Below are 1,153,433 nucleotides of genomic sequence, written 5' to 3'. Positions count from 1 at the left end.
AGAAAAGTGGCTGTGCAGGAAGGACAAGTAAAAATTCAACCGTGTGACCCTGACTGCTTGACGAAACTGCATGACAAAATATCAACCCAAAGAAATCTGCTTGAAAAGGTTAAAAGGAAATGAAAACAGCGCATGTACACCGTTTCTAAGACCAGCTGGCACTTTATTCTCTCCTGCTGTAAAGTTCCCATAATAGGACCAGGGGATGTCTTGACAGCAAGCAGCATTTGAAAGAAAAGGGCAGCACTGGCATGTGGGAATAGGTGGGTCCGGTTTTGGTACATTCTGGGAAATACGCACTTTGCTTTTGGAAGCAAAATGAGAAAAGTGACATCACAGTGTTAACGAGGACCAGAAGTGAGCACAGAGCTAGCCTAGCTTAGCATAAAGTCTGTAAGCAAGACAAACAACTTTTCACAACACCGGTTGCTTTTAGCTGTACAACTGCACTGTATCTCATCTCTGTTAGCACTTTTCACTTACATTGGTGGTCTTTTAGTCTCAAACTACCACCAAAGACATGGAGCTATGGAAACAGCTACTGCCACATGCTCGGAAAGCTCTCTTTGTGCAGAAAGCACAGGCAACTCTGTCATGGCTGACTGCCCGCCTTAAACATGCTTGGCGTAACTGCATTAATGCAGCAGGGAGACACTCAAAAGCTAACTTCATCTGACTCAGCCCCACTTCGAACTTAACTGAACTCTGAAATCTTTCCCTTTGTTGTCTGCCTGATTAAGAAGGGCTGGTTTTGCAGTTTCACCAGTTTCAGAGGTTAGTGGCCCTTTGCATGTCCTGGACATCCTGGTTGTCAGCAGGCCGGCAGCCCGTCTGCATAGCCGAGTTATTGCTTTGAACCTTTAAGTGCAGGTACAGCATTTCTCGTACTACACCAAACACTTGAAATGAGCATGATCAGAACACCGTGCAGGTGAAGACCCACCTGTCATTTACGTATTTGATGGCTACTAGAAATGTCAGCTGAGAAAACCTGGACAGACTAGAAATGTTATCTTGTGCAAAACCGAAATTTTTCCCTGAGTCTCTTTAACCTGAGGAACAATAACGTGAAGCGACAGACAGCTAGCCTGTTGCTGTAGTTTTCTCCTTCCACGCTATGTCTCGTGAAACTCTTTTAGTTTTATTATTTCTTATGTCTGTCCAACATGTGAAAACATGGCAGAGGGTAGACGGGAAGTGATCTGGAAGCATCCTGTTTTAATTCAGTAAGGAAAAGTGAGTTTTTCAATACGAGACAAATCGGTAATTAATTGACAATTTTGTTAATCTTTTTATGATATTGAAGGTAGATCCATGTGCAAACACTGCTACTGTATGCTAATTAGCATGGGACAGCATTATTGTATCTCTCTCTCTCTCTCACACACACACACACACACCCAGCCATCAATTCACTTATTGCAGTTCTACGTTTAACTGCCCACCTTGACTCGTTGCTCGATTAAAGCTCACCCTCTGTCTCCTGAATGCTAATGTGTCCTGACCAGCCAGCTGCTCCCTGTTTTATTTAAAGCCCTTTTGTCAAGGTCCAAATTAAAAATCAAGTGCATGAATTACATTTTCCAGTGTGGAAAAGTGTCTGCTGAGGTTGCCTCAGGAGGGTCTGAAAAGATTCTGATTTTGAAATTTTATAGTTAGATTCAGACCTCATTGTCCCTCAGCCCCATATCTCATTATTGTGATGTCCCTCATTTTCAAGCCTCATACTTTAAGATCTGCCTGCCCCGAAGACTTTTATTCTACCTAATGTTGGATTTGAGTCATTTATTATATTGAAAGAAAGAAATGTGTAAAACCAAAGTAGACTGAGAGTCTACAGCCGTGGTAGCAGCTCTGTGAGGATGTAGGCCTGCAACTGCTTTGAGCGAAATGCTGACTAACAGCTACAATGGTGACTGATAGAGTGTTAGCATGCAAACATTATCTACAAAGTATTAAGCTGATGAAAAGGTGAACAGTTTACCAACTGATGTGGCCAGTTGGACAGGCTGAAATTTGGATTTGATGGTGACATTTCATGACAACAAGACGGAGGCACGTCTGTGCAGAATTTCATGGCAATCGACCCAACAGTTTGAACAGCATTTCAACCAAAAGCACAAATGTGAACCCCATGGCGACACTGGTAGAAAAGGGAATCACCAAAGTCTTTTCCTTATCTGTACAAATTTTGTTGAGATACTTCAGTCTTTCTCAAAGAGGTGGACCAACACTCTTATCTCGAGAAGCAGGCTGCTACCTTGGCTGAAACCTTTGGCTGATTAGACCACTCCTCCACCACATCCTCCCCCTCCACCTGTGGTGACGGTTTCAACATAATGCCTGGCGGGTGAAGGTTTGTGGAAGCCACACGAGTGACCGCAGTCTCGACATGGTTAGCTCAGCTGACTCAGCTGTTGCTCCTGTCTTGCTGGTTGGTGGGATTAAAGTATTTTATGTTGATAATGTGGTTTCTTAAGGGCATGAAGGCCACTGCACCATGTCCTGAGAGAAAAATCTTTTTCACTCAAATGTTCTGACTGAGGATTATCTGTGGGTACGACATATTGCCCCTCTGTGCTGAGGACCTACAGTACATGAGGCCCCTGAATATGCACCAAAAATTCTATCCAAGCTCTCATATTATAATTTCCATTGCAGCCTCATTAAGGTCAATAGATGCTCATGGATGCATCCAGCATAGGGATTGATTTATTGTTCAGAAGCACCTAATAGTTTAAGCAATCTGCAAGTAATTAAAAAAATACTCCTGTCCCATTCCTGAATCACCAGCCCTGGTGTCTCTCAGAGTGACTCGACTGGATTTTGCGGCACACAGTTTGTGCTATGTCCATCACCAGTCAACCTCTGCCTGGTTCAACAGCCTTCTGCTAATTGCCAATCGACAGCTGCTCCTGCACACATGTCAAAGTGTCCCTGGAGAACACACTGAACCTGCCTTAAAGGTAAATGCAGTCCATTCACCACTCAGCACTGCAGAAGTGTTGCACCACTGACATGGCGTAGATATTGCAGAATGTTGTCACTGAATGTAATTTGCACAGATATCTCTGACATGCTAATTCGTATGGGTCCACTATGAGGCTTGTGGGGAAACACGTCTGGTATTTTTTCACAGATGACCTCCGCTTTGGTCGCAAAGCACATCAGGCCCACAGCTAGCGGCAGTCTTGTGTCTTTAGTAATCATATGCTGTTTGAAAACCTAATAGGATATGCTTGCTGTCCCTAAATTACTGCTATGGTGGCTGACCATAGGTTGCTGACTCATGATTTAGGAAACCACAGAGGCAATCCCTTTTCACGGAACTTTGAATGTTTTAATTTCCTTCCTAAAATGATTATTCATACATTTACAGCCGCTCTGTTTTCTCACATTAGTTCTGCTGTGTCGCTTGAGAGCGCACAGACACTCCTCTTAGATCAGTGCGGCGCCTCGCCACAGACGTGAGAGTTACCCACATGGTTGTGCTGCTCGGGCAGATAATGCAACACGAATACAATCAGCCACTGCCAATGAGCAAAAATTAGCATTTGCACATGCTAATTACTAATTATGATAAGGACAGCGAAATTAACCAGGAGTGATGAGGAAGTGGGTCGTAACAAAGATGACACGCTGATGGCGATGACGAGAGCGATCCATTGATCCCTGATGGCAACACTGATGAAGAAAGCGATGCTACTGGAAATGACTGGATTATTATAATGCCAATATGAAGCTCTACCCGGCATATTAGCTCATCCTCCACTCTGATGAGCATGTATGAGTGCAGTGGTGGGATTATGCAAATGGAAAATTGAAGAAGCTGGCGGTTTCCCTGGCAGTCGACTTCAAAGCTTCCAGGACTGGAGATGGAATTAGTGCTCTGCCTAATCCCACTGGAGGAGGGCGGGAGGGCGGGAGGGGGAGCTGCACTTTATTAATGCACCAGCAAGTTTAATCAGAGACAGAGAGGGACGAGAGGAAGGAGCTGTGGGTAAAAATAAAATAAAATAAAGGTATAAGATGGTGACAGAATGAGAAAGGAGGAGAGCTGAAGCAGGGCGATGAGAACAAGAGATGCAGAGTGTGGAGGAGAGGATACGAGTGTGTTTGTGAATGGGGAGGAGAAGAAGAAGAAGACAACAACAACAACGACGAGGATCAAAGAGAATTTTTATGGCACACCTGGAACACCGTGATTTCCCACAGTTGCCCAAATAGGAGATCCTTCCGCCTGCTAAAAGCACCACACCTGATACTCACTCGAACAGCAAGAGCAAAACATCAGGACGTCCACAGAACCTGAGGGGCAGATCAATACAAACACTGCAGATATTTATACTGTATGGAGTATGTTAGGAAGCCGTTCTCAGTGCATCAGCAAACACACACACACACAGATAAACAAAATAGTGCTGGATATTCACACCAGCTCCACAGTAAATCATGACAGCATCATCAGGGATTGTCATCCAGCATCTCCATGAATCCTACTGACTGTAGGACTTTATTAGCCCTTGTTGAATTGTGACATGACATTTACAAACCATATGATGAACTGATGACTTCTGATTTCCATTTCCTTTTCCTGCTCGTGACTTTTTCTCCTGCTCCACTTGAGGCAGAGCCTGAAGGTGTATTCAAATGCCGGCTCCATCGATTTGGATGGAGACACAGCAACAGCAGTGCCATGCAGGCAGCAAGCAGAGGGGAGGGCGGCGGCTGCTGCTGTTCGACCTAACGATGGTTCAGCTTCGTCTGCCGCCTGACCACGACAACCACAGAAACTACAGCAAGCGTGACAATACAGCAGCTCATTTCTCCTGATGACTGACTTTGTAGACCCCTTGAGGGAAACAGTATTTGGGGCAACATCAGTTTGACTATCCAGGCTGAATCCCCTTTATTACCCCACCAGTTTGAAACTTGCATTCTGATTTCTGACCCAAATTTTAATCGATCTTAAATCACCGTTAAACTCATATAAAACAGAATACATGTTGCTTAATGGGACACATATAGAAAGAAATAATTTGAAATACTCTGGTTTCTGGCTGGATGAAAAGCTGTGCTTCAAAAAGCAGGAAAAAGATTTTCTTAAAGGAAGAAAAACTGGAAAAAAGTAAGGCGTAAATCGCCCAGACAGCAACCTGTTCAGTCAACCTTTTTATCCATCGTGGTCTCTGGTGATGTAGTTTACATGCATTCTTCCACCATCACCCGGAAAGCTCCTGATGCAGTCTTTCAGATGCAGGACGGCTTCAGAACACAGGAGACAACAGCGCTGTAGTTTAGTTACTCCTTGTCTGACCACCTGGGTGTTTAACACGTCTTTTTAAATATAGATCAAGTACACACTGCAGTAGATCCTTTGATTATTTAGTCCTTGAAAACTGCAGCGCTAAGACTGTGAAACTGCTGTGAAACAGAGGTGGAAAGCTGTGCAGTTTGAGGCCCCTTCAGCTGGTTTGGAGGATTTGGGATTTGCTTTCGTTGACTGTGTGGTTTATATGTATCAGACATATACTTACGTTTTTCTTATTTTTTTTTTAGTGAGAGTAATTGCTCTCACTCACCTATGATCAAAGGTTGAATGAATGATAAAAATGAATGTCACATTTGACAGGTTTCAAAGAAGTTGCACTTGGTCGGATAACAGTCAGGAACATGAAGGCAACACATCATCAACAAAAGGCTGTGGAGCCAAATATACCTGACCAGCAGGGGTAGAGAGCTCATAAGGTGACGAGAGGCAGGTGTGCTGCAGGTGGAGCGTTGGCGCACACTGACAGCAGGTGGTGGGCTGGTCTGAAACGGCGGGAAGGCAGGGGAACTAAAACACAAGGTGCAGATAATGAAATCATGAAATCTGCTGAGCACTGCTGTCAAAGTGAGGAGCACCAAAGCTTGTGGGAGCTCTGCTGAGTATCCCAGGGTGACCAGTCTCTGCCCAGCTTCTGTTTCTTTAATTTGACTTCTTTAATTCTCAGTCCTGTTATATTAGCGGTTGGACAGGTGTTCCAGATTTTAACCTGTGCTGTGTGCAGGGACTCTTTTAGTGATGTGAAGTCAGTTAAAAAAAATAAAGTTGCAGTTGTCTTTTTCAATATGAATATGAAACTGAGTAGTTTAAAGTGTGCACATGGACTGGACTGGAGAAGACTGGAGTCTGGGATGATTGATTGACTGTACTGATGACTCATTTCTGGATTATTATTATGGTCAACCTGCACTTTTTATTTATTAGAGTTGCTAATGTAGTCAACTGTCTGTTTTGCTCTGGAAATTCTGATTTCTGAGATAAATCACTTAAACAATTCAGCCTACTCGCTTATCAAAATGTTAATTTTCTTTCAGTCCAATAATTGATTAATTAGTTAATTGTTTCATTGTAAGCTGATTGATTTTCTGTCTAGATGTCACTGATTGCTGGAGCTGTCAAATTCAGACCATTCATCTATTAAGAATTACCCTTTAAAAATCAATAAAATAGCAGATGTCATAATTTCAGTCACTCAGTAAATTCAGCTGGTTGTCCGATCTTTCAAGTTGCACTCCCTCATTTTAACTTGGAGAGAACTGGATGGACATAAAGGACCCACATGTAGGCTATCTGCTTTATTTATGAAGTCATGGCCCCTGACTCGCAGATCAACACATTCAAGCTCTGATGTTGATGCATAAATCATCCCGCTGTGCTGGTGCCTCTGTGATATACACACAGTTTGATTCACGAATTTGCTGCCTCACACTGTTGTGTAACATTATATCTGCATGAGAGCCCTGGAGTCCTTGGAATGGCTGCAACAGCCTGCGCTTAATCAATAAGGTAGAGCTGATGAATTTAGCATAATTAGAGCTGCAAATATGAAATCTGTGGCGGCATTTCCCTGCTCCTCGGCATGAAATTGATTGGCTTGGAAAATAAGAAAATCGACTTTCTTGGAAAACAAGATAGTTCATGGCAAACAAGGCACTTCTCTGCATTCTGAAGAGACAGTTAAACACAGTCAGATCACCATTTTCACAAACATGTCAAGTTAAATCGATAGAAAACAACAGCGTCGAGACAAACAGTTTGTGAAACTATTGGACTGCAGGCTCATATTTCTGCCAGTACACTTTGCATTATGAGGATGTGCTGCAGGTACAGCCGGCTGCTGCAGTCAGCTGAAGGAGTGAAATTGTGTTGCCTACTAGCGCCTTCACGTGGACGTTTTGAGGTACTGTCTAACTGCGTGGAACAGGAACTGCAGTCCCAGTGTGATCGTCTCCCCATGGTGCCATCTCATGTTGAAACTCTCTGTCAAAGCAGTGACTTTGTTGATGGGGTTTTGAAAGGGAAATGAAGCTTTTGTCTCAAGTTTTTGTTGGCTGTGATGAATAAGAAGAGTCAAAGTAAAAAGACAGACCTCTACGTGATGTCTTCAGTCCCCCCCCCCCCCCCCCCCCCCACACACACACACACACACACACACACATACACATCTTAGGTCTCTTGGAGGCAGCCCAAAAGTCGTTATGTCGGCTGTGTTTAAGCAGCTGCTGATTCACATGTATCAAACCCAGAGCAATAGTAGCTTTCCTTCAGAGTCGTGTTTCTGTTAAAATGACAAATCAAAGTCCAATATTTCCCATCGTTTTGTACAGTTTTTTGTAAAAACGAGGGGAAGGGAGCTGTTTTCAGCAAACACGACAGAGCACACAGTGGGCGACTAGTGGGTAAACAAAGTGGAGCATTTTGCAGCTAAAGAGCCCGATGTTTCCCTCAGGAGTTGGTGGAGACCAAAAACAGAGCGTGAATATTGGCTTTACATTCATCAGGTGGACCCAAATGTCTTATAATGCTGCTCTGTACCTGCTGGATGTGTAAGTAAATAACCGTTAATTAGTCATAACTCACATGAGCTAAAAAGACAATAATATGACAATGTTTCGTTTACATTTTGTTTCCCCAAACGACCAAAAGGTCAGTTATTGTCACTTTAACCTTCAGTTTGCAGGTGTTGGAAGAAACCCTCATCGATCGATCTTGGTTAGTCAACTAAGAAAGCCCACCTTGCCTTACCTGCATGTCATTTCTTTTACCAAGGTTACCCAGCATGCATTTCATCTGACAAATTGCCTCTTCAGTGAAAGGTCACAGCAGAGATGTGGAAAAGCTGCAGAGAAGGGAAGAAAAGCTGTCTGTGCTCTCTGAACTGAAATGTCATTACTTCTTCCACACTGAGGTGACATCTGATGCGTGTCACTGAGTCTCCACCCACGCCGGATCCCCTCCGCCTTCACCTTCGACAGCTCTTTAAATTATTCTAAAGCTCATGTTTTAACCACACAGCAGTATTTCAAATCATTGCAGAAATCATTGCCTTACTGTGTCAAAGCGGTGCCAAGGACAGACACTACTTCTGCTTTTCATGCCTTCCCTCACCTTCTTGAAAGTGTGAAGTGTGCAGATTGATCTCCAGTCTTACAGGCAGCCATTGGCTTCTATCGATTCCCGAAAATCATCTGTTAGGAGTGTTTGAGACAACTTCTGACATGTGAAAGTCAAACATTAAGAAAGGATGGTTGCCTTGAGAAAGGTTGTGTGATTTTGTTTGTTTGTGGCTTGTGTTTGGAGTAATCTTTGGTTTGATTTTAAATTGACATTTGGCTCATCATGACTGCACTGATGTGTAGTAGCTGAATTAGCACTACTGCTTGCACTCACTGCTGACTGGCCTCTATTGACTGTGAAATCTTTATTTACAGAGTTATCCAGGCTTGACATTGGAGCTTTTATATATTTCTACACTTTCGGGTCGGCAGAAAACACTGCAAACACAAAACTGATATTATCACCGAAACACTTGCACTGCCCCCTGGTGGCTGGCTGCAGTAGATGTCATGAACCCCTCCCACTTCATGTTAGCAGATGGGACATTGGCCAAAATATAAACTCAAAGTGCAAATCGAGTGATTTTTTTCCCCAAACATGGTTTTTTGTTATTCTATTAGAATTTTTCTGATAAGTTTGGTCTTGATTAGTTATCTGATGGTGTAATAAGAGGGGGAAAAGTCATGATTGGCAGCTGACGGAGTGTGTGTGTGTGTGTGTGTGGTTGTATGTTATCTTAAGTGCACACGTGACGTCCATCTGTACAGTCTGTGGGAGGAACATTATTATTAATGTTTGTGTCCACCGAACAAATCAAAGTTTAACATTCATACACTGAGCTTTGTTTTGGTGTGTGTGTGTGGAGCGGGAAGCATTAAGGAGATTGTTGAGGCTTTCTTGCTGAAATCTGTTGTCTGCTCAGGTAGAAGGAAAGCAGAACCACACTGGAGTTTGGCAAAGTCGTGGGACTGTTTATTAATGACAACAAAAAAGGTGTAATTTCCCACCCAAACAAGTGGGGGGGGGGGGTAAAAATGTATGGACACACTCACAGAGCCCTGAAAAGAGCTCTTAACCCGTTTTGAGAGGTGTATAAATAAAGTTATTGCTCTACATCTTTGTTAGATTTTTTTCCCCTCAGTCATGTTTTAGTTGTCTGAATCAGTAACATGTATTTTCTGCAGGCACAAAGCTTAAGAAGTGCTGACTAAAGTGAGGATTGCCAACACTTACGTTAGTGTGTCAAGCTCTAACACTGCCCTGCAGTTTTGACTTAGCTCTCATTACCAGAGAGTTTGTCTGGAGCTGATCCGCACTAATCCAGCGCTTTGATGTGTTGTGCAAGTATCTTCACTTGCATTATCATTAACACTGTAGCCTCCTCTCTCTCTGATTTTAGGAAACAAACTGGAGAAGCCCTTCTGACAAACTGTCAAACAAGTTAGTTTGTCTATTTATACTTGGGGCAAACGTTTGAGTTTTTGAGATACGGGACTAAAAAGTCTAAAGCTTTATTGACTAAGCTGAAAATGTTCATTATACTCCACGGTCTGAATGGGTTGGGAGGAACAACAAGCTGAGGATTTACTAGTCATAGAGATACACATGGCAGAGCTGTCAGTTTTTATGGTTCAAACTTGGGAAAAACTTTGATGTGCTATAATCTTGATTCTCCCAGTATGAGTGAAATGTGTCACGCCATGAACTCCAGCGTGGGACGTTCATAACCATCATGCACCATCACTCTGATCTGTGCTTCATGACCTGCTGCATGGTAAACTAAGCAATGCAAAACGTGGGGAAGCAGTTAAATGACGTAGATGCATTAATTAACAGTGGATTAATGTAAGGCTGCCTGTAAACAACTGTGTGGTGGAGGTTCCAGACCACACATTTGTATGAAGTAGTGCACAGAATGAAGATCTAACTAATATGCTAAGAACTGCATCAGTTGAGATTGGATTTTTCATTCCCTGTTGGTACATAACTCCAGGAATTCAAAAACTAAATGAACCAGATGAACTAAAGAGCTTGGGAGAAAATGCAAGTGTCATACTGAAGGAACTCTGGCCAATTTTTTTCTTATCAATGACTTACATCTAACATATAAGTATCATTAAATGATTTAATAATCCCTAATAAACCTGCAGCTGCAGTGTGAAAACCCTTTGTTACAGCTCCAGTCCCTGACTTCCTCCAGCTCCAGCGCCAGCATGAGGTCCAATGCAACACTATACCAAAACGGCAGGTTGCCTAAAACGACAACAACATCGGCGGCGTCTTCATTGCGTCAGAGGGAAACACGAGACGTCCTCATCGACTCCCCACACCATGTTTGTTTGTGTTAGGCAGCAATAAGAAAGCATCTCTGGCTGGAGATAATGTAACACATCATAAATTCTACATTAATCTTATCTGCAAACAGAGAGCAGCAGATGTTTGGGAGCACAAAACACGTGTTCAGGACTGTTTGTTTCCTAATTACAGAGTGATAAGAGATGTTGAGGAGTCAGCTCGCTGTTGGGGATCAACGATAAGCTTTTTTCAGGGTTATCATCTTTAATAACTTTGTTGTTATTTGTTTTGTTTTGATCTTTTTCTCGGTTGAATATAATTGAACTATAACTTTGTTTTTGCATGTGCTGCAGCAGGTCTTTCAGGCACACACGAGTGACAATTAGAAAACAAAAGCCTGAATAACTAAGTGGATGTTACGACTGCCAAGGAGAAGCCGAGAACATGAAACAAGATGAAGAAGATGAAAAGTTCAGCGTTTCAGTCTTTTGTTGCCAGATATAGAAGCTTAAATCACGGAGAGCCCTGGCCAAAAATAATGAGCCATTTGGCCTTGAATAGAAACAAAATAACAACACTAAATAAACTACAGAAAATATAAGTTTCCATACTGAAACCGGACTTTCTATCAATACAAGAAAATATTAGAAAATATAACCAAAAATTCTGGTTCTTCCCCACTCGGCTTCCTGTCAAAGGGGTTAAAGGTGGCTGGTTGTTAAGATGAAACAAACAACCTTTCTGACATTAATCTAACAACAGCATACAAAGCAGTTATGGTGTTAAGTCACACTATACAAAAGTCAGGCAGCATACGTGGAGGAGGAGGAGGAGGGGGAGAAGGACAAGGATGAGAGGAAGAGGAGGAGGAGGAGGACGAAGGGGACGAGGATGAGGACGGGAAGAGGAGGATGAGAGGAGGAGGGGGGGTGAAGGGGAGGAGGATGAGGATGAACGAGGAGGAGAGGGAGAAGGACAAGGATGAGAGGAGGAGGAGGATAAAGATGAGGGGAAGGAGGAGGAGGAGGACAATGAGAAGAGGAGGATGAGAGGAGGAGGATGAGGGTGAGGGGGAGGAAGGTGAGAGGATGAGGAGTGGGGGGGTGAAGGGGAGGATAATGAGGATAAGAGGAGGAGGAGGGAGAGAAGGACAAGGATGAGAGGAGGAGGAGGAGGATGAAGATGAGGGGGAGGAGGAGGAGGAGGAGCAGGAGGAGCAGAGGGAGGATGAGGAGGATGAGGGGGAGGAGCAGGAGGAGCAGAGGGAGGAGGAGGAGGACGAGGAGGAGGGGGAGGAGGAGGAGGAGGAGGACGAGCACATTTTGACACCTTTCATCTGAATGTCAGCACATCCTGTCAGCGAGTTCCTGCTCTCTTGTGGCCTGAATGGTGTCCAACATCTGATATTCAAAAACCTCCAAAAAGCTGCACTTTCGTTTTATATAGAAACAACATAAAGTATCAAAAGCACTCGTTATTGGAAACAAATGTCCTGTCAGTGTTGAATTAATATCACTGCAGTTTAATCCACAGCAGTGCATCGTCCTGTGAGATCGTGTTCATGGCAGGGCTGTCCTGTGAGATCTCTAAAAAGTTGACTTAACTTTCAGCTTTGTGATGATGCGTTTTCCAACTTCCAGAATGTTTTCAAAGAGATTATTTGGCTTAACAAGCAGGGGAATTTTCTCTACCCATAAAGAAACTCTTCATCCATCAGTCAATCCATCGTTTGGAGATGCGTCAAAATTTAGTGGTATAGAAGAACAAAGTTGCATTTAATTACGGCACAAATGCCTTACTTACTCGAGCAGACCTAAATGTGCTTACACTCACCATGTGTCAGTGACTTGTGTCTGTTTTGGCACTTTGCTCTGATCTACTGTCTCATTTTGCTGCTGCAATGCGTCAAATGTGTCTCACCAGGAATCAATAAAACTGTTCAACTGATCATTCTGTGTTGGTCCGTAAAACAAACAACTTCCACACCTCGTCCGGTCATTAAACACACAATAATCGACCAGCCACGATCTCATTGGGAAAAACATTTTCCTCTCAGATATCAACATTTGTCTTTTATTACATTTATGTGATCTCTGTGAGTGAGTGATGACGTGTGAGGTTACTGCCCTCTGCTGTTCAGTGAAGCTACAGCAACACGCTCACAGTTGTGACCTTAAAAACCATTAATGAGCTGCCAAGAAACTGGGATATTTTTAACTTTAATTTGTGCCACCGCATTAATTTAGTGGTCGGTGTAGTGATTTACTGCGTGCACACTTACATACGCGCTTCAAACACTGAGCTGTCATTTCACCTGCTCTAATCACGTTTGAATAAGTGCGATTCGAATGTGCAGAATGTGTGAGAATGTGTCTAGAATTGTGCTCATCCAATTCAATATAGTGACATTAACGGTGGATCGGACGATGAGTTTCAGGGTGCTGGAGGTTCAAGAGCAACGCGTTGGTTCATATTAGCGAGAAGGAAGACGTTTCTGCAGCCGATAGCCTTCAGACTGCAACTCAAAACGCTCCAGATGCTTAAACAGCAGTACAGTTAAAATAACAAAAGTGTATTTTGGAGTGAACTGTCCCTTTAACACCTTAGCTGAATAAGTAAGTCGACAGCTACAATTTTAACTGACATTTAATTTTTATTGTGGTCTCAAAAAGTACAGCACAGACAAATGAAGCACACAGTTACAATATCTATGAGTATTTTAGGCCTTTCTGAGGAGTAAAGAATGTGATTCTCAGTGGTGACAGTTAAAATATCATCATGCAGAGCGTGTGATCTTACAGTCAGTTTCAAAGCAGAATATACAGCAGCATGTACTTAACTTCATCTACAGTATCATGGGACACACTGGCCCTTATACTCCTAACACCACAAGTTACTTATTAACCATCATAAAGAAAACTGCATCTTTATTTTTACAATAGTGCAAAGCTGACCATAGCAAAGCAAAACAAAATGCGAGCGGGAGATGAAACCAGCACTGACATTCACTGAAGTAAACCGCTGCATAATACTGACAAAAAGCATCACTTCAATGGGACAAAGATACTCGGCACTATTAAAACACAATCAACAGGGCAAGCATGGCAGTAAAATAATATCATACGTTTTCAGCTTTGTGATGAGGAGACATTTGTCAGAGCTGTCAGCATCGTCTCATGAATGTTAAATACAGTGGTCACGTGTTCGAGGGAAGCAATGCAGCCGTGAAGAAGAAGAAGAAGAAGAAGAAGAAGAAGAAGGACACGCCTGTCAGGGTTGGGCTTTTCTTGATTTTTCTTTCAGTGAAAACTTAAAGTATGGCTCAAAGCTGAGATAACAATCAAAACGATGCTCCATAGATAATGAATTGGATGTTCGTGTGTGTGTGTGTGTAATATGTTTTTGAATGGAGTCGTTTCCCTCAGGACAAGCAAAGGGAATCGCACGGCAATCGACAAGATGGGAAAGCAGCAAAAACATGTCTGTTGCACCAAATTATGCTGACTTTTTCACACAAAAATACTAATTGGATTGTGGCCGATTTAAGCAGTTTCTGGTCTAACCATGGAAATAAAAAGTCATTTCTTGCCCTTGTGTGTTTGGTCCGGGACAGCTGGTGCGTTGACTGGCCGGTCAACGCGTCCACGTTTTCACTCTCAGCTCTCTGCTGTGTTTTAATATTAAACACCTAATTCTTCCTCTATGGAGCAGCTCTACATTTCATGTCTTATTTGGTAGAGATAATAACAGATGTTTCTCAAAGCTGCTATGTGTAGCACTTTCAGGTTAGACCACATTCTCCATAAACTCTGCTGCTTCCTGTCGCACACCACACCCCAAGTCCTCCGTGTCTTTGGCTTTACTGGGGAGGACAAACAGTTTCACTGCCATAAAGCAAATTCAGCAGATTTCAAATCTGAAGACTGTAAAATCTGCCAGATTTGTTTGCAGTAATTACACTAATGTAATCTCAGTTGAATGTTAATGTCCGACCGCCATCAAACGCTACACGCAGCAGCTACGAACTGATCAGCATTCCAGCTCTGAGTTGGAAACTAAAACAAACGCTCAGGCACACGTGGTGCAAATCAATACATTTAAAGAAATGTGCAGAGTAATGAATGTAAATTATTGCTTTGGCTGATACAACAGTGGAAACAGCGTCACATTCAATGAATTAAAATAGAATCAAACAATCAGAAATGTGAGCATGTGCGGGACATTCATGACAGAACCTCTGCATGGGGTCAAATCAAAGGCAAAAACTTTGCAAACCTGTAAAAAAATGTTCGTAAAATATTTTTAAATTATTTTTCTGGATAAAACAGTCAAAAGAGATGGAGGACTCTTAGCGTTGGAGGGATCAGTGATGCCTAATAACACATATTCAATGTGTAACTGAACAGAAAAGTGAGTTTGAAAGGTTTATGAACATCATTTGGCAGGTTTACAAAACTTACATTTGAGCTTACAAAAAAACACAAACGGCTGCTGTGACTTTAAGTTCTCCACATTCGACATTTTGGCAAGGAGAATTCTTAGGTGTTAATGTCATGTTGACTTAAAAAGTACAGTACAATCTATTTCAATCGCCTAATACAGACAAAGTTAAGAGATGAACCGGCCCTAGATTATTGTTTAATAGCTTCTGATTGAATCAACGCCAGCAACATTTGTTTTATGCTTTAATAAATCATTTAAACTTACATTATATATCTATAGCTCTTCACTTTGAATACAAAATACTGCTGATGCGTTTGAGCATGGTCTGAAAGCCTGCCCAGCTAATTGCCAAAATATTCAGAAGTGATGAGCACAACGTCGCAATCTGAGAGGGATTTTTAGCTGAGAAGGTAAATTTGGTTTGTTGTCAGAAATGAGCACAGGATCCATAAGTGAGGCGTAACGGCTGTGATACAATCGTCATGAATCATTAAAGCAACAGATAACGATGAGTCAGAGATGGTGTGGTGCAGCCTCCTCGTGCACGGCTACAATCGCTATGGTCATCTCTGATGCTGGTGGTCTGACGCTGCAGTGAGGATGCAGAGGCAGTGTGTGTGTGTGTGTGTGTGTGTGTGTGTGCGCGCGCACGCAATGGTTGAGTGAGCTTTTGGCAGTGATGCGACGTGACGTTAGCTGGGACGAGGTGGGTTAAGAGAGTCTCCCCAGGTGTGTCCAGCAGGTTGAGGAACACCCCTGTGAGTGTGAAGGGTTTTCTGATTTCTGCTTTTTATTCGGCCTACCTGACATCCAGGGGAGATCTCTGTGGGGTCGTGAGGGGCTCTGTGAGGGCGGTGGTGAGGTGTCACGGGTCGGGGGTGTTTAGAGGTTGACCAGGTGCAGGTCAGAGGCGGAGAAGTGGGGGCACAGAGCCATGTCCGGGTTCTTCAGCTGTCGCAGGATCCTCCGGTGGAACTTGGAGCGGACGCGGTTGAACTCCATGATGTCGCTGGGATCCTCCTCAATCCAGAAACGGTGAAACTCCTGCATCAGATAACCTGCCACGAAAAACAGCAGAAATCCTATTTGTTCTTCAAAATTAAAAGTAATCAATATTTTTACAACAACAACAAATCATCCTTAATTTTCAAAGCTAGGATAAATCCTGTCTTCCTATAACAGAAACAAACAACGTTCAGTTTTAGCTTAGCTGAGCTGGAGGCATGAACTGTATGTGTGGAGGACAGGATATATTCCCATATATGGTCAGAAATGTAAAGCTAACAGGCTAACATTGCTGTTAACTCCTGTAACAAACTAGCATCAGTGTTACCTTCTCCAACAGGCTAACATTGGTGTTAGCTTCTGTGAGCAACTAACATCAATGTTAGCTTCTCCAACAGGCTAACATTGCTGTTAGCTTCTCCAACAGGCTAACATTGATGTTTGTTTCTTCAACAGGCTAACATTGATGTTTGTTTCTTCAACAGGCTAACATTGATGTTTGTTTCTTCAACAGGCTAACATTGATTACCTCTCCAGCAGGCTAAAATCTGTGCTCAGTTAAGGTGTAAGGTAGTAAGCCTTTCAGTCATAATATTTCTGTGATCCGTTTTTCCCATCTTAACCGTCACTGCCATACAGACCTAACAACAATGGTGCTGCCTTTATGAATGTAGGACAGGGTCTGTGCCATCCTAACTTAAGACGTTCCTCAGTTAGAACACTTCTGTTCTATCTAAATTCTTCTGTAAGTAGGGGAATGTGTTTCTGTAAGTGGCTGAACTCACAGAAGGTCTGCTGGAAGTGCAGCAGGCTGGGCATCTCTGGGGCCACGTTGTACAGGTGGGTCTTCAGCGCTCCACTCACCAGCAGAGAGTAGGCCAGGTCTGTGATGTTGATGCCCACAATGGCAAAGGAATAGCTGGAGATAAGAAGAGCGTTTTAGTGAATGTCACAGACGATCCCATGCTTTGTGACTAAACCAAGTTTGGAGGATGTAAACGCCTGTAAATTTACATGGGATCTGTAGTTTTTTTAAACGCTGACCAGTCAATCTGTGTTAAAAATTTCTGTTAAATCACACAGATTTCAGCTTCTAATAGCACGTACTGTAATGGATGTCAGTTTGTGTTGGAGTGTGGAAGGTGCATTCCAGAACCGTGTTTCATTTTTCAGGAGCACCAACAAAAGAAATGCTGAAGGGGGAGGAACAGAGGCCACAAGTGTTCAAATCTAAGCTCATCGTTTGGGTTCGGTAACTCCCATCTCTCACTTCATGTCCATGTGGTCCAGATGTGTAGGACTACCTTGGACATGAGAAGAGGTTACACACCAATCATGAACTGTCCCTTTAGTGTGTACAGTTTTCAGACTCAACAGCACAGTGAATGACTTGCAGTTTACAGCTTGCTGCTCTGCTGGAGCGTCCTCACTACATATAAGAGGATTTTGTGTGACTTTTTAGAGTCAGTCCTCGGTGCTTATCAGAGCTGATGCAGAGGCAGAAGGCAAAGCAGGAAGACACACAGCAGTAAAACACACACTGCCTATTGACACACACACACACACACACACACACACACACACACACACAGTCTCGCCTTCTCTCAGTGGCCACAACCACACAGAGCCCCTCCACTGGCTAAAACTGCTCTGTATTGAGGCCAGACCTCCCACAGTTCCAGCAGCAGTAGCCCAGTTTTGCCTCCTCCACACACACACACACACACACACACACACGTGCACGCCATCGTACAGCACATGTGCGCACACTTACCCGATAGCTTTGTCTAGGTTCTTCTGTTCCCATTCAGGCTTGTTGTTTATCTCGCTGTGAAGGACACACACCTGAGTCACGTACGTCTACATGTGAAACAACACTGAGCGCAACGGAATGTCAATAAAAACAAAACCAAGTGAGAAACCTTAAGGTCACAAATAAATAATTGTAATACTAACTGTATGAGCTTGTTTTTTTGCAGTGAATTATTTCTTGTGGTAACAGCATAACAAGGTGACTGGGGATCGGCCCCATACTGTGTTTTACGCTGACATGACAGCTGGAGGTTCAGGTATACAAAAATCATGCTTAACCTTAAATGCATGAAACATCAACCCAGAAGGGAAAGCTATGAATGCAGTGAAAAGAATGAAAGTGAAATCAGGTACCTTGGCTTTCTGTGTGTGCTCCTACAGTGCATGTGAGAGTCAGAGAGGAAGGCATGGGCAGAAAGGTGGAGGTGAAGGAGGAGGAGGAGAACAAGAAGAAGAATCTTCATTTGTGAAATGAGACGGCTCACTGAGATGCCGATGACGAAAACACAAGCAGCAGCAGTTGATAAAAGATGACAGAGTGAATGACCTCAAGCTGTTGGGATGAATGCAGAGTTATGGATGACTTAGTGGAGATTTGAGCTGAAGGGATACACCACAAGTCGGGTAGAAAAGTAACCTTAAAGCTGCAAAAACATTTTGGCCACAAGACGCAGAGAATAATAATGACTCATGATGTATATATTATACTTTATAGTTTCTTTTAAATGTCTTTTCAAAGCACCTTTTTAACTGATGGCACCTATGAGCAAAAAGATGACCAGAGCAGTTTTCTACAAAAACACGTGGTGTATTCCTTTAATTTTACCGTGCATTTGGTCAAAGCAGGAAGAAAAGGCGGCTGACGTACTTGTGCTTTGGTTGCAGGGAGTCGTGGAGCATCTGCAGAGCAGTAGCCTTGTCGTGTTCTGCAAAATACCTGCAGAGAGACGAGAGACAGTTAAACGTGGTCTGACAGCTGTGTCTGGATTCTGATCCGATCGAGTGAAGTTACTGCGAGCTCACAGCAGGTTGTGCAGGCCCAGCAGGCCCATGCCTCTGAAATCAGTCTTTGGATCGCTCCCTTGGAAACCAATTTCACACCACTGTTTAGAAATTCGTCCGGTGAGAGGTGTGTCAGGACGCAGCTCCTTCCATAGCTGCAACACACACACACACACACACACTATGGTCAAATTACTCTTGTAACCTTTGAAAATAAATAAAAAAGAGCTGGTAACCACTGGCTTCCTGTTGAGGGCTGCAGCCTGTCAGAGGCTGAGCATGGACACGTCACCGGTGAATCACGGGAGGTGCAATAAAGATGATGATTCCTGTTGTTGCGTAGAAGAGCTTAAGTTGGGGCAACCGGAGCAGAGCTGCGTACCTTCATCAGCATGTCCTCGTGCTCAGGGTTTTCACAGTCGTAGGGCTCCCTGCGCAGCTTCTCCACCTCTGCCACCAGGCTCCTGTAGCCCACGATCTGCAGCAGGCTGGCCTGAAGAGAGATGCCCAGTCTGGGGACACATGGGGAGAGCATCAGGGGATTTAGGCCTTTTCATACAGTACAAGCACAGTCTTCTGTTCTGGGGTGGGAGAAGTCACTGCCTTTGTGTTAATTACGTGCTTTCACAACCACAATCTCACAGCTACTGTGAGGATTCAACACTCCGCTGATAACATCTAATTCACCACAACACCCTCACATAAGTGACAAAGTAAAAACACGATATGAAGCGTGGTCTCTCACTGTGGGTTGGTGTCAGGGTTGATCTTCTTCAGGGCCATGATGTCATCAATAGTTTTCTCGACTTTATCGGGATGGACGCTGAGGGCAGACTGCAGCAGCTGGAGGAGGACAGAGTGGGAGTAGATGTAAACAGCCTGAAGCTACAGAACTGAGCGACACATCTGAATTGTATTGTACATAACATACTGAGTACAGTCACAGATTTAAAGAGCTGTACCTCATTCCTGGAGTACCTCAGAGATGATTCTGGAAGGAAACGTTGCAAAGTGTAAGACAACCGCACACAGTAACATGAAAAGCAGCTCTGATTAGTAGCTATGAGCAAAGCAGAACCGAGTTAGATAGAAATCTGCTGTTAGATATGAACAACATGGCGAATTTTAACATTTTTAAATGACAGTTGGTTCACGCATGAAGTAAAACTAAACAAACTGAAATGTAAAAACAAGCGTCAGGCGGTCAGGCAGCGTGCGGGCCGACCTATCTTGAGGGTCCTGCGGGCTCCATGCTTGTTGTTGTAGCAGATTCGCTGCAGCTCGCAGCGTCCTGTGAACTTTCTGACGACAAACTTCAGGCCTCGCCAAAGAAGTTTACAGTAGAGGAAGACGAAGAAGTTGGTCACCACCCTGCAGAGGGGAAGATGGCAGCGATCAGACAGAAAGACAGACGACGTGTACACAACTGACACCGTGTTTTCGCCCTCCAGACTAAAAACTAAACTTCTATAAAAACTTGCTGTTAAATCAGTGCAACGAATAGAAAACTGCTTATGATTTTACAAATGTATTTTGTCGTACTTCTACCACAGCGCCCTGTGGTTTCCCCAACATTTCTCCAAGACTCATTAGAAATCTTATCACACTTTATCTCACACTAACAATCAAAGTCAAGAAATAAAAATGAACAATTCCCTGCTTTTCTTTGCCCCACATGACATCAAAAGAACAAAGAGCAAAATAATCATCAGATTAATCACATTAATAATCTGACCTTCATCACAGTTCAGTATGTGGGAGGAGGTTATACCAAAAATGACATGATTCTGTAGAATAAAAGCAGGTCAAATGGGGCACAGGGGGAGGGAGAAACTAAAGCAAAGAGAGCATCAGGAAGGAAGACATAAGAGAGAAAGAGTCATCAAACTCCTCGTCTGCCGGGTTAGATTTACAGCACATTAAAGTGTGCTATTTTTACAGGTGACACTGAGAATAAAAATGCAGCCGTGTGTCTGGGGAAACGCATAGTGACCCATTAAGAGACTGTGGAGGCTAAATGATTTCCAGCCTTCGCCTGCTTCATCTTCATCTTATTTAAATGTAAAACCTTCAATCCTCTCCGCTTTCTCCACCCTTCATCACTAAACATCCAGGCCAGCAGCACCTTGTGGGAAATTTACTTGGAGGGAACCACAGGCTTGGGAGCAAAAGGCTTTTTTCCCTCCATCTGTTACTGGAGCTCACATTGGCAGTGAAGCTGAGGAAAATACATCAGCACAACCTGCGCTTTGAATACCCTTCAAACCTTCCTCTGCGGGCAGCACGAGCTGGGCTCCATTTCCCTCCCTGTTTGTTTTGGTGCAAATGAGTTTACAACCCAACACGCAGAAATAAATCCTCCCGATGCCGAGAGATCGCAGCCTAATATCACCATCCATGTCAAAGAAGAGAGAGAGAGAGAGAAGGCATTAAGTGCAATGCTGAATGATTAATTCCTCCTCCTATGGGGCTGTGGATGAGACTGGCATGTTAAACAGCTCCTGCAGACACTCTGTCATTTAGTTAACCTTCAAGGAAGCGAGCATGAAGAGAAGGTGATGGGAGGACGAATCGGTCACTGCCAACAAACGGGTTTGATGCAAAGAAAACGACAAACTGAAACTCATTTTAAAGGGGCTTTCCACACCACACACACACACACTAAAGGTCGGTTTACTAGTCACGTGGAGACCTGCTCAGCCTGAGAAAACACTCGGAAAGTGTACAAACACCCACGCTAGTCGTACTCTGGTTGTGTACTTCTGTCAGCTCATTTAAAGTCAGCAGTTTAAAGGTTGTTGAGCCTGTTTTTCTAGATCACATTCAGGAGGAGTAATGTTACTATTAAAGCAATTAAATCAAGTTATCTGCAGCAGGAGCAGGTATTTTCTGTGTAAAAGAGCAGCTTCTGATCTTTGAGGACGAGATGTTTGATGTTAGTATCTGCGAAGGTTTGGACGGGAAAAATAATCCATTTGAATCCAGTGTGTGAGACTTGGGCGTCTTCATGTCTGCTGACTGTGTGACACGAGTGTGTTGCGGCGGCGAATTGTCACGGTGAGTGGGTTCACGCGCTGCCGGGTAGCCGGCAGGTGTGTCCGCGTGCACACCTGATGCATATTCATCCAATCACTGCTGTGGGCCAAGAGTACGCTGGGCCAGCACATCAGTCCAGCTGTTAGCAGTTTTGAACTCGTGTCCAAACAGTATTAAATGAACACAGAAGCTCCACTGAGTTTGATCGATCAATATCAATAAGTGTTTTGATGAGACTGATGAAAATATTGTCACGTATTTGTCAGCATAAATAGTAAATTTTCACCATAATTGTTGCACTAATGATTACACAACGTCTCTTTCATGCAGAGCGGACGTACATCCTTCTAGTAAAGTCTGTTTTATTGCTTTATTATGTCAGATTTATTCCTCCTCCCAGTGACTGAATGCATGTTTTATAATCTCATCTGAATGCAAATCATCTGTTTGGAAGTAAAACCCAGAAAGGCCTGAGCTCCGCTGAGACATGTGTTTGTATTTGTGCAAGTGATGTGCTGCTCTCATTAATTTGACTCCCAAGCAGGGAACTGAAGACGCCTCCACCTTTTACACTTTGACCTTCAGCTTCACAGAATACAAATTACTGGAGTCCTCCTTTAATTTATTCTCATCAGCCGAAGCCATTAAAGCTGCAACGCGAATCATTTTTACATCATTAAACCATTACCACGTTTATTTTGGCACATTAGTTTAATCGCTGTAAACACACAAAGCAGTCAGTGACTAACTGGTCTGGTCTCCCGCTGTTCATTAAAAGTAAATGGGCCGAATGTAGTGAGAAGTACACTGTAGAGTGTTTTCTAACACATTTATTCTCCTAAGCAGGAGACAGGAAACACTGGGCTTTATGAAGAATGTGGTTATTATTCATTTTGTTGTTATTTGTGACCAACAAAATGTTTGTCTCTTATTCATTGAAATGAAGGTTTAACATTTTTCTGTTTCATTAAATTAAATTGTGGTTCGTCTGTTTTATTTTAGCTTATTTATCCAAATCCCATTTGCATGTTTGTATCCACATTATCTTGTGCTTCTTTCACATCTTGTCTTAACGCCTTTTCATGTCTTCATCGTGCACGTCTATGCGCCACTTTGGATTTAAATAACAACCAACGTCATTAGAAAAGCGAGGGGTCCCTGACAAAGACAGTGACGTTAAACTGTACTGACGTGTTTCGACCAGAACTCCATAATTCAACATAAAGAGTCCATTATTAACGTGTGAGTGAAAGCAGAAACACACAGAAGGCAACAGGAAACCACCTGCTTTACCACCCGCTCCACGCCTGAGAGGCCTCTTTCCTGAGCGACCCACTCGAGCCCATTCACACCACAACAGCCACTTACTGGCCACACAACACCCCCATCCACTGGCTTAAATGGGACGAGGGGGAGTACACACTCAACAGTGTTTGGTAAACAGCAGGCTCGCGATGAATTCCTTCACGTTTGGACGGAAGAGACGAACGTTACGTCTTTACCTCAGGAAGTGCTTCATCTTGTCTCGCCGTCGCCTCTCAGGTGTCTTCTGTGCAGCTCGCGGCGGAGTTGATCACCTGAAAGCAGATGAGATGAGCGTTTTTACCGCGTGCGGATGAGGCCGACGGAAGCGCGCAGCTCAGGCCCCCGCAGCTGCGGAGCTGCCCGCGGTGCTGAAGCACCAACGCGGCTTTGGCTGCGGCTCTCCCCGCGTTTCAGGCGTTTCTATTCAGAAACTCTGTTGTCAAACGCTACGGGCGTTTATTTGAGCCATCAGAGCGTCACAGCCCGGTAAAACCAGGCTATTAATGCTCGATCGCCTCCGGGCTGATTAGCACCAGCGCTCCGCATAATCCGCAGCTTCGCTCGATGCGCGCACAACGTCAGCTGCTGCGCAGGCAAAACCAGCGATAAAATGGATGCAACAATGAGCCACATTTTGTCTTACCCGTTTCAGGCAGGCGGAACAGAGAGCGGATGCGGCGTCTTGTCCTCTTCACTCGGCTGCAGTCGTGTGCTGTTCCTCCATGATGACAGACCCCGGCTGAGGCTGAGCAGGTCCAGTCTAAAAGCTACAGCGCAGCCGTGCAGTGCGCAATACAAAACCGCGTCCGGCTCAGCGCTGCGATCAGCTGCTGGGTCGTTTCCTTCACACTTTCTCCAGATTATGTTTTTAAACACCATTAGAGAGTAACATTGTACCTTAAAGGACCATATTTAACAATAAGAAGTTATGGGGAAGAGGTGCCTAATTGGATTCATTTCTGGGGTTTTGATGACAAAAGCAACCAGAGGCTTATAGTGTCTCAGTCCACGACCTGTAAAACACCGCCTCTGTTACTGGGAACAGGGCCTGTCACCTCTAGGCTTCATGTCACGTTGCTCAAAGAAGTCTGCAGGGGCGACACTACGAGTTACTACTCTAACCCCCCCCCCCCCACACACACACACACACACACACACACACACACACACACACACCCCCCCACCCCACTTTTTTTAAAATGTTTTTCACTGACATTACCCTTTTTGCCCACTGGGGGGCAGAGCAACAAGCTGGAAACATCACAGCTACTTACCAAATTTGTTAGTTACTTAAAGTCCATTCTCAATATTTGTGCACTGGAGGACCCACCTGTCCACATTTCACTTGCGTGTGCTGAATACTGGACCAGGATTGGCTGCCGAAACACTTGTGATGTCACTAGTCATGCTTGTAAGCTCCGCCTCCAAGATTTCCAACGAGCACAGAGACAATTTGCGCTTTCAGTATATGACTGTAAAAACAGTCTCATAGTGTCACTCATCACAAACGTACACACACCCTGGTTAAAGTAGGCTAGTGTGTATAGTTCCTTCAAAAACACAACATCACGTGTAGCATCCACAGACCTGTAGTTGTCACTTATGTAAAGTAACTAAACAAATACATTTTAAGTGTAAAGTGATGCAGAACCAAGAAAGTATTGAAAATTGCTTTAATGGTAAAAATGTAAACTCTTGCTGCATGTCAACATGCTTTGCTTTTGACAACACAAGGCAAAGAAAGCCATGTGATCTACAGTACATTTGGTAAATTAACAAATAAAAAAAAATTAACAGCACCACAGACGACAAATGTAAAACGAGTGGCAAGTGGTCAAATTCAAAAACAATGACATAATACAGTGGCTGAAAAGAGCACTGCTGATGTATTCTGTAAAATATAAAATATATTCATGTATAAAAGGAGAAAAGACTGGTCAGTGTTGGGACAATAAATAGTCATACTGGTGCAATGTTTGTGTTTAACACGTTGACGTCCAGTACAGAATTAGTAACACATGATCTCTGATCACCGTCAGTGTAGAAACATCTTTTAAAAAAATGATGTAACATTATAACATATAACACAATGAGATGCAACACAAGTGCACTTTCAGAAATCAACAAACATTCTGGTTAAGTACAACACAACGTGTACTTCTGTAACGTGCCTTCACTCGGCTTCAGTCACAGTGCAGCCACGGCGGTGAGCGCCTCGGTTCTGCCAGGGTCCCGGTCTGCCGACAGCAGGTACTCTGAGGAGGTCTCGGCGGTGCCTTCAGCAGCTGCTTCAGCAGGGTCGCCCTCACTGGAGCTGGACTCCGGTAAAGCGGAGTACGTGGGCACGGCGTTGAACATGACAAACCCCAAAGTGATGACGACAAACGAGATGATGTACAGGGTTGAAAACTGAGGATGAGACACAAGATTGAGGTGTTAATGAAACCGTCCGAGGTTCCAGTTTGGAACCAACACTGAACGGCTGCTTCAGGGTTTAACAGTGTCTCACTTAGGCTGCCGCTTCTAATGGCTTTTCTGCTACAGTAACTTTTAGAGTTCAACCATCACAACCAGCTGCAGAAAATGAGACAGATGTTCAAGATGGGTCAGCTGGTGCGAAACAAAATCAGAGCTGCATGAGCTAGTTTCCTCTTCCTGAGGTTTTATTTATTTATTAAAACAGCTTCCTGACAGCATCTTTATAGCAACCAGCTGCCACCACCACGACGCTCTTCAGTGACACTCACTGTGTAGCGGAAGAGGAAGATGCCGCTGAAGAGGCTGAAGAGGTCGGCCGTGAGCAGAGAGAGGTTGACCGCAGTGGCGCTGGTCATCTTCACCACCACAGGCATGAAGCTGTACAGGGCGTACATACACACGACGTACACCGCGAACAGCATGGCTGCAAAGCACAACGAATGGACTTTGGTGAGAGACGATATCTCATTCGAGGACACTTCAGTGGTCGTTACTCTCTCCCACTGCTGAGCTCGAAATGAACAAGGCAGAAAGTGAACTTACAGATGTGAAAGTCCCACTGTATTGCAGCTACCGCTCGAGTCTCGAGAACAGCACTGCAAAGCAAAGCAACACAATAAACACTTCATGACAAAAACAACCCCAACACAAACAGCTTTTATAGCTTTAATTTCTGTGTGTGTGTGTCTTACATTGAAGGACAAACACTGATGATGTGATGGTCAGCCGAACATATAAAAGACTGTTTTTATTCATCTAAAGTATGACATGTCAGGTTCCAGTTCCAGCTCCTGTTCTACAAACTGCTGATTAACTAATACGGAGACCTTTCAGAATTATGCAGATTTAACCTCACAGAACCTTCTGGCAGCCAATCAGATGTTCTACGAGGCGTGCGGCTGCACCTGCTTGTGTTCGTCAAACATCGGTCAATATGACGGATTTAAAGGATGACTCACAGCTGAACGCCACTGACGAGGGTCCCGAAGAGGCCCATCATGCCCAGGAACTCAACTCGGCTCAAGTTCTTCACTGTGTGCTCCTGGCACATGTTAGACACGGCATAGAGGACAGCGCTGAGCAGGACCAAGCCATCGCCCAACACCACATCACTAGCTGCACAGAGAGAGAGACGGAGACAGCAGAACCATGAATGTGCCAACAGTCAGTATGGTCAGTGGTTTGGTCTGTGCTGTGACGGCTGTTTAGAAAAGACAGGCTGGGCAAATAATTTTACTTTTCTCTAATAGTTTTGTTTATTGTCCAGTCAGGCTCGTTTTTAGCGCTGCGTTCCCTGATCTCAGGGATTAACCTGGTGACTACAACTTCATCACCGCAAACACACGCCAACGTCTAATAAACTGGGATAACCCTTCAACAAATCAAACAATAAAACAGGTCCACGAGTGTCGTCCTTACTGGATCCCTGGTCTCTTCCAGCCAGAACGTCGGCTCCGACCATGGCCCCCACCCCCAACAAACACACCAACACGGCTACAAGGTGGACCAGCCTGTAGCGAGTCTTCAGGAAGAACCAGGACAGCACCATCAGCACTGGGATCACGAAGCAGTCCAGCAGCTGAAACACACGGTAACAACACGATGACAAGCTGCCATCAAATGACTGACTGATAACAACATCAACACTCACTGAAGCCAGTGTGAAACATTAGACACGTCGAGGTCACACATTAGTGATGAAAAACTTCACATATTGCCACTAATTCCAACATCAGGTTCTCTTCAGTCAACATCCAGGGGTTCTGCGGATTTCAACCAGGTAAAAGTGAGGTTTTAAAAACACACCACACCATGAAAGAGTAGATGAGTGTGGCCAAGTAATTCAATTCTACCTGATTTAAACTGCTTTTTACTTTTATTTTTTTAAGTAAACATGCTGGTCGCTCCCTGGTTTCAGCTTCTCTTGTGTGAGAATTTGTCTGTGCTAGTAAGTAAGTTAGTTATCTTTGGGTTTTAGAGCGTCGCCTGAGCAAGACATGAGAAATCGAACCCTTTTATTTTGTTAGGACTAATAATACTGATGAGTCATCTGTATATGGTATGAAATACTGAGTCACTGTCCTGTTTGTGTTTAAGCAGCAGTTCACAACTTGTCCAGCCCACTGAACCGATGAACCAGGGCTGTTTTCTCTTACCTGTATACTTGTCAGAGTGGTGAATTGGTAGGCCTTCACAACTGCATAGTTTGCCTCCACATCTGCCACACCCATCACCAAATATTTCCACCACTTGGTTCTTAAAATGTGTAGGATGTTGCTATCACCTGTGGGAACCAAAAAGGTTAACTTCAGAGTAGGAGTGGAAAAGTACTGTTTCAAAAGCTGCTTTTTAACACTTTTTTCTTCACACGTTTGCATCCTTCTTGGTGATAAAACCGTCTGTGAAACGTGTGGAGCAGAATGAATGAAGGGCAGAATGTCCCCACTTTGGGTATTAGAGACGGATCAGTTTTAGTAGCTTTATAATCACTTAATTGGAGGCACGTGGCCAAGCGACATGTGGCCTGGAGAGACAAGTTCTGGGGAATTAAAGCCCTCACCACAGCACATTTAAGTTTGTATTTGAACGTGTGTCAGTTCTTCCGACTGCAAGACACTGAATTCCTGAGGCAGTCGATTAACCATAAATCTGAAAGACGCCTTTATTTTATTTTATCGCCAGGTTTTGACTCAGTGAGAACAAGGTGACACCAGATATCCTGACCTTTGCGGGTGCAGAGCATGGTAGTGTAGACGAGCAGCAGCAGGACGTAGTTGAGGAAGCTCTGCAGCATGGGCGTCTCCACCCCGGCGTTGGCCAAGTACTGACAGCTCACTGCTGTCCCACAGATCAGCAGGGACAAGACCTGCCCCATGACTATGGTCTTCAGAAGATGCCTGGAGAGTGAGCAAGACCGCCATGTGTCAATGGGCACATGGGCAGGACACCGCAAAGGCAACCCCTGTGAATGATGAAGCAACCCAACACAACAGCTCCCCCTGGTGACACTTTGTGAGAACATACTGAACCGGAAGGCAAAGCTGGTTCCTTCACTCAGCCCTGGCAGCAGGGAGGAGCTTTACGTAAATCCAGGTTCTCTGAGCATCAAAATTTAAAAACCTGGACTTGTACTTGATTAAGCGCTTCTCTTCAAAGCAGCAATGGGTCTGTGTTTTAGGAAAGACATTTTCACTGCTGTATTGTCCTGTTTGGTTCTGGCTCTGCTCATTTAATTCCCATTTATTTGTTCTTGTACAGTTTATACATGATTACATTTGTTATGAATATGACATTGAAATATGGCACAATGCACATGTTACATACCCGTACATGCACAGACCAAAACAGATCTTAAACGCCATTAATAACATAATAAATAGAGAGTGTGAGTCACTTCACCCTGTGCTGTAGGCCTTTTTCACTGCAGACTTTTCTATTTGTCAGAATGAGAAAAGCGCATGTGTTATCAGTTAATTAACAGGAACGACGGCCCTTTTCTACGCTACTTCTACTCTCCTACAAGACCAGGACGCTAAAACTAGTTGAGGCTGTGAATTCGTCTGTTCACCAAAGTGAATTTGTACTGTCATCTGAAACAAACGTTTTAACTGCACCTACAGCTGTGCTCTCCCTACTGTCACATGTCGAACTGTCTTGTGTTAAATGTCAGCCAGCTAAACAGCTGGATCAACGCTCACCATGTGAAAACATCCCTCAAGTTGTAACTGTGCAAACCACAGACAACCCTGCATTTCCCACACAGTCTCTCCCCTTCAGGGCCCTCCATATCTTTCAGGGCTAAACCTGGAAAGAAAGGCAGAAAGATTAAAGATTAAAACCTGGGAATAAATGAAAAGAATTAGTGTCTTTCACACTCACTGTCCTCATCAGACCACTCAAGCAGAGCATGATACTAAATCTCCACAGGAATGTGTCTGTGGTTGATGAGGATCATAGTAAGATTCTCACTAGAATTACGGTCCACAATAATGAGTCCAATAGATGCACCGAACAACCTACTTTGGCTTGTTTCTGGACTCAAACATAATGTTCATTTAATTTATTTTATTTTTTAATTTACTTTATTAATCCCAAGCTGGGACATTACTTCTACACCCAATGAAATCAGACCTAACACGTACTTCCTCCGTAATGTGGACAGTTCGGCACAGTCCACATCACTATACTTTTAAGTTGTCTCACTTAAGAAAAGCAATACATCAGAGGTGTTGGCTCCTTTAAACTGACCAGGTAAGAACGTTTCGCAAATATTGAACTATGATAACCCTTACTTACAACATCTGCTACACCCGGATTTCATTTGAACAAACAATGGTTTGGAATACGGTGTTAATAATGTTTGGGTAGTGATGAACGACTAACAATAACCACAGCAATATTAAACTATCACTTTCTTCCATGCAGTTTGGTGTAGCGCGTTCTAAACACGAATGACAGCGTCATTCATCGGGGTTTTCTGTGACTACACGAAGCTGGACACAAGCGTAACGTGACTACAAGCTCTCTTCTAATAAATTACAGTGATGTAAAGCTGTACGTACGTTTTCCCCTTCGGTCATGGCAGGTGTGTCGGAACCGCTCCAGCCGCCATCAATTTTTACGTTTGTCAAAAACCCACCGCACTCCACGCGGGAGACGTTCCCACCCCCGAGTCAATCTAGCCTCGTGTTCACAGGCACCGCCTTCTGTGCTCTGATTGGTCAAATTAAAAATGTAATGACGTACGCACCGTGCAGGCAAACTCGTTCTGGTGCTGATGAGAGGTGGAATGTGAACATGCACCGGCACTCAAGTTCAGCTGGGGAGGAAGCATTCAGATCACTTACTTAAGTAAAAGTACTAATACTAATTAAATAGTAAAAGTAAAAGTCGTGTACTGTCAGCGTTAATGCAATAAAAACATGTAATCAGGTTAAAAATAAATACAGTGAAATTACTCAGTGCAGAATGTCCTCTGTGAGTGTTTCAAGATTATTTATAATATAATTAGATTATTATTACTCATACATCAGTCTAAAAGCGGGACTTTACTGTAGCTCGTTGAGAGACTAATGATAACTATACTTCATAATATACTTAATATAATAATATACTTCATAATAGTATTTTAAAAGTAAAGATGTGTGTGTGTGTGTGTGTATGTCCGTATTTCTTCCAATGCCAACCAATAGCGCTTGCTAGAAGATTAGCTAAAGAGGAATTGAAAAATATTTTGTCTCAGCACAAGTAAATATCTGTGAAAACCTTTGCTGAATCTTCAAGCAGTTTCTCATCTCTCTGTACATTTTTAACTTCCTGATTTCAACCTTCAGAACTGACAGCTGGACATAAAAACCACCACTTTTCCTTTGATGTCCTTATACGAGGATTAAAAGCCTTCTTGTTTGTGTGAGAAAGGATTTCACCAAGATATCCAGACAGAAAGAAAAGCATAACAAACATACTGATGATAAGACACAATAACTGTCCTTGAAGCTGCCAAACATTGATGTTTTGTCTCCGGTTTTCTCCATGCATATGATAAAAGTGGACTGAAGGTCAGTAAAAACATCATGGAGTGAAGAGTTGGAACAGCTGCATGTCAGTGGTACTGATCCAGCACTGGTAGTAGAACCAGTAGAACACCAGTAGAAGGTCTTGCACCATTAGCAGCTGTAATATCTGGCTGTCATGTGGTAACAAACCTTCCCCAGATAGATAAATAAAGAGAGAAAAGCCAAATTAATTAATTAATAAATATTTAATTTAACGTTTTGTCCTTATTTTTATTGAGCAAGGACTGTGCACAAAAACATTAATCTCAAAATAGGAAAAGATTGTTTACATCAGATTTAGCTATTAGATCATTTGTACTGGTGCACACCAGCGCTGGGTGACCCAGCAGCACAGAGAAACATGCTGACCTGACATCCACCAGGCCCTTGAACTTGTAAAGCCCTTAGCTCACCAAAACCTTGATTTTCCTGGAGCCCATCAGAGACACAGGGTGTTTTGGCTGACAGTGAAATATTTCATCTAAACAACATTTTAAAGCAGTTTATGAACATTGGACCGATTTTTAATACTTTGCATACCACTGGGTAATTTAATTTCAGCACATTAGTCACTGCACTGTGGGTGTAACCTAAAATACTACGGAAATTTTACCAAGCCAGTCTGCAGCTCGAAAACGTGGTGAAGCCAGCCTCCACAATGTTTAAGCACCTCTAGCATGTACTTAAGTGCAGCACGCGAACAAATATATCAAACAAATACTTTATAAATAGTATGAGTAACACAATAAGACTATAAGAAATAAAAAAATAATAAGAAAAAATATTTCAAAATGGTCAGTGTGTACAACACTATAAAATAAATTAAATAAAGCAATCTACACAACGTGTTCAGTCCACTGGAGTCGATTTAATTTAGAATAAAGAAAACAAAAATAGTAATTTTATCTATTAAATGTTTCTAGTATTTATTTATGACGACTAACTGTTCATAATGAGCTAAAATACCGTCCAGAAAGACTCGCTGGTGCGGTAAGGTTAATCTTCATCCTTCCTCGTAGTTCACGCGAGATTTTACGAGAGGATAAGTTGAGGGAACATGGCGACGTCTAATTTGCTAAAGGTAGGACCCACTCCAATTCAATTATTTGTATTTAACGCCCGCTAAAGTGCTTGTCACGTTCGTGGTGTGATGTTAGCGTTTAGCTCTAACCTTAACGAGCAGCACACAGCGCCTGTACGCGGCTGTGCTGTCAACGCTGACTTTAGCTGTGAGCAGTTAAGTTACATCTGGCTAACATTAGCTACCTATCAGTGATTTAGCTGGCTAAACAGAATAGCTAAAAGACAGCTAAATGTGAAGGAAAGAGGCAGATGCGCTGCGAGACGGAGAAACGGAGAGACAGATAACGGATCCGGGACCTATCGCTGTCTTAATCTGCGCTGAAATATGACTGTGATCTGTGTATACGCTCATCAGAAATCTCATATAATCTGTCACTCAGAGGAACAGGAACCTGCAGCTGACCAGCCCCTTAAAATACACGCTAAAGGCTGCCAAAAGCAACTGTCGTAGTAGTTTCTGTGCTTTGAGGGAACGTTAATCTGCAGTTGCTAAATTGCTAACGAAGCTTAGCTTGACAAGAACCTTTAAACGCTAGCTCTATGTCCTAATCAATTATAACTCTTTATCGTCACACAGAGGGACAGGAGAGGTGGCACAGCTAGGAGACACAGACCAGAGATCCATACCGCTTATAGAAAAGTGGCACTGCAGTGAAAATACAAGGCTTTTGCAAGAGAAAGTATTCACTCTATGTACCGTATTTGGCTAGGTGGGCATTTCCAAAACATGCGTGTAATTTAATCTGCAGAATTAGCAAGTGCACCGATTATTATCCCACCTCTGTTCTGTTTTTGCACTATACCAACATGATGACAAGCTCACACTCCTCGAAAACTCCTGCACTTTCGTGTCCGTGTGGTTAATATTCACATAGAGTAACATAAGTTAAAAAGCCAATTTCGCATGTTGTAGGCCAGTCATGCATACTCTACACCACATTCTGTTCACGGTTCATATCTTTAATTTTAGCAGACTTTGGCTAATCTTGGGACTCGGCCTGTGAGGTCTGTTAGGCTGTGATGCCATCTGTGGCTCTAAAGGTCAAGTCTGAGAAATAAACCACTGATGATGTGGTCTGGGTTGTATCAGCTTGGACTAGAATACAGTAAATGCACAACAGAGGGGACACTGCTGATGTGGAGATTGAGAGACCTGCTCTGTGTCTCGAGCCTTGGGTTGAAAATCTGATCCAGAGTTGTGTGTGTTTTTTCCAGTGCTGTCAAAAGCAGATATTGTGTGATGATCATATGTATTATTATTCTAATTTGTGTATTATTTCTTTTTGATTTTGTTTTTAAAGTGACATATATTGTTGAGGTAAATCGTCCAAGAGGTTTGTCACATTTAATAAAAATTGGCAGATCTTTAAAGGAAGTTTGGAACAAGTATTACTTAGTACAGGATGAATATCAAATTGTATGGCAGATTTTGACTGCCACTGACATTTTGTTTTGCTCTAGCATTGTTAATGTTATCAGTCTCACCTTAGATGCAAAGCCTGTGAACGGTTTAAATCATATACTTCACTTCCTTCTTGTCTCTTTCCAGAACAAAGGCTCCCTTCAGTTTGAGGACAAATGGGACCTGATGCGTCCCATAGTACTGAAGCTGCTACGGCAGGAGTCCGTCACCAAACAACAGTGGTTTGACCTCTTCTCGTAAGTTCACCTTAATGCATCTGCTTCCGGTTTTGGCACTGATGTTGAAGGACAACAGGAACTCGTTAATTTGTTAATAAAAGCAATTCCTCCAGTGTTCTTTCTGCTCTTTTTTTTCCCCACAGAGACGTCCATGCTGTATGCCTGTGGGATGATAAAGGTCCAGCAAAGATCCACCAGGCCCTCAAAGAGGACATCTTAGACTTCATCAAACAAGCACAAGCAGTAAGACTGGGACCGTAATTTGATTTTTGCTCCAGCATCTTTGCAATGATGCTGTTTCATGTTTCATTAGTCCACTTCAGAGGTGTTTTAATTATCACAGAAGGTGTGAAGTTGTTGCCTGCTTTAACACGAAGGTGCATGTACTGTATATGTAAATATGGTTAGTGAGCCGATTTGTCCACAGTGAGTGAGCCTTTATTGAGAAAGAGGAATGTCTGGTAGCTGCTTTGCAGTCTGCTCTGTCGAGGCTACTGTTTCGCTTATGTGATACATTTGTATATGTTGAAATGCATGTAAGTGGGTTCACAAACGGAGCCGAACGGGTGCATAAAAGGAGCACATAAATGAATAAACTGTAAGAGGACAGAAATATTTGTACAGTGATTAGCTGAGTTGTGTTCATGGCGGCGATAAGATAACGACATGAATCTTGACCCTTCAGAACCAAAGAGGTTTTGAGTTGGATAGTGCTGAGGTAATGTAATTTGTATACTGTATTGTGTCCTTTTGTATGTGCTGCGCCCAACAGAGTGACAAACAACCACCTTGAAATTTATATCATTTAAATACTGTGCAAGTCCTGTTTCATTAATCCATCACATACATGAAAGGGAAAGTATTTTGAGAAATTTTGTTGTACAAAGACTGTGTTATTGCAATATGTCACTTAAAAACTTTGTTTTATGGTAATGCCCTGCTTTTTTTCTAGAAGCCTCACTTTAATGTTTCCTCTAAATGCTCCACTTGATTTATTAATCCACTCAGTCAGTTTACTGATGAGTTTAAAGTGTGTGTGCACAGATTTCCATGCAAATATTTTTTTCTCATTCATCATATGACTGCTGGTGTCCATTTCTGCATGTGCGATTGTTGAAAACATAAATGCACAACTGCAGCTCATTAAAGAGCTTGGATTACATCTAAATCATGACATTCTGTCTTCACAAAGCAGACAAGCATCTGCTGCTGGTTTACCACAGCGGCTTTCTAATTCTCACCATCAACACGTATTGATGTGCAAGATATTCAGCAGGTGTTAACCAGCCTTGTGTTTCTCACCCTTTCTAAGCGGGTGTTGAGTCACCAGGATGACACGGCGTTGCTCAAGGCTTACATCGTGGAGTGGAGGAAGTTCTTCACACAGTGTGACATCTTGCCCAAGCCTTTCTGTCAGCTGGAGATCACGCTGATGGGCAAGCAAGGAAGCAACAAGAAGTCCAACGTGGAGGACAGCATCGTCCGCAAGGTGAGGCCGAGCAGGAAGTGGGCAAAGTGCGAGTAAACATTTTGCTGTGAAACCCCATTAAGCATGTTGTGCATACTGTGAGTAACACTGCATTCTGATTATGCGTCTCTGTCCTCACTGTGGTGACGTCAGCTGATGCTGGACACATGGAACGAATCCATCTTCTCCAACATTAAAAACAGGCTACAGGACAGTGCCATGAAGCTGGTCCACGCAGAGAGGCTGGGGGAGGCCTTTGACTCTCAGCTGGTCATTGGAGTGCGAGAGTCTTACGGTGAGAAAAGCAGTAACACAGGCCTCCTTACAATTCAGATATCTGCACTCTGCAAGCCTTACAGGTCCATGACAATATTCAGTATTGATTCTTTATGTCTGAGCCAAAAACTTTGTCCTGAACCAGACTTGCAGCTGTAAGAGAGTCACAGTAGGTTCACGTGTTAGACTAGAGTCTTATGTTTCTGATCATGATGGACTGCATTGTCGGCGAGACCCTCTTTGTGGTGTGATGTCTCTGGGTTTTCCTGTCTGAGCAGTGAACCTGTGCTCCAACCCTGAAGACAAGCTGCAGATCTACAGGGACAACTTCGAGAAGGCGTACATGGACTCTACTGAGAGATTCTACAGAACCCAGGCGCCCGCCTACCTTCAGCAAAATGGGGTCCAAAACTACATGAAATATGTGAGTTTTACTTCTGGATGTGTTAAAGGCCCTCAGTCAGCTTCTTACTATGAGCAGTGAGATCCAAGATCAAAACCCTGTTTATCTTCCACTGTTTGGGTCCCTCTGTTTTGTTGGTTGGTTACGGGTTTGAAAACACGCATCAGGTATGACAGTTGTCAGGGTTTTTAATCACTTCAGACAGTCAAATCAAATCTGATTTTCTTCATGTGTGCTCTTTATTGAGTAATGACCTTTTCTAGCCACTTTTCATCACAAAGTGCAGCAAATCACGCCATGAAGTTGAGACATAAATACATTTTTGTGATACTAATCTGCTGCCAGTCAGTTACTAACGGTTTGAAATGCTGAAATGGCAGCAGTTTCTACTCCTTGTTAATCACTTTACTCTCAGCCACTCTGCAGTTTCTGTTTTCTGCTCCCAGCATGCTCTCTGCTTGCACTGAAATAAAACAACCTTAACTTCTCTTCCTAACAAAAATAATAGCTGCCGTCCCGCAGTTACATTTTTATAACAAAGCAGAAACTTGAGACATGTGTTGAGGCTCCTGTTGCCTGATTTGATAATGCTGGCGAGAATCCAGTTGGGTGAAGCAAAAGAGAAAACAGTCAGACATCAGCTCAAACAAAGCTGAAGCACAGCAGAAACGTTCAGTCTCAGTCACACTACGTTCAGGCTTTATTACTTCATGTGAATGTGGAGTCTGCAGTCAAGCAGGCTCGGCTCCTTCATAGATGATTTTCTGGAAGGCTTTTATTTTACAGTAAAACCTTCCTTTTTTCTTGGCCTTTTAAATATTCAAATCCCGTTCTGGGGTTCTTCTGTGTGGAGTTTGCATGTTCTCCCTGTGTCTGTCTGGGTTTTCTCCGGGTTCTCCGGCTTCCTCCTACAATCCCAAAAAGACGCACATCAGGTTCATTGGCGAGTGTGAGGTGTGAGGTGTCAGCCCTGCGATTGACTGGCGACCAGTCCAGGGTGAACCCCGCCTCTTGCTGACTGGGATAGTGCCCCCCCCCCGAGACCCTGTCGGATACACGATATAGAAAATGGATGGATGGAAGTCATTGATTATTTCAGATCCCCTGAACTAAGTTCTTGTCTCTCATCTTGTGTTCAGTGCACACAGGACTTCATACTTTGCAACAGAAATAAAACTATATGCTGTTATGTGTAGTACTGTCTGAGATGCTGCTGAGTATTTTATGTGGATATTTGTATGTGTATTCACCAGGCCGATTCAAAGCTGAGGGAAGAGGAGAAACGAGCACTGCGATACCTGGAGACCAGACGTGACTGTAACTCTGTACAAGCAGTGAGTGTTACACAGGATTACGGTTTAACATCTCAGTGGTGTATTTAATTGTTATACTGCTCATTAAAGCCACATCACGGTTAATCTATTCTTCTTTTTTTTTTTTTTTTTTTTTTTTTTTACATACTGCTATTTATTACATTTCCATATTTATGTGTAGTAAAACCTGTCCTTGTGCTGCTGTAACACCAGTATGTCTCCTGTGGGACCCAATCCATGGCCCACTGTCTTTCCTCCCTGTAGTGTTGTTGTCAGGCTTAATATGTTGTTAGGTTGATTTGAATCATGTCTGTACAGAGAGACGCACATTTTGTCCTACATTTCCACTCGTGTACAGATCAGTTCAGACATGAGATTTATGTCAATGTCCCTCGGCTCCCTGCGGCAAAACAACGGAGCTCAATTCCCAGGATGCTATATTTTGTTGATGTGCTGTACACGTCTCTGATGTATGCCTTCTTTCTATCTGTTTGTCCTCCCAGTTAATGGAGTGTTGCGTCAATGCACTGGTAACGTCGTTCAAGGAGACCATCTTAGCCGAGTGTCCGGGCATGATCAAACGAAATGAGACTGAGAGTGAGTACGGCAGGACCGCTCCCACCAAAGGCTCTGCCAGCTCAGGTTTGCCCCAGGAAATAGCCCTGACCAAACCTTCTTGTGTAGCACCTGAACGCCCGTAGAACGTCCATGTGTTTTGACGTCGCTGCCCCGATGGGTGATGATGCACTGAGGATATCGTTGCTGATCTCTCAAAAGTTGAACTAAATCTGCTTAAATATAAAGTACATGTTATGTAAACAAATACAAGCTAAAAAATCAGGCCTCAAGTTGAAGCCCACAGCTGATTGCAGCCCCCAATGTTGTGTGCAGTTGTCTCTGTTTTAAAAACCACTCGCACTCCCTAAAATGAGCTTATGCAACGTTGATGATTCAAATGCAAAATACGATGATAAATGATCCTAAAGATTACATTTGAGTTTATACTGAAGAATATTTTTATAATTGAGACGTACGCTCTGTGTCTGGGCTGCATAAACCACCCGTCATTATTTTTTAATACATCTGTGAGTGTGTGTGTGTGTCTGATTGAACAAGTGGATAAAGGTCTTCCACAGTAATGGATTTTAAAGTAGCCCATCTTCTGCTAGTTTTAAAATGCAGCTGCCAAATGAAAGCTCAGTATTCAGTATGCCAGATCAGGTACTGAGTTACCCTGTAGTGCCTCGGCTAATGCTTATCTATAGTGTTTACTATGTTCAGATTCCACTTAACTCATGACATTTCTAAACAATAAGTGACACCAGAGTGGTTCTGTTTCTTTCTGCATGTTTTTGCACTCTGCGTGTCTCTGCAGATGCTCGGCGTCCTCTGGTTTCCTCTGGTTGCTCGTAGCTCGGAATCCCAGCGTGTCTGCAGAGGTGATAATTCTGCTTCTGTCTTCATCACAGAGTTGCACCTGATGTTCTCTCTCATGGACAAAGTGCCCAGTGGCATCGAGCCCATGCTGAAGGACCTGGAGGAGCACATCATGAGCGCTGGCCTGGCTGACATGGTGGCTTCAGCGGAGACCATCACCTCTGTGAGTGTCGCAGACCTGCACACTGACCAGAGTGGGGAGTTAATGATTAATGTGGCTTGACGTTAAAGGATGATTCTATCATTTTACAACTCATTTTCACTGTTTTAGACGTCATTGAAGTCTGTTATGACAGCCGTGCACTCACAGTTACATCATCTGTTCCTTGTTGCAGGACTCAGAGAAATATGTGGAGCAGCTGCTCACCTTGTTTAACCGCTTCAGTCGACTGGTGAAAGAGGCTTTTCAGGACGACCCGCGCTTCCTGACAGCTAGAGACAAAGTGAGCTCCACTTTTGCTAACGTGTCCATTAATCACAAGCTTTCGCACCTTTCAGAAGACGTTCTTAACCGACGCCGATCCTGTTTTCCTTCGCAGGCATATAAAGCTGTTGTGAACGATGCCACTATCTTTAAATTAGAACTTCCCATGAAACAGAAAGGGTAAGAGATGCTGCCTGTATGAAATTAAGATTTCATTTTGAGCGATTAAGCTTTTAATGTTGGACTTCACTGGGTTTTTCCCTGCTGTGTTCACAGGGTAGGTCTGAAAACTCAACCAGAGTCCAAGTGTCCGGAGCTGCTGGCCAACTACTGTGACATGCTGTTGAGGAAGACCCCACTGAGCAAGAAGCTCACCTCAGAGGAGATAGAGGCCAAGCTTAAGGAAGTGGTACGTTTCAGGGGAACCTTTGTGTCTTCGTTATGTTAGCTTTGAAACTGGTAACAAACTGGTCGAACATTTTTCAGACGTGTTTTGAATTCTTGATTGTTGGATTCAGTATTCAATATGAAGCTGATGAGTTGGTGTCGGTGATCGTCTGTGTGCCTATCGCAGCTGTTAGTGCTGAAGTACGTCCAGAACAAAGACGTGTTCATGCGCTACCACAAAGCCCACCTGACCCGTCGGCTCATCCTGGACATCTCGGCGGACAGCGAGATAGAGGAGAACATGGTGGAGTGGCTCAGGGTGAGATCTGGGTGGCTGCATGTGTCTGAATGAGAGCGAGTAGCCTTTACTGTGCCATTCAGTTTCTACCAGGCTGAAAAGTCCCTTTTGTTTTGGTTCATTTGTTGCTTTTATCACCTGTAAAGACTGTCTACCTGTGATGTCATGTATCCCGACAGGAGGTAGGAATGCCAGCTGACTACGTCAACAAGCTGGCCAGGATGTTTCAAGACATCAAGGTGTCAGAGGACCTCAACCAGTCTTTCAAAGAAATGCACAAACATAACAAGCTTGCTTTACCAGGTAAGAAGCAGACGTGCATCTCACCGACACACTTCACATGGAGAGTCCAGACCGCTGACTGCATATAAAGATGGACGACACATCACTCAGTGACTCGTGTCTTCGTATGTTCCCCTTCAGCCGACTCTGTCAACATAAAGATCCTGAATGCTGGAGCCTGGTCGAGGAGCAGCGAGAAGGTTTTCGTCTCTCTGCCTACAGAGCTCGAAGATTTGATACCGGAGGTAGAAGACTTCTACAAGAAGAACCACAGCGGCAGGAAGCTTCACTGGCATCACCTCATGTCCAACGGCATTGTGAGTGTCGCGTGTCTTATTAAGACTCTGTAGAAACTAAAGAGAGGTGGGGGCTTTATTTGGACACATGCCTTTATTCATTAGTTCCTAACTCCTCTTAACAGAGTATCTGATTAAAACACAATAATTTAGACTGGGATTTTGTATGTATCATCAGCTTCAAACCTTTTATGAGCAATCATCACCTCCATCGACCTTTTGTGAATATGCTGTATGTGAGAGGACATAATGACAAGCAAACATCCCTCAGATATTTTCCTGATTAGCACACGGTGGCAGTTTCCACACGCACTGCATGCTTATCGTCCACTCAGCAGATCTTTCAGTAAATTTAAGCAGCTCGTCTTTTGCTTTTTTTTGTCTTCTTCCAACATAAAACTCATTTTGACTGATTGCGAGCTTGTGGTTTTGGACAAGTGATGTCACATTAGACTCCTATACTTTGATTGTTACAGTCTAATCTGTAATCTGCGTTTTGCTCTTACTTTAAAATCAGAATCTGAATAAAAGGGGAAAGGACTAAACAAAATGTCAAAATGTCTCCAGATAACCTTTAAGAACGAGGTGGGCCAGTACGACCTGGAGGTGACCACCTTCCAGCTGGCTGTGCTGTTTGCCTGGAACCAGAGGCCCAGAGAGAGGATCAGCTTTGAAAACCTCAAGCTGGCCACTGAGCTGCCAGACGCGGAGCTGCGACGCACTCTTTGGGTAAATGGAGCCGATAAAACGCCACCATTAGCTCCGTCGTCGGTTGTCACAAATTAATCAGGAAGTTCACATCTCTGAATCACAGATTTGGTCTCCGCAGTGCTCTTAGTTACCGTGGAGTTTTATGACTGCAGTAGCTTGTTTTAATTCTGTTTCATTAATCTTATTGTTTGTTTTTCTTTCTTTGCTGTTTCCCCCTGAACCATCCCGTCCCAGTCTCTGGTGGCGTTTCCCAAGCTCAAGCGGCAGGTGTTGTCCTACGACCCGGTGGTGTCTTCACCCAAAGACTTTGCAGAAGGAACACTATTTTATGTCAACCAGGAGTTTTCCCTCATGTAAGGAAGAGGCAGCATCACTCCGTCTCTCTAACTCTGCTGTCTGCACTGTGGTCATTTTGTTTAAAGGCAGAGGAAACTCAAAGTCTTGAACTTTTTCCAGTTAGTAGTTGTGTTGTTGTCCTTCCATCAGTTCTTAGGAATGTCATCAGTTTCTGTTGTTTCTTGTTTCACAGGTTAGCATCCCAGGAAAGCATCCACTGAGGAGGCAAAACCCCCTCAGTGTTGTCCATAGATTACGTTCACCATCGCTCAAAATGCAGTTGTTGTGATTTGTTTGGCAAGAGTTGAATATCTGTAGCCATCAGCAGCAGTAATACTGTACATCTCCAGCTCTCTGATACTCAGATTATAATTTCACTCATTGGCCACACAGCAGGTCCCTTCATTAGTCATTTAAATGTTCCGACGCAGCAGGATCTGATTGTAACTGTTAAAGAGTGCAAGCGTTCTCATAGGAAGAAACTTTTGGCGTATTTTTTCTTTTCTTGGGTAGCACAAATTTCAGTCCACGCTAAACACGACACCCAGGAAGTGACACAAGTGGTCTGTTGTTGGGATTTTGCTGTACCGCACATTGACATGACATGGTTTTCGTGTTGTTGGTGTTTTTTTTTTTAAATCAACTTTACAGAAAAAACTCCAAAGTTCAGAAAAGAGGGAAGATTAACCTGATTGGTCGGCTGCAGCTCACCACGGAGCGAATGAGAGAGGAGGAGAATGAGGGCATCGTTCAGCTCAGGATACTAAGAACGCAGGTATGGACATACTGCTGGTCTCCCCTCTGTTGTGTAACGCAGCCTGCTGTGAGTAAATGGTTTCGCCTTCCGTCTCCCATCATGGAGTTTCAACAGACTCCTGTGGTTTTGTTTGTATAAACTCACAGGCTACAATATAATCCATCTGTCTCGCTAGCTTTTCACGCCGTTCTGTCTTGCTTCCCACGTCCAGGAGGCCATAATTCAGATCATGAAGATGAGGAAGCGCATCAACAACGCCCAGCTGCAGACGGAGCTGGTGGAGATCCTAAAGAACATGTTTTTACCACAGAAGAAGATGATCAAGGAGCAGATCGAGTGGCTGATAGATCACAAGTACATAAAGCGGGACGAGACCGATATAAACACCTTCATCTACATGGCATAGCACAGCACGTCAGGACGACGCGCGTTGACTTTGGTTTCAGTGGATCAGGCCTGATGGACACTAGGATACTTCCAGGCTCCCCCGTCCTCTATTTAAAAAAAAAAATTAAAAAATCCAATCTTGTGCAGGGAGGCATGAATTAAAGACTGAGACCTACCTATTTAAAAAAAAAAAGTGGAACTTCCTGCCTTAAAGTTGTACAAAGAAAAGAAAATGCAGGAGTTGCAGTGGGAGTTTTCACCAAGTGGTTGTAGCTGTTCTGAGTTGGAGGGAGTTTCTTTTGCTGTCCAGATGAGGCCGTTACCTGTCAAAGGTCTGTTTTTGATGCCATGCTGTGTCCCCTGGGCAGCTGCAGCAGCGAGTCTAAAGGCATGCTGACAGGAAAAGCTGAGGAACTTTGGACTACAGATGTTTTCAGATCCAGTTTTAAATCCACGTCAAACGCAGACCATCAGAACCTTGAACAAAACGCTGCCCCTTTCGCTGAACAGCAACGTTGGTTGGTTTGTCGCGGGCGCCCTGATGCTGTCATGACTCTCTGCAGTCACAGTTAAAGTGATCAAACACTTAATCCGGACATTCAGTGTGTATAAAGAGCCAGATAAGCACTTCACAGTCTGCAGGACTGAACCAGACGGCAGCGTTGAGCGAACCTCGTCAAGCCTCTTTCTCTGGGTAAAAAGGAGTATGTGGCAAACAAAATTAGCATATTGCTATAATCCAAAATCCATTTCCCTCCGCCACACGTACCCAGAGGCAGAGGTGCTGTTGGAGTCGAACCCGGAGCTCAGATCATATTAGTGACAGCTCTGTTTCCTGCAGAAAGCCTGGGAGAAGAGGCCGAGGTCAGTATTACACATGGTAAATACTACAATTCAAAGGTATAGGAGAGTGTACCATGAGATGTGAATAATGAAATGATTAAATAAACAGCACCTTATTATAAAACACGCAGGCTTGTCATTCATCCGACCTCAGGAAATCAGTTCCTCGTGATCTTTTGGTCTGCATGTAAAGGAAATTATTTATCTTTGGGGAAATGTTTAGTCATGATCTGCATCTTAGTTAAGCTTGTTAGCGTGCTAACGTTTACTAAATAACACTAAACTCAAACTACGGCAAAGACTTGTGGGAATGTTGCAGGTATTTGGTCATAAACCAAAGTGTTGGACACTGGAGGAAAAAAAATCTTAGGATCATGAGAGTCATTACCGTCTCGGAACCATAAATGAAGGGAAAAAGTGCCAGTTCATCCACTACTTTGGAATATTTCACTGGATAAGAAGAAACTCTGACTAACAGGTGACAGAAGAGGAAAAGTTTGAATGGTCATCCTCTGGGAACTTTGAATATCTACTAATCATGGCTGCCACCACCATGTGGGAGTCATCTAAACCAAAAATCCCATCCCCATGGTAACCTCCTGTCTCGAGGCAAAGTCAGAAGTTCATTAAAGTCTAGGATTCATGAGCTGAATAAAATGAATAGAAACTTACAGTGAAGAGCAGCAACTTGAAGCACATCATCTCCTTGTCTGCTTAAAGCTCCTTCATTAATTTAATTTCCTGTCTCGCTTGTCCTGGCAGTCACATTGTCATGTTCCACCCACAAACACACCATCTTTATTAATAATACCAGTTTATTGGTAAGTGATACTCTGTCTATGGAGGCTCTGCTGCCATCTGCTGGCCAGCCAGTAGATGGCACCAGAGTGCTTAGCCAAACCAGGTTTAGAAGCAGTGATGAGCAGCAGGAAATGGGTTTTTAAAACGGATTTCTGTTTCACTCACTGCCTCTCTCATTGTTCTTTTAAAACACAGAGAAGCAAACTGCCTTGCATGTCTTCACCGTTGGTGTTTAACTGCATGTTGGTGCTCCTCTGTTGACTTGAAGTGAAGCTGCTCAAGAAATTTAATCAGTATCTTCACACTGATTCCCATTTGCTAATATATTGGCCTGCAGTAACGCTCCACGTAGTTTTGTCCACCTCTTTTATGTGATGCAGTTTGATTTATTGCATCTTCATTGCACAACTGTTCAATAATTCACTGGCCATGAGAAACTCTCTGCCTGAAACAATTCAAATACCACATTTGGTTTTGGCTTGTATGGACTGGTTCATTTGTTAAGACTGTATGTTGACTTTTAGAGGCTTTTTGTTTCCTGCTCAATAGTAAACAGTGGTACACAAAGGTCATATGTCAAAATAAAAGATAAACAGTTTTATCAGTAGCTTCAGTGCTAATAAAAAAAGGAACTGTATCATACCTTTAAAGATCGCTACATTTACTCCTGTGCTCTATTTAAGCACAATTTTTAAGGTACTTGTATTTTGTGCTACTTTGTACTTAGACTGCATTTTAAATGTGAATAATGTAGCTTTTCACTCCATTACATTTATTTTTATGAACCGTTTTTACTGATTTTTGTTTTTAGATTTTTTGACTTAGACTTTTATTTTTGATACTATAATAGTTAACTGATTAACCTTTAGAGTTAGTATTTTTATAATGTGGCCTTTCACTCCATTGAATCGTGTGAATACTTCTTTTGCTGTCGGTGGAAAATTAATGTGGAATATTGTATGTTAAAGGTTAATACGGTAATACGAAATTATATTTGTATCCTTATGCAGTATTTGTTCCATATCAAAAAGCTGATCTTTGTGAATTTTATCTCTGAAGGAGATATATATGATGCGTTTACCTTTCAGGTGTAACATACAGGCAGCGCTGAACCTGTGAGGCTGTAATTAGGTGGGTAGTTTTCCTTAATTACAGCATATTGCATCCTCTTGTTCTTTGTGACAAAGGAGATTACAGCAGGCCTGTTAGCTGTGCGCATGCTCAGTGTGTGTGTGTGTCCCCCCCAACCCTCCATCCGCGCGCAGCCTCCTCTCACGGCGGAGCTGAGGACCGCTGCAGGAAATAAGAAATGTAACACTTCCTTTTCCTACCTTCAAAATAAAACGTATTCAGCAGTTCGTTAGCGTGTGCCCAGGATTTCTTCATTAATACTGGCACCACAACACCACCACAAATTTGAAACAAATTCGTTTTAAATTATAATGTATCCAATGTATACCTTTTAAATTAAGGAATTATATTTAAATTGATCGATAACATTGGTGATGTAATAGATATAAACCTGTCCATCTGCAGGCAGCGTAAACAACCAGTTATCAAGTTAATATGTTTGCAAAGTAGCCTACTTATGCAAACCTCCAGTAGTTACGGAACAACAACATGTGGAGTTGTGCTTCTGGTCACCTGGCTAATGTGAGTCCAAAATGGTCTGTCCTTTCTAGCTCTGTTTTTGGTCTGTGCTAAATAAACTATCCGACTTGTTAAGCTAACAGCTTTCAAACTTCAAATTCAGCAGTCCGTTGCTACGGTGCTAGCTTTTGGAGCCGTTTCAGGCTGGGCAGGTACAGTTTGGCGGCCTTTTGTCAGAGAAAACAAATGAAAGTTGACCAAAAGTGTAAAGTTGTGGGATGGATAACCAAAGCAGTTAGCTGAGTAAAGCTAGTGAGTAGCTAGCTAGTTCCACAGACCCGGGGAAATCTGTGTCCGCTCACACTGGCACATATTTCGATGTGACACAGAAGTTGAACTCATTTTTAAAACAAAATTTGTCACTTATAGCCACTAAAAATATTACAGCAAATTAATTTCTAGCCATAACCCCCCAAACGTTACATGTTTAAAAAAAGTTGGCTTTATTTTGAAACCAGACGGACAGAGTTCCTCTCTTCGTGCCGTGTTCTCAGCGGCAGCTTGACGCCGCTCCGGTGAGGAGAGGAGAGAGGAGCTCCGCCAGTGGACCAGGGAGAGCGTGGTGAGGAATCCCAGCAGCCCCAGGAGAGTGATAGCCGGACCGGCTGGACCCCCCGGAGGAGGACCCGAGAGAGAACCACGTTGCCACGGGAGAGGCCCCTGTTCAGGTAACCGTGCCGTGAAACCGGTTCATACTGCTTTCTGGGAAGACAGGTGCTTTGACGGGATGCTGGAGATGGAGAGGCGGCGGTCGGCGAGCCGCACGAAGCCGCTTGTTATGCCTCTGGAGATCCGAGATCCCATTACTTACTTACTGTAACCTTATGATTTATGTGGCCTCTCTGCTCGGGGTTGCTGAGCAGATAACGTGAGGTGAGAGTGGGGGTGAAAGGAAATATTTTTCAAAACATACATACTGGTGTGAAATGGGCTGGACGGTTTTACTTTGCGCAAATAGCGGCATTTATTGGATCTGAGAGCGGCTGTTTACTGTTGCTATTTGCATCCTGTGCTGCTGAGCTTGTTTTCATATTCAGAAGAATACATGGGCGTTAAATGGGTATGGCAAAGGTGGGGCTTTCGCTATACCACTTCAAATTTGGTCTTGTTTTCATAATTATAATGTGAAACTAGGATAAAGCCACAGTTGCCATAAATCAGTTGGAGCCATATCTGAGAATAACATCAGTGGAGCAGTGAGTAGTCCTCACGCTCATAGTTGGGTAACATAAAACAAAAATATTGCTCTGACTGAACGGTGTTATCACTGATCAATAATGGCTCAGATTTAGTTTAGTTTTTTTGCTGAAATCAAGCAGGGACTTGTTTTATGTGATCTTGTGTCAGGGTTTGGATGCCCTTACTGCCTCTGTCTGATGCTGTTGAGCCTCTTTTCCTCTGCATGAGGCGTATTAAATTAATAATTTCAGATGTGTATTGCTCTGCAGAGCACCAAGAAGGGAGTGAATGGACATTAATGGTCTATGCTCATGTGTAAGCGCCAGTTTAGGCTACTTGCCTGGTATAATGGTCTGAAAAGTGGAGTCTTGAGACTCCCAGCAGGTCTTCTAGGAGTTTAAAATGACTGCAAATTGTCAGAGAACTTTCACCAGTGGCTGATCGAATGACAGATTTGATTCTTACCATTGCTGTCTCCACATATGCAATGTGGAACGATATACAGTCCAATTTAACACTAACATAAGAGTGGTAATTTGTGAACTTCAAGTAAGATGAATAAAATCAAACCGTTGAGTCTCGCTCTATTATGTGCCATTTCTGCATTATTATTCATTAGTGAGAGAGAAATAAAACAATATACCCCGTGAAAAATCGATGCTGCTCTGCTATCAGGATTAAATGGGGCTCCGGTAATGCGTGCATAGCAACCTCCTGCCATATGATCTTCCTAGAGCAAATAAAATGGTTTATAACTTGGCATTTGGACAGCATTTCTGATGGGAGCTGTTTCCCGTCTCACAAACAAATTTCAGAGGTCTCACAGCAGATAACAAAGTCATTCAAATGCATGTCAGGTCATGCGGCAACAGGAATTAAAGTCAAGAAATCAAGCTGAGTGGATTTGTGAGCAGCAGAAAGTGACTTTCGGTGCAAGTGTCGTATGTCATGGCCAAGCCTACCGTAGCTGGCAGCAGGAGAAGATGCTGCAGCGAGGAGATCACGATGCTGGGAGGATGGGAAGCTGGGATAGCCCTCCTCCCTGATGCAGGGGGGTGGGGGTGGGGTGGATGAGGGATGGGCTGGTGCACTCCTCCCTCCATGTTTCCCTCCTTTCTCGCACTCTATCTCTGTCTCTCTCTCCCTGGTATACTGGTGCATTGCTGCTCACTCTTCACTTCTCTGAGTGTAATCAGTCTGTCAGCAGAGGCAGACTCAATCAGTCACTCCCCCACCACCACCAGCACCAACCGCCGAACACACGCCACCGTGATCTCTGACCAGAACTGCGCCAGAATCTGCTGCTGCCTGCTGTGCACACTAATGAGGTGATGCACAGTCTTGTGAGCTGTTGTATTCTGTTCCGAAGGGAAAAAAATGTTTTCCTTAGTAATAAATCAGTGTAATATTCCTTTTAGGCACTCAGAGAGTAGGCATGGTTTCTTCTGCTCCTCTGTTGGAGACAGAAGTTAAGTGTAGACCAGCCAGGTGTTTATTTCACCCACAATGAACACGTAGGATCAACAACAGCCTCCACAGTAAAACACTGAGGACCACAGCAGGGCTCAACGCTCACTTTTAACAGCGATTACAAAGCTGCCAATGAGGCGCTGGCTTTGGGTTTCTGAAACTGAAAATGTGGTTTCCATATTTAGTCCTGGTTTTAAGTAGTTATGATACTATGCACTTATACAAGAGCTTAACAATGAAAATGTGACATAAGAGAATGTTTAAAAGGTTTGTTACGAAACAAAATTCTTTTGTATCTTGATTTTTTTTTCTGATACTTGAAATATTGACTGATACTAGAATTTGATTGATTTGCAGCATGGAGGCTCTTTTGTGGATCCTGTCTCGGTATCATTATTATACATACATTATATGTATCTTGTATCTAATATTCTTATACTTGGTTTCAGTAGTGTTTAATTTTATAAATCTGAAGCAAACATGTAACCACTGCAGTTGTGCTTGCAGCTGGCTCGTGCAGGTTTCTCTGGGCTGATCATTTCACTAATGTTGTACATCATTGCTGAAATGATCAGCCCAGAGAAAATCAGCAGCCGAGAGTCGCTAGCAACAACATGTTTTATTTGTACCCAAAATAAAACAGTTAAAGTAACCAGCTCTCCACGTGAAGTCGGGGAGATTGTGGAGAACGGTGCTTGTTAAGTGTTGCTCGGCACACCATTATCCTCCACTGCATGCCTTTATATTTAGATTTGGCTCCTTTTTTTCTGGCCAGTTGATTGGTCAGAAGGAAGGCTGGCAGCCCAGGTCTAATGCAGTGTTGTAACACAGGAGCTGTCCGTGGTCCTGCTCAGTATGTGGTTCTTATGGCTCAGTCTCAGTGGTGGCAACTGTTGGCCCTGGAAAGCCCTCAGCACTGATGAGGGCTTTCCCATGTGTCTCTGCTCTGCCCTCACCTGATTAGCTGCATCGGGTATGATGAGCCAATCAGGACCAAGTGCTGGTTTTGCAGAGATATTTAAGGCTGCGCTGTTGTGTTTGGCCAGTCTTTATTTTCCTGTCCATATGTATATATGAAAATAAAGAGGAACTTGCGCTAACCCTGAAACGTTAACTACCCTAATTTCCAGGTTATCTGAGCTGCTTTCCAGTGGTACCAAATGAAAAATAAGAGAAAACCATGGCTCATAATTTGTAATATGTGAAGCAACTAATTTCCTCAGTAACCTTTTGGAAATATTCGCCATCAAGCGAGCCCTTTGATTGTGGTTGTACTTTTCAAATTGTGGCCATCAAAACTCTGTTGCACTGTGTTAATTTTGCCAGTACACAGTGCTGTACAGACCATGCTGCTCCAGAGGAGTGAGATGAATGTTGACATCCGCTGACCAGCAGCTACTCCTGCTCAGTATGGCTAGCATAGCAGGATGAAGCAAGGGAAATTTGCAGTCTGGACTGACACTCATATTGAGCCATTTGTTCAGGTGTATTGTTCAACCGCAGTAAGATCACAGACCGCTCTGGGACTGGGATTGGTTTGTTAGTGCTGCTTTGGCCTCTTAGCAGAAGTCTCTGACCTCACAGGCTTCTTATGCTGTTCAGTAAACAATCAGTGAATCACCAGAGGACAAGCTTCGCACACAGTCAGAAATGAGGAGAGAGTGAGAGCTATGAAATATTTGTTATCTTAGAGCAGCACTTTGGAGTTCAAGTGTGGCTGAGGATTAATAGCCTTTGGTGGAGACTCTGCATTACACACTGTATTAAGTCCACAATGCTCCCAATGCTTGTTTCCTTGTACTTGGTCCTCAGAGTATTGATCATTGATTGAATGGCTTTTCCCTCCAGCTGTCCACCTCTCTGCACTGCAGGAGCTGTCATTTCTGAATCATGACTCCATTGTTTTGAGGGGACTGCATCATCTCTCAGTCATGAATTCTTTAAACTGTCATTTCGTCCTCTGCAGACGTTTTCTTCCTCTGCACAGAAAGCATGTTTTACGCTTCCCTTTAAACGTGGTCTGCCAAGGACGTGCATGATGCACAATGCCCATCATTAGTGTCCTGCTGTCACGCTTTTACTTAAGAGTAATTCAGTATGACTGATGATGGGAATGCCATTTTTCTAACGTCCTCACTTTCCCAGCCATCTTGTCTGTCTTCTGTCTTTACTGTCCATTATCTCAGAAATTTCCCAAACAAACAGGCCACTTTTCGCCACTTAACGACTAATAGAATCCGTTCTCTCTCGTGGTTTGTTGCAGTCCCATTATTCCAGTAGTTTTCACTTATTTCACTTATTTCTTGTACTAGTTTGCCATCTGACACTTTTAGGAGAACTGAAGCTCATATGATCACAGATCACGTCTTCCCAAACATCTTTCTGTTTCCACATTAAATCAGCTGCGCCTGCTGTAGTGGTGAAAGTTTTGTGCTTTCGCTTTCTGCGATGCATCCTTCAAGAAGGCCGATGTCGTCAAACTGATGTCAGATATCATCAAATGTCAAGTGGCACCTTGGCCTTCTTTTTCTCACTGTGTGCAGAAGCTGTCACAAATCAGAGATGTTGACATAGTTAAGAAACACATTCATGAAATTGCATGAATTAGCACTTAACACGTTGACTGGGTCGTGTAAGACTGTTGTCACGTTAATCACAACGTGGACAACAGTGCAGAACAGAAGAGACTCGTCAGTAGACTCAGAAAAATGCCTGCAGAGGGGACAAATAAACAGAAAACTATTTAACCAGACAAATGTTATGAAGTAACCTTTAGCACCTTTTAGCTTATTGCTTTGGTTTCCTCATTTCTAGCAGCAACAGGCAGCTGCGTCACAAGTCTCAGGAGTTTGTGGAGACCAAAACAGAGCCAAAAAGAGTCTGCGTTCGACTTACATTCTTGGAGTGGACAGAAACGTGACTCTGAACAGATGTCAGCGTTGCTGCTACATGTCTGCTGAATGTGTAAATGGACATTTGTTAGCTAACACACTGGCCATATTAACTTTATTAGGTCGTAATGTATCAGATAGTCTATTTACAGCAGTTTTGCTGGTTTAGCTGTGAGTCTGCTGGATAAGAATAATAGAATTCCTTGGAAAATTTGAACATAATATTTACTGTTTTTATAGGTTTTTTTCATAATTCAGCAACCCTTTCTGCTGTATTTCAGAGCTGTGCTTATTGTTGTTGTTTACCAGCAAAGGCATCCCGTGCAGCAGTTTCTGAGGATTTGCTCTCTGCAGGTTGTTCTGTTGGCCGTCCGCAGAGGCCAGATGACAGCATGGTTTTCCCCATTGCAGTCACGAGCCAAGACACCAGGCCATCTGTCAGATCGAGCTTCCGACTGCGACCTCCTCATTCCACGAGGAATTCACTTTATCGCTCACTCAAGAGTCGGTTAGCTTGTAAATGCCTCTGAATTGAAGTTAATGACATTTTGATTATTGTAAGATTTTAATTAAGCTGAAAGACTGTGGAGACTCACAGTAACAGCACAGATCAGGTGTTGTTTGAAAGCTTGTGGACCTTCTCCACCAGTTGTTTGTTGTTAAAGAGACTTTCACATCCTGTTTGGTCTCAAGATACCACACGAGTCTTCTGAAAGAATTGGATCTTTCTGAATGTCAAGAGAAATTAGTTTATCAATCCGTCATATTAATGATGTTTGAAAGGTACGGTAGTCGGATTTCAAGCTGCTCCTGTTGTCCTTCTGAGTTGGCATCCATCCACTTTCTGTTCACTTCATTTTCCACAGATATTAGATGTCATTGAGCACCGCTGGCGGGTGAGCAGGTCGACTGAGCCCAATTAAAAATACTTTATTTGATAGCGCTGCTAATGTGGCATCAAGAGACTTAAACTGGATTTGGTTTTAGTGCTTCGCTGTGTGCAGGTTGCGGTGGATGATGAATTTTAGATTGTACTGTTTTATTATGGGTAACATCCACTAAATGTATACGTTTTTATGTTTTGTCTCCCGTTTTATGTTGTATGGTGAGTTATTATTATATTTGTTTGCTAATTCAGATCAGAGTAGGCTCATAGAAGACGACTTTAAGAAAACCAGCCAGGGGTCTCTTGCTTAAATTTACATTTTATGATTGGCCTTTGTCCATAGTGACAAATTGACTATCATCTGGTAAACATAAATAAATATGTTTGGACAGGTTTTAATTATTTTAAATCCTACATACATTGACTTCCTGGATCCGGTCTTGGTTTTGTTCAGGCCTCCGTCTCCACTTGGATGAAGACATATGATCACTGACTCTTTGCATTTACGCCGGGTATTGCTAAGCCTCCTCCTTATCTTCTTTCTGTTATTGGATTTTGATAATGGAGTCAGGCCTGTGATTACACGTGTCCACCAACATAGTGTGGCGGGTGTCAGACCAAGGGAAGCTTCATGAGATGCTTTTGAGGGATGGCTGTGATGCACAAGACTTTCTGCAGCTTCTGCACAGCGGAAGAATTAGGTGATTTATGAACAAGTTTGTCTTGTCGGGGAATTAATTAACTTTTTTCCCCCTCGGAGATAAATAAAAGAATTCTGATTGTCGGGGAATTACATTTTATATTTTTCTGGTTTTTAGGTGTTGGGGAAAACTACTAAATATGTGAATAAAGTTGCATAAAGTTGTTTGTGGCTGCATGGAGAGCTGAGCAAAATATTGCTAAATTGCCAAATTGCATTGTGGGTAATGTAGAAGCCAGGCTTTGATGAGGAAGAAGAAGTTTGTGGAATATTAAATGCGATCTTTCTGGTTCTGCTGCATCGATTTTTTTTTTGTTTATTTGTGCAGATGTCCTTCACACCTGGATGAGGTCTGACAGTTCAGAGGCTCAGATTAAGATAACATGTAAATAATATGAGGTGTGAACAAAATACCTCTGTATGTCTCTGCCTTTAACGCGGCAGACCAACAACATCAGAGGAGCGTTTCATCGGAGAGCTTAACAAGAGTCTGAAAAGCTCCAGAGGAACGATGCCTCCTACAACATCTCTCCTCCGCCTCCCTGCTGCAGCGAGGAGTCAGATAAAAGTGCCTCGAGCAGTTAGAAGATACTGTGGTGTCCTTTCCTTCATTCAGAGTGTGTGAGCTCTGAAAGTAGGACTTAGCATAGATAAGTTGTTAATGTCATGTGTTGCGGTTTTGTTGGAGACACTGTGATCACACTGTGATCACACCGGAGTCTGTCAGAGAGCTCCGACAAGTTTATTTTTTAACTGCTCATGGTCTCAACTCTTTAATAGCCAACTCTGAGAGAAGATATTCTATATGATTGTATCTGGGTTAAGTTTAGGTAACTAAACTTTTTGATTGAGATTAGGAAATGTTTGTGTTCACTTTTAAGAGAAACAAATGTGGAAGTTTGAAGACCAGTGCAAGATTTATTTTTGAGGCCAATATTGATGATATTTGAGAGTTAAAATTGAAAAATGATGTCACTGATGGACGAAGTGTAGAGTGGTGACACTGTTTCAGAACATACCCATCACATTTCTGTACTTTAATTTCTTGTCATTTACTAGTTTACATAGGAGTTTTAATGGGCTGACATTGACATCTAAAGTAAAACACTTGTCTCTCCAACCGTCCACCGTCCATCTGCACGACCACAAGAGGTCCGAACAAACAGGAAGTTTGTTATTTTGCTGGTGACAGTGATCTCCATTAAAGACATTTCTCCAATCAGATTTCTTTGTGAATCTACTGAAAACAGATACAAAAAAAATCAGATTTTATTTTCATGTCAAAAATCATTTTCTAAGAAAATTAAGAGTTTGAAGGTTTGCCTACGAGTAAATTCTGTAATGAATGTGATGCTTGGCAGATCAGTCAAGTCAAAGCTGGCTGTCAAATTAACCTTGAGGACAGCAGGTCTGTATTGATCTGCGTGTGACTATGGATTAATCAACCCTGATCTCCACCACTCCTTAGGATTTTAAAATGTGATCTCCCGTGTCCTCAAACCTCAAGCTGTACATTCAAATCAGACAAATCTCATGCAGAAAAATTTACATCTTTAAGTCCTGAGTCACAGTCAGTTGCTGCTGCCGTCGAAGCGGCACACCGTTAGGTTCAAATAAGGTCCGACTGTGATTAAGAGGAATCCTGTTAAAGCTCCTTAAGGTTATCACGACATTACTGTGAGCTCAGTGAGTAAATGAAGTGAGTGAGTAAAGCTGCTGCTGATATTAAATGACTTCCTGTGCATTTAAAGACCGTGATCTGCCTTTACTTCTGTGCTAGTCAAAGTTACCAACAATTTACCACGTGGGGTTTTTCTAAAAGCAGATTTGGATATTACATTTTTAACAAAGCTCAGAAAAGCACTAACGCTACACCTTGTGTCAACTTTTCAGAGCTGGAGTTAAAAAAAGAAATTCTTTCAGAATCTGCAGTAGAGAAGAAAAAACTGGATCAGAGCTTCCCCGCAACATTATTCACTGGACTGTAGAAGGGTTGTCAGACGCGTTGAAGTATCAAACATATTGAAATATCAAAATGTTTCAACACATCATCTTTAAAACAATACCCAAGGCTGCACAGATATTAATATTATTAGACATGCTGGTGTGTGGACCAGCACTGTTTGCTGGTTGTAATAGCACGCTGATCTTCAGTAGTCCTTACTGCATCACTACATGAGTACTCGGTACTGATGGGCCGACCCACATCCTCCTCTGAACTCATTTTGATTCAGCTACACTTCTGTAAAGTTTGGTGGCTGCTTCTTCCAGGGTTGTGATGCAGTCACATTGACAAACTCGCATACAGACATTAGCACCTGGCAACGCATGAAAACCAATAATTCCTTCTTCAATAGGTGACTCCAGGATTTCTCTCTCTCTCTCTCTCTCTCTCTCTCTCTCTCTCTCTCTATCTCTCTCTCTCTATCTCACACACACACATTTCTATCATATGTAACACAACATCAGCCAACCTCGCAAAGAAAAGCAAACTGTGTATTTAGTCAGCCAGTAAGGAGTGCGATCATGCTTGAAACATCATTGCTGAGGTGCTCAGTGACCTGAGAGGCTCTGAATGCCTATAATGAATCTTTTGTCCATTGTCAGTGGTTCTGGCTTGCAGATGTATTGATTATGAAGTGACACGGTTGTATGCTAATTGATGACCATGAAAAGTTCAGCCCATGAATAATTTTCCTCATCTGAAAAACATATCGACTGTCCACACGTTCTGATTACGGTGCTCACAGTGTGAGTGCTCTTACTGCTTTCCAGTGGTGCCGCTAATGAGCACATTCTGTCTTTACCAATTGATTTTTTTGATTGATCACACGTTATTACACCTGAAAATAATGTCTTTAGCACGACAGCCATAAAATTCAAAGTACATATCGGCAGATGTGCTCGCTTGTTGCTGTTGTTGTTGTTATCATTCTGTGTTGAGGCAGACAGACGAAGTTAGCGACTAGCTGGAGAACAAATGTGTTGCAAAAATTACTACAGTATAATCTTGATATTGATCATTTGTGATGATAAACCATTGCGTATGGAGAGACGCTAAGTGATAAAATACATCTAAGGGGTCAAAAGGATTGTGTTTATCCAGTGTTTCAGTATTGATTATCCCTTCAATAGCTCCTCCTTAGTTTGTCTCCGTGCTGACTCACCTGAGCTGATCAATGTGTACATGGCTCCTTCAGTGCATTGTGGTGATAATTAGGCCCCGGAGGATATCAGTGAATTGACAGATTAGTCATTTTGACCCAGTGAATCAAGGCTGTGCTAAAGGCAGCAGTGCACATCGACTTCCTATTTCCACTGAGAGCTTTAACTGTTGAGGTATTAAAGTCTGCTGGATTCTGTTGTCACTCAGCTTTGTGTTTGTGTGTGTGTGTGTGTAGAAGAGCGAGATGTAGGGAGGATTGGCTTCAGAAATGCTGGGTGAAGTTACTTGTTGGAGAGAAACCAGTTTTTGTGATGAAACACAGTGTTCATAAAAACGTGTGAATGGAAGCGCGTGATGATATGATGTGTGTGTGTGTGTGTGTGTGTGTGAGATACTTTGGTCTGACTGGTGTCCCTCCTCGTCATCCTGGTTGTGTCCTTCAGGGCTGCAGTATGTTCACCTCAGTGAAGGCCTTCGAGGGGCAGCAGTACTCCACCCTGAAGAGGCAGTGCCTGCAGAGTGGCCTACTCTTTGAGGACCCTCGCTTCCCCGCCACCGATGACTCGCTCTTCTACCAGGGCAACAGGATCGGACGCGTGGTCTGGAAGAGGCCTCGGGTAAGTCGGTTTGTGCAGTAAACAGCATTTCAGCTCATTCCGAATTAATAGATGTATGTGATTGGAGGCTGCTGATTCCTGATCAATATTTGGGACCAACATCGGATTCCAAAAGTTCAAAAATGTTCATTCAAGAATTTCCCTTCAGGGATAAATAAAGGAATTCTGATTATTGAGGTTAGTTCACGACACAATTGAAGCGGATCAGCTAGCTGTGTGGTAGTTAAAAAGTGTAGTGTGTAAACCCATTAAAGTAGCGTTTCAGATGGACTGCAATCTGATTGCTCAAACCCTCATGCATGAGACATTTTATAGCCTGATGTTGAAAAGGTGTGAACGTATTTTTTACTATGTCAGGAAGCAGCCCACACAGGGTCTCTTTGCCCCGTGAATTGACGCCCACTTGAAGTGACAGTAAATTAGCCATACCGTAAAGCGACTCCAGCTATTTCAACTCATACGGTCTTATACAGTGTGTTACCTGCTATTGTGGTGTTTGTCTGATCCAGGATCATGTGTGGGTGGTTGAGCGGTGAGTGAGAGCCTGTGAAAATGAGGAAAATGGCACCTGTAGTGGCTCCATGTGAGTCAGCCACGGGTTTGCATCTGCATTACTAGCTACCAAGCTAAACTGTCATTGTAACTTAAGAGCTGATGTGCACTCCTGTACTGGGAAATGAGTGAAAGAAATCTGCATCTATGCGAAAATGTCGGTGTAAAATGGTATGATGTGCATGCATCCAAAATAGATTGCAATGAGATTTGTAAGAAACAGAGACTTGATACTACTGACTCTCATCTTGACTTTATCCAAATATGAGACCTTTGAAATGTTAAGTGCTCCTCAGCGAGCATCCTAACGGCCTGGACCATTAGCATAAAACAAACCTCAATCGTCTTCCTGGTCCACCAGTTAGGCACTGTTGTCAGTTGAACATTTTGCCAAACTTCCTGCAAATACATAATAAGGTAATTCTAGGCAACTGGGCATGCAGTAAATGGAGAGCAGTCACTGCATCTTTAAATCATTCACATGAGGGAGCTCTCATTGCCAAATGTCCCTCCAGGAAGAAAGTCTGATGACCTATGACTAAATAATTTACCAAGTAACAGTATGTCAGTAGTCGTCAGTCATCGCTCCACTCTTCGGTCTTGCTGCGTAAGCTGGTACTGTATGTATGCTTCTGTGGCAGATGATATCAGATGCAGAGCCTCAGGATTTAGTGAGCTGACTCCCCTGCCACCGTTATCCCCCTCACACAGCAGGCTGTGGCTCTGGATGGAGTAACCTGCTTCTGCCTGTGTGCCGCTGCAGCGACAGCCAGCGTGCATTGCCATGGAAACTGGGTCACACAGATTATATGTTTTGGTCTGTGCTGATGTCAGTCATGCGGACTGAAAACTGGAAGGAGTCACGAGGAGAATAAGCAGGAGGAGCATCCTTCTCACTTGTGCCCTCACTGCAGGCGGTTTCTGTCAGGAGGTCAGGAACCCTCAGCAGGCGTATTTTGACTCAGCATTTTATTGCAGCTCGTACACTGCATGACAGCACTATGTACCGTGTTTTTATCTAGTCCGAGAAATAAGGAGGAAGGGGGAGGAAACTGCACAGCACAGAGGACATAGAAACTTGCAGGGTTGTGACTGACTGTTGTGTCTTGGCTAGCGTGTTAGCAATTAGCTTGCCAGCTACAGTCGCCCTGTGACTAGTGTCTAGAACCAAATGTTCTGAATGAATTTCAGCCAAACAAATCAGAAGACAAACCACAGCAACAACAGTAAAGACTAATTACATTTCACCAACACTCTGCTAAAACAAACTGACTAAAAAACCTCAAACACCTGCCGAATTTCTTCCTCCTCCTCCTCCTATTGGTTACTGGTGCAGTGTTTCATCTAGAGGAGAGTGCATGAAAATTAAGTTAAACATCAAACTACTCAGAGACAGAGTGGCTTTGAGAGAATGAAATCAAAATTTAATGAAGTTCCTGCCAAAAGCTCGTTTAAAATATCACACTCGCATGCACACTCGGTACACGGCGCATTTCTGCACACTCGAGGTTAAGTCCATACTCAGTACAATGTGGCCACATCTCCTGGATTGTGTGATTTGTTTTAGTATTCCTGAACACATTTTGTTCAGTTTGAACTGAAACAAATATGTTCAGGGCAGGGTTTAGGGTTAAATGCATAATCTGTAATATCTCTGCATTAAAATGTCTTAAAACAGCTCGATCTGTTGGTTATTTAGGTTATCTCAAATGTTTCAAACCATTTTCAAACTGGTGACAAACCCCCTTTACCTTAGTTAGTGATGGTCTGGTGTTAGTAATGGTGTTTTAGGCCTACATATGCGTCAGACAGTTGTAGTCCAGTGCTGTAGGCCTCCATAAATATCCAAATGTAGACACAAATTTCAGTGTTGGTTACAGCTTCAAAAGACTCTGGAAAATGTTCTCCTTTTTGAAAGCCTGTCAGCAGCAGTCTGATATGTAGCAGCGACTGGACGCTTAAAAAGCAAAACAAAAAAAACCCTGATATATCATCTCCTTGGATCCCTAAGAGATTTCTGCAGCTTCTGAAACATGGCCGTGATGTAGGGAAGAGCTTTCCTCTTAACCACAACTCTCAGACTGTCTGGTAATAATTGATAGTGCTGGAAAAAGCTCCATTTTTGATTTTAGGCAGGAAGCCTCCATCTCAGCAAGACCGCGCTCACTGTGCTCTCATGTTCCCGAATAAATTAAAACAAGGCAAAAAGCTTCTGTTGCATGCAAAGAGAAAAGTATCTGAATGTGAAAGTTGAGTTTCCCTGGTCTGTGCTTTGTCTAGATTGTGGTCGACCAAACATGCATGCATCAGTGGTGTTGATGGTGGTTATCACGTGAAATATTTGTGGTTGATAGATTAAAACGCTAATATTTTACACCAATAGACAGTCAGGTTGCTCACAATAAATGCAAAGATGGGGGAGGTTGTGATGTCAGTGGCAGGGTGAAAGTTCACAGGCCTTAACCCCCTCAGAGGTTGTTGTGCTCAGTGTTATCCCTGCTCAGATGCATCTCGGCGTTATTTATGGCTGCAATGAAGTCCCAGTGGCAGAGCGTGCGAGCATAAAGAGGCTCTGATAAAATGTTCCTCCTCTCTGTCTGTCTCACATTGTCTCACAGCCTGTCTGTCTCTCTCCTGCCGCCCTTCTCCTCTCTATGCATCCCTGCCACTGATTCGTGTTTATTTATGTCTCGACTTGGACCGGATGGGGCGATACGACGATGCATACAATGGAAAATTTTCAACTGCCTAAAGAGAGTTTTCTGTACGGTTTACACCACTGGTGCTCTCCCTTTTATATATTATACGACTTGACGGGCCATCAACTCTGCTTTTAGTGCTGCGGCGGTCCCTTGCCTTGTGTTAACTTATATAAAAATTATCCCATAAGTTTCATGCAATTAAGTGTGCAGATTTTAAATTCAGGGAAAAGCAGATCATCAATATCAGATCGTTACGCAGTATTTGTAAACACAAAGTGTTTAGGTATTGGAATTTATATGGGGGGGGGAGTTGCATCTTTTTTAGCTCTTTATTACAATTTTTATTTTCATATTTGTGGACGTTGTTTCTATCATTTATGCCATTTTACTCAGTGTTTCATCTCCTGAAATAGCATGCCTTCAGTGTCCCAAACAGTGCGAGTCTTTTACAGTCAGGTGTGCTATGGAGCAGTGTTTGAGCTGATCTGAGCTGATCCACATTTTTGTATCCAGTGCACGTACTTCCATTTCCACGGGACCAAGAGGCACAGGCAGAGAAGAACACTTCTTTTCAGTAAAACTACGCAGGTTTACAAATCTGCATCTGAAATCTCCACCTTTAACCCTACAAAGATCTTGGAACTCGTACAGCCAGATTTGCCTTTCTGTACTTTTTGTGCTTGGGGCTGTTTGTGTGCTTGCATGTGAGGCTGGCGGTTCCTCTCACGGGCTGATGGATGATGCCGCGGAGGGCTATGAAGCTGGTTGAAAGGTTCTCAGTAGCGGGCTAAATGATTAGACTGTGCTCAGCCACAATATTCGCATTACTTCAGTGTCTGCAGGGCCGGGCGAGGATCGATACTCTATTACTCTTCCACCTGCGCCAGTCCCTGGACGGCGGGCCACCACAGGGAGCCCTCGCCACTGCTCAGACTCCACCAATCAATGCTGTTGCGGACAGCGGGGAAAGAAACGTGATTAGAGATCTTAACTCTGGCACCGGTCAGACAAGGCTCCACAAGCTGACATCCAAACATTGCTTCACATAGTTGTTCAGTACTGGGAGGGGGGCTGGGACTGGTAGAGACTGGAGGCCCCCAGGGAGGTCTGCAGTGGCCTCTGCTTCTGATTAAAAGTTTGCTTTTGCAGCAATCAGCTTTGCAGAGTCAGCAAATTACTGACCTTGGTCATGTCCTGTGTGTGTGTGTGTGTGTGTGTGTGTGTGTGTTCGCTCTCTTGCTTCCCACACTTGACACTGCAGTGTGTACCGTATATGCTGTGATCTGCGTTGTTTATACATGTACACATGACAGTTTGAAGGTTGGTGCTGTTATTGGCTATTTGAGTCCATTCCAGCCCGGAGTGGACGGATTGCCAGGCTATCACAGGACTAACACAGACAAACACGTTCACGCTCACTTTCACACCTTTGAGAAATGTTTTGAATCCCCAGTTCGCTTCACCTGCAAGTGTTTGGACTGTGGGAGGAAAGCAGAGCTCCCAGAGTGGAAACAATATGCAGACTCTGCACAGACAGGCTGCACTTGGCAGATAACTTCAGTGTGTTTCTAACCACTGATCCACTGTGATGCTCTGACAGCAGCCTGAACCTTTTCACTTTCATGTGGTAAAATCTGTCCAAATTTGTTAATATTTGTTTTTTTTCTTGCACAATTTGATTTTTTGTGTGTGGAAATGTTTCCAAGGTGTCAACACTGCAGAAAACTGATTTAATAGAACTTAACCAAGATAATAAATATGTTTATTTGCTGCAAGAGTTTTTCCTCGCCACTGTCTGCTTGCTCGGGGGTTCAGGCTCTGGCTCTCTGTAAAGCATCTAGAGACAATTTTGATTGTATAAGGTGCTATATAAAGAAATTGAAATTGAAGTACTTATTTTCATTCTCAGTTAATGATTATTCAGATTATTTTTAGAGTAATTGTTGAGCCTATAAAATGGCAAATAATTGTGTAAAACTTAGGTTCCCACAGCCTAAAATAACAAAATTCTGATATTTCCCAACCTATGGCCTCTAAACAAAGATGTTCAGTTTACAATGATACAAAAGAAAGAAAAGCTGCAAAAGCTCACTTTGGAGATGCTGCAACCAGCAAATGTTTAGTGACAAAATCCCACTTAGTTGATTGTCAAAATTGTGTTGTAATGATTTTTGTGTTGTTCAGTTGGGATTTAGTTGGTTGGATTTACTTGACTTTACTTACTACATGTGCGATGACCTGACCTGTGACGTGTCTGAAAACCTTCAAACGACTTGTTCTTCCTCGGCATTCGCCATTTTTGGCAGTTGGCATTCAAACAGCTTAGCACCTTCTGCTCTGGAGTAACGCAAATCCTGATTTAAATGCAGTTTGGGAAAATAAAGACAAATTGCAATTTGATTTCTGGCTAACAGAGATGGATATATGTATCCAAGTGCCAACAAAAGTGTATTAAATCACACATGGATTTTATTTGGATGCTGGAGACTTGATATAACAAGTGTAAAAGATGGTGAAAACATTCAAAGCGGTTGCTCGGTCCCACTTAGTCCCAGTGCGGGTTGCTGCTGAGTTACATCGGTCTTCCTCCCTCTTTTACTTTTCTAACCCTAGTTGAGTGCTGCAAGTGTGTAAAGATAAAGAGCTGTTAAGTGGTGCTGTGCTTTCCGTGGCCTGTTGAGTAATGGCCGAGGTGCCCATCGACCCGCCAGGCCCATAAAGGAGACAGCAGGAAACAGACAGACTGTTTACAGCCAGGCTACTGCCAACAGAGCTCTGCAGGCGTGACTGAAAAACTAAGCTGTTCTGTATTTTATACTGTGCAGGTGTTAACCTTTTATATTAAAAATCAGATACTGAGTTGGCACTGAAATGATGGCATTTACTGTAAAACCAGGAGGTCGTGATGTGACATTAACTTCAGATGGTGTAGTGTGTAAGTGTGGATAAAAGTGTTTTACTAAGTGGTGTTCTGAATAACCTTAAGGGAACCGTATTAACTCAAAGTGAAATTTACTCTCTTTAATGCCTACTTTCCTGTTTCTCAAGAGAAGAAGTTTTTGGACATTTCGTTCACACTGCGTTTAAACTCCAGTCCTCTGGTTGGACATTTTTTCATAGAAATGTTTGACTGCTGTAGGCTGACGAGAGGAGCCGTTAACTTCTGTGCTGCACTAATGGGTGGAGCACATTATCGCCCATAATCTTTGACGCAAGATATTATTTTCATTTTCAACAAGCACACAGCACTGTGCACACACTGTTAGTGATTAAAGATGTGCAGACTAATGATGCTGTTCAGTTTGTATTTTCCTCAACATGGAAGCCAGCTAGCATTTGCAGCAGGTGTCACTTTTTGTTCTTGTCTTTTCTTGTCATTACCGTGTTTGTGCTGCTTTTTTGAAATGGATGGAGGTCTTAGCAACATTAGCTGATTCTGTCTCACAGGTCCATGTGTCATGATGGCTAACAACATCTGCCCTCTGGCTGTTTGCCTGCATGTGCAGCTGTTGTGATCTCAGAAGTTATAGAACAGCTTTTAAACTTTCACTCAGATCGCACGCATGTGGATTTGTTGGCTTCGCACCACAGTGAAACCTGAAATATTCACCCTCTGTCGAGCGCTCATGTTGTATCTAAATTAAAATAAAACTTTGAGTTCTTCTCTTTGGTGATCACAATTTTGACCAACTAAGCAAATTTGGATTTCTGTACAACTTCAGTAGTTTGTATTGTTTTTTACTTTGTGTTTTGAGATTTTAGTTCATTTTAGGCAGTGCAAATAATTCTCGATGTTTGTAGTATATATGGGGCAGCCATGGCCTAGAGGTTGGAGAAGCCGCTCGTGATCGGAGGGTCACCGGTTCGATTCCCCCACTGGACGGGCAGGAAAAATTTGGGTGTGTTGGAGTGATTAATGCGACAAATGCTCCCCCCCGCCCCCCATTAGCCGGCCGATGTGCCCTTGACACTTAACCCCTTTCACTTGATGCTCCTGTGTGTTTCACTGCATGTAATTTGCTGGGTGTTGCATGGATGAGTCAAATGCAGAAGACGAATTCAGTGTGTGTATGTAAAAATAAATATACTGCCAATCAAGCGATTCTTAATTCTCTTAACACTGCGTGCAGACAAAAGACACGAGGACAGTTTGAGTGTGTCTCTGTAAATGTCTTGGGTCGACCCACACAGCCTGCAGTATTCGACCTACACATAATCACAGGAACCACAGGGTGCCTGATGGTGTGTGTGTGTTTTGTATGGATGTGGATAGGTGTGTGTGCGTCCAGTAAAAGAGCGGTTCGTTGAGCACCATGTTGTTAGCTGTAATAGAGGTCTGTCTGCACACACTATAGCAGAAAATGGACCTCAACGCAGCAGCCACGGGAAATGTGATTTCACAAGTGCGTGCAGCCTCCCACACTCGGGGAGGAGATCATGAATGTGATTCGCGGGTGCATAAGGACAGATGGTCTCTTTCTGATTCATGAATATGCCGCGATAAACCTTTTATGCTCCTCTGTGTCTTACACCACACACACAGTCCCTTCACCATAGACCCTGTTTCGGAGACTTCATTTTACCCTGCAAAGAATACAATCCCACAATTTTTCTGCTAAAATGATTAAAAATCTTGACTTGAGATAGTAAAATATTAATATGAGCGCCTTTCATCGTGCTCTTGGGTACCGTAGAAAACTTCGGCTAGACTTTAAAATGGTTCAGTAACCTTTTAAATTACCTTTTTTTTGAATTACCTTTTGTTTTTTATTTTTTTAAGTTGAACTGCTGCAGCCCAGTGAATGTTTAATTATTCTCTGTGTGTCTCCGGGAGCATAGGAGCTGTGCGAAGACCCTCACCTGTTCGTAGATGGCATCAGCGCACACGATCTACACCAGGGACAGCTGGGTAACTGCTGGTTTGTAGCAGCCTGCTCCAGCTTGGCCTCCAGAGAGTCTCTATGGCAAAAAGTAAGTGTGTGTGTGTGTGTGTGTGTGCGCCTCCGTCTTTGCCTTGTTTTTGTCAGGTTTGTCTGTCTTGCACACCTTACTACACCACAACTTGAGCTATGGTGTATTTTGCTTTCTGCTCTTGAGATGTCAGCCTTTGGTTTGGTTTGCTGGTGGCGGCGGACATCCACGCTATACACAAGTGAAATCCCAGACAGCTTTCTCTCACTGTTGGCCTCTGCTGCTGATTGAACATCCAAATCCAGCAGTACCAGACATGACAACAAAAATATGTTCAGGAGGTCATGCTAGAACCACGTGTTGATTGAACTGTTTGGAAAACAAAAACAAAAGAAATTAAGCTAATTTTTAGTGAAGTGTTTGAAAACACTTTTACAAACGGGACCGTTTCCAGCCGAGCGATATTGGAAAAGAGATGGTTTGTTTCCTGCAGGAAAGCGCATGTGTGTACTCAGTTGTAGTTATTCCATGTTTAGTGGTAAGCGCCCATTAGGAGCCTTCATGATAAGGAGTAAATGCCAGAGGACTCATTACGGCACCACAACACCTCCTCGGTCTCAGCAGACTCTGTCAGTAGAAGCCTCATTGGTGGAGTCTCCCAGGACTGGCTGGAAGCACTAAAGCTTGATGGATGCTCTGGCTTGTGTGTGTAGTGAGTGTGTTTTTATTAGTCGCTTTTTTCAGTTCACATGGATAACCAGCAGGGGAAGCTTTCAGTGCGAGTGACGGCTCAGAGGAGAGAAGCCGGTGTGAATGCATGGAGGACAGAGGGATCGACAGACCAATGGATGGACGGATGAAACCCTTTCAAGCATGATCTTCGTTGCATACACACATGCTGTGACATGTACATGACTCAAGTTTGAACTGAGAAGATCGATACCCCTCTCCAGTAACTATGAAGCTGCAGTCAGTTAGCTTAGCGTAAAACCTGAAAATGCAGTCTGCAGTATCGTGTTTTCCAGCTGTTCTCCAGCAGTACTTCTTTGAGAGCTTCTCTCAAAATGTTCCTCCTTCTTTAGCAACTGGAGTTGCTTGAATCTGCCCTAAATAACTCATCTCGTCTTGCAATGTCAGTGTTGTTTTAAGCCTTTCATGCACTGATTAGAGTAAATTCGTAAAGTTCTGCGGAAGTTTGGAACTGCAAAGACAGTATTTCTTGAACTGTACTGAGCTCTGCAGTTTGTGTGTCAGGATTATTCTGAAGTGTTCTTTGGCATCCATCTTGTCAGAGGAAGCGAAGCGATTACAGAGATTTAATGGGATTTGAAACAAGATGCATCGTATCCTGCTCTGTGTTTACCCTCTGTTCTTCTAGCTCAGTTTCGCAACAGTCACATGCAATCATCAGCTAACTCCATTTCCAATGATTCTTCCTTTTTGTGCATCTGCACTTTGTGGTTGATGATTTTGTTCTAGCTTTTGGAGGGAAAGGTAACCGATATGTAATCTGAGGTCTGGCTGACAGTAACCCCTGTATGTGGTTCAGTTTACAGAAATATTCAACATTTTTGGAGGAGCATTTATTTTTTGGCTTTCTTGCCAATAGAAACAACATTTTAGACTGTCAAGGAGGCCAGACAGGATGCTGATGCATTAAAGTCCACCAACTGGCCATCTCTCTTGAAAGTGTTCTTCAGGTCAAGCCTTTCCTTTGAGCTTAGAAAGAGGCATTTTGATATAACATGTCAGGTGCACTGTGGTAAAGCAAAGTGTTTTAGGCTCTGCCTTCTGTAAAGAGGACCAGTTCAACAGCTACCTTCAAACGAGCTACACTTAATTGCTTTCTGGCGCCTGAGAAGATCAATACCACTCTCATATCAGCTGTTAAATGTAAGGTTTGCTTAAATTAGCCCAAAGACTGGGAAAAAAACAGCTTGGTCAGGAACAGTAACTTAAACGGATTGAACAAGCAAGACATAACCTGCTGATTTGTGAGCTTTAGAAGTGCTGGTAGGCAGATCGTGGTGTGTTTGTTAAAAGCCAAACTAGCTGTTTCCAGTCTTTGTGCTAAGCTAATTGGCTGCTGGCTGTAGCCTCATTGCACAGATATGAGTGGGGTATTGATCTGCTCGTCTGGTCCTCTAACAGAAAGGAAATAATCACATTTCCCCCAAAACATTTGTTCAAAATATGAAATAAAGTTTCAGAGTCTTGGCTCTGATTTTACAGCCTTATTAAAAAACTGTTTATTCTAAATCCTAGTGAAAAAAAGTATGAAAGCAGGCCTTATCCTGCATGCCGGATCTGGTCCCCAGGGCCTGGAGTTTGATATGCTGTACTCTATCGGTTTGTAGTTTGAAAGTGGACCACAACTGAGGTTTAGAGAGTCAAGAGTTAAACCTCTATCTGAAGTCTGTTTGTTTGATCCAAATAGTGGAAATGTGTTTTAAAACAGCCTTTGCACATTGATGCTTGACTTCCTGTGAAAGCAAAACAAGTAAGTACCAGTCTCCTCACGAGTAAAAGTCTCCCAGGAGCAGACACTGTCCCCAGTGAGACCTCAGTGCAGGTACAAAATGTTATTGTTTTCTATTGCTTCTCTACATGTTAATTACCCACAACAACGTGCCAAACGTTAAAGTGCCTCGAGAGCTGCGGTAACTTCTGGTTCTGCCTTTTTTTCGAACCTTGTTATTACTCAGCACAGTATTTGTTTAAATGTTAGCGTGGTGTCTTTGTTCATCACTTAATAATATTAAGACCAGCCAGCTAATTTCCACTGAACCCACTTGTTTAAAGGCAACAGTGAGCAAAAGGACACATACCAATGAGGACGCTCATTAATAATTCATATTTGTGCATCCAAGACTGTAGGTGAGCTCAGTTTAATTGACACTCTTGAAAATGTGCAGACTTTTTATCAGAGAAAATGGAGGTTTAGCCTCTAAAGGTTCAGTGGCAGGCAGCGAGTCGGTTACATGCTTTGTACCAAAGAAGGAAACAAATCTAATACCTCCTGACATTTTGGAGGGTTCTTGTCTTTCACACCTCATCTGACACACGTCTTCATTCACAGTCACAGCTACTGTTTGCTGTGCACAGCAGCGAGCCTGCAGGAGGAGGCTGAGAGATGAAATCCACGCCTTCCGACTCTTGTTTGTCAGGGTCACCATGCAAGACGGAAACGGATGAGGCAGCAGCCCCCCCGTGTCCACTGGGGAAAAAACCACATCCATACACACAAATACACACCGTCTCATGTCGTTTCTACTAAACCCATCAGGGCGGGCTGATTGTCAAACAGGAGGAGAATGATCTGTGTTCAGAAACTAGTTAAGAAAATACAGATGCACCTTTTAGATTAATTAGTTTTATTTGCATTTAGCCATGTTTAAGCTCAACACCAGAGGATACAAGGACACAAAGCAACACCCTTTGTGATCAAGAAGTTCAGTAGCAGAAGTGTACAGTTTACAGTCACCTTCACTTGGCCTTCCTCAACTAAACACAAAAAACAGAAGAAGAGTTTGTAGCAAGTGTCTCCCCGATTGTTCGATTGCCAGGTCTCAGCTCTCCACCGTGAAGGTGATGGAGCTGTCGACAGTCTCAGGGTTGCAGCCTTCTGCAAATGCAAACAGGAAGTACATCACCTTCCTTACCTTAGCCAGCTCTGCAATCCTCTCGCCAAACTCGTGTGCGTCCGCCTCGTAGAAGCGGACTGGTGCATCGCTGGCATCGCTCTGCGACTTCCAGAAAACTCCGGCGGGCTCCAGCAGCTGACGTGTCATCAGATTGGTGAGGTCAGGCGTCCAGAGCTGAGAGGTGGCTGTTATGGTGAGGCATCCCGCCTGGGCCAGCTGCACCGTCCAGTGTGAAAATCGGAGGGACTGTTTGGGGAAGTCCAGTCGGTAAACGGCCTCGTTGGGCAGCAGCAGACGTTCGCCATCCTGCCTCTTCTGGCCTCGCTGCTGCAGAGACTGAACACGCAGTCGCATCACCTCCGTCAGCTGGTTGTCCGGTCGGAAGGGCAGCTCCAAAACTGTAGACATGCTTGGACAGGCGGTGGATACCAACTGCAAGGCCGGATTAGTTTGGCGATTGTGTCAAAACGTAGCGTCTTCGCTTTCTCTCTGTCCTCCTCGTTCGGCCCAGTAACTCTGACTCTGTGCTCTCGCCCGCAGGCTTGTGCGATTATGCATGTGTGCATGTCTGTGTGGCTTCGATAGGATAGGGTGGGCCCCTACGCAGGAGTACAGAAGTGAAGATGTGCTAGGCAACAAGATCTAATGACATTTGCAACCACAGCACGGGGTTTGCCCTCAGGGAGTGTGCTTAGTGCTGTTTGTCACACATTTCTTTGGCTCGGTAATATCTGACACGAAGCACTATATTACCAAACTCCTAAAGGCTTGCTGTTAGAGTAAAGCACTTCTGTGTTGGCGCCTGGGCTTTATCAGGTGATTGGGGAGAAGGAAAGGGTAAAGGGGAAGCCCTTTTACTCCCCGCTGGCTTTTGTATTGGCAGACAGAAAGGGAACAAAGGTGCCTTCTGCTTTTGTTTCTGGTCAGTCGTCAGGTGTGTCACCTACCAGAGTTCAGTTGCTGCATAACGACGCTGGGCCCAGATGAAAGCTGAGATAGATGGCACCTTTGCTCTCTTACCATCCACAGTGCAGAGTCAGAGAGTAAGCGGTAGCAAGGTGGAGTGCCTCCCGAAGGATTACAAAATGACTCGGAGGTTTCTGTGGTGCAGTGCTTTGTTTTTTCTTTCCTTCCCCCTCCTCCTCCTCTTTTTAAAAGAGCTGTTGCTGCCTCATAGAACTGGTCCTCTGGAGAGGCCAGATTCTCTCCATCAGCAGAGTGTCACCTCCTGTAGAGAGGTTTGACAGGAACTGCTGTTCAGTAAGCGCACCTTGACATCTCCAAGGACACCCGCTGGAACACTGTCAGTTAATTCACACGTGGTGTCACTCAGCGCATCATTTGCAGTTTTCAAAGGTTTTGCAGGTGCCCTTTGGCAGGTCGCCTCCAGGTTGGCTTCTCTGTTACGACACCGAGTCTCAGCGGGAAAGCGACACTTCATAAATTTTAAAGAGAACTCACAACATGACATGCAGAGAATTAAACTATGATGAACTCGCTGTACGCGACTCGTTAGGCACCAAAACACAAATGGAGAAAGCGGTTGGCGACTGGCTGGTACAGGAAGTTACATTTAGAAGCTAAAGACGAGGCCGGTTTGTTGCTTGAGGTAATGCAGACCAGAACAGAGCAACAGTTCCACTTCAACAAAAATATAAACATTTAATTATTAAAAAAAGCCCTTTGAACCGTTTGGTTAAGCTAGCACAATTAGCAGATGTCAGGCTGCAACTGATGATTAATCGATCGTTTTATCTATAAATTGTCAAAACGCTGCGACAAAGGGCCAAAATTCCCATCATGATTTCAAAGAGCCCAAAGTCACATCTTCAAACTGCTTCTTTTATCCAACCAACATTCCCAAACCCAAAAACTGTTTGTTTACTGTCATAAATGGGGGCAGTCTTGGATCAGCGGTTAGGGTGTCGGACCCGTAACCGGTGGATCGCTGGTTCGATTCCCCGTCCCGGTGTCCATGGCTGAGGTACCCTTGAGCAAGGTACCTAACCCCCACTGCTCCCCGGGCGCTGCACGCGGTCGCCCACTGCCCCGGGTTTGCTGTGTGTGTGTGCACGTCACTTGGGTGGGTTAAATGCAGAGAACAAATTTCGTTGGAGTGAGTTCCCTCCAATGACAAAATATGTCACTTTTAAATGACAAATAAAGCAGCAAATCCTTTAAGAAGCTCGAATCAGAAATCTTCCATCGACTGATCGATTTTTTGACCTTTGTTCGTTGCTGCTGTAATCAGATGATGATTCTTTCTTTAGTTTATAGAGATTTTAAAAACATTTTCTCTCCAGCGAGATAAAAACAGGACAGGCACCCAAAATCTAAATGCTTGACACTGAGTCAGAATTGGAAAGTAGAGTTATAGAGATAAATAAATGAGAATTGTAATGTTCAGTCCTCATGTCTTTATTGGGCTCTACAGAAAACTCTGCACTGCTCTGTACGGTGCTTGTTTTTGTATTTTTCAGCAATGGGTCTGTTTCTGATACCTGCTGTCTGTGTGCACCTCGAGACTTTATGTGAATGTTTTGTTTTTTAGCTCAAAATAATGACTACAGTTCACAAAATGGACTCAGGGTTATAGGTGCTTCACTGGACCGTAGTAAACGCAGAAGGCCAGAACACACACACACACACACACACATTCACACAGTTATTACCTCTCACCCGTGTCCTATTACAGCTGGATTTATGACTGAGAGAGCCAAGTTGATAAATTTGTCTCCTAATCCTAACTGCATCAGCAGACATGGCAGCCCACTCCACCTTGACATTATTTATGCTCCATGGACCACCGGCTGTTTGTTTGTCTTACCTGCCCCTCTGCTCCTCCACCTCCTCCTCCTCCTCCTCCTCCAGGTCATTCCTGACTGGAAGGAGCAGGAATGGGATGCAGAGAAGCCAGACTCGTATGCTGGAATTTTCCACTTTCGCTTCTGGCGCTTCGGTGAGTGGGTGGACGTGGTGATTGACGACCGGCTACCGACGGTGGACAACCAGCTGGTCTACTGCCACTCCAATGACAGCAACGAGTTCTGGAGTGCCCTGGTGGAGAAGGCCTACGCCAAGTTAGTACCAGAGCCAACAAATGCACACGTCCAGTTTTAGAAACACCTAACACCTCTCTGTTGGCTTTCAACTTAACTTCTTTTCAGCATTCAGGCAATAGCCAGACTTGACGTTATTAGATGATTATTTTCATTATCTAGTAGTCTGCCAGTTATTTTCTTGATTAACTGAAATTTTGTCTATTAAGTATCAGTAAACTGTGGAAAATTCCAATTCAGCTTCCCCCTAATTATTTCTGACATCTTTAAATGGTCTTCTTTTGTCCTAACTCATATCACTGAGATTCCCTTGCATTTGCCTGAAAAATGAAAACAATTACTAGATTAGCAAAGTGATTGTTGACTGATTTTCTGGCCACTCGACTTGTCATTGCAGCTGTAGTAAACACAACCCGGCTCTCCTCCTCTCGCTGCAGGGTTTATGGCTGCTACGAGGCTTTGGATGGGGGGAACACGGCTGATGCACTGGTGGATTTCACAGGCGGTGTTTCAGAGCCGGTGGACCTGCTGGAGGGTCAGATGGCAACAGACGAGGTGGCCCGTAACCAGCTGTTTGAAAGAGTTCTTAAAGTCCACAACAGAGACGGCCTTATCAGCTGCTCCATCAGGGTAAGCACAGAGCTGCGTGGCAGGCCCGGATTCGGCAGCTCCTCTGAGAAACTGTGTTTAGATCTTACCTGACTGGTGTATGGCTGCAAAGTGGGGGTCTGCATGATAAAGGCAAAATCTGTGATCAAGTCAATGAGTCAGTGAGTGTTTGCTGCTGAGCCAACGGCACAAACACGTTGGCAGATGTGTTACACTTTGCATTTTTTGGGTTTGCTCAAGCGTCTTCAGTTGTGATAACGGCTTTATTTGACTGTACTTAAGCCCAGAAAGGCTCTGAACTAAATGCTAACATGCAGGTGTCTGTTAGGTATAATGTTCATCAAGTTCACCATCGTAGCTTGGTGTGTTAGTATGCTCACATTTACTCAGCACCACATAAACACAAAGTATAGCTGAGGTTCATCTCATTAGAAACTGATATGGCGCAAATGAAAAGTCAGGCTTAGTTATTCCTCTTTATTCTGAAGTTTTTGTTCCAAATCGATCTGCGTTACATCTTGGCATTTCGATGACGTATAAGGATGCTCACACTTTGCGGCATTTCAATGCTTTTTCTCTAAAAATTGTTCAATCCACAAAAGCTTATCCCTTGTGCCCCAAAAGCCCTTTAATAATTAGAGAATTTTTGTGCTACAATTTGAAAATGCAGGGATGGAAAACTCTGTCTGTAGTGGCTGACTTTGTGGAGACGTCCTGTGTCTTGCAGCAAAGATGGCAGCCTTCTTTAGTGCCAGATCAATGCATAAATTCTTTCTGCAACTTTTCAAAGGCTCTTCATTGCGGTGCAGTAATCTGTGTGAGATTACATGAGGTACACTCAGATGAAGGGCTTCTGATTTACCTGTTTTGACGATGTCGTGGTTGCACAAAACTTGGGTACAGTTATAAGTACTTAAATTGCCAGCTCTTCAGATAAAACTGATACCCAGCAGAGCTCATTTGCATTTCCCCAAATATTCCCTGCATCTGAATGACAGTTCATCTCTTGTGCTGATTGTTTTTGATCAACCAAGTCAACTGGGAGCCATCAGCATGAACAAGGTGTTAGGAAACTCGTCTATAGTGTTAAAGTCTCAGTTTCTTGTTATTGTTGTTTAACATTCAAAGCAAAGAAGTCCTGGCCTTGCCTGCAGAGAGTTTCTGTCTCTCTCTGTGAATTCACATCTGCTTCTTAAGAGAATAATCATGCTGTTATAGGAATTTCACTGTTTGGCACTTGGTCTTATGCTTTACACCAATCTCATTCCCTGACGTCTTCCAACAGCCAATTTACAATCCTTCATTGTGATTCAGAGTCAGTTGCAGTTCAGTTTTTAAATGGTACAACTCTTTTATATGCATGAGTTTATACACTGGAAGGTCTGTTACTGAGTGATGAGAGTACAGAGAACATAACCAGTACCACACAAAAATGCATTTTCCACATTTATCCATTCTGCTTTAGCTTGTGTTTTTCACTTGTAAATTGTTATTCTGGGATGTATGAATTCCACACGTATCCTCTGGGAGGCCCAAGGCTGGTCTGCTCTCACTCTCATTTCATTTTCATCTTTCTTGGACAGACTAAGGGGAAACCATTTAGAAATAGAGAGGAGAGAAAGGCATCGTGGTCTGTGAAGTCTTCTTCAGGGGGCCCAAAGATAATTAGACATCGTCCAAACTTTTGTCAGTCCGAAAAGGTAGGCAGTAGAGTTGCAAACCCCTAAATGTTCCTGTTTTGCAGGCCACCACTGTAGAGGACATGGAGGCACGGCTGGACTGTGGCCTGGTCAAAGGCCATGCCTACGCAGTGACTGACGTGAGGAAAGTGCGGCTTGGTCACGGACTGCTGGCCTTCTTCAAATCGGAGAAGCTGCACATGATCCGCATGAGGAACCCCTGGGGAGAGAAGGAGTGGAGCGGCCCCTGGAGCGACAGGTAGCCGCCACGCTGCCACCTGCAGACACAGATGAAATATGTGAATTTTTTTTTTGCGTTATTGAGGCCCGTTGAGCTGTCTTTGTCTGTCAGATTTCCATACAGTGACACGGATGAATCAGACATGAAACATTCCCAGAACAAAGTGATGGATTTGTCCTTCCATAACTGTCCTTGCTGCGACCTGCACCGCTTTAACCAATGTCACTGATTGACTTTTCAAATGACAAAGCGCACTGGTTCCCTTTGTCTCTTAAAATTCCTTAGAGACTGCGTGTGATGAATGAGCAAACAGCAAACTGCACAAAGACCAACCCATATATAATGTCCACAAGGTAGACAAGAAAGCAGCACAATGACAAATGTCATGTAGACAATAATAAATGGATATGCAATCAAGCTAATGGGCCCCACAGTAAAGATGAATGGCTGAATTCAGCCCTGCTGGATCTTGTTGTTTTTTTTTTCTTTGTTTGTTTGTTTTTTTTGAGACCAGTTGCAATGCAGCTCAGATATTATTTTCACCCGGGACCCTCCCAAACAGACAGGCCAAAATTGAGTTGACAAACCCTTCAATTCAGATGTCTAAGTAAATCAAAATGATGGGTTCTCACAAGTGGTCATTCAGTCAGGTGGGCAAAACTGTTCAAAGCATCTTTCATTCCAGCTCTACTTTCTGCCTCACTCCTTCATTCATAGGCAGCGCTGAGACGAAGTTGCCCCCTCGACATCTCTCAGGCCTTGATTTGTTGGCTAGCAGACTCTGGGAAACAAACGGGGAGATGGTAAAGCAGCATCATAATGGAGTCTGAATTATTGATGAGGCCCGAAAGACAGAAGATGTTATTAAACTGAGTCATCTCTCTTCTTTCTCAATCATTCGCTCCCTCTATCTCAATCATTTATTCATGGTTTGTTAAAACCTGTTACTGTAAATGGAGTCTGACAGCCTGTTGAGATGCGGACGTTTGTCAGTGAATTATAAACACAGAGCTGATGCATCCAGTAAACCCTGAGCGATGAATACAGAACAGACCTCGACGTTCAGCTGTGATTCACAGTAAAAAAAATACACATTTTTATATTCAGCTGAATAAGATGACACAACATATTGCTCAAGAGTTATAAACATGTAAATTATTTATACATCTGAGCTTGATACAGATGCTGAGAATTTTAATTTCCAATTACTGATTGTTAGCTAAACAGCCACTTGTCTCATTAAAACATCCTTCGTTTGTTTCCTGTTTCTTTTTGAGCATAACTTCACTCACTCAGCATGTGTTTCTGAATTTTAGGTTAATAACATCAGCACACTGCAATCAGTCTGTGACCCCATCTGTAGATTAAATCCACAGTCAGGGTTTCCTCAAGGTTGTAAAACTCATATACTCGTATACATAAACTATACTGATACTGGCTTGCCATACTGTATAGCAACTTCATAAGACAGTTAAATCAGACATTGAACTCCAGATGCAGTAATTGTTTCTAGCAGCTCGTCACACTCGTGCTGTTCTTCTGTCTTGTGTGTGTTTTTGCGCACTGCAGCTCAGAGGAGTGGAACAAGGTGAGCAAGAGCGAAAGGGAAAAGCTTGGCGTCACCGTGCAGGACGACGGCGAGTTCTGGTGAGAGCCTTTAAAGGACTAACAGTCTTGTTCTTCTCTTGTCAGAGAACCATTTGTTAAGGTGGTGCTGGCGTGGTAAAAATGACATCATCTGAATCATTACACGTTTATTGTCTCATCGATTAATACACACCTGATGGTGTATGGGAACCGCTTGACATTTTGAGCTATTAAAGGAATAGTTGAACATTTTTGGGAAATAACGCTTAATCGCTTTCTTAGTGAGAGTTTGACAAGAAGATCAACATCAGCCATATCTCGCACAAACACTGGAGGTGCTCCCTGACATGGACATGCAGCAGGAAAGTGAATAAGTTTATTTCCCAAAATGTCGAACTCCACAGAAACGTAAATAAAGTCCTTGGGTAAGCACAGAATCTTTGTAGATTTTGGGGGCTTTTTGGTATTGAAATGGTCAAATGAGAGCATTGATGGTATCAGTTAAAAGCCCATATTGGTCAGCATCTGAACTCATTCCATGTCAGCAAAGGAAATCCTGGTCTCCCTTTAACATGTAACCCTTTTCTTTGTTCCTGATCTCATTTCCTCTATTTTTGTACCTGTTCAAGGTCTTCTTCTTTCAAGCTTTACCCTCTCGTTGGTATCCACTCTCTCCGGTATCTTCTCTCCTGTCCTTTTCCTGCCCTCCTGCAGGATGACGTTTGATGATTTCTGTCAGTACTTCACGGACCTGATCCTGTGCCGCCTCATCAACACCTCCTACCTGAGCATCCACAAAACCTGGGAGGAGGAGGTGATGAGGGGCTCCTGGGTCCACCGCCAGGACCCTCTTCGCAACCGATCCGGAGGCTGCATCAATCACAAGACCACCTTCCTGCAGAACCCTCAGGTTAGCTGGGCTCGTGTGTGTGTGTGTCCCTGTTTGTTCATAGAGAGATATGTGACCAGTGTTAGAGTGTGATGTGGGGTCTTCCTCTCTCCTCCCAGTATGTGTTTGACGTGAAGAAGGTGGAGGACGAGGTGCTGATCTGCTTACAGCAAAAAGAAAAGAGAGCCACACCCAAAGAGGGCAAAGGAGAAAACCTCGCCATCGGCTTTGACATTCACCGGGTAGGAACACACTCACAAAACAGACACAGGCGGGCAGAGTTTTGTTATGCTTTGTTGTAATATCGTCTCATATCGTCTCATCCTGCAGGTGGAGCTAAATCGGAAGTACCGTATGCACTCAGCCCAGCAGAAAGTAGCGGGCTCCATCTACATCAACTCACGCTGCGTCTTCCTCAGGAAGGAGCTGAAGGAGGGCCGTTACGTCATCGTTCCCACAACTTTTGACCCCGGGCAGCAGGGCGACTTCCTGCTCCGTGTCTTCACTGATGTGCCTTCAGACTGCAAGTAAATCTGATTACATACAACTGAACACATTGTGTGACAGCATGAATTCAGCTCGGTTAATCTGAACATTTGGCTTGTTCTCCACTTCAAGTACCTGTGTATACCGTGATGTGGTCACACACTGTGGGGTCTGTCTGAGGTTTGTACAAATACATAATGCCTAAAGTCGAGTAAGACTTGTAGTTTGCATTTCTCTGCTACACATAATGTGATGTGAACAGGAGGAATTTTTACAGCAAGCAAATGCTGTTCAGTATTTATATGAGCATCTGACCATCTTTTAATCTCAGTAACTTAAAACAGATGCCTGAAAAGAAGGCTCATCAGTCCAGCCGGCTTTAACAGGTCTCTAACAAACACTTGTTCGCTCCCAGAGAGCTGACCTTGGATGAGCCTCCTCAGACGTGTTGGACGGGGATGTGTGGCTACCCTCAGCTGGTCACTCAGGTCCATGTACTGAATGCTGAGGGTCTGCAGGGACAGGATTCCAATGGAGGTAGGACCCCTGCACGGAGAGCTGAAGCCTCGCTTTACTTGGCGCCTTGTATTTGCATTTGCACAGCCTCAGTCCCTGTGAGGAAAGTCTTCTGAGCAAAGCATGAGGCACCACAGCACCACCTGCTGAACTTGTAGTTACTTAACCAGTCCTAGCCTGCGGTACACGGTCGTTACCCGCTGAAAGCTCGTGCAGTGTCTTCACAAACGTGTGACTTTTACAACTCACTCACCTTCAAAGACAGTACCTTTTCTATGTGTGTGAAATTAGATAATCCTGGTGAAAGTCGGTGTAGTCTGCAGCGCTGTCCACTTACTCATTCTGTATCCTGGATCCTCCTGGTGACTGCCATGTTGTCCAGCAGGTGGCGCCAAAGTCAGAAGCGTTCATGTCCCCCACATAGTGGCTTTAATGTTGGAACATCCTTTACTTATGTAAAAGCAAATACAACAAAGTAACAATACTACATTAAGAGTAAAGCTGCCTCATTCTAAATTCAAAGTAGGAAAAAAAAATATCATCAGCAAAACCTTCTTAAACCTTGATTTGTACAAGGAATTGTAAAATGAATTGTAAGATATTGTAAATGCAAGATACTGTACTGTTATTATCTCAGAAACTGGAACTTTTGGCTCTTTGTTTTCTTAGTCAACATTACCAGGTTCTCAACATTTAACTGTGAAAAGTAGCTCCCTTTTTGTTTAACGGCACAGTAAATATAACATCTTTGAGTCTTACAATGAGAAATGAATTGGTAGCTTAATTGTTAATCATCACGTTATGTCTGTGTGAGGACCAAAACATTGTGTTTGTGATCCTGTGCCACTAAGAACCTTATTGAAATAACAACCCGGTGAATTGAACTGATAATCAAAATAATCATTCTGTGCAGTGTTTTGGAAATAAACACCTAGTCAATGCTTATACTCACAGTGTTTGTTGTCAACACAATCCACTGATGTAAGACTTTTTCTTCCCTCAGCTGTGGATCCTTACGTGATCATCACCTGTGAAGGAGAGAGGGTTCGTTCACCAGTTCACAAGGACACGCGGTGCCCAAACTTTGACATCAAAGGCCTGTTCTACCGCAAGAAACCCAAGGAGGGCATCCACGTCGAGGTGAGCTGTCCCCCTGTGCAGCCATCCCACTGCGGGGCTGAACGCTGCAGCTCAGATCCTGTGAATCCAAGCTGTCTGGCATCAAAAGCATCATCACTTTACCAGCAAGGATTACAGTTTCCAGCAGGCACATTTTATTGTGCTGCTGTCACCAAACCAACAGATGCTTTACTGTGAGTGAAATGATGCGTCAAAGATTTTCGCCTTAGAATATCCAACAAATGCTTTCCTCCTAAGTAGAGAAGCCGCTGAGTGTTTGAAGGTTATTTATTTTGACTTTACAACTCTGATGAGACAGTCAGAAAATTAAGCTTCTTCTGTCGCACTCCTTTACTGGCTCCCTCGACCCCCTCGTTCGTTCGTGCTCTTAGCTCATTCTTAAACTCTGTTTCTTAATCTCGCGCTGTTTTGATTCAATCAGAGAGCCCCTAACTTGGTTGTTAAGGTTTGTTAATATTAAAACTACTTCCTAGTACTTCCTTATTTTGTAAATGAAGCGGAACACGTCATATTTGATATGTTCAGCAACTGCGAACGCCTCATTATCATACTTAACTGCTCCCTTTTTATTTATTTATTTATTTAATCTTATCCCTAACATTTCTCACCTGCCTTTTCCATCAAAGTTCCTTTTATCATCTGTGTGTGTGTGTGTGTGTGTGTGTGTGTGTGTGAGACTGTATCACATGAGAGTCCTGCCGCAAAGGAAATTTGCAGAACATCCACAGCCAATCAATTACAGGCTCAATACCAGGCAGGATGTGCGAGCCAGTGTACTTGTTAGGGAATTATTGTTGGTAATATGATGTTGCATTTACTCAATCAGACCTGTGAAATTACATCATTTGTATCTCGGCGAGAGCAGGCAGAAGTGTGCTGCTCTGTAGAGAAATGGTGCTTGTAATAAGGATGCGCTGCACATATCACACAGATACTAATACTCAAACCTGTACTGACTACCATTCACCACTTCACTCTTTTTTTTCTGTCCTAAATGTTAAATCTCTTAACTCCCCCGTGTCAAACTGGTTAAGATAACGTGGAGCAGCAGCTTCAGATCCATCCGTCCTTCATATATGAGTGAAACCAGGCAGGGTTCATCCTGTGGGATTGCTGTGGTGGTGGGCAGACCTGACAAACAGGCCTGAGCTGCTGTGATAAATGATGTGCTGATGTCCTCTGTGTCCAGTGAAAAGGCCTCCCTCAGTGTAATTACATGCTTGTACATCTCATCACCAAACCACTTAACCTGTCTGTGGCTCTGCAGACCCAAACTGACCTGCTAAACCGCGGAGGTCAGGGTCGTTTTCCTGTACCAAGTATTTCCCAAACACAACAACCTCCTGACAGAATCACAAAGTGCAATATTCTTCGTCAACTCTTCCAGTTTTACAGTAAAGGCCTACCGGTGCCTGCACATTAAAATGCATTTACTGCAGATGCATAAAGTGCTTAGTGCTGTAAATCCAGCAGAGCGGGACTGGATTTAAAGTAGATTGGTGGTGTTTTCAGTGTTGAGACCATCTGGCAGATGGGATCGATGTAACCCTGATAACTTCAGTGAAGTTCTGAACTTTTCTTTTTTTTTTTTTCTTTTACCTCCAACTGTTTTCTTGATGATAAAAAAGGATAAATCTTTTGCTGTATAACTTATGTTTGTACATCCAGTGTACAAAAGGTTCGATCAACTCGTAATCTGAAGCACTGAAAGTTCAGAAAAAGCACTGAAATGTATGTGTTTCTAGTTCTTCTCCATTTTAGAAATCAAATACAACATGTTGTATAAGTTAATTCTCTTTGAGGAATATGGTGTAAATAACATTTGTTATTTTTTTACTTAATGCTTCACTTAGAAACCCCCGTACATCAGCACTTCTTCCTGTTCTTCGTTCTTCTTCTGTGCTCCTCTTGGTGTCACTTCCCTTGTGTATTTTCTCAGTGCTTTTCTTCTTTGTGACTACTTATTGCCTTTTGTCTTTTTTTCTCCTCTTCTCTCTTTTCCTGCTCCCCCTCACCCCCCCTTATTTTGCTTTTTGGACATCTCCCTTCCCCCCCCTCGAGCGGCGAACAGATCTACAACAAGAACATGATCGTGGACACCTTCCTGGGTCAGGTGATCCTGTTCAGCGACCCCAACGAGCGGCAGGAGCAGCACACGCTTCACCTCCGCGACAAGGGCAGCCGCCAGGACAACGACCTTCCGGGCACGCTCACTGTGCGCCTCATCACCTCGACCACGCTCACCAACATCTGAAGGGATCCCTTATACAATTACAATGATCAACTCTCAAGGTGGCGTTCGATCGTGCCCGCCGTTCATGCTCACCGTCCGTCCTCAAACCACTGCAAGCGCTCACTGTGTTATTTTCTTCTGCCGCTTGCGCTCTTCGTGTCTCTCGTTTGTCATTTTTCTTTTGCTTTGGCATTCAAGTTCTTTGTTGTTTTTTGAAGGCCTGCACCTACGTTGGAAGGTGTCCATCTTTGATCTCATTCCTGCCAAATTATCCTTAATTTTAGTGTCAGAAATTTGTTCCTAAAGTAGCTTTTGTAGCCAGAAACTCCATCAACAACTAAGCTACAGTTTGACAGATTTTTAAGAAGAGGCCAGTATTAGCCTTAAGTTTTATCAGTCTGATCCTAAACTACAAGCTCCTTGTTTTATTTCTGCATATTATTATCTTCACTAACACACACACACACACACACACACACACATACAGTACATATGCAGACATTTCTGCGCTCTCCATGCATGTGCCAATGTTTCCAAGGGCTATGCATTGCCTTAAGGTTGAGTCCGTCTCTCCACCTTGAGGAGGTGGGGGGTGATGATAAATACTCTGTATCCTCTGCTGTTAGCACAGCTTTCCATTCTTCAAACTCATGTCCCGCTTTTCGTCATAGTTTCAGTTTCTTTCTCCTACATGTTGACATAATGTGTACTTTTATTTGTGCGTTTTCATCCCACCCGGTCCGCTCAGCCAGACACCTCAAGTCTTCTTCACCAGTTATGCCGGTGCTTGGGAGCGCATGCAGCACTGTCTGTCACTTTGTACTATGGACTTTACAAACGATAACCGACTGCAGCTATTCTCTCCCTCTACTGAGAGCTTTTCTGTGTTGTTCTGTGAGTGCGCTCGTGTGTGAAATCTTGCCTCCCGTCTTCCATCACCATTTCAAACTCCCCGAGACGCTTTCTGCCGGTTGCTATGGACGATCTCAAAACTGCATGGCTTTAAAAAAACAAACAAACGATAAAATTGAACTCTTTGCCTGTGCTGCACATCTCTTCGGTCGTAGCTTAGCAGCCGGTGCATCTGACAGTACTCCTCTTCCTCTTTGACCCCCCCCCCAAATGTGTACACCTTCCCAGTCCAGCGGAGTGCAAAGATTCACCCTGACATAATCAAGTGCTTTATGGGACCAAAGATGAGCCAGACCCTCCGCTCTCTTAGTCCCCTTTTGAACCGGTCTGGCCTGACCTGGCCTGGCCTGGCTTGGCCCAAGCCTAGCTACAAACCACCACCCCCTGTGCCACATCATCTCTTAACGGCAACACCACTGCCTGACGCTTCCTCTGACTTGAGTCTGTTGGCCCGGGCCAAAGGCTTATGCCACGTGACCCCGAGAGACAGCAGCTGTGCTTCTGCTGATGGCACAGAACAGGCGTGTGTGTGCGTGTGTGTGTGCGTGTGCGTGTGCGTGTGTGTGTGTGTACTGCTAGATCCAGCCTTGCTCTGAATGGGAGTGCCTGGGGTGAATGTATATGTGTTGGTCCATGTTGTACCCGGAAGAAATCGATTTCTGAGGAAAGGTGTGAACCGAAAAAGAAAAGAGCCCTCCAGGGGAACACACACACCTTGCACTTTATTTCATTTCACAGTGGGAGAAAAAGACCCTCAAGTAAAAAAGAAAGCGGGGGGAGCACAGAGGAGCCGTCCTGCCAAACAACCTGTGCCATCGCCTTGGGTCCTGGCTTTGCCTCTGCGGCAGGAAAACAACATGAGACTTTTGATGAACTCTGTTGAACCAGTGCTGGTACAATGTAATCTATCTCTTGATCTCTTGATGGCGTTTCTTGCATCGATCACGTGGCCATCCAGTTTGACCTTTTAGCACCGAGGCTTTTAATGACAGAAGCCCAGACAGAAAAGTGCAATATCATTGCAGATGATTTTCATTCCAAGTTTTATTGACTTTTGTGTATTTTCCTATCCCCCCTCCCCCTTCATGTTTCTTAAGAATAATTAAAAATCTAAGTTACAGTTATTATCAAGACATTTCCTTTTGAATGTAACATTTAGTGGACTAATCTCTCAGTCAAACTATCAAGTCCTTTTTCCTTGTTTTTCAGCGCCTTTTTCCATTACTTGAACTGTCGCACCTGGCGTTCAGTTGATCACACACCTTTGTGTACAGCATCTTTATAAATGTGTCTTGCATGGGTTATTTTTCCAGTATGTTCATGGCCTTGTATTGTACTGTTAAACTGTTACTATATATATTTATTCTTTCTATCTCAAAAAGTCTTGGAAATGCTAGTTTTGAGCAGTCAGCATGTCTACACTAATGCACCTCCTGTCAGTCTGATCATATCAACAGGTTTGAAACAGTTACGTCTTGTAATACAGTGATGCATTCATAACGCCTCTAGCGTCAGTGAACATTAGCAGCAGTTGTTGACTACTATTTAGGTGCTACTTATCTTCTCCGTGCTCTTTTTTGTGTTGTTTTCAGTCTGACAGAGTGTTTTCGTTAAGACTGAATTTGGAAAATGTTTGCTTGCAGCGTTAGAAACTGAAGTGCCAAGCGGTGGGAGGTTTAACATGTGAGCTTGTTGCTGGAAAGCTGTTGGTCTTTATTTACAAACCAGGTGGGAGAAGAAGGAAGAACTTCTCCCTCACCGAGTACTGCTGAAGTGTCCTTGTGCAAGGCACTGAACTCCTACCTGCACCAGAGGAGCCTCGTATTGGCCAGCTGTTGGAAAGAGCAGCTTCCAGGTGTGACTGCTTATGCTGGTTTAAACTGTGGTGACAGATTTTTGGTGCTAAAGGCGTCGACTGATGTTTGGATTTGGTTCACAGACCAGCGGGTGCCTCATGTTTTACCAGCAGATTTGAGTCACACGACTAAGCGTGTTCATCCATTTTCTAAAAGCTAAGCATCTGATTTGCTGAAAAATGACTTTTGAAAACTCGCTCTTCATTCTAACATTAACCTTCAAACTAACACAAACAAAAAAAAGGTTCAGTTGGGAAACTCAAACACTTGTCTGAGAGGTTTCTTGCAACAACTGACAGTAATTATTTTAAAATTATTTTAAAATTATTTATTTATTTTTGCCAGTTGCTTCAAAACAAAGATGGTGGCAGGAAATGTCATATGCCCTCGCTAGATGTAGATCACTTTTTCTGTGCCATAACTGTCTTCCCAGTTATGGCACAGTAAAATCATCTTGTTGGGAAAACCAGTGCTTAGCTCTGTGACTCAAATGTAATGGTAATGCATCAGAGGTACCAACTGGGAGTAGGCGATATCGGCTATAATTCTCTAAAAGTCTGACATCAAGCCTTGTTCTCTTATTTTACATCACAATTTATAAAAACCCAAATAGAATATTTTCAGAAACATATTAACCTACACAAATGGCTTAAAAAACAGCTCCATGGCACATTCATGTACACCAGTTCAACCTCACTGTCTACTTTGAGTCGGTGTTTAATATTTGTGTTGTTGTGATAGTTGCTAAATGCATTGACAGCATTTTTTGTGTTTTACAAACATACTGAATTTGTGTTTGCAGCTCATTTATTATCAATATACTAACAGATTCTTTGTTTTAGTGCTTAAAACCTTCCCCTGCCCTCAGCTTCAGCTGTGCTTTATGCTTAGTTTATTTGGTTAAGTGTAAGGCTAAAGCAAGACGCTACCTGCTAAACATCGACATGTTAGCGTTGTCATAGTAAATACGTTAGCATGCTGACATTAGCTTGTAGTTCAAAGTACTGCAGTGCCTAAATACAAGCTCACAGAGCTGCCAGCGTGGGTTTTAGACTCTTAATTGCCAATGTGTACATAAAGATCAAGCAAATGGCAAATAAAATGCATTGCTGAATATTAATTCAGTTGTTAGTTATCTATGAATAATAATTTATGAACATTTACAGGTCAATGCATTTAAAAGACAGCATGGTGGGAAAAGTGTGTGTGTGTGAGTTTCTTTCCTCGTGCACATTAGAGGGTTTAAAGGCAGACAAGGAGTGAATTAGTATTCATGAATGTGCCATTTGACAATGAAAGGTTTCCCTCATAGATTTAATATCACAGAGTTTCCCTTCAGCTGATGCCAGAACCACATTTTACTTTGAGGTTTCACCTCAGGGTTTCAGCGGCGACCAGCTGTGTCATTGATGTGGCTCCCTGTTTTCTTATTTGTATGGATGTGGCACAGAAATATAACCACTAACGCACAACCTGACAGCTTTGATATATGGGAGTGTTTGGGCCTGAGAGTCGCTGTGTCGCTCACAATCCCACAGTGAAAGTAAGAGAAGGAGCCAAAATATCAGCGTGTCAAGCTCAATGTGAAGTCTTGTCAATCCACTTTGGTCCTCTGCTCATGTGCCACAGCCGTGCCAAAAGGACCACTGATCTACTGAAAATTATGCTTTGTGGGTGATGAAGTGGTACTGTTGGACAAATCTAAGACGGGCGAAGTTTTTTAATACCTTATTCTATTGCCCATAACATGTCTGTGTTTGTCTTTGCCAGCGTCGTTCATTTTAATTGTTGCACTTTGTGATTCTTTTCCAAAAATGTTATGGCTTTCGCTGTTAAGCACCGCACACATACACACACACACACAAACACTCCAGCCATAAGACTAACCAGGCCTGGTTGGAGTGTATGGACCTTGGCTGTATTTTTTTATTTGTTTTTGGCAATTTGCTATTAATCTTATCGGTTTCCTGTATATAGTTTCCGCACAGCCATGCCAAAGCAGGTTTTACGAACACAAAACCATTCAAAGTAGGCTGAACTGCGCAAAACAGTGGTGACTTTTGTACGAATCCAAAACAAACAAACAAACAAAAACAAAAAAAAAATAAAGGAAACGCCAGTGCATGTAGCAAAAGCGCTTCAAATCCGCTCGCGTCATTACTGATCGGAGTACTTTTGTTATTTTGTGAGTGTGGAGACACGCAATCCGCTGTTGCTACTTTGATAAACATACTGTGTGAAGTCGAAGGCTTATGTTGCACACTTGCATGAAGTTAAACAGTATCCAGTTTTCTCATATTTTGTATTCAGTAACCTGCAGTATACAGTATGTATATAAAAGTAGCAGCAACGTATCAGTTATTATCATTATTATTATTAATGTGAGATCCATGTTCTGATGGATGTTATAAAATACATCCCCAACATTTATTTCAAGAGGAAGATGTTCTTGTTCACTACCTCTGGTGATCAGCAAGTATACTTAGAGGAATCAAGTGAATTAGTCACCTTTTCCAAGCCCCATGATACCTACTTTCCTCATGACTTTCGGCCGTTGAAGCGGAGAGAGTCGGCGGTTGGCTGCAGCTTTCTTCTCTTACACATCTGCAGGAAGTAAATGATGTAGGAACGCAGAAAAAGTTAGACATTTAGCTTCACCTCATGCTGAAGTGATGGAAAATCTGAATTCTTCAGCCAAGTAGCTAAATATGCTACGTGGTCCGAGGCCTCGATCTTCAGGTGCCGCCCATCGCTGGTGGAAGGCGGAGGTCTGAACACATTTGCTCTTGCAAGGTGTGAAGGGCATCATATCCTTCCCTCAAACCTCCTGTAGCGTAGCAGCGTATCACAGGAATAAGAATAAGCTGGATAGACGAAAGTGAACATTTATGGAATTTGGATGGCTGAAAAGTATTTTTTGTGTGTATGTGGCTTTTTCCGCTCTGTTTGTCACTTGTAGACGGGACGATGACGTGATCACAGCTGAGGTTTGCTTGCCTGCTGATCTTATAGGTACTGCTGCATGTGTCCAATGTTACGAGACACTGGTGACGGAGCTCTGGAGAGAGAGTACACCGGGTATTACGTTTATCTCAATGACAGCATTTTGTAGACCGCATTGAACCTGGTCACCGGATACCTTCTGCGTTCTCGTTATTGATTGATTGACATTTTTATCTGAGATGGAGTCTTGTCCACTCAAGGAATGAGCTTGTGATTCTTCCTGTATTTTTCTGCTGATGTTTATTAACTGGAGACTGAATACCTACTGCATGGTGACACTTCTAGAAGATGCTACGGTCTTTATAACAAGTATCTTTTATCAGTATTTTATAACCTTGTCGATTTTATATATCCACTTTACCCTGCGGTCTGAGCTCGTATGTTTACCGATAGTTAGGTTTCAGAGAGCTGTGCTGTATGTTCTGTACCGTGTGCTTGTCCGTGTTTTCTTTTCAGCGTGAGCTTTCTGTTCTTCTTTTTCAGTGCGTGTTCGTTCAGTTTGCTCCTCGGTTACACTGTGGTTATTTTATAGCTACAACCTGAAATTATTATTTTTTTTCTTTTGTATTTAATGTCAACTTGTGGCATGACTTTGAAATAAAACGGGAAAAACTCGGGTTTGTCATCATTGTAATTTATTGAATCTCTTTTGAGCAAATTTATCGCTCGAATTTTCGGCTTGACACCATAAACACTTGAACGAACAAACATTCAGACGAACTGGTAACAGGCACAAGCCAACAGCAGTAGAAAAATGATTAAACAATAAAACAGTTTAAGCAAATAAATAAAAACTAAGTATATAAATTATGATATCGGCTAACATTCGAGGCAAACAAGTGTCTGTAGATTTCCTCTCCTCCAGAAACTAAAGAGGTAAAGAGTTTTCCCATAATCACTGAGTCAGATTTGTAACCTGTTGACTGACTTCTAGCCACGTCCTTCTTCCTCTGCACTGTGTGCGTCATTAGGACATCACCTGAAATAGACTGCATACTGTACTCTTACCAAATAGATTCAGACAGACCTGAAATCAACACTGAAAGTCCAGTCTGCTTTCACAAAGTGAATTTAACACTTGGCTTTAGAGGAGCTGCAGGCAGCCAACACCAGCTGAACCGACCGGGTTTGTCTGTCATCACTGACCACCTTACACATGTAACGTCTAAAAGCAAATCCAAAACGTCTTATGTGAAAGACAATGAAATGGAATTCAGGGATTTACATCATCTGTTTTACAGCAGATCAAATGAAGAAATATAAATGGATAAAATGCACTTTGTGTATTTCAGAGGTCTTTTGTGTCTTTGCTACGCTGTCACAGTGTGTTAGAAGGTGTGTTTCCTCTGTTCTCTGCCTTAGTTTAGCATGTAGCATGAAGCTAATTATTGTGAAGCAGGAAACCAGGAATCCAGCTGAGGCTGATGGGAATGTTTTTAACTTTGCAGCTATTTGTGCTCGGTGAGGTTTGTTGATTATCATTATGAGCAATGTTTTCTTCACCTCAGTTGAAATCTCAGAGACACTCAGCATGTCAAACTGAGGTGATCTGCATGGAGAAATACCTCCACAGGTATGTGAGAAAGTGAGTTTTCTTATAAATTTCTGTGAACTGACCCTTAAAAGTGACTTAGGGCAACCACTTGGAAATCATTACATGTTTCACCTCCTTCTCCACCTCCCAGCTGGTGTCTGTATCTGCCACCAACAGGCTCCACCTCCCAGCTAATCAGGATCAGCAGCCATGAATGAGACACAGCGAGAGTCTGGAGAGCCCCGTCACTGACCCAGACATCAAACCCTAATTTGTCCACAAACCACGTACAGGAGGCCGAAACCACAGGAGGACCAACGCAAGTGAAGGCTGCGGAAAAGTTTTTTTACAAAGAAGTTTTGTGAAAGACGCGGGTCATCCTGCGGCTTCTTCTCCAGTCCTGTACCACCTTGGTCAACCATCCCATCCACTCTGGGCCTCCTCACACCTTCCCAGGAAACACCGGACAGAAGAGACGAGTAGAAGAGTCCTCGAGGAAGAAGTGTGTTCAGAGGTAAGTGGGGCAGGTGAACGTGGATGGAGGCCGAGGGCTTAGCCTGCAGCCAGGCCACAGCGCTGCTGCTCTGCTGTAGCTTTAGGCCAAAGCCTCTTACTGCTCCCCGTCCTGTGCCAGCACTTAAAGGATCCATTATGTACCCGTCAAGGAAATACAGTAGGCTGTGATGTGTGTGCGTTTGTTTGTTGCTGAATGGATTCTTTACCTCCAGTTTAGATTCCATTAGGGATTATCTCCTGCCAGATAGGAAAACTGTTTTAAGTGTCTCCTGGAGCAAATCAAATTGGAGGGTAAGAAACGTTTTGCATTAAAACGTGTTAGCAGGAACCATAAAGGTGAAAAATGTTTGGATCAGAACAAGATAAAATCAAGACGGATTGAACAACACTGGATCAGGACTGCAACTGATGATTATTTTCCTTAAAGATTAATCATACAGTCTATGAAAAGTCAAAAAATGTGAAACAGTACCCATCACAGTTTGCCACAGTGACATCTTCAGGTATGTTGAAGATATTCAGCTTACAGTCTGTTGTGACAGTGAAAAGCAGCAAATTTGAGAGGCTGAAAGAATGTCTCTTTTTTTTCTTTTACTATTTTTGCTTGAAAATAACTGAAATAACTAACAGATTATCAATCTTACTATTACCTCATGAATGTGAGAATCCCCAAAATGTTATTACACCTCAAGTGAGGACTTTCAGAGGAACAAGAATGAACTTCATTGTTTAAACAACAAGATGTCTTGAACCAAATGTTCTCCCAAGGTGGAATCAGTGATTTTACATAAGCGATGCTGATCATATAATAAACTGGTATTGTGACCCACTTCCTGGTTTGGCTTGGGCCTCACATTTACCGCAGTTGAGCCCAGAAAAATGTGAATTAGCTTTAAACAAAGCAGCAGTTCAGCACAGCGACTTCCCTGTCCTGAGCTGCTGGTTTTCCACCACTGATAATTCTGCTTAGTACTGACCCACTACGATCTTTTTTTAAAAGTGTGTTACTGCTCAAGTCGTTCTCCTTACACTGAACCCCCCCACTGGGTTGCTGGGGCTTCATCGAGGGGGAAGTTTGAGATTTTGGGCATATTTGATCTGACAGTGTTAGTTATTGAGCTTCAGAGGTGCTGATTGGTAGATATTTCTTTTATGCCAGCTGTTTCATCCAGTTTCCAGTCTTTATTCTCTGCTGCATGAACTGGCTGCAGGGTTCCAGGTCCAAATGTAAAAGTACAGTTCACCTGAAAATGTAAAAAACACAACAGTTTAGAGCAATGGTCTGTGAAAGAAATGCTATAGTGCTTTATTTCTTCCTTTTGGTCAAAGAAGCTGCAAGTAAAAAAGCTGCATCGTAAATTGGGATAAAAGGCTCCCCCGACACAGATCTCCAGTATATGGAGACTGAAGAACAAAACATCAAAACATTTCAATAAGCATAACTGGAGGAAAAAAGCCTGAATGGACTTTACACAGGACTCAAAACCGAGCGCAGCTATGAACGAATCCGTCAGCAGGACTGCAACTTCTGCTATTGTTTTATAAAAATAAAGTGGGGAAAAAATCCTCTTTCTGACAAGCAGCTAAAGCTGTCAGATAACTGGGGTTGAAAGTAATATATATGATTTGGAAGTGAAGTAAAAAATGGCAGGACTGCACTGAATTCTGCTTTAACAGTGTCATAAAGTCAGCAATCACTTGTGTGTTGGTTTTTGCAGCGACTGAACCACAGAACTCATGGAAGACTTGGAATCATTACACTTAGGATGAACGCTTCACGCCTCTCCGTGCCCCCGAATTCCTGCCATGTGAGTGAGAACCGAAACACATACAGTACACATGCTTGTTTAAACAGCATTAAAGGCCTCACACGCAGATTAGCAGCTAAGGCATTAGCAAGGTTGCTTCGTGGTCATTACATGAAAATCTGCGAGCAGGTCAACTTGGGGTCTCATGAGCTGTGATGCAGACACATCCAATCATTTGATATCTGTGTGCTGCATTTAGTGCTTGAAGAAATGTCTTTGTTGTTATGTGGTTGTGCTCGCTGCAATAACAGTAATTAGACAGTAGAAGATCTAAGACAGCAGGTAGAAAACTGATGAATGAGAGGTATCTGTGAAGCTACTTTCCATTCATGCTAAGCTACAAGCTAGCTTAACATCTTAGGTACAGTTGTAATTATAATACGTCACCATTATTTAGGGTCTAGTGAACAATAAAGTCATCATATATGAGCTGGGAAACTAACAGAACTAAAGAGTAGCACGTAACACTTGTTGAGTCCCTCTTTAATAACACTACTTCAGGGTTTCTGGTCCACAACTTTGTTTGTAGCTCTGTTTGTGGTGCCAAACTTTGGTCCATAATAAAGTAAGTTTTGCAGGGGTTGCTGTTAAATTTTGTGCGGACATTCATGTTCCCTAAAGGGTGAGTCATACCGACCTTGGTGATCACCAGAGGGTCAAACATTGGCACTAAGTGTTGTGCAGACTAAAATATCTCAGTAGCTAAACATGAAATTTTGTCCACAACTTTTTGTCCAATTTCAATGATCCTCTGGCCTTCCATCTAGCATAATTAGCAGGCCAGACCTTTAATTTCACTACCAAAAACATAAAATATTCATGACATTCCCATCCGCCTCAGCTGTGCTTTGTGTTTAGTGCTAGATGACGTTAGCATTTAGCTCCCTGTCACAGAAATCTCCTGCAACCTCTGCTGTTCTGCACAGACATAAAACCGAGACCCAAACTCAGAACTGACAGCGACTGACCCTGGGAGCTACTGCTAAATTTGAGCTTCTGGAAAGCAATAATACGCGCATAACTTAGATGCAAGGCTACCAGAAAACAGCAGCGTCTGCAGTCTTTCTTCAGGAGCGTCGACTTGAGATTTACTTTGTGCTTGTTGCTATTGCAGCTTTTTTAGGCCAGAGACTGTGACAGGAAACCAGTGCATCTGGGTTTATAGGTTATGAAGTGGGGTTGTGGGCACAGTGAAGGCTGTAAATTTAAGTACAGATCTGTAAGGTCCGTGTTTGGGACGGTTGCCAGATTAGCACCCTGCAGTTCAGGATAAGAGGCTCGTCTCAGCTTTAGCTGAGCATATTGTGACTTGCTGCGTCGGGTATGGATGAACTTGGCTGAAAATGAACTGCATGTTGTACATCTGCAGTGCTGCTCTCCAGCAGGTCTACTGCTCCCATCTGAGAGGAGTCTGTGGGGGTTTTTATGTATAAAATTGATTTTCCAGCATAAAATTTGTCTTAAATAAACATTCTTAAGTTTTGTAGTGAGGCACATCCAACTAAATGTTAATCTACTTATCAATCCACTAATGGCCCATTAATATGCTTAGCCCCTCCCCCTATGACATCTGGGCCACACAAGCTATTTATTTGTTTGTGCTAAAATGAATTAGTGGGCTAAAAAGGTAATCTCACCTCCATTTCACTTTGTCTGTTGTGTGTTTGACGTTCTGTTTTTACTACACAATTCTACTTTTACACTTTCATCAATCAGAGTATACCACATTTACGGCTACAAAATTTCACAGTGTAAACAAAATGATTCTTCTACTCTGCAAACCAAAAGACCATCTTTCTGTATTTGGTACTTTACCATCGTCACTGTTGCTGAGGGTAACAAAGGACACACAGCTCAGCTCAAATGATTCAGCAGTCATAACTGCAACAACTATGGCTCGTACTTAAGCGATGGGATTAGCCCCAGGAATCCAAGTAAGCCTGTAACTGCCCCCACCAGACCCTTTAACCCCCCCAGCCCCTCCTTTACTGGTCTCACAAGTCCAGCTGAGCCACATGGTTGCTCTCACCCTGTTCTGACTAATTTTACTGCATGCTCTGAACTTGAATTACATTGTTTTCAGCTGTTTACTAAAACAGTCACTTTGTAGGGTAACAGTTAAAGTGTCTGCTGCCTCCAAGTGGCCAAAAGTCAATAAATACAGTTTTAAATTAAATTAGAAACAAGTTCTTGTAGCTGCTAGCTGTTTTTATCTGCACTGTACTTCAAAGAGGTCACTTGTCAGTGTTTGGTAATGTGGGTTTTACTTCCACTGATGTTGACCACGAGGTTGAGTACAAAGCATTGGTTTTGTTCTTGACGAGAGTGTAGAATTCATCCTGAAGATTATTAAGTTTCTTCTTTCAGCCGCATGTTGTCTCCTACTTGTGTCCTTTGCAGAGCCCACACATGCCGACTTCTGATGTCCTGGTATCGACCCGAGGCTGAACCATGGTCATTCTGCAGCAGGTGGGTCGTGTTGGCTCGGCCCGCTTTCATCTTGCAGGCTGTTCTTCTTTATCGTCTCAGTTTTTGTTCTTATTTTTCATAACTGACTATTCACCCCTTAAACTCCTTGTCTTTTTTTGGTTTTGGTTTTGGAAAGGGGATACCACCCACCAGACCACCACTGTCTGGTATTGTTCTGACGGGGGTCTGAAACAAATTGACCTTCCTCAGATGTGATTGGACTCGGTAGTTTTAGCCTGGTTTCACAATCACACACAAACTGATATTTGTTTCCTGTTCTTTACGTTCCTCTTGCAGATGCCCTCACTGTTCTGTCTTTAAGCAGCCCAATTCACTACGTCACCCTCGTAGGTGACACTGTTCATGAAAACCCTGCTTAAAAAGATAAGATAAGCAGACGGCAGTTATAACATCAGTAAAAGATTAGATGGAAGTTGATAAAGAAATTAGATTCTTGCTTCGTCAAAGTCATATACAACAAATTAAATTCTAATGGCTTAACAAGCATAAATGCAGTGTGTTAAAGGGTCAGTTCAACCAAATAAAGGAGTCACCTGTTCTAATTTTTGCTGTGCCAAAACATTGTGCACAACAGTAAAAACAGAAATGATAAGAGAAAGGAAACAAGTAAAGTCTTCATAAATGTGAAACAGAAATTCAGATATGCTAAATGAGGAGCTGAACTTTGTTAGTTAAGAGGATGAAATGTGCAAAATGTCCTTCAGAATGTGCACACAGTGTAAGGAAAAAAATGTGTGAAAGATTTTTTATTTCATTTCATTGTGGACATTTTTGGGTTGAAATGAAGTGACAACGTAAAGTCTGACAGCACGAAGTTAACTGGATGGAAAAACTGAACACATGCATCGTGAGTCAAGTGAGAAAAGAAATTTTGTGTGCCGTTGTTTCAATTTTCAACAGGCTAAATATAGCAGAAGCCGGCATGCCTCCTCAGTCAGTCTGACGTGGTTACCTCATATCAGGCCATAAATAGTTTCTCCTCGATAACTAGATCCCGTTGCCGCTCTGCACCCGGAGTCCTGCAGGGCACGACTCAGACACACTGCGCCGTTTTAATCTCAGCTCAGAGCCTCGGCTATGAATCTCATTCGAAGGGCGACATCTGGGTGTTGTTAAATGGAAGCAAAAATAGCATCCTTAAAGTCACAGTCTAGACGGATGAATACTGAGACTTGAGTGTTCCTCAGCAGCTTCCATCCAAACAAAAAGTGAAACTCTGAGGGTGATTCTACAGTACAGCGTGTTAGGCACCACGTGTGATGTATTGAGCACATTTTCATAGCGCTTCAAAGAAAATAGAAATATCACATAAATACGGTGGCCAAAAGAGCTCAACGTTCTTCCTCTTTATTGTGTCATCTTGTGGCGTCTTGTTCTTCTGCAATGATTTAATGACACCCGACTGTTTATCTCAGTGACTCAGCTCCTAATAACTGCATAACTTTGTGAGGGTTTTTTTTTTTAAATATAATTTTGGTTAAAATTTGTAATACATTTTTCTGGAAATGCGGTCACTTCAATAACCTGGTCGCTTAACAGATGGAACACTGATTTCAGCTGCTGTAACACAGGCTGTGTTACATACCCAAACAGCATAAAGCTTTAAGGTCAGGGGTTACATCATGCTCATATTGGTCTAAAAGTGGTCAGATTTAAGCCTTTTCCAGACCTAATCCTCCCATTCAGAGAGTTGGCAAAAGATAAAGTAGGCAACTTTGGCTGTGTGATGCAACTGTGATATTTCCTAGTTATGATGAAATAATCACAGGCACAAAAACAGTAAGATTATAGCAGAGCAAATGACATATAACCACCAGCTGACACACACGGAGCAAAGAGAAATGCTGTGTTAAATAAAATCAATCGGACATGTTGGTTGAACCAATGCAACTTCATCAGGGGGAGCATCATGTTCGACAAATGCAAGAAAACAACTTCAGAATATTAAGATCTTAAATATGAGATCAGCCCAGTTTGCAGATTAAACACTCTGTGCACCACCTGCTCAGCACCAAAGTTAGCGACGAACATTATGCAGCTAAAAAGCCAGAATTTCTGTCAATGTTGGTGGTAGAGACCAAAAACGGAGCCAAAATGAGAGTGAATGTTGTATTTAATTCATCGGGTGACCTGAAACACAAAACCAATGAGACTGTAGTGTTATTGTTTGCTAACACACACACCACACCGGCTTTATAAGAGTATTACAAACTAATGTTATTTTTATTATATTTTAGCTTATTTATAATTAATTATAGCTTCCATAGTGTCTGAGTTATGTATTCAGTATCAGCCATTTTGGATTTCTGTGTAACAGGTTGTGTTTTTCAGAGAGGGAAGTGGATGGTCGTGTACATTTTCTATTTTCTATTGGATGATTTGAGATTTTGCTTTCCATTTATAACTAAATATAAACTAAAGATAAAATTGGCCACATGTAAGCGGAGCTGTGCTTTACAATGCAGGGGGACTATGTGTGGTTGGACCTTAAGACAGGACGAGAGTTTGACGTCCCCGTGGGAGCCGTGGTCAAACTGTGTGACTCTGGACAGATCCAGGTTCTGGACGATGAAGGCAGGGTGAGTCAACAGCACAGCAGTAATCAGTAATAGTGTCATCGTATCTGCTAAGTCAATGGTCGACATCTGAGAATGCAGCTTCTTAGATAAAAAATAAGTCAAACTGGGCAAGAAACGCACGCAGACCGACCATCTTTCTTTCAAACCATTCAGCCATGATGTATCTTTCAGACCTTCTGATTTCGTCTGACTTCCTTCTCCCCGCCCACACAGGAACACTGGATTTCCCCTCAGAATGCCACCAACATCAAGCCCATGCACCCGACCTCCATCCATGGGGTGGAGGACATGATCCGTCTGGGCGACCTCAACGAGGCCGGCATCCTCCGCAACCTGCTCATCCGCTACAATGAACGCGTCATCTATGTCAGTCCCCCACCATCGCACACCCGTTCAGCTCTCACTAACACAAGAGCACACAAACGTTCACAGTCGCTCACGGTATAACTGGGACATTTTCCTCACCTGGCTGTTGTCCACAGCTCGGCTAGATTCTTAATCAGGTTAAGCTGTTTACTTGTACCATCAATACCCTCAGTTGAGTTTGTTACTATGAATAAAACAATTATCAGAGAGTCCCAGCGTCACCGTTTGGTGAGTGCTGGAGGTTTAGAGGGGGTGGAAACAAGGATCTTTACCGACAAATAAAGATCTCGTAAATGATGCTATATCTAATTATGAGTTATCATAATTAGAGCTGCAACAATTAGCTGATGATTCGATTGATTCAGTATTAGCTCAGGATTTTTTAAATGAATATTCAGTGAATTGATGTATTTTCTGGTTGCCATACTCTTCTATGAACATAAGGTTTTTCACACTTTGCTCATATTTTGCGCATCAAAAGACTGTTAAAATAATCGATTAATCAAGAAAGTAGATTAGTCACTAATTAATATAAAAGTTCATTTCAGCCCTAATCATAATTAGGGGCTGTGCAATTTAACCTGTCATTATCATGTTAACCGTTGCTCGCTTACGCACTAAAAAATCTGTGTTTATGCGCGGTAAAATAAAAAATAATAATTGTTGGCCTTAATTAATTATCGCGATAACAAAGCGTTACCACAGCCCTAATTATAATGTATGATGAAGTAGCTGTTTCAGTTGCTCCTTTAAGAACAAAGTCTGACTGTTTCTGTTTTCTTCTGACTGTGCTTTAATATTCAGTATTAATCCAAGAGCAGGTTATTTTGGTAACTGGTCCAGGGAGGAAATTCTCTGTGTGCATGAACAGCTTCTTCTCACCCAAACTGAGCCGATCTGTGGCACAATGCTGCTGGTCACACCTGTGAAGGACCTTTAGTCAAAGACCAAGCAGGCTTAAACAGGTTTACTGTGGATGTCGTCCAGTAGTTGAGGCTTAACAGCTCAGTTGACCAAAGGGACAAAAAACTTCTGCTTGTGTCTGTTCCTTTGAGAGTGCATCCAAGTCAGTTCTGTAATAGTTTTGTTTTGTCTCTCCATGTAGACAAATTGTGGTGGAAGGGTGAGTATAACACTGAAACTGAAAAATTTGTGTGACAAAAATTATGCTAACACGGTTTTGCTAACACGTTTTCATTTAACCTGCTGTAACTGTGTGTGGTAAGAGCAGCCATGGGTCATTTCTTTCACTTCCATTATCTCAAGTGTGTTTGTATTCAATTCAATAGCAATTCAAATTCATTTTGCTTTGCACGACTAAAACACAACATAAAACATCAAAATGATCAGGTTCACAGTTGCTTCAAGCAGTGCTGACCATAAAAGTTTTTAGTCCGCATTGACAGGGAGTCGAAGTCAGAGCGAGTCTTACACTGTATGGCTGCTTGTCACATCCCAGAGACGACGCCAAACCAAATGCTGCTTGTTGGTCTCTGGGACCCGTCACGCATACCTGATGACCTGAGGGGGTTTGGTGTGTGGTAAAACACAGTCAGGGGTGTGTTTTGGTCCGACACGAGAGATTTAAGGACAGTTGGTGTGATGTGTTTAGTTTTTTAAGTCGTCATCTTGACTAATTCATGGCTTCTCTTGGTTTCCATACGTTACAGCGCAACCTTTTGTATTAATGACTGATCTTATTACTTGATCATGTACTTAGTTACTTCTTTTGGCTCTTTATTTGTTTTTTAAGCATTTTACAACACATCTGGTTGATCAGATCACTGATAAAACACAACTGTATTGATTATTAGAAAGTTTAGCTGCTGCAAGAATTACAGTTTCACGTGATTAATGCAACTTTCTCAAAGCCCCTCGTTGATTTTATAATTGCAATACATTTTCCAATCAGTCAAATTACGGCAGCAATCAGATTAGAGTAAAATAAGCTGTGAGACAAGTGGTAGAGGCAGGTAAAGTAAAGTCATATACACATCAATCTCTGCTTCTATCATACTGAAAATTAAATTCAGCGATTCTGTGTCTGAAATGATAGCAAGTGATTGTCGCCTTTTCGGTGTTTCAAAAACATCAGCTCTTCCGTTTTTTGGCTTCCTGCAGACGTATACAGGCTCAATCCTGGTAGCGGTCAATCCCTACCAGCTGCTCCCCATCTACACGCCGGACCAGATCCGCCTGTACACCAACAAGAAGATCGGCGAGATGCCGCCGCACATATTCGCCATAGCAGACAACTGTTACTTCAACATGCAGCGGAACAACAAAGACCAGTGCTGCATCATCAGGTGAGTGCGTGTGCGCATGTGTGTGTGTGTGTGTGTCGTACGAGTGTGTAACAGTCCTCTCTGTGGTCCAGCGGTGAGTCTGGAGCTGGGAAGACAGAGAGCACGAAGCTGATCCTGCAGTTCCTCGCAGCCATCAGTGGTCAGCACTCCTGGATCGAGCAGCAAGTCCTGGAGGCCACGCCCATCCTGGAAGGTGAGACACCTGCAGTGTTCTTACGCTGCACAAAATATCATCTCAAATGTATTTGTAAATCTGAAAAAGAGCTGTTGAGCTTTCGGTAACTTCAAATGATCTTCAGCAGCTGGAGTCCATCTGTTTGTAAAGAATTATAGTTTCCATTTTTTAAAGTTTTCTGAGAAAAACCATCTCATCTTAAGGTCAGACTCGAGCAGCTCTTGAGATTTTCATCCTATTGAGCGTTCTTCATCATCATCGCAGTTTGGACGGGTTTGCAGAAGTTAAAATTCTTCCAAACCTTGAACTCGGATATCATTTGTAGTCCGTTTTTGCTCGATCAGGCTTTTATGTTTGCACACAGTCAAACACCACATCACCATAGTGACAGTCACAGGTGTCAGACTGCACTGTCCTCCAGCTCTGTCTACATCACATCACTGTGCCATTTGTCCATTCATTCAGCCTTTGGAAATGCCAAGACTATTCGCAACGACAACTCCAGTCGCTTTGGGAAATATATCGATATCCACTTCAACAAGCGAGGGGCCATCGAAGGAGCCAAGATCGAGCAGTACCTGCTGGAGAAGTCTCGTGTGTGTCGACAGGTGAGACACCAGGTCACGACCCTGTCCACGTCAAACATATCGTCAGCATCGCTAAAGAGCACAGCGAGATATAAACGTTAACGAGCCATACGGTGGTTCTCGGAACATTTCCATGCCATTTACAGAAGGTTTTGTCGTCGTCACTGTGACTGTGCATAATTCTTATGATACTTGTTTACATAATATACAGTCTCCAAAGTTAAAAACCAAACTATGTTTTATTTCTCCAGGCTCCAGATGAGAGGAACTACCATGTATTTTACTGTATGCTGAAGGGGATGGCCCCAGAGATGAAGGCCAAGCTGGGCCTGGGCCTGGCCACAGACTACTCCTACCTCACCATGGTGAGAGAGCGTCCATGCTGAAACTCTGTGCGCTGACTGATGTCTATTATTGAGCTTTTATTACACTAGCTTTTCGTGAAACCTCACTTTATCTATACTTTACGTTAGCATGTCGTGGCCACAGTTTGTCAGCACGTTGTTCCATTAGCATCATGACACGCAGTAAACCTTTTTATAGTTTCTGAAGCAGCAAATATTCACATTTGAGATGCTTGAACATTAACAATTTTTGCTTAAATGTGACTTCAGCAATCACTACTCTGTAAGAATATTTTAAATTTTGCGTTAGTTAACTTGATTAACATGACTAATCAATAAATGGGAGGTTACTTCCTGTTCTGGCAAAGACGAAGTTCTCTGTGTCTTTTACCTTCCAGGGAAACTGCACAGCTTGCGACGGTCGTGACGACCTGAGTGATTACTCCAGCATCCTGTCAGCCATGAAGGTGCTCATGTTCACCGAGACGGAGAACTGGGAGATTTCCAAGCTACTGGCTGCCATCCTGCACATGGGCAACCTGCGCTTCGAGGGTACGACGAGCTGCAAATACACTTGCAGAGCTCATGTTGTGATTGTCGAAAAATAAAACCACACAGTGAATACAGGGTACACTGATCCATAAGGTCTCGTGGTCTGATCTGTTTCCTCTCCCCCAGCTCGTACGTATGACAACCTGGACGCCTGTGTGGTCGTGAGATCACCTGACCTGATTACTGCTGCTTCACTCATGGAGGTGTGTGTATGTGTGTGTGACTAAAGGTCTAATCGTTGGTTTGGTGAATTAAGGTCAAATTATTATGTATCTGAAAGAGTAATCACCTGCTCAAAATCCAGAAATGTCTCTGCTCATTGGGTTTTTTGCAACGTCAGATGATGCAGAAATGTTGGTATTTAGTCTTAGAAAAGACAAGCGCGTTATGAAGGTGCCTTTTGTTAATTTCATACCCATCGCGAGCGTTCTCACATAGCTTGTCGTTCATTTCAGGTGGAGCCAAAGGATGTGATGGTGTGTTTGACCACTCGAACCCTGATCACACGGGGCGAGAGCGTGGCCACGCCTCTCAGCGTGGCTCAAGGCCTGGATGTCAGGGACGCTTTTGTCAAGGTACTCGTCTTTTACCACAAATACGGAACGCAATAAATCTCTTATATGAAACAACCCAAAACCGTCAGCGTTTTTTTCCTTAACGTCACTAGTAAGATGAGGAATGTCATTTGGTATGAGGGGATCACAGTTTTTCATCCTCTGAGAGCCATGCATGTGTGCTCAAAGCGTCACAGCCACCCAGTCAGTAGCTGTTGATCGAATGCTGCTAAAATTGAAAGGTCAGTGTCTTTACTGACTGTGAGGTTCATATTCCAGGGGATCTACGGACGGCTGTTTGTCTGGATTGTGGATAAGATCAATGCCGCCATATACAGGCCGCCATCCTGCGAGAGTAACATCATTCGCAGGTCCATCGGATTGCTGGACATCTTTGGTTTTGAGAACTTTATGGTCAACAGGTGATTTATTGTCAGTCGTTTTATTTTAAACTGGCATTTCTGATCTGTTGTCCTTGTCTGAACTGTAGCTTCTACTGTCTGTCAGTCACTTCTGTCTACCTCCTCTCGGTAGTTTCGAACAGCTTTGCATCAACTTTGCCAACGAGAACCTGCAGCAGTTTTTTGTCCGGCACGTCTTCAAACTGGAGCAGGAGGAGTACAACCTGGAGGACATCAGCTGGCAGCACATCGAGTTCACAGACAACCAGGATGCTTTGGACATGATCGCCAACAAACCCATGAACATCATCTCCCTCATCGATGAAGAAAGCAAGTTCCCGAAGGTACGATGCGAGGGAGTGCGTTTGTCCATCTGAAGGACAAGTTTATGATTAGAAACTCTCATAGTTATCAGCAGATGAATCCAACAGTTTGATATATTCACTAGCTGATGTGCTGGGCTTGTTTTGGTCTTTTCGCGAGATCATTTGAAATATTTTGATATTGAAAATTAAAATAAAAATGATTCACTGTAAAAAGGTTTGTTTTGCCTTTCTTCGTAATCGATGTTAATCTTCTTTGTCTTTTGTCAGGGAACCGATGCTACGATGCTGTATAAGCTCAACTCACAGCACAAGCTCAACTCCTACTACATCCCTCCTAAAAACAGTTACGAAACCCAGTTTGGTATCCAACACTTTGCCGGCGTGGTGCATTACGAGACCAGAGGTGCGTTTCGATTCATCGTCGTCATGCGGGACGTTTTTATCTTTGATCAGCCTTACACTTTTTCCCTCTCTGTCTCTCTTCCTTCAGGGTTCCTGGAGAAGAACCGAGACAGCCTCCACACCGACATCATCCAGCTCGTCCACTCGTCCAAGAACAAGTTCATCAAGCAGATCTTCCAGGCTGACGTGGCCATGGTGAGACCGACAGATACTGCAGTACCACTAGATTTTTGCTTGCATAAACGCTCAGAATGGTGGGCTGATATTTTTCTCCTCCTTTTTGACTGGTGTTGTGACTGTAAGGTGTTGCTGTCTTCACTGCTGACTTTTGCCTCCCTTTAGCTTTTCTCCTCACGGGGTCGGCTTTAACTTATGGCACAGCCCTCCTCTCACTCTGCTGTCTCTTCTCTGTTTCCTCCGTCTTTTCCTCTGACTTCAGTTTCTGTGTGGCTATCAGCAGCCCAGCACCCCTGCTCCCAAGGTAATCAGCGCCCTTTAGTGATCACTCTAAAACCCCATGTGTGTTCCCTTAAACTGAATTAAAGCCTTTGAATCCAGAAGTCCGCGGCGCACCTGCAGAGAGCAGCATCCCCCCTTTGTTAAGCTCTTCTTTTTATTCTACAGGTGTGCAGCTTGTTGTAGCAGTAATGAGAAGGAAAAGTGTGTTTATTTGTAAAGATTTAGCATGAAGTTGATAAGGATTAACTAGCAAACTCTCTGACACACACTTGTCAGTCGTCGTCCGTCTCATCGTGTGGAAGTGTAAACACTTGTGTGGCTCAGGAGAGCAAACTGGAAGTCCTTTCACTCAGAGTCTTACGGTGACGACAGCCGTCAGAGATTTTGTTTCCCGTCCTGTTTGTCTGTTGTGAACAGTAGTATTTGTGAGTGAGTTGCATTGTGTATCACCGTGTTAACGTGTTTCTGGTGCTGATCCACATGCGGCATACTGTTACCAAAATGTGTACGCAACTGAAACGAGTATCCGGTACAGATAATGTACACTTTATGAGCATCATCCAAGTAAAATGTATCAGTATCTGTACTTGTGAGGAGACAGGAAACATAGTCTAATTTATTTCTAACTGTGTGTGTGTGTGTGTGTGTTTGCAGGGCGTAGAGACGAGGAAACGCTCTCCCACTCTGAGCAGTCAGTTCAAACGCTCCCTGGAGATGCTGATGAGGACGCTCAGCGTGTGCCAGCCGTTCTTCGTTCGCTGCATCAAACCAAACGAGTTTAAAAAGCCGATGGTGAGGTCGACATTTTATGTGTTAGAATTCCTGCATATTCTTCTTAACATACCAAGACTTTCCTTGTTTTTAGCCAGGCTGGGTGTAGTTATTACCTGTGAGGCACTGCATGCTGAAGCCCACTTTATGAACCGTCTCTGTTGAGTGGAAACAGGAGGAAACTGCCCGCATCACCTCTAAAGCTCACTAATTAACACGCTGTACAGTTAGCAAAGTGTTAAAATGACATGTTGTGTTTTTTACAGCGTGTTTAACTACGGGACTATTTCTTTTGGGATAAACCATATTCATGTCCGTTGCCGCCTGGTTCTCCGCTTTCTTTTTCAGTTATTTGATCGAGAGCTGTGCATTCGTCAGCTGCGATACTCCGGCATGATGGAGACCATCAGGATCAGGCGGGCCGGTTATCCCATCAGATACACCTTTGTGGAGTTTGTGGACCGTTACCGAGTCCTCATGCCTGGCATCAAACCTGCTCACATACAGGTTAACAACACAAGCACCGTCTGTTTCTGTCTTCAGTCCACCTAAACAGAAAGTTTTGTACATTGCTGGCTAATGCCTGGATATTAATGGCTTCATAATTTCCAGACACCTGGGGGCGCCACTTTTATGCAGTTGTTTTCTCCTTCCAGGAAGACCTACGAGGGACCTGCCAGCAGATAGTCCTCGCCCGCTTGGGGAAACACGATGACTGGCAGATCGGAAAGACTAAGATTTTCCTAAAGGTTGTTTTTTTGTTTGTGTGTGGATTGAGTTTTCTCAGGTGTTACTGCAGGGTTTTGGAAATCCAGGCTGATGAATATAAACCTGTTTTTTATCTGTATCTTCTTTGTGTCTGCTTGTCAGGACCACCACGACATGCAGCTGGAGATCGAGAGGGACAAGGCCATCACTGACAAGGTCATCCTCATCCAGAAGGCTGTGCGTGGACTTCGAGAGAGGTGAAGGACCGCACGGCCCTGAAATATCCTGTTTTATCTTGTGTGCGCAAGATTTCGGGACTGAAGTGACTTCATGTGAACCTCCACGTTTCACTTCCTGTTCAGCGCTAAAGGAGGGGTTCAGGATGTTTTATGTCCTGGTTTAAGATCAACTTTCTTCCTCCACTTCGTAGGACTAACTTTCTGAGACTGAGGAGTGCTGTGATTTTTATCCAGAAGGTCTGGAGGGGTTATCGATGCAGGAGCAATTACCAAATTGTGAGTGCTTTACAGCCTGAATGCGTAGTTTTGTAGTTTGTTGTGGTTTGATCTTTAACACCGTCGTTCACACTCATCTCGCTTCTCCGTCAGATGCTGTCCGGCTTCTTGCGCCTTCAGGCTGTCTACAGGTCGAGGAAGTACTACAGAAGCTACCGGATGACTCGCCTTCGCGTCACTCTCATCCAAGCCCGCTGCCGTGGCTTCCTCGTCCGGCAGACATTTTGGCGGCGTCTTCGTGCCGTGTTGACCCTTCAGGCCTACACCAGGGGCATGATAGCCAGACGCCTCTGCCAGAGGCTCAGGGCAGAGGTAAACAGTCATTATATTTACTACTGCTACTTATATGATGTTGCTAATGTGCCAGAAAGAGAGGGCTACTGGTGCTGACGGCAGACATGAGGGGTGACGTACGTGTTGGGGAATGAAACTGTGATGTGTCACGTATTTGATTAGGCTAAAAGAAACTGTGAAGCCTTATTAAATGTATTCATGAAACGCCATGATTAGATACTTGTGGCTTGTGGAATATCTTACTGGTTAGCTGACCTTAAAAAACAAATTGACTTTTTGTGAAATTTGCTTTTCTTGCTGAGAGTGACATGAGCAGATTGACACCAGTCTCATGTCTGCATGCTAAATACGAGGCTAAAATGGTTAGCTTAGCTTAGCTTACCTTAGCACAAAGCCTGGCTGAAAGTGAACAGTAGCTAACATGTGATATCTTGTTTTTTTTAATCTGAACAAGTTGTGTTTTTAGTACAATTTTTCCGCCTCTCGCTCTCGTGGTGTCACACTCGGCTGTGAAAAGTCACAGAAGAAGTTGTGTGAAGAATGAAAAGCTTAAGAAAGACATTTGTGCATTGAAACACGTGGGGCCAATCGGGGAGCAGAAATGTCCGACTGCCTGTTTTAAAACAGTGTTTTATTCTCTCAGAAGAGCACTGCAATCCTAGCCTACAAAATGTCACCATGAAACCTTCTTTCATACGTTCTCTTTAATTTAGTTTGTTAAACGACTTCGCATGTCTGTCTGTAAAATGTGGAAATGTTTGTGAGCTCTTAATGCCAATGTAAAAATGCCATTTCATCTGCCACTTTCGCATAGTTTTTTCTCTCCTCCTGTTCTGAAAGGCAACGTTGAATAAATTATTTGTTTTGTAAGCGTTTGCTTTAATCTCAGTTTGTTATCGACTGACGATGCGATATAAATAGCTTTCAGAGAACTGTGAAATAATATTCCTGAGCAGGTCTGCACCCCCTGTGACCCGATGAGGAAGACGTCCAGTGGGTGAGCTCTTGTGGAGCCGCGACGCTCGAGTCCGGACCAGAGGCGGCTGCCGTTACGTGTTTTATTTGTGTTCGCGGGTTTTATTGGTTGCTTGTCATGTTAGCATTTAGAAGTTTAGATTTATTCTGCAGTAGCACTTACGGGAAGATCCTTTATTCACCGATTAGAGATAAAAATTCTGTATATTGCGTTTAACTTTTGAAAAATAGTTTATATTCTTTGTTGTTTAGTCTTACATTTCTTAGAGTTATGATGGCAGAAAGTCAAAAATGTCTGTTTACACCTCTGATGTTTCGCTTCAGTTCCTCTGCTCTGGTTTTAAGTAGTCAAAAGCTAACAGACAGAAAAATGCTAATGAGTATCACACCCTACCTGCCTCTGTGAACCCTGCCTCCCCTCTGATCCCTCTCCCACCTCCCCTCGCAGCTGCGGCATCGGCAGGAAGCCGAGCGCCAGCGCCTCGCCGAGGAGGAGCAGCTGCGAAACCAGATGACGGCGCGGCGGGCCAAGGCAGAGGCCGAGAGGAAACACCAGGAGAGGCTCGTCCAACTGGCCCAGCAGCAGGAGGAGAGGGAGAGGGAGGAGAAGGAGGAGGCGAGGAGGAAAAAGGAGCTGCTCGAGCAGATGGAGCGGGAGAAGGAGCAGCCCGTGGATCACTCAGACATGGTCGACCGCATGTTTGGCTTCCTGGGGAACTCCGGGCCGTTGCCCAACCAGGACGGACAAGCACCAGCTGGTTTTGAAGTATGTGTTTATGGGTTTTGTAGTCCAATAAAGACGTTTCCCTTTTTTATTCTGGGATGATTTGTGTTAGCAGCACGGGTGTCGGGACGCAGATCTCGTCCAGTAATTCCTAATGATGCCGCACCACAAGGTTGACATTTATGGTTTTGAGTGACATGATTGGCTGGATTGCCATGAAATTTGGTGTGACAGTCATGTCCCCCGAGAGTTCATTTGACATCTTGATGACTTTGGCACTTTGTTTAGTGGTGGTCAGTGAATGTTGTGGTTCCCACACCTTCTTAAGGTCCTTCTAAGGCCCAGTTCAGATTCAGGGAGCCAACACAGCGTACTTTGAGACACGGATCGCAGTTAATGACTGCTGCAACGCTGATGCACAGATAGCAGTTAAAGAGAGAGGCTTGAATGTGTGAACACCTGCTAACTGTGCTGTGTTACAGACAAGCTAGTCTTTGAGTCCCGGAGGTTAGATTTTCCAGGCTTGACCGAATGTTCACTTAACGTTAGCTTTCTCGCTTGCTTGCAATAACCTGCATCATTTTTTATGTTACATTTCACATTAACCCTTTCATGAAATGTTGATTTGGTTCTCTGTCTTTTCTCTCAGGACTTGGAGAAAACTCCTCGCGGTGAGGAGGCGGAAGAGGAGGTGCTGAGTGAAGCTCTGCCGCTACCCGATGAGGAAGATGAGGATTTGTCCGAGTACAAGTTCTCTAAGTTTGCAGCCACCTACTTCCAGGGTGTGTCCACTCACACCTACATCAGACGACCGCTGAAACAACCTCTGCTTTTTCACGAGGACGAAGGAGACCAGCTGGTGAGAACCTCTTCGCCTCAGCAGGTCAACCGCTTAAAGGCACTTAAAGGAGGAGTTCACCATTTTGGAGAAACAGTTATTGGCTTTCATTCCAAGAGTTAGAAAATGAAAATCAATACCATTCTCACATTTGTACATCCATTCAGTGTGAATCTGAAGCCAGTTTAGCTTAGCATAGAGAACGCATACAATGGGAAGCAGTTAGCCTGGTTTTAATTTGACCCAGTGACACATCGTGTGAAGTACAGAGGCTGCCAGCCTTGTCATTTGTTGATGGAAATTAAGTCTACTGAAGCAACATGGCGGACTCTGTGGACGAGGCCTCGCTCCCTCTGTAGATATAAAAGGCTCTTTCTAAATTAACAGAAACACAGCTGCATTTGACTTATTCCTTAGACACCAAAGCACCTTTAAGAAAACATGTTTTAACTGACAGAGTGACTCACTCACCTCACTGCTGATTCAAACTTCCTGTCAGGCTGCATTAGCCGTGTGGATCACCGTGTTGAGGTTCATGGGAGACCTCCCGGAGCCAAAGTGCCAGATGGTCATTAATGACGGCAGCGAAAAGATCCCCGTCATGACCAAGATCTACGAAACCCTCGGCAAGCGGACCTACAAGAGGGAGCTGCAGGAGCTGCAGGTGGAAGGAGAGGTGAGATGAAGGCTCAGGTCTGCGGCGGGATCAGCTAACATACAAAATCTGACTGTGGCTCCATGTTTGTGTCTACAGAACAGCTCCATTGACAGCCAGAAGAGGAACAGCGTGAGGCATAAACTCGTGTCTCTCACTCTGAAGAGGAAATCAAAGATCACTGAGGAGGTGGGATTCAAACCGGCAACTTCTTTCAAACCCTTCACCAGAATGTGCTGCCGTTTCAGCCTCCTTTCTGATAAATGAAGCTTCGCTCATCAGCTCAGTGTGGCACATTAATGTGTGATTCGGTTTCAGAGGAAGCTGACTTTTCTTCTCTGCGATGTCTGTGGCAGGTGACGAGGCGGCTGACCGAGGGGGACTACGGCCTCCAGGGGAACAGCATGCTGGAGGAGCGACCCACCTCCAACCTGGAGAAGCTTCACTTCATCATCGGCAACGGCATCTTGCGGCCCGCCCTCAGGTGAGCTACAAGTCAGCTGCTCAAACATGGCAGTTTGACCAGCAGACCTCCTGACTGACCACAGCGCCGCGTTCTGGATGTGGGTCTGGTTTTGTTCAGCTGTTGGTTTTCCGTCTCAGGGATGAGATCTACTGTCAGATCTGCAAACAGCTCACTCAGAATCCGTCCAAGAGCAGCCACGCCCGCGGTTGGATCCTGCTGTCCCTCTGCGTCGGCTGCTTCGCCCCCTCAGAGAAGTTTGTCAAAGTAAGAAACCTGATGGGGTTTTTTTAACAATATCGATTATTAGTAATCAAGGAGAGCGATGATTGATATTTAGAACTGATATGCATTTGCAGAAAAATAAAAATCTTAGTGTCAATATTTAGAATAACTATGTTGTGATATGATGGAGTGTTAAGTTAATAAGTACAGTTTACTCAAATACTGTACTTTAGTTTGAAGTGTTTTGAATTTCTGCTATTTTAGGCTTGTACTCCACCACATTTTGGATGCAGTTATCATTATTTTTTACTCAACTGCATTCACTTTATAACTTTATTATCATTACTATTTTGAAATCAATTAATTTTTTTACAATTAGACAAATGAATAAATAAGCAAACACCCTAATTGTCTGATAATCTATTGTAAGTTCAGGGACAGACCGACAGTCATCAGCTGGTGTAGACACTGTGATGTCATGAAGCAGCCACTACTCAACTGAAATATCACTCATAAATGTTAACGTTTGCTAATTACTAATTACGAATTTTGTGATTTACTTTGTGAACCATCACATTTCGCAGTTAACTTTTGAAAATGTCTCCCACCCCCTTCAGTTTTCTCTCTGTCACTGTTTTACTCCTGCGCTGGAGTCTGTTTTTGTTTTCATGCTTCTGCTCAGCGTCGGTGACTCGATGAAGTCCAACTCTCCGTCTCTCGCGTTTGTCTCCCTCTGCTGTCAGTATTTGCGGACATTTCTGAATAACGGCCCCCCTGGTTATGCTCCATATTGTGAGGAAAGGTTGAGGAGGACGTTCGCCAACCGCACGAGAACCCAGCCGCCATCTTGGTTGGAATTACAGGTACTGAACGCGCTCGCTGCTCTGAGTATCTGCAGGTCCTGGAAAGTCTTAACAATCAATTCAGTTTCCTCAAAACTTGGAAAAGGTTTTTGTGTGTTTGGAATCCTGACAGAAACACAAAACAATATAAATAATAAAATCAATATTACGATGCATAAACAGCTGTGAGATCAGTTCACATCCCTCTCTATCTGTTAAGAGAGATTTAATCAGAGATTTTAAATGGTTGTCTAGTTTGAAATGTTTCTGCAGGTTGTTCATTTTGTCAGGTGTTTTGACAGTATTTTAAAGCCAGTTTCGCAGCATCAGTATGGATTTAGTGATCCACAATCCTCTCGGGTCCTGGTGCAGTGCGACCCTGATTTGTATTTGTGTGATGTGTGTGATGCTCAGGGAAAAGAGATTTGTAGGTGAACAGAATGTGTGTTTAATGATATCTGAAGTCATCAAACAACTGATCAAATCTCAAAGATAACTTTACTTTTTTTGCAAGTTTTTCATCAATAAAACAAAATATTATGTGTGAAAAGTCTTGAGTACTTGATCGTGAGTCTTTCTCGCCCCTCAGGCCACTAAGTCCAAGAAACCCATCATGCTTCCTGTGACATTTATGGATGGCACCACCAAAACCCTCCTGGCAGACTCGGCCACCACAGCCAGTGAGCTCTGCAACGCTCTGGCGGACAAGATCAACCTGAGAGACCGCTTTGGCTTCTCACTGTACATCGCCCTGTTTGACAAGGTGAAGCCAAGCCCCCGAGACTCCCACTGCTTTTATTTTCACTCATTAAAAGTGTTGTCTGATCAATGTCGGATATTCCCTTCACGTTCGTGAAACTGCTTCGGTCAGGTGTCGTCGCTGGGCAGCGGCAGTGACCACGTCATGGACGCCGTCTCCCAGTGTGAGCAGTACGCCAAAGAGCAGGGTGCCCAGGAGAGGAACGCCCCCTGGAGGCTGTTCTTCAGGAAGGAGATCTTCAGCCCCTGGCACAACCCCGCCGATGACTACGTCGCCACAAACCTCATCTACCAGCAGATCGTCCGAGGGGTGAAATTCGGGGAGTATCGCTGTGAGAGGGTGAGCAGCTTTAAGGTTTATGAAGCAGGCTGCTTCATCAGTGGTACCTCCAAACCAGGCTCCCAACAAAGAAGAACAGCTGCCTTCAATAGTGACGGTCACTTGTCAGCTCAGTCCAGGTCTTTAAGCGTAGCTGGTACAGAAAATCCTACAATCCTGCATAAGCAAATTAAAAAAAGATGTTTAAATGACTGAAGTCAACCTGAATCTGCTGAAGAAAGAGTCAGATTTGTCCACTTTTGTTATGCGGTTTCCTCTTTAATGCAGGAACGCTCTGATCACAATTCTGGTTTTGTTTTCTGGTCTGAAGGAGGAGGACCTGGCAGAGCTGGCCTCGCAGCAGTACTATGTGGACTACGGCTCTGAGATCCTCCAAGACCGCCTGCTCAGCCTCATCCCCTCCTACATCCCCGACAGAGAAATCAACTCGACCAAGACTGCGGAGAAGTGGGCTCAGCTTATCGCCAGCGCCCATAAAAAGGTACCTGCTGAGATTTCTTTGCTGCTTCTCGAGCATCTTTTGCGACCGTAACTCACTCCAAGCGACTGTGCAGGGACTTCACACCCAAAGGAGGCTGAACACGCAGAAAGTGAGGGAGGACGTGGTTGATTTTGCTCGTTTAAAGTGGCCTTTACTCTTCTCACGCTTCTACGAGGCCTTCAAGTTCTCAGGTTGGAAAAGGTCTTCTCTATCTCGCTGTAAACGTACTGCTGTGTGCACCCGCGGGTGTTTTCACGGAAAGGATGCGGTCTGTTCGCAGGGCCGAGTCTGCCCAAGAATGACGTGATCGTGGCTGTGAACTGGACTGGGGTTTACTTTGTGGACGAACAGGAGCAGGTCCTTCTGGAGCTCTCGTTCCCAGAAATCACTGCTGTGTCCAGTAGCAGGTAAGATGATATTCCTCAACATGTTTATTATTAAGATTACTGGATATTTTTTCAGAAGTCATGAAAAGCTTCTGTTTAATGTAAAATTTCATCCTCCAGAGGGGGTAAACTCCAGGGCCAGAGTTTTACCTTGGCCACCATCAAAGGAGACGAGTACACATTCACCTCCAACAACGCAGAGGACATCCGGGATCTGGTGGTCAGCTTCCTGGAAGGTCTGAGGAAGAGGTCCAAGTATGTTGTGGGACTGCTGGACTGTCCCAACCCTGGTAAGATCCAGCAACAGCTCGAAATGAAAGCATGTTTTTGGGAGACTGATCTCTTAATTATTAAACTGTAGATGTGTTTTTGGAGAGCTGAAGTATAAACTCTGTATATATTTTTTAAATTGTCTACATATGTAATTTTATCCGGCAGCAGGAGTAGATTCCACCTTCCTGAGCTTCTCCAAGGGGGACCTGATCATCCTGGACGAACACGACGGAGAGCACGTGATGAACTCTGGCTGGGCTCACGGCATCAACGACAGGACCAAACAGAGGGGGGACTTCCCCGCCGACTGCGTCTACGTGCTGCCAACCATCACCAGACCGCAGTACGACTTAGTGGTGAGTGGGGCCACGGCGGTGATCAACTCACGTCCGGGATCTGCGTGTTGTAGATTGTGCTAAGCGAGACTAACCACCTCTCTGCTCCAGGTTCATGCACGTCCAGGCCTTAACCTGCAGCTCTCGATATATTTAGAAAAACCAGTCTGTCTTCCAACTCCTCCACCACTTTTGCACTCCTCGTTTCTCCCGCCTCAGGCTCTGGTGACCATGACTCCTGATCAGAGGCGAGAGTCCATCGGTTTGTCCCACATGAACCTCTCTGACAAGGAGGACAAGACCAAGGCCTACACGCTGGAGGAGTTCTCCTACGACTACTTCAGGTGCGCCTCTGAATCCTTCTCACAGCAGAGTGTAAAATACGGGCTGAGCGCGTTTCGTCATTCTGAGCCTTCCTGCTCGTTTCCAGGCCTCCTCCTAAGAGCACCCTGAGCAGAGTGATGATCTCCAAGTCCCGGGGGAAGGAGCGTCTGTGGAGCTGCACCAGGGAGCCCCTCAAACAGCCTCTCCTGAAGAAAGTCCTGGCTCATGAGGAGCTCTCCCAGGAGGCCTGCCTGGCCTTCATGGATATCCTTTATTGGAGGGCGTGTGGGTTCTGCACGTGTTTGGATCAGTGATTTAGTCTTCCTTTTCTGTTGTCTCCAACACTTTTCACCAAACTAACTAACTAACTGCTAACTGATGTGTTTTTTTCCCCAGTGGGGAGGTACTTTTACTCAAGTGTTGTACAAAGCTGAGGTACTTGTTGCTTTCTACTTCTATATTTCAGGGGGAAATACTGCACTTACTTCTCCATACAAATTGTTTTTTAAACTTTAAATTAAGATTTTTACAGACAACAGCTTAATCGATTGTCTGTTGACAGTAAATGAAATGACAACATTCTAGTTTGATTATTCCAGTCCCCACAAAAGTGATGCTGCTTTGCTTTTTAATTGTTTTAACCAAATTTCCATTTTCTTGTGTAATTTCCTGCTGATAGTCGACTAACCATTTCAGCTCTGCAAACAGATTTCATTGATGTGTGTTCACCTGAAAGTTAAGAGCTTCACTTCCTGTCACTTTTGTCAAGGTTTTGTCGACTCTTGTTTAAGCTGCATAAAATGTGAGTCTTTTATTGTGGTAAATTTCCTGTCGCTGCCATTGGGTTCTGATTGATCTCCAGCTTTACGTGGTTGGTGTCCTTAACGTCGGCTCCACCTGTGATGAAGTATATGGGCGATTACCCGTCCAAACGGGTGCGCTCGGTCAACGAGCTCACCGATCAGATCTTTGAAGGAGCACTGAAGGCCGAGCCGCTCAAAGATGAGATCTTCTGTCAGATTCTCAAACAGCTCACTGATAACCACATCAAGTACGTCACACACACACACACACACACACGCACACACACACACACTTCACAGAGTTGGTTTTGTTTTTCTTACACGTATTTTACTTTGAATCAGAAAACACATAAATTGGCTTTAGTACAGAAAACAGAAGGCCGAAGCCGTAGGTGGCCAAAAGTTTGCAGACACCTGAATATTTCACCTTTTTTTTTTTTTTTTTTTTTTTTTTAATAATCATTCAAAGTCATGGGCATTAATGTGCCACAAAAGCATTAGAGAGGTTTGTTTCATTTTTAATATTTTTACCAAAAGACAATGTGAAAGGTGTTGAACCAACCTCATGGTGTTGAACCTCATGATCACATCAGTCTGCAGCTCCCATCAGCTTTAGGGAGCTGTGTGAGTCCCAGCTCATTGCTCAGCTCTCCTTTAGTGTTTTGGTTCACTCTCAGTGGTCTGATAGTGTAGCAGGCAGCTGTTTTCAGTGAAAAGCTCTGAAAACCCAGCGCTCACCACCTGCTCGGCACCAGACAGCCCACAGACACAGTTAGTGACAAGCTGGTGGACACAGAGGAGCCTTTAGCAGGTGCAGGAACTGAGAGAATGTTGGACTTCAGGGGACATCAGGTGTCCAGGAACATCAGTCAGAACTGTGTGGATGTGTACACACGCTACAAAATCAACTTTGCATGTCATTATATATCCAAACTGATGCACGTGTAAATAAATAAGAAATGTTTGCTGCCCCCAAGTGGCCAAAAAATTGTTGCAGGTTTCAAGGATTTTGTGCCAAGAGAACAGAAGTGAGCACACACCCCTCACCATCTTTACCTCATGAAAGGACTACCTTTTGTGTGTGTGTGTGTGTGTGTGTGTGTGTGTGTGTGTGTGTGTGTGTGTGTGTGTGCAGGTACAGCGAGGAGAAGGGCTGGGAGCTGCTTTGGCTCTGCACTGGTTTGTTTCCTCCCAGTAACATCCTGCTGCCTCACGTCCAGAAGTTCCTCCAGGCCAAGAAGCACTACCCGCTGGCTCCAGACTGCATGCAGCGACTGCAGAAAGCCTTACGGTAACACACACACACACACACACGCAATCATCCTCTAACATTCTTTTCATTGTGTTCAGCTTCCATCCATTTCATTGCTCTCCTCTCCTATTTGTGGTAGAAATGGATCAAGAAAGTACCCCCCTCACCTGGTGGAGGTGGAGGCCATCCAGCACAAGACCACTCAGATCTTCCACAAAGTTTACTTCCCTGATGACTCTGACGAGGTCAGTAACGAATGGGGTCAGAGTGACTCATAATACCTGCAGTGGTTGGTCTTAAGCATTACAATGAGACTTGTGTGGCCTGTTTAAAAAGGAGAAATGACACATTTCTCTCTCGAGTTCTTGAGGCTTGCAATTAAATCGGTTTATATTTTTGGGATTGCGTATGGCTTTCGGACACCTCATGTTTGTACTGCAGCAGCTGTAAGAAGTTGGATCATCTTATCTGACAGAAGCTCATAACTGTCACCATGTTTCCACGCAGCTCCTGCTGCTTAAAAGCCAGAGATTTTGGACAGACCTCTTATGCTAAGAAACATTTTTGAAATTGAAGTAGTTGGAAATGAATGAGTGAAAACTTTTGAATCGGCATATCAACATTTTCCGTTATTCACGGTTCTTCTGTAAACCCGAAACTGTGAACATACTTGTTATTTCCTCCTGATTTTCCAGTCCTGCTCGTTTGGTTTTTGCAGTATTCTTGCTGTATTTCACACGTAAGCAGCAGTTTGTGTTTGTGTTGGCAGGTGTTTGAGGTGGAGTCGAGCACGAAGGCCAAAGACTTCTGCCACAACATCTCTGGACGTCTTCTGCTCAAGTCCTCCGAAGGCTTCAGTCTGTTTGTGAAGATCACCGACAAGGTGACGACCTGTTTGTCTGAGTCCCAGTAAACATCTGCTTTACGAGTGCAGGAGTTTGCTTCAGCAGAGACCACAGCGATGACAAATCACTCGTGGTGTTTCTGTTCTTTTAATTTAGATTCCATGTAAACACAACTTTTGATTGCCTTGATGGCGACTTGGAGACACGTCTCATAAACGTAAACATGTTCAAACACCTCATGGAGAATTTGCATGTGATTTTCTGCTTCTCCAGGTGATCAGCGTGCCTGACGGCGACTTCTTCTTCGACTTTGTGAGGCACCTGACCGACTGGATCAAGAAAGCCAGACACGTCAAAGACGGTAAAGAAAAAACAAACAGAAGATGAGCTTTTCTCACGCGTTTCCTCGCTGATTTACGTTCTTGTACCTGTTTGTTCCCGCTGGCTGTCGGCTGTGCAGGTGTAGTGCCTTCGCTGACCTATCAGGTGTTCTTCATGAAGAAGCTGTGGACCAACACTGTGCCAGGAAAAGACTCCATGGCCGACTCCATCTTCCACTACTACCAAGTGAGTGACCTCTGCAGCAGCCGTCAGCAGTGATGGAGGGAACATTCAGATCCTTCACTGAAGTGAAAGTACTCACACAATCCTGCATTCAAAATCTGAAAGTATTCATTCTGCAGTAAAATGTCAGTATTTAATGTAATGAGTAATATCAGCAGTACATTACTGTGTCGCAGTTTACTGCAGCATTTGGGACCAAGTCGTTACTGTGAAAGTTTGAGTTTCGAATCCTAAAGATAACACACTCCTCACCAAATGCCAAAATAAAAACTGGTGTACAGATTTCTGACTTTGCAGGGTGCAAGTGAATGCATCATGAAGTTCTGGTCGGCGCCTGTGTTCTTGGCCAATATGACGTAGTTGACCCGTCGGTGTGGCTGATAGCCTGCCGAGATTTACTCACCAAACGGAAAATTTATCCACATTCGCTTGGTGGATGTTAGTTTTGGACTGACGGCGTGAGCGCTTCACGATTCAGGAGAAAAAGTTAATTCTAACTTTTAATCTCTGAGTTTGGGTGAATGTGTGAAGTCAGAAGTCCGAGATGATTTGCGAGTCTTTTTTGATTTTATTTTAGTTTAAAGTCGATAAATTTGTGCCTCCGCTCCACATTGTCTGCTGTCCTGTGAGAACCACGTATGTTTATTTAACTTAACTAAGTAGAATTTATTCAACCTACAGTCAAATTAAAAATCACCAAATAATAAGACATGATTTTCATTGCACAGGAAGTAACTAAAGATGTTAGACAAACGTAGAGTGAAAAGTAGAGTAGCTGCTTTATGTAGTGCAGTAGCTTTATAGAAGTACTATGCATGTGTACTGAAGTAATGTGTACTATAGTAAATGTACTTTTCCACCACTGGGCCTCAGAAGCACAGCGCGATAAAGTTATTTTATTGAAAGCAACTTCACAAATGTGTAGACGTTGATGTTTCTTTGCACGCAGATCAGCGGCCTTGTTTTAAAGGCGATTAAAGGGTTTGTGGAGGTTCAGGGACAACATTAGTGACGGGGCCAGCAGACATCGTAACACCGATGGTCTCCTCCCTACAGGAGCTGCCCAAGTACCTGAGAGGCTACCACAAGTGTCAGAGGGACGAGGTGCACCAGCTGGCAGCGCTCATCTACAGGGTCAAGTTCGACGACGACAAATCTCACTTCCACAATATCTCCAAGATCCTGAAGGAGCTCGTCCCCCAGGACCAGATCAGGCATCTGTCCCCCGACGACTGGAAGAGGGTGAGCTGACGCATCAGAGCAGCCGAGTCCAGTCGAGGATTCGTGGCTGAACGGTCCAACAAAACGCACGCACGCACAGGAAATCTGAAGTTCCTCAAATTATTCCACGTTAGATTCTGCACGTAAAGAAATAAAAGGCTTAAACGTTTCTCCCAAGGTGAAGTCTGACAGTCCAAAAGCACAAGAGATTCAGTTTATATAATATATATAATATATAATATGGCACATTGGAGACGCCGTCAGCCATGTGTCAGGCTGTGATTGGAGCTGAATGCTAACGTTATCACATTATGTTCACTGTGTTCGCCATCTTTGTTTGGCATGCTAATTAGGCTGATGGGAATGTAATCAGTATTGGACAAGTTAAAGTTTTGACCAGATGGTGGCGCTAAAGGAAAAAAACTGAAAAAGATACAGTTAAGTTAATATTGAAATTGACTCAGTAATGAACCTGAACAAACAGTCAAATATCAATAGACATCACAGAATAGCGTCCTTTGGTTAGAGGTAGTTAATTAAGTCTTGCAATTCTGATCGTCATTCAGATGTTATCGTTAACTCTACTAAAACGTAAAGCAGCGGGAGCTTCGCCGCCCGCGACGCTGACCTCAGATCAGCGTGACAACATAATGTTCAGAAACGCTCACATGGTCCTGGTTTGTCTTGTGTGTCTCCCTCTCAGTCCATCATGTCGCTGTTCAACAAGCACTCAGGAAAGTCTCGGGAAGAAGCCAAACTGTCCTTCCTCAGAATCATTTACAAGTGGCCCACGTTTGGTTCCGCCTTTTTCGAAGTCAAGGTAAAGCCGTTCACGTTCAAGTCATTTTCTTTGTTTTTCCCGAAGGTGGAACAGGCACTCAGATCTTTAAGTAAAGTACTTGCATCAAAATATACTGAAGTACTCAGTATAAATTATTTCACATATCATAATCTGACTGCAAAAGTAACTGATAACTAAAATCAGTGTATATTTGTCACCCAAATGTAGCAGAAAACAGAATCACTTAAAGTCCAGGGTACCCCCAGATTGTGCAGATGTACTTGGTTGTTTGTGTAAAATGTTTTATTTGTTTATATATGTTTTTTTCCCCCATTCAGCAAACAACTGATCCAAATTACCCAGAAACCCTCCTGATAGCAATCAACAAACACGGAGTCAGTCTCATTGATCCCAAGTCCAAGGTGGGTCCACATTAGTTTGATAGCAAGAATTAGCATTTTAGCATCATTTCATTATTTGAAAATATGGACAATCTAAAATTTTAGTATCCTTACTGGTTGAGGCTTCACCCACTGGAGCTCAAAAGCAGTTTGAGCGCACAGCATCACATTTAATTTGTGTGACGGTCAGTAAAACAGTAGGTTCTGTAGGTGAAAAATTTAATTTATTTGACTGACCACAACCTGAAAAAATCCAATCTCTGCCATCTTTTAACGTCTGCACTTGACAAACTGGTCCAACCTGCTCCACACTGATGTCTCATGTCAAAAGACCGAAAACTTCATTACCCACAATGCACCAGTAAACTCTAGAGACTGGAGAGCTCATCTTTGTTAGCTTGAAGTTACTGTACCTGGAGCCCTACAGCTTGTTTCCATGCTCTTGACGTTGGGGTTTGTTTCTAATCTTCCTCGTACTTTCGAGTGTGTGTGGAGGATGTTACGTGGGCTCACGTCACTCGTTGTGTCCCGCAGGAGATCCTCACCACTCACCCGTTCACCAAGATCTCCAACTGGAGCAGCGGCAACACGTACTTCCACATCACCATCGGAAACCTGGTGCGCGGCAGCAAACTGCTGTGTGAGACCTCACTGGTGAGACGCTGACCCACAGTCCTTCTGAGGACAGCCTGTCCACTCTCACTGTTCATTAAAGCCCACTGTACCGAAAGGTGGCTGCAGTTCACCCAGGGGGCACTCGCGAGATGGTCCTCAATGAACGGGGGTGAATGGAGCTAAGTGGCTAAAGTAATTATTTACACCTACTTCTAGACCTAAACGCCCAAATTTTATTTTAGTTTTTACAAATATACTATCGATTATATATCAGAACTGAAAAGAAAAAATACTAATGCCCGTTATTTTTTCATACAGGGCAGACGGTTTTGCCTAAATAGCGCGAGCGTTCTGTTAATGTATGCTGATTGGTCAGTTAAAGATTTACGACTAGCAGCATTACGCTACAGTAGGCTCACTTTGATTATCATTACGTGAATGTAACCACGGTAATACAGTTTTGGTTTTGTTTATTATAGTTTTTATGTATTTTCCTAACAACAACTACAGCAGACGCTAGGAGCGTGGTTAAAACAACACACAAGCTTATACTTGATTGACGCGAGAAACCAAAATGGCGAATGCCGTAAACTGGCGCGTATGCCGCAAATACTTAAATAATTCAAAAAGGAATTTAATCACACAAAAAATAATCACGAGTTTTTAATCTAATAGAACTGTATCTATTGATTCCACTGCTCATACAGAAAATTTTTTTTACAGAAAAACATTTTTTGCACCATAAAGGGTACATTTTGGGGCTACAGCCCCATAAACCCCCGTTTATTTTGGATTATCTCGCAATCGGTCTGTACCCCACCGGAAGTGTAAGAGAGCGGGAGTTCAGCTCGTGTCTAAACTTTTTTGATTTTACAATGTAGTTTTCACATAAAACGCGACCTCAGATCAGCTTGAATGTAAAACTGTTGAATGCAAATTTAGTGCTCAGTTATGTCCAGTGTTGTCGTCGTATTCAAATATTTTTGCTAAACCACCTGCCTCTTGTTCACATGCAAGATACTTTAGTTCGAGCAATGCTAAGTCTAGTTACAAGTTTAAAACTTAGTGGTTTTAGACAACTTTATTTAAATTGAACAAGTTCACTGAACAGGCTCAGAATGTTGTTCTGTGTTTGGTGGATCATCACCGCTGAGTTCATCGCCACCTGCCACCACGAGCCAGAGCTCTACATCCCATTCAGTACAGGATGTCTGACGTCTGACCTCTCACCCCTCAGGGCTACAAAATGGACGACCTCCTGACCTCTTACATCAGCCAGATGCTGACGACTATGACCAAACAGCGGACGTCCCGGGGCAACATCAAGTGAGCAGACGACTGGAAACTCATCGATTATGGCCAATCAATCCTGCATTCGCTCACACACACACACACACACACACACACTGTGGTTATCAAGGGTGACCTGTGATGTCACGTGTTTCGTATCGGCCCTGTCTTAAAACTCACGTATTGCCTTTCAAAGACCTTCTCCCCATCAATGGCAATTTGGATTTCTTTAAAAATCACCAAACTGCTGCCCGTGTTGTCGTCACTGATGTTTCTCATGTTGTAATCTTTGAGGCAGAATTCAGCGCCACACTTTACACAAACACCAGCATCGGAGTAAAGACAACAAAATGATATTCTGGACTCGTTTGATTTATCATCTGATCTCGTGATCAAACTATCAAAAGAAGAAAAAAAACAAGATGAGCAGTGATGGACTTGAATTAGGTGGAATATCCCATAAACGAACCTGTTAGACTTGTAGTTTAATTTTTCAGACTCGTCCTTGTTTATACTCAGCATCTCTTCTGAATGTGTTTTAGGTCAAATCTCTTAACCCTCCCATCACATCTTTTTGTTTTCTTTCCATCAGTCTGACAGTTTGCCAATTCACGCAGTCGTACTTGACCGTATGGAGAAAGTCCAGTGCTGTGAACTGTTAGTCTGGATTTATTTAAACTGCTAAGTTTTTGTATTGCGTTGTTAGTCACGCATGTGCAGACAGACCGTGTGTGTGTGCCACAAAGTCCTTTGTACGAGTTGATCCGCAGTAGTTTTAGATCACCTCCATGTAAACACGTGCTGTCAGCGGTCGATTTCTTTTTCTAAATGTATGAACCGTTAGCATTGATTTAAGCATCAACTCAATCAGAATTCTTTGTTTATATCAAGCAGAAACTGTTTCCTCAATGACGTGACCACATATCCTGATGTAGACATGAATAAATGACGTTTTACAAACAGCAGAGACGTTCGTTTCTCGTAAATGTGAGCTGCTGTCGAGGCCAGAGGATCATGACGAACATTAATGTCTGGAAATATTCTTTACTTCTGATGCTCCTCAGTCCAAGAGGGATCTTTTGTACTGACTTACTCTGCAGTTTGTCCTGTATGTGGATGTCATGTTGCCTTCAGCAGCAGAGCGCAAGTGAAAGTTTACATTTTAAAAATGCAGGAAAGGGCAGGGTTCGGCAGATATCGTAGATTCTGTAAAATCAGTCATCGTTTTGTACGGATTAAACAAACGATATCTCAAGTGTTAGCTGGCTCTCAGTAAGAACGCGGATAAACATTTCTGTAGCTGTTCAAAAACAAAACAAAAAAAAATTCTTTCCTGAGATAAAAATCACTCCAACCTACCATGAATCTGACTTATGTTTGAAACTGCTACCAACGACGTGAAGGGATGTTTCCACCAGTTTATTTTCTGAAAACAAAGTGTTTTGCTGAGATCTTACAGGTTGGTTCCTCTCAGACTTTATTGATCCCCAAGGGGAAATCTGTGATGTATGTGACGGTCAGTGCTGAGTCACAGTCGCCAGGTGGAGCGTCTTCTCTCCTTGGGAGTTTGCACTGGAGACCGACCATATGTCACTCATTTCTAAAGGGAAAACAGAGTATTGTCTGATTAAAGTCACGTACTGAAACTACAAGCCAAATCACACGTGACGGCATTCAGTGATTGGATGGAAAGTCTACAGCAGCCCAGAATGGACAAACCAAACACTGGCTCTGGAGGTGGCGAGGTTTCAGTTGACCTGCCACTAAAATTCTACGCACTGGACCTTTAAGTACAAAAATCTCCATCTTAATCTGAAGGATTTAACCTCTTTGAGTCTGCCTTCCATCACTCGTCTTCACGGCAGCTTACCTGTTTTGAACTTGCTGTAAGCGCCGTTGTCCAGCCCGACTTTGCTTCCCGAGCAGAAAGCCAGTTCTCGCTCTCGCCACCTGCAAGCCAACGCAACATGTGACCCCACTTTTATCCTGCTCATCCTATTCAGATCTGATCCCCATAGTCCTGCCTGCAGTGAGAGGTCACATCAGCTGCCTGCATTGTTTTTAAACTGTGCGAATGTGTGATTCACCAGTGAAAGATGAAGACGACGAGGATCAGCACAAGTGACAGCAGATCAGTGAGAACCCACATCAGCTTGTACTCATCTGGACTCTGAGGGACAGACAGACAGACGAAGAGGGAGAAGAGGGGTCAGTTCTCATCATAGAGTTGGCATGTTTGTTCAGGGTTTCTTTCATCAATCCACACAGATTAACAAGTAACCAGCTTGGTTTTGAATGTCTGTACAGAATGATAAGATGGAGGAAGCAGCAGCCAGCAGGGGGCCATCCAGATCTTTTGCTTCACTTTTGGGAAGCTCTCATCTTGATATACAGGCTGATTTTTAGCCCCAAAGCTTTGAATCCTCTCTTCCCCCCCAGCACAAACTGAGAACAAGCCCCATCGCTTCCTGGCTGCATCTGCCCCAACTCATTTACAAAGAACATTTCACTTCATTGCACCAAACAAAGACGTTGTAGTTGAGCTGTTAACCATGAGGAGGAGAGGGGAGCTCATGGTCCTCAGCAGCTGCGGGGCGTTCGTGGTGACCGAGTGGACGCCGCTGCACCAGGCCAGAGAGTAGAGCCACGGCTGGCTGATCACATACAGGTTGGTGGTGATGTTCACTGCAGCGTACTCACTGCACACAGGTGAGACAGGAAGTCAGGACAGGTTTCAGAATGCCACTCTGACTCTGACACACACACACACACACACACACTGACCTGATGAGCTCAGGGGACATGGAGCTGTAGTGCAGGTTCAGTTTGACAATGTGGTTCCTCTGGAGCTCCTCTAGGGGGAGCCGGATGCTCGATGTCTGCTGGAGCTCAGGATCCAGCTCCTGGACCAGAGTCCGGAGGTCTGACGGCAGCCACAGCACCTGGGGAAGGAGAAAGAAAAGCATGGGAGACAAATGGTGAACAGGCAGCTTCTTATTAAACATCTGGCAGTTATTTTCAGTTTTTTGTTGCCGTTTGGTTGGCGTTTACGCATCAAAACTACTTGCTTAGGTTTAGGAAAAGATGATGGTTTGGGTTGTGGAAGAAACCCCTGAAGGCCAACATCTCCCACGTGTTGGTCACGTCTGTTCAGGTCGAGTTAGTCTGTCCTTTCTGGCTGGACCAAATCCTATTTTTCTAATTGTTTTTAATCACAATATTTCACTGAATTTTAAGGACTGAATGCAGTCGGGAAACAGAACACATGACAGCAGAGATGGACAGCAGATCACACACCCCGAGCTCGAGCCCTCACACTCGCCCCACCAACCGAACCAAAGCCTCACCTGCGACGAGTGAATGGAAGACTCGTTCTGGATGACCTCCAGCGTGCGTTGGATCCAGGTGTCTCTGTAAGGATGTCCTCTTGGTGGACGGTAGAGGTCAAAGATCACCAGTTTGTCTTTCTGAGCTGCCAGCTGGAGGAAAGACCGCAGGCTGCACACCGACTGTTTTCCTGCCTGCAGTCGGTCGTCCGCTCCCAGAGAGCCGACTGTACCGAACGGATCGTGCTGGAGAGGACATCCATCAATACCCAATTAATACTGTGACATAACAGGCTGACCCAGCTCAGTCACCGCAAGGATGGGCCAATGGGTTCACCGCTTTGTCAAACGCTCAACTGCGTAAAGGATATCAATACACGCGCTCAGGAAGACTTTGTAAGCACAGTTTGTGTACATATGACTGCATTCTGGATTTATTATGTTTACGAACGTGAATAAACTCAGTAAACACTGCAGTGTCCATAATCTCAGAGGACAAGACTCACCGATAGGAACCAGACTCCAGCGTTCAGACTCTCCAGTTCGTCCCAGGTGAACATGGCAGCCGGAGTGTCAGTCCGGTTGGGGAAGACCTCGTGGATGTTGGTGGTGCGTTGCAGGGTGTGGTCGTGCATCAGGAAGGGGACCCCATCAGAGCTACAACCATGACATGAGGACAGCATTGATTCGTGTGGTCAGCGTGTGTCTGAGACATCTTAATGTGGGCACCATCTTGGTTCAGACACTGATGGTCCCTTTTTCACAAGTTACAATCAGACGTCTTTTTGAAAAAGTCGCCCCCTTCTGACCTTTAGAAAGAACGCAGGTTTACGTCACATCGGCTTTGCTTCCGTTTACATACAGTCAGTGAATTTTTTTTAAACACATCAGATTTTTACTAAATGGCCAAAAATTCCACATAAATTCTGTTTGTTTTGTCTTTCCGCTGTGAGCTGCTGACCGACCAACCGACCTTATTGTGACGTCCGTCTCCAGGCCTTCACTTCCTGCTTCCACAGCCTTCTCAAACGACATCAGTGTGTTTTCTGGAGCAAGCTGCAAATGGAGTCACACACACACACACACACACACACACACACACACACACACAGAGGGATGATCAGTACGTGGTGGTGTAGCAGCTGACGGTTGTCGTCACTTATGAAGCGTAAACACTGACAGAAGTGTTTACAGAGCACATGGCTGACGGGGAGCCGTCGCCTCCAAACAACCGAGACAGGAAGGATGTGAGCTGGACTCCCGTATCCAAACACCCGGCCCACGCAGCATCCCACAACAAATCCGGCATCGTGCTGCTGTGCACTGGATTTTGTCTTGTGCCCAGACTTAAAAATCAAATGTAGAAGCAGAGGATTTAACTGCTGTGGCAGGTCGATTAAGAAAGTGGATCTGTGAACATTTTTATAATCAGCTTATAATTTCTGACTTTTGTTTTCATGAAAAATTCCCAAATACTTTCTTGTCCTCAGCTTCCCAAATGTGAACCTAAATGAGACCCTAACCCTTAAAAAGGGAATTAATGACCGAGTGACTTATTTCTACAGCTTAATAACCGTCTCTTCAGGTTAGCGCTCACCATGGGTGCTCCTCTGTGGCCAATGACGGCCGGTGCGGGCCCCAGGGTCCCCTCCTCTTTGATACAGGGAGAATACAGACCGAGGGGCACCAAGTAGAGGGCAGACAGGATACTCAGGTACACCCCAAGGATCAGACCTCGGCTTACTGAAACACACACACACACACCAATTCAGATTTACCTGTTAATATCTCTTTAATCACATGACATGATCTCAATGTGGTGGGATGATCTGTTTTATTTCAAGATGCTGTTATTTCCTTAAGGATTATCCCCAAAACAGGTCGAATTCAGTTTTTTTGAAAAACACTTAATTCTTAAACTTAAAAAGGGAACAATTTGGCAGTTTTATAAATGTTATACATAATATAAATGTTTTACTGCTGAGAGTTAGAAGACAGAATGTAAAAATCACCAATCAGCCTAGCGAAGAAAAGTTCATTTTTACGTTTTTTTTTCTATACAGGTTAAAGCTCGTCAAGCTAAAATGTGTTAATTTTCACTTGACGAGCTTTAGAGGTGCTAACAGGCATGTTGTTACCTTTAGACAGCCTTGTCATTTCCCAATGCTAAGCTAAGCTAACAGCCTACTGGCTCCAGCTTCACACTTTGCAAACACACCAGAGTCGTCTAATTCCAAGCGAACGAGCGAATTTACCAAAACAATCCAACACTGTTGCAGAGTGTGTTTATCATCACTTTAATCGACCGAAAATGTGCAGCTCACCTCTGCCCTTCATGCGAAAGAAATGCAGAGCGATTGGCCAGGCCAGCGCCGTCATCAGTAACACTCCGCCCACGTGTAAATACGGTGCCGTCACCTGGTCAGGACACACAAAACTAAATCAGGCGTCACAACTGGAAACCACACAGAGCGAGTGAAGGCTGATGAGAGGAAGAGGAGGAAGAAGAGGAGGAGTCACCTGGAAGGAAAGCAGTAAAGTCTTCCATTCTTTACTCCACAGGTCAGACAGGACGGCGGTGGCCACGATGGAGAAAGTCAGGCTCACCAGGATCCCAATCTGACAGCCAAGACACACATCATCCACACAGTCAGGATTTGGGACAACAAATACTTTTTACAGGTCCACACGTGCCGTCATCTATTTAAGGCTTCATTCAGAAGAAGAAGTTTCACAGGTATGGACGAATGTAACAGACCTAAGCTAATAAAACAGAAAGGATCATGATTTTTCACATTTAATATGAGGTTGAACCTCCCTTTGACAGCAGTGACCATCAGAGGCCTCTGGGAGCCTCGGACCAGAGCTGACACCAGTCAGAGGGCGACTGTTTCGGCTCCACCTGGCAGCAGATTCACTTTCTGGTCTTTGTCCTGTTGCACAGCCCGACTTCTAGAGAGCCTCAGCTGGCGGCCGGACGCCCCCACATTTTTCTGATATGACGTCTTGGTAAACATGTGAATTGGTTCTCCCCCCAGTGACGGTGACAACACTCCCTCCACTGTACTTTACAACGGGGACAACGTTTTCATGACAACATACACCAGGTGTGTGTGTGTTTTTCATCCCAAAGAACTCATCAGTCCTCCCAACAGAATCTCCCAATGGTGTTCAGTGTTTTTGTTTAGTTATTCAGGCAGTTAGCTAGCTATTAGCCAACTGTTGCCCTGATCAAAAGTATTTGTGTAATTATATTTTGTATTTGATTAGACAAGGCATTTTATTTGTGTGCCTGTGTGTGTGTGTGTGTGTTACCTTGTGACTCCAGTGTAAGTAGAGTTTCTGGCCTTCTGACAACAAACACACAGCAAGCAGCTGCACAGAACAATAAGACACACAAATTAACTGGTGAAGCAAACACTCTTAACATTACTTAATCAAACCTTCTTGCTCCACTCTGTGAAACCAAGCACTGAGCTACAGCTGGGAGGCTGTTAGCGTAGCTTCGCTTAAAGACTGGATGCAGGAGGAGACAGTGAGCTTGGCTCCGCCTTGAATTAAAAATGAAGGGAATCAGTGACGTTCAGATGCATTGGTGGGCGTAATTCTGAACTGTGGACAGAGTCAGGTTAGCCGTTTCCGCATGAGAATATTCACAGGCGTTTCCCCATGTGTTTAGTCGATTAGCTTAGCATGGAAAGCTAAGCTACTCTGGCTCGATCTCATCTAAATCTTAGACATTTTTTGGCAGACTTTTCCTTTAAAAAATTAATTGCCACCACCCTGACAAACCATTACAGAATCTCACAAAATGACTGCCTGCACAAAACTGAATTAATTTTCACGTTTCCAAATTGCTTATTGCTTATCTTGAATTTCCCTTGGGATCAATAAAGTATCTATCTATCTATCTATCATTGATCCTTTTGTCTAAAAATTGTCAAAACTGTGTAAATTGCTCATCACAGTCTCACAAAGTGACGGATTAAACTCATCACCGTGTGATGAGTGTGACTTCGGCCTCACCATGAGTACAGTGACGTAGGTGAAGAAGCTTGCAGCGATGGCCAGCAGCACCACAGACCAAGGAAACCAGAAGCCCAGATTCCCAAAGTTAAACCTGCACTCGAGAGCCAATTCAGACACAAGGGTTAAAAAAAAAAAATCAAAAAAAAAAAATCAAAAAGAGAAGGAAAAAAACAAGATTGTTAGTGATTGAAACCAAAGCCAACAATAAACAAACAGGATACACAACCCGAGAAGGACAGTCTTCAAGCAGTGAATTTCAGAGTCACAGCTGTAATGCAGGGTTAGCAGTAAAACCTCCAGCAGATTGGAGGGAAGCGTTTGAAAGCAGCATCACTCACTGTGTGTGTGTGTGCGCGCACAGCGATTACACACCATACACCACAGACTGTCAGCACTACTCGACCCACCAATCAAAGTCATTGTAGTCATTCTTTGCTTGACCCCAGAAGTAGAGAAACACCAGCGTTAAGCAGAAGGCCGCCACGAGCAGAGCAAAGGTGACGCCTTCCAACTGTCAGCAGAAGACACAAAACAAGTCGTTTGAAGCCGCCCCTGAATATAAAGTGAGTGTGTGTGTGTTTTCTTTTCCATCGCTTTGTTTCTTAAGCTGAAGGCTGAAGACTTTGACCAGGAAAGCTCTTCAGTGCCTGTGGTTTATCACGTTTCAGTAATGAAGTTGAAATCAGCTTTTAAAGTGTGTTTAACCGTTTGCTAAAACCTTTTCTGCTTAGTCGGCTTGAAACTGACGGCTAACATGATGCAAAAGAAACTATGAGATTTAATTAACATGATGCAAAAGAAACTATGAGATTTAATTAACATGATGCAAAAGAAACTATGAGATTTAATTAACATGATGCAAAAGAAACTATGAGATTTAATTCCCCTCCTCATCTCGCTGTTTTACTGATTTGTTCAGTCGTGTTACACCCTGCAGTAATGATTTATATTCTCAGCCAAGGATTCATTCATTCGTTTCTACTTGGCATTTGGTTAAGACGAGTGTGTTTTTGTCCATATTTGATCTGATGTGCGCTGGTCAGCACTTGTTTGATTTCTCTCTGAATTTTCGAAACTTTATTTCGTCCCTGCATATTCCTTCTGAAAATCTTCAGTTTGAACTAACAAGTTCAGTGCTGAAGCTACACATAAATCCATGTGTAGCTTCAGCTCTGAACATGACTTTCTTGTGTGGAATCTTAAACAGGAAACCGTCGGTTTCGCCAGACTTTTACTTAAAATGTTTTGACGAGCATGTAGACCCCTAATAAGCCACTAAAGCCCCTCTTGAAGCCCAGTAATGAAAACATTTCTGCATGCTGAGATGCTGCACGCTGCTGTGCCGGACCTTGTTGCAGCAGGCGCCTCCCGGCTGAGTGCAGCTCCTTTCGTAGCGTCTCCATCGGCAGCCGTACAGACCGGACAGGCACGTCACGAAGGGCTGGTGCTCGTAGCGCCGCAGCACTTTGGCACGAAGACCACGCAGGCGGCCGAACTGCAGCTGGGATACCGCGGATGCCATGTGCTCACACACACTCCGACACACCTTCCATCCTGCTCACACACACCTGAAACACAGCACAGACATGTGGGAATCTCTAATGAAATCCTACCACTGTACTCCTACATTACGACTCTTTACTATACTTTATGTAGCGCACATTAGTTTATTTAGTATATGTTTAGTCTATTTATGATCAGTATAGTTTCACTATCTAAATCTCTTATACTAACAGTTAGGCCTTCTTTGTTTACTTTTTGACTAACCTACACTTCTGTCATGTGCTACTGGATGCTTGAGTTTCCCTCAGGATCAATAAAGTATCCATCTATGTAATTAAATGAGGGCACTGGCTTGAATTATGATTTCTATCACTTTTCAGCAGAAGTAAAACAGGCATACAAAAACTATACGCACACAATGACGAGCATAAAATTCAGTGGATTCCTCACAATGACCAGCAGTCCCAAATTCTCAACAGGAAATCTGCAAATTTTTTTTGTTCGATTACACAGGAAATCCTCTCTGATCTGTTGCAGTTCCCACAGTAATAAAATGTCAGACTTGCTCAGACCTCATCTGTTTACGTTGGCCTTCGCGGTCAGCTTTCTTCACATGTGGCAGTTCTTGTGCAACTCGGGTCAGCTCATTACCTTTCCAGGAGAACAAAGGGCAGCTCAGATGGTTGTAATCCTCCCGAGTGAGGGAACGCTGTGGAGGAACATTATACTTTTATTGCAATTCACTGTAAAATATTTGCGAAATGAACTAGACGCAGTCAAGTAATACAGTTGGTAACAAACCAGGAATGCAGCAGCTGATTTCTAGCATCTGTATTACTGGAATTTGTAGACTTCTGTTGTGGTAATTTCTAACTTTATTACCAGTATTTGAGCCTCGCCTGCCATAGCACCTGTTGTGAAAGTTTACCATCATGATTTACACGAAATCAACCTGTTGTGTGCATTAATAAAAAAAAAATCAATTAGTCTGTAATTGTTAATGTGGAGCTGCAATCTGAGAAAAACAAACCTCAGTTGTGTCACTCATTGCAGCAAAGGTGCCTTTAGATGTAAAAACTTGCCAAATAATCAAATGCATCAGCAGTGCCTTGCTCATCGGCGTAGATTAAACTGCCGTTATGCTGATAAATTCCGCACACATTAGGGTCAAATGTTTCATCCAAATGTAGTCACGATTCACAGGATCTGCTTAACACCTTTAGACATGTGTTAAATGAAAGCCGAATTAATGTTTGTATTCGAATCATTCGTAAAAACTGTTAATCGGATGTAATTAGCTATCCGCCTTAGCCAGCAAACATGATAATATGAAACTGACGGATTTTTCTAATTCAGTCTGGTGGTTCAATAAGAAATCCACTGAGACCGGGTTAGAAATAAACAATGAAGCTGATCATCACCCGGCACACATCGATGCCAAAAGACAGACTCGGTATTTCAGATGTGACCGCATATTACTCTGATACCAACATGTAGCCTCAGTTATTCTACCTCAAGATAGTCCTCCCGCTCGCCTCTTCCACCCGACCGACAGCAGAGAAGAAGCCGCAGCACGCAGATCGTCCTCGGTTACCTGTTGTGCAGCTGGTGGCCTCGAGAGATGGGGTTGTCAAGTTAACCAGAGTTTGAAAAACACGGGCACCGGAAATTAAAAATACATTAAAAACAAAACCCTCATTTAAATATGCATAAGTCTTGGCAGAGTTCAGTTTTCAAATGTATTTGGTAAATTAAATGGCATAAAGAACATTTAGAGAAATCAACCGTAGTTAATAAATCACTGAAAGTGTGACTCAGTACGTCAAATAAAATTATTTCATAGTGAAAGCTTCAACCTGAGTCAACAAAATGATTTATTTTGAAAAACGTCGCGGAAGTTACCACGTTGTACATTCTGTTACACTTTACACAAGTTTCCACAAGTATCACACCGACTGCTACCTGCTGCCACAGTGATACAAACACTCGTCACGTCACGTCAGGTGAACCCAGGTGAAGATACATACATTATCGTCCGGAAGGAAATTTGGTTTGCACTTATGAAATATAATAAAATTAGCTTATAAACATCCCTGCTGCCAGGGTTCAATCCTCAGGTGCAGCGGAAAAGCAGACAACAAAACTGCTGACATTCCCATCAGCCTCTGCTGTAGTTTGTGTTTAGAGCCAATCTTAGCATGCTAACATGCTAAAGATGACAAACGTGGCAAACTTCAACATCACCTACTAAATATGAATGTTTTACCCTCACAGCATATTTGAACCATTTTCTTCTTTGGTACTGAACATAACCAATACAATAATAACAATAATTTCTTTAACGTCATCTTATTACACTACATATGTTCAAGGAAAGTTCTGAATTATAATGCATTCAAAACTGTGTATAACCTGCTTTGGTATTTACTGAAACGTGCCAATGCTGCAAAGTGTACTTGTGAGAATGAGAGAGAATTAAAAAAGGTATGTTTTAATATGTTTTATTGCAACCTAACAGTTAAACTGGTTGTTTGTTCATTGGTCAGAGAGTACGTCAAAATTTAACAGATGTGCTCAAACAGAACAAGACGCCCTGGTTCAGTGAAATAAACAGAAACAAGCCTTCACGCACAATCTAACCTAACTTGTTTATGCCTCTGGTTTGGTTCACAAACACCGGAGGGGGGGAAAAGTCTCGGTCTCCTAGTGTAATAGCTATTCAACCACGTGTTGACATTTTCCACTGAGCAGAAAGCCAACTGGCCTCGACTCGCTCGGCTTGCAGGTCAGAATCAGAATCGGCTTTATATGCCAAGTATGTGTGACCATACAAGGAATCTGACTCCGGACTTTTCTCTCTCCTGTCCACCATACAAATACAAAATAACAAATAATAATAATAATAAAAAATGAAGAATAAAGTATTTACAAGAAAAAAAAAACAAGATATAAATATATATGTACATGTAGTGCAAACAGTGTGATGGTTCATACAATGGCAGGTGGATTACAGGGAGATCAGGGAGACAGCCTGGGGGAAGAAACTGTTTTTGTGTCTGGTAGTGTTGGCATACAGAGCTCTCTAACGCCTACCAGAGGGAAGCAGGTGTAGGACAACCTGGGCAAAATGGCTGCAAATGTTATTAACGCTTCCCAAGCAGAATATCGCAATCTTAGCTGTTCACAAGTTTGACAGATAAGGTTTAGACATTGATGGATAGTTAGAGCAGAACTATAATCACAGTTGTGCAGGTATGATCCTGAACCCTGACTGCCCTGCAATAAACGTTTACACACACACCACATGACCATATGAAGTTCCATTACAGCCGTATGAAACATTGCACATGGAGGTAAACAATAACCTCATCAGCTTTCCGCCCTACCCGGCCTGCACTTTGTCTTCACTTTCACCTTCAGTCAGTGAATAATCACTACAATTTCCATAAGAAGTTCAGGGCTGCTTCATTTGTCTCTTTAGTATGTTAGTTTCACTGTGCTGCCATTAAATAGGAGGACTGAAAGCACTAAAATCTCCGTGCTGCAAGTCAGCACTTTAACCTCATTGTTTCATCTCAAATCCACAGCACAACAAATGCGGTAGAAAAAGTCCAAATACTTCAGGCATTAAAAGCGGGTTCTCTGCATATTGCGCCCCCTGCTGATGTCAAACCGCAACTTCAGTATCCAACTACAGGAATGTTGTTGCCCTGAAGGAAGCCTCTCATCTGCAATCACTCGCAGGATGCGTGTACCACCCCCAACAAATACAAACTTCAAGGATCACACAATAACTGCAACCATTTCCTGTTACGACCTCCAAAGTAAAACTCGGTCGCCGACATATCGCAAAGGATTTTGAGCATTACTCCCTCAATGTACAAGGAGGAGACCTAAAGGAAGAGTTCGGAGGTAAAATAAGAAACGGCTGGTGAACGGCAGGTTCAGCAGTGATATGACAGCTACTGCACAAATTCATAGTTATAAATGTTAGGTATCACGGTGCTAACATTTTTAGGGCAGCTGATCAGTGATGAGTTTTAAATTAACCTGGACAAACATTAAGGTTTATGAAATAGAGAAATGAGCGATCGTGCTTGGAAAACAGACAATACTTAGTAGGATCAGCTCACGGTTGGTTTTTGGTCTTTAATTGAAAGCGTTATCAGGCTCTAAAATTGGAGCAAATAACACCTGCGCGCGCACACACTCATCACACGAGGTAAGTTAATAATGGTAATTTTCATTTGGATGAATTGAGTGGTCGTTGAGCAGCTGCCTCGGGCGATTCGTGATTTTATTTTGAAGGCCTTGCTTCCGGTTTCATAGCGAGCGCTTGGATCAACTGGACTTTGACGTCGAAAAGGAGGGAAGTTAAGCCGGCTGCGACCCTTTAAAGTTGCTCTCAAAACGAGGACCGGTTTGCAGCGTGAGGACGGACCGGCGGCGTGAACAGCCAGAGAAATGACTGACCTGTACGTCTCCTTGGCGGTGTTGGGAGCCGCGCTGCTCCTCTGCGAGGCGACCCGCCGGGCAGCAGCGCGTCTTTCCCCGGGAGCTTATCGGATTTACCTGCTGGAAGCGGCGTCCACCTTCCAGCTCTGCTGCTGCACGCATGAACTCAAACTGCTGGGCGAAACGGCCCGGCTGGAGCCGCCGGTCGGCCTGACTCTCACCTACATCATGACGGTTATCCACATACTAACTTTCCAGGGAGCAACGTGTAACCCCAGCGCGGTCCTGGAGAGCGTCTGCCGCGGGACCAGAAGCGTCCGGGCAGCCGTCGCTGTCACAACCTGCCAGTTTGGCGCTGCAGTCGCCGCGCAGCTTTTCGCCAAATCCGTGTGGTCGCTGGGTCTTTCGGACGTCCACATCAGGCACCAGAGGTTCGGGTACAGATGCTTCGACCCCCTCGGGGGGACAGTGCTGGAGGCTGCGGCCGTCGAGCTGGCCTGCGCGTTTGCTGTCCAGGCTGCGGCCATGCACGTCCACAAACTGGACGAAAAACTTCAGGCTCACTTCATCGCTGCTGTCGTCACTGCTCTGGTTTTCGCAGGTGTGCTGATGAATAAAGCCGGCCGTGATCAGCCATCACTGATCATAATGACTCGCCTCACACATCTGCTGTGCATTAACTGGTTTGTGGTGAAATTTACTGAAACGGCACCTGAGCAAAGTCCTGAAATCTTCAGGTTATGTGCCACCACCCAGTTTTAAGAACTTTTGTCAATATTGATATTATGTCTCTATTATTTACTCAAATTACCCAAAACTAATTAACCTGCTTCATAGGCGAAAAAGGAAACGAAGCTGCCTTGTGTAACCTGTTCTTGTTTAATAATGAAACTTGAGTCTAAATTAGAGGAGAAGCTAAAACAAATACCGACTTTTGTATCAACTGAACACCTTTCGACTTTTGAACTGCTGATTGGCCCAGACAAAGTACCGTAATTTCCGGGCCGCTACTGTTTTCACACGCTTTGAACCCTGTGGCTTAAACAATGATGTGGCTAATTTGGTGGTTTTTGCCTCAAGACAAACGTGACATTGAGAGCGACAACGAAAAAGAGGCTGACAAGGTGGACACCCGAGGCCTATATATGAACTTCTTTTTGTCTTTTTAAATTTAGTGGGTGCAGCTTATATTCAGGTGCGCCCAATAGTCCGGAAATTACGGTAATTACCAGTGGTAGGCTTATACTATCAGGAGTTTATTATCCATGTCTCCAGTTGTTTGACTGACTGTGCTCCTGTGCAGGTGGGAGTATTTCAGGAGCCATGTTTAACCCCGTCCTGGCCTTCTCCGTCCAGTTCCCCTGCAGCGGTCACACCTACCTGGAGTACTGCTTTGTCTACTGGCTGGGACCAGTTTTAGGTGAGGAGCTGAGCTCATTCTGTCACTGGTTCCTCCTGTTTCCAGTCTGATTTCACATTGTTTGCCGAGTGGGGAAGACTGGGACTTTAAGGAGTAAAGTGTCTTCAGAGGCTGTGTTTTATTTTTCCCCCAAATGAAGGAATAGTTCAGCGCTTATTCACCTTAAGGCAGTTAGAGACGACTGATAATCACTCATGTCTGTATAGTAAATACTGACTACAGTCTGCTTCTGTCACCACTTCACGCGAGACCGAAACAGTGCTGTGCTTGAAGGCTTTAACCGCTCATACCTGAAATGTCTTCCCACACGTCCACCAAAGTGACCTCCTGTGTCGTCCACCTGTGTCCCCAGGCCTGGCGGGCTGCATCCTCCTGTTTGAGAAGATCATCCCTTTCCTCTCTGGGAAGAGCACCGCTGGGCTGGAGGTTCCCGCCGACCACAAAGAGAAGACACAGTAGCAGCGATGCCAAGGCAGCCAAAGTTTACGTTCAGCTCGTGAATGATAGCAGATGGCTGGAAGAGGAAAGATACTGCAACAGTTTAAGAAGGAAAATCACTTGCAAATTAACACTAATCTGCTTCAAAATCACAGAACAACTCCGAGATGTATTTGTTGTCAGGGCGCCAATAGATTCTCTTACTCTCACTGCACTTTTTTGTTTTTTTTTCTTTGCTTCGTTACTTTACAGAACTTTCTGATCTTTTAAAATCCTGCAAAAGGGCTCGGAACAGACTCGAGCGGTGAAACAGCACAAAAATATTGTTGTTTTGGTGTATTTCAGTTTGAGTAATGAGGGTGAATTTTGCACAGTTGTTAAAGTTCCAGAAAACTGGACACTGATGTAAGTTTTCATTTGAAGTTTTGATGACCAAACTTTTACAGTCTTGCGTGTCTTTATCATGTCTGTCGGTCAGGCTAATTTACTATTTATTTCTAATGTGGGCAAAAAGCTAAACGTGTACTGGTGTCATATTTTCTGGGGCAGCTGTTGGGATTTTGTTAATATAGTTTTGAGCACTTCACTTTTTCTTTTCCTTCTGTCAAATCTGCAGAAACTTCCATTTCTCTGTGACACACAGGCAGATTAATTTACAACTTTAATACCTCGAGTCTGGATGGTGATGATGGTGCGTTTCTAAGAGGAGTACTTGTGTGATAATTTTATGTGAGAATGTGAATTTTTGTCAGAGGAAAATGCTCTGACCAGGTGAGAGGTTTTTTGATTTTAATGCATTTGTCATATCTCGTATGAAGTATTTCGATTAAAAACTTTTGGAAAAAGTGACATTTATGGTTTCCATCTCGTGCCTTTACAATTTGTTAATTTCCGTTTTTATTGAAATGTCTCGACAAGTTTTCACAGAATTGCCGAGAACTTTGGTGCAGACATTCCTGGTCCCAAGAGGATGAATTTTATAGGAACTTTGATCACCTGAGGCTCCTGAATGCGTTAAATTTAGGTGCCGTTAGCATGCTAACACGCCAAACCTTTCGTAGCATAAAATCACTTGGCAGCTCTAGTTTGAGAGCTTTTACACTCAACTGATATGGGCAACATTAAATGGTAAACATTAATGGTAAAGTATCACACGCCACGGGTTGCGGTGATTTAAACTTGAAGTTTGGAGACTGTTTGCGCTTTCTATACGTTAGCATGTTAGCATTTAGGTCAGATTAGCTGGCGGTAGCCTGTCTCATATCCAAACTACATGCTAACACTGTACCGTGTGTACTGTTCAGGAGGTGTTGTAGTATACTATTGTACTTGTCATAATGCGAAAATATCAACGTAAATATCACCATTTTATTTCAACAAAAAGTTACGTGTCAACTTAGGAGCTTTAACTCGTTTTTCCTGACATTTTTGTTTCCCAAAATTTGTTTCGCCCACACCCACAATGATATATCAATGGGTACAATGCAAACAGGAATAGCTAATAGCTAATTCGGCGTAGTTTTGACGGTGTCAAGTTGTCAGTATGTAGTTGAAAGTCAGTCGTCCACAATTCAGTTCAGTGAAATACAAAGTGCTGAAATCAAAGCTGGTACGACTATTTAACAGTTAACAGCAGCTCGTTAGCTGCCTGTGTGTTTGTAATGTGGATTATTTCTAGTTCACATTGTGAGTTAAACACTGACATTCCTACCTTTCTCCAACACTTTTTGGAGCCGTTTCACCACCATCCCTACAATTTACTTAATTGGGTCCAGCTGTGAGCTGCTCTCCAGGTTCCCGGGCGCATTGCATTGTGGGAGATTAATGTGCATCAACAACACACTCCAAACTGACCAAAATGTGGTGTGAGTGTCCATTCAGCTTTGAGTGCAACACACCAGGCTGCATGCTTACAAACCTGCACAGATTCTGCTTGGTTACACTTTATGGAAGTATTTATATTTTTCAGGTTATTTCTTGAGAGGCGTTGCACTTTAAACAACTCGTGACTTCTGCTTTGCACGAAATATTATAAGAAAATGAACAAAACTGCAGAGCGTGAAGCCCTTAGAGGCCTCAGACAGGTTTGTAATGCCAAAAAGAAGTGTTATCTGTTACACAACTGCGACCTTTGCACCCACCTGCTCTCATGCTGTCTGATTCAGCCAAATACTGAACTGTTTACTCTGCACATAACATTCAGCGCATAAACAACACAATATATAACACAACTAATATGTGACTGACTCTACATGGCTGCTTAGCAGGAGTACATCAAGACTGCGCGCTGAGTTGACCGACCGTATAAAATGTCGATGGAGCTCCATGATCTGAAATGTGAAACCACTGCCGAAACTAATGACGATCTTTGTTGCCAAGTTAATCTGCTGATTACTTGGCTGCCATATTAATGTTCAAAACAGGTAGCACAGGAACAAGCACCTTTTGCGGACCATCATTTTTCCACATCAAAAGTCACATGGGACGAGAAGAAGTGAGGAGAAGTGAGGCTTCAAACCCATTTTATTATGACAAATGTACAAGATCAGATTCATAAGAAATAACAGTAAAGTTAACAAAAATGTAAGGAGCAGACAAAACACCAACGACCGGTCTACTAGCATCTATACACAGTGGACAGGGTGTCTTTCCTCCCAGATTCATCATGAGGTAAATAGGAAACTCTTGTTAACACTTGAGTCATTGGCACCAACTTCCTCCCTTAATCGCCATCGCAGCCTTTATTCCACTCCTCCATCCTTCCTCTCCATTCCTATGCAGGTCTTGCTACAGGTTATTTCATAACCGCGAGACACACATTAATACATTCTCCTCATCCACCTGGAGAATTTAAAACAGGGAAACACACAGCACATTGACGTTCCACGTTCCTTAACTCTGATTCAAACCCACCGGAACACATACACACACACACACACACACTTCTATTACATTTGTAGAATTGGCTTTGCTATATATTCTGTCCATCTAATCTAACAGCTAAATATTGTGTATAGAAGCCTTAGTTGTGTGCACTGCAAGCAGCACATATAAGTTTTGTCTTGGAAGTCGTGTGTCGGCCACAGCCAGTATCAAAACGGTATGATAAATAGAGTGGTTTATCCTCTGTGAAGACCATGCTGAGACTATTTTACAAAATATTTTACAAACAGGCCTCATTTCCTCTCTTAAATCAGATGTCTAGGGTTTTGTGTTTTGTTTGTTCTTTTTTTTTTTGTTGTTGTCCCACGATAATCTTTTCTTTCCCCGAGATTGTGTAACACACCTTTAGTAGGTCAGCGCATGCTTACTGATGCAGTTTGACTGCAAATGGCGAGACATCCTGCATCATCGACGTCACAAGTCCTTCAGCACAAACGCAACAGGTCAGAAGATCCTTAAAACATGCCAACGTTTTCTGGTTTTCTTACAAAAACTGTTGTGCCAATGTTACTTCCCCTACAAAAGAAAACTATTAGAAACTCATGCAATCCCAAAGAATTGCCCAATATATTTTTTTTTCCCCGTGATTAAAAAAATGCCTCTAAATATATTACAGCAAAAACTACAGATATACACACAGACTGGTTCCAGCAGAGGTCAGTGAAGTCATTGGTTTGTTATTTTCTGTCCACCCCCCTCATTCAAAAACTGCATCCCGACGATCGATTTAAAACAAATTATTCCACCAAGCTGTTTAGTTTTCACAATCTTGCACCGGTTTGAGGTCTCAAAAGCCGTCAGTTTACTGCAACTCGACCGGAACGTCAACTCAAGATTGTGAAAACTCCGAGCGTGAACAGAAGCTTTTGTATGCAGGAAGATTTGAGGGGGGAGTAGAATGAAAAAAGAAAGAAAAAAGAAAAGAAAAGAAAAGAGGGGCGTTTTAGAAATTAGTGTTATTTTAGTTAACAAAAGCCACGAGTTTGAAGGTTTTTGAACCTTTCACGAAGGACAATGTACAAAGAAAATAAGACACTTTACATTTCGCTCAAAGATACAACACATAAAAGTTTAGATATACAAAAAAAATACATTATTAAAAAACAAAATCACAAAAGGTAACATAAATGTAATATGAGGAAATCAGACAAGGAGGGGGAAAAAAAGAAAGAAAGAGTTTAACTTCTGATTTTGTTTCCCCAAACAAACGTAGAAAATCCAAAATCCTGGGAGTTCACCACTGATACTGATGGCAGCGCACATAGTTAAAATAATTATATACGTTATGTATACAATATACAAAAGCTACTCTACCATCCAACGAAAATGTTCAAAGAGGAGGGCTGACAAATGGAGGCTGGACGACTAGTCATTAGTCTAGAAGGTTACTCGACAAGAATAAATAGTCTATAAAAAGCCAGAATAGTTTCGACATTTTGGGAAAACACACTCATTAGCTTTCTGGAAAAGCAGATACAACACAGTGCAGATCTGCCTGTTAAATACAAGACTCCAGCTAACAGATGGTTAGCACAGCTTAGCATACAGACTGAAAACAAGAGGAAGCAGCTACACTCGCTTCGCCCAAAGGCGGCAAAAGAGGCAATCCGCGCAAAACGGAGTGCGCAAATCGACTTCTTCACGCCTTTTTGAAGGAGTTTAACAAGCGAGACATAACATGCTTGTTGGACTTTGTTCCCTAAGGACTCAGATTTTCATGCCACAAACGGTCCCAGTTCTCTGGTCCTGCTGTGGCAGCTCCGTCTCTGTTGGACCAGCACTAAAGAGTCGTAGCTCTTTGTGTAGCTCATTAAAAGTAAAGCAGTCAGCTAGGCTAAGCTAAGCTAACTGGCTATGTATTTACAGTACAGACGTGAGAGTGCCATCAATCTTCTCATCTAAGTGAAGGCTTATAAATAAGAGTTTGTCCCAAAATGTCAAATTATTCCTTTAAGGGATACAACGTATAACCATGATTCATTTTTAACGGGCGCCCAGAAGTTCAAATCAGTTACGGAAAGCCTCATTTTCACTCCTGTAAAACGTCCCAGTCACTTGCCATTCAAATTTTTAAAAATATTTCCAACACAATAAACAGTTTCATGGCCAATTTTCCATGAACACAGACGAGAGCAGGAGCTAAAGTTTGTATAACTCTTGGATGGAACAAAGAAAATGATGACAGATGAAATGAGTGACACGTTTTTAGAGGAAGGAGGTGGTTTGGCAGTGGAGCTGGCCGACGTGGTTGGTTTGCAGCGAAACTGATTATTACCAAACGAATGAGAGTTTGGTGCCCTTATTCGCTGTAGACGTGTGACGGGGATCCAGTTCTCATGTTGCAGAGTTTGTTGAGACTCAAGCTCCTGATGACACAAGTAAAACGGACGGGGAGGAAGTGTTGGTGGGGGAGGGAATAATAAAGTTAAGCAATATAAAAATACAATACCACAAAAAAATGAAACAGTACACGATTTTGTTTTTACAAGTCTTCGTTATTGCAGACATAGTCCACTAGGTCTGTGACTCCTAACAGGTCGTCTTCATCATCGTCCTGCGCCGCCATCTCCTGGCCAACCAGACCGTTTGGTGCTATGGCAGAAGCTGGCGTGCCACTGATGTTTTTGGACGCCTCCACATTTGAAATGAGGCCTGGAGCTGCGGCAGCAGCCGGCCGGCTGACGAGGCCTTCAAGGCCCTTCATCTGGCTCTGTCCGTTGGCGGGTGGCAGCTCCGTCGCATTACAGTCTACTGCATTTGTTCCCTTTGACTCCTCGTCTGCTTTTTCAGCTGCCTTCTTCTCCTTCGGTTTCTCCTCCGGTTCCTCCTCCTCGTCGTCGTCGTCCGAGTCGATGCGGTTCACCCGTTTACGGACGGGACGATCCTCCTCCGACGATTCGTCCGAGTCGTCGTCCGAGTCGTCGTCTTCAGAAGCTCTCCTGCGTTTTAGTGCAAGCCGCCGGCGCCGCTGCCGGGAATCTTCCTCGGAGGAGTCGGCTCTCCTTTTCACCCTCCGTTCCCTCAACTCTTCCTCGTCAGAGTCTCTGGAGAAACTCGCTGGGAAAAGAAAGCAAGAGGAACCTTTAGCCGCCTGTAGTTCTGCCTTGATTAGACGTGATTTGTGGTATTTTTGCACACTTGTAATATGTTAACGTTATCTGCCTCTTGGATTTTAAACTTAAAGGAACTTTAGGGGTTTATTTTCGTAATTTTATTAGATTTTTTTTAAGCTTATCTCAAAGCAGCTTCTCTTAACTTTCACTTTTGTTGACTCTGGCGCCCCCCTGTGGACAAAAGCCATATGAGCACTACTGCCTCCAGTAAAGATCCGACCTTGGACACTTTTTACAAGGTAAGAGAGAAGGTTAACACTATCTCAGAGAATAAAAGAATTTGATGACAGTCGTACTACAGAAAAAGACCTTATAATCATCATTACTAGCACTGAGCCAGATTCATTTCTTGAATTATATACTGAGCGTTTCTGACTGACCCTCGCTGTCGGAGGTCTCCTGGCGTCGTCTGGGTTTCATTTTGGACCGGTTGGTTTCTGCCTGAGAGCCTTCAGACTCAGATGTCTCGCAGTAGTTCACCGTCTTCTTCTGACTCCGCCGAGATCGCCGTCGACTCATATCAAGATCACTGTCGCTGAACTCACTGGAGCCTTCAGTCACTGGAAACACACAAAAAATGATAATCGCAAAAAGAATAAGGGGTTACAAATGTAAGGATATTAACCTTCTGAAAGCCAGCTTAAAAAGACCCTTAGAATGAAACAAGTGCTGATTGTGCTGAAGTGTTTCAAAGACAATAAGATATTCTTGGACTGAATGATTATTTTGACTTAAATCGATTTCAGCACCGAGTACAGACTGATGAACTCCTGGTCTGTTTGGTCAAATCAGTGCAATGAAAACTTTCTCACATCTACTGCGCCAAAATGCCTGTCAAAAAATGTAATGTTAAAAATGTACATCCCATTTTAAGGTCCACCTGAAGAAAGGAGTCCTTGATATAGTAAGTTAATTAACTCAGAAGTTTTGTTTTTGCACACCGTGTAAAATGTCTATTGCGATTTTTGCATTAGAACCTGTTATCTGTTAGTCTGAAATAACGACACGACTGCCAAGACTCAAGACATCGATCTGCGTCCAGCCGTTTCCAACTGAAAAATCGACCAACTCTAGAAACTGTGAAGAGGAACAGACTCAACTCTCAGACTCTACACTCTGACGTGAGCTTTCAGTTTTCGTCCGTTAACAAGAAATCACGTCTGCTCACGAGGAGAGAAGCCACGGGAGTCGACTGAACGGACTCTGACTCTTTGTGGTTTTAACAGCAGAGAGAGAGAGAGAGAGAGAGTACGCACACGTTTGGCTAACTACGCATACCGATTTCATCCTCGTCTTCCTCATCTGTCTCGTCCTCCTCATCGTCCGAGTAGCCCTTCGGTCTCCGCCGCTTTCTGCCGCTTTGTCGTCGCTGCGGTTGCCACCTGGTCCCCGAAGACGTGCGATGCCTACCGCTGCTGTTGCTGCCGTAGTCGCTGTTGTTGGAGTCGGCCTCCGTTTCTCCCTCTGTTTCGTTATCTGACGCGACAAACTCTTCCTCTGAGCTGCGTCCAGCCGGGGAGAAACGGACAAATGTGTGAACGTTAATAAGTCTTTGACGGAGTTCAGTATTCGGCTCTGCTGTCAGCGCGGCTTTGCCTTTCCGTTCCTACCTTTCGCTGAGGCAAAACTCTTCCTCGCTTTCCTCCTCGTCCACCGTGCTGTCGCTGTCCAGGTCATTCAGTCGCCGGCGTTTTTTCCTGCGCTGACCGGTGACAGGTCGTGGCGGACGGCCATTTTCCTTGCCCTCCTCTGCTTGGAGGATGGTGGACATGTCCTTTCCTCTGTGGCCTGTGATGTTAGCCATGTCTTTACCCCGACCAGCTCCTGTGAAAAACAAACATCATCACTGCACTAAATATCACAAAACGTTTTCTTAAGACACTTTAGTGTACGCTCACTGCTTTGTTGCCAGGAGTCTGAAGAGAAGATCAAAACCACTTTAACATAAATATGAAGTGCCACCAGTCGACTAGCTTAGCTTAACACAAAGACTAGAAAAGTGGGCAAACGTCCTCCCTGACCCAAATGGAGATTTTGGTGTCACTCCTCCTACCTCCACCCTCTGCTTCTTTGATGTCTTCCTCAATTGCCTCCTCGATCGCCTCATCGAATTCGTCAAATCTGAAAAATTAACATCGACAAAAATTCCATTTTACAGGTGACAGATCGCATCAAACTTCATCAGCCTTGCTCAAACGCCGACCACATGCGGCTCGGTAACCAACAGCTGAATCACTTCCAGGGAAAAAAAAATTATCGTTGATGCATTCAGTGTATTTGGTATCTCAGTAGAGAAACAACAGGAACCATTCGAGGATTAATCTACTTGTGAGATCTTGAAAAGTGCATGTCCCACCTGTAGCTGATGGACTTCTTTGCCCTGGTAGACCTTCGACCCCAGCTCTTACTTCTCTTTGTTTCTTTCTTCTCTTTGATGATCTCTGGCTTTACTTCCTCTTCCTCCACCTGTGAGGGATGAGAGTTTGTGTTACAAACGTCAACATGCGAGTGCTGATCTGACAAAAATGTCCAGTCATATGCTGTCCTTACCGAGGGCGCGATGATGTTTTCAACACTGATTCCGACGTAGATGAGACGCTCCTTCCTGGAGGAGATAAAACACACGAGTGAGAACATCACGTTGAAATGAAGTCAAACAAAAATTAATTTATTCCCTTAACTTCCCGTTGAGTTGAATCAAAGCGTATCACGGCAGACTTTGCGATGTCAAAGTGTATTTCTTCCGCTACGTCTCACCTTCTCTCTGCCCGTTCCTTCTTTTTCAAAGCGGCGTCGAGATTTTGCAGCTGCTCTTCTAACCTGTCGCAGAGCTGCTTCTACAAAGGGAATCAAGGAGAAGTGAAACCTGTTATCTCGTTTAATTTATTTTTGTCTTTAAGATTCGGTGCTCTGACTGGCAACGTACGTGTTGACAGGGAGGACAGAACCACTCGCCGTCGGGGATGATCATGAGGGGAGGCCTCAGACAGGCTGTATGGTACCCGCTGTCACACGAATCGCACAGTAAGATCTGGAAAGGAGACGTTCACAGGTGTTGGCTAACAGTTAATTGTTTACATCCTCGATTCCATCTTCAGCCAGTATGTGGATTTGTTGCTTTTCGTTTCACACGAACCAAATAAAATCAGGATTTAAAGAGGTCACGTTGCGTGAAACGTTAGTACCCACCAGCTCGGGGTGATTTGGAAGACCACAGTGTTTGCAGGGGTCGTCATTTGGAGGTAGGTCGTCGTCTGAGGACGTGGAGGAGTCCGAGCTTCGCCTTTCTCGGTTACGATTCCGCCTCTTTCTGCTTCGCTCCACCTTGTAGTCTTCATCGCTGTCATCCTCCTCTTCGCTGTCCTCCTCATCGCTGGACTCCTGGTCGCTGTTGTCGTCGTCTTCCTCCTCCGAGCCTTTCTTTTTGCGACGCGTTCGCGTGTTGGACCAGCGAACCTTCCGCCGCTTTCTCCCCTTAAACGAGCACAACAACAAAAGGAAAGTTCAGTACAATTTATGCGTTTCAAACTGTGATGGCCTGTACTGGTACTACAGACCATTTGAAGTAGTTTGCCCTGTGGTCCAGCAGAGGGCGGTGGTGGAACAAAACAAAGTACATCTACTCAAGTACTGTAAAAATTTAGGTACACTTCACTTGGCTTGTGTACTTCTACTCCACAACAACTCAGCAGAAAATTATATACAACTATCGGACCACCTCACCATTATAATCTGTAATAAACTGAAGTAACTAACAGTAAAGTACAGCTGAAACAATTTGTCGGTTAATCGATATGAAATTAAATGATGGTTCCAGCTTCGCAAATGTCAAGATTTATTGCTTTTCTTTTTGATTATTTTGAATTCATTGCAATCATTTTGAGGTTTGGTCGGACAAAACGAGCACAGCGATCGTTCTGGCTTTTCTTTTTCTCAATATTTTCTGAAGTTTTAGTCATTCTATCGATGGAGAAAACAATCAGCATATTGAAAATAATAAATAAATAAAGTTGCAGTCAAATACAAAGCAAAATGAAAACAGTAAAATCCTGTTTCACACTGATGCGTGAGTAACAGCAAGCTAACCTTACCTTGACTTTGGGTTGACCCTCCTGATCAGCCTTCTTTTCTCTTGGTTTCTTTTGCACGGTTTTCACCTCGTCCTCGTCCTCATCGTCCTCGTCTTTTTCCTTCTCGCCCTTGTAGTCCTCGTGTTTCTCAGCCGGTGGAGCCGCCTGTGCTTTCTCCAGCTTCCTGTCGTTGTTCTCTACAGCCTTTGGCGTTGGCCTGGAGATCCTGGGCGACCTCCGAAGAGATCTCCCCGTGTTAGTGTCAGACTCTGAATCCCCGAGTCTCTCCTCTCTCTGGAGCTCAGCCTTCCTTCGGTGGGCCGGGCGCTTCATTTTCCGACAGACGCCCTCCTCCTGAACATCCGCTGGAGCTTCCCCACCATTCGCCACCTCTTTTGTTGTTGACTCCTCTTCGTCACTTTTGCTTTTACTCTCCTCATCGATGGGCTTTTCGGCGTCCGGCTCTTCCCTTGGGTGGGACGATTTCTCCGTTTCATTGGAGGATTTTCCATCTGGTTCTTCGCTCACATTTTGGTGACCAGATTCCCCCACTGACGTCGAGGTTTCGCTCTCTTTGTGATCGCATTTCTCTTCCTTTGCTTCATCTGTTTTTGAGAGTTTATCTGTTGGGGAGCCCTCTTTGCTTCCTTCATCTTGACACAGGTGTTTCTCACTGTCATTTTTCAGTTCTTCACACTCCGAGTCCTTGTCATTTTCTTTGTCAGCATCCTTTTTGCTCTCTGATGGTTGGTGTTCTGCCTCCGCCTCTTTGGGCTGATCCTCAGCCTCTTTTTCCTGGTTTGCGTCTGTTCTTTCAGGTTCTTTATCACTGTCTTTAGACACGTCTGTCTTCTCAACAGGACTGGATGGTTTATCTTTCCCTTCAGGTGTTTCCTCTATCATCTCATGTGCAACAGAGTTCATGTCAGTTCTGTCATCCTCTTGAAGCTTTGGCGGATTGTGTTTACTGGCCTCTGCTCCCGCCTCCGTGGGCCCGGGCTTCGTGTCGCTTATCTCGCTAACATCAGGCACCTCACTGTCTTCGCAGTTGACAGTTTTCCTGTTTTCTTCAGGCTTTTCCGTCTTTTCAGCGTTCGTCTCAGAGGCCGCGCCGTCTTTCCCTGAACTCATCTCAACACCTTTGATGTCGTCGTGCGTCTCGGCGGGTTTACACGTGTCGGATTTGTCTGACGTTTTAACAACAGAGGACTCCACACTCTCTTTGGTGGGGGGTGTCTCTCCTGATTTCTCACAGATTAATGACTCGTCTGTTTTTTTAATGACCTTAGAACTTTGCGTGACTTCCTGGGTCTCGGTGGTTTCGCCGTCTTTAAGTATTTCTGTCATTTTAACGACAGGCGGTGATGGCGTGGTTTCAGAGTCAGCAGGTCTCTGTGCGGGATCTTCGTCCGCGCACGACACCTCAGATGTTTTGCCGATTTCTGGTTTCTCTTTAAGCGTCGGGTCTTCAGAACCCTCCACATTAGTCTCACACGTCTCTTTGTCTTTATCGCCGCTGACCTCCGCCTGCTTCATGTCCGTCGCAGTTTCCGTCACCTCTGACGTGTTGGTTTCTTCAGTCTGACTTGACTCTTTTGATTCAACTTCACTGGATTTGTCTTTCCCCAAGTCACCGGTCATTAATGTTTTATCGGTTTCCTTTAATGTGGCGACCTTGTCTCCTGTACAAGGCTCTTTTATATCGACCGCTTTGGATTCTTCTACCTTTTCGTGCTCTTCATGATTAGCTGACTTCTCGTGTCCATTATTTATGTCTTTAGGCGATTCTGTTGCAGTCTGGAGAGATTCTTCTCTTTCTTTTGATGCAGTGCTTTCCTTTTCTACCTGCACATGTAGCTTTTTCTTGTCCTCGTCTGGTTGGTGCGACGTGACTCCCTCTGTGACCTTCTCTGCACCGCGAGCTTCATCCTTTTTATCTTCCACGTCAACCTTGTCTGTGGATGGCAAATCTTTTTCTGAGGTTTCTACAGATTTGACCGCAGCAGGTTCAGTCGTCGGCTCTTTGTCGGCAGCAGCATCTTTCAGTGACTCAGACAAGTGGCTCTGGAGCCCTTTCTCCGACATCAGCTCAACTTCACCATTAACATGATCGTTCACACTCGGCACTTTCTTCGTTGGTTCAGGAGTCAAGTTGGCTTTCAGAGATTCCTTGGCCTGAGAAACTGAAGGGTTTTGCGCTATAACGTTGCTGTTTTTTTCAAAGTCTTCACTGAACTTCATTCCTCTTTTTTTCAAAGGAATTTTGGCCTGCTGGTCATTCTTTTGCTGTACCTCCTCAGAGCTGCTCTTCTTCACCTCTTCTCCCTTTTCTGCCTTTAGTGATATACATGTGGACTCAGAGGCCGGTTCACTTGTTGCTGTGCTCGTTTTAGAATCGCACACCTCCATTGGCTCTTCTTTGATGTTCTGGGCTTTCTCACTGATGCTGAGATCCACGGCAGGCTTCTCTGAGCTGAGTTCTGCTTCACTTTTGCCTTCAATGACGCCATTCAGTGATGACTTGGTCTCAGAGGCTTCCGATGTCAAGCTGTCTTTCTGTGTTACTTTTTCATCACTCTCCGTCTTTGGTAAGACTGGGCCGACAGCCTTGCTGGAGTCTCTGCTGTCTTCATCTGATGTGTCCTCAATCTTTTTAACTTCACCTGCAATGGAAATATGAAGCTCAAGTGGTCACTCGTAAATAACAGACAAGTATCGGAGAAGAATATGAATTTGCACATGTTATGCATTGATCTTCTCCCACACTCACAGAAGACTAATCGCATGAAGTATGAACTGTTTGCTTAGAGTAGCATTAACATGATGAATATGATTGGCCTGAAGAGATTCTAATTGGAATCCACCCAGCTATAAATGTAAACATACAATATTGTTTGCAGAAATGTTTAAACTGTAGCAAAACGTAATGTGTAAACAAGCCACTGAAAACTATAACCGTTACCGTCTGCTTTCTCTTTGTCCTCATCACCCTCAGGTTTGGTTTCTTGGCCTTTTTTTAACAGCTCAGGATCAATTTGTGTCTTCAGCAGCGCCACAACCTCAGCCAAATCGTTTCTGTCTCTACAGGAAGAACAGAGTGGATGAACACAGCAGCTCCATTTTCAGATTAAATAAACACACAGAACCTGCGTTAGCATCCAAACTTCATCTCATTTCACAGTCCCTGCGGCATATTTGTTCCATTAAAACCACTTCTGTCAGCTTACTTGACAATGCACTTCCACGACGACCCGTCTAAGTCGTCCTGTTCCTCCACATAAACGCGCACGTTGTCGTCTTGGTCCAGCTGAAACCAGTACATCTGACCGTCTTTGTCCCGGCCAATCGGCTGCAGCCGCATCTTATCTGGGTCTTCCTCATTGATGGCAGTTTTGAACTTGACGTTTTCATCAAACTGACACTCACACAAATACTGGAGAAAGAAGAAAAGTACAGAATGTTTCTAAATGCTAAGTTAAAAAAGCTGACTTCTGTATGCAATCAGCACAGCGGGATCTGCATTCGTATTGATCAGAGTAACAAATATACAACCTGGAACTGAACCAGAGCGATGTTTTATTTGAAAGCTATAAAAAAAACGGGTCGGTTATTTTACACAAGTGTCTCTTTCTCTGCAAATGAAATCATTAAATGGCTGAGGAAACCAGACTGCTTTTCTGAAAAGCAAGAGCAACAAAGAAGAGGCCGCGAGCTCACTTTAAGTATTGCTGCCTTGCACTCGGTCTGCATCTCCTTGTATCCTTTCTGTTCGAGTTCCCATGCCCAGGTCGTGTTGAACTCTTGGCAAACCTGCAAGAAAAATAAGAAATGCAATCAGCAAATGGCTGCAACAAATGTGAATTTTTCACATTTTTCTTAAAATACTGTAATTTCTTGCGGTCTGCTCGCTTCAGTGTTTTCATTCATACAGACTCTCACACGCTTAATGCGGACGGATCTTTTTAGGTGGAAGGTAAACCCTCTGCCATCTTTGTAGTACTTATAATTTCAATTTCCTCTCAGCAACAACTTGTGGAAATTTACGTAAAATAATATGAACTACTAACTCAACAATCACCAAAGCTGAACCAAAAGTCAGCATTACATGTGTCAGTTGTTTCTGAAATTGACTCCACGTGGTGAGAAGAAATTAGGACCAACTTCATAAATGCACCCTTGACTCTCACAATAGTTAAAATCAGGGCTTTAATGGACAGCCTAAGTGCCCCATGGTGGAATAAATGTGATTTCAGATACTTTGCCACTGGTCGTAAAGCGGCACAAATCGATGATTTTCTTATTAACAATGGATCAGATGACTAACGTGAAAGATGTTGCTCGTAGAGATGAACCTACTGAGAATCATCACCAGCATTTCAAGCATCAACGGGCAACTGCTGTACACAACCTGACCGCCACTTAACAGCAGACAGACAGAGTTAGCGTGGAGCCTTTAGTAACAAAAAAGCCATTTCAGTCCCCTACAACGATGCACCAAAAGCCCATTTTTACGGGAATGTACATAAAGTCCGACAAAGAAAGCCTGAGCAACAACCACCAGGGAGTACCCCTCCCTGATGACACAAACATGACTCTAAATCAATGCCACTGCTGTTCTGTGTCGGATGAATGTGTAAACAGGCAACTCTATGCTAATAAGTTCACCGTACCAACGCCAAAAGGTGATAATATGTCAGCTTTGTTGATGTTTCTGTTGCTGCCCCCGAATGAGCCAAAAAAATAAAAATCAATTAACTCAGCTTTATGTTTGCCAACATCACTGTTCTGTTACACATGCATTATATGTAAATAAGGATGAAAACTCAAAGATTACCTTTACTAGATATTTCTCCCATCTGTCTGCTGACACTGATTTGCCGATCTTCCTCAGCAACTTGACGTGAAGATCGACCAGCAGCTTTGGAACTGTGGAGAGATTGGAAAGACAAAAAGACTATAAACATGTTTTAAACATAACTTAGCATCAAGTCACAAACATTTTATCAGAGGCTTAAAGTAAACAACAGTGACAGATATCAGCGGCTGTGATTGCTGATGAAACGCTCATGTCCGTGTTATTAACTGCCAACTGAAGCACAGGCACAATAAACAGTAACAGTGTTGTGTTTACAACGGACAAACAGATGACTCCAACCCTGAAATATTTATTTTATTTTATAAACTAACAACATTTACATGCACATTAGCATAGAAGCAAGACTCTTAACAGGTCTTTGTTAACAGTCATAAAGAATCTGATAAATAAATTCTTACATAACTCAACTTGCAGATTTGCCTGTGACACGATTGGAAAAGCGTATGTAGTACAGTGCAGTACATACCAGCCCCTGTTATCTATCAACAGTATAGTAGATAAAATGGGCTTAATACTATAATAATATAAAACGCTGATACCCTCTGCATGTGATGTAAATAAAGACCTCATCTGCTATTTGAGAATTCATTAATGTGGATGCTAACTAGCAAAACATATCTTACGTTGTGTCCAGCTGATGATCAGCAACAGAAAGCAACATTTTTATTATAAAATCTTTATATAATGCAAGAATTTCTCCAAAATGGCCACTGAACATGAAAATCTGAACGGTGAAAATCTGCGCAATTTAAGTTTAAAAAAATGTAACGTTAACAAGCTGGTTTTTAAAACACAAGTGTGAGTTTATCCGAACTGAACGGTCGTCAATGTGAGAATAAAAATATCACAATCAGGAAGACTTAAGACGCATCTGCGCCTGCGCAAAACAACCCAGCGCAATTAAAAAAACTAGTCAAGTCAAACAGAATACGGTAGACAAACGGAAATGGGACCACTTTAACTAAATATACACGTACGCGCAGACTGATGTCAGGTGGAGTACCTAGCCGTACAGGTGTAGCAATACTACATCCACGCATACAACTGTTACTAGGTGCACAAAGAGAACATCGCTGTATATTATTCCCTGTCAGGATTTTGTTTTAGCGCCAACAAATATTTTATTTTGAAAACCTCGACCGGAAGATGTCCTTCTTACGGGTCCCTTGCCAGAAGCTGCGCGAAACACTAAATGGCAAAATATTTTAACTGTAAATAAAGTGCATAATTGCGTGCCTGTCATGGACAATGACATCTTCACCGACAGATTATTGAAATCCACGACGTGGTGCATGGATTATCAAACACCTTTGCTGTCCTGCAGACATTTTTATCACCGCACATATCTGCCTGTGTTGTGTTACGAGTAACGTTACAACAGCAGATAAAGGGTGCTTGGAAAAAATTAAGCCCTATTCAAAAGCTAAAAAGTGAGAGAAAACCTCGAACAGTTCGGTGTGCTCCACAAGTTAATAATCATTAAATAAAGCACAGACACATTTTCCACTTCGAGCGGCAGCTCTCGGGCGCAGTTAACTTCTATTTAAGTAAACAAGAAGGTTGGAAAACCACACAATAACACACGACTAGCTAACGTAGCTGCTAGCCTGCTAGCACGGTACCATTATCATTAATGCAATGCTGAAGTATCTCCTCCTCCCGTTAGCAGCTGGGTGTTTTTTTTACCCTACCTGAGGATGTGTCCTGCAGATATCTCTCCAGCTGAGGAAAAGTGAGCTCCGGTAGATCCAACAACGCTCCGTACCGCTCCAGGAAAGAGCAAATCACGGCGTAATTTGGACACAAACCAGGGGAAGAACTCGCCGTTGCCGCCGAAGCAGCCATCTTTTCCACACCAGTATCAAGCCAGCCAGAGTAAAATATACTTCCGGTGTTAACAAAATAATGTGCTGAACTACATCGGTTTAACATGAAGGCAAGTATGAGGATTATTCTTGTGTGGTCCGTTTGTGTCAATACAGTCAGAAAAACGTACTTCCAGATAAAATTACATATTAACTGTAACTACTGTCAATTACATTTCTTATATCAACACATATAACCCTTAAACTATAAGACTAAGATGATTATTACATGTTTATGTTTAACAGTAATAATAACCGATAATATATAACACTCACAGAGGAGACTTTTCAAAAGAAAAAACACAATAAAGGAGTGCATAAATATGTGGTATGAGAGTTGTATGGGTGTTAAATGTTAAATTTAAACTACCAGAATGAGAGCAATCACATGATGTTACTACAACCAAAAATTACCATTTCCACAAATTAGCGACAAAACAAAGAAAAAATCAACGTGATGAATACGGTTTCCTTTGGGGGAATACTCAGAGATTCCTGGTGTTTTGCCTCGGTAATGTTATTTAACTTGACACTAGAAGAAGCAGCAGGAGTGCAGATGACGACCCACAGTGCACCGCGGCAACGAAAATAATGGCCCAAAAGTCTTTGCGGTGAAGCTAGCCGGAGTTAGCTACACTGAAAACCGGAAATACAACCACTTTACCGTTAAATAAAACGGAGGGAAAAAATGCATTTTTGGGACAAGAGGCTGATTGTGGGACACCAAAACACGTTAAAAAAAGACAAAAAAAAAACAAAACAAAACAAAACAGAAGCCCAAACATGTAAACTACGATATGTTTGTGTGATTTAGGTTTTGTTTGTTTGTTGCGGAACTCATTAAAATCTCAATATAAGGAGCAAAAGAGCTTTCAAATCGATATGTAACATTTTAAGACGGAGTTAGATTTATTTAAGGACTTTTTATTAATAATAAAATCAGTAGGTCCTTTAAAAGCTCTGACAGGAAGTAGTACCTCTCATTATTTGGAAATTGACAAAGTTTTGAGGTTAAAAAAGTCAATTCAACAGACTGTTTCTGTGACTGGCGGAAAATGCAGTCTGCCTGCCCGTATTTTATTAACCGATAATTCAACAGGTTACCTTATACATGTGATACTACTACTGCTAAAAGTAAAATAAGCAAAACAGGTGAAAGTTGGTTTGTGATGTTTCAGGTGTGTGCGCACCTCTGCTCACTTAAGGCTCACAAACTCGGGCTTTTTGTCCTCTCTGCACTTCGTAACTGTAATCACCGCGTTAGAGCCTGTCTGTCCTCAGTTATCTAAGAGTCATTTTAAAAAAGGGAATATATTTGACCAGTATCTGTTGTAGCTTCAAGACAAACATAGCAGCTGATATGAACACAAATCTCACATTCGTTAATGGGGAGAGACGCGCGCTGTGCAGTATTTACATGCAATATTAATATGGACAGGAGGGGGCGCTCTGACATCACACACACACACACACACACAAACACACAAACACACGCACACACGCAAAGCACAAAGTAAAGCAAGTCCCGTTAGTCTTATTTTATTTGAGCTATCTTTATTTCACATTTATTTGTACACAATAAATACAGTTAAACATCCACTGGTGTGTAAATATGACGCTCAGCAGTCACTGCAGAGCCTGACATTGTAAAACGTGGGTAGTTTGTCACTGAATTTCAGATTTAACGTGGAATCAGGACCAGTAGCGAGTCAACAACAACTTCTCTATTGGGAAAAGAGACTTCAGTCTGACGACTATCTTTTTTATTTCAATACAACAGGGTAAATGCAAACTTCAAAAATAAGTTTGATGTCATTCAGATCTCAAGGAGATCAACGAGAACACAGCGACACGGCTGACAGATATCTCTTTTCCTCTGATCGAATTGAACTAAGGTTAATTCTTTGATCCTAATTCTTAAAAAAAAAGGAAAAAAAAAAGAAAGACAAGCTGTGCTATTATTTGTACATATAACCACCTCCAGATTCTCTGTAAACTATTGGCATTTCAAAAACAATACGATCAAAAGGTCACATCTCAATCTCAATCATAGACACTACAATGGCTATTTAAGGCTAAATAACGCAAGAGCCGATAAAAGAAAATAATTCTTACCAATATAGCTGGTAAACAAAACGTCAAACGAGAAGTATCGAACAAACAACATAGCATCCTCAATACTGAAAAGGAATAAGAAGACATCAAAAAGTGCTTCACTATGACAGTATAGATTTTTTTTTTTTTTTTTGCTTTTAAATCGGACAGCTAGCAGCTCAGGATGGTTTCCTCCTTTAAAATAAAGGCATGTTTAAACTGCACATTACCTCAGTGTAAACTGTCACCAACTGCAACCCTCTGATCGACAAACCGCCACTCACACCAGCAGCCTTCACAGGTCACGTTAGTGTCATTAGAACATTTCCAGATCTTTATTTTACAACACGAGAGGAAAATAAAACCGACAATGTACTGAATGTACGCACTTTGTTTCTCCCTTTAGGAAATTTCTTAGCGTTTTGTGCAAAGAAAAACTAACATAAGAAGCAGGGCTTAGGAATTAACCAATAAAACGGTACAGGATCCATTATTGTGATCAGTCAAACGTTTCTAGGAGATTCTCCCTACTGACATCAACAATCACTCAACTAAAATTGCCACTTTTCCCTTGTTAACGTAACCGCGTGCAGTTCCGCGTGTTTCGAGGAGAGGACCGGCCTCGTCCGTGCTGCGTGGAGACAACCAGGCTTTTGGTTTGCGTTGAAGAGCAGGACGTGTCCTGTGAAGTTATGAAAGACGCTGTTGCATAGAAGGAATCCGACGATTGTGAAAACTCAACAACTGCACATCAGATGGTGGAAAACAACAGGAGGAGCCGCACAGCGAGCGACACAGTGAGACGCGACCGAGATCGTCCATATGGTGTTAATTAGAGCTGGGATATACGGGGAAAAGAAAAAAAATCAAATATCGCAACATATTTGGTCAATACGTCCACATCAACATTGCAACAATTTTTTTTTAAGGGTGACTACTTTGGTTTCCAAAGTATTAACACAAAGAGATTCTTGACAGATCACTTTACTGCGATGCAGCCTTTAAAATCAACAAAAAGATCTCAAGTCTCATATCACGGTAAATATTAATATTTCCCAGCCCTATGAATAAAAATATTATGTGAGTGTTGTGTTCATCAAAGAAAATGATGTTTCAGCTCTTCTTGATTAGGACGTGCTGATCTCAGTCCGGTCAGTGCAGCTGCAGGAACTAACGTTAAACATTTCAATTCCTTGCGGAGAGTTCGAGAAGATTAATGTCATGTTCGTTTTTGTTGTTACGATGACTCTCGGCAAACGTTGATGGTGCAGCTCAGCTAAAAAGCTATGATAGTTTCCTCCACTTTGGACTCTCAAGTTTCCCTCAACTTGTCACTGATCCATGTCATTCACTTTAAATGTTATCCCGTGGACTCGTGTGGTTTTGTAGCTGAACTTGGTGCTCAGGATTTGCGTGGATTTGCTTCCCCCACTGCGAGCAAATAATGTGACTTTACCCTTTACATCAACTTCTCACAACAGGAGGTTTTAGGGATGTTGTGCTACACTGTGACAGGTCACATGACCTGCAGGGTCACACATCAAATGCTATGAGCCACAGAAAAGAAGAGGAAAAATGATCTGAACAGCGTGAGCTTTGCAAAAACTAATACCAGGACTGACATTTGAAGATACTGATATTCTGTCGATATATTTTGTCTGAACTGAGACATGTCCAGGTAGAAGACATGGACAGCACGGAATGGAGGATGTCCCACTCTGATTCTGGACAAACGCTCAGTGACAGGAGTGTGAGAACCCGAACAAATGAAGAAGAAGAGGAAAGGACAGGAGCAGAGTTAAGAGAAAGGCACAATATTCCTCCACAGCACACAAACCCTCGGACGTGTCGCGTGAGAAGACGAGGGGGACGAGGTGGAAGGTCTCTCCGGGCCTCCAGGCGTGTTCAGCGGGTTGAGGTGTCCACGGGTTTCCTTTGGGAGGGCGTTCAGAGGCACAGAGCCGCCAAGTCCCAGCTGGTTTGAACGGAGTCGCCGCCGCCGCCGTCGCCACCACCACCAGGGTGCTGCCTTCACACCAGCGTGATCTCCACCTCCTCCCTCCGCTTCACCTGCCCACGAGGATGCTGCTTAGGGGGCGGAGGAGCAGCACGCACCTGGAAACATCCATCCATCAATGATTCAATTAAAACGCAGACCGTTTACGCTCAGCAGCAGAAACACACAAACGCAGTAAGTGAAACTCTTGATCCTGGGCTGCGGAAATATCACACACTCTGTCACACTCTGTCACACATCAAAAAAACAGAAAGTGTGTGAGTGTGTTTACTCACGGGTCGAATGGAGCCACTTTCAGGGTATTTGGGAGGTTGAGGGGAGCCTTGGGCTGGACCTGAACAGAGAAGAGGATCCAGATTATCACCGTTAACACTTTCATTACCTTTACTTCACTTCAATCACCAGCATTCACACATCATACTTATTCTGACCTCTCAAACCCAGACAAACCAGAAACTCTTACTCTGAAAAGGGCTTTTGTGCGGCGCTGGCGGTGGCCTGTGGTGTCCGTTGTGATAGGAGGGCGGTCGGCCAATGGGAGAGGGTGTGGCGCTGCAGGGACTCGACTGAGGAGAGGACATGGTGGGCGTCTGCAGGGGGCTGCTGTGGAGAGGCCCCGGCTGGAAGGGACTACGAGGGGATCGCTCGCACTGGGCCAAAGGGGAGGGGGAAGCCTTCAAACAGGAAGCAAAAAGAAGATGAATCTACACGGCGATTACGGCCGAACTTTGGGTTGTGTGATGCTACAAAATGTTAGCTTACATTACAGCTGTGTTTGAATATCAAGTATTTATTAAGCCTTCCAGAGCTGAAAATCAGTCCTGACTGGCCAAAGATTCTCAGCTGTGTGCAAATTTGTTAACAGAAGACAGTTGAGACAGAAGGTTTTGTGGATGGAGACCATTTTTTGTTTGCCCACCACCAATTTCTCACTGAGTATCGTCTCTCTTTGTTCTCATGTATTTGACTGGTCAGCTCAGAAGAAAAAGACACTTCCAACCCCTGGATCTTCAGGTTTAGTGGTGAGATTGAGATAAAGCCATAATCATCACAACGCTCACGTACTTCAGTCTTTTCTCTTATTAAGCCTTCCTAAACATACCTGTGCACTGTCATCTCTTTGTGCGTCTCCATTCTCGCTGGCGCCGGTCAGATCCTCCACCAGAACCGCAGGGAAGACGCCGACGACGCCATTGAACTCTCCCTCCCAGAAACCATCGTCCTCGTGGGTCTCCCTGCTCAGGATGCGGATGATGGCACCTTCTGGAAATGACAGCTCATCATCTGTTTGTCCCGCGTAGTCATACAGGGCTTTGGCGAACGACACTGGAACAGAGAAGGGCAGGTTGAGAAGACCCTGAACCACCGCAATATCCCAGAACAAAGACAGATCAGACAAACATACTGGCTAAACGAGCATTAGTTTAAGGGAGGTATCCCCTCACCACTGCAGTCTCCGTTGACAGAGCCTGTAGGTAACTCTGTTTCAGGTTCGGTGGAGTTACTGGACGAGTGGGATCTGGCGTCCAGTGCTGCCAGAGCCTGCAGCATACTCAGCAGGCTGTTGGAGGAAGGCAGCTGCAAGTATTTCTCTGGGACGTAGCCTACCTGTCCACTGCGGTTTCTGGCCTGAAAACGCAGAAAATATGGACTCGTGATCATTACAACTGGTGAACATTTCTGGGTGTGAAATCCACAACAAGCATCATCGAAAAATCCAAATGAGTTCAGCCAAAACTGTTGGAAGGGTCAGGGTCAAATGAGGGTACCTTGACCCAGTCCTCCATGTCTCCATCATCAATGACCTCCAAGATCTCCTGCTCCTCAATGGTCAGTTCATCTGGCTGAGACGCCTGGAAACCAGGAAACAGATCAGTCTGCATTTTGTTTGCATGAAAATAAAGTTAAACAGAGAAAACCAGAGAATTCATCAGAAGTCGGCTTTCATATGGATGTACAGTATGTATGTAGGAGTGTACCTTGTAGGAGTAGAGCACTTTGCAGGTCAGGGGGTAGTTTTTCAAGGTGCTGGAGGGACTGGAGCTGCTGTCATCTAACACTTCACCGCTGTCCTCCATCTCCTCCTCATCCTCTCGCTCCAAATCTGCTGTTCCCTGCAGAAATACGACACAAGTTACTGCGTGACACAGCTGGAGGTGGAGGTGAAGCGTCACTACTGAAATACAGCGTTAAGACGAGCGTTAAGACGAGCGTTTCTGCATTAGTGCGTCGTGGCTCTTACAGAGAGTGAAGGATCGTGGGCACTGAGGTTGTTCCAGCGTTCGTTCTCCAGCTCCTCCATCACCTGGTTCATGGCGCTCTTCAGCCACGTTTCAACAGCAACACCCGCTTGCCTCAGCAGGTCCAGACGGGCCTCGGCTTTCACCTTCACCGTCTGAAAAATTAACAATTAAAAATAAACCAACAAAGGCGATAACACGCCGAATGCTGTCAAAACTGGACGTTCTGGACGTTAAACTGAGAACTGAGTCAGGTGATATGAGCTTATGGTGGAGGATCCCGGTCTGCTGGACTCTGGTGTGGTTTGTTCAGGCTCTGTGATGCAATCCAGTCGCTGGATTTGATTTCAATTGACTTTAATGTGAATTAAAAATTGAAACTATATCAAAAAAAAAAAACTACCACTTCTCAAAACACTGTACAGAGTCCTGTTTGTGTCTGCAGCGACAAACGAGCCACATCAGAGTCCATCCGGAAGCAGAACGAGACCCTCCTCTTCAGATGGTCTCAGTCCAGTTGTTCAGGACTCACAGCTGTGGAAAAAAATCAACAAGACTAAATGCTACTGATCTAAATGAAAGGCATTGGTTTCTAAACACTTTTTAACTTCCTTTGTTTTGTCAGGTGACTGTAAAGCACCCTGAATTGGACTGAATTGTTTGAAAGATGCTATATCAATAAAGTTTGATTCATCTCTACACTGTATGACTACAACAGCAGTGCAGCAGGACCCAAATCTGTGGCATTTCATCTTTCTGACCAGTAGGTGGAGCACTGGGGCCACCTTAAGTAATCAGACACTGAATGAGAAAACAGACAAATCCATTTCTTACTCAGTAACACACACACACACACACGCACACACACACACACACGCACACGCACACACACACACACACACCTCTGCCCTGCGAAGACTCTGCCTGGCCACCTCCATCTTGGTCTCCAGCTCGCTGTTGTTCTCAGATGATTCTTGAGTCCCATATTCCTCCAAGGCCTTCAGACAAACCAGAGGAGTATTAACACACACACACACAAAATCAAACTCACATTAACGACAGCTAAAAGACATCAACCCAAACAAAAAAAAAACAAGAGAGAGCCGGAAACCGTCAAACAATAAAGCTACAATAAGGACATTTGAATGAGCTTTACTGGAGAGACTCATTTCCTGTTTAATGGAAACATTAACTCATCTGGAACTGATGGCAATCACTTGACCTTCACAGTAAATCAGGAAAAAGGGTCAGCGTGAGGCGATCATAAACTCGTACGCTGTGTCGTATTGCTTCATCCTATTTTCTTTCATACGTGCCGGATGACTTTACGATCTCCAGGTTCATTATTATCAACCTGACCTGCCTCACGGTCTCACAGCAAGATACACAGCCTGATTATGATTAGACAAAGAATAAGAAGAAAGACAAAATCCATCAACAGTAACTGTTTTCATGCTGCACATTCACTGACTCTCCTCTGTCCAATCATACGCTGATGTTTGCCCTGAAGTCCTGTTGAAATCCTGTGGACATATAATACAGTATAATGTTTCCATAAAGTCAGTCAGTTAGCTTCAACTTGACTGACTTTTGCTAATATTTGTTTAGAATTTGCTTTATCAAAAAGTCAACAGCATAAAATTGGGCCCGGCAGGTTTGTAAACGTATTGAAGCAAAGTGTGAGCAGCCACGCTCTTTGTTCCATCAGGTGCACATTAACTGATTTATGGTGTTATGCACAACGTGGCAGGTTACTTTGTGCTGTCACGCAGAAGGCTTTGAAGCACTGAAAAGTCACAGCCTGGCAAACCGTTTCAACGATCTCAATTCAGTGAGTCATTCCTCTGATGCAGAGACCACTGCAGGTACAATGAGGCCCGCCCACAACATGGCCTCCGCGTCGCCCGGCGCTGCGTCTCACCCTCTGGGCGTGGATGATGCTCTTGTATTCTCGGGCCACGCGGCTCGCCCATTTCCTCGCCTCTTTGTCCAGGCTGTGCTCCTCCGCCGTTCCGCTCTCCTTCTGCAGCTGCATCACCTGCAGACGCACAGAGGCGGAGAGAGAGAGAGACGGAGGTGATGGAGGCGAACAGAACGGGACTGTAACATTTAGCCAAGATAACAGAAATACTGTGCAGGAAATATTCATACTGACTTGTTATTGTCATTACTGCATATTGAAGTGAACAAACCTTCACAGCTATTTTAATGTTCCATAGAAGACGGTGCCTAATATTTGTTTTTGGAGGATATATTTTACTGTGACAACAAAAGTGAAGGGTTAGAGTTTGTCCAAATAATTTAGATCTCACTGTAAATTCATGTAATATGGAAATCACTTGATTCTAAAATCTTATTTCATGAGCAAACAGAGCACCTTCAAGTCAGTCTTGTGGTTTGCCAGTAAAAGACAAACAAGTTCGAGTTTGTTTACCATTTCTGTTACATCCATGTGGCAACTTCCTGTTTACAGATAATTTAAATCCTGGATTTCTGCTCTCTATGAAACCGCGGTCACATCTCAAATCACAGCTCTTAATGTCACTGTTTCAAATTAAACTTTTCCATCTTAATTAAGATGAAAACAAGTCCTTAAAATCTGAGTGAAGAGGTTTCCACATGACAACAGCAGTCAGTGTGTGTGTGTGTGTGTGTGTGTGTGTGTGTGTGTGTGTGTGTGTGTGTGTGTGTGCATATGGAGGGGAAAGGCTGGGGTGGGGTGGGGAGGGTCACTGCACTCTGATGAGGCCCACTCACAATGCCTCCTTTTCACAGCTGGGCCGTTCACAGGACCCGGCCTACCTCCTGCCCCTCCCTCCCAGTTCAGCTCTGTTCCTTTACCGGATCCCTCTGTCTGGTGCAAGTGGTGTGGGGAGGGGGAGGGGGAGGGAGGGAGGGGAGGGAGGGGAGGGAGGAGAGACTCTCCACCACTAATGTTTTCTTTAGGAACAGGCTGCCGCTTGTTTGACTTCCAATGAAAACAACGCCAGCGTTTGCAGTCTGAACAAATTGTCCAGTGTTGTCCAGAGGACCAGTGCACAGGAGGACCGGCAGAGTCTAGTAAGGCTAGGAAAGAAGCCTGTGTGACCTGGACCGCAGTGCACCGCGGTGCACCACATTCACGTACAGCAGCCATCGGTGAACCACTGGCAGATCTGCACGCCGGGGTCGTCTTAAAGGATGATAATGAAATATTTTCGGACCGGAGCTGACATTTATGCTGATGTTAAATATTTGTTTTCTAGAGAGCAAAAAATGCCATGAATGACCAGTGTGGATTGAGAACTGCCTGAAATAGATTCCAGTCCACATGACACTACAGGCTTCGTGAACAGGTGTGCAGAACAGATCGCATCTGAATTAGGGCCCACGAGTCAGGAGGGATTTGCTGAGGTGTGCAGGCGGTTACAGCAGGGAAGCCCATTTCTGTCCGAGTGACGAGTATCTCAAAATAATGATGTGCCATTTCAATATAATGACATAGTGTCTATGGCAAATAATGAGAAACTTTCTCAAAGTTGTGGTGTTTATTTTTGAGAAGTTTGTCATCATAATGGCCTACAGGTTCTTCTTTTTCCCCATCACACTGGGAAAAAGGGGGCTTCAACTTTACACACAGAACTTTAAAAGCCTTGAGTGTTAAGGCAAGGCAGCTGTGAGAGCAGGTGTTGATTAAACCACACGAGGAGATTCAAATCGAAACAGCACTGCAGTAAAAAAAAAGAAAAAGAGATAAAGAAAATATCCAATGAGATGAGCAGGTGGGGGCGTGTCACTTCAGGTACAGGTGATAAACCTGATGAAATACAACCCACGAAGTCCTGCAGTAATACCACAAGGAAGTATTTGCAAATTGTTATCACAGCGGCATCATTTTTAACTTTCCCGCAAACAAAATGAATTACTTTGCTCGTGATAACGTGCAACTGCTTGTGTTGAACTGGCCAGAGACAAACACTTCAAGCTTTGAGTTCAAGCTTTGTCAAAAACAGCCTGGTGTGATTTTTAATATGATGTAAAACTTGTATTACTCAACTGTCATAACTGTTTCAAGTCAATAAACTCTTCCTGGCTGATGTGGTGATGTTGACTTGGACTGACAGTAAGTAAAGGTAAACTGCTCTTGAGCAGTGACGCCAACACTGTGCTGTCAGGGTCACATTTGACATTTCATGACTTGAGCAACAAAACGTCAGGATTTACCGTATCTGCGTCGACGGGCTGGAACAGGAAGTCTGGCGCTTGCTGGAACGCGAGGTTCTTCTGCACAAAGAGCTGCTGGTGAAACTCCTGCAGTACCTACATGTGTGTGTTTTAACGAAAAGATGAAATACATGTTTAGCCAGAAATGAATGTGTAACCGTAATTTCCATCCAAATTATTGCTGACACTGTGTACTTTCATGCTTTTATTGTGACGAGCCACTCACAAAGTTTCTGTTCTGATCAGAGTTGGAGTATTGTTGTAACAATGCGGGGACTGTGCATTCAGACACTCTTCAGATAAACTTTAATAACATTCCTGAAACATTTAACTATAAATAAAACATAATGTGGGGCAACTTGTATGTAATTTCTAACAATATAATATTTTTAAATTTAACTGGTAACTTGCTGTAATAAGCTCCACGTTTAGTGACTTTGCACACATTTATCTTTATCTTGTTTCAACGTACGTTCTGTCAGGGCAACAGCAAGATATAATATAATACATGATACTACAGAGACGGACAGCATGTTCATCCTGAGTCTCTACTGATAACAGGGATCTGGTCCAGCACTGGACCGTCATTTTACATTTACTGACACCAAACCTGAGGCCAGCGAGTTTAAGAATCAGATCCACAATACGAAACATTTCTTCAAATAAGAGTGCACTTAGAGTGATAAGTAATTTATAATCCTAATTTAATCCGCTTGAAAGGCCAATAGTATCGTTATCAAAGAACGTTAATTTGTTCCTTTCAAAACACATCTGAGAGCTTTTGTTTTCCCTCATTGGAGAATTTATTAAGTTTTCCCAGACTTTTAAATGCAGCACAGGGAAATCCTGAAAAAGTATTTAGACCACAGCGTAAAAAAAAGACATATTCATAAGTGCTTCCTCTAGTCAAATCAAAATGTCACATGAGCTCAGCTGGAAACCTCTGCGCCCTCTACTTCCCCTCCATTTTTCTAATTCAAACAGTCACTCAGCGATCCTGAGAGGCGAGATGAGCTGAACCAACCGTAAGCGGCCAACAGCGGCTCGAGAGCACGTAACCGAGGAGCGAAGAGGTAACTCAAACCTTCCATTTAATTAGCAGTAGAGTTCAGCTCCTACTGCATTTCATGCAGATACCGAGTGACGGGTTAGCGATGTGCCAAACTCATCATAAGGACTGATATTACTGAATGGATCAGCATCAATTAAAATTAAAGCGAATTTAAACCAGATCAAATGCCGATCTTAATCTTCCTACTGATCTCAGCCGTGTTGTCCACCTCAGCCTGCGGGTGTTGCAGTGTTGTTCTCCTTCACGACAGTCGAGCTCTGAGAGGGAACATTTTAGCTGTGCAGAACATTACTTGGCTGCACAGGTCCGAATTACTTTGAGTTTCTGTGTTGCACTGACCGAATGCGCAGACAAACTCCAACCTTGACAAATCCATGCAGCCGATTTTCATGAGTAACTTTATGATGGGACAAATTTAAACTTGTCTGCTCTCAGTCAAAGACAGTTTGTGAGGGAAGAGGCTCCACTCTGTAACACGGTTGTACGATCGTGAGGGCTTCTGTGGCTCCAATGATTCCAACAGAGTGAGACATCTCTTTGGCTGATAGCATCACATCATTTTCAGGAGTCACACACAGTGACTCAATTAAACTTCAAGTCAGATCATATCAATACCTTAAGATCATCAGTCTAATGTTTTTGAATCTGGACCTTCAGGATTTGGATCAAGTAGCTCATGAAAAATAATGTGAGCCTAATTTTGTGGGTCTTGGCACATATTGATTTTTCTCTGTTTGATGACCGTCTTTGGCACAATCACTGAACTGAGTTCCTTCTTATCTAATTTTCAGGCTGTGGTTTGAACCTGCACTGGGGACCTGGGTCACACTCACACACACTCACACACACACACACACAGTCCCAAAGGAAAACTGATCTGGACATGCCCGTGATGGATAAAAATGTGAACTTTGAAGACTTACCCCATGTGAGCTGTTCAGGAGCTGGTTGAAGGTGTTGTGGACGGCCTGGTAACTTTCGAGTTCAGTCTGACACAGTGAGACCAGGTAATCTCTCACCTGCTCATAGATTCTGCCATCTAACACCTGCAGACAAAAACATGTTTCCAGGTTTACAGCGCGTGTCTGTCTCTCTTCACCCACCCCGTCGTGCAGCGTCTCCGTCCTCACCTTGATGCAGTCCACGAGGTCTGTGTTGTAGTAGCGCTGCTGGTGAACGTTGGCGGCTGCTAGTGTGAGAAGGTAGTCGTTTCTGGCGTGCGTGGCTTTTGAGTTACACTCGCTCCTCTTGGCTTTCAGCTGGAATATAAATGTTCACGCTGCTGACTGAGGCACCAAAGTGTCACAAAGAGTGGAGCAGTTTTTGTTTTGTGGATGTAAAGATCTCATACCTTCACACTTGCCCTCTGAAGACTGGATCTGGACTGGAAGAGACTTAGCTTGGACCTAAACAAGAAAATTCAAATTTAAATCAGGTCTGCAAAAAGCAGACACATTCACTACAGAGCATCTACAAGTGTTTATTGATTACATACATAACCTGGTTTCTCTGAGTAACCTGGTTTCTTAAATGCATGTAAACACACTGATTGAAATGAGGCACAACACACACACTGGAAGTGAAGACTGTGATGTCATTTACTATAGCAAAACAAGAATGTGGCTACCAGAGCAGGATGTCAGAGCATTAACCCTGTGTGTGTGTGTGTGTGTGTGTGTGTGTGTGTGTGTGTGTGACACACACAAAAGTATTTGTAGTATTAAAATAAGTCCCAATCCAGCTGCTAATCCTTACCAGCAGCAGAACTTCACCAAGCTGTGCCTCAGCACTGTAATAAACTTCCCTAATGGGCAGAAAAATGTCTGCAATGTGGTGAGTCAAACTGTTTGTGTTGTGCCAGGAAAAGTGTTGAGAACGAGGGAGAAAAGATTTGTTTCCCTCAATCCTGCCGCTTGTTGGGACGTAACTAAAGCTTGTTTTCGTTATCGATGAGTCTGTGAATACTCATCCTAAAGTGTCATTCCGCTCCAAGATGTGAGTTAGCTTGGATGTTTGAGCTTCACTGAGCAGAATGATGTTTGTGCAGCGTTTGACACCAGAAGGCTGTTTTCACATCCATCTGCTGAGAGAGGAAAGCTTCTCTGTGCTCAAAGTAAAGCTGAGCCACAGTGCACACGTACCTACAAGCATGTTGTGCGACATCACGACTGTTTGAGACACCAATCACGGTCCAGAATGCAACTTACACAAGTATCATGTGGAAACTTCAGCGCACATACACCGAGAGTGGAGCATTCAGTGAAGTATTAGACATCCTGCAGCTAAACTTGAGTCTGGATTTTTCAGTGAAGGGGGGGAAACAAAACGAGGCAACCGTACTCACTGTACTGACACATGAAAATTAAAATTTCATTAAAAGTTAAATTAAATTAAAAGTGTTTTCTATGGTTCAAAACACATTTGAAAGAGATCTCTAACTGATCATTTTTGAGTCTATGAAATGCCAGAAAATTGCATAAAACTGTCCAAAATATCTCAAAGCCCAAGGTGGTGTTGCTTGTTTCATTCGATTCACAGTCCACAACTCAAACATATTCAGCTTACAGTGAGGTCAGACAAGGAAAAGCAACAAATCCTCACACAGAAGAAGCTGGAACCATGAATCAGGCATCAAACTACTTTAAGGATCAACAAATCATTTCACCTCTAAATGTTTGTATGATGCATTTGCTCTCAGTGAATCGAAGACAACTGATGGGACTATTACTGATGTTTTCACCCTGCTGTATTTTATCAGACAGTAGAGTGATCTGGTTCATACTTGGCGTCCAGCTCCGCCTTCTCCCGGACGGCCTGCGCCATCGTCTCAGCCTCCTGGTACTTCTTCCTGCTCTTGGTCAGCTCCTTCACCGACTCCTGCAGCTCAGCTTGAACCACCGTTAGCTGATCAATACACTTGAGAGTTGGAGACACACGAAGACAAACAAGGGAGAACAGTACGTGAATTACCATTTCCGCAATGCACCGCCTGGAAAATATGCAAATTCCCCTTCGTCATATCTACAGAGGACGTGGGGTGAGTGTAATGTCACAATGCTGTGTACAGGAGCTATTAATGGCACCTCCTAAAAGGTGAGCGTGAACAAGAGCGGCATTGTAGGCTGCAGGAACGCGGCCAGCAGAAACCAGAGAGCAGCGCTGGTTACACTGCAGCAAGGCAGACTCACACACTGGGCTGATGGCAGCCATTAATGCTGAGAGCAACTGCTGTAGCTCCGGCCCTCATTTGGCAGACTGTTTATTGCACTGTTTAGCAATATTAATCTGATTGTTTAAGTTCCCACTGGAAATGATTCTGACCAGAGGACACATGAATTTATCTGCTACTGCCACTCATAACTTTCAATTATGATTACAACTGAACGAAAAATAATTTTCATCGTGTGTGTCAGTGGATTACAGTCACGTCCCGGCTGCACCGCGGCTCAGTCACGGCTGCGCTGGGGAAACATTTTCAGATGTCCTTAGTTAACTTTGAGGTGTCCTGCCTTTTTGTGTTTTACGAGCTTAAACACACATTTGCAGCTCATGCAGAAGTGCTAACAGATGCCTTGTGGTTCTGCTCATTTTTAACTTCTGCAGCAGACAGAGAGATACAGTACTTATCCTCACCTCTCATGTCACAGCAGCAGAACATGAAGAAACAAAAAATGCAACAAAAAAACATTCAGGCCTGTAACATCCCCCCACACATCAACAGACAGATCGAGGACCACGTGGCACGATGAAGACAATGTGGCAAGTGGTTTTGAATGTCAACATAGCCGAGCTGCTGTCATTAGCTTTTATTTCCTTGTCATAAAAATAAGGATTTTATCAGCGCCTCAGTCCAGCAGCCTGATAAAGATCTGCTTAACAGATTAGCTGTGACCAAAGGTGTTTAACACTTGCTCAGTTACCAGCAGAAGCAGATAAAAATAAGCAGATGAGAACCACAGTGTCCTGAATTTGGCTGTGTGGAAATGGTGTGACTGATAACAGAGAGCAGGATTTTATTGAGCCATCCATCTATCCATCAGAATCAGACACTTCAGGGAAGAGAAGTTTGTGCTAATAAAAAGGACTCAAGTGACTGAAACCTGAGCAGCTGTGAGCTTGACCTGCATTACCTTCCTCAGCTGCTGCTCCTTCTGCAGTCTGACCGTCTTGGCTGGATCGGCAACCTGGACTTTGTAGTTTTCACAGGCACTGATTCTGGACTGGGTGACCTGGACTGTACCTTCCAAATAGGCCCTCCATACACAATACATGTTCCTACACCAAACACGAACAGAAACACAAACAGGTTTTCTCAAACGCTCAAGAATCACTTTGCATGCTGCAATTTAGTTTCTTGTAACCAAATGATCAACTTGGAGCACACCTACATGCAATCTCATGTTCATCTGCATCAAAACACTCCAAGACATTCAACAAACAACCAGTGCACATCACTACACGCCTGATCAGAAGCACGTAAAGTTGGGAAAACGTTGCTACCTGTGATCTTGTTCTTCCGTCAGACCGTCGGGCCAGTCCCTCTTCAGGTACTGATTCGCCAGCTTCTGGAGGGCCTGGGAGAGAAGAAGTGAGAGACAAAAGCAGGGATGACACCCACACACACTTCCTGTGTCTCAGTAGATGCTCAGCAGACTGCCCCCCCTCCACCCCGGCCCGACCTTGTCCTATAAACCACCAGGCAGCCAGAGCATGCAGACAGAACCAGAAAAAGAGTAAAGTCAAAAGTGTTGAAGAAAGTATGTTATTTATAAAGACTTTCAAAATGAGATACAGCACAGCAATTTAAAATCCACACACACACACAGTCTGTGGTTCGACACAATGCATGGACTCGTTCACCTGTTAGCCAGAGTTTAGAGGTTGGCTCGCTTTGGAAGAAAGATGCAATTTATTTAGACCACATTCGCCCTCAGAGATATATTAGGTTCCTCCAGCTCAGCCAACAGTGAGGTTAACCTTTGAAGAACTTAAATAGCAGGACGGAGTACACAGAAAAAAAGGTGAGGAGGATATCTCTGGTGTTTCTGAGAGTATGTTTGGTATGTCAGAGAAATGAACTGCTGCTGTAACCAGAATAAACTGATGGAGAGAGAGCTGGATTATTTTTAGCATTGTGGAGATGATCTAAGTGACCTGACTTGCAGTTTTGTCTTCAATAAGCACGCTGCAAGCTAGCAAGACTCGAGCTACAGCTAACTGGCTTAATTGACCTTTTTCTCTTGTGGGTGGTGTAAAATGATTTTGTTCGGGTTGTTATGTTTAGGACAAAACTGTCACATTAAAAAATGAAAAATGAGAAGTAATCACCAAAATTATTTAGTTTAAACCAAAAACAAAACCAATAAAAGTGAGTGACAGACTGATTTCAAAGATGTGGATGTTCACCTGGCAGGAAGGGTGGTGTAAAGACTCTACTGTGTTGCATTATGGGAGCTGTAAGCACATTTCTGTAGCTCGACTTGTAATAAGGACAGAACGTCTCTGCCGTCTCTTGAACGTTCCCCTACATCACACACATGCAGTACTGAACTGCCACCTTTAAAATATCGTGCTGCGGCAAATCATCGGCGCCTTCGCATTACTGGAGGATCGGCCAGAAACGCAGTCACTGACGAAACCAGTGAATGTGGACGGTAAACAGATAAGTTATGCCCGATGAAATATGTGGGCAAAAAGAATTTATGTTAATGTTCATTTACTTCATGCTACCATTTCTGTTTTAGAGCAAGAGACACCAGTTTTTACATGTTTTTTTGTGGCTTTGTTTTTGCTCTCTCAAGTGATTTGTGCCTCAGTCTCAAACAAGAGCCCATCAAGGAAATGGGCCCATCTATCCTTCCTCTGTCCACTGTGAAAGGACGAGCTCTGTCATGCAGTCCCGAGGCAGGCGAGGCCGTGGCTCTGAACTCGTTGGTCTTGGTGATCTTGGTGCCAAAGTTTCAAAGCCGCTACAAACCCGGCCATTGTGGGATTCAGATAGAGGGAGAGAGAATCGCCAACCGAGCTAGCCTAGCGGACACGCCTGAATAGTGCGATGGGAACAAGGAAAGGGGAGGAGGAGGGATGCGAGGACAGCAGAGGAAGAGACACACAGAGGAGGACATTTTATCACACTGTGTGATTTGAATAGTAATCGGCTAATGGCTAAAGCAGCTTGCAGGTGTAAGAGACCCAGAAAAAGGCGCGTAAAGAGAAGAGATTTGAAAAAAAAGAAAAAGAGGGGGGTGTAACCAAAGGGAACGAAGTGTTCCAGAGACACTCTGACCCACTTTGATTCAACCATTGGCAGCGGGTGTCTAATTGATCACATAACTAGCAGGCAGCACAACCCTGACAAACACGACATCTTTCAAACTGAGGCACACAGCGAAGACATTTTCTTCATTTTCATAGAGGAAAATTGAGAAAAATGGCCATAAAACTGTCCCAGAGCACAATGTGACATCTTCAGACTGACTGTTTTGTCTAATCAACTGTCTAAAGCTGATTTAGATTCAATTTACAGTGATATTAAACGGACAAAAGAAGAAAAAAAATTAAGCAGCTGGTTCCAGCAATTATTTGGGTATTTTTACGCAAAATGTAAAGAGATTACTGAAATATCTGGTGCATAATTTTCAGTGGTGGCTGATCATTTAATCTACTAACTGTCCACAAAGCACAAGATGTCTAGCAAACGCTGAAACAAACTCTGATAACGACTCCTGTGGACGAGTCAACATGCTGATGTGGCGTGAGAAGACAGAGCTGAGGTACACTGCTCGGTTCTGACAAAATGTCACTTCCAAAACAAAAGGTACGACCTGAGCATGCATATCCAATGAAGCACACATGCACAGGGTTACAGTGAAGGCAGCCTGCAGGCTCATCTTAACCCTCCACTGGATGCCCACATGCCTTAGCTTAACTACTACTTTTTTGCTTACATTATCACTACAGTCATATAGCACTTAGACCAAATAAATAAAATGATATCATCACAGTCTAATACACTTAAAAACATATTGTTCCATCCCTAAAGATGTGCAGGACGCAGGACAGACTCGCACATGAATTTTCAAAAGCCTTGTTATTCTTTATCCGCTCACTCTTCAGCTTGTAAACCAGCCGGTGATTTTAAACAGACTGTATGGCCAGGAATCAGGGTTTAGTCCAGGGCGCCGTGAACAACAATGAAAATTTCTCATTTTTTGGCTCCAACTGCTGCTCTGGCTCTGATGGTAGAAAACTGTGCTGAGTGTTTTCTTCCTTTTAGATTAGTTCAATAGTCTAAGTTTAAACTTCCCGTTTGAACGTTAGGGAAATTAGTCGTTAGGAACATTCCTGACACGGACCAATCACGCTTAGTTTTGGGTGTAGTCATCCAGCAAAAGGCCCATTCTGAGCCAGGAAAAACCCTGCAGCGTAGGACTTCTACTTCTCTCTCCTTACTCTCAGACTACGTAAATCATTTATGCAAGGTGACAAGATGACATGGACCCAGCCAAGCAATATAAATAATGTACAATCAGGTGTCAGAGGTTTCCAGCCACAGAAGGTCAGAAACACACCGTTTCCCCCTTTTTTTCTTCACCGGAGAACAAGTGTAAAGTACGAATGAAGACCACATCTGCAGCAGTACGATAACAGTCACCTGTTAAACGCTCGTGAAGCCTACATTATTATATATAGCCTGTGTTATTATACTGTATATAGTGTCAATACCTCGGACTACCTACACACACCTCAGAGATGTATTTCATGAAGTACCATTACCAGTTAAACCAGCTTTATTTTTTCAGTTTTTAAAGTTTAAATCAGTCCGAACTCAGTCAACATGGAAACTTGGTGTCCACACTGGCATGTTTAGTTCTCATTTCTCAACGTGCCACACTGAAACACAGAAAGTCTTCACTTCTTCCCTGCTGGACGTGAATCACATTTTGACATGTACTGCTATTACTATGCACTTCACACCTGAGTCACAGCCGTCCATCTCGATTAGTATGTCATGTTGTGTTAACTCACACCACATGTATAGAATCGGCCTCTCTGTGCAGCCACGAGTTTCATGGGAAAACAGATGAGCTTAGTTTCTGGGACACAGGGACTGCACTGACACTGACACTGACACACACACACACACACACACACACACACACACAGTCGACTGCTGATCATTCAGGTCATTAATCACGCAAGAGACGCTCAAACTGAAGGACAACCGACAACCTGAGCTGGCCTAAATTTGGCCTGATTTTGAAATTGGTCAGGAGTGATCAATTCAGGTCTAAGATCAGGCTTAGTCCACGACATCTCTGCAGCATTCCAGTTAACGTGATTGTTATTAAATTAAATTTAATTCAAGTAAGGCTAATAAACAACTCTGACCCATGGCTGTAGTCTGTAGCTTAAATACAATTAAAGAAACACGGAAATCCGTCCACTGAGAAGACCAGAGGGGCAGACAGTCAACACAGAGGATATTTTAAAGGACCTTCAGCTGTTCAGGAGAAGGCTGCAGAAATGTTTGGTGGACTGAGAAACTTCACCCAACTTTCCATCGTCATGAGGGTGAGGAGATAATGACTGAATTTTCATTTTCAGTTGAGCAGTTCCTTCAATCATTTGTGAGCTTGAAAAAACCCTGAAAATTCTCCAACTGATAAGAGGTTTCGTCTCTTAAAAATATCGACTGTAACTTGTAACTAATTTGTTTAATGGTCCGATTCACCTCACATCTTTTACTTTATGTTTGCGTTTGTCTTTTTTGTTTTCTTCACAGTGAAATGATGTGGTCGGGCCTGTTTTAAAGTCATGAAATAAACAAGACTTGACACGGTCTGGTCACGTTAGCTCCAAGCCGGCTTTATAAATACTGTTGTCATCCCTGACACTGTTTATATTTTTTTATTTATATAGTGTTTTATATTTATATAGTGTTGTTTTATATTTATAGCAGTTCCGTATTTTGTAGGTTATTGGACTTATACCAGAATCAGGAAAACTAATTTCATTCCAGCTCATGTTCCTACATGTGTGAAATGACAATAAAGCTCCCTGAATCCTTGAATCCTTGAATCCTAAAACTAAAACTAAAACTAAAAAAAAAACAAAAAAAAAATCAATCCTGGTTCAGTTTGCTTGGCTCATTTAAGTCAGGCTTTTTTTTGCCCATCAGGACCAGATGCACATGGGCAAACAGACATGCGAGGTTGCTGGTTGGGTAAACAGGGACATGCCCCCTCTCTTCACAGCGGCGGTGGACATTCCTCAAAGGGCTGAAAAACCTGAACAGATCCAGGAGTCAAGGAGGGATTTTTCAGACAGTCGACTGACGTCTTCAGAAAGCCGTGGGCAAAAACAACACGGCGAGGAGGAAACGAGCCAGTGGATCACCAGCGGATGTTGTTTCTCTCTCTGTTGTCATGTTTTCTTTTTAACCATTCAGGAGCTAACTGACCACATGAGAACAAAGGGCCCCACTGTCATATGGCGTCTTTGGAGAGGAGTATTGTAAAAACTGTAGCCAGGGCAGTAATGATGTTAACAAGCAGCAGTAGCGCTGTGAGAGAGGGCAAAGAGTTCAGATTTACTTACCTGGGCGTAGTCCCTCTCCACAGCTGCCCTCTTTTGGCTAAAACTCCTAAATAGAAGAAAGAGAGCGGAAGTAAATGACGCCATCCTAAAATGTCAATGAAGGATGAGACAATAATCATTACGGCCAAACAACATAGCCGTTACACCCAGAACGAAACAAACACAAGATGATACTGACACAGTATTATTATATATGTTTGATTGATGGTTTCAATTTTCATATCATTCAGTCAATCGTCATCCCTGATAGGTGAGGTGGGGGGTGGGGCAGTTACAATCTCACATTTGCAGATATTGTGCTTTTCACCCAGATGTTAACCTCAGGATGTTATCTGCAAGCTGTATAAAAGACGTGTGCCAGTGAAGGTGAAAGTGGTGTGACAATATCACATTTGGCGTCAATTCACAGGCATTTATACTGACATGTAAGCCAAAAAAACAAAAACTTCACAATGACTGGCTGTGGTTGTCATTATTTTTGCAGAGTGACAGGCTGTTAGATCTGTCTGTCGAGTAAAAAAAACATTCATCTTCATTTTTATCACAGTCCCACATCAAAAACATTTTGTCACCTAGCCCTAGCTGTTGCCGTGGAGACCAAATGATGTGCATAAATACATATGGGTAAAAAAGACTGACAGCAGTTCACAATCGGCTCACGGATTCAACAGTAGTTAAGCTGTCGAATTTCTGCAAACATCACATATAACTACTATGAAAACAATCTTGCGGTCGGTCTGTTTGCTTTCAGACCACAAACAAACCTCACCGCGGAGCTCCTGGATGCAGACAGAGACCCTGCTTTACCAGCCACCTCTGACCAGTTGTTTGGTCCATACCAGAGTTCAGCTGACAGCTTTCACGTCAGCCCAGCGGCACTAAACAGGAAAACACATCAGAATCTATCTATCTAATCAGACTCGCGTCTGTCTGCAAAGGAAGTCCAGTCATCCGTCTAAACTCATTCACCCTGCAGTTTTCCCATCTTCTCCTCTTCCTGTGATGCTCGACGTGGATGTTTCTAATGATACGGTCTTCACTGAACTGAAGGTCAGTGCTCACACTCTGCTGTTAAACACACACAAGGAGTTATTTTCTGAAGTGATGGAGCATACTGTCGTAGTTTTGTAGTTTTTAGTCAGATTCACTGAGGAACTTTCTTTGGTTGCCTTTTATATGACAGGTTTCCCACTGCAACCTTCATGATGTGTTGATGAAAAATGGCGCGTTTGAAGGAGCACCTGAAATGCTTAAAATAGCTGGAGTTGTTTGGCTGGTTTCAAGAATACATAAACAAATCATAAAATGTGTTAGTGTGAGTAATTCAAGGTATGTGAGTAACTACTGTTAAAATATTGTTTTATACTGCTGTTTAACTGTTTTAGGCTTGGTTTGCAATCGCAGGATCAAAGCAAATGATAACTCAAGAGAAATTTATACAAAAGTCTAAGAAAAGAAGAGAGGTCAGCGCCCTGGGAACAAATCTGACTGCAGCAGAATCATCATTAAGTCATTAAACATGTCGAGACTTGACTGCCATGCTCCACCCTGGCTCCAAACAATTTGGCTAACTTCCTGGGAGCTTCCCTGTCTTCCTTTAGCCTGCTCCCTTCCTCACACTTCTCCACACTTCCAAGGCTGACTCTCTTCCACTGCCCCCCCACGCTCATTTCCCGTCATTTTCCCCAAACAGGGCTTTAGCTGACAAGCAGATGCAATTTCCACTTTGCTGAATCATTTCTCGTCTAAGATCAGCGAGTGACCCTTGCAAATTCTGTGGCAGTGGAGTTTCACATTGTTTCTGGAAGACTAATGTTACTAAGCCTCCCACAGCGAACGATTCAACGCAGGCAGAACATCTGGCAGCTCTCTATGACCTTAACTTCCAGCTGTTTGGAGGTTCAGAGCTCCGCCACCAACCACAGACAGGAAGTGGGGAGCCAGTAGGCTGTCAACTCAACCCAACACCAAGGCTGAAAACACAACCACAACCTTTGGCTCTTCAACTTTGAAAACGCCTACGCATTTGAACACAGCTAAAAGTCCACTGTTTACTTGATCCCAGAATCTGAAAGACTATTACACCCGAATTTATGTTTTTAAATTAAACAATCACAGGACTGTAGAAACAGACCAAGGGAAAATATTTACTCACACTTGTGTAAAATCAAAAGGCCAGAGGCAGGCAACTTAAAATTAATCTGGTCTGTAAGAAAACAAGCTGGATCTTACTGTAGGGGGATGACACCAACTGTCTGCCTTTTAATTACACTGATGGATAAACAGATCTAACCTTTTAATTAAATGTCACATTATTATTACAGTATGGACTCAAATATAAGACTTGTAGCTTGACTTGAGCCACACTGGCTCCTACAGACAGTGGTGCATTATGGGTTGTTTGCAGCCTGATGGCTCACGTAACATCTTTTGTTGCCATGGAGGAATGAGGACGGGATGACCCTACAGAGGAAAATATGTGTGACTATTGTTCAGCAAAGGACAAACTGAAGTGATGTGGTGTGCTTGGCTAGTGGAGCTAACGGCTACAGAGCTAATTGCTAACAGCTAACGGAGCTAAAAGTGCTAAAAGTGCTGACTGGTAGGACAGTAGGACTGAAGGTTTTTGTCCAGAGGAACATGAAGCATTAAACACTGAACTGGAGTTTAACGGCATCGCAGAACAAACCTACAGAACATAAATTCTGCACTGCAAACAATGATAGAAAGTAAAGAAGTGTTTTGATTTTGAGAAGGTTCACACTCACTTCGGATCAGTTGAAATTGCCTTTCGGGCCTGTCATAAAAAAGCTACACAAATATTTGTTCTATTTAAATAAAAATAGTGCCTATTTCATATTTGCACAAGAGAAAAGACTTCAAGGATGCCTTGTTTGTATCTCTGGGAAAACACTGAAAGTGTTTCTGTTTCTTCTGGTTCTCTGGTGCTGGAAAACGGAAGTGGTCTTATAGTTGGGCCAACATGGCGCTCTGTAATCCACCTCATGCACAGCTTGACCTCTGACTGCTCACCTCAGGTCTTCCAGGAGGTCACATTCTGTTTGGTGTTTGATGTGTAGTCGGCTCATCTGCTCTGCATGAGTGTGTTTCAGCTCCTGGGTGACCCGGACCTGAACGAGGAGGAAGAGATGGTTCATGAGGAGGAAGAGGAGGAACAACAAAACATTTTCCAGAGGACAACCAATGGCTCAGGAGGTCAGTGTTAATCTGACATTAGTGCAAATGAGCTGCACTCGTTATCATGCAGAAGCTCTCACATGGCAGGAGTCAAATCTCTACGGGTTTCTAATTGGCTGTTAGATAAATTATGAAGTGCAGTGAACATGTTTCAGCTATGAAAACCGGCAGCGTGGACGACAGAAAAACAGATTTTGTTTGTCGCGATTTGGATTATGAGCCAGATGAAAGTTCAAATCACAACTAAAAAGAGGACTTAAAGTAATACACTCATCATCTTCAGGCTTTAGACTTTTGGTCAGAGAAAACAAGCAATTTAAATACATCACCTTGGACCGTTTTCCACTATTTTCTAACATTTTATGAAACAAAGAATGAGAGATTGTTGAGAAAAGCGCTGTAGCTTTTAGCAAATACTCAAACAGGAATAAATGGGGCATTAGCTGCGGATCACTTTCATCTGTGAAAACATACACATTTGGTCCTATCAATCATGTATGTGGGACTGCATCAATATAAACCACAGTGTGTGTGTGTGTGTGTGTGTGTGTTGCTCAGTGATGTGTTTTTCATAGTTTGTGGGCAACAGTGCGGCTCCATGACAGATCAGGCTTTGGTTACACAGTCTGTATGTGTTAGGATCAGTTCACTGCTGGTTTTGTTTGTTGACAATATAAAATATAGAATATCGTCAGCTGAGATGGCAAACGGTGCCGAGAGGCTACTTTGCAATCAACAACGAAATATGAACTCTGTCTCACAGCCATCAAAAAAATAGAAACAACAGACAACTCCTCAGTCTGACAGGTGCAGAAAAATCTTACTGATCGTACTATTTGACTATCAACTCATCAGAATAAAACACAAGAAATGTGCGCTTTGTTTACAGCTTCATGTCCAATTAGAGAAATCGTCAACACATCACACAGTCAGCATTACGTTACAGCAGCTGGTGGACATCAAACATAAGTTTTTGCAGATGATTTTAAGTCAATAAGTCTTTCTGTTTACTAGTGAGGGAAAAAACAGTCCAATAATCGGTAATATTTTGAGAATCTGTAGTTTTTGTCCCATGTGAAAGTAATTTTAATTCTTCCTAAACTATTGTGTAGATAAAACAAGAGACTTGCTAACAAGAAACTGTCAAGTTATCAAACAAAGCTGTGAACATCCAAAATCAAACCGCTTAATGAAATATTCAGATTTCATTTCTGAGATCAATGGGACGACTTCACACATCATGTTAAGGCTCAGACTGGTGACCAAGTTGGATTTCTGATAATTAGCTGTCATCCTCGGGTCAATTATTAGCCAGATCAGTTTTGATTTGATTTGGAATTACCCCACAACACGCGAGGCAAGTCAGTGTGTGTCTGCTTTAACTTCAGGACAAACATTACTCATAAATATCACAGATTTTCAGTCTCAGTTTCGCCTTCAGGGTGGGAAGGCCAAATGTCAAAAGACACGAAATTATTGTCTTTAAAAAAACTTTTAGCAGTCTACATACCTCTGCTATTAAACTTTCAAAAACGTAAAACCCGCATCTGTTTGACTGCAGTTGTCAGTTAAAACGTCCTGGGGTAGAAATGGTCAATTTTCTGTGCTGCTGAGCCATGTTTTTGAAATATGACACCACGTGAACATTTTTTCGCAGAACGAGACTTTGCTGAGATTTTTTTTACGTTTGTTTCCCTTAAACTAAAACGCTATCTCAGTTTACTCATAAACATAGCAGACTACTTTAAAGTCATCTATAAATACCCGTTGATTGTTCTTCTTTCCCCTCTGCACTTCATTCGTACGATAAAAAAATGCACCAAACTACTTATAAAAAATTTCCAATTTACAGTTCAATAGCTCCAACTATATTGAAATGACAGAGCATAACTTAACTTGATATTTTCTTAATAAATGTGGATCCACTCTCAAGCTCGGCGTACACAAAAACCGCAAACTGCATTTCAGTTGAATAAAATCTTAAGTTTTCTTCTGTTTGCCACTGCCATAAACTTGCTCCGCTCAACTATTAAGACCGCGGATGGCAGTAGGACCACTAGCTGATATTTACTTGAACTTAAGAGTCGCTTGGTAAATCAGTCGTACACCGATTTAAAACAACAACTCTGTAACGCTATTTCTTAAAATAAGTTGTTTTCTACACCGTAGGCGCTTTGACGATTTATGTCGCCACATTCTCAACGCTTTGGGAGGACCTTGTCTCCATTCGAGAGGGAACGAACGGGGCACGTTAACGGGCTATTCTCCCTAAAATTTGCGGCACATGGGACTTTTTTGTACAAGCTTCCTTCCTTTGATGCTTTTTAAAGAAACAACAGATGCGAAAAAAACTTATAAGACAACAAACAGCATACATTTACAGAGTAAAAATGATAAGGTTATCGTTTAAGCCAACCGACCAGCAACAAAGCGTACATTTTCGACCATTAAATATGCACCAGTTCGTCGAGAACGTTTCCAGACAAGTAACGTTAGCTTCAACGGCTACAACGGGAAAAACTCACCTTTCTCGGTGGGGGTTGCATCCTTCTTTCTTGACATAAAAACTATACAAAAGGCTGATGTTTTTCCGTAAAAGTTTGTATAACTGTTTCGAACAAATGATAAGTGAGGGTATAACAGCCTCAGTCAAGCGGCCATAGCGACTCCAGTAAATAGTAAGTTGAGTCCCGTTGAAAACACTGTGGCCCCGGGGAATAGAAACCATATGCGTCAAATTAGCCGCAATAAAAGAAGACACTTCCCACCACATTTTCAAAATAAAAGCGACAGAGCCGCAGCGCTATAAACACGACTTCCGGTACACAATTCTTCAACATAAAACAGCTTACCCGCAAATTCGAAAACCTTGACAGTGGGAAAACTTCTTAAAGTAAGTTGATCTTGCTCGCTACGACAACAGTTATGAAATCTATTCTACCACAATTAAAGCCTAACTCACAAGGTAATCAAACTTAGCATCAAAGGGTAGCTGGAAATGTTTCTGCAATAAATGTAAATTAAAGATAGCAGATGAAATGTATGGTATAAATCTGTAGCAGCTGTAGCGGAGTATATGAGGGGCAGGTTATTTGTGGGGATGAGGACTATGCTGGGACAATGTGGTGCAAGTATTTCATTGCATAGTTTATTGAATTTAATAAATTGGGAAAATTACTTTGAAAAGATGTATTTATTCGTGTTTGTGGTAGGCTAATTTTACACACTATAATGTGGGACCTCTTCATCTATCTTTAGACGGTGAGCCCTCTACTGGCCGTGCAAACACGCATCAGTGGTGACGAGGTGATGCCCTCCTGTGTATGTGATGTCTTTTTATTTATGTCCATGTCATTCTTTTGTTCCATAACAAAGCACAATACTGCTGTTGACCGTTCAGCACCAGAGGCCAGTTATCTTTTGAACACACACTGACAAGTTAATGTTCACATAAAAGTGAAAATTGTTTGTCAGATAAGCTGCATTTGTGGTTGCAAACAAACACAGAGAGCGATGTTACAGATGTGTTTGTGTTGCAGATGTGTTTCACTCCGTCATCTTCTCAAACTGCTTCAAACCAAATCACAAGAGCTGAACCAGGTTCAGGAGCAGTTTCACAGTCCGGCTCATAAATCTACCCACATTTCGGTATGTGTTCCTCTAATTATACCCAACTTCCTCCCACCCTGCCTGTTATTGTGTTGGCATCCTGAGCGGGATCACACCGAAAGACAGATCAGGTAGCAGTTAAACTACCTCTTGGTGCCCCCCTACCAAAGTATAACCAGGGTTTATAACTGTTTTCACAGCTTTCTGCCCGTACATGTCAGACAACCTGGTCTGCCACTGATTTTAGTTTACTATTTAAACCATTTATCCATAACTTTTATAAAACTATTTCAAATGTTTGGCAATCACTCTTAGCTTTCAACATTTATTCTATTAGCTGTTTCATCCTATCTGAATAGACTTACTGTGATGCTCATCTTCAGTCTGCAAATATGAGTTAAGTATAATTCTGGTTCCCCCTCATGCTCCCTTTTTATGTGAGTGTAAAGATATAATATGGACAAAAAGGCATCCTAGATTCGCTGCATGAAAAACAAATAAATGCCACAATTTCACATCTTAAAGTTGTTGCGTTTCTGTGAGACAACATGTGCAGCTGTGATGGAGAACACATTTGGACGTAAGCCCACAAATCATAAAGAGAAACCACGAGTAAGAAGGCAAACAATGCTGGCTGCTATTTGAAGTATTATAATTACTAGGCATGGGCTATGAGTGCAGGGATAAATCAAGATTGTACGTGGTCAATATGTTTTTATAAACAGGATATAACTTTTGTGTATCCATTCATCGTATACTACAGTATTTTATTCCTCAAAGTATTAGTCACAAGGTTTATTTCAAAGTGTGGAGCAGCTAAAGCAAAACTTATGAATGCGTTCTTACACAACTTTGGCGTCGATTTACTTTTTCATTTGCGGTGCAGGAAAACTGTACTCCAACTGGTTTGTCCCACCTCTGATTGGCCCAGTGCGGTCACATGACGAGCCCTGACTCCTTGTATGGTCAAGTTTGCCGGTATGTAATTAAGGTCCCATAGGCAGTTTTCAAAATAAAATAATTTTTCGCAAGACATGGCAGCATATTTTGAAATAAGCAGCCTCAAAAGTTAATATGACTCAGTGCTGTTTTCTAGCCAGATGAGCCCACATGTTAGCACATACTGTAAGTATAAAAGGCTGTAAAAGAAATAGTGTCGAGGACAGGTTTCCTTTTTTGGCTTTTCGTAATGTCATCCTGATACATTTAAAAATGCAATGCATGCAATGTCTAAGGAGTAGATATATTAGAAAATAAGAAGTAGGCTAAGGAACTATAAAACTGAATCATATAAACAAACAATTAATATTTTCTTCTTGAGACTTGATTGTAGACAAGAAACATCTCCTTTTCTTCAATAAAAATAGAATTTAGTGCTTTTTCCTCTGAACTGAATGTGTCTTGGACTGGACAGTTGGTTTGACAAAAGGCAAACCATTTATCAAGAGAATGTACAGTCTAGCTAGAGCCAAATTTATGCTTTTATTTTGAAGGTACACCGGTGTTACTGCCTCACTTTATGAAACTTGACGCACTTTTTAGATGACCTCGCTTTCAGATTGCGATATTTTACTGCATAACGTTTCATGAGAAGACATTCACGTGTGTTGACACTGTTATTGTGGTCTGTGAAGCTTGCCGTTTCGGCTAGTAAGCTAGTTAGTTTGCAGCTATGTCAACGTGGCGCAGGCTGCATGTGAAGGCGCGGACAGCTCGGGGATTACTTACCTCCAGAGGGACGACACAACGGCACACATGGCTGTATGGACCTGTGACGTTATGTCAGAACCTGAGCACAGGCACACCTCTCCGAAGTGATTTCTTCAAAGGTGATGGACAGCAGACGAATCAAAGTGTCCGAGAAAGTTCGGTTCTCTCCGTCATGCAACAGCACGTCAACAAGCTAGCCGACTTTACATTCAGAAAGCCCCAAATTTTGTAATCACTTTATTGGTTTATCCGCTAATGAATGCAGTTTATGTCACAGCTGAAACATTTTGAACTGTTGAAAGGCTGTCTATAATTCGGGATGCGTATAACCTAACAAACAACATGTTTGTCTTCCAAATTCCTTAAACTTCCTAAAACAGTTGCACTCCTTATGGTGGTCACGGTGTGATTTGTAAACGTAAACCTTGCCCCCTTACGCGGATAGTTTGCTTTATCAAATTATTCTCTAATATCTGGCTTACAGTATATGCCGAATTATAGAGTAGGAGCTTACGTTTCAGAAAAGAGCTTGAGTTGTATGCTGCGAGTCTAAATGGGCCTAATGATGATGCAGAAGAATAAAGTTTCTGTTTTTGTGCGTCAGACCTGGAGAACCAGCTGGCAGCCATGAAGAAGAAGGCGATGGACGCCCTGCCGGGGAGCAGCTGGAGTCCCCTGGAGATAAACTCGAACCTTCCGCCCGAGAGGGCCGACATTGTGATCGTGGGAGGCGGTGTGGTGGGCTGGTCCATCGCCTACTGGCTGAAGCAGAAGCAGAGGAAGGGAGCAGAGTTGAGGGTTGTTGTGGTGGAGAAGGACCTCACGGTGAGGCCTCCTGGGGGATAACTGCATCATTCGATAATCATTTGTTATTATCAGTAATCAAACAAACTCCAGGCTATAGACATGTTCTGCTACATGGGAACATTCTTTCTGCTTGTAGCTAATTTTCAGTCGTCTTTTTGTCTTAACACGACAGATACAAGTCACAGAGGGACCTGAGAAGTTATCAGTTGTCTAAAAGTGTCCTAAAATATATTAAAACCTTGGTACGAAGGCTGCGAGTTTGGCTCCTAAAGTAACAGCAGAAAGTTTTACACATCCGAAGTTAAAACTTTATTGACTGATTGCTGTGAATTTGTATCACATCCCTCCAGCCAAAACTCTGCAAACGGGGGGATGTCCAAAACATATGATAAGTCAGCAGAAGATTGATTTTATCCATCTAAGACAGGATCAGCTTTTCCAGCGTATCTTAGAACATCTAACAAAACCCAAAACTCATCTGGTATTTCAAGATGTAAGTTGTTCTTCTACTTATCACCAACAAGTTAGGATTTGATGAGTGAATGTGACCATTCCTGCCTTTATCAATACTTGCAGTGGGACTTAACATTTTAGACTAGTAGCTGAATAATTTGTGTGGGGGTGGGGGTCTGGAAAGATGAAGATGTGTCATCACTATCACTACAAATTAGGATTTTAATATCACAGCTGCACAAAGAGGAAAATGTTCCAATCCATTAAAGGTGGAACGGCAGATGGGAGACCAATCATATCAGCTGAATTGTATACTCAGTGATAAGCAGCATAATATACTGCATACAAGGCCTCTGCTTCTGCCCTGTTAACCTGCTCCTCCTCCTCCTCCTCCTCCTCCAGTACTCCCAGGCCTCCACCGTGTTGTCTGCTGGGGGGATCCGACAGCAGTTCTCCCTGCCTGAGAACATCTACCTCTCCCTGGCCTCCGCACACTTCATGAGGAACATCAATGTAGGTCACGTTGAAGTCCCTCATGTTGTCGCGGTGCGTTCGGACGCCCTCTCGCTAATGAATGACGAGCCTTTGATCCATCAGAGGTGACGCCGACCCATCAGGCTCGCCGTGTTGTATGTTAACATGTGAGCGAGAGCGGCCGACACGGCAGCCGGTTAAGGTTTGACCAACATCAGTTACTCATACGGAGGGATTTAACGTGCAGCTGGTTGATATTTTTCACCCATTTCTGGTATGTTGAAAGTCAGTCTCAGGAGAAGCAGGCTTTAAACATGGAGACTAATTTATGCTTGATTTTGTCTTTATTTATACAACCATTGTATTGTCTCATAAACAAATATTAGAGATTCTGCAGGGGTCTTAAAGGATCGATGGATATTTAGGTCCTAAAAATTCCAGGAATATTTACACAAAACATATGTTTGTGTTAAAGGCAGAGACAATGATGTGCTAATTTTTATTTCTTTACTTTTTGCATGTTTGGTGTTGCAGCGGAGCTTTACTGCTCTTCAGAGAAGACTTGTGTTTGAGTGTGAATTAAGCAGACTGAGCTCACGTTTTCCCCACACACATTTCTTTGTCTACTACTCACGCTCACAAACATGACTTACCTGTGATTTGGATCATTAGTTCATTAGCTTTGAACATGAATTTTCTTTGTTTTTTTGTTTTTGTAGTCATTAACTTTCTTGCTACTCTTGCTACAAGCAGCTAACAGATGTGTGTGTGTTATTGCTTGTGTGGGCAGACCTTCTTTTCTTTTTTGCTGGAAGCAGTAACTTCCTGTAGACTCAGCTGGTTGCCCTTCAGCTGGTCCAGAAATAATCAGACAAGTCATTTAAGTTAAGCGGTTATTGGCTGTATGTCAGCCTTTTCAGATCTTGAACTACTCCTTTAATGACCCTGGTCTTTCTCTGGCGCCCCTCTGAGGACAAATGTGTTACTTACAAGCTTATAATAAGTACAGAGATGATGCGTGGATGTGATCTGTGATCTGAATCTGTGTCCTCTCAGGAGCACCTCGGAGTGTGGAATGAAGATCCGGTGGACCTGCAGTTCAACCAATCAGGATACCTGTTCCTGGCCAGCGAGGATGTGGCTCACATCATGGAGGAGAACTACAAGACCCAAAGGTGTCGGACATTCAGTCCAGCTGCGTGAGACCAGAGAGCAACAAGTCAGTTCCTCCAAGTCTTTTAAAGTCGATTAACTTTTCCTCTGACTCTCCTGTAGGAGTGCTGGAGCCATAGTTTCTCTTCTCTCTGCGACACAACTGAAGGAGAAGTTTCCATGGATAAACACAGAGGGTGTGGTGCTCGCCTCATATGGTGAGTGTGGATCATCGCATAGTACAAAGTGTGTGCAGTGAGTTGTAACACGGGCCAGATTTACAAAGACAAGCTACAAAACAAAGCCAACATGGAGCCAATAACCGCTAACCTATTGGAGCACACCCTGCGTGTGTGTCGGTGTGTGTGTGTGTGTGGGCAAACGTCACGTCTCATCAAAAAGAAAAGTGTCTCTGGAGGAAACAAGATGAAAGTGTTCCTGGAGGCCTTACATTCATCTGCTATGAGCAAACGGAAGGAACTTGTGAAGCCAGTCGCAGTCAGAAAAACATTAAGCCTCCATCAGTGTTGTTCTGTATTCACGCTGGGAGCCTCCACACAGTCGAGCCCCAGCACCACCCAGTCAGCGCTGACAGGAGCAGAAATAGACGCGTCTTAAGAAGGTCTTATAAAGTTAAAATAAAGGTGTCAAAGTCTGCAGAAATGCTGAGAAGGTGTCGTGAATAAAACCGATTTGACTCGAGTGGGGGTGGGGTTGTAATGAGATACGAAATGGCTTTCAGAAGGATGCTGCTGTTTTCACATGTTTCCACAAACTCACAGATTCACATGCCGTCTTCTCCACCCGTCCTGCCTTCCAGGGTTGGAGAACGAGGGCTGGTTTGACCCGTGGACTCTGCTGAACGCCTTCAGAAGGAAAGCCCTCTCTATGGGAGTCATTCAGTGCTGTGGAGAAGTTACAGGTTGGTTACATCCTGATGAAAAAGAAATCAATCAGTTACGTCAGTGTTGAGCTCTGCCTTCTTCTGGACTGGTGTTTTCTTATTGGTCTGAACAGCTGACTGTCTGCTGGATGATGTGAATGTTTCTGTTTCGCCCACAGATTTTAAACATACAGTAAACAAGGTGACAACCACTGAGGGCGAGCAGCTCCATGTCCGGAGAATCACTTCTGTCAATGTGAGTGTCAATGTCTGATCCTTTACTTAAATACAGTTCTGAGTAGGCCTGCAACTCATGATTATTTTCATTATCAGTTAAACCTGCAGAGTGTTTTCATGATTTAACATCTAGTCCATGAAAAAAGTGAAAATGCTCAGCACAGTTTCCTGGAGCCCAAATGACGTCTTCAGAAATGACTTCTTTTGTCCAAATAACAGTCCAAGATTCAAGACTTTTCATTTACTGTCATGGATGGCAAAGAAAAGCAGCAACATTAAGGAGCTGGAAGCTGCAAATGTTCACAATTTAGCTTAAAAAATAGCCGAAATGATTAATTTATTATCAAAATAGGTCATTAAATCAAAAACAGTTTGTACTGGTTTGTACACAGATGTGTTGGTGCTTCTGCTTCAGTGTTGTACGTGATGGGATAACGTGTTGTGTTGAGCAGGTGCGGATGCTGAACAGCCTGGAGTACCAGCTGGTTGAATGTGCCATTGTGGTGAATGCGGCGGGAGCCTTTTCTGGTAAACTGGCAGAGAAGCTGGGAATTGGCTTCGGTCCCACGGGCTCCATCGCTGGAATTCCACTGCCTGTTGAGCCTCGGAAAAGGTTGGTCATTAACTTGACGCTTTTGCTGTCAAAATGTGTAGTTTTTTTCAAAAGGGGCCCTGAGTGCCTCATATAGTGTGTCTTTTTAGTATTCTGACATTATTGTGCCAACTCTGAGCTTTAGTTGTGGAGGGCCTTTATTTCCAGATTCAGTGGAGTGTGTGAAAACTGCAGCCTTTTTCAAACATACTGGTTACAATGTTTTGTACGACGAGGAGCAGTCAATCAGCAGATCACGTTGGATGTATGTCAGGCAGATATAAAAATCCAGTGTCTTATTTCAAGAAAAATAACTCTCAGAAAGCAAATGCTGACAATTTTCATGCCACAAACTCCATTAAGATTAAGCTATAAGCATCAAATCAAGAAGCTACAGTTTACACAGAACTGTAAGAATATACTGTGAACCTTTTTCAGGTATGTGTATGTCCTCCACTGTCCTGATGGTCCAGGTCTGGACACTCCCTTCCTGATAGACCACTCTGGAGTTTACTTCAGAAGGGAGGGGTTAGGAGGAAACTACATCGCCGGGGCATCGCCAGCGGAGGTTTGTTAGAGTCTGAAGCCATTTGTCTCACAATTTTACGAACAAGAACAAAACTGGTAATAGAAGATCTGTGTATGTTTTCCATTTGTCCGTCATCAGGAAGAGGAGCCAGATACCACTAACCTGGAGGTGGACCATCAGTTTTTTGAGGACAAGGTTTGGCCTAGTTTGGCCAATCGAGTCCCAGCCTTCGAGAAACTGAAGGTAGGGGTGGGAGACATGTGGAACTGGTCAGGATATGAGCTGTTCTTTGTTTCTCAGCCATGGAAGTCCACTTCATTTAATACGATGGGTGTATCCAGGCTTCAGTGAGGACAAAAAAATCTGGTAGTCGGAATATTTTTGTTGAGACTGCAGATTATTTTAGCCCTCGTCCTCTTCCTCCCTCCCTCAGGTGACCAGCGCGTGGGCAGGTTTCTACGACTACAACACCTTCGACCAGAACGGCATCATCGGTACTCACCCTCTCATCCACAACATGTACTTTGCCACCGGGTTCAGCGGCCACGGCCTGCAGCAGTCCCCCGCGGTCGGTCGTGCGGTGGCAGAACTGATCCTGGACGGGGACTTTAAAACGCTGGACCTGAGTGCCTTCGATTTCAGACGCATTCTGGCCCAGGAACCCGTGCTGGAGAGGAACATCGTGTAGAGGAGCTGGAACCAATCACACAGCTGCCAATGCCAAATTATCACAACTCTGCTCTTATTTTTATACATTTGAACGTTCTACCAGCAGTAATAACAATGTACTCACTTATCTAATAGCTGGCATTTGGGAACGGGGTATCATCAATGACTGCCGGGTTGGTTAATCCATAATAATAATCATAATGTGTTAGTTACTGGATGCTCAATATTAGTTATATTTTATATGAATTTGAATCTGTGTAACCACAAATGTCAGATAAATGTGGTGAAATACAAAGTACGGTATATTAGTGTAAAGAAGCAAAAATGGATATAGTGCACGTACCTCAAAACTGTACTAAAACCCCACTTGGCTGCAGCCCACTGGTGCCGACAGCCGACTACATACTTGGTATGAAGTGTCCCACTCTGCCAAAACGGTTGGATATGTGGACAAGACCAAAATATGTGGGCGATCCTCTTCCTGCAGACATGTAGCTACACCTGCTCAGGTATTAACCTCCTCCTCTTTTTCCCCAAAGCTGCCTTGCATAATTTGTTTTTGTAATTATAAGACCCACACGCTGATCTCAGCTTTGTTTATCATAACTGATAAAAGTGATGGTCAGAAGAAGTGGAAGGAGTTTTTTTCTGAAGAAATCAGAAGGAGGAAACTTTGGGACAAAACTGGAAAGGAGGAGTCGCTTCTTCCTTTGGGAAATCTGTTGCCTGGCTGTGGTCTGGAGGTCAGCCCACTGTTGACAGTACAAATAATAACAACAAAAATTCCAAAATTTTAACTTCTGCTTTTCAGTTTTATGTTGAACCAAATCAGTTTGTTGATGTGGTGCGATTCAGGTCAAATGTATAAATTTAAACTGAACTCTGAGTGTATGTATGTAGCCTACATAATGTAATGTGTGTGTGTATACATTAATATAATGTAGAATCTTATCGGAACCTTTTACAGTATAGTTCTTTCCTGTTACACTCGGGTACTTTTTTATCGTTAGTTTTGTTTTCATTAATGTTCGTTATGCAGTCTTTCTGATTTACTTTTGAATCGGTACAGATTGCCGTTTCATACTGCAACAATGCAATTACATTTATATTTATCATCATTGAAAGTGGGCTTGAGTTGTGTCATTTGCGTCAGTTATTGCTGCTTTTACAGATCAGAGATCAGTTTGTGTTTATTGTAATAGCACAGATCTTAAAGCAATATGTCAATCATTGCTCAGAACAGGAAGTTCCCTGAACCAGACAAAGCTGTGTAATTTTTAAACTTCTAAAAATTTTGCCACTGAACTATGAGTAATCACAACGAGACAAGCGGTCACATCACTAATTGCTAAAGATGAGATGTGGCTCATCTCAACACGTTTCCTCACCGAATGTTGAGAGTAAATTGTTTGCTAATAAAAGAAAGTTTTACTATCATTTCCGAGGATCAGACCAGATCTATTAAGAATTGTTGTTCGCTGAATGAAAGAATTCTATCCTTTTATAATCCAACTCCACCTGGAGTTGGATTATAAAAGGATCATCTCTTCTTTACCCTGGACGGGTAACTTAGTGTGAAGTTTGCATCGTGGTTTCAGGCTGTCTGCTCCTGCCATCTCACAGCAGTCCATACAAATGACAATCTGTCCTTTTCCTCACTGTTCTTCATCTCCCTCCTTATTTGCTTTAGCTATCAAGCCTCCAGCACCTGGACTACAATGACAAGGTGGGAAACCCACGACCCAACGTGACATGACAAGTGTTTCAGGTGTTGTAGGGAAATCGTGCACCAGATGGAGCCGTTTCTGTTCTCTGTAGTCAGATAGCAGGTAGCCATCATGATACACTCACATTTAATGCAGACTGGATTATCAAAATGCAGTTTGTGTTTATTTTTAAATCAGGGCCTGATTTAACGAATGTAACAACAATGAATTTGTTCATTATAAATCTTTTTAAAAACCATTATTTTATATAGGAATTTTGAATGAAATTAAAGCGAGAAATAAAAGCTTCTAATTCAAAACCCTGATATCCAATGCAACATGAATGTTTCTTAAAGTGCAGGATTACTGAGGTGCATGCAGTTAAACTGTGCTGTTCAGCACCATCATGATCAACATAAACAGCCTGAGGAAAATACAATTAATAAATTGAAAGTAATAATTAATTGTCACTGCAAACCGGGCTATATTTCCACTATGCTTTGAGCATAGAGAAAACTTCAAATTCAGCACTCAAAACTGTACTTAAGTACTGAATTTCAGATAATTGCACTTGGACCACTTAATGACATCAGGCACGCTAAGATCAGCCATCTCCACATCCTCCATACCTAAACTTCCTGCAGCAGAATGCAACACAATGGGAAAAATCAAACATCCAAAAACGCTTGAAGTACTGCAGTGTGCCCTGGGCTGTGCTGAGCAAAGGCACTCTTAAACATGTGGGGTATTAGATAATAATGACTGAGAGCTTATAGGGAAATCAACATGAATTGTTTCTGTGCCATAAACTGAGCGGAAAGGGGGAAGGAAATCCCACACTTTCAGCTCAGAGAGCACAATTAGCTGTTAGCATCCAGTGTTCTGGTCAGAGCACATCGATTTTAATGAGGTGGTGGATAGTTTTGCACAGAATCTGGTGAGAAATAACATTTTAGCAGGCTTTTGTCAGGCTTTATGGTCAGTTATTTAGAGTTTCGATTCACACCTTGGCGACAGTGAATATAAGTGCAGATCACTTTGTTACATCTATAGAGAAATAAAAACAGGCATGCAGAGTCTCTTTTTCTGAGCTTGTGTGGCTGATAAATGATACTCATTAATTCCTGTATTGATTATTGACAAAGTTTATTATTCGTGAAGTTTAACCTGTAAAAAACAAAATCAAACACAAGGTTTAAGGTTAACGTAACCCTTCTGGTATACCTTTAGCCTCTGCTGGTCTCGACCAAGAAATAGTCCTGGAGTTTTCTTCTTATTTCTTCTTGTTTTCTTCTAAGACATGCTCTTCATCTCCATCTGTTTATGTTGCAGCTCTGTGCTGGCTGTTATTCTCTGGTGCTTATCACGGTTTACAGATGCACCTGTAAGCCTGACTGAAGACCACTGGATGCACTTACTTGTTATTGTAAAATTCTTGCAGGGCCTCTGTAGTTGAATCAGTACAGCAGGAACACCATCTGTATCTTCAGCCCTTTATTGGCATGCAGCTAATGGCATCTGAATCCACAGCTGAGGGGCATCTTATCAATTCAAGACCTCCCTTATATCGTAACTGGTCGTGGAAATATGCTCCACGCATATGAAAGTGGCCCTTCTACAGCCAGAACAATATCGCAAAGACATTTTGTCCCTGCAGCTCTTCATTTTGATGCAAATGTGAGGCAGCCTTGCAGGTTCGAAGGGGGGGAGGGGGACCAGGGGAAATGCAATTGAGGGATTTCTTTGTGAGGCCCAACGCAAATCCCAAATGTTCTCAGGGCTGAAAACAAAAACAGCATGGGTGCAGCACTGGCCTTGTTGGCTCCTTCAATAGCAGCACCTTCTGCCACACAAAAGCTCTGGGGGCTTTTTGCAGAATATCCCCCCTCCTCATGCTGGTCAGAATTTACACTGCCTGGAACTGAAGCCATCATGAATCCAGTGCCGATAAAGCCACTGGTTGTGCTGTTAGACTTCTTGGTGGAGTGATGAAGGGAGTTGTCCTACTAGTCAGCAGAGAACTGACGCCCACTGGGAGCTCTCTGGCTGGCTCCTTCTGTCTGTATGAATCCAGTGTACATGGTGGCATGTGGCTGGGATTAGGAAATTTCACTGTGGATTAAAATCTTTCCAACGCCTTCATGGCCACTTGCTCAAAGAAAGGAGTCTGAAGTTCCAGCGGAGATCCGGTGAGCATTTTGGGCTCATGGTCTCACTGAGCAGGTATGTAGAAGCGAATCTTTATTTTTACAGATCCAAGGCTGGATGCATGATTGACTCATTAGAGTTTGAGTGTGTTGGGGTGCTCTGTGACTTAAGTTTAGAGAGGTCTTTGAACAGCGCAGATCAGCTTGAAGTCTAACACATTAAGTACTGATTTCACTGCACTCAACTTTAACTGTAAAGATGTGATTTTCTGTTATAGTTTGCTCTAGTTTTTCACTGTGTGATATACAGTAGTGGCCTTTTAATTATAGAACAGCAAAATACAAAGAACTTAAGGAATCCTAAACCTTTATTAAAACCTTTATTGTGAAATACTACAAGTCTTAGTGGGAATCATTAGCAAGCTAATAATGATGATGAATAATAACAGTTGTCAACAAAGATATAAAATAAGCTCTTAATAAGATTAGTCTTAATGTCTTTTCTTCCAAAAATATGTCTTTGAAGTTTTTAGTATCATGTTTCTCAAAACAAATCAATTTTTCCTTCAATCTCAGTCTAATCAGTAGCTGTTATGTAAGATTGACCACATGGTACAAACTGTACAGTATAAACAGGTGCATTAACTCAAACAAATTAATAATGCATTGTTTGGGCCTATACAGGATAATTATGCTGCTCTTTACTATACAAACACATTTTAATCTAATGACAAATAAAAGAAATTAGATGTCGTTAATTCACCTCCTGTTTATTTGCATACACGTGTGCAACCATATTCTTAATTGTGAAACGACTGCTATTGATAGTCAGTCAATCACTTGAACATCCATTTGCTTGAAAACAAATCTGAAAACCTGTTGTACTGAGCAGCAAGATATGAAAAAGACTAAGGTTAGGTGGCAGCGAGGCATGTTGTGCAATCAGCTGGTTAGGGCTCAGGTTAAATAAGTCAGGTAATAAAGAAACACATCACCCAGGTGACTCAGTGATGTGTTTTTAATAGTTTGTTGTCCAACAGTGGAGCTCTGCATGACAGAAAAATCTCTCAGGCTACACAAACAATATTTGCTGGTAGACTCATTCAGTTTTTGGTTTGTGTTTTTTTAGAGGATAGATTTATCTTTTACACAAAGAGTATTCCTTGAAGTGAATAATCAAATAATAATGAAAAACACACACATACACACACACACATTACAAGACAGGGTTTATGGATAGTATGCTGTTCAGATTGTAAAGCCCTTTGTGGCCAGTGTGGGGAAATTTGATTTGACATGACTACAATAAGGTGATTCCTCCTTTGTATTAATCTTGCATTTGCCCTCTCCAGCTCCAGGATGTTCCAGCTGCTCCAGGGTCACATTCAGTCAGCTGGACATCGAAGCCGCAAAACTCGTCTGGTCACCAAAGACGGGCGTTGCAACATTGAGTTCGGCAACATTGAGTACAGTAACCACTTTGCGTATTTGGTGGACTTCTGGACCACCTTTGTGGAGATCCGCTGGCGCTTTGTGCTCCTCTTGTTTGTAGCTTCGTTCACAGGCAGCTGGTTCATTTTCAGCCTGCTTTGGTACTGGATCGCAAAGAGCAATGGGGATCTGATGGGACAAAATCGTACCGATGGACACATCCAGTGTGTAGACAATGTTAATGGGCTCACAACAGCCTTCCTCTACTCCTTGGAGACCCAGACAACCATTGGGTACGGTGGGAGGGCTCTGACTGGGCACTGTGCTGGCACTGTGGCTCTAATTATCATCCAGTCTCTAATCGGCGTCTTCATCAATTGTTTCATGTGTGGTGTCATCCTGGCCAAGATCTCCTTGCCCAAAAAAAGAGCAAAGACTGTCACCTTCAGCGACAAAGCTGTCATCTGCTTGAAGAAAGGAAGTCTGTGTCTCCTCATCAGAGTGGCCAACCTTCGAAAGACCTTATTAATCGGCAGTCAGATCTACGGCAAGCTGCTCAGGACAACAGTCACACCGGATGGAGAGACCATCATCCTGGACCAGGTGGACATTGACTTTATGGTTGATGCTGGCAAGGATAACTTGTTTTTTGTTTGCCCTCTGACCCTCTACCATGTGATTAACAGATCAAGCCCGTTCTACGAGCTGTCAGCTGACTCTCTACCCCAGCAGGACTTTGAGCTAGTGGTCTTTTTGGATGGGACGGCCGAGTCCACCAGCTCGGCCTGTCAGGTCCGGACCTCCTACATCCCACAGGAGATTCAGTGGGGATACAGTTTCCTGCCCATCATCTCCCGCACCAAGACGGGAAAATACCACGTGGATTTCTCAAACTTTTCCAAAAGCGTTCGGGTTACCACACCACACTGTATCCACTGCTTCGAGACAGACTCAGACCAGAGAAACCACAACAGCCACAACCAAGAAAATCACAATAACCAGAAGAAGACGGGGATTGACAACCTGGGGTTCCAGGTGATTGACATTCATGATTCTGTGGACATCACTAAAATGTGAGCAGGTAAGAAAGCAGCTTGATCTCAGACTGAGAGTGGCGCATAGTAGCACAGGATGTGGGGAAATACAAAGCAATGTGTTTGCCACTTCCTTTGAAGCAAGGTTTCACTGTCAGAATGAAGAAGAAAAGAAGTCGCTGGCCAGGCTGCTCCCTCCACCGAACATTTGATTTAATCACCAACTATTTTGCTTCAAACTGCTGAAACATTAAAAGTTATGAAATTGTGTGGATAAAAATTCAGACGTAAGTGCGATTTAAGCTCTTGCTCAGCAGCTCATTACAATCAAAGCACTTTTGGGACTTGTGACTTTGTCTAGGTATTGTGTGGAAGAGGGAGAAAGAGGGATTGAAGTTTTGATGTATGGAAAATGAAAGGGGTAATATAGTGGATGGCACAGTGGGTACTTCTTGAGGAGATTAGGGCCTGAGCCTTTTATAATTGAAAAAGAAATGTGTTATATAGGCTGGGGAAGGATACGAAAATTGGGACAGGCCTTTTGAGTTTTCTCATTATTCCTACTAAAATACTAACTGTGTGCTGTTTTTGTCATGTTGACACAGCTTGTTTGCCTTGATAATTAGGAAACTGTGAACATAGCTGCTAAATGCAATGATTTTTAATTGCGTGACCAGTCTACTGTTTGTAGATCATACTGTGTACTGAAACTTCTTCTCAGGGAAAGTAACATCTTTAGTTCGAATAAACCTTTTCTCACAATTCACGGACTTATTGTTCAGTTTTTATGTCTTTTGATGTCATTGAATATCAGCATTATCATTATGTCAACAATTAATCAACCATCTTGAATTTCCCTCAGGATCAATAAAGTATCTATCTATCTATCCATCTATCTATCTAATTAACCACTAAGTGGTGCAATATGTAAGTACATTTATTTAAGTGATGTATTTGAGTACATGTACTCAATGTACTCTTACTTCCAGTATGGTCTTTTCTTTTTATTTTACTTTATATTATGTTTATATTACTACTACTTTTGTACTTTTGTAATATGTACTTTTTATTTTAGTACATATGTTTTACATTTATATTTATATATTTCATACAAACTAACATAATAAGATTAGAAGATAACTTGTATTCAACCAAATTTAAGTGCAACAGCAACAGAAGAAAGAAGAAGAAGTAATCTTTCGCTTAAAAGCAGAAGTACAGTTGTAGTAGCACAAAACCACAGTGTAGAAATACCTTGTTACAAGTCAGCCGCGCATGTAGATTAAACTATCCAACAATATGAAGTTTTTAAAATTAGTACAACCTCAAACATATAGAGCAGACAAATGCAAATGTAACATAACAGCACAAGAACCATTCTTCTGAATAATGAGTATTTTACTTTTGATACTTTAAGTACATAAAGCTGGGTTTGGTAACACTGGAGAAAAAAAACCAAGAGTGAGCTAGATTTTTAATGCATTTAACCAAACAAATCCTGCACTATCCCTTCAGGACTCCCTCCAAAACTACAGCCCCATAACTTTTGCTGGTTAGCTGTTCAACAAGCTCTCTTAGCTTTTTCTTAGTTTAATAAATACATGAATAAACAACTCTGTTAAAGGTCACAATCATATAAACTCAAAATAGCCATCATGAATGTACCCCTGCAACAGCAACCCAATCCAGCCGTTACTGTTCACTACTATGTGAGCTTTGTGTTAGCATCACTGGGTTAGCTGTCACTGTATTCTGCTACCTTATGTCTCATTCACATGTAAGAAAACAAAATTATCATAATGAAGGTAAGCATCCAACATTGCCGTTGTTAATGCTCACAGGTGTCAAGTTAGTGTTGGGAAATTTTGGCTGTAACTTGTCTGCCATTCTTGCTACTAGCATGCTAATAGCTTTAGCCCTTAGCAAGCATTGCGCAAGATGGCAGTCTGCAAATGATGGCACAAAATTAAAATAAAATTACCAACCCTAACTCTAAGTAAGGATTTTAATGCAGAACATTACATTTTCAGTATATTCAAGTATAATTTCAAGTATGTTTCCAGTGTGGTACTTTAGTAAAGGATCTGAAAACTTCCATCATGGCGTTACACATGTGCACCAGTGCTGATATAGCTTAAGTGTTTGTATGTTTGCATTTCTGTCCCCAAACAGAGACTGTGTTGTTCTCACCATTAATCAAGAGATAAACTTAACAGAGGGACAAAGTTCAAGTTAAACAAGCATTAAGAGATTTCAAAAGCACATACACTGAATACATTGTTAGTAGCTGTACACTGCAACTATCTACCACTGCTAGCACCAATGTTAGCATAAAGGATTCAGAAGCTGCTGTGTGCAGGATAGCATGGTTAGCTGAGCACATACAACTAGCTAACCAGCAAACAGGTAAAGTTTGAATTATCTATCCATGAAGTTAAAACTTTACCATAGGTAATCAGTTCACTTGATGATGTTAAAAAACATTAGCAGCTGTTTACAAGAAATTTGCTTACTTAATTTTGCAGGGATGATCCACTCAGTGCCAAAAACTGCTTGCTGATCAAGTGTGCTGGTGTCAAACGCTGAACCTGTTAATTCATGAAGACTAGTGCTCAACATCTGGGCATGCATACAAGGAAGTCATGTTTACAAAAAAGAACATTAAAAAAAGTACATAAATAAATAAAAGCAGTACTTTACCGAGTACAACTTAGTAGTACACCTGTTTTTGATTGGTATTGCCTGTTTGTGTGGGTGTGGTCTCCTGAATTTCAGTGCTACTCATACTGCACACCTGCACTGCATCAGCCTCGTTTCCCCCCAGCCAATCAGCTCTTCTTGCTTCCTCGCCTCGTTCCCCTGACCTGTTTATCCACCCAACTCTCCACCTGCGCCTCATTAACTCATTGGTTGTCTGTATTTTGGTCCAGTTTCGAGTTCAGTCTTTGTCACCTGTCACCTTTGTCTTTGCCTTGAGTCACCTACGCCTGCTTCTGTTTCGTTATTTTCAATAAATAAGTCCTGCTGCTCATCCTGTCTGCCGTCTCCTGCATGTTGGTCTGAACACTCAGATCAACTTGTGATAGATCACCTTATAAAGTGATCAATTTTTATAGATTACACTACAGAGAGATGTCAACATTTTCTATATTTGTTTTTCTTGGCCTGCTATGATTGTAAATTGAATATCATTGAAACCTTCACATTTGAAATATTGATTTTAGGATTTTTAGAAACTGTGATTACGGTATTTAACATTTTGTACACAAAACGATTGTTCAAATAATCAAAGTAATTAACAGATATTATACTTGCACTAAAATTATTTGACTTTAACTTTTATTTCCTGGTTACTTTGTAGATTCAGATTATTAAAACAAAATATGACAACTAATAGCTGAAATAATATTAAGTGGCTCAGCAGTATGCCAAAGTATGTGAGGGGGAGTGAGTGATGACTCATGTTTATTTGTCTTGTGTCCTGTTTCCTCATCAATAATCTGAATCTCTCTCTCTCTTATTACATAAAGGCAGTGTAATATATGTGACAACTGACCTGGCCACTAGAGAGCATCAGAGAGCTGCTATGACTAACATAAAAATATTATAATAAACAATTAATGCTGCATTTTTTTCCCCTGAACTGTCCCAGTTCTGCCAGCAGATTCTCTTTAATATGCTCAGTGATGTTTGGAAAGGTTCAGCAACAAACTACCAACTTTTGATGTTCCCACTTCTCCCCCGATGCCCTGCAGTTAAAACAACACGTGACAGAGTCACCTACTGCCTCGTGTTGGAGTGATGGAGTTTGTTATGGCAGCAGTGTGTGTCTCAGGTTGTTCGTTTAAGGCTGGCTCCAACATGAGGCAGATTCTTCTGAAGCAGCTTCCGTCCCATTTGGATTTACAGAGGTGAGTTAACTGGGCTTCATCTGCATAACAATGAAAACTGTTGAGAGGGATTGGCACAGTAAGTCTGAAGCAGCTGAGGCAGTGATGAGAGGGCTGAAGATACAGCCCTGTGTGTTAATGTGATAGAGTCGAGGGCTGGTTCGCTGAAAACAGACGCACTTTATCCCCCGTGTGATGGACATAAAGCCAACATACAGAGATGGAAAAAGTACTTTATTCATATGATTTTGTTTACATGATCCAACATATGTATGAAAAACTTTTCATGCCAAAGTGTTGATCAATTCTTCATTCAAACCATTAAGTACTGAAGTCTTTTTTGTGACTGGGTATTTTATGACCCTTCAGCTGAAGAAGAAACTCAGCAGAGAAGATTTAGAATTTGTCACATTTGAAAAATGGATCAAACCCTTTGATCGAAACTCATGACAAACAGGAAGACAAATTCAAATCAGATTGGCAAATGAGTTTTATTGACAACTCCTGGATCCATATGGAAGCAAAATGGAAATCTTGTCAGATGTAAACATGTTGTTTAAGGTCACTTGAATGTTTGAGTGTTGGCAGGACACACAATGTAGCAAGAAGAGATGTTATCCCACTGAACGTCTTCAATAGCATGTCAACATGATTGCATTAGTAGATTGCTTATGTAAATCTGAGCATGCATAAGAACTACCCAGCAGCCTTCATTTAACCCTCTGAAATGATTAATTAGAGTCAGAGAAGATGCACTGATTGCACAACCTTTTTGTATAATATTTAGGACATTTCCATTACATCCTTCAAATCAGCCATGTTTAATAAGCAGTATTTATGCCCTGAAGTTTTTCCAGTTCATCTTCAATTATTAGAACAAAATTTCATTGCAATAAATGTTGCATCCATTGAGTCTATATAAAAGTTATGGGTACACAGAGAGACTGACTTAACCTTTACAAGATGAAAATACAAAATATTGTCTGGTTGTGGCTTTTCAAATCTAAGAATTTGCTGCTTTTCTATGTTTCATATTAAAATTGAATATCTTTGGGTTTTGAACAACACATTTGAAGATATCAGCTACAGCTTAAGAACAGTGTATGCACATACATGCACGCTTATTCCCTGCTGACTGTGAGAAGACATATTCAGCAGCATCAGGGAGTAGGAAATATCAGCGAGGACATACAGACTGCCAGATAGCAAACAAAAAGTTATTTACATCTATGTGCAATGTAGTATTTTGAAATCAACTGTTATTTTTGGACTGAGGATGGAAACATCATGTTAACACCAGCAAAGAGTGAGTAACTGGCACTCAGACAGGAGCATAACAGAGCCTGCTCGCTGTGAGGCGACAGAGCAAACTGCTGAGCAACTGTGCTGCCTTTTAATTAACTATTAAATGATTATTTAATTAGTGTGGAGCTACCTTGCAATTAAGACCTATTTCTGGTGTGTAATTACAACTGTGCTCTCATTTTTAGATGATCATATTTTACTACACAACACACACACACACACACACACACACACACACACACACATTTCGGTTCCCAGTAAAGCTGAAATGGTGTCTGCCTATTCAGCATTACGATGCTGCTTATGTATGTGTTTTTGAATCTCCTGCCTCAAACTGCCAGATTTGACTCAAAGCTTGCACACTATTATAACTGCTACAAAGTATTCTCAGTAAACATAATCCACACAATGCTAACGGCAGACACTGACATATCAGCTCTCTATTTATACGTTAAACAGATACAGAATAACATTAGCACTTAGCCCCCCAATATGCTCCCCGGGCGCTTGATGCTGCCCACTGACCCTGTGTGTGTTTCACTGCATGTAATTTGCCGGGTGTTGCATGTGTGTTCAGCTAAGGATGGGTCAAATGCAGAAGACGAATTCAGTGTGTGTATGTAAAAATATATATACTGTCAATAAAGCTGATTCTTCTTCTTCTGTGCTAAATCCCAGCTAGAACAACTGGTAAAGAGCTTGTGACATTTTGATTTCTGTAGCTTTTTCTGTGAAAGCTTGCTTATGATAGTGAAGAAAATGTTGCAGATCCTTCTAAGCTATTCTTGGAATAATGTCTCAACACACACAGACACAAACACACGACATCAGTAAATCATATGTTTAGACAGCATCCCAGTCGACCAGCTGGTCAGCTGCCAGCTGAAATATTCATCACATTTATGGTTTGGTAGCTTCTCAACCTCGCAGAGAAAAGCTGAGTATGGCCTAATGTATTTCATATAAATATTTTAGCATGGTTTTCCTCAGCTGCTTCATAAAGACTGGCTTCAAAATGTCCCACAGGTATCACTCAGGCCGATATGTGAATTACTTTCAGAAATTATGTTCTTAAAAATTGAGTCAGTCATAAATTTCACCCAAAATGACACGACTTACTGAGCCTGGCGAGTCAGTTCCAAATTGTCCTGTAAGAATCCTTATTATTGGTTTTCAGACACATTAGGAGACAGATGAGGTTTCTATGGGACACCTCACTGACAGGTAATGGAGGGACTTGTAAATGGACCTGATTCTCGCTCCCAGTTGGACCAGTGATATAAACCAGTGACCTTCCAGTCATACTGCTGACATTAAGATAAGGACTTTTATTCTTTTCCCCATTAAACTTTTATTGTCTCCTGGAATCTGAAGTAATGGATTTGACTTCTTCCTCTCTGTCAGTTTCATTTCAGGCGGTTCCCATCTTTTTTGGCTTGTGACCCCTTAAAAGGTAGCATTGTCAACTCGTGATGTCTCAACACTGGCCACTATTCCAGACTATTCCCTCCATGTTTAATAATGTGTAAGTCCAGTAATATAAACCTGCATTAAGTTGTTGTTTTGGTCATTTGGGGGCGGTGGACAGGGCATTGACATACTGACCCGTATAGAAAGGACACGATCATATTCCTTGTGCTGTATGCGAAACAAAAACATCTTTACTAGCAGTCTCCTGGTGTCGTTTCAGACAGCCGGAGTCCGGAGTCGACTGTTGTATTCACTGCTTTTCAGTTGTTTCATGTCACCTACTTGTTATTTGAACTTATTTTACTCATATTTTTGGATGTTTTTGCTGGTTTTTCTGTTCAGCTTGGAGTCCTCCTGTGTATCTGTAACCTACTTTACTTATTGTGAAGCTCTCACAGCTTGAATAGAGCTAAAACACATAGATAAGGATTCGCTACCTCTACCTATCAAAGTGTTTGAATTTCAGTGTTAGTCGGGATGTCACTTGCTGTATCCACACAGAAGCTGTTGTGTTATATAACGTTGACTGGTGACACCTATACACTTCATGTGTGGACTGAAAGATTTCCATCTCTAACGAGCTGCTGTGACTCCAAAGCTTTGCTGTGGTCTTTTGGTTAAGAGAGGCTGGAAAATAAAAAAAAAGGCATGTCTTTAGATCATTTAGCACAATTATTCTGGCTTGGAAAAGTAGCCGTCACAGAACATTAGGGCCTTGTGTTGTGCAGCACAAAATCGACTCTGGAGATTTCATGATACTAAAACCAACTCGAGTGACAAAATGTGCTCAACATCACAGCGTTGTTGTTCCCCGCACACTTAAAACTTTTCCCAGGAAGACATATTCACATGTTCTGTTCCCACTACTCAGGTGTCTTTGTGTGTTTGCTTTTGCTGTGCTGTGCTTCAACATGAATTAATGATAGTTGCTGCGAGCAACAAACATTTGAATCACACAAACTGTGACTTACTGTGGGAGCTGACATGTTTGTTCTCATGCAAACGATTTAGTAGGAAAAATTCAACCATTTCATTATTGTTTTCAGTTTGTGAAAAGCACTGATTATATGACCAAAATGAAACAAATGAACAGCACTTTCAGAGTCCAGCACATGTTAAAGCATGCTGTTATTTAGCGGCTGGCTGGCTTGTTTCTTTTACCTCTTTGTGTAACCAGGCCAAAGATCAGATAATTTCTCGCAAGTTGACATTTCCTTCCTTCAGCTCTGAGGGGTTTCGACAGCCACGTGATCTCAGCCACACATACTGTACTGGAGCTGCTGACGGTGCTCCGTACGGAGATGGAGGGATAGGAAATGAGTCGACTTGGATATTATTAGCTCATCTTCACTCAGTGCAGCGCTGATCGGCTTTGACACCACTCATAATCATCTGGTACGCTCGCCTGCAGCCACAGTTCGTCTGAGATGCTTCCATGCAAATTATGCAAAACGTTTGCGGGTGTTCGGCTCAATGAGTGGCTGCACTTTTATCTAAATCTATGTTCAAAGGTGGTGCATTTCACCCCACCCCTCAACCCCCACCCTATGAAAGAAGGCTGCTGGGATAAATCCTTGATAGAAAAGAGATTCACAATATAACATACTGGACAAACAAAACCACAAGTCGCAGAAACAAGCACTTTACATTTTGAGAATATTTCAAACACATAAGTGTCCAATCTTACATGAATCATCTGGCCTGAATAAAAACCCAGTGAATTTGTTGAGGGTGGATTCTTGGTTGTGTTTGGCCACAACAGACAGCATTGTCACAAAACAAAAACAAACACTCCCGAGACTCGAGCAATGACTGCTACAACCTTCATTCAGTCAAACCTCACTGCAACAAAGAAACATCAGAGGTGATTTGGTGTCACCGTGGTCATGGTTGGTTGGAGAGGGCAACATGAGATCCACGAGTCCAGACTGACCCACACTCAGGGTCCATCTGAGCTACAGGATAAGAAGTGACACTGCATGTTTTTCCTCTCAGACCCTGAGTGGACACAGAACTGCATGTTTGGTTGGAGCCAGTGCCCAGTTACAGCCAACGTTTATGTCTTTAAGATGTTCATTTTCTGGTTTCTAATTTGACATTTTTGGAGATACGCTTATTTGCTTTCTTCAGCTGAGATGACAAGACTGACAAACTAAAGCTGGAACCAACAGCCAGTTAGCTTAGCTTAGCATGAGGACTTCAAACAGGGGGGAACAATGAGCCTGGCTCTGCCCCAAGGTATCAAAATCTCCCTAACAACAGTGCTAAAAACCCACTCAAGATGTGTAGATGACGAGCTCTGGTAACTTCCTAGTTTTGTCATCAATGTGAGGTTTCCAGACAACCAGGAAGTTACTGCACCAGCACATAACCTCCTGTAACACAACACGTTACATTTACACTCCTGAAGATGACACAAACAAGATATAAATATGTTAATTTGTGACCTTTATTGGACTGGATTTTACTGCCTTCACAGCCAGGCTATGTCTTTCCCCTGTTTCCAGTACGTATGCTAAGCTAAGCTATAGCTAAGCTATTTAAGTTAGAATATGTAGGATTTTCTCAAATTTTTCTGTTGTGTTAATAGTGTGCAGATTAAAAGGCGAGGTATCCTTCCTTTATTTAGTCAGAGAGTTCAAAGGCATGAAATTAAATAAGAACAATGACACAAATAATGAAAAATGAAATAAAAAAGACAAATCAAAAACCAAAACAAACCAAAACACACACACAAACAAAAAAAGGCTAAACTGGTCAAAAGAGAAAAAAGTAAAATATTGCAAAGCAACTCCAAACGTGCCGTCCAATCTAGAGAGACCATATTTTAATTTCATTCATTAATAATAACAAGTTTCAGCGTTAAGGATTCAACAATTTTTGGGTACCAGAAAACAGATTTAAAATAATCTATTAGGTCTTTTAGTCATCACTAATTTAACAATCCTAACATTTTATCCATCAAATTAAGATCTGTGAATGTGGAAACATCACTAAAGAGAAGTTCAGTAGGGACAGAAACACAAACGGTCGCCTTTATTTCCTCCAATCGGGATCTCCGTCTGACGGCCTGACTGCTTGTGTTTCTTTTGTCTTGGAATTTATTTATTGGTTTTCCATTTTCTTTTTCCCCAAAAGAAGTAAAAACACAAAAAACAAAACAGATGCATAGATACAAAAACAAAGCAAACATTAAACTGATCAAACTAAAACATTCATGTCACAAAAGCTGCATTTCTGTATCAGAAAGTGCAGGATTTGTTGGATAACAGTTTCCAGGTGATGTGTTGAGCGTCCCCTGTCCCTCTTTGTTTTGTAGTACCTGCTTCCAGGGATGAAAGGCAAGTTTCAGATCATCAGAAAAGAGACCCAAAACACAAAGACAACGTCAAAGAGGTAAAGCTAAAGACACAATATCAGATAAGATCATTGCGCCTCTTGGCACTCGCCCTTCTTTTTAGAATGCAGCTGCATTCACAGATCTCAGCAGTTTGTTTAGATGGAGATGACCCAAGTTTAAAAAGAAAAAAAAAACTCTCAGTGTCTTGAAATGCATTTACAAGTCTTAGTTATTTAAGGATATTTGCTGGTAAAATGACGCAAGTTACATTAAAACAACTGTCACTTTAACACCGCAAATCTCAAAAGAACTGAATATTTTCATGAGATGCTTTATGCAACTGGGCACTGGCCTGCAAAAGGCATTTTCATGTACTTCGTCAAGCTGTAGTAAGCATGCACTTATATGGGTGCTTATTAATGAGGAAAATGTACGTTCAAGAGCAGAACCATCAAAACCTGCATTCTAGAGCTTTTCCCTTTAGATGTTGAAGGTGGATTATGAGGAAAAAAGCAGAGCGAAATGAGAGGGAAACCTCCTAAACCTCCTTATATCCGACTGTGGGCTTGCAGAGCACTGGCATTCTCATAGAGATTAAATTCCCCTCACTCTGCGTCTCAGTTCAGGGAGGGGAGGGAGAAATAAAAAACACTGGCTGCCTTGAAAGGAGAAGCAGCTCTTCATTTAGCACGGTAAACAAGAAGCTTTGAAGTCAGCCATTTAAAATAGGATTTACATGAATAAATAAATCTTGTGAGCTCCAACACTGTTCATGAGATGGCACAAGAAGGCAGACGGCTTTGGGTAATTATCTGTGATGGTAACACACATGACAGTGCGAATAACAGCGGCAGGTTATAGTCTTGAAATGATTAATAAACACCAACTGCTCCGTTTGTTTTAACTCTGCTCTGCAGTCATCTGATATCAGCATTCATGATCTTAGGGAACGTTTCCGGGTGTGAGCGTCACTGCTTGATTTGACAGGATGAAAAACAATGAGAGCTCATATTAAACGCCATTTTATTGATGCCATCATTCATTTCAACGACTCTTGGCATCTCACAAAGCCTCTCTGCGTTGCCGTTTGGACGAACAATGAAATCTTTCTTTTCTACTGCCGCTGAAGATGTGCTTCACAACCTTGTGCTTCACTTTGCTCCATGTGAAGTATAAAAAAATAAAATTAGAAATAAAAACTTTCATGTCCTTCTCAAGGATGGGGTTCGATCGCATTTCAAGTTGCAATCCAGCAGCGTATCCACTCACTGAATACGAATGCTTTTGAATTCCTTCTGATTATGATGCCAGAAATTATGTGATAAATTATATGTTAGCAAGTAATTCATGTTGTGTTCTCTTGGCTGCTCCACAAAACGCCTTCGCATCCACACTCTGAAAGTCAGCAAAGCGTGACATTAATGTTATTTTTTTCCCCCAAATCTCTGTCATAGCTAAAACTGAATAATCTCCACATTCACGCAGTCGGCGGGGGCGACTGCTGACTGTGATGAACCAGATCAGCTGCTTCCACGAACAAGTGATGGTCGTGAAGAAATCAGCAGCGTGTTTTTAAAGAATGTAGATACCAAATTTTACCACTAGACTGACTCCTTGGGCTACTTCTAATTGGAACATAAACAGAGCAGAGAGGTGCGATTGATCACAAAACTCAAAGCTTGGATTGCATTATGGTTTTGAGTTTCAGATCGGATCATCTGTGATGTAGCTGCCTCTCTCTGTCGGTTCGGCCCAACGTCCCGCCCACATCGCCACGTGATTGGTTACGGGTCACGAGGAATACTCAAAAATGCCACCTTTTAAATCAGTGATTCTTCCCTAAACCAATCACTGAGCTTCAGAGGGAAACATCTTTACAGCATCAGTATTTTCACTGATAGTCCACATCAAGATTTTGTAAATTTCTTGTTTCATTAAACCACAACTGCTTGCAGAATTTCTCATAATGATAATAATGTCAGTCAGTTTGCAAGAAAATCAAACCGGTTTAAGCTTGCACACCGGACAGGACTGTCAAAAACAGAAACTGACCCAACCATGGAGGAAGACTAAGGAGAGATAAAAGGTCTGACGAGGGATTCGTTAGCTATCGGAGCCCATCCCCTCACCCGCAGCCTCTCCATCTCTGCTCTGGTTACACTGGTGTGTCATGGATGGAGAACAGAAACGGACGTCTGCAGTGCTGCCTGTCTCTGGATCAGTCTTTGCTTACATGATTGTGACAGCCCCTGTTTGGTTCCATGTCTTGGAAGACCTCTCAAACCAGCTTTTCATCCTCCTCCTCCCCCCCTCCTCCTTGAGCTTATCGGTACGGCGGTTCGGGCTGTTGAGGGTTTGGCCTGTAGAGATGCTGCACTCTCACCGGCCGCCCGTTAGCCGGCCAGCCGCCCGGTAACTGTCCAATGACCCTGAGGCCGACCGGCTGGCCGTGTCCTGGGAGTGGGGTGCTAGGGCTGAGGATGTGGGTCTGTCCCGACTGGGGTTCAGATGAGGGGGTACTACTTTGATAGCCTGGAGCCGAGGTAGGGGGAGAAACTGGGTAATGAGGGAGGAGGATGGCTGGCGTGAGGCCGTAGCGTACCTGGAACACTCTAAGAGGTCCTTGCGCTACGAAGCCGTTGGGCCTCTGAGGCTCCTGAGGCTGCTCCGAGTCCTTCTTCACCTCTGGGACTTTGCTCTCCTCCGGCCTCCTGGGTTTGCCCGGCTGCCGCTTGGCCTGGGCGACCTCCTGCATCTTCTCTGCCTGAGCCCGGCGGATATGATACGTCTTCCTGGAGCTTTGGAAGGAGTCCAGGAACTCATCCAGGCTCACGTTTCCCTCCATGAACTTCTCCAGCAGCTCCTGTGAAGAAGGGCAGACAAATAAACCAACATCAGCAGACAGGATGACACACAAAGGGAGGTACGGCTGTGGGGAATCGTTCAAACAAACTCCTCTAAGTATAAAGAGGATTTAATCAGCTCCGGGATGTTTACCCATGAACTCTGGCACAGTTTGTCAGCCACAATATTTCACTGCAGCTACATTTTACACAGCTAACAGCTAACACTCCGTGTGCTGCAACTGTTACATTTGGCAGAGCTTGAAAGCCGTGTGATCTGTCTCTGTATGTGTTCCCAGGATGTGAGAAGCTGAGTGTGAGTCTCGTCTGGCTGAGGACAGAAGTTATACTTGTGAAGTAATCGCTTCATAAACCACAGTGACTGTTTAAAAGCCAGTTCTGAGTTAGCTTAATATTATGGGATTAAAAAGCAAAGGCTTGTTCACGTTTTGATCAGTTAATTACATTCTGCATGTTCTCACAAGCACAAGCAAAGAGCGGGAGGTCTGTAGCCAAAATACAGAGCCTCAGGTGTATTTACTCAGGGCTGACCCAAATGCTCCAAGGTTTTGATCGTTGCCATGGTAAGCCACTGCCAAATCAATGTTGGAATACTTCATTTCTTTCCCTCTAAGAGGAACGAGACGTCGCATCGGCTGCACTGAGAAAGTGGCAAAGGACTGATAAAGGGTGAGAAACTGAACTCCTCTGTGAAGTTTCATTATTGTCTGAACCAGCGGATGTAGAAACCAAGCATGTACGTGTGATACGAGCGCACAGAACATCCACAAGCACTTCCACCCCGCGAGCAGTCCAGGGGCTGAGAATTTTTGGGCAATTTTCCTCAACATGTGACACCTTTCCTTTCTCACTAATTGACTAATTCAGTTAAAAAAAATTAATAAAAGCCGACAAAGTAACAAAGAGCAAAATCATCCCAATAAGTAACTTCTTTCATACTTTTGTTTATGCATTTTTGCACCATTAAACTGCTGTACTCAAAACCGGAGGCTGACAGGAAGGAGAAACCTCGTGTGGCATCAGGCTTGAGTCAAAGCAAAGACAAAAAAAACAGGTTAATAAAAAACCCAGCTGTGTTGTCGTACATGCTGCACGTCCCAAACAAAAACACACAAAACACACACAAACACACTGCATTAAAAATGTCATTTTTATCAAGGTTCAGCTCAGTGCTTCATTTTCATTTTATTTCATGTCTGAATGTTATGCTCCAATGCAGGCGGCGGTTTGTACCTTCCAGATGACATTAAATGGGCTTTGCAGGGAACAGCTGTTCTATAGTGGCGGCAGGGCCAATATATTCACTGCGACCTGAGGTTATTTAATGGTGTCCATGGCAGATGGGGACACAGTGGGGGAAGACACGGCGGGAGGACAAGTAATAAACCACTGTTTGATTAGCCTTTGCTAAAAACTATAAAATGCAGAATAACAGCAGCATTGCCCTTTAAATCTGTGAGTGAGAATCAGTATCTTTAAACAACACTTCACTTGTGCACACACTGCATCATGCATGGGAGAAACCAGGTCACCGGGACGAATCAGGTCACACGGGACGTGTGAAACAAGTCAGGACAATCATCAGGTTTTAGGATTCGATTAACCAGTTAAAACGTTTTCAACAACAATAATAATATTAAACATAATGCAAAACATCTGACGCTTTCTCAGTTCTCAAATGTAATGATGTGCTAGGTGAGGAAAACCTGCATGCACATGCACCTTTTGGCAATTTCAACGGAGAAACGATCCACAGATTGTATCAGATGAACTTTCTTGCTCAGAATACGTCGCTAAGTGAAACCTGGTGGCCACAGCAGGATCTCTGCAGGAGAATCTTTTGTTATTAAGCCACACACACAGTCTTCTAAAGGGTTTTTATACGTGTGCGCACACACTGCAATAAGGGCAGCAGAGCGGTTCCTGACAACACCAGCCCGCCTCTTAGCCACAATCTGACATCTTAACTAGAGCTAAAAGCCAAACCAGTCTGCTCTGTGTGCCCTCAGCTCAGCACGCAATGCTACAAAACAAGAAGTAAAACAACCGAGCCTGAAGGGTCATTTGAAACACAAGCCTCCTGTGAGCGATACATTTGAGCACAAACGACACGTTTTGATCCCTTCATCAGATATCTGTTTTCATGTTCGTACCTGAGAAGGAATCTTCCTTATTAGGAAGCTTGTTTGACTTTAGGCGACAGAGGAGGAAGCTGCTGGCCAGAGTCTTCAAAGGCAGGGATTTCTGTCTGAGAGCGAGGCCAAGGAAAAACATGCTTTTCCAGATTTACATGGTCACGGCGACGCTGCTGTGAATACGTCTACAAGATGTTTTAGAATTTGCCGTATTCATTGTGAAACCATCACAAAAATCTAAAAGACATTTTCGTGACCCTCTGAGAGCTGAATCTGAGCAGAATGAGAGAGACATCTTTGTATTGGTTCAGGTCTACTAAACCACTTTTGTAGCACACGAAGGAGTGTAATTTTACACAACAACACAATAAGACAAACTGGTGAATATGTCAATCTTCAACATGCAGCCATTTGTCATTTTTGTGAATTTAAGGTAGAAAATAACAAACGTGTACCAAACATTTACTGATTCATCTTTCTCATAAACGAATGTGCTGAGTTCTTTTCTCAGCGTTGGTTCGGGAGGCTATTAGGCTTGTGCTGGGTGTTGATCAATCAGTGGACGGCAGCTCTAATGACTGAGTCATGGAGGTATTGATCGGAGCCGTGTGGAGTGGGGGAGGTGTGCTGTGCGGATCAATTCGAGCCTGGAGCAGCGGTGTGGGTTTCATGTGTGAATAAGACTCCCTCTGCGTCCTGTTTAACTCCGAAAGAACATGTAGGATTTAAACAGGAGCACTTGTTAACAGCAAGCAGTGATGGCTTAAGTCTGCCGCTGAAGCTTTTACTGTATAACAAAAAGACAACAGACATTTGTTTTATTGCAACAAGGACCTTCTTCAAGCCTGCTTGAATATGTTTTATGTTTACACAATGCAGAGCAGGATAATAAGGCTGACTGGAACCACAAAAACCATCCACTTTTCTGTCCATTGAAAAATAAGTTATTTTCAGATTAATATTTTTTTTATGACCAAATGAGAGAAAAATCTTTGGAGAAACAGAAAAAATAAAACTTTAAGAAATCCATGCTCCTGTAGCTGAGAGCTGCGGCTGAGTGGCCCGAGTGGAAGAGCTAAAGTAAAAAATACTTTATCTATTAGGACGTTTGAGGAAGACGGAAGGAAGAGCTTTTGTCCTAAAGTCTCTACAGCACACTCAAAACTAGAACGGCACTCTAACAGCACGGGCCAGCAGTCCATACTGCTATGACGTGCAAACACCAAAATGCAGAGAATGGAGAAAAACACTTCAAAAATCTTTTAAAGTGCAAAAAATCTGAATGCAGGATTGACAGAACGCATGCACAGTACGTAGAGGGATTTGTGCAGAGGCTGCCATGGTGGAAGTGGGTTTAGCTGCTCTCAGATGTTGGTGCACTGCTCACTGTATGTATATGCCTCATGTCTCTAGAGATCAAATTGCACAGAAGTGGGTGGGCTGTCAGTGAGACTGAAGACTGCTTTTCAAGAATCTTACTGTGCTGCCAAAGTGATGAAAGACTGTTAGATTCTCAGCAAGAACAAGCGGAAAGCACCGACTTCTTTTAATGTCTCTGTTTTGTTTTGTTTTTTGTACCTCTGAATGCTCCTCGGCACGTGCCACCTCTTCCTGCAGGAGGTTCTGCGCCGTCTGCAGGCTGTGCTTCTGGACGTTAGCCTCTGCAATGACAAAGAAACATCACTCATGCATGTGGAGAAAGGAAGATGAGTTATGACTTCACTTGAGTCGGGAGGGAAAAAGAAAAAATCCAGCAACCGAGAAACCACAGGGGAGAAAATTATTTTCCAAATCACAAAGAGCCTTCAGGGTATGTGCTGACGAAGAGACGGTGGTGATCGGGTGGACAGTGGTTTGCTAGAAAAAAGGGGAAAGGGGGGCTGTAAATATTCAACTTAAAGCTATTTTGGGAAGCTGGTCTTAGTTTGGTTTGCCCACGACACGAAACCCTTTTCTGGCTCTCATTTTTGCCATCCACTCATATTACTTTCTCAGAAGCACCATTTAGATTTGATCATTTCTCCTGTATGCAGCCAGTAAACTTAAACTTCAACAAACACACACGTTTGAATTATTTATGTATGTGTCAATGACATAAAAACTGCAAGGAGCCTTGACAAAAAAGATGGAGGCAGCAGCTCACAAAACCACAATATAATCTGTCACAGAGGATTCGAAACTGCTCCCATCAACATCATATCAGGGACGAGGAAGCAGTGACACGATGACTTACAAGATATTATTTTGTCATTGTGATGCACCACGCCAGCATGCTGTCAGGAGACACCGACGAATACTGAACGCTCCAGGTTTTTCTTGAAAGGTTAATTCCAGCCTTTCTTTCAGCTTCTTTTTGCAGTTTTAGCCATCATTGAACACTAAGCCTATAAAGGTTATTTCTCTGATCTAAATCACAGTATTTGAAGGTAAAAATTCTGTGGTTCAAGCTTTCAGAAAGCTTTTCTCGTTGTAAATACAACCGGGACGTAAGGTTGGAAAATTCAGTGAACTAAAACAAATTTTTGCTTTTGCACAATGTGCTCGTTCCTCCGAGTCTACAATGGCCACAATCTGCCCCGAGGCGCAGAAAGGAATTTCTCTGAGCCTTGAAATGTATTAATAAATGTTACTTTGTTACTAAGGTCAAGGACTTAAGTTTAATTAGATCAACCTTTTGTTGATAATCTTAAATGATGCAACAGTGAGGAGCGTCGGTGGCACACGGTTTGACTACAAACCGCAACATCTCCTCATGCTGTTTTCGATGGCTGTCTACCCCCTCATTTCCTGTCATCTCTCTGCTGCTAATAAAGCAGAGGTGTTCAGGTTGTGGGGGGACCCAGGGCCAAGATAATGGGTGAGGTTGAAGGTGTCGGTGTTCAACAAACAGGAAGTTAGTTATTGTAGTGTGGCAAGCTGACAGACTGTGTGGCTGTGACAAACAGCTTCTCCAGGCATTTAAGGTACTTAGTGTCAATAATCGCACTCCTTTTAGAGCCTCAAGTCAATCACCTCTGAGCAGACAGACTTCTTTAGATTTTAGATTACTGTTACTTCCTGATTATTGTCTATGATGCCCATCATGATTAAATGTCCATATGTCCATCAGCTCAGATGTCATCACAAAAAGATGCGCCATATTCTTCCTGCCTGAGAATTGCTTTCAGAAGTTTTCTTCCGTGTCAGAGTGATCCACTGATATCTTACCGAATAGAAAGTGCAAGAATATTTGAGATGTGGCCAAAAAAGACATGTTTTGTGAGGTCACAGTGAACTCTGACGACCAAACCGAGTCCAAGTGGAAAGTTACCTCAAGGTGTTCTTGAGATATCGTTTTCACGACAACACGGGACAGACAGTGAGATCACAGTGACCTTTGACCATCAAAATCTAATCAGATTAACTTTCACTCCAAGCAGACATTTGTACCAAAGAGATATTACACTCAGGAGAACGGGACACACACAGAGAGATGGAGAGACAACCCGAAGACACAATCCCTCCTGCCATGGCTTTCGCCAGCGTGGAGGCATAAAAATGACTCTGCAGTTACGGCCCCGTTTGACATTTGGCGGAAACCAAATTACACGAAAGCCACGTGTGAGTGACGACCAACAGACACAGGCAGAAACGGGCACATCCCTCCTGATAAATATGCATGAGAGCAGCACTCTGTCACACACACAGTGTGTGTTCACCTCCCGGGGATCGCAGTCGGCCATGATTATGAACAGACATGACCCAGCTGACTGCAAAGTGTGTCTTGTCCCTCCAAGAGACGCTGTGACAGCCACGCGAACCCCCACCAAGTCAGACTGGGTTCAGTGAAGGCTGAGGGGCAAAGAAAGGTCACAGTAATGACTCTAATAACTCTGAGCCCCCGAGGGAAATCTCTACCCCCCATCCAGACAGATCGAGAGAAAATGGACAGCGTGTGCAGGCAGCTGCATTTCAAGTCAAGATGTCCTCTTTAAATGTTCCCTGCTTGTCACCGAATGCAGTTTTGTGATCAGATCATTCACATAAATCTTTACGGGTGATAAATTCCCTTAAAAAGAAGAGGATTTCTGAGAAGAAGACACGACGGCTTGAGCAAATCTCTTCTTTAAAGCAGCACAGTATATTCCGCTTTGTTCACCTCAGCATTCATAATTTATCGATCCACGTTACATTTTAGCTTTCTGGCCAACTCCCGACTCTTTTGTGGTAAAAAGCAAACGTGCATTAAAGAATGGCCTTGTTCACGACCCCACAGTGCAGATGTTGGGTGATGTGGGTGTAATGAGAGGTGACAACCAGGCAAACAACTACTCCCACGGCAGCTGCATGTGACCTACATTTGAGGTGGTGGAGGGCGACAGGGGGAGTGGACCTGGAGGCCAGCGCAGCGCTGCACTTACAAATGAATCGTGTTGGTGACAGAGTAGATATGAGACCATGAGGAGAAACGCCGCTCGAGCACAGAGCGAGCTACGGGCTACGTTTGTCTGTGTATATACGGATCCATAAAATCCATAAAAAGCCTGTACTGACGAAGCAACTGGCCTGATTAGTCAACCAACAGAAAAATAATCCACATCTTTTCCCATGTTTACAGCCTGCAGACGTTCACATCATCTGACAGAATACTTGACGATGTGGCACTATAACCATTAAATGTGGGTTAAACTGCTTTGGCTGACTGGGTAGGTTTACATTTGCTTGTTTTTCTTGGGGAACTTTTGTAGTATATCAAAGCTCTCAGAAAAACATGTTCCCCACTGATTGTTGTGATTTAAATGTTGCTGTGAAATATTAAGTTATTGTAAGTTGAATATGGCTTTTATCATCTTGCTGAAGGGAAAGGCACTTTTCACTATTTTCCAGCATTTTTACAAAACACAGATGATTGATGGATGATGAAAAGAAACCATCAGGCGCTCATTTTCATTCTTTTCCTGTTTGAACTTAACCTCCATTGGCTGTTGAGAGCACCACGTTTCACATACTTCTGCCCAGGACTGAGCCGGCTGGCCCGGACCAACCAAATCAAGCATGTGTTCTGGAGTCAGTAAAATTTGAAGACCCTCTGTTCCCACAACAAAAGAAATGGTTTGACTTTCAGCCACCAATGCCCCTCAAGCCCTCAAGATTTCCAGTCCAGTCAGGTTTAGAGTCAGCGTTAAAGTCCTCTGCAGTGAGCAGAGGCCAAACCAGCATGGTGTTCTTGGAGGACTTGTGCTGTGGGAAACACTTATCAGTGTGACAGTTACTGTCACTGTGTGGGCTGAGCAGTAATCTCTCGGCAAACAGCTGACGTCAACGTGTTAACGAACCTCGCTCAGGCTGCCGGACACCTCCAGTACTCACTGAACTGAGTTCAGCAGTATTTCACCCGCCTCAGACTGCAGACAGTGGATACAGGAGCTCTGCTACGTCTCATGATCACATGTGTTTCTGCTGTCAGGTGGTTCCCAAAAGCATTTTGTGAGAAAATGAAACTATGATGGAGTACTGCCAATCCTGCTTCTAATGAGTACTATGATGAGGAGGTGATGGTTTGGTTCGTGTTGTGATTGGACACTGAGGTCGGTGACACACTTGGAAGTATTTTTACTTACCCGCTACATGTGGAGATGCAGAGACACAGGTGTGCAGGGGTGTGAAGTTCTCTTATTTCATCCTTCACACAACTTGTCCTGTCACTTCTCACATTCGCAGCAGAGTGCAGCACTAAGAATGACGTAGAGGAGACACCCTGAAAGTGTGTGTTCAGGTCATCACATCGAGACAACAAAGGCACACCAAAGACACGGGGCCCCATTTTAATGTCAAGCATGCAGCGGTGGGCGTTTGGCTGCGTGGACACTGTGGGCGTCTCCACAAGCTGCTGCGGCACAAAGTACACAAGGGCTGAACCGGAATGCAGATCAGATGATGTGCTGATGTGCCAGTCAAAGTGAGTTATGACAACAGCAGCTTCATCAGAAAATCATAAGCAGAGCAACACGACGGATGTGTGTGGTTATTTTGTGACAGCACAGTGTGATTTGCATGCACTTTATGTGATATATGGTTGCAGCTGGAGACAGCAGATACTCTGAGAATCACTCCGATTAATTAAGAGATCAATGCTGAATTAAACACATCTACAGTTTGCAACTGTTTGCATTGTGGGCATTATTCTGTCACACCACACACTCCAGTCCAACAACGTTCTTCATACAGCGCGCAAATCGATCACAAGAAACTGAAGTTTTCAGTGCTCATTCATTATGTAGATAATTTTGACACAAGAGACTTTTTCAAGCTTATGCAAAAACATTACAAAATAAAACAGAAGTGGGCTGATTTATTGAATATGACAAATGAATGGCAGTCACTCAATGTCAGTAAAAAAAAAAAAAAAAAAAATCAGCACAGCTTTGACTTTTCTTACAGCGTCCACTCTTGCAACAGACTTCTGCGTTTCATGCCTGACCTGCCAGCAACATGGTCTCTGGTCAGACTTCTACATACCAATGCGACTGACTGATGTAGCGCCAGCTGGAAACAACACAAACATGGAGATGCCATGGTCGATGATAATGAATACAATTCTTTCCCCCTCAAAAGCTGCTAACGCTGCGGCACTGAATGCTTTGGAGAAATCAAGTGAAGAAATGCAGTTTAACATGCCGGGAAAGCAATCTGCTGCTGATCACACACAAATAGGTCATGGTATTACAGATGGGGCCTTGCAGGGCATGGATGTATCCGAGGCTTGAAAGTTAGCCAGCGAGTCAGCAGTGAATTACGCCCCTGCAGCACTCCAGCTTCATGTTTGTGCCGTCTAACACAATGGCGAGCTGAGAGGCTATCTGAGCCATCCAACACAAGTGTGGTAACAGCCTGACAGCTTCTCGTGAAGTGCTGCAAGCTGAGAGTAACACTTTGATATTTTTACTTTCATTCAGGACTCTTGGCTGAAAGCCGCCAGGCTCTACTGAGAGGAAATAATATTTGTAATCAACATGATACACACCATCAGCCTATCCACAATCTGCGAATCCTTTTCAGCGCTCAACGCTGTGGTGTCAGCGCCGTGACATCTTTTTTCCTTCTGGTTGAGCGTCTGCGGGTTGATGATCTTTCCTCAGTCTGTTCAGTTATGGTCAATGCAGCTCATGGGATTAATGCTGGCTTTCACACAGCTGTCTAATGCCAGAAGCCATGTTTCTGACAGCTTTATATGAAACCTATTTCAAAGATCTCACCCCGTTTGCTTCCCATTTGGAATACCCGGATCCCTCTGCACTTTGATCCATGTCACTGCATGACTCTGTTGTTGGTTAGGGCTCGCCTGGATGGGAGCTTCACAAGATCCCCCAAATTAAATCCCCACTGTGCAGGTGGCCCTGACAGTCACATTTATAATTTGAAAGAGAGCAGCGTTCAAAGTGCAAGAGCCAGGATTTGAATTACAACTTACATGATTAATTATGTCTTAACAAGCTGTGGTTAATGCCAGTTTAATCTGATAAACCTGTGTTAGACTTAACTTGGGTTTATTAAATCCAGCAACATCACTTCAATCAAATTCTGAACACACAGTCAAGTTTTCAGTATTTTCTTGCAGCCTCCCACATCTCATTAGAATGACAACTGTGGCTGGAAAATGTATGCAAAACAACAAAAAAGCCAGTCTTGACTGTTGTCTGGTCAGCGTGTTCTCTGTATGCCAGTGTCTGAAGTACTTACATTTGCCCAAACAGCAACAGCAGGGAGAAGCCCTCACCAGCTTCCCACCAGAAAGCCAATTATGCTGGAAGGCACAAACAAGCTCAGTGGATCCAACCCCCACGTTTCTGAGGTGGCAGACAGGAACTCTGGCCCTGTGCTTTGTCTGCCAACTGTGAGCAACACCCTCAGCATTGTTTCTTGTTCTGTGTGTCCTCTGACACCGCTTTTCTTTTACTCTGAATCTCTAAAATATGTATCAGACACTGAGCTGACTCACATTTAAAAACTGAATGTGACCCGGCAGTGAACTTCATAAATGTCTTAATATACAAGACAAAGCTGGCGTCAGATTTTTGACACACCTGCAAGTCAGTGACTTGTCGACTTTCAGTCAAAGAGTGTAAAGCTTTTAATCCAGTCTGAATATGGAAAGTCCCAAACAAAAAGCTTGGATACACCATGTGCACTTTGTTCTCCACCTACAAACAGTCATCCCGGTTCCCAGAGGAAGTGAATATAAAAGCCTTGTCTCACAGTTCGCATTCACTTAGATCTGGTGTGGTGGCAACAAAAAAAGCCCATAAATCCATTCTGATGACCACACCCAACATCACAAATACAAGTAGGAAAATAAAGACTTAGGAAATACAGTCCTGCAGTAGGCTGTTCAGAGGCTGACCTCTGCTAGTCCTGAACTAGTGGGCGTGTGGCGAATTTACTGTGTGGTCCGTGGGTAAAAGTTCAATTGTGATGATATTGTGTTTCACAGAACTTTCCACAGGGATATGGAGTAGCCAGCCAGAGGAGAAAAGCAGAGGGGTTTGGGCGTATGACCCACCAGAGAAAAAATTCGGCTGTAAAATCCCAAATTTGGTGGCCTCAGGCACATTGCAATGCCACTATAACTTCATATACGCTGCACTGAAGGTCCACGTGATTTGGCTTCACTTTTCAGGAGCCGTCGTGTCACATATGCTCCTCTTCAACAGACAGGGAGATCCAGAGCTGGACAGGCCTGCTTAGTTACAGTTGCTAAGCCATGACAGGACAATCAGTGTTCAGGGGGAGATGTTTAGCGAGCGGTTAATTTACCTCAGTCTGCCTCAGCTCGCCTTCCTCTGCCTCGGTGATGATTTCACTAATGTCTCCCAGAATGCTTTTCAGCGCCCACTGAGGAATCAGAAGTGGCCACAGGCGCACATAAATACAGCAAACGAGCCACTTGGGCTGCGGACGAATCTCGAACTCATAAAGAACTCCACGCTGAGGCTGCAGCACATTCTGCTCGACTGAAACTGCTGGCACTTTTCTTTTACTGGATTTCTAAATGTGTAATTTTAAAAGCTACCTGTAAAATCTAGAGAGAAGCTCCAGTGCTTTGATAAAAAGTCAGCGACACTACATCTGACACCGTGTGTTGATGTTTTAAATAGCGCCGCAGCTGCGTCAAAAAATATCTCAATGTGATCTGATGCTGTCAACATTTGAACTGTTATCCAATAAAAATAGACTTCAAGACTGAATAAATGCACGTGGCTTTTTATCAGTTGGTGTCTCAGAGTGAATGTTACTCTAAACAAACCTGTTTGTCGGCTCTGCATACTACTAATTTGAAATTTGCAAATCTGAATTGCGATTTTTTTTTTTTTTTGCATCAACTTGAGAAAATGTTTACCAGGTAAATTACCAACAGATTGGAAAGGATGGTTTCACTGATGGCAGCGGAGTGGGGTTTGTCGGCAGTACCTGAACACCACTGCAGAAAGGTGAGGGATTACACCTCCAGACGTCAGCTACAGTTAAAGTTATTTTTTGAAGGACGTATCTCCAAAGTCACAAAATGTTCCCTCCTAAAGCATCTGCGAAAGGTTCTGACAGCACATTTCTTTGCCTTCCCTTCATTGTCCTCTCTTGCACATCTTCGCAAAGCAACTCAAGCAGGTTTTTAATGGCAGTGTTTAGGTGGTTAAACTACTTAGTTACAGTTAGGAAAAGATCATTGTCTTTTGTTGGTTCATACTTAAACCAGAAGATGTGTTAAAACTTTACTAACATTTAACATTTAATGAGAAAAAATACCAATCTTGTCACCAGTCAGTGTGCCTAAACCTGACCCACCCGGGACTCAGAGTCACTCAGAAAATGTCACTGAAAATGGTCTTGGCAGCAAAACAAATTAGTATACAGGTGCTTTAACAGAACGAGGTCACCCATGTTTGAAGCTGCTATATTCCACCTTAAAGACAGTGTTGATGATTAGCACCTGGGCTAGCAGCTGAAGGAAAGCAGAGGGAAGTGAATGACAATAATAGTTGTGAGAAAGTGTCCGGAGTACATGTTAAGAATCGCTCAAGGTTTCAACACCACCTGGGGACTTCGACCGCAACACACTCTTGCCAGCTTTCTCTGGTCACAGATCCCCATCCACCACACAGCAGGATGCATTAAACAATACAGCTGCCTGCCTTGATCCGCTCCACAGTTTGTCTCTGCTACAATTACTCGCCTCCAGAAAACGCTCCTCATTTATCTTTTTTTTCCCCTCTCCCTTGTTGCAGAAAATGTGAATCAGATGTTTTGCAGAGGAAGGACGGACCCCCACCCATCCTGCTTTGCTGGGGAGGTGGGACAGCATCTGTGTAATGTGCACACACTGACAGGAAGTTTAACATTCCACCCGACTTCCATCACTGACCGGCAGCTGAGGCCGCAGCACAACGCTGGCAACGCGTTTTCATCAGGGCAGGCCGGGCGCCGGGCCTGCTCCATAAAGACACACACTCGCATATATATAAGCAGCGGTTGACATTACAACTGGAAATTAATGCAACAGGATTTATTTCGTCACCTGCTCTTGGCTCTTACGCTGCAAAAAATTTTCAAAAGCTTGCCCATGAGGCTTAAAATTTAGGGCCGAGGCTTAAAAAGACATCCTCTGGTGCCGCCTCATAGCCGTCCCGTCAAAAGCATGACTCGCCTAAACAAAGACAAGGCCCCTTTCACCCCACAAATTCCTTGACAACTGCTGCAAGCTTCCTGCCGGCATTTGATATGCTTCATTTCGTTCCCATGACCGAACTCCAGTCATGCTGAGGCTTTTGCTGAGCGGTTGAAGGCTCGTCTCGCTGACACACTGAAGCTTTTCTGTACTCTGATGTGAAACTTCCCTCATTCTCTGCGAGAGCGAGAGTGTCACAGCAAGTCAAATGGGATTTCGGCTTTCGCTTTGCTTTCTATGTCTCAAAGCGTGCAGTAAAGGCTGAGTGTCTTACTGCAATTACAAGGTGAGACAATGAGGAGCCACTGAGGGACATCGTGTATAATTAACTCTGACCTTACGTGGTCCAGATGCGACCTTTTCTTTCTGCAATTTCTTCTTTTAGTTTGCTTTCACCAACACAAAACCGTATGAAAGCTCTGTTTCAGTAAATAAGAACGACAACAACAGTTTAAGGTCACATAGAAATCTGTCTTGCCACCAGAAAAATGGCTGTGATAATGCTTCACTTTCACTTAGCGGCGCCATATTTACCCATCCAGCCCTGGAATCTGAACCAGTGACCTTGCCATCCTAAGCACCAGCTCCTCTTGACTTATGTCTCGACAGCGATCGTCCACTGGCATCCTTTGTGAAACCAGAAACACCCCCCCACCCCCCTGTCCTCACCCTCTCCTCTTTCTCTCTTCAATGCTGGGGTAAACTCACCAAGCTGACTCTGTTTTTCCCAGCATGTGGTTGCCAGGTTGGACAGTTCCCGGTATTTCTCCGCCAGTTGGAGTTTGCCGTTACAAAGGCGGGGTCGTCGGGCGAGGCTCTCCTCGGCCAAACTCCGATTGGAGGTCAGCAGCATCTCTCTGTCCACTTGAAGATCCTGAAACTAAACAGAAGCCCAAAGTCAACAAATGTCAGATTAGTCTACCATACCATATGTGGTGCAGCTGCGCAGTGTGTGCATGCTGATGCCCTAAATCGTGTAGGACATAAAATTCTTTCAACATGCATGTGGATCAGGAAACTAATGCTGTGTGTATTCCTCTGCCTACTTTTGTTACAGGCGTTCATTATGTAAAAGTCTGCTGGTTTAATATACTTTAACTTATGTGTTTAACTTTTAGGCAAAAATCTGTTGACTACAAGAGAAGTTTGTCAAAGCACGCGTGTTGTTAGCCTGCTGTGCAAGTAGCAACACTACAGAGTACGACAGGCGAGCGTGGTGCACACTGCCGCTCTGTTCATGGTGCTATAGAGGCACAGAGAGCGTTTAACAAGACAGACCGAGTGATTTTTTTTTCCTCTACGGCTGCATGGAAGTTATGTTGGTGCAATGAACTGGTGACAGAGAGTCCCAGCGGTTCTTGTCTGCTATGTAACACAAGGCAGTTAGACCCACTACAGCTGCATGCGTTTGCATACCTCGAACGACCTGAGAGCTGGGAGGAAATTGCAGCTGAGCTGAGACAGTTTCGTGTGTACTTGAAACCCACTGGGAGCGGCCTGATACATTCACTGTTGTAGCCGGACTGCTTTAACTTCTCATGCTGGCCAATGGAGGCTGCAGAGGGCACTGAATCATCTGAATGTGAATGGTCCTGCTCAGTCTCCCCAACCCACCTGCTCCCTCAGGTTATTATAGTAGGCTGTTACTGACACGAACAAATATGAGATATCAATCATCCCCACCGCCAATATCAACTGCTATATGTCACTTTGTGACTTCAAACTGGAGACATTTTTGATGTCCAACTGAACGTTCTAAATTGTGTTTTGACCTTGGGAAAAATGCTTTTTTTTTTAAGAATAAGAATGGCAAAATGAGTTTTGAAATCACTTTGTATCAATGATTTGACAGCTATTAGTTTCTGTCGCTACTTCCTTGTTTACGTAATCGTTTTGTGGTAGCAGGTTCAGCTCAGAGGACTGAGTAAACCCTGTAAACATGTAGTCTGCCTACAACACAAGTTACTGGAAAATTGAAGTCATTTATGCAAAAATGTCCTCAGATGTTAGTGGCAGGACCGGCTGCCTTCATTATAAAATGTGAGTGGAAACCCTGAGCCTAATAAAGCAAAAGTAATTTGTGGTCAAGGGTCACAATTCTGGATGTTTATGGCTTCAACATGCTGTCAACTGCAGCATTCATGCTGTTGGGAGATTCAGGGATGGTGGTGGGGGTATGTGTATATGGGGGGAGGTGTGGGCAATCATTGTCACTCTACCATATGAGCTGAAACCTATAAATTATTAAAACACATGCCACTCCCTTTATGTGAGACAACACAGTCACAGCATTGCTGTAAAGGACGAGTCGGGGTCCCAAACGCTGACACGTTGCCACTTTGTGAGCTTCACGCCGCAAAAAATCTGAAACCTCTCTGACCATGTCATCATTCTGAGCATTCCTGCGATTCTGCCTGGCCAGATACTTTTCCCGCTCAATTGTTTTCCCTCTGCAGTCAGTCACTTAAGAGCCTGAAGGCCGTGTCATTGAGTCCAGCGTTGTACGGTGCATCTGTCTCACATTTTACGGGTCATCAAAGGGATGTACGAGTCCCAAGTTAAGAGGAATTTGCAGAATGTGCCCTGTAGTCAAAAGAAGCCCCGTGTGAGTGCAGAAAGAGATGCCACAGATCCGCTGTTCATTCCACAAAATGAATTCCCGGCGAGCGTAAAGATGACAGTTAAAGACTTATCGCCCAATCATCTGTGCCCTTTTCCCTAAACAGGAATCAATACAGACACATTTCCTACTTTGGCTTGTCCGCCCTGTTTATCAAACAACAACAACAACGCCCGCTGCAGTGTTCAGAGTGCGAGTGTTGTTTTGTATTTTGATGGACTTGCTGTAAAGCAGGGCTGACACTGTTTACCGCGCCAGACAAATGACACTTGGGAAGCATTTAGGAGTCCGGAGTTGAAGACGAGGAGCAGCGCTGCTGTTTCCTGCGGCTGAACACGTCTGACCACATGAAATGCAGTAAACAGGGGTTTCTCCTTTGTCTTAAATGAGGCTCAAACTTAATTGGGCTGCTGCAGTCCAAGGCCACCAACCTAACATTCAGTTCGTGATGAAACCGACCGTCTTTTCCATGAGAGAGAATTCTTCATGTCACGCCAAGTCTGCATTCAACTGAGAGAAACGGCGGGCAATGTAATGCCAGTCTCCACCGGGCGGCCAGCTTGGTAAATGTCTCTTCGCACCATTTGGAATGAGTTTAAAGCAGATGTGATCAACATTTTGTAACAACAACAATGGATGAAATGAGGACGATAGGAGGAGACTGAATATCAGACTTACATTCTTCAGGTGGACAGAAACACTCCAGACTCCAGAGAAACGCTCAGGTTTGCTTTATAACTGCTGGACGTGTAATTAAGCAGCTGCTTGCTAACAAGTTCGCCATATGTCAAGGTTGTGTTAACAGCTCGTTATAGCAGGTTTACAGGAAAATTCCATCCCTGCGTTTGCATACATGCAAATTTTTTTCATGACAAATAAAGCTGGATGATGTCAAAAAATGTAATTGCTAGTACCATGGCCGAATAATCTGCAGAAAATATCTTAAGGCAATGTTTCTGACTGGTGCTGCCACCGGGATTTATTTTCAATTTGTGGTCTGCATATTTTAAAAACAGACATGTTCGTATCTCAAGTTGATCTTGTAAAACCGCAGATTGTGAGCTTTTGTACAGATTGAACCAATGAGCTGTAATGTGCGACTGATTTTTTGAGGTGCTGCTCGCCGACTTCCATTCGAGCTGTAAGCTAAGCTCAGCTAAACAGCTGCTGGCTACATTAACGTGAGACATGAGAGCGATGTTGATCTTGCTTTTTCTAACTCTCCTCCAGGAACGGAGTAAGAGCATCTCCCAAAATGCCAAACTACTGTCTCTTGTTCTTATTGTCCTTAAAATGCACGCTTTTGGTTGATCAAAGAACAAATAAACATAATGATGAATCTGACTAGCTGTGCAAGGTGTTAGTGTTGTACTTTCTGTTGTAATCAGTGGTAACTGTAATCAGATAAATTCAGGTCTGTTTAATACCAGGCGCTGAAGAGTTTCATCCTTTTGATCTGACTTTTTTTTTTTACACGTCCGTTTATTGTTGTGCTTCTCAGAATGACTTTCTGATCCCCGACAAAATGCTGCAGCTGCAGTGCATTTGTGGCTGCCGAGGATCTTTTTTTTCTTTTCTTTTCTTTTCTTTTTTTTTTACTATAGATTTGCTCCTGTGAACTACATATTTAATCAGTCAATCTGCCAGTTGATTAATGGTTATGTTATTTATGGGAATTAGGCTGTAGCATTCATGATTATGAGTCATGAATGATTTACACTCTGCGGTTTACATAACGCTCATCATTAACATGAGATTAATGAAGCGTCCTGCTCCCAGATCTCATATGGAGATGAGAGATGGGTTCTGAAACCAGCCAACCATGATAATGTACAGCACATGCTTTGATATATTCTGTAGAGTAAAGGGGACTACGTCACTGGGAGACAGACTACTTATATGACAAACGTCCTCTGCAAGCACAGGTTCTGTAATATTAGTTAATGACAGACAAATGGGAGTGCGAATGAAGAGTTGCTAAAACACTCCTGTGCACTCTGGACTGTGGGTCTGAGTGACTCTGCTCTGCTCCCAGGGGAGGATTGTATGACCTCTTGGTGAGATTAAACCACTGCGGCTCCATCATCGCCAGGTTTCAGATGTCACGAACAGGACGAGTAAGTAAGTAATGCCGTCCCTTGTTTCTAAGCAAAATCACCCGAATCGCCTGCTTTTGGTATCTTAATTAATCAAGGAGGAAGATTATAATAGAAAACAGCAATCTCAAAGGTCCAGTGCAGCGGTTCTCAATGTGGGGTCCGTCAACAAAGATAGCTGTGAACATGTATGATGATAAATATTCCACCCTGGGTATGTTTCACTGTACACACTGCACACATCACTCCACCCACAGCTGTGAAAGCAATGCAGTTCTGAAGCCTACACTGAATCCTGACTGGAGATTTTTTTCTGCTGGAGGACCCCCAAGGCAAACTTAATCAAAACAGGGGTCATAAAGAAGTTTGGGAACCACATTGCATCCATGCGTGTGCGTGTGCGTGTGTGTGTGTGCGTGAGAGAGAGAGAGAAGGAGAGAGAGAGAGAGGGAAGGAGAGAGAGAGAGAGGGAAGGAGAGAGACACGGTAAAAGAGAGCAAGTGATCGCAATATCGCTTTATGCTAGGAAGGTCATCAAACAGCCCCAAAACATGCCTCTCTGACGTGGAGATTAAAGCACGTAGATTTCCTTTACAAACCGACCAATTTTAACTTTCCACGTTTCCACACGAAGTGAATCTCGTGAAAGAATGCAACATGAGATGTTTTGTTATTATCGAGGATCACTGCTCAATTCGGCATCAATCCAACACATCAAGACGCAACTTATTGCGATAAAAGTAGACTTTTACTCAGAATGAATTCTGCTTGCCGACGCATCTTTCGAGGGAAGAGGACAGAGGACGACCAGTTGTTAAACTTGAGGTTTCATTGAAACAAGTCTTGTTATATATACTGCAGGAATGCCGAATTTAATAGAGTGCCGTAAGAAATCTAATATTTTAAGATATCTTCTACCTGCTGTGCAGATGGTCTGTGGGATGAAGAAATACTACATTGTCAGATCTCTAAAGGGAGTTCTGCGCAAAGACTAGAGCCACATAACGGCGCGTATGGGGTCTTCAACACCCCGATATGATGCTTCCAGCATGATAATAACGCTTGACGCATAAAACAATGAAATGTACAAACACAGATATAAATCCCCCTGTGTTTTATCTTCGTCTCAGTAACTAATATTTCACCGCAAACATTGGGAGGAGGGTTTGTGGGGAACGAATTGGAAATCCGACCACTCGCCACGCAGACAATCGATGAGCCATGTAAAGCGGATTTGCGTTACACATTGAACATGAAATGTGATGTCCAAAAACAATTAAACGCTCCTTTTCAGCGAGGAACAAAGACACAGCCGGGAAACGACGGAACAACATCGTTTAAGACGGAAGAAGAGGTTTAACAAAGCGTCAATAAGGCGCAAATTCCTTACGGCACTTTGGCTCTTTGGGGAGCAGAGGATACCTTACCTTCTCATTGAGCCGAATGATTTGGTCCATTTTGTCGTCGTTTTGTAAAAGCTCCCTCAGCTCACTTGTGCTTAAAGCCCTGTAGCCGTCAGGACAAGTGTTGGACTCCTTCAAGTTGGACATTTTATTCCTCCAAATTGCGGCTAGAGACGGTTTGGAAACATAGAGTCCGCACAGCGGTTACATCTCGCTCACATTGGAATGCGATGCGATCAGCCCGCATGTAGCGTCAACACACACACCGACCGTCAACCGGTAGACTTCCTGTCAACACCTTCAAAATAAAACAGCCGAATCCGCCTCGGTGGTGGTGAGTAGGCATAATGTGTGACGATCGTGAGGTTTTACCTTTTATTAAGAAATAATAATGTATTTCTTTTGCTTTTTTATTATTGCTCTGAATCTGCAAAGTAACCAAGTTAAGTCTACCACAAGTTCCGTTTTAGATTTTTCAACATTAAGGCCCTCTCGCTAAGTTAGTATCTGATCTCACTATGATTTGAGAGAAATCTTTTATTTAAATGAAAGTACTAAAATCACTGTATAAAAGTGTAAAAGAAAAGTTAAAGTCCTGCACTGAAAACTCCACTCCAGTGACAGTATGTCAGTAGGCTATACTCAGCTACATGTAGTAGACCTACTTTAAATATTAAAAACAAAGTACTCCATGCACAAAAATGTCCCCCGTTACCTGTTATACTATTATATACAATACCATTCAATTTTACTAATGATTATTTTCATGATAGATTAATTTACCGATTAATTTTTTCCGTTTATCAACTTTTTAGAAATTCAGAAAATAGTGAGAAATGTTGTCTCATTTAGCCAAACAGTCGTAAACACCTCACAATTACCAAGAATAAATGCAATATTTAAATATTAAAAAGGAAAAATAAAGAAATAATAATAATTTTAAAAAAACTGCTTTATAAAATAAAAGGAAAAGCAGAGGAAAAACTCACATTTGTGAAGCTGGAACTATGAACTTTTTTTTGCATTACAATTGCTCAAACTGTCAGAGTAAATCAGAGTAATTCCCAGTTAATCTTCCATCAAGTGACCAACTTGTCACTGTGGCCACATCTCTCAAAGACCGTCACCTACTCTTTGAGCATTTCTCTGGCCTGTATTTTCTCTTTGCCGAGCCCTCCTGTGATCAGTTCACTAAACCCTAAAATGTGGCAGAGTCCCAACATCCAAAGCCACTTACATCCACTGAACATCTCAGGACCAAGTGAAGCCCGACTGATGGCTGACAAGACATTATTATGTGGTCAGTGTGAGGGATTATTAGACGAATGTAGGTCACCAAACTATTGATTTAGGGCGTTTTTCATCAACAGAGTCCAAATGATTTTTTAGTAGATTCTTGCCCCGTCTGGAGTCTAATATCTGGACTCAGCATGACCGCCCTGAGGCATAAACACAGGGTGATTCACTGCTGGGCTGCTCGGGGCCCTGCCGCCACCAGGGGGCCTTCAAAACAGCCAGCGAGAAAAGGAAAGTGAAAAAAGGATGGATGATGGAAATTGAAGTTATTCCATGTTTTATTCCATTTTAGGATCAAATTCTGCTCGGGGCCTGCAAAACTTTTGGAAACACCACACGAAGGAGAACTGTTGCAGTATCTTATTTAGTGTGTAGGTGGAAAGTGACAAGAACTGGACTCAGGGATAATTTTTCTGTACTTGTGCTTGAAAATTTCCATGTCGTGCTGCTTTATCCATCTACTCCAATACATTTCAGACTGAAACATTGTACTGCAGTTTATTTCACAACCACAGATACTGTTGATACTATTCAATCATTTACAAGTATTAAGTAGGAGTCTCCCCTCCCAACTTCTCCACTGATTTCATTTCTATACTGTTTGAACTGAATATGTCACAAATAAACAGGGAATACAGAAAAGTCAAACAAATGAAAACAAATTTGTGGTTTCCGTTTTGACACCAGCAATCATCTCACTTGACCTCAGATTTATCTTGTGACCCTTTGAAGGGGCCCCACCCTGAAGTCGAGAACCACTGGACGAACTTCCTGAACTAATTAAAATAAATCTAATCCCAGTTAGACCTGCTGCAGCACTAAAATGCTGCTTACAGATCTACGCATTGGCCACAGGGTCACATTTTACTGCCGAGTGACTGCTTTAAACGTCTGTACTTGTACTCAGGTTTAACTGCACTCTAACTGCCTTTGACATCACGTTTGAGCCTTCAGGAAATGAACTCAGCTTTGGTTTCCTATTGTACGGCCGGCAGCAGGAGAACCACATCACCACTTTTGCTGACTTCTGCTGCAGTTGTTGCCAAACAGTGGTAAGAGGCACTCTAAACTCTGGTTTGAGCAGACAAGGTGCTTATTCTTTTGTGCTGATTGAAGAAATGTGTCGGTAACTCGTCAGACACAAACACAAAGTGACTTTCTAACCAACCAAAATACTTTGAGATATTTTTTTTCATTCTTTTCTTTTCTTGTCTTTGGCACCAGATTCTTGCTCTGACAGTTTTTCGTAACTGCAGTGCAGGCACAAATACACTCTATAGACAAAAGTATCCAGACACACCTCTCGATGGGGCTGTTTCTCAGGTATTGGCCTCGGCTCCTGACTTCCAGTGAAGGGAAATCTTAATGCTTCAGCATACCAAGACATTTTGGACAATGCTATGCTTCCAGCTTTGTGGCAACAGTTTGCTGAAGGCCCTTTTCTATTCCAGCATGACTGTGCCCCAGTGCACAAAGCAAAGCTCCATAAAGACATGGTTGGATGAGTTTGGTGTGGAAGAACTTGACTGGCCCACACAGAGCCCTGACCTCAACCCCATCCAACACCTTTGGGATGAACTGGAATGGAGATTGTGAGCCAGGCCTTTTGGTCCAACATCAGTGTGTGACCTCACAAATGGAAACACTCCAACATGTTGTGGAAAGCCTTCACAGAAGAGTGGAAGCTGTTAGAGCTGCAGAGCTGTCTGTGTGTTTACAATGAGACGTCATTAAAGTCCCTGTGGGTGTGATGGTCAGGTGTCCCAATCGTTTTGTCCATATAGTATTTGATGGGATGGTTTTATTCCATTATGATCCATGTGTTAACCTAAGATAAAAATACCTTTTTGCATAATTTAATCGCTTTAATACACAATTATGTTAACACGAAAGGCTTACGGGGACACAGGAACCGCTAAGCCACAGAACAAGCCAGAAAAATAATCACATGGGGCAAATCACACCCAAGAGGACAACATACTGTATATTATTCACTGTAAAACAAAGATGATATTGTCAAAATTATTTTTAAGCACTTAGATATTTTAAATGACTTTCTGGCTTTCAAAGATGCTTTGCAAAGGCTGAAATAGACCGTTTGGCCAGCACACATCTTGTCATGATAAAGCAGGAAAGTGTCTGAAACAGATTTCCTTTTTAATGACTCAGTCATGGCAGGTCGTAACATTGAGCCAGCATGCACAATACAAGGGCCCTGAAACCACAGCATAATGTTGTCCACAACATTCCTGTGCTTCTTCCGCCATGACAGGACGAAACGTCTGCAGTGAGAAAAGTCGATAGCAAGCCAAAGGAGAACTCAGAAAATTAACCGTGGAAAAGTGTCCCTCCGAGTATTTGGAATCTTAAAATTCATGTTATGTTTATTGTAAATTCAGAAGACACACCACAGGACATTTTTCCAGGTGTGAACTTCTCTGAAAGAACAGCGAATGGCACAAAGCTAAGTCACCATGACTTGTTAAATTACAACCATAACTTCCCTTTTAAAGCAGGGCTACACCAAGGAACTGACTGCATATCTGTCACAAAAGCTTCCCTCAATAGAAAACTGATGCATTTGTGCAAAGTGGTGCAGAATCAGTCGCTGGTAGCAAATCCACAGGAGGAGATGGCATATGAATTGTAAGTAAGGCCCAGTGAGATCAGATACAAAGTGAAAGCAGACTGCAGAAGGTTGGTGACAGGAGAAGAGGCATCCACCATCATGCAAAACCAGGGCATATGCTCATGCTCATTTAAATAACATCTGTTCAGAAACGTAGTATTCACTTCTGTACGGTCACATTGAACACCTTAATAGATACATATATACAGTATATGTATGATACGACTAGGCTAAATGTTATATTTCTTTTATTGTCGACAAATGTCATTAAAACATCTGAAACCAAGAATGCAGCGGTTTGTCACTCAGCACATCTGACTTCCCCACTCAGTCTGTGCTTCTCATGTCAAGTTTTAAAACTGCATCACAGTTTCATCTGTAAAAAAGGCTAAATAATCTCTCGCAGACAGGAGTAAACTGTGCAGTTTTTTGGGGGATTGTTTTCAGCTGTGGACCGACTCATTTGCTGCTGTGGTGAGGGATTTAAAAATAAACTGCAGCGCTGATGTGACTCATGAAGAAGAAACTTGTCACCAAGTGTCAACAATGTGATTCACACTTTTTAATAGCTAACAACAGAGCTCCACCACACATAAGAATAAAGGCTGTCAGACTTTAGATACAGAGACAATACGTGTGACTCATGAGAATTGATGACAATAAGAAAAATATATATAAAATAGTTTTATAAAATTATATACCAAAATATGATTTTTAAAGTTAAAAAAAAATCTGCATTTAAATTTGTGTGCAGATTAAATAAACAAGACCTAACGTGTGAGATAAGGCCGGACTAACAATTCCCCTGCTTTCAGTGTTTATGCTAAGCTAAGCTAATGTGTGCCTGCCTCCTGGCACACGGTTTTAAAGAGTAAAGTCAGTCTTGTCAGCAAATGAGCGTATTTTCTGAAACATCAAGTATTCCTTTAAATCAGGTTTTACAAATTCAAAGTTTTGAAAAGATTTTAAAAAGTTGAATAAAAACATATAACTTTATTTTGATGGAACATCGCTGTCCTTTGAGTTTGTCACAGATGTTGTCAATGGTTAACAAATAGTGAAACCGTTTGTCAAATAACTAATAGTTTGTTGTCCAGTTTGACTAAATGTAATCTGTAAGTAAATAAGTTGTTTAAAGGTTATATGAGTAGAATCAAACCTTTCAGTAGCTGGAAACCACTTATACTTTCAGCAGATTTCTGCCTCATCAGTCCTGTTGTTTTGTGGTTTTCTCCCTAAGCTGGTGCAGGTAACATACACATAACATCAGCTGTTATTTTCTTATTTATGAATAAAATGAAAAAATTTTTTACAAACTTTTCTCCAAAAGTCTCCTAAAGTCTTCCTGGTCTCTCTGCTCAGCAGGATACAGAAGACAGTCAAAAGTGTCATAAAGAATCATCTCCTCCTTCTGTTCTCTTGTGGTTTTATTCCACGTCGTCGTAATCCTCGTCTTCCTGGATTTCATCTTCACCTCCGATGTCGTCATAGTCCTCAGTGGATGCGTTGTCTGCATCTGGATTGTTGCATGGTGGGGGAGGAAGGAGAATGTTATCCTCATCCTCCACTTTCACATAGTCTGGTATATTTTGCTCGTAGTCGTTCGCCAGCTGCTCATAGTTGTCCACCGGCTCCAGGTAGTCGTCCACCGGCTCCAGGTAGTCGTCCACCGGCTCCAGGTAGTCGTTCGCCGGCTGCTCGTAGTCGTCCACAGGCTGCACGTAGTCGTTCGCCGGCTGCTCGTAGTCGTCCACAGGCTGCACGTAGTCATTCGCCGGCTGCTCGTAGTCGTTCACCGGCTGCTCGTAGTCGTTCGCCAGCTGTTCGTAGTCGTTCGTGGCCTGCTCGTGGTCGTCCACGACTTGCTTGTGGTCGTCCACGTCCTGACGGTGGTTGGGCGTGGTCTGCACGTGGTCCGGTACCTCAGCCAGGTTCTCGTAGCTTTGGGCCTCTGAAGCAGCAAATTTCATATTCAATTCATATTCACGTAACATTATCATGTGTTTCAACACATCAGTGTAGACTGAGTGGCAGTGATGGACAATGAGATGGTAGTTTGATTATTTTATTGTCTGACGTGATTTCATAAAACTCATAAAACACTGAATTGATTGTTAGTCGTCTCTGATATCTCTAAAAACTTTAAGTCTCAATTATGGACATTTATAAAGACAGACAACGCGTCTCCCCTTCCTCCCACTGTGCAAGTCAAGCCAAAAAGCCAAAATGTCCAGGATACAAGTGCCGCCATCTTGCACTGATGACATAATTTGGAGCCGGAGTCTGTGCAGTAGTAATTGGTGTGGCATTCCCTCCCATACACCCATCTGACCCAATCAGGAGCAACGCTCACCTGTCAGTCATGATGCCTCACTAACTTTTAATAGCATCAAATAACTAATTAAAACCAAAGTGATCAGAAAAATGAGCACTTGAACAAACATAAGCGTGGTAGGAAATACCTAAAGTGACACAAACCATCTTATTTGACGTTTATTTTGAGCCACCCATCCACATGTTTTGTCTTTACTTTTGGGGAGCTCTCGTGTTGTCCATCTTTGTATGCAGTCAGATGTTTTCAGCTGTTGTTAAATTACAAAATCTTTGTGCTATCGAGCTTTATGTGAAACCCTCTCATCATCACCATCCACAACTTGTTTGTGGTTACGACGACTGGTGTGGCTGAAAATCACTTTTGCTGTCTTTAGTTGAAGTGACTAAATGTGCTGAAGTTACGTCAAGCAGCAAGTTAAGGTTTAACCCACATTACCTGCTTAATTTTAACAACAATGTGTAGTTTTCTCAGTCTTGGAACTTTTCAAGCCGTAACACAGTGTTAATCTTGTTCTGTGGTCAGTTTAAACCCCAAAAGCTTGTTCTTTGCTCTAATCTGAGTGACAGTTTAGGTTTTAGGTTTTTACTGTGAAAAAGTACAAATTTATTTTTATGCACAGCTGATAGTTACAGCTTATACAATTGCAGTAAAAGTAGGCTACTCCTCCCTCTAAAGCTGCTCTGCGTCCCTCCACAGCTTGTGGTACGGTTGCAGTTGCTTAATTTACAAAGACACATCACTGTGCCAAAAACAATCACTCATTTTGGTCTGATTTGTAAAAAAATGCTGGCCTGTACTTCCCACTCAGTCTGATTCCTTGGGTCATGGCTGAACTTTGGCTCAGAAATCCTGGTTTGGAACAGAACATGTGGTTCTCTCCTGGATCGAGTCCAGTTTCTTTGCTTTTGCAACAAAACAAAAGTCAACCCCTCAAAAAGAGACATAGAGGGCGAATTTTTAAAAAACTGCCCTTTATGTTGTCTAATGTTTCTGTCACCGGTGGTTGCATGTTTGTTTGCTTTGTCCAAACAAATTCATTTGATACCACAAATGCTCTCTCTTTTCCTTTTTTTTTTTTTTTTTTTTTGTTTAAACCCAGTTTGTCTTATTTTAAAATTGGATAGAATGAGGTTTTGTATTCAGCTCTTGTGATATTGTGGTGAAAGTTGAGTGGAGCAGAGGTGGTTTTGAGGGGAATTATTGCATCATGTGATCCATTCAGAGATCCAGCGGAGTCTTGCCTGCAGTGAGAAACTGTGTCCGAGGAGGTAAAGGTGGGGTTGCGGTGTTAAAGATTCTCTCCTGGTATTTGTTGCTCCTGTAAAGTCGAGAAGAGAAATGATCTACTGTGAGTTCGAAATGTAAAGGAACAGTTCCACAATTTAGGAAATACTTTTATTGGCTTTCCTGCCAGCAGTTAGATAACTGATAGCAATCATTGGTTTGTCTGAATGTAAAGCTTCAGCCAGCAGCTAGTTAGCCTAGCTTAGCTTAGCATAAAGACTAAAAGCAGGGCCAAACTTGGCCTACAACATCCGAGAGTTTGGTATCGATTCTCTCATCTAACTCTTGGCAGGAACGTGAATAACTAATTTATTTAGCTGAACCAACTTTTAACAGTCCTGAGAAAATCTACTCAACATCAAATGTGAGAAATGACAGAATATATTAATGTATTACTTCACAGAGTAGTTGGATCCTTTTTGAAGGTGCGAGATTCTGTGTTTGCCTGTGGAAAAACAAAAGATCATGCAGTTAAATTTTCAGGAAAACTCAAATCTGTCAAGCATGCGATGAGGTGTTTACTTTAACTTTCAGCTTTAAGAAGAACACAACGACGAGCGAACCTAACGAACGGTCACATTTTGCCTGTTTTCATGTGTGCGATCTTCTTTTACCAACACATGTGTTGTTAGTCATGATTCTGAGCTGCGTTTTCCTCTGTTCCCTTTACTTGCTCTATGTTTATCCACACCCTAAACCATCAGCGAGCCCCTCTCTCTGCTGCTGCAGCCCAGTTCCCCCACAGGGATCATTAAATTTTCATCTAAGCTAATCAAATCCAGAGGGTACCACTAATAATAGCAATTCATACAATTATAATAGTTTTTCCTCTGCTTTGCAGTGATGAGCCCCTCAGATTGATGCTTTCACAGTAACGATGACAGCCTGTTATGGTTTGGTTTCTCTTCCCGTTGTGGATTTGACTTGTGGAAGTGCGATGCAGTATATTGGGTTTTTTTTGGTTTTTTGGTTCGCTAAAGTAAAAGGTGATTATTGACATTGAAAGTGAAACTAATACCGACTTACTGCTAACTTCTTTGGTTTTACAGGGAACATGGAAGCCTGATGAGTACATTAGGTTGAAAAGTGACTCATCGTATGTCTTGCCAGTGGTGGAAAGTAACAAAGAACATTTTCTCAAGTATTTTGTATACGTTATACTTCTACTCCACACTACATTTCAGAGGGAAACTTAAACTGTGGTTACAGTTTGCTCTAATTTGACAAACTTAGCTACTTATAAAATAAAATTCCACAGAATGACCATTTTTCTACCCCATTAATGCTTTTACTTTTAATTTTGCTTGTAAATCAGGAATATTTTTTTACTTAAGTGAGGGTTTCAAGACGGAACCTTGAAATTAATAGAATGTTTTTAGTGGCGACAAAACACAGGATTTGAATACTTCCCGTCTATGATTGTTTATGGTTATTATGGGACCATATCTCTCACGTTTCACTCACAGATATTACCATGACTGCAAGTTTGTGGACGACGCCACCATCTTCAGCTGATTTCAGTCAACAATAAGAGTTCATACCGGGAGAAACTCAGAAATCTTGCTCAGTGGTGCACAGAACACAACACGCAGGCTCTGAAGCCTGCCTACATCAGTGGAGCTGAGGTGGAGCTGAGGTGGAGCAGGTGGACACTCGGCTGGGAATCGACATCCCACAGAATAGTAATAATAAACGACTGTGCTTCAATAAATGACCTGTGCTCATTTTGTACTGCTTAGGTCACGCTTGATTAATTAAGTGCAAAAAGGTGTGAGACTTTTACTCACGTAATATGAGTAAACGTATCCTTTAAACCTGCACTTATAGATGATATTTCGGCCATCAGTCATTTCTTAATATTTTATTAATTGATTTCTGCCAGCTTTTTCCCCATAAGAAGACTTATTAGACCACAGTTCAAGACAAACGCTCAGGACGCACTGTTCACTGTCTTCAGGATTGTTGAGAGCTTTTCAGGCGGTTAAATTTACAAAACGTATTTTTGTTCAAGCTTCGAGTTAAATGGCACATTCTGCTTTTGTTGTTTTTAATATTGTACATGCTGTTGTGATTATCTTTATTGCGCATTGCTTACTGCACTTTGCTTGTCCCTTTACATTTCACTTCATAACGTGTTGTGTCCTTGAACACACCACCTTCTAATTTGTTCTTGCGTTATCCGAATAATATTTCTCATCTGAGTCTGATGCCCCTGTTGACTGTGATGTGAGGTTACGCCCAGAGTATAAATTATCTGCATGTAAAAAAATGCTTTGAAAGCATTAGATTTAACATTTGATGTACATTTTATTTTCCTATATTACGGTCCATATGCTGTGTCCAAGAAATATCCACACCTTCTGGAGGTTAAAGAAAATTGTCACAAAACCCTGCAAGCCTTTTGTGTGTTCAAACATTCATTTCATTTGGGAATGTAATTTTTGTCAAGATCATCAGTTTTTATTAGTGCCATTTCTATTGTAATAAAACGAAAAAGAAGAAGTCGGTGAAAAAGAAAAAAGGAAAAAGAAGTACGCATTTTTGTTATGGCATGCAAATGATGCCTTTACCAGTGACTTATGATAAATATGATTCAGCCTACCTTTTCTGGAGATGCACTTGTTGATGAGAAGGAAGATGAGGATGATCACAAAAGACGCAAGAATCATCCCGACTATCACCCATAACCACAAATATCTGCGCCAAGGATTCGTGGACATTCTGCTTGACACGACAAACGGCAAACGAGGAGAAAAGAATAATCACATTAAAGTGGCCGAAAAGTTCACAGCAGGAAAACATCTGAGCCCCTGCTTTTCAATACACAGCAATGAGGATCGGAAAGAAGAACATTCACCACTTCCCCTTTCTGTGCGTTGACTGGGTCTTAAGGTTATTTTGGTATTTACATTAGCCTTCTGAGAATCAAAGAAGCGTCTTTACAGTCACTAGGGATTTTTAGTTCTTGTGAAGAAGTCCACCTCCTGCACAGGCAGCAGTCACAAAAAATGTGATGGCTTTTGTAGTCGCTCAGCTGATGTGCCTGCGCCTGCTCTTGGCATGAACTTGAAAAAGGGGAGACAGTTTGTATATATTGCCTGCTAGATATATACATTTATGTTTCCTTATCTCTATGACCAGAATGATGTGTTGGTTTTTTTTTCTAATTATCTGTTTGCTTCATATCCTCTCCTTGTAACCACTTCCTGCCAATTTCCAACATGAAGACAGCAAAAAAAAAAAAGAAAAGAAAGAAAAGGCAATTCAGCAAATGTGGATTCAGAATTAAGCCTTGCTGGATATTGTGACATATTTTTTTACACATGGATGAACTTAAAGTAGTTATACCATATACTTGTACCAAATCCTCCTTTGGTTCTCTTATCTTTAACAACAACGACACAATGATTTTTAACATCAATAATTTGCTAATAGACCAAACTCATTTTTAAATCCAAGTTCAGCGTCAGCTGCTTCTGTTCAAATACTGAGAATGTGCCTTACCTTTTTCAGAAAACAGTTGATTGCTTCACAGTTTCACACTTTAAAGTGGCGCAACAGTCTCAGTAAATGTGTGCTAATAGTGGATGCCGATTCATTAAAATTTGCATGACAGTTTCTAATTTTCTTAGTTCAAAAAACTAAAACCTCCACCCACCCTCTGTCATGCTCCAGTGACTACAGCATGTGTGTGTGTGTGTGTGTGTGTGTGTGTGTGAACTGTGCTCTGATCAAATTTGTGGTCATTTTGTGGGAGATGATAATCCTCTGTGAATTTAAGGATTACCATATAAAGCAGTTTTTTTCCATCGACGTCAGTATCTTGTGACAATTTTTATGTCAAAGTTGGAAAAGAGCAGAAAATTGATTTGCGAGTCTCTTTTTTATTTTCAGTTCCTCTTAAATGGCATCGTGTTACGGTGGCTTTCGTTATTACCATTTAGCCTTTAATTAGATTAAAAGGTGTTTTTATGAAGCAGTTTATGTATGAAAAAATTATATCTAATTTAAATCTGAATGCGGAACTTCATACTGTCTAATTCTCTGAAGAAAGAAATAAAAATAAATTACTTTTACTTTGAAAGATATCACCGGAATTATGAAAGTTAGCCAAATTTAGTAAAAGTGTTACAGGATATAGGCAGTTTCCCTTCGCAATACTAGCGCAAATTAGTAACTTGTGGAAAAAAGTAGTAGGGCGTGACATTGTGACAACAATAATGTGACCAAAACTCGAAAACTGTTATTTAAGTTTCATTCTTTGTTATGCTCTTTGTTTCTGAAGTGGCCAACGTAAAGACCGAATACAGGCACCATCGACCGGTGGAGATATACGTTTTATTTTAAAAGTTAAACCGGAAAACGAGCGCCTTCCCTTCGCTAGCTTAACTCTAGTTGTGATGTTAGCCTGTTTTCTTGGACACTCCTAGCGCTTATCCCACTTCCCTGGTAATTGTTTCTAACTCAACTCAAGAAACCATGGCCGAGCAGGCCTCGGGACCCCCTCTGTCGTCCCAACATGACGGTAAAGTTCTTGTGTTTGTGGAGTTTTGTGGTGGGAGTGTTGAGGGCTGGGAGTACCGAAACAAGCGGCCTCTGCATCCTTGACAACATTAGCTAGTTAGCATCATCAAGGCGACGTGTCACTGGCTGTCACCGGTTTATATTGATCATTTAACACTACGCAGTTGGTGCATTTACGATTGTGAACTTTAGCCAATTTGTGGGAAGTCACTAAAGCATTATACTGCTGAATGACGTTAGCACATATGTGCTATTGCATCCTAGTAAGCTAACGTTGTTTTTTCTTTAGCTTACTATTCGCACTACTACCTAGCCGGTTAGCTCGTAGCTTGAGCTAGTCTTTCTAATTTGATCTAAAGGTCGGCACTGGTCTCTGTTAGCCTGGCTCATCCTTGTCAGGATCATATGGCTCTTATCAGTCCATTACAGTGTGATGTGTATGGCTTGCATACCCGGGGGTTGGACCACAATACGGGAGGTTGATCCTGCAGGTTTCTCCCTCTGTTTCTCAAACAGGGGTCCGGGGACCAACCTGTGGTCCTACAGGGAATCTGTACTGCAGCTTTAACTGAGTGCGATTTTAATCTCGTAGGATTATGTTTTGCAGAACAGTCACACCTACCATATAACAGTCTCAGGTTTGGTAGTCATCAGTTACTGCTACGGTTTGTACCGAGAAATATAGGTGATGTTTGGCATTTTGATGGCAGAAAGCAAAACTGTAGGAGGTGTAAATGTATAAAAGTCATTATTTCACTTAGCATGCAAATATCTGGCTTTACATTCAGTATTTTTGTGGGAAAGCTGTTGCCAAATGTATCAGTGGTCGTGAAGTAAGATCCCATTTTCATCGTGCACTGTTGTGGAAACATGGAAGAATCACAAAATAATGTGATTTGTCAGTGTCTTTTTCAGGACTGCTACAGTCATACAAAGCACCCTGTCATCTCCGGTTTAGACATTTTTTTCTGTTTCATGTCATGTAAAATTCCTCCTTTTGAACGAGCCCCAACCAAGTGTTTGTCTTTTTTATGGCTTGATGATGCAGCAAACGTCAGGCTTATAGCGTGGAATTTTTCCTTTTATTGCGTGTACTGATAGTGCTATAATTTCTCAGCTAAAGTCAGTTTGTGATCCACTGTCAATAAGCATGATTTCTACTACAACGTCTACATTGACTGTTTACATGTTATGTTACTGTACCTCATTATATGTAAAGCCTGTGTTCATTGTTGGTTCAGCATAATGATTGTGGGTGCTGTCACATCCGTGCGACAGCCGGAAAGTACGTTGAGACTGAGTTTCATTCATGTTTGCATTTTGGTGAATTAGTGTTGACTGTTGGTTAATGACTGGCTTTTTCTTATATAGAGACTCATGTGATCTTTTCACATTCCTGAACTGAATGACTCTGTTTTAAACTCCAACACAGACAGTTTGACAGGTCAACAGGCTCATGTTTTGAGTTAAAATTGAGACAGTGCAGAAGGACTTAGTATACTGCATGCTAAAATTTACCAAGCACTCACATGAATATATGTTACGCCTGGAATGGAATTTCTGGTTTGGAGTTTGATCACCTGTCACATGATGGTGGTGGAGTTGTGCTGAACCACCGTGCTGCTTGTTTTGTAAGAGTTTCCATTCGTCTGTCTGTGTTTGAGGATATCATTGTCTCTCTCCTCGGCCCTGTCTTTCAAATGAGAGAGGAAATAAATGGGACGCCACGTGTAGGAAAGCCCTGTGACTTCACGCCAGTTTGCAAGAGTTTTGTTCATCGGTTTGGGCTTTGGATTAGTAGAAGAAAATCAAAAGCTTACCACAGAATAAAGTCATGTTTTATGAACACATACGTTTTTTTCTTGAAATTTTTCTGAAAGTATTTGTTTGAGAAGATGAAGTCACCTGATGTCTGTTGAGAATAACAAATGATATTGTGTGACTAGCTGGGTGTGTGTTTAAAATGCCTGACTGTGGTTTACATTTTGCAAAAGTATGTCCTCTGTGGAATGTTTATGCCCAAGTAAATGAAGGTGATGCTGTGGTTCCTAGCCTGCTGGAGTCTGGACCCTGCAAGACTAAACTAGAATAACTAGAATCATCATTTACTCTGCAAGCAGTCACTGTTAAAATTAGGGCCATTCCCAGCAGCTGATTAATTGCAGCCCTGCCTATGGTGGTTTTTGTCCTTCGTTGTCCAGAGGGGCTCCAGCAGCGGGTGGCAGCTCTGGAGCAGGAGAGGGCTGAGTTCATCAAACTCAAGCAGCAAATGGAGGCCGAGTTCAACCAGAAGCGAGCCAAGTTCAAAGAGCTCTACCTGTCCAAGGAAGGTATGGATCTCATAACCCTGCAAACTCACTGGAAGTGTGCGCATTTTATCTTCCTTTGCTTGATAAATAAATAATGTGAGGGCTCAGATGGGTAATAATGTCTTGGTGAGGAAGGAAATCTCCATTTCAAACACTCAACTATGCAATAACTTAATACTGCAGCATTGTTTAGCTTTCTTTATCTCGCTCTCACCATACTGCACTTCTGGCTCTCATGTGCCTCGTACTTCTGCTTTCTGTTCTTGCACATTTGCATCCTTCTCCGTCAATCACGGCACCTGCAAACCATCTCGTTCCTCCCCAGAGGAGCTAAAGAAGCAGAACAAGGCGCTGGAGGGCGCCCAGGTGGAGCTGAGCTCCGTCCAGGACCAGTTGGCTCAGGCCCGGTCCGAGATCGAGACCATCAAGGCGGTGGCCACGGTGTCGGAAAACACCAAACAAGAAGCTATCGATCAGGTCCGCAGCCAGTGGCAGGAGGAGGTGGCCTCGCTGCAGGCCATCATGAAAGGTAAACAGAGCTGTGAAAAGCTCTCAAATCAGAACGTGTTATTAAATATAGAAAAAAAAAATTAATAATTAAAAAAATAATAATAATAAAATGGGTTTCACAGGACAGTACTCAATTCAAGTGGCAATGACACATTTGTAAAGCACTGGAAGCACCACTCAGAACACCAGTGCTTAAATTATAATTATACAATATATCTCAAAAAGAAAGGCATTGCTCCCCTACTAGCAAAATAATGTCTCTTTTAAAAAATACATTTTTTTATCAGCTTGCGTCGTCTCTCATCCCACAGAAACAGTGTGCGAGTATGAGGCCCAGTTCCACCAGCGCCTGGAGCAGGAGCGAGTCCAGTGGAACCAGTACCGGGAGGCAGTGGAGAGGGAACTGGGGGAGCTGCGACGGCGCCTCACAGAGGGCCAGGAGGAAGAAAACCTGGAGGACGAAATGAAAAAAGTACGCTTTTATTTTCTGTCTTAAATAAGGACTTTTGCCTTCTCTGCTGTATGCGTGTATTTCATGTATGAAATCTGACACAGTGGACTCCACCATCATACTGTTGGCGCTTATGTTAAGGATCAGTAATCAGTAATGTTTTACGGGAAAAGAGACACTTTGGTATTTAGATACTCAGAATGATTTTTGACATGTGAATGAAGAATCATGACAGAGATGGAGACAAAAAGTAGTTTCTCTGTGAAAGCTGTGTCATGTTTTTGAGGCTATAAAAAGAAATGAAGCATATAAAATAGCTGTATCTTGTGTAGCTGTATACATGCATATATTTTTAAAGAGAGTGCAAAATCTTCTAAAGGCCCAGGAGGATGCTGAGAAGCTGCGCTCGGTGGTGATGCCCATGGAGCAGGAGATTGCAGCCCTGAAGGCCAAGCTGACTACAGCCGAGGACAGGGTGAAGGAACTGGAGGCCTCGAAGGTTAGTCAGCACTAAAACAACGATTCAGCAGGGAAAAACGTGGAGCTAACGTGATGTTAACTCAGCGTGATACTGACCAGGACTGCCAGCTGCTCTTTCTAAGTTAACTGAATTTGGAAAAAGAAGTAGAAGTAAAAAGCCTTTCAACTGCTTCAGACATTCAGAACTTAAAGTATGTCCTGAACACATGCTGTTTTAATTGAGATATATAACAGGCTCTTGAATTATTCAGGTTTTTATTGGCTTTACTCATGTTGGAGCATTTTGCTGGCATTGTTCTGGATCTCTGATCTTGTGAAAGGTTTACATATTAGTCACAATTAAAAACTGAAATTAATTTAGTTACGTTATTAGAAGACCCGACAAAAATGTGACGTAAATGTCAGTAAATTTATGCAAATGTGATCTTGCCTGCTTCTTCATCCTTTGGCTCTTACAACTGTGAAACAGGTGTTAAATTTAATTCTCTTTGGTAATAAAAAGCGTTACACATTTTATTTCTTTAGAAGCACAAAATAGGAAAGATTAAAGTTATTCTTTAATGTATTTTAGAGGTCATCGAGCTGTTTCTGACGCTCTGCCCACCACAGAACAGCAGCCTTTCAGGACAAACCTCCTGAGAGTTTCTAAAGTAAAGCTCGAGCTGCGTGTTTCTCATTTTGTTTTACAGGTTAAGGAACTCAATCACGTTCTCGAAGCGGAGAAGTCGTGTCGCACGGACCTGGAGATGTATGTGGCCGTGTTGAACACTCAGAAGTCTGTCCTGCAGGAAGATGCAGAGAAACTACGGAAAGAGCTCCACGATGGTACTTTGTCGTACTTTGGAATTAAAAGCCTTTGATAAATAAAATAAGTCATGACGAGTTGGATCCAAGTGGAGCTGCCTCAAGAATGGACTTGATGTTGTAATGTTTGTATGTGTGAAAGCTGATCCCTTCCAAACTGCAGACAGATTTACAGTCAGTGCTGTGTTAGTGTTTCTGGGACAAAAACCTTCCTATGAGTGCAGAACAACCTAAACCCTTTCTCTGTCTCCCTGTCTGTCTGTCTGCCTGTCTGCCTGCCTCTCTGGCTGCCGTTTGGTGTCTCAGTCTGTCACAAGCTGGAGTTGGAGCGACAGCAGCACAACCAGCTGAAACACACGTGGCAGAGAGCCAACGACCAGTTCCTCGAGTCCCAGCGGCTCCTCATGAGGGACATGCAGAGGATAGAGAGCGTGCTGTCGTCAGAACAGCTCCGCCAGGTGGAGGAGATGAAGAAGAAAGACCAGGTTCACACACACACACACACACACACACACACACACACACACACACACACACTCACTCACACAGCCTGAGTTTCACTTCAGTTTACTCTGTTTGGGGGTGATTTCCTGGAAGTATGTGAGTTTTTCAGTGTTCAGTCAGCAGACTGAGCCACTGCTTTGACAGGTAATTTAGTTCCATGTTTCAGACTGAGACATGTAATCTTCTTAGCAATGACAAAATGACTCAGTTGAGCTGCCGTGTGAATGGAGGGGAGGAAAGATCATCCAGAGATGAGATGGCAGGTTTGCTTGTCTGGAGGTAACTGTCAGTTGGCTGTGTGGTCAGTTTGGGTAGGATGTTATTGTGCTGTACATTCACTTCCAACTATCTAAAATCCTACTATGCACATAACACCACTGCAAACTACAACCTCAGTAATAAACCTACAAAAAAATAAAGTTGAATGTATTTAACAGATACATTTGTGATAAACTCTGATTAAACCTTTTTTCTTTCTCCATCCAAGGAGGAGGATGAAAAAGAGAGGCTGAGCCAAGTGAAGGAGCAGCACGAGGAGGATGTGGGAGACAACACCGAGCCTTTGGAGGATTTATTCCTCCAAAGCGTCGAGGAGGTAGGAGCATCATGTAACGCGATACGTCCCCCAGGGAGAACTGAGCAGGCCATTATCGTCTTACGTCATATTGTATTCCCATTGAGTAATGTGATCCTCGAACGGGAAACATGGCACCTTCACTTATGTCTTTGTATGTTGTGCTTCTACCAGCAATAAACTGTCACCACTGTGACTGGTGAAAACAGCCCTTTTCTGTTTTGTGTTTGCATTACAGCAGCAGGAATTTCATACAAATCGTGCATATACTAAAGCAGATTTCAAGATAAAATGTTTAATTTGTTTGCTCTTGGTAACAGTAAATGTGACAAATTATTTTGTCTCATGTTTCATGAGTCTCAGAAGCATTGCTGATCAGTAACAACTCCTCTTTAATACAACATAGAAGATTCATGAAAAATTACAGCTTCTGCACAGCTTGAAAAAACATCCCATTTGCTTTTAATTTGTCTCATCAACATTAATGAAATATGGAATGAAGTTCTATCGGTTTTGTTTTCCTGACATTATAGAAAAAGCCTTGTTTTGTTTTTGTTTGTTTTTTTTTTACATAATTTCTCAGGAGGCTTATTTGCTTTTCTGTTTTAGCCCCACGCCAACCACAGCGGCCACGGCTCCATGCACTCTTTAGACACTGAGGTGGTGGCCGGGGGCCCCTCGGACCCCTACAAGGAAAACCTGCGGAGAGTTCAGTCGACAGACAGCCTCGGCTCCTCGCTGTCCGTCCAGCAGGGACTCGGCGGCCACAACCACAAAGCCAAGTCGGCCAGCCACTTGGACGAGTCGGACTTTGGGCCCTTGGTGGGGGCCGACTGTGGGGTAACAGACAGCAGTTTTGGTGAAACGTCGTCCATCAGCTCCATCAAGCTGACGGCGAGTCACTTCCTGCTTACTAAAGACCAGGAGAAGGCCATCAAGGCCATGACACCTGAGCAGGAGAAGACGGCGTCGCTGCTGTCCAGCATCTCCCACGCTCCTGACACCGCCTTCTTACCGCCTGTAGGCTACAGACTCGTCAGCGACAGCGAGTGGAACCTTCTGCAGCAAGAGGTGCAGCACCGAGGCCTTCACAAGTTTTAATGGTTTGGTTAAGTACAGCACAAGGTGTTATAGTTTTGTCGTTGGTCCTTCATCAGGTGAAAAACGCTGGCAGGAAGCTCGGCCGACGTTGTGACATGTGCTCCAACTACGAGAAGCAGCTGCAGGCCATCCAGGGACAAGAGGCCGAGACACGAGATCAGGTTGGTCTCTTTGCTGCCAGCTTTTACTCCGAGGATGTCCGCTGACACCAAACCATTTATGTTTTTCGAATTATCTTAATGGGTTTGAAAATGTTGATTATCACACTGTCTTCCAGGTGAAGAAACTGCAGGTGATGCTACGTCAGGCCAACGATCAGCTGGAGAGGACGATGACTGAGAAACAGAATCTAGAAGATTCGGTCAAAGTTGGCAATGAGGAAACCGCTGCTAAGGTATGGACGATAATAACTTCTACACAGCGAAAAGGAAATGATTATGTTGGCTTCAATCCTTTCAGATGTGTGGTTTCTGCGTGATGTGTTCCCCATGAGCTTTCTGAAGTGCCCAGTACTTTGGGGGGTGTACACAGGAATGTTATTACCAAGAATTCAGTGAGTTAGGATGTGACCTGCAACTTAAGCCCTAATTTTTTAACCTAAATTTGTCAGCATTTTGACAAATTGGCAGCATTGCCGTGTATGCATGGATGTACAGACAACAATCATTGTTTTATACTGAAAAATGTGATGATTGTCGGGTTAGGCTCTGCAGTTAAAAGAAGTCTCCCCATCCCCCCCATCAGTCATCTCTGAAACCTCTGAGGGAGAGCAGGAGCCGACTCATACTGTCATACTTTCGGGTTGTGATCAAAGAATGTACGAGAAAATCTGCCGCCATCCACGTGCAGGTGCATCAACCAAAGAGCAGCTTTGCACCAACGCAGTGAGGTTCTGCACTGGTTTGGTATTCTGGTCATCTGTGAACTCTGTTGTGCATTCTGTCACCAGTTATTATCAATGAAATGACATTAAAAATTCAGTTTTTATTCCAGTTGAAGGCATGCAAGTAATGTTTGCTTTTCTCACTGATTATTACCTTTTATTAGTTGTTTAAAAATGTCAGAAAATGGTGAAAAAAAATCCCACTGTAGCAAGTCAGAGCTTAAGTTGACATCAGTCTAAAGCACAAAGATGTTCAGTTTGCTATCATTTCTGACAAAGAAGCAGCAGATTCTGACAGTTGAAAACATTGCTCCAACGTGAAAATGTTTCAGCCCAGAACCTCTGACAGTTACGCTGATTACCTCCCTTTGACCTGAAGGCAGCAGGCGTGTGTCCGCTCTGCAGTCTTTAATTTCAGTAGCAACACGAAGGTGCTTTTGTGCATGTCAAACTAACACTTTACATTTCAGTATTCCAGACAGTTTGTGTGCGTTTAAAGTCACAGAGAGTGACGGTGACCCGCTGAAGGCCAGTCGACACAAGAAAGCGCAACACAAACACTCAAAAGAGAGTGAGTCCATCCTCTCGCTCAGCAGCAGGTTAACAGGACAACAGGCGCATGACTCATCCTCGTTCCAACTGGGCTGACTAAACTAGGGGCTGAAGCGTCACGTTTTCTTATTCGGTGGGCCAGTGGGTGTGATGATGAGCAGATGTGGCAGAGCAGAATCGTAAACTGCTCATATTCAAGGATTCAAGGAGCTTTATTGTATAAGAGAGTTGCTTTGTTTTCACACCACTGTGACCACAAAAGACAATCATTGACAGGGTTGTCATGACGCCTAGCTACCTGCCAGTTTTTGGCAGTAATGATTTTATTATTCCATGTAAATGCAGCTGCAGCTGACAGTTATTATCATTATTAACTGACCTGCTTGTTGTTTTCTCGATTGATTGATCAGCAGTTTGGTTTAAAAATGCCGGTTACAATTACAACAAAAAGTCCAAGATGATGATTGTCCCCGTCCCCGTCTTGTTTTGTCTGACTAACAGTCCCAAATTTAATGATGTTCACTTTACTGTCACATAAGTCATAAGAAGATAACGTACCAAAGTTTCACATGTGAGAAGATGAAATCGGTGAAATTGGTTATCAAAATAGATGCTAATGCAGTGAACACAGTTGGGTAAAAGTAAATGCAGCTTTGCTTACTGTTTTTGCAATGTCATTAATATCAAAACTGTGGATTTAGCGTTAATCTCATTGACTTTGACAGATCAGTGCTGGTGTTTGTTGACACTTGTAGTTCCCCTTTTTCTGTGAGAGAATAAGAGTGCATTAGCACTGTAGTAAGGGGAAGCTGATGAATTTGACAACAGTCCCAACCAACACACTAACACGACCTCTGCAAGTCTGTGTTATCGGCTTTTTCCTTATTCTCATCTGTCCCTTGAAAGCCCCACGAGGCTCCAGCAAAGCAGATCACCTCCAACATCTGCATACACAAAAGCACTTTTAACTTGACGTCTCAATTGTACACACTTAATTGTAATGCACTACAGTTTAGTTAAAACTCCGTCTTTTGTGGAAACCGATAATGAATGTCAGTGCCAAAGACTTAATGTTACATGAAAAATGTCTTTATAGGAGTTAAGTTATAACAGTGTGTAAATTAAACCTACCCACAGCTACATCAGATTATGTTAAAATCCTTAATTATTATTATTATATACTATATTGTTATTATTTATGACCATATGCTGCTTATAAATGCTTGGCAGGGGAAGTTTGTCTTACCGATGACAGGAATAATTTGTCATCACTGTCGTTGTTTTGTTGGCGGTTTGACTGGTTTTGTGTGAGGGACTTGGAGCTGAGAGCACCACACAGGTTCTGTGGTTTCACAAGATAGTCAACATTTACTCTTTTGACCACAGGCTGTTTTAAAAAATGTGTGAGTTCAGTTCATAAGGTCCCAGGTTCATTGCAGGCAGAAGTCACAGCTGTGGCAAACTCATGTTTCTAGGCGTCCAAACACTGTAGGACGGCATGACGTCTGCAACAGGAAGGTCAGCTGGCCTTGGACCTGCCTATCACAATAAAAGTCAGTGCAGCTGTGTGACTTTTGATGAGCGTATGATCTTTGTGGTGCATAAGACGACCACCCTAATGCGCCCTGCTGTGAACTCTACTCTTTATTTTATTAAATGCGTAATCGATACTTTAAACTATAATCAAAAGACTTATTCATGCTTTTATTTCTGTCTTGCAGGTGTCCGCCCTCCTGCAAAGAGTCCAGGAGTCGGAGACGCTGCTCAGCACACTACAGCAGGCCTTCAGTGAGGCTAAGAGGAGCACACAGGAACAGATGGTGAGCAGCGTTTTCTTCCTGTGTTGCTTGTTTTTGCCAGCTGTGTTTGGATCTCTCGTTCCTTCTAATGCCAGAGTTTGTTAATGCTGGAAAAACTTTAGCCTTTCAGATAAACATATCAGATTTTTGTCATGACGTCAGGCTCTTGCGTGGTTATCAAACATGAGGCCAAACCGAAATGCAGCTCGTGAACACTCGTGCCTCTCAGGGTTGATGTTCTGGCTTTAGTTTTCTCTGCGGCAGTAACATCACTGTTCCTTCCCACCACAAATATGTGCTGACACGATGGAGCTCTCAGTTACAAGACTTGTAAAAATTATGTGAAATATGTCCTGGAGGTACTCGTCTACCACGTCAGAAATGTTCACATTTCTGCACTGTACATTGCTGTAATTACTGCCAAATGCCAAGTAATGCAAAGGTAAGAAAAATCAGGTCCATCACAGTTTCTGAGGTGACACACTTCAGGTAAAAATAATCTGCCTCAGTCCACCAATCAGTTGACTGCGTGAGTGTTTCAGGTCCAGTTTAAACCTAAAAGGACAAAACCACTGCAAAATTAATCGTTAAATAACCTAAATGCACTCACATTTTCTCGCGGATTATTTTCAAGAGTGTGAAGGCAACACAGTAAGAAAAGCAACAGAGCTGATGAGGAATGTGCAGCTGCCAGCTGTACGATAAAAACGTACGAAACAAACTGTAAGATGAATGAGACGTTCCTTTTTCCGCATGTGGCTTTGAGCCAGAGAAACGTGACGTGATCGAGTCATAATGTTCGACCTGTGCAGGAACAATCAGGCGTGACTCTGAAAGTAGACGTTAGCCGGTGAGTCACTCGTCAGCGTGGTCACATATGACAGACAAACTGACAGATGATGAGATGGAGTGGTTTGTTTTGTTTCAGGCAGTGCTGGTGAAGTCGAGGGAGCAGGTGGCCGATGAGCTGAGCCGACTGCAGAGAGACAACGAGAGCCTGCAGGGGAAACACAGGCTGCACTCGGAGCTGCAGCAGCAGGAGGACTTCCAGATGCCCAACACTGTGGAAGTACGCAAAGCCCAAACCACACCTACCTGACGCCCCAACGCAAGTGCAGAGACTCAAATGTTTCGTCAAGCTTGCAGTCTTGTTTGCTTGTTGTTTGATCCAATAGGTCCAGATTCAAACAACAGAAAACTGTCAAGTCTTTTTGAGCCTCAAGCAGCTTTTGTTCCATATTTGAATTTTTCAAAGAGATGCTAGTAGGTGCTAGTTTAAAGAAGTCAGCCGACCCTTATGGTTATGTTGAACTCACATCAGAGAGGATGATTGGTTGAGATGTAACTGAATGGCAACAGGAAGCGGTAAAGATGATAAGAAATCCAAGGTTAACATGATTCCATTAATGTCTGGTATGCGTATTATAATATCATTATTGTACGTTAATATTAGTGCCACATCAGAGTGCAATTAGCATCCAGTTGTGGTTGTTTTTTACAGGGTGAAGTAGAGGTTCTCTAAGAGATCCTTCTTAAAGGCATTTTTAATAGAAATGAGGGGGACAAAATCCACAGTCTTTGTCCTGTGCAGAAAAGCAGAAGAAAAGCTTGAGTTGAGATTATTTTGCTGAACCCAAGGTCACTATAGGAGCTTAGTCTACTACAAGCAGCTGAGGGGTTGGACCCCAGAGTGACCTATCTGAGGCGCTAAGTTGTCCCAATTTCCTTCCTAGATCAGGAATGAGTCCACACGTCTCCATTGACTGTTCCATACAAGGTTTATTCTCGGTGCAACAACAAAATGTGTCCATGCATCCTCCCAACATTCAGCACCTGTGCCCTAGTGGTCAAAAACCGTTTGCCCTTCCAGGGTCACACAACACCTGATGGCCCCCGATTTCCCATTACATATACCGGTATACCCTTTTATGGCCTGAATGACCACAGCGCCCCCTATGGTACCCACAACATATACAGAGTCACCATGCTTCCCCATGACATTGGGTTTGGCTCCTACAGTCACAGTTGGACTTCTGTGCTCTAACTGCATTAGTATGTTTTGGGCTTGTATGAGGAGATACTTCTGTGTGCTCCATTTCTCTCTACAGCCTGCTGCTCTTCGTAAGCAGAGTCTGAACTCCATTTGTATGAGCCGCGGCGTCAACCACACGTCCCACATAGAGAGACTGACAGCAGGTCATATAAAAATAAACCACCAGGAGCCAGTCACTTCGCTGGTGACTCCTTTGTGACTCCAATAGCTGAGATTACCATCTTTTTTTTCTTTAACAACTGTCTGCTCCCTCAAACACACACACGCACTCAAACACACACACACACACACACCTCCTCCCACGCTGTTTCTTGTTCCTGTTGGCCTCTTGCTGGATTGGTTGTGTGGTTGTGTATCTGGCAGCAGTGTGGGCCCGTGCTGCAGTGGAGGTGGAGAAGCTCTGATGATCCAGTGACATTTTCAGCTCGGTGGTGGTGAAGCAAGCTGCTCACGTAACATTTAAAGCTTTATTTAACTGTGTTGAGATGTAAAAACAATGTTAGTATGAGGGAGAACTTTGAAGCGATTGCATATCCAGATACATGCAGCACTTTTTCCGCAAATTTTCAGGAATATTAAAAATTTCGACAAATGAAAGCTACTCACTCATAGTCACTCAAATAACTGAAAATTTTCAATTAAGCATGTGACAAAATATGAAATAATAATGGCTAAAATATAAAAACACTTTCCTGTGTCTACACTCTCCTTATTTATTTACAAATTCCATGCAGATTTTCCACCCGCATTCATTCACGCAAAGCGTCGCCTAAATACAGGAAAATGTTGCCGTTGAGAGTGTGATGTGAAACCAAAAGTTTTTGTATTTCATCGGGTGTTTGCCATCAGTATACAACATCACATTACATTTTCAGACTTACACACTTCAAGGAAGAAACTAACTGCTGTGTCTGTCTTTCCACATTAACGTCCCTCGTCTCTTTGCCAACCTGTAACCTCACTGAATTTGTCCTCAGGAGCTGCACGGCGTGGTGCTGCGGCTGCGTGAGGACCTGGTGGCCTTACGGACGTCTGCCGACCACATGGAGGAGAAGCTGAAGGCTGAGATCCTGTTTCTGAAGGAGCAGATCCAGGCGGAGCAGTGTCTGAAGGAGAACCTGGAGGAGACTCTGCAGCTGGAGATCGAAGGCTGCAAGGAGGAGATCGGTGAGACTCACGGGTTCAAGTGTCCGCTTGGATCAGTCGCTAACCGCTCATCAGCTGTTCTGTACATACATAACCAATCAGTTTCACTTGGGATTTATCCAGCACACATATTTTTCATTTTCTGGATTTTTTTTTTTTTACATTCTCTTCTGTTTCTGCTTTTGTTTCTTCTCCACTGATCATTCAGACATCTTGGAAGGTATGACCAACACTTAGAATGAGCCCACTTTAACTGCTTGTATGTGTGTGTGTGTTAATTAGCTGTCAGACTAATAACTGTAGTGACACTCCAGCTTAGCGCTTCTCCCTCACACGTTTTGATCTGTCTTGGAACGGCTCTAAAATACGCATTAATATATAAATTAACTGACCTTTCTGTTTGTTTGTGTTGTGTTTCACTGTAAATTCAGATATTAGATCAGAGTGTTCATACATTCTGTTGATAAATAACACTGTTGGGGCAGCTTAGTGAAATGGTGTGTGTGTGTGCGCACTCACAACCTGAACCTTACTAATGTGTTGTTGTTTCTGTTTGTTTTCTTGCCGTTTTTTGACAAATTTTACTGTGTTTAGATTGCTAAAACAACACACACACACAGAGAGGAGCAGATGTCTCCACTTTAAGGGCGACCAGTCAGCTGGCTCATTCAGCGTGTTAGCTTGTAGATGTTTGTTGTGTGGTTGTCTGTTGCACACGAAACACACACAGCAGCTGATGACGTCTCCTTCCCACAGCGTCCTTCTCCAGTCTGAAGACCGAGCTGGAGCGAGTGAAGACAGAGAAGGAGAAGGTAATGACTCTACTTACTTACTCTGTGGTGTCCTGTGATCTTTTCACGAAGAGTCAGAGTCACAGCGCTTTTCTGATGTGCTCGGCGCTTGTGTGTCGTCGGTTTTAACTGATTCTGATTTTTAAATAATCATTAATACGTATTTTTACTCGATCACACGTACATGGCATGACTCCGCGCTTCCCCTCAGAGTGTTTTAGCTTCTTTTAGAAAATCCTGCAGGAGAAGTTTACGCACTTGCCTGAGGTGAGACGAGGGGGAAGGGAATCAGGGAATAAAATGATGACGACATGAAGTGTTTGACTTAAATGTCCACTGAAGTGTCTGATTAAGTGTAGAGCAACAAAAAGTATAATTTCCAGCACCTTTGTGTGTTACTGGTATATTACTTATGTATCTGTTGTCAATGTAGTTGCAGAGCAGCCTAGCAGAGAAGACGGAGGAGCTGGAGAGCCTCCAGAGCCTGAGGACCAGTTTGGAGCAGCAGCTCAAAGAGCTCACGGCTGCAAAGGTGAGTCTCTTACCTGAAGATGTCCCCTGGTGAATGTGAACAGTGATATCAGAGCTCAGAAGGTCCTGTAGGAGGCGCAGTATACAGCATATCCTTATGTGAAATTAAAGAGGTGGTATGTTAGATGAAGTTGAGCATCGTGTGTTATGCACACAAGGGAGAAGCTGTATGTGCAGACTGTACATATTTTACAGCCCGACAGCAAATCCAAAGCCACTTGTGAGCTTCTGTGATGACACTGAAGTGTTCATTCAACCAGTCGTTCATAGACAACGTTTTAAATTATTCACTAAATGCTTTCAGGTTAAATATTTATATCAGTCTCTCTGTGATACTGAAAAATTATTATTGCAATTTACTGTGTCCATTTAACCTTTCTAATTGAATCCGTGTGTGTGTGCGCGTGCGTGCGTGTGTGTGTTTTCACTGCAGGGTGCACTGGAGGCTCAGGTGCTGGATGAGCGAGACAAATCCCAGCGGCTGCAGACGGAGCTGGATGTCAGCGAGCAGGTGCAGAAGGACTTTGTCAAACTTTCTCAGACCCTTCAGGTAAGTGAGAGCCCCCCGTTTGCATACAAACAGTTATTTAAAAAGCATAAATAAAGTGGCAATAGACACGTGTTTTGCTTTAAGTTATCATGATGGCTGTGCACTGCACCGTGTGGTGGCTACAGAATCACGACGGCGTCAGTGTTTCAGTTTGTTCCCTCTAAGCATTGTTGTGCAGATCTGTCTGCCACTGGGTACGAAATCTCAGTTTACGGTGCAACTCTGTCTGCTTTCATGTTTCCATTATGAATATTGTTCATCCATAATGAATGAACAAACCTTTTCTTTTTATCCTCATGTTTACTTCTACTCCATCCTGATGTAAACCCCTGCTGTGCTTTTTGCCTCTTCAGGGAATATTCTTCTTCTTTGCTCTTATTTCCAAAGTAGTTTTGCTCGTTTCTTCACGGACGTTTGGAAGCGAATGCTGTGTGTCCTGTGTCGCTGGTGGAAAATGGAAAGCAATCTGACTGACAGTCTGACAGCAGAAATCCCACTTTAAAAAGGCCAAATTGCTGACCAAACCCAAAATGAATTGATCCTGTTAGATCATCCTGTTTAAACCTGATGTGTCTTATTCCTGGGTTCCATAGTTCCTCAGTTAACACATCAGTCACATCAGTGAGCCTCACATCTATTTGAGTAACTTCCTCTAAAAGCCGCGGTGCTTTTGTGAGCCTTTAGCCAGTTTGTGGAAATTCTTGATTTTCTCCTTATAAGACGAATCCTGTCCCAGAAACATTTGAATCAGGGTCCTTTAGAACTGGAACAGGTTTCATTTGTCCAGTCCCATGTGTGAGTGTGTATTGTGGGTCCACCTCACCTAACAAAGATCATTTAATTTCAAGAGTGTTGGTTTGGTTTCAACCTTGGTTTCAACCTTCAACCTTCAACCTTTTGAAAGCTGAAAACTACACCCAAATTACAAATGAGCGCTTGTCCGTGTCCACAGGTCCAGTTGGAGCGAATACGACAGGCGGACTCCCTGGATCGAATCAGAGTGATCCTCAATGACACCAACTTGACTGACATCAACCAGCTTCCAGAGACATGATACCACTGAGTGAAAACTGCCTTCAGTTTCATTCCCTGTTTTTCTCTTATCACTGGCCCAGTAACATTATTGACCTGACCCTTCCTCCTCCCCATAACCACAGAGGAAGAGTTTGGAGGGACGTGGACAGCGGAGCCTTCGGTGTACATTAAGAGTCTTGGAACGTGGAAAGAATAATGAAGAACACTACTTAAAAAAAAAAAAATGTAAATAACCAAATGTGTGACTCTGGACGGAGGGATGGGATGAAAGTAAAGTCTGTCTGTGTCTTGTTTCTACTGTAGATATGACTGTCTGTGTTAGCTCAACCAAAAAAGAAAAAAGGTTTGTCGTCTTCTAAAGCACTTTTCATCTGCAACTTCTCTTTCCAGGTAAATCGAAAAACGGTTGGATGCATAACTTTTCTTCTTTTTCTTCCCAAAGCGGTTGATAATCGCTTCCTTGTTCCACCCGCTCGTTCTTTCCCTCTTTTTTTTTTTTTCTTCCTACTATTTCTGGCTGTTTTCCTGTGACATTTTCCGCTTTGTTCTGGTCATTTAATCCTGTGACAAAGACGTGAATGAAGGAAATTCATGGAAAATACTTGGACACAACTTAGCTGGGATGGAAAAGAAGGAACATAACAAAATTTGAGCAATAGCCTCCATTTCTCGAGCATCTTCTACTGTATCGCGAGTCGTCTGACAGAAGCGTTTGTTCTGTTCTTTTAAAGCTGCAGAAATTCGCTCACGTCCGATGTTTTGTTTCTCAGCTCCACGCTTGTTTCTTGTCAAAGGAAACCACGGAAACACTAGTTAGTCCAGTTCACGTCGGGTAAAGGAAGAATTGGGTGAGGAGGAAAGCGGAGCTTTGCTCCTTTTATTGTTTGCCGTTTTGACTTGACCTTGGTTGGACTTTGCTGAAGTAATTCTAAAGCTCTTAAATTACTTTTTAAAAATAAATGACGGAAGGGCACACTAACACAAAACACTCGCAAATTTTCATCCCAACTCGCAGATGGCCAACTTTTCTTATCTATAGTGTGTGTACAAGGTTCATCCATCACTACAAGAAGTTCTGTTATCTCTGAAGCTACTAATGGATTTAATTTCAGGGTGGCAGTGTGTCAGAAGCAGCCCGTAATTGATCTGGCTAGGTCTAAGTATTATTTATAATTTTTAAAGATGAAGATGGAAACGTGTTCCATGAATTAATGGTGACATACGTGAAGCTTGTGACCTAAAGTCCAGTGAAGGTGAAAACATCAGATCTGTGAGGAGGCTTCGTCAAATTAACTCATGGAACCAAACATACGTTTGAACCCTATCGCCTTGCACACCTACACACACCTACACACACACACACACACCTGTCCAGTTGTTGCTCGAGGAGGGCGTGTCTTATGGTCTGTTTCAGGGGGGCTTAAGAACAAAAAGTTGCTGTTGACGCAGAGTGAAAATGGGAGTTTCAGACGCTGTTAGGCGACGTGATGAGGGCTTGCTTTGGAGGAGCACTGAGAGCTTAAACCCAACTGAAAATCGGCAATTACGTTGTGTCCTCGTTAACAATCAATGTTTCATCCGGGCAGTTTGATTAACCACAGAAAGGCTGAGAGAGGCAGGACTGCACGAGCAGCCACATTGAAACTCGTCAGTGTTTAGAGGTGGAGGAAAACAGCTGTTTTTCTTCTGGGATAAATGAGTGCAATGATGGGAAGTTGTACGGGGGTTGACATGGCTCTTAATCCAGGCCACCACATAAAAAAGTTATTACGCAACTCGAGAGGTGGCACTTGGTCAGCTGCTAGACGCCCACATTCGTAACGTTCAGGTGGCCACTGCATCTCTTGTGGTTGGGTTAAAATCAGCAAAGTGGTATGTTTAATTAATACGAACTGAGAAGTGCAGACTGCTGCTGTTAAAAGGAGCTGAAGTCACAAAACGACCAGAGAACCGGGATGAAACTAAATGATTTTTGAGAACCACCAGTAATCGTTTCAATGTTGTCGAACCTCTGAAGATGTTAATTATTCCCCGATAATCTGCAGCCATGATCTCATGATTCAGTGTCCTGGACTGGAAAATAGGAGTCAGATTTTCTCGTCTTGTAAAATCCTCAGATGGAAGGAGGGATTCTTATTATTACACGGTCTGTAAACGTTCGAGGACACGGATCACTGTATTTTTATTTTTTTTGTTTTAATTACTTGCATGTATTACATTTCCTCATGTTGCATATGTCTATACTGTAGATATTGTGAGCTGATATTTATGATAAGTCATCCATTGTGTTATGAGATAATGTGGATGTGTGGGCGAGTCAGCCTGAGTTGCACTGACAGGAAACTGATTGTGGGCTGATACTGACACCGAGTGAATTCTGGACTTTATTTTCTCTGACAGCCTTATTGCGTTATTGGCTTGATGTGTTTTCATTTTATTTGTGACTCTTAATGTCCCTCTGACGTCTGTCTATTACACTAACTGATTTGGCCCATATGGCATTAATAGCAGGATTCTCTGCAGTCATCATAGACCTTCACTAATTTGTTTCGGTCATGTTTAAGAGCTGATTTTTACAGAATTATTTCTGGTCTAACATTGCGGGATTGTTTGATAAATGGATGTTGAATGGAGACATTTGTGGTCTGGAAGCTCACACTGTGTACTACCTCCTGCTTTTTTTTTTTTTTTTTTTTTTTTTTTTTTTAGTATTAATAGAAAGTCACAACAAAGAAAGTGCACTCAAAGCCCACGTTTGATTGTGCAGTTTAATTATGAAGTATGAGGATTTGCTTATTGAGGAGTCTCGCTTGTGGGAAATGTGCTGTTTATCATTTTCATAACCCCGTGTTCACTGACAAACGTTTCATCGTAGTCTTTGTAGTCACTCGACATGTGAAACTGAAATTTGACAACCGCAAAATATGTGTTAAGCTGTAATAAACTTTCAGTTCTGCTGACAGCAAATTTGATCGTTTTTGATTTTTGCTATTTATCATTATTGTTGTTGCCACTTAACGCTGACTCACTCAAGTGCACAGTTTGAGCTTTCAGGTGCAGGTTTTGTTGTTCCTTTTATACGTGATAAATCAGCAAATTGTTATGTGACATAAGATCTGTTCTAGAGTTAGACCGGTATTCTCGTTTGCTGACCGATAGTTAGCAAGAGTTAAATGGCATCCAATTTGATGGAGTTTCTACTTTTTTTTGTTCTGTTTTTATGAATAATAAATCAGCTACAGGAGTTGCAATCTGCTCCACTCAAAGTAATTGTATAAGCATGGGTTTCAGCAGAGATGTAAATGCAGTTTCACAACAACAAGAATAAAGTCTTGGAAGTCTTGAATGCTTTTATTCTGTTTTGAATTTTGGGGGCTTTTATGCTGTTAAAGTGGTCAAACATCAATCCTGAATATAAAATGTTGGTCAAATCCCAGTGTCAACCTGTGAATCCACTTTTTACAGTCCAAACTGCCTAAAACGTTGAAATGTTCATTGAATGATGAATGTCATGAAATTTAAACAGTATTTACGATAAGGCTCTTCCTTCATGTCCTCATCACACCACTAACATATAACATATACAGTCTATGACCATTTTTAAACAAACTGCTAAAACGGGACTTTTTCCTGCATTTAATGCTATTACGTTTCTGCTTTTCCTGATTATACTTACATACTTGAGCAACACTTTAAATGGAGGACCTTTATTTGTACATTGTATTTTTGCGAAGTGGTATTATTACTTTTATTCAAATGAAAGATCTGAATTCTTCCTCCACCACTGGTTAACGACTGACACATGACTGCATTTGCAGCTGCAAGCCGTCAGTGCACATGTTTACCTGTAGGGGGCAGCAGTCACTCTCAGAACTGTGCACACGACGCGGCAGTTTTCCACGAAGAAGAAACGACTCGGTCGGTGGAGGGTGGAAAAAAAGGAGAGGCACTACTCCTGTTTACAACAACATAATGGAGCCAAAATGGTCAAATACCATCTACAAGCGTGTTTTATTGACTGGATTTACGCTATGTATTGCACTAGGTGAGTGTTGAAGCCCAACCTGGGTTAAATTTCAATTTGGAAATGTTTGATTTTGAGCTCATCATTTAAGGTGAGATACTAGGTTAGCTAGCTAGCGATATTGTAACGCATCTCATGTACGGGGACACCCCTAAGTGAATACACCCAGAACCTTTTTCACTATCTTGCTGATTAACGTACCTTTGTTTACCGTCATAGCTGAGACGGGGTTTATTATGACTGAAAACATTTTCTTACCCATGTTAGCTAGACGCTCCTTGTTCATGTGTCGACCTAACGTTACAGGTAATGTTTAAAGGAATAATTAAATTAGCTAAAATCGAAATAAGTATTGGTAGAGAGTGGTGGCTACCGCCCTTGGCAGTGTCGTTCGTTTGAAGGTAAGGATCAGATCAAGCCTGGGAGTAAGGTTAAATTGTGTGGCTAACCAGTAAGTACACGTTAATATTTAGCTTAAATATATGGTGCTGGGCGTGTTGGTGTTTGTCGATTTGATTTGATTTGTGTCTTCTGGTAATACAGAACATGTTTTCCAGTGAATGTGTGTTATTATGGAGGCACCCTGGGCGCTAAACAACGCCAATTCAAAGTGTAAGATTTATGAATAACGGCGTTGTTTGTTGTACATTTTTCCACGGTAACTGCGTGCCGTCCGGGATAGTCGTTTACAAGCTAACCGGCCCAGCAGCTCAACGTTATTGCATCTACACCATGAAACACCGTCATCGTTTGCATCGACTAACCGTTACTGTATTTTGTTAGCACACAGCGGCTTGAAAACAGTGAAGGTGGCCTGACTTTGTACCTGACTAGCTTAGCGTTTCAAACATCTCATTTCCTCTTTGGCTAACCTCTTCGTGACCCAGATCTGAAAGTTAGCAATATGCACCTCTGGATTCAGGCAGCAACGCAGCTGTATGTACTTAAGATTCACCTTGTCATTATGACAGCGGGGCTTTTCATTGCGTTGCTAATTTCAACAGTACAAATTCTCAGCTCAGACATGAACAAATCTGGTGTTTTGCAGAATGCAGACATGTTTTACACCCAGGTGCTCAGGTGCTGTAGACTGAGCTCTAGACTGAAGAAGAGTCTGGTAAGACAGGACGAGTGTGCATTTAGATGCTGCAGATTTCAAAGTCGATTAATTGATAATTAATTTGCCATTTAATTCTGGACAACTTAAAGCATACAAAAAGTCTAAATGGAAATGCACAGAGGTCATAAACACCGGTAGTGTCAGTGTCATCACACAGGAGGAGATGGATTACAAAAGCCTCTTCTGTTTCATATTGTGAAATTGTCTTTAACTGATTACTTACTGGTGACTGTGATAACAGTTTCTTTTGTTTTTGGTGCACATTATTCCCTAGAGTCTGAATCTCTGTCAGAGTGCTTTAGAGAAACTTTGGCCTAATTGCAGTGCAGAGTGCAGAAGACAGAGACTGTTTAAAGTCCCGCTGTATTTACATCCACTCAATTAGTTCCTCATATTGTGACAGCGGATGTGAAAGTTGTGTGACTTTGTTTGGCAATGTTGTGACTGGGATTTTGGAAGATGTCCACAATTGTACAAATCTCTGTTATTCTGTGACTTAAAGGTGAAGATTCTGTCAAACATTTCAGAGCTGTCGCATCAAGTCATAAATCAGTAAGCTGTGCCATCAGTACTTTACATTTCTAAACCCAGTCCTGTGAGAGAAAGCTGTTTCTTCTTTGTGTGTACTCTATTCAGTATTTGTTGTAGTCACAACAGTGGTTGGATGCAGTAATGCACGAAGAGTATAAATCAATCATAAGCAACAGTGTTTTGTTGTTCAAGATTGTACATAGTGTGTCCACTTTGTTTTGTAAGAACCTGGCCGATCCAGTTAGTTACTGACATACCCTTGAATTAATAATAATAAGAAAAGGAACACATCAATTCTCACACTTAAACTGTCTATGGAACATTAAAGATATCATAATGTTGAAAATGTGTCTACACGTCTCAGTCAGAAGTCAAACTAAAACTGTATTACACCCATCCAGCTCATTTAGATTGTTCACGAGCTGACCTCCACTGTTTACTTTGCCCTGCACTACACAATGGCGTGTATGCATTTAGCACAGAGCCGCTCAGCAAAGGGTAAACAAGAAGTTCTGAAACAACATCCAGCGTCGTAAGGATCACAAAAAAACAACAAGAAAGTTTAGAAAGGACGAAGACAAACAGAATGAAAGCACTAGATTAAACATGTTCATTTGTGGGGGAAAATTCAGTAACTTCTGTGCACCTTCACACTAAAAACATCTGCAGAGCCACAACAACCTGTAGCCTGTTATTACTGCCACAATAACTTCATGCTATGTATTAGAGACAATTAATTAAGTGATATAAGGGCAGCATAGTGAATTAAGGGCCCATGTTAATAGTTTAAGGATATGAATTATTAATTTATGAGCGTTTTTTTCCCTTGATATTTTCCAGACCTCATAACAGTGTGTCAGAGAGATATTGATGCCCTTCGCTATTGATTATTGGATCAGTCCTTTGACAGTTTTGAAACAGCTTTAATGAGTTGAAAGTATTTGTACACATATAAAGAATTCAGCTGCAGTTTGAAGTTGCTCTTGTTGCACTCACACACAAGTCCAACAACAACAACTCACAGGAAGACAGAAAAAGACACACGGCTAGAAACAATTACAAAGCTGACCAGTGATCAGTGAAAACAACAACAATGACCGACAACCCACCGTGTCTGTATTCAGGTCAAGTGGCGCATTTACTTCTCCGTGTAAAATACATAAATTACCCTGTTTCTTTTGGTTGTTCATTAAAATATTTAATTCTTCACCTTATTTTAATGTTTTCTCACAAACTACTTTAATCTGCTCACCTGGCGTTTCCCCACACAAACACACACCAGCCTACACCTCTGCTCTTTGACTGTGCGCGCACACTCACGCACACACACACACACCAGATTGCTCTGCCCTGACTCTTTATGTTCGCTGTGTGGCTTCTTTATATCTCTCCCTGTGTCTGCTCTGTTGACTTTCTTCATCAGCAGGATGTTTTATAAACTCCTCCACAAATCTTGGCTCATAAAACAGAAAAGTGTTGATATTGTGGCAGGCCGTGACAGATAAATGATCGTATGAGAAACCCTGAGGTTATCGACACCAAATGACTGTAACGGTTAACGGTTTGCCACGTGATCATAGTGAGCACTGACATACACAACGATGGATGATGCATCTCCGCTTCCTCCTGCTATACAAAACTGAAGCCAAAAGATCCTGGATGCGATACGCGATATCGCACTGCCATCTTGTTTTTGTGACGTCATTTGGAGCCAGAGTCTGTGCAGTAGCGATCAATCGGTGAAGCCGTGGGACAGAGTTCAGTTGACGTTATGTTGGAGGCGATCTTTAAACAAAACACACAGCAAACCACTGCCATGCGTCGTGGCATGTAAACGGTTAAAGTCTGATGCAGCCTTACTGAAGAAAATATCACAGCACTCAAGGGTAACAATATTCTTCTATTTTCGTTGTCTCTTGTGTACTGTTAAAAGGTGTTGCTCTTTGAGCTAATCCCTGCTAACTTGTTTTTATTCTCTCGTTTCACAGTCACAAAACGTGCATCAGCAATCGACATACACACCGACCCTGAGGTGATGATGCAGAACGGCACCACGGGGACCCTTCGATGCACCTTCAAGTCGAGCGAAGTGGTCAGCAGCGCCACCACGGTGAGCTGGAGCTTTCAGTCGAGTCAGCCCGACAATCAGTTCTCCAATTCGCCGTACGTGGTAAGTGCTTCCTGGTCGTATCCGCTCTGGGGAGATTTCCCACAGCTACAGGATGTTTTCCTGCCATTGTTTTATCTGCACTGACACACGAAGAAAGGCTTCAGCTGCTCCTCGGGATAAACGCTCGCTGTGATGATACACGCTGGGTTACAGCTTCCCTTTCCAGTTCAATCTCAGTGCAGACAATCATTTGTACTGCATATTAGATTCGAGACACTTTTCACTGTATTTCTTTTGTCAGTTGTTTTATGATCACTCCTGCTCCCACCTTGTGTCACAATGTGACAAATTATGTTCATGCAATTTTTTTGTGTTTGCTGCCCTTATCTTGTGTCTGGTTCGAGCATCTTAATTTCCCTTCATGAAGTGTTTCAGCATGCCTGTTTATTTCTTATTCTTGTCGTACGTTGACAAAACAAACACCAACACTCGGTACACAGAAAGCAAATTGATTTGTTTCTGCCAAATTGTTTCACACAGCGGGTGCTTACCACAGATGTCCTTTTCAAACTGTCAGGATTTACTGTCAAGTGCTGAAACCGTCTCAGTCAGCCTCAGATAGCGTAATTAATTGCACGTGTGATTGTGACTCTGTTACCGTTTACTGATGTGGTCTGTGGTTCCTGTTTACCTGAGGATTTCTTCACGGAGAGCAAAATGTCAACCGTTTATCCTGGAGGGGCGTGGAGGAGTGCGGCTCACGTCTCGTCCACAAAACCCGACTCCTCTTTGTTTACACATCAGTCAGGCTGGGTGGAGGCCTACCTGTCTGCTGTGATCTCCGGCAAACATAATGACATGACTGTGAGCTTCTTAAATTGCAATGCAGTCATGCCAGGACAGATACAGTACATGCAGTCCTAAGATTTGGCGCATGTCCACACTAAGCCGGTTAAACACATCTTTTTCTCTCATTTTCAGCCCTCTGAACAGACTAAAATGCTAAAATGAGCCCCCTCTTCAGTAAGTGAACTTTTCCGAAATGGTCTCAAAGTGTGTAAAAAATCTTAAATCGTCAGCTTGGTGTTTCAGCGTTCACGGATTTACAGGGATTTTGTCAGACGGCGTTGAGATTATTGTTATCATTAAATGTTGTCAGCACGGGTTGTTTTTTATGAGACGCGGCTGGCGTGTTGTTCTTACTGGTTCAGTCGCCCGACAGCAGAATAAGGAAAGTACGCGAATGAGAACAACCATCAGTGTGAACTTTGTTGCAGCAGTTTTCAGTTCCAGCAAAAGCTGATTAATCTTCAATGCCTTTGCTTTTGCTTTTGTGTGTAATGAGCTTTTAAGTGTGAGTCCTTTGCCTTCCTGCCAGGATCTGGAAATGCGGATATTTGATAGTGAGGAATAAGATGATATCAGCAACCTTGATAAAACAGTTTCAGTCTCAATGTTCTTCCTGTTACTGTAAAGTGAAAGCGATATCAAACCAAACTGCAGAGTAAATTTATCCTCAGACTACAGGAAACATTTCAGTTCAATAGAAACTGTTGTTGCTTTATGTCCGCTGATGCTGCTGTTAAGTAACAAGGCCGAGGCGGAAATCCAGATCAAAATTGCGTTGACAGACCTTTAAGTTGCTGTGATTGAGAAGAAAAGCCGTGTTTATTATATGCAGAATCTTCTTGACTTGATGATGCGTTTTCTTGTTGTGATGTAATGACAGCAGTTACGGTTAATGTGTTTTGAGTTTGAAGAGTTATGGCGAAGTTCAGCGAATGTTTGAGAGGAAGGAGATGAGGGTCGTAGATGTCTGCTGGCTTTGATGATTTCAGTGTTGCTCATACAGACCTGCATGTGGTTTAGTCGTGCACAAATGGTTGGCTTTCATTTAACTGCTTCAGTTTCAGGGCCCGATTTGACTCGAACTTTTAATTAAAGGTCCCACATTGTGATCAGGTCCAAGCAAACTTCAGCACCAGGATCCAGGGATCTGCTTTGGCAATTAATGTTTTCAAAATGTATGAAAACCGACGAGTCAGAATATTTCATTTGATTAAATTTTCAGTCAGTTGACCAATGAATTGATCAGCAAATTGTTGAAGCTCTAATTATAGATGTAACGGGTTGTTATGATGTAACACGTTACACACAATTTATCATTAGGAAATTAGGAATTTCATTTGCAAAGCTATCAAAGACAGTTTAATATTTCTAGTTGTTTTGTCACTGCGCAGCTCTAAGTTCTTGTTGTTTTATTGATTTAAATAGAAGGAACCGACTTAATAACACGTATGAACTTTGCTTCAGTTTGCACAGTTTAACCCGATTTCCTTTCTCTTTGCAGATTTTCTACTTCTCTGCGGGAAAAGCTTTCCCAGGCCCAGCTGAGTTCAAAGACAGGGTGCAGTTCGTCGGAGACATCAACAAGAGGGACGTCTCGATACAGCTGAGTCCGGCTCAGTTCAGCGACAACGGTACCTTCTTCTGCGACGTGAAGAACCCACCGGACATAATGGGGACGGCGGCTCGAACGGTGCTCAGGGTCGTCCTGAAAGGTGAGTCCTCAGGCTTCTTCTCACACCGAAATCCAACAAATGTTAATTAAAATAAATGCATTCTAACAAAAATCTGATGAAAAGATGAGGTAAACCATCTTAAGCTTGAAGCAAGGGGCTTTTCTAAATGCACCTGCGGACTTGGCCAGACGCTCGTCGTTTGTGTTCACCCACTCGCCGACTCCGCACACACACACATGCTGATTGGAGGGTGTGTTAAAACTGCCTCGTAGTGATGAATCTGTTTCCAGGCAGAGAGATGACTTTTCTCTGTCAGTGTGGCTTTCACTTTTCTTTTCATTTCTTCTTTTTTTTTTGTTCACTTTGATCAAATGTCCATTTGGATGCTGATGATGGGTTGCACCACCTAGAAATAATCCAAAACTGGATTAAAGTATGGTTTATCTGAAACTGCTCCTGTACTGAGCTTTAATTGAACAGGATTACCTTTAAATCTTCATTAAATCCCACTTTAGTCATCGCTAAACCTGAAACATCTCCTCCCAAAACCAAACGTTAAACATAACAAGACAACATGTCAGTGTTTTTTGTTTTTAAATTCCGGGCTGTGACACGTCACCAGGCCACATGTTGAGCAACACAAACAAGAAATGAGTGAGGGAAAGTTTATCTTGGTTACCTGGCAGGAGGAGGTGTGCCTGTTCTCCCGGGTGGCAGTAGAACCGGTCGCCTGCGTGCTGCTGCTCAGCTAATCAGCACTTTGTGGCAGTTCGCTCTTGCAAATTTAAAATATCAGTAAACAAATATCCAAACTACAACCGAGGTCACAGCACCACTAACCTCGCAGCTGCTTTAAAACAAAAGAATCCATCTTATTTGCACGTAGAAAGAATGTGAAACTTGAAACTCGAAATTAAAACAGGTTTTAAATCAAGTCGGTCTGGTGTCTCTTCCCTCCTCCAGCTGTGAGTTCATTTAGACGTCCAGATTCACACAAGCATGAAACGCACTTTAACTTAATTCGTCGTGATTCACACTAACTTTGGGTAAACGTTGCTGTCCGGTTAACAGAAGTTAATTCATACTTTGCGGTCAATCAGACGTGATTTCCCAGTGGCCGCGTTAGCGCTGACATTACGCTTGAATTAGCTGTTGTAGCTGAAGCTCTCCCAGCAGACTGAAGCATCTCCACCCTGCACTGGCCTGGCAGTGTGTTGGCACTGTCAGATCTTTTTGTACCCGGCATACAGCAGCCATTCCAGCCTTGCTAATCATTTTCTGCTTCTGTGAAGCAAACATGTGCATGTGAAGACTTGTTATCTTTTGACTGCGGGGGTTGCTTCACCTTCCAGGTGGGAGCCTGTTGTGCTTCTGGGAATGAAAAGAAACGAAAGTTAGAGCACTTGTTTGATTACTTCTCGAGAGTTCACTTTATTTGATTCATAAGCACACAGATCTTTTGTTACTTCTGAATGGCCACACATTGCAGCTAAAACTTTAAGGCCAAGTCACAGTAATAACAGTAATAAAACTTTATGTGTGCAGAGACAAGCGTGGAAAACCAGTTGAAAGTGCTGATGTGGGCTTCCAGACACTCAAATCATTTATGTAATTTGAAAGAAATATTTACATTTTTCTGTTGTATTTGAGTGAAACTAAAACAACATAAAAATATTTATGATGTTTATTTTCCATTTTGGGTTCCTGGAATCTTTATACTTTATTAAATTGACTATTATGGACTCACTTTTGGCTGAGGTTAACACGTGGGTGGGATAAGGACAGTTTAGAAAGTGCTAAACATGAATGCATCAAAAAAGTTAATATTCAATAAATAAATGTTGAAATTGAAGAGCCCTGAAGCTTTTAAACATGGTTTTCAGATGTGGACTTTATATTCTAAAAGCCAAATGTGTGTGTTGTGTCTGTTGTGTCCAGAGTCTCTGCCTCAGAGCAACACCACCGTCATCGTCGGAGCGGTTTGTGGTGCTTTATTCCTGCTCGTCCTCATCGCCGTGGGGGCCTGCGTTGTCATGAGGGTGCTTCACAACCGCCATGATTACGAAGGGTGAGCGTTCCCACTGATTGCTGACGCTAACTTCGCCACAGTAAAATGACAAAAGAGCTCACTTCAGAAATAACAGATGGTATTTTAAAAAGTAAAAATATTTATAAAGTTCAGCTTAATCCTCCATGTTAACGGTTATCAGCAGTATATAAACATCTAATAAATACTTTCTAACACACTAAAATAAAGCTGACCCATCAGAAAGTCAGTCAGTCTTACCTCCATCTTTAACTACACACATTCACAAAGTGACTCTCGTATAGAGAAGGTGCTGGAAGCTGAGTTTCTCAGGCGGATTTTGTCCTTCGTGTGATTCAGCTGGTTTCCTGAGTCTTTGTTTAGTCTTTCCAGTAATATTTTACTCCTTCAGAGGTTTAATCATCAGACCATAACACCCGGCTAACCCTTTGTGCATGGGAGCAGAGTCCAGTTTCTCTGTGTGTTTACCTGTGGGGGGAAAACGCTGTTCATTCTGGGCTGTTTGGATGATCTGGTGTTGTTACTAATTTATTTATTAATATGTTTGTTAAAGACACCGTCAAAAAAGTAGACTTTCCTTTGTGTACGTTGGAGTTAGTCTGACCACATCTGCCTCACGCTCTGCATCTGCCGTCTCTCCATCTCTGTGAGACGACCACATATTGACCCAGAAACGGGAGACGTTTACATTCAGATTTATTGCAAAGTGAGGTTTGATCGTGGGAGATTTGTTGGGGTTGCTGTTTGCTCTGGTGCCGCTCTCGCTTTCCTCCATCGCTGTGTGTTAACACAACTAATATCCGCTAACTCACCGACTGGCTTGTCAGCATGTCGTCTTGTCATCATTGAATGCATGTGTGTTCACTAACGCTCAGAAATAACCACTGTCTTCCTCATGTGTGTTCCTTCACCACCAGCTCTTATTGATGAAACGCGTTGGTCGACGAGACGCCGCGAAACATTTTTGTCGACGGAGTTCAGTCGTATTGAAATGTTAGAACGAAAAGCTGAATCTGCCTGTCTTACTGTTACACAGGGTCTTTACTAGAGGTGCACTCTGTCCTGCCTGATTTTCATGTTTTACTCCAGTCCATGGACTCAGTAGTCAAATACTCACACTGATGAAGGTACTGATCCGAGTAAAAATCAGTTAAACACAGGGCTGCAACTCACAATATTTTCATTATTGATTAGGATTATTTTCGTCCTCAAATTTATTCTTGGTTTGGTCTGTAACACATCATAAGATAGAGAAAAGCATTATAATTAACCCTTAAGTTATTATTTTTTTCGATAATAAATTACATAGAAAATACAACTTTGGGAAGGTGGAGAGGTAGAAAACTGTCAAATTCCTGTTATTAAATGGTTACGCCATACCAGGACATGAACCAAACAAGAGCAGTAACTTAACATAAAATGTAGTGTTATGTCAGCACATAAATATGGTAGTCAGAAAAGGAGTAAAAGAACCCAAGTTGTCATAAACTGTAGCTTTTGTTTAACCAGTGAAATCAGTATTTGCTTCGATACATTTAAATATTTCCTCAGCAGGAGATTGTTCTCCTTCCTCCATAAACCTTCTACATTCTGCCAAAGTGTGATAAATCATAAATGTATTCATCAAAGTAGCCTTATTTTAACGATCTGTTCTGTGAGATCTCCTTCAGTCGGTGCACCTTCTGGTCTCGGCGTCTTTCGCTGCTTTCGGTGTCTCTGCCGAACCACTGGGAGCTGCCGAGCACTTTGTTTGCATCCAGTGTTTCATGCTCATCTCTCATTGTTTTATTTTTGTCTTGTGCCCCATTATTTCTGTTTGTCTCCATTTGCCTGTGCGCACCAATGGTTGCTCGACACCATGGCAAATCGTAACCCTAAAATAGATGTACGTCCTTGGAAAGCGTGAGCACTCAGGCTCCGAAGCCACAAAAGAAGGTGGAGTCCAGCCTGGAGGGCTCCAGGTCTACCAGTCCCTCGGGTCCACTGCAGGTAGGAGCAGCTGGGGGACAGAAAAACCCTCTGGCTGCCACCATTTTGCTGGGAAAATGTTGCATTTGTGTTGTTTATGCAAAGAGGACTGAGATGATTTGTCTTCACCCCCTTTCACTGATTGAATGTGATGTGCAGTATCTGGTTTAGTTTGGTCATGGAAACCTCTAAGAGTTCAACACCAATAACATTTCTATTGCACGTGTCATCAAGAGAAAGTTTGCTTCTTACTTGGGCTGCAAAAATGACTAAATCTAAGAAAACTAACTTAATTAATCAAAACAGCCGCTCATTAATTTTGGATTGATTAATAAACTTAGCATTTCGACTCTGCTTTTTACATAATCACCTGTTTGCATGTTTCTCTAATTTGATGGCTCATCACTGAAATGAAGTCAATCGAAGCAAATATAAGAAACTGCGTGAATATTTCAGAAATCTGCCATTCAGAACGTCTACTGGAAAAGCACCAAAATGATCATTTTCTCAACAAACTGCTTGTGTGAGCTGAAAATGAAGGCCTTCTGTTCTGTCCTCTGCTTCTCGCTCTCGATTCATTTATGTCTTTCACCGACTTCCTTTCTGCTTCCTCTTACGTTCCAGGGCCCGGTGATATACGCCCAGCTGGATCACTCAGGCAGCAAAAACTCGTTCCATAAGATGGAGCCAGTCGTCTACGCTGACATTCGTAAAAACTGAAGAGGAACCGGGGACGAAAAAATTAAATAAGTAAAACACATTAAAGTATCAGACCTCTCTATCAGCTGCTCTTGGGAAGGGTGGGAATATTTCAACAGGGACAGAAATTGGTGCAGTTTCTTAATTTTTTTTTCCTTCCATCTTTTGTCCTCTGAAACCTTTATACTGTTACATGGTAAAGTGATGTCTCCATGTGCTTTATTGTAAAGACAAAAAAAGCAAAGAAACAGTACAGCGAACGCTCAAAGTAAGAAACGGTATCAGACAAGACGCTGAGACGCAGACAACGCTGATTTAAAAAAGGGAAAACCACAGCTCAGCGTCAGTCAAGACTTCAGTCACCCGAAACATGTAAAATAACACAAATATTTAAGAGTTCTGCAGCGGTGGTTGTCCTTAAACTGACACTTCGATTAACCTCCTTTTGAATTAACGCACAGCTTGTGCGAAAGGCTGCCGAGGCGCCGGTTCATCTCCTCTGTGGTTCACTTCCATGGGGTTCGAGTTTACGTCGCCTTCGGTAACTTTTTAACTTTGCATGCAGTCATGAGGACGTCTAAAAAACTAAATTCGGTACTCCTCAGAGAAGCCGTCTGATGTTATCGTATTACTGTGAATGCTTCAGTTTTCTGTAGAGTTCTGGCATGTTGTTGTGGTACCTTTCAAAATAAAATGCCTCCCATTTGAATTTCACCTCAGTGGAACATCTTTAACCAGTTCTTGTTTCCTGTCTATTTTTTTTTTCTAAACCAACTATGGGTGCTCTGAGTGTTTGTTTTTTGTTTTTTTGTTTTGTTTTGTTTTCAAAGTGAATATTAACACACAGGCAGTGCAACCTGGGTAGAGTTTTGTGCTTTCCGCCTGTGAAATGTGCATGTTAAAAAAAAAACAAAAACAAAGTGTTCCTCTGAGGTGAAATATCTGCTTCTATGAAAAGCTCACAATTGCTAAATACACTGTTTGCATGCAATTTACTAACGTAACACATTATTATGAAAATATCCATCCTTTTTTCCATCATCCATGTATTGTGTAAAGCTCTTTTTGTTTTTCCAAAATAATGGGCCAAATGTATTAGGTAATTTCTTTTCAGTTGCTTTTAAGCTTTAAAATACATTCCAAATTTATATGATTTGTTTTTTCTTTGCCTTTTCTCTTGAAGCATTTAAAAGCCAAATTTATGTTAGAATTTTATCTGTTAACGGATCGGTGACTCTTAAGAGTGATGTTTGTGTCGCAGCCAGACTGAAAGCCTTCAGCTTCCGCTTGTGATTCCAAATGCAGTAAATCTCCACGTCGACCAGTATTTGTATATAAATCGTGCTCCTGTAAGATATAGTGCTGTTTACTGTAACTCATTCCTGTGTGGTATGGCTGTGGATGTCTTTCCAGAGAAGGAAAGTAGTTTGCTGTAGAGGTCTAGAAAGTTGGTGGCATGTTTTTGTTTTTTTGTTTTTCACTGTTAGTCTTAATTATTTGTCACCGTACACTCCAGTGTACGCAGTGCCTGCAGGAAGTGTCAAACCTGCCGATTCACAGTGTCTTGAATTACACTTTGTTTACTCAAAAGTGTGCACGACGAAATCCACGAAATTGATGCTATTGCTAGCATTTAGCATGTTAGCGTGCTATGCTGTGCTAACGTAGATGAGTCTGGCAGGAATTCAGTGTTTTGTTTTATTGGGAATATGGATAGAAACTCAGATTCATCCTGGGTTCAACTTTTGGAGACCAAATCGCATCAGTTAGCTGTCAGTGTCAGGAGCAAATAAGATTGTTTTCTCCTCCAGAGTTTCGCGTTAAACGTCCAGTGTGAAGGACTTAGCAGGCAGAAATAAAATGTGCTGTTTCGAAGTATGTTTTCATTAGTGTGTGTGATCACCTGAAACTATGAAACGCTTTGTCAAAGGTTGGACCCAAGTCATTGTCCTGCAAGTCACGACTGACAAGCCTCTAGTCAAGTCCCAAGTCCTAAATTTTAAGTTTTGGGTCTTAAACGAGTCACAATCCCTCCTGACCAAATGTAACACCATTTTAACAAACATTTACCCATCAGTGGGACCGATGGCCTTCAGCGATTTACTCGCCAAACAAAAAGTGACCTGCGTTTGGTTCATGGCGGATGTTGATTTCGGACCCATGGAGTCCACGTTAAATTGATTCAGGAACTGAATTGATTCGTGGCACTTTTCATTAACGTACTGCCGAATCTTAAATACTGCGGGGAACTGTCGAGTATTTTCAAGCCCAAAGGCTCAAGTCCACGTGAAGACACGCGTCACTGGGCTTCATCACCGTCAGCCATTAAGTCCTTCACACTGGACCTCGGCACGGTTCAACACATGTTCACAATGGACGTCCACGCGGATCTTCCTTCTGACTGAAAGAAAAAGAGTCCATTTTAAGTTGACTTTGGCTGTGACACCAAACAATGTCGGCACTGTAGTCTTGCAGATTTGTTTTCTCTTTAGCATCCAAGTCAGTTCTGTTGCTTTATCTTGGTTGGATTTTTTTTTAAATTAGTTAGCATGTATTTCAGTGTATTCACCAAATGACAAAGAAAACGCTCTGTATGATACCGACAAACCATTTTACTGCTGGTCGCTTTGCTCCTAATCGTGACTCGTTGCAGTGCTTAGTGCTGTTGTAGAAATTGTGATGTAAACTATAAATTATGAAAGATTTCCAGTCTGACCAAACTCACAGCGTTTGGTGTGTTGATGTCTTAAGGTTTTTGAGCGGACGGAGGCTGCGGCCTTTTCAACGCTCGTGACAAAACTTAAAAGTGCGTGCTTACGTGTTATTGCGATGGTAAATAGTTGTGTGTTATTTGAGATTTGTTATGTTGTAAAATCTGCACTACGTCTTGCATATCAAAGACAGCAAATTCCCTGTGATTCCCTTTTGTTTATTTGTTTTGTTTTTCATTTTGTTTTCATTTTCGTTCATCTCGGAATGACCTTGGCCTCCATTTAACGTCTTTAAAACTGGAATGTTGTACATTTAGTGCCTTTTACATTTCATCAGCTAACTTGAACATCTGCTCCAAATAGAAAAGATAAGATTCATTTATTTTCCTTTTATTGTATGTATTTTTTTATACACATAATATCGCCTCTGTATCCACTGTCCAAATTTTATATAAAACCTATTCCTGGCCAATTAAATCTGTGTGTGTTTTCTGATTATTATGTGTTCTCACCAAACTGAAATCTGTTTTCTTCTGAATAAGACAGAAACACAAATGTACCATCTACTAAATCATCTTTAATTTCTGTCATATTATCGACGACATGAAACCTGTCAACCACGGAAATAAATTGCGCAGAAGAAGAAACGTGAAATTGTAGCTGCGAGTAAAGTCCGCTGCTGGTGGAGGAGAGTTTAAACATCACATGCAGGATGTAAAACCCTAGAAAACAGATGGCGATAGATAAAGAAGCCAACCCCAAACCAAATACGATCAGTCAAATCCCACGCGGTCACCATCATCATCATCATCATCAACAACAGGGCGAAGAAGACGCAGAAGAGCTTCGACTGGCACACTCATGGTGGGACTTGACGCTCGTCCTGAAGCCCGTCAGGCTGATTTTATTTTGCAGCTCAGGCGTGTGCGACAGGAGCTCAGCAAACTGTCACTTCCGGTGAGCTGCCTTTAAGTTTTACTGCAGCAGGTCCCGGTGTTTTACTGCGAGATGAACTCAAGTGCAACTGCGCAGGCGCCGTTTCATTTAAGCAAATTACTTCAATGTCAACTACATAAGAGTGTTTAATATATGCAACAGAGGATGTTCCTGTGAATTCTTCTTAATTTAATTTATTATAATTTATGTTTTTGTTAGCTTTGTTTGCATTCGTATCGCGTGAAAGTACCGCAGTGTCCAGATACTCACTGTTGGTACTGTGTTAGTACTCACGGTCTTACTTCACAACAGGAAAAGTACCTAAGTATTCGCATCAGCATGTACTTCTCAGAATCATGTAAATTATAATACTGGATTATAATAATTACTGTCCTCGTCGCTTTGTTGTTGCAGCTGTCAAAAGTGAGACTAATTTCGGTTTACTTACAGCTGGGTGGTTTGTGACTTTTACCCCCCAGTCATAACAATACAACAATAATACACAATAATACATCATATTTAATTTGTTGATTACATTTTGTATTAGTAACCAGAAGCTCAACAACAACACAGTGTAGGGATACTCTGTTACGAGCAAAGGTCGTGTTTGAAATTCTACCTGAGTAAAAGTACACAGAAGTTACAAGCAAAAAGGTCCTTAAAGTACTCACTGTGCAAAAGGCCCCTTCCGGTGTCGCATTTCTTGAGCTGAAAGATGATGTATTTTATAATCTTCTGCACGTAGCCTGATCATTTCTGCATACATGCGTCATATAAAAAATAAAACAACAGCAGCGGCGTACCTGAGAACACCTGTGAGGGACCCTTAAATCCATAACTACACACCGAAAAGCACATTTCTGTGTATAAGATCAAAGTAACTTGTAACTTCCACCACACACACACACACACACACACACACACACACACACACACTGCCGACGGTGAGGCAAAGGCTGCAGTGTGTGTGTGTGAGCAGCAGGAGGCAGAGTTGATCCAATCGATCGTTCAGCACCTTAAATAAACTGTCACACCCCCTCCTGCCACCTGTCGTTGAATTAATGATTAATATCTTGGAATAACATCCCTATGATCTCACCGTGTACCTCCAGGAGACAAAGGAAAACCCCATCACACACACACACACACACACACACACACCACATCACATCAGTGGTGCTGCGCTGATAAGCAAACAAGTCTGGAAATCCCTGGAAATATAAAAAGGGGACGCTGCCCAGAGAAGGTGTGCATCATGTGATCTCTTTGATTTGTAATAGGAGCTTGTGTGTGTGTGTGTGTGTGTGTGTGTGACAGAACACATGACACTGGGGTGTCATCCTTCATTATAAACCATAGTGAAGGATGACAGGATGGCGAATGTGACACCAGACCCACTGTGAAAGCACTGCAGAAGAGAGCAGGTAAGACTCCTCCTCCTCCTCTTCTTCTTCTTCTTCTTCTTCTTCTTCTTCTTCACTTGCTTTATTCTTTCTGCGATCACGTTTGTTCTTTCTCACCTGATGTGCCTGTCAGCTGTGCTGGTGGATTTTTCATATTTGACAGCAACCAGTTACTTTTTTTGTGGAGATTTGTGTACGAAACAGTGACTGACCGGACTTGAAGTCTCAAGGCCTCCTTACTGACCTTTTGTGGAGCTTTCAACCACGTCGCACTGTCCTCATCATGGAGGTTTTAGAAGCTTCAGGACTTGTTGCCTGCGTTGTCTTCAGTGAAAAGCATCAAAGTTGACTTTTCACATCAGGAATGAGAACAAACACAACTCAAAGTCAACTTACAAGCTTTTGTTGGAGCTTTCAGCTGTGTTACACAGACTCCAGAAGACGGAGACCATCTTCATCTTCTTTTTGAGATTGTTTTTATAAAATATATAAAAGGTTTAAAAATTAGCAGCTTCTTCCGTAATAGTAACAATAATATTAATAATACAAATGTACTGCCTAGGAAGTATTTATACTTAATGAAATGAATCCTTCCCTTTGGAGATGTGAGCACTTTTACATTGCATTCTATTATCATTTTGCTTAATGAATATAAAATCAGTCTTCCATGTTGGTTGTGAACATATTAGTACAGCAATATCAACCTGCAAGAGAATCAATACAAAAAGACAGAATGGAAGAAGGTGGAAATCAGAGTATTTTTACACCAAAAGAGATTTTGTGAATACTTTGTCCGCCCCTGTTGTGACACATTTAATCATCTGTGGGTCCTGCTTCAGCTCTGAGGCTCACTTGGACAACGATCACATCACTGAAGGAGGGGAAAGTTTTCCTCACTTTGTTCGAGACGCTCAGACAGATGTACAGTCAGATGAAGCTAATTTGTCTGTATGTGTAAACTGGTCTTACTCACTGTAATTACAGACTTGTTTGTTGACAGTCTGACGAACCAGAGACAAGCCAGATGAAAAATCAGACTCACTCCCACAGTCCTGAAAAGGATGTGCGATTTCTCAGCACGCCCACACGCGTAAGATGAGCGGACGGGTTCTTATAAATCCATCAATAACTGCAGCTGATGTTTGGTCTCTCTGGGTGGAGATGTGGAGCATCAGCACATTCTTTCTCCATATCCATGAAAGCTTTTTAAAAAATCCAAGATGATAAACACGTGGAAGGCTGAGTATACTTTGAACTTTTGGCTTGTGGGCAAACATAAAATGACCCAAATTCCAAATGGAGGCTGGTGTGTGAGAACATCCAAACTATTTTCTGAAGAAATGCTCCAACTTTAGGATTAATAGGGGGATTTTTATTATTTTTTTTGCCCCCCCCCACCCAGTGTGTCCTTGAAGCGGAGCATAACAGTGGACTTCCCAACCCCCTTATAAGGCATTTCCCTGAGAACAGTGGGAGGGGGGAAGAGGGCAGAGCAGTGCAGGATATTCTCACAGGATGTGATGGCTGGACAGCAGCCGCAGCAGCCGTGAGATGTGGAGGGAAGAGTCAGCTGAGGGAAGCTTTTGGCTTGCGGCGCTCGCTTGGTTATCGATCCGTGAGTGGGTGGGTTTGCGTGCTGAGGATGTGAAATCAAAATGGTCAGGAGGCTCGACGAGGATTAGTCATCAGCTGAAAGTGAGGTAAATGTTCAGCTCTTCATGCATGTTCTTCATGGAAGCTTTGGGCTGTGAGAGCAGATGTGCGTGTGCATGGTTACAAATGGGAATGTGGAGGAGGTGCTCAGATGCTTTACTTGAGTGAAAGTACCAGTAAACCAATGTAAAAAATACTCTGTCACAGGCCCTGCAAAGTACAAATACTGAAGTGTTAGCAGTTTACAAAGATTTACATTAAAAATATGACCCAGGTTTTCAGATAAAACCTCTGGATTTTTTTTATTTGTTTTTATTTTTTATTTGTATTTTTACTTAAGTAAAGGAGCTAAATACTTCTTCTACTCTCAGTATAAAGGAAAACAAAAAACTTGTAATTAAAAAACATGGAAATTCAGCAGTTAAGAAGCAGGAAAGTGTGAACTTCTCTCAACTTTTTGATTACTTATTAAATTAAAGTTTAACTGCTGGTCCTGAGTGGAAATTTAAAGTTAACAAGTAGTTACTGTTAGTGAAATGGATTTAAAGTATCAAAAGTAAGAGTACTTCTTCCTGCTGTTACTGATGTATTATTATAAATAACATTGTTAGACTGTTGATTCTCATGCTTCAAGGGTGCAGCATTTTATGGAAGGTGGTGGGCTGAGGTGAAGCTAATCTTAGTTTAGTCCAGTGGTTCCAAACATCAGGGTCGGGCCCCCTCAGAAGGTCAGAAGATAAATCTGGGGGGTCGTGATGACGGGAGAGTGAAGATAAAACAACAAAGTTCTGATACGCACACGTGTTTCTCTAACACTTTAACATTTTAGGGCCTCAAACATTATTTAAATGAAAGCAGAGGAAGGTTATACTGTAAATGACTCTTTGGGAGAACTGATAACAACTCGCAATGTGACAAGAAGTGACACTAACTGCTGATCTAATCTTTGATCATGCATTTTAACTGAATATAAAAAGATAGCAAAGCTTTGATCACGATGTAAAGCCGTAGATGTTGAATGAAGTGGAAACGCTCACATTACCTGGAAGTCCACTTCTTGCTTGAGAAAGTGAGAAAATGTGTCGCTGATTAATAACTGCAACGTTTTGTCAGACTGTAAATGTTTTCTGCAACTGACTTTCACAGTAAATTTCCACGTCATGAAAAACAAGTCTTGCAGCTTTTTCGTCACATTAATTGCATCTGAGCTGCTGAGGACAAAAATTAGTTTTGCATTTTTAACCACCAACAAACTCTGTAGCGCCGAATGAATGACGGGTCTTCATCTGCTCAGTAAGCTGGCATTTGCTCACGGACATCACATGAAAACCCTGTGATGAGTATCTGAAAGAGCAAATCTGTGGTTATGTGAAGGTCTCACGTAAGAGTGGAGGGAACCTTTCACATGAACTTAACCTTATTTAGCACTGAAATTAACAGCATTTGAGCTTTCACAGCAACAGCTGCTAGCATTTCTAATTTTAAAGCCTTTACCGGGTGTTGTTGTTGTTGTTTTTTTTTTTTTTGCAAACCTCTGTGCTACCTCTTCTGTTTCACCTAAATTTCCGCGTCCTTATCATGGCTGGGTACTTACCATCGCTGCGATGCTAATTACTCCCACATTGTCTACCCCGCAAGGCTGCACGTTCTTTTGTATTGTTCAGGGGAACCTATCAGGAAATATCTTAGTTTCCGCAAAATAACGAGGCACAGAAGAACTTGTGTCTCGTAAAAGATGACTCACATCTAAGGCCCGACAAAACAATCTCTGTTTTTTCTGTTTCCAAACACAAGCGATTACATTTACTCAGAACTTATGGAAACCAGTTAGCTTCATTTGCTTAGTCATTCTTTCGCAACACTACCAGTTCTGCAGCTATATATATCAGGCAGTGCAAAAGAGAAATGTCAAGCAACAAAAAGCCCCTTTTGTATCGCAGGGCATAAATAGCATAGGTCATGTCACATAGTAGGTAGGGCCACTTCCCTCTTCCTTCCCTTTTCGTGTTATATCACCTACAACATGCTTCCTGCATTCATGTGCTTCTAACCTGTGTGATCTGGGCTCTCTCTCCCCGTGCTGCAGCACCATGGCCGTCTTCCAGCTGCTCTTCCTGCCGTTGGTCAGCTGCTGCGTGGCGGCGTCCGCACGTTCTCCCCGCCACCTCCCTCTGTGCCAAGTTGTAAGTACAACCCGTTTAAACTCAGCATCTCCAGACACATTGCTCACATTTTCAGTTAAATAGATGCTCAAAATGTATGAGGCTTTTTTCATCCGTCCTGAGTTTATTTTCATGGGTTGCCCTTGGCAACTCGGATGAGGCACCTAATCCATCAGGTATTTTCAGATTATCTACAGGCAGATAGTTTATTTGAAAGCTTTTGACCAGAGAGGATCTGATTTATTAGTTCCAGCTCTTGAACTCTGCTGCCGTCAGACCTTCAGACCTCAATATTTGGACAGTGAAATGTTTTTTGGCTTCACTGGAAGAAAATCTGGAAGTGTTTTTGTATTACACTGCAAAGCTCTTTCGTCAGTCTAAGTCACCATTTATCAAAAAATGTACAGTAGGTTTCCTCGTATCTGGTGAATCACTGCGGCTCATCATTGGAATTGTGTAACAAACTTGAAATGTAACATGCATCTTGAATACTGGAGGAGTCTGTTTTCTCAGGATCTGAAAATAAGGACGTTAATGATGTTGGTTGAATCACTACTATTTATAGCCTCAAACCGAGAAACCGCTCAGTGATGGTCACAGACTCGGTTGTGCTGTAGCGTGTGTCTGTGCAGCATGTCATTTCCCATCAGTTTCTCTGCCCATTTGCTATCAAATAAAGGCATAAAACAGCCCAAAAATAAAAACTGGACTTGACCCATGCATACTGCAGCTCATTATTGATGCCTTAAAACCCCCTAAGTCAGTGAGCTGCAGTCCACCCCGGGGAACCTCAATGATTTATTTCCCATCATTTTCTCAAATCAGAAAAGTAACCTCTGACTACACTTGTGAAATAAATAAAACGTACGACATTTCTGTCCTAAATTGAATGGAGGAGCAAGTGAAACTAACTTAAAATTGCACAGTTAGTTGAGAAAATTATAAATAACTAAACAAACCTATCGATTATTGCTCATTTCTGCCGTGTCAAAACTAGAAAGAAGAAAGAAATGTGCAGTAAAACAATTTTAAAAACCCCTGCCGAGTATGGACTTTATGTGGCGGATGAGACTCCTGTCGATGGCTAATTGGTTGTCAGTTGTCATGGTGATACAAAAGGATTTCTGGGACACATGAGGGCAGCAGTCAGAACAAGGGATGCAGAGTTTGAGGTGTGTGTCGGCTTATGGGTAAAATCCTCTCGTTGTGAAGCACTGTATGGTGAGGAAGACTCCTGTTACCTGCAGGCTGAACTTTGCTGAACTTTTTGAACAAAATAAGGATTCATGTGTGGATTTTTGTGTGGGTTTTGTCCTGTCCGCCCCATCTCTCCTGCTGGAGTCATGCCAGTAAAGGAGCATTCTGGGTTCACTATGGAGAGGAGGAATGACAGCAGAAACCTGTGGCTGTTTCTGTTTCTTACCTCAGTTCTCATCTCTGTTGGACAAGTGGTCATTTGTTTCAGGATTACTATTGCTAAATATAATTTAAAACACTGCACGTGTTTATCTAATGTTACACGTACAAGCGCTTAAGTTTAGGGTTTTCAGGAGCAAGCAGTAATGCCTGATGTTACAGAGAAACGATTGTGTTTTTTAATAATCAGTTTGTTCGTTATAAGCTACAAGATGTTTTGCCCTCAGTCATGACTAAATTATTGTGTTTGTGTTTGTTGCCAGCATGTAAGCACTGAGGAATGCCACTTTCAGGACACCACAAATATGCCAAGAAGCTCAATGTATTCTGTCTCGGAGAGCAAACACAGACAGTTTTATGAGCTGTTTTTGGACAAGGGGGGTCACTGGCCATATGGCTTCAATTATAAGCTACACTTAATAGCTTAAATATTTGAATCTATTAAGAGAAAGGGGAGAGAAGACAACGAAAGCTGTGGGTTGGCCATAAAAATGTGAGGTGTATTTCCTTTAAACTGAAGCTTGGTTGAAAAGCTTCAGAACCGTGTTATTAGTTATTAAATAGATTTGTAACTTTTCTGAAGCAATGTAAAGAGAAATACTGATTGTAAAAAGCTTTTTTTTTTCATAAACCTCAGAGGACTGTGTTGCTGCCAAGAACATTGCGTAGATACACTGACTCATAAATCGACCCTCCACATACGCTTTAAACATGGGGTCTGTATTGTGTCATGGCCAGGCAAGTTGGCAAGATGCCGACATAATCAGTCTTGTGTGTTTGTCTTTGTTCTTAGGTCCAGATGGATGTGTTTTGCAGTGATCTGAGCCTTAGAGGTGCCCCAGTCAACCTTCCTCATGGCGTCCAAATGCTGGATCTTTCTTGTAACCAAGTGCAAATTCTTACCCAGGAAACTTTAGCAAACCACACTGGCTTCCGTCACCTGAATCTTCACTCGAACAAGATCCACTTCATCCAGCCGGGGCTCTTCAAAGACATGACAGATCTAAAAGTCCTGAACCTGTCCAGGAATCATCTGAATGTTTTTGCCCTCTCCAAGATCAACATCGGGCCTCTTACAGCTGTAGAGTCACTTGATCTTTCAAGCAATGGGCTGTACACAGGAATGTCGGACTATTTCCTGGCTGATTCGCCATCACTGAAAAACCTCTCTCTGAATGGTAATAGCATCACCAAAATAACACAATATACTTTCCGTGGATCCCTGTCCTTGAGAAAAATCAGCCTTCACAATAACGTCATCTTGGAGATTGAAGATGGAGCTTTTGACTCCCTGGATCGTCTGACTGAGCTCGATTTGTCCAAGAACTCAATCACATGCATCACAGACTTTAATCTCTATAATTTAACAGTGCTCAATCTCAGCAAGAACAGCATGGAGCTTTTCCAAAGCACAAAATCACAACATTTCTTTAAACTTGAGTGTTTAGATCTGAGTGAAAACAAAATGACTCATTTTCCTTTTCTGCCTCATAAAAACGTGCTTAAATACCTGGATGTTTCACGAAACCAAATTCAGCACGTTGGTGTCCAGAGAGGTCATGAAAACATTGATCACGTGAGGTACTTGGACATGAGCTACAACCAACTCCAAAGCTTACCAGAGTTATTTTTTAACTGTATGGATTCACTTGAGGTGCTGAATGTGAGCAACAATTGTATCAGTTCATTTTCTATCACTAATGAAGTCCTTCTACAGACAGTGAAGATTATCAATCTCAGCTATAATTCACTGCAGAGTCTGACATTTGGAGAAAACACTCTGCAATCGCTGGAAGAGCTCTACTTGCAAGGAAATGACCTTGCTGTCCTGGACCATCAAATTTTTCAAAGACTTCCCAGTATCAATCTCCTGCAGCTCCAGCAGAATAATCTGATAATCTGTGAATTGGATAAAAACCACCAGGATCCTCAAGATTGTGTCTCGTTTGCTTCCATGGCAAACTTACAGTTCCTGAACCTATCTGAAAACAGTCTGAGGACGCTGCCGGCAAATGCATTTGCCAACACGGCTCTGAAGTCACTGGACTTGTCACTGAACCCGGGTTTAGTCCTGGACAAACACTCCCTCTCTGGTCTGGAGCATTCCCTGATTCACCTCTTCCTGAGGGAAAACAACATTTCCAACCTAAACGCAGACTTGTCATCGCTGAGGAGTCTCAAACACATCGACTTGTCCACTAACCAGTTAACCACTCTGCCTATGTGGAACAGAGATTCTTCAATCGAGTCACTAAATCTGCAAAACAACAACCTGGTCACCCTGGATTACAGCACCATGCTTGCTCTGGAGCGCTCACTAAAAACCCTTTATATGGGCTCCAACCCTCTGAGCTGCTGCAGCAACCTCGACTTCCTGCACATAGTGCAGCACTCGGGTGTGGTGGTACCCGATATCGAGATCGTGACCTGCGTTCACGAGGAGTACTCAGAACCCGTCAACATCGAGAAGGTGACCCAGGAAATGTGTCATAAAGCAGGCATCCGAAACTACGTTGTTGCTGTTGTGCTGGTAGCGTTACTTGTGATGATTGTGTTCGGGGTGCTATTTAAATGTTGCCACTCAAGGAAACGAAAGCACAACCGAAGATTTATTGCATAATGTGAGCGAACGGTGTACATGCAGGGCCATGAAGGAATTAACAATGAATGTAGTGTCGGTGATGTCACCCAGAGTCTTCTGATGGAACAATTTAAAGCTTAAACAACGGACAGACTTTTGAATTCAGGACGTATTGTGGGACAAATATTTCCTCCCAAACACCAAAAGAGAAGTTTGGACTTTTTAAATGGACTCAGCATCTAGTGGCCATTGTAGGAACTGCCACTCTAGAGCCTGATGGCTAAAGCAGGAGTGTTCCCTGCTTGGTTTAACATCATATTAGCCATACTGAATGTAAAAGGAACACTACAACACTTAAACAGTGTTGACCATTTTCTCCATTGAGAGACCACATGGAATAGTAGTTTTGACTTTTTAGGAAGTATACTTATTCACTTTCTTGATGAAAGTTAGATGAGAAGATTGGTACCACTTTTGTGTCGGTTTGCTAAATCTGAAGCTACAGGCAGCAGCTGGCTAGCTCAGCTAGCTTATTGCTGCTCAAAGGTAACAAAGTCTACTGATCAACACAGCTTACTGATTAACATGTAATGTCTCCTTTGTTAAATTTGTTACATTTTGTGCGCAGTAGCCCAGGCATGAAAATCCAAAATCCACCAAAAAAACTATGATTTGCTGTTTGTCTTGTTGTAAACCAACAAGACATACTGTGTCATTTTCATTTTTCCCCGTTTCCTGTCTGTATGCTAAACTAAGCTAACTGGCTGCTAGCTGTAGCGCCACAGGTAGCACACAGACATGACATGATCAGTCTTCTCATCTAACTTTGACCCATTGAACTCTTAAACACTTAGCGTGTTCACGAGTTGAATGAGGGGTTCTGGAAAATGGAGACAAACACTACGAAGGATGATGAAACAAACTGCATGTTTCATGGATAATAAAATATGATGAAGTATATGTAAGTGCAGATTCATCTGAGATGACTCTACACTGTCCACAAGTTTTTATAAAGCCGTCCAAGCCGTCCCTTTACCTGTTTGTGTAGTTTGCACTTTAAATTTCTTCTTCTGCGGCTGTATCTTATAGTGTGACTGTTAACACTAAGAAATTAATAATGTTTCTATTATAAAAACTAAGCTGGACGTCTTTTACAGTATCTTTTCTGTATTGATCCCAGGTTTGGGATGCTCCTGACCGGACACAATATATATTAATCTGATATCTAAATGTTTCTTTAAGGATGATGGTGAAAGCTGGACTAAGCACTGAAGTAAATAATAACTGTGATACGCTAATGCAAAAGTACAATAAATATAGTATATGTTTCAAAATAAGAAGGAATATGAAATCCAGCGCTGTAATGTAGTGGCCTACACTGGGATCCACAGTTTAATACAATTTAAATGTGATTATCCTAAAGTAATCATTATTATGATTATTATGTTATTATTATTATTATTTTTTATCTACAAGTCAAATTGATTTGTACATTTTTTTCATCCTGTGATTTTATGTTGTAGCAATGCAGACAATATTTTGTACCAAATGAATTTTCTACACTTAAACACTGTGTGAGATGTTATTTGTGTAACACCTGCAGCCACCTTTATTTTCTCCTCATTATTCTGACATGATTTTCCACTAGTTGGAGTTTTGTAGGGAGTTTGGCTGGTTTCCTGTAGTAAGACAGAGATTGTGGTAACATTTTATTTGACAGGGTCCTTATACAGCGGAGCTTTTCTTGCAGAGAGTTACAACCAGCAGCTGGTTAGCTTCACTTAGCACAAAGGCTGGAAGCAGGAGGGAAACGCTAGCCTGACTTTCCAAAGGTAAAACAATAGTCATCTAAATCTGAGCCAACAAACCTCTTGGTAGGTGAACAGAACCAGGCAACTGTCAGATATTTACTGTCAGACTGTGATAATTAGGCTGCAGAGGAGGAAAGATGAGGAGGTTTATGAGGAAACAGCAGTTAATTATAGGTGTAATTTTTTGTCCACTGATAATTGAACTTCTCTCTACCTCTTACATAATTCTGTATTCTTTGTTATGTGATGTAAGATAAGGCTCATTTCATTAAGGATTAACATAACATAGTCATGAAACAATCTAATGCCACATTTGACGTTTACAGGCTTATAACAATAGAATGAATAGGATATTCAATTTAAAATAGAAGCCATAAACAGAAAAACCTCACATTTGAGATGCTGAAACCATATAAAACCATATAAAATTACTTAAACAATTAATCAATTATCAAAATAGCTGCATAAATATTCAGTCTCATTCCAAAATGAATGAAATTAAATTTCTCCCTCAAACTTCTACACAAAATACCTCACAATGACAAAGTGAAACAACTTTGCTAATTTATTAAAAATGAAAAACTAAAAAATGTAACATGCACATAAGTTTTCGTACCCTTTGCCATGACACTGCCATGAATTGAGCTCAGGTGCATCCTGTTTCCACTGATCATCCTTCAGAGGTTTCTACAACTTGAGTTGAGTCCACCTGTGGTAGATTCAGTTGATTGGACATGACTTGGAAAGGCACACACCTGTCTATATAAGCCCTCACAGTTGACAGTGCATGTCACAGCACAAACCAAGCAATGAAGTCAAAGGAATTGTCTGTAGATCTCTGAGACAGGATTGTGTTAAGGCACAGATCTGGGGAAGGGAACAGAAAAGATTTCTGCCACATTAAAGGTCCCAAAGAGCACAGTGGCCTCCATAATCCATAAGTGGAAGATGTTTTGAACCACCAGGACTCTTCCTAGAGCTGGCCTCCACACTAAACTGAATGATCATGGTAGAAAGGCCTTAGTCAGAGAGGTGACCAACAATCCAATGGTCACTCTGATAGAGCTCCAGTGTTGCTCTGTAGAGAGGGGAGAACCTTCAAGAAGTACAGCCATTTCTGCAACCAATCAGACCTTTATGGCAGAGTGGCCAGACAGAAGCCACTCCTCAGTAAAATGCATATGAAAGCCTGCCTGGAGTTTGCCAAAAGGCACCTGAAGGACTCTCAGACCACAAGAAACAAAATTCTCTGGTCTGATGAAACAAAGATTGAACTCTTTGGCATGAATGACAAGCATCATGTCTGGAGGAAACCAGGCACTGCTCATCACCTGGCCAATATCATTCCTACTGTGAAGCATGGTGGTGGTAGCATCGTGCTGTGGGGATGTTTTGCGGCAGCAGGAACTGGGAGACTCGTAAGGGTCGAGGGAAATATGTCTGCAGCAATGTGCAGAGACATCTTTGCTGACAACCTGCTCCAGAGTTCACTGGACCTCAGACTGGGGTGAAGGTTTATCTTCCAACAGGACAACGACCCTAAGCATACAGCCAACGTCACAAAGGAGTGGCTTCAGGACTACTCTGTGAACGTCCCTGAGTGGTCCAGCCAGAGTCCAGACTTGAACCCTATTGAGCATCTCTGGAGAGATCTGAAAATGGCTTTGCACTGACGCTCCCCATCCAACCTGATGGAGCTTGAGAGGTTCTGCATTGAAGAGTGGGAGAAACTGTCCAAAAATAAGTGTGCCAAGCTTATAGGATCACACTCAGAAAGACTTGAGGCTGTAATTGCTGCGAAAAGGGCTTCAACAAAGTATTGATCACAGGGTGTGAATACTTATGTACATGTTATATATGTATATATATATATATATATATATGTATATGTATATATATATATATATTTTTTATTTTTTAATAAATTTGCAAAAAATATCAAGCAAACTTGTTTCACTTTGTGATTATGGGGTATTTTGTGAAAAATTTTGAGGGAAAAAATGAATTTAATTCATTTTGGAAAGAGACTGTAACATAACAAAATGCTTTCGAGATGTACTGTATATTAATATTCTGTTGATTCTGTTTAAGAAACCACTCTATTAGAATTAGACCACTGGTGCTGCTACATGATTGTTTCTTTTATCCAAACAAATTCAAAGAAGAAATGCTCTTCTCCATTGCACATTTCACTTTGTAATGCTACATTCACTTTGGCCCACTTGAAGTGGGAAAGTTTCCGACTTACCCCCATGTACATGCTCTCAAACGGTCAAACAAAAGTGGTGACTTCCAGTCCAAGTTAATGAGTTGATGAGTAATGTTTCACTTCAAAACATCATAAACATGACAGTCTACCGGGTTAATGGCAGATATATCAGTAAAATTTCCCCCTCATCTGTCATAATGAGTCCAACATCACTGAGCTAACCAGACATCCATTATTTGCATTTTACTGTAGGCAGCATATTAAAGGCCCGCTGCAGCACTGTAGACTGATAAGACTGGATGGTTTTATTGAGCCAAGTGGGATGGAAAAGGTTGCTATTTTGAGAAACAAGTTTATTTTCTTTCTTACCAAGAGTTAGATGATGTCTGTCCAAACTGCAGCTTTGCTTGTGGCTTATATGGTCATGAACATTTATGCGATAGAGAAATACACAAGATTTGAAGTTGACTCAAATGAAACCGTTCACAGCAAATTCTGTGAAGCTGCTGAATACATTTGAATGGATAACTTTAGACTTTAGAACTTCAGACTTTATTTCCGCACCGCCTTTCGTACAGGTCATGGTTTTGCTGACAAGCCACTGATAAGACAGTATAAATGTAAAAGAGATGTGCAGGATACAGAAAATGACAAAAATGTAATAAAAACAATAGAGTTCCCTTTCATTGATACATATGATCAGACTCAGAGCTGAGGCATTCGCTTGCAAAGCTATTTTTGTTTAAAGAGTACAAAAATGTATGAAGAACATCTCTTATCAAACACACATCCTTTATCTTCTTTTAAAATCTCTCTCATACTTTTTAGCGGTCACTGCTCCAAACAAAACAGCCATTTTTTTCCATTACTGGCAAAAGATAAGGAGCTTGTTGCTCCAAGAAAAGCTATGAGCGGGTTGGCTTCCCAGCGCTTCCCAAAAGCCTCTGAGAAACAATGAAAGACGCTTTTCCAACATGTGGAAAGTTTACATGACCAGAGGGAAAGTGTTAACTTACTGTACATCCACTGCAAGCTGATGAACCATCAGTAAAAAAAAACGCTGAGTAACTTTTCCCCGTACGAGAGCGAGCCGAGTCGGCCTTTTTGCGTCCTGTGTTTACATTTGGATTGTGGGATTAAGATTTACAAAGTGCTGTTGAGCATGAGGAGCTTTGTATTAACTGTCTAATGAAAGGCTTTTTCCCCTCTGTGACTCAGACTCTCCATCCCCTCCTGCCCCCAGGAGAGACAAACACACACTCGCTGAGGTTAATTTACTGTCCAGGGTGGTACAGGAAGCCCGCCGGCTGTTCTGTGTCAAGGCGGAAAAGGCCTCTTTGTCACTTTCAGGACAGAAATGAGAATCTCTGGGATGTTTAGCAAAACAGGCGTAGCCTTCGTGTTGACAATAAAGCGTCACGGCGGCACAAACCTCAACATGTCAGGGAGTGTTTGGGTTTAATTTAAATCCTGTCCTGTAGGCTGTTTAAACACAACAAAGTGTTTTAAGAAGAAGACGCTGTTTAATTTGAACTCTGGAGAAGCTCCTGAAGCATGTGTTTGCTTAGATTAATAAATATATGTTTGTAAGGATGTAGCTGAAGATGGGGTGAGCTCCAGAAATACATTCATAAATTATTGGACTTCGAAGCACCGACTCATTAAAAGATGCTCCTGTTAGATCAGCGTTAATCTTCCCAGTTGGATTTATAATTGAGATTTGAGCTTATTTAACTTGTAGATCTGCAGAATTTGCAGCGACAGGAAACCCCAGCAGTAATCAGCTTCCTTTTTATCTGAAACTGTCTAGACTGTGTTTATGTGTTATGTTAACAAGTGTAGCCCTTACAAAGTAAAATGCACCGTACTGTATCCTGGACTGTACCACATGGTTTAATCCTTTTTTATTGGATTGTGTTGGACTTTTTTTTTACATTTTGTTCCTTAAATACTAATTTTACTCTTTACTCTTACTCTTAGATATTTCTTATCTATATACAACCAGTGGTGGAAAGTTCTTTTACAGTGCTGTGCTTAAAAACAAATTGAGGTACTTTTACTTTGCTTGACTATTTCCATTTTATACCAGTTGATGCTTCTCCTCCACTGCATTTACTTGACAGACGTAGTCACTGGTTACTTTTCATATAAGATTAGTTTATAGTTTCTGTTTATAAAATAAGAGACATATTTAAATGTTAAACCAATGTTTTCCAAACTGTTTGACGTTTTAGCAGCTTCGGACTAAACTGCACTGAAATATGTAACCATTTATAAAATATGTAACCGTTTATGAAATAGTGAAAACTGACTCCATCCATAGGAGCCGCAACAGTAAAATGCTGTTTACATGTTGATGTATTAGCCATCTAATAATGTTATATATGAGAACAAATCAGTCACAGGAGAGCAGAATAAGTACTGCTACTTTCAATACTTCAACACTGATAAAACTTTTACCAGCCCTTCTGTACTTTTACTTTAGCAGGATGGCTCAATGCATCCTGGGACTTGCAGACAGCTGAAACCTGAACCCTTTCCCGTTTCCTACCAGGACCTTTTGCTCAGCAAGAAGACATATTAGGTTGTTTAATTTCCAGGATTGTTAGGAGCAAATGTCATGACGTTGTCCTAGTGCTGTGAATCCTCCTGCAGCCATTCTCGTCAATGACTCATGTAAAGTACAAGTACGCAGAGGACCTCATGAGACCACTACTCTCTGACTATATTTATTGACTTTTATTTATTTTTCCAGCGTGGTATCACCTCTCCAGGGCAAAGTGAAAAACATACAGTAGTGGGAGCTCCTCTTCCTCAGAGAGAGGAAACTGTGGTCCTCCCAGTTCAAGTCTACAGCGTTCACATGCAGAACCCAGAGACAAAACAAAGCTCTGGTGGAGTCCTGCAGCACCAGCAGCTGCACCACCCTGCTGAAAGGCATCATTTCCTTTTAGAGGCCTTTCCTGCTCTTTTATAAAATTCCACCACATTTTTTTCATGTTTATGAGACGAGCACAGATAGAATCAGAGGACGCCGGCGGGAAGTATTTGTGGGTCCCTAATTGGAAGCAGACCTCAGTCACTTTTCCTCCCGCCTGTGACCATGCATTGAGTCATAAATAAACATTAACCTATGTTTATCATACTTTAGTCAGATCAGAAAAAGCTCTTTTACGAGCAAAGGTTTGACCAAAGCAGCAGCAGGTTACTTAGTCACAAAGAAAGTGAGAGGAAAGAGAAAACAAGTCATGAACACCTGCCGTTAACAAGGAAAGATGTGTTTTTCTTTTTGAGGGCAGCTTTAAAGCGTCCTCAGTAGAATCTTAATTTAGCTTCACCTAAGTTAGAACAACACATCCTGAAGGGAACATGAATGTCTGAACCAAAGATCTTTGAAAACCTTTCACAGTTTGCCTCCAGCTCCATAAAGACTCATTAGCAGTTTTATGGAAGGATGCTTAATTGACACGTCAACGATGATGCCAGATGAAAAGTCACGGTCACCAAAGTTGTTAGGATTCATCATCTGGAACCATAAATGCCTCTATAAGATCTCATGGCAATCCATCCTGTAGTTGCTGGGCAGACATTTTAATCTGGACCCAAACTGGTGGACTGACTGGGAGTTCTGCAGGAGGAGGCTGAAAGCCTGGCTATGGCCTTGTTTTCAGTGGATGTTCCGGAGTAACTGAGGTGGTTTCTGCAACGAGTTGCTGATATCTCAAAATCTGGACAAATAAAAGCAAAACTACCCATTACATACCACCTGAGTTAAGTCAGAAAATATCCTTTTTGCAATTTGGGGGAACAATCACTTTACGATCGGTAAACACTCAGATTACCTTCTGAGAGAAATATTAACAATCTTGTTGAAATGCAAAGCAAACTTTGTTCATTAAACTCTTCAGCATGTGGACAATAAAATCGAAAAACTGGCACAACGTTGTGGTTATCTCACAGCCGTACCCGTAAAACAAACAGCTTGACTTCAAACTGAATCAACCTGCACTCTCAAACACAACGTTCTTGGAAAAAACCTTAAAGCAATTAAAATGGATAAACCTTTATACAATTTTATTTTATTATTTTTGAAGAAACAGCAGATGCAGGATGTGTGATGCCATTTAAGGTGCACGTGTTCTCGTTCTCTGTCTTCCTCACTGATTCCACACAGACTTGAAGCACAACAGCAACACAAAGTCTAATGTGAAACACGCAGAGTTAAGAATTCCATCAAATTCATGTCACTGCAGGGAAATAAACACGAGCAGGCCAACTCTGACCTCTCCCATGAGTCCTTGGCGATAAATCTTGATAGTGAACGCTGTGTGGGAGCGCTGGGATTACTGTGGATGAATAATAAGATGGCGTCTGCTCTCAGTTTGCCAGTCAGCGAGCCTGGAGATCACGGAGCAAGGCACAGACAATCACAGACCATCGCACTCAGGTCAGCAGGCGTGTCCATCTCCACCGAGACAGCTTCCCGGCTTGGAACGGACGGACGTACGACTGAATCACCATCACTCACATATTTACATTAGCTTTGTCTGGTATGACTTGTCAACTCAGCACTTTTTAGTCATGCTAGTGGGATGGCTCACAGCGTTTCGCCGGTCATCCACATGCTGAAGATTTTATTTATTGCGGGTCATGAGGCTATGATTACCCCCAAGGCGAACAGATAAAAAGAGTTTTCTCTGGACTACAGGACTGCGAATATTTGTCTCAGAAAGGGACTGATCTTAAAGGGTCAGTTCCTCCAAATTACAAAAAAAGAGAAGGTTTGGTTTTATTTGTTCAGGTTTTGAGATCTCTGTCTGATTTTTGTTGTTGTTCTCAAGAAATTCAGCATCTCTTGGCAGAAACGCTGTCCCTGTCCTTCAGGATAATCCACCATCAACAGGGACAGTTTTAGAAATACTCAAATCATGAATCTTTTCAGCATGGTCAAATGTTTTCACTACTGACTGCCATATCAACGTTGAAAGGGGTTAATATGTCAGTACTGTGTTTTCAGATTGTTGTGACCTCCTGAGCTCCTGAAGCACATGAACTCATATGGTCCAAAGATGCAGCTTTTCTTCAACTGAAACAAGTTTAGGGTTGTGGTCCCACACTGAACTTCAAAGAATCACTGAAGTCTCTCATAAAACTGAAGAGTTACAATAAAGAACAATGTTGGCTCTTAAAAACTCTGCAAGGCATCATCACTTCCTGCGAGGAAGCATTTTCTGGCTGTTTTAGATTGTTGTTTGGGTGAATACTGACTGTTCTTTAGCCAATGCTTTCTAGACAAGAGAAAGAGCTTTGAAAGTAGGACTGGACTCAGCCTGGACTCACCAGACTACAGAGGAAAAAGAAGAAAATTCAAGTAAACTCAAGCTCAAGGAATGCTGCTCTGACCCCCATGATAAATGACAGATATGTTGGAGGAAACTCCCGCCTGTTACACCCTTATTCTTTCCTACATTGTTCAACTGACAACACGAGGCCAAACATAACGTTCCTTGGTGTATTTAGTATTTGTCATCCATCGAACGTCTACTCTGTAGGACTTGCTTGATCAGAAGGTTTGATCAGCTCTACTGAACTAATGAAGGACTGATGAAGCCTCTCAGATGAGAGCATGAATTCAAAAATGTCTTTATGACCTCTGTGCTCGATCATCTCTTGTATGAACACGTCCTTCATGATCTTTGGCACACTGATCATTTTTAAAGGACAATGTGTACAATGAATACATGAATGAAGTACAAACAACAACAAGCATGTGTGATTTTCAGTTTGAGGAGTGAAGACGGCGTTTATCTTTACGTACGTCAGCAGCTGAAAACAGAAGCTTTTGTACGCACTCGTAACATCACCTTATGCTTTGTTAAACTGTGCTTTGTGCCTGTTAACAACTAAGGGGCGAAAAGATCATGGGGGTCAGAGCAGCATTCCTTAATGTTGTAACATTAATTACAGTATGTTAACTGGTACACAGTTAGCATAACATGCTAATGTTTAGTAGCAGTTAGCATCCAAAAACTCTACTGTTAGCAGGTTAATGTTTGAACATTTAATCACACTTTAAAGTGGCACAAGTGTTGGACACAGAGTCTTTAAAACAACCCCAGAAGCTCCTGATTCAGAAATCTGGAGGACGTTTGATGAGTCTGCAAGCACTTCCTCTGAAGCATACTGACGCCTTTAGTGTTACGTGTTAGCATCTTAGCATGAATCCTCACATACACTGAATGCTGGGCAAGAGGAAATTTTGTCCTGTCTTTGGTAGCACTAAATTAACTTCATGGATTATTATTGTTAGGATCCAACGTTTTCTTTGAGGTATTTTACACTGAAAACAAGGACTGAATGTAGTTTTTCAGGCTGAATTATACTGTTCTGTGTAGCTGTTTCTCAGCCAGGTGAGTCAGCAGAAGAGGGTAAACTGTGTTAGCCTGTGGGGTTTTGGCAACATAATCCAAGCGGGTGCGCGGGGTGGAGGGACGGTAAGTCAGCATGCTCCTAAACAGAGCCACATGTCTTCAGGTCGAGGCCAACCAATCAAACTCTGCAGGCTGGATATGAGCCCCCAGGAGCCCAGTGGATCACTTTCAACATGAGGAGGAAAAGCGCCGTGTGGAGCTGGACTCTGCCAGGGAGTGCGCATTAAGGCTTTTACAAGTGTGTGGAGCCAACAGAAAATCCTCCAACACCACTGCACAGTGCCTTAGAAACACGAAACTTGGCTCAAATAGTCTTTATAATGCAATAAGTATGTTTTTACATTTGCCAGTAGGAGCCACTATAAATTACAGAAACGTTTTTTGGCTGACTGAGCCGATTTCAAGCCAAGTGTAAGTAGATATATAACAGTTGTACGTGGCCAAAAATGTCTCCTAACACTCTATAAAACCTGATCTACGCATCTCATTTTAGCAATCCAAGAATATTGCAGTTCAGGAGTTGGGCAGTAACGTAACCTGTAAAGTGGAAAAAATGACAGGTTTGATCTCAGCAACCGGTAAAGACTCCTGTCAAACTGTCACCCGGTGAAGGTTATATTGTAAAGGTTAAAATCTGTCACATAAACTATCCATGACAGCTAAACAGGTCAGCTGAAGTGCATTTTAAAGTAAAAAACAAACAAACAAAACGTATGCATCATAGTGCTTTTACACAAGCTTCTCCACCAGCAAAGGCGTCCAAATTACTGTGCGTCTTTTGTTTCATAGGAAGTGCCTCTTAAAAGGAATTTCAGCCAAATTGTTTAATCACTGCAACTTCCTTCTCAAAACCACAATGGAAGTTTGGTTGTGTTGTGTTGAATAATCAGTTGAAACCAGATTACTTGATTAAAGGCGTTTGGTGAAAAGGTGGATCAAACGTAGTTTCCCTCCCCCGGTAACAAAAATGTGTTTGTTGTTTCGCTGTGCGGGATGACGTACGCGCGGAGTTTAATGGTGAAAGACTGTGGCTCATCATCAGATGCATTAAGTGCTAGCAAAGTTTTATGAAATCACAACTAGTCTGGAAGCTAATCACGACCCAATGTGCAACAGGTGTGACGTGCAAACCCGAGGCCTGCATTTCCCTTATGTCTGGCAGTTAAGCGTAAAATTAACAATATTTGCATGTTCAGAAACTGTGGATTTGGAAGAAGTCAACATAATTTTAGGAAATTTAAACTACACAGCTAAACTCCGTTGTGTAAAAACCATATCAGACACACAAGTATTATTCAAAGCAACCCTTCTGAAACGCGAAAGCTTTTCCCTACAGGGACTGAACACAGCGTTGCACTGTGACTTCCTCATGTTCTCAATCCAAACGTTTTTATATTGCAACCCAATAAAAGAATATAAACTGACACGTTCTACTCAGCTGATTTATTGTGCAGATTAAATGATTTTTCTCAACTAGTCATCTAGTTTGAAAAGGTATAAAAGAAATGCATAGTTCAAAACACACTATGCAAAAAAACAAATGCATTCTCTGGGAAAATTCTCACAGCAACTTTTTGAACTCCAGAATATATTTTACAAAAAAAGCTAAATCTTTTTTCTTTCTTTTTTTTTTGTTACAGTACATCAGTTACAATGAACAGGGACACATATGTTGGACTCTATCCTTCCGCCAGGACTCTTTTCTGGTTCTGCTTTACGTTCCAAGCAGCAATTCAATCTGCTCCAGCTTTGTTTTCTCACCTGAAAACTTAAATCCGTATGGGACTGGTGATGGAGATTTACAAAGATACACTTCAGTCAAAAGAAAATACTGTTCGTCTGGTGGTAAAACCCTCAGGTCATCAAAAGAAGATGTCCATCAACAGGGGGGTAATTCTGTACAAAGATCTGACCTGGGGAACGAGGACTTGAATCTGGATCTGGACGACCAAAATATAATAAATGCAGGCCTGCGGTGGTCTGATCTGGCTGTACGTTTCTGAAACAACACAGTGGCAGCAGGCACAGTGCCAAAAAATCCAAATAATCAATTTCATGAATGTGCAACTCTCTTGCAAAGTCCTGCAAGAAAAAACTGTCAACATACTGGAACAATGAAATCCTGTGTGTTTGGAGAGGCAGCTTTCCAAGCGTCTGGGCCTGCACCACGACTAATCCGTTCACCTCGCTCCCTCATTTTACACCCAATGCTCCTCACTGGCAATAAAAACCACATGTGCCTCTAGTTGTGGGGAGGAAAAAATACTTATGAATGAACAAAAAATGCTTATTATGAACAAATATTTATGCAAAAACAGAAAGCATTTTTGCTCTTGCACTATAAAACAGCCAGAAAGTCTGCGTCCACTGGGTCTGAGGCCACAAATAATCATTAGTCTGCTTGTTCAGAGCCAAAGCAGCTCGGCTCCTTCAGCGTGGAGCGGCTATGGTTGGTCAGGCGGACTGGCTGCCGCGGCCTCGTCGTTGCTGCTGTCCACCTCCTGCTCCATGGGGCTGTCCTCCTCCAGCTGTTGGCTGGTGTAGTTGGTGATCTCCAGGAAGCCGCTGGGCTCCACCACCACGTTGGACTGGCTGGAGTCCGGCAGGATGGAGTACTGAGGAATCACCTGCATGTGTCAAGTCACACTTGTGGGTTTGACTCAGTTCAGTTTCCAGTAAGATTACAGTTCATCACGATAATGTTTTCTGGAATAGTCAACACTGACATTTCAAGATAAGAGAGTATAGGCATGTTTTGCTTTCTGTTTCAGCAGTGCAGTCTGATGCATCAGCAAGCTACCATCATATGGTGACTTTGTTAAAAATCAGTTTTAATAAAGGGGTCAATATGTGAAAGACTTACTGACAAACCTGCACATAAGTCTGTACTCGAGCTCTGTGATTTATTACATTTAAAAGTCTTACCTCAATGACCTCCAGGTCTTCTTTGCTCCTCTGTGCTGCGAGGCCCTGCATGCAGCTGAACTGCTGGGACTTTGCGTGGGAATGATGCATGGAGGCCCCAGAGCTGCTGATGAACTGGCCCGAGTCCAGTGTGCCTGACACGGCCTGGACCTCCAGGGCCTTCCCCAGAGGGCCGCAGTCGCTGGAGGAGTCCACCACCATGGGCTCAGTGCTCGGATCTATCTCCGCCTCCATCATGGAGATCTTCAGGATATCTGACACCGAGGACTTGTCTCCCGAGGACCCGGAGCTGGACTCGGGGATCAGTTTGGCGGTGGCCTCGCCGCTGCTGAAGACGGGCGATGAATGGTGGGAGCTTCCAAAGGTGATCTTGGTCACGGTGGCGCTCTGTGTGATGATTGGCTGCTGTGGTTAAGACAAAAAAAAAGGATTAATTGCTTTTGCAGTCACAAATATTTTATTTCACAAATATAATTTCAGTGATGACTAATGTCCTTCACTTGTTAGTAAGGCTGAAAGTAACGTCTTTGTTCCTTTGTTTGACTGTCTGTCTGAACTCCGTCGCAGTGACACAGAACAGGACACAACAGAGAAGCAGCAGCAGCAGCCAGCGTTAATGCAACTACAAATCAATTTCTTGCTGCTTGTAAGACTGCAGCCTGTTCAATGTAAACATGACACACTTCAGTGCATTTGGTCGGAAGTAAAAACAAAAAAAACCCAGCAAGTTTACCTGAACTGGTTATTTGAACTGCCTCAAGGAAATGATGTCATTATGAAGAGATTCTATCATTAGCATGCCTTTAAACTATGTCAGGGCATTTTCCTTTTCATATCCAGTAACTCATGTCAAAAGAGTGACTCAGTATGTCTCTAATCTGTGTTAAAATGAAAAAACAACAACAACAAATGTCCCAAGTTGTTTCTTTCTCACCCTCAGCAGCAGTGCTGCCCGGTGTTGGGTGTGAAGCCACTCACCTGGCTGGAGGCGGTCTTTTCGGTGCCGACAGGGTGGTGCGCCTGCAGTGGAGGAGGGTGGGACATGGGTGTGTGCAGAGGCCTGTGGTGGGACGTGGGTGCTTGCTGGAGCTTCGGGAGCTGTGGCGTCAACAACGGTTTGGTCGGTGTGCCGGGGCTGGTGGCCTTTGCCACGGCTGGGGCTGGTGCAGTTAGGGGTCTGTCTTTGGGACTCTGGGTTAAGGTCTGGGGTTTGGGCTGATTCTGTTCTCGTAGCTTTGGGAGTTTCTTTGTCAGAGGAGGAGTCGAGGGGAAGGCAGTGGAGGAAGATGAAGGCTGGCTGATCTGAGGTTTACTCTGCAGTTGCGGCGGCGGCGGCGGCTGGATGGAGGCGGAGCTCTGCTGGCTCTGCTCAGCCTCCGCCTGGCTCGGTGGAGTCGGCTGAGCCCCTCCAGAGTGGGAGGTTTGCTTAACGGGATCTGTAGCTGGTTGGCTGGAGCGGTAAAACAAGCCCGTCTGGGGGTCCAACGTGTCGCCTTCCATCTCGCTCACCTCTAACACGGTCTCAGTTTTAACATGGCTGTCAGAGGGCTGACACACAATCAGAAAGAAGAGGAGCACTGATGTTAGCAAGGCGGAGGACAAAACTTCGCTCATCCCTGCTGAGGCAGGACCACAACGTGACTTCTACACGGCAATGAGATGAAACACAAGCAGTTTAACAGTCAAATATTCAGGGTTTCAGACGTGTGTGGAGTGGAGGCTCTGGCTCCCATGTCAGGGGCCGGTCCCTGCTCTCAGAGGACACAGTGGCTTATTTCTAGGTTTTGTTTAAAATAAATAATTAAGATTGAATTTAACTGAGGGAAAACACAATATTTTGTTTCAGAGAAAATACTGCAGGTTTTTGCCCAGAAAGCCAATGAAAGGAAGATTAAAAAAACTGCCTCTCACTTAGCTCTAGCGGTAATCCACAGACCGCTCTTTGAACAGTTTTCATTGAAACTACAATACTTTCGATTGCAGAAATAGTTCCTGTGGAAACACCTGACAGTGTCCTCTGTGGATTACCTGCGGTGGTTTGTGGTGCTCACAATATTATTAAGTGCATGTTTCAATGGTGTGAGCATCACAAACAAAATTCCACTCACCTCTCACCTCCATTGTATCAGGGTGGAGGGAGAACTCTGAAAACCTGGGAACAATGAACCAAAAACTATTTGGATGGTTAAATATCATGAGTTATATGATAGAAAATGTTCTTATAATTTGGGTAGCGTAAGGTTTGTCGAGTATTTTCGGACGCTCATATAAAATGGACAAAGGGGTGTGATGCTAACACTCATTTACACTTTATCCTACAACAGAAATCATCCATTTAGTTTCAGTACAAACAGGAGTGTCAGGCTGCAGTCCTGCTCTTATGTGTCCTCACCATGTGGCTGGCGTGCGAAACTGTAGAGCAGGCAGCAACCGGTTTGGTTACCACAGCGACCTGGCTGCTGCTGCTTTTGTAAGGCTTCCCCAGCTGCTGACTGGAGGACATGACGACGTCATCGTCCTCCGAGGACACGCCCACTCTGCTGACTTTACCTGGGCAGGGGGAATCACAATGAAGATGTCAGGTGAGCGCATCAATGCAGGGAAATGCTAGACACGCACACACAGGCGCACACACACCCACACACACCCACTCAGATAATATTAACATAAACACAACTTTATTCTGTCAAAGAAGCAAAAAGAGAACTGTGTTTCAGTGTCACATGTGTTTGTTCTACTAAACTTCTGAGCTGCCAAACAAAAAACAGGAAGTGATCATTGTAGATGATGTCATGTTTGTATTTCGACGGTACTTTTACTTTACATGAGTGATTCCATTTTATGGTCCTTTACATCTCTGCTCCACAGCATACTTGCATCTTATTTGACAACATTAGCTACTTTACAGATTCACATTATCAATACAAAATCAAAATCAGATAGTAAACGTATGTACTGTTATGGATTAAGGAGTACACAAAGAGATTAAAATTAGCTTTATCAGCTGCAACATTGGCAATTAAAGGGTATTAATGTGCCACTAAATACAACCCAGAAATATCATGTATAATATATGGGCCATTCTCCATTAAAAGCACTTTTACTTTTGGTATGGAGAGGCGTACCTGCTGTGATGTACTCAGCGCTGGGCTCAGCCTCTGAGGTGGAGGGTTTGGGGGACTCTGGGCTGGACTTCTTCTCCTGGGCCAGCTGGATGGGCACGGCCATCTGGCTGAGGTCGATAGTGTGCTGTCTGGGTTTGGACTCTCCCTTGTCCTTCACTGCCCAGAGGGAAAACACTTTTAACCAAATGTATCATAATCTTCTGTTTCAGATTCTCTTTTTTTAGCAGCTCATATTCACAAATTAATTCAAATCATTTCTTATTTGCCATTCTTTCATTTGGTGCTAAGCTACTACGCATGAGACTCAGCACTTCCTGCAGGTGTTTCATATTAAAAGCCTACCACGAACGGAAGGGATTATGCCCTTTGAGCCACTGGAAGGTAGGAGGTGTTAAGTTTCACTGATGTAAACTGATTAAAAGAGGGAAGGTTAAGTGTATCTAACAAACCATTCACTGTCAAACTTTCCATTCTCGCACAGCAGATATTCAGCTTATAATCATAAAGGTAGCAGATTAAGCAGTCAAAATCAAACAAAGGATCCTTTACTAGACAGAGGAAGACGGCAGCATCTGAACAACAGTTCTTTTCATGAGCTTAAGCTAATGTTATGTAAAAAAAAACGCGGCCTGACTGACTGACTTTTAATGCCTCCAGCTGACTCGTTTTGACTTATTTTAAAACAAGAACCCTCTGAACAGGGTCTTAAATACAATACATAGTATTACACATACAGAACTCCACCCCTACATGCATGACATTGTGCTAAAAGGTTGATGCTAAAACTGTCATGATAAGAAATGTAAGATCAGACTACAATTTCACAACAGGGTTTAGATTTGCTTGGCTTAGATATTTAAACCTTAGATGATAAAAAGCTTTTGCGGTGAGAATCGTGCAAACATGATGCTATTCCAGATCATGTTGGCTGGGCTACTGTTAACTGGTAGCATCCAGTACACAGCAGATGTGTTTTTAAAGTAAAACTAATTAATTAGTCGTTAGTTAGTAACAATGTGCTCCTTGGCCCGTTTCCAACACAAACCTTTTTGCTCTCTGTGCCAGTTTCCCTGTGTTCTTAGTGTAACAATGGACAACTGCTCCGGTTTCATGTGCTAATTCACCTTAGGGAATTTACAAATTTAAAATTGCGCCCACGTTCAAATATTCCATGGAAATTTGTAGCTCTGACTGTCTACCCATCAGCCCAGTTCTGCAGGTTTGAAAGCCAAGCCTCACATTAAAAACATTGGAATGTGGGTTTCTATTTTAGCGGCTGCTGAACGCCGTCACATTAAAGCTTTCACAGGAAATGCTGAAAGTTCACTAGCTGGAATTTCTCAGCGGGGTTCACGCTGCTGTGGTAGTTGGCATGTGTACAGGTTTCCCCACCTCTTGTTCACAGCTTTTCTGCAACATAAAGGCTCACCTGTCGTCTGTTGCAGCTCTAGCAGTGCTTTAATGGTGGAGGTGGCAGACTGGGATTCTCCGCTGGACACCTCCTGGTAGATAATAGTCGGACTAGATTCCACAGACACTTCCTGTTCTGTCCAATCCTGCTCTCTGGAGGACACCACATGCACTACAGGCTGAGCTTCTAAGCAAAGACAGGAACAATATGGGGCAATATTAAGTTTTTAAGGAGCCTCACAAATAGACATCTGGTTATTGTCACATTTAACTCTTTCCACGCAGGAAACAAACACAGAAGAGCGGCACGCTGGCGACTGACTCATCTGATCTTGACTCTCACCACTATGCCATGGAATAAGGAAAGGGAAGTATACCCTGAGCGCTGCCATGGGACACCTCGCCGCCCACGCTGCCCGACTCATCCTTTGTGGATCCGTCCTGGGCTGAGGTCTGACCCTGACCGACGTCTGCTGTGCGGGTCACCTGCTGCAGAGTCTCGGTGACCAGCTGCCTGGTCTGCTCGCTCACCACGGCCGCCTGCAAGACAGGCTTCGGCTTGATGAGAACCTGAGAGAAAACCACAGGGACGTACGGTGTTACAGCAGTATATATCAGTATAACTTTACATTCCAATAAATTATAAAGTTTCCTTGCAGTACACTTAATTCAGACAATTATGGCTGCACTCATCCCTGGCTTGTGACTGGTTAAAACGTATGTTTGCCTGTGCTCGTTAAATAGTTGAGTTGAAGTCTTGTTGCCTTTGGAGTCTTACTGTGCATGTCACAGTTGTTTATTATGTTTAAGAATCTGGTTATCATTTCTAGATCCTGTATTTGCAGAGGGAATTTCATTCAGTTGAAAATAATGGCAATTTATTGGCTGTTGTGACACAAAATATAGTCAAGTTCAAGCTTTACACCAATTTCTAATCCAACTTAAATTTTCCCTCCTGAACAAACAGCCCTGGCTGAGACTTAAACAGGTTTCTTGTTCGTAAATATTTTTAACTAAGTCATGTTTCCATTAGCTTTGTTGTATGTTCGCTAAGCAGGTCATAAATGTTAAGTTTAATAAACATCTGCCATTTTCGTCAGTGGAAAGTGTTTTATAACGCTGGTGCCTAACCTGACTTATGATATGTTTTCAGACTGCTGTTAGGGCAGATCGAGTTTGTGGTTTATTGCACTGTGGGTGTTAAATACAGTGTGTACTGTATGTGTATAAGCTGCCTGACTCACTAACCTCAATTTCCCCTCAAAAACTGAAAACAGAAACTGAATTCAGGCTATATTCAGACTAGAGTGATGCATTTGATATTGAAACTATGACATACGGTTTGTGAATGGACATGAAGTCAGCAGAATCGCGTTGCAGAGATTAAATATTATTATCACAAGATTCTCATTCTGACACAACACAAAAAGATATTTTTAGAGATACTTTACTTCATATCGCTCCCTACTTCGGGTATCATGGCAGCAAAAAACAAAGAAAAACATCTGGAAACCAGCACGATGGGATTTACCCTCTCAGACTCTATTCTGACACCTGCTTTACATTCAAATTCCCCAAAAAGACTTAGAAAGAAATATTGGGGAAGATCTGCAGAGTCACTTCAGTTATCACATTTTGGCAGGCGTTTCGTTTTAATAATAATCAGAGTGTTACATAACAAACATCACACTCGAGAGAAGAAGGAAATAAGACTCCAAAAGGTACAAGTATAAAACTAAACTACAGACAAAACAATAACAAGACAGCATACATACCTATCATCCATATATCCCAGACATCCACAGGATAAACAAGTAAAAAGATAAAAACAACAACAGTAATAGTGACAATAGTGGGAGATAGTTGGAGGGGAGGGGGGGGGGCTGCCAATATGTAATTATGTTGGAGTAGATGAAAAGTCATGTTCAAAGTAGGAAATAAAAGGCTGCCAAACCTTATCCCTTAGTGTTGCCCTGCAGAGTAAATCTAGGATGTTCTAATCTGAGGTGTGCCATCACCTCCTCTATCCATCGCTTGTGGGATGGCGGAGTTGCTTTTATCCAGTTTAATAGAATCAGTCTTCTGGATGTTGTTTTCTTTTGAGAGATTGTTAGTCGAGCTTCCCCTGGTGTCACACCAAACATGACTGTTAGAGGACCGGGCTCTATATATTTACTATGAATGGATGATAAAGCCCTAAAAATTTTGGTCCAGAACTCTTCCAGACTGGGAGCAAGACCAAAACATGTGACATATGTTGGCTGCCCCCCGTTTGCATCTTGGGCACGTTGGATCAGCCCCCTGATAAATTCTTGCCAGTTTGTCCCTTGATAGATGGAGTCTGTGTAACACTAACAAAACTGTACTGACCTGTTAACGCATATAGAGGAAGGATGTATTAGTTCCACTGCCCATCTCCAGTCAACATCCGATATGTCCAACTGTAACTCTTCCTCCCATTTACTTTTAATATGATCAAGCGATGGGGAGGCCACCCTCAGGATACTCACATAGAGCACGGAAACCATCCCTTTAAGAGTCAGATTCACGTCCAGTAGCTCAACCAACCACCCAGGGATGAGGAGAAAGTCTTTTGTACAAAATCTTGAACCTGGAAGTATCTGAAGTAATTTGTCTTTGAGGGGATTCCATATTCTTTCTCCAGCTGAGCAGCCGACATGAATACACCATCTTTGAAAAGCTTTTTGACACATTCCAGCCCATCTCTAAACCATTCCCTGAATGCTGTTCCCCCAGGGGCTGGCGAAACAAATGACTGCCATAGACAGGAGCAGATAGGAGGGCGCTTCTATTTCTAAAATGAGTCCTGAATTGGGCCCAAATTTTGACAGTCTCTCACAACTGGGTTGTTTGTATAAAGGTGTTTGCTTAAGGGCAGAGGGGCTCAGACCAAAGGCGGCAGGGACACTGGGCTAGACGCATATCTTTCCATATGTACCCACACTTGAGTTTCATCGTCATTTAACTGTGAGATCCAAAACAACAACTTACGTATATTTGCAGCCCAATAATAGTGCATGTAATTTGGTAGTGCCAAGCCTCCTTCCTCTTTCCGTCTCTCCAGAAACTCCCTTCTTATTCGGGGCATTGCTTTTTTTTCCCAAATAAAGATAAACATACATTTTTTCAATTCTTTATAAAAATGACTTAGGAACGAAAATTGGTCTTGTCTGGAACAAAAAGAGAAAGACGTTTCTTTTTAAATCACCGGATATGCTTTCAAATCCCACATCAGGCCTTCTTGGTATTTGTCAGAAATATAAGAATTTCTATAGAACCAATGCCGTCTCATTAAGTTTTTCAAAACACATGCCAAAAAGTCCCCAGGAACCGAAAAAAAACACCTACACAGGCTGCTAGTTTCATTGCTCCTTATGCAGCAGTTTCTGACAGGTGGCAGCACTGGGTTCAGGTTAGAGATTGCAGAATACTAACGAGATCATTAAACACATCAGAGTCTCATTTGCTCTCACTTTGCAGAGTTTTGACAACTGGACACACAGAGAGCGCAGAGAATTATCACCCGACTGCAGAGACTTCTGGTCTCCTATAGCTCATTGGTTTGGTTTCACTGTTTTGGTTCAGGTCTCATCACTGTTGTTCTGAGCTCTGATAGACCTGCTGCACAATAACCTGGCCAGCAACTTGCTGGTGGACACAGAAGAGCATTTAGCAGCCAGATTTTTCTTTCTAAGGAGGTAATATGTCAGCACTGTGTTTCCGACTTGCTCTGCTCCCAGCGAGTGCTTTGAACTGCACCTGGTTGACCCGGAAGAGCAGCTGACCGGATTGGCTCCATGACAACATTTAGTTCAAGGTTTGTTTCTCTGCCCACGCGGGGGAAGTAAACGAAGGAAGAGGAAAGGCCAGTGTTGAAGGAACGGTATACATCTGGCAGCCTACAGAATCTTTTTCTCTTCTGCTTAAACAGTTGCGTGTTTGTTTTAATTAGTAGATGTAAGTTTCATCAGGGGAAGTGACTGAATGCACAAGCCAGAGGAGAGAACCAGACTCCTTCCCGAGAACAAAATCAGCAGCAGTTGTCTCGCTTTCAGACAAAGAAACGTTTGTATTATTTGGTGTTTTTCTTACATTTAAGACTGCTCTTTTGTAAAGTTACACACACCGCGGCAGATCATGTGAATACCCGCTTGATATTTGTCAAAAGTCATATGATAATGCCAGTGGGCTGTGGTTAACCAAGATCTCATGTTGACAAGACTGACAAAGTCTCAACTATGCTTCTCCTCAGTGGGAAATGGGATGTTTCAGACTGCAGACTGTTGGTATAATGCTGTAATGAAAAACCTGAGTTTATGAGTGAAGAGGAAAAGTTTGATTAGCTTGTGTCCCACCTGCGTCTTTCCCTGCTGGCCGTAGACGATCTTGGTTGGGATGATCTTGGTGGCGGTGGACTGGGACGCAGAGCTCATGCCTTTGGGCTGGGTGACGATCATCTTAGTGATGGGTCTGGAAGCCGTTATGATCGCCGGTTTGGTCCCCTGAACAGTTTGCAGACCCTTCTCACCCTGAAACACACACAGGGACTGCATGACCATCACGATTCATAATAAATTTAACCCCAAAATAATCTGGTCGTGGATGTTTGCCAAATATCCTCCAAATGGTGCATTCTTGACACTCATCCATATCTGGGAATCCCAAAAATCAAATTCCATGCTTTTCTACATTGCACAGGGATCCTGAAATTAAAGGTTTGAGAAGCTGGAATCAGCAAATATTTGACATTTTTGCTTGGTGAAAGCCACCAATATACCTCAAAGATAAAACACAATAGAAATCTATAATACGGCAAAAGCTTTTGTCACTTCTCTCACAGATCTAAATATTACTGAAAAGTGAGGTAAAGTTGTGCCGGATGATCAATGAATCAGCTCGACCACAGTGCTGGGGAAAAAAAAAATCAGTAATTAAATAAGATCACAGAGAAGTGTTTAACTGACCCCAGCATTTAAAAGTGTGGTCACCACATTCTTGCCAGGAAGTCCTTGAATGGTGGCTCCTTTTCCTGTGGTTTTCTGAACCACGATGACATTTGGTTTGGAGGTCATGGGGATGGTGGTGATCTTTGTTGTTGTACCTGCAGCAGAGGGAAGACAACATTTTATCTGATCTTCACAAAACTGCACAGGTGACGTAAATTCACAGCAGTAGCAGATCTGGTCGGGGTGAGTCACTGACTCACCAGAGACGATGTTACTGCTGATGATCTTCCCACCCAGAGTGGCCAGAGACTTGGGCACCACCGTGATGATGCTGCCGCTGGTGGTCTTGACGTAGGTGGTCCCGCCACTGGAGGCTGATATTCTGGCGCCAATGCCGGGGCTCACAGTAGGTCTTGTATAGGTGGCCTGGGTACCTGCATACAAAAATAGAGAGTTAGTATCTCATTATCAGGCTGGGTATCAAAGCTCGGCTCACTGCCTTTTTGACTTGTTATCAGATTAGATTTCAGATAATAACAATCTGAGAAAAACAGTTCAAATCACAGTGACACAAGGTTTATTTACTGGATTTGAGTTTACAGGGTGTAAGCTAACGTGAGTTTTCAATCACTCACCTGTGGGCTGAGTGACCAGTTTGGTGGTCATGATGGCCCCGTTGCTACTGACAACCATGATGGGGGATGAGCTGCTGCTGGACAAAGCAACTGATGAAGGCTTGGGCAAGATTTTACTGGGCTGAACCTGCTGAGTGATTATCTTCACCCCTGTGGAAGAAAAAAATACACGCCCTTATATTCTGGGAAAAACAGAGACAACGAGATTAAAAGAAGAAAGATAAAGAAAAGATAAGAAAGAAAGAAAGAAAGCTAGAGATAAATGAAGGAAAGAAAGCAATAAAGAAATAAAAGAAAGACAAATAAATACAGATATACAATAAAAAAAAGATAAAAAGATACAAAGGAATAAAGACATAAAGAAAGGAAGACAAACTTACCAGACTCTTGTTTGATCTGGATGGTGGGCTTTGAGCCAGGTGAGCTGCCGGTGGTCTGGGTCTGGCTGACACTTGAAGCTCCTAAAGGTGAGCTCTGCTGCAGCTGTTTGGGTGAGTGCTGTTTGGGGAACTGGGCCAGGATCTGAGCAGGTGACCCCACCAGAGTCTTAGGCGAAGGAAGTCTGGCTGAGGCCACCTTGACTCCAGCTGACACAGCACCTACAACAGTAAACACTGATAGTGAGACTTGAAATGTGAGTTCAAAGCCAATCCTATTACTCATTAAACGCAGGTTTAAAAGCACCGTAAGTGAGACCCTTGAGAGCCTGGTATTCACTGCTCATGTTGGAGGAAGGACCTACATGTTGCGGCAGTTGACATGACCACTGAGGGGGTAGATGAGACCACTGTGGTGACTGCGATGGTGTTGGCGTTGGAGGGGCTTGTACTGGCTGGGAAGACCACCGTCTGTTTCTGGGTGGGCGTGGTCAGTATGGAGGTGGAGCCCAGCTTGGACATGGCGGCACTGTTGTGAGCGTGAGACTTGGACAGGATGTTGGGCACAAAGTTGGAGCTGGGAGAAGTCGTCACGATGATCACCTGAATGAGGAGGAGGCGTTTCAAAGTCTTGAGTGCTGTGTAGAGAGATGTGTTACAGGAGCACAAGAGCGTGTGAGCGAACACCACTCACCTTCTGTGTGGTGGTGTTGGTGGTCTGGATGGTGGGCTTGGTGAAGGTGATTTTAACGGGGGACAGATGGGGCGGCAGCGAGTTGGCGATGCTCTGCATGATGTTGCTCATCTTGGGGCTACCGCTCACCGGCACCGTGATGTTCTTGGATACCTGCGGGGACACCTTGGTGACCTCCTTCAGCATCACTGGTGACGAGCTGGACGAGTTGGTCCGCCTCCGTTTGCGAGGCTTCTCGTCCTCATCAGAGCAGCTGACACCTGAGAGAGAAACGCAAGGCACAAACTCATGACATTACGGCGGTGATAGTACTTCTGCTGGTGATTTTCTCAACTCATCATTAATCATTTGGTCTACGAGAGCTCACGAAGCGATGTTTGTTCTCAAATGTCTTGTTTTGTCCAAACATCAAAGATATTCAGTTTACTGTAAAAACAAGGCAAAGCAGCAAAGTCTGCATTGTGGGGTGGAAAGCTGGTACCATCATACACTGTCAGCAGGGTGAGTTTCTGTCAGGGCATTAGTTTTGTTTTGCTGATTCTTGACACAAGAGTGACATTTAAACCACTTAGCAGTAAGTAAACAAGCCTCGCAGCGCCCCCTTCAGGTTAAACTGCACATTTGTTAAACGCCCGAGCAGAACAACAACCTCTGGGAACATCATCATTCCTTAAGGTTCAGCTAAAGTCCAGTCAGTGTTGACCAAGACACGAGAAACCAGGATGCACCCCTCTGCTGCCCCTCCACAACACTACAAAACAAACATCAGAACTATGACAACAGGGAATACTGAGTGGAGTTAACTTCACTTTCTGAGGCAAATGAACACGTCTCCAAAATGAAACACGTGGATTTCTCTGGTGGTCTCCACGCGTTGATAGGGGCTTATTGCTCACATCGGGGTCACCACGCCATTGTTCTGCACTTTTCGTGAGAGGTGAAAGGCATGTCACCTGTTTACTGGATTGTTTTTTAGGCTGGAGGACTGAACTGGCACATGTGGTTCAGGTTACCTGGATTCCTTCAATCATTTCAATCTAAACAGATGAATCAGGAAAGTTTAGACTGACTTGATGATGTTGAAGACACTCACTTTTCACATAAACAGTGCTCCCGCTGGGCAGCACCACCACGTTGGATGAAGGGCTGGGTGGTCGTGGTGATTTCACAGTCGCTCCTATGGTGCCGCTGGTCGCTGCAGCACTGGTGGAGGTGCAGGTGGTGCTGGTGTAGGAGTAACATACTACCACTGCATGGAGGAAATCGAACATGTCAATCGATCAATGCTGTTTCAAAACACCCTCAGTTGAATACAAAGTGATGCTGGCCCACCTTCTTTGTTTCCGGTTTCAGCTGGCAACAGAAGGGAGGCGTTCTGATTGGCTGTAGCACTGGCCACAGCATTAGCAGTCACAGTAAAGGCTGTCTGAGGGACCAGCCTTGGCATTAAGGGAACAAGCCGACGTCCTTCAATGGACCATTCAGACGAGCTGTTAGGACCTGACATGCTGAAAAAGATCAGACTGATCAGCATGGAGACACTGGTTTTTAAACTTTTAATTTTTTTTGTTTTTTTTTTACAGTTCCCAGTCCGGCAGTGAGAAAATGAGAAACAACCTCACATTTCAGGTAGCCTGATACCTGTAAGGTGCTGCCCATGATGAATGACACTCCTACGTGGCTGGGACAGTTATGCACTTACTGATATGCGATGGTGGTGAGGCGTTCATCATTGACAGCCCTGCGGACTTCTGCACGATGCCGCTCTGTGGAGATACTGGGAAAAAAAAAAAAAAAAGAGTACAGCACATTTTACATAAAGCAAAGCTTTTGTGCAAAAATTGGAGGAAACGTTTCTCTAAGTCACCAAGTTTCATAATATATGGGAAGCATTTACCCGAGAATTTTAGTGAGTTCCCCCAGAAGATCCTTCTTGTCCTTCGTCAGGTCTCCTTGGGCTCGTAAGGCACTAATTACCCCAGCGTAAGCCTCCAGCTCTGGGAAACAGAAGCACACATCAAACACCAGGCAGCACTGCAGCATCTCGCTCATCCAACTGATGCACATGAAGAGCACTACATATATTTATGTCCAACTTTTCATAACAGAAAGGATGTGAGATAAATCAGATAAACTCAAACACTGATTTCTTGGACTAGTTAAGATTTTTGCCTTAGTAGCATCAATTAAGTGTGTAAAATACTCTAGACAGTAATGAGTGTCCAGTTTTTATTTTGTATTTACATGACCTTACCCAGTTTACGGAGAATTCTTTTGCACTCATCCCTGCCCAGGTCGAGGATGGTGGGCCATACCACCGGCATGGTACCAGGCAGCACCGGTTTGTCCAGCTGAATCATGGGCTATGGTTGTGCATAAACAATAATGCAAGTTAAGGCAGATCAGAAACAGCACTGCTAAGGGGCTGAGGCTGCTGTGTGCATTTAAAGAGCCTCAACAAGAATGAGAAACACTGACAGCTCTTGACAACAGAAGAAAGTCACTGCTTCTGACCATTTAAGGTGACGTGACAACAAGTCATGTCGTAAGATGTTAGTGAAGTGGACATTTGTCAGCTCAATTTTGTTTTCTAAAAGAGGGCTCCATATTTTAATTAAGTGTACTCAGGTTTCAGTAAAGGGAATGCTCCCTATAAAGAGGTTTTCTCTTAGGAGAACTGCTGCGAGTAATTAGTCTGTTAATTAGCAACATTTTAAACAGAGCTGAGGTGACTGCTACTAAGGAATAAATCGGCTGAATGATTCAATTACAACACGTGCATTTATGCTTTACAATAATTTTTAATTATATGATAGTTACCAGAAACTCACTCTGCATCCGACTACTTGTTTCCAAAGTCCTATCAAAGTCTTGAAACATTGGAAACAGTTTATATTGAGTATATTTATATGTGGCTACAGTATAAAGGCTTATTTCAACTTTTGCTTCGGATAAGAAATAAATAAGTTAAAAAGAATCAGAGAGATAGCAGCTTATTAGAATAACTCAATGGCATCAATAGAGACTTCCTGTGAAAGCAAACAAATTAGTGAATGGACACAACAAAGGCTGACATTACTCTCAACATAGTGTCAACAGATGACACAACCAAAACCAACAATGTGTTAGTCCGTTTATTAATATCTTCTGATTTCTTTGCCACATCTGTAGGACTCAACCCCAAGTCCATTCATCACTGTTCAAGACTGCATTTTTAGGAGATGTTTTATGTCAGGTTTAAACTACACACACTACTTGTTAGTATGATGAATAAAATGTGTGTTTTCCACTTTGGACATGAAATTTGTTGACAGTAATAATAAAAAATCTCGATGTCACCTGTGCTTTGAAAGGGATGAGACCGAACTGCCAAACTCCATTTAAAAATCCTGCAGGTTAATTTCAGCTTGCACAAATGTCAGGCGCCGAGATTTGCACCTGTTGGCCAGAATATAATTCACCGGCTACTCACACTGTATGTGTCAATAAAATCCTTTTACTGTTTACACTGAGCAGTACCGCCCACAACTGGGCATCTTAGTAACTACAAACGCTGTGGGCGTACTAGGCCAAATATACACACCAAAGTGGAGTTTTTGTTGAAATCGAATGCATCATCAATAGTAATTTACATACCGAACATAACAGAAGGCCTTGATTGTTACATACTCACGCGTTTGCTCTTCCGGGTTCGGGTATTTGAGGACAAGCAAAGAAACATTTTGCTGGTCAATGAAGTCAATGAAACGGGAAACCTACTAGATCTACGAATTCATCAAATTTTCGCACGATCCACCCGAAGGCAAAACTACGCAAAACGTTAAATTCATTCCTAAAATGTTCGGAACATGATGTAAGACCTTGGCAGGCTGAACCTTTAACAGATAAACATTAAATTCGCTTTAGCGCGTACTTGAAACCTTTGCAGTGGTTAATGTTAGCTTAGCAGGTTAGCTAGCTAGTCCTAACAGCCAAATCAATGTCTTACCATCGGTTAGCAGGACAACTTCCAGGCCTTGGTTATTCCGAGATCCAAACAAACATGGCTGCCCATAAGACATTTAGCTAAGCTACCGCATTGTGTAGTTATTCTCCAATGGATTGCAGCAAAGAAATCACCGGGTAAAGCGCTAAAACAGTCCGATCTTGCTAAGGATGGACCGGTGTTTATGTTTTCGGCTAACTAGCTGTGGCTGGCCTGTGGATGTGTGGGGTTTCTTCTTCGTGTGATATATGATGATAGCAGCTGCATCTTCTTGTCCGCATACTCAGTGCTGCCACCTACACATAGATGGATCAAATAGTTTCTTAATGCAGCCAAATCACCATGAATGTTCAGCCTGCATCTGTGCAAATCACATACAAGGACCATAAACCAAATGGCAGTGAGTAATAGGGGCTTGTAAATTAATTAATACTAACAAGTGGGCCTGTACTTCATGCAGGCAGCTTACCACGGCTCCTAAATCACTTCACTGTCAAGCAGTGTAAATGTGTTACAGAAGAGGACAACTCAACAGTTATAGCCACTTACGCATATTGAGCACATATAAACGGGATTAGATTTGATACCGTAGTTAGTCTCAGACAGCTTGTGTTGTTCCTTCTGATCTGAGTATTTCTTCCACCGGTGGTCCTGTATAGGCATATTTGTACAAAGCCGTCTTTCATTGAATTGAAAATATTTCCCATAGTTTGCGTGTCCAGCTGTAAAATAATTGTCAATAAAAGTAAAATAAAACCGCAACATCGTGTTTAACTGTGAGTTTAGCAAAGTACGAGGAGTTCCTGAACGCAACGAGATGGAAGGTGGCTTTTTCTCCTCTTTTACTCTTTTGGGGAAGGAGGGAGGGGGCAAGGCATTTCCTTTTTCCATTTGCATCACACTGTGGAGCAAAAACTCAAGTTTGCCATACAAATGAGTTCGGATTAAAGTGAACAGACCTGGAAGAGGATGCTGCAGAAACCGCTTCAAAATCAGCTCTGACTGGACGAAAATAATAGAACAGAGTTCAGCTTGCATTTGGGAGCCAAAGTTTGACGTAATTCTTCCCGGACATCAGGAATAGGCTTCAGTGTCATCAGGGCAGTATTTCCTAAGGAAAAATAGAGATATCCTCAGCTTGGACCTGGAGGTATTCCGAGAAAGTTGGGGGGGAAAAACAAACCATCCAAAACAAGTTGTGTGCGGTCGTTTACGGTTTTCCAGATGTCTTTGCGGATGCAGACAGCGGCTGGTTAATGAAACACATTCACACCCTAAAGCACATTTCTTCATTTCTGTGTGGATTTTTCGCTCTGCTGGCGTCGCTGGTAATGAATACATGAGCAATTTATGATTTTTCAGCAAACATTTCAATTAGAATAACGGGGTTTAAGTTCTGTGCTGGATATAACGACTCGTCGACGTTTCTGGACATGGACGGACACCAAGGAGACAAGATAAAGGGACCGTTTTAATAAATAGCAGTTAGAAGTTATGATGAACATGTTATGTGGGTGAAGTCCTCGGAAACTCGTAAGGGAAGCCCAATGAGTGTCACACAGTCAACACTCACTGACAGGTAGGCTCAGTGCTCTTTTCACAAACTGCTCCGTCTTTACTTTTCTTTCTGCAGCTCGTTTGTTTACGGTTTGTCAAGCTAAGTGGTTTTCTGAAGTGGTTCATGAATGGAAAGACAACTGACTGCATCGCGCCAAACTCTATGATAAAACTCTACAAACTTTAGGCTGTCGTACCTTTTGGAAACATACATATCCAGCAGAGCGCATTATACGATATGTTACCCTTTAGCTTTGTGTTGTAGTGAATTCGGCCATCAAATGACAAAACAAAAAGGTCAGAGTTTTTTCAGAGCATTAGTTTTTACAGACTGGTTCTCATAGTTTGCCCTCTTCACGTGGCATTGCCGTGCGAGACGACGGCCTCTGGAATCAGTGGGGAACATAAACAAAAAAGTTGACTTTTAGTAAATGTAAAAGTGTTTGATCTGCTGAATGTACACCGAACTGGATACAAGCCTTTGATGAGTTATTTGAGCTCTTAAGTTAAACTCTTACTTGTGTGTCTATGTGGGAAATCGAGATCATGTTAAAATTTTACCGAATTCTCAGTGGAGTTCGTAAAAGAGTCTCCTTTATTAAAATCAAAACGGAACATAACGGGGCTTGGTTTTTCCATATTTACTAGAGAATGTGATTTCATACATAGCCAATAGGGGGCACTTTCCCGGCTCATTTGTAACTTGTGGCCCCTGAAAGGTCATCTTAAATTTAGGTTCCTGTACATTCTTCTGTTCATAACCTCCAGGACAGGATGTGCACTGATACATGTTCCCATGTCCCACATACCTTCGTCTGAGACAATTTCCTTGTCTAGCTGGACTGATTGAAACCTTTCGATGTAAACTTATCGCTCAGTACTTACACACTGAATCAGACCTTTATTTTGCAGGACTCTTCTGGTCCACAGGGGACCAATGGGACAACATGATCTTAACTGTGACTGCAAACGGCTGCAGCGTAGAAAAACTAAACTTCACATTAACCTGTGCATGTCACAGATTTTATTAGTAAATGATTGTACGACTTCCTCACGATTATCAAAGCCAGGCTGGCGTAGGGAAAAATAAATAAATAAATTAAAGTCTTGCTAATGTTGCGTTGTATGGTGCCATGCTGAAAGATACTGGCCTCCACTTTTGCAAGAACCATATGAGGTGAATAGTTTGTTGTTTTTTTTTGAAAAGGTTAACGCTTCACTTGGAGCTTTTCAGATTCCACCCCACATAAGTCACTTGTGTATTTTTGCACTCAGCAATCGTGAGTTTCCTCTGAGGAAATGCCAAAACAAAGGCACATATGACTGCCTCGGAAAGTCAAACAAAGTCATTTGATTTCTTGACCTTCAGGCTGCAGAGAGGACTGAGCCACTCGCCTTTTTTTTTTTTTTTTTTACAACAGCGGTCCTCTTTTATCTAGTTTTGATTCTCTTTAGTGTTTCTATCACAGATTCCCCATAAAGACCATATACAGTTTAAAATCCTGACACACTGTGGAGTGGAAAGCATTACACGCACCAAACAATGGACTTAAAGGGAACATCTAATGGAAACCAAAGCACCATCTATGGCTTGTAAAATGAAAAAGAAATTACCGCTCAAAGGAATAGCTGAACGCTTCTTCTAAGAATGAGAACGGAAGATTCATATCAATCTCATGTCTGCATTAAGTTCAGAGCAGGTGTCAGGACATAGTTAGCCTAGCATAGCATAGCATAAAGACTGGAAGCAGCTTGCCTGGTGCTCTACGGGGTTTAAAATGTGCCAACACTTCAGAAGATCACCACTTGTTGGACTGATATTCTTCTTCTCATCCAAATATGTGTGTTTTCCAAAATGTTGAACTTTTCCTTTAACATTGATGCGGGAGTTGACTTCTGCTGCCTGCCAAGTACTAAAGTAGAGGGTTACTCTAAACACTGTGGACTCATAGAGCGACTGAAGGAAGAACTTAAATGACTGAAACGTGTGAGCCTTATGTCAACTGATCACGCCAACCTCAAACTGTGGGAAAACACGTTCACTGTGCTGCATGCGACGTGTTGCCTCGTATTTGTGTGTCTTTGCTGTGTCCGAGCAGTTTGCTGCGTGCACGTTTTCGTCGAGACTCACTTCAGTATTGTTTCACTTGCAAATCAGCAACTGCAAATCCAACACGCGTTCGTGAGGTTCAACCCTCCTGTAGTGTGCATCCTCTTGTACCTGTTCAGTGCTTCAGGAACATGCTTTTGTGACGAGGTGGTTGAGTTTCATTATCTGAACAGCACACTTCTCTGTTGATTTTGAGGGCTGTTACTGATGCCTGTGCTACACAGAAAGGGTTCAGTTGCCCGGCAACGTGTGTGCCAGCTCCAGCAGCGGTTAGGTCACCTCTTGGATGTTATTCAAGGGTTTCTCAGTGAGAGGCGTTCAGTTTGAGCAGCCTGCCAGGTTTCTCCTAACATTTGTGATAATTTACCGTCTGGATGTGACAACCCCCGGCGTGGGACATGTAGCCTCGAGGGAAAGACTAAAACCGCCCCCTCTGTCCTGAGGAACACTGCATATGTCCTGTTGGATGCTCAGCACCTGTACTAGTAGAGTTAACCGAGTTCAGGGGTAGACGCAGGTCTTTATTAAACTTGCGTTTTATTTTCGCAGCTCTGGACATTTCTGGACAGTTTTGTCAATGTTGTACTCGCCAGAGAAATCGCTGAGATCTGAGGACAAGTCCTGTCCTCTAGTTTTGTCTAAAGTTTTGTTTTTTTTCTGTGCAATTGCAGATTACTAGTATGACATTTCAGGTGTGCTCACATTCAGTTTCACCTTTAGGGGGTTTAGGTGATTTGGCTAAACTGTCATCTTGGATACCTTTCACCACTAAACTACACCTATTGAACTCTCCTGCCCTGCAGAGAGTGTGTGGGGGTCAGTCCCAGGATCAGACCAGGAGCTCACTGTGCAATGAGCTGCTGACATGCTAAATCAGGGGCTATAAACATGTGGACATAAACACATGTAAATCCGGCCCACAGAGTTGTTGTAGAGAAATCGTTCAGGCAGTGGAATGCAGCCAGTAGGAGGCTTTTCAACCTGCCTTCAAGTGCGGCAGTTCAGAGCAGGTGTTCACACCTTTCCCTTTTAGATGTGCTCAGACAACACATCTAAGATTCATTTGAAGCCCACCATCAGACCGTCTCTCCCCTTGTTTGGACGCGATGGGAGTCTCCTTCAGCTGTGCTCTTCAGTTTAAATACGACTAAAGCTGGCCGTCTCCTTTATTTGTTTGTACAAAAACGGTGACACAGAGTTGAACTAACTGTAAAGGTGATCCTTGGATTTTGGATGTATGCCAGCAGGTCGCAGCTCTTTTGATCTTTTGTCCCGCTGTTTTGCTGATCTGTGTGCTTTCCCGCCTGCCGACCCCCCCGCCTCGCCACCCTCTGATGGGAAAGGGTGACATCACTGTTAAACAATGTCTGTCGAACTCACCAGGCCGCTGGGCCTTTCTGATTGACACTGTGGCAACACATTGGTGCAAGATGGCTACCAACCAGCCTGTCATGCTACGGCATACACACCACAATATTACGCTCGAAATGATCTGTCTTTACCCCAGCAGATTAAGAAGTCTGTTATGACGTGTATGTTGTACATGTTAGTGCTGCTCTATCATATAAGGAGGCTCCTTAAATGTGTTACAGCATCATTAGTGTGCATAATAAAATAATTGTAGTGTGACTCATTTCAAGTATACACCCTGATTGTTTGTTTTCGCCTCTTTGGTGTCACCAGACAATGCACAATAAAAGTGCACCCTCATAAAGTAAAAACAGTGCCATTAAAGTCCTTATGTGACTTTAAGGTCATGTCTTATGATTAAAGGATTATGATTATCAAAGGATTATGTTTTTTAATCCAGTATCATTTTAAAAAAAGCCACGTAAGCAAATGGCATGTGAGACATCTCAGATATCCGTACATATAAATATATAAATCAACTTATATTTGAATTGACGTGCTACTTGCTGACAGTTTTTCACTATATTTGCATGCTTTTCCCATGTGCAGTGTGTGATCCAAAACACTTTATGATCTGCCTGTCACTTTCCCATTCAGTCATTTATACACACACACACACACACAAACACACACATGGCAGCAGGGAAATTTGGGGGCAACCACTGACCACAGCTGCCTTGCCAAAAGTGTACATCACTTGACATTTCACTTTCATTCACAACATTTTAGCAATAATTCAAATGTGAGAAACCACTTTACGAGCTGGTGACTAAATCCCAGTGGTTTATCCATTTTTCACAATCTCGCCAAGATCTCCAAATGTTTTGACTGCTGCCTGACAGCTGATGACAGAGCGCAACAAATAAGTTTAGCAGCCTGTTGCTCTCTGTAATTGTCATTATCGACGTTACTTGCTCGAATTGTTTCTTTTAGATTGATTTAGACTTGTGTATATCCATCACTGAAGACTAACAAAGCTTCATCATGACAAATGACCAAATAGCATGCAGGTCAAAGAACATGTGTTGTGCAGTGAGCAATCTCAGCCATTCACGCCGATACGCAACAGTTGCAGTTATTTACTGATGAATGATTCAAGCTTTAAACTGTCTCTGAGGGTTTTGTTATCAGGGTTTCCGATTGGACTGCTGGAAAATGGACGTACGTTATTCACGTTAATCAGCCCACAAAAAGGGGGCATCGAGGGGATATAGCTTCCAAGATTTAAATTATGTGTTGTTAAGATATCAATCATGATTTATGAGTCTGAGGAGCTTATCAGTGCCTCATCTGGTCTGGGAAAATATTGAAAATTAAATCTGTATTTATATTACAAACTGTTCTGTACTCCTGTAACTGTTCTTCACCCATAGACTCTATTGTACAAACAGTCTTGAACGTTTTACAGCCCATGTCGAGCTGCTTGATTAGATCATTCCTGGGAGTTCACGAGCTTATATTAAGTTTGGACGCTTGTGGTGATACAGCAGTGGGAGCCAAGTGATGTCAGATGCAAATGTGCTATGAGTCATTAATAGGACAGACATGAAAATATGCACTGTGAAAAGCTCGAATAATTAACTGCTGAAGGTATTGTTTACCTAAACGATAAGTTCGCTGAATTGATCCCACGAACAAGTTTCATGTGTGTATTCACAATCTGGGCAACAGAGTTACATTATTGTCCAAAAACTATTAAAACACTGTATGGTTGAAAGACACAGACAGATATGAAAGTCAGAAAATACTGAGAGACAGTCACAACAAGAAAAATACACAATATTAGCCTTATTGTTTAACCAATAATTTATATGCTTTTAAAGAAACTTAAAGCATGGCTTCTGGGAAATCAAAATTGAAAAGTCAATCAAATTTGCGTGCGGTTTACACAATTTCAATTAAGTCCACTCTTTATCTCCTGTTAGTTAGTTACAAACACATATGAAATTCATTTGCATGGTTCTCATTAAGCCGTTTGTCTAATTTACTTTATTGGGCAACAAAAATCCATGTGTAGCACCCAAACATGAAGGTCTTCAACTAAACCACTGGAGTCTAACAGTGCGGTTGCAGTTGTTTCACACTGGTGCATTAATTTAGAACAACTGCATGTTAAATTGTTATATAGACGTGAAAATGTCTGTAGTACTCGTCTTCCTATAAAGCTGATTAAAAGTGTTGAATGTGTATTTCAGTTTATCTTGCTGCATTCATAATAAACTTTGACATCTACTGTTTGTGGAGTTTTAGCTTCTTTCTCAGTGGGTTTTTGTCTCAGGCCTGCTGGAGCTGAGTCCTTTGCTGCTATCATCCCAGAGGAATTTTCTGGTATTTTTGGCATCTGAGGCACAAGATTGCTGCATGTTTTTCGTCCTCTTTTGATAACCGTGCAGTAAGGAAGTGAAGAAAGTCTGAACAAGTTAGCCAGCAGACCAAGTGACACTAATACAATAAGTAAATTAATGATTCCCTTCTGTTGCGGTGCCAGTGAACTTTTCACATGGACATGAACACTTTGTAATCCTGGATTGGTGAACTTTTGAACCAGATTTTAATTACCTCTATGGAGGCAGGCCATATCGCTGCACTGTCAGTAGCTGTCATGACATTTAGGTACTTTCTAGCTGTGCTCTCAGAACATTATTAGTTTATTACATGCAGGCTTAGCTTGGTGTAGATGTGTACACCAGAGCACTATGTAATGAAGAGTTTCCAATTCAACTGTAAAATGTCTAACTAAATACATCGTGATCCCAAAATAATCAAACTTTAGCTCCACTTTGCCTGAAAACTATACAATACTGTGCCTACTATTAACTATCGTTAAAAAAAGTTTTCAGCTCACTTGTTGTGACTCATATTTATACACCAGTTTTGTGAAATGTAATCCTTGACCCCACAAAATAATTCCTCCTTAATTGGCCTTCAGGCTCGTTTTAGTACTGCAGGTAATAAGCTGGTTAGCTGGTCTTGTTAACATTTGCAGCTTGCATTAGAGTTGATAAACGCTGTTTAACGTACCTAAACTTTCCCATGTGCTTCTGGATTTTGGGCAGCTAAAATTAATACCACGTCCGTCTGGGGACTCTTCCCAGAGTACTTTCATATTGCTATGACTTTGTGTGATAAAGAATCATTGGCTTTGTTTTTGACTGTCTTGGTTTTCACCTAACGTGAATGGCATAATTAAACTCTCTGGTTGCTCTTCATGGTTGTGCCTTTCAAAATCTGGAGCTAAAAGCCTTTATCAGCTATTTCTTTAAAATATTTTGTCTGGTACATTTTACAGGAAGGTGACACAAAGGAAACTGTTCTTGGTTCTCTTTCTTGTATTTGTCTGAACATTTTGAATTTCTGATATCCCACCATGAGGTTAGTTCAGGCAGGATTGTTCACACACTCTGGCAGCTAAGTTAAATTTTTTCAGGCCTGTCCCCTGTCTTCCCTCAAAGACACTTGTGTGCCTCCTCCTTCTCGTCTCCCTCCTCCATTTCTTTCCCAGCCTTCTCCCTCATTCAGGAAGCTGGAGCAGAGCCAAAAACCCTAGTCTCTGTTTCCGGGAATCTGTCCGACAAAGCCACAGTATAGTAAGTTGGCTCTGACGTGGGAGCCATTGTTAAAAGCCCAGGGCCCCCATTGTCCAGGGGAGGAACAGCAGCACAAACAAAACCCCCTCTTGCAGAACGAGTAGGAGGAGCTGTAGGGAGGACTCGGAGGACCTCTGCTATTAATATATGAACTATCACTATCAGGTTCACCTCCCGTGAGGGAGATGCACTGTAAGTCAGTTAGACATGGATGTGATTGGAGAATAATACGCTGAGGCCTATGGGAAGGTGTTCAAAATGAACACTTTGCGATACTTTAAATCAGTTTATGCTCAGAGTCGCGTCATAAACATTAACAAGCTGCAACACGTTGTTCATGTTTATGCTGACGTGTACAGCCACATTGTGACTGACTTTTTATTCTGACTTTTCAGTGCTTGACATCTTTCCTGCTGCCGTGGGATTTCTCGTATGTGGACACTGACATTTTTATGTTATTAAAGCAATAGTTTACATTTTGGGAATGTTCAGAATTAAGCTACAGCTGGTTTAGCATAAAGACTGGAAACCACCTGCCAAAATTTTAACTCATTTTTTCACTTTAATGCCAAAAGTGTAAAAATGTCAAGGTCCTGCAAGGCAATAACACTGAGCCAGAAAAGAAATCTGTGATTTTTAGAAAACTTTATCAAAAATCTTAATTTTAATTTGAAGTGTTTATGTATTCTTGTGTCCTCACTTTGTTATATTTCTCTCTAGGACCCCAAGCATCCTCAACAAGGACCCCACAGACAAGAAACCTAAACATGAGAAATCCTCTGTGTCCCTCAAACAGGAGTTTGACCCAACAGGTAAGAGACACACACAGTTTTATTTCTGTTCTGTGGTCATATTTTCAGCCTTTTGTCTGTGGAGGACTTTGTAAAGCTAATGTGAAGGTTAAATTGTAAATCCCAAGTGTAAGTGACTTAACTCTTTTTTGCTTTAAAACTTTCTCAGCATTTTCCAATTCCAGCTTCTCAAATATGAAGCTTCAGTTTGTCTAAATATCTGCATGTTTTAAACAGTTAATGGCACAAAATTAGAAATGTGAATATATCAACTGAGGGTCTGTGAAATTGTGATTAATTTCTATTATTTTATAAACAATTGAGAAAGTAATTGGCTAATCAATAATGAAAATGATTATTTGCTACTCCTCAAATTAAGTTAAATGCCTCTCTTACGGCTCATGTTTTCATCAGCAATATCTTTGCTTTAAGCTTTCAAATATGAATTGTCCCATAGTCTTTTCCTCAGTGGCTGGTGAAGGGAAAGCAGAGGTGCTGCGGTTGCAGACATCCCCCAGAAACAAGTTGTTAGGGTGGTTGCCTGGATTGCAGGGTTGACATTAATCCATCCTGCCCTTTTATTCACCCTGGAGTCCAGAAGACAACCAGTTATCCTCTCCGGAGAAGAAATAGGAGAAGCAGACTGAGGCAGACAGTGAGTCACTACAGGAAGAACATCCCTGATGGAGTCTGTCTTGATCTAGCAGATGGTCTTTCAGGCTGTTGGTGCCGTTAGAGCGTCAGGAATACAAATATGTTTACAAATGGAGGCACTAGAATCAAATTGGTGCTATCAGCTGTGCTCCTGCCACGTCTCAAGGGGTTTCCCAAACCATCCGTAGAGCAGGGGGTTAATAGCAATAACTAGGTTAAAGATATCTTGAGAAGCTTTTGACCACCAGTAGTGGTAGCTATGGAGCAATAACGTTAATGACCAAACAATGAAGGCGAGAAAGTCTCATGGGACTGAATACATGCCACCTTTGGATTTGGTGCTTTGCTCTGTTATGAATCCATAGACATTTGTATTTTATTATTTATTTTTTGTTTTGTTTTTATTTATTGTTTTTGGTATATTTGTTCATCAAGTGTTTTAGATATTAAATGCAAGTTTTCTTTTTTGAAATACTTTTCGACTAAATTGATGAAAGCCTTTGCAAAATGTTGAAGAGAGTCGGCTTCTGTTCAAAACCATTTTCTGTTTCAGTTTCTTGATTTGTCACTTCCTGTGTGGAGAAGTGATTCTTTTAGGCAAATGATGTAAAAGTATGACACTAAACTTCCTTGTATTGGTTCCTTTGGTTAATACTTTTACACTTCTTTTTAACTGGCAGCAGTTTGTCAAATGGTTCACTTTCGATGAGTAACATGACATTCAGTAATGATGGCTATATGAAAACATGATGTTGGATCGCGGCACGGTGGTGCAGTGGTTAGCACTGTTGCCTCATAGCAAGAGGGTTCCAGGTTCGAATCCCGGTCTGGGTCCTTCTATGTGGAGTTTGCATGTTCTCCCTGTTCCTGCGTGGGTTTTCTCCGGGTTCTCCGGCTTCCTCCCACAATACCAAAAACATGCACGTTAGGTTAATTAGGTTAATTGGCTACTCTAAATTGCCCCTAGGTGTGAGTGTGAGAGTGTGTGGTTGTTTGTCTTTGTGTGTTGGCCCAGTGATTGACTGGCGACCAGTCCAGGGTGAACCCCGCCTCTCGCCCGTAGTCAGCTGGGATAGGCTCCAGCTCCCCCACGACCCTGACGGATAAGCGGTATAGAAAATGGATGGATGGATGATGTTGGATCATCTTACAAACATTGGTTGCATGTGTGTCTATGTGTGTGCAAATGGCAGGTCTTGTCCAGCGGTGTGTGATAATCCAGAGAGATGAAAATGGCTTTGGGCTGACCGTAAGTGGAGACAACCCAGTGTTTGTGCAGCTGGTAAAGGAAGGTAAGTAAGGCTCACACACACAGACGCATTTGTGCTTCTGTACTTGTGAGCCTCGACTTCATGCTCTTAGCTCTAAACTGTCACCAGCACTTTCCTGGACTCCAGCCTTAACCCGAAGTTAAACCTCTTTCTAACCTTAAAATTGAGTCTTAACATTTAAATAGCCATTTAAGGACTGAGAACAGGTCAAAATGTCCTCGTGATGCAGACATGTTCCCGCTGAGATGGTTTAAAACTGACCTCAGTCTGCGGTTGGTGATCATACACGACCGTAGAAGCTTTGACCCTGTTCTGTCTTTTGTTGCGTAGATGGAGCCGCAAAGCGAGCTGGCGTTCAGACAGGAGATCGGATCATTAAGGTGAGCTTTGTGTGTGCGTCCTTCTTATTTCCAGGATCAGCCGCTGAGTCTGAAAGCGAGTTAAAGGACGAAACTGATCTGGACACAAAACTGAGTTTAACGTGGACCAGCCATGTCAGGCCAAAACATGATTCGCTTAATGGTGCCAGTATGAGCGGGAAAATGATGTGATACGTGCTGAGCAGTATGTCACATCTCTGTTAATTTACACAAATGATGACATATTGTTTAACAGTCCTGTAGTTAACAGTTCTCTCCTTGTTGTCAGGTTAATGGGACCTTAGTAACACATTCAAACCACCTCGAGGTTGTAAAGCTGATAAAATGTAAGTATTCACAAAAGGCATCTTTTATGTTGCTGTATCACATTTGAATTTTGGTGATTTTCTGTGTATTTATGAATATGTTACGCTGTTAGCAGTGAAGCTAAAGCGAGTGTGTGACGTCGTCCGCACGTTTCAGCCTGGACTTTGGCTGCTTGCTGCCATTTTTTTTCTGTGATGGGCTCCACAAAACATGCTGTACAACCCACTGAGTCAGGGACTTTCCTCATTCACTTGTCTGTACAGCTGGCTCAGAAACAATACAGAATTGATGACATAATACATCAGCGCTGCGGTGTCATTCTGTCCTTCTGTGTGTTGAAGTGATTCAGCTCTGTCTCTCAGCTGGTTTTGGTGCTCAGATCTTCACAGTGGCTTCTTCACATTCCTCCTCCCTTCATTCCTTTCCCATGGCTCCTCCCTGGCAGCGGGTTCCTATGTAGCCCTGACAGTGCTGGGGAGGCCTCCGGGGCTTTCTCAGATCCCCCTGGAGGAGGAAGAGGAGGAAGAGAGGGAGGAAGGGGCAGATGTCGGCCCGGGCTCCTCTCCCTCAGCGGCCCACTCACCTGAGCCGCCAGCTGGGGGGCAACGCAGCCATGTGACCAGCAGCACCTCCTGCAGCCCCCAGGAGCACATGGCCTCCTGTCTGCCTGATGGGGTAAGGAAGAAGAAAATGTGAATATCCGCTCTTCAGAGCTCTCCCACTGAAATAAACGCTGGGAGCAAGTGATCACACAACATTTAGCTGTTACTAATAAGTGGAGGCAGTGTGCAGGTAAATACAAAAGTTTGTTTCTGATGTTGCCTTCAATCACGTCATGTGTGTTAGAGGAATTGTTATGTAATGATGGATTTCTTGTTGTATTTCTGACTCAGTGTTTCCTCTTTTAGGCTGAGAACAAAACCACTCACAGTCAGAAGGCTGACATGCTGCAAAAGCAGTTAACCATGGAGCAGCAGGACCTGCAGGTGAGTTTATGATTCCTTGTGATTTTCATTACTTCACATGCTTGGACACAGTGATTAAGAAGGGAGTTGTGTGGTTACCAACTCCTGAATATGTTGGTTATGGTTTTTAGCAGTTACTTCTTCTATCATTTGACCCACAACTGTGTCAAGAGGTCATCAAATGTCTTTCACCTTTGGACATATTTTTTCACATGTGGCTCTTCTTCTCTGCTTCTTTGGGCTTTGTTTGTGTGAAGGCAAAGGAGGAGGAGTACAGCAGAAACCCTCGGCCCAAACTACTGAAGGACATCCAGGAGGCCAAAAAGCATATTTCTCTGCTGCAGGAGCAGCTCAGCAAATCAGCGTCACAGGTGCTGGACAAACACACACACTCACCATGACTCAAAGTCTGTTAAAACTGTCAGCGTTTGTGTACTTTGTATGCTGCTATAAGACGGACGACATTTTTACGCCTCCTTCAAGTGATGAAGTGATGACATTTTATACCCAACGTAAACTTCACGGTGGTATCGTCACGTTTTGTGTCCTTTATATAGCAGCGTGACTCAGGAACAGAAGGGCAGATTGTGGCCAGTATCTGGTCAGATACTGAATTGGTGACACCAATCTTGGGTGTCCACCTTGAAACTGTGCTGATTGTGAAGATCTTCTGTGCTGCCAGGTTGAAACATGCGTGCAAAGCCTTCATGATTCGCAGTCTGTAGCTTCTTTGTGTTCTGTCAGAATCACATTTACTGGCCGAGCGTGTGAACACATACAAAGAGTTTGAGACTAACGGACATACATCAGTCGTCCACCACAAGCTCACTGGTTTTATATGGTTGATATTGAGCTTCAGTTGATTGTTACTGCACCATGTGACGAAACTCAAGCGTTCCTTTGCGCAAGATGACTTGACTACATGGTGGGGGCACACAAACACGAAGGCGATAATCCTAGTTTTCGCTGAGCTATCAATCAAACGCAGGTCAGTGCGGGTTCTTCTGATAATCGTGACTGATGTGTCGTTAACCAGAGTCTAATGTGTGTGTTTCAGGATGGAGCCACGGGGTCCAGGAACGGTGAAGCTGAGGACGGGGACAGTGGGTCTCCTCTGAGGGAACAGACTCCGTCCTCGCAGGGTGACAGCGGTAACGACGGGCCCTCGACCAACAGTAACCCCGTGGGTACAATGACAAACCACAGCCGTTAGCGATGGACCACATTACCCAGAAGCACTCTGTACCCACTGGCTCGAGTGTGGTTTTATTCTGGTTCTGTGCCAGCTGCCTAAATGTCCATGAACCTGTTGTCACAACTTAAATGACAGGAGATTTGATGATTTAAATTAACTGTTCAAGTAATTTATCAGTCAGAAAAGCCAGATGCTCACTGGTTCAAGCTTCACAAATATAATTATTTCCTCTGCTGTATTATCACGTTTGGTTGTTGGGATGTTGATCAGACAGGACAAGTAGTTTCAAGATGGGTATCTGACTATTTTCTGACAGTTTGCAATTAATGAATTAATTAAAAGTTAAAGAAGAGATTAGTATGTAATTTCTAGGTGGATGTTCCTGGTTTCCAACAGCTTCGATGTCAACATGATTTTGTACAATTTTAGTGGCAGTTTAAACTTTTCATTCTGTACGTGGTGCTGCTGTTCACCAGGAAACGCTGTTTATAATGTACTAATATTGTGTCAGTACCCAGGATCTGATGTTAAATACAACAGGAAGTCTCTCTGAAAATACTGCTTACCCAGACTCCTTTGTAATAACAGTCCTTTTTATCACAACTTCTATAAATAGGGATGAAATGGTTCTGCTTACCAATCTCTGGGGATTTCCCAGTATTCAGCACCAGACTAAACAATCAATTTGGCTTAAGTGTTGTGTTGTTCTGTGTGTGTGCGCGCATTAATGCTTGTGTGTGCGTCTGTCTGTTTGTATTAGATGCACAGCAGTCCCCTCCCAGAGAGCTCAGGCATAAGAGAGACGCCCTGTCAGAGCCCGGACGTCATCCGGCGAGACGGACTCGACTTCTGCTCCTCGCCCGACACTGAGGACGGCCCTGACACTGTAACATAAATCCTCTCTCTCACACACACACACACACACACACACACACTGAGGCATGCAAGTCAAGCTAAAGTAAAATTTTCAATGGAAAACGGTTGAGCTTGTAATGGCGACATGCGTGCTTCTGTCAGTGCGTATAACCATGCGAATGTATCGCTCAGGACTCCAGTGCTCAGTGCATGGTGGGTGGCCCTCCCTACCCCCTCAACCCGCAGATCATCGGAGCAGAGGATGACTACTTTGACTCTCAGCAAGAGCAGGTATCTAAAGAAACGTTTCCATTTAGGGAAGAAGTTGGTTGGACGCCACATTATCTTCATCTCAATGAACATTTTTAAAAATGAAAATAAGGAGACAATAAGCGAGTCGCTCTGAGTGAATGATGCTGTCATCTGAGGTGCCTGAGGGCTGTGCGTCTCGATCTGTCATTTTGACTGGCTTTTCAGGAAGTCTGCTGAACTGATCCTTGTTTCCTTCTCTGGCAGATTAACGGAGAGTGTAGCTCTTTTCAGAGTGTAGACTTACTGAAGTCTCGGCCGGCTCACCTCGCAGTCTTCCTCCATCATGTTGTCTCGCAGTTTGACCCTGCACCTTTGGTATATATCCAAACACGCACACATGTAACGACACCCATGCTATTAAATTAGTCGGCATTTGGCCGGTTACTTGTATTGTCTGTTATAATGCTATTCTCAGCTGTGTTGGTGGAATTATATACCGTACATACAAATTTATGCTGAAGAAAGAGAGACATGAATGAGCGTAAATGCGATTTTAATGTGAAAGAGAGCGGGCCAAGCATCGACCCCTGTGGAATACCTTCACTGATCTGAAAACTGCTATTTGACTAGATAATGTGTTCGTGTTTCGAGGCAGTGTGAAACACGAAATGAGCTCAGGAATGCTGACAGCAACATAAAAGTCTTTTCTGTCTTCTTCTCTCTGTTAGCTCTGTTATCTTTACGCTGACATGCACAAGCAAACCAGCTCCAAAGAAAGCCGACGCTTCTTCTTGGAATTCCACTCACTCTTTCTGGATCGAACCGCAGTAAGTTCTCCTCTTGCTTTTTCCCCCTCCTTAGTCAATTTCTTCTCTATTAAACCACATTTCTGACTTATTGAATAGTCTGTATTTGATATGGCTCTCAGTCTTTTTCTGGCTGTCTTTCCCAGAATCTTAAAGTACCACTGCCAGAGGCAATTGCAGCTGAATTGGGTAAGAGCTAAAAATCACTGAGTCTCATACATGTTATTGTGCCCGCTTTCTTAAGTAGTTTCATTATGCATACTGTCGTTTCATTTGATTTAATCAGATGCACAAAGAAGTTGACTATTTTTTTGTATCTCTGCACAGAGAAGCGGAGGCTGGAGTTAATCCCAGAGGAGCTTTGCAAACAGTACAGCCAGGTGTTACAGGACACGCTGCTTCCGGACCTGCACAGGAACCTGGAAGATTTCAGGTTAACATTCTGATAAGGATTTAACTTTAAATCTCAGTAGGTTGATATTAAGGAGGTCATATCTCTGTGTGGCCCTGTGAATGATGTCATCCGCGTGGTTGTGTTTCCGTGCGTGCAGACAGAAGCGCAGTATGGGTCTGACTCTGGCTGAAGACGAGCTGTCTAAGCTGGACTCAGAGCAAGGAAAAGAGGCCATGGAGAAGGAGTGTTCCTGTGCTGAACACATCCTCTCCAAGATAGACGATATCCTGTGAGTCCCTGAGCACACACCACCACAGAGACACGCACATGTGGGTTTTCATTTCCTGTATTTGTAGTCTGATTGTGTGTGTGCTTTACCCTGTTACAGACTGACGTCACAGCCCACAGAAGAGGAGAAATGGTGAGACGGGACAGTCAGTATGACGTCTCTTTTAGTTTCTGTTCTGTTTGAATCTGATGTACACTTTACACATGAAAATACCTTAAAAGACAGCAGTGTGACAGGAGCTTGAGTCTCACATAAAGCGATCGTAAGAATGTTGGAGAACAATAATCGTCATATCATCATTGTTGTCGTTATGTGTAATAGAATTATTGTGATGATCAGTGCATCATCATAACACAAAGAAATTTGCAGTTCTACCCCACAGATTTGTGAATATTGCTGTCCAATATATAAGAATCAGCTTTTGTCCTGACTGTGTCCTGTCATGTCGCAGCCAAGCGATGCAGTATGTGATTCTCACCTACATGAAGCACCTTGGGGTGAAAGTGAAGGAGCCTCGTGGCCTCGAGCACAAACGAGCACGCATCAATTTCCTGCCCAAGATAAAGGTCCGATCGCTCGTTCACAAACACGCAAAAATATGCTTTGGTGTCGTGCGGCGTGCCTGTCTGTCTTAGCGTCTGTCTGTCTATAGTGTGTGTGCGTAACTCATTTAATTGTGCTTCACGTTACATAAAATGCTTCAGTTAGAGCCAAATCTTAAACAGATGATTCTGATAGTTTGCTTGGAATCATTAATTTCAACACAGTCGCTTTGTAAAATAAGCATGTGGTTATCCTGAAATGTGATGAACTATCAGCCATGCTTTTAATTATCTGAAGAATCCGTTTGAAATGCTGCATTTCCTGTAAAAAGCTTATTTTAAAGGCAGATGTGTGTTATTTTAACAAGCAGAAGAGTATCAAGCCCGAGAAGGACGGTGAAGAGAAGGTGAAAAAGCCTCGGTTTCCCAACATCCTCGGCCCTCCTCGCCGACTCAGCAGGGTGGATTCCACTTCAGGTGAGGAGAAAACGACCACTTAACCTTTGAGTTTGTTTTCTGTAAAATGTCCCACTGATGTTACAACAAATGCCAGTTAAATCCTGTTCTAAACGCACAAGTGCACGGAGTGTTTGTGAATGTGGTGGGTTTTTGCGTTTGCTCACAAATGTTTTGTCTACCCTTATGCACACGGGGAATTTCCCCTCTGTCGGACTAATAAAAGCCTGTCTTATCTTACGTGTGTTTTGCGCACATGACTGTTGTGCAGTCGGTAAGGCCGTGGAGCTGAACAAACAGCGGTCACCGAAGCAGCGCTCCCAGCCAGCCTTCTGCATCCCCGAGCAGTCAAACTCGTCTGCACCGAATTCTGGACGGATCCGTGGAAATCAGCCCAGCGAGGGATCGGACACCAGCAGCCAGTTTTTACCTTCCACCACCTCCCCTACACACAGCTCGCCCACTGCTCAGGCCTCAGATACCAGCGGACACGACTCAGACTCCAGTAAGATGTGCATGTTTGTGCATCAGGATTTAGCAAAACATCACAAGGTTTACATCAGTGAACTAAAGACAAAAATGAAAATACATGAATATTTGAATGGAATCTGGCATATTAAAACTCGACTTTCTTTATTTTCTCTGTATTGTTCTGCTCCCCTCTTTACACTACAGATTTGTCTCCATTCTGCATCCAGCCCAGACTGAGCGAGGGCCTGCAGCCTGGCGACCACCAGGATGGCGTCTTCAGTCCGACCGGCGCTCAGTTTGACTTCAGCCCCTCCAACTCGGAGCAGCTACAGGAGGAGGACCAGGAGACCTTCAGGTAGTTACAGAGTTTGGGATTTTCTCATTATAATAGAAACGTGCAGCCCGACTTTAAACACTTTTATGATAACCACATACATCAGTATAAACAGTTTTTTATTGCAAAGCAGTAGCAAACAATAGCTTCAGCTGGGGCTGAAGTGGAGCTCACAGGAGTGTGCAGTCCAAAACTCAAAGATATTCAGCTTACTTTCTGACAAGATAAATAAAAGTCTGGAAATCCAGACACTGGAGCAATTTGTTTGGCGTTTTTGCTTGAAAAATTACTCATATTATCAATCAGAAATAGTTTGCATGTGAATTAAGTTTTGCAGCTCTTCATAAATGGCTTTCACAGGACAAATAATCCATCACAGTAGGAGAGAATGTGGCATGAAATTCATCAAAATAAATAACGATAAAACGTATATGATTAATGTGCCACTAAATCTCCCATCAGTCCCTTTCTCCTGCCGCTGCCATCTTTGAAACAGCCTCTCTCTTGTGTCCTCGGCCGGCAGCAGGATGGAGGTGCAGGGTGCGGTGAGCCCAGCTGACGTCCAGAGCGAAGACGACCAGGGAGGAGAGATGGAGTGTGAAGAGGGCCCTCCGAACTGGCAGAGTCTGGTCAGCCAAGACGTCCTGGTGAGCCTGACGCCACAGGAGATCGAACGGCAGGAAGTCATCAACGGTGAGTCGCCAACACTTGACCAATATCAGAGCGTGACATGAAAATGATAAAGTAAAACAATACTGCACATGCCCTCATATGTCTGCGTCTGTCCGACATCAGAGCTGTTCTACACTGAGCGCGCTCACTTGCGGATGCTGAAGGTGTTGGACTGTGTTTTCTACCAGAGGTTGAACAGGGACGGGATCCTCCCCCCAGAAGACCTCAAACACATCTTCATTAACCTGGAGGAAATCATTCAGCTGCATGGTAACATTACTCTCACACACACACACACACACACACACACACACACACACACACTACTACTACTGTGCAGAAGAATTTTGCAAAAACACTTAGACTTGTTGGTTTTTATGAAACTATCCACTAAAGTACAGATAAAATAAGAACAATATATAACAAAATATAAAAGAAAAAGACATATGTATGTTAATGGATTATTTCAGAGTGTAGTCTGTCAGACATGTGTGCGTTTTCCATAAGTGTCTGTGACATGGAACGTCCGCCAGGTGTGAGATCAGAGGTGAATTTTATGTTTACTGTACATATAACACAAATAAATTTACCGTATGGATAAAAATGTGTACGTGCACAGGTTCTTTAACAGAGCAGATGGCAGCAATCAGGAAGCGGAGCGAGACGTCGGTGATTGGTCAGATTGCAGATGACCTCCTGGCGTGGGTAAGAACACTTTAAGTTTACGCAGGAGGCAGATTTATCTCAACGTGAAGCATTAATTTATCTGTGAGTCAAGTAAGAAATAAAGCCGTTTATTTTACGTTCTGGACAGCAGTTTGTAAATTTACATGTGTGTGTGTTTGTCTTTACTCCAGTTCAGTGATGAGGAAGAGGAGAAGATAAAGAGAGCAGTGGGAACTTTCTGCAGTAACCAGCCGTCTGCACTGGAGCTCATCAAGAGCAGGAAGAAGAAAGACCAGAGGTTCTCTTTGTTCATGCAGGTCAGAACAACCCAATCCAACAAACCAGGAAGTGATGCTCAACATCTGATTGGATTTTGATCAAGAGGAAGTCAGCCTCTCCGCCTTCTCTCATCGTAGTTGTTTGAATCCTGCCATTCAGAGCGCGAAGGCGTTTGTTTGTGATGAGGGGACGATGACTGCCAGAGTGAACTGCTTAATGAGAGACAAAGTTAATTCTCGTCCTCAGAAACAACAGTTTGACAAAATAATCCCAACTCAAACCCCACCTGCTTGTATTTTATTGGCCTTCGTCGGTCTGTGCAGCCACAGATCGCTGCAGCAAAGAGTTTAGTGAGCAGCAGTTATCAGTTACTTTATCACTGTCACTTGTCTGGGGCAACATTCAGCAGGTGGCCAGATCTCACATATTACAAAACAGCTCAGCAGCGCAAATGGTGTTCTTCCACTGTTCCATATGTGTTCTGTTTCGTACGGTTTTTGTATGCCGATGTCTCCTTATCGTGTTTCTTCAGGAGGCTGAGAGCAACCGTCTGTGTCGCAGGCTGCAGCTCAAAGACATCATTCCTGTAGAGATGCAGAGATTCACCAAGTACCCGCTCATGCTGGAAAACATTGCCAAGTGCACAGGTATGAGCAGCACAGGTGTAAACGTGACGGAGGTCTGAGCAGTTCTGGTTGAACATCAAGCAACTGTTGTGTGTGTGTTCCCACAGAAGACGGAGACGAGAGGGAAAAGGTGAAGAAAGCCGGAGAATGTTGCAAAAAGATCCTCAATCACGTCAACCAGGCCGTCAAAGAGGCCGAGGACAAACAGGTACAGACGTGACAATATCGGTTAGGGGTAAAGTGACATTTATGCTAATGCTGGATATTTTTTTTTTTTTGCTGCTTTAAAACAACAAAACCAGCTAAAAATCGTGTTTTCTTTTTTTCTCAACAGAAGCTGGAGGAGTATCAGAGACGGTTAGACATGTCGTCACTCAAACAGAGTGAAAACCCCATGATCCTGGAGCTGAAGGTAACACGCCGGTCTGCACTGCGTCCCTGAGTCTCTGAACATGCAGGGCGTACGTCTGGTACAGGATGCTTAGCAAACGGGAGGTGCTGAGTTAGTGAAGCTGTCTGGTGTCTTTTGTTTTACTGAAAGCTGATTCTTGTCCTGCAGAATCTGGATCTGACCAAGAGGAAGATGGTGCATGAGGGACCTCTCTCATGGAAAGTCAATAAAGACAAAACAATTGGTACACACACACACACACACACACACACACAAAGAGGAGCAAAGAGGAGGATGTGCGGATTAAAAGAACATCAACCTTAGCAACAGTTTGATAGATTTGACAAGTTTGTGGCTGAATGAAACACAACAAGTCAGATTATTTACATCCTCCATATGCTGTATGCTGCATCTGTACACACACACATCCACTACCCTTCATTCCAGAGCTGTACACGATCCTGCTGGAGGACATCCTGGTTTTGCTGCAGAAACAGGATGAGCGTCTGGTCCTCAAGTTCCACGGCAAGAATCTGGCGAGTGCCGCCGACTGCAAACACACCTTCAGCCCCGTCATCAAACTCAGCACCGTCTTAGTTCGTCCAGTGGCGACTGGTAAGAATTACGCTCACTCCAAAGCGCTTTTTTGAGTCTTCGTGGTGTAGTGAATCAGTCAGCAGCCGCATGACTCGAGGGATGGTTGTGTGATGTGAAACTACAGGAAACAGCCATGTAAAAAAATACAAGTGTAATCTGTAATGGTATGATATGAAAATAAATCGCTCACTGGAGGTGATGCAGCAGCACAACCTTCCACAATAAAATAAATCAGTGGCGTTCGTGTACAGCAGCAGAAAATACAGCCGCCAGCGCGAGCATCTAGTCTTCCTGTTTTGTGTGTCTGTGCGTGGTTTGTGTTCGTGACTTCCTGCGTGCACATTTCTCACTAAGTCTTGTGTTTAACCGTCACGTGACAGACAACAGGTCCTTCTTCGTGCTGTCCATGTCGGAAAACGGGGCTCAGATCTACGAGCTGATGGCTCAGACGGTGTCCGATCAGAGAACGTAAGTCTCACGCCGCAAACGTAGCCGCGCGTCACCTCTGTCCTCCGTCTCACCCTGCCGTCTCACCTGCTCCGTCCATCCAGGTGGCAGTGTCTGATCACACAGCGTGCTGACGCCATGAAGGCCAAACCTCACGGCAGAGACACGCCTGCAGCTCAGTCCGAGTGAGTCCACGAACTCGTCGCTGATGTGGTTTGATGGTTTGTTTTTGTTTTTTTGCCTTTGTTTGTTTCTAATGTGAGCGTGTTTCAGTGCTGAAGGGGATCCCATTGAGATGCTCAAACACGGGATGTCCAAGACGAGCAAAGATCCCAACAGAGCATCAGGTGGAAGCATCCATTCTTCAGGTAGGCGTCGAAAGGTGGAGTTCAGAAGTTGCATCGTTGTGACAGATGAAGACACAAATATTCTCACCATTTGTTCCAAAAGTGTGATTTTGTTTATGTTTTATATCAGTTTAAACTGAATATCTTTTTGTTTTGGACGGACAAAATCACCTGAAACATAAACAAACTCAGCTTTTGTCTGCTTGCTGCACAGCTGAAGGATACAATGAAAACTAATTAATATAATGATTATCAGTCGCAGTTCCATTCAGTCATAGTTTGGTGTCAAGAGCTTTAACATCAGGCCAAATAAACTTCTTTTTAAATTTCATTTCTAATTTTTGTTATTCAACATTAAAATAAAGACCAGGCTTCAAATACGATCTTTTCCTTATCAACCTTTGTATCCAGATAAAGATGCTGCCTCTTGTCCAGACATTCAAGCTCCGCCGAGCACGAACCCGTTTGATGGCATGAAATCGGAAGACGAGGAAGAGGAGCCGGCCGTAGCAGACAGTCAGGAGGAAGAGGAGGATGAGGAGGAGGTGGATGAAGCTGAGCTGGAGGCTTTCCTGGACGGGCAGCTGGCAGACACGCTGCAGGAAGAGTCACATGAGGGTCTCGCCAAGGAGAACCAAGAACAGAACAGAGCAGAACCCTCCTCCAAAGGCGAAGAGGCTCTCAGGACACGTAAGTCACATTTTAAAGGGTCAGTTCACCCAAATGACAACAGCATATGGCCTGCAAATGGTGTGTGGCTCTCCATGTAGTTTCTCTGTTTTGAGATATCCTTGGCAGAGTGTAAAAGCCTACGAGATGTCATTCACTCGAGAACACAACACATTCGTCTCTTTCCTAGTGGCGATGCTGAAGCAGATTCTTTTCAACCACATGGTGAGCAGAGAGGCAGAGGACTCAGAGGGGACCAAGCAGAGCGGGGCCCCTGGCTGTCAGCTGAGTGAGTCTTTGCCTGTGGTCCCCGAGGGGCCCTCGGGTGCATCTGATGAGAGTCGAGCGTCTGCCGATTCACCGAAAGCCGGACTTCCTGACACAACCGAACGCAACGGTGTGTGTGCAAACAACATGTAGTGTGTTAATTAATGATCTTCGGAGGTGCTGTTGGGTCACCACCATCAGGCTGTTTCAAGTCTTTGTGCTAAGCTAAGCTAACCCCCCATCCACCCGCTCTGCTTCTCCATCCAGGTGGTTTTGTGGTTCTGGATTTCGGCGGAGGCTCCGAGGAGAGCAGCACCGATGACGACGGGGGATCAGGAGCTGACGTCAGCATCGACATGAGGAAACTGCTGTCCTCCTCCTCACAGGCAGGGGGAGGCAGCGGCCCCAACCTCAACAGGCAGCTTATGACCCACCTGCGCCTCCTACAGGCCGACCTGCAGTATCTGAAGGCAAGTGTCTGACAGCCTGTCGTTGTTAGCTGCTTTCTCACACACACACACACACACACACAGTGTTTCTGAAGGTAAGAAACCCAGAAAGTGATGGGAAATATCAGCTGGAACTGGTCGACAAGCTAATCTTCTTGATTTTGTTTTTTTTGCTCATTGAGTCATTTTAACACGCGCCACATTGTGTTTGATTAGCGGTTGATTAGCTGCACCTTTGTTTTGTTGTAATAATCTGCTTCCAGGAGGTGGAGACGAAGTACAACGAGCTGCGACATGCACATGGCGAACCGGCGGCTGCTGACTCGGACGACAACAACGGTGTGAAACACACTCCTCTCCGTCACTGAGAACGACTGACAGATTTTTAGTCTTTTGTATGTTTTGCAGTGAGTCTCAAATGCTTTGTTTGATATTTTTCAGATGGGATTCAGTGATGAAGTACAAGTTTCTTGTTTCTCCATCTTCTGGATGGATTTTTGACCATTTAACACTGATGTCGTCCAATAATGGAGGCTTAATGTCTGATCTCCCGCTTCAGGCATTTGTGACAATCAGTGGGAGACGTTTCCATCATTATAAGGGAATGTTCCACTATGAACTCAAAGTCCTTCTGTGGAGAGGCGCTGTAGAATCACCCAAGAACAATTCAGTCGCTTTCTGCTCTAATATCGACCACATGAATTAGCTTAAACACTGGAGATATGGAGTGTGAAATGGCATGAAGTCACACAGATGAACAGCAGGAAAGCATTTAGAAGTGAAGAGAGACTGAGACGGTAGCCTGAATGCTGCTCTGAGGATCAACAAGGTAGGCTTGTCTCGTTCAGGACTCACTGCTGTAAGCGCCAAAAACAAGTCTGCAATAAGAAATAACCTCTGCTGCACATATTTGAACATGCTTAAAGATAGACGTCCTTGTTTTGCGGCAGTTCTGAAAAGCAGTCGTTGAAAGCCAAAATGTCCTCTCATAAAATTGAAATGCTGTCTATCCGCTGGCTTTTAAATTTCCTATAGCACTTGAATGTGGCATAGCAACAGCTCCATCCCCCCACCTCCGCCTACCCACAGTTCACCAAATTCGTGATGTCTCGCCAACAGCACATAAGATTAAACAGACAGATGGAGGTTGGTGCAGAAACTCCTTGACATGTCTGTGTTTTAATTGTTAATTTTTCAAATGGAGTTTGGCACCCCACGGTAAGAAAACGTTCACTTCACCGTTTTTTACTAGGATGAGATCCCCATTGCATGCTGATGTTTGTACATAGAAATAAGGTTCAGTCACTGCTGGAGTTTTTGGAGCCACACGCCATAAGAAAAGACACTGCAAGCTTTTCAGGGTGTCTGCACATGTGAATTTATTGAATTTCACTTCATCTCAGACCTTTTGTTTCTTACTTGCACCGCCCTCAGTCACAGTGAAGTGACTGACTAACCTGAGTGCAGTTTTCATCATCAAACCCTAACAAACAAACAAACAAACAAAAAAACAGGCTCTTTTATTCCCCGGAAATATTACGAGGAGGTTTTCTCCAGGGTCATTTCACTTTCTGCAGCAGACCACTCATAAAAGCCACCTGCAGTTTGTGACAGCAGATTCAAACGTCACCTAAATGTTTGGACTGAAAAGACTCAAATGTTCACTGGCCACGAGACTGCACTGATGACAGCGTTGGGTTGTGAGCGACGAAACGAATTAAAAAGAACCAAACAAACCGTATGAACGGAAAGGATTCTTATGGACTGTTTTCAGCGTAAAGGAGTATAATGTACAATTGTGATTGTATATCAAAGGTTTTGTGTTACTTTTTTTTTCCTTACACCTCACCATCATGTAATGTTTTAACACAAACTACTTTAAAGGAGGGTAAAGTATCCACACAGCATTAATCTGTTGTATAAATGTTATGATCAAAATGTTCTGTTATGTCACGTTGTTATTAACGCTGTTAACGTGTTTGCTGACACACGAAGCGTCGACGCTGTTAAACGTGGCGGGAAAAGCTGAGAAAAGTGTCACTTCTTTCGGATCCGGTGTGGGCGGTTTGATGAAGGCATCTTATTTATTTTAAAGCCCACTTGCGAGCCCGGAAGACGACAATGAGGAGCATTAAAGGAGCAGTCCACTCCGAAATTAACTCTAAACAAAAGTTCTTTTGAACGTCGTCTGAAGGTCGTGAAACCATCAGACGTGCGGGAGGGAAACTCATCCACCCAAGTGTTGGTTTCAGCAAACACCTGAATGAACTTAACGAACTTTCATCATTTTGACTGGCTAATCCATCCATTCATCCTGGAAAACGACTTTAAAAGATACGATAATAAACAGTTCTTCGCCACGTCGCCCCCCACTGGTTTTCCACCATTCGTTCATACTTAATTTTAAATAGATGCAGAGAAGAACACGTGGTTTTGATTTTGGGGTGAACTGCACCTTTTAAATTAAACAGTCAAAACTGCAGAATCGGCGACGTCCTCGTAGAGCCGCCATTTGTCGCCAACATTCAGCCGTCGTCGTTTTTATGTGGAAACATTAAATAAATTGTTCCGTAAAACACAAGACGTTTCTAAAAAAGTGTAATCTGTCAGGGACTATTTTTAGTCGCGGACTGATACACATTTTGGGAGCTCCTGTGTGTTGGCTGTGTTGTTGTTGTTGTTGTTCTTTTTTTTTTTTTTAATTCACGGAAGCTTCGGTTTCACGTACAACTTTTTGACGAACTTTTACAGCAAGTTAGTTGACATTTGAGCTTGTGATGATGAAAAACTTCCTTCTTCCTGCAGTAAATCTGACACAAACACATCAGCTTAAGTCTGCTTGTGGAGTTAAGCCACAATGTTTTGTTTTGTTTTGTTTTTTTTTAATTATTATTATTTTAAACACAGCTGAACTCCTGGTTGTAAAATCCAGCGCAGAAAAGAAAACCTAGAAAGTACACTTGTTAGACTGGAGTATAAAAGAGAAAAGGAGTATTTCTTTTCTTGAAGTACTGCATTTTGAATCTGAGTATTGACGGTTGTTTACCAGGACCCTGAAACTGAAGCAGCTAAATGGAATTCAGCCATCATTCGTTTCATTTCTTAAAGCTGGAACCACAAAGTGTTTGTCATGAAAATACCTTAAATTAATATCCTTTAAACTACTGGCTGCTCTGATTTCAAACAAATCAGATTTTTATGAGCTCTTCGTGTGTTTTGTACGCATGAGGTTTAATTTTTAAAGCTGTCAGATTATCGTAATGAAGTAAAAAAAAAAAAAGTACCTCAAATTTGTACTTAAAAACAGTACTTGAAATCTTGTACTCACAGTACACCACCGTGAATCAGTTTGTAGTGTGGAAAATGTGTGTGTGTGGATTGTGAACAAAACTTCTACCAGGCAGGGAAGGTTCAGCCATCGAGTTGCATTGTGGGAAATGTAGGCCTCTGTGTTTCTGAAACTGGACCTAAAGTCTCTGCTGCTTCCATGTTGTTCTTTTATTCACATGTTCCTCAGAGATCCACCAACATGCTTTTGTTTTCGTCAGACCAGTTGGGTTTTGAACACCTTCAGAGGTCCAGAAGCCACTGAAGGAGAAACATCCCACTGAAGGTTGGTTCCTGCAGGTGTTTAAGCACATCAAACGTCCTTCAGTCACGCTTATCCGGAAGCCCTTCCGGTTCTTTGAGCTTGTGCTTCTCTCGCCACCTTTTGTACTTGGCCCTGCTTTTCTTGTAGCCAAATCTGGCGATGTCCACCATGAACACCCAGGCTATCCCGTACATGACCACGCCGCCCAGCTTCATGACCAGCGTGGTCCTGGGGGACGTGAGCTCGCAGTAGAACATCACAGTGCCGACGCCCACTCGCACGGTGGCGAACAGCAGGATGAAGAGCAGGTCCACGGCGTCGCCCAGCAGGCCGTCGTACAGGCCCAGCCGGCGCAGGAACCAGCGGGTCTGCAGCAGCGGGTTGGTGATCTCGCTGCCGAAGATGACGCCGCAGGTCTCGCAGCCCGACACGCCCATGAGCAGGGCCAGCAGGATGCCCGCGATGCTGGCGGCGTGGTGCGCCAGCATGACGGGGCCCTCGCTGCGGTTGCACACGCACCAGCCCATGTCGAAGAAGAAGTAGCCCAGGCAGACGGCCAGGGAGAAGGTCTGGAGCTCGGTGTTTTCTGTACCTGGAGGGTCGACGGGAGCGGATCATGTTTGATGTTAATTATATGAATCTGCGTGTACCTGTACTGCGCTTCCACTGCTGCTGTCTTAACGGTTCAATAAACTGAATCCATTTAGACAAACACAAGCGTCCTGGTACGCACAGACTAACCAAAACACACACACACACACACACACACACACACACACACACACACACACACACACACACAGTCTGACCAATTATTAAATACAGTTCAGTTTATTTCTAGTGAAGACACTGAAGCGGTTTCTGACGTTCACTGACCGGCATGTGTGAAAGGCCAGGGCCCGTCTATGAAGACCACGTAGGCTGTGAGCAGGACTATGAGGACCCCGTGGGACAAAGTGACGAGGCGGCAGTTCCACTCGGGCCCCCGCTGAGCGAAGGTGTGGCAGAAGAGCAGGTAGAGCGAGAACCAGCCAATCAGGCTGCAGATCACCTCCAGCAGCGGCATGGCTGTGAGCGGTTATAGCACACAAATGTTTTGTTTTAGGAAAAATCTCTGCGTCAAAACTACAGCAGCGCAATGCTGGCCTGACTTTAGTCTGCACCAAAGGGATGTTTTGACCCACAGTTAGTGTTGTTTTTTGACATTATTGTTGACTTATCTTCCCAAAGTAAAAATACTCTTAACACTGGCTCAGATTTTAAGATAAGTTAAGATAAGATGAACTTTACTGATCCCACAGTGGGGAAATTCACTTGTCGCGGCAGCTCACAAGAACAGCAAAGAGTGCAAAAACAGTTTAAAGAGATAATAAATGAGCACATTTATAATATACATATACATATATACAGATATATATACAGGTGTGTATAAAGGAGGAAAAGCACGAAAAGCTCAGATTTTACCCTAAAACTGACACAACTTTGCTGTAAAAAGACAAACGATGCGCACATGACATCCAAACCCCCGAGAACACACACTTAACATACTTTATTTTTTAGCATTTACAAGTGACATGTCAACATTTAATAGTTTATAACAGTTTATAACACGTTACATTGTGGTTATAAGCAACAACTCGGTTCTGATGAACCAACAGTGACAAAGAGCTTAACAGTCTGGAGCCAAAACATTTTGTGCAAACGCAGCGCGCGTGTTTCACCTGCGCTGCGTCCACACCTCCACACCCTCGCGCTGCGTCTCACCTTCGCTCCCGCTCCTCCCAGTCGTCCTCACGTTCAGGCCGCGTGTACAAACGGACTCCGGCGGTCCATCACTGTGGACGCACCGCAAAAGACAGGAAGACCGAAGCTCAGCACATTGCAGACGGGGACGGGACGACTGAAAGGCCATGTGCAGGCTACCGGTGGCAGTCAGTGGATCCTCTATCCCCTCCCCCCTGGATCCCAGACCTGATCCTCTTAAAGGATTATGGTCTCCTCTGCAGATACCTGCTTTTAGACGGGACGGGTGGCGCGGGGCTGCAGCTCAGTCCCACTAAAATAAACCCGAACTGGAGTTTGCTGTCTCTGCACTGGTCACATAAATTCATTTTATTGAAAAGCACACACACTTTCACACACTCAGTGTTTAAGGTTAAAACTTCACGAACGTGTGGATGACAGCATCACTTACACTCCTCTGGTGCTGACCTCTCGCACCCACAATCAATCAAAATGCCTGTGCAGAAAAACTTTTAGTGCTTGTTTGTATTGCGATTTCTGTGACTTTTAAAGTGAAGGGTGAAACGTGAGTAATCCAGTTTGTCCCACTCATGTTGTGGTCTTTCGAGCTGAGACTAATTCTCTCCATGGGATGAAGAGGTGAAGCTGTTCTCTACACTTCTCATAAACTGGGTGCAGAGTCACAGTGAAACCAGAACTAATCCTGGACTGACAGAAGTGGTTTAACTGACAGTGAAACAGGATGTGGGCGCACAGTGAAACCTTTTCAACTTGATTTTCTAGTGTAAATGTACACACTTTACATGGGACTGCGGCCTCGAACTGAAAACAAAGCTGGATTGTGCAGAAGATGCTGCAGACCCCCCTGCAGACCCGGTCCTGATAAATATGTGACTGAGCAAGGCAGCACAGCAGCAGCTGAATGTAAGCAGTGTGCGAGCAGGTAAGACGTTTTCACACGCGGCTCTGCATTCACTTCACTCCTCTCTGCATATTAATAACCTGTGACGGGAAGGTCAGGTGCTCGCCTGACAGCCCTGCAGCATTAACCCACTTTCAGAGTCGCTCTAATCTGAGTAGGTAATTGGTTAGTTAAAGCAAGCAACTGTCTTATGCAGGTCCATAAAAATATGTACTCAACAGAAAATAGTTTATTGCAATTGGATAATTTGGAAATTAGTTTACAGAACAGTAACAAAATCTACCAACCAACACCTCTAAAAGTAGATCCCATTAATTATTATCTTGTTTGTGTACTAAACTTGGAATGTCTGAGCAAACCATCACCACTCAACGTGTAAAACCTGGACAAAAAAGAAATCCAAACTGGTGAGATACCAAGAAGGTTATTGAGAAAATTGTAATATTAGTCGTCATCTGGGTGAACTGATCCTTTAAATAGCTCGCAAATAACAATAACAATTTACATAACAATTCACCAGCTGTCTATGTTGTGTTATACTAAACTAATCCTAAAATGTGAGACACTTCAATCACACAGGTGGCAGGTAACTTATTATGTTTTATACTCCGGTCCAGTAGATGGCGCAATACTTCGCTAATGAGACGAAGGTTTACAGTAAAGAAAAGCACGGGTAGAAGAAGAATCTTTTTCCTCTTCCTGGGAAAACAAACGCGCGGTAGTGACATTGAAACATATTCTTACTATTTCGGCTCGTTCACATCAGCTTCTGAAAAGAGCAAATTAATTCCTCCACCTGTGGGACACATTATTAAACCTCGGTCTAACAGAAGGCCAAGGTAAGCTCAGTCAAAGTCCGTGGCTGTGTGTGGAAAAAGCGGAGAGAACTGAGGTGAAACTCTGTTCATATTATTAATAATTGAATGTTCCCGGAGAAATTGCCAAACTTACGTTTTTATTAAAACACGATTTATTGCATTAATTGATTGCTCAGGTACCACCTTGCCATTCGGCACTAATCACAAATACCAAAACATCCCTTATTATATGATTACTTTCATAAATTGTTCATTTCACGTGTTAGTTCCTTCAGCTCTGTGGAACCTACTTTAACTAGCATTTTAGCTAGCTTTTACGGTGTGGTGCTAAAAATGTAACATTTTATTAAGACATTGAGCTGTACAGTGTACCAGTAGCAAGCCGAATTTACCAGCAGACCCTCACCAGTATTTAAAGTCTTCGGTATGTCCCAGTATCAAATGATTCATCTTTCGCAACAAGAAAGTAGGATTAGTGTCACAATAAATGAACGGAGTTTGGTGCTGTTGCATTCTCTCTACGAACCACAATACTTCAGCTGTAGCGTTGTAGCTGCAACTCATTGATGCAGAATATTTAAACCAAAGCTGAAGAATTAATAATCAGACAATCTATGTTAAAGAAGTCCTTTACGTTCCAGTGTGTTACACCATATAATGTGTTATGTTTGATAACATTTGTCTGTTTATTGTCTATTTTACACTGATGTATTATATAAAGAGAAATAACTGAAATGGTTTTTAATAAGGGAAATTGCTAGTACAGTTCTGATATTTCTATTAAAATCATGAAGATAAACTCCACCCATAAATGTTTAAAATTGCCAGAACAATAAACATTTGATCTGCCGATTGTAAATTTGTTGTCCAACTGTCTGTTGAAGTTTAAGTTCACCTGTTGGATTATTTCTGCCCCCTAACGAGGACTGCATTGCACTTCATTACAGATCTGTCGCCTGTCTCGTCTCTGTCTACAGGATGGCTTTTCCATGTGTGCGACTGTGCGCTCGACACAAGAGCGCAGGGCTTCAAGTCTGCGGTTATGCGACACTCAGGAAAGCATCCGGACCTGAGGAGAAACGCGGCACAGATCCGGTTTTTCAGTATGTCGCTCAGCACAAAAAGCCCACTCACAAAGTGTTTGTGTGGGGCTTCAGCTTCACTGGTGCTCTGGGTATCCCCAGCTTTGTGGTGCCAGACAGCGGCAGGAAGAAGCCCCGCAAATACCAGCTGACTCCTTACCGGTTGGAGACCGCAGAGCAGGTGAAATTAATGTTGCTGTAGTGAGAGTTAAGATAAAATGTCCAGTACCTGTCAGTGAGTGCTTTACTTCAGCAGTATGGAGTGTTAAAATAGTTTTGTAAGACTAAACTCACCAGCTGCTCCTCTTCGTCTGTTGTAGATCTCTTCTGCCGCTTGTGGTTATGGCTTCACTCTCATCGCCTCCCCAACCAAAGATGTTACCAAACTGTGGGGCATGGGCCTCAACAAGGACTCTCAGCTGGGCTTCCAGCGCACACAACACAGCCGCCGTAAGACCAAGCTGCACTGCTGAAACAAAACCAGAAGCGCTGCTGCCCTTCACCCTGCCTAACCCACTTAAACACTTGACATTTTTTGTGTTTTAGTGTTAGTTTTAACGCGTTCTTTTGAACTTCAGCACCTGCTTCAGTCTCAGCACTCTCTTTAATGTTGGTTTCACCAAAACAATCCCAAGTCAGTTGCTAACCCAGCGTAGCAGCTAACAGTTTAACACAGTGGAACATTTAGCCTCTGAAGGTTTTCGTTCTCAGGAGTTGGAGATGATGGATTTTGTGTGGCCTGCCTCACATCCTGGAATTTTGTGTTGTCTCTGCAGATCAGAGCTATGACTACGTGTTGGAACCCTCCCCGGTGGCTCTGCCTCTCGTCGAGCCTCTACAGACCCGAGTGCTTCAGGTGGCCTGCGGTCGCGCTCACTCTCTGGTCCTCACCGACAAAGAGGGAGGTAAGAGGCCGACTCTTCCGGCAGCAGCGTGAAGCCAAAGTTGGTTGGTCTGCTTGTACAGAAACAAAACATTGTTACAAATCACCAACGTGTTCGTCGCAGCTCGTGCAAAGACGAAGCGCACCAGGTGTTGTGTTGTTAACAGCCACCTGTCACACTGTGTGTCCTTTTACGTCCTCCTTTTACGTCCCACCACTCAGTGAAAACGAGCGATTCGGGCAGCTGTTAAATCTCATTTAAAAAGCCCATTAGGGTCTCCTGGTACTTTCAGTAAATTAGCACAGAGATGCTCTAACAAGCTGCAGCCAGTCAGATCTCAGTGTATGCAGTGTTCTTCATGTTGCGTAATGTTCATAGAATTTTGATTTTATGAGTTCTGTTGAAATTAATTTTCCTTCTTTTTGGGACGTTTGCCAAATAAATTAAAGAGTGATGCTTCCTGCTGCGTTTAAGGTCGTCTTGTGTTTTGTCAGGTTTGTACTTTACTGTTTGGCATTTATAATTATCAGATTTGTGACTGGAGTTTGGTCTGATGAAACAGAAGGGCTTAAATCATCAATCAAGATCTTTGAGAGAAAAACTTTAGTTAGTCAGTCACTGTGGGATGTTATTCACACTGTGAATAAGAGGACAGGACTGTTGCAAATGGAGCTCAGCAGCTGTTTTTCTGCTAATTTATCAGTTTGTTCCATTTTTTCAGGCAGACACTTTTCTCTGACAGTAAATGTCAACTGAAGTCGGTGGGGAATTAAACTAATCAGAATGGAATCTTGTTTTTTTTCACTCTGAAAGGCTTTTAGGCTTGAACTTTTTCTTCAGACTTTGAATAAATGAAGCAACTTCAGTACGAGAGTGAAAATGTTTTGTTTCAGTAGATAAGAAAGGTTCATATCAGATGCCAGACTCAGGACCGTCTGTTCTGTCTGTTTCCTCCTGCAGTTTTCAGTATGGGCAACAATGCGTACGGTCAGTGTGGACGGCGGATCGTTGAAGACGAAGTCTACAGGTGTGTTGCTTAGTCCAAGTCTCAAGCTCTTTCTACTTAATGTCAGAGCTGAAACTATTGGTTGATGGAAAGAAAACAAATGTCCCACTTTTCTCATAATCGATTTATCTTTTCAGTTATTTTTCAAGCCAAAAATGTCAAACTTTTGCTCCTTCCAGGATTTGCTGCCTTTCTTTGTCATTTATGACAGTAAATGAAGAGTCTTTGGGTTTGGGCTTGTTGGTTGGACAAAAGAAGACGTCACTTTGGGCTCAGGGCGACTTTGATGAAGTTTTACAGAACAAACAACTCAAACTTCACAAAACTGGAGTTCTTTTAGAATAATTTAAAATGTGTCACATTCTGAGGTCTTACATTTCATTCAAACGTCCAGAGAACATTTATTGATTTTTAAGAGACTCTGCCTGACCCTCCATGGGCCTCGGAGGTTTTGTTCGTCTGCGAGTTGCGTTCGTACGAATACGAGCAGGAGGCTGTTGAGAGCACGACAGGTGACATGTTGCAGGTGCTGCTGTCCTCAGGTGACTGATGGGTTATTTCTCTGTGTCACGTTCAAACAGCGGCAGTCACGTCATTCACAAGATGGAGGGCTTCAGCTGCCGGGTCGTCCAGGTGAGCCAGCTTTTGTCTGTGCTGTGATGACACGTGGTTTTGGTTGTGTCTGCCCCCCACCCCCTTCCTGCACCAGACCTTCAGATGCTCCCACATCACACACACCGCGTAGCTTGATCACACCAACATCTGCCCAGAGCTGCGCCAACCGCTTTACCTCAAAACCCCATGCAGTTGCACTTTCATCTTAAGCAGCTTGTTTGTTTAATCACCTGTTGGCTGAGCTTGACATTCACACGTTTAGGCTTAAATGAGACTCTCTGAAGTCGCTTTAAATGTGTGCATTTGCATGTAGACATAACACAGTTGAAACGGGATTTAATGTGCTTTTGTTGTCTGCAGGTGGCCTGTGGACAGGACCACAGTCTCTTCCTCACAGAGACAGGACAAGTCTTGGCGTGCGGGTGGGGAGCAGATGGACAGACGGGTCAGTGCACGTGGATGTTTAGAAAGTGATTGCAAACAAGCTCATCGCCTGCTTTGTTTGTGCCGTTTTCACCCCTGATGAAAGGCAAAATTAATAAAAAGTGGTGTAACATCGGCACTAACCAGTTTAAGACTCTTAAAGTCTCTGTGCTCTTCGTCTTCCAGGTCTGGGGCACCACAACATAAGCTCCAATCCGGTGGAGGTGGGAGGCGATCTGGCCGGGGTGGAGGTGAAGCAAATCAGCACGTATGGCGACTGCAGCCTGGCCGTGTCCAGAGACGGACAGCTGTTTGGATGGGGGAACTCTGAATACCTGCAGCTGGCCTCGGTGACTGAGGCCACACAGGTGAGGACAGCAGGCGAGCCCAAGTGTTTGTGGCTCGGCGAGCGGCTTGATGGCTCTTGTTGGGTTCGGCTGCCACCTGTCAGTCAGCTGTCCACGCTGCTCGCTTCACAGCAGTCACCAGTGGGATACTCCAGAACATTCTGATCTGCTTCCGATTGCTTGTTTTAATTTGACGGATTTGAGATGAAAGTTTTAAATGGAGTATTTTTGTTCCTAAGGTCAAATGCATAAACCTGAAGCAGCTGCTGGAGCGAGAAATAAACCGACAAAACTGCTGAACTGCTGAGGCTCTCATGCAGACATGCTGCCAGTAAAAGAAAAAAATGTGTTTTATCAGCTTATGATATTAATTTACTTTAGTCGATTTCTATCAGATATTTACCCTGATGAGAGAGAGTGGGAACAAAACAACAGCAGCAAAAGCAGCAGCTGCTTACTGTGACTGAGCTTTGGCTTTTTATTTCAGATCAACACTCCTCGACACCTTCCTCTGAAAGGCTGTGGAAAGGTGGTTCAGGCAGCCTGTGGAGGCACACAGGTGGCCGTTCTCAACGGTCAGTTCACACACACACACACACACACACACGAACACACCACTGCTGAATGAATGACAGAGCTGCTAATGAAAAGACAAACTGTTCAGATTTATTAGCTGAGTTAAGCAGCTCTTTGGTATAAACGTTTTCTGAGCTCAAACAGTTTGGAGCTGGCTTTAAATACAGTTGAATTTCTTATCTTTGTGGTCGATGGATGCTCTTCTCCCACAATGCACTGCTGCTCCAGAGAAATGGAGGAGCTGCTTTCTTTTGTTTCACCATTTCAGCATGTGAATATCAACACGGGCCTCTCTGTGTGTCTGTGATTCAGAGAGGGGAGAGGTGTTTGTGTGGGGCTATGGCATTCTTGGAAAAGGTCCCAAACTGTCCGAATCGTCCACCCCTGAGATGATTCCCCCCACGCTGTTTGGACGCTCAGAGTTCAACCCCTCAGTCGCTGTCAGCAGGATCAGGTGTGGCCTCAGTCACTTTGCCGCAGTGACAGGTGAGAACGTTGGACTTAAAGCTGCACCGGGTCAGATCTCATCACTCCATGTAGTACGAGGTTCACCGATGCTGCTTTATGAGATTTCAGCTTCATATTTTATTCTCCTGAGCCATTTTGTTTCCAGCAAGGATAAGAGATGGGAACATAAAACTCATAAAGTGCAAAGTGATTCTGCCTCAGCCAGTCTGAAGTGCTGAAAGTGAGGCGCGGGTGTCTCTGCAAGCAGTTTACTGTTGAGTCAGGTAATTTAGTCTGTTTATGGCACTGAACAAAACGTCTGCTGCTGCTTTCTCGTCTGGTTTTCATCTCTGAAAAAAGGGAGCACAGTCTCCTGGAGGAGCAGCTGAACCGCAAAGGACGGACTGATAAAACCTTTGTATTAGTCAGACTCAAACTTCTAAAGCAGGAGATGAGAGGAAATGTATGAAATCTAAAAGTACATTTGCTGAGGTGCAGAACTCAAGCACAGTTTGAAGGTACTTGTACTTTCATTATCGATTAATCCGTTTCATTCTGCCGACAGTCCACAACCCAAACATATTCAGCGTATTGTGACATGACAAACAGGAGCAGTAAATCCGTCCACGTGCAGAAGGTGAAATGTGTTTTTTGCTTGAGAACCACATAAATTAACAGTCAGTCTGCAGTGGTTGAGTAGATTTATTATTTCCATTTTATCCTACTTTCTACTTCTACCTCGCTAAATTCAGAGGGTAAAAACTCTGCCACATTTAAATGTTTCAGCACAGAACACAGAAAACCACAGGCCAGCCATCTGACCCTGTTTCCAGTCTTTGTGCTAAGCTAAGCTAAGCTGCTTCATGTTTTCCACACAGACATGAGGCTGATGTCAGTCTTATCTTCCTGCTCTCTGACGGAAAGTGAAGCGCAACTACCCAAAATGTTGAAATATTCCTTTTACTTTTACGTTAGTGAAAACGTGATTAGAAAATATTTTCAGTTCTGTGATTTCTTTGAGTTGGTAAGAAGAATGAGATGTACCACATGAGTCATTAGTGATCAGAGCCTTGATTATTGATTATACTGTGTTGTGTTCACTCACTGTAATCTACTGTGTATGTAAATATGTTTAACTGGGATGATAATCAGAGGCTTTTGTTTGCTGTTGTTAGGTCAGCGTTTTTATCCTGGGTTCTTATGAACCGTGCTTGTTATTTCATCTTACTCTACACGTCTCAGATGATCCCAGTAAAATGTCTGACTTGTTCCAAACCGCAGCTGCCCTGCGTTGCGGCTCAGCGGGCGCTCGGCCTCGCAGCGGGCTCACGTTTGATGGTTTCTTTGCAGATCGAGGCGAGCTCTTCGTCTGGGGGAAGAATGTGAGAGGTTGTTTGGGCATCGGCAAGAGAGACGACCAGTACTTCCCGTGGCGTGTAAGACAACACTGGTTCAATATTAGTCATGCAAATAAAAGAGTGAAAAGCACGCAGCTGCGGTGCCTTGTAGGAGCAGAAGCACAACAGTTCGTGAGCTTGCAATAATGAGGCTTTTGTCCGACCTTGTTTTTCTTTCAATAAGTAAAATGCACCTATTCTACTAATAATGTTTCTCCGTTGGATTTGCCTTCAGGTGACTGTTCCCGGCCAGGTGGTGGACGTAGCGTGTGGTGTTGACCACATGGTGGCGCTGGTGAAGTCCCTCCTGTGAGCTCCTCAGGAAGAGGATAAAAGGCTGGATGTTTGGCTGAGCCTCCCGCTGACCCCCGGACGCCTCAGGGGGGGCCGATCGGGGGCCACGCTGGAGTCTCGAAGGCAGCTGCTCTCTGCAGGCGACGGGCCCCTCGAGTGCAACATCCTGACAGCGACTCAGCTCGCTCTCTCCTGCACGCAGGTCAATTGTTTTGCTTCATTACAGCTGAGCTGAAATGATGATGAGTCAGTTAATCGATTTTTCAAGCAAAACAATGAAAACGTGACTGATTCTGTGGTTGCAGCTGCTCCAATGTGAGGACTTTTTTTTCTGTTTTATATATAAATTTGAATTCAGTATTTCTGAACTTGCCGGACAAAATGAGACCTTTGACGACGTCACCCTGATGCAGTCACTGAGATGGACATTTTTCCCACTTCGGTTTCTGTTGCAGCCCTGCCTACAGTCATTCCCATCATATGGTTTCTACAGTAATCCCTTGAGTGACTTCAGTGATTAAACCAAAGACTCCTCCAATGAGACATTAGGTGGTGAATGCTGTAAAACTGCATGTTTTTGTGAACGACGTGATTCAGGGTGAGATCAATAGACTCTTGTGGTTTGGGATCATCTCGGACAATTCGCCGTGGCTCGCTGCACGACTGCGAAATGCTCCCCAGTCCTCAAAAAACGTCCACGAGAAACGATTATCTCTCTGCCAGCTGCAGATCGAAGGCGAAGGCCTTCTGTCAGGGAGAAAGCAGCATCTGAAGAATCACTTTTTCAACATGAACCCATGCATACGTGTCGGGCCTATAAAAGCTACCAAAAAACTACAATCATGGCATCCTGACAGCTCGAGTGGGAATAAAATATGATGAATGTTTAACCCCCCCATGCAGGACGAGTTGGTGGGTTGTGCTTCCGGTTTGGTGACCATTTTATGTGATGAACAGAGAGGATGAAGCCACTTTTCACACAGTCGGGTTGAATTAAATACACAGTATGTGACGTGGAGTAAATGGCAGACCTAAGATACTATGCATCCTAATAAATATATTTTTATTTACCACATTAGTTGTGTGTTAATAAATGCTGAAATTATAGCCGTAATGTTTTTGGTAAAGCTTCATTTAAAGAGTCTGTAGATTTCCTGGAAGCGCTGCACTAATTTGGCACTAATTACAGGCCAGTAACGGCTGTTCACTTCCAATTACAGCGTATGAAATAATCAAAAATGCTGACGAACAGTAACTCCTAAACAAAGTCTGCAAATGTATACAAATACCAAAAAAAAAGAATGATCCAACAATACACAAGAAATAAACATCAGATCTTCAATATTTAGGTCATCACTGTACAACATTTTGACTTCCTGTTTCCATTTGTGTCTCACTTCCCACCTCTGCTGTGTATGTGGTGTCGATGGTGACGTAATCAGCACTTGTGCTGCTGCTCACGTGGGTAAAGATGTCAACGATCCGCTTTCAGACCCATCTTGCTTTGATTCTGTGATCTGAACGCTTTTTAATGAGCACCTGAACACGCTAACATGTGGCTGATGAGATGTGATTCAGAACTTTGCCTTCACTCAGTTTGGCTCTTTGTGTCGGTGAGTTTTGCACGTTAAAACTCACCGACACAGCTTCCAAAATGGTGCCAAAGCAGTTCTAAAGTACTGTAAGTTCTACAAATGAATGGCTGTAACCTGGAGTCTTTTAATCAGGTCCACTGATCATGCAGAAATGTGTTTGTCTGCAAGCGAGCGTGCAGTTCAGCACGGGTGGAGGTGACAGTTTCTACACCCCAACCAGCCAACTGCAACAACAATATCCTGCTTTTATATAACGTGTGAGTCATGATTTAGTGATACATGATAGACAACGTAATCATGTATGTCAGAGTATTTTACAGTGTGCTGAGTGTGGCTGAGGTCGGTGCCGTCCCCGTTCACTTCCTGTGTTTTGGGGGCCATTCATCATCGTGACGACTCGGGGGCCCTCAGAGTGTATGGGAATGTTTTTATGACAAAACTGCTGAGTGAGCACAAAACCTCCGACCCGTGGCCCGTCTGAGAGGCAGGATGTGAAGGGTTTGTGTGCTCAGTCAGAAACAGGAGCTTGTAGGTCAGGCCCAATAGATTTTTCCTCCTAAAGTAAAGTCCTGTCCTTGCTTGCTTTTAGAACTTACTCTGCGCTCACAAAGCCACTCGGTCATAAATGAGTTAGCGTACGAAGTCTGTGATGATGCTGAACCACATGAGAAATGTTGATCATCGCAAGCTGTGAGTTAAAATTCCATCCACTCATGAAGACCATGTGATGTGGTTCAAAGGAAAAGGCTAATAAATGGACCTTGAATTTGGACTTTTGTGTCAAACTACTGTGTTCACATCAAGAAAGAACTGTGGTGGTTAATGAATGCAGACGGGCTCCACATTTCAGGGAAATTCACCAGTAAGCTTCATGTTAAGATTTCTGTGTGTCGTTTGACCGGTTGAAGTGTTGCCTCGCTGCTGCTTACGTCACACTCGTGTCGGATTTCCCGCCGGTGACCTCGTGGCTCCACAGGCTGTCAGTCGATCACACCAGTCAAATGATGCGTTTCATTCAGCAGTGATGACTGTTGTCACTGGGAGTCGAGAGCATTCGAACACTTTACTCGTGTACTGAAATTCACCTTAAGTTAAAGTAAAATTACCTGCGAAAAACTACTTTAAATAGCAGGTCATGTACTCTCACTGAATGTTACTGCATTACATTTTTAAACGGTGGCTACGCAATTAGATGTATGAACGTGTCGCATGTAGTTTGTCAATGTGGAGTCAGTGTGAGGGACCATAAAGCTAATCTTAACTGTGACATGTAAAAAAAATACTCCACAAATTATGTTTGCGTTTTCAGCTCGTTTTCACACTTTCAGAACTGCTCTGTGAAGGTGTGTTGTTACCTCCACCCCTGGCAGTGAACACATGTCGGCGAGCCTCAGAGCTGAGCTGTAGCAGATTATGTAAGGAGAAAGATGATCAGGATAAGAGCAAACACTAACATACCATGTCTGCTCCTTTAACCCTGCAGCTGGAGCAGCCCTCCTCCTCCTCCTCCTCCTCCTCCCCCACCTCCCCCCCCTGTGTGTGTGTACGTGCTGAGGTGAGCTGAAGCACAGAAAAGGTGGCATGTGGAGGCACCCGCTCAGGGCTACAAGGACCCGGCTGTTCCCTGCTTTGTTTACTCAGGACAAATAATACAGACAGCTCATAAACCTGCAGGCCGGAGTGGAGGAAGAGTACGAGCCAAAGTCCAGTGTTGGAGATACTGATGGAGGTGCAGGTGTGTGTGTCCTAAATGTGTGATTTTTTTTTCTTTTATGATGAAGTTATGATTTAATGACGTCATGGCTGAGTGCAGTCACACCTCACAAGAAGAAAGTGTTGAGCCGAATTAACGAGATGTTGATTCTGATTGAATTGGCTGAAGGTTTTGCTTCAGTGAGACTTCACGGCTTTATGTGAAAGAATTTAACTTCTGGCACATATTGCTTGACAAACAAAGTAATAAAACCCATCCTTTGGTACAAGATGGCTTCTGTACCCTCATTAGCTCTTTGGCCTATGAGTGACAGTCTGCATGCATCTAATGTGAACAAAAGTTGACTTTTTTTTCCTTGGCATGGTGCTAGTTGAAATCCAAAGCCAAACTACATAATCCTCTGGGGAGAATGAATGTGCACAGCAATCTGCATGCTTGATTTTTGGGTTTTATTTTTTTGTTTGTTTGTCAAAGTGGAAAAACTAAATCATAATCAAAATATTAGGAAACATCCTCTGGGGACAGTGAGGAGACCTGGTCAGGTTAATCATGTTGAAATATGGTCCAGCTAGTGGAGCAACAGGAAAGCTCAGCGGGCCACTTAAATCATTAGGATCCAACCTCAGGGGCCCAAGCATACCAAGTCATTATTATTATTATTATTATTATTATTATTATTTCCTTTTAAGGATCCTATTCTGCTCCCTTAACATCTGTCCAGTGCTCCTCATTTCCTGGTGATATTATGCACTGCTGGTGGCTGACAGTAAAAGTGTGCAAGTATAATTAGGAAAATGCAGTATTACACATAAAGTACAGTACTAAACATGAGAGGAAAACATGTATGTATTGTATGCAAGTGTAGTTGAACTTGAAACGTTATTTTTCATTTTTTTTAATGTCAAAACTTTGATTATTGAAAAAACAAATGCGACTTATATTTAATCTTGACGACCAGTTGGGCAGAGATGTCACCAGTTTATTGATTAAAGTACACATTGGGAGTAACAGTGTAAGTAAAGACAGTAATAATAATAAAAAAAAAGACACACTGGCGAAAACTGATCACTCAACAAGCTCCAAAAAAAAAAGTTTATTTTTTTCACCCACACAAGAAGCTCCAAATGAAATGTTTTCATCGTTTTCTCTGAAATGGAATCAGACAAAGTGTCGCCTGCCTCATGTTTTAACACTGATAAACACAGGGTTTCTGCTAATCACATCTGATCAGAAGAAGGTTGTTGTTGTTGTTGTTGTTGTTATTGGTACAAGGTGGAAAAGAGAGAAAAGAAAACGGTATCGCCAAATGTTTCAGACCAACAGACGTCTCCCCATCTGGACAGGATAGAGTAAACAGCCCTCCCTGTTTTCACATCAGTACAGCAGGCCTATGGGGGGCGGGACCTGCATTAAAGTGCAGACTGGGGCAGGGAGGGGCAACTTCAGGACCTAAACGGACACCAGGGACTTGGAGGGACACGTTCCTTTCCCTGCGTGAACCTTAGCTTATGTTTAGCACTCAGTCATTATTCTAGTACATTGTCAAAGTGGCTCAGTAATTTATTACTATTGTAGATTTGTACATTTTCATCATAGCATTTCTTCTTCAGGTCTTCAGTGGGTTCACACCGTGAGCAACGTGATGACCAGGAAAATACTGTCAGTTTCCTGTGTTTAATGTAGTGTAATCAGTGTGTGCACGAACACCCGGAAACACAGACTCCTGAAGCAAGTGTGTACATTTACTCATTTACTGGAGACAAAAAGGGCTTATTTATCTCAACTGCGAGTGAATTCAAAATTACTGTATAAAAGTGAGACGAGCGAGCGGGCGGTTTCCTTTTTAGAAGCCGTGACGTGTTTTGTAATTGATTTTCACGTTATCGATTAATAAACTAATCTGTCAAACATGACTGTGTGGCCGTTGATTAAGACTGAAAAAAAAAAACGAATAAAAAGTTTGTATAAATAAAAAATCTGCTAATTCCATCAACCACGTTGCTCACGGTGTGAATGCATATTACTTTTTAAAACACTAAAGGAAAACTTCCTCATCAAGATCACCGCGTTTCACCAAACCAAACATCTGAAGGACTCCAACAGTCAGAATCATCAACTGAAAACGAACGGCCACTCTGAGCCAATCAGATCACTCAGCCTGGTGGCCTGTCACGGCTGGCGGTCTCAAAAACTGTCTCCTTCAATTGCACACATTTTAACAAAGGCATCAGTTTAGGCATTCAGACATGTTGGCACTGAGAAATGACCTGTGGAAAACAAAACAAACAAAAGAACCAAAAAAAAAAAAAGATGGAGAGCTTGATATATATATTTATATATAATATTTCTTTTGTTTTTTTGAGAGTACATTCGTCATCCTTCCATGAGAGGGATTATGTAACTAATACAGTATGGTGCTCGTGAGGGTCGGGGAGTGGGAAGAAGCAGCTTTAGAGAGGAAAAGAAACATTTTCAGTTTGGTAAACTAAAGCAACAACTACCAGAGCAGGCAGTGGAGGACCTCGAGTGTCGAGGGAGGGAGGGAGGGAGGGAGGAGGTCCGGGGGTAAGGAAAATGACCGAGTAACAAAGGCATCCCTAACACACTGTCACCCACCCCTCCCCTCCTGCGTACGCCAAGCCACGCTTTGTGGTTCAGTCCCTTCCTTTCTCAGCCGATCCACAGTAGTCCGCTAATAAGCTCTTGGCACTTTTTGGACACGATAAACGTTTGAACGAAATGACTTTGAAAACGGCCGATTGCGTCGTTTTCCTCCGGCTTCCTTCACTGTGCCGTGCTCTTGGTCCGCAGAGCTCCGATCACACTTTGGATGTTTTCTTCGGGAACCTGGAGAACACATGCGGTTTTATAACAGCAAGATATTGGGGCTGGAACTAACAGTTACTATTACTCTTTATTTTTTTTAATCATTAGTTAGTTAGCCGATCTATAAAATGTCACCAGATGCCATCAGAACTGTCCAAAATCCATAAACGATGAATTTATTAACAACAAAATGTCTGGCACCTCTGCTTGAGAAACGAGTGTGGAAACAGTTAGCGACTCATTGATTGGTGGACTACTCGTTACAGGCAGTTTTATTTGTCCAGAGTGGCTCTTACCAGGGCGTGGTCAAACTTGAAGGTACTAATGTAGTAAGCTGGAATGTCAGCCGTCGCCAGGGGCTCTGATATCTGAGCCACGATGCCGCACTCATCTGCAAACAATTCATTCGCTACGTTACTGAGTGACTTTGTTATCATCATCATCATCATCATCACCTGAAGGTGTACTGAGGCCTTACAGCAGCGAATCGAACGTACCCGCACGGTCCAATCAAATGAGCGATTTAAAGGAACACCTTTAGTTGTTAGCTTATCGGCTACTGGGAAGATTTCAGCGTACAAAAGGGTGTAAATAACGTCTGGTAATCAGTTTGACATCTCGGGGCTTCCAGAGATTTTTCCAGATGAGCTGTATGAAGCCATTTCACATCTTCTTTTTTTTTTCTTCTAATATTTTAAAACAAGTTCCCATCTGCTTCAGTTGTTCAGGAGAATCCTGCAGCCCTGGTTTGCTGTGACGCCCCAGAAATGTTGTGGATGAAGAAACTAAATGTGGCTTCCCATCAGCACGGGGGTGAGTAGATAATGACTGAACTGTTCCTCAAAGTTACTTCACACTTAACCCAGATAATGCAACATTCGATATAATCCACCGCAGAAGCTTTTATGTGTCATTTTGAAACATTAAAAGAAATCCTCAAAAAGTCACATCGTATAGAAAATTATCTTCACAAACTGACTCAGAGTGTTGACGCCAACCGATTACAGGCTGCAACGTCAAATTCAGCTCTTTGCTGTATTAAGTGCTTGCTTGAAGCAGACAGGCAGGCTGCGCCAATCAACACCAGCAGATGCTTTCAGGTTTAACACATCAACTCTGAACCTGATAGCTGAGAAAAGTTGTTTATTTGGGGCTAACTGCAGTGCAGAGACGAAGTCGGTGTGGGGTGTGAAATTCTCATCAACTAGGTTGGCGTGATGGAAAATGTTTAGCGCATCTGAAAGATATCGTGCTCAGCTTGCGAGATACGGCTGCAGATCTGTTATTTGTGCATATTTAACACAGTGATGCTGTAGCACCTGCTGTGTGGGGCAAATGTCACATAAAACTCACCAAATCCTAAAGGTTGTCCCCCAATGCGAACCATTTTCCAAAGCTCACCAGAAGCACTAGTGAAGAGGACATTGTTTGGAAACCTTGGAGAGAACAAAGGACAAGGAGCAGGTTTATATAAAAATAACAGTGAGGAGGACAACTTTGTCATCATGTATAAATCGATGAGCAGAAATGCTCCTTCAGCCCCCTTTAAGCCCTCCGAGTGGGTTTGCTTGCCTACATGTTTGACACTGCGACACAATGTAAATCGACCTGTGATGCTAACTGTAGCTGAGAAGGTAACGTCTGTAGCATCGACGAACCAGAAACCATTTGGCCGGTGATATCTGCGGGTTAAACTCCGACAAAGTTATTAATAATTAACTAAGTTCATGTCTTTAATGAGGGGGTACATGTTGTGCCGCTGCTCCTCAGTTTGAAACTGTTTGGAACAAATTATCTGTTGATTCAACCAAGACCTGATGGAGCGGGAGAAAAGAGCAGCAGGATCAACATGGAGCCGCCGTGCTCAGCCGTCAGTCCTGACTGATGATGTGAGAAGCTGGTGGTTTGTGTGTCGGGTTGGTTTGGGGTTCAGGCGGTGTAACGGGTCGAAAAAACCCTGACCCTTTACTGCTTTACAGATGTCCAGTGTACAGACAGGGGGCGCCATCATGTAGCCAAAAATATACATTTCTTCTTCTTCCTCCTCTTCACTATTGTTTTTTGATTTGTTTTCAAGGAAAACAGAAAATGTAAATAACAGAGCAGCTGTGTGACAAAAACAAGCAATTTCATCTCAGGTGGACCTTTAAAAGGGATAATCAAAGGGATCTATTTTGATTAGGATTTTGGGAGTTTAAAGTGGTGCCTCACTCTGCTGTGAAGGACTTCTCTGCTTTGTACCTGGTACAGGTGACAGACAGGCTAACCTCTGACCACTCAGATCAGCAGGTGAATTCAGGTACTACTGTTCAACCCACATCACTGAATAAGAGAGCCAATGTAAAGCAAAATGGGTGACCTATTCCTTTAAGGCAGCACACTGGGTCTTCTTACATAAACGTGGGGACAGGGCTGACCTACATGCTGCAGTAGCAAAGTGTGAACTTTAAAAATATAAGGAAAGTTTTGGTCTAATTCTTAACTTTACCTCCACATGGCTCAAAGACATGACTGACCCATATAACTGATGTGGACAATCTGATCAGATGCTAATGTGGTGGTTATAGAGGGGATCTGCAGCTGCTCGGGTCTCTTTATGGCCTTTCTGCTTAATTAGAGGGAATACTGTGTGTGTGTGTGTGTGTGTGTGTGGTGGGGGGGGCGATGCAGCAGAGAGTAAATGAGTCAGACTGAAGCCCACTGTGACTTAAGTACGTTGCATGTACTAAACTGCTCCACTATTGCTTAGCAACAAACTAATCGCCCCCTCAAACAACAATCATAAATTTGTTTCCCCTGCAGAAACATTATGTTTGTGCCGGTCTTGACAAACAGAGACAGAGAAAAAAAAAAATCATCTTGAAGGAACAAGCAGCGATATAAACATGCTGTTGTGTCGTGAGTGTTTTCTGCTGCCCGACCTCTGAGTTGTCTGTTCGTCCATGACCAGAGAGATGTAGCCCTCGATCAGGGAGAAGGAGAAGAAGCGGATGTGGCTGGAGTCCTCGCTGGATGCTCCGGGCTCCTTTGGCCTGTAAAGAAAGGTACGAGACTCAGCCCTGCTAATCACACACTTAGTCACTGGCCCCACTCACGGTCGTGTCCAGTTACTTTTGGCCCATTTCCATTCTACCCTCTTACAAACTATGAGGTGGTTGCCAAACCGAGCCAAATGATTTTGCTATTCCTAGAGTAGGAATAAGATGAGTTCATTGTCCATAATTAAAGAGTTTGGTCTAATTAAAGAGTTTGGTTTAGACCTGCTCTAATTGGAAAGTGTCATGAGATAACTTTGGTTGTGAATTGGCGCTAAATAAATAAACTGAATTGAACTGAATTGAACTGAATTGTAGGTAACGTCCTGCAAATGACTGCCACCAAAGATAACGTCTCCTCGTTTTCACACACTAAAGCCTTTCACTTTCAGCTCAGAGCTGATTTGAAAGTTGATAACACATTCCAAACAACAACAAACAGAAAAGGCCTTTGTCTGTGCGCGTATTTAAAACAACATGAGCAGATTCTTACCCTCCGGAGTAAAACATGACATCCATGAGCAGGGTGGCTACGGAGGGCAGAGTGTCTGGGTCCAGGCTGGTCACACAGAACATGTTGCTGGGACTTGACAAGGGGTGAATGATGGGACGGGGCACTGAGGAACACGGGAGATGGAATACGTGAGGGTTTAGAGGCAGCCACACACAGCCAAGGAGCATCTTAATTAAAGGTCGTCATGGCGATAACGAGGGTCCAGTCTCAGTACCAATACTCTGTGGAACTTTACTTAAGCTTTTGCATTTTATTCTTTGTCATACCTCAGAGGGAAATGTTGTACTTTTCTTTTTACTCCACTACATATTATTATTTGGTAACTTTACTTACTTTAGTTACTAAAACAGAATATAATCAGCCAGTAAATTATGTTGTCCCGTTAGAGATTACTGTAAGCTCCCCAGTAATCTTCTAATACTAGTAATACTTACAAAAGGTTGCTTTTAGACAAACACACATGCATTAATGTCTGTTTATGCTTACCAAGTTTTGGCTTAACAAAACCGTTGGTGACCCCCAGATCGTGAGCAGCAACAGTCTCCCCGTTGACCACCCGAAGCAAAGTGAATTCGGAAGACAGCGTGTGCATGACCATCGGCAGGTCTCGCTCTCGAACCTGAGGACAAACACGGGAACGAGGTGAGTGGAGATCAAACTCAGAGAGGAGGAAATCCCATTTTCACATACTCGGTGAGTAGTACAGTGAGTTACTGTGTGATCAAAGTGCATGATTTGCAACAAGCAATGGCGCTTGTGTCTCAGCCTCTGATGAGTACAGGAGTACACACACTGCGTTATCAGGACTGTGCAGTACGTCAAACGCCGAAGCGGCTCGAGGAAATTCACTGGAACAACAACTAAGAGGAAAACAAAATGATTTCAGCTAGAACAGAACTAAATACAAATAGACAAAGATAATGGAGAGGATGCAGTAATAAACTCCAGATAATAAGAGCAGAGGGGAGAAATTAGTCAAAGTCACTTCGATTTGAAAGCCACTGAAGTCGGAGTGCGTCTAAGTGTATCAGGAAGTGGATGTTTCTCTAAAACAAAGAAACACTGTGATCATATCGTCCTGATAGGATCCCATAAAAATCCTTTCGCCCCCTCTGGTCTTTGTGTAGCTGCCGTATGAGGGCTGGAAACCGAAGGTCACAAGGTCGCTGCAGACACTAAGATTTCTATCTGTCTTCAGCAAAATTTAGGTCAAAGGGAAATATGGATGAATGGGGGGAAGGAGGGTCAAAGCTATCAAAAACTACATGAACTCACATAAAAAGTTTTTGTTTTAGTTTCACAGGTTTTCCTTTTCTAATTTAGCTGTCGTGCAGAGCAGCACCTGACTGTCATACATAATGCAATCTTCATCTGCCGGCGAAAAAGAAGAAGAGCATGAAGCATAAAGTGCATTTGGGGGGTGACAGAGTGTTTCCTCACTCAAAGTGACGGCTATCCCTTGAACTGAATTGCTGTGTGTGTGTGTGTGTGTGTGTGTGAGGAAGGTGAGGTTGTGTAGCTGCTCTGAGCGGCTGGACTCAGTCAGGACATACTTATGCCTCCGTCTGAATCATTGCATTCAACATTTGGGTCAGACTTTACTGCTTTATGTAACACAAAAGATCCTAACGGTGGAAAGAAAAAAAACAAAAACCCCACACATCTTAAGCTGGTCTGTCTTTCGGTCTGCCCGGAGATTCAGTAATGCAATCCGACACAGCGTGAGACGAGGACAGAGAGGGAATCTGGGTGGTGGGTGTGGGCGGCAGGTTTTTCTCTCTGTTTATCTAACGTATCGATAATTAGGATTGTGGCTCGGAGCAGCCAGCGTGGAGACCGGAAATAAGTCCAAATGATACCTGGAATTCCAGCAAGAGGCTGAGCTGCCGATCCCCTTTACGTAACAGATTATCAACAACGACGCACGTTTTTTCTTTCATTTTCATGAACATGCCAGAGCTGCTCAGCAGGCCTTGTTTTTCCACCAAAGCAAGGCAATAAAAAAAAACACTCCCTGTGGCCAGAAAGGCTTCGGTATGAGAGAGGATTTCTTCCAAAATCAAAGGAAGTTGGGGCTGTGGAAGGTACACTATATCCAAGGTTATTGCACTGTGTGGACATAAACAATTGTGTTGCCAGTGGTTGCATAATAGACAAATAATGCAACTCTTAAAGCATGCTGAGAGCCTGAGAACCGACACAAGTGGCCAGTGACAAGGGACAAATCAAGAAAACTTTACCATCAGCTCTGATCAAATTTACTCAGCATGTATTGCATTGATTATTGGCTTTTTCCTTATGCTATTTTTGCTCGTCGACGTTTGTTTAATACATTTTAAATCCCTTAAAGTTGAAGATCATGTCACTGCAGAATAGGTTGAGGTTGTTTGTTGTTTGTGTCGATGGACTAAATTACTCTGTTCAGCCCCAAGGTTGAGTTTTGTTAGACCAGGATCAGCTTCAACACCTGACAGGTTGTTTTCAGGCTTTCTGTCAAGAGGATGATGTTGATGTGTTCATATATATATATAAACAGTCTTGAAATGTTGCTGATAAAGTAGTGTGTGTGGGGGTGGGGATTATAATCCACACTCACCAGAATGAAGTCGGTCTGATACGTCGACAGCATGAAAACAGAGATGTTGTGGTCGGCCAGCGGTGCGATGACTGATTTAGCGATTTTAGTGACTCCGATGGGCTGCGAGTTGGAGGCGTTGCCGCCCCCCGACACCACGTTAAGGGCCAACCATGTGGCATCGGCAACACTGATGTGCTCTGACTGGGGCAGCTCTGGGAGACGGACAGAGACGGACATAACAAACAGCAACATTAACCAGCAGGTCTTGAGAAGAGGTGACAGATGCTGATTTAGGACGGTCAGACTTGATACCAGACACTTTATCTCTTTATCCCTTTCACTGATTAGAGGTTGTAACACACATGTTGTATTAGTGATTTAACCTGCAGCCAGTTCATGAAGCTTTTTATGCTTGCTGTTCTAAACGCCCAGTGGAAAAATGCAGGCAGTGACACATTTTTGTACACTGGAGTAAACTGAAAAGAAACTGGGAAGTTTGGATGAGCTGTGAGTGTGAGTAATGGCTGTTCCTCATTTTTTTTGTGTGCTCTGGTTCATGTCGGTTTTTATTTTACACACCTACTTTTTATGCTAAATGCTGAGTATGATTCCCTTCCTTTTTATTGCCTGGCATTATGGAAGGTGCAACACTGTCCACAGCCACCACCTCCCAGACTCTGTGTTTGACCAGCATTTCCTCACGTCTGGTATATGATAATTAATCGTTTTCCAAGCAGAAAGGGCAAATGCTGCTGCTTTCAGCTTCTCAAATATGCAGATTGGCTACTTTTTCGAATTACATGTGATAGTTTTTGTATGGGGACTGTTGGTTAAATAAAACAACCAATTAAAGGAACTCCGTTTGGGCTCTGTGAGGCGGTCCTGGCCATCTTTCACTACTTTTTTATGTTTCATAGATCAAATAAGTGAGAAAGAAAAAAATCTTTAGATTAACTGTTAGAAAAATAACTTGTAGTTGCAGCCCTAATGCTCATCTTGCTAAAAAAAAAAGCAAATTAAAAATGTTAACATCTAACAGCATTGTGGTAAGTCTAGCCGAGGCCTTTAATCTCACAACAACTCAGGTTAATTATTAGCCAAACTTCAGTCTAGTTCAGTTAATCCCAAACCTTTAACACACACAGTAGGCTGATCAGGATATTTAATCAGATTAACCTTCTCAGTCTCTTCTGGCAGTTTGTGTCCACCGTTGTTGCTCGGGTTTCTCAGTTTAATGAGTTAACAGAAAGCAGGCACCAGCACACGCAGAGCCAGTCGCCAGTAGAAAATACCTGCAACAGTTATGCAACACCATAGCCTGTAGTCTCCAGGGTAACTGAGGAGGGTCACCCTGGAGAAGGGTGTGTAATGACATGGATTCGCTCAATCAGCCGACCACAAAGCACGGCGACTGGCAGCTCGGCCTCACATCCATAATGACAAAGTGTGCCCAAACACAGGCAGCTGAAGCTACGTGGTGCTGGTGGGAGAACCAGAGATTACACAATGTGATCTCTTCCTGCCGCTTCCTGCCGATCTACGGTTGCCACAGTGACTTTAAAGATCCGCGAAGTGAGGCCCACCTTTGAAGCCTTCCTCGTCGACGATGATGGTGTAGTCCTCCGGAGTCTCCGTCAGGCTGAAAAACTTGCATCTGAATGGGAGAGGGGCAGCAAGAGAGGACGGATCAAACAGTGGATAGAATGAGTGAAAAATGTCCATGCTGGATGAAGACAGAAGTCTGTTCTGCCTGCCGTCTCCTGCAGCTCTGCTGCTCCCCGAGGCCTTCATAACAAACACATCAAAGAGTCTTCCTGCAGAGTTAAGGAGGCAGTTTCATATGAAAAGATGCATCAATGACAAGTGCAGGGAGCAACACAAGGCTGCAGCTATGCCTGCAAAATGTCTACTTTATCATTTTATATTAAATATGAGGCTCACAACCAAATCATCAGTAAAGCCCAGAGCTGCTCTGCTCCTGATATAAACTTCTGTGGGAGAAATTGGTTCCCATCTCAGCAGCTCTCTGACAGACGTGACCACAGACATGAAGTCTACTGACCTGGTGATCCACCTTCAGGTTGTTGTTTTTCAGTGATACATCAACAACTGTTTGATGCTTTGCCATGAAATGTAAAACGGATATTCGTGGTGCCCACAGGATGGATTGATGTTGACTTTGGAGATTCTCTGACATATCATCCAGCACCATCAGCAGGTCAAAGGTTCAGTGGTTTATCTAACAGCTTACAGCCTCACATAGCCGCGAGCGTTGGCTCCAGACTCTTTGTCTTGTGATACATATTTCCTTTCTCACGTCTCATATGTTTGTCCTGTTACAGTCGGACAGTTGAAGATGCTGGGCTGTTGGCTCATTAGTTAACTGAATTTCTGGTTTGATATCATTGCTTATTTTGCACAGCGTCCCAGCTCCTTTGGTATCAGGCTTGTAAATAAAACACAGTCTGGCCCTTCACAAAAACACAAGCTAGCTGTACTACTTTGTATTTTGGAAGTACTTTGCGTTTGCTAATGCAGGTAATGCACTGCCCTAACTTTCAGAAAGCTGACCGATAACTTGTAAATGCAAAGCCAAAGCTGGCTGAAAAAACAGAAGCTGACTCGTACTTTACTTCGCTGCATCACTTTTTTGTCTCTTTTGTTTAATAAGATGTCATTGTGAACAGGGCTGGGAATCGCACAGAAATGTGTAGATTTACATTTAGATTCAATTACAGCAAATTCTAGACTGTAGTTTGTTATATGCTGAAACTTCTGTGTTCCCTTATCAAATGTCCCTTTTGTTAACGCCACCATTTTCTTTTTGAAAAACACATCTTTTTTGTTTCTGTGTGAAATCCAACTGTCAAGACTCAATGCACCAAACCAGAAACCTTCAAAGATGGCGAAGGATACTGAATGTAAGGACACGAATCGGCTTGAAATCAGATCCAGCAGACTTTCTTAAACACAAAAGGGAAAAATCAGCGTGCACAGCTCTACTGTGATAATCACGTCTTTACAGGCCGGCTCCACTGAACGCTCGCACGTCACATTTGGCTGAGAGGTGTGAAAAACAACAGGCAAATCATAGAAAAGACTCATTAATGCTTTCAGCGGGAACAGCAGCGTTTCCTCTCAGAATTCAATAAGCTGTCAAGCGTCACCCTGACTTACAGTGTGGTTTCTGTAGCGCCGGGATATCAGGATGATGAGCGCTGGAGTTTTAATCTCGTGGCTGAGTTAAATAATGCTCCTCGGATCGCGATCGTGTCATTATGAGCACCGCTTAATGACTTACTTTATTCTGTGACAGCGTTCCATTCAGATCAACAGAGCAACGGCAAATCACTGCAGAGATTCTGTCACTGAGGGTGGGGGATCACTAAACAGTTTAGCCCGCATGACTCAAATTCTGTGTGCATGCAAGGAACTTCACAGGGAGTCCTCAGATGAGGGTTGGGGTTGTATGAGGTTAAATGAGTTTATACCGAGAAGGATTACTGACCTCTCACGGCCTCATCTGTGACAGAACACAACAAATGTGTTTGTAAGATCCTTCCCACCCTAGGAAACTTATTGACAATTCACTTATCTTGAGAGTTGTTGATTTAAGCTAATGAGCTGAATGTATCTCCTAAGTGCAGTCATAAGGAGGATATTTCAATCTCCACTGTTTATATTTAGGGCTGGGTATTGATCTGCAGTGTTTTTCTGGCAACAACTGAAATGTGTCAGCTGAACCAAGTAGCAAGAAGTGTCAGAAGCTGGATTCAAATGCCAAAATTTTAAGCTTATTTACTCCGTTCAAAATGCTTTCTGATCTAAGTTAGAGAACTTGTTTAAGTTTAGACGATGTTTTATTTAAGCAGAATTCTTCACCTAAAGCTGCATTAATTGATTTTAGGGGCGGTCAGTTGTCTAATCACACATCCAGCACACGCAGGGAAACGTTAGCATTCACCTGGAGTCGTGTTTCTTGCCGCCTACAGGTCCAGTATTCGCTCTCCTTTTAATTCAGCCTGTGTCTCTATCAGCTTTTTAGCTGCAAGAGGCTTTGCTCATCAGCCAGTTGCTAACTTTGTCTGTCTGCTGTTTGGTACCTGCTGTACACAACCTGCCCAGCGGCTGCTGGAAAGTTTGGTAAGAGTGGAGTGGAGTTTTGGGGTTGGAAAACCAAAAACAATGAGCTAAAAAAGCCTAAAAAGCTTTTTCGTGGTGAGAGGAACCGCAGAGCTGGGTGATGATCCTCTACGAGATCCCATCGCTCGCACCACATCTACTCAGTAGACGTGCTCTGCCTACGTATGCCGTCATTCGTGCGCCAGCAGCGAATCGCATTGCTGCCTCCCACCAGTTTTAAACAACAAAGATTTTGGTCTGTGCAAATGGAAATGATGTACGCGTTCATTTGCATACAGAGCGGGGAAGTGAGGTCCAATCACACGAGGACACGTGGACATGCATTCTGATGCCAGTGTGAACCGATGGCCTTAGAGCTGTAAACGGGGCCTGACGTGAGCCAATGGTGCTTCTTCAACAACATGAGGAAGAAGATTTGGGTTTGGAGGGAACAGAGAAAGGAAAAACCTGGAGAAGAATAGTTACAAACCAGCGTCATCTGAGTGAAACTCGTGTTCTGCGGCCAAATGATATGAACATCTGTAATTGTTACTGGCTGGCTGCCATGACCACCCGAACATCCAACCTCAAATAAAGGTGCACCCTGAGAACCCTGGGAAGTTTTTCTCAGAATTCAGTCAAAAGATAAGGAAGCGCTTGTTTTTCTTATTTCACTATCTTTCCTCAGAACTGTTTCTGACATTTCCTACTAACTTAAAAAAAAAAAAAAAGAAGTGAGAGCAAACTGCAGTCTGAATTGATGCTCACATTCACACTCGCCTGAGCACCTCAAGGGGAAAATTACAACAAGAAAAAGTCCAACATGCAAAGCTACAGGTTCCCCAACTAGGAACCAAAAGTCAGCTGTTCCACTAACTTAAGTTATCAAATAAACGTATGAGTACTCAGAAGTGCAGGATGGGCCTCAAAAATGGAGTGGAAGTGTAAAGCAGCAGAAAATTGCAATACTCACGTAAAGTACAAGTACCTTGTAAATTTGGTTCAGAATATGCGTCACCACCAGTATCCCTTCCTATGTTTTTTCCCCACCTTCAGCTCTGACAAACCAATTATTACAGGCTGACATAAAGTGCAAAGCTACCAGTGTGCCAGCGTGGGAAAGTGGCCACAGACTCCACACTCAAAACCTGTGGTATACTGTGAAGTACAGAGAGACTGATCTGCCCGTGGTAGACTTAATCAGCATTGTGTGAACTCAAAGAGAAATTCTGCTTCCGTTTGCAGCGGAGGAGCAGATTATGGCCATGAAAAGTGACATTGCAGGCTGATGTAATGACCGTGCATCTCAGCAGCTTCTCTTACTGGACTTGTGCAATAGCCGCGGCAGCTGGGGCCGACTATTTTCCACCAGCAAAACATATCAGTTCACACTTCAGGAGGTGGTGGGCAAAGCTGGGGAATCAGAGAATACGAACAAGTTACTGCAATCTTGGCTACGAGAAACGCTGAAAGCTACTTTTAAAAAGCAACTAGAGAATGTGGTGAAATGAAAAGATCACACTAATTAACACTTACTTTATATAACTGTACCACACAATGTGTCTCTAATCAGACAGGGGAGGCATATCCAGCCAGGAGGAGCTGAAAGGGACGAGTTTATGTGTTTGAGTTTAGAAATGATTAACTGATTAATCAGCAATCATTCTGGTAGTCTGTTAACTGTTTATGTCACTTTTAGAAGCATAAGTGTCCAAGATTCTCAGTTTCCTGTTTCTCCCACATGAAGATTAGCTGCTTTGTGTTGCGACCTGCATATGTTTTGGTGGGACAAATCATTTATAAAATGATAATTAGGAAAGATTACTCTTGAGCACATGCTGGTGAACTGCAGACTTATTTACGTGAAATCCAGATGGTAATCAGTCTGCTCTGGCAGGAACTTGGCCTCAGCACTGAGGGAGTTTTGATTATCAGTGCACGGCCTCATTCTCACTCACTTGCTGACTGACTGCCAGCGTGTTAACTAATTTGCTTAGACTAATATTAGCAGACTACAGTGGTAAAAAGCAATATAAAGTACATTAATAAAAAACAAAAACACTGCACAACAGAGCAGTGACAAGTGTAAAGGCCCGCTCTGGTGTCACTGTGAGGGTTATTTAATTAAAGTTTCCCCAGGCTGAACGGCTCACAGGACAGTAAACGCACCATGTGCTGCAAATCCCCTCTACTGTTTGTCCAAGTTTGGTTGAAAACATGTTATAATTTCCCTGAGAGGAGGAAAAACAGGCTGCACACACACACACACACACACCCCCGCTGGCGTCGACCCAGCCACAGATGGCACAAAGCTACAAAATGACACTACTGAACAGGGATAGGCCTGGAAACTGGTGGCAGAGACCAAACACACATTCGGCTGCTCTCAAAATAACACACAAAGCTGCATTTAGAAGCATTGACACAACTGCAGGAACTAGCCGGAGCAAAGCGACATAACACGGATACCTCGTAAGACAAGTACACGCAGCCGCCGGTATTAGTTTGCTATAATGTCAACAACAGCAGTATCCTTACAGTAACGAGCACTGTGCAGCATGGGAAAAAACATAAATGACACTATATGTTTTCATGTAGCTGTCGTGTCTGAGAAGTTGCCTACCTTGTTTTGGAGGCCAAGAAAGCGAGTTTTATTAATCCGTGAGTGCAAATCTGGATCCCCTCTTTTTCTATACTCGCCACTTTCAAGCTGTGCTCTAAAATATGAAGCTCCATCTTTTACGTCTTCTCATTTGAGGAAACGACTAAAGCGTTAAAAAACCTAGATACTTTCAAATAGGATGCATAAATAAATAAATACACACATACGACAGGCTAAGGCGTATTAAATAGAGAAAGAAAGAGCGAGGCAGGGAGGAATAAAGAAAGCAAGGAGGTAAAAACGGACCTGCTGTCAAACCTGCAGCGGAACCGCTCACACTTCTGGTCCAAGGTTTTCAAAATAAAAGGCTCCTGTACAAGCTAGGGAGTATGCCGTGGGGCCGGGGCCGTAGCTATCTAAGTTTTTCCACTCAGTTTTTACTTGCACATGCAAATCATAGAGCTAATTGTCATAAGACAAGCAAAGCACACTGCTAGAGTAACAACAAAAGAGATTACAAATGCTAATAATGAGCCACACCAGATATGAGTTATGCTAGTTGTGCCACTTTCTTTGAGCTCTGCTGGTTGTTGTCAGGCAAATTGTAAAGTCGTTTCGGCCTTTTCTCTGCACCTGGAAATATTTCCAGAAATGTTGAACTAGATAGGTAGATAGACACTTTATTGATCCTGAGGGAGATTCAAGAACTGTTCTGTTCTTTTAACAACACTCTCAGACTCTTCTTGTGCCAAAGAAGCTGGGTGATTAATCTACTTTTTTTCATTTTTTTCAAACATAAACCCTAGCTTAACTCTGACTTATATTTTTTTGGGGGGAATTTTTCTTACATTTATTATCCTAAAAAAGCGAACAGATCAACAGAGTAATTCATAGTTGCACTGGAATTTATATGCAGCTGTTGCTTTGGAAAAAACGCTACAATTTAAACAAAACTTGCAAGATATACACTTCACTATAAAGTAAATCCAAATACTTTCTGAAAACAATTGTGGGACTAGAAATCATTGCCTCAGTATTTCTAAAATCCAAGCTAAGGCCCTTATGGTATGTTGCTGAATATTGGCACATTCATGCATACTTCACAGCACCTTTATTCTTCATTTGTATGGGAATGTACTTAATGTTCGAAGACATCTTGCTTTATACTCTTTTAACCCAGTGCTTTTATTTTAAAACTATAGCGGAAGTGTCTATGTCACCAGCATCCGGTAGCTTGTCGGAACACTTAAATGGGAAAGCAGTGGACCGCTGTTCCCCATGTTTGCTCTCCGACTGGAATACTTGGCAGCTGGTCGGACTGAAACAAACAACTTGCCATTCAAACGAAGGGGGCGGGTCTGCAGTGGGACTGGGCATCATGGGAAATGTTGTTCGTGTTGCATACGCACATAATGCGTGTACAATAATAACAAAACAATATGAAGTACAGAAATGGAGAGGACTACAGTGCACAGAGCATTTAACGTAGAATACAACAAAATATTTAATATAGGCTTCTGTCAGTAATATAATTCAGTATAATATAGTGATAATTGTGACTGATTGATTTACTACTACTGTTACTGATACAGATTACAGGTGTTACTGTCAAAATGCAACTGTGGATAAAGTCAGAATATTTAATGTCTAGTTGGCAGCTAGTGAACATTTGGACCTCAGGAAGAAAAGTGTATCAAAGCTAATCTAAACCAACCAACCAACCAACATAACCACTATTATTACTGCAGTTTTTTGTAAACTGTCGCCTGGCTTCTCTTCCTAATCTTTCATATGCCTAAAGTGTGTTTACGCTGAGCGTGTAATTTACAAATATGCAGCTCGAACACCCAAACACAACACGGATGGGACGGCAGTAAAGGATGTTTCTTTGCTCTTCTTCTTCTTCTTGTTCTCTCATCTACTCCACTGGTTGTCTACAGTGCATTACATGGTTTACAAGACGTGATGATTCTGGTTGTATCTGTCGCTGATTCACCACCAAAGTATACGAATTGTTTCTGTGTTATTCTGTACTGTCTCATCTTGTTCGTGGAGGCGACAGACTACATGCGCTGGAGGGGAGGAGGTTGAACAGCAAATTCTTTGCCGCTGGGGCTCACTTGTAGGTTAATTCACACCTAGACTCAAATCTGACTCCTCTGCGAGGCTCTTTTGTACACTGTAGGTATTGTGAGTCATTGCAGTCCACAGCTGCCCCTTTTGTCTTTTGTTACCACTGTCCCGACTTGTTTGAAACCAGCTGCTGGCGTCAAATTTAAAGTAAGTCAATGAAGCTGATGAGGTAAAAGATGAAACATTTTGTGTTTGGGCCGTTTTCATTTGAGCACCTGTCAGAAAGGATTAGTAAATGATCACCTTCTGTTGTATGTCTCTGGCGGTGTCCAAACGTTTTTGGATTCGGGGTTGGTATTATGAGTACTAATCCAGGTTAAAGGCTACAGGGATTAAACAAGTCGCTTCCTGTCCATCATGGGTTGAGCATTTTGGCCCAGGGGAAGAAGCTGTGCACCAACCTTAAATCCCTGCCTCTAAATCTTAAGCCCCCCGAGCGAGCAACCTTGGAGTGCTTTTTCATCCTGATTTGAATTTCGACTGCTGCATCAAAAATATACCCCAAATTCTGTTATTTCAGATGTATGTAAGCGTCCTCCCTCGCAGAGGCTTAAAATGTATTTTTTGATTGGTTTTGTTACATAAGCACAAGCTGCTTCCTTCCGCCATCCTAACCATATATTTACCCCAAAGGCTCTGCTTCTGCATTTCAAGTTTTGAACCTCTCCGCTGAAGAGCGCGTCCTCGTCGTGAAAGCACTCCGGTGTTAATTGTCTCTCGCCGAGGGCCTCCGTCTCTATAGCGTTTCCAGCCTACACTCTAACTGCAAGAGCAATTAGTTGTAACAGCCCACAACAAAGTAGTAATTAAGCAAACAGAGACCGGAGCTCTGCCACCACGAGTGTCAGTGTATTTGAACTGGAAAAAAATAAGTTTTTCCCTTGTGACGGGCAACTATCCTACTGCTAATCTTCAGATGGGATTTCGAGAGCAAATAGATTCATGTGTAAACAATAACATAAAGACATTAAGCGCTATTAATTAGTGCACTGACTCATTTAAAGCCCTGAGGGGAGTGTACTGTGAAAACTGTGCAATCTTCTTGATGAATATTTATCATCTAATATTATTTATGAGCTCATTCCTGTTGTTTATTATATTTGTAATGACCAATATATAATAGAATAATATAGGTTATTAACATTTTTGAAGAGAGTGAAGAAATCATCAAGATGCCCTCGCCAGCGTAGTTCAGACTCTGCATCATTTGTTTCTTACTGGCAAGCAGCTTTCATATGCAGCAATCAGTTCCTCCCAGTGTACTGTAATAAATCTGCATCTCTTTAATTTGTCTGCGTTTACTTTTCATGTATAATGTATGGCATATTATGTATGGATCGCTTGGAAGCGGACCTTTTATTGCATTGTGTGCCTGTGAGGGAATAAATAGACCTGAACTCGACACAAGTGCACCACCAGCGCATTAGCAGGCTCACTTAGATTCTGCTGCTTTACCGTTCAGCCGCCGGTCGTTTGGTCGACTCTCGTATCCGCTGAGTTACTTGTGGCCTTTCTTTCCGCTCCACGGGGGCATTAAAGGTCGAGCTATCTGGGCCGTACACACACCTGTGGCTTTACTTGTACAATGACCGCCGAAGGAAAAAGTGTTGATTTCTCGCAGACTGTGGAGGGAGGTCTGAGGAGAGCTGGCAGACTTTTCTCCCTCCAGCCGCTCCACTCTTCTTGGCCAATAGATGACGTGGAGCTGGTTTCATTTAACGTCGGCATCCTCCTGGCTGCATCCCGCTGCTTCCCCCGATGCGTTTCTAAGAACATCTTTTGCGTGTTTTTGTTGTTGAGATGTGATGAATCACACAAATGGGCCCATTTCAGACGTAACAGGAGGTCTTCCCTCCAGGGCGTTCATATTGTTCTGACAGTAAGGTTGTTGTCTGAAGAAGGGAGATAAAGAGTTTACTTTGTCATCCTTGCAGACCCAGCACACTGCAAGTAGTTATCGACACTAAACCCATTAGGAACCTGACAGTGGAGTCACCTGTTCCTTCAAGCCCTCACACCAACACAGATTTATAAGTAGTCACTCCTAACAAGTACATGTGTGCACTTGTTTGTCTTGTAGTACAGTAACACCCCATCACATTCAAGTACAAATGGTAGAAAACGTCTCTGTGCAGGTAACGTGATTTCACAAATTCAGGGAAGGTCTGTAAGGCCTAAGTGCTCAGGCTTTAACGGGGACATCGGGACTGGGCTTTCTCATGATTTCACTGGTGCTCTTGTGTCCTACATAAGACATTTAATATGACGTCAAACGACCAAGACACGGACTCACAACAAATGAGTGCCAAAACAGAGGCCTCAGGATTGTGCATCGCGGCAGACAGACATGTGACGACTAGAGATTTCTCCACAAGGTCTCAGCTTGTCAGTCATGTGCTGCTTATGTTTCCAAGACAGAAAGAGGCGTTAGATGCATACGAGGCTGACTGGTTGAATCTCTGCAGCTCAATACACAACCTCTTATTCACGTTCTGTTGATTAATTCATTTTTACGTGTTTTAAACTGAAATTCTGCACATATTGCACCTTTGAGTTGTGAAAATATCGCGTATGGATCCGATATGGACTCCTGTGATTTTTGAAAAGGATGCGGTGCATATTGAAAAGCATCTTCCTCCTCCAACCCGTCACCACGTCTGTGTGACATTAAGTCTTTACTCCTTTCCTGTTAAATTTCCTGTCTTTTTAATTACGTCTCTGCCGGTTTAATGAGCGAAGCCTTTGTGCTTGAGTGCTTAACTCAAAATCTAACTTTGCAAGCAACTGACCTCTGGTGTGCTGCAGATGAGCAGGAGGAAGATTTTTGTACCATATTATCCATGATGAATGTGTGAGTCTACCAGGGTGTGAATCACCAGACGTTTTCCAGAAATAATAAAATCAGATGTTGGTAGTCGGAGATGTGGCCTTTGCTCAGGGATTATGAGAGCCATGTGTTTCAATCTTGGATTTAATCAATTGAATTTGTGGGCGTGAGATATTTTCATCTCTAAATTTAGTTAAAAGTTTTATGGCTGTGAAAGCACTGACTGAAGACTGAGTGCCTTCTGCACCCATGTTCAGTTCCCGTGCTGCTGCTTGGTGTCGTTCAGCAGAGCCTCAGTCAGAGAGGCATGTAAAATGGAGGACGGGGTAAGCTCTAATCTGTTCCCCGTGACCCACATGAAATCCCAAGAACAGCCAGGGTGTTGGCAGGCCTCGGCCCACGTCTTACACCAGTGCTCATAACTGTGATCTGTGTAAACACCATTCTCCATGGATGAATGGACTTTGTACACCTTCAAGAACGCGAAATACCAAAGCCTGTTACCTCAACCTGCAGGTTATATAAGCATCAGCTGCAGGTATTAACCAGCAGTTTGAAAAATGTAAAATGACCTTATAAACAAGTTTACTTTGTAGTGCAGTTTTTGAATTAGTGTAGCATTACAATATTGTTTACGTTTAGAATTGCAAATTGAGAATAAAAGTGTTAAAATGGATGCACCTCCTGCATTGTATTCTGCTTGCACCAGATCTTCTCGTGTTCAGTCTGATTCACCAAACTCTCTTAACTGCGCAAACTTTCTGTAGCTTCAGTCGGACGAATAACAACTGTTCATACACGCTTATGAGATTCCATCGTTAGCATCATACGAGCCACTAAAAGTGCCAAAAGCCAACGGCAAAAAGAAGACTTTTCTTAACTCAGTTTGCTTTCCTGTCAGGAATCAGCTGACATTTTTTGGACTGTTGAGGTTTTGGAATAATGGAGTGTTGGTACACGGGATTGGCACTGATTGTGGTTAAAGTTTGTCTCGTTGTGAATAAGAGGGAGGTCGTCGAGAGGTCTGGACCACTCGTGCATGTGAGAAAACCCGGACTGTGGTGAATGAAAAGTTCTCTTAAATCACTTTTACCTGACTTAAGGACAAATGTGTTTGTATGAGCATGAGACTCATTATCAAGAACATGAACTTATTAACCCCAGCTTTTCGTTTCATTTCCTTATGTCTATGGTTGCATCCGTCTTGTGGCAGGCTGTAAATGCTCTTTTTCCCCGTTCACCTGCAGAGTCCTCAGAGTTGAGCCACAAGAGCCACTCGTTCATCATTTCACGCGTTCTCCATTTTTTAGATCGATGGCTGAGAGCCCAAATTTCCTCATTTGTGTTGTGCTCGATGACATAACTCACAGGTTCAAAATGTCCCCAAAATTTTCACTCCTGACAGGAAAGTGAATGTGCCTCTTCCACAGCTCTTTGTGTATTCTTAAAAAAACATCCTGTAATGCAGGCTGTCAGACAAAATGCCATCTCCAAGATTAATACAAGACACATACAGTAATTTGCTACTTGCTTTCCATTGTTTTCTTCTTCATGTCCTGTCATCCCATAGTGATTGAATGAGTGATGGGATTATCTTTGGGGCTTCAGTCAGCTTCTCCTGTTGGGGCACTTGAGGCAGCGGCTCACTGTGGTTTGTCGTTAGGTTTGACGCGTCACAGATCAGTGTGAATCACATTTCTATCAGGTACCGCGTGATACGTCGCTTCAAGTACCCGAGTTTGAGGGTATTAGCACCTGAATGTGGCTGACAGACAGTTCAGACTCTTTCACTGTTGGTGTGTAATGATTTGCATTCGGGGAGGAGGACACAAAGCAAAAGGCAGCAACACAACTTATTGATTGTTCTTTGTTCCCTGCATGTGAATCAGAGCTGTGCAGCCTCGTGGTTATCTTATCTTCATCTATCTCTTAATGCAAGACAGGGCGCATGTTAGACTACTGTGATGGCTCATTCGCTGAGAAGGTTTCCACATTTCATGTGAACGAATGTGGCACATGTGAGGTTCATTTTGTACGGCACTATTGAAGGATTGATTTGGAAATAAAGATTCGTTGAGTCCTTTAAAGGGAACTTTAGAGCTAAAGGTCAGTTTGCTGTTCGTAGGGAGCACAACTCAGTCGATTTAACGGCCTAATGACATGCACATGTATTACAGGTAGGCTGCTCACAAACTGCAGCCATTAAGTTTAAAATCTGTGTTCCTTTACCAGTGAAACTGCAGGATACCCGTTTGTCTGTCAGCAGCGTCAGCCCGTCAGCCGCTCACATCTAAAAAACTCAAAACGTTCAACTTTGAAAAACGTAAACGACTGTGGTCACGCTGCTTCCCTCTGCAATGACTTTGTTACATCAATACAGTCAGCACAAGGACCTCATTAAACTGTAACTGTTGCACTGCAATGTGAGAAGCCTCATTCGGACAATCAGTCTTCTTCGAAAGCGTCCGCCCACTTTAACTTTAAAAAAATAAATAAATAAATAAAAAGCTTCCTGTGGACGTGCTGCAGAATGTCACAATGTTTTTGTTATGGACGTATCAAATAAATACAGAAATGACGTGAAGTCATATCAAAAATATTCTGCAAATACAGAAAATAGAACCGAAAAAGCACATTTCTGTATTTACATTATTTTGCTGCTTTGTTGCTGAATTGTTGTCAAACAAAAACTTTTAATTTCTTTGCAGAAGTTCTCTTATATTTAGTGTACTTGCATGTTCTTTTAATTTGAATCTCTCTTTAATTGACCGCAACATACTGCTGACTAAACTGTTTATATAATAATACAGGATTCTTTTTTTTGAATAAATCTCTGAAAAGAAAACAACAATAATGGAAACAAGGAAAGACAAAAAGCTGCCCATTTGGCAGAGAACTTAAATATAATTTGAGACAATGCATTTATAGTCATACATTCAACACACCAGAGTAATGCAAACAAGTGCCTGAGTCTTAAAAAGGAAACAAAACAACAAAGGAGAGATTTTAATTCACATCAAGTCACGCTTCCAGATAGTCAATACATCAGCCAAACAGGCAATGCGATAGTGTTCAAAGGTACAAAATGTTGTCCAGAAGAAAGACTGACTCATAGCATAATCTTAGAGCATCCACAGTCATGTATCTTGTTTTTTCTTTTTTAAATACAGAAAACAGTATCAAACATTAGGCAAAGTCATCTCATGACAAAACCAATAACATATGCATGCAGTTTTGTTTTTTTTTCCATAATATTGAGCTTGCATACAAAGGCAGACAGATTACAAAATCAAAATCACATGTCGGTTGTATCCATTACATATTCATCAGAGAGGGGGGGGGGTCACTGCTGGGTCAAGGAGCATATTGAGATGCCAACACGGTTTCACAGCCGGTGTGCGCCTCACAAATCAATGTGGCTGAAGAGGCTGTCGACACGTTAAAGAAAGAAGCGGAAACGTGAGCCGAGCTGATGCGTCCAACGTTTAGGTCGTCGGCTTGGGAGGAGTGATTCCATTTTGTCAAAATCAAATCTTCCTCACAATGAATGGAGTGCGGCGTGAAAGCAACGTCTTAGCTCTAATAATCCTACGTCAGCAATAAAACCGTGGGCCAAAGAGGGTAAATAAAAGGACACGTCGACGCGAGGGCTGTTCCTCGCTGTCCACCAGCTGTAATTAGTGAGCTAAAACGATGTGATTAGAAAAACCAGCCAGCCACGGCGACAGAATCGAACAGACACGCCTGGCCTGTCACCTACAGCGACATGAGGTGATGGCGTGAGGCCGTTAGCCGAATCGCAAGCCTGACGGAAATCCTGAACATTACGTGGGGGCTGTTTGCTTGGCGTTTCCGTGTTACAGTGGAAATTTACAAGAAAGGCTGCGTGTGGGGGTAGCCATGCAGAAAAAGGTCAGAATCAAACTCATAAAATCACAAATACGTGACGTGCATCCCAGCCTGCTAATCTGTGAGGGCAACTTCGGTCCTGGGGAGGTTCTAGGACTGCACAGGGACTCAAACCTCAGCATAAAATATTGAATGAGGGGAAAAAACATAAGTAATTCAAGAGGGCGTCAAAGTAAAATCTTTAGTTAACTCAGCGTATAACTCGAGTGACGTGGCCCCCCGGTGGTTTGCTCCTGGGCTGTGAGTTCAACCATCTCTATTCCCAGATACGTGTGTGCCCAAATACAGAGCTTTAATTCGACATATGAACGATATTAACAACACAGAGCACTAAGCTGCACATTCTTAGAGGATTTACTGTGGAATAGAAGGGGTCAAACGTGTACATTCTGTTTCATACATTTATAGTGGAGGTGCTTACATTAAAAAAATAAAGCAAAAAAAAACAAAAAAAAAGAGGAAAACCTCAACAGATGCAACAACATAGTAACATTATACATACACGGCTAGTATATTAAAAATTCTGCCCTTCTCACCCCGGCCTGTCTTAGCAAAGCTTGCATTGCACGACCGAACAATCGACTTCAGCGAGGGTGTGTTTGCCTTTTCGGCAGCAAACGTCAGCAACAATAGGCTGTTGTAAACAATACATGCTTTTGTTGTTGTTATTATCATCATTTTTTTAAATATATATTTGACGTAAACTTTCTGTTTTTAAAATTCGGCCCTTTTGACAACAGCAGGTACGTTTCCAGCCACATTACAGTTGAAAATGCTGTCAGCGAGTTTTTTTTTTTTTGTTTTTTTTTTTGTTTTTTTGTTGTTGTTTTTTTCCTGTTGAAACTCATTTTGTGTAGTGTAAACAATAAGCTGCACGCACAACCAGAGAGCTGCCCAATCATGCAGTATTGTGGCTTGGACGAGTGATTTTTCACTCACTGAACTTCAGCCTGTTGTTGATTACAGCTGGTCTCTGCCTAGCAGGCTCTCCGCCTCTCACACGGGGAGGCGAGGCTGCGGGATGATGCGATCCCGCCATTTTCGCCTCTGTGCTGAAATTATCCACAGATCATAAGGTGCATACGAGATCTACTTTTACATCCACGTCCTCTTCAGCTCCCGACTAATCACAGACTCAAAGCGTCTTTAACGCCTCACTGCGCTTGTTCGACTGACCCTTCCAATTGGACTCTGTGAGCCTCTGCACAAATTTAAGTCTGAGGCTGACTGAAAGCAGCACTGAGGCCTTGTGCCTTTGATTCATCTCCAGTTTTACTCAGATTTCTAAATGCATATTTGAACTGGCTACCCGCGCTTTTGCGCTGTCAGCAAGAAACCAGCGACTTTGGAGTCTCGGTATGACGACTGAATGGACTTGTGGAGCTTTGACATCAGGATTACCACAAAACCAGGCAGCTCCTCGGATTAGCGGCTGCACTGAAAAGTCAGTGAGTAATCCAAGCAGGTGGTGCTGTGGCACCTGGTGTCGTCTCATGTTGATTAGTCTACACAGAGACACACGGGGAAGCAGGGATTGCTGTGAGGAACCTCGAGGAGGACTTTGTGTTTCATTCCAAACGGTTTGCTTATAGGACAGAAATTTGGTAACGCGTCATCCTGCCAGTTTACGGATGAGCTTATGGCCAATGAGCTGCCAACATCGTTCTCCTCATACATGTTAGGCCTCAGATTTTGCAGTCATTTTGTATTGTGTTTCCAAACGAAGCCCACTGCAGTTAACCGGGACCGAAGGCCTCAGTCTCGGTACGATTTAGCTCGTGTGAAGCACACGAAGGCCTGAAAGTTGTGCAGCATGTTAAGGAGCTTCTGTGCTCCTATGACGTTGATCTCACTTGGCCAAATGACTTGCCAAATTTCCAAAACAAACTGCTTGTAGTGGGCCCAAAGTGTGGGAGCCACGTCTGTAGGAGGCTGAACAACAACAGGACCTTTGCTGTCAAACACTTTTACGACCAATATTAAAGTGCCACATCTTCATTTACCGAACAAAAACATAATCTGTGGCTGATTTGTTTATTGAGCTGCTAAATATTAGAGTCAAGCAGAGTGAATATAAGTGGTTTACATGAAAAGGTGAGAATTGTTCCCCTTAACGTTGCTGCAAACTCCAACAGTGTGAAATTTTGCTACGTCCTTTGATAGATTCTTCATTTTTTTTAATCAACAAGATGGCAGCATGAAGGCTGTTTTTGTGCTGTTTCAGGGACTGATGGATGATTGGAAAATGATTCAGCTGCAGTTAAGGATCTCATTGACTAGAAATCATTTGCTCCTTTTTTATCTTGACTAATCATATGAGAAATCAGAATTATGAGGCTTAAAATTCAACTCTGGCAATCCCTGTGATTCATTTTGTTGACTGAATTTTGAACAAATGAGCAGCCATGCAACCCCTATTGTAAGTATGAAAGAGCCGTTTAACACAAACAAAAGGTTCTGGATATTTTTAAATGAGCCCTGTTGAGAGGAAGTATATTCCCAAAGAGGTGTCTCAGGTCGCTGTGGCCAACAAACCCAGAGAAGAAGAGGAGGTGTTGGGAAAATGAAGGCAGGAGTCCTATCTGGTGGAGAGGGGGTGGGGGACGGGGGCCAACAGGTTGATGACAGGATGTGGGTCTTCAGTCATTTAATGAGCCAGGTAATTCATTGGTCAGCGTGTGCCAGCGCTCAATTTTCTTGTCCTTGTTTTTGAGGCAGTCGAACCAGTGTTTGAGCCTCTCTCCGTTTGCATTGATGCCCAGAGACACACCGCCTGAAAGGAGGCACAAGGAGAGGATGAGTCATATGCTGGGCGCTTAGGGAAACAGGAGATTTACAATGTGTCGCGTTATAAAAGAGTGAACGGGTCACAGCAGATCATTATAGTGTCTTAGCAACAGCACAAAACAGCCGAACGCGAGTCTGGCATTAAAGACGCTGTGATGGGCTGCACTTTCTGACAAAACAGCCCCTTTATTAAGAGTTTACAAAATGTGACAAGTGGTTTATTAATGGTCAGTAAATCATTGGCACAACAATCTGCCTTCAAGGTCTGTTTAGTTGCTGTTCTGTATAGGGAGGGGGGAGAACACCAGTACCTGTATCTGTACCAGTTCAGCCACCTGAATCAGCTGTAGCTGCACCTGTGCTCAAAATGGGGATGGTGCTTTGACTGGAAGTGGGCGTGGCTAACTGGAAATTGTTAAAGGCTGAAACTGACGCAGGCTGAGCAGAAGTTGCTTACCCTAATCCTATTATTTATTGGAAAACTATTTACAGGAAAGAGCCTCGGAGCTGAACTTCAGATCAATGCTTTTGATCACAAGACTAAGAGAGCTTTTTACAGAGCTGGTTTGTATAATGTACAGTGAATAAACTTCAGTCAGCTACCCAATGAGTGCATATGGATATTTACACGTTTTACTCAAATGATTAAAAAAAGTACCCGATATTTGTTCGGGATGCATTTTTCAGTTGAGTAATAATAACAACCTTTATATTCAGTGAAGTTTATTTTTGAAGCTATCAGTCCCATGAGAACAGCTACTAAATGGACCCTGATCTGTGGGGAAAATACATTTATTAAAATACTTGTACTTTACTTAAGTATTTGTATTTTATGACAAATTCTACTTCTGTTCCACTACATTTAAGAGGGAAATATTGTGCTTTTTACCCCTTTAGTTGTTTAGTAGTAGTAGCTTTAGTTGTTGTTATTTGAACAATTTTTCAGACTTTTAAAAACCTAAGATGAGCATCTAAAATGTGATGCATTACTTAAAGAATATTAAACCATCCAGGAGTGTATGAAATAACTAGACTCAGCTCCACTTTGATCAACAACAACACTAAATGCTGTTTATATAATAACACAATGCCGTAATTGTTATCCAGTGATGTTGCATACAGTGCGACAGTCTAACTGACAGAGACATTCAGTCACTTTTATGCTCTAGTGGAAACAGAAAACCTTCATAGAAAGTGGTATCATTGTTGGTGCTGCTGCTGCAGAGACAACCAAATCGCTTTCCATTTTCTTCAGAGCAGAAACTACCAGCAACACAGGACAAAAGCGGGAGTTTTTTTCATTCATTTAGCCTGTAATGGAAAGATGAAAGAAATGGCGCCATCTTCACTTCACCAGTCAGACAGAACCATATTGTGAAGGCAGCGTGTATAAGGAGTCAGTCTTAAAGGCTGATGAAGTAGTTTTTGCTTAGAATTCTTACGTTTCTCCTTTTTCTAAGTGCAGTTTTGCACGCAGAGCTTCTTATTTCTTAAGGAGTGTTTTGAAATTGTGCTGTTGTTTCTGTTATATAAAAAGATGTGACCATTACGTCCACCGCCGCACTTGAGATGAGATTTTGTCACCTGCCGTTTCGGGGTGAACGCTGAGTCTCGCTTACAAATGCCTCATGGATCATAATTTTGAAAGGAGAACAGATATGACTCGATACTGATTGGTTCGGGGGAAAACACAGCAAAATGAGCCCTTAAAACACAAACACAGTGTCAAACTGAACGCTGAAGTGGCAGCTCAGCTTGATTATCAGGCTCGGTCACTGAGGGATGAACAGCAAAACAGTTTGAACTCAAGGTTCGATTCCTTGCTTCCTCTGGAACTTTGAACCACACTTGCTGTCTTTATCAGTTTGCTCAGTTATCATGGACTTTCCATGATTTCAAGAGGACCACGAGTGAAAATTAACTACTGTTTCCAAGGTCAATGAGATTGCTCAGATTGCTCAGATGTTTCCCAGTCTTGTTTGTATTACTTTGACAAAAAATGCTGTCCTAACTGCAGAGCGAGTGCTTTGAAACAGGTTTGGGCACAATGAGCACATGATGGCAGGCCAGTAAGTTTCCAGCATGGCTCAGTGCTTGTTTGTTTCCCAGCCACCAGCCTTTGAGAGGGGCTGAGCAGATGGCACACTCAGCTGGACAGAAAGCCAGTGGTGCTGCTGATGCCGAGGAATATCAGTCAAAGCTATTTAAGCTCTGCAAGCAGAGCTGCCCTGGCACGTTTCGCCTGTGCTTACCTATGAAATCGTTGGACTTTCCGATGTCGTAGTCCCACACGGTCACCTCCAAGGTCTTTTTGGTGAGGTCTGCATATTTTATGTCATAACAGAACTCCTACAGAAAACAGAACAGCAGAACATAAGAACTCCAGTGCTTCCTCTCTTACGTACAATTGCAGCTGCATGTCACAACTTCTCATATTGCAGAAGTATAAAGCCTGAAATGTCTGTTTAAAGATCTTGAACATGTTGAATGGGAGTCCATTCTGCTTCACCACCTTCGCAACAAAACATTCCTCTGCATGCTGTTGGGTTTGCATAATTATCATTACAAACCTGAATGCAACTGACATTTGTTTCATTTTCTGGTGAAATTGATTCTCATAATGCTGAGCGCCTCATTGAGTTTTTATTGTTCCTGTTAGTGCCTAAAATAATATGCAGGTTAATGTTGTTGCAGTAGTTGCCTTTCTCCCCCTCACACTATTTGTTCAGGACACTTATGTAGAAACATTTATTATACTACAGGACTGGGAGAAGTATTTTGATTGGAGCACGGAGGAATTAAATGTAAAATACTTTGTCAGGCACTTTACCAAAATGACAGTGCAATCAATAAAACGCACTGTTCACTAAATCAAACAAGCTTTTTTTTCCTTTATTAATTTGCACCGTGTGAAGGAGGAGCATTTTTCTGCACGTCCATCTGTAGTTCAATCAAGGTTGCTGCTCCGGCCTTAATGAGATCAATGCCTTGATAGGGAGGAGGACCCCAGTGCTCATCTCTGACAGAAAGGCCGAGAGGTGATGGAGGACTATGGGCGTAAAAAATGTCAGAGGAAATGTCAAGCCGCTGGCCTGCGTGAGTGTTTGGCCAGGGCCGTCCACTCGTGTACGGGCTGATACGTCCGAGCCGAGCTGCCCCGTGCAACGACGACCCACGAAAACATCCCTCTGCAAGGCAAGGCTGTGTCCTCAGGGTCTCGGCAATGCATTTCTGATTTTCACAGTTCTTACAGACAGTCATTTTTTAGTTACAGGTGTTCATCTGTGAGACTGAACTGCCCGGCTGCTGTAAAACACTGTTTGAAGGTGTGTTTCTGGCCACCTGGCAAATGTAAATCCGATATTCACTTTACTTTTAGCTCTGTTCTGCTCTCCATTAATGCCAGAGTGAAACAAATGGCTCTTCAGCTGCCAAATGCTCCACTGTGTTCACCAGCTATTTGCTAACAAGTTGCTAAAGTCTTCTGTCTGCAGTTTGGCGCTGAGCAGATGATGTGCAGTGGTTTTATCAGAGCTTTTTCTCCAAAAACAGGTGTCTGCTGCAACTAAAAACATGGATGATTATAACCAAAAGCAAACCAAAACAGACTGAGGGCAGCGAAAAGCAAACAGTGAGCTGAAAGATGCTAAAAGGCTCAACAGAGCTGAGGGAAACTGTGCAGTCGCTGATGATTATCTATGGATTTGTCTCTATTAGCGATACCTTTATATGTAGCACTTTTTCTCCTTCTTGATACAAAATACTGATAAGATGCAGCTTTAAATCCCCTCAAAAAAATTAAAATTAATTATTGTTGAATAAATAAGCATCAATCAAAGTAAAAGGTTTAATAAAAACATCTTTAGGTATTATTCAGTATTTTTTAGCTGACAAAAACCCCACAACTGTCACATTTTTGTTCAAATGTTCCAACCAACGAGAAGAATAAGGACATAATAAACCACGCCACAGCATCAGGGTGCAGAGATGAGGTTAGATTAAGTTTCCTCGCTGCCAAAAAGACACTTGAACTATGTGGATGACTTCTGTGGCACAGACGGGTTCAGTTCTGCTGCTCTCTCAGAAAGTCATCTTGGGATGAATTTTGAGAAATGTGCTCCTTTGCGATCTGACAGCCGTGCCCTCTCAGGACGGCGGGTAACCACCAGAGGCTATGAGGGTTACTCAGCACAGAAAAAGTACCTGATAAACACTCGTCTGAGGGAAAAGAAAACAGGAATAAAAAGTATTAACTGAAGTTTCACAGTTGCGGCTTGTACCTCGTTGAACTCAGGATTGAGCGTCTTCTTCTTCACTGCAGTCTTGTGCTTTGACTTTTTGTTCTCGTCCGGCTTCAGATACCTGCAGGAGAGCAGAGCAGGGAGGGAAAGGGAGGAAGACTTAATCACAGCAAGGGAAAAAAATGCTACGAATTCATTTATTAAACGCCTACGCTGTTCTGATGTATTACTAGAAACCTTCACATACAGCATGAAGCCTCATCTGTACATTTCCGTCCTCTAGAGGGCGCTGTGGTACTGCCCCACATTCAACTGCATTCCATTTCTCACACTACATTACATTACTACATTATCTGACTTTAACAGACTCCACCTGTGCGCTTATTAAAGGCATATTTTCTTCCAGTTGGTGACATAGGTGCTGTTATGTCACCACCTCTAAGAGCAGCTCTTCTGTGTCGAGGTCAGTGTCGGCTACATGATCTGATTTTAGTGTCTTTGTGATGAGATTGCAGAGGTGCATTCAGCTCGCCTCAAAACAATAAAACTGTTCGAGAGTCAGTGCTGCATCACCGCAGTGCAGAGCTCCAGTGTGTAGTTTCTCTGAACCCTAAATCATCAATATGAGTTTGTACTGGTGCAAGTTTAATACCTTTACAGTTTTATGTGTTCTCTTTTCATTTTTCAGTCCAGCGATAAATCCTGCATTCACTGAGGTTATAATGTTTGGTTTTTATTTGAACTGTTTTGGTTAACTTGAAGTTGTAATTTACAGTGCTGTTTGTTTGCATTTAGATGTTTTCAATATTTAGTCTACTACAAATTACAGCCTGAAGTTCAGTCAGCATCTCACTGAAACGGTTTCAGAGTGAGACGGAGTGTATGTTAAAGGCAGACTTGACTGTGATTTGTGTGCATGTTGCTGGTGCTTCCAGAACACGTGAAAGTGCGGTTACTTCTCAGCGTCACTTCACTGCAGTCCATTAGTCTGTGGTGAAAGCAGATCGTTAGCGCTGCTGTTGCTGCTGTGGGTGCAGGCATCAGTGTGCATGAATGTAGAGCCTGTGTGTGTGTGTGTGTGTGTGTGTGTGTGTGTGTGTGCAGGTTGGACTTTTGCTTCTCTTCTGTCTTCATAAATGTTGCAAAAGGCAGGTTGTGTTGCGTAGCCCATTTGGAGAAGGGCAGCATTTTGGGCAGTAAAGCTTTCTTTTAAAACACTTCTGATGAGGTATGTTGGTAGCTCGTCACGTCCCGCTTCATTTTCACGTGTTTACTGGAACCCCCCCCCCCCCACACACACACACATACACACACACACATACTCACACTCTCTCACACACACACGCTTCAATTTCCCAAGGTAATGCACAGACTTGAAGGGAGGGTAAGTGGGTTATTGCTCACAAACGTAACCCCGGGGGTTTGAGGGCTGAAATTGTTGTTGATGAGGATATTGCAGAGAACCTAATTGTTGTCATGTAATGGGACCCCCAGGCAAAACAAGCTAATAGTGAAAGTTGGGATGCAAACGATGCTATTGTGCAATACAGTGGTTTTAAATGTTATTTCGGCTGCAGTTTTGCAGCACTGCCATTATTATGCTTTTGCTCAGCAGCTGTGCGGTGCTAAGCATCTCTTCACCTCTAAGCTTGATGTAATGCACTCGTAGATGACTGAGGAGCCATCAAGGAGGGCACTCGCTCTGTCATCTCTCAGGACGAACTCCACCACCTTGTTCGACTAACATTCGCTTTGAAGAATGTGCCCCGAATTATCGACACAATAGAGCAAAGCATTTACAGTTCCGCTGGCAGCTGTGGCTTGATGCATCAGATGGACTCTTGCTAGGCAGTGGCTGCTGAAAGAGGAGAGAAATCACGCAGCCTCGTCTGTTTGACAGAGTATACATTTCCTTTATTCCCCCTCACATGAGCTTGTCAGTAAATCCATTATCTGCCTGAGTGTCCTTCAAGCTTCAGGGAGATTTTCTCAACCTCAAACGGTTGGAAAATTGTTGCCAGCGCCTCTCCTCCGAAACGAGTCGCGCTTTTGTTCTCGAGGTGTGCACAGCAGAGTCGGAAATTAATTGCACTTTCATTGCTCAGCCAGATGAAAGACTTGGGAAATGTTCAGGTGTGATAAATAGGACTCTCCTTTAAACTGCAGCCCTGCGTATGGCCTCTTGTGCTGTGTGTCTTTCATGCCGGGGATAATCACAGGTAGTCTGCCTCTTTTCTGCTAAAACATCAGCACAGCCAGCTAATCCATTTCAGCTAAACCACTAAAAATAGCATTATAATGACGAGCGTCCGCTGTTCTGAAGAGAGATGTTTGTGGGGAGGAGAGAAGTAATCAGTCAACAGGTGGTTTTCACGTGAAGCCAGCCGAGGTTTGCATATCAAGTGTGTTGTGCTTCCTTAAACTCACAAGTCCTTGTTTCATTGTGTGTGCGTCCAGATTTTTTTTGAGACATGAGGATGGTGATGAAACCGAGAGCAATTTGCTGTGAGATTTGGTGTCAGGTGGCCGATTCTTAACGATCACTTTTTACTCTGGTGCAAGTATTGACAACAACTTTTGTCTGAAATCAAGATCAGTTCAGTTAAAGGGTGGAGTCTTTCCACTCTTCCATAAGAGAGCCAAATTAAATAAATACATGAAGATCGTGTTAGGAAATAAATATTGTTGTAAATATTGAGTTAATTCAGACCAAATATCCAAAGCAACCATAAAACTCATTATTATGAAACTTTGCACAATAACAGTGTTTACTGTGGGTTACTTTTAGTTAATGTTGGTCGTTTTTTATTTCAGAAAGTCTCTTTTCGAGGATGAAAGAATGTTGTGCAATACTTAATATAGCTGAAACACTTAATGAGGTGACCAAGGAAATAAATTAGTGTAAGTATAATTTTGATAGATGATGTCTTTTTTTTAATGTTTACTGATTTCTGACATTTTACAGACCAAGTCATTCATTTTTCAATCAAGGAAAATAAGAATGCTTTAAGTGATTATCTCTGCGTCGTTCCATTAGTTATTGTTATTAAGTAACTTTCAGTAAACATCTGATGGCAGCCGCAAGGCTCGTCACAGCTCGGGTCCAGTTTCCACAGCTTTGTCCATCATATCTGCTGGTTTTAATAACGTCACACTCTCTGAGGTAATTGCTGAGATGTGGGAACACGGCTACAATAAAGTCTGGCGAGTCAGTCAGGCCATCAGACGGGTTGTAAACAAGCTGACAGTTTGTCCAGATTGTCTGAACCACTTTATTTGGAGGTCAAACTGGAAGCGAGTTGACCCGAAATGTCTGCACTAGTCTTTCACTGCACAAGAAGACTCTGTGTGCACACAAATACAGGAAGCACAGCAGGTCACAGTTGGTGGATATTTACAGTGGACAGTGTGGGTGATAAGTTTACAGTTTGGCTTCTCCTCCACATAAGTTTGGCCAAGCTGAGGGTTTGTTTACCACCTGTGAGACTTCGCCTTGGTCATATAACCTTAATAACCTTGTAATCCAGACCTCAGGGATCAGTTTGCTGAGCACAGTCTTAATGATTGCAAAAACCTTGAGCTCCAGTTTCTGTTTGGGTGCTCATGCAAAGTGTAAGCGTACTGACGTTTTGACGTAGGGGTCGGAGAAGCCGTTAGCGTCCATGGCGGCGAGGTGAGCACAGCGAATGATGCCCACGACCAGGCAAGACTTCTGGGTGTTGTACTTGAGAGAAATCATGATGCGTCCTCGCTCCTCCAGGGATTTGTCTTCTGTCTTGTTGACCTGCAGCGGTAAAAATGACAGGATTTAGAAACAATGGCGGACCAGTCTGCCACATGCAGCCAGCCCCCCACCACCACCTCATGAGCAGCATCATTTCTAACTGTTTCTCATTCCTGGCCTCATCATCAAATGGATTTAACCAAAGCTTTAATTTCCAAGACGCTGTTAATCCATGTAGACAACAAAATCATTGCCTGTAAATGTTCTCGCCCCGTAAGCCGTGCATTTAATTCACTTTTTGAACCTCCGGGAGTGTTTGTTTTTTGTCCTGGATATCATAAAACATCTACAGCAGCCACCCCAGACTGGACAGTGTCTTGAAAGTCAGCCCGACGCTGATTGGCTGATTGATGTCATCTCTGTTGTAGAGTTAATAGACTCATCACAATTAATTCGCCGTGTTCTTCAGAGACGAGATAAACATCTGAACTGACACATGACCTGCGTGCCAACAGCGGGCCTGTTTTCATTGCAAACGCCACAACAGGCCGCCTCAGCGATGAGCCCAAATTCAACCAGAGGACCAAACTGTCACACCCAGATTAAGTCAGTTTTGTCTGTTTGGATGATTTCATACTAAACGTGTTGTGGCCGAGGCTCAGTTTAAGCCCGATTCCTGTGCACATTCTGTAACTGATTGGATGGTTCCTGTCCTAATGATGCCATCACCACTCGTCTCAGTCCGTAGAGGGAAAAACCTGCAGTCAACCTGAGAGAAGACCGAAAACTGAAACTTAAAACCCATGAAAAAACACAGTAAAATATGTCCCAACAAATAGTAGCAAAATTAAGCCTATTTGTCATTGAGAGTAGCACAAAATAAAATAACTCGGCGAAACAGGAAATGCTAGATGCTGGGAAAAGAGGCTACAACGAGCTCCACAACCAGCTCGTCTGAAATACAAGAAAAATTCTGTCACAAAACTGGCATCGCATGCTGCTGCAAAGTAATCTTACATAATTTTAAGTTAATTTCATCATAATTTACAATTCAATTTAATCAATTTGTCCTGACATGCTTTACGTATTATGGACATAGTTATTTATCAATCGTTGATGTTGATTTTTTGTCGTGCATGCGTACCTGCGTCCCGGTTATGTGCACCCCTGGTTATAAAGCTATCAGTAATCCACCCTCCCCACTCCTGATGCATCTTTTCCTTATTGTAACATGATCTTATTTTTACTATTAAAATCCTTTAATGCTTTTCAGCTTTCTTCAGATTTTCACCTCTGCGGTGAGATGCTTGGTTTTTCAGAAATGCAGCCTTCTGTATGACTGATTAGCTGATCTGGTGGATGTTCACATGATTGAAGAGCTGCTCCTTCACTGGTATTTTGAACATCTTCAAGCCTGCAGTTCTGACTCCAGCCTTGAGACCCAGTCCTCATTATCCCCCCGTCAGAAACCAACCATGTGACCGACCATCAATCAGCCGAGTCAGTTCTTGCTTAATGGTCAGTGGTTACGTGAGTGGCGAAGTAGCAGTCACCATCATACTCTTATCGTATCACTGTGATTGTCTTTTCCACGTTCTTTCAGAGCTCCAGAGAGCACTTCAAGCTCTCCAGAGAGAAAAATAGATCCTTGAGCGTATTTTCACAGAAATGTGGTTGGGACCCTGAAGGAGCTATCTGAGCTTTGGTTTTTCAAGGGCTATGACCAATGAGTTAAAAATGCAATTTAGCAGCAACACCACCGCAGTCGCTGATTGTGTGAATATGCACTGGGCTTTCCCAGGCATCAGCATTTCTTTTAAAGCTCATATACAGTATAAGGCCATCCATATCAGCAGAGCAAACGCGCAGAGGCTTAACAACTTCAGGCTTATCAAGAGCTACTTGAAAGTGCGCTGACCAGTGGAAATGTGGGGCGCTGGGACTGTGAGTTCTTTCAATTTGGTTTGTGCCTTTCCAAATTGATATTCATTCATTTTTTTATTCTGTCTCATTCAGCTCCTCTTTATGACAAAGTGCCAATTATTTCACACTCAGGCTGAGCGGTAAAGTTAAACTTAAGAGTGATGTAGTTCTGGAAACGTACTTTAAATTACTTTGTTTCTTTGTTCTTGGAAAAAAAAAAATCATCCATGAATCCTCTGACAAAACCTTTTTGTTCTACTCAAGCTTCAAGCTCACATGATTTTCTGACTTTGATGCCCCCTAGTGGTCATACAGAAGACTCTGTGGCAGAAAGCCTTTGTGTTGCTTCCACCCCAACAGATCTGAGTCTGCCACCTGTTCAGGATCTGACCCAAACCCCAGTACATCAGGATGAGTCACACCTTTAAGGTTTGGGTCGGGTTCAGATTTCCTTTCTATTTTCCCTTGTAATTTATTACGACTGTGCCTGTGTTGTCTGCATTCATTTTTGTCATGTTATGAGTATACACAGAACAGGAAGAGGGAAACATTTAGCCATTGTGTTGCATTAATGGATGTGAGCTGAATACCCGATCTGAGTGAAAATCGCTCACCGCGTGCATGAGCCAACTTGCAGCCCAGCTTGGTTCGTATTTCTCCCATATCACCCCGCTCGCTCGATCTTGCTCGGACCCTTGACTTTATCCTAGGGTTATTTCATGCATATACAAACAGCTTTTTTTTTTTTAGGCTCTGGCAAACACTTTGTGGTCAATAATAAATGAGAACGGGGTCATCTCATTTTTCTACCGACATAAACTCATTCCCTTGAAAGATAAAAATCATCACAGAGGCTTTAAAGCCGTTATCTCAACACTTTGTTAATGTTTTATTAATGAAGTATAATAAAATTAATAATAAAGTTGTCAAAAATGACAAAGTGGTCACTCGAAGTGACGAGCCTACAGAGGAATATCGGTGGGATCTGCAGCTTTCAGGAGCTTCACGGTCAGTTTCAGCTCATCGCTAAGAAGCCTTCAGGCATGCTAAGCGTTCTGCTCTTCGTAGCTCCTCAAACACAACATTAACAACATACAGGAGTGGACAGGCATGATTCAGTTTCAAGCAGTGATGACCTCTGTGGCCTCACACATCCTCAGTCCGACATACAACATCCAAAACATCCTCAGTATTCAGAAACAGTGTGAGGAAAAATAAAACGAAGAAAAACACGCAGGAAGAAAAGTCTCCACGAAGACTTCTGTCCTCGCCACAGTCTCGTACTGTGTGTAGGAGACAGCACTCAACAATCTGTCCAATGGTGTCCACAGCAGGACACTAATCACATGTCTCCCGGGGGCTGACTCTCTCTGCATGACTCACAGATGACTTTTACAAGACGTCTCACTGGACTTGTGGACTCGGCATCCGTTTCATCTCGCACGCCAACTCGTTGGAGCCGCCGCCTCAGTTTGCTGTCAAATCCATTTAGTCCTGTCTCTTCTTCTGCTGTATATCCACGCTCAGGACATCCTATTGTTGTCTCTGCCTCTCTGTCTCCTTTAACAAGACGCACTTTGGGAAGTCTGTGACAAACCGAGAGGCTGACAGGAATACAAGAGTATCGAGACAGAAAGCGAGGGAGGAAGCGCAAACCTCAGGCGGCTGGATGGAATCAAGGTCGGCATACCTGACAAGCCAGACATCTTCACAGCACTCAGGGCCTTCTTTTCTACTTCACTCTCACAGTCCAACCATTTAGCCTGGCTGGGCTCTAACAAGTGATTTTTTTTTAAACTGGCATATAAACAAGATAAACCAACAAATAGACACATTTAAAGCTCACACACTCAATTGCTTACCATGTAACACCATTAATCACAAAGTTAAAAAAAACAACAACAACACAACAAAACACTGGCATTGTCTGCCACTGCATTGCATCTGCCTTCCTTCCCCATCTCCAAGAGCCTCCTTTTCCCCTTTACATCAGTCTGCTCAAACACAAAATCAGCTTACAGAAACAAACACACCACTGTGCTGGAGCGTTTGCTCAACATTCTCCAGCTAATTGCACCATTGTCTTGGGGAAAACTCAATTAAGACTGACTAGAAGATGTCCATTAATTGAATTTAAAGCACAGCATAACCGGACACCTCCGACGTGACCGTCTGAACATCACTCTAAACGAATGTAGCCGCAGAGCTTAATAATCTGAGATATATACATGCTCTCGCTCTGCTTCCTGAACTCTGCACACTGGCAACAAATCAGCACAGAGCCCAGCACAAAAATATTCCAAGTGTATTTGATTGCTGCGTTCCAGAACCAGGAAAAAGGTCAGGTGTTATCCCAGGATAAACCAGGATTGAGCCGCTAATCAATTTCAATTTCTTGACGTACAGTTTGAAGTGGGAAACCTTAATTGCCTGCCACATGTGTTTCCCTCTTTGGCTCACTTAACAGTACAATGAGAAATGGTGACATGCTTAAGAGGAACGCTGCTCTTTTTTCTGTGCCACGTGTCATTAGCAGAGCTCTTTGTAACAAGGTGTGGGCAGTCCAGGATCTCAGGCTGTAAATGTGTGTAACAGGAAGCTGGGCCAAAACATATCTCCTGCCAATGTCCTGGTAGGATCCCTCAGATCAACACCTCGCAGAAAACAGTGGGACGCTGACTATTGTGCTGATGCAAGAGAAGAAGCAACGGCTCACAGGGCCCTGGCATTCAGTCTGCACATGCAACATATTCCCGCTTCCAAATCTGGTGTTTTTCTCAGTCCTGTGAAATATCTGCATCTAAAACCAAAAAAAATCTGCTAAAATTTGTGGTGGAAAAAGAAAATCCAAATTATTATTACAACCTAGCAAGGGTTCAACAATCAAAACTCTGACCCACCCAACACTTCAACTGCACCCAACTGCATAGACTGATAGTGAAGATATACATTTTGTTGGACCCGGGAGGCTACACAGACAGTCATGTGCCTGTGAAAACAGCAAACTGTTTGCTAATAGGTTTCCCACAGGAAAACAGGTGATAATATGTCTGTGTTGTGTTTACAGCTTATGTCCACTGCCTGCAAGTGGCCAAAAACAGTCAGCTGTTGCAGGTTTAATGTACACAAATCTTTATACTGGTTGCTCGAGCAGCGAGAAGAATTCAGTCCCTCATCGGCTTCCAATGGAAATTTATGCAGCAGCCAACTGAAGCAATCGTACTGTAAGAGAGGATTTTGACCTGATGGGGTTGTTGATATAACAACGTATCCTCTAGGGATCATGAACGTCCATATTTTCACAGTCATAATTTCTTGCTGTGGACTAAACTTTCCCACCCTGAAGCCCCTCCACTAATGGACCATAACCTTTTGTGTGCCCTCTCCAACAGTTCACCGCAGTAGCATCATTACTGCTGCTGCTGAGCTTGGAGGGCACACAAATCAACAGATTTTAAACACTGCTTTTACATGCACTGCAACAAGACGGAGCTCCATTCCAACACAGGAATTAAACCTCAAAAAGCCAACAGGCTGAGCTACAATTTGGTGGTCATCCCTTACAGTTAAGCCTTTCATTGTCCAACTGAGCTGCGGGAATAGAGAAATGTATTGCACAGAGACACTGATCCAAGATTCATTGCCAGATTAGGCTGCTGGCTCTTACGCTGCTCGAGCCTTCTCGCTCTCCACTGCTGCCAGTGCTGAGGGCAGATCCAGAGTCAAGTGTGGCAGGCACATCCATTAGATAGAAATGGGTGACTGGTCACAATGTGACCACCCAAAGCGAGGACACAGCTGTTCAGGTACCTTGAGGTTACCAAAACATACAAACAGTTCTTCTTTTTTTTCTTTTTAAGACATTTATGCGAGCGTGTTTGGACATTTTCTGTATTTTGTGGTGGCAACTGCGGAACAATTTGCGGTTTCATGAATTGTTAATTTTAAAGCACTGAATATATTGTCACTGTACTGTTTGCAGTTGAATTCATGTCAAAAAAATGAGCACATTCTGTGTTATGTTTTACACCGCGTCCCAACTTCTTGGCAGTTGGCGTGGCATCAGTGGCAGGGACGGAGGCACTGCAAATATGAGTAGTTCAGACCCGTCAGGCTTGTATGTTGAAACTTGCGCAGCGAAATAAAGTCGCAGTGTGTTCACAGTCATTTGAGTGATTTACTGACAGGAGATAAATCAATTAAAGTGGTATGAATTCAGGCTTTTAGACTACGTCTAATCATAGTGTTTGGCATTGCTTTGACTACATTTCATGGTGTGACAGGTTCATTCCACAGGAGCACTGGCTGACTTGATTTGTTTATGAGCTGGACAAGCCGGTCAAAATGCCCCACTGGCAGCCCAAAACCATCAATAAGAGAGACTCTGCTAGCCGCTGCATGAGATGATTAAAAGGCCGGTGCTCTATTCTCCCCAGCACTGCAAACAACAGCTTGTGTTCATGCAGAACTCCTTATCTGCTCCTTCAAGAGCAAGCAGAGCTGAAAGCTTTCTGCCCCGAGCTCTTCCTCTCTGAAACCAGCCGTGGTCATAGCTTCCCTTCGCCTCAAGGCATTTCTGTGTGAAAATTGCCAAACTGTGCTTTATACTCTCCAGCGCTGAGGTGAGACATATGACAGGGTGGTGCAAACTAGCAGAGCGGCCTGGCTGAGACAGAGCCGACATGCCGACAAAAAAAACAAAACGAAACACAATGATGGAGTTTGACACAAACACCTGCTCTCGAAGCCACTGCATGCTGTGGTGGTCTGAGCTTCAAATCATTTTCACATTTAGCTAAGGTGAAGGTATGAATTCAGCCAGAAACATCACGTAACCCACTGGCAGGATGTGCTTTTACTGAGGTGGAGGCCATGAGTGTACCTGACCGACAGAGTCTGTTGTAGCTATCCAAACTGATGACGATGTGCAGTGTTTTTCTCCCTCTGAGGAGGTCTTCGGCAACTTCAGCTCGTGAGTCATCACATTGCAGATTCTGATGTGTACCACAAATGTGTGGAGATGTAATGTTGCAAACTAACATTGATTTAACAATCCCACGACAATTAAAAAAAAAAAAAAAAGAAACTGTTTAGGTTTTGTGCTACTGATCAAACATTAAAGTCAGAAGAGTCAAGAAATGTGAAATCCAGGCTCGTACATATTATTCTGTAATGAAACCTTGTTTACATAAAATAAAGAAAACCTACAGTCTGGAGTGCTCTTAGCAAACAGATTATTCCCCACGTCAGTTCCCTTCCAGTGATTTCCTGATCGGTTTCTTGCTTAACGTTTAGACACACAGCAGACGCTGTGATTGGTTTAAATCCCATGTATAATATGGGATTTAAACCAATCACATATTAGACATGGTTGTTCATGACTACGCAGCACGTAGCAACAATCCAACGCAGCCAACACACACAGGAAATACTTCTGCATTATACCATACAGCACAGAATATTTTTTTAATTAGAAATATTAATAAACACATTTAAGCTAGTAGTATAGTATATATAATAGTATTGTATAGTATAGAATGTCATAGTAAATAGTGGACAGATTGATATATTTTATTTCAAATGTAAATAAAACTGAAACAAGACAAACAAAAAGCAAACAACACAACATCCAGGGGCAGCCGTGGCCTAGAGGTTGGAGAAGTGGCTTGTGATCGGAAGGTTGCTGGTTCAACCCCCCCCCATTAGCCGGCTGATGTGCCCTTGAGCAAGACACTTAACCCCCAATATGTGCTCCCTGGGCGCTTGATGCAGCCCACTGCTCCTGTGTGTTTCACTGCATGTTGCATGTGTGTGTGTTTCAATCAGTGATGGGTTAAATGCAGAGAAGTTCCAGCTTGGGATTAATAAAGTAACTTAACTTAAAAAAACCCAAAACAGTAGTATAGTACAGTATAACTGAGTATAGAATAGTATAGTACAGTATGGTTAGGTATAGTGTAGTATAGCATATAATGGAGTGTTGCTTGGTGTTGTTGGAGTATAAGGTGCTAAATGATCATATTGTTGTTTCAAAGCGTATACTAATGAATAGTGCTGCACAGAAAACTGCAGTTTGTTTGATTCAATGTACACGTTAAAACTCCTACAACTTCCGCACGTGTGACTTACAGGCAGCTGTTTCTCCAGGCAGTTGTTGAAGTTCTTCATTTGGTTGGGCTTCAGTTTCTTGAGGGGGATTCGCGTTTCCCCGATGAACTCGTTGTGGCGGAATTTGTCCTCATCACACACTGAGATCCTGGCAGAAGGAGAAGAAGAGCAGAGCGGGCAGACGAGGATGTGAATGAAGTGAGGCTCAGGTTAAGGTTTTGTTGCTGAGAGGAGGCGTTAACAAACAAAACAAACAAACCGTAAAAGCAGTCATTTCCCACCTGGAGCCCATCATCCTCCATCACAGGGATTCACTTCTCACCAAAGTCTACTCCCACTGCCTGTGTGAGCCTCATAGCCCTGAAACAAAACCCGAACCTGTTCTGCAGTGAGGGGGCCCATAAGATCTTTGTCACACTCAACCAGCACGACATAAAATGATGAGATAATTATGCTTTGGGAAGCGTTCAGCCATATCAATCAAAACACTCACATATTCTAAAATGAGAGGGGAAACTCGCTGAGAAGAAGCCGACGGGTTGAACAAAGACAACATTCCCGATCTTGTCAAAATCATTTAAAAACAAGTCACGACTTTAATGTGGATGCATCTCGCTGTGCTCGTCTTATTTACTCAATTAGTGCGGCTTGAATTGGATTGTGCCTCCGTGCGTGGCCCATCCAACCTGTTTACGTGTTTGTGTTATCCGTTTCCACTGAGCACATGAACACGGTCATCCTCTCACTGCATGGCTGCTCCCTCTGAAACCATCAGTGTGGGATTTTCCGCCTATTCTTCACCTGCTTACAGAAGACAATGACTGATGGTGAACTGAAAGGCAGCTCTCAGTTCAAAACCACAAGGACCAAGGCACAGAGGCAGCAGGCTGAGCTCCGGGTCTACTTTCCGGACTGGAGGTCTATATTCCTCTCCGACGTTTCATTAAATTCATAATGAATGTCAATTATTGGTGCGGGACGGCGGTGCTCTCAGGTGGATGCGGGAGAGCAGTCCCAGTGTTAACACCCCCAGCCCTGGCATGACATGATTCGCACTACATGCCCGTTTCACGTGTTTTTCTCTGCGCAATCAGCCGCTACGCGGAGGAAAACGCGCAGCCTTTGTGCGCCCGATGGCATGAGTAAATATGTCTTAGCGCCGCAGAAGATGAGTCCCAATCGGAAACCCAGTGAAACTCAACAGATAAAAAAAGTCTTATCTGCTACGTGGACAGGCGGTGCTGAATTCAAATTTCAATTTACAAAAAGAAATGAACAGTGTTGTCGGGGAATGTGGGGGCCCCTTCTCTCAGTATTGTTCCTGGAAAATGGTTAATCAAGCCACTGTCCAGTGAATAGATATTTTGGACAACTGTCCATCAGATCACATCGCTGAGCAGTTGGCAGTGTGACTGACTGTCATTGTCGTGATGGCTCTAAACGCAGTTACAGTCCAGTCCTAATTTTCCTACTCTGCAACACAAAATAACCGTAATATATTTGCAGAGCCCTGATAAGGTTGCCAGGCAATAAGAGCAGCTGTGAGATACAGCACATACAGCTTTCAAATGTCATCTGGGGTTTGAAGAATTAATAATTAAGTTTTAAATAATTAAAAATAATGCGGCCAGATTTTTATTATATGGTGATGAAAACATTTTATGATGATTAGATGAGCACAGCCAATCCTCAGCCATTAATCCAATAAAGCTTATCGTGCATAAGTGGATGGGCTTCCAATTTAGAGGCAGTTGTAGAAAAAAACGCCACCAGCTTCTTTTTGACGCTGCGAAGTTCATTACATCCGACAGTAAAGTGTCGGGTGCTTCTGAGAGGCTTACAACAAGTGGTGCTTCATTCACTACAACAGACAATGAATTGTTTACTGTCAGATGGCCCTCATCAGAAAACTGGCTGGAAAGGTCTGGTGTTGGGTGGCAACGTCTAGTGGCCTCAGTTATTATAACAGGAGGAAAGGAGGAAGGCGGCTCACACGATATGAAGCCCCGGAGCAAACCGACATCGCAGGCCTAGAGCCGAGCCACTTAACCACAACGCAAAGACTACAGCTGATGGCCAGCTAGCGAGGACGTTCTGCGCCTGCGTTAAAGGAAATAACTCTCCATACCAGCAGGGGACGGTAGTCTGTATTCTGCAGTGATAAATGGAAAGCGGAAGACTTGGACTAGAAGTGAGATATCCAAACCGTTGTTATGATAAAATACCGTTTAGGCCATTTCTGTTGGTCTTCAGCTGCTTCATTCCGCTGCTGATTCAACAGCCAAAATGCTACCAGTGAGGGCCAACTAGCACCAACACTGGGGGACTCACCTTAGAAGTTAGGGCTGACAGCCAACCACCTTTTAATTAAAATAAGGATGTTAACTCTATGCACTAATGTGCATACAGGTCATACATCACCTAACGTACATATGGACAGAAGTTACAGCAAAGTCCTGCAGTTTCCTGCTCCGGTGTCCTGCCAGAGGGATACCTGCAGCATCACACCGCTGATCAGGCTTGCAACAAGCATCCGAGATTGTGGGGTGTTAGTATGAGGCCCTGACAGTCACAGGAAATCACAACCAAAGGCACAGGCCCCCACCCTCCCACACATCCACACACGTTTGGCTCCTTCAGGGGAAGCAGAAAACTAAAGCAAACTAAAATCCTCCCCTGCATGCAACCCACCTAACACTGGGATATACAATATACTGTACTGTGGCTACCAAAATGATTACACATATGATTACATAACCTACTTCCAGCACAGTGTTAACACTTCGGTAAAAATAAAGGAGCAAAGAACGGTGAAGTAACACTTCCATTGCATAACAGTGTCATATTTATTATGGGTGCTACACGTTTCGGTTCCAGGTTTTAGTCTGTTCAGGCGTTGTAGTGAAATACAAATAAGTGACAAAACAGGAAGTTATCTCACCCAAACAAAAGTGCTATTCGGAGGTTGCACAAACAAAGGATTTCCTGCCTGTTGAACTGATCAGGGGCTCTCACACGTTCAGGTTCGCCTCGGCATGCAAACACACATCGTAGATTGTAGTGAAAAGGGACACACGGGATAAATAGCGACATCATATCTGGTTTAAATGGCTGTTGTCAAAGGCAGGCTGTATGAAGGTGATTTACCTTCAGAATGAGGAGAAAGAGAAACTGTCAAACACCGCTGCTCTGTGAAAATTATTTTCTAAAGCCTGTCAAAGCAGATCTACAGCAGCTCGGGATAAAACATCAAAACAAGGAGAGGCAGATTTCCTCTTTTCCTTCCCTTGCTTCTCTTTCTTTCATTGCTTTAACTGCTTTCCTTCCCTCATTTCCCTTGTTTTTTCACTTCCTGTCATATCCTTCCTTACTTTCTTTGCCTTCTATTCCTTCGATTACCTTTCTTCTTCCCTCCTCTTTCTTCCCTTTCATCCACTTCCTTTCTCCCTTTTTCATTCCCTTTCATTGCTTTCTTTACCTTCCCTTCCTCTGTATCTGTCAATCTTTCATCTATATGTGACGTTATTTGTCTTTCCCTCCACGGTGGTCACACACGGGAAATCAAGCTGAGAGTACCTGAGCGTTTTGCGGACCATATCCTCGTCGGTGATGCCGTAGTAGGTCAGGGTCTCGCTCCAGACAGGGTTGAGTGTATTGTGCAGGGTCTTGGTTCTAAGTTTATTGGCCTGAAAGACAAATGGAGAAGTGGGCCATTTTACAGGACTGAACATCATGATTGACTGACTATTGGCTCCCTCCTACAGCTCATCCCTCAGGTGTCAAGTTTCATTGAAAGGCTGCCAGAATTATAAAAAAATATCCCTGAAAATGTACAAAGCCGCTCCGCCCCAGTGAAAATTTGTCAATGCATTGACGTCCAGTGGTATGCGTGCAAACACAAGCCCACAGCTGCATATTGGACACCTTCGGGAATGAAAAATAAACAGCAGAGAGCATTTGCATGACGTGACAAGCATAATCAGAGCAATGCAGAAGTGAATGATGCTGAATAAACCAAAGTTAAAAGATAGTTACAATGGCTCAGTCTGTTTCTGCTAGCGCTGCATCTTTTGAGAAAACACTGTTTCATTCATGGAGCTTCGTCAGGCGTTAAATTCACAGTTTGGCAAAACATCTTAATACACTCAGCAATATGGAGACAACACAAAACAGCATACACCTAAAGCAGTTAATGCCTGAAGTCGCCACATAAAGCGAGACAAGCAATCAACAGAATCAAACTGAAACCTGAACAGTACAATACAATAATACAATACAAAATAAGAGAGCAATTTGTAGTCCAAATGAGAAATTGTTTTCAAAATTGGCTCCGTGATGTAAAGGCAAACAAGTAATCGACGACTCAACATCGCAGTAAACTTAATACTAAACCATGAGTGTGAGGCTAAAAAAACTCATTGAACTTTGAACTTCACATCGCATTAAGCTGCGTGGCGGCTCAGTGTTCAGCACCGCAGCTTCACACCAGAAGGTCCTGGCTTCGATTCCCGGCTGCACGGCCTTTCTGTGGGGAGTCTGCGTGTGGTCATATGGTGCCAGGTGGCGCATGGTGGCAGCCCATGGCCCCTTCAGGGACGGGCTGAATGCAGAGCTTCACTTTGTTGTACTTTTGCAGTTGTGTATGTGCATTGTGGCTTCATACTAAATAAGAATAAAGGTGCTGCAGGTAAAGTTTTCACCCAGTAGGTTCAAACCTTCAGTGCCAATGAAATGAAAACTTGAATTATGTCTATGAGGATCTGCTCTCCTGATGGATCCTGCTTCACTGTGATATATGCTTGATCGTGCATCAGTAAATATTACAGCAGACATCACAGTGTTACACCGCACTTTCACTGACTTAGCTGACAGAGTTGCGTCAATTGCAATCTAGAGAGGTGATGAAAATCACAGTGACAAGCGACAAGGCTTTATCAGCGTAATGCTGTGCAGGGAAATCCTCCGAGCACGCCGCCGAACATGACAAGATGAGGATGATGATACTGTGTTGTGAGTCATGGGTGAGAACATGGGATTCTGTTGGATTTAATCAATTAGCTGGTGTGATGATTTGCAAGTCTGATGGCGGGTTTCCACGTAATGAGGCTCTCGCTGATTGTTTCTCCCTCAATCAGTGGTTGATTCCCACAGGAAGACGCGCACACACACACACACACACACACACACACACACACACACACACACACACACACACAGGAGAGATCAGAATGAGGTTTTTAAGGCTGATGACCACATTTTGTATAAAAATGCAAACAACACATTTTCATTTGGTAATTTAGTTAAATGATTAAATTTGAATTTGATGTGAACTCCATCTCCATTTATTAATTTCTGCCCTTGATTCTTTCTTTTCCTAAATCACAAGTTTCTGCAGGTTTTCAATCTTGTCAGAGTAAAATTTGCCTGAAAAGACAGGATAAGTGTACAAACTGCTCACAAATAAAGGCAAGAATACCAACCGATGACGAGTATAAGTATAAGACAGTTAGTATTTTACAAGTTCATGAGGCTAAATTCCCCCAGATGTTTTCCCTGGTATTTATTTATTCATTTAGTTGTTCAATAATATTTTCTCTAAATTTTCTGTCTCTGTGAAAATGGTTAAGCTGGTTCCAGTTGTATAAATTCAAACAGGTCTGCTGTTGTGCCTCTTTTCTCACAAATAAGACAATCAACCTTTGTGTGTGTGTGTTCGCGTTAATATAGTTCACTTAGATATTTATGCGTGCCACATAATTGACCATAAAATCATGTGTGACTTGTGTGCAATTGCAGAACTGCAAAGCAGCACAAAAATATTTCACTCCAACCAAAACACATAAAGGCACATGATGTACAGAATGTGCATAATGTTGTACACACAATGGAAAAACAGAGCACTTCACAAGCCAGTTACTCCACACGACTGCTGTGCTGAATGCTAATCTTCTCATGACAACAAGTAGCAAACACGTGTAGCCTCGAGATGCTGTTTGGAGTGCAGGTTTCCCGGAAAAAAGCCAATATGTGACGTTCAGCGACTCCATCACCGTCTAATGCTGTGTTCCCGTCCACCACGAAGGTCAAGCTGGACTGAGTTTTGGGGAACACCTTGATACTCCTTGACTATTTCACCCTGCTTGGTGGTTGCTAAGCGGATTGTTGGTAGGATGTCAAAAAGCAGCAGAAGAGATGAGTTGAATAACAATGTTTTCTGGTTCCTTGTGGGCAGAGATGTTAGTAAATCACAATGAATCTGGCTGCCCTGACGTTATGACTCAACAGGTATTTAATGAAAGGGTTTCCAAGTCTTCCATGGCTCTGATCCCTGAAGTGAGATAATGAAAGGTGGCTGTTTGAACTGGGGTGATGAATGCAGTGGAGTAAATGGATACAGTAAAGAGTGAATGAGCAGCAGTCGGAGTTTTCTCCTCTACATGTGAGATGAGCCTGCATTAAAGGGGAAATAATTCACCTCCACCACCTGCTCGCACTGCTACAAATGAGTAACCAGTGTTACAAGTCGTTTCAGCTGCTGAGGCTAAAAAGCATCGTTTTCAAGCCAATTACTGCAGTATTTTTGTGTGAGCCTCTGGATCTCTGCTCAAACAAGGTCTGGGTTAGCAGGCCCTAATACCAAAATGAGGTGGAGAGAGCTGCTAAAAGACAATCATTGATTTTAGACTGTTCAGTAACCTAATTTCACAACATAAATGGAGTATCTGTATCTCCTATAATATTATCTGTAGCGTTTGTTCATGTAGAAACAAGTCGAGTACAAGAAAGTGTCTGTTTCGTTTGAGGCTCAGTGTAGGCCTGCACATTCAAAGCCAAAATGGGGATATTCTGTACGTTATAGAGCTGTTTTCACTGGCTGAGTTATAACACAATAGATCAGTGAGATCTTTCATAATTTTCAGTTTTTCTCAGAGGTCTGTCCAGCTATATGATTTTAAGCCATGTTAGCAACACGTGTCCATATGTAGGGTCTGTTGGTCTGTCAGGCTGAAATATCTTGGCATCTTATATCTGATATCTTTGTCTTGCTTCGGTATGTTTTTATCCTCATCACCCAAGTGGTTGTCAAGACTTTGGGAGCATCTGACGCTTGGTGGATTTAAATTGTCCCTCTGTTGATAGACCAGTCATGACAGTGACCAGCAGGTACTGCTGGACAGATGGCATAGTGACCACACATGGTTCACACGTTTGTTACTCTGCCTTCAGCGATGTGTTCAGAATATTACTTTTGGCCATGAAAATATTCATTTGCCAAAATGAAAAGACACAGACTTCATTTCAAGGTAATCTATTTGGTGTCTCTGAGCATGCAAAGGAATGTGTTTGTGCAATCAAACTGTAGCATGGACTCTCTGTTTTATTTCTGCCTCCTCAAGCTTTGCTTGCATTGTTGTTTATTACGTAATGCAAAACACAATATGCAGTAAACAACGTTGGAGTTTTGCTCATGATGAATCAATTTCAGTTTCCCCAAACGGATTGATTTCTTATACAACTGTTAAAACCAAACAAGTCAAATACTGTAGTACAATTTTATGTACCACTGCATGTGTATGTCCCTTTTCTTGTCAGCATCGTGTTGCACAATTGTGCCATAACTATTATGGCAGTGTAATATCATCACAAGTATGAAAGCATCCATTGTTTTGATGTTTGCTGCAGCTTCTGTTTGTCGCACCGGTTAATCACCGTGTGCTCCTGTGAAAACATCATCGTTTTACAGTATTTAATCCCTGTCAGTAATCAACAGTTTAATCTGGAATAATTACAGGCATTTCATTGTGTTTGATTGTGGTCTCAAAGGAGATGAAACTGTGATCTGGCTTTGCAGCAGAGCGTGAAACTTCACTTCTGATTAGAGCGCAAGCAGAACTTATGACCTCTTTAGTGGGTCTTAATGAGGCTCTTAGACCGAGCCTAATGATTATTTTGAGAGCAAGCTGAGAGAATATCAGAGCTGGGAGAAGGTGACGGCATCTTGCTTTGCGGGCAGGAATATGCCTTTATGTGAGACAAATCCCTAGAAACCAAATGCCCTCATGGAGAGAGAGTTTCATTTCACTTACCAGTCAAATAGTCTGTTTGACTGCTCTCTAAATTAAGCTAAAAGGGTAGTTGACATTAGTGGTGATAGCTAGCCACCATAGCAAGACACACAGAATGGAAACACATCATTTACATGATACTACACCGATCACACTGCGTGAAAAATGAAAAATGATCTCAGGTAGTTGAAGTGCAGAGGCCAGGCTCTTCCTGAAGAGAAAAAACTTTAGATACCCCAAGAAATAGTTTTGTGCTGTTCAGGAAACTCTGAAATACATTTTAACCAACTCTTTCCAAGATGTGGGAGCTGACTGTGACACCATGGCATGCGTGATAATAATGAGAGAAGCGTGCAGGTCATGTTTGCAAAGTGGGACAAACTCATAGTTTGAGCTTCTTATCAATTTACAATATGTGCCAGAAGTTAGGTAAGCATTCCTTCATGTTAAATTAGCCTGTTTCAACCTATCAGGTTGTGTCATCGTGGATCTGCTCTAGCAGGTGGCCTAAAAAAACCTTTAAACTGTTTTTATCCTAATCTCTATGCAAAAAGCAGATACTCTGTGGCAGAGCCTGGTCTTACAATGCGCAGGTTAACCATTTTCTGTATGAAGTTTTATTTACTTCAGTCACACACCTGCCAAGGACAACCAGCTAGCAACATGTTACGCTAACAAACATGTGGCTGTAATCAGCAGCATGCTACTCTAAACTAAACTAAACTATTTCCTCATCAAAGTGTGCACTTCTGTCTTTAACATCAGCGGCTAACAACATGTTGGCTAACTAGCTAACACTGGCAGCATGCTGCTCAACCCAAAACAACTAAACAACCAGCAACTGCAAACTAACAATATGTTGCAGGTCTTGTCTTGATGTGAAGCTGTTCAACATTTTGGGAACATTTTCTTCTGCTTTCTCTCTCATTCTGGTTAGCCACCTTAGCATAAAGAGTGGAAGCAACTGAAAACTGCTATGCTGCCCCTGTTCAAAGTGAAAAAATACACCAATCAATACCTCTTGGATTTCGTTAACCAAATTCATGTGGAAAGAATAATGTTGTGCTTTTCAAGGGAGCTGACAACAGTTTATCCATCTGCCCAGTAGTTTTGTGCGCCATCTTTGGATACAGCATGGAATAACCTACACAACACAACATGTTAATTACGGTAGTCAGCTATAGGGGTGCTTCTTCACGTTAGATGGATGTTTTGATGTTGTTTCGTCAGAGAATAATGACATCTGATTCAGATTCCTGTCAAAAGCCACACTTGACACCGTGAAGGTTATAGCAATTAACTAGTGGGAAAGTTTCCATTTAGAACGAATGAAATGATGATTCACTGCTGATGTAATTATGTGTCCTTTAGCCTACTAAGGTTTAGAGAAATTTTAGCCTCGAACCACAGCAAGGGATTATCTGATTCAACAAATTCAGTTTTCTTCTAAGCAACTCGTTCACCTCTTCAATATGAAGAGCACACAAACATTTTGTAAGTCACACAGTCAAAACCAGAGCTTCTGCAGTGGCCTCTTTGCTGTGCAAACAGTCGGTCTGTGGCAAATCTTTCAGTGAAAACACACTGCTTTTGCTGCAAGAACTAAATCATTTGATTTATCAGAATGCAAAACCTTACTTTGGACAGAATACTGGATGGATATTATCACAGATGATATCCACAGTTGGCGGATTTCTCTTGTAACTCAAGTAATTAAAGGGGAGAAGCTGTCCAATTCAGACCAACAGCAGGCAGACTGTTGATTTGTTTTTATGGGCCTTTTCCATGTGTTCTGTGACAATTATTTCGTTATTGTTTCATTACAGTTGTCAGGCCTCGGGCTCTCTGACTTACTGAATGGCTAATTGCACATTCTTGTGCTAATAATCACTGTTCTATGTGTGCCGTCTCACTAATTAGTCAATTTTTAAATTTCAAACAAACAAGTTGTGTCACAGCAAACCCCCATCAGTGCCTGCACACATGAAGCAGCCGGTAATTTATTCCAGTCAGATATGAAGAGACTAGAAATGTTAATAACAGTGTGTTTTGTACATGCTCTGCACTACACGACTCACAACACATTGTTTGGCTGAGCATACAGAGGACAAAAGTGCATTGCTCACAATAAATGGTGACATATGCATGGGAGACATGATGACTGCTTCCATCTGCACAGAGCTAACAGACTTGGTCTATTATGAGTCTTCAGTTCAGAGTTTAGAGATCCAGAATAGCCTCACCTTTGACTGATTGTGTAGAAACTGTAAGAATGCCACTTAAGCAATGGTGGGATTACTCGAGTACTGTACACAAGTACAATTTTGACATACTCATACCTTCATTTCCATTTTATGCTACTTTCTACTTGCACTCCATTACAAATAAACCAGTAGATACATGTGATACACTTAAAGGCTATGATGCAGGCACTATACTACTCATGTACCCAATGCAAACTTGCTTTGCTTTCTGTGGGAATCAGCATCAGGCAAATCTTCTAATTTCTCTCTCTGCTAGTGGCAACAAGAATAGAGATTATTATTATTATTATTATTATTATTTTTTAGAAATTCTTATTTTATGGTGTCTGCATTACAAATGTTTCTTTTATTTGTTTGATTTTATTATTTTGTTAATATTTTTATTTAATCTTTGGTGCCACACAGTCATTGCTAAGAGGCTTAGATCATAGCTCAGCATGGATAGTCTGGCTTTGTTATTGCAGATGATTTAAGAAGCTTAATTGTACTTTGCCTCTGACAGTACGGTAGACACAAGCTGTTTGTCTTGCTAGGTGTTAGCGCAGAAGTTTTCTGAGAATATCAATACCTGGGAAAGTTTATGACCAACATACAACTTTACAGTCGCAAAGTTCAGATCAAACAAATGAGACAAGTTTGAAAAGATATTTGCAGAAAGAAAGATTTGATTCAGGTAGATGGATAATCACTCAGCTTTAGTTCTCAACAATCTGCTGCTTTGGCGTGTGCTCATCCACAGGATTGATATTAGACCAGAGGAATGAAATGAAAAGATTAAATCATCCTGTTAGATGCAAACAAATTAAAGAATCAAAGAGCAAACTGTCACTTTTACTTTAGATGAATTTCCATATTTAAAATATATATATATATATATATATATATATATATATATATATATATATATATATATGCATTTTGCAATCATATTGGTAGAAAAGCAGTGACTGGGCTCTGACATGTGGAGACCTTTAGAGAGCTTTAATGGCTCTTACACAACAGATCATAAGTTACATCTCTTCGAGCGCGTCCACTTGTGGCACTGAGCAGACCAAAGCTTGGCTCACAGCGTGATGATAAGAGGCAGGACCTTCACAAGCGAAGCCCGTCGTCAGTAAGAGGGTACATTAGGTCATTTAGCTAATGTTGTTTACACTGATGAAGCCTTGCACTGACATACCCTCACTGTGGTGCTCCTCGAATAATGAAATAGATTATTAGCCTTCTCTCCTCATGTGGGTCCATTTGCAAGACTCCAGAAAACCACAGGAAAGGCTCCATACAAAATCTATGTTTTCCTGAGGTCTCAGGCAACCGATTACTACTTGATAACATGCTTGGTTTTCATATGACCATGAATTAAGGGGACTGATTTAGCATTAGGCCCTGCGATTGACTGACGACCAGTCCAGGGTGAACCCCGCCTCTTGCCCGTAGTCAGCTGGGATAGGCTCCAGCCCCCCCTGACGGATAAGCGGTATAGAAAATGGATGGATGGATGGATTTAGCATTAACGCACTTATTTGATTTCTTGAGATTAGAAAAGTGACTTAAACATCACATTTGTGTGTTATACATGGAGGTGGAGACTGCCGGCAGGTAGAAACAGCCACTCTGGTTCTGTCACACTTCTCTGCATGTCTTGATCAAATAAAGTAAATAGAACATAATTTTAGAGCTTTGTAGGAGCTGGTATTATTTCACTTTGGACAGAAAGTTAAGCTTGGCTAAACATAAAAATGCAAAGTTTATTTGCAGTAAATCAAAGTCATAATTCTACACAGTACTTACTACACTTTAATTGGAAAGAGCAGAGCAAAAAGCAAGTCTCACCTTGCTGGCTCCTGGCAGTAGGTGCAACTTGACATAAGGGTCGGAAAGGCCGTTGTAGTCCATCGGCTTGAGTCCCTGTGAATTAAACCCAGACAAGCCATCATGAATCGTGAAGATAAAAACAGCTGGAGAGAGACAGGAGAGACAGGAGAGTCGGGGGGTGGGAGGTGGGAGGTGACAGTGAGAGGGGGATGACATACAGGATAGGACCAAGGCTGGATTCTGTGAAAAACTGTCTCAAAAAGTTCTCATGACGTGCTGCTTCTTTCACTGGACACTGAGTTTCACTGGGTTTCACTGGGTTTCACTGGGTTTTGTTTTTCACGGGACAATTGGACCTGGGTATGACACCAACTTGTCCAACTCAGCAGCTTGAAATCTTAAATCCACAGCATGTTGATGTCCATTACAAACATCAGGAGCATGTGAAAGTTTTGCCTTCTTTTCAGTTTTCCTCAGCGTCTGAACTCCTTGAACCGTGCAGACGTACTTTACATGCCACTTCTTATTTCTGCTATGAATCACCTCATCAAATCTTTGTCGCCGAGGCGTAGCTCAGCTGGAAAGACCCTCCATATCACCCTGAGAAACGCCGAAGTGAATAAGGGAACTGACCGAAAAAAGGAGGTTTTACATTCCTTTGAAAAGCAAATCAATGAGACTCAGAGAGGGAACAGGATGTAAAGGTCACTCGCACAATCACCAAATAAAACAACACCATGTGGGTGCCCACACAGCAAAAACATGAAAGGACATAAAGGCTTTCCAGAGTGAAATGCAAAGCGAATCAACAGAAGAGCTGAAACAAACTGCAGCCAGGAAACCTGAATCAAAAAATGTCTTTGCATAAAGCAGAGGGAGCAGTTTCCTTTTCTTTGGCCTCATGTGGTGCTGAGATTATTCAGATTGCCAACTCCTTTAGAGGTAAAAGCTTAAATTGGATAAGAGTTGATGAATGAGTATGCTTTATAGACACTGCCGAGGATCGTTTTGGCCGTTATCATATCATCGCTGTCAGGTGACAGCACAAATGTCAGCTTTCATCAGTGTTGCTTATGAAAATGAGTTTTCAACATTCTGCCTGTGTTCAAGGATTTCTCATAAGCCCGGAGGATGTGATTCTTCAAAACCGCTTTAAAAACATGCATCAGTAAAAGCCCAGTATCAAGGTGTGTGTCAATTGGTATCTTAATTATTCCTTATCAATGTGACAACCCAAACTGTCTTGAATGCGACAACGAGGCTAACGCTGAGTTAATTTTACTGCCATTACAGCAAAAGGCTCAACAGGACGGATGGAACAACATCCAGCAGAATAAACTAATAATGAAACCATTAGAAGAACATGTAAAACAGGACAATTAAGATATACGTTAACATGGGAAAGGTGTGCAATTCATAAACAATTCAAAATACGCAATGTAACACGCATACCTACAAACCAACCATTAAAAAAATAAAATGTAGATTAGCTTTATTATGTACTTTACATGCTGATACAGAACTGAGTTGTGAGAACCTCCTCCCAGAGGGAATTTCTGAGACAGGAACTGCTGGGTGAGAGTCTCCTCCTATTAATCAGGTATATAAAGTCCGTACACTGCAACAGTAAATCCGTACTTTCACATGAATGCGTGAGTCATAATGTTGAAAATAGTGAAATAAAAATAGAAAATAGAAATAACGGTGTAGGTGTCACGAGGAACATTTTAACACAGTACTTTTACTTACAATACATTAAATACATTTTCTTAATTTGGCTTAGATATTTTTTTCAGCGCAGGACTTTTACTTGTAACAGAGTATTTTCACAGTGTTGCACTACTACTTTTACCTCAGTGTTGGCTCTGGATACTTTGCAACGTCATTCTCTGTTTGTGTAAGTACTGAGGGAAATCACAGCCGCGAAGCCTTCAGAAAGAGGGACTAATATCGCGCTTGAAACTAGATATCAACTTTTCGGTGGCTGCATTTCCTCGAACAATAAAAAACAGCTTGTAAATCATTCTGCCTGCATTATTTTAGCAACCCTACAGAAATAAAGAGAGAGATGTGGCCCTGACTGTATGTAAGTTGATTTTTATAGCTGCACTGTATGACATTCTGAGTATTGCGGCTACCATCAGCGAGAAATTGCTATCTGTGCCTCTCCTACAATTGATTTCACCCCGTGTGATTGCTGAACACTGGTGCAAAATGCTGAGCCTTGATTCTCAGGGGCAGCACCAACACACTCAGGAATGCAACATGCAACACATTACCAATTTGTCAAAAAATACAGACTTTTCTTGCCTCTAGTCCCATCAGTGTGGGCTCCTCATGGTGCCTTCAGGGCTTACAGTGATTGTGTATAAAACTGTGTCACTGTTGTGCTGACAAACTCATGTAATCAATATCAGACACGTCGTCACCAGTGTTGTTTGAGAAGGCGGCTTCAGGTAATGGTGCAATATTTTCCACCTCTGCTGCCCACTGTGGTTTACGCTGTTCTTGCTGGATAAATAAGGCAAAAATAGTAAATATAAGGTTAGAAATGATAGCAAATAAGAACTATAAAGGTAAAAGAAATAGTGTAGGCATACATGTGGAACAGAGATAGTAAATGGCACTCAGTTTATGTTGGGTCTTAAAATATGAGTGATCACTCCAACACAGAGGAACACACACACACACAGTAAAATAAGGCATCCTGAATAATAAAGCATATATATTAGTACACAGAATAAAGAATAATAAGGCTTGGAAATCCTGTGGCTTTATGATCTTGCAAGCCAAAGACTTCATTTCTCACTTGCCAAATAATAAACATTTTACATTAATGGAAGAAGAAGGAAAATTCTTTATTATGAGCTCGGTGCCATTATTTTAATTGTTTCCCGTCTTTATGCTTCCTTCTTTAATGGAGCAAAACGAGAAAAACAAAACAAATATGACGTCTGTTCACCCACAATTATCAGGCTTAATAGAGGAGCTCGGCTTAAAGCCCAGCACTCAGCAGGAATTACTGGCAGCCAAATGACACACTCAACTGTGTCTCTAATAAGGCTGCACTGCTGCTTCAGATCCTGTCTGCACAAAACAGACCTGTAGTGACACTAATTTCTTCAGCTGACAACTCACAAGCATGTCCGCATTTTGATCACACGTACACCTTGTCTGACATAGTTTGATGTCTGAGGGTACAGACGGAGGGGACCGTATTATGGAAAAAAGGCGATTAAATCTGTTTAGCAGGTAACTTGATAGCTGGGTCTCTCAGAACTAATTTCGGTGTGTCACAGACACATGTCAACATGCAGTGAGATATCATTTCAACAGGACTAAAGTCGCTCGAACTTTGGACTACTTTTGTCTTTCCACAGGATTTTGTTGTCACTCTGAGGCTTATTTTAGTAAACAATACAACAATTTGCTGCTGTTGTTAAAGCAGCTATGAGGAGTTTTAAAGGGTTAGTATTTTGTATCAGTCATTTTCATATAATATGTACTGTACACGTACTGTGTTAAAGGTGCCGTCGGTAACAGTACAAAGAAACATTTTTGCTAATAGTCTGAATATTTAAACTATGAGGTTATGTATATATACATTCATTAACAACTAATTCTACCTGCTTTAAATACCAATTAATTATGTTTATTTAATGAATTGCCGTACAGTAACAGCAAGTAATGTGTAGGACAAATTATGATGAAGCCGCTTTTAGTGCTTGCTTCTCATAATAATTATGATGATATAAAAACAGTACCAACAAAAGGAGGTGGAGGTACCTTTTGCAGCCCTGAGTGATGCCTGAAGGTTTCCTCTGGCTGCACACAGCAAGCAGCTTTCATTAATAATGCAGGTGAAGCCTGAGAGGCAAAAATGTGGGCAAAAAAGACCACGAACTGGGCTTCTCATTCACTCGCCTCTTAACTGCTGTCAGTGCAAGCTAATTAGAGCTTATCAACATTTTGATCAACTCTCTTCTCTCATCTGGCTTTTGGCAGCCGGACATTCAGAGGACAACATTTTAGGTAGTGAATCAGACTGACGCTGCTGAGGTGCAGGCCCACGTGAACCGGCTGGTGGTGACATCAGATAACAACAGCTCTGTATTCAAACGCTGATGCTGATATTTTCAACAATATTCACGTCTCACCTTCTCCCATAGCTGAATACGTGCTGTAGTTCTTTTTCCCCCTCAGTTTTGCTGCAGATTTTTGTGCACTGGTGAACCCTATTCACAGCCGCTAACAGCCTCCAAATGGTTCTGCAAAGTTTAGTGGCTGCTGCCACAGTGCATAGCAATACTTGTTTAGCCAACCAGTGAAGGAGGAGAAATTAACTTTGTCGTTACTTGTCTAACGTTGTTTAAACAAATCACCAAAGTTGCCTGCAACGGTTTGTGTCTGTTTTAGTTTTTTAAGGTGATCTCGTGGGGTGGCTTGTAAATAAATTAATTCATCAACATTTCATGTATTTTGAGCTTTTGGTGTGCGATTTAACACCATTTTAGATGTGCAGGGAAGGACGATCGGAATGTCTTAGTTAAAGGACCTGTGAGTGTAGATCGGCTATTATTTTTCACTAATTACACGTCTCCGGAGGCCTTAAGCTTCCACATCACACTCATGTCTGCTGAATACTGGATAAGGTGTGTGCATACATCATACAGTGAAACATTCAACTGTAGAAACAAAGAGGAAAAATACATTTCTGAGTGGAGGTGGACTCAGTAATGTAGCACAGTAAGTGACTACGTATTTTTATTCTGTCAACTCGTGTCCCACATCTTTCTTTTACGATCATTAGATGTGCATTCAGATATTGCCAAAGGCTTTTACTTGTTTGCATTTTGACAAAGCACTGGCTAAATGACGCCTTCACAGTCAGACGTAAACAAAAAAAAAGAAAAGAAAAGAAAAAGGAGAAATATATATATATTGAAATTTGTTGTTGTTGATGGCCAAGTCATGAGTTGCCAGAGGGCCAAACAGTGCTGCTGGGAAACTGTAACTTATTTTGAAAGTTTGCTGTGCCGCTCATCTTTAACATTATATTGTGTAGCACAGTACAGTATACCTCTTAAGCATGAAGTTGGATGCTATTTTATATATATTCCACACATATTTATGCATTATACACTGGGTAGGCCTACCGAGAGGCAAATGAATACATTCTTATCATAAATTGCTTCAGTTATAGTCAAAGATGCATGCAGTGAGACCTGTCTGTAGGCCTGCTGCCACGCTGAGGACTGTAAAATTCAGCAAGAAAACAAGGCGAGGCTGAGCGGCAGAGGGATTCTGCTGTCTACAGCGTCTTGGAAATAAGGCGATACGAAACAGTCAGCATTCACCGTGCAACCCCAATCTCTGTGCCAGCCGTGACCCTTTCTCCTCAATCTTGTTTCTTATTTTCGCCTCCCTCATCCAAGCAGCGGCCTGGGTTAACTAAACACCTAAAATATTCAGCTATGTATAACATGCTTGATCTGAAACACTAACACTTTGAACTGCGAAAAATAGGAATATAAACACGCTCAAAGCTTAACATCTCATAGACTTGTAACGCCGTCTGCGACTCCTTTCTCATTGATTTTTATTTTCTGCTATTATATGCTCCCATTTCTTGCCGATATTCAGCTGTACTTCTTGACCGTGTTTTCCACACAACAAAGTTATTGAGACGGCACCATGAGAGTTGATTGGAGAGGTTAATGTGCCGTCTTCATCTGCCTCTATTGTCGCCTCCAGCAAACACCTGAACTATCATTTAAGCGGGGGCACATTTTGTGGAGTTGGATGAGGATGAACAGACAGCTGCGTCATGCTGCTGATTGCGCGAGCGCACTGTGAATACTCGGTTGATCATAATTACCGAGGGCTGGAGGAAAAATGACCACTGCGAAAGGCAGATGGGTAACATGCATCAGTGTGTCCACACACCAACCATCTCACACATACTCATTCATAACAGTTCCCTTGAATAACAGCCTTTAAATGCTGTGAAATGAAGTCGAGCTCTCTTTGTTTTGGGAATTGTGAGCTTCCTTGACATCTTTCAGAGGAAGTGAGAGGCGTAATGGGGCTTGGCATTTGTGCTGTGGTTGGGGTTGGATCCGAAAACATCATAGTGAATCGAAAAAGAGTGTGTGCGCCGAAGGCACGTTCAGAAACTGCAATGAGCATAAATGCTTCACTGACTTCAGATAAGCGACTAGGATCAGATTTTCCATACGAACATGCTATTTAGTAGGCTATAACAGTTGAGATATGTTAGTATGTCAAAACAACCAGCAGATGGCCAAATGCAAACTATTTGTGGGGAAATATTACGGTACGCCTGCATAAATATCCAGTGACAGACAAGGCAGCTCTAGTGTAACATCAGTAACGCTTCACAGTTGGTGTTAAGTATGGGGTTTTACTTTGCTAGGCAAGCAGGAAGTGACGTGATGCACAAAACTACTGTTCACTCAAAACTATGTTACACCAATAGCACACATATTGAGTGTGTAGTGTGTAGTGTGTCTAAATGATGTGTAAGCTGGATGTTTTGTTCAGGATGTCCCTCATTATGTGGGCAAAAAACATTTATTGGTATGCAGGTCTGAACTTGAAGTGGTACTGGAGCTACACTTAAAACTTCTCAGTGCTAATTCTAACTGGAGGTCTTCCTGATGTAGAGTGTCTGCTCCTGTCTTTAATGACACCTCACTGCTTATGAAACCATGACAACGAGGGTCACATCAGGTGATCGTAGAGTCACGAATTCTTGCCTTAACTTGACCGAGAGACGTGACAGACTACATGCTGGTCCCCGACCAGTCACAGCTTTCTTTCTGTCATAACGTGAGTGATATCACTGGCAAGGAGGTGAGAAGGATCGATTTCTGGGATAAGTGGTGTGTGTGTGTGTGTGTGTGTGTGTGTGTGTGTGTGTGTGTGTGTTTTGTCATACTGGCTGTCTTGGACTTAGAAAGGCATAAAAAAGAGGTTTAAAAATCAGACTGATACTGTTCAGTCTTTATGTGGATAAAAGCCACTGCTTCTGTTCATTGTTGGATTCTAAATAAATTCATTAAACTGTGTCATTGAGCTCAGTACAGAATCAGGCCTACATAACAACTAATTATAGTGTTATGGGATAATTCTGGTTATTACAGTCTCATTTTTGTAGTTTTGGCCATCAGTCCTGTTGGAAAAAACAACATTGTACCTATCAGATTTACTGCTGAGATCTGAAGCCAGATGAGGCAGGAGACATGGACCAGACAGATTGTAAATAAGCCCCAGGAAAGCCAAAATGTTTGGAACAGAAAACTAGTCTTCTATTATCTAGTTACCTTTGGTCTTTCCATGGTGTGATTTCCTGACGTGAATCCATAACATTTCATCCTATTCACACATTAAGCCTTAGAACAAACAGTTTATTCTGAGCTGCTAGTGTTCATGCGTGTTGTTCTGAGCTATATGTCCCAGATGGCTGATTGTTTTCCTCAGTGCTATCAGCCTCTTCATGAGCCAGGGCATATGTCTTCATTACCATATCTGACTGGCCTGGTAGCACAGAGGTGGAGGAAGCATCAATCAGCAGGAGGAGCAGATAACAGGATGGATGAAACAGGGCATTGATCACATCCAGGGGGAGCTGACACAGTCATGTTAAAGAAGGGGTTAATGCTCGAGGGGCCACCTGGGATCAGCGGAGGTGCTTAGGTCAAGGCTACTTGAGGCGTCCTCGGAGTGATGGAAGATGGCAATATGGAGAGCTGGCAGATGGGTCCCGTTCGTCACCAATGAACATCAATGCTGATGATCGAGAGGCTTAAGGAGGACCGGGTTGGGTTTGGGGGTGGGGAGTTGTGTCACAGGGTCACACTGGGACACATTAGTTTCAATACCAGTTATGTCATTGATTTTGGTGGAAAAACAGAGCAGAGAGGCTGATTTGTGAGAAACTAATCAAGAACTTAAACAGCTATTGGGAGGTAACTCGCTTGTCACTGAAATGCTGTTGCTGGCATTTTTTTTTACTTTCTAAGCAGATAGAAGACAGAGAATGGACATTTTTTATTGCTTAAATTTACCATTAACAAATAAATATTGATTGCAAAGTGTATTGGCCATAGAAAAAAGAGATTAACTGCATTAAAATTTGTTCCCTCGCTTTCACTATGCAACACTGTCTGCTACCAAATGGGATTTTTCAGAGAAAATCAAGGCTCAGTTTATGGCACAAAAGAAACACGTCTGCCACTGAGTAACCACAACAGAACCAGGATTTAGTTTTCCTGGTAGCTTTTCCCAGGCAAAGGAGGAACAACGGTGTGGACAAAGAAGGCGAAGAAGAGCGGAGGGTGATAGAAACCAAGGGAAACGTGAAACAGCACTTTGGTGGAGTTCAAACACAAGAGCTACTTGGTTAGGTTTAGGAAAACACTGGTGACGTTTGATTAAGTTGAGGCACAAAAATGACTTGGTGACATTTACGACAATGCTGGTTTGTTTGATCTCGTGGGTAAAAGTCGTGTGTGTGTGACTCATCCCTTCAAACCTACGCCCCATCGTGGGATGTTCTTGCTTTGTAAACAGTGTTGCGCTGGACGTTTGGTCCTCGGTTGTCCCAGCATATATCAGTTAACCTTTGAGTGGATAAACTATTGCAAAAATAAAAATTTAAAGCTTCACAAATGACAGGTAACACAGGTCTGTCCAAGGGTTATTACCGTACTTTATTTATGGCTTGGTGCTGAAGAATCACATCCAGCTTTGTTTTCCAGCTGAACGTAACCCAGCAGGGTCTGAAACTGCGCTGGGCAACTGAGCAATTTTAGTTCAAGTGTCCCTCATTTTGTTATTTCTAGTGTGAACACAGTACGTTCTAGAAACATGTAGAATTAGTGTAATAATGGCCTGGATTCAACCATCTCAGGCTATTGTTGAAGGTTTTCTGGGTAAGGCAGGAAGCTTCGAGTGTGAGCAGAAGAAAGGGAAAGCGGGTTCACCAAAAGTACAACACCTAATTATAAATAACCACCTGAGCGACTCTGATTCATGATGAGTAACAGCGTCTTGTGGCTAAGGATGGAGTTTACCTTTAATTAAACAGAAACTGGTTGACCTTTCAGTCCAGTGTAGTCAGTCACCACATTGCTTTGCACGCTCTTGTCAGTTTTAGTTATCCAAGTGTTTGCCTTTAATTAGCGATGTCTCACTGTACAACCATATAGGGCTGAGACCAACAGGATAACACAGGCAAAGAATTAAACTTTAATTCACCAAAGGCACGACTTCTGTTTTGTTGCTTAATAATGGAGACACATTTCAATGACAATGAGAGGGAGCTGAGAAGAGGTTAGTCAGGGGTCAGTGATGGTTTCGATCAGGGTTCACAGGGTCTGGATGTTGGGTGGATAAGGCTAAGGATTGATTAGAACAGACTGGTTGGGATTTGAGCTTATCTCAGCGGCTTACCTTCTTGTATCTGGGAACAGGAAGCTGTTTTGGTTTTTTTGTTCCAGCAAACATAAAGCAGCGACACACAGAGACGATGAGAGCATGCAAAAGAGTAAGGTGGAGGAGAAAAAGACAAAATAACATTGATCATGTGAAATTAATGTTGAAGCAACTTAATTGACATGCAAATAAAAACAAGACAAAAGCCTGTGATGGAAACTGAAAGTCTGTATGCTCTGTGAAATGGTTTCCACAGATCAGAGCACAGCTGAAATGGACTGTGGAAACAGTAAAAACTGATTAATGCCATAAGCCATAATTTTGAAAATGGCCTCAATTGTAAAGGAATACTTGCACATTTTGAGAAATAATTTTTTTCTTTCTGAGAATCACAACCCGGTTAGCTTAGCTGAGGGTAAACACCTCTGAAGCTCATATGGAGAAGGAGGCTGAGCTTCAACAGAAAGATTCTGAGCGGCGAGCGCAAACCCAAAATTCAGAGATTCGACTTTTCATTTACGTAACTCTTAGAGGAGTTGAGGGGCGTATTTTTTTTTTGAATCCTTCTAACTGAAATTGTCTTTTGTTGAAAATGGCTGGACAGAAGCAGGATGTTCCACGCTGCACCAGGCTAACCACAGCTTGGCTCCAGCTCCGTACTTAAGCGTGACACTGATATCCATCTTCTCATCTCCTGTGTTGAACTCACCTTTAGGTTGATGGCTCACAAATCTATGAAAACGATATCTAAACAAAAGGCGGGTGAAAAAAGTCTCACGCTCAGGCTTGGCAGCACCACTATTAACTGTTAAATCACAATTGATTTTTGCTGTGGCCTTGACAGGGCAGCTTCTCACTTCACCCTTTCTGAATAGCCTTATGGGAAAGATGATTCATCAATATGTTATATTTTGAGCTGAATTGTGACAAGTTGAACAATAATAATGAAGCATTTCTCCGATTTTTCTGATGTTAAACTAATGCAGGGGTTACAAATGAAGACAGATTGCTTTATGAAGGCATTTTATGTTAAACCAACGACATGAAAACAGATACAAACAAGCATAATGAATACAAAAGAGCAAAAACATCTCCAAGAACCAGAGTGTGAGAGTGTGTTTGTGTGCTCCCACACACGAGTGTGTGGGCGTGCTGGGCATTGAAAGGCCAGTCTGCAGGAGAAGGAAGAGAATGAAAGACTGCAGCGGAGTGTTAAGGTAGGTTGTAGTGTAGGCGGTGCTGAATAAACAGGTCTTGGATCTGTAATTGAATAGCGAGACAGAGTCTGATTCACTGATAAGGGCAGGAAACCTGTGTTTGTATGGAGGGAGGCGCTGCCTAAGAGAAACACTCTTTATGCAGTCATTTTCTTTATGTGTGGGCTGACGAGGGTACGGCAACATATGAATACGCTAAGAGAGGACAGGAAGTAGCGATACATCAAGACGCGAGGTCAACTGAAAGCCCTGTAAAGCTCTTCCATGTGAATACGACAGGCTGCCTTTGACAGAACATCAGAATTCGTTCTGTTAACAACATTTGTAAAAATATTTTCAGATAAATTATAGTTTTTTTTGTGTTCCACCATCTCTCTCAATCTGTCAGGCACATTTTATTTTATTTATTTATTTTTACAGGATCTAATCACTGAACTGGATGAAATATATTACTATTTTAGGATTAGATTTGGTTACTTCTCCAGACTGAAGCGTTAGTTATTATTTAGATATTAAAACTTTCTGGCTATGATAAATTGTCTAATTTTGAAGATTGTTAAAAAGAGACGTTTTCCAAACCCTCCGGTGGCTTGTAGGATTTGAAACAGGAAATACATTTTGAACGACACATGTGCTGCAGTGTCAGCCGGTCTGTCCACCACTGAGATCCACACTATGAGGTGGATTGACATGAAATGTTGTACAGATATTTTGAGCCTACAGAAAATAAATCCTAAAGGTCAGGTTGTGCTCAGACAGAAGTAGTTTTCGTACTGTGTTGGAAATCAAAAGTATATATAGTTTTTCTGAGCAGCCACACTGGATGGAAGAAAAAGCCATCCATCACAAAGAGGGAGCAGAACTCTGGTTTAAAAATGTGGGGAGAAGAGTGCACATTTCACAGTCTCTCCTGAAAGACGTTTATTCAGATGTTCATGTGAAAAGCGACAGAAATAGCAGCATAATAAAAAGAGGGAGAGAGAAGAGAAGTTTAGACGCTGGCTCCTGGTTTCTAACCTCTGCACAGCTGGACAATCACAGCATAAATTACACGCGAATGTCAGATTTGTCAGTTTCGGGACGTCAGCGTGGACTTGAAGTACGACACAGGATCATAAGCACAACCCTCACTGACGTGGTGGAGGAAGCAGGAAACTATCCTCAGTCTCTCTTAAACTCCTGTGCTTTTTACACCCACCAGCTCCTCTGTGCACCTCCCCACAGCTTCTACACACTGCGAGAAAATAACACCACTGAACAAAATGAGTGCGGCTCTTGCATTTCCTCCAAAACGTACTTGGTAAAATAATAGATAAACACAATTCGTAAGGCTCATAGAGGAAGTACTTCATTACATCCTGTAACATTCAACCAGTAAAGTAGACAGACTGCAAACATTTTGGGTAGCAAAGCTGAGCTGAAGCCAACTGTGCAGGAAGCAAATGGCCCTCTCTGGGAACACTAACTTCTCCAAGAAGTCATGAACTTCTTCAGAAACTCAAGAAATCCACCTCTGATTGGATCGCACCAACGCACTTTCACCCCTGAAAAGAAATCCCTGCTATATAAAGATCTGTGTTTGGCTGGGCCAGGACCTGCGGTGGTGGAGTTTAAAGTGCTGATCAGTCAAACACAAGACTTTCAACCACTTCAGTGTGTTTTTTGTTTTTTTTTAGCAATCTGACCATCAGTTGCCGCTGAGATATCTTGCTGTGCGCCAAACTGTTGGACAGATGAACAGACAAGCTGACAGACTGGATAGTGTCTCCATCTTTAAAGTCTAGTGTGCATCTTTCTGCAGAATCACGGCTCATCATTGGAGATGACGGACCAGCAGCAAGCCGTGAGGGCGTTTACTTCCCACATCTGAACGCAGGAATATAAAACAGACGTCAGGTCAGCTGTGATCTGTGTTATCTTAGCTGGTAAAAGACCAGCTAAGATAACACAAAGTCAGGTGTGAGTGAGTGATGTGGATGCCAGCTGCCGTGCCAAAGGTCCAGGAGACCGAAGACTCACATGGGACACTTAACAGCCGTGTTTCTCGCTTTCAAAGAAGCTGGAGGAGCTTGTTGATTGTGAGCTACAGCATTTGGCAGTTGTGCTTTCAGAGAGAGGTGTACGATTGTAAGCTCGCCCGCCATTTTTCAGCTTTCACGAGGCTGAGCAAGCGTAACAAAGGCATCTTCCCCTGCAGACAGACCTCCTGCTGTGACTTGTTCTTTAGGATAATTTTATGGTTGTGTGATGATGTGGTGAAGCACAGCAAGCTATAAAGACATCTGCAGTAGAACCAAAGTACAGAGGCAGAGACTGTCTCATTTTGCCTGATTTTAGGTGCACTGTTGCATGTGTGAGTGAAGAGTTATTTGTCCAGCTGACGTGACAGGAGCCAAAGACGTTTCTTTGTGAAATTTGAAATGGTGCAAAATAGGTATGCACGGTTACTTTGTTGTTTTCATTAGGTGAATAGCAGATGTTTGTTTGTACATCAGCAGGTAAACGGCGTGAAGCGCCTGTGTGGACTTTGCCTGCTAAGATATGAAAATATTTCTATTGAATTCAGCCTTCTGTCATTTGTCTGTCATGTATTATTTGCATACACAACAGTGGCAGTACTGCATAACTGCTTTCACTGACTTATGTGCTTTTCTACCAGACAAAAAATAATTATCAGTATAGTTTTTAAAAAAAGGGTTCTGCTGTTTTGTACATTTGCTGTGTGTGCAATGCAACTTTTCCCTCCAGATCTTTCTTATTTCCCTCCAGTCTCTCTCGTTCCCCCCCTCATTTCTTTACATTTAAGAAGCAGAATCATGATACATGCCTCCGTCCGTTTGTTTTCCTCCACTTGAATTTGTGTCTATTTTTATCTTTCCTTTGACTATACATGCCGCATTCTGTCAGAGAAGGACTTAACTGTGTTAACCCAAGATATCATGGCTCCATTTCAGATCGTGTCAAACTTCGGCAGTCTCAACTGAACTACAATGAGGTCAAATTAACTACTCGAAGTTTTCACTGTTTTTTAGTGCCCGCACACTACAGGGGGGATGTGGGCAAAACAATGCATGCAACCAGGCTGAACTTTTGCTGCATCATCCCCATCACACACAAGCAAGCAGACATTTCTGGTACGTTATTTTGCAGCCTGACCACCACATTTGTACTGTTTACCTTGTGACTGTTGCACCTAAAGATAAAATAGTTCCTGCTGTAGTAACTTTGTGTGCATAAGCCTCCTAAGCTTTTAAATGCATTAATGTGTCACTAAAACTGGACTTGTAGGGTTCATCAAACCAATACACTAAGGCAGCCTGCTAAGCTGTTTTAACGCAGGGCTGTTATTTCAAGAGCTGCCAACTAATTAAGCACTTTTTAGTCAGTGGGTCACTTTAAATGTCAACAGGATGATAAAGAAAGATCCCGTTATATGTTTGAACTGTTTGGTCACACGAATGCTTTTTGCAAACCTCCCGTGTGTTTAAAAAGAAAAGTTAATTATTCAAAAATAATTAAACGACGTCTAGACAAACGTCTAGCTGTGATATATTCATGGTTCACTCCGCTCATATCAATCACACAAACATTGTGATCGATATCACCTCCCGTCTCCTGTGGCTGCCGGATGCAGTGACACTGACAACAAAAGAGAGCCTGGAGAGGACCTACAGACCTTTCATCTGTATTGGCATATTCATAATGATGAGGCATCACCGTCACGACAGAATCTGGACATTCAGTTCAATCATTTCAATTAATTATTGACTTGGTAGGTCTTAAGCTCCCATTTTCTCCTCTTTTTGCAAAGTGAGAGATCTTGGCAGCAGTGAATTTCTGTGTACACCTGAGGAACCACAATATGTGTGCTCTGATCTGGTTTCAACTAGAAAAATACCGTAAAGTACAGTAAGGCAAAAGAAAATGTAGTTTTACTTGCAGCTTTAAAAGTACTTTTACAAATTTCAAATTTCTGCAATATGAGGAGAAAAACTCCACGAGATCTGAGTCATTGTGCACCATTCACTAAAATCTCACCTGGATGAACTGCTGTGTGAAAGTTAAAGGCGTCTATCTGCATTTGAGTCATTATGATCCTACACATCCTGACCACTCCTGCCAGCAGAGATGGCGACCCTGTAGAGGAAGTGCTGTTAGCTCTGAGCTATTTCTGTCTACATGCATGTATTCCCCTTTAAATCAATTAAAGTCCGTTTCAAGGGGCTAAATTGACTTATTTCCGTCATGTGAGCCATTACGATGGATGCGGCCTGATTCACTTAGTGCAGCGAGCGGCCGGTGAAGATGGCGAGGCTGTAGATGGACTGAAGTGAGCGAGGAAACACTGTGGGTTCAGACTTATTATGTCGGGTTAAAGTTAAAGTCAGACTCTGAAATGTTTGAATGAGATGAAGTGGCACCGCGGTCATCCAGACCAAGCAGCACTGGTTTCTGCTGCAGCATTAAGTACATTTGCCGTGACAGCCAATTACATTGATGTATTGATTAAATTAAATGCAGTTTGATTTTTTAGGCAAATCATTAGTAAATATCCTCTAATATCTATTTTTTAGTTTCTACATTTGGTGAATAAAGAAGATGTGAATGACATTAATTAAGTCTTTGTTTGATGTTTTGACTTGGAAAAAATATTTCTTCTTCAGCAGAGCTTTTTAGACAGCAACAAAGAAATGAAAGGCACACTAAGCAATGTTTCATTATGACAGACTTAATCTAAATAGAATCACATCGTATAATGAGTAATAACCATTAAACTGGTTACTGTTTTCCCAGTAATTTCAATTTGATTGACAGATGCCAAGATGAGCTTTGAAAAATCAAACACCCCTACAAGATCACATATGTCTCACGGTTTTATCTCGGAGGGTAAAAAAGCAGCAAGTCTCTCAATTTGTTCTATATGGTGCCACAACAGCCATTTGACCTTGTAAAAGCAGCCTCCATTAAAAAACTAAAAGGTAATTATCAAATAGTTCTGGCTTTCAAACTGTTGACATATCAAGGTGAAGGATTTAATTAAATGTTAACAAGAGAGAGTCGGCTATTTGTCCTATGCCTTCATCCTTACTGCATGGTTCAAAGCCCTTCATTTCCACTTACAAACCGATTCCAAAGTGCAGAGTCTACTATGTACTATGTGTGTACACGCTCAGAGATGATTACAGTTTTTCAGTATCCAAGAAACTGCTGAAAATACTGGGCGCTGCACAAGCACAAACATCGGTTTCGCTGAACATTAATGGCTGAATTAATTAGAGGAACAAGGAGCATAAGTGAAATAGTGCCTTGTTTGTTGTTCTTTTGCTATTTTTATGTGCAGTAATGCGGATAAGAGAGGTAGCCTGAATTACTCATTCCCTCTTTCTGGACTATATGAAGCCCTAACAAAAGAAAAAAACACAAAGTGACTGATAAATAATATATCATTTTCTTGGTAATAACAGAGCAGGAAGGAAAAGGAGAAAAAGTGAAAATGCAGAGGTGATGATTGGCAGCTTAATTGAAAGGCAATAATGCAGGTAGCATTTTGTCTCTATTGTGCTGGGTGGGTGAATGAAGGGCCAATGAAGGGCCTGGGGCACATTAAAATGTATAAGGTGTGGGATGGTGTCTTGTTGCTGCATCAAGCTGCAGAGTTAGACCTATTCACGCTTCAAGCATGACGCAGTCCAAATGGGTCTCATTCAGTAACGGTCAGCCCCACAGTCCAAAGAAAGTCCAAGGAAAAGAACAAGCACGTCTTACGAATCTTACATTGGAACGTAAAAGGCAGCCATGCAAAGCTAAAAGACAGAATTTAGTTTTTATGTGTGGATTTAATATGAATATATTATGTTAGAATAGTTCATTCAAATTCTTTTGTGTTTCCTTCTTGTTTGTTTTTTGGTTGGGAAGGTTCCAGGACACTTAGAAATAAGATAGAAACACCAACCTTCTGATTAGTGGAAGACTCCTGTCCAGCAGTACTTCTGAATGGATTTACCAAAAGGAAGTGTGCAAAGAGCAGAGACACTAATAGAGATCCCTGAGGGACTCCAGAGGGGATGCAGTTTTAGCTGAGACAACAGGGTGATTAGGTCATTAATGCTGACTGCACTCTGCTGGTGCTTGATCTGAATGTCACAGTCTACTGGAGCATAACAAAGTTACAAGCACCCACAGTTAAGAGGAGATCATTTAATCTGATACGATATATGATTACATTCGTAAACAGCACAGAGAAAGAATCCACTCTGTTTAAGTTCAACAATCCAACACCTGCGAGAGAGCTGTTGAAAAGACAGATAGTGTCCAGAGCCTTTTTAGAAATACCCCAAAGGGCATGATGTCAACAGAGCAACTCGTCGGTCGGTGAAGGGACTGCTTTCAATAAATAACAGGAAAAACAGGCTTAAAATTAGCTTTCAGCATTATGCAATCCTGCATCAGACATTAGGCAAACTGGAGAGGAATCAGACGGAGAGCAGAATGAGCACTCTCCATATTTGAATTACATTTTTGTGTTTTGACATTTGGAAACAAAAGAAACAATTAAATATTCCTCAACAGTTTCAGTGGCGTTAGAGGAGTTAATGACTAAATGGATGAAAAGAGCCCCGGTTTATGACACTTATGTCGCAGAGTAATTCGCTCTCGCAGTTTTAACTGTTCTCTGATAAATGCTGAACTGTTCTGTCAGTTTGTGAAAAACTGCAGTTTCTTCTTTTACGGATGTGCTGAGCTTTGCTAACTTTAGTGAGCTCTAGTGTAACATCCAGTCCATTTTGGATTTGGGGTTTTTCCGTTTTGAAGGGGTCAGAGTGATTAATAGAGTGGAGTTGTATATAGAGATAAGCCCCCGCTGCAGTATAATGTCCTTTTACAAAATTTTTTCTTTGTTCAAATTCAGCTCTTTCTTCTTGTTTGAATAATCATCAGACAAGTGGCCTTTTGCGCCCTCTTTTAACCTCTTTTGTTGGCTTAAGTTATCTTGTCTGATGACCTTTTGTCAGTTTCTGCAATGTAGGCCATTTATTTTTCTGACCAAATGCCAGTTTATGACAGTATAAGCATTGTGCATGTGAGCCATCACTGCTGCATGAATATAAAAGCCCGTCCCCACTGCACACTCTTCATTGTAAGCACCAAGAGGCCATCAGAATTTAGGAAAGTGTGTAACTTTGTCCAGATCTAATCAGACAAATGCTTAATTGAGGTACGATCAGTCACATTTTCTGTTGAAGCCACTGCAGCTTTGGCAGCAAAAGCAGCAGAAGACATTTAAGGCTAGAGAGAGAGCATTAAGGGATTTACAAAAACAGATTAAATCACTGGAATGGGTATATACAGTATTTGAGAGAGAAAAGGCATTTTTTCTGGTTGGCCAGGCAGCAGCCGGAGTCCAGAAGCAGAGCAGTATAGAAAATAACCACCATAAATCAAGATGGCCTGATGCCCACTCTGCTGTCCTACGCTCCTGCCAGCAGTGGCTCCTCTGATGCCCACTTTCCTCCATACCAGCCAATCAGGCAAACAGATAGGAAGAGTTACAGCTGCTGACGACAGCATGGCTGTCAGAGCTACCACTTCATCACGACAGACGCAAGAGAGAGAATCCGACAGGACGACACCTCTGGACTCATACAACAAAAAATGGGCTTTTTATTAAAAAAATTTAGATATGGTGCATCTCCTGCAGTCCTCCGACAATATACTGGATGTTTGTTTGGTTGATGACGTACTACTTAAGAATTCATCAATGCTATAGGAAGCCTGTAAACAGTATTGATTAAGATGGGACGTTAATCTACTCTGACTGGGTATCCCATACAGGCTGTTTCAGTTCTTCAAGATTGTTGCTCTTTCAACCATAATTAACTAACTAACTAACTAACTAAGTAAAGAAAACTAAAAATGTTACGCCTTTCATTTTGTCTGATAGCTAATTTGTTCATCCTGAGCTGCTGTCACTGAAATTAATGCCATATGATCTTTATCACAAACACATCTTGACAAACACTGACATCAAACTTAGAAAAATCTCCAAACAGTCTCTGAATATTGGTAATTGCGGCTCCCTTTCAGCCTATCACCTGCCCCGAGCCTTGCAATCCCCACAGCTGCTATCAAATTATAATTTAGCCATCTTGCTCCTCCTACCATAAAAGTGCCGTTCATTTGGAAACGTTTTGACTTGGATTTTCATCACTGATCTTATTTTCTGCTATAATCCAGAATCCAGGACAGAAGCATCCTGGGAGATGCTAATTCCCTGGCTGGTCTGCACCTCAGTGTAGGGGAGCTACAGTTTATGCTGCGAGCTCCACCTGTGAGAGAGGGGTCAACGGGCAGCTCCAGTTTATGTTGGCACTGGTGGACTTCAGGGTGTCGGAGTTTCAGCCACGACAGCTCAGTATGAACAGAAAGAAAGACGAGGCAGATCTGACTGGAATTAATTACTGAGTGAGATGAAGACCAGCCAACTGAGAGAGGATGACAGGAGCACTGCATGGTTTTGCACTCATTTTGAAAAAATGCTGTGAATTTATCAGGAAAACAATTGATTGCAGAGGAAGTAAATGTGCACGACGAGCAAACAGAAACATGTTAAGACCTCGAATTAGAAAACAGAGGAAATGAGATATGAATTAAACTACCCTCTCTTTAATAAAAGCCTTCTTCAGTTGAGGTAACTAAAGGCCTGAGCCACTGTTTGGTCAATATTCACTGTCCTTTTAGCTCCCCTTTGGTCTCCAACCGCTCAGAACCAACCCAAAGAAATTTCTGGCTCTTGGTTGGATGCGCTTGGTTAGCGCTGCTTTAAGCTAAGAAACACAATTGTTTGGACGCACGTTTGTTCACAATATGCTTTGGAAATAATTAATGTTTTGAGAGATGAAAATAGATGTAAATGTCTCTGTCACAGCGAACAGTGGGACGTGTTAAGTTGCTATCCCACAGCCTTTTTGCCAGTGCGTGTAGGCTGATACGAGAGCAGGAGGCTGCAAAAATATTCATCCTCAACAGTCTTATTTCCATATTTGAAGACATATTGAAAAGCCGTCAGTTGTTTTATATTGATCTGCCTTTTTTTGCCTCTGTTACAAGGTAGTCACTGCTGTTTGTGCAGTCATTAATGCATAACGAATGAAACTGTCAACATTTGGGATCAGTTTAGCCAGATCTCCCGCTATGTCCTACAACGTTCTTGTCTTGTATCTCGTGTTAATATATTCAGCATAACCAAAGGCCTGATGCCGACTTCAATTAAAGCAGACATTTTAAAGTGATCACAGATAAACTTGGATTGCAAGTAGACTCGGTTCACTAAAGGATTACATTCAGAATTTCTCTTTCAAATTCATGCAAAGCAGAATCCAAGAGGCCATTTAGAAGCTGAAAATTAGCGTCACTATCATCCCCATCACGGCGGCTCACCTTGGCTTTGTTAATGGTGCAGTGCAGTGCATTGTTCTCCTGGTCATACAGCAAACTGAAGTCCAAGGTCCCCAGTGTGGCTGTAAAGACAGATAAGGAGAACAGAGACAGGAGAAAATCAGTAGCTGGAAAAGTCGTTTTCATAGCACAGCAACAGCCTCGCCGAGGATGGGAGAAACACGAACCCGCCTGCCTGCTTTCATCATTACGAGGAATAGCGTTTTCGACACTGACATGTAATAACAGCCATAATCATCAACACAGAAATAAACAGGCAGGAAATTTAGCTGAGTTTCATCTTTCTCCGGTGTTTTTCTGTGCCTCATTTTATGGTGTGCAGACTTGATTAGACAGTGCAAGTGATGTGCATAAATAACTAAGATCCTCTTGCAAAGGTCTTGTATAATATTTGTTTCACATTCTATTTTGCTTCATTTGATTCACTTGAGTTACTAGTATATCAGCCTGTAGCAGTCAGGACCAGTGCTGTGGCCTACAGTCACAGAGTGACTACAGACACTACTGACCAAACCTGTTGCTCATAGCTTGATCGCGTTACTCATATTCAACAACATCACACAAAAGATGGAGAGAAGAAAAGGATAAACTAAAAACATACTGTAACACGATGCTGCCTAATGGACTCATAATGTGCAAATTGTCAGCAGTCAAAATGGAGAAAAAAAAATTAATGGACGAAATCTAATTGTCACATTGGCTGTCCATCTTAGGCTTCACACTGTATCACATAAACTGATTATATTAGATGAAGTCAGCATGACTATAAGAAGTTGTGTTGGTTTCAATGTGTTTCTGTGACGGCCTGTCAGGTTTACAAGCTTTCACAGAACAGGGAGGAAGCAGAGAGGCACGTGAACGTAAACTGATCAAAATGTTCTTTAGGTTGCAGACTGACTCAGATGTTTTAAATTGATTTTTCCAGCTGTTCTTGTTGTTTGAATTAATCGTCCCCTTAGCAACCTTTTAACAATACAGATTGTTTACCTCCCAGGCATAAAGTGAGAGCAGCTTCACCCCTGCTTGTAATTAACCAGCGTGTCTTTACTCACTCAGAGGCTGCCCCACCTTGTTGAAACGCTGCAGTGCTGAGTAGTGAAGTGAAACAATTAAAAGACATGAACTCATCCTTTGTCCTTTCAAAATGCCAAGTGACAAGGGACTTCCTGGACTGATGATGAGAACATTTCAACAAACAGATCGTGTGGGCTTAAAGAGTCCTCACAACTTCTGAAGCCTTGTGTTGTTTGTACCAAGTAACACCCGGTATTTGCATCATTCGCACTCTGATATTTATATGAGCAGTGAAAACAACATTAGGTTTATGGATTTGTAATTGTACTTATAGCTAGTGTAATTACCACCTCCTCCATGCTTTACCTCCTCCTAAGGACATCCAAGTAGATTTGGCTTAAATGTTTATGAGCTTTGTAGTGTGGGATGATCAATATTTTTAGTTTCATTTTATTTTCTCTTTGCCAGTGGAATTTTTTGACATTCATGATGCACAGGAGATGAACCGAAATGACAGAATTTCTCAACAACTGCTGGACAGTTTGCCATTCAGTCTGATGTTGACTCTCATTGATGCATTCATTACATTAATGTAACGGCTGTAGAATAAAGACCCTCAGCAAAGACAAAGCTCCAAACTGGACTAAAATACAAACATACAGACGAGAGAATGTGATGCAGGAGGACAGATGGGTGGAGAAGCACAGGTGAGGTGACCGTGACACCTTCAAGGACAGTTTTACAGCCGTGATGGAAGAACTGATTTGGGAGAGTTACAACATTCAAATGAATCAGATTATTTTAAAGTGCACTCGCAAACTATTTCAATAACTTCTTTCAGATATTTATTGCTGTGTTATTGTGGTGCAGCAGGGATGGAAATTGGCAAAAATCTACGATATTAGTTTACCACTGGGACCTTCAATAGACTCGGTATCAGTAAATTGTAAATAAATTCTGCTAGTATGGATTTAAGTCTCTGCTCTGATTAGCATATTCCTGAGTCTCCCAAACAGCAGTGAGTCAATGCTCCTTTAGGGAAAGCTGAGCTCATGAACAATGACTGACCGTCTTCACCACCTCCACACCCAACGCGCTGTTAGACGAAGAAGACATTTAGTTTCCTGCCCAGTCTGTTGATGCTGTGGTGAGGGATTAATGGGTATTGTTTTACCGAGTTTAACAATCACTGTGCACAGTCACTGCTTGTGCAAAACGGCCCAAAACTGTCCTGGTGTTGTTTTTCTGAAAAACAGGACCAGCGCTTGAAAACACTTTTTGTTTTTTTGTTTTTTATTTGGTCCTGCTGACAGCAAGGCCTTGTCACTGCGGTCCAACCGAACATATCTCAACAGCAGCAGAAATTTGGCACGAACTGTCATGTTCCACAGAGGATGAATCTTTTTGTCGACGCCCTGACCAGCACAGGAAATCAACAGGCACACAGCCCTGACGTTTACAAAGCATGTTCATGGCCCCCAGAGGATCCATTGAGCTTTGTGCACAAGACAACAACAACAGAAGCAACAAAGCAGCATCATCTGAGAGGGACATGTCTGTGAAATTTGCTGAATGTATTCATTATCCCAAGAGGAAACACCTCTTTGATTTAATGTCCTTTCTTCCGTCACCACATAACATTTCAACGTCATCACCACTGCGTCAGTCATACCCTGACTTTTTGATGGTGGGGGCATTGATTCTGATTCTGACACAAGCAAAAGAGGATTCCTAGCTGACAAACACTGTGAAGAAAAGTAGACAAATTGTTCCAACAGGGTTATGATAGAGCCTTTAAAATGTCTTCATTTAGTTGTTGTTGTAGTGTCCGACTGGACTCGTTTAAGCAATCCCATCCAAATTCTTTCCATGAATGCCAGCTGGTGCACTTCCATTGAAAATCTTCCTCCTTTGCGACTTCAAACTGACGTATTCCTAAAATGATTTTAGGACGAAGGAGCAAAACAAGAACTCCTTCAGCACATTAATATTCCCTTTACTGTAACAGTGCCAGTGTTTATCTCTGTATTCAGGGAAACAGTGGGATAGTATTCGTTAGGTTGTGGAGGAGCTGCTTGTAATGCTATTTTGCTCTGCAAATGCATGAGCCCTCTGGATAGCTGTGGGGTACCGCCCAGTAAGATGCAACAGTGCTGTGAAGTCTACAGGAGTATAATAAAGTGGAGTCGCTTTTCCTACACAGGAGTCACATTCCAGTCATGCTGTGCAACCTAATTTCTGTGACTCTCAGAAAAAGATGATAGGCTTAATTCAATTTCAAGTGGCTCCTTTATTGAAAGCAATAATTACCCAATCTTCTGCAAAGAATCATTAATTACATAATTCCCAGCAAAAGAAGGAATAAGTGAGCGTAATAATTATTTGTACCCTTTTATTAGGAGGTGCTTTACTTTGAGACAAACTGCCTTAAAATGTCTGCCTTTCCTGACTGTGCCTGGAGAGACGTGTGAGAGCGTCATAAGACTGCAGTACTGTGCAAATGTGTTGAATTTATGGGATGTGGAAGCACTGAAAAGCAGGGGAAGTTCCCGAGGGAATTCAGCTTTTAAAAACAGGAAGCGGACGGCTGATGTGATGGCTTCTTGGGGAGCGAAGGGTGACAAGTGTTGAAAAATTGTTAAAATGTTTAGAGTCATCCTTTATTGTAGAAAATATGTTGTTCCCACTGTGTGTAATGATTTATGTGCAGAGGGAACTCTCGGCCTGTTATCAGTCATTGCTTGAAGCAACGTTTTGAAGCGGACACATCGACCACTTTTCTCTAAACTATGGATTGAGGCTTTGGAGTGACATGGACATCCAAAGGGGGAACATTTGCTGTGCAGGACATTGATTTAAAGTCAACTGTAAAAATACATCAGTTTAACTCTACTGAAAGCAAGTCATGTATCCATAGGTGTCAGTTTGTTCCACTATCACTTTCAAACAGAGAAATCGTGATCTTGCTGGAGCTTGTAAATCCTCAAATTGCTGGTAAATTTAATCAAATTGGCTTCCATATGATGTCCACAGTCCTTGTGTGGACGCATCGACTTTTAGGACTGCTTTTGTAAAAGGAGTTCTCACTTGGAGTCCTTTACATATGCAAAGTGTTGGCCAGTAACTGCCTCTATTTAGACTTATAATTCTGTAATAAACAGCACACTCGGTTCAGGCTCCATTTCATCCATCATGATCCCAAACCCATGAACGTACAGCAAATGATTTGGTCCGTTGCACAGTGCTTGTGCGGGTTTATCTTGAGGCACATTAGCAGAGCAAATTCTCGAGAAATCCTCGGCTTGTAGCAAAAACAGGCAGCAGACAACACAAAGGCCGATCGTCCTGAATCACACATGATTTGTCTGAAGTGACATTTTACAAATCTGATCTCCACAGCAGCGCTGAGAGGGCTGTAGAAAAGCTGGCAAAGCGAGGAAACAGCCTCTGGTCTGGCCAGTCAAGAGTTAGCAGGAAGAAAAGAAGCTTAATTAATACATTTACACGTTTGTGCTTGATTTGACAGCAAAGCCACGCAGCTTGTTGTACATGTGTGCCTTTTATAGGAATGGGCCATTCTCTCGGCCGTAACAGCGTTAAAAGAGCTGATGAAGGAGAACCAGCTGACGGGGACAGGAGGACCTCTGAGCGAAGGCTGCTGTCCAAGTGGCCACCACAATGCTCAGTTAAGAGGAGAGCCACACCAGCTCCATCACTTCCCTCTGGGCAGAATCGTAGAGGCAATTCCCACTGAGTGAAGCTGACCGAGCAGTCACCTTCCTGCTGAGAGCTGCATGATAGGCCACAGTGTTTGTGCCCCGACATGCACGCACTGACTTGGTGCTTCCGTTTTGCATTCAAAGATCTTAAATGATCAAGTGCAGACATGGACTTTTTGATGGTAGTTGAGCAAATGCAGGGTTTTTTGTTGTGGTTTTTTTCAAACTGAATATTGATGAACAGGCAACATTTAGAGCTACTTGTAGCACAGACATGAATATTTTTAAGAAATAATCAGGACACCCTGTGAAGTTAATACCATCACAATTTATTTTTTAGGCTCGCTCAGGTGGAATGGAAGTGCAATTAGGATGCCATTAGAAGCAAATAGCTCAAAAATTGCACACATTGAGTGCAAAGTAATGCGTCGTGCAAAACTAGGTTTAACACCTTTTGATTTTCTCACATCACATCACGGCCACTTGGCGGCCACAATCAACCGCCGTCCCCTTCACACCTGGGCAGAAAGTCGGCTCATACACGAGTAATGTCACCTGAAATATGATACGGTTCGTACAAATGCTAATCTGATGCTCATATGAAACGTACATATTGAACGTATCCGTGGTTTGCAGAAACGTGAAATGCCAACATTTTATTCTGGTGACTGAGCTGACAACACCAGTGTGTGTAAACTGCTGGTGTGTATTGTTTCATCTTGCCAGGATGTGACCACACATCAGGCAGAGCGTGGGGGGAGTCCCACCCTGCGCGCTACATTACTGTAGTCCAGGGGACAAATTACCCAAGTGTTAATTTGTCTGCTTATGTAGTGCTTGAGTGAACAATTAGATTGCATGCTTTGCTTCAGCATACCATTATGTGCCTCTCATTAGAGTGGAAAACTCTCACGGGGGATGACGGCTTCCTTAAAAGATGTTATTTGTTTTGCTTTTTGCCACAGAGCTGATTTAATATCTGACAAAAGGAAAAAGTAGAATTTTGACCTTAACTGTCACAGGATTTGAAACGCTCAGATCTGCTCACTTCACAGCGTAATCTGTTTTTGACATCAGGCTTATTTTGTGAGACATGATTGAAACTTCGCCACCTCCCGCCTCCACCTACACAGGAAATGATTTTGGAGCTCGTGGCTGCACACATTTGCATGTTAATGACAAATAAAACAAAACACTGTAACATCTTAATGCTTTGAGATGCAGTTCATATTAATTTAGAGCTACCTACCAGAATTTTAACAGGAGAATATTTGTTTTTTAGTAATGTAGTAAGATCAGAGCAGCTGCTACGGTTTATGGATGCTAATTATTACAGCACATTAGGTACTGTTTAATAAATATCTCTAATCTACAGTAAATTATGTCTTGTGCTACTTTCCACTTTCTTAAAAATAAAATATAAAACATATTCAAAAAACAAGACTCGGGTTTAATTATAATTTCTATAATTTTAATAAATTGCCTAAAAAAACTAAAAAGAGGAGACAGGCTCTCAGACCTTGTCATGTCATGTGAACATATTTTTTTTATTTTAACATGTTGGCAGTGAAGCAAGAAATTCCCCTCAGAAAATCCCATTTAACAGATTACCAGCCGAGTCGATCTAAACGTTCACTTTTTATTCATTTCCCAAAAGGATTAAAATCCAGCAAAAAGCTTTAATTACAGCATGTGAGACAAAAACTTGTCTCACTGCCAATACATAAAGCACCTCGGATGCCTAAAGTCAGTCACTGGCCAACAGTCAGAGGTGGAACAAGTACTCAGATGTTTTATTTATTTACATAAAACTTAAGTAAACGTGGAAATACCACAATCTAAACATTACAAGTGAAAGTCTGAATGCCAGGCTGTCGGTTTGCTGACATCTGGTCAGCACTGCCAGGCCACAGAGGAGTTAAATAACTCCTAACAAACACGTAATGTTGTTTCAAAGTTACTGCAGAAAGGAAAGCAAGCTTAGTACACGTGCTCAGGATGCTCTGTCAGGATGTACTGTATTCCATGTTGTTAATGCTTATTTAAGCATGTGAAAAAGTTTTTAGAAAACGCAGGTGGCGGACTGCGGGCTCACCTGAGCCCGGTTACCTCATCAGTCCTGTGGTACATCCATCCGTTTCCACTCCGTCTGATTTGCTGTCTTCCTAACGTTGCGGTCTTTGTGCTGCCTGCCTGCCTGCCTGCCTGCCTGGTTTTGGTCTCTGCCTGTTCACTGACTCGAGTGATCTTTTATCTTAACCTGTTTGGACGTCCTGCGAGTCACCTGTCATCGCTTCACGTCCTCACACTGTGTGCAACCTGCGGAGGCACACAACCAACATTTTTGCAAGCTTAATTAGCTGTCACGATCACAAAATAAAATGGTATATGCATCAAAACACCAAAACCCTGAACTGTTGTCAAAACATGTCAAACGCAGGCGACGTGACATCACATCGAGACATGTCCAGCACAGCAGCACGGAGGTTTTTAAAAGTTCTACGTCTATGAACCTGCGTGGCAGCTTCACAGATTAGTGTAGCCTCCAGGAGCAGAGGTCAAACTCCTATTAATTACTACAGCCAGTGAAGTGTGACATATTTTGTCTGCGTCTCTCACTCTCCAGGACGTCCTTATGAGATGCACGTCCATGAAATAGTCTCTGTGTGCACCCACGCTCATGTGAATGTGCATCACACTGTGGATGCACTGACGTGTGCTGTGCACAGCATGTGATAATACATACGTGGCAGGTAAAGGATGAAGGAAGACAACAATCTGTGACAAGGTGGAAGACTATACTGTTTGACTGGCGGATCGCTCAGCACAAGCTGTGTTAACGTCCCGTGAAGCACCTGTGATGTCGCAGCTGTAGTCTCACCGGTGGATGTGTTTCACTGGACGTGGTGGTTGTAGAAAACAACACCACTGGCCATGCGATCAAAGAAGCAAAATAAGCTCTGTTCACATTTTGGTGTTGGCAGGAGGTTGTCCTTGTAGTTTCTTTTATCCACGACCATCTTGGAGAAAGTAACTGTTACTGGTTACTGCTTTGACAACAGTATCAAGAAGTCCTCATCAGTGGATGGAGTTTCCTCAGTTACCATGCAGAGCTATAGACACTCAAGCTTGGTTGCTGTTATGCTTTTGTCCCTGATGCTTTCAATTCCAACTCATTGCCCTTTTCCTGAGCTTTCAACCGTGGTTTACATCAGTTGTCATTAAGACGAGAGATCTTTCTGGAGATTTGGAAGTTGAGTGATCAACAAACTTGTGATCCTGAGTAGGACACGAATGTCAACACACAGTCAGTGTCAGTAGATGTCATTTATGTTGAGATATTTCACTGGACATTTGAAACTTCAACCTGCAGGTGGTGCCAAACAACCTGTCAGGGGATCACCAAAGTTTTTGAGATATCAGAAGATTCAGTCTGGTGCAAAGTGATGGATCAACCAACAAGCATCTGCCACAAGAGTATGTGATCGTCTCTCTCTGCACCCATACTGGATAAACGTCAGCAAGACTCTGAAATACCTGAGGGACTCGTGTAGATTATTCCCAGGAAGCTCCCAAAGGTCACACATCTGCGTTACAGCTGAGGCACTGAGGCCACAGGTCAGTCACAAAGCTACAGCGCTCTGTAAAGACTTTAGCTCGTGAAAGTGCCTTTCAGCTGTTTTTATGAAGCTCAGAAGTGGCACCGTCTGTATGGGTTTTATCTGACGGCTAGTTTACAACAAAGGTCAGCTGATTAGAATTTGGACCAATTATTATGAGAGGAGCGCTATCTTTAAAGCCCTGTTATAATAAATCAGACAAGTGCAAAATAATCTCACTTTGATTGGAATGAGATCCTGTGTCCAGCCTGGATCAGTCATTTTAATGAATCTTTTGATTCTACTCACAGATTGAGCAAAACGAAACGAAAAACTGAGCAGCAGGTGAAAAACCAAAGAACTTTATTTAATTGTCCTGTGGTAATAAAATCCAGTTTCCATCATGGCGGCTCTGTCCTCTCAGTGACCTTGGCTGCCAGGATACTTAATTACTCGACTCAGGTTGAGGCTTCTACAAAGAAATATTAGTCGTCTTTATTTATAAAATAAATGCGTGGCCGTCGTCTGGCCCCACGGCCCTGCAAATGAACTTAACAAGCGTCCAAATCTCTGTGTGGGAGGAGCAGACTGCTGTGAGTGCATGAGAAGATGAGTGAAATCAGTGCAGCACCAGAGGCCACAGCGAACACGGCTGAGGAATTTGCACTAACTAAAGGCTCAAATGAGCTCAACAGAGAATTAATGATAAGTTTGCCAGTGGTCAAGTAGCAGTTATTCCTTAATGGATTGCAGCGGTGTAATTTTACTACATACTTCATACTGAAGCAAGAGAAATTTGAAACTCGGCTCATTCGACTTTGTGCTGTCAGAGCTGTGAAACCCCCCCAACAGTATGAGTAAGTGCTATAATTCATTATTTTCATTACATTATTATGTCCCCTTACATTTTATACCAGCCATACAGACAGGCTTGATATAACACAGCAGCAGTATAACACTACTAATAGTGATTTTTGGACCTTTTTGCTCCAACGTTTGCAGGTCTTGAGCAGACTCTCTCAGATCCTGGCTGCTGCTGTTTGGAAAAGGCCGAGCTAAGAAACTGCACAACACTGACATCACCTTATAAAGCTGTTATGGCGAACGTCTCCTGATTGGTTTTGGCTCTTTGAAGATAACATGTGGACATGTGGCTTTTTAACTAGCTTTTTGATGTTTCTGTTTTGGCAAGATATGGAGGAAGAGCTTGGGCGACCTGACAGCGTACCCACGCCCTTGGTTATAGGTCATCTGTGTTGTGTAAACTGGGTTTTCTGAAACATCAGCGTGACTGTTCTACGTGACGTTCACGTGGCCATCTTGTTCTTGGTTGCTTTTGTTTAGTGTCTGGTGAGTCCAGGACACTTTGATCCGCCCATCGGTCTTCCTCTCTTTTCATGCCTTCAGAAACATCACACACCTGTAAGCTCTGACTTGTGTCTCCGGGGACATGAACAGAAGAAGTAATGAGAACTGACACAGCAAGGTGAGGCAAAGTAGATGTACCATTAGTGGAAATTAATAATCATGACAGTCTTTCTGGGAATGTGATGAGCGTGAACAAACAAAGCGTGTAACAATCATAAAGGTCGATTTTTCAAAGATTTAACGGTTGAGCCAAACGGTCAAATTTTGATTCACCTCGTTTTATCCGCTTCTTTGCTGATTTAACGTTCTGATTTATGGAGAAACGAAGCCCCCGTTGGTAAACATACAGTATGCTGTGGGTTATAATTCTACCGTTTCATGTCTTTTCACTCTTTCATCCAATGACATTTAACCTCATCCATCCCTTTAGTGGAATTAAGCTGTCAGGTTGTCTATTGACTTACAGGAACAAAAGCTAACTTTGAAGACACTGGCCTGTATAAGGCTTCTATGATACTGTTGTCACACACTGTGCTAATCCACTTAAAGGAGCAAGCAGAAAGTCCATCATCCCTTTGGAGAACAAGTCAGAGTTCCATTCTGAGCTGCAGGCAGATAAAATACAGTTTAGCTAGTGGGTAAACTTTGACTGCATTTTTATTCATAAAGGGAGAGAGCGAAGATGAAGGGAGGCGGTGATCAAGAGTTGTGCCTGGCAGCCTCCCCTGAGAGAAGTTATCTTTTCCACCCCGCTGTACATTCACTGTTGCAGCCCAGTGGATTAGACAGGGAGAGGAGTGCTTTTGCTTTTGCTTTTGCTTTTTTTCCCCCCCACTCCTGCGATATGAAATTCTGCCGACAGAACTGACAACAGAACGAAGGGCTGAAAAGACTCCTTTATAAGAAAGGACATCCTGCACATGTACTGCCACCTTTTATAGTCAGACTAAATGTATGTTTGAATGCACCGCGTGTCGACTCACATTCATTGCAGCTTGTGAAGGCATTATGCTGTTGGCATAATGCAGTTATATAGATAGACATAAAGGTGTCTCAGAGTCAATTTTGTATTAAAACACAGCAGTAACATTTTGTTTTCATACATCAGCTGGTGGAGGCCGCCATCATATCGACATTATGATGAGCTGCTGAACCTCCACGTTCTCCATCCTCGGTTAAAGATGAACGCAGTCACAACCCAGCAAGCATTTGGCAGATGGCAATATGCAAGAGGAGACTCACACAGAAGTTCAACATTTGTCCAACTGGGGACAAAATTTTCCACAATATGATATTATAGTAGTGAGTGAAAACACTCGTTGAACTGATTCCAGAAAGATATTTAGCTCCACACTTCACAGACAGCAGGTAGCCAATGACGGATGACTTAAGGACATCGTCCCCACTTTCATTATAGCTGTAATGTATTTCAGTGTAGGCTGCGGGCTGTTATAGGGACATCTATTAAATGTCAGAATGTGAGAAATAAGGAGTAACTCAACATGAAGGAACAGACCAAAGGGCACAGACACACATTTTCTGCCTTAATAAAATGGTGTTTGAGATTTGGCCAGTAGAAGGAGAAATAACAGTAGTTTGCCTTCCAGGGCTAAAGCTCGTATGTGAATATTTTTCACTTTGCTCTTTTATAAGCACCAAAAGAAAAATACATTTCAAAGTTCCACCCAAATACAGCTGGACAGAAAAAGGCTCCGATGATTTGGGACTGGAGGCAGATTCAAATTATGTAAGTTTTCTGAAAACAAAACAAACGTGGATGCCTCACATCAGCCATCTTCCAGTGTAATCAAACCAACATTTAATGGATACGCTTCAAATGGACGCTTCATGCACAGTATTTTAATCCTTACACAACTGATAGTGTTATCATACGACCATCTTCAACGATTTGAACACTTTTCATGGCGTGGAGTTTTTGAGCTTATCAGTGCAGGCCTTTGAGAGTCAAAGAGTCAGGGAGGGAGGGATCTATTGTGGCTGATCACCTGTGTTAAAAGAGTAATTTAACGTCCTCCTTCTCAGTAAACATCTCCTCAGAGGAGGAGCCTACTGACAGCTATGAGACAGGAGTGGAATACGTAAATAAACTGTGCGACCAAGTCTGTCATAAAATATATAAGATAAGGTGGACAAAGCTGAGAACAAATGGCCGGGGGCAGCGAGTAAAGTGCATCATACAGGTAATGAACAAGAAGCTGTGACGGGTAGCCTGTCGCTGCAGTTAGCTGTGTAACCAAACCCCTGGAACCAAATATTCAGCGAAGGCCACGGGTGAATTTCTCTGTCCTACTTTCTGTGACCAGACCTTAACAATGAATCACAACTCCTGACAAAGTAGGTCTGATGGCACCAGGCTTCATATTCAAGCCGCCAAAATGTGCAGTCTGATAGCGACACATGGACGACGAAGCAGTGCTCGATGAAGATGATGTATGCTGTGTGAATATGTTGCAGACTGCCAGAGTCTCTACACTGAGATGCACTGCAGAGAAGACAGACTGAGTCTGTGTGATGGAGCACTTAATCTTCGTGTCTGATCAGCGTTGGGCATCGACTGTGAGGCACCTGCCGAGATATGCTGTGTGTCAGCGCAGCCGAGGGTTCCTGCAGAGGCAGGACAAGTAGGACAGAGAGCAGACGCCTTGCAAAGCCAAACAAAGCCCAGAAGAATAGAGTCTGACGTTTTGACATCTGGTTTACCATATTAAAATGTTATGCCATAGAAATGTGCAAATTTAGAATAATAATTCCAAATAATAATAATTTGCAGGAACTGTAAGACAGCGGTAAAAGGTGCAGAGAGAGCACTCTGGCTAGGCTGAGGCTCGCCAAAATGCCGTAGCAGGGCTAGCCTGAGCTAATCTAGATCATCATTTACAGACTTTTTCTGAGCAGATTCATGTAATTTGAAAATATAATTTTTTGCTTCAAAACCTTCACTTTGTTTTACCACACAAATAAGACAGTGGCTCCATACATTCTTAATGAATAAATGGAATAAGTAATGCCACCTAATCATGCTAAAAGCTGAGTAGCAAGGCTAGTCATAACACAGACTGAACTGATAGACTGATTAAATTGACGAGTTTCTCGCTCTTGTATTTCTTCTGCCCTCCTATATGGGCCAGTGATTTCCATAAACATGAAACACAGTTGAGGAGCATGCTCATTAGGCGTACTGAGCAGCAGATGTTAAAATTCTCATGCACTTCCCGCAGTCTGAGTCACTACTGTACACGCAACACCTGTGAGCAACGAGCTGAGTAAGTCAAACAACATCCATCATAAACATCACGTCTATTTTCAGAAGAGCCAGCTTTCTCGATGTGTGCTGTACGAAGCTGAATATATCCGCCATGAGTGTGTGGGCCTTGCTTCATAAGCCTGTGTGTGTGTGTGCAGCTGTCTGTAGCTGTCGGTCTTTTCTCTGTCAGGCACCTGTCACACACAGAGATTTTACCTGGCGGTAGATCAGCCTAATCCCATCTATCTATCATCATGTTTCTTTTTCTCTGGCTTGTTGTCTTATCTCCCTATCGCTGTCCATGTTGTTGTCCATTATGCGACTTTTGTCCCTGCAGCTACAACATGCAGCGGATCAGGAGTTTCCTCGTGTCTGATGCTGCTGAGCCTGGACCTTTTTTCCCTGTCTGCCAGGCCCATTGCACAGGGTCGTCCTTGATGCAGTATCTGTGAGGGTTTATGGCGTGGTTGATCAAAACCAGTGACTGAACGGTCGCTTGACCAGGTGGTGATTTCAAGTTCATTTACTTTTACAGGCCTTCATCGCAAACATGCTTTCAAGGACTACATCGGTCCAATCTGCCATCAGTTACAGGACAACACGACAGGAGACACAACAGTTGGAAGCAATAAGTCCAACTAATCCACTGACCTACTTTTGAAACCCAAATTCTGGTTTGGAAGAAAGACTCTCTACCTTCTCTCCTTCTTGTTGCGTTGCACCCGCTTCTGTCTCTCGCTTTTACTTTCCCGTTATCCTGTGCTTTCCAGAGGGCTTCCTGTAATATTTTGTGTCGTGTCCCATAGTAATTTGTCACTGTTGATTTGTGGCAGGAAGCTTTGTAAAGTGTTTAGACCTTTTACTGTGGCACTGATAGGACTGAGCCTGTCCTGCTGTAAAGAAAAGCCTGGTGCTGTCAGGACGTGACTGACAGTGTTGTTCAGACCCCCCACAGCGCTGCTCTGCTCCGGACTGTCAAGCAAACACAAGGCAGACAACAACCCCAAACCCCAACTGCTCCGATGTCTCAAGCACTAAAGCAAAGCAAGGCCATATGATGAGTTTTTGTCAGGGATTGTCAAGCCGACTTCAGCCTGGTGTTTGACCAGCAACAAAATCCGCAGAGCGTGGAGCGTTTTCCCCCCACATCATCACCTGATGAGGAAAAATCCAGCACTGCTGATAACCTGTTGAGCTGCATCAGACAGACTCATCTCCTCTGAGGAGGGTGATGTTTCATAAAATTTTAATGACTTCTTCTGGCGTGTAGTACAACCTTATCTCCTAAAAACTGAGAACGAATCGCGTTCACTGGCGGTGTTATGTTCTTGTACTGCACAGAAGTAGAGATGACGGGGTGGACGTGTGATGTACGTATGGTTAGGTTTAGGATGTAGAGTTTCGACACTCAGTCCACGAAGCGACACAAAGAAATCTGGAACAACACTGGTTTAGTGTGCGTTCTTTTGAAGTATTTTAATCTCGTATACATGCAATACAACAGCATGGCGGCATTTTTGCATCAAGGGCTGAACTCTATTTTACAAATAAAACGGTGACATCTGTGTGACATTTTTGAGTTTTATGATACAAAGTGATTGCAGGATTGTCTCCATAGCCAGATCTTCTTTTGAATCACTGATTTATCAGCTGTGTGTGTGTGTGTGTGTGTGCAGACACATATGTGTTTATCTGATGTGCATGCATTAAGTCTGTATAATGTGATTAGAGTATCTGCCTGCACTCTGGATCTTTCCAAACCACTGAGAAACAGACAGTCTAATCTTGTTGGTTGCTAGGAACTGGGCAAGCTGGGGAATGGATGAGGCAGACAATTCTGTATCCCCTTCAAATAACTTACCACATTGAGCTAGACTTGATCTAATATCAAGAGGGGAATAAATGGGTGGCTGTGGAAGGGGGGATATGCATTTGGCTGGGAACAATCCCATTAGGAAATGCTCTGTGGATCTGCGTGGTCTTTGTGTGGCTCGATGAGTTAAGGCTAGAAGGAGACGAGAGATACATGGAAATGAACAAAGGTATTTTCCCCTTTTTTTCCCCTGTGACAGCAGTTTTCAGAGTGACAGTTACATTCAGTCATTTTCATGGACATTTGCAGTGATTTCCATATATATTTGTCTGGAGGGTTTAGGTGCATTAATGTCTAAATGCAACACACTGCAGCTCAATAATCCATAAACTATTTCAATGTGAAATGACAAAGGATGCAATTCAGACTTGGCACATAAGAGCCATTGTGTAACATTAGTATGCAGCTCGCATTTCCTGCACAATAATTTTGAGATATTTGTATGTTTTTTGTTTTTGTTTTTCATAGAAGACAAAGAGAAACAGAATCACTGGATGATGATGCAGTGCAGTCAAAACACAAAGACTTTCTTTAAGCATTACTTTATGTTATTTGTAAATTATAACAGAGCTCAACTACTAGCTGAACAGTTGATCATTTTCATATCTAAATTGCAAATTGAAATAGTGCAACTTTCAAATTTTTCAAGTCTGGTTTTAATCATGAAGTACATAATTAACAGTGTCTTGAGCTGCTGAAAGCAAATATGGCCAAACGCACAACCTGATTTCCTCTTGATTGCATAAATTTATGGTTTTTTTTAAAAAAATTATGTTATTTGAATGGAATTAAATTTCTCTTGAAATGTACTTTTTATCACAAGTTTGTGATACAGAACATGAATAATTTCCAGAAAACAGGATCGTAGGATAGAAAAAACGTGAAACGTCTGCTGATTTATCCAGAAAATGATGTTATTATTAACTGTAGACTGCCAGTTGATCAGGTCAATCAGCTGATGCTGCAGCCATCTTTTGTAGAGTTTCAGGAGAAGCCATGTGACTCCGGCTGCCTCACTATTCTCAGTCAGCCACACGCTCAGACATCCTGGGGTTTCTAGCAAAGCGTTACAAGGTTTTCCTGCTGCCAGGCTGATGAGCTTCATGGAGGTATCTTGTTCACCACACATCACGATGGCTCTCAGCTCTTGGCATCCACCAATTTTCTCTTCACATCACCTCTCACTGGTTTGGTCTTGGTCTTTTATATTCCTTCTCAGCTGTGCCTTTTCTTCCATTTCACTGATACGTGTTGTACATGCAGGACACACTACATCTCTCATGCATAGCTGACATTTCCAAGGTTCCTCCCACTGCAAGCTCATGCTGAACAAGCTGCGAGCTGCTCCTCTCTCCTGTGAAATTCACTTCCCTACATGATATTTTTCTAATCACTGACAAAATCTAATTAACACCCACCCCAAGTGGCTAAAACATCTGTACGACTTTTAGACTCAGTGTGGCCTCTCTCGGGATCATGTCCTGGCTTAGCCGCTGTTCCTCCCTGTTTCCACTCTTAGACCCTCACAGCTCATCCCGTCGAGCTCCTGTAGTCGCAGAGTAAACATAACTGCACAGGGGATGTACCAGGATAACATTAGTCAGTAGACTAAGGAATGGTTGTATTATAAACGTAGATCGCGGTTTCATATATTGAGTAATTCAACTATTCAAGAGGAAGGATGTCGAGTTCATTACTGCTAATTAGCAGAACGCTTTAATAAAGGTTACAGCATTGATGCAAAGAACAGTAAATGTGTGAAAATGAGAGGAAAGAAAAGCTCATGGCTATTTTCTGTAAGTGTTATCCATCCTCTGGCTACTTGACACCACAACAGAGAAACATCTATTTTGGTGGTGCACATTTGCATGGCCAAATATAAACGCAGCATATTAGGAGAGAGCAGGTAAGTCACGGTGACTCGGTGAGCTGTGATGGGATTGGATAGATCATCGTTCCCTATTTAAAACCGGGTTGTACTTGGATATCTTCCCCCCGTGGGTTTTCAAAGGCTACGGCTGCCCTGCGGCATTGTGTGAAGGATGACCGTTTCAGGACAAAATGCACAAAAATCATCTAAAAAAAGATGAAAAATCACCTCAAAATCATCCAAACAGAGGATGCAATTTGCTGTCATGAAGTCAGCATGAAGTTCACCTGCAGGCTGGTTACTGCATCTCTCTGCTGTAACAGCTAGCAGGCATCAACATAACAAAAACAACAACAACAACACAACAACAACACTGCTGTTATAATTAGTAAAGCTGTCTTATCCAGCTGTGAGCGTCAGACGTGCCTTCTTCCAAAACCCGGTGACTGTCTTCCTGTTGCCAGCCATACTTGCCCTCACAAAAGAGCGAGGTAAGACTCTTAATGAGGTCTGAGGTCCATAAAGTAACATTTTCACTCGACATTTAAATGTGCGGGCTGTTCAGATGGAGCTTGAGCTTGTGTTTGGACATTATGTTTAATAATCTGATTTAAATGATGTCTCTGGATGCCAAAAAGCCTTCAGGGAAAACAGTGTAAATATAATCAAAACAGTAGAATTCAGACATCAGAAAAGTCATTAACATGCAAGGGCGGATGCAGGGGGGGCGAGGCCACAGGGCTGTTGGCCTCAGCTGAAATCTGATTTGCCCCATAAGTGCCCCAGTTTGCTTCAGACATCTTCGCTGGCATAATTTTGCCAAAATTAATGATACATGAATAAATAACATTGTCAGCTGCAGCCTGAATTTTTATTTGCCTTTTCAAAGTTGATTCCGCCTCAGGTTTTTTTTTTATTTCCTTCAGCAGGTCCTGTGCTTATTTATGCGCAGGAAAATAAGTAAATACTAAGAGCTATTACACACATTTCTCCCACATAATACCGGGCCCCTTTCTGGCCCCTGATTTAGGAAAGTATAAGATCTGTCCCCGCTTGCGTGACTCCAGACTTACTAAATGTGAGGTTGTGTGTGTTTACAGTAGATGGAAGTTTTTCCGCTGCCGTATTTCAGGCAGCAGCAGCAGTGGATTTCACAGAGCTTCACCTCATGAAGCAGAGATTTATGAATGAATAAAGACATACAGTGTATCAGCAGACAAATGGCAGACTTTGCCTTCACATCTTCACTGTGTTCAGCCCCCAGCCAATCCGCCAGACGTCCGGCGGATTAAAGATGTGCAGGGGTGATAGAATTCGGTCACACAGAGAATTAGAGGGGCCGGTCGTTCCTCCTGATGCAGGAATAAAATTGCCTCCAGATCGATAACCTGCTGTCAGACATGACTTGAGCGATCTTGCTCTTATCCCTGGGTTGAATACCAAAACATGTCATAGTACGCTGAGCCGGCCAGCAGATGCACCCTTTCGAGAATGGAGGGAAATTTAGGGAGGGAGGCTGATAAAACGAATGTTTTAGGACTGTGTTGTCCTTGTTTGACCTTGTGTTTCTGTACTGAGCAGTTGCCTGATACATGAAGACTAATGTGTTGCAACACAGGCCAACAAAACATTTTTCTTTTTGCTATTAAAACTAAGAAAATGTACATTTCGGATAAGAGGAAAAAAGATGTAAGTTATAAGTTTAAAGGAAAACATGATTTGTCACCCCCCCCAGCCCAGCGTTTTTCCAGATATATCAATATGTCTTAATAAGAAATGTTGGCCTCACATGTTACTAGACATTTTACTTCTCATGGCAGCCAAAGCGCAAGAGTAATCAATAACAACAATTATGGCTTGTTTGGGTGCCCCAGTGGCACAGAGGCTGTGTCCAAAATCATTGGCTATTCACTATATAATGAACTACCCTCTGCCATTTTATTTGAGTCTCCAGTTTGAGTGTGAATTTTCTGAGCTCAGTGGAAGTGGAGAGTGTCCTGTCAACAGCCAAGTGTCTGAAATCTCAGTTTTCTGCTCACTGCAGAGAAAACTACTGATTGCCTATTGTACAGGAAGTAGTGAGTGCACAAGAGCAGAGCCTGGTAATCAGAGAGCCTAAACAGAAAGAAATAGCAGTCATTATCATTGTGTGTTTTTAATTTTAAAAGACCAATGTTGACATGTCTCTGTAAGTTTTTGGTTTGTTCTTTATTGTTATTAGAATTACTGTTAGCTAACTATCCTGTAAATTAGTGCAGTTCTTCTGGACATATGGTTCTTGCCATATGTCCATGCTTATAAGGCACAGCGATTATAAGACACACTTATAAGATTACAGAGATTAGGCAAAATGTCGTCTTGAGTCCACTTTTGTGTCTCAAGTTGCTAATCAGACTCTAAACAATGACGTGGAGGAGGCAGTCATGGTCAGATGTCTGCCCACCCTGCACCCCAAAACATCCCCCCAGAGGCTAAATCCTCGTTAGGTGATAGCTGACGGATTCTGAGATTACTGTAAGAACAACAAAAACAACTAAATATGCCTTTCTCTCTTTTGGGTACAGATGCAATAATTTCAGTTTGACAGGAGATTATTTATAGTGCAGAATGAATGTGCAGAGAGACAGATAGAGGATCCACAGCTTACATGATGTCTTGTCTCATCTTACCGCAGTGACACGTAACACCAGAGGAGTATTTAGTGTGTGTTAAGGATTGAGTTAAACCCTCAAGGAATTCATCATGCTGTGCCGTAACGCGATTTGACCTGCAACGTGAATCCAGCGCTTCTTTGTGTTGCGGTGACGACACCTGAGGTGACTTGGTGTGATGTCAAAACTCAGTTTGGTCTGAGTCCATATGCAGGGTCGTGACATCTGTTATTATGATTATTAGTATTATTTTTCAAATCATTGCTTTCGTTCAGCCTGGCGTTGATTGTGTAGGCGGCTTTTTAAAGGCTTCCAATGGGTCTGTGATAATCAGCATAATGAAGGTTCAGAATACATTTTAATGTGAACTAAAAAGGGGTTTTTCATTGTTGATGCTGTCTCTATTGAAACATGCAAATTTACAGATTTGTTAAAAATCCAGAGGCAGTTTCTTCATGGTGGGTGGAACGGAGTTATGGAGGCAAGAATGACGATGCCAAACATGTCGTGCTTACAGTATATGAGCAATATACAGGGAAATATATTCAGTAGAGATTTTAAAGATACAGATTTAATAAAAATCTAACTATGAAAGCTCTTCAGTCATTACACTCTGTTCCCACTTGTCTCCATTTTATTGTTGTTTATGTAATCTTGCAGCGATACATAAACACACATGGTATATGACGCAATGATGTGCATGCACCGGATTTTAGTGGACCACCCGCCCGTGTGTCATCTGAACGTATCATCAACGAACACATTTTCCATCGCCGTGCTTGAGAAACTAAAGCTGCAAATCACAAAGTCAAGGTTCAGAACCTCACTGACGAAGCAGAAAATTACTCAGGTGAGACGCAGCTTGTCTTGATCACCTGATGCCCTCACGCCACTCGTTTACGCGTGAGACCACATTATTTTTTTATCAGATTTATAAAGCGGCGTGTACACATGATCATCGTTTTTTAAATCTTGATCTTGGTGGGAGTTGGTGCACATGCATGCTCCTGCAGTTAGAGATACGCCCTTAATCACCTGTTGATAATTCCACCGTCCCTACTGCTCGAAAATGTGCAGTTTTACTGAATGTGGTCCTCCAGCGGCACCAGAGCGGCTGTCATTACGCACCGCTGTGGGCATTTAAAGGCTACGTACTGATACTTCATCACATGTTACCTGCAAGCCGTCAGCAGTAAGATTTCACTCATCTTTACTAAACGTCAGAAAGTTGACCAGCAATGAATTTATGGTGCTCATATTGAAATGTTGTAAAGTAGTTCACATTTGAGGACAAAGTGAAGGAAAATTATTTGATTTTGATGTGTGGACTGTTTGACTGACAGCCGGCCAGAAGAAGGCGACTTAGAAGTCAAAACCAGTGCGTTTGCCATACAAGCTGCAGGACCAGTCAACGTTTTTCACATTCATGAAGATATATGCTCATCCAGAAGTCATTGTTACTGTAAGTCCACCTGGTACAGAAACAACTACAGGCCTGTAGTTGTAGAAGGACGTTGTTATGAGCAGCCGTGTGTCAGCTGTTCTGAGGCAGTTGATCAGTCACGTCTGATGAATGTGAAGGAACTGATGGTAACTGAAGGTTAATGTTAAAACCAGGGTTTGGACTGTAAAACAACGGACTGTGACTGCATGACATCGCAGTCGCGTATGATGAAACGATCACTCCTGAAAGAAAAGAAGCCATCAAACAGGGTGAGTCTGTCTCTCAAGGCCGCTGTTACGAAATGTGAAATTGCCCCCTCAGAAAGGCCCTCGTGTCGAAAAAAGCAAGAGCCCTCCTCAGGTGTGATCCTCGGGCCAAATTAAAGCGTACAAGAGTCCTTCAGACTGATTATTTGATTGGCCCTTTCTCATCTAACTTTGGCTTCAGATAATTGGACAGATCTTTGAAAATGTCGGCTCGCTGGAGACTTTGAGGCAAGTGAAAAGGCCTGCCCCACTTTGAGCACAAAAGTGAATGTGTCAGAGATGGAAAGTCAGCCATGATTATAGTGAAAATATAAATAAATAACAGTAGTTATTCATTGCTTTGAAAGGGTTAGCTAACGTAAAAGGGAGACATACTTTTTATTATCCTCCACTTGCAAAACACTCCTTTCACTGTTGTGGCTCCGCTGAGCTGCTGCTGTCATTATCTGTCTAAATAAGCTTATCTTGTTGATCAGCGAAACATTTCCAAGGCTTACTGCAGGATTATTTCAAGATTAAAATTCCATTTCTTGCTTCAATTATTTAGGTTAAAGCTCCCCTGAAACAAAACTGATGAACTATTCCTGTGATACAGCGAAGTAAAAGGTTAATAAAAGGTTTCATTTTCTTCCTGACCCCGCAGCCTCAACCGAAAGCATCGTTTGCGTCAGTGACTCCGGGCTGAACAATGAAATGAATAGTGAATAGTGAACAGTGAATAGCAAGGCTGAGCATCTTTTTCAAGCATTCCACACGACGCAGACCTGAAAACTCAAGACCGCTCTTATAAAATCTAAAACAGTCTACTTTTGTCCGTCGAGCTCTCCTGTTAGAAAAGCCATATTGCAGCGCGACACTCAGGACAAATTAATTGTTCGATTGGCCCTTGACTCCCTTTTTTCCCCACTGATAATGATTAGACTTTGTCAGAGCTGACGCAGCCTGAAAGCAGGGATTCGGTTCCTCTCCCCAGTTTGTGTTTGCTCGTGCTTTGCAGTCCAGCAGTTCCTTGTAGAATAGCTGTTCCCTTTGCCCTCCCATCATCCACTGCTTTCATCTATTCAGCAGAGAGAAGGAGCGAAATCAAAGCATTTTCTGCTTGTTTTTTTTTCCTTCCTCTTCTTTTTCTAAATCACAGCAGCAACACTTAGGAAGAGTTCATAATTTAATGGAGTATTCAGCTTGGATTAAGTGTTATACCAAAAGAAGCCTGAGCTGTTTTTTTTCTCTCTATATGACAACCACAGCAACTGCAGGTAATCTGCAATTTCCGACTGTGACTGTGATAACGCCTGGAAGCTGCAGATGGATGTAAGAGATAGTGACTCACTCGGCACAACAGAGGGATCAAAGGACTTGTTTCTCTGTTAAAGATGAAATTGTATGTTTTATTAAAGCAGAGTTAACTAGTTGCTAGGTTCTCCTACATTGTTCCCCTGTAATCCTTTGGGCTTTTGAAGGACCTTGTCAATGATTTTTTTGTGTCTGCTTTCATTATTGCCAGGCAGCAGTTGGTTTTCCATTAATGTGAGATCAACAGTAACTGCTGGACTCCACAATGCAGCAGCAATAATGGATCTTGGTCACAAATGTACTGCTGAATGTGATGAATAACACATCAGGTTCAACAGTCTGCCCAAAAAGGCAGGACAGTTAGCATTTAAAAAATAAAACTAAGAGAAAGATGAAATATCCATCATTTGGAGTTAGAAGGAGGACACTGTACATGTTAAAAAAGTTATCATATCACAAGACTGCATGGTAATGTTAGGCTGATAGGTGAGCTTCAGAGCTGATAGCCTGAACAATCACTGAAGGACTGAATCCTCTGGCTTGAAATGAACTCCAGCTCGGGTCACAGTTTGAAACACTTGATTGTACCAGAATTTGAAGATTTCCGGCTGCTCAGACACGGCAGTACATCATCACCGATGGCTTGAAACAGTTTTCTCTGGAGAAATTATGAAGTTAATTAGGTATCTAAATTCATAACCCAGAGAAATGGGTGTTCCTTTTTACCTGGAACGTTCCGTTAAGCAGCCAGGATGCTGCTGAAAGAAGGAAGGAACAGACAGATAAACAGGGAAATCTGAGGAAATTATCTGCAATGAATTGTTAGAATATTTGGAGCAGATATGAACACGCACACAAATTAAAACCTAACCCCCGCCCCCGTCCCCCTCCGGCCCCCCCGCCCCCCCCCCCTCGGCCTCCTCTTTGTCACGTCAACTTGTTCAACCTCAGCCAAAGTCTGCAAAACTAATGACATTCCCTTCACCCTTCGATTCATTTCTAATAATTATTTCATGCCTGTTTTTTTCCCCAGTTTGTTGCATTTGATTCAGTTCAAGCTCAGCCTCCCCATTCACACGTCCAGACAGCAGGGGCCCGGGGCCCGGGGCCACCTGGCTCACGAAGGGGACAGCTTTAGAGGAGGCGGCCGCCTTTCAGTCTGCACTTGCTTGTGTCCAGGTGTGTGTAACTTCAGGGAACGAACATTTTGAAATCATCACTGCGATATCAGTGCAACTTTGCTTCAGTTGGGCTTCTGAAGACCAGTCCAGCGTCTCTGGCTCGATCTCGTGTGCCTACAGCAGCACCTGTTGATTATCTGAGCTGTTAAAAAGCCTCATTTGGACGACTAAGAACAGAATTTATTTTAAACCTAAACACTTGTTGCTATACCAACCACCCCACAGGAGTTTTTCTTAAGATCTTTTCAGAGTTTTAGAAACATGAGTTTAAGGAATAGAAGAATGCGTGTAAAAAAACTAACCAAAACGGCAGCTCGTTGATTTACTGTCTCCTGATAGATGGGGACAAAACATTTGTGAGTCTTGAGAGTGTAAAGAGGAGGAGACAGACGGATTACATTATGTTAGCCAGCAGGAGTCTGTGGTCAGATACTGTGTTGTACAAGCCGGCAGGAAAACACCTGCTGAGTGCTTTTGCAGGCCTGTACCAGATTTCCACCACAGATACGAGGACTGAATTGTATTCTCGTGTGTAGTTTCTAATACAAGGTTTCTTCCATATGGGATCTAATTATTGTTGTGTTTTATCCACCTTAATGACAAAGGCAGACCGAAAAAAACAAACAAACATAATCCAAGCACTGGTTTGCTGTCGCTTCCAGTTTAGCTTGATTTGTGGAGGCAAACACAGATCATATCATTCTCTCTGTTGGCTCAATGTAAGCCCTAAACTCCTGGTGGCAGCGCGATGGGGGCAAAGAGGAGCTGGGTGAAAGGATGGGGACGTGACTCATGATTACTAATGGTTTTTCACCTCACTTGTAATGAATGAAGCCACAGGAGGCCTTCTTATTGGCAGGAAGCAAGCGGCAGAAAGGCTGTGAGAGGACAGTGCGGAAGAGAAGCAAATAAATAATGGATTTTCTTATTGTGACAGTCTGGGTGTGGGAGCCAATTACGGTGAACCCTGGAATTAATTGGAAATGACCAGTTGGGCTAAAAGTAAAACGTGCTTTGGCTCATGAAAAATAAGCACGGAGAGCAAAATGTATGCAGGGGCTCATTATAGTGTTCAGCATTTCAATTCCAATTAATAGCCCAATTCATCTTCCAGAGAGTGAGAAATCAGGAGGGGGATTTGAGAAACAAAAGATTATTCTTTTTACTGTGAGGAAAAAAAATTCTGCCGCAGCCAAAGTGAGGCTTCACCAGCCGCAGTTGTGGAAATCAGGTGGATGTCTTCCGAAGTTAGAGTCACACTGGGTGTGAAACTCATGCTTATTGTTTCCTGGGACAGGACTAACCAGAACACAAAGGACCGAACCACCCGAACCACAAGCACTCATTGCCAACACCAAAGCCTTAACCTTACCCCAACCATAACCTAACCTTACCCTAACCAACTGACCAAGAAATCAGCTGTCTTCCAGTTCAGGACACAGCATTTGTCCCCAGTTGCAACAAACTAACTGGTCTGGAATCTGAAATGTGTCCCTTAACGTTGCTTAAGTCATACCAACACACACACACACACACACACACACACACACACACACACACACACACACACACACACACACACACACACACACACACACGCCCTGAGTTGTTATCCAGAGTGAGACGAGACAAGTGATGTGAAAGAGGAAGTCATTCTCAATCAGGGAGAGCAGTCAGACGGAGGCAGATCAGAGCGAGAGTGAAGCTGGTGCTTCTCGAGGGGAAGAGGGGGGAGTGTGTTCGCTCGTGTACAAAAGGCCAAGAGGTGCATGTGCTTTCCAAAGTGAGGAGCTCCTGCACCTGACCTGAGAAGAAATGTAAACACACCCTGAAAATCCAATCACAGCCTTGAACCCCAAATCTCCCCCTGATGCAGCGTTAGCGGACGCACACATTGCTTTAAACACACTCAGTTTGACTGTTGTCTCTATGGAAACGGTTGAAGTTTTTACTTGATCAGTACCTGACCTTGTGTTTGTAATGATGGACTAACTGTTGGAGATGCATTTAGCTCTGGCAGCCGTGGCCTAGAGGTTGGAGAAGGGGCTTGTGATGGGAGGGTTGCTGGTTTGATTCCCCCACTGGATGGGCAAGAAAAATTTGGGTGTGGTGGAGTGATTAATGTGAAAAAAAATGCTCCCCCCCCTCCATTAGCTGGCTGATGTGCCCTTGAGCAAGGCACCTAACCCCCAATATGCTCCCCGGGCGCTTGATGCTGCCCACTGCTCCAGTGTGTGTTTCACTGCATGTAATTTGCCGGGTGTTGCATGTGTGTGTTCAGCTAAGGATGGGTCAAATGCAGAAGACGAATTCAGTGTGTGTATGTAAAAATATATATACTGTCACTAAAGCTGATTCTTAGGTATCTCAGGTATCAGGTAAAATTTACCTCACCTGATTTTGTGGCAATACGTTTAATGCTGTTTGAGGCATTTCACTCAAAACCTATAATGTCATGCTACAGTTTGACCTCTGTCATCAGGATAGATCATCTGGGAACCACGAATGGCTGCAACAAAACAAACCGTTGTGCCAGTCCATCTAGAGGACGCTGATGAACGGTCAGGGGATCCCCAGTAGGATTCTTCCTCTTGTGAATGTCTGCACAAAATCAGCCCATCTAGTAGTTGTTGAGATAATTCAGTCTAGACAAAAGTTGTGCCCTGACCGTCTGCCCGGGAGCCCGACCCCGACATCCATACAACGAAAATGTATGTTGATAAAATGTAAGGCCAACATGCTTTTATGCATGTGGTGCTTCTTTGAGGGTTGAATGTGCGATGTCAGACCTTGACAGCTTTTGAAACGGTCCGTGGTCAGACTTCCAAAGAGGAGTCCGGGTTGTGTTTTGTTTTGGTTTTTTTTTATTACCTCAGAGGGCATCCTGATGCCTGAGGGGATGTAAACATGACATCCTGGGTTTGTGTGCAGGCCAGGACCAAACCACATGCCCTCCTCCTCCTCCTCCTCCTCCTCCTGTCTCTGTCTCATCTCTCCACACTGTGAACTACCACAAAAACGCTAAAATGCCACACAGACAGAAAAAAAAAAATCTCAAAACTCAGTGAGCCCCGACCAAGAACAGATTGGGTATGGATTGTAGAATGTGCAGTTTCTGCTTGAACCCCCCTCCCCAACACCCGCACACCCCCAAGGCATATCGACCATAAACTGTGCACCAGTAATGACAGAAAACACAAAGGCGCTTTCATTGGTTAAAAGCCATGACATAAAGCACAGCACACAGGCAGCAGTAAAAGCAAGACGTTGCCACAACACCCCAGACGCATGGACCCTGTGAGAGTGTTTAGAGGCTGTGCTTCATCATGGAGTGCAGTCAAGCAAGACGAGTCAGCTGCACGCTGTGAAATGCTCATTCAGTCTTCTCGTGCTCCTGACTGAAGAGATGCCAGAAGATGACATTTGTTCTCCTCACTGGCTCATCTCCTCACAGGTTCAGTTATGTTGGTGCCCGTTTCTGATAAGGTACCTGTGCTGGTCATGGTTTTACTCGTGGTTTATAACCATGTAGGCTCTGCAGATCAGTTATAAGCTATTAATGAGAGCAACAGCAGTTATCAACTAAAGTCCTGTCAGAAATATATGGTTTAACCTTTTCAAGTAGTATTTTTACGTTTTTGTTTTTTTGTTTTTTTTACAACAATTACACCAGTACTTAAGCTCACATAAAACTTCCACTTGCATTGGAGTAATATTTGACCAGGAGTTCATTCAGTGTTTCTCACCAAACATTTTAGATGCATCCACCTTCCTCATGACACATTTGTAAGAGCCTCCGCTGGTCTGCACACATCATGTTTGGCGGTCATGTGATCTCGTCTTGTGCGAGAGACCGCGACTCAAATCCGTCACCTCCAGATTGAGCCTGGGAGCAGCTGCAACCTTTCTGACCACAGTCTGAGTCATTCTTTCTCTTTGAGCTCGAGACAAACACAGGGAGGGATAACAAGAATATTCTCAGCCAGCGAGGATTGTAAAGTTCTCTGATGTGCTGCGTTTGGATGCCACAGTGTCTGTCAGCCGTCCTGTAATCTGTTTATCTGCTTTCTCATCAGCTGACATGACACAAGCCTGACTGTATTGTGGGTTTGAAATGCTTACTAGAATATTTCTTGGCTGTCGTGCTGATTGAGGACTCGCAGATCTGTGCTGATCAGTGACCTGGAACCAACCCAAAACGCTGTTCGGTCTAAGAGATCTTAGTTGGTTGTACAGTTACAGTTATTTAAGTACAAACGTAGACTGTGAGATGGAAAAGAAAAGTTTGCACTGGCGTCAGAACACAATCGGTGCTCAGGTTGTATGCTGCTCAGGAGTCTTCAGGCTGAGAAGAATCAATCCAGCTGACAGTTAAAGGGTAACTGCAGCCTCAAATGCCGCGAGAACTCCAGCATGTTTAATAAAACTGAACTTTAAAATCTAAGCAGATAACTTTGAAAAATCTGAAGAATCAATGGGACTGTGTGTACTTACGAGTACATGTGTTCACTTTTAGCCTCTATGTCCATTTTAGCCTATATGAAAATTAAATTAAACTCTGCAACATGAACACTAAGCTGGCAAATTCAGGGAATGAAAGGAATGAATTCTGAATCTAATCTAATATGCCAAAATTAAAGAAAAATCTGCACAGGGGAAGTAAACACGGGCCTTCATTGAATATGCATCAAAATGGAATAAAAGAACTTTTTCAGGCAATCAATCTAACATTTATCAAACAAAGAGGAGCCCTGGTGTACTGCTGCCAACGGGGTTTTCTTTGATTTTAAATGTCAAACTGCCTGTAGGCGGCTTTACTCAGCCTGTAACCCACCTTGTACCTGAGCCTCCCATAGTGAGGTGGCTCTGTTATCAGGTGTGGTTGCACCTTGAATGGACTGGCTTACTGGAATACCAGAGGACTTAATGCAAGCCTTTTACCTACAATCCTTCAACAGCTGAGTTTGAGACGGCATAAAGGTGAGGGCAGGTCAGAGAACAACATGTAAGCAGTCCATCCTCAGACACACTCAGGAAACCATTTCACGTCTCCATCACAGGTTTTTCCAGCCTACCGTTGAAGAAAACCAATGCAGAGATGCAGACTCACACCCTGTCTTGTGTATCTAACTTTAAGTCATGTGATTATGCAGGAACCGTTCACTCTATTGACTGACACTTTGCAGCTTTCGTGGAGCAACACACCGGATATGAACAGTAATGTTTATCATTTTCCTGCATGAATTCATTAAGATTGGACCATGCATGAATGAAAGTGAAAATGGAAGCCTGCACAGGACTCTGAGAGGCCCTGAATCCTCAGTCACGAAGGAGTACGGCAGCATGGTGCTTCTTTTGGTGTTTGGTGTAAACGCACCTCTGGAGGGATCAAGGGATCAGCTTACCAAGGTGTTGCCGACTCATTAGAGCCACCAGGATCCGATCAAACTACGCTCAGATCTATACAAATGGAGCTTTTCAGAGAAACCGCAGTCTCTACAGCGGGAGTGCAGTGGGGGGGGGGGGGGGTTGACCTTGTTGAGGGATGGTAAAATGGTGTTTCACAACAAAGCTCTGCTGCAAAGCAGACTGAATCTTTGAACAGACTATTAGAGTGCCATTTTCTGTGATATGCTTCACCAGCAGAAAAAGGCGTCCAGAGTAAGTACAGAATCAGAACTACAAATTACAGTAAACATGTCTGCTGAAGCATAACCACACATGGCTCCCGCTCCTTTTCCCTTTTATTTCATATTTTAATGGACTGGGAAGGACTTTACAGCATTGGGGTCGGGGGCCCACATGTGGAGTTTCAGCCACACTGAGCTGTGCTAAAGCTTATATAATACATAATAAAAGTCACCCAGAATTCACAGAACCATAGTTACATATGTAACTCTCATTTTACTGCCTGCCATCCTCATCAGGAAAAACAGTCATAGTGATCATCTGAGCAAGCAGTTTGGTACAACCCATATTTACGTTTACTGTGACCTGCAGCCGCCGCATTAATTATGACAAGAGCAAAGGAGGAAGTCAGGACATGCAGTAGAAGAGTTTTTTAACGGACTTCACTAACCTCATGTACATAACCCAGGTTTTAACTGACTTGTGTACTCATTTTTGACGTGTTCTCGAATGTTTTCGTCGCGTCAGGCCAGAGTCCGATTCGCTTTGTAAGCTAAAACAGCCTGTGTGTGGATCTTCAGCCCTGAAGTCCACTGCATGTTATCACTGATGGGACCAAGTGGTCTTCGTCTTCCCTACACTTACAGGAGAGCTGAACCTCACAGTAATGAGAGTCTGGCTTTGAGAGAGCTGGATGGCTACATTATGGGATTAAATAACTTCATTTCTCTATTCGGTTATACAATTAAATGACTGCCGAAAGCTTGGAGGCCTGCGTCTAACATCTGTGGCTTTTGTACATTTTAATGCCATTTCAGGAGGTGGAGAATACGACGGTAGACGTCGGGCTTGACACAAATATTGATTTCTGCTGATGAGGCTGTTTTGCAGTAACCCGCCCTTCACTGTATGTGCAGATTTCATTCACTAATGGCAGCGCTTTTAAGAGAAATCCTTCGGCTGTTTCAATTTCAAAACATACAGGCGTGTTGCGCAATTCTCTAATCCTGCTTTGTTGAATGGAGAGATTTATGTGAGAGAAGACGGGAGACGGTTCAACCTCAGAATCGTCAAACAAAAACTAAATTTGAAATGATCTTCCGTCCTTTCTGAAACAGTTTTTTTACATATACTGTGTGTATTTTTATCTCTTTTCAGTTTTCCCGCCTACAGAATGTAAGGCAGCATTCCCATTTCCACTTTGGCTCTTTTTTCTGCAAACACTCCTCTGGTAGGCGACCGGGACTATGATATTTAAAAATGGCTGTGAGAGTTGATATTTCTTTGGCTGGTAGTTATTTTACTTTTAGCCGCACAGACGTCCGAGAGAAGCCTGCCCACTCCACCGCTGAGCACTGAGGGTTTTCTAAGCTGTCACGATCAATAACTGCTATGAGGTAAAACTACTCGCTGAAGACAGGATGAAATACTTAGTGTTGTTTGTGCAGGAGTGTACTGTAGGTTTAAGACTAACGAACAATTCAAAAGAAAAGCGAGAGACTTACAGAAACATCATGAGTCAGAAGAGAAAGATAAGAACCCGCGGGGAGTCGAAGCTTTGAAACTCACAGCATCAGTTCTGGGAAATGTTGCGATGCTGCTGCTTTCTGAATTATTGTTTGGAGCCCTGTGTGGGATTTTTGTTCTGCTGCTCTCTTCAGTAAGATACAGATTTCTACCTGGTGGGATGAGAACAAATGCTAATCGAGTGGAGATGAGCGAAGAGCTGCAGGCTTTTTTTTTCCCACTCTGGATGTTAAAATGTACTTTCTGGTAGGGAGAGTCAAAGTAAGCAAATGCATCCACTCCAGTGCTGATCTGTAGAACCAAAACTTGAGATACTTTACTTGCGTAATGCTGTTTTATAAGACCTGATACTTCTACTTGACATTTCAGAGGGAAATACTGTACATTTTACTCCACCACATTTAACAACTGTAGTTGCTTTTCAAATTTAGATTTTAGATAAAAAACATTTCAAGAGCCTGTAAAACGCTGCACTGACCCACTGGTTCCCAACTTATCTGACTTTAAGTACATAAGGACTTAAATGTATAACTAGAACAGTGAAATTCTATATTTACAAACTCATGCATTTGCATTAACAGCCTTTTACTTTTGTACTTCTTTCTTCTTCAATATTTCATGATAACAGTGTTTTAAAGGGTTAGTTTGGATTCATCCAAGTCACAAATAATAATACAAACAAACAAAACGATGGATGCAGTAACTCCTCTGTTCTGTGTGGTAAAATTACTGTTTTTGTCAAAGGAGTCTGGTGGCTTTGAAGAGAGTGACATGACAGCTCTCTGAGCAGTGAAAAACTTCTAAATATGGCTTACACTTAAAGTGAAACTGATTTCTTCCCCCGCTTCCAAAAAACCCAAACTATCCCTTTAAGGCTCTAAGTACTTCTTTCACCACTGCTTTTAAGGATCTTGGTTGACTTGAAGACCCCGTCTCTCCTACACACTGTGATTATCATCTACTCATTTGCTTTGGAGCTTTTCGGAGGACACCCCAGATTACATCCTCTTCACATTTTTTCCGTCTGTGGGGGTGAGACGTTACAGACGTCGAAGGTCAGGGTGGATAGTCCTCTGAGAAGCTCGACTGTCTGATGTAACCACATGGTGTCCTCTCACTGCATCCCTGTTAAAACATGGCCGATCCTGCGCTGACAGCACTGGAGAACAATACCTACACTGTGACCATATGTTCGCAGTGGTTCTCGGCACAAACAGGAAAAAAAAATCAAAACACCAGGCTTCATCTGTGGTGACCTTTCACAGTAAAACGCTTTGAGGTAGCTTGAAATGATTAAAGCTATTGGAAACGATGTTCTGACGACTTTCACAGCATGATGCACGGTCGTGGGCTTTCATCATGCTCACAGGTTGCTGCTGTCAGGAATAGTAACAGTTATTATTGGCAGATCAGCGTTGATGTACAGTGTGATGTTTTCATGGAGCGTTTCCACACTAAACGCTGCGTTCCCTCATTCAGTGTCATCTTCTGCAACGATGGTTACAGTCAAGGCTGAGGATTTACATTTTAAAGGGTTATTGATGTCTTTTTTATGATGCACACTCAAGTTGACTGTTCCTGCTAATGTACAGCACGAGAACAGTGTGAACAGTCATTACCACGTTAAACCTTAGGGGGCGTAAAGGAAGGCAACGCTGCTGCAGACGCCTCAAAGCGTCTGCGTGAATGGCGGCGGCCCAGAGCTGATGGTCATGGACTCATCCGTCCTCGCACTGAATCAGGCCAGGAGAGAATATAGATCAAGATGAGTGACCGTGTGAATATAAAGCAGCTGAGAAGACCTGGAGCTAATGGAGTCCCATAGTCAAATATTTAATCTCAGCAAACTGAGAAGAATGCATTAAGATCTGAATGGACTTTTACAAGTCAGAATAGACTGCTGATTTATTTTCATCACAGCGTGAATTTATTGGTGAAGGCCGAAGGACAGGATGCACTGAAACTTGTCTGAAATGATTTCTCAGCATGCATGTGAAAATGCGAACACAGTTAAGTTAGCATTTGCAGAGGCCTTCACAAAACACTAAAAATATATTTTTTTTAAAAGAAAGTAATTTTTGTTTTCTGGCCTGGTGAGTTTTTGCAGACCCATGGCTCCCTAAAAAGATGACTCAGGCACTGCTACTTTGTGGGGCTGCCAGAAGCAGACGAGTCATGGATCTTTATGTAAGCCTCAGTGTGTTAATATTTTGACAAATTTTATTGGAGGCACAGCATGCATACTGAATATGATTTCAATGCTGAAAATGACAATTGAATGTGACGCGATGGTGGGAGAGGTGCTTGATCTGTCATTCTGCGGTATTAGTGTCGCCTCATCTGCTAACTGGGGCAGAGATATCACCTCAGAGCCTTCATACACACAGTTACTAGAGTGTGTTTCTTCTTTTTAGTGACACCCCTCCACCCTCCACCCACCTTTCTTCTAGTGCCACCATAAGGGCAACACTTGCACTTGTACGTAGGAAATACCTCTGATGGGTTCGTATGTGATAAGCACATTCATGCTCCCCAGAAGATGAACATCCATTTTGATGTTTCAAGAGCTTGACTCTTGGCCACCCTCAGGCCAAAACATCAGCTCAGTACACAAGGCAGCCTGCATCATAATCCACTTAATAAGCATCTAAAGGCAGGTTTCCAAACTCTTTCCAGATGTAGTACAGTTCCTAACCAACCAAATATCAGTAGCTGAGTGCACAGAGATCAACAGCTTTTGGAGCTATTTCAATAAAGGCGGTGCAGCGCTAACACAAGTTAAAGATCATCCATCAAGCTTTCAGTGGTGGGAAACACGGTAGGAAACTCGGGCTCTTCCACACAGTGACCTGATACTTTCATCAAACTTGTGTAACAAATAAGTCCCACGTTCATAAATAAATCATGATTTATCGCATTTTGTTGCATTTTACTTTTTGCTGGGGTTCACTTATGCATAACAAAACATACATAAATGCACATACTGACTGCAACCACAAACAAAAACTCCTAATAATTTGAGAGATGTTGTGAGCACAGAATTCCACACATGGTGGCTTCACCTGCACCATAAGGTAATGTTAGGACCATAAATCTCAGAGAAATCAGGGCAATCAATACCAATACAAGAAAAAGTCACCTAAAATATAAATATCTGAATTCATCCTGGAACTTTTCTGAAGGATTGGCATAGCAGCAGCATTATCAGCTCATCACCTCACCGAAGGAGGCAGATCCCAAAACATACAGTACAGCACATTCAACCCTTATGATTTTAATGACCTCACTGCCCTTCCTCTCTTTATCCTATTCAACGTGAAAATATATCACGTTGCCAGGAAAATAAATGTAATTTATCTGTAACACCAGCGCTGTGTGATTAGAGATTACATACATAATCTTTAAGCCTGCCGTTAACTGGAGACCATCTGGCAAGACCGCCCCTCCCACCCCAAGGAAATCAAATCCACTTTAGCAGACAATAAAGAAAACACACAATACACCTACACGAAGAAATCCTCCTGCCTGGCTGGTATTAGTCCAGGTGAGCTCAGCGAGCCTTTTCAGCCGAGCACTCAACTCTGAGGCCAGACATTGTGGTTTGTGGTCTGTCTTCAGCAGAGCTGTATTGTACTGCTCATTGAGTTTTCCCTCCTGCGGGAGCAGCAGCAGCTGAAAGACTGAAATACTGAGATGTGACTTCCAACAGTCCAAAGAAGCAGGGCAGAGACCTATTATCGATCCAGCCGAGGTGGGATGCAGAAGCTTTGAAAGAGTGTGTGTTCGGTGTCTTCTCGGAGTAAGAAGATGAACTCCGAAGAAAGAAGGGAAGTCACTTTGGCCAAGTAAGAAAAACAAGTGCTGAGCTCTGAAAAGCTCTTGTGATCGCAGCTGCGCACCCTTTGGTCCATTGAGAAAACTGCCACAAAAAACTTTATTTATATATTGTGAACAGATCTGTAGCACAACAAGCAGGCACTCGCATCTTGCATTTTTAGATATTCTTGATCAAACGTGAGACAATGATCTTCAGATTAGTTTACCAATTAAATACGAACGTACAGGATCTTTCAGCTACATGGTTTGAGGCTGAGTTCTTTAGCACTGATTTCCAGTCAGGAGGTCTTCCAGGACCCACAGGGAACATTCACAGAATCATTGATTCCTGAGTGCTCGAGTTGGCAGCAGTGGAGATGAGCTTCAGAGTCAGCAGCTTATTTGAAAAAACCTTGTTAGCTGGAAAAGACTTCCTACTGCTGCGTCTATGAACCGAGTTACTGGACAAACCGTGTGTTTTGATGAGTCCGTAAATGGTTCTTATTGAATCTAAATATGATCATCAGCTTTGCACTTAACAGCAAATGGCATCTAGAGTTTGAAAGCTTTGAACTTTTGTACATCCTTTAATGTGGCCTCATTAAGCTGCATGTTTTACACCGAACAGACAAGAGGCTAAGACTCTAATCCTGGTGAAGTCAGCTCTCTGTGGACACAGTGCCCACTCAACACAGTTATGGTTAAGTTAGTTAAGTTTTGATTCATCTCTAGGCGTGGGCAGGGATGTGATCAGACGCAAGCATTTATTTTAGGCAAGTGGAGTGAGTCTTTGGCTTTTCGGTAACGGTGATGAAGCACTTCTCTTGGAAACAATCAGTGGTTTAAATTGATAAAATTAAAAACAGGTGCATTTTGCATTTTAAAAAAACGAAGCTTTTAAGTGTATCGCCGGCAAAATTTAAATACTCTCCCTAAACGCCTGCATGCAAAGTGTGACAAACCAAAGCCAAACAAAATTTCTCCCCACCGATGACGGCTCCAGACACCAAATGGATCTGTGTAATAGCTTGCATTATCATTACATAATGTGCTTAGTGGGATGAAGGGAGGGCACAAGCCGAGTTTGTATCTGATGAGGCAGAACTGCTGCTAACTTAAAACGCTCAATGGCTCCTGTTGAGAGACAGCACCAGTAATAATGACCCATGATGTGAACAGGCTGACAATCTGGCCTGCTTTGTTAGTGATGGGTTAGTCACAGCAAAACATGGGACACTACAGTGAGTCATTACTACTGCATGACAGCTTGCAGATAGACTCTTAATAGGATTGTACTGCGCCGGGCACGGCAGCGCTGAAATCACTCTTTACATTGAACTGAGCGTTACGAGGCTCAGGGGATGTTTTCTAGTGGATTCATTCAGCCCTCTATTTTGAAAAGGTCTAGAAATGGCTTTTGGTCTCGGAGAGGCAACAGATGGTCGGACATGCTTCCTGCTCGTCGGCCCTTAAAGGAATACACTGGGTTTTTAGAAGATGATCCCATTCATCAGACACCAAACGCCTTCATCGTTTCTCTGATGTCATTTTCTTGCATTTTAATATGGGGGTCCATGGGGATTGACTCACTTTCAGAGTCAGCCTCAAGTGGCCATTCGGGGAATTGTGTTGGCTCCATGTGTCGCCCCAGAGGTTGCTGGCTTCGGAGAATTGTTCCCCACCTCAGACAGCATTGTTGTTCTCTTTGGAAAATGCTAGCGTCTCTAAACAGCAATATGCTAAAGAGGTAGCATACTGGAGTACTGGTGCCAGTTGTTTAGTGTGGACACGTGATTTTGGTGTCTTTGTCACATATAACTACTGAACTGGTGCTCCAACTCTTGCACTTATGTATCTCAGAAGAGACAAATCTGACGTGAGTAACCCTCATGTTCTGACTGTAAATTGGAATGGTGCACGGGGGAATTTTAAATTATTCTTCTCTTGCACCTGACAACCGAGGCTGCCATTTTTTTTCCCCCCTCTGGCATCATCAGGATTTTGCTGATAGGTGCTCTCACTGGACCACAGAGAAAATTCTGCAGGTTTGGGGTTGTAGCTTCATCTCTGTTTTTTGAGATTCTGCACTGCAAAGTGAAGTCCCAGAATACTCGCTGAAATTTTTAAGAGCAGCATAGATACTAAAGCCTGTATGGAAGAAAACTTTGCTGACCCCTATGAGAACACTGGACCTTATTCATTAACACAGTTGTGGTCAGTGGTAATCTGCCGAGTTTGCGACCACACCCTGCTGTGATGTAGCAGATGATAATGCCTCTCTGGAGGTGCACCAATCCAACATTTTCCCTCCCAACACCACAGCTAAAACTCATTTCCTCTCATCTTTTGTTGGCCTCGTCTTTGTCCTCTTTATACTATGTTCATCTAGGAGTACAAAACAAAGATTTTTATATAGTTATTATACATATAACACATCAAACAAATCTGAAATAAGATCCATATTTCAGTGTGTCTACACTCTGCTCTCCAAAGATGTCAGGACACACATTTTTATGAGCAAACTCTGCCACCTTTATAATTTAAATCCCCATAATCCACAAGAACACCCAAAAATGGTTTATTTACTTTTTCAAACAGGTCATGTTCCGTTGTTTCTGACACTTTACCCTTCTTCTCAGACGGCATCTCCCCTCACCAGCCAGCAACTACAAGCAAACACTGTAGCTCGGGTCCTGTGCTGAGGAGACAGTCGTACTGCCAGAGCGAGACCTCTCAGGGGAGACCTGTGTGTGCATACATTACCAAGTCTTCCCCCCAACCAACCTGCACTGGCCCTGTCAACACATATGGCTCTGAGGCTTATCTCTCGAAAACACAAGGGCCTGCTCTGCATTGTGGGTCACGCCGGCTATTTCTCCTGGCCCCGGCAGAGACGCAGCCCTCCACACCCACTGCAAACAACCAGTAATTGATGTGGCAGGGATCTGGATGTCCATTTGGTTTTGATTACGCGCCTTCGCAGGGGAGCTGGGACCCTTGGTGGGTGATGCACTTTTCCGTTTCAATTAAAATCAGGATTTAGTCACATTGAATCGGAAAATGCTGCCATTATGCAGATTAGCCAGCAGGTCCTTAGCAAGGATTGAGATGTCCCTGTGTGATTTGGTACATAAGGGAGAACACTGCCACTCTGCTCCACCCCCTCCTCCACCCCCTCCCCAAGAGGACGCATGCAGATACTGGATCAAGTCCCACAGGACCATGAAGAGCCAATTTGGGGCATCACTGGCTCTTTTAAATCACAAACAACAGGAAGAAGTGAGTTACTTTCTCTTACATTTCATGCAGCAACGGGGTGAAAGTTATGTCTCTAAAGTCATGTTTGAAAGACAGTCAAACAAATTGGAAATGAAGCAACATTTTCATTCAGGATCACAGCAACACTTGCTGCACCGTCAGGAAGGAAAAATTACTTCACCTCAGCATGGGACTCATATGTATGAGGGCACGAATTATCAGATGAGCCTCACAACAAGCGTATTAAAACTTTACGAACCCTCCAAGATGAAATAAACTTGGAAACGTACACAAACTAAGCCGATAAGCAGGATTTCTGGTTTGGATTTAATGGATAGAAAATAAATTTTTTTCTTATTGTTATTCTTGTATGTGTGTTGTCGTCCAGCAGAAGTTGTTATGTCTGCAAAGCTGGAACCATTTTTATAGTGAGCTTTTATCTAATTGAAGGTTTCAGCCGTCCCTCAGCGAGTCTTTCAACATCGCACATCAGGGGAGAAGTTTGTATCTTAAAGGAGATATCCCTCCATAGTGTTGCACAACATCAATCTGTGATGTTTGCTGCATATTCCTGGAATCATTTTGTGTCATTATGTTTTCATTATATTCAGGTCTTGATGTCAGAAGATGAATAAATATGCATCAAACATTTTACTGATTTCTCAACATGTGGATGAAGAGTGACAATAGTAGCGTTCTTCTGCCGAGGGGAGGAAAGTCTGTCTCATTAATCAGAAACACATACAGACACGAAAACATGACGTGTCTTTACAACTGCATTGCATTTCGGACCGCTGAGACTATTTGTGAAGAATTTCTCACTGTAGGAGAGACGTTAACCTTTGGTGCAGAATGACAAGTCTGCTGAACTGAATCTGCAAGTGGGACCAAAACCTGTAGATTTTGTGGATGTTTAAGTTGTTTCCAGTGTGAAGCTGCAGGGAGTGTTGTGATGTGATGTTTTCTGTGTGTGGTCATATTACGGCAGGAATAAGAAAAATACATGACAGACAACCTGAGCCAGCAATGCAAAGCACTTCACCTGCAGTGTGCAGCAGCTCCCAATAACTGAGTCTAAGATGACTCGTTCTGCTGCAGTAGTTTTTTGTTTATACGCCTCATGTTTCTCCTTTCAGGGTCCCATGGCAGCAGCAGCAGCTTGGGATTATTTGGGACGTTGCATCAGACCCAAACAGCCACTTGTTATTCATTTATTTTTTATTTATTTGAGTGTCTGCCTTCATGAGACACATCAACACTGTAGGTGAGGCTGGTGATAAGCATGCAAATGACTCAGACTTTGGATAACTCATCCCGTGTTTGTTTACAAGTAATTGCCACCATAGTTACTTTGGTGCTCCTTCCTCATGTGGCGCCTTATTTTTAGGGAGGTGGAGGGTGCGGGAGAGCGGAGTTGACATTGTAATTATCCTTCGTCGCTGATGACTCTTCAGGTGATTGTAAAATCATTAAGATGATGCTCAGGCAGATGTTTGTGTCTAATTGCCTTATTAGCAGGGAGGAAGGAGAGGAGCTGTGGTTTGACGTTTGCATCAACATGCAGTGTGGCTGATCCTCAACTGACACCTTCAAAACAAGTCTGTGAGTTACTGCGCACCAGCACCAAAGTTACAGAAAGTTACGGTAATGGTATGCATGCCACAACATCTCGACACCTGCTGCATACAGCCAACCTCATTCACACCTCACTGCTTCATGCAGATTAGGCAGCTACTGTTTAGTCAAGTGTAAACGCAACCAAGAGGCAGACTGAAATCAAAGACACCTTCTATCCAGACACGTCGAGAGGCCAAAGTGTTTGTGTCTGCTCTGAACGGCCACACTCGAAGGTGGGGTCGAAAACCTGCTGTTATCCTCCTGACTGCGTCCCGCCTCCCTCTCTCTGACAATTCTGCGTCTTTGGCACGTCTTTGAGCAGACAGCAGAGCACACATTCAAGTATCTCCTCAAAAGCACTTGTGGTGTTGCATTTGGTTGCAAACACGGTATAAATTTAAGAGCAAAGTTTGCATCTCACTGTGTACAGCAGACAGGATCATCAGATGGCTCTGCTTTTGAAAGTTTCAAACTGTGGTGGATGCAGAGGATCTATATGAAGCACCTCAGTCCTCCCAGTCAGAACTACATCACTTTGGAGTTTTGCCACTATAATAATAGCAGGCACTGGTAAATGGATGCCACTGATACACCTGATAAAGGCCTTAACAGTTTGCTTCTCATTCACTCACTGAAACACAGCGATGATCTGAACCCGTCAGGAACAATTGGCGAACACTTCGACATGCAGACGGGAGGAGTCAGAGTTTGAACTACCAACCCTGCAAATAATAGATGAGCTGCTCTGCCTCCTGAGCCACAGCCGCCTCAGGCAACACTGAATTTATCTCCTGTATGGCTGCACGTTCGAGCAACAAGTCAACAGCAGCTGGTGTTTTTTTCTAGTTTATGACACCTTATGGACTGCAGTGTGTGTGTCCCACCCAGATATGTGAGGAGCGCAGCAAAACCGAGATGTGCTTCTTATCTGGCTCACAGATACACATAGCTAATTGTGAGTGAACGTGCATCAAACTGATGAGGTCATAGTTAACTTTTACCCCAAGACAGAACTGGTTGGTTAGTCTGAGAAGGACTGGAAGCATCACTTGGCAGGTGATTAATACTTTGCACCAATTAGGATACCATACAGTGACTGCTGAAAAGAGCAAACGCCCTCACAAAGTCATATCTGGCTCCAGAAGTCAAGTCACTAATCGAGAACTGCTCTCACACATTAGGAGAAGCCATCTCTCCATCTCTTTCCCCCCACTGAGCGAAATCCTGGTTGCCTGGCCGAGGTCACAGAGCAACATCTGCCAGGCCAGAACTGCCTCCTCCACTCCCTACCATCCCCCTCCTGTCCAGTTCTGGATTAGAGAGTGCCTAAGCACCCCCTCATGCATGCTGCTCTGCATGGATTAACTCTCAGAGAAGCTGCACTGGTGTCACACACTAACCTTCAATCACAAGTCTCGTGTGCTGCGAGCACCGAAGACAAACCTCTCATAAGGGCTGTTAGAGTCTGATACAAACACACCATAAAGTCTGCTTTTGTCAGAGCAAAATGTCAGTCAGAGTGAGCCAAGTTCAGCGAAATCGTTCACTGCTTCAGTGATCCAGAGGTTTGCACAAATGATGCAGGTAGCAGCAGCTCTCATTGTGGCACTACATTAACTCTCGTATCATCAATCTGAGAAGGTGTGTGCCGAGAGTGAAAATGGCTTTTCAGTATGTAGAAATCTTGCTCCATCACTGTGATTTGTTATTGCTTCGGTAGCTGCCGCTGCGTGTTATTAATTTCCATTATTATTCGTCCACACAGACCAGATAGATTAAAGGAATGACATTCAGCAAAGGAGCCTCCCTTCTGTGATCGAGACGGATATGGACACACACAAACGTACGCACGCACGCACAAACGCATCTTTATGCTTTGGAAATTAATACAAAAACACACCAATAAAGACAAACAGCTGGAACTTGCCAGTCTTGCCACTAGCCAGTACAGTATGTGGATGAGCTTACAGATGCAGTCAGACTCCACTGAGCGCAATACTGAGTCTAATCTGAAGCTTCACCAAGAAGCCATGAATCATTCAGCCCGGTGAGACTGATCGACAGTATAGACAGAGCACCCTGTACACGCTGGCAACATGAGCAAAAATGCACTCACTGACGGACACATGCAATCATTTCCTCCAATAAAATCACACATATCATCCTTTCAGTTGGAGGAGAGGAGGAGGAGGAGAGGAGGAGGAGGAGGAGGAGGAGGGAGCTGTATCCTTTGCAGCAGCAACAGTTGGCTGTCTGTCGACTCAGAGGGAAAGAGTTAGCTGCAGCACAGACACGCAACATGTAAGGACGAGCACACACGCACACGGCAGAGGACCGGGGACAGAAAGAGATGGACGAGGGAGCCGAGAGAAGAAAAGGTGATAGATAAAGCCACAAAGCCACACGGCTGGAGGGATGCCTGGCAACCGGTGGCAAAAATGGAGATGCAGTAATGAGAGAAAGGGAGAGGGAGAGGAAGAACTAAAAGGGGTAGACACGCATGTAGACATGTTGGAAAACACCACCGTAAGCAGTAGGATGGAGACGATGAGGAGGGAAATCATAACTCACTGGAGTCATCTGAGTCGTATCCCTCCACATCAGGCTCCTCGTCCCTCTTGGTGGCCTGTAAGGAGGCGGAGGCTCCGGCACAAGCCCGGTCTGGTTTATCCTCATTGGGGCGGTCACTTTCGGCTGTGGCAGAAGCGGCGGCCGAGGAGGTGGAGAGGGCAGAGCACAGGGGCCCGGCGTGGCCCACTTGGTGGGGCGCAGCAGGGGGGAGGCCCCGCGGGTAACGGGGGAAGTAGTCTGAGATCTGCTTGATGGGCTGGATGGGGCCAGGGCACACGTCAATGGCCATGTGCTCCTGGATGCTGATGGTGGGTTTCTCGCCTTTGCGTTGTGTCATGCATGCGGTCCAGCCCGGAGCCCACTCCCAAAACCAAAACAACTGAGAAAAGAAAAAAAAAGAAGGTAAACAGACCCACCCCCCTCGTCCTCCTCCTCTTCTTCTTCCTCTTGCCTCTCTGGAAGAGGTGGGTGTTGCCCCAGGTGGGTGCTGACGGGTGGATGGGTCCAGGTGATCTGTGGATGTCACCACACTGGTTCTACATGGAGATCTGCAGGCTGCTGCTGCTGCTGCGTCTTCCGGTGCTGTCCTCAGACCCAGACCATGCTGTCTGACAGCCTCACACACACTACTACCTACCCTCCCGCTCTCTCCTCTCCCTATACCCCCACACTCTGCCCACGTCTGCGCTGCCTATCTGAGAGAGGGAGAGAGAGAGAGAGAGAGAGAGTGGTGTTTGTGTGAGGGAGTGTGAGGGAGAGGGAAGGGATTAGAGAGGAAGGAGGGAGGGATCAGCTGATGTCACTCCCTAGCAACCGAGCGGTAAACAGGAACCGTCAGCCGAGGTGCTTAATTATGATATTAACCCCATCCATCTGTCAGTGGGAGGGAAGATCCAGCAGACTCGTGTGCGTGTGTGCGTCCTTGAGTGTGTGGGTGTGTTTACCTCTGGACAATGAGCCATGAACTGAAGCTTTGTGTTAGTGATTCACCTCCAGGATGTTTTTGCACCGAAAATGTCTTTTTTATGCTCTTTCGCTTGAGTCAGCTGCAAACATGCAAATCGACAATTTGAAGGATTTTACTTGAGTTTCCTCCTTTCTCTTGATCCCGACCCAAAGGCACTCGCTTGTATTTTTCAAACCTGTGGTATCGGCAGTGTTGTTAGAAAACAACTATAAAGGGGGCCAACTCAAGGCAAGCTCTTCCCTCGGGCCCCAGAATGGCTGATGCCGCCCCTGCCTGCCTCCTCCTTTGACCCTGATCCGTCCCTTTTCACTCCGCTTGTACAGAAATGAACGTACATACCTTCATTCATGCTTTCATACACGCACTCTTGTCTGTTTAAACTCACAGACCTTTTTCTGCTTCCTCATGTACCAATTACACACCGCAATGTTATCATATGTTTCTTAATTACTTCCCATCTGTTGCAGTTCTGCAGGTGGCCGTGGAAATCTGCGATGCTGTATGCTTTCACACTTGTTTATTACACATATTGCCGCGTTTCGTCGTTGTGAATAGACCCGGGTGACACGGTGACTGTTATAATCTACTGCAATACAATGATGTCTCGTTAAAGCTGCACTGCTGGGGAGACCTTTATGTAAAAACACACCTGTCCTCTCGCCTTAAATCAGTTATCATTTACTGCTGCCATTAAGGACGAAAAAGAAGTTTGCACACACAGAGTAGAAAATAATCTCAGGATTGCAGGTTAAGGATAGACCATCTGCCTTCTAAAGCTGTAAGCAGTTTCCTCTGCTGCCATGCACATGCACGTGCAGCTTTAAATTCAAATTCAAAGCGTCATTTGTTTACATGCACAATATGTCAAACTTGCCCCCCCCCCATGAAAGTCAGAGTAACTTTCATGCTCCTCACATTACAGAACAGAGGGACTCAGAGGCGAGACTCTCTGTGCAGATTTATCAGGGACTCTAACCTCTGCAGCCGCCCCGTCATCGTGTTCAGCACAAACATGTGTGCACTGAACAGATGACGCAGCGCCCTCTTGTGTCAGCCGTCGGCAACAAACTCGGGCTTTGTGGAACTGGAATTCGGCGGCTGTACCCAAGATATTGAGTGGTTCAGTTTGTTTCATAAGATAATTTGACACAAGATGAAGTGATTTTTCCTCCATATGTTCTAACAAACAGAATGCATAAAACACATCCTTTATGTGTCATAAGGATGCATAGCATCACTGCTGTGGAAAGGATCTTACCTACAGAAAACTACTCTCATTTGGTGCTTTTTGAACAGGTGGCCTCAATTATGTCTTCTTCTGCTACAAGACGTGTCCTCCCCACAGGACGCATGCTGAGGATTCTGATAAACAGTGAAAAATCTGGTGCAGTAGATCAGTTTATTTTGGCAAATCAAGAAATCCCTTGTAATTTTTTCATGCTTTTTGGACTATAGTTAGAGGCAGTTCATTATGCTGAACCTCCATCTGCTCAATAAGGTAATGAGACTGGAGATTGTTGTTATGACAAAAAAAGTGTTCAAATTATTTGGTGTTTTGTTGAAGCTATCAAACAAGAGACAAATCCTTCCCGCTTTCCTAAAATTTCATTATGGAGAAAGGTTTTTATGTGAGTTGGAAGATTAAAGGCTTGTGTGTTTGTGTGTGTGTGTGCACAAACACAAGGAGGGCTTTACAGAAATACAGTAAAACTATGATCGATTGTGAATAATGCATGGGGAGACAGCAGCGTGGGACTCGGGGGTGTTTAAAGTAGCCCTGTCTCAATGCCCAGCCACTCAGAGGCAATTATCTCGAATAAGCAGCGAGACAAGTCAACAGCGCACACACCAGGTGAGGATCCCCAGGCGTCAGCTGCTTAACAATTAGCATCATCACTGTGGCAGGAGGAGGACAAAAGACACCTAAAATCAAATTTAGATTTTTGTTTGGCAGATTTTAATTTTGTTGAAATGCAGATGTGATCTTGATGCTGAGCGGCACGGTGGTGCAGTGGTTAGTGCTGTCGCCTCATAGCAAGAGGGTTCCAGGTTCGAATCCCGGTCTGGGCCCTTCTATGTGGAGTCTGCATGTTCTCTCTGTGCCGGCGTGGGTTTTGTCCAGGTACTCCGGCTTCCTCCCACAATACCAAAAACATGCACATTAGGTTAATTGGCTACTCTACATTGCCCCTAGGTGTGAGTGTGAGAGTGTGTGGTTGTTTGTCTTTGTGTGTTGGCCCTGTGATTGACTGGCGACCAGTCCAGGGTGAACCCCGCCTCTCGCGCGTAGTCAGCTGGGATAGGCTCCAGCTCCCCCATGACCCTGACGGATAAGCGGTATAGAAAATGGATGGATGGATGGATCTTGACACTACGAACCAACTGGTTTGTACGATGTAACGTTCAACCATGTCTAAAGCTGAAAGTGTTTTTACCTGCCCCAAAAGGATGCTCTTGAGGAGAAAAGCCTGTCGTTTTAGCTTCCTCCTGATCTCTCTTCAGGTTATTCTCCATGTTTGATTTGTGCCTTGTAGCCTCGATGCAGGGAATCGCACAAAGCAGGGATAGCAGACAGTATAAGAGAAAAAGAGGCAGAAAAAGTTGTGAGACCTCTTGCACACCAGTACAATGGCTGTGAAAAGTGGGTGTGATTGTTGGATTCTCCGTTTTGGAAAGTCCCAAAACTTAGCAGATTCAGCCATCAAAGGAGACAGTTTTTCTTATGTTTTACAAAGGTGGTTTCAGGTGTTGTTACACAATTTCTCAAGTGTCAAAAGTCAGATATCTAAAAGAAAGTCACTGTTGTGCTTCTTGCTTTGTGAACAGAACTTTACAAGCTCAGAAACAGGATCCCCAAAGCCTAATACTCCGGACAAGCAGTCAAGTAAAGACAAGGACATCTTCAAGGAAGTCTACATAACACAAAGTTTCTAACAGAGCAGGGCAAAACCAGCAGAGGTGAACAGGTGAGCGAGGACAGCCGGCAGGTAAGGCGGGGCAGCCCAGCTCCGCTTCGGATTGGCTCGGGTAAGGTAACGACAAAACACGCCCACACACGAAGAGACTAGAGGGGAAAACACACTGGAAAAATACTGGCACAAAGACAAGACAGCACAGAGGGAGTCTCTTAAAATCAGCTTGATGAAACCTCATGTTCCCTTTAAAGGAAGTGCACTCCCCACAGTGACTCATTCACAGACGGGTCTCTCCCAGAAGGAAATTAATGTGCTGGGGTTCAGAGGCTTCAATATAAAGCACCTGAAATAAGAATATACTGCATGCTAAATATGCCACCCTGGGCAGATGATTTCCAGTCTGAGGCTGAGTTCATCTTTCTGGGAACACAAACAGCCTGGTGTTTTCTGTGGGTAATGAAGCACACCAAACTACTTCATTTTGGGTACTGATGGCAGGTAATCACCTGGCTGGAGCTGTGGCTGCTGAGTGACGGAAAACAGTGCAACTCAGTGAGGTGTTTAAAGTTACCATGAAGCAGATACCCATATGTCTCATTGTGCTTGTTCGTTTTACTGAAGTGACTCAATAAGTTGCATTTCGTGATACATTCATGTCATTCTGACAGGATCAGCATTTACTGACAACTGTGTCTATTTAATGAGAATCCAGAGAAATCTGTACATTCTGCAGTTTTATTGGATTAACAATAGATAAACTCTGCCACCAGCGCTAAATGTGTAATAAAAAGGAAGACGTCCCATGATGCTGCGCCCAGTGAACCCAGTGTTCTTTAAAGTTTAGTTTAGAAGTTTGGTACATGTGAGTGATCTTCTTCATCAGATCGCCCTCAGGTTGAACTGTCTGTAGACTATCGGGCACCAGCCGCTCAGCTGATAAATCTGGTCCAATTTAACAAGAGTCTGTCGCTTGTTGCAGCACTTTGAAAGCATCTTTTGAATCAGATTCTGCAGGTGGAACACAGTGCAGATCCTGTCCTGCCACCTCCAGATAACTGCATGGTCTTCACCTCCTGTGAGCTGCTGTGGAAGACGGATCTGAGCATCAGTGCCAAGTCAAGAGACCTGCATCGTGTGGTGGAAAAAGTATTCAGGAACTTTACTGAAGTAAAGGTACTAACATCACACAACTCCAAGTGAAAGTGTTGCTTTGAAACCCTCACTCAAAGCAAAGTATGTTAGTATATTCAGCAAATTGTACTTCAAGTACTTTATTATTATACCTGATGATTTTAGATTAAAATTACTGCTGCATTAATGCAGATGTTGTATTTTACTGCTGTAGATGGTTAAGCTTGAGCGCATTTTAATTTACTTCCTATACGAAGCAGTTTAATCCACAGCAATGCAGGAGCAAGAACACGAGTGATTGGACAATCAGATACGCTTGACACAGCCTGCCACTTTGGCTAAATTTGACATAATTTGACAAATCCAACTTCCTGGTTCAATTTTGACCCCCTTGCCGTAGTTTTTCTGTGCAATGAGGAACGATTACTGACACTGTGTGTTAGGTAATTTGCCTGAACTCCTGGTTTGCGTGTCTCTCCTCATCTTTGAAAAGTGGAATAAACTACTACTTAAACTCTGACTTGGAGAGTCTCATCTCAAGCGTCTGGTGTCAGGCGGTTGACTCTGTATGTAGGACAAAAACAAGTAAAACCTCATTTAAAAAGTTTCTCTTTATATAACGATTTCAGTCATATTAAGTAAATAATTCACCACCCAAGCAGACTCCCCTGTACTGCAAGCCCATTAATTTTGATTGTGAGTTTCATTTTCACAAATGTATTCAGTTCATATTCCATCCAGCCCCTGCACTCCACTATCTCTGACAGTCTGTTGGTGAATGAGCTGCTGCCTCCTTTTTCCCTGCTGTGTCCTTGATCATTAACTTCTGAAAGAGGAAATCTGCAGACAGAGAGACATAAATGTGTGTTGGACTGTCTTACTGAATTCCTTCTGCTAAATAGCAGTCTTATATCTATTGGTTTCCGACGAGCAGCTTTGCACACAACTGAGTCCTAAAGCAGTCTTTGTTTTTGCTGCTGTTATTCAGCGTGGGAGCGTAAATGAAAAAAGGATAAACAATCTCTGCTAAATTGCAAGCCATGTCTGGAGAAATCTGATTAATGGTCTCTTAACAAGCGCTCCGAGGAGGCTCTGCCACTCCCGTCACCCAGGAGTTCAGTGTAAATGAGGGAGTCAAGGGTAAGAGTGACCTTTTCAAATATGCTCGTTCATAATGGCCTGCACTGACGCCTGAATTCTGCCCTTAATTTTGGCTGTGCGCAGTTCTGAGCAGGCAGGCACAAACACAGAATGAGGAAACTTTTCTCACACATCTCCAGACTCAAGGGTCCAAATCCGAGCTCTGCAGTACTGATTGGAGTCAGCACGGCTGTGAAGACAGAAAGGACACTCCGGCTTATTAGATTAAATCAAGTAGGCAAAGCCAAATTTCCCTCTTGATGAAAAAGAAAACATTTTACATGGAACCAGGAGCGATTCTGAACTGCACTCATGGATGTTATGGCTCCAGTACCTGCAGGATATTTTGAGTTTCTCTTCTTTGCATGTCCTAGCATGAGCTCAAGAATGCATTTTTAATTCTTTTTGGGTCGTGTGCTGTCAAACAGATCAACCACTGCAGGACAGTGAAGAAGATGGTCACAGACTCTTGTGATTCTTCCATTATGAATGGCTCTCAGCGGGGGAGACAAACTGTAAAAACCTGTTTGAGCCGCTAGAAGCTAAATATGTCAACCTGTGTGGTGCTCATGTTTCATACTGAATACAAAGCACTCAATAAACCAAGACGTTTAACTGTCAGGGTGGATTTTAGAAGATTAGACAAGAAGACAGAGAAGATAAGGACCAAACAACAAATAAAATATTTTCAGGGTACAAGAGGTTTCGGTTTGAGTGTGTACGATCATTTGTTTGAAATGAATTTAAGTGAGGGCGGTGAAGAAGATGAAGAAGGTGAAGAAGCCCAGTGAGCAGTGAGTCTGCTGCTCATCCACATGTCTGCTAACTCTGCCCTCTGCTGGTGACAATGCAGAGGTTCTGCTTCAGCAAATAAATTCAATGTGAGGATCCACTGGGGAGGCTTTGGTTCGTATGTGGAGGAGATTGGCTTGTGACATCAGCAGCCTGAGCAATCAGCTGGTAAGACCTGCTGTGGGAACACGTCGGCCCACTCCTGGTGAGGGTTTGGAGGCAAAACTGAAAGTCTGAAACTGCAAATCTGCAAACGAAATGTGAGTGACTGCAGGTCATTTTAAAACTCTGGTCTGGAGACCAGTCCTCTGGCAAAGCTGGGACTGCAAAGATCATAATTTTGGTCAAAACGTTCTCTAAATGCTGTTAGGAGCCTGGAAGCAACACATCACATCATCCCTCACTTACAGCAATCAGCAGGCCTTTTTCACAGCAGACATTTTGACATGTGCAGCGAGCATCCTGGAACCCACCTGATCGAGATTCAGAGCTTTTCTCCACAGACGTTTTGTGGTCGTCGCAGAGAAGCACAGGTGTGGCTGATTTCCTTCCACTTCCACTGATTGGCCAGCATGTGAGCTGATACTGTTATTGACCACACCTGTGATTCTCCTGCTATGACCACGTGTCACAATGTCGCCGTCAGAGCGGAGCTGCACGTGGACACCCAGCAGGTGATCTTCAGAGGCCGGTCCATGCTGGTCTCGCTTTGCCCTTCTGCCTGTTGCAGATGTTACAGTTACTGCAGGTCATAACTGTGGAGGAGGGTTTTGATTAAATCCAATCATTCTTGGGCATAGATGTGCATTCAATAAATTCCCATTTTCATGTAGTTATTGGCACAGACCAGAGAGTCCAGCAGTGTGGGCAGGTTTAGCATGGAAGCTTCTGGTCTTCTGGCTCCCTGTCTGGTGCTGTTTTGGAGCCTTCGTCTTTTGGCCGTATTTGCGTTAGAAAGGGTTGTTATTGGAGAGGTAATCCAGGTTTTGGCTGCCCTTTATAACACTAAACACCTGCAATCTATCTTTTGAGGACTGATGCTGCTTTTCTTTCTGCACTGTGGCTTGTACTGTTGTTGAAACACTCCCAACCCTGAATATTACCAGTTCACAGACAGCGCAGGAACAACAATAACATACTTGACTCCTCAACGAGTTTCTGGCTTAATGGCATTTCTGATTATCTTTGTGGGAATAATAAGAAATTCCATCAGGCTGTGATTGTGAATATTAATCAGTCTGTGCCTTCTGGCTTTTCACCACGCATTTCTGAGCCATGTGGACATTTTAAAAATAACATTTAAAGGCCAGTGACAACCAGCGGGTTTCACCAGCCAGTCCTGGTCCAACATTAGAAGCAAACAGATGACAGATAATGACGGCGTCCTAATGTCCGTCACCGTCTAGTTCCTCTCTACCTCCGCCCACTCGTTACGAAAGCTCCAGCATGTCACTGGCACTGCTAAGTGGTTGATTTGTAGTCAGGTGCTCTGAAATTACACTTCAATTCATCCCATCACAAGTATTTTACATATCACCACTCAGATGAGCTCAGGCAGTCTTTAATGACCCCTGACCTCAAGTCTTGTACAGTCACAGCGTGCTGTGTGCTACCACTTACTTTGCTGTCGAAGGATTCATCTTGTCAGTATGCACTAGTTTCTTTATTTGGTGTTTTTATGTGCGGTTGCTTGGGTTACTGATGATAAGCGAATGAGACTGGCCTGGATGTTATCATCCAAAAAAATCACTTGAAAACCATATGTTGGTTTGCCTGTCAGCGTGAGAGTTTCACGTTTTTCAGACAGGAGTAAATACTTTCTCTGGGACTATTTCCAGCAGTGGATTAATACACATTTGGTGCTACATTTGAGTTATGGTACAGAGGCTGTATTTATGGCAATGAACGAAGATGCCACCCAGTGGAACAATTTGGTGGATTTATGTGTTTTTAATAGTTTTGTTTTTTTTCCCCTCAACTACACTGGGTCCCAATGGGACAGAGGAATAGACCCCATCAGCCTCTGGATACTCAGGTACTACTTTTCAGTATGATTCACTTACTGTGCAAACCTTGAATACTTGAATCGAAACAAGCTATAAATCGCCCAATCTCACCTGGTTGTGTTGAGGGCAAACACCTTGTTATTGCATTAGTGTGAGGTGGGGGGTTAATGAAAGCAAACATTCTGTCACACCGTACTGTTTATTCTTTCTGCCCAGCCCTGATGGACACAAGCTGATTTCCAGGACGTGAGTACAAAGGAGCAGCAGCAACGCATGCAGAGCTCCACAACACGTAACCTTTCCTAAGCCTCAAAGGACCAGACGAGTGGTGAGTAGCACTTTTCAAATGTCTTCAAATCACTTCTAATGGCATAATGAAATGAAAAGTATACAAAAGGTATCCAAACCTCCAGAGCAGCAGCTCAAGCTACACCTTCATCCTGTTTCAGAGTCACCCGTTCAGACGGGTTTGCTTGGTGGTTTTGAATCTCGAGGGCTCTTCTGACCTTTGTTCATCAAGGTCTGCAGCGGTTGGGCCTGCTTGGTAATTCTGCCCCGTTGCCGTCTGCCCTTTGAATTTCACTCAAAGATTTTTAAACTTTTAAATGCAGCCAGCGAACTGATCCCACGTGTCAGACAAACTTTAAGAGACAGGCTTTTTCTTGTCAACAAACTTCATAAAAAAGCCAAAAACTACAATGAACTGATCCAGCCAATGAGTGCCGTCTGTGTAGCTCTTCCTGTTTTCACACATACAATGCAGTAAACGAGGCACATTGCTGCGCTGGCTCACGTTTCTTCATTGTGATAACTACAGGCTTGCTTTGCAGTTTATTATGAATCAAACCACATAAAGGTTTGCTAAGAATTACGTACAATGCCCAGCTGTTCTAGGAAATTACTTCTCTTAAAAACAAAACAAAGGCTGGTGAAGGACGGACTAACGCTTTGTTGGCTTTCGTCTCCTCGCCGGTTTTGCTGACACTAAGAAAAACATAGCTTATCGCCATTCCTTAACTCCTGCACAGAAAGCTCGAGCCCTGGACTTAATATTTCCATTGCATTTTTACTTTCAGTGCCAGCAAATTAACTTCTGTTCCCACTGGCAGATCATTAATCCCCCGTAGAAACACAGAGAAAAACTGAGGCGACGCAGCAAAGAAGGAGGGTTCGGGACAAAGTTGAACTTTTGAGACAGTTTATTTAAACTTAAGTTCATTTACAGCAGTTCCACTGGAGAGGAAAAGAAAGAGGTGGGTTTAGATGATGTTGTAGCCACATTAAACCTACGGTCCTATCTACTGTATGTACAGGGAGGAGGATGCAGCTCGACAGTGCAGAAGGCACAGAGTTGGCTTAATACTTGCCTGTAAGCGCTACTAACATGACAGAAAGGATAACAAGGTGAGATTCAGCCTTATATTGGAGACTTGCCTGTTTTGCTTAGTGTAAAGCGGAGAAACACTGTGAGATGACGCAAAAAAGGAAAATATGTCTCCTCTGTTTGTACTCCAATCCTCAGTGATATAGCGGAGTAGTTTAAAAACTACAAGAGCAAAGCATCTGCTCCTTTAAAATCCATTTCTCTAAATGTGCCCTTAACAAGCGTGGCAAGTTGAGTTTGTCACAGCTCAGAAGTGATAAAAGGACTACTGTGTTTACATTTGTTTGCGTAAAGCCAGCGTGTTTTACAATATGTGATATGTGAAACAAAGAAATCTAGAACGGATCTGGACAGCGTTAAGGCATTTTCTTATTATACAGATGCGATTCTGACCAAAGAAGAACACGGCCAATCACAGGAGGAGCGATTAAAAAAAGCAGGTAAATGCAGGTCACAATGGCTTGGCAATAATATGGCATGCTTCATTTACATCCTCAAGTCCCTGTCGCTCTCTCTCTCTCTCTCTCTCTCTCTCTCACACACACACACACACACCCTGCCAAACACCACCCACTTCCCATCCAACACCCAACATTTCCAACTGTCAAATAAGAGCTGCCAAATCTTGCAAAGGAAGTCCCACTGTGAGAACGCAGGAGATGGACCATGTAAAAGCAACAGATTCATGTTCAAAATATGACACACATCAGAATTAGGAAGACTTGTCCTCCCATCGTTTTGGGGGGGGGGGGGGGGGGGGGGGGGTCACAACCATAAGGAAGAAAACACTCTTCACTCATTCACACACAGAAATCAAAACCAATGTACAAAGTGTCTGATACAATAATGTGACAAGAGATTCAGTTTTGCCACAAAAGGATAAACCTTATACTATATGGATACCACTCGAACACAAACACAATTCAAGTAAAGCCTTTTCAACTGAAACAAACAAAAAAAACCCTAATTACATTATAGTTTAAAATCACTGGGAATTCTTGCATCTTAGATTTTGATTATGCTGCTTATAACAAAGGTACATTCAACAGGTACATCAAATGTGGGACAAAATTATAACACAGAGGTAAGTAAAATGTATCAGTAATTGCTATTGATAAACAAGTTGAACATAAGAGACATTAAAGGCGGACTTGGACTTCCTTATTCTCTGGTTTTCCTTTAAGTCTGCAGGACTGTTTTTAGAGAAGACATTTGGGTCTGAACAGCACAGCACAGCACAGCACAGTGGACAGCGGTTGGTTAACATGAACAACGATCTTAATCTAATCTAATTACTGCACTGTTGTTGTTTTATTCTTTATTGCAGATCAAATCTGTGTCGCAGTACGTTTAGAGTAAATGATTGTCAAACTCTGCTGTGCTCTCAAAATCTGACACGTAAAACCAGTGGAAGAGCATGAATTTCATCCTTAAAGCTACAGTTTCGTCACCACCAACCAGAGAATCAAAGTGTGAAGCCGCCTTTATTTCACTTACACACATTCACACACCAAGTGAGTTTTTGCACATTTTGTTGTACTACAAAATAATAATAATGATAAAAAACTAAATGACTTCATTTTAAATAAAATAGTCAATTAAATATAATTCTATACTTATATAGAATTGTATTTATTTTTAGAAGGAGTCCAATTAAAACAAGGTTTACACACTTCAATATCAGACTGTTTACGTGATATGAGACGTTTGCTAGGACAACAACAACATGAGCAAATATCACAAAATGTGCAAGAAATCCACAAGGTGCACCATCTATGCAAACACCAGAAGAATGATTTGCTTAAAATAAAAGCACAAGTAATTCAAAAGCATCCTAAAATATAACCAAGGGCCACTTGACATTTACATCAACAGGACAAAATCACTCTGATTTCAAACAACAGACTCCTCATAGTGGAAGAAAGACGACGAGAAGGATGGCTGTGGAGGAAGGGACCGGAGACTTGACTGTCGGAAAGAGAGAAAATCATCTCCCGTCTAGTTTCAAGCAAGCGAGTCCACCGTAGGTAAGGCAAGATCATGTTTTGCTTCATCCGGGTGCACGAAGACGACCGTATGAACGTCACTGGAGTCTAGAAGCCAAAATTACGAAACTGCTGCAGTGACAGGCAGCCAATAAGAGACGAGAGGCAGGCGAGTGACGAGGAAGGAAAACAAAAAGGCAGAAAATCAAGTGTGACAGCGTGACAACTTGTCTCAAAGCACAAAAACACCTAAAAAAACCCCAAAAATGCAAACCACAGGAAGTTCTGCAGCTTATTTAACTGCCATTAAGATGGACTTACTGATAAGTCTAATAGGATACAAACTGAGATAATGGGACTCATTAGCTTTACTGTTGACATTGTATTCTGTTCATAAATTAATGTGCACAGTGCAATCATCTAAATACTTTACTCAACATCTGTTGACATTGCAGACACACAGAGAAACTTAATTTTGCAAAGACCTAATATAATTGAGAGTTTAAATGTTTAACTGTTTAAATTAATTGCTAGTTTTGAACAGACATTATGTAATGTCCAAATTCTGATCAGACTTCTGATTACACTGTCGGGTCTGGTGCAGAAAGAAGGTGCTAAATTCACTGTCTTCCCTGCGCACACTGAAGGTTAACTTATGCATGTGTTGCAATCATCTAATTCTTAAGCAAATGTCTCCACCTGTGCATTCAAGCATACTGAGTTTGCTTTAACATTTTGAAGTGGCTACACATCATGTTTTCTCATCATGTGAGATAAAAATACAAATCGTTTGGACATACCAAACATTTTACAGCCAGAACTCCTGTCTGAACTCTGTGATAAAATGCCATGGACTGCTCCTCTGTGGGTTTTCCATCTTGCTTGGTAAATGAAGCCGAATGACTGCTAGAAAAAAAATGGTCATGTAGTTTAGGATCTGCCCCTCGGCTTTCTTTATGTACTGCATGTTCTGACATGGCACAAGGGGACGCAGGCAAAATAATATAACAATAACAATAAAAGGAAAAAGATTTTTCACAGAATATCAGAGTTCCTACAAATATTTACATGACAGATACAGGCACTTGTATATCTTTGGTTGGAGAAACCCAACATTGCAAGATTAATGCATTCACAGAGCTTTTGTGTCCCTTATTGTATTTCCAAGGTTCACTAGGCAACTGGTATAATTATTTTTATTTCTTCTGTTTCTTTGAGTTTGTCAGCGTTACAGGTAAGTTCTGACACAGCTCTCTGGTGTCTCCTTAACCCTCTGACAGCGCCACCTGCAACAGAACAGAGGGGTTTCAGTGCCGCTACAGACTTGGCGCAGGGATCGCAGCAACAACAACACATACATGCCACCAGGAAAACTGCTAACAGATGAGCGAAAGCTCACACTAAGAATTCCTTAAATTGATTTCCTCAGCTCATTTGACACTACTGTTTATACAGCAGCATGCACTGTGTTCTGCCAAAGTGTAATTTTACCATCACTATATAAGCAAGCACAAGCAACCAAAGTGAACTTTCAGATGACAAACTGAACCTTAGTTCAGCCTCACTGAACTGCCTGTATTGAAAAATGGTATAATTTGCTCTGTTGTTCCCACAGCAGAGGACTCAAGCCCATCTGTCTGGCCTGACTCAGACTCAAATGAGTCAGAACCTGCTCTGGCCCCTTTAAATTGCTAACACTTGGACTGGTGCGGTCTGACTCCTCGTACAGTGGCTGCGATGAAAGGTGAGACATGTGAGAAAAGCTGTTGTGTGTACTGTGCAATAAGTCCACAGAGGACAATCACCCGGTGCCTCTGGGAGCAACAACATTAAAACACAATCAGCAATTAAATATGTTTATATGTACATAATATATAAAACCCATCAGATGGCATGATATATGATTTATTTATTGAGAAATTATTCAAAATAAGCAGAGAATCAGGAGTGTGATTGGATCAAGTGTTTCAAATCACTGACCAATCGATGCTTTGCTTGAACTACCTGTTGGTGTCATATAGCACTGCTGGTGTCTGCTGTACCTTCTCAGGACAGAAGTCAGGGTTGGTTTGCCGTACTTTGCCAGGCCGCCCCTTGATGACTGCATAGCAGAACATAGTGATGACCATGACAAACAGGAAGTAGCTTGTGTGCATCAGGTGCAGGTTGATGAGGGAACGGTCATCCTGGGAGTAAACGGAGATAAAGACTGAGATAAATATCTCTGATTAACTGCAGGTTTAATTGAAACTGCATGATTGTTATTGCCTCACAAACAGAGATTTTCCAATATCATTTTTTTCCCTTCCTGATACTGATGAACTTTGCATTGTACACTGAATGGCTCTGATGATAACTGTTTTATGGTCTGTTCCAGGCTGAACCCAGCATGTTTCTGCTACTCCAAGGACAGATTTAAGCTCGCTGACGTGCTTGCAGTTACAGGAGTTATTTGTCATTTATGATGGCTACTTGTGCTGGAACACAATTAACAGGTAAGTTGCATACAGGTTTATGGATGAACAGATTACGTGCTATAACACGCAAAGACTTGAATGCTCGCTGATATCTGATCCAGCATGTCAGGCAGTACTGGAAGCATTTCCACCTCTTTCTAAACTTTTGTTCTGGTAAAATGTTTCCAGTTTGGTATTACGTATTATCCTTTCATTATAGCCTTCAAAAACATTTCTGGCTGTCTGAATGCACACCATGTGCATGTTATGGTGTGTGTTACATTTGTGCACCACTGTGTAATTCTTATGAGCACAGAGTTTAGTCGAGGACTCGTAACGTGTGGGTTGTGTTTTTTCTTTCCAGCCCAGAACAAATCATAAGAACGCATTATCAAACATTCCTCAAATGAACAGACATGTTTGTTCATGTGCTCTCCACACATCTCTCCCTGACTTACATGACTATGGCCTTGTTCAGACCGCCAGCACAAACTCATTTTCTGGCATAACCAAAATGTGAAAATTAGAACCAAACCACATTAGGAGGCGATTTGTATTTCGATTCAAATCAGACTGCTACGGATGCATCTCAGTCTGGACGTCCTGGCTGCTCATATCAGATTTTTTTAGTGTCTTCTGCGTCATTTGCAATGCGACACACAATGATAATATCAGTGACGGAAGTGAGTCTGAGTGGCTGAGCAGAATTCATGTGGCTATAGCAGAGTGGTATGGACTGCAGTACGGACAACAGCAGTGGACTGAAATAAACTGACAGCGTGATTGTGTGGATGGCGAGATGATGGATCTCCATTTCTCATGCTTCCATGTTGGAAAGCTGCGCCACCAGCATACACAGACACCGACGTTGTTACTGCAGCAACCCGTGCAGGCGGGCCTACGGGTCGGCTGGTGACGTCTGGGCACACAAATCTGATCTGTTCACTTGCAAATAGTAATTTGAAAAACAAATCTGATCTGCCTGCAGTTTGAACAGAGCCAGGGAGTTCTAGAACAACTTCATGGCCCTCTGTTTCAGAATGAAGACCACCGGCTGCTGTTTAATGTAACTTGCGACCTGATATCAAACAGTTTTTCAAACACATTCATTTTAATTAACCTAAAGAGTAAACAAATAAAACAGAGTGAAACTGCCTAAATATAAGCAGGCAACAGGACTGTCAATACTTTGATGATTGCTATCTCATCCTGTGAGTTCAAACAGGCTCTGACATTGGGTAACTGCACACACAGCATACATTTCAAATTGTTTTCAGGCACACTGGACCATTCAGAGCCCAGTTGCAGTCTGTCAATAGGATCTTTGTAATCCTGGAACAATCTACCACAATCAGTACAGAACTGATACTAAATGGCTTTCGGAATGGGCTTTGTGTTGGCTCACATTTACCTTTGAGGGTGAATGAGTAACCACCGAGCACCTGAACAGTTCCGGTACACAATCATTCTGTCGTGTTTTGGCTTTCCTGTAGCTGGTTTGTGTTGTGTATCAACAACTTGAAATGAAAATGATATTCTACAGAAGAAAATGTATATTGTGATATAAAATACAATACGAGCATAATAGCATAAATCAAATACTTAGAATCGTCTTGTCTGTATATTAACTTTTACTTGTTCTACAGAGTGAAAAAGTAAGAATGATTCAGAGGAAGACGATAAAGGAGTGAGACACTTGGACAGAGTCCTACCATCTACCACCTGAGTGTGTCTTGACTTTTTGTGTCAAAAGTAGATGTTTTCTACTTCCAAATTTCTTTGACTACAGCGTTTGTTCAAATCACATCAAAACCTACTGGTTTACTGCCGAGGTCTTTCCAGCAGGGAACTAATGAATACATAGTGCGGTCAACTCACAAGCTTCTAGTTAAGTTACTTGAGACATAATGAATAACAGCAGTAGACACTTAAGCTAGAAATTCTGTTGAATAAAAACCGTGAGTGTGAATAACGTTATGCCTTCAGGAAAAAAGGAGGCGGCGACTCACATCAGGAACAATGACGGTGAGCTTTGGGTTGAGTGCGTGGTACACCTTGCCGATGGCTCCTTTGTAACACCAGAAAGGGTTGTAGTCCTGACTGTACTTGGTATCTGAGTCACGGACTGTGGTGAACACCTTGTACCAAGACGTGGCGTTAGTATACGTCTCAGGCACGCAGTGCGGCGGCTGCCTGCAATCCAAAACAAAGATTCTGTTGACTGGTGTCATGAATTGTTCATGATGTGCTGGAATGACTGCAGATACTTTATTTATAATTGTTAATCAATATCGGCCTTTTTTTCACTTCCATGCAGAACATTACTTCTCATTTAGGTGAGATACAGTGTGACATATAATGTTATCCACTCCAGAGGCAATGACAAACTACCAATAACATCTGATGAGACTAAATGAATCTGACAGACTCTAAATGGTACTGCTGACAGCTCTCAGTCTCTGCTTTGAGCTGCTGTGCTAACCTCACACTCTCACAGCCTGACTAGACCATGCAACTGCTCTTCCTCATCTGAAAATGCTGTCTTTTTTTCTCAATGTAAAGAACAATAATTACCAAATTATCAAAGTATCTGGCCTCAGTAACACCTTCTTATATCTCACATTCTGTTCTGTCAGAGACCAAATCACCAACCATTTCTAAACGGAAAGTTAAACCCAAAACATAGTTAGAAATGTCTGATAGCAGGGCATAGAGGCACAAACTTCAGGATACTGTATTTCATTTTGTCAGCATCATGCAGCTCTAGGCAGAGATATGAAGTGCGTCCCCTGAGTCAGGGAGGCAGTCCAACTCACACTGTGACTGGGAAGATATTGCTTGCCGCAGTGATGGTCATGCAAGTGCTGAACACCACCTGCTCGCAGTGGCCGTGCAGCACACAGTCGTCTGAGTTCCAGGATAAAGGCAGGGTGAAGGTGATGTTTATTTCTTCGTGGGCTTCCCGGCCTACGCACAAAAACAAAAGAAAGCATAACAGATTGACAGGAGAAAAATCTTACTGCCAGTTTTTACAATTGTCTTTGTTGAGTTGTTTGAAGACAAGATGTATTTTTACACAAACAAGTCCTATGCTTCTAAATTGCTAAATGGCAGCCACTTTTTCTTAGTGGTTATACTGACATGGGAAGAATTGTTTGGGATTAACCACGAGGAGGCTAAAACAAACTGCAGGCCAAGGAGTGGCACCTCGTAGCTCTGAGGAAATTAGAGCCTAAAATAGTCTAAACAAGGTGCATACAACTCCCACAGCAGGCAACCAGCATGAGCCACAGCAACAATATTTGACGTCATGCCAAGTTAAATGACTGATGACAAATGAAAGACAGTATATTCTATTGCTTTATCGTTCAGTGTAAGCCCTATTCAGATAGGACTGTTTGCTCAGTGTAACATAACCTTTCGATAACCCACTATTGACTTTTCTCATCCACTTTACAGACATGTGTACCTGTTTTTGGCAAACTGCTAGCTGACTAGCTGACTGAAAGACAAACAAGGGTCTAAATCAAAGAAACATTTTTCTCGTAAAACTCTCTATATAAAGTATTGTACATCCAGTAACAATTACAGAATATCGATCTGCAAAGACATGCCGTCATCAGAGCACACCGGAGCTCAGCACAACAGAGCAGGTTACGTAGGACTGTAATGTCCTCAAAGACAGAAGGCCTGAACCAGAGATAAAGCCAATCTGGATGGGATTAATGTCAGTGCGTAATGCAGTAAAAATAAAATTACCTGACCTTATCAGAATATAATCCCATCTGAATGGAGAAAGAGATGCATCATTTTCATTTTGCTCTGTCGCTAGTGTAGTGAAATAACATGCTGAAATGCAAGCACATTAGGTGTCCTCATGACAATGACCTTTGAGCTGGAAAGCCCTCGTGTCCACTAAAACAAGTTCAGTCCATTTCTTTTAGCTACTAAATATCTGACTACGTATTTAATCTAAGAATCAATTTGTTTGTTCAAAGCAGATGCAGAACTTTGACCTTTGTCTAAAGTAAGCCCAGTCAGAAATCTGTCAAGTTTAATGTCGCAGTCTTTTCCTCCATCCTTCTAAATTCTTTCTCTGTGGAGCTGTGCAGCCAACACACATCAACGCACACGCTCATGTGTTGCCACAGGAGACAAAAGTGAAAGTTCACAGGACATGTATCTATGCAGGTAGACAATACTGTTAGAGGAAACTCAGACCCAGTGGTATTCACTTTTCACTTCGCTCTGCCTTCTGAAACCTTTAAGTCTGAAACCTATAGGAGGACTGAATGGGAACAGCCTAATGTTACACAACGCTGCCACTGTTTGCTCACCAAGTCTGAGTAAAGTCCCCCACACAGACAGGTAAGCTAAAACCCATTATAAAGGACAAACTCCCACCCTCAAAAGGGGTGGATTACCTCTGTACAGCAGCAGCACAAAAACACGTCAGTAACACACAGACACCATATACAGTTCTCATGCGGTGATATGTTTATGACAATAATGTATATGAGCCAGTAGTAATGAATTCTAACTGGTGAGGTTCAGTGATGTCGTGAATATGGTTAGACAGCTTCAACCAGTCTGGTTTTATGCAAACTGAGTGAACTGGCATTCGTCAGGTGTGGGTGGAGACGGCTAGCAGCAGCTGCTTAGCAAGACATGGCCCAGGATGGCTCATATGCTGTTGTTTTGTGATGTGCTACGGTCGAGAATTATGTACACAACGTTCACATGTGACAATGAGAAACAAAACCTACCTGATAGACCAACTTGCTGTCCCAGCACTGTGGCATACAGGTGGGTGATATTGCGAGAGTACCCTCCAAACGGGCGCTGGGGGTCCAGCGTGAGGGTGATGGGGACTGAAATGTTGATGGGACCCGAGTCCTCGAGCAGTAGGGGAACCTGGGTGCTGGAACGAGCTTGGCCGCTAGTCACAACCATGCTCTCTGGCGTGGTCGACTCGTTCAGGCCGTGCTTTATCGTTTCATTCTCCGACACACAAAAGTCCAACTCGTTGAAGCGCAGCAGGAAGGTGTTCCAGTCCTGTGAGAGAGTATGTGTGTTTTGACTTTTGGACAAGACAATATGTTGTGATTATACCTGATTTATACCTGGGATCGAAATGTGTCAACATTCCCTCATGTGAAAAGTGGACTGCCATGAACAGAATTCCCCTTGTGTTATTTAAGTTATATATTCGCAGGAGACATTGTACACACTGTACTATTCTATCCAAGTGTGATACTACTAACATGCAAAGGTTTATGTCCACGTACGTCTGCATTAGAGCCAGGTAGACAGGAGGTCAAATGTACTATATAGCTTAAATGATACAGGAAGTTTCCCTCTGTGTTATGCTGAAATGAGCTTCTTTTATTCCTGAATGGATCTTAGCATAAATGATTCAAAAGTTTGGGCAAGTGCATCCTTGTGGCATAAACACAGCACAAAGGTCATGAACTGACATTTAGCATTAGCAGTGACCTTATTTTATGGGTAACTGAGAGATATTTAATGGAGCAGACCATATAATTTAATCTCTTTCAAAGAACAATGTGGGTGTGACTCACCTCTGTCAACTCTGGAGACTTGATCTCCTTAATCTTGAAGAAATAACCGATGGTCAGGAAGGCTATGGCCACTGCACTGACGCTGATCATAAAAATGACCAGCGGTGGACGGTTGTTGATGTAGCTCCTCAGGTTCTCTATAGGATTTAACAGGTACACCTACAAATACACAAGGTGTCAACATTTAGGCCACAATCACAAATATAACCACAACTAAATGTTTAACTTATAACAGCACAAACATTACACCTGAAAATAAACTTGTGATTAGACCATTTAGACAATCTGTTAATGAAACAACTTTCTCTGGTTGGAATATTATCAGTTTTAATTACAATGTATGACAAAACGCACGCTCAATCCAACACTGTAACAGACTTTGTTACAATATTTTACAATTATAATTAGGGATGCAAGATAATATCAACATGTATGCAACACAAACCGTTGAATAAGTAGTTTTCTTGTTTGCCCAGTGGAGGTGCGCATTTTGAAAAGCATTGTATGTCTGCTGTCTGTCAGCATAATAATACGTCAACTCCTCTCCAGGAGACACTTCATGTTCTCTTCGGGTAAAAAGAAACGCATGTGGAGGCTACACATCCGTCATGTGTAGCCTCCACGTCTTTCTTTTTTTATAACGGCATGAGAATTGGCAATCGGCCAAGGCAAGTAAAATATCGGCATAAGCCAATGTCGTATATGGCTTTTTATCATTTGTTATCCAAAGAGGACTGTCTCTAAATGCGCCACAAAAAGTACTTTTATGTTTGATGTATAAGACATATTTGATATTTTAGTGCGTCCTGTGAAGTTTTCACTATGCTGTAAAAGTAATGCAGCTGCCTGAATGTGTTTGGGTTTGACAGCCTGTCAAGTCTTAGCCGTCCGACTACCTCGTCAAAGTTTTCCACACGCCATCTGTCTGAGCATGACCTTTAGCCATACTGCATCAACAACATGTAAATTCAGAGTGGTACAGCGAGAAATACTGGTTTTCATTAACATCTAAATAAGGCTATTTCATCCCACAAAACACAGCGTTACCCAGACGGCCCTGGCGAATCCCTAAGTTGACATTTTGTTCCAGCAATACTGTCAATAACATCAGCATTGGCGAATTGTTAGCGATTCCAACTATTTGAAAATAGCTGCAATTCGTGCTCTGCAATTTTGGAATTACACAAAATAACTTTTAACTGCAAGTGTTTCGCATAAACCGCTGTTTGTCTCTCATCACCCAAGAGACCGCAGCCAGGTGACAGAAGCTGTCAACCTTGTAGCTTGACAAGCTAGCTACCTGACCCCGACACAATTATTCCAAGATGTGACAACAGTGTGACAAGCCTGACATGTTAAGGATCAAACTACAACACTACTAAAATGGTTAGCTAAATTTAATGAGATAACACTTTTGCAGTCCTCACCATTTTTTCTTTCTGTGCATGCGACGGACGCTAGCTGGGAGGTTTCGTTGCGGGCCACAATAAGGCAGCAGTTTAGCTGCGAAGCTAGCCTGGGCTGCTAGCTTGCTTGCTTTCCCGAAGCTAGTCCCTCCTGAAAATACCGCTGAAAAGCAAAAGTCGGTGTTCGGTGGAGACAGCCAGGCTTTCAGCGTAAGAAACACCACGGTTACTCCTTCCCATTCTTTGCTCTATAGTTTACTGTAGCTACAATGGGAAATATCTCTGGCGTACAGACTGGAATAACATCAATAATGTATATGGGTCCTCCCCGCCGACATCTCCTCCGCGCACCCGCACTGCGTAGTACAGAAGTCGCAGCGCCGCCCTCTCGTTATTTCCGTACAATGTGCGCCCGAAAGTAGTCTTCCATGCATTGGATGATGTTCACACGTACGCAGCATTTACGTAGACGACGTCAGAGCTCTCCGTGTGTTTACAAATTTCTGAAGGCTTTTGCTGCATTAAGGTACCATCGGAAATGTGTAATGTAACGGAGTTCGTGAGTCAGGTGTGCATTGTTTTGTCCCCTTCTTTACTTTTAAGTGCTTTGTGCTGCTTTCATATGTCCAGTTCCATCTGCCAAATAATTTTGTTCAGTTATTGACTTTTGTCTTTTCATCTGACCTGCCGTCAATAACAATGAGTATTTGGCAAAAATTGTTATAGCTGAGTTCGTTTTAACTGGTTTTACTGCTCTCAAATTATTATCATAATAGATAGTAATAGATTATAATAGACTGGTTTTTGGTACAAAATTTTCATGCAAAATTAGGCCAACATGTTAAATATGAATTCTAGCCTGCTATTTATTTATTTAATAAATAATCGAATAAAGACATGGCGTTTTAAGTAACAGTAGATTTTTTTCTGCTGACATCTATCTGAAGGTTAGTTTAATTAAATTCCCTTTAAGTTGATAAACTGTAGCTATATGACTGATTCAGCTTCTCAGCAGTGCATTAGATTGATAATTCGTAAACAAGAACGTCTTACGCGTCTCTAGCTCAAAAGTCATACAGCGTAAAATTTAAAAACTACCCAAAATAAGTTATCCCCCCTTGATGGCGATGTTAAGTGCTCCCGTTCAGCAGATGGCAGTAGCGATTGCTTATTGTTTAAAGGTCTAACGCTTCTCTATGGGCGCCATCGAGCGTTTTGAAACCGCTGGTGCCATGCTGTAGGCTGGAGGCTGTACCCCCTTTTAGCTTTAGCTTTGAGGCTTTTGCTAGTTCCGTGAAGTTAATCAGAATTAACGAGAATAACCGGAAATACGCCACATATCCTTCGAAATAAAGCAAAAAAAAAAATCATTTATAAAATGAATAAAGAACCTCACATTACCTGCGACATTTTGGCAGCAATATGGGCCTAGTGCATAAGGAGTTATAAGGAGTTACTGACTTAATTAAATATTCTTCAAATTTAAAAGATACAAATTTCGTCGTACGATATATTTTATTTTGTAAAACCAACCCGGAAATGAATGGTTGTATAATATCATTGAAGTATAATTGACACTGGTGAACTGTTGGCTAACAACAATAAGGAACATTAGCAATGCAAACTATGTTACCGTATTTTACCAAGCTTCTACGAGGTACGGTAGCTGAATGTCTACAGAGATATAAGCAACACGTCAGTCTTTTTTGGAAGTTGGTGTGCAGTTTGCCAGCTGGCGAGGTTAACAGTCTCAGTGTGTGTATTTGGTAAAGAATGAGTATGGCTAAAGCTAATCATCCGACCTCCAGTTAGCCTAACAATTGCCTTCGTGTCAGTATACTAACAGGTATCTTGTTCGCGTTACGTTATTGTTTGAATTTTAGTAGAACGCTATAGATGTACATTTAAATTACGTCTGTAACGTTTAGTTTGCTGTTAAAATGTGAAAGAGGCACTTGACCAATTTGTTTGATTTCTGATCTGTTAAACAGAAGTTTTTATTATTAGATTAGATCATTAGATCATTTTCGGTTGATTTAGTGTTGTAAGTAAAGGCAGTTTACTTAAGTTACACCATCTCTTTTGCTATACTGAAATGCAAACATTTAAAAACCAAAATAAAAAAGCTCATAAGACTTTTTGCAAAAGTATACCGCATTATGTCTGTACTTTCTAATAATGTTGTGTTGTAGTTATCATGTTCTTTCATTGTGTCATCATTTGTGTTTAAATGGGTAACCTGCTCCTTTTTAGTTATAGGAAGAACACATCGAGTCTGACATGTGGGTTGATAACACAACAATTAGTAAAGGGAAAAATTGTATTTAAAACACGATAAGTGAAAATGATCTCCTAGAGCCAGGGGGTCATGATGACTTGGCCTTTGGACAATCAGTAAACTTGGGGTGTAGTTGTTGGGGTGTACTTTGGTACTTTAATATGTGTATTGGGAAGCAGTGCTGCTGCTAAACCCCACACAGTTTTACAATGAAATGACTGCTGATTTGTAGCTCTCAGTTAATCACCATGAAGGCACCAGTTAGGAAAATAAGGCAGAAATGAGTCGGGTTTAAACCTTTACTGAAATCGGTGGTTCCAGTCGTGTTTGGTATGTCAAAATAAGTTTTATATAGAATGAAAACTGATTATGGCTTTAATCAATATGTCCCTTTGCTTCTTTTAGGTTTTAACTTTCCTACCATCACAGCTGGATGCAGAGGCAGCTTATTGTTTTAGCCCACAAGACTTTGTGTGTAGGCCTACAACCTACCACAACATCTGGCAGGTGGAAGCAACTCTTGAAAGTGTGTAGAGCCTTTTCTGCTGTTAATGTGTTAGATTTTTCCCAGCAAATCCATCATTTCTTCTCGGTATCCCATAAGGCTCCCACATCCCATTACATATCCCACAAACTCCTCCAAAGCGATTCTCTCCAGCTTTTCCTACATCAGCACTTCTCCAATCAGCCAGATATGGCAGAACAGAGATTCCTTGTGGAGTACGCCAAACGCGGTACTGCAGGATGTAAGAAATGCAAGGACAAAATCCAAAAGGGCATTGTACGCATCGGGAAGATTGTTCCAAACCCTTTCAGTGAGTCTGCAGGGGAGATGAAAGAGTGGTACCATGTGAAGTGCATATTTGAGAAGCTGGAAAGGGCAAGAGCCACCACGAAGAAGATCGAGGACATCACGGATCTGGAGGGTTGGGAGGAGCTACAGGATGAAGACAAGGAGCTCATTAATAAACACATCTCAGGTACAACAGGCACACACTGAACATGAAAGTGTTTATGCTTTTCAGAAGCCCTGTTTCTTAGTCATGTGTAGCACTTTACATCTGATAGAACTGCTGCTTCTGTCCCTGTTGTACATCCATAATCTTCCCTTTCAAACCCTCACACTGGGGGCACATAAATGGACCAGAAGCTGCAGTGAAGTGTCAAAACTAATTTATATGCCCACAGAACCCATTAAAGACCAGCAGTCAATTGATTCACTCTTCCAAAGGAATAATAATAATAAACGATAGGTAATGTGTTTCACATTATTGCACTTTGTGTCAGCTCATCATACAACCAGTACAGCAGACAAACGAATGCACTGAACATATTTTGTATTCCAACAACAGAACAAAATGACTACGTGCATGTGTGTATGTATTCTTTCTTTCCGGTTTAAGCCATTGTTTCACTCGTATTTTGAAAACTTTCATTCAGTAAGTACGTTATCCAATGTCCAGCGGTTCCTTGTTTGTTCTGACGCTCTTTGTTATCTTGTAGACCTGATGGCAAAAGTCAATGCAAGTCCAAAGAAGAAGGTGCAGGCGAAGCTGAACAATACCGGCCAGCTAATGGCTCCTCCTGCTGACCCATCTGCCAACGCTCCACGCAAGTTCTCAGGCTTCACTGGTAAGATATGACATCTCAGGTTACATGTTTTATTATCTGGCCTAAAGCCATTACACAAAGATGAAATATTACAACAGAAGTAACTGAATAAATGAATACAACAGTGGATGGTTTTCTCACTCTGGGGTGGCCAAAAGGAACACTATTATTTTCACACTGAAGAATGAACCCCTAACGTGCCAGTTTTTTCTCCAGATAGCATTAGCATCTATGGTCTTGATTTGCTCGATTCGTAGAGTGGCACCACCAGCTTTTTGTCAACATTCAAAACATTTCATCCTTGCAGGAAATACAGACTTTGTTGCTCTCTCTTTAAATATCATCTCATTGTTTACATAAAAGCTCAGTTACAGATGACTAACTAAGGTTCAGCAGAACAAGTGAACAAGCTTGACAAATATTCAGTTTGAACTGCAGGAATAAACACCTGAAAGCTGTACTGACTGTTTCACACAGTCCCAGTGATGATGTAAGGAATCAGTAACCAACTCATATTTGGAAAAGTAAGAAACATAAGTATAAATAATGAAAAACAGCTTTAAATTTGAATAGGCAGGGAAAATTCTGCTTCATATGCAGCCTGAGAGGCACAACTAGGACAAGGAGTCCCCTGCGTCGGGTGAATATGGATGTGTGTATTTTGGAAACAACACTTCCAAACTGTTGGTATTTTAGAAAATATTTAGCCATACTTCAAAAGCAGAAACTGAATTATCGCCTTTAAGGTGGTCAGTAAACTCTGGGACTAATCGATATCTCTTGAACTGTTAAACTCAACATCATGTGGCCTTGACTTGTTTCCACTGCGCCATCCTTTCAGCTGCAAAGGCCGGCAGCTCCAGCTCAGGACCGTCCTCCTCCCCTGCCAAAGTCAGCCAAGGCAGCACCCTGTCCAGCCAGCTGTGTGACCCCCAGCACAAGGACTGCCTCTTCAGAGAGTTTCGCAAGCTCTGTGCCATGGTGGCAGAAAACAGCAGCTACAATGTCAAGACACAGATTATAGAAAAGTTCCTGAAGAAGGGCTCAGGTGGAGGTCGGTGTGCCTGTCAGGTTTTTTGTTCGCTTTGTGTTTGACAGGCCAAGGATTCCTACTGCTGAGTGTTTGTCTGAAATCGTCTTTTCTTTCCTCCTAGATAAGTTCCATGGAGATCTGTACCTGACCGTGAAGCTGCTCCTGCCGGGAGTCATAAAAAGTGTCTACAACCTCAATGACAAGCAGATCGTAAAACTCTTCAGCCGCATATTCAGATGTGACCAGGAGGCCATGGTGCGGGATCTGGACCAGGTCTGTGATCCCCGTGTTCTGACACATGAACTCTTACCAAATGTACAAAGGTCTGTTACGTATGTGGAACTAATTGTGTGAATGAGACTTGTAAAGTACAGTCTGTGTCTGCTTTTATTTCTTTTCTGTATTTTCAAAGGGCGATGTGTCCGAGACGGTGAGGATGTTCTTCGAGGAGAGTAAATCATTCCCTGCGGCTGCCAAGAGCCTCCTGACCATCCAGGAGGTGGACGCCTCCCTGACTCGCCTCGCCCAGCTGACCAAAGAGGACGAGCAGCAGACCGAGTTGGAGGATATTGCCAAAAAGTAAGACGGTACACCATTATTTCCATATGAGCTGGGCAACGTAGTAAAACAGTACAGACAGTGTGATGCAGTAAAATCAGAAAGCATTACAGACATGACATTACAGACATGTGAAGCAGAATTCTTTGTCCAGCAAACAGCATGAACATACATTTTATTAAAATTTTGTTTCATATGTTTGCATTGCACATGTCCATGAACACTCCAGTACACACTGTGTACACTGACTCAGGAACAGAAGGGCAGATTGTGCCTGCATTTCACATGTGGTCAGATACCGAACGGGTGACACTAATCCAGGGTGTCCACCTTCAGCCTGTGCTGACCGTAGAGATCTCCTCTGTTGAACATGTGTGCGAAGCCTCATGTTTTACAGTCCGTAGCTTCTTATCAGCAGCATCCATATCTGAAGTCTTGTAGTCCACCACAAGCTGACACTGAGCTTCAGGTGATTGTCGTTGCACCATGTGACGAAGCGCTCTGTCTGTCTGTCCCTGCGGCTATTATTCTGGACAGACATGGATGCAAACTGCGACTCGACTGGTGCGCAGTTCAGTTATGACTGCAAGTAATTCTGGTTTAAAGAAGAGAAACTTCTTTCATGACCCATTTTTAAAAGGTTATGTGATCAGTCTGACGAAGGGCCTGTGGACAGCATACAGGACAGAGAAGTCACAACGTGTTGAGACGGATGAAGACGTTGCAGGTTTTGGTCTTTTCAGTCACAGTAACAGGAGACAGTAGTGTCAGCTTTATTCATTAGGTGTGAAGCATCCAATGATACTCGTCATACTAGCAAAACTAAGAACACACATGCCCGGTCTTGTTTATTATACCTTCCCAAATCTAGTTGTTGTTTTTTTTTGTTTTGTTTTGTTTTTTTTTTTAAACAAACATTTTACTACAAAAAACATGTAAGAGCCAGGGGGACAGATTTTGTGATTTCTCTTCACAGTATTTGTAAATCTTGCAGTTGTATGTTCCCACTTTTTTGCTTACACTGCTTTTTTTAATGTTGGGATTTGTTGTTATTTGCAGTTTTTCCCTCTTTTTAGGTTGTCTTCTGCCTCAGGCGTCGCTAACACCCACACAAGCGCGCGCACACACACACACACACACACACACACACACACACACACACTAGACATCTTCATTTGATATTCTGCCCTCTGCAGCAGCAGATGCCAGAGTGGGACTGTGTTTATTTGTCATGAATTTGAGCTTGCACAGGCTTTAGTGAAGAAAAGGTCTTCTTGTGTCACATAATATTGACAGGGCAAAGGAAGCCACATGAATTCAAGTTGTATTCCTGTCTGTCCTACACGGTTCTCTTCAAAATGGCTGAAAAACACTTTTTCCAGAATTATTTACTGTTTCTGAAATTTCAACTAAATAGAATTATTTTATATGATCTACTTGTGTTTTCAAACCTTTCCGGTCTTAACAGCTTACATTTTGGTTTCATAAGATGAAGATGCTACAGTACAGCATTTGGTTCCTCATTTTACCTCAGTTTTAATCTGCTTTCTCTTTTCGTGACAGATGCACCGGTAACGACCTGAAATGCGTCATTCGACTGATTAAACATGACTTGAAGATGAACGCTGGAGCAAAACACGTGTAAGTGTCTCTGTCTCCTGCTTTAATGTTCGCTGTGTTCTGTCAACACTTTGAAGAAAGGTTAGCGTTTCATACTAACGCTGAACTCCTCTCACGTTATTGCCTGTTTCATGCAGCTTGGATGCTGTGGATCCAAATGCTTACGATGCCTTCAAGGCCTCACGTAATCTGGGCGACGTGATTGATCGGGTGCTGAGGAATCACCAGGAGGCATCTAATGGTTCGGGACCCAGGAAGCTCCTCACTGTGGAGGCCTCACTCATGACCCCCGTTCAGCCCATGTTGGTGAGGGAATTTTGCATAAATAGGGAAACGGAGGTTTTCGTTGCCCGAAACTTCCTAGCTAATGAAAAACCACACAGCTGAAAATATTTTCTGTCATTTTTGGTCTACAAATGTAAATGCTTCTCCTCCAGATGTGATGCAGTCTGATCTTTCTGACCCCATGAAATATTTCAGACACACGTGCACGTACAGAAAGAGTCAAGTGAACAGATAATGGCCTCATTTAATGGCAGATTCATTTTACTTCCTGTATCCAGCAATAGGTGAATACGAAATAAATCAATTTTTGATTCAGAGCAAGGCAAGTGGGTTATCTGTGAAAATAAACGGACTAAATTAGAAATGGATTTTCAATAAAAGACAGTAATGGTAACTTTAATAACGTTTGTTTTCAAAAGAATAGAGGTTAGAAATAAGCTGTGACCTCCTGAAGTGTTGATTTAATTTAATAGGATGTCTTTGTCCTCAAACCAAAGGCACGTTTGAGCTCTCTTTATAAACGTTAGCTCAAAGACCTCAAGCAATTTTCATACTGTTGTATGCTAGAAAAAATGATTTAGATAAAACAACTTTCTATCATTCAGTTCAAACTGTCAGTTATTGCTTTGTAGTAAAATAAAATGGCCTTAAATTTAGTATAAACAAAGCAAGTGCACCTCCACATGTCCGTTCGGTTAGAGACAGACAGGCAGCAGCTGAATACAATACAGAGGCAGGATATCTAATTTAAACTGATAAGCTGTGTTGTCATTCTGAAACTGAGGCCTGCCCTCGTCTCAGTGTGTTCATATGACAGCATGTCGTCTTTTCTTCTCTGTAAGCTGTTGGGACGCAGCAGACTGTTGCTCGGCTTCGCGTTGCGGGTTCAGTGTTGGTTTTCAGCCTTGCCCCTTAAGGTGCAGAGGTTTCACCAAATTCGCTCAGTCTTCTGATGATATTAAACATAGTAGATTCCTTGAAATTCCTTGCAGTTGTGCATTGAGAAACTTTGTTCTAAAACCATTGGACTATTTATCACGTTAGCAGTTAACATGTTTTTTTTTTTGAGTATTGCAAAACTTTCCCTGCTGGGAGGTCAAAGTGTCCCGTTTCAGGGGTAATAAACTGGTAGGTATCAGATGGGTGCATAGTCTCACGCACTCGTCGATACCTGATCCAGGAGGTTGGGATGCAGCAGAGGCTTTTGTGATACTGGTATCGAAACAACCTGAGGGTCAAGAAACGCAAGCGTTCTCATTATCAGTATTTAAACCACCTGATAGGTCATGAACAAGGAAGTCGGTAGGAAGCTCTGTTGAATGTCTAAGACTCACGGTTTGGCTAACCTGAGGGTTTGTTTCCAAGCCGTCTGATCGCCTGACTGCTCATGTTTCAGTTCTGTTACAGTTAATGTTCCCATATCACAGCAGTTAACTCGTTGAGTGCACTGTTCTCACTACTGATGGCATTAATGGCCAAAAGTACAAAAATAAAATGCAAATTATACAAGCTCGAAGAGGGTGTGAAAGTTGACTTGCCTTTGACAGCAAAGTCTAAAAGATGGGCTCACTTCTGCCTCAGGAGAAACTTTAAATGAAAACTAATTATGTGTGAGAATTTGGCTCCTTGCTGACAGCCTGGCGTATCGTGTTCTCCTCTGTGATTTCAGGCAGAGGCGTGTAAATCCGTGGAGCACGCCATGAAGAAATGCCCCAACGGGATGTACTCTGAGATCAAGTATGATGGAGAACGCGTGCAGGTCCACAAGAACGGAGACACCTTCAGCTACTTCAGCCGCAGCCTCAAGCCCGTGCTGCCACACAAAGTGAGTCACGCACACATACAGTCCGAACCCAACACGCAGCCTGTGAAGCTGTACGCTGATTAGTGTGACAATGCACTTCACAATGGAATGTGCTCAGGTTTGCCCCTGCAGGATTAGTAACTGAAAAGGTATTTTCTCAGCGTGAAATTTAGACATTTCCCACAGGGATTTTCCAGCATTTGCTCTCTCAGCATGAGGCTGAGAGACATGCAAGGATAAATAGCTAAACATCATATTCATTAGCTCTCTCAGACCACTAGAGGTTGCTGCTGTGTACGCAGTATATACCTCACAGCAACCTTGAACTCCAGTAAGCTTCAGTAGAGAACGCCAGGCTCTGCGACACAAAGAAAGAGCCTTTTCATTACTTCTCTCCCAATTCTCCAGGCTTTTCAGTCAGTAATGAAAGTCTAAGTTTTTATACTTCAGCTTCACACGTTATTATTGATGACAATACCTGGAGGAACATCTCTTAATTACTCTGCCTCTGAGCAGCTACTTAAAAAAGCAGGATTACTATCAGAGATCTCACTGGTCTCTGTTGTAGTGTGACCCTCTTTTCACCCTGACTGGCTTTAGACATGATGTCTGCCCATGCTAGCCGGGAGCCAAAAGGCTGATAATGGACCCTCAGTCACTGTAATTAGGCAATTTATGTTAATGCTAGACTAACACTCTGTGAGGGTTTGAACAGAGTCTGATCACAGCAGTCCAATTTTCCTAACGTTTTATGTTCTGATGAAAGAAAACGCTACAGAACTCAAGAATTCATGCACAAATTATGACAGAATTACATGAAGGCATTCAACTGTGAGGTGGTGGTTCTAGTCTGAGTATTTATTTTGTTTACTTTGTTAAGTTGAAAAGTAAATCTACCTCGGTACTGTTCTTTAGATTGATCGCATGTTCCATTTCTGTTTTTTATTCACAAAAACAAACGAGTTGAGGGTCAAAAACTGAGGTCTGAACCAGACGTTGTATTGGGAGCATCGTTGCACCCCTACAGAATATGATGAAAGCAGATAGTGGTGACAAGCCCAGATGAAGTGGACCAAATGTTTGTCTAATCTAAGACATTTTTTAATCCCTATCAGGTTGACAGCAATGCACTTTATTATTTCTCTTCTTCTTTCTCATCGGTAGTTAAAGCCAATGTGTTCATGTTGATGTTTTTCAGGTGGCCCATTTCAAGGAGTACATCCCTCAGGCTTTTCCCGGAGGCCACAGTATGATATTGGATGCTGAAGTCCTCCTAATTGACACGCAGACGAGTAAACCCCTGCCCTTTGGGACCTTGGGTGTACACAAGGTAAGAACACAGCAGCAGATTTCTTTTTGTCACACAGATTGTTTTTTGTTTTTGTTTTTTTACCAGTCCATGTTGTCACGTTTCACACTTCCTGTCCCTTCAGAAAGCAGCCTTTCAAGATGCCAACGTGTGCCTTTTTGTTTTCGACTGTATCTACTTCAATGGCGTGAGCCTCATGGAGAGGTAATGTGTGTGTGTGTGGTTTTTTTTTTCCTTTGCATCCCATGATGACGCAAGCATGTTTTTCAAATATTCCATCCAAAGCTCAACAAACAGCTCTGTTTGTTTTAAGCTCTGTGTTAGTTATTGGGTTTGGGTTTTAACTTTAAGTAGAGATGTCACTTTCTCAGTCTTCCTCGTGGGTTTTGCCTGCTTTATTTCAGACCTTCTTTACTAGTAGCATTTTTGAAGGCTTAAGAAAAGAAATTGAGGGCAAACTGGAATATTTTATCTTGCATGTAAGTTAAAGCCCTTTCACGCAGTTTATTCATACTTTCGTGCTGCATCCAATTCCAGTGTACCAGACATTTGTAGCATCTTATTTTATCAGAGGTGTAGCTTACATTAGTGATTATGGACACTGTGAATAATACAAACATTACATTTTTCCTCTGCTGTCACATTCTTTAGGCCTCTGTGTGAACGCAGGAAGTTCCTGCATGACAACATGGTTGAAGTCCCCAACAGGATCCTGTTCTCAGAGATGAAGCACGTCACTGTGAGTAAAACCCCCAATTTGTGCAGAGTTGTATGAGTTCATCTTTGACAGCACATGATGCATGATTGTGTGTGTGATCGCGTGTGTGTGTGTCAGAGGGCTGGAGATCTGGCTGATATGATAACTCGTGTCATCCGAGAGGGACTTGAAGGTCTTGTGCTTAAAGACATAAAGGTGAGTTGCTTTTTGTTTTTTATTTTTTGAAATCTCCAAATGGAAACGAACTGATGGGAATGTGTGAGTGCGTATGCACAGTGGAAACAAGCGAGCTCTGTGTGTCTGTGCGCCTCAGGGCACCTATGAACCAGGGAAACGCCACTGGCTGAAGGTGAAGAAGGACTATCTGAACGAAGGGGCGATGGCAGACACAGCTGACCTGGTGGTGCTGGGGGCCTTCTATGGAAAAGGCTCCAACGGTCTGTAAAGCTCCAGCCGAACACCACAGTACATTCATTTCTTGTTGATGCTCTCATTTGTTCTGACAGTTTTAGTGCTCTGTAGTTATGCTTAGAGACTTCCTGTAAATCGAGTAGTGTGACTCTGAGGACACCCAAATTAGTTAACTTAGACATTTTTACAATTACTTTCTTTTTTATTGACGCTATAAACATTGAGGGAATTTGCAAGAAGCTTTCAAGTTTCAGCAATGCTGACTCTTAATATATGTCACTGGAATAAAAGAAACAGACTCTTTAGTACACAATGCGAGTTGGGACAAGAAGACGCGTGTCCTTGTAGGTCATTTGGTTAAAATCTAATCTGTGTGACCTTAAATATCTAAACATTTTGCATGAACTGTACTCGCACAGGGATGGTGAAATGAACAATAATACAACACTGTTAAATTATCAATCCAAAAGCTAAGAATCGAGATTAGTAGCATGTCATATGAAAAATATTCTTGCAGTGCAAAGAGAGAGGATGTCTTTTGTTAAAGCGAAGGCTGGGTAATGAGCGTGGAACACAGTGGAAGCAGAACAAATGCAAAAACAACGGTACAAATCTAAAAAGCATGGCTAATGAAGACAGCTCATGCAGTGCGAAGACAAGCTAATGAAAAATCAACAAATCAGATGAAACCCTTCTCATCACTGACTGTGGGACAAAAGTGGGAAGCAGAAAACAACTGGGTCTTCACAATCGGGTTTGAAGAGGCTAGTTTATACAGTGTAGATGTTGATCAGTGGCTCTGCTGTCTCCACAGGCAGCAGTTTCCTAAATTTCCTTCCTAATGCCAAGTGTGTTCTTGTACCCACCAGGGGGCATCATGTCCAGTTTTCTAATGGGCTGTTATGATCCAGACTCCAAGAAATGGTGCACGGTCACCAAGTGCTCAGGAGGCTACGATGACGCCACCCTGGCCAGGCTCCAGAAGGAGCTGGATGTGATCAAAATCAGCAAGGTCAGGGAGGATCCACTTAGAGGCCTGCGTGGAATATTGAGCCAATGTAATAAAATCAAAAATTAACGTTTTTCCGTGTGTTTTTGTGCAGGATCCAAGTAAGATCCCAGGCTGGCTGAAAATCGTTAAGAACTATTATCCAGATTTCATTATCCGCAGTCCTGAGGTGAGAGTTCTCTATTCAGCACATTAGTATTTCCCATTGGGTCTGTTCATGTGCTGCCCAGGTGCATATCTGCAGTCTGCAGACCTTTTAAATGGAGGGATGAGTTAAAAGAATGTCTTGCATATGTCTTCTGCAGGAATTTCTTTAAATAAATTACTCTCAAACGTATTAAGGTAATGACCCACGCTGCAGAGCTCGGAGGTGCTATTTACTGAAAATAGTCTCAGTTAAACTTCAGAGATTGAAAACATTTGATTGAAATGAACCTTTCTGGCTTGGCGAGTCCAAAAATGGCACCTGGTAATGAAATCCACAAACCTGTTTTCTTAAACAGTAGTGTTCATGGCTTTTTAACCCCATTTTAACAGAATTGCTTTTCATTTTATGGAGATGCGGTCCAATATTTGCCTCGTCTTTTATGTCTCACCCGCTGCTGTTGTGTTTGGTCTGCTGCAGGAGGCACCTGTGTGGGAGATCACAGGCGCAGAGTTTTCCAAATCAGAAATGCACACCGCAGATGGCATCTCTATCCGCTTTCCCCGCATGACGCGCATCCGTGATGACAAGGACTGGAAGACGGCCACCAACCTGCACCAGCTTAAAGTAGGATATCACCATTTTGAAGTACACCACATAAGATGAGCAGTGGTATTAACAATATTTAGTTTTTGCACCCTTTTGATGAGATGCAGCTCATTTGAAGGATCTGGCTTGTAGAAAACCTTTTCTGAAATGCAGTTAACTGAAGGAACAGTGTGGAATAATTAACCAGTGGCACCTAACGCTGTAAATAATTTAAGTGTATGTCCTGGGAATGTTTTTAATTACCTAAATGCATTTTTTATGAGATTATACGATGAAATGTAGGCGACAAAGGGAAGGCAATGTGGTGTAAGTGATGGGAGGAGGGTAATAATTAAGCCTGTTGTTGAACGAAGGCCCCACGTGGGACTGCCTGAGTGTGATTTAAATAACAAGGACCAGATTTGCAGTCAGTCGTCCCACAAACATTGACAAACACTGCCTGAGCTAAATTATCTCGATGTAACACGGGTCTTCAGTCTCTCATGACATGAGACATTTCGTCCCTCAGCTAAAGTGCTGTCATTTTGTCACTGTGCTTAGGAGCTGTACCGCATATCGAAGGAGAACTTCGACTTTAAAGTGACAGCCAGGCCGTCGACATCCAACGATGACAAGGGCTCATCAGGTGGGGACAGTGGGGGAAACTCGCCGTCGTCTTCGTCCCGTGGAAACGCTCCGCCAAAGAAGACCAGTAAGTACAAAAACCACCAACGTAAAGGGGAGGATGACAGTTTCACTCTTTTCTTACCTTTTTAATCGCACAAGCTGATGATCATGCAAGAGTTTGTTTCCATATTATTTAAAGCTACTACATGTTTATAATATTTACCTGTACAGTGTCAGAAGAGCAAGAAATGTCCATTGCAGTTTCTAAGATGACATTTCTCATCGTTTTATTTGTTCAAACCTCAAAGACATTCACTGAAGTATCGCAAAGAAAAGCAGCAAATCTTCATCATCTGAGAGGCTGAAAGCAGCAAACATTTGGAACTTTTGCTTGAAAAATAACAAATTAATGAGTCATCAACACTGTTGAGGATTAATTTACCAAATGTGTCCACTGGACTGTTTTTGCAGTCCATGTTTCATCACCCACAAACCACCAGTGTAACCTTAAAGTAGACAGCTGATGTGTTGGAGAAATCAACAGGCAGAACGAGTGCTGCAAATGCTACTTTATTTGACACATCATCAAAAACATGCGTTCACTTCACAGACGTCGGAACCCCACCCAAACCAAAGGCGGGGAAATCCCAGCCTCGCACTCCTGGATCAGAAGCCCCCAGTGCCAAGAAGGTATCGCACTGCACAGCACAGCACAGCACAGCACATTCACCTGACAGCAGACGGACGGTCTGAGTAACGACTGAACCTTCTGTTTCCTCCCAGGTGAAGAAGAGTGAAAGCGTCCACAGCAATGGACAAACCAAAGCAAAGCCAACCGTTCAACCAATGGAGCCGAAGAACGACAAGGTGGGTCAGCAACGGCTTCTCTCTTCATTTAGGCGTGAGCAAACAGAAACCGTAGCACAAAGACGAGAGGATTTTCGGCTCCCACGTGTTCGGGTGGGTTAATGTTGCTTTATAGAAGTGATTTGAGGAGAAAAGTAAAAATATTCAAAAGTTCTTACAGTTATTTAAAACCTCTTTCTACCAGCTTATTGTTGTAGCTCTGGCCATCACTCCTATCAGCTAATGTTGAAGGAACTTCTGAGATACGGTGACAAAGTTTTAGAGAACAAACAAGTCCAAGTCGAGAGGAGTCTGATGATCAGACAGTTTGTTCATTTCACAATTTCACAATCTCAGCAGTTACTTTGTCCAATATAATCAGACCCAAACCAGCACTGGTAGAACTAATGGTCAGACTTGTGAAAATAAAACCAACGTTTTTGTGGAAAAACACTGTAGTATTGAAATAATGAGCCAACTGACTGATAAGTTCATAAATGCGAATAACTGATTGGTTAATCAGGTTAAATGCATCCTCATTAAAATGAAAAGTTACTTGATTTTCCTAACATTACAATTGAGAATATTGAGTAATAATGAGTATTTTTAAATCCAAACATGTCAGAATAAATTATCAGTTAGGGAAAAAAAAAAACATCTAAATGTTAATCAGTTAATAAAATAATTCGTTGCAGCCCTTGAAAGCCACATTCTACAGCCAGTTGTATAAACAAGCATGATTTCCTGCAGGAGTTTTCTAACAGGCGAAGGCCATGCAGCCTGAGCAGAACTTTACATCACTGGAGGGTCTTTGCTCCGCTCACCGTTTGAATCTTTCCCGCAGACGCTGCTGGACATCTTCAGTGGTGTGAAGCTTTTCCTGCCAGACTCCGTGCAGGACTTTGACAAACTGAGGCGGTACTTTGTGGCGTACGACGGAGACCTCGTGCCGGACTACGATGCCGCCTTAGCCACACACACGCTGGCTGAACCTGAAGAGGACAGCCAGGCCCAGAGAGTCTCACCCAGCTGGATCTGGGAATGTATCCGCAAGAGGCGCGTCGTACCTCCCTGTTAACAATAATAATAATAATAAAAAAACAAAACAACAACAAAGGAACACATTTATACTCTGCGTCAAGTTAATGCAGTGAATAAAAACTACTACACACCTGTGCAACTTCACTCTAAATCCATGTTAAACAACATGTTGATCTTTATGAGAGTTTACATCCATGTGTTCAATTCCACACCGACTGTTCTCAGATGTGCTATTTGTTTCCTACACTTGCACACCAGCCGATGACACATACAGCACATGTTGAATTTTTAGCTTGTGCCAGTTTCAGGACTCTGGAAGGTTGTGAAGGGGGGGTTAGATGTAGCCAGGTTACTGATGACTTTTTTTATCTGTCTGAGGAAATGTTACTGTAGAGTTTTTGTAAGAGAATTTCAATAAGAAATGTCATTAAAGCAGCTCCACATGAGAACTCTAAGCCATGAAATGCATTTTATAAAGTGATCGTGGAACATAAAATACAGTGAAGACTTAAAATGAACAGCAGAATTAAGACGTGGGTTTTCTTTTTTTTTTTTTTTTTTGTTTTATCAGCATCATGTATTATTTTTACTGCCTGAGTGAAACATTTTGCGGGGCATTAAACCCCTGCTCATGAACTGACAACTAAACATGTCTGCAGCCATTAGGAATAAACAGCACTGATTAAGACAATGAAAATGTCTCGGTAACATCATTCTGCTACTGTTCTGCTTTCTACAAATTGTGCTTGGAGTGTTGCACCAATTTGCACTGCAGCTGCTCACAGAAAATGTGGATAAATTCCTGATAGGATGGAAAGAGATTTCTCATGGCATAACCTCTGTCACACACCAGCATAGGAATGAGTGTTTTTAAGGCTAAGGAAGTAAGGAAACTGTTGCTGTACACAATTTAAGATCTTTAATAATCTTTTGTGGATTTTGTTCATTCAATAATTTGACTAATGTCTGATCTTACAGAGAAAAGATTACAAGTGTTAGTAGTGAACAAAAAAACACTTAAGTGTTTCTAACTCAGAATATGTTCCTCAGTCTAAAGTGAGATCTTGCTCACAGCTAGTGAATTAGAATCAAGCCGACTCTCATCTGTCTGAAGGGCGAGCCTACGTTTCACTAAGACTCTTTGTGCAATCCGATGAGATGCTTGAAAGGCTTTTACTACAGCCTCCTGCTCCTGAATGGCTTTCAAGGATAGCTCAGATTTGCCTTTTTATCCCCGGGATACTTCAGGCTATGAGGTGGTTTAATTAAATGTATGAATATATTGAAGCTCAGAGGAGGCAAAATCCGCATGAGCCCGCCGTGCTTCCCCTGAGAGATACAAAGGAGGAAGGACTTCTCTGTTCCTCCTTCTTCTCAACAGGTAAAAACAAATCAATAACCCAAACCCTGACTTTGACATGACAGTCAAAATATCCTAGAATCTGCTCTCACACCCAAAGAACAGCCAATGAAATGTTAATGCTGCAGCAGAGGCCTGAAAGAGCATCCCAAAGGACTATGCTGCCAGTGCCACAGTCTAAATGGGTCGATTTTGCAGCTATTTTACATTATTCTAATGACCGGTGAAGAAATAAAGTTTAGCAATCATATCATTTGCACGGTCATATGTAGCATCAAAGGCGGCAAAAGAGGGAAATCTGAGACTTGAAAGACACACGTTTTCTTTCGGCTTTGGTCCAGAAACGTTCACGTACCTTTGATGAGTCGTTTAGGAGGCTCACAGTTTGCTCTCATCAGGGATCCGTCTCATCCAGTTTTCTCTTTCCCGACGATCCTCCTCCTGAGCGACTCCACCACTGCAAGTCAAACTCCTCTTTGATGTGACAGGGCTAAGAAGCAGAGCACATGACAGTGTTGATTTACTGGTTAAGAAACAAAAACAACTCGGCCGCACTATAAAACATTCATTCTGGCTGTGCTTACTGTCAGTGTGTCATGTCAAAGCGCTTCCTGGTTTCATCTGATGGACATTTTTAGAACTCCAAAAAAGAAAATGTATAATTGATGCCTTTGTGGACTGACAAACAAAGACTATGGAGCAGTTTTCAGAAACAACTGGCGTTTTATCTTGTTGTCAATAATACACACTTAAAGTCTGGTTTTAAAAACTTTAGCGAGACAAGCTGGTACCTTGATTACTTAAATGAGGTCCTGTCATTTTTAAAGCAAAAATGTCAAACATTTTCTGGTCCCAGCTTTCTTAAATGTTATGGATTCGCTGCCTTTGTTCATCATTTGTGACAGTAAATGAAAGAGTCTTTGGGTTTTTGACTGTTGGTTGGACATTATATAGACTAAACTATTTATTGTGAAAATACTTGACAGACTAATCGATAATGAAATGTAACGATAAAAGACTGAGATCCACTTGGTGAGCAGTATTAGGCCCTGTCGCCGGCGTTAGGTGATGTCACAGCTCCAAACAGCAGCCAGAGACGACAGGAAATAACAACTTCTCTCACAAGAAAACTACCAGAGGATTTGAGCGTTTTACAGTGGACAGGGTCCGGCTCAACTGGAGTGCTCACGCATGGTTTTGCATTTTGCCACATGTCGTAGATGGACAAGTGGCTGTGCATGACACTAGAACAGCCCAGTGTCCTGGAGCCAGCTCAGCAGAATGAGACTGTCGTCTGTCACAGCCTGTCTTTGTGAGTTCCACTGATATGACTGGTGAACGTTTCTCAGAAAAATCTTGCTGCAAGCCACTTTTAAGTGGAAATGCAGAGTTTCTTTATCTAACCAAACTTGTAAAAGGGGGCAAACGCAACATCAAAGTCTCCCATCTTAACAAGACGTTTTGACATTTGCCTCTCAACGAAACCTCTTTTACAGAATCAATACTGGCCTGTGCGAGTCAGTGCTGCCCACAGTACCTGTCTGGAAGACTTGATGAGCGTGGCGGAGCGCAGACTGGACCGGCTGACGGCCACGGCCTTCTCTACTCGCTCCAGCAGGACTCTGGTTCTGGGGATGTGACTCCACGACACGCCGAGGCCGGGCTGCACCTCCCCGCTGTCGCTCCTTGTAACATGGTTTGTAACCTGCAGGCCCAGACACCATCATGTTTAGTTTTTTAAATATTTTTCCACACCAATTCTTCATTCTGTTTTATGGCTTAGTATAGCACACAGAGATAATGAAAGCTTTGACAGAGGGGGAAGAAAAAAATACAAGTAGGACAATCAGATCCACTTCAGCTCCACTTTTAATCTAATGGGACCATCAAACAGCCTATCAAATTATCTCACTTCAAATAACTTGATGATTTGAGGTGAAAGCAAATTATCTTTGGTACATGCTTTTTAATGTGATTAGTTCACATTTTACATAATCAGAACCTCCAGTCACACAGTTGATCTAACAAACAAATTTTTTGTTTTACACCTTCAATTGCCCGAGATAACAAACCTTTTGGTGTTTTTATTGTCTTGGTTTTGTTTTCTTATCAAAATAAGGATGAAAAAACTTGTTTAGTTTTCACTTCAGGTCTCGAGGCAGTAACAAGAGGAAGCGTGAAAGGGTTTACAGAGAGTTTAGACTGACACTGCTGACGCATCTTGCATTCAGAGTAGAATACGTCAAGGACTGTGTCATGCTTACCAAAGCAGCTACATTGAAGTCCTTTGCCATCGTCTTAAGAACTCCTGCCACTTGTATCATCAAGGACATGCCTGGAGGCACAGGAAGTTGTAGAGGTTTGTTCGTGTATAGAATACTCCCAGTGTCTTTCAGTGGTACTTTCTAAGCAATTCAAGAGCAGTAACTCAGGCTCCAGTATTAACGTTGTGATATTTACAGTCTTTAATATTCTTATGATTGACTTATGTTGCCTATAGCTACTTTGACAGCAGGGCTCAAGGGATAGCAGCTTTAGTCAGCCAATGACTTTGAAAACAAGAGACGGATTATCATGAAATTTGGTACAAACAGTCATTCATATTCACAACATGAATTTTAATAACTTCGGCGGCATCTTAAAGTCCCTAAAAACCTATGCTATCAATCGTCTTATCAAATGTCTTTTCTGCATTGGGGGTTTTGTCCTTGCTCTTCTCACAGGTGTGAAGTGGGCAGAGCAAAAAGAAAACCTGTGCGGTTTGCTGATGTTGCCAGCGCTGTCAGTCTTGACTCTGATCAAAGCACAGAGACGAGGTTCATCTCAGCAGTTTGAGTGTTAAACTTTCAATAAATAAAAATACTTTTGCCCAAACTTTGACTTTGATGGTTGCTTATTTAGTCAACATTATAGAGAAATGTGAAACAAAGTTTTCAGGGGCTTCAGCTCTTTGCCGAACAGAATCATCAGGTGAGAATTTCAGTTTGTCCAATACTTCGCTTCATGACCAAATGCCTGCAAAATTACTGACAATCCCATCAGCCTCAGTGCTGATTAACAAATATAAGCAAGCTATCACGCTAAACTAAGGTTCTACCTTTATTTACCCCAAAGTCAAGCTTGTTCTAGTGTGTACACTGACTGTTCCTTAACTGTATCACTTTGCTTTGAAGCAGGATGTAGTATGGACGTGATCGGCAGCATCTGTACCCTCAGTATGATTCAGCCACACAGAGTTCTCTGCTCAGGTTGTATCTTCAAGGAATTTTTGTGATCCCAGATGGCCACTGTGTGCTCAGAATGCTAAAATGTTAGTCCAGACTGAAACCAACAGTTACAGCCTCTGCTCCAGCTTGCCATAAGTACTTCAGCGGCACAGTATGTGGAAACATATGTTGGTGTTGAGATATACTGGTGTTTAACTACAATATTTAAACATGAAGTAATGATATCACGTTAATAGTACATCCAGAACCGATGTTACACACCTTGTGGCTCTTTAGTTTATGTGGTTTATTCCCAGATGAACATTTTATCGTTCCGGGCAGACAGCCGGTATCTGTGGGATCATTTCTGAAGATGTAACTCGATAGTGCATCAATCAAGAGCTTTGACTCGTCTTCTGAGGTTCGTTTCAGAAAAGTGACTGAATGTGAACAAGTCAACCAAATATGGCCTAAAGAATTCCCATTTTTTGACATTACTAATTCCTCTGTAATGTAAATACTTCATGTCAGTATTCACTGATTGCAAAATCATCTTCTGAACTGAGCTAATTCTTTTGATCTTCAACAAGCAGTTTGGAGAAACAGCCCAAAGTGCCAATGTTACACTGTTATACTGAATGTTCTTAGCCATTTAGTTTCATTTGTTATTTGTGGGTTGTTCTATTTGACCAGACTTGCTCGGCGTAGAGAAAAATCAAAGAGCCTGAAGGGAAATGAACTGTAACTTTCTCAAAGGTTGAGGTTGGTCAGGTGTTCATTTGTTTCTGAGTAAATGAGACCACATGGACTGATAATGTTTACCTAAAGTTCTAAAGTGTCTATAGCTTTTAACAAAACACTTTTTATTAATTAATGAATCCTGCTGTAATGAGCGTTTGGTCAGATGAGTTTTGGAACTTTTTATAAACCAATTCTTAGCAAGGAAGTTCTCTTTGAATTAAGGGTGGGGTTTAAGTTTCTGTGTTATTTTCACACTTTCTTATGACTGGAACTAACTTAGGTGTCACACTTCCAAAACATGTGTGTGTTTGTGTGTGGGGGTGGGGGGCCTGTTGTGAGATTTATTTCCAGACAGGCATTTGGCGTTTACAGGCTCGGGTGTAAACACAGCCTCAGGTATGATGGACTATGATGGACTAGCAGAAAGAGATATCACCTTCATTTTGTTTGCCTCCCAGTAGAGGAGCGATAACGGCTGACACCGAGTCCACGATCACTGCCTTGACAGAGCCACCGCCAACAGACGCCTTAATACAAAATGTGACAAAATTAGATTGCTGAAAATTTCATCTGTCTTTCTAAAAGGCTCCCCTGGTACAGCAGGACTGCCTGTACATTTTAAGTAAGAGAAACAAACAAAAAAAAAAAACGCAAAAATCTGCAAACCCACCTGCTGAAGCCTGCCACTGCGGAGACCATACAGACAGTCAAGTAAAGAAAAGATGTCGAACAAACGGAAGATATGGATTCTCTGAAGAGCTTCCATCTGCAAAATGACAGTTTGTTTGGTTTTATATTACACATCGCGCAATGTTTATTCAAAACGCAATTGCTGTCAACTCACCTGCTCTTCCGTATTACTTGTTTCGGCTTGTAGCATCTGAAGCAAGCGTCTGGCTGTCAGCCCTCCTGTCGTATCGATAAATATTACACTCTGCTTCAAATGGTGAGAAATTTGCACTGCGACACCAAAGCACACCTAGAAGACATGACAAGCGTGCAGGGAATATTTAAAGACAGCTCGGATAATTTGTTTTAGCTAAACGGTAAAGTATTATTTCAGCCAGTATGCAATTTTTTATTTTATCAGAGAAGAGGGTATTCTGAAAAAGGAGGGAATGTATGTGACTGGAATGATCAGCCCTGGAGAGGGAAGGCAGGAAATGCTCACCTGAGATTTGCCACTTCCTGGGCCTCCTGACAGCTCTGTTATCTCTCCAGTATACAAGCCTGAATCCAGCAGTTTATCTAAGCTGCAAGGAACAAGGTACAATTCATTACTCACAACTGCCAACCCATGTAATAAACTATTAAGTCCAAGTACATCCGTGGAGCCAACAAACACTGCAGCAGAGTAAACATAATACAAACAGAGCCTGCATAAGGTTCCTAAGATCTTTGGCCAGTTCCTAATTTCATTCACTGTTTGATTAATTCTTACTGAGCTCAGTCACTGCTTGTGTTTTTCAAATTAAATCTATCAAAATATTTGGTTTATACTTGCTTTTCTGTGCTCTTACTGCTGTAATGAAGTGAACAATGTAAGGCAAAAGGCCAAATTTACCACCACAAGTCTCCTGTCTGCAGTTTTAAAAGGATGACTGTGCTGCAGTAAGATGCACCAAACAGACATTTTGAAGCATTTTTGCAGCTGAGGTCTTAGTAAGTTTTGTCAGCTAACTTGTATAATGATAATTGCGAGCTATCATTGACAATCAAGTCAAATGAAATCCGATTTGGGTCCATGTTGGAGGAATTTGTTGGCTCCAGCTGTTCTTTAATTTCTCAGTGTTTCAGCATGTGACTGCCAAAGGTCTTTCTCCCTCCCCGTAGGCCAGCATCCTATACAGAAATTAACATTGAAATTACTCACAGGTGACCACCAAATTCACCCCCTTTGTTATTTATCAGCAGTGACTTGTCAATTCAACAACAGGCTTTCCAACATATATTCATCCATCCAAAACATATGGGCATGTGGGACACGCAACACAACCAAACAGACAAATCCACAACATCAGATATTTGAACTGAGGGGGGATTTTAAGCGGAAGGCTAAGGCTAGGTTAACAGCATATATTCCGCATTCAGCACAATGTCTGAATCATGGCATCACAGTGTTGAACAAAAGAGATAAAACTAACAAGCTCATCCTCCAACAACACTGACGAGTAACATTAGCTGGGTTCATCGCTAATTTGTGTCCCCTAGAAACAAGTGTGTGTGTGTGTTGTTTGTCTGTGCTGCTTGCTGTAGTTGGCTGTGTTATGTTTATTTTTGTTGTGTGCATATGCAGCGCATGTTATTTGCTTGTGTTTCGTCCGGTTGCTTGTGTTTTCTTATGCTGCAGTGCGCTGACGGTCACAAGGCCCCGTTCTAGCAGCTGAATTAAACATCTGAAACGTTGCCTTAAGAAGAAAAGCCTTGAACTGTTGTAGGAAGATTCTCAGTTGGGTACTTTAACCATCTTTATTCACAGGGATATACAGAGTGCAGGAGGGTCTTTCCTTAAGATTTCAGACCTTGTCAGTCTTGTTACGGCTTCTTTGTTCTTTGGCTAAATCTTCAGTCAGGTCGTTTACAGGTGACCTTTTCCACCTCAGTTCCACATCTCTTTTTATGTGTTCACACTACAAGAAACTTAAGCAGTAAATCACCAGAGGCCCAATAATTTCCTACCAAGCTGACTGAAGTGTGGATGAGGTTAAAAGTAGGTCATGGGTTCTCAGTCAGCTGTCAACAGTTAGTAACATTCCTACGCTACCTTAAACGCAGAAATCAGAAATCAGTTTCTGAACAACAGTTCTGCAGACCCGAGTGCAAAATGAATGTCAGGTTTGTTCACTTTGAGATTTGGGTTATTTTTGGATCAATTTAGCACCATTTTGTTTCCAGTTGCAGAACTAAAGTATTATGAATTTTCTCTGAATGTCATTTGCTGATCTTCATAGTGTGTTGGTCTGGGCCTGAGCTGGATATCAAACCTGAATTACTTTTTTAGTGCTAATCCAAATGCCTACAGCACAGAGCACCAACAGAGCACACAGTGACACTTTGACTCCTGTGCTTCTAGTCATACTTGTTGTATTATTGGATAATTTAGTTACACTATTTCCTACACTATTGTCATTTTGCAATATTTTATTTTGGAACAAGTTCTCATGCTGTATAATAATTACCAGCCATTATGCATGAGAAAATTTGATTTGTTCGTTCGTTTTTTGCTCGAACGCAGGTGTTTGCATTGGCACCAGCTCCAGAGGAACGAGTGCTGTTGCTTGTTGTAAAGACTTTAACCATCTGTTCTCTGAGCAAATGTTTTGATTTGTCTGTGCTGAAGCTCAGACCTGTGATCTGTGCAGTTTGCGGAATCTCATCATCTTTGCCTGCACGCACGATGACGGATGTGACAGCGACGCAGTTAAATCTACATAGTCAAGGTCCTCCAGCTTGAAGGTTAAGCATCACTGGAAGCGTGCGGTCGGTTGATAGTGACTCTCATCACCCATGGCATGGCTGTGAAGAGGGGCATTGGTGGGGATGGACATACTTGCACTATTCCTGCCTTCTCTGACGATGTTGCAGAGAGATGTTGCTCTGCTGTGTTCTCGTCGGGGCTCAGAAGGATGGAAGTGATTGTCCTTGAAAAGCCACAGACTCAGAATTTCCCCACAGGCTGCGCTCATCAGTGAGATCAGAGTGGGTACAGGTCTGTGCCTGAGTGCATGATTGGAGTGGAGGCAATGAAGAAGCTCGGATTTTGCTGTTGAGTCTAGTTTTCATAAAAAGCTCTTCTAAAGAACATTTTTGATTCCTCCTACCCACCACAAAAAGTGGCCATTAAAGGTTATATGACTTTCTGAACATGAAAGTGAAGACTCGTTAGAGCAGCATGTTTTGGTGTCATGGACGGTTACACGTTAGTGCGTACTGAGTGAACGACGTGTGTGTTAGCATGACAGCCAGCGTCAGTGAATTTTTATTTATTTAAGTTACTTTATTAATCCCAAGCTGGGAAATTACTTCTCTGCATTTAACCCATCACTGATTGAAACACACACACATGCAACATGCAGTGAAACACACAGGAGCAGTGGGCTGCATCAAGTGCCCGGGGAGCATATTGGAGGGTTAAGTGCCTTGCTCAAGAGCACATCAGCTGGCTAATGGGGGGTGGGGAAATTATCACTGCACCACACTCAAATTTTTCCTGCGTGTCCGGTGGGGGAATCAAACCAGCAACCTTCCAATCACAAGTCGCTTCTTTACCCTCTAGACCACGGCTGCCCCCATGTCATATATTCCACCTTCGACACCATCTTACTTATGGGGGGTGGAATACGTGTGTCTGTCTGTCAGCTTCTGTTGAGATGAACACACTGAATTCCTCATGGCTCAAGGCTGTGACAAACAACAATCTTTTGTTTTAAGTGACGTTACGTGATGCACAAGCTGGTAAAAACTCTAAACTGTTACTAGCTGCCACCATCAACATCATTCACATCGGTATGAAAAAGCACCACAGCAGCAGGAAATCTGATAAAAGCTTGTTTACTTTCCGCTTGTCTTTGTTAACATTGTATGATAATCTGTGGATAAAAGTAAACGAATGCCATTCATTACACACTGTTAATAATTATACCACCTCTGTGTTTTATTACACAAGCTGTGATGAAGGTGGGTGAAACGCTAGCTGCATTTATGTACTTTTGTGCTGCCAAAGACAAATTCTTCATGACAGAGCTGTGCAATTTAAAAGGTATTTGAAATTATTTAAAGAATAAAGTTTCCACAACTTGCTTGGTTATTTTGTTTAGTTATAGTACAGTATATATTATATGTATTTCTTTGAGTTCTTTTGATTTCTGATTCTGATATTTAGACTCTGGACTCACTGTGCAAAACAACTGGAGGATGAGAAAACACGTTTAAAAGAGCAACAGACATTAAATGCGTTTAGCAGCAGACGTGACTGAAAACTGGAAAGAAGTCAGCTGCCTTCAGACTTCAGGTTGGAAAAGTCTTCACTGAGCATTGTGTAAATACTCAAACATTTGCATAATTTCATTCAGAATTTGTTGTCTCAGACAAACTGCTGTTCTAACGAGTCATGTTTTCCACATCCAGTTCACCGATTCTGACGCAGACCAGTCAGATCTTCTCTTCCGTCTATGCAGCTGATCGGCCGAGAAAAAGTGGTTTCACCCTCAGCACTAGCAGCAGATATCACTCTGCATATCTACAGATTACATTCCCGCAGAGCGTCGCCTCTACAGCATCCTTCACACACTACACACACTAAAGCTAATGCAGTTTGACACAACAGTCCGTCGATAAATCTTAGTTTAATGACATTTATTAAAATGGGCTTGGACATGATATCTGCTCTCAGGAGCTCATCATGACTCGGACAGTAATGTAACAGCAGGATTAGACTGTTGTAGTTGGTTAAAGTGGAGCTCATTTTAAACTACTTTGTTTAGGGTTGCAACCAATAATTCATTTCAGTGTGGATTAACCTGCTGATTCCATTGCTTGGTTTGTTAAAATTCAACAAACACCCAGAAAATGGCACTTTCTTAAAGTTTGTTTGCTGATACCAAAAGTGCAAAGTCAAGATTGTTGAGAAAATTATGAAAGTAATTTAAAGCTAAAGCAGCTAATCTTCACATTTGTGAAGGTGCAGATTTAGAGCCAGCAGAAAAATATTTTAAAAAGTCACTGGCAGATCCCACATTAACTGTGTACCCTGACTGAGAGGTATTTATGATGTACTGCCTGCTCCATTTGCATCAATGAGGACAGTAAATATTGTAAGAAATATAATAGTAGTATAATAGTAATAATAATAAATTAATCAATACAGCTCAATACAATTCAACAGCATCAAAAACTGCATTAGTTTTAGGTGTATCTAATAAATCGCCAATGAAATGTATTCATCTGTCTCGACATGAAGCACACACACACACACCACACTGGGTGTGCAAAGTGTGACACCATGGACAGCACAGAGCATCAGTTCATCTTCTCACCAGCAGAGCGCAGTCAGGACACACAAATCAAAACACCTTTTACTCACATGGCTGATTCACTTTCATATCACTAATCCAATGCTCTAACTAATTTATGAAAACCACTTAAAAAGAGCCACAGAGAGAAAGGAAAAAAAAAACACCTGTGGTCATTAATTATGCTGAAACAGTGAGTTTAACCGTAGCAACGGTACCATCTAATAAATTATGCCCGGATGGTCCATTTCACGGATTTGTCCTGAGCAGTCTGTGTCCTGGCTAAAGAATATTTCCCTTCTTAAAGTGGCAAATTTATCTGCTGCACTTTGGGCTGCGGCTGCATACAGATGACTGAATCTCGTGATGCCAGCACACATCTCTATATACCTTCCACAGCATGGCTGAGTCTCAGACAAATACAGCTGTATAAGTACTGCTGTAATGCAATGCCAGGATGCAGCAGAGGGAATTTTCGGATTCTTATGAGTCATTAAATTTTGATTTTCCAATGTACGGTAAAAACACTTTAAAGGACTCATCACTGACATTGGTTTTCTCAGAAGGCTGCATTCACAAGCCAAATGGAACAAGCAAAGCAGTCAACTTTAGCTGAAATGTAGCACACAGAGCTTTCTGAAACTATTCCCATTTCCCTGCTGTATTTTTACCTACAGCCACCATACTCAAGATACATATCCAACCTGCACAGGTCAATGCAAATTCAATTGTAACAACACTGAAAAGATTTTAGTTTGATAAAACGGATCGATGCAGAGGAATCTGGTTACAAAACATCTTCGGTAATGCACAATACTATTGATTTTACATGTTATCCCATGATTGTGGACTGGTCTGGTCTGCAAAGCTGGGATGCAAAAAGATGAATAAAAATATAATGAAACTGAGAAATATGACCTTTAAATTAAATTAAAATTTTTGTTAGTATCAACTATCCTGCCTTACATCTTTCTAATCACTCAAAATATCTCTTATACTACAACCAAACAAATCAAAGACTTCTATCTTCTATCTAATCTGAAATATCAGACCGTACGCTTCAACAAGCATCACTACAAAATCTCTTATGTGTCTTAACCTGAACATTGGAGAAATTTCTTAAAATTGAACATGCACACATCTGTCCTTAGGGATCCATATTTGATTTTGGATTCGAACCTCACTGAGCCCACCGTTAAATCCCGCCCCTGTCCTCCCAAAGACAAAACGTGTGCTCGGCCGTGTGTGCAGAACTGTCTTTACCTGGGATTTCCAGTGGAGATAATGGCTGTTGAGCTCAATAGTTCTTCATACAGATCAGCGCCTGACACGGGGAAAGCTGTGTGCTGGGCCAGCAGCACTCGACGGATGGCAAACAGAGCCTGAAATACATAAAATTGCAGTCTATGAGGCTCACACCACAGCAGCCTCGACATATGTACTCATCTACCTCGATCAGTGTTGACAGATTGGGAATTTTTCTGCCCAACTGAGCCATTGTGATTATAAGCCAAAGGCACAAGGTAAAGTTTTGGCTTGCTGTGATGTGAGTAGGAGGATTTATTTTAAAATCATGTCCAAACTGTCTGCTCTTTCCGTGCTCTCTGAGATCACTGATGGGTTAATATTTTATTACCGAAGCTACAGGCAGGTTTGCATTTAAATGGAACCAGCAGGTCACTTACATAAGTTCAAACAACACTTAAATCTAATGAGGTTAATTGTCATAATGGACATCCAAGCGTATTTCGAGCACGTAGGGCAGTACTTTATACGGACACTGGTATCACTCTGCGGTGCTTTTAGGTATACAACCACAACAGCTCAGGGAAGTGCTGGGATAACAATGGTTTTGTAATTGATTAGTTTAATCTTTTGTTTTCTATGATTACATGTCGGAATCTAAACATTTCTATCACACTTGCATCCGCTTTCTTTCTCTCTCTCCCTTCAACCTCTACACTCAGCTGCATACAGAATAATAGCTGTCTTCATCAATTCACACACGTTCACACACACACCCACACTCTCACGCAGATGAAACTGAACATCTTATCATGTCACATTAATGTGCAATATGTATCAGTTTATTTTCACGTCTACAGTCTCTGATTCCACACTCTTGTTTCCTTGATACTCAGCTCTTTACTGTTTAAGGTCAGTTTTATGTTGCACTGCACAACTGTGTTGTTCTTAAAAAAAAAAAAAAGAAAGTTTAAAAATGTCATCCCCATCAGAGATGAAGATCGTGGCTTCATGTCATGTTTTCCTGTCACCAGCCAAAAACCCAAACATTCGCAATTCAGGATGGGTATCAAGAACCTGATTGGTCAGTACCAAAACACTGGACAAGCTGTGCTGTGATCTCTTTTTATGCAACGTTAACTTACTTTAACGTAGCCAAAAAGCTATGCTATGCTAACTTTTTTTATTTATTAGGGACAGCAGTACAAAACATCTCCTCAGCCCATCCCTTGGCAGCAAAGAACAATAGTCGTTACCTTAGTGGGTTTTTGGTATTGAGCCATTCGGCCTGCATACTGATGCTGATAAAAGATCCTTTGAAGCCGAAGTTTTCCACATTAACTTAAAGTCAAGTGAAATAAAAATTAGGCTTGAAGTGTTTAAGTCACTTGGTACGTGCCAAAGCATTCTTTAACCACAAAATCCCACTCTTTTCTCCTTCTATAATAGACTGATGATAAGATGACTGATAATAAATTTGATAATAAATAAATTGACAGTTTGTGGACCACAGCAGCCATCAGGGACATATCATGGCTAATTTTCTTTTTAAATTGGAAACTTTGTCCTTTGCCTTGCGATCTGATAGAGCGTGGATGGTTTCACACTCCAACCTGCTGTGGTTCTTCACACACACACACACAACGGTTGACTTTAAGATGACCAGTCAAACATCCATGACAGAAATAGCATTTTCCAAAACACGGGGATATTCCTCTACATTTCAAATCTCTAAAGGAAATACAGAAATTTATGATAAATCCATAGGAGGCCCACTAGAGGTTTGCCGAGTCACATCAGAAAGAGTGCAAATGACAAAACTTTCCTTACAATAATGAATTTTTAATAAACATGGAACAACAGCCCACTGAATCTTACAACATGACATTATTACTGCATGAAAAACACAGTGTTCACTAATCAGGCTGGGATGTGATGCTTTACATGAAAATGCATCACAGGAGAAATAGATTAAATGTTTCAGAGTCCACCTTCCTGCAGAAGGAGCTCTTAGTGCTCTTAAGCAGGCTTCACACTCTGATTGTTCTCTTCTCATGGGCATAGAAGACTTCCTACCAGAGTTCACGTCCAAAAATTAGTTACGATATTTTAGTTAAGATTCAGATAAACGTGCTGGTGCAGATGACCTAGGATTGACCTCCTAGCTGCTGTATATGTGTGTGCTCGACAACGGCTCAAATCAACAGCATGAGGCTGATGGAGCAGAGGGATGCTTGGTATCAACTCAGGGGAAGCCTGCAGGCTAAACAAGCTGGGCGAACTGCTGCAGGAAGTGATGGACAAAAGGATGTTACGTGAAAACTTCCATTCATTCTCGGTCGAGTGAGAAGAAAATGTGCAGTGATAGGAGTACAGAGACAGTACAATAAATATGGCAGTTTACTAAACTTACTCTTGCAATTTCAGAGGTTTTAATCCCTTGGGGTTAGAAAATTACTTTTCTATATATGGCCAGACTGCATGCACAGAGACTCTGATGTGAAAGCTCTCACTCGCCTTTTACCAAAAAAGCCTGAGTTGACTTCCATACCCTGTCCACCCACACAAATATTCACTGAGGCATTTATCCAGAAGACCCTTCTGCGTCTCCTTCATGACTATTTGCTGTCTCAAAAAGTTGCTACTATATATGATTTTTAAAAAAGTAGTTTCCTAGTTGTCCACACAAAGTCAGAACTGAGTTAGGCAGCATTGCTTTCATGATCTCTGCTCTCTCTCTTCACGGTTCTCACAGCAAACTGATCTAAAACTGAAAGCTGGCCTCTCTTTGCGGGTTCAAACAAAACATTGTGACAATTTCTTTGTTTACCTGACGGCTAGAAACATTTCTACTGTCTACACCTTACGCTTCATGTACTACTACAATATTTATAAAATGTTACTATTTCCTATTACATCCATTTTACAGTATTTGATGTTAGTTATCTACTGTATGCACAGTAAACAATACAGTGTGATCGTAACAGAAAAATGTGATTTCTAACCTTAACTTGAACCTGAGCTGTGAAACAACTTTGTCTGGCTTTTTAACCAAACATGACCTGGTTTGCCATGGCTGTACAAAACAAGCCCTGTGAGAGATCTGCTAATATCAAGGCTAACTTTTTTTTCTCAACCAATTAACATAAACCACTTACACAAAGAGAATCTTATGCTGCGTGTGGGTTAAAGTTTATCAAAGATCAACGTGATGTTGGTCAGAGCCTAAACCTCCCGCTTTTCTCTGTTTATAGCAAGCAGGACATGTGGGTGTCTTCCTTTCCACTTCAATTCCTCCTAAAGCAGCAAAATCAAATTGAATTTGCTGAGCTGCATATTTAAGTGCTGTATGGTATAAATACCTTATAAGATACAGAGCATTTCTGAGCAAGTTCCTCAATGTCAGATGAGACCAGGTCCTCCACTGTGAAAGCAAGAAACCATGTTGTTATTTCTAGTCTGGTACTTAATTAAGATGAAGCGCCCTCACAAACACACACCAACCTGTTTTAATGTCCGCGGCACGCAGGTCGCGCACTAAATCCTCACCCAGTCCGGGACACATTCCTTCTCTCAGGACCACCATTGTTTTTGTATTGTTGATTGCAACTTTAAGTGGGGAAACTAGCTTACCGGTACCTTTACTGACGCCGCTAGCTAACCTACAGCTGATTTTAGCTTTAGCGGCTAATACATCGCTAACTTTTCAGCCTGTGCGTCCGCTGAAGACATTTTGAGTGACTTAAGGTTCCTTCTAACGTTAATGACGATTTTAAAAAACCTATCAGTGTTTACTTACGACAAACTAACTCTTCCGTAAAACTTTTTCGACTTGCTCCACTGACGCGGCAGCAGTACCACTGATATGTCACGCACTCGCCGCTATGTTGTTCATTATGCGAAGGTTTGACTTTCTTCCTCCCGCTTGCCGTAGTAAAGTGCATTCGCAATGTTTTCAGGGTAATGTAGTACACTCCTCCCGAAGTTTTGTCCTCCCTCCAGTTCAATTTTGTTGTCATTATTTATATTTTCTAGATTTTTTAAATAACTGTACAACAGTGCTGAAGCCACGACAGAGGAACTTTAGAAATTATTTTTAATCAGACATACAAACAACAAAAAGTTGTAAAGCAGAACCACAAAATGTTTTAAATGTAAATACAGCTTATATGGAATTAGACAAGTCATTCGGTGTGTTTAGGCTTGTTTTTGTTCATAAAAAGATAATAAAGTAAATAAAGTAAATGTCCAATGTCCAAGAAGTAAGACTCTGAGCCCTGCTGTTGTTGTTATTTGCATTTTTTATTTTCACATACATCTCTCTCCTTCTTCTTCTATAGTTTTGCCATACCTGAAGGTTTTCAAAATCTCTCCTTCACAGATTATCGCATTGCTTTTTCAGTTAAAATCTTGTACAATATCTGCTTTAAAAATTAACACTGGATTTTGAGCTGATACCCTTTGGAGGAAAAGGATAGAGAAGAAAAATCTGATTCTCTCAGGGATCAATAAAGAATCCTGCAATAACCGTTAATATGCTAATATAGTTCTACCCGAATGAATCGTATTGGAGTTATGGATAAAGAGCTAATACTGTGTTAATCATTTGACTACGCCAACATGCACTGTATGAGTAATGAGGTTCTAATTTGTGATGGTGGAGTTTTGAATAAAATCATGCTGCTCTGTACTTCCCATTATCGAAGGCTTATTCTGAAAAGTTTCTGTTGCCATAATAGTCCTGTGAGAACGTCTCCCTACTGAAGGAAGAGTGAAGACCCTAAAAAAAATGTTGTGGATGGACCTACTGTGCATGCAAAGAAGTACAGCAAAAATTAAGAGAGTATATTGCAATCAGGACCCCATCATAATGAAGCAACGTCTCATGTCACGTATGAAGCAGGACTGGGGCCGGGGCTCTAGATGGGAAACTGGGGCCCCTTTTGTGCAGGAAGTGACTGTGAGGCCCCTTCTGTCTTCTAAACGACAACTGCTCACACTGATTTATTCACTGAATAAACTTGGAAAAATAACTCATTTAGCCCAAGTTGTCGTGACTTGTGTGTAAGGTTTATACAACACAAACGTGATGACGTCAGAGATGAAACTGGCACAACGTATAAGTGATGGAAGTGATGAAACCAACTTTCTGTTCAGCTTGTGTGGCATCTTCTGAGTTATAAAGACTGAACACTAGTTAGGCATTGTGATCTTCTCTGTTAATTAAAACCCAAAACTGAAAGGAAACAAGATTTTTTTTCACCCACATTAAGAAGCAATAAAAAAATAATACCATGAAACAAGATTGTAAATGTATATAAAATCACAATTTGTGCTGTGGAGCAAACCAAAAAACTATGCAGTGTTTCAGGAGGCTGACTGACTGTGTCAGAGTCTGCTGTCCTTTGTCAGAACTGTGATTCTCCATAGTGTCCCCCTCCGTCCGTTGGGGTTAGGGCTTAGGTTATGCTATGGTTGGGTGTAGCAGAGATGATCGGTTGGGATTTGGGTGAGGTTGGTGTCAGGACGAGCATCTGAGAAGGCAGGGAAACAGATTTTGATGCAACATCTGCCCAAAAAACATTCCACTTTGTAAAATACGGTATAAACTCAGGGGAGAACCTTGTACCAAATTCAGTTCACTTCAGTTTATTTATGTATCACCAAATCACAACAAATTTAATTCATGACATTTTTTTAGTCGACAAGAAATAAAGAATTACAAGGTTCTGCTTCCAGATTGTACTCTTGTTTCATTAGGAAAGTTAGGAGTTAAGAGTCAAGGTGAGATGGAGGTCTGTGGAAACTGCACCTTGAATTTAGCTTATATTTAGATTAACTTACCTGGCCCTCACTTATGATGTCTCTGACACGGTATAAGCATCATTTTAGTTACACAAACCACATTTGGAAACTTTGCTAACATCTCCTTGAACCCATTTTATTCGCCAAAGGCACAGCTACAGAATGTCGCCCGATGTGTCAGGTGACAAACCACCATCAACTCTAACACTAACAGGAAATCCAGCTCACGCGATGTAATCCGAACACGATTCGACACGTATTTTAACGTATCCTTGATTTGCAGAAATTCGCATTCGTGCTTAAATTTCATTCAGGTGATGGAGCTGGACAGTTTCATGAGCTCCATTTGGAGCTTCAAGACTCCAGAAGATAAACAACATCCATTACCCCAAAAAAAACAAAACAAAACAAAAAAACACTTAACACTAGTGGGTGATGTGGTGTGAAAAACACAAATGTAGTGTTTCTCCACAGCAGTGGAAAAGACTGGAATGAGCCATCCCTTTCACCCTGCTTTCAATGAGCTAAAAGTGAACATATGTGCTCATCAAAACAGGTCAAATCAGATCTGTTAACCCGGCTGTTAGCAGAGTGAAAGATTGTTGCGCAGGATGTTTTGCCAGGCCCATTTTTCAGGTCTGGCTGTATTGCTGTTAATGGCTTTGAGGCAAATGTCAATCACACAAAATGTTATGGAGAAAAAAAAAAACTTGTTTTGTTTTCTTGTTTTGAGAAAAGCCAAAGCTCCTAACTCACATCCTGTCCAACTGTTTGAATAGACAGCAATGGAAAGAAAGAAATTGCATAGACAAAGAAAAAGATTTACCTCAACAAGTGTGTTCACAGACCTTCTGGGCTTCAGGTGGATAACATATTGAGGAAAGTGGAGAGGAAGCACCTCTCTAGTGGGCAGGGATTAATAATGCATACAGCAGTTTGAAAATGGCTGCAACATTTGATGTGGAAACACTGCTCAAAAAAACAAAAACAAAAAAAAAAGACTGACAACCCTGTGAATCCTCAACACATCAACCCTGTGGAGAAAACAACGGCTCAGTCCCATCTTTACCAAATGGAAGAAATGTTGCCAGAGTCAGACTCACTCACACAGAGCATGTTTTTCACAAACACACACCACAGCCATTCCAGTCAGCACCAATCAACCCAATTTCACACATGTGGGAGAGCCCAGATTGGTGTTTGAGACAGTGTCAGCTACTATCAGCAGAAAACACCCAAAAGAGGACATTTCTGGTGCGGGAGTTTTGTCAGAGCTCTTCAGTACAACTCCAGATATTCACTTATGCCAAGACTGAAAGCTGTGAGGCAGTTACCAAATTACAGTGTTTTACTTTGGCAGTCACATTCATGGAAATGAGAGGTCTTAGTAGAACCAGTTTTATGTTATCTTGTCTTCATAAGACAAGGCCTGGTTAGACCCAGTTTATACCAAGAACCCTCACGCAATCCTCAAGATATAATATGTAACATTGCCACATTAAATGTTATATATTTTGTTGAGCTGTGTTGTTACATTATCCCAAATGTTTCCAACAATGTTGAAGCGTTTCGTTTGGTCACCTGACTATCTTTATATCTCCCAGAGGAGAGTCAGAGATGGAGAGAGGAAACCGGTGACTTTTTAGGAAAGACTTTTTATGTGCCCTTAATGTCTGAACAAATATGGAGCATCTCATAGAGATTTTCAGCAAGATCCCTTTGGTATTCTCAAAGTTCTTTAGATAGATTTCTATAAAGAGCAATTTCTTCTTCTCTTTTGTTGTTATGTCACCTGGCAAACATCAATAACATAACAAAGGCCTAAGGGTACCTGTTATGTTTTTCATTAACGTCAAAAGAGACGTGGTAGGTCTTGGGTTCACAGACTGTGTGGGCGTGTCCAAGCACACCTGCTATTTTGGTTAACGTAGGCGCAGCAGAACAAAGTGCAAAAGGGCCAGCTGAAGTTGAATATAGAACGGAGGAGGTGGTGATTAATACGTACATACACACAGCAAGGCAGTCACATCAGTGGTGTCAGCTGTGCAGCGTAACAGTGACGCATGTCTCACAACATGTCAACAGATGAAGAATCGGCTTCTTCAGGAGATCATGTTGTTGTCTGATTGGAGCAGACTGACACGGTGCGAACACACAGCGCCACAGATCTGCAGCAGGAAGCAGATGGTGTGGAGTGTTTACTTTTTTCTTTTGTAGTTAATTAGCACATTGATGATAGAAATGAATAAGAAAAACTTGTTCATACGATTCTGATGAATTCCGCATTGTAAAATGGTCACATGAGATCGTAAAATGTGACACAGCGATGATGCATTTTAAGGATATAATATAAACTGGCTGATTTTATTGTAATTTGTTAAGTTTGGAAAGAGGGCTCTGGTAGTCTGATGTCTCCCACATAAACAGACAGAATACTGAGTTCTTGATGTGGTTCAGAAGTTTGTGTGGTTATTTTGATGTTTGTGTGTAATGGCGCTGCACTCTGGCTTAGTTAACTTGCAAATCAGAGACTGCAGGTTTATCAAAGATCAGTCCTCCTGGTATTTTGCATTTGTTATTTTCGAAAGCAATTAAAATATATTTTTTTGCATTTTCAGTTGTTGTTATTTCTACAGTATTTAGTTTGTCCCTGTTGTTAAATTCATCGAGGTCGCAGCTGAGGGATGATGCACCAGAGGCAGACATGCTCCTGAAGCGTTTCTTCACAGCACAAGGTCTGAGAGAAATTTTCCATCAAAACACCAGCAACTCGCTTTGCACTGCCTCATCTGAATGAACCTCTGACTCACCTGCAGACCTGTGAACTGTGCGCCAAAACACCACAAAGACAGGCAAAGTGAATTTCAGGATAAGAAAAACAGTTGAAACAGCTGCCAGCTTCTAATGCTCTTTGTAAAGGAAATCAAACTGTCAGATGAACCAAAGCTTTGGACAAAGTGAATATTTGATCAAATTATAGTACATCACTAACAGTTGGGTTACCAGAACTGGCAGTGAACTGGTGAACCATCCAAGGTGGAAATTGTAATCTTTCTGCAGCCGCTTGCTGACATCAGGTCGATCACATGACTGAAGCTCCATTCTTAGTTCACATGGCGTCACATGGAGAAGACCACGCTCGGAAAAGCCAGTCAGTGAACCTCTGGGCTTAGGTTGTTTCGTTACACCTGCTTATATTCAAGGCCATGACGGACCACGCATGCTCAAGTTATCAGGGTGTTTTATGAAATGATGCTCTGGTAGAAAGCACAAAGCTTGTACTAAAGCAGGCCCTCTGGCAGACTGACAACCTGAAGCAGCGCTGTATTGCGCTCCCTGCTTGTAGCTGTTTTGTTGACGAGGTCGGAGAGGTTGTAAAGCAGATGCTTCTCGAGTTTCTTCTTGTTAGAGACAGCATGCAGTTTTATTGAGACATCTGTTTTATTGTGACCTCTGCCCATGACAAAGAACGCAGGAGATTCTTTGAAGACGAGAAGCAATGGAACAGCATGAGAAGCAATGGAACTGCAGTCTACCTGTTGTTCAGGTTACTTACACCACAATCTGCTCAGTTGAAGACTTCGTACGAGCTCCTGCTGTAGTAAAGACTCAGAAAAACTACAGTTAGTGGGTGCAAGTGGCTTAAAAAAATCTCATCTTCTGTCCATCACATCAAAGTCCCCACTGGTCCTCGTAGGATGAATGAGCAAACAAATGTTCAGTTTCTTTTTTGTTCAGCGGGTGGGAAACTTCAGTGGAGGTATACATCAGTGCAGCTCGGTGGAAAATGATTATCCTAACAATCCAGTGTTTGTGCTGAAGCCGCTGTAGGCCTCTGAAGTTGTTTAAGTGTAACTGAAATAACAGAAACCAGAGGGTGTTGTTTTCATTTCTCACATAAGTCTGTGGAGGGTCCGATCTTATGAACTGGCTGTTTCTGGAGTCATATCAGTGGATCCCTCTCTTTTGAAAAGTGTATATAGTTGTTGTGAATAAACTGCAGATCGGTCTCAGCAGGCTTTACTCAGTAGAAAGTCTCAGTGTTCACTGGACTCTGTGGCCACTTTTAAAACAACCAGCAATTTCATTTATTTTTCAACACAAATGAGACGGGGAAAGTATGAAACGAACAGACAGAAACAGAACCTTCTTACTTCTTCTAACTGAGCGCAGAGTATCCACTTTGCCTTCTGAGATGATTTATTATATCAAACGTATAATGAATGTTTGTAACATTTCCAGGCCATTTGCCCACTAAAGATAGCCTCTTTAACTAGCAGGTAGCTTGCATTGTTTGATGATAGTTATCAATAATGAATTAAATTTACTGCTGCATATTAAGAGGGCTGAAATTATGCTCCGGATTCCCAGGAGTGATTGATGCAGTCGAAGGCACTGGTAGTCCATCAACCCAGCATGAGCCTGACTCTTTTACAGCCTCGCCGTGGAGACACGGTGTTGTCCCAGTGAAAAGAACGTTGGCTTGGTGATCAATTTAAATTTGACATCTATAGTTTAATAGCTTCAACAGCATGTTATTTTTCTAAACTTTATGTCTATGTCCTGCTCATTATGAGTTAGTTAGTTAATTTCTTACTGTAAGTCAGAATCATATGTTGGTAACCTCTTTCTGCGTCCAAAATCGCATTCAACATGTAACATCAACTGTACATTTGTCTGAATTAACAGTTTTATTGAATCTTTTTGTTTGTGCCACTCAGCGTGTATCATGTCGCTTCCTGCCAACAATGAACTGATAATATAAAAATATATTATGCCTATAAATGAAAGCCTAAACCTTTAGAAAAGAAGAAGAAAACAGTTCCCACATGAAACTGCTCACAACCAGATCTGGTGATTAACCTGAATAACTGGCTCATGACGGTGCTGTTAAGTTTTTTAAATGCAGTTTTTGGCCCTTTAAACATCACAAGTAAAGTGACATCTAGCTCCATTATACCTGAAAGAAGGCAGAACTAAAACTATCTGGATGGATAAACAGCATTACAGGTAAGAGGAAAAACAAGCATTTTTCAGTTTGGGTCTCTTTAAATCTTCCTAAATATTTACTGTCTGTTTCTTTTCTTTTTGCATTCCTGTGTTGCACTTTACATCATGGTCACATGATTTTTTATTTTCCCCACTGCAACAACATAATTTCTCCTGTTGTAATCAATACTTTAATCATATCCAGTAAAACGCTTATCCAGATTTGCTCATGTCGCATGAAATTGGCTACTTATAAGTGAACCTGTTTTATAGCTTCACTGCAAAAGCCACATCAGGTTGATAACCCCTGGCTGTCAGGACTCATGAAGATGGGACATCACATCACAGGAATAAATTCAGAAAGCTTGTGGGAAAGAAAATCACAGAAGCAGCTAGCATTGAGTTAAAGTGTGTCTTCCAAAGCATCTTAACCAGCCTGGTGGGGCCTTCTATAGCTTGAGATGAATCATGTATGAAGCATAAATTATATAAAACACGTCTTCGATGGTCATGCAACATGATGGGTTCGCTCGGCATGTACGGCAGCACATGGTGGTGTGCTGTGACCTAGAAGCAGGATCAGACTCTGCCTTGGCTTGTTTCTTTAACCCCTCCCACTGGAATAGAGCACGACTTACCTCATGTAGTATCATTATCCCTGACTGAACTTAAAATGGACGTATCACTGCACATCACCCTCTGTTGGTCACTTCAGCACTTGGCAGCGTGCTCAGACCCTATAATGCTGCAGGGAAGAAAAACTCAGATTTTCCATTAAGTGGTAAAAATGCTGTACGGTTTAATGTCTGAAGGCACATATGCACCACAGTAAATTGTACTGCATTACTCAATAATGCCTGGGGTTGACATTTACTGTACAGGTGGCTTTCAAAATAAAATCACCAGACTATAGAGAAGAAAATCATTATTGATTTTTTTTCCTATTGGTCTAATCTTCTTTTATACATTAACGGATCCCCGAAGAATAAGTTTCTAAAAAAACTGACATAAATGTGTGAGGAAGCTTTACAGACAGGAAACTCACAGCACAGTTTAATTCACAACAACCCAATCATCAGAATAAAAGTTGGTATTTGAGGATGAATGCTGTAAAATGTCAATGAAGAAATGGCAGATATTGGAGGGCAGCCCTGTGTTTTTCGATTTAATCCAGGCCTAAAGCAGTGCTATAAGTTTTTTATATACAATGGAAAGAATCTTACAATATTTTTCTAACTTCCTTCTAATATTCATGAGTACTGACATGGAGGACATCTTCCAATATTCATGCATTTGACACAAGCCTTGTCATGTGAATTCCACAAACAGGCCTTTTGTTTGTTGTGTTTGAGGATCTATTTGCTTTCTTTGCATTTCCTCTTCTAGGTCATACTCTCACTGATGATTAAGTTGGACATGCTAGCTGAGAAAAAGGCTCGAGGTTATCACTCACTTGCAGAGGGCTTACTGCCGATGGACCCTGACAAGATGTTGACTCCCACAGAGGCTGTAAACCCTCCCTTTCTCAGCCATTTAAGGGAGGCTGCCAACAGTTCCCGTTGAGTGTGTGTGTGTGTTAACTTCTACCATCTGTGTAAAGCGTCTTACTGTACTGAAATGTGTCTGAAAACAATATAAATTATTTCTTATTATCAATGCCAACATTTCTGAATGTCTAAAGTCTAAAGTCTAAAATCAACTCTAAATAAACTACAGCAGAAATTACCTCACATAAGTCAATCTGATTGCACTCACTTGATCAAAACAGATCATTTTTAGCATCATGTCTGGTGGATTCAGAGCCATGTTTGCTACTTGTGATAACACTTCCACAATTCATGACACTAAGTGGGTGACGCTGGAGCCTACACAGACTTCCAACATGACACGAACTCATCGTGAGCCCAGCCCCGACATCAAAGCGGGCTGAGCTTCCCAGGCCTGCTGTGAAGGTGGCAATGGACTAAAAACACATTTTCCCCGTCTGAGAGACACATTTGCATGTCATTACACGGAGATCCCCACACGGCCCAATCAGAAATGATTTTAAAAGTGTTTTTTTTTCCTGCTAGCCAGCCATGAGCAGCAGGAGGAACAGCAAGACCCACAGCACATGGTTTGATAACAGCTACCTGTTATTATTGTCTGCGTCTCTGGTGTTCCTGATGAAGCTCAGAGATTAAGATCCAAGCAGGAAGCAATGAATGAAATCTCAAGAAAAACAGGCAGTTTCTCAATATATTACTTATTTTCCAACAGGACACGTCAAGCCCTTGGGGGTTAGAGAGTGGCTTTATCTGTGAGGTGACCTAACCCAACCACGGTTTCTGTTCTTAGGTCGGATCTTCTCAGACGACCGACTAACATGCAGGTGAGTTGTGTCTGTGCAGTACGGAGGGTGTCAGTCATTGGCCAAAAGCTACGTTCTTCGGCTCTGACTTTTGTTTCCTGAGCACCGTGGCAGCAGCCAAACAGAATCCCACGCACTCGCATTGCTCGCCCTCAGACTGAGTGACTCTGGATGGATGTCAGGATGTGACGGCATGAGCTGTCAACACTGTTGTTGTTGTGCATACATTAAAACTCAAATAAATAATAAGTGAACCGTGTCCTCTCAGTTATGATTTCAGGCTTTATAGGACAGGACAAGGCGACGATTTTGTGTTGGGTAAGAAAAGTTAAATTTTTCATTGGGCACTTGTGTTCATAAAACATGCATGATTATTTGGTGCGTTGTATAGTTGCTGTCTGAAAGAGTTTCAGCACAAAGAGAACATCAAAAAGCAGTAGAAAATTGCTAGCACAAAGGCCTGCAAAACATATCTATTATTCCTTAAATGTCTGTCTTTTAGATTTTTTAAATCTTTGATGGTACACAAGATGGTACACAATTCACACACAAGAAAACCTTGAAACTGTAATTATCAAGAAACCCTTCCAAAAGGCTATCTTGCTTTCTTTCTCCTCAATTTTCTCATCTTTCATTGGCCAAGGTTGAAGACCAGAAATGCTTACAAAGCCACACTTTGAGCCTCAATGAAACTTTAAACTGCTGTCTTTCCCACCATGATGAATAATGGTCTTGTTGTCCTTGGCTGCAAGGCCATCATGTCTTCAAAACCCAGAAGGTTTATTTAAAAAAAAAAAACAAAAAACAAAAAACACCAGGATGCTGGTAACTGCTTTCAGTCTGCACAGCCCACCCCTCTGATAAAGAAGAAAATGTGTGCTGGAATTATGTGAGTTGAGCAGTGGGAGGACACATTGCTTTGGTGAGCGCTCGCCAAATGCTTCCTAGCAGCTACTGATTACACAGCATTTAAAGCGGTGAATAATGTTTGCATAGAAGGGCTGCTGGCGCAGCACATCGACCTGGCTAAGAGGTGTCAACGTGTGTCTGTGAACACAGCTTGTTTTGATGCTGCCTCTTTACTGGCAACCACACTCTGTATTTGAGCATTTCCCCGACAAACAAAAGAAAAGCTTTTTTTTTCTTCCCTGAAGTGCAACCTCACTGTGTCAAAGCTGCGGAAAAGATAATAAGAAGAAAGATAATTGTACTGAGGATTCATTAGACACCAGTGATATTTGGCTACATTTGGTAGAGTTTTACAAATTAATTAATGAAAAAGCATCTTGCCACAAGCTAGAGGTCTCAAGAGCTGTGAAGAGGAAAAGTTGCTGCTCACATTCGCCTTTTCTTTGTCTCATCAGTAATATTCAATTCATCCTCTTACTTGAATATTACTGAATTCTGACCTCTTTCTCCTAAAACACCCCCTTAGGAGAAAATTGGAGGAAAAGAATACATTTAGTCTAATTATCCTGTCCACTTTGAGAATAACAAGAGAAGCACAAGAAGTGCAAGCAAGGAAAAGCAGGAGACTCAGTGTCATTAGGGTCAGACTTTCTCCAGGATCACCAAAAACTCCTCAAAACCTCATAATATTCTCTGCCTAAATCGATGATAGGATACAGTCCACGCATTTTACAATACATGTGTTGTCTGAGTTCTTTGCATGACTGCTCTGTTGTGGAGGCTATACTGGTGAAAATTCCTGTGTTATGTTAGTTAGCTACAGCCAGCAGAAGCCTGTCAATGTGTTTAGTACAAATGTTTTGGGGATGTGAGGACAAGCACTTCTGTAACCTTTTTCAGTTAGTTAGTTAGTTTATCAATTAAGGCCTTCTGCTAGTTGTTAGCAACAACACAGCATCTCTGCTGGTGTCACCTCATGACTTCAGCTGGAGTCTAAAGTTACTCAGCACTGCATCATCCATTTCCCCGTTATTTTACAGTCATCTGATAAAAGCTAAATGTCAGTGAAGACCGCTCAGGTTTTGAAAAAAATAATAGCAGCTGTAAAAGTCAGTTCAGCCAAGCCTGAGCACATAAGTCAAGTGTTCTGACCCCTTAATATTCCCAACAGTACTTTGCCAGAATTACAAAACCTGGTTTGTTCAGTTACTTTGGGTTTATTTGCTCCTGTTCGGTGACTTAAAGTCGTTACAGCAGGAAAAGCACAGGTGTGACTGATGACTCTACAACATGAATTGTCCCAGCATGGAGCACATCGAGTACAAAACAAGGACCGTGGCTCACCTAAATGGAATGCAGCCGTATGTATTAAGTTTTTAAATTACACCTGTGCTTTGCTTCTGAAGTGACATGTCAAAATGACATGTTCTAGCAGTACATCTCTGAGATTTCTGCCCTTACCTCAGAAGAATGAAATTGTCTTTGTGGAGTTCATAGGGCTGAAAAATGAACACAGATGAAATACAACAACATCATTTTCCAGAAACAAGATCTATCCTAAATCTGGTTTTTATTGGAAACAGTTTGAACATCGCACTTCATAGCGAAGTCTTTATCCAGAGTAGCCTAATGGGGACCGTGCTTCATGAAATAAATGATGATGTTAAAATGTCATGGGTAACTCTCATGATGACGTCTAAATTTTTCCGATTGTCAGCGAGTCCCATGAAAAGACCAAAATCAAAAACTATTAGTATTGTCTGCTTTCCTTCATTTGAACACAGCAATAAATATTTATTAATCAACAGCTGAAAATAGCCCACAAGGATTTATATGTGTCAATGAGAACCAGAACTAGAATATAAATCTCCAAGAGATTCTGTATCTACAAACACTGTGCTGCTAATCATCGGCGTTGATCATTAATGTGAGTGTGGTCTTCATTGCACTCAAGAAGTTGAAGAAGTGTTGAAATTTACTTCTTTTCTGTATCAACTTTCCCTGAACTGTCTATTATCTCTCCAGAGAAGATGCTTTAACTTACAGGGATGTGTAGCCTTTCATATACATGGAGAGAGGAAGACAGAGCACAGCTAGAGCAAGAGCTTTACCAGTCACATAAAGAGTTGTAGCCCTTACCTGAAGTGCAACATGTCCTGTCTTAGCATTGCATTCTGGTCTATGGAGGCAGCTGTCAGTGTGAGGCTGTTATCTCTGCCTCTCTATGATGGATTTCTCCCTGTATGATAGCTGAACGCCCGTGAAAATGGTAAGTCTAGAAAGAAGCCTCTCTTTGATTCGGATGCGCTGACACTGAAACCTGACATTTACTGTTGATGTTTTATATAGTTAAAGATATTTCTGCTGTCAGGCTTCATTGTGGCTGCTCTGGAAATATCTTGACATGAGATCACAGTCTCCATGACTGGTCTAATATCCACAGGAATAAAATAAAAACATTACAGAACATAAAAATGGGACCAGAAATGTAAGCGGCATCACAACCACCAGCTGCTTTGGGTGTTTTTTATGTTTTGGTTTCAGCTTTTCAAAAGAATTTAAAGACTGTTTCACAGTAATGTGAACTGTACTGATGACTGCAATGCTCTTTTCTTTCAGACAACTTCAGCTGATCTGAAATCTGCTAACCAAGGCCTGTCGCTGTCTTGAGACCAAAATCAGGCTAACTGTTTCCAGAGTGCAAACTAAACATGGAGAAGCAGCATTTACCCACTGTGCACTTAGGGTTGGATAGTAAAAATACAATCAGCCCACATTATATTTATGAAAAATGTGTAATTAGATTGCAGTTAGTTGTCAAGGACTACTTGATTACATTTTCAAATATGTCTTTAAAACATGACATTTTTGAAATATTTTTCATGATGACCAATGCTGTGTAAACCCATTGAAAAGCACATCTTAGTTTTTATCCCTATTCATTCACAATGAAATTGGAAGATGAGCATTTTGAGTAAGTGAACCTCTGACATTACAAGAGCAAAGTCCTCCATGTGGTCTTTGATTAAAAAACAGCATTCAAAGCATTCACAGAATGAACCTGTACTGTTTTGTGAGAGAGCAAAAAAAAGAATATTTCGTTTTTTCTGTAATCCAATGGATGACAATGCTAATTTAGAAAACTGGCATGTAAAAATGTAATTTGTACTCAGTAACTAACTATATGTCAAAGTAATCTGCACCACGACTGCAGCAAACTTTCAGAATATTTTAGTGCATCATGTAAAGCCCTTTGTAGATGTAATGTGCTATCCAGCTGAAGCTGCATTGAGCCCAGGCACTGATGAACTGTATCTACGCCTTTTGTCTGGACACATGCAGGTCTTCTCAGGCTGTGGGGCCCCTCCTCAGAGGTCTGATGTGAATACTGGCTTAGAAGAGCCCCACTGCAGAAGTGACCCTTTATTACTGGTTAGATAAGGCATAAATGGCTGGTGTGCTCGCCGAGGGCCCGCAGATTGATTCACTCAGTCACCCCTTGCACTTCGCATTGAAACAAATTACTGCTGCGCTGAATCCATTCTAGTGCTGAAATGCCACTGACATGTGGCATCAGAAGAATAATGTTAAACCACACCAGAGGTGCACTCATACTGTTTGTGTGAGTGACTAATGGATAATTAGGCGGATCAGCTGAAGTAGATTACCAGTGCAGTATGAAATGGCAAAATAGCACAAAAGGGACTGTATATTTTTCCATGTAGTAGGAAACACAACCCAGTTACAGGCTGTGCTGTTGTTTGTCTGGCCGCCATTTTTTCAGGTTGTGAGAATCTGTATCTGTACTGACACCAAGGCCACAGATATAATTAATGAATTTCATGGAGAAAAACAACTACTGTTTTTTCCTTTTCCCATTGCAGGGCAGTAGGAGTAGTTGTGGTTTTTCTTTTCAGATTTTTGTTTTTATTCTAGATTATCAAGACAAGAGCACCAGCAAAAAAAGTGCAGTTTAGTGAAGTGACCTGTCCCGTATAGAGGAAGTTTACAGCAGCTACTGACAGGAGCTGCACTGTTGAAGCCACTGTTCATGGAAGTCTTACTCCCATACATACAACTGGATAAAACCCGGCAGCTCCTTTCAGGCTTTGCTGTAGTTTCTTTGTGAAAATGTGTTCAGACCTCATTTGCAATAAACATTGCACACAATATAGAGAAAAGTATTGGGACATCTGACCTGACCATTGCACCAACAGGGACTTTAATGACATCTCATTCGAAAGCCATAGTCAGCTTCCAGTCCTTGGGAAGGCTTACCACAAGATTTTTCTGAGGGTTTCTGACGGAATTTTTATCCATTCATGCAGTAGAGCATTTGTGAGGTCACACACTGATGTTGGACCAAAAGGCCTGGCTCACAATCTCCGTTCCAGTTCATCCCAAAGGTGTTGGATGGGGTTGAGGTCAGGGCTCTGTGTGGGCCAGTCAAGTTCTTCCACACCAAACTCATCCAACCATGTCTTTATGGAGCTTTGCTTTGTGCACTGGGGCACAGTCATGCTGGAATAGAAAAGGGCCTTCAACAAACTGTTGCCACAAACTTCCACCTTCACTGGAAGTCAGGGGCTGAGCCCAAACCCTGAAAAACAGGCCCACAAAGAGGTCTGTCTGGATACTTTTGGCTATATACTGTATTTCTCTAAATTATGTTGGGTTTTTTTTGTTCAGTCAAGGGAATATCTTAAGAATGGCTTTTATCTGTTTTTGCAAATGAACTTCTGATTTATTCTTCATAAAAAGGTCTTACAAGTCCATTACAGAATTTTATTTTATTGGTAAAGTCAAAAGCATTTTAATAAACCTGAATGTGAGTGCTAAAGCAATGAATCATATTCCCATTATCCCTGATGTGACAATAAATGTTTGTGCTGTTTAAGTCTGATCAATATCTGATTTAGAAGTTTTTCTTTTTGGCTCTGGTTGCAAATAATGAATGTGAATTTCAGATAGAAATCTATATTTTTACTACATTTTTTAAGATGTTTTCAGCAGTACTCCAGGCTGTCGTGTATGTATTCGGGTGAAGTCTGGCCAACAGAAGGAGCACCTGATAACATTTTTAGAATAATGCAGATTTATGACTTCTGCCAATAGATGATCATTGTTTTCCAGACATGAGTTTGAAAATCTTTCCAAAATCTATTTTCTAGTTTATTATAAGAGTGGCCATCTTGACATATCTGGATATCAGCATCTGTCTCCTCAGTCCCATAAACCCACTTACTCTCTCTTAATGACCTGTGAGCCTTACCTGAGTTCAAAAGGCTTTGATCTCAGCTGCTCAGATGAAGTGAAGTGAAGGAGTAAACACTTTAGACTTTGAGTAAACAGCTCCAAGTATGGATTTTGTGGACGGGAGCTGCTGGATGGGTGAACGTGCAGTACAGTAGGTTTACACACTCATCTCTCTGCAGGATCTATGCGCTGCTGCAGGATTTGCCAGTGAATTTGATGGGAAGCTCTTCAGACTCGCCGCAGCGGGGGGTGAACAGCAGTGATTTATGAACTTCAAACAGAAGCAGGACTACAGCCAGGATCCGATCAACCCTGGCAGGGACACATGCATGAGCAACGGTGTCAGATGTGCTGGCCATTGAGGAAATAATGACACAGCTTGTGTATTGCATTTTCTTTAGTACTTTACATATAACAGGAAAATACAAGGGTTTGTTTTCAAGAGAATACAGGAAATTCAACAGTGCTCTGTACATTAACATATTATTTTGAGGGAGGTGGTCGCTTGGCACAGCTAACTGAGCTGCGCACATCGTGCACAGTTTTCCATGGGGGAGGGGGAGAAAGGTACAATTCACAATGTTCAGTTACATGTTGGAAAACTAAGTTTCTATTAGCAGCATTACAAAGCAGCACCACAAAAAGACATGAAATGCTAGGTGGGAGGGGGACCTATGTAAAAATTATGTCAAAAATAAAATGTTATTGAGACGTGTCCTCTAACAGGCAACATATTTACATACTGTGTCAGTAAATCAATGGGAAAAACAGAAGAAAACTGTGTGTAAAGCTGCTATTAGATACTTCGTCTGTTACAGTAGTGTCACCAGAATGGGCTGACCACATTAACACTAAACAGCCAGGTTTAGTTAAAGGCATATTATGCAGAATTTTGTCAGCTGTTTCCAAATACACCATTCAAAGGTGCTGTGAGCGACTGTGGAGAAAGACAGTCGACTGCTGAGTGTGATTCCCAGGTTGTTGGGTATAAGACTCAACAATGAATTGTCTTTCTCTGGAATCACTGACGTCCCACAAACGTCCCAAACACAGCAAAAATAATGAGAAGTAAGAAAATACAGGCAGAGGGTGGAGTCCCTGTAGATACAGACACCACCACACGCTTCTAGAGGGTCGTGAGTGATGGTCGAGGGATTGTTTTTGTTCTTTAGTCGACATTTTAAGCGTACATTGTCTTTTAGGAAAATCCTGTACAGTGTACTCTTAAGAATCCCTACATTCATCCTGAGAAACCATCATTTAGAGATAAAACTGAAGCACTTCCAGATGGCTGCTGCTTCTCTTAATTTCGTGGCAAGTCATGTTGATGCCGTGGTTGAAAGGCGGGCTTGGACCGATGTTCATTTAGACTGAATATCATTAAACATGAGAATAAGGTCAGTATTGATTTGAACATTTAACAAAGAGAGGGCATGCAGTAAACCAAATCCTTAAAGTCCCAATCCAGGATTCATGAATATATCCGATGTACCGTAGGTCTATATACATGTAGAATATTGAAAGGTATTGTTTACTGAAAATCAGCTCATGGCAACTTTCAGGCAAGTGAAAAATTAATGCCTGTTTTGCTCCAGTATTTACAAAGTTGCTGTAATCAAACCATTTCCACCTTCACGTTGAACACTTGAGTTTAGTTTTCTGGTCAGTTTATCGATGAAGAGTTGAGGACACCCATTTTTCAACCTAAATATAAAATATATGACTCAATGTTTTTGCCAGATATAAAGCCGCTTTTAATAGAACAATGGTGCCTCGTGGAGAACAATTCTGGATTGGGTCTTAAATAAGGCTGCCAACAAAAAGGTCGAACATTTTGAGTGACAGTTTTGAGCTTCCGTTCATTATCACTACAGACGGAGCAAATAACATTAGTTTTCTCATAGCGTCACTAAAGTCAGTCAGTCAGTTAACATAAAAGAAAAATCCAAGCCCTTAGATGAAGTACAGAATTAAAGGAAAGTGACACAGAAACTAATTTTTATCTCATGGTTGCTTCATTAGCCCTGAAAAGAACTTCTTTTATGTGAGATCAGAGCTTTAACAACATCAGGCTTCAAAAGTCGTCTCCAGTCATCCACTCTAGTACTAAAAAGCATACGCTACACTAACAGGGCAACAGCAGTGAAATTACTATCAACTCTGCTGTCATCATGCTCTCAGTTATTACATGTCTGGCTGCCTCACAATGTTTTCAGTGAAATTTATGCTCTTCCTAAAACAAGCCAGATAGTTCCCTGTTTTAAAACCAATACATTTTTGAAAGCTCAACACGGTAATTAACACTTTCTGCACAACAACACCTGCAAATGACACCCACTGGCTGTGTTGGTTTCAATCACGCCGATTTTTCAATGAAACCAGTCAGCATCTAAGATACTTTTACATGCCGTCACACCCACAGCTCATCTGCCAACACAACTGACTTCTTACCGGTAAGAGCCACTGGTCTCTTACCTGGTCCATGTAGTTGAGACAAAGCAAATTTGTGACCTCCGGATGTGAGTTCACTGGAATAGATCAAAAAGAAAACATAGCAGAGTGTGACAACATGGGATGAGCATGGTTTAAATGGTGTGCAAAATCAGTAATCCTTCTTTAACCTTCTCAGGTGGATGACATTTCCTGCAGAGTTTAGAGGATCTTGTGTTCAGTGTGAATGTTTCAAAGTTTTCAATTAGTACGTTATAAGAGTTTTAACTTTCCCAAAGGCTGGAGGACCAGCCGAACTTGAGGAAGGAAAATGAATCATCAAAAGATTAGATCTGTCACGATTCTGATGCATAGCAAATCCCAATGTTCAACAGTCAAATGCGATGACACTTTTGTCAAAAAGCTACAGTTCTGTCATGACATTACTGAGGGGAACCTTGTACTCACCAGTACTCACAAAACTATAAAATTTAACTTCAATCTGCCTCCCACTCTTCCAGCTCAGAGTAAGTAACTTGTCGAACATTCGTGCGGGAGGCGACTCTGGCTCGATATGGTATATACATATACTAGAGAGGAATGTCTGCTTGTATGTAGGCCTGACACGGCATGCGTGTAATGCATGATATTTACTTCAGTAATGTGTATGAATGATTATATAAGTACAATACAAACATTTACAAATTTGAAAAAAAAAAAGTTGCTGATTTGTGCCTCAAGATCCCCTTCCATGCAAAGAACGTTGGAGATCCTCACAATACACAAGCTCGTTTCTATTTATTTATACCTCATGCTCGAGATCAGGTGTAGTTTTTGTTACATCTTACTACACTGTCTCTAGCCATAGTGAGAGTGTCTGCGCTGATATAAGAGGTGAACTGTGACTGTTTTCTTTATAAGGCATTAGATTCGTTCCAGGACCAGGAGGACTAGTAGGAGGGCACAGCTTTTGACTACCTATGAAATGTAGAAAAATGTACGGAATGAACATGAGTACAAATCATGAGTGTGCTGCACCAAGAACAACAATAAAGAGAGTTTCGCCATTAAAAGAACGCTTTTCCTACTTTGGCAAAAACAAAATGATTTTCTTTAACATAGCTTTAATGAGAGTCTTTGACAGTTTTTTTGTTCACCAAAGGCCTCTTTGTTTGTAGTAGGTACAGTACTGTGGAGTCCCACTGAGCCAGCACAAACACAGCCGATACCAAACCTCTTCGACGTTCCTGTCCATATCAGGCTTTCTCTAGAACCGAATCCAGAAAACAACAGAGCTGGAGCAGCTCTCACATCTGGCCATGGCTCAGCTTCCCAGTGAAACATGAATCCTATAGCCAAGATGTACAGATTTCTCCAGTGATTGAGTCTTTGGCTTCCTTGTGTTCTCTTCTGTGTGAGCGTGTATGAGATTACAGCACTGTGCAAACTAAATGGAACACATCCTAACCATAACAACAGCTGGCCTTTTAGTCTGTGAAAAATTAGCTTTCACTTAGGTGAAAAAGAGAAAAATAGAAAGGAACATTTCTTTAGAAAGCTGAGACGAGTGCTGCACACTGCCCCTCTTATCTCAGGCTATTTCTTTTATTCTGCGCATGTAATCGTGCAGTTCCTCTGGGTCTTGAAAGCCCATATCCTGGCAAACCCACTGAATGTCCTCTTCATCTGCTATGGGGATGGAGTTATAGGGAAGCTCCTCTGTGGGAAGGGTGGTAAAGGTGGTAAACTTGACCCGCTTGCGCTTGGAGGTGGGTGAACTGGCCTCTTCGCCGTTCTCCTTCGTAGAGCCCCCGGAGCTGCCGTCACCCCGCCCATGTACCTGGCTTTGAACGCTAGTCTGGGAACTGCCACTGCTATGGTGGTCTCCGTGGCAGCAAGTCTGTACGCCCTCCAAAGGGTTACTGGGACTTTCTACCTGCTGTGGTGACAGATCACACTGGGCCCTCAATGGCTGGCCGTTTCCCAGGAACACCCAGTGGTGGGAATGGTCCATGTTGGCCTGGCCTTCTGGTGGGATACGCTTATGGCGGTACTTAAGCACAAAGACAATGCAGTTGATGAGAAAGACTAGGATGGCCAGACAGAAGACTCCCAGTAGAGCATACATGCCAATCTCAAGGTCAGTCATATTACGAGGTGAATGCACAAATTCGTCTTCCTCCTCTTCGTCACTCTCAGTCGGTTGCTCCTGGTTGCTAATGGTGGGGAAATTGGTGTAATCAATAGGAACACTAGCAGGCTGCTCATTAGATGTCTCATAAATTCTTCCACTGATGTTCGGATCAATGATTGGACGCCTGGTGACGGGCGCAAGCTCAATCTCGCCCTCCGTGGTTGCCTCTTCCTCAGAGTCTTCCTCTGGGCCAAAGCGGACCTTGACATGAACTGCAGCAGACGCGATGACACTTTTGCGTTTGGTCTTCTGGCAGGCCTCACAGATGGTCATCTCTACACGCACCATCTCACCAGATCCCTGTCCTTCTGCCACCACCACAGGCCAGCGTTGCTGAGGCTCCTGGGATACTGACACAACTTTGTCATCCAATGAGGAGGCATTGAGGTTGTAGTCTTTGGGATCAAAGTAAGTCAGAGTGGCGGCTGTGTTGTCACTGAAAAGCATCCAGACAGACAAACTGGCCTCCTGTCACATGAAAAGAGAGAAATACAGTTTAAGTTGGTGCTTTCTTTACACTACTACATTTGCACTTTTCTTTACACTTCAGTTGATTCAAGAACAAAATAAAAAAGTTAAAACAACATGACAAAAATGCATTAACTTCCCTTATTGCACTATATAACGTTGAAGGTGTTGAAATACTTGATAGTATCACAGCAGAAATTTGTTTGTCTGTACTTGGCCAGCTATTAATATCTAATCACAAGGGTAGCTAAAGGTCTTTGTTTTGTCTGATCAACATGTGGGATGAGAAGTAGACTGAAAGCTTTGTCATGACTGAAGAAGCTGCCCCAATGTTTTCAACATCTTGATTGCCCCCTGGTGGATGGCTGCAGTACTGGTCATAAATCCAACCCCCTCCGATGGAACATGGACCAAACTAAACACTCAGGGCACCCTTGAAATAAATTTTTATCGTTCTTTGTTCTATCTGATGCATGTTCGAGTGTTAATTTTTCTGATGAGTTTGGCTGATTATTACAACAGTTAGTTGGACTAGTTGTGCTAATTGACTGGCAATTTCAAATTCTTTGAAATGATTATGTTTAATGATTTGCCAAACCCTAATTGCTATATTAACCGCAAGTAGCAGAAAATCAAGTGAATGTATGTGTTAAAATCTGTGTGCAGAAAACTGAGAGAAAACATTATGTGTAGTAAGGACAAACACGTCATGAAAGCTGATACTAATACAAATCCTGGCCCAAACAGAAAGGTTTTCTGCAAGTAAACAACATGCTGCATTAATATCAAAGTACAAAAAGAGCCAAAAAGCTGCGACTCTGCCTTGTGTTTACATCTCTCCAAAGAATATTTGAATTGTTCAGATCCTATTCTTTCACGACATTGACCATGATTTGAAAATATGTTCCCAACTGAGCCTTTGAAGTTCTGGACTTGCTTCAATCCCTGAATCTCCAGAGCTTTTGTCAACATGTGCAGCACCCCGTGCTCGGCGCGAGTGTTGACACGCACACAGACGGCGTGCCTCTGATGTGCACAGCAGCACACCACTTTAAAGCACGAAGGAGGAAGGGGTGGCGGGAACGAGTGCGTACTCCTGAAGGCTACAGCGCAGCTCCGCTCTGCAGCACAGGCTGATAAGGCAGCAGCAGTGTGTGTGTGTGTGTGTGTGTGTGCTACGAATGATGAGCTCCAGTCCATCTCCTGTGTGTCACCTTCTCATTTTATGTTTTCTGTCACTATTCACTGTCTACATTCCCCTATAGAGAAACTGAATAAAATAGCTTATTTCCTGTGCACTAGTAACCTGATAACATTCAAAGGCCAGAAAACAACCTGCAACACTGGTGTGCATGTAATCAAGGCTGCATTTGTTCACAGCTTGCTTAAACATCAGCAGCCATCCATGGGGAGAGGGAAAATTTTGTCCACCACAAAAATCCCTTTGGCCTGTTTGGGAGACGACTGCCATGTTGTGACGATATTCCACCACGAACCAAACCTCTATCATCCGGGATGACAGAATGAAGACAGCCTTTGATATGGCCGATTTAAATAATACATTGAAGACCTGTTTTATGAGCTGACTCTGCTACGAAAAGCCTGATATAGGAACAAACGACAATGATTGGTACATGCTTTTTTCACGCAGATCCAATATTAGAAAAGTTACACATGTGGAACAGAAGATGTGGTTTAGTCAGGAGGACTGTTAAGGCATACTGTGCAGGATTTGTCAGTTGCTGTTTGCAAGCACACCATTCAAAGTTGACCCCACTTCCTTGGCTCAGTGGTCCACGCAGAGAGGGTCCCTATAGATTTCCAACCTCGCACTGTTATTGGCTGGGGGCTCCTCATCATGAACTCAAAGACTGACACCCAGAAACATCCAAAACACAAAGACGTGCTAAGAAAGCACAGGCAGAAGGCAGGTTCTCGGTGGACGCAGCACTGCCTCTAATGTGATGACGGCATGAGTCTGTACATTTTTTCAGTACATTATTCAAATCCTGCATAGTAACATAGCAAACCGTTAAGCTTTTTTTTTTTTTTTTTTAACCCGATGAGACCCTGAGCGATTTCTGCACTTGCCGATGTTATTTTATGCATCTAACTTATACCGATATTAATTTAATCTGTGAAATTCCATAAGGTAACGTGCATGAAGATGAAGTTTCTTATCTTTGATTTTCCACTTTCTCTAATTTGGACTTTATGGCATTAGGGAATAAGTTTGGATGTAAATTGAACGTAAACAGCTTGGATCATAAAATATGCATAAAAATATCCCCCTAGAAATATTATTCTGAGACACTGGGATCGACTTGAGTGGTAATAATACTATCCAAATTCCTTATTAAGTTGTTCATTTAAGCAGTAACAGAAAGTAAGTCGTACCAGTCGAAATGGTTTATGATGAACCTTCAAGTACTGAAGCCCTTCACTTGTGAAAAGCTGGAACTTCGTCAAGTGGAAAAGAGAATGATGCAAAGAGACCTTGATTGTCCAACTCTTCCCATCCATACTTTATGTGTTCATTCATTTCTTGAGTAATAGAGGACATTTAGAAAGTTTTCCTGCGAAACAGAATCAAATGGCTTGAAATAGCTCCAGTACTCCTCTGAGAGCTTTGCCGGCAGAGGAATTGGCTGCCTTTTATGGCCCGGCCTTGGAGAGCACTTAGGACAATACATTACAATAATTAAATTTCAAGGTGGCCAAGAAGCGGAAAGCAAGAAAAATTGGAATTTAATGCTCGCTTCTCCCTCACTGATGCTTGATGGGGTTGTCGTTGCATTTTTAGCAACTTGCAGGCCAATGAAAGGGCAAAGCAGGAAGAGGACCCACACACACACACACACACACACATATCCCTAGGTGAAACAGGGCTGCCAATTAATTCCTTGTACAGAATTGCAGAGCCTCACTCTGGTGCGACGAGACAGTAGCAAACAAAGAGAACACTTCCTGCCTTTTTTTTTTCCAGCCAGATGTCTTCTCACTTCCCACTTGAGCAATAAAATTCATTTTGGGAAATGTATTTGGATGTAGGAGAAGTGTATTTCCAGGCTTGGCTAGTACGGAGGTTGTAATAAAAGAGCACCAAGGCTACTTATTAGTTCACCACGGCCGCCTTTATCTGGTGTCCTTGCTAACAACGCTGGCCGGAGCTTAAAAGATTTAGTACTGAAATAATTTGGTTACTCAGAAGCGAAACTCGTGCCTGCTTGTTGATACAGAGCCACTAGAGAGATTTGCAAATAAACTTCACTTCACCACTCTGGAGACAGAAATAAATACACTGGGTACTAAGTGCTGCCGTACTACATGTGCACGCTTACTGCATATGGTTACTGAAGACTCACATATTTAAATGTATACAGAGTTTTACAGAATTGTGTTCTGGAGGTGTGTATTTACGCCTCTGAGATCTCAACTGCATAGTTTTGATTACTGTTGTTCATTTCTGCTCTTTTATTTTTTTGTCTGTGTTGTTTTAATTTTGCTCTGTGAAGCATTAAAGATGTTAAGTTATCGACATTCCTTACAAAACAATTTATAACAATTCACTGTGATTAAAAGCCAATCTGATGCAGCACTAGTTTGCTTGGTTACATGCTGATATTTTAATGGTTTTGACATGCTGACTTGTATAAAAGTGTGTTGGTTTTGAACAACATAAAAAAAACCCAAAAGTTTAAGAATTTCAAGAATCAAGATTAGTCCAGAAAATTCTGTATCCTGCCAGAACTACAAGAGCAAACGTGAGCAGTGAACCACCAGCTAATCTCCTCAATTTGGACAAATATTTTCAGGGAATTCAGACATTATGCTGCTAATGTTACCATCAGCGCACATGTGGCCTTCATAAATATGTAGCGAGGGGTTGTGATGCCACCTGCATCTTTTTGTGATACTCTTGTGTGTTTTGCAGACTATAAATATTTCATGTGTGTGTATTTGAAGTCGGTATGGAACCTGGATAGCTACCACACACGCAGGCTCAGTTTTTGTTTCTTGGAAAGACATTTGATTTAATATCATTAATTCCCTGGAGACTTAACCCAAACCTTTACTGTAACCGCCACATGCCTAACATTAACTCTAACCACAAACAAAAGTTTGAGAGTTTCCCCTGTGTGGGACTAATAAAGGACTATCTTACCTTATCTTATCTTCACTGTTAAAGTTAGCAGAGAGAACCTTTTTTTATCTCTATTTGTACGTCTGAGAGTCCTATTGGTTTCCTGATTAAGTTTCATTTATTTTTCATAAAACTAATAGGAAGCAGCTAGTGAAGATTATTGCACGTGATTTCTCTTTCCTGCACTGTGTGATACGTTACCTGTTTGGGAGCAGTGAGGGTCTGGATCCCCGTTGCCTTGGCCACCATGGTGTGGCTGTTCCCGGGGCTGGGCTGCAGCGACAGGGTCAGGCCTGAAATGGCGTGAACACGCATCTCCGTGATGGAAACCTTTTCATCTGTGACCGAGAATGCAGACTCTCCCAATACTGCATCCACCGCCAGCGGAGACTCCACCTGCAGAGAGAAGATGCTCTTTTATTGCTTCTCCACATGACAGAGGGGCATCATTTAAGTCCAGAATAGACAACAGCTTTATTGTCTTTCTGAAGCTCATAAAGCCCATGACAAGCCAATTTTGGATTAAAGCGCTTTGTGCTGTTGTTTGCTCCAGTGCGTCTTGGATCCGTGTGTCAATGTCTCTCTGTCTATCAAAGTGGGAGAGAGAGGAAAAAAAAAAAAACTTTGGAGAGATGAAATCCATCAACAGTCAGACAACAAGGTACAATCTGAAGCAGCCACCACACGCTTTCAAAGTGACGGTTAGCAGAAACACTTGTGCCCATCCAAGTGTCACCACGTGAAACACCAAAACCATTTGAAGCTGGTCTCACCTCTTTGAGTAATCCCAGGCTTTTGACAGGCCTCTGCACCCAGTGCTTTTGAGCACTTTTTAAAGATCATCATTTCACTTTGCAATTGCAACCAGAGGTCATGAGGGACTTGAACAAAGTAAAGAGCTATTGAGCGAAGCAGTGGCCTTGTCCTCAGAGCCAGACGGGTTATCTTTCCTCCCTCCATCTTAAGCATTTTCTAAGTGACGTCAAATAGAGCATGCAATGCCGAGGCACTGAAGGGTTCGCTGCTCTGACAAGCTCCCCCAATCATCATCAACAGAAACCTTGAAGCAGTAAGCCAACCACGTCGCCCATAAGTGTTGTGCCTCCAAAAATATTATTTAGAAGCCTTAAATTTGCCTGATTTGCAATTTGCATTTATAATAAAGTAAAAAAATAAACGTGAAAATACAGCTGTGAATAAAAGGACACGGATCTTTACCTGAAGCCTTTAATACCTCTCTTTATGTCGTATATGGCTGTGGTAAAAACTCCCATTTGTCATCCAGTGTTTCTCTTTTCTGCCTTTGGCTCAGATCTAAGTGCCACATAATTTGGTGCAATAATTTGTCATGTAATTTGGTGCAAAGTAATTTGTCATGTGAAGACTTGAGCCAAATCATCTGCGGAAACAGATGCATCTGCAGGTGTCGGGTTTTATTAATTTGTTCTGGATACATTATGATTTCTGTTGTGCTCAAAATCATAAATCCCCTTAATAAAAACACAGACAGTCTACACAGAGAGCAGCCGCCTGCCAATCGATTTTTATTTAAGCTTGTACTCTTTCTCCAAGCTGTTTAGTCAGTGATGTCCACATGACAGAGAGATACAGTAAGTCAAGTTTTGTACTATTCAGTATTCTGTGTGATCGACTTTATAACATCAGCTGCATGGAGGTTTTGGGATATAAATAGTTATGGCACATGAAGAAATCAGATACAACTCACCTGCGGCACACCTGTGCGGAGATTTTTTGGTATTTTTAAGGCAAATACTCTTCTAAGTTTGACAAAATCATATTAACCGAATCTTTTTCTTTCAGCAGCACCAGCACTGAGACAGCACTTTATTAGCTAAGATTTTGTCAAACTACTGTTTCAAAAGTCAAGAGTGAGCTTTCAGACTGCTGAGGCTGCACTTCCTCTCACCTCATATACTTTGTTTAGCAACAGATTACAGGACTGTTTTGTCTTTCTGCAGTTTTTCAGTGTTCATGACTCTCTGGCCTCTTTGCAACCTTTGTCAGAAGCCCTGTGCTGGTTTGATTTATAATTTCACACAACACATCAGTTCCTGTTATTTCCTGTTAAGTCCTTAAGGTTTTTTAAGTTCATCAGCTTTCAGTAGTGTGGTCATGGCTCCGCTATGTGGCTGGAATTCCCGGCGTGTTGCATCTGTGAGAAAACATTTGAAACTCACTTGGTGCCTTTTCATGGTGCTTCTGAGCGTCTCTCCTCCTGCACGCTCATGTCTTTTTCTCCACTTAAGAATGAGGCCTAACCTTCACTTTTTATCTCCAGTGTTATGGCACAGGTCACACCAATTAGACGGCTGGACGATTGTTGCCAAACGCTTTGTTGCACAGCGACAGGAATGCCAGTCAGAAAGCTCCACGCAATTTCCTTAGCAAGTCTTGCTTCTGTGTAGCTTGTGTGTAATGCATTTCCCTCGAATGGCCTTCATATTTTCCTTTAAACGTCTCTGCACAACACACTGTGTGTACCGCATCATTTTATCTCCTTGCTATAAAGTTACAAAAGTAGTGCTGAAAATTTTTACAGACAAACAGAAAGCAATGCACCACATTCACAAAAACAGAAGAATAAAAACTGTTATGCAGCAACAAAGTTCTGCAGTGAGCTTCTACTTCTATATGCATACTGTTTGGGTATGATGGATTAATGTGCCAGAAAGGGGAGTTATGGTTCACTGGGCACCACACAAACATGTGCAACCACAAACAAACACACACAAACATACAAGTGTGCATGCAACACCCTCAGGCGTTACAGCAAATGGATGCACAAGTAAAGTTTTAAAGTTTTCATGAGGGCAGCTCAGTTGCATGACGGATTACTTTCACCACCAGAGCTTTTTCTGCTGCAGCAACAAACAAATAAATAAATAAATTAGCTTGATACTGGAACTTTTTATTTCTCTGGACAGATTCAGTGTATGGAGGATGTTAATAAAGGTAAAGGTAACATTTTTTAAAGAGTAACAGAGCGGTGAAAGAAGTGTCCCAAACAAAACCAAGTCACTTCCTGTGTAAAAATCCTCTCGTCCTACTGAGGTCAGACCGAGTACGACTCCGCCAGCGAAAACTGTTTGCTCACGATTGATTTTCTGCTGTTTCACATTCTGTTCCACCACCGTGGCTGATATTTTCACAGGCCAATTAAAGCGACTATAAAGAAAATCTAATACTATTAAAATCAATATCGGTGACTGTGTACAAATGTCAAAACACAACCCAAAGATACACCAAATTGTACATTGATTGGCTAAACTAAAAAATGTAATCACAGAAACTAATCTTGTCCGGGGTTATGAGCCGTGCTGAAAACATGTCATATTGTGTAGGCGTTTATTCTTCAGCTGTCACATATCCAATTTCAGGGATATTTAAGAAAAATAAGAGTGCAGCTTTGGTAACAATGCTTGAAACTCGCTCAGTCTCTCGTTTGTGTTGTTCGGATCGGCTTGCATGGACGCTCAAAAATCACATAAACCATGTTAGAGTTTCCTGCAGATTATTTACCCCAAAGCACACACATTTCAGGACAAGAGCGGCAGCCAGTGACATTTAGTTCCCAATCCGTCGTTAAATACAAAAAAAAGAGGCTTGAATGTGGAGCAAAAGGACTTTGAGAGATATGAACGGAACGATTCATGATATGAGCCTTCACATAATGTGCGACTTAAAAGGGTGTACGTCTCCTTGTGAGGTGTTAGATTGCTCAAACTTCCTTTACACTCAGCTGCTGTAACTGCGCCTGCCACGAATTTTTATGTGTGATAATGTGTTTAATGAACACGTCTTACTGCTTGAGCCCTGCTTCTGTTAATGGCATTAAAGCCAGCCTGCTCTCACTCCCAGTGCAGCAGCTCGTTCAGCAGCCCTGGGCTTCACAATGTGATGCTGCAGGTAAAGTCCACGTCAGCAGGCTGTTGGGGAGGCCAACACCTGCGGCTGCTCTTGCCTTCCTTTCATGCAAATGAACATTTTTGTTGAAGGTGAGTTTAGCCAACTTGATCCAAGACTTTGTATTTAATTCCAAAATATTTGTCACTGTTTGAAGATAGTTACTAATTGTAGGATATGATGCAGAAGATTTTGATACACTACACAAAAGTATTGGGACACCAGACAATTCCACCGACAGACATTAATGACGTCTCATTCTAAACACACAGACAGCTTTGCAGCTCTAACAGCTTCCACTCTTCTGTGAAGGCTTTCCACAACATGTTGGAGTGTTTCCATTTGTGAGGTCACACACTGATGTTGGACCAAAAGGCCTGGCTCACAATCTCCGTTCCAGTTCATCCCAAAGGTGTTGGATGGGGTTGAGGTCAGGACTCTGTGTGGGCCAGTCAAGTTCTTCCACACCAAACTCATCCAACCATGTCTTTATGGAGCTTTGCTTTGTGCACTGGGGCACAGTCATGCTGGAATAGAAAAGGGCCTTCAACAAACTGTTGCCACAAAGTTGGAAGCATAGCATTGTCCAAAATGTCTTGGTATGCTGAAGCACTAAGATTTCCCTTCACTGGAAGTCAGGGGCCGAGAACAAATCCTGAGAAACAGCCCCACACCACACCTGAATTCAATAATAGAGAGGTATGTCCCAATACTTTTGTCTACATAGTGGATATAAGTCAGATGAAAGTGAAAGCACAAGTCACAGCTATTAATAAGAGCCCTGACAAACTGGTCAGTGACAGAATCCATGTAAAAAGTACTGTGTCTCAGAACAATCATCAGGAAAGTCAAATATGAAAAAATGAAAACTGAAATAACACGAATGATCATTTATTCTTTTTGCTGAGGGAAATTAAGTATCAAACCAAACAAGCTTTTGTCACATTAAAAATGAAATTCAGAAAGTGTGAGCAGAAGGATTTTCCCCCCGGCTGATATCAGCTTCTCATGTCTGTGATGTATTCCAGGATGTGCTTGCTGTACAGTACTTTACTTGCTGTACAGTACTGTACAGCAAGTAAAGTACTGCAATTTGGTTTTCCCTCATTCGCTTTTAACACAGTCGCTGATTTCAAAAACATTTGGGACGTGTTGCATCCAGTACGTGTAGGTGGAGGAAGTGTTAACGACGGTGTTAACATCACTGCATAAAGAGCAAGAGATCATCACTGAAAATCCCACAAACAGGCTACTGTGGCTGCACGTACAAATACCTCTGTCAAAGCGTCCACAGCTTCTCCTGTGCTTTTAAAAACAGACTGTTAACAACACATACCAAAGTGGAATGAATGCTGATTCACAGCCAGGTCGACTAATCAATGATGAATGTGTTCCCTGTCTGTTTTCGGCTTTTCTGTCTGCCAGGGCGGAGAGGTCGGCTGTAGTCATGTAGCTCCTTCCAGCCCAGCTCCAGGTGCTGCAGGCAGGGGAGGTGAAGTGAAGCACGAAAGTACTTACACTTTACATGTTCTTAAACTCGGAGCTCCTCTATCAGTCACCGTTGAGCACTGGGCTGTGTGTAGCTGTGTGTGACGCTCACGTTGGCGGCCTTCGCGGGAAGCGGCACTATTTCACCGATGCTTAAGGAAAACAGAAGATCAATGAGGAATCCGAGCAGCAGATTGACACTGACCAGCAGAGTTTCTGCACTGAACATGGGTGGGCGCTCACTCATGCTGGTGCATATTACTTGCATCACACTACATTATCTTCTCCCCACTACACTCTACGCTTCTCTTCTCAAACCTTGCTTTCAATAAATCATACTTTGGGTTTGCGGTGAAACAGACTATCGGTGGAGGATTCATTCATGCAAGCTGTAGATTTCATGGGTACCTCATACTGTCTACTGTAGCAGAAACACACCTGGGGAAAATAAGTCTAGACTTCCAGGCAACATAGCAACCTTACACACGTAATTAGACGAATTGGTTTGAGGCAAACAGTGCTCGAAACAGACCCTGAGAAGAGATCATTAATACCTTTTCTTTGCACTGAAAGCCCTTCCCCGTTCACCATGACTGATTTCATGGGTCTGGAGAAGGAAATTTAAACCTTCGGTTAATAAAAAGTATTTTAACTGTGCTTTATTACACTGATTGAAACTCTTGCCGAGTGAAAGCTAAAGTTGTCCTCTGCAAGAATTTATGTGAAAGTACATTGAAATCACAAAGTTCAGCAGTAAAAGCATGTCGTTCCCACTAATTGAGACACTTTAAATTCACACTGTATGCTCCAAAAATGCCTTGTGCCTGACTGGGAGACTGGTGGGAAATATTAACAATGGGAAAGTGACATTATATGAACTGATGGTTTTGAAAACACTCACTTTTTCTATTTGTTTTTTAGAAAGATTCACACTGCTTGATCTGCTTGGAAATTCACACAACTCGTATTTTTTTTGTTGCATGTAGTTGGGCAGATTTTCACTGCATGATTATGGCAAACTTAAAAATACAAGTGTAGGGAGGAAGAAAGACAGAGACAGTCTGCAGCCACAACTGTACTAAAGCATATTAAAAAGAACAATCACACTCAGTGAATAGTGAAAAGGCAACCAGATGAACTGAACTGATGAACAAAGGATCTTCACTGTGTTATAAATAAAGATTTGGGCTTGATGGACTTGGCTGTTTGCTATACAGGTAGGACAGGTAGCACACATATGAAGCACGTGACCGACATCAGGCAGCACCTGTGTCGCTAACAAAACTCCCAACAAAACACAATTCACTATTCAGAAGGAGAACTTTTACCAATTGAGCTGTGAGCCATTTTTTTTGTGGACACATATGACAGATCAATTTAGTCTGGTTACGCTTTGACTTCTACAAGCTCTAACCTTCATCTTGCAGAAATGATGGGCATTTTTCATTACACTTTCCATCAGTGTAATTAACACTGACTAGCACCGAGATGTATCCTGCCTTTTTATGCTTGTTTGCACAAAACGCAAAGTGCTTCTCTTCCAGTAGGATGGACTGATGAAATACAAATGTAATACCTCTTGAAACACAGAGGAAAGATGAAAACACGACCCTTGCTTTCAACTTTTACCGTCCCGTAAACTTTCAAGCAATTACACAGCTTCCCACGTTGCAAAGCAAAAGTGGGTGCAACAGCTGCAAAATAAACCTCTGCTCCCATCCCTGCAAGGCGAGTTTTCCCTCGACAGCTACAGAGCTTTGCAGAACAATCTGCTTAGTGTCCTTAAAGTCGCTCCAATCAAACGCTTCCGTTCTTAGCGGACACATTGAACTTTATTAGACAGATCAAATTATCAAGAGCCAGAAAGTGGGGGAATGACTCCCAACAAATGTCCTCGCAAGTGACAAATTGCTCTCGTGTACATGACATCTATGGATAGCGAGTGTGATGTGGGACTTTACATATAATTATGTGCTCATATATGTATTTCATAGCTATCCTGAGTGCATGTACAGAGACAGGCGTATTTTGATGGTGAATTTTACATCAATATCATGAGGCCAGCGCCTATATGACTGAATATTTTAATACACGGTGGATTTGGTTTTGTATTTGATCATTTGGAGAAACTGAGAGCAGAGTTTCAAAGAGGATATAACTCAAACTCTAAGAGCCTGACCATTGTATATAATTTACATGTTAAGTGAATATATAAATATGTATATAATTTACATATTCACTTAACAAACCAACTCCAGCTCGTGTTTCATATTTGAGTGACACAACTTCTCCACATTTCCATTTAAATCATCCAATGAGCTGCACTGTTTACATGTCGTATAGTTAATATTGAACTATAATTTTCTGGTGAGGTTAAAGATTCTGAAGATGAGACTCAAATCTATTTGTATTCTGGCGTCTGTCTTTGGAACAGTGGTTGATGTTTGCAGATATTAATGAAATAATCTCTGATCAGAGAACCAACTGTGAATTCGGTCCAAGTCTGTCTTTCCACTTTGAGCGGGCGGCTATTGTTCACTAATCCTTTGGCTTCAACCCCACAACTCCCACCAGGTCTGCTGGGTTCTTAGAAAGTCATCGTTCTGCCTTGTAATGGACATACCCTTTACAGAATAATCAAGATCGTTACAGTTTAACCTTTAAACTTCAGATATTTTCTCTTTTTCTGTCTTCAGTCACACAGACGTGTCAAATTTAAAATAGAAATGCTTCCTTCATGCACTAATCCCCAACCATCCTTCCTAAAAGACAGAAATCAAATGACTGTCTGGACTATTGCACAAAGTGGACAAAAGCTGCTCCGTTTCTTTATTCATATTTATGAGCTGGTGGACAATTTGAATCCGTCTCCTGCGACTCAAAGACTGATTCAAATTCTCTGACAGACTAAAAATTTCAGGGAGAGGACCATTGTTGAGCTGCAGACTGTTCATTTTCAGAAAATCGGCATAATAATTTCACTGTTCTTTGTAACATAGGCTCTGAGAAGTGGGAATCTTCTACTGTAACTTTTGTTGTAATTTCAGTTTTGTAAGCCATCAATCATTCATGTTGAAAGGATAGAAATTGGGCACAGATCTCATTTCTGTTTTAACACGAGGCTTTAAGGGATTTTTCAACTTGCCTGACACACTTCATTCATTCATTCATTCCTTTACACCATCAGTTCCAGTTCCAGTTTGGTCTCCGTGACCAGTGATCATTTGCGCTCAACATAATTAAGTCATGCCCTGCTGGCGTCCAGGGGATCATGTAAAACTGTGTCTCTCCAGGTGGACCTTCTGGTGGCACTGGAAAATCAACCAATCCAGTGAAATATCAACATCTGTTGGAGCACAAATTGTCCATTCATAGTTCCCAGACAATGAATCCCAGTGACTCTGGAGGTCCTGTTCTCTCATTCGCATTTGCTGTTGTGAGTGAGATGTCTCTGCAGATATTGGATAGGTTGCCACAAAAGTTGGCACACATATTCACACCCCATGTGTTCCTACTGCCTCGTCATTGCGACAAAATTTCAATTTGTTGAATATTTTGCAAACATTTTGGGCTAAATATATTTTTTTAAAATGACATTCCTGTTAGCTAAGAGTGTAACGATGCTGAATCCCAAATCAAAGTTGGGTTACAAATATCCACCCTCTCCAGGTGCAGTCCCGTCCTCAGTGACCATGGGACATGTACCTTGTTGGCGTCAGCATGCTGTCTTAGCAGCTTACATTAGCATTTAGCCTAAAGCACCACTGTGGCCAGAGAGCAGCTAGCTTAGCTGTAGACTCTTTTGAATGACCTTTGAATAGCGGTGAACTGATATCTGACAAGACGACATCATGTTGAAAAGTAAGCCTGAGGACCACCTGAAGGGAGACCCAATATTTTTATTTCTTGAACACTGTGATCAGGTAAATCAGTTCTGAGTAATCTAACATCTCCAGAACAGCTCTAGTTGTTCTCAAGCAATCCATACTAATGTTGTTTGATGGATCATTTCTGAACACCTTATTTATTAATTTATTTATTTGCAACTGCTGTGAGTCAGTGTGGCAAGTTACCTCTGGTGGTAAATTGATGTATAATTATTCATACCCTTCAACAGATTACAAATGATCCATTGCTCATTTAAAATGATGGATTGGTGACTTCTATCTTTCTTCCCTATTTTGCCATCATCAGACGCATCCATCAGGCAGCTATTCTTTCCCCTGACAGGCTGAAACTGTGATCTTTCACGGTGATCAAAACTCTCACCAACCGTTACTTCTCTCTGTCCCCATAAATGACCAGCGAAGCATCAGTAAATCACTGCACAGGAGTCATAACTCCTGCCGCTTCTTTTATAAGGACTTCTGAACCTGTCATGGCTGATGCATTTATATGCGCTTTACGTCAGGGAGCTCTTTTACTTGAGAGAAGTGGACATCAGAAGCAGCATGCACTTAGACACAGAGAGACAAAGAGTTTTCTTTCATAACAGAAGGAGAGAAAGAATCATGTTCATAGTTTAAGTCATTATCACCAATGCTAATTATCACAAGATACTGCCAGAGTTAATTTCTAAGATCTGGGAATAAGACAAAAAGAAGCACAAGCAATCAAGCCATCGGGTAAGTTTCAAACAACCTCCAGGTTAGACGTGTCTACAACCTGTCGATTGCCTGACTGCTGATTTTTCTTGCCTCGTCCCAATTTGTTGTCCCTGTTCCAAATTCAGCAGTTTATCTTCGTGAGGAAAATGTAATCACAACCAACCAGCAGAAATATTAATGAGCTTTAAGTGTTAAATCTTTCCTCCTCAATATTTATCATGCGTGTGGTAGCTGCAAAGGTCACGTTCAAAGAACACTTTGTCTGCTTCCACGTCTCTCACTCAGATGCATCATTTGTCATCGAAACATACTTGAATTTTCATGTGAACTCTTTAGCACTGAAGCATAAATGTGGCCGACTTACCTTCAGCACGGTGGATCCCAGCTCCAGACCCACCAAGACCGTCCTGTCCACCAACTCAGCTATCCTGGGGTCCGCCACCTTCAGGGAGTCCTGGACCAGGTCTGTGACATCCACCTGCCATTCGGGCCCCAGCATGGTGATGACCTGGTCGGTGCCTTCAGTAGAGGTGGTGTGGAACTGGGTCAGCACCTTGACCAGGGCCCGCTGGTACTGCAGAGTGCAGCCTCGACTCACCCGGCGCTCGTCGTCCTCGTCATCCGCGTCGCTGTCTCTGGTACTCCTTTGGATGGAGAGAAAGCGGTTAAAAAAAAATGAAAATGCATTAAATACTCCTGACAAATGAACACTACAGCTGCAAATATTTTGCAGCTGTGGAGTTTCCTGCAAAAAGCCAACTGAGGCTAAACTCAATATCAAGATTTTCTCAACATGTCTGGAACTGGCCACCAAAAGGATTGAGAACCGCCTCATAAAAAGCATTAAAAACTTTAAACTGCCACCAATCATAACTTGTCACTTCCGTGAATCGAGCAGCTGCTGCTAAATTATGCTCAGCACTGTGGCATGACGCTACCTCTCAATTTGTGCCTTCTGTTCTTAAGGGTCTCTACTGATTTTATAATTTGACATCATAACGCTGACGAGAAACTCGGCACCACTCCACACAAATCTATCACATTGTCTCTTCTAAAGTAGTTGCGATGAGAAAAAAGTCCTCTGAGCCAGCAGGGAAGGAAAGACGGGCACTAAAAAGCACAGTTTTGGACTCAAACCCTTCTTATTTCAAAGGATCCCTGGGCAGCAGGGTTAAACACGCCAGGTGCACCCCCCACCAAGCGCAATCTGCCCTACAACAACACGTATGAGTTACCCAATTTCCCTTAGCAGGCTTGACAATCTGCCAGTTTCTACCTGTGCTTAATATTTGCTTTGAATGAACTATCTGAACGACTTGAGATTCAGTGGAGGCAGCGAGGCTGTCGGCTACACACAAAGTACATATCCTACAAATCGATTCAGAGAACAGGTGCGATTGTTAGGCTAAGCACTTCTGTTGCGAGGTCTCATAAACGCTTAAAATACGTCCACTCAACAGCAAAGTGGATCATTGCGTGTATGTTCCCACCTGCCCCACCTACCGGGCTTAATCACTAATTCATGCCACCTCTCCACAACTCATCATTCCCACCAACACTTCAGCACTTTGCTCTGAAGCCAACTTTGCACTGGCAGGTTATGTAATGTTTAGGAATAAAAGGGCTTCTTCAAAAGGCCCCCACGGGTCATTGGTGGTACCTGCATGTTGCTCATTCAAGCAACTTTAACTTCACCTCATGAACCTCTTTCATTCCGATTAAGCTCGGGTCATGGGTTTGGGTCACTTTGGTGTCTATGGTTGGTTGAATTGGCTTGAAATGAATAAAATATTCAAAGGTCTTTCACAGTTACTGTGCTATATAGCAAAGCCAATACGAATTCATGCTTTGGACATGATTGCCCTCAGGTAAAAGCTAAAGAGACGGGGAGCGACTGTTTGATGACATTAGTCAGGGCAACTACGCACTGCATTAGCATAGACTGCATGTGTGCAGCCAATAAAATATCAACAAAACAAAATAATCAGAACAGTATGTAGCGTCAAGTAGCAGCCCTGCATATGGAGTCTGCGTCAACTGAACCATTTGGTGAATTTTTGTTTGTGTGGGAACAGAAATTGAGTAGAAAATGTAAGCAATTTAATGAGCAGTTAGTGGCACTTCACATCAATAAGGATGTGGTCTTTCGGTGCGGAGTTTGCATGTTTTGTCCTTTGGAGTTTTTCAAATTTTATTTTAAGGACAGTTCTGATTTTCTTCCAGATGGGTGAATTTGAGACTGTAAGAAGCTGTGAATGTGATTGCAGACTGTGGTTTTGTAGTAGTCATGTGTTTGGGAACCGTTAGATGTTTTTGTTTTTTGTTTTTTAAACTTTCTCATGTCTTTCTCAATTTAAAAAATAACACAAAACTGTTGAAATATCCCTTTACTTTTGCAAGAAAGTACCAAAGCAACCCCAAACCAACAAACCTAATCATGAGCAATTTAATGATGTTTTTTACATACTACATCAGCCTCAGAAGTAACATGATACGGGAAGACACTGAACTAAAACTGATGTAGTGTACTGATATGGTGCATTTTTCATCCAGTTCACATTAGCTCTGAGGTCTGGATGTCATCTGGACTTGCGGGCCTCTGTGTGTTGGAGACTGACAGTGCAGCTTCAGGACATGCAGTAGCTGCTGTAGTTAGGTAAGCGAGTTAACTCCACAGCAGACGCTGAGACTGCACACTCACTCAGTTACTCATTCAGTTAAAGGTAGAGAAAAACCCAATGAGACAGTAAGACTCTCTCTGTCTCTGTCAAGGAGTTTCACAACTCTTGGCTCAGGTCAGTGAAAGTTTACCTTCCTGAGTCTGTACCTGAAAATAAGGTTGATATTTTTCCTCCCCCAGAAGAAAATTGTCTGTTCTTATTAGAGTCTCTGATACAAACGTACAAGCTGAAGCTTCAGTGCACACGGGCTGCCTGCCCGATTACACTTTCCTTTTTTTAGACCATGTTACTGGATAATGCAGCCAGTGAGCAATTCTGCTGCACTGTAGCAAAGGCCCACTGCAGGCCAGGAGACCTTTGCTGTGCATGAAGCTTCACAACGTGTCACATTGCAGTGTGAAGGAATACAGGATGGAGAGACTGCAACAGAAAGGAAAATAAAAGAGTTAAGGAGGCGAAGGGAAAGAGTGTGGGAGGTCAGAGGCTGCGTAAAGGAGAGTCAGAGCGTTTGTGAGGACAGCAACTGAGGACTGAGAGGAGATAATGAAAGGACAATAATTCAGTCAAACAATAACAATCACAAATAGCAAAGTCTGGTGCAAACGATCATCCCTATTTGGCGTTCTTGGAGTGTGTTTGAGATGACTAACGAGCTGCATTACATTGCCTCAGAGTTCTTATTTCCCATCTAACTTAGTGGTATTATTTACAATGCCTCAAAAGCCTATGAAAACATCATCCAATTAATTACCATAGCACTCCCTTATAACTGCAAACAAACAATAGCAAGGTCAACACAAAGAGAACCTGCTCTCTAATGCCAGATCTATTGTTAGTCCAGAAAGTTAAGATGAAGTCTCACAAATCCGCTTGCTGTTTGTCCATTCTGTGCCTGCCTGGCATCTCTGCAGAACACAGTTTGCCAGTCTTGTAGGCAGTTTGTTGGCAGTGATCTTTTTTTGTTACGGGCAGATTTCCAGGCTGTTGTTTCGCAAGTCACAAAGAAGTCTGAACTGTGTGAACTGTGTGAACTGAAATGATACACTACGTCAAATTATTCACGATCATTCATGAGATAGAAAAAAAGAAAAAGAAAAACATTTCATGTCAGATGAATGAACTGTCTAAAGCCTAATTGGACCTTGTTTGGTCAGCATGAGAAGCTGATGTTATCACATGTGATAGCCACATGATAAGTGCCTGTGTGTGAATCTGTTACATGTGATAAATGTGCTGGTGATTCATGGATAGGTGCAGCATCGACACTTTGATAACAAGTACAATTACCCTGAAATGAGCTGTAGGTTGTTTTCAAAACAAAACAAATGCCCCTGAACCACAGTCAATCAAGTTGTGCAAACATAAGCAGGCAATTGATCCATTTCCCAGGCAGTAAAATATCTTTTCCAACAGAGGGTTTCAGAGCCAGCGACACGACTTGAGCCGACACCTCTGGGTTGTATGGTTATTACCCTTTGGTCTAAAATCCGTTGTAATTACTTCTTGATGCAAAAACCCAACATATCTCACATTTAACTAGCACCAAGTGAATTCTGTCCTGCTGTTTCGCTGCTACGGCAATGGATCAGGCAATAGAAGAAACAAAACAAACTAAAAACAAAGGCTCCCGTGGGAAGGCCAGCCTCGTCCATATCAACACCTTCAACAGCCCGCGTGTGGCACCGTCAACAATGATGGGAGCTGCCTTTGTCTGCAGTTGCCTGACGCTGCAACGAACCACAGGGAGAAGAAAATTACACAGACTCTGTAAATCCAAATGACAGCATGCAAGAAAGAAATGAATTCCTCTGGCCTGGCTGTGTGGCAATCATTGCAAACTGAAATCGCTCACAAGGGGTCTTTGATGACTTTTTTCATGAGGTGAAGTTATGTGCATAGAAAACATGAAGAATGCCGAGATTTATGTTTCAGAGAAACAAACTTTAAGACCAATTTGCTTGAAGCAACTAGTTCGACTATTGATATTCAGGGAATGCTGAAAAGCAAAGGTAATACTGTTATATGAGAGTCATATGAGGCTGTTGACAAACACCGGACGGACAGCGAACGCCACTCAAAATAACAAGGTCTGAGCATCTTGCAAATCTGATAGACGCACAAATGATTCCTCATCTGCAGGGCTCTACTTTAATAGGCTGCGTCTTTTACAATGAGTGAATAAAATGATTGAATGCAGCTAATGTGGGGATTTAAGACACGTTTTGCATGTCAAAATAATATGGACCATTACAGCCCATTGGGGATCTTTGAGAAATGAGGCTGTGCAAGATGTTTTCCAAGCACTCTAGGGCGTTGGAAATACCTCAGTTCTTCAAACAACTCTTTAAACACGCCATTTGCATTCAGGTTGGGTTGAAATGGATTTGGTCTTCGGTGATGTACTCCAGCAGCCAACGACAGCAGCCATCCGCGTGAGTGTTAATGCTCCCATTAAACATTTCCCAAATGAAGGTTTGTGGGCCTGTTTGTTACTGCTCCATGCATGACAAGAATGCTGGAATATTTTAATGAGCTCAGGTTCCTTAACCTAAGACCACATTTTTCATTGGGGTTCTGGCAGGAACAACCTTAATGTCCCTCTAGTGCTATTTTTTCCTCATCTAAAAGCGTTATATTTTTTACGCTTGGAGGGAGCAGCTCATTCATTTTTTTATTGCCTGCTGGATTCCTTCTATCGACAAAAGCCTCTATAATATTGACACGACTGGCCTTGATTCCTTACACTGTGCAGAGAAGAATTTCATAACGTTGAACAGGTGTAGATTCACTGGTACAGCTCATACCACCTACATTTGTCATGTTATTTCTTTAAATGAAATGACCTTTCATTTTCATATTGTTTTCTGGTTTATTTCTAATATTTTCTAATATTTTTGCACAAGTGGTTAAAATATTTGCAGTAACTTTGGACTTGGGATTTGAATCTCCTGTAGAACAGGAAACAGCAGAGAGTAATATTCACAGGGAAAAGCTTGTAAAGCTGAGTAAGTAGCATCATCAGTGGAAGCTCAGTGCCGACTGGTGTTGATTATGGGACCTGTGCGTGCTGTTTTCTCCTTGGCCTGACTTGCTCCTTCAGTTTTAAGTATTCTGCTAAACTTCTCAAACGCCTGAGACTTAACACACTGGAGCTAATTCAGCCTACATGTACATTAGCCTGGTTTAAGCAATAAAATATGGCTGTGCATGTGTACAACATGGAGCTTAAGGTGTTTTCTTGTAATGGTGTGGGGGAATTCTTTTTGTTTGTTGTTTGATGGACTGTGTTTGAGCTGTGCTTTAAAGAAGTCTTTCCAGAGGTTTGTCATTTTAGGAACTGTGAGTACTGGCAGCTTTACTGGGACACTCAATTTGTGTGTCATTATGTAGAATCTGTAAAGGCCAGTTAACTATGCTGCAGAGTGACTGCTGTGTAGGGAGCTGTGCAGGTTTTTAAAATTAACTCAAAAATACACGTATAAAAATAGACACAAAATAGACACCTTTTGCTATGCCAGCGGATTAGGTTGCCTCGCAATTTTTTTTCTAGTGTGTTTTGTTCAATGTCATGAACATGCGGGGGAACGGCGAGCAGTAGAGAGGAGCATGGAGGCCAGTGATAATAAGACGGTGGTTATTTCTTTGCTTTGGTTTCACTTTCAAGCTCAACACCGGCTGAAAGACGCCCGAGCGCTGCTTAAACGGAGACGGATGGAAAACAATTGACGTGCTAATGTCCGTAACTTCAGTGCCCGTCGTAGATCACATCAGAAAAGGGGGCGAAAATTAGTGTTTCCGTTGTGTCCATTAGCTACGAGTCATTTGACTTGGAAATGAATGCTGATTCTGGACTTTCCCACTGAAGACAAAGCAGATATTAGTGGGTGTTACAGAGTTTTTTGTCCCATGTCAAAGGGATTTAAGCATGCTGTATTTTCTAATTTATTTTCAATTTCCTTAACTTGTTAAAATGGGAGTTTGGTTAATGCTAATCAATGTGGACTTAAGGCAATACATGCAAAAAAAAGAAGAGTTGGCTGTGCTACAACAACTGTGACAAGTGTTAGACTCTGACCACCATTTTGAGTCCTGAGTAACACCACAAATTACCCGCCTGTTTGTCCAAAAGCTCTATTATCTGTCTGAAGCTACAACCAATATTCATTCAGAAAAGCTTCTGTGTGCAAGACAAATTAAGTCTGCATCTTGGACTTGTTGTATAAAAAGGGTTCGGGTGGGTATGACACAAACATGACAACCTTGTACATCAATTTGCACTTGAGAGCCTCATTGTACATTTCTGCCGTGTACCTGAGACAGAACATCTAATTGGAGCAAAACAAGCAACTACACATGAAATCCTGGATAACAGAGAAAAGGCTGGACTGCTTTTTAGTGTCTAATGTTTAGGACTGCAGGGTTCTGTGCTCTTTGGATAATGAGTCTTCTGGTAATCATGGGCCAGAATAGCACATCTGAAATATCTACTGCACCTAATGCATTCTGGCTCTGTTGCTTTTACCATGGGGTATAAAAAAAAAAAAGGAAACACAGCAATGAGGTTTAAGAATGCTCCCTTGAAACACAAAAGGATCTTGTGTTGTACTTGTATTCTTGATTATTAACAGATTAGTAGTTTTTTGTCATTTATTTTTCCCATTGACTGGTGAAGGGAAGCGTTTTTATGTCAACTACTTGTGACACCTCTGCAACAGCAATGAGATCCAACATGGCGACAAACCCGGGAGGTCAGGCAGTCAGACGCTTTGCCGACAAGCCAAGCACAAGTGGAAGCTGAACACTAAAACTCCTCATTAAACAGGAAAATCGTGTGCGCACAATTGTTATTTTGGGTAAACCGAAGCTGGAGCAGGAAGACAGCATGTGATCGGCAATCCTCCAGGAAGTGCACAGGGGTCTGAAACCAGTTTTGACATTGTGGCTAAATGGTGTAATTACGACGACACACATCAGCCCAAAAAGGAATCTCTCCCATAAATTTACATAGTGAACAAAGCAAATGTAAAACTGTAGACACATTTTTCTGAGCTTCACAAACACAGAAAAATGATTTATTTCACTACCAGAATTCCATCTGGAGAGTCTAGAAGTGCCTCACAATCATATTATTTTATCCCCATTCAAGTTAGTGGAGGGCCAAACCAGAAGTTAGTCCTTCAGCTGTTGGACGTCACCAGTGCACAAGCTCTATTGGCCGCACAATGTGGAAATTAATGGGAAGATCACTGATCGTGACCAGTAATGGATGGGATCTTGCCTCTGTTGCTGCTGTTGCTTATACATTCATGGTGAACCCTGATAAACAGGCACTAATCATTTTAATAAAGTTCATCATTGTTTCCTGTTGTCCTAAACAAGTTTTACTATATTACATGTGGGAATGGTGGCCAAAGCTATGTGAATAAGAACCAAGTTGTGCGAAATTTTAATTTCTCAGTAAGCTTACATGCATGCTACATGTGCCTCACCTTCGGTCGGGCAGAATGGGAACCCTCCAGCCTTTGATGAAGCTCAGATTGTTGTCAGAAAGCTCCACCTGCAGGGGGAGTTTGGGGACCCAGACGGTCAGCTCCAGCGGTGCGCTCAGGTGCTCGTAGCTGAAGATGACCCTTGCGTTCATGGATCCCCGCGTCTCCTTCCCATTGACAAACACGTAGTCGCAATTCATGGACACCTAGGAGAGATCAGGGTCAGAAGTCAGACCATCTATATGGTAATGGTCACATCGGCGGCAGACGAGCTAAGTGATTTGTGATGATATACAGCACAGTGTGGATGCAGCTGTCAGTATCACAATTCATCACAGAGCATCTCAAGGTTGACACTTTCAGCAGGGCGAATATACAGCAGGGATCTCTTAGGTACGTGAATGTGATGTAGAAGTTCAGGGAACATAAACCAGCTCTGCCAACACTTTCATATTGTCTTAAGGAATCAGTTCAACTAGTTTTAAAACCTTAGCTTCTCTTTCAGGATATATCAAATCAAATATCATGGCCACATGTTGAGAGCATCTAGCGTCTGTATCGTGACATAGGACAGACAGGACGCACGTGATGTTTGGATGAATTTGATTAAACTGAAAAGTGGGCTTGTCAAACAGAAACAGCAAGTAATGAAACTTAGCTGCTAAAAGCTGAAGATGTCATGATAATATTGTTACAACTGGATGGATCAAGCCCAACATAAGCACACACAGAAATTGAAAGAAGAAATTTTTTGTCATATGTAAGTTCACAATGTGATCCATAACGTGATCTTAAAGGGTTAAAGAAAACCACAGCTTCATCATTACATCTTGACAACCTACCCACTGACAGTACCAGAACTGTCTAATGATTACATCCCACTAGGAACAAGTGAGAAAAAACTGCATATTATGTTTTTAATTTGCGCTAAACAACTCTTAAAAATAGCCTGCGTGTTAGTATTTAGCCCACGGTCGACAAGGGCTCCAGAGTCGGCAAGTTTTCATTCCACCCGCAGACTCTGCAGCCTTGGTGGCACAGTGCTGAGTTCCACTGCTGTAAACAATACTTACTGGCTGTAGGCTATTCTCTAATCTAATTTGCATCTTTTATGCAGTCAAATTAGTGCTTCTAAGTAAGCCAGTGTTTGTTAAGCATGTACAGTGTGTATTAGGCATGCAAACCACGTCCTAACCCCACAACCTCTCCTGCCCATTCTCAGCGTAATGATCTATGAACAATTATACGGCACATAATATGCCAACCAAAGCTTTTAGGCAAACACATAACTCATCTCGTATGACGGCTGACAGCAGCATGTGACATTTCCCATGAACTTTAGTTCATAACACCTACATGGCACATTAATAAATATATTCACACATTTCACCTTTCGCGGGACATTCGTGTAATGTGATATAGTTTGTGACACAGTAATGACACTGAGAATGAATTCAATATATGGAAATTTCTAAATTTAAGTCTGAGCAAATGCCATTTTTAACTTAAAGTCATTCTTTAGCTTTCCCATCTTGTCAAAAAGCTCCAGCTCAATTTGAATTATCATAAATACTTGTCCCCCTCTAACGCTAAATTATTAACTGCAATGGATCTGGAGGGCTTTGCTTTTGGGCTCCCATCGAAGATTTATCTAGTGGTGGGAGGTAGCTGGCATTGTAATCAGAGGATCTAATCTCCCGCAAATGGAGGTCGAGCTGGCCAGTCTTCTCGGGGCTGGGGATTCATCATAACTGGGAGGAGGTCTGGGTAATATAATTCCCCCTGCATGCAGACAGGCCAGAGTAGGGGGAGGGGTGGGTGGTGGAAGGACTTCTTAGGATGACAGTCTTTCCCTCTGGTTCAGTTAATGCAATTTTGCAGGGTTTGACCTTATGGGCTACCACAGTATCCAGCTTTTGTGTGTTATTGCGCTGTCTGCTAGAGCAGTCTTATCTGTATGAAGCGAATTACAAAAGAAAGAAAAAGAAGTAACTCAACACGATGACCCCGGGCCACCTTGATTAATCACAGCGCGGTTTGCTGTATAAGAGTGAGTCTGCCTGTCATGTACTCCCTTCTGAAGCCACACTCGCATGCACATATGCACCCACTGAAAACGAGCCCTATAGCTGCAGTGCCGCTTCGGCTCCCGCGGCTATTGCTGCTGATAAACTTGGCCGGCTAATTGCGAGTCAAAAGCTGTTAGCAACTGTGGGTATCAGTGGCCCTGTGGGGGCTTGCTGAGGAGGGCTTTCACACACTGAGCCGCCACATGCCGACACACTGCTGCTAATGCGCTGTGGCATCTTCCATGGTGCCAGCAGATTGCCTGGGTGGAGACAGATCATCAGGACAAGTGCAAGTGCTGCCTGCTTTTTGGTCGTGCACCAGTCACATGATGCAGAGTGAAGGACTTGCTGGGTTAATAAAGGTGAAAACACCTCAGGACCTTTCACACATCTATTCCATAACATTAACTGAAATGATTTATCAAACGGTTCCAGTAAAGGCTGCAGCATCTGCCCTTCAAGCACACAATGTCCTAATGGCTTTTTATTATGATGGGACCACTCACACAGCACAACTAATACGGCAAATTCGCCGTTCATCCACATTCTGAGCCAATAGTTGAACACATTTGTTTACTTAATCCAGTGTGGAACTTGAGTCATAATGTTATTCCATCCCGCGCAGTCAGACAGCCAAAACAAATTTACTGCCATTACATCATTGGCTCATTATTTACACATGACCCCTCAAAGTGGTACTTCAGTAATTTAGTATTGAACCTCCACAAATCTGGGGGCCTTACAAGAGACAGAAATAAAAAAAATGGTCAAAATAAATGCAGCAGAGGTAGAGATATCAAGATCTAAAACCACTGGATCCTGCATTTCCCATAATGCAGCTGCACAGTGTATTCCATTCAACTGCTAGACCCCTCCTGCCCAGTACCCACATCTTTCCAGGTCCAGGCCACCAGTGTGTGGCACAGACTGTGTGTTGACCTTTATTTATGTTTTTTGGCCTCTTGGGGACAGCAGAAGCAAGTTTGCTGTGAACACATCATCACATTTTACATTTAAATGGCAAACATCCAACACTTGAAGTGCAACTTAATCATTCTTTTGGAGTCATGTTTCTGGCCACCTGGTGAATTTAAGTCCAATATTCACTCTTTCAGCTACAGAGACATGTTTACTGATTATGACAGAGGAAAATCAGGTTGTAATTCATAATTCAGAATTTCATTAATAAACCAGTATTGTGTCTGAATAAAATAAGCAGAAACTCAACAAGGAATCATTAATGTGAGCAAGAATGTGTCACTGCAATGACACCTTCACTATCTCATGTCCCATTTTGATGTTTTCTCTGGCTATGTGGACGGGTTTTATCTACTGGAAGTGGAAGATGGACACCTGCAAACGCTCGTGACAGCACAATATATATATTTTTTAATTTATAGTGTGGTGGGCATTTTGCTTTTATTTGACAGCAGGAAAGGTCACAGAGAGAAAGGGGCAACATGCAACATACTGGACTGTATGTCACAGATGTACCAGCCACCTGGTCAACCTAAAGCTAAAGTGAAAAGACAAAAATACATAAAACCAGATGCAGAAAAATGGTGCAAAATATTTTTCACGTTGGAGGAGCAATTATCCCAGAGGGGGTCAGAAATGAACGCTCAGCTGGGCTGCTTGAAACCAACTTTGTTCCAGAGTTGTTCCTATAATGTGATTTCCTCCAAGTCTATCAAGCAGGCTACAGGACGTCAAGTGATTTTCCAACCCACGTTTCAATGTCAGCGACACTCGTGGCAAAGAATAAATAACCGCAGGAGAAAAATGAAGCCATCTCGATGACAATCCATGACATGTGTCTCTAAACAGAAAGCGCAATTATCTCGGATTTTCAAATTGAAATATTCACTAAAGTAATTGCCACAACATTAAGCCAAATAGTCTTTCCAGTTAGGCATAACATATGTATTAAATGAACACTGAATGACAGCTGACATATAGCTAGCATTACTGCGCTTGTGTCTTGGAGCTGTTGTGAAGCATTTCTTCATGTGATGGATGCGTGCTGCCTTCAAGAGAAGTGTGACCAGTGAGTTCATTTAGCCCTGTTAGCTAAATGAGCCAACCCCCATTAGCCTGTTTGTAGGATTAATGATGCTGAGTGTGAGGATGATCTGTTGTTCTGGAAAGCTGGAACTTTGGAGCCTCTCGTCTCTTGGAAACACTTTGGAATTCTCTCTCTCTCTGTATATATATCTATCTATCTATATATATATATAGATAGATATATATAAATTCTGGACATGCCTAAAGCATACAGCCTATTTGGATGACATAAAACACTCAGGGATGAGGGATGTTTTCAGCATTGACCTGAGTGCTTGTTGTGGGTCCAGATGCTATTGATTCTTACCTTCTTCAGAATCTATCACGGTTGCTACAAGAATTTTACTGTATGAAACAAATCATTCATTACTTGACTTAAGCTTTATCAGTGTTTCAACATATACCTTGCTGTCTCTACTTCCTGGTGAAATGCATGCTGGTTTTGACACGTGCATGTTGTGTTGGTGGTGGTGTGGAGGGTAAAGGTGGGAGGACTGGCTGAGGACACAGCAGGGTGTTTGTGCCAGTTCACATTTGCATATTTTTTTTTATAAATTTAAAAAAAGTGTTTCTGTGTACTTTTAAAATTCAGTTGAATAGAGGTGGAGGTAGAGATCTAAAAGACAGACAACTGCACAGAAAATTAATGCAAAACTAGCTTATAGGGTAAAAAACATTTGAACACCTGAACCTTACACCCTTATGAATCATACTATAGGCCTGAATATGCTGCTCTAAATATGCTGCTCTTGTAGGAATGTTTTCCAGAAGAAGTTGTATCCTGGCTGCAGGGATTTGCTCCCATCCAGCTACAACAGCATCAGTGAGGTCCCACACTGATGTTGGGTGATAAGGCCTGGCTTGCAGTCAATGTTCCAGTTTATCCAAAAGGCTTTGAAGGCGGTTGAGATCAGGCGCCGACCAGCTGAGTTCGTCATTCGAGCGATGAGCTGCGGGGATGTTTAAGCCAAACTGTCCCTGGCCTTATTAGCTAATTTCTCAACTTTCAGAAGCTCACATTTGGAGCTGAGCTAAAGGTGTGTCACACTCACATGCAAGTGTGGCAATGAAGAAGGAGCCTTCAGTCAGGTTACAGTGTGTGTGCCGGATGACCACAGGCGTGAGATGTGATGTGCAGACACAAGGCCTTATCTCTGTCTTCAGATGGGTTATGTGAGTCACAGTGCCAGGGGAGAGGATGATCAGTCGGGGCGTGGGGGTTGGTCTGTGTTGCTTATGATGGCCAGCAAGTTCACCCCAACCGTCTGATGCACTCACAGCCTCCTTTTTATCATTTCACACCTTGTACAACTGTGGTGCCTTAATAATTTTGCCTGCACATCCACACACACAGAGCTACAACTGTGCACACACAGGATTGGCTTATCTCCTATACGCTCTTGATGCACACTGCAGCTTAGTTATTTCCCAAGAAAAAAGAACTAAAGAAAATAAAAGTTTCAGTAAAGAAAAATGACAGCCTCTCACCTATTTTTACTCTCAAAGTTGGGGAAAAAAAAAAACACGACCGCCTGTGGGTTTGCAAACATCTAAATGAGAAGAATGCTGAGCTGAAAATAAAGCTTTATTCAGGGAAGAAGTCCTGAAAATAACTTTAGTTTAAATGCAGTTAGAGTTGTAGCCACAAGTCACGAGGCCGGCAGGAGATGTGAAAAGGCACTGGAAAGCTTTGTGGTGTGTGTGTGTTTTTTGGACCACTCACCTGCAGTCCTCAGGTGAACAAACACAACCGCCATAACTAAAACAAGATGATCTGATCAGAATAGATTTGCACGACAGTAATGTGTGAGATGTCATAAAAAAGTAACCCAAACAGTAAGCCGGAAGTAATGGAGTGTTCCTCCTTCGCCGGACTCTTTTTATTTCTGTATTCTAGGGGACGTTTTATTGAACTGTCATGACTTGTGTATTTCCTGGGCCTGAAGGGCTCATTTTAAATTAGCCTCGAACGTTCAATGGCAGGAGCACTGAAGCAAGCCCACTCAATATCACACAGCCCAGTGCCTTGTCTTTAATGGATAATGAAAAATGATAAACGACGTGCCGAGGAGAGGCGTCCCAATGCAACACCTGTTCTTTCCTATTGACAGTACAGTACAACTGGAAACGCCATCCCGCCTCAGAGAAACACGTCTACACAGGAAACTCACGCATCTGAACCCTGCTACGAGTTAAATTCACAGTTTAATTTGTTCTTTCTCACATATCAGAATCGCATTGCAGTGAACATCTGGGTTAGTCCTGTATATCAGAGTGAAAATATATTGGACAGATACTGGTCTTTTAATAAGAGCAGACACTATCCAGTCCCAAACGATATGAGCGAAGTCGGTATCTGACAGGGCTTTATGGTTTCCTGGTCTCAGTCTGTAAAATTGACAATCAAACTTGCCTCACCTGACCTTGAGGTGCTGCTGAACCACCCAAGAGGATTTCATTACTTTGACTTCATGTGAAAGTTTTATTATTCAATGAACAAAAGGCTCCTTGATACAGACTGAATTTAGTGTTCTTCAGAGATAAGAAATTAACGTGGTCAGATTTAAAGATTTCTGTTACTGGGACGACTCACAAGCCTGACAAATCAAAGTTTATCAACCTGTGAGTCACGTCTGGTCCCTGGTGGCGGTTTTCCACTGAGTGCCGTTTGTTCTGTATGCACAATAACGTCGTACTATTAGCATTACTTGTATATACACCTGCTATATATATCGTTATACTATATTTTGTACTTATACCTGCATTGTCTTCTGTAATTGGTGTACATGTACATACTGACTGAGTGTTGAAGAAATGAGACAGAGTATAAAATGGCTCAGGGAAACCAGGTTGTGACCAATGGACCGACTCACTGGTTGAATAAATCTTTAGTTTAGTTTTGAACCATCTGGAGGAGTTCTGACAGACAGGGTGACAAATTTGGACATCTGGCCGCTGGCAGAACTTATTTCTTCACAAAATACATGCTGGGACGGTTAGCGTCCCCCTCCTGGTAATTAGAAAGTGGATGTAAGGCAGCAGAAACAAAGCACAATCAACATCCTCATTCATCATGCTGCCATTTCCAGCCTTTTGTGCAACAAACACTGTTGTCAGAGAAATGGATGAAAACTTCTTTAGAAATATGAGGCACACCTTTTAGAAATCTTACGTACTTTGCACAAAGAATGAAGAATGAAGAACAAAAGGTAACATGGGCTCAAAGTAAAACTCACTGCAAGTGTTTTTAACTTAAATTTGAAGTTTTTGTTTCATCCTTGAAATCCTTTTGTGCATGAAGTGAAACACATTTTCACTTTGGGTTTCATCACGTGTCCTTCATGTGATCAGGAGGATTTTGTCGTTCATAAAATGCCTCAAACCAAGCTGCTGTTTGCGATGTGGATTCCAGCGGGTGCTTTCATTCGAGTACTTTATTCAGTGCTAACTTGTCAGCTTGTTGTGCAGATTTTTTTTATCCCCACATTTATTGTGCAAACCCTTCATTATACTTCTTTTTCTAAGTGGTTCCTTTATTGTTGTAACCAATTTTAAATACTGCCTCTTGAGGAGAAGTTATTATGTAGTGTTATTAGAGCTTCTATGAGAGCAGGTTTAAAGCAGTATTACCGCTACTTACTCCATTTAAAGTCACATGTCCCCTTACACCATCACTTTTAACATGATCAGCAGTGCAACTGGCACCGCCGACACCCCAGTGTACTGTCTATACAATTATGCAATCTGCCTATAGCACAATCTATTAAGATCATAATTGACTGGAGGAAATAATAACAGCATAATCACAGCCTCTAATGTGCTCTGCCAGTTGTTGTGATCCCACTTTAATTTATTTAATCAACAGACAAGGTTTGATATTGTACTCTCAGCTTGGATTCCCTGTGAGCGCGAGCTGTGATTGTTCCCCGCGTCCTGGGACACCCGTGTTACATCTGCCTGCAGCCATCGCGCTTAAGTGAACAACCACAGGTGGCTGACTTTGCACTGCAGCACTTCGGGTGAAGAGAACGCCGTAGGTGCATCAAAGAACGTTTACCGGAGCTTTTGCGGCTCCTCGGTAACCATATTGGCTTATCTATAGAGTTTTATGAACATCCATTGCTTTTATGTGAGGCATAAACCAAGAATCAAATCACGAGTACATACAGAGCAACCCAAAATGAAGTTTTAATGCTTTCCTGATGTTGTGACTGTGGTGCTGGTCCACTCCCCAGTATTAGTGAAGAGTAAAGGGATTACATTTTCTAAATTGACATCTTCTCCCAGATACAGAGATTGAGGAAATCAGGTTTACTGTACCTTAACAATATCTTCATTGGATGACTTGCACTGCACAAAGGCTGAGACGTCAGTGACTGCTCCATTCATCTCTATGGAGACCATTTTGACGGGAATGGCCACAGTACGTCCTGTCAGAATGGCCGTGTTGATAATCTCCGTGTCCTACAGAGGGAAAAAACAGATATTCATGAGACAGTGTGAGGTAGAGAGTGATTTTCTTTGATATTTCACCAGCATTACTGATGTCCATATTTAAATCCATTACCATCAGGGCTCCTGAGTCTCCCAGGTGATGCTCTCAGTGGTAGAACAGAACTCATTTTAGCGAGACGCCTTTCGTTGCATTTCATCAACTGGCATTTTCATTTAAAGTACTCTGTTCAAGTAACTGAAATGGGGAACTTTGAAGAAAAGTAATAATCTTCACCTTCATCATTTTAAGAAAATGCATGTGGTTTAATGGAGGCGTGCTTGGTAAATCACAGCATCAAGCTTGCATTTCAGGCTTCATAAAAGACATGACATTTACTGTACCAATGGACAGGATCTGATGCAACTACATGGTGCTTTAGCTACTTTAGCTCATAAGTGGAAATGTGACTTGGATGGTCGACAAGATGGGTTTTGTCACAGCAGAAATCTCATTTGGGATGGATGCTCATTTTCAAAGAACATTTCACTTAAGTGCACAACGACTCCACAGTTACGTGGAACAGCAGTTTTGGGTTTATATAAAGAAATACCTGAAACCTCACTTTACCTGCTCCACTGTCAGGCTGCACTGAACATGTGCAGTAAAAACTACATGTGTAGCCGTGTCAAACCCTTCAGCTTTTTGTTACAGTAACAGGTTTGGTCAAGGGTTGCTTTTGTCAGCTGCTACTGAATGATCATAAAAATATTACAGGAATACTACAGACAGCAGTGCGTCCTACCAGAGTATATAGCATATAATATAGTATAGATTTTAAATAGAATATCATAGGTCCAAGACGAAACTGACAGCAGGACGAGACTTGGCGAAGAAAGGCACAATTACCCATCAGCGTGCTGCTTCAGCAACATGGACAGCAGCATGGATTTATCAATATGCCGCACAGTTTAGTTACTGATATTTCAGAGCCAGGGTCCCCTGACCATGGACTTCGTTCAGATGAAGGATCGATGAGTCAGGCAGACTGGACTAACATATTCAGTGAACCCACCCCCCTGTCCCTGCACTCCCCTGCTACGAGGGGATCGAGAGCGTGGGTGGAAGGTTAACAAGGGCAATGCACTGTGGTCATTTTGCTAACCAGAGGTGTTTTCATTAGTGCACCTCCATTCCCATTTTTGTCTCTTTTTCCACTCAGGAAGCTCTCTGATAATTATTATTATTATTTTAGTGTGAATGATTGTTTTTCATGATTGTATTTGAAAAAATAAAGTATAGCATGAGACTGGTTTTAATTAGGCAAAATAATCGCAGAGAAATTTTGTGCTTGTCTGGACCCACACTTTAATGTTCTCCTGTTATGCTTGAGTTCATATTGATCATATTGTTTTCCCTGTTTTTCCATATAGTTTAAAACCTCAGAATATCAAAGGGGATCAAGTGGTGATAAAATCAGCAGCTTGTACGCAATAATAAAAATAATCCTTAAATTCTGACAAACTAGCATGAACAAGGCCAACACTGTTGTCCCATCTGCATTTTTATTTCAATGCACTGGAAGGCAAACAGCCAATTAAAGTACACAGCAGGCCCTGGGCTGAAGTTTGAATCAATTCATTGTTTTTTTGCAGATCATGTAAGCTGCAATAGGGAGTGAGACACTAAGACCACGTAAATTGCCTTAAATCAGAAATCGGATATTTAAATTTCTGCCCAACTCTAATCTTATAGGCTTAATAAGGCTGTACAGCACAACGTATGAGACCTCCACCCCCCTCTCTTGTTTTTCATGGGTTCCCACTCAAATGCAAGTGCTAAAAATGTTTATTCACAGGGGGAATATTATACACAGACTCAGCTGTGAAGATTGTTGAGGCGTATTCTGTGTGTGTAGCCTCAAGCACATAACAAAGGCAGTCGGTGCTGAAGGGTCCTTAGGCAAAACACTGAACTTCAACTCTGAAAGTAACACTGAGGTGCAGCGATGTAGAGAGGAGCTAAAGGTACAGTCAGAAGCCTTTTCATTTACTTTACCAGGTAAGTCACCCAGAGGTCACCTCACGGAGACATTGAGCGAATACAACAGAAACACGCGTGTGAAGTAAAATTTATATCAACATAGCTGGTAATAACAGAGGCAATTACCAGCAGCGTCATTCACCAGGGACTTCACAATTGTTATTAATGCAGCTGGAGATGCCAACGTGTTTAATTTCGGCTCCTTCCACAGGCTTTTCCAAATGGCTGGAGCGGAAAACATTAAAGCTTTCTGTCCCAACTGAGCAGAGCATCTTGCGATATGAGATGGTGGCTGAAAATAGCTCAGTATGACACTCACAAATTTTCAGCAATTGGTGGAAGATCGCTGAGTCGCGTCCTTGATGCCAGTCACATGACCTCTAATCTGCGTCAGTGTTTACTTGCGATAATTCAGCAAAATGAGTTCAGCAGGTTTTGTCAGGCAGAGCGGCTCTTCGTTGGGTTTAGGAAACACGGCCAATTCATGGGAAGCAAAGCACAGCAGACCTGCATGGATAAGTGACTGGACTCTGGAGTGAAATCCTAATTGAAAGACATCATCCCTAAACTCTCTTTGCTGTTTGCTGTTTTGGCATCTGCTAAGTATTAAACTACACAAGACACTTTACAATTACATGTGTGCTGCTCTGGGAGCACTAATTATGCTTACCTGAATTCAGCTTGGAACAAAAATCAGTCATCTCTGCACAGAGCTATGATTTCGCTTAATTGCTATATTTTGTGTGAAGCAACAAAACAGTTATCAGATACTCCGCTCAGTGATAATACAAGAATGTTGTAATTCCAGTATCACGCTGAACTGAACTGGTTTATTTTGGCTGATTTAATATATTTTCTTTTCATTTCTTTTAATTTTCTCAAATCAAACCTCAAAGTGGATCCAACGGAGATTATGTCTAAGATGCACAACAGGAAAGTATTCATAGTAAGATTCAAACTCAGATCTTGCTTGATTGAATATCTGGTCTTTTTTCATAAGTTATGAGTGAATTCAATGCAGTATCGCTGCAGTTTGAAACACTGACAAAGTTTAACCTGTAGGATTCTTGTAGATGGGAACAAATTTTCCATTATTTTGAGGAAAATGTGCATCCGTGAACATAAATCCTACATATTTTTATTAGCATATAACCAAAATCTCCTTAACCAAAGTGAAACCTATAGAGTAAATTTTGTGATCATTTCACAACTTAAAATATCTTTTCCTAACCTTAACCAAAGTGATTTTGTTGACAAAAGCTAAACTCAGACAGGAAGCCAGTCCTGCATGGGAGCTGGTGCGACTAAAACTCCAGCATGTTTTCTTTAAATGTGGGGTTTCATTCAGTCAAAGAAACGTGAAATTGAAAATACACGTCCATGACCACAAGTCCAAAACATAATATTTTATGAATATTTCACAAACATATTATATGAAATAAAATTCAACCAGAAATTGAATCACTCTGTTTGTTGACTTTTACGTTGTTTGTCTAACACCACAGTGTGTGAGTTTGTGTAGTTAAAGTCCCTTCACTAGTTCACAGTCAGTCAGACCAACAAACGATTCTGTTCTGCCTAAGACGTGTTAACAGGTTGCAGATGGTAACCTGCTTGTCGTCACATTAAATGTAATCCATTACTGTGGAGCTTTGTTGGAGTTGCCCTCGGGGTCTTGCTTTAACGAGCACTGAGGGGAGGTTACTTAGCATGCGACACTGAAATGCTCAGTTCCACCTCTACCATCTACCGCCTGCTTTTCAATAATGTACGCCATACATTCTGCCAGTTGTGTATCTTTCCGAATGTGCAAATACATACACGTAACGATGTAATGCGTGACTTCAAGCTGTGTGATTTGTGCGACGCAAAACATCATTTTTTATTAAACATCTGGTAGCTGCTGTGGCACAGAGCAGCTAATGGAGTTGGGAATCTGGCAGAACCGCTGTGGCCTCGTTGTCTGCATCATCCTTCCTGATTTCTTGCTGCTTCAGCTCTCCTCTCTCTAAGTAATAAGAAAGTCCTGTGAAACAGGGCTGCAGTGGCTTTGTGTTAATAGTGGCCTAAACTGTGTAATAAGCCTCAGGGTTGATTTAACCTTACCATTCTGGAATTGTTTCTCCTTTCACGTTGTAAATTCACCCGTAATTTCACCCTTCCCTTCCTCCCTCCTCCTCTTATCTGCAGTAGGTCAGCCGGAGTTGGCACACAATCTGTGGTCTGCCAACCATAAAAACTCTTGTTGTCTTCTTTCCCTTCTTTACTTTTCTCAGCTCCTTCTCTCTCCTTCCTCTCACGTTCCTCGGCCAAATGTTACTCCACCTTAGGCCACACACAAAATGCATCGTGTTTGTATTTCGGACGGACAGAACCACCTCCCACTTCTTAAAATCAGCAGTTTCTGAAAGTGCTGACCTGTTCTACAAGCTGTCAGTAGGTGTATGGCACCAGCTGAAAAGTGCTTGCCTCTGCCTCTGGCCTTAAAATGACAGTTATTCTACGGCAACTCGAAGGTCTAACTGCGATGAAAGTCTTAAGTTCCACTAGTACGATACTTTTTTCTTGGCTGTTGAGTCCTCTGACCTGATTCTGTATTAAATGCTTTAGTTTCTTGATCTGAGCAGCACAGACTCAGTGCCCATACAGAAAGCCCTTCAGACACATTGGGTGATTTAATGAATACACAGCGGCCGTGTTCCCTGCGCTAATTGCAGTACATTCTAGTGTTACACATAAAAACGTTGCTTTTGTGCTTCAGCGCTGTGTTGTGCTCTCGAGAAGAGATAAGCAGGGTCGAATCCATGCTGAAAATGTTCCCATCCACGGCAATCATTACTGTTCTTTCATTTAACAATCAATCATTATTCATTATTCACTTCACACTAAGGCAGCCTTGTGGGCTGTTCAGAGCACAGTATAAAGGAGATAAATACACTATTTAGACAAAAGTAACCAGACACACGTCTTCATGGGCCTGTTTATCAGGGTTTGGGCTCGGTCCCCTGACTACCACTGAAAGGAAAACTTAATGCTTCAGCATACCAAGACATTTTGGACAATGCTATGCTTCCAACTTTGTGCCAACAGTTTGTTGAAGGCCCTTTTCTATTCCAGCATGACTGTGCCCCAGTGCACAAAGCAAAGCTCCATAAAGACATGGTTGGATGAGTTTGGTGTGGAAGAACTTGACTGGCCCACACAGAGCCCTGACCTCAACCCCATCCAACACCTTTGGGATGAACTGGAACGGAGATTGTGAGCCAGGCCTTTTGGTCCAACATCAGTGTGTGACCTCACAAATGCTCTACTGCATGAATGGGCACAAATTCCCACAGAAACACTCCAACATGTTGTGGAAAGCCTTCACAGAAGAGTGGAAGCTGTTAGAGCTGCAAATGGGGAGATCGACTCCATACTAATGTCTGTGTATTTTGAATGTGGTGTCATTAAAGTCCCTGTTGGTGTAATGGTAAGGTGTCCCAATACTTTTGTGTATTTAGTGTATTTTGAAAGATAGTTATTAGCAGTAATGTCACGTGTCAGATGATAATCAAAAAGGCAAACACAACCAATATGAACAAAAATTAATCGTATCTTCAGAAGAAGTCATTAATTCATGTCATTTTTCCCCGGTTGATCTTAGCTTACATCAACCTGACACAACTCAGCATGATTAGAAATTATAATCTAATCTTACTATTGTGTTTAGAGCTGAACTTCAGACGGTCACTGAATTAACTTCCTGGCTGTACAACAGACAGCCTTGCCACAGCACACCACCCAATTAAGCCTCTCAGCAGAATGTCGTGGTGATAAAGTTGGTCCGTTCTGTTTGCGCTAATAAGAGCACCTGTTATCAGCTCATCAATCATGCATCAGGGGTGGTACAATTGTTTAACGGTGTCACTTCTCCTGGGGGAGGCGTCCACTTTTTGTTTTGATATAATTTACAATCCAATTAGCCACCACAACCGAAAAGATGGATTAAACCTCATCTTTCAGGAGGACCGCAGGTGCCCGCAGGACTCCCTCAGATTTGAAAATCAATAAATGTTGCCTGATGAGTAAAGTTTTTGGGGTCATTTTGACTCAGAATTCCTCTCTTTTTCACAGGATGCCAGCATCCCTTCTGCTGGGCCTCGTGACAACACAGACGGTAATGAGCAGATTGATCCGAAATCTGGTTTTCAAGTGAAGTGTGACTATTTATATCAATGATTCTTGATGGATTAATTGGAAGGAATTTCCAGGGTGTGAAAAGTCTGACTCGTCTTAGTCTTAGTGTATTTTTGATCATTTTCCTTTCCTTTAATTTCGAAACAAATGTAGCTAGGAAGACTTATGTCCTTTCAGTTCCCTGAAGGTGACGACAGGCCCGTTTTACTATTTCGTCTGGTATTAACATGAGTCCTGTGCTTAGAGACTGCAGCTACAAAGCATTAAAATCATACAGCAACATAAGCACTGACTCACTACCAGATCATACAGAGGGCAAAAGGTGGCAGGCAGCTATGGAAAAAGTAGAAATAATTCCTAACATCCTGTTTTTTACGAGTCACACAGGCAGAACTCTAATTTTGCAAGCAGCTAAATACATCTGGGTACAAGATGCACGAGAATCCCAATTATCAAGGGGATCGGGTTATGAAGTGAACCTTATGTTACAGCAGATGTGCAGTACACAAAGTCGTAACTGCAGCTCGAGTGTACTTAATGGAGCTTTAGGTGAGGAACGGCTGTCATTATGCAAATACAGAACAGATAACCCAGACTTATTATTAAACTGTCAAAAGCACAGAGCCCTTCAGATTTTTGTTATACTCAGAAATAGATGTACATTTATTTTTTGACTGTTATTAAATTCTTGAAGAGTCTAAGAGCTTCAGCGCTGACCTTTGCACACCATAAACACTGCAACGTGCCGTCTCCTCATTCAGCGACTGTCGGACATCTACTTCTACACGCCACCTGCATCCACTCTTCTATATTATTCACCATACACAGTAAATTTTAATGAGCAAATACCACGTGGGCTTGGACCTTTTCCGCTAGTGTCACTTGAATGACTGAAAGAAGCACAGCCGCGAGAGGGGAAGCAGGTAGGCGAGGCATAGCCGGAGGTACTCGGCACCTCTGGCTTGATTAATTCCCCTTTGTTCCCATAATCTGTTTACTACCCTCGCTAATTGCCACCTTTCACGAGACAAGGAAAAGAGCCTCGATTAAAAGAGCAGTAGACACTTAAGTGCTCTGGGATTGGTTGACTTTCTTAAGAATCAGCAAGCCACTGCAGCGAGTGCAGATTAGACTTATCTGAAATCCCGTTATTTAAACCTACTAAATCAGCCACACATAAACTTTTATGTGGCTCTGCTCGTCCCGTGCAGCCATAGAATACGATTAGTGCTTTGGTTTTTGGTTTTTGCACTTTACACTTTTTTTTGCACCTTCACACTAATTTGTTTACGTGTGTTTGCACTCGTTCCTACGTTGTGCTGCAAAACTTTTCCCCCGGGATGAATAAAGGAGTATCTCATCTTATCTGATCACGAGGAAATATGAGATCAGACCTACATTCTGGTAGCTCATTGATCATCTTTCTTACATTTTCAAAGCCCAAGTCAAAAATGTAGAGGGGGATTTTTTTTAAGACCATAGTTTCAATTCTGGTGCTTTGGTTTATTCAACAAAGTGATCAAAGACCAGAATAACAACTTTAAATAATGATAATTATTTATTTGTCATTTATTTGAGCTGAATAAAGATCAGATTCTACTCACCATGGCCAGAGGGATGATGGCCTGAATATCCCGCTGCACTACCGTCAGCTCCGTCACAACCTTCTCTGAATCTGGAGGTGGGCTCTGCCCCTTGTAGTCAATGTTCCAGTTGATCCTTCTGGTCACCGAGAGGCTGGTGAAGTTCTCCATCTCGAAATCCAACTGCATCACCTCAACGTTACCCAACACGTCGCTGCAAGGGCATTAAATAAACAGATGTGACGTTAAAAAAGGCAAATTGTTAGTTACAGCAATGATGTGTCTAAGTATTTGTTCTTTATTCAGAATGATCCTACATCTACATATTGTCTTATATGAAATACAAACATAAAGAGGGCGTACATATGCGGAGCACGGCTCTGTTATCTTGTACTCAATGTAATCTTAGCATAGCTGGTTGACGAAGATCGATCACGGCTTGGATCAATGAATCAGTATCCAACAAACTGTGCAGAGAACATTTCAGAATAAAAGCCAGTATCTGCAGCAGCTATTGGCTTCCTGTGGAGTGTAATCGATGTCCTGCATTTAGCAAAGCTCTCATAAGTTGTCAGACACTTTCGGCGATGAAAAGGCCCCATTATAACGTTTCCCTCAGTCAACAGTCACACAGCTCCTTCACTCTGATTGGTGGATCGCAGACTTCCTGACAGAAACAAGGCAGTTAAAGATCTCAAAGGTCACAGCGAGATGTTTACAACCCGAAGCTTCACGACTGCACGACCGACTTCCCTTCTGAAAGGTTACTCATATGAATGTCACTGTTTGAAAGCAAAAGCAACCATAAAGATATTCAGTGTTTGATGGCAACACAAAAGCTGTAAAGAGACAATCCACCAGTGCTATTAGCGGCTTGGTTACAGAATTTTGTTTCCATTCACACCTTTCTTGATTAAACAGAGTGAAGGTGAAGACACTGAAACTCTGCTAACGCGTATTAGAATATAAATCATTCTTTCAAGATGCAATTTAATCCTTTAGAGCCGTAATCCCTTTATAAACTTCCTTTGGTCTGGTCACAAAATACAAAATGTTCCTTCTGTAAAACTAAAGGGATTAGTAAGCACTCGGATTGAGTCCTACTTCACTCTAACTAATGATGCATCCATGTGCCAAGCTAATCTGTCTCCTCATCTCATTTTGCACAGCTGAGAACAAAACTGCAAACAAAACAAAAGGTCTGTCTGACATGAACCTCCCTGCGTTTTACTGCTGCTGGTGGTTGGCGTTTCATTTTCAAGCCTTGGACAGATCCAGCGGAGCAAAATAATCTACCTCAGAACAACATGATTTTCTCCACTCTGTCTCCAAACAAATGTGTTCTTGTACAGTGAAAAACAAAATGATTCCAACTCACATCCACTTACAAGGCTTCATTTTTTTGGCTTGTGATTGAAAGCGCCAGAAGAAGCTAGCAAGTGGGCTTTGAGACAAGATTGTTTTGTCGTTCCATTTGGTTTATATTCGCTGTCAATGTATTTAATTTGCATTACTACAACAGGAGCAAGCTAGTTTGTTTTTGAACCGACCGTTGCTGTCTGGGCACAGTGTGCAGCAAACTTTCTTTGCTGATTCTCAGATGGTCGACTACTTTGTTAAAATATTTTGCCTGGAAATAAATGCAATTTCAGGGCTTTATTCTTCTCTTTCCTGTGTAATAATTGATTGTCCTTGTGTCAGTTCCACTTTTAATTCAGGTTATGGTGACATTTGAGAAAAGCACTTGTTTAAAGTTAAGGGAAGATGGTGATTTCAGTTAAATAATGAAAAAGTCAACAGTGACTCTGATTGCATTAAATGAAATAATCAGTGACTGTCTCTGAATAAAAAACAGCGTGCAGCTCTTGTCAATAAACAATCACTGCTCCTTAATCTCGCCATTCAGCGTCCTTCTTCTACCTTAAGGCCTTAGTGTTGAACTTGTGCAAAGAAGATTGAAAATCAGCTTCTGCCTTTCACTTTCAAATAACCGTAATTCCAGTGGCTGCAGATTTGCTTTTGACCAATCAATAGCTTTTTTTTTTGGTGACCTGATTGTTCTGCTGGCTGTGCACGACAAATATCTGAGCATTCCCTCTTCTGCTTCTCCCGGCATCGTAAACATACCAAAGACTCCAGCTGGGATCTCCATTTTACTATCGCAATCATGCCTGTGATGTGGAAGTGATAACGGCCCTCCTGTTATGAAAATCCTGCTTGTTGGGCTTGTAATCCTCAGGTTCAACAAGCCGAACACGAAACTGTCTCACTGGTGGTGAAGGGGCAAATTAAATCTCTCTCCACCCGTGACGAGAAGCATCCCTGCTCAAACCTCACACCTTTAGCTGAGAGTGAAGCGCTCGCTCGCTGCCTGCCCTTCACAAAAGCACAGAGCCGTCCCGCCATTCAGCCTGAGAGCCTTTTAATGAAAGCTCGATCAAACTCTCTGTGTGAGCCTCCGCCCACAAAAGGTTCCTCTCAGGAACACCTTGATGAGATCTCAGCCCATTTGTCTCGACTTCACTCACAGAAAACAAACACCCCTGTCTGTACGTGACACGCGAAAGCCGTCATCAGTGAGGACACGTACGAGCGACCAACGCAGAGTCGACTGGCGCCACGCCAGAGGGGAGGAAAAGTGATGCTCACGCACAATGAACTGATTTGGATTCTTTGTTTATCAGGAGTAGACTGCGAACAAAACAGACATTTCTGCTTCATATTCCGTTCAATGAGCTACTCCTGACATTTTTGGCATGATTTTTGAGTTCTGGTTCCAAAAGAGCAGATTTTAGGAAATATCACATCGCTGTCTGTCTGCACATGCCCTTATCAGAATCCGTATTGATTCCATTCTTTAGGCTTCTGTCTCTTTACATCATCTGTATATGCACTGTGACTGCACAGCACTGCAATGCAAGTTTCACATTTCCCATTTGGGTCCACGTGCTGCCACTGAATACATCATTATGTAACTGGATGACAGATTGAGATGACCAAAGAAGGCCAAAATACATGACAGTTTTTACTCTAATTGGTGAGTGTTTTTCTAGCCACTGCTCTGGTATCTGCTCCGTTATGTCTTATTACATTTCCCTTAGGACATCACAACCAAATAATAGGGTGACCTTTTCGTCAAAATACTAAATTATGTATGTGTTAGCTAATTAATGTCACTTGAGTGTAGTTCCTAAGGCTGAAGGGGGGGGAAAGGTATAAGGAAGGAAATTTATAGGGCGAGCATCTAAATCTTCAATCGTGACACCATTCAGCTTTGATAGCAACGAAAAGGGAAAAAAAGCAAAAAAAGCTGAACAAACTAAATTTAACATAAATTCATCTAAAAAAAACCCAAAAAACAAAAGCAGTGGGTGGCAAAAACTTGAATTAGAGGTTTCATACCAGAGTGGCAGACAAGGAAGTAAACATGGCTGAAGAAAGTCCTGCCGTGTTTCCATCAAGCTAATGATGTAGCGTCTGTATAGCACAAAGCATACATTTTAAAAGTTGTAGCTCGGGGCTTTTTCAGAGCTCAGGGGGATTTCATTCTTTGATCAGAGGTCTGTTTGAACTGATTAACGGGGAGAGTTCATTGGATCAAAGCACTGCGGGGCAGGCTTCCAACAGCAGAAGAACAGAGATGGTGAACAGAGGCTTCAAAATGGTCCAAGCTGAAGTCTGCTGTAGAATCCACAGATTTTTATTTTGTGAGACTGATCCTTAAACGCAACATTTTTAAAGCAAAGTCATCAGGTGTTTTCAGGAGTTAGCGCTGAAATCTAAAGGATAAGCTCGACAATTTTGTCATATTCGCTTTCTTACCATGAGAGAGATCGACATCAGTTCTGTGCATTAAGTACCGAGCTGAAGTCAGTTAGCCTGACTTAGCATGAAGACTTGAAGCAGAAGCCCAATCGCCAGAATGTTAGCATTTTAAGTTTCTGCAAAGCATGGATAACTCGGTCCATTTCATGTGTATCAACTGAACTTTTCTACAATTATCAAATTACACTCAAATTACAGGGACTGATGCTGTTTGTGACCACTCCAGCTTAAAACAATTTCCAGTCAAAGGTCAGGATAATTTCCAGTCGTATGTGGTTTTTACAGGCCAACAAGCACGTATTGACAGCTTGTGTACACGAGTGGTTTCTCAGTCGTCCATCTCAAGTGCCTGTGATGGAACAGATCTGCTCTTATTTCACTCAACGCCACTGTCCACTTAGGCCACGTATCAGCTCGCATTTTGTATCTACAAGCATAACTACGCTGTGTATTGGGCTCTGAGTGCTGCCAAAACACTCAGTACTGCTCCTGAACGCATCCTGCACAGACACAGTCGGAAGCTGCCGTTGCAGCTCAAGCGATGCCTCCTGTGTAGATTCTGGTCTAAGCCAGGCTGACCGCGTTCTGGTTTCAGCCCTGTACTTAATGCACAGGCATGTGCTTGGTGATCCTCTCATGTCCCTCTCAGAAAGAGAGCAAATTAGCAAAATGTTAAACTATTCTTTCAAAAAGGCTTAACTGCTTAAACTAACCAACAAACAAATATGGCTAAAAAAAAAAAAAGTAGTTCAAACAAATGAAAAACCGAGGCACTGCGCCACCCGCTGAGCACCTCACACTGCGAAAGGTTTCCTTTCTGCAGAAAAAAAAGCCCTACAAAATAAACATTGTACATAATAAAGGATTTCCCACAAACGATTTGTGTAAACGAACCCTAAAGAACATCTGTTGTACTCAAAAAAAGTTTCATCAGTGAGGATGCAGCAGCCTAGAAAGCACTCGTCAGTGTGTCTTGTGGGAGTTTTTAGCAATATTAGCTCTTGAAAACGTCCTCTGAATCCTTTTTAGCTGCTGTTGTTTAATACTGAATTACCCCGAGCAAAGAAATGAACCAATAATCATCTTATTAAACGATCGGTTGCTTCTGCTGTCCTGACTGCATGTCCCAGCATTTTCAAAAACATTATTCATTTGAAAGCCATTGACCGCGATCAATAATGCATCGGCTCATGTGGTGCTGTCAACGAGCTGCTGCTCCAGATGGAGGGTTACAGCACAATAAAGGTGTTGAATTATTCCTGCACCGAATAAAAGTGTGATCTGATGGAGAGAAAACCTAAGATAAGAAGAGAAAAATAAAGAGAGCAGAGTGATGAAGAGATCAACAACACACCCCGGAGGGAAAACACTGTCACCTCATTTCCTCACTTTCAGGTAATTTTGAGTAAACAAAACCAGATGTTCAAACAGAACTGGTACTCAGATGTATTCACCAATGAGATGCAAAACGATGCTTGTGTGTTTTTGTTTGTCTTTTATGGGAGGAGAGACTGGTGTGTGTGTGTGTGTGTGTGTGTGTGTGTGTTTGCGTGTGTGTGTGTGTGTTTGTGTGTGTGTGTGTGTGTGTGTGTATGGGGGGGGGTCAGCTTTTAATGGTGAGCAGTTACTCGTTTGCTGCTTAAATCTTGCACAAAAAGACATACGAATGAGAACAATCATTGAACTTGAGAAACATATTAGAATTCTCCTTATTACTGCACTGAATTGGGTAATTAGGGGAAGAATTGTCTTGAGAATGTGTGCATTTCTGGGCTCATTACTCTGCAGAGTCTTAGGCCGCTGCACACGGTTTCATACTGCAGCATAAGCTCATCCACTCAAACAAGACAGAAAATTGGATCTACTTTATTGATAAAACAAAGAATAGAATCAAAAACGAAAGCTGCTGGGAATGTTGGTGATTGTAGAGAAGGAAGAAAAGAAAAAGCCCACTGGATTCACTGTGAATACACATTAACATGAGCCGCAGGTCACATCTGTGGGTTTATTTTATCAGAATTAAAGAGGAAATAAAATGTATTCACCTCTTTGTGACTTCATTGTATCCTGTTGTGATTTTGTGGGCTAAATGGGTAGGAAATGCATTTATTAGGGATATTCAGGTCTGAAATATATGCAAATAACTATTTTCTGCCAAAGTTAAGTGGAAATTTAAAGCATATGAGAGCATAATACTGCATCTGCATGACAATCTAGAGGATATTTTCAACCCCTGGACTCGTTTCAGGCTCGAGGCCAAACAGATATTAGAGATTGAAAAATCAATTTGTTCCAACACTGGTCACAGTCAACAGGACTTCATATTTAAATGACTACATAGGTTATGTGTCATCACCACCCAAAATGACTCCTTCGACTGTCCCGGCGCCGTGGCAGACAGCCTGCCCAAATCATGGCTGGCTTGACTGGATTATTTCAATTCAAAAGATGCAAGAAAGCCAAAAACAGAGTAGCTTCAGTCTGAGGCAGGTACTTTAGGCTGGGAGAAAGAACACCTTCATGCTGCTCTCACAAGACCCACAACAACAATGAAGAAATGTAACTGTTTTTGTCTAGTGATACAAAATAGAGTGCAACACAAATCACAAGGTGTTATTTTGCTGGAATTTATTACTTTTCCATTTCATTTTGATTCATATAAAAAGTCCTTGCAGACTACCAAACAACCTAAAATACAAGCATTGTGAACCAATTTCACAACAATACCTTTCCACAAGAAAGCCTCCCGAGGCGTGAGTGGTTTTTATATAAAAAGATTTCACGCTCACGTTCAATCAACCTGATGGGAATGAAGCATCGGAACATGAATTCTTCCGTGACTCCACTCTTTATAACTTTAGATGCCCATTATTTAGCTCTTTGGCTTTGGGTGGTCCAAGAATTGACCGGGTTTTTGACGAAATGCAGCGTGACACATTGTTTCTTTATCCATGCTTGACCCCCTACTGGACATTTCTCACATGGTGACAGGGTGGCAAAGATTACATGACATGGGTCACTAAATATAGCAGGAAAGGCTGCCACTAAGGCACTAAGAAGTAAACAAGACAGGAACGCTGGATTTTTTTCTCCCAGGTAAGGCCATTCTCTGTCTTCTTCCTTGCTTTTCTCTCTTTTACCAGCTGCAAGGGAGTCAACTGAGATGCCAGCGTTTGGACTCCAAGGCTTGGCGATAAGCAGCTGAACTCCCCTGGATTCAGTTCTGAATGAACCGAACGCATCACATAATGTGATTTATGGTTAAATAGTTCTCTAAGTTAAGCAAATAACATAAGTTAAAGTAACACTGATGTCTGATTTCACACTGGATAGGAACAGCCACCTCCTCAGCGAACATCCTGCGTTCACTTGACCCACACATCCAACCCCATCCTCCTTTCTCAGCAGACTTTGTCGCTCTGTCTAGACCTGGGCAAACTGTTCCACAAAGGGCCGGTGTGGCTGCAGGTTTTCTTTCCAACCAAGCAGCAGCACACCAGACTTGACTCATTTAATCAACTGATCTCAGTCTTCAGACAGTTGATTGGTCAAACTGTGTGCTCTTGGTTGGTTGGAGCAAAAACCCGCAGCCACACCGGCCCTTTGTGCCCACTCTGCTCCCGTCATAATTACTACGGCCACTAGAAGTCACTGTCAAACAGTTAAATAAATAATAAAGAAGAAAATACTTTCCTACCTACCCGAAGTGGTAGAAACTTCAAACCACCCACAAATCTTATTGTCAACACTTTTCATTGGAACCAAAAAGAAATAATCCCTGGAAAACTGTGGACACTGACTGGACAGAAAATTTTTCTCTGCTGCGAGAATCATAAGTTTCTCCTTCAGTGTGTCATCAGGTTTGTGTTTTGTTGTTTTGTGGTAAACTGGCCTTTTCGGTGAGCAAATGAAGAGCGAGGACACAACAGACACTGCCTCAACATGTTTATCTCCGTCCCTACGTTTGTCGGGCAAATTACTTAGGCTGTACTCCTAAAAGCAGGCAAATAGACGCAGTAATGGGCTTTACACCATTTAGACTACATTCAGCTTGCAAATCGCTTTTACCATAAAGCTGCGTTTGCTGTAGAATTTAAGAGTTCATTACAGTCGCATCAGACTCTACAGGACTGTGACTTGGTGTTTTTACTGTTTTGAGGAATTTGGCATAATTACTGCTCTAAGACAAGGTCTCATCTCAAAGGCATTTTAATGCCGGCAGTCAGAAACGTCTAACTCATCACTCCACGACTGAATTAACAGCAGATGTAGTGAGACTAAGTAGATAACATCTCCATTTATTTAACTTTGTGCTATAAACCGAAGGCTGCTTTAGTCACCGCTGTGGGCCAAAGCTCAGTTTTATCTTCTGCAGATCCTGGGGCGTTTATACAGAATGGTGTGTGCTTTGAAAAGTTGCTTTTAGTCATTGGGTGAACTATGACCATTAGACAAAAGAAAGTCCTTTTTTTGTCCATTGTTTCGGAAGACAAATATCAGCGTCTTTGTGTGGCAGGATGGAGGGCAGGAATCAGCAGCTGCAGCTGCAGCAGTTGGTTCGACACACGCAGTGTGTTTAGGCCCGGGGCTGTTGACTTACCCCTGTTTGACTGCTTTGTTCTTGTTCACATCGACGGTGGTGATGGAATGCTTGGCGCCAGACTGCACCTCCCAGTCCACCTTCCACTGGGCGTTCTTCGACTTGGTCTGGAGCAGGTTCACCCCTTTTTTAGCTTTGACCCTGCAGGAAATGGAAAGGGAAAAAGAATGGGACAAGTCAATTTTATTAGAGGGGATGATTTATGTGCAAGGTCAGAGGTGAGCGCCCTCTGTGCACAGCAGTCCTCCTTCTCATATTGCATCATGGCAAAAGCAATTCCACAGATGAATCAATAACAGAGATGAATGAAGATGACAGTGCAATGATACATGAGGCCAGAAGGCTTGGACTACTCCAGGTCACAGTGTTCACTAACACTTTCTACAAGGTTTCATACCGCACCCACCGGGCATTCATACACTATTATTAACCGCTGACACCAGAAAGCCTCCAGATTCAGTTCACCATTTGATTTCATACAAATAAAAGACTAAATAATTCTCCTCGAGACACATGACTCTTTACTGAGTCTGAGGTGAAAGCCTCCTTCTGTAACCCTCAGCTCCACAGGGAGAACACACAGTACAGGTAGGTCAGGGTAAGCTACAGAACAGGAACAGTGGAGCTTGGGGGGGAATTCACATTTTTGGCTCAAGGACACTTCAGCAGGGAGCAGGGAGTGTGTTTGAACTTTAGGAACCACATATACTCCCTGATGCCTCTTCATATCTCAGGTGTTCACATTAAACAAGCCAGTAACCCCAATGCACACACGATGTCCACACACTGAACACGCATGTATCGGAGCCATGTAGAAGCATTAATCTACAGTATCTTCACATGTGTTACAGCACATTGATGTTGCACCCACACAAAAACAAAGACGTACATGTTCAAGTGTGTGCTACATGTGCTCCTGGAAGCCCTGAAAGCATACGGGAAAAACAGAAAGACAGAGGAGGATAACTGAGGCTAAACAGAACACGCAACCAGCTTCCTAAAGAGTAGCTATAAACCAGCAAAAGCTACGATAATAAAGGAATTGAATATCATACAGTAAAGACATTCAGCTATGATATAAATTGCCTGCTACAGTATGCAGCAAGTACATTCCCAGAGTGGCTGGGAAAGATTTCTAATGATTAACATCTAACTTTTATAATTTTAAGACATATAGCATCAGCATCCAGATAGAAGGGAATTTAAACTTCAACCTGAAACACCATTTAGTTAAACATTTATTGAGTTAAATATTGAAAAGACGATCTTGAAAATAAGCAGGGAGTATGTTCAACCTGAAACACCATTTAGTTAAACATTTATTGAGTTAAATATTGAAAAGACGACAGTGAAAGTAAGCAGGGAGTATGTTCTGCTTTGTGGGTGCTAAAACTGATATAGAATTAAAATCACTGGGGAGAAAAGTTTTCAGTTTTCAGTACAATCTGCTTTGCATTGCTCGGTAACTGTGCTGGTTCATACCTTAAACCAAGAGGCCGTTCAAATCAGAGATGAACAATTTGAAGCTTTCGGTCTGCTGGGTAACAAACCAACTTGTGGCAGCCGTCCACTGACACAATGCAAAATGAGGAGAGGAAAAACAATAGCTCTCCTTCCCAGTTGTTGTGATTCTGGTCACTTGACCACACGAGCCACACCCGACTCCTGCACTGATGCATGATGGGAACAAACGGCTCATCCACAGACATGCAGAACCAGTGGAGATTATTGATCTGATGGGCTCATTTTCATGGAATACAAGACAGGGATGAATTATTAACATATTTGGCTTTTGTTTGTCTGCCTTGTGCCTTCCAGACAATTCATTAATAACCAGACTGGGAGCTTAGATAACGTTAGCTCATAAATTGAGGTAAATATTTTAAATTCTGTATTAAAGTCTAAATGATAAAGACAGGGAGCCTATCAGACAGGATAAAGTTGTCGGTAATGAAAATATGAGCCGACTGAGGCTTTCCTGCTTGCAAATCTCTGGGGATCTTAATGATTTTGCCTTGTTTACAGGAAAACACTTTGTTGTTTTTCTCTTTCCGCCATGAGATCATCGCACTTCGGCGCAGACAAACAGCAGCTCTGTCTGGACAAACTCGCTGAAAGCATTACTCAAATCACATTTTTCTCTCGAGAGAGTCTCATCTACATTCGGCTGAAAGTTTGAGGCCCCTGCAACATCTTCCAGATTGTTCCATCTATTTCTTTGACAGATAAAAATTCTGACGTCCCGCCGAGGTGTTTCCATTTGCTACGCTAACCTGCGCTCAGTGCATCGAGCACTCATCCATGATTTGTGAAAGCAATTGACTTTCACCTGAAGCCGTCTCCTCTTCTTCAGGCACCCAGCACAAAGAGAATCTGTATTTTAATGTAATCGCCACCATCCTCGATTTGCTGCTGACAGTTTTCGACAAGGGATGAACAGAAACCATGCGAGCTAATTCTAACAATTCAATTCAACAATTTGCCTTTTTTTGAAATTTAATGACAAAACATTATTGAAGAGAACATCAAATCTAACACCACTATCGATCTCGCATAGGAAGACTTTTCTCCTGAGCTGCCCTGCTCGAGCTCCTTAGAATTTCTTTAAACCAATCACAATGTTGTGTGGTGTGAAGGCCAGGATGCTGCTGTGGTGCCTCTGCAACATATCGTGTCAGGAGGACTTGTTTCATTGGCACATTTTGCACAGAATAAAAGGTTACCACGGCTAGCTTGTTTATATTTGTACCATTAGCGACCGGGTTAGGGTAAGGTGGGTTAGGTTGCTCAGAGGTTGTTGGTGTCTCCCGTAGTGTTCAGGATTATGAAACACGGTCTGCCATTGGCTGCCTTATACCCACAGTTCAGACTTCAGATCAGCAGGACGTAGCTGTTTGTCAGAGCTTTCCAAAACAGCTGGAAAACTGATCCAGCATCTATTCAGTATCCATCTCTAAGTTTAAAAATGACTTGGTCGTGGTCTTAGAAAGACTGTGTTCTTGATTAAAAGAAACCAATGTTGACAGTCAGACACCATGAGAACAGCAGTCTGTGAGATGTAGCTGAAAGGTGTGGAAAAAAGAAAATGAGCTGACAATGAGTTTATTTTGTTCAACTAGCAGAAATTATAGTTTCACAGTCAAATAACAGAAAAACATTGCTGGAAATATGATTCACGAGCATGTGATACCAGCTGCAATATTGATTAAACCTATGAATACTGAAAGCGTTTGTACTTCCTGTCCCAAACATGCCATGTCGTACAAAATCTCAAAAACGTCTGAAATAAAGAGAAGAAGCACTCCTCACAGGTTGCAGCTTTTAAATCATTGTTTCTTGTTATTGCAGCTCTTATTGTCTTCTTTCATCAAATCTTCCGCATCATAGAAAACACAGTAATTATCTGATACGGCTCCGTCAAGGGGAGATGAAACAGAACTATGTAATGTTTAAGAAATCATCCTGATCAAGCGTGAAGCCTTTGATGTGAGCTGAAAGGGGGGAATGCCCTCAGACTCTCGCTAAATGAGGTGACCCAGTTGCCTCTTGATTACTGTAGCTCTTAAAAATACTGATCATAAGAGAGGATAATCACACATTATTGTAGGGCAAAACCATTTTCTAGTAAGGATGCTACCTTAATGAGTAATGCTTGTATTTATATTCATTACCTACACTCACTGAAAGCTTACAAAGGCCTCTGCATATTCATCATAAGCTGTTTTTTAACAGAGCCTGCACATTGTACAAAACCAATGTTTTTAATCAGGCAGTCCCTTTCACCGACTCCCCTTCATTTTTGAGCCACAAATGAGAGGGGATGAAGCATTACCCACGGGAGCGCCACATGAATCGGGCTCCCCATTGAACAGTGTTAATACAGATTAATGAAAGAGCATTGCAAATGGAAAGGCTGTGCAGCAGTTACCAGCAATAACACTCGCCCAAATTCTCCGAATCTCTGTGAGCCCTGCTGCTGCTGCTGCCGCTTGTGCTGCTGCTGAGCGGGGAAAATGGAGAGGCTGTGTGAGCCACTTCAGCTAAGACAGAGCCATTACTTACTCATTCCACACAGATGCCTTCTGCCATGGCAACACCTATTAGACTCCGAGTTGGCCGACGGACTGCTAAACAGGAGAGCTTTCGGTCAACATGTTTCAGGCCAGATTTCTGAGCTGCCCGTTTGTTCCCCCTGGGGTTATCGAATTTTGTCTCGTGTTTAGTGGTGAAATAAGCACCGTCCCGAGGAATCAAATGACCACAGCATAGTGGTCAATACCCAAATTACTCACTATTACAACTGCTGTGGACTTTCAATACATAGTTTTGAGGCATTGCAGAGTTTCAAAGAAATGATCACGTGGTTTCATCATTCATTATTTTGCATGGTCATCGCTCTAATCACAGCTTCCTCGTTTCTTCATTAAAGTTTGTGGTGTCTTCACAGTGGACTCAAGAGTCTGCATCACTCTCCACTGGGCACGTGTCCTCATGACCCATTTATGACACTTGCCGCCAGAACTCATATCTGCTGTCATGCCATACGCTGTAATTTAGTCTAACGGGCTGCTGTTAATAAATAAAATATGCAAACCAGGATGAAATCAAACCATAGCTCCCAAGACTTTAATTTTTCCTTAATGGCCCTTTTAAAGAGTATTTATTGAACACATTTGAAGAAAACGTCCCCACAGGCAGAACAGCCAGCATAATGAGACTGACTGTGAAAAATGCATTTTTAGACTCTGACAATGAAATGAAAGTTTAATTATCTAGAGTACATGCTCACACTGTACAGGATTAGTCTGAATGTTTGTGAGGAAAGGTCCACCACTGACACTCCATGTACAGACACAAGACCTACAGTAGCTGGCACAGGCCAATTCAAGAGGCAAACATAAAATTGCTGCTTCTCTGGAGAACTGAGGCACGTGGATGTTAGGACATCAGTGTCTTTTCACTGCGATGTGTTCAAAGACCCTTTGTAAGCTTATCAAAAAAACAGCAGAGGGCGTGTGTTTTTGATGCGTGGACGCGCCAACAGTGTGGCACAATCCTCAGGCCTCGTTCAGACCAAATCATTCAGAAAGCACCCACAACAGTGGAAAGAAAAGGAATACTTTGCTAATGGCTGCAACACTTTGGTCTGAATGAGGCCTTAATGATGGCACAGGACTGACTTGAAGAGTTTGGAAAGATGCCCACTGTTGAGGGTTTGAACAAACCCCCTGAGCACATTGACCCAAATACGTTTTTGGATGTGGATATTTAGTGACGGTCTGAGGTGATGTTTAGGGGATCATCCTCAACATGAGAAACGTTCTGCTTCCCTTACTGATCCACGTCAGTGTGAGACAACTGAGGATGAGCATCACTTAAATATACTGCAAATATAGTCTAATGTGTTCAAATGAGCTGGTTTGAATGTTCACCACGCCGCAGGTTGTGATGGGTATGCAGCCAACGGTGCGTCACTCAGCAGCAGTTCGAGAACACACTAAATCTAATTATGAGGAGACTTCCAGGCCTTAGGCTTCCTGTCTGGTGGCTGCCTATGAAAACACAGCTGTACAACCATTTCACAGCTGGGGGCAGCTTTGTTATTAATCTAACAATGCTGGACAGGCCTGTAGAGAAAAATGTGAAACTGGACACTAACCTGCAAAGTTTCCTCTCGTAGTACATTTTCGAACACAATCTACTGCAGGGACTTTTGTCTAACGTGTTCCTCCAAAAAATGTCAATAACCACTTACAATTTTCTCTGGCCCAGTAATGGCCTCTTTGCAACAGACTGCAGCTCTCGAGTGACAAACATGGCTTCACTCTTAGATCACAAGCTAAGCAATCTTATCAATCATCTCGAGCAGTTTGGCGTCTGTGGTGTTTATCTTCACGAGTTAACAGCACAGAGGCACACAGCTGGACAGCCGGGCGAGAGGGACAGATGTGCCAGGGACAGACTTTTTAATGGAACGCTCCTAAAATTAGAATATGAGGAACCGGGAAAACGTCACATAGCAAATTACAAATTTGAAACAGCAGCTGCTGGTTTGCAAACAGAACAGATTTATTTCCTGGAGGTGGAAACGAGCAATGCGGGGAAGTGATAAATGTGGCTTCTAAAAGGTAGTGCAGAGTTAACAACAGCACATTCCCACTTATTAACACCCCAAATTTCCTTACACAATAACAGGACTGAGTCCAGCCCTGACTGCTTGCCTTAAAGCAACATCAGCAGCACTTTGCTCCAGCTTGCAGTGATCTGTAATTAATACAAACAGTAAAGTCACATCCTAACAGAAGAGATGAGTAAGCCAGATAATTATAGCAGGGATCCAACAAAAACAACGCTGAGGTGAGGCATTACAGTACTGTGCTAAACACCATTATTATAAAACTGCTTTGTCATTTTCTTCGTGTGAAGACTGATACTTTTTCATGTCGAAGTATGAAGATTTTATGATGCCAGTTGCTCCTGTGCAGCTCAGTCCTCGGCTTCTGAGCATCTGAAAACAGCTTATAAGGTGGTAACTTATGCTCAAAGGGAATAAGATGGCTTAAACTTTTTAATGGTTCCTTCTAAAGATGAGTTTGGTGGGGAAGATCTTGACTGGCTCACAGTGGCTCACAGTGTCCTGACCTCAATCATTACAATCCCTGTTGGTGTAATGGTGAGCTGTCCCGATACTTTTGTCCATATAGTGTTTTTTTTCTGACCATGTAATGAAGGTATCTGGCATTGATCAATAAACTGATTAAACTCAGCAGATACTGTATGATCAAAACAAGCTGGAAAAAATCGTACCACTGCGCTGCCCCTTTAAGTAAACATCTAACAGCTGGATTACGGCTGTGAGTGCATATCTTTAGAAGGCATTAGGGAGCACAGAAGCAGAAAATTAAGTATATTGTAACACGACATGCCTGAACATGAGCATTAACTTTCTGTTTCTTCATCACAGTCCAAGGCTGCCCAAACATGTGTGACAGAGATGCACGAGGGGGACTTCCCCCCACTGCATTAACCACCAGCTAGTTTTTAAACATTTTCTCTCTTCGCCTTTGAACTACAGAGATGCTCCCGCAGCGTTCACCTTATATAAAGCTCAGGCCTTCTTAATCTAAAGACCAAGTCGTGATGAATGGCTGCAGCTCCTCGTAAACTAGGCCTTACTTCATACTTATCTCCTTCCTACCTCAGTACATAGAAAACATCAGTGGAAATAAATCATTGGGGATCAAATATAAAGACTATGGAGTTGGAAAAATTGTCTTTATCACTTACTGAGAGTTTCTCTTCGAATAAAATAAGCAATTTATGCCGAATGATTGTTGAATAGTAAACCAGGTCACGCAAACTTCTACTTTAGCCATGAATTATCAAAAGACAGAAATTCAGCCTGTCCAGCTCCCTCATCTGTTCATTATAGCTTTAAAAACAACTTGACAATTTTGGGAAATATTTCCTGAATATCAAACATAAAAGTGGTGCTTTATAAAACCAGCCAGTAATGCTTTCATCATACAAAATTCAAAACAGTTACTGAAAAATATTGTAAGACTGACTGATGACGACAGCTTGCGGCACACGGACAGGATTATTTCTGAAATGGAAACTGAACCCTTCACATTGTGTTGCTGTGGTGCTCTGTTAAAGGAGCAGTGTGCTTTGTTACAAACTGGGTATTCTTAATTATTTATTTATTCATCAGTCATTTCTATGAGGCCATGCATTTCATCATCTCCTCATTCATCCTGTTTCTTGCACCGCTGGACTTGACCCCATGACACCAGACAGCACTCATTTTGGCGAGTATTATCAGGATATTTTGGCTTACGTACAAAAATTTGACCCATAACATAATAAACCAGAATTATTCATTTAATAAATTAAAAATGGCTGTGCTTTGGTCATAAGTTAATGACACTGATGACACAGACATAACGTCAGGCTGTTTTAGGATATGAGCAGGTGCTCTCTGTCATTGTTACCAATTCATTTAGGACATTTTCAAAATGCTAGTAGATGAAAGCTAATGTCGTAGTCATTAAAAAATGTCCTTCCCCCTGGGGTGAATAACAGTTACTAATTACAACCTGTCCCCTCATTCACCACAAAAGGTCAAACTGAAGGGCTTTGCCAGCGCGGCCATAAAGCGTTGAACTTTTTTTGCCTGACCACTCCGTCACTTTCCTTCTGCTCTTTTCTGAGCTTCACCAAATACAACCACCCACTCCGGTTTGTGGATGTCATCATGGCCTGACCACATTTCCTCTTATGAAATTATCACATGAAAGGCCCAAGACCTTCATCTCTGTCTGCCAGCCTGGCATTCACTAGTGGGCATGTTCTGCCGCCGAGTGGGACGTCATAAACAAACATTTGATCGCGGCGGTGACAGTAGCCCACAGAACACTCATGGTGCCACCATCGGTGAGCAAAAACCCTGTTGGACGGAGTAAGGCTCCACGCTTGTCCCTTTAGTGATGCACAGATGAAGGCAGAAGGTAAATAAACAACTAAAATGTCAGCACTTGAATGTCTCAGAGGCATTAGCTGCACTCGCTTTTGCATCACAGCAGAAATGGGGCCTCTGCACAACAGCTAAATTTGGCCAGCAAACTCTTTTTCTCCCACTCATCTGTAGGCAGAAGCTCCATTAGTTCCTCTGAGGGGGCACTTTACAGACAACTTTGCCACTTGTGTGCCACTGCAGAATCAACAAATTCCATTCCATGAAGATATGTATAATTCAAAGTAAGTGCAGATTTTATTTGTCCTTGGCCCGCCGTGCTTGTGGTGCTTTTATGTGTCCAATGACATGTGATTCAATTACATACTCGGCCGTGCGCAATGTTTCAGCTTCAGCGTCTTATGTTATGCTTATAGGAGCTACTTTAAAAGCAGGAGGGTTTTCAGAACTTCACTGAACCGTTCAGTCGACCTCACATTCGATACTAAATCACTTCACTCCCGCCATCAAAACAGAGACTCATTTAAATGGAGTACTGTAAACATCCAATGAATAACCATCTCGAGTTTCATGGTCAGACAGTTTTCACTTATAAAAGAAGCAAACCAACAAGCATTCAAGATGCTGCATTTTTTCAGGTAAACAATTAACACAAGGTTCACCGCATACAAATAATATGTGGATGGTTATTACTGCTACCACTGAACGAACAAATTAGGCGACCTTACGGCAGACTTCTGAAGCATCTTCCCTGTCCACGTCGACCTAAAATGGTTTTACTTGAATTTCGAGTGGGGTCACCAAAAACTCACTAGGAACTTGAGCAAAGGATATCTTTATACTGTTTGATTCAGACATCTACATTACCACACACTCCTTTCCTTGCATTACTTCTATTTAATATCGTGACACTTAAGAGAATCGATATTATCTTACAGCCCTGATAGAAACCAAAGAAGATCAATCAAAAATGCAAAAATAAAGACGCCACAGTCATTTCGACAGTGATGTGGCACTTTGACAAGTTTGACAGTTGACGGTTTCTGGGAATTGCTATGCAGACATAACGCTGTGCCACAAATGACAGACAAAACTCAAAGAACTTGATGCCTACCACTTGGGAAAAAAAAAAAGATTTTTGTTTTTTAAACTGTAAACCCTCACAATTCCCACTTTATTTTGGATGCACAACAACAACTTTCATGTCTCATGGGTCCCTAAGATCCCATAACAGCCATGCTAACAGCAGAAAAACCCTCATGCAATGTGCTCATCCTCATGGCCCTGAGACAAGAGAGGTGTCAATGTCAATATGGGAGCTGCACAACACTGTCAGCCATGAAGACCAGAGCTGCCATCGCCACAGATGTTCACTTGGCAGAGTGAGGCACAACACTGCAGCAAAAGAAAACAAAAAACAAAAAAACAAAACCCTAATGCTCATTATGAGAATGAGACAAAAAAACGCCCATCTAACAGTAAACAGAGCGGCCAGGCCATGCGAGAGGGCTCGGCCAGCGGGGACATTATCAGCAGACTCAGTCATTTCTGACTGAAATACAAAAAAAGGCAACAATGTGCAGCACAGTATGGCCCAGCAGTCAGGATTTGGCCTAATCTGACAATTCACTGGAGGAGAAAAAAGCAGTGGAAAGCAGGAAAGTCATTTAGTCGTTTTGATGAGACGCTTTTCTGGAGCTCCACGTGTAGATACTTAGAACTACTGATCTAACAAAGCAAAACATTCAGACACTTTAACAGAGGAGCCACAACACAGGAAAATGCAATCCTGGAAAAGAAGGATGTTCCTTGCAGGCTAAACAAATATTTGCAGATCTCTCTGCATCGGGTCCAGTGATGTCTGTTGCTTTAGAAAAGATCTAGACATTATAATTATAGTCTACAGGAGAGGGTTTTAAAAGGCTCAGCTTTTTCTTCTCAAGTTTAGATATCTTAGAAGTTGACATCTCAGTCGTGTTCCTACTTGTGCTGACTGGATTCTGGCTTCTTTACTGCAAAACTCAATTATAGGCCTTAAACAGAGGCTGTTTGTCTCCGCAGCAGATGAAAAGGGTGTTGCGGGTCTTGCGGTGGGTTTCCTCTTAAAAGGGCTGAGGGGCTTATGAAGTCTCCCTGATGCAATTCCACACTGCTGTGTGCATCTGTGCTTATAGACCATAGGCAGTGTGGGCAATCATTTGCAGCATTTGTCGCCACTGATTTTCAACCTCTCATTTGGGACACGGTGTGTATTTTTGTACACATTTTCATCCATGAAAAACAAATGCAAGTGGGAGAAACAGGTGAAACCAGGACACAGCACGACGTCATGTTATTACGCCACATGCTGCTGTGCATCCAAGACCACAGAATCACAGACCTGAAAATACAGACGACATCCTTGCTCTCGTTCTGGTTGTACTGGCCACAGTCTGTGTGATTCTTCAGAGGGTTCATACCACCAAATACAAGAGCTGGAATGGCAATCTGACAGCACTCATAATCCAGCAGTAATTACATCATGCACTAGTCCAGTCTAGTCAAAACAAATTACTCTTCAATGCAGAAACAATTGCAAAAAGAGGAAGGAGTTTTTCTTCACCATTCAAGTGACCAACACTTATTTTTTACGCATTCTGGGTACTCGTATGGAAGAGCAGAAGAGATGGGATGACCTGCTGCGTGCAACCTGATATCACAACATTACTGTACTGCCACCGTGTAGCCTCTTTAGCTAGCTGTTGTTGGCCAACATATTGCTACGTGCTCTGTGTGTGATAAGTCCAAGGTTCATGTTGAGACTTGATGTGCACGACCTTGGCGGACGTGCTGTCGATGGAGCTCAGGCTGTCTGGAAGTACAACACATTAGACTTAAACCTTGTTTAATTTAATCCTGGAGGGATGTGTCTGAAGTGAGAATGCAGCCAGACCAAACACAAGAGGAAAACCTTCGAATTACACATTTAATTAAGCTGATTGACCAGCTTCTATTGATGTCCTCCAGTGGTCTTATGCACTTGCACAGACCTTTTGTATTTGCTTCTAGTTTCATCCCAGTGTTGTATAGGGCTGCAGTTATGCATTACTTGCTTTACTAATAAATGTGTTGATTATTTTTTGACTGACCAATGGATCACCTTGGCCAAAGGAAGAAAATTATCCATCAAATTCAAACAATGTCTTCAAATTGCTTGTGTTTTCTGACCGTCCAGTCAGTCCAAAATCCAAACATTTTTTAATTAAAATCAAATAAAACACAGAGACATACTCACTTTTCAGATAAAAGAATTGTAAATATTTGACATTTATGGCTAATAAAACTATATTAATTTTCATTAATCCATAATGAATTATTCAATTAACCTGCGGTTTGTATTTCTCTTAATAAGACTATGAGTCTACAAGCATCTCTGTGAGGCTGTTTTGAAGAAGATCTGAGCTCTGAGCTAAATGCTAAAGTCAGCATGCTAACATACTCATTATGACAATGCTAACATGCTGGTGTTTAGCAGGCATCACGTTCACCATTATCACCCTTTTAGTTTTGCATGTTAGCATTTTAACATTTTGCTTGTTAGACAAAGTCCAATGTGAAAGACGTAAGACAAAGCCATCTGTAGAGCCACGTGGCCAGCGTGGCTAAACTAAGATTGTCTCAAGACCAAGCTCCGATAACCCTGGTGACATCACTCGGGTTATTTTATCAGAAAAGCCGCCCCCGGAACTCCTCATGATGAATAGACTCATCATCATGTGTGAACTTGGTGTATCAGTAGATAACATCCAAGGAGATCTTCAAACACAAACTTAGTTGTGTCGCAGGATCAGTTATGCTTAAATTATTAAGCTAAAAACACACTAATGAGGGCTAATGAACTGATCAACACACACCAACGTGTTGCAGATGACATCAGTGGACTGCAGTCAAAAGACATCATTCATACATATTTTATGAAAAGCTCCACATTCTCAGCATTCGCATCTGCACAGATGCACAGATCAAAGCAGAGACAATAATATTTTATTACTGCCATCAAGGCAAAGAAAAAAAGTTGCACAACAAATAAATATGACCTGGCCTTTCGGTGTTTAAACAACAAGGCAGTGTTAGAAGTGAACATGTTGAGCACAGATTCTGACACATAACCTTAGAAGTCGTATCCCCTTTTTTCCTCTTGCTGTGGGTGTATGCACATGCAGCAACATGGAGGGAAGGCGTCCTTTTGGAGGACAATTATTCTAAGTAGTTTTCCCATCAGCTAGAGCCATGAGCAGAAGACCCTCGGGTGAGCCAGAACCTTTCTGAAGAGGCAATCGGGGAAATAGCCACTGTCCAATTTATTTGATAAGGCGAGTAGAGCTCAGACCTGCCAACAGATGCAGAAGGGATGAGAAAATCGGGGCCCAGGCTACAACCTAGTTGCTGACATTTTCAGAGTTCAAGCCACTATGCATACATAGTGATTATAATCATATTTCAGCCGGGGTTTAGGCTAAATACTCAAAGTTCAGGGCTTAATGAACAACTGTCAGCTTTTAGTAAACAGCACCGACTGGATGATCAAGCAAAAGGATGTGTTACTGCTACCCAGAGGAGATAGTGATTACAACATAGTGAAAGTGGACAACTGAGCTTCCCTTCAAGGTACCGACTGTAGGCGATTAAATTCAAAGATCTTTTCAAGCAGGGGGTGGTGTCAGCGCTCCTGATGTTCTCAACTTTTCCCCTGAGGAACTTCTGTTTCAAATTGGACAGCTCAGAGTAAAACTAGCTCTCTCTGGGGATCCTCACCCACACAGAAGCCAGTGTAAAAGAAATGCCATCCCTCTCTGGAGAGAAACACACACACACACACACACAGTAACAGAAATGAACCTCAGAGATAAATAAAAAGAATTACAAAGGAATGGTCCACAGCATCATATCATATAAAGCTCTGAGATGATCATACCGTGCATGGCTTTTACTTTGGTTGCCATATACATGTAATTTCCTGCCTTTGAGTATTTAAACTCTCACATTTTCAGTAAGCGAAATACCAGAAGTTTGAGTTGTTTATATGTTGTTTGATTGAAATAAGCAGATGACACCTTGGGCTCCAGGGACTTTCAAAGGGCATTTCTGATTATATTTTTGCTTGTCCTCATATTTAATAGATGCAACAATTAGTTGACTGATCACAAAAATAATCACTATATTAAATAATAATAATGACCTTAAATGACATCATAAGTGAAGATGGCTGTTGAAGCCCACACTGCATTTGACCATTCGTGTTACTAGATATGATCCAAAACATGCTAGTTTGTTTCATGCCACAAAACAGAAAAAACAAAAAATAAACTAGAAAACGGTATCCTCTCTTCAGCATTCCAGGGAAAATCCATTTACATTAAAATGTAGTCTAAGATTATCATAAATACAGACAAAAGATCCTCTGATCTCCCGTTTGCACGTTCTGAATAACTGTGCAGATAATTAATGCAAGGCGGTTTTTTCAAAGGATCAAACATTCAGGAACCTCTTGAAAAAGACTGGAGGCATCTCAAGGGGCGAATCTCGTAAGTAAATGTGTTCAAACACTCATGCTTCCCTTTGCTGTTTTGACACTGCATGGTGAAAACTGTGCAAAGAATGCACATTAAAACTTCATAATCTGAGACAGCTCACCAAAAGTTATTTCGTCGTAATTTGGGTCAATTTAGGTCATTCAAAATGTAAAATGTCTCTTGAACTGAAGACATTAAGAGGATATTTGGACGTGACTACTTCAGCTGCAGTTTAACATCTGATCAATGTCTTCAAGTACTGGACTCTAAAGGTCACGTGTTATCAGTCAGAATCATCTGTCTGTTCCTGAATACTGTCAACGACACTCCAAACCATCTCTTAAGTGTCCAAATAAACCAAGAGACAAACTTTCATGATGTGGCTGTAGGGCTGAAAGGCTGCTTTAAACCAGCTGTGGACTGGGCTTTTAAAGTTACTTCATCCTATGGCACTCTTTCAAGTAGTGCATCTCAGAGAAAGGTAACTCTGTTAGATGACCAATGCCCTGGACAGGTCATGTTGCAGACAGGATGAAAAGCAGACGGAGCAAGAAGATCCACCACAGATTCTTATTGGACCAGCGGCTCAACCTACAACCAAATGAAACCATCCATCTCTGATTCACACAACAATGTGCAGCCAGCTTTCTTTTGCCTCTCCTCCAATCGATTTTCAAAACACTCTCGGTAATCTGAGGCAAACAGAACTCCAACATAGTGCTGGCAGCAGCGCTCGGAATGATGTCAATTACCCTGCAACAAATGACAGCAATACACCTGAGAGCAGCTCTGAGATATCTGACATTTCCTTACCTTGCAGATCTGGCTCTTTCAAATGCAAATCTGCCTTTATTTTCCCAAAGCACAGGAATTCCTTCCTGCACACCTACTGTATATCAATTTGGCAGACAGAGAGACATCCCTCAAGAAAGAATCGTGAATATACAGTCTAGAGTAGCCAATAATCTGCCCAGGCAGGAGAGCCGTTCCACTTGAACGTCATCGAGACGCCTTTGAGCTTATGCCGGCGCTCTGAAGCCGAGCTGTGGAGTGGAAGGCTCAAGGAGATGAGCGAAACCTTCTCGGTGTCTCTCCACATGGAGTTTAAAATGAAAATGGCAGACACCTTAAAGTGTTATTTTGAGGGTAAAAAAATGGCCTTACAGACAAAGCAATCTCATTTAGCTGTAATTATCTGAGCAAAAGTAGACAGAAATAGTAGACAGGTAGACCAGCAGTATGATGAAGTAGTTTCCTGGCAGAGGATTCACCTGCATCTGTTGATTTCTTTTAAAGCCTCATAAACTTCCTTGTTTCTACCACAACATCCCATAGACTACATAAAGGTCTTGCTTTATCTCAGAGACACAACTCTACATGTCCTCTGTGCCCTCGACTTCAGCCTCACCAAAGGTTTGTCCTGCCCCGAGTGCTGACTTTTTACTAGCCTTTCCTGCATGAACATCTTTCTTATTACTTCAAGGAATTCAGTATTGCCATGGGGCCAAGATGACATTCGGTTTGCCCACTGCACAAACAAGGCTTCATTCCTAATCCTGAGCGTAACTTCTTCTTCTTTTTCCCACTAAAAGGTACATGTGATCCATTTAGATTTTTTTTTCTTATATACTTATATAGCCAAAATCAGGATTTCAGCAATGTTAGTAAACAGAATCCTTGGTAAATATAAAGTCAGTCATGTGAAAAGATGACAGTAAATATTTGTTATTCAAGATCCAAACAAACTGGAGTCCGACCTTGAGAGAAAATCCACAGGGTTTGCTTCCTTTCTTGTGGTTGGAGCTACCAACTATTGCTCCAGTAAATGTGCTGCTGATCAGGCAGTTCGACAGTTTGATCAGGCTTTCAATTTGTGTAGTTCAAACATATGCCAAAAGGAACACAAAGATCTTGGAAATTGATTGAGGCGACTGTAGATGTGGTGTGGAATTGATGAAAACTACCCTGATGATTCAGAACACCTGAAAAACCAAAAAAGAGAGAAAGCAACAACCGAGTGTGAAACAATGTTTTATCCCACGCTGACTTCTTGGCATGCAGTTGCACTACATCAGTCTTTACCTTGTCCATACTCAGTGGAAAACACACATAAGGCCCTTGTATTCTTGAAACTGACGTGGTTCAGTACTATTTGGAGAGTGCTGTGAATGGAACGTAAACCTCTGCAGGTTATCCCAGTCATGCGATTAGGGTTTTTCCTCTCTTAACTATTATCTCCAATATACATTACATAGACAAGAGATGTATCAAAATATTATCTTCATGTCATTTATGTGCGCTAGGACACAGCTGGAAAAAATTCTAGTAGCAAGTTATGACCGATACCGAATAAACCTTTTCAGTCATGCTTGGATTAGCCATTAGCCATTGTTTCATACAGCCATGGTGACATTGTGTAATGCTCACCTACTACACACTGAACTATATTAGCACTGCTTCTGCTTCCTATTAAGAAGAAAAACATGATTTATTTCACACACAAAAAAAGAATCTTAAAAGGTATTTTACTTCCAAAGGCCAGCCCACCAACCCTTCCTGTTGCGTCTTTATTAAACCACTCAGCCACCAGCTTGTGTTAAAATGCATCCAGTGTTTGCTAATCAGCTTAATGACATCTACCTTCCTTAGTTACAGTGTTTTCGCAATGTTTAATTAATCCGAAAGGATATAATGTTACACAATTCTATAAATTAGGTAGCTGGAGGAATGAAATCTACACTTACTACTATAGTAAATACATAAATAATATGGTCATAATTAAGCCCTTTTTGCATGGAGAGGCCTGGCCGCACAAGACCACCTCTACTGCGGCTGCTGGGAAATTAGTTTCTTGGATTGTTTGAAGGTTACAACCATCTATAACGTGTAACTTCTAAAGTCAATTAGGGACAAAGCAGTTTCCCCACATACAGCACATAGGCAGCCTGGGATGACTCCCTGTGGGCGCCGCATTAAAATGCAAATGGTGTGATTGTGTACCACTATCTCTAAGAAAGGCACCATGCTTTTCCTCTCCTATGCATTTTGCTATCAGGAATCATGCATAATGATCAAATTATCTAGATGCTATGGCCAGATTTAGGCACAAGATATGGAATAGATTTATGCTACTGGCCTTTAGATCAACAGACACAACTCCAGGTGTAAACCATCTTTTACAGACTCTGAGCTCAAACAAACACGGTTTGGCACAAGCATCTTCCAAGTATAAGACGTCGTTCCAACTTATTGCTTTGCTCAAGGCCTACTCAACTTATTGAGTTCCCGCATAAATACGGACCTTCTGGACAGAAGTGCACTTGTTTAATATTTATGCAGGTTTAGCTTCACTCTTGAGGAATTTATTAAATACAGTATATTACTGAATGACGTGACCAAAGAGCATTTAGTAACATGTTCAACAAACTGCTAAAAAAAGGTGAAAAGACAGTGAAAAGATAAAATAAGATTAAACAAAGGGCAAATGTTTACATTACAGCACATGACTGAAAAAGCAGGATTTCCAGTGATTGGTTTCTAAATAACAATAAGTTCCTTTTTTACCATGTTAATATGGAAAACAGACCACTGCTCCTCAAAATGAAATCTCCTTTTTCCATCTCTCTCTCTCTCTCTCTCTCTCTCTCTCTCTCGCCCCCTGCTTGGCTGTATTGCTCAGAGCCTCCCTCTTTGTCTTGAGTGAAGAGGCTAATTGTTGGAGATAGGTTTTCCTTTGGCCTTTCCACATTTTCTTTCCTTCCACCTTCTGGCATAGTGGAAAACTGATAAATTTAGCTCAGTTTGCAGCGAAGCAACAGCAACATTTTCTTTGCTGCCTTAAATCAATCTCTCCTTCTCAGACTTCCTCCCAAACACTTAGCAATGGACTTGTGTGCTTGTAATAATTACACAAAAATCTCGACCTAAATGTTGCTATTGATTTATTGATGTTAAAATCCTATATGCAGCATAAGTACCAGTTTCTTAAAGCCATGCATCAATTTTCCATCCCTATGGGTGCCTCTCTGAGCTTCCACTCAATTTGGATTTTCCATCTCACTATCTCATATATCTATCTTAACTGAGTAAAATAATTCAGTAGCTGCTGTTGACAGCTGGGGACATGAGGGGGCCGCTTCCCTGTGGCAGTTAGTTCTGATGAAAACTGTATTATTTTTGTGCACTTTATTTAACTTCTCCATCCATCTTTGTGTGCTCCCTCGTTTCTCTGCCCTTTCACCAAAGAGCAGAAACAATGATGCCGGATTAATTTCAAGAAGATATAAATGTCAGGTTGAGCACTTGTGAAAATCAATGAAATATCAGATTCCCTCCTCTGCATACTGAATATGCCAAGTATAAAGAACAGCAAAGATGTGACCACGAGAAAGCTATTCTTTCTTTGACTTGGTTGAATTTTGGCACCTGCAGGAATCAATAAACTCATCTTGGTATTTATGTGCACAAATAACAATCAAAGTGTGGAACTCCGGACATAAGAAAAGCAAACCTGTAAACTTTCATACACCTTTTCCAGTCACAGCACACCCTCATTTTTATTCTCCATTTACCTTCGCTGTCTAGCTTCAGTGCACATTCTATTCCGACATGCAACGGTATTTCATTAAACCTTTACCAGATACAGCTTAAGGCTCCATATAATCAGCACGTGGTTGGAACAGTTGGTGAAGATCACCAGGCTGCTGGAACAAGGCTTTTGAAATACATATGGCTTGAAATGTCATCGCTATTTGTTCACAGCCTGTAGAGACGAGCTCCTACATCATTAATGTTTCATACGAACCCCGTGAAATGTAAAGCCATCTTTCAAAAAGACAGAAAACACAGCAACAGTTGCATTTGCTCCTTTAATGTATTTTAGGCTATTTTAAGCTCCGTAACATGGATGACACCTGTAGAAAAGATGCAGCTTTTGACTCTCTGGGAGAGGGAGATGTTCTAGCATTGGGTCTGTGCAATGGAGGCAGCATTTTAGCAAATATTTAATTAGCTGTGCTTCTGTGGATAAGTGTTGGGCACTGAGTCAACAGCAAGACCACTCTAAGACCAAAAGGCATTTTAAACAGTGAACACACTGCAGCTTTTCCAAGGCATCCTGATTCTTCTTGTGTTTCTGATGGATGAACAGAGATCTAATTTAACGGGTTTAAGACGGGGTACAAGGCAAAGTGGATAAGCAACATCACAGCTGGACTAGTTTTGCCTTATCAGAGACTCAAGAAGCATCATCAAGAGGCTGAAGACTGAAGTTTTTCAACCTTGCTGTGAGCCACATTTAACTTCTCTTAGAAGGAAGTTAGACTTGGTCTGACCCTGAGGGACTTCAGACTTGACCTGACCTTGAGACTTTATGCCTTTCAGCAAGTGGGCCTATGCTACAAAGACAGGTTATTCCTAAAGGAGTTGAAAATATATGTACCCTCCAACAGGTTAAGAAACCTACAGGCTTCAGAGACATTGTTTGGTACGCTGCCATGTTAAAATAATTAGCCCTGACTTTCCACTATTATAAATCCCCTGCATACAAAACACACTCAGAAAAAACTCCGCTCAGGTATTTGAAAGCAAAACAAATCTGAGGGATCTTTGGTATTTTGAAGCAGACTGTCTGATCAGGAAGACTTCAGGAAGACAAGGTACAGATGGACTGAGAGTACTTTGGTGGTTTTGGAAATGGCCCGACCAGATTTAGTGGTACTACAAGTGTTATGGCAACACATCATAAACAGAAACTCATTTCCATGGAATTCTTAAAGAGCAAAGGAGGAATGATGATCAAAGTCAGCCACTCAACAGGTAGCCTGCTGTCACAGTGGGGTCAGCCAGTGGGACATCAGTGAAATCACACAGCACTGAAGGGAGGCCTGACTACGAATAAAAAAAACAACAAAAAAACAAATCTACTAAGCCTTTCTGTCTTGATCATTATCAGCAATTTTTCAACTTGCTTTGACAACGCAATTCAAATGGCCTCCAAATGCAGCCTACTAAAGTGAACAAAACACAAAAGGCAGGGACTGAAGTGAATCATCTCACGTCACACTGAGCATGTAATCATTACAGCCCTGCTGCTTTCACCTCTTCACGCCTAGCTCTAATACTCGCCGACCTGTCCTCATGTCAACCCCACCTTAATGTGCTTCCCCAGGCTCCATTTAAATCACTCCGCTCCACTTCCCTCCATCCTCTTTGTCTTATTCTTGTTCGTTCGCTTTTCCTTTTCTGTCTCCTCACCCGGCCACTCTAATTGCCTTGCTTTGCCAAATGAGCCAACCGATTGTGCCTCCAGTTAAAAGGCTGATGAGGAGTCTGCCCTATCCAGCCCTCCAACTCGGCTTGAGAAGCTAAATAAAGAGGGGAGAGATGGATGGAACTCGCTCCTGAATGCAGATGCCATCTGTTCTGTGCTGACAACCATTGCCTGTGACAGGCAACATGCAATCATATTCCAGCGTCCCACGAGAGTCAGGTTTCTGGCACCCACATCTTTGCAGTCTTGAACCTCACGTCAGTGTTGGTTTCATGGATCAAATGATGTGCATACTGTATTAGTGATACCCAAGGGAAAAAAGCTCTCCCTCTGTCTGCCTTCTACAGAATTCAAAGATTTACAATAACCACAACTGTCTCAAACAGTATTGGAAAATTTGCTGTAGGGTAAACAGTGAAAAAGGAATGGAAAAGCAAACAACCCAGTTGACAGGGTTAAAGGCGCCTAACTGAAATGCATGGAGAGCCTATGTGGTAAACAACCCTGTGCCTCTATCATTTTACCAGAGTCAAAGGCTGCCTAACGCTTATAGGAGGGAAGTTATAAAGATTTCACACATTCAGGTATGTTTAGTAGGAAGGAATAATAGTCCAATACGGGCTGTTTACACACAGAGCTGCTTGGTCTTTTGGTGGCAGAGCAGGAAGGTAACGTGTGCCAGGCTTCCAGTTAATTCACTGATGGAAAGTCATCCTCACTTTTACCACCAAATGTTGGCTGACTTGGCTTCTGCTCGCACCCATTTGCTGTGCTGCCTAAATGTCGCTCGGCCTCCACAGAAAGCCCCTGAGGAAATTACATTGCTGAATAGTTCATGTGTGCTTAAAAATTCGGCAAGCGGAGGCAATGAACCTCATCTGAAATGCTCCCTGCATTGCTACTCCTGTTGTTGTTGTTGTTGCTGCAGAAATGAGCTGATAATACTTCATCAGCCAGCATAATGATTGTTAGCCACGACCAACAACCACCTTCAGGAAGGCATTAATCTATGAAATCACTATAGTGGTGCACATACAGGATTATGCTGATGGTACAAAGCACTAGCTGACTAACCACTGTCATTTTCTATGGCTCTCAATGACCCCTCAGTTTAGTATTGTGCTTCCATAAAGTCTGGGAAAATGAAAGAGGAAGGTTACTGGTCAAAGGTGAAGCTGTATAGGCAAAAGTCCCAATAAACCTCCAAAAATCTGTATCGTACCTTAACCATAATGCAACTTGTTAACATCTTTCATTGTATCCTGTCATGGCTGAGCTGTTGAGCTGTAAACTGACTGGATATTTGATTAGTCATTTAATATGCAATTAAAAGCCACACGGACATTTTGAAGATATGATATGCAGCATTTCTGCATTAAAATACAACCAGAATTTGCTGAATAATTTGTTGCTGTTGCTGTAACTTCCAGGGAATCATCAGACGACAAGTCAGAGAGTGAGGAAGGAAGTCAGTGAACACGACAGAACATAACATGAATACAAATTTAAAACATCATCTCATCCATGAACATTTCTGCCTGAGTCATTTCTTTAATTAACTTAAAAAAACAAGTATCTTGAGACCTTTTGTTCCGTTTGTGTAGTTTACAAATTGCAGCTTCCCCTCCGAGGTTTTATCCAGTATCTTCACGAGTAACTTCACTTGCATAAAGAAAAACTCAAAGATTATCATCCATTCCCTTTCATTTATCTGCTTTAAAAATCACTTGCAGTCTGTTTCGGGCCCTGTTTGTATGAATTTCAGTCTGGTACATATTATTTGTGGATTATTTTATAGACACACGAGCTGCAGCTTGTAGCTGTGTTGTTTACCCACTTCTCCCTGCAGAGGTGTCCTCCTTTATAAAGTCATGCTGGTGGCAACCTTAAACCTCCAGAGTTCCTGCTGTGCTGCTGGCTGCTGGACACAGATTTTAAAGAAGAGGCTATGAAAAAATGAACAGGAGGATACCTCAAGAGTGTGTTTCAACAAAGTTAAACTGAGAAGACTAATATTTCCCACTCGCCCACTCTGAGTTCAGATCAGTCATAGACAAACACAAGCTTATTCCTAATACTGATCAAACTCTCAAGTGCAGGTTTAAGGATCCTCTCATATTGATCTTTAAACGCTGCGCTAATATAAGACATGTTTTGTGGAGGACTATCATATAGTCTGTATGCACACCTACTCTTTTCCCTGCAGCTACGACGTACCGCTGCCTCTGCTGCCGGTGTGAACCGACAGAAAATGCTCATATGGGTAGAAATAGAAATGGCTTCCTGCAGTACCATACATGTTGGATATCTCATGTGAAAGACCCTGTGGTTGATCTCGTGCAGGAAAAACTTCACCGGCCCTGCACACACACTGCAATAGAACAAGAGATGCACATCATTCGGTTATCTGCCCATTTTAACCGGGCTGAGCACATTATCGACGCGTTGGCATTAAAATGGCTGAGAAAGCACCTGGGGGGAGCCGCGCGCAACAGGAAGCTTTTAAAACTGGAAACCTATTGTATGTACTGCCTTACTCCTCTCCTCCTGATTTAAAAGAAGAGAAGCTTTGCTGTGTCTCACAATTTCAACACACAGAGCTGAAATTGATATTGATCTTTCCATCTGGCTTGGAAAATAACACAGGTGGGTTACAGAAAATGTTATACTGTTCCTTTAAAACTAGCTCTCTGGCTGCAGCAGCTTTTACCTGCTAATCATGTGCAACAGTAAACTCTAATCAGTAACCCTAACAGTGGAGATATTAAAGCTGAACTTGCTGAACGTATATTCATGGTTGTGCTGCGTTATTGAGGTCTATCAAGGCCACCATGTGTGGATCCTCATGCTGTGTGTGTGTGTGTGTGTGAGAGAGAGAGTGTGTTTGTGTATGCGGTTGAGCGCATGAGTTCTGTGGAGTAAATTATACAAAGTGAAGTGTTTCTACAACCTCAAGCTTGGCTTTCACAGCAGGAACGCAGGGCTAACTCATTATTCATGTCCCTCGGTTCCTTCCCAAACAAAATTAACGTGAATGAGCTGGAATGTTGCAGCTAAAGGAAATTATTTGTCACTCCAGCTCTGGTGTCAAAATAACTCTAGTGTGTATTATCCAGAGGAGAGGAGAGGAGAGGAGGCGACGATGGGACAGATTAAAGCAGAAGAGGAGAGACGAAGTGAAAGACAGAGTGGAAGACAGATGTGGCGAAGGAGACAAGAGTGACGAGCACAAAGATGATTTATCAAAAAATCTTTTTTACTTTTGGTCGGGTGTTAGCAATCTGGACTGTGTGCTCGTTTGAAAGATGAACACAGTCAGGGGGAGCTAAAAATAGCCAACCACTTTCCAGAATGTCCCTTTAAAAAGCATAATGGAATAACTCTAAACAAGGAGGACGGATATCTCCAAACCCACCTACAGTTGCTACTTTTTCCCAATTTGGAGTTGACCTTGGGCTCAATAGAGAGGTTTTAATTATCAATCCACGGCCATGGTCGAGATATTTCTATTTAATAGTTTTATTCCAACTGTAAATATCATCCAACGGTGAGTCTGAGTGCCACCGTTACAATTCAGAGCCAAATAAACAAGCCCTGGGTAGATGGATAAAATGTCCAGGGGTTTAGAAAAAATCTGGATTGTAATCTTTCGTCATAATTTCTCATCTACAGTCACAGCATCGCTCTGGAATTTTAAACCAAAAGGATCCCAAAGGCAGAAAACTAAGTTGCATTTGCTTGAGCAGAGGCAAAGTGGATGTAATTGTCACTGACCCTGATGATGGGAGCGATTGGTGGTCATTAAACCGTAAAATACCAGCCAGGGCAGGAGCTAATAAATCTCAGACAGGAACGTGAAACTCTGCAAAATCAGCCAAGGCCAGGACAGTATCGGCTGGGGGGTTAGTGAAGCACCAGGTCTGAATTTCAATCGTGTCTGTCCCCGAACGTCCGACCGACACACACTCAACAGCTTGTGTAAGAACGCATGTGAGCACGTGTCGTCGAGTGGATCTGCTCCCCGTTCGATATTAACAGTGACAGTGACAAAGATGGCCAACCTCCTCACCCCTTCAAAGAATGAAAACATGAGAGTAGTGAGCTGAAAGAATATCCCAACACCATCACGGGCTCTGAAACCTGTGGCCCGACATTCGCTTCTCACACACGAGCAGTATTTTTGGCATTCAGATGTAGGGTGAACAAACACAACGTCATATTTTTTTTATGTACCATGACCTCTATCAAAGACAAGTTCACATCTCCTCTTCCTCTGACTCCTGCAAAGCACAGCCGAGGTGAAGGCAGGTAAAGTTAAAACTGGATGCCCCGTTCCCTGGCGGAGAGCCCCGCTCCACATATGGCACAAATATGGATGCTTTCACTGTTGATGTGGACGCTTCTGTCTGTCAGCCCGGTGAATGATGGTGCGGTAATGCAGCACACTGCTACAGGCACGAGAGGGCTGTGATGCTATGCTGCTCTCCTACATGAAAAGGCAGCACTGTGCTTTGTTAAGAGAAGCTGAGAGCGCAGCAGTGAGGAAAACATTCACATTCGTTTAGTTCCACGGGTTGGAAAGAATTAGAATGAATCAGTTCATTTGATTCCGTGGCCACTGGGAATTGACATTTTCTGCTGAACTATTGTCTGTAGCAGCGCATCACTTTAAATGAGTGTTGGTTAATGGATGGGAGACAAATCTGGGAATGTTCTCTGCTGCACATCTGGAGGAACAGTTTGTGTCACTTAAGCGTGCCGTGCAGTAATAACTTAATAATAAAAGTTTACATTTGTTGCCTGAATAAATCTACCACCCCCCAAACACACACACACACAAAAAAAAATCATCTGGTTTACAAAAGAAAACAAACTGCTGTGATTCTTCTTTAACGATCTGACTTGGTTTTGTAACAGTCATTAGAAGATCTGTGCAGTTAGCACGAACAGCAATATCAAATATCTTCCAAATATCAAGGAGGAAAGCAAAAAAAAAAAAAAGACCTACTGAGATTATGGACGTGATTAAATTAACTACAACAAGTCGACTACCCGTGCTTGTGAGAAAGAGAACATAAACATGTTTTTCATTTAACAAAGAAAGCAAAGTTTTCAAATGCTTCTGACTAATTAGTCAAACGCGAGAGTTAGCGTGTTAGAGCTCCAAAACAGATCTGTTTACAACCAGTCAGTGATACAGTCGCAGGCAAGCTAACAAGCTGGCTTTAGCGAGACACAAAATCAATATGACGGAACAGTGCTGTAGTGATCAGCTCAAAGTCAAATAATGAAACGTCTACGGCGTCTCCATCACTACGCTCCGCCGTCTTTCCTCTGCCGCACCGCGTGTCCCACTTTAGCTGACGGGTGTGTTTTCACATTAAAATCTCGCCCCGTGAAGCTTTAACACTGTAAAACATGATAGCCGGCGTGCACACACACGCACACGCACACACACATGCACACACACACAGTGGGCCCAGGTGTTTGAGCTCCGTAAACACAAACTATTCCCATCTCCTTCCTCCACACCAGATAACGCCGGACCCTGAGGGAGGCAGCAGACAACAGCCACGACACCAAGAGGTGCAGAATGAGGGTGTTGGGGACCTGTTGTCAGTTCCAATTGGCTTGCTCTCCCACACCGAGCTATCCGAGGTCCGCTGAGGTAGCTGAGCCGAGCGGTTGAGAGACAGAGAAACAGAGTGTTTGAGGGCTGTTTCCTCATCCTCAGCCCCACCGCCACCTTGGCCGGCTGCTTTCAGTAGGCTTCAATTAAATGCGGCAAATGATAAGAGGAAGCACTGATGCTGCTTAACAAGTTAATGCACATGCTGTGTATTTAAGAGTTCTCCAGTCAGTGTAACAGATGCTGCTGCTTTCTGCACTTTGTCTTTACATCGATGCCGTGCTAAGCTGTTATTCACACTGTTTCACATCACAGGACACTTGTGCGTTACAGATCGTGTTTCTCGATACTCAGCTGTGGCAGTAGATGAGCATCAGAATGACATTTGGCTGCACAAAGGGACTCTGTGATGTTCTGGGCAGTGAGAGCTGAATTACTACATGAGCCATTCGCTGTGGCTGAGAGGAACATGAGTCGAAGGCAAACAATCGTCCCCCACTCGCTATGAATTCAATTTCTATGCCTGCGTCTATCTCAGGTTTCAGCAGGAGAGAATAATTAACCCCCCCCTTCTAGTGACATGTACCAATTTCCTTAAGTAAATGAAGTGCTAATATTCTGAACAAATGCATTCAGGCACCTTGCTAGGCTTAGGCTTGTTGCCTGGTAACAGTGTTTTGCAAAAGAATAGTAAATCCTGATTTGATCTGAAGGCGATATGAATTTATAATCCCCCATCATCAGCCGATAACAGGAAAGCAAAATTGTCCTTCTCTTTGCGAAACCATTAGGAGAAATTATAGAGAATTATTAGGTTTCTTTTAACGCTATTTAAGACACACAACAGTTTACTGTAGGAAAACGTCACTTTGGCAGAAATGCTTCCAAATATAGGCAGCAATTACAGATCCGTAATTACTGTACACTGAATTACACATCGAAAGCAGCTACTGAAGTATTCCCAACTATGCATTACCAGTTGTGTATTCTTTATTCTGCTGTCCAATAAAAGGAATAAAACGATCAGTAAGATCTACAATCTGTTTCTGGTTGACACACCAACTGATTTTTAGGTCTCCAGGGCTCTCCTTTATTTCTTTCTGAAGTAGAACCTCTGGGTGGTTTAAAGGTACAGTGAGAAGAATTTAGTGACATCTAGTGGTGTGGTTGCAGATTGCAACCAACAGACCACCCCTCGTCCCCCACCAAATCCTTTAAAAAATTTTAAAAACGCTGATCTGATTCCTCCTGCTGTGCGCTGTAATAATCAGCTGTTTGACTCTCTCTATCACACTCTCTCACTCACTCAGCAGACCTCACTGAAAACATCTTCACCGAGTCTTTTCCCAAATGGATGATTTTCTTGTCAAAATGAATTTGCACCGCAATAAATACGACACTGTCAGATCTCCAAACCTGGATCTCAAAGGATTAAAGGTTGATGCAAATAGGGTTAAGCTATCAGCTTTCCGAGGCAGTGGCAGGTATTGTACAAGTGAATGACAAATCACATGTCAGGCTGGTGAAGTGCAGCCGGGGGCCGTGGCGGGGCTCATAAAAGAAAGGTGTTTTCCCCGTGGGACTTTGGTGGTGTCACATATCATAATTACTGCCATTACATAGATTTCCTGTCAATTATGAAATGCTTAAGATTAAAGCATGATGACGGACAAAGTACTGCCGCCGTTAACACAGATGTAATTAGTAATACAGGCCAGCTGGATCAGCGCTTCACTCACAGGAAACTGTGAATAAGAGAATGATTTATAGAGCAAAAAGTCCTTAAAGATAAAATGTGTAACATTTCTAGGTTAGATGTTACAGTGTCGTAGCTCTAAATTCCAGTCAGAGAGTGAAGAAAAATGTGAGCAAGACTAAACCTAACATGAATAATGGCACTGACTATAAAATTAAGATGAATGACATGAGAGTTCCCCAAAACTAATGCCAAAACATCTTGATCTCCCCCTGGTGGCCGGCTCAAGTACAGCTCACAAACCCCTCGACCTCCATGTTAGCAGATGGGAAATGAGCCTGACTAAAAACTCAAAGTACATGTGAAATAATTTTGTTCCAAACATGGTTCATGGTTTCTTTTGGATAGTTCCTATTGTGCTGAAGTATGTTCAAGTGGTCATTTTTCTGATAGCTTTGACTTTAATTAGTCATTTGAGGAGGGTGAAACCTTATGATTGACAGCTGATCGCTGCTCCTGATTGGTTCAGATGAGTGAATGGGCAGGAACTCAACCACAACTCCACCTCCCCATCACTACTGTACCAGCACCAGTGCAAGATGCCAGAGCTTATAACTGGGATATTTTGGCTTCACTTTTGTAGACGTCACCCATCTTCGTACGTGTCAGTAAATGGAGAGACGCTTTTGACGCACATCTGTTTCTTATGGACTGAATGAACTTTCATGAATTCAAAAGGTTATGATACAGCAGTTTGGCTAAAGTGCTCAGAGTTTATCAATTATGCCCTTATTTGTTTTGAAAACATTCAGAGGGGAAATAAACACACTTCACACTTTAAAAATGGAAAAAAAACTTTGAAAGGCATCAAATTCGTTTCAAATAGCCTCCGCTCTGTGGGCTGTAATACTCAATGATTATTGCAATCCTTTAACTGTTGCTTTGTGGGTGGGTAGAGAGCTAATGGGGGCTGTCTTGATGGAGAAGTAATTAACTGTAGTCAATATAAATACTAAGTAGTTGAAACTTCCTACAGCAACTTTCTTAGATGCCTCCTCTTCCTTCATTGCCTCATTGCTAATGACTGAAGAAAATAATGATCTCAGTGGTTCAGAGAGCAAAACATTACAATTAAAAGAAACATTATGCATGTTGCTTATAACTTAGAAAGTTAAGTGAGACAAAGTTGAACCAGAATCAGAGTGCAAAATAATTCTCTGACCACCGGTTTGACCTGGCTCTTTGCCCCATGGACTCCATTTTTCTGTATCCGCAGATCGCAGCATTGAAGCTGATAATGGCCAAAACTGTGAGAACAAGATACAGTGTTTAAAAAAACAGAAACTGAACTTTCTATTAAAAACAAAAAAAACAGAGACGAGCCTTCAAGCCTGAAATAACAACACTGTTGTGTCTCTCTCGGTCCCTGGGCTGCAGGAAGCTTTCCAGCACTACAACAAGAAGAACTGCTTTCTTAAACAAAACACTTCCCACAGAGGACTAAACACAGGCAACCACACAGTCCTCCACCACTGAGGCGAATCGCGTTTGGTGGATATGGATACCATTTCACTTCATATAAAGCAGTTTTAAAAGAGAAGTTTCGTCCATTTCGCCCATTTTAACTGGGTTGTTCAGCGCTATCAAATCTTCCAAGTGATCTGAGGATGCACTGCCCACTCCCTGTTAAATGTAAAAGAGAGAGAGAAAAAACATAACAAATGTGTGAGTTCCTCATGTGTGAAGCTATAGTGCCATTAAAGAGCATGGGAGGGCACTGCAAATGGCCATAACAAATCTGTCCTAGTTTTGCTGGGAGGCATCAGTGTTGAGGAGTGTGTTCGAAAATGCTTCTAATTTAAATCAGCCCAACGTAACAACCTTGCAGCAGCGGGAACCTACGCTGTGGAGCCCACTCCTCCCCCGAGAAGAACAAAGAAATGAGATGAAAGAAGGTTTCACACGTGGTGGTACGAGGAGCCTGGCTTCACTGCATGAGGGGGAGGATGCAGGTAGGTGGTTGGAGGGGAGGTGAGGTCCTTCAGCATGAGAAACTATCACACTTTTCTAGCAGATAATACCGTCAACACATAAATGAAATTTGCAGTTGTAAGACGTCACCCCACTGTTGTTAAAAAGATACAGTAGCAATAGCCCTGGGCCAAGAACACCGCGCCGTGGAGCTCTCTAAACTCCCTTTAACCCCCCTCCATACAGCATACATAATGTTTACTAAAGAAATGGCATCCATTGGAAAAAGGCACACACTACACTGCACATTTTCTTAACTCAAAGGTTGCAGGGCACATAGATGGGTCACAAACAATTTCACAAAGAGGTATATCAGTCCTTGAGACATTCAAACATATTTTTTTACACCAAAGACGTACCACATAACTGCAATGTCACAGCTGGGCCAACTCATTTTGACCTAGCGTTTCCTACACATTGTAACTGCAAAAGTATGACACACAATAATCCTGAGGAAAACATACATTTGATTTAAAGAAATGTTAATTACAACTTGACATCTCCTCCAATGCAGAGTCTATGGGAAAACTGACACTCAAAAGACAGGCTTACTTTTAAAGAGAAACCTTTAGTAACTAAGATAAGGTAAGATAATCCTGATCCCCAAAGGGAAAATTCAAGTGTTGCAGAATAAGTATAGTAATAAATACTGTTGACCTGTTATTAGTTTCTGTCAGGCTCAGATTGGCAATCTATCAATTCTGGCAAACGCCTGATGGGCCAGCACACCAATCGGGCTGCAAAGTCACCACCAGCAATGTGGTAAAAAACAGTTCCACTTAATGTTTAGCAACAACCCAACTGATGAGGGTTTGTCAACAGGCTACCTGTACTGCAATGCAGGTGCAGGAAGTGGCACCAACTCATCACCTTCATCAGTCCATCCATGTAATGGTAGAGGTCAAGCGGAAATAATGAAATGACATCAAAATGGAATGAGAAGAGTATGGAATGAAAATACAAATTAAATGGATAAAGGAGCGAAAAAGTGAAAAGGTGCAGCAGAAAAGGTCAGGGAGAAAAACCAAAAAAAATCGAGGCTGATGTTTTGCCGCTGATGTAATGTTTTATCACATTTATTATTCCAAAATAACATTGCAGCTTCCAGTGCCACACAAAACCGTGCCAGCTGCAGTGATAACATGAACAGTTCACCCGTTGTGGATGAGGAGGAGAGGAAGAGGAGGAGAGGAAGAGTCTGGACAGCAGGCTGATTTCAGGGGGTGGGGGCAGGGGCAAGAAGACAGCCTCCCAGCAGGTGATGCTGCTGCTGCTTGCTCATGTAGTGACAGTGTCAATGGAGATACCAGAGTGAAACCAGAGGGGATTCGTCATACTGAGGAGCCTGCCATGAATTATTAGATTTTCTAGTAACCTAAAGATCCCCTCAGCCTGATAGCTACCGCTAAGCCTATATGTTATAAATACCCTAACAGTGTTCCATGCAACTCATAAATGCATGTGTGGGAGAAAAATAGGGCCCAATATTGTTCCCAGTCCGACACAGGCTTGAGAGCTTTAATATGACAAAAGAACAAATTCAGGCTTCAGACCGTGGGGTAAAAGAAGAAAATATAAATGCAGTATTAAAACCAAGTTTAGTGCAGGAAGTACCTGCATCTGTATCTGTACTGATTACATAACTTACTACATATGTTGACATAATCTGCTATATGTTATAGTAGTTATGTATCTATTAGGCCTGTATATTATACTGTACAACTTAATAAAGTTACATTCATTTATTATACTATATTGTACTGTATAATATTTGATTGATTTTTACTCCATTCTTATTTCAGTTTTATTTATTAATCATTATTACGTATTTATTTTCTTCTTCTACACTTATTGCTGTCCTTTCTGCTGCTGCGACAACCTTATCCTGTGTTATCTTATGTGTGTAATTTCACCAGTCAGAGTATGAGGGAAAGCCTGTACATGTGCACCAACATGTGACCAAGAGGTCTGCTCTCACAGAGGAGGTGTGGCAGCTCCTGCAGCCTGTTGGAGGACTGATATTTACCTCCACCTGGCTTTCATGGAAACAGGGACTTGGCCCACCTCATAGCTGCAGGTTAGTCCACCTGGGAAATCTTGGAGATTGATGGGTGGAGTCCAGCAGTGTCTCAGCCTGCCAAACATTGCCAGGTTGCCAGTGTCAGATTCTGGATGATTACTGTAGACCTTCATTTGAAATCCTCCATAAAAAGAGTGTATATATGCCATATGGACTCTGAGGATTCTGGGCTGAAACACAACATGATGTCAAATTCCACCAGGCTAAAAATAAAGCCACTTTTTCAGTTCTCTGACATAAAAGTGAAACCAAGCTATTGTCCTTCAGTGTGATGGAAAACTTGAATTTCAGGTGATACCGCAGCTCTTGTGATTGAATGTCAGAACACTTGAACAATATGGGACATTGGCAGTCAGGGAGTGCCATACATTGAGTTAAAAGCTCTCTGCCACTGAAGTGCATCACTGCAGATGCGAGAATAAATATTGCCCCGTTTCAAATGGAAACATGGCGACGGTAAGAACGTGATGGGACATGTCAGGCAGATTGTGCCGCCAGAAGGAAGTTGAAAAACCAATTCATGCATTTACGATCACGAGGTTAGCAGTCCTGGATGGCTGCCATGTTTTATGAATATGCATTAACACAATCATGTCTTTATCAGAATTTCTTCCACTGAGATTGGCTCGTGTCCCATGTGCTCACAATGCATTACCTTGCCCATTATTCTTTTAACACCACTCCCGTTATGCTGCTGAGAAATGCTGCCAAGGTGTATTTATATCGGCACAGAACAGCACGGCCCTGCCTTCATTAGGCCATCATGAATCCAGCCTTATGACTGACTTCTGCTTCACTCCTCCCTCTCAGCTCTGTTGGGACTTTCAACCGTCCAGTGTTTACAGTCAAAACAAGGTTGTGACTTCACGTGTGGTCCCTGCTTACACCTTGATGATCCTGTGATCCCTTTTCAGTCATATCCCTCATCACATTGTGCACCTATTGAACCACATCCGCCACTAAAATGATTAAAAAAATCAATTTCTTTGTATTCTCACCTATCAAAATCCAAACTTGTTTTCTTCCTACAAAACAAATTATGGCATGTCCTTACACAGACTTGAACCAGCCAATCAACAATATCATGACATCCACCCATATATCAATCTTCAGCTTCAGCACAGAGATGGACTTAAGATTTAAAATATGCAGAAGCAAACGGCACTCTGCCTTCAATAACAACTTTTGTTCTTCCTTGATCATTATGGAACAAAAGCTGAAGCTTTGTCCTCCATGTCAAACAACCCGCCACGGTTTTAACCCCTGAGACTTTCACACACATATGACCTGCCGAGTCTCAGGACAGCAGTAAACAGAGCATCTCTTGATCTTTGTGTACAGGATTTGATGTTCAACTTTGCAAATAAGCAGCTGTGAAGAACTCTCACTCAAGGCAGCGAGTACATCATTAAAATCAAAAGTTGGCTGTGGTGGGGAAGATGCAGCGTCTCCACACCACTGCCTCCTTTGAAACTGCAGCCTACTGGGCAGTACAATCCTTCACGCTGGGTAGAGCCGTGTCTATTACTACAGATTGGCTCGGCAAATCTCTTGGCAGACATCATAAAAAACAGAAAGAAGAAGGCAGAGAGAGGGAGAGATAGTAATAAAACCTCACCAATTTCTGTGTGTGACAACATGAAAGAGGGAGGGACAGGTAAATGGAGGCTGCCTGCAGTGGAAAATATGGCTTATCTTAGTGTTGTCCCCTAAACCCCTAAAGGTTTTGAAGATAACCACATGAGGCCATGTGTGTTGGAAGAGGGCTGCTTTGTGCAGGCAGAAAATGATCTAATGGAGAACGAAGGGAGACAGAAATTTGATGCTGACTGAGAAATATGATAACCTCTCAGGGCAGATGCCTCACTACCTGCCTGTCAACCTACACACATTCCCCTTGTCTGATTTTCCACATTATTGCATTTCTCTCAGTGAATGTGATCCAATCATGAACAGAAATATGCTATACGACAAAAAGCAGCAGAGAGTGAAGAAATCCGTGTCACTTATTTATTTCTTGAATAAAGTTCTGCAGCACTCATTTCAGCTGTGAAAAAAAGCAACACTTCCTTGAACTCTGTAACTGATTACGGCACATTTAGCAGCGCTGTCTGCAGCCAAACACTTTTTGATGAATTAATCAGTCTCTCCCAGACGCGTGGGGTAATTTGGTCCAATTTTAATGCAGAACTGCTGTAAATCAGGGTTTTGAAAAGCTCATTTTTTAAAAGTTAATCTTTTGACTCATCTGTCCACAGAGAGTTGCTCCAGATGTGCTTTCTGGTGAACTTGATGAGCATTCATGTTGCCGTACATACACAGCCGCTCTGCAGTGAATCACATCTGAAATCACATGAGATCACAGCCACAGAAGGAAGCCAAGTGGAGAAACCTCTGCTGATACCTGAATGCTTTCTCGTGACTTTTATTTCATCAGATCATAACACAACAACGTACAGCTTTTATTTAACCAGTAGAAAGCAGAATTCAGAAGGTCGGGTTAAATTTATCAAGATGTTAATCATTCAGAATGGCAAAACAGCATTTAAAACTTTGATGAAGCCAGCCAGGCAAAAATGTGCTCACTTCCTTCAACATTTTATGGTGCACTTACCAACACGTCAAGGATGCACCTTTTATTGTGCAGTCACAATTTATGATTAAGAAGATTACATCTACCACCACCATCAGGACAAACAGAATAACAGACATGACATCAGAGACTAAACGCACTAAACTGGAGACATAAATTCAATATGCAGGCTGCAGAAAACGAGACATTGCTTCAATCAACGTTCCTTTGCAGACATCACAGTGTTTCACAATTTGAGCGACAGCACAGCCACATTTTCTAAGAGGCTAAGACTGAACATAAACCTGTCCAGATGAAAATAAAGAAATGTGTTTGGGAAGGGAACAAATGCATTTTGTGATGGAAAGATTTGCAGTTTCATTTGAAGCAGAAGAAAATGAATTTACAAAGATAAAACAGTTAACGTAAGCCTGTGCAGTCAAACGTTAAAACCCCCCCACACTTTTTATACCTGAGGACTGCTTGTTTGATTACTTTGCAGACGATGGAAATGGGGAGCTCTGAGCTTTTGTCAATTTGTCTCTCCGGCTCCCTCTATAAACTAACACAGTCTGCAGGAGGATCTGGCAATATTCAAATATGCTTTGGAAAAAGTGGAAAAGCACAGAAAATCCTCAGGTCTGTCTGTGTTTATCCATCTGTCAGACAAACAGACATTTGATCATATCAGTAAGATGGTATATATTTAGAAAACTCTATTAGAAGTTGATATAATGCCGTAAGATTACAGCTTTCATCAGACCAATGCAATCGAATGGATGAAATAATTCTACACATTTCTGCAGAGGCAGAGCTTTCACTGCCAATCTGTGGATTAACTCGAAATGAAAGTGCTTAAAAACCGAAATGATGCGAGAGAACTGAGCGGAGAGCTTTAATGAACAGCACTCAGTAATATTTTACAATATATTAATTAAACCGGATTAATGAAAGCCATTTAGACGACAAAAAGGCCTGCGTGCCGATACTCAGCGGTGGGAATAGACAAAAGGAATGAAGCTGCGCATTGTTCTCTCCAAACATACGGTTCTAAAATCACATGACCTGTGATTTGAAAGAAAGAAAAAAACACTTGTGAGATGATTTTCCACAAAGCCTGAGCACATCACAAAGGTCCAGCACAATTAACGCCACCAGAAAGAGTTCACTCAAGTTTGATGAAGTGGTTAATAGGTTTTGATTAAACCATCTCCTGCAGCGAGGACAATCCAGATGTCATTATGACGCACGTTCTGGTTATTTATCCTGTTATTTGATTTCTCCAGAAACTTTGGGGTCTTTACTAGCATTTAATACAGTTTGATGTCTCTCAGCAGTGTTTGTCCGTTCACAACATTTGTTAGGCTAATGAGCCCACCGGCAGGTCCGGCGGGGCTTAGGAGGTTAATAAATAAGAGCTGAAGTACAAGCCATTGGTCACAGTAATACTGAGAAAATTTGTGTGCCCTGACGAGAATGTGATTCGTCTACTGATTAAACTGAGCCTCTTCGGGCTGACTATGTTAACAGAAGTGAGTCTTAACAGGCTGCACTCATGGGGGGGTGGGGATGAATTTGCTAAACGCCTAATGAGTTTACAGCTGTATATTTGACTCAGATGAACTCTGTGTTTGAGTCGAGTTAGATCGACTGTCTAACTGAATTGGTTGCGCTTGGGTCACTGTTTGTCTTTGAGTTAATGGTTCTGAAGTGGGCCCGAAATAAGAATCTGTTCAACCGTTTAAACCAGAATTGCCTAAACAAAGTTTCTCAGCATCAAGGTTAGGAGAGGCCCAAATTAGTTAGGCGGTAGCCAAGCACTGGAATAAACCTGCATAAATATCTGCCTTTCGCCAGGCGCAGAGAGCTGACATGTGCAACTTTCTTTAAGCTTCAAAAAAGTAAGCAGAGCACAAAACAGCCCATTTCATTAAAATCTTGGCATACAGCATATCCCCCTTTTGTGATCTGTGCCAACAGCCTTTAAGAGGAGATCCACACACATTAAAGTTCACAATGGTAAATACCATTACCCCCCAACCCCTCCTCCCCACCTCCGCTGCTTGACCTCAAATTGCTTGTTGAGAAAGGAAGAAGGACGGAAGGAAGCGGTTGAGGAAGTGGTAGTGCCGACCAATAAGGCCTCATGGAGAGGGTCCCTTTTATTTTGTCATCGTGAAAGTGGAAGCATTTTGAAGCCAGCAAGACTCTTCTGACCTCTTCCTCTTTTATGAGAGATGAGTGCTGATAAACAGCGGCTCTCGGTGTCACCCGATGTGTCGTGACAAGAAGGCCCACGGCGGAGGCAAGTCATACGATCTGGATGCGCGCACGCTCCGCAGCGAGAGGTTGCTGACATTTCCAATCAAAGCGCCGGGAAAAGACGAGCCGACGCTGACAGCGACAAAGAGACGTGGGACGCTGAGCGGAGAGACACCGCAGAGCTGGCAGGAAGCAGAGGCTGGGGTCAGGAAGTTGCTGTGTTCCCTACGAGGCGCATGCAGCCGCCCAGCTAACAGGGATGAAGCCACTGCTGCCGAATGTGGGTCACTCTCCCTGGCTTCCAATGCGCTTTCTCTCCTCAAGCCTTTATTTGGAGCCAGGGCATTTGAATACTGCATGTTGTACCCAGGGCTCTGGAGTACTGCACTGTTTCCAACAGCCTCGTGCACATAGATGAGGATCACATGAATGTAGTTCATCTGTGTGTGCTGCAACGAAGCTGTGTTTACTTCCACGAAAATGTCAATGAGTCACCAAAATCTAAATTGGCAGCTCATCACTGACTACATTTCACATGGATGCAGTGACTTATTCAGCCTTATTCAGCTTAAGTTACTTACATGACGCTCTGATATCCTGCAACAGAGTCTCCATAGGAATAAACAAATGAACACGATATCTTCTGGTTCCCCGCCAGCTGCAGCTCTTTGGCGAAGGGAGTAATTCTGCTTCTTCTTACGGTGGAAATTATTAGCATTTCGTTTGGAATCGTTAGTGCTTGCCTTTGTGTTCATGTGGAAATAGAAATGTAGTGTGTGCTCGCAGATGACAAACAGACACACAGATAAAACGTTAACACAAACGCTTTGTAGCCAATCAGAAATCTTTTGACAGTGCATGGGGAGTTATTACACAGCACATCTGGGGATGCTGGGACTTCAGTATATTATGCATAGGGGAAACTGATGCTATGCAGTGAGACAACTCTATAAAGACATTGCAAAACATTTTAGAATTATCTACCGGCCGAAATTTTGTAGTTGAAGAGAAAATTGTTTGCATGTCCTTGAAACTGTGACAGAGCGTCCCGAGAGCCGAGCGAGACGGCAGAATAAGAAGAGAAGCTTGTGTTTTAAGTTTCTATCTCAGGCCAGAATGAACAGCAGTCAGTTCAACAGTTGTTTAACAATCTGATCACCTTTATAAATGTAAAGATGTCATGGCTGTGGGGACAGAGCTGCAGAGTCGGGTGATAACTCTCTCCGAGTTCATCACTTTTAACATCATATGTAGTCATTTGATAGAAAAACTGATAGAGGACAGTTTTCCTTGAGTAACTCCAGCCACTGACTGTGACCTTAACCTCATGACATTCATTATACACGTTGTCCTAACAGTACATAACGATGAGTTCTTTAATGAACGGGGTATTGATGGAATCTGCACTGTGGATCAACTGCGCTGTGAGTGATGATTAAGGATTTTTAAATAACACTTTGAGCACAAATGACATTAAGCTCAGCAACAGATATTATGATCGCGTTGCCACGGTAACTGAATTTGACACACCACAACAACCCATCCCGCTTCCACTGACAGGCGCTTGTACGGGCGCACACGACACGCTTTCCTGACAGCGCTGCGGCGGCCGTGAAGAAAACTAGGGCAGATTCCACAAGTGGAAAGGCTCTGCCCTCTGTCTGCCCGGCCCGCCATCATCTGCAATAACAAGTCAAAGATCTTCAAAGCTGGACAGCCCAAAAGGAGGAAAATCGGAGAGAACGAGGCAAAGGGAGAGTCAGAGGAGGCCTCTGATTCATCTTTAAAGACGTTCCTTATTGCATCTTTAATCATCTTCCTCGATGCGTAGGGACAACTCGACAGTTGGCTTCCAGAACTATTGAATTCACACCCCATTGAGTCGAGTCACTCAGGAGGCTCGAGCTGGGCTTTCTTCCCCCTGCCCTATGTCTTTTTTAACTCTCCTGTTTTATCACTCCTCATTTTCATCCCTGTGAAGGGCTCAGAGAAGCAGGCTGCCTAAGAATTGCATTGGCGTGTGGATGCTAACATGGTCAGCTAAATGTTTCAAGAGGCAGGGGATATGACAAAGCCTTCCCCTTGTACTACAAAGCCTTGCTGTAGCTTTGTCACACACCACGACTTGACTGACACGTTCCCAAAACTGCTCTTTTCTCTGATTTAATGAAACTATGTTGTAGTCTAGATTTCAGATGAAGGCGTACATCAGTAAAAGCGAAGAACGCTGGCAGGCAGAGACTCCGTCTTCTGGAGGTTTTTGTGTGAACAGACACGAGATCATACACTTTAGAGAGGGGGAGTCTTAAGCAGTTGCTCTGATGGTGTGGGAACAAATGTTTGGGATTCTTGGGGGTTGGGACTTTGATAATGAATGGGTAACACTCAGGTCTGGCCACAAGAAGGAGGACGGTGAGGATATCGACACACAAAAAACAACTAATCCAAAGCCCAGATTTTCAAACTAATTTTAAATTTCAGCTGCTGTCGGGACCAAAGTTAACATCAGCTGCTAAGACGTGGGTCAGTGTGGCCTTTGGTTCAGCTTTTTAAAAAGCTTTCTGCTCTTCTTTTTCCAAAATAAAACAGACTCTAAATACGTCCATCATCTCAAATCTGATTGGAGGTTATTATCTGGACACAGATAATCACACAGTCGACTACAGTCAATATGTCTTTTGTCTCCATGGCGAAAGTCCAAAATTGAACTTGTGGCTTCTTAGTTAAATATGTTGTCATTACTTGTATTCTCCAAAAGACATAGAAAATAAATAAAAAGAAAATAGAAGTAACAGAATAGCAGAAATACTGTAAAAAGTCTCATGAGTTAGAACTCTTCTTTCAGGTGGAAAGTTGGGTCATACAAACTGTGCTTTGCTGCTGAGTGCATGTTTTAGGTAAACTGCTGTGGCCTGAGGTACAGTAAATAAAATGAAGCCAACAGAACTAAAATATATTGTATTTCACCCCTTCCCTTCTCCTCCTCCTCCTTTATTTCACATCTTCACATCTCAGTAATCTGTTATGATGTTTTACGAAGCAGCTGCACAGTGTTATTCAAAACGTGAATCAAAAAAGTTCCTGTGTTTTAGTTTGTTACAGTTATTTATGTCATGTCAATCAACTGTGTCATTGTTTAGATGTTTAAAGTCCAACGCATGCATATTTGTATAATCTTGATTAAGATTTGATTGATTTTTTTAGTAAACACATTTAGAGTTCCTTCTCTTTAAAACAAAATGGAATAGCTATTAATAATCCATTTCTGCAGGGATTATTATAATTATATTGTTTGTCTGTTGGAGCATAATGAGTTATTAAGACTTAATTAATACCCTACAAAACATCTGAATTTAGATCTGCAAGGAATTCAGTTAAGGTCACAACAGTCATATTTACAATGTGTTTCATCATTGTTCCTGAGTCAGTCAGTCAGCAGTCAGGGTTCCTGTTCTTCCCCACTGCCCTCACGCCTACGAGCAGCGAAAAACTCACTTTCCTCATGCTTTGTCAAGTGCAAATAATCATTTATTCTCCAACCCTTAATACTGCGTTGACAGCCGAGGAGAGGAGGGAAGTGCAGAGACCGGAGAGCCGAGCTGGGCCTCGTGCTCCCTCAGCTCTGCTTCCACAGGCAATGGGGTCAAACTCACAGTTAACACTGGCAAATATTGTTTTATTCACTGTTCAGTAAATAATATTCACCAAAACTGCAACCTTCTGAGACAATTCTAATGTCAGAGAATGTAAAAATAAATAAATAAATACACAACATAAGAAAAAGAAGAGAAGAAAAAAATATAAAAATGTACACTGACGCTCTGCTCCGACATGCTGTCGCTGTGTTTTTGCAATACATCAAGGTTGTCAAGATACCAGCATTTTTTCATACAATACCAATATTACAAAATGGGATACTTGTTTTTGTTTCTTTGCTGTTGTTGTTTTTCTTTTTTTAACCTTTAAGGTGTTCAGGTACAGAAAAAAATCACTGAACACACACCGACACATCTGTGCAACCTTGGCTTTATTATGTTCCTTCATTTCAGTTTGATGGGCTTTTACCATTTATATGCTAATAAAAGGAGGAATGAATTGTCAATAGGAGAACAAATTACATATGTTTAAAGTCAATCATTCCTTCTGTTCCAGCTGAACAGAAGGCAGTTTAGGACAATTAAATCCCATTTCACCACCAATTGTGGTGAAAGTTGCACCATTACAAATGTAAAGTTATGTATGTAAAGTTTATTGATTTCTATGTCTTTTTTGCCGTTGAAATGATTATTAGTACACGTACTTTGACTGACAAGTGCAATAATTGCGTTTTCATCACAAGCAGCGTGTATGTTTGAGATAATGAGCACCAGCTGTTGATATTGTGATATGGAAACATGCAGCATGTTGCTGTAGGCATCAGCAGCATGTGTGGAAAAAAATATGATAAAGATAACCAATGAAAATATTATGACCCGCACTGATGGTTTGGTTTGTTCTTTTCTGTTGTAGTACTGCAAGAGTAAGAAATACTGCAGTGTACTGTGGCAAGGTATTTAAATATGCGATCCACAACCATCACCTGGTCAAACCGAGCAGCCACAAACTGCTTGGTGTAGCAGTTCACTGCAAATTATTCATTCAGTCCAGTCCTGAGAGAAAAAAGAAAATCTCTGGATGCTAAGCCACCACTTCAAAAGGTGAACCATACAGCGCTGCTACGTTTTAACCCTGTCTTCTTCTCTTTATCTTACCTGAATTTAATTACTGCTGGCACTTCACTTGGCTCAGTGAAGGAGAAATTAATGAGAAGGATGAAATATATGATTACATGCTCATTTGGCTCTTTAGATCTAAAATGAATACACATGGCATTGCAGCACGTGCAGGAAATCCCAGAACAGAGAATATAGCGTGGACTGGAATTATATCACGCTGGCCTCACTTACACGCGCACCATGATCTTATGCTATCATAAAATGCTGCAATTAATTTTGAGGTTACGTAAAACCTTTATCCAATTATGTTGCTTTGAATGAGGCTCATCATCACGACTGGAATGAAGACATCTAGTGCTATGTTAATTGCTCCATTAATGTAGGGCTATTTGGACATGTAAATCCTATTTTTCTTATAAGCCTGTCCGCTGGGGACTTCACAAGATACAGCATTCACACTGCATAGCTTTGTTTGCATGCACTCTTCCTGCCTTGAGCCTAAACCTTAGACAAATTGCAGAGCATAATTACAAAGGGAGATATAAGACTGCAGTTTGTGACAAGAGGGAAATGACTAATGTTGGCTGAGGTCTTCCGGGAAGCAGGCAAATAATCTGCTCATCAATAATTTTTGTGCACAGGATTGCACAGAAACCGAAAAATTCACAGAATAAGCTTCTTCTGAGCTTGAGCATATTTTTTCTTCTAAAGGGCAAATGTGTGGATACAAACACATTCAAAATGACATTCAGGATGGAGTGAATGTGGAGTCAATCAGCACACACAGAGTATGTCATCAGTGTACATTTTACAGGAGACTTACTTGAGGGTGAACTGCTCGACAGTGGAGTTGGGCATCAAGTAGAGGAATATTTTGAGGGTCTCTCCGGGCTTCAGGGGCTTCTCAGGCAGCCTGAGGAACATATTCTTGTCTAACTGCTTGTCTACCATCAGCTGCTCTTGACTGGCCTGGTACAGGCTGATGCTGCCGATGCGCAGCAGGGGGTGCTGTGACGGAGGTTCTCCCCTGGAAACACCACCACCTCTGTGACCTGAGCCCTCACTGCACTCTCCAGCCCCGTTAGGCCCATGGAGTGTGTAGTAGAGCTCAGCCTGGAGGGTCTCACTGGTTAGCCCATCCAGGAGCCCGTCACTGGAGCCTTTCCTCCGACCCAGTGGTGCTACATTGGTGTTAAACCAGGACAGAGGCAGCTCCAACTGGGCCAAGCATTGCGCCAGGTTCCCTTTCATGCGGCAGGAGGTTTTAATTTCGCGGACATCCCGGAAGGCATGCAGACGGACGCAGGGCAGCTTGTCTTGAGCCTTGAAGTCATCCCAGTCGCGACCAGCAATGTAGAAAAACACCTGGACCACGGGGTTGTTGGAGAAGACCCGCGCCTGGACAATGAAGGCCCGCACCTTCCAGTTGACAGTCAGCTGGCCGGGAATATCCAGCGGACTAGCTGGCTGGAGCAACTCCTTGGACAGCGCCTGGTCCCGGGCAAAAGGCCCAAAGCTTATGTTGATGGCAGGTAGGTCTTTTGTTTGGAAAACCACAAAACTCTCAGAACGCTGCAGCGGATGTCCAGTGCTGGGACCACTGCTGCTCTTGCTGCTGCCGCCAACCGTCTGTCCTGTGATCTGAGCCTCCCGCAAAAAGAAAGCCAGTTGTGCATTGGACATTTTGAAGTTGGCGGGAAGGTACACATTGGGTGGTGAAGGACTGGCTGTCATCACTGAGGAACTGAGGAGGGCATCTGAGCTGGTTGGAGAGATTTTACCTGCAAGAGCTGTGAAGAGAGGAAGGAGGAGAGAGAGACAGGTTTAAATACAGCCTTTAAACCTTTAAATGCAGTGTCTCATTGTAACAGGAATAGTTAAAAGTAACGAAAATGAGAGTTACAGTATGTGAGGAACAAAGACACACAGAGGAGGGATCAGTGAACGAAACAATGAATGAGGTATAAGCAGGAAGTCACAGAGGTCTGCACTACCCACTCCACCGGAAAGAGGAAAAAGGGTAGAAGGTCAACAGGCGCTAACGAGATGATAACTGATCGATACATGTCAAGCACCCTGAGCACAGGCTATCCAATGAAACATGTTCACATTGTCAAGGTGCACCGCACATGATCAACAGTGGAATCAATTGATGTTTGGCCATTCAGCAATTTGAACTGCAGCACGTACAAAAGTCTTGAAGAGACACGAAGAGTAAGATACGAACTCACGAGCAACATGAAGGCAAACCTAATCACAGAATGAAATAAGAAACTTCTGTTTCCGTGGAGTTTATATTTTTATCCAAAACACTGCAACTGAACTGGTTGGGAAAAACAAATCGTCACTGTTTCACACCTAAGCCACCCCAGTGAAATCAAAGTAGGACAAAATCATAGTAGAACAAACAGAATAAAAGTGACATACTTATCAAAATTACCCAGAGCTGAGCACAAAAACATATTTGCCTGTCCCCATGGTCCAAATCATAGATTAAAAGTCCCATATTCCAAATGGTTTTATCATTGAAATCGCATCCTTTAAATCTGAAAAAATCAAGAGGATCTTTTTGAAAAGAAAGCCTCTTCAAAGGGTTGAGTTACTCAGTGGGCACTCCACAAAAGTTTGCTTTCTTCTCTGGTTTCTCTACAGAAAATCTCCGGCATGAGTTGCAAAAGAAGAATAAATAAAGATAAAAAAAAAATGAAAAAGAAAACAGCAATAACTCCAGCAGCTCTTCACTCGGCAGCGTTCTTGTTGCAGGCTACAAAGGTTCCACCGAGCTTCTTGAACTTGTGCTTGTCTAATTCCCCGTGGCTTAGGTCTTGGTTTAAGAGTGGTTCAGCCCCACGCGGCAGCTCTTTCAGTCCCAGACTGTGCATGGCTCCAGGACAGACTCTGATAGACAGGCAGAGCCTCCTCCCGGTTGGTGGGCTGTACGGGAACTATAGACAAAGCCTTTGACGCCGCCCCATCTTGCCACACCTAGTCTCTAGTCTATAATCACCATTTGAGCTCCCGGTCAGAGCTAAGACACACAGCCCCTCAGAGGACTCGACTTACACCACACACACACACACCGGCACACACATGGAGGCGAAAGAAATAACACTCTCCAGCTCGATTCATCCTCTCCCTCTGGACGTGTTCAGGCAGACTCTTATGTGTGAGCATGCAACTGTGTGAGTGTGTATAAGAGCTGGGTATACGTGTGTGTGTGTGTGTGTGTGTGTGTGTGTGAGGTGGGGCGGGGGATGGATGTATTGCTTGAATGCCTCCAGGCAGAGAGAAAGAGAGAGAAAGAGAGAGTGTAAGGAGAGTGAGAAGGAGAAGGGGAGAGGGAGGGATTAGGTAAAGATTATTGATGAATTAGCCTAGCTCGCCTTCCTTTCTCCTCCTCCTTCTCCTTCTTTCCCTCCCCCTCCTCCTCCCCCGTTTCGTCTGCTTTAGCCCCATGAGAAATCCATGAGAATGAGGGGATACCGGCCAGAAGGGGGGGAGGGGTATCTGGACTGCCTCCCTGCTTCACTCACATGTGCCTGGAATTCCCATAATAAAAGAGAGAGGCATCTATAGATGTGTGTGTGTGTGTGTGTGTGTGTGTGTGTGTGTGGGCCCCATAAACTGAAAGGCAAACAGTGGGGGCAACAAAAGATGAAGCCACAGCCGGGGAAACATCCCACACGTACAAATGAGCAGTCGTAGCCATAGTGAAGGCTGGAGGAACTGTAATGATGGGAAGAGCTACTTAGAGGGTGTCTAGTCTTTATCAAGCAAAAGCTTTCTACCTCACAGGAATGTATGCATGAATGTGTGTGTGTGTGTGTGTGTGTAAAAATGTGCTGCTCTCGCCTTGATATCAACATTAAAAGCAACAAATATGCAGCAATCCCCAAACTTTGGTGAAAGCTCCTCCATCTGTTTCCCTCTCCTGGGCCCAAACGCAGAGCCTGCATTCACATCCCATCCTTACTACGCCGTATACTCCAGCAGCCACGAGACAACATTACAACACTGTGAGGCTGATACCAATCTTAGCCTGAGGAAAGGATAGAATATGGGCCCTGTGTTCGAGGATAAAGATGCGTGCCACTGTTCACATCAAACAGGCGTCTTTTTTCCCCTCCACCCTTTAAAGCTCTGTATGATTTTATTGCTGAGTTTAAGAGGTAAGTAGATATTTGAACTGCATTACACAGCTATTTGTGGCGTTCTCTCTCTCTCTCTCTCTCTCTATGTCTTGAGGCAGCAGTAGCCTAGAGCTCAGAGAAACCTTGAATCTCCAGACCTGCGGGGAGTTTTAAACTCATGCTTCTCCCTGTATGCCTCTGAAAACCACTGTCGAGGTGTCCTTGAGCAAGGCTCTTAAAGAGATGCTTCTCCATGTGTTCCATACACACCTGCTGCTGGTCAAACAGCCCCAAAACAAAATGGCTTTCAGCTTGCTGCTGCTTTTAATGGTAATTTAGTTTTCCGAACAGTTTGCTTCTGACGTGGTGCCGCCGACTGCTTCTCTCTCCTGCATCTGTTCGTTTAAATGCTGCAGGGCCACATTAGGGAACTTGGGGCCAAACTGTGACTCCAAACAGCTTGCTGACATCATTTGAGGGCATGCAAGCCATTGAAAACACAATGTGTGACTTGCTGTATCATCCGTGAGTTGTAAGGAGATGTAAGGAGTTGCATTTTGGGACTGTGAAGCAGAAAATCACCCTACAAAGCAACTCAGATTCGAAGAAGGTCAGTTGGCTTTTACAGGGCAGAGATTGTGACTTGTGTCATTTATCCTTTGGTAAAATTATCCTGGCTTGATACATTTTACACCGCGGTGGTCACCGAGATGTGTTTTTAATTGTATATGCTGTTGCTCACTCTCGCTGTGACAATTTTGAACACTGTGAAAGAGCAAACTTAGTGCTTTTAAGAAATTATCACAAGATTTTCACAAGTATTGGTTTTTGTTTTTGCTTTTTTGTCATTTTTAAATATAAGTATAAACAAACTTTGGAACACCAAGGAAAATTTAGATCTGCAGTCGTGTATTCTGGCATCAAAACTTCATCCCACGCACATTTTCTCAGCTATGGTATTGAATTCTATCATATTAGTCTAAAATGGCTTATTTCAAGTTTATATCAAGTTTCATGTCTGCCAGATTATAATATTTTGTGAAATTCTAATAAAGCATTCGTTTAACCAAAAAACACTTTTGTGTTTTTGTGCCGCGAGCGTCTCAAACTGTTGCAACCCTCGTCCCGTTTATCTTCTGTAAAAACGCTGATTCCTGCACCTTCCATCATAATAAATGTGCATTAAACAGTTTTTCTCCCATAGTCAATAAATGTGCTGTGTTTGTCTTCTATCAGAGGAACATGATTTGTGACCGGCTGTCCCATCCTGACCCTGTGATCACATCTGTACTCCTGTGTGGATTAGTGTTGGCCTGCACACATCAGAGACACATGATCTGAGGGGAAAACTCTCTTGTTGTGCCTGAAGGTCACCTGACTGCTGCCCAGGAGTCTCCTAATCCCTTTTAAATGCAATGAAACTGTATGGTGACAATACCCGCATTGAATGCCATCAAACAAAACAAACCCTTGCTCCTTCCTCTCCACCCCGAGGCCTTATGGTGTCATCTGAGAAGGTGATTACAGCCTACGATGCATCAGGGTGCTTTTGTCTCATTTCAGTCTAACAGCGTCACGGAGTAGGTGGGTTTGAAGGGGAACGTGGACACAGATGGGCTTCCAGTGTGAAACTCTATCGCCTTCCTCTTCCACTTGATGTCCTATTAGACCTCGGGCCAAATTGAATTGAATTCTCTTCCTGTTGTGCTCCCATTACGTGAAACATCTGCTCTGTGTGTATGTGTGTGTGTGTGTGTGTGTGTGTGTGTTGGGCAGGGGATGAGTGGGTGTCTGGTCAAAGGGCACTTTGTATTCATCAGATTACTTTGTCTGATGTCAATTAATGAAAGTATCGGACCACTTTGAGGTTACGGCGGCGCGATTCTACTTCTAAGGTTATGCCAGTATGTCGGACAGCAAAGACAGATGCTTCACAGAGGATAAAAAAGCAAATGATTACAACCATAACACTGAAGAGTTATTCCAGCAGAGAATTGAATCATCAATCCACTTATTGGAGTTTTATTTTGTGTGTGTGTGTTTTAGAACTACTAAAGCAGGGGGTTTAAACTTGTAAAACGTGAGGTTAGCTTGTACTGAAACCACATTGATTGGACACAGACTTGTGCCCTTCTACTGGTGGGGCAAAAATCTATGGAGCAAAATATCCATAAAAGAGCCTGGCAAGCTCTTTTTATTCCTGAGATAATCTGGAGCTTCCTCATACAAGCACTGCAACCCTGAAATTGTCTGGATGTCACCCAGAAGAGCAGCAAGTGTGAAATGTCCAGATCAGTTGGCCCCGACGTTTGCAAAGAGTAAAGCTGCTTCGTGCCTTTTCTGCCTGCCTGATAATTGCTTTCCGTTCTTTTGTTGATACTGCAGATATGTCCAAACACATGTAGTATTGATATGCAAAAACAGTCATCATGACAGATGAGTCATCCTGGTGCCACACCCAAACCAAACAGTATTTTCAGCGGGTGAGTGCACGTCTGACACGGACGTTCATGTGTACATGCGTGACAACGGCCAGAGCTTTTATGTGAAAACATCTCAGTCATACAACCAGACACACTTTCAAACCATATAATGCCCTTAAACACAAACACCCTTGGCCTTTCCACCAGGTATACTACATATTCTGTGCATCCGGATTTACAGAGATCTTTCGGTATCTGTAGTGCTGCTGTCGCACTTCAACAGCCTTGAGCAGACGGAGGCAGAAAAGCCTTGTCCCATAGTTAAATGAAACACTTCACTGTATGCCTTTGCTAGCCATACAAAAGCTGTCAAATATAAAAGCCGGCTGCCAATTCAGGGGAAATATATAGAGAGGATGTCATGAGGAGGGCAGACATTTGATCTTGAGAAAGTGAAGTGCATAAATGTCTCCTCAAGTAAAAGGTCAGGAAAAATTGTTGAGTGCGTTTAGAGAGAGATGGAGCATCCTTACAGCATTACTAATGTTCCAGCGCCAAGGGTTTCCCTATCGATCTTTATCTTAGCCTTTATCCCCTCCCTGCTTCTGCTCTGCTGCGAGTATCACTGTACTGCTATTACATGTGGAACGGTGAAATAATACTTTGAAGTCTCTCAACAAAACACTTTTTACTTACTTATATTACAGTGTGAGATTACCCTTAAATAAGTTATCGCACTTTTCCGCATCAACTTTCTTTACTCAAACTCCACTTTTTGCTGAGACACGAATGCAAATAAAGACCCAAAATTTAAAATGGCTCACATTATCATTCAATTAGCTATGAACGCAACACAAAGTGCAGATGAAAAGGGATGTTAGCCTGGGGATGAAGGCCGTATTAGCACTTGAAACACTGATGGAGTCCTATTTTTGCACCTCTCTGAGGATCGTCTATTTCCATCTCAGCAGGACCTGGATTACCTTAACAAACGGACTGCAGCTGGATTATCTCAGACATGCTCGAAGTTGCTGGGCTTTATGTTTAATCAGTTACCACATGCATAAAGAAATTACACTGATATTTCAGTCACGTGGGGGAGGGTTTTGTCCAGTCAGTGTGTCTGCGTGCAATCATATCACTTATGAGATTTGGAGGAAATCAGTCATTGTACAGGCTATTGGTCAGATATTTTCCTCCATTATGTGTTCCCCGAAGCGTGGACACACGACTGACACGTTTACGTCACATTAAACATGTCCAAGGTTTGAATGAGCATGCCAGTAATCACATCTTGTGCAGCTGACTTCCCAGAGAAGCAGAAACACAGACAGAAAAGCCAGTTAAGGCCACAGCTGCAGCATGTGTTTCCGTCTGGCTCCAGCGGCGTTTACAGTGTAGACAAGCGAAGCCTGAAGTTTGTTTTCTTCAGGTGTTTCCTCCTCATTTTTCACATTTACAGGTGAGCAATGCATCAACCGGAACATCTTGTAGCTTTGTGCGTGACTAAAGTGGTCTTCACGTGGTCTTTTCACTTCATTATGTATAGCTGCAGATTTGACGAGACAAATATATTTGACAGAGCTGGCAGACTCACAAAAACTCAACTCTGATGCATCATTCTCTCACTCAGTCAAATTAATGCCCCGACTTTCAGCTGCGACGCACATTCAAAGCCACATCATGAGCTACATCGCACACAGCACAAGGAAGCTTTGCGAGTGGGCAATCGCACATGGAAATATCAAAAAATGATTTGTTCACCCGTGGCAAAAACATGTTAAAAATGAGCACTGAATATTTAAAACCTCTGCTTTTCCCCTGCTGACTGGCTGTGATGGAAACATCCAGGTGGACACAATGGATTCTGCCCCAACATACTAAACTGAAGTCTAAGGTTTACAGCATAACACTGACGCTGGGCTCCCTGTCAGCACCCGACTGGCTGTGCATGTGCAACTCACAGATGAGATGAGAAAGAAGCGAGATGGTTCACCCTTGGATGTCAGTTGGCAAAGTCTTTTTCCCCTCTACGTTTCATTTCATTTACAGATTTCATCCTCTTCCTTCTGATCTATGGACATAAGTGTTAGATCTTAACTTATCCTAGCTCTCCATAGGCTTCAGTGTGAGTAATCCATTTCAATTTTAGATTAGAAGAAGATTAATTATTGATTAATTAAACAGCCCTCCTAACCCAAACCTCACTCAAACATGCCGTTTCACTTAGAAATTTGTCACAATGCTGAAGCTACAAAATGTCTGTAAGTCTGTCGCCAATATGAAATCAGATGATATTTAAAATGTTGGACTTCTTGGACGTTGGATCTCAGTCATAGACCTATCAGTTAGCTTCAAAATGTTGAGGAAATGTGCATTAAACTCCAAACTAATGACAAAAAAAAAACAAAACACACATCTCTGACCTGTACTGAGTCTGGAGAAATTCTAATTGCTATCTGTTGTTCACCAAGCAATCCTCTTAGGCACCTTGATTTTAAAACCAAATCCCTTGTAGAAATCCCTTATTAATATTCTGTCCCCAAACACGGCGTGACCTTTAAAACTAACTGGCATTTAATCTTTTGCTTCTTCATGCAGAGTACAGTATGCACAGATGACCATATGCATCTATACTGTACGTGCAGCCTAATGGTATGGACCGCTTGCAGGATCATGTCATGAAATGAAGTCATTGGAAGAGACACTTGTAGATATTCTAATTGCCACGAAGCCCTTCAGGGAAACTGCACTGACTGCTCTGTGATGCTCGATACAAAAGGAAAAGAGAGCGAAGTGAAGGGTTAACGATCTGAGACTGGTGAGTCCAGTTTCCTCAGGATGAAGCGAAGCCCGTGTGGGGTTTAAGAGGCGGTTCGAAACTCACCCTCAGATTTCAATCAATAGCTTCCTGTGGCCAAGAGATGTCTGACACAAGAATGTGCAGGGTCTTAATTAGCGGAAGAGGAATGTTTTCTTTACTAAGGCTCACTTTGTAATTTAGGCGGATAAGAGTGGTGTGTTTCTACGTTAGATTCACAGTTTTAATGAGGCGTAATTTGCAGATTAAAAAGGGGGGATATATAACCAGTGTGACATTATCAGTGGGAAATGGAACATCTCATCATTGATCCTTTATATGCACTCAGAAAATTATCCATAATTTATAATATCAGTAGCCCTCATCTGATCCAGCAGAGGCTGTTTGGATGAAGAAGCAACAGAGGTGGATGTAATGTGGTGTTCTCATTAAAGAGCAGCTAAGAATCTATCACTTACTTATTCCATTCTTCCTGATGAGCAGTATAGATGGGAACTGACAAAACTGTTTGACATCAAATATTTACCAACCAATTAGTCAGAAGCTGAAGGGTAAAAGATGATACATGTTTTAAGAAGTCTTTGAAGAGATACAAAACACCATCACCCACCTTTTTTTCTTTCTCTCTTCCTCCTGCCTTGTTTTGATCATGAAAGCCAGCGTGCAAGACTCAAGTCAATGTCTGTCGATGAAACTAAAGCCTGCAAACTCTGAACCTTCCGACTAATGATTTGATGCTTTGCAGCAGTGTCTCTCAAATGGTTTCCGTGAACTTAAGACTTTAAAAGTAATGAATAAACACTGGAATAAATAATTATGTTTTTTTCCCCTCTTCAATCTACTCATGAAAGCTCTTACAAGCCTTTATGCAGAAGTACCTCAATTTCATGTATAAATCGTGTTATATGGCTGTCATTCGACTCAACGTTAATCCTAACAGACCAAACTGGTGTGGCTGCAGGTTTTAGCTCCCACAAAACTACAAACTAAATGCAAGCTCTGCAGTCAAAGATTTCTGGATGTGTTGTGAAACAGCATTTTCTTATGCAGAGGTGGAGGACGATGTAGACACGTTTACGTGCATCAGTCGACTATAACTGACCACACGATCAATTCTCAGATTGACTTCCTCAGTAGTTTCAGCACGTCACAGCTCATCCCAGGTCGTCACAAAGCGACGCGACACGCAAAAGTGGCAAAAAACTAACAAAGGGTATTTTGTCTGTGATGTATGTCGCCTGTCACACGGGATGTGATCTCGGGTCACCCGGGTGTGGGTCGAGTGTGTCACCCATCACTCAACCTTGACCTTTAATTTTCACAAAAAGTGAAGGCAGACTTTTTGCTGTGCTGTCCTTCACAACTCACACAAGCCTCAATCGCGAACAGCTAATAGGTTTTCTCATTGTTCAAAAATCAATTGAATCTAGTAAGGGAAAATGTATGTATTCATATGTCTCTTAACAAATCCTTTAGTTTTTTCTAAAATGCTGGACTATCAGGCTCCACTGTTTGCAGTGGCTTTAGTCGTAATTCTTTAATGACAAAGCATTTTCAGGATTACATTTCCTCATTTCTTGTTTTGCTTTTGTGTCTCGTCTCTGTTTCTCTTCAATACTGCTGGTAGCCCCCACGAAAGCCTCGTATCTTAACACTGAATGCATTTAGGAGCTGAGGAGGTCAACAGAGAAGCTTTTAAATTCAAATTCATTTGGCATGGATCTCACCAACAACCTCAGCAACTAGCCGAAAGCTCTCACACAGTAGAGCTGACCTACAAAGTTGCAGATGTTTACTACGTGCTGTGGCTTCGAACATGGCCCCTGCCTTCTGTTTCTCCCCTGCCAAATGGAGCCTTGTAGGCACAGCCACTGCATGCATTAGTAGCGTATTGATGAAGGGATGCAAATGCCTCGAGGCGGCATGATCTGTGCCTCAATACAATCTGAGGCTGACGCAATCTATAGGGCTCGAGACAACAGAGTTTCCCACAGGGGATACGCCGTGTGAGGTAAACTATGACTCACATTATTGTGTGTTACAAAAGGATTTCCTAAACAAAAGGATGGCAAAATAGGATTTACAGTATTATCTGATGCATTAAAGTCAATTCTCTTGAATCAAGCCTTGATTCATATCAGCTGTGGAAAAGTTTATTTTATTAATCCAGTTTTCTTTAATGAGTAAATTAATCTGCAAAGTGTCTGTATGTTGTATATTTTCCCTCCCATACATCGCATCTATACGTCAAAATCTATACATGTAATTAAACCATTTATAGTCCAATTCATTTCTTCACTGTCTTGTTTTACTGTCTTGATGACTGTTTCAGATTCAGTTTTAATCCTTCAAACTCTACTTCACTCGCCTGTTAAATCCCATCACTTTTACGGATGCAAAGACCTCATTTCTCCATGCCGATAAATAAAAGCTTCATCTTATCTTTTTTTATGGAGTGTTGTAGACATTTTAATCTAAAATGATGACATCTCTTTTAATGAACAGGCCAGACTTCTAAAATAAGCCACACATCCACGAATGAAAAAAAAGGGGGGTGAAAATCCTAACTGATTTGAATGAAAGAAAATATATCAAGTTACATCCATAAAAACGAGAGCACGTCTTGAATTACACTCAATTTACCTCCATTTTCTGCCATAATTTTGACCGATCTGTCAATGGCTTTGCCCTGAGGAGAGCAAGGACAACGCTGATGCATGCAATTCCCCGAGACGAGCTCGCTCTCACAGCATTTGGCAAATCATTCACAGACTGAAGTTAACTTCATGTGGAAGGATCTTCATCTCTCAGCTTTGTGACTCCAATTTCACTGAACTCCTTGGCAAAGCCTGCTTTCTTGGCTTTTATTGTAATCACTGTGAGTCTAATTAATGCTACATTATGCTGATTTGTAGGTTATACATTGGCAGTCTTTCATTCTATTTGACCAGATTCAGCAGTACGGCTCTAATTGCAGCCCTCTGGGGATAATAAAGCCCCTCCGAACATTGTAACCGGATACAACACTTGATACAGCTACTTTTTATTATCATATATGTTTTCGGCCCTCTGGTGTTCGCCCTTAATGTGTCTTGGCAAGATTAAATGCAAGCTACATCCCTGGAAAGGGTCAAGGCAATACAAAAAAGCTGAGACATGTGTGAACAGAGTGAAACAGGAAAGATAAGCTCCCTCTCAAAGGAAAAGGTTGGCGTTATTCTGTAGTTTTTTTATTGCTAACAAAATGACAAAACAAAGAACAACAATGAAAGAATAATTGTTTCTAACTGAATCCTTAACAGGACACTATATAGACAAGAGTATTGGGACACGTCTCTTTATCAATTGAATTCAGGGTTGGTATGGGGCTGTGTTTGGGCTTGGACCCTGACTTCCAGTGAAGGGAAATCTTAATGCTTCAGCACACTGAGACATTTTGGACAATGCTATGCTTCCAACTTTGTGGCAACAGTTTGTTGAAGGCCCTTTTCTATTCCAGCATGACTGTGCCCCAGTGCACAAAGCAAAGCTCCATAAAGACATGGTTGGATGAGTTTGGTGTGGAAGAACTTGACTGGCCCACACAGAGTCCTGACCTCAACCCCATCCAACACCTTTGGGATGAACTGGAACGGAGATTGTGAGCCAGGCCTTTTGGTCCAACATCAGTGTGTGACCTCACAAATGCTCTACTGCATGAATGGGCCAGAAGTCCCACAGAAACACTCCAACATGTTGTGGAAAGCCTTCACAGAAGAGTGGAAGCTGTTAGAGCTGCAAAACTGTGTGTTTGGAATGCAATGTCTTTAATGTCCCTGCTGGTGTAATGGTCATGTGAACCAATACTTTTGTCTATATAGTATATACTTCCACTTCTCTCAAAAGGCTGGACACTGACTCAGCCACAGATCTGGTAAAGTAGCAGCATGTTCTCATGTCAGGTCATCAGATCCAAACGGCTCTTTGTATGGGGATGGGAATGAAACCGGACTGATACGTCGTGAGCTAAAATAAACCCCAGTGCTAATCTTCAGCATGTCAAAGGAACGTGTCACAAATTGAAACAGTGAGTTGCTGTTGTTGTTGTTGTTTTTAGACAACAATTACTTACAGCGATTAATAGATTGGCTAATTTGAACGCATTCTCCTTGCTGAGCCACATGAAAAGATGAGACCTGAGAAAAGTCGACAGTCGAAAATGGATCTGAAAATTAAGAAAACATCAGTGTTTTATTTAACGTCTTATTTTCATAGTTTCAAACAACCATATTACTATTAATTTCTTTATTTAAACTATTCATTTCAGTATATAATCCAGCTGGATTTTCCAAGACATTTTGGAACAGCAACTTGATGTGATTTCATGTATAATTTGTATATAAATGTTGATGATATCTGCATGTATAAACAGAAGCCAATGGTTTAGTAATGACAAAGTAGTGGCATGTATGGTTATGTGCAAACATACAGGAGGAGCAAGTATACAAACACGATTTTTCGAACATTCTGTGGTCTAAGCTGAACCAGGAATAATTATTTGGCTTTCTTTTATTTTGTTGCCCTTTAAATGCAATTTTAAAATTGTTTCATGGTCCTATTTTTGATTTATTTCTTTCTACTTTGAATTGTGTCTGAATAGTGTTATTACATCAACCTGCTTTGCCTTGCCGGGAGTCGATCCGTAAACTGCAATAGATGAGTAAAACAAATAATTAGGGGAATAATTTTACAGCTCAGCCCTTATTTCTCCGCTAACAAGTCTGTCTAACCTGCTGGTTTGTTCACAAGCTGTCAGACTGTCTGTGTTTCTTGAGCTGTGGAACGATTTTTTGTTGTTGCTAAGAGCCAAGGTTTGGTAACCCAGAATTATCTTTATTTCAGGACAACTCGTAACACTCTCCAGGGAGGTTAAACATCTCAATTTTCACTGCAAGGTTCGCTATGCAGAAAGCATCTCTGCTGCGTCTGTAACACTCCCCTTCACCGCAGCAACAACTGATGCTGGAAATATTTTTCTAGGTTGTTAAACTAATTTGCTCAGAAGGACAACTCAGCGACCCATACTCTCTCACACGAAGCCACCGACAAACAGGTTTACAAGACTCTTCAAGACTGTTCTGTCAACGTCTCTAAGGCGACCGCTCGATGTGTGGCCTCCACTCTTTCAACTTGTTTCTCAGGAGAAGCTCTGATTCATTGTCTTCGTTACTCACACAGTGCTCGTGAAGCTTCTTATTCTTGGCTGATTCAGAAGACCTGATAATAATATTAATTTAGAGCTGATAACTATAACGAAAATCTTATCATTAGATCAAACATGCGAAATGAACCCTGAAGGATCCCTTAGTTAATCTGGTGGTTTCAGACACACCTTCATGTTGTTAAGGTTTCCAGACAGGACTTTTCCATTTCCAACCAAGAAGTAATCTAGCAATGATGAGGTCACCACTTGAGACTGAACAATATGTTTTTTTGGGGGGCTGATACCAGCAATCAGTGCATTATCAAGTAGACCAATAATCAATATGTCAATATGCCCTGTTCAGACCTGATATTAGCATCTGTCCTGAGTGATCACGTCTGAATGCACCTAAGACCCACTGATGATGCACTGAGATCTGACCACATTCTTACAGCATGTGTGTGCCAATGCGTCCTGGGCCACGTTGAAGAATCACCTCCTGTGCACAGCGAGGAGCTTCAGCAACAGGCAGAACGGATCACACAGTCAGATTTCCATTTGGTTCACTGTAACGCAAATCACAGTGTTTGGGCTGCCTCAGCTAAGTGCGATCCAAGTGCTGATAGGCTCTTACTCATGATGTGCAACCAGTCATTCAGCGCTGTGGGCAAGACGCTGAGTGACACCACCAGAGTGGTGACTGCGTCAAGTAGCACATTTTTAAATTAATTTATCAGCAACTGGACAAAAAACAAACCAACAAACACACAAACAAAAAAAGCACAGATGTTGATTATCAGAACTACTACGACTACTGGCTTGTGTCCTGCATCTGGTTGACCTCTGCAGACCTTTTCCCTTGTCCCTGCACCTCAGAAGAGGGTGAAGTTGTAGCAGAAATCCTTAGGCTGCATCAATGAATATTCTATTTTTTTCCAATGGCAAAATGAAAACGAGACTTCAGTTTGACTCCTGGGGAAAAGCTGTGATGAGGAAGTGGGATTGGTTTGTAGACACACGTGTTATTTGCTACGGGGCCTTCAGCAGCACAGGGGTGGATATTTCCTCTCCGCTTTTGATATTCTTGCCTCTGATCATTAAATTTCATTGCCGATGGGGAAACTCTTCATCCCCTCGCTGGTATGCATTTCATTTAGTCACGGTATTAACATTTTTTTTAACCCTAGTTTGTTCATGAAAGCTATTAAGGAGCCAAATGCTTTTTGTGACATCCTGCTTTACACCTGAGAGCCACCTGGTGTGAATGCAATCATCTTCTTGTTGTTGGCCTGTGAACAGCAGGGGGGCTTGATAACTTGCTTGAGGCACCATGACAGTGCTTACTCTGAAAGGGAGAGTGAGAGTCCACCTACTTCAACTTTTATTTAAATATACAGAATGTACTGTGTCCATTTCTTTGTTCATAAAAGGTTGGACAGACACCTCACCAGTCCCTCTCGTAGCAAAATATTTTCACATGACATGATACACCCTGGTTTTCGGTACAAGAGGCCCTGGCTAAATCAGCATTCGCATTTTCACCTGGCGGGAAGCTCGTGACCTTTTGGTTTCACAGCTCACCCACAGCTTGTGATGCTCTTCTAATAAAAAAACAGCAACAGCAGCCTTTGGTCTACTGTGGTGGAGGTCTATCGTACAGCCGCCCTTCATAGTGTCATGGCCACCGCACAGCCAGCGTGGAGCAGAACGCCTCAGTGCTCTCAGGAAGGAGCAAAAATATCTTTGTTTCAGATTTCCTTCATATCGCTGTCACACAAACACACAGCTTTTACTTGTTTTGTTTTGTACAAGTAGGAGCTTAGAGCACAAGATCTTGATGCCGGCACAGGAACCCAGTGTCTTCTCTTCAGTGGCAGATTAAAGAAACATTTTACTGACATGTTTAGTCATTCAGTGCAGGGACCATAAGCAACAAAGACCGACTAAACATATCTCCAACCTCAATAAAATGCTGGGAAACGGTGACAAAGTGCAGAATCTTTAGAGAATTCTTTGAATGCAAAATGATGATTGTAAACAGCCATCAACAATGGGAAACATCCAGGAGATAACCGAAGAGGTAACTAAAACAAACCACATTCATTAAACCCGCCCAGTCTTCGTTCATCATGCTTTCCCTCGCTAACATACAGCATCTGTATCTGTGATGGATCACTGCTGTGAAATTTTGGCTGTCAACTTGCAGAAGTAACCAAATTTGATGAAAATGTTATGCTCTACTTTCTGGGCCTTAAATCCCCTGCACGGTTGAACTCCCTAAACAGCCACATTACTCTGGAAATTGCTGCAAGTGTCAAATTCCTTCCACTGAACTTGCCCACTAAGCCATCAGACAACTTGACATTACAGGCCATCATAATGTCCAAACCATAGAATCCCAGCCTGGGGATATTTTTTTATACAAGGTATTTCTCCATAATACTGATCAGTATCCTGCCATTACAATATTGCCAACCTTTCTGCAAATTGACATTGGCATATAATAGCTTGCTAATATTGCTCTGCGAGATTAATCCCTATAAAGATATTAGTTCCCAGAATAAACTGCCTACTTAGTGCAGACAGTTGAATCTGGGAGTTTTCTGCTTTTCCCTTTGGACAGAATACATCTGGTGCACCGTCACGTCTCTCACTGAGGGCAACGCTGCTGTATCGAGTCAGAGGGCAGAAGTAATAGATGGAGACAAGCCAATATTACAAATTAGTAATAAAAATGGGATTACAGTGTAGTCTTTGGACGACCCACAGAGATGCTGTGGAGTGTAATTTATATTTATATTCAAAAGTATAAAAAAAAGAATAAAAAGTATCTGCACTTCACTTCAAGAGGCACTCAATCAAATATTTATCATAACACGAGCAAAGATCAGGAGACTGAAGCTAAAGCAAAACCAAGGATCTGATTTGAATGAAGCACGTCGAAGTGAGACGATTTTATTATTATTATTTTACACTCTGACTTCATCTAAACGTAGCTGCATAATGCAATTTTTCATTTCTTTTATAAAGCTTAAAGGGGCATTCACAGAAGACAAAGCTGATTTATTATGTGCATAATATCACACACACACACACACACACATCTGTAAACACTTCTGAATTCATTTGTTGTGACACTCTGAATGAGCCCAACACAGATATAATCTGGAGGCCATTTACTCCTTGCAGTGTTAAATATACCTCAGTAAAAGTAATGAAAACAAATATTAGCAGAGCCCGAAGCTCCACAGATGAAAAACAACGTGGAAATGATCACTTCAGGGGCTTCTTTTTCTTGCTTGGCTTTAGGTTTTATCAACAAAGAAGACTTTTTGATGGACAATTTAAAAATGCATGTGCAATTTGAATATATTGTGCAAAGTTGCCTCTGTGAGGCTCTGACACGCTTTGGTATCAATATCCTGCACGAGTTCAATAAAGTACACAAATATTAACAACACTCATTCAGTACCAATGACAAATGAATTACCTTATTTAACACCGGCATCTTATTTTACTTAATTCTACTGACTGGAGGTGGTGGAAAAATGTTTTTAAAAAAAAGTTTTAAATGAAGGGGGGCATAAGAAGAAGAGTACCAAAAGGCTTAATGTCAAGAGTTTATTAGGGGGGCATGTAGTGATCACAGGCTCTGATGTTGAGGGAAAATGGGCGCTGCCTGTGCACATTATATGGCAAAAGGACCACAAATACTGAACAGAAGAATCATGGATGAAATGTTAACCATTGCATGGTCAGGCACAGTGTGAGTCTACCAAGCAATGCCTTTTCTTCTAGCTGCATATGTGATGCAGCACTTCCTAAACAGACACTACGCCTCATGCAGCCAACAATAATCTAATATTTACAAGTTTATGAGTCCTGCTGCAAACCCAGGCAATAATATAATGGATGAGAGAAAATATGGCCAGCTTTGGAACAGGTGGATCTTGAAAAATAAACTCTGAGTACCAAATGCGCTGCCTGTGCAATAATTTATATCTCTTAGAAGTAGTTTATTTCTCCTCTGCTCTGATTTAAGTTGGAAAATAATTTGCTGGTAGCCAAACTGGGAGGTGAGATTATACATTTTGAAGAGTGCATTCTTCATTTGATGTATTATATATTTTCAGTGCTGATTAGAAATCTACAATAAAAAGTGATTTAAGTTGATATCAATCCACTCATGTGTCCTCTGTAACTATGAATGTTTGATTGTTTTATTGTTTTATTCTTCTTATGGTTGTGTGTTTTATCTTCACTGCTGTTTGAGCAAACAACTGCACGTGAATACGATTGTTTCATTTACATCTGACTTGATGTCTTGATGTTTGATATTGATGTTTATTTGTAAAGGCTGACATAAGGGAAAGACATAAATTGTGAGTATTCTAAACTGATGATACTGGGGTTAACACCTTCATTCTGCTGTAATATTGTGTGAGATGCTTCAGAGAAACCCCAAATGAAATATATTTCCATCTCATTGACACATTTCTCTGATAATGACATGTAAACCATTAAGCATACACTAGATATGCATTTAGATGTAGTCACGGGGAACACCAAGCAGGGTGGTATCTGCGAATGGATGCGACTGACAAAGGAACAGCTCTTTCAACAGGGTTTTTCCAGTCCCATTGTGGTTCTGTGTTTATTGTTTCCTTGCTTGAAATGGGGCGTATGAAAGGAAACAATTCAAAGTCACCGTCTAAAGATTTCCTGATCTTTCTTTAGCGACTTGGCAGATAAAAGGAAACAAGTGGTGAGATAAAATATTCACGAAACCCCAACATGTGGAGGCATATGTTTTATTGATTGAGAGCAAAGAACAATAGAGTCTCAGGTTTTTGAGTTTAAAAGCACTCGGAGAGTGAATGGAACTTTAACGCACGGCGAAACAGAGGGAAAGTGACGGAATCGTCCCTCCAGAGCCATTTTCTTGTTACGCTACAGAGGCTAAGGTTAACACTCTGCTAGGGAGGCTAATGGAATGCACTGGAGCTCTCCACTTACCGTAGAAGCATGTGTAGGGGTAGTGCTCATCGTCTGGGGAGATATTATGGCTTTGGCTTTGAAAAATGAAACAGAGGGTAAGGACACTGTTTGTTTAGGGATCAAATAGCCAAGACAAAGGAATAGGCTGATGACAAAGAGCCTCGCCAACATGGATGCCGTTAAGTGGATGTCGTCAGATTGAGCATTGTTCTCTAATGGGACTGCAGGAAGAAGTCTACACATTTGTTTTCAGACCATTAAATGGGGCAGAGGCCTACCTGAGTGGCTTCACAGGAGACTGTGAAGATATGAACGGTTACTGTGCTGGAAAAAAATCCATGAGGGGAAATCTCAGCGTGGGGAATTCCTATCAGCTGGCAAATGTGGCTGCTTGGTTTTCGACTACAGAGATCAAAACAACTTCAATAACTTTTTTTTCCTCTCGGATTTTAACTCCGATTAGGTATCAAACATCAGTACTTTCTGAATATCAAAATGTACCACTGGGTATCTAAAACGGCTGAGTATTGAACACTGCCTTAAAGAAATATTTACTCAGATATTTCCTGAACAAGTCATGTCAATAAGATGGGTGGAAGACGGTACAGGAAGGTGGTGCAGATAGCTGCTGAGCAAGAGACCAACAAGGGTCAACTCACAAAACCAGGTCATTTTAGTGACCATTCCTAACCCTAACTAAATGTCATTAGAACATAAAATTTGAAACAGAAAAGTGAAAGTAAAGAAAAGTTTCAGTATATCTCTGGTTGGCAGAAACATGCCAACATTTATTCTGGGGTCAAGTTTATTTTAGGCCCCGCAGGCGAAAATAAAATCATAATCTTTATGTGAACCACAGTATGGGACAATGGAGATGTTTCAAACCTACTTGACAGCACTCTGCCAAACACCAATACATCATTACACAAGCCAGGGCTAAAGAAAAAGGTCAAGGCTGCTGTTTGCAGACGTGCCCAGGTTGCCAGTGTGTGCTTCTATTCCTAGATATGAAGCCTCTCCTCTGTGCTGCAATTCAAAGGCAGTGAATAAACAGTCCTTGCAATTTTGTCAAAAGGATTACTCAGCCTGTGGAGTGCTCTATCACAACTCCCTCTCTGTCATGGTGACAAAACATGTGAATGGGAGATTAGTGGTGGCAGTTCTATTCGTCCTCAGCCATCTAAGAGAGCTGGCAAAAGAAATGGAGAGCAACAGAATGGCCAGACACAGTAAAAACATCAAAGACTTTGTGCATTGCTAAAGCGGGTCTCAAGGAGGCCTAAGACCTCTGCCCATTTTACAGCTTGTACCGAAATGCCAAGATGCAAATGCAGTTACTGTAGCAATGCAACGATGCAAGTGTCAAAGTCAAAGTGTCTGATGGTTCCAATTAGTCTGCCTGATTTACCACCACTTTGTTTCAGGGTAAAAATCTCAACACCCGTCAGATTGCTGTAAAACCGCATACACGTTCATGGTCCGCAGAGAACAAGCCCCATTGCTGTGGTACACGACTGAGGCTAACAGCCAACTTTGAATCACTGCTGTCCATAACGTGCCCACTTTTCAGCGTTCAAATCAATTTCCTCAACATCAAACCTCGTCTGCCTGTCTTGTTTCACTGGGAAACACGTCACAATATGTAAGCTAGTGACCTCAAAATGCTGTTCCGTGTGGACTTGTTGGCTTGTCTATGCTTCCATTTAAACGGCTGACAGGCGCTTTCATCAGGCCAGACTCGGGCATATGGACACTTTCTGGAGACGTACGGGAGCAGATCCTCTGCAGTATCGGTGGAAAAGAATCATTCAACGATTGAATTTTCGACAAGCAATACGAATGAAAACTGGTCTAAGATGCATGTCGGGTTTTTTTGGGTTTTTTTTTTTTACACCTAAGCAGCACTGAATTATGACAAAAACCATTCAGTGCAACCAAACCAAATTTTCACATCTTTCACATTATTCTTATTATATGAAGCAACAATTGTCCCTGTAGATGACACCTCTGCAGCACTATGTCTGTTATTATTCACAGTGTTGTCAAATCCATTCATTGTGTTCCTCCCGTCATAACAGACAGGCCCATCTGACAAAGACTACACATTAAAAAAAAAAAAAAAAAAGTAATGGATTCCATCCCAAACAAATTTTGTCTTAGAGATCAATTAGCCTGCAGAGCTGCAGACACACACACACACACGCACACTGTACCAGAGGGCGAGTGAGTAATACTCAGCACAAGGTCAGACTGCCTGAGCACTTTGCAAACAATAATTCTACTCCTGTTATGCAGGAAAAAAACTGCTTTGCAAGCTTAATCTGCTTGGTCATGGATAGATTAGCCTCTGCTGTATTCCCTGCCCACCATAATGAAAACTGTAACACCAGGGAGGCAAGCAGTGCTGAATATAAGATGAGAAAGCACTGTTAGACTAACTGACCCAAATTTGTCCTCCTCTGAACCAATCTTGTGCCCAGTAAATAACATCAATCTGTTCACTGTTATATTTTATCACAATTAATTCCGGTCCATTTCTCAGTTTTCATTATGGCAATTTCCCTTCACCTCTTCAGCATAATTTTGTTTCTTCAAAGAGAAAACGAGTGCAGCAGTGAGGACTTTTACTGTATGCTGATGCTACCATCCTAAATGTTATGCTGTTTTAGACGCAATCAAAATATTTTTTTTTTACATGGAACAAACTTATTACATCCAGAGTTTCTGTACTGACCTCAGAGTTGAGGAAGGACTCACCTCTTTATTTTATTTATTTGTTTGTTTATTTTTTGGTTTGCTTGTTTAACAACCACTACCTATATATTTTGCATGAATATGATTTAAATGATTGGTTTATTAACAAAATAGTTTGCTTCAAACAGACAAATCGCTTAATCGACTAATCGTTGCAGCACCTGATTTTGACAGTGTGTGTCAAAGTGTTCAGATTCGACTGAGTTACGAGAAGCAGGGGGGGCAGTTGTGTCTGTTGGATTCAAAGTGTTGAATGTGCAAACACCAAACCATAAACCCCCAAAAATAATTGGGATGCCACCGTACCATCAGACTGCAGAGGAGCTTCGGTCCTCGTTTCCACTCAATCTCAAGCTCCACACCTCACCTTCGAAAAGTTTATTTTTGTGAGTTTTTGTTCTTTAACTATCTCTAACTTGAGTTTGGTTATGCAGTCTCATCCTGTGTAATGACAATGAAGTGAATCTTGAATACGACTGTGCATGTAAACACACTCAGCGTCACCATTTAAATTTGAAACAAACAGTGACTACAGACAGATTTATGAGCCTCAGGATCTGACGGATGGTGCCAGCTCTGGCTGCTACATGATCAAATATATAACAACACGATCTCTATTGCCATTCATTTAAGTGGAAATGTGCATAAGCCCACACTGTCTCATCCATCAGACCTGTCAACGCTGCAGTTTTTCCAGAGTTTCTCCCGTGTTTGAAGGCCATCTCTCACCACCCTCCTGTTGTGTTTTTTCTCCAGGGAAACTCCTGTAATTTGCACAGCCTTCAAACTTCATTATGAATGATCATCATACATATACAAAACTTCTGTGACGATGAAGAAGTTTTGTGTGATTTGTATGTCTGATGTTAGCACAAGTTGCCAGAACATCTGAAAAACACCATCTACCTCTACATACAATTTTAACCCATCTGTCACTGCAACCTGGCAACCCACAACCTAATTGAAAGGGCGTCTGCGCAGCTGCTGTCTGCGCAGACGGGCAAGATAAATCAGCTGTCAGGGCGGGAAGTCCAAATACGACTACAGCTGCTTTTATCTGGATCATAACATACAAACAAAACTATATCAGAAGTATGTCTGTATGACAGATGGGTTGCATGTGAAACAATGATCTCATTTGCAACAATAGTTAGGACTTTTATTTTACCTACTCTGTTAGATTATAACCAATCCAATCCTTTTTAGCAGCTCTTTAAGGCAGACGCTAATTAGTTTTTGGCAGCAGCCTTTTTCCCTGTACTCACCTTTTCACCTCAGTTTAATCATAGAAATGCACCGATAAAGCCGTCTGCAATTGACACAACAATTACAATCCTCCACCTTTCACAGTTTAAGAGCTGCTAGATCGTCTCAGGAGAAGAGAAATACCAATTTGTCCCTGTCTTTCAGAACTTTATCTCCATATTGATTCTTTTGTGGGACAGAAAACTAGTTTCAGCTGTGACAAGATGAGGAAGGCAGTATAAAGCCATCAGTTGTCTGACATTAACACCGCCATGAGGAAACAGTATTGATGGCGCCCCGGGTGGGACAGGTGCAGACGCCACAGCTGCAGGTGTCTGCTCCAGTCTGTCCTCACGTCAACGCTACAGAGGCCCTCACTCCTCCAGCCTCTACACCGAGCAGATGGGAACAAAAGAGGTAGCTGTTTGTTGGAATTACAGAGGAGCTCTCATTGATAATCTCCCAACATGAAGAAGTCGAAGTCAGGGCTGAAGGGAGACGGGTGCATCAATAATGTATGAAAACGGCATCAAACGGGCACAGAAGTGAATTCATGTTTTGGAGTGTCTCCGAGCATTCGCAGGCGGTGTTCAGCTGCGACGTTAGATCTCAAGCCATCATCAAAATTCTAAATTTAATCAGAGCAAAAATATATTTTGAATTGCTACAGTTCTCATAGATAATTACCATGAGATATGTCATGATGAGTTGACATCATGCTGCTTGTTTAGCTAGATGCAAATGACTGCTGCTCTGATCACTTCAACAAAGGAGTGTGTTGCTCATTTATGGAGCACAAGCAGAAATATCAGGCTTGATAACAATCTTACCTCCAAGTCTACTGAGTCATGTGTGCAATACAGCAGATGCTAATCACTCTGAGATTAAGGTAAAGATGGCTTATATCATCCACACTAGACATAGTGTGCTAAAGCAGTGTCACCCACAGCCCTGAACCAAAGAAATACTGACACTTCTCTGTCAAACTGGGTGCAAACACAACCACACACTTTGGGTATGGCCAATTATTTTTTGTGACTGGAGTCACAAATGTAATCCAACCGGCACAGTATGGAAAAGTGGCGGGAGATGGATGACTACACTCTGGGTAGGAGGAATACATTATCAGCAGGTGAACTTGGGGCAAGTTTCAATCTGGCCAATCACATCAGCTCCTCTCGCCTCCAGACAGCAGGCAGTTTCCAAACAGGCTGAGAAAAGACTCCGGGCCACTTCGCCGAAAGATGTACAGTGCAGTTAACCACATGGAAGTCAAAACTACAGCACGGCCAATGCATTGTCCAGGGTGAATGACATCCACCATGGATGTCCTCATCAGAAGATGATAGAATACTTAAAATGACTTTTTTTCTGAAAAGCAACCTGTTGTGGTTATGAAAATAATGACTGAGCCCTTTCCTCAGGCAGAAGCATGAGCTGCTGTTTTTCTACTAGGAACCTGAGGATGGAGGTCTGATGGTGTGTACTTCAGCACTGCAGACCAAAGGTTTTGTCTCCTGTCTCCTGCCAACAGACAACCATGACAAAGATGTTTCTCAAACCTCAAATGGACAATTCACCCGAAAATCAAAAATCCATATTTCTCCTGTTACGTCTAATGCTTTTTATCCATCTGGATTGTGTTGTGTTGTGTTTTGGTGTGATTTGCCAAGATGTGGAGAAAGTGGCTGAGATGGTGGTCTGCCTTCGTTCTAACATGATGGAGCAAGATGACACTTTGTTACTGCCAAAGTCAACAGCTCTGTCTCCTTTCCAGAAATCATGACCCAGTCTCTAAAGATAAACAACCGAGCCTGTTGTAAGCAGTTTCTGCTGGACTTCACCATATCACCATGCACAAGGAAGTGTGGATTTACTCATAGAGGAGAGGCTAGCTTACTCAGCTAAGTAATGTTACAACCTAGAAAGACGCCATTGATGCTTACATCACATCCTGTCATGAGCAAGAGCTTCTCGTCCAGGATCTAACAGCAGAAATCTATTTATCCATGCATACTCACACACAGAAACACATACAACAGATTTCAGAGTTCCATAACCCAGGTAACTGGGTGAAAAGCTGAGCTGCATATCAGATCCTGCTAAAACTGCACTGCAGCACCCGATGTGCATAATGAATACCTGAAAAACACAACGCTGCCCATTTGGATGTTAATGCTTTTGTCTGATGCCACAAAGCTTTCCAACTTTACAGCCCAAGCAAAACTTTCAACTTTAAAGTGCGCATATATTTTGGCCAACTCGCTGAGAGGAACAACTGAGGACGTTTGCGTGAAGCCAGCCATGGCCACTCAAAGTAAAGACTTGCTCATTTGGTTTGGCCGTGTATGTTGAGTTTCTCTCTGAACAGAGGAGGCCATTTTTTAAGACTCCAATATTTTCAAAAGCACCAACTGCCTGCACCAACTAGGCCAGTGCTCCTCCGTGGAGTGGAAGAGAACATCGAAGGGCCGGATCAAAACCTCCTCTGCAAAGATCTGCCACTCCATCTGTCAGAGTGGAGGACGTGGTCGCAGCTTGTTCTGCCTGGCAGCGTGTCTGTCAAGAAGCAGTCCAACACTCGAGGAAAGGCAGAGATGCAGGAGGAGCTCAGGCTACTTTTACACCAACAAATCAGTCGGCTGCATGGAATTCAAAGCCGGGTGTTATTTATTAACAAATTTTAATCATCTGTAATTTTAAGTCCTACTGCATCATCCTCCTGTCTTTATTTAAATGCCCTCTTTTGCAAGTTTGTCCGTTTTCTTGCAGAGGAGGGATACGGGAAATCAATTTTAACTTACAGCTAGATTCACTTCATTAGTGAATTTTATTTTTAAGTTCCATTTGTGGCCTATCAGTGGTGTCTCTCAAGAGAAATCAAAACTCAGTGTTTGGAAGAAGTGGAAATTGCCATGAGCTCATTAGATAAGGGACTGCAGTCAGTTACATGAGCAGTCTGCGACGTGAGTCCATATGAACATCGTCTGTTTCAGCCTGTAAATACAGCAGCGAGTTCTGGAGTAGTGCTGCAGTACGATTCACATAATTTATTTATACATTCAGTGTGAAAGGATTGTGGTTGAGGTGTGGTATTAGCACAAAAGCACACTGTGGTAAAAATGTGGCAGATTTTCATCCTAAATGAATTTGAGTTCATGCATCTTGGTCTCTTTCATGCCTAATTTGCCTGCATATATTAACAAAGATTCTCACTAACGCAGTGTTTTTGGGGAGTGACACAGGTGCAACAAACAGCATCCTGCTGCTCACACTGATCATTCACGTGGCTGTGTCTCATTAAAATTACTGACAGATGCAAATCCCTCTCTTCCCATTTCCACCCACCTCCCTTCTCCTGCACACTGTGGTTGTTACAATGCCAACACACTGAGACTCCTGTTAATTAACTGCAGGAGTGTCGCCACTCCTCGCTGCTTCTTATACATGTTTCCTAACAGCTTGCTGGTGTGAGTGCTGCTGTAAGGGCTGATGATGGACACTCGCCCTCCTACTGTATCTGCACTTACGCCAATGAAAACAAAACGTCTTAAGAGACGCCCCTCTTCATTTACTGATATGTTTGGCTTTGAGGAACGTATGAATTCTAAAGCTAAGAGGAATTAATGTTTCGGGAGGATCATCAGTGATTCTGACTTTAATCTTCATTCTAGCTACTAATATTTCTATGCTTTCACTGTAGAATTACAAAATATTAAAGTGTTCATATTAATGTCCTCATTAATCACAACCAGAATCAAATTTCATTTAAACTGAAGGAATATTTATGCAGATTAATGCCATTCAAGATGACATTAGAATTTGGCTGCTGTTGGGTCATGAAAGGCACATTTTAATCAGGAGTTTGGCAGCTTGGGCTTGAGCTTAAAATTATTTGACTTGCCTTAAACTGAGAACAGAGCCCATTTATTTTGATCAAACTGTTTTAGGCCGTATGATCATCTTGCCAGATTGATTAATTTTGAAATGGATGGTGAGCCACTATGAATGAAACTCTTCCTGTAAAACTGAACTATAACTAAAAGGTATATATGCAGTGCTCTAAAATTTAACAAATTGTGAACACAAAAAGGGATTAAGACGTTTAAGGGCCACAAGTTTAGCTTTGTCATGATGGTCATTTCTCAGTCCGTGGAAACATAATGTCTTCTATGGCTCTGGGGAGGTTTTGTTAAATCTTGACCCTGGAAATGGTAACGTGACAAAACAATCATAACTCAGGGTCCACACTAGGAGTTTAAATCACAACTTATCAACCTCCATCAGCTGATGAGGACAGTGAGGTGCGGTTAAAGGCCCTGGAACAAAGATCCTGAGGTTATTTTCTCAAAACCTCGTCATGTCAAGAAACTTTTTAAAAGAGGCAGCGAGGATGAACTGTTGAACTGCATTATGGGAAATAGAGGATCCACTGGTTTTGATAAGGACTAAAGGTCAGGATATCTCGGCCTCTGCTGCTTCAGCTTGGACCATTTGTAAGAAAACCTTCATGGAAGCAGTTCTGAGCACTCATAACCAAAAACAATCAAAGCTAGAGGGCTATCAAGCTATTTAACTTTATTCAGCTCATGCAATGATCACTTGGGGAGGTTTTTGGTGTTTACTTTGCAAACAATGTACACGTTTTTCCTCTCTGCTTCACTCCCCTGCTCATTTTCAACTTGACATCAGCTTACTTACCCAATATGTGTTATTATATTTCGAGGGCTGTTAGTGGCTTTTATGCTCCAAGCTCTTCAAAAAAAATCGTTATGCCAGCAAGGGGGACAAGAGATGATATCATTTTTGGAACAGCAGCTGGGATTTATGGGAAATATGAACTTGATTTTGAGAAAAACAAAACACAACCTGTGTGTGTAATTTTCTAGCCACTGCAGGAAGTTGCGTGAACCTGATATAAAAACTTATAAAAACAGTTGATTTTTACCAGATAATCTAAGATGTTAGAGGGCAAAAAGATTTCCAGTGAGACACAGATTAGTTTTGTTTGCACAAAGCAAAATAAATTTTAAAAACATGATTGATGAATGGTTGGTATTCCACACTGCTGTTTCTTCAGAGACCTTTTCGGTCCATCATAAAATAAAAAATAAATACCTCGACTGTCAAGAGCATCGCGCTTTCCGACGTGAGAATTTGTTTGTTTATGTTTCCTGTATATGCTGTATGTACACAGTAAACAACAGTAACGTCATGTGAATATACGTTCTGGTGACAGTGCGAGAGCCACATTATGCTCGGTCACAGTAAAGAATGCCCTGCTGGATATTAATGCTAAAATATGAAAATTGAGCGTACTGCCCTGTGGACAACCAATATGCACCTAAAAAATTGAAACATGACTGTGTTTGGCTTTCACACTTAAAAGGCTTTGCATACATATGCAACTCTCTTTGTAACTACCTTGCGGCATTCCACCACTTCAATTTAGGATTCAGGAGAGCTCAGCTGGAGGAAGACAACGCTTCGGAGGGGCTCTGAAAATACATTTCTATATTAATAAATATCTTACATGATTCCTCAGGTTAATCTTATTGATCAAATTAGGCAGCAGAATTCCTCCTAAAAAAAGATGAGCAACACAGAACAAAGGATTAAGAGGACAATGGCTTTACTATGGGGATGTTTCCCCCCCTTTTCAACAAGAAAAAAAATGTTTTTGAATCATTTTGAAACAGTTTAAAGACAGCTTTGAACTGGCAATAAAAGACTTTAGTCTCAAATGGACCCGGGACAATTTTCTTTCCACGACAATGCTCTCACTATAAAAGTATAATACCTGGTGGTAATCTGCAGTATAACGGTGCTACGGATTGTGAATATCATTATAGTAGTGATTCAGGCGATAAAATAGCACAACAGTCAGGTTTAACATACTTACTCCTTTTATTCAACACTCAGCAAAGCGAGGATGGCTGTTCTTGTTGTGAACAGACGCTTCTGGCAGTGCTTAAAACATAAGTATGTATTAATGAAAATTGAAGCAAATGGGTTGTGATCAGCAAGCTATGACTATGACGATGAATGCGCCGTTGCAATTATCATCACGCCCTGTAAATCAATCTTTCTACAGTACAAAACAAAGTTCTAAGGTTCCTCTTAACAGAAGAAGTAAACAAATTCTGACCTAAATATGCTTGCAAATATTGTGTTTTTGTTAAAATAGCTAATCATGCGGTCTGGTAATCCACGTGCAGCCTGTTCACATGCTCGACTGCACCACATTGCAGAAAGCAGTGAAGAAGCCAACACTCTCCTTCCTCAGACGAGGTGGACTCAGATATGTCACTGTGTGTTGCCAAGGACAACGACGACCTGGGAAAAGCTGTCAGAGAAGTGCCAGAAAATCACGGGCAGCCACCAAACATATGTATCTGTGCAGAGCACTGATGACGAGGAAAACAAGGCAGATCATGTCTGATAGAATCCATCCTCCATGGAAATGACTGCAAATACAGCAGAAGGGGAGCTGCTGGTTCAATCTGACAAGATGCATGAAGGAATTCCCATTTCCCAGCAGCCACATGACTGCATGACAGCTTGAACCCACTTTTTTCACAATTTTTACATCAGCTTCATGTTGTTACAAATTCAAAACTTTGTGTCTTCAAATGTAACTCTAACATATGTAGACAGATAGATAGAACACGCTATGACACGAGTATAAAAATAGAATAGAGAAAAATAATAAAATACACTAAAGGACACTTGTGTGAAAATAAATAATAGTGAAATAGTATCAGTATATAACATTTTTCGGAGTGCAAAAGGTGACAGGTATTGATTTTCTGCCTAGAAGATGAAACTTCCTTCCTTTGTGAATTAATCTAATGGATGATAAACCCTTAGCAGTAGGCAGAAAGTACACTAAAATAAATAAATCCCCTTTAACCTTTGCTATTGAATGTGTAGAGGTGGAAATCTGGCCTTCACAGTGGTGTAAAGGTGATGAGTCCAAATTAACATCAGAGTCCAGCACTCTCCTATGAAACAGGAAATATCCAGGCCTGGAACAAAATGTAAAATGGACCTTTTGAGCTGCCTCCCATCAAAGATTGTTCTATGCATCAATGTGGAGACTCTGCTGAGAGACCAAACTTTGACACCATTTTAGGTCCGACCCCATGGCAAAAAAATACAAAGTAAATCACAGCTGATCTCATGTACGCACTTGCAGTGCAGTTGTTGAGGTTTCAGCAGCAAACCCAACTCATCCCATCTGAGCTGACAGCTGAACACCTGACAGACAGTCTCGAGGAGGAAATCTCTCAGGGAAAATGAGAGCTACTACACACTCACAGCGTCCACCACTACATCCGACAATAAATCTGGTCTTGTCACACCAATGGGGTTCTAATGAGTGCAGCAAGGAGAAACAGTAAAGATAACCCGAGGTTTTCTTCCCCTCTCATGGGGGTTGAGCCTTCCAGTGGGATCTTCATCCAGCCTCTCCTCATGTGAGAAAGACCAAAATGCTGACAAAAGAGAGGCGTGATCACATGAACCCTACAGTCATCCCGTAAGTGAGTCACCTCTGAATATTGTGACCTATTTGTTATGTCAGACATGAAAAGAAGAGCCAGTTTTAGATGAAAATGGTCCTTAACTCACCATCGTCTGACGATGCCTCACATTCGTCACACGTTTGTCAGTCAACTGTCCACTGATTGTTTGTGATTTCTGTTAACAGATAATTCTGTTAAATCTTGGATCTTATTTTTGTAGTTTTGGTCATCATTTCTGTCAGTTATGATAACTTTATCCTCAAAGTAATTGCTGAGATGTGGGAACATAGAGATAAGGGCCACAACAAAGTCTGACAAGGCAAAATACAAGCAGTCAGACGATGAGACAAAGTCCCAACAGCCCAGATGATCTAAACCACTATATCTGGAGGCAGACATGAAAGTAGGTTCATCTGAAGTGTTGGTAAAGACCCCTCATTACGGAGGAAAAATATGCATGCGCTTGAGGTTTGTTGAACCTGTCTGCTCTCATATTTCTTGCCTTGTCTCACTTCTGTTTTCGTAATTACTGTATTCTGAGATCTCAGCAATCAGCTTGGTGATCACAGTGACCAGAGTGAGTAGGGTTTCCATTCTGGTTCTGGTCCACGTGTCCTGGTAGATTTCTATGGGGGGGAATTCTGGTCCAACATTATTTGTGTTGGACTGAATTAACAACATGATGTGGACTACTATTTTCAGGTGAATATTTTCAACTTGTGCGAATGCGCTTTTCATTCACTTAAGCGTGAAAAATTTGAATGTGTCAGACTTTAACACATTGTTCTAGTAAAAACAAGGTAATACCCAGATGATGGAAACTCCGGAGTACAATATTGTTATTATTATTACTGGTAGCAAGGATGGACAAAACTACAAAATGACAGTAAGAGCCAGGGATGAGTGAATGACTGTCAGAGCACACTGGATCATGAGGCTGCCTGATGAACCCACCAGCAGTCGGATAAGGAAGCATCAGGAGGAGCAGATTGTTCCCAAAGTGCCGCAGGGCTCCCTTGAGTTTTTCTCTCTCTGTCTCTTCACGCTGCAGCTCAGTGTCGCGGCTTTTTAACTCAGAAAAAGCTGTTCCGGACAGATGCTGTGGCAGCCATGGACCATTAGGCCACTTTTCCTGCTCCTCTCTACCGCAGTGAAGGTCAGAGGAAGGTACACATGTCATGGTGGAAGAGCTGAAGTTTTTCCAACAACGTTTACATCACTGAACAGGAAATACGTGTGAGGTTTTAGCCTCCAGAAAGACACAGAAATGGATAAGTTCCTTAATATATAAAATATGAGACTGATTATTAAAAAAACAAGATGGATCACTGACAATTCTTGATTGCAAGACTGGAAAAGTTGCACACATGTTAAAGAATCAGCTTCAACACCGCCAGCGTTTGAGAATGTGTCTGATGAACCCATCGGCTCCCTCATGAACACAAAACTATATGTTTCTCTCTTTCTTTGCTTTTCATCGGGAATATTTTTGCATATGTATTTTTGGTTGTCATTTTTTATACATTTTATTTTATGAAGATTTCGTTGTTGGGCTTTGCTGTCTTTTATCCACTTGTGATGTGTTTTTACTGTCACCTTGATTGGTTTTTGTTTTATTCATTCCTTTGGAGGTTTGAATATTTAATAAGGTTTCTCCTACACATTCCATATTTCTCCGCTTCACTTTCTTTTATCAGTTTTGTATTTATAAATAAATGCACGTTACACAGGCACTCACCAACAAGTAAAACATTTCCCAGTTTGAATGTGTTTGATCTTGGAGACATAAATCCTGCCCAGAATCCTACTAGTTCTGCCAGTTCATTTTGCATATTTAAGGAAAAAGCCAGCTTCCTCTGAAGGCTGAAAACTCCCTTTGCATTTTTGATTGAAGTGTGTACTTTGGATGTTGGATGTTTTAGATGTGGGAGTTAACAGTGCCGCTCTGGTCTCGGCTAATACGTGGTCTCTCTAACTCTCCCTTTGTGCCAGCTGCCAATCTGCACTTTTGCATTTTTTAGGAGGGCAAAATGTTTGGAGAACAGTCAAATCTGAGCCTGGCATCACTATTTAAACTGAGAAAAATGAAGGTAAAGAAACCCCAAAGGCGAGTTAATCATTAGGAGAGTCTGATCAGACCCACCTATATGTACAACAAACACCTGAGAGTCACTCACTGTGGATTCAGACTGGCGTTATGAAGTTCTGTTCTGAGAAAGAAGGGTACCACAAACGCTGAACGCTGATTTTTCTAGATATGCAGGGCATTCAAAAGACGCAGGGGGGAAAAACCCAGAAAACGGTGTCACTTAGAACTTGTATACAGGTAAAAGCTGGATGCATTTTACCAAAACCAATAGAAAGGTCTTCATATCGGCTGCATCTCTCCCAGTGGTGCTCATCTGGGCTGAGATCCAGTGACTGTGAAGGCCAGTTTCATACTCATCAAACCATTGCTTGTTTACAGGTTAAACTCATTTATTCAGTTTTTTCATCCTGTTTCGTTGCCTTGTGTGCCCACCAGGATCAACATGCAACCAACATGACAGAGTCGAGCCAAGAGTTCACAGTAATGCAGCTAAGACCCAACAAAGGCAGAGAGGATGTAAACAATGAAAAATCCGGTTTCAAATGCAATTAAAATGTCTGTTAGACCTGAAGGATGCACACATTACAGTTTGGTGAGTATGTAGATGTCTTATTTGTTAGTGAGAAAACTTCGCAGAGCAGCTTTGAGGATCAATAAACCATCCATTTATCAATCATCAAATCGCTAAGAATATGTTCTAATCCACTCAAGAAAGAATGTGACAAATTAAACGGTGTCGATAAGTGTTACAGTAAATCATTTCTATTAAAGCACTGGCAATGCTTTGAAGTACAATTAACACAATCACGGTGGTGAGGGACTCTAATCAACACTGTGGCTCTGGGTGGTTGTAGATAATTAAGTATCAGTTGCAAGGTCACAGTTCTGCAGACTGTCACAAGAATTTTTAATTACTGTACTTCAGTATCTTAGCCTCGGCAAAGTTTATATTTTATAATGTTTATATTCTTTAATTAGACATCAGGATGTGGACATTTGTCTTATTAGTCACCACCTGCATGGCGGGCGCAGATAAAATGATTAAACATACTTCCTCTCTAAAGTCCAAATAAAATCAAATATGTGTGTGACACAAGTGTCTTTTCCTCATCTCAAATGGATTCATTTCAGATTCGGCTCAGTTCGACATTTTTTACATACAGTAATCAGTTCTTGACAATCTGAACGTGTTCACGGCGACTGGAACGGGCAGAGTGCTGAGATATTTAATCTGATGTCACATCCTCAGAGTCCCTGCCACTAAAACAAACAGTGTTGTTGTCTAAAAAGATGGTTAGCGAGGGCTTTTGTTCAGTTTTACAGCAGAGGCAGCAGAGAGAGGCTGCCGTGTTGCATGCAAAAAGAAAAGCACCAGGAGAACCTGAGTGAGGGCCTCCTCAGAGCACTCGTCTCCAGCCTTTTTAACTCAAACGTGTCTTCATCTCAGCTACTTTTTTCCCCCCACTGAGAGATATTAACAGTTCGATGTTTACTGTCTCCACAGCAGCTCTACCAGTTAGCACGGAGCTCCTGAAAACCCCTGTTCATGCTGAAGCCTTATTAACAGCCAGAAATAAAATGATTATCAACTGGGTTTTAGTGACTTTAGTGGCTTCTGAGTTGGACTCAACCGGTGTTCAGGAGGTCACAGAAGCTGTCCAAACTAACTGCAGTGAGAGGCCCACAGTATTGTGTGAGTTTCACAACGTAGTTACCCATGTTTGAGGTGTTTTTAATGATAGAGGTTAACCTGCAAGGGAACCGCGGGGCAAAACTGAGCTGCTCGCTTCTGTTAACCCCCCACTGCTCCCGGTCTCAGTACAGTATCCCTCTGCTGCAATCTTACAAGACCCCCGTTTTGATGTGTGTTAACATGATTAAACACAATTAATTTAGTAATGCCCTTTGAACGGAAGCACAATATAAGCTGACATAATGAAGACCTGAGAGCTGGATTTTTACATAAAGCCCCTCTTTAAGACAGAGCTGCAACATGAGGTAATACACTGGAGTCCCACCTGAAGGCCTTGATGCCATCAGCTAATATTGTGCTTTAGTGGTGCGTATTCCCATATTCCCCAGCAAAGTAGCAGTTCATCAAATTACCATAAATTAATTGCCACAGAGAGAACCTGAGGCTTTTGGGGGGCCCATTGAGGGCCTGGGGCCACAAGGCAGCATCCTGGGTTAATGCAGTAGGTAATTCAGCTTTGGGAGGGGGTTCAGCATGAAGAGACATGATATTGCTACAATTTACTGTCAAACCAAAGAAAGAATGAGTCAATTAAAGGGCGACTCTGTGCGTTCTTATCGGGGTTTTTAAAATGCAAAGCAGCAATGGAGGCTACGGCGCTGATGTCCTCCCCTCCATCAATCCCAGGATGCAGGGTCACTTGTGATTCCTGGAGTCACCTGACCAGAGCCTTGAGTGATCCAGCCCCCTTCCTATGGAATCCTCTTCCGGGAGACAGACACCCTCTCTGTGTTCAAGAGTAGACTTAAAACTTTCTTTTTTGTTAAAGCTTATAGTTAGGGCTGTCATATGCTGCTGGACCTCCTGCTGTGGTTCTGCGTGATGCCAGTGACTGCTGTTACCACCTGTCATCTTTCTACGTCATTATTATTGCTACTGTTACTGCTGGCCCCCCAACCCAGCCGGTCAAGGCAGATGGCTGCCCACAGAGAGCCGGGGTCTGCTCCGAGGTTTCTGTCAAGTGTTTGCTCATTTTGGTTTTGTTGTGTCTCTCTGTACTAAAAATTAAATTAAAGACTTTGGTCTAGAACTGCTCTAATTGGAAAATGTCATGAAACAACTTTTGTTGTGATTTGGCGTTACATGTATAAATTGAACTGAACTGAATTGAATCATCCCACACCCACAGAGGTGAGCTGCCAGGTAAACATCCAAAGTGGCAAGAGTAGTAGAAGATGGAAGGTGATTTTGTTATTGCTGAGCCTTCATTTCGGGATTTGTCAGTTGCCGTTTGTGAAAACACTTTTCAAAGTCACAGACAGACAGCAGCAACACTTTGTTTTCCTGCATTTTGCTTCACAGGTTTTAGCATCCAGAGCAGCTAGCTGAGTTCTGTGTGTTAAGTCTATTTTACCTGGTAGTTATTCATAAATATACACCAATATGAAATCCTACTTATCTCTTTATCTGCCTCTACTTTCCACGTACCTCCCGAAGAACGCTACCGGTGGGGATACTGTGAACAAAGCCACATATGTAATATGCGTTCATCTACATACATAGGATCTCACATGTACACACACATATGCAGTACTCCCCTTCAATGATTCAACAATGTGAAAAAAAAGGCAAACTACTGAAAGGCTCGTGTTGCATGCAAGATTCAACACGCGCCTTGTTTTAACATTGTTCGCAGCACCATCTGGAATACTGATGAAGCAGCATTCCCTAAATAGGTCATCTTAAAAGTCACAATCACATACAATACACTTTTGTCAGCAAAACCACCCAGCATCCACACATTAGCCCTGAAAACATGATTTAAAATAGAACAGATGAGGCTTTGCATGAATCCAGTGGCTTTGGCACCTCCGGCTGCAGCACAGAACTGAAAAGTCACCTACTGACTTCAGATCGGGAAGGCTTTTGGTCGTTCCGATCAGGATCAGGAGACTTGGTACTCGTACAGTAGTAACTACACGGTGTGTAATTACAATTAGTAAAATATTCTCAAAGGCCTGGTGGAGTCTGTCCAGGCTGGTGGGAAAGCGTTTTGATCCTACTTCTTTTTTGTTTGGATTTCTTCACGTGCATTTTGACCACGAAATAACATTAATATTACTCTTATGTTACCTGTCTTGTCTTGTTTTGTTTTGTTCTGGGTAGATCAGTTTGACTATTATTGGCATACTCTTTGTGTCTCCTTCAGGATGCCTCTCGCAATGCTGAATTCGACTCCGTGAGCCATGGCAGATGATAAAGCCTCCCTTACTTTTGACATACTCATGACCATAAGTGAAGAAAAATGTACTGACTTAACTCAAAGTGTATGAAAAAACAAAGAAAAACACTGAACCTTAACAACCTGAAAGTTGGTTAGTTGTATCTATTTTCTTCTTAGTTAAAACTCCTGAAGGCACAGCTGCCCAGGAGCAAAACACACACTTAACGTTTAAAGTGTTTGGCTCAGGAAAATATTTAAAAGACAGGAGTGCTGTAACAAGTATATGCAAAAACAAGCGCTGCTTTATGAACAGAAATTGGGATCAAAAGAAGGAGGGGAGAAAAACAATCCTGTTCAAGTTCAACAAAAACAAATTAAAGCTTAGGTAAACTCTGCAAATTATACACACATTTTGTCATTTTTGAGAGTCTGTGTAGAGCGAGAAAGGAAACGTGGGGAGAGAGAGAGACGGTCCCGACGGTCCGGGAGCTGCAGTCATGTGGTAGCCCCAAACAGTAGGCCACCAGGCAGCACGAGTTTGTATTCCTAAATTGTTTCCTTAATGATCTCAGTGAGGACTGAGGTGGATTCCTTCAGCTGCAATTGCATGCAAAGTCGTTGCAAACACGTGAGCGGACTCAAACAGGAGACCCTGCGCACAGACGGCAAATAATTAAGTGCGTGAGAGTTCAAGTCGCAACAAATGTGTGGCAGAAGGTAGCTTTGCATTCAGTATTCAAGCCAAACTGACAGGACAGGTCAGCAGGCCCTGCCCCCTGCCTGCACTTTCCTGTTTTCTCATTATTTTTGCCATTTTGAGACATTTCTGGGTGTCAGTAATTCTGGAGAAAGATTCAGATTCAGCTATCTTTCTCGTTTACTGCTCCTGTGAATGGTGTGTTTCCGAGCGGCAACTAATAAACATCCTGCCTTTAAGGTACATGTATGATTGCGTGGCTAAGATGAGATAAAGATCAGAGTCATGGCTAAAAGAAACCAACTGTGTTTTACACAGCGTTCTAACTGTTTTGGAATCAGGGTTGTTCATCTACTTTAGCTTCTGGAAAACAACAGCTAATCTTCTCCCGACCACTAGAGGTTTGTTTGCCAGGAAAATATTAAGCCTGTGAATATTCTCATTCATCCAGGTCATGGTTATCTCAAGGAAATTCAATCGAATGCAACTGGACTTAGTTATTTGTCTTTGAAGACGTTTCACCTCTCATCCAAGAGGCTTCATCAGTTCAGCTCCCTTGACTAGGCTGGGACTAGTATTGTCCCAGCCTAGAAAAAATAAGACCCATTTCAATGAAAGTGAACAAAGGAACGATGCTGTTGTGTTTCAGTGGAAGACCGTCTCCTGTAAGGGCCCGAGGAGCCACGTCGGCGCATGTGAAGAGAGAGCCGCTGCCAGTCAGATGGCTTAACCTCGCATGTCCACCCAAAATGAACCTTGGTATTACATATTACATCACTGAAATTGAGCATATTTTCATATAAATTAGATCCTCTTGCATTCATGATGTAACAGGACCAAAAGTCACAACCTCTGGTAGCAGACAGACAAATCATAAAAATTAACCGATCATCATCTATGAGCCCTGCTGCCCGGATTGGCCTACTGTGAAAAGAAAACTCGCATTAGTCTGTTTATGGTTCAGTACGTGTCTTTGTGTGCTGGTTCACATTTTAATTGACATATGTCTGCTTACGTGTGACAGTCAGTATCCAACCTTACATTAAATAATTATGAATCTTTGTCCATATAGACTGACCCAGTTTGGTTGTCAGATCGGGCAAAGTAGTGAAGCAAAAACAACGTTCCCAGATGAAGAGATTCTCTCACCACAGAGACCCATCTCATTCCCTCGCCGTGAAAAAGAAGAGTTTCACGTCGGCCCTCGTCGGTACATCTCAACATATCTACACCACGCTGCTGCATTAAGACAGTGACAGACAGCACTGAGAGCATCATCCCTCAAAGTGCCGCGCGACAGGCAGGAGCCCAGGCGCTCTTCTTTTACCGAGAGCTGGAGGTTTAGTTCAGAGGTCTCTTTCTTTGCCGTCACATTTCATTCACAATGATATGCTATAATTCTTAAGTAATGCGGTGTGACATTTTCAAATTCTGCAAAAATGTCTTCAACTAAGGCTCGTAAATAGACTTCTGAGGAGCTGTGGCCCAGGAAAATGTGTCAATATCTTTAACTGTAAATGCCAGCAGATTCCAATTTCCAACATCTGCCTAACTCTTTATTCCCACGTGGGAGGCTTTATTGATCGTGTCTCGCAATGCTCTCTGTCGCTGCATCACATTACCCTCTGACTACACGTTTGCCTTCTCGCCTTGCGGTTAATACTGTATGCCCGGTGAAAACTCGAGATAATTCCACAGGAAAAGTCCCAAGCATTTCATTAGAGGGTATTTGCAACAGGAGAAAACAGCCCAGTGAATTGAGGCAAATCATTTAGTTGGCCACTGGAGCATCATGGTGACAGGCCCGTATATTGATACAAGATGTGCAGTTTTGTTTCCATCGCAACGACTCGCCATCAAATAGTTGTTCCTCTTAAATGGAGTTCAGTTAAACGGCCTGCTGATCAAATTAATACGTGCTTGTCAGATGTAATGAAGCCAGGGAAAAAAATACACCTGAGATGGGGCTAGATTTTAAAATGATTTATTGTGTAAATTAAATATACGACACTCGTCCAAGGTTTAAAGCCCTCAGGAACACCAGCTATTAGTCTGCAGACGTTCAGCTGCTGATGGAGATCTGTCAAAATATTTTGTTTCTTATTGGTGTCACTTTGGTAAACCATGAACAAGGACTTTAAATTACTTAAGTTACTTTTTTTCATACATTCATTAGAAATATCAACAAATAAAATAAAAAGAAAGCAATTTCTAGAATTTGTGGCATACAATGTTTATATTTCTATTTATTATAAGAATAGTATTATGGTACTGTGGTACCTCTGCAGTAAGTTCACAGACATGACCAGGCTGATGTCTGGGGGGGCCTCAGGGCAAAAACAATCTCCAAGTCCCCTGACAGAGAGACAAAGTCCGTCCCCTTCCGGTGTCCCATGTGGCAAAACTCTGTATGGTGGCTAACAGCGAGAGACGAGAAGTCATTTTTGAATTTCAGTAAAGCAGGACTCACGTTTGAGGCTTTTATCGTGTCAGTTGATATGGGTGCACATTTCAAAACTAATTTTCAATTTAATCAAATTAGCAGAAAACAGCTGACTCATGGTAAGCCTGGAGCTCTGGACTCACTGGAGCTTAGAAATCTAGTGCCGATAATATGCTAGAAATATTAAGCCTATTTACGTAAATCCCAATGTCCCCATGTCTATCTCTATTTCACACACGACTTGAACTTTGTTAATATCTTGTGTCTCGCAGGCCAAAGCCCTCAGACTGACGAGGAAAACAGGAGAAATAAGAGAGAATGCAACTCATTCTTAGTTCACATTTTCAATATTCAACAGTTGTTTGTTTTTTAAATCAGGGGTGCAGTTGTTGGCTCTGACTTTAGCGTGTACCTCATTTATCAGTCAAATTATGTCCAATCTCTTGCCATCTGCCATTTCTATATGACCAAGCATAAGCATGTGTGACACAAAATGTTGAGCCGTTTTTGCCTGGTGGATGTGTACATTTAGAAAAAAATGTTTGTATATGCAAGTACGAGGCATTGTTCTCTGTTGCAAAACTCAAACGACTTAAAAGGACAAAAAAGAAGAAAAAGAAAAGAAAAAAACAACACGCCAGCCTCGTCGCTGCAGTCCTCCTCTCTCCTCGTGCGTCTTCAGCCTCCTCCCGTCCTCCCCCTGCTGTCGCGATGAGTGTCAGGCTCTTTGCTCTCCCAGATGTTAGCTGCCAGGAGGAGGCTGCATGTCTGTCATCAGTCAGGACAAGTGACAGCCACGTCGGCGGCCTGTCACAGCTGCCGTTCCTCAGGTCACTGAAGGTGTCGGCGTCGAGCCTCCGCGGCCTGGCGAACGCCACAATCCCGCGGCTCGAACGAAGACAAGAGGAGCTTCTGGTGGAAATGTTTACAGTGAAGCAGGGACGAGGACTGGGTTGCAAATGTGTCTTATTTGAAAAGTCGGAATTCTTTGACAAAATAATAAATAATAAGAAATAAGAAATAATTTTTGCTGCCATACTTTACATAATTCATACATAATTGTACACAGATTATCTCCACAGGACGCAGAGCTCCTCTGAAACTCGCCCAGTCCTAACAGATTAAGTGTACTCAGCAGATTCCATGTAAAAACAAAAGGATGAGACCATTTCAGTAGTCAGACACGATTGTGGTCCACCTCCAGGTTTCCAACTAAATTCAAATTTAAATGTTTAATTACATGGAAAAGGACTCACGCTTGCTGCACTCCCACACACTGACGTCAGCCCAGTCTGACCTGTTTAAATCTACGATACAGTAAACCACCGGATGTTACAGTGTCATCCTGCAGGGCTTTGATGAAACTATTATTCGTAACAGCGTTACGTCATCAGTGAGAAAATGCTGTGACCCATTTTGACTGAATCATGAACGATCTGTAAGAGTCTTAACTGTTCCCAGCCCACTTCAGCTGACCTGCACATAAAAAGCCAAAGATTTCTCTTCCTCGGAGCCAATTGGATGTTCATGTTACCTTTATGTGGGCTGAGAACTCATCAGGTGAGGGTCACCGTATAAACCTGACTTCATGACCTCTAATAGTCTTATTTATCTATTCTGTACTAGAATAAAACTACCGTGGTGACGACAACCAGACGAACAAAAGGGAATAAGTGGCTGATAGTATTTATGATGAGAGAAGTCGTCACTATATACTGCAGAAGGGCTGAAGTGAATGTTTTGCTTGCTATGTTTGCATCCTCCCATCCTTTGCAACTGCACCACCTGCAAAGTTCAGAATTTTATTCAATTTGCACCCATAAAAACTAAGGTACCGTGACATGGATCTGGCAGAATAAAACGGCATGATGAGTGGGCCGAATTATTACACTATTTAACCTAATTGCTGCTACCTTGCAACTGTGGCTGCACAAAACCACTTTGCGCTGCGACTCGTACGTGTGGAAACACCCAGCGGCACTGGAAAATGACCAGATAAGCAGCAGAACATCCCAGAAGTGCTCCGATGATGACATGACTCACAGACATGAAGCAACATCTTACCGTGAACTGTGCGATTTGTGATCTTAAAACTGCATAATCTTTGAATTTATGCAAAATGTGACGTAGTGGCTTAGCAGGGAAAAATAAAACAGAAAATAAGGAATCCATGACACTTCCCCCCCCCTTTTTTTAAGGTCATTTTCAGTTTGGACTTTAAACAGGTAAAAGTGATCAAGCGAGTGCTGGCTTCTTGGATTACTAAGAACTTACACTTTCAATAAGACTTTTCTGTGTCCACTTACTTTGTTGTAATTGTTACTAGAGCTGCGTACTGACAAGAATCTGGCGACACCATATGGCTCATGACACAGGGGGAGCGACAACATACTGCGACGCATCAACCCTCTCTTGTTCTCGGCCAGCAGATGCCAATACTTTGTCACAAACTCCTTTTGTCTTCTCCAGAGGCGCAAAGTTTCCTTTAACGTCTGTAGGCAACATGAAAATGTTCCCTTTAGCATCTGTGGGCTAAGTATGAAAAGCCTTCCTGATTAAGCTGAGGAGAACATCAGAGACGTGCAATGACAACGAGGGCAGCCAGATCTCGCAAGGTTTCCACCCTGCTTCAAATGACTGGGAATGTAGATAGAAAAATCCAGCGGCTCTTGCTGTTGTGTGTTTTTTCCTCTATGGACCGGAAAGAAAACATGTCCAAAAGTATGTTTCTATTCCCTGAAGAAAATGAAAGGAGCAGCACATGGATCAATGCACAAAGGGAGAGGTCAGAAGTCAAAGGCAGCTGAAAAACAAGGTCAGCCTTTACTTACTGAGACTCCCTGCTGCTTCCCTCAGTACGGCACAACTTGAAGGACTAAGAACCTTCAGAAAAGTTTCTATTTTTTATCTCCTAAAATACCAGGTAGCAGATGATGTGCAAAGGCAAGCACGAACACAAAATGGTATGACAAAAAAAACGAGTGGTGGTTGTGTAACAAATGGAAGTTATATCATAAATGATCTATAAAAAAATAGCTGACCACTTTCACATCATCTGCCCCCCACACAGTGTAAGTGATTTACCATTAAAGTCAAATAGAACAAAAAAAATGCCAGAAAGATGTCAAAGTGCAAAAAAAGTGTCTAAGTTGAAGCAATTTATTAATAACTCCAGGAGAAACAAGTTGAAGTTGAAGTAGAGACGAAACGTTTTTGCAGCACGTACGACCGAGAAGCCAACCAGGGAGGCGCGCCGTGAAAAAACGCCCCCATCGAATCAAATCAGGAACTGTTGTCTAGCTTTCCCATTTTGAATCCTACGTTTTAATGAAACTCTACAATGGTTTTTCATTGGTGCTCAAGGCTCGTTGGCTCATGAAACTTCCTCAGCACACAAAAGACCTGAGAACATTTCAATCAGAAAGAAAAAACAAAAAAAAAAAATTCTGAAATTGGCAGCGAAATGTTTTCCCAAGACAGCTGGAAAAAGCAAATGAGAGATGTGAAAGCGAAGCCAGCGGTGTCAACACTAAAAACTGTCCATACTAATTACTTCCCAAAGGGAGTTTCCACTTTATTCCCTCCCTGTTGTCAGCAGTCACAGACTCGGCTGCAGGAGAGAGTTCTCGCCTCCATTCCCAGGGAACGCTCGGCATCCCATTTCCATTTTGATTTGCAGTCAAAGAATAATACCGCCCTTGTCTTTTATTTAAATGCAAAACATGACAGTATTCAGAGTGTGTACTGTATGTACGGAGCCGCCACAGAGATGCAGTCTACAGACACTAATCAGGGGCAATGTAACTGCAGGGGTGCGGCTGACGCCCTGCCGAAAACCGTCCGATTATACTGATGTGTTTATTTATTGAATGTGCTCAGGGATATCATAACTCAGCGCTGTCATGCTCATACCCCCAGCGCACTTTATCTTCACTCCCATTTTCTCATCTTGTGTTTTTGACCCCACCTTCCATCCTGTCCTCCCCTTCTTTCAGCAATTTTTTCCTCCCTTCTCCATTCATTCCAGCCTTCATCATTCATGCGCTCGTTGCTGTTTTCTTTGTCTTTCGTCACACTCCTCCCTCCCTGTCTTCGCCTCCCCTCCTTTCTATTCAGATCACTCACTTTCATTTCAGCACCCCATCCTCCCCCCTGGATCATCTCCTCTCTCTCCTTCTAGTCTTTCCTCCCTGTACTTCCATCCTTCCATCCCTCCCTCCTCAAAAGCAATGGACCAAGGACGTGCCGTGCTGATAGCAGTGTGATGTGCATTTGCTGGGCTCCGTGCCACCCAAGTCTCTTCTGTCAGACTCATAATAAACTGCCTCTGCTTCTACTGATACATGGCTAATACCTCCAAAAAGTCAAACACATTACATTAACTATCAAGGCACAGTATGAAGGGTAGCACTGGTGTGTATGTGAGTGTGTGGTGGGACTACTGATGTTAGGCACTGGCTGCTGTCTCAGCAGAGTGACATCTGGGTAATGAAGTCCCGATGATGTTTCTGGAATGAAAGAGGCCCACATCGTGCAGCTCTGCTTAATACAGGTGCACGCAGCGGTAAGTTAACGCCGTTCTTCCAGTGAACGACTCGCTCATGATCGCCGCTCATTTGCCTGCAGGCTTGTTAAAACTGCACAGCCGTCACTTCCAGGTTATAGAGGCATCTGCTACACGTGCAGTATGGATACAACACAGACAGGGAGAACAGGATGTGTAATCCACTGTCCACCTGGTGTCAACGTACCTGCTGGCTGATCACATTGTCTATGAACAGCACACTGAGCAAACCACATTAAGAAGTAGGAGATTTCACCTGTCAGCCAGAACAGTCACCAACCAGGGCCAAGCAAGATTATTGGCATGGGTGGGTTACTGTTTCACATAACGCTGTTTTGTCAAAATGGTTCTCTCCTGTTTCTTTTTTGGTTCTCAAAGACACACGTAAGATTAACGATGTGGTAATAATGTAAAAATACGGTGACCGAGTGAACGGTGACAGGACAACATTGTCACATTCACACAGGGCACCTGCAGAGTAATGTGTTCAGTGAGGTACATTACAACAGGTAGAATAATTACTTTCTGCAACACTGATCAGGTGTGTAGTTTGTCAGTGGTGTCAGATCAGAGCCCGTTTTCAGCCTGAGATGCAGCAAACGAGATAAAGCTGAAGGATGTAATGAACAGTGCTGATGTGTTTTGCCAGCGCTGACTGATTTGCTGTGTTCATATTGAGATGCATGATGTCCATCAACCCTTGCATGGGTCCACCTGCCCTGCTGCTCCCTCATCCTCCCCCGTTTATCAGCCCTGTGGATCTAACTGATGTGCTTTCCCTTGAACTTGCTCACTTGTTTTCTCGCTGATGATGTATAAAGTATATCACATAGGGGTTGGAACATAATTTTACTTGTCCAAGCTTTCTTAGCTGTTCTCTTTTGTTTGGTCTGGTTCGGTGTGCATCAGTGTGTGAGGCTATTGTGGCCATTTTGACAGTTTGTTGTTTAACTTTTTCTCCTCCGCACACAATTTCACTGGTTTCACTCTTTTGATGGAGTAAATCAATGCGACAAGAGGACTCTCCCCCGTCTAGGTGGAAGATTTTACACTGCCAGAATGCAATGTTTTGGTCTGCCAACAACAAAAAAGTGGTGTCCAACAGGGGAAAACCAGTCAATCACACAGTGAGGGTGACAGACAATGCAAACCGGGACAAATGCTGGCAATGCAAATTTCTGCAAATTGCAGGTATGAAGAATAAAAAGAAAACAGTTCTTTCATGCTGAAACTTTACATTTCTTTATGTTCAAGTTTCAGTTTGATGTTGTGACAATGCTTAAGGTCTGGTTAGGTTTAGGCACCAAAACCATTTGTTAAGGTTAGGAAAAGATTATGCTGTTCTTATTTGACTTTGTTGCCACGAACATGTCTGAAAATTGTCTTAACATTTTGTTAAAAATTGATTTAGTGCTACACAATGTTGAAGTGCTGATATGATACGTATGATGAGATGATGAGCAGTGTCATAACTACATGCCTTACCATTACACATTGTTCACTGTCAGGCATTATGCTACGGACGCAGCTGACAGGATAAATATTGCAAGGATGTGATTTGAAATTGTAAACATTAAAGTACAGTTGAGACATTTAATTTATTTCCCGCTGTCACAGCACTGAGGATTAAGCCAGCATGTTTTAATACATGCAACACTAAGCCTGTGTGCCTGAATTCAGAGTTGACATTGCAGGAAAACAAAGCTACTACCCAGCAACCAGGTCAAAAGTATTTCTTGTGCTCCATATGTACAGACGGAGCAACGAGGGGAGGCTCTGCCCTCCTGTAGAGACCTCCTTCATACTATCTGTGCCTCCTCTGCCTCCCTGTGCTGAAACACATCAAACACACATGAGTTTCCCTGAGCAGGACGAGACAGCGGCCCATCTGGTGACCTCAGCCTTAGTGGGAACTTGGGAGGCAACTGCTTGGCATGGAATTACTGCTTGCTATCCTCCTGGTCTCCTTTTCAATCTGTGACTTCCTCCGTGGTCCTCTCCAGACTGTGGTAAACGCTCTGTCACTCAGCATTAGAAAAGTATTTCCAAATATTTTGTTGAGTGTTTTCCAACTGTGACTCAGGAAGAGCATAAGAACACAACTGTACCATGTAGCTCACTTATTCTACAAGGGTCCCGTTTGATATTTAACATCAAAACCCCAATGAAAACATGAACAAAAAAATGCCTTTTTCATAGAGTGACCTCATATCTCACTTGTGGATCATGACCATGGTGTCCTCCATGACTTAATCAGTCCAAATCCAGAATTATGTTGGGCAAATCAATTAGCTAAACATTACAACCTGGGGCTCTAACTTGTTCCCTCTGAACTGGTTTTCACCTTGCACTTGCATCTGGTAAATTAGCACTGACCACATTACAATAACATCTTGTTAGTCTTTTGCGGTGGCTCCGATTGGTTCCCACGTGATGGACTATGGAGGTTTTGATGGCTGTGAAATGCAGGAACTTTTTCCTGGTCTGAGATTTATTAAACTGACGGTGAGCGCTTTCATTTTCAAACCAAGGTAGTGGGATTCCAAACGTCGAACCCCCAGGACAGGAGGACAGCCAAGCCTTAAAAGCACAGACTGTGGAATGGGGTGCTGCAGTTATGAATGTCGTCTAGACCACCATTACTCACAATTCAATCAAACTGCACTTGATGCTTCTCCAACCACCTTCAAATCAATCAATTTTCCCATAAGTGAATTTTGCTCGAGTAGGCCCTGAAGATCCTACAAATCACGCCACGGTCATCAGAAGACACATGGCCTGAGGTTCACATATGTTCAGACATATGGAAGTGTGTGCGCATGCCAGGAGTTCATAACCAGAGCTAATAGAGAGTCTGAGTGCTTATCCCGATGCCAGTCATGTAACTTACCAAAGAGTTGCCCATGCTGAAAAAGCATACTGATGGACTTATTTTTTGAGTAAGACTGATGATATAGGGACACCTTTTCTCCAAGCGTCTCAGTCAGGTGTAAACTGATCAGTCAGTAGCACCGCGGTGAGAGTCGGCATCATCACTCTGCACGGGAAAATAAAGTCAGTGCAAAACGATTCTGCTGCTGAAGACAAACCTGAGGGTTCCTTCTGCTAGAACAGACGTGCCAGATATACTGCACACAACCCCAATTATGAAGCTTTAGCTCTTAATGAAATACAACTTTTGATACAGAACAAATGGAGAAAATAACACCAACAAGAGAATTACAAACAGATTAAAGTTTATCTTGTTTTCAAACTAGTTTCAGTATCCAAGTGAAGCACAAACACTTCCTAATGTCCTTGCTGAAGTGCTTAAGGTTATCCCCACCATCTGGGGGGCACAATTCAACACTTTTTTAGTTTTCCCTGACACGTTACAACCCTGTGGTCCATCAGGGCTTAGGCTGGATGTCTACAAAATAAGTTTCTGAATTGTCCTTTAACACCCAGTTATTCCACCACATGATGCTCTAATTTGTTTGTCTGAACAAGCATGAGTAAACACTGTGAAGTTTGGAGGGTACTCAGTGTCGTTATGTTGTAATGGAGTGGCCAACTAATTGCTGAAAATAGGTCATTCACCATCTGTACTTCTGCACTGCTTCATTTGCCAGCTTTTGTTTTGTTTTTTTCTTCAGACAAAAACAGCAATCATCGTTATCTATTTTTTTAAACAACTGAATACACGCTGGCTGTGAATAATTTCTGGATAACGCACCTCTCAGAAGAGACATGTCACACACTGGATTAACATGTTGCCTGTAGCTGTAACATGTGGCAGTTACTATGGCTACCATTTGCTTTGCATGTATATATAAATAGAGTCTGATGGTAATTTTAATACTGGGGATTATTTTATTTAATTGTACGTGTATTTTTTACCACAATATTTCTTCCGCTGACATATGCAAATTGAGTTTTCGTGGAGACATTAAATAGCAATCCCTAAATATTGCACATTTAATGTATTTTTTGAATTTACGTTTACATATATATAATAGTATAAGGACCACTTGAATAATTCATAGTGTTGCTTGAACGTGTCTGTGCCATTTACTGCTACATCACAAATGTGGGCTCAGGTGCCAAGCCCCATCTTCAGTATTAGCCCATGCACCAGTTGACATTCACGTGGGCCAATACTAAACCAAGGGCACAGGGCTTTGAATCACTGCCGGAGCTTGACATGAACCTGCACACATAACTTCTGACTCGACTCTGTTGGTTAGGAGCAACAGCGGATGATCCAGGCTTAGGTCAGACAAATAACTCCCCTTCACTCTCTCGTGCCCCCCAATCTGCTCCAGGCTGCTTTTGTCAATATCCGGTTCTTCTGTTCCCATTTCTCGGTTCCTCCCTCCATCCTGCTCGGCTCTTATTGCCCTCTTCAGCCGAGTGCTGCTGCTTGGATGTAGGAGTTCCACTGTGACTGATGTGATATCGACAGACTATCAATCTCAGTAGAGTATATGATGTCCACCAAGGCTGGTAATCAAAATCCAATTCTTTTTGATTGCGTCATTTGGGATCATGCTGCCTTTTTACCTGAACGGCCTGTAGCCTCTGGTCCTGCTTTCTGAAAACCCCATTGACTGTAAATTATCAAAAAAACAAAACAAAATAAAAAAAACCCCTGCAGCGCTATAGACAAAGGGCTGACCTGCCCGCCACTGCTGTCTATCAGCTGCCATCCATTCATCCTGTATCAGGCAGACACACACGCAGCCACCGAAGCGCTAACATGTCAGCATAATGAAATTAGACAGCGTAGTTTGTGACGCTGCATTGTCCTTGTTCATTTGTGGCACCGTTCCCACCCCACACGGCCTCTACACTCTTTCCAGAGCCGAGCGACCAGGATATTGCTAATCGCTCACAATAGAGGGATTAGCAGGCGAGGACAATGGGGGTCTAAATGTCAGAGCCCAGCACCTGCCTAAAGCCCCCTCTGTCGGACAACAGTCAATGGGCAGCGGGCGGCTGGCAAACCGCTAAATGTCGCTTGTTGATAACTGCGTGGTGGGGGGGTGGAGCTAGGAGGCCTCCGGAGAGAAATAACAGAATCAAACCACAGTCACAGTCGAGTTTTCATTTTGAACATGGAACTGAAGCTTATCTTTCCACAGCTATGAAACCCCATTTTCATTTCATTCACTGCTGCTTTATTTTGTACGCTGTCATGGTTTGTAAAAGTTTAGGCATTAAAGGCGACACTAAAGGACTTCATACATTATTCAGTGGCACAGTTAAAGTTAAACCTCAAACAAATGCGAGATGAAGAAAACTATAATTGTAAAGCCTTCCTAGTGACCCCTAGAGGCAGTGACTTTCATGAAACATGTAATAGTTCCAAATGGACGACACCATTGCAAAGAAAGAAGAAGCCAAAGTATATTCCAACTTGATCCAAAATGTATCTAAAATAAATACAGAGAAATAGAAATAGAGATAGAGATGATAAATTACACAGACAGCAGCTTGATCCTCAACCAATTAAGCAGCAGACATGTGAGCTCTGCAGCTGATAGGGAGTCAGCTTCAGTATTAGACATACAGACACACAGACCCCACAACTGGAGTAAGACAACAGGAACCTAAGTGACTCGATTAGACTAATGGAGCCAGGAAAGCCCAGTATATGGAACAAAAATGTAAAACATTTCCTGAATGTGCACAGGAAATGTGATGGTAATAAGCCTGTTAGACTTGGATTTGAAGTACAAAGTTGGCCTGATAAGAGTGTGAGAGAGAAGGTCACAGACTTGCCAAAACCATTTAGTTTTCAGACCTGTAGTTTATTTGCTTTGGTTCAGTCAGGGACTTGGTTAATGGCTTCCAATTGTTGCATTCATCTCTTGGTTGATTGCGTTCCCATATTAACATTCCCCAAATGTTTTATACAAATACCACACACCAGCAAGCTGTTCTGTCATTAGACAGAAGTATGACTGAAAATATGCCTGAAAAACGCCTCCTCCTCCTTGTTTTTTATTTCCTTCATTCTGGCGCTCCAGCAGCACGCACTGCTAATTGTTTTCAGTGCATTATTTGGTTATTATACCAGTGTCTATTAAATGAACTTAATATGCAGTTACAGAGAGCATGTAGACTGAGCCTAAAAAAATAATGTTCTGATCTTATTAGAAGATGTGACGCCTGAAGTCAGTTACGTTTACCCACCAGATAGACTTGATTAGATGATTTTTAATCAACAGGCAATGTTGAGCAAGTTGTTTTGGATGGTAGGGTTGATTGCATTTTGACTGCAACCAATCCGTTCCAGGGCTCGAGTGAAGACCGCCGTCTTGTTTTGCCCCAGATCTGAGTGCAGCTGCTGGTCCCAAACAAACTGAACTCCAGGTTTTGGAACATTTGGCTCAAATGAGAAAGGTGTGGATGCACCCTTAGATTTCTTCAGGGCTGTCTTATCGGCGTCATGGTTTACAAAAGTGGAGAGAGAGAGAGAAAAAGTGGCTGACATAGCAACGCCACTCTCAAGGACAGGACGATTTTATGATGAAGAGACTTGACTTTGTTTCATTGTGTACATGTTTATTGTGAGGTGCTTTTAGGTCTCATGGTCTTATCTTTACTTTCTGCAGTCTCTGTCCATTAATTTGTGGTCTAGCCTCCAACCAAACAAAACACAATATTACAGATCCAATTTAATTGGCAAGGTGCAGGATTTGAGAGGGGAAGTCTTGCTCAGTGTCACTGGTATAAAAATCATCATCTCATAATAGCTGACTCTCGGGAGAAAACAGGCATTCCTTAGCAACTGGCTTTTTCAAAGCAAGGGCAAACCTGTTTTGAGAGATATTGAATTTTGTGCTTTTCATTCTTTGCATACCTGCAGCGGGCGATGAAGACTTCACTTTCATGGATACCACACTTCTGCTCCTCTGTCCTCATTTTCCTGCAGAGATTTTTGAAAGCAGACCAAAATTGGCCTTGGCACACCAGACTAAGTGTCTCACCAGCGCCATCCAAGGCTCTCCAATTCATCCTACTTGCTGTTTCACTTATGGTGCAAGTGCCTCTTCCTGCTCAGCAATACTCGCCCTAATCTTATCAGTGCATACCGCTCTCAGCCAGCCAGACAACCCCAATGCCTGCTCTCACCTCATGATCAATGGAGATCACTTCATGGGGAAAAATAGAAAAATCCACCAAAGTCTCTTATCAAGTGAAGGTGATACAAAGAGGCGTTGGGAAGTAGAATTTTCCTGACAAGTGGGACTGCGCCGCCATGGGCTGTCACTTCAGACAGACCAAGCAGAACACGGACCGCTTTCAATTCATCGCTGTTTGCCTTCACTGACTCAATCATATGGAGAATTAGCTTGGTGAAAATATGAAAAGTATTCCAAGCTGAACATCGAGCCACGTTCAAAGGAGCTCTATTCTAAACGTGACCCCACAAGCAGAAATTCCATCAATCTGACACTGAATTTATTATTGTTGAACCTGCAACAAATACTAAATGAAGAAAAATAAAAAGTAAAAGCTTGAGATAGCAACACTTCTGGAAAATTGTGACTCATAGCGTTGTGAAAGAAGGTAAAAGTATAACTCAAGATGTAAAAGAAGATTCATCTTCTGGGCACCATGAACATCCACAAATAATTTCGAGGTCTTTTCTGCCTACCTACAAATGATTTCATTAAGTGATAATGAAGCATATTAGGATTTTATTTGACTTCTAGATACCTTTCTCTCAAAAGCAACCTTTCCCTCACAACACAGCAACACACAAAAAGAAATTAAACGTCAGAGCACCTCAAACACAGCAGCCTAATAAAACCCATTGGATGTGTGGAGGAAAAATGTCTTACGGGTCCGGCAAAGATTTTGATTTCTTAGATTTTGTGGCAGAGCTTCTAAATACCCATCAGTGACTCTTTCTGGAATATTTCAGAGGCGAGACGTGTGACACTCATCTCTTTTTAATTACGTGCAGAACTTAAGTGAAGTTGACACCTTCATAATAAGCCTGTGTGTCCTGGGAGCTCATTTGACACGGTGATAATGTGCCTGAATAATATGATTAGCTGTCTATAAACAGTCACCTGTCTATCAATCACACGGATGTGCATCAAAGTATCCCAAGGGAATCGTCGGAAAGACGAAACCAGATTCAGGCTCATATGCAAATCGTGATTGTGACATCTGTTAATGACTTTCATATGAGTCTTAATGAGGAGGAATCATTTTTATTCAGCATTAGACACAAAGACTGAAGAGGTTAAAAATAGGTGAGTAATCTTCAAGAACAAACCAAATTAGAGCCAAATCAGATTTCTGTAGCTGATACTGGTCATCTGGTCATTTCTTAATATTCCAGGTAAGAAAAAACAAACATATTGGCCGATAAATCAGGCTCTAAACCCAATGCTCACGCTGAGGAGAAGAAAACCCTCAGAGGATTCACAATTTAAATATTCACATAACAAAGAGAGCTGAACCAATTGTATCTACACATCACAGAAAACAGACGGAGCAAAGAATTATGGGAGATTTTAGTTCAAAACAAAAAAGCAAAGTCAACAAAACAAAACACAAAATAAAAACCTCCCTCTTGTTCTCTGAGCAAAACTACGCTGCTGATCACCCACTTTCCATGTAAAGGAGGTAACCCATCAAGGGTCCCCACGCGTTCGTCTGAAAGACTGACGTGGCTGACAGAAGGACGGGGGAGACGGGGGAGACGGGGGAGAGAGGGAAAGGCTGACTGATGGGTTGTGCGGTCCCCCTTTCCCCCACCACTGTCTCCTTGCATGTGCTTAGGAGCTGCCAAAACTTGTGTGATATTAATGTCATCTGCCTTTTGTAATTTGACTTGGGAGTTCAAATCTTGTCTCAGCTTTGCCTCTCTCACGTCTGCAGGGTCTTACGTCTCCCGCACAGGAAAAGAGGGAAGAGAAAAAGCTTGTTGGGCTTTGGTTTTGAGCAGATGTCAGACGCAGCTCACTTCTTACCATAAACTGGGATGAGTCTGCTTTTTTGCAGGAGGAGGGAAAAAAAGGTCATTTGGCAGCCCTCTCGGCATCTCACGGCAATATTTCTTGAGTACGAAGTGGTAAATGGGAGCCTTAACTCACAGATGGCACGCACTTTGGTGAGAGTCATAAAACGCCTGCTTTCTCTGAGGGATTTGTTTGTGTCAAGCACCTGATACACACACAGAATATCTTTGATAAATCCCGATGGTGGACAGCAAACACAAAGTGTTCATGCATGAAGGCAGGTTATATGTGTGAGCAAACATGCCAGTCAGCTGAAGGTTATTCATCTCTGATACACACAGCTGATAGAACACCAGGTACCAGCAGTGACGGTGAACTGCTTCAGCTGTTACTAAGGACAAACATATTGTATTGCCCAGGAGACTTAGGGAAAACTACTGCAAATTCTAATATATTACTTTATGCCTGTCATTAGAGCTGCAAAACTGCTTCGTCACTCGAGAGGCCATGATTTGCTTATCACAGATACATCAGTATTGGTGGATACATCAGCAAATGCGTATCATAAATTGGTTGTACAAAAATGCTAAACAAATAACTCAAAAATTTAGGAGGATTGTTATGAAAATAGCCCGAATAGGAGGATTAATGCTCCATTTCTTTAAAAACTGAGTGAAATAGCCAGAAATTGTACATTAAGAAAAAATGAGAGTTTATACAGGCTAATGGAAATAGATTTTTTTTAATGCCCCTTGACTCTGTGCTACCTGCTTCGTGTAAAGTTACACATCTTGCTGCCTCTTGCTTTCTGCTTCAACAAAAAAACACCAAAAAGTAAATGGATAAATTTGTTTGTGGGGTCCAGGTGGGAGCTCTTGTTGCATTCACCCTTACCTGTCCATCGCCATAGTTGGACATACGGATAAAAACACCACAAGGTGCTTCAGGGCCAGAAGAGGAAAATCCCACAAATGTCTTGACGAATCCCAAGCGCAAGCACGTGGATGGACGGACGGACGGATGGACAGATTCACTTCCCACATTTCTGCCATCAGATTTAGTGTGTACTACTGCGACCATCCTTTCCATTACCATGACTGCTGCTACCAGCATGTCTGACATGTAGCTTAAAGAGGCGATCCATCAGCACGGTATCCCAGCCTGTTCTACTGTGGATGACCCTGACCTCTGAACTCCCTGCAGAGGACGGCGTCTACTGAAAACTGTTCTACATCAATAACAGATCGCATTACGAGTTTTACGAGGAACCATATATTTGCTCCAGCTTTTCCATTTGCCCCTTCTTTCTTTCCAATCAGCCAGTCCAACCTCAACACAAAGATCAATTCACTGATGACACAAGAGGTCCACCAGCCTGCACTTTAAACTGGATTAACATATGTTGATTCAAGTTTTGGCAGTCCTTAAATGAGGCAGCCCGCCCACACAAAGACTTGGGAACATCAACAGAGCTCGACTTCCGCCCTCAGATGAGTATCTCAGGCCATGAGGTAGAGGGTGAGCAAATAACACAAAAGCAGATGAGCCAGAAGCTGCTGGAGGAGACTCTGAATTGTGCAGCAAGTCGGGGTGGAGGTGAAACTCTGTTGAGACCAGAGACGTGCAAAACAAGAAGAGGAGCCTTGGTTTATAGCTGGAGCCAGGGGATTGGATTTCAGAACACAGAGGCACGGGCTATCAGATAATCAATACAAAATAAGGCCTCTATATTACTGCTTTGTTGCGAGGGTGGGTTTTTCTGCACCAGACAATGTCACAAAAGTGCATAAATCCATCAAAAAACTTTAAAAATGTCCAACACATACAAACAAGCCTCATCAAAATCTACTCATGCAGATTTTATTCAACCAGGAAATGATCAGCAATCTGAGCAACTTGCAGTCATAGAGGGTTGAAAACGAGGCCCAAGGGCATCACAATGAGGAATTAAATTCAAATAGAGCAATACTTCCATTCATAAATTAAAGTAAGGTCCATCATTTAATACTTCTGATACACAGAGGATCCAGATTTAACGTGTTATCTTTTCATTAACCATAGACTTTGACTCTTATATCAAGACCAGGACAACACATTATCAAAATCCCATGACCTTGACTTTAATAGTAGGAATAATTTTTAATTTTCCTGAATCTGATAGAAAATGTTTCTAACCCAGTTTTTGCTGAACATGAGCCAATTAAGTGATTTCGTTTTTATCTGTTTGACCTTAAGTCTCAAGGTGTCTACCATAAAATGATTTAGATCTAATATCTTGACCTTTGGAAAGGTCAGATTTTACTGGGGAAATATTCTTATTAATGAAAAGGTTTTCCTATTAGAGTGAGAGGAATTGACCTGAAGTTGTCAGATTTCTTAGAATGAGAGACCAAATTATTTCTACTGTTGTATCTGTGTCTTTAAAGCACTGTAAATGCAGCATACTGACCAAAGTACATGTGGCAAAGTCTAAAACTGATCTTTTTTCGTCTAAGTGAGCAATGTAATTCACAAAGCAGAGTCATGGAATAGATATCTTCCCCATCACAGTGATACTTAAAAACAACAAATTAGTGCTTGATGATGTTCTTCCTCTCATTTTTAAAATGTTTTCAATCAAGTTGTCATTTGTCTTCCTGTGCGAATAACCTATTTTGAACAGCAGTCTTTATCGAGGAAATAAAGTCATTTTGTCTTGCTACATTTGTACAAAAATCCTTCCATCAAATGCATTTGCTAATGTTGGTCTAACTAGTTCTATTAGGGCCTGACTGATACTGGCTTTGTGAAGTCAATAAGAGCTTATCTGCTAATACTGCTGTTTGTTGATTTTTTCTTTAAACAAACATTTTTGTTGTGGATCCCTTAAATTTTGTCATTAAAGAGTTTTAAACAAGATTTGCACTGAGGTGGACATTTTACAGTTAAAAGGCAAACTTACCATGGACACAGCACATTTTACAAACACATTTTTACACTAAATGTCACTTGAGATTCAGTGAATAGTCAATGATAAGAACCTGGGAGAGCGGAGATATGGACATTCTCCTCATTTGTGTTACTGTAGCAGCAGGCAATAGCAAAGAGGATCTCCATGAAACATGAAATATAACCTATTCAGTACGTTATATCCCACACAGTCCATCAGTGACTTTTATTTTTAGATGCCTTAGATGGAGTCGGAAAGATTGAAAAGTACCACTAAAGGTGAGGGGGGGCACAGTGCAAGCATCAGTCCCTAATGGCTCTCATGTAGTGTTTGAAGGAGTGGAGAGCAGGATCCCGAGGCCCCCGGGGGCTTGGCTACAGGGTAAACACTCTGCAGGTAATGGCACTGCAACAGCTCAATGGTTTCTGTGCTCCTCTCTGCTGACACATTGGTATGCAGGATAATGGCAGAGACATCTGCTGCTAAGCTGTCGCGTTAATGATGAAACCGATGCTCGCGGTGGAAGAGAATCAGCCACTCTGTATATCCAAATTACAATCCTCATTCTCTGAATATACCTGAGCTGCTCCTTATTTTCTTCTTTTTTTATTTGTTTTGGCATCAGTGGATCTTCAGAAAGGAAGAAAAGTACAGATTACTTAATGGCGCTCCTTCATGATTTGCAGAGGAACATTTTCTTAGCGGTGCTTTGTGTTGGAAGTGGCGTCTGTGCTGTGCTGTGCTGTGTGCTGTGCCCGTGATTTGTGGCCATCATATGGACATTGCGATAAGTTATATGCTTCTCTAGAAAATGGAAATAAATAAGTCAACAGAACAAATGTTGTTTGGATGAACTTAAAGGGACTAACATGCAGTCTGTTCTTCGCCTGAGCTCTTATTACGCATGACAAGACTGCTGACTTTCTCAAGATCCAGTGACATTTTAAAAGCTTAACCCCATGTTATTTGTACTACTGTTGTTTGTACATTAAAAAAAAAAAAAAAACACGGCACAAACATGGCCCCTTTCTCTCAATATAGATTCTCTGGTTTAGACTTCACCATGTACTCTGACCCCTCAAGTAAGTTAACACAAGTTAACTTTTGCTATAATTTGGTACTGAAAAGTGAAACCAATGCGGAAAGGTGCCTTAAATCTGTGTCATTTCACTGGCCAGCAGGGGGCGACTCCACTGGTTTCAGAAAGAAGTGTGATTGCTAGTGGGCTTATGAGAAAATGAGATTACTTCTCACTTGATTTATGACCCCAGTGAAGAGTTTGATAATGAGTTTATGATCTCAGTCGCTCAAGGCATCAAAAATGTAGTCCACAAAGCAATGGGTGACAATGGGTGACTGTTTATTATACTATTTATGACTGCGATTTGAGATGTGACTGTCAAATGTTCAAAACAAGATAACCTCTCCCATATAAAATATTCAGGTAAGTGTCTTCACGATAATAAAACACAAACTGCTATCTCAAAAATAGCTTTAGTTCCACAGCCTAGAAATCACAGGCATCCATAAAAGATTATTAAATATAGCTGTGAGCAGCCATTAGCAGTGTCTAAGCCCTCAGGGCAAAAGACTTGACAGTCAGAAAATGTGCTACATTCATCAGTTTGAGAAAGTTCTACATCTCAAAGTTGGACATTGTACTGAAAGTCACTGCAGGTAAACTGGTACTGGAGGTACTGCACTTTTGAGAAATTGCCAATTTGACCTAATTGTAAATTCAGACTGGCCAAATGGGGTCTGACACCTCTTGGCCCAATGCGAGCTGGGACTGAAAGTTGTATGCATGCCTGCCTCCCACTGCCAAGATCTCTGTTATCCATTTCCTCTTTAAGTGGACAACATCTGCCAGACCAAAAAAACAAACACCTTGCAACATGCAACCCAGTACAGCAACACAATAATCTATGGCCTCACTACTTTTCCAAACACGACAAAACCCTCTCTGACAGCCTGAACGAACTCCACAATGTTAACATTCCCTGCAAGGACACTGTAGTTAATTACATTATTCTGTGCAGGCTTTTATTAGGTCCTGTGCATAATGTGATGTCCATACTTGATGTATCGAGTATTGACTTTAACTTTCACGGCATTGTGTCTCTATATTACAGGACATTCACACGGACGATCTGCTTGTATCTGCAGAAATGTGTTCATGTGAAGAAGCCTGCTAAGAATGGCTCAGTCAGCAGCGAGCGTTTAGTCAAAAGGGCAACGGCCTTGCGCCCTCCCCACGGTGGGTAAAAACCATGACACACTAACTTCATTCGCTTGTCCATTCATTCATCTAAAACCCTCTTTATATCTCTCTGAAGGAGGACACACTGATGAAACAGAGCAGACCAGGGGCGCCAAAAGCATTTTCCCTCAGAGGGCCTAATCTTACACTTACAAAGTATGATTATCATTATGATTATTATTATTATTTCACGGGCCAAAGCTGGGCTGCAGGCCCCACTTTGGACTGCCACAGAGGAGGCAGCTTTCCCCAGTTTTATGATGGAGATATGTAGTATATTTAGTATATTCCGAGGTATCCCCAACCTTAAGACAGCTGATTCAACATTCAGCAAATATATTAGCCTCAAAAATGTTTGAGGACTTTCTCTTTTCTAAAATCACAGTTGAAGATGTTTCAAAATCTGCTAATCTGAAAATATGTTCGACGGTCCTGTGCAGAGGGGTGATCGATTTCAACGTTTTACTGAACGTGTTCAAAAGCAGCTCTTGTTTGGGCAACATAATAGAATCCTGAAAATAACAAAATGTACAAAACATAATTTATTTGTTTTTTGTACTGACTGTTTATTGTTCTTTTAACAATGCACGGCGCTGCTGGCAGACTGTGTTCGTCGTGAGGAATAAATGCATCTTATTGTTATATTACACTCCTACGTAAGTTAAAATAATGAAAATGCTTTATTCTGCACCATCGCTCAGTGCTGCTTAGTGTGTCCTGCTGTTGGCACGAACTTTTGGAGCACATGAAACGTTTGCTGTGGGTGAGGCTGGGGTTGCTTTTGGCCACAGAGTGATGCAACAGCAAAGATGGAGGAAAACAATAAAAAGAAAAGCACAACAAAGTTCCACATTCAGCAGTCAGGATGTGGTCATTAACAGGGTTAGCATCCGTATTTATCTTTTATGGTATTTTTATTGCAGATTAGCAGTGTTTTCGAGTCTCCCTTTCTCTGCAACTGTGGTGGCTTTATGGATCCTGCTCAGCTCAGCCTCTGGCTACGTGTCGTTTCAAGGTAGACGGCTAATCAAGATGAGTGTCGGGGCAGGGCTGAGATGAACCGGGGGGGAGGGGCACTGACAATACACTTCCTGTCTGAGGAAGAAATGGATGCATGTTTTGTTCCTAAAGGGCCAGATTACACACGCCTAGTGGGATGCTGTCTTATGGATAAAGACTAACAATAAAAGGTCATTCTGCATGTGATGTGTCGCTGTATCTGCAACAGGCCGGTGTGAGCCGATTTATCAGCCCGGTCAGTGCATCAGTCTATCCCTAAATTTACATACTCCCTGCTGCGCTCGATCATTGGGTCACATAGCACTACATTTTCTAATAAATGCATGCAGCACTTTCATCTGCTCTGTGAATTCAACAAGTCGAGGGCGGGCACACGGGCACTGACAGCATGCCGCCTTTCAAAGCAGTCAAGCATCAAACAGGGATCAAGCTGTCAACAACGGAATTAAGTTGTCGAGGGAAATAAACAAGACAGCAAAAGTCGCAATGGAGCTTTAGACAAGTCGAGCTGATCTGATAAAAGACATATTACCAGTCCAAATTACTACGATCATCATTACTGATGCAGGATTGCCGAGACCACATCTGCACCATCACTGATTGTGTTGTTGTTAGTTTCCATATTACATTACCCCCAAGAAAAATATGTGTACGCTACTTATATTTCATTTTTTCCCTTCACACTACAACACATATCATCACTCTCTCTCTCTCCACATGAAGAGTGCAAAACAGGCTGTTCTTTCTTTATGCAGTGATTTCTATTCAGCGCTGGAGTGTTCCTTCTTACACCCTAATACCTCATTGTGATGCGCTATGGGAAACCTGACATCCCCTTTTGTTAGAATTTTGAATGAATGTATGAAGGGTTTTATTGCCAAATTGAGTCTAAAGATGCAGGTGCTTTTTTGATTTTTATACATTCGCAGATGTTTCTCAAATGCATCCCCAGGTTTGTCTTCACTCTTCCACAGACTCAGCAGCTCAGGCTTCAAGCTGATCAGATATTCATTTTCCAACAAGTAACAGCACTTTTCTTGGAGGAGCTGTGGATGGAGAGAGTATTGGAGAGTTTTTGAGTGGTTGCGTCATCCTCCACTTCTCCCACCTGAACCACCAGCAGGTCCCCCTGCTGATGTGTTTCTGTCTCATAACCTCATCTTTCACTGCGTCAGCGACATCTTCACAGGCCGGGGAGTAAAATGCATAGACTATCCCCAGGACTTGTTTTGTGGCATAAACAGAGCAATGACTGAACTGCACCGTGTTTCATTTTCAAGGCAAATTTACAGTCTTGTTTTTCTTGGAGGACGAGGCCAAGGTTTTAGCTTTGATGGAATATTTCTCCGTCTGCATTGAAATCTGTTCACAGTGAACTACAGGACGTCGGAATACAGCTGACATTTTAAGAAATTTTAAGAATGCAGGTGTGTTATCACATTTTTGTTTTCATAACTTTCATAACAATCTGAGCACCAGTGAATTACTCAACTTTCAGTTTTTCAACATTCAATTGTTCAAGTTTTTCATCATTTCCCGGAAATTCAGAGCTTAAAAAACATATTTAAAAGTATGCAAAAAGAAATGACAAGTACCAGCAAAACATCTGGGAAACTGGCTAAGGCTCATCTGTGACCAACACGGGTCAGCAGTGCATAACAGCATTTGACTTTGTCATGTATTTTAAGACAATTAAAGCTACGGGAGCTGCTGTCTGTAGCACTAAAGCGTACCCACATCACTTTAATGTGCAAAGGTTAGCCAGCCTACAACCCAGTGCGGCTCTAAGCTGCTTTCGCCTCACTGCGTTGGCCCTAATCGATCCTGCCTGCATAAAAATTACATCATTAGTCAATTATACAATACAGGCTGTACGTGCCATCTTGCATTGAGGGAAAGTATGAGTGACACCCGTGTCTAGTTCATAATCAAGGCCCAATCAAAAATTGGCAATTCTCCCTGATCTTCATCTAAGCAAAGACAACAAGCTTGTTGGAGATAATTTACAGGTCATTTACAGAGTCCCTACTGACTGAGCTACACAAACGAGCCAAAACACAGTCTGACAAAATCAAATTTGTCTGAATATGGAAAAAAAACCTTTTCAACAGGACCAGAAAAACTGCAAAACACTCCACAGACCCAACCCAACCTCGGGTCATCCAAAGACTGTGAACTGTGACGAACACTTAACTGCAGTCAACTGTCGATAAAATATCAAAACGGTTTCTGGAAAGTCCCCAGGGTAGTAAAAAAAACATATCTCCTATACATAATCAAATACACCATTGACTGAAGGGTTTTAAAACTGCTGTTTTTCCTTTTTGATTCAATTAGGTCCAGACAGAGAACCTCCAGCTTATTACAAGTTCACTTCAATTGCCATTATTGTTGCAGGTATTCTATTTCTGCACATATTGCTGACTGGGTATCATATTGCATGAGTAGTCTTCATTATCTGATAACAATTGCTGGTAAATGGTAACAAATAGAGAGCCCAGTGAGTGGAGATGAGGCCAGACAAAATATAATAAAGTTACACAGGCCTCGCGCTTTCCTGACTGATTCAATTACAGCCTAATGTTCTAGATTACCCAGTCTGTGATCAAATAAAAAGAGGAACCACTTTCCCTTAAATGTACACCTATAGTCCTGTAATTGCAATGCATTCACTGTGTCGCTACAATTAAGCCTACACAGTTTAATGAGGTGCTGTCCAATGAGCATCCAACACCCTGAACATCGACGTGGTGACAGACTGCACGACAGCGCGAGGCATCCTTTTGTTCCCGTCGATGTATGAGAGCAACAATGAGATCCCTGCCAATTTCCTCGATGTTGCTCATGCAGCACGTGCCAGGCGTCGACTCATGCAGCCTTCACTTGTGTAAATTCCATTAGATTGATGGGTGCATGCAGGCGTGTGTGTGTGTACATGTGTGCAAATGAAAATGCGAGTGAGTCGTCGAGCGTGCGAAGGAGTGCATCAAGCCGTACCACTGTCAGAAGTAGAGTACAGAATCCATAGATGGCTGCCGACGCTGATACAGGATTATCCTCTGGTGGATTTCCACATTATACATCTCATCTCCCCCTGCAGAAGCCATATTGCACAATAGCAGGCTCAGGCTAAACAACCTGATTGCTCAAGCAGGGATCTCAGAAGCTGGATAACCATCTCTTTATTTTGCACTTTTTATTTCCCCTTTTCGTGCTGTGAGGAAATTTTTATTGGCTTTGAGGCATATTCACATTTTCGACTGCGTCAACTGTGTCTTCAGGCGATAATTTCACATCCTCCAGGTAAAGAAGTGCGTTCAAATCTTTCCTGAAAGCTGCCTCGATCATCAATAAGTGTTATGACCTCACTCAGTTCTCCTGAGCTTTTAGTCTCGTTGGTTTGCTGATTCGTCTTCCAGCTTTAAGTACAGAAGTATCAGACATGGTGTACTTATGATTATTATTACTATCAGTCTTTTGTTGGTCTCATTTCACTGAATTTTCTTCACCACTTGGAAGGCGGCAGAATAAGCTGTAACTGTTGTTATACTGTTGTGGTTTTTCCGTCGATATGATCACCAGCTAATTGCAGACTTGCTGCTGCTTGGTGCTTGGCAGGCAGTGCACAGGGGGGCTAACAGGTGTGGCCGGAAACGAGGCCGATGAGGTGAGCACAAAAACAGCAAAGTCATGGGCCATAAAATTAAATCAGTGAGCTGAAGAGAACTGGACAGCTGGGTGATAATTCTGCAGGTTCATCACTCATTTTCATCTGATCAATTATTAGTATTTTTCAAGTATAGCTGAGTATATGTACTTTATTTTCTCAAAGTGAATGCAGCTTCTTGTTAACTGACAGCATATGAAATCCCACTAAAGAAAGACAACAAAGAAGAAAATCCTCATTTGTTATCTTGGCTACTACAATTGTGATGTGAACAATAGAGAACTACAAGCAGATCATATGAAACACACACACACACACACACACATATAAAATATAGCAAAGCAGCGCAGAGCCACACTTCATTAGCTGATGCAGTAACTTCACACCATGCTGCCCTGCAGTGCCATGGGATCTCTGCGACGGCTGGGTTATTAACAAGATTTCTGTTCGGAGGGAAATTTCATCCTGATAAATTGCTGAGGTTTAACTTGACTCACACGTTACAGTTTCCACATGCCTTCCTTTTCCTTTTCTGACAACTATGATTAAAGAAGTTTACCGAGCAGTTGATCCCTGAGCATGAAGCCACTGCAGGCTAGGTCACCTGTCTGTCCTCTGAATTCTTATTAATAGATGACTTCTTGCTCTGTGACACACACCTGCAAAAAGTCTAAAAGAAATGAAATGACGACAGGTGGAAGAAGTATGCAGCTTTTGGACTGAAACTTTTTGTTCTCAAGTGCCTTTTCACTAAATCATTATCATTGTATGATGCATTTTACATCCTTTTCTGCACCTTTTTCCTCCCCCACAGACAGAGCTGTCAGTCAGCCTCCATCTCAATCCAAACAACATGAACATACCAAGTGCCCACACAAATGCACACAACCAATCAGACGACCTTTTTATGGGATATAAATCAGACCACCATGCATGACCAAATTAACCACTTGACGAACCAGCACACAGAACACGCTGAATCTCTGCCACTGTGTATGCAAAGACATCATAGGCGTCATACGGTGCACTTCAGCTGCCGAAATGCAAATTTAATCGTATCTTCCAAAATAAATGCATTTGTGCAGACACCTGCTCAGTTGTTGCTACTTGATTACAGCTGTCTTGAGGGAAGAAAGATGTGCCTCGTGTCTTGTGTGGAAACCATAAGGCGTTCTCCTGAGGAAAGAGCTGAAGGCATTTGTCACTTTATTTAATGACTAAATTCTCTATTGTGAAATGTGAGACAGTGAAGGCAGCACAGTTCCCTACTGACACCACAAGTCCTTCAAATGTAAAATGAATCTTCATTGACATTTAGGTGGTGATGTTTGATTCGTGGGACATCCTTTAAGGTGCAGCAGCAAGACATGCTGACAAACAAAGTAAGCAGAGTTTCTCCTGCACAGACAATCGAAAACCGGGCGCTCTGATCAAATTGAGTTCAATTAGCCATGTTATCCAGGAAGTGACCATGTGCATCAGTGCCAAACGTAACGGCAACAGCAGAATCAGAATGGAACAAGTTGAAAAGATAAAAGCAAATTAGCACTGGCCATGAAAAGCCTGCATGACAGTCATGACAATACGCAGTAAATCTGTAAAATCTGACAGACAGGACATCAGCTGCAGGAAGAAGGGAATAATGATGAAGGGGAGGAGGAATAGTTTGGCTGTGAAATGTTCCCTGAATGCCTCGGTGGGCAGACGCTGAAAACTTTATTTAGCTGTCCTTGTGAATGTCGTTTGGTGCTTTTTTTTAATTTGGATTTTTCCAAAAAATATGCATCAGATCCATTTGTGTTTTAAGACTTCTGTGTCACCAAACCTCACTTGTGCAAAAATAATTACAGCTCAAGGTGTCCGACAATTTGACCACAGTGGACAAAATATTTCACATGGAAAGTACAAGCGTTATTACACCATTAACGAAAGCTCCCGATAAGCCACGACCACAATTCATTACTGCGGTGATGTACTTTACTTTATGTAACTATTCCAGCAATGCTATAAAACAGAGTTTCCTCTTGATATTCTATTGCATTTCCAACGTGGTTAGTGAAAGAAGAAGTGAAAAAGTCTGAGTTTTCTCCCTGTGTGAGGGAACTATGTAACATCTGGTAACATCTGGTAGTAAATTCTATGGCAAAAAATCAAAATCATTAGCATTATTCCGTGCTGGCCTCACTTAATTTTATTGCTCTGTCAACCAGTTAAAATGATATCTGCTTTGACATCTACGGTCTGCCTGAATCTGTGTTAATGCAACACAATTCTCTTATCTGCGCCTTTAAAAATGTCTTCCATGTTAAAGTCCCATTGACTGAAGCAATACACCTGCACCTGCACCTGCACCTGTGATCCTCAGCCTCAGGTTTTTCATCATCAAAGCAAAATGATTTGATGAATGAATGAATGAATGAATAAATCGGCTATAAAGAACTGTATTAAATTTTACACAACAGCCCAATGTATAAGCTGCCAAAATGTGACTGCTGTCAATGACACCAGTTTTTCACAATAAGTGTGGATACAACATCAAAGATGCTGAACAGAAGCTTCAACTATGGTGAACAGTTAGCCTCTATGACACTGCGATGCTGAAACACACACAGTAAGAGGAGAGGTTTCACTGGCTTAAAACAGAGTTAGTCAAAACTGTCAGTCTCACTGCACTCCTCATCACATGATGTGTGTGAGAGAACACACTTCCTTTGTCTTGTTTTGTCATTTCACTTTATGAAATGACTGGAGAACAAGTGTGGCTAATGCACAGCAGAGAGAAGAAAGAAGATCTCAACGCTTGCCAGATACCTTTTAACCCAGAATCAAATAATCTCCTCTTCTTTTCCTCTGTGTTTGTGTCTACTACACCCCGTCGCCATGTCTGTTTTACCAGAATAAAAATAGAAACAATGTAAAAGGTCGGTGAACTTTCCATTCTGTCTGAAACACAGAATAAAGCAATAAAAAAAAATAGAGACATTCATTGTTAAGAGAGGAAAAGCATCCATGCTTCAATGTGGTGGGAGGTTAAAGAGCACAATCCTGTTATCCTTTCAGATTTGTGAGCACTGTAAAATAAAGACAGCGCTCGCCGACTGGAGCCGAACGATGAGATGAAGATGGCACGTTCGCACTGCCCACGTTGTACTATCAAGATTTTGCACCTGCCCACAAAGCTCAGCGCCTGTCGGTAAACAAGACCGCCTCCTCACCCTCTCTGGAGGCTCATTAAAATTTGAGTACCGGCTCCCCCTTGTCAAACAGGCAGCGCTTTGCTTTTGGGGGCCTAACAATGCGATAAATATGGTGAAGCTCAGCTGGAGTGACCTGTGCAACGCAGCAAATGACTTCATGAAAGCTGAAACAGGGCAGAGGGGAAATTAGAGGACTGAGGTCTTTCAACTTAAAGCCTTGCATGGAGAGTTCATCGGCCGTCACATCCCTTCACCCTTCATTAAGCAAAAAGTAAAAGGAGATGTTGATTAATTGAAGTAATTTATATGTAAATCAATTAATCAATTATCATTTTTACCAGCCTTGATGTATTTCTAGCTCATCTATGATCTATAATATCAGTGCATACCTCATACATAACTGCTTCCAGGGATGGGTCATAACATATTACTGACATCAGATTAAATCCAGATTACGTACTTGGATTACATATATTAAGTAAGCGTAATCATCCATCCATTTTCTATATCGCTTATCCATTAGGGTTGTGGGGTAAGCGTAATCAGCCCAGATTAAAATAAAAAATTATATTCAGTAACTGAGTGCATATCAAAGTAATCCGAGCCAGCGCTGCCTGCTTCATGAGGCCCTGGCAGAAGTGGGCTGTAGTGCCTTACTGCAGCAAACGGTATAAGATCTGAGTGCAAACTCGCGACGACTGATGAGCAGCTCCTGCTCGCAGACGGAACATGACATATTCAAACCATATTGTTTTAAGTGGATTGTGGAGAATTATCTTCCCTCCTGTCTCTCCTCCGTCTGAGGATGAATATGAAATGCAGCCTGTGGTCCGTGAAGAGGCAGTACGAGGGCAATGACCTGACCTCGTGCAGCTCTTTTCTTAGTCACATCCACCCCATTAAAGGCACCGCCACTTATTAGACGTGTTCCAGCAAAAACAACCCCTCCACTGCCGTCACTGCCGTCCCTCTCTGTAATCCATCTCATCTGTTCTGCAACCTACATACTTCAGGTCACTTTCTGTCAAGGTCAAGCTACTGTGTGTGTGTGTGTGTGTGTGCAGTATATACAATAACCCCACTGTGGAGGTCATCTGTTCCATTATGGACCCCCTCATAAAGACATTTCAAACATGTGAGCAGTAGTTTGAAAATGATTTCGTGTATATGACTCACCTGTATGATGAGGGCACCGTCGGTAACCGCAGGTTGGCAGCACATGGAGAAAAGGAGGAGGAAAAAAGAGAACGTTAGTAACTGCTGTACAAAAAAAAAGAATAAGAGCTCACACTGTCATCTTGAGAGTGGAAATGATCGCACCCGCCTCCTCCATCATCAACTCCTGGAGGCTCTCAGTGACTCAGTGGAAAGAAAACCTCTCACCCCCCCTCCTTCCCAGTCTACACGGACATGAGAGTGCATCTCTGCCTCCCCATCCATTTATGACCAAAGACATTTCCAGACTCAATTACCAACAGCAGCTCTTGTGTGAGTAATTATTTTAGCGGTTATTGTAATTTTGACTGGTTTAATTTCAGCCGTTGTTCGCCCTGCGCCTCCACAAACAACACTTTCATTATGAGCTCCATTTTTCTTTGATTTGAAATCAAAACGGATGATAATGTGATTTAATCACAATACAGTCACTATTATGTGTGTACACCTGTGGGGAAACCTTAGCAATCATGTGGATGTTGTATGACACACACCATACACCTAACATGACAGACCAAATACACTCCCTCTCACCTGGGGGGCCCCCCTCAATGCACAGGACACAAAGGATCCAACATTCCCATGCCGATCGCTGTATAGCATTTTTTGAGCAGATACACTTATTGATATTTGCCAGTTTAAAAAAAATCTGATATAGATATATGTAATCCATAACCCACATCAGTGGGGTTTATTTCTGTTTGTTTTTTTAAAGCCAGGAAATGTACAGGACAGGACAATTTACAGTTGCAGAATAAACTACATTCACTAGAGCAGAAGACGATTGAGGAGGGACGGATGTTTGGGACGGATGGCCAAAACCCCATCGAGGGATACCAGGATTCACCTGACGGACCATAAGATAATTGCAGGAACAAGAAAAAAGAAAATTCAGTCTAATTTTTTCCCCGACACAACCAACAAATATTTTGGCATCCAAGTTATTGCTTCGGTGCTAAGAACTAGATTTCATCAATTATTCCATTTCAAAAAATATAATAAACGCTCAGAAATAATTAACAACCTGTGGCAGTTTTGAACTACAGCAGGAGTCTGCACAAAATAAATTACCCAGACATTAGCGGGCTGCTCCAGCGAGAAGAACTGTTTTTCTGGACAGACATCCTGCCATTTTCTGTATATAAGATCTAAGTACATAATTTTTATTTCATTTATTTTTTTTTTAGCTAAAAGAAAAAAGAAAGAACGAGTGACCACACTTTATCAAACAGCAACTGCGATGACTTCAGAGAACAAATCAGATGCACAGAGCAGATCTGAAATGGATGCAACTGAGGCAGGGATAATAAAGCTGGCAACCATTTTGGAGGCAGCACAAGAACAGGGCTTTTAAAAGTGGTCCACAGGTGCTTCCTGCCAAAAGGTTAATGTGACTTGGTACTCCGTACGTGGGAGTAATTACAGAAGGGAAGACATCACATTAACGTTTGGAGAGCTGAGAGTATCGGCTTCTTTAGCACTCCAGCCAAACAGAATCAAAGAGATCAAGTGCACTTGTTTGGTTGAAACTAAGGCTACAGACGCACCACGGCAAGCCCGCCATACTGTGGTTGTCTATATGACTATGGGGAGTGCATGTGTGTGTGCGCAAGCCAAACATGCAAAGCCAAAGCATTCCCAGAGGCCATCCTGCAGCAGTCTTAGAGGCTCATACTGTACCGCCACAGACGATCCATCCATCCATCCGTACACTGCAATAAGCTCAAAGGACATGTGAGCATGTGAGTCAGACAGCCTCTACGTGTGAACCATCGCATGAGAACAGCACAAGCTGAACCAAGCACAATAACAAGCCCGGAAAAAAATCACACCGACAGACCGGAGAGTGGAGTACAAAGGCACCACAGGGGTACCAAGTCTCCATCTGAAGAATTAGGGAGTGGCCACAGTTATTCCTCACGAATGGACAGCAAAGTGACAGACCGGTCTGTCCATCTCACTTCTGCTGACCGAACTTGGTGCATAGCTCGTTCACAAAGCGGCAACACGGATGGCAGTTAAAAAAAAAAAAAAAGGAAGTCGTCCACGGGCTGTGAATGGAGGATGACAACCCTGTCAGCTTCAAAGAGTTCAGCCTCTTCAAACTGTGTCAAAACTGGACACAAACGACTACATCATGAGCTGCTGCTTGACGTGGACATTCTTCATGGAAAGAAGACATGTGAAATAAATGTTAATGGACGGACAACACAGCCTTACGTATGGGGAAACCAGAGCAGTGTTCAAAATGTACACTTTGGCTCACTCGGGAAGTGTTGGTGAACTGCGATGTCAGCCCTGTCAAGGACGGTTTTATCAGAGAAGGATTCCAATTCCTCTGGAAGACAAACAGATTTCAAACTGTTTTAAAGTGTTGCATTGTATCCTAATGACACTAAAAGGTGCCAGCTAGTGCGACAGGTGATTTTAATTCATTCAGCTCATTTCGGCAGCATTCGGGTGGTTGACAGATGGTCATTTTGGTGCTTGGCTCCGGTTCTTTAAAGAGTGAATGTCTCTGAGCAAAACACTGAAAGTCTGTTACAACCACGATCGCACATTAGGTAACTGCCTACATTTATTATTATTATAATTATGATGATTGCTTTTGAACGTTCACTCTTTTTGACCATCACAGCCCCCTTATATGACAACTATATGTTTATTGTTAACATGATAGTTAAATCTTTTAAATATCTGTTGTCGTCAGTACCCTTAGGATGAACCTGTGCATGTCTGAATTTCAGCATGTATCTTCTATTAATCTGCTCTTTTTTCTTTTTCAGTCCAACATGCTTGAGTTGCTTGAATTTTTAAAGTGGGCTGAATAAAAAGACAAGAAAGAAGAACAATTCAAAGACAGCCAAAGTGCTTTCAAAAAGACTGTGTTGCATTCTGCTTTCCAGTCTTCCATCCTCCCCCACTTCACACCACACAAGTCCAACTGAAATAAACACTAAAACGTCTCAATTTGCCTCCCTACGCCTATATGATTATTATCGATATGTCAATCAATCAATATAGGAAGGTTTTTTTTTCTAGGATTATAATGTGTCTCCACAGTCTAATATCAAACCCCATAATCAGAGCTAATCAGAAGGTCACAGACAAACACAACTTTTTGCAAGATGAAACAATTAAAGGTCATAGCTTCTAATTTCATTTGGGCACAGCACTGCCTTTAGCCACAACACTGCAGCAAATACAGTGGAGATATGTCCCTTCATGAAGGCTGCGCACAACCACCCACAGGACCTCATTTCAGTCTTTTCCCCTGAGTCTAACAAGGAGCAAAGGTGAGAAGCACAGGTCTATGGCATATAAACTGCTAATGGGAACAAACAATGGCAAATGATGGTGATGGAGAGATTATGGAGGAACATTTTCTCGGCTAAACTATCCTGAGAACCTGTGAACACTTGGTACACAGCAGTTGGCTTAAGGTTAAACTCTGCCAACTTGAAGCTTCAACATCAAATTACAGCTCTGAAAGCGCCTTGGACAAGAGGCCCGTCTGCAGCATTACAAGCGGCAGCCGGTGGCCCACGTGGGATCTTTAATTTGGTAATCTGCCACAGAATTTGCTGCATATTGTATCTGGGATGGAGTTTTTTTGTTTGCTTGTTTTGGAGGGACGGAGACAAGCAGAAAATATGTATATTTAGTTTTTGTGCTGGAATTGTACAAACGAGTCCCCATACGGACGCAAACACGCCTAATGCCCTTGTAAAAGTGAGCACGCACACACTCAAACAACATCACAATCTAATCAGTGATTCATCACTCGTCCTGCAGACGATAATACACAGCACAGCTAAAGTACTGTCAAATTGATCATTCCCATGATTCCCCAGTAGTGCAGAGATGGACTTGTGCCTGCAGCTAACTGAGAGGGAAATGGGGAATCTGGTGATGTGATAATAAATAGACTCCCATGCACAATGCAATTTATGGTTTCCTCAATGGCTCCAGCAGTAACTTTGATTTGCAAAATTACATTTGTAGTGTGCTAGCATCCTAATACCAAAGGAGTGGAGCGAAGAGGGGGGCACTGCAGGAGCTTTAAATAGTCTTCTTGAGCATGAGTTACTACTAACGGCTGCAAAGTTTGAAGAGCTGCCAAAACAAAAATAGAAGTATACACTCAGTCTGCTTTTCCTCCGAAAAGAGAGGAACAAAGACTAACTTTGGCCATGCAGCCACAGATATGCAGAGGTGTTGTGACACACCCTCCACACAACCCCCCCGCCTCCTCGCCTCCCCTTCCCGTCATGGTGGCTTTAGCGTGTTCTGTCCTAAAAAACAGGAATGCACAAATTCTGCATGGCCAGACACGTCACTGCACATGCTCAGGGACATGCTTGATGCCCTGTTAGAACATTTTCATTCAACCCACTCCAATTCTCCACTACGTCTGTTGACCCTAAGAATTTGTGTGCTGCAAAAAAACCCCACACACACAGCTATAGCTTTGTGGCAATGTGACAAGCAGTAAAAGGAGAATCATTTCCATTGCTTGGGGTTGGGTGCAGGGTGGCTGAAGGAAAGAAAGTTGGGAGCAGCAGGCCTACAAGACCTGGTATCAGGGATTCCTCGCTGTGTATTCTCCAGATGTTGTCCTACTTTGCCATTTAGAGAGTGCTGCCTTTTGTCACGCATGGCTGAAACATCATTGTGCTTGGGGAACATTCAACAAAAGTGCAAGCTGCATCCACAATTGTCAGTTGCTGTTTGTGATTGTGTGCCAACTGTTGGCCAAGAATGAACAAACTAAGAAAACAAAACACCACAGGTCCCCTACATGCCACTGGGCACCATTTTGCTTCCTCCTCTTTGAATACATGCTAATCTGTAAAATCATCTGCATCATTGACCAAAACACTCTGCAACCTTTTTCAGTCATTTATCTTTTGTGGGTCTGATGGAATAGATATCATTCAATTTCTACACCAGCCACCTTTCACTTGCATCTACACACACACACTGCAACTTGAAGCAATATTTTTAGCCTTGAAGTGTATTTTCTTCTACACTGAATCTGAAATGGGCTGTGGTTGTTGTAAGAACCCTTCTGAGTGCAGGTGGAGCTGTTGTTTTCCCCAGTAAGGTGTTACACCATGTCCTAACTGAATAAGCATCAGTGACAAAATCAGTTCAGTGGTATTACTTTCTCTTGAAGCGTCCTAACTGGCTGTGAAAGATGCTGCACCGCACAACTCGGCATTTTGAGCCGAGCTTTCGTTGGACACAACCTATGTGTTTTGTGTTTGAAAAGTACAAAAGTAGGAAGATACCAAGTACATGATAATCAGACGCTTGCTGTTATTGTCAGAAACATGTTAAGGTACAGCTCTGCCCTATGAAACCCTTTGAAACGTTTCCATCTGCTTTCAGGTTTAGAATAAAACCATGTCCTTGAAGCTACATGCAGCCATTTCATCTGACCCTGAAAACAGAGCAGCGAGTTGTTTTTGAAATTCCAGTAAAAATTCGAGCGACGGTCGAGCACTTTGCAGCTCACAGCGTGTCTGCACAGGAGTTAACAACTGTATGTCTGCTTTAGTGGTTGCCAACCATGTTCCACTGAGACAAATCAAGTTGATTTATATCGGCCAAAATCACAAGTTTGTCTCAGAGGGCACATCACACCAACTCCTCCAGATTAAAACCTGTGGTTAAGACAAGGAAAAACTGCAGTGATAAAAGAAAAACTCAGGAGACCAATAGAGAACTCCTTCTTCATGGATGGGCAACAGACGTGCTATTGTTGCTGTATGTACCGGGCATAAAGAAACCGAAGTGGTAGAATTACAATGTGGGGAACTTAATCCTAAAGCTTCCCTGAAAGGTGACTAACAGGTCAACTCTTGGGCCTGGATGGCACACTGACACAAAGCAGCACCTAAAGCCATAACAGACGGTCACACCTTTTCCATTGTCTCTTCTCTGAGACGTGTGTGCCTGTTAGGACGTCTTAACCATCAGCAACTGCACAGATCCAGAAAAGGCACATGTAGAAAAGAATATTTCTGTGCTATCAGTGACTTACGGGGTTGTAACCTCAATTTATTTTATTATATTTTTGTGGACTGTCGTATGTGACTTATTCTCCTTCATGGAGACTTAATTTATCTGGCACAGATCAGTGAGGTCTTTACTCTCCCAACAGTCATCCAGATGAAATCCCCCTAAAGTGAGTCCTACTCCCTCCTCTCCTGCTCTTCATCCTCATCCTCCTCCTCCATCTCCAGGCCAGTGCTTTTATCCATACTTATTTAAATGTCTCAACAACCCCCATTTATCATATTTTGTGGGTTGAAGGTTCACCGACACAGTGACCTTGAGAATCTCACTGAAGAGCTTCATGTGTTTCAATTCCACACAGTGCAGTCTGGGAGGCCCAGTGGACAGAAGATTAAAATGATTTACCAGGCACTTACTTTCCCAAAATCTGTCGTAGAAACATCACAACTGATTAGTTTGAATAGTACATGAAAAAGCCTCCTGCAACTCTGCGAAACCTCAGTGGGACTAAAACAATCCAATTATGGATAACAGCATCAGTGCGACAATACAATGCATGAGTGTCCTGGCTTCGGGATGGATTGGACATAACATGTTGAATGGGTTCCTACACAATGCATTGTATAGTTAATAGGGACAGCACCAAGGCTGCGTATATGCTGAGCAGATTGGGGACACAGCAGCAGTCATGTACAATAACTGATGGCTTACTTTTCAATCTTTTCTAGACATATTAAAACACTACAATGGATTACACAGTGATCTACATTTTTTTCCACAGCTCAAGGCCCAAACTTTCACCAAGCATCCGAGTCGCTGGATCCTGCAAAAAGAGGAATTATCTAACTTAGGTGAGCTCAAATCTGACACTAAAGCTAACTGACTGGAGACGTTTCAGGTAAGCTAATACGATATCAGTCTTTCAGAGTAACATATCCAGGCAACTTAACAAACATGAAATGAGCAAGAATGACACTAGAGCTGCTTGAGAAATAAATTCTGGATCACAGCAAAGTTTATACTCCAGTACTGATGAAAAATAAAACATGATCATATTGATCAACTTAGAAGAAACCAAAAGAAATGGCAAAAAGGTTAAGGTATTGAAATTAAATTCCATTTTTTTATTTAAATAAAATAAGATTAATGAACAACTTTTGCTAGGAGAAACAACTTTCTGTGCACATAATAAATTCCCATCTGCCCTTAATATTAACCTTGAAATGGCTGACCTCGAGTAGATGCACGCTGTGTGTGTTAGCATTGAGCAACTGAGCCAGTAAAGCACTGCAGAGAAATTCTTGATAGACTCAAAGCATTTTACAGGATAATTTCTAATCTGTGAATACACACACTGAAAATATATTAAATATACTGATCAGTATATGTTGGAGCTGATGATTCACTGATTAGCAGATAATGTTATACACAGACTTCTCTTGTTCTAATCCTGAACTGTTGAACTTCTCCTGTGAAAGCATTTAAAAGCTCATTTTTAAATGCATTTTGAAAACCTCTCTTCATCATTAATATGCACATTCTTTTAGCAAGGCACTACACAGTCAGACATACTTGTGGTCAAAGGATGGGGTTGCTATCATGAAACAGGGTGATAATGTAATCTAATGCTTCCCATGTCAGCCAGTGGAGGCACGTGAAAAGAGTGACAGGTGTTTATTCAAATTGTGTTTAGCGAAACAGATGGGATGCAGATTTTACTACAAACTGCGCAGACATTAAATGCAAACCGACCTCATTTTTTCCAGCTTGAGAAAACACATCTGTTCATGATATTTAATATAGTTTTGAGGTCTATAATTCCATCAGATATTTGCTGTAATGTTGATGACCACCTGTCCCAGCCTGAGCGTTAACTCCAGATAATTCTCACTGCTAACTTTAACACTTTCTCTTGGGCCTGATTAGCGACCATCCACAAGGCTCTGGTGCACATCTTGCACTACAGATGAATCTGTCAACAATGTCTGCATGGCCTGTCTTACCATCATCACATCCACCGCCATCCCTCAGCGCCTGCTGCCACACACAGAGGCCTACCGAGACACCAGCACATCTCTGTGCTCCAAACGCAGCTGTGGGAGAAAAAGACATCACACCACAACCAAGTGGGACATCACGTCTTCGTCTTAGCCGTGATCAAATGAGTGTGATCTTGTGATCTTGCTGCCTTGACGGAGCGGCCCTCTGGTTTACTCACTGGGGTTGCGATGCCGCATCCCATGAGGGAGGAGAAAGCGCCTGTCCAGCCTGTCCATCCCTCCTGCAATCCTTTGCCCCAGCCCTTGTCTTTTTATAGCCCCAGTTCTTAGACTTTTTTGTTCTCTCATCCATACAGCCTATTTCTTCACATTTACATCAGTCTCTTCTCTGAAGTTCGCTGCTCACTCATCCTCCATCTCAGACTTGCTGCCCCAGGGCCCCCAGGGTGGACCATTAACACAGGACTGGGGATTAAGGGACAGGCTTTCCTGGCTGAAGATCCTGGACAACCTGAACAACTCAGAGCACAGCCGCTGCACAGCGCACTGGCCTGCATTAGCCTGACCTGGAAGCATGCATGACGAAAACGGACATGCAGATATGCAGTCATAACCAAATTGGAATTAGACCAACGTAGCAGCTTTTCAGACTTCTTATTCACTTGTTCAGTGAGGATTTTTTTTTAACTTCATTGATGGATTGAAACGTCTCGCAAAGTTTGCATAATAACCATAAAAGGTAGTTGATCTGGGTGTCAGGAGAATTTTGTTGCAATGTCCATTTTGATAATAGACATGAAGACAATCTCCTTTTGAATATTCCCAAACATTAATACAGATATGTTAGTGTCAGCTTTTGCACAAAATTATATTGGTGAACTCATAAATGTGCACAGCTGCTCACAAGCACACTCCAACACACATGCTGCTCCGTGTGCAGCCGCCCTTGGATGGTTCACCTTTAGGGTAACTCAGAAAGTGTAGTGTGGGAAGAGGAAGGTAGTTAGAGTCACAGCACAGCCGCAGGCAAACACACTCGCTGTCCCAATTTTTGTTTGTTTGTTTTATTCATTCCATCCACATTCAAAAACGCCTCTCTTTTTCCACCCTACATACTATCTATCTGTCCAACAGAGTATCTATCAAACTGTCTGATCCAGAGAGAAATTGTGTCATTCTGAGTTCAAGAGTGCACAGTACTGTGGCAAGGAAAGGAAACCTGAAGAATGCAGGTTTAGGAGCTGGAAAGTGCACACATTCACAGCGCCTGTGGCAATTCTCAGGATGTGATCAAACCTGAGTGCAGTTTCCATCTGGGTGGAAGACATAGCAGGCATGAGTATGCAGTAAATGGCTTAATATACCAAGCCAATTTCCCTAAAGGCAGGATAAATCCATACGGTCATTACGGATGTGGCTAAAGTGTGACAAACCAAAGGGGGGGGAAAAATATGATACATTTTACAAATGATTTTTTAAAGTTTGCAGGCTTTCTGACGTGGTATTCAAAGACAGCCGGGTTACTATGTTTGTCTTGAAGCGTGTGTGCTGGTACAGCGTAGACTTTCAGTTATTGATATTTGAATTCAGTATAGAACTTACCTCTATGATTATTTCCAAGGACAACTACTAGTTTTACTTTGTTCAATACTACAAATAGAAATAGTGGGGGGGGGTTTGTTTGTTTTTTTTTAAAAAGACATAGGTAGCGTGGGCTCATGGGAGTCCACCATTGCTGAGGAAAATCTCTCTGATGTTACTCAAATGCTCATGGATTGAGCTCATTTTTAAGTTTTCCTCAGGCTACATTATTCAGTTCAATTCATTTATATAGCACCAAATCACAACAACAGTTGTCTCATGACACTTTCCAATTAGAGCAGATTGAGAGCAAACTCTTTAATTTATTATAGTCACATTCAACTGGCTTCCGTCCTCACTCTCCAGCACTCAACAAATGAACAAATCCAAGTTACCTTGAGCAAAATTATGCATTTTTCTTGGGTTGAACATCGCTATGAATTTTTCACAGAAACTGCACAACCCATCAAAAACATATAACGTCTACTTGTTATTATTTAAATGTAGAAATTCTGCATTAACTTCCAGTCAAGGTAATGACCTTATTCTCATTTTAGCATTCAAGCTCAGGAGCAAAAAGGAGTTTATTAAATTAAAAGAAATAAACAAATAAAACACAACGGCCCTGTTGCACAGTAACTGTAGCGAAGGTATTTGTGAACCTTGTGTAATATGGCTCCATATTCTCTTTGTGTGGCTTTCGACTCCCTTTCTTGAAAGCACAACACAGCTAGCTGGGGGTTGCTGGTAATGAAGTCATTCAACAGTGAAACTTCCTAGTCATTTGAGGACACAGTAACAATAGGCAGAAATACTGACTGTGCATGAAACACACTGTGGGCAACATCTTCAGGGCGACTGGGTGGCTCCAAAGCTGCCACTTCTGCTTCCATAAGGCAGAGTTGTTTTCTGCTACGAGGGGGAAAAGGGAAGAGCTACTGTAAGGAAAAAAAAGAAAGGAAAGTCCTGACAAAACCTTTTGCTGTACCGTTAATGCGGATGCATCTAAAAAGGCCAGTGAGTTTAAAAAAAAAAAAAAAAAGTCTTAATGGATTATTTAACAGGACACATCCGCTCTGCATGGCTGCTCACCGGCTGCTGCACAGCCTGCTTTTCTCCCGTGTTACTGCCAAGTGTCTCGGTGCGACAGCTGGCACACCTGATCTATCTGATTGGATTAGCGCAATCACTGGGCAATGTGCTTAAAGCTAACCAGGGTGATGGTGGTACGAGTGCTGGTGATATGAAAATAACTGGAAAAGCTCCACGACAGCACGGCTCTTCCGGCAGCATCATGCACCAAATTAAGCGATTAAGTCTCCCCTTTAATATCCAAGAGGCTCGACATGAGCGGCACATTGAAATTTGAGGGATACTCGGTTTAAAGGCTGGGTTGAGAGGGCAAACGATGTGGATGTGAGTTGGGTTATTGGTTATGGATTAGCTCTTAAGTGACCATCAGTATTCCACTCCTGCTTTTCTGGTTTTTTTTTTTACCAAGTTAATATTACATGAATGAGTGTGGTTCTTGATCTTGAGGCTGATGAATCTTGTGCTCAACACAATCAGCACTAACAGGAAACCAAGCTAATATCGCTACCAGCAAGTCCAATCTACCTAAACTTCCTGTGGTAATACAATAGGTGCAAACGCACTTTTAGTCTAAGGCAGAACAGTGATGCAGAAAAACACACTGGCATGAAGATAACAACTCAGGATGGACGCAATTAGAACAAAGCTTTTTATATTAAAGCTAATGGCTATGGCAGGTTGGCACAACCTAAGCTGGGCTCCACAGACCATGTTGATCCATGCAGGAAGGGGTCAATACTACAAAGAGCACTTGAAACAAAATCCTGTTTCCTGAGTTTCATGAGTCATGATTTGGTTTACGACATGATTCAATGGACTGGACTGAGAGGTTGAGACTGAGAATTTGAAACTGCGATTTGTTTTTGTAAATTTAGCTCCAGGCCTGCATTTGTCTTTTCTGAACAAAATACAAAATACAAAATATCATCCAACATTTATATTATTTCCACATGAAAAAAGACAGACAGAAGAATGCAGCTGCTTCTTGTCGAGGGGTTCAAACTGGTCAGTAAACTTGCCAATCGTTCTGTAGAAAAGCTGACCACTAAAGTTGACGTTATATATTAAAATATATAATGATACCGACAGATGCTTCTTCTTGACCAAACAAACTTACAGTAAGCAGACTAAACTTAAAGGAAGGAACAGGAACGTGATGGCATGAGGAACTGGAAGAGCAACCCTTTGAAAAGGGTTTCCGAAAAGATGGCATGATGTTGTTAAAAGCTGAACCGGAAGATTCTGACGGGCAGCTCTGATCACCAGCTGCCCGTCTTTACCAAACCATCTGCCAGCTAGCCAGCAATCACCGAGACTCTTTATGTGGAAAACAGCTTACAACTTTGTTGGTCTGCAGTGACTCCCACTCATTCCAATTTCCCCGTCAATAATGATACAGACAGATGTTCCTTCCAAGCAACCACCGCCGAGCGTAATTAAAAAGACACCAGCATGCATTAAGAGTATTAACCAGGAAGTCACGTTTTCTCTGCTTTTTTTGGTATTTTGCAAACTCACAGAATAAAGTTGGTCAACTTCAGCTGAGTAAATTTATTTCTGACAGTTTTTATATTAGCAGCAATTTGTCCATTTGAAATCTGCAAGCAACTAATTTCTCAGCTCTACCTATGTTACAATTACACTGTTCTTTCAACACACTAAATGGCATGGCAATGACTAACAATAATAATTATTCTCATTTAGTAATTACTTACAGTGCCTCTTTGCTCACCTGACATTTAGGCTTTTCTCACATCAAATATTAGGACTGGCCCAAAGGACTGCAGTGGCTGGAAATAACTGCAGAGTGAACTGCCAGCTGTATACTAATTTTCTCAAAATGAATCTTAAATGTATAAGTCATCCCAAAAGCTTCCAATTTATTGCTCCGTAAGATTTGCTCAGCACCAACAAAGTGTAATGAGGTGGAATGACCTACTTAAACCAACACCTACAGCACGGGCGGCCTCTCACAAATGACAGACTGAACGGTGGAGAGAGTAACAGCAGCTTTATATAGCTGTCCACCGCTTCATCTGCTGAGACCAGGTGTAAGCACAACTTCACTTCATCCACATCCTCATGAATCTGACATTTCACTGATAATTAAACTCAGTCATCTGAACGTGTGAGGCTGACCCTGGCCCCTGGGCAATGAGTGTGTCTAATGATTCAATCTGTAAAGACTCCTACTAAATCCAGTAACATCCTCAGTTCCAGTCTTGTACAGTGAGTCCATTTAGTAACACTTTTTTTTTTTTTTTTAAACAGGATTGTTGCACAACAGTTGCTTTAATGATGTGCCAGTGGTTTAGTATGCAGCCAGTGCTCCTGTGCTGGCTCCTGCTTTGTTTTTCTCCATTCATACAATCTTACTTTAAAGCTGCTAAGGCACATAGCTTATGCGCATTCAGTTGTGATTCAATAAAATGTCAGAGGGTGATTTAGGACGGCTGCTCAGAGGTAATATTACTCTTACAGAGAACCAAGCACAAGGTGCTTTGCTAAATGATGTGGCGATATATGCTCATACAGTCTAGCACACCAACTACATTACACAGTGCACGCAGTAGGAGGATCCTGCTGATGGCGTCGTGATTTGTGATACATTTTATGCATGAACACACCTCCCCGGCTGGAGAGAAAACAAAGGGACCACCATAGACAACAAACAGCAGAAATCTGCGTGTTTATGCCAGAAAAACAACAAGGAAAAACACTGATCTGTGTGTCCCGCAACACACCTGATGCCTATTCAGACCTGCATAAAAAAGAGAGGGCATGGAGAGAGCAATGCAAAACAAGTCCTTTATTCTCTTCCTTTTTACTTATCCAGAGGGGGTGATGGAGGTTTGCTGATCAGTTAGGTTGCCAGGTGCTGAAATGCGTGGCCTTCAAAACTCAATAATGGCCTGTGTGATTATTTTTGGAAGACAAGCTTCCCACCTCCTCTCACTGAACCCAAGTAACAAGTAAAAGCAAGCAACAGTGATGGAAGCGCTTCCTGTTTTCAAGTCAAAAGCTCAAATGTAAAAGCGGTGCTGTTATGACAGCTCTCTGTGTGGTAATGTGTCATCTTACGCACCAGTTGCATAGCTTACTCTGGTTTAAGCTTACTGACTCAACAGCCACGCATATAAAACATGTGACCACACCCACTATTGTCCCCCAGTTGGTCTCCAGATGCTGCAACAGCTTTTGGTTCTTTAAATAATACAGGAGGGTTGAAATTTGCTCTGAAATTTTAATTGTGGTCTGGTCTGGGGATGTGCATTAGGGAGCAGGGATGGAGCAGGGATGGAGCAGTGGGCGGGGATGGACATAAGTGCTTTCCAACTGCCTTGGGCTTCATTAAGAGGGGAGTTGGGGAGGTGAAAGTAGAGAGGCAGGGTAGACAAAAAGAAAGTCTGGAAGGGTCTCCACTTACCGTCTTCCCAAGAGGGTCGTGTCCCAGAAGCTGCATCGGCAAACTCCTCCTGCCCAAACCATCTCTACCACAGTATTGATCTGAGGTTACGCGCACCATCCACTAACAAAAAGTTCTGCAATCAAGTGCAATTACTCCACATTTACGACCACACGGCTGGTGTCTGGTGCCGCCATGATGCTCGTCATCTGCTCTCATAATTCATACGTAATGAGAAATAAATGCATCTGACCGGGAGGCAACGATCTTTGCCCCTGAACGGTTTCACCACTGGAGCAGCTTCGATAGTGAAATGAAAGTGGAATTTTAGAGAAAGGTATTCAATTAAAAGATATTATTACCCACTGGATACAATTAAATGCAAGTTCATGAAGTGACACGTTGGCCTGAGATAATTCCCAGCCTCCAAAGAGCCTCTGCTTAAACAGCCCGAGCCTAAGAGAATTAATTATAAAGGATTTTATATGTAACATCAGTTGTCTGCATTTTCTGCACAATGTTAATTGCTTCTGCAAATCTCACATTTTGAAAACAGACCGTCTGTTGATGGAATCCGACAATGAGGGCCTAACACTTCACTGCTGTTTGCAGAGATGCAAGCACACAGCTTGACATTGCGTGACTGCTTATTTGCATACATTCAGGGTTATGTCATTACTGTAAAGCACTTAACCTCGATATGGACTCCATTCACTTATAAACCACAGTCATCTCAGCTGGCGTTTGTGAAGCAAACTCGACAGTTGATGCTACTGTACATCAAAGATGACCTACATGTTCATTAAATTGTGTCCTTGGAGGCCCTCTGATCTGCAATGCAAACAAAAGCCATTGTTGTTCTGTAAGCAGCTTATGGTGGGTGTGAGAATGTGTGTGTGTTGGTTAATACAGACATCATATTCCTGATGAGTATGCACTTCTATTTCTATATGGACCCATAGAAAGAAATGTTTTCTCAACTTCATTATAATTCATATTGCTGTAAAAGTTGGTCAAACTTCCCAATCAGATTACACGGCTAAACATGTTGATGTTGCATATTTATTTAATATGGAAAATCAACAAAAAGTGCTAATTTGTATCTTTGTGCATCCAAACAGTGTACTGTCGATGATTGATGGTTTTGGTAACTGGCTTTAATTTTTTTAAAAAGCAAACAAAGTCAACCCATCAAAGCTGAACACAGCTTGGTAACAAACACCAGTGAAAAACCTTTGCAATAAATGGAACGTTTGCTGCTTTTTATGATTAAAAAAAAAAAATGAATGTGATTGACCTCTAAAGATGTAAAGCCTCAAGGCTGCTGTAATTGTAACAACACCAAGTGTGGTCAGAGGTGCTGAGCTCACTGTATTGAGTTTGAATTAAGTGCATGAGGAGTCTATTCAGAAAAATTCAGAGAAACAATCAATAGAAGTGAAGATGGCCATAAAGTGCTGTCGACCACATTTTGACTGCCGATGAGAAATGCGGCTTCATTTTTGTGGAGTGATTTATTTTTCTGGAAATACCAGTTGCATTCAGCCTCACACTTTCAATCCTCTGAGGACACAACACTCGTACCTGCCAGAGTCCAGAGTCTGAATCTGGACTACGACCTGTGACACATCGTTCCCCCCTTCTCAAAACCTTCCTGTTTCTTTCTAGAGTAAACTATCTAATAACAACCATACTGTACAGCTCCGAGAACTGGAGGACAGGATTATTTATCAAACCTTTGTGTGAAGACTGGGCCAGGAAGGCTTGAGTTCTAGGTGCTTCAACACATACAAAAAGCGGCGCCAAGACAGTGAAAATGTTATTTTCTTTTACATGAATTTCCATCAGCTATTGCTCCTGAGACAACATCAAATGACAAAGAAGCTCCCCAAACACAAAGAAACAAGATCAAAGAGTTTATATTGTCGGGATTACGGCTGGAAAAACCTGCTTTGTTGTCAAAGAGATGAGACACAGCGTTTCCTTCCTCAGTGCTGTTTAAATGGAGCAAGGCTGTGTCCTCAAGGGCTGCAGGGAGGAGCTCAGTGACCATCAGCGCAGGCTTGTGCTTCTGCTGGCCATCAAATAAACTGTGAGTGTGAAGCCAAGCACTGCTGACTGTTCCTGGAGGCATACAGTAGGAAACAAGATACACTTTTACATGTTTTAGATCAAAATCAAGTATTTATGGGTGTTAAATGGAGTAACAAAGAGGCACAGTTGCCATTAGAAATGGCAGGGAGCCAGCTCCAACTGCATAAGGGAAATGCATCAGCAGAAATATCCATCACTTCATACATGATTGATACTGGTATTTAGAGCTGATAATATGGGGGATCCCATTCCCAAATCAATGGCAGAGAAGATAAGAAGCAATAATGACTGGACTGCATGATGAGGTTAACCCTGCTGCCCTGTCTCAGGCCATAAAATAAAAATAAGAGGCCTGAGTGCACACCTCCCAGTGCCATTAGGTCTGATCACTCCAGCAATCCTCATGAAACTGCCGGGGGCACAATTACACAAGGATTCAACACTCAGGACAGAGATGTTACATGTGACCAGATAATCTACTCGTTTGAATGTGCAGTCCGACTTCCAACAGCTGCACGTTTGGGTTTGTGCAGATGATATCCCACAGAGGAGAAGTTGAGAAAGGTCCGCTAACGGCAGGACGGATCAGTTATGGGTCTTGCGGCAGCTAAGAAAAACAACTTGAACTTAAATGTAATATTTCATACATATGCAGTCAAACACAGAGCTTTTCTGCACGTTCAGCTGAGGTTTAAGGAGACGTTTTGGTCTCGTGGCTCACAGATTCGCCCACAGAAAAGTCCAGTGAGTCCTCCACAAATCAGCTTTACTTCATCAGTGCACGCCCACACTCTCTCCTCCACAGACACGAGCTGAATGTCTTCACTATTACCAACATCATCCTCTTTCTCACAGGTGGTGGTGGCTCACAGGGGGTTTTCAGTTTGAAACAGGCTGCATTTTATGACAGTAACAGTAAATGTGAAATAAACTGTTGTTGTTGTTTGGTAATCTTTGGTTTTAGGATGAGTCAGATCAGTCCTAGCTGCTGTGGTCCCCCCTAGAGTCTGGGCCCCTTCACCCCCCCTCCCTCTTTGTGAGCAGCCCTGATGGTATCAGCTCTTATAAGTCTTAATGTTTATATTATTGTTCCCTGTTTCGTTAACCTGCCAATTTAATACGTGTTTATATTGATGGTAATATTACACGGGAAGTCTTTCCCTGCATGTTGTCATGTATATGTTATAGATGGCTAAAGTAAGAGGGAGGAGTAATTACAATAAAATAGTTTTACCTCACTTTATATATCAAGTGTTAATTATCATATCAGTTAACGCATTCATTTTGTCAATATATTACATACATTACAACCATCACATATCCGCTTTATTGCTGACCTCTCAATGACAAGAGGCTCAGTAAATGACTGCGTTCGATTCACAGCCTGGAGCGCTCTGCACGGGCGTAATTTAAGGTAGAAGAAGACTACCGCTGGACGTAAAATCAAAATCAAAAAATGAAAGAAAATTCTGTGGTTGGAGTAGAAAAAATAATGAAATAATGTGTTCTGAATGATCCCACACACACACACACATCGTTAAAGTAGTGTTTACATTTCTTTACACATTTTTTTGCTCCAACTGATGACAGCCTTACAACAATTTATCCTGAGACTGAATAAACATAAACTTCCCAGGCATCACTTCCAGGCCTGGTCTTCAAGATGGAAATTAACAAGCAGCATTTAACACCGCCTTTGGGGCAGACAAAATGCAAACCGCTTGAGCAAAGTGAAACACAAATCAAGACTGTGAAGAAAATAAGAGCCTCATTTGTACAGAAATGAAAATCTTTTCAAGAATCACCCAATCACCGATAGTCGATACAAACTTGAACCGTTGAAGAGTCCTGATATTCAGCTTCTCACTGCAGCTAATGAGATGCTCAGTGGGCCAAAACCAGAGCTGCGTGAGGCAGAAAAGGATGACACGGCAGCTGTGGGTACTTGTCTACTGCTGTGAGTCAGCAGAACGGAGCGAATCCCCTGTTGTCTTTCTCCGGCCTCACATTATCTGATGAAGAGGCTCTGGCTGTTTTTACTAATCGCAATCTGCATTATGCACTTTTGTCTGCAGGAAAGCAATCACTAACAGGACAATCAGACCAAACCAGAGCTGTTGAGTACGCTGCAACTTAGCACTGCACTTCCATAAAGTAGCAGGAGGAGGATTAAACTCACAGTATGGAATTCATGCCACATGGGGTCTCTCAGTCAAAACAAAGAAAACAGAAGACGTAATCTGATGACGCAGTGATGCAGCGTGGGATCATGGGAGTTGCTGTCCTCGCCTTTAAACGACAAACTTTATTACTGTTAGTTTATTAAGTCCTCGATAATATGTTCTTTCAGTTTATAATTGTGAGTCATTATAAACTCACGATGACTCACAACCTCAAACTGCACATGCAGTATGGTAATTACTAAAGATTAATGTGGATTTATGTGCCTAAAATATAAACCTACTGAGCAATGATCCTGCCACATGCAATAAATGGCCATTTGCACGCCCGCATGTGGGAATGTTCATGTTTGAACTCCGAGCCAGGCCTGTACAGGTTGTCCTCTGACCCAGATCGTGACCCCTTTGGCCAAGTTGGGAGACTGCAGTTGGATGGACCCCATTTACACCAACAGGAGCATGAACATTAACGTAAAAGACGTATCAGTTTACTCCACTCTCAACTTCGCCAGAGAAAGCAATCCTGTTAGTGGTCCCTGAAGCTCCAGGCACTCACAGAGTAAGGATTTCACAGCTCTTTGATTACTCTGGAAAGTATCTCTGCACAATCGATAGCATGAATGCCTGGCTGGTGGCCGACCCCCTCGTATCTATTACCATAACATCAGTCTCCAGGTAAAATCTGATGCCTGCTGTGGGCGCTGATAAAGTCTGCCAGCGGGTTCCAGTTTCCTGTCTTTTCATCAAGGTCTGCTGGAAGATATTTACCACACTATCCCTCAAGCTTAACGACCTGCACAAGCACGAACGAGCCCAAACAACTGAACTGACAAACATATTAATTTTGTTTACCTTGTGCACAGTAATAGAGAGAGATACCACAGAATGGAAGTCTGGGGTTAGAAGCCCAAATGCTTCACCGAAAATATTTCAGAATCAGGACTCGATATGCCTCTGGTTCGCAGTCAATATCAGAAAGAGGGATGAGAATAAACTTCTGTAACAGACTGGCATCCTGCCTCGGGGGGAAGGATGGGTAAACCTGAGCTGCCTCACACCGCAGAAACAGAAGCCAAGCTGCTGGTTTCTGAGCCGATGGCTTCAACAAGGCTTACACAACCCAGCAATCATTAAGATATCAAATTCAGAGACTGCGGTTCTCGCTGCAGTTTGGAGACCCGACTTAGATTTGGAATTTATATATCAAGGCAATTTTTTTTTGTTTTTTGTTTAACCCATCATATGCAGCATTTTATGTGTTTATCTCTCAAATCATTCTGATGGCATAAGATTTTGTTTGTAGAAACATAAGACAATCCCAGAGGAAACAGATGCTTTCAATCCATTTATGCCAGTCTCCTCTTGTAGGTTATGTAGGAGGTGAAGGATAACAGCATGCTCTAACTGCTGTAGTATTGTTACTTTAACCTACTTAGTTGCTTAGTAGCTGAGTTACCCGTGGAGCTGGTAGCCCTACAGCTGACAATAAATAATAAATCAAAAAAAAAATCAGTATTTTTCCACACTAACACGACACAATACACTCTGAGGCTTTGTGTGCTCTGGACTGATGCAGGAAGTCCCTGTTGATGATAGATAATGAAGAAGACATCTTATGTTCATTAGGTTGAATTGAATGAATAATAACATGCGATGCACCAGTGTCATGTTATTCTACTGTACTGAGACTCCACAGATAACCTGCTCAGCAGCTTTACGCACCTACCTGACAGGAGTGTATCACAGCATATGTAACAACCAGGGCAGGCTCTGCGCTCTCACACACATACCACACGACTACAAACTCATCTCCGCTTCGAGTCTGCCACGTCTCATTTCTACTGTGTCAAAGCATGTTTCCTGTCACTTTATACTGTCAAGCCAGCAAATAAAGACACTCAATCACTGGAGTGAATGAGTGAAGACCAGTGGAGACAGTTCAATGGGCCGTGCAGTCTGCATTGCCATGAACAGCAACAACCCCCGCCCCCACCTCAAATTTCTCCAGTGGCAAAGAGGACAAATGGAACTTCTTTTACGTACATACAGAAGAGATGACCTGAATGTGTTTCCCACAGCACCAGATGTATTTATCAGGAGCCAAATTCAGGTCAGTCACTCGGACACCACTTCCTCACCTTATATCGAGTGATGCTCATGTTTGGAGCGCTAAGTCCATCTTTGCAGCTACGTTTGATAGTGTGACATAACAACTGCAGCAAGTCCTCAGACCGGAAAGAAAAGATGGCTTGTTGGTCAGCGCCTTCCAAGACAAACATACGACTGCACAAAAACATCGGCCAACTCTTCACTTCATGTTCTGTTCTGTGTCCTTATGTTCACTGTCACTGTTCAAACCCAGAGTTAAGTCCTGCACGGGTCCAGAGTTCCAGTCCTGCTCTACCCCTGTAGCATTCGAGCCTCAGTCCCGCTGACCTGCAGACCTCTTCTCCAGTTGGTCACCGTCACTATAACTTCTGCGAGAGAGTTAGAGGGTGAGCGAGGAGAAAGTGATGTGGAAAAAACTTTAACTCTTTAACAGCTGCAAGGTTGACCTTTTGTTTATGATCAAAACGCTGCAATAAAAAAGCAAAAACAACCAACTCTGCCTGTTAGTTCTCGTTCCCATCGCTGAATAGAGTTTGTTATGCCTATTATATCTGCTGGGTGGCCATGTGGTAGCAACATATTGTTGTCTGAAAGCTGAGGAGAAAAAAACCCCAAAACTGATTGGCATGAAGCTGCTCTTCAGACATTAATTTTCTAAGTGACACTGAGAGTTCAGTCAAGAAAAAAATTCTATTTTGGTTGAATGGCAGAAATGTGACAATAAGTAATATTTTGCAAATCTATTCCTCACCGTGACTGTTAAAAGGTCCGCCTGAGATGTCAGACTGTCATCAGAAATGGTGGGTCATTAACAATGAGGACATAATCTCATGCTACTTCTCTACAACACCAAACTATGTCTTTATTTTCATTGTTTTTGTTGAGAGACCCCAAGTGGCAGAAATTAAAAACTAAATATTTAAAATAAAATACAAAAACATAAAACCAGCAATGTTTATTGTTGGTAGGAAATAAATTCAAAGACTTTGTAAGCACAGCCATCATCCATGCATCCTCTCTAAGACGTTTAGTCACAGTATGACACAGTTTGCTACCTCCACATGCGCTTTTTCCCTTTCCCTAACGAACACAGTCTCTATACGGTTCACACAACTTGGACAAAACATTACGGTAACAGCATTAAACAGATTAGCCGCCAGATGTAGCAGTATAAACCATGTGCTCTCTCCTTGACCTAATGTGGAGTGGAGTGATCATCCTGAATACTAACATCAACCACGGCAGGTGCTTCATACAAGCTAAGAGCCGTGGGACTGCAGTGCATGCCTGTGGGTTGCACTACTGTACGCACAGAAAATAGAGAATCGTCCTCCTTTTTCTAAAGGCATTGTGCCTTTCTGTCAGAATTAAAATAAACCTGTCCATGTCCTACACATGGTGTCTCCGAGCTCAAAATGGCTGATATAATCAGTGTTGATAAGAACATACGCTGACACAAATTAGAAATTTGTCCCACCACACATCATTTCCTCATCCTTTCACTTTGCATGTGTGTTTGTGAAGTCATGTAAGTCCTGCTTCCATATGGACATGAATGTTAAATGATACCGCTGCTACCTGCTAATGTAATTCATATGCAAAGGAGAACTTTTTCTTTTCTCAACTTTCTACTGATAGGGAGATAATTCATTGCAGAGGATATATTCAGTTGCATAGCAACCTGCAATTATGCATGCTGTCTGGAGAGCAGATACTCACTCACTGTGCCCCCCCAAAACTATACTAGAGTAGTTCCTTCTTCACAAGGACTGGACATGACGAACGCACAAATTAGCCACGTCAGAGCCAGATTTACGTAGCTTGTCATAGGACTGCAAACAAATTTAGTTGCTGAATTGATCAAACATTTGGACAGGGGCTGTTTTTCAGGGTTTGGGCTCGGCTCCTCACTTCCAGAGAAGGGAAATCTTAATGCTTCAGCATACCAAGACATTTTGGACAATGCTATGCTTCCAGCTTTGTGGCAACATTTTGTTGAAGGCTCTTTTCTATTCCAGCATGACTGTGCTCCAGTGCATAAAGCAAAGCTCCATAAAGACATGGTTGGATGAGTTTGGTGTGGAAGAACTTGACTGGCCCACACAGAGTCCTGACCTCAACCCCATCCAACACCTTTGGGAGGAACTGGAATGGAGATTGTGAGCCAGGCCTTTTGGTCCAACATCAGCGTCTGACCTCACAAATGCTCTACTGCACAAACAGATAAAAATTCCCACAGAAAAAATCCTGTGGAAAGGCGTAAAAGAGCTGCTAGAGCTGTAAAGGAGGGACCAACTCCATATTAATGTCTATGTATTGTTTCTGGTCAGGTCTCCCAATACTTGTCTCTGTATAGCATATATAAGAGCTGAGAGAGGCAGCATCAGAAGCAACAGGGGGTGGAGTGGGAGAAAATGGCTGCAGCAGTGCCCGTGAGGGAATTAAATAAAGTATTCTGCGAGTTGGCGTGTAGCATCTGAGGATTGGCAGGAAAAGAGCAAACTGTGCTGGACAGCACCACTTCAGGGTCAACAAATCTGTAGTTTTTTGGAGGATAGTTTATTATACCTGCTGCTCATAAATCTTGAACACTAGGGACTAAATGAAAAATCTTGGTACTGACATAGCCGACTGTTTATTAAGAGGATCCTCACCTCTGCTGCACATGACTGTGGAAAACAGACAAGAACGAGAAAGTGGAAGAGCTCGTTATTTTCACAGACCGAACCTCATGGGCGTTTGGGAATAGCAGGTCCAGAGCAAAGCTCGAGCATCACTGATGGCCACAGTTCATAGTCACCTGAAGTGGGCAGAACATGAGCCCAGTGCCTTCAGGCTGCTATTCAAGAAACCACACGCTAAACCAAACACACTGAACCTCTCGGCGATACCTCACACCGGACTCCGGTCGGACTGTCACGGAGAGCAGATCCACCTCTCTCTGCCCTCCCTTCTACGTACCGTTGATTTTAGATGTCTTAATCTATACTCCGAAGCAGCAGTCTCAAATATTTTGAACTTCAAACGTGTGCCTTTGATCAGAAGACTGGACCTTAATGTTGTTAAAGGTTCCACTTTGATCATTTGGGCCACATCAGCTCATGAGACACAGTGATGAATACCAAAGAGCTGAAAAAATAGAAAGTTTAGAGAGCCATCTTTTTTACCCCAGTCAGCTGAATAATCAGAAAACATGAGCCAGGTCAGTGAAACAAATCACAAGTCATATCACACAGTGGAAAGCCCTCTATTGTACATGGGTGCTTTCTGTTTTCCTCAAAAACATCACATTCATGAATATTTTTGAATGTTTTGTGACAATATGAAACAAAAACACTTTCAGCGCCACAGTTCTAGTAATCTTGCCAGTAGTTGTCTTTATTATGTCTTCTGAGGAGGCAGAAGGGACAAATCCAGCATTCAAACACAAAACAACACACTGATTCATGTATTCATGTGTGAATCAGTGTGTGAATCGCCCTTCAGATGACAGGGTGAACAGATGTACCCAAAAATACAGCTTGAGCATTACACACTGAAGATCAGCGGCAGTTTTCAGCGCTGAGCATCACTGAAAAGGTGACGTCCACCTGCAGAACGTCTCTGAAATTAGACGCAGGGTGATTGTGCACTTAACCCGAAGCAGTTGTGCTCACGCTGCTCGCTGGTGGACGCTGACATATCGCTAATTAAAAAACTGCTGAGTGCTGTTGATTTTTACCATGCTGCTCTGCAGTCTACTTTCTCATGGCGCTGCATGTTGACAAACCATTTCAGTGCTTTAACAGAGCGTAATGAGGCCTATTTGATGGCTGACTCACACAAAACAAACAAACAAATAAACAAGCAAACAAACAAAGGCACAGTCATGCATCAGTCTCTGTACACCTGATAGGGCTGCAGCTGAATATTATTTTCATTGTGGATTGTCTGGCAGATCACATCAAAGTGACATCAAATTGCTTCTTTTGTACAACCAGCAACCAAAATCCAAAGACTCTTCATTTGCTCTCATAAATGTCTCAAAGCAACACATTCTGACATGTAAGAAGGTGGAACCAGCAAGTCTGACATTTCTGTTTCAAAAATGATCGGCAATTACTTTCCTTCTGAGTGACTGAGTAAGTGATTCATCGTTGCAGCTTTGATGGCCTCCAATTTGATTTGATTTGGATCTGCGGGTTAAACTGAAATATTAATATTATTATAACAGATAAGATAATGGTGGACTCCTAATGAGCAACCGTTAGAGATGAACTGCTTCAACTCATAAAACACGTTCCAGCTTACTCAAGAGATTGTTTTAATTTGGTCATACCACACCATGCCAGGCATCTCACCATACACAGTATCAGTACACACACACACACACACACACACACACACACACACACACACACACACACACACACACACTAACCAGTGTCACTTTCGAGATCTGGTCTCCCAAAACAGGCTGCAAGGATCCACTGTGATCCTTGGGAGAATTCCTCAGAGAAAAATCCTCAGAAAAATGAGGAACACTTTAATAGTTTAACCACACTGCCACTTCCCAGGACTTCATGTAACGAGAGTTTTTATGATAATTTTTGCTCGTTAGTCTCCGTTTGCACAGGGTCTAATGGCCAACTGGATTCCTCCTTTGGTTCCCCTGCTGCAGATCTCTTCCATTTAGTCTTAATAAGGTTCACATGGGAGTTGTTCCCTGCTCTCAGCCAGGCTCTGAGGTCAGAGGTTGTCATTTTCACTTACTAAAGCTGTTGTGAAGCGCTGAGAAAGAGTAGGAGAGAATTCCATGCTACACAGATGGACAAGAGAATTACACTCCTGAGCCTGATAGCATCACCTCACCTCCAGCACAGCAGTCATATCCATTCAGTTCCAAATGATATAAATGAAAGCCTTTTTGTAAATCTATAATCATATAATGACACAGATTTGAGAGTGTTAAAGGGTGTGTGAGTTCTGTTAAAGCCCCCCTTCCAGTCAAAAAATGTTTTTCTTCATGCTCCTACAGCTGAATGTTTTAAGCTTCACTCTGTTGTATTGTGTGTGTGTCAGGATGTTTTCACTTTCATTGCTGAAAGTGCAAATTGTCCCTGCGCTTTGTGAAAACCTGGTTTTAAGAGGCGAAGCCCACGAGCAGGATTTGTGACATCACAAATAGTTTTAGAAGCCAATCCTGGTCCAGTATTCAGCAGACACAAAGTGTGATGTGGATACGTGAAGCTTCCAGTCCACAAATACTGAGAATGGACCTCACAGTGACATAGGAGACATCCTGTGTCCAGCAGCAAAATATCTGGAAGTTTTAATAAGGGAGAAGGAGTAGGAGCCATATTAAAGATTTTACTGTGGGGATTCAGCTGTCTTTTAAGAGTTTAAGGTCATTTCTTGCGTTTGTTTTTTCTGTTGTCATTTAACATTGTTCACATTTTATGAGTTTTTGACGTGCAGGAAAGAACGAAGTCTCCTGAATGAAACTCTCACCAATCCAACACCCCAACCTGTTAACGTGTGGACATCCTCGTTCTTTGGAATACGTCTACGAGTCTTTTTTTTCCAATTCACACCTAAACTGAAACCAGAAAAGCTTAATCAGAATCTGAACATCCTGATGCCACACCTACTGAATTATGGAGTGTTATTCCTATGGTGATTTGGTTGATGATTTGGTTGGTGATTTGATTCTTATATGATTTGGTGTGACCAGACTGTTTTATGTACGCCTCAATACACGTGTGCAGGAGCTCTGTGTTGTAGAACTCATCTCTGACTGTTCTAAATGCAGAGAAGAGCTTCACACCATCTGCTTGGACTAACACAAACTAACAAACTGAAGCTTTTTCAAACAACTGATGGAAAGAAGTAAAGCCTTATTTAACATTTAGTCCTCAAGATTTAGTGTTGGTATTTTCTATTGTCTATATTCACTTCTGCGGACGATTCATTATGAAATTTTCCTGAATTAATCACAATCTCCATGACAATCCTGCTCGCGTAGCACCTGACTGATAACATTTTGGCCTGTGTTTATAGAAGCCATATAATGATTACTTAAATAATGATACCAGTAGAAAAATGTTGCCAACCTCCAAGCTCAAACGCCACTTAACGCCCACTAGACGTTTTATTGCAGCGCTGATGCGACTGACTAGCACTCAAACAAAAGCGTCATGAAGAGGACTGAAATGATCTACTGGTCGCTGCTCTTCATTTAACTTTCTGTTCACTGCATGCACTTAAACACTGCGAGAACATTAATTCCAAGCAGCCACGAGAAACACTCATATCTGTTTTCTCTCTTAGTCACTCAGTGACCATGCCAACCATCTTTACATTTGTCATTTGAGCATATGGATGAGGTTGAATTGTACAGACGCTCCACTTTGATTTGCCAGTGTGTGAGCTACATGCCAACATCTTCACTGCATGCAGGCAAAGCAGTCGATGTAATCCTAACATTAACCCTTTCATTAGGACTTGGATGAGTCATTTTTCTCCACTGCCAAACATGATGGAGGTTTCTCCCTGGAGATTCTCAACCTGAAAACCTACATTGAGATTTTCTTTTCTTTTTTTTTTTTACACATTATTTTTCATTCATTTTTGATGCAAATGAATTCATCATCTGAAGACATCATGTGTCCTGCAGTTTCCTCTACCACTGAACAGATGGTGTGGGTCAACCTGACTTACAGAGCTGTTAACCCTCAAAGAATCTCATTAGTCTGGGGTTCTGTGTCCCGTGACCTGAAAGCATGCAGGTTTCCCTTCCAGTTAATGGCTTCAGCAACTGATTTCACTGGCTGAAAAAGTGGTGAAATTGACGTCAAAGTCCGGCATTTTTTTTTGTTTAATTTCCCTTGCCAGAAATCTACTTACCTAAAGTCAGTGTTTACTTGTCCCTACAAAAACTGTTCTATTTACTAGTGTTTATCAAATAGCAGCAAAGAATAAATTTATTTGTTAAATTTTATCGACTTTGCTCTCAAACTGTGTGATGCACGGTTGGAGTTTCAGCCACATCGCTCGACACATCTTGGCTCGCCTGACCGGTGCAGTGCATGTGCACTTCTCAACAGAGATCAGGAGGAATCAACGTGGCTCGCGCCGTAGTTACCTGCAACACCATCAGACAATCCTTATTGTTGAGCCCTGCACGTATTCTTCTGTTGGACTGAAAAATGACACACACAAACGACACATGGTGGGAGGACACTGATCTAAGACCTGCTTCTGGGGATGTTTACATGTTGTGAGGAAATGTGAGGTACTCAAGTGATTTAGTTTGGTACTTCGATTAAGTCGAGGAATTCCGCTTAGCTCCAATTAATGGAACATTTAGGCTGAAAAATCACGACGTTTAATCGGTGCTATCGGAGAAGTTCTAGAATTTCTGAATCCTACATTTCCCACAGTGCAACCAATAGCATGTTTTCATTACAACCTGCCTGCAAACATCTGTCAAAATCCATATCTTCCCTTTGCAAAAGTATTTCTGTTATAAATATATAGTCTCATGTCAAGAAAACCCTGATGATAACATCAGGTGTTATTTTCTGAAACTTGACAAAGAAACAGAGAATCGCTGAGGTGCACCTTCTGGTTCAAATTCATGATACATTGTCTCATCAACTACTAGACTCATGAATCACAAGCTTCAAAATGCTCTGCACGCCCAGCGAGTGATCGAGGAGGATTTATTCAGGCGAAGCAGTTGCTCTTTAATGGACAAAAGTCTGTAGTGTCCTTGCAGACATCAGCCGAGAGGTCATTTCTTTCATCAGTGCACTCCACAAAACAATGCCGCTGAGTGCTGGATTGGGACTTCACAGTACGCTGTATTTGTGCAGCTTTAACAAAGCCAACAAAATCCACATACAAACTAGAATGCCCGTTGTTTCTGAAGGGGAAAAGCTTTGTTGCGGCTACAGTCCTATCTGCTGGTGTAACCCTGTTGACTGGAGCCACATCTGCATGCATTAGGTTTGGTTGTTCACGATCAATAGTGGAGAAGCTTCAAAGAGGACGGCGATGTGCCAGAGGGCTCCGTAGAGAAGACGTGCTCGGCTAAAAAGCATCAGGGTGCGTGGATCCCGACTTCTATTGTGCTGTGTGTTTTACATTTGCCCTCTCGCAGGGAGCAAGCAACACTTTTATCAACACCTCAGCTCTGGACATAAATGAGCTCTTCAGGGGAAAAGGAGAAAAAAAGCACATCCACAGAGCGAGACATGGTTTTCTGAGTGTACAACAAAAGGGACTGTAACTGCAATCAGAAAAATTATGTACAAAGTCAGACGACATAAAGCCGGATTCTGTGTTTACTGACACACAGGAAGACGCTGGGATATATAACACGGGCAAATGTACATTACACTCACATGCAGCAGATGCAAGTCCGTAGGCAGACTGTGTCCGAGTGCCAAACACAAACTGTTACAAAACAGCTGGAGACACAGCAGACTAGAAGTATGAAAAAAGTACACGGAGAAGGATGTCCGCATACTTTTGGCTATATAAGATCCACACAGGATTATCTTTCCATTTGTGTTTTTTCAATGTTACTTACTATGACTAGAGTGACAGAGGAAGTTGATCAGTATAATTTAAAAAGGTTTGGGTAAATTTATTAGACAGTAAATTGGTTCTTACTGTCACAGATTACTATCACACTATAAGACTGCTGGCCTCTTTATTAGCTATAGCACTGACAATTCTAGTAAAATAATAAAAGCAAACTTCATTTTTGATGTCATTTCAGGAGAGCTTGTGGTGTGAATCTGAGAATTTCTCTGATTAGAAGAAAAGAGATGATAAGGATAACTGTGCCAGTCTCCTGCCGAGCTATAATTAAATGTGCTGGCTCTCGTTTCACATTAGACAATATGAATACAGTATAAGTCATTAATGGGAGAGAATGATGATGATGGCGCTGAAAGATGGGGAAGAAAATGGGGAGAGGAAACCTGACAGAAGAGACAAATTAGTTTCCCACCTATGTTGGGCCCGTAGATCTGAAAGTGCTGAAAAAAACGTGTGCATATTTCACAATTAATTGCACTGCCAAAGGTGGACATATTTTGCTTTGCAGAATGCAAAGCAAAAAGACTCCATGATTACAATGCAATCATATGCTGATTGAAAATCCTCAATGGCACAGCAAAAAAAGGCAGTAATTTTCTCTTGGGGTGGGCCTGATTAGAGATATTGTGGAGGATTAGAAAAAAAAAACATTTGGCACAAGTCAGACAGCTCTCCTTTGTCTGGTTATTTTTATTAACTGTTCATTTGAAGACAGTCAACACCTGAGAGATCAAACATGAGAGAGGGAAAGATACAGAACCTGCAATTATAAATTAGCCCATGAAGTAATTGATGCTCTAAGGATTTGGGAGTGGTTATTAGCTACACGCGGATCATATTGTTGATGGAATAACTGTTAATATGCCCCGAGTGTATGAGGAAATAAATGCTCATTTGCATCCTCCAGTAAGTAAAACTTAAAGGATCTCGTTTTCATCATTCCCCCCACAACATTGCAAAAGATTTCTCTCAGACTCCAGAGGACTGTGTGTTCATGTGTGTATTCCTATTAGATCGCAATACCCCAGAGAAAATAATAAATACCCTAATATGCTGATGAATTGAGGAAATGCTGGGGCTGAGCTATGAGGTGATTTTGGTGGCAGCCATACTTGCACTGGAGGGAGTTTTTCTAGTTATGCAGTAATGAGGCTGGTGTGAGATTGACCTTGCTTAAATGGCATTGCTAATAATGTTATGAGGACCACAATCAGGGCTGTTTAATCACAGGGCTTATAGCTCCTAATATACCAGGTTGTGAGGCTTGCAATATTAGCTGCTTTTGTACTTTAAAACAAAGACCTGCGCAGGTTAAATTGAGTTCAATAGCTTTATGAATTTCAGTACTAAATTAGGACTTTTTCGCACTTTGTTACACACTTTGCTGAAAGCTAAGCTCTGCAACAGCTTAATCAGTAATGCTCCTAATCCTGCTGAAATCCGTGACAAGTCGCCCTGCCAAACAACACGATTTGTGACAGATATATCGCACAATTTACATGACCCATCCAGGCGACAGGTTACATCTGGTGTGCCATCACCATCTCAGCTCGGCATCACACTGACGCATTTCAGCCTGGCATATGACTAATAACCACACTTCCTATTGCGCTACTTGACCTTTTTTTTGTGTGATCACAGACGAAAAGGTTTTGTCATTCGTGCACTCAGAGCCTGTGGAATAGTCCTAATTCCTGCTCTTCTGAGGCAGCAATTACAGTCTGAAAAGTCTTTCTTCCTTGAGACAATGCAGGCAAGTGAGGAGAGAGCTGTGAAGCCTGCGGTGGGTGATGGAGACCGTAATTGGCAGTACGCCTCACTAACCACATAGCAAAGGTGTAACAATGGGTGATGGAGTGACAAATGGTGGTGATGGGTAGAAGGAGCCCAATTTCTAACATGTGAGCAGCTCAGAGGAAACCATGAGAAAAGCTGAAGCCTTTCTATGGACCATTAAATTGTAGTGCCCTCCTTAAGTGGCTCAAGATGCTGTTCATTTAATTTTGTTAACGATGTATTCATTGCTGTGTGGTTTTCTTTGTGATGCGAGCAGCTCAAGGGATGCCAGTGTTTGTCCGACAGTCAGTTGGGTCCAAACTGAGTTTTCTCCGGGTACTCCGGCTTCCTCCCACAATACCAAAAACATGCACATTAGGTTAATTGGCTTCTCTAAATTGCCCCTAGGTGTGAGTGTGAGAGTGTGTGGTTGTCTGTCTTTGTGTGTTGGCCCTGCGATTGACTGGCGACCAGTCCAGGGTGAACCCCGCCTCTCGCCCGTAGTCAGCTGGGATAGGCTCCAGCTCCCCCGCCACCCTGACAGATAAGCGGTATAGAAAATGGATGGATGGATGTATAAAACCTCACTAAGCCTGCAAGCAGCTGACCAGTGGACAACATGGCAGCAGTCAGGGTCCAAATCTTTCTGACATAAAATGGAACATTAAATCTGTCTCTGTCTCGCACAAACACACGCTGGCCAGAGTAAAAGATTGCTCCTGACAGCCAGTCATTTTCACTGTTCTACGTGGCCTTTGTCAAAGGTGAGCGCACTACAGCAAATCTGTAAAAGCTCCGTTACATCAACGACGTGTAAAACACATGTCAAATTCCACCACCCAGGAACGAGTACGATGCTGCCAGTAAGCAAATGCTGGAAGCTGAAGCTGCATCACACAAATGTTAAACTTTAGAAAACAAGATTTGTCAATCAGTCTTAAAATTGGAGGAAGTCTGGCAAGTTTTCAACTCCAATTTAAGCCTTGTCAAAAATGTGAAGCAGTTACGCCATTGTGTCAGGAGGCTTTTCAAATCTGAAAACCGTGATGATGCCTTCATTGTGACACACCTTGACTACATTAACTCCCTGTACCGCCTGGGTGATACGTCCACATTACAGTCCAAAACTGCAGCCTGACTCTTGACACCACCTCACAGGTGACAGGATATTACACACATTTAACTTCACTGCTGAGCAATTCAGCCTCAACTTGGTATCAATCATTGTCTTGTTATTTGTGTTATGTTATTTCACGGCACACCTGATGGGATATCCAGGAGTGAGGAGGACGGAGACCTTCAGGCAGACTTCCTGATGAAGGTCTAATAAAATGAATCATGGAGCATCACTGCATGTATAGGCTAAAAAGCCAAGATATGAATGGCCGCTGGGCCATTGTAATGTGTGGGTCAACGCAGATCCCACACTGCTGTGTCCAAGCTGAGAAGTCAATGTTCAAAATCAATCTAGGGTAAGCCCTTTCTTATCCCCTGCTCACCCTTGGCACAACAAGCAGCCTCATGCACCTGATCACAGGGGCTTTGGTCGGCTCAAGGCTTTTCCACGGTTTTTCAGTTAGAATGAGGTATCTGTGTCGCAACATAAGCCTTGACCCTGTAACCTTCCACACAATGTTGGTTAATTTGTATTCACAATAAGCTACAAGCGAAGCTGCAAGAGGAGATGGTAAATTTGCTGTAAACAGGCTCAATTAATCTGGCAGTAAAAGTCATGCTGGGGTGACAACTTTAAGATGCAAACCCCTCTTTCATTAGCGTGTGGGTATTATCACAATTATCTATTTTCAGCAGCCTAATCTTTGCTTTAATCTGCAAGGAAGGCGCTGCTATTGCTACAGTAAGCACACATCTCAAATGAGATCCCAACTCTGACCTTGATAAGTGCATAAAACTGCCATAGGCCGGTTCTACTCAGAGCAGTAAATACACAGCACTGGGAACACAACAGCTACAAGCTACTCTCTCTCACAGGTACTCAAATGTTTGGCAGACGGCCACTTTGGACAGAACAAATCACAGCAGCAGCTGCACTTATCTTTGGATATTCTTCCTGTCCTCTCTCAAAATGAGCTGAATAAAAAAAAGCCAACTCTGTCCTGCACTCTTCTTTCTTCTGTCCATCTTAATCATGCAGCAGCTGAACAGCACAAACATAGCTCGCACAAACATGCTTCTGTTGCTGACCTTGGTTCCACCTCCAGTCAACAGATGAAATGTTTTTTTACAGAACGGCTGTCTGGAACCACAATTAATTTCTTAACTCTTGTCTAAGTGTCTGTGTGACATACATGAAGAGGATATCCGTACAAATGCTGTTAAACAGCAGCATATCACAGTGCATCATAGAGACAGCTGTCAGAGCGCAGTTATTTCTTCACTGATGGGATGTGTATGGGGTTTCTTCATTCACACGTCTTATGAAATGTCAGTCTGCTCTGAAGCAGCTGCTGTTTTACTGCAATGGCTTGCAACAATAAACCTTATAGTTCACACTTGCATAAGAAAAGTTAAACTACTAGACTGATTTGTTGTTGTTGTTGTTTATTTAGCCCTTTTCAGCCTATTCTCACCTCCAGTGGTTCCAAACACCTGAGGAAGGATGCAGATGTTCTGGTTTCTAGAAACAAATCTCAAAAAAACGAGGCATCAGACTTTATAATGAAAGAGACAATCAGTAGTAGCATTTTAGTGCCTGAGAAAACATTTTCCTGCTTCTGTGATGAAAAAAAACAAAAAAAAATCCACAAGAAAACGGTTTTGACTACCCTGAAAAGACTGTCCCATTGAAGTGTTTCACAAACCTTCTGTCACCGTCTGCAAAAATAAGTCAGAATGTGGCTGATTACCACACTGGCATTGAGAAAACAACAGTGTACTTATTATTGCACAGGAGTCAAGGGTGCCGCCCGCTGAGAGAAAGAAAAAGATGCTAAAATCAGATGTCAAAGGAGCAATAAACTCAACCACAAACACACAGCGCTGACTGCATGCTGTGTGGCTGTGGTGTGACTTTTGACTGCTCATGTTAACGTGGTTAATAACTTCATGAAGTAACGAATGTGTTGGACTCACCCTGCGCATTAATGAGATCCACTGTGCACACGCTGTGGCCGTCAAACAACATGATGCGACTGCAAAGTGCAGCAATTTGTATTATTGTGATTCCGACAGCCAATAATAATCTATCTATCTATTCAAATCCAAGCTAAGTTTTACCAAGAAGACCAGTCTGCTTTTTGATCTCAAACCCTGAAATGAATTTACATGTAGGCCCCCCAAGAGCCGGTCCACTTCATGTCAGCAGGGTCAAAGAGCGGTGAAAGATCACTGCATGAGAAATGTGAACTTCAATGCCCGGAAAATTGCATAATTTCTCATCAGTAAAACGGCTCACAGCTTGCTGCTGTTTACGAGCCCAGCAAAACTGTGATCTTTTTCTTTTTCTTTTTACATGAACAGACAACGGAGGGACAAGAGTGAGAGGCAGAAGATCTTATGCTGGTGAGTCAGGCTGCCTGCTCGCTGCTCTGGATGTTGTGCTTTGATTTTATCACCTCTTGTGAGCAGAATTCAGATTTGGGGCTGTTCAGACGAGTGCGATGTTTACATGGAAACGCTGCACTGTTCAACTTTGTGTCAGTCTCTCACATCCACCGACAAATGAATCAAATCCTTCTGTGCTGCTTCATTAACAGTATTTTTTAATCTGTACCACCCAGGGCACTATCAGGATTGTCAGCCTTTACACAGATTCACGTTTCCTTTCATCATCAATTGAGCTGCTGCGAGATTTCCAACACAGACTTGGGGTGCCCACCGGAGGCCCAAAATGATACCGAATTCGTCTGTAGATAAATTTAAGATGTCTCATAAATTTCAATTGGAATATGTGCCCGTGAAAGTTTGTTTGTGTTGCTCACTGTGAGCTATGAACCCTCATGCTCCCGTCTCTGCTCCGGCATTTTTCTGATGCTCAGACATCCTGCTGAAATTGCTTTGCTGCTTTGTAGTTACCCTCACACCCAAATTTGCATCAAATTTCTGCTATCTTCAGTGTTTGGGATCATTTGCATGATGTTGTTTGCTATCTGCCAGGGTGTGCACTTGACTGTGTCGGAACTTGAAAGGGTTGGTACATGGAATCAGGGATGGGGATCACTGTGACGGACGATGTGGGAGCTGGAACAATCTGTTCATTCTCCACATCTGTTCATTTTCCTCCGTAATAAAGTCTAATATATCTATTAAAGGGCCAAAAAGCAATATTTCTTCCCTGTTGCACATATTGACCATATCTGTGGAGGGCTGATAGGGATTGCGCCAGGGATTTGTGCTGTGCAAAATCTGCTCAACGCTGTAATTCCCGCTAGGGGTGTAAGAAAATACTAACACACTTGAGCATCACAGTATATTTTGTGATTCTATCGATTCTCAAAAGCACCGTATCAGTTTCTAATTAACAGTTAACATGCAAAGACTGCATGGCTGTGATTCATTTTATGATCAGCACCCTGACAGCTAGATAGCAATGTTGTGTCTTCAGTCACTTGACTCTGCTGCTGGAACACAAAGTCCAGCGAGACAGAAAAAGTAAGCCGCGAAGGACAAGAGCTTCGTAATGGCCCTGGAAACAGTACATATTTTTATCTACATATTGCAGGCAATATAGTGCATACTGTACATATCTATTGAACGAACTGCACACCATAATCCTGCAGTATCATCAGCACTGGAAGGTGGTGTGACAGGCTTTTAGCTCCCATCAGACAGTTTCGTAGCCTGCAACATACGTCTTCTCAGAACAATCTGCTCTCACAGATGGGAGACAAGGCTGTAGAAGAGGCATCAATACATGTGATCAAGTGCTGGTGTCCCATTGTAAAGCACTTGGCAAATGATTTACCCCCAGCTGCTCCACACAGTGTCATAAACCCGAACACGACAACTGGAAACCCAGCGAGGGATCTCATCCATTTCCCAGTTGAAATGACACCAGACTGACTTCCATCTGCGGAGACAAAGGTGGCTGTCATTAATCCGCACACACCTTCCAGCTCCACGTCTAATTGGCTCCCACTAATTTGATGGAGGAAGGGAAGAGAGAAGCATTCTGTTAAGGTCAGATTTTACAGATGTAAGTATGATGATTCACAGTGATACTTGCAGCTAATATTGAGCTGAGAGCAGTTTAGTCATCGAGAGTAGAGAGGAGCAGATTAGAGTTGAGAAATTTCAAGGTGATGTACATACAAAAAAAAGACCGTAATGTCATGCCACTTATCCAGATCAAGTGGTCTTGGGATTGTTATTGACTTTGCCACTACATACAAGCGATTTGCCTTATCCTGCCTCAAGCAAAGACAGAGAGATGATTGAGTCCAAAGTTGCTGGTAAAAAAACACTTCCTTTAAGCTGAATAAATGTCAGAGTGAATGGCATTACGTGAATTAAGATGAACAAGTTTTAGCAGACTGGTGACTTGCAGAGCTTCAGCGTTTCACAGCCATCATTCAGCCTTTTGTTATGTAACAATCCACTCCACTCCAAGTGTACAGAAGACCAAGACCTCCTCAGAAGATCTGAACAAGTCTGTTGCTGAGGCACATTTAGTCATAATAACAGCAGGCAGCAAACAGTTAAAGAGTGAAAAACATTTCTGGGAAAAGTAAATGGTTATCATTTGTCCATTATGTGGAAAAATGAGGCCAGGCAGTATAATTTGTGACGGGTATGTCTCCTGGACCCCCTTATGTTGCTGATAGAACAAATAACATTACACCCAATTATTTCTGAGGTTAGGAGGGAATGTCCTGTGTTTGTTGAAAATCTTTTCTGCTCAGAGGAAATGAGAATAACCAGATAATTTCTAACCATTACAGAGACTTACAATATGTTCCCATTTTGCTGTTTGATGGGCCTGAGGTCAAGGACCAACACTTCATGTAAATACACCTTCTCAAATGCATGTCAAGCTGCGAAAACTGAATTTCTTTTCATTTATGTAGAAAAGCACAAGGCACAAAAAGTGTTTACTTCTAGAGTCAGAGCTTTTTGACAAGGTGCCTCTAGGACCTTAAAGTAAAACACTGAAAATGAGAATTGCTAAAAGGAAACAAAAAATGTTGTAATTCTGTCATGTGACAAAAGACAATCCATCCTGTAAAGGTTAGACAGAACCAACACGTCAAAACCCACAGTTAAGTTAAATGCGAACATCAGCCTGTTTGGGCTCTAAGCTGATTTATTGGTCTAAGCTTAACTAAGCCTAATATCCATCTCATTGCATGATCTGTGCTCAACTGCAGCTGACATTTGCCAGATTGGATTCATGGGCTGATATCTACGGTGGCCTCTCTGAATGATTGCCACGAGGCACTGCTGCACTCACGCTCCATCTAAGAAATCCCCAGTGGACACTCCATCATCCGTCAGCGTTTCCGGAGCTGGATGCAGCATCGAGCCGACTCCGTGAGGTTGCACTCGCTGTGTGGTTTGCTTCAAAACCTCACCACTACACCTTCAATATCACACTTCACAGAACAATCGCACGTATTGTGAAGAATTCAGTATAGAAACACAATGCTTTGCAAGGTCGCTGTTAGCAAATGTCGATTTTAGCCAACTCAGATTGAGTAAGGCCCTGCTCTCTAAAGCATAGAAAAGGAATCAAGATGTTGAATGAGCCTCACAGCATCATATAAAATGAGACCCTTCTAAGATATAAATGATGCCTCCAGCTGAGAGGTCGTCCTTGGCAAGATCGCTGCAGTTAGCAGAGTCAAGCTGAGAATGAATGATCATAACATCTTCTTTCTTGGCTTGGATACTTTGCTCCACACACCTCGGTCTCACTAAAAGAAAAATCTACAATAGCCATGTCTTACTAGACCATGTCATTTATTGACTGCTACGTCAATAACACCCTCTATGTAAGCAGCCTCACTACAGTGTGACCCGGTGGCTCTAAATGTCTTCTCAAGTGATACTTACTTACAGCAACCACACTGTGGAACTCATGTCCAAACTCAAGTAAAGTGCAATTAACAAATCTCTATTTCTTCTACAGAAAATGGGCTGCTTTCAGTAAATCAAAGTCAAATTCTGCTGATTACAGACAGATCTCAGTCCTCTGAAATCAACTTCTCATCTCCTTTTGAAGCTTTCAGTTTATAAAGGGGAAACATTCAAACTCGGTTTCTAGATTGTGGAAGCATTTTAATTTTTGTGCATGGATTATAAGACTGTGTGAATGTTCTGATCAAAATAAGGCTATGAAAATTAAAACTGAAGCATGAATAAAGCAAGCCGAGGGAATGGAGGCTGTACGAGGTCATAACTTCCGTAGGAAGCTGTGATCTTTGATCTTTGCTTTTGTCCTTAAAGCTAAAAGAGAGATGGGTAGGAAGTTGATGTAACCTTTGTGCACTTTATAATAAAGACTGAAAACTGATAGGAAAGGTTCATTTGAGTTCACAACAAACTGTGAGAAAGATAGATGTGTTGGAAATTAGTAGAAGTCGCTTTTCTCCCTTTTCTTTCTTGTGAAGTCGTAATTTATCTTTCATATTTTTTGTGCTTGAGTTTTGTAAGTTTCTTATCCTGCTCTCACTTTGGGTTTCCCGAATGAGTCACAACAGTCGTCACAATCTGAACGAGCGTCCCATCCATTCATAACATTAAAGGTGAAACACGCCGGTGCCTCTCGATGTCGCACTGCAGCACCAGCATCGCATGCGCCCTTCATCTCATAACGTCGGTGGATAGGCGGCTTCCGAACACACACTGCTCACGAGAACGCAATCAAACTGTAAAACTGGGCAGTGCTGATCAAATGTGAGCCAAGACAAACAACAAAACAGAGAAACTCACACAGGGAGCACGACTTCATTCTTCATTCAGGACGCCATCACTCCTGCATATCTTTATATGTATAGTAAACACTATATTATACTATATTGTCACTATATTAATGTTCAAAATTTCATATATTTAACCTTTAAGAAGTCAGCCGATGACAACAGAAACTGTACAACAGCGGGTGCAGTACCTTCAGCCAAATTCTATGAGTCCGTTAAAGTAAGCTGACAGCTCAGGAGTCCCGAAACAGCCAGATAAATAGATAAAAGCTCCTAGCGACAGGGAGCCTGAGAGCTGTATGACATTTGTCTGGGATTTGTCTTGTGTGAGCAAAATAAAGTGACTACAATGAAGAGGAGGAGGAGGAGGAGGAGGTTGAAGCACTGCCATTATTTTGTCCACAGAAGAAAAGTAGTTTTATTTTTTCCAGGTGCCTGAAACGTAGAGGAAAAAACGCACTTAATACAAATAAATCCTCTCGAGGACAACTTTGAGACAGAACTGCTGAAGACAAAATTGATGTTCATGGATAATTGGGAACCTACGTCTTTCATTCTAATGAAGATAAATGTTGACACAAACAAGGGAAGATCAAAGATGCCTGTCACTCCTGACTGTAAGGAGGAAAAATCCGGAAACAAGGCATCACTTTCTGGAGTTCTGGTAAGAAAAACTAATTTTGGTCAAAAAATGGAGCCGCAGTCCCCGTAAATATTAAAAACTGCAGCTAGACAAACAGCATGTATTATTTTATTTGCATCTGGAACTAAACTAGAACCTTTGCTCTTAGATTGTTCTGCCGTGTAAAACCATAACTGTGTTCATGCTTGAAAGCAGTCAATTTATTCTGCAGGAAGCTGCAGTCCACCAGGCTGGGAGTGTTTTATGTACTATATAGAGTTGTAATCCATCCATGTCCCAGGCAGTGTGTTGAGGTGCAGCCCTCTGGTGTCACCAGCACAGATGTTTAATCACATCCACAGCAGGGAAGCACCTGATTGGAATTCAGTGGGATGGCGAAAATGAGTGCGGGATAAAAAGCACTCTAATGGAGCAAATATGTCTTATGTACCCACGCTTCTCTGCCATCATTTGTTAAAACCTGTTAGCCACCCAACTAGTTCTCTCTTCTGAAGGACAGGAATGGCTGTGAATTCTCAAACAACAGATGGTATCCAAGGATGTTATCTATATTGTTTTTCCATCACAAACATCTCAGTGTTTGGATTCACACCAATCAGCCACAGCATCAACACCACAGACAGGTGAAGCGAATAACATTAATCACCTGTTTACAGCGCAGTGCTGCACAGGGAAACTTTGGGTTTGGGCGATCATGTGGATGTTCTTTGGCACACACCACCCAATACTCCCACCTGGGGGCCCCACCCTCAATGCACAAGACCCAAAGGATCCAACATTCTGATGCTGGTGACCACAAAATACCCCCAGAGGTCCTGTGTCCCTTCACCTGACAGGTCAGAGAGGACAAGGGGGACCTACACAATATCAAGCAGGAGGTTTTAATGTTGGAGCTGACTGGTTTAAGTCAGTCGTTTGCAACTAATCAAGTCGAGTGCATTTCAAAGCTGAACGGACGCGAGCAGTGGACAGCCATTAGTGAAGGATGGCTTCTTTCACGTAGCCAGGGGACGAGTTTGTCTTCCTGGTTGTCTTCTGGTGTTTCATGTTCAAAGTGCCCAACTCGTCGTATAGCACTGCACCAGGAAACAGGCAAAAATTAGTGTGGGTGTTGATCGGAGCTGGAGCTGATAAACACCACTGACTACTGCAGAGTCATTACACAGCTGAAGAGGTTTTTTGGTCCACTGTGAGTTAAAAGTCTGGATTGTAGCTCAGGACATACTGCAGAGGTCTCACCTACGAGGGAATGGAGAAATGATGCCCTCTGAACTTTAAAGTTTTTAAAGGTGAAACATCTGAGTTTCACTGAAGCATGTCTGTTGGGTGGGGAAGCAACTTGGTGGTGACTATGAGTTTGCATCAACAGCAAATAGGTTCAGGTTAAAGGAGAACCGATCAGCAGACTTTTATAATATACATTACAAATTAAAAGTCTGTGTGTAGTATAAGCCTGTTTGAAACAAAAGCCTGTCTCAGTATGCCGACTGGATAACTTTGCTGCAGTGTGAGTGTCTCTGCCTGTTTTTGAATGGTGTGTTGGGGGAGCAGGGTTAAGAATTAAGAATCAGCTTTATTGACAGTATATATATTTTTACATACACACACTGAATTTGTCTTCTGTATTTAACCCATCCTTGGTTGAACACACATGCAACACCCAGCAAATTACATGCAGTGAAACACACACAGGAGCAGTGGGCTGCCACTGTCAGGCGCCTGGGGAGCAAATTGGGGGTTAAGTGCCTTGCTCAAGGGCAAACAAGCTAGCTAATGGCAGGGGGAACATTTTTCTCATCCATCACTCTACCACACCGAAATTTTTTCTGCCCGTCAGGTGGGGGAATCGAACCGGCGACCCTCCGATCACAAGCCACTTCTCCAACCTCTAGGCCACAGTTGGCTGGTTGGCTGGCTGGCCGATGGAAACTTTTCTGCCCATCTCATCGTGTTGCTTCTGAAACAGCACCTCGGAGTGCAGGGACAAGACCTCTGCCTGGTCCCATTTGGCCTGCTGGCTCCTTCTTCTCGCCTCGGGCAAATTCTCCCCACACGAAACACCACAACTACTGCTGCTCCTGCCCCAATTTTGTTGTTCCTCTAAACGTAACTAAGTTTTCCCAAACAGGCAGTGACATCGACTTCAACCGTATTCATGCTGTTCCTCTGACAGACAGGCAAGTCACCTACCTTTAAACTACGCTTATTGGGGTTTTGCATCACGTTTTCCTTTAAATATTCAGCGGCTGTGCACATATTTCAACTTCAGATAAATGACAATGAGGTTGTTGTTTTTTTTTAACTCAAATGAATTGTGGCTGCTGAAAACATGTAGAGAAGCAGAAGTCTGTGAAAAATGCTGACTAACTGGAAAATAACTTACAGCGCCGGAGCACAGCCTGCTCACACTATCAGTATTTTATGGAACAGCTTTGTGAGCAGAGCTGGCAGGCACAAAATCTTTATAGACAAACAAGAGCGCTCACACCGAGACACGTTTACCAAACAGCCAAGGATGAATGAGAGCAGGGCGGGCTGCACGTGCAGATTTGATTAAGAAGAGTGACAGCATTCATAAAAAACTGGATTCGATAGAGCAGGAAGAGTGAGAGCTCAACAAACAGGTAAGTGTTTCTGAAATTAGATAAGAGAAAAGAGTGAGAGGCAGGATGCACAGGTGGACATTTAATATATTTGATAAGACGTATGAGACGTGTGAGTGGGACGGCTGTGATTTTAAAGTGGTTTGTCTGATGATATCTGCCTCATCATGAAACACAGTCTCGCGTGGTTAAATTGTGTTTTAGCACACAGCAAACTGCTGATAGACTGAAGTGTGTGAGCTGATATCTCAAGTCAGCACGGAAATACACCAGATACGAGCCAGTCAGGTCGTCAGAAAGCTGTATTATTATTATTATTATTTTTTATTACTATTATTTTTCTGCTGACCTACAAACCACAGCCGTATTTGTCCTTTGACAAATTCAGCAAATGTGTCAGTCAGGCTCTGTTTAAGATGACAGAGATGAGCTATCGAAGGCCAAGTTACTCTGCTGAGGACCGCTAACCCTCCAGTATTATCTGACTGCTATGATAATGGACTCATTAACACTGGAGTCACATTAAAGTCTCAGTGTCTTCAGAACGTAATGCATTTCCGGAGGCTTTTACATCCTGAAAACAATAAAAAATTCCAGCAGGATCACAAAATCTTTGTTGCCATTTTGGTGATGTGTCAAACAAGTAAAAACATAAAGTAAACACTAATAGAAAATAATGCCTGTCAACAGCTTCAAAACATAGTCGTGCTAAATTTAAATTTCTCCACCGAATTTAGGAGCAGATTGCAGCTCTTGTCTGAAAACTGTTTTGATGTCACATTTGTCTCGTTTGACTGCGAACACACGTGAAGGCGATTGGGTGCTGGCAACAAGAGCTCCACTGTCAGCGGTGACTGATAAATAAAGACACTGCACTTTAGACTGTGAATACAGAAAACAAGTCCAAGGGGATACTTAGCTTCTCTATGACATTTTCAGTTTCCTCATCATTCAGATTCTCAATGACTCAAACTACAGCCTGGATCCATAATTGGCTGTCTGGGGAATGTGTACTCATCTCAGACCCATTTAACCCTTTGCTGAGAGAAATGAGAGCAGCCAGTAATATGATCAGCTAACTGTAAAGGATGATCGCCCCCGGATTCCTATCAGCAACATGCAACACCACCATTGTTTATTTTCACAACGTAGTGTTTCCGTTCAGGTAGCCCAGGTAGCCACCTCTCATCAAAACCATTTAGTGTGTCGCGATAAGAGGTCACTCCAAATCCTGTCTTGACTCAGGAGTGCTTTTCATGTTTGAATGGCAACACGACGTGGTCTGCAATCACCGTGGTCTCCAGCAGCCTTTTCAGTATCAAAGACCAGCTGATCGCACCTTCACGAGGCAGTCACATCGATGGGCGTTCAAAGTGCAAATGCGCCGTCACATACGTCGCCATTGTGTGACGGGCAAACGAGAACAGTGGGAGTGTTTCTCTACTCAATTTGCCTGCTGAGAATAATTGAGCACTTAGAGGATAACAGCTTGCCTCACGCTTGACACGCTGAATGAGTGCATGCAGAGTCCATAGGGGACGTATATCGCAGCATTAAAACATCATGCGGGTTTGGCGACCGGTCGTTATGAGTTTCTAAGTTGAGCTAAACGACCTCGCAGATCAGCTTGGGTTACTGTGGTGCTGAACATTTGAAGTTTTTGTGTGTAAGCATGAAGTTAATTATTTTGTTGGACCTATTTTATTGAGTGCCTGCTTATTTTGATTTCAGAAAATATAAAGAGATTTAATGTCTGAGATGAACAGTGGAGGGAGTGAAGGGCATTTACTCAACTACTGTACTTAGGTTTACTTGACTCCTTCCATTACTTGACTTTACTTGAATATTTCCATTTTCTGCTAACTCCACTTTTGAGACAAATACTTTTGGTACTTTAAATATATTTTGATGCCAAAACCTTTGTTTGTACAAGTAAAAAGCTTATGTGCCAGACTCTGACTTGTAACAACAAGTAAGTAATAAATATTTTTAATCTGTGGTATTCCTACATAAGTACAAGATCCAAAAATCGGAATGCACAAAATGAATAAAGAACAACAACAAAAACACTTAAATCCTAAGTGAATTCTGCCATACATAAATACAACTTGAGCAAAAAGATACATGAATAGTACTATGAAATCGTACTCTGACATCTGATCTGATGCAGTAAGACCACATCACTGTCATATTGTTCAGCTGCTCAATCTGAGGTCTTTGTGGCTGCACTACAACATCGCACAACTTTGCCCCAAGCGGTCAGAATTTGTCTTTCCAAGAAAAGACGAGCAAACCGCAGCACAACGTTTCTGTGCCACCTCCTTGAATAACCAGGTGTGCTCTTTTACTTTCTTTCTTTCTTTTTAAATGTATCCAAAACCATACTTAGATCGTCCAGATTTCAAAGTTGATTTTTGGTTGCTGCAGTAACAACTCCAGCCACCAGTGATCTGTCAGCAACCACAAAATAACCTCACGACCAATTCAGATTCAGTCTCATTGTGTTTTATGTGACAAAGACACCCAATACTCTCATATCCTCACTTTTTAAAGCATCGTTTCCAGTAATTAAGTCATTTCTGTGCTAAAGTCCCACATCATTCAATTTCTAGGAAGAATATTACATATATTTTGCATCCACATCCTCCACCAAACATGCTGCTGCTAATTTTATGTTGGCAGAACAGCTGCTGGGATATTTTGATGTATTCCAACTGGGTAAAGAAGCTGATTTACTCTGCTTATTATCATCTGCATTCCACTACCTCTTAAAACAAACAAAACCTGAGTCCTAAAGGGCATGCACCTGGTTACGAGGCCACTGCTTGGCCTATTATACTGATTATTAATGGCATGTTAGGCTCGCTGAAGACACACCTAATGTCTCATAACTGTCTAACACTCCCAGGAGCCGCCTGGCAGCATCACGGCAGTTTGTGTGATTGCTTCTGCCTTCGCGGGTTCGTCAGTGAAATGAGCCAATCGCAAAGACGAGCCGTTTGTTAGACTGTTGGGTAATCAGCCAAAGTAATGAAAAGGTGCCGAGCTTCTGTAGCTTTGCAAATTTGAGGAGCCAAATCACAGCAGTGTGCAGACACCTGATTTTTAGAAACAGTGTGCATTTGCAGCTTGGAAAAGTGAGAAAATTGGACTTTACGGGGAGAAAAACTGATCAAAAAAGTGAAATTCTTGTGAATTAACAGCCTAATTGTTGGATCACATTCACATAATGGAATTAAATGAGTCATTCAGCCAAACTAATGTTTACTAATTATGTTTTAAGGTCTATTTGTATGAGTCAACAGTTAGGATCCAGGCAGACAAATCTTTGCTTCTTGCTAATCTGTTCTCAGGACTTGGATTAATGCTCTTTTTGAAAAAAGGAAACAGAGTCTGCATCAGTGCATTAAATTACACCTGTGCCAAGGATCTGGTGAGCAGAGACATTCATAATAAAAGTGACACCTTCAGAGTACAAGAGAATGCCAAATGAGGATGATAAAGCAAGGACAGACACAACACACAAAAGCAGCCGTCGGCTTTGGAGCTGAAACAATGAGGATGAACCACTTATTGATCACAGAAAGTTATTCCCCAGCTATTTTTAGAAAGCAAAAAAGAAGACATTTGCAGGTTCCAGCGTCTCAAATGTGTGTTTTTGTAAATTTAATATCTTTGCTGGGCTGTTGGCTGCATGGAAAGAGCAATTTGAGAACATGACCTTGCTGAAAATGTCATGAGCATGACATTTCATAGACTAAATGATACGTTGATTAAGAAAACAAAGAATAATGGGGTTGCAAAAGTGGAACAGAATGACAAATGCATTATAGAAATAAAACATCCTGTCAGTGTTTTACTAAACCAGGAACAGGCTCAGACTGAGGACTAAGTGGACACGGGTACGCCTGGCCTGCACAGAGCTTACAAACCACCGAGATTCTTCTCTTCCTGAGAGTGTTTTGACGACACAGCTTCCACTTTTCAAAGCGCCCAAATACGAGCAACTGTGACTGGGTAACGGCTCGCGACTGGGCGCATTCATAAATATTTACAGTAAACAAATTAAAAGGCTTAAATATTTAAAATATTCGTAAAAGCACCCTGGAGTGGTTGCGTTGAAAGTGTAACCTGGCACGAGAAAGCAGATACCCGTGTAGCTGCACTTTGGATGTATTCTGATTCTCTCGCTGATGATCTTCACGTATATTTTATAAACTATGTGTATCAGTATCACAGTATCACCGTAATCTGGATATTGTGCCATTCTATTGTGTACTTCTAACTTCTCAAACAGCAGTGTCACTGTCAGTAGCAAAAGAATATATCGCTGCTGTACCTCTTAACACCCAAAAAGTCCACTCAAAAAGAACGCGATACAAAACAGTTGAAGGATGGTACATTTGTGATAAAATCATTTCTGCACAGGTTAGGTTGAGCTGTCCTCGATCCAGCTGGAAGTCAATCTGGCATCCGTCTCTTTGGATTCATGTCACTTTTGTACTGGTGTCGCTCGTTAATTTGCATTTGTTAACATTTGCTACAAACATCACAAATTACTTATTTTTCAGTTTTCCAGCCAGTCTGAACTATAACAGAAACTGTTCTGGCATCACACTGAGTGCTGTGGACAAACCACTGCCAGCACTTTGTCATCTGATAAACAAATTCAATTATCCGTTTTCATCAGCACCCAAAAACATTATCCTTATCAGCTGCATTTCTGTAGGAGACCCCATTAACAAAAGGAAAACAGACAGTGTCATGTGGCAGTAAATAAAGAGACCGAGTCGTTCAGCTGTATTTTCTGTACCCTCAGCCTGGCAGGCCTTAACCAATTAACATGCAAACAGGCATCACTTTGCTGTCTGAGAGCACCAGAGGCTGAACTGTGCGTCAGTCTGCTGCTGATTGCCTAAACCGTGTTTACAGTTGCCATCGATGTTCTCATGCAGAGTGCAGCTTGAATCTACAGATACACACAGCAGCCCTGCACCAGGCCTGCGTGATGATAAGGCACTCTTTCACACTTGCTGATCAAAGCATCACGATGATTCATTTTCCTGCCCACGTAGAGTCACCGAGGGCCACGCGGCCGACCACGCGAGCAGACGTTTGCGGCTGGAACACACAAGCCGGCGCGACGTTTGTGTGTTAGTTTGCAAGAAGGACGGGACTGACGGGTTTTTGTCGATTCAAACACAAGTCACTTTGAATCGTGACATGCACATCTGTTATTACTGACTGTGTTCATTAATTATTGTTCACGATGCACAGGTCCTCAGTCTTATGTACAAGCATTTTCATCACGTTTTCTCATGTGTGTGAAAGTGAAAATCTACAGCAAAGACAAAAAAGTAAAAATCTATTTAGTACAAAGTGAGCTTTTTTCAGTCACTCAGCTTCCATTACATCCTGTGGTTTAATGACTCTCTCGTCTACAGAAGTGACCGTACAATGGATTTCTCATCTGACAAAGATTTATGCAATATTAGGTTGAAAATAGTATAATGTGATGTTGAAACAATGATCATTGTTTCTCACTGGGAAAAGCTTGACTGTAATATGATCTCATTTCCATGTAATTATAGTGATTTCTATACTAAATCAGTACCTAACAGGACCCAAGAGAGTTTAACAGAACTACAGTACAGCTTAAACCCCAGTAAAGGAGAACTGATCTCATTAACTGACCTGTGTTCAAAACTTCAGCTGTGTTAATAACATCACAGTGGTGTAAACTCACACAGTAAGGCCCAGGCTGTAAAATAAAGTTTGCTCTGTCATCTTACACTGAGCCCCCACCAGCATCGTACATTACATTTTACATTACAATCTGAGTTTATAAAGTGAAGAAAGAAAGTTACAGTTAGCTCATCATATTTCCCCAGGCAAGTTGTTCCAAAGTTTAAGGGCCCAAAAAAAAAAAAAAAAAAAAAAAAAAGCTTGATGAACTCGTCTTTGATCTCGACTTTGAAACATCCAAAAGGGCTCCGTTTGAAGATCCCAAACTATACTGGTGAATAAAGAACAAACTCTGTCCTTGTGTGGTCCTTGGTCCAATTTGTTCTTAAGAGTTTAATTCTGAATCAAACAGCAAAAAAAACAGCCAAGAAGACAGCAGACACCAGTTCAGGTCACAACTTGGCTGCTTCCAAAGATCCTCCTGACTGGCCCACACAGAGTCCTGACCTCAACCCCATCCAACACCTTTGGGATGAACTGGAACGGAGACTGTGAGCCAGGCCTTTTGGTCCAACATCAGTGTGTGACCTCACAAATGCTCTACTGCATGAATGGACAAGCTTTCCCAGAAGAGTGGAAGCTGTTGTGGCTGCAAAGCTGTCTGTGTATTTGGAATGCAATGTCACTGAAGTTCTTGTTGGCGTGATGGTCAAGCGTCCCAATACTTTTGTCCATATAGCGTATCTCCGCTCAACATATGGAGCCCCTGAGCACCCGACACAAGGCAGGGACAAGGCCTGATGTCTCCTTGATGTCTCCTCTAATAATAATGACCATAAGTTTAAAAGCTCACTGAAGTTTAGTTTGACTTCTCATGACTTCAGCTTATTTCCTTTTCATTTAAAGTTACATGGTGTCCATTCAGAGCTACATTTTACACAATTATTGACTTAGATCTAAATCTAGAACTAGCTAGATCTTCCCTGAGGTGCTGGAAAGCGTCGGTAAGTGTGATCTAAGTGTGCCGAACTCTTCTTTCTTTCTTTCAGGGTCAACACAATCACTGGCGAAGTAACAAAGACTGAGTTAATCCTCCCTGAAATGAGAGTTGGTCGAGTTTGGTTTAAGAGCATCGGAACAAATGAAAACAGCGTCAGTGAGAAGAAAATGAAATTGTGGACCCAGTCACAACAAATTGCACAGATTAATTTGATTTGCTATCACACACAAGTGATTAGCTGCAGACGTGTCGCGGAGATAAAATTCAGCTCAGTCACAATCAGATGAGGCGGATTTGTCTTGTTCTCACAATCACAACCTGTAATGATGTTTTCTTCTTTTAATTAAAGAATTACCGTACTGAAACCGTCGTGGAGGAGCAGCATGAGAACGTCACAGTGTTGCTGGGCGGAAGCTTCCTCTCTCGCCGCTTGTCAGGCCGCACGAAATCGGCTGAATTTTGTCAAAAACGCAACATTTTCCAAGACGCGAGGCTTTCACCAGACGAATCACATGAATAATGGCAAATTCAATGAGATGTGAATGTATGCATGGTTAACGATGTTTTGAAGTGATCCGTTATGCAAACAGTTTTCATGTTTTAATAATCAGGACACTGTTGAGAAGATGAGGACTGACTTCATTCGAGAAAAACACAGCACTGCTCTTGTGTACAAGCAGCAGGACAGTGAGTGTGCACTGTTTACTCTGCATTTTATATGAACAGAACATATTTTTAAAGTCATCTCTTAAATGGATGAACGTGGTGCAATACACAAACAGAGTCGTCCTCCTCGGTTCAGCTGCGAGGAGTCAAACGGGGACTTGAACGTTCTTATTCATGTGCTCAGCGTTTGTGGAAAGCAAACAGTGATGAACGAATTGTCCACAACAATGTGAATTATCATCTGGGCTGTGCAGTAATCAGCTGTCTCAGGTAGTCTGTGTGGAGTTTCATCACCTCCACCCGTCTGATATCACGCTGCTGACATTACTTGAGCCTTGTGCTACGACGCGCAGGTGATAGCAGTGATTTTCCTCCTTTCTCTCGGCTGTGGTGCTGAATACTCAAACATGCTTCTGTTCGCTGGACAGCAAATATTTATGCTGATTGTTCCAGAAGCAACACAAAAATCCTTCCTTGATTGTATCATATAACCGAACTGGATTGTTAAATGCAGTAATGAATTCAAAGAGTCGAAGTACACCAATAAAATATGATTTTAACAGTTCCTATAAAGCCAGATGACAGAGACATATTTGCTTCCCCACCCCCAGGCCATACATTATGTTATACTGTAATAAGCGCTGAGATGCTTTAACCCAGTGAATTACTTCAAGGCCATCACTTAGCATTCAAATCAATTACCCATAATGCAAAACCTTGAATGAACAGAGAAAATGAAATGAACACATTAATTTTCTTTAACCAGGAGTCACACGAGGATCACTGTGGGTGAATAAGAGAAAAAAAAGCGAGTAAAGCAGAACAGCAGAATGAAAACTACAATTATATTGATGTAAACGAGCACTTTGTGAAGTTCAGTTCATTGAAGAGGCTTGTTGCAGTGGAAGGTGATGAACTTCTGCATCACAGATACATGAGAACATGAGAACGTGCCTGAAGGTGTTGCACCTGGACGTAACAAACACATGGAAGACTGAATACTTTTCTGTGTGGTTGTTTAATAGCAGTAAAAAACCTTGACAAGCAAGACGCTGATTTGAATCCGATCCTGATTTTCACTGTTAACCTCCATATACATTCAATTAACTGCATCTCAGCTAAACATATTTTGGCTTAACCAGATGAGATAAGAATTAAGAAATAAGAATTAGTCAGATAATGAAGTCCCTTCATAAATTTCCAAAATCCCAGAGTCTAAAAAAATGACTTACGTTGTCTACATAAAGATGGTTAAAAAACAACAGAAGACAGCAACAAATCTGTGGGTTTGAGAATCTGATTATCAAAATGGCTGATGTGACTAATTAATGACTCAGCACTGTTCCCCTGCATCAGGCCGGATTTAAACAGGAACAAGGAAACCAAAGGAAGAAAGAAACGTCTGAGTTTTTTTATGTGATTTTTGCCTTTTATGCTTAAGTGCTTTCGGAGGATACAAATGGCTCTGAGAGGGAAGTAACTGCTCCGAGTAGCCAGAAACCCCACGTCAGTAAACTGCACTCAGTACGTTCGTGTTTGCTGCAGGTGATGTGGTGTTTCAGGTTTTAAGTTAGTGACATTTGAATGTGGGAGTGCGTCTGGACGCCGTGCAAGGGCTCCTCTACAGCAACGGCTGACTCTTTTTAATTTGCCACACCGACTGACCTGACACCCACATTTCATTTGGCCAAACAGGGCAAATCCGCAGCTTTATAATTAACGAGGACCGAGTGCTCCTCTCTATTACTTAACCACTCTGTGAAGCTGACAGTTTGCTGTATTTGTGTGGAATTTTACACCTAGAGAAGCTGTAAAATCCTTCAAGCCACTTTCGCAGTATCTGGATAAATACTTCAAGGTAATTCCAAATCTGTGAACTCAGACTGATGAACACGCAAGCAACAGAGGAAAATGCAAAAACTGCAACAAAGAAGTATTTCTGAGGCAGGCGTGTTAAGGGATCAAGTTCACCTGCACTGTTAAAACGTGCACTCATTTCCATGACCTAAAAACAAAATATATCTTTGTCTCAGTAACGTCCTATATTATCAGCCTTGTGAGCCCCAAGGACTACTCATCATGTCAGCCACTTGCACACGCTGACTTTGCACAAAGTCTGACTGATCTATGCAGGAACTTCTCTATTCACAATTTATCTCACTCTGTTTAATCTGGTAACAAAGGATGAAATGTGAGAGGGTCGCTTGTGGTGACAAACTTACAGAGAATTACTCACTTCTGCAGTTTCTCTACAGAGAGTTATAGCGGCTCTTACGGCTCACAGCTAAGTCCAGTCCCTAACTGTCCCCTGTCCCCCCCGTCTGCCTTCTCGTCCCCGAGTCCTAATCCTCATCTGAGCTGCTGTAAAACACCTTTGCATCACACCTTTGAACCTGCTGACATGCAGGTAGATGTGAGTGTTGCGTTCACAGCTTGTTTCTGTTGTCCCCAAGTTTGCAAATAAAGATTATTATCAGACTGAAAAAAAGCTTCTGTTAATTACTTTCTGCTTGTTTCACACGCACAGCAGAAAACACAGAACAGCAGGATGTGATGTATGGCTGATGTATGCAGTGATATAATCCCTAATCCCTGCACTCTGGTCTAGTGGCTCAGGTATCATGTTAGCCTGGGATCCTTTTGGCTGCATGATAAACTGTGTAACACGGCATTTACCTAATCAGAATCAAGACAATCAGATTGGGGTTTGCTGTGGCTGTGATGAAGTTATGTCACATTTCATGTGCCCTGCAGCGCACTGTGTATTCTGAATATGACTCGTGCTCTAATTGGCTTGAGTGTTTCAGTGGTGCAGGGCAGCAATGTTTTCATCTCTGGGGAGGCCAGATGTTTTTCTCAGTGAGCTTCCTCTGCAGACTTGTGGCATGTGAAGCTCACCAAGCAAGGCAGAAAGAAGTTGGTCAAATTCAATCATACAAATGTTTCTGTTTTCATCAGCACAGACAGAAGGTTGGATAATTGGTGCTGTCTTTAATTGCCAGCACTCACATTAATGCAACATCCATGTTTATTTTCAGCCCTCCTAACAGCGCTTTCATAACGACACTCTACAGAAAGGCCCTCGGCTGTAGTGGTTAATTAAAACCAGTAAAATCAGCTTTTATGTTTTTAATTTAATGTGTTTCAGTTTCAATATCACTGAATGGAAAAAGTCAACATTAACACAGAAATAAAGTTTACTGAAAAACCTCTCATTGAACAGAATTTAAGGCACATGACATGTACACTGTGTTTTATTCTGCGACTGCCTATTTATAAAATAGTTCTCATTGTTACTGATCCACCGTCGCTATGCAGGATTCAACACACCCACCAGAGATTCAGCGTAAGCCCTCACATCACTGTCATTTGACCTGATTAATGGAGGTGCACTGACTGCTCTCCAACAGTTGTGTCAGGGCTGCTTTAGACCAACATTTTCTACTGCTGCTGCACATCAAGAGCAGCCAAGTGGCCAACTAGGGTCACTTTTACTGTGAAGTAGCCACAGGAAATGCACTGCATTTGTCCCCAAAGTTAACAGCTGATTTGTTCCTTCTGGGCTACTGTAGAAGCATGATGGTGCAACATGGTGGACTCTGACAACAAAAAGACAACGACTCTTTATACACTAACATAAGATATGAATATTACATTTCATTTCTACCAGTGGATCAACCTAAATCTTTCATAGTGAACCTTAATCACGAGTCAGTAACCTCTCTGCATTTTATGAAAACGGACGAATGGACAGAATTTATGTTTATTTCAACAACCAATTGACAAGAATTCATATGAATTCATAAGCTGCATTATGCACGACGCGGACAACTGCAAACACATAAGAAATTAAACATTCCATCATACAGATCCGAACGATTACAATCTAATTTTACCTTTAAAAAGAGCCTTCCCTCTGGGTTATAATCCTGTGCCCTTTCAGCAGGCCCGCAGGCGCTTTGCTCTATAGCTGCACGCAGACAGAGCCAGCAGCGAAATATGACCGCACATTATTAAATGATTCAAGCAAAAAAAAAAAAAAAGATTTGCAGCTGAATGATGGCTTCTGGTGGGCATCTTAAAACTCAGTATCTTCCTGATTTTACTAATTACATGGTAGCTTGCACAGGTCCAACCTGCATCGTAGTTGCCACTGGCAGAGATGCCGTCTTGTATTTGCACATGAAAAGCAGCAGACATCTGTGTCAGGGCCGACCCAATCGTTTTCAGTGGGATGGGCCTTCCACTCTGCCTGCATTAGCAGTGGCTTGAGATGCGTCGCAGTGGGAGATTTATGTAAATGCGCTTGACACCTGTTTACCATGGGACACCCGTCTGCAGCGCTTAATTAATATCACATAACTCAAATGATTTCTGCTCGGTTTTAGTTCAAGGGGTGGAACTGACTGGGTGTGTCACCCTCCTGTCTTCACCAGCCCGCTGAGTATTACTCCTCCATCAACAGCACAGCTGACAAGCAGCTAAAGTGAAAGATTACACTACTGGCTAGCTGTAAGTGAGAACCATTAATGTGATTTTGGGATAATGCCCATTGATTAATGCGAGCCTGGGGGCTTTGACATTGAATGAGTGTGCTTGTCATCTCAGCTAAAAGCAGGGGAGCCTCAGATATCTGCCATCAGTATACAGCGGCAGAAAAAAAAATTACTGCCAACATTTTAATTTATTTTTTCCCCCCAAAGGTGAGGCGATATGAGATCTAAGCTGAGTCTGAGAAGCAGATAGGCAATATTGCTCGCCGTGGGCCTGATTAAAGCCAGTATATTGAAAGTCAGTTTATAGAAAATGCTTTTCTTTAGTGTCAGGGTGGACGGGTATCAAGTTATCTTCAGTTTCATTCTTCAAGGTTTAAGAGCATCAGCAATCTTTCTTCATCAGCGCTGGCTATCCCTGCTGCTGGTGGGGACTGCAGCCTTATCGGTGCACTCAGCTGTATTAACACCCTCTCCTCTCTGTGTGGTCTGCCATGTCACATGATGGAAGTACTCTCTGGAAACGTGTGGCTGGACAATTAAAGTCAAGCAGTGTTGAAACAGTTTCATTCACTTTATTCCTGTTGTTTCCTTTAAGTTGCAGTGTGGGGTAACTTTGCACATTGGCAGAAGCTGAGTGTGTGAATCTGAAGGACTTTAATTCCCTAAAGTCATGCAAAATGTAGAGCGAACTGCACAACAAGCTTAATGACGTGAGGACGAGAGAAACAAGAGATCTATTGTTGGCTGAGACGTGTAGGAGGCTCATGAGAAGTTTTCACAGTTTAAAAATGTCTTAATTTCTTTGCTTTCTGTGGGAAAAGTAGACTCTCCTGCCAGTGACCAAACCGACGTCAGAACTGTAAAAACACACAAGCACACCTTCTAAGGAATGTGATTTGTATTACATGCATTTTTAAACACTCTTTTATGCCACATTTTCATCAGCCCTATTTTCAGTTCTGATCACCAAAAGGTGATGCCTGGTCGCCAGCCTGGCAACCATTTTTTTTAAGCTAGAGTTTATGTTCTTCAAAAAGAGTTGGTATTAGGGTTTAAGGTAGCCAGTTGGGGTATGCAGCTCAGCAGGTGCAAGAATAGAAGTGCAAACAGGCCTGGGTGCTCTGGGGCAGTAAACCTACATTAGGCACACACATCGTTCTGTATTTGGCTGCACAGCTGCACCTGCCAAACAAACTTTCCTTAGGACAGGCTCCTCTGGCCATTTTGTTTGCTCTCCATCAGCACAGCTGTAATCTGGTTTCCATCCTGTGCGTATGTGTGCCGACAAACAAAAGCATTTAAGTTTTATCAACAAGATAACCCAGTATTACAAAGGCAGTCAGTCATATAAACTGGGGGAACAGAAACAAAGCTGGAAAAGATAAAGACATGATGGAAAGGAAGGACGGAAGAAAGGAAGGAAGTGGGGAAAAAAAGGACAAACAGAAAGAAAAATCCTCAGCTGTCCTGATAATTCCTTTGAAGGCAGTCTGAACTGATGCCTTCTGGGTGATTCAGAAGAGGAGGACCCCCCCCCCCCCCCCCCCCCCGCAGTTGGGATTCTTAATTTGCACAGGAAATTACAGCCTCTGATGTTGATGTACAACAATGTATCTTGCACTGCGAGTGTATCATTTGGATGACTCATCTGGTAGGCAGCATTTCTACTGAACGTGTGGTAACTCGTTGTGTTGTTAAAAGCCCCATTTGCAAACCAAATTTTGTTTCCAGGAAAATAAAAAATGTGACTAAACACAATTCACTAGGCTGGCATCAGAGGTCTGTCACATAACCACACATGGCTTCTCACATTGTTGTATTACAAACACAATGTCAGATGTGAGTCCTTCCAAGGTCAAACAGTCGAGCTCAAATCATACCGGCTCTTTCTGGCTTTTATGTCTTTTTCTGTAAATTGTCATCAAAAAATGTTCAAAATGTTCACTCAACACTGACCTTCAGAGGTCCCTCGACAACAGCAACGTCAGTGCTGGAACATTCAGACACTGAACTGAAAAAGCGACGTCAGAACTTAAATGTCAACAGTACTTTCAGGTGTTCAAAGGCTGCTGTGGCCACAGTTCATTCATCCTTAGATCAGGTGAAAGGCATTCCAGATGAATCAGAGTTAATCAGATTTCTGTCTTCTGCAAGACACACTTACACTCTGGATGAAAAACAATCCTTTGTTTAAAATCCCAGATGCAGTTCACGACACTTTATTTCAGTATAAAGTAGAAATTGCTATTACACCCTCTTGTCATGACTGTGATATTCATGCTAATGGTAATGTAATCCTGTGGTTTTGATGTGTCTGTGTGGACTGCAGCCGTGGTTACATCAGTCACTTTGATGTGGCTTCCAACATCTGATGACGCCATGCTGCATTAAAAGACGGGCCTGGATGTGTACAAATGGAATTTTCTCCGCCTTGGCTTTAGATCTGCTGAAGTGCTTGATGAAGTGGGCTAGTGATCATGTAATCATAATTATTATAAAGATGTAATCACACTTATCAAAAGACGTCCATTGAGAAAATGTATCACTACAGCAGGTTGAGAAGCCTGAAAGTCAAGTTTAACACCCAGCATCACCACACTTTCTTAATTTCTTAATCAGCAGAATAAGTCACAGACATGAAGCGCTCATAAAGATCACGTGATGGGTGGTATTTTTCACTGTGCTGTTTCTCTCTCTTTTTCTGTGTGAGTGAGGATGAACAGGAATCACATCATCATCATTATTGATGGCCATAATCAGCCTCAAGCTCAGTGTATGAAGATAGCAGCGGCAGACGTCACGCACAAGTGGAGACAGGCAGTGTCTTCCAGCCATAAGGCCCACTGGATTACATGATTTCTTCATCTGTTTTTCTCTCTCTGGTTTGCCTCTTTATGTGCGACCGGCAGCGTTAAGGACAATGCTGTAATTCCCTGTGCACAGTCCAGAGCCTGAAGTGACAGGAAGGACGGGCAGCAGCAGCACACAGGCCAACAGACACAACACCGCAGTGTGTGTGTGTGTGTGTGTGTGGGGGGGGGGGGGGTAAAAGTTGAAGATGAGGGATACAGAGGTGTGAAAGTTTATGCTGTGAAAAGCTTTTATAAATCTGACATGAGGTACTGGATATATTGATTGCCCTGGAGGGAACTTTAATTGTAGAGTGTAAATAAACAGAACAGACATACAGAATAGTCCAGACTGCTAAGCATGTTTCAGCCTAGAAAACAATGTGCTGAGTGGTTATGAAGGATCAAACAGACTGTTGAGCAGCTGAAATGTCGTATCGAGTCCAGTCAGCAAGAGCGTCAAAACTTGATTTTGTTCAGATGTCTGCAGATAGATGCTGCTGGTGACTGTCCTTGAAGTGTGTGTCTCTCTCTGTTGTACAGGCTGTTTTATCATATCGTCAAATCTGTGCACATCGTCAGGGCTGCCACCGGAGATGTCTTCCATCAACCTGCTACATTTCACTGCTAATCGATTAATTAGACCAACCTAATTAATTAACTTCCAAAAACAGTGAAAATGTCTCAGTTTTAGCCTGAAGTCCAGAAGTCCGATGCTCAGAAATCCAGTTCATGAAGACAAGCAGCCACTCCTCAGAACTGAGAAGCCTGAACCAATGAATGTTTGGCTTGAAAAATGACAACTGAAATGTGAAACAGCTTGAAACTGAGGGACCCTCTTGTGAGTGGACGGACATGGTCAGTCTCTCAGCTGAAGACCGTTTACACTGAAATGATTACTCTCTTTCTAATTTCTTACATCCCCTTCTGCACCTTGATTCACCTGTTAAAATCTTTTCTTCAGCGCCTTTTATGGGACCTGCAGCACATCACTGAGTTCGGCATGTGATGCAAACAAAACACTGAAATGTGACCGTGAGGCAGACAAAGTCTTCACAGTCATTGCTAATTAACATCTATAGGCTCTCAATGTTCTTTGGAAGTGAAAGTTAATAATTTTTTTCTAGGACAGGACTCATCATCAGTAATTAGGCCTACAATTAACCTACTTTTTTATTCTACATATGAGGCAGGATTGCATATGAGTCATCCCGCCAAAATTATAACACTTACGGTACATTTATCAAAGGAAAAGGGAATCTGATTTCTTCCAGTTAGACTGAACTAACACTAAATATGCTAAATGCTTCTGGCTAAGTCGGCGTAGTTACTAATATGGTTGTGTGCCTGCATGAGAGAATAAATTAGGACGTGTCATTCTGTGAACACTGATTGAATATTTTCAGAAGTAATGTCAAGAGAAAATCAAAATAAAAAGGACACGAAATGAAAGACGTTTGAGCGCCGTGAAACAAATCCAGGTCAAATTTACATCAATTTAAACGAGCGCACAACAACGGAGCAGCACCAAACTGCAGAGGTGAGAACGACAAGGGGGAACACGAGCTGTTCTGCTCCTGCCATCTTTTTTGGGTATTAAGAAATATTACCTTCAAGGCAAACTTTGTTAAAGAATCATCACGAGGAGCTCATTTGAGGTGGAAAAGAATGAATTCTTGTGATTATTCAACACATTTTAGCACATCAGCACATTCATTTATGGCTAGTCTTCATTTAGTTTAGGGACGAATTTCCTCCATGAATTAATTCCCTTCTCCACCTTCTTGGATTTTCCTGAGGATTATGATCAATTTGGGAGTGCTCAGCGAGGAACATGAAAGTACAGCGGCATTAATTCAAATCAGCACGCAGGGGTGGTAAGCTTACTGTGCTGAGCGATTTGACAAATTAGGAAAAGTCTTGGGATTTTTAGATGCATGCGAGAAACTTCTCCTGAACCTACCAGACCTCACACAGGGCCAGGTATCACAAATGGTGGTACTTCCTGCCTGAGCTCACACACACACACACACACACACACCACACCCCATGCCAGCTGCCAAATCCACACTGATGCCTCATTCAATATAGTAAATGGGGCAGAGAAAAGCTACAGCTAAACACATAGTGATTCTTAAATTAATTTTCTCAACCTTGAAGCCTCGAACCTCCCAACCAGAAAAAACTCCAATGAGAATGTCATGTTATATTTGGAATCAAATCAAAACTACTGTAATATACTGTTCCACCTCCGTCATGGATACATGGACAGTTCAGAGCGGTTTGTTTCGTCTGCTGCTTGTTGTTTGCTGCAGATTTAAGCTGTTTGTTTTACATGGTACAACAGGACGATCTTCTATCCATGTTTGTGTCTGACCGCCTGACCTGTTTTGTTGGTACACCAAGACCTTTTCAAAAATGCTAATGAGATTACATTGTTCCAGACCAGCCAGTCCACATTAGGTGGACTGATGGTACATGTTAACAGCATGGCTCTGCAGGCTTTTGTGGCTGAAGCTGCAGCACAGTTTGGACGCGTTGGGGTGCAGCAGTGAAACAGATTTCTATGATGGCAGCTTCGTTTTCTACTCCAGTTACATCAAACACGTGTTTTTGTGGCAGTCAGGAAGGACTTTTGTAGCGCAAAAGCTCTGATCACAGGTTCAAGAGGGAATTTAGAGGTCCAAAGTCCATTTTCAAAGTGACTGAAAGATATGACACACTTCCTGTTGAGTTCATGTAAGCTTGTCCTCTTTTAAAGAACTCATCCAATGAAAAAACAAAAACTGTGAGGGAGCTAAGTACATTTACTTTAATCATTGTGCATAAGTATAATTGTACCATTTTTAAGTACTTTCTTGGCACTGGCAGAAGAAAGTTTAAGGTTAATCAGTTTTTGGTTAATGTTTTCCATCAGGGAGCACGTCACTTTCACAAAGAGTGGAACTTGAGACTTCTGCTTCAGAGAGTCAACCATAAGGCTACAAATACTGTTATTTCAAATTTTTCAAACATGCTATTTTTGCCTCTGTATTAAGCCTTCATGAGAGAAAATTCAGATCAAGAGATGTAGGAAGAGCAACAAAGGACAAAAACAAAGAAAGACCGACAGAGCACAGGCTAAAGAGGACTACTTGCAAAAAGATCCTCCCTTTGTAACAAACCAAAAACGAATAAAGAATATGAACATGTTATGATATCATCTTGGATATGTACATTAATGTATATATGTACATGAAAATTAGTGTTTTGATCTCAACAGACTCAGCATCAAAGCCTCACTCAGGACGTGGTCGTCTTTGACATACCCCAAGAGACAGAAGACATTAAACACCTGAGATTAGGTGAATATTTCTGTCTCAAAGACATTTGAGACCAACTGTGTTACTCAAGAGACAGAAATGTATCAAGACAAAAAACATGTCCAGTGTGTGATGTGGTGGGCATATCAACAAAATAAAATTGAATCGTTGTGTCTGAAGCTCACACTGAAGCCAAGCTGACCTTCACTTCACTTGAAATGATTAGTCCTCAGTCCGCAGGACTTGCATCTTTTATCATCCCCAGATCTGAAGTGGACGAATGGCCCAGAATTATTTAATAAAAGTGTGTGTGTGGTAGCTGCTGCAACTATTAGCGTGTCTTGTCTGTATTCACTACAAACAGACCAACGGTTGGTTGATATGTCTCCACAACAGATCCCGTGGTTAAATAGTCTCCCTGACAAACAACATCTTTTTAACACTCAGCACTGCATCACCTCACAGTCACACCTGATTCTAGTTCTTATGCTGGCATTTGGTACGTCTCTAAGGAAACACCAATCATGAAAGCATTTACTAACCTTGAACATTTTTCTCTGTTCGATATTTTTTATGAGATTTGAAAAGGTTGCTTCAGCTGCTTTCTTTCACCTCCTCATCTCTAACACTTTCATATATGAAGCAAAATGTATAGAGGGCTTATTAAAAACAACTTTTCAACTCCTTCAAAACAAAGACACTTCAGCAGACATCCACACAGAAACTACGCACTGCGCCAGTAAGTCAGTCCAGACCAGACCACCTGTGTCCTCCTGTAGCCAGTCTTTATGCTAAGCTAAGCTAACTAGTAGCTTCACACTTTGCTCACAGACAAGTGATATCTCTTCTCTCTGATAGAAAGCAAACAAGCATCCCAAACTGTTGAACTTTGCTCTAAATTTCAGACAGATGCCGCAATCTGGACAGATTTTCCAATTTTACAGAAAATGTTAATAAGATTGAAGTGAGTACATGAATGAAGCCCTGCCATTTGATGAGCTTTCCTAGACAGATTACCATTGAATTTCCAGAGCATACTAATGCATAAAATGAGGAAGATCATTTTGATTTTAATAACCCCATGTCCTCCCTGTAGTGATACGCATGTAAAAAAGTTTAAATCTTAAGGCCTCAAGACTAATATGTAATATATTGCCATTATTTGACACATCAGTATATGTAAATGTGGGTTTTTCTTATTGCATATTCAGGTATCTAACCTTTTCAAAATGAAGACGAATGATCAGTTATCAGCAGCTGCTGCATTAATTTCCCCGTGTGCCCTTTATAACCTTAGATTTCGGTCTGAACTCCCAAGTTTCTGGCACTTCAAATAAAGTTTGCACAGATAATTTCATACAATCTCACAATTACACCAAGGCCTTGACCTCAATCCCGATTAGATCTTTTAAAGATCGGGTGTAACTCACTGTAAGCAATGTCTTCATTGATTATTAAGACATTATTTTCAGCCAGCGGGAAGACATTCAGTCTGTATTTTACTGTGTTGATGGTCATAGAGGTTTTTTGTCTTTTGTTTTAGGGGCTTCATTCAAAATGAAATAATAAATATGGCTATGAAATAAACCCAATAAATAAATAAATACATTTATTTACAGGCAGACCCATACCCATAAATCGTTAGCCTTCTGCTAATGTATGCTGATTGGTCGGGTAAAGATTTATGACTAGCAACATTACTTTACAGTCGGCTAACTTCAATCATCATTACATGAAAATAAACACAATAATATGGTTTTGTGTATTATAGTCCTTATTATGTATTTTCCTAACAATAGCTACAGCAGATGTTAAAAGCGTAGCTAAAACAAAACACAAACACAGTGCTTAATTGATGTGTGGAACCAAAATGACGAACGCTGTAAACTGGCAAGTATGCCGCAAATACTTAAATAACAATACAGGTAAGTATTTGGGATGGGAATTCCTCCTATTAGGGTTTCTTCGAGTTCTTCACAGATATACAGCAGATGTTCTGTATAGCATTTACCTGCCCAAGTACTTCTACAAAATCTTCAGTGATTGCCAAAACGGTGTCCCCTGACAAGCCACGTTGATCAGTTTCAGCAGCTAAGGTCAGCACGCCATCACTGATGCCACTAACATGTCCCATCCTATACGCACAATGGTTTCCGCGATGTGGTGCATTTGCTGTGGCCTGGAGAGACCAACGTCCCCTCATTTGCATATCACAAATGGAAATAAAGGGAGCCATGAAATAAATGTGGCATTATGAAATAAAAGTCCTGGGAAATTATTAAAAAGAGTCTTATGAAAAACATAGTTTTGAAATAAATAAATGCATTTATTTATTTATTGGGTTTATTTCACAGCCATAGTTATTTATTTCATTTTGAATAAAACAGCCCTCCATACTGAATGGGTTGCTTGAAATGTAATATTGCTTTCAACAGACAGTGCACTCACGAAAGATTGCTCAGCACTTTGCAGTCAAGCTTTGACTCATCAAATCCTGTTCATAGAGATATCTACACAGTGTCCATGCCAACATTTAGATTTATTTTTTCCTCTCCACTCTTACAGTTTCGCTATAACCTTTAGAGAGATCCAGCCTTACATTCACATCTTACCTTTATCTGCAGCTTTAAACATCACTTTCAGTTCTGTTGTCAAGATATTTGTAGTTTAAGTGTACGCGAATAAGCTTTAAAGAGCTACTGCATCCTCTGCATGGTTGACTCGAGAACTTGTCAGGCACTTAAGAATCTCATAAATTGATGACCATATCAAGACCCGGGTTTAACCATTTAATATTTTTCCTTTCTCACTTTAAGATTAGATTGTTTATTAATAGGCCTGCCTTTTCTTCTTTTTTCCAGACACCGAGAGCACCTGGATCTGAAGGTTGTTTCATCATGTTTAAAGGTGTCTGCTGACAGCCTGCAAGATAAGAAAGTGTGATAGATGGTGCTTGTCAGGTTATGTGTTTCAAACTCCAAGGTCCACTCCAGAAAAGAGCAGCATCTTCTACTTCAATCTGTCCAGCATGTGTCTTTATACACCAAACACTACTTTTATAAATTGATGCAGACAGAAGGGGAAGGAGTCTCAGCTTGTACCGCATGAGTCAACGCAACAACACACATGGAGGTTTGTGATCACGACAAAGACGGTGAGGCCTTAATTCAATAGAACTGTTGACAAAAAATGGGTGCAACCATGCATCAGCTGGCCCTGATCAAACCTCGAAAGAAATCAAATAAATATGTCACCTCACTGCAAACCACCAATTATTCACATTTTCTTATAAAATGCCAACCACATTCTGCATATTCCCTGTATTTTCCCTCTTGACGCTACTGTGTCCCATCACATCTGTTGCCATGGACAGTGTAGAAGAATTGAATAAGACAGGTCTTTTGAAGATGAGAGAAAGGCGAGAGGAATTTATTTTGGAGGAAGCGTTAATGGGGCCCAGTGGCCATGTGCCGATGCCCTGAGTGGCTTTGATCCCTCCTCGCCAAATCCAGCAGACTCCAGTGAGGCTGCTGACAAATGTAATTTCCTGGTTTGGATGGAGGAGGAGGTGATAGTGCTGACAGGCCAAGAAACCCACTGATACTCGAGCTTTAAAAAGCTACACCCCGTCACCGATCAGAGAAAGTGATTATTTGAGCTCGAACTGAACGAGCTTTGGGTGTCTTTTAAAATTCAGCTGGATGAAAACATAAATGTCAGTAAGGCTGCAACTAATGACTGTTTTCATTATTGATTAACCTGATAATTATCTGCTGAACTGACCGATTGTTCAGTGAAAAAATAAAGAAAACATGGACAATGTCTTCAAAGTGCTTGTGAAACGCCTAAAGGCATTTAAATTGCAGTCACACCTAAAGCCTGTCTGTCTGTCCATCCTCCGAATTGCTCAAGAAGCGTTTCTTCCAATCTACCTCCCACTTGTCAGGTGTACTGCTGCTGCTGCTCTTCGTCATTAAAAAATCTTGAATCTGCGATTATGCATTTAATGTTCAGCTGTAGGCACAAGAAAAAAAAACAAAACATAAGGGTGACTTTAAACAATTATCATAGAAACTGCCATTTTATTATCTGTATTTGGTTAAGACGTTTAAGTCTTGGTCATGAAGGTTTAAATAGGGAAGGCTGCTCCGCCTCCTTTGATGTGTGATTTAGACTGAGTGAGACTGAGATTGATTAGTCTAATTAGTGTTGACAAAATGTGGCCCTCGACTTCAGTCAAGTGCTGGTCAATGCAGGGTGAAAGGTATACATTTGGAGGATTTTTCACCAGAAAACTTCTGAGGAGCTCATTCCAAGTGACAAAGAAAAAGGATGTTTGTGTGCAGAGTGAATTTAAAGTAGAACTGGAAAACAAGCTCAGCAATGACTTGTTTTCTAATGGCAGCAATACAAATATATTTTTTACCTTCATGTGTTTTACTGTTACAACTGTCGAAAAGGCACATGTAATGTTAACAGCTCGTTGTATCAGTGGCTCCCGCTGCTTCTCTCTGCAGACAGAGAACTGGTTCACACTGTTCAGTCCAGAACTGGTTTAGCCATTTTTGGGGGGGGGGCTGCTCAGTGACATCCTGGTTTACATCCAGTTGATGGCTGTGACCTTTCCACTGTGTACCATGTTTGTAATTTGAAAGCGATAAAAATCAGAATAATCTTCAGAGCTCTTCAGTAGTTATTTGATGTTTCCAGTTATATCTTGTGCACAGTACATCACATGTATTCCCATTGATGGATAGGGAAAAAGGGGATTCCTGTAGCTTTAATCATTTCAGCTCTTTCTTCCCTTGCTGATTATGTTAACTCTGATGAAAGTGGAAAAAGGGTCAAAATGTCAAAGGAACCTTTATTTGCTTCTTTAATTTGCACACATGCATTACAGAAACTACACAAAACGTAAAAAACTAATGTGTTAGTAAGACACCTGTTATTCAATTAGATGTTCTTATTCATGGGGGATTAAAAAAAAATCTCAGTCTGCTAATCTAATACGTTACAAGATTTTACTATAAGAATTTTCTGGAGGCAGTGGAAGCACGAGCAGGAGGCTGATTGCCCACCTATAAAAACACATCATTCCTCTAATTTAACTGCGTGTACTACCAGCAAATACTTAGTATTTTTATTATAATGGGCAGTTGTTTTTCAAAAATGTAAATATTAATACGTTCACGTGGACTCTGGAGAGAATAATCACATGTGCGTGGATGATGTAACCATGATTCATTCTGTGATGCTGAACCATCAAAAGAAACATCTCGCCCTGTGTAGAGTGGGACAGAAGAACCCCGTCTGTCTGTACTCCAGGTGGATGTACTGAACTCCAAAGAAATACAACTCAGCATGAGGGCTTTGAAAGACGTGCATGTTGGTAAGAGGAACTCCAAAGCAGCTCACTTTACATTTTTTTTCAGCCGCCTCCTGGGAAGATCCTGACAGGATGTATGCATCCTCAAAAACTGGAACAAAACTGTAACAAAAGCTTTCCTGCAGAATTTCTGATTTACTGAAGATGAGCTGCTTTACAGTGTGAGTGATGGAGAATAAAAAGGGAAAACCTACAGAGAATTGCACAGACACATTATACTGCATATCCTGGCCCAGAGAGCCTCTGCGATGTTTAAAAAGTTTGTACAAGAAGTACCACTCAATATGAATGCAACTGTTGGTCCGCAGACAGACTTTTTGAAACAGTTATTTTGTGTTTTAAGGATCTGTTAAGTAAGATTTTTCTGCAAAAATGCACATTTTAACGGTTTTAATCACAAACAGCAACAGATAAGACAACCCCTCCTCCCCCAGCCTCAAATGAATTTTTGTTGACTGAATTCAACACACAAAACCTGACTTGAATCCTGAAATGATAGAATTATTTCACTATGATAAATGACTTACTACATCCTTCCACAGATGTCAATCATGTCAATTCTTTTAAAAGAAATAAACATTCAAGGAGCCCTGACCTCAACCCCATCCAACACCTTTGGGATGAACTGTGAGCCAGGCCTTTTGGTCCAACATCAGTATGTGACCTCACAAATGCTCTACTGCATGAATGGGCACAAATTCCCACAGAAACACTCCAACATGTTGTGGAAAGCCTTCACAGAAGAGTGGAAGCTGTTAGAGCTGCAAAGCTGTCTGTGTGATTAGAATGAGATGTGATTAAATGGTGCAATGGTCAGGTGTTCCAATACTTTTTGTCCATAGAGTGTATTTTTATCTGTTATGATGTGGCAACACTGAGGTTAAGGTTTGTTAAGATTTAGGCACAACAACAACTTGGGTAAAGTTGTTTGCTGATATTTATAAAATATTCTGGTTTGGGTTAAAATGACCATTTGACTAAAGTTATGTGCCCCGGAGGTTGTTGTATTGGTGCATGTGATACAGGGCATTGGTGTATTTGCTTGTGTTGGTTAATGTTGGTGTGTTGCTTTGAGCCAGTATTTGAACCGTTCAGTGCAAAACAGAGCTAGCTTTTCAGACCTCACAACATCTTTCATTTGTTCAAGTCGAGCTTTACGCAAGGTGCTTTACAGTCAGAGTAAAGGTGCTGCCCTGTTTAGTCCCATTAATAAATTCTCATATTAATCAATCTATAGGTAAATTAACCGTGGAAATAAAGACTGATGAGCATTTAAATGACTCAATTACTTGACAGGCCTCCACATTTAATCTCCATGAAATTTAATGAGATTTCATTCAAAACAGCATACCTGCTGCAGTAAATGCAGTGTACATCACACAAGAATTTACTGACATTATTGAGGCTGTGCTCCAATGTGAATGCTCCATGTAAAATTGCTGTAAAATCCATTTTTTGCATGTTTTCTCAATCATTTAGAAGTAACTGAAGCATGTAGAAAAGTGCAGGATTTCCTGCATTACAACTGATACAGCCTGCTGACAGAGTTCAATAAAGGTCACTGAGTGCACAATACTTCTTTATCTGCAGTACTTTCATGTTGGAGGTCATGGATTAAACCAGTATTACAACAGAAAGTGCTTTTATGTAGTTAGGGTTAGACATCCCAATTGATGTACGTGTGCCTGGTCATTCCGGCTTTGTCAGACCTTTTCCAGATGCCACAGAAGGCTGCCTCTTCGGAGAAAAAACGCACTAAAACACTCGCTTTATCTAAAACCATACATGTGTGTCCTTGTACAAAGATATTGTCAGACCAGATATTAGTGGACAAATTGACAACACAAAAAGATAAAACACGTAAGCTTTATTTGCAGAAAAAGGGCAACACTCGAGGATGGATTACGACTTTAGATTGACAAGGATTATAGTAGGCAGGATATTTAATGGAAGTTTCAAGTACTTCTTATGAGCAGCTGAAGGTCGCACTACTTGAATTGCATGAGACTGCATGTCGTACTCAGTGGAAAAGCAGTCTGTGGGGGTTTGCAAAGGATGTTGCATAAATGTGCATAAATGAGGAAAGTCAATTTTTCTCAGTTAAAAGTTCATTTATTTATATACTCTTTTTCATAGTCTCAAGGGATTCCTGGTTAAATTTGAATATTCAGCATATGCAGATGTGCTGACATGGAAAGCTATGTATATTTATATTTTCTTTTTTAAATCTGTGGTTAAATAAAAAATAAAAAATATTTCAATTAACTACAGCTTTATGCTGTACACACTACAACTTGGACCAGGATGTGCAAGAAAATACACTACTTTTACCAACTAGCAGACATAAAAAGAAAATTTAAAGCTATGGTGATTCATCAATTCGTAATTTAGCTGATTGACAAACAGATTTGATAAATTGTTTTAACAAAACCACCTCTAAACATTGCATGTAAGAGGTAAATGTTCCAGTAGCTCATTGGATGAAATCAGTCTCATCTGTTCTCATTTTATCACAGCCAGATTCTGTTGAAGCCCATCACCTGAATTCCAACAGACCTGGTTTTATCTAAAAACAACCTCAGCAATCCAGACAAACAATTATGGTACGAAGGTTTCATTTCAGGAACAAAATAGCACTGATTTTCAATTAGGAGTGAAGGCTAATGTCTTCAAACCAACAATTCAAGTTTAAAAATCTTGTATTTTTGAGCAGGATGCAAGAACAGGTATGCAAGAACAGGTATCCTACTGCGTGGCACTTTGACCCCGAGGCTACTGAAAATGTCGCTCAAAAGAATCAGGATCACGTTCTCCTGCATTGGACAGCGGCACTTCAAGTTTCTCCTTCTGTCTTTCTGTCAATGTTGACACCTCCAGGATATTTTAAGCTAGTGAAGATTCAAGGGCCACACACTACTTTTAAAACTTGTTCAGGTTTGAGGACCGGCGTCACGTAGCAGTCTGAAAAGTGATGCAGGAAGAGGGCCTCCCAGGTTGCGTGCCCCCACCCCGAAGGCTCACAACACTGGAGATGACTCACTGGGCTGCGCAGATACAGCCCAACTTCAGCAGCTTATCATGTGAAAAGAGAACATCACAATCCTTTTCTTCTCAATGACCGAGGGCGAAAACTTTCTCCAAGTACGATCCTGCTTTCAACGGACCGATGGAAAAGGCAGGGAGGGATTTTTTTGAGATCTAAATACTAAATTATCTTGACAGGCCTTAAAAGGAGAATTAAAAGCGCCATTATATTGCTGAACAAAAGAGGGTGGAGGTTAAAAAGCTTCATTATGTTCCACTCTTTCTTTCCATTATCAGTTCCCTTCTACATCAATGACTAACTGGTGGAAAACATTTCATTTCAGGCCAAATTTCAGAAAGGCTATGACAGAAAAACTCTTGGGCTGTCCTTGAAGGATTTTCTCTCCCAGGCCACGCCACTGGATTGGGATCAGAGTAAACAAGGTCGGAAGCGATGGGACTGTTCATATTTCTGGATGAAGAAGCAAATTTACGTTTTTTTTATTTTATCAAAAGCATGGGGAAATGTAGGACAAGCCGATTCTTATTTAAAGGTCATAATTTTTTGTTATTCTGCAAGTTGACAGCTTTAAATTCTTTTTTATTTGATCATTTGTGCTATAATTTTGCCTTGTCAGATGTATGAGGGTCATCCGGCCCACTGGGTAATAACACAGCAGCACTTAGCTGCCTCAGCGGAGTCCATTAATTCCTGATTATGGATACCTCAAAGGGCATTACCCCCATTATCCTGCATATACCATGATACCTGACCAAGAAAGAAAAATAAGACTTTGTTACATATATTTTCATGCATTTTGTAATCAAAATTTAAAGTCTTTGACCAGCCATAAGTCTGTTTCCCCAGTAACAACCAAGGGGTTAACTATTACTTCTAACAATTATTGTCATTCCATAAGGTTCCTATGCAATGGAAATGCTGCTCATGACTCCAGGAAACAGAACAAACCTGAGATACTCCTCTCAGCTCTAGCTCAGCTGGGAGCCAGAAAGCAAACGCTAGCGAGAGTCAAAATCATAACTTTGCGTAATAAGTATAATTTGACAATACGTTATAATTTTCTCGCTAGCCAGCCACGTTGCAGTGTCCAAATCAATTCTTCCAGCAAATGGCAGTCGATGTTGGCCGCAGCCTGAAGTGGAAAATGGGTCGACAGCGTGAAAGTGTCAGTTAGTTCATAGAGGCAGTAAAGGCTGTCTGCAGCTTCTGTGTTACAGTCGCCATCCTGTGGTGAGGATGAGGACCTGCAGGACTATACAAATGCAATTAGTCTCTAAAGTTGAGGGGTCCGCAGCCAACGCATTCACTCTGAATATAATCTACAGGGCATTTCAAAATTGAGAAAAAAGTTGCAACTTAAAATGTAATTGTAGTTAAATATTATTTTTACTGGTCTGACTGCCCGGCCCTAAATGTCACCGTAAATCTTAAAAGCTAAGAATAACCAATGTGTAACACATCTTCCAGATGTACAAAGATGTAGAAAGTTATCTGAAATCCCAAAGGAAATGGCGCTTGGTCGTCATGGATATCCTGCTGATCATTGCAGGAGCCTGTGAATTTAAGTTATAGCAGCAGCCTCCCACAGATTCACTGTGGTTACTCTTGTTAGCATGTAGAATTCAACTGGCTGCTCACCTTGCTGCCAAAACAGAGAAATTCTCTCAGATTTCTACTTAAATTCATTTGGAATTGGCGGCCACTGCACTGCTCGAGCTCAGAGGGAAGAACCGCCAAACTAGGAGCTCTGCTGCCAATTTCCTCTCCCTGGAGAAAAATGAGCTGAAGAATGTACTGAAGGTCAAAGTGGTATCAGCATAAGAAAGACTAAAATAATGATTGCATTAACATGCAGCTGGGGAGCTGTGTGCTCTTTAAAGAGTTCCAGGGAGGGAGTAGTACAATGGCAGGCTCCTTTTGTATTCTGCCATCATGCTCGAAGGGGAGCATACACAAAACAAATACAAAAATGACTTCACGCATGCTTGCAGCTCTGCTCACTAATATGTGTGGTGACATGCAAGGACACATGTAAATGGGATTGCTGTTTCTGTCAGTTTCATTTTTGATTTACTGTCATTTATTTTTGCATTTTTTAATGGTTTATATCTGCTTGGATGCACTTCAATTTTTCTTGCGTTTCAATTTGTTTTGTTTTCTTCTTATTTGCTTCGTGACATTTTTATCTTAATAAATCTGTCGAGCTATTCTCCATCACAGACTGTCATAACACAACAATGATTCAACCTGCAAAGAGTTCATGAAAGCGTCATCATTTGCATCTCCTAACATCTGGCGTCCTGTCGTGAAAGTGTATAAGGAAAATCGCTGAATTGTTTAACATTTTTCTTTTCTCTCATTTTTCATCAGTGTAACACACAGAAAAAGACGATTCTGCCGTCAAGTAAAGAGAAAATTCATGCTTCTGTTTGATTAATTCTGGACTTTGGAGCCCAGTAGATTCTGGGGGCATGGCCCCTTGATTCTGGATTAGTGAATCAGTCTATGGGTATGCACTGGAGTTCTCTCAGTATTCTGTTTGTACAGACAGATGGCAGTCACACAAGCTAACATGCTCAAAGTGATAATGTTAACATGTTGGTTTCAAAAGTACAGTTCCGTCTGTTGGGTATTATTGACGTTAGTTTCGCAAGCTGCAAAAATCGGAAAATTTGACTTGATGATGATGCTAAAGGAGATCCATAAATATCCGTCCAAAATGTCGCACCGATCCATCTTGTTTGAGTTTGAGATATTTCACGGGATTTTTGATGCTCAAGTTAAAGTGAATGGCTAACCAAAGCAATACGGATCGTTTACATGCTTAGAATGTCTATACATAATTTCATCCATCCATCTCCGACAACAATCTCTGTATACTGCGGGGACACCACAAAACTGATCAATTAGCATAACAGTAAAATATTCCAGCCAAATTCTTAAAGGAAGAATTCCCAGAGTTGTAAACACGCAAGCCAACTCCCTGGAATATCATACACTCCTTTTAGAATTTCACAGGTACAATTTCTTCCTTCTGTTTCATTGCCCTCTTTGGGAAAACCATCAAAACACGCAGACAGACTCACAGCCACTATTGTTAATCAAGTTGTTCTGGCTAAAGATGTTTTTACACATCCAGCAGAAATGGAGCCACATCAACATTCACCTGGAGTGAAGTATGTGTCCACCTGGTGAATGTTAAACACCACAGTCACTCTCCTTTTAGCTTTGTTTTTGCCTCCACAACCTCCAGACAGCAATTTTTTTTTATTTATTTAAATATTTCACACTCATATCCTCATTCGCAGTCTGTCAGCGTTCACCCTTAACAAACTGACCGTCCAGTTCCTTGCTGTGTTCAGGCTGCTGTGTAGTATTTTCCTCTGCTGCTCCGGAGCCTCATTAAACCTTCACTCTCTCAAACACACTACATGTAAGTCCAGGGTTTTCTTGTTACCTTCATGATATATGACAAAGGTAGCCTGCCTGTCACCATAGCAATTTAGTCATGGGGACCATATCGGTGTGGAGTTTTCATGCCATGAGGAACATTTGTGGGGCGAACTTCACATGGTATAAATTCTGCAAATACGCCCTTCTGGGCCCTGATGTACTGTTACTACTCAGAGGAGTAAATGACATCTGATGTGAAAGAAACATCATGGGCTGACATATGGTTTCTCGCATTTAAAGAGACTTGCTCAAACTGGTTACTGATCACGCCTGACAGGTAAAATTCAACATTTCAACCTCAGACGTGGTACAGCAGAACAGAATCTGAGTCCGGTGCAAAGAAAGAAACGAGCAGGCGGGTAAATTTAGATTATCAGCAGAAAGTGACACACCAGCTGTCTAGTTTTTAGTCGATGTTTTAGAGTTTCCTTTCTGCCCACACGTTGCTGGACGGTGATTCAGACAAGACAACACTGCCTGATATTTTTACAAGTTGCAGACGGGAAAAAAAACAAAAGACAATCTGTGTGTGAATTCAGGGTTGTAGCTGTGACAGAAATAGCCTTGAGTTTGCAAGATGTAAGACTTCATTTGAGGGGGGGTTGGGGATAAGACTTTAGGTTATGTTTGTCGCAAATGTCACTCCAAATCATTGCTGCAGAGAGAAAATTCATCTGGGGATGCATTTTGCACCTCCGGCCAGTTTTGACAAAGTAGACCCAAAAGCTGATTCATTTCTTTTAAATAAAAAAAAGGACAAAGCAAATTGTGTAAGATAATCCCTAACTACAGACTGCAGCAGCACCTTACACTGAACATATTCCGTTTATTACATTGCTAATCATGTAAATAAACATACGCAGGTTAAACCAGGGTAATGTAAACACTACACTGCTTGAATTCTTGAATATTTCATGATTCACCGTGAAGCATTAGCATAAAGCTGAAAGTATCCCTATGATGAAAGCAGGGCTGATTTGGCAAAAGAGAGGCAACTCTGAACTCAGACAATGGAGAGGGTTGCAGTGAATTGGCATAGCAGAAAATAGCTCCTCTTTCTGCAAGTGAGGTTGGATGCAGTCTGTGGGAAATGATGCTTTAAGGAGAGAAAATGTTATTTGGCTATGGAGAGGCTGCTTTTGTCAATTTTGAATATTGGGCAGAAAATAGATGACCCAAATAAGCACTGGCCTGTTGATCCATTTACAGCTTTTAAATGGCAAAATAACTTATGCAAAATGTTTTTATGAAACGTGCTTTTAGCCCCTGGCGACCCTGCAACGGATAAGGCGGTACAGATAAGGGATGAACTGAGCTGAATTCTAACTTCAGTCTGCATTAACTGATTGTTCTGGCCACTTGGGGGCAGTAGACCAGATTGGGAACAGTTATCACTCTTCAAAGTAGCTATGTTGAGTTTCTTATTTACGCATTAGCACACACAAAGCAACATTAGCATTCAACTGGAGTTCTGCTTCATTTCTCTGTACAAATTTATGTTTAATATTCAGTCTGGTTTTGGTTTTTAATCAACTCCAGAGGGAAATATGTGCCTTTTCAGTGTGCTACATGCTCCACTGTGTCCATCAGCTGGTCACCGACTTTGTATTTCTGCTGGCTGGTGCTGGGAAGATAGCATAAAGGGGGTTGATCAGAGTTTTTTCACTGAGAAAGACTGCCTGCTGTGGCTTACGGCCATACCACTCTGAACACGCCTGATCTCGTAAGCTAAGCAGGGTCGGGCCTGGTTAGTACTTGGATGGGAGACCGTGGCCCTGCGATTGACTGGCACCAGTCCAGGGCGTACCCCGCCTCTCGCCCGTAGTCAGCTGGTATAGGCTCCAGCTCCCCGCGACCCTGACGGATAGGCGGTATAGAAATGGATGGATGGATGGATGGACTGCCCACTGTCTCTGGAAACACGGTTAGTGAGAACAAAGGACAGAGCTTACAGGCCATAAAACCATAACACTGAGCTAAAAGAAGCTTAAAGCCTCTCACCATGATTCCTCTCACATATCACACAGTCATTATTGATCCATTTATAATATAAAAAATATTAATTAGTGGAGCTTTAAACATTTTAAAGTTCGTTTGACATTGTGATCAAGATGTCAGTTTTGCATAGTATAAATGCTTCAGATTTTGCTGTCTTCTGCCACAGACATGCAGGACCTTAACTCCACGTCTCTGCTTAGCTCTAGGACAGATGTACCAAAAAACAAGTAAAAAGTGCAGCAGGTTGTTTGAAGCTCAGCTACCGTGGGTGTGTTTAAAGAGAATACGGCATGCACAGTGGCACAGAGCTCCATGGCTTCAACCTGCATGACCCCGAAAAGGCCCTGCACCTCTGCAGGGCAGGTGAAATGGGTAAACAACACAGCTACAGCTGCTGCTTCCGTGTGCTGGGGTGTCTAACCAAAAAAAATGCAAAGAACTATTTCTGTGCTGCACATGCACACACACAAAGCCAAAAACACCCTGGATTACCTTGAAATTTACTGTAAAAAGAGAGAAAAGTGTGATGTTTTTTTGTCAAAATTTTTAAATGAATTAAATGCTGGTGAAGCAATTTTTGCCTGAAAGCTAGCAAAACAATATTCAATCAGTCTCACTGGAAGTTATCATTCAGTACTTTTTAGCAGTCTCAAAGCTCTTTACTGGTTATTTGGGCAGGAGAAAAAAAGCTATTACCATCAGTCAAACAAACAGCAGAGCCAATTATGGTCCTATTTTCCACTTTCACATTATGACTTCCATTCTGTATTCTTATGTGGCTTTCTTTTGTGGATTTCTGAGGTACTTCAAGATTGTGGAACCAAACCACAAAATGATCATCAAATATCTCATTACACAAAAAGGCTCTGCTATGGGTCACAGCAATGAATCTTTAAAAATGACATAAACCCACATCTTTAGGGTGATTAATGCCTTTATGATCTATCAAAGCACTGTGGACAACAAACCATTAGAGTTTATGAATATGTATAAGGCCAAAGGTTTGGTGCTCAAATAAAATGCTCACAATACATTATTAATGGCTTAAATGTGTGCATGAACTGTTGGAAATACATTATGTGTAGCATTACTTGTTAGATTATTATTCCAACCCCTTAAACTATAGATTTAAGTTTGTATTCAAAGTTTTGACTTTTAGAAACGTAATAGTTTGTGTATTCAGGGAAAGCTACACTACAATTTAAGAGTCTGAAATCACTTGTGATATTGACTGTTGATCGTTTTCCTTCTTCCTATGAATAAAAGCTATTTTAACAGCGCTGCCCTCTTGATGATGTCATATGGAGCCAGAGTCTGTGCAGTGCAGCCGTGGTATCGAGTTCCCGCACATACCTTTATCTCAGCCAATCAGGAGCAGAGCTCAGCAGTCAATTATGACATTTCATTCTAGAAAAGTGTAAGCAACCCTCGATAATTGTTAAATTGCTATTTGGTTCTCAATGTTTTTGGGAATTTGCTTTCCTTTGGGCCCTCTGCAGTCAGCTAAGTGGTTAGATTAAATATATTTAGGTGATTTGTCACTTCATGGCATGCTCAGCTGATACTCTGTTACTCATTTCCAATAGTGCTAAACCGTAACCGTAACCGTACCTGTCCAATTTCTTTAACCAATGATTGGTGATACTTTTATTTAGCTGCTGCTCAGAGTTTATCTTAACATTTATCTTACCAAAGCTCCAACCACTACTGTTCTTTGCAAACCCTTCATAAAAACAAAACAAAACATATATTTGTAAAGGAAACTTTCTACAAGCGAAAAGCCTGAAAGACCATTTAAAAAACACAAAGTAGTCCACTCAGCCACCAAACTGTAATGAGTAAAGCTATTGTGGCAAGAGATTTGAATGGTTTGTACAGATTTAAAAAAAAAAAAATCCTTTGTCTTCAGTGGAGTTACATGAGTAAAAGAGAAATACTGGATGAAGCTCATCATAACGTTAGAAGAATAAAAGTAGAGCTTAACATTCTTGTTAGGTCAACGTAAACTGGAAATACACACAATGAGAGGAATCTGTCATCGCTAGAACGCATCGCTGACCCCATCATTTTATTCTCCCTGAATTACCAACTAAACCAAAGCGAGGTAAAAGCAATCCGACGGCAAAACACATGGCTGATCAAAATTACAGCAGTCAACAATGGAATAAAACTCCAGGAAACATGTTGTCATAAGTCTATCTTCAATAAAGACTCAAAACAGAGACAAGATAGTTAAAGCAACTTCCTTAGTTGGATGTCAGCCACAGCAGCCAAGGTCAACAGCTGCTTAGAAAATTCAAAATGCAATTGTTTTCTTTGATCACTCTCTTTATGAACAATTGCCACAAGCCGCTTTCACGGCACTAAATGACACTCCGAACAAAATAACACCAGCAGTCAGAATTGCTGCTCCTGCTTTTGCTCCATCTGTTGTCAGGTCTGCAGCTGCTCAGTCAAATTCACAAGGTTAATCATGGCAATTCTGAGCAAATTACGGGCATCCTTGAGGGATAGTAGTCAGGTGAGACACTCACGGAGGGCACTAAAAACTAATCCAAAGTTATAATCCATCTAACAACAACATCTGAAATCATCTAAAGCTGCAGCTAACAATTGTTTTCATCATCAGACTAATCTGATCATTATTTTCTAGACTGAATGATTAATTGTTTAGTCTTTGAAGTGTGAGAAGATTGTTTGTCACAGACCTGAAAGTTACAAATCCCAATTTGTTTGTTTGGTCAGACAAGAAAAACCCAAAATCCAAAAGCCACGATACCAGAAAATACTCTGCTTCCTGTCCTGCAAGACAAAGACAAGCAGAAAATCCTCACCTGAAACCTGCATGTTTGTGACATTTCTGTCAACCATTACCTGATTTTCTAAGGAGTTGCAAGTTAATTTTATGTTGATTCACTTATGGATTATCTGATTAATTATTTCAATTCAATTGGCAACACACTGCAGTGTTGCTGCTTTTTAAGCATAACAGCAAATCTTCATAATCGATGGTCAATAATCTGCTTGATCTGCTCACAACTTCTGCTTTGAAACTTAAGTGACAGTTCTGGACAAAGTTGGAGGAGGAGTAAACAAAAAAGCAGCCACAGACTGACAGCAGTTTGGATGTACTCAAACCCCAAACATGTCATCAAGGTAAACAAAACCTTTTCCTGTGCAGTCACGGGCAAAGGGGAAAAGAATCACTCATGTTGAGCTGCCCCAGCGGCTCTGATCACCGTGTTCTTATCTGCTATGGACATCCATCTGAAGTCAACAACAGATAAAATCGAAGCCTAGAGGACGCACATATAATGTCAGCTTCACACACACACACACAGTCTGCTTATTTTTGACCATTTCTTTAGCCCTGTGTCATAACCTGAAGAGCCCCTGATGACAGCATTCGACTGGTCTCTTGATTTTGTGAGTAGAGGACTGCGGGTCTGCTGGATGGCTTCTTTTGGCAGAGGAACCCCGACGCGAGGCCAAAGCCACTTGCTGCTGCTGCAGCTCAGCCTGCTGCACTGCCCCCGTCGGGGTTGGGTAGAACTGGACTGATATGTGTGATCAGGATTTCATAATCAGATTAAAAAAAAAAAAAAAAAGGTAACGGAGCACAGAAGAGACATGGAAAAATGATATGGTTAAGAATTACATTTCTGATTCTGTAAAATGTCAACTTCTAGAACTTTTCTCGTCATTTCTAATGTGCTATTCAAAAGCATGTATGGCATATGAGCTTTGTTGTTTTTTCTGGTAGCGTCCATTTTTATATATGAGGTGCACTATTATTAATGTTTGATTTTGAAGTAATCCAAACATAACAGACATTTTGTCTAATTTAATGGATTACATCACTCATCACAAAAACTGCAATGTAATCTGTATTCAGTCACTGACCACATTTCAGAGTAATCTGACCCAAGTCTGGCCTCAAGCTCTTCAACCTCCTGAGCGCCTGCTTGTGGCATCTGATTTATTATGCTGGTTTGTCAAAGTGGAATAACAGAAAATAATTGTTGTTTCTCCCCTGTTACGTGTACGTGCACAGCATTTCACACACACACACACACACACACACACACACACACACACACACTATGTAAATGAACAGAAAGGCCAAACTCCTGCATCTGTTCTGTGGTGCAGCAGCCAGTGAGGGGCTTTAATTGGGAACCCCCTTAAGAATTGAGCCATTAACAACAAACACAACTGTATTTGTACACTGGTGCAATAACATGGATAATCCAGTGAACCAAGCGAGAGAGGTCTGCATGCTCAGCAAAACCCCCCACCTGAGAAAAACATTAATAAATATGCTCAAGATTTATCCGTTTCCTGGCTGAGAGAAACAGATTCAAGCAGGCGGCAAAACACAGTTAATGGAATCTGAGCCCAGTAAGAGTCAGTGTTGCATCTGCCAGCAGACACACAGATATTCTTAAATTCCCTGCTGCTTTAAGGATATTCTGATAGCGTATTGTATCTAAACTATAGTGAGATGACTTATTGAGATTTCCTTCCTATTTTAGAGGTTCATAAATTTGATTGTCCATGGCATCCTACAAATACAATGCAAATAATACACATACACAATGCGGCACAAAAATGTTTCCACAACTGAAAAAAACATGGATCAGACTGCAAACTTTTCACAACTCCACATGTTGTAGTCTAAATGGTGCTGGTGCTGGGCAGGTTTCCCAGGAAAAAATCTTTGATGGAAGAAAAGGAAATAATGCATTTCATGTTTCTGGCAGGAACCACCAAAATAAAAAGGAAACTACCCAAAGAATCAACAAGAACAGGAAATCAAAGGGAAGGAAGACAAAAGAGGGAGGAGAAAGACGAGGAGGTGTACAAGACCTCAATATAAGAACTGAAATTACCATTACGAAGCAGTGATTTCCGTACAGTTTAGCCCTAAGCTTAAAACAATTTCCTGTGTCTGTCAAGTACTAAAACTAAGCTGGGAATAATAATAAAAAAAACCTCAACAAAAGATGCTCAGCTTTTAAGTGAGCTACAACAACTAAAGTTCTCTCCACCTGCCCGACTCACAATGCTAACGAGCTCACAGTTAGGCCTGGATCCTTGGAAAGAAGGCCAATCAAGGGAGGCGAGCTGCTCGGCACTGCTGGAGCTCTGCTGCTCAGGTCTGAAAAACTGGTTAGTCCTTGATGAATAAAAACTATTGTAAAAAGATAAAGACAGGAAACACTGACACCCACAGAACAGCGTGACGCGGCGTGTGCTGCTCTCGTCCAAAATCATCCCAGTCCAACAGATCTGCGGCAGCGAGAAAATCCACTGGGGACCTTGCTTTACCAAAGTCATGCTGATCCTCTTTCCGGATAACGTTTGAAGGTAATTATAGAGAAAAACGCCCCCATGAGGTTTCAGAATTTCCCCTAAAGATTGAACCTGTTTCATTAGAACCTGTGTCTACAGTCAAACCAAATGATAAAAAAGTAATTGTTTTCCTTTGTCCTTTACAAGCAGAAGAAGTTTTAGCTTTTAATGGGGGTTACAACATATTCCATCACTGACATGTCCAGCACCCACCAGACTGAATCTTCCAGAGGGAAAACTGGTCAAAGTTAACTTGAAAAGCTGTTACCATCAGCATCCAACAGGTCCTGCGTGTGGGGGGAGGGGCTAAGCACAGGGCAAACTACACACAGCGAGACACGTCTAGCAGCAATCTGTAAAATTACTTCTGGGCTTTGTGCTCTCATCTGCACATTTAAGCCCGAGTGCTGCTCTGGCAGCTTAATCTCGATTCAGTCAATCTCTCTGACCTCCTTCTTTCAAGCCTCCTCCGGCTGGGGGGGACCTGAGGCTCGACACTCCCGGGGAGATGTGTCAGACGGGGATGGGGAGACGGCCGGTGTACATTTCTCAGGGATGTGGAGATCAGATTGTCAAGCGACCCCGTGCGCCGTTCCCTGACTTCAGAGGGCAGAAGTTGCTGTCGGTGTCAACGACGCCCTGTGGATGATCTCTGCAGTGTTCAGCAGAAACACTGAGTCTGCTGCTGTCAGAATGGGTGGTTGCTTTGTTAGCTAGAATGAAATAAATGAAGGATCCACTACAGTATCGTTAAGCTAGTCCAGTAGCTTCATTATACATCACTATGTATCTTTTGAAATCACGTCTCACGCAAGAAAACAAATTAACGGCAGATTCTGGTGTTGGCTTTTCTAAAGTGGAAAAGCTGAGAAACACATTTTACCTGTGGAAGCAAAGGTCCATTTCCTAAACACTATAAAGAAGAGTACGTATGTACGGACAAACATCGTGGTCACACTTTCTTTCACACTTCTTTTGACTTTCAAATTCATTCGTTTTGCTTCACTTTTTTTCAGGATCCGTCTTCAGCTTGTACAAAAACACTACTGCCAACAGGATAACATCACTGTGCAACAGCTGGCCTGCCATCCCTCATGCAGCTTCCAATTCCCGCCAGATGTGACTTCATGGGCCCATCAACAGGTGTACGCCTCATCTCCATGGTGACCCAGAAGGTGCTGAAATCCCAGCACTGAATGTGGCATCCACGATCACCTTGACAACACGATGGTGGCCATTTTGCTGATACTCAGCCCAGATGATCCACTCAGACGTACTTGCTAATTCTAGATATTGTGTGTATTTTCTGAACACACACTTACTTAAGACCACATTTCATCTTCTAAATGATTTATTAACTTCATAAGTCCTAATTTTGATGAGAGTTTGACACAGAGTTTGAGTACAAGTACAATGGCAGCAGAAATACAACGAATATTCGGTTCCTGCTTCACACCTGAAATTATTATTACACGTCCAGATAAACCTTTGCTTGTCAAAATGCACATACTGCGAGATATTGGGGGGGTGTTTGGAAAATGTGTGGTAGGGTTGGAGCCCATCCCAGCATGCAATGAGCAGACACATGAAATTACCCCAAACAAGTCTGCAGCTCGTTTTCAGGAGAGCCAGTAATGGCCGAACACATCTGACATCCTTCTGGCTGTGACGCAGATGTCATGGCCCTCTGTTATTCCCTTGTCATTACTAAATAATAAGAGTAACTGTACTCACCTGATCCATCCAGGTCGAGAAAGCAGCACATCAGCATGAGACATGAGAGAGAGAGAGAAAAGAAAAACTTATTAGCAAAGTGATTAAATACAAGAGAGGGTGATTTGAGAGCTCTGACGTGTGCGAGCTGCTTTGCCTTCGGGTTTTTAAAACATAAAAGGTGAACAGCTTTCATGGCTTGGGCTTGATGAGCAGCTCAAATATCTGTCTGTATAGGAGCACCAACGTGGAGGCATTTTGTTTCAGGGTGTGATGAGTGCACATTTGACAGATAAAAGTCTCAAAGTCAAGATGAGCACATGTCAAACATATGCTGGTGATGGTCAGCCTGTGTGTCAGGCAGAAATTTATTTAGTCATTAATTCACAGTATTTTTAGAAAACACTTGACAATAATCATTGATTAAATGTGGACTGATAAAACAAAGCGGATAAAAATACAGAAGCTTTGATTATTTTAATTCTTTTGTCAGCTGGTAAGAAACATCATCTGAGATTATTGATTAAAGCCATATTGTCATGTTTATTGAATTTACTGTGTTTAGCCGTGAATGATTAAAGACTCTGATGTGGAGCCGCAGAGCCGCTCGTCAGCCGTCCATTACTGGCTCTGCTGAAGGTTACTATTTGACAAATGATAAACAACTCCTCACTACGCTTTAAACAATAATCACGGCTCCTGAAATAAGTGAAGACCATTTCTGTAAAAGTTTCATGTGATTTTTGGTGAGAACAAATCCTCAGCGGTCTTCAGTTCTGACATTCCAGGTCATAAAATCATAAATTATAGTTAAGATGAAATCCTACTGCAAAGCAGCAGGGGCTTCAGGGTCAGATCGATTGAGTAAACTCCAGTTCAGAATTTATAATCCAAAACTCCTCGGTTTAGTGGAACATAATGTGCTCACAGAACAAAGAGCATTTTAAGAATCCACATGAAAGAAGATTACAGCCATCCAAGTTAAATGCAGCAACATCACTTGGCACTAAATACCCCACCAAATAAACTAGAGAAAAAAAAAAACAAACATTTTGGCCACAGTTAAATTAAGGCTTTGAGTTTTTAAATCATATCTAAAACAGCAGCTATTTGTTGAGTGAGAATGATTTAATCCTGCTCAGTGTTGTCCCCAGCTTTGTGGAAGACTTTGGTGAGTAGTTTGGGGATCCTTTCCCAAGAGGACATTTTGCAATTAAAAAATATACAGTTTTAAATCATTTTAGGCCATTATTGTTATCATAATCATCATATCTGTGTACAAAACATTGGAGAAGCCAGGGCAGTTAATACATAAACAAAACCCAAAAGGCTTAATGACGAAATCTGTAAAAGAAGTCCACTGGGGACGAACTACAACCAAGAAAAGTCATTTAGTTGGTTTTGATGTTCTCCACATTGATTTTACATTCATTAAGCTTAGATGGTGGCAAAAAACAGCTTGGGTGCTGCAGCTAAGCCTTATAATAGTACGGAAAATCCCGCCGTTCATCTGTCAAAAAGATACTGAATGAGATTTAATGCGTTTCTTTTGTGAACATATTCTACCAACTTACATAATCTAATCATGCTGTCACACACCAGGGATTCTGGAAATAAAACGCTCTCTATGCAACACAGGATGGAGAGTAAAAAAAAACACTTTAATCAAGTGAACAAGCTCAGGTTGTGCGGGTGGCAGACATCTGTTGGCATACATTATCTCAATTCCTGCGTCGACAACTGGTTGGTATCCGCCTAAAAAGGTCAGCGCCGGGTAACGGAGGTGTCAGCGCCGTAGTGGTGATGGAGTAGGCCAGCGCAAAGTTCAGGTTCACTTGGACCGGGAATCTTTACGCCCTTATTGACAAAAGGTCAAGGTAACTAACGATCTGTGGGAAAAGGTTACACCTGTCTAACGAATACACCTCATGCCATTTACATAGTCTGCCATCATGCATAACAACTGGCTGTTAAAGAACAGGATGCTCACCACTCGCATTCACACAACGGGCCTGCTAAAAGTTTGCTTGAAAGCAGGAATAATCCAAATTAAAAGACCGATTGAACCACACTGAGAATACACAAGCCTCACTTAGATAACCGCATTACACAGAACACTTTTTGCTTTTTAGTTAGGAAACAGCAGCTGCAACGTGTTCTCTGCTGAAATATTAGGATACCTACCATATGGATACCATATGTAGGATACCTGATGTGTCTGGTGCAGAGTGCATTAATGTTTGTTGCCTGTGGTCAGATTTAACTTTAAAAATTAATACTTTAGCAAAGCTTTGAAATCAGTGTGTGTGATGAAGCAGGGGACGGGGGACGGGTGAGACACCGGGCACAAACCACAGCGTCCATCCCTGAGGAGAGCATGGAGATGAGTGAACCACAGGCCTTTTTGATGCTTTCAGGTGCAGGCTCTAAACATTCTCAATCAGCATGACTTTAAAATATTCACTGAAGCTCACGACTGAATGCTGCTATTCAGAAGTTGTCTTTTCTTGGGAAAGTGAGGATCATGCCAGTGTTATACAAGCTTTTCATCTACCCACATAAATAGACCTAGAGGTATTCAGCTGGAAACCTTCTCCCTCTGGATTTGTCACTGAACGTTTCCCCACATTTTTCCCCTGGCAAAATGCAGAGGAGACATTTTATTTGTTTGGCTCGTGGAAGATAATAGTTTTATTTTCTATGAATATAAAACATGATTGCCTTGTTAAAATCACATTATGCATTCACGGACTGATCATTGACAATGAACATTGTGTGAAAGGATGAGAGCAATGCCACTAAACATGATCTCAGTTGATCAGATGGAGGACAGGTTGCTGCTGAGCTTCATCTTTAGACTCATCGGCCAAGTTAACATGCAACCTTGAGAACATAAATGCAACTTGTCATCGTTTACAATGTACTGAATGGTACAACAGTGTGAAGTCGATGTGCTGCACTCAATACAAATTCAAAAGATGGCGTCACCATCTGCAGCTCCATTCACTGGGACCTGAGAGCACCAGGCTGCACGACTTGTTATAGAGCTTTGAGAACAACATGAAAAACTGTTCATCTGTGGCTTTGCATGTCCTGTCCCATTAACTGTGCACTTGGATACGCTTTACATATTGCCAGCCATTTTCCAATTAGTTTATCAACCTGTGTTACGCTTTGGAAAGTGGTTTGTGAAATGCAGAGTGCAGCCAGATTGTAGTTAATGGGCTACAATGTGGGAAATCACTAGTACCATCCTTAATTCAGTTGTAACTTAATGTTATGGGCTCATAGGCAGTCGATATGAAATGTAATTTCCTTTGCAAAGTGTTTTGCATGCATGATATGCCTCCCGGAATTAAAGAGTGACACCTCGCACTTCTAAAGTGTCAGGTTAGAGTTAGAAAAATTCGAATATGAAAGCTACACTGAGTACTGAAATGCATGAAAGTGCAGCAGCAAAGCGCTAGAGTGGTCCTTTAACAGCACAACTCGTGCAAATTAAGTCGAAATAAACTGCACCACCGGGATTCGTCATGTAGCGAGAGGATGCTAAAATTCTTGAAAGGTGACCATATTTATTCTTCTTCAGTACCTGAGGGACCAGGGATGTGATTCTTCTAGACCATCCTAGTGATGGCTCCACATGGACTCATCAGAAGGAAACAGTCGCCCACGGAGGTTTAACCATAAATTAACTAAAATCAGAATGCAAACGGTTCTAGGAAACTTTTCAGACCAAAGAAGGAAACACCTCAAAGACAGACATCCAGATTCAGTTTCTGTTCGTGTTGACTTTACATTAAAAACGTTTTCCAAGTGTTATCCCTGTTATCCTGAAATACACGTCACCGTCATTGTGCAACGCATCAGCTGCAATGCTTTTTTTTTGTAACTATGTTTGATTGCACTTGTCCCTGTTAAATAAAAAAATAAATAAATAAATAAATAAATAAAACCTTTTGATTTGAGAGAGCTGGCACGGCAACCGTGTTCCATGCAATGTCTGCAAGGGCTAACGTGATGTTACCACGGCTCTTAGTACGCTGCAGTCCTTATCTGCCATCAAAATGTGAAGGAGTGTGTTGAAGTACATGACATTTATTGGTTTTGTTTCTACTGTGGTATCGAATAAGGCAGAGAAAGAAATGTGGGTTTTCATTGTTTTTGGCATCAGTTACTGCAAACCTACCGCACACAGCAGCTTGTATTTACTACAACAACCAGTCTGTTGTGCAATGACAAGACAAAAGCTTTAACCCTCTTACTGCTGTTGCTAAGTTTCTGGTTCACTCATCAATTTGGATCCATTGTTTATTGTTTAATTTGTCTATGTTGGTGATGCCAACACCGTCATGTACTTCGATAACTTGATTCTAATCTACAGGCTCTCTTCAGTCCTCACACGGTCCCTCATATTGATATTGATACTTACAAATATATTTTTTCTACTCACTTTTGCTATTTTTCCCTGCAAACACACCTGCTCCAACTTTTAAGACCTATTGATTGAGGTATGGCAGCAACAGAAATACATGTTTAATAAAGCCAAACATAACTAGAACATCCACAGCTCAGTAAACAAGCCATTCTGCTGTTTCCTCCCTCTATCATGTGGCACAAACAAGCAACGCGGGGTCACGTCTGTCACTGAAGACAGGAAGTGGCGCTCTCAGACGACGCCAAATTTGTTGCCTTGTCTGAAAAAGGTAATCAATGTGAGTGCAGTTAGGAAGTGAACAAAGGGAGCGTGCTGGCGTCCTAGAAAGCAAGCAACGCAACAGAGAGGAGGGACAGAGTAGGTATAGAAGGTGTTTATCTGTAAACAGAAGTGGTGTATCTGACCATTACTGAGGAGGAAAAACTTGCATCAAGTGCGAATCTAAAACTTTAATGAGCCATCAGCCAGATTTAACACAGCCACCGATATTGTGGGCTCTTAAGATAAGATACCCCTGCAACTGTTATCTCAGTAAAGAGCCCAGATAGCTTGGAGAGCTTAGTGCATGCTCAGGGAACGGTCCGGTTTTTAATGAGGGTAAAAGGACATTGCGCACATCTTTTTTATTCCATGGCAGTGTGTGCATCTGTTGAGTTCTCAGAAAAAAAAATTCTTGGTGATAAACAAGGCCTATCTGGAGGAGGCCTTGCAGCAGTGTGCAGGCCTAAATCAGGCACTGTTGCATGTCAGATAATATGAGCTGCTGGCACTGGGGGGAGGATGAGGAGGAGGAGGAGGAGGGCTGTTTGCTGCAGACTGAAGGTGGAATCTGATCCATGGGAAAGGGACACCGCTGCCATCCATGTCCAGTGAGATCCCTTCATTAGCCTCTGTGTCCTCTGTTTTCTCTTCATGCCTCTCTCAGTGTCCTGTTCACCCTCCACAGAGTGATGGGGAGGGCTCTCTGAATAGCAATAACCCTGCCCAGCATCAATCCATCTTCTACTTCATTAAGGAGGCTGCAGCGTTATTGCTGGGCTGTAATGATTCCACAGATCTCCCTCCCATAGGCTGAGTTTCTCAGGCTTTCGGAGATATCATAAAAGAGAACACATAAGATGTGCCAGAAATGCATGTGAATTATTAATTTCCTCAGAACCTGGAGGAAGTTTGTCTGTCTCTGTGTGTGTGTGTGTGTATGCACGAACACATGTGTGTCCTGCTTTATACTTCATACAGGTTGATTCAAAATTTATGTTGCCAGCTCCTTCGGCACTGAAGAGTTATTGCAAAAAGAGTCAAATGAAAGGCCGCAGTCTCAGTAATGTGGTGCAGATATATGGCCACTGCTTCTCATTCGCATCTTGGGATGGTAATGCAAAAGAGATGATGCTTTATGCAGACTAATCCAGCAGAAACATGTCAACAGAAGCTGAATAAATGAAAGAACAAGACGGGGTTCAGAGCTCTGTGCATACAGACAACAGCAGGCTCACACCCTCAAAAACCTTTTTATGTTCACTATAAAAAGTCCTCGAAAAAGCACGAGCCTGGAAAATCCCTCTAAGAAGCCATTAAAAATGTGAGAATATTTGAGGGTTTTTTTCCTCTTTCGTTTATTTGTTTTTGCTTACATACAGATAATTCAAATGTGCTACGTGTGTCATTTTTTAAGTAATAATCAATATAATTTTAATTAAATTAAAACACACTGGCACAATCAGACAAACAAACTTAGATGATCGTAGAGATGATAAGCAGCCTGTGGCTCATGCCAGCGGTATTGTTCCATCTGGTGTTAATCAAATTTAAGACTGCATTTCCACTAAATATTCACATCCTGTCACAGGGGATCTGTGCTTCTTTCTTATGTGCTTCATTAAATTAATGAAGGCGGTAAGCCCATGCTGCCACCACAAAGTTTTAACTCTGTGCAAACACTGTACAGTGACTGCAGAGGCAAATTCATGAATTGTCATGAATTTGCCAGAAAGTACCTTTAATTCATCGCACAGCTCTATTGTAGCTTTCATTTACCTTAAAAGAAAATATCCATATTGTGTGACGCCTGCCTCCACTTGGACAATCTGTTACACCATTCGAGGACAGCACAGCTTGACAATCCATTATACTGACCTACATCACAGTATCTATCACTAAAAGCACTATCCTGTGCTTGAGAAAGCAATGTCACTGCCAATCACATTAATGTCCAGTCGACTGCACAGTGACTGATGTCCTTTAAACTGGTGCCAGCAAATGAAATCATTATGAGGACCATATCATTGTTTCCAATGTTAGGATAATCCACAACGACCTTGACCAGAATTATGTTTCAGGTACATGGAGTGTAAACTAAGATGTTAGTGTTGTTACTAAAAATACTACAGCATTTTTCTGTTTGTTCAGTGCCAAACATGCCGTCTGTGAATTGTCATGAATTACGACTCTTAACCATGTAGTTTCTGTGTTTAAATAAATTCACTATTTTGTTGATGAATCAGACTGAGATATTGTTGTGGCCTGAGTTCAACTTGAGTTCAACTTTGGCCACAGAGATGGCAGAACAGAAAATGTTCAAACAGCATCTTTAACTGTTAGATGTATTTCAAAGATGATGCTAAACATGGACAGTGTTGTCCTGCTCCCAGCCTTGCAGTTCAACAACCCAGCTAAGTAAACAGTAAGAAACTGATCCGGAGCTGCTGTGTAAGGTTCACACTGACAGGCTTCTTGTTTGGAGGTCCACATGCAGGCCTGAACGCGGCCATTAATCATAAGCATTGGCAATCCAATCAATTATCCAACAGGGAGAGGTGAAACAAAATCCATGAGCTCATGAGTCAATGAAGTCGATGAACTCCGACCTTTTCACCAATCTCAGAACACCCATGCTAATCGGACAGCTGTACCTCCATCGACATGTAGAGGCTTCAGCACAGGCAAGGGAGCTGCACAGTCACGTAGTCCGGATGCCGACACTGTTCCAAGGCCTCCCAGAGCCCCATGCAGATTAGAAAAAAAAACAAAACAAGGCTAGCAAAGAAAGAAGGGCTGAATAAGAGTGATAAAGAACACAGGGAGGCAGGGGGTGTTCGTACACATCACTTATCTGCTACTGACGCCGCGTTCACCTCCGCCAAATAGATCTGTCAAACTAGAGCTCCTCAAGGCTCCTGAAGGGAAACTCAATAAAAAAGGCAACCCGGGCACCTCCCAGTTTCTCGGGCCAAAGTAAATAGGTGCTGAGCGTGACATTGCTGATAGACCATAAACTAACACTGCTGTTGCTTCTCAGTGTCAGTTACCGCCGTCGGCGCACCTGTCATTTCATTGTATGAGGGTGACAAACGGAGCTCGTCAGGTGGAGGCAGACGCATGTGCATGATTTCATAATTCAACTGAACCGCGACACGTGTGATCAGCGAGCCAGCTCATTTCAAGTGACAAACCTTTGAACGCACCAAACCCAACTTTCTTTTTGGTGCCGAAGCAGCAGCTAAATATTTAACTCCATTAACATTCCAATGAGAGTCCCTGACATTTGTTTGACTTGTCTCGTCTTGGTGTTGTCTCAGCCTGAAAACTCTGCTCATGTTTGCAGATGAAGGGCAGCAGGTTCACTGCTGGGATTTGTTTAAGAGCAGAAAGTTATGTGCAAAAGAAACAAAACTACAGAGAGGTTGACATAAATAACTGTTCGGGTTTTCACAGTGTTTACCTTATCCTAGCAGAAAAAAATATATATAAATGAGTGACAAATTAGGAGAATAAACGAGCAGTGATGAAGATGTTTCCTGACAATCCATACAAATCATGTGCTATGGCCGTCACAGCCAGCCGATGTCAACCCAGCAGAGCGACCACAGGAGCTTCTGAAGTGTCAGACAGCATCTCCACCAGCATCATTTACACTCCAAAAGAGGGAAAAATCTTTCCACTAAGATAATAATAAGAGTAATAAGAGTTCAGATTTGAAGACCTTACTCAGACAATCTATGCTGTTTAGCTTTTTCCTTTTTATGTTATTTCAATGTACAAATAAATCTATTAGAGATGCACAATATGGCTTTTTTTTCAGCCCATAAGGGATAACAACCTTCTTCTTCCTCCCTGTGTTTATTGGCACATCGCAAACCAGCTTTAAAGGTGCATACCACCTTTTATATCGGACTGTGTAGACGCTGCACTTGTTAAGTCAATGACAGCAATTTGGCTTCGTATTATCGACTCGATTTAGCCACAATAATTTCATTATCCATACATAGCTGATGATAAAATTTTCCCAACATCGTCCAATAGTGAGAAATTTACATCCCCAAGATATACTGAAACTTTATATGAAACTTCTGAAAGATATAAAAAGAGAGAGGTTAGAAAGGCCTGTATTTAGCAAAAATCAGCTGCCCTAAGCAAACACGCTGCAAGATGTAGAATGTGTAAACAACTTCCTGATATCCCAAGCAAACAGGACCACTTATCAGACCAATGCAATCGACAGATTACAGCAGGGCAAGTTTAACATCAAATTAAAGTTTAACAGCCGCACAGCCACAGCCCGTCTTCTCTGTACGATTTCAGAAATTATGTTCATTTATTACTACTGCCTTTTGAAGAAGTCACTGCTTGTTTCTGAACTAATTAAGTGCAGCTTCCCTGAACACTTCTTCAAAAAAAGATTTCATGCTGAGACATTTCACCTAAAGACTCGTTAGATATTCTTCTCTCTATCACAACTTTCTTTCATTACACCTGCACTAATTTGCACTTGCTTTTTGGAGATGGAATTATTCACGCAAGACGGATCCTCGCAAATTGGACCGTCATCACTCACTGGTGGCTGCTGCTTCTTTAAGCCGTCCGCTCCACCACAGTGTTTAACAACCGACTAAACTGCAACACAGAAAGTGTCATTAAAATCCATATCTTCTTTTCTTTTTTTAATCAAAATACCGACACACTTGCCGTGGATCCTTCACAATAAAAGCCTTTGCAGTGGTTTGAACATGTGAGGCTATGAGTTATTTTGTTGTGAAGTTTTCCCTAATAGTTTCAAACAGACTTTCCTGTGGGTCAGCACGGCCTCTGTGTTTATAACAGGGTCAGTGTCTGCTCTCAGAGGGAAACTCTGCTCCACTCAGCATCCACTCCTTATCTTGGCTGGACGGCTTGATCGATGAATGGTGAATAAACTCATCTCTGTGCAGCTCTGACCCTATTGCTTTCGTCTGCAGACACAATCAGGGAATACCGGCTGGCAAATCAATTTCACCAGTTTAGCAAACAGGCTGGCACACAGAGAGGCCCAGACACAGCCAGAGCTCTGCAGCAGTATTGTCCCCAGGTAAGAATAGACAAATAAGCCACCTGTGATGAACATTCACAGCCTCGTGTTCGCTGTTATTCACCCTTGACAAGCCAATCCACAGTGCGGAGTAGCCCGTGAAAGTTCTGCAGCACACGAGAAGCCAGGGAAAATCACCTGGAGATACAATGTCCACTTATGTCCATCACATGCAGTATGTGGTTGATTTTCAGTACTCTTACAAACAGTGCATTTTCATCAAACTTAAAAGCACAGGCAATGATTTATTCAAGTTTATTTTAGTACGACACAGAAACACCAAAATACTGAGAGGAAATTTCATGCCAAAAAAATAAAGAAGATGGTGAGATGAACCAGAAGTCTTTGGCTAATGAAGATGTTTTTTTTGTTCCCACTTACATGAGTAACAGGGAGCTCTCTTTAAGTGACCAAAGGACAAGCAAATGACCTCATTTAAAACGCAAAAATAAAACCAAACTACATAGCTTTATACCATATACACTATATAGACAAAAGTATTGGGACACCTGGCCGTTACACCAAAGGAGACTTTGGTGACATTGCTTTTCTATGCATGGGTGCGAAGCCAGTCCTCACTTTGCAGCTGACATAGCTTCCACTCTTCTGGGAAGGCTTTCCACCAGGAGTATTTTGGAGTATTTCTATGGGAATTTTTGCCCACTCATGTAGCGGAGCCTTTATGGGGTCAGGCGCTGATGTTGGACCAAAAGGCCTGGCTTGCAGTCTCCATTCTGATTCGTCCTGTGGGTGTTGGATGGGGTTGAGGTCAGGACTCTGTGTGGGCCAGTCAAGTTCTTCCACACCAAACTCATCCAACCATGTCTTTATGGAGCTTTGCTTTGTGCACTGGGGCACAGTCATGCTGGAATAGAAAAGGGCCTTCAACAAACTGTTAGAAGCATAGCATTGACCAAAATGTAAATAAGGAGGTGTGTCCCAGTACTTTTGTCTACTTTGAGTATCATAACGTCTGTTTATTTTGTAGGTTTTACTTTTGTGCCTAGCATGAATGTACAGTGTACAACCAGTAATTATGGGACGCTGCTTGGAGTATTGTGTATCACTGAGCTTAAAAAAGTGAAAAAATAACAGAAGCCACTGAGCCCACAGCACACTGAAACATATTTCCATCTGGACCACAACAGCTCAACAACTTAGTAGCAGTAACAGTTGTAACAGCTGTGTATGGTAGCTGTGAGGTTATCTGGCTGCTCAGAAATGAGTGAATTTTTTTCTCTTTTTTTTCATTAATATGAAACTTGTGTAACATGCTGATACATCTGGGATATTAATACTTTACAAAGCCTTAAACTACGGCTTTTTCAAACTTCACATGCCCAAGAACTCCAGTGTGGAGCAGCAAACCCTACGTGAAACAAAACGGAATTATGAGAAAGAATTACTCCCTCTTGCTGTTACGTTAGCTTTTAATTTGTGCCAAGTAGGCCGAGATAATAGATAATTGCAGCACTGCATTCTTGTTAATGTATAATACTGCTACTGTCGTCTGCTCGTTAGAGGAGAGACACCGTCTGAGGTCTGTCTCGCTTCCACTCAGTTTAGCGAGATAAACCGGCAGCAACACAGCGTTTCCTTCCACATGTACACAAAGCCAGATGCTCTTCCAACTCACACTAGACAGAAATTGCTATATGGAATGACTGTTCTCAGTGAGAGGGCTGAAATACAATGTCCTCTACGGGAGGTGGGACATTTGATGACAGACACAATGACAGTGGAGAGCAGAAAAACAGTTGGAAACAGCTGTAAGGACGACAGTTTTCCCATCCTCAGCTTGCTGAGCTCATCTTCTCGTTTTCCCGTTCATTCTTGTATTTAGAATAGATTTCAGCCGCTGTCGTTTTTGTTTATCTTGATTGACTGTTAGTCAGTGACATCGTGACAAAGCCGAGGTTGGGCTGCGTTCAACAACGTCACATTTAATCTACAAAGAGGAACTCCCAAAAAGTAATGACACACATGAACAGGAAAAAACACAGCCCTCAATTTTATTTTGGGTTCGCTCAATGAAACAATGTAGAAGATAACATTTTTCATTATAAGAAAGTCTGAGACAATGCCTAATTGTGATTTGAACTGCAGCGGCAGGAGGACAGCCTTAGTTCCACTGAATTAAATATGCTGCATGTAATGACTTTTGCCAAAATAAGCCAAAAAAAAAAAACCACAGGCAGCATATTCAACCTTGGCTGCTTGTTTGACTGCTATCTCAGTTCTCGGCTTCACCTGGGAAATGAACTCAATCTAATGAGGAATACTGATTAATGAGAAACGTGACACAAGTTTTCTTCAGGGATCCAGAGGAGGATGAGGGCTGTGCAGTGGTGGAAAGCAAGTACATTTACTTCATACTTGTACTCTACGTCATTTAAGAGGTAAATATTTTATTTGTTTTACTGTTTTACTCGTTGTATCTACTGAAAGAAGTCATTCTGCATACTGAGTACAAAGCACACATTTGAATTCAGAGCATTTTTAGACTATGGTATTTCTATTTTGTCCTTTAGCAAAAGATGTCAGTACCTCTTCCACCACACACACAATATATAGTGTATGGACAAAAGTATTGGGACACATGACCATTACATCAACAGGGATTTTAATGACATTGCATTCTAAATACACAGACAGCTTTGCAGCTCTAACAGCTTCCACTCCTCCTCTGGGAAGGAGTTTTCTGTCAGAATCTTTGCCCATTCATGCAATAGAGCATTTGTGAGGTTAAACACTGATGTTGGACCAAAAGGCCTGGCTCACAATCTCCATTCCAGTTGATCCCAAAGGTGTTGGATGGGGTTGAGGTCAGGGCTCTGTGTGGGCCAGTCAAGTTCTTCCACACCAAACTCATCCAACCATGTCTTTATGGAGCTTTGCTTTGTGCACTGGGCCACAGTAACTCATTGTCCAAAATGTCTTGGTATGCTGAAGCTTTAAGATTTCCATTCACTGATAGTCAGGGGCCAATAAAAGCCAACTACAACAACCAGCCAGGAACTAAAAGCAAACTGAATCAGGAACTAAAGGTTGCTGTTTGACCAGTCTTCACCTCTGTTCAGAAGTGGAAACACAAGCTGATATCACAAAGAAAGAAAACTTTGTAGCTCCAGACAGTTCAAGCATGAAATCACAAATAATCACATTTTTCTCTCTAGTTAACTCTTAGGTATGGGATATGTGAATGAACACTGCAGGGGTGGAAAGACAGACTGAAAATATTCCATCTCTCCAAAGGACAGCCTATCTGCTGTGAGTTTTATGACTTTTATTTCTGCTTTAGTGCTCTGAAACAAGTTTAGATTTTGTTTTTCTGGTCTCTCGCTTGTTCCCCACGGCCGTTTTATCTCGACTCTTTTCAGACAAGTTGAGAAGTCAACCACTCAACTTTGTTTTTAGCTTCAATAAGCACTGGAAGAAATGTTCAACCCTAATATTGATTTTAGTGCCACCACCGTTTGCTTACTGCTAAGCAGCAGTAGCAGCCTGGAGGTTTGTGTTTGCCCAATCAGCACCGTCCAGTAAATCACCCTCCACCCTGATGGTTGCAGCGATATCGGACAGATAACAGGCCAGGCACTTTTTGGGGGACCCAGGAATTAATTTAGACCCCCTGTCCCTTTAGTAAAGTTTCTGAAAAGGCTCCTGGATTGGTGGAAAAGTTCTATACTCTCCTGTGTCTAACCCACCCATTCACTGCCTCTCTCTCTGTGAACTGATTACAGATGCTATTTTACCTGGAACCAGGACTTTCCCAAACCCTAACCCTAACGAGTACTTTTTGTGTCTATCCTAACAAAACAGCAACTGTTAGCGTCAAATAAGCTCTATTATCATTGTGTTGTCGACATACCTCCTTTTGCTTTCACAGTTTTGATTGAGAGACCCCTGGTGGTGTGAATCAGACACATTTCAGCCATGCACAGCCATGCTCCAACAGCTTTATGTCAGCTTTTTCACAGGGATTTTCATGTCAGTTGTCAGTTTTATCAGCCCTTCAAACTAATTAGTTCCACATTTCATCCTGGCACCTGTTCATGTGGCCCACTTCAGGCAGATCTGGATTCAGTGTAAGATGCAGTGTGAAGTTATTGCCACACCTGAGCTGTTTGACTCGGCTGAAAACCGTTCGGACTGCCCGCAGATTCTGTTTATTACACGGATGTTCCCTTTAACTCGAGGGTCTCAGACAAGAGAACCATGAAGGGCCGAGACAATCCAAGTTTCATTCCAGTCAAGGACTACACTTGAAGATTTCACTGATTAGCAGAGAAGTAATCAGCGAAAACACTTGATGTGATTTTTGGCTGAGTGTAAAATCTGCACACTTTTGATTCATTTTGTATCTCATTAACTGACACAGCAACAGGAAACGTTCGGATGCTGAGAAACACCCTGCGTTAGCCTGTATTTAATTCAGGACTGAAGGTTTAAGGTAAATTTCTTATCCCTGAGAGGTAATTTGTTGCACAGCCAGCAGCAACCAGACAAGAATAAAATCACACTGGATGAATTCAAAGGCTGGTGGCAGCAGGTACAATACTACACTTAAATCTATCCCACTGAGTTCTCCACTTTGGCAGGCTGTAATTGACTGCACTATTAAGAACATGACTAAAGCATTTATGAAACTCTTGAGAAAATGTATTTCATCAAAATAACAAATGTGTAATTTGTAGTGTTTTTATTTCTGCTTTAGTACATAAATTTTATATTACTGCTAATGGAGCTGGATGGGTTCATCTCGATGTAATTATATTTGGGTTGTATATTTTTTTTCCTTTGAAATAATTTAGCAGAACCTCTCTAAGAAGTGAGCACACCAGCGCAAACTTACTATACTAATTACACCTTAATGAGAAGGTGTGTTTCTCAAGCTCTTCACAGTGTAAGGTGGCAGGTTTAAACCACTGCATCGTTTCCGTTTCCGTCCATTGACCCCCCAGGAAAAGTGCAGCCCATGTACAAATCGCTTTCCAACCTGCTATCTGTTTACAGTCGATCAAACCAAAAAACCCTGAAACAGGCAGTCGGGCAGACAGACAGGAAGACGCAGTCAATAACATCACATGAAGCCTCCCGCGTCTGCTCACATCAATGGACAATTTACACTCATGAACTCGCTGACACACTTTCACCACCACCACATCACGCAGCACAGCAATAACTCCTGCAGATCACTGCCTTGGCATTCCAATCTATCAGTGCCTGATACGACCGCACCAAAAAATATGTTGTTACATTAAATGGCTCTCGTCATGTCTAATTTGCATATTTATTATTTTTACTGATGTGAATTCATGGCCTGGTGTGACATTGTGATTAAAGTGTTAATTAATGGCAGCACATTTTTATCAGCACAGTCCGGGTCAAAAACAGCCGAACAAATACATGGAAAACCTACCAAACTAAACACTGGCACTGATGGACCAAAGTCTGCCCCATTAAAAAATAAACACTGATTGAGTAAATACTGGGCCATTAACTGCAAACACACTGATCCATTAAGCGCTAAAATAGAGCGAATAATTGAGACTTACCCAAAATATAATTGAGACTGTACAACTGACGACTGGCTCATGACTAAAATTTGGTCCTATAAATTTTAATAGATAAATAATAAAATAGCTGCCTATTAATTACTGACTGATAAACCACTTTAAAAGCTGGTCCTGCACTAACCAATCAATCAAAAACTGTCCAAAAGCACCAAAACCTGACACCGAATGTTTCGTCATTTTAAACAACAGTGGCACCAGCAACTTCCTGGAGTCTCGGCTGGTTGCCTGGCAGCGATTACTGAACATCGATACAAGAACCAAAATCGTACTGGCATTAAAATCACTTGTAGAGCGATTGTTCGTTCGATTATCTGGCATTTTGAGATAATCGGCACTGGCACATCGCATGCGTTCACGAGGCCATGCAGGGAGTCTCGGCTAAACGTCCTCATTCCCCATCATCTTATCAAAATTTTCACACATTTCTCCCTGCCTAAATGACAGTGAATCTAATCTCAAACCACTAACTGGATAGCTTTAAATATATTATGTAATAATGTGTAGTCTAATGCAGGACCCTGGTCTCCGTTAAATACAGTTTCACATTCTGAAATCTACAGCGTGTGTTTTTCTGTTCCACTACTTCTCATTCCATCTACAACAACATGTTGCCTGCTAAGACAACCACGTGTCCATGACTGTAACATGCATGGCATAATGGAAATATAGCTGACTTTTTGTTTTGATGCCAGTATTACACATTGCCCTCCCTGCCGCTGACATACCTGCATCAATGAACCACTAAATACAATTATCGGTTTCAAACACCGAGTCTTAGTCCAGACTCAGACCTGAACAGTATCTGTGAAAGCACCCGTGGGTGTTTAAAGATTGAGTGCTTACTCAGTCAGTCTGTCTGAGACGGGCCAACCAAACACTGGGACATTAAATATTCAGACGCACTGACTAAACACCAGCCCATTTAAAGGCTAAGGCGGACAGACCGACTACACACTGGCCCATCAAACGCTGAGGCAGACAGACGGACCCGACAGCACAGCATCTGCTCAGCATTTTCATTCTTGCTGGAGGGGGGAGGGGGTTGCACTCATCACTTGACCCTGCGAGTGCCATCCCTATCACTCCAAAAACTGGAAGAGAAGCCTGAAGCGGACCACATGCTGGTCGCAAGATTTCGGACGTGGCGCCTCAATATCAGGATCCACCTGATTGGAAAATAAATAAATAAATAAAAACACGGAGGGGACAAAAACAGAATTTTTCTGCAGGATGCTGCGATTTGAGGTGTGCAATTTTATCAGCCGCAGATTGCTTTTGATGTACCGTGTAAAAATAGTATTTAACAGATTTAGACCATCTCCACACTCCAACAATTGCTCCAAACAACTGTTTACAGAGACTGCATTCAGTAAACATTGTTTTGGAGAAAGCATTCATGCTAATGTGTACCACTGCGGTTCATATTTATGCCAGTAATGCAAGTTATCACTCGAGATGTGGCTGTCATGATTAGAATAATACAAGGAGACAAGTTCAGAAGAGATGGAGAGAAAAAAAGAGGGTGAAAAAAAAGAAGCAAAGAGTGACAGAGATGAGAGATAAAAGGAAAAGAGTGGAAAACAAAGAGGGGAAAGGACGAGTGTGGGATTCGGGGGGGGGAGGGTGTGAGTGATGAACAGAGACTGACATCAGTTTGATGTGACATCAGCCTAGTTTAGAAACATTTCCATAACAGAACTGGTTTCTTGTCATTTTATGCTTCGACTTTTTACCACAGCAGACAGAAAACCATTTACAGGCTGCAGAAAGCTCCTGTGGACGTGTACGTGACGGAGCGCCTGAAAGCCTCGTGACTTCGTCGAGTCCACTGAGCGACGTGGGGCTACGAGGGCAACAGCAGAATGATAAGCGCTAGTTAATTTAGGTCCGGGCGTGAGGGAAGGGGATGCAGAAAGAGAGAGCTCGTTTCAGCCCCCCCAGAGAAAACTGTGCAATACAAGATCGCTTTTAGAGGTGGAGCTGGAATTAGACTTGATCAAATTTCAGTTACGGGAAAATTAGGTTAAGCCTACAGGGAGAGAATGCAAGTCAGAAGTGTAGGAATAGCAAAATGTGGACGTGTCACGCTTTGTGAGTACCTCTTGAATGGTCCCTGCGGAGCTATAGATCTCTCCGAGTTCTCAGAGTGCTTCTCTGCTTGTGGATGATACGACACACACACACACACACACACACACACACACACACTCTATGAACGGTGTCACGCTGATACGCCGACCAACAGGTGGTGTTAATAAGCCAAGACACGCAGCATTGTGTCAAAAGGAACAGACAAGACAAAGACAAAGAGGACGGAGACTTCAAAAATGGTTAAATAAAGATGTATAAAGAGCTAGATTTAAAATACTTCAAAAACCTGCTTTTAATGAGTACGAAAACTCACTAGACCTCAAGGATAAACTTGACACCTTTGAAAAGTCCGCAGGCTCCCTTTAAACCAGGAGTCTGAGGACTGGGACTTGATTTTAGGGTTGAGGGCTGACTGAGGTTTAGTAAGAGTTTTGGGGTGAGGGTTATGTAGTTGTAAAGATTATTTGTGAAGCTTGGGATTCATCATGTGGATTCATTGAATCATGGCAGTCCTCACTCTGAACGTGTGTGTGTGTGTGTGTGTGTGTGTGTGTGTGTGTGTGGACACTGTACTACTAAGAACAAACAGTGCTTTGTTTACTCGGGCAGTTTAAGCTCTGAGGTCGGTATTACAGAGTGATGTATTTGTCATTACATCTGCTTTGATTTGTCACTCTATTATCCAGCCATGCGACACAGTCTTGGCATTCTCAGCTCTGCTTTCCGAGATAGTTTATCACAAAGTGCAACTGACAAACAGAGACTCGTCTTGGTCGCATCTGTAATCACATTAACTTGCTGGCACTGACGAGTCATAAAGGCCAAGATGAAGGAAAAAAAAAAGAGTTGTATTTCAGATTAAAATCTCTGCTTCATTATTTGATTTCCTCCTACACACACCTTGGGTCTGTGCGCGTTGGAATTTAGGTCCAAGATAAAAAATAAACATACGCTAAAAATACATATATTTGCAAATATTACAGAGAGTAAAAACAACAACACCAAACCACAGCACAAACATATACTGCAGTGTGTACTTGATTTATACTTAAAAAGACTCGCATTATACCCCAGCAGTTCGTTTTCTGTAGTCATGAGCCTGAGAGCGGAGTGACAGACATAAGGAATGCATAAGGAATAAATGTTATCCATTACATTCACTCTGAGAAGCATCAGCTGTGCTGCAGGAAAACAAGAATATAAGTGCTGCAACAGAGTCTTAGTAGGGATTATTTTCACTCCAAATCGTAACTGCAGTCAGTTAAACAACGTCTGCTGCAAAGAAGTCCTTTTCCTCCTTTATATCACAAATAACTTGAGCGCAGCAGAAAAAGGCAGCCTGCAGAATTAATAAGGCAAAGTGAAAAACTGTAAAGGTGCCAAACAGGCTGTAACCGAACAGCTACTTGAACATGTGTTACTACAGCATGAAAGCGGTGATCTGCTGATCTCCGCGTACGCCAGGCTCTGCGTAACCCCAAGGACGGCACCAAACGAGGACAATAAAACAGAGGCTGACCACATGGAGTCTCTGGGTGATGATTGTTATTACTACCGTTCTATAAAAGTGGCAGGATTACGCAGCCATTCAGGATAATCAGCGGTTGTGCGCGAAATAAAGATTCCTCTTTCAGTTCTGTCTCGCTCATGTAAATGTGTGCTGTTTGTAGAGCTGATATTCTCAGAATGAACGTCTCAGTGAATACTGAAATCATATTTAGCAACTGTTGTGTCGTATTTTTTAAACAAACTCCAACTGGGTGTGTGTTTGCAAATGCTGCAGCTCTCCCCACCTGACTGAATGGGAAACTAATCAGAGAGGAGAGAGAAATTAAGGGTGGATTGATTAAAACAGCGACTATGTGAAGCCGAATAACATTTTCTACTGTGCTCCACAGTGGGTTCTGCATGCTGCCAAAAGTCCCACTTCATCTTAATTTATCCTGAAAGTCGATGCCTTCTGAATGTAAAGCGTGCACAGACTGATGCCAAGGTGCAGGGAAGGCTCTGAAGTGTGTCAGTTCAACTGGAAGGACATCAAACATTCAGTTCGAACATGACGACGAGAAAAGTTGTTAGGGATGTGAGAGATTCTGGGTTGAAATAAAATGTCTTTTCAGGTTCTTATTATCCTTCAACCTGCTGTGTTTTAGGTCAGTTTACAGTCACTGCCATTATTTAAATCAGTTACCTGAAGATGGAAACGTGGAAACTTTGATGTCAGATGTGACAGATGATCAGACAATTTAAATTAAACAAATCCTTTTTTTTTTTTAATTTTAATGTGTCAGGCATTCGCTTTGTAAGACTAACCGAAACCCACAAAGTTCAGTATCAGCTTCATCATGATATGATTTACTGCTTCTTATTGTCTTATGTAATAGCAAACCGGATATCTTACAGGCTGGACTGCTCATTGGATAACACATTAACTTATGAGAAATTGATTCACTGATTTCTGATTTCTACAGGCCCAACAATTAGCTGATGATAACCACAATATCAGCATGCTGCAGCCCTAAAACACACAAGCACGACCAACAACAAGCTGTGAAATCAATTACTGAAAACCTAAGCCAGGTTTTCTGAGAGTCAGCTACGGCTGAGCCAAAGTGCTGCCTTCACTTCCAGTCTGGCTGCAGCTGGACTTCAATGGCTCAGTGTGATTCCTGATGGAACCTTAAATGACCGAAGGATACAGTCTTCAGGATATACGATTCGCTCCACTTGCTTCCAACAAGGAGAATGAGAGAAGACACAGACAAAAAGACAGTGACAGTGTCCAATCTGGCCTGTCCATTATGGAGGGGCGCAGGGGAAAGTAATAGGGCTGGATAAGTCTTCAAGTCTTAAGTCTTTCCTCAGAAAAGACGCGGTGAATGAAAAGACTTTCACTGTGACCTGCAGAGCTCAAAGTACGAGTTCTTTTAAGAGGAGGGCAAGTAGAAAATTTGAGGAAAGAAAGGGGCTGATCTGATTTGTTTTCTTCTGGTGCACTTAGTCGGCACGCAAGCATGTCGATTTGCCCTGAGAGCACACGACGTCAACTGGATGGAAAAAGGAGCCAGTTAAGAGGGGGTGTAATGGAATTAAATACTCCTTTAAATCCCATTTGGTGACATCTGGTGCCATTCCAGTGCTTAGAATAGTTTCCAAAGTCTAAGTGAAGTGAATTAATAATTAATGCTTTTATTTATGTGCTTTCTTGCTGCTTATTTGGCGAAAGCCGTCGTGTAATGATCTGGCTACAACCGCTCATTACATTTCAGACTGTGACCCAGTCGCTTCAAGAACGACACAGAACTCGCGCAACAGCGTTTAAAGATGCACTTTGTAAAAATGAACACTGAGAAAAATTCTAATTAGTAGAGGCATAAATAAAACGGCCTTCTGTAAACAGCACTGAAATGTGTTGTCCATGTTAGACGCCAACATAAAAACGCTGTTTAACGCTCATAAATTCCATGCAGAAGAATACACATCTTATCTATTATGCAGTGGGCTGTTTGGCTCTAAGTATCACTCAGATCACACACAAAGTCTTCAAATGGAAGAAGCCAACAGCAGAGAGGAGCTCCATGTTGAAAAGTCTGCTTGGAGCAGTTTAACCCCTTTGGCTTGGTTTGTTTGGTCAGGTGAGAACAATGACATTTTAATAAATAACTACAGCGTGACATTTGAAACTGCAGTCTTTGTCTCTAATTAAAAGAAACCCACTACAGAAAAACCTACACGTGTGAGGGCTAACTAGTCAGAGAGTCAACACCATCTGTCAGTTCAGCGGTTCAGACCCACAATTAAATTCATTTTCTTTCTTTTTTTCTTCAGATATTTCAAGTGAATTCCAGCTTCAGTCAATCCAGTAATGGAGAAAGTATTCACTTTACTTAAGTACAGTAATACCACACTGTAAAGATACTCTGTTACAAGTCACGTGTTGAAAATGTTAAATGCATTTCTGAAACTGGAACCATGAAATGTTTCTACACAAAAAGTGACTTGAACATAATAAAAACATTTGCTGTCAATGGACTCAAAGCTCCACTCAAAATCTGAATGCAAAAGAGAAGTAAAGAGAAGCAAAAAGTACAATATTTCTCTCTGAGATTTGGTCTCATGAAAAGAAAAGGCTCAAGCAAAACAAAAGTACCTCCAATTTGTATTAAGTACTCAGCACTTGAGTAAAAGGCAATTAGTCAGATTCCAGCACTGTGTGGACTTTTGGTTTTCAGCACTAAATGCAGTCATTGAACACATGAAGATAAAAGGAGAACACAAAAACGATAGAAAGTGAATGTGTGAGTTAATTTAGGAAACAAGAATCAACTGTAATCTAATCTGTAATTTAATCAAGCAGATTAAATGTCAGAATCGACAGACTGTGCATTATGGCCAAATCAGTCACTATATTATGATGTGTGTATCCTGACTGTCACATACAATTAATTATTTTTTCTCATATGATCATTGAATAAAAAGACTCTAACGGCTGCTCATAGTGCTGAAGTCAGAGATTTCCCACTCAGCTCTGCTGCCCTACTGAGCTTTCTGGCCTCTTTCAGCTCATTGTTTTGGTTTACCTGCTTGGTTAACTTAATATTTAGATAAGGCTTATCTGTGCATGGTGGAGTAATGTGTACTCTTGCTTGCCAAGCTGGACTTCATAGTCTGACTGTTTCTCTGTAAGCTTTTTTTGACAGGTTAAACGCAGGTCATGCATATGCACCTTTGAATAAAATGTGACGCGAGAGTTGAAAATGCAGTTTTTGGGTCTAATCTGCTCCTTTGCAGGTGCATCAAAACCATTTACATAAACAGAGCAGTGGATAACGACAGCGACATGAGAGAAACATAAAGGGCAATAGTCAGACATCACATCCCACACGAGTTCAACATTACAGCAGTTCAGGCAAAACATGTCTGCTGCACAACAAAATTAAATGTAACTAGAGAAGAAAAAACCAGATGCAACTGTGTCCTTCATATTCGGAGTTGTAGAAGAGCACGTTCAAGAGACTGTCAATGAACGTTGTGAGATAGCAAGATTTATTGTGCTTCAAACACTTCGCTGGAACAGGAATGAGGAACAAAAAATGCATTGCGAACAACTGCCTCCATGAAATGGGGTCATAATTTAATTTCCCTCAACTGACAAGCTCTTAGTGGCTCTCTGAACGGCTCTCCTGCCCAACACACATGTGATTAAAATGGGGTCCGAGGACTCCGTGTCACCGTCTCTTCCGTATTGAATTTTTTTTTTTTTTTTTTGCTGGACTCAAATAAAGGCCAAAGTTAATTGCATCCTCGTCAAAATCCCGACAGCCGCACAGCATCCTGCACTCACTGAAGAAGTCTGCTCGCGGCTTCATTTCTGTCAAGTGAGACAAATATTTACTGAGCCAGACAACTCCAGTTGCAGGCCGCGTTGTGGGGGATAAACTAGAAGATCAAGTCTCCACACAGCGAGCTGAGAGATGTCACTAACTGGATTCGCGGAGAAGATGAATGATAAATAGTTAAGTGGAACATGACGTGCCTTTCTACTGAATGACAGACCAGCACCAGGGAAACCTTTGTCATTCTCCTGCACCCTGCCTTCTCATGTTCTCTGCATCTAATAAATGGAAGAATGAACCTCATCTTTACAGTTTGCTGCATCTCTGTGCAAGTTTATCTATGAAGGTGGCAGAGAGGATGAAAACCACATCAAATCATCGGCAGGAAAAATGTAAACAAGCTGCCAGATATCATCAGGAGGAAGAGTAAAGTGCATCCCTCACAATGGGCATGGGCGGTGGAGCGCCACTGGAAACCCATTCATTAAAAGAAGAAAGAAAAGAAAAAAGAAAAAGACTTTGATGTTTTTGTGTTCGACTCTGTCACTGCGAGCTTGTATTTTAAAGCCCGTGTGATAAATCTGACCATTTTTCTCATTTAAACAGCAATTTCCTAACAGCAATTTTAGACTTCCTGGCCTGAGGTGGCATTTTATTTGTCCCGGGCAAATGGGCAATCGTTACCGCTGAGCCCCGAAAGGGACTCTCCAGCAGTCATGCATGTCGTTCTGGGAGTCGCTGGTAATTGAAAAGTATGAGGACTTGCCAAGCCTAAAGTGTAATGTTTTATATATGACAAGAGAAGCTTTTGAAGGTCTATACCATCCTCACATAACGGCAGAACTCAAGACAACTCACACTTTCAAAAACAAGTGCCTTGCAGGCGGTCTCATCCGATATCTTCAAAAGATACTGTACTTCAGTGACTATCTCACCGCAGGGAAGTTCAACTTAAACACAGTCTGTTTGAAATGAGCAGTTCAGCACCTTTTCTGTGCTGTAACCCAGCCAAACCCAAGGAAAAAAATCAAATGCTTGAAAAAGACATTCACGTATGAAGAACAATACCAAAGAGACTTTTCAATCCTTAATCCGTTTCTCACCCCAAATGCAGCGCACTCCAGAATGTACTTCCCTACCTGCAAGCCTTTCACTAAGGCTGAGCAAATAATTCACAAGACACTTCTTCACCACAGTGCCTCTCAGATAAGATTAGCCAATATGGCTGTGAATGAGAGATAAGTGTAAACTAATTCCTCAGGTCTTGGGGGCGAAGTTCCTGCAGAGTCCCAGTGGGATGACCCGCAGCTGAAGCTTCCTGGAACGCGACTGCCTACGACTGATCAAAGACGCCAGCTGATGACTCGCTGTACCTGGCAGACAATTTCTACAGAGTGAAGAAGATGTGTGCAGGCATTTGTCTATGAGGGTACTTCTTGATTTGCCTTAGATGTGGAGTGAAGTCTTCACATGATGGCAGCAATGCAGAGAGACACATTAGGCCCACATGGTTCAGTCTTAATCCTGAGGCGTGAGGTTTCTCAAGGCCTGACTCGTATGCTGCACATACTTCCTTCGTGGCAGCAAGATAATAGGAAATCTAACCGAAGTCCACAATATGTGTGCCTGTCTTCGAACTGGCAAAGAGCACAATATAGCAAACATGGGACACCTGCAGTGTGATGAGTAGCTGAGAGCCAGGAGGAGGCTTTTCATCTGATTGGAAGCAGAACCAAACTGGGGCCATCAGTAGACGGTGCCTACATCATTCCCAGGAAAGACAAACAAGGGGAGAGATATCTGTTTTCATATCAAACACTTAACAGACTGACAAAGGAGGATTAAAAGGCTTTCTAAGCAAACCAGGACAAGTGCAGCGTTGGGCCAGTTCTATTACTCAGGGCGCGCTAGCAACACTGCCAACAGATAAGACAACAGTCCTTATTTCCCCCCCACTTCAAGTAAACAGAGATCTGGGGCTGCCGACAGTCACCGCATAAAACTATTTACTTTGAAAGTCGGCTTACTCAGTTACAGTAGAGGGCAAGATAAAAGACAATGCTTCGTTTCAAAGCACATATCGAATAGCATTTTTGGGTGTCAATACTTTTCATCAGAGGCTCAGGGAAAGCGGTGCAGGGTATAGTGCTGTTGTTTTTACCCTGAAGGCCACACGTCACAGTCTTTTCCACTGTTCCTTCAATCTTTGAGGGTGGTGTTGGTGGTGTTGGTGCAATGCCACTGTCTTCTAATACCCAATAGTATGGGCGCAGTGTAATTTGTCAAGGAATGAACAGCTCTTGTAAAACTTTCTCTGACATGGGAAATGGGAATATGAAACAGAGAATGTTCATAAATATGCAATGAGTGTTCTTAGCGCTGACATTGCCACTGTTTTCCCATACAGATGTGATGTGGCTATATAAAGCTGGAAATGACACCTCTGAGGTTACATTAAAAAAATTGAGTGCTGCAGAGGAGTATATTCAGTACACAATACCTGCTATATATCAGCTGAGCTGGAGATGATTAATTGATTTTTCAGTTAATTAAAGCTGACATCCCGCTTGGGCTTTAATCACATTGATCATATTTCTACAGCCCATGCTAGTAAAGCGACAAACATCTGATGGCTTGATTAAATCACCTTTTTTGCCTGACCTGTCAACTTTCAGGCACATCAAACTCCTCTGGTGTGAAGCACATTACAGTAGCACAAAAGAAAAGAGAGACTTTCAGGCACCTTTGACACAACTGATGAATCAAATCAATTGTATCTGCACAGCCCAAAATCACAAAGAAACACTGTGCACTTCTGAATACAAATTCGAACCTGAAGGACCACACAGACCAACGGTTACGTTCAGACTGAGTCTAGAATTTTCATTTTGCTCTGTTTTTTGCAGATATGCTGAAAGCTTCACGATAAAACCGTTTGCCTTAAGGGAAGACAATGCAATGTTTCCATTTGACGAGACACCTGTGAGAAACTGTGGAGGTCATAATTTATTGTTATTAAAGTTATAGTGAAATCTCTCATGTTGTGTAACAGAAAACCTTGGCGACATGCTTGAAGCTTCCACAAACTGGACTAATGGAAGCAAGTGATTATTAGTGAAAAATGTCTCAATGTATTTAGTTATAGCTTAATATAAGTAACTGTGTAAACATCTATTCTGTCAGGGAATGATATTTTGGAGCTCAACTTACATTCAGTAAGATACATTAAAAGATCTGGTTGTGTTTTGCATGAACAGAAGTGAAACTGCCACCCGTTTACATTTCAACTAACAACCGACGGCACTGGAGTCAAACAGAAGGCTAACTTTAAGCTAACGGTGGAAAAGATCGGAGGTCCAGACTCAGAGCTGCTGCGCTTTCGCAGTTTTCCTACAGCTTAAGCATAATCTCCTAAGAGGTGAAGAGAGTGGAGAGGAGGCGCTAAAAGCCAAGGAGGAAAAAGTCACCTGACCTACCATACTTACTGAAAAGAGGATTTTAAGCCCCTACTGAAGATTGGAAGTGAATTCTGATGTTCCCACTGAAGTGAGAAGTTCATTTCATGATTGATGAGCCAGGAAGGAGAAGAATTAACAGTAGGTGGACTGATGACCAGAGAAGCGCTGGCAGAATGAAGAACACTGCCCAGTATGTAGGAAGTGGACCGTGGCCTGGGGCTACGAGGGCTGTGGATCCCTTTGAAGTGGTGTGCATCAGCGCTGAGGTTCTGAATTTGATATCAGGAAAGAAAGCAGTAGCAGGAGTGTGAGCTGTTAGAGTTTGAAGTAGCTGAAGTCGAGGAGGATGAGCAGCAGCACGGAGGATGAGTTTCAGGGTTGAAGGGGGGTGAAGGCTACAGACAACAACATGATGGCTGATTAGACAGATTTTGAAAAAACCGTCGGCTTACTGAAGTACCTTATGAATCACACACTGACCTCTTTCTTTTACTTCAAGCAGACATAAGATCTTTCATTATAATTCACATGGGTTTCTGCATGTGTCAATGACTGAAAGATATTTAAAATGACTATTCTGCCGAACTAAATCAACTCAACCCATTCAGTCGAATTCAGAATAATACAAAATGCCTGTCCTAGGTTGCAATCCATCAATGTTCTGCTTAACTTTGAGGAGGGAAATATACAGCACATTGTGCAAAATTTACTTAAAGCTCAAAAAAAAACTTTCAAGACAGTTTTCTCCTAGAACAGCATTTTCTTTCTCTTTCATGTGGAACAACCCTCCTCTGGGGTGGAAAATTGAAATTTTAACAGTAGCAAATCAGTTTCTACCGTCCTCTTTTGCCACCCCTTCCTTTCTTTGTCTACTGCAAGATAGTAAATTGACAAAGCAGAATGCAGAGCATAAATAACACAGCCAAGCTAGTAGCTTCTATAATGAAGAGGCACAGCTTTAACTGACGGTGAAATACATAACATTATACAAATCCAGATATCAATACTGAGCCGCTGCAGAAGGCCCGTGGGGTCTATATTCCTCGACATCTTATTTAACTCGACAAATATGAGTGTGGTGGTATTGACTCTATTCCTCATACAGGAAACCTTTTTGTGAGTGAAATATGAAATTACAGTAGTGGGATTGACACCTGGCCAGGAAACAGCTAATAACTCGACCTCTAATTGCACAGGAGGACTGGGCCAACAAGGAATTTCCATCAGGCAGTTTGTAGGGCTGACCCGAATGCTTAAGCCGTTGCCATGGTAACCGATGTCCATATCAGCATTCGAATGGAAAAAGATGTTGCGTTTTGAGCAGTTGGTCGGACAAAAGAAGCAATTTCAAGACGTCCCTCTGGGCTTTGGGAGACTGTGATGAGCATTTTTTCCACAGTTTTCTGCCATTTTGGACTACAAGATTAATCGTGAAAGTAGGCGGGAGATTAATCGATGATGAAAATAATTGTTAATTGCAGCCCTGGTACAGTAATGTCACTGCGGCAGATATCGTGGGACATTTCAGCATCAAAAACAAAAAAACTGTAGTCACAAACAAGACAGGACAAGAGGAAAGAGAACAAAGAACAGAAAGGGCTAAGCTGCTGAGCCTCATCTTTGTCATCCGCTATTAATCAGGACATACAACCCAACCCCTTTTAACAACCCCCCACCTCCAGCGAAGTCTCCCAGGTATTCACAGGTAATTCTTACTGAAGTCTCAAATCCCTAAAAGTGGCATTCCAGACATCCCGAGACAGCTGCATCACAAACGTCGGTGGGTACAGATGGGAAGGCTCGTCTGCAGTCAGGTTTCATGAACAGATGGTTTGTGTCAAGTCAAAAGGTTAATAAGTCTGCTTTGGTGCACACGAGCAGAAGCACGACAGTTCAAATCGCACGAGTGAGTATGTTTAATCATAAATGTGCGTCAATCACAAAACTATTCAATTGTGTTTGAATTATTTGACGTTGTGGAGCGTCTCGGTAGCCAAACTTCACCAGTTTGACTCACCCACACAAAATATCTTTGATAACTCGATAGTCTTAAACATATCTGTCCTTGCTCTCAGTGCAGCTGTCACATTCCTGCTTAACATTTCAGAAATGTCAAACATGAAATTAACAATCCTCCAGACCTGAGGTAATCTTGGCACATAAAGACCTGCTTCACAATGACAAGTACAGTTTAAGGGTCCTTTTGTAATCAAAATGCCGTTTCATCAAACAATTTCAAAACCTTGAGTGGGAGATGTTTCCTTTTTGTTTGAAAGGTTATACAAGTTCTTAATAAATCATGCAGTACAATACAGTGGAACTGCATAAGATAAACTAAAAAATGATTTTCACAGGAACTTCCTGGAAATTTAGTTTTATTTGAGAAATTTTGGAGCTGAGTGTAGAAAGCTACATATTGAGCCATAACATCTGCTGCCAACTCAAAAACAAAAGGATCTACTGTAAGTTGTGAGGGCCAAATGTTTCTGGGCAACGCACCTGTTTCATGTTGTTCTAGCACTCCGAACAGACACGGTGGAAAACTATGGCGATCAATGGCAACATGGTTAAAGCCTCTAGACGTGGATTGTACAGAACAACATGTTCAGTCACTGAGCCTAAGGCTGTGACATCTTAATTACAACAGTTCAGTAGTGAAGATTATCAGACACAACACAATTGGTAACTTATTGAATTACCACTAACAGGTAAGAACATGACTGTTTTTCTATGTCCCTGCATTGTTCAGCTGGTAAAGAAAGCGTCAGTGTAAAGGACATTCAAACCTTTTGTTCCTCGAGCTGTTTGTCTGGCAGCGGCAGTGAGAGAAATCAGCAGTGAAGCACGCTGGCGAATTATGATTCTGAATAAAAAGTCAAAAAGAAATTCAAGAGTTTACGTGAAATGCTCCCCTCTCTGCGCAATGTTTGAAATTCAAGTACAAAAACACAACGTGAACAGACTTGTTATCAAAAAGGCAACAAATACGTCACTAAAGAGTGTGTTGGTGAATAACAGAAATTAGACAATGAGAAATAAAATGAGACACTGGACATCTGGGTTTGGGTTACGTAGGCCAATCAATATTAACAAGATTCAAGGGGAAGACTGACCTTCAGTGTCAGACACCTTTGGCACTTTGTTGCCATTGGAAACCTTTTGAATTCTCCCCTCCTTCTTGAATTTAAATCTCACAATAAAGTCCCGCATATCATCTGGTCATCAAGGTAAATCTGTGACTGTGGGATATGTTTGAAAAAGATATGATGACAGAAGTTAAATCAGTGGAGCTGCAATGACCAGTCGATTAATTCATTTGTCAGTCTGGAGGAAAATAAATCGTCAGCGCATGGCTTTGGTTTGATGGTTCCAGATTCTCAAAAATGAGAATGTTCTGCTTTTCTTGGTGAGGCAAAACAATTTGTTGATGATGTAGAATATTGTCAGCATGTTTCACTGCTTTCTAATTATTAAAGTTGGTTAGTTGCAAGCCTATCTGTCAAGTCAGTTTTATATTCAAAAATCACAAATCCCAGAGCATCAGTGGGCAAAGATACAGCAGATAAAAGCTGTTGCAGGTAATGTATGTCAATTTAATGAATTCACCTTTTACTGTGAGATGCTGTGATACAGACAATCCGGAATTTTCTGATCAGATCACAACAGATTAATCGATGACAAATAATTGCAGTTTACAGGCCTACCTCTAAGGCACAATTTGTAAGCTACATGCCTAAATCCTAATGTGAACAAAACTCATCTGCTGTACTGAAGTCACCTTATTCTGCAAAATAAAATCTAAAATCCATTGAAATATTTTGTAAAACCATGCAAAGCCATATAAAATATCAAATTTATGTTCAGTGTGACGAACTCTGTGACACTGTTGAGTCCATTTAAAGGAAAAGCATAGGCGTAAATAATAAAATTAATGATAGCTGAGTTCCATTTAGGTGCTTCTGGATTCAGGGTCACTGAACAGAATGGAGCCATCGTCAGTGTTATCAGTAACACCTGAGCCCAAAGTGGCAATAAAATATGCACAAGGCTTGTTGACTTTCTGGAGTTTAACCCATAATAGAGACTAATTAGATATTAGCCTCAATATCTCAGCCTCTGCTGCTTCAAACACTTTTTAAAAATCGTTATCTTGTGAGTCCCTCTGTTGGAGTACCTCTTTCAAAGTAATAATGACTTATCAACTTGTTTTTCAAACTTGACATTAGTGACATACGAAAGTGTGAAGCCTGATTCCCAATGAATCCATCCTCTTTATACAAAGACTGCGATAAAAAGAGATGAACGAGAGCCAAGTGTCAATGACAGCAAATGGCATGACAAACGAAAACTCATAAGCCCTCTCTATCGCTATTTAAAAACGTGGAGGTACATTAGGTAGACAATAAAGCGCTCACATTAGTTCAGATTAGCTGCATCAGGTTGTCCAATTGAAAAACAGCAAACGCATTTTGTCATGTCTCACATACTTGTTAATTATGAATCCAAAATGATAATCTGCAACCTGTATCAAATCATATTTAAATGCCGTTTGGAGCACAGTTACCTCTCAGTCTACAACATTTTAAGCAAATTTACCAGTGAGTTCAGCAGCTTACTGAACATAAAATATTCTTCTCTTTAGATGCAAGCACAGCGGCAATATTTTTGCGAAAGCCTTTCAAGGCCCATTCAGGAGTGACTTTTACGCCTGGTTTTCTTCACATATCTGGCTACTTGCTAAATTAGCTGTGCAGTGTAGATCTGAATCAAGTTAAGGCACATCTGTTCTTGCTTGCTGATTACATGTCCCCAGCCTTCCTTGCTGTAACCTTCTTCAAGCAGGAGTATCCTGATTAACAAACAAGTATTTGAGCTGCTTGATGTCCCACCATAATCAGCATGGTGCAGTCAACACAGCCACTTACCCTAATGAGGTCATTAATTAAGCGAATTAAAGGATTCGTTATAAAATGCTTCAATGTCAATCAAAACACATGAGCAGAATCCACATGAAGTTTAAACACTGAAGCATAATGAAGAGATGGAAATAAACACATGTATGTGGTGTAACCAGTGCCGCCGCTGTCACACTCTCACATGTATTATTTTCACAAAAAACAATCCGTGCGCAGATGACACCATAAAAATGTCACACGTCATCCCAGCTGCCACCGAACACAGCAGAGGGACATCAAACGTGTCCTCAAAGTGGGCCACTGCAGCTTCTGATGCGTCTTCACATCGTCTCAACAATCCAACAGGCAACCAGGCTTGGAGCACATTGTTCCAGACTGCAACCATTTAGTTGCTTTTGAAACTTTAAACCTTGTGAATGTACCCCGTCTTCGGCCATGCTTTCTTATTTTATTGACTGACTGAGCCATTGAAGACAAACTTCCAGCATGGTCCTGAGATGTTACAGACATGGGACGCGGTGATGTCAGACTCAACTGGAAACCAGAATGTGTATTTAAAAGTCCCTCTGTGTTGACCTGTCTCTCTCTGCTACATCAGTCTCTGTTTTTTGAATTTAAATTTTTCTTCTGCGACCCAACATTAGCACTTTCAGATATCTGCTTTATTTTACTGCTTCATCATGTCAGCTTCCAGTTCCAGGAGTTGTGTTGGTGAAAACCCAGCATTTCCTGATATTGTAACATTTAATTAGCAGGGGACTTTTATTGTGAAGAATTTAAAGGAAATAAAATGTGTTTGCTGAACTTAGTGGCAGGCAGGAGGAGTACAAGCAGACCACCAGTCACAGGCTCATTCAGCCTGCCTTTGAACGCAATCGACTCGAGACAAGCGCGTCATCGGGTAAAGACACACATGAAAGCATGCAGCCCTGTTGGGGAAATGGAGATGAAAACTCCTGCCGTGCTGGGCTGAGTCAAACCGAGTGAAGCCAAGCCGGCACATGTGTATGAGAAAGTGTGCTACAGGATTAAATGCTGCACGGGGCCACAAAGTCAGCGCGGCCAGATTATGTCTGTATTCCATTTGAGTAGCACGTCATCGACCCCTGACCTTGTGTTTACTCATGTTTTGTCCAAATGGTGCACACATAAAGCCGTTAAAGTGAGTGACAAGCACCTCTATAAATACACGACTGACAGAACAGAACATCACACAGACACTTAAAAGGGGCACTACAACAGTAGTATACTTGTCCCAGATAATGTATTCCACTAAAGCAAAGCAGTCCAACTCATCAGTTCACGCGTAACTTTAATGTATAATCTCAGTTTCTTGATTTTCTTTCTTTCCTTCACAGTTGAGACGGGAGCTGGAGTCTCTGAATCCCAACCCAGCTTCAAAGCACTGAACAGCCTGGCCTCATGAGATAGGTTACTGTTTCACATTGCATTGCTTACTGTGTCACACTCTCTGCGGCAAGCCTGGAAACGTGCCTCCTCTGTGGCCATTTAACCGTGCTAAATCATATTCCATTCCTGGGTGTTTGGACATTTCTGTAATTAATCTATTTCCTCTTTCTATTTGTAGTCCACCGTACAATCACAATCATGTTATATTGCTTTAAGCTATGGCACAATTCGCCTGATGTCCATTTAGAGTTAGAGACCCATAAGAATGATTTTTATACCACAAACTCAAATTAGTCAACTAGTCTTTTAAACATTGCTCCCCTAGCTAGAGCAGAAATACCGATCAGCTATTGAACTTATTTTTATCAAAGTCCGTGTAGGAGCCATTTCGAGAGCTAAGTGCACGCAGGGCACCACATTGGTCCAGTAGGTGTCACCACTCCTTGAACCGCCACCTTAACATGGTGGAGGGGTCTCAGCACCTGAACACTCCTTTGTTGTATTGGTAAAATGCTTGGCTGTATGGAGATTTATGGACATTGGTTAAGGATGTAACACGCTGAAGAACATAAAGGGTGACCAATAAATATTCCATCAAAGACGAGAAGCAGATGTCAGACTCTGTTATTTCACCAGACGCTGCTGTGCTGTGCTATGGAGAGCCACTGGCCCAACTGTGCAGCCCCTCAGAAGCTTGAAGTGTCGGCTGAGCAGCTGCAGGACACATTTTCTTAGTCTCAGACTAGTCAGCCACTCAGGGAAATTAGTTGTTAGGAGCATCCCTACTTGATACCTGCGAGCTTGAGTCATGTGACCGGAAAGCCTTCTGTGGGCTGCAGTATGCAGTAATTTATGTGGAACAATTAGAGAGCTACATTTATAAATTAGTTCCTAAACATGCAGCATCGGATGCAATTTCCTCACATATTCAGGATTAAATGTGAATGTGGATTCTGAGAAAAATGAGCCCAAAACACACCATTGCTGAGAGCATGTTAATGTGGATTTACTCTTGCCACAGATGTCACTTGGTATTTCATACCAACCTGCTGTTTCATGACCCACAAAAGCTGCAAGCTAAGTGGTCATCTCGTTTTAACATGATGCATTTTAACATCATGTTACAAGGCTAAGCTTCTTATGAATGACATAGAAAACTACTCAATTGCAGAAAATCAATAAGATATATTTTCAAAGAAAATGGTGCTTCCTTTCTGGAAGCATTAAAAAAAATGACAGCTTCTTGTTTCAGCATTTATATTTTACAAGGACTGAATTGTCTTTCAAAGTGTCACAGGAGTGTTTTCTGGTTATAATTGAAATTGGCAGAAGCTGGATACAATTGCAGCTACATGTCTGTCAGTGAGTAATTTAAGATGAGCTGTAAGGAGCAGTCGTTAAAACAAAGCAGCTTCGTGAAGCTGTGACTCATCGATTTTTATTTTTTTTCTTGTTGAGAAAACAACACACTGAGATGTTGCTTCGATATCTGGTGGCACTGAATGTCATGAATTTAACCATTAAAACTGTGGACAAAGTGTGTCTGGTCCAGAAGACATTTTCATGGTTTATTCTTGTCACTCAATTCCCTCACACATCCAAAATTAAAATAGTAAAACAGGAAATTAATGTTGGTTTTTTTTCCAACCAGGAGAAGTTGGGCTGAACTGCAAGTGAGTCTTAAAAAACAAAAAGCTCAAAACCCTAAACAATTGAATTGAAGAAAAAGAATAAGCTGATTTGTCTCAAGATTATGAGTGACTTGGGAGATTTGTACCCGTCAGGATTGTCATGCTCCGAACTGCTGACCTTAATACCCAAACCACTGAGGGAGCACGGGGCTACAGGCCACGACGACTCACAGTTTCTACATTTTTTTGGCATCTGGCCGATATGATCCAGACTGATTTACACGGAGGACAGCAGTCAAATACGCCAGCCAGACACCCTGTGTTGCCAGCACTGCACATAACCAACCAAGAGAAGCAAGAGACAAGTCAAAACAGCCGAGAAGCATGTTAAATTATAACTGTCACCGCTAAACACAGCTCAAAGTAAGCTGTGAGAGATTGTTGTGATGGGGCTTACTCCTGCTGTCAGTCACGAGTGGGAGTCGTTCTTAAGAAGTGTTCTCTTGTAAAATTTATGGCATGAACATTTCCACAAACACAAAAAAATGTTGTATTTCTGCTGCTTTCATGCATCCAAAGCAACCAGTGGTGTCAGTTTTTCCCATCTTTTAACCTTCTTTTCACTCAGGTCAGCCATGATGCCATCACTGCACATGCTGAGCGTTAAGTCAGATTTATTATATTATAAAATACTCAGCCTAATTAGCCAAAAATCCATACTGATGAAATACTAATGAATGAGACCTTAAGAGAAAAAACAACTCCTCTTCTGGAACTTAGAGACAAACAAAAATACTAGTTTGAAAGTCAAACGAAAATAAACCCAAGTGATTCGGCAAGTGAACGGCGGGCCAACGTTCTGATGCTGTAATAGAGTGAACTGTGAATTACGGACTGTTTTTTGCTCGTTGCCAGCCACTGGCAGACTAATTAACAATCGCTCAACTCATACTGAACGGAAATTTTTTTTCATCCACCACAAAGATCGGAGATGCTTTCAAAGGACAAAATGTGCTCTAATCGTAAAACAAACAATAAAGACAAATTTAAAAAGGAAAATAGTGAATTTGAGGGGAAAAGAAAAATTAAAAGAAACAGACACTGTGTGTGTGTGTGTGTGTGTGTGTCTCTGGGGCAGCTGTGGCTCAGCAGGTAAAGCAGATCATCCGGTGATCACAGGGTTGGCAGCTAGTCCTGTCCACATGTCAAAGTGTTCTTTGGCAAGACACCGAACCTCAAATTGGTCCTGATGGTCAGGTCAGCACCTCGCATGGCAGCTCGCTGCCATCGACGCATGAGCGTGTATGTGAGTGCTTCAATGCGCAGTGTAAACGCAGCCATCAATCAGCAGAACGGCATGAAAGTGGCAGATGAAAACGTGTTTCGCATTACTCCGCATGCTTGTTTGTCCTGCTGCCCCCTAGTGGCCAACAAAATCTATTCTGCAGCTTTGAATGTCCCACCTGATTACGAACAGCCCCAAAAATTTAAGCGATATAGATTTTTTTGTATGTATGATTTAGAGAACAGAAATGATCACTAATAATTTAAGTAGAAAGACGACTACCCAGACTCAGGCCCCATAGAGCACATGTGTTTTCATGTTGTGTGTTCTCTCAGTTGTTTTGTTACCAGATGCATTAGGTGGCTGTCAAAGGATTCCTCTCGATTGTGTCTCAAATGGAAAGCACTTCTCCTGGGGTTATTTATCTTATATTTAAAAGGAAGCTTTGTACTCTTGGGAAAAAAGTAAATGCTGGACAGGGTTTATGCCAAAGTTATTGATGCTCGTGAGAGGGTTAACTGGTGCAACAAAAAAAAGAAAAATAAAAAAAAAGAACGATTATCACACCACCTCAGTATTGTACTGTCGTGTTCTTGTTTGCTAATTGTGCTGGGATTAAAAGCAGACGCAGCTCTCAAATCATATGCGAAGAGTGTGGGAGAAAATGAGAAGTAGCTTAAGTGGGTGAATGACTGAGAGAGCAAGTGTGTGCATTCAAGAGAGTGTGAGAGACGGGGTGGGGGGGCGGCAATAAATCTAGGACAGGCACTGACTGCAGGGTGAGGGGTGGGAGGGATTGTGAGGTAGAGAGGATTTCAGAGAGGGAAAGCAGAGCCGAAGAGGGAGGTGAAAGCAGTCGCGGAAAAAAAAGGGAGAGCCTCCGACACATGGTTCTTATTGTGAGGTGGGGGATTTGATTTATATTAATCATACAGATGGGCAGGAGGAGCTCACTGGCTTCAGACTGCTGAATTACAAGATATATCAGTTTACCTTGTGTCTAGGAAAAAGTCTTGGTTAGAGCCTTCCACTACTATTATGAAGCAATGAATGTCTTGGCTAGCATTGTTTATTGTTATTATTTCAGCTGCCCGACAGGAGAATCACTCCAGTGTGCTGGATTTTACTCAGTCTGTCAGAGAAGCTGCTCACTTAACTTCATTACAGTTAACAGAGGAGGGTTGCAGTATCGTAACACAGAATAAATGTTGTTTCTAAATGCTGTACACACGTTTGTTCAGCAATAAGGCTGCGCAGTACATCCTTCCAGCTGCGACATGGCGTTGCCCTCATGTGCAACAGTCACACAAAATTACCTCAAAACGCATCAAGCTACAAGTTTTGCTGGCTGATACAAAAAGAAAAGCTTGCAAGATTCTCATTTTTCCCATGACTAATCTACAACAAGAGTCTGTTTATTGTCTAAGCCTGTTTATCTTCTACTACAAACATTAAGCAAACCATTCTGACATCGTTACAAATGGTAGATAACATGTGAATAGCACAACAGCCGTGACCCCCCACCCCCATTGATAAAGCTTATTAAGAAATGTGCCTTTGCACATGTTCTCTACCCACTCATTCTTGCTTACAGAGTGGAGGGCTGAACCAACGTCGCAGACGTAGGCGGGAGGTTGTTTTGTTAGAAAAGGACAGACTTTCAAAGTACCTGAAGTGATGAAATTATGATTAACTTTTAGTCTGTGCATGATAACACACTGTATGCAAAATGTGAAATTTAATGTATTTTTTAACCCTACCTATTGCAATACTGCATTTTTTGCAATATCATTGTTCTCTAAGATATCAGTATTGTGCAGCCCTGCTCGGCAAAGGGTGCAAAACATAAGAAAAGACATGCTGCTGTAGTCGAAAACCCAACAGAGTTCTGAACTGTGGAACATTTCACAGAAGAGAGAAAGTCAAACTGAATGCACCAGATACAGATACTCCGCAGAGCTGAGCATCAAACCTCAATATGTTTGTTATTGGATTTATATTCACCAAGTCGGCAGAAAAAAAGAAGAAGTAGTGCTCAAGGTGCTGGCATTCAAAATAAGGACTGTACTTCTGTAGCAGTTTTTTTGTGGCTTTGTATTTTTATTGAATGATCTATCATCTGATGCATTATATTTCAAACCAACTCCAACTCAACCCAACTCCCACCTCCAGCCAGCCCCAAAACAAGAGCACTTTACCACCCCTGCAGACAACGTGTCCATAATTCACACAGAAGCATCAGTCAGATAGCGAGATCCAATGTGGACACGTGGAGGAGTCAGTCCACATTAATAATGATGTCTGTTCAGCGTTTTATTGTGACAATCAAATTATAAACCGAGATGCTGCTGCATCTGCTGGTCAGTTTAAAAATGCAACAGCTAAAGTGTCCCACCCAAAATCTAAACAGGCTCAGTTAAACACAGAGGACGGCCAGATTAGACTGCATGGCAGGCAATTAAAAGATGTGCCAGCGAGTAATTTTGTTGCCTTCCCACATCTTGTGATGAAGAAGAAGAAGAAGAAAAAAAAAGGTCTTTCTTCCAAGGTGTCCAGTCCTTGGCAGTCCTACCTCGAACACAGTTTACTTCCTCGTCTTAATGTCTGTCCAGTTAATTTAAACTGTAGCAGCTGAGTCTGAGGCTGTGCGGAGAGGCTGCCTAATTAATGGTTCAACTCGAGCTGGAGATACTGCGGGCTGTCTGCAGGGAAGGCAGCCAGACACTGGGCAAGAAAACCACAACCCCCCCCACTTGGCCGCTACTGATGGTATTAAGTTTGAGCTTATTTGGCCACAAGTGAGAAGCCGTTTTCTGTTCAATCTGCCTTTTAAGAGTCTTAAGGCGTGAACCCATCTTTATTCTTCTGTTTTCTATTTCTATATTTGAATAAATTTCAAATTCTGGGTTGACCGATATGGTATTTTAAGGTTTTTTCTTAGGGTCGACACAGATACTTACCGATTATTAGCAATCATGGAGACCAAAATACACTACATGGACAAAGGTGCTGACACACCTGACCATAACACCAACAGAGACTTTAATGACATGGTATTCTTCATACACAGACAGCTTTGCAGCTCTAACAGCTTCCACTCTTCTGTGAAGGTTTTCCACAACATTTTGGAGTGTTTCTGTGAATATTTTATCGCATTCATCCAGTAGAGCATTTGTGAGGTCAGGCAATGACGTTGGACAAAAAGACCTGGCTTGCCACAAAGTTGGAAGCATAGAATTGTCCAAAATGTCTTGGACTGTCTTGCTGAAGCATTAATATTTCCCTTCACTGGAAGTCAGGGGGCCGAGCCCAAACCCTGAGAAGACAAATACTTCTGTCTATATAGTGTCAATCTCCATAAAATTGTCTAAAGTTAGAATAACCAGTGATGAAATTGCAAATGGAATACAATTTACTCAAGTGCTGTACTGTCCTTACTCCTGTCCTGTTTTTACTCCAAATAAGCGTTTACTTCACTTTGCAGATCCAGATTATTCGGTGTTAACAGGCTATATGAGCGGTCGATAATCAATCTGTCACACAGATAATGATATGATCCATTACTTGCTTAAAGTGTGCATAAATACTGAAATATATAAACTCAGCACAACGTGTCCGATAGATAAATAAATCTGTCGTCTGCCGTGTCACTTGTTTTGCCAAGAGGACGCCTGATATGACAGCCAGACTCACCAGTGGGTCCACATGTGAAACTCGGTTAAACAAAGAGCTGAATGCTGGCACTGAGAGCCCTAATCAGTTGATGGTTGCATGTTTTTCCTGCCATTAATGTCCAACTCAAACGCCCATCTTTCCATTTTGTACATTCAGTAGCTGCTATGAACATTTTCAGTCTGTCTTTTCAAATGCAGCAGTGATAACACATCATGGACAGTGAAGATTGAACCATTTCGCCAAGCGCATCAGGGACCTCAGTGAATAATTAATTAAATTAAAATTAAATGTCTAATTAAAGCACCTGAGCAAATGGAGGCCACCCAGGTGATTTTAAATTGATTATCATTTTAAGCGAAGTGATGTCTTGAGGGATTTAACAATTCAATTTACACATTATTATTCATATTTTTATTGCAGGTCCCATTCATTGCAACTAATCAGTTTAATTTTTAGCGATTATGAAAACTACATAGCACAAGCAAACAATGACTGCGTCTGCAGTTCTTTGTTTGACAAGAATTAACGCTCAGAAGGTAAAAACGTTTCTTTGGAAATTTTAGTGAAAATGTTGAGACTGGACAGACATCAACATCACTGAAATCACATCACTGAAAAAGGTTTAAGGCTACATGAGAAAGAAGGATCCACGGATTTAAAAATCCAAATTTCTCCCCTGAGAAATGTACCTCTGTGGTACATTAAAATAAAAATCAGTACAACTTAGTACAGGTCTTAAAGCAGAACTTGCTTACAAAACACAAAATATGACAGTAAACACAGCTGTGTCAAATAATTATGCTTTGAAACGTACTGCACTGATGAGGCCTCAGCAGGTCAACTGTTAAGGCGCCGAGCCATTTGAACCGGAGCCATGTAGAGCACAGATTATCCAACTGTTAACTCGCTGTTAATTACCAGATGGTTACATGGCACATAAGTTTGAAAGTAAAACACACTGCGGAAACAGATTTATCTTTGTAAGCTGAATATAAGTCAGTGTTACAGGAGGACAGTGTGAGGGAGGACGGCAGGCGGAGGGGGGGGCAGGGTGGCCAGACGTTCTTTGGCCACCAACAGGATAAACAGCGAATTAACTGCAGGAGAAGACTTTGATTGCAAGCTGATTAAATGTAATTTCAGTTAAGTATGTGTAATCATTTTGTTTGACACAGATTTTCTCAGTAAAACTTTGGAAAATCTTTAAGGATCCACTGACTTCACCGCGCAGCACAAAGGAAACCGGCCTGAGAGGAAGAAATACATATAACATGCATGCATGGGAGCACAGGGCTGGGAAGGGATGGAGACACAGGACGGCATCAGAGAGACACGAAAAGGAGAAAACAGCCACACAGAGACAGAAAGACAGCTGTGAAACAGCTACTAAGACAAGAACAAAAAAGACCATAAGGAGGCACAATGTGGTCGTTTTGTGTCTGTCGGCTGTCATGTAGAGAAGGTGGAGGCCTTTTGCAGGTTTGTCTCAGACCATGATAACATGGCACAACAAGAGCTTCACGTTTAACATCCGGTGGGCCTGCACACATACACCAGAGTCCTACGAGGTAGGACTTTTGACGTTTGACGTGTCCCAACGTCTGAGCAAACAATCGTTTACTCTTTATGTAGCCATGGAAGCAGTCGCTGCCTTGTGTTCAGAAGAAATGTTGACTTCACTGACTTCAACATAAAAACTAAGGTCTCAGGTCTTCATTTTAACCAAGAGCGAACTCAGAGAACCGTGTGCTCCTGTAGAGTCGAGTAACGCTTAAAGAGAAACACGTCCTCTGTTCTCTGATGATCACATCCAGTGCCAGAGCAGCAAATGCTGAGCTAAAAACCTCCTTGTGGGTTCTCATATTTTAAGAAAAGCACATCATCTAAAACCTGCACTAAAAATCACACTGTAAAAAAAAATAGAAATAAAGGAAGGAACATAAAGGGTAGAGTGGCTTGTTGAAAAGTGCATACCCAGTAAAGCGCTGAACAATCTCCCCCCAGAGATTTCAGAGCGCCTGTCACGCCCTCTCAGTGGAGTTATGGTGTGGCCATGCATTTTGAAAAGCAAACGCCTTCAGAGAAATATCGGGTTGCTCAAGAAGTAAAATATTAATGATTACATAAACTGACAGAAAATGATCTGCAGCAGTGAAGTTTTGAGTTGTGGATTTCTGTTCAAGTGTATTGACTCTGCCAGCTGACACACACATGACTTTCAACATGAATTTTCACTCCTCCCGAAAGATTTCATCTGCTGGAGCCATTTGCAAACTGAGGTGCTGCATGATTAATTAGAAAAAGTTGCAGAAAGTTTGTTTTCCATCCACGGCTGCTCTGCAACACGTCAACACGCAGCAAATTAAGGTAGTCATAAATCCCATTCGGCTTCTGTTAATGTCAGGATCGATTATTTTGACTGACTGGCTGACTGTTTGATGGATTGCAGGGGGATTCAGATGGTCACACTTAATGCTGGCTTCTTGGTGAACAGTCTTTTATTCGTTGATTTTAACAAGAAAAGAACGTGGAGCCAAACAGACCAAGTGGTGCTGATTTTTTTAAGTGAACTGTACACGTGGGTGCAACTTTGGAGTACAAAAACACTGTTGCAGTCCTCATGAAATATTTAATAGGAGTTAGTAAAATCCAGAACTGGTATGAAAGGCATCTCACACATTAACAAACTCCTAACAGTTGTGTATAAACTGAGCGCTCTAATACCTATTTATAATGGATTAACAACCAGATGGTGGAACAGTGGATCAGCAGTTAGGCTGACAGTATGTGGATCACAGGTCACTGCTCCCCCCCTCCCAACCATCAGGGGAGAAATTTGGTCACTTTTTAGTCTGCCTTCATGTTAAACCTCAATCAGGGCTGCCCAGATCCATGGAAAACCTGCTTGTTATGTGTGGGGTTTCTGGAAGGTATTGTCACTCCTTTCCGAGAAGATCCAAAATTGCAAATGAGGGACGAATCAACAAGGGGAAGGAAAGGACGGGGCTTTGTGAAATGCTGACCGAAAAGCTGGCGTAGCCTGAGGGACTGATGGACATCTGAGGAGGGCTGAGGGATCGCTGAAAATGCGGCCAGAACTGCAGAGGCTAATTTGTCTTCCAAGACAAACCACAACCATATGGACAAGAAAGATGTGGGGGCAACCTAAACCAAAAAAAGCTGAAGGTGGAGCTTAAACCCTCCAGCAAGATGACAGCATGTAGGACTGAGTTTCTTTTCAAACAGAAAGCTATTTTAACAACCAAAATAATAACAATATGCATTTCCATTGACTACTTTTAAGCGAATATGCAGAAGAAGAGGAGGCAACAAGGTGTTGCAATTAAAAGAGCTCCAGTCAAACCTCAAATGAACGAAAAGAAACTTTTGGTTTGTTTCAGGTATTAATTTGAGGAATGAAATTTGGTGAGTCAAGTTCCAGTGGACATTCGAGTCACATGACTTATCATAATGTATCAAGTCTGTTTCCATTTAGCTTCTTCACTATATGGACAAAAGAATTGGGACACGTGACCCTTACCATCAACCAACAGGGACTTCAGTGACATCACACACACAGACAGGTTTGCAGCTCTGACAGCTTCCACTCTTCTGTGAAGGCTTTCCACAAGATTCTGGACGGTTTCTGTGGGAATTTTTGCCCATTTAAGCAGTAGAGCATTTGTGAGGTCAGGAACTGATGCTGCCACAAAGTTGGAAGCATAGCATTGTCCAAAATGTCTTGGTATGTTGAAGCATTAAGATGTCCCTTCACTGGAAGTCAGGGGCTGAGCCCAAACCCTAAAATCAGGCCCATCCCACACCTGAATTCAATAATATGTCCCAATACTTTTGTACATATAGTGCATCAATACACCAGCTTTTCCACGTCAGTCAAACAGTCTCCTATACTATGCTTATATTCCACTAATTTGTATTCCCCAGTATTTTAAGATAGTTGGCCTGACATAAACTCATGATTAGTTAAGTAGTCAACTATCAAAGACACAAGGATCTCAGATTCCCCCCTTCAGCACTCTAGTCTTTCCTCTCTGAAGGCAGACGTGTACTTGAGCTGAGAAGCAAGAGTTTAAAAAATAAATAAATAAATCGATGCCGTACACACACATCTCCAGGGATGAACAACCTCCTGCCTTTTATATCCACTGTGTCTCTCCCTGCGCTGATCTCATGACTCAGACTTACTACCCATTTTCTTCTGTTGCATCTCCTTCTCTGTTCAGCTTTTTTGTCTCCATGAGTAGAACACTTTGACGTGCACTCATGAAAAGAAGAAATTAACAATGCTTGAACAAAAAAAAAACAAAAAACCTTTAAGAGGCCATTTCCAGGAGAAAGCAGAATCATTGGAATCATCCAAAAACTCAAAGTTTTTTCTCTGTCATGCTGCAATAAGCTCACAATTCACCATACGTGGCTCACAGCTCTACACACTCACAATACTTTTGACAAGCTTTTCAAGAGAAAAAATGTTTTTAAAAGTCTGCTTATTCCTCTTTGGGCAAAACATGCACTAAATCTGGGTTTTCACCTTCCTCCATTTTTTGTTTCATTCTTTGTTCTTAGTTTTCCCCCAGTAGATTTCCCTTCAAAATGCAAAACTAGTCTCTTCACTTTGTGAATAAATTATCTTATTTTTGAAACAGATGGATAAACTGGAAAAACCACCTTGCAGTTGTGTGCATCCGCCAACCAGTTGCAGTTTACAGCAGGTTTTTGTTTTTTGACATGCATAATTCCAGTGAATAATTTCCACTGAGAAACATGATCTTCACAGTGGACTGACAGAGAGCTTCATCACATGGTGCAACATCAATCATCATCAGTATGAGCTTGTGGTGGGCTACAAAGCTTCAAATATGGATGTTGCTGCAGAGAAGCAACAGACTGTGATACATGAGGCTTCACACACATGTTCACCCCAGCAGCACAGACGATCTGCACAATCAGCACAGTTTCAAGGTGGACACCCAAGCCTAGTATCATCAACTCAGTCTCTGACCACATGTGAAACGGGACAGTAACAGTAACCTTGGCCTCTGACCTTGAACCAACAAAGTCTAATGTTGTCAACCTGACACAATTCAAAAACACCATGGGGGATAAAAATTTTAAAATTAAAGTATCTTCAGTAAGATTTTTTTTTGTTTTTCAAATGTCTTGCTTTTGGAAAGTGTTATTTCAACCAACTTCAGACAAAGATTCCACTCACCCTCGACATGTTCGGTTATTCCCAGTTGACTGACTCAGTGAATGCACAGACGGGACGACAGAGAAGAATGTCCGCGGTGAATTAAAACACACTGGGACTTTGTGGTGAGTTTGGAAATCAGCCTGAGCTGTCACACAGACGATCGCTGCTTTTTGTCACGTCTAACAACACGTCGGGGAATTCGGCCGCCGATTGGCCAAAAGACTGAAAGACCGTTCCCATGTCGAAAGAGCCGAGTACACACTTGTAACAAAAGTGTTGTGCTTACAGAAGTCCATAATAAATCCATCCTGTCTGCGTTTCAGGGAATGGTAATTCATTGTGGGGAAATGAACTACCTGTGATTAGTCTTGTCCTGTGTGTTTCTTTGAAAAAATCAAAATGCATAAATTGGGTATGCTCTTTTTTCACCCTCAATTTTCAGCACAATACTATTTTTTTTTTTTTAATTTCAGTGGCACGAGTGAGGAGCCTGTATTACCTTGAAGCCAAATTAGAGTGATAATGCAAATGGTAATGGAAATCGTGGAAGACCTCAAAGCCTCCACCTCAATTTTTCTCCTTAGGTAGCATCATGGAAAGTCCTTAAAGCTGGCACTTGATGAATCCAATCATGCATTTCACAGAGAATTAAGAGACCTGTGGGAGGTAATTACAGCTGGCAACCACAAATCCAGGTGCACCAATTAGCAGCAAATAAACATGATAAGATCATTTATACCCAAGGGAGCGTACAAAGGAGGTCCCTCAAATTTCATGTTGCTGTTACTGATCTTCCGTGTTTACTGCGTCTACTGTTAGCGCTCCAAAACAGCGTAAATAAACCACTGAAGTAAACACACCTGACTCAACAGAACAGTTTATATCTTCACATGATGATGCAGTTAGCATATTATTAGCATCTGTGAAAGTCAACAGTATATTTTCCTCGTATGCTACAGTAACAGACGGTGATGATATATGACAAGCTGCCATCACTCATTGTGCAGGAGCCGTGTGGGTGACCGCTGGTGTGACACCCACCGTCCTGCCCAGAGCATAAAGGTTCACAGCAAAGTCACGTCCCAGCACTTCGCTCCTGGCAAGCGGGTCCCATCTGGAAGCATCACCCCACAAACAAACACACTTGGATACACAAACACACTCGGATACACAAACAGCAGTTGAAGCTGGTCCGTGCTCAGGAGGCAACTCTCATCCCAAGCTTCGTTATTCCTGCACCGGCCAGAAGAGCCGACAGATGAGGCCGGCTGAGAAAAAGTGAAATATGTGTGAAAAATATTCGGATCCAGCAATAACAAGTTCTGCAACAAATGATTAGTGCCGCTACTGATTAAGCTGTTGATTAATTTTTCTGCGACGTCCTCAAATGTCTCATTCTGTGTTCAGTTCACTGTCATCGAGGACTAAAGAAAGCATAATATTTACATGTGAGAAACTGAAATGGAAGAATTTGGACATTTTTTTCTAGAAAATGACTCAAAACAGTAAGTAAGCTATAAAAACAGTTGCCAAGTAACTTGACTGTTGTGAAATCAATTTATCAACTATCCAATGCAACTTGAATTAAAAGAACTGTGGTTCATGGTCACTATTGGGGGTATTCCTGAGGAACGCTGACAGACATGATAAGCTCTGCCCTTTAATCAAACTTCAACACGATGCAGCCTGAATTTGGTAAAAGGGTGTTTGACCACCAGTGTTGCTTATGTGATGAGTTTCTGCATCCCATCTGATTATGAAAGATCCACCTCCCAACTGGTAAGACCTCAAAAGGTTTGCTTGGTCCCCACCACTACACAGCAAACACACAATGTAATCAATCAATGATGGTCTCTTGTGGAGCTGAGACAGATCATCCCACATGTTGTCCCATGGTCTGTTTAGTCTCTAGATCCAAGTCTAGACAGTTCAGGCTCTGATCTGATCTCTGAAATTTAATGCGTGTCATCATTTCCATATCTTCACTTCAGTCAAAAGAGCACACCTCTAATGCAATAAGCATAACGAAACCCTGAGGCTGGTAAAAAAAAAAGAGGAAAGACATAAATAATCAAATTTCTTTACCTGAAATTCCTACAGCGTCTAACAATGAAGAAGATGGAAGGACATGGAAAGATTCTACACACAGCATGACCCCACTGAACAAGATGCAAATCAATGCTACTGAATCACAATATCTGAAATAATCAACGTTTAAAATCTGGAGCTTTTCTACAGGGAATAAGTTGGAACAGATGGTTAACCAGTGAAAACCCCAAAGAGATTTCCTCCAAATACACATGCATTTTCAAATTATTTAGCTAATATTTTTTGTCAAATGATTAAACTAATTCACTTGACAGACATCGCTGGCTTCCAACCGCTGGTTTTCTGCATCTCTGGCTCAGACAAAGGACTACATGTTGGCTGCACGTCATCAAACATGTGAGCATCATTTGGGAATTTCAAAAATGGAGCAGCACTCCCCTTTAATCCTCATTAAAAGTATGGCAGTCATGATGAGCTCACTTGGTCATTTCACCCAGAACACACAATTTGTTCGGATAACAGGCTCACCTCTGGCATGTTCGAGCAAAGGGACTGAAGTACCACCATGAAAAATGACTTCCTCTGCGGCGTTGAATGTCACACTGCAATTGTAAGGGATGAACCTTGTTCTCCCAGTTCGCTCCTTCTTTGATTTCCCAGGGGGGTCGGAGTGCTTGTTTCAGGGAGTTGGACCTCCCATCAGTCATTCGAGATCATGCTTGTCTCCACTTGTAGCAGCAGAGGTCTGTCAGATCCCTGCACATCTTAACACAACAATAAGGCAGACTCATAATCTCAGCATCTCCAGCTTAGTTCGATTCTGGAGTGGAAATTGTTATTACTGTCTTGTCAAAGCCCAGTAAAGCCAAAGCACGCTTTGGTGCTTTAACATCAAAAAGGAAACCAATCTATTCCAGTCAATGACAAAAGAGGATTTTTTGTGATATGTTAACTTTTAAAAACAAGATTAAATAAACATTAGTATTACACTCAATAGCCAAGATTTACTCAACGTGATAATATTTATTTCATAGTTTAAAAATTAGATCTGTGGTTCTGAATGAGGCCTTTTATCTTTCAGGTTCGAAAAGTAATATAAACCCATCCCTTTCCAATTTCCCCAACTGAAGACTAGCAACTTTTTTATGCCATCATCTGTAACATGTTTATCCTACGGGGGACCGTGCGGGACTGGAGGCGAACCCAGCTGACACATGGGGCGACAGGTGGGCTACATCCTGGACAGATCGGCAGTTCTTCACAGGCCTAACAAATAGAGACAAAGGCTGAACTGAAAACATCATGAGGTTCACCAAAGATGTGAAAGAGAATTCATACGGGAAAAGCCCACAATTATGCTAATAGACTGTGACTGCACTTACACTAAGGCTGCAAGGAATTGTGGGACGGGATTATCTGGTCCTTAGTAGTTAGAGAATTCGACCAATCATGACCTATCATGGCTGCCATTTGGATACTCCTGAGTGATTTCATATCAAGAAAACTTCCTAATCAAAAAAGGACGATTTACCTGCCGCCAAACAACCTTTCACACTCACACCTATGGGAAATTGAGAGTCACCAATTTACCCAAACGAGTGAGGAAGCGGGACCACCTGAAGGAAAACTCATGCCAGAGAGCATGCAAATTGGACCCAAACAGGCCTAACTAGGCCTTTCAGTGAGGAGACAGTGTTAACCACCACGCCACCGTGCAGCCACAAATCATTCAATTCAATAGAACTATGGAAGGAAATGAAATGGAAAACAGGAAAGAGTGCTTTCCAAAAATGTGATTAAGATAATCATTTGTAGCTTTACCAAAAGCTTGTGTTTATGTTGCTACTCACTTCTAATTTGCAATTAGTTTTCTCCACAATTTTGAGTCTGTAAGAATGAAACCAAACGCACCACTGACAACTGACAACCACTCCCACAGAGCGAGGTCAGCAGGAAGCAGACGGCTGATTTTGACACTTTGGCAGTAATTAATTATTGAGTCCCAGAAAGCACAGTGGGATATCAGCCTTTTATACGGGACCCCGAGGGTGCGAATACAACATTATACAAATCAGCATTACGCCAACAGCAGGCGTCATTCATGACATTATACACCTCTACTCTGCCAAAACACAAAAACTGAAAACCTCGTGCGAACCTTGTAACCATGTCTGCCATAGGCCCTCGTTGGAGGTCAAGTTGTGTCACAATGAAGGCTACATTAGCCTACATAAGTCAGAGCACAACTCCACATGCATCTGCTTATGACATCCACTCCACCTCACCGTTACCTTGCATCACCCTGCAGGAAGCCAGTTTCAACATCACGCTGACAGACGGATGAAACCTACACCAGAACGATCTCTTATAAATCAATACTTCAAAACACATCAGGCAGGACTTTATGAGTCAAGTAAAAGCTGAAAATACTGTGTGTACCCTCAGATAATCAATACATTTGGTGGAGAGTGAGGAGAAAATGTGCTCCCAAATGACAAAACAAAGTGGAAAAGACAGGGAAAAAATAAGAAACTGCATCTAGCAAACGCAGTCAGAAGATGTCATTTCCTTCAACTGTCAGTGGAGTCAAAGATGCATGACATAGAAACATATGCTGTGACGCTCCCCTTAGGCCAATCGGCACAATTTGGAAACGGAACTGCCTGTATAACAGACGGACGACGCCAGATGAATGAATGGACAGACGACAGTAGGACAAATCGGGGTCAGTTCATAACCACCCCCAGTTTGACTGAACAAAAGTCAAACCATCTCATTGGAGTATGAGGCTGTGGATATTTGCTCCATATCCAACCCCAAGAGGAAATCAGTTTATGCTACAACTTTGATTTGCCAAGGTGTGACTGGTTGACTATTGAGTGTGTGTGTTTGTGTGTGAGACAAACCACAAAGCACTACATAAGAAGATCCTTGTTTTGGGCACCAACACTCCGACGCTCAGGTGAAAATCAACTGAAGCATCTTTGTCTTTTCTGAAAATCCTGAGTGGACTCAGAAGCCACGCCACATGCAACCTCAGCAGAATTCTGACAAACTGAGCCATTTAAAACGCAGCCAGTCGCCGGTCTCGACGATCTTGCTTATCAGGGGTTTCTAAGGATCCCTGAACCGCCTGCTCTCATTTGCTGGATAGAAAGTGATGGTTGTAAGCCACCGGCTTGTGATAAAATCAAAACTGGAGAGAGTATTTATTTGAAATCCGGTATAAACAAGACAGTTAAGCTTGATTTTGGTAATACGTCTATAATAAGGAACAGCTTGCACTAGTGTTGCCCACCTGAATATTGTCCACCGGACTGAGCATTTGACTGCACTTACTTTTGCGTTTCTTCTTCATCTTCAACAGAACTTGCAGAATGCTGTCAAGTCACCTGGTGGTCTTTCTTGGGACAGCACAGCTCTACCAGCACAGTAAAGTCAGTTTTCCTGTTTTTGTCATCAGTCCTCACTGAGGACCACAGTGCTTAGTTATGTAAGATCTAGAGGTGGAGTGGATAACATTTTGGACATCTGGCATTGATGCATTAATCATGATCCTCACAACCGGTCAGCAATATCACTGCTTAATCTGGCTTTCGCTTAGCAGTTGTGCCAAACATCTCTATACACAAACACAACAAAACACAGCTCATAAAAGTAGTCACGACATGTACGTTTTTGTCAACTGCTTTTCTTAGTAGAAAATGTGTTCAGTGGAGCACAGACGTCCGCCAATCAGGTGCACTGAGTCATTTGTTTTTTTAATTCATTAAAAAAAAGTTCTATGTCCTATCATTTCATAAATTATTCCAATACTTCTCCTGTCTTTTTAGGTATTAGCTATGCTGTTGTTTCAGTATTAGAAAATTTGGTAGTGTGACATCATGGTTGGCATCCAGGAGCAGCTGCATGAACAGATGACACAGTAACACATCTAACAAGATGCTACTGGACTTTAGGAGACTGGAAATATATTTTCTATACCAAAAACGTTGTCCCTGTTTGGGCTGTCACAGGTCCCAGGAGGGTACACTGCACCACCATAGAAAAGGTTCTGTGTGTGTGTGTGTGTGTGTGTGTGTGTGTGTGTGTGTGTGTGTGTGTGTGTGTGTGTGTGTGTGTGTGTGTGTGTGCGTCTGGCAGGATTTACTGCAGAGAAAAATCAAAAATGGTCGCTTTGTTGTCAGCTTTGTTGAGTTAATTCATTGCTTCTTAAGTAAACAGTAACTGAGGCAAACTTTTAATTAAAAGACTATTCGCTTCCAGCCAACCATTTATATAATGGGCCAATATACCCGTGTCCATTGGCAGGAGGCCAGTGTTGGCCGAACATGATAATGACTGGCCATAAGTAAAACAGCAAAGAAAATCTCATCAAGCCAATATGGGCCCAACTTTGGCTTTCTATTCAGCAGTCTGTCTTTGTAGCTCCTGCCCAGATAAACTTTAACTTTCTTACTAAATACTAAATCAGTTACTGATTGTTTGTTTTCCTTGTTAAAGGAATAACGATACAGATGAGCACACACACACACACACACACACACACACAAATAAATAAAATCCTTGTAAAGCTCGAACTCAAGCTATTAGATGCTGCCCTACATATGTACAATATATTTTTCTCTTTTTACTTTTAAATTCGTTCTGAAAGCAAACCAGTAAAATGGATTTCAAGCATTTCAGAATTAGAGTAATGAAGTCTGTGCAAAACTTTTAATTGTATGCGCTGTTATCTGCTGCTGATAGACTTGTGCATTTAGGCCAAACTCTCCTCCCTCACGTCCTCAGAGATCTCTATGACTAATTCATTATTCTAAGCCTCTTTAAGGTTGGCACTCAAAAGCTGTGTGATCACTGAGAGCAGATACAAAGAATGTGGAACTTTATTATTCTTAGTCCAATTTACTCTGGATTTACCAATCTGCTTCCCCCCATTGTGTGAAAATTACATATGCTTTGCTCAGTGATTTCACATGGAAAAAAAAGGCTGGCGCTGTTAAATATCTATGATAAATGCGGCACTAAACAGCATCCTGATCCGTTTCAGCCTCCACCTTTTCTGTATCCGAGGCTGAGAACACGTGCTGATGGTTGGGATGGCAGCAGCCAGGTCACCCCTCCTCACATCTAAGGCTGAAAATAGTCATAAAAGTAGGAATGTTTTCACTTCTGTGTTGTTTGAAGAAATGTACCTCCATTATATCAAAAGCTACGTGCGACACCTTTGAGTGTACAGTCATACTGGTTTATTTTTACTCTTGCCTTTCTTTAATTAATTCCAAATCAAACAGAGTCCAGTGCTGTACTATTCAAAGGGGGAAATAAGATCTCCCTGCCCCTGTGGCACTAAACAACTATCAATCTATCTCTGGGAGGTTGATAGGGTTTTAATCAATACCAGTGACTCAGTGATTATTTAGCCAGCAGCTGAGATTTCTGGCATCCAAAGCAAATGTTCCCATCTGCACACTGTGTTTTGGAACAAATTCTACTCACCCACCGGTGTTTTATTCTTCCACCCTCACCAGCTAGAACAAACTGTTCGCACTCACTGGAATTCACCTGCTGGATTTTTAACCACTCAATATGTTTGATCAATATACAAATACTATGGCTGCATAGGCTCAGTTCAAGGCTGTATGTGAGGATTTCAGAAATACAGAAATGGCTCAAATGCGCCACCCCAGCTTTAAAAATAAATGCTAACCAGACATCAAAAATAAATCATCTTAAATGTTTCAATTATTATTGATTATTAATCTTGAGTTTGATTTTGTTTAAAAATACTAGAATCAGCCCAGCACTCGCATTTTGCCCCAATAACACAGTCAGACTCACAGTAGGCAGTTTTTTCTTTCTTTTTTGTTTTTTTTATTGTTATTTATTGTTTTTTATTCCACCAACTTCTCCCAACCAATTTGAGCCAGATTATCAGATTTTACGTTGCCACAAAGGATTTGTTCACATACACAATCCCCACGATGCGGTCGACTTGTAGAACATAAGACCTCCTCCCATCCCAGGTTGCTAAAGCCCACGATTTCCCAGAAAAAAACAGAGGACACGACCTCAGTGTCCTCACTGACAGTCCTCACTACCCCACTGGCTGAATTTGAGGCTGATGGACATTTTTTTTGTGGCTGATTTAATCCACCAAGTAAGTGCCTTCATAGGTCTGCCTCGTCAGATTTCAGGGATCAAAACCTGCTGCTAATAATTAACCTCTAAAAGCACATTTGCATCACTGCTAGTTTTAATCGAACTACCAATATGGGGCTTATCTCACTAATAGTCTGTGCCTGCACGTTGTCCAACACAGTATAAAATCAATACACTCCTGTACCATGAAGAGGAAAAAAAAATCCTACTTTTTTTAAATGTAACCAATGCAAACAATCTAAAAGGAGTGTTCTACAGTGCCACGTGTCCTTGAGGGGCAGAAATCAGAGTGTCTTTTTGCACTGCATGTTTGTTGCCCACTTATCCCACACTGTTCTGCTGAAGGGCTCACTGCTGTTGTGTAGATGCTACATGCAGTGGAACATGTGGAGCTCGCACAGCCGCTGCCATTACAGTTTAGATTGGAAAAATATTGTTCTTCACCTTTTCTGGTGAATTAAATATTAATGAAATTAGGTTCTCATTTTTGCTTGTGCCCCCCCAGGGAACTGAACTAATACCCAATCTGAACTAACTGAACAGGTTGTTAACGTACACCCCACTGTCACGAGATGTTAGTTCTCCTGTTTTGACGTTACTCCAGCAGCGAACGGCATCATGAATCTTTTGCGTGGACGGTGTGAGAGATGTTTACTGAAATGTAAGGCTAACTCTTTAACATACACCAGAATTTTAATCAACCAGCAGCCTGGCCGAGAGCAAAGACGTGGAGCAGCTTGTAGCTTTTTGTTGCTTTGTGTGGATTAAATCCTGTTTCTGTGGTTTATGGTAAAATCACAGGAATGTCTTTTGCACCTCACAGAGCACAGCAGAGACTGTTATAATAGGCAGGGATTGCTTTTCTCTCAAAGCCGATGTAACCTAATGAAAGGATTGATCACACTGGGCATTGCTCAAACTGGAAGTCTGCTCCGGGGTAGGAAAAAAGGATGTTTTCATGGAGCACAGAGCACACAGCAAGTCGACTGAGGGCACAACCTTTATTCTATAAAAGCAGAATAAGTTCACCAGTGATATTTTGCCAACCTGCTCACAGGCCTGATTGTGTGCACTGCATGTTGGAAAGCAACATCGGGTTTCCATGCAGAACAGGTTGACTTGTGAAAGCCTGACGGTTTCAGGCTGCTCTGCTGAAATGGGTTATCAGTACGAGACTGAACGAGCAGCTCTGTCATTTTTATGTAGAGATGAATATGATTTGATGGGCTTCAGAACTGAAAATAGACATCTAATCTCTTTTTTAAAAGAAAAACAAAAAACTGTGATTTGAAGTGTAATGTCCACAACCTCACTTTTTTTTTAAAAAAAGTGGGTCAATGTTCCAGGGTTTAATTGGAAATTTAATTAGTAATGATTTCACCGGAAAAAGATGGAAGCTCCCTTTGACACAGTTTGGATCACATCCTAAATCAATCGCCTGTGGGTTGGAGGTGGAATAATTTCAACATTTTCTGTCAAACTTTGTTTTTGCCTCAGTTTTCTTATTGGATGTGAATGCTCAGTGAACGCCTCTTCGTCACCAGCGACGAGTGCATTTGATTTGAAGATGACAAAACAATGTGATGACTGAGGTCAGTGCTGAGGTCTAATTGGTGCAGCATCTGTTTCCCTGCGTTCACATCAGTGTGATTAAGATTCCCACATGTACGTTCAGCACATATGCACGCCGAACAGTCAGCCAGTCCTAGACGTCCTTATCGACTCATTTCAGGGTTATTTGGGATCATTTTCAGAGCTTCTTCAACGTTTTGGTTGTCGTTTGAATTTGGCAAAGCTGTGCAAACACCAATTCAACATATTCCGTTTAATCGCATTTGTAACTTTTACAGCAATTTCCATTTCTTTAAGAACACATCAGTGTTGCATTCAGAGTGTCAGAGTTCTGCTCTTAAGTCAGACACGTCTGCAAAGTAAGAAACCTTAGAAATGTAATGAGGACTACGTTAAAAAAAAAAAAAAGGAGGAATGTAATCAGAAAAGTAGGTAAGTAAACAAAACAGTGCTGTGAACTCGTATTAAAGCAGAACGTGTCACCCCAGGCCAAACACTGAAGCTGTCAATGCTGGCAGAACTCCAGCAAAACCACAAACGATGGCCAGGCTATGGACCACACTGCAATGTTTATTCACATCAATTTGAAAAGCTGCTGTGTTTTGTCCACACAAACAAACTCTAAGCACAAAGTGGAAAGCCTGTCAGTCAGACGCAGGAGAGAGGGGACGTCATGTTCAGGGGATTAACAAAAGGAGCTGGCAGCCAGCATCTTGAGGCAGGTAGAAACGTTCATCAACATTCACAACAGAAATGTCATTTTGTTTTTTATTACTTTCACTGGGCTTGAAATATAACACGGACAGAAGATAACAGAATAAGGAGTAACACTCGTCACAGCGATGTCCTGAAACTGCTTGTCTTGTCCAACGAATCGTTTTTAGAAGAAAAGGACAGTTTTAAGGAAAAATGATCTCAATCAATGTAGCAGAACCTTCTCTATGTCAAAAACTGGTGAACCTACATTACCCACAATGCAACCCAACCACTGACCGTTTGGTTGGATATTTGGCCAGCGGTTCTCAAGGACCCTTAAACTTACAGAAATTAGAACCTGCATTTGATGAGAACTTTATGAAACCCAGGACGAGAACAGTCACACATTGTGCCGCTTATGGACGGGATTAGAGTGAAAATAAATAATTCAACCTTTTTGCAGGGGAAGCCCTTGGCTGATTTTTCAACCTTCAGAGCCAATGGCCTTTAAGCACTTAATTCACCACTAATAGCACCTTTGGTCGCATCTTATTTTTAATTAAGAATGTCAAATCAATTTAAAACTAAACATTCAATAGAGCAGGTATCTGCCTTTTCCAAACACACTAACATTGTGTAAATATAAGTGACACAGTCGGTGGAGTCGGTGCCGTGTTTGCAGACTGTGTTGACACTCATACAACTTGTAACTCCAAAGTGGGAGATACTGGAGTCACATGTCCTATTTGTAATTACCACTGGTACACTAGAGGGGAGATTTTCTTTTGTCATCCTGCAGCTTGTATTTACAGTAAGTCTTACATGACGTGATCTGACACAACACTACAAAATGTCACCAACCCGTACAGCTCGTTTAAATGCACTCCCACTTGTGCCATGCTGACAATGAGAAGCAGTCATGAACTCTGCGAGCGCTAACCAGACACGGTGAACTGGTGCGGGAAAAGCAATCCCACAGCTGAAAACAATACTGTGCAGGGAATTAAGCGTTGGCTGACTGTAGAAGAGGAAGCTGACGCTGGTGGCCAGACTGGAGCATGTGAATCTGAGTCCTTTAGCAGGTCTGCAGCACTGGGAATTCGGCGTGTGTGCTGAAAGATAGGCCGAAAGCTCAAATCTGGTCATTTTTACCTCAGTGCACTGATGGCAGACAAATCCTTCATATGGAAGCCAACAGTCCACTGAGAGATGCTGTTGACATGCAGAGCGGGTGAGCTAACACCTCCGCAGTGCACAGTTTATCTGCTTTGACTTGGTCGATCTCTCCGGCTTTTACAGACAGACAAACGACATGTGCAGTATGTATTACTAATCACAAACACCCACAGACGTTATCTCTCATGTCTCATTTTTAGCCTTCCACACTGTGACGCCTCACAGCCCTCACTGGGGGAAACAACGCATTCATTCAGATGTATTAACTCGAAAGGACACAATATGGTCGTACCCAGTGCAGCCACACAATAAAACCCAGGCTTTGCAATAAACTCACACATATTTTATTTTATCCTGAGCTATTTATTATACTGTGAAGTGTATCATGACAGCATTTGAAAAATCACAAAATTCTGAGTTATGGCTTCATGATTCCGCCTTTGAGGGTCCGCCACCGACTGCTAATGAGACATTTATTACGACTTGGGTCTCATTTTCACAGTATTGGCCGTCACTTCTCTCAGTTGATGTGGGTTGTAACTTTGTAACAAACAACTTAATTGTGGAGTTCTGTGAACATGATGACGTTGCCATGACAAAAACCAAGCAGGTCGTAAACAAGCATGTGACTGTCCATCCCTTTCTCTCTCTCCCTTGTTTCTCCTTCATGTCCCCTCTGCCCTGGACCATCAGGGTTCAGATGTTTTTGGATCTGGAACACTTGCTGGACATTTAGCCTGTCCTCTTGTCTCTCTTCTCAGCTCTGCTCTTGTGTGTCCTTTTAGAGGACTCCATGGTGGACAAGAGGTGTCTCTCAGGTGTGTTCGGCTGTTCCTGGAAGTTGCTCAACGTGCTGCTGGGTCCATAGTCTTCATACATGTTCACAGTCTCCCAGTAATCTTGTCTTTTCTGTACACATGACATCTACTGCACATCTGTCCATCCTGAAGAGAAATCTGTACAGGAAGCAAAACCACTTCAGAGTCCGGCATGAACGCTTGCCCTCCTTTGTCCAGGGCATGTAAACTCTGTTTGGACAAGTGAAAAATAAACGTGACGTCTAATGTTACGCTGATCTCAAACACACTGGCTAAAGCAGTAGGAGTTGGAGTAGTTCCTTCAGCCACGTCACCAATAATAAATCCAATCTAAAACAAGTGCACGATGAAATGCCAGCGCAACAGAACTGCAAAACGAAACAGCAAAGGAAACCCGTCAAGAGAATGTCCATTTATATTTTTATGTAAATGTTGATTTTACATGTTTATTTTAAACGGGCTTAAATTTTTAAATTTAAATTTCTTAAATTTTTTTCCAGCCTCACACAGGGAAGGTGACAGAGCCCTAAGCAAAGCTATCAGACCTGGTGAGAGGTTACACAATCCTGGCTGCAAACCCCTGATCACTTTGTACAACAGGGGAGGTCACCCACCCCATTCGTGGGCATGTGTCACCTGTCAAACATGAACATAACATCACTTACCGTTTCCTCTGCTCAAATTTGTATTCCATGTAGTCCTCTTAGTGGAATTAAAGGGGCCACCTTCAGTGTAACCTTTGCTTCGTTCAGAAATCTCATTCTCTTTCAGAGTGTCAGGGGAGACAACTTAAATTAAGCATGAGATATAGTGACATTTCACGACACGACCAACAGAGTTAGAGGAAAAGGATTACACTCCTGTAAAACCATAGAAAGAAAGCAGTGTGCCACAGTAGGTGGCATCACGTCTAGGCGATTAAAAGAAAAGGATAAAAGCTGTTCAGTAAAGCCCACCTGACGACACAGCTAACATCCCTCTCAGAAGGTATCCCAAAAAGTAACCGTTCATCTCGAGCCATGACGAAAGACCCTATTGTGCATCTCAATCCATTTTACAGGTGTTTTTCCCCCACAATGCAAATGTGGAATCTAGCTGGTAGAAATGCTCCAAAGTCTGACTCACAATACCACAGGCAGTAGAGAAAGCTATTTCAAATCAAAGGCGCTGTGAAATCTGTGTGCGCGGTGCCGCACATAAGAGCTGATTTCATACTAAACATAGTGATCGCCCAATATAGAAGACAGATTGCCTCCCTGCCGAGCATAGTTAGAGAACTACAAGATGTCCTTGCAATCACCAAAAATGCTTGTACCCCCTTCTCTCCTGCGCCGAATCAGGAAAGTTTTTGCTGATGTGAACGCACTCTGAGCGTCAGGGGTAAATTTGTTTCTGAAATGTAAAGTCAAGGTATTTTTTTTTTAGAGAAGATTCATTCTGAATTAAGCAAAACTGGAAAAATGAAAGTTTTATACAACAAACTTCCACGCACTTTATCTTTATATACTATACATGAGTCACCGCCACTCAAATGAGTGGTTATTCTGTACAGCGTCAGGCAGGTGGTGGATCCGTTCAGACGGCGGTTACTGACTCTGACTTCCAAAGAGAAAAATAAATTCTCACCCTGCTTAACTTCTAGGAAAAGCAGATGTTTAGATTCAGATTATATGTTTAAATACCACATATGTCTGTAAGAGTTTCTGAGCACAACACAGAGATGAGGGGGTTAAATCAAGTTATTTCCTGGAGTATTCACGCCAGCCTATTGATCGTGTTCTAAAAATCCTAGTAAACTGCTCAGACAAGTATCACGACTGGTAAACAGATAAGATTGAAGCTGTAGAAGGACCGTTTACTGCAGGAATGATCTGAGAAGTGAGGGAGGTGGCAGAGAATATCCTACAGCCTCATAGTAATAAATACCATAAATGTGTTTCTGTGGTTTCAGTGACTACCGGAGAACCCGTGACCACACATTTCTGTGACTGTGTTACGTGGCAGGCTTCTGAAACACACTGGGTGTGTTTGTATTGGTCTGTGATTGTTACGACATGATGCTGTGCGCTCTCGTAAAAACACAAGTGAGGCATCGACAACTTCATCAGCATCTTCATGTGATTAATTAACTGGTTGGACGTCAGCTAATAAAATTTACTTGCGTTAGTCACCACTGACTACTTATGAAAGTACTACTTACTACTACAATATGCTTTATAATTTGCCAAAACAGCGAATGAGATTTTGTTTTAATATGTCAGAAACCTTAGAATGAACCAGCGGCAGCCTGTGTGGACTGCACAGTATTTATAAATGCTGCGGCATACAAACAGTGTCGTGCTGTCGACAACATGACACACAATGTCAGCGTTTCTTCTTTTTCTTTTGGATGAGGCCGACTAGACGCTCACTCACGTTTTCCAACTGAAACACTGAAGAAAAGGTACCGCTGGGTTCAGGTATCAGACAACGGTACCCAACTCTGTGTTTGTGCAGCTGAAAAAGTGAAATTCAATAAAGTTGTGAACGAGCTGTTTGGCGTGTACACGTCTTGACTGTAGTCGATCGAGTGTTTTGATCGAGAGATGCCTGGAGCCTTGAATAAGATCTTCACAGACGTGAAATAAATGGCAAACTATCGTCTAAATGTCTGTCTCAAGCCAATCCGTGAGCCAAACAACCTATGATGCATGTTTTATTTACTGTGCTTAATCTTCACTCTTCAGAAAAGGGGCTTTTTAGCAGATTGAAAACCAACTGAGGGTGTTTTCAACATGCTAAACTGAATTTACTGAGGCGTTCATCGCCGGCTACAAAACATGCGTGCTTTTAACTTTCAAATATGTCAAGATTCTGCCCATAAGGTCTACAAAGGAAAGGGGTGATGCATTGTAAACAAACAGTGCACTGCTTTCAGCGAGAACTATCCAACAAGCCCTGGAGCCCTTGGTAGAGTCTTGCACATCACGCTACATCTGAGGGAATCAGTGCTTCACAAAAGGTTCCTTTCAGAGCTGATGAAGGACGACGTCCTTAGAATTCATTCCACAACGACCGAGCAAGGGCTTGAAGCAAAGATACAGCTCCGAGCACCGAAAGGACTCAGAGTCATTCCAATTATCGTTTTTACAATTAAGAAAATTCCACTTTGGGCCTGCTCCAATAATTAGAGAAAATCAATTACATAAAAGATTTGACAGGCCCACCTGCGACTGTAACAAAAGAAGAAGGCTGCAAGTACAAGGTCCTGTCTTTCTGGAAACAGCTTTTTTTCCTTATTGTTTCCAGTAGGTGGTTGTTGCTTCTGTTCAGAGAGCGCAGATTGGTTTTAGCCTTGAGCCCACCTGTAAAATAAAAAATACTACCAATGCCACGCTCCAAACAGGTTCACCGTTATCTGATGTGGCATGATGCTGCCAGCAAATGCCACATCGCACACTGCTTCCCTTCAGCATTGACTGAGAGCTGCTAGCTAAATATAAAAACCATATGCTTTGTGGATGCGAACACAAACTAAAGTGGCAGGTGTGCCAACAACAATGCGACATCCTGACATCATGGCAGCACACAACAAAAACAGAATTACTAAATAGCAACACTGACTCATTTGGAGTCACGAGGTGCTGATGCATATGGATAGACAGGGAGGTTTCCACTGCCTGTGTTTCACACACAGCAGGATGGAAACACAGGAAACCTCTTCAAGCACAGCAACAGAGCAAAGGCTTCATTTCACCACATGTAAATCAATTAGGCTGCAACATGAGAGCTGCTGTGTCACACTGCTGCTTTGTCTGCTCTCTGTCCAGTGTCTACTCTCGGAGATAGGCTGGTGCTGGGAAGGCTGCCAACTACATACAAACCATGACTGGGCAAACTGGGCTCCCCAGGCCATGTCATGGAGCTGAATGCAGACGCAGCTCCGAGCAATTAGTGCTACTTAATCAGTGCATTTGCCACACCTAGTTCCATGTAACACTAACGTTCCAGGTAATTCAACATATTTGGGCTTTGGGCTGTTGGTCGGACAACATAAAGACATTGGAAGAAGCCACCTTGTGCTCGGCTTTCACTGCTTTTTGGGGTTTTACAGACCAAACTGCCAATTCATTTCTTGACTAATCAATAACAAAAATAATCATTCGATAATCATTAGCTGCAGTCCAAAAAGAAATTTGCAACAGAAAATATGTTTATTTTAGGAAAACAACAGAAGGAGTCTTTGTTTCAGGTAAGTTGGCCCATGTTTATATAGCAGAACATACAGTACATAATATTATAGCGTTTAGCCCCAAATCCGATGCCTTCATTTCTGAACTGTGACAAAACGTGGACGTGTCACCGCACGAGAAGTAACCAGAAAACTTCAAAAGGCTTTCATCAGAGGAAACACGCCTTGCTGAAGTGTCCCTGAAAAACCTTAACCGCTGTCAGCTGCAGGAATGCTGCCCTGCACCTGACCTCTGACCTTCACGTGGAGGAGCAGAAAAGATTTCGCTCACAGGCATCACATAAAACCAGCTGCTATTTAACTGTGCCTGAGTGAATGAGGAGTGACCGATCGCACTGGCATATTGACAAAAAATAAATAAAAATCCCAGTGAGGCTTTTATTTAATCAGCTCTGCAGGAAACTGAACCGTTAGCCTGTTTACGATGTTTTGCGTGAGCCCAAAGATATGAAAATTTTGAGGAGAGAAGAATATGGAATAATAATTTCATTACAGTACTGTATTTTACCCAGAGCAGTCTTAAAGTCCATGATATTGCTTTTTCACACCTGGGGATTTGACTGCTTAGCTGTTCATCCAGCGAGTCTGCTGCATTTCTCTTGAGGTATTCTTACAAAATGTTTATTTAGCATACGAGTGTGACAAGGAGAGAGTGGTTTAAGCTGCCAGGGTGGGAGCCATGAGGCTTCTGTGTCTGCATGGAGCTTGAGGTCTCTGAGGCCAAGAGCATCTGAAACCATCCTTGGAGGCAGCCGGCCATGCGCCAAATCTGTTACTGCAATTACTTTTGACAGCAGCACCTTCATTGTCCAGGATGGTGGGTATCCCTGTTCTGAGCAACGCTGACCACAGGCGTTGGCAGGATTTGTGCAGGCAGGGTTTTGCAGCAGCACACTCGCTCCGCAGCCTTGGTGAAGCCATCAAGGAGAGTATATTCTTTAGTGCGCACATAGGCGTTTCTTTTGTGTGGTAATGAAATTGAGGCAAGACTTACTGAAAATGAGTAGGAAAGGAGATATATTGTAGATGCAGATTGCCTGAAACGATGCAAGGGATGCTTGTGCAGTAAATATGGAAAGAATTGCAGATTTCCCTGCTCCTGCTGAATCTGAGAGCCTTTAAATAAAGGCTCGAAATGAATACACAGAGACGATCCGGTAATGCGCTCAGTTTGCCCCTCAGCAGTGCACTTAAACCAAGCATTGCAGCTTCATACTCCTCTTACAGCTGGAAGCAGCGCTGCTGTTCGCTGCTGCTGCAGCATCAATAAGACGGAGTTTGATATTAAAGGAGGATTAGTGTTTCAGAGTCCAACTAGATAACTGGGACATGTCAGGAAATCATCTTTGGGATATCTGATTTGGGATTTCGTACACTCTGTGTGTCTATGTAGAACAAACTATAGGTTCATCTGTTGTGTAAGAGCCCTCCCACTATGAAAGAGATGACTGCACAGTCACCCACAAAAAAAGGAAATAAAAGGAGAGAGCAGACAGTTGTGTTAAATATCCAGCAACTGTAACGAGATGAGCCGAGAGCTCATATCTCAACCGTCCCTGCAAATATTCCAGTATTATTCCTATTATTATTGCTTCCTGTGTGCCTGTGGTGCTTCCACAGTGTGATTGTGAGCATGGTCACCTGACGGTACTATTTATATCTCATGAAGTGTAGATTTGTGCATTTAAACTCCTGCGATACTCAATGAAGAATTTACAGTCACCTTACAGGTAAAACACTCCTGCAGGGTCCCACACATTTTCTGAGACATTTTTAAAGGCTCTTTTAAAAGTGAGCAACAGGATTTATATGTGTGTGTGTGTGTGTGTCCATCTTCAAAAATGACCAATCACAACAGCAGCTACATCTGCAGTTGCATGTTGCATAAATTTGGTCCCATCACTTTTCTATGCAACACAATAATGACCGTAAAAGCATGCAGAAGTGGGGGGCCGGGCGGGGTTTGTGTGTGTGTGTGTGTGTGTGTGTGTGTGTGTGTGTGTTGGGGGGCGCGCTCACTCACCATATGAAAGCGCCGCCACACAGATGAGCAGAGTCCATCTGCAATCCCGTACACCTGACATGGTAGAAATCCCAGCAGGAGGACGTTAAATCCCAGTTGATCCAGCAGTCGATGTTGGGTAAATAAACCTCTGCAGGTGTCAGCCTCCACACGATGCCTTCTCAGTTCTTCCGAGGGTCTTAAGTTGAATAGTGCGCAATGGGCTTTATGTGTCAGTATGTCTGCACGAGTAATTGAGCGTGTCTGACAGTGTGTGCGATGCCTCAGTCTGGCTCTTCAAAAATATGTTTGTCGAGCTACAGTTTCCACAGTCTCTCTGAGAGCAGCAGACCTCAGGCACGGCCAAACCGCGTCTTCTCCAGGCAAAACGGAGCCTTTTTTCCACATGGGAGAACAAAGTTACAAGTACGCTGCTTCAAATTGGCCCACTGGGGAACGACAGAAACCCAGTGTTCCTGAAGCGGATCCAAGTCCTTGCGCGAAACCAGATAAATGCCCCCCCAGAAAAATCATAAATCAATGGACATCAGTGGGGAGATGACGCGCGCCCTGGCTGAAAACACAGGAACCCTGCGTGCCAACCCCAAAAAGCGTTAGACTAGAATAAATCACAAGCAGAGGAGAAAGACCGGTAGATTTTGTCTGTGTTAATAGTCGTTCTCCAACTGAGAATTCAAACATCAAATTCCTTGCGCAAAATCGTGGAGAGAAATGGCGAAAAAGGCATCCGGCGGCGGATCCGCACCGCTCCGGTTCAGCTGTCACTGACTTTTCGGGTTTCGTTTAAAATCCACAGCCGAGAGGAGAAGGTGGAAACGCATTCTGAGCTGGAAACGGTGAAACTGCTCCCCGAAACAAGCCAGAAAAGGTCCGCGGTTCAGCTGCAAAAGAAGGAAAATCCGCTCTTCCCTCCGGTTCCCAGTAGTTCACCTACCGCAGCGTGTTGCGACACTCACTCAGCCGGGAGTCAACACGCTAACAGCACAGAGGAGCGCAAATATCCACACAACTCCTCATACTTTCTTATTGCGCTTTACTTTGGGGCGTTAAGCCGGAGCGGAGCATCGCCGGAGCGGCTTACCGGAGTCTGAAACACAGCCAAGTCCGAGGAACTCTGCGTTGTTGTGCGTTAATTCCAACCATCTGACCTGGGAGCACCTGTGTGAGGTGTGTCCGTCCGTGACGCGGCGCACTGACACGCTGTAGCCTCCACAGCCTCTTCGGTCCGCTTTTTCACTCCGCCACAAACTAAATGTGTTCACCTAAAATCTGTACAGCCGCAGCTTGCGCCTGCTAAGCCACCTGCAGTACGAAAACACATATCCGGTCATAAGTTTCAGAATAAAACACAGTAGCAACATTTGTCTTTTAACTCGGCATGAAAACGTGGACGTCCATACTCTTATTTCCAGAAGCTTAAGAAAATACAATGCCACTGTATTCAAAATGCATGTATAAAAGATATGGATCATTATAAGTCACTAACTTAACTATCTTAAAATCATGGTGTTTTCTTATTGCTGCGGTGCTGTTGTTGTTGTACTTTGAAAATCTAATTTAATTCACGCCCTTCCATGAATGCTGAACAAACCGCTTAATGTCTAGAAGATTACAAGCAAATATAAAACAGTGAAATTATGAACATCAGATCAATGAGTTTAAGCAGAAACTTAAAAGCAAACGCTGGCTGCAAATTCAAGAGGGATGACTAGCTGTCACTAATGTCACATGTTTATTCCAAATATCAAGCAGCCCTCGCAGTTTGTATGTTTTTATTTTAAAAGGCAGATAATTGACTTCCGGTCTGGACCTTGTTAGGTCCAGTGAACTTGATGTACCTCAAACCGGGCATCACAGACAAAATTTAATCACGTGAGTAGCTTAACTCGCTTCCTCCTCATCAGAGAGGGGAACATCCCACCTCCACCCCTGCTTGGTCATGGCTTCAGCTGGGCCCCGACAGGCAGACTGTTTTGTTTTTGTTTTTTGTTTTTCTGGTTGGGAGGCCGTCAGAGCGTGCACACACTTCAGCTTCAGTACATTAAACATGATTAATGACTGATATAAAGCTATGGGACACTTCAATGTTGTGGGCGTTACAGCTTTCTCACAGCCAACCTGTTAAACACAGGTGCAACTTGAAACATTAACAATGGCAGCATCCCATTTAGGTGTGCCACATCCTTTGTATTGTGCACGCTGGCTCACTGGTATGCCTAAATGGGACAGAGCCATCATCAGTGGCTACTGCTACATTTGTCTGTCAAGTCCAGTGTCTACAATCAGAAGGGTCTGTTGTGAGATTAACTAAAGACGCTAATTATCTACCATAAAGTCCCTTTCATTCATAATGGAACACATAGGCCTGATGTTGTCTAATAAGCCCACATTAGCAACCCACTCGGAACCCTCAAAGATGCACCTGTTTCCTCATCAGCCTCCTCGCCCTCCCGAGCCTGCTGCTGTGTTTCCTGCATATGAAATAATTCATTAGTGGTGACATTTTTATGGGATTTCTAGACTGAAATTCGAATCATCGCTTAATACATCCACAAAAGTTTATGTTTAGCCCTGCTTACAACCTGACATGACAGAGTACAAACAAGTTAGCTCAAACATGGTAGGGACAAGTCTGTCCTACCAAGATATCCGCAGGGACATGTGAGGAACTGCAGTTAATGATCTAGCAAAGCACAGAAAGAACAGCCCCATGTCTGGCGTGTTGAAACACTGAATTTCTTCCTCGAGGGCTGTTTGTAATGCAGAGAAATGCAGAGCTCATTGTCTTTGTATTAATAACCTCTTGCAGGAAGAGGCTAACAGGCACACTAAGTCCCATTGTGCCGGGAAACTTAACAAGAGCAGCTTTCTGCGCTTTAACAGCTAATTTATCAAGACCACTTATGCAAATCAAGTCACTTGCAATTTTCCAGTTAGAACACCTGAGTCGCAGCACAGCAGCAGGCAGCCAGGTGAGACGGCACGCGGCGGCCCCCACCCCCCTCCCACCGCAGCAGGAGAAGACAGACGGGCCGCCACAGGCTTTACTACAGCGACATGACTGTTAATGTTTTGTCGATGCTTTTGACTCTGTAATCCGTCTTTTTTATTCTCTGACATTTAAAAAAAGGCTTCCTGTCAGAGGAAGGACTCATTCCTTCATTCTCTTCTGCTTTAAATAAAAGACAATAAGAAATAAGGGTCTCTCGTGGTGATAAGTTGGTGCAGTGGTTCCCAAACCTTTTCACATCTAAGACCTCTAAACTGGCACAAATTAACTGGCCCCTCGTTTCATTTTGAAGGTTTTGTCCCCCATCTCATAAGATTTTTTCTTTTAGATGTTTTGTTAGAGAAGGTGGATGAAACCCATGGACAAACCATCATACTTTCTGTTAATATATTACTTATGGATGGAACTATAGATAAATTATTCCCCTTTGCGCAAACAACCCTCTGGAACACCCTCAGAGGGTTCCAGAGACCCCACTCTGAAGTCACACTGAGTTGGGGGCCCCTTCTTCAGATAATTTAACATCACCAGCAAATGGAAATTGACCACTTTTACACTGAAACAATTGAGGGGGAGGGGGAGGATTCATTTAAACCAAATTATGCCGTTGTTGCCTCTTTTCACTGACACCTCTCAAATTTAACACATTAATTTTGTGCTCACAAATTCTGCTGCCGGTGTGCACCACACCTCCATGTGAGAAGCGCTTTGGCATCAGATTTGTCCCATTTCACGCAGGCTAATTGATGAACATCACAGCCTGCTGAATGCCACGTTCAGGATGCTGTTGTCTGATGCTGATGCGAGGCTGTTGGCTGTCGTGCTGGCATTTTGTCAGCGTTTTCTATGGCCGTGCTGCTGTTTGACTCGTCTTCCAGCTGTCAACATCATGATGGGGTTTCTGTTTGATGTTCTGAAAAAAGTGTCCTCCTCTCCCAGTTTGTTCTTAACCTATTGCTGCAGTGGATGTGAATTTCCTGGGATCAGCCAAAATTATTTTTTTAACCGAATTTTGTGCTTTGAACATTATGTCTCTGTTTGGTTCCCTTGTTGTAATTTACAGAAAAATGTTCTCTCTCCTCACACGAATCTCTAACTTTCCCACTAAGCTTCCTTTCTTGGGGACTGTGTTATATGTTTTATAAATGAAGACAACCCACTGAGGACATGCTGTACATGTAATGGGGTGCTGAGATGGTGTGAGCCACTCACTGGTATTCATTCGCATTCATGCAATGAGTTTGCTGATCTTGAGATTCCCCTGTAACATCACTGCAATACCGTGACCAAAACAAAGAAAAAGATGTGCCTTCAGAATGACTTAAACATGGGATGTATGGGTAAGCACACTGGGTTTAAGACTTGAGATTTAAAGGCTCTAAAAATCTGCATTTTATGAGGGTTTTTTGTAATGTGTGACACATTTCTATACAAGCACAATTTTCTGCAAAAGTTTTGAACTGTCTTAATTATTCCGCAATAGAAATATCTGAGTTTGTGGTATCATGTACTTCCATACCTTTACCAATCAGCAGTATTTGAATCTAGAGTGAAAAATCTCCACGACTGCAGGATGAACTGCAGTAAACGTTTGTATTCGGGGTGACCAGAGGGTGAACCACAATGACTTGAGTGACCCTCTGACTCTCCCTCTTCTGCCTCCCTTTGGGTGACATCTGTGGTTTTGTAAGACCCTGTTTGTGCCCTTAATCAGCTGTTCATTTAACCATGAACCACTGATACTACAGAATTCTTAAAATTTAAAAAGCTTTTAAAAGTTTAGTTAACAGCATGCCTTCAGTCAGTCTCAAACAGTTAAGGGCACTCAACTTGATATAAAAATGCTTTTCATGCACTAGAAAAACGTTTGGCTTCGCCTGGTTTCACCAACAAAAACCATCATATCATCAGCTGATCCAAACGTGCCTTAATTTATGTGCAGTCCAGGCAATGACGACATGCTCCAAGACACATTAAAGCAGGGTTTAGTTTAAATGCTGCCGATGCTACAGCATAACATAACTGCCCTGAGCCACACTTTTACTTTATAATCAAAAAGCTAATGATGTGAGAACAACATACTTTTCTGAATTTATGACTTCTCAGCAGGAGAACTCTTCTTGGGTTCATCTGACATATCATATGATTGCTGTCTTTATCAGTATTTTGGAGCAGGTCTCGTAATGTGCACAATCAAACAGGTTTAGGTGAAAACACAACCTTCGCACCATCTCAGTCGGCTTCCTTTCTGATGAAAGAGTGCAGCCGGTGACCTAATCGATCTTTCACCTGATTCGTTAATGTCCCTTATAGCTGAGTGGCCAGAGTCAACATGTGGACCCTCATTAGGAACCATATCAGGAAAGAGACACGCGCATTTGCTTCTTTTTGTATTTGTGGCTTTCTTTGCTTTTCCTGTCAGTGTGTTTTCAGTTTTGTCAGCACATGTTCTGCCTGCTAAGTGTGAAACGGGTGAGGAGTAGATTACTGCCAGTCAAACACATGCAGGCCTCTGTGACTTCTGGAGAATTTCCATGGATTTCGGAGGAGAAATGGAAATGCAGTGAAGTTGCAGTGCGGTGCATCACATCAACATCCCTCAGTAAACAGTCCACATGTATTTACTGGTGATATCAATAAAACTTAATGCTTTCAAGTCAAAGCACATTAATCGTCCAACATGTTTCTATCTACACTTCATTTGAAGCAGAATATCTTAATGAAAAACATTTAAATTTTCTATCCTGATATCCCCGTCCTCTCAAGTATTTTCTCCCGTCATATATGATATATATATATCTGTATCTTTTATGCTAATAAAGTAAATGAATTAAGTATAATCATATTTTTGAAGTTATCTAAGTATGAGTTACACAAAAAGTTAACTCTCGGCCCTTGCTGTCAAATGTGATGTCCTCAGAAATTCTGCCCCCTGTTAACCTGCCATTGGATAAGCCTCATGAATGTCAATGTGCTTAGTGCCAAAGTCAAAATTATTTTAACTTGGGGCACAAATCTTGGAAGAATATCAATTCACTTTTGCTTCTGTATCTGAAAATGATAGCAACCCCAAACACCAACACAAATGTTGGAACTACACCTTTTTGCATTCCAAGAATGTGTTGATAGTTTAAATTTCTTTATGTTTCCGTCTTCAATTTGATGTGGTGACAACACTGTTTAGGTTAGGCTGAGGTACAAAAAAACCTTAGTTTTTCATATGTTGCCTTAAAGTATCTGGTTTTCTGGTTCTCCCAGATCTTTTGGTTGTCACAAAGATGGCTACAGAATATCCCACTGGACGATAAATGACCCATGACTTCCTGGGCCTCATATGTTCCTCCTCACGTATTTCACAGACATCTCCAACCTCCTGAGAGACCTGCTGGCAAAGAACAACAAGTAGACACATGTAAGCGCACAGCAGGAATCTTTACAGGCAATTAAAGCAGAACCGGAGCCCCTGAGAGATCAGTACTGGGCTAATGCTGAAATGAAGGTTTCAGCAGATTCATTCTCCCGTGGGCATGGAGCTGTTAAGCAGATACAAGAGTATAGCCAACGGAAACCTGTTGTATTAAGAAGCATGAGCTTGGCTGAGAACAACAAGAGGAGAAGAACAAAGAAAGATGTGCACAGACTGAGAGACAGACACTTTCAGCCACGTGGACCTGCGAGAGACAGACATATTATCTGACAGGTCTGCCATTCGCACTCAAGACAGATCGTCCATCACCGGTGGCTCTACTAAAGAGCAAGGCATTGGACACTGCGTTTCCATCTTAGGCTCATCTGATTTAACTGAGGTGGCACATTTAAAATGCTGGTCACAGCTAATGTGCTCTCAGCCTGACGAGGAGTAGGAGTTTAAAATGAAGATGCTGTTTGTCCCTGATGGCATTCAGACACACAAGTACCTGCTACCGCATTAAAGCTGCACCAGGTCAGGAAGAAACAGCAAAAATAATCTGCATTAACGTGATGTAACTATGCATAAAAGGAGGGGAGGAGCAAGAGAAGTCAAATCGGTTTCTCATTGAAAGCAGATGAGATGAAGCAAAGGTAAACAAACTTCATCTTAACAGGGCAGGGATTAGAATAATCAAGGTGATGTAAATATTCTTATCGAGAACATGAAACACATCCTTTATGCTTTCCATTCGTTTCCAGCTAAATGTCACCCATTTCTCTTGTCATGACATCGCTCCATGTCTGTGCGCTTTTTGAAAATACAAAGCTAAAAGGCAATGCAAATACTCATATGAAGATGAATTGCAATCACTTGAGACATAAACAATTGCAACTACTAGCACAGAAGAACAACTGCAGCTACTTTGCAAGTCCGATGCAAGTGCAATCACTCTGAGAAACATCAGTGCCGTCTGTCATCACCGAGCCCGTTGCGCGCTGTGCAGCCTTTCAGAACAGGCTCGCGGGCTTGATGCTGCCACTCATAGTCATGTTTAATGTTCAGCTCAGATCTGAGCTTTGTTTTCAATGAGGCAACAGCAGAAGAGCTCATCTCACAGTGACAGGATGTGGCAAAGGTTCTTTGAATGGGTTATCCCTCTGTGCAGTGAGCCAGACTTCACTCAGCGTCTGACGTGTAAACCTCAGGCTCAACAAACTTCTCCTTCTCAGGTAGGTTGAAATCAGCAGGGGTGGTTTCTCGCTCAATTATATGCTGAAGAATCCTGACATTCTCTTCAGGAGACTGAGTCACTGTGACGACTTTGAGTAAATGCACTCAGTTTCTCCAAAGAAACAATATTGCCTTGATCATCCTGCAGTTTTGAATGTGAACGTGTTGATCTTGTCTTCCTGGTAATGTAGATCAATGATTCCTAACCAGGGGTACCTGTACCCCAGAGGATACTTCTGCAGTTGCCAAAGTGTACTTGGAAAGACTGAAGAAGAGAAGAGAAGCTAATTTGTGAGTGTATATATACGAATCAGCTCATCTTTGCTGTGCAGCTGCAGATTCTATTCTTGAACTGTGTAAAAATGTTTCATCCATCAATGAAAGAAATCACTGTATCGCCTTCGAGACAACACAGCTGAGTCAACAGAGTGCAGCCACAGTCTCAGAGGTCTTGTTTTATGAAACGGTAACTGATTTGATACAAGACTAAACATCTACAGCTTTGCTAGCAGCTCTGTGAGTCTGTACTTATCAGTACAGTCAGATCACCAAAGTCAGCAGGAGTTATCCTCTCAGCACCATGAAGGTCTGTACTGAATTTCATGATGATCTGTACAATAGTTTTTGAAATATATCATAAATATATTCTATTTATAAGATAATATATTATAATATATATATATATTTGAACATTTCAGTCTGAACTGGAGGCAGCGTTGAAGACCTTGTGAGGTTCATGACTCTCACCATCTGTCATGGCTTCTCTGCAGGGTAATGCTGTGTGTCCAGGGTGCATCATCTCTTGATGTGTGCCTGAATTCTCCCTCTTCTTATCACTGCCGTTGCTTGCACAGCAGTTCCCACGTTTCAGTCCATGTTCTGTCAGGTAACAGTGAGAGACTGTTGGAAACGTACTTGCAAACGCTCACTCAGCTGACACAATTAACTGTCTGCACCGTTGTCATTGGCCTCATCAGTTTGTAAGGTGAACGATTTGCCTTGTAGTTTGTAATTAAGTTGTTCCTCCAGATCATTTGACGTGCTCAGCATATGACTTTATCACTGGGCTACAGGAGAGCCTTTCAATCTTCCAGCATGGGTAAGTGATTACAATCACTCAGCTTGGTTGTCGCCTGTAATTCCCCTGTCCCAAACCTGTCCATCGTGTCCTTGATATGTCATTTTGCTGAAGGAAATCCTGCTGATCTAAATCGTTGCACCCTTTCTTGTGTGAGAGTGGTCTGTTTATTGTTCCCACAAAAAGCAGATAAATTCAACATTAGTTCTGCTTCACGTTATTTTCCCCCTGGCCACACAGAACCGCACGCGCTGGAGGTTGTGGCACAGTTTCAGATCCACGGCCACGTCGCCGTTCCTCTACAGGGCGCCTCATGCAAGAGAGGAGATCTGTGTTTCTGGAGTGTTAAAAGGCGAAGCTGCTCGAGATTTAACACAAAACACACAGGTGTTTCAAAGTGTAGAGCAACAGTCACAGCATGCAGTCTGCTGTGGGACTGCATGCCAGCAATTCACAGACTTGTAACGCAGTGTGAAACTTGTGTGAAACGTGGTTTTTTGCACCCAGAGCTGCTTGTGTCACAACAATGACCCCAAAGATCCTGGCAGGTGTAGCAGCTGATATGTTTATGTCATAAGTCGCACGTGGATTCATTTGATCGTTATTTGAGATAAGAGGAGCCTTTCACAGCTTCACAATGCACGTCGTTGAGACTCTATGTGGACATAATGACACATAATAAGATAATGGCCCTCAGTTTTCCTCTTCAGTCTTTTGTCTTTCAGCGTGTGATGAGCAGTTCTACTACCTGGTCATACAATAAACGTCTCACTCGCTAGTAATTTGGATTTTTAATTGACCATATTTTACTATTTAACACATTTTTCTTGGCAGCCCTAGGTGATATTGCACCCCTTTAATCCAGCTAAAAACATAACTTCAACAGCTGCCTGTGGCTCAATGAGCAGATTTTAGTGCTATTAAAGGAGATTGTCACAAGGAGCGACATAAATGAAGGAGTCTGTAAACTAGTTTTTCATTTGTGCATGAAGAAATTACTGACAATTTAACATTGCGCTTCAGGCTGCCAGAGAAAATATGTTTGTAATCTTGTTGCTGAGAACGGCAATAACTGCAGGACTTTATTAAAGGCCACTTATCAAGTGGTGAATCCAATGTTTGGTCACTCTGGAGAACAAATGAAAAGTTCTTGATTTTCTCCACGGAGACAGCTGTGAAGACATGGGCGGACACAGCGGCAACATACTTCACATCACAAACAGTGAAACTGAAAAAACACTGCTATGGAAAGTGTGAGGAATTTATCTCTACAGGACCACACATCCAGTTAATAAATTCCATGTCGTGTACTTCAGGATTGTAAGGAGGTGAGATGAGCTCCAATGGAAAGCTTAATTAGCTGAAAGCCTCACTTCAGTTCTCTTTAAACCCGGCCAGAACACAAATGGACTGAGTAATGAGTAATGCAACCTAATGCAAAATACTCACCTTTACATTCTAACTTCAGGAGTGATCTAAGGAAGGCACAGGCGTCAGTTGTGATATCACACATTTCATTCAGATAACCACAGAACCAGAGAAAAGCAAAGACTGCCCACACCGATTTCTAGCTCGACCTTTGCCCCATTCGTGACCTCAGCACTCTGTACGACACTTTGTGTTTGAGCCAAACCTCAGGGAAAAAGTCACAAGATGCACAACAAAGATATTTTCACGATCACACAGATGTCTACCATCTGCCTGGAATGATAAAATGTTTGCCTAGAGCGAAACCAGAATTTTAATTCGCTATTTCCGCAGACTGTGCCTCTCCACTCGGCTGTTCTCCTACGCTGAGGATGGGGGAGGAGGTTTGTATGGATGTATTAAGACAACTGGATGCAATGTTCTATGGGAGCCTGATTCATTCCAGTGAAAGCAACACAATGCCAATATGCTCAACGAGTTTTAATTTAGTCAACATAAATAGTTAACATTTCTCACAACTGTTGAAAAAATGCAGTACTTATTTGACCGACAAGCTGAACAGCCACGTGGTCAGTTTTTGTGGATGTAGCGCAATAACAGCTGCTGTAACTACACTATACATACAAAAGTATCCAGACAAACCTCTGCTAGGGGCTGTTTTTCATGGGTTGGGCTCAGCCCCTGACTTCCATTGAAGGGAAATCTTGATGCTTCAGCATACCAAGACATTTTGGACAATGCTATGCTTCCAACTTTGTGGCAACAGTTTGTTGAAGGCCCTTTTCTATTCCAGCATGGCTGTGCCCCAGTGCACAAAGCAAAGCTCCATAAAGACATGGTTGGATGAGTTTGGTGTGGAGGAACTTGACTGGCCCACACAGAGTCCTGACCTCAGTGGTGAACTGGAACAGAGATTGTGAGCAGACTTTCGGTCCAACATCAGTGCCTGACCTCACAAATGCTCTGCTGCATGAATGGGAAAAAATTCCCACAGAAACAAAATCTAGCGGAAAGCTTTCCCAGAAGAGTGGAAGCTGTTTCAGCTGTGAAGCTGTCTGTGTATTTAGAATGCAAAGTCCTTGTAGGGGGACAACTTTCCAGACAAACAAACAAAGTATTTTAGCATTTATCAGCTGTGTGTTTCAGTTTCACGGCCTGCAGCTTTACTGTTTGGGTTCACTCTCATTGACCACATTTAAACCCACAGACAGCAGGCAGCTGCCTGCTCAGCACAAAAACATCAGACAGATAAAATTATCAACTTGCTGGTGAACAAAGAGTAGTATTCAGCAGCTAAAAAAGCCAGACGTTTCTCCCTGGAGATGTAAGACACATCTAAAAGAAAGTCAATATTCACAAGATGGACACAAACTCAACTCCAAATGAATGCTAATGTGGCTCCGTATCTGAGATGTCAGCGATGTGTTTACAGCTTCTTGTGCTGCCTGGAATCACACCATGAATTTTAAAAAGTGTTTACCAGTTAAATATTGGTGTTGTTTGACCTGTACACACCTGGTCTGGTACTGGAACAGGCTTTGGAAATCTTTGGAAACACACCTTCTCATTTATCCTTAAATGCTGATTTTTACAGCACAGACACTACTGGTACTACAAGTACACACTGATATGGATTGGGCTGATATGGATTCCTAAATTCCGTATTGGTACCAACAAAACTCACGGAAATTATTTTACATATTTGAGTCACTGACTTATTCAGTGCAGTGATCAGCTCTTCTGAATCACCTGCTTGCAACACACATGGCTTATGTGATGAGAATTTTGTCATTACGCACAATTTAAAATCCCTGGAAATAGTTTACTAAATCAATTTTCCCGACATTTTCATTTGAAACACATCTCAATCATCCAACAGTTCAGTCAAACTGCATTAGAGCAATCCTCCACAGCACGGCAATGAAAATACTCACTGGAAGATTTATACTTCAAGCCTGTGGATACTCCACAGGTTCAGCACTGAATTGGTGTTTGTAAATGACTATATTCAAACCACTAAGCTATACATGAATATCTATGTTGTGGAACAGCCTGGTTGGCCCCATCATATATCTAAATCACGGTATAAGAGGAAAGGTTAATACAGAAGGACATCTCTGCACAGTAAAAGGTGTCTTCAGAGCATGGAGATGGATAGCAGACACCACTTTAGCTCGCCTGGCAGAAATGATCTTGTTCTATACAACCAATCTGAATCTGGTCTTAGTAATGTTCCTATCACATGACCTCTCTAAGCCTCATCACCAGACTTTGTTTGCCTTTAAGATGCTTCCATATTTGCTAAGTTTGCATTTCATCTCAGCACACTTTACATTTTACGAAAGACCCTCTTCATATGAAATACTGCATCTGACTGCTTGCTTCTTGTATTTCTTTTTTTACTTATGACCTTTATGGTGCTCCACTACCACTCACTCATGCACTCACTCACTGCATATGTGCTGTAACCCAGCCACCATTGGAGGCTGGAGCCTCTCTGTATTAACTCTGGAAAGAGGTTATAGGTGCTAACATCCTAATCCAAACATAGTTTAGACATTAAAAAAAAAATCAAAGACATCTCACCTTCTTCGCCCTTTCCCGAAGAACTGTTTTGAAAGTTGTCATACCAGCAACAGTGTACTGCCATGGTCATAGCTTTTCACTTTTGATTGGCTGCCAAACTTCAGGAAGCTTCTTTCTTACGAGTCTGTCAGAGACACCAGAGAACAAAGATACTGAATGCAGCATGTGAAAAAGCAACCTTTTGTCGAGACTGTGATGGTCAATGTGCGATGATCTTCATCTCACAACTTTACTTTCAACAGTAAGTCACCACCTGTGACACGGCCGCATCACAGTCGGAAATGAAATTTATTTTTCTCAGCCTGATCTCAAAATGCTTTTAAATCCTGCTGAAAGTAGTCCATTAAACTGGCTCTGGGACTTTTAGCTGTAGCATTAGCATCCTTCATCAGTAGCATTAGTATTAGCAGCCAGGATCCTCCTCAGTCACAGCGACTGTGTTGTTGCTGAAGTCCCAGTGCTGCTGAGAGGTTTTGCTTTATTATCCCTGCAGTCACGGCAAACGGCAGGGACACATTTTAAGCACCAGCTGGTGGGACAAATGAAGACACGCTGCTTTGTGATGAAAAGTTCAAGTTCAAGTTCTTTTATTGTTACGTACACAGCCGTGAAGCAATCAGTGGCGAGGAGAGTCTCAGATGTCAGGCTCCCTCTGACTGTGTTCTCACAGATCTGCATAGAAAATATGTACAAGTGAAGGAGTAGATCAGAGTTGTGACAGACTGTGACTGGATTGTTAAAATGCTTTATCAAGCTCAACGGACTTGCATATTCATGACCACTCTTTCACCACATGGACTGTGCTAAACAACACTAACGTGCTTTGACTGGCTGATATGTTGCACTGCAGGAAATTTATGCCCAAGAAAATAACATGTGAAAAGTAACCTCATTAACAGTTGTCTCAGTCTCATTTGACATTGCCTGGACGTTGGGGAAACAACTGATGTCTCTGGATGTATCTGGTTCAAGGGGACAATTCACCCCAAAATCAAAAATGGATATTTTTACCTGCCTATAGTGGAAATGTTTGGTTTCTGCCTTTCCCTTTCAACAGGCTTTTAATTTTAAAATAACAGATAAAACCCTAGATAATTTTATCTGTAGGGTTTCAGCAGGGACTGATGTCAATCATGGGCAACTGAGAGGAAGTCTTTTAAAATACAGCAATTAACATGTGATGATTTTCATTCATATTTTTGATTTTGTTTATTCATGCCTTTGGCTGCTGAACATATGAATCCTGTTTTTAATTTGAATTTACATCTCTGGAGAGAATAAAATCCCTGTCACCATGTTTTCTGTGCGTAATGATTTGCACCAGGAGCTTCTTTTTTGGAATGACAACATGTACTTACAGCTAACCTTGTTGTACAATAAAATGAGCTCATAAAAAAAATAAATAACTGTCATTCAAGACTGCACTCAGCTTGCAAATTGCTGTATTTATATGCATACAATAATGTCACAATTCCTAACCCTGTGAGGCAGCTTGAAGCAGTTTAAGCTGCAATAAAATGACAAGTCCTCGTAGTAATCCTGTTTACAAGAGTGAAGGAATTATTTTGACTGTCCAGAGGTAAAATTCAGGAAACGGTGGAGTTTAGTCACAGACGGCATCTGCTAAACAGAACAGATATTTTCAGTGGTCACAGCCAGGCTTTGTGTTCTTCTCTTTCAGTGATGTGACCAATGAGTCACATCACTGTTTTAGTCATCGAACCAGGATGCTCTGTGTCCTCTGCTTTTCAGATCAAATTTAATGTTGAATATCCCCAAATCTTCTCAAGCTTACCAAAGAGTCAGAGAATTTTTTGGACGTAGTAATTCAACCTTAATGTTTTAATTTCTCCAACTCCATGGGATTTTTGCTTCATCTTTCCTTTGCATGACTTTTGTTCACACACTTTGTACAACTTGGCAGCAGATGTGTGGACTCATTATTCTTTTCCAATTTACACAAATGTGGGTTCAAGACAGAGGATAATCAAAATATTAATGGCTTTCCTGCAACTTGGAAATGCATATTGAAATTGAAAATCAACACTAAACTTAAAGGGCTAGTCCTCTATTTTCTGTGCTTTTGAGCCTTTTATATCACCCATACAAGTATTTCTGTCAGTTAATTATGTCTCTGTGTTTTAAGGATTAAATGCTCCTACATGGCTTGAGGAACATTTCCAGTGGTGGAAAAAGCCCTCAGATCCTTTACTTCAGTAAAAGTACCAACACAACAACGTAAAAACTGCTCGGATAAAATGGAAACACCAAGAGCAGAGAGCCCCATTTCTTACATTTTGGGTTCATGAAAATTATTAAAGCCTGTTAAATAAAAACCAAAATCATGGTTGCTTTTCTTACGTTTTTAGATCCTGAAAACTGTGATTAAATTTTCATCAGAAAATCTACTTCCAAAAGTTCTTTTTTTAATGTTTAAAATGATGCCAACTCAGAGAGGAACCAGAAACAATCAGCCACTGAAAGACTGCGTAGCCTTAACTAAACCTCTTCACATAATGCATGTGCAGCCGGTGCAAACACGTCGTCTCTGACACAGCGTGACATGAGATGGATCCAACTGTGACAGACTGAACTGTAAACAAGGTTGTTAGCCATATTGTTGTGTCATATTGTTTGTTAGCAAAGCATCTCTTTCATTGCCTTGCCAAAAATACACTCTGTATCTCGTGGTTAAACTTAACAACCCCATTAAGCTGTCAGCCTTCCCATGCCATGTGCCTGGCTGATGAGACTTTACGTCTGAACGTTTTCTTCAAAGCCAACTGTTCCCTTTCAGGAATTTGTTTTGGTGCCTCATCCTCAGTTAGCCTCACAATTGTTATGCCAGCCAGTATCTGAGTTGGGAGATGCTCACTGGCATGCAGAGTACTGATCTGCATTTTTTTGTTTTCCCAAATGACTGCGTCCTCCTCGTGTTGAAAGCACGCAGGCTTAAGTGTCTGGCAAAAAACTTGACCGAGCCACAATGTGAAGGGCACAGAAAACATCTAACATAACGTAACATTAAAGGAGCCAGTGGTGAAATGTAACTAAGCACATTTGTTCGAGTGCTATACTTAAATTCCCTGTACTTCACATTTTATGTAACTTTATACTTTTATACTGGTCAGACAGCTTCTTCCTCTCCAGTGAAAACCAGGTATGTCCACATTTGGTGAGTTTGAATGTTTGTGACGAACTGAAGGATCGAATGTTACTTTATATGTAACTGAAGGATCGAATGTTACTTTATATGTTGAGGAAAATTAACCCTCTTCTTAAGCTAAATAAACCCGTTAAAATCCCTCTTGGATTAGTTGGAAAACGCATTGTCACGGAGCTGTGTTTCTGTGCTTGTGAAATGTAGAGACACGTGGTTCTGACATCCACAGGACAAATACAGGAGGAGGAGGAGAACAAAGACCCCACTGTGGCTGTCGTCGAGTTGTCCAGAAAGTTGGCTGAGGAGATGAGTGACTCTTACACTGATGATGCTGACAGTGGCTGCTGCCAAGAAGGCACGTCAGACACTCTGGAAGAGGGGCATCAAATCTCAGATCTCATGCTGGATGAAGGTGAGGATCCATTTTGTTCACACCAACAGATCTGTAGGACATGTTTCACATTACAATTTACCCCTTTGTTGAAAACTCTCAGGTTTGTACTTCATGGCAGATTGTACCAACGCACAGCACTGCACTTCAGAATCAGTAAGAGCTGGGCACCTCTCAGCTGCAGGTCAACCTGTTCGTCTCAAAGGAAAACGCTCAGTGCTCGAAATGCTGTTTTTCCAACAGAGAACATGTTTTCCATTGGGAATAGGTGTACTCGCTCATGAGTGGCCGCAGGATCTGTTCTGAGCACTTACTCCCTGACTCATTCACGCTAACAAGAGTGAGGGAGGGGACTTTTCATTGATACTGATAGCCCCAATGTGGGCAAAGAGCCACTGGTTAATGGAGATTGTTCTGCTCCCCTGCAGCCAGCCGTGGCCCTTTCTGTCGCACCGGCTCCCTGAGAGGAGATATTTCATTATTTCAGCCTCGGCTGGAGCGCTATGCCTTAGAAGCCTGGCCCATGATAGGTTTAATTTGAAAGCAGTGGAGCTTGCTCATGTCATTGACACTATTCAAAGAGCAGAGGCCCTGACCAACAAAGTCTATATTCAAGTTTTTGAACTGTGGTGTGGAAAATTAGAGAAATTATTTCAATGCTGTGTGACAGCAATTCTCATTTCCTTCTGGAAATGCTGGATAAGAATGAGTCATCAGCGTTTCACTTGTGTTTTACGCTGCAGATCCCCTGACTGGCGACTGAAATTGCAACTCAGCCTTTATGTACAGTACCTAACACAAAGGGAGCCAGTGGTGAAATGTCAGAACATTTACTCAAGTAAAGCATTGGTTATCATGAAAAAAGCATTGTCAAATTTGTAAAAAATTGTAAAATTTACGTCTTTTGAAGATCTAATCAAAGGTGTGATCACGTAATCCTTGACGATGTAACAACAATTTAACTAACAAACCGTAAATTTGAAATATTTTATACGATCTGTGCTGATTACTGACAGTTACTTACTTATTGTAACCCCAGTTGTGTATTAGTAAAGTGACTTAATGATTGGGACATCATGTCTAAGTCACCCACTGGCCAAAGAGGGAGAAAGAGATACAGAGAATGAGTGGGTATCCGAGTGCAGGGGCAGGAAAAGGACGGAACTTTATTTGGTTTTGTGTAATGCAGCTCAGACAGATGGCTGGTCTGTGCCGCCACATCTTTATGTATTTTCTGAACTTGACACTTCCACAGCTGCCAGGTGTGCACAGGTTAGCAATGGGCAGAGCTGCAAGCACTCAACTCAACTTATTTTCTCCAAATTCCTCACATTCCTACTTCCATCACCACGTTCACTGCCGAGCCACGTTCAATCACATCTGTGTTGACAGAGTTGGAGGTGGCGTGCTTTAAGGTGAACTCTGAACAAAGTCCAGGGATTCACCTTCATTCAACATCTCTGAATGTAAATCTCATTTGGTATTAAAGCCAAATACCAAATGTCACCATGTCCACCTGTAAATGCAGTATTTTCATTCTCTGAGGCCTTTTTATTGATCGCTTGCACCAAGGTCTACTGCTGCTTTATCATTCAAGGTAGCTGCTCAAGTACATAGGACTTGACTTTTCCATTGTGGTAGCCATCTGCATGATCTGACCTTCTTCTCATAGAACAGATTCTCACATTTATCCAGGTGTTTATGTGTGTGCTTCATCATCTTTCAAATGTCACTGCGCTGTTCAGTGAAATATGTCACTATGTTGGCACCTGCAGTTTGTCACAATGAAAAGCATAAATGAAATATCCCCAGTGAACATACTAATCACATAGAAATTATACTACTACACTAACTTCGACTCGATATAGCTGATTTACAGTATCACAAAGTGATGGCATATACAGTGTATTTGCCCAACCTCAGTTTTGGTTTCGTGCTACAGCACTCACTGCCAAGTAGTTTAAAAATTGCTCAATGTTAGCATCTTGTCACGTACAGCTACAGGACAACCCAGACTGCTGAACAGATCGTGTCAGTTCTCAGTGCAGTGAAGACGACAAACAAAATTGCTCTAACCTTCACTGTATTGAGGTGAAGACAGACATCTCAGAGGCTGATATTTGTTATATGTTAAATAACAAATATATGTTTCCGCTGTCTGCATCATGTTGCACTAGAGAATTTTAATGCCAGTTAGTGAGACACGCACAATAAATTTATTGCATATAAATGCAAAATCAAAGAGAATGAGAGGGATCTTCAAATGTATAAGAAGAGACACCATTTTAAGTGTAGGACTTTAAAATGGTCTTCCTTTTGAGATGAAGACCTTGTAAAATGATGAATCTCAGAGTTAAATCATTTATCTCAGATGTGCTTGGAATCGTTTATTAGCTGCATGTGTCTATTTCTTTCTTTTCTTATTGTTCATTATGTGTAAAATATTGTGTCCTAGTTATATGGCAGAAGGCAGAAGTAAACTAGGTTAGCTTTATATTGCAACATCAGACAATATTTCTTGTATGCTTATATTATTACATTTGTCATTTTGAGACAAAGTGGCATTGACTTAGCAATTGATAATGTGTCAGTTTATGGGTTGAATGGAATCTGCTCAAATCCCACATGGGCTGTAATTTAAACAATGTTCAAACTGGTGTCAGAGCTGTGATCATGTGAATTTAATGAACACCCTGCAGATAAACACAATCCAGCACTCTCCCAGGCCAGGGTATAAACATCAGAACACACTTTATTGTAATCTTTACTATTTTATGTAATCCATGTTGCTGCAGCTGTGCTGGGTATTGCAGACAGAATATAATTTAATATAAATTGAGCCTGCTTTATGCATATTTAGTTCATAGCCTCTGGGTAAAATGACTGGAGTCATGGTAATAATTGATTAAAAACATAACGTATGTGTTTTGTCGGCTTTGTTGATGACCACGGCCAAGAAAACTAATGATTACTTGCGTGCATGTTTTTAGAATTTTTTTGATGGACTAATAATTATGTCATACCTATTCATCCCCAGTTGATGGCAGCAATACCACTGAGAGAGCTCTCATCTCCTTTGAATAAAGAAGCAGAGAAAGACGAGGAGGCTGGACAATGAAGACGTTTTTAATGTAAAAGAAGAATGCAACCTTCAGGTGCAGCTTGTAAGCTACCAATTTAGAGGTGAAGACGCTTGTGTGTTGGAAGTTTTTGCCAGCAACAGTGAAACGGGATCAATTTCTCTTGTCTGTTGGTTTGCTGAATATATTTTTTGGTTGAACGGAAGAAACAGGCGAGCAGATAATTGGTCAGGTCTGCCAACTCATCCTCTTTAATAAAACACCATCTTTCAGCACCGCTGGTCTGGTCTGTAGGGAGGGGTGAAGGGTTCTGTGCTGCTCAGCCGTCAGGTTTTGACTGTATAAAGTGTTAAATATTTATGGCGAAGAAATACCCTCATGCTGTGTAAACAGACAATTTGCTTACAGACTTACCATCATCTAACTTTCCATAGGAACGTTCATTGTATATTCGGTGCTTTGGGGCATTTATACTTTTGACATCAATAAAAAGTTTCCCTCTACGGTCGGTTCCCACAAACGTGCCTCGAATAGCAATTTTCCGGGTAGTCCCTGAAGGCATCCGAAGAGGAAGAAGGAACCCTGGCAACGCTGTCACAAAGCTAGCGTTATCCATGTACTGCTAAGCCCTCTGAATGCATCAGCTTTGTCAACATGCACTTAAGTGTTTGCACAGGCTGTCTACCATTTGATCGTTCCTTTGTAGCTTCATCGAGAGCGTGTTAACTAATTCACAATGGAAATCTTTAACGAGCCAAGCTAGCAAGCTTTTTTCTTCGTCGTAGCTACAATCATTTGACCAGCTAACCAGAACGAGTTGTTAGCTTAAGCTTGTGAATATGGCGATTGTGTCTGGCTCCTGTGCTAGGGTAAACGGGTCTAGAAATGGACCGTCGGTGTCAGCTACACCTTCTGGATCCGTTGGACAATCTCAGCCCATGATCGCGGTATGGGAATGGCAGGATGACCTGGGGTACTGGCGGCCTTACAGCGGCCAAGTGAGCGCTTACATCGAGCGATGTCTGGCTCCGCGGGGCCAGAGAGGAGGAGGACCCGGCTCGACAAGCATCTGCCTCGGACAATCAGACCCCAGCCTCTCGCCTTATCTCATTGACATACCAAGCTTGAAACAGTTTCGGCAGGACACAGGTGAGTTTATGTCATACGATGTGGTATTTATGGCCTCCACATTAACGTGGAGTTAAAAATGTAATCATTTTTTATGTTGTGCCTTGAAACCATACAGTTATCAGGCCAGGCTAACAGATGACGCTAGCTACCTAGCATTAGCTTACAGGGGCGCTGCTGTTTTGATGAGTGTTTACATAGCTGCAAGCTAAGATTAGCCAAGTACGTAGCATTAAGTTGTGAGACTTCTCTGGTAAATGTTTGTCTGACCTCTAACGATAGATAACTTGTCCGCACGTCCTTGCTGAAGCTCGTCATATTGTTGACGTAAGTAACATTAGCATATTGTTTTTCTTCCTTGAGCTCAGCTGATTCGCACTCACTCGTTTGAATGAAGGACAATGACAGCAATGACAAACGGTTGTTTTAACAAACATGCAGCAGCTGCTGTTATCTTCCAAACACTGTGAAGAAATGTTTTCAGACAGAACCCATAAAGCAGCATTAGACAAAGAGCTATCCTGACCTCTTAAAGGATTACGCTTAAACCAACGAAAGGATTATAATGTTTACGTTACTACCATCTACACATAAGGACAAAACCTGTCACATACACCTGTAACTGTTATCTGTTATGACCCCACTTTGGGATCTGTGATTAAAGTGTGGATTTATTTTTACAGATAAACTTTTTTCAGTGTGACTTATTTACAGAAAATCATCTTTTTTACTTTCAGGGAAGACACGGTCGGTGCGTCGGTCCTTGTTTGCCCAGTCCTCAGGCCTCGGCAGTGGTGTTTTCTGGGAATGGGCCAACGATGAAGGAGGATGGACTCCATATGAGACTCGAACCTCCATCCTTTTGGAGCACAGCTACCAGGCCCGACAAGGCACGGCAGACTTGGGCCCGCATGGATACAATTACATAGTGGATCTCACGTCTTTGGCCCAAGTTAACAAATCCACGGGCTTCAGACGGCAGGTGCGACGACAGTGTAACCTCCCCTACCCCCTGGCCTCCTCTGGCCCCCCAGCCATCCCCTCGGGCCCCGCCTGCTCCTGCCAGCAATGCTTGAGTCACAGCAGCACAGGACCCATGCCCAGCCGGTCACGACATTCCTTTTCATCAGGCAGTCTGAACCGGCCCAGCCTCCAAGGGCCTGGAAGGGCTGTAGCAGCTCACCCCACCTCTGTCTACTCGCCATACCCTAGGAGACCCCTGTCTGTGGGGGGAATGTCCTGGGGCAGCCCATGGCCTCCACCACCTTCTGGTAGTCAGCTGTCTGCACCGCTTCTGACCAGTTCTACCAGTGCCAATGGGTTAAGGTTGGTATCTGGTATGTGTGTTGGATTGGGATTTAGGTCAGGGTAAAACAGAGGCACCAAGGTGTTCCTGTGGCTCCATTAGCTGTCCTGGGATGGGTCCCATTTCCGCCCTCCCCTCCCCTTGTCCTTTGTCTTGCCCATCTGTCTCCACTTTCCTCTATCCTGTAAAACAGGAATGACAAAAAGTGGTGTGCAGCTCCAGCCCTGCAGTGACATGTTTGTTTTGGCTCTATTCCTGTGACTCTTGTCTGTGTCAGCACCAGCCTTCATTCTTTTCTGTTCCTAATGGCACAAAAAACCAGTTTCCAAAGACAAATTGTGCACTTAAATGGTATAATGAATATGCAGTTCACTTACATTTTCTCAAGGCTTTAATTTTCTTCCACATTAAGTTTTATTTAGTGTATTCCCAGCCAGGACAGTGAAATGCTGGTAGTTCTCCACCTACTGTAGCATGCTACTTCATGCTAGAGCTCAAGAATGAAAATAATAATGATGAAAATAAAAGCCGCTCACGGTTCTCACTTCATGCTGGGTTTTTGGCGTTATGATTTTGCAGATCATTTATGTGGTTACTGGTGAGTCATTGTTATACCAGGCTTGCACCCCACAGCTTCCTTTGACCTTGGGTTAGCCGATGTCAAAAGGGCACACTTCCCCTTATTGTTTCCATGTCATCTTATCTGCCTAACATTCAATCTGTGGGAGTAAAACATCAGCAGTGTTTTGTATTTCATCTGAATTTTGTTTCACATTTCAGGCACTTTGTTTATTTTTTTTGTGCTCTTACTTTGGCAGTTAGTGTGTAGGATTCCCTGACTACATTTGATAAACAGATTAATGCTAAAACACTCATTTAGTCAGCTGGTTAAAGTGTTAAACATTATTAAACGTTATTTAAATGTTATTAAGACAAAAATGTCAAATACAAACTCCAGCCTCTTACTTGTTAGGATGTGTGGCTTTTCTCACTTGTGAATTTGATATTTCTGTGTTTTGGGTTCTTTCTCAGATGAAATAAGCAATTTTTTGGCCTTTTATAGACTATACTATTAAATGAAATGTAATTAACAGTCAGTAATTGTTATTTGCAGCTACAAACTCGATTTGGTTTAGAGCACCATCAGACTTCAGCTCTGAAAATTGATCATTTTTTTCCTTGAAGGCTGTTTTGCACAGTAAACAAACTTGTTAGGCACATATTCACCAGTATACTGGATATTGATTCACACTCCCTAGCTGGACTATGAACAGTCACTGTGAAGTTATTGTTAATCAATCACACAACCTCATTTGGAGACCAATCTGATGATCAGTGTGTCAGCTACTTAAGATAAATGAACTTTTGCAGTTAATTGACGGGCAGGTTTTACTTTCTTCTCTTGATCTGGTTATTCCTCATGTCACCTGCAGTTAATTGTGTGAAATGGATGATAAACTGAAAGTTGTGGCTCATTGTTGCTGCTTTTACTGACTGAATGTCACTGTCCTTGTTTCCTGTCCTGCAGTGTTCCTTCCATCTCTGTGCAGCTGAATGGATCCACCAGTGTCAGCTCTGCCCTGGCAGGTAAACGGGTCACCGACCATCCATCCTGACCTTTACCTCTGCTCAGTCTGTTCTGCACCACACTTGAGTTGGCCGCAGGTTTCATTCAGTATAATGTTTATGATTTATGTGCCTTTTCCCTCTGCATTTGTCTTGCGAGTGTCAGTCTGTTCAGGAATCGCACACCACATAAACAACCCACCCCAAACGTTCAGCAAGCCCAAAAGGAGTGGGGAAGATGATGTCCCTTTGTATTGTTTAAAACCACAAGAGAGATTTCCATTCAGCGAGAAACAAAAGTGATATTATCCTCTTTGTTATGACTGAAAACAGCCTCCACAAGTTTTCCACATGACGTACAAAGCATTTGGCCCTGGATGCACAAGTATCATTCGTTTCAGCTTTCAGCCTTGATCCAGCAAGAAAGCTGCCGTCCCACAGCTGCACCTGACACTAGGGATGGGTGTGAGTACTCAATTTGGATGTCAGTATTTGTACAAATATAGAGTAACTACATTTTTATAACAAATATTAGCCAGCAGGGCATAGAAGATTAGCCCGTTCATCATGAAAATGGTGGCTGGAGATTCGCTCCTGCTGAGCCTCGTGGAAGGAGGAGGTTTCTGCAAGCTGATGGTTTTTATTGAGTCGGTGAACAAACGACTTCCACAGCCGATGACGATTAACCAGTGGAGGAGACGTAACGTTATGAACAAAGGGAGGTGAAATGGCTGGCTGATCTGCAAAGTGCTGACAGGGTAGCTATTCGGCTACAACTGTAAGTAGTTTTTAAAATGCGTCGCTAATACTTGCATATGAAAATTACTCGGAAATGCCGATCACTGCCTGACTGGTGTTTGTATGCTCAGATACAAACGCATTTTGGTTAAACAGAAAAGGGACATCGCCTCTCAAACTGAATTTACATAAATGTCATTGTCCTGTAAAAATCTAACTTTGAGAGCCTAAGATTCATGACTGCGTCCACTTGTGTATCTCATAACATTTTTTTGCATGCTTCCTGTGCCTTCTGTGTTCATTCTGTGTTGCTTTTATGAGGACTTCTTCCTGCTCTCCCTGCTCGTCGTCAAAGACAGTCGGTTTCTCCTCAGCAAAGGGAAAATCCCCCAGCAGAGCACAAAATCAAGTCTGTCTTGAAATTAAAAGAATCTGCGCTCAGTGTCCACGGGGACTGTTTAAAATGCATTGTCTGCTCATCGCGTCCTGCTCACTGGTGTTAACATAATGCAAAATCATTTTTGTCATTTGATCATGTTTAAATCGATCAGATCTGACATAAAACGTCAGCATTCAGGAGGATTTACAGCCCACGTTGTGTGGCGATTACGTGAAGCTATTTGACGAACTAACACAGTAATTCCATGTATGCATATTCTTTTATCAGGTACATCTATATCAGCGGTTCATTTTCATGGAGTGTTATTTGTGCAGCAGAATATTATATTAGCTGAAGATGATGGGCAAATTCCTGGAATTAGAAGACAAAAGTCTAATAGCTTAATATTCAACAATGAAAAGGTTTATGTTAACAACTTTTGAGCAAATCACTGACTGAATTTGAAAAATTCACTTGTGTAATTTAATTTCCACCTTTTAATTAAACGTGGTGTTTAATCCTTTGATTTCCTCCGCAGTTACAGTTGAGTGTGCAGTGTATCACTGTACGTCAGCAGGCTGAGATACAGCAGATAGGACAGTTGTAATTGTCATAAAGTGGCAAAATTGACATGCAAAGGGAGCACTCACTCTTTTTTTATCTGCTGCTCACTTCTCAAATTATAACTGAGTTCCTTGGCTGTGATAGGCTGAGCGAATCAATACAATCAGCACAGAGGAAGCTGCAGGAGCAGAAACTCATTACCGCAAAGCACTGAACCATGACTTTGGTGAATCATTTAAAATGGAAGGTCACTCATGTGGTGTCTTCTCCAAATGTGCGGCTTTAATGATCATTAATGAACATTAGTGCTAATCAGCCCTATATCTTACACCCTGTTTATTTTGCCTTTTCAGTATTTAACACATGCGGTGAGAACTGCTGCCTCCAATAATGTTGGAGGGTGAATTTACACGTTCAGAGATCCAAATTTCTCAGTCTGTATATGTTTGAGTGGAGTTCTCAGTTTTCAAACTGTAAAATAAAATTAGTCAGTCAACTGTCAGATGAATTGTCCACTGAGGTAAGCAGCTTCAGTTCTCACCTCATTGGTTGGAGGTGAGAAATGGGCCGTGCAGCCGACAATGGGGGTAAAAACGAACGCATCAGGTTGTCCAAGTTGAGGAGAGTCAGCAAATCTGGTCATTAATGTCAGTTTTACGGCAGCTTATAGATTTGGTTTGTCATTAGGGTGTTATTGGTTTACATTAGCCGGTAAGTAAGAAAGAGAATTCAAAAATGTTCAACTTTTCATCTACAAAACAAGTTTTCATGAAGTACAGCGTGTTGCTTTAGATGATCTGCAACATCTAGTCTGCCCTCCCAAACTGCTCTGAAGGATCGGGCCTGTCATCATGTAAACCATTCCTCACAGTTGGCTCATTGATCGGTCTGACTTTGCAACTTCTGGGCGCCATCGCTTCACAGCGGATCATCTCAGGATAACCTTCGGTTTTCACTGGGCTTGTGAGATTAATGCGAGCTTTAGTGCAGAAGTCCAAAAACAGCTTCACTCGTTGATCAAAAAAGATGAGCTTGAAGAATAAGACGTATGTTGAACACTGTGAGTGTGGTTTTAATTTGAAAGTACTCGATGCCGTTGTGTATGAACGAGGGACACGGTGGGAGAAATCAGTTGCTGCTACACTTCTCATACCTTTTGATTTGTTCCTTTTCTGCTCCTGCATATCTCCACTTGCTCTCAACCCCCACCTGCTCCACTCTGCCCTGCCCCCGCCCCGTCTCATCCCCACCCCCACCCTACCCCACTCCAGGCATGGCCTCCATTTTGATGTCAGCAGTGGGACTCGGCGTGCACTTCACCACTGCCCCCCTCCCTCAGCAGCAGCAGCAGCAGCAGCAGCAGCACCAACAGCAGCAGCAGCTACAGCTACAGCAACAACAACCTGCTCCTTTCTCTCTTCCTCCTCCTCTCCTCCCCCCAGCCAGCAGGCCCAGCAAGCCCAGCAGCAGCAGCAGTTCAGTTAGGAGAGCAAAGAGACAGCACAGGAGAGGTAGCTACCACGCCACCAGCCCTTCCTCCACCTCTTTTTCTTCATCGTCCGCTTTTGGTCCCATTATCATCTCCACAGGCTTGCTTGAGGAGCATTTCATCCTGCATCAGCTCACTTTCGTTTGTCCTCGTGTGTTCATAGGCTTTTCAGCTTCTGTGTTTGCTGAAAAAATGTGCTGCTGCAACTGCTTTTTGTGTGGCTGTCAGAACAGGGGAGAAGTCTGGTCAGTGTGCTCGAAGCTGACTTTGAAATCCGACTACATTTCCGATTGAGCTGTCACTGACCTCTCTGCCGCTACTTGCCCCCACTAGTTCCATTCCAGTTCTCGTTGTCAGTACCGACCGCTTGCCCACCATGAAATCTTGCTTCTCCCTACTTATTCTTCAGCTCTCAGAGGTGCTGCACTTTGATTTTTTTTATTTTATTTTTTTAACAACCTTCTTGCTTATCCCTGACCACCTTAACAAAAGCAGGTACCAGGCATCTGAAAAATGTAGAGTGAAACAAACAGTGCTTTAGAATACTAAACTAAATGGAGCAAAACTTCCATCTTTGACAGGATTTCTGGTCCAACAACACAAACATACAGATGGCTAAAAAGACTAAAGCAGAGCTGCAACGTTTGGTCAATTAAAATAAAACTAATTGCCAGCTAATTTATCTTGACTATGTTGTGTCCCAGGAGCCACTGCTGCAGTACAGAGCCACAAACCGGATCAACTAGTCATTCAACAGCAAATTAACTGGCAGCTATTCTGACCATTTCTTTGTCATTTTCAAGTAAAAATGCCACTAACTGACAACAATTAAAATTTTTGTTAGGAGCAGCACCACTGCAGTACACTAATCAGTTAGCCAGCTTAAATAAACCTTTGGACAGTTTCTTCCTCAAGTCAAACTTAGTATATATTAAGGGGGAATTGCTTGCTTGCTCTTCCTCCGCTCTCCTTGTATCCCACATCAACTCAAACTCCTGAACTTGACATCAACAGGGGGCACTTCAAATGTACAAAGCAGAAAAATGGTTTGCGTTTTTCTTACTTCTAAGCTGGGAGAAAATAGCTCACCTCCGAACCTTTCTAAATCTGGAATTCAGTGGTTTTGTCTTGTGTAATTAACTAAGACAACAAGACGAATGCTTAGTTAGCTCCTTTGCTTCCTAAACGGATGTGACGCTCCCATGTGGTAGTGACCAAAAAGTCCGCCTGCATCACTCATTATGGCTCATTCTGTCATCAGGCATTCACGCCTTCTCTGTGGCTTCATGTGTTCGCATGTTCTGCATCATGTGGTCATCTCCTGCTTTCAGGACTCATGAAATGGTATGCAGCAGAGGCACAAAGAGGAGAAATCCAAAGCTTTTGTGCCTCATGTTTGAAATTTCAAAGGGGGATTGTGAATTACTTGATATTGTGAAGGAAATCATTTCATCTCATCTCACCAGAGTCTCGTCGTTTTGTCTGGCCCGTCTCAGCTCATTCATCACTCTGTGTTTTCTCTTTTTATCCCTCTTTCAGCCTCCGCTCAGAGACCTGAGGAGGTGATTCAGCGCTACATGGAGGTTGTGGCCAGCGTACCAGATGAGGTAAATGTTTCACAGTCCTCATCACAGACATACGCTCAAAAAAAGGGTCACCTGACTGTTGAATGGCACTTTTCCAGACTCGTCAAGACTTTTCAACGCAGCATCTTGATTGGCTGTTAGCAGGGAAAGCAGTCCATTGTTATTCAGTAATTCAGACACGACATTTCTCTTCGTTTCCCCCTCAGGACTGCATTATCTGCATGGATCAACTGTCCAATCCATCCGGCTACGAGACTCCATCCACAGAGGAGGGAGGCCAGAGCATCCTGCCAGACATGGTGGGGAAATTCATCAAGTGTGGACACACCCTGCATATGCTCTGCATGCTGGCCATGTACAACAATGGAACAAAGGTACAGAACTGCTGCACGTCAGCTGCTGGGATTTATTACGTGGATAAATTGTTGTTGTGTTGATGCAGTTTAAAAATTAGTTTGATGAAAGGTACAAGTTTCACGAGCTCTCGTTTAGTCTTTTGAGTAAACAAAACAGCACCTTTTCTTTACTAAACAGAAAAATACAAACATGCACCTTCTTTTCACAGTCACCTCTAGTTTGGTCCAAATAAATCATCGAGTGAGATGGGAAAATATTCCCTTGGCTGCTGATGACCGATTCTGTCTCATAGTCACAGTCCTTGTCTTTGATTCGAAGATTAGAAAAATTCTCGTGTGTGTGTATTCTCTTAGTTTAGTGTGAAGACTGGAAGCGTGGGGGAAACAGCCACTGGATGCCTGGCAAACTCACAGGAAATCACTGAACTTGACTGCTGCTCATTAAAAAATATTTCCTGCATGTAACTGCCTGAACCACCACAGAAATGTTTGCGCATTTCTATTATTTTTTACAGGTTAAACAAACAAGCTTCAACATGTAGATTAGTGAACTTCATTTAGAGGAAACCAGGCTTGCCCTGCTTCCAGGCTTTGTGCTAAGCTAGTCCTGGCTCAGACTTAACTGACACCATGAGAGGTCAACCGTTAAAGCTTCCAAACGACCTCACTTCTCTTCTCTCAATTAAATCTTGTAATGAGAGTACACAACCCAATAACTACATAACCTCAGATATTCCATATGTGTGCAGCTGGCGCAATTTATCTTTTAACTAGAACAAACTGCCCTCAAACCACATTAGTTCAGTCCCCTTGACGATTTAAAGGTTCATTATCTGATATTTTTGGTTGTTGTTGTTTGTTTCGCTAGTTGTCGACCTCGTTTGTGTTATTTTTTGCATGGTGGTTGTCCTCAAGTCTCTCTTGAAAAAGAAACGATTAAATAAAATTCCATGTTGAACTCCATAACACAAACAGAATGCTGTATGAGTTCAATTTCTCTGAAAGTTAATTTTTGCATTCCACAGTGAAATTACTCAGACAAATTGTTTAAATAATGTATGATAATGTATGCAAGCATTTGGGATTCCAATTAAAAGGGCTAAGACATGTAAAAAGATTGGTATAGTCCTTTAAAAACTTGTGGTTTAAAGGCTCTTTTCCCGTCTAGAATATTTGCTGTTAGGTTTTATTGCTGTTTACTGCAGGGGAATTAATTTAAAGTCGTATATAAAGCGAACACCAAATAGCCGCCTGCCGTACATTCAGACTGGCTGATGAGACCAGAGGTACACGGACGTGACGAGGGAGGGGAACACAAAACAAAAGTCTCACCAGTGGATCAATGAATATTTGATCAGCACTTACCTGCTTTGTATTGATCGGTCCGGTTTAAAAGGCCGTCTGGTTGTGTTTTCCTCCTCAGGACGGCAGTCTGCAGTGCCCCTCGTGTAAGACAATCTATGGAGAGAAGACCGGCACTCAGCCCAAAGGCAAGATGGAAATTTACAGCGTCGCCCAGTCGCTGCCGGGCCACCCGGACTGTGGCACTATTCAGATCATCTACAGTATATCACCTGGCATACAGGTACGTCTGCACGCTGAGCCTCCATTTTGAATTGAATGTTTGCTGCAAGTCTTTTGTCTTGCAGCAAACATTTATTTTCTATCACAGCTGCAAAATCAAAGCACAGAACTTGGTTTATCAGAAAACAAAATTTGTCCTCCTAATCTTAAATAATTCTATGGATGGATGTTAGGTTTTCGTGGAGTTTAACGTGACTGCTGCTCCTCTAATGCACAAAAAGAAAGCTGTTGTTCTCTGCTTACAGTGTGACTCAGCTTCAGACTGTATAACGTTGTAATTTTGTGTTTATTCATCAAGTCTTAGAGGAAACTGGAGTTTAAAACACATATGCCAAGGTCTGAGTTGTGGATATTTGTACATAGTCTGATTAAATACTACATTATGTTCCTTTAAGAGTTGGTCCTGGGGGTGTTAGCCCAGTTTAACCTGCAGGAGTTTCCGACAGCTCGTGTTTACTGTAGAAACGTGTTTGCTGTAGAAACAGACTAGGAACCAAATTATTCATCAAAAATTAGCAGCAGTACTGAATGTCATAATGAGGTATCAGACTAAAAACCATTCAGACCATCAGCCTGAAAGCAGAAGAGTGTAAGAGTACGTGACTGAGAGACGAGCTACATAAAAATGGGATTTATTTGCTGCTTTAATAGAAGTGTTTTGTGTTCCACTTTTACGAGAGGACTCTTTGTCCATGGACTAGCAGTAACTCAGGGAATCTAACAGCGGGACTGGCCTCAAAGTGTTTCAAATCTTCAAAAGCATTTGCCAAAAACAGGTACTGGATAAGTAAGAATAATCATATAATCAGGGTCGCCTCACGTTTGGGCCAATCTGGTAGCTTTTAAACACCAGCTGGAAAGGAGGAAGCTAAACTTTGAGAACCGAGTGGAGAAGAAATTGGATTGAAGCTCGGGTTTAAACAGACTGATGTTCAGGCTTGGCTGTGGAAGAGCTCTCTCCTCCGTCGCTCGGTTTGTGGTCCTCAGTGTCACCCTCCTTTGTCTTTTGGGAAAGCCCTAATTTGTTTGTGTGTCCGCTGTAACCACGAGCGCAGCTAAATTGGAGAACATGAATCAAATTTGTATCGAGCTGTTGGTCTACTGTTAATCTCCAAAAGATATTATTGGATTATTTTATTTTTCCAGCTGTTCTGTTATATTAAACTTTATATGTTTCCATTCGTCACTCAGTTTTTGTCCTCCTTTCCACCAGGGCCCCGAACATCCCAACCCAGGACAGCCATACACCTGCAGAGGCTTCCCTCGCTTCTGCTTTCTACCAGACAACGACAAGGGCAGGAAGGTAAAGAAATCTCACAGCCAGGCCTGAATCTGCACTACTGAAGCTACAGCACAAACACATCTCAGATATCAGCATCTGTACCCTGCCAAAAGTACAATTAATAAGTTCAGCCACAGCAGAAGCAGAGTGGAGTAGAGGAACCACCTGACACATCAGGTATAAGACGGCCAATACGATGAAGGCACCGTACTCTGCATGGGGATCGTAGTGTTTCACTGTGATTAAATGAAGAACATTTTGAACTCATTATAAAGTTGTGTTAGGTGTTAAGTTGTGTGTGTTTCCATGGTGAATTAGGAGCTCACCAGCAACTGCAGCTGTACACTTCAGCCACTATAAATAAACTCTAATGTAATTCGCTAATGGAAAATTGGATTAAATTATTCCAGTTGTAGTTTGTGCTGTGCCTCCATCTTCAGAGTCCCTGGTGTGATGTTCCCTGTAGAACATGGACACACGGCCCAAAGCAGGAGTCTCTCACCAGTTACAGCCAGAGTAATGTTTACGACACAGCATTCATCTCTGTCAGTTAGGCAGCCTGTCTGCTGGGATTAACTATATTACATAATCCTGAGTAAACTGAGTTAGATCAGTCTCTGCTGGCAGAACGAAGGTTTCTGCCACAGCTTCGCCTCCTGATGAAGGCAGAATCCTCTAAAGAGGTCGGAACTCCAGTAACACTTGCAGCATATACAACTGTATTGTTAGACCAGCTAACATACAAAAAGACCGTATGTGAAGATGGACGGCAGCAGAGATCTCTCCCAAAAAGGAAGCCAAAACGTCCGAATTGCCCCCTGGTGGCTACCTGCATTACAGCTCATAAAACCTTCCGACTCCATATTAGCAGATGGGACTTTGGCCAAACTAAAAACTCAAAGCGCACGTCAAATAATTTTTTCCCAACGACGGTTTCTGTCATTTTAGGTTGTTTTTATCACACTGATGTATGTTTTCATAAAAACACTTAATTCCAGCTTTGAAGTATAAACATAAATGTGTTGTGGGTGATGTTTCATTCCTGTCCAAAAGGTGCTGGAGCTGCTCAAGGTGGCGTGGATGCGACGTCTCATCTTCACCGTGGGAACTTCCAGCACCACCGGCGAGCCCGACACGGTCGTGTGGAACGGCATCCACCACAAAACAGAAATGATGTCCAACTTGTCAGGCCATGGCTACCCCGACCCCAACTATTTGGACAATGTTCTGTCTGAGCTGGCCTCTCAGGGCGTGACAGAGGACTGCCTCAAACCTCCAGGGGCCGGCGGCAGCAGCAGCAGCAGCTAAGCCACAGCGCCAAGCCTCACGCACACACTTCCTGTTACTGCTGACCACTGAGTTAACCCATTAAAATCCACCTCTGTGACCAGGTGGACCCTCCTGCAACCTCTGTTTGTTATTTGATTAATGTCAGTATCTGTCTGAATCTCATGGAGTGAGCAAAGGGGGTAGGAGAAAGCTGAATAGAGGTCTTGAAGCTTCTCTGGAAGAATGCAGAAAGCGGAGTGCTTGCCGAGAAGCTCCATTAGGCTACATTCCCACGTTTTTCCAGGAGACAGAACTCGGAGAGAAAAATGTGGCTCCTCTTACTCTGAGCCTCTTTTATCAAACCTCCACAAGATGGAGATTGTGCTCTTGTTTTTTGTTTTGTTTTGGGTTTTTTTGTTTATTTTCCATCAAGAGCCTCATCAGTATCCCCGTGTCCAGCTACCGTGAGAAAGGCAGCTTATGTTGGGGATAAAAATCTCATTAAGCACTTTAGTTCTCACAGTGCATTTAGCTGGCAACATGTGTGATTTCCTAATGGCAGTTAACTTCAAATTTGGAGGTTATGCAATTAAAGTGTTTCTGCTGAAAACCTTTGTGTTTAGCACAAAGACACACTGAAACTTCTCGTAGCAAAGTGAGTGTATTAGCCTATCTGATGAGAACAGGCAATATTTACATGGTGCAGTTTGTAAGATATGGCCAGAATTTTAGTTTAAAACATCACTAAATGAACTAACATCAACAGGATGTGAAAAGACAACAGTGTTATGTCAAAGACGTCTATGTGTTGTGTTGCAGAGACATTACTGTAATTAGCATGCTAACCAGCTAGCGCCTTCCCGCCATGTCTTATAATACCACTTTATCTCTATGGCCTCTAGCGGTACGAAGCAGAGAGAGAAACAGACAATTACGAGCAGAAAGTTTCACAAACTCTTTTAGCGTTTGTAAAAAAGTAAACAAGACAAACTGACCAAATGTCAAGAATGAGAATATTCTGAGAAACTTTCTTTAATGAGCTGAAAGTACAACTATACACCTTCTGAATTCATTTTTCTCTCTGTTGCCGAACTAAAATTAGCTTAATTGCCTCGTTAACTCATCGTAAAACGCGCTTCATTCGAAGGAGACAAATGAAATAAAACTCACCGACTTGGTTTGGTCCAATTATATCTTCAGTTCACAGAGCAAGTTAAAATATTCTGGCTTTAAACGCCGTTTCCACCCGCAGCTGATGTAGTCCTCTCCTGTTTCCACCTGTCAGGTGTTCTCGTCTTAGTCCTCGTCACCTCCGCACTGTATCCCCTGTCGTCGGACTGGCCTCTCAGGCTGGCAGCTGAACTTAAGCTTGTCCAGGTACAGTTGAGCCACAGCTCCACAGCTAGCTAAGCTAATGGTAGCTATAGCTACGGCCAGGTGAGCAGCAGTTGACATTTACCCTGGTGATGTGCTGCCCCCTATGTGTTTGGAGCCACCTTTGAATTCTGGCTATATTTTACAAGTTGCCACCTAAGCTGATGTAAATAAATAATAAAAAAAAAAAGAAGAAAAGAAAAGAAAAAAAAAAGTATTGTAATGAAAAAAAATCGATTGTGTCCACAAATGTCAGGAGAATAAAGTTGTGTATTTTTTAACATTTAGCACTAATTCTAATTTGATCACCTATTCAATAAAACAGGCGTCTAATGCACTCACCTTTATTTTCTTTTCAGTGTTTTGACTTTGCAGTAACAAGCCCACGGGTTTTCTGCCGTTTTTGTCACTTAATGTGTTTGTGTTGCCATGTGTGTTAGAAGGGACGAGATCACATCATATATAGCTTGACGACCTCAATCCTCTTGTCCAAACAGATGGGAAAGCTCGCTGGGATTTAAAAAGAAACCCCTCTGGTTAAGAACATTTTACAGTGTGACAATCAAGGTCATCGAACTCGTCTTGATTAAACAAGACACGTTGAAGCTGCTGCGAGCATGTAAATGTTCCTGTTGGCTGCGAACTCACCTCCTGTATTCACATGCATTATTATGCTCACAGTACTGCAGTACAGTTGCTGAACTGAGTCTTGACATGTATACAAGCAAAACTGACAAAAAAAAGCCTGCAATAAAGAAATAAGGCAAAGTAAATCCTGATTCAGTCTTTTGACGTTTGATTTCTTTACAGAGGATGGTTCTCGGCTGATGAAGGTGCTTTTCAGGATCGTGAAAAAGTGCAATGAATTGCTCATGTCTGGCTTGTGATACTTGAACATGAGGGGAACATTGTGGTGTCTAAACCCCCAGGTTCTTCTGGTCCTCTTAATATGCCTCAAATTACTTGGCTGTTGTATGGCCATTCAGAGTGATTAACAGAGCTAATGGCTGCCTGTAGCATTACAGATTAACCATCATCTTGTTGAGAGGCACCTAATAGTGCCCTGACCTCCAGAGAAGATAAAGACAATCACAGATTCGTAAGAAAATGTGCAATTACACAGTAGATAAAACAAGAAGAGGCAGTTTTTAAGGAGAAACATCTAAGCTTGTTTGCTTTAGCCTGAAAGCTGGCGCTTCAGTACAGCTTCAGAACCCGAAACACGACGCAGAGTTTAATCAAATAAAAATAAGGGATGTCGCAGCATACTGGTGTTACTTTCACCAAACACAAGAGTTTGTCCTCATCCTAGAAGTCTTAATTTGTTTCACTGTTAATTTTATGGTGGCTGTGGTTCTGCATATTAGATAGCCAACAGTACCGTAACCCAAAAGAGTTCAACGACATCAAGGTGCAAGGCAACACATTTTATTTCAAAGGCCTAATTGGCGTTAAGGTACAGCATATTAAATATTGTTAGTCCAGAGACAGTCATCGCAGAATAACATACCATTCTTTCCTTTACATGATACATTCAGGCTGACTTGAAATGTGATATTTTACATACTGTTGATGTGGCGCTAACATAAAGAGGCTGTTTACTGAAGGTCTCTGAGCAGAGTTTCTACCTGCCGGGCAAACTTGGAGTCCATTTTGTCTCCTTTAATTTCTGATGGCTTGCAGTCACCCCGACACCTAATTAAGACACTTCTTTGCTGCTCTTCATTTGTTTGATTTCAGCGGTTACCTGTAGTTACTGAGTGGCCAGTAGCATCTGTGTTAGTGTTGTGATAGCTCCTCAAGGAGCTGTGTAACAGAATAATGTATTTTACATCCCTGCACATAATGTTATATTTCAATAAATATAATAAATAAAAAGTACAAATATCTGAATATTATGGAACCAGATTGTTATCAAACATTTTTTGTCAGTAATACATTGCAACCCAACGCTGCATCCAACAACATGACCGAGTGGATGGACACTTTGTAAATGCGAGGGCAAATAGCATGACTTAAGATAATGTTTTTAGCTGGAAAAAGAAAAACAGACAAACTGTATGATCAGCTTGAGAAGGTGAACAAAAAACTGATAGCTGTCCTGCGTGGAGGCAGGAGCCAGAAAACAAGTCAAGCTTTTGCCCTGCAACTTCATGATCCACATACATTCTGTTGTTGTTCCTCAACACTCAGGACGCCATTGAGAGTCAAACCTTCAGCTCTCTATGTTCAGTCTGGAGAGATTGTTTTAGTCTTAGCACTCTGACATAGTGTTAGTGTCGCTTGTGGAAGAGTCACGACTATCGCTTTGACAAACTCCTCCTTTTATCCCTTTGCCGCAGTCCTGCTTTGTCCTTCAGTAATTGACTTTCCCGGGAACCTGCACATTCACTCCGCTGTAGTCCACCATGTACATGGGCCACTGCTGCAGGCACACACAGTGAGAGAAAGACAATGACAGGGCAAAGTCAGTCACAATGGTGGAGAAAAAAGCTTTCATTAGTACAAAGAGGTGGTTGACCTTGCCTCAAAACGCAGGTTGTCGTTTAAGGTTTTCAGTATTTGCGCTGAAATACAGTCAGGTGCTCACATGTTCGAAGAGGTGAAATTAACTTAATTAGCTGTTTGAACAAACTGCTGTTTTTGCTATGACCACAGATGTGACTGTACACATTTGCAGAGAAGCATCCATATGTTGTTAAAGGACAAGTCAGGAGTCATTCTACGGTTTTCTTCGTTGCTTTCGGACTTCCTGCCGAGTGTGAAGCCCTCAGCCCCGAGCTCGCTGGTTGCTAATGCAGACACAGACCTTAACCCTAGAACACTAACGTTAAAATTAGTAACACCATCACTAACGTTGGGTATATTTTACCCGATATAATATCTCGGATAAAATACAGTTTATCACACCAGCGTTCATCATGCCATATAGGACACACAGTGGCCACCTCTTGGTTTTTCTTTCACAGCTGTACTGAGCACACATTTGGTCGAAAGTATCAACACATCCCTTCATTTGGTTGTAAAATTCGATCACTTCAAAATTGTGCGGGTGAAAATCACCCGACGTTAGTGTTCTAGGGTTAAACACACTCACTAGTGGGACGAATTCATGCGTAGTTTTGGTCTTTTCTCTTTTTTGGCACCGACAATAACTGTAGTCTTTAAAAAATGAAATATCATCATTGTGTTAATAACACACATATGACAACGTAGTGTAAACAATCACAGATTTTGGCCACAATAATCGCGTGGTGAAAATCTGATTCATATCTGATTCTCAACTCCTCCAGCCAAACTTTCAGACTTACCATCACTGGAATCTGATTGGTTGATATCCCCAGGTCAGAGGAGGAGGGTACTCGGTTGCTCTCTTGGACTCTCTTGCGCTTTCGTCGATTGGTGGAGGCGTTTGTTCCTACTGGAGACACAAAACGAATGTTTTTATTTTACTTTTCTGTTGCTTTATGGCTCCATTTCGACTGACACAAAAACTCAAACACTGACCTGTGTTACAAGCTTGGCTACAGATTTCTGCAAAAGGCCTGCGTGAGAGAGAAAAAGGTGACATAACACTTGCTCTTTTGTGAGTTTTTTTACAATAAAAAAAAAAAAAAATAGCTGCGTCGTTTGCATTAGAGTCCCGTTCAGACTGCACTCGTTTCGTGCCTAAAAAGAAAACAAAGCAACGGTTTTGCATGATTTTTAATTCTTTGCCTCGATTCTTTCATCATAGCTTAACTGCTTCAACGTCAAAATATTGTTCACTATTTCACATTATTTACATTCGCTGCTGAGGAAGATTTATTCTTTGACATCTCGGAGGCTGGATTTAAATCCAAAGCATAAATAAACCATAATGAGCTTAACTACCAAGAGGCAAAACCCTAAATTCCCACTGAAATATGCAGCGTGGTGACAGCAAACAGGCTGCTGAATATTCAGGTGTCTCAGCACTCACTGTAGCTGGCTCTTGATGTTGAATGTTATTTCATCTGCGGCTTGAAGGATTTTCTCCAGGCACACAATGTCGTAGGTGTTGGGGTTTCGGAAGGGGATATCGTCTGGAAGGCCACTAACTTCTATAGATTCTGGACTGCCACGGATTAGCTTGTATGGGACCACAACGGAGCGATCCAAGCCCAGAGCCTCACCTAAACACACAGCGTGACGACATTATCAAAAACACACAAGAAGACAGAAACTTTTTGATCACTTACAGGAGGACAGAAGCTGCTGGTTTCCCCCTCAGCTCGACTGATAAAGACTTTTAATTAAATACATGCAAATATGTGGGAAACATCAGGTAGAACTGCCTCAGGTTAAAAATGTGGTAAAACTAGTTTGTCTAATGACAACATGTGCTGCATTTGGTGCATGCTGACTTTATCCTTTTTAGACTGCGATACTGCTCACATTTGTACATTAATGTTCACTTAATTAATTCAGGGAAGCAAACAGTAGCTCTTAATTACGCGTTAAAGACAGCATGCAGAGGGACGATGTTTAGCTTAACGTGACATTCAATGGTTGCGTTCAATTATAATTCAACCCTTCAGACCTGCAGCCTGGCAGCAACACACTGGACCTCATGCAAAACCGTTCTGGTACTCTTATCCTCAAGCCCTCTTGCTTTTCAGCGTCTGTGTTGCTTATCATGTCCAAGTCTGATTCAGCAGACTTGGTTCAGCATTTCTGAACGGCACAAATTTCTCTCAAAGTGTGTGGGGTTTAGTGACATCTAGTGGTGATGCTGCAACCAACTGAAAACCCCTCGTCGTTGCACTTCCTTTGCAGGCATGTAGGAGAACCTGCAAAAGTGCTTTTCTAGAGCCAGTGTTTGCTTTGTCCCTTCTGGTCTACTGCAGAAACACAGCCGGGGACAGCCGTGACCTAGAGGTTGGAGAAGAGGTTTGTGATCCGAGGGTCACCGGTTCGATTCCCCCACCGGACGGGCAGGACAAATTTGGGTGTGGTGGAGTGATTAATGCGAAAATACCCTTCATATTGCTTCCCCCCCAATATGCTCCCCAGGCGCTTGATGCTGCCCACTGCTCCTGTGTGTGTTTCACTGCATGTAATTTGCCAGGTGTCGTATGTGTGTGTTCAACTAAGGATGAATCAAATGCAGAAGACGAATTCAGTGTGTGTATGTAAAAATATATATACTGTCAATAAAGCTGATTCTTCTTCTTCTTCTTCTAGATAAAAGTGTGTGCGATGCTGACGTCCAACAGCTTTGTACCTACAGGTGATGTACGTGTGCGTCCGTCCCTTCTAAGGATTCATGCAAATCACACTCAAGAGTAAAGAGAAGAATTTCACGTGCTTCAAGTCCTGCTGACAAAACATAACATCATCACAGAGCTGCACCATGTGAAAACTAAGTTAAACCACTCAGTACATGACTTGTTTGGAAGGTACAGGTAGATTCTAAATTACTAAACATGAGAAAATAAATGAGACAAGCTGAAATAAATCACTCCTATGTACCACATAAAAATGAATCTGTTCCTGTTGGTTCTTTGCATGAGGCCCATTTTCTTTAAAAACTTGTTGGAAGCTGCTCAGACTCCACAGAAACAAAAGTCAGGTTGATGTTTCACACAGGAAGTCTTTTTACCGTATTTCTTGTTAAACAGTTCCTTGACTTGCTCTCGAAGGACCACCTTCTCCCCCATGCGATTGATGTCATCATCATCTGTTAGGCGAAGAGAGTCAGTTAACGACGACTTTTAAACTTCCTGATGAACCAACAACAGGAAAATGCCTGCCAGAAATCTACTCACCACTTATCGAGGCGTAGGCCTTCTTTAGTAAAGTGACACGTCGGGGTGCTGACAGAAATGATGAATTTTTTATTACTATTAATATTAAATGACATTAATTCTAGTTGTCTGTGCTGCGTTATGGTTATTTAATCAGACTTTATGATGAAAAACCAGTTTCTGTTCTTACCTGGTTTTGGAATGAGTCCTTGAAAAGGTCTGCAAAGAACGAAGTGATACGATCACATTAAAGGTTTCACTTGGCAGACACGATTCAAATAAATGTTCTTTAAATGTTCTAAAGTGTCACTCAAGCTATTCTATCGTCATGATCACACTATCACACAAAGTGGGTACTTCACTGGACTTTCACCGAGTTACACTGTGACACATTATTATCCTCCTGCGTCCTCCTGTGTGTGCTGGGTTCCCACCTGGTGATGGTGAAACTGATTTTGTCAGCGACCGCCAGGATCCTCTCAAGGTTCTGGGAGCCGAAGGTGCAGGGCTTCCTGAAGGGGATGCCGGGGGGAAGACCCTCAATGATGACCGAGTCGGGGTTGTTCTTGATCCTCTTGTAAGGCACTTGGACAGGGTACTTGATGCCCAATGCCTCCCCATACTTCCTGTTGAACAGATCTTGGACCTGCTCTCGCAATGTGTTGGCCAGATCGATCCTGGATAGTTTGGACTCCAAGCACTCTGGAGGACAAAAGACAATGTCATCTTTTTTTGTTGTTTCTTTAGAGTTTGCTGCAGTCATTCAGCCTTTTCCACTGTTCCGTTTTAACAGTGAGGGTGATAAACGTCAATACGTAACGCTGATTTATATTAAACAGCATCAAACCTAAGCTTCAAAGTGAGCTGAAGGTGAAACTTGGAGCCTGAATGTACCTGAGAATCCAGGTCTCTTCGACACAGCTGCAGTATCCTCTGTTCCTGGTGTGGCGTCCTTGGCGTCCAGCTCTTTGGAGAAAACATTTAAAGGTTAAACTTTTGTTTTTGTCGTTTCTTAAGATTTACTGAAGACGACAGACATTAAGAGTCGCTCCTTGTTCCAGCAGCTGAGCCTCGTCACAAATAAAAAGCAGAGATAGCTGCAGGAAATCCCTACAAGGACTTTCTTTTTCCTTCTGAAGAGCTGCTTCAAAAATAGCACATGAACTGGGTTTGACCTCATAATTTCATGCATGCAGAGGACAGTGCAAACAGCATCTTAAACCTGCATTATGAGCTTCCAGATGGTGGAATTTAGTGCACACAGCCTCCCTACTGTCTGCTTGGATACTACTTTATCTTCAGAGTTTCAATTATCATAAAATGTGGAATGGCTGCAGGTTTACATCCTTTTGAAATGTACACTGCAAGTACAGTAGAATGAAAAATTTAGTTTCTATAGAGAAGGTTAAATGTTCATCGTCCATCAGTTTCTTGAGTTTTCCTTTTTCACAAAAATACTGCTGAAACAAACCCTAAAAAAGAACCACGACTACATTAGGCAAATCAATGGGACCGGAAACACAAACAAACAATCACATATTCAGGACCATGAAGTAAGCTTTTAGGTGAACAGTATAGAATAGTTGACATCCTGTTTGTGATGCGGTGGTGTTTTGGTGCACTCTTGTCTGAAGAAATTCCAAACATTTCAATTTTCAATATAACTTTACTTCAGACACATACTGTAGGTCCACATCAGTATAAAACTGAAAAATAGACATGTGTAAACAACATGATACATGAATTATTAGCATATAAATCAAACAGTTTAACATACCCTTCAAATCTTGCTGAAAAGGTCCAAGGACAAAATGATGTGATTTTTCAGTTACCTCTGAGGACATACCTGAGTCACAGACGGGGATGGAAGGCATCTCTTGTTTTACTTGCTCGGTTAACAGCTCAGGCCTGGAGACAAACACACAGATTATTTACAAGACAGTGAATGCATCATTAAATGAAAATGTAAATTCCTTGTCTAAAGACAACCTTGTATAGCTGTTAACAGGAGAGTAATGGGAATGGTGTTAATAAAGGATGTGACTATGGCACCCGATTAACAACATGTGCTTACCTTTTGATGACGAACTGGATCTGACTGCTAGCGGACAATATCTTCCGCAGTTTGGCTGCTCCAAAACAGTTGGGCCTTCGCAGAGAGATTCCCTCAGGCAGCCCAGTGACGTACAGATCCTCTGGGTACATCTGGAACTTGGAGTACGGCACCTTGGCTGGTTCGGGAAGGCCCAGGGCTTCGGCTGAGGGAGAGGAGACGACAAAAGCACAAGAAGCGCAGAACTTGAATTTGTGTCCGAATGTGAGTGACGTCATTTGAGAAGTGCTGGTAACACTTTATTTGAAGGGGTGCGCATAAGACTGGCAAGAACAGACTAACCGTTCTAAATAAATCTACAGAGCTGTCACACTTCCTCCTCTCGTATGAATGAGGGTTAAGCTCCATCACTGCAGCTAACTCACCGTACTTAATGCTGAAGAGGCTCTCCACTTGTCTCCGCAGCTGAAGAATCATCTCACCAATGTCCTCCACCAAACTCCCTGCTGAAAGAGTCAAACATTTGGAAGACATTTACACCAAGAGCGTCCAAAGAGAAATATTACGTGAGGGCAGCTCGGTCAGTGGGAATCTTCCCACCTGTGAACATTACAACTTCTCCCATCGCCTACATTATTTTGATAAATTCCACCTGCCCCACACGGGCCTGGTAACGACACCCTGAGTGTGTGGTGTATTAATCACTGAAGGTTTTAACAAATGGACAAAGGAGAGCATAATAGTAAAGGTGGATAAAACAAAGTAGGAAATGTTTCTTGTAGCAACAAATTAACTGAGCTGCACCTGAGGTAAATGTAAACATCAGCCAAATATTACCACAACTACTGCCAGCAAAAAGTCCAAGTAAGATTTCTTTTGAAAATGTGTTTTCATCGTCTAAGATCTCCATGTTACTACATATGGGACGTCAGAGATAATAAAAAAAACCCAGTTCTATGAACAATTCTCCACCTCACACACAAATACACATTTTATTTTAAAGATTATGAAAACAGCTTTAGCATCAAACATATAAACTGCATTTTCTTCTTCTTAGGACTCCAGGCGGCGTATCTGCAGATGTGTGTGTGTGTGTGTGTTGGCCTGTTGGCAGCCATTTTCTTTTAGTTCAGTCTTCCTCTCCTGTGAGACACAGTGATAGAAGAGGGAAGACGCAGTGGGTTTAGCGGCACGTACTGAATGAGTCAGACCCCTCCTACCTTCAGAGGATCTTCTGATGCTCTGGGCGGCCGCGCTGGGTGACAGAGCTTCAGCTGCAACATGAAAGAAAAACATGAGAGGAGCAAACACACAGCTGCTTTTGAAACACTTACAGAACAGACCCTTCAAATATGTGATCACCGAGGTAAAAAGATAAAAGACAAAAGTTGTTAACGTCTTGATGGTTTACTGTTAACAGAACATTTTCAGTGAGAATCGGTCTAAGCTCACAGTGTGACGAGTGAGGTTTGCTCGCTCTCTGACTAAAGCAGAACAAACCTTTTTTTAAGCAGTTACATTAAATAAAACATTTATGTTTTTATTTAAAAGCTTATGTCCGCATGTGTGCAAGTTATTTTAATTAATCATAAGAAAACTGTAAACAAAAGTTTCCACTGACGTACTGCCTAGCAATGGAATAGAATTCACTGCAATGAACATCAGTGTGACCATTTTTTCCTGCTGCTACTTGTGATAAATACGAATCAAGACAATATTCATATTAATATCATGATAAGCAGCGCAGCCAGGTCTACACAAGATCTTTTACAATATAAGAGAAGCAAAAGATTATGGTGAATGTCGCCGTCTCCGCACTGCAGTCGAAATCTTCCTGCTCTGAAGCATTTACAACTGTCTGTATCACTTCACTTTCAACAAAATAACAATAAATGAATACTTAAATAAAGAACATGAAACAGCAAGTAATACTAAACGTGACATTTGCTGCACTTACCTTCATTTTCTTTCCTTTAGTGGTCATTTGTGAAAGAAAAGAAAACTTCAACAAAGCACAAACAAATCAACAAAATAAAACAAAACACCTAATGAAAAGCACTGAATGCTAATCCGAGATCACATTGAGTAGACTCCTCGTTCTCTGTTGTAACAGCACTGAATTTGAAATGCCTCATTCATTCGTTCATTTAACTTCCAAACAACCACATTAAGGTCATTTGGAACATTTCAGGATTTTCATTAATATGCAGGAATCTTCCATGACGTGATGCTTCTAGCTTTCAGATTGTATTTCACTTCTGAAATCCCTGAACAACACAATGCCTTTTAAGCATCAAACCACTGCTTAATGATCTGTTTGCACAGCACAGCCAAAGGGTCACTTCACCAAAATCAGAGCAAAGCTTCCTGCTGTCACTCAACTATAATGTAGGTTAATGGAATTTCATTTGAGACAGATGCTATCGCTTAAAAAATTAAATGTTCGTAAATTGGGTCAACAAACCTTTTAAGGTGATATATAAATAAATAAATAAATCGCTGCACATCATGTTGTTTAACGCTTGACAAATGAGGCTGGCGCGGCGGAGAAAGAGAGCGTGTGGTCTACTCAAATGTCTCGGTAAGCTTTGTAACTCTAGTCCCCTCCGTTTTAAAGGTGAGGGCTGCTGCAGTCTACAAACAGCTCCGTGTTAGATGGAGGCGGGATGTGGGAGGAGGAACAGTGTGGTCTCTCTAATCCATGAACTAACTCTAATCACTCTGGGCAGAAGGACTACGGGACAGTCTAACTCCAAATCTGGAAAACGGGCACAATGCATCAGTCTACGATGATTAGAATGACCAAAGGTAAACAAACTGACACGATGACAAAGGTGAGTCAGAGTCAGTCAGGTAGCTGCAGCTGATACACGGTGCCTTTCACAGATGGGAGCTAGTGTTTCTAAGACTGGGAGGGGAGAGGAGCTACTGTGGGCCAGAGTTGGGGAGTGGGGATTCTTAAGGTTGAGGCTGTAGCTATTAATTGCAGGTGGAGGTTTGGTCGTGGGAAAGTGGGAGAGTGGGGAAAAAATTATCTGAGAAAAGTGTTTTCATACGTGTAGCAGCTCATTTAGCTCCCTAATAACAGAGCCAGAGTGTGGGGCGGCAGTGGTGGGGTACAACCAGCATCGCTGTGAGGCTGTGGGGTGGAGCTGGCATCCCAGGAGCTGCGGTGAGAAGGAGGTAGAGGAAATGGAGGTGGGGGCTGACGAGGCTGAGGTTACCTGCGTGGTTTTCCATTGGGTGATGGGGAGGAGCGGGAGGAGCGGAGGGAGCGGAGGGCGAGGCTGTGGCTGGACACGCTGCAGCTGCGACCGGCTCGGCCACAGACTCGCTGGGCTCCTCTGCACTTGTACCAGCATCTGGAGAAAAACATTTGGTTTTCACGTTTCACAATAAAAAACAGGAAACGAAAGTCTGCTGTCATTTCCTTTAACATTCTGATATCCTATTATTCTGATCCTGTCTTGCGTCTCCAACGTCTCCCGTTCCAAATTTAGGGAAGCAATTGCAGTTTGCTTTTTAACCAGATTTTGGAAAGTTTGCCCAACGTCACTCAGTCCTCATCCTTAAAGTGTTTTATTTTATACAAGAGGCAGATAATGAACCTGGAACTTCCTAAAACACGAACCAACAAAGCTTTTTATTATGTATGTCACTGAAAAGAGTAAAGGTGTCATTTTCATGCGCTGTAGGCAAGTGCAGCTGTGGGACAGATAACAATGGAGGACATGGATCTGATCCTGACTCTGATTATCTGTTAGCTTTGCGTGAGTCTGACAAAGACAGGAAACATTCCAAAGGAAGATGGGTTCAGTCTTCAGAAAGCAAAGAAATAAGCTGATGGATTGTTCTCTCCACAAATAGAGATGAGGACCTGGTGGTCATCGTTGGACCAACAAGCTAACCAATCACAACTGACAGCATTGCCAGCACTGCTAAGAGTACGTGGACCTTGAGTTTACTCCTTCCTGAGCAGTGACAAATGCGCCTTCGGGAACTCACTCCTAAAGGCCGACATTAAGTCTATGTACTGTAAAGGCAGCTTTATTAAATAGTAGCTTTAAAATATAACAAAGTTTGACATTTTGAACTAGTGACACTGTATCACAAAAATGTGATATGTCATCTCTGGATACTGTTTATAATTTAAGACGTGCACTATTTTCAAAGCTAACGGCTGCTGAGCGTGTGCACACTCACCTGGCACCGTAACTTGAATGATTTCCCCGTCTGGAGGCTCTGTTTTAATCCTTTTCAGAGGAATGCAATCTCCTGAAGGACCTGCGGGGATTGAACAGTTCATTCTGCCTGAGTTCCCATCAGTGTGTGGCACCGTGTTTTACGGCGGCGTTCAACAGATTTAAGTAGGTGATAGAATGTGTTTGAACCGACTGGACTGCAAAACATGATTGGAAAGTTTCTTCACAGACTTCTGAAGACTGTTGCTACTTGATACTTGAGGACTGACTCTTTTGTCATTTCAGACAGCAGTAGTATCAAAACAAAAAAGTTTTCATAGAGCAGAAATGTTTTCAATTGCACATTACCTGCTTCACAGTCAGCCAAAGGACTCACGCATGCACTTGTTGATCTGTGATATTAAACAGAGGACAATCAGGTGAAATTACTTATTACTCATGTGCCTAAAACTGGTTGTTTACTGTATGAAGACACACAAAGACATGAAACAGGTTTGTCAAGTTGCGCAAACTTGTCTTAAAGTCGGCCCCATATGAACAACCAAGCACAACAAAATGCATCCATGTCCTTGAATAACTCGATAAACACGATGCTGTTTCCTTGAACAAATTAAAGGCCCTTTGCAGCCCAAATCAAAGGATGTAAAAACAGAAAACCCTCAAAAATGAGGCCAAATTAAAACATGAATTAAGAGCTGTCGCTAAAATTAAGCTTATCACATCTCATGTCACGGTATGAATGCAGATGATAAATTCTGTAAAACAGCGTATTTAAACTGTTTAATTCAGTGCACATTTTAAGTAATTCCGGTCATAAATGCAACACACTTTGGCTGCATGCCACCATCTCATACTCCCACATTATAAATAAAATCTGTGGGGTAATGCTAAATTTGCGCGTGGGCTGTGCTCTGACCTGCTGCCGTGTGGATTGCTGACCAGCTCGGCTGTGGTGGGCGGGATGCTCAGATTGTCAGGGAAGCTGTCTTCAGGCGCGGAGCCCAGGTCGTGCTTACCCTCCTCCCTCGCAATCTTGCCAGCAGCTTCAACAAACAAGACACAGAAGATAAACAAACACTGCACCCCATTAGCGAAGAACATCTGTGGGGTATAAATATATAAATAAAGACTTGACAGAGCAGTTTCCTGTTAGCCGGTCACTGTAATTAATCGTAGAGATTCCGACAAATATTGTACAGCTAAATGTCTGGCTCGAGCTCCACAGCAAGCACACATGGAATCTTTCCAAAATAATTAAACTTTACCCAAAGTTCCCTTTGAGAACATGTAGATCATTTTTCATTTTAATGAAATTGCAGGCTACACTTGTGCAATGAGCCAAATTAACTGTGATTTTATGTAATTTCCGCGCAGTGCTGGAAAGTCAAGGTCTGTGCACACCAACGAGAAGACCAAGCAATTATTATTTCATACAGTCAGTTAGAGGTTCATCAGGTCCATCTAGCTCAAACTAAGGTAGTCTAATCCAGCGGCACTGAGACAAATCTTACTCTCATCAAGGCAACACTATTCTGAAAACGTTTTCAGGCCCCTACACACTGTGTGATAACAGTGGTCTTGCAGTTACATGCTGTGTGACATGATCCTAGTAAGTCTGTGTCAGATGCTAACATCTCAGTTTGCAGGCATGTTACACTGTGCACTGAATGCCAAGTTAATTAAAGCGTCGTTCGACGTCAGTGGAATTTAAATATGTATATGAGAACATCAGCAGCTACCTGTGTCATGTTTTTACAAATGCAGCAAAGTCGAACGACTTTCTCACATTTGTCTCTGCTGATGTCAACTTTTTTCAGGGACAGTCCAAAACCCCACAGTGTGCAGGAGCTTTAAGAGAGGCACTGATTCAACTCATGGCCATCTCTGAGGCCGTACCAGACAGCTGTGATGCTGTTGATTTGTATTGTGTCGTACTGAGAGGAGTCTCTAACATTCTGTCCACCCCATTTATATCAATGAGGGCAGGAAAAAAACTGCAAACATTGCTCTGACGTGGTTTCAACAAAAGACAATCTTCATGAAGGTGTACCCAATAAACTGGCAAGTGACTGACACTGTCTGCAGTACAGACACGGGTCAGTGAGGTAGGAATGCTGCATAAGCCAGATTAAAAGCATTCACGTTTTCAGAAAATTAGCAACTTTAGCGTGAGAAGTCATAAAAAGAGAGATCAACAGTGTTTCACTAATGAGGACAAACCACAGTTCACAGCCACGTGAAAATGGTTTTTAAAATTAAAACTCTTACCAGTGAAAATCCTTTCATCAAACATTCTGAAAGATAAAAAAAGGAAAACAGGAAATTAGTCAATGAGTTCAAAGAGCATTTCGTCTCTCCGGGCAAAAATCATGATGCACACAGCGTACATGTGGAAGAAGACATCTTTAAGCTCTTTAAACAGTCAGTCTCAGACAAACAATCAAATAATTAAGTCATTCCATTCTTATCAGTGAATCCCTCTGACTAAAAATAACTGTGTGGACATGAACTGTACTTAGTACTATATTTAATCTATTTGTTGGCTGTTAAGATATTTCTCTCTGGAATAGAGTATTAGAGCTTTTGGCCAACGGGCAAACCAACCGACAAACTGACCACATCGTCTTCCTTCAAGCCTCACCTCTGGTGTGGTTTTAAAATACTCTCATTAAGATTGTCATTACTAAACAAAGCCAGCGAGCACTGATCTATGTGCCTTCAATTCTGAAACTGAACTGCTCATAAAATGGAAATTCAATTAGTTTGCTATAACAAGTGATATCATCTGGGCATAATTAACAGCAAGGTTGCAGGTTTAAATGAGCACAAAACTTGCAGGTTGGAGCAGCCAACCATTAGAATTAACCACCAGATAGTTTAAAAGGAACGCAGCCTGTCAACAAAAGCACGGCAAAGAAAGAACATGCATCTGGAGCATCTCTCAGTGACAATGTGATGTAATTCTGAATTAATCACATTTTCAATCTTTCCTAATTGTATTAGCACTAATGAGCTGCCTGCAGGATGCGTCAAAAGATGTGTTATCTCAAACAAGGCATGGCGGCTCATTTAAATGAGCTTAAACAAATGGATGGAGGAGCAGCCAGCAGGGGGAAGTCATTTGGGACACGAATGGAAAATGGTTTACCAGTCAGCAGGACATAACGTGCTGAAGGAAACAGATATTTAACAGACGGCATAAACCGGCATGCTTGACGGCTGCTTACTAAAAATCTTTTCTAAATAAACTAAAGAGCCGGTGCCATATTGTGGTTTGGTGAAGAGGAGCTGGATGATAATAAAGCGGATAAACTGTGATCTGCACTCAATGACTAAATTAGACGTAATTAGAAGCATGTAAGCTGATGACTTTCAGCCTATGAGATTATGAATTTATCCTAGAGATTTATGTCTGGTTACCGTTTGACAATGAAGCGGATTCCATGGCGTTCGTCCAGGATGCGTTTCAGTTTGGGAACGCCATAGGTGCAGGGTCTCTTGAAGGGGATCTGGTCAGGGATGCCAATGATCTCCACGGCCCCTGGGTCGCAGGCTATTTTACGGTAGGGGACAGGCACCATGTGGTCTAGACCCAGAGCCTCAGCTGGAGATAGAAATCAATAAAACAGTTTTTGTATATTAAAGAAAAACAAGCATTATGATGCTAGTGATAGAATAAACTACGTTCACACCTCAGGTAAAAGTTGCACAAATATGGTTTTTTGGTGGGGTTTTTTTTTGCTCACATGTGGTCTCTGATCTGCTTTTTTTCCATGACTGTCACAATCAAATCAAATCACATGGGGTCCTAAATCAGGTACAGATGGGATTCATGGTTTTCCTCCCACTGAGCATGCTCACACTGATGGACAAAGCCAAATATGGAGGATTGCAGCAACAATGACTAGGAGACAGGAAGATGCAAATTTAATATATAGATCCTTCAAACAAAGCCCTTTTTTGCCTTCTTGTCTTTGGCCTGAAAAGATGACAATTCAAAAACTGAATGCCTGCACCACAGCAAAGTCAGAATTTGGTCACTTTGATCCACTGTGTCAATGCAGAAATTCACCTTACTTTAAATAATGGCGGTCTATTCTCTTTCTTTATTATTTTATGCATTTGTTACTCTGTAAACATAAATTTGCAGAAGGAAGAGCAGTTTTGTGTAGGATGTACACCCCATGTAAAGGTTTACACAAGTAAAAGATAATTCCGGCTATATGAGGAATGAATATTTAAGAATTATAAATGGTGCTGGGGGCTTGGATGAAAAAATTTGGATCCCAAAAGTCGTATCATGGAAATGTTATTTTTTCCCCTTCATTTGTACAAACTCATTTCACTGTAGACACACTGAATCCTCTGAATAACTACCCTGCACTACCTTGCTTGTAAGCATCTTTTGAATACTTACAAATAAGTGGTAAAACAATGCAAACATTTCAGGAAGTGAACTTGTAATCAGGCGTATTGTTCTTCTGGCTGAGCTCTTCTTCAGAGAGTTTTTGTTTGCAGGAAATGACAGTACACTGCGGTTACAAACACACATGTTGTGAGGAAAAGATGATCAAACCCAAGCACTGACCCCAATCCATCAACATCCATAGATACGCACAGAATGATCACTGTGCATGAACAATCGCTTAAGGAGGCAGAGGCACCTTCGTAAATCACTGCCGATATGTGATACTGAAGTCCAAAGAAAATGCAAAGAATGAAGCTTTTCTTACCGTATCTGCTGTTGAACAAGATCTGAACACATTCTCTCAATGTGTTGATGTCTTCAGTTTCCCGAATGAAAGAATCCCATTTTTCTGTAAGAAACAACTCCTGTCAGTGCGTCACATACAATGAAATGGAGACCTGCTTCTTTTTTTTATATATTTACATTCAAAGGAGCTTTACTTCAATGTGGTGCTAAAGATCTGAAATTAATCTTCTCCATCTACTCAATATCAACTTGGGAAATGAGTGCAATCTTCTTATAGGATTACTGTTGACATCTTAGTAGCTTAGCCTTTGGTAGTTAAGGGTTAGTGTAGTTGAGCCTTTGTTCAGTAAACAATACTTGGCTGCTGTATGAGCCTGCAAATCCAAGCAGGACACAGAAAAAGATATAAAAAGATGTTAAACAAAATGCACAAAATCCTCCTCTGGGATAACAGGTCTTTAAGTCCTTTACAGATGAAAAATAATCTTGCTGCTCTTTGCAGGACAAACAAAGTTGGTGTCACAGTTTATAAACATGCTTTTCTGTACAATATGTTCTTGTTGCCTAACGGACGACATAAACGCCGTCACTACCATGTTCATATGTTAAAGATCCAACATCATATCGCACTGAAACCACGTTTCAGACTGCCTGGATTTTGCTGACACCTTGAATATAATCCCACACTTTTAAAAGGAATGGTTCAGCATTTTGAGAAATGTGCTTACTGGCTTTCTTTTATCATTTATACACCACAATTAGCACATACATGCAGTTGTTTTAAATGCCGGTAAACCCAAAGAAAATGGGTGACCGACATTTTGGGCGTCCAGTAGACGGGTTTGCCTATCTGTTTTTTATACCGTGTCACATTCAGTGTTAAAGTTGTATTACAGAGGATGATAAAATTATTTCCCTTCTCATATCTGTAAGTACAGATCTGTCTGAAGGAAGTACAATCCTCAAACCAGAACCTCTAAAGCTCACTGGTTTTGCACATTTTTGTATGGATTAAAACAACAAGGATGACCTGTATGAAAAACAATACAATGCAAAGATGTGCAGTATGTCTAGAACTTTCCATCTCAGATTATGTTGCAGCCACAAAAAATTGGTGCCTCGAAGCTGAGAATTTTACCTTTCATCTGACTTTGAAGCTACTTCAGAGGAAATCAGAGCAAAGTACTGGGAACGTTCTGGTTTTTGACATCTTTAAATATGCCTGAAATGTTGCTTGTTAGCGCTGATTTTCAAAGCAATAAATCACCTTCTGTCAGCCAGTGTGGCTGACTCACAATTACTGCTCCGTTATACGTCCAAATATACATCTGGTGGCTGAGACAAAAGTTATGAGTGGTTTACTTGCTCAGTCTTGTCTCTAATGACTGATCCAGATCAACCTGAGTTATGCATTTTAAACAAGGTAAACTGCCCTTATCTTCTTGATGATATGGTTAACCTTACCTGATTTTTCATGTACTATGGAGAAGAGCAGTCTCTTGGAGATGTGGATGCCAGGAGGACTCTGACCCGGCTCGCCAGGTACTCTTGTTGTCTCATCTGAAAATGTGAGACAAACTGAATACATTCAGTTCTATTAACTTTCTATTCAGTCGGAAATGTTCACTTAGCATCCAATTAGTTCCACCAGCATTCCTTCATGCTTGACTAAATTATTTAATTAACTGCAAAGATGCAAAAGTTCCAGGATAAAGAATTAAACCAGTCTGCGTGGGTCTTGTCTGCAGTGTTTTCCTAAGTTTCAGAGCTATGACTTCTTCTCTAGGATTTGAAATACAGGTAAGAAACTGCACCTACGGATATCAGTACAATAAGGAAAAGTAAAAGTGAAGTGCTGTTCTGAGACAAAATAATGTGCAGTATAATGATCTGACTTCAAAGCACACTGCAAATCTACTACTTTTCTCAGGAGGCGCAGGATGAAACACTTCTGAAACACATTTGTTCATAGACAGAGTTTACTTTTCTTGATTACAATGATCATTATTGTGACTCTTATGTCAACCTTGAATTTTGCCTCCATACACAAAAGCAATCTCTTCAAATTAGCCCAATGTTGGCTGTTCTACAATAAGAAGTATTCACTGTTAATGCTGTGGCTGTGGAACGCCCACACAACTAAAAATCATGTCCTATCAGTGAAATCCACCCTCCAAACCACACATCTTACCACTGTTAGCAGAGTCCTTGACAGACGTGCTCTTGTCTGTGCCTGATGTCCAGTTGGCTGCCCTGTCCTTGCCCAGGTTGAGGAGGGACATGGGTTTGAAATCCAGCTTCCCATCTGGGTGAGGTTTGGAGGACATGGGCATGCCGTACAGGAAGCTTGACAGAACAGAGTTGCTGGAAGTGGCGGGACTTGATGAAGTGGCTACCTGGGCGGCAGTCTTCCCTGGTCCATGGCTGCTCTGCGTCATGATGGCGGTGGAAGTGTTGTGATTGACATCAGTGCTGGTCTTGGCTTCTCGAGACAAATCTTCTGCTGGCCTGTACAACCACACACACACACACACACACACACACACACACACACACATAAAATCAAAAGGCATCACTTGTCAAGTTTCTCTAAGCCTATATTAACCTTTAATTAATCATTCATTCTTAGATGAATATTATTAAAAGTTAAGGTGTTTTACTGGTATTTCAATTCTTTTTTCCTTTCTCTCCTACTAACATTGTTAACATTGTTGTCTTATGCAGATAAGGATGTCACAAGAATCGATGACTTAATACCAAGACAATGCCAAAAATCAGAAAACATGACGGTACCGACTTTTCTACAGTTCTGCCTGCCGTTAAATGAAAATGGAGAAGAAGAATGCCTACAGTTACATGTGCATGTGTATACAGACTTATCATAACTTCATTAAACAGTTAAAGAGACAGCAAACGCCCAGTTTGTTGTAACTGGCATGTGAGAGCTATTAACTTTAATGACCTGCAGAACTTTAGTTTTAGGAAATCAATAGGTGATTAAATTAAGCTTTGATGACCTGAGGCATTCACAACAGGCTCAAAGTCCACACTAGACTGTCCTGTACTTGCAGCCATCTGTTTATTACGCTCTGTTCATAAGCTGGTGGGTGAGTTGACCTCCAAAGTAAATGTTTTGGGTCTCAACGCCCACTTAGGAAACTATTAAGTGTAAGTTCTGAGCACACATTTTATGGAGTAAACATGCAGTCACAGGAACTGATGGAAATCTTGCTCATTGCCCACTATTCATGGCAACTACTGAACTGATTAATCATTTTGATTCATTTTTAAACAAAAATGTCAGCTGATTTCAGCTTCTCAAATGTGAATATCTTGTGATTTATTTAGTCCTCTATGCTAGTAAACTGAATATCTTTGGACTGTGGTCTACACGAGACGCTTGAGGACATCACTTTGGGACCAAACATCTGATCAGTTAATAGAGAAAATGATCAAAAGATTAATCGACAAGGAAATATGGTGACCTGGTCAATACTTACAAACACTCTAACAGGGGAAGGGAACACAGCACAAGCTGTGAACTGGGTGACAATCATACTTGGCCTCTATGAAGTTTCCCATACTGTCTTAGCAGATTCTTCACTTAATACAACTTATTTACAGGTTTCTGTATATGCGCACGATTTTTGTTCTCAGGAGAACATGCTCTAAGGTACTAAAAAGTAACCAGAGTGTTCTCCCACAGCTGAATTCAAACTCTGTCTATCCCTCACTAATACACTACAGTCTGTCTGCTACCAATAACTGGCTCCAAAGATCTAAAGACAGCTTTGTGCTCCCAGCCATGCACAAGTATGTATCTCTGCAAAGCATTAGAGGCTAAGTCGAAATGCCAGACTTTCTTCTTTTTTTCCCCATTTTAGAGCGATCAGATATGAAACAGCTGGTTTCATGATCTGATACAAGTGTTCAAACAGCAGTCTGTTATCCCAAACAGCGATGTATTCGGGAACAACAAACTCACCTTTTCACTGTGAACTGGATGCGGTGGCTCTGCTCCAGGATCTTCATCAGCGTCTTGGTGTCATACTCAGTGGGCTTCTTCAGTGTGACTCCCTCAGGCAAACCGTGGGCCACCACACAGCTCGGGTCCTTCTGGATCCACTCATAAGGCACAGGGACCAGGCTGCTCTTTCCCACGGCCTCACCTGCACATGGCACAAGGTAGTGTGACTGCTCTGCATCGAGTAAAAACTTGCAGAACTGGCAGAATTAAACCTAAAATCAAGTAGCTTCTGCTTGTCACTTAAATGCCATATAGTGTGAGACTCAGCAAAGTGATTAGGTCATATGGGCATAAAAAGGACGAGTGAGGAAAACGTGTCACATTTGGTGACCCCTTACTGTAGAGTACAGTGAAGACTTCCTCCACCATCTTCCTCAGAACAAAGATGTTAGACTGAACATCTGATGGAGCTCTCGGTTTCCCATGCTCGCTGTCCTTACTCAGCTTGCTGAGATCGCCATCCTTGTCTTTGGTATGAGCATTTGCTGTGGTCATATTTTGCAGACATGGCACCCCTGAAGCCAAATGACAAAAGTCACATCTTGTAAAATCCAGGAACTTTTACAAAGTGCACAAGTGCACACATTTCAGATTACTATTGTTCTTGCACTGTTTTTTGTTTTGACTTAAACTGTTCCAGATAAATAAAAAATTGAATCTGGCTCCCAAAAAGTAAGAAATATGTTATCTTTTGAAAAATTATGCGAGATAAAGTAACCAATTTGTCTGTCCCAGAATGTGTCTGGATGAATGTGAAGCATCTTCAACAATGTTATTAAGCGTTCATCATGAAGCCACTCAGTTCAAACCATGCACATTTGTTATAGCTGAAGGCCAACTACTTCCAATCTAAGCAAATAGTTCGTACTTCAAGTCTTTATGTCTAAACAAAGACTGGAACTTCTGTTCCATGTAACTTTGTGGGAAGAACTCATTTCACCTTGCATAAGCAGCCTGATAAAATTAAACTGTGTAATGGGAGGTCACAACCCCTCAAATTGGTGCTATTAGCAGAGAAACATTTGTGGCATCTGCATTATTTGCTGTTTTACCTTTGAGCTCAAGGTCAACAGGCAAGGCTTCATGTCTAAATGCTGATTTGTGAAATAGGCCTCAGCTTACAGCCTTGCATACAAGTTTGCTTATAAGAAACGAAAGCTGAAAAGAAGGATTTAACATTTACGTTCACAAATACAGCACATTATAGTCAGAATGTGTTACAAAGTGTTTTTAGGCTGAAAAATGTTGGCATCCTCTTTGACCTCGATTTTAATCTCTAGTCAGTGACAAGCAGGAATTAACTTATTGCTAATTAACTCTGACACGTTTACTTCAAACAACAGCAAAAATAACGAGAGCGTGAGCAGTCCAATTTGGCTGATCTGATTATTTTTTGATGACATAATCTGATATTGAGCAAAACATGCAAGCTGGCACAAGTGCATTTTATCGGCACACAGCAGTAGCTATAATGAGACGGATCAACGCTCTATCATGAATGAACGGTGGAAAGCAACAATTTCGTTTACATGGCACAGCACAAACTTACGACAAAACTTGTAGAAGTCTGTCTGGATTTCCCTCCTGGAGTTCAGGAACACTCTGCCCTTTTCTGTGCCAACCGCAATCACGCTGTCCTCATGTATGGTGACGCACGCCACCTCAGCGTTGAGCTTGGACATCGCCATGCACTGCAAAAGAGGACCATAGACATCACCAACTTATAAGTCCAAAACTCCGAGGAAAACGTGTAATTCATGAGTTCAGCAAGAAACATGACAAAATATTAGTTCAAGGGTGGATTTTCACTGATAATCTTCTTAAAACCACAGTATGAGAGCTCCAAAGTGAAATGGCATGACATGAGGCCTGATCTGGGACATACCACTGAGTCAAGGGCAGACACCAGGCTGGTGAGGATCTCCTGTCTGGCTGACACCAGTGGGACTTGTGGCTCGCCCCGGGAGTTCGTCCTGATGCCATCACACGGCAGCTTCCTCATCTGAGCCATGCCTCTGCGGGGACCAGATGAACACAGTTTAGTCAGGCAGCCACATTGCAATTCAAAAAACCCATATGTGAGCCTGGAGACATGCAGCAGTGACCTGCATTCAAAGCAGTTTCTGCTGACATCATTTGGATTTACTTTAAGCAAATATAAGCTTGCATTCATTGAGCTGATAGTGGAGGATGGAGCCCTTGTCTCAGGATGCTTGTTTCATGTAGTAAAAAGGGTAGATTTTACAGCCAAGCAAACAACTCTGTGAGAATTTACTATGCACTATATGCTAATATCTGTTAATAATAAAAAGTACAAGTGCAACTGATATAGGGCAGTGACATGGACAAAAACAAATGTCATGATATTTTTGAGCAAATATAAAAGAAGAGATCACCAAAGTTTCTACAATTTACCCTCAGTGGTGTATGAACGTCTGAAGCAAATTTCATTGCAACCCATCCGGTGGCTGTCTTGACATTTCACTCAGAAACACAAATGTCAACCTCGTGTTGGTGCTGAGAGGAAAAGTCAGAGGATCACTAAAGTAATTTGGGTCAGCGAACCACAAATGTCTGTACAGGATTTTGTGCCAGTCCATCCGGCAGATGGTGAGTTGAAAACTTTGAGCTGCTGGTGGTGTTCAGAAAGTCGGGGGGTCGCTAAAAGTCAACAGTATTCCTCTTTTGGGGAAGATGAATGTCTGTACAAAACTTCATGGCAATCCATCACATAGTTGTTTAGATATTCAAGTCTGGAAAGTGAAGGAGTGACCTACACTGCCATCCCCAGAGCCACAGCTCTAGCTTGCCTGCAAACCTGAGTCCATGTGAAATCTGTATCTTGTCTTGCCTTGGAAACTGGGGGATAAGTCGAGTACTCAGTTCATGTCATTTGTACTACATTTTCTCTCTTTGACAGAAGGCACAGCACAAAGAGATAGCAAGATAAGAAGACCGTGATAAGTCCTTGACTTTCCTCAGTCACTGCAGGTACACTACCACAGCGTAACTGCATAATATATTTCGACTTAAACTTCATACCAAATACAAACAACAAGATGGCCAATGTGAATAAAAGTAAACTGGCAAACAGATTAGGAACAGGAACTGTTAAAGAAAAGCCGCTCGGCTAAAGCCAGGCACTATGTTCTCATGGCAACTGAAGCCCGTCTCCTTGGAAACAAATCTCGGGGCATTTGAACAATGCAGCTCTGGCCTTTAATCTCTCCAGACACTGGGAACCATTATACTAGCCTCTGGCAAGCCCAAACCACTGACTCAATAGAGAGAGAGGACAGAGAGAGACAGAGAGAGACAGAGAGAGATAGAGGAGGGTGGGTGTGGTGGGGTTCAGCTGCACCAGTCTGAACGTGCCAAGTCTATTGGCCATCTAAATCTGCCTCCCCTGAGGCCACAGCAAACATTAGCCCCCCCCCTCCTAAATTACTGCCGTCTCGAAATAGATGGCCTCTTTCCCTCACATATTTAAAAGGCAAAAGGAAGTAGCGAGGAGGAGAAAGGTGGGGATAAGCACAGACTCGGGATAATGCCATGTCAATTGCTTCGCAAGAGCAAGCTCAAGCATAAAGTCACAGGCCTGTTATGGCTCTCAGTGAATATTTGGACAATAGAGAATGGGGAACGATGTTAATAACAACGTTTACGTTTAAGATTAATGTAAAATAAATGTTATGAAGCTAAAATTATAGAGGATAGTTTGATATAAATCCCACAGTCGCTCTTTTGATTGTGAATGACGTAAAACTATGTGGACATGCCAACCCTGTGATTTCACTCAAACTGTCACTTTGACAACAGCTCACTTATTCTCAGAGCCAACAGATATCAAACAACAGTTCTTGTTAGTGGGAGTTACAGGTTTGGTAACTTGTTTGCCATCATGGACTTTGCATATTTTTGTTAACTGTTTGCTAAAAAGATCAGCAGTAGAGATCGACAGGCTACACTTTACTTTCTACTGATGTCTTATCACAGTGCAAGCATCTTGTGGGGTTTTTCCTGTATTTGGAGATAACCTCTTCATGAATCATCATCAGAAACTGCATAAAACCTGTTTATGAGGACCCCCAAAACATCTGTAAGCTGTTTACTGACAGAGAGGTCAGTAAACCACAAATAAAAATAAAAAGCTCTGCAGGCTCAGAAACAGATGTTGGGCTGCTTACTCTTGTACCAGTTACTTTTGTTGATGGTCAAATGGTCTGGTAAGACCACAGGGGCTTCACCCAGTCTACCACAGTGAGTGAGTGTGCTGAGCACTACTCTTTTAAATTCATCAACACATCTTTTTCCAGCATTATGTTTGTGGCTTCAGGTCAGTGCTTTTCTTTACAGGGTCACTGATTGGTTGAAGTGTCATCATAAACAAGGGGCTAAAGAAGCATTGAAAAACTGACAACATCAGCCTCAGCAGTTCTGTTCTTGGCTTGTATTTTTGGTTAGAGAAAACTGTATATCTTTCACAACACACAAGGTCACTGGATGAGTTATGTCTCCCAGGACATTACAGTCGAGAACTGTGCTCAGGCGAAGCTAAAATCAGGTGAGGTCACAAACTTCATGTACCAAAACAAACGGATGCACTTTATTTGAGTGTTGACGCTACATCTTTATCAGTTGATAGTCATGAAGATGATGCGGCGAGCTTTAAAGGTACCCTGAGGAGTTTCTGACAAGTCTAAGTGCTATGAAGAAACTTATGTATGAGGAGATTTCCTTTTTGAATTCATCACTGACGTGCTTGTGTGACAGCATTCAGGTGACATACACATTCCTTTCACAACACAGCGTTGCTAACTTTTTTGTGAGGACAGAAATGCATTCAACACTTTTTGTTAGTCGTCACAGATAAACACAATGCCTTTTGGTGAGTAACACAGGATGTAAACAGAAACTTTGTTTGTTGACAAGATCACCACAAGAACTCCACAGGGTACCTGTCATTTCATCTTTCTTACAGCTTTGAAGAGCTGCCAGACACAAAATACTACAGTTTCCATTCGGATGCAGTCACAACAAGCTACGTGTTTATTTGCTTGTGCTGTTTTTGATGCTGTTGGTACACGTTATTTTGTTTCTAGTGCCGTACAGTACCACCGATCCAGGACACGACACACGCCATGTGTGGAAACTACACCCAGCCTTAAACCGACACTGTGCCTGTCCAGTTCTGTAACGTACACGAAGATGAAAGTGTAACTTCTCTTGCCCTAACAGGTGCAAGAAATCTAACAGGAATCTCACAGAGATGTCAGTTAAGTGCAGTCTGTACATGCCCACATAATCCCCACAAAAGGTCTAATGAGGCAAGAGAAGACAACAAAAATGTGTGGAAATTCACAGATGTACAGGGCCCATAAGTCAAACGTGTTGTCCGAAAAAGTTTTTTAAACCTCGCCTTTTACAGGTCAATAGTTAAATGACTTAAATAGTTGAACAACTCTAAAATTTCTTTCACATAGAAGGACCATAATGTCCATCAGTCTTTAGTAAACATCTACATTTTATTAACCGAATGGACAGTTAATTTCTCAAAGGAAGAAAATAAAGTACAACCGCTATTTTGACACAACTACAACAACTTACAGGGTGTGGTTTGACAACTACTAACACATCATTAACTTACAGCACACAACAACATAATCCTACTGTGTACACCCTGTGTCTGAGGCAGTGGCCCTTTGGGAATGTCATCACTGATACTATGATTTCTTAACTGCTGCAATGCCAGGTGGGATTCAATGGTCAACAGAGAACCAGAGAGATCAGCTTGACACGAGGCATTAGGAATAAAATGTTCAATCCTCCAGCAGGGGCTCAGACTTGACATAGTGAAAGCAACATACTGGTTGGCAGTTAATCAAAATCAAACAAAGCAGAGTTATAATTAGGCCCAAAATAAGATACTTAGACAAAATACAAGGATGAATAAATAGTTACAATAATTAGTAAAGGTGATCAATGGGCGTTATCACACAGATAACTAACATATGAACTGTCAAAGGACTTCTTTTATTGTCGTGTATACTTCATTACATTTCCAATTTCATTTCCCTGAGGGAGGGATCAATAAAGTGAAGCTGAAATCTCTAAGTCTAATTACATACACACACATTACATTGCCACATTTTGAATTGAGTTGGTGTGATATTCTGTTCACAAAAGAGATTTTATTTCACATACAGCTGGGAGTTGAGCTGAGAGCATCCTGTGCTGGATATTGCTGGCAAGTTCACATCACATAAGAGAGGAGATGAATTACTTTGGAAAGCTGGACGAAGGAGAAAAAGCTTGAAACCACAGAATATGAGACCTGGGAGCAATAAATCAAGTCTGTTCTTCCAAAGAAAATGAGCGAGTGTCCGTGTGTACAAATCTGTCTTGTGTCTCTATTGTCTTGTGAATTCAATCCGCCAGACAGTTAGCTACAGCTGACAAAGTTTTATTCCAGTCAGCTTTTTTAAAACTTTGACGCTTCTTGCACCAGACAGCTGACAGCAATATCAGAGGAAATCAGCACTCTCACCTTGTCTAGATTCATAATAACGGATGCCAAACACGAAGAATTTGCCTTATCTAAATCCGTGTTTCTTTCTTAAGATTATCCCTTTTTTGAAACACTCTTCCAACCGTGAAGTGCAAGATTGTAATAAATGATAGCAGTCAATTAAGGATCTATTGTTTAAGTTTACTGAACCTAACAACAGTGTAACAAGGTCGGAATTAACTCGGCGAGCCTGTTAGCTAAAGGTTTGCATATTTAAATTGTTTTGCTGAAGTTCAAACGTCTTGTTTCCTTTTTCATTACACTTAGTGCTAGCTAGCAGGCTTTGTTGTACTAGCCCTGTAACCTCACCAGTGATAGCAATATATGGGGGGATAATTTAGCAAACAGACAGGCGCTGTATCCAAATTATAAATATGAGCTAGCACTCCACTTGCAAGGTTAAAGGGAGGCGTCCCTCTAGGTTAATTTAACTGCTAACGAACAATAGCCTATCTTCGATACTTACCATATATCTACCTAATCACTGCTGGCTAATTACGGTATCAACGGTATCATAATAACGTTGAGCTAGCTAACCAGCTAGCTTAAACTCGTTAGCTCCACTGCGTTAGCCCTCCTGCTAGCTAGCGCTAGCACTTTCCTTTCATCTCCACCCCCAGTCCAGAAATTAGGTTATAATCTGTAATTCCTGAATTTACAGCCACAGAAGACAAGCCACTCCGCGAAAACACGCTATATAAGTGTTCATGAATATAAAAAGAGAGAGAGAAATCTCACCTTAATTAGCGATTAAATAGCCTTGTTGCTGCTGTCAATCCCGGAATAGGTTTATTCCCCCGTTTTAATCCATCAGAAACGCTCACAATTCCCATCCACAATGTAGCTGTACCGTCTGCTAAAACATCGTAATCCGGAACATCACAATGTTAACTTCGACCGCTCGTTTTACAAGCTACTATTTTTCTATTTATTCTAAGTTTATTTCTCTTTTTCCCTTAACAGAGTACGGTGTCCCTTTCCCCTTTCTTTGTTCTGTAATCCAGTAAAATTGAAACTCATTCGCCTCCTGCTAATCCCAGCCCAACTCAACAACAGCATCTATTGGCTGCAATTTACATACAGGATTAGCGGAGGAACCTCTGGAAAAACCCCCGGGGAACAAAATTTACATGGAAAGGAAATATTCCCAGTACGATTTCTCATTGAACTGTGGCTGTGGAAATCTCTGTGTGCCACTTGGCTGCAGCTTCTCGCTGTCAGTTTTGCTTTCCCGCACAGACCGCATGATGGTGGTTTGATGCGATAGTTACAGTAATGAAATTATTTTTAGAATTTGTCCAAAGTGGTTATAGAGCAGCTACATGGATCTTCTGGCCGTCACAGTTATGCCATAGCTCTTGTGATTGCCTAAAAATAGCTTGTGTTTGATATAGGGTAAAGTTCATATCATTGGGGGAAATGCACAAATGGGTTAAACATAGTCAGAAATCTAATCACAAACTATATAATCCGCTATGTCACTATAATCTGGTTAGTTTCGCTTACTTTGGCACTAATTTGCACTATAACATTAAGGTAAACTTTGCTTCACCAAGAGCAGAAATTTGTTCCTTTGCTTCACATATGCTGTGTTTTCTGCTTGCTTCTGCAAATAAATATTCACTTATTTATTCAAATGTCACCAGCATAACCAATCTGCCCTCTAGCAAACAACTGGGATGTGTGGATAAGACCTGACATTTGCCAAGGCCAACAAGTAAAAGTGATATATCTGGAGGTTAGGAATCCAGAGACTGTAAATAAACATGCACTGCCTGGATGTTTCGTCATCACCATCAAGGTTCTTTTTCCATGTACAGGAACCATTGCCTCCTCTTCTGGTTTACATCTACCAACTATACGCCTGAGATGAATTTATGATTTACACCAGGTTTATTTTATTTTGTGTGTGTGGCTGTGTAATGGATGAATGGTTGTGGCTGCTGGCAGACTTTCCCAAACCACCCAAAGCTCTTACATGGCTTGAAATCTGATACCTATTTGAGTGCACCCTGCATCCACCTATCCTCTGCAGCTTTGCCCTCAAAAAACAAATATACAGACGTGACAAAAGTATCAGAGAGTGTGAAATAAAACACCACCAGCCCTTGCCCACATTGTTAATATTTAATGACTCAATCTCCAAAACCATTGCAGCAATAATCCAAAGGGTACGAACCCTCCAGATGAAAAGGCCATGTACAATATCCAATGGAAAATGTAGGTTTCATCTTAGCTGACCGGCGCCTGCCCTGTGTGTTTTGCTCAGGAGACATGGCTCCAAGCTTTCCACACCAGTCACCTCTGTGTAATGTCTCCTGTAAAACAACAGCGACTACAAACAGGATCTCCAATCTTTGTTGACATGTGGGTGAAACAATATTTGGAAGACTTAAGAGTATAAATTATTCTACATAACATTTTTGCAAACTAAATCCAGATGCTGTCGACATGGGGACGTGTAACATCATACATCCATCGTCTGGGTTTTGGCGCCTGTGACAGTCCAGAGTCCTTAACCGCAGGTCAGTGAAGTAATCAGGGACATATCGGTACTGCATCAAAATGGGCATCAACTAGAGCTGCTATGTTGTACCATGTATAATTACTTAATACTAGTGCATGGATGGAGTCATAGTTCACAGCAATTAAAATGGTTGACGATTACTGACGGAGTAAGAGGTGTACTGGTACAGGGTCAGACAGAGTTTAACAGAACACAAAAGTCTGGAATAATTCACTATATTCATTCTATAAACAGACTGTAACATAACTCAGAGCTGAGTTCAGCAGGCCTCCCAGTTTCTGGAACATTAAACTAGAAGGGAGTCCACTGATGTGCAATGGCTTAAAGGAACTGCCTTTCAGGAGACTGGCCCAATAGCCACCTTAGCAATACCTGAAGAGAGGACTGGCGGTCATCTGTACTGTACAGAACTCCTGGTGGATGAGTTAGAAAATATTATGGTAACATTAATAATTAAGCCTGTATTAGACTGAAGGTGATCATAGCAGCGGTACTAAGCAAATGTACAACAAATGCAAACATAAGCTAAACTGTTTGAGAACCGACTATTGTTTGCGTATGATAACGAACTCCAAAAGTTACTTTGTGTTGTGCCTCCACATTCTCCATCTTTTTTTCCCCAACACAAAGACTTGTTGTGCTTGCTCATGTAAAAGTAATGCAACCCTGAAATGGCTTTTAGAGAGTAAAAAAAATCTTTATTTTGGATACTTCAAGAGTACTATAACGTAAGTTATAGTATAAGCGCAACAACTGACTTCATAAATGATTAAGACATCAGACTCATACAGTATATGCTGAAGTAGATTTTGAAGGAATTTAATAAAAGTAACAAGTGCAGTTCTTGGCAAAATGGAAGTTATCACTATATTGACGTGTATGAAGCGGACGATCAGACTATATGATCAGCATAGTTTCAAGTTGGACACCCAAGACTAGAGTCACCGGTTCAGTGTCTGACCTGACGTGAAATCTGGTCACAGTTCTGCCCTACTGTTCCTGAGTTCTGCTGTTGAATAACGGACTGAAAATATCACGATGTCACAGCGAAGTTTAATTTCATCCTATTAGACATTTGTGTGAGATTTTGTCATAATCTGCGCATGAACTTTTTCATTGTGCCAAAAAAAAAGGTTTTGTGAGCTCACAGTGACCTTTGATCATCAAATTCTAATCAGCTCATCCTGGAGACCAAGTGGACATTTGTGCTAAATTTGAAGAAATTCCCTGCAGACTGACTGCATTATTACTTTAAAGGTTCTTTTTAATACTTCCAATAACACCAGTTGCCCCAGATTACTTATGGTACTGTGGACTACATAAGGCTGGAGCGTGAACACTGGACACAGCCAATTGTAATGAGTCCACTACCAATTCTCTCATCAGGTATTAAGGTGACAAATGAGCCAAACTCCCCCGACAAAAAATACTGGTGTCGTCCTTTACGAGCTGCTCTGAGTTATCACTGGCCATGACAGCTCAACCAAAGAGGATTATTACAAGGCTGAGGAACAAATTAAAAGTAATAAATAAAAGAAACAAAGATGACTGGGACCCAATTCTTCACTTCTTCACATCGTTGTCCTTCAGCCGTTTTGCCTCCCGGATCAAAATTCAGAATTGTCTCAAGAGTTCCCAGCAACTTGTAGATTCAAACTAACTACTGTAAAGCATCAAACGTTCTCAGGAGTTGTACCAATAATATCTCTTCGTGTCCGTATATTTTATAGTACTTTAAGCGGTCTTCATGATTGGCTAATAGGTGCTTTCTGCAACAAACACATAAATTCACTTGAGATAAAGATTCGCTGTTTTGGTATTAACTGTATACTGAAATGTTCTTCGGGTGTCCGTCACAGGAGCAGGGGAAAAGTCGGACGAGCTTTTCTTTTGGATGTGCCTCTGCACGTCCCAGGTCGGTCTAATCTCTCCTGCTCGCATCAGTGTTGTTCCTGTAAAGCCAAGAACAGGATGTCTTAGTGCTGAGAGACATCGATAATTACCACCACATCCAGAATGGTTCAAAAGAAAGTGAAAGAATACCAACATCTTGAGGGCTGTCCGACTCCTGATGATGAATTCCATTGGCTGAATTTGCACCGTGCGCCTGAAAAACAGTGCAGCCCTCAACTCTTGTGTCTGTACAGGAAAACAGCTTGAGCTTTGAAGGTATCTTTGCGCTAAGCTATGCTAGCTGACGTGTTTTTTTCATGAATTACAATTGCCTCTGATCTACAGCATACCTCAAAATTCCTTCCTCTCTGTAGATTACACGCAGCACTGCACATGTGTCTTATACTGTACAATATTTAAATCCTTTAAAGCTAACATTAACACCCCTTATCTTCGTTCTTCCATATCTACATATATCATGTCGCCATTTCTTCCTGATCTGATCACTTCCTCCTCAGCTCCCTGACCGTAAAATAATTTTCGTGCTTCTGTGAGGTGAATCGATGAAAGTAAGACTTCTTCACAGTTTTACCAGGCTTTTATCCGGATGCCCTCGCATGGCCTGGACCAGCTGGTCAACTTGCTGGTTGTGGTCCAAGGCGTTCCTCAGGGCGTCCTCGGTGCTGAGCAGCCGCTGGCGGAGGCGGGTCACCTCTGAGTCCAGGGCCGAGGGGTCCAGCATGGAGTAGCGCCGGTGGTCAGGTGAAGACCGTTCCCGACCCTAAAACACACACGAGACAGGAAGGTAAACGCCAGTCCCTGCTGCTTCGAGGTTTAGAGACTACAAATGTTAAACAAGCGATATGCGTTTTGAGTTATACGTGCGGAGTTACCTGGCAGGTTGGGTTAAGTTGCATTATTATTAATTTTAAGCCCCGTAAGATTTGAACATTCTCTTCTTTGCACATCTCATGTGATTTCTTGACTAAAATCTCTCTTTGAGATTTCTGCGGGAGACACTGCCAACACTATGTGCTAAGTGTCTTCTCACCAGTAGGAGCAGCTTTTCTCGCAGGCTCTTGATGTCATCCTGAAGCTTCTGCTCCTTCACCCTCCACTCGGCCTTGTGTGTTTCTCGGTTCAGGTCTTTCTCCATGTCCCGTGAATGGCGATGTGACTCCAGGAGCAACACTCTCAGTTCGTTCAAACTCCTGGAATTAAATAAGAATAAATAAAGACAGGAATACCACCAACCAAATCTTGAGTGTTTGGTAACATTGACAAAAATGGAACCAATTTTCCACAACTGTCTTTTGAGCCTGCATAACCTGACTGCCCCAAAGTGCATTAATGAGAAAGAAGCAATTTTATTGTCAGAGATTACAGAATCCACACATCTCAAGTTCATTATCATCTAAAGGCTTACCAGCTCAGTATGTGAAGGTTAGCTACTCTGGCCAGTGGGGATTGCGGAGGCGGCCTCATCTGTTTACATGCCAAGCTGCCTGGTTGCCCCATCGCAGTAGTCACACTGTCTGTGCATTTTGGCATGAACCAGGATTTGGCTGTTTGCCTGCATGCTAAAATCAGTGAACCACATGTAACACTGGGCCACAGTTTTTTATGTGAAGATGACTCCATCTGTTACCCAGAGAGGTTAGCTAGCTTCACATCTGCCCTTCCTTAAAGTGCTGCATATTCATTTGTGCACCTCACACATGAGAGCATGATTTCTTTCATTGTGAGAAGTCCCTCTGGCCCCAATTTTCTTTACTGTGTAACTTGTCAGGCTGTTGTAATCAATATTTATATATTAACAATGCATCAAATGTGGGATGTGAAAGAGTTTCATGATGTTTAAATAACCATCTGTTTCACCGTGTCAAGTTTACATGTCATGGTTGACAAAAAGTCAGTTAATGCAGGTTCAAGGAAAGTCAAAATGTTTCTTTATCGTTTGACTTTGTTACTGAAGCAATGCCCTCCATCTTACTGGTGATGTATTCCTCCTCCTCCTCCTCGTAGCCTGTGTGTTCACGTCAGAACTGTGGACTTTTGGACTGTATCACTGTTTATTTGACTTTCTCAAGGAAATGATTTAATCTCTTTCCCTGAGAGCGTGTCGCAGACTGAAAAAGCAGCAGGGACATTACAGAAGCTAATGATGCACCCGTCTAATAACAATACCTCACACCCAGTGATTTTCTTTTTTGCACTGGAGGGTATATACTTTTATTGCATACAACGTAAGTGCTGCCGTGATGGTACAAAACATTCCGCTATAGCCAGAAGCACTCATTTTTAGTGCCTTGTAGCAGTTACTAACATCCTAAACATCAATAATGAAGGAAAGCCAATAATGTAAAACACATGGTTCTCAAACAGTGAGAACCATGTGCAGTTCCTACAGTACGTCAGAAAAAAGCTCTGCAAGTCTGCAATGAAACTGTGAAGACTTTCTCTTGACATTTGAATGGTTAAATAATGATCTGAGCCATCAGAGCTTTGCTGAATGTAGCCAGATTTGACAGATTGAGCTTAAGCACCAAAAATGGATTTGGGAGGCTGGTGAAAAGTGAGCCAGAAACAACTAAATGCAATCTGTGAGGTGAGGTGTTTCCCTCTGCTGGCAGCTCTCTAAACTCAAGAGGAAAAGACCCTCTTAGCCTCACATCCGGAACACCAGTGGCAGTAGGTGCAAAGCTGTTAGTAATGACCCTCGAAAAGGTGGGGCCAGCATAAAATAATAAGCTGCACAGGATGTCCCTGAACCTGCCTTTTCAGCTACAGCACGGTGCTCTATCACCCACGGGGAAATAATTACCTGCAGCTGCTGACAGGAATCCGAGGAGAAACACTCAGTCCATCGTTTCAAAGCTTCAGTTTCATATTAACAGCGGTTCAAGTGAGTTTGTGTAGGTGAATGTGAACGCGGTCACTTGTAGTGACGAACCCCCAGAGGATTATCATTAAACCCTGCAGGGCGTTTCAGTATCTTTCAGCTCAGAGAAGACAAGAAAAACATTAATGCTGCTTTAAAATGAAATGCAATGTGACCCCCCATAGTCTAACTCTTATTGTATATCAGTTCAAGCAGATTATTGTTTATGTCTGAGGTCTGTCATGAGGGCAGCAGGAGGTGCGTTGTATCATTCAGCAGCAAAGCACAGGAAGTGGGAAAGGTACTGTAAGTGCAGTTTTTCTCTTATTCATCTATTCTCTCTCACTCACAACACACACACACCACACACACACACATACATGCAAGGTCCTGGCATAACCATTGAGAGCGATTTGGGGAGTCGTGCCTGAGGCTGGCTGATCAGGCTATCAGGACTACATTTACACTTAACTTTTTATCATCTCCAACATCGTGCATAGTATTTTCTTTAAAGAGTCATGCAGTAACTGAAGATATTTCTCAGTTTCTTTACTTTATCAAACAGCACTTTTAATTTGTCATATTATTTGGGGCCACATTAGTGGTGTAATTATTTTGATATTGTTCTCTCAGGCCCACGGTCAGCAACTCCGCTAATAAGCCAAGGGGACGCCCCAACAGGTGCCATTAATAAGTAATCCCACATATACAGTGTGAGTGAAGTCCAGTGCTGTGAAATCTTCTCCACTGCAGCTACTGAGCTTATCTTATCTGGCTGAGTGTGTTTATGGAGTTAATTTCTTTGTATTACTCTTTCACATTTTATTGTGTGCTTCTGCTGCAAAGCCTGTATAGGTACACAACATATTTCCCCTGTGGGGAGACAAAGTTTTAAATGAAACCGAAGAGAGTCTGCGTCCTCATTGCCACCTATGCTGCACAGTGAAATAGTATTTAAAAAGGAGAACTAGTTTTAAATGCAACACAAGCGGATACTTGTACAATTAGGGGAGCAACTCTCAGAAGAACAGCAAAACAAAAAGTGCCTTGACTGCACTACACTGCGCTGTTGTTTACTGCACCACCGGCAGCAGAGGGGAATAAAACCTCTTGTTATAGATTCTGTTGATAATAATGTGACTCCTAGCAAAGCTCACAACCAATATAGGTTTTATCCAGATGGAACATCACAAAATTAAACAGTATGATTCAAATATTCCTGAGTGCATTGCCTGTGGGTTCCAATCATCTGTCTGTTAACTAATTGATAATATGATGTACGTTAGCGCATCACATCTGCGTGATAATTTCTCCAGGTTCCCAGTAAGCTCTGAGGCAGATGGTAAAGTCAATGCAGCCGCGTCTCCATACCTCTCTTTCTTCAGCAGCTCCTGGCTGATGTGGACCAGCTGCCCAGAGGCATCGTGGGACTTCCTGGTCATGGACTCCAGCTCTGCCTCCACACGCATCTTCTCCTTGGCCAGGGCTTCAGCTTTCCTTTCCCCTGAGCGAACTTTGCCCTCCAGTGCTGAAGTGCAAAAAAAGACAAAAAAAGCATGTTTTTGCTGTAAATTTAGGATGCTATTCTGCATGTGGCTCTGTCAACAAATCAGAGCTCCTGCATGAAGCTAACTGGTGTAAAATCAACTGACGAATTGAGTTAGAAAGATTTTTAAAGTCATATATTTATAGTCTTCTTTCTGGAATTGGATGGCCCTTTACAGTCTTGTTAGTATGAAATTCTAAATTTGTGTTGTAAAGAGAGAACTTCATATGAAACAGTCTAAAACCTCGATTTGTCTTATTCAGACTGATAAATATGAGCTCTTCTGCCCTCCATATCGGTGAGGTTTTCAAGTTATCACAAAGTTCAAATGTCATTTTCTCAAAACCACATAGCAGAGAGGAGCCATTAACTATCCTCCTCTTTGAGTCTCACGCTGTTCTTTACTCCTGTGAAATTATTCACGATTTATGTGTCACTTTGATTATTTGAACTACAGGACGTGCGTGTTTGGGTCCGTTTGATGTGAGGGAACTTTCAGAAGGCAGCCAGTCGACAGGTTTCGCAGCGATGATCAAAGAATGTAACGGTGAAGATGAACTCAGCACAACTGGTGGAAATTAAGTGAAGCCTCACGACACACACAGGGCGCCGCACAGACGAGACAGAATGACACTAATGACAGTCATTAGCTACATATGACACAGATAACGAGTTTATATAACAAGAAACACGTCATTTTGTCTTCCCCAAATCAAAACCCAAAGCGGCTGATGGTCGGGAAATGCTTGAGCCAATAACAAATTTATCCTTGTTTCATTATTGTGAGGGGAACATAACCTGCTAGAGGGCGACTGCCTGCCTACAGTTTGCACAAAACACTTTTCTTAACACTGTGACTGTGTGTGAAGAGCCATGATCCCTCCACAGACATCAAAAACCGGTGGCGACGATGGCTCCTGGACTTGTTCTGGAAATGGACATTTACCTGCCATCTGGGATTTGAGGGCTTCAACCTGGGACGCGAGAGTCGAGACCTCTTTTTCCCTCTTCAACAACTTCTCCATGGTTTCTAAAGAAATACAAAACAGAATGCATCTTGCACAAAGAATGTTTAAGATGTACTCTGTCTGAATACATTCTGGTCTCACTACTGATTTATTTAGAATTTTAATTACTGCAAAACCAGAAGAGTTGATATCTTGGGAAACATGTTTCTCTAGAGCTTGCTAATTAAAGCTTTATTAATTAGAGTAAAATCGTTCTAAAGAGGGTTACGTGCTGGACTATTTCCTGACTAAGCACAAGGAAAACTAAAAAGTTCTGGGCTGCGTCTTTCCAAACTAATATGCTTTGTAGTAGGCTAAAACAAAAGTTTTTTTTAGTACTCAACTTTACTAAAATGTCAAACTGATAACATGCAGCATAACATCTGGTCATATAAGAAAAACAGAGCAGCTGAGTACACGAATGTCTTCATGAAGTTGTAGTTAGTTTTACGATAAAAGGAAATTAATACCTTCGATGTTCTGTTTTAGCTTCATCTTCTCTTCTGAAATTTCATTGTCCTCTATCACCTGAAAAAGGATCAACTGTTGAAGTTAACTGAAAGCATACTGAGTTTGGTAGTGGATTTCTGATGGGTTACTCATCACTTCTCCTCACTCCTCCACTCACATTGGCATCATGGGATGTGTAGCGGTCTGCCTGAATGGCCTGGAGCTGGTTCGCCGTCACCCTCAGCTTCTCCTCCAGTTTCCGGATCTCCTCTTGGCTGTCTGCCTGGGCCTTCTGCAGAGCCTGGTAGTCCTTCATCTTCTTCTCTGACAGCTCCAGTCTCTCTCGCAGCTCCCCTGTGCTTTTGTCCTGCTCCAGCTGCAGTTTCTCCATCTCCGCCAGCCTCTGCTCCGCCTTCTGTAGCTTATCCGTAGCCTCCTCCAAGGCCTGCTTGCTGCTTTTCACCTCCACCTCGGTCCTCCACGTCTGGCTGCCCTCAGCCAACTGGTCCTTGAGCTCCTGAAGACGAATGCAGAGGTCTTCGCGCTCCTTGGTCAGAATGGCAGCTTCAATCTTATGTTTGGCCTTCAGATTCTCCATCTCCAGCTGGTGCTCCATCTTCAGGGCCTCCGGAGTGGCTCTCAGTTCCTGGGCATCCTGCTCTTGGCCTGCTGGGGTAGCATGATCACTACTCAATGTGGCCTTCAGTTCCTCCAAGGAACGCTGGTGGTCGCTTACTAAAGTGTCAAATTTGGCCTGCAGAGGGAAGTGAGAAGAATTCTGATATTGTACTGGGTGTTTATTTAGAAGAAATGAATTCTCCCTCATTGAAACGTGAAGTTTTGATTAAGTTCAACATTCTTATTCTTGCTACCTTTTCTTGGACCAAAATCTGGATTTCTATGCTTGTTCTTTTCACTTATGCTATGAGCAACATTTTGTAGGAATCTCATAATCCTCACAGAGTATTTGAACAATGAAACTGTTATATTTGAAAGATTAATCCACGCCAGGGCTGGGAAATATAACAATATTACATTAACACATGGCCCAGCTCTAATCCAAACATATTTCTCTCTACCTTTAAAACCTCCTACATGTTCAGCATATATACTTTCATGACTGATTCAGAGAGGACTGAAATGACCCAACTCTGAAGTTTTTTGAACAGTTTGTATTGAGTTAAACAGAGCAGGCAGAGTACCTTCCAGGTGTCCATCATTTCCATGTTTTCCTTGGTGGCCTGTTGGACTTTCTGTTTCATCTCACTGATCTCCTGGTTCTTGTTATCTACCACCGCCTTCAGCGAGTCTATCTCCTGCTGGCTCGTTGCTAAATCCATCTCGTACTTCTCTTTAAGCTCGCTGCTCTCCTTGAAGTGCTCACGGCCCGCTGATGCGAGCTGCTCGCGCAGGAGGAGGGTCTCGGGCTGAGATTCGGAGGCCGGGGCAGCGTCGCTGTCGCTGGCTTTTTGCGAGTTCGTGTCAGAGCCTCGCAGTTGGGCCTGGAGGTTCTCGATCTCGGCTCTCCGGTGGCCGAGCTCCTCCTCCAGCTGCATGATACGACTCTGCTCTTCAACTGTGGTTTGCTGGTGAGAAAGGAACAACATCGATCACTGCTGCTGAACGTTTTCCTGAGGGTTACCAGAGCAGAAAGATGTCAGCCTTTCAAGAGAATGACCTTATTACCGCAACAGGCGGGAGCCCCTGCAACAGAATGATGTCATTCCAAAGAAAAGGTGACACTGACTTTAAGAGCAAAAATCAGGCCTCAGGGAAAAGGAAATGATAGAGAAAACCCAGTAGGTCCTTACAAGGATTGGAGACAGTCAAGTGCATTCCAGTGACTATACAGCACAAATAAATGACATTATGTATTTGGACAGTGACAAATTGTGCGACATTTTGGCTCCCTTCTGTAGTGTTCACACAAGATGATACAAAGACTGACAAACAGCCACTGTCCCGTGGACCATGAGGAAATAAACTATTAACCTGTCAAAATACTAAGGGCACTAAGCCTTTAACGTTGCATTAATACATTTTTGGCCACTTGGAGGAAACTGAACAACCTGCGAACAAAACATTTCACATTTTATCACCTTATTAAGTCATTAGCAAACAGCTGATTGTCGACCCATCCAGCAGACACACATTCATCCAGAGTCTGCTTATTGATGCCTGATGAATGTAAGTCAAATGTTAATTTATCGTTTATGCCTGTTTTTGGTCTCAAACAACTCTCAACCACTGCAATGGGTTTAATGGAGCTATTTCCCTGGAGATATCTCCCAGGTTCTGCTGGATGCCAGGTTAATTAGAATTGGTAGTTTGATAACCAAAACAACTACGTAAATAGGTGCTAAAAGGCTCCATTGAGTGGAGAGGAGGATCCCAATATCCTCTTTCTAGCAGACCAAATATTTCTTAGTATTTTTAAAAATACCATGAATAATGGCACCTCCAGATGTTTGTATTTCATGTATACCGGATACTTGCACAGTAAAGTAAAGGTTCAGTTGCATACAGGTGTAAGAACTCCTGCAATTAAATAGGTAAAAGTGAATAGACCAGAAAGACATTTCCAAACTGGTACCAGTATCGAAACAGCCCTACTCATTTTATGATAACGCTGTGATCTTATTAAAGATGACAGTCAGCACTTAAATGTTAAAGTATTTGCATCATTCCCATCCAAAGTAATAAAACTGAAGGAGCCAAAGGATCAATGTGTCACTGTCCAAGTTCCTGTGCAGCTCACTGTGTGTACAGAGAAGTGCAAGACGAGAGGAGAGCGCAGCCATTCTCTGATCATCTAGAAGCAGCAAAGCAAATAGAAAAAAAGCCAGCAGCAAACCTCCACACAGTGACACTGCACGCGCACGCACACACACACACACACACACACACTAACAATACATCCTCCACACACTTGTATCCAATTAAAACAAAAAGGAGATTACGAAAGAGGATCCGCTGCACAGTACACAGATGTTAATGTCAACCATCTGGGCGAACAAGCTACCAGACCTCAGAATTACCAGTTGATTCAAATCAAAGATGGTGCCTGAGTAGCATTCAGATTGCAGCGCAACACGCAGGAGTGAAGGAGTGAAAAGAGTCTATGCAAGGTTAATGTCCTTGAGAGCATCTGAAGTCAATTTGAAGTCGAGAATTGAGATAGCTCAGCAGCGGATCAAAGCCAAAACAAGATCAAAACCTTATTTTTGTCACCTTGGTTCTCTTACCCAACCTCAAGGATACTGCATCATGAGTGCATCTTCCCTGTTGGCAGAAGCAGACCTTACTGCATATGTTTCAAAGTGTTTTGTTATCTCTTGATGTCTAAAAATTGAAAGCACAAGCCTGTACAGTTTGATTTGTGATACTGTGGTCTATTATTGAAGAGGTTTTCTCTCTGAAGTGCAACGCTGCATGTCAGAGTGGTGTAAAGGACGTCCTTCGCTGCACTCAGCTGCTGCTGGTAAATGGACATTACCACAATGATTTGTCTTGCAACATTCATCTAAGAATCAGCGATGAATCCTATTAAAATGTAAACATTTTTAATGGGAAAATGTGTTAGTCGTGAGAGATCCACCCATTATCCTCTACTGAGGTACAATGGAAGGATATTGTTCCGGATGTCATGTGCTGGCATTCAAAGTGCAGCTGGCAACTGATCCCAAAGCCAACTTTAAAATAAAAAAAACAAATTGAAAGAAAATAAACACCAGTTACTGCAACAGAAGACGTGTGGAAAGCTGAAGCAGCTGACTTTGTGTTTCCTGTCAGAGGTGAATGTCTCATGATAAGCTCTGAACATTAACACTGTGATTTATGAAGGTGAAGGAATGAAGGAATCAGTGGGATGTCAGAAATCAGGGGCCACTCCTGACAAATCAGGGGCCACTCCTGACATCTGGTTTGGTTTGATCACTTTCTGACAGAACCCAAATCCTTTACCTTCCAACTCATTTTGGATGAGCATGACTGGCAACATACAATATTTTTCTTATCGTCAGCAAATCCCATGAAAAGACTGAAATCAATAATGGATTGATCCTCCTCAGAAGTGCCGTCAGTGTATATGAATCTTGATGCCTCCTCCTCCTCCTCCTCTTCGGTGCCACAGAGCTTCATATTAAAACAAACCAGTGACTCCTCTAGGACTTGTTGCCTTAATTGGTTGGGTTGATTAGGTTTAGTCACGAAGACTGAGATTGGTTAGGGTTAGAGTACGAATATTAGGGTAAGCCAATCAGATTCAGAGTAAGGCAGGTCATGACTTCACCATCTTGAGGAAAAAAAATCATTTGCTACAAAAACTGACTAGCACACTGTGCATTAATCCAAGACAGAAAACAGTCCCCAAAAAATGCACCGTTTACTCTGTTTAACCACAACGAGCAGCTGTTTCAGGAAAAGACTTTTTAAAAGTGAAGGAACATAACTGCGACCTGTCCTGTAAAAATCTAAGAGTGAAGAACCTCAGCAGTACTGAGAGAGATGAACCAACACATCGAAGGTCTTCGCATGGGATTTGACAGAATAAGAACACGGTGCATCTGTTCTGCATGATTTCTACACCTAAATGAAAACACACCGAGATTGAGGGTCACGCTGAGTAATTGACATGTTCTGATTTAAAATCTCCGATCCTCCTCCTCTGATTTCATATACATTCAGACACCAACTGCAGGTGGAGCACGACTTAAATCTGTGCAGCTTGTGAGTTACGCCACTACCAGCAAAGAAGCAAACAGAACCACGCAGGACAGTGGCTACAGGCAGAGGGCTCGTGCTTTCTTTACCCTCCACTTCTCTAAGTTTTTCTGAAGCATCTCTGCTCTCGACTTTTCGAGGAACAGACTCTGCTCAAGCTGTCGAATGTGGGCATGTTCCAATTTCGTCTGAGTCTACAGAGAGACACAAAGAGACGGACAGAGAGGCACAGGAAGGAGGAGAAAAAAGGACGGAGAGGGAGAGAGACCCATGAAGGGGAACAGTCAACATGTGATGAGAGGGAAGCTTTGTAGACACAGAAACAGTGCAGAGCTGAGTGGATCACATGATCAGGAGACCGGAGGAGACGAGGCTGCAGATCAGGTCTGTGTTTCTTTAACACATCTGTCATGTATAAGCAGTCCTGTTCAGGTAGCCCGAGCCTTGAAAGCCTTGCATGAATGAAATATAGTGCACTCATTCACAAGGTATTATGGTAAAATGGGCTTTATATTTCATCTGCACATTAAGGGATGGTTGGCGATATTGTTCTCTTACTGTCAACAAAAGCCATTAAAAGACCAAAACCAACAATGATCTCATCCTATTAATAACAGCAGTCTGACGTATTTTATTTCACCGCGCCATGGAGTGTCATTCTTTTCTGAAAATGTGTGCTCTCGAGCAGTCGTCTTGAGCCTTGTGTCACCACAATACAAACAATTTTCTTGGTGAATCTACTTCAAGGCTAAATGCCGGGACAGCCAGGAGCAGATTCAGAAGTGAACAAATTCCATTTACCTTCCATTCAGCTTCGTTCTCAGGCGACACACAGGAAAGAGGACGGTGTAACCTTACCTAATGGATTTCAGACTTTTCCGCACAGCTTAGAAACGAGGAGCAAGTCACACCTTCTCCGGCGTAAGCCATTTATTCACACGTTTTAAATCCCGGCATTTCGCTTGACTTTTGCCCCAAATTTCGCTGCAACCGAAAAAGCTCTCTTTTCATGAAATATCTGCACTGCTGAGGTTAGCGGGCGTCAATCAGCTGTCGAGCGAGATGGGGGGTCAAGTCCAGATCATCCTGCCTGCTGAAGCATCACTGAGCTCCTCATCTGAACTCCTCTCATCAGAACTTCTTAAAATGCTTCTCTGTGGTCTACACACACTTCATCTTCAATATCATCTCACATATGTAATCTTCCTTCTACCTTCTCAGGGTGCCTGATATTAACTGGACATTAGAAGCACATATATTCCATCCTTGATAATGATATGAGAAATACCTCCAGGTCTCCTTTGGTGATGGATTCCTCCTCCACTCTGAACTGGAGGTCCTCCACTTTCCTGCACACAGGACGCAAAGGATCACCAACTGTATCGAATGTGAGGTGACAAGGTGTGAAAGCAGCACAAGTTAAAACTCACCTTTTCTCTTCTTCAAGCTGATTGGCCAGTTCAAGTTTATCTTTCTGCGTGCTGGCCAACAAGGCTTTGACTTGCTGGAGGGTGCTCTCATTGTCTGTTACATACTGTGGAGAATGGGCAGAAATACTGTACTACCAACAACAGATCTACTGTTTAGCCATATGTGACGGTCACTCTGTGTACAGCTCTGGTTTCACACCTGCACGTGCTGCGCCTTGAGGACGCTCAGCTCCTTCTCCACCTCGCAGATGTGGCTGGTGGCCTTGGCCATCTCGGCTCGCTCCAGGTCCCTCTCGGCCAGCAGCTGCTCGATGTGCTGCTGCTTCTCCTTCAGGGCTTCCTGGAGCGCGGTGGTGCCAGAGATCTTACGGGCGTAGCGAGATGACGTCTCCGTCAGCTGAGGAGGAAAAAGGTCGTAAAGCGTTAGGAGAGTCGAAGAAAGGGCGGGAATGTAAAAGGTGTGACTGGAAGAGAAGAACGCAAGTGAGAAAGAAGAGAAGGAAGGTAGGAGAACATGGAGAGATGTGAAATCAATGAGAAAATAATGAGGTTGGAATGAACAGAGATTAGACGCAAGTTAATCAGCTTCACACGTTCCTCTCACATATAATTGTTCAATGTTCACAGGAAAACAGCTATTCTGTGAACATGCTCAACAGGCTTTGTTTTCCTGTGATGTCTAAGTAATATTTCACAAATGTGAGAAAACGTATGTGTCAAAACGTGCTCATAAAATAACCCGACATGCTTTGAAAAACCGTGAAAAAAGCTTGAAAGCTTAAAACATTTTAAAGTCAGTTTCTAAACCACGGGATATGTGACCTGTCAAACAAACCGTTGGCTTAAATTCAGTAGTCCTAAAAGCTGCAGCACTTAGTTTGACCACTAGAGGAGGCTCTTTGACAGGATTACGGCGTCCTGAGCGTATACTGACATGTAGGCTCAGTTCATTTCAGTGGCTTTCATACAACAATACAACAGAGACTGGAGTTTGTATCAACAGAGACAAGCTGCGTTCTTAGTGATAAAATACTGCACATAAATATAACATCAGTGTTTCTCAATAACCCTGAAATGTTGTGTTTCTGGTCCAGGAGCATTAAAGAGGCACCTGACATGTTCAGAAGCTCGGTCGGCTTCATGTTCAACACGGGGCGACAGGGTGTTGAAAAAGGTCTTGAGTTCTGGTTCCTGTTTCCTGTCACAAGCACCTCTAATACCCATAAAAACCCTCCCGCATTTTACCTTTCTGTCTTGCTTTTTCAGTAACACATTTTTTAAATCTTCCTTAAAAAAACAAAAGGTGATGGTGGACGTAACCACTGGCGTACCTGGCAGGCGGCTTAGCTGAACCACATTTATACCTTTATTAACATACAACCTACAAGCAAACATTTTATATACTTTTTTCAACCGGGTGTCTGATTTTGACGAACATGCCTTATTTTCCCTAATTTTCATATCTCAGTGTTGTCAGGTACGGCTACTCTATGATATATATTGCACTGAAAGGACTGAAAGGAAGCCATGTATACTTTGATGGATGTTTTTAATATTTCACTGCCTTATTTCCACAGCCATAAATGCAGTGACTAACTGACTGAGGCTTTAACACTGTAAAAAGATGTCTCCGTACCTGCACATCAGAGACGACTTGCACTGTGGTCTTTAGGAATGACAGTAAGTCAGAGCGTTTTGTGCAGCGTGACCAGCTTGATAATTCAGACCAGCTGCTCTCTGCGCTGTCTCATACTGCTGCCAACAATTAAGGAGAGTAAACGGGAGTGTCCTCCATCGGAGATCTGGCTCGCAACCAGAGGCTAAAATCAATGCAAGATACCCTGACATCTCATTCATTTGAGTTTATTGCCTGCCATTCCTGTGGATGTTGGTCTTAAAGCTGCTGCAGCGGGTTGGAACGAGCTGCCCGGGTTCTCTTTCAGCTACAGATTTGTCACAGACAGACAAAATGCAAAGTCAGTGAATCAGAGCCTCACGCTGCACAGCCACAAAACGCTAATTATTAACTGCTCAGCAGATAAGGGCGTGTTCCAGCACAATGAACCCATTCATCATCCCGCTGTTTGAATTTAGAGTCAGAAAGTTTCACGGCGTCAAATCAACAACTTTTTAAACATTTAACTGTAATAAGATACTAAGGCATCTTAAAATTAGGCTCCAGAAAAAATAAAATACCTTAAAAATCTTCAAGGTTAGCAGGACTTGGCTGATTATTATGTCTCATATTTTTTACACTTTAAGCCACTTCTATATTTTGCTTTTTTTTCATGTCGCATTTAATGATGTTTTATTTTAAAAGCACCTGTGAAACATCCTGTAACTACAAAGGCTCTATAGAAATGAAGCTCCCTTGCGTACTCACATATTTTAAAGGAATATTCTGGGAAATATACTTTTCAGTTCAAGAGTTAAGATGAGAAGACAGGACAGCTGCATCGATCTTCTCATCTAACTCTGAGGTAGCAATCCGATTTCCCAAACTGACGAACTATTCCTTTAAACAGCACATCACACTGTGAGTGAGCAGCCCCTCGGCTCTCAACATGTCGACATCTTACCAGCCCAGCTCGGCTCGGTCGTCCACTCACGGAGGAGGCCACCGAGCTGACTGAGCTGATGGAGGAGCTGCTGGGGCTGTGGGCCAGAGAGGAAACCCCCATGGCCACCCGCTTGCTCTTCTTAGCCTTTGCCGGGCTTGTGGAGGGGAAGCCGATGCGGATCACCTTGTGGATGGGAGCAAAAAGGCCAAACTTGGGAAGACACTGGAAGTATCTGATGGAAGAGAACGAACAAGAGGATGAAGATGTGAGGGACTTGTCTAGCACAGAACCGCTTTAGGACGATGCTACAATACAAAGTCAGGGTTTTATGAAGTTCCTTTGTGTTTACTTCGAGGACTCAAAAAGCTTTTTTTATGCAGTAGGTACATTACTATGCACAGACAGTCTACGTTTCTGTTTCTAACCTGGTGCAAATGCGTCTTACTGGCTCTTGCTGCATCACCAGTTAAATGACCCATCACTGAAATTCCCAATAAAACATAAGAGTAATACTGCAACAGTTAGCCATTAATAGCTAACTAATTATGAATTGGTTGATCAACAGAAAATTATTTAGCGGATTGACAATCCACAAGGCTTTTCGAAAACATAAGGATTAACTGCTTCTGTCGGTCATATATGACAATAAACTGAAAATAAATCACGAGGGCTATGAGCAATACTCCACAGCAACTGTAACCAGACTTCATCCATATTCAACTCTTTTCTGTTAATGGGGACGGTGGCGGGGGGGGGTTGGGGGGTTGGTGTGCTGTGCTAAGAAAAACATTGCGGATCCTTGAGGGTGAGAAAATCTAAATCATTAATATGACAAAGGTGATAAATATGAGTCATAAAAACACTGCTTAACAACAGAGGAAAGAACAAACAACTGAAAACATGGAACCTCAGTCTTCCCGTCAACTTCCTCTTAGGGTAAGAAGTAAAAGAACTTTGTGTGTGTGTGCATACCTTGTACCAGCTACAGCACCATCGTTCTTCCCCAGAGGCTCGTCCAGCTCCACCCCACACCATTCACCCTTGGCAAAGTCTGTCTCTCCCATGTAGCGTATGACTCCCATCTTAGAGCCTCCCACCTACAGCAGAAAGACGATTTTGATGCATTTCAGTCAGCGACCGAGGAAGGACAGTTTAGCTAACATTAGCCGGTTAGCTTAGCTTAGTACAAAGACTGGACGGGGGGGGGGGGGGGGGGGGGGGGGGCAGAGTTAACCTGGCTGTGTTGCCTCAGTCCAGACCTTTGAATCATCCACTCCAAGTTGCTCATGATGGTAATGGCGTGACATGAGTTGAGTCTGACATCAGGAAACTGGCAGGAAGTTAGTGCTTCCAGCTAAGAGTCCAGCACACAACCTCCCCATAAAGCAGCATTTGCACACTTCGGTGTTTGTATGGATTAAATGATATATAATGTGTTCAACAGCGAGTTTCAGAGGCTCCATCTCGCGAACACGACTGCACAGACTCTGGCTCCGAATGATGTCCCCCGAACAAGATGGCAGCAGTCGTATCCAGGATATTTTGGCTTTACTTCTGCAGAGCGGGGTGAAGGGGAAACACATCCTCCATCTTTATATACATCAATATCCTACATTAACAAGTTGCACTGACTGTGAACTGAATCCAGCCTTAGTTATGAATAAGTTCAACACAGCAGCGTGAAAGCAAATGACAAAATACAGACTGCAAAGTTATTTGTAACTGTGCATGTCATCACTGGGTGAATCAGCAAGCGTTTGAAGAAATGTGAAATCTGATTCAAATGGAAAATCATCTGTCCTTGCTGACATATTTAGTGTGCCACTTAGTCACACTGGTTTCCTGTTAGGAAGACGGTCCACTTCAGTCAGCCAACATGTAAAACTGACACGTCCAGCTGCTGAATGTCTTTCACACATGGCGACCATGTGTGAAAGACATGAAAACTCATCATCATGTACAAACATCCCACTGCTCACAACTTCCTGAGAAACACAACAGAAAGAAAATAACACAAACCAAACCACAGACAACACATGGCAGAGCAAACACACGAGAGATCACTTTAATCAAATCCGATTCTTGGCATTTGTTAACTTATATTTATTTATGTTTATGTCATGTTTTACTCTGGAGAACTCTTTGCTCTTCCCCCCTTCATTATTATTAGTTTATTATTATTTATTTTATGACATCTTAAAATGTCTTTTTCATCCAAACAATCCCCAATGTTCATTTTAAAATTGAAATATAAAAAAAATGATGAAATATAAAAAGATGAAAAGCTGCAAAATGTACACTTGAGAAGCTCGAGGCAAAGAATTTTTGCTGCGTTTTTCCTCAAATTATTAACTACCAAAATATTAATATTAATATATATATTAATTTTAGTCAAATTTCTCAAAAGGATTAAAATAAAAACAAAAAAAAATAAAAAATAAACAGAATGTGGGAAAGTGCAAAGAGCAGTGCAGATGTTTCAGCTACACATCTGCTGGTTTTACATTTTAACATTTATTAACAGTAAATATTCATTTTACGTTTCAGATGCATGACCTTCCGAAAAGATTTATTGTTTTTCCTGGTGTGCAGCTACTTCCTAAATATAAATACTGACTCCGGATTTAGTAGCTGACAGAACTGAATACAAGGACAAACAAAAGAAAAAACTGGGTGTGGTGTCTCCAGCTTTGGTCAAACTAATATTCCACTCCTTTGTCTTGTCCTTGTCCCAAACCACTGAAGCCATGTGGTAAGAAACAGTGTGGTGTCACAAGACATTAAACAGAGATGGTTTGCTGTCAGCCTGGCTGTGTGATGTCTCAATGATTCAGCGTCAAAGTGCCAGCAGTGCTTCGCCGGCCGGCCGGCACAAGCCCTGTCTCGGCCACTGCCAACCTCATCGGAAACCTCTGCTCTAAAGGTGGTCAAGATAGAACAGCTCCACAAGAGCTAAATCCCCTCGTAAAACACTGAATATAAACTCCTAAGAGGTGGGATTGCCAAGGACTGACAATGTTGGTCTGTCAGTCAGTCGTTCTAACACTTTGGTCGGACTGAATGATCTGCTGAATGGATTGCCATGAAGTTTTGTAGAGACATTCACAGTTCTGTTAGCCCGGGGACCAAATGATGCTCGTTTTATTTGCTCTGCCACCCATTCAGGCAGATTTCCATCAGCCCTGACTTGTGACGGGCCAGCCACAGTTATACATGTCTCTGCTCTGATTGGCTGCAGGTCTGTCCAGTTGTGGGACCAGAGCTTGACCCCAGAAAGATCACAGTGGAGTGGAGAAACTGTGCATTTATAAAATGACATGATGTACAGGGGAAGTCAAACATGTTTTTGACTTCAAATTTAAAAATTTGCCCTTCTAACGCAGTATGTCATGACAGGATGTCATAAAGATTCATGTAGAAAAAGACTCGTTTTGAATAAAGTTACTGTACATAAATGAGCATGTAATGTAAAAGAGTCATGCCATGCAATTTCACTGACTAGCGGCCATTTTGAGTGGCTTTCCAAATAAACACCAGCCACATCACATGCAGCCCTACTGAGAGAAAACACTCCTTTGACCTCCTCCAAACTCTGCAGTAGCAGGGACGGCCTCTGGTTAAATGCTACGCAGAGTCTGTGCCTCCAGTGGGGGCTCACACATCAAAGGTGCCAAGGCAAACGGAGACAGCAACCATGTGTTTAGCCTCTGAGCTTGTCTCTCCAGAGGGAAACATTTCTCTAGTTTATTTTCTTTTTTCCTAAATTTTGGGAGTAACATGTGCCTGCAGAAATCTCTAGATGGCCACTATTTAGCCACCACCACACAAGCATCAGACAAAAGCTCAATATTTGTCTTCAGCAAGAAACCAGCACCAGACAAGGCCTAAAGTGCTAAACAAGTCTTTCTTTAAAACAAAAAAACAACTGGGTCCTACTCTTGCTACTGTCACATAATTCAATACCTAAAATAGACTTAGCTTTGTGTAATCCGAGGTTCACACTTTATGCTCATTTTGCCAAATTTCTGAGGCAATGTTGTGTTTCCAGCAGCAGAGGAGGGCCCCTGCAGCAAGGCAGATGGATTACACAGGAGAGGCTTAGGAAATGGATGTATTCACTGATCAATGTGTCAGCAGTGGTCTCTCCTCTCTTAAGTGCTGAAAGTAATCCGGAGTGATTTACAATATTGACCAGGAGGAAGGCCTCTGGAGCTGCCCGTTTCCAACTGTGCATGATCTGATGTAACTATCCCCCGTGCCCATCAGTTAATGGAAAGAAATGTGACCCAAGGCCAATAATTGTATGCAGTGAACATTGTACACACTAATAGGGGTCAGTGAGGAAATGAGGAAAAAAAAGATAAAAATGTTCTTCCCTCATCTTTCACTGGGCAAGAGATAAGGGTACAATATAGGAAGGGTGAAGTAAACAGAAGGAAGGAAGGCAGAACTTTTCCTGTGCAAATCAAATTTGCATCACATTATACTGCATCTCTACAACAGGCTTCATAAAACTGTAATTAGCGATCCACTGGGGCCTTAAAAGATGAAGCCAGTTAGCTTGGCATAGCATAAAAACAGGAAACGGGTGGGGGTGGCTAGTCTGGCCTCCAAACTCAGCAAACCTACTCAGGATAAGAACCTATAGACAATACTGGATGCATGAAAAGTGTACAACCGATGACCAGTGATAAGCAACGTCTGCAGACATTTTTATTCTATACTGTTGAATGGAATTTAAATGATAAAATTCAGTGATAGTCCACAAACAAATTACAAATCCTCACATAATTACTCACCAGAACTCGATCACCAACTCGAAGATCCTTCTCCCCACCTTTCTTGACAGAACCGCTGTCGGACATGTTGGATCCGGACTCGTTGCCTGTTTTCACCGCGCTGTTGAGCAGGCCTTCTCTGAGCGGCACCACCACCCGCTGGCCAGTGGGGGCGCCGCTGCCGCCCTGCTGAGTCTGATTCTGAGCAGAGACTGAGTCTGTGGAGTGGCTGTCGCTTCCCTCTCCGACCGGCTGTCGGGTGAGCTTGGAGGGTCGCGTGAAGATGCCCTGGAGGGGCTGGCACTCAAAGTAGCGCACTCCGCCCACCGAACCATCGTTTTTGCCAACTAGGTCATTCAGTATCACGCCTGCCCACTGGCCCGGGGCAAACTGGGTCTCCCCCAGGTAGGCAATGACTCCGGGTTTGACGCCGTTAACCCAAACCTGCTCACCGACTGTGTAGTCCCCCAAAACATCATCACCCTCCTCAGAGATTTTAGTTGGTGTGGTGGGCTTGAGTGGACAGTCTGGAGACAAAGAAAAACATTACAAATCTTTTGTTGTTGTCAAGCAGGACAAGAGTTCACATAAAGAAGCAAGGCACATGAAGATCAGTGAAACAAAACTGTGGCAAAATGTGCTTGAAGTCAACACTTCTTGTTGTAATGACATTCCCTCAGCTCCTCATTGGAGGATCAAGTTGTAAACACTGCATACACTGTGAGAACATCCTCATTCACAGTCCAGCAGAATCGCCTTCGCACCGGTCAGCCCGCCTGACCGTGTCATGTCTGTGTGGCAGCATCCAGCACAACAGTGCAAGATTAGGTGTTCTACTCTAATTCCTCCTTAAAAGTGGGTCAGAGAGAGACGGTATCTGTGACGTGGCGACGATGAACCCTGCCATGCTGCCTGTGATAACGCCTGTTTGACACATAGATGAGCTGGATCTCTGCTTCTTTCCACAGCAGCCTGTAAACTGAGTAGGGCACCATTAGCATGCGGTCTAGTGCGCCACACTGCCAGTGAAAGTCTGTGTTTATCTGTGTGTGTGTGTGTGTGTGTGTGTAGGAATGGTTGGTGCCAGGGCTGCGTCCCCGACACCCTGAGAGAGGGCCTGGGGCTCCAGAGGCCCCAATGGTTGTGCTTCACGGCTCAATTGCTGCCATATGTTGTGATGTGAGACTCATTTGGCACAAATGCAAATGGGTAAAACTTCAAAGGGGTTTGAACTTGATGAGAGTTCGAGAGTTTTTCGGAATGTGCTGCTTCTAGTAGTTTATTTTTGGGGAAAACTGTTGCCGACAATTTAGCTCAGTCCACAGAGCAAGTCTATTAAAGCTGAGCTGGGCGGCTGCAGGATACTGTGGTCTGTTGTCTGAATCAGGGAAAACAGGTTTGTTCTGTGAAACACTGCATAAATCAGCTGAGCAGAAATATTGACAATCATAACACAGGAGTGCTCTGGTCCCTCATTAGTCAGCAATGTGTCAAAATGAATGTTGCTCAGGGCAAACTGTCAGACAGCATCAACATCAGCCATAACTCACTCTGTGTTTGACCCATATTGCAGTGCCCTCTGCAGCTGGAAGCACAGCTGGATTATGAACTCCAACCAAAGCACCAGAGATGGAAATGTCCCTGTGACACCTTCCTGCTAACAAGGTCACGGTCCAACATATTTGGTCAAGGTTCAGTTTGTTCGTGATTTTTAATAAAGACTCTTCCTTTAAACAAGCTCTGCCTCATTGTTGGCCTTACTTACAGTTTAATTTTGACACATTCATTCAAAACCACCACAACAAACCAGGTTGCCCTGTCCAGGCAATCAGAATAAAAAATACAGAGTGGCTGCAGTTTAATACAAAATACTCTAATCTATGGGGGCTGACAAGGGCAAACGCAGCCCAAAACATTTCCACAAGAAACCTTTCAGAAATGATGCCAATTCATAAACATACGCAGACTTCCAGAACAAATAAAACAACAGACATGCAAAAGCCAAAATGAATACATTAACAGTCAAAAGTTGAGCCGTTCCACTGGAGGCTTGGAGATTATCTGTCCATTTTTGGTTTTAGACGGATTACATAGATAATTTACTCTTGCTGGGAGGCTTTCATTGCACTTACAGTATCATGACAGCTCGAGTAACACTGTCTTAAATAAACATGTCTCACTTCTCCCCCACTCTGTATATCTGCACAGTAACACAGGGCAAGCTAACTATGCTAATTACAGTCTAATTACTGAGGTGCGTCTTTATCCACACGCTACAGCGGCACAATAAATTCGCTCAACATCGACTAGACCGTGTAATATCACGAAACACAGACAGAGAAATCATATTACTGTGCTGCAATAAGTCGATTTCTACAAACTCCCTGACTGAAGTGTGTTTGCATCGCTGTGCACCTACATGCACTGAGAACAGAAGACAAACAATCATTTTTTTTGTAAGGAATATATCAGGTCAACCAATGCAACATGTGATCCTGGCCAGCAGACGCGGGGTTAGCGTTTAAAACCTGAGCGAACCCATGATTTGGGTTGCTGGGGCAACAGGAGAACGAGGGGAAAAGGATCCTCGACAGAAGGAAGACTGGAAACACAGGCCTTACTTTCACTATTGTGCTTGGCCACCTCCCACCACCATCTGAATCCCACTATTCATCAGCTCTGCACAATGAAACCTCCACAGCTTCCTCCCGTCCCTCCTCCTCCTCCCCCCAATTATCCCCCTCATCTCTCCCCACTTTGGTTACACACACACACACACACACATACACACATTTCTTTCTATGGCCTCTTTAACTCTGCTTTATTTATGATCATTTCCACAATAATGACTATCATCTTCCTCTAACTTGTTATTTTTGGTTTAAATCGGGCTCATCAGTTCCTCAAAGCTGATATTGTGTTGTTGTGGCAGCTGCGTGCGGCTGAGCAGCACAGACACTGACAGACGGGGAGGGCTGAGCTGGTTTTCAACTTTTGATTTGTTGTTTGTTTATCTGGACCAGCATTAAGGAAATCAACAACCAAAGTGTCGTGTCCTACACTTGAAGGGAAAAATCCAAACATTTAACCATCGTTTTTTGTTTGTGAGCACAAACAGCTTTCTTTGGTTTTCCTCTTCAAATGACCAATTTATTACCTTGAGGTCGGACTTTGAGTAAACCTTCAAAGCTGCCTTCAGTCCAAGCTGTGATCAAACACATTTCATTTCATTCCGTATGCTTTAAACAGCAGCAGAATCTTTTATTTTGTTACATGCTTGTATTTTGTTAATTTAGCTTCATGCTGCCAAGTTACAGAAGATCTGGTGCTTCACGTGGGCTACGAGACAAGGAGGAAGGATCTTCTTCCGCACTCAAAGATCAAAATAAAACTGATCTCAATTTCGGTGACTTTACATGTGGGAGCTCTGTGCAGTTTTCTAACAAAACTACATGATAGTCTCCAAAGAGGACAGAATGATTAATGAGTCAGATAAATAGCTCCACTATTCTGTGAGTGAATTTGATTTAATGACATTGTTTAGATGGACTGCATTGTCCTCCCTATTCAGACTTACACAGCGATGTCAGTCACTAACGTTGATATCAGTGAACTGCACACTACAGAATAACTGTTACTATGAAGCAGTTTTTTCACCAGGTAATCCATCACTTAACAGCTGTTATGTTATACACTCAAAGGTTTGAAAACATCAGAGGATCTTCTTGTGGTTTTGGGAGAGGTAGCTCTCTCTTTGATATCACTGGGTGTGTCCGGCTATTGTGACAATGCTGCAAAGAACTGAGCAGGTCTGATTTACTGTACGTCAATACTTCATCCACACGACTGATGCATTGATGTTAGTCCCTTTACTTGTCAGGTTTAATTTACTGTATAAGGCTGAAGCAGATATTCTCTTCCACCAATCAAAGTTTGTCAATTTAATTTCCCCTAAAATTAACTATTTTAAAACAGCAATCTTGATATAAAACCATATGTACCCTGACTGATTTTATCCACCCGCCCCTACCTTTGGGTTCATTTTTAGAAATGTTCTCAGGGCAATTGAGAGCTAGTAAAAGGTAAGCTGCTGCCACAGTAAGGATTACTAGTCCACCAGGAGAAGTTCTCTTTACGTTTTCACATCATTTGTAATCCTGCCGCATGTGCTGGTGCATCAGCTGTCTCAACGTACGTATCATTCACCCTAAACATCTCACACCTTCATGTGCTGCACCAATCAATATTACTGTATCAACAATGGATCACACAAGCTCGTGTAAAAGGGGTCTCAGGGGATCAAACCTACCCTCTGCAGTTAGACTCAGCACTGTGGAGAGTTTTAATGTCTTTCAGCTCCTTGCTTTGGTTTTACAGCTGCAGCTTTACTCTCTCATCACCTTTGTTTCAGATGCAGCCCTGATGAACCCACAGTACGCTACCTGCCCAGGACCAACCAGCAGACACACAGAGTTAGCTGTGACTAGCAAAGCATATTTGAGCATCTAGCAGCTCAGGAAGTAGATATCTTTCGCAGAGGTTGGTGGCGAGCAAACTGCGAGCTCAAATTAAGTGCTAATATTGCTCCATGCCTGCTGAATGTGTAAACACACAACTCTCTGCTCACATACTCTCCATTAAAAAAAGAACAAACTAATGCAGGTTCTAGTGGAGTTACAGAAGCTCCAGAGAGTCAAATAAGTGGTGGAAATCTGTCTCCTGAGAAACAAGCTTTCAAGGTCGCAGGAGACGTGGCATCACGAGAGGTGGCTCCTCTCCTTTATTTCCACTTGAACGCAGCTTGAAGGAAGGCTCACATACTCCCCCCTCTGTCCACACGGCCTTCTTCTGAGGCTGAAACAGTTCTCTAAATACAGTAACCTCTGCCAACTTCCGACACAGTGGCCCCCTCTCTCAATCTTCCCAGTCAAAACCAACAAACAGAAGGCTGGGATTTGGAGTTCGATGCCAGGTCAGTGTTTTGATTATCTGGGGCAGGAAACTTTAATCCCTGCATCTGCGAGCCGAGGCATCAGTATTGTCCCACCGGTATCTCATTAGCGTTTTATAGCCAACTTGATTTAACAAGAGAGGTGTCACTGAAAATAATAAACGAATCAAGACGGTCATGGATTAAAAACAGAGAGGTTGATTTTTCTTCATGTCTGTCCTTTTCTTGTGCTGTCAGTTTTTCAGCAGACATTAACTAACGTCACATCTAGAATTTAAGACAATTATAGTCAGAATTTCTCTCAGGATCTCTACAAACTAACCAAAATGTTATTTAGATAACCACAAATATGTTTAGATTAGCCACTAATTCCAACGCACCCGGTGAAAATTAAAATCCAAGATATTTCCAAATAAACTGCCAAAAGTGACGAATGAATGATGGATGTCCGTGATGTAAATCTCACCAGTATGATACAGTAGGCCATGAAACAGAGTGATGAGCACAAAGTGAAACATCATGCATCATCACTGCGTATTTCTCTTTTGTGGGAAAACAGGATGTGAGTAAACTAATGAGTTCATGTTTGGTACAAACAGTTTGAACCACAGACAAGCATTTAGACGAGCAGCCGCCACATAACGACGGCCACCTAACAGCTGACGGGCCTCGAGCAACAAGCTTCAGTCCCGCACGCAACATTAAGGGATTAGCTTTCCGAGCTGCGATGGCCGAGTTCGGGACGATTTCAGACACGATCTGAGCTGTTCTGCCTTCTGCACATGAGAGGAACAAAAATGACCTCCAGCCCGAACACAGACTTCAAGAGAATGAAAGCAATTTGTTGTTCTCTCAAAACGCTCATGAATGGATTTAACAGACCGAGGAAAAGAATGTGCTGCTTACACTTAGAGGTGATCAAACAGACTGCCAGGTAAAGATGCTGTAAGATTTCCACCTTAAATATCTGAAAACAACTAGAGCTTTGTTACATATTGTGTGGAGTTTTCTTACATTATCCTAAATGTTTCCAGTAAAGTTCACACTGAGAGAAATCTGTCATTTTGTTCAAGATGATGGTGGTCGCCTGTCACTGAAACTTCCAGGAAAGTCAGAATAAGTGAGGAAGGAAGGAAAGAAGGAAGGAAGGAAGGAAGGAAGGAGGGAAGGAAGGGAGGACATCGCCAAACTAAACTTAAAAATGTTCGTCCTCGTCCATGAAGATTTCTGCCTGAATCTCAAAGCAGTTTAAAGAAGGGTTTTAACGCGCTCCTCTTCAAAGAACTTTCTCTAACATCCAAAGCTTACAGAAGACTTCACAAGAGAACAAATAAGAACCTGAGCAGAACAGAAGTCATTTGCAAGCAGCCACTTAAGAAAACCAATAACATAACAAGAAATGACACTGCTGGCAGGGCTCTAAAGGCATTAGGAACACTGAAGGAAGACACTTCCTGTGTTGGAAGTGCTGATATGGCTACAGCTCTGCTCCCGTGAAATTCTTCAGCCAACATAAACCGTGACACACTTGATAAAAGGCGTCCCAGTGAGACACAAGCACACCATCAGCCAAAGAAGGCTGCCTATTCTTCTGCTGGGTTCACTCGGAGCTGGGAGCGGAGCTGTAACTCAGCACAGGCCGGTGGGACGGCGCTGTCATGTGAGCTAAAACTGACGAGGATAAACACTGCGGCTGCACTTAAGGGCGAGAACAGCTGTGATTACTTTTTTGCAGGCAGGAGTTGTAATTTTCATTCAGAGTGTTTTTCAGACACGTCTAATTTTGGTTAGTAGTCAGTTTTTCAGCAGCTCTGAGGGTCAACGTCGTGTATCCACATTTCACCTTTTCATTTCAGGATAAGGACATATTTCTGTAACTTCTACCAAAGCCCATTAAGAGATCAAAACCAGCAGTCCGTCTCTCCACACTTTACAACTTGCAAGTGCAACAGTGCGGTTCGCTGATGTTTCTTTAATAAGTTTTGGACAACAATGGAGTTTTGTTGGACAGAGACATACGATATATTGGGCTGTGCGTACACAGACTTCTTTGTAGGGTTATTTATTAGTGGTTTTGGTTCTTTAACTGGTTGACAACAAGAAAAATACAGAACACGCCGACTCTTTACATGCGTATTCTTCTCCAGTCAGTCTTTGTGTTGTGTGTTGCATTTTCAGACATGATAATCTCAATCCCCCCCCAAAAATGAATTCTCTGAGTGATCCTCATACTTGAAACTGAAGTTTTTCTACCCGCCCAGCAGTCACATATTCACTGTTGTTACTTCTGGTTCGGGAAACATCTAACTTCTCAATAGCTAAATGCTCAAATATGTTCACCAGCTAGTTGCTAACTTTGTCTATCTTCTGTTTAGTGCTGGACATTTAATATGCAGTGGCTTCGTCTGAGCTTTTCCAGCGAAAAAAGACGTAAAAACCAAAACCGAGCTGAATGACGTTAAAGCGGCAATAAGTCCAAGTGGGTTCGTACGAGTCATCCCCTTTTACGTTCCTCAATAATGAACAGAATTTTTAAGTTGAAACAAATGATTAGCGTAGTTTTAAAACATCACTTCACAGAAGGTAAAAAAAAAATGGCATAAAACCACAAAGTCTCAAAAGAACGGCTGCCATATACTGATGTAAAGTGAAAGTCCCTCTGGCTGAAACATTATTGTCTTTTAATTTCCATAGAAATACACCTCACTTTAAACCGAGAGTGATGATCCAAACTGCTCAAAACCTAACAACAAAAAAGTTGCACTGGAGAGCTTTGCAAATACAATGTTAGAGTATAAAGTTAAAGAAAATACTGCCAAGCTTCAGTGTGTGTGTGTGTGTGTGTGTGTGTGTGTGTAACTTATAAATAAATACACTGAACCACTTCCGGTGACGAGAATGAATAACTGAAAGACATGAATTCCCTTTATTTTCCATGGGGTCAGAGGGAGGAAGTCACTTACTGTCTTTAGGGACGACAGGGCTGGAGGTTCCACCCGCTGAGGTCCTTCCCACTGGGCTGGAATGCTTGGGCCCCCGGCCAGGGATTTTCAGTCCACTGGACTTGAGCATATTCATTCTACAGTAGCAGGGAGACGGCCAGGACCTGAGAGCTCCTCCCCGGGTGATGAAGGCTTGTGGATCAGGCACTAGATGTGGGAGTGGTGGCTGTCGCGCTCCATGTTTAGCTGTCAGGGTGAGGGGGCCATAAATAGGTGGGCAATTAAGACAAAAGACAGGTTTAAAAAAAATGGAATGAGGGATGAGCTAAATGATGCAGCGTTCAGGTGCACGCCCGTGTGTCATAAACCAGAAACCTTAACAAGGTGTCACGAGTAAAAGAAAAATGTTGGGAACCTCTGAAGGAATTTTTCTCTTCCGGTGTGATCTTTTACAGAGTGTGCCTTCCGTTTATATTTGCGGTCCTCCTTCCTTCTTAACTCGCAGAGAATCTGTTGGGATTTGTTTACATTCAGGGATCTGAAATACTCCCCCATACTGTTCCCAACTGGAACCAATAATGTGGGAGGCTGCACTGGTAAGCAGGGACCAGAGAAATATCACTCATTTTCCACTCATTTCTGGCAACAAAATGTGTTCACATTCGTGTTGCTGGCTGCTCTTCAAGAGGCAGAAACAGAAATGAATAAGACGTAGGCTCTATTCCAAAACTGTAACACTGCTGTAGTGCCCATGAGCAAAGAAACTCCTGGCATGTCTCAAGTTTAGCCGTGCCTTTGTTCTACTAGCTGCTTTAACAACTAGAAATCCAACTGCAACCTCTAAAAGCCTGGTATTACGATCACTCTCACAAACATTTGTCACAGTAAACGTATCATTAACACCCCACTGCCTCTTATATCCCTTCATGGTTCATTCAACTTATCAATTTCAGCAGAGTAATAATATGACAGAGCCAATGTAGGCCGGTGCCCAAGTGGAGCATGGCCTACAAATCATGGCCCAAAAAGCCATTAAAAAGATATAATGCTGTTATAGCCTACAATAAACAACACACATCTGGCTGAGGCTTTTAAACTAGACAGTGTGTTCGGGAAGGAAGCGAGCAGATTTCAGATATAATCATTTGCCAACATATTTACTCCCATGCAGATAATGAAAAAACATTTTAGAGCAGTCATCCCTATTAAACCTGTCTCAGCTTTAAGTGAAGTGGAAAAATAAGGCCTTTGGATGTCGGCTGCTCTCATTCCCATATGCCTTAAGGTATTCTTCACGTTGGCCTGACTTCATTTTCCCAATCGGCACCTGATTTTAGTAAAATAATAATAATGACAGGATGGAGTGATAATGCGCACCTCAACAACATGTAACACAACGCCAGTTTGATCCATTGTTGTAGCTACTGCGGCAACGTGCTCCAGACTGCCCTTCACTTCAACCCCCACCAGTCCCTCCCAGCGAAAATGGCATAAAAGCATACGAATACAGGAAAATACTCACCTTTCTATGTGAAATCAGAGCGTCCGAGCGGTGTCCGACAGCCGGCCAACTTTGAATTTTCTTCCCAGGAAAGGGGGGGATTAGTGGTTGCCACTCCCTGGGATGCAAATATGGATGCTGAGCACAAACTGAAAGGGAGAGTCCGCGTGGATCAGCGGATGATGGCAACAACTGCACAGAGTCAGCAACAGACCGGCGATGGCTTAGCAGTTAGCCTGCCGGTTCATTTTTCAGGGCGATAGCTAAAGCAGCCACCGGAGAGCCAAGAGAATCGACATGTATCGCCGTTTGGTAGCCGAAACACAGGCACACACGTCCCGGTGGTTTCCGAAATGAAACGCAGCATCAGCAACACTCAAAAGCAACTTTTCTGTTGTCTGGCTCTGATTAAACAGTCTCGATCTGGAGTCCCGGGTAACCTCGGCTAATTTTTCGGCCTCTTCTCGCGCTGATCGGTGTTCCCACAGCGGTGTGGGTTTGTGGGGTTTAGCACAGCCTCCCTCTGACTCAACCCACCGGCTAGACTGAACAAAGGGGCTGGGAAGCAGAGCCTCCTGGGGGTATGATGAGAGTAAACTACAGTCTCGCCTATCTTCATGACGTACTCCGTTAAAAAGTATGGCTATTTAAACCGGCCCGTGATTGTCGGTCATATACACGACTCTCATAGCATGACTCAACACCATTTCCTATAATTGGTACAATTGTTTTGTTCGGGATCAATAAAATGGGTAAAGTAACATTGATGACGCGGTTCCCCGTGTTCTTTAGCCCCCTTTGATAGTGCGTCTTCAACTGAACAGCATCCTGTGTATCAATTATATAAGTCAGTTTACAAGAATACGGTGCTGTTTAAAACACTATACCTACGCCGAAGTGAGTTCTGGTCTACTGTTTCATTATAAGGTCTGAATCCACATAAAAGTACACTGTATTTTGCCAGCAGTTAAGGGGGCCTTAAAATAGAGAAAATTCTGTTTGAAGTTTGGTGCAGAGATCTCTGAAACCAAACACAGGTGCGCTTTGGACAGCTAATATATGGCAAAATGATAGGGCCAGTCTGGCAGTTAATACTCGATGACCACGGTCAACACATGAACCCACACGCAAGCGTGGACGATTCATTCTCATATTTCTTTCATACAGTGGGAGGGACCAAGCTAGTCCATATGGGGCTCTCCGGCTTTTCTGTCTGGTCCTTTAAACGTTTGGATTGGCCAGTTGACCCAGAAGTCGACACCGGAGAACACTGGGATTGGTCAGCTTGTCTGCTCCTGGGCGGGTCCCAGTTTGACAGCTGTACCGCGAAATAGAGACCTCACCTGCCGCATCGAGTCTTTACATCCACCTTCACTGTCTGCTGTGCTTTGTTTCACAGTAACACCACCTTCTTGCGGTGCAGCTTACCATTTGCTTTACATTTTTTGTCTCTGTAGCCCACAGTACACTTAATCACATTACTAATGTTATGAACCGCACAACAAAAACCGACACTTAACAGCATTTTTCTCTTGACCACTAGAGGTCGCTAAAGCTCTATAAATGAGCCACCACAGTGTGTCGTTTATGGAACTGTCTACCTGTCTGAAGGAAGGTCAATACACGTGAAACTAATGTAAGTACTGAGGTGATTATACTTTGGAGCGCATACGTGAAGCTAATGTGAATGATTAAACGGAGGAGGTGAGAAGGAAAAACCATTACAATACAAATTCACGGATCCTTCATATTTCCACAAAGCACTATTTCCTTATTGCCACTTGGATGCGGCAATAACATGTTTAAACATCTCTGACATTTTAATATTAATAAATCTGCTTTTCTCTGATTGCCCAACGCAACTGAAAACTAAACTGATTCACTGAAAACGTAACATTTTTCATTTCTAAAAATAAGTGCAGGTAAAGCTCTTTTTTTCCAGTTTAAATATGATTTAATTTAGTTCTGAAATTCTTTTGAATAAATTATCTATTTTCAGTTTTCACTTTAATATATATTTCGATCTTTGAGGTCTTATTTTCTCAGTTGCAGATTTTGTATTTTTAAATTAACCTTCTTTTATTTTTTCACAGTTTCAAATATTATTTCAGGTTTCAGATTTTTTTTGTTCACTTACGGGTCCCATCTTGTCAGTGCCAAAGCTTTGGCACGGATCTGGCGTGGGGGGCGTGGCTTCAGCTTAGAGGCGCGTGCAATCATAGATATGAATGACTCCACGCTTTCTATACACCATACTCACATTACGGGCAATGCAAAAACTGACGCCATTGATAAGGTTCTGTTTAGCAAGCCGTTTTAAACCGAACCTGGCACTAATCGCAGCATAAGAACAATAAACGATGCCCGATTGTGCAGTTCACATCTGACGTTTCCCACTTTCCACTTGCAACAGTGAACGCCGCAAAGTATTGACTCGCCGTGGTGTTGGCGCCCCCAGGACAGCCGGGAGATTGAAATGTCGGCTAGATACTTTGAGAAAATATCCCAAGTGTTATACTGATGATTAATTTAGGGGCATATCTTGGCTAAAGCTGGAAGTTAAGCGTATGACTAGCAACAGCTACGAATAAAACGCGGTCACACCTGAAATGATAGTCAGGATAACAGGGTACTTGGCAATTGCAACCAAACTACATTAACAAAAACAGCAATTTTACTGAGCAGAACACAGGAGTTGCTGGAGTATCCCTGTCTCGATAAATAAACAATGAATTATTGGATTATTGCACTGGCTTGATTAAATGATTGAAGTTGACTTAAATCCAGACTCCATTGACAAAAACAGTAATTTAGCCGAGCAGAACAGAGGAGCTAGCGATGCACCGCTGCCTCGGTGACAGTGACAGTGACATTTGACAGTTTCTGGGGTTTATAAAACGTTTCTTAATATCTTGTTAAGGACTTGCTGCAGTAGTCATCTCTCCCTCCATGCTGACCGGGACCTGAACACGAGCCTGGACAGACAAACTATCACAATCACAGCGCGTTAAATTACCTGCCTTCCGTTTCCACCATACTGCTTCCGTTTCCGCTGTACTCTCTCCGTTTCCACAACAACGTACTTTCTCTCACACAGGTGTACATTCTTCTTTTACATACATTTTCTTCTTACATACATATAATATTTATAATATTAAATGTATATATTGAATTCATGTGCGTAAGAGCAAAATGTATGAATATGAGAGGGAAAATGTATGAATGTGCTCATTAACATACATGAATATGACAATAAAAATATGTAGGTGTAAGATTAAAAATACATTAATGTGAGAGGAGGATGCATGTGTGTGAGAGGGCCAGAGTGAAATATGGCTCGTAAGGTTTGGTTCCCTTTACATTTGGTTATCATCACCACTGATGAGACTTAAGCGTGTCCACATTATTTCTCTGTCTATCTTTAACTTTTCTCCTTAGTCTTAGATCTCCTTTCTTTGTTCTTCTTCCTTGTTCTTTATTCATTTCTTGTTCTTTGTTCTGCTGTCTTCTTATTTATTTGTCTACTTTTGAATTCTTCTGTCTTTGTTTTACTTCCTTTCTCTGTACTTTTTCACCTCCTTTCTTCTTCATTCATTCATTGTTCTCACTGTTTTCTTTCTCTGTCTTGTACTTTTCTCCTTCCTTCCTCCTTCCTTCTTGCTTCATCCTTCCTTTCTCCTTCCACAACAACAACAACAACAACAACAACAACAACAGGAACAGGAACAACAGGGGGTCCCATTTGGGGCAGCGACGGGGGAAATTTTAACTTTTAAATTTTTATTAAGAAATTAGAACTGAAAAAAAACCAAAAAAATAAAATTGAGTACAGTGTCGGATTTTTCTGTGCTCATAATCGAAAGTTCCACTTTGGAGTTCAAATCTTTTTTCAGATCAATGAAAATTAAGGCCCTGATTTGACTCCTTAAATAAACTCATCTGCTGTCATCATCTGCTGTTTGCCTGTTCGAATTAAAATGATCAGAATCCATGTAACTGCCTCTCTATCACCATCTAGTGACATAAGAGATGAACTACACCCTCATCCTTGGATAGGTGCTCTTGACCCTTAATGAACTCCAAGGCAAACAGGTAAATACTGGAGAGACTGTGAAGTGGAGACCATGTAGATCTCTTCTGCACATTTCCTGTCCTCAGTACATTCTGGAGTGAAATATTCAAATTATTCAACAAAGTATTTGGTCTCAGGATCCCAGGAGACCTGCTAGGCATACTCACTGTGGCCACTGCTGGCAGATGCCAAAAAGAAAAGCAAGAACACTGAACTGACTCATCTCATGACAAGTGGCAATCAATAATCAAAGCAATCTACTCAATGGAAAAACAATTTTCGTGCTGAGACTGCAAGATGTGAAATTTATGGAGAGGTGGTCAATTTGTTTGAAAGCAACAGGAGAAGAGTGGCTCCGACCTGAGGGACAGATACAGTCTTCAGTCTTAGTGCTTTGGATTTATCCTTTGTGTGTTAACAACAGTTGTGTTTGTTGTTTATGTTCATCACAATCTGGTCTGAAACAGAGTCAGGAATTCTGTTATTTGTTCATTCTTTTGTCCTGTAAGGATTGCGACATTATGTGCTTCAGTGAGGACAACCTGACAACAGCTCATCAGAATTCAGCTGTGGGAACAGTTTGTGTTTGGATCTTTCCTGTTTCAACATGACAATGCCCCTGTGCACAAAAACACTTGCATAAAGAAATCTTTCTCCCAGTTTTGCAGAGAGGAAATTGACTGGGATGAATTGACTCGCCGACTGGAAGCCCAGCATTACCGAACATCATCGCTCGATTTCACCAGGGTTCATGTGGCTGAATGGGAGCAAATCCCGGCAGCCAGCTCCTAAAATCTTCTGGTAAGCCTTCCCAGAAGAGTGGAAGCTGTTACAGCAACAGATCAGTACTCATGCTTTTGGAATGACATGTACAGTTCACGTGTCCACATATTTGTGTCCATGCTTGGAGAGCTGACACCACCATAAGTTTGTCTGGTGTTGCTGATGATTATTATGCATCATTATATTCTATATTCCTGTCGTTCATTAATAGTAAGTGACCCCCAGCCAGTCACAACAGCCTAACAAAAGGTCTCTGGCTGACCTGAGCTGCCTCATTAACATGCAGCGTGTCCAGATAATGGCCCTCTGTGATTTGTAATAATGGCTCAGTGTTTCTGAATGTGTGGACGTTGCCCTCTCAGTCCACTTCACATAGGGAAAGTGACTGGATTACAGGCTAATCCCATTATGATGCTGCTGCTACGTGAGGTCCGGTTTGAGAGCTTAGAAACTAAAGGCTCCAGCTTCAGGACTCGATCAGCAGCAAACCGGGTGACTGCAGCTACTGACAGCTGACACACATAAACAGTTTGGGTGACTGACAAGGCAGAGCATGTCTCTTTATCTGTCGTCCGGAGACACGCTGACATGGTATGTATGATTTGTTTTTGTGATCTGATGTTTATGTGGCTCTCGGCATCAGCAATCTTCAAACGGACAACCCAGCAAACAGCTGACGGATGATGATGTACAGCAGCGATCGACGGCAGCCAAGTTTGGTGTCAGCTTGAATGAGCAGTAAATTCACAATGTGTTATGGCAGGGTGCTTGTATGGAGTCAGAAATGTGCTGTGAAAATAATTCTAGATTTTTAAAAAAGAGAGAAAAGGTTCATTTTATAAAGGAAATTAGACTTAACAACAACAAGTGAATGAACAAATGAATACGGACTGAATCAATGAACAAAGTCATGAATTCAATGTCTGAGCAGATAAAAGAATAAGAGGACAAAGAGGAACGTGAGAAGGAAGAAAGACTTAAGGAAGGGAATAATAAATCGAAATAAGGCCCACACAAACACACCGTTTAGTCTGCTAGCACTCTTCATCATCACGCAAGTGTCACGCAGAGGGAAAAGTCTGCTGAGAAATACAACATGAAAGAATGAAACAAGAGAGTAGATTAAATTCATTTCACACAAAAATAAAATTAAAAGCATTCAGATATTTTCTTCTTAAATCTTTCCTCCTTTCTTCATTTCTCTTGCTTCAGGCTACTTCATTCCATTGCTGATTTTAATTAAAAAAATAAGCTCAAAAGCAATTTTTTGGGAATTCAACAGACTGAAGAGAAACTCTGTAACATGAAAGGATAGCTGCTTTTTTAACTCTTCTTTCTTTCATTAAAGTCACAGGACACTTGCTGAATTAAACATTTTTCACTCAAATACACAGGAAACTGAAATATTCATACTAGGGTCTGCTGAACATTTTGTTTTTCAGGACCGAGCTGCTGCCGAGGGGTCTGTTCTGGAGAAATGACTAATGAGACAATGATTAACCTGACTGGCACTGAGGATGCATGTGCATGTGTCAGTGTCAGTGTGTGTGTACATGACAGGAGGTGAAGGTCTGCACGGCCGACAGAGAGCATCTGACCCAGACAGAGACGAGGGACAGTGACAGAGGGACAATTTGCAGGGACGCACACTGTAACGCTGTCCTGCATTATTGGCGTCTTTTGCAAGTGGGTGGCATTATATCACAACTGAAAGGATTGTATTTCTTCTTGAAAAGCATCTGGCTCACTTGGTCCAATGCAGCCAGCAGTGTATACAGTAAGTGCCATTTACAAGTATAGCAGCGGCAGCACAGCAGCTGCGACTATGTCAAGGTCTGAGGAAGCAGCCAGAGTCTGATACAGCAGGCAAAAATAATAAAAGAAAACAATTTTTTCGACTGGAGAAGCAGGAGCAGGTCCAGCAGAAAACCCACTGGAGAATACAATCTGTACCCGCTGCAGGCACTACTGTGTCTTCATACTCTACTACCTCATCCTTTGTTCCAGCTGCAACTTCAGCTCCTGCAGCAAACCAACATAATCAAATCCTCAACTAGTCCAGCATCTGGCATTTCCACATAACCTGCGGCACTCTCAGGTAACGCATGAAAGTGGCCTCTGCGTGTGTGTGTGTGTGGCTACTGTATTTCCAGGTGAAAAGATGTGTATGAGGTATGAGCAGCAGACCTGGAAAAGGACTTAGAATATAACACCATTAGAGGGACGGACGGACTGGTTTGTGTGGCAGTTGGAGCTGCATTTAAATATCGAGTTTTCAAATTAGCTTACGAGACCACTAACAAAGGAGTTTGAAAGAGCCGAATCACTGGCTGCAGCTGCTAAAAAAACACACACACAAAAAACAAAACAAACAATGTGGAATTTTGACAATAATCTGGGATATAATATAATCACAAAACACAAAACCAAAACTGAACCAAATAGGCGGGAGAGAGTTCAAAATCTTTGGCTAAGAAACAGTTGGGACACAAATAGCCAGCAGTGCATACAGGCTGTTGGTGTTTGTATGTGGGCTGTGCTGTTAACTGACATCTGTGGATTAATGATCCACTTTTAAAATTCATTTTTAATTAGGTGCTCATGTTAATTTTTCTCCTCTTGAAGTTTCTGGTTTGAGTTAAAATGTGTTTCAGTATTGTTAACTCGATCAGCACGTCAGCTTGCTAGCTGATAATGTTGATGCAAAGATCAGAGGACATCAGTCTCTAAACAAGAGCATCAGCAAACAAGCGATGACCATTTTCACAAACTGTTCTTCCTGCCACTGTTCGCTAGCTAACATTAGTTAAGCTTAGGTAGCATTTGGCGGTACATGTTACTGCAGCTGTTTCGCCAAGTTAGCATGCCTGGCAGCTAGCATGCTAACAAAGCCCAAAACAGTTGCCATGAACAACTGGCATAAATTCCACACAGAAGCAGAAGAAGAATCAGCTTTATTGACAGTATATATATTTTTACATACATACACTGAATTTTTTTCTCTGCATTTAACCCATCCTTGTTGAACACATGTGCAAATTGGGGGTCAAGTGCCTTGCTCAAGGGAGCACATTAGCCAGCTAATGGGGGTGGGGGGGCAGTTTTCTCATTAATCACTCCACCACACCCAAATTTTTACTGCCCGTCCAGTGGGGGTATTGAACCAGCGACCCTCCGATCACAGGCTGCTGCTCCAATGTCTTGGTGACAGCTGCCCCCAAAGCTGTTATAGACAAATTATTGTTTGTGAGTTCAACAGTTGGTTCATCTCTGTGTTTGCTCTTTGGTCTCCTTCATCATAGCCGTTGCCATGGCATCAGCAGCTCTGGAGCTGATGGGCTTCTTCCTGGGCCTGCTGGGGATGCTGGGGACCCTGGTTGCTACTGTCCTGCCGTACTGGCAGATTTCTGCCCACATCGGTTCCAACATTGTCACAGCCGTGGCCAACATGAGGGGCCTGTGGATGGAGTGCGTCTACCAGAGCACAGGGGCCTTCCAGTGTGAGACCTACAACTCCATGCTGGCCCTGCCCTCCGACTTGCAGGCCTCTCGCGCCCTCATGGTCATCTCGATTGTGCTGTCTATCCTTGCCATCGCCGTGGCAGTCCTGGGAATGCAGTGCACACTCTGCTTGGAGGGATCTGGTGCAGTTAAGAGTCGTGTGGCAGGCGCCGGCGGGGGCTTATTCCTTGCCGCGGGCTTCCTAGCACTCGTACCAGTGGCATGGACCACACATGAGGTGGTCCAGACCTTCTACCGACCCAACTTACCTGCCAGCATGAAGTTTGAACTGGGGGAGTGTTTATATGTTGGTCTGGCCTCTGCACTCATCTCCATGCTGGGAGGAGGGATGCTGTGTGTGTCATGCTGCGAGGAGCAGGATGGCGGCCGTGGGAGACGGCATGGCGGGGGGTATCCATATCCAGTAGGAGGCGGCACGCTGGGCACAGGGGCACGGACAACCTCTCAGACCTACCGCAATCCCACCCTGCAGGTGGGAGGCATCAACACAGCCAGCAGGGGGCAGACGCTGGTCCGTAGTGCCAGTGGCAGCTCCCACTCAAGTACACATGGAGTCCAAGGGGCCAAGAAACCCACTGCAGCAGGATATGACATCACAGGATACGTCTGATGTCACTCTGTCCATCACAAATGTAGATGTGGTCCTTGGACAACTTAGGTTTGACTAAATGTGTTTATATAGTGTATTTAATGTTGTCACTATATGCTTGATGGAGCAAAAAGACAAATGGAACACATGACATACAAACTAGAAATGAATTTTAAGATTTTCTCTAAAAGTTTGTTGAATAAAATACCATGGTGGAATGTCATGGGGGGTGGGTGGGGTTAACCAATACAGTTTAAAAATTTTTCTCTGTAAATTTTTGATCTTTTTTTTAAAATTGTACACATTTCTAAGTGTTGGTTGACACATTTTATTACCTCAACAGCAACTTGTCTGTGCAGCACATCCGTGCATGCTTAAGATAAAACGACCCTTTTGTTTGGCACCACATGGGGCCTGCTGACCAAATACAAAATGTTTCGATTGGAGGTGTACGTAAAACCGATATTACACTCTAGTTTAAGTAATATAGAAAAGACATTTGATATTGATGGTATACCTGCAGTAACTTTTACTGGGGTACGGTAACACCACTTGGACAAAACTGCAACGAACTGCAGTACACTGTGGTACTAGAACCTGAAGTAATAGTAATACTAATTTAAGTTTAATTATGATTATGATTACTTTTACTAATGATTATTTTGGATGGCAGCGTGTGACTGTCTTTTATTGCATATCAATTTTTATTTATATTTTTATGTAAATATATCAGTGGTGGTGGTGTATTTTGACCATATTTGAATATAATATATATTTTAATTATTGCCCTGAGATGTACACAAAGATCCAGATTACAATACAGAAATTTACTGTCATCATTTTATACATATGGCCAAAAAAAATGTTCTTTTTGGTACATGATCCATGCAGACATTGACTATTTAATAAAAATAAATAAAAAGTTAGAATTGTACATAAAATTCAATGAATTTTTTAAACATTTTGACTTTTGACGTGTTTAGTAACTCTTCATTATTTGGACAGCCCAGTGTTGACACTCAGCTATTTGCTGCATCCATGCATAAGGAGTCATGATCCAAAACCTGTCGTGACACGGACCAGAAACAAAGCTGTGACAGTAACAACTTGATCTCCACACTTTCCTTCTTCATCAGAGGAACAAACAAGCTGTTTGCCGTTTGCTTGTTGATGAAACAACCTTCTGTCAGCCGAATCAAACAAAACACATCAAACGGGTTTCAAGTTTGCTTTTCATTTGTAAATAAATGAAAACTTTTCTGATTGAATATTTTCCTCAAAAACACTGTTGCATTAAACATACCATGAATATGATGTTAGTGAGCGCCATAAATAAGGATGGATCAGACAAGCTAGCTGCGTCCCAGTTGTTCAGCACATACTATCAGCAGGTTCTGAGTTTGTACTGTATTCACACTGGAAAAACACTAACGCAGTGTAGACGGAGAAGTTTCCCAAAGACTTAACACAAATTGCAGACGTAGGTGAGATTCCTGTAGGCAGATCAGAAAAAAGCAACTTAGATCTGTGTTGTATGTAAGTATTTAAATAAAGACTGATGTTACTGCTGTTCTTTTTTTACAGTGTAGAACTGGAAAAAGATCACAGCCCTGAACTGAAGGCAAACAGAAGATCGACACAAACAAACCTAAACAAACAAAGTTACAAACTACTTTAGTCCGATCGATGTGCCGTTTCGGTTTGACTTCCAGGTGTAGGCACAATTGTGTTAATGCTCAGGAGTCTGAAAGGCTGTTCTCAAGTCATCAGATTAAACGAGGTGCTGATCGGACTGATCTTTCAGTGAGGGTCTGACAGGACTCGACATTCTTATTTTACTACTTTGCAGGACTCCATGCAGGCCCGCATTATTCATACTGCATTTGTGTGGTCTTTGTGTGCAGTGCTGTCACACAGTAAATCAAGTCTGGAGGAATAGGTGAGTGTGCGGTTTTTCAGATCAGTCAAGACTTCCAGTTTAGACATTCAAACATAAAATTCTGCAGACCTCAGCCCCTGGTAGTCAAGCACTGAGGGAAACTGGAACACCGTCAGGAAGAGATCTGGTTCAGCCCACACACATTTGACCGAGAGAACACCAGAGATAAGTGGAACGAGGACGCAAACACACTTTGAGACTACAGGAAAAAACAAACATAATCTCAAAAACATACAGCAGATGATCCTGAGCACCTTTTGTCCCAGTCGCAGAGCCATGTGTATGTTTCCCCTTCATATACCAGAGAGATAATAATAAAAAGCAAATCAGAGCCAGGACTTTAAGATAAAATTAGTTAGCACACCACAGTCTCTGTACACACATTTTATTTAACATCTGAATGCTGCTTTTTCGCCAGGTGTTCTTTCAAAGGCAAACTGTGGTGACTGGATGGCTCCTTCTAGTGTCCACAAGAAGAACAACATGCAGTTTAAACTGAGGAGTCACCAAACAAGCAGCTGACCTTCATGTCACACTGCGGTAACCTGATGCAGTAAGTCACTGTGTATGAAGCCACGGTGATCCTTGAAACAACCACACAAATAAACTTGAGCACATTCACGATCTCCTTTTAATCCAGGAAAAATAAATAATACACAATCACATCACATCTTAGCACAATATGCACACATCTCAAGGGCCCACGTTGTCACGAATAAACAGTTTATGTCTCTTGTTTCTTCTCCTCCTGCACTTCTTTCTCTTGCTTCTCTTCTTTGTGTCGCTCACGGCCAAACTCAATCACCAAAGGTTTACCGAGCAGCCGGTACCCATGGACCAGCTGCAAGGCTTCCTGGGCCTTTTCAGCATCTGCCAAGTGCCAACAAATAAAACAGGTAGGATATGTGTAATTATTTTATCATTGCTGGTCACCGTGTTCCAGAGTGCAACGGATTGCCATCTGATCTGTCACAGACCATCACAACCAACAACTTCCTGGTTTCAGAGGCAGCACTGGGCGCCACTTTCACCTCTTGTACATAACAAACAGTTTCTAACCTGGCAGAGTGATGAAGGCCTGACCCTTCATCCTTCCAGTCAGCAGGCGGTAAAGGAGCGGCGGCCCGTCCTCCGGCTCAAACCTGGAGAACAGCGCCACCAGCTGGGCCACTGAAGCCTGTGCACTCAGGTTCTTCACACACAACACCTAAAGTGAGACGGACAAAAACAAAGATCCTCAGTAAGTCTCTGCAGGTGCTTAGTGGAGGCGGTCGTGGTCACCTAACATGGACATCCACTTCTGAGCGTCTTGACATTAAAAACATGTCATTTCTAACTACTCTTTTAACGTCATGTCATACCGCTCTTATACGCTGTCTCTAATGCTGCCAGGCTGTGCTGCAGGAATATATAATTACTTCATAATTGCAATCGCTTTCTTTTGACACACTGAAACAAGTTCATTTTACGAGGTGCCCATATGACGACTGAAATTTCTTGCCATAATCATTCCTCATGTGCACACAGACCATCATGAGATTCACTCATTCAAAACTTCAACGTAGGGGCAAAATACACAGCTCTATATTCAGACAAATAAAGCTGCTGGCTTCAAAAGTTACTGTGTGTTTAGTCCAAAATTATCTCTTTAGGTGTCCCTGGACAGCATTTCCTTTGGACATAAAAACATCAGGGGGACTTTGTAGTCAAACGAATGTGGTCTTTCTGGATTCACTTCATTTAGCCAAGTCATAACGCAGAGGTGTGCAGGTACAATTCAGAGTGTGAGGACCATGGATGTTGTCCCACATTTGTTTGCAGCAACCAAACCCTGTTTGAAGATGTTCCAGTTCAGAGCTGCTAATATGGGATTAAGTGCTACATTCTGTGACTGAATACTGCGTACAGCCTGATAGCTAACCAACAGGATCACCTGGTTTACTCAGTAACACTTTATGGCTGGTACACGTAGCTGTTGATACCTTGGAGGGTTTTCCTGGCTGGTAGTTTCGGAACCTGGGGATGCTCCGGATCCCCTCTTCTGATTCACGGTTCTTCAGGATTTCTTCATCTGAGATTGTCTCAATCTCCCCTCTGACAGTCAGCGGCTCCCCTGATCTCACCTTCGCCGTTCCACGTAGACTGCCGATTGGCTGACTTATATTTATCTGTGTAGGAGCAGGAAGTGGTGGCTTCCCGAGTCTGTCCTGAGTGAGCTTCTGCTCTGAGGTGTCTGAACTCGACTCCGACTGTGCTGACAAGCTACTTTTTTCACCCTGCAGTTCAGACTGACAGTCAGAGGCCTTTTCTGATTGGCTGTTGTCTCTCTGAGGGTCATGTAATTGGTCACATAGCGAGTGTGATGCTCCAGTTGTTTCTCTCTGAGAGTCCTGTAGTGAAGCCTGTTGTCTCTCTTTGATGAGAACGTCTCTGTACAGAGAGTCCATCGGATCTGAGGATGACTCCCCCTGCTGGCCTTTCTTGTTATCGTCGTCTGTTAAAGAAAACACAAAAACGTGAGAGGTCTTCTGATTTGGACTAAGCAGTCACTGTTTTACAGCATATCTGTCATCTGTGCAGTTTTATTTACCCTTGTAGTCTCCTTTTTTCTACTTTACTCACTCCAGTTTATCAAACTCATTCCTTGATCTCAGACTTCCCTCACAGGATTAATTTCTCCTTTTGTTAACATGGATTTGAGACATTATACAATGTAATTTTTGGACAATGCCATCAGTAACACCATGAAAAAGTCTGAAAATGAACGCAGTTTTTCCAGTCAAAAATATAGGTCAACTGAATTCTACTCTGTTAAGAGTTTCCAAACTGCTCAGGTTGAGAAAATCTGCTGAAAGCAATATGTGGAATATTCAGGAAATCCTTGTTGTTAATGACACCGGTTATTTATATATCTACATATATTTAGAACAGCCCACAGGCACTGGTAGTGTGTAGTGCACTGGAAAGTTGGAGTAGGTCTCAGTTTTTAAGCTGAGTTACTATCTGTTCAAACTTTGGCAACAAAAATATAATTGATACACTGAATTTTTGTCCGATTCTTGGGGTAGACAAAACTCATTTTTCATTTCTTCCACCTCTTTGTGAACACCGCTGACCGACTCCATACCTCTATGGTAAAGTGCAGTGAGGAAACCAAGGCGGTCATTTCCCTGGAAAAGCGCTTGTTCGATCTCCATCTCCCGACGCGACAGTGGTCGGCTGGTGGCAAACCGCTGTGGGCGGGAAAGAAGCTCGGCTCTGGCTTCAATCTTGTCCCTGATTGACTGCAGACGCTGCTGCTTCACACCTGGAGCTGCACACACACCATGGGACTGTGTGGGCACAAAGCCGAGGATCAGATGTCACATTGTTGGATGAGGTTTATATATAGTATGTACATCAGTGTGTCCTTATACTGAGCCTAAAAATAAGCTGTCATGTTTCCCCAAATGGAAGGTTATTTGGAATAACCATATCTGTATGTGATGTATGTTTTATCAGCTGTAAGGAGAGTAAAGATGAATTATATAAGTCTTAAGGAGTATTTAGACATATATTTATTTGTATATACTTGGCCTTACACTTGCAAGCACTCAACACTGAGGAGGATGGGGAAAAATTGACACAAACAAAGTCAGAGTTTCCAATCCATGCGACCTGAGAAAACATGAGAAGAACATGCAGTGCCTGGAGAATGAACCCAGCTCTCTGTCTCCAGCAGGTCTTACCTTCTCTACCGCCTCTGGTGCATCTCTGTCCTGCCAGAGCTGGATCTCTGCGTCAGTTAGGCCAAGCTCCCGCAGACCGGCCAGCTCCTTCTCCCCGTCCTGCAGGGCCTGGAACTGGGAGAGGCTTCTCACTCCAGCTGCCTGTTCCCCAAACGGCCGATAGAGTGCAGCCGGGGCAAAGCGCTGCCTCTTGGCTACACATCTGTAGGACAGCAGTTTTTCAGACAAGGTGTAAGACTTTTTGTGTATATGATCCAGGATTCACTCGCAGATCTACCAAAAGCAGCTGCACAGTCACATAAATGCCTAAATGTTGTTTCTCGTGTTTTACAAAATCCACTGCTGAAAAGATGGCAGAGCGAGAATATGTAGCCCTGCTGGTTGTGTATGAAACATCCTCCAGGCTGCTCTGTGGGACTCTGAAGGCAACATAATAGAACTTTTTTTTAAATAGCACAGAGAGCTCCGGTGGGAATAAAGCTGCGACATTGCTGTCATTTCCCACTGAGCTGCACAGGAGCACACTGCTTACTGGGATTGTTTTTAATTGTCACTGCGTGGCAGTAAATTTGTCAAGGGAGAGGTTAACCACAATTTGCACTTGAATGAAGCTTTGGACAAATATTTTTGGAAACACCAGAGCCTTAACGCTGCATTTTTAAATCAAATGTTTTGAATGAGGAATGACAGCAATTTGATTATTTTACTGAGTAGTTAGTGTGCAGTACTACTACACCATACTACAGAACACTTAAATTGCCTGTGGTAAAGAATGACTATAACTACCGAGCAAAATATCTAACATTTGTAGTCTTTGGATGTTATCTCCTAAAGCAAGTTGAATTAAAAGACAAATTCCTGTTCTGTTACTGTTAATACAAATGACAGAATATCAACCTGAATACGCTTCAGTCGTGTAAGGTCAGATGATGTCTTGTAGTAAAAGTTTTATGCACATTCCCCCACCCAATGTGTGTCTGCAGGACTGTTAAAAAATCTGTGTGGCTGAAAGTCCAAAGAATATGGCTGTAAGACATGCCAACGTGCTAAAATGTGCTGGACTAAAACTCCACATGGAAACAAAGCGTTTCAGTGGAGGTCTGGTTTTAAATTTCCCCACACATTATGAGAGCTTGGATTTTAGTAAAACCATCATCCTCTGGAGAAACAGAAAGTCTCTGACCGGTCGATGTCAACATTGGTGTGGAGCTGCTGCAGCAGGAGGCTGTGCAGCTGACGCTGGCCCTCCGTCTCCTGCTCCTCCAGCAGTGGTCCATCCTCACAGGATCGCCGGCTCACTCTGACCAACACGACACAGTCAGAAATCAGGTCACACACTGGATGCTTACGCAACAGTAGGAAAAGGACACGCCAGCCATCAACAATTAACCGTTGCTTTCATGTGACAGTGCATTCCCTTATTAATTCTATTTTTAAACACGTTATCAAATGAATTTCCAGATAACTGACCGAATCACAACACATAACAACATCAGCAAACAAATCACCTAAACTGGCCAATGTATTCCAGGTCAATCTAACTTGCACGTTTTGTATTAATTCCGTAATTAATTTTATTTAAAGATTCAGTTCACAAGTTCACACAACACATTACATGTATAGACTGTATAGGTTAAGAAAAATGAAAATGTCCATTTGAACTTATTTTACATCTGAAAAACGAAGCATACGGCAACAAATCAGCTAACGCTAGCTTGGTTGTAACGTTAGCTAACGTTATCTCCATGACAACAGCAGAGCCCGTCGATCGAATGGCCGACGTAAAACAGCTTTAATCTGTATTTTTCTGATAAAAGTGGTCTCAACCAATCTCTTAAATGAACTCCATTTGACTAAAACGACACAATTCCTATATTTTTACTGATGATAACGCTGATAGCTGAAAGTTTTGTTTACCTTCGCATACTTCCGCCTTGTACTTCCAGTTCCGGCGTGTGGCATTATGGGAAATGTAGTTAAATCACCACCTACACAGGAATGTACTTTTGCTGCGTTTCGTGGTTACACTTTAGGAAAATGATGCAACAGTTTAGTTTTGGTGCATTTTGGGAAGGAAACTGAGCAATGCACATTGCATCTATTGCAGAAATGATCAGAACTGAAAAGCCTGTTTGCCGACCAGGTTTCTTTTTCCGCTGTTTGGCTGCATGCTGTTCTCTCTACTGGAATTCGCGTCAGACGCAATAGCACACATGCATATTTTCTCTTGTGAAATAAAATATAAAGAAAATAAACGCACAACACCCCTTTGTGCACCACACCCAGCTTTATTAGAAAGGGTGTGGTTATAAACCCATCCGTCATCAGCCCTGGCTTCCTTCCCTTCATCCATGGGAGCTATATTATCAAACGTAATGCTGCAAAGCCTGCTGGATATACAGCTACTGTACACCGCTTCAGTCTCCCTCCCTCCCTCCCTCCCCACCCAGCTCGAGTGTCCTCAATTAGCCTGCTGGCTGACGTCATTAAGGTGACATGGGTGTCTCTCTTCTCCATCTCCGAGCAATAAGCAGCCCGCTGCTGCAGCATGGCATTAATAGATGGGGATAAATGGATGTGAGCAGAGCCGTGCAGGCTGCATGCAACTGAAACCCCCCCGTGCATAAGCGCGCGGCTCTGCTACAGCTCTCCTTCTCCTGCGCGCCTGCCTGCCTGCCTGCCTGCCTGCCTGTAGCCGGTGTCGGGTCGCCGGCAGCTCAGCTTCTCTGCAGGGCTGCGCAGCTCCTGACTGACAGAGAGATGAGGGGTGGGGACGCAGGGTGGGGTCACAAGCAGGGAGAGGCGGAGGAGGAAAAGGCAGAGAGAGAGAGCCCAGCCCTTGAATACACGGCAACAACACGCCGTCAGAGAGAGGGAGAGACACACAGAGAGACTGGCCGTTTTTTGGGGGGAGAAAAAGGGAACCTTCGACGCTGCGGATATGAATTGAAAAGAAACACTGGAAGAGGCAGGGATCGTGTTCCATATCCCGAATACTGTAAAGGTGGAAAACCAGCCCCCCCCAAACCCACCTCTCTCCCTAACAGTTCTTATTCAGATAGAGCTACACCCAAAGCCCCGACCGACCCCCTCCTGCTCCTGCTGCTCCACCCCTCCGCCGCTGCACCGCTCCCGCAACCGAGATGCACACGGAGACCCGTAACAAGAAAGTAAGTGCACGTTATTGACTTTGCCCTGGTCAATGCAAAGGAAAAAGAGACACAAATATCTGTGTGGACGATCTGCCTGTACACAAGCAGAGCTGACATCGTCATATAGCAGATATGAATGTCACTGAGTGTGTGTGCCTGTAACAGTCAATTGCAAGTGTATCCTTGCAGACAGGCAGTTTATTTTGCAATTAGTGGAAGAGTTTTGTAATAGCGACCTCATTGCATTGCAACAACATCATGCCGAGAGCGTTGTCATTTCCACGCTCTCGGCACGGAAGCCTCTCTTGTCTGTGGCTTTCAGTCTCTCTTCGATGTTAGCTCAGATTCAATTTTAAATGCTCTGTGATCTCTGAGAGGCAGGAAGGAAACGGAAGGCAGAAACTGCAGCTTGTAGGACACCATCTTAGCTTTTAAAGGGCCAGCAGCCTGCGCTCGAACACAAACACACGAGCCTGGGAAGCAGCCAGGTGCACAGCCTCCGGACTCTCTCTGCACGGGCCCGACTTGTGCCTTTAAATCAGCCCTGCTTCTTCACTGTATGTTTGTGTGTCAGGCTGGCAGTCAGTATACTCAAAAAGTAAATTAAATCTGGCGGGTGATCAGACTGTCACGCAGCACAGAGCTTAAAGCAAACACCAGTGTCCGCTCTGCAGCTCCAAATCTGTTGGTTTCAGGCTCTGCGTGGCAGATGATGGAGACAAGTTACGGTTTGGTACACAACTTTCAAGTTCCTCGCTAAAGAAGTGAACTTTGACCTGCACATTTACATGGATGACCAGTAATGACAAGTGGTGTTTCTTGTGTTTGAACATGGATTGTGTGTTGGAGCACACAGTGCAGTATTACTCCTGCCCTGTTGGATTTATTTTTGTTTATTATTATTTTAATCCATTTGTGCATCCTTCAGTATCTTGTATCTACCAGCAATAGAGCATTTATGATATCACTTCCTGTTTCGGTGTGAAGAATTTTGTTGAACTGAAAACAGGTTTGTCCTAATTTTAACTACTAGGACTACAACTAACACAATAACTGAATGATTTAATTTTAGCTTTGTCTGTCAGTTATTTTCTTGACTGACAGACTAACAGCAGACATTTCCTGAAACAAAATATTTTTCATGTCAACTCTGTGGGAAGAATTCATGTCAAAATGTCAGGGGAATCTGACGCACGCAGACAGAATAATAAGGTATGGTTAATGTGTTTAAAACATATTTAGATTAGATTTAAATAGCCATCTGTTGGAGGATGGTAAATATCCATCAGGTTGGAGAAGTGACTTGTGATCAGAAGGTCGCCGGTTCGATTCCCCCACTGGACACGGTAAAGGGTAAATGTGGATTAGCAGAGCTAGCGAGTTAGCGGTACCCTGTTTCGAGTGTCTCTTTTGTAAGGATCTGCAGGCCTGCGAAAGGGTCAAAGTACTTTGGGCTCCAGGGAAAACATGTGACTGCTTTGCTCAATGAAGGGCTTTTAACTGAAAGTGGAAACCAACCAATCTGCCTGTAGCCTTGTGACTGAAGAAGAGGACCATTTTTACCCCCACACACGCTTAACATTGCCATTTTAAAATGTAGTAACTGCTTCTTTCGACCTGCAGTAAATTTAGGGACGTTGTGCAATTAGAGTTAGCCTCGATGAATCTGTTAAATAGAACAGGGGCTTTATAACCTGTCAGTAACCCAGGAAATACACATGAACACCAGCGTCTACTGCTATGTGGAGACAGTTGAGGCTGAAACACTTTTAAAACCTGCATCACTGACTTCTGTCATGGCCAACACTGAAAGAAGGCATCCGCACGTTGCGTTTTCCAGCTGCAAGCAGCAGTGCAACCTGAGGTGGTGAGTGCGAACTGTGAAGTGCAGGAAAAATGCACGGTTCCTCATACACCAGGACTTATCATCCTCAGATCTAACCTCAGACCTCCACTGTGACATCTTCTCTTCAGCTGGGGGAGTTTCTTTAGGAGGCACATTTTCTTTCACGGCTCGTGCAAAACTGCCAAATTTTCTTCTGTTAAATCCAAACAAACCCGAAACATGAAACGCATGGCCTCCACATGTGGTGGCGACTGCTTCCCTTATAAAGAGATGCGTACTGGGTACTGTCTGCAAGAGTGACTCTAAAAGCTTTCCTGAGCCATACTGAGAGCAATGATTACACTTTAATGTTACATCAGTCAGTCGATATTAGCAAACCAGACATTTATTTACACACTCATAATATTGTGGGCTATTACTCTGAATGATGTGGTCCACAATCACTTGTTTAGATAAAATAAATCAGCGTAATATTGGAGGAATGACAGACGGAAAGATGAATATGACTGACCTCTTGCTAACGGTCGTGATAACTCACTCACTCACTCAGGAAGCCACACTCGTTCTGTGTGCTCCTTTTTACTTTCAGTCTTTACATCTAACTTTGACCCAGGTAAATGTTTTGTACGCCGTGCGAGCAGGAAATCAATTTCCTCCCATCACAGTCAAGGCTGCGCATTGTTGTAAGTGTATTTAAATGATGGCAGCGCACAGGTTCTGCATCACAGACGCATAACTGAGCATGCTCCTTAGTGTGTGTGTGTGTGTGTGCCCTGGATCAGCTGGGCTGTAGGGTCAGCTGTACATTCCTGTGCAGGGCATCAGCAGCAAAAGGCCCTTGAATACAAAGTCTGCCTGTGTGTTTGAGAGATTGTGTGTGTGCGTGTGTGTGCGTGCGCACAGAGACAGGGAGACGGTGAGCTGATGCTATACAGTAGATAATTATTAACTATGCTGAACAAAGTTTGATCAAACCACTGAGATAGTGGCGTATACGCGTAATTGTCCTCTACACACACACACGCACGCACACACACACACACACACACACACATATCTTACTGAGTTGTCAACATGACTTGGGTGGGTGGAGGGGTCAGAAGCAGCCAGCTGTTGCGTGTGTGTGTGTGTCACCCCAGCCTTAAAAATTCACTTTAACAAGCTCTCCAGTCAGGCACTCCTGCTTTATCTGACTTTCATTAAATTGTGGGGAAATAATTATTTTTGCTGCTTCTTCCCATCTCATCAACACGGGCAACATTTCCCACAGAGGTGAACTTTCTGAATTGAATGACACATTAAACAGCGGGTTGGAGGTGATTCTGCTCAGTTCAGCTCGTTGTCTCCACAGTGTGTACATTTTACAGCACTGATGCCTTTACAACAAGTGCTTCTCTTCTAATTTTCTGATTTCTTTCGTAGCTTTTATGCAGGCATTGCTTTCAGTTCATTTCAGTACGTTATGAAAACCAACTTGAATAGACATGTAGAAGCTGCGGTACATAGGAAATCCATCACCGTGAACCATAAGTCAACTTATCTTTTGTCTAGTGTTGTCAGTGTTGCATAGCAATGCTCTAAACAACAGAGACTGAAAATCCACTGTTTCAGGTCTCTAACTTGAAATGTAAGAGTTGGGAACTTGAACAGAAGGAAGGAAGACATGATACCCTTCTTACTAGCTAAAGCACATTAACATTCATGTTTGATTATTTTTATTGTCCTCTGGGTTTCATTTCTTTACTGTCTAAGCTATAAGGACAAAGGTATTGGGACACCTGACCTTTACACCAACAGGGACTGTAATGACATTGCATTCTAAACACACAGACAGCTTTGCAGCTCTAACAGCTTCCACTCTTCTGTGAAGGCTTTCCACAACATGTTGGAGTGTTTCTGTGGGAATTTGTGCCCATTCATGCAGTAGAGCATTTGTGAGGTCACACACTGATGTTGGACCAAAAGGCCTGGCTCACAATCTCCGTTCCAGTTCATCCCAAAGGTGTTGGATGGGGTTGAGGTCAGGACTCTGTGTGGGCCAGTCAAGTTCTTCCACACCAAACTCATCCAACCATGTCTTTATGGAGCTTTGCTTTGTGCACTGGGGCACAGTCATGCTGGAATAGAAAAGGGCCTTCGACAAACTGTTGGCACAAAGTTGGAAGCATAGCATTGACCAAAATGTCTTGGTGTGCTGAAGCATTAAGATTTCCCTTCAGTGGAAGTCAGGGGCCGAGCCCAAACTTTGAACAAAAAGGCCCATACAACACCTGAATTCAATAACAGGTGAGATGTGTCCCAATACTTTTGTCTGTATTGTGTAATTCTTAAATGTTCCTTGAATGTGCCTCCAAAGAAAAGATTTTAAAACACCGTGGAAGCATAATGAAATCTTAACTTTGGCAAATCTAACAAGCTTATTGTTGGGTGTGATGGATTGCTTTGCATTACAGAACCAGAGGACTGCCACTGTATGTCAACAAAATATCCGTCTGAAAAACAAATAGTAAATTTCAATGCAGGGATTTGTGTCACTGTCATTATAGTGACATAAATGATTAAATTCTAATTCACATGACATTAATTAGTCACTCCCCAGCTTTGACCCACAGGTGTGTGAATAGTTACGTCACAATCCAAGTGAGTCAGCTGAGAAAACTATGACTCCGTGTGACAGGTCACAGGTCCTTCACTGGGCTACTGAGCTACTACCACACCTTTATTCAGGATGATCAGGTTGAGACTGAAGGATGAAAATAAACTGAGTGACTGAAAAATCATCCGAAATCTTACATGAGACAGCTGCAGACTTTAACATTTCAGTGAGTGGCTGCAGTTGGTACCACAGTACAGATTTCTGAGCTTTTCAGTAATGTTCACTGGCTACACCCTCTACGTGATACTGTATCATTGCTGACTATAACACCACAGGAAGGATTTAATCATCTGTTTTAGATTTAGTAGTTTTGCAGTTTTGTCATTTTTACAAAGTACAAAGTTTTGGTAGCAGCTTACACAGAGTCTGATCGAGCTGTGTGCATGTACCATACATCAAGGACATCTTTCTCAAACTTCTCTCCTAAAAGAAAAACAAAAATCACAGAAGAGACAAAACAGATTTCTGAACTCGCAGTCGTCAAGTATCAGAGTACAATGCGTCTCCAAAATAGGTCGGGTTTGCCAGCGAGAAACTGTCACAGCTTCTTCACCGGAAACACAGCTTCCAATATTGCTGTTGTTCTGTCCACCCACACATTTATATTATGTTCCACTCCTGAATGAAACTAGTTCACAGCATAAAGATATTTTGCACTGGTTTGCAACGTGTGTGTGTGTGTGTGTGTGTGTGTGTGTGACTTTGCAGGATTGTGGGTTAAAAACAAAACAGAACCCAGATGAACACTGACATGGTATTTTAGAGATTTACTTGTGGAAGAATTAGTTTTTTCGCGGTTAGCATGACCTGGCAGTACATCTCAGGACATGTAGGAAGACTGTAACTGAAGTAGAAATATGTGAGGTAGTATGAGGGAAAACTAAAAACAACACGTTGTCACAGAGAGAACATGTTGGATGCCAGAAACCAGTTCTTTGAGATGGTACAGAAACACACGGGGATGCATTTCTAATTTAAAGGCACACGTGACCTGGAGATCAGGAGTCTCGTGCTTCACTGGCTGAGGACGCTCTAATAAACGTACTGAAAGTGTTTCCCAGGTGGTGAGGAAGTGTCGAAGCTAACCGGCTCACTGCGCTTTTCCATTTTCTGTTTTACGCGATGCCCTTATTCAGAGTAATTTACGGCTTGTGCAGCAGTACAATAAGCTTCAGTTCCTTGATCACCGGCGTAAAAGGCGAACGGCAGGGACGACTGCCAAAGGCTGGATGTCGCTTCACAGAGGCTCGTCCCCAACTTGGTGTATGTGTTTTTGTATCAGGTGGTGAACCAAACCAGCTGAGTGTGTGTCTGAGTGTGTGTGCGACAGAGGAGATAAATGAGAGTGGAGTGCGAGGACACCGTTTGAGGAATGGACTAGATGAGTTAGGGCCATCACAAGGGTCATTGGTGGCGGGTGGCGTTTTGGTCAGGTCATTCAGTCGGCTGAATCACTGAGAATTAATGGGAGGCAAGTAGTGTGGAGAGCAGAGAGGAGGTAAATGTCAGATCTGTGCTTTCCATTAGTCTGAATCCCGCCAGAGAGCCAAACAGAGACGCAGTCATTCATTTTAAAGCACTGTGAAATAAAAATTAAATTTTCACTTTGTTAATCCGCCATGCCAAGTCATAATATACAACTACTTAGAAATGATCTTCTATTTTTTTAAAATAAAAATGGGTTTGTGTATTTTTATCACATGCAGTACATGTCGGTACAAAAATAAACTTCAGACAAATTTACCAAAGGCTTTACTAGTGAGATAAGGAGTGAAAACAATAGAAGTCAGTGTTTGCCAAAGCTGCTTGCTTTTTCTGGGAGGAGAAGAAAACATGAGCTTGTGTGATGAAACTAGAAAAGATACGAATTCCAGAGGTGTGTATGTCACCATACAGGGGTTAGGATTCAGTATGTTGTAATGTCACAGAATGGCTTCATCTACCAACACTATACGCACAAAATCTGAGTAAATACATGCAATCAGAACTCTGCATCACAGCAATCTGAGCAAAGGAACTTATGATTGTCTCTGTATAATTCAGTAAGAATATAAAGATGCTTGCAGGATTCTTTAGGTGAACAAACAGTGAAGAGTTGGTACAAATCATGTGAAATCCAAGGTGTCAGAGGCTTTCTTTCATGCTGACCTGCTGCTGTGGACTCATGGCTGCCTCTGCTGGCTGGAAGATACCGTATGTGAAGGACACTGTTATTTTAGCCAGTAGTAATGGGTTTTGATGCTGGTCACACCATCACGTCAGGGCTAAATGTATGCAAAAATGCCTATCAACAGGCAGATCACATTTCCCACAACAGATATGCTTGAAAAGGGGCACAAAGTTAAATGTTGCTCGACTCTACCAAACCCTGACAGCACTTTTCAAGTTTGATGACCAGCTCCATAAAGAAATGCTTTTCCCAGGTTGGTGTGGAAGAACTTGACCGGCCTGCACAGAGCTCTGACCTCAGGCCAGTCCAACACCTTTTGGGATGAACCGGAAGTGACTGTGAGTCAATCAGTGGTGGACCTCACTGCTGCTGTTGTGGCTGAACGGGTGAAAGTCCCTGCTGCCACTTTCCAAAGTGTTGGAGAAACCATAATGAGATGTTCAAGTAGTCACATATGGATGTAAAGCTTCAGGTTTACGTTCTTCATTGTGTTAGTGAAGCAGTCATTGGCAATAAAATTGTTCTCAGGCTATCCCCAAATGTGTTCAAACAATGTATATAAAAGAAAATCACCCATAAATGAGAATATGAAAATGAGGGTTAAGATAATAGCATGAAAGTTAAAGATAGGAGTAGAATATTATAAAATGAAATGCAGTGAATGTGACGTACGCTGATCTGCTGCAACATTAACACCACTGACAGGTGAAGTGAATAACATTCATCTGTTTACAATGCAATGTTCTGCAGATGTTCTTTCACACACACCGCCCACCTGAACACTGCAGACACTTTAAACCAAATACACCAGGTGGGGCCTCCCACCTGGGGGCCACACCCTCAAATGCACAGGTCCCAGAGGATCCGACATTCTGATGCCGGTGGCTGCAAAATACTCCCAGAGGTCCTGTGTCCCTTCACTTCAGAGCTGCTTTGGCAGCACGAGAAAAGCCTACAAAACATTTAGCAGGAGGTTTTAATGTCGTTGCTGATGCGCTTCCTGTTTTGTTTGCCTGATTCTGCTAAAACCCCCGGTGTGTGTGGTCCGTCCTGATACTGACTGGTCCATTCGGTGTCTGTGTTACGACATGTGAACTTGTTCCCAATTTTCTGTTTAGACGAGGGTTAACAGAATTTTGTTGCCCTGGATTCAGCAGAGCAGGAAGGGAACCAGAGTTGTTGGTGGTGTCACGGTGCCCCCCCACCCCCCCACGTGTTTGCTGGGCGGCTTTGCTCAGGCTGGCCTGCCCCAGGGCTTCGGGGCTATTTATAGAGACACAGCACCGTTTATATGGTAAAGGCAGAGCAGAGCAGAGCACAGCCGGCTGATTCTCCTGTCACGGTACCAAAATTCAACCCTGGACACCATTACTAAGTTCAGTATCCAAACATTTGAAGCCTGCCTCCTACAATTATCAGTGAATAAAAGTAAGCAAGCAAACGCGTTCTCGTGCTAGAGTCGATCCCTCGGGATCAATAAAGTATCTATTTATCTATCTGTCTTCTCATAGTGTGTTTACGCTGAGCTGCTGATCTGACCTCGAGTGAAGTACGTTTCCTGTAAGTTTAGCTAAAAAATGCCCCCCGTGTCACCAGTGTGAATGCGGTGAAGGTGATGGAGAAGCACAAACAAACCACATGTAGCATCATGAAGATGTCAGTTTGATTCCGGCAGTCCAATAAGAAATATTAGTGGAAGCCTCTTCATAATGAGATAAATACTCAGGACCGAATTGTTGTCACCAACTGCCTCAGCGCTCGTCAGATCTGTAAACCAAACAGTTCCCTGTTCGACTCCTGGCATGGACTTAGTCAACCAGTTTTGGTGGAACTGGGATCCAGTTCAAGTCGTGACGGACTGTTTGACTCTGATGCACGGCTGCAGTATAAGAGGCAGACTGCAGCTCTTTATATCACTGGCCTCTTCCTACTCCTTCGCTACTACAGTCTATCATCTAAACCATCTGGACGTGACACTGAAATTAATACAAATTCTGCCTCGAGAACACAAGTGTTGAAAGTGTTGAATATGTAAAGATGAAGATGTCGAGAAGCTTTTATTTTCCTTTCATTTTTGGCCTCAGGCCTACAGTAAGTGTGTAGTTTTGACCGACTTGTCTAACTGGCAAGACATAAACTCTATAAACACACATTTTTTAGCCATTACAAGATAAAATAGCTGGAACAACTAATGGATATCCATACACAAATATTAGGATCTGGGTTTACGTGCTCAGGTCCAGAATTGGGTCTTCTCACAGTTCCAAATCCAGGTGGGACTGCTGGAAAGGCACACACTGTTGTGAAGGTGATGTTGGAGCAGCACACTGTAGCACTCAAAGCTAAATGCAGCCCTTCATTTGGTTGTGGTGTTATTATACACACTACATTTGATTTGGTTTGTAGTTTTTACTGCCGGTTTGAATCTGACTCGAAGGCTGGCCCGACTGGATGGGAGCTGTAAACAGACCCAGAAGTGGCAGCTGTTTGTGAATATCACACACCCAGACTGTGTGTGTCTCTTATTCCCTCCATCTGTAATTGGTCTGTCAATCACCAACATGACAAGAAAAGCAGGGAAGGAGTTTGGTGGAAATGCTGAGATGGAGAGCGAAGAGTGTGCAAGGTGGTGGCGGTAGGGTTGGTAGGGAGGGGGACTAACTCTGTGTGCTTGTTTACACACATACTGGAGTTCCTTGGAACAGCTTGGGCAGCCCAGCAGCCATCTGTGTTGACTATACATTGAAGTGACAGTTTAACTCTGTCTGTCTTAATGTGCTAATCTGTCGTCCTTGTACGTTTCCTGATTCCTCCAGTTTTCCTTCTGTTCATTTCAAACCAAAGCGGTAAACTGAAACACATCATTTCCTTGAGTTTTCACACCAGATTGTTGTGTCTCAGGGGTCAAAGTAGGATTTATTTTCATTTTGTCCTCATACGTACAGTATTATACAGAATACATGAGCTTGTGCTCCTTGTGGTGTACACAAGAGAAAAATAAGTACAAAAGAAAAATGAAACAGATGAGCTGAACTGGGGAGTTTAGGTTAAAAATGTGAAAATATTAAATGTCAGAAAATTTCCAATTAAGATTAAGAGCTGAGCTAAAAATAAATTTCACAGGTTAACACAAATTTACCAATTTTATCACAATAATCCATTTGATACTCTGGATGCTGATATGATTATTGATGATATCACAAAAGTTTGCATGGTGAAAATATCACAGGAAACACAACTGTGGAAGTTGTGCTTCCTGTAGAATGTAAGATTTTAGATAAGGTTTTGTATTTTCAGTCAGCTCTGCAGCCAAACTGAATTTTGTTGTCACCTTAAATCTACACAAATTCAACTGCACATGCTGAATACATTAACAGTTCGGCAATTTGAAAATATTGCACCTTTCAGGTTTTTCTTGTCGGTCTGATGGTGTGCTGGAGGACAGAACAATACGCTTGAATGGATCGTTTAGTTTGAGGTCATACGTAGAGCTCAGTCCCACTCGTGAAGGGACAGGGAGGACTTATTTATGCATCTGTCTGACTAACTAAGCTAGCTGTGAGTCAGTGTTTTTCTGACTGTCTAATAAAACTTGAAAGGCTTCATTTGGGTTTTGGAAAATCTCAGCGGTTTCTTTAGGCTTGCTCCCCCCCTCTTCTCCTGGTCTCAGCTGGGTCACGGGTCTCTCAGTCTCGGGCTCTTGTTGCTTCATCCCAGCATCGGGGTTAACTGGACCTGTGATGTTAGATTAAGCTCGTTGGCTGACCTTCTGCTTCATTTACTGACCGTTTTATTGAGTTGTGGGCTGTCGTTTACTGACTGCCGGGCTCAGTTGGCTTGCTTACTGGTACACTGAGTGACTGAATAACTCGCTTACTGGCTGACTGGAAGTCAAAGTGCACTTTTAACACTTAAATTCCACATGTGACATGGGATGAGGACCACATACTCATGCCAGACTGTTGGTCACAGAGAGCTGAGGTTTATCCGAAGGTGGTGAAGCTGCTCGGAGTTGGTCATGTGAGCAGCTGCTTCAGAAAGCACAGCTTTGTCAGGCCTGTGGGTTATAGCAGCCCATGTCTCATCTGTTTTCTGTGTCGTCAGTCCTGCTCTGCTTGCCTTCCATTCACATCATGAGATAAATGCAGATTTCAGTCTCGTGTCCGTGATGGGTTTCTCTGCTGAACAGTCACTGTTAAAGAACTCCGAGCCAAGTATGCCTGTGAGTTAATATTCATTTAGAGGTGATTCATCCACGCTCAACTTTGCAACACGACGACGGGCTCTTTGCCCGAAATATTTTAGTCTGTTCTTCCTTTTGAGAATTGGCAGCTCTTGTTGGACGCTTGCAGTTCCAACATCAGTGGTAACCCTGAGGCCAACTTGATACACACCAGTGGACGGTGAATTCCATTGTGCCAGTTGGCACTTCCAAAGAACTCTGACAAGTGATTGTCTGTACAGACACACAACACACACACACTCACATCCTGTCTGAAGATTTTATCAACAGAAGCGTAACTTAGACATACTTCTGTGGAACTGGGATCATGCATGCACGCTTGTGTTCTTAAGTGTGTTTTTCTTTGTAGCTTTCCAACCGAGACTTCACAGCAGTCGTTGATGACAAATTATTAGAAATGATTGAGTGTTGTTTAAGTCAGGTAAGATGGAAGGTGTTTGCATGCACTGCACAGAGTTTTGGTGCCAGGTGAGCAGCAGGCCTTCCTCAGCCGAACCTTTAAACAACACCTCCTCATCCACATAACCTCTTGTGTTTAGTCTAGTCCTTATTTGCTGTGCTTCTTCAGTGTTTTTGGACGACGCCCAAGAAAGGCTGAGCGTTGAATAGAGTTGAGAGAGTTTAATGTAATATGTAAGAATTTTTAACTCAGCAGCGTGAATTTAGTGGTCTTTTGTTAGCAAAGTGAAAAGGAGAGAAGAAGCTTTGGTACTGGATGTTCAAGGGAAAGGATGTGTGTGTGTGCGTGTGTGTGTGTGTGTGTGTGTGCGTGTGTGTGTGAGTGAGTGAGTGAGGGTTCATTATTGGTGGGTTGAGTGTGGCTGAATGTGTGCTTCTGGTGGGAATGTGCGACTGTGAATTATGTGAATGAGTGTGTGTGTTGTGGTGAGGGGTGGGGCCTGTTGAGCGTATGTGTGTTTGTGTGTGTGTGCGTGCATGCACTCATACGCGCATTCTTCACAATATTTGCCGCATGCCAGTGTGCATGCCCGTGTTGATGTGTTTCTGTGTGTGTGTGTGTGCGAGGATATTGGCCGTGTCACCTCAGATTAGGCCATGATGCGGGGGTGGTGATGGTAGAGTGACCCCCTACCAACCACGCCACAGTCATTAACGGGGGAAAGAATCCCGTCGTCATGGCAACGGTGGCCGCGCTGCCAAAACGGCCACAATGAAAAGAAAAGGGGACGTGGGAGGGGAAAGGGGCTGGGGGTGGGGGGATGTGAAGGAAGTGGAGGAAGAGGAGGAGGAAGGTGGTGGAGGTGGGGGTTGGGTGGAGGTTGAGGTGGGGAGGGTGTGTCTGAAACTGCATATGTGTCTGTGTGTGTGGTGAGAGATGGAAGTTATGGGAATGATGGAGAGAAGGGGAGATGATCAGATAATCAGCTCTCAGTGTCTCAGATGAACACGCACACACACACACACACACGCTGGGTTTCTTGGAAAAATAATTCTTCTCCTCTGTTTTGATCTTATCGTTGTGTTAGTGTTTATTTTCACACCAGTGAAGCCACTTGAGATCTAACTGGAAGGTTGAAGGTGATCCGGGTCAGCTGATCATCATCATGTGACCACAGAAGGTTTCACATTATGCAGGGGAGCTCACATTATGCTTTCTGTCAGAGTCATTTTATAAATGCAAAGGACTGTTTTCCTTCGTCTCTGGGTTTTATATGTTGGACCCTGTCAAGGAGAGTCACAGGCCATATAGCAGGAGTGGAAATGTTCTTCTGTAAGAACAGCGGAAGCATTACGGTTGTTAAGTTTGTTTCTGTTTGCTTTCAAGACTCTTGGTTTTCATAGCAGAAGGAGAAACACAGGACTAACCCATTTGCTGCTTTTATAAAATAAGAAAGAGATGTTGTCCTTGCCGGACCTTGAAGCCATCAGAGAACCGTTTTACTGTATGTTTCAGGGCTCTGACTGCTTTCTATATGTAGACACTTAAAATCGAAGGTGGAACAAACAGTGAAAGTGTGTTTAGAGAGCTACAGTACAATTTCTTTTTTTGTTTAAGTCTGTTGAGGTGTTTTCTGAAAAGATGGGATTTCAGCCTGCGGTGGAAGATGGCCAGTGACTCTGTGGTCTTCATTCCACCGCTGCAGGACCAAACCGGAAAAGAGCCTTGACTGGTGGTGTATCTGTCGAGTGACGGGGCTGCACTGTGGTTCAAACCCTGGCTCGGAGGTACGAAAGAGCAGCTCCTCTCGCCGCCCTGTAGTGCACCACCGGAGTCTTGACGTCGATGTGAGCTGACAGGCTGCAGAGGTCTGGTGGTAGCAGGTCGAGTTGCAGCAGTCCAGGCAAGAGATGACAAGCACCTGGATGAGCACTCCTCCTTAGGCCACCTCCTTATTAAAGGAAGAGTCCACCTCATTTTGTAAAGGAGGAACCCATAGGAGCATCACACCTTGCTGTCTGGGCTGGCATCACCACAGTCAGCGCTGTTGGTTGTCTCAGCGTGGGAATCCTCACAAGCTCAGTCTTATCCAAGTTGAGCTTTAGGTGGTACCTTGCTGCCAGGCAAGAGGTAATGCGTGCCTCCACCTGAGTGCTGGACAGGTGGAGGCGTATGTGGTATTTGGTTGACATTTGTTTTAAATGTAGTGCTTTCTTGTGTTTTCATAGCTTAGTGATGAGTGATCTGCCTCTCTCCTCATTGACTGTCAAAGTTGGCTTGTCTGTGGCTCAGGATGCCTCATGCGTCCAGAATGGTGCACATCATCTCGCTGGGGCCTGAACCAGCACTTCAAAACTGAAACTGAACAACATTTATGCATGTTTGTTCAATGTGGACAGTTGGATAGATTGAGAAATTTAGTTTCACTTTGTTTTCTGATGCCCTGTTTACAGGGAACTTTCATTTGAAACTTTAGTTTTAGATCTAAGTTTTGTGATATGATGGTGTCTTGTGATCCCATGTGAGATGGGCCAGATGTTTGGAATGAGACAGAAATAAAGCGTAACCCTTAAAGGCCTCAGTATGCTTTAAAGTGTTTGCTGTATCGTCTCACAACAACCTGACGGTGAAATCAGTGGAGACTCATCGGACTAACGCTCAAAAATCTGTCACAATCACGCCCACTTCAAGTAACTGCCGGCCAGGCGGGTTGCGAAAGCACCACTGCCTGTGTCACTTTTTATGTGCAGCAATGTTACTACCGTCGATACGTGTGCATCATCTGCACCACGTTTTGTCGAGTTCGTCTGGAGCATACCCAAAGTATACAAAACAAAACAAAATGCAGTCAACAGTTTTACCAAGTGAGCTAATATCCTTCTTACAGTCACGTGTTTGTCAAAGTGCTGACCTTTGGGAACGGTTTAGCCTCTCTGGGATGCCCCAGTCGTGATCCTATCACCTGTCATCAATGAACCTGTTTACCTGTGATTCAAACTGGTGGTTTCTGAGTAGTGCAGGACTTTCCCCTGTCTTTTGTTGCTTCTGTCCCAACTGAATCACGTTGCTGCCATCAAATTCAGAATAAGCAAATATTTCCAAAAAACCCAGAGAACTCGTGAAGACCTTCACTGCTCCTGGTTGTCCATTGTTCTGGAACTGGAGCCTTGATGTTTGTTTGGCACTCGTCCCTTGTTTCTTCCACGTTAGCAACTCTTTTGTCAAATGAAGGCAATAACCCGACATGTTGGCAATTGATTGGTTTGTTTTTGATAATGTCCTCTCAGACGACCACCTGACAGACGAGGTGTGTCTCAGTCTCACAAAGTCAGTCCTGGCTCGTGTCTGTGCGCACACACACACACACACACACACACTTATGTTTGAGGTTACTGCTGACCTGTAAGTGCTTTGAGTTCAGTTTCTGAGCTTTAGAGAAGTTCTCTGACCACAGTGTGGGCATGTGTTTGTGTGTTAGTATATGTACATGAAGGTCGGGGTAATGTGTGTTTAACTTAATGCACACTAACTGTGTGTGTGTGTGTGTGTGTGTGTGTGTGGGGATAAGAGGGTGTGTAGGGAAGTGGTGGCCAGCTTTGCGTCAACAGGGTGTGGTGTGATAACAGCCCAGCAACTTCTCTCCCCCTTTCTCTCTCTCTCTCTCTCTCTCTCTCTCTCTCTCTCTCTCTCTCTCTCCCTCCCTTCCCCTCTCTCTGCCCCCCCCCCCCTCTCTGCCTCCCCCTCCTCTCTCTCTTTCTCTCTGCCAGCCAGATGGAGACACACCCAGTCCTTCTCTGTACTTGTCAGCATATATTCGGCGTGTGTTGTTGTTGTTTTTATTTTATGACCAACGTTTTTTGAGACGATATCTCAGCTTTTGGACCCACGCTGAGGCAGACACTGTACTGTAAACACGACACAGAAGAGGCCCGAACTGACTAAACTGCAGTTACAAACACACCCGCAGACGTGGGTCATATTTGGCTGGTTGCCAGCTCGCAGCATCTGTCAGCCATAAAGGAGCCAATCAGCAGCAGCACGAGTCGACCAACGGAGCCGCCGCGGAGGCCAAATAATGAGACTAAACAGCAAGAGCGAAAAATCCAGCGTGTCAACATGGGAGCAGTCTGGAAGATCATGGTAACATCTGGCAAACCACGCCAGCGGAAAGCAGCAGCAATCACGAGCCGAAACTAAACAACACAAGCAAATAACGCGTGCATTAATGAACTTCAGTTAAGGACCCCAGTGTGTGATGTGAAAGGGTTTCTTTTGAAATTAAAAGTGGAGTGAACTCACTTGGACTCATCAGGTGGACGACTCCAAACGAATGCTGTGTGTCTGCTGGATGTACAGAGAGACGACTTTCTCAGTTATTCTGCTGCCAAAAAATAGTTAACTTTTCTGAAATAAACATAACAAACACTTCCATACGTAAGACGAAGCTCACTTTGGTTACCATAAAATCACGGAAAAAAAAATCAACAGGTTGCAAACAAGCTGTTTAAAACGGCGTTTCCCGTAAGACGTCCTCCCCCACAGCCGAGCTCAGTTCAGCTCAAGCACCCCTTCATCAGCAACACGACTTCTGTTCCAAATGGGCTCATGTCTCAGTCTTAAAAGGAAAAGGAAAAACACAGTACAACAAGATGAACAAAACAAGAATATATCTCTAAAGAATAAACAGAGAAAGCTATCGCAGCCCAGGCTTAAGGGAACCCTAAATGACCCGCCTGTGAAGCGTGTGCATGTGTGTGTGTTATGTTATGGCAAATGTGTACCTGACAGTGAACCAGCGTTACAGGATTTTTCAGTGATTCCCGCCTCCTCGCTCTCAGATTCCTGTGGACAATCCCTGCGGTGGTTTCCTCAGAGATGTGGGAGCAATTTGCATGTTAACTTTGTATTCCTCGACTGTCAAACATGAATTAACCTGACAGGAAGTCGGTCTGATCCTGCTGTAGTTGATAGTTGTTGTATTCGTTTTCTGATCTAATGTGAATGTTCATTTTTAGACTTTGTTTTATTCTAGATGAATTGGCTGCACAATTCTTTCCGGTAAGACTGCATGTATATATATGTATGCATGTATATATATATATATATATATATGAGAATTTTTGCTAACTTTGTTCCTGGAGACAAATGAAAGGTTAAAAAAAACATGTTTAGATAATGAAGTATGAAATCGCTCTGAAATCCAGGTGTCAGTGATGATACCCAGACCTAAAGCTCTAAAAGGACTGCAGAAAAAATTAAAATCGTCATTTTTCAGTTTGCACTGATGTAAATATGTGTTTGTCCTTATGAAATCACTAGTTAGTTTGCATTTTAAGTGTGTTGTGAGTAGTTTGCACAGAGTGTGCTGGTGAGGAGAAACAGTCAGTCTGTTGTTGACAAAGAGAACAAAAAGCGGGAAAGTGCTAAAAGCATCTGCATTCAAAGGGGCCACGCGAAATTCACAAGACTAAACTCAAATTAACACAAAATGTTGCCGTGTGGAAGCGGAGTGAGTCATCAAAATGTTCCTCAGTCTGTGTTTGTTTTTGGCAACATGAATGGAAAAAAAAGATTATCTGTGATGTGCTGCACCTGATAGAAAATGAAAACGTCTTGTAGAGTCAGATGTGCTCGTTTTCCAGTCAGGGAAACGTCCGTCCGCTCTGCCTTCTCTCCCTCCTCCAACTTTTCTTCGCTTTCCCTCTTTCTGTCCGCCTCCTCGTCATGTTTTCATGTCCGCCGCGGGGCAGCCGGTGTTGCGCAACAGCAGTGACCTTTGACCCGGTGGCCTCTGGTTGGCCATTGTTGACTCGTCCGTCCCTGATAGACAGTCGTCAGCTGTTGTTTTTACTCTCTTTGCACTTCGATCCGAGATAGATGAGATGTGTGTGTGTGTGTGTATGTGAGAAAGAGAGAGAGAGAGAAAGTGAGAGAGAATCATGTCATTGTACGTCATGAATTTCAGGAAATCTGCGAAACGTTTGTGACATTGATGGCGCAGTGTGGCTGCTGCTGCCTGAATGCTGCTGAATCTGATCTGTTGTTATTTCTGACGCAGGATGGAAGTTTTAGTTCACATTCACACTTTTCTTTCTCTCTCTCTCTCGCTCTCTCTCAGTCGATTCAACCAGCAGTTAATCGACAGAAACTTGGAGATTACAAGAATCATGCAGTCATTTTTCAAGCAAACGTTTCAGCTTTCCCACCGTCAGGACTTTGAATCAGTTACAGACATCATCGTGGGCTTTAGAAATGCGTGGATGTTATTCACACTTTGCTCCTGTTTTTGTAAAACCAAACATTAAATTGGTTAAGGGGGAAAAGATGATTGATCCAGGCGAGGAGGCCCCTCTGAGGAGGACCGTGGCCCTTTAAGAGGCGGTGGTCTCTCCTCAGCTGGAGGAGAGGCGGAGGGAGTGAAGCTGTCAGGGAGTGGCTGGGGGACGGAGATAAGTTTGTCGTCTCTTGCAGGGTGCAAAGGAGACGTATAGCTGCATGCATGTGATAATGTAACATTACAGCGTCATGTGATCACCTCTTTTCTCTCCTGCGTCTCTCTGTTTGCTTTAGACTTTTATTATATCTCGCATCAGATGAATTCTGTAATCACCGTGATGTGATGATGTGGACTGTGAGCAGGACATGAAGAGGAGAGTGGGTGGTACGAGTTAAAGGGGGAGGGGGGAGGAAGACATGGGCCAGTAAGGTCACAGCTGTGTGAGAGAGGGTGAGGAAAGTTTCCCTCCCTTAACTCCCCGTCCCTCTGCGTGTCTCTGGAGTTTTGTTTTCACCCCTCCGTTTGCAACACAAGAATTCACTCACTAATTGTGACACGCTAATCTTGAAACGGTTCTGGTTGTATTGATCTTCTGAGCTGCTGGGTCCAACTTGTGTGTGAAGCCTCCGTGTTTTGGAATCTTTGCAGCAAGATCCATCATTGTAGTCCACCACGCGCTCACTGGTTTGCATGACACTGAGCTTCTTCTTCTTCTTCTACTGCTCCTGCCTCTTAGTCCTTGTCACGCCACTGGTTCTTCCTCCTCTCCTCTCCTTTGCAGGACAGTACAGACATGGCACTGCTTGCTACAGCGAGCCTGAGGTCACAACAAGATGGAGGCCAGTTGCACGTAACACACACATGAGAAGCAGGCTGAGAATGGACGAAATGAAAGTCACAGTGTCACAGGAGGAATGTCTGATTGTCTGTCTGTCCATGCACATCTGGTTCTCCTGAAGGAGAAAATGCTCTGACAAAGCATTTCTAATGCTGCATTCAGAGGCATTAGGACAAAAAAAACACAATCTGGTGCCCACACAGAGTCTGATCTGTTTGTATTTTTGTTAATTTCTTAGCCACTGACTTTGGTAATCCCCTCACTTGGCCTCTAGCACCACTAGCAGGTCGACATGTTTGGATGGAACACCCTCACCAACACACACATCCTACTGAACACAGACTAATTCGAGACTCAATCTGATGGTTTCTTGCATCTCAAGTGATGAAACACTCCTGACACAGTAAGTCGTGAAAGTGTTTCTTTTAAAGAAACCTTCCCAGAATCCTCCCCGTACGATGCAGCTGAAGCTAAAGTAGTCATGGCCCTTTAGCACCCAACCAGCCTTCACCAAACACCCAACTGAATGTCTCATCTCTGTTGCTTATTAACCAGGCCCCACCCTTACACACACACACACACACACACACACACACACACACACACACACACACACACACACACAGAACAACAGAAAGTAAAGGAGGTAGAGAGAGTGTGTGTTCATGCATGTGTGAGTTTGTCTGTATAAAGAAAGTACAGGCCAAAAGCTTCTAATTCTAAAAGCTTAGACACTATAAGTGCACACACACACACACACACACACACACACACACACACACACACACACGCACTCTGACTTTGAGTTTTCCTTCGAAGCCTCCTGCTCTCTAAGTGAGGGACCTCTTGCTTCTCAGAGCTGAGGCTGTAAGGGGAGGAGCCTGTGTGTGTGTGTGTGTGTGTGTGTGTGTCAGGGACTCCAGTTTCATGAGTTGTGCAATGTTTGGACCCTCAACTGGAAAGCAATGGGAACTGACCTCGCTGCCCTCTCCCAACTTATCTGCTCCACCTTCTCTTCTCTCTGCAGTTTCATGCGGCTCTCTGTTTTCCCTGCAGTTCCTAATAAAACGTGAAGCAGTCGCAGGTAAAACCATCAGGGAGCTCTGTGGTGATGGACACAGATGAAATTTCACTGGCTGGTCGGATCACCGTGCCTCACCTGCACCTGAACCTGAACAGTGCCCTCTGGTTTGGCCAAACACAGATGGGGTGGCATCACATTCAAATATTTAAGGCCGCTCAGCAGCTTATTAGAAACAGAAAATGTTATGATAATAATAATAATGAACATGTTATTTTTAACGCTCGTTATTGGTGCCGCAGTCTGGGACTCCTGCAGCACTTTGCCTTTGTCCTTTTATCTCTACTGAAATGCATCCAAAGCGTCCTGAGGATGCCACAAAATCCATTAAGATGCATAACCTGCCGTTATGACTGAACCTGAGCTTTGACTGCGTTTGCATTCTGTGCGCTGACAAATTAGTGTTTTATATTTGAATGCTATCGACGGCGCGTCGGGAGGATGTAAGACGGCGGCTCTGAACTGAGCTTGAACCCACAGCGGTATGAGCGCTCGGCAGGGAGGGGGAACAAAACCCCCTTCTCCCTCTCGTTTTATTTTGGTTGTTTCTCTTGCTCTTCACATGCTGAGTGTAGTCTTAGTAACATCAAGTGATGGTGAACCCCAAACTGAAGCTACTACTGCTGCTGCTGGATAGTTAAATAGCAACACTATTAAATAAACAAACAGGGGAAGGTTATAGACCAAAAACAGAAATCTGGAGCCAGCCGGAGCCAAATTATCTTCATCTGCACTTCTGATGAAAGGGACTGAACGTTGTGTGTGTATGTGTGTGTTAGTGTGTGTGTGTGCCTTCAGTAGGGGTTTTTGGAGCTGCTTGGGAAATTGCTGCATGTGCGTTCATGAGTGTGGGCATAACCGGACGTGAACCGTGTACGTGCGTGTTTGGACCCTGTGGTGGCATGAACAGAGCGTGGCTGACTGGGGCAATCCCCCCCACCCCCACGCAAATCACACACACACACACGCACACACTCAGGCCTAGGGGGTTTGGAGAGAGGCAGCAGTGACAGGGAGGAGAGCGCTGACCCAGATAGTGTCTGTGTCCCACCCTCTCTCTCATGCACACTGTAAGAAATGAGCCCAGCATGGGTTTTTATTTCACAGCGAGGCTTCATGTCATAATGGATTTAAAAAGGGCTGCAGCTAACTGTTACTTTCATTACTTACTGATCTGCTGAGTATGTTGTGATTTGTTTTCATTGTTCTGGAGACGAGTGAAAATCATTCCCAGAGTAAGAGTTTGTGTACCTTAAGAGCCGCTGCGAAGTGTTTCAGGCTTTACACTTTGATTTTAGAGTGGATGAATCTTAAAAAACCCCTCCTGCTTGGCGTTTTAGTGTGTGTGAAGAAGATTCATGCAAAACATCTAGCGTTCTGCCTGTGTCTCATTGTAAACGTCGCTGTGTGTTTATGTTTGAGCTGCAAGTAAATCGCTCTTTGACACTTTGTTGTCTTTGTACAAAGTGTGTAATGTCTGGAAAAATGCTTTATTTTAACTGTGACGTTTTCAAGGTTAGGAACATGCCTGAATTCAAATACACTTGATTTTCAACATTATGTGCTGTTTCATCTGCACAACAGGTTTTAAAGTTTGTGTTTGTTAGTCAGTGTTCTTGTTTTGGTCCAGATCAATTCGGTTAACATCCTGCTTCAGTGGATAATTTAGAAAAATCTTCCTTTTTGTTTTGACCTTCTATCACCAGCGAGAACGGAGCTTCTTGAACATGTCCTGTAGCTTCCAACCGTCTGCTTGATCATTTACTTGCGCGATCACATAGTCCATGTGTTGTTATTGAAAAGTCATCAGTAGGACAAGCCTTTACTGACAGATTGACGTGCGAGAGGGTGAGCTGATCACCCAGAACCTTGCTGCTAATTGTATTTGTGTGTCTGAAATGTTTGAGAAGCTGTCACTTTTTACAGCACGTCTCCATCACATCCGTCCACTTGGTCCTGCCGTCTACGTTCACTGTCTCACATGAGAAGAATAAAGGTATTTAAATGTCTGGTTCGTGTAAGTGAATGAAAAAGCGTCCTCACTAAGCTGTGACATGACTCTTCTCCTCAGCAGCCTACAGCTCAGCAGTAACAGCCTGGTGGTTCTGAGCGGGTGTGAATGTGTGGGACCGTGCGAGGACGAAGCAGAGTGTTCAGTTCACGCTCAGTCAGCCCTCGCCGGGTAAAAATAGATTTTAAAAATGTTGAGATTGGCCTGTTTGAAGCCTCTAGTGGACGGCTGCAGAACAACTGCACAGCAGATTCAACTTCTCTCAGAAAGTACAGTCAGTGAGTTTTGGTCACATTAGCTCATATTTCTTTAGTTTAGATCTGCAAGTACTTATTTAGTTTGTTAAATGTTAAAAACCCTCATCACAACAGATCAAAGAAAACAAAATATCGGATTAGCAATGGCAAAAGAAAGAGAATTGCATGAAATATGATTAACACGATCATTAAAACTGTTCATCACCTGTCAATCACTGACCAAACAGGTGGTTAATTGTACACTTTAATTTGAACTCCGTGCCTGTTCACCACAAGCAGTCAGTGTACCGGCTCACCAGGAGTGTTCACAGTTCCAGGTTCATTTATACGTTATTCTGCAGCACAGGGTCGCACAAGAAGAACTATTTTCTCTCTGATGAGATGCAGAGGAAGAATCGAGGAGTCTTTCAGATGGAGGGAAGAAGCTGGCCTGTAGTGTGCTGGTATGCGGCAGCGGATACTGATGTATCGCTTGTCAGATGGGACTCAGTCTGGTCTTGAAATGACCAGGGATTCCAGTTCTTTCTGTTGTGTGCCTCTTCAGATCTCGTCATTCTTTATTCATAAAGTGGATCTATGTACATCTGGCATCATCTAGCACTTTTTTTTAAAAAAAAAAATTTGCGTCTTGTGGTATCCAGTCATGTCTTTGCTTTAACTTCATTTACATTTAGGCCAGGTTTTAAAATATGCCTCACAGTCTGAACGCCTTCAGCAAATAAAACAAAAAAACAGTCAACAAGCTTCATTTTGATTTCTTTACACGCTGTTGTAACTTAACAGTGCTGACCGTGGAAAAGTCCCATCTCTCTCTGTCTGTCTTTATTCAGTCCTCTTCGCCCCCCCCCCCCCATCCCGACTTCCTGTGGTGGGATCAGAGGCTGACAGGGTGACACCCACCCCGCCCTTTTTATTCCTGGAAGTCCACAGTGGGACCCCTCCTCTGGGACACACACACACACACACACACACACACACACACACGGACACACACAGACTCATTCAGTCACTCCTCATCTATACACACAACATGTGCATATCCACTCACAGTCTCTCACTATCACTTCTCGTTAGTGCTGCTCTCTCTCCACACACACACACACACACACACACACACACACACACACACACCTCTTGGCCCCCTTCACTGTACTCCTTCCCCTTGACTGCCTTACCAGCAGATGTGGATCAAATCGGATTTGCAAAAGATTCTCAGTGTTTGCTTCATTCTGTTCAGGGCGTTGTAATGGGTGTGGTTTGTATGCTGAGGCACAACTCTGGAAAGTTCAAACGACTTAAATTTTCAATTTAGCCTGTTTTTTTTCTTTGATCTCCTGCTCACGTGGCTCCGTCTAAACTCCACCTAGCTCGAGCTCCAGATAAGGTTAAAACAAACTGAGAAATTATTTAGAAATCCTGTTCAATCCACGTCTGGCTGCAGCGCTTCAGTCTTCCAATCCAAAATGTTTTGAGAGGATTTATTCTAGACGAGATACTCACAAATCATAAAGGAGCCAAGACAAGTACACAGAATTTTGGGCCTTGCCCTGACATCCGATATTCTGTTTTTAAAGCGAAAATTGTTGCTATTACTATTGGTCAAAATTCACAAAATCCACAGGTCAAGTTGAGCTCAACATGAAAAGTCACAGGAATGACTTGCTCTTAAAGATGAATGGCAGTTCATGTCATTTTCAGCTGACTCCAAAAGTGAAAAATGTTTGAGAACAGGTTCTGGTCGAAATTTCAAAAAAGCTTAGGAATTGAAGGAGTGTGTTTGACTTAAAACTGCTGGTGGAGTTTTGCCCTTCACATGCGACGTCTGCAGCCTTCTGTTCTTTCCAGCAGACAAAAACAAATCCTCCTTCTACAAGACACTCACCTAAAAATGTCAACAATGGTGCTTTCAAAACCGAAAGAGGTTCTTCACATTGTATCTGGCTGAGAGCACCAAATCTGATTTATTAGAAAATTCTACTATGCAAAAATCCTCTCACAAACTTCTTCTCTCTCTTGTGAGATGAGAAAACACAGAAAGCAGAATGTGCTTAGTGAAGTGAGGTGAAGGACCAATTCTAATTGTTTACATTCGCTCTGTCCCGTGAATTTACTTAATGAGGTCGTCTGATTTCATCCAGGGTCGTCTGATAGCTAAGGGAGAGCCATTTTTATTCGTGCTGCCGCCGGCGGGCTGAATGGACAGCATAAAAGGCAGGTGAGAAGTGGCCAATCACAGAACAGAACAGGTGATAACAAGGCCAGCAGAGGAGAGAGCAGGTTAAAGTCATCATGCTGGAACAAACCTAAAACGAAGGCAGAGGGCGAAAAAACAGGTGGTAAAAGATGAAACATTTCTACAATGACATGATGTTTACTGGAACACTTTTGCTGGAGCACCCTTCAGTTTCGGGACTGGATGTTAATTAACAAACTCTCCACTCACTTTTCTCTCTGAGTTTTGCTCTGCGCATCTCTTGGACTTGTGCAGTTATAAATGACATGCGGTTAAATTAGTAACGGGAGGCTTGCGTACGCTCCTGTTTCCTGCACTCTTGCATTCTGTCACGTGCAACTACACAGGAAGTTTTTCCTCAAGTAAAAGTGCTTCCTAACAACAGGAAACCAACTGATACCAGTAAAAAAACAATGAATCAGTCAGAAGCTGCACTCCTTACTCGGACTGTAACCAATCTGCAGTGCATTGTGGTTAATGTCCTGCTCCTGTTGTTGTAGAAATCAGGTCCAATCCCAATGTCCAACCTAAGACCTTAAGCCCTGAACCCTCGTGGACTTTGTCACCAGCTGAGTGCTTGAGTGTGAGAGTCTTCAAAGGTCAAAAATGGTGAAAAAATAAAAATGGGACAGAACTTGTCTTACCTAATGGGTTTGTGATTTTTTTTTTCTGTCTTTATGGTCAAGGAACTTAATGGCCCGACTGGCTGATTTGAACATACGCTAACATGTAAACTTCTTTTTCTCTACTTCCTCCATGTTTAGTTACAGTTTTTCACGGTATTTTTTAACTAAAACAGTCATGTAGCCATGTAGTAATGAAATGAAACGTCCACATACAGACTTTTCCTGCCCCTTGTGACTTTAACGTCTCATTGCCATGAACTGTGGGTTATTCCCTCAGGCAAAGTCTGCAGAAATGTGGACTTATGGAAAGCCATCATGGAGGGCTCTAAATGTCTGTGAAAGAGCCCTCATGCATATTAAGATCTGATGGTGGGACGGCCCTGAGCCCTCCTGGACTTACGGGGAAGGTGGCTCAGAGTCTGTGAGTGTGGACGTTCGGTTTGGGCCTCAGACTCTTCACATTCTCACATGTATTTCTCCCTCTGTGATTGTTGAATGTTGGCACAAAAATGGCTGGAAACATAGGGCCCCTAACTCAATTGTAGGGGTGTTAGAAATAACTTGGCCGTTTGGTGTTTTAGGCCACCAGTATGAAATTTTAAAAAGTGTCCATGAACATAATCGTTCATGCCGGTTGTTTGGTGTAATGTCGAGCTCTGACTGTGTGTTGGTCGCCGGTTGGGGGGGAAGGTGTGACACCAAGCTGCCTTTACCTTTGTTTAGAGGCACAGAGGGGGCTCTGTCCCATCACAATGGGACTGAGAGACCAGTGTGTGTCCTCTGTGTGCGTGGGGGGAGGGATTGTGTTGGCAGCCACACCCAGACTGATTGGCTGAGGCCACACCTTACTGTGGAATCCACTGGAGCTGGGTCACATGTCTGCCTGCAACACCACGCCACTGTCTGCTGCCCCACAGACAGCAGAACACGCAAAACACGTGAATGAAATCCGTGAAACCACCGGAGGAAAATCCAGTGAGGATGTCATCCTCAAAGCTGACCTGGATTTATCTTCAGCGCGGCACTCGATGGAAAGAAAGAATGAAAGAAAAGCAGCCTTGTGTATGTCCAGTTTTTGAACCGCAGCTGAAAACTCTTGGTTGATGTATTGACTTTATGCTGTGAAACAGAATGTGAAACTCTCAGATTTTCAGTATATTAACCGCAGACCTTGCTCATAAATCATAAGTGAAATGTTAGAAATCCAGTGAAAGACGCTGTGGTTCAAAACCGTTGCAGACAGACTGAAATTTTATTACTGTGACCTAATACTATTTCTCCTCCTAGAACTATTACCTTTGAATACTTCCTCTATGAACACCCTGAAGAGGAACACGCCCTGATGGCATCTTATGGAGAGAAAAATGCTCCCATCTATTGTTCTCTGTGTTTGTCATTTCATTACATATGACGTTTTTTGTCACACTTAACTCCTCCCGTACTGCTTTTGTACTACTTTTACAACTACTGCCATATCTGCACTCACCACTACACAGATTAACGCACAGAAATACCCAAAGCATTGGGTCACTACTGCAGACAGGAAGTAGAGACTAAGCTTGTGTGTTTGATCATCTGCTGCACTTTGAGCAGCACAGTCAAATGACTTCACACCTTTTCTGTCACTTCCTGTTTGAAGCTTTCCCACACATGATTAATACTAATCATGCTCAACTGTTCTGTCAGTCAGCGTTATTGTCCTTCAAGGCATCCAGGAGACCCAACAAAATGTTTGTGATCGTATTTAATCACGCCATGGTCACGTTCGAAGTCCGCAGACCCAAAGAAATTGCACTCACTTGTGGAAGTGCTGGTCTCACGATGTCAGGTTTCTTTTTGAAACCACAACTCTGAAAAAAATTCCGCTGAAATGTTGGCTGTAAGCAGATTCACATCAGCAACAGTTGAGCTCAAAGGGGAAGACAGAAAGACAGAAGTGGAAAGGAAGTCCTCTTTCTGTTACACACAGCCAGCACTGGTGTGGTTCAAACTGTGGGTCACAGACCCAGTGGTGGGTCGCAGCATGGAGACAAGTGGGACAGTGAAAGCTGAGTCAGTCTGAGAAAAACATCGAAATACAGATTAGATTTCATATCTCACGGTTTAAGCTGATTGAAAAAAATACCCTGACACGGCGTCATTGATAACTGATTGATCGTTTAAAAGTCAATGTTTCCATCGCCAAAGTAGCCTGACTCATTTAGGTTTATTTCTCGTTTATTCTTGCTTAGCTTTCACTTGTGCCCACACTTTATTGGTACTGACTGTCTGTCAGGTGAGGAAGGTTGCTCAGGTCCATACTCATCTGTATTTTCTCTTCTTTGAAATCCATCAGAATTTTGAGAATTTAACAAGAGGTTCCTTCCTCTTGTGTTTCCCACTAAATTCCCAAGTTGTTGTCGCTGCGGTCGCAAAGCCAACCAGACGGTTTTCTGTTTTCCTCAGAGGAGCAACCACCCACAACACAAAAGCCTGAGTTTATTCGTTCATTTAGTCTATAATGGAGACATGGGAGGAGGCGGAAATGATGCCAGCCTGACTGGATCACCAGTCGGCCTTCATTTTCCCAGCAGATTTCATACCAGGTGGCAGGCAAAATGAAAGCGAGGTTTACAAAGAACCAGCATAAAGGCCGCTGTTGTCATTTTTCTGTGTAGCCATTAAACTGTGCAGTTAGTTTGTTGAGTTGCCAGTTGAGAACTTTGGTTTCGTATTCCTGAAATGACAAGAGGAACGTACTGTGTTTGCCATATATTTATTTCCATCAACATATGCTGAGATTCTGCTGAAACGTTCAAGTGGTTGAGTTACATCTGTCCTCTGTTGGTTCAGCTGTCAGTGAGCTCTCATACAGTTTTACTTGTAGCAGTGAATGTGTTCAACTGTCAGAGAAAGGAAGTGGACATGGAGACAAAATGGAGACAGAGAAGAAGAGAAGGGGTGTGTACGTTACTAGAAGTGTGCGTGTGTGTGCGTGTGTGTGTGTTGAGTCTCTGCCCCGGCACTCCCCACACCTCTCGCTCTCTCTCTCTCTCTCTCTCTCTCTTTCAGCATGTGTGTGTGTGTGTGTGTCTCTCGCTCGACCTCCAGAAAAGGGTGTGTCCGCCTGCCTGCTGCTGAAAGGGAGGGAGGGGTCAGTTCACGGCTACTCCTCCCTGCTCTCTCTCTGGGTCTGTTATTTCTCTTTCGCTCTCATTCCCTCACTGGCAGCCTCAGGATTAGGCCTTTGTCTCTCTCTGCTTCCCCTGTCCCTCTCTTTGCCTTTAATTTTCTGTCTTTCTGTAAACAGAGTGTGTGTCTGTGTGCGTTTGTGCCCCCCCTTCTGGTAGATTTTTGTGAAGGGGTTTTCTTAAGCCAGCTTTTAGGGCAGAGGTAATACTTGTTGTCATGTTTTGTTTTGTTTTGTTTTTCCCTCCCCACTCCTGCCACTTCCTGTCTTTTTTTCCTCTCCTACCTGTCTTCTTCCCCCCACTTCCTGTTCTCTGACCATTTCTCCTCCTTTTTCACATTTCCCTTCTTTCCTTCTTTTTCTACTTTACTCCTCATTCCTTCTTGAAATCCTTCAACAAATCCCCTCTTTTCACCCTCTCCCTCTGGCCTGGAAGTTTTTTGGGCTTCTTTTTTTCCTCACCCTTCCTTCCCCTGATTTTCTCTGCCATCTCTCCCCACCCCCTCCTTTTTTTCTGCTACCCCCCCATCTCCTCCTCACTTCCCTTCCTCTGCCTCCTTCTCCTTGCTTCCCCTCTACTCTTATTTTTCCATTTATCACAGATCCCTCCTTCCTCCTCTCACCTTGTGCCTCTTCTTCTTCTTCTCCTCCTCCTCAGTGCCAGTCGACTCCTAAGCAGAAGAAGAGTGCCACCGGCACCCAGAAGAAGCAGAGGAGCCCGGCCAAGCAGAGCGCCCTGACCCAACAACAGCCGCCGCCATCGTCATCACTCCCGCCAGCCGTGTCCCAGGAAGAGGAGGAGAAGGAGGAGGAGCCTGCGACGAGGCCTCGGCCGCCGCAGGAAGAAGACGAGGAAGAAGCAGGCGAGGAAGAGCGAAAGGAAGTGGCGACACAGTCTGTGAAGAAGAAGAAGGAAGAGGAGGAGCAGGAGGGAGAGGGCGAGCCAGACATGCCCTCTGTACAGATCAAACCAGAGCCAGAGGAGATGGAGTGCACGGTGAGGAGGGGAGGGCAGGGCAGGCGGGGCGGATGGAGGTCATTGGTTCATTGATTAGAAGAGGGTGGACGATGTGTGGGTGTGTAGGACAGATGGATGGCTGAGAGTCAGGTGGGTGTGGAGAGGTGTGGCCGCCGACTCGCAGCGCTCGCGATCAGACATGATCGAACACGTCCGATCAGACAGATGCTGGAGGAGGATTTTATTTGAATACTTAAAATTATGTTGGCATCAGAAAGTTTTCCACTGATTAAGTGAGCTTTGATTTGTCAGTGATACGACTCTCGGCTCACTTTTAACTTAAGGGAGTCCAGATCCGATCTTGTAGTTTTTCTTTTTGTGTGAGAAACTCAGACACATGTAAATCATGTCTTATTTTTACAGTTTAATTGTGTAATAACAGCAGGCTTCTCAACACCACAAGTTAATTACTGAGATCTGGGAACACAGCAAGACCACAATATGCTAGAGGCAAGAACCAGGAGTGGTCAGCTGATCAGACAGGTTGTAAATAAACCTCCAGGGCATCCAGAAATATTTGGAAGAGAAAAACAAGCATGACTTTTCAACTTTGACTTGTCATACTTGCTGTAATTTTCCTGTGAAAGGAGGGATTATTGCTGACATTTCAGGTGTCCTCACTTCCAGCTTCAACCATTAGCTTGTTCACATCCTGTCTGACTGCTTGTTTCTCGTCTCATCTTGACTGACATGATGAGCCAAATTACAAAGACACTCAAGCTGCTGAAAAAAGAACTGTCATTTTCCGATGGTTAGATCGCTGGGATGAACCCATGCTGTTGTTAGTGAATCCAGGAGCTTTTTCTGTCTGGGATTTAAGTGGGGGTTCAGAGCAAAAGCAGCAAAAAATACAAGGAGCTCTGGTGGCTGTGAGCTGACAAAATACAACACAGGAAATCCAGTTTGAGCAACAGGTTAATGCGTTTGACGCAAAAACAATCTGCCAGGAATCTGCGTCATGCTGAGTGATGTTTCGCACTGAGGCACAAGCAGAGCCACGTTCACCTTTCGGCTACGCGACCCTGTCTTTTAGAGCCCCTGCTGGGTCACTGCAGTGGCCCCATTCAAATGAGTGAGTGGGCTTGTCCCACGCAGTGATTGGGTTTATTCGGCCATGACCAAAATGTTGTGTCTGTAATAAGTGCTGACGGGGTGGGGGGGGCTTTGTGAAAGCACCAGCACAGGTGTCTAAACTGATGGCACGTTTAGTGTTGGAGAGTTGCCGGAGTTTCCCGTGAGGACGTAGAGGACGAGGAGGAATCGCAGCGGAAGGACTGAGTGAAATCCAAATTCTGATGGAGGATTTGACTACAGAGATGTGTGGTGATTGGCTGGGGTGTTTGTGAATGACAGGAGGATTTTTGAAGTGCTTGTGATGAAGGTCATGACAGTCTGATGGTTTAGTTTTTCTTTTAAAATGTAGAAAACTGCGTGAATCATCCCTTGATCCAGTTTCTGTCAGTGAAGCACTTATCTTTGTTCTTCTTCATCTTAGCTTTGTTAGTCCAAATGCCAAAGACATTCCAAATCTCAGAGAGGAAAGCAGCAAATTTAACTTTGACCTTTGCTTGTTAAATGATTAATCCATTAGACTGTTTGTTGGCATTAGGGATGGTGCAGCAGGTCAGCAGTTCCCTTTCCCAGTGAAAGTGACACTCAATACCCTCAATGTGCTCAGTAACTGCTGCTGCGAAGCCCTTGAGCAAAACGTTTAAACCCCCCCTTAAGTCAGGGTCTGCGGTGACAGGGACTGAATGAATAGAACTGTGTGATTGTGAAGCGAGGCAGAGAAAAACCTGTGTCCTCCGACAGGCTTCTCTGCATCCTAAAGCAGAAGATGAGGCTTCCTGCTCTGTCGACGCGATGTCAGGAAAAGCGAAGTGAGAGAGCAGGTCGTCCTGATGGAGGCCCGACACGACAGAAAGTTTGGAAAGTCATGGATCGCAGTTAGCGAACAAACACTTAATTGCTCTCACAGCGTGTTGACATTTGCGGTTTTGCGTTTCAAGCAGCGATGTTGACCTTTTGTTTGTTTTAATCCTGAGTGACTTTGAAGGAGAGCATCAGGAGAACCAACTCTGTGAAACAAATAGTGAGGAGGTCAGAGGTCACAGCAGCCCCAAAGCACCCTGACAAGAGACTGCGTGAATCATTTTGAGGAGAAAAGCTCCTCTCCAAACCAAACTCCTCCTGGGGTTACCCTGCACGTCGCCTTAATGCCCCAGTGGTTTTATTTCTCAGGACTGAACTATTTCGGTCAGACCGTCTGCTAATAAATTAAACTAATTTGGAGCATAGGGCTTCGTCTTTTTCCTCATGATTTACACCGAGCAGGGGAGCGCTCGTATCTTCCAGTCCACTCCTCCTTTGCTACGTATGACTTTTTATTATCTCAGATATACAGATTTCAGGGGATTTGAGTGGCGAAAATAAACGTGACAAAATGTGCAGTCCAAGCCTTTAAATCATCCAACAAGGCAATTCAGAGCAGATAGAATAACCCGAACTCTTCATAGAAAAAAGCTTGAAGTTATTAAATCCCCACTGCTGTGTGAACATATTGAGTTTCATGCCAGTTTACAGTGTTAGTTCTGTAAACTGAGGATGTCTGCCATATCTGTGTTGGTTAGTTTCTGTTTTTAACTAACTGGTGGTCCTTTCTGTAAAATGAGTCTTCATTTTTTAGTTATCTGATCATAACTCTCCATTTTCTTGCTTGTGTTCACAAAAACTACAGAAGCAAGCAAACAGCACCAGAAAACACTCCTAACTAAAGTGTAGCTGTTGTTTTGGGTTTGCCCTGTATAAAGAGAACTGTCCATTAGTACTGATTAGAATGGGAGGTTCAGGTGCTTTGTTTTAATTTTTTTAATATCATAATGCTTCGTTATACCTTATAGAATTAAAATGCTTTGTCATTAGGTGTTGGGTAAAATGTAATAAAATGCAGACCGATTGCTGTCAAATTGTTGTTGTGTGTCATGAGGACGTGACGCTGCTGTATCCACCGCCGACTTACGTCACTTAGTGTTCCTAAGGGCAGCGTGAAGGTATGTGGTTCTCAGCATAGCCAAGAACCCAGAAGGGTTTGCTTTGAAATGTCTAATATGTCCACATTATGTTCTTCAAAAAGTACAGATCGATCCATGGCGAACCCTTGGCCTCATGACTTTTTAGAGGAGACAAACCCGCCTGTTATAATCTTACATTTGTTTGTCGGTTGTGGCTTCCCTTCCCGATTACAGACACAATGCAACTAGACTTTTTGAAGGATAATTAAATATAATCAGGAGTAGTAAATATGTTGGGAGTGTTTGCATGTGGCCCTGGCTGAGCTTACAGGTTTAACAGCACAGGCATGTTGCTACACCTTTGACATTTCTAACTTTAGTGTTAAGCTCAAAGCTCATAGGTAGGCCCATGTACCCTGTTATAACCGGAGACAGAAGACGGTATAGAATAAAGGGCGTGAGCACTAATGATAAGGTGAAGCCTGTCACAGGAACACAACGGCAGCCATTAACCCAGCCAGCATGCTGAAGACGGAGGGACGTGAGCTACAGGGGAAGGTGGGTGGGTGGATGAGGTATGCAGGAAGTGAGAAGAGTGAGAAGAGAGGGAGGGAAAAAGAAACAAACTGACGGTGAGGAGACAGATGAGGAGAGAGCGCAGATGGAGGGGGACGGTACAGAGGTGGAGGTGGAGAGGGTGTGGTGGGTCTGATAAGGAAAGTCTGTGCCGCAGGATTATGACTGCCATCAATTCTGTTTCCTTTGTGCTTTCTTCAGTGTTTTGTTTCCTATAACGTTGGTTGCTCCCGTACAGCCAACAGCAAGGAGATGAACACTGAGGCAAGCTGTTCCTGTTGGTTTTTATTAGGAAAGCCCACTACGCCAACAAGCTATTTTAGAGAAACCCAGAGACAAGTGGAGAGGGGTTTTTTTTGTCTTGATGGTCAATGGAGTACACTGAAAGTACATCAAAATAGGCAGATAGGAGAGGAGCATTGCATTATCTGTAAATTATCTGTAACTGCCTTGTGAATGTAACTGTAACTGTCACTATGGAGGCTCTCAGGGTAAAAACTAAGAACATATTTTGGTTTTTCTATTGCATATTTTCGCTCCCAAGAAGCTGCAGTAATGACGAAGTTTTGGTCAGAGGTTTTAACTGTTCCCCACGTCGAACAGTAGTGACGTGGGTGCAGATCTGTCGTCAGTGGAATCCAACAGAAACATCTTCTCAGATGGAGTCATGTCAACAGCTTGTCTGCGGCTTGCTAAGCTACCTGTCAAACAGACTGACGTGATTATTTTGTCGAGAGACAGACCACAGTTTCAGTCAGTTAAGATTTGTGACACCACTGGACCCACAGTGCTATAAATCTCCCAGTCCACACTTATCTCTCAGGCAGAATGCAGTCTTGGATTTGCATTTGTGTGGGATAGGCAGGACTGGCTCAGTGAGGGAGTGGCGTGTTTGGGAGTGGAGATAGTGGAGTTAAGTTAAAGTTTGGTGTAAGACTGGCTTTAGATATGTGTTGTTCATGGTTGAGGCCGAGTCACCATGTCTCCAAAGCATTAATGATTTGTCTTTAAGTGAACTTTGCTCAAGTGCGCATGTGGAGTAAATTAACTGTGTGGAACAGAGAACTTAAGCTTTGTAGAGGTTAAAAATCACATTGTCATATTCAGGAGAGTTTTCATTTTTAAGTTGCTGTCCTCACAGTTAAAAAAAAAATTGTCTTCATTTGCTCTCACTGCAGTGGCTGGCGAGTTGAGAAGGAAATGAACAAGGAAAAAACCCATTTTTTGTGCATTGTACTGAATTTATAGACCTCAGGATTGCTTTGACACACCTTTCCATTAATATGTCAGCCTTTCAGCTGACAGTGCTCCTTTGTTATTTATTTTGTGACCACAAAATTATTGACACCATTGATAAGCTTTTATAATCAAGCTGCATGATACCTGCCCATACTTGTACCAAAGGTCATGGATCATTACCTCCAACATGCTTTTCTTAGCAGGTTATAAATCTGCTCTCACTAGTGAAAAAGGCAATTAGATTGTGCTTCTGGCTATGACACGGCTGGATTTATGTAGCAGTAAAACTGATAGCACAATACACAAGATGCTTCTTCTTCTTCTTCTTCTAAATGCGAAAGAAGGAAGCTGCTTTGTGTCACTGTACATGTGCTCATACCAGTGTGACGTGTGGAGTTCCTCAAGGCTCAGTTCTCTGATCTGTTTTATTTCAACATTAACAAGCTTCCATTCGGCACAATTATGTAAAGCAAAAAAATACTTATTTATTTTCCCCTCAAGAGTCACAAAGTGGTCTGACGACAAAAACAAAGAGCCTCCGTTTCAGGTTCTTGTCTCGAAATACTGTTAAACTTGTGTATAAAACCACGCTTTATTCACTGTTCTCTGATTAGTCAGATTTTCACATACTTTATATGCAGGATTTTGTGTCTCAAAACTTTTCTGAACATAACGTTTATGTCAGCACTCACTCAGTTTAAAAAAGCCAAGAAAACGTTTACTCATTTCTATTGATCATCTCAGTTGATCAATCGTTCTGCTGAATGGAAGAACTGGCTGCCATAATAACAGGAATCTTATCATCAGGAGCCAAATTGTCCACCTGCTGACAGAAAGTAAGCTCCCGATTGGCCGACTTGAAAACCTTTCACGTTTCACAGGAAAGTAAAGCAGAATTGTGTCAGTGTGTTCGCATGGGGCTGTGAGAGTTTGGGGAGATGGGGGAGGGGCCGGTGTGTGCGTGTGTTGTGTTGTGGCATGGTTTGGGTTAGTAATGGGTGGGGGCTGGGTGGAGTAGTATTGCATAAGGGATCATTAAGCAGAGGATGCGTGTGTGTGTGTGTGTGTGCTGACCACACCTCTGTGGCTCGAATGGGGTGGGGTGGGGGTTTCCTGTCCCTAAGATAAAGTCTTCAGGAAGCAGGTCCTCCTGGTGTTCGCCGCACATCCCTCTTGTGCTAACTCCGATTCACTATTATCACTTTTATTCAGACTCGTTTGCATCGTCACGACACGACGAGCGTTACGTCGTCGTTTAAACAGGATGTCACTTTTCCTCACAACGCAGTCTGGATTTTTTCTAATAGTGAATGTTCTAGAAGCGAATCCGGAGCTATTTGCGTACAGCGGCCTGTGAGGACAAAACACGTCTGAGAAGGGAAAAGCACACACGAAAATACAAAGATCAGAGCACGAAGAAGCAGCAGGAGAGGATCACCCGAATTCGTTAGTTTCACCGACTGTCACATTAACAAGCAAATAATTGATCAGGATGAGACGATGGCCTCGTACACGCCTCTAAATCTGAAACGCCGCACGCCGTTCCTGGTTGGTGATTGGCTGCGTAGCCAACAGACGGAATCTGCTGGCAGTCACACAGAACAATGTGCTTTTGTCCACAGCTTGATTTTTGTTTATTTGCCTCTCAATTAGGGGGAGAATTTAAAGGTCTGCTTGAGGAAATATAAAACACTAAGATGTGTGTCGCTTCGGTCAGCGACGGTCTCGAACCTCTGACGGAGCTGATATGTGTAGCTTCAGCTGACAACTATTTGTTATTGATTAATTATTTTCCCACTTAGTTGATTAATCATGTGCCCATCACATATCTGAAGGCTTAACGTGTCTTCAGCGTATGTTGTTTGGTCTCTCTTAAAATCTGCTATTACATAAGAAGAGAAAAGCGGCCACAAAGCTGTCGATTATTTTTCTAATGATCGATTGAGTGACTGATCGCGTTGTGGAAAAGGAACCCACGCGTTTTTGACCGGTTTTCCGTGAACTTCAGGTTGACCTTCAGGCGTGCGTTAGTGTTTTGGAAAGAAAAAAGGAAGCTCAGACTTGAGGAGAGGACACATCTGGTATCCTGATGACCTTATTCGATGCTTTTGCTTTTCTTCTGGCCGCTGAGCATTGTGAGGTGAAGTGCCTTGCTCCAGAGCAGTGTGGCAGCTGGTTGTACGTTGAGAAGCCATCAGGAGAGTGAGGAGATGATTGAACAGGCTGGTTAGTTAAGCCGAGTCTGTCAGCCTGTCAGAAGAAGGTCATTTTGTGGCATTTTTCTGTCAAAAGTTAGCAGACGACTTCCTCTCATTTTGCAGTATCGTTTTTTCCCACAACACACACATGTACACACTCGCACACTCGCACACACACTCTAATCTCATCTCTTCTTCCTTCCATCGTTCTTCTACTTTCTCTTTCAAACTCTCACACTTGACTCTCTCTCTCTCTCTCTCTCTCTCTCTCTCTCTCTCTCTCACCCTAATAGGATATGTCGAGGGAGGCTCTGCTTCCGCTCGCCCCGTCACCATAGCAACCATGGCTCTGGCGGGAGTTGCCGAAAAGACTGTATAGCCTGACCCCTCCCCCCCTTCTCCCTCTTCCTCCTCCTCCTCCTCTTCCTCCTCCACCTTTCCAGACCAGCCTCCCTCTCTCTGCCCCCCCTTTCTAACTCACTGCTCCAGCCAAAGGCGAACACACACACACACACACATGCACAAACATACTGAATACCTGCCAGCACAGCACAGTGAATAGCCCTGTAATCTCTCTCCCTCTCTCTCTCATATACACACAAATACACACACAATGAGGCCCTCTGTGCATGTGTATGTGTGTGTGTCTGTGTGTGTGTGTGTGTGTGTCACTGATGTATGCACATAAACAAGTCAGTTGTCCTCCAGCAAACAGGAGCAGTCATGCACAAAGACACCACACACACACACTCACACGCACACACACACACACACACACACACACACACACACTCTATCTTTCTCCCCTTGTGTGTGAGAGAGAGTATGAGACATGAGAGGTTAGAGGAGGCCCGTTTGCTGTGCTTTTGCAAGGCAGGCTTGCTAGCATTTGTTAATATGTGTGTGTGTGTGTGTGTGCATGTGTGTGTGTTTAGCCTTCGGTCCATTCAATGGACAGCACATTCACAATTTTGGGATGCAGAGAGAGATGATGATGTGGAGGGAGGGCTGATGCAGCTCCCTCTGCTGGCGCAAGATGATGAGGATGATGTCATTGTTGGCCGCCCACTTCCTCTGGAGTGAAGCTTCCAGGAAGTAAAAACAGCAGCCCTGGTCAGGACAGGAATCAGATACCTCTTATCTGCTACTCTTTCTATTCAGAACTGATCATGTGGTGCGTTCAGTGGCTTGGCAGAGAAATCAAACCTGTAGTGTGCTGTGTTTTGCCCCAAAATAATCGAAGACGTGTTCGCTTGCAGCGTGCGATGTTTATTGTGGATTAAGTATCTTTAAGGTTTATCTTTAAGGCTGTTGATTCGTTTAGAGTAACTGTACTGCACAGCGACTCTGCAGCACGTCCGCTGCTGTGCACAGGTTTCGCCGTCATCTCTGCTTCCCTTATCGTGCCGGTAAACCAGCTCCTCTGACACCGGCAGTGAAAATCTGTCTGTGTTAGCAAGTCATTCAGTCTGTTCAGCTCTAAAAGTGTTATTAATCCAAATCTGCCATCTGTGATGAGATAAATTCACCTGGTTCCAACACAAACAATCTGTTTCCTCAGTTAAGCCGAGGCGTCGCCGGTTCCTACGTCGCCTTTAACGAGCATAACCACCATCGAAAAGTTTCACTGCCGCGATGACAGAGCCACAGTGAGGCCTTTTATATCTGAAAGGTGAAATAATGAAGGGTGCGACTGACTCGATGTGAACTCGAGCGAATGGACGAGTTCATGTTTCTCCACACCCAAGAGGGAGGATTTTGCAGTTAAGAAGCACAAAGTGTCAGCTGAGGACTCGAGCGACGAGCTTCGTCAAACTGTTGTGACCTGCGATCTGCTGTGATTCTCGCTCTCTCTTTCTCGTCCTGCGCCTTCTGAGCTGTATATCCCACAGCTGGATGCAACAAGTCCAGGCACATTCTTATAGGGTTACAGAGGAGCGTGCTCGGATCCTAAGCAGGATCTTATTTGCATATTGTGTGCCTGTCAGTCATGGTGACATTTTCGATTGGAGAGGCTGCCAGGCAGGTGTTGAGGATTGTATGAGTGAATGGGGCGTTGCACCACAAACAATCAGACAGGTTTCAAACAAGTCCAGTTTAGCCCAGTTATGTTAAGTATTTATTTTGAAGTGAAAACACAAAATGAGCATTTATAGGATCCACTGTTCGACAACTAAAATGAAAACTTGTAAATAAAAAGGAGGGACAAGTGATTTATTTGATGTTTCTGACTGCTAATTCTGTCATATGTTGGCTCTCAAGATTTCTTCCCAGAATCTACAGGAAGAATATTTAACATTTAATCTGAGATAGACTGATTATCACCTGACCAGTTATGTTGAAATCACGCATGGTAGTAGCTTTAACTACAAGGTGAATGTATGTAATGTTGCTTAACTGGGTCCTCTGTTCACCTGCGTCCGTTTCCTGCTCAGGTTGACTTACTCTTTGATATTTACCAGAAGTGCTGGCCCAAAATTCTGAGGTGTACCATGATAAGGTTTGGTTTTAGGTCGGTGCAGCTGCAGTTTACATTCACGTACAGCCAGCTGAACTGCTTTGATTAAAACTTTTAACCTCAAAAGTCAGGAAGGATCCTTTGTGGCCGTTTGGGACGAACAAGTTGCTGAGCACCCAGGAAATCAGCAGTGGAAGCTCCTATTAGGTACCATTAGGCTGAGTGTCTGTGTTTGTGCTGGCTAACAGACAGAGTGAGCTGAGCTGGGAGACAGCTTGCTAACAGGTGGGTGAACCAGACAGAGAGCAGGGAGGAGGGGGAGGAGGGGTGGAGTAGAGTGCAGGGTGGAGGCAGTTGGTGTTTCACTGGGTGGGTGAGGAGTGCAGCTGGGCGGGGCTGCGTGGTTCATGGTTAATATCTCTCCCAGCTGTTGTTTTCGTTCTGTTTTCATGATATCGTCCATAGGCACGCACACACACACACACACACACACACACACACAGGAAATGACTGCATGCAGTACGTGCACACGCAAATTCAGCACCCTTATATGCCCCCAAAATCATAACAAAGTGCTGTTGATCACAGATGACATTGATGCAAATCAATATGAACAACACACCTCCCTTCTCCTCCCCTCCATCCTCTCATCCTTCTCTTTACCTCCCCCTGCATCCTGCTCTTCACCCATCCTCCCTTCACCCTTCACCCAACATACAAACAGTCACAGTATTGTTTGTCTCACCTCGGGACCTATCGATTTCTTCCTGTAGAAAAATACAGCAGCAGTGACACAGACTGAACGCCTATTAGGCTGTTTATTTACTATGTGCACCGTCCTGTCTCCACACAAGATCATGTTATCCACCAAAGGCCAGTACATGCAGCGAGTGTAATGTTACCAGGCCTGGGCCGCAACTTTTCCACCAAATACACAGGAAGTAAAAGCCAGTTTTGCGTTTTGAGTTTGATATCTGAAGAATTGTGAAGATTGGGAATATTCGACTGATGATGGATTAAAATGAGACTGAGACAACACATTGGGTTGTTGTAATTTGGTTAATGCTGGAGACGTGCTAAAGTAGAAAATTGTAGTTGAGAGAGTTTGCTTTTTGTCAAGAAAGTAAAATAAATTGTAGCTTCTCTTATTGTGTCTCACTAGACTTAATCAGGAAGTTCATCATCTTGCCGATCAGAGTGTCCTTTCATTTCTGAATGATGCTGTAGATTCATAGCAAACTTGAGTTTGGTTTGACCATTAATTGATGTTCAGTCCTGCATACTTGACCTAACTGTTCCAACCTCAGGAGGAGGGACTTTTCTGGGAGGCAGAACTGCACCCCATAAACTGAAACTGAACTTGGCTGCTGCGGTTTGCACAGCAGAAGTAATAAGTAATCTATTGTAACAGTAGCAGTTTGTGGAAAGGTTCCTGGGATGGATGAGAGACATTTGTGACCTAGTGTGTTAAACAGGGAGTCTGTTTCTATCTGTCCATCTATGAGTCCTGACACATTTTATTACCATCTCTGTTTCACATTCAGGATAAACTGTGTGCAACGTGGTGTAGAAAACTGGAGAGCCTTTGCCTCTGCTCCCTCAGACTTGTGCACCACTTCTGATCAGCCGGTAACATCACATGGAAAATGTGTGTCATTAAAATCTAATTTCTTAATGGGATTTGGTATAGGAGCTGTTTCTGTTGACCCCGCTTGTGTAACCTGTCATAAATAAGTTATGTGTCTGCTGACAAAGGTGTGCTGATTGGTCCTTCAGTGCTGCAGTATTAAGTGTTACCCGTTAACCCTTTGTTAGACCAGCACAGTCACATGAGAAAAAACCAAACAGACTCTGTGACCCAGGACCCAGAGATGTGGCTCTGATACGACCGAATTAGGAGCATTCACGCTCCACACACACCGTACCAAGTAAATAACCCTCTGTGGGCACATAAGCTTACTGATAGCAGAGCCGTATGACTAAATCACTCATCTGTACGAGACCCAGTGTGAGTATAACTTGATAAATCTGTCCTTTGTACAGGTTTTGTCTGCCTCTCAGCCCGGCCTTCTGACCGCTGCAGCCACAGCTGCTACCGGCTTGCGTTCAAGTTCCAGGTCGCATGAATTAACTGCAAGGCGAAGACTGGGTGACCCATTTTATGGTGGAGCAGTTGAGCTGAGAAGTGAATGGGGAGGGAACAGAGCGCTCAGTTGGCGAGCTCCTCTGCAGCACGTCTGTTTCAGCCAAGGATTTTTCACGTTGAGTTTGTAGTTTTAAGGCGAACCGTGTTTCGGCCCTGGCGGATTGTCGTGTTTGCTTCAGAGGCAGTTATTTTATGGACCTGTGCTGCTGTCTGACTGTCTGATTGTTGACCATAAATATTACAAATGAACATCAAGCTTCACTGAAAAAGATTTGAAACTTGCGACTGAGACCATAAACTCATTTGGAAACTGTTCACCAAGGTCATAAATCAAGTGACAAGCAGGCAGATTTTCTCATAAGCTTCCTTACAATCAAACTTCATTTTGTAACCAGTGCAGTCACGTCCTGCTGGACATCAGAATGAAGACACTTTTAAGGTCTTTAAGGGCTCCAGTGAAAAAAAAATCCTCATGAAAGTGTGAGATTATGATCTGGCTATAACACGAAGAGTGTCAAGACAAGCTTTTTCTTCCACTGGCCAATGTGTTGCTGTACATCCTCCTTTTTAAGCTAATCACTTTGTCCTGTCCAAAGGTTTCTCTCTTTCCGACTTGCCCTCATTTTTCTTCTTGTTCAGTCTCTCAGATCACAGAGCTTGCGGCTCGAGTCCGTTGAGGTTTTTCTTTTTTTTCCAGAGGACTTCATCCTCTGAGCCGCTTCTTTTCGGGGATTTTTGCAAAGAGTTGTGGGTTTAAGCTGAGCAACCGTAAAAAAGAGGAAAAGAGGACAGGGAAAAAAAAGACCAGAAGTGGATGGAGAAATGTGAGAGTGAGTGGGTGGAAATGAAGCCAGCGAGGGATGAGAGGTTGAGGTGGGAAGAAACATGGGTGTGGTTGATGTGAAGAACGAGAGATGCTGGAGGGAGAGTCGAGGGTGTGGGAGAGAAAGGTGAAAGAGGTGTGGTTGTGATGGAGAGAGCGAGAGAAAGGAAACGAAGAGAGGAAGAGGTGGGGGGTGAAGTGATGGAAAGATGAACGGACTGGGAGGGGAAGGGAAGGGAAGGGAGTTGGATGGTGGGTGGGGAACGAGTGGAAAACACAGAGTCAGCTGATGGCTCCCAGTTTCCATGGAAACGCTAGGCCTTTCCCACCCACTCTCTCGTCTCTTTCTCTCCTCTCTGCCTCATCCACTCCCTCACTTCTTTCACACTTCATTTTCTTTCCAGTTTTTTGTGTCTTTTTTGTTATTTGAGTCCGTCTCTGTAATCATGTTATGGCCTCCTCTTGCCGCCTTTCCGTTCCTTTCCTTTCCTTTCCTTTCCTTTTTGTCTTTTCTGGATCTCCTGTAATCCCTCCTTAGCTCGATCAGCCTGGTTTGGTGCTGGTTCTGTTATGTGCTAAGACTCCGTCTTTCCTTGCTCCATTTCTTTCTTATCTTTCCCATCTTTCTCCTTAAATTCCTCTTTGCCTCTGCCAACTTTTGTGCAGTTCTATCTGTTTTTGTATTCTCTCATGTGTTCATTTAAAATGGAGAGCTTCAGAAGCACAGTTCAGGGTGTTCTTGGACACACGATCAAGGAGAGCTTTGAAAATTGTCCCTCCTCGTGGCTGCACAACATGTTCAAATGAGGAAACAAAAAAAGGTGGTCTGTTGCTTGCAGATTTAAAATCTCTGCATATTTTCTCGCAGTGAAGAAAAACAAGCTTCCTGCAGTGAAAAAGCTTTCTATATTCTAAATGTGACATGTTGCAGCCTGCAATTCACTAAAACATGCAAATCCCCCGATAGGCTCCTCTAACGGTGGTTATGTGCATATGTAACGATGGTTGACTGCAGGAGGATGTTTACCAGCCTTTACATTTGTGCCTTCATCCACCATCTCACACACACACACACACACACACACACATAGCCCAGCCTCCAGCTTAACTGTGTGACCTGATAAAAGGGCGTAGTTGGAGTCTCCACCCTCTCCTCCTCACACAGAGCCAAGCTACGCTCAGCTGAACTGGAAGGAGGCCAAGTCCTGGACTGGATGCTCACTGCTGCTCCCTCTCTCACTCCATTTCTCCCATCTCTCTCTCCCTCACTCTTAGTCAGTACCAGTCTCTCTCTATATCCGTCCCGCCCTCCTCTCTCTGTCTCTCACTTTCTCCCCCACCTCCCCCCCTCAGTGTCCCACACAGCAGCCATTGTTCCTGAGCTACATGGCAGCTGAGCCCTGGGTGGTTGTAGAGGCGAGTGGGGAGCCTCGTTCCACTGAGGAGGCTGTGAAAACTAGGGCGTGACATGATGCAAGTTATATTGAAGCATCGATCCAGGATGAGGCAGTTCCTCAAAGTGAACTTTGAAAACAGAGGTAGTCAGTCTTAATGGACAGAGAAATGTGTTCACACCTTACAGCATGTATAGAGTTTAGAAGTACTGTTCTGCACTGGAAATTCTCTTGGATAATTTTAGTTTTATACATCAGTTTTAATTGTTTCTGAGACATTTTCCACCAGTTTGCTGTGATTAGTGGCTCCAGATACTTCTTATTTGTCCAAAAAGTAGCTACTATCTGTTTCACCAGGACTACCAACAGCGTCCCCCAAAATACTCCATAAATACCACAATACACGTGAAGCTCTTGCAGCAGTTTTGCAGAAAAAGTACAGTACAATGTAAGTACACTCCATAATACATATGCATATTTGTCTACAAACATTTGCTGCTGCTGTGGTGGTTCGTCTTCAGCTCAGTCTCCCGGCACAAGGGAGAGAAACAATTAAATCATTTCTGATTTTTGGATTGTGTGACTCCTGCTGGCTTTTTCAGACAATGAAGCAGCATGTGTCAGCATTTTTTGTCATGCTCTGCTTCACTGTGATTCCATCAGTCTAATTAATACATCAGTTTCTCCGTAAAATGAATTCTGTGATGTCCTCAGCTTGACTCGAATTTTAGGATCTTTTCTATCCTGAAACATAAAACTCTTCATGTGGAATTTGAATATTTGCCCATTTGTTTTCTTTTCCTATCTTGGAACTGGTCATTAAAATACACAAAAAGTTAAGTTTCAGCTTTCTAAACTTCTCCTGTTTTCCTTTCCTCCCTAGCAGGCAGATGTTGGTGATGACTGCTCGCAGCCCACAGACCTGAAGGTGAAGATGGAGCCACCAGTTTGCAAGACAGAGCCGTCGTCGCCCCAGCCATGTCCCGCCGAAGACCAGACCGAACCCGTTGACCTGTCGCTCAACAAGCCCCGCTCGTCTTCGCTCCCCACTTCTACGACAAGCACCACAGTCAACCCTGCACCCAGCGGCGCCGTGACCCAGCCGAGCCTGTCGGCTACACCAGTACCCTCTGCGGTACAATCGATAGGCTCCATGGTAACTACAAACTCCCATCTCTTCCAGTGAAGCAGTTGAGCAATGTGTGTTAGAGCGACCAATCATATTTCCCTCCTCTTCCCGCTCTAGGTTCTCTCTCCAGGCTCCATTTTGGCCACTCAGGGCGCCGGGGGACAGCAGATTCTCCACGTCATCCATACAATCCCCTCTGTCAGCATGCCCAGCAAGGTGGGCCAGCTTCAAACCATCCCTGTGGTGGTGCAGTCGCTGCCCGTCGTCTACACCACCATGCCTACCGACGGCGTCGCCACAGCAGCCATTACGGTGCCACTTATAGGCAGCGATGGCCGCTCAGAAGGATCAGGTGAGTAGTACAATGAAAACCTCCAGTGAGATACCATAAGGAAGGACAGCAGTAAAACTGACATGTTACTATTGCAGTAATACTCTTAATTCTTGGCACAACAGCAGCGGTGATAGCAGCGAAAGTGTCCAGTACTTAAATTAAATGGCAGAAAACATCTAAAACATTATTCCCATCAGCCTCAGCTGTAGTTTGAGGTTAATATCAACGTAGCATGCTAACATGCTAACAACATGTTACAACGCCAATATACTAAACAATAAATAATCAAACTGACAGGGTGTTTTCACTTCATTATTCAGCCTTACACCATGGGTATCCTCAACCTTGTTGTGTTTATTTTGCCCAGATCAATCAGCAGCGACACAGTCGTCATGTGTCTGGTAATCGTTGCTCGAAGCAGCTAACCTAACGTTTGTCATGTCGATCAAATAAATACAGCAGTTAAAGAGCTGCGGTTGTTAAGAGCTGCTTGCCACCATGTTTTGTTCAGATGAAAAGAGAGATGCATCCATTTCATAACTTCAGCCTCGTTCTATATGTTATATGTTATGTCTCATAAACAGTATGTCCTTGACGTGCTGCGCAGTGGGGCCTCCTACTCTACCACAGCTCCTGATTCAGTACTGCTGATGGATTGTGTCGCTGCCTCGGTTTACCATTCATACTAATATGAAAGCACATACAGCATCAAATGCGGGAAAGGATGGCGTCTTTGGTCGCAATTAAACAGATTTTCATTTCATCTTCCTTTTAAATTCATTCTTATATTGTAACAAGATGCTGGCCACAGAGAGTGGTTTGAAATTTTGCAAAGCAGTATCAGTTAGGAAAAGGCAGGCAGTTTGAGACGGTTGATGGATGATTTTTAGACCTTTCCTCGTCCCTTCCTATCTCTCTATCTCTGCCTGTCACACCCGCCATTGTTCTTCCATGGTCCTGTCACTCTTGCCCACACTGTCATTTGCGGGGAGCTCTCGGTCTCAGAGGAGTACAGTGTTTCTCTCGAGGGAAATGGTGTGTGTTTGTGGTTAGCGGCATGTCAGACTGCCTGTCTGTCTTTGTCATTCTAGAAGCTCTCCATATGTGCCAGATGATTGATACTCCCTTTAAATGAGGAAACTCGTACTCAAAGAAACGTCTCGACAACATATGTTGCAGAAAAATGTTCCTGATACGCATCTCTAAATGTTTCAACAGCTGATCCCGCTGTCTGATAATTTGTAAAGCCCATAAATCAAAATCAGAGCTTGCGTTGTTCTTTTTCTGAGTAGGCAGAGTAGCACAAGGTTGCCAAAGTGGCATATCCTGTCATCTTTTAATGTGTTTGTCCGCGTTCTGCTCCTCAAATGCCCCGACCCTTTCTGACATTAAGATTAACAAGAGAAAGCAGTGGTAGAGTATCTATATCTAACCACTCCCTGAAGTCAGAGTTCGTCTTGCTGTCATCTTGTCAGCTGTTAGTTGGGAGCACCTTAGACACTGCGAGAAATCCGGTCGATTCGCGGTGAGCCAACGGCGAGCAGAGAGGTTAAAGGAGCTGTAATCCATCTTTGAGCAAACACGAGGGGAAGCTTGACATTTGCTCAGGCACGCTGGCAAAACAGGCCTCCACCCATTTGACAAACTGCAGTAAAGTCTCTCAGTAAAGTCCGTTTAGTTCACCTTTCTCATCCAGACCAACGTGGGCCTCGACTCAGGAATGTAAACGAGGGAGGCAGCGACTCTCGGAAATGTCTAGAAGAATGTCCAGCGCTCAGACTTACCCGAAGATGCTCTCAGACAGTTAGACCTTGCCTTTTTGGATTGATGCGCACTTTGTCCCAACTCGCCTATTCTGCTTTACTTCATTTCCCAGCATGCATTTCAAACATCTCCAAAGACAGGATGAGGATGTGTTCAGTTGTAAGAGCACGCTGTTTGTACAGTTCCACTGTGGGAGTGTAAAACATCATGAACATGAGAACCAGGACAGGTGCTGCATGTGATGAATGTTTTTGTATGGGATTACTGTAGATCATATTAGCATTAGGTGTCAGTAATCCACAGTGAGAGTAAATCAAAATGCTAATTTACTGTGTGTTTTGTCTGCAGTCTCTCATGCCTGATTTGTATTGGCTGCAGTAGCACAGAATGCAAAAACATTTTTGTGACTTTTTGTGGTCTCCTCTTGTTGTAACAAGACTGCTGGTATGATGCGGCACTTCAATGATCCCACGAAATGAGCTCTTGAATCTTGAAAACAGTTTATGTTCACTGGTAACCTCAAGTTGCACCATTAGACGTAACTAATAAGTCAACACACATTTTTCAACAGTCCCCATCTCAACACCCGTCCAAACCGGTCTGAAAGTCTGGTGGGTTTTGGACATTTTAATGGAGAAATATTACAGGATATCTTAAAAGCTGTGTTTACTGGTTTCAGTGACTGTCAGTGGTAGCAGGAGTCTCCTGTTACTGCACTGTGACTTAATGCCAGGCTGAAAAGCAGCTTGTTTCACTGTGTTACATCTGTACCCACACCTAAAAGTGATGCCACAGTGTGCTGACACACCCTGGACATCTGTGTCAGTGCTTGAGGTCAGCAAAAATACGATTTTCAACTCGTGTCGAGTTGCTTTTTAAAGGATGATTCTGTATTACAACTCCAGCCTTATGTGTTTTTAAATTTCCTATTATCATTTTTATATAAATCACTTCATTTTTGAGAAGGAGGCCGGCCTTTCAAATTTTCTGTTTTCTCTCCCAAATATGTTTGACTAACTGGTTTGTTCCCTGCCCTGTCTGACTTCTTTTAAGTAATGCTGCTGTGTTCTCAGTATCATATAATCCAACTCTGTATCCTTTACACCAAAAGCAACTAAACAGCTGACCAAGAACATGATCTCACTTCTACAGCAGCTCACAGTTAGCCAAGTTATCGTTCCCTCAGAGGAATCATTCAAGTGTTCCCTAACTAACGTAAGCTAATAGCATCTAATCTCGTGAGTAGACCCAGGAGGAGTCTGAACGTTCGCCTGTCATTCAAAGACACCGCCGGTTCCCGTAGGCCACACTGAGAATCTGTTTTGTAGCTGCTTTTCATCGTGTCATGGCGCTGTACAACACAGGCGCAGAAACGAGGAGTGAAGATGTGAGCCAGACAAGGGGAGTGGGCGAGGGAGAAAAGGAGGAGAGGAGATGGGAACTTTGCTATTGTCTGTTTTCTTCGTGTACCTGCAGAGCGAGCAGGCAGCTGACATTGCCTGTGCTGTGGTGCTGTGTGGGAGGATAGGTAGACGCAGATGGAGGAAGGGAGTAAGAGGTGCAGGGAGTGGGGTGCTGCAGGGGTGAGGAAGGATGAGGAGGAGAGGGTGCAGAGGTCGAGAGGAGACGAGATGGGGTCGTTTTTGCCTTTTGAAAGAGGAAGGCTGCAGTGGCAGAGGGAGGGGCAGGTTTGGCTTAATTGTCTCCAGAGACAAAGAAGACTTCTTTTGGTGTGTGACCCTCTCCACACCAACACACACTCACACACACACACACACACACACACAGATACTCCACCCAAATTCCTTGCGTCACCCTTCTAAAGGCCCCTCCCCTCCTCCCTCTCTGCAGGCTGGGTGGACTTTGACCAGTATGGCTGCCACATTCCTGCAGATAGACAAAAAAAACAAAAAAAACAAACAAAAAACGGGTGGGTGGATGGGTGGTGGGGGGGCAGCAGTAATTTGCTCTTTTGTTTTCACTCATTATGCTTTTATTTTGGTGCATAAATTGTTCTGTGTTTGTTCACGTCGTGGTTTTCCACTGGAGTAATGTTGTCTCCGGTGAGCAGCAGCCCATGAAATTGTCAAAATGTGAATTTAGGTGAAAAGAAAAGAGGGAGCGATTGTGGAGTGAGAGACTCTGACTGATTTACAGCTGCTGTAATCAATAAATAACGCATGTTGTGACCTTCTGATCTACTGGAATCTGAGCCCGGACTCTGCAGAGACAACAGGTTGTCTTCTCTCTGCATATATGAGCTGAAGTGGACGTTAATTTAAACATCCAAATCCCCTGCACTCAGCAGGAAATATCTGAAAAATCATGAATTTTACAGTAAAACCACAACTTAAAGGACTCATCGTCTTTGGTGAAAACCCTGAAAGCATTTCCTAACAGCTTGCTGAAATTTGAGGACAGCCAGCAGAGGCTGACGATGGCCTCGAGAGATTTGTCTTTCAGTTAATTGCTAATTAGCATCATCTTTGAGTTCTGCAGAATATTTTTCATTAACATCTGTTCACTTTTTCCCGCTCCCGCTGTGACATTGCAAAAGGTTGTTCAAACAGCAGGGAAAGAAAGAATGAATGAAAGGAAGGAAGGAATGAAGGAAGGAAAACTGGCTGGATAAGAACACTGAAACATGTTCTTTAAGAGAGCAGTAGGAACGAGGAGACGTGTGGAGGAATCCAGCGTGGGGTTTGGCCACAGATTTGATCCATCAGTTCTGCAGCCTGGCAGACCACACCTGACGTCACACACACACACACACACACACACACACACCAGCGAGTCTTTGTCCCGCTAAGTTGCTGGAATCCAGGCATCACTATTAAGAAGTTATTAACCCCCTGCTGTTCTCTTCTGTCTGTTCCCATCCCTCCCCCTCCTCCTCCTCTTGCTCCATCCCTCCCTCACTTCTCCCTGTTTTGCTTCTTCCATTTCCTAATTTAATTAACTGATTTATCTCATTTTCTTCTTCAATCTCCCTCCATCCTTCCATCGTCATCCTGTCCTCTCTGCAGTTCGTATCAAGCCAGGTTCAACGTCTCCGGTGGAGTTTCAGAGCGACAGCGACGCCGAGAGCGGGACAGAGTCTGGATCGGCCTCCCTCAGCGCCCAGAGCCTCGACGCCGGGTGAGTTTGTGTTGATCTCAGAACATTCAGTTGTTCAGTCCAGTTCAGTTCCCGGATGGTACCTGTGTCGGGAAATAAAAGTATCTAAGTGTGTATCTATCGAGAAAACGTCTGTCTGCCTCAGTTTTGTGCAGTTCCACACATGAGCAGCAGGTGGCCTCATCCTCACGTAAACGACAACCGCTTGCAACTTTAAAAAATAAGCTTTTCTAGTGTTTTATGTTATCAGACTGTTTTTAAACTTAAGTGTCATTCCAAGAAAGAGACGAGAAAAGTCTTTTAGTCACCAGCAAACACCACACAATTTGATTAATTGACATTGACATTGTTGTGTACAGTCACCTCACTTGACCTCCCTTTTAAACCTTAAATTGCTAATAACTTTCACTGCGTAGGTAAAACGACATGTTAAATAGTGAGCTTTGGATGCATTTGAAAGCGAGGGAAGCAGCCGGCTCTATCAAAATCACACATACGGTTTCTGTGCTAAGCTACGCTAACCGCATCCTGACTCGAGCTCCGTACAGACAAGAGAGGCGTCACATATTTTCTCACCTCAGTCTTGGAAAGAATGCGTCCAAAACTGTTGGACTTATCTGACACCGTTGCTCGTTTGTGAGTCAATCACTACAGTCACTAAATCAGTACAGTTAGAGCTGCATGTGGCGTGGACAGTCGGGCTCGCTGTCCCCTGTGGCCAGACGGGGTCCCGAAAGCCTTCCTTTATAAATCAGACTTCTGTAAAGCTGTTGACAGGTTGTGAATGAAACTACGCATGATGTAACGTCGGTGTAAAGTCCATGACACCAGTCGGCAAGGCCAGTGAGAGACACACTAACGCACAGCAGGGTTTCTGGGAAATGCGGTCTTTGTGTGATCACCTCCCTCCCCTGCAGCCTCCTGACTAATTACATTAGTGCAGTGCTGCCTTGACTGGACACTTATATAACCTGATAGAACCCTGCGTACAGCAGAACACACAGTCAGCGGAGTGTGTGTGTGTGTGTGTGTGTGTGTATACGCTTGGTTCATACTTCATAACTGAGGCCATTTGGTCCTTAAGGAAAGTGTGGACTTTTGGCAGGTTGTTCTTGGTGAAAGTGAGGGTTAGTGTGCCAGTGCCCTTTCAGGTACAGTAATCTGTGTGTGTGTGTGTGTGTGTGTGTGTGTGCAGTGTGTTTATTAGTAAATCAGGACAGAGCTGCTGCCACACCCAATGGGGTGAGGCTGCCTGACTGTAACAGAAATTCAGGGCATGGGCGTTGACAGTTAGCTTAGTGCTGTAATCTGCTCTGTGTGTGTGTGTGTGTGTGTGTGTGTGTGCGCACATGTTGCTGGGCAGGGCAGTCCCAGAACTGGGGTGTAAACATGATCTCGTAATGCAGTTTACCGTCACACCTCGTCGTAAAATAGCTCAGGAGAGACAGAGAGTTTTTTATTTACATTGTTCACACTGTGATTATAACATAAATAAAAGCAAATATAAATCAGGCCACAGACAGCTGTGCCACTGACATCAGAATTGAAACAATGATAATGATATGTGTTTAATAAAAGTGGGAGGAGACAGACGGACAGAAGAATGAAGTGGAGAGAAAAGAGCTGGCGGTTTGAGTCACAGGAAGGAGAGGATTAAAACACGGAGGGTTGGGAAGATGTGAGGCGGTAAACAAGAGACAGAGGAGATGCAACAGTGCTGAAGTATTGAACTCAGTGTGACTCTCTGGCGCCCCCCTGTGGCCTTAACGCCACCGTCACATTAACCTGAACCTGGTGACAGACTTGCTGCTGCCCCACAGCGGGAAAGAAATTATCAGAACATTTTTAATGAACAAAGTCAACCTAAACACACATTAACAGTTTAAACAGCCATTTGTAAGCATGACTCACCACTTTTTCACTACACATACACAAAGACACAGGTAAAGGAATATTTGAGAGTGAAATAAATCTGAAAACAATACGTTATTATTATCCTTATTGTTGTTGTTGTTCAATAAGTAAGAACAGGAAGTCAACATTGTCTTTTAGTGTGCAGATTAGCGATCAGCATCGCTCACTTCTTTGCCTCTCTCAGGTCGGTTATGGACTTAGAGCCCGTCGATCCCGATTCGCCGGACATCAAGAGGAGGCGGATCCACATGTGTGACTATGAAGGCTGTAAAAAAGTTTACACCAAGAGCTCCCACCTCAAAGCCCACCGGAGGATACACACAGGTGAGGTCCGAGCGAAACACACAACACAGCAAAAGGTGAACAGGCATAAAGGAGCAGTTCACCCCAAAACTCCGGTGTTTACTCACCACCATACACAGTGTGAGTGTGAATAGTTCTGCAGTCCAAGAACCAACAAGAGCTCACTTAATCAGAGCAAAATAGGCCATAAGAAGATGTGAGTGATTCATGCTGTTCAGGTGTTTCCCTGCAGCACAAGAACTTTTCAGAATGTTTGCAAAGACTCTAAAAGATGACCAAATCTGGGATAATTTAGTTATAGCTCCTTCGTGCGTTTTTGTGTCCACTCGTACCCCGACTTTGCTCTTCCTTTCCTTCCTTCTGTTGCTTCCTCCCGTCCTTCCCTCTCCCCTAACTCTTCTGCTTGTCTCCTGCCTCCTCCAGGAGAGAAGCCCTACCACTGTACCTGGGAGGGCTGCACCTGGCGCTTCGCCCGCTCCGACGAGCTCACTCGACACTTCCGCAAGCACACGGGGATCAAACCTTTCCGCTGCACCGAGTGCGACCGCTCCTTCTCGCGGTCCGACCACCTCTCCCTGCACCGCCGCCGCCACGTCATGATGTGAACTCTCACCTCCTCTGAACGTCCCGTCAGCCTCCCCTACAAGCCAACCTCCCGCCCCTCTCGACATCTCCGAGTCCCTCACAGCACATCTTTTACCAGTGACCCCCCCCTCCAGCCCAGATGAGCCTCTGCTACTTCCTGTTTCCTCTCTCACCTCCCCTGGGCCCTGCATCAGGACTTTAAACCCCATTTGCAGATTTAAAAAAAAGGCACAGCGCCTCCCTCCTCCTCCTCCTCCTCCTCCTCCTCCTCCTCCTCTCCTTCATGTTGAAATCACAGGGATATCAGCAGCGTGTCTGTGAGGTTGTGTGTGTATGCAGTGGCGGTCGGGGGATTTTTACCGTGTGTGTTTCAACACATCATCATCATCATCATCATTATCATCCATCATCCATCATCATCACCGTCCACTCAGCCATCCTCCCTCCCCCCCAAAACAATCCCCTCCCTCTCTCCCACCCTCGTGCGGAGAAGGATGGACTGAAGGGCATCCATCAGCAGGGACGTTCATCCATCCATCCATCCATCACACTCATCCATCCAAAGGGGAGGAGGAAGAGGAGGAGTGACATGTGAAGGGGATGTCACTCCAGCTGCAGTCTTATTGTCGACAGTCACTGTGTACATATCCAGAGTTGGGAAGTCAAAAGCCAAAATGTCATATTTTATGCTTGGAAAAAAAATCACCACGAAATGTTTTCACAAGAGGAACCTTTTCAGCCTGAGAACTTCACAACAGAAAGCGCCAGGGAAAACATTTCTGATGGTACCGAGAAAGTACCAAATCTGATCAAAACTTTTGGATCAATTATTTACCAAACTGCAATGGATCCTGAAGGCAAAGATTTCCCAGCTCTGAGTGAGCTTCGTCACAGCAGCTGAAGTGACGTCAGGCTTGTATTTGCTGTTTGGGAAGCATCTGTCTGAGGCTCAGATTAAAAAGTAGTTCCCGCCTTGACTCACCCCCCCATCCTGGTACAGGGAGCTACAAGACTGTGAAATTTCTAAAGATTCATTTGTTTTCATTTTATCAGTCACATTTTTGACATTCGTGTGCCCTCACCCTGCCCCCCCTCCCGCGCACACACACACACACACACAAACACCCTTTCTGATTCTTCTTCGATAACAGTATTTGCTTTTTACGCGTCATCGTTGCTGTTGTTTTACGACATAAGGCCTTCAGTTCTGTCGTTTAGTTTAGTTTCCCTTCTTTTGCCAGGTTTGGCGCTCTTTACAGGATGGCATGTGTTGTTGTTGTTGTTGTTGTTGTTGTTGTTTTTTTTTTAAAAAAAGATTTCTGATCCTTTTGTTGTGTTCTGAGGCTGTGAAAAAGACTGAGCAGACACAAATAGTTTGAGATTACAAGTAAAACTCTCGCGCAGGGAATCGGGGAGCTTTTCTGAGTGTGTGTTTTTACCTGTGCTGTTTGTGCGTGTGTGTCTGTGGGTGAGCGTGCATGTTTTGAGACAAACACATAATCAGAATTTAAGATTTTTACGAGTGTGTGTTCCGGGCACTTGTTCTTTTACCTCTTGCCCGTTGAGCCTTAATAACTGAAGTCAGTCTGTAAGGGCGAAACCAGAACCGCCGACAGACGACGGCAGGCCAAAGGTCTGATCTTTGCATCGTTGGCTTGTTTCTCTGTGGAGAGGATGTTCCTCTTTCTTTGTTTCAGTGTTTACAAACCAAGACGATAAAGTTGCTAAATTTTAATTTGAAGATTAAATTTCCTCATCTAACCAGGCAGGTGCGGGAAGAAACCTGCTGCACTGCAGATGCAAGCAGATTCAAATCTTTCAGAAAAGTTCGCATTTATCTGAATATGGAAAAAAGTGGTCTTAGCTTTTGAGAAAACAAAGCTCGGACTGCTGATCTGAAAACGGGGCGTCGACACAAAAACAAAGAATCTATCTTGTTTCATACCAGGGTCAGATTGACTCATCACAGTCTCATGTGGTCACCATACCGGAGACATTTCCCACACTGGTATTGAACATCCCCAACAGTGTCAAGAAGCCAACATGGCTGCCACTGAAAGTCAGCGGTCAGGCCGTCTGTCGGTGGTTCTGGGAGAAACCAGGCACTGTGTCGGGCTGTCAGGGTCCGGAGTGCCTGCGGGTTAAACCACGGGGAAACCAAGCGCTCTCCTCACTAGCGTTTCTACAAGGGTGGGTGTGGGTGTGGGGGGTCGATTCTCTTTCAACTGGTTTTCATTGCGACAGAATGAAATGAACCCCCCAGACTCCAGATGTAATGAGCACACTTCTCACAGGCAGTTGGAACAGAAAGGACCCCCTTGGCCCTGCCCTCTAAACCACGTTGTCCATGTCTTAAGTGGGCTGTTTTTCAGCTCCCGTTCTGGACTGAACTTGATTATGCAACATGACGCAGACCTCGCTCCGCGCGCTGTTCTGAACGCACTCGTGGCGCACTAGTCGGTAGACGCACTGCTGACACGCAGCTCACCTTAAGGCTGTAACAAGAACCTGAAAGGGAGGTCAGGGCGCGGAGAAGCCCGCGCTGTCGATCACCGGGCAAAGACCAAGAGTGGAGTTTTGAGTGTTTCTGAGTGTGGGTGATTGACAGAACTCGCTTTTCACCGCCCTGACGGGCTCCCGTACAAACAGGCAAACGGCGTGGTTCTCGTTAGCCGTTCGGAGTTGCTGTTATTGTTGTCATTTCAAAAGCTAGTAGGCTAAATGAGAGCAAAATGTTCTGCACCTGACTTTCCATGGTGTGATGACGTGATGGACGTGCAGGCTTCCTGTGAGCTGAGTGCATGCCATGAACAGGGCAGATTGTTGTTGGGCCTGCACGCTGCAAAAAAATAAAATAAAATAAATCAAAAAAATATCCATCTTAGCAAAGTCGCTGAATCTGGTTATGGATTTTTTAAATATTTTTGTTTTGTTTTTAAATCAGATCAATACTGTTGAAGGAAAGATATTATAAGTCACATCAAGAAATGTGTGAAAAATTTTTAATAATAGAAAAATTATAAAGAATCTGAGCTAAATTCAGTCACTTGTTTGGAGGGATTTTTGGCCTTTTTTTTGCAGTGCAGAGCAATACAATGTGCCCCTTCCTCCTGACACCCCCACCTGCTTCAACTAAAAAACACAAAACAAAACATAGTTACTAAGCACATCTTTCTAGAAGAGTATATGCATTTGATTGCAATTTTCTTTCTTTTGTAAACTGTTGATAAAGACATTAAGGACAATGACAAATAATTAAGATAAATCCATGTACATAAATGTATATAATCAAAAAGTGCAGAGTAAATGTAACGGGTGAATTTCTATTTTTAACACTGACTAGATAATGTGAAAAAAGATCTTTTTTTCTTCTTCTTCCTCTGTTGGTTTGATGAAATGTGTTTCATCACGTGTTCTTTTTTTCAGATCTATTAATACATTTGTTTCGTAGTTTCTTAACAAAGAAAAAAATGGTCCCACTTGTGTTGTGCACACTTGTTGCATGGAGAGTAGCCTTCTTGTTTTCTTATAGTGATGTTGGTGAGCATGTCCGTGTGTGTGTGTGTGTGTGTGTGTGTGTGTGAGAGAGACAGTGGGTTTCCCTTAAACATTGATAACCTCTGAGATAAACCCACATTGAAAATGATTCATTAGGGATCCATTTGTTGTAACAGAGCTTGATATTCCTGCACTGGACCTCATTTAAAGTACGACTAAAAACAAACAAACAAACAAAAAAACCAGAGCAGATTCAAAACATTTTACAGTCAAGCTCCAGGTGTGTTCAGACACTTTCACTTTCAACTTGGCGAAGCAGCCCTTCACAATGTTTCTGTTTAGTTAGATGGATCCCAGGCCCCTTTACGTCTAGAAACCATCACTCCATGTCACACACGTTGTTCTCTATCTGAAAGTAATGCTGACCCATCGCTTTACAAGCACACCGATTGGCTGTGGTGAGCGTTACAACCATCACATTGGTGTTGTGGAGACAAACACACACTGAGGACAGTCATCCTGACCTCTCAGAGCCAGCTGATGATGACCCAGACTTATCGCTGGTGTTGGACTTGTTGCCGGGAGACCGATGCATGAGTTTGTTTTGTTTTTTTTCTTCCTGCTTCCTGTTGGTTTTTTGCTGGTTTGTGCAAGCTTGTTTTTAGTATTCTTCTAAATCTTCTGTTTGTGTACAAAGCAGGAAAAGTTTATCTGTGAAGGGGCAGTGAAACATTGAAAGAATTTTATCCCCACTGAGACCTTGACAGGATGGACTTCGTGTCTGAGGGCGACGTCCGTCTGTGTGCCTCGACGCGCCACCAATCACTTCCTCTGCAGATCACAAATTTTAGGTATTTTCTATTGAATGCAGTAACTTATGGGCCAGTACTATATTTACTCAGTGCAATGCAGTTATCATTATAATAATACAATTATTAATAATATTTTTTTCTTTTTTTTGTATTGTACAGAACAAATGTATAAAGATCAGTGAGGAAAACGTGAGCTTTTTGATACTGTGACTCATGGTGTTTAAAAGTCAGTTTCTCCCTGTACAGTTGTGATTATTTCCCCCCTTCCCCCCTTCTTCTTTTATAGAATAAAAAATGTTTTTGGTGCAATTTAATCCCTCGTCTCTCTGTGTTGTTTATTGTGTTTAGCTCATGTCCTTCCTTGAATCCAGCGGTTCATCAAATGGTAATTTAATTAAGTTAAAAATAAATAAGCAAATTTCTATTTTCTTTTAACAACATGAGTGAGGTTTGGTTTTTATTCATCAAATTAAAGTCAGGTATTGTTTTCTTTCATGTTTGTTATGATGAAAAACAACATGAGAAAATGGGGGAATCGTTTATCGGTTTAATTTTAGAGAATGAAGGGTGCAGTTCTGTTGTTTTTTTAAAATATTAATTAAATGATTAAAACTACACTGTTCAAAAATTATAAACACAACACTTTTGCTGTCATTTTTATGACTTTGAAAGTGTTTTCTCATTCATTGACTGATTTATGTTCCATTTCAGCTCTAATGGTGAAAATGAATTCTTTAATTATGGCTGATGACAGTGTGACAGTACAAGAATTTGAACCTGGCTTTATGGTCACACTTCTGTTGGGGCAACGTGTTCGTACGTTTCTGACACAAACTGAACTGAACTCGTTATGCACGAAGAGCACTTGCATGTTGAGTCGTCCTCCACTAGAGGGAGCCCAGTCCCAGATTATGTGAGGAACAACTGAAGGAATCCAATCAGTGAGTGAGCATAAACAGCCAATAACAGGAAGCGCAGACGAGGAAGAGTCAGCACAGGTAACTGACAGGTGTAAACGTCAGCTCACTTCAAACATGAATTTACTTAAGTGACTGAGCTTATATTAACAAGAAGAAAACTACCAGATTTGACTAAGGATCCCTCATTTACAGCACTGAGATCAATCTAAATAATAATAATAATATTAAAAAATCCTACAGAATAAAGTGCAAAGTTACAAAAACGTCTTGTGTAAGTGTGTTGGCTCTGAGTGAGAATCTGTCTTTGTTGTTAGCTCTAAATGTGTTTATTGTCCTCACGCAGTGCTGATCGGGACAATCATTAACACACACGTCGTCAGTCGTTGGATCCATATAGGGACACAGACGCACACCATATAAAAGCAATAAAGAGCAAAACACTGTTGCCTTGCGATTTGGCGGCCTGCGTGACGCATTAATAAATTGTGCCAGTTCACTGCCTTCCTAACTGCTTGCTTTATTTCTGGTTTTCAAAACCCGTCCGGATTGTTAAGTGGAGAAAGTTTTTGCCTCCCACACAGAGGATCACCGCTCGGCAAGCAAGCTGAGACTCGAACTGATCTTTAAATGCTTGTGTATAGTTTATGAAATGGTCATGGACACACACGGTGTGAGCGGACAAATATAGTAACGGCCATCAGCAAACAAATTTAGGTTTATTGCAATAACTGTGTGCAATTGATAATGACAACTCTTCTTAACGCTACAACCGCTACAGCCCACAGGCTGAGTGACTCATTCAACTACTACAAATTAGTGCTTCACAGTGGTTCAGACAGGCCTCAAGTCTCCCGAGGCTTTACTGACAGAGCAGGATAACGTGTTATGTGTACGACCCACCACCAGGGCATTTGAAAATCAGCTAGTGGCAGATGGCAACTCAAAGAAGACAAACAGCAACTGAAAATGACTGCAAACTGCAGAGACAACGAGGTCCTCACCCTCCTTACCCTCCAAGCAGAGGATGAGATCAACTCAACAAGTGACTGCAGGATCTGCTGTGGAGTGGGAGGATGTAGAGGTCGGATTATAATTGGGCCTTGCTGACATGGTTATCTTCAAACCGGGGACTAAAAACCAACTAGCAGGGCAGTGGACACACCATTTCAGGAAAGAAAACTATGTTTTTGTCGAAACATACTTTCCAGCTGACTGTCTGACTGATATACATCTCCCCTTTGATATATTCTCAGATGGCACTTGTGCACAGCTAAGTTAGTTACGCAGAGCTGTGATCATGGATGATAGGGTTTCTTGGCAGGCCTTGAGCACTTCTGAAAACATAACCATGTCTGACTGGGTAGCTAAAGCATAGATGGTGTAGACAGACAAAGATCTGCTGCCAATAACCTATAAGATACGTTTGTGCTGTCTGTGCTATACAACCCCTATAGACAGGTTTCGACATCATAATGCAATATATACTTTGCGCGCCTTGTAAGTCTTGTCCAGGCAGCTCTTTGCCAAACAGTAAGCCAGGTGAATAATACAGCTGATCCTTGCATGTCTTAGTGACAAGTCACAATCTGCAGGCGCTGTGGGTTGTTTTGAAAGCTATGTTGGCTGGTTTCCCTTTTCCATCGTCTAAAATGTCATCTGGGCACAGCGCGATGTGCAGGCAGCTTTTGTCTGCAGCACTGTGTCATAAATGTAAGCAATTGAAACAACGCCTATACAACAGAATGCTAGTTTAGCCATGTTAGAAAAAATGTTGAAGCAGGTCACGTGGCATTCAGTGATCAAAACGATCCTCACCTTGAATGCACTTTGACTGAGATGACGGTGAGGTAGCGTTGTCTCACTTTGTGTCTGGCTTTTCAAGGTTGTCAACACGCCTCTGTTCCAAGAAAAAGAATAAAATAAAATAAGAGATTTCTTACAGTTGACTGATAAAGCAGTTCTAAGAATTTCAACTCGAACATGTCAAGTGATGTTCTCTGACTGAAAGAAAGTTATGCAGTGCTGTACTACCTGAATCTTTTAAAGGTATAAGGCCTTTTCGTATAAAAGATCCATGCAAAAATGATCTCTCCCAGTCATCACTTACGATCCACTAGAAGTGCGTGCTGGTGTCTGTCTGCATGTCTAACCTTCTGACTGTATTTTTTCATTATTTTGCTGTGTCTGGGTTGTTTTGGAGCATCAGGATTCTGGAGAGTAGACCTGGACGACCCCACAATCAGCTATCTTTTCAGGATTACTTAGCGTTGTGTTTACGAAGAGCAAATGACAAATCCTAAATGGTGTGTATCTTTTGTGTTTGTAAGTACAAGCTGCGCAAAGCACAACAAATCTTTCAACCTGGTGTTTGTGAAAGTGTAAAAGTTTTCAGTAGATCACAAAAGGACCAGTGAAAACGGCATGAGAAAAGAAGGGTGTCGTTTCTCAAAGGTTAAAACAGTTAAAGACATAGTTCTGACATGATTCACACATGTTAAAATAAGTTCAGTCATGTCACAACCCTGCTCTAAAGAAGGAAGACCACACATGAGTTAGAAGAGGATTAACTCCAATTATGACAGAAAATACGCTTAAGGCATGCAAATATCCAAAACAAACCAAATAAAACTTGAACTCAAAAAGGGTGGAGGCCTGTGGAGACAAAAGGAGACTGGTTGACTAACATATGTAACCCTCCTTCCCTACGTGACCCTCCCTCACTCCACCAGCTAGAGAGGGTCAACACATTCATGTCTAGATGACGCTGGCAAGACAAGATATCTTTGCCTGCATTTTCCTCTCACTGTGGTTGCCCTGATACTCACATCATCAATCCTACATCCTCCTGTTCCACCAAATTTTCATTATTTGTTTAGTTCATCGGTTTTCTCAAGTGTTTTCACTTATTCCTACTGATAAGACATCTGCACAGGTTATGGCTGGGTGGAGTTATAACGGGACTTAGATGAGGTCCATGTACAAGTGAAGATAGTAGAGGAACAAGTTGTTTTTTCTTGCTGGTGAAACAAAATTAAAAATAGAAAAAGTGACTCCATGACTTGATGGTCATGGAAGCCATAGACAGTGAATACAGAGAGAACCAAGTGAGACAGACTGAAGATTATGATGTTTTCAGAATTACGTTTAGCAATGGGTGAAATACTTATGTATCAAGCGATGTATTGTTAACGATGCAGGTAACATCTCTAGTTGACTTTAAGTCTTTTGTTGTGGTTACTGAATAATGACTGTTCAACTAAACAATCCAGAGACTGTGTGTCCTCCTGTACCGGATCCCCAGGAGATATTTAACTCCTGAGAGAGGATTGCAGGCAGTACTGCAGAATCAATCAGACAAGTTTTAACAGGAATTTCACTGCAGCGGCTGTGGAATGAGCTGTGAGCTGAGCACCCGGCTTCACCAGGCCCCCGGCCATGGGTGGATATTATACTGATGGGACAAGGGCACCGGACCTCAAAAGCACCTGTGTTAACTAGAGAGGCATAACAATGTGTTTTTAAAATTTTGAAAGGTCGCATCCCCCCTCATATGCCTCACATTGGTTTGGTCCACTGCTTATCTTCAGCCACAGGTCTTTCTGTTTTACTGCCAAAATATCTGATACGAATCTGAATTACGACCTCGTACAACCACTGAACCTTTTAACATGACAACACAGGATGAGCACAAGATTGTGTGGCAGAGAAGTTGCTGCAGACTAGCGGGAACAGGAAGTTGGCCTTACCTGAGCTCTGGTGAATTTTGCCTCACGTTTTGCCCGCAAAACAAAGGAATTGTTGGACATTTTTATTCACTTCTACAACTCAAAAGAATAAAACTTGAGGCTGAATCTTTTGTTCTAAAGTAAAGTGACATTTTTTGTCATTGGAGGGAACTCACTCCAACGAAATTTGTTCTCTGCATTTAACCCACCCAAGTGACGTGCACACACACACAGCAAACCCGGGGCAGTGGGCGACCGCGTGCAGCGCCCGGGGAGCAGTGGGGGTTAGGTACCTTGCTCAAGGGTACCTCAGCCATGGACACCGGGACGGGGAATCGAACCAGCGATCCACCGGTTACGGGTCCGACACCCTAACCGCTGATCCACGACTGCCCCTATTACTTCAGCTACTGTAATATTAACCAGTGCACAGCTGTCTGTGTTTGAGCCATGGTGAGAACTTAGTGGTTTTGCATTGCAAAACCCACAGTTTTGGCATCCCCTTCAGGATTTGCCCTTGAGAGACATTTGTATGTTTATTGTCCCACCAACAGTAAAATTAAATACTAGCTTTTTCCCCCAAAGTGAACTCTCAGGAGACTGAGGCCAAAGAAAATGTCCCAGAAAAGCAAATGGAAAAGCAACTGATTTTACATAAACAGGTGAGTCATCTGGGTACCTGCAGGGAACAGCCTGCAGCACTGCTGTTGCCAGCATCAGTGTCTGTTAACATCTTGCAACACTGAGGTTGACATTGAGGTTTTACAAATTTAGATTGTTGAATCTTGTTCTGTACTCCGCACAGAATTTAATGTCAAATCAACAGTTCAAATCAGGAAATTGCAAAATAATTAATTAGCAGCCATCATCTGGAAATGTCTACAAAGTTTTGTGCCAATCCATCTAGTCCATCTAGTCCATCTAGCCCATCTAGACGTTGTGATATTTCGCTGGATGAGGGAAAACTTTGGCCTGCTGGTAGTGCTGGAAGCAAAGTGAGAGGATCACCAAAGTCAGTGGGAGTCATCCTCTGGGGACTATGAATGTCAGTACCAAAATGTAAAACATTCATGGCAATCCATTCAGCAACTGTTGAGAAAATGATGTCAAGTGGTGGACCTTAATACACAGTATGATACAAATATTTGGCATGTTTACATGTAGCACGGTCAAGGAGACATGATGAAATAGATGGTACTAATGCACATTTATGAACAATGAACATTGTTCTTTAAATCTTCCACATAAAAAAAAAAATAAGATCCAAGCAGAAAATTCAGTTACACAAGCCGTACTGTAGATTCACAGTACAAACGCCTGAAGAGTACATTACATGTTAATGTTAAGGGCGTAGTCCCAGATGATGAGGCAAATCTCTGAGGCTCCTTGCTGAAACCATCTTGGCACAAACATAATGATTACTTTCCCTGCCAGCAAAATACATTAGTGGACCCCACCCTACCAATTTATACCTGAATATTCAGACTTGTGCTTCTTACTTCACTGCAGATTTGCCCCCCTGCTGCCCCCTCATCAAACCAGCAGGTTTCTTTGTGTCACGCAGTCCCAGTGGAGATGCCTGCTGTCGCTGTTACCTTTCACCTGACAGGTATCTCCTACCACAGAGGAATCAATGCAGGACAATCATTAACTTTGTCTCCTCTCAGTTTTGGTCAAGAGCTGTCAATAAGGTCTTTTTAATACTTGACCCAAACTCTTATCTTCTCACAAATGGGACGTTATCGACAACATGCAAAAATCACGCCCACAAGCAGATCAAGAGTGAGCTTTTAAAGCCAAGATTTATGACTCATACCACATGACTGACAGCTGAACTCCAAGAATACCAAGAAAAGCAACGGAAAAAAACTGCTGCATACAACTGAGTGGGAGTAATTTGGCATGTTTTTTTTCCCCCGTTGTTTTTGGTTTGAACCATTACGATAAACTTTTACGTTTTTGTGTTCTTTTTGTTGCCATACACACCCATAAATACAAGCAACCAAGCCTCCAAACATAAGTCACACAACGACCAATAACCAACTTGATCAAAACTTTGAGGCTGTCAAGGGAAAAAGACAAAATTATAAAACAAAAAAATTACGTTTGTATTTAACCTAAAAATCTCAGAGTCGATCAGTCAGGTAAACTAACCATTTATACCAAATGGTTATGCACTTAGCTTTTACGTTTTTATATTTCTAACACGTTTTATAGACAAAGTGTTCAAAGCTGAGGTGTAAAAATGTGCTTAAAGACCAAAGAAACAAGAAAAACAACCCAGCATTATTTTATGAATCCTTTTTTATTTCATTCCAGTGTTTTGCACAAACAGAAAACAGAAGATATACTGTTGTTGTTCATATCAATTTGTACATAAACTGATAAATTCTCTTACACACATGACGTATCAAAAGAAAATTAAACAAGAATTCATATACAACCGATCTAAAATCCCATTAGTTAAAAAAAAGAAAAAAAATATTAATATTATAACAGGAAATAAAACCAAACAAATATTTACAGAGTCTTCTGTTAAAGGTAAAACTACAGTTATGTACACAGTGGGTGGTCAGCACTCCCTCCTTGAGAGAGACAGGAGAACTTGTTTCCTCAGGAAGAAACTTTTAACAAATAAAAACAATTGCAGTGTTGAAATAACAGGATGTGTTTCCCCTGAAATGAACACACGCTGGACAGACCAGGGTCACGCTTGTTTTATCCTCCACGAAGAACCATATGGGTGGAGTCTACAGCCTAAGCACAATACAAACAGGACCAGGCTGCAATAGAGTCAACCAAACTGACTTCCAGATGCTATCCAGATGTTCTGGCATCACCAACCTGTTGCAGTTAAAGAAAAGCTTTAGGAGTTTAACTATCTGCTCATTAAGTTTGTGTTTTTAAAGGGGACAAAGGTGCACAGCAGTACCGATACAAAACACCTGAAAAAAAAAACGTTGGGCAACCTGTAGGCGGTGCATGTTGGCAGGTGTAAAAACTGGTCTGACGGAGACCAGACAGCTCCCCCTTGTGGAGAACCAAATGCTAACTTTATTTCACGATGTTAAAAAGCAATAAAACATTTTTTGAATTTTGATTTTTTTAACACATAAGTCATTTAAATACGCTGACTCACTGCACAAAGTGCTTAAATCAATGAAAAAAGGTCTGCAGGGAAATCTAAAAGTAAAGTGAGATCAGATGGATTCATGTTGAACTGACTGACAAACTGAGCGGTTTGCAATCATAATTCACTGCTGGGTAGATGTGAGCCTCTGAGGTTCAGGATATTTGTAGACTAAATGTTATTAATCACTCGCTCTACTGGAAGACATTTAAATTTCAGTTATCATCCTGACTAACCTGAAAATTGTCGTGTTTGCATTGCTTTGCTGTTCATATTTGTCCAGATGCTGGAAGAGTAAATAAAATAGTGCCTGGTTCAAAGGGCGTGTGCTGTGTAACGAGTGATCTCATTATGGTGGGAACATTTAGATATACAAACCAGCCTTGTCTGTCTGCACTGAAGTGACAGTTTTTTTGTTTTAATTTGAGTGTCAAATCTTAGGGATTGCAGATAATTAAATCATTTTCAATTTCTCAACTTATTGCTTGGTAAAGTTGACTGTTTCACATTAGGCAACTGTCCAATCTCATAACATGCACTGAGCAACAATTCTTTTCTACCTTTGTCAGTCAAAAATACGCGGGCATTCAGACAAGACGCAACTGACGGCGACTGTGATCAAGTGAACGTTAACCTGTCTTTACTCCAGGGCTGATTCTGCAATCATCCTCACTGTGCTTTAAAACAATGAGGAATGATTACGTAACAGGTCTATCCACACAGCTCTTCTTTGCTCGAGTGCTGAACAAATGCGGGGAGGGGGGGAAGCCCAGCGCTGAATGAATAGAACCTGCAAGCAAACCGCAAACTGTCGTCAGAGGAGCTTGGTTACCGTGGCAACGGGTAATGTCATGGATACAAACATTGGCAAATCGCTCCGCTCTCTCAGCTCGACAGGAAGTACCTGCGCTTATTAAATTTTCCATGGAGAATCATCTGATTGTTACTGTTGTTGTTGCTTGTTTACTCTTTTTTTTAAAAGGCCATCTCAAGGAAGGTTCGACATGGACTATTTCTCATATTGACATCTGATGTGTAAAAAAAAAAAAGTCAAGTATAAATCTCAATACATTCGTTGCATTTTCAGACACAGACACACACACTCGCACACACACAAATATATATAAACAAGTATTTACAAAGGCAGGATGTAAGGAAATACACTTCCACCTCTCTTTGAAGTTCATACCTAAAAATGACTAAAAGATGGTGATGACAACGATGAAGTTGGCGGCAGAAGAAAGTGTTTCCAGAAGGAGTCCCAAACGCCACAGATCTGGTGGCTGCAGCATTTGCACAAGGTGATGCATGTGGGGTGTGTTTGAATGTACATCTGCTGTGTGTTTTCGGAGCAGCTCATGTTTTTAAATCGACAAACCTCATGTATGCAGTGATGAGAACAGACACCAGAATCATCCCCGAGTCCCTGGTAGATCATTAGCTCTGGCGTTTAAACCTCGGCAAACACCGTTGACTGATAGCAGACGACCAGCCTTATCTCAGAACGGAGAAAATGACAACCTGGCGTAGCACCACAGCTAAACAGAGAGACACTTTGCACGTTGTAAAGCCAGTTGTGACAGTTCTGTTCACTGGACTGAAACTGACTGAGATCACTCAAAAACTTTTCGCTTCCTTGCATTTCATTTACTTACTAATTCCCACCGTTGATCTCCTTCCATGTTGGCATGTGGAAAGTGTAACCCGCCAGGTGACTGACACACCTGGTGTTCTTTCCACCTGCCTGAGAGGAGTTTCACCAGGAGATCATAAAGTATAAAGAGAGCTCCCCTCAGATCCACCCACTGAACAGGAACTGCAACCAGGCAGTTGGTGCAGCGGCAAGGATGTGATCCCTCACCGGCTTCCCACCCGCCAACACCGCAAGCTGTGTTTGTCTGTCTGTAGTACTAGTGTATAGATCTGCTATCACTCAACTTGATGCTAGCTGGGAGAACCAGAACACACACAGGGTGCACGGGGATGATGCTGGTCCTGTATCGGTTCTGTTTCTGGTTCAGGTGGCTGTCGTGTGTGTATGTGTGTGTGGATACTGCTCTGTTTGTGTGTGGTTAGGCGTATGTGTTCGTGTGGTATGTGTGTGCTAATTCTGGTGGCGCTTCATGTGCAGGGCCAGGTGGTCCGAGCGGGAGAAGCAGCGGCTGCAGGCGACGCACTTGAACGGCTTGGCTCCGGTGTGTTTCCGGTAGTGTCTGGTGAGCTCATCCGATCGGGCGAAACGCCAGTCGCAGTTCTCCCACGTACAACGGTACGGCTTCTCGCCTGCAAGAGAGCGGAGGGCAGAAGTGTTTTTGTGTGTTTGTATCATGCTGTTTTTTTACATTACATTTTGCTGATAATACTCATGTTCTTTCATTTAAGTAGCATTTTGATTTGGTACGTCTGTAACAGAGCAATTTGAGACACAGACGAAAATGTCACAAATCGAAACCGCAGTGTGTTTGTTGAGAACAAACCTGCACAGGATACTTTTAATATGAAAAGTATCGATTGGCGGAGCTTCAAAAATGAAACCCAATGCTGTACTGAGCTTTGCTTTCATGTCACCTGCCTTCTTTTAAAGCACGTTCTTGTGTTTCTTGACTAATCCTCCTTTTGGAGCAAAACTTAAAAAATAAAATATATCTCTAACTTCTTCTCTTGCTTATTGTACCTATAATACTGACCATCTAGTACATAAAGCATAACTGTTTTATAAGGTAGCTTTGGACAAAAATTTATAAGAAGTGGGAACCCGTAAAAGCGCTGAAGAATGACGAGCAGAGCAAATCTAACACGACACTTATCCCTCCCCACCCTAACACTGGCATTTCTCCGCTGTGCCACGACGTGCTATTGCCAAACAGTGAGCTAATCATCAACAAAGAGAAAAGAGCCATGTTGAAAAGGCTGGTATGCACACAACAGAGAAAAAAATGTCATCTTTCATAGCCGAGATGGAAATTAATGTCAGAGAATCAATGGAAGGCATGAGCACAAACAGAACTGAAGAGGAGATGACTGAACAATCAAACCGTGGTTTAGTAGTTTACAGAGCCAAAGTAAAAGAGTTCAGGACATAAAGGATCAGATCGTCTTCAAAATCAAGCAGGGACTAAAGTAAATACTCTTTAGCATTACTTTTTATTATCTTGTAATGCCCTCCTCCATCTTTTCAAACAAGCATAAAGCTGGTCGTTGTAGAGTTTGAGCTGCCACAAACGTCCTAAGTTGTGTCCTTTGGCTGACAATCCACCAGGAAACTCTGCTATCAGCCAGTGTTGAAGGAGGAAGATGCCCCTCTTTGGCCGTTTGGGTCATTAAGTGCTCATTACCAGCGTGGGCCCGTTAGTGCTGATTAGATAGCTCATGCTATTGACCATCAATCACTTAGTGACAGCTATTAGCGACAGGGTCCAAAGAGCACGAGGTGGGGTGGGGGTGGGGGGTAGTTTGTTTGGAAGTTTAAGTTTAGGTGTTATAGCTTTCAAATAAATGTTTGGAGAACCACGGATCTCCCCTTTTCTCTGCTTTAATCCAACGAGCACCTTAGCTGCACAGCAGAGACTCAGAAGCACTCAAGCCTCCTATCAGGACAATATCCTGTTTCTCGAGTTAGCCGCTCTTGATGTGTGTGTGTGTGTGTGTGTGTGTGTGTGTGTGTAGAGGCGGAGTACAAATGTCTCCATATAAAAGACTGAGGCTCTCGACTCGCAGGTGTGTTTGGTTTTGCTCTATTGCTGCACTGTCGGGGTCAAAAGCACAGCCGCTGCACTCAGACTATTATCCCCCAGGGATGGCAAACAGGCCGGTGAAATACGACACATCCACACACACAGAACAAACACACTCGACTGGTGTATATTCCCAAACAAGCTGCCAAAAGGTCAGGTGAAAAGCTGTTTCTCCCTCCTTCCATCCATCTATGCATGCTTTCATTTTCCTTTAGTCTAAAGGACAGCACTGAGTTTTGTTGACCAACTAATTACCTGTGAATTGATGAGAACACTGACTGAAACATCCCTCACGAGGGGGTGTGTGTGTGTGTGTGTGTGTGTGTGTGTGTGTTAAATGCCAAGACACTGTTCGCAATTCATCCCTTTTGGCTAAGTTCATGAAGCTGTAGGTAGTGACCACCTCAAACTGAAGTTTTTATAAAAATACTGTTTCCAAGATAGATGAGTTTGAAACAAACAAACAGTCTGGTGTTGTGACACGACTGGACGACAACTGCGATCAATCTAGAAGCACGTGGACCCTCGAGATCGAGATGTCCCTTTACTTCTGTTTCCAAACGTCACATGACCTCATTGAGTGGCGGATCCACACTGTGTAAACATACCAACAGAGCAGCCACCAAGAGGCACCACCGACTGGATGAATTACCTCACGTCTCTGTCTTCAGTGGCTCACTGTAAGTAAGCACTGTGGGTTATAGCTCGCGACATGGCGAACGAGAAGCATGTGAAGAAGCATCTTTAACGCAGTTGCAATAACACAACTGTTAAAGTACAAAGTGATAAGGTTTATTTTGTAATGATGTTTCAGCTGAGTGACTCATTCACTCTGCTGATGTTTCGCAATGCATAGTTTCTGCTCTCCCACTTCCGTGTTTAGCATTTGGAGGCAGGTTAAAGGTGCAGAATTTTTCTAATAACCAAAACAAACAAAAAAAACAACAACAATATACAATACACAAATATAAACTCTCTTAGTCCTCACCACCTTGAAGTGTGTGGTGGTTTCTGTCTCTGCAGAGATCCTGCATGCTGCCTGTACTTCTTTTTATTATCTTACTAACTGTGTTCAGGATGTGTGTGAGGGTCAGCGACAAACAAAGTCGATGGCCGAGTCTCATTCCCAGGTCATACCCACTTGTGGCTTGGCAGCTACTGGGAATGACACCCAATTATTTTTGTCGTTCACTTCACCTTTAAATGTTGTGTTTACAAACAGCAGCTAACAAATTCTGTACAGGACGTCTTTAACTACCAATCATGGATGATTTTTGGTATTTATGATCTCCCTTAGCATGTCAGCTCACCGCGCTGTTCTCGCTGAAAGACGCCTCCTTTGAATTTAAAAGGCATCAACGCTCGAAAAGCTTTTATTGGCATCTATTCACAACAGACAGCAACTGTTTGATCAGGTGGTCAATGAGAAATGACCAAACTATTATCTCTCTTTCTCAAGCGCATACACTAATGAGAACACGCATGAATAAACCATAATGGACCAACACACACACACACACACACACACACACACACACACACACACACACACTCAGAAACGCACAGGCAGCAGCTACAGTGCATCAATCACTCTGGGACAAAAAGCTTTTGTCACAGGCTGATGTGTAAGGAACAGGTACAGCTCGACCTCTGATTGCGGCTGATTTGCTACTTCATATATACAAAATGAGCTTAAAATCAAGTTTATAGAAAGACAATGCATGCAATATGTGTATAAGTTGACAATAAATTATTTAAGTCTCTTAATTCCAAACTAGAAATAAAATCCTACTTGGTTTATCTTTTTATGTACTTTTGCCTGCCCTGTTCTCAAACCACATCCAATCCTCTTTTACCTCAAAACATTCACGCCCAAAATGAGTGCACAACGTCTTGTATAACACGTACTACTATAGCACGTTAATAACATTTTAAAACCATCTCTGCCTGGTTTTACTGAGTCAAAGAGCAAACACTTTGCTCACTCCTGGACGCCCATAAACTCTTTGTGGACCTCTTAGCTTTATCAGTTAGTGTTTGTGAAGAGGGCTGGAGGGTTCCCTAATCAGACTGATAGCCTTCCACTCTTTACACACACACGTACACACACTAGCACAATTACAAAAGTCAATGTGCAGAGTTCAGATGGCAGCAGAAGCCATGGTCAAGGCTGTTGTGATAGCAGATAGCGATGATGCGCTCCGACCACATGCACATCGACAGCCACCTGAGGGCTCAGTGACTGCTCTTCCAACAGGTAACACTGAAGCTGGTACAAGGACTCAAACCGACAACCTGTCAAAACCCAGTTTACTGACGTGTTGCTGGGATTAAGTTTAGAACGAGAATATATTTACAAAAAAAAAAAAAAAAAAATCAATGACGTTGATGGGGTAGAATATTGAATATAGACACACTTTGTACTGGTTTCAATTGCGTATATGTCATGAAAGGGATGTTTGACACATCGTCCTGCCTTTTTTGGAATCTGGGTTGTAATTTTTCAATGTAATCTGAAAAGTAACACTCAGTTAACTCATTTTAGTTACATTCCACTACTGGTTGTTATGCAACCCAGGACTATCCTGTTGAGCCTGTTCGTCCGTAGACAGTTTCACAGCAGAACGATCCAAATCTATCTGATTTGGTAGAATTAGAAAGTAGCTTAGAGCTCAGGCTGATTTGGAGGAGTCTAGTCAAACACTCCTTATACATTAAGCTCTTAACCTGTGTCTCATGCAAGCTGAGCATCAGCCATGAGCCAGTCTCAGCATGCACTGTGTGGCATGCAGGATGCACACTAGACAGATCATAGAGTTCACACACAGATAAACACGTTTACACCAATGTGACCTAAACTGCTTCTTTCTGACCTGAAAATGCAGCAACCTGCAGAAACTCTGACCACAGAAAGGTTTTCACGTTGTGAAGGGACAGCGTACACCATGCCCGAGATAAGCAAAACCAAATTTGATATGCACACATCTAGAACATGAGCTAATCTCATCAGTCAACATGACTTGATTTGGTAAAACCTTGTGAAAGGATTATCGCTCTGTAATGGCGATTGGTACATGTCAGTGTTTGTAAAGGATTCTGCTTTCCGCCGATTCCCAACATGTTTTACCACACCATCGCCCTTACACAACTGATTCCCAGATTGTCCCATTCACATTTCACTTCCAGGGAACTGCGGCAGACAACGTGGGAGGAGGTTTAACCACATCACAGATTGCCGACACAAGTGCTGATACAACATGTTGGTTAGTGCCACTGTGACGCATTATGGAGTGGACACAGAAACTTCCCCCTTCGGGGGGCGTTCCAACACAAAACATGCTCAGATAGACAAGCAGGGACACATCAATAAGTCGACTTATCAATTAGTCTACTACAGAAAATTGAATCTGCATTTTTTCAGCAAAAGGGCAAACAGGTTTCATCTCCTTAACCGTGAGGATTTTCTGATTAAAGACTGCATTTTATCATTAAGTCTGTCAATCACTTTCTGTGAAATGTAAATAAGCGTGCAAACACTCAGAGAGCAAATCTGAAGATCTCTTTGTGTGAGAAAGATTAATGGCAAGAATCTATATGAACGATAAAAACAATAATTATTTCTGGAGCCAAGCAAACTGGAAGTGATTTAACAAGGCTGAAATGTGGGTTATGTTATCTCTCTTATTTGCTGTGGACAGGAGACATACATTCTGTATGAACCGAAGGTGTGAACAAGCTTCAACTCTCAAGTAGGCAAACAGAAAATAGCATTAATCAAATCTGGAAAAGATAAAACATGAATAGATTTTTGCAAGTCGGAGATTGGAAAAAAAAGCGACTTCGTTTTGAAACGTTTTTAGGCTGATGCAAACACGACTGGACTAATTCAATAATGCAGTTTTTAAAAAGGTATGCTTAGAGTCAAAAGATTTATCATTAGCTGTTATCCAGAAAGCATCAAGCCTTCAAGTCTGTGTGTTATCTGAAGGGGTGGAAAAATGAAGTTAGGGCCTATGGATGATTTGTCCTGAAGGCAGCACACAGATACAAAAGAGAATGAGGTCCTAGGAAAGAGCCTTGAGGAACTCCCCAGTTGGCAGGATGCAGAATAATCCTTATCAACGGCGAGTTGTCTGTTTGAGAGATGGAACTTAAAGCAGTTTGGAGTAACAGTGACAGGATATTCAAGATCCAGATCACCAAGTCTGTGCAGGATTTGAATAGAAAATGCTATATAATGAGACAATAATGGAGCAGTATATGACTGTAGATCTACGCCAAGTAGACGCTCTGGTCAGATTTTTATTAATTTTGCTTGATTTACATGGAACATTTTCTCAGTTTCCACAACTCAGCTCAATACTTGAGCCTGATGAGCCATTATCAAATGAATGCAAAGCAAGACCAGGCAAGCCTGTTTTTGCCAGATTGCAAGTGAAGCCCATTTGTGAGAGTCACCGATGGTGACCACAATGAGTAAACAAGGCCGATTCTTTTTGTACAAGTCCTGGACACGCTGCAATCTGTTGCATGTTTCAGTTGTGCAATTGCCTACATGTGAAGTGATTATCAGCTCACCAAATACGGCAAGCAGTCAGTGTTGCTGATTCACACAGAGGAGTGTCTGTGGCTTTCTTAGCAACACTGGAGAGATTTTAAGTGTGCCTTAATGCAGCGGTTCCTAACCTGGGGGTCAAAACACACCCAGTAGGCTGTGAGACGACTGAAGGAAGACGGTTTCCAGAGCTTCCTTTAAACGACCAATGTGTAGGATTTAGTGGCATTAAGTGGTGTGGTTGGTGAGTGTGTCGTTTGTCCATTCTGGGCTACTGTAGAAACATGGCAGATCAACATGGCAGACTGAATATATTCCATTTCTGCCCCTAAATTCAACAAAGTGGAACATTAATTGTGCATAACAGAATATTTTTACCTTTGACATGCTTGTAAAATGATTCAGATGAAGCAACCTGACAAGTAATAACTTCTCTTTGGTTGAATCAGCAAACATTCAACCTGTGATAAGCAACTACAGAGAGACACAACTTTGATTTGAAATGACAAAAGCAAAACAAGTTGGGAATAAATATCCCACTGGATCTCTTTGAAACTGTTGCACATCACAAAGCAGCCCAGCAAAGAGAACCACAAAAATTTTGCCTACAGGGAGCAGAGGAGCTCGACTGTTTGATTAACCAGTCTGATATCATGTTAGCAACAAGACCTCCTACAGCTGCCAAATAACTTTACAGCACTGCATCGACAGACAACCACAGATGATTCAACTAATGATAAAGTGCTACGCCAAAGACCATTAACTTGTTTGGTCACCTTTGTGCTTAGCCAAAGGGAGCATGATCATGCTAAACAGGCTAGGGGACAAAAATACTGGCAGTTTTCACCACATTCTTGAAAGTGAGGCGACGTTGGTAACAGTGCAGCAGCCACTTTGTGAGCTGGCTGAGTAAAACATACAAACTTCCAGCTACTCCTCACACTGACCTTTCCTTCTGGTACAGTTTACAGGTTACATTCTTGTATAATTTATCGACGTTTTCACTGTATTGTGTTGTTTACTCTTCTCACTGCATATTTCATTGCCTGTTTGTCTTTTGTGCTTCTGCAACAACCAAACTTCCCCACTGGGACTCATAAAGTTTCATCTTATCTATTTACGACCATGGAGAGATCTGTTTCTATTTGCGCATTCATTCACGTGTTCGGCTCTTTCTCCCTGTCACTGTTTTCACACTGGAGGAGCTTTTATCGCATGAGTAAATCTCCAAAATCCAGGGCTGACACTGCTGGGAGTCCACAGGTTTCAACTTACAGGAGGGAATCACAGTGAAACCAGCCTTCCCCCTTTATGCAAACCCCCCACCTTCCTCCTCCTTCATCCTCTGAAAAGAGACTGAAAAGCAGGAGTAACTGGTTTGGCCTTAGTGTTAACTGTGTGTCTTCCCTCTTTTTTTCCCCCTCTTTCCTTCATCCTCCCCTCCTCCCTCCCTTCTTTGTTTTCTCTCTCTCTCTGGGGAAGCGAGGACAGGTATGAGCACGCACACACATGATGGAGGAAAAAAAGCAAAAACTCTTGAGCAAACTAACGTTGCTTCTATGTTGTTTGTTCCTTTTCTTTGCGTTCTTCATTCCTACTATAGTTGCAGGGTGTGTCGAAACTGGCGGCGTGACAAAATATGCAGTATACAAAAAACATAAACTGAAACCAAATGAACTCAAAGCTTCGTGGTGACTGGATGTTCACTGGTTTTATTTGTTTGGATTCTGACAGAACATTGTCAGAAGTGAATTTGCTCTGCAGTTTGTACCCCTGAGGTCTAAACTAATATTAAGGTTCTTACGGTCATATTGTAACTGCGTGAGCACACACACTTTAATTATCCCTGTTTTCTTTTCTTTTTCACTTGTCATGAGGTTGTGTGCTGAGAAAGCATAACACGGGAATAGAAAGTTTTTAACTATTTGAAATCAGGCAGTGATCAGACAATGATATAATTAATTTAGGCAGAGCGCTGACATTGTGCCTGCATTTATCGATTGGCATCGTCTGCTCTGATCCCTTTTTCATCAGTGTCTCATTCATCAGTTGTTTACTAGCTGAACTGTGATGTCTAATCATACAAACTGTGCTAAAATGGTCAGTTAATCAATTAGTAAATCAAAAGACAATTAGGAGCCAATTATTTTGATAACCAATTAAAAGTTTCAGTAACTTTTCAAACAAAGTTTTGCTGCACTTCTGATAGTAAATGAAGAGTCTTTGGGTTTTTTGGTCAGACAAAGAAAGCGACCTGAAGATGTCACTTTGGGCTCTGGGAATATTTTTTTTTGACATTTTATACACCAAAAGACTGGTTGATAAATAATGATAATAATCATTAGTGGCAGCACTACTGGTCACGTTACTGTACATGAAGGCTGATGTTATGTTCAGCCTTGAATGAAGAAAAACGGTAGGAAAATACAGGCAGTTGGAACGGACAGAATTTACCCTTCACAAAACTGATTCAGCAGTTATGTTTTTTTTACCTGTGTGCGTCCTTTGGTGCGCCTTTAGATGAGAGCTCTTCGTGTAAACTTTGGTGCAGCCTGAAAAGAAATCACAGAAGAGATCATGAGGCAGGCTGACGGTGGACACAAGGTTCACCTCAGGCACAAAGCTGTTGTTATGTGAGGAGAAAATGTACTGTTTCTCTGGTTGTTTTTCGCCGGTGAGTATGACGCACCAGTGGACAAACACCACTCAGTCACATACTCGCAGACTGGCTGCTGAGGGAACACCAGGACCGCTGGTCTCATGCACTAATTAATCACGTTCACAAACACAGCTGATTTTCTCCTGGACGGCAAACATAATTTAACTGCAAAATATCACCATTTTAGTCATTAGCCTATTGACACATCGGTCGTCTCAGGAATAAGGCAGCAACCTGACAAATTCTGCCATCAAGAAACGAACTGAAAACAACAGAAAACAAAATCATCACACCTCATTGACTTTTCTTTCTTGTTTTAAACTAACATCTTACAGGCTGAACATGAGGCTACATCAGCTCTGTGTTTTTTGCAGCCTGGCGTGAAGCATGTTAGCAATCTGGTTTCTGTTTTTCCTGTATTGATGCATTTGTGCGTTTAAGCATGTAAAAGAGGCGGAGCATCGCTGAGAGATTTCAATTTGTGTTTTTGCTTAGGGACTTATTTACACAGCAGAGGTAGAAAGCAACTTGCTGAGTCTTGTTTTCATTAGTTATTTGTGTGGCAAACTTATTGCTGCCCAGGAAGCTGCTGACGGTGTGTGTCTTGTGGTGAAAATTAAATCATACTGTACAGCAGCAGCCCTTTTACTCATGTAGTACAGGCAGGTATCGCATACTGTTTGCAGGTGGACTATTGCATCAACACATGATCACCGCTGCTCACTCACCAACATGCACTATGCAGCAGGAAAGTGCCAGGACAGTCAACAAAAAAACTGAAGAAACTAAATCAAAAGGTCTGGCAATAATTGGGAGCTATCATTATTGCACAGGCAGTTATCCAGTAAGAGGAACCCAACAATCAAGAAGGGGTTTGTGTGCATGAGAGCCTTTTCACTCTTTTCACCAAAGAGAAAAGCTGCTGCTGGGTTTAACTGCGGTGCAAGTCTGCTTATTTTTTTTCACTTATCAAACAAACTAGTCTCAAATCTATTTGAATAAACTGTAAAAATGTAAGACGTTATCACTGAAATCCATTGAGACCCCTGGAAACCAAAGATGTTTCTGCCCTAGTGGAGGATTATTGTCTCACTCTAACACAACATAACTCTTAAAATAAGACAAACATTTTACTGTGAATAAAGCAAAGACCTGGGTAGTCACAGAAGTGGATCCTCCTCTTCTCCAGCTCTGGGTTGTTCCGTCTGTTGTATTTGGGACCTGTCAGGACACCTTGGCCATGTGTCATCAGCAGGGCATGTGGGGACAACCCCTTTATTCCTGCCAGACGCTGCTGATACGGAGGCGGGGGCTGTGGTGCTAAGCTGAGCAGCTCCGCCTGTCCGTCTGGGCTCCCTGGCTGAGAGTTTGGGGGTGAGGGTGGCAGGCTGTGGGCTCCTGTGTGCTGGGATGAGTTGGTCGGAGAGGCCTGGTAGTAACCGTGGTGCTGCGGCAGGTGGTGCTCTGCCATCATGTAGTTGCCATTGGTTGTTGGCAATGAAACGCTGCCGAGGTGCAGCATGGTCCTGCCGCCGGCGGAGCCGTGTGCAGGTGGGTTGGTGTGGGACAGAGTCATGGTGAGGTCAGCACAGCTGGTGATGGGCATGTGGTAGACCTGCTGTTGGGGGGCTGGGGGCCCGATGTGAAGCTCTGTGTCCAGATTAGGCTGCTGCTGCTGCTGCTGGGACCCAGCGACCACACTCACCACTCCTCCAGAGCTCATGTCTGGTTTGACAAAAACATTGTTGACTACAGGCGGCACGCTGAAGACCGAGGTGAAGTCCGGCAGGGCCTGGGTGCCGGTGGTGCTGTTGGGGATGGAGCAGGGCACCTCCAGCCCAGGTTCCGTCTTGATCTGCTGCGGCGTGAGGGTCTTGGTGTTGGGTCGGTAGAGGCCTGTGCGGAGGTGAGTGGTGCTGGGAAGGATGACGTTGATGTTGAGGCTGTAAGGGGTCGAAGGTTTGTCTTCTGAGAAGTACTCGTCGACCACGGAGGCGCTTTCTCGCCTGTATTTCTTGTCACCAGTGTCAGCTGAGAGACTCAGCAGAGGACTGTTGACCTGGGGAAGGTATTTGTCCAACTCTTGTTGAGTCTGCAAAGAAAGGAAAGACGTATAATGAAGCTGCCATTTACTTTGTTCTCATTTCTGCTGCTAATAAACAGTATTTGTTTAACACACACAAGAACAGAATTTTTGTTTAACTGCCATAATTATTTTGTGAGGTCAATGGGCTGCGGAGGGTGATAAGGCGGTTGTGACGTGCCTCAGGTCCACTGAGACCACAGCTACAAGAACTGAGTACAGTTAAAAGTATCTAAATACACTGTGGGGGAGAGAGACAGCAGAGCAACTACTAAGAAAGGATAAAAGAAGAGTTTCAGAGAAGTTGGTACCGGGTCTTCCTCCTCCATCCCTCCATCGTCCTCCCCTCCTTCATACATCACATTCCTGTTTCCCAGTGGAGCTGACTGCCCTGACAAACCGCCGGGACCAAGACACGGGACTGACAGCTGAGGGGGACTTTCACCTCTTGCTCCTTTTTCCCTGCAGGGCAGCACGCTTGGTTGGAACGAAAACCTACAGACTGCCAAGTCGTAAAAACAAATAGTGCTAAGAGGTATTGGTGTTCCTGCTCTCGGACGACGATGATGCAACCGCAGTAATAATCCTTGACGTTTTCATACAGATATGCATCAGTTTTGCAGCTGATATAAAACAGAAGACTGTCGCCACAGGGGCAGGCTTTTCCCTTTGCTAATTTAGTCTCTCACCGTATGACAGTTGTTTCCCAGGAAGAATCCACTGGGACACAGGAAGTGATTTTATATTTTAATTTCATCAGGGATGAGGAGAAGATGATGCGACCAAACCGTATGTGTGAAGTGTGAAGCACAGTACAGGTTGAGTAAAGCAAAAAGAAAAGGCCAAAAACAAAACCCGCGTTTCACCTGTGACTTAATAATTTTGTGATTTAAACCAGGAGGCAGCAGCATGAATTTCTGACTGAAACAGTCACATCTTAAAACATGTCATTGCAAGATGGCTATGAAATCTATTACCTTAATTAGCTTCAGTCCTACATAAACACCATTATCTGCCATACTGGTTATTTCACATTTGTGTATTCATATTTTTCCTATGTGTGCTTCTCACTGATCCAACAAGGGTGTGACCTTGTTGGATTTCAGGTATTTCTGCACACAAAACAGAATTTTGAACAGCATGAGAATCAAAACCTGCTGTCAGTTTGCTGTTTGCTTTTGTTACCAGGGCGATGCAGCTGTCAATCAAATCTGACCAGATTTATTTGTATGACTAGTGATAAAAGGTGTGGAAACGGCACCTTTGTTCCAAAGCAGAGAAGCTGTTTTCAGCAACAAGACTGGACAGGCAGAGGAGTGTATGAAAGTAAATTACAGGTATTTTCCTTTGTTTAAGTGGAAGGCATTATCTGATCTTGATCCTGATGAACTGGTGTGAGTGCATGAAGCAGGCAGTCGCTCCTTTAGAGGCGCACGAAGCGTAACGTAAAGAACATCTGCCGCAGAGACCACACACGCACACACAGAGAAGTACACGCAAATGCATAAACACATGCAGCACAAAAAATGCAAAAAAAAAAAAAAAGGCAAATGTATTTATGCATGCACAAATGAAGGCATAGAACACAAACAGAGCATTCCCTCTCACATGGAAGCGACCTCATGCATGAAGAAGAGGAAGGAGAAGAAGATGAGGCAAAGAAAACATTCAGCCAAACCAAAACAAAGACTGAAGGCATGAGAGCGACGCGCTGAGACTCAGACACTGTCAGGTAAAAATAGACCTGCCAGACAAATGTGATCCGCAAAGTGACAACAAATACACAGCGCTGACGAAAGGCCGAATGGGAGGGAGGAGCGACTGGAGAGAGAAAGAAAAATGGCGGTTGTGTGCCTGTGTGCACCAGTCGGGTTGTAGTTTACTTCCATGTGTGTCTAAACTCATTAGTGTGTGACAGAAAACTTCCTCACCTGAAGCTCAGTATCATTAAAACCAATGAGCTTGAGGTGAAGCTACCACAACCAGAGTCTATTACTTTCCAGTTATTACACCAATCCATTTCATTGTGGTCACTGATTTAAGTGATCTAATTAAAGTATTTTTATATCTTGGACTTCTGGTGCCTGTACAGAGTACTGAAGCACCAGAGTCATGAACCAGAGTGCGCAGTGGAGTCCTGGACTGACTCGGCCGATTTGGGACAAATGTCCTAACGAGGTGCTGACGTGTTCGAGGTCGTGTCCAGTAGCTGAACAAGAGGCACAAACAGCAGAGAAGGCCTGTTTCAACACTGTTATTCTGCAGCACCGTCAACACACACACACACACACACTCCACATCCCTCCAGTAATAATCTGCTGATACTGTATATTATCCCACACAAACTTTGAGGGTTCTTTCTGTGGGGGCCCTTCAGCCTGAGGGGTCAGTTTGTCGTGTTTGCTTGCAAAAGTGTTTACTTTGCAATGTTCAATTCACATTTATAGTTTCTGCTTTCATTGTTGGCTCAATAAGTATTTAGTCCAACGACTGAAAACAACGTGACAATCTTGTTCAAAAGGTATTTAAGCTCAATGCACATTTTCATTTTCCATTTTCAGTAGAAACAGCAAAAAGCCCTTTTTGCATATTTGCGTATGCATACGTGCCTGTGTGTACATTTGTACACTCGCACACACACACACAGTGGATGTGTTTATTCAGTCGTGCCCATGGGGCTAATAGGCGTCCATCGCTCGTCGCTGGTGAACTCACACAGCCTTGTCATCGGTGCAATCCGAGCGCTGGGTGAAATAAAAGTCTCGGGTATTTACTGAGGGGAAAAAAGGAAAACAAAAACAGCCTCTCTGTTTCCTCCCCACTGAGGGCTCCTGTGTGCCTTTCAGGACGGGACACAAACAGGCCCTGTGCTGCCGGGCTGCTGGCAGCTGGAGCCCTCGGGTGCCCTTGGCCACGTCCCCTGCTGGCCTGCTGTTGATCCCTCTCGCTGTCACCCTCTGCTCTCCGATTTGCTGATTTATTGACATTTCTCCACTCCACTTTTTTCCATGCAGGGAAAGGTTGATGTTATCAACAGAGGATGCAGCTGCAGCAGCTCCTCAGCAGCGAGTTGGGTGCTGATCATCTCGCACCAACAGTCTAAGCCTCTTTACTTCTGTCTAAATGCAGTTCAATCTGCCATTTTCCTAAAGAGGATGGTTAGCCTGGCTTAGATCATTTCATGGCCGTCTGTGAGATGAACTAGCAGCTCTTCTCAAAACAAGAGAATTACACACACACACACACACACAAAATTCTGCACACAAACGCTTTAAAATCCATAAATCATATCCATAAATCGTTTCCTCCCTTTTATGAGAGAGGAAATTAAAATCTCTGGTCAGGGCTTGAAGCCTTCAAGAAGAAGTATGACGACATGTTAACTTCAAAGAAAAAGTGAGTCATGTTTTTAGATTATATTCTAAGAGTCAAAAGAAACCCAACCATTTTGAGCGAGGAGTGCGTGTATGTGTGTGTGTTTTTATATAACATTTAGAAATGTTAGTGACGTTAACTATCCTCGGCACCGGAGTCACGGCAGCCTCAAAGCAAACTAGTTGATGAACTACAATCTTCAGGCCAAGACTTTGTCAGTTAATAATTGGAGAACATGTACAACTGCTCTGCTATGAATCCTTCTGCCTGATAACAGACAGTTTCTTATCAGTTCACTTCAGGTTTATGGGACAAAGTGGGAGTTTCCACGTATTCAGTCACATCCATCCTTAAAGGGCCTTCACATGTTTTAGACCCGTTTACAGTTGGAATCAGCTTGAACTCCAGTGTTCCTTTATGGCTCTTAGGAGCGCAGAGGAATGGTCGCCACTCGCCTTTGGATCTCCATAAAAGTAGTTTGCTTTCTGTGAAGCAGCACAGCAGAAATCATGACAGGGTCATCAATGCGAAAACAAAACCTTTGAGACTGATGAACCGCTGATGGACTCGGAGATATGGAGGCTTGTTTTGACTTCCTGAGCCAGTGCCGACTGAACCGCTGGTTGGACAAAATCCACTTAAAGGAAAAGAAAGCGTGTATGTAGATTTATGTGCTATTCAAACATGCTGTGTACACAAAAATCTCCATAACATTCTGTATTATACATACTGTGTGAGTGATGTATGGGAGCAGTTTTATTATTTTCACGGTTTATGTAAAGTCATGTTGGCTGATAGCAGCCGTGTTGATTACTTTATGGAGAATCTCGGTTTCAGTTCTGTTCTTTACAGTGAACTCTAACGCTCATCTTTTATCTTTTATCTTTTCTGGGACTGAATTATTTGGAAATGAACTGCAAATGTCCTTATGATCAGGTTAACAATTCATCCAAACAATGACCTGTCTCACGTGTTATCCTATTTCTTGTCCCTCTTTGTTCTGTCTTGTCCCACAAAACAGAAAAGGTCCTTCTCAAATTTAGCTTGCAGTAAAGAAATGTCTGGGGGCATTTCCAGTCCTGGATCCAGAGTTTCCTCTGCCGGCACACTGATTTCAGGATTTCACAAGACACTTGGGAATCATTGCTCAGTCGTGCCATCACTTTTACACACTGAGAACGGTCTGAAGAATCTGAACACCACAAGGCACTGCGGACAACAGACCTGTTGTTTGACAATGTGGACGCGCGTATGCAAGGTTGAATGACTTCACCTTTTGTTTTTATTCACCAGAACTTTTTTCACTGTAAAGGGCAAACAGTGGCAGTCATTAAAGAGATTTTTGCAGCTTCAGTGGATGAGCTTCATGACCACAGGCATGAGCTAACCGTACAGTGTGACTGTCTGCGGACGGCATGTGTTGTCTGCTGCAGCAACGTGGCCGGGCATGATGGGTACAGACGACCTCGGCAGACCAAACAATCCGAACAGAGAAGAGTAAAATGATGAATCCCAGACTAACTTGTTGGTCTGCCTACACATCAGGCTGACATACTTGCTCAGACAGTTATGTTTTGGTTGCCAAAATCATGCAGGTTCACTACAGCTGAATGAAATCTCCCAGGGTCTCCATGCTGATCTGTTCCGTCTCTAATCTGTCAGTCTTTATCAAAACAGTAAAAAAAGAAACAAAACAAAAAAAACAGGCTGAGGTGCATCATGTCAAGAATAACTTTTAGCAAACAAGTCATACAAGTAAGACAAGCTGCTATTGGTGCAGCAATGATCAGGGCGTTGATTTATTCTGGCCACAAAACACACAACTTCAAAACAGACAGAGAACAAAAGGCTGTGAGGGTTCGTGTGAGAGGTCGACTGATTTTTACAGGCCGATATCATAACGGCAGTCTGAAGCAGGACAAACCTGACAGTCAGCCGATAAAACAAAATCTGACACGAGGGAAATAGTGTGGAGGTGTGTGTGTGTGTGTGTGTGTGTGTGTGCGTGTGTGTGTGTGTGTGTGTGTGCGTGCGTGTGTGTGTGAGGACATGAAGGGACAGTCAGCCCTCAACAGGTTCACACAACCAGCAGGTTTTCATCTTCCTCTGCAGAGTGAAGCCTCAACAAAAGATCTTTGACTTTGCTAGAATAACTGCATAACTGTTATGATAACTGTTAAGATCTGAGAACACTCATAGAAGTCTGGTTGGTGCAGATTAGTCGATCGACCTCTAGCTCATGTGAAGAAAAATACAGCACTGACAGACTGACAGACTGACAGACAGCCCGACGACAACAACCAAAGAGGATGTTAAACAGAGGAATCAGCGAATTCGAAATTAAAATGTGGAACTCAAATCTCCAATATCAAATCCAATCTATATTTCTGATGAGTTAAGACAAGTGAGATTAGCTCAGTCAAAAGAAAACAATAATCATCACATCACGCTTCTCGTGACCAATCAGAGCGGCATCCTGCGAGCTGAGACTCGCTGTCAGCACACACTCGCTCTGATGCAAATCATCTGCGTGTGTCATCCTGGAAGTCAAATCGTTAGTCAAACCAAAACCACTTCTGCCTTCTGCAACGAGGGGCTGAAAAAGACGGGAGGAAGGTACAACAGAAACAGAAACGTGTGGAAGAAGGTCAGTCTGGTCAAAACACGACTTGTGAAGCGTGAACTCAAACACAACAAGGCCCCTGTGCAATCAAAGCCAGGTTTAAACCATATCTGAGTATTGATCTTCAGGAATCATTAGGCATGACTGGCAACACACTCTTGATCTGCACGCCATGAAGTTACTCTGTAACTTCTCCTGTCGTCTACGCTCAGTCTTACAGGAAACCCTTTGGTGATATAATGACAAAAGAATCTGGGAATTGGTTTCATATTAGTTACTTATTCTGCCATTACAGCTGAGATACACGAGCAGATTAATTTCAGAATAAAACCTAATACTGTTTGGAAGAAAAGTCAAGGATAAACTTCCAAAAGATGGACAGAAAACCCATGAAACAACACAAAACAAATGAGACCTGATGATCTGTCAAAGCTCAGCGTTTGTCTAACAAAATGCTGTTCAGGATGGTTCTTTCATGACACAGAACCTCTCAAAGGGTAAAGATTTATTCTTTTTTATGGTGTTTTAAAATTCCAAATGACTAATCTAATAATTGTAAACTAATCAGTTGTAAACTAAAGAATCTTATCACTGAATTTGATCCAATCCAATATGCAGAAAGATCACAATTACAGCAGGTTTACATCCAAACTGAGCAGGCAGATTTGTTGTCAGTAAGGTTACATTACAGAGCCAACGTTGCAGAATTGTTTTGCTAATCAAAGACCTGTGTGCTGTTTATGTGCAGAAGTGTGAGTAAGATGACTGCTCAGAGTGATGAACCCACTCTGAACCCTGCAGGTCCCCCCGCCCCTCAGCTCCACAGACATTTTAGCACCTTTCAGCTTGCAACCTGCAATTTTACTGTTTCAGTTCTCATTCTCAGCTGTCATCAGCCTCATTTTTAGATGTTTTCACGTTAAATATATGAGAATAAAAGCCCAGTGCAGTTCTGAAAACAAGTTGCTTGTCATTTATATTGGCTACTTCTGCAGAAAAAAATGTAATTAAATGTTAAATTGCATGCATGTTTCTGTGTTATACTCACCAATAATTAGTCCAGCATTCAGAACAACTCTAAAAAAAGCTGATACACTCCCTGTCCAGCACCCAGATGACTATAAATAATGCTAATGTTGCTACATGTCTGCTAGGTGTGTTAATAACTTTTTGCTGTTTGCTATAACAACTTCACGTCAGTGTCTGGTTTACAGCTTGTTGCACTTTGTCCAAGTGATCCAAAGATCAACACTCCAAGCCTCCGACCGTAGAAAACTGAACCCACTCAATCCATGTTTTGAGGACTGAACCGCTTTAACAGCATCCTCGTTAACCTTATCACTCAGCTGTGCAACAGCTGAAAGATCCACAAGTTCACTCAGTCGGCAGCAAAAGAAACCTTTAGGCACGCATACCAAAAACTCCGATAAAAAAAACAACACAGACAAGAAGACTGCATGTACGAGGAGCCTCATCAGTCTTTCACTGCTGCTGTGACTTTCTCATGAGGTCGGCCTTTATCATCGTGTCCACTGCCTCGAGGCGGCCTATGGAGATGCGGGCTCTGCTCAGACAGGTCGGGCAACATACTGCTGTCACGACACGGGCTCTGTAAAGCGCTCTTTAAAACCCCAGCACAATGACACAAAGACGAGTCTCTGGGGGAAGAAAAGAAAGTGAAAAAAGGACAGGCAGGCTTTTTCTCCTTTATTGTTTTACCACGAACTCTCTGTTGTGCTTTGCTTCAGTCAGAGACCCGTTGTTTAAAACCAAAATTATAGACGCTGGGAGAAAAGGGATTAAACAGACAGACAGAGAGCGACCTGTGATCTACGAGGAATGTGTCTGAGAAACGTGCTTCGTGCACATTCACCGTGAATCAAAAGCACATCAGCTAAACCATCTCAGGCTGCGGTTGGCATTAATTTGCCTGAGGGGGTAACTATTCCACTTAACCTGACTTCTTTGTTCTTGACAAAGTCATGCTTTGCATAGCATCAAGCTCTGCATGTTACAGCAACAAGGAACGATAGAAAAAGGAGACGTTGGCCATTTTGTCTACCGAAGCCTCGGAGCAAACAGCTGTCACAGACAGGCAGCTCCACGGGTTTTTTTTATGTTCAAAGTAGTCAACATGTCAAGCAATGCATCTGACAACTCAAACCTGTGCTGCTGTGCTCATTTTCATGCTCTCAGCTGCATTAAACAAACCACTTTGTTCAGGCTGTAAAATGCGTCCCTTTATCACACGCCATTAACCGACACTGATGTGCTGCAAGAAGGGCACACGCTGGGTCCATGTGGTTTTACGCCTCTGAAGACAGACATACTACAGAATCCATAGAAAAAGTGTGGGCTTAGATAGAAGAAAGGTAAGACATGAGAAAGAGCGAAGCTACTTGTGTGAGAGCGACACAATAAAGAGCTATCTACTTAAAAAAAACAAGACAAGGCAAAATCGTGAGCCAATGAAAATATTTGAGTAACACTGCTGCACCTGCAGCACTACTTTTAGATTGTACACACATGCAGAAATATATGTTTGGTTAGCTTGACAATGCCAATAAAGTCGGTTCAAAACAGGTCCAGCACGTCACCGCTTTCATTCTGTGTTTGCATAAAACAGGCCTACTTAACACACAACGCTTTGTATGGAGTATGTTGTGTGCAGGTTCAAGACATGACAAAGAGTGAATCACATCCACGTGCATCAACAGCCAAAATGGTGGGTCGAGAAAAGCACCAAGAGACAGGTGAACAAACATCTTCACCCCATCAAATCCGCTGGGGGCTCTGCCTCTCTGGTCATGTGGGAACCTTAGAGGAGCAGAGCACAGTCAGCCTCAGGTGTTGGGGTCTGCTGCCTGTTTACCAAATACCTGGCGGGAGGCCAAACTCAGCAACGTACGAGGGCATCTGGTGTCTTTTTGTGTGCTGTGTCGTGATCACGCAGGGAGCCACATACAATTCACAGCCATCTAACTTTAATGCAGCTGTCATGTCTCCGCTGTGGTCAGATATTCACGTTGAACAAAGGAGGCGACGGCGTGGTCGCGAAATGCTCCTTTTGTACGATTAATTGAGCGAAAAAGACGACAACAGTTACTTCCTGATATGCTCAGGCACATTTCTGGTATTCGCTGAGTATCTGAGACGGACAGATCTATGAAGGAATGATGGAGAAGAGGCCATTTTGCAGACCTGTCTAACAGTCAACCTGCTCCTCCGTCATGTGATCAAATCCCATGACTGAGCAGCTTCTGCGTTCAGGCTCGATTCTCATAATCTGGAGGAAAACTGCATGTGTGTGCAGCTCTTCTCTGACCCAGCTTAATGTTCGTGCATTAAATTCATATCGACCACACGGCATGTATGAGATCAGCAGGAACAATAAACGTGTTGTTGCTTTTCCATAAATCTTAACAGACACTGAATGCACCACCTTTACTCCCCAGAAATAACTGTAATTACACAGCAGGATTAAACTGGATAGAATCTATGTAAGTATATTCATGCAAATCATATCAATTAAAAGCAACATAAACTAAATTTACTAAAATCAATCTTCCTTACATACACAATTACAAATAAAGTTTGATTTGAATAGTTTGTATTGGAGAACTGCCACTTGCTGCTCCAAACGCAGCTCACAGGTGAACTTTACCTGCGTTTTCTAACCTGTCAGGTGTCTGTGTAGGACTTTAACCTGCCCGTACAGGTGAGCTGCTTACTTCCACAGGTAAAAGCAGCCTGACAAACGGAAAAAGGGCGCACAGCGTGAGCCTCGTCGGGAATTAAATGCTTGTTGGCAGCTTTGTTTATCCTCTAAACGACTTTGTATTTTGACTGAAGCAACACCTGCAGCCACAGCGTCTGTTAAGACGTGAAAGTGAAGGTTAAAAACACAGAGAACTTCTTAAACACCCAGACAGGCCGGACCTCCGGTCAACCGGGAGCCCGGCCATCCGCAGCGGGTCGGCGGAGTCTCTCACCGCGGGTTTGACGTCCTCAAACACGGACGCGTCCTCGGCGCCGTCCCCTCCCGACATCCTCACCGGCTTCAGCTGCGTGAAAACCGCCCTCTCTTCTGTCGTGTGCGGCGGATTCATGGCCAGTCCTACACTCGCTGCCATTCAAACTATTATTCAAATAAAACTTCTTTGGGTTCTAAATACATAAAAGAGTTTACTGTTAAATGCGCCCGAATGGACCTGAAGGCTACGGAATAATCCCACGGCCCTCCCCTCTCTTCTGCCTCACAGGTACGTTTACCTGAGCTCAAGTATGAACCTGCTACCTGGAGGTGACGGGGAACACCCTGCACAGCCAATGAAAGCAGAAGATGGGTCTTGTAGTCCAATCAGCTGCAAGGAGGGAGGGACTCACCTGAGAGACTGTAGGAGGGAAGGAAAAAAACTGGAAGGCATCAGGCAAACTAACCACAAACACACACATTAAATGCAACTACACTATATAGACAAAGGTATTGGGACACCTCTGTTTATTGTTGAATTCAGGTGTGGTATGGAGCTACTTTTCATGGGTTGGGCTCAGCCCCTTACTTATGGTGAAGGGAAATCTTAATGCTTCAGCATACCAAGACATTTTGGACAATGCTATGCTTCCAGCTTTGTGGCAACAGTTTGTTGAAGGCCCTTTTCTATTCCAGCATGACTGTGCCCCAGTGCACAAAGCAAAGCTCCATAAAGACATGGTTGGATGAGTTTGGTGTGGAAGAACTTGACTGGCCCACACAGAGTCCTGACCTCAACCCCATCCAACACCTTTGGGATGAACTGGAATGGAGATTGTGAGCCAGGCCTTTTGGTCCAACATCAGTGTGTGACCTCACAAATGCTCTACTGCATGAATGGGCACAAATTCCCACAGAAACACTCCAACATGTTGTGGAAAGCCTTCCCAGAGGAGTGGAAGCTCTTAGAGCTGCGAAGAGGTCGGGGGTGGGGGGTTTGGGGGTGTCTGTGACAGCAACTTCAAGCTTTATTTCTACAGTCACACTGATGTTAATTTATTTTTTCAAAGAAAAAAAAAACCTCCTCTGCTGTGATGAAAGCTGAATTTGAAACTAAAGAAACTAAACATTTTTTCAATAATGTGCATTCCCGTCACACATAAAGAAATAAATGAGTCACTCGGGTAAAGTTCACCTGAGGTCGTGCACAGTTACCGCCTGTCGTGTTCCACAGCAGACTGCTGACAGATATTTTGGGATGTATAGCAGACAGTAATGTGTTCCAGCTTTGGTCATTTCTTGGAAGAAGGGATCATTACGTGTGCACTCGAGGACACAGGAAGTAGTTGGAAGTTACAATGACTGTGCGTTTTATTGCATGTTACGACCTGTTTAGCAAATGATGAAGCTTTAGTTAGGGTTTGTAATGATAGGAACGCACAGGAATAATTTAGTTTGATGGCTACGGATTTAAAGATCAAGTGTGTAATCATAAAATGAAAATAAACATATTCTGAGGCAAAAGAAGTCCAGTTGAAATAAAAAAGCCAACAAAGAGATACCAAGCACAAACAAGGCCAGAGAGTTTCATACTTAATCCTCAAATTCATTTCTTTCACTGACGCTGAGACACACTGAGGGATTCTTCACATTTCACTTATGGCCAAATGAAATAAACATTTGCCAAGTAAATGTGACAGCTGTGCAATTTTCTTGTAATTTCAGGGGCTTGGCTCCAGCTGGATGCAACAGGATACACTTTAAGAAAATGACTATGTGCACTAACAGGCTTCTGCCCTTCACTGTATCCAAAACAATGTGCATGCTTATTTATTTTAAAGACGCAGGAATGAATTGTCCTCTAACTATTATTATTTCTATGCTAAAAGACAACACACCCTTATATGGGAAATAAAAACAGACTATTTGCTCCAGTGTTGAGATAATCCAGAGTCCTGTAAGTGCTGAGGTTATTTTAAACAGCGGCGAGCGTGAGTAGCATCGCAGTCCCGTTTGACATACGTGAAAAGAACCCATCATAAATCCTGAATCATCATTAAATAAATAAATAAACAGCAGAACAGCGGGGAGAGCCCACTGACGTATACAAGACGTAAAAGGAATTGCATTGCAGCTATGCTGAATGTCATTGCCAGCTGTTGTACAGATGGCGCTAATGAACTCAGACACATATCAACCGTGAAAGATATAATATTTTAAATCAGAAGTTTGGTTTTACCGTTGAGATCCATGTGCACCTAGACTAACCATAAAACACTTAAATATCTTGTGTAATTTCATCCGATAAGGACCGCGTGCCACACCTGGTGCAGTATCGTTTAGTTTGCCAGCCAAATTTGGCATCTCGTGTGAAGTTTCTTCACATACATAGAGAAAATATTTGTTTGACTGTTTGTTATTACAGATGCCAATTCACTTGTCAAACCTGATTCTAACATTTTGTAACTGTGATTTGTAACATGCCACTGGGGCGTTATTGTCTGATCACGTCAGGTTACTGTTGTCAGTGCTGACACTTATGCCTCTTCACACACCGTGAGAAAATTCTGTCCTGATGTGAATTGTGTGTATGCTTAATACAATAACAGGAGCTTTTCTGATCTGGTTTAGTTTGTAACACTGGTTTGCCCGCATATTTGCGGAGTATGATTATTCTACAGCAGAACATGGCCAGCTGTGATGAAAGAGCTGGTATATGCATCCAAAACGACTGTTGGGGAGAGCATTTCCATGAGGGCCAGGATGGCTCTTAAAAATACCTGCCGAGTTTCGTACAATAACTCATCACATCACCAGCATGGAGGAACAGAACAGCTCACTATCCTGGCCGATCTGATATCTGATCATAAGGGCTGGCGGTTACTCTTTATTTTTCTCACTGTCAGCAAATCCATTTCCTAACTGTTTGCATCACACAAACGTATCAGCTCAGTCGCTGGGGTTAAATGTTAAAGCTGTACATTTCTGCAAACCGTGAATATGTTAGTTTTGTTCGTTTTGCAGCAACATTCCTGCAATATGTGTTATATCACGCGCTGGCAGGGTGGACGGGTTGGAGTTGTTGATATTTTTGGGCGTGATGGCTGCCAAGTAAGACACTGCTGTTTGAAACCACTTCAACCAGCCATCAAACTGGCTCATTTTAGCGATCGCTGGGCGCCAACGTCCCTATGGCACCAACGGTCAATGTTTTGAAGGACAAGTTGGGAAATTTTCACATAAGCAGGTATTTCAAAGCAAAATGTGAGGCGTAAGGCTGGATAAAAGGTTTTATCATGTACACATAAGCAATGATACTGGCCAGCATACCGGGCTTTTGCATACAATTTGCAACACTTGTGCTGCACGTCAGCGTCACCACATGGATCACCACTGATGATGTCACACAAATATTTTTGCCCACCACATTTAGTTACTTGATCTTCAATTAAGTTTTGGCTTTAACGACTTTGCTCAGGATGACAAATGGGTTCTAAGAATCTTCTGCCGAGCAAGACATGTTCTATTGAGACATTACTAAGACATGCTTTATTAGATTTAGTAAGCTGTTTGAGAGAGGAAGACAGGCTGGAGCCACAGAACCAGATCAGCCAGCTGCAGATTTAATTACACCTCTTAAAATAGGCTTATGCTACTTTTGTTAAGCTTTTATTAAGCAAACAATCATACTATGGGGATTGATTTTAAAATGACACTCCACCCACAATTTACCTTTTGCTTATAAAGCACTTACTCCCAAAATGCTTAAAAGGTTTGTGTTTGCTCATTCATAAAAAAAAAACGCTCAAACCACTCCTGCATGCTTCTCCACTGAAAAACATTACGTACGTCCCAGCCATATTTCTACGAAGTATTTCAGTGTCAGATGTGCTGCACAAAAGACCCACAAGAAGACATACACTATATAGACAAAAGTACTGGCACACCTGACCTTTACACCAACAGGCACTTTAATAACATCACGTTCTAAATACACAAACAGCTTTGCAGCTCTAACAGCTTCCACTCCTCCTCTGAGAAGGCTTTCCACAATATTCTTCTGTGGGACTTTTGGCCCATTCATGCAGTAGAGCATTTCACACACTGATGTTGGACCAAAAGGCCTGGCTCACAATCTCCATTCCAGTTCATCCCAAAGGTGTTGGATGGGGTTGAGGTCAGGGCTCTGTGTGGGCCAGTCAAGTTCTTCCACACCAAACTCATCCAACCATGTCTTTATGGAGCTTTGCTTTGTGCACTGGGGCACAGTCATGCTGGAATAGAAAAGGGCCTTCAACAAACTGTTGCCACAAAGTTGGAAGCATAGCATTGTCCAAAATGTCTTGGTATGCTGAAGCATTAAGATTTCCCTTCACTGGAAGTCAGGGGCTGAGCCCAACCCCTGAAGTTAAAAGTTAAAATTCAAATAAACATAAAAGTGTTGTCAAAGACAGAAACGTAAAAAAAAAAGCTGTTTCACACCTTTTTGTTTCTGGCAATACCAGCTCACACTCTGCGGCTAGACTTTATTTATAACCACAAAAGTTCATCTTAATTTCCAGTGCAGATCCCAAAGTTTCCAAACATGCCAAATATGTCTCTGTATCTTCATCATTGCATCACTAGTACACAAACATCTTATATGTGTACATACACACATGCTATGCAAAGCTGAAATTTGCCTTCATTTATTGTTACTGATTATAATGCAGATTATCAGTGTTGCATCCTGAAAACAAGTAACCCATAAACTTGTGAAATCCTGTGAGTGTAGACTCTCGCTCCAGGCATGTTCCTTCTTCATGAAGAGGCTCCTTCACTCTGAAGTCTTGCATCACTCTGTGATTTATCATATGCAAATTAAAAGTGATAAGTATAAAACAAGCCTGTTTAACGCTGGTGTTATGAAACCCTACGGGTATTAGAACTTGCTGAATTTTTGTAATAGCCTTGTTTAGTTGTTGCAACATCTTTATTTCTGCAGAGGTCACCTGACAGTCAAAGAGATTATAATCTAAAAATAATTACATATTTTCTTTCCTTTCTTTTTGTTTCTCATTTCTTTTAATAGTTTCTCAAATTCTACTGAAATCTCCTGACCTGCTGTGCTGGAAACCCTTTATTTACCTACTCTGCTCTTTTATATGGAAGTCAAATGAAACACGAGATTGAATGACTTGATAAGAATGGTGATTTTCCAGTCATGCAGCAGAAACTCTTTTACTTGTTATCAGATAACACAGTTACCAAAAATAGGAAAACAAACTTGAATGTAACAAGATCACAACAACAGTCTGCAGCTCGGGACAAACACAGAATCTGTAAATCCATTTAAATTTTGCAGATTGTAACTTGTGTGTACATTTACAGTGTGTGTATAAATCAGAGTTAACAGACAGAGAGCAAAGAGCAAAGGAAAGAATGAGGAAGCAGTGCTTGTGACGACTGGAAGACAGATCGAAAAAGAAAGAAGTGGAAATGGAGGGAGAATTTATTTGGATTTTCTTTTATCCCCTATCACCTGTCTGTCTCGCACAACTTGTGTTGTGAGAAGACAGAGGACAGATGAGGACACTGTGCCCATACTGGTTAGCATCCTCAACATCTCTGCTGACAAGACTTTAAGTTTGGGGAAAATGTGTACGATTCTTCCTGCCACCGTACATCTACAGGGAGCTGAAGGGTTGTTGATCAATGCCAACAACTGATTGATTATTGTGAGATTTCTGGGTTTCAGATCTCACTTAATCTCAGTTAAGATGGAGAAATCAATAAAGAATTAAGATTGTTAGTGATTTATAAGCAACCTCTCATTAATGTCGGAAGTGTTGTGATGCACACCAGCTGTGGTTCAGGCGGAAGGTGAATGAGAGCTTATGTAGCTGCAGTTACGTGCTGTCATAGCAGATGCGTGTTGGACACAAGAGGAAGTTTCACCTGATGACAAACAGGAGATAAATGCATCGAGGTGTTGAGGAATTTTTCTTGCTTAACCTTCATGTCAGCTCACGCTGGTTGGTCGGGCTGCTGACCGTGCGGTGAGAATATGTGGGTCATAAGAGGCAACTACTGCTCAGTCTTTGTGTGTCAGAATTTCTTAACTGATGAGTTACAGTCGTTCATTTAAAGCATCACTGGCAAAAGCAATGCAGTTTTATTTTAATTTCTACTCATCCAGCTTTTCTCAAACATATCTGATAATGAAAATACTTCAAGTGTCAAGAGGTGAAGAAGTATAAACCTATCGAGACCTCACGCCTTAGGTGATGGACTACTGTTTTAATCTTGGTTTCTCTGAGCCTGAATCCTGATTGGATGAGACTGAGAGCCCACGGACAGCGACTTGTCAATGTCAGTGTGGCCCTGCCCGAAAGCATACTGCTTTATCTGTTATGTTACCCTTTATGGGACATCATACTGTATTGAAGAAGACTCGAAACCTGTGGGGTCGTTTTCTCATGAGCTTACACACAGTCAGACTTCTTTCCCCTGTTGGCCATTAAAAAGAATGCAGGCTTAAGGGACTTTTTTTGCTTTGGATTTGGCTTCACTTTGTAGAACAGGAAGTTCTGACTGTTTTATGCAGCCAGTGATGGTGACTCTTTCGGCCTTTCACTGTGTCCTCATGTGTCCTGTCACTTCACGCAGATTGTCAAACATCAAAAAACTAAGCTGCTGTAAAAATACTCCTGGCTGGCCTTCGATTTACCCAAGTTCTCCCACACTACACTGTAGTGTTCCTCCATCTCATGCACTTGCTACCAGTGGCTGCTTGAATCCGATTCAAGACACTGATGCTTCTCTTCTGTGCTGCAAATGGCTCAGGCCCATCATGCATCCAGGACTTGGCCAAACCATGACATCCCAGCCTGTGGTCCACTCAGCTACGGTCAGCTCTCAGTCTCTTGTTTCTATTGATGACAATTAAAGTACTTCAGCCTATTGATCAGGTTGATATATGTGCATGATTGTTGCAGTTTTTGGGTTGTAGCTGCACACACTTTTTGTACGTGGTTTTAAATAAAAGCTAATGCAACCCTTTGTTGGCATTGAATTCTGGGAAGATGTTTGGTGAGTCTAAGAAAAGAGTTTTAGAAAAGAAAAATATTGAGGTGTGGTGCTCTTGGAAGCAGATCGTACCTCTCTGAAACCTCTCATACCAGTCGATTGTGACTTGACATCATGACCTTTGTATTAACAAAGGCTTTCAGGTGACGGATTACTTAATAGTAAATACTGTAATGTTATTTAATCTAATACCAGCAGTTAAGACACACACCTTGAAACTTCTTATGTAATGTGATATCTGCATTGAAGCACACGTGACCCGTATAGCACTGAGGAAAGTGAGCCTCGCTCAGTTTCTTCAGGAAAGCCCTAAGCCATGTGGACAGTACAATACTTAACCTGTGCCACACATTGTGCGTCACCACACCTGTGAATAGGTGACAGCACAGGTGAGCGGGGCTGCGTTTATTTCACCAGAGAGAATTTCACAAGGTGTTCTGTGGAAACACTTGAAATGAGTCAACCTAAAGGCATTCATTAAGGCCAAAAATATCTCAGCACCAATTATCATCTTCTCATGTCACCAGTGAGACAAATCGTTGTGTCAGAGGCTGTTAAGTACATTTGAAGGGAACAGTATTCCAGCTTTTTGCACATTTCCTCAGAAATATGAATGTTGTCTTCTACTAATTCTTCTGTTTGTGCTGAATTTATTGCATTTTAGAACAACAACAACATTTGTGGGGGTCGAGCAGACAGTGGTCAGGAACCACCGACTGATGCTATCTGCCTGGTCTAGACATCAGACAGCCTGCAGTATTAACCCCTGCTGTGCGGGTCCTCCATTGGCTCTCTTATCTCCGTCTTTCTGACCATCAACTGAGAGCTCCTGGCTATCCGAGACTTTTTCTTTTCCACAGAATGCCAACAATGTTAACAAGCCATTTTGTGAGCAGCCAGAAGGATAAATACAGAAACATAAAGCACAAAAATGTGTTACTTACTTATAAACAAACAAATCACCTTTTGTGTTACTTTTCTCTTTGTGTTACAGATATTGACGATGCAACAGTTACCACAAAGTATTTTTACAAAACAAGTACTTGGACAGGTATCCCGTACAGAGAAAGTACTTTTTATTGCAGAAGGTCTAAACAAGTCAGGGTGAATTCCGACGAGGAATTTGCAAAGCACCATCAGAAGGACTCCACGTTGTCTTCTGGTGTACACAGTCCCCCCCCCGGACAATTACGGCTCTGCTGCTGGACTTCAAAGACAAAGTGCAGACAGCGGAGGAGGTGGAAGTTACAGATCACGATAAAACAAGCCACACTTTTGAGAGGCCAAACTTCTAAATGGAAGTGTTTGACTGAAGGTTACATGTTAAGTTAAGGTTAAGAAAAGACAGTGGTGATGCGGTGAACCATCGGGCACGAACTTCAGCCCAACCCCCCCACTCGTGCCCCTCTGGCACCCCAACCACCACACCTTTACTTAAACCCTCTACTTCCTCCTCTGGCACTGAGCACATCCTGCACAATCATCCAGAACATTCAACCACAATAAATATACTTAAGCAGATGGTGTGTGGTTAACAACTTTCATTTGTGTTGAGTAATGTTTGTCTTGTTAGTTTTCATTTATTTGTTTTTTTAAAAAATCATTCATGGGAGAAAAGATATCGGCTGGATTTAAAAGATAACACAAGGTAAGGAAATGAATCATGATGGCGCAGCGCTTTGCGCAGGATTTGTGTTTAACCTGCAAGTTTCAAAATCTGGTGCAGGAGGCTAAATCATAAACTTATTTATAAAACTGAAAATATGAAATGTAGAAAATAATAAAACAAAACCCTGAACTTTGGCTGTGCTACTGCTGGTGGTTTGTTTATGCAATGTAAATGTATGTGTGAGGAGTCAGTCCATCCGGAATTAGTTAGTGTGTGTGTGTGTGTGTATGTGTGTGTGTGTGTGTGTGTGTGTGTGTGTGTTCAGTAAAGAGCGGGGAGGACAGAGATGCTTTGCCGAAGCAACGGCTCAAAGCACAACGTCAGAGATCTTTACTGTTGTTCTGAAGGTGTTAAAATATCTTTAGTTTGTTATGAAAATGTGGCCATCTGCCACAGTCTTGGTCATTAAAGGACAGTAGAGGCAATGATGATGATGATGATGATGATGATGGGCTGGGAGGTTCTTTCCACTGTAGTACCTGTACTTGTGGCTCTGTCAGTGAATTGTGGGCGTGATGAAGTGGAGGCTTCGCATTGGTTGTTTGGACTTGGAGGCCTCGTATTGACTGAGGGAGGAACCTGTGAGCAACAGCCTCCAATTGTTCACAGGAATGACGCCTCCAATACAGGCCTGTTTACCTTCCTTTGAGGTAAGAGCTTAAGCGTTGATCCTAGTAAACTCAGAACTGGTACACTTCATTACTTCAGTTATCAGCAATATGTACAGAGGTGAGACCATGTCAAGGTCAAGGCGGTGGGAGGAGGAGATGAGACAGGTGGAGGCTTTTTGTTCTGATGGATCTTTTGCACGTGAAAGAAAACAGTCTGTCAAAGGTGTGAAACACACATGTGCGCGCACACACACACACACACTCTTGAAAATGTAGTGCAGTCGAAGTATAAAATACCAGAAAATGCAAATACTTGTGTAAAGCACAAGTACTTTATTCATACATATGTCATCTGCAGTAATTTACATATATTTTCAACATTTATCAGTAGACAAGATAAAATAAGATAAGATAAGCCTTTATTAGTCCTGCAGTGGAGAAATTCTCAAGCAGACTGTATTTTTGTTTTTACTGCATATCAATTACAAATATTGGTTATTAAAATACAAAGAACAAGACTGATTGATGGTTTGGGTTGATTCTCTTCGCGACAGGAGACATCTGAAAAGCTCTGATAACTGCTGCCTGCTCAGCACCCAGCAGCTGACAGGCAAACCGATGAACACAGCAGAGCATTTAGCAGCTAAAGAGCCAGAAACTTCCTTCAGGAGCTGAAAACAGAGCTAAATGACAGTAGATTTAAAGGTGAGGAAGCCCAAAACACAAGTCAAATGAATACTTGTTTGCTAAATGTGTAAAAAGGCAGCTGGACTTAAAATGTTCTACCACAACTACTTTTACTGATAATATGTCAGAGTCAAATGTAATGAATGTTGATTGTGTTTTCTGGTTTGCCGTACCACCGGATGTTTATGGTTTTATCGTGTGAGAATGTCAGCTGTCCTGTCTCACAGACCCATCAACAGTCTAGGGTTTAAAGAAAATTCACAGGGATGAACATCAATGAAAGTTACATTAAATTACACCCCAGAGAAGATGCCAGACCCAGACACAAAAATCTCTTTTAATAATTTAAAACGGATGTTAACACAACTTGCATCATATTATATTGATATGATGACTATCTGGTTATCGTATATGCTGATGACGCTTCAGTTTCTGTGACGCCATCTCTTATCTGTCCAGACACGACAAAGGACTGATCACTGCTTAAATCTTTTTATTGATTGTGGTTGCAGTAAAGAGTCAGACGGTTTATTGCTCTTTCTTAGTCTAGTCATAACTGTACAACTCTGTGCTAGCACATCGTGAAATTACAACAAACAATTAAAGACTCCAAAGGAAACAATCTCCTTAAAGCTATGATATGCACAGTTTATGGCTTAACAACAACAAACAGACTGCCAAACTCAAATGGTATGATAAATACAGATCAATTAGCAAATATTCACATCCAAAAATGTTTTTTTTTTTTTTTTCCTGAATCGTGATTATTCACAACAGTAACAACAGAGGAGCTGGACTTTGAATTATTTCTGACAAAAGTTTTCCTCTACTTAAAGTGAAAAATCTTTTAGCTCCATTTTTTTTTATCAACGGTCTTTTGATAAGAAGGAGAAGTTTATGGTCTGGGGCAAAAAGGACCCTTTAACCCTTTAACTGTAAAAGTGTTATGACTTTTAAGGACAGCCTGCAAACTTGAGAAACATGTTAACTCATTAACATTGAGATGCCTTATCAGGAAGGGAACTAAAGCAGTTTATGACCATATATCACTGTAACTGTCGGACTCATATGTAAGAAACACATTGCAAAATCTGCCCAACGGCGGGGGGGGGGCACTAATAAACTGTGTCTAGGCAACGTACTTTGTAAAGACACTTTTAAATTACCACAGTTTGAGTTTCATTCCAAAAATGTCTTGAAGCTGAAAATCAACGCATAACCCGGTATGTTACATGTGTAGAGCTTAGCTGATCCTCCCAAAACAAAGTGACTATGTGTATGTGCATCCCATAGAGTATCTACATATCACACGTACTAACACGTAACATCACATCCCTCTTCCCAAATGCTTCAAGCAGGAAGAGGGAAAGCGAGAAAATATGTTTCGAAACTTCTAGGTTGCTGATAATCCTGCAGGATGTGTGACCATATTTGGGTTTCAGGAAGTCTTGGAATTCCTTGAGATGAGATATGAGTGAGTTGGTGACATCATCTTGCAGAGGGAAGGAGGGCATAGAGTACACACTGAATGGCGTCCTACTCGCTTCCTGTAGCTGATAATCTGCTGAGGCAACCCACACCATTCCACTGCACTGAGTGCTCCTGGAAGCGGCAAGTCAGCGTCACCCTGTAATCGCTCTCTGATACAGATTCACCAGTTAACAGACAGATTCAAAATGCTTTAAAATGACCGGCGCTTTCAGACTTCTCCAATATGACTGAATCCTCTTCTCGCCTCAGCAATAGATTTATCATCACTTCCCCGTTTGCCCAGTAAACAGCAGATTGTTGATTGTTATTTTAACCCCTGAGAACTGAGAGCTCCCACCATATCAGGTTACCCCCTCCACCTGTCTGAGAAGGGGAGAGCAGGGGTGGGGGCTGAGCTGGGCTATTATTAACCCTCCATTGTTGGTGTGTAAAGTGGAAAAACCTCCACACAGGGTCACATGGATTCCAGCCCACTGAAATATGCTGTGAAATATGCTCCTGCCCTTTAGCTGGTTTTTCTCGACACACATAATCACCATGAGTGTGTGCAGCAGCTTGGGTAAAGCCCTCCTGTGTGCTCCAGTGCTATATCATTTACAGAAAACATTTAACTTTTGGGGGCATGTACGGTATTTTAGCACGGAGACTGACATCATTTAATACTCAACTTTGAAACGTTGTGTTTGGGAAAAGGCTGACCTCGTCACAAAGTGCTGTGTCTCAGTTGTCTCAGTGTTTTAGTGAGGTCTCTTTCAAGACATAGCAGCTGCTGCAGATCTGCAGTATATCAACCGATATCATATCGACAGTTTCTAGCAGACAGGAGTGGCTGAATATATGTGTGACATAAGCCATGCTGCCATCCAGATGTTTAAAGTACATGAAAAGAAGGAACCTTGTGTGCAGTTAACTTTAAGGGCTAAAGATTCTGGTAGCCTTCATCACTGCAGCTTCCCACCAAAGCTGGCATCCGTGTTATTTTACCAAACTGTCCCAAAATGAGGAAGAGAGGGTTTCTCAGATCACTGTCCCATCTGATGCCCCATTCTAGCAATACGCTGACGCTAAGTCAACAGCAAAAGAAGCAAAAGAAGCTGCCAATTTGTCATCAAATCTCTTCTTCTCTTTACCCATAGATATACTGTACATACACCTCAGCCAACAGGAAACCGTTTTCACTGTTCTTTTTACATGAGTTCATTGCACATGTTAAGTTATGCCGTATAAACTTATCTACACATCTCACACATCGGCATCTTCACTCTTCATGATTTTTTATATGAATGATTCTCTTGAAGCTTGTTTAAAATGACGAAACAACGACGAAAGTCTGCTAACTTTTATTTATTCTTGTAATGATTGTTGCGTCATAGATGTAGTGTATCTTGAGAATCTTGACTCACTTAGACAAGATATGCTTAAAAGAGACAGTTAGCTCAGATGCTGCAATGTTAACGTGCATCTACAAACATCTGGCAGCACCAACATTCAATTCTGCAACCTGCAACAAAAAGTTTTAGTGATATTGTCTCATAGGTGAATATCACTGCTGTACCTGTACTGTGTAGATTTTAGGGAAAGTAGTTTTTGGAGCAAGTCTAAGTAAGCGATAAGTGAGTGACTGAATTCATAAGTACGTACACTCCTTGATCTGTATCGCCCATAGTGGTAATGCCTCAGTTCACAGGCCCTATGGAAGGTTCCTCCCATTATACAAAAAATGAGGGAGTGGGCTGGAGATACTGGAAACAATCTGGGTGGGTACTCCAAGAAACAAAATGATAAGAATCAAACAATAATTCAGGGTAGAGTTTCATCATCCATAAAACTGGTTTACAAGATAAACCTGCTGTGAGAGTGAATAATTCGTATTCGACGTGTTCAATCAAGAAGCATCCTGAAACGATGAACCCAACAGCCCGTGTTGGGGAGGGTAGGTAACCACAGGTATCAATGCAAGGACATTCAGGAGTCTGAAAGCTTTCCAAACCCTGCGCAGCATTTTGCAATTCCAAGAGACAGTCAGAGCAGTCGGAGACCGGCTTTTCCCCTCAGTCTTGATTGTCAAGACTGGTCTAATTGAAACCAGCAAGGAGTCTTTATTTTTTCATACAATGCAAACGTTGATCTGAATGGGGATGAAAAAGTAAATCCGGCTGAATCGTCAGTGATTGATTTGTGGTATAGTCTGCAGGTGCGCGTCTTTAGTCAGTTTAGTCAGGCTGCATTTGTGGAGGACACGCTATTATTTTGAAAGATTCAGGATGGAAGCACACTGGCACAAAGTACTGAGCTATAAACATGGACTCCTGCTTCCCTGTTAAAGTCCTGTTACATAATCTGAACATCATTAACTCATTGATTTTTTTTTTTTTTTTTTTTACACGTTTCATATAATAAAACTGTGCTTCGTATTTTCCACAGACAGCTTGTGTTGCAGCACTTTGCTTCTTTTCTGTTTCAATTAAAGTTTTATTATCTACTGATAAGCAGGATCTTTACACACGGACTCTGTTGTCTTAGGAATCATTTGTGTACCTTTTCATTCCCTAAAGGAAGAGATGGAACAGGAAGCTGGAAACTCAGAAAACACCTTCAGTCTGAATGATGTTGGCGTGCATGTGATCTTTCATTGGTGATTCAGTGCTGTGATCGTATCTGTTCGGATTGTTCATTGTCACTCAGGTAACTGTGTGTGTGTGCGTGTGTGTGTGTGTGTGTGAATTACTGCATTTAACCGATTGACAGCAATGGCACAAAGGATTTTCCTTATTGAACTTGAAGTGAACTCAAGCTTCAACTAAACATGAACAGTGACCATTTCCTGATTTGAGTCATCAATGCAGCTTATTCAACATGTCATATTCACACACACACACACACACACACACACACACACACACACACACACACACACTGTGCTGAGCGCCCGATCTGTCAGCATCAGGTTCTCTGGCTCTTCAGTCAGGTGTCACGATGTCACGGCAGCGTAACTTCACCCCGTCACGACACTCTCAGCATGTCAACAGGAACACAGCGGACCACAATGCAGCAGTAAAACGATGCGCCATTGAATGGATGACAGCCAAGCGGCGCTTCATTTACTGGCAGGCATGGAGACTTGAGACGATCTGTGTGTGTGTGTGTGTGTGTGTGTGAGTGATGTAATTATCACAGTGTGAAGTCATTGTTTCATGTCTGTGCGGATTATGAGCTGCGTTTCTGTCTGAATGACCAGCAAATTTGAGGTAACAAGGAAAGAAAAAACAATAAAACCCCCAAGAAAAAGTAAATTAAGTCTTTGGTGTCAGACAGAAACATGCATCTGTGTCTGATTATTATCATTAATGGCATCCTCCTCGTTAACGTTAGCTAGCACAGTTAGCATCTTGTCAATGAGTACGTGCACGCCGCCCCTTTTTAAAAGACATGACGGTGGTGTGGTTTGCCTTTAAGACAGTAGCACACGACGCTCTGCAAGCTGATTACCTACAGCAGGGCTGTTATGTGATAAATTCACAGCCATTAATAATGAGTGAGATAATTCTTTATGCCCGGCTGACTGTGGAACAGACACCAGACTCCCTAATCTCGCTGACAGACACATGTAGGTCAGTCCGGTGAACACAGACACATAAAATAAAAATGACATCTCCATATCTCCAAAATGTAACTAATTAATTCTTTATGCTTCACATGGATTGAGTCAGCAGCAGACGACACCTCTGTATTTCTGATTTTATTTGGTTTAGTGAAAACTCTGAGTTTGCTAAACGTGAGCCGAGGGAAAGAGAGGCACTCCTGGTTACTGTGGTAAAATACTTCATCAATTCCTGCCGAGCCTGAAGCAGCTGTCAGACACGTCTCATTTCCTCATTCATACAGCCCATATCAAAGCACTTATCGAAACGCATTTCATGTCTTCAGAAACATCAAAATCCATGTTAGGTATTACATTCTCATCTGAGGACTACACAATGATGTCTTTTCTATTGTACTTTATGTAGCATATGTGAGTTAATTTGGTTTAGTCTATTTTTTTCCCACACAGTTTTAGGCCTTGTTTGGTTGTTTGTTTGCTTACTTTTGACTCACCTACATTCAATAAAGTATCTATCTATCTATCTGTTTATTTAATGGTCAGTCCACCTGTAGTGTGAAGACAGAGACAGCAATCTCTGGACACTATGGATCTGCACTTAAGCAGTTGCAATTAAGCAGAAAAGAAAGAGTCAGTTTTTCTCATGCGTCCAAACTGCTTGTTGTAATGTAACACAAACAAATAGCTCAGTGATTTGCTTGAATTAGGTCATGACGTATGGTGTAAATTAGGTCTACTGGCACACTTGGTTGCAGCAACATGTAATTTCAGTTTCTAAATACCTGACCTTAATAGATCTGTGTTTCTAGGAAAGACCTCTGCTGGAAAACACCACAAACCGAGTTGTTGGACTTGATTTTTACATGCAGTTTACTGACATCACTTTTGTGGATCGCCTGGCATCAAAGTTCAGACATCACCTGGGATGACTTGTCGTTATATACATAAAATTACACAGTGCTGTAGTTAATTGCTGCCAACTGGACCTGTCAAAATGCAAACTTGTTTTTTAGTCTGAACCGACGCTCATTTCGGAGACAGTCACTAATGGCCGACGTGGTGTGTCAGGGCCTTCACAGTTCATAATGAAAGAAGTGTTGGAATCTCGACCATGATTGCTTTTTATTTAGTTTTTTAATTCATTCATTATTACATATTACATATTTTTACAACTCAGTACGTCTCAGCATCAGCCACAGTCACAGACAACGGCGCTCTTAAGAGTGGAGGTGATGGGAACGAAATGCCAGAATCTGCAGGAGTCGGGAAATGAAACTTTGGTGTCGTAAACGTCACATTTATGCAGCATACTGGACTTATTATACAGGACAGAAAGGTCGGGCTTTGTTTGAACGTCTTTACTCATTCGTCTGATTCTGTCTCACAACATGGAAAAGGATGCTGAAGAGGAAAGAAGAACTGCTTTCAACTTGAATTACTTGAGGAACTGCGGCTGAGACGATGCAGTTACGTGTTCGAACAAAGTCGAGCGAAGAGAAAATGTGAATTTGTTCGATTTCTGTCCTCACGCATCATCAGCAGCCAGTGGTGCACTTCCTCCAGCTGCGTCACAAACAACATTCCAAACTTCACTGAGGAATCCCAGCCAGTTGAAACAAACCAAACTCAAACAAAAGATCAAACTGTTGTTGTGTTTTGGCAACCGCAACCAAACTACAATCCAGCGTAGGCGCAAGGTACAACACCTCAAGGCAGCAACCAGTGTGACATCTGCGTTTAGATGTCAACCTGTGGAGCCAAAGTTGTGTGTCAGTTGTGTTATCATGCGTGGGCTTTAAGAGCTGGAATGCAGTAGTTGTATGAGAATAATCTGGGCATTTAGCTTCAACAGACAAAATCTGGTACAGCATTTGTGCCAAACACAAATATGTTAACGTTTGAGGAATAGCAAGGTGATGTTGCAGTTCCAAAAGCAAACCTCGACGCAGGAGGACAGACGTTTTGCTAGTCGCCAGTGCTGAAGGTAACATTTTACCCTCATCATGCGACTGCCTGCTGCTGCCATTTCAGCGCCTACCAAAGCGCTTTGAGGAGAAACCTTTGGGGCCGGTTGAGGCATGACAGAAAACACTGAGCAGTTTGGCATAAATCCACCACCCATTCGTGTCTGATTGTGGGACAGACTGTTCCTGCTCACTGAAAGTGATCAGACCTTTTGGGGATTCACTGCAGAGCATGTTAACCTTCATGGCTTCGAAGACTCATCTTGTTGAGTTGATAAATGACAAATAAAGCTCAGTGTGATCATTTCAGATACGACCACGCCTGTATAGACAGTAGGGATTTGCATTGCGTCATGTAGACTATAAAGACATCACTACACTTGTGGCAGGTGGTTTAAAGTGCAAACTGTCCTGACTTTTCTGACCTTTCAGCAAGACAAACAACTTCTTTCACGTTCAGCACATCTCCTTTGCACTGATTTGAAGAAGCTCAGCGCACGTTCAGCAGAGAAGACTGACTGTCTTTACGCTCATTCATTCACAAAAGTCCCCATCTGCTTCCTTCTTCATTAGTTATGTTTGCTCTTTCATTTTGCCGTGCCTTTTTACTATGTTCCTCCTTTCATAAATAAGCCTTTATTTAATATATTTTAGATTTGATGATATATAAAAAAGAAGTTTGTTACAGGAAAGGATATGTTTAACAAAAGAACAGGCTATTCTTACCACTCAAAGAATCTCATCAAATCTCATTCATCACAGATGTAGAGGATTAAAAATAAGAACTTGTGTCACTTCATGCACATTGTTCCAAAATGAAGTTAATAAATGTGTGTATTAACTTCTGTTGAAACAATTATGTGCATTAAAAATGTCAAGTACTTCTCTTGTATACATTTAGATTTTACTGCGGAATATTTGCAGTTCCTGCAGTGACAACATTGTCCTCTCAACTTTTTCTCATTTTATCACCCTGAGTGAGATAAAATGAGAAAAAAAACACAGTTGTGGTTTTTGTGGTGTTTAGAAGAATGGTTTAGAGAAGTTCAAGCTGTTCTCAGATTTCAGACTTCAGACGGTATGAATGGCAGTCTGTCAACCACTAATTGGACACATTAAAGTTTTGTGTTTCAGCCACAGAGCGGCTGCTGTGTAACCGGCGGTTGGCCGTTGTAGGATGCCAGAGAGGAGTTTTCCACTCACTCTTGTTCTCAGGCGTCACGCAGGTCCTTTTTTACGTCTGTTTCGTGGGTGTAGGCGGTGACTTCAACACTGACGTGAGCCGGTTCTATAACCACGCTGACTCAGGCCGAGAAATGTGCTCACACGTGCCTGCACACAATGCAGAAGTGCCTGGATTGGTTACGCATGTGGAAGAAATGACTGGTGGAGGGAGAGGAAGAGGGAGAGGGAGAGGGAGAGGGAGAACATGGATGAGACCAGGCTGCTGTCCCATTGAGGTGAGCCAGCAGGCGAGTTGTTCAGCTGGTCCTGGCAGTTCAAACCTGTTCAAAATGTGTTCTGCCTCAGAAACCAAAATGTAAAGCTGGGATTAAAGTCCAACATCTGAGTTGAATGAACCTAACTGATCCTAACTGATCAGTCTGGGATAAAACATCTCCAAAAAAAAAAAAGAAAACAAAGAAAGTTGATTCAAACTCATACAATCAGACTAATTCAAGACAGGTGCAAGTAGCCAAGGTAAGTGTGTGTTACTATTCTGCTGTTCTTCAGCAGCCCGAGAGGTTGAACAAAGATCAGATTGATCCTTTATGGCACACAGCGGCAAACAGAGCAGCGATGAATGGTCGGTGGCTGACGTGGCTCAGCTCACGGAGTATGTGTTCCCCGCAGTGAGGACGAGTCCTCAGCAGCGATGTGGGTCTGATCCCATGGTCCTTTAACTACACGTCTTCCCTCTGCCCATTTCCTGTCTCATTCCTTAGTTATTCTGTCATACACACGTCTGTGTGTGTGTGGGTGTGTGTGAAAGAACATGGCAGCAAGTGAAAATTAAATAGACAAATATTGTTCAGAATGGTAAGTACGTCTGTTGTCTGTGAGCACAACAACAACGACAGAAAGATCTGGATTTTAGACACCACGTTTCTGGTCAGTTTTAATCTGGTGTAGCCTACACCTACTGCTACGTATCCATACATGGATTACTGTTTGTATTGTCTCTTAATGTTGCACCAGAAAGGTGACGGTCATAACGGCCGCAGAGGTGCCCTCATCATGTTAGAAATGCATGTACTTAATTAGATAATGAGGGGTTAGCATGAGAGATGCTTGTTTTGTTTTTGTTTTTTTAACCGTATTTTGATGAATGCAGATGAATGAAAGAGAGACAGAGTGTGAGGGGATGCGTGGGCCGTTTGCTTTGTCACGGCTCCATTTAGTTTGTTTTCTCGGAGATTACAGCAACAAAAGTTCCGATATGGTGCGAACTTTGACCAGGTTCCCTCTGACAGTCACCGTATGAGACTGTGATGGATGAACGCTAGAGCTAACTGACTGTCCAAACACTGACATTCAAATGCACACACTCTCCATGCCATACCAGCACACACAAACTTGTTTCTGTCATTTATGAGATTGCACTGACTTACATTCACGCCCAAGAGGTTAACTCTCACCGCTCCCATCTCACGCCCACCTAACTTTAACTCTGTCGTACCTGAGGAAGACTACGGGAGCAGGGTTAGAGAGAAGCAAGGTTTCCTGCTCCTCATCGCCACATTAACTGCGACAAGCACAACCCATACGAGTCTCCGAACAAAGCTTCAGTGGTCAAATTGCATCATGGGTAATCCAGGTGCAAAGTCGTGACAATGAAGGAGAATGTGTGCATTAAAAAGATAATAACTCCTCTGCTTCTGCTGCTTCAGTCTTTTTAAACGCCTCATTAATTCTGAATTGAAATGAATCAACAGCAAACCACCCCAAAGTAGGACGAGGACCAGATGACAAAACGGTCAAGTGTATGAATTGTTGTACAGGTTTTCTATGTATATGCTGCTACATCACATCACCTATCTGACAAAATTAAAAAACCTTTTTTATTTTTTTGCCATTTTTCTGATTATTGTTCTCTAATTTGAGTAAATTTGTCTTTCCTCCTCCTCCTCCTCCTCCTCCTTGATTTTTTTCACAGTCATGAAACTTTATCATCAGGTATGAAATGGAAAAACAAAGTTTCAACCCAGTTATCACAATAAAATGTGGACACTGTGCATTTCCACAAACTATTTGTACATTATTTTTATAACCTTCATACGTACGTACGTATATCAGCTTTTCTAAAATTCTACATTTTTCTTATCAGGTTATGATTGTGGCCTCAAAACCGGGTATTTTCAGCCAAAACATTATCTTTTCAAAAGTGTTTTTATGACTAAACAAACCAGATTGTAAGCACAACATAATTATGACACAAAATCATAAACTGAAACATAAAGCTTTAACGTAATCCCTGGTTCACTTAGAAACACGGGTTTTTCTTTCTGTTTTTGGGGTAGATCAGCCAAATTCTCCTTCCCAGACTCATTTTTCCTCCTTTTCTCTGCTAGTTGGAGATGAGTGATGAGAAAGAGGAGAAAAGTTCAGCTTTCCAAGCTGATCCCAGTGATGTGAAACTCTGGTTCGGTGGGTCACATCTCCCCCTGCTGGACAAAGTAGAGCATCGTCCAGAAAGATAAGAATATACTGATAAAGTGTGTTATTTAAGGTTGAGGTAGTTCCAGTTAATTAAATATAAATATATTTATAATCTATTTTCAGGAGGAGATTCTGCTCCTTCTTTTTCATTTGCTGAGCACCTGAGGGAAAGTTTATTCACCTTCGTTGTCTTAAGCAGGAGACTTAAAAATCTCCAACGTAAAACCACAACGGTTTGCGTATGCTCGATACCACCTGAGACAAATTATCAAAAACACGTTTTGTCATGTTTTTGTTGATTTCAGAAATCATCAAGATCACAATCAGCTCCTTCTGCAAATAAATGAAAGGAATTAGGAGGAGCTGGACCTTCACCTGAGATTCATATGGAACTTCAGAGAGAGAAAGTGGTGTTGTGTGTGGTGTGTGTGTGTGTGTGTGTGTGGCAACCAGATTGCATCACAGTTTCTTGGTGCAGTCACTCACCCACGCACACACACACACACACACCGTCATTACTGATGATGTGTTACGATGTCAGTCTGGGTTTGGTCTGTTGGTTCTGTTATTGTTAAGCCGCTAAAATGCACACTGATGATCACACACACACACACACACACACACACAGACACACACACACACGGTGCACAGTTTGAGGTGATCAGGTGTAAACAGATGGTAAACAGATGTGAGCCATCTGAGACAGAGCGATGTGTGTGTGTGTCTGGGGGGGGGGGGTTGCGCGCGTGTGTGTGTGTGTGTGTGTGTGTGTGTGTCAGAGGGATCAGAGATAATCGGAGCTGCCTAATGACGCCTCCAGAGAGACCTCAGCTAATCCCCTGTACCTCTGGGACACACACACACTCACACACTCATTTCCAGTCAGCTCTTGTGGGGGTGCGTTTGGTTCAGGTCTGGTGAGGACTGGATGGGTGGGGTTATGAGAGGAGGGCACCGGTGCAGGTCGAATGGGGCAGCGACTGGCTTCACTTCATTCCAGTCTTGTGAACAACATAAACTTACAGAAACGTAAAACCTGGTGAAGTGCACTGCAGCAGGCAGTTGCAGTTGATCCTTTTCACCATGTGAGAGCTTCCTCGCTGTTTGTCCTCCACAGGAGCTTTACATTGGCAGCTGAAGAAGGTCTTGCAGCTCACTCCACCCGCCGCACTGAGCTCGGCCGTAGAAAAATGGCAGACGTAGCAGCGCCAGTTAAACATTTTGAAAGGTCGATGATTCAATAATTCCTTTGCAATGCATGAGGCATCATATCGTGAGGAATAACCACATCCTTTCCTCTATGGTCCCACACACACATGGTGTGAACTCTGTGTGTGTGTGTGTGTGTGTGTGTGTGTGAGTGATCTGATGAGGTGATGATTACATGAGTGACCCTCTGGGCTGCTCTGTGAGGCAGGAAAGGGCTGAGCCAGAGGGATTTAAGGCTTAGGGGCTTTTTAAGAGTGTGTGTGTGTGTGTGTGTGTGTGTGTGTGTGTGTGTGTGTGTGTGTGTGTGTTGAATTATTGAACTGCATATTAAATGTGCCTTATTCAGCAAGGAAGATGCTTTATATAGAGACCACAGCTACCAATCATCTCCTGAATCCAAAACTCAATCAGCAGAATACACGTTCAGTTTGTATGGGTGTTCCTGCCAACCACAGGTGCGTTGAAACTTTCCTCGCTCTGCTTCACATTCCAGTTTCAACTTTATCTCATGAGGCTTAAGGTGCTTAACGTGCTTAAGGTCTGCTGATATTTAGGCACAAAAAACACTTGATTGAGGTTAGGATTAGGTTTTATTATTTGTTTGTTTGTTTCTTTGCTTTAAAATATCAAAAAGTGCTGGAAACAATGGTTTGGTCCCCTCTGAGCTTTTGCAGAAAAGCCAGCTTCAGATCGAGGACTGAACATGTTTGACTAATCAAAAGTTCAGCCAGAAACTAAAGTTCAGCCCAGGATGAGCTCTTCAGTTGGCTTGCTTGTGATAAAATACAACAACTCATGACATTTAAAGAGCTTCAATCAGGTAATTAATCAAAAAAACAAATTATATATCAGGGAACAAAAATGGAGGAAACCTCAGGAAGAGCCTCTGAAGGGGATGGCTCTCATGACATGCAACAGATCCAGGAGGACAAGTGAGCAGGAGAATCCACACACAGAGAACACATAGTAAAATGACCCTGAGTTTAATTAATACCACACATGTACATGTTTTATTATGATCATTATCAAAGTCCAAATAATAACAATAAGAAAGAACGTGATGTACCTGCATGTGCTGCATTCAGGTGTGTGTGGGGGGTATGAGGAAGTCTGTGTGTTCCTCCAGTGTCAACAGAAAACATAAAGAGCAGCTGTGATGAAAGACTGGCTGAATCCAGACCGGCGCTTTGATCTCTGCACAACTTCTGCCTCCTCAATCCACCTCCGTCGGTGCACATGAAAGAAGACGGGCTGATTTTAAAACATCAGTGTTTGGACGGAGCGTGCAACTCCATGTCAGGAAGGTGATTCTGACAACAGGTGTACTGTATGTTACATTTGTACTCTGTCTCTCCAGTACAACTCTGTACAAATACTAAAAGAAACGAGCAAAAGAAAACTAATTCGGCTTCAAACGGAAGCTCTTCCGAGTCCACCTCTCCCAGAAGAAGTGTTTCATCGTCTGGCAGCGCTGACATGATCAGCCTTAACATCACCTTAGGCTACCATCAGCTTCAATGTAGATCACCTGCCAGCAGGGAGCAGAGGTGGGCCGCTGCAGTGCAGAGATTCAGACGTGTAAGAGTCCTGGCTCACCAGCAGGTGGCAGTGCAGGTCAGAGCTCACAGCCATGTGCTGCATCCCAGCCAACAGAGTTTCCTCTCCTTGGCACAGCGCCATATTTATATGAGGGACAAGTTATTCTGAGCTAATTGGCACCTGATGTTCACTTAATGAGGACAAAGACAGACTGAAGGGCCCAGAGAGAGCGTTGGCGGCAAATCTCCTGACGTGACGAAGAAATGATACCACCTCCCAGTAATTGAGATGCAAGCATTTACACAGAAACACGCGAGACAAACTGACACTCGTGTACAGATACACACACACACACACACACACACACACAGACGACTAATGAGCTCAACAAGCTTTTCTAATCAAAACATCGAGCAAATTAACAGGAGAATCTATCACTTGGTGATGCCTTGTGGGTTTCGTCTTGCCTTTGTTTGATACTACTTTTGTTTCTTGCTTCTTTTTGCTTGAAGCCAACTTTCGTGTCTGGTGAACTTACATCGTGCTTCATCCAAAATGCTTTAAAAACAAAACAGCAAGAAAATAATAAGCTTGTTCTTAAAGCAGACTCGCTTCCAGCCCTACACTGATCCAAAGCCTCTCGAAGTCCCAGCCCTGAGGTGTCACGGTGTAACTCAGTCGCTCTCAGTCCTCCACTGACTCTGTTCTTTTATTTACAGGATATACACACTCATAACTGCTTGGAGACACACACTCTGACTACAGCTAATGGAATGTAAACAGTGTGTTTTGTGGGCTTTGATCAGATAAATAATTTCTGCTTGGTCTTGTGTATTTGGTGACTCCAAAACGTCCCATACGCGCCTATTTTTATAGTATAGTGTTGTTTATAGCTTTGTACCAACAGAATTTAAGTAAGGGCACCAATGGACATGAATGCTACTAATCAAACTTCACGAAGACAAGATTAAAATGTTTTTTTCCTCTTCTTATTGTTTTTCTCACGTCCTCCATGACATGACATGTCAGAATGAATGCACTTCTCAAAACAAAAAACAAAACAATGTTAATGTATGTCAGACAAGCACATAACACTACAGTCTATTGAACCGTGTAAACGATCCATTCTGATAATTCCACCACAGAGCTGTAAGCACACCCACCGCTGATGCTAATAATAACAGAATAATGTGTGACTGCAGCAGAGTCTAATGTTTCCAAACTCGCCCTCAGTGTTTCTGCCCTGCAGTGTGAAGAAGGCATCCTAACTGACTCTGTGGTTCATTAGTATATTTATGAAAACGCTTCATTAAAATTGCATCCAGCATTTCAGTGCCTGTAATGAAAAGTTAGTGTGAGTGTCGAGAGCGCTCCCGTTAACCAAACTCGCCGAGCACTGCTGGAGACTCACACACCATGTGGTCTGGATCCCGAACTCGGAGATGAGCACCTCCTGCATTTACAGAATAATTCACTCAAACAAAGACGCCGTTGTTCAGAAGTGAAGCGAGTGTGAAAACCTCAAACTTTTCACTAGAATAAAAGAAATACATAATTTATACGAGATGTTTGTAGCCAATTTCACAATTTCCACTTTGTGGTGATTCTAAATGCTGATTTTGGTTATTTTGCTTCGTTTGCACCCCCTCAGACAATTCAGCTTCACTAACTTTGAATTTTCTGGCATTAAAAATTGCACATCTTCCCAGTTGTTCATGTTTTTCTCATAGTCTGTGGGCTCAGAATCATCACAAAATGTTCTCATTTGACCGATACCTTACAGAACATCATCGCTCATACATTTATCCCCTTAAATGTTTTACCTAAAGTGAAAAATCACTTTAATGTCCAGTGTAGATGATGCTCTGTATGTGCTGTGCTCATTAACTCAGGGGTCTGAGTGGAAACAGTCACTCCGGGTCCATCATCACCAATCCTCGCTCGCTCTCTTTCCTGTTCTAATTGCCCGAATAGTCGTACTGCTGCTGCCCATTAGGATAATATCCATTAGTCTGCCTTTCCTTCCCCCAAACCACCACTCCCTGCCTTTACTACACCTCTGAGACACGCACACACACACACACACACACACACACACACACACACTTATGGGCAAAGCAACGACAGCAAGTTTTTTTCTTCACATTCACAGTAGGTTTTTATCACCAGCCAGCTCTGATTTTAAGTCCTGCTCGATTCCATCTCAGCCTCAATGCTTCCACGCACAAATAAGCATACGAACATCCCGCGATTCCTCTTCCCCAGAAGTATTGAGCTAATGTCGTACTCCTCCGCAAGCCTCCGGGTAAGAGCTGATCTCTGAGCCAATCTGCTTTTATGAGCGTGGAAATGGAAAATGGGGAAATTATTTATCTCACAAACCCTTTCAGGAGTGTTGTAAAACCTTTCCTTTTACTTACCAACGGGATCGCTGTCTGACGCCTTCCAAAACAAGGCTATCGTGCAGAGTAGGAGAATTCTACCTGGCAAAGAGGCTACATAGATCCAGACCCTCCAGAGATGAAGTGAAGGACTTTCTCTGATCTGTCTGTTCGTTTATAAAGAAATAAATCTACCAAGGTAGCAAATGGTGACATATGCACATCGCGCGCCACTTTAAATTGTGACAGATTGATTGTCGCCATCAGTGTGAGGGATCAGTTTTGGTTCAAGGTGAGCAGTTCCACAGCTGGATTTCCCACATGTCCACAATAATACTACAATACTACCACTGCAGTGTGAAGATGGATGTCAGGCAGTGATTAAAATATGTCAAAAATATATTAAACTGCAGATTTACACAGTAACTGTACATCTGCTGGTCATTTAATTCCCACTGCATTAAACCAACAGTGAGTTAAGGTAAAATGAGGGCACAGCTTCTTTTTTTGTCTGTGGCGAGTGAATGGTAATAAAGCATGATAATACATCTGTGGCATTCAGCTTCCTGTTCCCGCATCCAGTCACAGGTGTATGACACCTGTCAGCAAACTGCTGGGTCACATCTGGGGACTTGATGACTTCTGATAATGTTTTAGGCTTTTAGTAAAGTGTAAACTGGACTTAAGAGGATCAGACAAGTGAAAAATGGACAAGGAGAGAGGAAGCAGGATGGAGCTTAAAATGGGAGGGGGGAAGAAAAGAAGAAGAAGAAGAAGAAGAAGAAGACAGGAATGTGAGACTGCTGGCATATGGAGAAATCAGTGACTGGACAGACAGAAGTGAATCCAGGATTACAGTATTGTTATTTCATAGTCTGAGGAGGCAGATCTACATCAAGCCTCCAAAAATGTCAAACAGCCAATCAGCATCAGCCTGTGTGTGTGTGTGTGTGTGTGTGTGCTGGGGGAGGGGGGTCTCTGGGACATTTTAAAATTTTTATACAGTGATATGTTTCTGTCACTCATTGCTTTGGGGCAACAGAACTGGTAGAAGTGCGGGTGGATTACACAAAGTGGAAAAAAAAGATTAAATATTAAAGTTGCTCTCCTATGGTCAACCCGGCACACCGAGCAAACTGATCTGAGGTAGGTCAGGACTTCAGAGGTCAGAGGTTGGGACACGGGATGAGAGCACAGTGGAGGAAGACGAGCTGAGGGACGTGCTCTCCATCCTCACTCCATCCTCACTCTGCAGCCTCGGGGCGACACACTGCAGCAGTTTCAGACAACTGAAGTGCCGTCGCAGTTTCAGCCATCAGCTGTCGCAGGGCAGGAGATGTCGTAATCTTAAGAGGTGTCAATCACAGTAGATTAAGGGAGGTCACTTGTGGTCTGCTGGGATTCTCTGGTGTCAGGCTGTCGGGGCGAAGACGCGACTACAACCTGCTGTCCCCTCTGAACCTGCGCTCAAAGCACATGTGTGAACAAACATATGAGCAGAAGCAAGCGAACCAAGCACACTCCCCTCCGGCATGAAAGAAAGATGACGGCATGAATGATGTATTGTACTGTTACACACTACAAACACTCAACACACTGAAGGTGCAGGGAAAAGAACTGGAGTGATATGATGGTTTCTGTCTGCTGCAGAGAGAGCGGGAATGTAGAGGACAGAAGGAAAGAAGAAGAGGCTGATGGACAGACAGCTCAACCACCAGCATATTCCTTCTTTACTCAGAGAAGAATGACAGGCTTGTCCAGTAAAGAAGATTGTATTTCACCTCAACATTTTTAGTCCAAACTGACAGAATTCAGAGGTGGTTTTTGGTCAGATGGTTGTAGGTTTATACGATTATTGCCCAGACTCTGACTGGCTGAGGAAATTATTCATCAGCTATTCAAGTTGTCTGGTATCATCGCTGCTTCCCCAGTTGAAAAAACAAGCAAGTCAATCTGGGCTTTGCAGGTAGGATTAAAAGTGTGGATGCGTGCATATGTTCTACAGTGACTCAGCGTGGGACTTCTTCAGAGCTATGTTACCTGTGAGAGGAACATGAGTTAAAACAAAATGGTCAAAATCAAAGCAGCAGAAGCTTGCATACAGTCAGGACTTTTTGTCTCCGGTATGGACATGTTGGACTGTGTTTCTGTAAGTTTCGGTCACTTTGATGGTGGGGAAAGTTATTGTCAAGGTAATTTGAATTTACTGGGAAAGTCGCTCGGCATGAACACTGTAGACAGTGAATGCGCATTTGCACTTGCTTGAAAACCCAAAACCGACACTCAAAGACATCACTGCTGCTTGTTGATGCAAATAAAATGACTGAAAATGCAAAGATGCACTTGCAATGCAGGATGCAGTGTTTGCATTTTTTTGACACGTCCAGGCCTATTACTAATGACATCTAATGCTTATAATGTCTAACAACATAAAGACTTACTGCACCAGACTGCTCTTATGGAGTTTAATTGGATAATTAGGCTTTGCATTTCTTGCTGCATTTGTTCGTTCCTGTGCACAGTCCACAGGAGTTCTTCTGAGTGGGTCAGTTTGTGCAGCGCTGCAGACAATGACATGAACTGAACATACATCGTCGCAGATGTCGCCGCCTCACAAAAACAATGTGATGTAATACTGCAAGTTCAAACTGGTTCAGAACTACCAGTTTCAGTATCACTATTTTTCAGAAACCGCTTGAAGATTGTTATCCTTAATTTAACATTTACATACCAACTGTCTTGATATGATAAGATCTTTAGTACTCTGATAGAGCTGGATGGGGTGTTGATGAGTGTCTGAGAAACATGTTACCAGAGGTGGGACAATAAGCCAAGTTGATACAGATGCATAAAGTCCTCTCCCTCCATTTTAGCAGATGGGACATTCTAAAAATTCAAAGGACACATCAAATAATTTTTTCCCAAAGATAGTTTCTGTTATCTTGACTTGAATCATAGTATAAAATGGCAATCACTCAAACCTAACAAGACAAAAAGCACTGGGACACCTGACCACTACATCAACAGGAACTTTAGTGACATCACATTCTAAACACACAGACAGCTTTGCAGCTAACAGCTTCCACTCTTCTGTGAAGGCTTTCCACAACATGTTGGAGTGTTTCTGTGGGAATTTGTGTCCATTCATGCAGTAGAGCATTTGTGAGGTCACACACTGATGTTGGACCAAAAGGCCTGGCTCACAATCTCCGTTCCAGTTCATCCCAAAGGTGTTGGATGGGGTTGAGGTCAGGGCTCTGTGTGGGCCAGTCAAGTTCTTCCACACCAAACTCATCCAACCATGTCTTTATGGAGCTTTGCTTTGTGCACTGGGGCACAGTCATGCTGAAATAGAAAAGGGCCTTCAACAAACTGTTGGCACAAAGTTGGAAGCATAGCATTGTCCAAAATGTCTTGGTATGCTGAAGCATTAAGATTTCCTTTCAGTGGTAGTCAGAGGACTGAGCCCAAACCCTGTGTCTGGATACTTTGGTCTACAGTGTGTATCATAACATTATGCTTCCTCTCTACAGTAATCCTTCTCCTTCTGTATAATGACCATGACAAGCGACAATGAGCACTTGAGAAAGGACAGAAATGCTTTGAAGACCACAACCCCAATTACCCCAGATTATCCTCTTAACTTGTTACCTCGGGGTTCTGGACTCTACTCATCATTTGCCTGCTGCTGGCATAAATGGCAGGAGGAGGACAGACGAAAGGTTGTAGGAGAGAAAATTATACAAAACAACCTGTTTATCAGGAAACAGTTACAGGTCCAACACATCCACCTGCTCCTCTACCAGTCCTGCATTTCAAAACATAAAGGAGAAGCATTTTGTGTGTTAACTGTCACAGGACTTGATCTGTAACCCCCAATTACCCCTTTTAATAGGTCTTAATACTCCTTATAGCTCTTAAGATTGTTTTGTTTCATTCTATTTGTCCGTTGGCAGATATCTCTGAAAGACATGACTGGAAGCATTTTCCTCCACAGCACTGCATAATCATTCAATTTGCAATGAAAACACGCTACCGACGGCTTGTAAGGTCAGCAGTCAGGGGACTGAAGTGTGCTGTGCCATGTGTTCATGTAAGCGTGTCAGATTAAATTCCTAGAACTTAAATTTAAACGTTTGTACTGGTGTTTGAACAACACATAGAGAAAAGCCTACCTGCAGTGATGTGTTTTGCCTGACAGGAGCCTGGTGGAATGCAACATCTGATAATCTGATCTGATCATCTCCTGTCAGCTTGTGCAATTAGAAGTGATACTAAAACCTCAGAGGTTTCACTTGTTCTGGTAGCTGGACTGTCAAAGCTCGTTGAAGATGTATAAAGAGAAGGAATATAATCCCGCCCCATAAAAGGCAGGTAAAGACGTATCTGGATTTAGCATCTTAATTCAAGTTTCCTGGAATTATGCTTCTCCAGGATGCATACAGGTGAAAATTCAAGGAGGTGGATTTGCGTGGCAGTTTGTTCTATGCTTGTATGAAGGGCTTTTGTTTGTTTTGAACCCCTTCGTGAAAGGACTTGAACTAACCAATCAGTTTTCTTGATGCACGCATTTCTACTTGATGCTCTGCAAACTTCTGTGTATAAGTCCAGCATAACGGCTCGAGAAGGAATAACGATTTCTCATTGACTTGTTCTTCTTTCATCAGTCTGCCCAGATGCGTGTGGAGTCCATCTGAGGTGACACAAAAATGCATTCAGGTATGATACAATGAGTTCTCATGTGCACACAGGCCTTGAACTCAACATGCATGATGATATTTAAATAGAATCAAAGACTGAGGATATCAGTCTACACAAATGAGAAAGAGACCTGAATTTCTCTGCTTAGAAAAGTATTACAAGGGCCCCACTTCATGTCCTGGTCTCAGTGTGAAATCAATACAAAGAAAAGACAAAAACCAAATGATGAACTCCAAATGACCAACTAAGTGGTGTAAATTGATTGTGTGCCCTGCTGTAGCACTGGGCATGTAAACGTGTGTGTGTGTGTGTCTTCTTGTCTACGGTTATGTCCCTGTGTGTGTGTGTGTGTGTGTGTGTCCCACAGGGAGTGTGTGCTCTGTGATCCAGGTAATGCAGACCAGAGAGTGAACAGGAGAACAAACGAGAGGCGACCGCCCTTCATCCATCTTCTCTCTCTCTCTCTTTCTCTCTGACCACGTTCATCCCATCCTCATTTATTGATCGATGGGATGACGCTGTGTTGTGTTTGCAGGCCGGTCATGACTGGTGACAAGACTGCACAGGGGACACGGGGGTGGGGTGCTGTGGGGGGACAGTCCCACAGGAGTTACAGACAGAGAGATGAGTGCTGAGAATTTAGCAAATCAGAATGAAAATCTGACTTTGGTGGATTAGTTACTTTTTTTTTCAACAAAATAAATGTGTTCTTCCATGCTGAGCTCTTTAATACGCTTTGGTATTTCCACCACTGATCATTTGGACAGTGCTGACCTTTGAAGGTACAGACAGACCCAATGCTACACTGATAAATCTGTCCTGTTGCCCTTTTCAAAGGTAACTTCAAAAATACAAGCACATCACCAGAGTACACGCTAACTGTTGCTCGCTACAATCTTTGCTGCAGCTGTGTTTGGCTGATGTTAGAGCGACCATTAGCTCAGTTGCCAGTGAAGCTAGTAGCCTTATAGCCGACTGAAATCTGACGAATGACTGGACTCAGCTAAACTGGGTTCGTAACCTCCCAGCAATTAAGCTGAAGAGAGAAATTTGACATCAGAAGGTGTACGGTTGTATTTTTCCCGTTTGGTAAGAAAAGTATGTGGAAGAAAAGTGAATATTTCTTGATATTTTGAGAGTTTGTTTTGTTTGCTTATTATACAAAATGCTAAAAGAGCTGTTGTTGCTTAATCAAAAATATTACTGTATATATATTACTGTATATTTTTTCCAAGTTCTTTTTCTTGATGGGATCCAATCCACTTCTTGAATAGCCATTCCAGTGATTTATTGTTTATTTGTGAGGTTTTTCTTCTTCTTTTTTTTTTTTTTTTGGCTGATTGGATTCAAACTACAAACCCATTATTCATCCCATTGAGAAGACATTTCAGAGGCTTCAGTTTACAATCACTGCAGACATTCCTCCATCGGTCAGTCAATAGTGGTCGCATGCAATCTGCACCCAGCACTTTAGCATGTGGCTCCCTTATTGGCATTCCCTTCAAAAGCAGCATGTGATTATGGGTGTTGACATTCAGAAGGGTCAGCCATTACTCTGATAATTAGTAACACTGCACTGATTCAAATGATCCATCATGGCCATGCCTTGCAGATGAAGCCAGTGATTTATCATCATGTGGAATGTCTGAAGCGTGGTTTCTTAAACTGCGGGCTGAGGACTCTAAACGAAACTGGACCCTGCTGGTGGAGAGACTTAAATCAGCTTTCGTCCCAACGCAGGGAGAAATTCAATGAAAAAGTGAAAGAACTCAAACGTGGACGGCAAACAAAAAATTAGACCCATTCAGTACCAAGTCAGTCTTTTGGTACTATACATGTGTGACTTGTTTTTGAGATATTAAGTGTGATTGATTCAGGCGATTGATTTGTAAGTTTTGTTTCCTAAAATGGTCTCTGTGTCAGATCAACAGACTTAAATAATAAATCTTGCCATGACATGAACAAGAGACGAGATTTCATGTTGGCTCCTGACCAATCATACCTTGCCATCTTTCAGATGCAGCCTTTTGTTTTACTTTTACAACATCTTTGTTTGGTCTCCAGAAGGATTTGGGTTTGACTCTTAGGAGGTGCTGTCAAACTGTTGCTCAAACAGATCTCCCCGTTTCAAAGGTGCAAAATAAAAGTTAATCATTGAGTGGAGTAAATCCCGTGGGGTAAACGGCTCTGGGGCTTCAGATGGTCATCTGCTTTACAGACGGCGACAGACACCAAGCAGAGGGCGTCAGGTCAATAGTGATAATGACAGCAGTCGGAGGTTTGTCTGAGAGCGGCGGGACAGAGACAGATGTGGCTGCTGCTGCTATAGATCCATGCTGCATTATCTGCCAGGCCTCAGGCCAAACGACAGCCACTCAGGACACAATAGGAAGTACAGGTACACACACTCACACACACACACACACACAGGATTTGTCACTAGCCGAAGTATTATTTTGCAATAAAACTGTAATCTGTAAGAGATTACAAACACACACACTCACACAGCTTAATTGGCTGTGTGAATGAATTTTTAGTCTTTCAGTCACTGTGAGTGCAAACAGAGATTCTTCCACACATCAGATAAAATGAAGACTCACACTAACATTTGGCTGAAAAAACACACTCAAAACAGCCACAAGTTACATGTACCTTAATGTGCTTTTGTCCTCTCACAGTGAAAGATTATAATGCACTAACCAGAAACACAAAAGTTTTGTGTGTGTGATGTGGCATCATCCCCACACACACACACACATAAAAGTAAACCCAGGCAAATAAAAACAGATCAGCAAGATTAATAAAATGCAGATAAATGAAAGAAAAAAGGCAAGAAAAACTGATTAATAAGAATGAAATATTTCTTATACTATATTTATATATAGTATAGTGTACTATATATACTATACTATATAATTGTATTTATTATTTACATACTTAGTACTAGAGAGGCTTTCCTTCAGTTATTTGTATTTTTATTCATATATTTTCAAAAATATTTGCTCATCTTTTTACCTTCGCTCACAGGCTGATACAGCTCCAGGAAATCTTTCCTGCCACACACATCACACTGTACAATAACAGCTAAAGTTCTGGTCATAACATACAGTCAATACACATTTTATATGTTTTTACACATGCAGTTCACTGCACCTTATATTTTATTTTATTTTCAGCATTTAGTACTGCTTATTTGTTATAAATACATTTTAGATTGCTTTGTATAGTGCGAATTTCCCAGCCTGGGATCAGTAAAGTATATCTATCTATCTGTAGCATTCAGTCGACAGAAGTCAGGACTGATAGTTTAGTAACTTTTTAATTCCTTGCAGGTCATAAACCAACATAAGACATTTGTACAGAACACACAACAAAATAACATGTTTCGACTTGAATGTTTCTCTTAGTTCTGTGCCCCATTTGACGTCATCATCTGATGATGATGATGTTATGGAGATACTCCTTCCTCCAGCGGCTCCAAAACTGCCAGGAACTGTACTTAACGCCATCTTTTTTGTCCATACAAATCCTCCCTAACAAACCTTCCAGGGGGAGGTAGAGCAGTGGTATCCTTCATGGCGATGAGGTGATTCAGAGTGAGTGAGTGAGTGGTTCCAAACTGTTTGGATCGTTCAGATTCTCTGTTGTATGAGGGTGAATAGTCACAATCGCTGTTGCCTCAGGAAGGTCCTTAGGCAAGCAACGCTGAGTCGAGCAGATGAGAGTGTGAGTGTAGCGCTGAGAACATTATACAGTCACAGTCCTTATTTGTCTTATTTGTTGATGGCCATGACCTTGAGCATGTCCTTCCACCACTTTCCGGAGTTTGCAGCTTTCTTTGCAAGGCGGGCAGACAGGTCTTTGACGTGAGCTTGAAAACATCGGACAACCTCTGCTTCCACAACTGGATCCTCCAATAATATTACAGTCCCCAGAATTCGCCTACTGCAGAACTTCTTCTGCAGCTCTTTCATCACAGCCTTGCACACTTTCTTGGTGCTCTTGATGTCCGGGCAGAAGCCTTCAGTGATGGTGAGTCCCTCCATCATCTGGTTTACCAGTCTCTTCATGTAGGCGACCCACTCCTCCTGGTTGCGGTTCGTGACAGCGTTACACTTGTCCAACACTCTCACCGTCAGCACGGTGACAAACACCTGGAGCTGGTTCTCATTTTCTGCTCCGGCTGTTGGTTCACATCCAGAGGCAGGTGTTTGAGGTTGGTCCATAGTGACCTCAGAGTTGTTTTCCTTCTCTTGGACTGTCTCCGCTGCTTTGTCATCAGACATGACACGTTCCTGTAGTTCTTCTGTACTTTCTTTGCTGCACATTGCTCAAGATACAAGATGGCGGCAATGATGACGTCAGTCAGGTTTCATTCAGTATATCCAAGGTTCATTCCATATATTCAGGGTTCATTCAATATATTCAGAGTTCCATTCCACATATTCAAATATTAATTTCCTGAATGCCATGCCAAAATATATATATATGACATATTAATATGACAGAGGAAATGAAAAAAAAGGAAATATTCAATCTGCATATTAATACAAATATACTTAAACTGTAGTCACAGTCATGGGATGCTGGATTACTTTTAATTCCAGTAAATAAAGAAAAAGAAAACAGGCCTCATAATAGTTTGATGTTACCTCTTTAACTTCATCACATTTTTACTTCCAGTGTTTGTCTATTGGATTAGGCTGCCAATAAAACAGACAAACCGGACCGAAAACGTAACATCACATAGTGCGATTGTTCGTTTAAACACACTAAATTTTGTCTTTCAACTTTTTGAAAGTCCCGCCAGCTCGACGCAGCTGGTCATCAGATAAACACACACCTGACACGACACACACACGCCCTGAAACAAAAGTCCGACCTGCAAACAATGAGTGAAGTCACGCGCCACACAAAGCCGAGGAGATACCAGAGGAGTGTGTCGGTTTGAGCTGTCGCAGTTCCTCTTGTCTTGAAAACAATGATGGAGAAGAAAGGATTTCTTTGAAACAATCCACCCAAGCCTGGAAGAAAAAGTAAATCTGTTCAAATTCAAAGAGAGGAGGTGATCTGACAGACGGGCTGGATTAAAGTTACCAGAAATTCTAAACCAGCGACTCTCAAAATCTGTGAGGGGTTTCTTAGGACATTTAGGACAAAAAGAGGAATCATTTATTTTAAGTAACACAATGATAGAATATATTACTATTTTGGTCATGGGTTCCATACTCCTTTTTGTAATAAATCACTTGCTTTACCAAATAGGAAAATAACCAACATTAATGTCATGTCTATTTGTCAGTGGAAAGACTGAATCTTTTTTCATGGATTTGTTTGAACAGATGATGAGTGAAAGCTGAATCAGTGACCTCAGAAAATCAAATTATTCCTTCAATTATACCAGAACTAATTAAGAGCTTCTGATGGTAACTTTTCATTGTGTGTGTTTGTGCAGTGAAGCCTGCTCTAAGGGGTCCGGACATGAACGTATGGTAACACGGCTGACCCCTGGCGCTGTAACACTTGTAGAGCCATGCGCTGGCCTGCAGGTCCTTTTGTTCTGCTCCCAGCAGCCCCAGCAGGGACGAAGCCACGAGGGTCAAAGGTCGATTCAGTCTTTTAAAAAGGCAGATGAGACAGAAAATGAGAGGTCATTTGGCTGTTTGTTTTCTGAGAGACACGGTTAGTCACGTCATAACTGAGACTCAAAAATTAGACAAACCAGGCAAAAAAAGAGAGAGAAACTTGAGGTTTATTTAAAAAAGAAAATCTTTAATTTTTTTTTCTGGCAGATACAAAATGGGTCGGAGGGTCGGGCTTCAAAAGGGTGAAAATTAGCGTGTCGATCGGAGCGGAGGCCAGTAAATACTGGGACTACTGCAGAGTCTTCTGAAACCGATAAAATCCCTGATGATTTTCCACAAAATGAAAACTGAAGTGAACAATAACAAACCCTGTAAACCCACCCTGACATCCATCTATACGTTGCTCCTGGAGGAAGACTTGTGGGGGCAGGAGGAGATGAAGACTTATGAGAGCATCTATAAAACAAAGTCCTTTTCACCCCCTCGTCCCCCTTTTCTCTCCCTCCCTTCTCACCCTCAAGGCGTTCTGGAACTCACCCTCTCATCCTCTTTCTTCCCCCCAATGTCCCCCTCTGATCTTTGAGCTACTGTTTAATCCTGTCTGCTGTTCTTTTAGCTTGCGTGTCCTGAGGAGGTCGCCGCGGCCATCAGCCAATCAGTGCATTGGAATCTGTCTCTGAGTCAATAGCTGCACATCAGTCACTGATTAAAATGTAAATGATAGACTTGTAAGTGTTACAAGTTGAGCCAGCTGGTTTGCAGTAACAGTGAAATATCTTGCTTGCACGTTTTTTCACTGGGCTTTTCTTTTTCTTTTCTGTTTTTTTTTTTTTAAAACGACAGACCCGAACTTTCCTACTCTTGTAAACCTGTTTTGGCTGCTGCCATAAACTCAGATTTCCTGTATACTATTGCAGCTAAATAGATTACAAATGTGGCAGCTTTCATGTTCATATTGTAAATTTATTTAAATATGAGAAGTCCTCTTGGTTTGATGCTCCAGAGGCAGTTCCTACATGGCAAAATGCTAAGAGCATATGCTAAATAGCATTAATCAATTGATGGCTAGTGAGCTATTAGTTAGCCTCAGGTTTTATGGTGTTATAGAAACCTCAGAGTCTCATTGTCTGCTAATGCTACAAACGAGAAAAATTATTGGCAGCAGTCAGGTGCTGCAACTGGCTCCACCCACTGAAGTTTAGTTTAACCAATGAGATTATTTCTTCCTCCCAGACGCATTTGTCTAACTAACACACTAATGTGGCACATAAATACCCAGACAGTGAGGACACTGTTGTGGCCTGTGGAATGGCCTGTTGAATGTGAGAATGTGTAATGAACAAGAGGCATTCATTATAGATCACACACATCATTTATTCATCTGTCTGCTCTGTCAGTCTGTCTGTAAACACGCCTGTGATCCACAGTGTGTGTGTGTGTGTGTGTGTGTGTGTTGCTTTGTGATTCTGTGTGGTTGCTTTGATGGTTCATCTTTTTGAGTTTATTTACACGTGTGTGTGTCCATGCGTGAACATGTCTTGGATTCCTGTGTGTGTGTGTTCGTCAAAACTAATCTAGCTTAAGCACTGAAATAGTCTTCGGGTTAGTGTTAGGGTTGTGTGTGTGCATTCACATTTCTATGATCAGTTTAATTACAGCTCAGGTTTCTCAGATAAGGTAGCTCTGATCGCGCTGATGTGTGTTCAAGTGTTCATTTTCCGATAAATTTGGTTTTAATTAGTTGTTTGATGCTATAGCACGGGAATGAAATGTCATGATTGACAACTGAGAGCTGATTCTGATTGGCTCAGTCTGATGGGCGGGAACTTGATGCTGCGCCTCCAACTCCCCATTACAGCCGCACAGACTCCTGCTCCAGATGACTAAATGGATATGTTGGTTTCACCTTTTGTAGCCATTTAGTATTTTATATTTTCAGTCTAATACGTCGCAAACAGCCAGTAGGCCTAAAAATCGTGTGTGTGTTTTGGTTGGTGGGCTTAAAAAAGCTAAATAAAAAATATAACTGGCCCCCAACTCGTCATTTACTGTAGGCAGGTAGTTCTGTAACTTTCTGTGCTCTCCGTTCATCCAGTTTTTCTGTCAGAGCTCTCTTGTCTTAATGGCCTCTGAAATGCTGATATCAACAAAACGCATTAATGCTCCTTTGAGTGAGACGGCTTGATGAGTGCCGAGTGCAGATGATCTATGGATCAAATCTCTCCAAGATGGCAGGACGGTAATTTGTTGTGTTTTGACATGTCCAGATATCAATATGGTGCATTATGACCGTACACTTCATTTCAGCCAAACACACCGGGGAGTTTGAGTAAATAAATAAATGAAAAACAACATAAAAAAAGCCCAACGCCATTTCAGCACATAAGGGAGAGAACTGAAAATGAAGATTATGAACTGCAGGCTGTTGCTTAAATTTGTTTTATTTTCTGAATAAAAACAGTGGCTTCCAGTGAAGTTAGGCGAGTTCAGCTCCTTCCTCCAGGATTCTTCAGCACAAACGTTGTGCGGATGATGAGTACTGAACCTGCAGGTTGTCCTTATTGTACCTGTGGGACAGAAGCATGCAGACAGTCAGACATCAACTCAGCACGTCAGAGTCCTTGTGGTTTATTTGATCGACATCTTCTACAGCTGACAAAATCTGTGGACTGTCAGTGGCTTCCTGTGACTGTTTCTATCCATCACATTGTTTGGTTGTGCCTTTTAAAAACTGTTACAAATGACTGCTGTAAAAAATATTTATGACCATATTCTCATCTGCCAGAGCTGAATATTAAATCATTAAATATTAAAGCAGTAGTTGGGAGTTCGATGAGGAGAAGCGCTCTCATGTCTGTCTACTGAGTTTGAAGCTATAGCCAGCTAGCTTAGCTTAGCTTAAGGACCGGAAAACAGGGCGAATCAGCCAGCGAGAATCTGCCCAACAACAACCCCGCAGCTCACGACCTAACACGTTTTGTTCTGTTTTGTTAATTTATCTAAAAATGAAACTGGCATTTGAACAAACAGACGATTCTGCTGATTTTTTGGAGAGTCTGATATGATTTTACTTTGCTGCTCAGACTGTTGAATGTTCACAAATGTTTGCAAATTAAAAAAGGCGGTCTGTGATGTCTTGACAGTATTGATACAAGTGAACCATTTTCAGTCCTTTATGCTAACCGGTTCTGATAAAGCACCTTAAAGCTTAGAGAAGCAAGCAACTAAACGCATTTGTCGACTGGTGAATGACGGGACTTCATGAGCACCAAGTGCGGATGTTATGGATGATATGTAGGTGGGGTTGGCTCTTTGCAAGCCTCTAAGATGGGATGGTAATTTGCTGTGTTTTGACATGTCAGATGTCTATATGGTGCATTATGCTCTTACACTTCATTTCATCCGGATACACGAGGGAATAAGAGCAGAAAACTGCTTAGAGTGCGTGAAAGAAAACTGACAGTGACCTGAAGGTTTGAGAAACTGTCTTGTGAGCAGAAAGTAATTCATTTGAATTCTTGTTTTTCGTTTGGTCCTCGTGGGACATTTGTGCATATTTGTATGAAAAGAAAGGTCAGTTAATGCACAAAATGTACAGGCCGGAGAAACCTTTTTCCATTCAACACAGCGTGAAACCATTACTCAAACTGAATCCTAACATAATCCAAAATAATTTAACAATAAAGAGTTAAATTAGAAGAATTTGTTTGTCTGTCACATCCCAAAAGCAGAATTAATGACCAACAACTATAGTTAGTCGGCTTTGTTAAGGAAAAGAATACAGAATGTTTTCTGTTGCAGAAACCACCATGGCATGACAAAATGTAAGTTTTGATTTCACATTTTTATCACGTCTTTACTGGTAGACAAAACCAGTGTTTTTTAAGACACAAAAATCACAAAGATTGAGTTCAATATTCATTTGAATGTTAAGACAAACTTGTGGTAGCCTCATCCTTTGACCAAGAAGAATTCGAAGAATTCGTCCATAGCTCAAATGGTAGGCCTACTTTAAGTGCCGTAGGACATTGTGAAATTCCATGGTCAGTGTTAATGTGTTAAAAATGAATCTACACTGCACATATACTTTTCTGAGACAAAACAAGTGAAAGTCCTAGTTTGGATCACCAAGAAGTCGCTTGATGATTAATTCTCGCTCACTCAGTGATACTTATCTCATTTTAAGATCTTTAATTCAGGATTTACATGTCGTTCTGGCTTCAGAATCAAGCCTGGCACAAGGCTTGATGTTCATGAGCAGCAGCTGTCAGTTGTGTGTCACCACAGAGTAACAGGATAGCATTCAGTACTTTGCATAACTGATCCCTCGACCCATGTGCCATATGCTCTCACACGGCTCCAGGTTAAGCTTAACCCGAAAGGCTGGTGTATGTGGTGCAGGTTCTTATTTCCAAAGTTACCATGTTGAATGGTGTGGAAGGAAGCCTATTAAGTTAAATCAGAATAACAAGTGTTTTGTGTCTTCTGGGCGAAAATGCTCCAAATCTGCAGAAATACCTTATTCCCCCGTTTTGAATTGTCAACCCCTCCATTTTTCTTCTATAAACCAGGATTTGCATGGTTTTCCGCTTGCACAAAAATGTTGTAATGACTTGCAGACCAAGCCAAACTGCTGGAGATGCACCTTCAAAACAAACATTTCAGTTTTCTTTTTCAAAGTTTACTGTAGAAGTTTGGGGTTGCGTTGGACTGGATGTGACAGGTGCAAGAGCTAATGTCCAATGATGTCTGCGGTTCAGTTTCTGCTGCAGCCAAATCGTTAAATGTTTATGCTGCTTCTCAAAACAACAGCATGTTCAGTCAGGTACAATAAAATAAAGCTGATGCCACATTTGATAAATCATAGCATCACATAAACAGTTGAGGACTGTGGGAATAACATGAATGTATGAAGCCTGTGTGCAAAGAGACGTTTTAGTATAATAAAATAATCCTTTACGCTGAGAGCCAGTATAGCTGTCAAACAACCAATCAATACCTTCCGCTGCTCAGTGACGCGGCCTCCATTATCGCCATAACAACCCTCATCAACATAACAACCCATCAGCTTCCGAGCTCCTCATCCGATCAATGTGACTCCTTCCACAGGCCTCCTTCTCAATACTGTCATCTATTCAATTAATAATTCAGACACCTGATTGGCAGATGAGGATCAATCAACCAATTTAGGGTCTCAGGCAGCTTTTTGATTTTGTCCTGTTTTCAGCCTGTTGAAGCCGTAGATGCCAGAGCTCGTTTTGATTGACAGGCCACAGTGCAGCCATCACGCCTGTCACCTCAGGGCACAAACCGAATGGTCCACTTGATCAGGAGTCCGTCTGTCAATCCGCCATTTCACATTCACCGTAATCGCGAATTCGTTTCTGTTGAGTCCACAGGTGACAGAAGTTACATTCGTAAATAACAGCAAAAGGTAAACAACTCGCCTTTTCTTCATTCTCTCTTTTCTTTCCACCACAAGCTGAACTGGAGTTGAAGCTGACAAGTCGATCGTGTGTCTTCAGTTTGAGTCAGCTCTGGTGGTGAAGGCTGACAGATAGGCTTACTTCAAAGTACCCACAGGAGCCGTCTGCTTCGGGGTAAAAGTACTGCAAAGTTTGTCATTAAAAGGAAGAGGAGCGTTTTAAGGAAAGCAGAAGCTTTTTGGCGTGATCAGCCACAGCCAATGAGTGAGCAGACTACATTTGATGAAACTAAACTTAAATTTTAGCAACAGATTATCCACAAAAGATTTGCTGATCTGTGGGAAAATGGAGACTAAATCACACACAACAAGGAGGAACCTGGCAGGACCGGAAGCTACACACCAACAAATTTGATGCGAGCAGCAGGTCACTGTGTCTCGAGCTCCATATGAATCTGCTGTTTTTGTTGATTTTTGCTTTTAATGTGAACCTGAGTCATTCGCTTCACCACCTGATGTGACAAGTCTGGACAGGAAAGAGCAGCGCAGATCAAGTCATTATGGTTTTATTTCTGTTTCTTTAATTTACTCAGGTCGACCTCGTCAGTCGTCCTCTTCTGGTTGAATTTATTTGATTTAAGCCGCGGGCATTTTTTTCTTTGTAGTTTGCTTCCTTTGTTGGTTATTTATAAGCTGAAGTTTTGACTGATCAATGCAATAAATAGCTTCATCACATCCACCTTTGTGTTGCTTCCACAGAGGAGCAAAGTGGTGTGTGTGGAGGTCGGGGTGGTGTGTGAGTATGGAGACCAAAGACCGTGTCTCATGGTACACCTGCAGTGGGTTTTTTGCACTGCTGTTCAGTCACCTGGCACTGACGATGTGTTCGGGTGTCTGACCCTGACCAGCCGCAGTGCATTTTCTATAATACACAGTCTTTTAATTTACAAACATTGGTTTGGGGCATCAAGAAAAGAAATGTTGCTGAGTCATCCCATCGTCGAGGTTAAACCTGAGGCGAGACCAGTGAAAACAACAAAGAAGACCAGAGTCATCTTCATCATCCTCCTCCTCCTACTGAAAGGCATTTCTCTCTTCTTTTTTCCCCTGTCTCCACTCTTCACTCCTCCACCTTCTCTTCCTCTGTCTGTGTGTGTGTGTGTGTGTGTGTTGTGTACCTTGCAGTGGATGTCATTAAATATTCACAGCTCCATTCTGGGCTAATTGTCCTCAACATAGCAGAGAGCAGTGGAATGAAATTAACCCATTAGCCAGGAACCGCTTTCATCAGAGCGGCAGGCCGAGGAAGTATGTGTGTGTGTGTGTGTGTGTGTGTGTGTCTCTTTCTGTTCCGACATTCACCCATCAAGTACATGCAACCAGACAAAACATGCTAAACAGATGCATCAGCACAGACTTCATCATTCAGGCAGATGTGGTGCTTTTTTATTCTTTATTCTCTCTTTATTGTCTTTAATGTTTTCCTTATTTTGTGGTTTGTTTGTTGTTTTTTTTTTTAAAAAAAGCCCATCTCTTTCCCTCCTTTTTCCTTGATTTCTGGAGGTGCTGAAGAAGAAACATCCCATCAATTCTGTTTGTACACTTTTGACCACTGAGCGTTTCTGATCACTTGTACTTATTTTTACTCACATCTGCTGCACATCAACATCCCGCACTCGGCTGCTGTGCAGCAGTTTGGAAAACAAAAGCTGTGAATGGGAAATAAATCTAGCTTTATTTTTCTGCTTTACTTGTCTTGGTCACCGGGAGCTCCTCTCACAGCTCGGGTCAATAGTGCTCTATTGAATGTATTGACAGGGTAAAGTGGTCCTACTTAACAGCGCAGAGCGCCTCGCTCTCATGGCGGTCTCCAGAGGCAAAAGACGAGCGAGGACGAGGAGGAAGGAGAAATCAAAGCAGGCACACTTCAGAGGTTTCACTGTGATCTGAAAAATATTGTATGTTAGATTTCTGCATTAAAATGTCTAAAATGACAAGAGTTTGTTCGATTATGCCAAACGTTTCCAACAATGTTCAAGGCTAAAGAGATCTGTGATTTTATTCAGGGTGAAACAGTGCGTTTCAGTTGGTGGCCTGCACTTCTGAACACATCCAGCAAAGGGAGTTTAGGACAAGAAGACATTAAGACCAGGCAACATTAATTTATATAGAAAATTTCAATGAAAAGAAAAAGCTCATTTACAAGTTGGCAAAGATGCTGAGTTAACTTCATCCTCCTCTGGGACGAAGCTGCAACCTGTTGGCTAATTAAGACGCTGCCTCATTTCTGCCTCATTAGCGGTAATTTCTCTTCCCCTCCTTTGTTTATTTTCCCTTCTCTTCTCTTTCTCCATCGCAAAAAAACAAAAACAAAAAACACCTCCATTTGTTTGTTTTTCTCGTTCCACTGCCTCTGTCGCGGTGGAGAAATTAAATTTGATAAACGAGTCGATCTTTAAATATTAATTATGTATTAATTACATTCGCAAGGCAAAACAAACCTTGCTTAATGATTTATGAGGATCAGTCCCACTTTACTCCCGATTTCATTGTCCAATGAGAATCAGGAGAGAGGAGGGAAATGGAAGGGCTGGCAAATTGAAACAATGAAACAAAATGCGATTACAGAACGAGCGAGAAAGTGTGACTGTGTGTGTGTGTGTGTGTGGAAAACATTTGGAAAGAACTAATTCATTGTACAGGAACGAATGCAGGATGGAAGCACGAGTGACGAGCAGAAAAGCTGACGAGATTCAGTTTGTCTGGTTGTGTTTGACCTCTGACCTCCTTCTTCTTCTTCGTCGTCTTCCTCCTCTACTTCAGTTACATCCCACATGGAGCTCTATGACCTGGGACCTCGACGTGACCTACAAAACGCTCGTGCTCTGCAGACTCTGATGTGTTTACTTTCCATGTTTAAAAGGTTTTGCATTCTTCTGTGTGGCAGTTTGAATTCTGGTTTTCTGGAGTATCACGTTAACGTTTGTTTCAGTGAGTTCGGTAAGTAAAAGCGGTTTTGATTTTAATTCCTCGCGGTTGGCTGTGCGTCGTGTTCCTGCTCAAACAAAGGCCTCCCGTATGCTTCTGTACTCACACCAGTCCACACCAGTCGTCCTGTCCTGATGCTCATTTACACACACCTCTCTCTCTCTCTCTCTCTCTCTCTCTCTTTTACACACACTTATCACCTGTTCTCCTGATAGTTCATCTCTTGGGCAACGCAACACACACACACACACACACACACACTCTGAGCCTCCCAACTCTAATAAATATTTCAAAGGTGGATTGTTTAGTAAACAAAGGTGTGTGTGTGTGTGTGTGTTGAATTAGAGTTTCTGGTGTCATTTGCTCTCTCTCTCTCTCTCTCTCTCTCTCTCTCTCTCTCTCTCTCTCTCCCCCTCTCTCATTTCTTCCTCCTCTCCTCTCTGAAACTCGACCTTGTTGTTGCACTGTTTCAACCAAACAAACACTGACCGCTGCTGCGTCCTGTGTGGGGTGAAGATGAGGAGGAGGAAGCCCAACCCAACAGCCTGTAGCATCACACACACCCTAGAAGTGTGTGTTTCCCTCGGAATGTATTAACATGTGTGTTTTCGGTTGGGAAGGTCAGTCTGATCTCAGCGAGCCAGTTGGTTTAATACAATTTGGTTAATAAATAAAGTAATTATTATAAACCACAGACTGTACTGGGATTCTGTGATGCAAACTAATCTCAATATGGGAATAATTACTGTAACAATGTGGGGTGAAAAACCTGTGATGATTCCTGACCAAGAGACAGTTTGGCTCCGCCCACTGGAGTTTGACTCATCCAATAAGATCACTTCTGTATCCAGAACAGCTCTGCCTCCAAGAACTGAAACTCGCAAGCAACAACATTATAAATGCGTACTGATTTTATGTGTCTAAATCCATGTTTATGTTATCTTGTGTTTGTGCACACCAGACCACATGTGCCTCTGTGTGTGCGTGTGTGTGTGTGTGTGTGTGTGTGCTGCCACCCAGAAGTGTGCGACACAAGAAACCCCAAACTCCCCACAGCAGAGACAGAAATTATCATACCGCAGCTCACCAGCTCCAAGTAAATAAAACATTAAAGGCTCACAAATTTGGCTCACAAATTTGGAGAGTGGGGAGAAATTTAAAGTGCTTAATACTTAATACACACTTTACAGTATGTTCCGCAGTATCAATATGTAATGAGGGCTAACTGCCAATCCGTTAATCCAGTGTCGCTCCTGTACAGTGAAGACACGATGCGTGACTACTTTTGTCCTGAGAGTTTGTTTTCACACAACGTTCAAATCTGCGTCAGCGACCAGGAAAGTTGTTAGGAGAGGAGATAAACAAAGCTCATGACGCATCAGTCCGCTGAGATTAAGTTTCTAAAGTCAGGAGACCTTTTTTATGATGAGGCTTTTGGATTAGATTGGCTTGGATTATTACCTGAACATTACAGTGAAACTGCAATTGAAAGCATGTTGTCCATTTACTTTAAAATTTTCTGTTTCAAATGCTTCCGGGTCCAAAAAAGTGTTAAGTAAAAAGTATTAAAATTCTACTGCTACTTTAAAGGGAGGTCAGAGTAAATTTTCACACCAGTCAAGATGTCGAACAGACAGAAATGTGAATATTTTTGCTAACATTTGAGAGGTTCGCCTCTGACCTCCGAACCCGTCACTCCTGTTAATCAAATGTTTTGTAGCTGATGCAAAATTTTTGAACAGAGCAGAATTCAGAGAGTTTCCATTCAAATCGTAGTGTTTCAAATGACCAACTTTGACTCATAGTGCATAAGGAAAATAGCAATATGTCTTAACTTTTTAAACTGTGGCTGCAGATTTGAACGATGTGCAAAGAAACAAGGAAGGGCCAATCAAGTCAATTATGAAGGCAGAGGGAGGAGAAGATGAAAAGGCAGCACTGGTGATGTGGCCGTGTGTGTGTGTGTGTGTGTGTGTGAAGGGGGGCTACAGCTAAGCAGATAGGTGACAGCAGTGAGAGCAGGATTTGTGAAACTGTAGCTGACCCCGAGCGGCTTACGGGGGCCCACACAGGACGAGGGAGACAGAGAGAGGAAGGGTGAGGATGAGGGTGGAGACTTTGGAGGGGAGTGGGGACGGGGGGGGTTGTAATGTAGCAGGGGGGCTGGTCTAGAGGGTAAGAGAGGCCTGTGAGACTTGAGAAAAGCCTGGGGGTAAACGCTGAGAGGGAGGGTGAAGGCACACTGTGGGGTGGCTGAAAATGGCTCGAGGTGAAAAAGAGACTAACACTGAAAAAATGTCAGTCCTGACAGGATATTCGCCAAATTTTTACAATTTTCTTCAGCTTTATAGGAGAAACAAGATCACGGTTTATAGAAATATCATCTTCATGGTTAAAAAAAAACCGACAAAAACATCCCGTACACCCCAACGCCTGTGGAGATACAAGAACATCACGATGCTGCTTCCTGCTTTGGTACTGAGCAGGATTTTGCTGTATGTATCAGGAGGTTGTCAGTCTGTCTGTCGATTTTCAGTCTCCAATACTCAGGTGTGAATGGCGCACCAGGGACACGCTGCATGAATGATGCATTGTGATGACTGTCTCTCAGTTTTCCTTTGAACTGATCTAAAAATATTTTTGCGCCTTCAGACGGGGATGATCGACTTCACAGCAGAGACGCTGTGAGGATTAAACATGGAGTGCAAGCAGTCACATGTAAGAGCAGGAAGAGAAAATGTCTCGAAGTCGGCCGAGAGCGTCAAAGATTAAAAAGGTGCACCAAACAGCTTAAATCTCCATAGAAAAATACTCGTTAAAGAGCAACTTGACTTTGAGCTTGATTCCACTTAAAGAAAAATCGATTTTCACTCTGACAGACGAATAATTAAAAACAATATAAGTTTCATGTGCAGGAATCCTCTCACCTCCAACAGCGTGAAGCAATAAGAAAGTAAACAAACAAACCGGGCAGCGAGACGTGTTGCGACTGCATCTCAAAACGACCAGTATGAGTGTTTTCTAATCCAGTGTCCCTCACAGGACAGCATCATTTGTCAGTGTCTCGTCAGTGTGTCGTTTGCTGGTGAGGACGGAAGGTTTTCAGGTGGAATCTACAAATCCAACAGGATTCAAAGGCTAATAAAAAAAAGAATAATAATAAAAAAAAGTCCTCCCACTTTAGTAAAACCCTGATAAGCTCAACCTGGAGCCATAACTTTGCACATTTTATTGTTATTGTGGAGGCTAAAAGTGGTGGGGGTATGAGGGTATAGTGGTGGTGGTGGGTTGGAGGGTGGGGGGTGGGGCAATGGGGCTGCACCACCGAGGATAATGGGAGCAATGGGAGCAGCCCAGGCAGCATATGGCCAGGCTGGGCTGCCTGCTGGTGCACCAGCTGTGGAACTGGTGGCTGAGATCACACAACCACTAAAGAACCCATCATCCCTCCCTCCTTCCCTCCCTCCCTCCCTCCCCCTCATGCAAGGTCACCGCATTGTACTTTAATGCATGACAATAATTAATACAAGAGAGTTTTTTTGTTTTGCCCCCCCACACCCCACACACAGAGTAGGTTCACATATTTCAGGTCCGTCTTAAAACATTACTCACATACTTATACTGCATGTACTTGAGGAGTTATCTGTCACTGTAGTCATTCCTCCACTTCATTTAAACCAGGTGGGGTCAACATAATAATAATAATAAATGATAAAAATAATAACAATAACAATAAGAAGAAAGAGGAGGAGGAGAATGTACAGCAAAAGGATTATAGAAACAGACTTAAGGACTAAATCGTGACAGTACAGGAAGTATGTGACATCTACAGAACGTCTACTGAAGAGACAAAACATTTGCAGCACAGGAAAACATCAGATTTGTGGGCAGTGATGAGAAGTTCATGAAATGACATGTTTTCTACAGCGTTTTCCTCCATTTAAGCTTTGACTGGCACCCATTTAATTATGTTCTCTTGTTTTAGAAAGCTACATTAATTTGCTTTTTTTTAAATTATATTTTTAGGCATTTTTTTTCTTTAAAAACAGTTTCTCCATTAGAATTATTTTCCTGTGATTGTGCTGAAGGCTTTACAAACAGCCATTAAACACCACTAGACCAACATAGACTCAACTTTACTGTCATGAAGCTGACAAGTTGAACACATCAGGTTCCTGCCCTGCTGGCAGTTAGGACTCTCAGTGTTTTAAAGTGTGTATCCAGACCTCAGCATAACGCTGGTTGATGACACACACTCGAACTGGCTGAGTTGCTAAGTTGCTCTGAGAAAACTACAGGACTTAGTGGTGTGTGTGTGTGTGTGTGTGTGTTGGGGGGTGATGGCAGTGACAAAGAAGTCTTTCACTGTGTCATGTGACACATATACAGATGCACACACACACACACACACACACTCCACCCAGGCTGCTCTCATTCTCTCCCTCAGCTAACCTTTATTTAAATGACAGCTCTGAACAGGCCGATCCCCTTCAACCACCACTCTGCTGTCTCCCTCTCTCCCTCTCTCCCCCTCTCAGTATCTCTCTGCCTCGCATGCCCCCAGGCAGCTCCTAATGCAGAGGGACAGGAGGTTGATGGGAGTGTGTGTGTGTGTGTGTGTGGCAAGTTAGAGTAAGATGATTCAAGAATGGGGTGTGTCATTCAGCATAAAAGCATCTCCCTTTTTTCTTCCATCTTTGAGTCTACTTTTTGTTATTTCTCTTCCTCCTTCTTCGTCCCTCCATCTCCCGGCTTGTCTCCATTTACCCCCCTCCACCTCCTCTCTCTGTGCTCCTTTATTTCTCTACGAGGAGCGATCAGAGCTCATGGTAAAGACGATGCAATATGGATGAGGCCGTCTCAGAGGCATCAAACAGGCAGCTGAGCGTCCCAGAAGGCCGAGGGACTGACTTCACATGCAGGGAAAACGCTTAGAGACGCTTTTCGCCGGCCGCTTTTATCCCTCGTTCGTTCCCCCCAGCTCTTCCTTTATATCTGCTCCACTGTGTGCCGTTAGTACGTGTTTGTTTCTGTTTGAACGTGTGTGTGTCCATGTGTGTTTGGCTTTTTGCAGAGAGGGCTTTTAAGTGACGTGACGCTCTCTCCGGCAGCCATATTGGAGGTCCGGCGCTCTCACCTTTTGGGTTATTCCAACAAATTAAATTTCTCCATCATCAACAGCCATCATTCCTGAACATGTGACTTCACAGATGGCAGTGAATACAACATGGACTTTAAATATTTACACTCTCATGGGAAGTCATTGTCCCGTGGCTGCTGCACTGGAGAATCATGTCTTAATGAAGACACGTCTATTGTGACTTGGAGACTATTTTGTTGGGGTTTTATTCTGTTCATCTGCCATGAACACTTCAAGTAAATGTTTAAGTTTTTCATCTCAAGGTGGGGGAGGGGCAGCGCTTTGTGTCTCAATAACTAGCTGAATTTTTGCGTCAGAACTCTAAAATTTTGACACAAATTAAAGCATCATTTGTCAGAATAAACAGAAATGTTTCCAACAAGTCCGATGATGTCAGATACAAGAACCCGCCAAACTGTTGGGGTAATAAGAAGGATTAAAAATAAAAAAAAGTCCCCTTTGATGTCAAACAGAAATGCTAGCACTGCTGACAAACGGCTACTTTGCAGGCTGAGGGAGATTTGCTGATGGGTTTTCCTCTTCCGTGTGCACACCACAGTGCATGTTGAGAAACGAAAATTTCTCAGGCATGTTTGGTTATTGGCGAAGCTGCAGGGGATCAGTTCAGTGTCTCAGTGATCAGGGTGAGCAAACATACAATGTGTTAATCTGCTGAAATCAAACTACTGATTATGCACGAACATTTCCAAGTGAAAACATACATACGTATAAATTGGGTTCCTTAAATGGTTTGCACATCTGTTGATTTTCAGCAGAGCTCGTAAATAAGAAATCGCTCTTGTACAACTTAAATTAAGGTCAAGTAAAAACATAAAAAATGCATTCCCTCTTCAATGGAAGACTGTCAGGGCGGCCAACAAAGGTGATAGTTTATTCTGGAAGGCGAAGGAATTATTTATGATGATGTTGCACTTCAAGGGGTCTGCCAATCAATAACATGTGGCCTTAATCACCCTGACAAAGTTGTATAAAAACCCCTACACACACACACACACACACACACACACACACAGAGTGACATCTCCTCATAGTCTCGAGCTTCCACCAAATGCTACAGTACAAGAGATAGCTATCATCGCAGCATCAAGTATTAATCATGTTTCTGAGAGGGAGAGACGAAAGGAGGAAAACCCCGTCCAACTGCTCCCGTCCCACCGGAGACAGACAGACTCAGTCCACTGTCCTACAAAGACAGGGGGAGGTTGTGTTGGGGAATTAGGAGAAGCATCTGTCAAAAAAGTGATCACCAGAACTTACTCATCAGGACTTTTGTCGTTTTTCTTGAGTTTTTAAAGGAAGCTGAAGATGAAGATTTAAACAAGTTCGAGGAAAAGTGACAAGGAAGCGAGGGATGAGCTCAGGTGGAAAAAAAACTGTAAATCTGAGATTAACTATTTAACTAAAGTGAAAAAAAGGCAGGAATCTGCTGTTTGAATAATTGAAAAAATAGGTGAGTGTTTAATAATTCACTGGTACAAATGATGAGAGGAGGGCAGCAATGAATGTTTTAAACATGGAGAAAATCTCTAACTGACCACTGGCCTGCTGAGAGGACACATTCACACACACACACACACACACAAACACACACACACAGTTTGTATACTAAGCCATGCTAATCGTCTCATTGGCTCCAGCTGTACTTGACACACATGCACGAGATCTTATCTAATTATCAATGAAAGTGTTTAATTATTCCTTTGAAGGGTCATGCAGGTGGACTGCAGTGTGTTGGGCAATGTTATTTAGCCAGCACACGGGAGCAAGAAAATGGCGTGCGTCCATGTTATGCCCAGAGTTCTCATTTGTTGTCAGCTGAAGGTGTTGACATAACTTGAGTAACAAGTTTTCAGAGTGTAGTGCAGCAGCAGCAGGCAGAACGAAGAGTGAAAAGAGTCCTGACAGCTAAACATACACTAACCTGCTGGATGTACAAGTGGGTGACAAAATACAGGGAAAAATACTGAATAAATGAGTAGTGAATGATGAACAGATGCTGATGGGAGATTTTGGTTTGACGCATTCAAAGCACAAAGGAATATCGGCTGGAGGGCTTCAGTACGCCAGGAAAATGTGTTTGCATGGACCTTAAACTGTTTGACCTGAGGATGCGTTTACTGACACTCCGACATCTTACATTTAACTAAGCTCACCAGAGAATTCAAGTCAGATGTGTTGAGTGTGTGTTGAGTGTTGAGACCTCATCACAAAAGCTGAGACACAATAACAAAGCACACACACACACACACGGCTGCCGTTCTTGCAGGTACACTGATGTCACACTGATGTTATCGTGATGGGAAGTTCAGAATACTGTGGAAGACAGATGGGCACCCAAACACACACACAGTGGCAGCACATCAGCCTGATAGACTGTGTGTGTGTGTGTGAGTGTGTGTGTGTGTGTGTGTTTACTCACGTTGTGGGGACTCAAGTCTGATGATGGCACCACTCAAGTCCCCACAGGGGGACTTGGCTTAAGGTTAGCCTAATGAATGTAAGTCTATATAATGTCCTCAAAGCGCTGGAAACATGACACACGCACACGAGAAGAGTAGCTATGAGAGTCCACCCCTCCTGCCTCATCTTTTTTCCATTTATCCTCCCTCTGTTTCCTCTTCGTCCTCTCTCTCTCCCAATTGTCTCTTCCTCATTTCTCCCCCCTCTCTCTCTCTCTCTCTCTCTCTCTCTCTCTCTCTCACATACAGGATGCAGGCACTGTATCCTGTGGTTGCTAGGCAGTCACCACAGAAACATTCTGCATTATTGATGGAGCACGCTCACTGCGTCCCAGGCAGCACCCAAACTGTCCCAGCAGAGCACAACAAGCTGCGCTGCTTTCTAACCGGCAGAGAAAGCATCAGCCAGCCACAATGGATGGCAAGAAGAGACAAATGTGTCAGTGAGATTTCTGCAGAGCCCCGACAATCAGCTGAGCAGAACGACCGTTTCATGGAGAGAGTTTTCCTCAAAAAGGTCTTGTAATTAAAGTGTTAACGTGAAGGATGAGAAGGCATCTTGATGTACTCAGAACATGATTATTTCTGTTTCACACTGGCACTGCATCATGCAACAAAAACAACTGGTCTCGCAAAAGTGGTAACTGTAATAATAATACAGTTTATTTACAAAGAAATTAAAATTGGTGATTAACAAGCCAAAATAAAAACAAACAAAAATAAAAAGAAATTATGATTTGGCGGTGAAAACAAAATGAGGAAATAAAAACTAATAAAACACCAAAATATTTAAATAAATACATACATACATACATACAAAACAACGTCATAACTGCAACAATAGTTAAAAATCCTAAAAACATTTAAATGTGGATACACACATATGGATGTGCATACACATGTGTTCACACACAGTACGTCAGAATTCTTCTTTCCGGAGTTCAGGTGTCCTAACAGCCAAAGCTTTAGTCTCACACATCCAGCCAGAGTTCAGGCCTCATCAGGCTAATGGTGGGGGGTTTACTTGAAGACATAATCAGGGACTGGGCTACAAAGTGCTTTAACAGTAACGAGTGAGATTAGCTACTATAAAAACAAAGCGGTGTTTTTTGTCAGGCGTCTGACTTCTGCATTCGGCACAGTTTGGAGTTTGATTGGTTCGCTGAAACTCCTGTTAATGTATAGACATAAAAAAATGTTTGCAGATTCTGATTTTGACAGCCTTGAAGTCTGTGGTTTTACTCAGCTGTTCGATGACAACAGATCAGCCACTGTCACACAGTCAAAGTCAAAATGTGCTGCATGAGCTTAGCTTTAAAATTTAACATTTTAAGATTCTGGAGAGTTTAAAATATTTTACATGAATCACAGATATTGTCAAAAACCTTTTGTCTTTCTGTTTCAAATAACTGGTTAAACCAGTGATGAGTCAATAAATGTTGTCAAAATCAGTCTGACTTCCAACGCTTTGCGTCTCTGATGAAGTGAAACAAGATCTGTTTGAACAGGACAGCAGTGAGAATCCTGCAGCCAACCAGCCAGCAGGTCAGCGCCTGATCAATAATCAGCCAATAATAGACAATGGAGTATATCAGACTGGAGAGAAATTGGCCTGTTAGTTGATTTAGTGAACACAGATGAAAGAAACTTGAAGTGTCATGTTCTACACTAAACATCCAGTGAAGTGAACCAAACTGAAAAACACAAATTCTCTTTGCTTAAGCGTCTTTGTTTTCTGTACTCTGAGTGTTTTGTAATGTGACCCGGAAAAGAAATCCTGAAATCCCATTTACTTTCATTTTCAAAAACACTGTTAATATTGCGCTGCCTACTTGTTTCATTCAAACAGCACGTCAGCCAGTCAGTAGTAATTAGCCATCGCTCAGTGCTTCCAGTCAGCCAGCCGGACAGTCAGCCGGGCAGCAGCATCACTCACCTGTTGTGCCCCAGGCGACGCCTCCCTCCCGATCCCCACGATGCAGCTGTCACCCCAGCCACTCAGTTCCTCCACCTCTCTTTCTCCTTTGTTGTCCATCATCTCTTGCACCACCTACACATCCAGCGCAGCCCCTGAATGAGGCCTATTCTTCAGCCTGCATGCTGTTGCTGCAGCGTCGTCCTCCGTGACCCTCCGTGCTCCGCAAAACAAAGTTTCTATTCACGAGGGTCTGGCATTATCCTGATTCTCTTCAAAGAATCTGTTTTGTTTGCCACATCTGTGATAACAAAAATGAAATTTGAAAATGTTCAGAAAATCTTTGAGACTGAGAATGCGTCCCACAGATCCCAGTTAGTTCTTGTTTGTAGTCCTTTGGTAAAAACTGAGCTGCTCCAGTCGTGTGAAAAGAAACAACAAAACTAAAAAAAAAAAACAAAAACAAGAGAGCAAATAAAAAAATAAAGTGGAGGGCAAGTGTAGAGCGTCCATAGCTGGCAGACCGGACTGTTCAGGCCTCAGGGCCCTGGTGGATGCTCCCTGTGCCTCATCTCGAAAGAAAAAACAACAAAGAAAAAGAACAATCAAGAAAAAGAATGAAAGAAAGAGAGCAAGCAAGCGGGCGCTTCTGCTTTGAGCAGCAAACAGGAGCTTGAGTGAGGAGAGGAGTGAGGCTGGAAGTTTATATGTGTTCTCTCCCCCTGAACCAGGGGACCGGCTGAATAAATAATACAATAGATATTCCTGTGATGAGGTCTCTGCGCACCATTCATAATTATTTCATTGTAGCTGTAATGAGAGCGCCGGCCCTCCTGATGCACTCTGCACAGGCAGGTAAAGGCCTCTCCTGAAACCAGGACCCAGAGGCGTGTGGTGGACCCATGCTGCAGCTACACACGAGGTGCAGCACCACATTATCACTCCGTTTCTCTGGAAACATCTGTTGCATGGTGATGCGCTTGGCAAGTATGACAGATGATATGATAATCAGCTAAATCTGCAGATGTTCTCTAATGCATGCAGAAGACGCTCTTCACTAGCGCCGGGCAGATGTGCTGTCAAATATAACAGAACACTGAAAGTGGATAATTTTGCAAAAAAATGTGGGTTATGACAACAATGATCGCTTGTGTTTAATTATTCAGTTATTTAACATTTCCAACTGCCCCAATTTTAGTGTTTGCAGTACAGAGTCAACACACCCTGTTTGAAACATGGGAATCAATCCAGAAGTGACTGTGATTCATTTTCTGGTTTTCTGGATGAAAAGATGCATTCAAACACACCTGCTGCTCTCTGAAGTGTGAAGAGAACTTCTCAGTTGGGATGATGAGGGAAAAAAAAAGGTATTTGTCAAATGATGAAAAAGCAAATATTATCCTGATTTAAGATAGTTCATCTGACTTAGATTTCAGCTTTTGCAGCATCTCCTGTATGTTAGCATTTCAAATAAGTTTTACATGGCCCCTTTAAAACTAAAGTTCTCAGACAGACAAAGCAAAAGCAGGATGAAGTAACTTAACTTGGATTTTGTGTGTTAACTTAAAAGTTAAAACACAATAATAAATAAAAAGAAAAGCTATAAAATGAATTTAAAAAACTTTTAGAGATACAGTAATGTGAATGTCGTCCTCATCATCAAGTTTACATACCGAGAAAAAGCACAGCACAAGACGAAATACAACACGTATGCACACACACACACACACACACACACAGACAGCATGCTTAGACACATGGTCACATGGACAGGCTCACAGTCCCAGTTGTGTCTCTTCTCTCTTGGGGCCACCGTCTCAAAGCTTTTGGGGTCCATCAGAGTTACAAACATGAGAGAGGGCATTTTCCCACTAAGCCTCAGTCACAAAACACACACACACACACACACACACACCTCTATTTCTTTCTGTCTCTTGTATACATCCTGCGGTCTGCCGAGCGAGCACCTTCCGTCCTCTAATCCTGTTAGTGGGTGACGGGGGGAGTCAAGGGGAAGGGGGAGGTGAGGTAGAGTTTGTGTGTGTGTGTAGAGGGGGTAAAGACAAGAGATGGGGTGGCGGGGGGAGGACATGGGACACAAAGACCCCCGCCGTTCTGCACCAGCTGGAGCTCCGTGGTATACGTGAGACCTGAATACCCGACTCATACAGTATATTCATTCATTCATATGGTCCTGAGTGAGCAGGACTCTAACAATGTCAAGGTGTTGAGTTCAGTTCTCAGTGGGGCATCAGTTCCTGAAATGTAGACAAGCGCACACACTCATGCAAGTTTTAATTAAGCCATTAAATTTGGTTAATGAGTGGACTGCTTCAGCAAGGATTAATGAGTCAACCATCGTACCCACAGAGACAAAATATTTAAAGCTCTGCCCTTCAGTACAAGCAAGACTAACAAGAATGTTAGCATTTGCCAACATGCAATAAAAACATCAAATCCTGCTGAGGGCGATGAGAATGTGGCATCATCAGGTGAAATTTGGTTTGGCCTTTTCAACAGATTTTAAACAAATTTATAACAGAACCAGTAGTCAATGTGTGGCCTTTCATCAGACAAGAGCGTCTAATAAGACGACGTTACAGAGTTGCATTCTGGGAAATGTAAGATCCAGCAGTTTCAGTTTGAGCCAAACTCCGTCCATCTCACTGACCCTCTGCAAGTTATTTTTCACATCCATTCATTAAATGGGATAACATTTTTTGACTTCCAGTGTCTGAGAACAATCCTACATCCCGTAGTAAGGGCCAGTCCATAAAGTTTGGTGGAATGATAACTCCACTCCCTCCCTCTCTTGCACCAGTTTTTGTAACTCCGTTTGAGACAATAGAGGGAGTTTTCGTTGTGCAGATATTATACAGCCTCTTTATTGCAAATATTTCCAAAAGTCTCGTTTCGGGATTCTTGTGCAAAGCCCATAAAATTATCGCCCTCAAAAACATCTCTAATAAAAATAATCCCTGCTTCAACCCATGACTTCCAATAAGTGGGTTTTTCTACCCACATTCAGTAGTTTATTATGCCATAGAGGTGACCTTCTAGTAAAAGTAGGGTTTAAGCCGATGAGACGATGTGACGTTTGCCAGGTTTCTCTTGCAAACAACATTACTGGATTCTTAGATGGAACTTTCCCCCACTTTGTGAAATAAAAGCCTTTAATGGAATCGGTTCAGTAAGTTCTTTCTCAGTCAGGACCCAACCTGGAGCTTGGTCCTCCGGAATATATATTTTGGCCAGCTGCTTAAGAGAAAAAGCATAGTGGTACCGGTCCACTCTTGGCAGGTTGAGGCCTCCGTCCTCCCGTTCTCCTTTGCAGCATACATTTTAATTCTATTTAAACGAGGTCTTTTATCTCCCCATAAAAAGGCAGCGACCGCTGTATTAAATCGTTTAAGTAGCGAGGGAGGGAAGCTCATAGGTAAATGGCACATGATATAGTTAAGTTGTGGAACAACCATCATTTTAAGAGTGTTTATTTTTCCCCGCAGCAATAAACCTATTTTAGCCCAGTTTTGTAAAGTGCTCTCGATTTTCAGAAGTAGGAGAAGGATATTTTCTGTCATTAAACCTGATGTAAGCTTTATGTCCAAATACACTAGACCCGAAGTAAGCCATTTAAACTGCCAGTTCTGCCTAATACCAGGTGGGCACAAACTAGACAGAGGCATTGCTTCTGATTTTACCCAATTTATTTTGTAACCTGAGATATGGGAGAAGGTGTCAATCAAAGACAAAATTTGAGGGACCACTGTATCTGGATTTGAGGTCAATAACAAAATATCGTCCACATACAAAAATAATTTGTGTTCCTTCTTTCCAGCTTGGATACCCATGATATTTGTGTTATTTCTGATGGCCGCTGCTAAGGGTTCTAACGCCAGTGCAAAAATAAGGAGGCTCAGGGGGCAGCCCTGTCTTGTACACTGGTGCAGAGGCAAATGTGGGGATACCCTTGAATTTGTTAATCCATTTTATAAATGAGGAGCCTAATCCAAACCTAAACAGCGTCCTGAACAAGTACAGCCACTCCACTCTATCAGACGCTCAGTGCTATTCCTTACTTGCCAAATTAAATGAAGTAATCTGCGAACATTATCTGCTGAGGACCTTCCTTGAATAAAACAAACTTGATCTGGGTGTATAAGACTTGGCAAGTGTGCCGCCAACCTTATAGCTAGGCCAATATTTTAGCATCTACATTTATTAGAGACACTGGGCGATAGCTTCTACATTGCTGAGCATTTCTAACTTTTTTATATATCAGAGCAATTACTGCCGAGATCTCCCTGCCGCTTCACCTTGTTCATAATACCTCTGTCTACACTGAAACAATGCATATTCCGCCTTCTTCTGTATGATAGAGTTTAGTTCCATTTTCGTTTAATTGAGCAAACACTCAATTCTAATAGTCGTATAGCGGTTTGTTTTTTCCAAATAAGAACTGTGTTGTATTAAGCAACCCTTCAAGCAGGCTTTAAATGTGTCCCATTCTAGACCTGGGTTAGAAGTTGACCCTTCATTAAATTCCCAGTACTCGAGAATTTCCTTTCTAATAAAGTTACAGGATTTAGGGTTAGGGTTAGGGTTTCTAATAAAGTTACAGGATTTAGGGTTAGGGTTAGGGTTAGGGTTTCTAATAAAGTTACAGGATTTTTCATTTTGGAGCAGCAAGGTGTTGAGTCTCCAACGGCTTCTAGGGGTTTCAGATAAAGACCCAGAACCTAACACCACTTCTACTGGAGCGTGATCTGACAATACAATATTACCAATTGACACAGTCATACTCACTAGTTGTTTAGCTATTAGAAAATAGTCTATCCGCGAGTATGAAGCGTGTGTGTTAGAACAGAAGGTGTATTCCCTATCCTGGGTGTGTAAAACCCTTCAAATATCGACTAGACCCAGCTCCTCTTCCAGAACCTCAACAGCTGCTTGAGATTTATATACTAATCTTAGCAACTTTTGATTTATCTAGGGCTGGGTCTCTAACCTGATTAAAATGTATGATGTGTATGGTATGGTGAACGGCCTCACAGTGTACTCCCCTAGGCGCCCATCTCAGGTGCTCGCTCCACCGGAAGTCCCGATCGAAGTTATTTAATCGTCATCATATGATGGATGCATCTGGGGTGCATCTGAAACAAAGCCTCCACGTGGCTGCCTGAAATAGCTGTGACACATTTCTTCTGACTCTTCTGAGTATTGCAGCCATTTTCTGCTGTTCCCTTCGGTGCCAAACACCAGAGACAGAAGTAAAAAGAAAAAAAACATACATTTTCATTTACATACACACTCTTCTAATCCTTATTATTTCCCCATCATCCCAGTGACATGTTCATACATCATTTTGTTTGTTTACTTGTTTTCCCTTTGTTCGACTGCTCTCTATTCTTGTAGTACAGAGCAGAGAGGAGCTGAGGATTTTGTTTGTATGGAAATGAGCATGGTGGCTCTCTGGGGAAACGCTCACAGGGCTGAGCTGTTTGATGCCTGGCCCTCCATGGAGTGTCGAGACGCCAATGTCGGCGGATCGGCGGAGGAAGGAGAGGAGCCAGCAGGATGATGTGAAGAGCCCTGATGCTGTGTTAAAAAAGGGTCAAAGTTCACCGTGGCTCACTGGACCACAGGTGAACAAAAGTCTCTTTAATGCCTTGAGGCTTTGCAGCACTTATTTTATCCCTTTTCATCTCTCATTGCAGTACATTGTCTTTGGGATCACAGGATTATTGGCTCTGACTTTAGCAAAATGAGTTGGCTTGTTTGAGTATAAGTAGTTATCTATCTATCTATCTATTTAATTGTGAACCTACACACTGAAAACAACCTTGCTCTCTCAAAAATGTTTGTTCACAACCTGAAGACGAGTCCAAACACAATATGTTTCTTTACATTGAGATGTCAGATCAATTAACTCTTTAAATGGATGAAATGGTTAGTATAAAACTCTTCATGCATTCTCAGAAGAAGAAGAAGAGAAGAAAGCAGAGCTGCCTGAGAATAAAACCACCTTGTCCAGGTGGAGCCAATCGTCCTCGTTAGGATGCTGCTCAGTTGGCCTGAATGCTTTGATTTTAAACTTTCAGAGTAAAAAGAATAAAGAAGCATGCAATTAAACAAATGCTTTATATAAGCTTCAGCCCCCCTTTGTTTTAATATTATTTCACTTCAAAAAAATAAAGAACTGTGGCTCTTCTGTCTGATAACTTTTGTTTTTGCTCCCATTTTTGCACAAGCGGAATCAAAGGATTTAAGACCTTTGTTTTTTAAAACGGACAAAAAATGATTTTTTTCTCTCAGATTTTAAGCACAAATTTGTTTAAATTCGTGTTAATCAGCACTTCTCCTTTGCCACAATGATCCATCCACCTGCAGCATGAGATGGTCACAGTAACAGCACACTCTAAAATGTGCTGCTTTATCAAGAAAAAAGATGCGAGTGGTTTATTAGGGACTGAACTATGGATTTATGGGGTTCCGGATCTGCATTTTTTGGTCACAGATACCCAACAAAAGGAGTGAGGGGAGCATAGATAAGAAAATGTATTAAACTCCTTATATTTTTTGAAACTGTTTTGCTCATTTTTGCACTCCATGTCTGTTTTTGTGAGCTACCAAGACAAGTGAATTTCCCCGCTGTGGGATCAATAAAGTTCATCTTATCTTATAACCAGACAGTATCTGGTGGGAAGATCATTTGCCTCACATCATGCTGATCAATGTGCTGATTGTGGCCTGTGGATTGTTGGGTGATTAACTTTTAAATGGCTGTGAAGCTGCTGGATGTTGGCACGATGTGTAACACCACTGTTGCACACATCAATCCAGAGCCTCCCAAACGTGTTCAGTGGGTGACATGTCTGGTGTGGTCACACAACAACCAGGATGTTTTCAGCTTTCAGGAACTGTGCACAGATCACTGCAACACAAGGCCCCCCCATCATAGTCTGTCTGTCCATTCAATCTGATCAAACAAATCAATAAAATGCACCCACATTTGCTGTCTGTCATTCATGCCTACTGAAATCATAACCCCTCTGAAGTGTTTATCATGTGTTGTGTGAGAAAAGCTGCGCTTTTTTTGGAGTGGGCTTTTATTGTGACCAGCCCACGACACACCTGTGCAGTAATCAAAGGGTTCAATCAGCGTGTGAATGAGCTACACCTGTCAGGTGGAGGATCATCCTGGACAAGGAGAAACACTCACTGATACAGATTTTAACACATTTGGGTTTAAAATATGAGAGAATAAAGATTTTTCTTTTGCTTTTCTTTTCTTTGCTCTTCACATGAGTTTTTTTTTTTAATTTTAGCACAATTGTTTGGTTTGGTTTGATGTTGAACTTGGCTCCATGTTGCTGGGCTGCAGGTTTGGGACTGTTTCCAGGCAAGACCCCGTCTCATCTTGGCTTGGTTTGGTTTGGCATGACAGCGGTCCCCTTGTACGCTCAGAGTAAACAGGCCCGTGGTTATAAAGCTTTTACACGCCAATCCTTCATTCCCTTTATGTGCAAGTGCTGCAGGGCTCAGATGCATAATGCATGAGCACTCAGTTAATCTATTGATCCAAAATATGTCTTCTCTCTTTCTCAGTCTCATTTACTGTCTTTCTTTCTTTATCTATGTCACATCCTGTCCTTACTTGTTCACTGTTTTTCCTCCCTTTTCTTCTGTTCGTCCCCATCAGGTAGCCAAGTGCAGCACACGGACAGAGCAGATGAAGAGGAGATGAGGGGGAGACACACATGAAGATAATAAAATGTGTAAACATAAAAAATGCAGAAACTGTGAATAAAAAATAACCTTATGGGCAGAGCGGTGGTTAGACTGAAAAGAGCAGAATATGAAAGTCGGCGACTGTGATGGTGAGTAGCAGCACAGAGGGGCAAGACTCATGGGTATGTGAGCTAAAGAACCTAAACAACATGTCAGTCAAAATGTGACGGGTCATAAGCAGTTAGAAACAATCCCATCAGCTACAGGTTGTAGCTGCAGCTGGCCTGACCCGAGCCAATTTGGAGACTCAACAAAAAGTATACTGAAACTGGGAGACATTTCCAAATGATACCAAATAACTGTAACAAACTCTCGATCCAAATCCAACACCCCCTTAGATGAAATTTGATTGTGGTTTAGAAAGAGATGGTGAAGGTTTTGCACAACTCCCAGGTAAGAATGCAGTTAAGGAATGACTCTGCAAAGCCCTGAATTACATCCAGACGTTAAGTTTTTCAGATTCTCACCACCGAAGGTTGAAGAAAGACTGTGGGCATGATTAAAGTATCGTTAGGATTAGACAATTACAAAACCAAATTAACCAAGTTCAACAACCTGAAGAAATCTGGTTGCCCTCGCTTCTAGCACTTCAACTGCCATGACCGGGATGACTGAGAACTCACAATGATACAAAATCAAAATTGTGACCCATTTAAAAGGCAAACATCAACTGCAAAGTGTGAACCCTGGTACATGAAGGTCAGAGCTTCCTGACCTCCACGACCTGCCTTCTGCCACCCTGCTACGTGCAAGACAAACCCATTTCCTGCACTGGAACCTAAAGCTGACAGTGGATGCAAATAATGAGGTGCTGATTGTCCAATATGAATGTAATTAGTGGGATTTTGGGCTCTTTAGCCTAGCCAGCGCTGCCTGTATTAGTAGAGTCAATCAGTCCAAATTAAGACTCAGGCTCTGACCACAGGGGTCTTTTCCTTCAGACAAAAGGCTTGTTGGCCTGTCTGAGTCCAACATGCATGCACCTTTTAGCATCCGGACTTTGCACTCATTTGCTAATGAAGGTGCTTGTCTGAAATTCATGGATGATTCCCGCTCACTGCAGTATGTACATACATTAATATGTTTGAACCAAATCAAATCTCAGTTATTCATTATTGACCTTCAATTGTCAGAGGAGGTCAGATTGGCCACATTTACCATCCTGGTAAATCCTTTACATGAAATTTAGATGACAATGGAATTCAGAAGATAATACCAGACTCTGCTCTCTGTGCTCAGAGAGGAAGATGGGAGTTAATGGCTGGAACACACTTGTATTCCACTGAGACTCTGCCTCGAACAACCCTGCGCTGCTCCCCAGCCATTTCACAACATGGCTGCCCTGCTAAACCAGCAACAATACTGTAACATCCTGTCCTGGTCGCTCAGCTTACAGTACCACCTTCATGCATATTTTACTTCTCTCTCTGCCTCCTTCTTTCTTTCCTTTCTCATCCACAGAGCCTGAAGCACAATGACATTGTATGAGTCAAAGTCCTGCTGTAGGCTGATAAAGCCGGAGATCCTGGACAATCAGACCAACAGGAAGCTCTGCTGAAGCCACAGTCACTTCAACGCACTGATGTTCAGAAGCAAATAATACACACCAAAACCATTTTAGTCTTTCAACTATGGTTTGGTTGAAATAAGTCCAACTCATTGAGTTTAATGTGAAAATATATTTGGATCTACACACAGTTTGCCGACAGGGAGCAGGACAGATGGAAATCTTGACTTTAATATCAGTAGCCGTGGAGCTACAAGTTGTTTTTGCACACTTTCTGTCCATAAGTTGCCTGCACAAAGCATGCTGATGTGCTGGTGACACACGGATGACGTCTACATTCTCATCTCACAAAGCGAAGCCGAGCAGAAGGGCCGTCTGCCACGGTCTCTCAGCGTGTTTCCTATAAGAAGGGGGATAGATGGGAGGTGAAACCCTTTTCCAGGTAAAGTGCTGAGAATCTCTCCCTGAGCGAACCAACTAACCTTTTCTTCCAGCCTCGTGTCTTTAATTTGTACTGGCAGACAATGAAATATTTACAAGGAAGTCTACAGGCAATTACATTAAAAGTGTGTGGTTAGACGCCGCCTACCCTTCGGCGGGCCCCCTCGGTGAGAAGCACAGGCCGATTTGGTGAATGGTAGCAAAGTTTACAACGTCAGATTTTACTCACTATCAATAATTCAGAGCTGGAAGAAGCAGAGGGGGAGAGGAAAGGAGGACAAGAGTGAATGGATGAGAAAGGAAGGAGATAAGGAAAGAGGAGGGAGCGACGTGAGGAGGCGTGCGTTCAGTCTGCGGTGGATGTCGGCCAACGGCTGCACTTCAGTGTCCATTTGCTAAATGTGGCAGAAATACGCAGTGTGGCGGCCATGTTCTGCTCGCTGAAAGCTTCGCCGGACGTTTGATCCCTCAGAGTCCATCCTGCACTCTAAACACACGGTCACCCATGCGTAGCTGAGCGTACTGTACACACACTTGCACATACATTGTTCATATACACACAAATAAAAAACGGTTTTCTTCTCCGTCTTCTGTGCAACACACACATACTAGTGGTCAACAAAAAATGCGTACACACGGTGCAAAAATACATCCGACCCCACGGTGGAGTGATTGCAAAACACTGCAGCTGAATTTTTGTGCCAAATAGAGAAACTTAAAAGCTGCTCTGACGGCTAAATTTAAACACAACAACCAGAGCAGAGTTGACAATCAGATGTGTGACAGGTCATTTAACTGCCAGATGAAGCAAGAAAAGCAAAGGAAAACAGACTAATGTAATTTAGTGAACTATTAGACCTTAATGTAAAAAAATGAAAAATTCTTCTCATGTGTCTATGAATTTTATGTTTTTAAAGGGGGGCAACCTTGGGGGCAACCTAACCCTAACCCTGACCCTAACCCTAACCCTAACCCGGCCTCAGTCCAGCATCTCTGCGGTGTGCTGTCCTGGTGTGGTGTGTGTCACCCAGCTGAACACCTGCAGGAGGTTTTAGCATGTCAGACAGACTCTTTCTACCGCCATCATTAACACGCCAAATGAGGGAAGACATTTTGGAAGAACGACGTTGACCCCTCCAGTTGAGCCTCAAAGGAGAATCTCTGCCACTGCAAGAGGACAGGAAGTTGACGTAATCCTGGAAAGCTGTTAAGCTTTGGGTGAGTTCAGTCAGTTGGTGTACAAGATGAACAGCACATAAAGTGACTTAAATGTAATCTGAGGAGATTAAAAATGGTGTCATACCATGTGGAGACCAATAAATGAATGCATGAAACAAATATAGATGTCATATTTCCATCATGTTTTCCACATCGTTTGAGGTTTGACCGGCAAACTCTTAAAGATCAAATATGTAAATTTTACAGTTAAACTCCTGATATTCACAAAACAATAGTGGATGGACACAAAGAAAAAGCTACATTTTCTTTTGCACGTTTTCAGTTAATTTGTTCTCAGTCTGGTCTGCGTGTTTTGTTTGTCCTTATTTGTTATTTGTTGTAAACAGAAAAAAATGTAATAGATTTTTTTCCAGGATACTGGATTTCAGAGCTTCTGTTATCCTGCCGCTCATATTTAATTTGTTTGTTTGTTTCATTGTTTTTATATTAGACAGAAAGTGAACATTGACTGCATAGCTGTTCAGATAAACCAGCGTCTTTGTTAATCAAATGACTTGCTATTGAAATAACCTTCAAGTTTGAACTTCCTTTTTCTTCACTTCCTCTCTCTCCTTTATCTCTTCTGCCCAAACTCCTCCTCCTCAGTCCTTTCATCCCCCCCTCCCACCCCAGCTGGACTCCCTGCGTGTTGTCCGTCCGGTGTCGCCTTCCCAGAGGGCCGTCCTGCCTGCCGGCGTCCCAGCGGAGGAGGGTGATGTATATTTGATGAGCGGGTGCTGGGGACCCTCTGGAGGGCCGCGGCCACAGCAGGACAATGGGCCTCGCTCAGGTTTCCTGCTGGCCGTCACCGACACTGCTGCTCCTTTTGCAGGCGAGCTGGTGAGTCAGGGCTGGAGTTTCAGCACCTGAGTGTGAGCTTTAATGCTGAATTATGTCAAGTTGGTCAAACCTCAGTGATACCAAATCATTCATCTGATAGAGTTTTTGTTTCATTTTGGTTTATTTTTGGTTTAATGATAACAAAAGAATTTACACTTACAGACAAGGCAGTTTTCTCCTTTGGGGAGACAATAAAACCAACCTTGAACTTTACTAAAACTCATATTCTCCTTAAGATGCCAAAAAAAATAATTGTTTTTGGGGCTTATCATGAAATACAAATCAGAGGGAGGCAACAGAATGAGATCCAGGGTGAGCAGACGTGTTCCCATCAGGACACTTTAAGCTCATTTCTTCTTCTCTCTCCTTCTTCTTCTGTAACATCAGTGTTGTGTTGTCATTTTCACTCTGCTGCTCACTTTTTCTGCCTCTCCTGCTCTCTTTTTGATCACAAACTGTTCACCGACTTAAAGGCGGCTTGTCAACTTGTTTTATCGACATGATAGAAGTAACCTTGTCCCGCTTGGTGTTGATTTCATTTGTATACCATTAAGTCTGAGTGATGAGAGATGAGATGCACCTGTGACCAAAACATGTATGACTCAGTGTGCAGTTCGTTGGTAATTTTTACTTTTATACTTTCAATGCTGAAAATGATGTAGTAAAACTAAATTTTAATAGAAAGTCCGAAAGAGTGGATTCAACAGCTGAGGTAAAACTGGTCCAACTGCACACTGAACCGGACTGAACTGTGACGTCATTTTGACTTGTGTCACATGATGCACACAGACGTCTCTTTAAATAAACTCGGCTCATCATCTTTTAGGCTTCTGAATTTTGGGAGATTAGCGAACTGCAACTGATACAACAAATTCTCTGAGGGTTAAAATAATTTTCTATTATTATATTTATGATATCGATGTTAGCAGAGATCCCAAAGGTTTTCTGCAGTCTGATAAGGGTAACTTGTATGTTGTTTTACTCCTAAATTACAAGTTTTCCTATTCAATCAAGTATTTTTTATGTTCCAGATCTGGGGATTATGTGTATTTTCTCATATTTTTTATTTCATATAGATATATCAATATCCACAGCTTTGATACGTTGTTATTATTATTATTATTATTATTATTATTATTATTATTATTATTATTGCAGACGTAATTAGAGGGCTTCCCTGAAGAACCTCCGCCGCATCAACCCCTCAGTTTACACTTTGTCTCCCCCCACCTCGGCGAACGCCTTCGGGTGACTATTGGGTGATTATTGGGTAATTATTGATGAATTATTCCGTGTGCACGTCGGAAATCCCCTGTTTTGATTGACAAGCAGCCGTCACGGTCACCCCGTGCGATTTATGTTTAAATATTTCATCGTCTACGTGTTTGTGCTCTTTAGTTCCCGTTCAGGCCTGTTTATTCTTTAATTGAGAGAAGTGTGTGTGTGTGTGTGTGTGTTTGTGTGTGTGTTATGGGGGGTTTACTACAGCCACAAAGTAAATGAAGCATGATTAATTAATGTATTAATTGCCAAGAAAGTGAATGGGGTTCAGGCAGAGGAATTCCTGCCATTAATTAATAATTGGAGTTGAATCTGTGTGTGTGTGTGTGTGTGTGTGTGTGTGTGTGTGTGTGACTCCTCATCACACAGAGAAAAAAAAACCGAACCTGTCAATTAGCAATCATCACCCAAAGGGCAGATCGCTTTCCCCTTGTTGTCCAATCAGATTTGTTGTTTGTAATCACCACATTAGCAGCGATGTGCTGTGAGGATGTAAACATGAGAAGAAAATATTTTTAAAACAGGAGTCACACTCAGATGAGGTTCAGTGTGAGCGTCATGCTGAAGGAGAAGAGTACTCATCTGCAGGCTCGTCATCTCTCGGCCTCTGCAGCGCTCTAAAAAACATCTTAAATGTGCATTCAGACATGACAGTAACGGATTCAAGCGGAAGTTTTCCCTGTGAGGCCTCCAGGTGACGGTCACACACTGCTCAAATTAGTTCCTGTTTAAAATGTGCTTTAATAGTCATTTAACAGTTTGTCAAACATTTATCTCTTCCAGGTTTCTTCTGCGCTTGTTTCCTCACTCGCAGGACTTTGAGTCCGTTTGGTCAGGCTGTTGGTCAGGCTGTTGGTCAGTGGAGCCTCTCGCAGGTGTTTCATTTTCAATAATATTTCAACGAATACTTTTTTACGAGTGTCGCATCTCAGCATCCTTCCTCGTTTCTCCTTCCCAGCGAGCCGGGGGGTGGGTGTGTGGGCGTGGCCTCGGTCAGGGGCGCACCGCGTGATTGGTAGAGCCGGCCAGAGGGAGGGAGCGAAGATCCACCAATGAGGAGGAGCCTGCGCGGCAGTGGTTCAATATAGGAGCTGGAGGCGAGGAGCATCTTTATTATAGAAGTCATTTACGGGCGAAACGGAGGCAGGAGACCCGCAGGAGCCCAGGAGTTACTCCTTCTCGGTTTATGTTTTTTTTGTAGGCGAACCTGGCGACACCTGCGGTCGACTTTTCATTCAAAGTGTCTGCGTGTGGCAGGTTTTCTAACCCGAGGCGAGTTTCTTGTCAAGAGAAGCAAAACGGAGCCGAACGAGGACGACACACAACGACCCTCCCTCACTTCTGCAATCATGATGTCGATGAACAGCAAGCAGCCTTTCAGTATGCACCCCATCCTCCACGAGCCCAAATACACTCCTCTGCACTCCAGCTCGGAGGCCATCCGCAGGGCCTGTCTGCCCACACCGTCGGTGAGTCCACAAGTCACTTCATCACTGACTTCCTGCAAGCAAAACTTCCAAAACTATCAGCTTTCAAGATTCCAGGTTGGCAATATGTCGTTATGTCGTGTTTTGTCCAGTTGATGTTAAAACTTGAACAGAGGCAAGCGGGTGAATTATTAGTCATGGAGTTTAAAGTTCAGCTCACAGACCCACGCAGGAATCCGTGGCCTTCAGCTCTGCCCTGATGCGTTTCAGTCAGATGCTCTTCCACATCAGCTACGAGAATCTAACTAAAACTGTTGTTTTTATTATTGTTGTTGTTGTTCTTCGGCAGAAAAATGACATTTTTCTTTTCTTTTTCTTCTTTTGATTGAGTCAAAAATGTTCCCATTTAACAACCAGAAAACAGAGAGCAAAGAAAGTTCCCAGTGAGGAAGATGGAATGAAAGTTATGCTATGATATATGCAGAAATTAACCAAATATTCAGACAGTCGGGATCCAGATGTGACAGCATGGATCAGACAGCAGCAGCAGCAGACAGTGAGGTTACTCAGAGCAGAAGTCTGCGCCGCGGAGCAGCCAAAGCCTGCGCTCAGGCGAGGCTGCTAACAGCCAGACGGGATGAAAGATGGAGGAAGGAAGAGGAAAAGAGGCGGCGTGGATTTTCTCTGAGCGCGTGTTAGCTCGTATTGTCCCATTCATATTCAAACCCACACGCTTCTCATTTCATTGTCCGCAGAAATTATTCAGGAGATCGTAAATATTAATTTTAAATGAATATCCATCCGCGCTGACACACTTTCGAGGCGATGAGGTCCGAATTGATTCAGATCGCATTTGTTTGGCAAGTGAGAAAGAAAGTTCAAGTGAGAATTGCATTTAAATTTATTTTAATTGTTGTCTGTGCTGTGAAGCTGTAGAACAGCTTGGACACTCTTTATTACAGCTTTTAATGTTTGGAGATTCGACTCACAGGTAGAAAGAGTTAATGAAAACAATGAGGTAAAATAAAAGCCTGTGTGATATTTTGAAAAATATGAATAATTTAACTTGACTGATGATTAATCTTTTCTGACCAGACTTTTTGACTTTTAAACTTTAAGGTTCATTTTGAATTAGATAAGAAGAAATCAAAATGTTTATTTCTATTATTATTCACCAAATACATGAGAGGAAATAATCCCCAACTGAAATGATTCATCCAGTAAAAACGTTGTGCATGGTGGAGGCGCAGTGGAGGAATTAAACTGCTAGAACTGATGACATGAGGGCAGTGGTTTGGTTTTTGTCACATTTCATCTTCTCACCGCTCTGACTTTGCTCCTCTGGCAGCTGCAGGGCAACATCTTCGCCGGCTTTGATGAGACTTTGCTGCAGAGAGCCGAGGCTCTGGCCGCCGTGGACATCGTGGCCCAGAAGAGCCATCCGTTCAAACCAGACGCCACCTACCACACCATGACCACCATGACCAGCATGACCTGCACCCCGACCTCCTCCTCCGCGCATCTGCACCACCCATCGGTGCTCACCTCCCACCACCACCCGGGGCACCACCAGCCGGCACAGGGCCTGGAGGGCGACCTTCTGGACCACCTCACACCGGGCATCTCCCTAGGGGGCATGCCCGGTTCGGACGTCTGCTCCACGGCCTCACACACTGCCCACGCCGCCCACATGTCGGCCATCAACCACATGCAGCACCACCACCACTCACAGTCCATGAACATGCACCCGCACGGCCTGGGGTCCCACAGCGCCCTGGGGACCAGCGGCGACGCGGAGCCCGATCCTCGGGAGCTGGAGTCGTTCGCCGAGAGGTTCAAACAAAGGCGGATCAAACTCGGGGTGACCCAGGCGGACGTGGGCGCGGCCCTGGCCAACCTTAAGATCCCCGGGGTCGGGTGTCTGAGTCAGAGTACCATCTGTAGGTTCGAGTCCCTGACGCTGTCGCACAACAACATGGTGGCCCTAAAGCCGATCCTGGAGGCCTGGTTGGAGGAGGCGGAGCGGGTGCAGAGGGAGAAGATGGCCAAGCCGGAGATCTTCAACGGGGGCGACAAAAAGAGGAAACGAACGTCTATCGCCGCCCCGGAGAAGCGCTCCCTGGAGGCTTATTTCGCCGTGCAGCCGAGGCCCTCCTCGGAGAAGATCGCCGCAATCGCTGAGAAACTGGACCTGAAAAAGAACGTGGTCCGGGTTTGGTTTTGCAATCAGAGGCAAAAGCAGAAACGAATGAAGTTTTCTGCGACTCACTAAGACCAGCGTGTGGGGGGGAAACGTTTACAAAAGGACAAATCAGAGACGAGCTGCTGCTGCTGCTGCACACTGTCAGAAAAACAAGGTACACCGTTGTGCCTGTTTGCCGCTGGACCTGTACGACACTCAGCCCCGTTTGAGCGCACTTAAATTAAATTACCTGCATCGTTACGAGTAGGCCCAAACCAATTTAATCTGTGATGGAGTCTTTCTCAATCCGTGATTTTTGCTTTCAAGAAATGCCGAAATGAGACTGCGCTGAAATCCTCAGGCGCTGCGTCGCCCCGTAGGCTGAATTCGTTATTTATTGAAGAAAACTCACATTTCCTGACAGAGTAAGGACCAAATATCGTGTTAAGAGCCGTTACAGTGTTGTCCACCTTGCAAAGGAGCAGCATCCACAGCCGTGTTTGTGCACCAGTGCCTGAGTTCCAGATGTGGAAACGAGTTCACAGAAAGTATTCAACACAGGCAGCAACTTCTGCTTTTTCTTTTTCTTTCTGACGCAAAGAAAAACTGGAGACTTGTAGGTGTATTTTAGAGGTTTGGATGCGGGACACCTGATGATTATTCTCCACTCGGTATGACCAGGAAGTGTTGTTTTGTTTTGTTTTGTTTTTTTTTATTGTTTTTGGAAGGTTCAGCCTCACGCAAAAGGATTCAGCGGTGTACCTTTCTTTTACTCTGACAGTGGAGACGGAGCACCGGGACTGGGGGAAAGGACTCAGACCCTGTCCGAAAAACCTGAGACGCTCAAATCTTTCCGGCTCTCCGCAGAACACTCTCTGAGATAACGGGAGGAAGTGATCAGCAGAAAAAGAGGGGGGGACAACGCTCCGTCTCATTCATTCTTATGGCAATTATTGTACAAAAAAATAAGCATAATATTGACGGGAACCGAGGAATAATTGATATTATCCTCCTTAGTCGGAATAGCCTTTTTATATTTATCATTGTACATATTTGTGAATATGTTGCACCTCCGTGTGTGGAATAAGCTCATATTGAATTTCCGCTGTCTTTTCTCTCCCAGGTGTTTGTTTCTGTAGGGAAGTAATTGATGAGGCACCGTAACTGCTGTAATCCGCTGCATGGTTGACTCGTACGGGGGGGCAGGAGTGTGTGTTTTCTGCGCGTTTATGGCTCCAAAAAAAAAAAAAATGAACAAAAAAAATCATGACAAATAACGTCCACCCGCCCACCCCGACACACACACACACACACACACACCTCCCCAAGTGAATGCATCGCAATAAGAAGAAACACACACACACACGCACGCACGGACACACACATTCACACGGTATAGCTGTGTGGCTACCTCATTACGCAAGTGTTGGCACGTTCATGGTGATTTAAAACACACACACACACACACACACACACACACACACACACACACTCACGCTAAAAATCGACGAGTAGGCTCATTTCTTTGGTTTGTTTTTTAATGTTTTTGTTTTTTCTTTGTGTTCCTCTTCCACCGGTTTAATGGTGAATTAGGCCTAGAAGACTCACTGATGTGTAAACCTGTTGTATGTTCAAGTTCACTGCAATGACGCTTTGACAATCAGATTATTATTATCATTATCATTATTATTATTATTGTTGAATTTTTAATCTCCCCCTCTTGTGTCCAAATGAAATAGAATCATTTTGAATTATTATTATTATTATTGTTATTATTATTATTATTATTATTATTCCTCTCACTGACACCTTTGTGGAGCGCACTTTGTAGATATTCTGATGAAGGGAAACAGTCGGCCTTATTTATAAATATTTTTTCAACACATAAAAATTTTGTTTGTTATTTTCTTCACGTCGCCCTTAATTTATTCGAACTTAATTTATTTTGGAGGAGAAAAAAAATTACATATTTCATTTGTGAAAGTGTGCTTTAAATGTGTCTGTGTAAGCGACAGAAGCTGAAATAAACCGTGCACGTTTTACTTCACCCGCTGACAGCCTTTCTTTGGAAATTAGAAAACAGCAATGAAATGAATAAAAATGCAGGTTTGGGGGGTAAAAATCGTATCCCGCCCCTCCATTTCAATCAAGCAGCTGTTGCTCCTGAGGTGTGAGTATAAATGAATGTCTGATCAGATTTTTATCAGGCCAGTGTTTGCTGATGGAGGTGTTGATAGTCGCATTTTTTCTAGATAAATTTAATGGACCGGTGCAATATGAGCAGGAGCCGGTGAGTGTGTGTGTGTGTGTGCTTGTGCGCGCGCGCAGAGAGGGCAGCTGCTGCTCTGAAACAGGAGAAGCCTGGAGGTGAAGGAGGTCCGTCTGAAAGCTGCTTCCCAGCGGTGATGAATAGGATTTGATACTTGAGTGACTCCAGTATTGATCAGCTTTGCTGCGTTATGAAGACCACACGGCTCTATCACATCAGCGAAAACGCAGGCTCGTCTCCAGGCTTTTAGCTGTTAGAAACGTTTCTCTGGGGCAGAAAATATCTGAAACCTCAGAGGGCGGAGCAGAAAAGAAGAAGAGGAGAGTTAAATAACTTGAAAGGAAAGAAGAAACTTTGACTGAATTATAATGAACAAGAAATAAAACGAGCGTTTCTGTAACTCACCGTGTGAAGTGAGCCAGACTTTGTTCAGCAGCTCTTCTATCCTTCCTGGTTTAGTTCAGGCAACTGAAACAAGTGTGAAAATTCCAGCAAAATATTTCAATACTTAACAGAAAGACAATTACTGTCCTCATTTCACCAGACAAAAGCTTTAGCTGGAGAATCCTGCGTTCATGCAGGACCTTACACAAGATTTCAGAGTTCATGTCCCCCCCAAAGACCCCAACAGTTTGACCACAAACCAGAAATAACCAGCTGTTCAGTGATACTTTCTGCAAGAGCATAAACTTCTAATTTTCTCCTCAGGACTAAAATTATCTCAGGGAAATTATCTTTTATTCTTTTGTCCACCTGAAAGTTGTAAAAACTAAAACTGCTGGAACCAAAATCCATATAACAACATACAGGACATTTTGATCCTGAGTCCTCTAATGATTCCTGCAGGTGGATATTCAGCACCTTTTGGCAGCTAAGAAATGATTTAAGATTAAACAGTCTCTTTGCAGTGTAATTAAGACACCGTGAACGGCCCACATCCTCCTCATGTCGTCTCAGCTTCAACTCCAAGGGGTGATTTCTATTTATTAATTCATCACTTAACTATCAGGCTAATATTCAGCCCTACAAATCCAAAACTCAGCTCTCCTGCAATTAAGACATCAAGAAAACAACATCAAATAATCTCATTTCAAAGCAGCTCATTATGTGGAAAAATAAAACTTTTTGAATTTGTGTGTGCAGTACAACAGCGGCCATTAAATTTTATTCCTCTGTTCTGACACACACAATTTCGAAACACATTGGTTAATAATAATAATAATAATAATAATAATGATAACAATAATAGTTACTTGAAGATGTTTTACATGAAAATTAAGTTTAATTAAAAAAAACCTAAAATATCACACTAGCAAAAATATGTGGATTGTGTGAGTGAAATAAATGATAAAAATCCTAAAACCCACTTCTGTATGAGCACAGCCTCAGATTTCACCGCGCTGTGGCAGAGAGGAGCACCTGATGCCTTCAGGGACCCATCACGTCATCATGAGAACACTGAAGGGTTAATGCTGACACAGTGTGGACAACAACAGTGAGGATCATGAGCTGACTGTGAAGGTTTCAGTTTAAATATCAACCTGCATGTTTAGATACACAGTCAGACTGTATATTTACAGCTTACTGTCTACAGTTGAATTTCACACTGTATGTTTCTGATATTTTTCTTTTGCTCTCTCCTTAGCTCAGCAGGTGGTTTCGGCCCTTTAAACTCGTTATTAATGAATAATAAATATCTGGTGTTATGATACTATTGATTTTGTGTGTGTGTTTGTTAAGAAGCTGCCTTTCTATGTCGTACAACAGCAGCTCGGGCCTCGATCACCTCGCGGTGACCCAATGCAGGCCTTTAAAACAGCTGCTGTGGAGCCGAAGGAGGAGCTGAAGGGTCCCCAGCATGATGAGTCGAAGCTTTTCCTGTGGTGTGGACAAAAATCCACCTCCAAAAAATGTGATTGTTTGGAGGCTTTTAAATGATTTTGTTATTAACATTTAAAACACATTATAAGAAGAACCCAAAACTGCGGGAGGGAGACAACAGAGGCTTGTAGGTCATATATTTTGACTGCAAAAATCTTCCCAGATTAGACTCTTTCAGTACATCTTTATACAAAGAAACAACCCTGAAAACGACCAGGAGGCCATCGCACGAAATAAAGGGAGCAAAATGAACTAAATTAATAAACAATAAACAAACCAATGACGATCAACAACAAAATTTCCACACTGAAAAAAAAATACATTTAAAAAAAAAAAATAATAAAATGAAAAAATAATATCAAAAGTTGTGTCTGCACAATACTCATATAGCACTTCATTTGTTTTACCAAATGACTCTTTCGTCAAAAAATTCAAATTTCGAACAGCATGTGTGATACAGTTAACCAACAGTCTGCGTCCAGCTGAATGTCTGAACGTGTTTCAGCAGCTTCTTGGTGGATCGTTCTCGCATGTATCGCAGGTTTCTGCTAACAGAACCGACTGCCTTTGTGTTTCATAGAGGGGTGTCCCACAGGGGACCTGCCTGGGGCCTTGACTCTTCTCGGTATTCATCAAGGACACGCCTTCAGCTTTGGGTAAGTGCTGAGTCACTCTGTTTGGCAGATGATACAACACCTGAGGAACTTCTTCAGCCTGAACTACAAACGTTACAGGACTGTTTGTGTGAGAACCGAGAAAAAGCGAAAGCATTTTATTTAGGTCCAGAAATTCCACCAGTGTTCAGCTGGGCCTTTCATTAAGAGGCTCAGATACTGAGCAGGTCCAGAGGGCAGACTTGCCCTTGATAACATTGCTAAGAGCACAGGAATCTCACGCATTAGAAGATGTTCCTCTTTTCAATCCCCTGCCTCTAGAGTGACACAGGCTTTAGTCTGATCTCTCCTTGACTGCTGCTCGGCAATCTGATTGTGTGCACATGAATAAAGAAAGATCAGTCTAAGCTCCAGATCGCTCAGAGCAAAACTGAGAGGCTCACATCGGCCTGCAGATGACAGGGAGAAAGCCGAACTGCCTGAGAGATCGATGAGGTCCCACCATCAGGCAGGCAACCGGGGGTCACCCAGTGGAACAAAAACCCAGAATAGATGCTGTCTGCACATCTGTGATGTATAGGATCTCTGAAGTAAGTAAGGCTGCTGTTGTATTTTATTATTTAGCCAAAGTAAGTCTACTAGGTTTTGACTGATTTGATTGTATGAATGTGTTTTGTTGTGTGTGGACCCCAAGAGGAGTCGCTGCCACCTCAGCAGCAGCCAGTGGGGATCCAGATACATAAAAAATATTTTAATTTCAGAGAAGGAAGAAAAAAAAAGACTCCTGTGTTGTGCATTTGTCAATATTTACAGATATTTTTTGCCTACCAGACAGTGGCTGGCATGTTGGTCTATAACAAAGAATGTAGTACATGGCTTCATCAAAGTTTAATGGTCGAACGGCTCTCCAGTTGAAGCTTATAAATTATATATAATTGACCGTGTAATCAATGTGAACAGTGTATCAAGCCTTCCTGAGACAAAGTGATGGGATGCAAATTACACACAGAGCAAAAAAAATAAATAAATAAAATAAGGAGAAGCTATAATATTACTGTTCATTAACACGGGCAGGCTGAGGTTAGCTATAGTTTAGTTTTAATGTTTTCATTCGATGCCGATTCGCACACCACAAAATGCTTCAGTCCTGAGACGTTCATCAGGTGAAGCTGAGGGGCAGCGAACGTGTCTGTCCTGATCAGGCCAATTTATACACAAACATTAATAAATATACATAAAGTTGAAATCAACTTATCCAAAGTCGTCCCTTCTGTCATGAGATGGACGGTGAAATTATGACAGACATCCTGAGATCCTACCATTAGACTAATATTATTATCGTCAGTGTGGAAGACGTGATTTTGGCTAATCTGGCTTTAGTTTTATTTATACCAGTAAATGTTTGTATTAAATCGAGTTGCTGTCCAGAATAGATTGTGCACTGATTGCCTGACAGCTCAGGTTCACTCACTGGCCTCACCTGAGCAGGTGTTGGCTACATGCTGTATGTCTGCCATGTTCTTTGTTCCACAGTGACACCCTGGTCTCGTTAACCTGCACACCAATATACAGGCCCATCTGTGGTCAGTTGACCTCCGTTGTCACAGTAACGGTCGGTGTTTGGTTAGGTTCAGCCTGCTAAACTGCTTGCTTGTGTTTTGGTCAAAGTGAGCACACAAGTTACAGAAGTGACCGTTTGTGTAACTTCAGTAAAACTAATAAGATGCTGTGATTTGGAAGAAATCTGAGGTGCTCCTTCAGTGGCCCGGCCTCAGCCTGCACGCCGCACAGCACCTGAACAGTCTAAAATAGTCGGTTTAATAATTAAAAGCTGGAGAAGAAAGACTCGGTGTTTTTCTCTGTTGCTCGATGTTTTCCATGTGATCTGTCCTCCCGCAGACTCCACCCAGGTTGGTAGCTGCTGTCGTTGTGGATGAGCGGATAAAAGAGCTTTTCCCAGGACAGCCGGAGTTAATTGTTTGATTTAAATAATTAAGAAACGGGAGGCCTCATTTTCCTCCGCTGTGTTTTCCTGTGTTGGATCCAAACCAGAGCGAATCAGATTGCAGCAAAGCAGTGGAGAGCTGAAGCACACTCACCGGATTCGATCCAGGGTCCCCTGTGATCTGCAGCCTGATGGCCATTATCTGGTCCTGCTTCTTTTAAGACAAGTGAGGACAGGTATTTTCCCTCAACCAATCAGTGTGAAAGATGTATCATGTGACCCATATGATTCACCACAGCTGTGGTTAAGTTTAGGCAACTAAACCTATTTGTTTGCGGTTACAGAGCAGCCCAGTTGGCTCAAAAACAGTTGGCACTTTACAAACCCGCAAAGCACGTTAGTTTTATACATTTCATATGTATCACTGCCACATTTCTACAGAAAGTGTCAGATATCATTACCTGCTTATTCTCCTGTTGGTATCGGTGTAGGGACAGTGGACCCTCCTTTTAGCCAACGCTGGGACATTTCGTAGCCGTCTTTGTGGAATAAAACGTGAACATTTTGGACGACACTGGGAGAGTTTCCAGCTGTGTTTGTGACTACTAAAGCAGGTACTTTATGATAAAATATGATATTTTCCTAACCCTAAGCCCTAAAGTGTTTTTGTGCCTAAACCTAACCAAGTACGGCGTTGTCCCAGCGCTCCGGTGACTGCCTTGCACGGAGAGTGTTGTACACAGTCATGGCCGAACTGTTGGGAGAGAGGAGGCAGGATGCGACCTGTGCTCTCTGCTCGCCTCTAACACTCAATATTCACATGAGCCCAAGAGGCAGCGTGAACACCAACAATCCTCAGCCATCACAGAGGCCATGGGAGCACCAGTGAGGAGCAGGGCCTGGAGAGCCTGGACAAACTGTCACTCACAAGACCAAATCCAGCAGCAAAGCTGTAAAATGTATATGCAACACGTTTTGCAGGACACAGAGATGGCTGGAAGAGGTTCAGTCATTTTCTCTGCATGAAACATTCACTCGCTGCTGCTTAAGACGCAGTTTCTTATGCCTTTTCATTTGAATTGGTCTCTTGTTGTTCACAGATTCCCCCACTGGCTGTCAGTTCCAGGCAGCAGAACTTCATTCAGACAAACAGATTAAATCTTCTTTCCTCTGCTGCATGCTAGCAGACGGCCTTAGCACAAGAAAAAAAGCGAAAACCTCACAGGGTACAGATACAGAAACGGAGAGCTTTAGAAATGGGCCTCAGTGCAACATCCTCTGCCATCCCTGGTGCACAGACGATGGTGGTTTGAAAACATGCAACTCAGTCTCATTCAGCACCAGGGGAAGATAAAAACATCAAGTCAATTGCAAAGTGGTCTCTGCAGTTTCTGGTCCCCGATCACCAGCTCATGGCAGACCCAGCGCTGCCTGGAGATAGCACACGAGCTGCCCAGAAGGGACCAATATCTATACGAATGAGCAGTGGATGCTGTTAATTCCACTCTCTTTCAGATTACTCCATCCACTCCTCTCCGGCTTGTGTTTTCCATGAAGCGAGGAAGCGCATTTTCATAAATAGACCTTGGCCGAGCGCTGAGGCGATGAAATTTTAATGAAGCTCCAAGTCTTGAGTGCAGCGCTGGGGCCTTGGAGAATCAGCCCTCTGTTACATTACTATGGCTTTCTCTCTCTCTCACACACACACAAATATACACACTAATGCAAACATAACCCCCACCACACACACACACACACACACACGCACACAGCTCTGTTGCAGTGGTGCATGGGGCAGCAGGCTGCATATTGACAGCGCGGCTTGAACGGGACCAGACTGAGGGAGGGAGGGAGGGGGAGGGTGTGTGTGTGTGTGTGTTTGTTGGGGATTAAGAATGAGTAGATATGTGTGTAGGGGGGTGGGCAGGGGAGGTCTAATTTGTGTGGGTGGGTTTTTCTTCTTGAACCAGTTATTATTTATTGTAACTTGACGGGTATCAACCCCAGTTAGTGTTTTGTTATGGAGATGAAAACCAAGTTCAAGTTCACACTGGCAGCCACACACACACACACACACACACACACACACATACATATGCACACACACACACACACACACAGTGGAAGTGTTCAATTCTGTCAATGCAATATTTATCAGCGACGTTCGTGGATAAATCCTGTGTTTGAGACGTCTGTTAGGTTTTGAGAATTCAAAACACACACACACACACACACACACACACTCTAAAAAGTGTGCTGGGAAGCTACACTTGTTCCCCCATCAGTGCAAGTCTTTGTGTATCAGATGAAAGCTGATCATAGGATGTTAAGCTACAAATAAAAGACAAACAAACCTGAGAATAACCTCACACCCTGCATCACCTCCACCTTCTGGAGGAGGCCCACAGGGAGGTCAGAGGTCGGTCTAACATGAAGCAGGTGTAGAGTCAGCTTCTGGTTCAAGAACTCCGCACAAAGAGCGTTCAAATCCAACGAAAAGAACAGGAAATAATCATGAAAAACACGTTAAGATATCTGTGTGTGTGTGTGTGTGTGCGTGTGTGTGGATGGGTGACGATATTATGCATATGAGGGTAATTAAAACATGGCGGCCGTAATTAGGAACATTGTATAACTAATCAGCCCTAATGAGCATCGGGGGCGGGCAAGGCGGTGATCAAACGGCCGACTTATGAGGCTTAATGGGCGGAGAGCAGCAGGATTCCGGTCTCGCTGTTCGTCCGGCCGCCACCGCGTCCTCAGCTTTTATTGTTCCGACAATAATGAGAGACCAAAAACATCAGTCCAGGTTGGTGCTGAAAAGACAAAAAGGGAGAAAAGGTCCTAAAATACTGAAATATTTACTGGACAGGCAGGACTGTAAGATTATCATTATTATTATTATTTTTATTATTATTGTGCCGGTTGTGTCGGCTCTTAAAGGTCCACCGAATTTATTCCAAACGCAATGAAAAATGCACATGGCATGAATTATGAAAAGCATAACAATATCGTAGCAGCGATATCAATATTTACACAACAGGAATCCCAGATCTTGGGAAACCCTTCTGCTCTGCTGAGGAAGAAGAACATTTGGAAGAGTATGATAGCTTTATTTAAAAGAAAAGAAAAGAAAAGAAAAGAAAGCGACCCTTTGTCTCCTCGGTCCAGATCGAATTAATAAATAATAATAATTCGGATATGTATATATATATATATATATATATATATATGTATGTATATATATGTAATTGTTTAAAAGCAAAATAGATCACTTTTTGTTGTTATTTGTTGATTCTGGCCTGGGTAGCCATAGCAGTTTGTCACTGAACCACGAGACTGATGTTCAATAAGAGATTAAACTTTAGCTGCCGTTGTGGCCACGCGTGTCTGTCTCGTTTGTGTCAGGCCTCACGTTAAATATGCGATTTCAATTCTTATCAATAATGTAGCACGCGGCCGCCATTTAAATATTCATCTGGCGTTTACACTCGGTTTGTACAGACAGTATATCTGCTGCGTAAAGTTAACATGAGTCATATTCTCTGCGAAAATAAAAAGAAAAGATCTGCTCCTGTGCCAACCTGTGAACGCATCTTTATTTAATACGCGCGAGAGGAGAGAGAGAGAGAGGGGGGGGACAGGGCCTCCCCGCCGTGATAACACACACACACACACACACACACACAAGCGCGCGTAGTGCATGCAAACGCACGCGGAGCGGACAGGTGGTGTCACGGGTCAAACAAACAAACAAAAAAATTAAACAAAACAAACAAACAAACAAATTAAACAAACACATGCACGCACTCAAAATGACAGACATGCAAGACATCCGATTTATTGTGGATGACGTGTGGAGTGTGTGTGTGTGTGTGTGTGTGTGTGTGTCGTGATGCGAGGCCTGCTGGCTGTGTTGGACACACAGGGCCTGTTATTTATTTACTGGATGAAATCAGATAAATTTGATCTGATCTGGTGACAACAATAAAATGTTTACAATGACAAATAGAAAATTAAAATCCGAGTTAATATGAGATGAAAGCAGTTTATTCAAAATACCCAAATATAAGGAAAAAATGAATTAAACAAATTGCAAAAAAACATTTTTCCTCTTCTTCTTCTTCTTCTTCTTCTCATTGTTGTTATACATTATTGTCATTATTATTATTATTATTATTAGTAGTAGTAGTAGTTTCCAGTGCAGTGTATTGCGTTAGGCCTATTTATTTCATCTCAAATAAATAAACACCGAAATGTTTCCTCCAGCCTGCTCTCTCTCTCTCTCTCTCTCTCTCTCTCTCTCTCTCTCTCTCTCTCTCTCTCTCTCTCTCTCTCTCTCACACACACACACACACACACACCGGAATTATTTATATCGAGCATCAGCCCTTCAGCAGCCGCCGGTGGATCGTCCTTCTCATCACCACCACATCGATACTCGTAATAAGAATCAGCAGTGAGAGTTAATCGCGGAGTCCGAGGGGCCTGCGGGCTGCGGAACCGTCAGACTGCATCCAACCCGGAAATGTTTCATCATGTCAGAACCGGCAGGAAGGCACGCGGGCCGCAGCTTCGCTTTTGGCTGCTTCGTTTCCCTGAGAAACGAAACATGCGCAGGTGTTAGTGAATGTTTTCATGTTTTCAGCTTCTCATCTTCAACCAAACCCAGCGATATTCAAATTGTAATTATGTTGCGGCTCAGTGTGGAGCAAACAGTTTTTTAAAAAGAGAAAATGGTGTATTTTTTTCTTTTACGCGCAGCCTGGAGCATCCAAACCCATCCGGCAGAGCTGGTTTGAAAAGCAACTAGAAGAAACAAGATATAAATACGAACTTCCACTTAACTCAGAGAAATATGTTCAAAGAGACGCGCTGGTATGGGCCTCTCTAATCATGTCTCATCAATAATGCATCTTTAAACTGACAGGATGCCCGAAACGCAGGGCGGCTACAACATGAAGCCCCGGTTCTCGGACGGACACCGGCTAAACTTCAGCGTTTAGTTACGGTACAATTTTAATGAAATTAAATTTATTGACGGCGGAGAGCTGAGTTCTGGTTTCAGCTGGATGAAAAGCCCAGATGCTGTAAAATGGATTTGAGCCCCTTATTTCTGCAGTATATTAAACCACTATAAACCCCAATTACCGAATTTATTTTCGAATCTAATATGAATTAATCTAGATTAGATGTAGGACTTGATAATCCTCATGTGGCTGAGTGAGACAAACTAAAAGGGACAAACTTTACTGAAAAAATAATAAATCTGTTGGAATTAAGAAGGAAAATATATAAATAAAATGGAGGATTTTGATCATCTCTCATTAAATAGATAAATAAATAAACATGGCCTCCATGCATTTCACATCAGCATTGACAGATGGAGGTAAGACACTGCAGGTACAGTAACGTATGTACATAATCACATGCAACGTAAACTAATTCTATAGTGGGGAGCGTGTTGCTTATGTAGCAAAATGCAAATCGTTTAAAATGCAAGGATCCTGGTAAATAAAATCATGTCATAGCAGCGCAGAAAACATACATTTAAAGTTGTTTTTGCTCTTATTCTTGGTTGTTTCAATCCGTCTTCACAACTCCAGAGTATCGCTGGACTTCTGCATTTTTAGCATAAACACCAGGCACCAATACACTGGGAGGGGGGAAAAAAGTGAAGTAGGCTGGATGAAAAACTCAGAATTGGGCTGCTGGGCCACTTTGATTAAAAAGCAAACTCATCTTCCCAGAAGTCCCTTTCAAATGCAACAAACTGACAGAAACAAACTGACAGAGAAACCAATAATTGGTGTGTGTGGAGGCTGGATGGATGTGTGGATGTGAGGGTGTGTTGGTTGGGGCTTGTGTTTGGGGATTCGCTCCTTGTGGACTGAGTTGCTTTATTTCTCTGCCCTATATATCTGTCCGCCTTCTCTCTCTCTCTCTTCCCTACTCCTTTTCCCTCTGCTCTGGAGGCTGAATCTGCTGCTGCTGCTGCTGAAGGGATGTATGAAGCGCTACTTTCTTGTCTAGGTGATGAATAATGCAGGGCTCAGAGGCCAGCAAGTTTCCAGTTAAATACCAATTTGCTTAACCAGTGTTTCCAGCCTCTGCCAGCTCCGCTCAGTATAGCAGGGAGCCGCGCTGGCCTTTGGTAATTAAAGAAAAGATCTATATCTGGGAGAGTCTTTCCACCTTGCATGTGGTCAGCGAAGAGTCGTCCTCCCGTGTGAAGTCACATCGCTTCTTTTTATTTATGAAGCTGAAAGTGAAAGAGAAACAAATCACCAAGTGGCAGGTGGGAAAAAACATCAGGTGCAGTGTTGAGATGGGTTCAGGCTTCCAGAAATGTCAATGAGCATGTTGCTGAACTCAACAAAGTTCTGCCATCACGATGTGAGCAACCCGAATAATGAAAGTAGCTTGCTTTAAGTCCAAGCTGTCACTGGTCACACACTCCACACAGGTATCCTCTCTTAATGTCTCAAATGTGCATGTACAGTTGGATGTTTAGTTTTTCTTGCTGTAATGCTGCTCCTCCCAGTGAGACACGCTGGACTGTGATGGCAGGCTGGCAGATTCCAATCCATTTTAGTTTCTTTGGCTAGAAGCAAATCAGAGTTGTCCACAGATTGATGTCAGTTCACCCAAAGCTGTTTGGAAGCTGCCAAAAACGAACTAAAGAGGAGACAATCATCGTCACAGCTTCCCGTACATATCAGCACTCTCTCAGCCACAGAGGACGTTCAGGGGTTGAACTGATCAGGGATCAGCTTTGAGAACAGGATTTGAATGTTCATATTGGCATCAGTCTATGGTTTTAAACATCCAGAAAACACCACCAGATGCTACTAAAGCCTGCACACTGGAGCTTTAAGACAGCCTTTAAAAATGAGAAATCTTAAGGTTATATCCACTTGTTTCTCTGAATGATGCCAACATTTTGGACATTAGAATGGAGCCACTAAAGCACTGAGACACACTTTGCTTTCAGTCAGAGCTTTCAGTTATCATCAACTTCTTTAGAGGTGGACACGATAACAGAAAACAGTGAAGACAGATGTCTTCCATGAAATCTGTGTGGACTCGTTTCCATGTGCTCTGCAGTCCTTCAGTCTCTGGTTTGTTTTTCTTTCCTCTGTTTATTTATAATATATATATATTATATATACATTATATATATATAATGTAAGATTCCATATTGGGTTCAGTGTCCTTTCAGGTGAGGCTCACGATACCAACATGTATAACATGCAGGCCTCCTCTTGCCATGTGATCTTTCCTCATGCGACTCTACATGTGGATCAAGCAGATGCCACGACAGGGAGCAGAGTCAGGTCAGCTCCCCCACAGCTCCTGCTTCACAAACAAGCAGCAGGAGCCTGAACGTCAGGTCAGGCGTCAAGCGGAGTCCCTGTTGAGTCCAGGGCAGCTCGGCTTGCTTCCGGGTGAGGATTAGAGCTGGAACAGGGCTCCGAACCACACGTAATGACCGCCTGTGGCCCACGGGCCAAGCCCACCCCTCCTTCCCCTCTCCTCCCTCTTCTGTAATCAGCTCACTGAGGCGGGATGCAGAACAGAATCAGTCCTCCTCCCCACCAACCCCGAAAAAGTAAACACTGCCTCTCCGTTCCCTTGCCAATTGTTATTCATAGAGCAGATAAATATTTAATTCCATCTAAGGATACCTTTTGTTAACAGAATTACCGTACAAGCCTTGCAGCCCATAAATCCCACAATGAATTCAAATTCTTTTCGCCCCCGGTTTGTGTGCTGGTTCAGTCCTTGTGCTGGTGAACGTGTTTGTGGTGACACCGGTGTTAGGAATGAGGAGGAAGATGAGGATGAGGTGAAATGAGAAGACAAGAGAACAAGATGCGAAATGGAGGAGGAAGAAGGGAAAGAGGAGGTTATGATCAGGTGGAGGAGAAAATGTAGTGAAGATGAGGTGGTTAAGATGAAGTTTGCAGGGTTTGTGATGGTGGACCAGTTTAACAACGTGTAGGAAGATAAGAAGCACAGGAACAGAGGAAGATGAGGATGAAGAGATGGTGAAGGAGCAGGTGGTCAAGTGGAGGGACAAGATGAAGTGTTGGAGATGAAGAGATTACTGAGATGGAGGAAGACAAGAAGGAGAGGAGTCATAGGAGGTGACAAATGAGGGAGGAGAAAACCGAATGAGGTGAAAGAGGAGTGGAAAGGAGGAGGAGGAGCAGATGGAAAAGGTGCCGGGAAAAAGAGGAAGAGGCTGAGGATAAGATGGTAAAGGAGGATGCAGAGGAGGATAGAGATGGATAGAGGTGGATAGGAAATATGAGGAAAAATAAGAAAACAGGGGGTGGGGCGGACAGAGAGAGCAGGCTCAATTGATCTGGAATAAAAAAATCCAGACTGCCAGGCTACTTTGTATTCCTATTGAGCCATAAATAATGGATTGATGACTTCTGATGTGAACATTAACACTGGGATGAGCCTAATGAGCACACTGACTGTAAATGATCTGACGGACCTTATAACGTTATAATCACCCAACTGAATCACCACGACCCCAAACTAAAACTGTGGAAACCTATTGATTCCAAATAAAGTCAGCGGCTTTGATTCCTGAAGAAGGGGCTTGGAAAGAGTCAATAATTATCCTCCCCTTTCAGCCTGAGTTTGGTTTCAATCGAGGCGTTTGTTTGGTCAGCCACTGGAGATTAAGACCTGTTGAGGCCACTGTTCGAGAGAGCCCGAAGACTGTAGGCTCACCATTAAAGTTTAATCAGCCTCACTTGGTGTTGATAATATTCTTCAACCCCTCTTTTTTTAATCAAATTCTTTTTTTTTTCCATAATTCCCTTAAGCAGGACTGAACGAATGGTGGGGAAGAGGGTACGCATTTCTCATGGAGCAAAAAGGTTTCAATTGGGGCTCTTTGATAGCTCTTAATAATATCCCCATGGCTGATGGATAAAATCAAATAGAATGATAAGTCTTTGATTTATGTCCTGAACATCAAACACAGCATGCTCGTGTAACGGGGCTGAAGGAGTCCGTCTGACTCGTTTCTCTGGTAAAAAATAATATCCTGCGCCTGATCCAGGAGCTTTTGAATTAGCGTGATCACAAAGATTTCATCCACCTCCACATGTGGTGCACTTGTCTCTCAGCCTGGCATCAGCTGAGGGTGGGGGTGGGGGTGGGGGATGGCGGGGTGAGATAGAGGAGAGTTTCAGGGTTTTGCTGATTACCGTCACACAAGATAACCTGAAAGCTGGAAGGTGATTTCAAGGGATAGGATTTGCTTTGTCACAATTTGGGTTTATTGCAACAGAAGTTCTTATTATGGTTCCAGTCTTGACTCTTTGTGGCAGCAGTTTGGGGAAGTTTTGGGGATCGTTTGCATCTTGAGAAAATTCATGATAGGCTTTGGTAAAAAATAAGACTGTAGACCCTGAAACTCTGACAATGTGGCTTTCCTGTGTGATTTTCCTTTAAAGAAATGCTAAATATGTAAATGATTAGATTTACTTAGTGTGCTCCTTTTCACAGCCACAGTCGTGGTTTTGCTGGCCATTTCTGTACAATATAGCAACTGTACCGACATGCAGGAGATTCACATTAAGTATGTAGGGTATGTATATTATAACATATTTAATATTAATAGCTTTTATTAGCTTAATACATGATGGCATATTCATGATGGTCACCTAATGGAATGACATGAGGCCATCTCACTGCAAAAAAACACCAGATTTCAGCAGTTCTCATTTCAGGAGCTGGATCTCGCAAATAAACTCCAAGTGCACTAACGGCTCACAGATCTTCCTTTAAACCCTTTTCATCCAGGGAACATTTGCCGACCATGCATTTGAATTTTCAGAAACAGTTTATTTTCTTTCCTCCTGAAACACGTGTTGGTTATCTCGTTACCTACAATGTTGTTGTGTGTGTTTTTTTGTGTCCAGAAAGCTAAAATCATCCACTTCCTGTTTGCTCCTGGGAACAGCACATGTAAAGGAAATTTTGCAGATGTATACTGTCTAACTTTAACCATCATCTAACCTAACACTTCTCCTATAAGGGTTTTAGTGAGGCTTGAAGGTGTAGATGGCTGAGGTAAGTACGAGTGTGTGTGTGTGTGTGTGTGGGGGGGGGGGGGGGGGGTTGTTGGTGGCGATGGTGGATGGGAGGTGAGGGTGATGCAGGAGCCACTCTCACTGCCTGAGAGTCAAAGTGGGGTGAACGTCCTCTCTGATTAGCGGGGCTGCCTTTGAGTGCACTAATGCACCTCGCTATTAGCATGTTTCTCCTGGTTGCCACGGGCAGCGCCGCGCCGCCTCCCCGTTTGACATGTCAGAATGCATATCAGTCACAGCACGCTGTGGCCCGTGGGCTCACATCACCGAGAGGGTGTGGGGTAAGAGCAGTAAGTGCGTCAGGGAATGTGTTCCTGTCCTCGGCTGAGTTTTATCTCTTTGGAACGAGGACGAGTTCATGGAGCGCAGCAGTTTCAGTGCGTTGTCACTTCTTCCAGGGTACATTCAGGGTCACAGGTTTATGAGCTATGATTAGAATGGCTGTTTCAGGCTCAGGAAATGTAAAGCATGATGAGAGGCTTGTGTTTTTGGTTTTACCTGCAGGAAATTATAATTATTGGAAGATGCTTTCAAATAAAAGTTACAAGGGAAACATGATGGTGACCAATTAGGTTTTCTCTTGATATAATGAGTGGAAACGCTATTCATTAACTTACTTGGCAAGTAGCAAAATTGTTGATACAGAATGTATCAGTAACAATGACAATTTCAATGATGCTTCCATAACCTTAACCAAAGTGTTTTTATTGTGCACACTTAACCACAGATCAGAGTCTGGACTTCCTTATAAATATACAAATAGACAAAAGTGTTGGGACAGACCTCTTTATTATTGAATTCAGGCGTGGTATGGGGCTCTTTTTCAGGGTTTGTGCTCGGCCCCTGACTTCCAGTGAAGGGAAATCTTAATGCTTCAGCATACCAAGACATTTTGGACAATGCTATGCTTCCACCTTTGTGGTAACGGTTTGTTGAAGGCCCTTTTCTATTCCAGCATGACTGTGGCCCAGAGCAAAGCTCCATAAAGACATGGTTGGATGAGTTTGGTGTGGAAGAACTTGACTGGCCCACACAGAGCCCTGACCTCAACCCCATCCAACACCTTTTGGGACTAACTGGAACACCGTGTGTAAGCCAGGCCTTATTGTCTGACATCAGCGCTGGACCTCACTAATGTTTTTGTGGCTGAAATGTTAGAAAATCCCTGCTGCCAGGGTTTGTAGTCTTGTGGAAAACACTCTCAGAAGGCCATAGCAGGAGCATCATAATGCCCATGAATTTGAAATGAGATGTTCAGCAATCATGGGTGTAGTTTCAGGTGTCCACATGCAACTGGCTGTAGATAGATACGGAAAAATAAAAATGACGAGTAAAAGCATAGCAGTGAGGGAAAAACGTACAAGTCTGAAACTAAGTGACAGTTTACAGAAAAGATAGAGAAAGAAAGAGACAGAAACAGAGACCTCAACACCAGTAAAGTTGGCTGGCCGGTGGAGTTTGATCAATCATGAATAGATAGAAGGAGGCAGGGAGGGAGGGGGAGGGAGAGACAAGGAGGAGAGAGGTAGGTGAATGAAAGAGATGCCTGGAGGAGGGAGGGAGCCCTTCGCCAGTCCGAGGAGCGATCTGTCTGCCTAAAGAGCTTTGTTACCATATTAACTGACGTCTCCAGATGGCCTTGTCAGGGAAAAAAAAAAAAAACAGAGCTGAGCATGGGAGGATTGATGGAGAGAAAAGAGAAAGAGAGGCCCGAGTGGAGAACTGTGTAGCAGAAAGCATGAAAGGCCTCGGAGAACGAGTGCAGAGCCGAGGAGGCAGGGAGGCGGGCGTTCAGCGAGATGGGAAAACAGAAGAGAATAAAAATCCCCTTAACTTTTCTCAACAACAGCTCAGAAACCCTCGATCCTCTGCTCCTTCCCTCCATCCCCTCCTTCCTCCTCGTGCTCCCACCTCCCATTATTTTTCTCCTGTGTTGCTTTCTTCTGAAAATCACCCCGAGGCTAGGCACTCTCCTGGGTGGCTCACCCCCGAGCAGAGCCCTTGTTCCTCACATGCTGGTAATAATTTGAGCCTGCTGAAAGAACTAAGGCTTTTAGAGGGATCAGCCCTGCACATCTCCTCCTTCACCACCACCACCTCCTCCTCCTCCTCTTCTCATTCCGCCGGCATCCGAGGCATCAGGCCTTCTCCCACGCCGCCGCCCGATCCACACGCCTCCACGTGCCGTCTCCTCGTCCTTTTCTTTGCATCCCTTGTCCAAACCGCCTCCTGGTTCCTCCCTCCTGACCTCCTCCCATCCATCCACGGCTCCCGTTCAGAAATGCAGCTGTAGCCACCTGACGTGGAGAGAAAACATTAAGAGACAAGACAAAGAGAATGAGAGAAATGTTTGTGTGGTTCTGGCCCACAAAGAGAAATGTGACGAGGAGCTCTGCTGTTGAGGAAGATTAAAAACAGAAGCTGAAGGAAGGCGAGAGAGGCAGGAGAGAAGCTGAGCAGATAAAAAAACTCTTCTGTGGGTTCATGCATTTTGTACAGCCGCTAGACTCCACCGTCTCCACCGTCCAATTTACAGCTGCCATCTTCCATATGCGGTTTCATGCCTCCCGCCGCTCACAGCCAGCCTTGTCTCCTCACATTTTTACTATTTAATCTCTTACAATCAGCCCTGATCTGCTGCTACAGTATGAACGGTTAGCACTCTGTTGGAATGAAACTGCATCTTTTACTCTACAAGCCTTCTTTTATGCTAAACACGGTAAAGCAAATGTTGTCAGATTATTTTGTGATAATTTAATGCTACACTAATCTTAAGTCCTAATTATTTCTTCTATGTTTTGTGGTGTGCCTACAATACGACAGCTGGTAGAAGGTGTGACGAGTGAGTTTAACGAGAGAGGGTTGTGATGAGGCTGATCAGAGTCCCTGAAAGGACAGCAGGAGAGAAGGGACAAGCAGCATGAGAAACACATGCAGCTGTTACAGATGCGCTGAAAATTGTTTGTTTCTTTCGACAGCTGCTCAGCGTGAAAAGCCAAACACTGTTGAATCCAAACTTATTGGTAGTCAAAGTTCAGTCAGATTACTATGAAATGCAGTGGAAGATTTCTCCTTTGTTTTGGTAGCAGTGTTTTTATTTATTTATTTATTTTTATTAGATGGAGGAGCTCTCACTCAATCTGCACATCTTTCATTTTCAATGTAAATAAAAATGAATAAAAACTCAATTATTATTATTTAATTTTTTTTTGTTTTAGGTAAGTTACCATTAACAAAACAGACACCCTGACAGAAGTAACATGTAATCCATTAGTACCCAGCAGGTAGTGCTGCTGCTGGAAACAACACACTCCCTGTGCTACTCTTTGTTTTCTTCTGGAAAACAACTTAATTTCACTTCATTATGTAAGTGCTTGTGTATGAGAAAAATGTACATGAAAATGTACTTTTTGGAGCTAAAGGAGAAGATGTGAGGTGGGTGGGTTTGACACAGAGAAGAAGACTAAGCATCACATAACGTCTCCTCTGTGGAAAGACACAGCGAGAGCTTTAATGGACACATCACTCAGTCGCAGAGCACTGAGGAATGTGAGTTTGCATGAAGCCTGTATGCTTCACCTGCATTGATCTCAACTCAGGGGTTGTGATGCACATGCAGGGGAAGAAAAACAAATACCCCACAGCCACAAACAGACACACACCTGCATTGACACACAGGTGGCAGGGCAGGTCCGCTGTGCTCCTCTGTCCTGCCATCCACCAACTGGCAGATCTTTTATTTAGCCGCTGCAGCAAGCGGCTCCCTCTCATGAATTATGCAGCCGCGGGCCCCTGTAACAAGCTCCAGGCCGACTCTACACCTTGTGTGTGGCTTAAAATATAGATAAAAGCTGAACAGCCAGCTACAAACATAGTCTTTTTTTCCAAGACAGAAGCAGGCTGGTGAGGAGAGAGTCCACAGCAATTAGGCGAGGCTGTTGTGCTGCAGAGTCGAGCCGGTTGGGATCCGCAGAGAGAAGTCCAGCTGTTGACTGTGTGGAGGCAGAAACCGAACAGAAAGGAAGAGAGCAGAAAAAAGAGCACTGCGAAGCCAAATACTGAACCGGGCTGAACTTATTAAAGCACAGCGGAGCCGAGCAGCGCGGCGCGATTCACACCAAAGCAACAACAACAACAGCAGCAGGCGTAATGGTTTTATCTGTGTGATTAGCTGAAGATGAAGGGCTGACATCTTTGTGCTTGTTTCTGCTCTTTGAGCATCCCGGATGAGGGGAGCTCTTTGTGTTGGTGAGATGAGCTTGAAGTCGACTCCCTGTGTCGATTTCATAACAAAGCTTATGCAACTTCCAAGAAGAGAACAGTTTGTGCGTTTTTCAGCCAAAGGATGAAAGATATGCTTGGTTAGTTTTATGAAACTTACTGAGCCACAGAAACGCACACAAACAGTTCAACATTTTGTGCGTTTGAATGTTGGCTTAAGCTGATAATATTAGTGTCACTTACAGTTGTTCAAGTATATTCAGAGTTCCTTCCTTTGACATTCAATTCTGACAGTTCACACGGCGGGTAAAATCCGTCCTTCTGTACTTATGTGATTCAGATGGGTTATTTGGAATCTGATCCTGTGGTTTCTGACTTGGTCCACTTTCATATGTGGTCTTAAATCGGATGCTGATCAGATTTGTTGTGACCTCACTCTGAAAAGATCAACAAAATTAAACTGAAACCAAATATGCTGTAAGTTATAAAATGGTTACAGTAAAACTTATTCTGCAGTTACATTTTTAAAGTTTGACAGTTTATAGATTTAAAAGAAAATAAGTTTATGCAGCCTGATATTCTCAAAAATGCCCATAAATAACTAACATATGATGAATGAATTGATGAATTAATGACAAAGGTTTTAGCATTCGCTCATTACTTGAATGGAAGCATCTGAGCTATTTAAACTAAAACCTCAACATGAAACAGAAGCACACGAAACACCACGTTACTGTAATTGCTCCACTGTGTGCTTATGAATTGTTTAAAAACCTCATATAATCTTTTCATCTGCCGTTCGTAATGGTATCCCGATTCTTCAAACATGAAAATATGTGAATGTCACCGTGAATTCAGCAGTGAGTATGATATCATACAACAGTGAGTTATCTATTCATGGCTCCATTAATGAATCATAGCTTCCCCAGACTTTGTACTCCAGACATGCCCTCTTTGAATATGTCATAAGCTCTGATTCTTTTTTAATGGGCCAGTAAATCACGGCCCAAAACAAATATATAAACTTGTGCAAACATTATGGCGGAGGTGAGGGGAGGGGCTTACAGAGGGCCTAACGCGGGCCGGTCCGGCGAACACGGGAAACCTGTACGCAGGAGATGTGGTTGTAAAATACCCCGTCTTTCTCTCCAAGTTACATTATTTATACTTTATACCCAGGACGCTCCTTAAGCAAGTCAAAGCTTCTGTTTGCATCACTTTGCCAGGCTGCACCTTGGGAGACATCAGTGCAGAGATGGACTGAAGTGTCTCCCTCCCCAGGCCAAACTGGGGTAAAGGTCAGAGTTATAAGAAAATTATGATCACCTGTTCCTCTTTCCTCTCTTTCATTGTTGCTGGCCGTAGTCCTCCATCCTCAAGGTGTCCCACAAAGAAAACAAAACAAAACAAGGAGATTGGCATTTTCTCAACAAAAGCTGTATGCAAATCCAAGCCACTTTGACCCGTGTTTCTGCTTGCGACTGGAAAAAAGGAGCTATTTATTCTGTGCTGCATAGCTTTCCAACCCATTAGGTCTCCATTCAAGCAGCCTAAACAGTTGCTTCTAACTGCAAAGTTGGATGTTGATTTTCGGTGGGTTCAGCGCCACAAGAAACGTTTTCAAGTAACACAACTGTCAACAATTCTCTTTACCCGGGTCTCAAACACAAACATCCTACAACTGCACATAGGAAAACCTGTTGTGACGTTCAAGGACTGCTCAAATCAGATGGTCATTTTCAACACTAGTGTACTAATGTATGTAAGTGTAAGTCATAAACAAAGATGTGACCTGAGTCACATGGTGTTTTTTATCCTTCCTGTATGCTGGTTGTGTGTGTGAGACCATCTTTCATTCACTGCAATCAGTCTTTAGCTCGGTAATCAAAGCCCAGAGCCCTTTCAGTGCTGATGGATAAATAATGCACAGCTCAGCAATTAAAAAAACACACAGATCTGATGCCGTGTCTCTGATTTATTGATTACCCCTCAGCGCTTCAAGATGACAGGGTTAAATGTCAATCAGATGATCTGAGTCGCACTTCAGTTGGAGTTATTCATTCCTAAGGCCGGCAAAAAGAATACAGTTTTCCCTGTAATGGGTCTATGTATTATTAACTGTTATGCTAAGCTGTGTTGGGGAGATGCTGAGGTCAGGCTCGATCCAGTGCCTTGGAGGAGACTTTAAAGTGAATAAGGAAGAGCAGCCATTTGATGTTGGCGGCTGCGACCGCTCTGTCGTCACCAGGACAAAGTCTCATGAGGACGATGGCCTCGCTGGCTGTTGTCTTCTGCTTCTGATGGGCTGAAGTGGCACTGTTGATGCAGACTGTCCTCTGATGTCCGTGTTTCATCAGTACTTGCTTTAATTTGTGGGAAAAGTTAAGGCGATGCTGGCACTGAAGAAAGCAGCAGAATGAAAGACTTTTGAGATCTTAACATCGTGAAAATGTGGCAGGTTGATCAGGTTTAGGAAAAAGTGGATGGTATGAGTTAAAATAAGTAAAAGAAATAAAGTTACATGATGTACACAATGGATGTTAAAGCGGCAACTTGTAAAAAATGTGGCCAGAATTCAAGGTTAGCTCCAAAAAATTGAAGGTCCAGCATATCACCAGAGTAACCACTAGCTGCTGCTCACTATTTGCTTTGCTGTAGTTATCTTTAGCTGTGGGTGTAGCTCAGCTTACTCGATTGTACCTGGACCATAACTTTGCGGACAGGATGGAGTCCCAGCGGGCAGCCAGATTCGGTTCATCTGGGTGTGCAGCCTGAACGCAGCTGGATGCAGTGCGCAGGTGATTCACAGAGGCTGCGATGAGGACTATGGCTTTGGAAGTGAATGGAACCAGCCGAGGGCACAGTGGAAAGGTGAAACGAGAAAGTCGGGAATCAACACGATGGCTTGTGGAACTGAAGTGCTTTCACATCATGGCTCCAAGATGGCTGTCAATCACCTCAAGAGGTACAAAGTGAGATTCTTCCAGTTTGGTGGAACTTTGGTGGAACTTGGAGCATAATCGGACACACAGTGCAGGAATCTTTGCCTAGTGATGAATAATATTCATTTGAAAATTATTACAGAACAGTCTGATGAGAGAAGATTACGTTGAAAGGCTGTTAAATGCTCAGTTTCAATGTCAGAAGGTCGAAGCTGCGATTTAAACCAAACAGTTTGGAGCAGGGAGTGAAAACCTCTGCTTCACCTGCTCCTTGTTGGCTTTTATAACACACTTGTTACGTGCTTCCAGGCGACAGCAGCGAGTTGTTCCGTCGGCTTCGTCAGCGAGGAAACACAACGATGGACCCTCGGCCCACTTTTAAGTGTTTTTCTCTGAGCTCCGCCGTCCTTTTCTGCCTCCGAATCGACGGCGACAGTCAGAGTGAAACACTGACTGACTGGCTGGCTCTTCTTTTATGGTTTTCTCTTTTCGTTCAGCATCCCTGCCCTCTTGTTCTCTTCCTCTCACTCCTGATGTCATCCTCTTCCTCTCCTCTTTTCGTCTCTTGTCTTCTGTCACTGTATATGAATTTCTGTCTTGGCATCTTGATTTTAGTTTTTAGGAGCGAGACAGAAAGACGTACAGGAAGACAAATAACGTCCTCTTTCTGTTTATTTATGAATTGGTTTACTTGAACATTTAGGTTTGTCGATCAGTAAAAATACTTAGAAATAGCTGATGGACAGTGAGAATAAAAGCCCAGATGTGGAGCTTCACCAGAAGAACCTCGGAGACCCCGTCATCCCGGCATCTGCTGATGTGACAGAGGGCCTGGATGAGCAGCTCGCCGTCGGGGACCATCACACAGACCCGATCAGCAGGCGGCGTCCACTCTGTCGGCCCACAGCGAGGCCTGCTGGGACACGAGACGAAGTCGGACATGTGGTGTTTGTGTGTGTGTGGTGTTTTGGAACACATCTGTCCTTCTCCCTCCAACACACACACACACACACACACACACACTCTGACTGTACCACTCAGCATCTTCTTTGTTCTGCCCTCCTCAGCAGCACAGATGTTGCAGTTGTTGAGAAGCCAGTGAGGCTTCGACCTCGCTGTCAATCATCTCAACCCACATACTGAGCAGCAAAACATCCACAGGTTAGTACATTTATTCAAGTGTATTGTTTGATATTTTACTTCTGTGTTTCTATCTAGGGAGAGCTACTTCTAAATATTGTATATTTTAAGCATGTATTTTTACTGATGGCTGTATGAGAGTAGTTGTGAAGGCACTTAAGGATATAATATGTAATATTTCAGCTTTTAAATGACTGAAAAGAACCACATCTTTGTTATACAGTTTGTCAAGTTGGTGCTTACATTAGCCCAAATGTTTCCAGCAGCGTTCAAACCCGGAGAGAAAACGATAAGATGTTTAGTGCCCCTCAGCTCCCACACAAGTAAAATTAAATGTTTCTTTCAAACATACTTTACTCAACAAGAAAATGACATACAATATGATAATAAGTTTAGCAACCAGAGTATTTATCTCTTATATAAAATATAAGGTAATCCATCTCTGTCTGTCTGTAATATTTAGATATTAACAAGACAACTTTGAGATTTAGGGAAAATTATTTGTTATGTTGAGTAAAAAAAAACAAAACATCACTTTAGAATATTGATTAATTAGCTGTTTGACTGATTAAATTTGACTGAGGTGCAGCCCGACATGAAGTCAACTCAGAGCCACGCAGACAGGCGGTTCGGATTAACCCTCGACACTCGGTCTCATGGGTGAAAGTCACCATCCAGCACCTCGTGTGTGCTTCGTCCATGTGTGGACTTGCATCACCTGACACCGAAAGGCGCTGTGATAACACTCAAAATTAAGATGCTGCTGTGTTATTCATGCATCGCAACTGAAAGAAATGATATTCAGAACTGTGAATAACACTTTAGGTAAAGGATTTGAGTAGTTTTTCACCTCTGACACACACGCTGAGTGTTTCTGTTACCTGCATGCCTCCTCTGCACTACACACTCACCTATTAACATTCAACACACACCACACACACACACACAGCCACCCAGAACAATTTCCAATTTCCATTTCTGATTCCTGACCTCTGATAATTGGCCAGCCAGCTGAGTGATGGCTGCCCGAGCGCGGCTCAGGCCTCCTGTCACCTGCAGCGACGTCGGCGCGGCGGTGAATTATTAATGGCTAATATCATTATGTAGGCACTGCTTGTCATAACAATCTAGCCTAGTGGAGGGAAACTCAATCTGCCGCCCCTGCCCCTGCGCAGACAATGCTTTTTAATTATTGATACGGACTAATTGACTACAGGATTCGCGGGGCACAGTTACTTTTGTTCCCTTCACAGCTCGCCCTGCTTCTTCAAGAAACAATCTTATTAGGAGGCCAGCCCTCCCCGATGCCCCCATGTCAGCAAATTAGCAGGGAGGATGACCCCGCCCGCCCCTCACTCTCTCTCTTCTCCTGCTCCTCTCTCACCTCTTTTCACACCTCCTCCTTCCTCCTCATTTGCCTTTGCCTTTTCACTCAGAATTTAAGATTCTCCTCCTCGTCCTTTTCTCACCTCGACATCGGACACCAGTTAATTAAAACGGGACAAGAAGGTAGCCGGGAACTCGACGTGGCTGCACATCGCTATTCACACCACATCTCTATGCCACCGCAGGTTGGTTTCAGCAAAGACCGTGTGCTAATGGTTGGAAGAGGCACAGAGAAGAGATGGCTGAGGGTTAATAGGGTTTAATTAGGGTCAATGTGACGGTCCGAGGCTGCGGTCTGTGGGGCTGCCCTCCCTGCTTTAGTGTTGTTACCGCTCATTTCCATAATACGTAATGTCAGTCCTGTCCTACTCCACCTGAAGAACCACTGCATCGTCCTTCTCTGACCGCTCTTAAAGCTTGTTTCCATGTGTTTTCACCCTCTCTAACGGTAAGTGCTGACTGAGGTCAGCACTTAAAATATGACAAAGATGGAAGCACACTCACATGTGCTTGTCCGATCAACTTCCTGGCTATCAGACAACCCTATGTTATCAACGAGTCGGACAAAAACAAGCATTTTGTGTTCTGATCGACCGATATCGACAGGACAGTGTTGTTTGTAGTGCTTTTGAAAACTGTTAGGCCATAGAAATCACAGTTCTGACAACACTGGCTTGAGGGTTTGATCACGTTTCGGCACAAACACCAGGTGATAAGGGATAGGAAAACATTGTGGTTTGGGTTAAAAAAAACACTACAATGTTCTCTCCTCCTGTGTGAAAACTTTCATGACCCACCTGTCCACCCTGACATCCACTTTGTAACTCATCATCATCATACTTACTGGTCATACGAGGGGTGTGTTACCTGAACATAAAAACACCCGTATATGTAAAGACGACAGGCGACAGGTGAATTGTGGTCATTAACACCACAACATAATGATTTTATTCCATTACATGGTGTCCAAGTTTGATAGTTTGATAGCCTATAGTTAGACCAACCCCTAGTTATGCTGCTGTAGGTTTAAATTGATGGAGGAGATCCTTAGACACCAAGCTTTCAGAGCAGGGGGACTCACTCATCATGTCCCATCACCGGCACAGGACTAACTCGCCCTCTCCCCCAGAGTTCTTGTGGTCCATCTTTTCTCAGCACTTCCGGAGCATGTTGCTGGATCCAGAATCTCCTACCCCACCCTCCTGAGGCTGGACCCTGAGCCCTCTATGGCCCTGCCTGTTGCACTGATAGTGCTGCTGGATCCAGAACCCTCTCCATGGCCCTGCCTGGATCCTGCTGCTCCTGCTCTGCACTGTTCTCTCTATCCTCCCTGTCTCTCCCCTCTCCCTCTCCTTTCTCTCTATCTCCCCCTCTCCTGTCTCCTCTCCCCCCTCTCCCTCCCAGGCGGTCACAGCAGAAGGCCGTCTACACTGAGTCTGGTTCTGCTCGAGGTTTGTGCCTGTTAAAAGGAAGTTTTTGCTCGCCACTGTCGCCAAATGCTAACTCAGTGTGGGGTTTTGTCCTGGGACCTGTTTCTATCTGATTCTCTTCTTTTTTGGTTGTTTTTTTTTGTTGTTGTTGTTGTTGTTTACACACCTGTAAAGTGTCTTGAGATAACTGTGTTATGAATTGGCACTTTAAATAAAATTGAATTGAACTGAAATGATAAGAATTTGCCAAACAGTTATCAGACTTTCTATATTAATATTAGAGCCACCTGACACAGGATGTTTGAGGTCCAATGCTGAAACAGAAATCAAGGAAACAAATTTGTCCGATAATCCACAGCTGACTGATATCAGCAGGTGCTTTTCAGGTCACATGAAACTATTTGATGGTGGTGACCTCTAACTGCTGCTAATTTAGGTAAAAAATAAAACAGAACCTTGTTTCGTCGAGCCGACTGACTGCACAGTCAGGATGAATCTTTAATCTGAGGGCAAACCTGCAGTGAGGAGCGATGGGAGAAGGTTTCAGATCAAAACACACACACACACAGAGTGTGTTTAGGTTGCTCAGGTGTGTGGTGAGGTCTGAGGAGAAGAAAGGCTTTGTTGTATTGTGTGTGGAATACTTTATTTTTGATTGTAGGGCCTTTGAAGTTCAGTGTGAGTGCAGCAGCTTCTGTCTCAGCTGCTGTGTGTGGATATGAGTTCACATGTTATCAGTGATGTGTGTGAATTAAGGTTTATACATGCATGTGCTAAATGAAATCCTGTGTGTGTGTTCCCCTGGGTTCATAGATCAACTGTCATGAAAACAGTTGTTGTCGTAGCTCTCGTGTGCTAACAAAACGTTTAATGTTATTCAGCTTGGCGTGAGCTGTCTGGGATGTGCCAGTCATTTGTTCAACTGTTGCTTCTCTGCGTCTGCATGATAAATTCATTCAGACGGCCTTGTAGGCCTGTTGAGCCAAAGCTGACGAGCTCATTGAAAACACATTGTTTCTCTCACCACCTGTCTCCTGATTGGCTGACACTACCATCTATTTAAGTCCCTGGCAGTACCTAATCTGTAAGTCTGAATGGGACACAGAGAGATGCACTTATTTTTTTAAACGTATGTTTTACTCATATTAATGACTCACTGATGGACAAAATCACTTATGTTCGCCTGTCATCCACTGTGTGGCAGAAACCACGCTGACCAGACCCACCGCAAGTGGTTAAAAATGTTTTAGGGTGAACTAGAGAGCAGTCCGGTAATGCAGCCTTTTACGTCTTTATTAATCTGACGTGAGATCAGTTGCATGTTGCAGCATCAGAAGCAGTCACAGATGGCATGTGCTTCTCGTCCACAGCATCAGCAGCCATCAGGAGGATGAGATGCGATGCAAAGCTGTTTCATTCACAGAGGAGCGACAGATTAAACTGCCTCTCTCCTCCGCTTGTCTTTCTTCAAGAGCAAGACTGTGCATGGAGAGGAAGCAGTCAGGCCTTCTGAATTAAAACAGCTACAATATTTAAACATTGTCTGCAAAATGAGACGGGCACTTGCAAATTTAATGGGCCGAGTCGTTTTGAAAAATTAAAGCTTTGTTCAGCGGTATCATTGCCTGCGACTTGCCCTCTGATCGTATCGCTGACAAATTTCACGGCTTATTTCCTGCAATAAAATAAAATGATGCCTTGGAAATTCAGAATCGAGGTGTGCCAGTGTTTGTAAAGAACATTCACACTCCAGTCTGACCCGTCCGGCGAGCAGAGATCAACACATCGGGTGGAAGCCGTCGTTTCTTTTCCAGCTGAAATATTAATTTTCTTTAAACATGCTGTCAAATGCAAAGATGGCAGACATCTGAAAGTAGGGCAGCACTGCAGCTGGCAGAGAGAAGCTGAAATCTATCAGAGGGAGAAAGAGAGAAGGGGGGGGCTGGAAAACAAGAAGATGCCCACACAGACTAACAGACAGGCAGGACAAGCTGAATGACATCTGACATCCTGTCTGGAAACAGATTTCTGACCTCATGGCAAAGTTGTCAGGCAATCAGTGGAGACACCAGGAAGTCAATGTGTCCGAACAGGAAACAGTCCAGCGCATAACCCCCACCATAAAACCATAAGACGTGTTTACATTTCTGGATGTGAGGGGACTGAACTAGAGGTGCTCATTGGTGGATTTTACACTAACCAGCTGCCCAAATGTACAACCCTTCCTTTTTAAATAAAAATTTAATTTCTTTTCTTTTTCCTAAGTGTGTAGGAGCACAGATTGGACTCCAAGCAAAGGCAAACCTGATCATCATTCCATATGTCTTTGCTAACATCTTTTAGATGTGGTTTAGTTCTCTCCTGCAGTCGTGTCTGCACAGTTTTTCTATGCAATCACTGACTGTGATCGAGGTTTCTGCTGAGGCTCCTTCCAGTTTCACCTCAAAACAAAGCGGTTTAGATAACCTGGCTAAACTGGGCCATTTCTCACTGTTTCACTGTTTCATATGCTGCCCTACTGACTCTTGAAGCAACCAGATCCACCATAAGTCAAATATTGTCCTAACCTGGAGGAATAGTGGCTGAATACAACACCCAGACTGTAAAAACAACGATTTGATCCACAGAACTTATTCAGTAAAAAATAAAATAAAATTGAAAAAAATGAACACAGTGGTCGAACCTCTCTGCTGGATATTAAGTGTGGCTTAAGTATAGTCCATAAAAGGTGGACTGTACACCATATGGTATACAGTGTGTGTGTGTGTGTGTGTGTGCGTGTGTGTGTGTGTGTGTGTGTGTGTGCATCCCATTACAGACTGTAGTGCCACTTTCATCCTGTGCAGTGTCCAAATGCCACATCTCCCCATTAAGACCTGTCCCAGGACACTGAACACACACACACACACACACACACAGAGTGGGGCCTTCCCTAAGTGACTTGCCATCTTACACTCTCAGTCTTCTGCCTTTTCACATGCTTGGACACAATCGCATATTATTACACACATGCGTGCACACACACACACACACACACACACACACTTCACAAACATATACAGACAGACAAATGCATGCAACACACACTCATCCATGTAGACACCACCAGCACCATGTTAGGAATTAGGGTAAAAACACAAGGGCTGGAGATGGACGACTTCAGCGAATCTCTCTCAAGCACGCACACACACACACACACACACACACAAACACACACACACACACACGCATGCATGAGCTAATGCCGTCCTCCTGCTGGCCTCTGTGGAATAGCCATGTCACAATCAAGAGGCTCCCGGGCCCTAATCTGCTTTTTAGGGCCCCGCCACAAACACTCATCTGCATAATCGGGAAGACAAGTGTGGAGAGGGTGAAAGAGCAACAGAGGGAGGGAGGAAGGAAGGAGGATGGAGAAAGGACAGAGTGGGTAGGAAAGGATGAAAGAAGGAGAGGAGAGGACGATGGAGGGAGCTTACAGGCGAGGGGAAAGGAGGAGGAGGAGAGTGGAAAGTGAGGTGGCGACAGGGAATAAAGGAGAGGAGACGATGGAGGTGAGGAGGGGGAAGGAGGTGAGGGATGAAAGATGAGGTGAGGGTGAAGAGGAGAGGAGGAAAGGAATTGTCAGAGTGAAAAAGCAACAGAAAAAAACAGGAGGAGGGGAGAGGAGAGGAGAAGGAGGCTGACTAAAGGTGAGGGAGGAAAGGAGGAGGGAGGATGGTGGGTGGCCATGATGAAAAGGAGTCACAAAAGGTGTGTGTGTGTGTGTGTGTGTGTGTGTGTGTGTGTGTGTGTGTGTGTGTGTGCGCGCTATATTGGTTATGACAGTCACACCTGCCGTCCCTCCTCACCCCTCACCTCTCCTCCTCCTCCTCTTGTTTCCCTTGTCCATCAGGAGTCATTACCCACCAACTGAACGGGGAAGGACACATTAAATCCTCCTCTCCTCCTCACCCTCTTCCTCCCTCTGTTGTGTTCCTCTTCCTCATCCTGCTTACCCCATCGTTAATCTCCTTGTTTTCACCCCTCACTCACGTTCAACCAAAATCCTTTTTGTTAAAAAACTAAATGTCATAGGCAGCTACCCCAAACAATAAGAAATAAGAAGTTCATAATCACGAGACCAGAGCCAAGGTCACTATAATCTGAAGCATGATGGGTAAGGTTTCTTCATGAAGGTTTTGAGGGGACCCCATCATTTCTCCCCGCCATTTTGTCATTGTCCCAGGTGATAATGTAAAGAAAACAAATATGGTGTCAGTTAATTCTTGTAGATATTGTACTTTGTTCAGCAAACTGGTTTTATTGTATATATTCTACTTTTAGCCTATATATTCTATTTTTACTTAGCTTATATTTCTATTTTTTTTTTTATTCAACTTTTCACATTGTTTTTATAAAACACCCTACCTTTTGCTCCAGGGACCTGAGTCCTAATGTTGTACCATAAGCATGTAAATGTGAGCTGGTATGACAATAAAAATTCCTTGATCCTTGATGAAAGTTTTGTTCATCTTTGGTTTGATGTTAAGGTTAATTTAGGAATAAAATGTCCAAAAGAAATTAATGTACATGAGAAACTCAAAGTATACACAAAAATTACTTTGTTTCTCTTTCAGAATTGTCAGCTTCTCTCCAACATTTATGGATATTTTTGTAGTTTTCATTTCCTGACTGCACAGACTGGAATTTCAGTGAAGTCGTTCTTTAAATGTTCCCCAGGTTTTTATCCGTCTCTCCGTCTCGCACATGCAGATGTATTCAGTCTGTTCTCTCATTTCTTCCTTTTTCTTGCCCGTTGCCTCCCTCCTCCTCTGCTCCTCTTTTGCATATGATGCACGTCTCCCGGTGAGTCCAGCGTTAAAAAGAGCTGAGCCGACCGGGGTTCAGGACCCCAGCCGAGGCCCGCATGCAGAATGGGGGACGAGCAGGCACTTTCATGGACGCCTAATTGAGGGCCCTTTAAAATTCCCGCAGAGGACCAATCATGGTTTTCATGTGGGGCTACGTGGGGCTTAGAGGGGCCAGCAAGGGGCCAGAGAGGGCCTCTGAAATACTCAAACAGAGAAAAGTAACGAGAAGATGTGGAGCCGCCCTGAGATCTCAGTCATAAATCTGCACGTGGAGAGATTTTTATGTGCTCATCTTACAAACTGAAATCACTAAACTGCTCCATCTACTCCAGTTCAGTCACCAAACAGTGTTGCCAGATATTGAACTGTTACAACAGCAAACAAACTGCAGTGACTTGACCTGACAGGTTTCTTTGGCCATGAAACATCACGTACCGGTGAGGCTTTCAGCCCTGTGATCGACAAGACCGAACACATTAGCAGGAAGGACCAGATGTGGAGGGTCAGTATGTGGTTTCCTCACCTTTGAAGCAGCACAGTGCTTAGGATGCTACAGCACTTTCAAGGAAAAGTGCAGCTCTACGGCACCAGTCGACGAGCTCATGATGGTGCCTCTGTCACGTCTGGAAAGAACAGTTTTTTTATGCTTCCTGTGATGTCCATAGGTGAAATTTGTGTGAAATGCATCCCTGTAGCCTCTTGTTTCTTTTGTCCTTTGCAGAAGCTGTTTGTCTTTGTGTCAGGGTCATACGAGCACCAAAGAGAGATAGAAGTACAGAGGGGCCCCAAGAGAGTTTACTCTAATAGAGACAAGGCGGGCATATAGGCAGTGCAGGACAGTAGCCAGCCATCATGCAGCTACTGAGAGGAATATGTGAAGAGAGAAATGGTGACCAAGATTTCATATTTAACATTTTGATTTAACAGCAGCAGGTGAACGAAGCTCTATTGAAAATAGCCGGAAGCCTCTGTGTGGAGGCTTTAAACTCATGTGGTCTTGTTTTCAATAAATGTTTTGCTCCTTGCAGTCAATGCACTCCTTTAAATTAAAGCTGAATATTTGAGTGTCATGCTGACAAAGTTCTTAGCCAGTCTGTTTACTGGCAGCATAAAAGAATTCCTGTAATTCACTCCTGACTTTTATTTCTGGTGTTCTATTCCAACACTTTCTCCTTTGGAAAACTTATGTCGACACTGACCGGAATAAATTTATTACACGTCCATCTTTGAATTCCTCCAGTGCACCATATCAGCTTCATATTGGTCTTATATTCAGTATTGCTGCATTTCTTTTATCCCATGCAGCTCAGATTTATAGTTTCTGTTCCCCAAGCCATATAGTTTAAACAGTGAATCCGTTTTATTTCCCAGTGTGACCAGTCCTACTAAAAATCTATTCCTGAATGGCCTGCTGCTTCAGATGAAAGGGTTTGTCCAATTAAAATTGGCGTCGCTGTTTTCCTGCTTCAGTCTGTATCTGAAATGCAGAGCTATAGATCCATCACCATGGATTCATATATTCTAACATAATATTTGGTGTGCAGACATGATGAATTCTAACAACTGCATGCATATTGCATCACCTCGACATATGTTTTCAGGGAATGTGTTTTTAATGCATTAATATAAATCCTCCAGAGTTTCTGGTGCAACAGGGCAGGATGCGCGAGGAAGGCGCAGAATGAAGCAGTCAAAACAGACTAAACAAACATATTAAAGCTGCTGACAGTTTTAGAAAACAATAAACTCAGAGTAGGTGCCCTGAGGCAGGAAGGAGTCATCGGAAGGGAGATGAGGTGCTGCTGGTTTAATTCTTAGGTAAGAAATAAGTAGGATTAAGACATTTGTGGTTCCCAGAGGATGAATATTAATGACATTTGTGGCTCAGAAAGCTCAAAAGCTCACCAAGGTTCAAAAAGAAATGAACCTAAACATCACGGTTGATTGATTGTTATTTTATTTATCATGATTTGACCAGAGGACCTTAGTGTATTTGGGACCATGAGGATGACGGTGCCTTTAGGAGCGTCACTTCACCGTCTCGGAGCATGTTGTGATCCACAATGCACTAACTCCACTCCTCCTGTCGTTCTTCCCTCCCTCCATGGAAAAAGTTGCATTGCGTGGTGGTGGGGAGGGCGGGTGGGTGAGTTAGTGTGTGCGTGTGTATGTGTATTGCAAGAGGGGGGAGGTACAGGGGTGTACAGGGGGTGGGGCGGTGTTGGGAGGGTGTTTCCCCAGCGGGACGCATTAACAAGCCCATCCAGTTAAATGTAGCCCCTGCATTACCTAATGTACCGGCCCTTCTCCAGCAGTGTAGGAGACAGCAGCATCCATTATTGATCAGATGGAGCTTCGCCTCTGAAGCTGGAAGCCTGGTGGAGGGAGAGAGATGGAGATGGAGATGGAGATGAGGGGAAGAGTGGGGAGGGAGGAGGGTAACAAACTAAGGAGAGACGGGGAGAGAGGGAGAAAGAGGACAGAGAGATTTGTTGTGGAAGAGTGATAAGTTGAAGAGATGATTATCAGGATTTTGCTCTCGTCTCCCTCTCTTTATCACTGCATCTCCCCGGATCCTCTCACTTCCTGTCGTCTTCAGTCGCATCTCCCACCTCCTCATCTCACTTCCTCCTCCCCCTCTGTCAGTCTCCAACTCTCCATGTTTCTAGTTTCTTCCACAGATGATTTGTAAGCATCGATCACGTCTTGCTCTGCCTCCACCCCGCTGACAAGAGGCTTTGCGTAGCTCGCATCATCATCGTCATCCACATCTTCCTGGTCACGTTTTCTTTTAATCCCTCCATCGTCCGATCATTCTGCCATCTTTTGCTCCATCATCCATCCCTCTTTCCCTCCCTGGTGAGTTCTGCTGGGGGGGGGGGATTTGAATTTCACAGAAAGTCATTGGAGATTTGGTTTGGTTTTTCCTCAGTTTGTGGAGAAGGGGAGTTGGGGTTCTTAGTTCTGTTTTGCTCTTCGTTGTGTGTGTTTCACTCTCCAGAATTTTTTTTCCTTAGGTCATTAAGTTCCCCCCTGCCGTTCACGCCAAAAGCTGAAAATAAGCGTCACTCTAAGACTTCAACTTTGCCGACAGCGACTGTATTTGCAGCTTGGTGTTATTCTGGGTAGATTTCATGTATGACTTATGGCCATATGTGAATTACACTCAATATGTGTGTCTTCCAATCCACTGTGATAGACCGATCTCATATGTCCTGAAGCCCCATCTTGTAAAGCTTACTGCTGTATTAAGGCTGACTCTTGATTTGTATGGTTTTGTTCCTGCCTGATCAACAAGTAATCATTGGCTGCGTTTGTACGAATTTGATCAGACTCATCGATGCGATCAGCATGGAGCTATTGGTGTTTAAACAGGAGCCAAGCAGGTGACCTTCAAGCTAACTTCTAGTGATGCTCGATCAGAAGAGCTGCCAGTCTCCTCCAGAACAGCAAGGGAATCTCCACACATCCTGACTTTCTGTCAGTAGGTTCAGGCGGGGACAGGACAGGCATGAAGCAGGAGAGGGAGGTCGGGTATCAGTCAGCGCTGAGCAGGGATTACGGTGGGGTCACCAGGGGGTGCCAAGAGCCGAACCCAGAAAGAAAACCACCTCTCTGTTGCTGGACTGAGGGCAGACTGGCTGCAACAGTGACTGAGCACCATCTCTCGAGGTACAAAGGGGTATTATGAGACACGACAGGCTCAGGCTTGCTGGTTAGCACCAGCTGATGATCAAACAGCAGCAGATGCTGTGATAATATTTGTTGCCGGGGAGGATTTATAATCGACAATGCAAATTTAAGAAAGGACAAAAGTATAAACTGTCGTGCAAACTAATGCAGACCGAGGCCGAGGTTTTACTTCAGTCTGTAAGTGAGGAGAACATGTCACATAGTGGATGGTACTTTTACTCGTGATGCAGTATTTTTACACCTTTTTCACAAGTAAAGGATCAGAGTACCTCTTTGATCCAGGGGTTAGAACAGTCAGTATATGAAACACCGTTGTTCTTCCCTTAATGAAAAACAAGGTTTTGTTTTTTTTTCTTACCCCGTCCCTCCTGTATCCTCTCGCCTCTCCGTATTGATCTCCACCTGAAGTCGGATGATGATCGGAGCCGCTACGCCTCAAAGAACAATTAATTGTGCATGTGATCGATGTTCATCCAGAAATCAATAGACACTCTGCTCCTCTCTCTGCCTGTTTGAGTGTATCACTGTTTGTGGGTGCACTCATGCCTTTGTGCAAAAGTATGATAGTATGAACCAGAAGTGTTCTGTGTGTGTGTGTGTGTGTGTGTGTGTGTGTGTGTGTGTGTGTGTGTGTGTGCACTGGTTAGGGCTGTACTTTCACTTGCACTGTGATAACTTTCTGCACCAGAGTTGTTTTTAATCACTTTTTTCTGTGGTTTTCTTCATTAAAAAACTGACTTGCGATTGTGTGTGTCTTCCTGTGATATTTATTTCTTCATTTGTGAATGTGTTTAGAGTTGTCTTAAAACATCTTCTTCATGTAAATTTTAGCAAAATTCAGCGTGGCCTGTGCCCCCTCCAGCATCATCACCGAAAACAACAGTAATGAGAGGAACAACTTGTTTAATAAAGTGTGCATGTTACACACGGTCTCGGACCGCTTCATTCAGAGGAATTTGGCTTTGTTTTACATCATTTATTTGCCTGTAATTGCTATTTGCTAATATTCTAAAAAAATATGAATTACTATTTGATGGGCAGCAAGGTGGTTCATGGGAATCTTTGTTCTACTCAAATTGTTTCGCTGCCACGTTGCTCTCAACCACCGGTTTACATTGCAAAAACAAAAAATTAAATGCATCAGCCCTCCATGGACATTATATTGTTAAGTTTAATTTTTCTCTTCACTTCTGTCCAGCAAAGCTTATTTTTCAAAATAAAGAGCACAAACACACAAGCACACATTCTCAGATGTTATCGTGCACATAAAAACACACACTAAGGCAAGACTAATTCAGAGTCAGGGCAAGAATCAACACACACACACACTGGCTACAGTTCATCTTCATGGACAAACACTCACAAACACAAGCACATCCTCAGACACTAGACCACACTAACTGCACTGCAGTGATGCCTTTTTGAGATGTAAAATCAATCATCCATCCTTATGGAAGATTCACTTTGTAGAACCACAGAGCAGAGTAACCCTGGAATTTTGTTTAAACCATCAAATAATTTTCCCTTTTGGTTTTGTTTCGTTGTGTTTTCTGATGCGTAAGTGCTGAGTGGATGAAGAACCTCCATGAGGAAACAACAAAACCCAAGGGTCCAAAAAACTTGTCAAGACCTTCAGAAGGTATTTAAGAGAGGGTTTAAAAGAGTTACTCAGTGCCGGCATACAGCACAACAACACGACTCTCCCTGATGCGTCTTTTCAGGGGAGGGTGGCTGTAAGCTGGTCAAGGAATTAAAATGCTCAGGAGAGGCAGACAGAGCAGATGAGCTCAGGAGAAAGAGAGGGCAAGGCCACCCAGCCGAATGGCCTCATAAAAAAGTAAACAGGAAATCGGCACCCAGGAAGGGGTGCTCTCCTCCTGCCACCCTGCAGCCAAGCTGGACATGGGGGGGGGTCATGAGGTACAGGTGCCCACTTCCTCTGCTGCCCTGCCAGACTGGGGAGAAGCTCAAACACCTCCCCTCCCCCCGGGGCCAAAGTCAGACAGAGAGGGTGGATGCAGGGATAAATTTTTGATTTGGGAAATGGAAAAATGATAAAAAATACATCATAAAATACATGATAGCACTATAGAGTGTTGCTTGAAGACAGTGCCCTGAACTGGCGAGAGGAAAATCACAAGTTTTGATGTGATTAATTTTGTTTTCTTCTAGAGTTTTAAAATCAACCTCAAATTAACATGTCTTCTTTTAGGCAATGACAGTTTTGACTGAATAAGTAAAGACAAACAATTTTAAAGAGATATGGAATAGGTTTATAGAACAGAGTAATAAAATTTTGTTTGGAAAAATTTTACTTTACAGGAGGTCAACCCTTCTCGTTGTCTGTGTTCGTCTCTC

The 1,153,433-nt window shown here is 42.6% G+C and overlaps 35 protein-coding genes and 4 long non-coding RNA genes across 71 annotated transcripts; 17 read left to right on the top strand and 22 right to left on the bottom strand.

Moving 5' to 3' along the window:
• Positions 1-13,314: 13,314 nt before the first annotated feature.
• elmod1 (ELMO/CED-12 domain containing 1) lies at positions 13,315-24,130 on the bottom strand. The gene is made up of 11 exons (XM_046411514.1): positions 23,928-24,130; positions 23,482-23,556; positions 20,169-20,314; positions 19,906-19,934; positions 19,689-19,786; positions 19,326-19,455; positions 18,965-19,098; positions 18,810-18,878; positions 17,904-17,957; positions 16,915-17,048; positions 13,315-16,182 (listed from the first exon to the last, which is right to left on the bottom strand). The coding sequence occupies exons 2-11, from the start codon at positions 23,496-23,498 to the stop codon at positions 16,007-16,009; spliced, it is 987 nt and encodes a 328-aa protein (XP_046267470.1). The 5' UTR covers positions 23,499-23,556; positions 23,928-24,130; the 3' UTR covers positions 13,315-16,006.
• Positions 24,131-24,942: 812 nt separating this feature from the next.
• Positions 24,943-30,470, bottom strand: LOC124071155 (solute carrier family 35 member F2-like). 2 transcript variants are annotated; one of them, XM_046411624.1, is made up of 9 exons: positions 30,325-30,470; positions 29,461-29,566; positions 28,487-28,659; positions 27,919-28,046; positions 27,182-27,341; positions 26,722-26,878; positions 26,306-26,358; positions 26,032-26,186; positions 24,943-25,693 (listed from the first exon to the last, which is right to left on the bottom strand). In XM_046411624.1, exons 2-9 carry the CDS (start codon positions 29,547-29,549, stop codon positions 25,472-25,474), a joined length of 1,137 nt encoding a protein of 378 aa, XP_046267580.1. In that variant the 5' UTR covers positions 29,550-29,566; positions 30,325-30,470; the 3' UTR covers positions 24,943-25,471. The 2 variants fall into 2 exon arrangements, with proteins under 2 accessions (XP_046267580.1, XP_046267579.1); XM_046411623.1 differs by lacking the exon at positions 30,325-30,470 and adding an exon at positions 30,059-30,259.
• Positions 30,471-32,274: 1,804 nt separating this feature from the next.
• cul5b (cullin 5b) lies at positions 32,275-43,783 on the top strand. Of its 4 annotated transcripts, none has more exons than XM_046411224.1 (19): positions 32,275-32,398; positions 33,950-34,059; positions 34,185-34,284; positions 35,354-35,530; positions 35,663-35,804; positions 36,064-36,209; positions 37,442-37,522; positions 38,005-38,098; positions 38,971-39,101; positions 39,274-39,381; positions 39,478-39,542; positions 39,639-39,771; positions 39,937-40,068; positions 40,227-40,350; positions 40,471-40,646; positions 41,193-41,354; positions 41,571-41,689; positions 42,324-42,447; positions 42,641-43,783. In XM_046411224.1, the coding sequence occupies exons 1-19, from the start codon at positions 32,375-32,377 to the stop codon at positions 42,833-42,835; spliced, it is 2,343 nt and encodes a 780-aa protein (XP_046267180.1). In that variant the 5' UTR covers positions 32,275-32,374; the 3' UTR covers positions 42,836-43,783. The 4 variants fall into 4 exon arrangements, with proteins under 4 accessions (XP_046267180.1, XP_046267179.1, XP_046267181.1 ...); XM_046411223.1 differs by having other exon boundaries at positions 38,005-38,143; XM_046411225.1 differs by lacking the exon at positions 32,275-32,398 and adding an exon at positions 32,407-32,546 and having other exon boundaries at positions 38,005-38,143.
• Positions 43,784-45,877: 2,094 nt separating this feature from the next.
• Positions 45,878-84,881, top strand: capn5b (calpain 5b). Its single transcript, XM_046411405.1, has 14 exons — positions 45,878-46,262; positions 46,569-46,778; positions 56,846-57,019; positions 65,113-65,244; positions 71,700-71,908; positions 72,325-72,517; positions 74,241-74,434; positions 75,986-76,063; positions 76,718-76,913; positions 77,012-77,134; positions 77,223-77,419; positions 77,794-77,915; positions 78,898-79,034; positions 81,106-84,881. Exons 3-14 carry the CDS (start codon positions 56,855-56,857, stop codon positions 81,286-81,288), a joined length of 1,929 nt encoding a protein of 642 aa, XP_046267361.1. The 5' UTR covers positions 45,878-46,262; positions 46,569-46,778; positions 56,846-56,854; the 3' UTR covers positions 81,289-84,881.
• Positions 68,397-69,236, bottom strand: ompb (olfactory marker protein b). The gene has a single exon (XM_046411406.1). It carries the CDS (start codon positions 69,234-69,236, stop codon positions 68,754-68,756), a length of 483 nt encoding a protein of 160 aa, XP_046267362.1. The 3' UTR covers positions 68,397-68,753.
• Positions 84,882-90,658: 5,777 nt separating the features above from the next.
• On the top strand, positions 90,659-121,081 carry myo7ab (myosin VIIAb). 3 transcript variants are annotated; one of them, XM_046410209.1, is made up of 49 exons: positions 90,659-90,896; positions 93,297-93,365; positions 95,852-95,965; positions 96,179-96,331; positions 98,453-98,637; positions 98,709-98,830; positions 99,278-99,420; positions 99,651-99,764; positions 100,142-100,295; positions 100,422-100,498; positions 100,751-100,870; positions 101,129-101,271; positions 101,384-101,594; positions 101,844-101,979; positions 102,067-102,173; positions 102,418-102,459; positions 103,092-103,229; positions 103,557-103,715; positions 103,865-103,957; positions 104,079-104,173; positions 104,347-104,431; positions 104,525-104,743; positions 106,149-106,466; positions 107,074-107,283; positions 107,762-107,938; positions 108,017-108,106; positions 108,274-108,401; positions 108,521-108,647; positions 109,349-109,468; positions 110,037-110,210; positions 110,319-110,546; positions 110,857-111,027; positions 111,101-111,218; positions 111,308-111,434; positions 111,534-111,703; positions 111,855-112,042; positions 112,241-112,365; positions 112,452-112,609; positions 113,243-113,396; positions 114,284-114,439; positions 114,540-114,645; positions 115,170-115,283; positions 115,519-115,606; positions 115,706-115,812; positions 116,866-117,051; positions 117,734-117,850; positions 118,150-118,233; positions 118,747-118,866; positions 120,065-121,081. In XM_046410209.1, the coding sequence occupies exons 2-49, from the start codon at positions 93,348-93,350 to the stop codon at positions 120,155-120,157; spliced, it is 6,582 nt and encodes a 2,193-aa protein (XP_046266165.1). In that variant the 5' UTR covers positions 90,659-90,896; positions 93,297-93,347; the 3' UTR covers positions 120,158-121,081. The 3 variants fall into 3 exon arrangements, with proteins under 3 accessions (XP_046266165.1, XP_046266166.1, XP_046266167.1); XM_046410210.1 differs by lacking the exon at positions 102,418-102,459 and having other exon boundaries at positions 111,852-112,042; XM_046410211.1 differs by lacking the exons at positions 90,659-90,896; positions 93,297-93,365; positions 95,852-95,965; positions 96,179-96,331 and having other exon boundaries at positions 97,868-98,637; positions 111,852-112,042.
• A 439-nt stretch (positions 121,082-121,520) lies between these two features.
• LOC124070363 (glycerophosphodiester phosphodiesterase domain-containing protein 5-like) lies at positions 121,521-135,279 on the bottom strand. Of its 6 annotated transcripts, XM_046410213.1 has the most exons (18): positions 135,141-135,279; positions 130,488-130,580; positions 129,627-129,684; positions 128,821-129,040; positions 127,880-127,983; positions 127,470-127,563; positions 126,759-126,818; positions 125,964-126,062; positions 125,768-125,861; positions 125,041-125,186; positions 124,417-124,499; positions 123,950-124,100; positions 123,465-123,689; positions 122,902-123,059; positions 122,669-122,816; positions 122,205-122,287; positions 121,988-122,067; positions 121,521-121,717 (listed from the first exon to the last, which is right to left on the bottom strand). In XM_046410213.1, the coding sequence occupies exons 4-18, from the start codon at positions 128,992-128,994 to the stop codon at positions 121,635-121,637; spliced, it is 1,782 nt and encodes a 593-aa protein (XP_046266169.1). In that variant the 5' UTR covers positions 128,995-129,040; positions 129,627-129,684; positions 130,488-130,580; positions 135,141-135,279; the 3' UTR covers positions 121,521-121,634. The 6 variants fall into 6 exon arrangements, with proteins under 6 accessions (XP_046266169.1, XP_046266171.1, XP_046266170.1 ...); XM_046410215.1 differs by lacking the exon at positions 130,488-130,580; XM_046410214.1 differs by lacking the exon at positions 135,141-135,279 and having other exon boundaries at positions 129,548-129,684; positions 130,488-131,851.
• LOC124070365 (aquaporin-11-like) lies at positions 133,240-136,137 on the top strand. Of its 2 annotated transcripts, none has more exons than XR_006845178.1 (3): positions 133,240-134,113; positions 134,734-134,850; positions 135,203-136,137. XR_006845178.1 is itself a non-coding variant. In XM_046410218.1 (3 exons), the coding sequence occupies exons 1-3, from the start codon at positions 133,440-133,442 to the stop codon at positions 135,307-135,309; spliced, it is 816 nt and encodes a 271-aa protein (XP_046266174.1). In that variant the 5' UTR covers positions 133,249-133,439; the 3' UTR covers positions 135,310-136,137. The 2 variants fall into 2 exon arrangements, 1 of the variants encoding a protein (XP_046266174.1); XM_046410218.1 differs by having other exon boundaries at positions 133,249-134,031.
• A 1,656-nt stretch (positions 136,138-137,793) lies between these two features.
• rsf1b.1 (remodeling and spacing factor 1b, tandem duplicate 1) lies at positions 137,794-152,187 on the bottom strand. The gene is made up of 16 exons (XM_046410716.1): positions 151,982-152,187; positions 150,249-150,340; positions 149,132-149,224; positions 148,642-148,847; positions 148,377-148,495; positions 145,436-148,077; positions 144,534-144,818; positions 144,271-144,375; positions 144,102-144,181; positions 143,895-143,949; positions 143,701-143,810; positions 143,398-143,465; positions 142,955-143,168; positions 142,623-142,846; positions 141,725-141,904; positions 137,794-141,288 (listed from the first exon to the last, which is right to left on the bottom strand). The coding sequence occupies exons 1-16, from the start codon at positions 152,133-152,135 to the stop codon at positions 140,714-140,716; spliced, it is 5,202 nt and encodes a 1,733-aa protein (XP_046266672.1). The 5' UTR covers positions 152,136-152,187; the 3' UTR covers positions 137,794-140,713.
• A 3,051-nt stretch (positions 152,188-155,238) lies between these two features.
• On the bottom strand, positions 155,239-179,333 carry LOC124070686 (F-BAR and double SH3 domains protein 2-like). The gene is made up of 20 exons (XM_046410805.1): positions 179,105-179,333; positions 176,415-176,512; positions 173,382-173,427; positions 168,282-168,355; positions 167,912-168,056; positions 166,564-166,697; positions 165,133-165,187; positions 164,912-165,040; positions 164,705-164,827; positions 162,710-162,805; positions 160,428-160,544; positions 159,409-159,504; positions 158,509-158,661; positions 158,246-158,380; positions 158,036-158,119; positions 157,712-157,895; positions 157,369-157,592; positions 156,730-156,940; positions 156,542-156,600; positions 155,239-156,364 (listed from the first exon to the last, which is right to left on the bottom strand). The coding sequence occupies exons 1-20, from the start codon at positions 179,123-179,125 to the stop codon at positions 156,281-156,283; spliced, it is 2,268 nt and encodes a 755-aa protein (XP_046266761.1). The 5' UTR covers positions 179,126-179,333; the 3' UTR covers positions 155,239-156,280.
• Positions 179,334-181,704: 2,371 nt separating this feature from the next.
• On the top strand, positions 181,705-187,825 carry foxred1 (FAD-dependent oxidoreductase domain containing 1). Its single transcript, XM_046411161.1, has 11 exons — positions 181,705-182,017; positions 182,503-182,723; positions 183,561-183,671; positions 184,689-184,807; positions 184,908-185,002; positions 185,605-185,706; positions 185,847-185,923; positions 186,357-186,517; positions 186,935-187,064; positions 187,164-187,268; positions 187,459-187,825. Exons 1-11 carry the CDS (start codon positions 181,861-181,863, stop codon positions 187,711-187,713), a joined length of 1,533 nt encoding a protein of 510 aa, XP_046267117.1. The 5' UTR covers positions 181,705-181,860; the 3' UTR covers positions 187,714-187,825.
• Positions 186,361-187,924, bottom strand: LOC124070866. Its single transcript, XR_006845249.1, has 3 exons — positions 187,819-187,924; positions 187,528-187,736; positions 186,361-186,498 (listed from the first exon to the last, which is right to left on the bottom strand). It is a non-coding gene; the product is annotated as an uncharacterized LOC124070866 (long non-coding RNA).
• Positions 187,925-192,190: 4,266 nt separating this feature from the next.
• Positions 192,191-195,029, top strand: LOC124070865 (ATP-sensitive inward rectifier potassium channel 1-like). The gene has a single exon (XM_046411162.1). The coding sequence runs from the start codon at positions 192,907-192,909 to the stop codon at positions 194,053-194,055; it is 1,149 nt and encodes a 382-aa protein (XP_046267118.1). The 5' UTR covers positions 192,191-192,906; the 3' UTR covers positions 194,056-195,029.
• A 7,274-nt stretch (positions 195,030-202,303) lies between these two features.
• Positions 202,304-226,145, bottom strand: vps37d (VPS37D subunit of ESCRT-I). Its single transcript, XM_046410923.1, has 4 exons — positions 225,859-226,145; positions 220,424-220,595; positions 210,595-210,677; positions 202,304-206,880 (listed from the first exon to the last, which is right to left on the bottom strand). Exons 1-4 carry the CDS (start codon positions 225,979-225,981, stop codon positions 206,341-206,343), a joined length of 918 nt encoding a protein of 305 aa, XP_046266879.1. The 5' UTR covers positions 225,982-226,145; the 3' UTR covers positions 202,304-206,340.
• Positions 226,146-228,822: 2,677 nt separating this feature from the next.
• Positions 228,823-238,413, bottom strand: LOC124070405. 4 transcript variants are annotated; one of them, XM_046410296.1, is made up of 5 exons: positions 238,355-238,413; positions 235,981-236,099; positions 233,775-233,823; positions 233,336-233,412; positions 228,823-231,710 (listed from the first exon to the last, which is right to left on the bottom strand). In XM_046410296.1, the coding sequence occupies exons 2-5, from the start codon at positions 236,096-236,098 to the stop codon at positions 231,187-231,189; spliced, it is 768 nt and encodes a 255-aa protein (XP_046266252.1). In that variant the 5' UTR covers position 236,099; positions 238,355-238,413; the 3' UTR covers positions 228,823-231,186. The 4 variants fall into 4 exon arrangements, with proteins under 4 accessions (XP_046266252.1, XP_046266251.1, XP_046266250.1 ...); XM_046410295.1 differs by lacking the exon at positions 238,355-238,413 and adding an exon at positions 236,883-237,056; XM_046410294.1 differs by lacking the exon at positions 238,355-238,413 and adding an exon at positions 236,892-237,056 and having other exon boundaries at positions 235,981-236,101.
• Positions 237,626-255,642, top strand: rabep1 (rabaptin, RAB GTPase binding effector protein 1). Of its 2 annotated transcripts, XM_046410291.1 has the most exons (19): positions 237,626-237,903; positions 240,104-240,232; positions 240,537-240,740; positions 241,033-241,193; positions 241,552-241,671; positions 242,342-242,477; positions 242,763-242,941; positions 243,448-243,555; positions 244,144-244,605; positions 244,692-244,796; positions 244,913-245,029; positions 247,792-247,890; positions 248,798-248,938; positions 250,900-251,089; positions 251,277-251,288; positions 251,825-251,880; positions 252,293-252,391; positions 252,824-252,940; positions 253,893-255,642. In XM_046410291.1, the coding sequence occupies exons 1-19, from the start codon at positions 237,858-237,860 to the stop codon at positions 253,992-253,994; spliced, it is 2,583 nt and encodes an 860-aa protein (XP_046266247.1). In that variant the 5' UTR covers positions 237,626-237,857; the 3' UTR covers positions 253,995-255,642. The 2 variants fall into 2 exon arrangements, with proteins under 2 accessions (XP_046266247.1, XP_046266248.1); XM_046410292.1 differs by lacking the exon at positions 251,277-251,288 and having other exon boundaries at positions 237,635-237,903.
• Positions 255,643-257,863: 2,221 nt separating this feature from the next.
• Positions 257,864-269,974, top strand: mpzl1l (myelin protein zero-like 1 like). Of its 2 annotated transcripts, none has more exons than XM_046410010.1 (6): positions 257,864-258,020; positions 261,639-261,820; positions 264,111-264,321; positions 266,221-266,350; positions 268,213-268,318; positions 268,922-269,974. In XM_046410010.1, exons 1-6 carry the CDS (start codon positions 257,948-257,950, stop codon positions 269,015-269,017), a joined length of 798 nt encoding a protein of 265 aa, XP_046265966.1. In that variant the 5' UTR covers positions 257,864-257,947; the 3' UTR covers positions 269,018-269,974. The 2 variants fall into 2 exon arrangements, with proteins under 2 accessions (XP_046265966.1, XP_046265967.1); XM_046410011.1 differs by lacking the exon at positions 257,864-258,020 and adding an exon at positions 258,052-258,400.
• A 766-nt stretch (positions 269,975-270,740) lies between these two features.
• lrrc32 (leucine rich repeat containing 32) lies at positions 270,741-283,426 on the top strand. 2 transcript variants are annotated; one of them, XM_046410009.1, is made up of 4 exons: positions 270,741-272,664; positions 273,961-274,067; positions 277,786-277,882; positions 280,071-283,426. In XM_046410009.1, the coding sequence occupies exons 3-4, from the start codon at positions 277,790-277,792 to the stop codon at positions 281,895-281,897; spliced, it is 1,920 nt and encodes a 639-aa protein (XP_046265965.1). In that variant the 5' UTR covers positions 270,741-272,664; positions 273,961-274,067; positions 277,786-277,789; the 3' UTR covers positions 281,898-283,426. The 2 variants fall into 2 exon arrangements, with proteins under 2 accessions (XP_046265965.1, XP_046265964.1); XM_046410008.1 differs by lacking the exons at positions 270,741-272,664; positions 273,961-274,067 and adding an exon at positions 275,192-275,746.
• Positions 283,427-293,733: 10,307 nt separating this feature from the next.
• Positions 293,734-310,710, bottom strand: emsy (EMSY transcriptional repressor, BRCA2 interacting). The gene is made up of 20 exons (XM_046409907.1): positions 310,431-310,710; positions 308,697-308,805; positions 308,340-308,439; positions 308,145-308,219; positions 307,775-307,950; positions 307,536-307,691; positions 306,443-306,702; positions 306,114-306,351; positions 305,752-305,970; positions 305,372-305,521; positions 304,997-305,170; positions 304,755-304,891; positions 304,146-304,319; positions 300,147-300,339; positions 299,789-299,956; positions 298,360-298,515; positions 297,627-297,784; positions 296,213-296,782; positions 295,235-295,639; positions 293,734-294,936 (listed from the first exon to the last, which is right to left on the bottom strand). Exons 1-20 carry the CDS (start codon positions 310,431-310,433, stop codon positions 294,754-294,756), a joined length of 3,804 nt encoding a protein of 1,267 aa, XP_046265863.1. The 5' UTR covers positions 310,434-310,710; the 3' UTR covers positions 293,734-294,753.
• Positions 310,711-311,276: 566 nt separating this feature from the next.
• Positions 311,277-336,360, top strand: LOC124070221 (rho guanine nucleotide exchange factor 12-like). Of its 2 annotated transcripts, none has more exons than XM_046409906.1 (38): positions 311,277-312,006; positions 319,812-319,903; positions 321,730-321,828; positions 322,138-322,187; positions 322,456-322,513; positions 322,939-323,168; positions 323,402-323,479; positions 323,716-323,829; positions 324,516-324,641; positions 325,414-325,539; positions 325,701-325,799; positions 326,025-326,135; positions 326,489-326,587; positions 326,713-326,755; positions 326,894-326,999; positions 327,118-327,249; positions 327,349-327,381; positions 327,701-327,815; positions 328,163-328,268; positions 328,519-328,752; positions 328,923-329,073; positions 329,579-329,745; positions 329,848-329,994; positions 330,344-330,429; positions 330,582-330,707; positions 331,202-331,316; positions 331,403-331,503; positions 331,630-331,707; positions 331,855-331,930; positions 332,134-332,301; positions 332,664-332,751; positions 332,835-332,915; positions 333,004-333,098; positions 333,489-333,767; positions 333,937-334,143; positions 334,281-334,483; positions 334,726-334,801; positions 334,904-336,360. In XM_046409906.1, exons 1-38 carry the CDS (start codon positions 311,936-311,938, stop codon positions 334,915-334,917), a joined length of 4,380 nt encoding a protein of 1,459 aa, XP_046265862.1. In that variant the 5' UTR covers positions 311,277-311,935; the 3' UTR covers positions 334,918-336,360. The 2 variants fall into 2 exon arrangements, with proteins under 2 accessions (XP_046265862.1, XP_046265861.1); XM_046409905.1 differs by having other exon boundaries at positions 329,576-329,745.
• A 189-nt stretch (positions 336,361-336,549) lies between these two features.
• tlcd5b (TLC domain containing 5b) lies at positions 336,550-339,123 on the bottom strand. The gene is made up of 2 exons (XM_046409909.1): positions 338,931-339,123; positions 336,550-338,646 (listed from the first exon to the last, which is right to left on the bottom strand). Exons 1-2 carry the CDS (start codon positions 339,118-339,120, stop codon positions 338,114-338,116), a joined length of 723 nt encoding a protein of 240 aa, XP_046265865.1. The 5' UTR covers positions 339,121-339,123; the 3' UTR covers positions 336,550-338,113.
• A 2,220-nt stretch (positions 339,124-341,343) lies between these two features.
• On the top strand, positions 341,344-349,722 carry rcc1l (RCC1 like). Of its 2 annotated transcripts, none has more exons than XM_046411430.1 (12): positions 341,344-341,558; positions 342,515-342,800; positions 342,940-343,069; positions 343,396-343,524; positions 344,464-344,530; positions 345,091-345,142; positions 345,485-345,569; positions 345,734-345,915; positions 346,382-346,469; positions 346,783-346,956; positions 348,268-348,353; positions 348,550-349,722. In XM_046411430.1, the coding sequence occupies exons 1-12, from the start codon at positions 341,359-341,361 to the stop codon at positions 348,625-348,627; spliced, it is 1,557 nt and encodes a 518-aa protein (XP_046267386.1). In that variant the 5' UTR covers positions 341,344-341,358; the 3' UTR covers positions 348,628-349,722. The 2 variants fall into 2 exon arrangements, with proteins under 2 accessions (XP_046267386.1, XP_046267385.1); XM_046411429.1 differs by having other exon boundaries at positions 341,397-341,558; positions 342,485-342,800.
• A 1,980-nt stretch (positions 349,723-351,702) lies between these two features.
• On the top strand, positions 351,703-360,691 carry LOC124070803. The gene is made up of 4 exons (XR_006845242.1): positions 351,703-351,938; positions 355,464-355,556; positions 357,694-357,787; positions 358,816-360,691. It is a non-coding gene; the product is annotated as an uncharacterized LOC124070803 (long non-coding RNA).
• castor2 (cytosolic arginine sensor for mTORC1 subunit 2) lies at positions 352,876-367,894 on the bottom strand. The gene is made up of 9 exons (XM_046411042.1): positions 367,616-367,894; positions 362,454-362,524; positions 360,889-361,082; positions 358,779-358,911; positions 358,272-358,395; positions 357,665-357,775; positions 356,097-356,179; positions 355,040-355,134; positions 352,876-354,764 (listed from the first exon to the last, which is right to left on the bottom strand). The coding sequence occupies exons 1-9, from the start codon at positions 367,726-367,728 to the stop codon at positions 354,702-354,704; spliced, it is 987 nt and encodes a 328-aa protein (XP_046266998.1). The 5' UTR covers positions 367,729-367,894; the 3' UTR covers positions 352,876-354,701.
• Positions 367,895-376,801: 8,907 nt separating this feature from the next.
• doc2b (double C2-like domains, beta) lies at positions 376,802-470,167 on the bottom strand. The gene is made up of 9 exons (XM_046410753.1): positions 469,484-470,167; positions 427,506-427,585; positions 407,410-407,484; positions 398,823-398,932; positions 395,268-395,394; positions 387,118-387,275; positions 383,531-383,612; positions 381,503-381,599; positions 376,802-379,236 (listed from the first exon to the last, which is right to left on the bottom strand). Exons 1-9 carry the CDS (start codon positions 469,818-469,820, stop codon positions 379,103-379,105), a joined length of 1,200 nt encoding a protein of 399 aa, XP_046266709.1. The 5' UTR covers positions 469,821-470,167; the 3' UTR covers positions 376,802-379,102.
• Positions 470,168-479,618: 9,451 nt separating this feature from the next.
• tmem248 (transmembrane protein 248) lies at positions 479,619-491,668 on the bottom strand. Of its 2 annotated transcripts, none has more exons than XM_046411768.1 (7): positions 491,269-491,668; positions 489,842-490,000; positions 489,026-489,314; positions 487,076-487,226; positions 486,269-486,452; positions 483,808-483,989; positions 479,619-483,089 (listed from the first exon to the last, which is right to left on the bottom strand). In XM_046411768.1, the coding sequence occupies exons 1-7, from the start codon at positions 491,269-491,271 to the stop codon at positions 483,032-483,034; spliced, it is 1,026 nt and encodes a 341-aa protein (XP_046267724.1). In that variant the 5' UTR covers positions 491,272-491,668; the 3' UTR covers positions 479,619-483,031. The 2 variants fall into 2 exon arrangements, with proteins under 2 accessions (XP_046267724.1, XP_046267725.1); XM_046411769.1 differs by having other exon boundaries at positions 483,846-483,989; positions 491,269-491,667.
• A 1,080-nt stretch (positions 491,669-492,748) lies between these two features.
• lig3 (ligase III, DNA, ATP-dependent) lies at positions 492,749-507,821 on the top strand. 3 transcript variants are annotated; one of them, XM_046411765.1, is made up of 21 exons: positions 492,749-492,904; positions 493,931-494,505; positions 495,029-495,157; positions 495,978-496,190; positions 496,291-496,442; positions 496,582-496,748; positions 498,291-498,368; positions 498,485-498,653; positions 500,302-500,457; positions 501,635-501,766; positions 501,870-501,949; positions 502,397-502,484; positions 502,581-502,658; positions 502,777-502,900; positions 503,744-503,886; positions 503,978-504,052; positions 504,509-504,655; positions 505,178-505,328; positions 505,854-505,933; positions 506,027-506,110; positions 506,934-507,821. In XM_046411765.1, the coding sequence occupies exons 2-21, from the start codon at positions 493,959-493,961 to the stop codon at positions 507,165-507,167; spliced, it is 3,027 nt and encodes a 1,008-aa protein (XP_046267721.1). In that variant the 5' UTR covers positions 492,749-492,904; positions 493,931-493,958; the 3' UTR covers positions 507,168-507,821. The 3 variants fall into 3 exon arrangements, with proteins under 3 accessions (XP_046267721.1, XP_046267719.1, XP_046267720.1); XM_046411763.1 differs by having other exon boundaries at positions 506,027-506,203; XM_046411764.1 differs by lacking the exon at positions 492,749-492,904 and adding an exon at positions 492,929-493,093 and having other exon boundaries at positions 506,027-506,203.
• rad51d (RAD51 paralog D) lies at positions 505,798-523,596 on the bottom strand. Its single transcript, XM_046411766.1, has 11 exons — positions 523,198-523,596; positions 523,056-523,117; positions 519,712-519,830; positions 513,609-513,690; positions 513,282-513,416; positions 513,108-513,203; positions 512,874-512,964; positions 510,755-510,825; positions 510,028-510,195; positions 508,846-508,980; positions 505,798-507,160 (listed from the first exon to the last, which is right to left on the bottom strand). The coding sequence occupies exons 1-10, from the start codon at positions 523,277-523,279 to the stop codon at positions 508,885-508,887; spliced, it is 1,002 nt and encodes a 333-aa protein (XP_046267722.1). The 5' UTR covers positions 523,280-523,596; the 3' UTR covers positions 505,798-507,160; positions 508,846-508,884.
• A 15,785-nt stretch (positions 523,597-539,381) lies between these two features.
• Positions 539,382-845,899, bottom strand: tmem132e (transmembrane protein 132E). Of its 2 annotated transcripts, none has more exons than XM_046411784.1 (9): positions 844,575-845,899; positions 633,330-634,296; positions 591,223-591,363; positions 582,819-583,011; positions 574,881-575,024; positions 566,428-566,633; positions 558,622-558,901; positions 548,440-548,634; positions 539,382-544,094 (listed from the first exon to the last, which is right to left on the bottom strand). In XM_046411784.1, the coding sequence occupies exons 1-9, from the start codon at positions 844,633-844,635 to the stop codon at positions 543,024-543,026; spliced, it is 3,258 nt and encodes a 1,085-aa protein (XP_046267740.1). In that variant the 5' UTR covers positions 844,636-845,899; the 3' UTR covers positions 539,382-543,023. The 2 variants fall into 2 exon arrangements, with proteins under 2 accessions (XP_046267740.1, XP_046267738.1); XM_046411782.1 differs by lacking the exon at positions 844,575-845,899 and adding an exon at positions 634,934-635,680.
• Positions 845,900-850,189: 4,290 nt separating this feature from the next.
• On the bottom strand, positions 850,190-857,402 carry LOC124071270. The gene is made up of 2 exons (XR_006845310.1): positions 857,319-857,402; positions 850,190-850,969 (listed from the first exon to the last, which is right to left on the bottom strand). It is a non-coding gene; the product is annotated as an uncharacterized LOC124071270 (long non-coding RNA).
• Positions 857,395-874,521, bottom strand: LOC124071269. Its single transcript, XR_006845309.1, has 4 exons — positions 874,430-874,521; positions 860,748-860,924; positions 857,920-857,990; positions 857,395-857,442 (listed from the first exon to the last, which is right to left on the bottom strand). It is a non-coding gene; the product is annotated as an uncharacterized LOC124071269 (long non-coding RNA).
• Positions 864,043-879,346, top strand: dtx2 (deltex 2, E3 ubiquitin ligase). Of its 2 annotated transcripts, XM_046411792.1 has the most exons (9): positions 864,043-865,101; positions 865,818-866,406; positions 867,915-867,973; positions 870,905-871,144; positions 872,662-872,729; positions 872,915-873,082; positions 874,488-874,649; positions 875,862-875,951; positions 876,984-879,346. In XM_046411792.1, exons 1-9 carry the CDS (start codon positions 864,792-864,794, stop codon positions 877,236-877,238), a joined length of 1,941 nt encoding a protein of 646 aa, XP_046267748.1. In that variant the 5' UTR covers positions 864,043-864,791; the 3' UTR covers positions 877,239-879,346. The 2 variants fall into 2 exon arrangements, with proteins under 2 accessions (XP_046267748.1, XP_046267749.1); XM_046411793.1 differs by lacking the exon at positions 870,905-871,144 and having other exon boundaries at positions 864,046-865,101.
• Positions 879,347-879,985: 639 nt separating this feature from the next.
• On the bottom strand, positions 879,986-907,150 carry gtf2ird1 (GTF2I repeat domain containing 1). Of its 4 annotated transcripts, none has more exons than XM_046411790.1 (27): positions 906,644-907,147; positions 901,223-901,352; positions 900,887-901,028; positions 899,676-899,852; positions 899,296-899,479; positions 897,502-897,818; positions 896,775-896,870; positions 895,330-895,413; positions 894,017-894,200; positions 892,865-892,890; positions 891,513-891,639; positions 890,945-890,988; positions 890,598-890,678; positions 889,619-889,756; positions 887,615-887,668; positions 886,820-886,897; positions 886,416-886,599; positions 886,188-886,249; positions 885,236-885,307; positions 884,776-885,043; positions 884,532-884,560; positions 884,363-884,410; positions 884,197-884,274; positions 882,535-882,727; positions 882,081-882,118; positions 881,885-881,994; positions 879,986-880,998 (listed from the first exon to the last, which is right to left on the bottom strand). In XM_046411790.1, the coding sequence occupies exons 2-27, from the start codon at positions 901,346-901,348 to the stop codon at positions 880,930-880,932; spliced, it is 3,009 nt and encodes a 1,002-aa protein (XP_046267746.1). In that variant the 5' UTR covers positions 901,349-901,352; positions 906,644-907,147; the 3' UTR covers positions 879,986-880,929. The 4 variants fall into 4 exon arrangements, with proteins under 4 accessions (XP_046267746.1, XP_046267744.1, XP_046267745.1 ...); XM_046411788.1 differs by having other exon boundaries at positions 886,820-886,900; positions 906,644-907,146; XM_046411789.1 differs by lacking the exon at positions 906,644-907,147 and adding an exon at positions 906,372-906,389 and having other exon boundaries at positions 886,820-886,900.
• An 868-nt stretch (positions 907,151-908,018) lies between these two features.
• Positions 908,019-942,183, bottom strand: clip2 (CAP-GLY domain containing linker protein 2). 3 transcript variants are annotated; one of them, XM_046411785.1, is made up of 19 exons: positions 942,111-942,183; positions 939,116-939,243; positions 937,615-937,839; positions 929,722-930,227; positions 925,895-926,019; positions 924,941-925,154; positions 922,561-922,758; positions 922,362-922,465; positions 922,220-922,280; positions 921,021-921,125; positions 917,412-917,795; positions 916,388-916,963; positions 916,230-916,287; positions 915,699-915,782; positions 914,578-914,734; positions 911,377-911,536; positions 910,918-911,106; positions 910,480-910,539; positions 908,019-910,384 (listed from the first exon to the last, which is right to left on the bottom strand). In XM_046411785.1, the coding sequence occupies exons 3-19, from the start codon at positions 937,727-937,729 to the stop codon at positions 910,373-910,375; spliced, it is 3,108 nt and encodes a 1,035-aa protein (XP_046267741.1). In that variant the 5' UTR covers positions 937,730-937,839; positions 939,116-939,243; positions 942,111-942,183; the 3' UTR covers positions 908,019-910,372. The 3 variants fall into 3 exon arrangements, with proteins under 3 accessions (XP_046267741.1, XP_046267742.1, XP_046267743.1); XM_046411786.1 differs by lacking the exons at positions 921,021-921,125; positions 942,111-942,183 and adding an exon at positions 919,441-919,491 and having other exon boundaries at positions 939,116-939,772; XM_046411787.1 differs by lacking the exons at positions 921,021-921,125; positions 942,111-942,183 and having other exon boundaries at positions 939,116-939,770.
• A 2,175-nt stretch (positions 942,184-944,358) lies between these two features.
• Positions 944,359-948,193, top strand: cldn2 (claudin 2). Of its 2 annotated transcripts, none has more exons than XM_046411838.1 (3): positions 944,359-944,540; positions 945,957-946,047; positions 947,252-948,193. In XM_046411838.1, exon 3 carries the CDS (start codon positions 947,260-947,262, stop codon positions 948,079-948,081), a length of 822 nt encoding a protein of 273 aa, XP_046267794.1. In that variant the 5' UTR covers positions 944,359-944,540; positions 945,957-946,047; positions 947,252-947,259; the 3' UTR covers positions 948,082-948,193. The 2 variants fall into 2 exon arrangements, with proteins under 2 accessions (XP_046267794.1, XP_046267793.1); XM_046411837.1 differs by lacking the exon at positions 944,359-944,540 and adding an exon at positions 945,570-945,726.
• Positions 948,194-950,612: 2,419 nt separating this feature from the next.
• rbm41 (RNA binding motif protein 41) lies at positions 950,613-955,783 on the bottom strand. The gene is made up of 7 exons (XM_046411834.1): positions 955,645-955,783; positions 954,911-955,027; positions 953,728-953,929; positions 953,127-953,331; positions 951,982-952,493; positions 951,059-951,206; positions 950,613-950,869 (listed from the first exon to the last, which is right to left on the bottom strand). Exons 1-7 carry the CDS (start codon positions 955,650-955,652, stop codon positions 950,724-950,726), a joined length of 1,338 nt encoding a protein of 445 aa, XP_046267790.1. The 5' UTR covers positions 955,653-955,783; the 3' UTR covers positions 950,613-950,723.
• Positions 955,784-956,523: 740 nt separating this feature from the next.
• On the top strand, positions 956,524-1,013,319 carry klf8 (Kruppel-like factor 8). 2 transcript variants are annotated; one of them, XM_046411836.1, is made up of 7 exons: positions 956,524-956,897; positions 985,345-985,683; positions 1,000,436-1,000,705; positions 1,000,796-1,001,030; positions 1,005,803-1,005,914; positions 1,007,992-1,008,131; positions 1,008,534-1,013,319. In XM_046411836.1, the coding sequence occupies exons 1-7, from the start codon at positions 956,871-956,873 to the stop codon at positions 1,008,713-1,008,715; spliced, it is 1,305 nt and encodes a 434-aa protein (XP_046267792.1). In that variant the 5' UTR covers positions 956,524-956,870; the 3' UTR covers positions 1,008,716-1,013,319. The 2 variants fall into 2 exon arrangements, with proteins under 2 accessions (XP_046267792.1, XP_046267791.1); XM_046411835.1 differs by having other exon boundaries at positions 1,000,433-1,000,705.
• A 6,617-nt stretch (positions 1,013,320-1,019,936) lies between these two features.
• On the bottom strand, positions 1,019,937-1,044,082 carry klf5l (Kruppel-like factor 5 like). Its single transcript, XM_046410817.1, has 4 exons — positions 1,043,802-1,044,082; positions 1,032,881-1,033,820; positions 1,031,562-1,031,621; positions 1,019,937-1,023,063 (listed from the first exon to the last, which is right to left on the bottom strand). The coding sequence occupies exons 1-4, from the start codon at positions 1,043,940-1,043,942 to the stop codon at positions 1,022,885-1,022,887; spliced, it is 1,320 nt and encodes a 439-aa protein (XP_046266773.1). The 5' UTR covers positions 1,043,943-1,044,082; the 3' UTR covers positions 1,019,937-1,022,884.
• A 67,701-nt stretch (positions 1,044,083-1,111,783) lies between these two features.
• pou4f4 (POU class 4 homeobox 4) lies at positions 1,111,784-1,116,631 on the top strand. Its single transcript, XM_046411735.1, has 2 exons — positions 1,111,784-1,112,443; positions 1,113,750-1,116,631. The coding sequence occupies exons 1-2, from the start codon at positions 1,112,324-1,112,326 to the stop codon at positions 1,114,671-1,114,673; spliced, it is 1,044 nt and encodes a 347-aa protein (XP_046267691.1). The 5' UTR covers positions 1,111,784-1,112,323; the 3' UTR covers positions 1,114,674-1,116,631.
• Positions 1,116,632-1,153,433: the final 36,802 nt, after the last annotated feature.

This window comes from Scatophagus argus, chromosome 14, assembly GCF_020382885.2.
Source record: "Scatophagus argus isolate fScaArg1 chromosome 14, fScaArg1.pri, whole genome shotgun sequence".
In the NCBI taxonomy this organism is placed as follows: Eukaryota; Metazoa; Chordata; class Actinopteri; family Scatophagidae; genus Scatophagus; species Scatophagus argus.
The sequence above is the reverse complement of the archived record's forward strand: the minus strand, read 5'-3'. Positions and strand labels throughout refer to the sequence as shown.

What these genes read in the sequence shown, in the direction of transcription:
- myo7ab (XM_046410209.1), top strand. An exon ending in GGCCACGCCCATCCTGGAAG is followed by an intron (nt 98,831 to 99,277) that starts GTGAGACACCTG and finishes CCATTCATTCAG; the next exon opens with CCTTTGGAAATGCCAAGACT. An exon ending in CTGCTGCTTCACTCATGGAG is followed by an intron (nt 100,499 to 100,750) that starts GTGTGTGTATGT and finishes CGTTCATTTCAG; the next exon opens with GTGGAGCCAAAGGATGTGAT.
- gtf2ird1 (XM_046411788.1), bottom strand. Translation starts at nt 901,348, where the DNA reads ATGGCTCAGATGAGGAAGCTGCCGTGTGATGGCATCAGGACGAACTCC. An exon ending in GAAGAGACCTGGATTCTCAG is followed by an intron (nt 885,044 to 885,235) that starts GTACATTCAGGC and finishes TTTGTCCTCCAG; the next exon opens with AGTGCTTGGAGTCCAAACTA. An exon ending in TAGCCAAGCTTGTAACACAG is followed by an intron (nt 881,995 to 882,080) that starts GTCAGTGTTTGA and finishes TTGTGTCTCCAG; the next exon opens with TAGGAACAAACGCCTCCACC.
- elmod1 (XM_046411514.1), bottom strand. An exon ending in AACCCTGACACCAACCCACA is followed by an intron (nt 19,456 to 19,688) that starts GTGAGAGACCAC and finishes ATGTGTCCCCAG; the next exon opens with ACTGGGCATCTCTCTTCAGG. An exon ending in ACGAGGACATGCTGATGAAG is followed by an intron (nt 19,099 to 19,325) that starts GTACGCAGCTCT and finishes TGTGTGTTGCAG; the next exon opens with CTATGGAAGGAGCTGCGTCC.
- LOC124070365 (XM_046410218.1), top strand. Translation starts at nt 133,440, where the DNA reads ATGACTGACCTGTACGTCTCCTTGGCGGTGTTGGGAGCCGCGCTGCTC. An exon ending in CACTGCTCTGGTTTTCGCAG is followed by an intron (nt 134,032 to 134,733) that starts GTGTGCTGATGA and finishes GCTCCTGTGCAG; the next exon opens with GTGGGAGTATTTCAGGAGCC. An exon ending in CTGGCTGGGACCAGTTTTAG is followed by an intron (nt 134,851 to 135,202) that starts GTGAGGAGCTGA and finishes CTGTGTCCCCAG; the next exon opens with GCCTGGCGGGCTGCATCCTC.
- foxred1 (XM_046411161.1), top strand. Translation starts at nt 181,861, where the DNA reads ATGTCAACGTGGCGCAGGCTGCATGTGAAGGCGCGGACAGCTCGGGGA. An exon ending in GTGCTGTGGAGAAGTTACAG is followed by an intron (nt 185,707 to 185,846) that starts GTTGGTTACATC and finishes TTTCGCCCACAG; the next exon opens with ATTTTAAACATACAGTAAAC. An exon ending in CAGCCTTCGAGAAACTGAAG is followed by an intron (nt 187,269 to 187,458) that starts GTAGGGGTGGGA and finishes TCCCTCCCTCAG; the next exon opens with GTGACCAGCGCGTGGGCAGG.
- vps37d (XM_046410923.1), bottom strand. Translation starts at nt 225,981, where the DNA reads ATGTCCAACTTGAAGGAGTCCAACACTTGTCCTGACGGCTACAGGGCT. An exon ending in TCATTCGGCTCAATGAGAAG is followed by an intron (nt 220,596 to 225,858) that starts GTAAGGTATCCT and finishes GCTTCTGTTTAG; the next exon opens with TTTCAGGATCTTCAAGTGGA. An exon ending in GTGCCGAGGAGCATTCAGAG is followed by an intron (nt 206,881 to 210,594) that starts GTACAAAAAACA and finishes CCTTCTTCACAG; the next exon opens with GAGCTGCTGGAGAAGTTCAT.
- tmem132e (XM_046411782.1), bottom strand. Translation starts at nt 635,012, where the DNA reads ATGGGACTTTTAATCTATGATTTGGACCATGGGGACAGGCAAATATGT. An exon ending in CCATCATCCCTCTGGCCATG is followed by an intron (nt 575,025 to 582,818) that starts GTGAGTAGAATC and finishes TTCCCTCTGTAG; the next exon opens with GACACGGAGATTATCAACAC. An exon ending in CCCATTCTGCCCGACCGAAG is followed by an intron (nt 558,902 to 566,427) that starts GTGAGGCACATG and finishes CTCCATCCAAAG; the next exon opens with GAGTACCAGAGACAGCGACG.
- capn5b (XM_046411405.1), top strand. Translation starts at nt 56,855, where the DNA reads ATGTTCACCTCAGTGAAGGCCTTCGAGGGGCAGCAGTACTCCACCCTG. An exon ending in AGCGGCCCCTGGAGCGACAG is followed by an intron (nt 74,435 to 75,985) that starts GTAGCCGCCACG and finishes TGCGCACTGCAG; the next exon opens with CTCAGAGGAGTGGAACAAGG. An exon ending in GATGTGCCTTCAGACTGCAA is followed by an intron (nt 77,420 to 77,793) that starts GTAAATCTGATT and finishes GTTCGCTCCCAG; the next exon opens with AGAGCTGACCTTGGATGAGC.
- clip2 (XM_046411785.1), bottom strand. Translation starts at nt 937,729, where the DNA reads ATGAATATGCTCAAGTCCAGTGGACTGAAAATCCCTGGCCGGGGGCCC. An exon ending in TCACCAAAGGAGACCTGGAG is followed by an intron (nt 921,126 to 922,219) that starts GTATTTCTCATA and finishes GTCTCTCTGTAG; the next exon opens with ACTCAGACGAAATTGGAACA. An exon ending in GAGAAAAGCTGCTCCTACTG is followed by an intron (nt 911,107 to 911,376) that starts GTGAGAAGACAC and finishes TGTGTGTTTTAG; the next exon opens with GGTCGGGAACGGTCTTCACC.
- emsy (XM_046409907.1), bottom strand. An exon ending in CATGTCAACTGCCGCAACAT is followed by an intron (nt 305,971 to 306,113) that starts GTAGGTCCTTCC and finishes TTACTGTTGTAG; the next exon opens with GTGCTGTGTCAGCTGGAGTC. An exon ending in AAAAGACCGCCTCCAGCCAG is followed by an intron (nt 295,640 to 296,212) that starts GTGAGTGGCTTC and finishes TCTTAACCACAG; the next exon opens with CAGCCAATCATCACACAGAG.
- ompb (XM_046411406.1), bottom strand. Translation starts at nt 69,236, where the DNA reads ATGTCTACAGTTTTGGAGCTGCCCTTCCGACCGGACAACCAGCTGACG.
- rabep1 (XM_046410291.1), top strand. Translation starts at nt 237,858, where the DNA reads ATGGCCGAGCAGGCCTCGGGACCCCCTCTGTCGTCCCAACATGACG. An exon ending in AGGCCGAGACACGAGATCAG is followed by an intron (nt 244,797 to 244,912) that starts GTTGGTCTCTTT and finishes ACTGTCTTCCAG; the next exon opens with GTGAAGAAACTGCAGGTGAT. An exon ending in TGAAGACAGAGAAGGAGAAG is followed by an intron (nt 251,881 to 252,292) that starts GTAATGACTCTA and finishes TTGTCAATGTAG; the next exon opens with TTGCAGAGCAGCCTAGCAGA.
- rcc1l (XM_046411430.1), top strand. Translation starts at nt 341,359, where the DNA reads ATGAGACGAAGGTTTACAGTAAAGAAAAGCACGGGTAGAAGAAGAATC. An exon ending in CGGTGACTGAGGCCACACAG is followed by an intron (nt 345,916 to 346,381) that starts GTGAGGACAGCA and finishes TTTTTATTTCAG; the next exon opens with ATCAACACTCCTCGACACCT. An exon ending in ACCAGTACTTCCCGTGGCGT is followed by an intron (nt 348,354 to 348,549) that starts GTAAGACAACAC and finishes ATTTGCCTTCAG; the next exon opens with GTGACTGTTCCCGGCCAGGT.
- cul5b (XM_046411223.1), top strand. Translation starts at nt 32,375, where the DNA reads ATGGCGACGTCTAATTTGCTAAAG. An exon ending in CGACGTCTAATTTGCTAAAG is followed by an intron (nt 32,399 to 33,949) that starts GTAGGACCCACT and finishes GTCTCTTTCCAG; the next exon opens with AACAAAGGCTCCCTTCAGTT. An exon ending in CTTCCCATGAAACAGAAAGG is followed by an intron (nt 39,543 to 39,638) that starts GTAAGAGATGCT and finishes CTGTGTTCACAG; the next exon opens with GGTAGGTCTGAAAACTCAAC.
- mpzl1l (XM_046410010.1), top strand. Translation starts at nt 257,948, where the DNA reads ATGGAGCCAAAATGGTCAAATACCATCTACAAGCGTGTTTTATTGACT. An exon ending in TCTCCAATTCGCCGTACGTG is followed by an intron (nt 261,821 to 264,110) that starts GTAAGTGCTTCC and finishes TTCTCTTTGCAG; the next exon opens with ATTTTCTACTTCTCTGCGGG. An exon ending in GCTCAGGGTCGTCCTGAAAG is followed by an intron (nt 264,322 to 266,220) that starts GTGAGTCCTCAG and finishes TGTTGTGTCCAG; the next exon opens with AGTCTCTGCCTCAGAGCAAC.
- LOC124070865 (XM_046411162.1), top strand. Translation starts at nt 192,907, where the DNA reads ATGTTCCAGCTGCTCCAGGGTCACATTCAGTCAGCTGGACATCGAAGC.
- LOC124071155 (XM_046411623.1), bottom strand. Translation starts at nt 30,083, where the DNA reads ATGAAATCCGGGTGTAGCAGATGTT. An exon ending in CTCGTCAGTGGCGTTCAGCT is followed by an intron (nt 26,359 to 26,721) that starts GTGAGTCATCCT and finishes TTTGCTTTGCAG; the next exon opens with TGCTGTTCTCGAGACTCGAG. An exon ending in ACAGTGGGACTTTCACATCT is followed by an intron (nt 26,187 to 26,305) that starts GTAAGTTCACTT and finishes TGTGCTTTGCAG; the next exon opens with CCATGCTGTTCGCGGTGTAC.
- doc2b (XM_046410753.1), bottom strand. Translation starts at nt 469,820, where the DNA reads ATGACACAACGCAAAGGCGAGAAACCCACCATCAGCATCCAGGAGCAC. An exon ending in TCCGACCCCTACGTCAAAAC is followed by an intron (nt 383,613 to 387,117) that starts GTCAGTACGCTT and finishes GCTCTCCTGCAG; the next exon opens with GTATCTGAAGCCGGACGAGA. An exon ending in TCAATCCTGAGTTCAACGAG is followed by an intron (nt 381,600 to 383,530) that starts GTACAAGCCGCA and finishes TGTTTTCTGTAG; the next exon opens with GAGTTCTGTTATGACATAAA.
- tmem248 (XM_046411768.1), bottom strand. An exon ending in TCACCGTCATTGTTCCTGAT is followed by an intron (nt 483,990 to 486,268) that starts GTGAGTCGCCGC and finishes GTTTACTCCCAG; the next exon opens with GATGACCGTTCCCTCATCAA. An exon ending in GTGCTATATGACACCAACAG is followed by an intron (nt 483,090 to 483,807) that starts GTAGTTCAAGCA and finishes GTTCTGTTGCAG; the next exon opens with GTGGCGCTGTCAGAGGGTTA.
- LOC124070221 (XM_046409905.1), top strand. Translation starts at nt 311,936, where the DNA reads ATGTGGGTGAAGTCCTCGGAAACTCGTAAGGGAAGCCCAATGAGTGTC. An exon ending in CCTCCTGTCTGCCTGATGGG is followed by an intron (nt 323,169 to 323,401) that starts GTAAGGAAGAAG and finishes TTCCTCTTTTAG; the next exon opens with GCTGAGAACAAAACCACTCA. An exon ending in AAGAGGCCGAGGACAAACAG is followed by an intron (nt 331,504 to 331,629) that starts GTACAGACGTGA and finishes TTTTCTCAACAG; the next exon opens with AAGCTGGAGGAGTATCAGAG.
- lrrc32 (XM_046410008.1), top strand. Translation starts at nt 275,598, where the DNA reads ATGTGGAGGGAAGAGTCAGCTGAGGGAAGCTTTTGGCTTGCGGCGCTC. An exon ending in AGTCATCAGCTGAAAGTGAG is followed by an intron (nt 275,747 to 277,785) that starts GTAAATGTTCAG and finishes CCCGTGCTGCAG; the next exon opens with CACCATGGCCGTCTTCCAGC. An exon ending in ACCTCCCTCTGTGCCAAGTT is followed by an intron (nt 277,883 to 280,070) that starts GTAAGTACAACC and finishes CTTTGTTCTTAG; the next exon opens with GTCCAGATGGATGTGTTTTG.
- rsf1b.1 (XM_046410716.1), bottom strand. Translation starts at nt 152,135, where the DNA reads ATGGCTGCTTCGGCGGCAACGGCGAGTTCTTCCCCTGGTTTGTGTCCA. An exon ending in TCGTGGAAGTGCATTGTCAA is followed by an intron (nt 148,496 to 148,641) that starts GTAAGCTGACAG and finishes TTCTTCCTGTAG; the next exon opens with AGACAGAAACGATTTGGCTG. An exon ending in TTCCAAATCACCCCGAGCTG is followed by an intron (nt 144,376 to 144,533) that starts GTGGGTACTAAC and finishes TCTCCTTTCCAG; the next exon opens with ATCTTACTGTGCGATTCGTG.
- castor2 (XM_046411042.1), bottom strand. Translation starts at nt 367,728, where the DNA reads ATGGAGCTTCATATTTTAGAGCACAGCTTGAAAGTGGCGAGTATAGAA. An exon ending in GACGAACAGACAACTCAGAG is followed by an intron (nt 356,180 to 357,664) that starts GTCGGGCAGCAG and finishes GTTCTCTCCAAG; the next exon opens with GTTTCCAAACAATGTCCTCT. An exon ending in GGGACAACCTTTAGGATTTG is followed by an intron (nt 355,135 to 356,096) that starts GTGAGTTTTATG and finishes AATTGTTTGCAG; the next exon opens with ATGAGTGCGGCATCGTGGCT.
- dtx2 (XM_046411792.1), top strand. Translation starts at nt 864,792, where the DNA reads ATGGCGATTGTGTCTGGCTCCTGTGCTAGGGTAAACGGGTCTAGAAAT. An exon ending in ACAGTTTCGGCAGGACACAG is followed by an intron (nt 865,102 to 865,817) that starts GTGAGTTTATGT and finishes TTTTACTTTCAG; the next exon opens with GGAAGACACGGTCGGTGCGT. An exon ending in TGTCAGCTCTGCCCTGGCAG is followed by an intron (nt 867,974 to 870,904) that starts GTAAACGGGTCA and finishes ACCCCACTCCAG; the next exon opens with GCATGGCCTCCATTTTGATG.
- LOC124070405 (XM_046410293.1), bottom strand. Translation starts at nt 236,493, where the DNA reads ATGTATATATCTAGCAGGCAATATATACAAACTGTCTCCCCTTTTTCA. An exon ending in TTGATTCTCAGAAGGCTAAT is followed by an intron (nt 236,100 to 236,287) that starts GTAAATACCAAA and finishes CGTGTCAAGCAG; the next exon opens with AATGTCCACGAATCCTTGGC. An exon ending in GACACAGTTTCTCACTGCAG is followed by an intron (nt 231,711 to 233,335) that starts GCAAGACTCCGC and finishes TTGCTGCTTCAG; the next exon opens with AGGCCCAAAGCTACGAGAAC.
- lig3 (XM_046411763.1), top strand. Translation starts at nt 493,959, where the DNA reads ATGCAGAGGCAGCTTATTGTTTTAGCCCACAAGACTTTGTGTGTAGGC. An exon ending in CAGAGATGAAGCACGTCACT is followed by an intron (nt 502,485 to 502,580) that starts GTGAGTAAAACC and finishes TGTGTGTGTCAG; the next exon opens with AGGGCTGGAGATCTGGCTGA. An exon ending in TCATTATCCGCAGTCCTGAG is followed by an intron (nt 504,053 to 504,508) that starts GTGAGAGTTCTC and finishes GGTCTGCTGCAG; the next exon opens with GAGGCACCTGTGTGGGAGAT.
- cldn2 (XM_046411838.1), top strand. Translation starts at nt 947,260, where the DNA reads ATGGCATCAGCAGCTCTGGAGCTGATGGGCTTCTTCCTGGGCCTGCTG.
- rad51d (XM_046411766.1), bottom strand. Translation starts at nt 523,279, where the DNA reads ATGGTGGTCCTGAGAGAAGGAATGTGTCCCGGACTGGGTGAGGATTTA. An exon ending in GCAGTGGCAGGCTTCAGCAG is followed by an intron (nt 512,965 to 513,107) that starts GTGGGTTTGCAG and finishes TTTTGTATTAAG; the next exon opens with GCGTCTGTTGGCGGTGGCTC. An exon ending in TCATCAAGTCTTCCAGACAG is followed by an intron (nt 508,981 to 510,027) that starts GTACTGTGGGCA and finishes TCTGCTTCTTAG; the next exon opens with CCCTGTCACATCAAAGAGGA.
- klf5l (XM_046410817.1), bottom strand. Translation starts at nt 1,043,942, where the DNA reads ATGGCAGCGAGTGTAGGACTGGCCATGAATCCGCCGCACACGACAGAA. An exon ending in TTGAGGACGTCAAACCCGCG is followed by an intron (nt 1,033,821 to 1,043,801) that starts GTGAGAGACTCC and finishes CTTTCTTTGCAG; the next exon opens with ACTCAACAAGAGTTGGACAA. An exon ending in GCACCAAAGGACGCACACAG is followed by an intron (nt 1,023,064 to 1,031,561) that starts GTAAAAAAAACA and finishes GCTCTCTTGCAG; the next exon opens with GCGAGAAGCCGTACCGTTGT.
- tlcd5b (XM_046409909.1), bottom strand. Translation starts at nt 339,120, where the DNA reads ATGCCGCTGCTGGAGGTGATCTGCAGCCTGATTGGCTGGTTCTCGCTC. An exon ending in CTGGCCTTTCACACATGCCG is followed by an intron (nt 338,647 to 338,930) that starts GTCAGTGAACGT and finishes TCGACCCTCCAG; the next exon opens with GTACAGAAAACACCGAGCTC.
- pou4f4 (XM_046411735.1), top strand. Translation starts at nt 1,112,324, where the DNA reads ATGATGTCGATGAACAGCAAGCAGCCTTTCAGTATGCACCCCATCCTC. An exon ending in CCTGTCTGCCCACACCGTCG is followed by an intron (nt 1,112,444 to 1,113,749) that starts GTGAGTCCACAA and finishes CTCCTCTGGCAG; the next exon opens with CTGCAGGGCAACATCTTCGC.
- rbm41 (XM_046411834.1), bottom strand. An exon ending in CACCAGAGGCGGTAGAGAAG is followed by an intron (nt 953,332 to 953,727) that starts GTAAGACCTGCT and finishes GTGCCCACACAG; the next exon opens with TCCCATGGTGTGTGTGCAGC. An exon ending in CACTGCACTTTACCATAGAG is followed by an intron (nt 952,494 to 953,126) that starts GTATGGAGTCGG and finishes TTTCTTTAACAG; the next exon opens with ACGACGATAACAAGAAAGGC.
- LOC124070686 (XM_046410805.1), bottom strand. Translation starts at nt 179,125, where the DNA reads ATGCAACCCCCACCGAGAAAG. An exon ending in ACCTCGTGGACTGCATCAAG is followed by an intron (nt 164,828 to 164,911) that starts GTGAGGACGGAG and finishes TTTTGTCTGCAG; the next exon opens with GTGTTAGATGGCAGAATCTA. An exon ending in AGCCCGTCGACGCAGATACG is followed by an intron (nt 160,545 to 162,709) that starts GTAAATCCTGAC and finishes GTGCGTCTGCAG; the next exon opens with GTGATGCAGCTGCAGAAGGA.
- LOC124070363 (XM_046410213.1), bottom strand. Translation starts at nt 128,994, where the DNA reads ATGGCATCCGCGGTATCCCAGCTGCAGTTCGGCCGCCTGCGTGGTCTT. An exon ending in GAGGCGCCTGCTGCAACAAG is followed by an intron (nt 127,984 to 128,820) that starts GTCCGGCACAGC and finishes TTCTGCTGACAG; the next exon opens with TTGGAAGGCGTCACCTTTGC. An exon ending in GTCGTCTTCATCTTTCACTG is followed by an intron (nt 122,068 to 122,204) that starts GTGAATCACACA and finishes GTTGGCTTGCAG; the next exon opens with GTGGCGAGAGCGAGAACTGG.
- klf8 (XM_046411835.1), top strand. Translation starts at nt 956,871, where the DNA reads ATGCACACGGAGACCCGTAACAAGAAA. An exon ending in CAGAGGAGATGGAGTGCACG is followed by an intron (nt 985,684 to 1,000,432) that starts GTGAGGAGGGGA and finishes TTTCCTCCCTAG; the next exon opens with CAGGCAGATGTTGGTGATGA. An exon ending in TGGCCGCTCAGAAGGATCAG is followed by an intron (nt 1,001,031 to 1,005,802) that starts GTGAGTAGTACA and finishes TCCTCTCTGCAG; the next exon opens with TTCGTATCAAGCCAGGTTCA.